We start from the raw sequence: 927792 nt of genomic DNA, 5'->3' as shown, positions 1-927792 counted from the left end.
TCAGAATTCAAGCAGAATTTTTTAAATTTGCAGAGTGTATTTTTAAAGCGGAGTTGAAACTTATTTAAGGACATCAACGCGAGTGAAGCCGCGGGTAAAGCTAGTATGTTGACATTACGCTTGGCGATGATTACAGATTTAAGTTAAATGCGCTAAAAATTGTTGACTTGGGAAAAATTACCCAATTTTTTTTCCCATATGCTAAAAATAGAATTTGTTGATGAAACTCATAGACCCAAAGATTACATTTAGGGCTATTTGAATTAAGAATAACTGATTTTTTATTCACATAAACCCAGGACCAGCGCCAGAGATTGTATGGCCTCACCAAATCGCAGAATTTAGGACCCACAGAGAGACAGAGACTGCATCAGGCGGTAAGATATCTAGCGCCGGCGCCCAAAAAGGCTTACGTATATGTGGTATTTTATTTATTCAGAATTCTGATAAGCCTTAAGCATGTGCAAGAAATAGACATAAGTATAATAAACAACTAAACTAATACAATTCAGGCTTAATTGTCTCAGTGCGCGATAGAAGCAGGATAAAATGGTACTATTCAGTTTTGAAGGCCGTAAAAAAAATTGCAGCGAAAATGTATGCGCAAAAGCGCCAAATCCAGCAAACGCGCCCATTTAACAGCGCGCCAAATCTAGCATAAGATTGCGTAAGTTTATATAGTTCTATATTTCTTAAGACGCCATTGAAATACTAGTTTAATTTTTTAATCTTTTTTTGATTTTAAATCCTTTTTTGATATCCTATGGATTTAACAATTTGGGTATTGCCCATGACTAAAAGTCGCCAATAGAATTTTGGGTAAAGTTAAGATTCACCCACTGCTTCACGCGTTTTTAAGAATTGCACATACCGTTATCCATGTGCACATCGACCTATTTTAACTTCAAAAAAAACCTACAATTGCACAAAAATGCCACTGCGCACACCCTTGACTTTATCTATGTACACATCAACCTATTTTCACTTAAAAAGTAAAAGAAAATTGACAAAATTTCAATTGTTTTTACCCTTGTAAAAAGCGGCAAACAAATAAGTGAGCGATTCTGCACTTTACCGAGAATATTTTCAAAGAAAAGGCATCATTCATTATAGAAAATTACGTTTGAACAACCAACGAGATGAAATTGTGCTTTAGCCATAAGTCGGTAGCGAAATAGCGATGCAGGCATCCATTCAGTTATGTTTAGCAATTTTTATATAAATTATAATAATTATCTGAAATAGTTATTTACTCTTATGCTTCCATTCAGTCATGTTTAGCCTTTTTCATATAAATTATAATAATAAAAATATATTATATGAAATTATCCTTTCATCTAAATTAAAACATCAATCTTAGATAGTTATTTACTATTATACTTCCTTTCTTGCAATAATTATTTTTGGCAGCATTGGCATCAACAATAGTTTGGCAATTTTTTACGACCCTCGAAATCGAATAGTACCGATAAAATTTAACGGAATAACTTGCCGTTATTTGCCAAGCTCATGATGCATAACCAAACATGTATCGTGAAGGATAGCTAAATTTGATGATGATAGCAGCTAATTTTAAAGGATATCGCAAAACAAAGGGAAATTTTCCTATTACGGATTTTGTGAAGACATGTGGGTGCTACTTTGGTAGACGGTTGCACGGATTTTGGCGATTTTTTTTGGCGAGCGATACAACTTCGGTCACATTAAATACAGACTTGATCCTTGCTTTCCCCTTGTACGAAATTTCGCCATAGATTGCGCCAAAAGAGTCTCATTTTCCCGCCAGTTTCGTATTACGTTATCAAACAAAATCTGTGATGTGAAGCGTGATTGATACGAGAAATACGTGCTAGTAAACCGTATTTTTGCATTTGCAATGCTAGAAATTACAATAAATCGGCTACTATTCATCTAAATGAAATGAATATAGAATTTGAAAACAGACTGTTAACTGCTGCTTTATGATAAATTTATGCATTTTCTTTTTATTGATGCTGGTTCGACCCGTGGTTGATAAAGAAAAAGTCTATACACCGATTTTCTTCAGAACGCTTTGCCAGTTTTCATTAATCATGATAATTAGTATCTAATTATATTATTGCATATATTATCGTCTATAAGACATTTTAATCATTTAAGAAATATTAATAAATTATTCCAAAAGTGAACCTTTGAACTGCTTAGTTTCATATATGCACATCAATAAATATACTGTAAAATTTTCTCTGGGTTCGTAGTACTTTCAGAAACTTAGAGAAATAATATAAATCTGCTTATAATATTATAAATTTAATTAAATAAAAAAAACTGAATGTACGAAATGTATATGAGATACTTGTCTTGATTTCTTCATTTACTAGGATAAGGTATACATAACCGTTATCACAAAAGCTTAATGTGTAGTATTAATAAAAAATATATACAGTACTTTTATCACTTAAACTATAGTTCTTAATCTTACTAAATCAACTTCCGGGACTAGTAATGTATTTTGATGGCTTCTCACAGCAACTTGAGGTGAAAGATTTTATTTTATACACAAAATACATAACTCTGATCATAGAAATACATACGTAACTAAATATATTCACAAAATACATATCTCTTATATAAATATATGCATAACTAAATATATACACAAAATACATGACTTGTATCATAAATACATACACAAAATGATTTACTCTTACCATACCAAATATATATATATATTAATTTTATCACATAAAACTACAAAGGCCCACCAGCGGCCGAGCGGTAAAGTCGCTGAACGCTGGTAGCTCAGTCCGAGGTTCGAATCCTGCGAACAGGCTGGCTGCTGCATGGGCGTTTTTCGGGGTTTTCCCCAATGTGTAACGTGTATACGAGCTAGTTTCCCTTAGAAAGTCCTCCACGAAGGCATCCCTCACCGTAGGCAGATAGCCCTAGTGTGCTTTGCCATAATTAAATAAACCAAACCATAAGACTACAACTCTTAATCTTATTAAATCAATTGTTTAGACAGATAGTTTATTTTGATGGCTTCTCACAGCAATTTGAGGTGGAAAAATTTATTTTACTATTTATCATAACTGTGGCTGTGTCCTCAAATAAAAAATAATTGAAAATTCATATTCGAGTAAGATAATGCAGTACCTTTTTAACACAGGTTGAAGCAAGACTGGCACTTTGCATCCAAGTAGGCATATTAGGTGTTGTATGGTCTTGCTAATTGCTGAACTCCACCATGAATGGAATTCTGGGGGTCTTCCGTTCCTCATTCCCTACCACAAACTTCTTGAGAGGATTTATCCTTTTTGTGTGTGTTGAGTGTCTCCTTACCACACAAGCACTATATGCTTTATGTACTATATGCACTACATCCCTGCCTTCTTTCAGAATTACTTATTGCTTACTTCCGTCGCAGATAGATTTCCGAGGGTCTCCAACACCAACCTCTCGCTAATGAGAGTTCAGCTCACCATGTATTTTTGAGTGCACCTTTGCTGTGCAGGTGCACTCGAAATGATTACAAACATTCATGCTTTTTCTAGGATTTGAAACTGGATCCTTTGTTACAGCAGTCAGCATCACTAACCATTTTCCCATCTGGGTGGTATTGACATAGTGAGATGGCCTGCTACCTAAATGATGGATTGGTCTATATGGATATTTCTGTTGAAATATGATACCTGACATTTTTTGTGATTACAATACGTTCTTTACTTCATAAAAAGAAGTAAAAATAATATACGTATAAGAAAATTGTTGCAACATACATTCCCTCAATCTACATCTGTTAACTTATTCAAATCTCTAACACATTTCAATAAAGGAAATAAATAATAACAATTAGCTTTCTAAGGCAGTCTATGAAGTAAGTAATATCTGACAACATTTGTTAATTGAAGAAATCCTGTAACTGCAACAGATCTCTGCCCATACTAGAACTGAAGGTAAGATTGAAGATTCAAAGAAAATTTAATGACAGAAAAACTGCAGGATTGTGAATTTTCCTTGCCAGAGGTTATTTAGTAATTATAGGAATAAGAATCAGACATAATTCAGGAACGAAAATCAATCCAGAAGGTACAAATTCTAATTCTAGGAGGCCCACCAACGGCCGAGCGGTAAAGTCGTTGAATACTGGTAGTTCTGTCCGAGGTTCGAATCCTACGAACAGGCTGGCTGCATGGGCGTTTTCGTGGTTTTCCCCATGTGTAACGTGTATACGAGCCAATTTACCTTCACGAAGTCCTCCACGAAGGCATCCCTCCCCTTAGGCAGATAGCCCTTGTGTGCTTTGCCATAATTAAATACACCACACCACCATCTAATTCTAGGAATTGCCCAAACTGAATTCAGTCCTTATCTAAGTGTAACATGCAATATTGATATTGCATCAGAACATTGATGGATATCCCATAGAAAAAAATGTATTCTTTGGACATAATTAAAAATATATGCATTAATTAGTATTGTCGTATGAGCACTATAGACTGCTTTCATTCTTTGATGAATACAACATCCAAACCTGTAAATAATTTAATTCATTATGCATTCTTCATATTTTATGCTGAGATAAGTATATGGGCAATTATTTTAAGCTTTTATCTTTAGCAATACTTTCTGATGCAAATGGTGGAATAGCTAAAGTTTTGAAATGGCAAATAAATGGGTTGGCTCAATTTTGTATTTTTTACGTTTTGCTTAAAAAGTCTTCCACAAATACTTTTATTCTCAATAGAAATTTTAAGTGCTTTACCATAATCCATTCCAATCTGATCTTACATAAAATAATTACTAAAAAGATTTTTATAAAAATGGTTTATGCAAAGATATTGGGCAAAACTTTTAGCAATTTAAAATGAATTCTAATATTAAAAATGTTTAAAAGTATTATTAGTTAGACTTTAGACCAGGGTTTCTCATTTGGGTTGATGAATTTTTAAAGGGTCTCTATGGTCAACGATTCGATATTCAAATATGCAATGACAAGTGATCAGCACAATCAAGATCCTACTGACTGTAGGAAAAAAAAAAGTAACTGTATATTGATATAAAACCCTATTATGCAAATAAATCAAGTCATATTTTAACATATGAGTGCACTAAGTTTAGTAATTTATAAATGATCCGAGAGAAATATCCCAAAATTAAAGATGTTACCAAACCAATATTATAGAATTTTTCTTTCTCTTACCCACTGGAAAGAAGCTTTAGTCAAGTCAATAACTTATTACGGAAATCAAGAAACATGCTGAATATTTCTAAACAAGTTGATTTAAGAATCAAGCAATTTTATGCCAAATATTTAAAAAATTATTTCAATATACATCAAGTGCAGCCATTACATTCGTTAAAATCAAATTCTGGGGCAATTAAAATCTGCGATTTTGGATCTTGTTTATATCTCTAAAATTCAAAATAATAAGAATATAAGTAATAATAAAGCATAAACCTAAAAAGCTGTTTTTTTCCAAACCTTTTATGCATATTCTTAGTCTAGCTCTATAATCTTTAAGCTATGTATGTATGCACAGTTATTTGCATTGTTATTATGTTGTATGCTATATATTATAGAGACAAATATAAAAGGGTTAATGAAGAAAAAGCCTGGGAATCCTTAATTTAAACTATAAATTTTTAAAATGTACTCTGCTTTACAGGGCTCATTCTTGGTACTTTCAGATGTTATGCAATACACATATATATAAAGAATAAAATCTTATGGAAATATGTGTGGCTACTTATATTAATTTGTATGTAGAAAAAAAAAAAAAAAAAACTCTGAGTTGACTACAAAATTATCTACAATCAAAAGCTTAATTGTGCAGAAAAATACAGTTTTTCATGACCTGAAACTAAACAGAGTGTTTAAAAAATTAAAATAATGTAAAGTTCAACTTATTGAAAAACGTTAATTTCGAATTTGAGTTCTATATTTCAGTGTTTATAGAAATCAGAGATGTGCTCTCCTGTTATTGGGACTGCATTCAGAAATGTATGTATACAAAATATTTTGATTTATAATCTATACATACAAATCATGCATATTTACTTCCTGAATGTATTTTATATTTTCTGTTTGGTTTACTGTTACATACATCCTGACACAAAATTTTGATTGAAAAAAGGTTTCTCAAGTTTACTACTAAACACATGAGTAATTTTTTCTTTCAGGCAAACGATTCTTTTTTTTTATTCACTTTATTCTCATATGAGTTTACCACATAATGAGGAAAAAACGATAAATTAATAATAAGCATCTTCAAAAGTTTTAATTTTCTAAACTATTTTTCTTTCCGAAACGAAATTTTATGTCCTATGACATAAATAGCCTGAAATTTTCAAACAATTTTTTGGATTAAAGGCTCTAAAGATGAAGATAAATAACATTAATTAAAAAAAGTTATATAAACTACATATAAATTTAGTACGGATCATTCATTCTCTCGGCAATGCTTTGCTATTTTCCTAAAATAATGGAAATATTTTTTTTGCGATAAAGCGCCAAATACGACAAATTTAAGGTAACCCTAGATTTTTGCGCATGCGCATCTGAACTGTTATTACGGGGAAAAGCACGGAATAAGTCTGTATTTAACGTCCCGTATACAACTTATGGTAAACCCATTGCGGGACAAGTTATTTATGGCAACCAATAATTTGCTGTCATTTTATTTAGAAAATAATGCGTTTTATTATGCATAAATTACGTGTTTTAAACATTATTTCTAATATTAAAAATCAATTTAATTTTGCATTTTTATTTGAAATAAAATTTTATTGTTTATGATATTTTATATAATTTTATGTTGTGGATGATGTAATCAATGACGTCACCTTATTTTAAAAGTAATTGGTTTTAACATCCATAAATTTAATCTAATGTTTTAAACATTATTCATGGCTTTTAAATATTAAAATAGAATTTAATTTTGCTTTTTTTTTAAAAATGATATTATTATGTATGATTATTTAAATAATGTTAATTCTATGCGTGATGAGTCATTTAATCAGCTTCCTGATTGGTTACAGAATATTTGTGCATTAACGAGCTGTAATCAGCTCCCTGATTGGTTACTGACTATTTTTGCATTACCGCGTCATTTTAAAATTTTATTATTCATGTCTTCGAATTCCTTCGATTTCATAGCGAACGGATATATGTCTCTTTCAAAGATTAAGGTTGTTATTGGTTAGTACCAAAAATTATTGGTATCGGAATCAAAAACGTGTCCTTTGAGACCTTATTTTGGCCAACCTGGCTTTCCTAATTAACGATTTATTTATAAAATGTTACAAGGGTCAGAGGAAATTTCTTTTAAATTTTTGGAGGAAGCCTCTCTAATTGCTTCTTCAATGAAGTGCGAAAAATTTGAATCACAGATGAAGATCGTTAAATAGCCGATTCGGAAGACGGCGTTATATGGTATTGTGGTCACGGTGGAAGAAATAACCGCTGCAACGGTAAAAAAAGTAATTAGACATTCCTACTTTTTTTACCGGCAGTAAACTTCTAATTGCTGTAATTTTAGCTCTAGTGTACGAAGCGTTCTTATTTACGTATTTTAAAGTATTTGCATTAAAGTAATATTTTAATTCTTTTAAACGTTGGTATGACGAAGCAGGTCGTTTCGACGCCGGGCAGTTCGACGCGGGGGAGTTCGACGCCATACTTTTTTTCGTATTTTTATTTATTTTTAGAATAAATATGAAGTAATATAAATAAGTAATATGACTGATTTTTATTTATTGAATTAGAGATTGTTTGCATGCATATTTGAAATAAATTATATGTGTGTATATGCGTGAAAGTGTTCTAGATTTTTTTTTTTTTTTTTTGTGTGTGTGTTTCAGATTAGTGAGAAGCCCCCTCGCCAACGTCAAGGCCCTGGGAGATGAAGGAGGTTGTTTTTTTATTTATTTATTTCACAAAACAAAAATACAGAAAGGCAAATTACAGAAAAGGCAAAATACAGAAATGGTAAATAAAAATATGGTTACAAAGAAGTTATATAGCAGATAAATATAATTACAGATAAATAAGATTACTGATAAATAAGATTACAGATAAATACGTTTACAGATAAATAAGATTAGAGATAAATAAGATTACATCACAGAACTGTTATTATACCAATCCATTGCAAAATTATGCGCCACATCTTTCAGGTATTCCATTATCTCTCGATTTTCAAAATATTCAATTATTACTTTAACCCATTAACGAGCCCGCCCTTCGGAACGAAATGCTTTGAAAATGGCCAAAAATCCAAAAATTTTGAAAATCCAAAAATTTTTTTGGAGTCTCCAAAAAAATCGCTTTCGTTTTCTGAAATCTCTCTAAGATGGCCCAGCCTAGGGCAGTATGTTTGCTTGCCCTTAGTGTGATGGATAAGCCATAAAATTGTCTCCCCGTTATTGAATGGCAAGAAGTACTTGTTGCGTTAGTTTCGTCTCTTCCTCTTTCTTTGTAATTGTAGCTTGTATACTTGTTTCTTTTAATATGTGACGTCCGAATTTTCCGAAATCTTTTTAGAATTTTAGCTTCTAAGCTTGTAAATTTTCAAGTATTCGTCATGTTTTATTGGGCAGTATTTTCAGAAATATTATTATTCATTTTGTTACATATTTTTTTACTATTTACTTATCTATTTTATTTAGTTCTAGTAGGCTAATTTATTTTGGGAAATTAAATTTTAATCCATTTTTTTACCGACGCAGTTTTCTTCACATCATAAGTCCATATATATTTACGATGAGAGTACAATATTTATCAGGAATTTTTGAAAAATTTAGCATACGTATTTATATGCTAGCGTTGAATTTTTTCCAGAAGTTGTTCGTTAACAGTTGAGCTCACCCTCGTAAACGCTTGATCTTTTCAGCATGGAACTGGCAAGCAATAATCTTCCTAATGTTTTTCGGAATTTTATAGCAATTTCTAGAATTTTGGCGTTTTTCTACAAATATTTTGGTAAGTTTAGCTATTATACAGTTGCTACTAATGTGGAATGTAAAACCAAAAATGTATTCCTTCGTTGATTTGAGAGATCGCATTTCGAATTTAAACGGAAGTTTAAATGAATTTGATACAATCTTACCACAGACTAGAATTATTTCTCTGTGTTGGATGGATTTTTTCACTTTTCCGCATCTTATACATTAAATGCACAAAACAGACACGCACAAAAATCCCTTTTGATTCTTATGGTTTCAGTTAAATGAATTGTAATATATATATATATTTTAACTTTCAAAATATATTTGCTCGTTTATGCATAAATTTAAAATCGCGGGACTTCCACTAACAAATTATATGACTAAATTGCAGTATTTAAGCTAATAACTGAAATAATAGTACTGAAATGACATAAAATATAAGAATAATTATAGTCAATTTAAATAAATTTCTATTCTATTGTAGTCTATTTAAATAAATTTCTACTTTCATTAAAAATTTGTCAAACTACCTCCTGCAGTTTTATGCAATCATAGGATTTTCCGAATTCTTTTAGGTCCTTAACATAATTTCAACGCCTAATAGAAAAGTGATAATATGGAAAGACTATGTCTTAAGTACAATAGCCAAGTATTTGTAGTTGAATAATTAAATAAAAATAAGTATTTAATACCAGATAATAGAGAATGATACAGGATGAGCTCTGTATGCTGGTCAGCATGTTAGTTACATACGAAAGCTAAACTACTTTCTTTTTTTCCACCGACAGTGAGGCAGCCAATCCACTGGGGCAGTTACCATAGGCAAACTACTATTTGCTTATACAAAAACTGCACTTAAAGCTTACCGCTTATTTTAAATAAATTTCGTATACTGAATACAGCTCTCCCGAAAAGCGTTGTTTTCTATCTTATTTGTTTTAGATTTCAGATTAAAGGAAAATAATCAGTTCTGTTTCTCAGAGACGGGATTCCTGCCTGTTTGTTTTTCTTGGTTTTCTACATGTGTAACCCAGTTTTCCACTGAAAGGGCTCCACGAAGGCCCATAGCTCTCGTATGCTTTGTTATATTTAAATAACCCTAACTCTCATACTACGACAACTATCGCACTAAATTAGGGTAGAAGATTTCGAAACAAGATTTTAATAAGACTCCGGATCCCCACTTGCAGAGCATCTAAAATCGCTAAGCACAGCTAGCTCAACACGGGTTCAAATCCTGGCCAACGAGCTGGTTGCATGGAAGTTTTCTTGGCTTTTTTTACAAGTGGAACGAGAATATAAGTCAGATCCTCTTAGAAAGTTTCCTTCCTCTTGCATGCTTCGTCGTAATCCAAATACATTAAACCCGTCTGTATTGACAGCTATCATTCTATCTTTGTAAAGAAATATTAAGGTAAAAACATGTAAATATCAGATTTGCTTTAGACTGCAAATATTTTTAAGCAGTTGACATTTTAAACAGCAGATCTTTTTAGTGGACTCATGAACAACTGAAAATTGCAGCCCATCTGGTATAGTGGTTAGCGTCGCTGACTGCCATATCGAAGGGTCCGGCTCGAATCCCGGAGAAGGATGAATGTTTGTAAATGTATAGTGTCCGTGCAGCATGGGGGCACTCTAAATATGCAGCGAGCCGAAAGTCCTACCGAGAGGTTGAGGTAGGGCAACAACAACTGAAAATTAAGAAAAAAAGAACCTAAAATTAGTATAAAACTCTACCGATTACTAAAGCAATCTAGCAAAACCTTTCCATCGGGAGATAAATTCTACTCATATAAGAACAGTTGTATTTTTATAGTATTTATCAAGTTAAATTTATGAGAACCTACTCAAAGTTTGGTTTTTCAGAGCCTTCGAGATTCATCAGAATTATGATAAGATCATTAAGTGTGGGAGAGGGGGAAAAAATTTTTTTTTAAATGAAAGAACTGCTGCAAAATGCACGAAGTATAAGTAGTTATATTAATAATTAAAAGTATGCGAAATTTCTTCTGATGACCTCTTTTAAACAGCATAATATTTCTTCAAAGAAGTAGCACATATTTAGTTAACTCGTGGTATTTGGGGCTATGAACAGAAGATTTTTATATTACTTCCTGATAAGCTATCGAGTTCAAATTTTGTAAACATATTGATTGCGGATGATAATACAATATGGTAAAACAAATTTTATAAAATTCCATTAAATATTTTTAAATTAAATGTTGACACGATTTTTGCACATATTTTCATTTGCAAGACAAACTAGAAAAGTCAAAACTTTAACTTTTGCACTGACGTAAAATATTCTTTTAATTGAAATTTGTATGATATTTTTAACGTAACTTCTGATTTCTGAGTGAAAAGTCAGAAAATGTTTTTGATTATTTGAGGCATTTATTGGAAGTTAAAAAAATATTATTCATTGTTATTCATTTACTTTATTGGAAGTAAAAAAATTTTTATTCATTTTTGAAAAATGATTTTTCAATTGAAAATTTTCATTGAAAATGAGTTATTAAAATTAAGAAGATAAAAATTTTTTAAAAATTAAATAAAAAAATTAAATTAAATTAATCTTAAAAAAATTATAATGTAAAACTTTTTAACACAAGCTTTTATTCAAAACTTATAAAATTCTTAATAAGCTAAAAAAAAAAAAAAAACAATTTATGGCATATTTTAATGGGAACAAGAGATTAATTAAACTTCTTTACAATATTTATGTGCAATTTGTACGAAGGATTATAAAAGTGCAGACACTTAAATAACGAAATCAAACAGTCGATTTCCAATGTCAAAAATATATATAGAGCGCGCCTTTTTTTTATTATTCATGATGTAAATTTGTAAATGAATTTTGTAAAGAATATTATTTAATCTCTTATTCCTATTAATCTATGTAATAAATTACGGTACTCTTCTGTTATCGGGATCGGATTAAAAAATGTATGTATGTATGCATGTATATACGGATGTATGTGTTCATGTATGAGCATATATATACATATGAACGTATACATGTGTTTACACACATATAAATACACAGACACATGCACATGACGTGCATACATACATTCCTGAATCCCTTCCGATAGCAAAACAATAAATTACTTTTCTTTTTTTAATTTATTAATCATTGAGTTATAAATAAAAGCTTATTCTATAAAAATCTCCTTTTTGTATTTTTTTTTAAATTTCTTAAACAACATCTAAAACAGAAATTCTTATTTCCTCTTCCATTAACTTTCTAACTGGTAACAAATTTCTTATTACTTTGGAACCCAGTGTAAGGTCGCTGTTATCGTAAAACATCAAGAAGAGTTCTTGATCGTTAAACTTCCCGCACTATTGAGGGCCATTCATTAACTATTGTCATCAGGGTTGGAGGGACACTTGTCCCCTTAGGCACTTGGGGGTGAAAGTGAGACAAAAATCCGGGCTATCCGTTTTTGACGTTTCTTTTAAGTCTAACAAAAAGGCGGGTCAGTCCATTTTCAAGATAATATTTAAAATGACAATATTACGGAAGAAACCGTTAAGGAGCTTGCATAAAAGAACGAGAAAATCCGGGTCAAACCGTTAAAGGGTTAATTCTCATATCAGCTCGCAGATATCTATCCCGCTTGTGCGGCGGTTCCTCTCCATGTACAAATTGTTCATAACATTGATCAATTGATCTTTGAACACGTCTGAGACTATCTATGAATTTCCGTAATGTGGGGTGTGAAACACCAAATTCGGACTGTAGACGCCTGTGCGCTACTTCAGCGAAATTATTGGTGTATCCTTCGTTATTTAAGGTTCTAGCATAACATGACCACATTTCTTGTTTAAAAGTAGGACGACGGCGACGATTATTTCTCTGAATCATTCCAACGTAATAATCTCCAAAGTGATCTAAAATTGGGGTAAACTCATTAGGTAAATTCTCACTCAAAACTTCTAAAGCATTTTCAAGTTCTTCGATAGGCACAAAACTTAACGTAAGAATCATACGTACATAGAGTGCAAAATCAGCATCGGTATTATATCATTGCATTAAATGGAATTCTGCTAATTTACGCTTCATATTTTTCACAAGATGGAAGAAGCACCCTTGAATTTCTGCTTTAGGAAATTTGCTTGAAAAGGTGTTAATTAAGGCAATTTCAAAATATAAAGAAATTTTTTTCGGCTTAAAAAGTGGCCAGTTGTCTTGAATCATTTCAATCATGAGTGTATATATTTTTTTCGCCTTGTCGGGTAAGAGAGCATAAATGATTGGCAATACAAAACCTCCACGTTCGGCCATAATAACAAAAACCTGGGGAAAAAGATGTGGTGCTAGACTAAAAGTTCCATCAACGTAAATTTTTGTTACGCGGTGAATCCAATCGCTGACACTGTCTTTTCCGAAAATTAAAATTCGGTCTTGATCACACGATCCCGAATCACCGATAACAAAATTTTCGTTATTTTTTCCGTAATATTTATAATTTTCTGGCAGTTCAATGGAAGCCCTATCAATTGGTTGCGACGGGGCTGCATTTATGTCTTTTCTACGTCGTTTAATAACTAATCTTACAGCTTCTCTACTTGGAAACTGTCCTAGTGCTCCAACAGACAACTCTTGCGTTTCTTCAATGCGAATTACTGCGGGAGTTTCTTGTGTTTCAACAGCCTTTCGCTTTATTGATGCTAAAGTGCGGACAACTTCATTCAACTGCATTTCCTTCATGAGCAGGATTGCGAACAAGTTTTAAAAATTCACCTGTTACTGCATCAGTGTAAATTCTTCCTTTACATTTATTGTTTTTAGAAAATTCAACTTCACAACGCCACGATTTTTTTGCTCCCTTTTCTATATATTTATCAAAACAGTATAAATGTCCATCGTGCTCATACTTTTCTTTACCTCTCTTAGTCATATATTTTCCGCTATATTTCTACCGCTGCAAGTGCTAACGTTGAATTAAAAAATGTCGGCTGGCGTCCGAATAGATTACGGGGCTCTTTAGAGAAAATAATAAATGCGCATGCGTTGATAATCGGCAATAGATAACGACAAATCTGGAGTAATTTCATAACCCCCCCTAATCTGACACATACAGGTATCAGTAGTCTGACACATACGAGTCGGTCCATGGGGAGGGTCAGTTAACAATAGCTTCATACTCAGAGTGAGGGATTATGTACTTAAGATAACAAATGTTTACTTACAAGTTAGGCATGCAATAACGTCAAGCGCATTTCCAATTCTGGAGTATGTTTTAGCAGGGAAAATGAAATGTGTCTTTCTCAAAAAAAATCTATTATAATGTATAGTATATCAGCCATATCGCATTTATTTGAATGCTGATGCAAACTTATTATAAAAATAAATAAAATAGGAAAAGTATGGCGTCAAAAAGCAAAAAAGAAAGTATGGCGTCGAACTGACCCCGCGTCGAAACGACCTCATGTCGAATTGACCACGCGTCGAAACCCTGGCGTCGAACCGTTGGCGTCGAAACGTTGGCGTCGAACTGAACTGTACCGTTGGTATGATGGTTTTTAATTCGATATTCAGTTTAAGTAATATTTTAATCCAATTAAACGTTGGCGCAATGTTTTCATAGAGGTCTTTTTATTCTATTTCTTTGCTGTATGAAAGTAATAATTTAACCTTACCTTAATATTTCATACTCAGTAAATGTATTTATTTACATTTGCCTGCCCTCTTAAAAAACGACATTACTTTTAATCCAATACTTTTAATGATATTAATTTTTTTAAAGTTTCGAATACTTTACTATGCGTAAAATACGTAAAAACAGCGTTTTTTAAGATGGCTGACGATTGTAAAAACCGCGCCAACGTAAATTGCCAAAACTCCGTGCAACCGTCTACCAAAGTAGCACCGAAATGTGGAGAAGTAGTAATAAATGAAGGTAATATAAAAGAAGTTTTTCATTGTGATGACTGTGCTTCTCAATCATCAATCAATTAATGAATCGCGATATCTGTAGTATGGTTCTAGATCCAGAAAATACCGCTACGATAGTGGCGAAAGTGACAGAGAAGTTACTGAAAACGAGAAAATTTCGATTGACAAGTTAGTCGTGTGGCAATCTAATGTTCGACTGCGTGCGCAGCTAATCCACGTCATGTGGTTTATGTAAAAACTGCTAGCGCGGCAGTGAACTCGCTCACTTCGCCCGTAGCTGCAGCATAGGATGTTTGAATTTTAGTTTAGTGGTTTATGTTATTTGTTCTGTTATTTCAGTTGTGTTTAAAGTTATGGTATGTGTGAATAAAAGCTATGTTTAAAGAAAAGGAGTCATGTCAATTCAAGGATATACACCAAGCACGTAACCACCACGCCACCATAAAATGGTGACCCGGCGTCTACAACCATAAAATGGCGATCCGGCTACTTGCATGAAGATTATACTGGATGTTCGTTCAAAAGCTTGGTTCCAGAACTTTTATGTTTTTCCCTTCAGCCACAGACATGAAGGAAACAGCAGCCGTCAAGATTCCAATATACAATCCGATTGACCCAGCATTGTGGTTTGCTATGTGTGAAGCAACTTTTGCTTTAGCCGCACCCAAAATTTAACTACTGCGTCGCTCATTTGCCGCGAGATATTGCTGCGTTGGTTAGAGATATCATTCTCCGAGAACGCACAGATTCTTCTTATGAAGGCCTCAAAGCTGCTATTACGGAACGCTGTGGTGAAAGCAGTACGAGTGAAATACGGAAATTACTCACCGGCGAGCAACTTGGAGATAGAAAGCCATCAGAACTTCTACATGTAAGGACTAGGAGGGCTGAAAAATACAATGTGTCTGACTTTGTTACTGGAATTATTCATGCACCAGATGCCGCCAAATGTTCAGTCTATTCTAGAGTCGGTTGAGCCGCTCGATTCATCGAAAGCTGGCAGTATTGCGGATAGAATATTGGAATTTGCACCCGCTCAGGTAAGCGAAGTTTCTTCTTGTGTACCTCTCAATGTCTCTGAGAATTCTAAATTGGATTCCCTGATAGAGGAAGTGTGCAAATGCGTAGCGAGGTTTTGTCTCTACGACGATCACGCAGTACTTCCAAAAATCGAACAGCGAAGCCCTTCAGCTAAAGCTGCTTCGAACTGTTCCTATTGTTGGTATCATCATAAATTTAGCGACAAAACTAAAAAGTGTGTTCCACCATGTACATTCCAGGAAAACGTACTAGGGAAAGTTGGCGACATGCCCTTTACCTTCTGAGTCTTGTCGCCTTTTCATTAGAAACAGGAAATTGAATAAATATTTTTGTGCGACACTGGTTCAGACGTCAGTCTTCTTTCAGCAACCAGACAGGAAGCGCGTCAAACACCTATTATGACGCTTTCTGTAGCAAATTGCACCTCTATTCCAGGTTACGGACAAAAAGCGTTAAGTATTGACCTTGGACTTCGTCGTAATTTTAATTTTACTTTTTATGTGTGTAAAGTATCAGCAAATATTATTGGATCTGATTTCTTGCATTATTTTGATTTATTACCTGATTTAAGGAACAAAAACTTGTTGATTTAAAAACACATTTAAAAATTGACTGCAGTGTAAACACACATTTATATTCTGTTAAAACAATTACAAATTGTATTTATGATAAATTACTGTCTAACTATCCTTCACTGTCAAAGCTTCCTGATCTCAATAAGACTGTTAAGCATAATACTATGCATTTCATTGAATCCATTGGTCCTCCTGTTTCATGTAAGCCAAGGAGATTAGCTCCAGATAGATTAAAAATTGCTAAGCATGAAATTCAGAAAATGATCAATTTAGGTCACACGCGACCGTCCAAAAGTAATCACTCTTCTCCTCTTCACATGGTGTCAAAAAAAAAAAAAAAAAAAAAAAAAAAAAAGGGGGCACAAACGAATTGAGACCTATGGGAGATTTTCGGAGGTTAAACGCTCAGACAGTGAAGGATAAGTATCCTATTCCCAATATTTGCGATTTTGCAGCGGAGTTACATGGAACAAAGGTATTTTCTCGATTAGATACGGTTAAAGCATATCACCAAATTCCAATTAATCCCTCTGATATCCATAAAACGGCTATTGCCACTCCTTTTGGACTTTTTGAGAGCACGAGAATGTAATTTGGGATATGCAATGCAGCTGCAACCTTTCAGCGCTTTTTATTGATGAAGTAACTCGCGAGCTGTCAGGAGTATTTGCTTTTGTCGACGATATGTTACCGTGAAAGACCGAAATTGGAGAATGTCAACTTTCATCGGAGAATATCAACATTCACCAAATACGTCGGTGAAAGACCGAATATTTCACTACATTCTTGTATATTCGGACCCTCACCGGTGTTTGTAGACAATCACAGATATGCTCTGGTGAAAGTCGAAAAGAGAGGTCATAAAGTGCCATAATAGTTTAAGTTGTTGCAATAAATAAGATTTGAATCACATAATTTAGTAAGTTTTTTATTGCTGTTATTTTATTTTCTCATTTAGAACGTACTGTATAATTAAGTTTTTAACTTCTATTATTCTCCTTTCTCATTTTGAATGTATTGTGTGTTTTAGGTTCTCATGTTCTTAAGTTCTTATTTCACGTCTCAACTGCGTTTATTCGAGACTGAATTACGGAGAAGAAAATATAATATTGTTATATGTTCAACATTCACCATTAGTACATGGTGAATGTCGATATTGACCGGTGTAAGTCAGAAATAAGAGTATTTGGAAAATATTTCGGACATACACCAAGAGACTATGTGAATGTTGACATTCACCGGTGAAAGTCGACATTCTACAGATTTCGCTGTTTCACCGTAACAGATGTATTGATAGCGTCAAAAGACGAAAATGAGCATTTGATACACTTAAAAGCTCTTTTTGAAAGATTAAGTAATTATGGGTTAAGACTTAATGTATCTAAACGCAGTTTTGGTTTAACTTCTTTGGAATTTTGGATTTTCATGTATCTGAACAGGGTTTAAAACCTTTACCCGAGAGGGTAGAGGCTATTCAAAAATATCCTAAACCAAACACATTAACTCAGTTAAGGAAATTTCTTGGCATATTTAATTTTTACAGACGTTTTGTCCCAAGAGCTTCACATGTTTTAGCTCCTTTGAATAGGTTACTGGAAGGCCGCATTAATAAAAGGAAACCTTCACAACCAACTAAAACAAAAGAATATCCTCCCGAATGGGACGACGAAGCCGAGAGAAAGCATTCGAAAATGCAAAAAAGGCAATTGCCGAGGCAACCCTTCTCAAACACCCAATTCCTGGTGCGACTTTGAAACTTTGTACTGATACATCGGACTTTGCGGTTGGTAGCTCATTAATGCAACTGCATAATTCAGTTTGGGAACCCATTGAATTTCTATCCGTTAAACTCAGCAAAAGTCAAAAGAAATGGTCAACTTATGATCGAGAACTATTGGCAATTTATTTGTCTATTAGGAAGTTTCGGCACATGCTTGAAGGCAGGGTCTTTACAATCTACACTGACCAAAAGCCCTTAATATATGCTTTTAAGCAGAAGCCCGAAAAGTGTTCTCCACGACAACTTCGTTATCTTGATTTTATTGGCCAATTTTCCACTGACATACGATACATCAAAGGTCGTGACAATATCGTTGCTGATGCCTTATCTAGGGTAGAAATAGATTCAGTATCTGATAATCAACACATTGATTATAAAAAGTTATCCGAAGCACAAATTCAGGACTCTGAAATTCAAAATTCCTTATCTCAATCTTCACCAGTTTTTAAACTTGAGAAACATTTCTTTCATTTAGAAGATGTTACTCTTTACTGTAATATGGACACAGGTATACCTCGACCATTCATACCTGAATCTTTTCGCTCTAAAATATTTCAGAAGATTCACTGTCTTTATCATGCTGGTATTTCAACTTCAACAAAGCTAATTACTAAGCGCTATTTTTGGCCTAATATGAAGAAATTTATTAAAACTGCAGTTCAGTCATGTCTACAGTGCCAACGTTCTAAAATTCTTAGGCATACGAAATCACCGTTGGGTACCTTTTCCTTGCCTGATGCAAGATTTGCACATATCCATATTGATTTCATAGGTCCTTTTCCACCGTCTGAAGGTAACCGTTATTGCATGGCAATTATTGACAGGTTTACCAGATGGCCAGAAGTCAGACCTACTGTCGACATGTCAGCTCAGACGATTTGTAAAGTGTTAGTGCATAACCGGATAGCAAGATTTGGCTGCCCGGTATCAATAACTGATCAAGGCCGAAATTTTGAATCTCACGTATTTAAGGATTTAATGAAAATTTTGGGTACACATCGCATTAGAACTACTGCTTATCATCCTCAGTCCAATGGACTGATTGAGAGACTTCACAAGCAACTTAAAAGTTCAATAATGGCTCATAACAACCCAAAATGGACTGAAATTCTGCCTATTGTTCTGTTGGGTATTAGATCTGCCATTAAGAAAGATATAAATGCTATTTGCGCTGAACTTGTCTACGGTACTACACTTAGATTACCGTCAGATATGCTGAATGCTACAAATATTGTATCGCCTACTGAATCTTATGTGTCACAACTTCGATCAGTCATGCATTTAGTTAGACCTATTCCAACCTCTAGTCATAGTCAATCACCAATTTATGTACATCCAGCACTTCAAACCTGTTCTCATGTATTTCTGCGTATCGATTCTGTTAAACTACCTTTATCTCCACCTTACACTGGTCCTCATACCGTGGTTAAACGAATGGATAAAAATTTTATTTTTGAGGTAAATAACAAAAAGATTACAGTTACAATCGATCGTTTAAAACCAGCATATATGAAATCAGAATTTATAAATTCACCTGTAATTCCTCAGTTTCCACAGGAAGTCTGCGAAGACTCAAAAATTGTTCCACTCGAAGTGGACGTTGTGTTCATTTTCCTAAAAAACTAATTACTGTAATATGATTAAAGTTTTCTCTTGTGGTTTGCTGCAAATGTTACAATGTATAGATACTTGGAATAATTTTTTTTTGCATACGTATGAGTTATATAAAATGCTTACTAACTTTTCATTATTTCTGTTTAACTAAGTTGTGCATTGTATGGGTATATATTCCAATCAAAATTCTAAATGTATTATTACTATTCATATACTTGTATTTTTTTTTTTTTTTTTTGTACGTACAATTTTAAAGTATAACTGTTATTTGAATGTGCATATCTTAAATTGGAAATTTATAGCCAACCCCTTTTGTGTCGTGACTGTGTCACTGGGGGGGGGGGATATTCTGTGGCAATCTAATGTTTGACCGCGTGCGCAGCCAATCCACGTCATGTGGTTTATGTAAAAACTGCTAGCGCGGCAGTGAACTCGCTCACATCGCCCTTAGCTGCAGCATAGGATGTTTGAATTTTAGGTTAGTGGTTTATGTTATTTGTTCTTTTATTTCAGTTGTGTTTAAAGTTATGGTGTGTGTGAATAAAAGTTATGTTTAAAGAAAAGGAGTCATGTCAATTCAAGGATATACACCAAGCACGTAACCACCACGCCACCATAGTCGGAATTCTCGAAACAGCAGTTACAGGATTCCAACAATGTAACTGAACAAGAAATTGTGTTTGTCTACAGAACTAAAAAGAAAGTATTAGAAAGTATTAGAAAAAAAAAAAAAAAAAAAAAAAAAAAAAAACATAGCAACTTATATTGAAAGAAATGTTTAATAAGGTAAAGAAATAAGTATTAAGCTATTTTTGCAAATTTTGATACCCTTTAGATCATAAATACTTCATTATTTCATGAATCACGATTTCATATTTTTAATTTTATAATTTCTACATGCCATCTTACTTGATTTAAACTGATGATCTAATATCCGGAAAAATCCCAAATCCGGAATCGCCGAAGTCCCGACGAGTCCGGATTTCGGATTTTGTACTGTAATTTCTCAATTAAGTTTACAAAATTTATCAAAATCGAAACGCTATGAGATGTAGCTGAAAGTTGTAGTAAAAAATAAAGAAGTTCATAACAGACTTAGAGATATGCATTTTGTTCTGCATGCATCAAAGAAGCATGTAATAAATAAAAGAAAAATATTTTCACTTTGGAAGGGAGGGAATGGCCTCTTCAGCTGCTTTTAAATTTTCATTCCTCCTACGTACAATTTGAGTCTAAAACCACCGTCATAGGGCGCCTAAAATTCTGGAGTCCAGCCTGTTTGTGCCATTAATTCTTGATTTGTTTGTAGAGACATTAAGTATTTTTTTGGAAGCAGGAACGATGACAAATGAGCAACGTCTTCGCCGGGAATCGAACGACGGACTTTTGGAATACGCGCCCAACGTGCAGTCCACTACACCACGATGGTACGCTAAGAAGGCGGGGAAAATACCTTACATACTGCTCCTTTTAAAGGGCGGCTGTGGTTTTAGGGGACCCAAACGCCTAATCTTGGGTGTAGTATCCTCCAACCCTTTTTAGTTCGGGCTCCAGTGTAGAGACATTAGGTATTTTTTTGGAAGCAGGAAAGATGAAAAATGAGAAACGCTTTTCCCGAGAATGGAACCATGGACCTTTGGAAACGCGCATTGCTTTTCAATATTACGTATTCATATTTTCGACCGGACCCCATTCGGAAAATCAAAAATCCGGATAACTGGATTTTTTCCGAAGAAATGATCTACGCACACATGTTATTCGAAGAAAGAGTCTGCGCTACGTAATTAATTACTGTATATTGAAAATGGAAGATAAAAAACTATTTTTAAAGGAAAAGAGGTTTTAATTAAAATGAAAAGGCAACATATATACGTACATGTTATCCAGCGTATTGTACAGTGCATACAAGTGCTGAAAGTCAACATATCGGTTGACTTGCTGAACATATCGGTCAAGGTAAGCTATATGGCTATCTTCATCTTTTTTCGGGCAGCCAATTCCCGCTTCCGCTTGACAATGAATGGGAAATTGCATGTAGTCACACTAGGGGTGACACTCCATCTACTCCAGCGCACTTTCAAGGTTGGCAAACACTTCACTAGCTGATGGTTTCGTGTCTACTTCAACTTCGACATTAAGATCATTTTCTTCCTCAAAACTTTCTCCTTTCACACTTTTAATAAGTTCATCATTTAAAATTCGAAACCCAGGGCCTGACGAATCACACACCATCCATTCTGGTGTGTCCTCAGCACTAACTTTTGAAGATCCAGGAATTTTCAAAAGAATGTTTCTTAATTTCACAAGTCACATATCATCTCATCTTCTCCTGTCTCTTTCCTTTTCTTTTCCTGAGCTTCTTTTCCCTTTTTCTTTTTTTCTTCCTTTCTTCAGTTGATTCTGAAATTCTGAAACCGATTCGGATAATCAGCAATTTGGATAGTCGGAGTTCGGATAATTGGAGTTGTACTGTACATTTAAGATGTTTGAAGTATTATTATACATTTACTGGAAAATCCAAATTACTTTTATGGTGATTGTAAATTTCCCTTAATGTTTTGCTGTGCTTCGAAATCTGTCGTAAATATATTCCATCTAAACATACAGCAGAAATAATGTGTTCAAAGAAGCTGATTTATTAAGGTAAATTAATACGCCGAACAAATATTAATTTAGAAGTCAAACAACAAAAATCAGCTTTATATTTGCTAATTTTCACAAAACTAGTTTTCATAGGTACAACAACCGAAACTAGTTCTGCGAAAATTTGAATATATAAAGCTGATTTTTGTTGTTTGACTTCTAAATTAATAAGATGATTTATATCACTTCTAAGTGGGTTCAGTACTATATATGCGTTTACGCATACGTAGTATCATGCGCTTAATACTAACAGTGTAATCATTACTTCTTAAATTTTCATATAAATTAACATTTCATTAGTACATAAGATGAAGCTTTCTTTTTTTTTTTTTTTTTTTTTTTTGGGAGGGGGAAGAGTGTTGTTCGGAAGGCTCAGCACGGGTCTCGTCTGTGTGAAAATCCGCCACTAAGAACTGTTGCATTAACTGTGATATCTACGTTATCTACTAGTTTACAGACTAATGCAGAATATAACATTAAGGGAACGAAAACAACCTTTCAGATTTAAAATTCATACCAAACTAATTTTATTTTATGGTTAGTTTTACACAAATAACACTATTCTTCCACAAAATACGCTCTATAAATTGTATGCTTAAAATTTTGACCCCGCTTTCTGCCGAAGTCATCTTAAAATGGAGGAAAGTGCAGAATCGTCCACTGCTTGGCGCGTTTTTAAGAATTGCAAATACTCGGTATCCATGTACACATCGACCTTCTTTTTGACTTAAATCCCAGAATTGCATAAAAATGGCATTACGCACTCCCTTGACTTAATCCATGTAAACATAGACCTATTTTCACTAAAAAAGTCAAAGAAAATTGACAAAAATCCAATTCTTCTTACTCTTGTAAAAAGTGCCAAATAAACGCCAAACAAATAAGTGGGCGATTCTGCACTTAAAATGTTGTGTCGCTTACATTTTGTCTTGTTTTTTTGTTTTTCTTTCTTTCTTTTTTTTTGTTTTTTTTTTTAATGTCAGATGACACCTTTAAACTGAAAAGGCGACCTTACAGAGGTAAATTTTATCATAGGTCAATTACAAACCTGTTTTTGTGAGAAATTATACGAGCAACACAAAAACAGAATACGCTTAACAAGTAACAGTTTATATGTAATTGTGAGCGAAATGTTACTGTCATGGTCACGGATTAATGCCTGAGCCCTCATATAACTCTTAAAAAGGGATGCTTTTCATGGATCCATCTAAAAAGACAGGGCAGTCCCAGGGATAAATAGAGTCCTGGGGCAGTCGTGCAATCTGATTTCGTTTAGTGGCGTCATCTATATTCAGTTGGTAGAACGAATTGCTGTTGGTGAATGCTCCTTTGAGGCTGTTAGTGGCTACGCTTGCCGATACAGAACACAGTGCACAAGAAAAGCCGAGGACTGATCTGTACTCTCTAAGAATAACGTCATGAACGACTACGAGCATTTTGAGCAACTTTTAAAATGCTTATTTTGAGCTCAAACTTTGAGAAAGTCATGTCTTTTGTGGCAAACGAAGTTCCTGCAATTCTTTTATTTTCTAATGCGAATGAATTAGATTCGGTACTTTCTCGGGTGAATGCAGTTTTTTCTATTTCCACAGTTTATGTTGTAGGCATGGGAGAATCCAATGTCAAATTCAGGCATTATTTCATAATGCAAGGAACACAGATCTCATCCTGTGTAAAGGAATATCACTGACCTGAACTGAAAGCGGACTTTTTTAAATAATATTTTTTACGTATAAATTTGAAATGCAAATGGAATACGGTATCGGCTAAGTGTCAATAATTACATCATGAAAAAGTGAAAATATTGTATCTGTTAAAAAAAGTATTTAATGCAGAGCCTCATTACACAATAGAATGACCTACTTACATGAGTTTTATGTAGAAGTGTTTCACTAAACTGTTTGTTAAAGTTATATATAAAACGGTAATGACCTTCCTTTTTCCTCAAAACAGTGGCTAAATACTGAAAAGTAAATATGATGTTTGGATACAGCAATGTGAAACCTTAAGAAATACCCTAAAATACTGCAGATATAGAAAGGAACAGAAAGTTTAATTGTAGAGCAGTGTATTAAGAAATAAAGAAATTTTATTATTTAATACGTCTTTGAAAATTAAATTATTAATATTTTATTATTATTATTATTATTTTATTATTACTATTATTATTTATTGTTATTATTATTTTATTATTTTATTATTTAAAAGGTCTTTGCATATTATGCTGTTATTTATGCAATAAATATGACTAAGTAAATATTTAACACATACCGGAGAGAAATTTATACATTATAATTTTAATAGCATTTAAAAAGCGTTTAAATTTTGTAAAATGCCATGCGTGCACAATGGGCTTGTTAAGTTTATAAGACTGATTTCTTTTTCTAAAGTCAGTTCCACTAGAGCTACCAAATAATGAGTGTTAGCGATTAATAAAATAATTCAAAATTTTTATTTAAAATACTTTCTTCTTGCGCAAAAGAATTTAAATGGTATAGTTTATTTGAATGTATATACGCTCGAGATCTGCAGTTGTAAAGCATTGCATTTTCTTCATCCTTATCACATGCCTTCGGGGGGGGTGAGGTAATTAGAAGCAGGTCTGGCTAGCAGTCGAGAGGTCCCAGTTCGAACCTTTGCTACGACATAGCTATTATTCATGTTTCAGAATTTAAAAAATTTAAAACATTTCAACTGGTACCCGAACTCAGATGTGGTGAGCGATGATTCGCAAAAATCAAGATTTGGCAGCATAGATGTCATCTGTTATCCATTCTCATTTGAATTTTTTTTACTGAAAATTACAGTAATACGTGATATGAGCATCGATAACGCTTTCGCCAACAAATTACAACAGAAGAGGAAATGTACAAAAGGAAATCGAATGACCGATTTCTGTCGGAATATGAGGAATTATGGCGCATACTTAATTATAAAAGACGCACACAAAAGCGCAGGTATTTTCAAAGTTTTAAACTTTCATAGTTATTTTTTTCAAACATCCATTAGTGCTTCGCTGCTGTCTACTGCATTTTACTGGGCAAAAGAATTGCTGTAATAAGAAAAATGGGATTTTTAAATTTTGTAACTCCTAAACAATATTCATTCTTAGAAAATAATTTGCACATTCGTGTTCAGGAGGTAAGATGCAATAAGGAAAAGCTTATTTGATTGCTTTATTTTCTTACGTCATATTCTCAAAATATGAGCAAGACACTGCTTATTTGGTACTAAAATATAACATGAATTTTATTGTAACTTCTAAGTAACAGTCTAATTTTAAGAAATAAAGTGCACATTCACATTTAGGAGGTGAAATGTAGTACGATAACTTTTAGTTCTTCTCTATAATAGGAAAAAATAGAAATTTTGCAGAACAGTGTTAGCAGTGTTTTCGGCCTGTATTTCCAAATTCAGTTTAAATCAAAATTCACCTTGGACAACATTCTCTACATTGAAGCAAGAACAAGATAAAATACCATTAGCTTAACCTTCGGATTGCTCACTTTCATCAGTTTTGTTTTCACAGTCATAGGTAACATGAACAATTCAGTAACAGGTTCTGCTCGCAGGCGGATTACTGGCTTTCTGTAACATAGTAGCTTAGTTGTTCGAAAGTCTTTTCGATATACACGTATTCATCATCGTTTTTATTTCTTCCCTTGTGGGCTAATGTCCTCAGTGTTTTGTACAATATCTTAAATCTATTCTTTATATTGGTGACTTGTTTCAACTTTCAATACTTACTCTTTTACCATGATTTTTTCCAGTTGCTACTCTGTATGTCTTGTCAAACCTGTTGGAGTAAGGAATACATTCTGACATACACAAAGGGTTTCATACCGCAGAAGAAAGGTTCATAGCATGTTCTCTTAATTTCAAAATGAAATACTCTACTATTTTTTAAGTTGCACTAAAGGAGACTAAGAACGGTATGAATATGAACCATAGTCTATTGACTATTGATTATTGAATATAAATTTTGATTTAAGATTAAAACTTATGACTATAATTTATATTTACTGACTAGTACTATTATGTAACTATAGAGTATAAATTAGTGAGTATTAATTACAGAACATGAAATATTTATGTACCGACAATGAACTTTTACTTACACTTTGTCATAGCCGTACATTTTGTTTATAATTGGTATTTGCTGACTATGAACTTTTTATTGAATCTGCACTAAGAAATTATTATAAATATTGATTATGAACTATAGTTATTGACGATTGAATATAAACTATGTATTATTTATATAAAATATGTATTATTTATGGATTTTGCCTGGATTTTTTATTCATACTGTGGATTTTAGTATGAATATTGATTATGAATTATGATATTTTAGTAACATGGCTTATACTGTGGATTTTAGTATGAATATTGATTATGAATTATGATATTTTAGTAACATGGCTATGATTAAAATATTGTACGGTATTAGTAGTATTTTGAATCTTGTACTTAAAATTAGTATATTAAATAATATGCTAACTATATATTACTATGATTAGAATTTTAGGAGCCCGCAATGAATATGACAACTATTGAAAATACATAAATACACTCATTGTACAATGCTGTTAATGAATATTGTTACTGGATGTCTGCGTATGAATATTGTTATTGACTTTATACATATAAACATTGTATTTATATAAAGAATATAGTATTGTATATGAAACATTGTATGATAAGAGTATATGGAACATTGTGCGTGATATGAGTACACTGATATTATACTAGCTATGTATAACGCAAATAAGCATGTATTACGATATATACGAGTTAGTAACTATGTATAGCTTTTAACTTCTGAAAATATTTGTGTAAGTGAAACATAATTATGTAAAATATTGACAATGTGATTTTGTAACTTGACAAATTAAACACAAAATAAATACTTCTGCTAAAATATTTCCAATTTATGGACAAAAATAATTCTTGTAATTGATTATAGAATAAAAGTTGTGATACTAGAAATAATTATTTTAGCAAAGTTATGAAGTCAAGATTGTATTTTGACAAAATGATGAGAGGTAACATAAGCTATAGTTTCAGTAACCCATGTACGCAGTTTTTCAAGCATATGTAGTAAAAATTTATGAAAATGACAAGAAACGTGGACATTCCTGAAGCGAAAACTTAAAATACATTACTGCAAGCATTTCATTTGCAAAGTACTTATTCCGATGACGAACATTTTGTAACTTTCATCTGTGTATGCGTGTTTGGCAATATGAAAAAATATGGAAATATTCCTTTATAATTATGAATGATGCAGTGAAAATTGCTAATTTGCTTCTTAGAAGACAATTGCAGTGTCATATACTAGAATTTATTTGAAGACTTTGCGATCACACCAAATAGAAGAATTATATTTTATTCTGAGGTATAATATATAAATTCTTCTTTTACCAGCTTTCACTACCAAAAATTTGAAATATTTCTGATATCATGAAACAACCCTTAGAAATTAATAGGGATGTAGAGGATAGTGAATAAAATCATGCTAGATGCTACATATTCTTTTAAAAACAAGTTAATTTCCAATTAAAATAGCAGAAGCAATATTTTTTTAATACTACAGAATACTTTTTGCCTTGAAGAAGTTTCCTCCAGAAATGATCAACATTATTTTTCCTTACTGTCTAGAAAAAATCGTTATTTTAGCGTAAAATACAAAAACCATAATTATGATTTATGGAAAAAAGTAATTCTTGTAATTGATTATAGAATAAAACCTGTGATTTTGGAAATGATTATTTTAGCAAAGTTATGAAGTCCAGGATCCAGTTTTGAGAAAAATTACTCAAGGTGACTTGATTGATCAGTTTGACAAACAGGTATAATAACACTTAAAAACGATATAAATAATAGCTTTAAAGTCATAATCATAACCCACGAGATTTTCCCTGAGGTTTTCGTTGCCCAATAAGTATATTCCCAACTGACCCATCACAAGCACTAAATTTACGTCTCTAATCAGAGCATCCACTACGGGATGAAATACTATGCATTGCATGATGAGAAGGGCAATTAGCGAATGGACGCCACTTATACCGTTGAAGGATGATCCTCTCAAGAACTTTATGGAGCCTTTGAGGTAAACTGTTTCCGATTAACTAATGGAGGAACGCGGTGATCTATCCCCACTCACCCAATACCTCTTATCTTGTCAATTTTAATGGCAAGCTCCTTTCTACTACTTATAACAAATATTAAATTGAGATGTGAAGAGTAATATATATAACTTGAAAAGTTAAACATCAAGCCGCATGACACAGGAATACCATACAGGAAAATTTAGCCATCAAGCTCTGTAAACAGTTTATTCAGTTTTACTAACCACTTCTAAAATCCTTTGATTAACTTTTGGATTAATATTTGATTGTATTATAATGAAAATGGATTAATTTTCCAAAGTGACATGTTTAGCTTTGGTATTACTGTACTTTAGGGTTCAGGCATTATTCCTTGATATGAAACTGAATGGCTTTTATATCTTGCTTGCAATAACAAAGCCTTTAAAGCGAAAAAGTGTGAAAAGTTCTAGAAAACTGTTGCTAGTTTTTTTCCTTTTCATCTAATTTTGTCATAAACGGACAATCATCAATTATCAGATGAGAAGAGTAAAATTAAATAAATATGACTCTATAAAATGAAAAACAATGAAGCATAACAATAACAAAAATTAAAAAACACAAAAAACACGTAGAAGGGGTTCATGGCTTTTGTCCAAGAAAGTTTTGTTACACTTCAAGCACTTTTACATTTCAGTGTTTAATGAAGAGTGAAATAAATGGTAAATAATAATTTTCAAGCGCTTATTGTGTTTTCCCCAACAAACTTTATTACCGAACTTGTGTATATTAATAATAATAATAACAATAATAGTACACTGCTGTGTAAAAACTATCAGTAAAAAAGGTCATACTATGGTTTTACAAAACACTTTATAGTGATCGAAGTTGGTAACAAAATGTAAGTAATAACATTAAAAATACGCATTCTGGGTCATTCTTCAAAATTTTATAGAATTGGAGATCTATAGACAAATTAAGAGCAGCTGTTATAGAACGGCATACTTTAGCCTTGCCACTGACAAAGAAAATTGTCAGATAGCAAGTCAGACACTATAAACACTTTATGACGATCTTATATTTAAAAAGGATCAACATCAGTTTTAGGAAAATGTAGCAAAACTAAAATTTGCTTCACTAAATAAGAAAAAACAACCGTCAATATAGCAATAACCGTCGCATTTTCGTTTCTTGCCACTGATTACCTTATTACCTTTAACCGTTCAAAAGAGGGAGCTTAAATCAGAAATATCAGATATCTGAGCTATCTGTTTTAGGAAAATATTAATTATTTTTGAATAAAAATTATTATATGTCTAGGAGTATCTGTTTTAAGAAGTGAATTCTCTGCGCACCATTAATTGTTTTGTAAGCTCGTATATGTGCTCCAGTGAAAACTGAAAATTTTTATTACACTGCTGGCCATTAAAATTGCAACACCATGAAAGGAAGCTAAAAAAAAAAAAAAAAAAAAAAAAAAGAGATATTTAGTGTACGTAAACAGTATGGCATGAAGACAAATTGATTAAATTTGTAAGCAGTTTGGGGGTTTACAGGGATGCGAAATTAGCAGAAACAGTTGCCAATCCTGGCAGCAAAAACAACCCTTACCTGGTTACTGGACTTGGATGACAGAAATAATAAATTCATTACATGCTGCTTCAAATCTGTGCCACACTTCATCAACCGTATTAGCTTAAGAAAAGTGGCGGGCTATTCTCTCAACAATCCATGACCAGATGTTTCCAATGGGTGACAGATCTGGAGATCGTGTAGGCCAGGGCAGCAATCGAATACCCTGTGTATAGAGGAAGGTCAAAACACGACGTGCAACATGTGCTCTTGCATTATCTTGTTGGCAAATGGCGTATGGTAGGACTCGAAGATAAGACACAACCACTGGACGTCAGATGTTATAAATGTACCGACCTACATTCAAACAAATTACCCTCTATTTGAACTAGACATGTGCTTGTCGTCTACCCAATGGTTGCCCAAATCATCCCACCAGGTGCAGGGCCCCTATGCGGATATCGAATGCAAGCAGGCGACACGTGCGGTCTCCTCGGAGCCTCCAAACAAGTATACGGCCATCAGAATACTGCACGCAGAACCGGAACTCGTTTGAAAAGACGACATTACGCCACTCTTGTGTCCAGCTTTGTCGTTCGGTGCCCCAGATTCGCCGTCTCTCTTTATGCTGCATTGTCAAGTGAAGCCGAAGCAATTGTCGTTCTGCTGATAGTCCACGCTGCTGCAAAAGTCGACGCACCGTACTAGCGGATACTGGGTGTGCTGCAAACACACCCATTTGCTGACTAATGGTCCGTGATGTGGTTGTAGGGTTTTGCAGGGCCGACCTCACAATATGTCTGTCCTTTCAAGCGTTATTCATGAGAAGGCGTTGAGATCCTGGCCGTTCAGCATGACCCTAATCAACCCATTGATTCCATATTCGCATTCCAGTAGTTGGATGTCGACCAGTGCGACGGGCGATATCACGGAAGGATAATCCACACTCTTGATAGCCAACTATCCTGCCTCTATCGAATTACGACACTTGTTAGCAAGCATTTCGTCTTTTATTCTAGGAATAGCACAATATTCTGAGCAAACTTTGACCTTACAAAACGGTTTCTGAATGAGAAATCTACTACACAACTTTTGTTTTATGTAGTGCTTCAGATGTCCTTTCTCCTTCCTGCATCGTCTAAATGCACTGAAATGCTAAACTTTTGCATATCCCAACATCTTCTTTCATATGACTTTGATGTTCGTCAGATCATTCCTTCCTGGTTTTGCAATTTTAATTGCCAACAGTATATTAATAAGCTTTAAGAAGAAATATCCTTGCTGTTTGCTCTGCATTCGCCACGTTGAAGAAAATAGCCTTTTAAAGAATAAAAACCTGTTTGTATTCCTATCCTGATTCTTTATTTTAACAGACGCTGTTCTGTCATTATCTTTCCTTCATTTAACAATTTCTGAACTTTTTACTTGGCATTCTGAAGTTTAGTTTGTTTCCTAACTGGTTACAATCTTAAGATTAAGCTATCCTTTCATTCTCAACTCATTTCATTGTCCATCTTTCGAAGCATCTCAAAATATGAAAATTAAGCATCACATAAAACGGTTCCAATCGAGTCACAAGCTAGATATTTGGCGCTAGCTCTGCGTAAATGGTTTACGATTATACGATGTGCAGGTATAATCGAACAAATGTATTGAAGAGTCATATTTTTGTTTAATTTGGCAACCATGAGATTTAAACCTTTTTCAGTTGCTTCTTCTACATTTTAAGTTCCTGTGTTAAACTACCATTGGTACTGTAAGTACTCGGTAAAAATTTATTTTAGATTAAAGCTTAAAATAGGAGTTATTCTCTGTAAAATAATATCCTAATTTTCAAGATGTTGTGACGTACTGTTAACGAGCTACCCAACTATAGGTGAATGATACTTTTTTTAATCCCATTTTAAAGCGAAAACTTTAAGGATTCAAGACTATAATTAGAAAAATCTAAGCAAAAAAGTTGTACACAATCGGTTTATTCTAAAGTCACCAATGAACTATGAGATATGACATCCATTATATTTTATGAAAGAAGTACAAGTAATTTTCGATAGCAGACTCCTAAATTTGACTTTTAGTTCTGTGATCTTGCAATTTTTAAATTAATAGTGTAAGAACTACAATTTCCTAGTTAGTATTTTTATGAAACTCGACAATTTTACTGGGACAAAAATTTTGTAGAGGACTTTTTAAGACTCAAATTGCTTCAGCTGATGGTGGACGTACTAATTTTAGGAACTTTTCATATATATAAACATACAAAGGTCTTTCAAAACGCGCCTGTCACTCACGGGAATTCAGAAACTACAGTATTTCTTACCATTTAAATAATTTTGACTAGTTCTAGATGCCCTTTAGTGGCATTGTGGATAAGATCACTGAATATTAGTAGCTCGATTCGGGTTTAAGTGCTCACCAACAAGCTCGATCTGTAGTTGTGTCAGTAGAAATTATATAAAAAAGTTTTCAGTTACAAACACGCGATGAAACTTGTTCTAAAAATTGCAAATTCTATTTGTGAATTACCACTTCAGAGTAGATCGTTCAAAGTACTGACTGATGAACACATAGAACTTTAATGTTACATTCTGAAATTAGATGGCTTAGTAAGGAAAAACTCCTACAACAAGTTTTAGAGCTTTTAAAATTAAAACAGTTTTTAGAATCCAAAACGAAGCTTATAAAGACTTTGAGGATCTTACCTGGTTATCTGATATAGTCTTTCTTACAGACATAACAAACAAAACAAATAAACTAAATCTTGAACATCAAGGCGATGTAAAGTATAGTATTGATTTAATAGAGAGTATAAACGTATGTAAAATTAAAATTAAATTTGTGGATATTTCTAATAAAGAAATACAGCTTGCCCATTTCAAAGAGTTGGAGATCTACATCAAGAAGTATTAGAAAACAGAAACCCTTTAACATTCTGAAAATCTCGTCCAGCTTAAAAATAGTTTTAAATTAGAATTTTATGATTTTCATAAACTTCAGTCCGTTGTTTCATTCAATGTAAATCCATTTGTTGATTCTAATGTTTCTAAAATATAGCAATAGATGACAAATATGTGAATTAAAAATTCTACTGAGAAACGGAAATAATGCAGTTTTCAATCTGATCTATTATTAAAAACAAGAACACCACTAATACAATTTTTGGACAGTCATAGAGGAGAAAAAGCATTCTTAAAATAAACTTTTAAATGTTAAACTCCTGCTTTGGATTCACTTACCTTTGCGAAAGTGGTTTTTTAACAATGAACTTGTTAAAATCAATGTTTGATCCAGGAGTACAAGCGAACATCTGAATATCTATATATCATCTGAATATAGAGTGGCACATTCGAGATATGTTACGTAAAAAGATCATAACGCCCATCTCAAGTAGTTATGATAGCCCGGTTGTGTTATGTAAGAAAAATAATGACTATCCAGTAACACATCCGAAAAGGTGGCGTTTTGCAATTGACTATCGTAAATTAAATTCCATGACTAAATATCCGGTATATCCGTTACAAATTATTGAAGAAATTTTAAGGAACATAACTTCTACGAAATATATGACTACGTTAGACTTTAACTGGTTATTTTCAAATAGGTGTTAAACCAGAAGATGTGCTTAAGACTGCTTTTATAACCAAGTTTGGCACTTATGCATTCTTGCGTATGCCGTTTGGCCTTTCAGAGGCACCGGCAACATTTCAGCGATGTATGGACATTGTGCTAAGGCCTGTTCTAGGAAAGACCACATTTATCTATTTAGACGATATCATTATTACTAGTGATAATCTGGACCAACATGTACAGGATTTAAGACAGGTGTTTTCATTATTAAATGAGGCCGGTCTAAAAGTTAATGTCGAAAAGTGCAAATTTGCAGCCCCTGAATTAAAATACTTAGGTTACAAAATATCTCAGAAAGGAATCGAGACGGACGAATCAAAAATAATCGCTGTGAAAAAGTATCCGCCGCCAAATACGGCGAAGAAGCTCTCTTCTTTTCTAGGACTTTGTTCATATTATAGGTCCTTTATAAAAGATTTTGCAGCTATTGCTGAACCATTGCTAAAATTAAAAAGGAAAAAGGCAAGATTCTCGTGGACGGCCGAAGCCAATAGTGCTTTCGAAAAATTAAAGCAAGCATTAACGTAAGCCCCTGTTTTGAAATTTCCTGAAAACGATGAGAATTTAGAAATTTCAGCGGATGCTTCGGATTATGCGGTAGGAGCGGTACTTTCGCAAAATCAGTAGCCCGTGGCATTTTTTAGTAGAACTTTAAATCAAACACAAAGAAATTATTCCGCGACTGAGAGAGAGGCACTTGCAGTTCTGTTAGCAGTGCAAAAGTTCCGAGTCTATTTTGGAAGGGCGTATTCTGATCACGCGGCGGTAACTAGATTGTACTCAGGGAAAAACTTATCCCCAAGGTTAATAAGATGGGAACTCAAGTTACAAGAGTATAATCTGGTAATTAAGCACACCCCCGGAAAGGAAAATATCGTAGCAGATGCCCTATCCAGAATAAAAATAGATGAAGAAGGTAATACTGTAAAGGTGGCAATGCTCACAGCATGTACGATACAATCCCGAGAAACTGTAATAACCGAATCCTGAATTTAAAAAATATAATAGGGTAAGGATCCTGAATTAAAAAAAATTTATGAGTATTTAAAGGATCCTGAAAATTTTAGCCACCAAGATATTGTGGCGATAAGAAATAGGGCGGCCCATTACGAACTAATAGATGGTCTATTATTTTATACAAAAACTACGAATTCCAACAACGAATTTCGACCTGTTATCCCAGCTAGTCTTAGATTAAATATCCTGCAGGAGTTACACGATTTCCCTTTAGCTTCTCATGCTGGTATTCGAAAAACCATCCAATGCGTACGCGAAGCAGTTTATTTTCCTGAGCTGCAAAAGTTAACAAGGACGTATGTCCAGTCCTGCCCAACATGTGAAGCAGTTAATTATATTAATTTCCGCCCGGCCGGGTTTCTAAATAGCATTCAATCGGAATTTCCAAATGAAATAATTGGCATCGATTTATTGGGCCCTTTCCCAAAAAGTCAGTTAAATAAAAGTCAGTATCTACTTGTTATGGTTGATCATTTTAGTAAGTGGACCGAAATTTTCCCCTTAAAACGAGCCTCCGCGAAATTAGTTACTGATTCTATTTTAAATAAATATATTTTAAAATACGGGGTGCCCCTAAAAGTTATATCGGATAATGGTCCTCAATTTGTAAGTAATATATTTGAAGACGTGCCAAAAAGTGGGCATACGTCATTTAAAAATGGTCCCGTATCGGCCGCAATCAAATATAGCGGAACGAGTCAATAGAAATATAGTGAAAATTATCCGTAGTTATGTTAAAAATTTTCATAAAAGCTGGGATAACTATGTCAATGAATTAGCTTTCGCCCTTAGGACCGCAAAACATGATACGACGGGCAAAACTCCTGCTGAGTTATTTTTAGGCAGAAAGATTATAACGCCGTTAGATAAATTATTTTATGTTCAACAAAGAGCCCCAGAATTTAAAATGGGCGATATAGAAAAATTAATTAAAGAAGCAAAAAAGAACACTGAAGTAGCACAAAGAAAACAGAAGCTCTATTATGATATGAAACGACGGGGAGTAACTTATAAAGTAGGGGATGAAGTGTTAAAAATTAAGCATTCACTTTCTTCAGCACCAAAAGATAAAACTGCCAAATTTTATCCACGATTTGAAGGACCATATGTCATAGAATTGGATTGGATTGGATTATTCAGTTATGGCAAAGCACACGAGGGCTATCTGCCTAAAGGGAGGTATGCCTTTCGTGGAGGACTTTCTAAGGGAAACTGGCTCGTATACACGTTACACATGGGGAAAAGCACGAAAACGCTCATGCAGCCAGCCCGTTCGCGGGATTCGAACCTTAGACCGAACTACCAGTGTTCAGCGCCTTTACCGCTCGGCCGCTGGTGGGCCATATGTCATAGAAAAAGTAACTAAGGCTGTAGTGGTGTTAAAAGCCAGGAATGGTGAAACCTGCACCGCAAACGTTGACCAGATAAAACCATTTTATAATCGTAATAAAATGCCAATATTTCAAGATCTTTTGCAGGATCCGGCACGGCAGGCACAAGTTCCAGAGGTGGAACAACGACAATCACAAGGGCAAGCCATTAGTAGACAGGAGCAATTGAAAAAGAAAGTTCCCCCCGTTGGAAAACTGAAGGTAACAAGAAAAAGAAGCCCTTCCACCGACCAGAAAAGAGAGGGCACGACCACCCCCAGAATGAAGAAGGGACATGTACGACTAATGCAAAGAGAGCCAGGAGAAATGGCAGCAACTATAACACGGCTCCAAAACGGAAGATCTACCCATCGGATAGGAGTCTGCAAGTGGCAGAATTTAAGAAGTTTTACCTCATGTGATGCCTATCTTTATCTCCAAAAAGGCGAGAAATGAGTTGTTACCTATTTTGGTATTATGTTTTTCAATTACTCGCGAGTAAAACTAAAATTAATGTATAATAGGAATGCGTAAATACTTGAATATTGTAAAAGCATTGATAATCTTTGAGAAAGGTACCTTAAGAAAATTGTAAAAATTATTGTATAAAATTTTATTTAAAAGATTCTGGCAATAAAGAAGTTGTAGTCTGAAAGACTTTTGAAATGTAGTATTTCAGTGTAGAAGAATTGGCACTTGCTTGGAAAAAAATAGAAGTTAACAATGTACTAATTAAGACACAATAACACGCCGAATAAATACTAATTCAGAAGTCAAACAACAAAAATCAGCGTTAATTTACAAAATTTTCACAGCATTAGTTTCGATGGTTTTACCAAACCATCATCTTCAGCTGCAAAACCGCAAATCTTTTGCATTTGCGGTTTTGCAGCTGAAGATGATGGTTCGGTAAAACCATCGAAACTAATCCTGTGAAAATTTTGTAAATTAACGCTGATTTTTGTTGTTTGACTTCTGAATTAGTAACAATGTACTACTAATGTATGTTTTAAAATGCGTAAAGTTAACGGCATGTTAATATGTCCTTATATACAATGTGAACTGTTATCTTAAAAGTTAAGAAATACTGTGATATGTTAAAAGTGAAAATATTAGAGTAATGCCAAAAATTTTAACTTATTCGTGTGACTGTAAAAAGAGCAAATTATTGTGAATATGTGTTAAAGGTTGAATGAATGTAGTCAGGCTCTCTGACGCTACACTTCAGAGTCAGCCACTTTTCAGAATAGTACCTCAGGGTTTAGAGATGAATATAAGGTGTGTTCTGAGGTCTTGTTATGTTGAATTTTAACACGTTAGTGTTTTGATTGCAGGCGGTAGTGTTGAACACTTGTACATAGACACGCTCGTGTTTGGTGTTTTTCTTTACAACACATGTCAGAGAGCACGGGGAGGTAATTAAATAACGTCATGAATGAAATAAGAATTTTAAAAGAGAAATATAAATATTCATGTTAATTGCCATTTGATTGTGTAACATTTCATTAAACTAGTTTTCCTTCCAGATCTCTGGAAGGAACCAGATTTGAATAAAAGCTCCTGTTTAGATGCAGTACAGATGAAAAATTGCGTGTCCTTGGAGCTGCTATTGTAAAAACAAATTTCTTTTTTTTTTAATTTCTAGTTTCTAGTGAGAAATGTTTGTAAAAGATTGGCCTCGCGTTAGATTCTAGAGCTAAAAGTTTTCAACAAGGTCGTTTTAGACCTCAGTTTCAAACTAATTAACTCTGGCGGGAAGTATGTAAGGATCCTAAGTTTTACTAACGTTTATTTTATTTTAAATCTTTACTATCACTTCTTATTTTCTACTTCCGGCCAGAATTAAAAGCTTTAACTTATTTATGCAAATTTGTCTTGCTAACGCCAAGTACTTAAGTTGTGGCTTTTTGCCAAGCAAGAGAGAGGAAGGAGTTATTAGAAGCAGGCCGCTTGCCATAGTAGTTTTACTCGTTTGCTGGTTGCCTTCAAGGCCAGAGGTTTAGTCCTCTTGATAATCTCAAACGTATCGTAGTTTTAGCAGCTTTCTGTACTACATACGGATTTTTGTTAAATAACGGCCAATCTTAAAGTTAGGCACTTGTATATTAATCCAAAGTTAGTTTTAGTTAGAGTTTTAGTTAGTATTTTTATATTCTTACGTTCAGACCACAAGTGGTTGGTCTCTGTATTCCGAAGTTCCGGAAATAGCTGTAAAGGTAGTAAAATAAAGGGTTTCGGATACCCTTCCTGTGTGTATTGTCTACTTCACAATTTATTGAACAAAGCTTGAGTAAGCTCCCTGTTCCGAGTCAGGACAGTTCATGTTTCCAAAGCAAGTAAAGAGGAACACAAGTCCTGATAACGTCATATCCCGTGTAAGAGCTAAAAGAACTTTTATTGGAAACATTAAATCTACATTTGTGTATGTTTACGCAGGAAGATGTCCAAAATATCCACCACGCATATCGAAGCATGCACTCTCGCTCCGTAAAATGACGTCACGCCGTTGTTTGAACTGTATTTAAAAGGCTGTAGAGAGTATGCCCGTTGCTATCCATAATGCCGTCTTCCCGATGCTAGTAATCCTCAAGGTGGACGGCAAACGAAGAAATACTGGAAGCTTTCACCCGACACACAATCCTCACGATGCTTATGCCTGCGCAGGAAGATGCAATACTTCTGCGGGTGGAAGAAATTTCCAAGTTGAGCACATGTGCGCTAACCAGGGAGCTGAATGCAAGTAGTAGCAGTGTGCATAGACTATTACGGTCAAAGAGGTTCATTCAACTGCACAACAGTGCAAGGTCTACATTAAGATGACAACACATTGAATTTTGTGAATGCCTATTGCAACAACATGATGTCGATAATGCTTTCATTGCAAATGGACGGATGAAACATGTTTCAAACGTGATTGGGGTCTTCAACAGTCACAACAGTCATATATATGCTTAGAGTTCAGTCTTAATGCAGTCCACCCACAGACACATCAGTTTCACTGGTCTGTAAATGTCTGGGCCGGCATGCTAGGCATTCTCATGATTGGATCATATCTACTGCCTCAACGGCTCACGGGACATTCATATTTGGTATTTTTTCGTGACCTATTAACTAATTTCCTAGATGATAATGGCAACAGGCATCCGCACACAATTTATCTATCAACAGAACGTTCATACTATAGAATTCGCTCACAGTAATTATGCTGCTCAAAATTTCGGGATCATTTCCATAATATTAGATTACAATTGTTTTTGATTTCTCCACGTGTCGACAGATAGTAGATTTCTCCGCTGCGATGGCATACAATTCCATTTGATTCCCCTCTGTGGTTGGAAGCCATCTTGGTTGCGCAGTCATTGACCCTTAGCGAAAATACATGGCCTACGGTTCCAACATGACAGGGATTCTTAGCATTTGAGGATTCCTTATGCGATTCGCTGGATATGGAGTTCCCAGACCGCTTGATTGGACTTGGAGGTCAGGTTTTGTGACCGCCACTATCGCCAGATCTGACACCTTTGGATTATTTTCCTGTGGGTTCATATGAAGGAATAGGTCCAGAGAGAGCCAGTTGCTACAGAAAATGAATCTCTCGTTTTCATGCTGGGTGTACTTTGGCGGACACTACGTTACTGCAACGTGTGCAGTCAGCCGTTTCACGGAACACGCATGCATGCTTCGATATGCGCGGTAGACATTTCGAATACGTTTCTATATAAACATATGCAAATACTAATGCTCATTACACCAATAAAGTTTTTTTCCTTACACTGGATATGCTATCATACTTTTCTTTCGCATTTACCTCGTAAACGATGTATCGTACAGGAGCAGTGCTTTTAGCTTTTTTTGTGTATTTCAAGGGGGTAATCTAGTGGTGCAGTTTGGGAGATCTTGATGGAACACTTTGTATAATTGTGAGTCATAAAAAATTTTTAAATTCTAAAATGGCTCGTATCGAGTTAAAGGTTGGGCACCGATAGCATAGTCAACAAATGCGACTATAATCTATAATGTCATAGTCTATAATAAAATTGTCCATAAATAATATAATTCATAGCAATATAATCCATAAGTAATAAAATTTATGATCATATAATCCATAAATAAGATCAGTTTAACTATTATACTCTTATGTTTTACAATATATTAACACATTTTTTATGCTTGAACTAAACATTTTACGATATTCCAAAAATTTAAAATATAATAACACACATAACAATTTAATCGCAGGAACGTGTTTACATAACAGTAAACATCCTTTATATTATAAGGTATTTCTCCCGCTTTCTTAGCGAGCCTTCGTGGTGTAATGGTCTGCACGCTCAGCGAGTAATTGAGAGGTCCGTGGTTCCATTCCGGGCGAAGGCGTTGCATATTTTTCATCTTTCCTGCTTCCAAAAATTACCTAATATCTCCACAATATGAGTTACGTGTATTGATCATGTATCACTTCTGCACTATTATTTGCCTCTGTAACGTATACTGTTCACATATTTAGATATCAAGGGCATGTCTCCCAAATCAGAATGTACTGTTTATGTGCGTTATCGTGTTAATGATGAGTATTAATGTATGCGTAACTGCTATTGTTTTTGCTAGTGTATGTCCACATGCTCTTTTGTCACGTCTCCTCTACTCTTCCTCACTTTCATTACTGTCATCTTTTCTTCTTCCTTCTCTCTCTGTTACTCTCCTATATTTATTTATATTTATATGCAATTATGTAGAATCACAGCATTATGTTATTCTATCACCTACGTAAAGCTGAAACCGCTCTAGTATGACACTGTAATCTCTATGTTTTTAAATCATAATAAATTCCCAGTGGAGCCTTCTTTGGCTCGAGGGAGTTGTTGCTTCTAAATAGGGGAGGATGCGGGACACATGCCTGCTTACCTATGTTAGACACCAGGCGTCCCCGTCACCTGTATTGATCATGTTATAGAAGGTAGAGACTTTTGGTTCTAGTTACAGTACGGGCTATCAGTGAATAAATATAAAGTGGGTTCGCTTTTGCTTGCAACATTAATATCAGTGTAATCCAATACAACTTGAGAACACTAAGAAATTCTAACACCATATTATAATTTTAACATAAATCATAAGTACTGGAAGGTACTATCATAAGAACAAAATCAGGGCGCACACATGCCACCAATCAAAGGGAAGATCACTGTATTCGACGCACGTTTGCAAACACTACATCTACAGAGGCATTCCAACTTTTGTTGGTACAAGCGTGTCACAGCACAAAAGTTTTGCTGCACAAAAGTGTTGTCACAGCACAAAAATGTCAGTGGTGTCAGTCTAGAGCTCATTTTAGCGCAGAGTGGAAATATGTTGTGTTCTTAGATGACAGCCGTTTCTGTCTTGGTTCCAGTGATGACCAACCGCATGCTATACGGGTAGACACATAAAATCTACAACAAGGAGTTATGGTCTGGTCAATTTCTTATGACATCATGATCGCCTCTTCGTCAGACAGCAAATTTGTACGTCACTCTGATGACTGCACCGGTTGTGCTGCCATTCTTGAGGAATATTTCAGGAGACATTTGCCAATAGATTAATGCTTGTCTCCATATACCGCTGCTATCACCTAATGAGCAAAATCAGGGCGCACACATGCCACCAATCAAAGGGAAGATCACTGTATTCGACGCACGTTTGCAAACACTACATCTACAGAGGCATTCCAACTTTTGTTGGTACAAGCGTGTCACAGCACAAAAGTTTTGCTGCACAAAAGTGTTGTCACATCACAAAAATGTCAGTGGTGTCAGTCTAGAGCTCATTTTAGCGCAGAGTGGAAATATGTTGTGTTCTTAGATGACAGCCGTTTCTGTCTTGGTTCCAGTGATGACCAACCGCATGCTATACGGGGTAGACACATAAAATCTACAACAAGGAGTTATGGTCTGGTCAATTTCTTATGACATCATGATCGCCTCTTCGTCAGACAGCAAATTTGTACGTCACTCTGATGACTGCACCGGTTGTGCTGCCATTCTTGAGGAATATTTCAGGGGACATTTGCCAATAGATTAATGCTTGTCTCCATATACCGCTGCTATCACCTAATGAGCTCTACAGAGTGTCAACATGTTGCATTAGTCAGTGAGGTCACCCGATATTTCTGCCGCAAGGCAATAATTGGGCGTGAATGAACGACGAATCCAGTCTGATCCAGAACCAGCATGGACCGTTGTTGATTTGTCTGACCAAGTGCAACAAGCACTTGGAACTCCGGGAATACATTCACATTTCTCTTGTGTTCTTTTCGATATTTTACCAGTTGTCTTTGGTAGACAAGTAGAAAGTGCCCGTTTAATGAATAGAAAGCAGTGTAAGCTATTAATTTCACGAAAGAATACTTTTTTGAAATATCTGAAAAGATACACGCATTACACCAATAATCGTTTCCATTTTCATTAGAAATTTAGCTGCAGATGTTGACGTGTAATTCGTGGCTAGATCCAGGGGACATTCAACTTTTTTGATATTATGTGGATAAAAAAGTGGTATTTTGTTTTCAAATATCAGAATGAAAACATAGCTTTAACAAGACATAGAGTTAATTTTTAATTCTTCTTAATTCATCGAAGTTATTCAAAACGTATCCAAACAAACACTTCACTATACACATTTATGTATGTAATTTCTTTAAGATAAATATTTTTTTATTACATCAGTTAACTGTGTATTAATAATTGCGTGAATAAGTAAATTGCTGACGTAATTTTAAACTCAGTAGTAAATTTTCAAGCAGCTGGTTTTGGAAAAGAAGAAAGTATGTTTATTTCATAGGAAATATTTTGAGTGATGTAAGATTCTTTAATTAATATTAAAATTTAAAATCCCAAAATTTTGGAAATAGTTAGCAGTAATGTGTTAAAGGTAACTATAGCAGATAACTATGTGCTAAAACTTATACACACTTTATGCAGATAGTGGAGACACTTATAAGGATAAAGGAATAAACAATTATGGGAGCTTATATTAAATATGAGTAAAGAGAATAGATGTTTTTACATTCTAATAATGCTGTTAAGGTATTAAATCCCTTATTTACAATAAAATATAAAATTTATTTAACGCAAAGTAATTTCTTTACGATTCAAAGTACTGGAACATTGTATCTTAAAATAAAAAGGTTGAGTTTTAAGTAATTACTTAAAATTAAAAGGAAGTTTACAATAAAATAAAAAGTCAAACAAATAAGGAATTATTTAAATTCGAGATAAGGTTAAAATCAGAAGTATTGTAAGAAGTATTTTTATCAAGAAAATCTTACTGTAAAAACTCTTTGCATTAACATAGTAAAAGTAGTATTTGCAATAAAGCTTAATATAAACTATTTTTTGAAACTTAACTGCATAAGTTTTTTAAATTTTAAAATTAATTTTTATATAAAAAAGGCCTTTTGAAAAATTTATTTATTTTGTAAAGTAATTTTTTGAAATTAAATTATTACTCCACTTAGAGAATACTTATTTTATGACTTTTAGCTCAAATTCTTTCGATTTTTCTATTTCTTACGAAATAGAACAGTATTTCTCCCTTTTTTGAATACATATGTGCACTACAAAATAAGTCTGCGTTATTCGAGTACATACATACATTCTTGCGCTTCAAAGTAGCCTACAGCTTAGGTAATGTAAAACATTTTCTAAATTTGATTCTAAAGAACTTTCTCAATAAGGGTCGCTTTTGAAACTGATATTTAAGAGAGAGCAATAGAAGAGTTATTCAAGGAACTCGAAAATCCTGTGAAGGATTTGATAATGTAGCAGCCATTACAAGATACAAGAAAATATTTTCCCTTATGAAAGACGTTACGAATACCTTAGTACTATGAGGTACAAGACAAATCCTTTGTATAAGTATCATAGGATTGCTTTTATAAAAACTTTGCTGAAATACGCCAAAAATAGCAGCTCTCACGAACGTACCCTCCTTCTATGAATATTTGAGTTTCTTATATTTGCATCCAGATTTCGTTGTGTATGCTCTTGACAATCGTTTCTGTTTACTAGGAAATGGAATCCTTTTTTCTGCAGGTCTAAGAAGATCAAGAATCGATTGCATCCAATTCCAGATAAAGAAAAAATTCCAAAATATACGGAAGATAATATGAAGGCAGCAACAAAACTGTAAGTTACCAGATCTGTAGGTTCCAAGATGAAATAAAATTTTGGAATGTTGAAGACCCAGTGGTGAGAAGGAAGAAGAAGCGAATACAATGCCACAAAATAGTGAAAGTGTTTACAAAATGAAGTCTGGGAAGAGAAACAAAAATGCGTTTAACTGAAGGATATAATACAGAGTTTGAAAGTGATGATTTAAATGAGTAGCATAGTTAAATTTTCGAAAGCAAACTTTTGGCCATAATGTAATTTAAGTATTACAAATTTCAGTCTTAAATTCCATTTGAGATAAAGAAGATAAAACATTACGGAGGCTCAGGATCAGTTGTTATATTTCAATAACAAGAAGGATTTGCTAATGAGGTTTTTTTAACTTTTTAATAGTTTTATGAGTGTATAGTCGCTTGCAAAGTTCTTTTTTATAATAATTTAAAAGGCAAAAAACAAAAGCAAGATTCAATTTTTTTCATATATAACATCTTTATTATTCTTTGTGGCGCTCACTAACTCCTTACTGATTTCACGCATGATAACACTTCGAAAACTAAACTGAAACTATAGGTGAAGGGAAAGTAGTAGTTATTATCTAGTAGAAGTAGTTGTAGTTATTATGACCAATAATAATTGTTGCCTACATCACTCCCCTACCAGTAACAAAGTTACGTTACTCTGAAAACATGGTGGGAGAGAAGATGCAAATATCTATACAAATAATACTGATACAAACATATAAATTGAAATTATGTACACAAAGAAAAACATAATTAAGTTTTAAATTAATATGAAAGAGTTATAAGTCAATAACGTCATTGAAACGGACTGGAAGGTTTACTTGTCTTCCACAGCGTGTTGATTTTTTAGGTTGTTCTATTTGCTGACTTGGCACAGATGTTTGCTTTCTTGGCACAGATGTATGATCACTTTTTGAAGTTAGGTTGAAACACATAAGCTGGTTTTAACCTATCCACAGAGATACTAACTTGTTTATTTTTGATAGATAGAAGAAAATATTTCGGGGTTCTTTGCAGTACCAAAAAGGGTCCTTCATATGAAGGCTCTAAAGGTTTTTTTTACTCTGTCGACCCATAGAAACACATGTGAGCATGTGTACAAATCTTTTGGGATGAAAATCGTTTGTTTACATTTGCATTTGTATTGATAGGGCTTTAAGAGGGCCATCTGATTTCGAAGATTACTTACAAAATTATCATTAGACATTGGCATGTTTGATTCTTCAAAAAATTCGCCAGGTAATTTAATAGTTTTGCCATAAACCATTTCAGCTATTGTATACTTACAGTCCTCATGTCGAGCAGCTCGCAAACCCATAAGAACTGTTGGTAATGTTTCTGTCCAATGAAGAGAATTATGACATCTAATAGCTGTTTTTAAAGTACGGTGTAGACGCTCAATTTTCCCATTACTCTGAGGATGGTAAGAAGTTGTATGGCTTACTTTTACTCCACATAGCGAAGCCAAATTTCGAAACAGTTCTGAAATGAATGGAGTTCCTCTGTCAGTAATAACACAAGAAGGTACACCAAATCGTGTTATACAATGTTCATTAGAGGCTCTTGCTATACTTTCTGCTGTGATATTTGATGATGGTACCACTTCCATCCAAGAGGTAAACCGATTAATACACGTCGAACAATAAGTGTATCCATTAGAAGGTGAATAAGGCCCAATTAAATCAATGTGCACGACACTAAATCTTTCGTATGGTGCTTGATATTCTGTTTTGCATGCTTATTGCTTTATTTTTCTGACAATCGATACAAGTTTGGGCCCACTGCTTAACATCTTTTTTATATCCGGCCAAATGAATCTTTTAGTAATCTCTTTTACAGTACTTCGGATTCCAGGGTTAGCTAAACCATGAATTGCATTAAATATTTTCATCCGAAAAGTTTTAAGTATGAATGGTCTGATATTAGAAGTAGAGGTATCGCAATATAAGAGCTACTTGAGCAATATCTTGTTTATATTTTTCAAAACTTTTCCTGGTTTCATTGGTCCATAGTATTTTACGTCGATCTTTTTTTGTGGATCCTTTCAAAAGTTCATGAAGAGGAGCTTGAGTTTCTGCGGCATTTTTTATATAATTACGATAAAAATTTATCATTCCTAAGAAGGAAGTTGGTGTATAGTTTCTGGCAATGGATATTCTATGATAGTTTTAATTTTTTGAGGTAGAGGTTTTGAACCTTCAGCAGATATTTGATAGCCCAAAAAGTCTATTACAGGTACTCCCAAAACTGATTTGCTAATGTTAATTCGGAGACCATATTTATCTAAACGCTGGAAAACTGTTTGAAGATGTAAACGATGTTCTTTCTCGCAAGAAGAGGCAATTAACACATCATCCAAATATGGAAACACGAAGTCTAGGCCATAAAAAAATTCATTGATAAACCTCTGAAAGGTTGCGGGGGTCTTTTCGAGACCAAAACTCATGACATTGAATTGGTAAAGACCAAAAGGTGTGATGATGGCAGTTTTTTCTTTATCTTCGTCTGATACTGGAATGTGAAAATACGCTTTAAAGAGATCAATTTTAGAAAATATAGTTTTATGAGTTAAAATATGTTGAAAATCTTGAATTCGAGGAATGGGATAACGATCAGGTACAGTTAAATCATTCAGTCTTCTGTAATCCCCACACGAGAGGAAAGAACCGTCTTTCTTTGTCACCATGTGTAGGGGACTTGCCCATTCTGAACTGGACGGACTGATGATGTTATTGTACAGCATATATTTGAATTCTCTTTTAGCTATTTCCAACCGTTTAGGGTCTAATTGTCTTGCTTTACAATTGACAGGTTGTCCTTTAGTTATAATATGATGTTTCACATTATGCTTTACAGTAGAAATAAGAAAATTTGGTTTTGTTATACTAGGATACATAGCAAATAAATCAGAATATTTACAGTTTCATTAATAGAGATGGGTGCGATGTCACCATAAACTGCAAGGTTCGTCACACCATCATTTAACCTTTTATGTTTTATATCAATCAATAAATTGAACTTATTTAAAAAAATCTGAACCTAATATGGGTTTACTAATTTTTGCTACAATAAATGGGAATTGAAATTCTCGGCGTAAACCAAGATCAAGAATTAAAACTTCTCTACCAAAAGTATCAATTTCTGTATTATTTGCAGCATATAATTTATAGTCACTAATAAGTTTGTGTTTAGAAGTACGAGGAATAAGGCTTACCTCTGCTCCACTGTCAACCAAAAAATGTAAACCTGTTTTTTTGTCCGTGATAAATAAGCGGAATTTACGGCAAATTTCTTTATTTACAGCAGCAGAGTCTGCCGCTAATTCTACTGCTGATTTTCGTTTTTCCATGCACAGGGGCTTTGCATCTATCAGGAAAACACTTTTCTCGAAAACGGAAGTGGAAATACCAGTACTTGCCATTGTGGTTATAACGGCTCCGAGACTTACTTCGATCATTAGATGATCGACTACTATTTCTTGAGAGAGAACGAGAATTTCTTGTGACAGTTAGTTCTTCGAGTTTATTTTTCAAAGCTGCAATTTGTTGTCGTAATTCAGCAATAGCATCTGCTCCTGGAGAAACAATACTGCTGGCACAGTATAGTTCTTGTTTCGGTTGCATTTCGATGATACGATCGGCCATTAGAGCCAGTTTTTCGATATCTTTATCACTAACGATTAAAATATTGCGCACAGAATGTGGCATTTTCTGCAGAAATAGTGTTTTAAGAACTTTATCCGAAATGCCATCAGTTGCAAGATTTCGCATTTTTTGTAAACGTTGACGAGGTTTACTATCTCCCAAGTCTATGCCTGTTAGCAGTCTCTGTAAACGTTTATTTTCACTTTCTTTAAAAGTGTTCAAGAGACGTTCTTTAGCAGCAGTATATTTGGTTTTGCTATTGTCACTTATAATATCGCATAAACTTTTAACAAATTTTACTTCCAATTGCGAAACTAAGTAGTTGAATTTAGTTTCCTCGGCAGTTATTCCACAAATAGAAAACTGTGCTTCTACTTGATAAAACCATATTTCTGGCTTTTCAGTCCAAAAGGGAGGTATTTTCACACTTACCCGTGGTATTTCTTCTTTAATCGCCGATTCTTCACTTTCTGACATCTTTATCAATAATTCCGAGGTCATCAAGAATGTAGTTGCTTGCAAAGTTCTTTTTTATAATAATTTAAAAGGTAAAAAAACAAAAGCTTTTTTATAATAATTTAAAAGGCAAAAAATCAATTTTTTTTCATATATAACATCTTTATTATTATTTGTAGCGCTCACTAACTCCTTACTGATTTCACGCATGACAACACTTCGAAAACTAAACTGAAACTATAGGTGAAGTGAAAGTAGTAGTTATTATCTAGTAGAAGTAGTTGTAGTTATTATGACCAATAATTATTGTTGCCTACAAGTGTAATTTTATTAAGATGGATAAAAAAAGTTGAGTTAAAATAAGAAAGCTTATGTCAAATCTACTTAATTTTTATTTACTCTTATGTTTGAATAAATTTTCTGCGCTTATTGTATCAACTAAGTTATAGACCAAACGCTTACAATTTTGTTTAATCATAATTAAAATGTGCCAATAGTAGTTTTTCAAATGCATAAGTTAAAATAAATAAAACAAGCGAACAGATTAACATTGTTTTACTGAATTACTAATTAACTGTCGAAAATAAAAACATGATATTCATCTTAATGAAAGATGCTTGAATTTATTGTGTTCTGTATGAGGGGTAGGAATTCGTGTTCTGTATAGGGATATAGGCTTTCGAAACAGAAAATACAGATTAAAAATGTGTTACTCTGAATTTATTAAATGCATAAGTTAAAATAAATAAAATGATAATATCGCAATGATTTATGAGTTGAAATTTGGCGAAACAGATTTAGTAATAAGTATGTGGTAAAGACATGAATGAATATTTCATCATCCCCTAGGTCGAGATTGGAAGATTAATTCAATTGAAGAGGTCTGGGGTAACTTTGCGAAATAATCTTTTTCAACGTAAACGGCAATGCTGTTTGAACTCCGAACTTTTGCATTAAGAGCTCATCGCTCTAAAAGGTGTAAATGTTAAGAGTTTTGTATTTTTTTATAATCTCTTCGCATTCGGGCAGCATATATGGCGATGTATATTTGATATCAAATGTGACATTGCTATTCGATAATAAATACATTTGACAAACGTGACGTATTTTATTGGAATCATATTGAAAGAAGTGATTATTTCCTTTCAAATTTTACGTTTAGTGGCTAAGGACATGGATTTGAAATTCTGCGAAAAATTTTTGAATTCAGGTGCAAGATGAGGCGCGCTATAAATGAGTATGACGTTGAGAAGAAAAGAAAGTGTGTGAGGAATACGATGATAAGTGCCGAGTCAGGTAATTGAGTGAATGATTTTTCTGTAATTTTACATAACTGCCTGGATGTTAAGACAATTTCGTTTTGATATGTCACTTTCGATTATAATGTGTATTACTTTTGAAAATAAATGCATTAAAATGTAGTTATATTGGAGTCTTGTTACACTGAACTGAAAGACTTCCATAAGTTACTTTTACGGCTGGCTCCAATTTTGCCTACCACTGCAAAACAATTTCAAATAATATTGTACTTACTTTAAGTGACATATTTTATGGGATAAAATAAAAAGATTGTGTATCATGAAAAGAATTGTAATCTTAAACATCAGCGTTAAAGGACTGCTGCACATTGCATCTTTAAATTCATGATTAAATGAAGTTAGAATGGTATTAAATATTACAATTTCATGATGTGCTTTGCCAAAAATACAATAAAATAAAAAAAGTAGGTACAGAAAGCTAATAAGGTAAGACGAAACCTTCGAATAATTCTTAGCATTTAAATGTATGGAGTATTTTGATCGCTTTTTTAAAAGAGATTGAATCATGTGGTTTTACACCGATATATTTTAGTACATTGATTATACATTATAAATAATTCTAGAACTACTGTAACGGCTACTTTAAGTTCTGTATCAAACGTTCTTTCCGATGAGATGATAATCGTAAAAAAATTATATTTGGAAAAATTTTCTTTTAATTTAGAAACCAATCTAATTCAATATACAGAATAATTCGTAATTTTGTCTTAAGATTTATAGTAAAATTATTCTTAATATATGAAAAAAAGGCATATCATTATATACATAAATAATTCCATAAGTTTGTACTCGTAATAAGTTGCATCGTGTAACTGTGGATTTAGACAGGACATTTTTCTTTGTACAGCAATTTACTTTTCAAAAAGATGCCTCTCTATTTTTTCATGAGTTCACTGTTGAACTGTTTGCTCGGGCATTCTCGATCCGCTTCGTACATAACCTCCCTACTGATCTGACATAAACCTGTATGATTTCTTTTTATTATGGCGTTAAATGCTCTAACGGTGTGTTTCTGAAGACGTTTCTACGTCATTTAGTATAGTGGCGAAATGGGATTACGCATGCTGTTATTGTTGTCAGTCGTGATACGTTGGGACTCCGTGGCAGGAACTTGGACGTTGGGACTCCAAGTTGGTATCGGCCATGTCGCCAGGAATGTACATATTGAGCACCTGTATCTCCAAGTGCTGATATATGCATCTTTTCGTCAAATGTGTTTCAGATAATATAACTTTCAAACTAGTTAATTATTAACATACATAAATAAATAAATCGAAGTTTGGCTTTGGTTTGGTTTACTGAGATAACAGCAAAGCACAGTAAGGCTATCTGCCTAAGTGCAGGAATGCCTTCGTGGAGGAATTTATAAGGAAACTTGGCTTGTATCCATATCACACATAGGGTAAACCATGTAAACGCCCATGCATCCAGCCCTTTCGCCTGGAATCGAACCCAGGTTGGGATACCAGTGTTCAGCGACTTTACCGCCCAGCCACTGGTGAGCAAACTAAAGTTTGGAAAAAAAAAAAAAAAAAAAAACTGATGAAAAAAAAAAAGCATTTGCTAGAATGCCATTAAAAGGATTTAGAGTCATTAGGTAATATCGATGCTGTAACGCGAAAAATATGCAGTGCCATTGCCTAGATTCAAACTCCGTATCTCCCGAATGCGCGTCGAGTGCGCATCCAGTTACATCACGAAGGCATGCGGAAAAGAGGGAGGAAAAAACTTATAAGGAAATTCAATATTTTACCTTTAAAAAAATTTAATTATTTGGTAATATTTTAAAATAAACATGAGTTTTATTGCATCAGATTTTAAATATTAAAGTAATATAACATTTAATAACAATAACATTTTTAATAAATAACTTTAGAGTAATATAACAATAACAATATGGCAAGAAGACAAAATAGTAACATCTTTTGAAGTAACTGTCGAATATTTCCGTTATTTTAAGTGCCTAACTTTGATTTTATATTCAAGCTGAGTTTCATATATGCAAACAACAAATATGTATCAGAAAGAGAGTAATACTTAAGATAAAGCAAATACATACTCGTGTAAATCTTCTAAGTGCGCAAAGGTAAAAGTGTGTAGCATCAGTACTAATTTAAAATTTTTGTTTAAAAATAAACAGCGAAGATCTTATGTTATGTTAAAATCCTGGTCACGGCACCAATGTTATGAAGAAAGTTTCGACACCAAGGTTAAATAGCTTTACTTCAAGGTACCATTGTTAAATAAGAAACTCCTATATGTTAAATGTTAAATATGAACTACTTGCCGTGAAAAGGTTTCTACTTCCTCTTAGGGAGGAAAACTAAACTCTTAAGAATTTTCCAACTAACAAAATTTTAGTGATCGTATAGTGAAATGCGTACAGCATTTTTGCGTTGTGAAAAAAAATGCATCCCGGGACCGCGCCGTGAGAGGATCGAAAACATAAACATATACAAGATATAAAGGAAAAGTTCATATTAAATATATAAAGAAAACATACTGTAATAGTTTTCCAGATTAAATAATCAGTTTATTCAATTACACCACAATATGAAAAATCTTAACCTCATCTGAGAGTCTTTTCATTTAAATTCATAAAAAAACTTAAGGTTTGTCTGGTAATTTAAAGGAAAGGAAAGGGAAACAATTTATGGCCTGAGAGTTAAATTTTAGATTCGACGTTGTTTTTACTGCTAAGGACGTTTTTGAAAAACTTGCTTAAAGTTCAAACACACCAAAAAAATAAAACTTATCTTGAGGGGACATCTTGAAGCGGAGGAATCGTATCTTATCAAGCGTTGATGTCGGCCGGGCTCATCTTGACACTGGTTCTAAAAATGTCGGCGCCAATTCCCACTGTGGAACAGAAACAGGAGCACTGCTGCCCAGGACGGCTATCCGCTTGGTCCTGAAAGTCCTATGTCAACACGCAGGTAACTCGTTCAAATTTCGCCTCTTTACCAGCACGCCGCAAGGAAGAGGGTTTTCAGCTTCAGGTCAGAAACGTTTTTTCTAGGCAATTACGGCTCGCCTGTTCTTACTCATCCCAAGAGCAAGCTTCACGAGTAACGTCCCAAGTAAGTTCCACCCGCCAGTCAGTAAGAGAGAGAATCCAACTCGAATTTCCTTCAAGCCAGTTTTCAAGAGCAACGTCCACTAGTCCAGCCGGCCCGAAAATCAGCGAGTCCAAGAGTGAGTGAGTCTCGCCTCTTAACCAAAACGCGGCCGGGGAGCATATTTGCCGCTCCCCGCCGGAAAACATCTTTCTTCGTAATTACATTTTGTCCAGCAAGCCCGAAAATCAGCGAGTCAGTCAGAGAGTGTGAGCCAAAAAGTGAATCTAACTCGAATTTTCCTTCGTCTCCTTCACAACCCGGGCTCCCACTATGGCAAAATCTTCGTTTTCAACTCCAGAATGCGGAAATAAGGGTGATCGCGCATGCGCGCCCTTCTTCACTTAGCCAACAACCGGACCCTCAATCGCCAAAAACCTGAATGACTTACATTGAAAGACAAGTAGCAACCTTTGACCTTTCTGTCACGTACCTTCCTCTCTTAAGGTCAACTAACAATGAAAATTCTTTCTCGAACATTCTAAAGGACAAAGCGCGCGAAATCATGACTTGGCAAAAATTGCCTCCCTTTCCCTGCTTCTTTCACAATGAATAAAAGTTTGTACAAGATTTGTAAATAAAGGAAAATAAATAATATTCTTTTAAACTAAATAATATTTCCAGAAGCATCTGTTTTTCCCCAAAATTAAAGCCTTAAAATATATAATTCAGAATCAAAATAAAATTTAAATTCCCATAAATCATAAAATCATTCACATAGTTTTTATAACGCTATCAGACAAATTCTCTACATAACATTCCTTTCCCCTAAGGAATTAAATTTTGGTTTACCAAAATTTAGAAGACAGACACTTCTTGAAATACCATGACTCATACTGTGCAATAAGGCTAAAGGATAACATAATGTAACAATATTTCACACGACTCCTTGGTAACAGTGACGTTACTGACACATTAAATTTCAAGTCCAAAATGTGCAAGTAAAACAACAAGATTAATCAAAGAAATTACTAATTAAAATACTCAAGGAAGATCATTAAAAAAATTAATCAAAAACATCAATTAAATCACTTAATTAATTAAACCTAGAAATACTTAGAACTCATACAGAAATAAAAATAAAAATAAGGCGCTAATCACAAACAAAATATGTCTAAGATCAATTAATAATGACAAAAAGAATTTCTCTTTTTTTTTCAGTTCATTACATCACACTAGTGTTGCAGTCTCTGTGTGGCCACATTCCTGAACGTTTATTTATCTATTCATTCTTTTTCAGTCCATTAATGTAAACAATTTCACCTTAGGTCGAACACATTCTACTATTGTGACAATTTCTGCTGAGCACAATCATGGAGTACATTAAATGAGCACGGAGTTGTCAATGCAAGCGAGGAAAACCCTGTAGTTAGAAATCATTGTGTTAGCAACTCCCCCCTGCAGCCTTCAACGCGAGAAAATGAAAGCAACCAACCCCGTAATGTGAACTCAGCACAATACCCCTTAGTAGAGGATCACAATGCTCTAAAAACAAACAGCTGACTGACCGTTTAGTAGAATACAAGATAAGAAACTTGACCTAAAAAGAAACCAGATTTCACCCTCCTACGTCTCACCTTCGACCAAGGAAGAACAATCACTCCTTCAAAGTTGAAGACTTTATCTTTCAATTTTTCCCTTACGATAGATAAGCTACTGAATGTGTTCGGATACACACACCCGAAGAAAGAAATAATCTAATCCAATTGCTCACAACACAAAAAAAAAAAAAAAATAAGATAATCAACGCGCCGCAGATACATAAAATACATTCCTGAGAAAAGAACACACTAATAATTCAAACAATTCCAATTAAAATAAGTCACATGAACGTATTCAAATAAGGAGTAAAGACCCCTAAGTACTACGAAATTGAATAACTTCCAAGATTGAATCCCAAACAGTCACGTCTAAGAACAGAAGCGGCCTGATCAGGGCCAAGCATTAGAAAAGAAAAGAACGTTACAACACAAGGAACCTCGGAACCAGCCGAAAATACCCCACACAAAAATATCAGAAAGAAGGAAAACGTGATTGTCCAAAAATTCAATTCAACCAAAATCAATTCCGAAAATAGCATCCAGAATACGCTGTGCAAATACCAATTAGAATTTTATCCAAGGCACACACAAAATAATAATAATAATACAACCTAATGCATGTACAAAATAACGTTTGGCCAATATTTACAGATACTACCAAGATACACATATACACATAAAATGAAAATACCATTAAACTGTAAAAATTTCGCACATAATTCAAATGAGCAATGAGATCCGTGACACTTAAACAAAAAAATTTTAAACTGCAATACCTAAACAAATACACACATAATCATTACGTTAAACCATATCAAGTCAAAAATATTTCACTGTAATTCAAATCAATCCAAAAAAAAAAATCAACCAGCAAGAGTGAAGTGTCGCTAAAAATTCAAACCTCACGGTAAACACTAGTGAGTAACAACACCTATTTAAGTCCCCTTAGTTAAACAACAAAAATTTCAGTAATTCTAAAAATCCCTTAAGTCCACGAGAAAAAATAAATCAACCTAGTCAAAGAAATCAATCAAAGCTGGACTGAAGCACGTTACCTAGAACACTAAATAAAATATCACAAATCAGCAAAGTGTTCAAAACAACCCCCCAATTTAGGCAAAAACTGAGATCTATTCTGCATCAGTTGTATAGTAACCTAAGTAGCAGCCTTCAGCAACACCTCCACCCAAACAAAAGAAACAAAGTAACTCTTTATCGCGTCCATGTAAGCTGAGAAAAGCGCTGTATTATAAATGACAGACTCAAACTTTACGTATCAAGCAAACCCCCAGACACGTTGAAAGAGAACATAAGATCTCCAATCTCGGAAAGAAAAGTGCGCTGACTGAAACGTTACCATTCTGAACCAACACAATGAAAAAAGATACAACAATAGTTTTCTCAGATAACAAGTTCCTGTTCGCCCCGGTGTAAGAGGTCAAGTGCCACCATGAAGTGCAAGTATTTACAAGAAAACGAGCTTTCAGGACATTACAACTTCACGCAAGACCTAACTGCAAGCAACAAATGCAAAGTTCTCAAAAATGCTAAACTAAAAAAAAAAAAAAAAAAAAAAAAAAAAAAAAAAAAAAAAACTCATAATTCAGAAATCCCTAAAAATCTCACAAATCAAATCCATAACTCAAATTCTACCATTTTCCTATGACCACAGAAATCTCAATTCTTCCACAGAAACTAAACATCAGAGAACTTACATTTTACGGACCTTGGCAGAAACCACCAGAAACAAAACAAAAACCTGATACAACTATCTTGATACTACCAATTCAAATATAAAACTTAAGCCAAAACAAGAATTGACCCCAAATTCAGCAACAAGTCCAACCAAGAAAGAAAATTCAATAACTCAAATCAAATCTATTACGATTCACTAGCAAATTCAAGACAAACTACTTGTAATTAACAGAAAATTCCCACACATGAGTATAGAGCAAAAGTAACTAATCTTCTCAAACTTATTTCAAAAATTTCATAAAACCAATTCCCGTTGTCACCAAAATTCTCATTAAAATTCACTTTCTACAATTCACAAGACTAACTCAATTTCTACTGTTTAAACAATTCTCACCTGACAACTTTTCACAAACTTAAAACTCAGAAGATAACTAATCTCAATTACTCTGACTCATTAAACTAATTAGAACTTCACTCAAGCTGATGAATTCAATCCAAAAAAAAAATTAAATATGCAAACATCACTATTGCTGATCTCAGGCAAAAATTCAAATCTAACCCATGTTCACTTTAAAACAGAATTTACAATTGAAAAATAACCTTCAATTTTTTTTTAACTCATTCATTTGTATCATTATGCCTTGAGAACTTATAAAATTCATTGCTCAATACTAAATTAAATTTTCTAACACATTACACAATATACTGGAATCATATCAAAACATTGTAAATCAAAAAGCAATAATATACTACGCTAGAGAATCATGAAAACATTACATACATTTCACAAAATACTATTCAATTAAGTCAAAAAAATCAAAATTTCTCTAACGTTACGCCTCACAATTACACATTTCACAAGATTCTAGGTTAAAAGTCAGCAAAAACACAAAAAAAATTTCTAGCTACGCATAGCTATGGCTTGTCTCATTCAGTAAAATAATTAGAGTCTTTAATCTCTTTCTCTTAGAAGTGCTCAAAAAATGAGTCCAGTTTTTAAAGACAAGCACTCGAAACTTGTTACAAGGATACACAAATAGCATAGGATTATCGTGAAATAATTCATTTTCCATCTTGTATCATAAATCAGTACGTCGAAAATCAAAAATGCACATCTAGAAAACACTCAAGGATTTTCAACAGTAAGAATGTACAGTACCTATTCTCCTACATTAAAAATATATATTTTTCCTAATTTTAAAGTTCAATTCTGTTTGCCTAACGTTAAAGTCCAAAATTCCTGAAATTCGCACACATTTTCAAACTTTATCACTCTCGTATCAACAAATAAGCAAACACAAATCAAAAACTCTAATTAATCCTAGCACATAAAATTTAACACCTTCTTAAAACAGTAAATTACTAAATAAATAAATTCAAAAAAAAATCAGTTACTGATTCGATCCTTCACTAAGCAGAGGTCACGGCACCAATGTTATATAGAGATGTGCCGTGAGAGGGTCGAATAAACACAAAAAAATATATAAACTTATTTGTTAAAGGGGACATCTTGAAGCGGAGGAATCGTATCTTATCAAGCGTTGATGTCGGCCGGGCTCATCTTGACACTGGTTCTAAAAATGTCGACGCCAATTCCCACTGTGGAACAGAAACAGGAGCACTGCTGCCCAGCACGGCTATCCGCTTGGTCCTGAAAGTCCTATGTCAACACGCAGGTAACTCGTTCAAATTTCGCCTCTTTACCAGCACGCCGCAAGGAAGAGGGTTTTCAGCTTCAGGTCAGAAACGTTTTTTCTAGGCAATTACGGCTCGCCTGTTCTTACTCATCCCAAGAGCAAGCTTCACGAGTAACGTCCCAAGTAAGTTCCACCCGCCAGTCAGTAAGAGAGAGAATCCAACTCGAATTTCCTTCAAGCCAGTTTTCAAGAGCAACGTCCACTAGTCCAGCCGGCCCGAAAATCAGCGAGTCCAAGAGTGAGTGAGTCTCGCCTCTTAACCAAAACGCGGCCGGGGAGCATATTTGCCGCTCCCCGCCGGAAAACATCTTTCTTCGTAATTACATTTTGTCCAGCAAGCCCGAAAATCAGCGAGTCAGTCAGAGAGTGTGAGCCAAAAAGTGAATCTAACTCGAATTTTCCTTCGTCTCCTTCACAACCCGGGCTCCCACTATGGCAAAATCTTCGTTTTCAACTCCAGAATGCGGAAATAAGGGTGATCGCGCATGCGCGCCCTTCTTCACTTAGCCAACAACCGGACCCTCAATCGCCAAAAACCTGAATGACTTACATTGAAAGACAAGTAGCAACCTTTGACCTTTCTGTCACGTACCTTCCTCTCTTAAGGTCAACTAACAATGAAAATTCTTTCTCGAACATTCTAAAGGACAAAGCGCGCGAAATCATGACTTGGCAAAAATTGCCTCCCTTTCCCTGCTTCTTTCACAATGAATAAAAGTTTGTACAAGATTTGTAAATAAAGGAAAATAAATAATATTCTTTTAAACTAAATAATATTTCCAGAAGCATCTGTTTTTTCCCCAAAATTAAAGCCTTAAAATAAATAATTCAGAATCAAAATAAAATTTAAATTTCCATAAATGATAAAATCATTCACATAGTTTTTATAACGCTATCAGACAAATTCTCTACATAACACTTACTCATTAGAAGTTTTCATAGCTGAAAACACTATTAGGATCTCACTTTAAAAATTTTTGTTTCTCCTTTCCATTTGATCGAAACTCAGTCGTGTTTTTTTCCCTTTATTTTGTTTAGTCAACAAAATATCTTAAGATTTGTAATGCAGGAAATAATTATGAAAAAATAAAATAATAATATAATTATTTAACTGTTATAAAAGTGAAATTCTTACCAATGTTCCTTCATCAGTCCCTGTAACACTAGAACTAATCAAGAAACAACTTCGCTACAAATTTTGTTTTTAAATCGTGAATATAAGATATTTTCTGCCTCCTTTCCGTATGAATTCGTGGTGTAACTGGAAGCAAACTCGACGAGATGGATTTTTATTCATTTTTTATTTCCGGAGTTCAAAATCCCGTCGAGAGCATTGCGGGTTTGTTCTATTTTATATGAATTTGAAAAAAAATCTAAATGACTCTGCAAGTGACGCCCGAACAAATCTCAGACAATGGTTTAAAAGCAGGTAGTTTTTAGTCTGGCCGTCCTCAAGATCATAGGTTGCACCGGCGTCAGAAAAGCTCTTGAAAAGTTTTGTGCTTGTCTTAGATACGATGCAAGTGTCGTGGAACCGAAATTACTTTTCATGGTAGAAGAAATTTTTGGAGCAACTGGACTCGCTCTGTACCTGATAAGAGTTTTGATCTAGTTTGTGCTTACAATGCAAACCAAACTCTATAAGGATATTAACAGAAACAAAAGTTAACTGCTGTTTATTGAAAAATTATCGAAAATAATTTGTTCAACAGATTTGTTTAACAAAAATTGTCATGTATATCAGTAGATTAATCTCAAAATATTGAATTTTAAGTCAACTTTATGCAAATTAAAAAATAATGAAAAAATTATCTCCTGTCTTTTGCAACAGATATTTTTATTAATACTGTGTGTTGCCCCCTTTGACAGAAATGCAATCTTCACATCTTTGATATACAGAACTTATCAAGTCTTATGGAACTGCCCTCTCGTGAAACTGCACCTTTAAGATTCTGGAGATTTCGAAGAGGAATTTGGTAGGACATATTTTGGTAGCCTAAGTCATCCCATAGATACTCAATCGTATTCAAGTCTTGGAGTAAGCTGGCTCATCCATTCAAGTGGTATTTTCTGTTTCCAAATATTTTGACACCAGAAGTACATCATTCGGACTAGTGTTGTGAACCAGTAGCAAAATATGTGGGCCAACAACATCCGGAAACGGCCTTATACGGGGTTCTGAGACGTTTTTCTCATATTTGTGATCAGTTACAGAACCTATGCCAAAGATATACAACCTTGGTGTTGCAAGTTTAAAGATTCCAGTCCAAAACATGAAACTGCTTCCGTGGAAACAGTATTTTTCGTGAATAATGAAGGCAAGGGGCGTATTTCTCGCTCTTGCCAAATCAGATTGAATTTAGAAACATAATTCACTCCGTATCTGAGCTTGTCAGTAAACATTCTTTTTTGGTAAACGTGGTTCCATTCTTCTTGGCTGCATTGAACATGACGATAACATCTACTTAAACGGGCACTTTTGGAAAATGAAATGAGTGAAACAGAAAGCATTTTTTTTTCTCGCATGAAGTCTAACCTCGTAAAGCCTGATTGGAGCAACAGAACTGCTGATTCGAGCTTTTATGGCCGTCCGAAGGAATAGAACCAACTCTTTAGTAATTGTTTTATGATTTCTTTGAACCACAATGACAAAAAATGGTCTTTGTATGTAGTTGTTGCTGTCGCTTGACTTTGACCAGGCAACTTACTAACTGATTCACATTAAAATGGGATTCCAAATTCTTAATATGATAATCTGAAGTATATGCAGATGATGAATGAACTCCATTTATATTTTCTTTCCCATCAATCTAGTAATTAACTGCAATTTTTACCATTCGATTAGATGACGACTTTGAGTCATAACTAATAAATATTGTGCAAAATGTTATCAATCATGTAATTAGCATATTTCATGCGCTTACCTACGCGCAGACGCCCAATTACGCATTAAGTTGGGGATAATTTTCATAAATTACTTATTGAAAGTTTTAAGCAGAGAGTACATTTTTCCAAATAATACTTTAATTTTATAAGCAGTGTAAAAGGATTATCTTTATTGAATACTATTTAGATATTGTAGCAGAAATTTCCTTCATCTGTATCTTCTATTAATTTCGGCTCACTACTGTATGTAAATTTCAGATTTGTGAGCCAATAAGATTTTTTTAATAAATACTCTGCTTTTTTCTCATTTAACTTAAATATTTTATTTATTCGTTATTATAACATATAGAAGTAATTCAATCATAAGTATTAAAATAAATTATATTAGGTTTTTAGTCAAATCACAATTACATACTTTATTTTGTATTTATCATAATAGAGTTTAAAAGCTAGCTTTAAGTTTTCCATTAAACTAAAATCTCTACTCTTCACAATATAAGTTTGCTTAAGGAGGGAGAAAGGTGAGCAGATTAAGTTAAAATTTTATTTTCGGCGTACTGTATAAATTGCATTTAGCACTTGCTGAAACTCTTTTTTTCACATCTCTTACATTAAAAAGAACCTCTACGTGCTCTACTTTCACATATTTGAGATAGCTTTCTTTATGTACTCCATCTTATATAAAATACGAGCTCCTAAAGATTTCTGGAGAAATTTTAGTGGCAAGCTTATATAAGTCAAAAAGAAAACGCCGAAGGGATGAAGACTTGTTACAGAGGCCCGAAATATCAATTTTTATATTTGTTACGATGGCAATAGCTAACGAATTATTCTACTTGATCTTTTAAAACTGATTTGATTTTTAAAATTTGTATTAATAAAAGACAATTTTTGCAGTGGGTTTTATTCATTTATATCTAAATAATTAAAAATCTTTAATCGAACTTTTCTTTAACGAGTAAGACTTTCCTAGAAGTAAAAACTGATTTAAAGATATGCATGTATAATATACATATGTTACGGTGAAACACCGAAATCTGGAAAATGTCGACTTTCACCGGTGAATGTCAACATTCACATAGTCGCTTGGTGTATATACGAAATATTTTCCAAATACTCTTATTTCTGATTTACACCGGTGAATGTCGACATTCACCATGTACTAATGGTGAATGTTGAACATATAAGAATATTATATTTCCTTCTCCGTAATTCATTCGCGAAAAAACGCACTTGAGACTCAGAATAAGAACTTAAAACACACAGTACATTTAAAATGAGAAAGGAAAATAATAGAAGTTATAAACTTACCAAATTATGTGATTCAAATCTTATTTATTGAAACAACTTAAACTATTATGACACTTTGAATTGCACAAGAGGCCCTTCTTTTACAACTGCATTTATTTGTGGAACACTTCCTTTTGGAATGGCAGCGTGTACATATACTCCTCTCTTTTCGACCTACACCAGAGCATATCTGTGATTGTCGACGTACACCGGTGAGGGTCCGAATGTACAAGAATGTAATGCAATATTCGATCTTTTACCGACGTATTTGGTGAATGTTGACATTCTCCGGTGAAAGTCGACATTCTCCAATTTCGGTCTTTCACGGTAACATATATATATATAACTTCAAATAATATTGTTACGAATTTTTTACTTAAATAGGTAATTTTAGTAGAATTATAAGTAAAATTGTTGTATTTTTCTGTGCAATGTAGCACGAGACAAATTTTAGGAGAAAGCTATGCTGGAACAGTAGGAATACAGGGGCAAGTTCCGTTTACATTGAGTAAATGGGTGTCTCGCTAATTCGGTAAACCCCAGTAATGTAATGATGGTTGATCAAAGTACTGTGTATGTGTATCAGAGGTGAATGTGATTTGTACCTAATAGCACTTCATACCATGAATCCAAGTGTTGGGTGATGATGAAGAATGCAAAGCTTTCAGCATTCATTCCCCTCGGTGTTTCTGTATGCATACGGCCGTCATGACGCTATGAGTAAATGCAGTATTCATTAAAAAAGATTACATTATGCCGCTGAAGCATCTGTAAATCATCGAATATGTCATTATAGATGCTGATTTTTGTGATTTGTCTAGGGAAGCCAAAGCAATTGTAACTTTACTGACAGTTCATGATGCTGCAAACTTCTTTGCTCTGTATATGTGGATATTTGGTGATGCGAAGCGCATCTAATGTTTCAGCCCAGGGGGTGTCTAGTATTGGATGTACAGTTCCTAATTGCAATGTGGATGAGATGTCTGTTATCTCCAGAAGTTGATGAATGAGGTCTATTTAGATTCTGCATATCACTCTGTGTGGTCATCTCAAACCATGGCTTGCTGTCTCATAGCAATCCTTTCTATCGCCAAGCTGACAACAGTTTTGGCGACTTATTTTGTCGCCACATTTGGTGAGAAAGCGCCAAAAATCGACATTTCGGTCCGGCACCTATATTACCGTAATAAGTATTGTAACTGAATAAATGCAATTGACCACTATGTTAACTGTAACCGTAATTGCACCCTTGTATTGCTTTCCAGTAATTCTGAGAAGCAAAAGAGATTAGAAATATTTCGCGGCCGGTTGAAAACTATTTAAGGTCGAAGAGAGAGCATCTGCTCTCAGTTGTTTAGTTAGCTGCTGTTGTTATTGTTGCGAGCTCAGTGTGAGATCGGATTAGTTTGATCTTTAGACGCGCTTTGCATTGCCTTGTGTTTAATGTTTCTGGTAATTTGAAGTGTAACTGCTGATTATACTGTGTGCAATTTGTCTATTATTTCGCAATCGTTTTGAACTAGTCTATATTTTTGATGCTATAATTTTGCAATGTTTTACACTGCTTACTTGTACTGTGTTTTGTTTCTAACTCTATTTTTAAATTTTAAACTTTAATTTGTGTCTTTGTCTGTTTAGAAACAGGCTGTTTTATTTATTTACTTGCACCAGCTCCCTGATGAAGATGCAGCGAATGATATAATTTTCACATTTTTAAGGTTTTGGCATATTTTCTCCACTCTTTCTTTCAGTTTGCAACTGTGCTTCAGGGTTTTTTTTTGACATGTGATTTATTCCGAATTGAATATTTTATGAATTTTAAAGTATTTAAAATTTTATTTTGCAGTACTACCAGCAGGTTTTGCTGCTATCAGCGCGCAAATAGATTAATTTTTAAATAACTTTTAATTTTGTATTTATTCATATATTCATATATCTATATCTATATGTATCATAACTGCAAAGAAAGGCTGCACAATATAACAATGTAATGTGACAAATCATAAAACTGTGATTTGAATTATAAGAATGTGAATATCAAAATGTAATTCAAGTTTCAGAATAAAATGTTTTTGTATGCGAAATGTTCTAGATAATCGTTCAAAGTAAATCAATTAAATCCTTTGAATAACTAAAATGTTTCATAATATAGTTGATAAATAGTAAAATAATTGTGCAATGCAGTGCTACAACCGTTTAATTTAAATACACTTGTACTATCAGAGAAGTGTGCTTCTGCTTTCAAAACGTTTGCTGAAAATATTTATAGAGCACGTCTGTTTGAAATTCAAAAACACATTACATAGTCACTTTTAAAGCAACATGCCTCGAAACACTGCCATTTTCTCTAACTCTCCTGACATTTCTGGAGGTATTAGAAGAATGCTTCCAGAAATGTCAGATTCATCTTCAAATCATTTTTGATCGCTTGAGCTATATCAGATTCATCTTCAAATCATTTTTGATCGCTTGAGCTATATCAGATTCATCTTCAAATCATTTTTGATCGCTTGAATTGTCTGAAAAATTGATCCTGTAACACCATGTTGATACGAGAGCAAAGCAGGATCAGAAAGGGCAAAATATCACAAATAAGACGGCTTCGATGTGACAGGGATTTGTCTCTTTATCAGTGAAACTAGAGCTTCTTTTTTCAAATGTCCTCGCCTCAAAATACGAAGTCATGCGAATGATCGGAAGGTGCCTTAACTCCACCTGTTCAATAAAACAAACTACTTTGTGTCAGAGATGTGACTGTATATACACTGGGGTGCAAAACTTAAGCAACAATGTAAATTTTAATCAGATAGCCATGAAATTGTAGGAAAGGGGTTCTTGCGTTCAGTACAATGAACACACAATTCAGTAGAAAGGTCATGTGCATGCAAATGTCAAGATAAAAAGGTCACAGGCTACGTGAGCGTACGCAACAAGCGTACGGTCGGCGCGCTCAACTCGAGATTACCATAAAAGGAAGGATAGAGATGCAATTAAAGACATTAGCTGCAAGTACAAGGAGTTCTTTCGTGAAATATTTTTGGCAAGAAGAAATGATCTGGATGACTTCACACGTGAAAGAATGATCGAAAATCTGGAGTAGGGGCGAAGTGTGACCAGTATAGCTGAAGAGTTCGGAATCAACAAAGTGGCGTTTCGCGCGTTTAGAAAGCCTTCCATACCATAGGTATAGCTGTTAGAAAGGTTGGTGGTGGCTGTCCCAGTAAAAAAACTGTAGCAAATAACCGATATATAGTCCTGCAGACGAAAAGAGTCCGAAACCAGTCAGCAAGCGTCACAGCTCAACAGCTGTGAACAGCAACGGGCGACAATTGTCGTGGTTTACTGTGTCCAAACACCTGCACAAAGGTGGCCTATGCGCCTGCAGTTCTGAACGCTGCATCCCTTTGAAAGTTGGCCATCGGCATCACCGTTTATAGTGGTGCAAGGAGCGCAAAAACTGGGCATCTCATCAATGGAGTCGTATCCTCCTTACGGATGAGAATCGTTTTAGTGCCACAAGCGATTCTCAACACAAATTGATTTGGAGAGAAGTCGGGACGCGGTTTAATCTCAGCAACATTACGGAAAGAGACCGTTACGGTGTCTGGAGAGGCATTATGCTGAACGGGCGGACGGAGCTCCACGTTTTCGACAGAAGCTCTGTAACCGGAGATCGCTATCGTCAGGAGGTGATCCTTCCCAATGTGCGTCTGTTCCGAGGTGCCATTGGACCAGACTTCGTTTTTATGGATGACAATGCACGGTCACACCGGACCCTTGCTGTTCAGAAGTTAATGAAAAGTGAAGATATCACTCGAATGGATTGGCCAGCGTGTTCCCTTGACTTAGACCCCATAGAACATGTGTGGGATGCTTTGGAGAGACGCTTGTGACACGATTACATCCTCCGGGGAACACCCAACAACTGAAACAGATGCTGATTTTGGAATGGGCACTCTTACCTCAAAATCTGCTGGAAAATCTGGTGCTGAGTATGGAGAGACCATTCGAAGCAACCATTGCAGTAAGGGGTGGGGCATATCCCATACTAAGAAACACATGCTTGTTGTTCTTCCTCTTGTACAGACAATTATGTGTAACGATACTATGAGTTCAATAAAGCCTGTTTTTGTTTGATTCCGTACTGTATGCATTGTATTATCATTTTTAGAGGAATTATGCTTTCGTCATCGTTTAAATACTAAATGCTGTCTCTTAATTCCGAATTTCATGTCTCTCATATGATTTCTCGTGGAGTTATGACAAAAAGAACACCTGTTGCTTAAGTTTTGCACACCAGTGTATTTTTTTGCAGAAAATAAAATAACCACCAGTAACAATTAAATTCAGGCATTGCCAGTTTTACGCTCGCGACAGATTACCTGCAATCTATTTGAACAAAGTTATATACTGAGAATGCCTTTCTAAATGAAAATGAAACCCACAAACTTAACAAATTTCACAAAGCTAAACTGTATGTTACGTCTTCGGCATAAAGAGAAAAAATGTTAAGTTTGTTGCTGGTGTGCAAAGCAGCAATTAAATATTTACTTTAACGCCCTTGTGTGTTAAAAATTATATATCTGGCTGGCCGCTTTAGATAAAAAGGGAGATCCAACAAGATTAGTAACTTTTACAAAACGAATGCTTTCTTGTTTACTAGGAATTAAGGACATAGATAATAAAATAATGTAATGCCTTAGCTAACTTCTCTGATGTTACTTAAGTCTGCGCTGAATTTGATTGCTTCTTTACCTGGCAAGCCCTTAAGTCTAGAAACCTTACGTCTGACAGATGGTCTTAGATACCAATGGAATTGTTAAAATAAAGAAAAGAATTCCTGACTTTGAACTCTTTGCTATCGATGAGGGACTGAACTATATAATGCCCTTTTTAGACCCTAAAGCCATCTGGATTATGACTGATAGTCGTAGTACCATCAAACATTTGTTAAATTGGTGGAACATTGGGGACAAAATGAAACTTCAATTCTCACTAAATTAAAACAAGTTTCGTCCTCTTGTGATGTGCACATTCAATATATTCCCTCAGATGTGGACATTTTGGAAATGAAGAGGCAGACGCCCTGGCAAAGAAGGGTGCTGAGGAGGCTCTGGTTACTTCTAATTGTCTGACTTACCTTGAGCTGTATTCTGCCAGAAAACATGCTGATAAAATGACTTGGCTTGTCCCTCCGACATACGTTTGGTACCGAATTGAATCTATTGTGAATCTCCTGGTGGATCCCTAAGAGAAGACAAAACAATATATAATTTAAGCTTAAACTGTGACAAATGCGCCCAGACAGCACTCTCCCGCTTTCTTAGTGGCCATTTAAGAAGATTTGCCTTCTAGAGAGGTAAAAAAACACACCCGATTTTTCCAAAATGTAACAATGAGCAGGCTTCTCCAGCACATATTCTTAGGTGTCTGGGTTTGTCCTACGATGACCTGGTTAAGTTTCCTATGCTAATCTATGACTTTTTGAAGGTGAATAAACTCGTGGATCTCGCCTAGCAGAAGCTTGACTTGAGGATTAGCAACAACAACCCTGGTGAGGGCTACTAAAATAAGTACATATCATATAAATATATATACTACTAAAATAAGTACATATCATATAATAAATAAGTACCTATCATATAAATATATATACTACTAAAATAAGTACATATCATATAATAAATAAGTACATATCATATAATCATAATATAACCAAATCATAATAATTGCTTAATTAGCATATCATAATAACTGGTTAATTAAAATAAAATGTCTTATAACTTAAAATCGATTACTCGATTGCTTAATTTGAAATGCTGTTTTCTTCTCAACAACAAAGTTAAACATATAGGTGGGGCGACCTATCTTGCAATTTACAAGTATCAAAATCAGATCCTTTCAAACAAGGCACCTGGTTTTACTCTCAGCCTATCACTATAAAGGGAATATTTACTAACTTCGAACGGCAACAGGAAACGAGTACAGTATCACGAAGGCTCTTCACTCAGAACATTAAGATACAGTTAACCATGCTGATTTTTGAACTTTCTTTCATGTGCTTTTAATTTACATAACCTTTTTGTCTGAGAAAATGTATTGAAGTGAATCTAAGAGAAGACAAAACAATATATAATTTAAGCTTAACTGCAAGTAAAAAAAACGAATTTATTAAATGAATCAATCAATTTATTAAAGTGAATTTCAAGAAAGATTATTTGATTTAATTCCAAGCAACGTTTCATTGTAGGTTTACATCAAAAATCGTATTTATGTTCTATCTTTGCCCTGCGACGTCCATAGGCTGAAACAGAAAATAATGGAAGGCATCTATTAAAAAGTCACAAAGAAGCCCTCAGATAGGTTAGTAGTAAGTATAGTTGTATTAGTATATAGTTGTAAAGTAAGGTTAGACAGAAGACAGCAACAAATGGATTTCCATTTAATTGGGTGGCTCACGATTTCCACACGGAATGCTAGTAAAGAGAAGCATGTTCAAATAAAATACGTATTTTGCTTTCAGACGGCATGGGTATGACTCTGAGATCGGTTCTTCTCTTCGGAAAAAACTTATTTAAGTGTTCTCATCATTTGTAAATACACAGCATAACGTTAAACAAACATGAGAAGCAGAGTAGAAACACATTTCCAACTACGAAGGAATCCGTAAGAGCTTCTGATGTGTCCCAGTATGTACCTAGAGATTTCAAAGAGTGAACAAAACACCGTTCCCTCCTACCCTTCTTTTCGATACGTCGATGAATATTTGAAGGCTTATCATTTGCATACCTTTTTCCTCTGAACATTTTCTTCCTTTTATTTCCAACTGTTGCTCAGTGGAGGAGAAAGCCTTTTTGTAAGAGAGAGACGGAAAGAAGTTTCTCTATCGATTTCTCTTTCTTCCCCTTCCCTCTGCTCCATAAAAACAAAGACATGGATACACTACTCTGAGAAATCAATCCGCCAGATCTTTTCCGAGAAGATAAACACGGTCCAAAACGGGATTGTGTATTTGTGCTGCCTCTTAGATGGATTAAGCCGCCGGGGCTGGGCTTTCTTTTTAAATCCATAAACCGTACTCCTGCTCTTTCTCAAGAGTAGGAGGAGCATAGCGCCTTCTATGTCAAAGGCAAGGACAAGAAGCTGAAATAAATGAGAACATACAAGAAATGTCATTTTTATTACTTAAGTTCCGAATAAACTTTTCTCTGTTACTTTTAAGGTGAGACCTAACTTTAAATTAACGAAATTATTAATTTTTGAAATTCATTTTTCCATACACCGCACGTTTGCAGTTTCGGAAGCTTATTGCTGCTTGGTTAAGTTAGCTTTTTCTTCTTCATTTTTTTCTTTTTCATTTTTTTAAATTAGATTTTTGATAATGGAAATGTACTTAGCAAAGTCATTTTTCGTTCTAGGTAAAATTGCTGTAAAGATTTAAATTTCGCAGGCATAAGAATTTAAGAGTTTTAGTTATGCAAAAGTGGAACTAATTAGAGTTTTGATTAAAGTTGTATGAGAACTTCTAGATCGAATTCGTTAAATTCAAACGCAATTAAGTGGTCAAAAGAGGGAGGTTTTTAAAAAGTAAATCAAAATATTGAATAAAATATGCTTTTTATTTCCATCTAAAGGCAGTTTAAGTTCATTTTCTTCCTATACTAAAAGAAATTATGAATATAATAATCTTTAAAATCACTTGATTTGGTATATACTTCACAAAATTTAATTTTTCCTTTTTTTGCAACAGTACGAATTAATAATTTTCTACTTAAATATTGTTTGCGTATAAATGTCTCTAAAATTCAGATATTATTATTATCCGTTGTATTTTAGAATTTACGTTTTCAGGAGACAAAATGAAATAATGAAAATTCTCATATGCTGCTTCCGTCGTAATTTTAATTACACGTAACATTAGTGGGAATGACCTCATTTAAACTGTGTTCATTAAATATGCCAATCCTCTACTATAAAATTTACTCTCGTTATATAAAAAAATAAAATAAAAAACTAATTTTCTAATTTCTGAAATCTGAACGCATGAAAATTGAATTTTTGAAATCCATTTACATGATTGAAGAAATCGTCATTTACATTTATTTTCTTTTATTATTCATATAGACATAGCCTAAGATATGAGCCAAAAGCTCTTTTGGTCTTATCCACTGAACTATTGGAAACTAAATATCATTTTCTCCTTGAGGATAAAAGTAGAAACTGTCAACTTGACGACCCAGAATATTGATCTAAGCAATTTATCTGTTTAATCTGTTTGGACGTGACTTCTTTCCCCTTTAAGGCGTGATATATCCCATTCAACTACTGTGGAAAAAGGTAGATGGCCTTTCAGATGCTTTTAATTTATTAAGATGTTACTCTGCAGAGACATTAGGTTAATGTTGGTGACCTGCTGTGTCACCGCAGACTGTCTTGTGTACTGTAGCTCATACTCAAGACAGTCTGCGGTGACACAACAGGTCACCAACATTATACATGCTGACTTTCTTTATTTGTAAATGTTGGTACCACGTACTTTATTATATGTATTTACTTACCTCTAATTTATATTTAACTTTCTATTAATTTTACTGTTAGCACAACCAGCTATATACAGTTTGTTTTGAATTTTGTATCTGCTCTGCACCCGATTACATATGGCTCCATACTATTTGTGATTACTCTACAACTAATAAATTTAACTAATTACTGATTGTACTGTCAGCACAAAAGAGCTATGTACAGATTGTTTCGAATATTGTATTTACTCTCTGCATTTAATTTCACACGGCACTTTGCTATACGTAATTTTTACCACTTATTTATATAACCTTCTGCTGATTGTACTTTAAGCACAAATAGCCATGTGCAGATTACTTCGAATATTGTACTTACTCTCTGCATTTGATTACGCATGGCACTTTATGTAATTATTTACCACTAATATATACTGATTGTACTGTAAGCATGACTAACTATGTACAGATTGTATCGAATAGTGTATTTACTCACTGTACTTAATTACACACGACACTTAGTTATATGTAAATATTTACCACTCATTTATTTAACCATCTGCTGATTGTACTGTAAGCGTAAATAGCTATGCACATATTATTTTTGAATATTTTATTTACTTTCTGCAATTGATTACACACGGTACTTCATGTAATTATCTACCACTAATGAGTATAACCATTTACTGACTGTACTGTATGCACGGAAAACTATGTACGGATTGTTTCGAATATTGTATATACTCCCTGCAATGGATTACACACGGAACTTCTTTGTATGTAACTACTCACCACTAATATATTACCATTTACGGATTGTACTGTAAGCACAAATAGCAATATACAGTTTGTATCGAATATTGTATCTACTCTCTACACTTGTTTGGACACGGTACTGTACTATATGTAATTTTGTAATTACTCTCTACAATTGTTTGCACACGGTACTTTACTATATGTAATTATGTAATTACTTATTGCTAATATTTATCACTAATTTCTGATTATAATGTATGCACAAATAGCTTTGTACAGATTGCTTTGAATATTATATCTAATCACTGCACTTGATTATACATGGTTTGTACTAATGTCAGCTTTACCTATCCACTACTATTATACCTAATCAAGTACTATGTTTAATGATCCACCATTACATTATGCAATCATGTTCTGTAAGTTCTGAATGCACATTGTAGCACGAAAATGCAAAGACGTTTATGTATACAAAAATTGTGACTCTGTAACATATCAAACATTTTTTATGCGTTCCCGAACTGCGTAATGGAGTTCTGTTTTCGCTGTATGGGCATTATTCTATAGGTATAACCTTAGGTCAGAAGCCCTTACAGCGGTGATCGGTGATCGGACACGAACGACGGACTTCTCGAATACGCGTCTAGCGTGCTGACCACTATACTACGAAGGCATGCTAAGAAGGCGGGAGAAATACCTTATAACTGTACTGATCAGGATTTGCTTGGTATAAGACTCCAGAACTTTTCTCTTTCTTGTAGTCAGGCTACTCTCCTCCTTCTTTTACTTGAGAATCATCAGACATTTCAGGGCCATCAGACATCAGACATTTAATAGGGCCTGTTACCTTAAAATAGGAACTTCAAAGTTATTTTCCGCCGCCCGATTTAAATCGTAACCATGGAAACAATATCTACTTGAAAAATGTCGAGTAGCTTAATTGCTTTCCCCTCTTTACTTTCGTTTAGCTTGCTTCATGAAGAGCACTCGAATGAAGACGGACAGGCTTCACCTACAATCTCAAATGAGGCGAAGAAAATAAATGCTGTATTTTGATGACGACACAAGTACGGTCGCAAATGGGAGTATAGCAGCAGCGTTGTGTTCTTATTTTAAAGTAATAGTCTATAATGATGATTAAACTTAAAACCTTCATGAATTTCTTGAATTTAAAGAGTATATCACAAGCAATTTAATAAAGAATTGTACAAGCCTATTAAGAATATAAGTAAACCCAGTTTAAAAGTTTATTTTGCTAGGCAAAACAACAATTTTTTCTGAAACAAGGGAGAGAGACACACACATCATTAAATACAGCTTTGAAAGTGTAACTGGATTGTATCGGGTAAAAAAACCTGGTTCAAGACTAAGATTATTACGGAGTGAGGTTATTTTCAAGAATTATAAGTACATATTTTACATGAACAAAGTAAATAACTTGAGCATCCAAACTTTATATGAATGAATCAGGAAAAAACATGATTGAAATTTGCCAAATTATAAGAAGTGGAATGAAAGTAGTTGGGAAAAATTAATTTTTCCAGACGTAAGTTGCACATATATTATTTACGAAGATAGATCAGAACAACGGTTGCAGAATAATAAAAAAATTCGCAAAAGCTGAATATTCTGAGAACCAGCATTCTGAGAACCAGAATTTATACTATTCTGATTTGATTACATTGTGATTTTGAAGTTTTTTATTATTTATAGAGATGGGAAACTTCATGCATGTAACTGAAAGCAAAGACAAAAGCATATAAAGTGCTTTGGCGTACTTTTAGCTCTCGAATGTTAAAGAAAATTTTGTTAATAAAGAACTTATGTTTCAAAATAACAATGCTTCTGGCCATAGATCTCAAATCGTTCAGCAGTTGTTAAGATAATATCAACAAATTGTTCAGCAGTGGTTAAGATCATACATTTGTCAGTAAATATATCCTAAAGAAGTCAGTATACCATGTCTTAATTCAAATAATTCATGTTCTAAAATAATCAGATGAATACAAACCTAAAATGGTGAATTCTCTATGAGGAAGGAACAAATCAACGTATGATTTGTAGAATACGTCAAAAACATGGCAAATAAAATTGAAATAAAAGTACATAAATGCATAAATGAAGCAAAATTAATATAAGATTAAAAAATTAAATAATAGTTATTAACACGTCATTATCCACAGAGCAAGCCACATTTCCAAATAATATCTGTATGAATTGTAAAATTGATCAAAGAATTCTTTGGACCAAAATAAAAAATCAATGCAAAATTCAGAGAATTTAATATTTTAAGATCACCAACTCCTCGCATTACAATTAAATCAGTTCGCGAAGAAATTATCTGGTAAAAAAAGTCTTTGATGGCGAGTGATGTCTCGAGTTACGAACACTCAAGAATTTCGCTAAAAGTAGTAGCTAAAATTAAAAAAAAAAGCATGATCCATATTCCATGATAGGTTTTGTTACTCGCCATTTTTAAAACTGAATCTTAATTTCATAAAAATATATATAATGTTCCAATTTTTCTATGGACCATGAAAAAGCTTTCACGGACCACTAGTGGTCCGTGGACCACCGGTTGGCGACCGCTGGTCTAGAGAAAGGAAGATAAATAATTGCATGAGCTTACCTCTATACAAATTGCTTAGTTAATTACCAAATTATTTTGTTTCACTTTTGTTAATCTGTTATTGTTTTACTTCCGATTCTTAAAATGTCGTTAACATTTTCACCTTCTTTTTCTCTTGTGCTCCCAAATCATTATGCGAAAATGCATTTACAACTTTTAAAACCTGAAAAACGCATATATGTGATGTTATGTGATCATTTGTAGGTGCTTTATTTCTTACCATGGTATTTTCGACTACGACTTTTTTAAACTGCGAAGATTTTGAAACGCTTTATTTTTGACCACGATATATTGTACCACAGTATTTTAGAACTGCGATGCTTTCATTTCTCCCACGATGTTTTGTACCACGACGTTTTCTCCTTGCGTCTTTTTTGCTGCGATGATTTAGGCTGTAAACGTTTAACAAATATCGACGTATGAAATAGCTATTTTTTTACAGTTATTTTAATGGCCATGCCTTACGGATTTTAGGGAAGTGTTTCTAAATGCAGATTAAATGCAAAAATGTTTTTTAATAACAAAAAATATCACGCTAATAGAATCATCAATCCAGTAGTGCGGAAAATATATAATTTTGCTCAGTTGAATGATAAAATTGATTATTATGCATATCGAATTATAGTTCATTGGGATTTTTCTATATGAGCATGTACGGAATTTTATATTAATTAACCAGTTATTAATTTCATCTTTAATTATAAATTCACCTTTTCGTTTTCCTTACCAGAGTACAAATGAACAGCCGGTATTTAAACTGAGGTTTTTTAATTTTAAGATAGAGTTTTTGGCATCGCGTTCGCGCTACGGGTTAGTTTCTGTTACGTTGTGATTATTCGACCTTGCATTCTGTCGCTGCCGACACTTTAATTTCTGAATTTCCGGTAGAGTAGTGAGCCAGATTTTGGTATAGCAATTAACTGTGTAATCTTTGACTAATATTCCATGTTTAACTTAAATCTAACTGCTCTATTTAGTTGTGTCACGACGAGTTTTGGTTTACATTGTAGAGCAAGAAAATGCTTTTGTAGTCTATACTCGTATTTAAATAAAAAAGTTATTTTTAGCCTTCTCACGATTTTGTCATTGTTTCAGGCATAACGATAATTTGCTTCAAGTGCTTTAAGGTTATTTGACTATTTAACTTTGCCAGAACAAGTAAAAACCTGCAAAGAAAAAAGGATGTTTTTGAGCCCAAAACTATTTCTGAAATTTTCTAGCTACTACATCATTAAATACATAGTATACTAGCGTACGTAAACAAGGAGTTACCGGCTTTATTTTCTTAAATGTTCATAGTGCACATAAATCTCAGCAAAAATATTCAAATTTTCAAGAAAATATAAGTTGAAAAGTAACGTAAGTAAGAAAACTCGTTCAGGCATAATTTGCAAATTCTGCACATTAAGTTATGAAACCCTTTTCCTTGAGCTTACAAAAGAGTAATGACCATTTTGCTTGAATGTTCCCTTTCCTGTACTGGAACCATATACAAATTCGAATCTTATATTATACTGAATTTGAAACTAATACTGAAACATTTATAAAATGTTTTAACTTATTTTGTGAAACTTAGTAACTGGGGATACATGTCTAGGATATAAGAAAATAAAGCCATAACCGCGTTTCTCTAGCACCCTATATATATGTACACTGCGGGGGAAAAATGAGACAGTTCTATATCTCCCGCTCTATTGGGTCAATTGACAAAATTCAAATTGCGTTTTTCATGTCTCGAAAGCGCGACTTAAGATATGTATTAGATTTATATATAGCATTATTTCAACATAGGTATTTTGTCACAAAATCGGACCTTTTCTGAAGTAACATACCAAATCTTTTCCATATTTCGATTCTAGACTCAATTATGCCTAGATAGTAGATTTTGTAAAATGTGGTGCGTAATTTACGGAGAAATTCCAAAATTTTTCTTGGTGCAATTTTTTCAGTTTGCGCCAAAAATAATTCACTTGGCGAACTTCTTAATATATGGCAACTAATTTTCTTTTCCCTTCCATTATGCGGAGCGGAGAAAAAGGCACCTCGTTCCTACCTTTTTACATTGTGCATGAGCGGAAAAAAATTCACATCGTTCCTACTTTCAGATAGTTTTAGCCACATCTGATGTCTAAGCCACATCTGATGTTTTATCGCTTTCAACAAATATGCCAAATTTTAGAACGCCCCAATATATAAATTCACGTATATCTTCGGAAATTTTGAATAAAAAACTGTAATTGTTTTGCAGATATGCTTAGAAATACGTTTACTTTAAGATGATGGTAAAAATTTTATAGATTATAATTCAAATGTTGTTTGAAAAATTTATAAAAATTATATAAAAATACAAATTTTAAAAATAAATCATAAAAACATGGTTGAATTTTATTTGGAATGAACCTGAATTTTGAAATGTGAAAGGAAGAATCAAATAAGTTTAATAAAAAAGAGAAATTAATAAATATATACCAAACTTAATTAACACTGAGGAGCTAAAATTTTGAGAGCTAATTGTTTAAAAAATACTCGTTCGATTTTTACAAAACTTGGTAGGACGTAATTTGAGCCGTAGAATAGAAATATGAAAAGGATAGTATATGTTATTCAAAAAAAAAGTCCGATTTTGTGACAAAATACCTAAATTAGAACAATGCTTTATATAAATCTAATACATATCCTAAGTCGCGCTTTCGAGACATGAAAAACGCAAGTTGAATTCCATCAATCGGCCTAGTAGAACGGGAGATATAGAACTGTCCCATTTTTTTTCGCTCTGTACTCACATTTACATAATGACATATTTACATTTTTTGTATTAATGAAACAGACCTTAATGAAATACAAGTCCAGTACTATATAAACTCACATTGGGAAATATCCAAATTTTGAAATCTTTTTTACAAAATTTGGGATTTCTTTCGTTTGCTTGAGATAGATTGAATTATTTAGTTTAGACAAGGTACATAAAGGCCATATTTCTTAATCAGTCTTAATTTTGACTTGAAACATGTCAGGAAACCGAAAGCACGTCTGAGATCACACCAGGAGAACTTAGTGGCTTTTTCACTGCCATCAAGCTCTCGGAAGAATTTATGGTATCAATGGGTTTTATGTGGCCCCATTCGTTAGGAACATTACAAGCACAAAGAAACTTCTCTCGCCTGAGAACGAAGTTGGGTTTGACAGTTTCCCCCAAAGATGTCGCGAAAAAAAAAAAAAAAAAAAAAAAAAAAAAAAAAAAAAACATAAGTAAAAAATACTATTATACATAGCATCATGATAGGAAACAAAGCAAAGAAAAAAAGTCCCAGCTTTAAAAGTATAAAAAAAGTCGTGGTATAAAATATTATAGTAGAAAAGAAAGTGTCAACAAAACTTTACTATTTTAAAATATCATAGTGCAAAAAATATCATGATGAAAAATATAGCAGTTTAGTATCTACCGCACATATCGATAATATAGCAGACATGCATTTCGACATTTTAAAACATCCAAATGCATGTTTGCTATTGCAACATGCAGTGCTTTATGAGCACGAAAAATTAGATATAAGTTTACCCACATTATTTCGAACTTTTAGAATTAAAGAATAATTTTAACTGAAAAATCAAGAAATCTTCTTAAAAAACCAGAACTTGGAAAATTAAAGCCTCATATATTAGAAGTTAACAGAGTTTTAAATATAGAGGATAACCTAATGACTGCTATTAATTAATTTATCTTTTTTTAAAATATAAATTATAATAAAGATTAGAAGAAGATTAATTGCTATGGTCAAAAATACTAAACAATTTAATTAATTTAAATTAGAAAATTGTAATAATGATTAGAAAACAAATAAATTGTAATAAATATAAAATTGTAATAAAGATAAGGAAAGAGAAGATTAATAGATATGGTTACATACATTAAATCCATTTGATTAATTTTCAAATTATTAAATTGTTTTGCTCTTTTATTGTTATTAGTCTTATATTTTTGCAAAAAAGATTATGCTTTATGTCGTTTCATATTACATATTTTCTTAATGTACAAATACATTAAAATTTTCATACAATCTAATGACTAAACATGTCAGGTACATATATAGAATTTCAGAGAGAATACATTTAAGAATATTTGTCTTACTTTGGAATGGCTGAAGTTCAAACTTATGTCTAAAAACTTAAAATATACATTCTTTTCAGAATTAAAATAAAATTATTTAACATCTATATTCTAGTATTTTTTTATTAAATAAGTCTCAAAGTATTATTTAATTTTTTCGGAAATATTTTATTTGAAAAAATTTAAAATTATTTCTGGGCTTTTAGTTTTATTTCTTGACTTTTTACGGGCCTATTAGCGGCCGAGAGATAAAATCCTTAGTTCGCTCAGAGGTTAGAATCTCGCGAATGGGCTGGCTGCATGTACGTTTCCGCGGTTTTCCCCATGTGTAACGTATATTATATCCAGTTGGCCTTAGGAAGTCCTCCATGAAGGCATCCCTCTCCTTAGGATGATTGCTCTCAAGTGCTTTGCCGTAATCACATAAACCAAACCAAACCTAACCTTTTATGACTTTTGTATCTTAATTAGATTCCTAATATTTATATACATCTGAATTATGTAATATCTATATAAAACTGCTAGACACTAGTAATTTATATGCAGCCACTACTAACCAGCCGCATGTGGCTTTACCGACACATAAATTAAATTTGAGCCAATTTTTCTAATCTTACTTACAGTTCATACCTTCACAAAAATCTAAACGTAAAGTTTTAAGAAAGTAAAAGTAAAAATAGATAAATTTTGAATTTTTTATTTTTACTTGTTTACTATTAAAAATTAAATTTAAAGAAGATTTAGTTTCAAGAAAAACTAAAATATTTATGAAAAAAAAAAAAACTCTTTTACGTAGTTATTTATTAAGGGTCATTACTTAATTAATCTTCATAAAAAGACTTAATTAAGTAATGACCCTTAATAAATAACTACGTAAGTTTAAAATTCTGTTGATTTCTGTTATAAATAATCATTATTTCTAATTATTTGAAAACTTGTTGCCTTCTTAAAATTTCAGCTAATGAGTTTAAAAAAAATTAAATAATATGGATAAAAATATTCTACTTTTTTCTTGCGCTTGGAAGTCATTCCTTATTGCAAAAGACGACATGCATGCATTTGAGACAGAAATTAGCTTCGAATGCTTTGCCTGAATTAAAACATTCCCTGTATTTTTGACTCCTCCCTACTACGTTTTGTTTAACAATATTTCCCTACCCCCTTGGCGTTGGTTTATCCGCGACATTTTGGACTGGAATATTTTCGGTGTTATTTTCATGAGCCATTTTGTAGGCGTTATACTTTTAGCCATAATGGTTTCATGGCGATGTTTTAAATATGCGAAGTTCTGAATTTGAATTTTATTTATTTATTTTTTTTACAGCAGGATTTTCATACTGTTATATTTTGTCCTAGTTTTGTATCTTCGAGTGCTTTGCCTTGAACTAAATAATCATTGGTTCTCTCCCCTACTATGATGATACTAATTTAATGATATTTCCTTCTCGCGGTGGTTTCGCCATGACATTTTTCTCTGCAATATTTTTTTATATATATATATTTTAAAACATTCAGGGCAGTTGGCTTTTAGTATATTTTTGTACTGTTTCATTGGCTTTTATGTACACCACATACATATCCTGCAAACAAACATCCATTTTGTTTTGTGTTCATATACAGTGATTACCCCCCCCCTCAAAAAAAAAAAAAAAAAAAAAAAAACTGAAAGCTTTCAGATTTTACATTACGTCCAAAGGGACATTTTTAACGTTTTGTGTGCTACCTTTATTTATTAAATAGCATGTTCATCGCACTTAAACCATAAGTTTCAATTCAACAGCAATATCGCAAAATAATTTTAAAATGAGCATATCTTTAGAACACCCGATACACAGTTTCGCGCACTGGAAATAAAAATCTTTTTTTCTCCTTACAGTGTTGCTATTGCTCGCTTTGGAATCGTTGAGGTTCTTAATCAAAACTAATGAATGCCTTACAAAATAAGAAATAGATAACAATAAAAATTCCAAATTTGGGCTTCCAGATGAATACGTTATTCAAAATTTGATGACTCTAGGTACTGTTGGTACCGTTGTTTTATCCCAATGCGAGAAGCATACATACATTTATGCAGATTCTTAATTATTTAACTTCTTTAAATATAATACAGGGCTGTAATATTTGGTGACAACAGTTTGAAAAGTTAAACGATGTTTAAATATTTCAACGCAAAATACCGAACGAAATTAATAGCGGTTCTCGGCTAACGCCCTTTGGGCTAAGAAAAAGAAAACTGGATAAGAAGGGTGTAGGGAAGGTGAAAGATTTTATCATTCACTGGAAGCTTTCTTATTCCTTTAAACGTTTTTAGAAAACATGCAAAGCTAATCTAAAAAGAATGTCACATTAATGAAGAAAAGTGTTTTCATCAATAATAATTTTAAAATTCGAACAGGAAAAGACCCCCCTTGAATCGATTTTAAGGAGAAAAAAATGAATAAATAAAAAATACGCTAAACAAATAAAAAGCTATGAATTCAGCCTGAAGCGACGTCTGTCCAAAACTTCCCAAGAAAATCTGAAACTCCAGATTCGTGTAAGCATTAATTGTTGTCCGGACTTCGGGAACAATGGTTTAAAGTTGAATTTTTTTCACACGCATACGCGTGTCTCTTTTTAAAAAAATGGCAAGCAGAAAGCTTTGTATTCAGAAGAAAAGGAACTCGTTAAACGCGCTGTCTGTAAAAGACAGCAACGGTTGAAAAAAGAACTGAAAGCCAGCTCAGTGCCTTGTTACTTCACTGCATATTAGATAGGAACGGTAACTTTGTAAGTGGCTTGGTACGACCTCAGAATTTTGATCTTCTAAAGCATTCTTTTTCCTTCCTTTTTTCTGAATAGAATTACCTTTGTATGGGGAAAAGAAAATCTCAACTTCATTTATATTTTTCTTGTCTAGAGATTCTTCAAGAAGAATATTAACTGAGGTTCTGCATAGGAGACGGATTGTACAAAATTTTGGTTTGAGGGCAACAAGAGAATTCAACTTCAGTGAATTTTTATCTGTTCTTTTCATGTACGACTTTACGCATAATGTGGAAAATCTGCATTCTTCCCAGCTTTGCCATTGCAACAAAGAGAATGGCGGTATAGTAAAGAAAAGCTTGAAAAACAGATCGGCATATTTAACAGACAATTTAAAGCTCGCAAAGATTAATATAAAACCATAAAATTTTATAAAGAAATAGTAGTAAAGCATATAAGACAGTTATTTCAGAAAGGCACTAGTGGAAGAATTAAAGAGAAATTACGTTTTTTCTTTCTTTTGTCTTTCTATCATCAGCTATATCTCAACAGCATCAATTTGAATAATTTTTAAAATCGGTTTATTTACGAGCTTTAATAAATTTCAGAAGCTGTCACTTCTTTCAAAATCGTATTTTTATTTTATATTATTAATTACTTTCTTTGAATCTAATTACATAATTAATTGAATAAGTAATATTTGTCATAAAACTCATGTATAATCAATGGTTAAATGAAAGTAAAACTGATAAAACCGTGAATCCAGATAGCATATCTAAATGCTGATATGAAAGTGATAATAAGTACTTCCGAAGGGAAATCTATCAACGATACCCAACTGAAAGTTAATTTCAAACGAAAATCCTTTTTCCTTCTCTGACTGGGGCCCACCAGCGGCCGAGCGGTAAAGTCGCTATACACTGGTAGTTCGCTCCGAGGTTCGAATCCCCCGAACGGTCTGGCTGCATGGGCGTTTTCGTGTTTTTCCTCATGTGCAACGTGCATACGAGCCAGTTTCCCTTAGAAAGTCCTCCATGAAGGCATCCCTCCCCTTAGGCAGATAGCCCTCGTGGCTTTGCCATAATCACACACACACCTTCTCTGACTGTGAAGAAGAACGTATTGCTACCTAAATTCTAGCTACACTGGCTTGTGCTTGCAGTTGCATTAGGCTCTATTTTAAATTGAAAGCTTTTATACTGCCATCTTATCTAAAATAGCTGTGTGAGCATCAAACATAATTAATTACGGTTGCTATCATTATAATTATTTTGCAACATAAAATTAAAAATTAATTTGATTAATTATTACAAATTATTCCTACGCTTCATTTTTGAACATAAGATGTATACAAGTTTCTAACACTTTTATTTGCTTTGTCTTAGGTACTAAAACAAATAAATAAAAAGAAAGTGCAGCGTTAAATATATGCGTATAAAATTTTCACTTGAAATCGTTACTATTATTATTTCCTTCACAGGAAGGAAAAATAATAATTTAGAGGCACAGAAATTGATGATTTGTTACCAAACACACTCCAGTCATAAGGTTTCAGACAGACTTTCGAATTCAAGATATATATTTATATATCTTGCAAATATTTTATCTCTTATTAAATATGTATTATGTATAATCTAACTAGTTACTTGATTGCAGTAAAATCTCATATACACAGTTGGCCATCCGAAATGCAGCACGAAGAACAAGAGATATCCAAAGCCAACTTTATTTTAGAGATTACACATAGTATGAATGTTAATTGGTTTGAAATACAGTCTTCTTTTAGGTGAGGGTGACAAGAACATTAGTAATGAGCGTTGCCTTCACGTTTGTGGAAAACCATTGATATTACGTGCCGCAAAATTGAGTGAAAGAGACTTTGAATGTGTTGTTAGAGAATGACATCCCATGCTGACTCCACATATAGCCAAATTTTCCCTGGCGTACCCACAGGTGTGGAATGTCGGGCTAAGCGTTTTACAAACATTGATCAGACATGTTCGATGGACGATAGATTTGAAGAACAAGGCTGAAAGTGCAATATAGTGGGCTAAGAAGAAAGCTCAGACATTGCGTGCAACGTGTGGTAGCTTTTTGCCCTGTTGAAATGTGACTGCAGACAAGTCCTGAAGGTAAGAAAGGGGAACAGGCTGCAAAACATCAAGAGATATAGCATTGGCTGGTAAGTGTACCGATAATGCATACTAGGGGATATGAGAGTGGAATCCAATATCATTCCACACCATTACAACTGGTGCAGGACCAGTATGACGATGGATACAGCAGTCAAGCAGCTTTTCTCCACGGTGTCTCCAAACTCTAATCCGATCATCGCAGTTCTGCAGGAAGAAGGGGCATTTGTCTAAAACACAATGTCATGCCATATGGATGTCCACATCCGTCGTTGACTGCCCCATTGCAAACGAAGACACCTGTGGTTTAAAGATAACCAAAGCAGCCTAATGGGCAGTCTATTGTATTGTGAACACCATGTCGATGTAAATGACATCGATTTTTTCGTACATATACTGATTGTTGTGTTACAGACTGCATTCCTTGTGATATGGTTGCGGATGTGTCAGTGAGCTCTATCAGTACCATGCGCAGAATATATCTGTCTTCACGTACGATGAGGTAGTTGCAACTTCATGTCTGTCATTCCTTCCCTTCTCTATCCACTGATTCCATATTAGGATGACTTTTGCTTGGCTACGTCCGACACGATTACCGATTTCTCGGAAGGATAAGCCGCAATCTCTGTATGCAACGATTATTTCTCAATCGAACTGAGAAATGCAGTCGAAGAATGCTAGTGATTTTCTACCAAGCACACTGAAGCTGCACACACAAAAAAATCTCACAAAGCCTTATATCTTGAAATAAATCATTTTATACAAATATATTCAACGCTACGAATAAAGAAGAGTTATTAAACAAGAAAAGATCAGTCTTTTATATTTCAAATGACTCCTTATTTAATAATTTGAATAACAGCTGAAAGATGCCGCAGTTAATGATTTTATACGCTAATTGTTTGATCCAGGGGAATTAGTAGGAAATGATCAAGTAGAAATTTAAAGCAAGTTTTTGAGAGTGAAACGAATGCATAAAATTGAGTTTTCTTTACATGTGTTTAAACACTAAATGAGATTATTCATTAAGGCAAACCACCGAAGAAAAGCCTATGCTGTATTCTGCCTGCTATACATTCCAGTTGTTAGAACCCATTCTCTTCATCTTCTGCTGAATTTTAGAAAGGATTTTCATATTTACAGAATTTAGATGAATTTATTCAGCAAAAACACAACAGCCAGTTTTTTGTTATGAATAATTATTGCTCATGTCTTTAATTTTACAAACTTGCATGTATAAACTGCTGGCCATTCAAAATGCAGCACCACGAAGGAAGCATTCAAATAGCATGAACTTACGTCATGTGCACACCGCGATGGAATATGCAAATGATAAAGATTTCTAAAATTTTAATTTTCATTCATCACTTGAAATCTGAATTTAAGCCCATCTACTGGGATGTCAGCCTGCGTTAACTTTCATACTGATGGGAGTGACGCACTGATTTTTGTTTCGAATCAAAAAGCTATTTCACTGCACTGTATAACTGAAACACTAAGTAGGTGTAACAAAAATAATTCGGAATATCAATTTACAGTCGATGCCTGAGTTTTGGAAGACTTGACTTTTCTGCATTCAACAACGAGCTCTCAAGCCTCTGTAATTAAATAACTGAGTATTAGTTTCTTCTAACTGAAATAGCGACATAGTCACATAGCGACCTTAACAGAATAAAATTCTGATTACGTTATAATTGAATCAAATTTGTTCAGAAAAAAAAAAGATTCTGATTCTCTAATACTAGATTGATACACACCAGTACTATCTTTCCCATCATCTTCTTATTAATGGCAGCTTAATTTCATCTCTATGAAATGACCCATAGAGTAAACAAGGCATTGTCTAAATGTAAAGTTAATTAATTATTAACGTTTTATAAGTATTATATTTTCAAGGTTATTAAATTTCTTGAATCTTATTTCTTGTGAACTTACTGTTAAGTTCTCTTAGCACTGGAAAAGAAAGTGAACGACATTTCATCAGTACTTCAGTATATAGGCATTATTATTATTATTATTATTATCAGCCTCATCATCTTCATCATGTATGCCATAAGGTATTACATACAAATTCTTCTTGAAGATGCTCTCAGGCCGGCATATTTTTCATTAGTCAAGAATCTCCTGATATTAAATAATAATTTGAAAAATAAAAGCAAAGTGAATAACTATTTTCAGAATTGAAATAGAGGTTTCGTAACAGAGGTTTGACTTCACGTGTAATATGATATTTTATTGCTGACACATGTATTTCTTTATTAAGGAATTCTCCTTTTCTAGATTGGAGTGGTTTATTGATTATGACAAAGTATATATAAGTTATTTGCTTAAGAGAAGGTTACATTCTTTTTATCATTATCTTCTTAAAGGAAACTGGTTTATATTCTTGTTATATACAAGAAAAACTCAGAGGACACCCATGCAGTCAGCGCGTAGCGATGGGCGGGATTAGAACCTTGATCGAAATATCAGGATTTATGTTTTATCCACTAGGATACTTGTAGGAGTTCTCTTTTATAAGAAGGTATATTTTTATTTAATATAGTAGGAAGCTATACGAACATTGTGTGAAGTATTTATAACTGTTTTAAAATCAACTGAAAGCATAAAGCAAAAACTATTGGAAAATGTTTAGAATTTGAAATTGAGTTGTTTGCTTTTAAGATATGTTTCCATAATTTATTTCATCTAAATGCCTCCTTTCTCCATGCCTTCGTGGCGTAACGGTAGCACACTCGACGACCCGGCGAAGACATTGCTTATTTTTTCACGTTACCTGCATTCAAAAATATCCTAATGAGTCTACAACCTTTAGCTGTTAAAGACGAAACTAAAAGAATTAAGCATTACAGATATTGTTTCATTTGAGGATATTTTGAAATTAGAATTCACATTTATTTAACTTTCGCACTTTTTCATTGCTAACAAAATTTGTTTTCTTAGGCTGATTAAGTGGGTATTGCGAGTGAAAGTCAAATGGTCAATGGATTGTGTTCAGAAAGGCCTTAATGAATGAATATTTAGTTCCTCTTTGTAATAGCTGTATGCTTTTAATGATGGATATTAGTTTTTTGAAAAACAGTGCAATGTAAATGAAGCAATGAAAGATCATAAATCTAAGTTTATACCAAAAATATTTTACAGTGCTTACATTAATGGCAAAGCTATTCCAAAAAGCAAAAATGAAACAAAACCCTATTTTATATTCTTAACCCATTACTAAATTTTCTCTATCATCATTTAGTAAATCTCTTTCGAGTTTCCACTTATATGAGGTAAACGAATTTAATGAAATCATTTTGAAAGAGTTTATCTAAAAAATAAAATTTACATAATTTTGAAGCGCATATTTTAAACTCTTAGAATAATGTATTTAACCTTTGAAATCCAATACAGCCTTAAAAGTATTCTTTTCCAAGTTAACTACTGAAGAATTTTACGTTTTAAATTGAGTTCAAAACTATTTAGACATACACTGTGGAAATTTAAAGATAATTGTGCCGTTTATAAAAATACAGATTGTTTTAATAACTGGCTGAATTATTTGCTGTTTATTTCTCTTTCTTACAGAAAAGAATTATGTTACTGTTCATTTCAGCATCAGTAATCTATTTCAACATATCGTAAGAAATTGCTCTCATTACAGAAAGTTTTGATTTATACAGTTGATAGAAGACATAAAATAAACTTTTCTAACCAGTAAGGGATATCTGAACTGTTGAAATGAATTGAAGGAAATTAGTGTTATTGTAATAATATGTAACAAATTAAATATGTAACAAATTAAATATGTAACAAATTAAATATGTAACAAAAGACAGTTATTGGAACTTTAATAATAGATAAAGCTGGATTTTTTATACAGACGCCAAACATTCTGAATCTTCTACACAGCTATCTCTGGGTTCTTTACACAGACGACATACTATTGGAATTCTTTAGATTTTTCATTGTGTACATAACATTGTAATGGTCATTTTATAAAAATTATAATGGTCTTTTATTTATTTTCGAAAACCAAGTTTTGAAGGAAGCTTTCACGTTTCTTGCATTGAGCGTTTTATTGAAATGTTTTTCTAAATTGAACACCTAATGTGCTTAATGACTTTGTCATTTCATTTTTTCAAAGTATAGTAATTACTCTAAATTAGTTCTCAAGGATTTTGTAATAGTAATATTTTTCTAATGGTCAGATGCTTAAACACAGAACATGGAGACAAACAAAAGTTGAAACTACAAAATACAAGTCTTAATGTATTATCTTTAACTTACGAAAAACGCATGATATATAAATGAGGCACATTCCACACTAGCATGCGAAACCTTAAGCACAGACGTAATTTTAAAACGTTTGGAGCCATCGGCACAGTGAACATTCAGTTTAGCAGAAAGGTAACTCATAAGTAAATTCAATAAAGGTAATTCATAAAAAAAAAGTAACAGGTTAAACGAGAGCACATAAATATCCTTCAAAAAGCACGCAACGCATGATGATCGTATAGGAAGATTGGGGAGATTAGTGAGGGAACGTATAGGGAGATTGCAACCTGTATTTTGCAACTTGTATAACAATAATATATAATAATAAAACACATATTACAATAACACTGTATAAAAACTTTCATGAAAATAATTATAACATAATGAAAATAACGCAATTGCAATAATATCATATAGTCTAATTATTGATTTGGCAAGATACGTATATGTCGACTACTTCTTTTAAGAAATTTTCCATCTGATAACCGTAGATTGACAACTCTTACCTTTCCGTCCTTGCCTGGAAATATTTCAGCAATTCTAGCAACCAACCATTTGATTGGTGGAAGATTCTCATCCTTTATAAGTACAACAGTTCCAACTTTATCATTATTTTTATCAAACTGCCACTTTGATCTTTGATGTAAATTATTAAGATAATCTTTCCGCCACAACTGCTAAATTGTTTGCACATAATTAGTTATTTTTTACCACTTGGAAAGTCTGTTTTCAGGGGATACTTGTTAAATTAGGCTCAGGTATAGAGGTGATTTCTCTGCCGATCAAAAAGTGTCCGGGAGACAAAACTCTAAAATCATTGGGATCGGAAGACATAGGAGAAAGAAGGCGTGAATTCAAAAACCCTTCGATTTGTATCCAATTGTTAAAAACTCTTCTATACTTAAATTAATATTTCCCACGACTCGTTTCAAATGGTATTTGAATGACTTTACGCCAGCCTCCCAAAGACCGCCAAAATTGGGAGCCTTCGGAGGGATGAACTTCCATTCAACATCCTTGGAAGATGAATATCCTTGCAAGTTCATCAGGAGAATTCACCATATTAAAAAAATCTCCTTAACTCTGCTGCCGCACCTACAAAAATGTATGCGTTATCCGTAAAAAGGTTTCTAGATTTTCTTCTTCAAGAAAAAAACCTTTTAAGGCAAGAAATAAAAGTTTCGGTTTATGTTAGATGTGTAACGATTTCCAAATGAATTGCACGGGTTGCGAGGCAAACAAATATGGCAACATAAATGTTTTAAAATACACCCTTACGTTGGGGTTTGTATTTTACAAGAAAGGGTCCACAAAAATCGGTTCCTGTATCATTAAATGCCAAATTTTAATTAACACGCTCAGGTGGCAGATTTCCCATTAACTGAGAAGAAGTAAAAGGATTAGCCTTAAAACAAACAACGCACTGATGTCAAATCTTTCTGCAAATATTTCTCCCATTTAGGGGCCAGTATTTTTCTCTCACATAATATAATAAAGTTTGCGGTTACACATGAAAGCATTTTTTGTGAAAATACATTACAATTAATTCTGTTAAATGGTTTTTTGGTGGAAGCACCACAGGATGTTTTTTACACAACTCAAGATTAGAATTTTGGAGGCGACCACCAACTCTAATAATAGAATTTTTATCGATAAACCTTTTAGCTTACTATTGGAGGCTACTGTTTCACCCTTAGATCAACTTTACAGCTGTGCCAAAAATTCTTGAGATTGTACCTGTCTGATTAAGAAAACCTCTGCTTGCTCTAGTTCAGCAGCGGTTACATATCCTGACCTTTTGGTACTCGGGTTTCTTGTATTATAGATGAACCTGAAAAGAAAACGTAAAACACGTAAAATATGCAAAAAATCATTACTTAAGTCATAAATACAAATTAAAAAAGTTAAAGTCTTTTGTTATACTGAAAAGTTTCAAAGAGTCAATATCACCACAGTCTTTTTTCAGTTCATTAAAATACTCATCCTCTGTGACACTAAGTTCTGTAGGCTCAGGAATAATTAATTTCCTTTAGGAAGGCAGGTCCAATCCACCAAATTGAATTATTTAGAAGATAATCACTACTTGCACCACGTGTTAGTAAATCAGCTGGATTAGCTTTGCCTTGGCAATGATGCCACGTAGCCTCAGTTGTCAAGCTTTGTATCTCGTTCACATGGTTTGATACAAATTGTTTCCACTTTTTACTTGGACTTTGAATCCAGTATAAGGTGACCTTCGAATCACTCCAAGAAAACCTTTCGACATTTGTTTTTTGTCAATAATTGGTTTCAGTTCACTAGCTAATCTTGCCGCAAGTAAAGCACCCATGAGCTCAAGTCTTGGCAATGACAGCTTCTTTAACGGAGCCACTCTAAATTTTAAAGCTACAAGATTGATTAAGATTTTGTTCTCAACCTTTAACTTAACGTAAACAACTGCTTCATAAGCCTTAGTACTAACATCCGAAAATGTATGAGTTTTCAGTTCTGCATCTTGACCAGTAAGAGAACCAAGTATATATCTCGGAACCTTTAAGTTTTTAAGTTGTGGAGCTTCTTTACACTACCTCATTCACTTCTCGCTTGTACCAGGAGGTAAAGCTTCATCCCAAGAGAATTTTCTTTGCCAGATCTCCTGAAACAGGCACTTGAAACGGATAGTAAAAGGAGTCACGAGACCGAGTGGGTCGAAGATTCTTCCAGCAGCCATTATTAGAAACCGTTTAGTGTTCTTTTTTTGTTGGAGAAATTCTAGCAAACTATTAATTTATAAGGACAGGTAATCACTACATGGCTAAGAGACGAAGAACTCTGTGTAGTTTATCGTTTAAATCTTCTGGACATAACTGCTTAAATCTCACAGCTTTGCCCTCCTTTATTAACTTAAACTTTTCAGAATTTGAAATCCACTTCCTTAAGGGCATCCCAGCGTCTCTTATTATTTTTTCGGCATTTCTAGAAATTTCAAAAGCAGATAGAATGTCATTACCTGTGATAAGGTCACTTACATAAAAACAGGTATCACGCGTTTGTACTGTAGCAGGAAAATCCTTTCTGTACTTCTCTGTATGGTTTTTAATAGTTATTGCCAATAAAAAGGGACTTGCGTTTACTCCAAAAATTATCCTTTTGAATTTATATACACATGCATTATTCATACTGTCAATGAAAAGAAATCTCACTGCGTCTCTGTCTTTTTCACGTAAAGAAATTTGTAAGAAAGCCTCCTCTATATCTGCCAAGAAGGCGATCTTGTTCAAGCGAAAAAATTTCAAAAAATGAAATGTATTTGGGTTTAAATTAACTCCTTGATATAAACAATCATTTAGAGATAATTGACCTGGTTCATACGATACTTACATCAAAAACAGTCCTTACCTTAGTAGTTAAGCTCTCGTGCCTTACACCTGCATGGTGTGGTAAGTAATATAAAGGTTTATTCACTTCTTTAACTGGGCTGATCTCTTTCTCAATAATTCCCTCCCTCAAAGAATTATTCAAGATATCACAGTACTCTAAATACAGAAAATTGTCCCGTTTCATTCTCTTAACAAAGTTGCAAGTAAGTTTTTTGCAACATCATAATTGTCTTTAAGTTCCTCCCAAATTCCAAGCTCCTATCATCCGTCTTTAAAACACACTGTTTCATTGAACATCTTTAGGGCCTTATCTTCCTCATTTCTCAATTCGGTATCTTTAATACCAAGGGATTCTAACTCCCAGAATTTTGTTAATTGATTATCTAAATCTTCGAAATTGTTTACTAATCCACAATGGTAACTCTTTTGTTTACTTAAATTCATAGACCCACTCACTATTCAACCAAACACTGTTTCTTGCAACACGATAGATTCCTCTTGTAATTTTATTTAATTTGTTTTGAGCAGCAGGTAAAATGTATCAGCTCCCAGAAGAGCATCGATCTTCGTTGGTCTATAAAAATTTGGGTCAGCATAACAAATATTTGTTGGAAAACAAGTTTTCTTAACATCGTATTGTTTCGAAAGAGTAAGATTAGTAATATTATCTACAATTAAAAATTCAACATTTCTTTTAAAGTCTTCATTTGAATTTTCCACTGATGTTACTAACTTGCTTTTAACAGTTAGAATCGAATTATTCAGGCCAAATATAGGAGTATTTATTGCTTGTTTTTTTATTTGTAACATATCCGCGATTTCCTTTCTAATTAGAATGACTTGACTGCCTACTTTAAGAATTGTTAAAATGTTTATTATTTCTCCGTTTCCCATTCGAACCTTAATCACAGCAGTAGACAAAAACGTGTAAACTTTTCGACCTTGGAAAGGAAACCTTTGCTCCGCCGAGAAGGATTTATGTTAATATTCATAACTCATTCCGACAAATGACTGATTTATGGAGGGAGTCGCATTTTTGGTTTCAAAACTAATCGCGTTCGGATTTAATTCTCTTGAAATGTTCATTTAACTAACATTATTCGGTGAGAAAGATGATTTTTGAGAATGTACGCCATGAGATGAATCATTATTTCTTTTCCCAAAGTGATATAAGGTATTTCTCCTGCTTTCCTAGCGTGACTTCGTAGTGTAGTTGTTCTGCACACTGTACCGGTATTCCAGAGTTCCGCGGTTCGATTCTCGGCGAAGGCGTTTGCTCATTTTTCATCTCGCCGGCTTTTCTAATTAACCTAATGTCTCTACAGTGGCGCCCGAACTTAAAAGGGTTGTGGATGATGATTCTCCACACCCAAGATTTGGCGACTAGGTCGCCCTTTAAAAAGGGCAGTATATAAGGTAATTCTCCCGCTTTTCTAGCATGCCTTCGTGGTGTAGTGGTTCTGCACACTGAGCCGGTATTCCAGAGGTCCGCGGTTCGATTCCTGGCGAAGGCGTTTGCTCATTTTTCATCTCTTCGGCTTTTCCAATTAACCTAATGTCTCTACAGTGAATCAGGGTGTTATGTTTTTACCGCACTTAGCACATGAAAATTTTGAAAACACTGTTTTACACTATGGTTTAAAAAGCAGTTAAAACACAATCCTTGCATTTTTTAGAAATTCAACCTATCATTCACTGATATATCTTGAAATTTAGAATATTTATATATAATATGATTATCCAAACAGAAACTACACTTAGATGACTTCACAGTACTTAACAATACAGTACCTTTACAACAGTGCTTTTGGTTCGTGTTCTTAGAAACTCTAGACGCTTCTAAAGTTCTTGCATGATTTTTTTAGAAATTCGATTTGGGAACATTATTTTTCTTATCAAACTCGCGTTCGAATCATAATTTTGTTGAACATCTGATTTTTGTAACAAAACATACGCAAACATTGTATCAGCAAACCCATCAATTTTGTGTTCTAAAATTTCTAACGCTCTTGTGCATTCAAGGGTAATGTCAACTAAATTTAGCAAAGCACTAGCAGATTCAACGTGAATAGGTGGAATTGACATAAATCGCTTAATGTGGCCAAAAACCTGTTCTCTATGATTTAAAAATCTTTCTTCTAACAGTGACCAAGCAACTTCATAATTTTGATCCGAAACTAGGATTGACTTTACGACTCGGATCGCATCGCCTTTAAGAGCTGATAATAAATATTGAAGCTTTTGTCCTTTTGACAAATTATCGTTGTTATGCACAGCAGCCTTAAATAAATCATTAAATGTTATCCATTCATAAACATTACCAGTAAATGTAGGTAAACTCAATTTTGGAAGCTTTAACATCTGGAGCTATTTTAGAGCAATTATCAACACTTATTTTACCCTGTTCATTCTCAGTATTTTTCACAGAAAGTTTCACATTTAATTTATGTATGTTTTTAATCTTCGAATTTTTTCAGAAGAATCTCCATCTCTTCTAAATCCGATTCTGCTTCACTAATATCCAAATTTACACGCAATTTGAAGTAATCCTTTTGTAATTCAGCTATACATCTTTTGACGGTGCACACAGTTTCTAGTTTTACTTCTAATTCGGTTATAAAATCTTCACTTATCGGTTCAACCACCGATTCTACAAACGTTTCTAAACGAATGATTTTACACTTTATGGTAGCTTTTCCACGCTTGAACAAATTAATTTTTTCTTCCATTATTATCAACACAGGTTACACAACACAATCGCTTCGGAAGAAGAGCACACTTTCGTTTTCACGAACTCACTATTTAGATGTCGCTGATTCGTTTCTAATTCGGGCTCGACGGCCCTTGAAAGTTCATATTATAAATCCCAACTTCTCAGTAACTCGAAAACACTTATAACGTTTAGGACTGTAGCTTTTATTTCACATCTCTGTAATTACTTTAACACTTTCGCAATAAAGGCGGGAACACACTCTGGGTTTTTTCCCTTTTTGCACAGCACTGCCCTCTGGAGGCATTTTCTACATTTTGCAGTTCCTATACAGAGAGATTTAAAAGCAGATAATACGTCTCATTAATATAATTTAATGAATACTGCGAAAAAAAAAAGAATTGGGACAGTTTTATATCTCCCGATCTACTGGGCCAATTGACGAAATTCAAATTGCGCTTTCCATGTTTTGAAATACCGACTTAGGAAATAAATTAGATTTATATATAGCATCATTCTAAAATAGGTATTTTGACACAAAATCGGACATTTTCTGAAATGACATGCCAGTTTGTTCCATATTTCGATTCTACGACTCAAACTATGTCTAAATATTAAATTTTGTAAAATTTAGTGCGAAATTTACAGAGAAATCTGAAAATTTATATTGGCGTATTTTTTTCTGTTTTCCTTAAGAATAATTTACTTGGCGAACTTCTTAATTTATAGCTACCCATTTTCCCTTTTCTTTTTTTTCATTATAAACGAGCGAAAAAAAATCATCCTTCATACTTTCAAATAATTTTAACAATGTGCGTATTATCGTTTGGCGTTATTATCACTAAAGAAAAGATACCAAATTTCAAAACACTCCAATATGTAAATTCATATATATCTCAGAAACTTTTGAATAAAAAAATCTAGTTTTTTGCGGGTGTGTCTAGAAATACATCTACTTAAAGATGATGTTAAAAATTTTGTATTATTTTATAAACAATTTTAACATTTAATTTAAAAATTTATAAACAATATTTTATATACAATATTTAAAAATACAAATTTCAATACTAAATAATTTAATATGTGCGAATTATATTTGGATTAAGCCTAAATTTCGAATTCTGGTAAAATGAATCAAGTAAAGGGTGGCGCAGGGAAACGGGAAATTTTGATCGTTACAGTTGGCAGCACTGTAGAGCCGGCAGTTGTTCGGAACTTTGCACAATTTTTGTGAGCGCATTGCCATTTAGTAATCATGGATCATTGGACTGGTGCGGAACGTGCAGTAGCTGTGAGAGCGTTTTATAAAAATGGTGATAGTGCAACTGCCGCGCAGAAAATATTTCGACAGCATTACCAGCTTGGGCGTCATGGACGTGTCCCATCTGCGCATGCGGTTACAATGTGGGTGAAGAAACAGGATCTGCCTTGAAAAAGAAACCTCCAGGTGGCATTCCAACGGTACGTACCCCAGAGAACATTGAAGCTGTTACAGCTGCAATCGAGAGAAGTCCTCGCCGCTCCGTTCGACAGCATGCATCTTCAGCAGGACGGAGCCACGTCACACACTGCTCGACAATCGATGGCAGCAGTTCGTCAGTTGTTTGGAAGACGCATTATTTCACGTAACGTTGACATTGAATGGCCTGCGAGACCCCCTGAGCTTAGTGTGCGCGACTTCTTCCTGTGGGGGCATCTTAAAGGCAAGGTGTACCATACACGTCCTGCAACAATCCATGAACTGAAGGAGAACATTGAAAAAGAAATCACTGCCGTTCCCCAAGACTTGCTACACCGCGCATTCCAGAGTTTTCATAACAGGCTGCTAGAGTGTGAACGCCGAATGGGAGCACATCTTTCCGATGTCATCTTTAAAAAGTAAAGAGACACTTTTGGACATTTTGATAGTAAAAACATAAATGGCATGCTGAATACATGCACTTTCGTTAATAAATTACTAGTTTTATGAATTTATTCGTGGAAATGACGTTATTTCGAAATTTCCCATTTTCCTGCGCCACCCTGTATGTTTAATAAGAAAATAGATACTAAAAACTACTTGCGCGAATTCTAAAAAACTTGGCAGTTGTCCATAATTTGAGTCGTAAAATAGAAATATGGAAAAAGATTGGCATGCCATTTCAGAAAGAGTCCGATTTAGTGTCAAAATACCCATATTAGAACAACGCTATATATAAATGTAATGCATATCCTAAGTCGTGCTTTGGAGACATGAAAAACGCAATTTGAATTTCGTCAATCGGCCCAGTAGAACGGGAGATATAGAACTGTCCCCCCTTTTTTTTGCATAGTGTACATCTAATTTATAATATTACAATTATTATTTATGAACACTAGAGGCAAAATTCGAATTGATATAATATATTTCTAATCCCGTATTTGGGATGATCAGTTCGTTTTCGCACTTTATATGTTAAATCCATAATGGTCATCTGAGATAATATGCTGTGAAAGTATATTTTCTTGGTCGAGATGAGTTGACGCCATTTGTCTTCGAGACGACCCCGTTTGTCAGTGTGGGAGTTGGAAACTTTTATTTCTTTTTAATTTTCTCCAGCTTATTTACTTGTCGAACGTTTACATCATTTTATTTAACTTGCCGCTTTTGTTTGGGTAGAATATCGGTATTAATGTTTCATCTCCTTCTGCAGAGAGAATTTCCTTGATTATATATATATATATATATGTGTATATGTATGTATTTGCGATGACAATAATATTCCACAGGAATTGCTACTTAAAAATTCGATATAGATAATTTTCCCTTCCTTGTACGAAGTAAAGGAAGTACTAAAACGGACTCAAAAATGGATTTAAAATGGTTCGGAAGCGATTTTTTTCATGAGTACATACACATGTCATGAAACGTATGTACGTCCGTACTTACGTATTTATCTTGCATAACTCAAAAACGAGTAGCCTCAGAACTTTGAAATTTTGCATATGGGACTCTTATGTGGCTGTGCACTTCTCATTTTGGTAGCAAACAGCAGAGCCTAATATATATATATCCATTCTGTGACCCTCCTCAGTGACCTCAGTTTTTTATTCTTATATGTTGGAAATTATGCATGTTTTGCTTTAAGAGTGGTTCAATTATGTCGTTTTTACATTCTGGTTAAGTTTTTCATGCCTTTAATTAATCTGCATGAATAGTTGTAGCTTTATCAAAAATTTAAAATTTGTGTAAGTGCCGCCTAACGGAACCTCCATTTGTTTACATTTGAAAACTCCTAGTAGAATAGTGAATTAAATCAGAGTCTGCTCCTTCAGTGTCTTTTTGTCGACTGGGACCAAAAGTAAATTTTCAGTTTCGTGCACCAAAAAATATACATTCTTGTCTGCGGGCCGAAATTGCTTGTTTTTGCGCGGAAACTCTAATTTTAATTGTAAAAATTGTTTTAACTGTTTTAACTGTATTTAGAGTCTTACGTTTTTCCGCATTTTACAATTTTTAATGAATATGTTTTGAGTTTTATGTATTTTTACCTTGCCCCAAAGTGAGGACTGAATTATTTGAATGAGAAATATATCTATAATGAAATTCGAGAAAATAAGTTTAAATGAAATGCAGCAAAAATGTGTATAATTTAATAGTCCGTACAAGTTATGTGGTGTGACACCACACTTTTTATTTAATGCTAAATTATTATTATTAATCCTTTCCAGGGTTAAACTAATTATCGAAACTTTTAATCCTTATACTATCCGACAGAACAAAATCATCAGATCAAAAGTCGAATCGATCCGGTAGATCAAATCTTTTAAATGAAGATTCTTCAGAATTTTTAAAGTAATTTTCCAGATTTTTGCGGTTTTAAAAATTGCATAGGGCCATTCCAAAGCTCTGGGAATTGCTCTCTAATTCAGTTCCTAGAACGTATAGACAACACTATCGGCCAGAAGCAAGCTTTGACATATTTTTGCAGTTATTCTGTGCAATATTGTTTATTCCGATTGAGTTGTTTAATTTATAAGGCGCATCTTTGTAGCATTGTTTTGGGAACTACGGAAGATGTGAAGAGCAATAATTTTTCTTGTTTGTTTATAGCGTTAATAATTGATACAAAAATAATGGGACCTATCTAGAACCTATTCATTTGTATTATAAAAAGGATGACACAAAGAAATTGATTTAAAATATTTTATATGTGATGTTCTTTGAATAGCACATAGAGTCTGATATGATTCATAATTTATGACGAGTAATAGTGTGAACTGTAGTAAATCCTCTAAGTTACTTTAAAAACAGCTCAAAATTTCGTTTGACATATTTCGTATGAAAATTTTTAAAAAGTATAATTTTTTCCATTTTAAACCAAACGTCAGTATTTACAGGAGTTTATGACATTTTGCTGAATTATTGTTCTTGTTTGCTGATTCATATTTTTTGGAGATAGAGTATATAAATACCCTGGAATTAGTAGATTTGCAAATAGGTTTCTCTTTCAGATCACTAATAATTAATGGATAGTACGAAGAATATGAACGCTATTTTTGTTGTTGTCCTTTTCTCGTAAAAGAGAAAATTCTTTGGTTAATGAAAATTATTTCTAATACTAGCTTTTCTCGAAGTTGAAATGGTACAAAGAGAATTTTTGAAAAGCGGAAGATACATTTACATTTGCACTGGTCATCAAACTAAGCTTGAAATAACTGCTAAGCAATTACGGAAAAAGAAGTAAAAAGGTCAATTGTTATTTTCATGGATACATAGTATGTATATTATTACATATTATGTATCCATGAAAGTATATAGGGGGTTCGAAAACTTATGGACATTAACTAACACTTAGGCAAGCACTTTTCTGATAAAGTATATGGCTGTATTTCAAGCTATAAAATACGGCCATATACTGAGAGTGCTTTAATTGAAGGCATTATAAGCGTCTGTTTTTATATTCGTTGTTGTTTCTACCTCAGACATGCATTTCATATGTGGAGCTGTAGACTGGAAGGCGAATGAAGCCCAAAGATTGCACTGGAAGACATTGCTGCTAGACACCTGCCAGATCGTTAAAACCTTTGAGCAATGCGAGTATCGCTGCAAAATTCTGTCAGTGGTTGGCAGAATATACGGTGTCCAAGGAATGCAAGAACACCACATGTTACAGAGAAATTATACCTTATGTTCAGAATATAACATTCAAGAAATTTTCCACGCCGTAAGTTTACCTCAATCGGCAGTGGGGCGCACACTATGAGACAAACGATAACACACTAATCATGATGAAAGGGATGGAAACCTGAGCATTTGCAAACTATCAGATTTGTTTAAGCATGTTAGCTTCTTCAGCAAAATGCAGAGCATCCTGATTTTCCTGCTCATAATCAAATTCATTGGCGGATGCACGTGAGGGAACTTTTAATTCTGATAATTCTCCTGCATAGGTAATCAATAATTAACACCCGATTTCTGACGTTTGAAATTTTACTATTTTATTATTTGAAAAGCATCATCTGCGAGTTTGGCATTGCATTTCTAAGTGTAATTTAAATCAAACTTAAGTATATGGCTAAGGTATGTAAGTAATTTATGAAGTATTATAAGCTGGTAATGCATTGTATTATTGTACCCATATGGACTATTATAATTCTGTAATATTCAGTATTTAAATGGCAAGGATGTCATATAGAACAGCTCTATCATATACTCCTTTTTCTTTCATATTCTCCTCTTTCTACGGAGTAAAAGAAGTATTGTAATCGCGAAAATTTTCGGGAGTCATAGTACAACGAAAATATTCATTTTGACCGCTATCGATTGCAATTTAACTATATTTTTACGTGACATCTGTACTTAAGGACAGAATAAAGGACTTTGTTTTCCAAACCGGATTGCAAAAAAGGATTTAAAATGGATTCAGAGGAGATTTTTCCGTGACGTCTGCATGTACGTACGTAGGTACGTATGTACGAGTATTTCGTATAACTCAAAAACGAGTAGCTTTAGAACGCTGCAATTTCGTATATAGGATTGCTATAAAATGCAATTGCGTATCTCCCTTATTGGTTGCAATCTGCCGCACCAAAAGTATATATATATATATATATATAACCACTCTATTACACGGCTCCGTGAGCTCAGTTTTCTTATTCTTATATGTTGTCAAATTGTACACTTTTTGCTTTAAAAATGACTGAATTATGTTGTTCTTTTCTTCCGGTTAAGGTTTTTATGCCTTTAGTTGATCTGTATGCAATAATTGTAGAATTATCAAAGATTTAAAAGTTGTTTAAGTTCGGCTAAGCGTAATTTGTTTTACCATAGCCATATTTGTTTACAATTGCAACTTAACAGACCAGTGAATTAATTCAGTTTCTGCACCTTCAGTGTCTTTTTGCCGAGCGGAACCAAAGGTAAACTTTCAGTTTTGTGCACTGACAAATCTGCCATCTTGTCCGCTGGCCGAATTGCTTGTTTTTGAGGTAGAAACTCCAATTTTAACTGTCAAAAGTGTTTGAACTGTATTTGGTGTTTTACTTTTTTCTATATTTTTAAATTTTTAATGAAGATATTTTGATGTTTTATACATTTTTGCCTTGCCACGAAGTGAGAACTGGATAAATTGAATGAAAAATATATCTAATAAAATTTGAGGAAATAAGTTTAAATCAAATGCAGCAAAAAATGTACATATTAATATTCCATACAAGGAAGTCATGTGGTGCCCGCATCAGAACCCTTTTCTTTATATTTCTATAGGCTTCACTGTGGAAAATTTTAGCATTGTATTTTTAAATTTTGCAAAATTGTAAAAGTATATTGCATTGTATTAGTTTACCTACATTCAGAATTGCAGGTTTTTATTTTTCATTAATTTTATATTTCTGACGTACAAAATGCAGCATTTTGTAACAATATATACATTTTATAACTGTATGCAGATTAACTGGTGCATAATTGCTATCCCTAGTTTTGTGTTAATATATTATAAGGTACTTCTCCCGCCTTTTTAGCATGCCTTTGTGGTGTAGTGGTTATCACAATCGGTGTGTATTCGAGAAGTCCGTAGGTCGAGTCTCGGTGAGGGCACTGCTCATTTTTCATGTCTTCCTTCTTCAAAATAACCTAATGACTCTACAGTGGCGCAGGAACTGAAAATGTGGTAAATGATGATTCTCCACTCCCAGGATATGCTGAATGGGTCCCCTAATCCTCAGTCGCCCTTTAAAAGAGGGCTATATTAGGCATTTCTCCTGCCTTCTTAGCATGCCTTCGTGATGTAGTGATCAGCACACACGGCGTTTATTCGAAAGGTCCGTAGTTCGAGTCCCGGCGAGGGCATTGCACATTTTTCATCTCTCCTGCTTCGAAATAACCTAATGTCTCCACAATCAACAACACATAATATTCATTACCTCTTATAATTGTCATACAGAATTTATGTTAACATGTAAGAGCTGATGTGGTCAAAAACTAATTGTGACTTCGTAAAAGCATTTCTTTAGGAGAATCAGTAAACACTATCTGATCCACTATAACTGTCCTACGGCAAAGAATAGCGGATAGTGGAAGGTTGCTGCAGGGGATGAAAATAATGCTGTAAGGCATTTTAAAGTCAATAGGTCTGCAGCCATCTTTTGCAGAGTTTCTAGTGTTCTCCCTTAAAATTGGGGCGGAAGCTTAATAGTTAGCGAGGCTCGGTGATACCTAATATACTTTTAACAAGCAAGGCGGCAAGGAATTGTTTAGATGCAGCCTTGCTTAACTTTGTACCAATACTACTGTACTGTATGTCACTGTTCGTAGATGGACAGGGATTAATTTTTAAAGTTAGAAGTGTCGGAGTGCTATGGAAGACTCTCAGGGATCAGGATCAAGAATAAATAAATAAATAAAATGTATAATGAAATAATCAATAATTAAAAATAATTAATTATTGAAATAATAAAATAATTAATGATTAGAATAAATGAGGAATTAAAATTAAAATTTTAAAAAAAGGTAAAGCGAAAATAAAAATTTATTAAATTACTAAATAAATGGTAAATATTTAAATAATAAAATAAAGTTCTGGACTTTGATTTATTTGGCTTTGCGGCTGGAATTTAAATTTCACACGAAAACTGAACAAAAACCCGTCCCCGGTTGAATTTAGGCCCTGAATATAATGTACTACTTCAAAGGATGACAGAAATAAAGACTATTCGTTTTTTCTGCACACCAAAAATGTTAAAATGGTTGAAGTGTCACTAATAAGACTAGAGAGAATGTTATAAACAGAAACAGAATACAGAAAAACTTTTAACGGATGATGTGTAAATTTGAAAACAAATAGAGAAGAGGCCATAGCATTTTGAGAAGCATCTAACATTCCATCTGACAACAGTCTCCTGTCAATATAATTCAAGCTGTCAAGCAGAATGTGACAGGGGAACAAATTTTCCCCAAATCCGAGGGTTAGCTGATAAAAAAGCAAAAGATGAGAATTTTCATTCCCCGTGTTTTGGTTACATCTTTTCGAAACATTTGCAGGTGTACTTTTCTGGGGAAGCCATCAGGGTTGAAACGAAAAAAGCACCCGATGTCATAAATTCATTGTCAGGAGAATAAGCCTTTGGTATGTGGGTGGAGGCTTTTCTTTCCTTAAAAGTCTTGACCTCCGTCTAAGGGTTTGTTTCCCAACCAAAGAGAGGCATGCATTCAGAAGATAGAATCGATTTTAATATAATTTTATTATTAAAAAAATAATTTTCAAGATAAAATTTCTGCTGAATTTGTTGTTCCGTTATATAAAAGAAGTACCGAAGTTTTCTTATTTAGAGCTCCGATGCTCTCCGACTAGAATTTTGATTTATCCAAAAAACTAAGAAGTCATTGCCGAGCTCAGGCGCAATTTAAGCTCTGTGGATGGCGCCATATGCAAACAGTAATTATTTGTTCTGGATTATGGAGCCATTTACAAAAGGGAAATCCTTAAACCCCACGATATATTTATTACCTGTTATGAGCTCATGTTTTAGTTATGTGTCTCCTCCTTTTCCTTGTTACTAACCCTTGTTCGTGTCTTCTACCGAATTGCTTATATACATTGCCATTTTAATCCTGAACCCATAATTTAATTATTTTTAAAATTTATTATGAGTCAACCAAGTAATGTCTAAAGAACATTATGTCGTAATTTTTAAGATAAATGCTTTTGCCTATCGTGCAGCAGTAGTTTCGCGAGGCCGAAAAATCTTTGTGTTGAAAGTCACTTTTTGACATTTTATGCATTTTTAGTATGACCTGTCTTATATCATTTAAACCTGAAGTAAAAATGTAGATAAGAAATCAGTTAAAATCAAATCCGCTTGTCTATTAATTAGTTTTCACTAAGCCTTTGGTAAAAGGGCAACCATTGCTTCTTTTAAAATTTCTCAAATACTCGCAAAGAAGTTAAACCTTTCCATGGTGATGAATTATTAAAAGAAGCATTTTTAACTGATGCTGATTACTTATTTAATATATTTTTAATAAATGTAAATTTATGTGTTGTCAGCAATGCAAGACTTTCAGTTGCCAGATTTAAGTCAGCAGAATATGTGAAATCAAAAGATATGCAAACTCAGTTAACGCGTGACTTGAAAATACATAATAGGTTCTCATTATAATTTGGCAAGTCTACAAATATATCAGACACTGCACAGTTAACAGTTATGGTGAGAACCGTATTTGATAATCTTAGGGTTAAAGGAGATCTACTGAAAATATTATCCATGAAAGGACGAACAGGAAATAAAGAAATATTTTTCCAATGCCGGGCCCTCAGCCGACATCTGCTTGGCTACAACTAAGGCCAGAAATGGTGGTCAATTTACTATGGAGGCACCTAACAGCTGGGCTACCTTTGCCTCCTTAGCCAGGGCCCTCTGGTATTGCAGTTGGCTTCCCTAACAGCTAAACCCTCTGCGAGGCGCGAGATAAGGATATCTGCAACATGATATTTATAGCATATGGGCAAAGTCGATAGTTATGGTTATGAACAAGCTGTCGGCGATAACTACTGATGGAGCTTCCGGCTTCAGCATCGGATGGTAATATTAATACATTTATTGCTCTCCGAAAGAAAAACTAATCATTTCCAAATTTTACGTCATATCACTGTATCATTCAGTGGAAAGCTTGTCTTAGTAGAATATTGCTCTTCGGATACGTTATACATGTAGTTACAAGTAGAATAAAATTTATTTAAGCAACCCCTTTGCAAAACTATCTTCTCAAGGCCCTTCTATAAAATCCTGATCTCATTCTACATAGTGGAGAATGTTGGCTCAATACAGGCAAAGTTCTTGCAAGAGTCGTAAATTTAATTGAAGAAATAAAAATTATCTGAATACCCAAAATCGAAATTTTGCTGAACTAATGGACTTTCGCTATGGATCAGTTTCTTCAATTGAAATTGAATTATTTAAACTTGGAAGTGCAGGGAAAAGATAAACCATGTAGCTTGATAATTTTTATTATCAAGCATGTAATGATAGGGTCTGTTAAGTCATTTAAAGCTAAAACGATTTTGTGGATATCACATCTGCAGGTCACTCCATTTGTGCATTTCCCAAATGCGGAAAAAAATTATTTTGTTCTCATTTGTTATCAACCTTCAGTTACTCCAAGAACAGTTTGAAAAACAATTTCAGTGGTTTAAAATGGTCACATTTTTCATTTTCCAAGTAAATGCGATCAAAAGAGTTACATATATATCAGAATTTCTTCAAGCAAGAACAGAAGAATTGTACTAAAACTTTCGGTTCTTCAAAATGACATTTGATGAGACGAGAGCTTAAAATACAGGTGACAGATATGAGCTTCAGTTCTTGAAAAGAGCTTCTTACAAGAAAATAAAGGGGTTTTTGGATCTATATATTTGAGGGAATTGTTATGAATGTCACAAAATTAAAGTTCACATCTCGACTTACAGATGAACATTTTACTGATTATTACGAGCAGGCATATCATCATATTTTCCTAATTTTGAAACAATGGTCAAGGAAATTCAATGTGAAATATCACACTGACTTTAAAAACTTCATTTTTTCTGAAAACTTTTTATACCACTGATTGTAAACAAAGAACTTGTAAATTTCCGTCTGCATTATTTAGAAATTACTTATTTTATATGGGAATACTGTAGAGTCATTAGGTTTTTTTTTGGAGTTGGAGACTTGAAAAATGTGCTGTAACCTAGCCGGAGACGAATTATTGTCCACCAACGTTTTAGTTCGGTTGCCACTGTAGTCATTAGGTTATTTTGAAGCAGGGAAAAGTGAAAAATGTGCAGTTTCCTAGCCGGGACTCGAAATCTGGACCTCTCGAATACGCGTCGAGTATGCTTTCACTACACCACTAAAGCATGCGGAAAGGAGGGAGAAAACCTTATAATACAATTAATAATTTTTATGCCTTAAAATTATACATTCGGAAGCTTTTTACATATTATCAGCATGTCAACCTATAAATTTATTGTGAGAACTATGTAAACCTATGTCAACCTATAAACTTATTGTGAGAGCTATGTCAACTATGTCAAGTGAAAAAATAAATGTGCTCGCCTCCCTACCAGTATTATAGACTGCTCTCTTAGGTGCAAAGTGGCTGGGGATCCCTGTAATTTCACTATATTACAAAAAAAAAAAAAAAAAAAAAAAAATATATATATATATATTTGATTTTTACTCCAAATTGAATTGACTAAAATGCTTCATGAGAATCAGTTCTTTGAGTAACAACTATTCGCGGAAATATTTGGCCTGACTAGAATTGCCGGTTTGGCTTTAATTTATAACTCGAGTAAAGACGAAACACTTTCATATTTACGTATTTCTATCAATTATTGATCATTGAACGGAAGTTGGTTTGTTCCCCTTGAAAAGTCAACTAATTTCCGATCAATGACAATAATTACATGTTTTAATTTTTACTTTTGCAATTGTAATATTATTCTTCGTGATGATTTAACTCCAGTCCCCGTTAAAACATTATTAACATTTTGCTTTCAAATTACTTCAAAACATCTTTCAAAATATAACTTACCAGTATGGATGCACACTTTTAAAATAATTCTACTTTAATTAAACTTAGGAAATAATATAATCAATTAATCAATACGGTTTAGGAAATAAATTATATATATATATATATATATATATATATATATTTATATATATATAAGATAATCCGTTTTTTCTAAGGTATATTTTTATTGTCGAGAATTAAATTATCTGCCCAGAACATAAGCTATAGCTTTATTCAGTTGAATCTGCGATTATGTGCTGTTAATACAATATTGTCGATAGCAGTTATTTATTTTCTTCAGATGCATTTAAAAAAATATAAATGAAAGAAATGAAATCATATTTCAGATAATGACAAAGCTTCTTCCTAGTAGATAAATAAATAAATAAAAGAATTAAAAGCAGTACATTCATTTTTGACTCTTCCAGTGTTTATTTGAATGATCCAATTTAACAATTATTTAGAAGGGAGTAATTCCTTACTTCTGTCTCTCTCTTTTTTTCTTCATCTCTTGTAATCGATCCAAATCGTAGGAACGATTTCGGACGTTTATTTTGTGGATGCTCCCGTTTACCTCAGGTTGCGGATAATTATCGCGATTAAAAACGACTTTTCCTTCATTCCCTCCACCATTTTCCCTTACTTTTTGCGGGAGGCGTCGTTTTTCTGCTGTCGACGTCAGATTCAGGTGGCGAACGCAACAGTTCCTACCCCTCTTCTCTTTTTCTCCCTCCCTCCGGGTGATGTATTCGAAGCCACTCTTCGTGTCTTTTGTTGTTCCTTTTTGTTGCCGGAAAGGCATTGTTGCCTTCCTTTTTTTTAATCTAAAGTCCTATTATTTGTTCGAAGATTCTTGTCTTGGTTATTTTATTTATTTATTTATTTATTTTTATTAAGAACCACCCAAAAAGCAGAACACTGAAAGTTGTGTAAATCAAGATAGAAAACTTCATTATGAAATTATTTTGAAATTTATTCTGTATTTGTTAAAAGTATACGATCAAATAAACTTTTATGAAAACTGATCAAGTATTGATTATTTTCCATCGCATGAAATGACAAAATAGCTATTATCCTTTATAATTTATTCTTTATAAAACGTAATGCAATAAGATTACCAGTAAGAACATGCAGTCAAACACCTTGGAGGAAAACATCAAGGTGAATCTACGCGAAGGGGAAGGATCATTGTGCAAAGTTCGCGGAAGGAAGGGGGAAATCTGAAAGCATTCAGATTTTACATTACGCCCAAAGTGTCTTTTTTTAAAGTTTTGTGTTACCTTTATTTATTAAATATTCGAATATTCTTCGAACTTAAAAAATAAAATTCAGTTCAAGAGCAATATCGCAAAATAATTTTAAAATGAGCCTATCTTTAGAATTTAAAATGCACAGTCTCGCTGGCTGGAGATGCAAATGTTTTGTTTAACGTACAGTTTCGCCATTGCTCGTTTTGAAATCGTTGAGCTTGTTCACAAAAAATTTCTTTAAAGTTTTACAAAATATGAAATAAATGAAAGAACAAATTCTAAATTCGGGCTTCCAGATGCCCGTATTCGAGTGGAAACATACGCTATTCACAATTTGATGGCTCTAGGTACCGTTGTTTTATCCCAGTGCGAGAAATATCGATACATTTAAGCAGATTCTTCATTATTTAATTTCTTTAAATATAATGCCGGGCTCTAATAGTTGGTGGCAACAATTTGAAAAGTGAACGACATTTATAGTAAACCAACGCAAAATGCGAAAACGAAATTAACAGAACTTCTGGGCTAATGCCCTTTGTGTTAAAAATAAAATATCCTGCAAAAAAATAAAGCGCTACAAAATTTCATCACCTAAAATGTAAGGTATAAACAAAACAGGGACATCACATGATAAGCATATCTCAGAAGTATGTAGTTTATGCTTCTGAGAAGCACAAAATTCTGTGGAATAAGTTTTTGAGAGTGTAGCACTGTCTTGATCTTTTCTTTTTAATGGAAAAGAAAAATACGAGTAATACTATATAGGATAGTTATTTTCTTCTGGACTTTAGGTCTTGTTTAACATGTATCTCGCAATTATTCATTAATATCTTTTTATCTCTTAGTTTTCTTTACTACTTTCTTATCTCTTAGTTATCGTTACTTTACGATACATTTATGAACATTCAAAACCAAATCAACTGTTTAGTAAATTATAGACAGTTTAATGCTACCTTTCTAAATAAATTCGTTGTCACTCTTAGATAACAAATTTGGTTCCGAGCTGTTAATTTCTGTAACTAATTTATTTCTTATGAATAAAAGCAACGCTGCTACTTGAAAACTGCAACAGTTGTAAATAATAATACACTTTTAAAAGTAATTTAGCTTTTAAGATGTGACAAGGATATGACTTGTGAATATTTATAAAAAACATGACTCCACATTGCTAAAACATAACTTTATTAACAAAACTATTCATTAACACAACAGAAAACGTCTACACGAATACTAGAACATTCTTACACTAGAGCTACGGGCAATTTGGATGAGTCGCTGGTCGCGCTGGCGGTTATTAGGAAATCAACATGATGTCATTTGGCGGCGCCCGCAGCCAAACATAAGACTGCCACAGATCGAGTATCCTCCCAGTGATACAGTCAGGACACAAAAGTGGTTGATTGCAAAATTCTAATTTAAGATATACACATTCGAATAAAAATAAATTAAATGTACCTACAAAAAACAAGAAATGCAAAATATATGAACAGTAATATACAAGTAATAATAGACTTAAATTCTAAATGAAATGTATAGCAATATAATGCATATCACAATTACGCAAAAATAATGAAAAGTTAATAAGAATTTTAAGCAACTCCTAAATGTATGCAAAAGAAACTAATCTAGATATTTATATACTATAACTTTTGCAGCAGGCCACAAGAGGAAAACCATTCTATTATATTACAGTGATCAGTTTTTTGGGAAAATGAACACGACGTCCACTGCGAGTAATGTAAACGCTTTACGCGTATCTTATTATGTTTATGCTACGTGACTTATTCTGCATTTTCCGCATTATCCCAAAATTCTTTTGCTAAAAGTGAAAAGTACAAGCGAGAAATAATGTGTTGCCTTTTTTCTACAAGTGGCTCTTATCCTCCAACAAGAATATTCAAAAGTATTCGCATGGCTAATATCTCGTGAACAGAACATTTTTCACGGTTTCCTTTATTTTTGTGCCATCTTTGAGTTCAATTTCTGTTTCCAGATAACACCTTGATATTTAAAAAAGCGAATTTATGTGAACGTTTAATTTTAACTGCTGTTTAATTCTTTTTGCACTGTAGAGTAACGGTAGAGTAATAAAACTCGGTTAAAAATAAAATTGCAGTTGTAACCCCATGGTGTCAGAAACAAGAGTATTCAAAATCGAGGAATTCAATAATTTTCAAAATCGAGGAAATGTTATATAATACGTAATCCAAGAAATTATGCTTGTAAATTTATTATAACGTCATTTTAGGTATATTAGTTTAATTCACAATATCTGTGAGCTCAAGGATCTCAAGATAAACTAAATAATATTCCTTATATTCATATTCGTATCGCGAATTAGTACGTCTTCAGAATTAATTCTTGTAGTTCATTTCGTCTTCGAAATTCATGTTTGAATTGTCTTCAGAATTTGAGTTGATAAGCGATCTGAACCCAATTCATTGCATCAGTGCTTTTAGTTTATTTATACATCAACCACACATGTGTTTAATATACATCGAGCTCATACAAAATAAATAAACAGAAATGCTTCTCACATTTAATATCAGACACAATAATAACTACGTCAATCAAAGTAACACATCTGGTTAATATAACAGAATTTGTAATGAAAAATATTTGGAGAATATAATCTTTCATTTTCCATTATTCTATAGATCATTCAAATTCTTGAGATTATAAACATACTTTATGTTGTGACTGGCATTATTCAATGTCAAGAATACGCATGCATATATATATTTGAACGAACCAAACAAAAACATAAAATATAAGATATAACTTCACAACGATAGTTTGTAATTTTGTTTAAATTTAATTTAATTTCTGCTAGTTAACAAAAATACGCTAAAAACACTGTCATTTCATTGAATGAGTTTCGTTTAAAATTATCAAAAATACGATCTTCATTGATTATATTATAGTAATTATTTTATTGAAGAAGGTGCTATAATGCAATCCGTATTTTTTCCATACCTCATGTTGCTTTCACCGAGGCTTTTTACAGTTGAATTTCTTTAAACAATCCTACTTGCATTTTCTGGCAGTTTCTTTTTATGAATTATCCTTTTGTGTAAATTTAGCTTGAAATTAAAGGTTTTGAGCACACATTGTGAACAAGCATACGTGGTTCTTTCCTTACTTGCTGTGCATTCCGTATTGTCTTTATTTTATAAAGATTGGCTTCACTTAATTTGTACTTAACGTAAACAAACTTTATCTTGATTGGGTTAATTTTCACAGTCGCAACCGAACTAGTGAATGAGTTTTGAATTTAAGTTAAAGCTAAAACTAAATTAAATATTTATTGTTTCAACTACAATTCAAAATTAACAAAAGAAGACCACCACTATGTTTAAACGGTAGACTGAAACAAACTATTTAAATGAACAGTACAAAGATTCAATTGCCTATAAAGCATTAACTTTAATACAGCTTTCTTCTGCCTTGTCCTAAACTTTAAAGGATAAATAAATCACGCACCAACTACCACCAGCATGGTACCTATCTAACTATGCCTATCTACAATGGATTGCGTTCTACCGTTAATATACCGTAAAAATGTATGAAACTAAATCAGTTAAAAAAAAGATACAACTTTAGAACTCAAGTTGGTTTTTTCAATATTAAAATCATTGTATTATGCTTGCAAATGTAAACAAGTAAGTATCGTACCAGTTTTACTTATTCTGTTTTTATAGTGTTAGTAATACCTCCGTCGATTAGTGAAACTTGAGCTCAAATGCATCTTGCGAAGGGAGGGGACAGGAGAAAAAGAGGAAAGAATCCATTTATGAGTTGTTAAGTCTTTAAGTGCAGAATAAACGCTGATACGCCAGGTTTTTAACTGTATAAGATTAAAAGGAAAACCAGAAGGACACCATATATGAAGCTCAAATCAACCAGACAAAATAATTTATTAAAATTTACTAATTGTTATTTTATTAAAAGCTTATACATGTTTTGTAGTTTTCAGAATCTTTTTAAATTGTAAGTAAGCGTATAGATGTATATAGGGAAAAGCAAGAGCGGCGGATCTTCACTTAACGTGAACTTTTGAGAACCCCTTATTTTATGTATATTTGCTATTTTCCAAATATTAATTTTTGATTTAAGAGTCTCTGGACTGCGAAGCTTCTCGGGATTGCGACTTGTATGATCGTATAAATTCATTTCTGGAGAGGATTATTTTAAGAATTAACATAGATAAGCACTGACTATGGAACACCAAATTCTGCCCAGAAATATAAATGGGCGAGAGTCGCAGTGACATAATCTTCGCAAGATGCATTTTGATGATCAGAGCCTAGTGAAATTGCAATAATCATGTTTTATTTTTAATGAACACCTTTTTAACAGTCAAAATGTTTGAAGTTCAGAGAAATTTTTATATTAAGTTTAGAACATTCTGCACGATGAAAAATCGGAATTTTGAATCTCTAATCCTTCGCGAGATTCGAGGCATTTGAAAATCGGAATGCTACTGCTTACTTTCTGTAGACATGCTCGTATTTTTTTAACTGTCATTATTTTTATATAAGTCATCAATTTATTCTCCTTCCATTCACATGTAATCTATTTTTATACCTTACCTGCATACTACCTGACCTATAACAAAACATCCAGACTTTTGAAGCGTTTAAAATCATCATGGTTATTATATATTATTCAAAATAACAGGGCTGTTTTCTGTTATCCAAAATATCTTGGATGTACAACTTCTAATTTACTCACGGTGGAACTTTGTGGACCATTTTAGGGAAAACACATTAGATTGCTGCTACCTAAAGCAAGACAAACGAAGGACATGTGATTTGGGAGAAAGTATTTATAGAAAAATTTCTAAAGTATATTAATTCTTATCCCTGTTGCAAACGAGAGAAGGAAACCATGAAAATACTAATACAACCAGCCTATTTCTTTGCTAACTCCAAACGAAAGTGCCAAAATTCCGAGCATTTGGCTAGTTGGTTGCTGATAAACATGCAAACTCGGAAAAAGCAAGGACATTTAATTTACTTTATCAACTCAAATGATTTTATCGTTTTCTGTTTGCTAATATTTCTTCATAAAGTAGAGCATTTTTTTGATTTTACAGCTATGAAATCCAACTCGAAAGACTTGGTAATTCAATTTGATATGAGTCAAGCAAATGTTTAGCAGCTAAACTGTGTACAAATGATGGGCATCTTCTCCCAGATAGTCATGTATACCAAAGCGCGACTAAGAATACGTAACTATATGGGAAAATGTGGAAAACAAAATAAGTTTGTAAGAACAATTTGCCTGTCTTCCAAGGGAAAACTGTACGCATTGTAAGTACGTGTAGGAACTACACAGGAGAAGGATTAAAAGTACCCTTTATTCAACTCTTTAAAATTCACAATGCGTCGACTTGACGCTAACACACTACGCCTCACTCAGGCGGTAACGCAAATAAAAAGAACTAAGCTAAAAATTCGAAGATATTAACAAATAGTACAAATTACTCTATAGATCTCAGGTAATTCTGTTTCTCAAATCAGCGTCGAAAACTAGTGGCAGCAAAGTAATCGCTGTTATGCCACGTAAACCAGCAATAACTGCAGAAATAGAACACGCTACAGAGGTAACGGCGATTGCCCAAACTCTCTCACCTTTCCCTTCTAGAATTCAGCATTTAAACTTTTTCTCCTCAAGGTAGAATTTGCATTACTTCACGCGCGTTACCAAATTTAAATATTCTGGTATTGACAATCAGGGGAATGAAGGCTTATAGGAAAGAACGTAAATTGGTTATTTAAAATAAATATAAATTCCTACAAGTTAAGTTTGAATACATACTAAAAAGCTTTGTTTAGTATCCAGCATAAGCAGATTTCTTAAATTTGATTTCCTGTGATTAAAGTAAAACAAATTATCTTACTGAGATTGGCATGGTAAGATCCTTTCATAAGTTATGATGTAGGCATTTTCTCCCTCTTTACCGCGTGCCTTCATTGTGTAATGAGAAGAGCGTCTAGCTAGCAATCGTAAGGTTCGGAATTCGAATCCCGGTGAGGACATTGTGGTTTCTTTTGCTCTCCTAGGTTTGAAATAATTCCAGATGTCACTACAAGGGACGCTCGAAATAAGACGGTGGTGTTTCGAAGCCAAAAGGTTCGTTCCCACAGAGTTAGAGACTAGATCTTTCCAGCCACTTTTTAAATGGGGCAGAATGCAATGTGTCTTCGTTGTGTAAGTGGAAAGCACGTCCGGCTAGCCAATCGGAAGGTTATCAGTTCGAGTTCGGGGAGGGTACTGTACATTTTTCGCGTCTTCTGCTCCAGGAAAAGTACCTAATGGTCATACAATTACAGACAAAGCTGTTTTTGAAGAGTTACCAGAATAAGTTTTGGCTAAGTATTCATAGCATGAACAAATTGGTTTTGTCTTCAATAATAACATCGGTGACTTAAATCTCCAATTCTGTACAGTAGTATACTTCTTAGAGCGCGTTCCAGTCTTGTTAGTAGTACTTTATCTAAGTAGATAGTAGAGTGCACACGATTTACCATGTGTCAATTTGCAGAGAATTCTCTTTTTTGCCGGGAATTGTAGACTTATTACCTATTATATTCAGTATTCTTAAAATACATACTTCCTCAAACTTGCTCAGATGGGAATTATTTCTTTACACAATGGGCAATGCGTAATTTTACTATCTGTTAGTACACTAGACCTTGAATGTGTAGCAAAATACTATTAACTCTAATCTCTTATTTTATTCAGTTCAAGCGTTAAATACAAATTCATGACACAAAGCACTTGAAATGAAGATTTAAATAACAAGGAAACCCATTCTTTTATTTCTGAATGCAGACGGAAAATTTGTCTAAGAATAGAATTCTTTTTTAATTTGTGGAACATGGGTTTATAAGCAGAGTAATTTCTTTCCAGATTAAAGCAGCCATTCTTTATTCTGTAGCGGAATAATGTTAACCCAAGAGAGCTATTATCAGAGACTTATCGAGTTGTATCTTTATTCCATATGTCTAAGAATGAGAAAATTTAGAAATTCCAACGAAAAAATATCTTGTTAAATAAAGTAACAAAACCATAGTTGTTAAAGAAATTTGATTAACATCGTCGTATTTTATTCCCACTCACGAAGAGAATTTACAGAACAGAAGTTGGAAATTTATGGACTTATAAAATACATTTAGCAATGCAATGTATATATTAAAATTGCCTACTGATAAGAAACTTCTAAATCAAGCTGATTTTCACGGCTTTTAATTAATTAAAAAAGCATACATTTTAGGAAGTCATTACTTATTTCTTCCATTACACAAGCAATTTCAGGTCCCAAATGGGGTATTTAATGGGTGAAGTTTGCCTTTTTCAGTCCTGAGATCATAAATTAATCAAGTCATGCAATTATTGACATCTTAATCATTATGGTATGTCTGATCAAAATTATTTTATAATGAATTTAAGTAATTACTCATGCAGAATGTTTGGAAAAGGAAGTTACAGGTTTTATTTCCTTAAATTTTGGCCCCAGACATAAACTTCCAATTATAAAGTTTCATGAAATAAGGTGCAAAATTTCCAGAAAAAATAGTATCAATATTTGGGGAAAAGGGATCTGTAAAAAATGTTTCTTTTTCCATATCACAAACACATTTGACAGATTCAAACTTGCTATTAGATTTGCTGTGCTTTATTTATACTTTATGCTTTATGTGCTTCAAAAATAAAACATTAGCATACAGAAGTCCTTTAAAATGCAATAAAAGGATACTATGAAAGCAATACATTAAATATTTTAGCTTTGGTGTTGGCAGTAAGACAGCAAAACATACGGATTCTCTATTATAAACTACCCTGAGTACCTATTCTAAAGTCGATAAATTGTTGGAAATTTCGATCTATCGTTGATACATGGACATCAAACCTACATTCGAAAACCTGAAAGAGAGTTTTTTGGTCAGAATAATTTGTTTTCAGTCCTTCACATACTGCAACATATGAAGATTTTCAAACGTACGCAAAGCAAGTATTCTAAGTGTTCCACTTGAGGCGAAGTCAAATCATCCGAAGTCAAATGCTAAGTATGAAATAACACATCGGAAAAATTTCATTAATTACTTATTCATTAATTACCTCTAATTACTACTTAGAGGTCTCTAGTTGCTGCTCGTTTTTCAGACTCGGCAATGATTCTGCAAATGATTGTTAATGATTATTACCTTTGAATTCTAAAAGTGAGCTATGGGCAGTCTCTATTAAACAATCAGAGAAAATGGGCAGCTGGCACTGTAAAAATATTGGTAGTACATTTGGCAAACGAAGAAACTAATTTCTTATCATTCATCGGAAAAAGACAATGAAAATCAAGAACACTTATGCTAGAAACACTTGAAAACACTCACAGAAGGCTTACTTAGGCTGTATACTATTTTTAGTGAACTCTTAGTACACTGAATCCGTAGCTAAACCTGAATTAAAATGAATTTGATGACTCAGTTAATCTGATTCAGATCAGTCAGCTCTCGAAGCTAACGGGCTCTTTAAAAATTTATGTTCAGTAATTTTGTTTCAAATGTTATTATATCTCTAACTGCATAACTTTAGCATTCAATATTTAATGTTCAGAATTACTTAATACTATATTTCGGGTACTCTAAAAACTGCTTCCAAAAATCTACAAATTTCCTACCTTTAACTGAAATGAAACTGAAAATTTCAGATGAACGTGCAAAAGGAATATTTATGTAATTTTATAAATATCTTTTAATTTTAGGCAATTTTGACACTGAAAAGAGCAACTCAAGTGGCAATAGCAATATTCTTTTAGGGAAGGGTCACTGGGTTTAACAGAGGTTCAGGAGTTAGTAGATGTAAGTGCACAATGAATAATGACAAAATAATTAATAAATTTATATATGGTATGAAAAGCTAATGTTTTAAAATTAACGTGTTTTCTGGTACAATCTTTACAACTAAATAATTTTAGTTAGTGTGATGCATTCTATATGTCATGAAATAAAATCGCCTGTGTTTTTTTCTTATATCTGGAAAGAGAGACTAAAGTATAGATACATCTTCAGATGCGTAGCAGAAGTGTAGATTTGAAAATCAAAATAATAATAATATCAGTATTTTAAGAGAGAAGAGAAAGAAGATAAGGGATTTCCTCTGAAAAAAGAAATTCTGAAAGGTTTCAGATTGCCCAAAAGAGTTTGCTACGGTTTTTTACGCTCTCTCTGAACTCTCAGTCTACCCGTCTGCTATTACACTATCTCCTACTAACCCATATTTTTTTGTCTTTTTAGTTTTATTATTAAGCGTAATTTTCGTCGCACATACAGCAACAAAACTGCAAAAATTTTAAAAGCAACATAGCAGTATAGCTTTAGAATTCTCAATGCAGCTCTAAGTGCTGGCCATGAAAGTTTTGTGTGTTTACTTTATTTATTAAATATTACATTCTTGGCGCTTACGCCACATAAATTTGGATTAAATAGGAAAATCGCAAAATATTTAAAAACATCATATCTTTAGAGTTTCCAATAGACAGTCTTGTGCACTGGAGATAAATGTATTTTATTCTGTATAGTGTTGCCACTGCTCCCTTTTAAATCGTTGACTTTTTTTTAATCAAAAAATGGTCAAAGGTTTACAAAATATGAAATAGATAATATAAAAATTCAAAATTCGGGCTTCCAGGTGTCCATATTCGGGTGGAGGACTACGTTATTAAAAACTTAATGGCTCTAGGCACCGCTGTTTTTTCGCGGTGCGAGAAATACACATACATTCATGCAGATTTTTTTTATTATTTAATTTCTTTGAATATAATACAGGGCGATAATATTTGGCGCCAAAAATTTGAAAAATGATACAACGCATTTAAATATTTCAACGCAAAATGCCCTTTCGAGACTAATATCTCATTCGGGAGCAAAGTTCCTTTTGTGCTAAAAAAATGCATTGTGAAAGCAGAAGAGAAACATATCAATTGAAACATAAAATTAGTAACACAACAACCTTGAATTTGCCGAAGATTTAAGTTCAAGATCTCATCGTTTTACCAGTCTTGCAGATTTCTTTGCTCCTGATAAAGAGGGACCTGTACTTGTTTGTCCTCGAAATCGATCGAGATCTTAACTTAAACCAACGCCAAATTCAAGGTTGTTGTATATTAAAATACACTGTCTATTTTTGCTATTTTTTTTCAACGTTATTTATTACTAAACTGGAAAATTTTCTGAGAAAGTAAAATTTTTCTTTCCTGAGTATTATTAGAGATTATACTTTTTCAAAACTTATTATTACTATACCAAACTTATTTCCAAACTTAAATAAATATCGAAAAGAAGATAGTGATTATTTGAATTACTATCTTCTTTTCGAGGTTTATTTTGTTTAGCTCCACTTTCGACTGTTCATCGTCCCCTACGCTTGGAACAATGAGACTTATTAGATATATTCAAATACAATCTTTAGGAACTAAGGTGAAATAAGTAAATAATTTTTAGATTGCTTTTTAGGTAAACATAAATGTTTTGCACTACGTCAAATTATTAATTAAAACTCACCATTCAGAACGGAAGCAAAATGGTGACAATTAATAATTTCTTAACACGACCGCAAGTAATAGCATACATGAATACAAGTACGAGCATGGTTTTAGAATATTAGACTGTTTTTTATTATTATGCTATTAGTTTGTTAAATAAGATCCCTTGGAGTAGAAAAATGAAATTGCAAGCAATTTATGTGACAGATTGAAAATTTATTTGTTTTGTAGATACTTTGTAAGTGCTTGTAATATCTACATAACAAATGTGTTTAAGTGTCTGGTTCCAAAGTATTTAAGTAATCAAATTTTCTCAACGTGTTCCTATTACCGAGTTTCTTTCAAGCTTTCCTTAATGCTTCTCGGACCTGTAACAGCGATCACTGTAAGGCGATTATACTCACATTCAGAATATGTTACAGACAGAATACTTTTCTCAATCTACTAAATCTGCTGTTTATTGACTACAAATAAATAAAGTAATCCTGTGTCATATTTTAGTAAACATCTAATGATTTTACTTTCATGATGTTGCACATGAAATAGTAGGTTGTAACGTTCTATTATTTTAATTAACCAGTTATATTGCTATAGACCTTTACTGTCATTTCTTCTTTCCGTTTCCACTCCAGAATACAAACTCACGTTTTTTTTAAAGCGACGTTTTCAAATTGTAAGATAGAGCTTGCTATGCCTTTCGAAGCCAAGTTACTAAGTTGAAGCTAGTTTAATAAGATTTATAGACTTCGACCTTGCATTATAATTGCCGATATTTGGAACAATTATTCAGGTTAGCTTTGCGAGCCACTTTCGTGTTAAAACGGTTAATATAGCCTTCGGCTACTAGCATACTTAAATTCATATTTGATTGTTCATTGTTCATTTAAGTTATCTCGCAATAAATGCTAGCTGAGCTGTAAGCAATAGGTGTTCCTTCCGCTCTTCCTTAGTTTGAAATAAAAGGGTCTTTTACACCCATCTCAAGTTTTAGCTGTTATTTTGAACTTAGCAATAATTTTCTATCAGTCTACCTAAAGTTAGGTTAAGGAACTAAACATGATAAGGTAAGATTGCTAAATGCAATGTGTGTCTGAAGGAGATCAAAAATTTCCTACACCTCACTTTTTGTGGCTGAAAGTTTGAGGAAAGCGAATTATCGCAATGAAAGGGACATTTTTTAGCTTATGCAGCATATGTTACATTGTTATAATACATATTAAATTTTTTCCCATAAGGCTGCTATTTAGAAGATTATATACAAGTTGTGTATTAATGCCGTAAATCAGATATTATTTTGTGAGGTCCTGAAATTGTGACAGAAAAAAACTTTTCACGCTTGCTAAAGAAATAACACAAAATATTGATATTGTTATGAATTTTGCATAAAGTAACATAAGCAATCTGAAGAGAGAGCGAACATCTGCCGCAAAAATAAGATTAACAAGTTTATTTAACATTGAAATAAATGGCTACCTCGCTGAATTGGCGAGACATCGTCAAGCTGGCGATGTTTTGGCGAAAAATCGCCGAAGTCGCCAAACGTGGCAATCGTTTGGCGATATTTGGGTGTAGTCTTGTATAACTGTAATTTATACTGTAACTGAATAACTGCAATTGATCCATTTATGTAACTGTAATCGCACTTAGATGTAACTTTAACCGTATTAGATTCGACATAGATGTAACTTTAACCGTATATGCCTTCTAGTAATTTTGAGAAATGAAAGGTATTGGAGATTACTGGAGAGGGTACTGTTTAGTTCAGAGCTGAATTTGGGGAACTGAGAGATCGCGCAAGCTTCGCGCTTTGGATGCGCTTTGCATTTTGTTGGGTTTAACGTTATTAGTAGACGTGATAGCTACTGGTTGTGTTCTGTTATACTAAGAAGAACTGTAGGAGTATTTTTGCAGAATGTTCCAGAAATGTAAAGCGTTTCTTTTGGAAAAACAAACTTTACTAATCTATCATCGGTTCTGAGTGCATTCTATATATTATGATTCAGTACGCAAGAATAAATATGTATTTTTTTACAGTACAAGAAACCTTCCATTGCTTTAGAAAGCTATAATATCTGTCTAATGTATTTAATCCTTAAATTTCCTTCTAAATTTTGCTCTCGTCCCCCAATTAGAGTGATTTTAATTTTATATGCTCTAATTATCTCTCCTAATTTTAATGCCTTTTTCACTTAACAGTTTTCTTTGAAAGAGTTCCTAAATGATACAGCTAGACATTTTGATTTATTTATTTTAGATTAGATTAGGGAAATTTCAGTAGCTTCATTTACCTAACTATGATTGCAAAATTTATATTCTGTCCTTTCGAAATTTAATTTTTGTTTTAAATTTTGAGAGCTTATAATAGATTGAATTTTTTCTTCCATGCCTTATAAACCTTAGAAAATTTAGTTAATGAGAAATTCCAAATAATTATATTTAAAAAATATTATAAAAATTGTTCAAGAATAGGTTGTCCAAGCAAGTTCCAAATGACTTATAACGTGACGATAATTTACAATAATACGTAACGGGTAACAACTAATATGAAACAGTAACATGTATGAAGCAATTAATATGCAACATTACACAATATTTATCTCGAATTATGCAACACCGAACAAGCGTAGTTGATTTACCATACAACAAATTAAATAAATCTAGAGAAATAAGAAAACATTTGTTTTCACGAGAGCTTAGGAATGTTTCAAAATAAACAGCAGTGGTTTCATCGGAATTCTACATTTAAACCACAGCATTTTCAACAAATTCCTATACTGTTTCAACTAGTGTGATATATTATACAAGTGTTTTCAGAAGAACACTGAAAAAGCTTACTGTTAATATTGTACCTTTCCTGCAGCACTTTATGTGAGTGGAGAGAAAGTGTACTCATACGCCGTTTGGAGCAAAAATGTTGGACAGGAATCGCGACGCAATCGGCGAGCGCATGAATAAATAATTACGGCCAGCCGCGAATTAGCCATGCTTCCATCACCCATTCCATTACGATTTAGCGTCATTGTAAAGGGGACAGCCAAAAATACAAAATCGGTACTTTTAAATCCATTCCTACTTCTAAAAAGTTTTCGATAAGGATAGATTGCATTGCTTCATTCAGTTTTTGAACTGTAGAATAAATAAGTTATTTTTATTGATTTCATATGAGATGAATCACAGCTGAATTTAATTGTCAAAATAATTATAACACATTTTCATCTGTAATGATCCGATTTCAAATTTTTTTCCAGCTTAGTTTATTTGAATATAGAAAGTCTACAAAAGTTATAAGGTATTTCTTAGCGAGCCTTCGTGGTGTAGTGGTCTGCACGCTCAGCGAGTAATTGAGAGGTCCGTGGTTCGATTCCCGGCGAAAGCGTTGCTAATTTTTCATCTTGCCCGATTCCAAAAATACCTAATGTCTCTACAAGGTTATCTACATAAAGGAAATGATGCCTTCGTGAAATCTTTCCTGAGGGAAACTGGTTCGTATTCACAGGGACAGGTAGAAGCTAGGTCAGCAACTCCGTAGTACCATAGATGACTGAGGTATTACTGAACCTAGTCAACTGTTAAGCTTTCGCTCCAATTTTGAGGGAGTACATCCCAGGGGGCGAACCGAGGGTCTCCCACCTCTCTACCCCACCTCTCTACCCAACCTCTCGAGAGGACTTTCGGCTCATGAGGAAAAACATGGGAACCAATCATGCAACCAGCCCGCTCTCAGGGTTCAAATCCGAATTTACTGTCAATATCTGGGGCCCACCAGCGGTAGAGCGGTAAAGTCAATGAACTCTGGTAGTTCCAACGGGAATTCGAAGCCCGGTGACGGGCTGGCTGCATAGGCGTTTTCATGGTTCTCCCTATGTGTAACATGTACACCAGCTAGTATCTTTTAGAAAATTCTCCGAGAAGGCATCCTTACCCTTAGGCAGATAGCTCTCTTGTGCTTTGTCATAATCAAGTAAACCAAATGAAGCCAAAACCAACTGCCAATATTTAGCAATCTTTTAGCGCACTGGTAAGGCCATTTTTCTTCATGTACTTTAACCAAATATTGATATATACTTTACCAAAAATATTTTTCAAATTTTAAAGCATGTAAAAATATATACTTTAACCAAATACTAATATTTAGTTTAGTAATAAAATGTTTTTCAAATTTTAAAATATATGCATATCTATACTTTAACCAAAAATATTTTTCAAATTTTAAAAAACATTTCAAGAAATGAAAGTTTTGTAAAGGTTTGAAACATAGTTTTCTTTAAAGTACTTCTAATTTAAGAAAGTTAAAAGTTTAGTTGCATTTATATTGTATATTAACTTTTATGACAATGGGAAAATACGTATTAGTATAATAGTAATAAAAATGTATTAAAAAAATGACTACCATCCAACACCAGGAAAATGCTTTTAATTTGTTATTAACTAAATAAAACAGTGAATAATTTCAATGAGATACATGATGCTCTCTTTGATCAAAATGTTCTAATTGACGTTTTCCATATATGTATATTTTTTAAGCTTCGTCACTTTGCAATAACTTTTAAATGAAGAGTGGTAGCAGACATGATTGCTTAGTTCTTCACATTTTCCAAAATTTTTAGAACCTCCTACTTCGCTCATTTGCATCAACTGAGCCTGTAACACCATTTTAACATCCTCAGCCTTATCATTTTTGACACTGTTAAGAAACTAGTGAAGCAATTCTAAATTTCTCAGTCGTATTTTGTACCTTACAGGACGGTTATTCACCTACATCATTAGTTTTGATGTGTAAAATCTGAACCTTTTCAATTCGGTTTTGTTGTTCGTATTTAGATTACCTAATTTACAGTTCTCTGGAATAAGTTGTTAATGTGTCGATTAATCATAAGGAAGAGAAATATGAATATATTAAGGAATTCATTAATGAAACTCGAAGCCAAAGATATATCGAAGATATTGGGAAGCAAATTTTAATTCTACAAGTTTTGTTTAATAAGCTCATGAATATTTTCTCCGGGATTAATCTAAGTAATCAATATGTTTAAATTCTGAACGCCCTAATGCTTATTAAATGCTTGTATTATTTTTCAATCTATAGTAGATTGCATGCACTAGTGGCTAGGAAAGAAATCTTAACGTTGTGCAAATTTAGTTCTTTCGGTCGTCTTTGAATCTTCCAAACATTTAAATTTTTATTTTATCGATGCAAATTTGTTAGTTGTCTTGGAGGGAGTAAACGTCTGTACTAGAAAAATTTAACTCGTTTACATAAAATGAATTTCTTCAGTGCCAAATTACATTAGATTATCATTCTGTTTTCTTTCCTTAATTAAATTTTGAAATCTTATAGCACTGTTCAGTTGAATGCATTTTTAGAGAGAAAGAAAATTTGAAATCATGTGTTTTTTCCAAAACACAAAGACATGGTTAGCCAAGAGACATTTTGAAATGAATTAAGTTCTTTTTCATACATTTTATCAATAAAGAACTAAGCTCAGAGATACAAATAAATTGCAGAAACTCCAGCTAGTTATTTCAAAAAACTGAAATAGCGAAATAAAAGCAGTAAGTTAGAAGTCTAATGTTATTAAGGAATTGGATAATTCTCCTTACTTCAATAGCCTTTGTTCTTGACAGAGCAAGATTTTATGAGATTTCCAAACAAATGTTTAACCTTAGTTTATTATAGCTTATTTAAGCATTTAATGCTGCTTTATTTGGAGAAAATATTATTAATTTATTTCTTTCGTTAAAAAAGTTCTCAAAACTTCAGATCAAATTGATGGATTTGTTTATCCGGGCTAAACTCGTAGTTTTAATTAACTGTGGTTTAATTTATTTCGAAAAACAAAGAAATGAGTAGTTTACGCAGTATGTAGGTTACAAACAGTGTGATGAGATTCAATGCACTAGAACATACATGAAATACAGCTACTAATACGCACCCAGAACTGTTCTCGTACGTTAATAACTCGGTACAAATATGTATGCAGTTTGGTATTTCATTGCTTATGCAATGATTTCAAAGAAATCATGATTTTCTATGTTTGTCATTTCTAGAAAATGAAAAGGATAATATGTAATACAAGTGAATTAAGCGAATTAGGCTTTCCAAAGCAAGGGGATATGAAAATCCAGATGGTGCTTCTGCGGAGATCCAATCCACGGTTCTTCAACTTGCTAGCTGAACATGCTAAACATTTACTCCATGGCACGCACAGCGGAGAGCGATAACTTCTTATAACGTATATTTTTTATCATAATTAATTTCAACACTTTTTTTACTCGAGAGAGAAAAAGAAGGGGAAAAACAAAGAAAATACACTGCATATGCAAAGGGTAATAAATATTACTATTATTTTATATAATGATGGTAATGTTTTGCTTTATGCAGTTTATAGTTTCGACCATATATGTGTGTGCTATATCAATACCGCAATATATACAGTGTTCTGTTGTTATCCATCAGGCTGTAGGGGGTTTATTTAAACTTTTTAATAGGTATTTTTTAATTTTGAAACCCTTCCCTTTACTTTCTTATTTCCCACCTACAAGTCCCTACCAGTATGAGTTTTTCAGTATAGTGTTTTATGTAAATGAAGTAGAACCAGTATTTAATAAGTAGTTTCAGTTATTTCCGCAGAACTCAAAAGTTCTCAGTAGAGCGTGTTCTGCCTTCTGGCCACGTCGTTGCTTTAAGCCAATCATACAATATTCGGCCGTATTATTACGGCCCTGTAAGTACTCCCTGGTGAGAATAAAATAAGGGTCAACTTGGTTAACTATTTCTATACACTTTCAGCTAAGTTTTAGTTAGTTTAGTTTCTTATTTTTTAGCTTAAGCCCAAATGGAGGCTTCTCTGTAATCCCGAGAGGATCCGTCTGTAAATATACTCAAGTTAAATAAAAGGATACCTTAACCCTTCTTTGGACTTAGAGTTTTAAGAAAAACAACGAATAGTCGCTAAACTCTTCTCTAGTTCTAGTTGCCAATGACATTCAACTTAACTAGAGCCTTATAAGGTCTTGGAATATCTTACCCGTGAAAACGAAGACACTACATTATATTATTTTTTCAATAATTTTAGACCAAATAGCACATACGCAGAGTGTCTCTTATCACAAAACGACCATCCGAATTATAGCCGCGTTCAAATGCAGTCAAGCGAGAACTTAAAAAAATTATGTCACATTAGGAAAAAATTGGAAAAGAAATTAAAGCAACTTTTATATCAGTAATGGTCATGAAATTTACTTTTAAAATTTCCTATCTAATTTTGTAAACGTTTACAACTTAAAAATCTTTATTAGTCCAAAGGGATTTGGGTCTCAAAGGACTATTACTTTCGTTTTGGCATTTTGCGTCGGACTCCTATAAATGTCGGTTCCCTTTTCAAACTGTTGCCAAAAAATTTAGAGTCCTGTATTATATTTAAAGAAATTAAATAATAAAAAATATGCATAAATGTATGTATATTTCTCGCATTGTGGTAAAACAACGGTATCTAGAGCAATCCAATTTTGAATGACATAATCCTACTGCGAATATGGGCATCTGAAAGCCCAAATTTGAAATTTGGAATTTGCTTTATTATCGATTTAATATTTTGTAAAACGTTAACGAATTTTTGATTAACAAACTCAAGGATTTAAAGGCGAGCAATGGAAACACTCTATGGGGGAAGAAAAACCTTTTATCTCCAGCGCATCAAACTGTGTATCGGAAATTCTAAAGATACGCTCATTTTAAAATTATTTTGCAACATTGCTATTGAACTAAATTTTCTGGTTTAAGGGCAAAGAACATGATTATTTAATAAATAAAGGTAACACACAAAACGTTAAAAAAACGCCCCTCTGGACGTAATTTAAAATCTGAAACATTTCAGATTTTTTTAAAATATTTCATAAATTCGAATGTTTTTATTTCAAAAACACTTGTATACATAGGTTTTGGGTACTTTTGACAGATATGAACTAGTGTTTTTAAAACTAAATTTGATATTTACTAGCGTTCTTGTGACCCCTTCGTATTGTATTTAATTCTTTAAGCGTTTCAAAGAACTTTATCTGATCACTAAAACTTATAAACACAAATATACACGTCTACGAATATACACATACTACGAATATATACATATTGAAATAGAAAAAGTATTTTTGTGCATAATATCAGTAGTAACTCTTATGTAACTAGCTCTTTAAATTTACTTATTTAAATCTAATTATTTTTCACTGCGTTAGTTTACATATTCTTCCTTTACTAAAGTTCCTTTAATTACAGTTTGAATTAATAAGCAAATAATTACCATGAGGAAGCAGAATTTAAAAATAAAAGTAAGGTGAAAAGAACCAAGATTCTAAATCTATATTAAACAACACAGAAATAAATCACTCATATATGAGTAATGACCTTAATAAAATTTGGTAGGTAAATCAATCATCTGTGTAATAATGAAATAATAAATAGGAGAATTTTGAATTTATTATTATTATTCTTATACTATTTTGAAATAAAGAAGGACTAGAGAAATGTCTCTTTTACGAACTCATAAAAATTCGCTGGACTAACATTTATTTGGTGCAAAGAAATTATTTGTCCACTACAGTTATTAAGTTACTGTATAATGTTCTTCTTTCATTGATACATGGAAATTTCTGACCACAAGTGCCCAAGGGTGTATATGATCACAGATAACAGGCAGTTCATCTTAGGTTTGGTTCTCGGCAAAAGTGATTGGCTGCAGGAGATGTTCGTGATTTTTTAAGTGTGTAGCTTGATTACGAGACAAGTTTTCTGAGAAAGTCCTCCACAAAGGATAAATAATGAAAGCTAAACTTGACAAATTAACCATCCAGCCACAAAAGATTATGAATTAATGATACAAGTTGATTTCTGATTGTCCTCGATGTCCGGTCTCAGTTCAGCCTTCGAATAGCTTCGCAAATAATCTTGGATGCATTAGAGCCTGCGCTTGTTATTTTCCATAGGTCATGAGCAGGAATGCTGGTAATATTTCTGTACAATTCCAACCAATGAAGAATATCCCGCAAGCTAGAACTGGTAGTGTTTTTTCCAATGAATTCGGAATTTCGGATCTACAGATTTTAAGTTGTTCCACTTTGTAAAGACACTACTATATTCTTATCATATCTCGCATTCGATTCCAAGCCTAACTGTTACGACTCCTATTTAGTATTTCCCATTTATCATTATTTAAGAGTTTGTTTTGTTTGTTAAGTTTGTTGTATGAATCTGTCAACCAGTTTCATATGTTGTGATCGGGGAATTCCCGTTCTTCTAAGCAAGCAGCAGTTAAGTTAATTACATTACAGAAATACGGAATGTTTATCATCAAGATGTACAAAACACTTTATCTTTATACTAAACTCTACATGTAAATAATCGTCTGTATGTGTTCGTAAATAAAATAAATTGGATATAAAAACCAAGTCTGATTTCGAATCAAAACAAAACTGGCGTCCGAAGACACGACAGAGTTTGTATTCTGCATTTGAAGAATTCAGAATTTGATATTATGAAAACGTACAGGTACGAATGATTTAAATTACTGTTTATAAGTATACGATATGCCATTTATGATGATAAAGTGATTTAAGTTTAAGAAAGTGTAAACACTTTAATTTTTCAGTATAAATAGAAAATTAAGAATTTATTACGTATCACTTTAAGTAACTATTTCGGGTGTACATACAAATATGGATGCTCTGAAAATAAAACGAAAATCGTTAAGAGCTTCATTTAAGTCTACGGTGAATAAGCTGAAGCAATATTTGGCGACGAAAGACGCCAAGAATGCTGATAAGTTGAGCGCGTTGAACGCTCAGTTACAAGATAAATTTTTACGTTTAGATGAGATTCAGAATAATATTTCATCATTAAAATGTACGGATCATTTGATCGCATTCTAAGCAGTTAAGTTACTGAGATAGTGAATGTTTTTCAACATTTAGATATGCAGATAATTTGATTACATTCTAAGCAGTTAAGTTACGAAAATACTGAATGTTTTTCATCATTAAGATGTACGGATCATTTGATCACATTCTAAGCAAGTTAAGTTACGAAAATACTGAATATGTTTCATCATTAAGATGTACGGATCATTTGATTACATTCTAAGCAGTTAAGTTACGGAAATACTGAATGTTTTTCATCATTAAGATGTACGGATTATTTGATCACACTCTAAGTAGTTACGTTACTGAGATACTGAATGTTTTTCATCAAGACAAACTCTATGAAGCTGAGAAATGAGATTTCATGTGAAGAGATTGAAAGGGCAGAAAATACTCTGATAAAAATCATCCAATCTGAATGGCCTTCAGAAATACGTGAGAAGCATAACACTACGATACAATTTTACACAGAAAATGAAATTCTGAAGGTTCAGACAAGATTCATTCTTCAGCAAGATGTCCAAGATGTACCTCAAAAACTGAGACCACCCCAGAATCAGAAACTTGTGATAACGAGATTACGGAAGATATAAAAGTAACTCGAAGCGGTCTTTGAGTAGTGCCTGTTAAACGTATGGACTTATGAACTGTTTTGACTTTTTTCTTAGACTTTCATAATTGTAATGTCATTTGAGTGTTTATTGTTTTTTGATGTTATATTCACACGTTTACAGTTTTTAGTTCAGTTTCATGTCATGTGTTAAATTTTATGTCTGTTATATGTATACATTTTCATTACTTAATTTTGCATTGCTTTAAGAAAACATGCCTGCAATGCAAAGGAGGGGAGGATGTTACGACTCCTATTAAGTTTAGTATTTCCCGTTTATCATTCTTTAAGAGTTTGTTTTGTTTGTTAAGTTTGTTGTATGAATCTGGCAACCAGTTTCATATGTTGTGATCGGGGAATTCCCGTTCTTCTAAGCAAGCAGCAGTTAAGTTAGTTACATTACTGAAATACGGAATGTTTATCATCAAGATGTACGAAACACTTTATCTTTATACTAAACTCTACATATCGTCTGTATGTGTTCGTAAATAAAATAAATTGGATATAAAAACCAAGTCTGATTTCGAATCAAAACACTAACTATGGCTTAGGTATCCTTCGTTAGCCATCATATCGAAAGAGATGGTTTTATAGTCTTAATTTAATAATAATAAATTAAATTTTACATTATGTTTTTACATTTTTTATCATAATTTATAGTAAATTTAAAGAGATTTTATATAAGCAGGTGTAACTTTAAAATAGTATAAATTTCTTTGTGACTTTTAAATTTCTTTTTGATTTGCTTATGAATTTGGGACGTTTCTATATGACAATTTTTTGAAAACTCGAAGTAAATATTATCCCCCTCCACACCATTCTTGGAGGAACTAGTCTTTTGTTTTCGAACGGACTGAATTTCTTTGTTTGATTCTGCCAAAGCATACATGAGTTCTTTACATACAAGCAGGAATGGCTTCGTGGAGGAATTTTGAAAAGAGGATAGCATGTAGTAACCTTACATAACAGCAAATTCACGAAAACTTCAAGTAAGCAGCAAGTTCAAACACCAAAATTTGTAGCAAATAGAAATCTCTAAACAAACATCACTGGTAGTTCGGTCCGAGGTTCGAATCCCGCGAACGGTCTGGCTGCATGCGCGTTTTCGTGGTTTTCCCCATGTGTAACGTGTATACGAGCCAGTTTCCCTTAGAAAGTCCTCCACGAAGGCAACCCTCCCCTTAGGCAGATAGCCCTCGAGGCTTTCCTAAAATCACACACACACACACTAAACAAACATCATTGAATTTTATCTTCATACTTTGTTTTCACCTGGAGTCTTTGATCTACCTTGCATTTTTTTACGGATTTATAACTGGCAAAGCAGTTTTTTAAACGGACTTTGATTAATCAGGAATTGAAGAAACAATTTAATAATCTAAATATAAAATCAACTGTTAATTTTCATATTATTTCAAAATTTCATAATTCTATTTGTTACTTAAAAATTCGCCCATATATAGATTGCTAAATGTCAGAGTGACTGTGGTAAAACAATATTTAATTACTAATAGTTTGCCTACTGAAATTTATGCTAATTTTAGCATGGTTTCTTTTTGCTATTGCATGCTGTTATTTGTTACAGTTTCCAAATCGAAAACTCAGAAAGATTAAACTTCTTAAACATGTTGTAAATTTTGTTTTTTTAAAAATTTTTTATTATTTATTTATTTATTTTACTTTTAAAGATTGGATTTTTAATCAACATAAGTAAACAAATAGCATACGATACCAAAAATTCTCTTAATAAACTCAGTATCTAATGATGGTTTCAGTTCAAGAAGTGAATAAAATAAAATAAAAAAAAGACTTTCGAAAAGCAAAAAAATCTTTTGACATAACTTCTTTTAATAAAAAAAGGCGAAGTTAAACAAAAAATAACGGCTTCCGTAGAAAAATAATGTCAATGAGAAAGTATTTTTCATTGCAAATTAGTTAAGCGATCAACTATCCATTCTCATACAGTCAAAAACATCAGATATCATTAACTAAAATTTGTAGGCATCATACAAAAATAGCCCAAATAAGCATATAAGTTTAATATAGTTATATATAGTTAAGCATATAAGTTTTCAAACCCAAATTACTGGAAGTTACATTTTACTTGTGACAAAATATAAATGTTTTAGGAGCATGGAATTCAGTTTTCCGCTTGCAGAACTGCTAGAAATTGAAATTTATTCTCTAATATAAATTGCTTTTTTGTATTCCCGAAAGAATGATTTATCCATCCTTTTTTTATCGGATCAAAGCAACTTAAATTGTATAATTTTGACATTTGATGGGCGAAGGAGACACCATCATTCTACCAAAAGGTTAGGTTGCTGTTTTTCAAATGATGTTTACATATTATAAACAGATTTTACGTCGAAATGATCTTCAGTAAAATAATGATTGACTTACTAATTACAAGTTCCGCTGTAGAAAGCACATTTAAAATCTTAACTTCCGTATATTTTTCTAAGAAAGAGTGACTTTATAGAAATTGGCGGTGTCTAGAAATCTGGTTTAGTATGATTCATTTCATAAACTGGGACATAAACTGGACTTCGGTTAGCCATTCGAATGCTGTATACACTGATACATCGTATACAAGATTTACATTAAAATATTAAGCAATATCATTTCATTGGTTAATTTAAAAAACGTCAATTTCTTTTAAATGTGTTAAAAATTTATACAATTTAATGAAACAAGTGATAATATTTTCCCTATTTGTCCGATCAAGAAATTTATCCTAAATTTAATTTTGTTTTGACCTTTTACGTCGTCTACTATAAGCAACGCTGCCTAGAGGCATCAAATATTGAATAACGTAGTCGTCTACTCAATTATGCACATCTGGAAGCCCAAACTTGGAATTCGTTTTATTATCTATTTCATATTTTGCAAAAACTTTAATGAATTTTTGATTAACAAAGTCAACTATTTTAAAGCAAGTAATGGCAATAATGTACGGGAAAAGAAAAACATTTGTATCCTGCAGCTAACGAGACTGCGTATAGGAAATTATAAAGATATGCTCTTTTTAAATTATTTTGCGATATTGCTGTTGTGTTAAATTTTATGGTTTAAATGCGAAGAACATAATATTTAATAAATAAAGGTAACACAAAAGACGTTAGATCCCCCTTTGGGCGTAATTTAAAATCTGAAAGATTTCAGTTTTTACTTCCTTGTACGAAGTAAAAAGGAAGTATTATAATCGCGAAAAGTTTCAGCAGCATATTTCAACGAAAATATCCATTTTGACCGCTATCGAATGCAATTTAACGAAGTTTTTGTGTGATATCTGTACGTAAGGACAGATTAAAATACTCGTTTCCTCCAAAAAATGATAAAACTGCTTTAAAATTAATTCTGAAGAGAATTTTTCGTGGCGTCTGTACGAACGTATGTACGTACGTGCGTACGTACGTATCTCGCATAACTCGAAAACGAGTAGCCTCAGAACTTTGAAATTTTGTATATAGGACTGCTATAACATGCAGACTGTGCACCTCGTATTTTGGTTGCAATCGGCAGCACCAAACGTATATAAATACTATATTTATATATATATCCACTCTGTTACTCGGCACAGTGATCTCAGTTTCTTTACTCTTTTATGTTTGTAAATTGTACATTTTTTGCTTTAAAAATGATTGAATTATGTTGTTCTTATCTTCCGGTTAAGGGTTTTATGCCTTTAGTAAATCTGTATGCAATATTTTTATAATTATCAACAATTTTAAAGTTGTTTAAGTGCCGCTAAGCATAATAATTGTTTTGATGGCGGCCATTGCTTGTTTACATTTGAAACAGTAGAGTGGTGGATTTGTTACCAATTTAGAGAAACGTAGCTTCTCAACAACAAATATAACGCCTTCATTTATTATTCCGAATTAAATCATGCCTAATCCTTTCTAGAATTTTTTCGAGGAAATAAGTGTTTAAGATTTACTTCGTAATTTTTAATACAGATATTTTGAGTTTTTATGTATTTTTGCCTTGTCGCAAAGTGAAAACTGAATTAATTGAATGAGAAATACTAAATCGTCTGTGAAAAACTGTTTCTTTTCTGTTTTGTTTTCTTAATTTCTTTCATACATCGTTCTAGCTTTATTATAGTATTTGAATAGAACATGTAGCAACGATAAGATAATTCTTCAAATGATATAAGTTTTGTGCATTCAGAGTGTCGTTATAGTAAACAAATATAGTGAATTTCAAAGAGTGCATTTATTCTATTGTGGTTCATGCGCTGTCGACGAAGTAGATTTAATTCAATCCAATCAATTTAAATGAAATTCAAGAAAAAAATGCATATAATTTAATATTCCGTACAAGGAAGTCATGTGGTGTCCACATCAGATTTTTTTTATTTGTTGAGCTGAATTTTTCAGCTGAAGGTTTATTAGATTTTATCTTAATGTCTAGAACTATTTAGTTTGAATGAAATTTCATGAAGCGTTTCATTATATAACCACTTTTAAAGCTACAGCACAAATCTCCTGTACTTGTACCACTAAATGGACGTATTTTTGATATTTTGTTATTTCTTTAAAACTTTGTGAACTTCTTTTTCTTTAAGAACATTAAGATCTGAAAAAATGAATATATTAGATTATAGTGTGAAAAGGAAGTTTTTAATATTAGGCTTTCAAACATTATTTTATTTTCCATTATTTTTTGTAATTAGAATATTTAGAATTCCGTATGCTTTTTTAGGTACTTTTTATGCACAAAACCAGTTTCAACCTCTCATATGGGTGTTACTGTTTTCATTTAACGGTTTCTGTACGATACAGGTATCAGAAGGTTTTTTAAACCAACAAGGACTAAGATATTTTGTTTATTTTTTATATTATAAAAGTCGATTATCACACAGTACACGAAGAACATACATTTAAGAAGTAATTTGGCCGTATTTTTCAATAATATTTCATCTCAAATGTTCCAGAATAATTAGTAAAATACGTTTCTAAAATTATAATCTTCTTGTGTAGTCTATCGTCTGCATCAAAAATAAAATCTAGTTAACGTGAATGATGAATTTTACATTAGCTAGTAGCATACAGATTGGAATATTTTCTCTCTATTTTTTCCTTTAATATTTTAATTTTCGAAGGCTAACGAACTTTTTAATTTTTTGACATGGATACCTTTTATGTTCAAAAAAGAAATGCAAGGATAAATGCCTGAGGCTCTCAAAAGTGAGATTCCTTTTTACATGATTTCATTTAAGCTAGTTTCTTGTTTAAATCTTGTTTCTTTCTCGTTTAAATGCTAGTTTCTTGTTTAGTTTAAAATTTTGAAATTACATTTTGACCAATTCGAACTTAAGTCGAAGTTCGTGAAATCGTGCACATATATGTATTTGTGATGATAATGTAATATTTCATACAGATTATTTTCAAATTTTAATAGAGATATTTTGATTTAATATTGAAATGATACTTTACGGAACTTTCGACCCGATAGTTGGTTAATGATCAAATCAATGATAATGAATATTTACACCACTTAATAGGGTGGAATATGATGTTTCAAATGACATTTATGAGGAATCTTTAACAAAACAGAACTTCAACCATTTTTCCAAAATCGTTCAATAGACTTCTAACAGTTGTTGCTGATGACAAATTTTACGTTATCGGATAACTTAGAACACCATGAAAGGTACGTGACTTACATACTTCTTGACTAATTTAATTAAAGAGGGAATAGTTACTCTATGTTCTGAGGCGGTGTTTCATTTTTCTACTTACTCGTATTTAATTATTTCTCCCATTTTGCAGATTAAAATATATAATAGATACATAATTTTACATTACTACGTTACACAGTTTTCACTTGAATACATTAAAATACAATTTACATAATAAATAAGTGTTTAAAATAATAAATATACTAAAGTAAATAATGCATAAGTATACTAAAGTAAATAATGTATAAATATACTAAAGTAACAGCATTCTTAATCACATCTGATTAAAAATAAAAAAAACGTGCAGGTATCAATAAAAGCATTGAATTGAGATATTAACATAGTCTGAAGGAACAATCAAAATGATAGCACACTAAAGGAATGTATAAGAACTTCTTCAAATCTTTAAAATGCCTCCTTGAAAGCTTTGATTTAAAATTCTTTATTTTTAGCAGCTTAGATATTAGATTATGCTTCCTAATAATGCAGTAATTTTCATCGCAATAGGTAGACTTTGAAGATTTACATTTATAAAACCGTTAAACGCAATCAAAGAGAATTATAAATTACATTATATGATAAATAACTGTTAGACGGAGAATGCTTTTTGAAAAGCTAGCTGTCTTTCTGTAACTTAAAATTTCTTTTCCACCTGTGAGAAATGACTATCAGCGGCCGAGCGGTGAAGTCATTGAACGCTGGTAATTCCACCTCAGGTCGATTCCAGGCGAACGGATCGGCTGCGTTGGTTTCTTTTATAGTTTTTCTATGTGCAACGTGGAAACGAACCAGATTCACTTAGAAAGTACTCCCCTTAGGAAGATAGCCCCAGCTTGCTTTGCCACAATAACGTAAACAAAACAAAAACACATAAGAGAGATTACGGCTATTTCAATTAAAATTCATTATTAAATTTGGAATAATAAACGTGGAAGATTGGCCTTATATTAACAGGAAGCCGTATGTAGTACAGAGAACTGTTAACACTACAATACGTTTAAAATTATCACGAGGATTAAACCTCTGGCCTGGAAGGCAAACAGCAACCGAGTAAAACTTCTAAGGCAAGCGGCCTGCTTCGACTAACTCCTTCCTCTCTCTCGCTTGGCAAAAAGCCACAACTTAAGTACTTGGCGTTCGCCAGACAAATTTTGCATAAATAAGTTAACGCTTTTAATTCTGGCCGGAAGTAGAAAGTAAGAAGTGATAGTAAAGATTTAAAATAAAATAAATGTTAGTAAAACTTAAGATCCTTACATACTTCCCACCAGAGTTAATTAGTTTGAAACTGAGGTCTAAAACGACCTTGTTGAAAACTTTTAGCTCTAGAATCTAACGCGAGGCCAATCTTTTACAAACATTTCTCACTAGAAACTAGAAATTAAAAAAAAAATTGTTTTTAAGATAGCAGCTCCATGGACACCCAATTTTTCATCTGTACTGCATCTAAACAGGAGCTTTTATTCAAATCTGGTTCCTTCCAGAGATCTGGAAGGAAAACTAGTTTAATGAAATGTTACACAATGAAATGGCAAGTAACATGCATATTTATATTTCTCTTAACATTCTTATTTCATTCATGACTATTTTAATTATCTCTCCCCTTGCTCTCTGACATGTGTTGTAAAAGAACACCAAACACGAATGTGTTTATGTATACGTGTTCAACACTGCCTCCTACAATCAAAACACTAACGTGTTAAAATTCAACATGACAAGACCTCGTAACACACCCTATCTTCAACTCTAAACCCTGAGGTACTATTCTGAAAGTGGCTAACTCCGAAGTGAATGAATGTAGTCAGAGAGCCTAACTACATTCATTCAACCTTTAACACATATTCACCATAATTTGGTCATTTTACAGTCACACGAATAAAAAAAAATTTTTTTTGGCATTGCTTTCACTTTTACCATATCACAGTATTTCTTAACATTTAAAATAACAGTTCACATTGTATATAAGAACATATTAACATGCCGTTAATTTTACGCATTTTAAAACATACATTAGTAGTACATTGTTAACTTCTATTCTTTTCCGAGCAAGTGCCAATTCTTCTACATTGAAATACTGCATTTCAAAAAGTCTTTCAGACTAAAACTTCTTTCTTGCCAGAATGTTTTAAATAAAATTTATACAATAACTTTTACAATATTTAAGTATTTACACATTCCTATTATACATCAACTTTAGTTTTACGCGCGAGTAATTGAAAAACATAATACCAAAATCGGTAACAACTCATTTCTCGCCTTTTTGTCGATAAAGGTAGACCTCACATGAGGTAAAACTTCTTGAAATCTGCCACTTGCAGTAAGAATGAAAGATTAACTTAAGATTGCAAAGTAACATAAAATTTTACTTATCTTTGTGATATTCGGACATTCTTTTCTGAGCCCAGTCCTGGAAGGTAGCGCAGATTCTGGTTTGATTTATCCTCCTTCTTGTGCGGGCTCGTCCTTCAGTGTCTTCCTCTAGAAGCTTTCTTTTTTCTCCAGTTCGGTCACCCTTGAATACCTTCTTTTTCGCCTCTGCCTGTGGTCCTGGCCGTTTGATGGCAGCTGGTCTTGGCGGAACCAGGATACTTCTCGCTCGTTCCTGCTTGGACCTCGTTGCTGGCCGTTCAAATTTTCCTTGTAACTTTTCCTCCGCCGCTGGTGGCCCTTCCGCAGTTCGGCGACATTTGCTGCGGAGAGTCCTGTCCAATGAGTTGATCTTTCGTTTGGGAGCCGGGCCATAGTTGCCGTTATTTCTCCTGGCTCTCTTTGCGTTCGTCGTACTTCTCCCTTCTTCATTCTGGGGGTGTTCGTGAGCTCTCTTTTCTGGACGGTGGAACGGCTTCTTTTTCTTGTTTCCTTCAATTTTTCAACGGGGAAACTTTCTTTTCAATTGCTCCTGCCTCCTAATGGCTTGTCCTTGTGCTTGACGTTGTTCCACCTCTGGAGCTTGTGCCTGCCGTGTCTGCCGTGCCGGATCCACTTGTCGGATTCTTCGTTGCTCTTCATTAGACAGGTGGTCAAGGTTTAACATCGGCGGTTCAGCCTTTTCTTCTCGAACTGGTTTCATCGTCAGATTAAGGGACGCTTCATTAAAATCCAGCGTTGCTTGTGCCTCTGAAAGAAAATCTATTCCTAAGATAATATGTGCTTGTAGATTCTTTACTATGAAAAACATAACCTTTACTTGTTCGTCCTTGATACGGATGTATAGCGGTAATTTACCTATGCACTTACATCTTTCTCCTTGCGCAGCTAACACTGTCGTATTATCCGAATTATATATGCGATATTTACGAAAATACTTCCTAAAGAAATCTTCTACCACACAGGAACACTGCGCGCCTGTCTCCAGGAGTGCGGTGGCTGGGATATTATTCACCAACACTTCAATCTTCGGAAGAGTCAAATTTTTCATCATTACTGTATTTAACTTGAAGGAAGAGGGGTTTTCTTGGCCCTCGGATTTCCGCACCCTCCCGTCAGCAGAAATCCGTTTTAGTTTAAATCATTTTTCATTTCCATGCTTTCCTTCTTTTTCCACTGGCCTTGAGACTTTTTTCCTGGATTACTATTGAACTGTCGACGTTCGCCGGCTGTTTTTGAATGCTCGAGTTTCCTTGCCCACTGATTCGCTTTGCTTCCGTAGCCGTGTGCTTGACTTTGCTGAGGTCTTGGCGCACCAAATTGGTTTCGTTGTTGATATTGGCGTCTTCTTTCAATGTCCGCCGTTCTTCTACTTTCAAACTGGATTGCTAGCTGAAATAACCTTTCAAGTGTAGTCGGATTCCTTAATTCAATAAAGTCTTGCACTTGGGGAAGTAACCTCGGCAAAATCACTTGAATTATCTCAGGATCCGGACGATTTCCATACAAGAGTTTGAAGACGTGAATTTTTCTTAAAATAAAGCTTGAGAGATTTTCGATTCTTTGCTGATATATGCTGAAAAGTTCCGTTTCTAATTTCGCACGATCCCTTACGACAGGGAATGCTTTTACTAGGGCAGTCTTGAAATTCTCGTAAGTATAGGTGGGACTTCCTGCTTGACCCAAGAGACTTCTGCCTATACATTTGAATCAGTTAAGCGCTTGGCCCCTCAAAGCGCTGGTAGCTAAGGTAACTTTTTGAAACTCGTGCACGGGGTAGAGCATGAAGTGGTCATCCAATTTTTCCAAAAAACTGGTTACCGGTGAGTTTCCATTAAATGTTGCTTCTGGTTTCATCGAAGCGCGCATGGTCTGGACGATGTAACCAAATCCTTCCAGGGCGGCAGCTGGCATTTCTGGATTCTGAGCCGCTTCTGCAGGCAGCACAGGTTCTTCTTGAAACTCGGCCATGGTTATTCTTCGTTGGGCGCCACTATCAGGTTCAATGTTCCGTCTTACTTTCTTTGGGAACATGCACAGACCTGACTCGGAACAGGGAGCTTACTAAAGCTATGTTCAATAACTGTGGGAGGTAGACAAGATACACAGGAAGGGTATACAAAACCCTTTATTTTTCACTCTTTACAATAATTTCCGTACTTCGGAATACAGAGACCAACTACTTGTGGTCTGAACACAAGAATATAAAATATAACTAAACTCTAACTTAAATTTGGAATAATAAACGTGGAAGATTGGCCTTATATTAACAGGAAGCCGTATGTAGTACAGAGAACTGTTAACACTACAATACGTTTAAAATTATCACGAGGATTAAACCTCTGGCCTGGAAGGCAAACAGCAACCGAGTAAAACTTCTAAGGCAAGCGGACTGCTTCGACTAACTCCTTCCTCTCTCTCGCTTGGCAAAAAGCCACAACTTAAGTACTTGGCGTTCGCCAGACAAATTTTGCATAAATAAGTTAACGCTTTTAATTCTGGCCGGAAATAGAAAATAAGAAGTGATAGTAAAGATTTAAAATAAAATAAATGTTAGTAAAACTTAAGATCCTTACAAATTGAGATTCCAGAATACGTTAATTGAGATTTCGCTGGACATTATCAACAAGATCACCGAAACATATATTTAAGAGTGGTTGAATATTGTAATTTAATGTTACAGCTGATTTATGAATATACTGATTAGAATTTCTTTATTTCATCCATGTGGGAATAATGATGTTTCCCTTGCTTATCTTGGTAATAAAGTCTTTGTTTGAGGTTGCGTATTTAATTTTCTGAAATTTCTATTTTTGATAGCTTCAGAGGACACTTAAGTGCGGCTTAATAAGAAAGAGAAAATATTACAAAAAGGAAGTTCACTGAATTGTTAATTAAAAATGTGATCTAAATATTAATTTCTATCTGTAGATGAATCCCAGAATTCATTCTTTTTTTATTTGAGAATTAAATTTCAGTGAAAAACTGGAATAATTTAAAGTACGTAAAGCTTCTTTTTTTTTTCCTTTCTCATCGGAATAATTACACAATTTTAATGCTTTCTTTAACAGATACAATAAAGAATATGGTATATACATAAAAGATTTCAAACATTCACCGTCAAACAATATAAGCGCAGACGAGCAAAAATAAGTTTCCCACAGTAACCATTTCTATGTACTGGAAAATAAGATAGTAACGAAATGAATGTATAGACATGTTTCAAGTTTTAGTTCCTTGCTCATTAGATGTTTTATTTTTCATAATTCATTAATTTTCAGATGAAAAGAGATATCTTGACGAGTGTTCCGCTATTGCGCTACCAGTCAAACCTCAAAACATCTTGATATATCTATGCTATGAAAAATAAAAACAAAAAGATAATAAATACGTCTGCTACAACAGAAAGACGATGCTTTGTTGTGTCTATTGTAATATTTTAAAGCATGTGCTTTCTTTGTTCTCACGAAGGAATGTCATCATAAGAATACACACAAAATGTGTTTTGTTTTAACTATCATAAATATAACATTGTTACGCAATACCCTAAATAATTTATGGTGTGTATACTTAGGCCAAACAGGCATAGTATCTAAAGTACAAAACAGGCGTAGAGAAGCAAATTTCATTTTATCCTCTTGTTAGATATTAGAAAGATATAAAAAGGAGAAAAAAGCCAAAGGACGAATCTTTTCACTTATATAACATATATATATATATATATATATATTACTTGGAGACAAAGAAAGTTTTTGTAAAATGTCTAGTATTATATAATACCTTTCTCTTGAACGTAATAATTTGAAAAAAGTGTTAAAATGTACTATTCTTTTCTTCTTTTAAAGGTTAAATTTATAGACACGTAAAAAATATGCACATTTCTATAAGATCTTTATACTTAAGTAAATTTTTTTATTGTTATGTGGACGTATATAATAAGAAGAATAATTCAGATTAGAAATTTATTTCGCCTGTCAGAATAGAATTTTATTTGTATAATCTTTTTGGAAATTATTTTTGGTACAGAAGATTGTTATTTATATGAGATTATATATGTTATTTATATAAGGTTATTTATATAAGAAGATTGTTATAGCTTAGAATTTTATGTTAAAAACAAGAAAAGTATTCAAAATATTATAACAGTAATGTAATTTTAACTATGGTTTATATTACCAACAAGTATCACTCTTAGTTTCTTTTTAATACTTTTAAAATTTGTATTAATAAATGAATCAGGTTAAGCTATCTTTCAGAGAATTTTATGTAGGAAATTAATGAAATAGTTCTTGTTTACGAAAAGATATTTGATAAAATTTTTTGAAGTTATTCATTTTAACTGAGCAGCATTTGCAAGTATAACTTACAATATCGTATGATGTAAATTAATACACTTAAAATGATTTTAAATAAGACATCAAAAGAAAAAAAATAACTAATTTATTTATAATGCAAATAATTTGTCTATTTTACAAAATATGTGAACGGAAAAATACTGAAATGCAGCTTGCACATTAAAAATGTTTGTAATTATGTTTAACAATATACGCACTTAGGGTCCGCACAACGTTTCAGCAGTTATAATGCATATGTAAAAAGATGGAGATTTTTAAAAATGAGAAGATATTAACAATTCAGCCGTTTTAGTTTGAAAAGTTGGTGTCACGGAAATGGAAATATATAAGTATAGGTATAACGTTTGAATTAGTGTGTATAATCTAAGTTCACATCTTCCAAGCAAGAAACGCAAGCGGTTTAGAATCATCAACATTGATCTGGAATATTTTCTTAACAATTTAAGGGAAAATAACAAGACGCAAAATTTACATATGTAAAAGCAGCATAAAATTTTACCCGCGAAAGAGAGGCAGCATTTGCTGATGATGTCGAAATTCACGTCTTAGTAGGTCTTTGTTATTTAGATGGTTTTCGCAGATCTTCCTAACGTCAGAGACTTACGAGTAAATGATGAAACAAGGTTTAACACTTCACACTGAAGCAGATAATTCAAACATGTATTTCTTGTCTTTTTTAATTTTAGCAAGCATTACTTAGATAAGCACCAAAATAGTTATTAGCAGTTATTTTTAAATTTTCAAAACATATGTTTAATATAGTGTTAAAATGAAGAAATAAAAAATGACACTTCCGATTGTTCAGGATGAAATTATATACGTATGTAAACAAGGAAGATATAATGTTATTTTAATATGTAGTTAAGAATTATTTAGAGCTATAAATAAGCGTTATTAATACAGACTGACCTGAGTGCTTTGATGAAATTTTTACTGAGTTTTAAAATACTACATTTAATTTTAAAAGCAATACGGTTTCCTTCGATTTCACGTGTCTTCTTGTGCCCTTAATGCAAGTGCATGTCTCGCCATTCCGAAACCCATATCCATCTTTATATGCAGCTTAACATTTAAGAAATGTATGAAGATAATTTATCTTGCGCTCCTTGACTTTTATATTAAAATCAAGCATATTCCCTAAATCCCGCAGAAGAACTTCAATATAACAATCATAAGTTAAGTTAAAAAATCAGCATTAAACAAGTGTTGATTTTGTAGAAAAAATTATGCAATTTTAGAGACCCTGTGTTTGACTCCCATGCTAAAAAATAGCATCAATCTGGAACTGAATGTGCGTCTACGTGAGCTAAACGACATTTGTTTACTGCATTCAGTAGAAATTTTATGCACACTCTGCTCTCGAAATTATAATTTTGATCTTCAAACCAAAAATCTATATAAAAATTTAGTTGCCACGAAGAATTGAGGCATATTGCAGCGAAAATATTTAACAAACTTCAACTAAATTTTACTGTGACAATGAGTTATTCATAATCAAAGTAATTCTTTAACAGTGATAAGGAGACAAATTAAATAATGAATGTTATAAACTTAACGTTGGTAATAAAGAAGGATGAGACATTTACAGTCATTTTTTAATATTAAAGTTTTAAAGACTATATAGGTTATTTCGAAGCAAGAGAGATGAAAAATGGGCAATGCCCTCGCCGGGACTCGAACCACGGACCTCTCGAACAAGCGCTGAGTGTTCTGACCAATACACTACGAAGGCATGCTAAGAAGGCTGGAGCAATACCTTATATATCCCCCTTTTTGAAGGACGACTGGGAATCACGGGACCCAATCCCTAATCCCCAAAATCCAATCCGAAGAAATGTGCGAATTAATGTGTCGCTGTAATACATTCTAAAATCTGCTGAAGAGAATTTAAATTCAGAAAATTGAATCTATGCTTGGTAACTACAAGAAATAATGTTAACTACCTACAGCTTCCTTTCGACGCATTCTGGCATTTGTGTTAACAGGGTAATTATAGCTCCAAGTTTAATAAGTGAATACATCAATAAAATGAATGGAAGAGATACCAGCAATCAGTGCGAGTATTTAGATGAAAAGTCATATAAAAACTTCGTTGATAGCTGGCTGGTCCTGACAAAACACAAGGTCCGAGTTATACAATGTCTTCATCTGATGTCAGGCCGTTAAGAGATTCCTCAACATTAAAATATTACAGGTTACACACAGAAATTCCATGGTCGAAGAGATGCTGTTTGAGCAGGCAATAGTCTGCATCATATAGTAAGTTATCAGAAATAAGGTACTACCTAAACGACTGTAATAATTACTACTCACTGTTAATTATGCTAAGACTTCTGATAACATTTAGAAAAGATAATCTGCTTTGCATATGAGTGGTAATTTTTAATTTCTTCCTTTTTGGCCTTTTCTATTTCGTCATGATTTCTCTAAACATGAAAGAGATTTAGAGAAAAGCAGGTGATTAATTTAGAGAAATTTAGAGAAAAAGCAGGTGATGGTTTGGGAAATTTTAAAATAATGCAGGATGATAAAAATATCTTTACATTTGTAATCTTCCTATACATTTGTAAATCATAAATAACTACATTTCATTCTTTGTATATGTAGCAGTATCTCATAAAGTTAGCTTGTACTCAACAGATTTTAGTTTGCTTTCAGTTGCGATGCACACGTGACATAAAGAATATGGTTACTCTACAGGAAGAGACCCATTTTAGGCCATGGGTCATAGAGACAAAAGCAAATGATTACACCCAAAGGAATTTCTGTGAAAAGCACTGAAGAAATTCACACCCAGATTCTCAATTCGTAATGCTTTCTCAATACATTATTTCAATACCACACTAGAATACGATTTTCCTCATTTGAAAATATAAAGAACATTAGGCAATTAGATGATGTTGCCACTTAGTACAAATTATTTTAACATGACGGACGAGCTTGGGTAAAAAAATCAATTAGAGTAGAAAAATAAGCTTCTTAACCCATTTTAGGCAATTTTCGTTTCCTATGACACGTTATGACTTATTATGTGTTATCTTAGACTACAATCCTTATTATATTGGAAAATTCGTTTCAGTTGATGAAGAATCATTAAGAATACTTTGGCATAGAAGATTTAGTCCAAAAGCTTTAAACAATTTTGTACCTTACAAATCTTACACCCAAAAATACATTTGTAAATTACTTTTTTTTTTCTAGTGTTTTTTGTAATATATGATTTTTCATTATAAAATCATAAATTATTGCTTTTCTTTTCTTATCCTTTGTCTTGTGTAAACTAATATCATCAAACCGTAGATTAAATAATTCTACACTAGTTGATTTTGTATTTTTAGTTTTTGAAAAATATTATTTCCGAAATACATAATTTGGCAAATTTATTATTTTACGTTACTAAGTTTTTCGATAAATTTAAAGCGTCTATAATACTTCATTTTCTTGATTTTTTATTTCTTTGTTTTTCTTAGTTTGAGCAACGGATTGCTAAAAATTAGAAACCATTTGCTTAGAATGACAAAACTTCTTAATAAATTACACCAGGTATTACCTGATCATCTGCTGGATTTAAGAAATTGAGGTCTTATATTAGAATAGAGGTATAATTTCACTAAAGAAGCATTATTTCTGCATTATTTCGAGAGGCAGGATGGTAGGATAAAATCATGATACAATTTTGAATTATTTGACTAGTGATTTAAATTTTCCTTTTTATGTCATGATCACAACAACCTACTCTAAGATTACATACGAAACCTCTTTTTTTTTTTTTTTTTTTGATAAACTGCTTAAAGTAATATGGTATTACTTAAGAGATTTTAAAGGAAATTTTAAAACTATGCCGATGGATTACTCTATATTTTCATTATTAAAAGTTTTATTTTAATATTATTACTTTTCTTGAAATTAACAATATGTATTTGGTTTTTTGATTAGAGATTTAATTAAGTATTTCATGTAGTTGTTCTTGGAGCTTAAAGAATTGATGAAAATTAAAATTTCATTGAACACGTTTCAACGTTCAATATGTCATTTATGTGAATTAAAGAATCATTCACAAAGCTTATAGTGCTGAAACATATCCATGTAGGTATGTTTTAAAACGTTACACATCATGCTCTTCACTTTATATTTCCAATACATTTATGACTCAAATTATTGATTAATTAGCATGATTCGCAATCACGTGTTACTAAGACAGTAGTGATTAATCATATATATATATCACTGTAGAGGCTAATTGATCGCCAATGTTTAATCCAGGACTTCAGCTTTAATCGGATTCAAATAACATCCAAATTATAATTGGCTCAGAAGGCTTACCCAAGTTCTCACTCTTGGTAAGATAAGAAAGAACAAGATCAGTTAAGGAATATTCACATCTAGATGGAAAGAAATCTATTTTACTTCTAATAAAACTAGAAGTTAATTTTCTCATAGAACAACGAGAAATTCCTAATTTGCAGTTTGTCAAATTGGTTTTGAAGCTGCGCTAATTTCATATTAATAATGAAAACTGAGTTGGGAATTTAATTTATTATCGGGTTTTCTGTGCTTTACTGAAGTCTCAGAACTGATACTTAGTAACTGGTATGAATGATTAGGAACTTCTGATCTCATTTAACAGAGCCTGTAGAAGTAATAAATATCCACAAGCAGAACAGCTAATGTAAAATCTGATGAATAAAAGGTCACCTTCTCCCATGTTATTTTTGATTCAAATTCATTTTTGTAGAAAACTTGCCTTGTAGAATCCTCCATTTTGTAGATATTATTATTTAATTTAGACAAAACACATGAGGGATATTTTCTTGGGTTTTATCGGAATTTTGACAAAGAGTGTTCCAAACGATGGAATTAAAGATCTTCTATCCTTTTGTCGATCTTACAAAATTCTAAAAAGGAATTTCGATTTGGCTTTATTGATTTTAATTGCCTCTTTTTTGCAAATACACTAAATATAAAATGTCCATGATTTATCTATCATTTGAAAATGGGCAGTCTATCTTCGTTATCCACCATATTATTCAAAATGGCCTTTTCTTCCGACGTTTTTATAACGATTTTGTAATTAGAAAAACTAAGATAGGCTCATTAAACTGACTGATCTGTTAAGTTTGCATATTTTATAGCAGAAATGAGTTTTGCATGCTTTGGAGGAGAACAAAATATTTAATCTTTACGTACCGGTGATACAAAAAAAAAAAAAAAAAAAAAAAAAAAAAACCTTAGTACTGTTGAGGAGTACAAATCTTTATTAAATTAATTAGCTTTTTTACATTAATTACATTAATTAGCTTAAAAAGCTTTATTACATTAATTATAATTGCAATGAAGTATTTTTTCTTAATTTTTCTATTATTTAATTTAATTTTATAGGTGATTGTTTACGTTACGTATTAATAAATTTTCGGATTGAGAACCCATATTTTGATTATTGGAACGAATAATCTTAATGAATTTTCAAAGATGTTGTTTTACTAAAGCAAAAACATTTTTATTCGAGATGATGAATTTTCTAGTTTTTAATAAAATGCTTCCTTCAAACTTTTAAAATATATAGATAATTAACTGATCATTTTCTATATTATGAAATACTAAAGTTAAACAAATATTTATAGGAATTATCTATAAAAACATGGGCAACAGATATAAGCATAAATTCTTAGTACTTTTTAATAGTCAAAAAAGAATGAGGAAATGACATCCACTCAGCAAATATGTCGGATTACATCTCATTGTTTATTATGTACAACTGCTTCACTAAGCATTTGAGGCATTATAAAAAAAACGATAAAACAATTATATTAATCAGAGAAACTACTGGGAATGCTGTAACAGTTATGAATTGGAATCAACGTAACTATAAACAAAGAAATCAGAGGAGACCTAATAATCAATAGAATTCTGAAAATAACCTACAAAATCTGAAAGACAGAAGTACATAAGAAGCTTCTGTGCTTTAAAGGTTAAAAGGCATATTTTTTAACTGAACACACGTATTAAGATTTGAGGCTTAAAACTATATTCAGATATAAGGTTTTCGTTAAAGTTACTTTTTGATGCTTCCTATTTCGAAATGTTTAAATTGCTCACTCTTGAAGATGCACCGTACTATAAACTGAGTTGGATAATATGTAATTAATAAGTATAATTCATTAAATAGTCTTAATACATTCAATTATATGCAAAGATTTATCTGTGAAATGAGTTCATGTTAATAAAAGAATTTGTTATTTGAAAAGTTACGTTTAGATTTTTGGAACTGAAAAACCCTTTACCGGATTTCATTTCGAAGTCGAAATACAAGCTAACAAAACTACTGCTTAATTTTCGTTATCAAACAATTTAACTCTTCGAAGGGGACTATCAACTTTTACCAAAGAATTCTAAAAATAGACTTTTCTTAAAACTGTTCGTAGAAGTTAATTTTTGAGCTGAGTTGATATTATTACTGCATTTTCGGTAACTGTTCTGCCATTTTGTCAAAACTGAGGAATCTGCCGTTGATTGGACAATAAAAATTCGTATGGCAAAAATATTATTTCTCCTGACCGAAATATTGATATAATTACAACTTTGCGAATGAATAACATAAGGTCAGAAAGCGCTGAGGTTTGACAGAATGATCAGTCTGTGCTATATCGGGTACACCTCTATAGTGTACTACGTCATAGCACTTGTTCATTATACTCGAAAAGAAGTAAATCGTTTAGTAAAATAAATAAGTAATAGTCATCAAAATAACTTTTATTTTTAACAAAAACAATTAGAAGGAGGGTACATGCTCCGCAAGCAAGCACGAGCAGAAGTAGACAGACAGACGTAGAAGACAGTTCTTTTTGCACCCGCTAAGTACTGCCCACAGGGCAAGAATCAAGCTTATGTGAGAAGGAAAAACAAGTAGAAAAAAAAGGCAGTTTTAATTTGAGAGAAAAATAGTTCTGTAGCATTTGATAACAAAATTTTTAAAGCCAGACAAAAGGCAGGTTAAAAAAAAGAAATAGAAATAAGTTCTGGACAATATTAAAAAGAAAATTATGGTCCGGAGCAGGATAGAGAAAATGAAAGAGAAAGACGAAGGAACTTAACTATGAATGCTTGTTAGAGTGCAACGAATAACGTGACAAATAATGAAATCGATTCGACCTGTCACCTATTAACTATGCCCTTAATGCTGTCTTGCAAATATCTATTATGTTGAGGGAGATGTTGGAAATATTAACCTAGTGTAAAAGATGAAAAAAGAAACGAGATGCTTCATTTCGATTAACTGAACACTCTTGAACACTAGTTTCTTATCGGAGGAAAGCTAGAAAACCTTTGATCAGGAGCGTGGCGCTTTGGAACTTCTTTAAGGATTAAAAGCGCCAGCAAAGTCAAAGGAGAAAAACCTGTGTCCTGTTTGATAACAGTTTAAAATCTAGTTTGGAAGTTAAGTCCAGACATGGAATACAAGACAATATGCTTGCTTACACCATGAGACATAATAGCCACAAAGAAAGACAACACTAAACAAAGGTAGATTTATATACATTTTTTTAGACCAGAGCAACAGAGAAAAGTGGATATCCGTAAGCAATTTGAGACCACACAAGCAATCAAAAGAGAGTAATCAAAGTAGAACTGAGTGCGAAGCAAATAGCGATAAATTACAAAGAAACAAACGAATGTGCTAAATATTTTGAGCAAATCACCAGCAAAATGAAATAATCACATAATACTCAATATAGAAATTTTTATAGCCATAAAATTATTAGGAATTACTGTAAAAAAATAATAAAATTTGTATGATATGACCAGTAAAACCAGATGGAATGCTACCACGTGACTTCGGCAATCATATAGGAAATATTACAAATAAAAATTCTTGGCAATAAATAAAGAATGCTCAAGTAAAACTTCACAAACTCTCTTATTACGGAGTCAAAAATCATTCCTGCGAGGAGAGACAAAATGTATGGATCTAAGCACGGAAATTATTATAATAAAATACATGAAAACATAAAAGAAAAAAATTCCATCATATTTGCACGCTTTCGTAATTTCGTAATTCAAAAACGGAGAAATTTTCTCTCTCCTGCAAGACACACTGAACATCAGCAAACATATCTACCAAGTAAGATCTCCTCCATTCTTTAAAAGGGCGAGCGTAAGAAGGACATGTAAACAAAATTCCGTGCGAAAGCGTCGGTGCGAACGTTATGCAGACACGAACAGTATGCACACAAAAAATTAAAAAAATGTATTAAGATCAAAATAAATGAGCAGAAAAAGCTAATATAAATGAATAAGAAGGAAGAAAAACATCCTACCTTGACTATGGGGTTTCTGATTACATTCTCAAAGAAATATTTTAAATTTTTGGAAGGAAATAAAAACATTAACAAAAGATTTCTTTTTCTACTACTAACAGAGGACAATAATGCTCATCAGTGTTGATAAGATTATTAAATAAATAAATAAAAAAACATTCTGACTTTCTCGCCTTCCGAATAGAAAAGTTAAGAAAAGACAAATTGAGGAAGAACTCCAAAACAAGTCCGCACCCTTCTATCCCCCCCAAGCGTCCTCAAGTGTACTAATAACTGATACAGATACGATTATAGTTACATACATATAGCTTCTTTACGGTTAGAATTTTAGGTATATGAAATAATGCAATTAAATAAACAGAAAATCAATAAGAGTTCAAAAGTACAGTTACGGTTAAACCGCCATAAATCTATTACACTTTTGCAATGAAATTTGTAATACATTTGCAAATTTCTAACGATACCTACGAAATAATTTCAAATGAAATCAAGCACATTTTAAGGTACTTTTTTGTGCAAAGATATATATTATTAAATAGGTTCTGTGGAATTCGCAATGTAAAAGAAGACGTAGAACATATGTGATTTAGATTGCTGGAAACTAATTAAAGTATATAATGACATTTGGTATTAGGCATATGTAAGGACTTTTGAAAAGCAAGAGTGGCAATGGCTTAACCTCAGACAGCCTTTAAAATGTTTGGAGAAATTCCTCTTTATTTATGAAATAGGTATCTGAGCACTAAGTAAAGATTCGTATTTATAAATTATTGCATATTAATAATTTATGATAAGTTCATGCTCATAAGCTGAAATGACATTCTGCTTATAGTAAGTATATGCTTATTGTTATACTATAATAATGGACAGTGAAGGCTGTTCTCGATCACTACTGGATCTTTTTTTTCTAGTTATATAGTTCTAATTCTAAATAATCTTTTCTTTTTTCTAGTTCGAAACAAAAGAGGCCCTGCTGATGCTTTTTGCTGTAGAATGAAATGCTAACATAGTTATATAGTGTTTATTATAAGCAGCTAATATTTGCTCCCCGATTGATTTGAATATATATTGTTGCGTGCGTACGGGTTCGTTATGAAATGAATGCACAAGTCCGATGAAAAATGAACAAAAATTTATTATTATCACAACAAAAATGCTTAAATTTTCTCAAATTATCATGCAGTATTACAATATCTCACAGTAGTTTTCTTTTAACTACTCAAATGTCCAATAGAACGTAATTCAAAACAGCTAAAGAACGCTAATCCGCGAATTCGCTACAATCAACAACAGTAGTTTTCTAAACAACAACAAACTAAGCAACTACTCCAAACTGATATGTTTTCCTCCTTTTATAAGATTTTAAAATCACGCGCTAGAATTTTCCAGTACTTTCTCGAAATCAAAAAGAGATATTTATTTATTTAATGCACGCGCTCTTGTATTTTCAATTTTCCGGCTTAGCTTTTTTTTAATATTCGTCACGCGCTGCACTGCGCGAGAAATAAAACCATTTAATTTATAATTGAACTAACATTAGCTTTTTAAATACCAAATTCGTAACACTGCCCCCTTCCCAAGGACTGCACGTCCCGGGCAGTACAATCCCTGGACAGGAAGCTAAACTTACAACTGTGGCATAAATGCATTAATAAGCATTACATTACAATAATAAACAACATGAACAATAAATGCAATACATAAAACAAATCAAATGCTATCAAATACAAATCAAATACACATTTAAAAACAAAATGGACCATGATCTTATACTATTTACAATTATTTACATTATGTACAATGGCCATAGTAATGAGCTAACCTGTCGTAATGAACGACGACTTTAGGTTTAGAGTTCGAAGACTTACGAATCCGAACCACGACGTCATTCAGCCTGTTTAGGACTGTGTACGGCCCATCCCAAAGTGACTGTAATTTCGGACAAAGTCCTTTCCGTCGAGTCGGATTCCACAACCACACCTTGTCTCCTTCGTGGAATTGATGTTCAGTAGCTCTTGTGTCGTATCGGGTCTTCATCTTCTCCGTCGCCAAGTTGACTCGCTCTCGTGCAAAATTGTGCATCACTTCAAACCGGGCCTGGAGATCTTGAATATATTCCTCAGACGATGAAGGAGCATCCGGAGGGCGGCCAAACAATAGATCACAAGGCAGACGAAGGTCACGACCGAAGAGCATCTGTGATGGAGAATAGCCGGTAGTCTCGTGGACAGCACTGCGGTAAGCCAGTAAAAAGAGTGGTAATTTCTTGTCCCAGTCCTGTTGGTTTCTGGAAACCACTAATGAGAGGTTATTAAGGATGGTTCGATTGAACCTCTCTACCATGCCGTCCGACTGGGGATGCAATGGCGTCGTTTGAGTTTTGTCAATGCCAAGTAGTTTGCATAGTTCTTTGATTACTGCCGAGGCAAAATTCCTTCCCTGATCGGAATGTAACTGAAGAGGCACTCCGAACCTGGAAATCCAGTGCTGTATCATTACCTCAGCTACTGTGACTGCCTCTTGATCAGGAATAGAATAAGCTTCAGGCCACTTGGTGAAGTAATCAATGACAACGAGTATGTATTTGTTGCCATCAGCAGTTCGTGGCAGAGGTCCCAAGATGTCAAAGGCGATACATTCAAACGGCGCACCTACGTTGTAACGTTGCAGCTTGCCTCGGCTGCGTTTCCTTGGTCCTTTCCGACCTGCACAGGCATCGCAAGATCGGCACCACTTTTGCACGTCATTCTTTGCATTATTCCAGTAAAAGCGCTCAGGAACTCTCTGTAAGGTCTTCATAATTCCAAAGTGACCTCCTGTAGGGCTGTTATGTAGTTCTTGGAGGACATCAGGAATCCGGGATCTTGGAAGTATCAGTTGCCATCGGAAAGTCTTCCCATCATCCGACTCGAATTTCCGGTATAAGACGCCGTTTCGAATGTGAAGTGAATCCCAGAGTGCCCAGTATTGTTTTGTTATAGGACTACAGATAGAAATGTCCTGCCATGTAGGTTTTCTGTTTGATGACTCTATTAAATCAAGTATGGGTTTAATGTCGCGGTCTTCCAGCTGGTCTTTCCTGACTTCATCATCACTCCACGGCTCTCGATCAGCCGATGTTGATGTTGTAATTTGTCTTGCGACCAGAGTCAGCAGCTCGTATTTCGCTTCCACCCTGGAACAATATCGGCAGCTTTCTTGGCAAGGTCTTCTAGACAGGGCGTCGGCGTTTCCGTGTGATGATCCCTTACGATGACGGATAGTGATGTCATATTCTTGGAGTCTCTGTATCCACCTGGCTATTTGACCCTCAGGATTTTTGAAATTTAAAAGCCAGGCCAATGAGGCATGGTCCGTGCGGAGGAGGAATTTTCTCCCGTATAGATAATGATGGAAATGTTCTACAGCTTTGACTATGGCGAGCAACTCTTTCCTTGTGACACAGTAATTCCTCTCCGGTTTAGACAGGCACTTGCTCCAGTAAGCTACTACACGTTCTTGGCCGTCTATTTCTTGGGACAAAACAGCACCGACACTTTCATTGCTCGCGTCGGTGTCGAGAATAAATGGTCTGTCGAGCTGAGGATACGTCAGGATTGGAGCAGATATTAAAGCTTCCTTTAAGTTGTTAAATGCATCCTCGCATTCCTTTGTCCACAAGAATCTTTGCTTGCTCTCTGTCAGCTTGTGAAGTGGTCTTGCGATGGAAGAAAAGTTCTTCACGAATCTCCTATAGTAGGTGCAAAGCCCTAGGAAGCTTCTCAGCTGATGGAGATTTTCGGGACGCGTCCAGGATTTAACCGCTCATACCTTTTCAGGATCCGTGCGCACACCTTCTGCAGAGATGACATGTCCCAGGTAAGTCACTTCCTTTCGAAACAATTTGCATTTAGCGGGAGTCAGCTTCAGATTGGCCTCTTTCAGTTTCTGAAGCACCTTTCTAAGATTTTCTAGATGCTCTTCAAAACTCTTTCCGACGATGATGATATCGTCCAGGTATATCAGACAGGCTTCGTAAGAAAGGCCTTTCAAAACAGTCTCCATAAGATGTTCGAATGTTGCCGGCGCATTACACAGTCCAAACGGCATCACTTTGAACTGCCAAAGTCCTTGTCCCGTAGTAAATGCCGTCTTTTCTCGGTCATCAGGATGGATTTCTACCTGCCAATACCCACTCTTTAAATCAAGTGTTGAGAACCACTTGCTTCCAGAAAGAGTGTCTAGAATGTCATCAATTCTAGGAAGAGGGTAACTGTCTTTCTTCGTAACCTCATTCAACCGGCGATAGTCAACGCAAAATCTTGTTGAGCCGTCTTTCTTTCTGACGAGAACGATGGGAGATGCCCATGGACTCGCTGAAGGCTCGATGACATCGCCTTCTTCCATATCTTTTAACAGTGTTCGCACCTCTTCCTGTTTAGCAAACGGTAGACGTCTTGGATGTTGCTTGATCGGGGGATGATCGCCAGTATCTATTCTATGTTGTGTCAAACTAGTTCGACCCACGTCAGAAGACGAGCGGGAGAAAACAACTTGAAGATCTTTAATGACGCGATCGGTAGCATTTTTCTCTTTATCGTTTAATTGTGCATTCTGCAATAACTCCGATGTAATGCTCTCTGAGGACACGGATTCTGGGATGTTACTCTTTTTTTCAACGCTGGTTACTGGAGTACATGTTGCAACCACTTCACCTTTCTTAATAACTCTCGACTTTTCAGTTACATTGGCGACTCTCACCGGGATAACCGTTCTGGATAGGTCGACGAGTGTTGAGGCTACTAATACTCCTTTTGGGTTATTACAGTTATTGGGATATTCTATGATGCCGTAGCGGAAATTTCTATTTTCGGCTATGGATCCAGGAGGTAAAATTTCTGTTCTTGCCGGTATTGTAATATAGTCTTGTGCTATGATTTTATGGACAGATTTAACTTCTTCATCATTAACGAGAAATAACGCTAAGTCCTCAGATGTAGAATGCAATTCGTTATTTTTAAAATACAAGGAAAAATTGTATTGCCTTAGAAAGTCCAATCCGAGTATGCAAGAATCAGTGATCTCTGCTACATATGCCGTGTGATGGTAAGCGGCACTTCCAAACGTGATGTTAACATTTACTTTTCCGACGATGTCGATCTTCTCACCGGACACAGTCTGGTGGGTAACGCAGGGCGGCGTCCAGATAAGTTTGTTTCCTAGTTGTTGAGCCAAATCTTTTCGGATGATGGTGACGTTGGCTCCTGTATCTATAGTCATATTGCACGGAACTCCATTAATATGTCCTATTATGAAAAGTCCATTACTGCCGCCTCTCACTGCAGAAATCTGAAGCGCTTTAAACGGGGGCTTTTCATTATCTGGCAACCTCCGCCCCGCGAGATGGCCACTAATTAGTTTCCTTGCTGCTTGTTAGAAGCGGTCTTAACATCAGTACCCTGGGGTGTTTTGCAGTTTCGTCGTATGTGTCCTTCAGCACCGCAGTTCCAGCACTTAACGGTCGGTTTCTTCTCACCAATATTCCGTCTCAAGGCGTTCAGTTGTCTAGTTAAATCGTCAAGTCCAGCGGTGACTTGATCCTCTGGCTCCTGGACTTGAGCGGCTCTGACTGGGTGGCGGTCTCGACGAGTGGCTTACTAGGCTGCCTCAAATTTCATAGCGTACACTAGAGCACTTTTTAAATCTTTTACATCCGCCATTCGTAGAGCTTTCTGTATTTCAGTATCTCGGATGCCGTCGATAAAGTATTGCAAGGACAGGATTTCCCTTGTTTCTGTCGAGCATTCCGAAAAGGCGAGATGGGACAGCCTTTCAACATCCGCGGCGAGCTCCTGAAGTGTTTCGGTAGGCTTCTGTTGACGAGATTTTAATTGGAGCCTGCTGTAGTCTTTTAAACACTTCTCCCCAAAGCGCAACTCCAAGGCGCCGGACAGAGCTTCGAAATCTAACCTTTTGTTTTCGGGAAGAGTCTGAAGGATATCCGCTGCGTCGGCTCTTAGAGAAGCGGCGAGATGACAGGCCTTAGCTTGGGAATCCCATCCATTCGCATCCGCCACGATAGAAAATTGTGTCTTGTACACCTGCCAGGAGGTCTTCCCGTCATATGCGGATAGCTTCAGAGGTGGACGAGCAGGCATTGGTAAGAATTTAAAATCATCACTCCTGCTCCCTGCCGACGCTACGAATTTCTTTAAAGTATCCATTTCTTTGGCAACTGCAGAAACTCTTTCATCAATTTGTTGTTCGATTTGGTGTTGGACGCCACAAACTCTTCCTTCAATTCGTTCCTCCACAGCAGAAACTCTCCCTTCTATATGTTCTTTTACAGAAGAAACTCTTTCTTCTCTTTCTTCTTTCACCGAAGAAACTCTTTCTTCAATATGTCCAACTTTATTTTCAAATGCGTCAATTCTGCCTTCCATAGCTTCAAATTTATTTTCTATTATGCAAGTAATTTCTCTTTTCATTTCTTCTTGACCAGCTTGAACGGCTTTCATTTCGTCCTTAACGGATTCCTGGCCCAATTTCATTTCTTCCTTAACGGATTCCTGGCCCAATTTCATTTCTGCTTTAACGGATCTAATCTCTGCTTTAACAGAGTCTTTCATCTCTTCTTTAAATGATGCTTGGCCAGCTTCCATCTTTTCTTGGAATGCAGCAAAAGCACTAATGAGCTGTCTCAATTGTTCTTCCATCGCTCTTGTTATTGGCATTCAAACCCCACTCCTGACACCAAAAATTGTTGCGTGCGTACGAGTTCGTTATGAAATGAATGCACAAGTCAGATGAAAATTGAACAAAAATTTATTATTATCGCAACAAAAATGCTTAAATTTTCTCAAATTATCATGCAGTATTACAATATCTCACAGTAGTTTTCTTTTAACTACTCAAATGTCCAATAGAACGTAATTCAAAACAGCTAAAGAACGCTAATCCGCGAATTCGCTACAATGAACAGCAGTAGTTTTCTAAACAACAACAAACTAAGCAACTATTCCAAACTGAGATGTTTTCCTCCTTTTATAAGATTTTAAAATCACGCGCTAGAATTTTCCAGTACTTTCTCGAAATCAAAAAGAGATATTTATTTATTTAATGCACGCGCTCTTGTATTTTCAATTTTCCGGCTTAGCTTTCTTTTAATATTCGTCACGCGCTGCACCATAAAACCATTTAATTTATAATTGAACTAACATTAGCTTTTTAAATACCAAATTCGTAACAATATCTTTGTTGCATGCAGAATTCCAACAGGATCGTCAACAGGAATATTTTTACACATACATTTTGAAAGGCAATTCATAGTTAGTGGATTAATGACAATCAGGTTACCTCGTTTAAGTCGAATCGCATTCTAAAATGGAAATAACTCGAAATTAGTTGCCATTTGTATACTATATTTATTGAAAATGTGCTAATGAAAATACACAATCACATTTTCAACTTGTTTAAAATCTGTCATTATGTCCTTTAGCAAAGCTGCAAAAGTGGATTAGTTTAAACTAATTTCTATCTAAAGTATAATTTCTGACTTTTTCCTTACCACCGAATTCCCTCATATTGGGTTCTAACATCATTAGGTTAATGTAACATTGGGGCACAATTTTACATTAATCTTCTGAATGAATATCTGTACACTGGTATCTCCTTGAATTATTTATAAATTCCTGTTGCGAGCAAAAAAGCGTAATCTAAAACAGTAGACTGCAGCAGAACAAAACACCATTCTACAGAAGACTGACGTAAACATAAGTACTGAACATCATTTTTACGTATATAGTTAGTTCGATTTATATCGGAACTTCAAACGTTATCTTTGTAAAGACCAATTAATTTTATATATAAATTATCAGATGCATTATTAACAATAAAATGATGAAGAAAACGTATTTTCAAAGTGAATTAGTATTTCTCTTAAAAAACTAACCTTTTACTGAACTCCTGAATTAAGTTCTAGAAAATAGTGCATTTAAAAAATTATTTATTAGTTTACATTTTCCATTCACAGTTCAAAAAGAGTCCACTGAAATAAAAAAATTTCCAGTGGAAAAAGTTCAAAAAGTTCAATGAAGTTCTTAAACGTTCTTCAAAGAAGTTCCAGTGAAATAAGAAATTTGAAAAAAATCAGCTTTTTCGGAATTATAAGGTATTTCTTCAACCTTCTTAGCATGCCTTCGTGGTGTAGTGGTTCTGCACGATGGGCCGGTATTCCAGAGGTCCGTGGTTTGATTCCCGGAGAAGGCAGATGCTAATTTTTCCTCTTTCATGCTTCCAAAAATCCTAATGTCTCTACAGTGGCTCCCGAAATAAAAGGGTTTGTGGATGATGATTTTTCACACCCAGGATTTGGCGACTAGGTCCCCTAAAACCCTAATCGCCCTTTAAAAGAAGGGAGTATGTAAGGTATTTCTCCCGCCTTCCTAGCGTGCCTTCGTGGTGTAGTGGTCAGCACACTGAGCCGGTATTTCAGAGGTCCGTGGTTCGATTCCCGGCGAAGACGTTGCTAATTTTTCATCTTACCTGCTTCCAAAAAATTCTAATGTCTCTACAGTGGCGCCCAAACTAAAAGGGTATTGGATGATGTTTCTCCTCACCCAGGATTTGGCGTTTGGGTCCCCCCAAAACCCCAGTCACCCTTTAAAAGGGGGAGTGCGACTTTTGTAGTGGTTCTGTACGCTGGGCCGGTATTTCAGAGGTCCGTGGTTTGATTCCCGTCGAAGGCGTTTGCTTATTTTTCCTTCTTGCCTGTTTCTAAAAAAATATCTAATGTCTCTACAATATATCTAAATAATGTAAGTAAGGGTGACATTTGTATCTTCTTTTTCCCCAAAAGGACAAACTTAGCTTGGCGCAGCAGTTTCTAATACTCCACTGAATATTCTATTTTATTGAATTTCGTTAAATTCCCTATTGAATTCGAGGACGATCGGATATAAATCTCTCTTCTTCAGGAGTAAAAATAATTTTGGAAAATTATTTTCACAAAGTTATTTTGAATGTAACCCACTTCACAATAAAGCGACTTTCTCTTGCAGTGCTACGTGAATATATCGTGCGGAGAAAGCTAAATTTCGTGTGAGTTGGCGGTCTGAAATTCAGTAGCCACTATGATTAGGAACAGGAACAACGGAATTTTTTTTTTTTTTGGAAATGTACTGTAAGGTTCCTTTATGTTGATTAATCAGTTTATTTTATGTTTTGGATCTTTATTATCAATTCTCCTTTCAATTTTCCAACCAGAATATAAATTAGATCCCGTATGTTTAAGGTTGGAACTTCGGATTGTAAGACAGAGCGCTTTCTGCCTGTCGAAGTCATGCTACTAGGTTGCTCGGTAAGATAGGATTTGCAGTCTTCGCCGTTGTATCATAATTGCCGTTCACGTTAACTAAAGTTGGCTTAAACTTTGCTTATTAGTTTATCCGAATTTAAATTTTAGATTTGAGTTATCTTGACACAACTACTCTTAGTAAACGTTAGCGATAATTCACTTAACGTCTACTAAGTGTCTATACACTTCACTTTGAATGACTGCTAAACACATCAGACGTTACAATATCATTGCCTATGATTTGTTGTGTCTCAAACTCACTTGGAGCATTATTAAGCTTCCTTTAACAGTGTTAATAATCTTGATTGGACATGAGCCAAATCGTAAGAGCCGAAAGTAAGATGTCGGTCGAAAAAGTGATGTTATTAGAGGTAACTACAAAAATTAAAAGTTCAGTAGAACTTCGGCAGTTTGAAGGCTATGGTAACTCTTGTGTAGAACAGTGTTGGGTTTATCCAGACGAATAATGTTTCTCAAACACACACCTTCAGTGTCAGCTATACATTTAAATTTGCAGACCTACAAAGACGTTTTCTCTTTTAAAAGACTTGCAAAGAGCCTTCTGCGGATTTTCTGCGGAATTTCCCTATAAAAGTTTCAAAATAATACTGTGTATGTAGCTAAGGCTGATTCTCTCCCTAGATTGGACTGAAATGTGCTGTGCATCCACATAAACCCCTAATCTTAAGCCGCTTGCTTGATTCTCAAGGTGAAGAAACTACTTCATTACATTCATACTCGAAACGTTCCAGAAGTCCTTCAGGCAATAGACGGCTCGATGGTACCTGTCAAAAAAACAGGCATGTAGAGACCTCTCGACTTCCACGTCATTGGCAATAGCTTGTACGTAAGGCGGGCGATTACACCGAAAGATGTATCAGAGGTACAATTTTTACAACAGATGTAAACGAATAGTTACCACTATGTAAGCTCAAACCTCGTATTTTATCAGAATTTTGATGGAATTTGTAGAATTAACTTGAAACAGACTTATTATTTTTATTGAAATTCACTTTATTTTACTTCACAATTGGTGGTACATATAATTATTCTTAACACAATATTCATGTATAGAAAAATTAGCAGATAAATGCATGTTTCACTACATTATGCACAAAGTTATTATGTTCCAATTTATGCACTTTAAGTTTGCTAGTCTATATTTTCACAATAAATTAAAAAATATCAATGAATTATAAAGATTCAAGTTCATAAATTCATTTTATTGAAAATATAAAGCATCTAAAGACGCAGAAGTATAATGTGGAATTTGCTTCATCAAATTTAAGACAAGATGCTAGTGCAATATAAACCTCTATGCCCGAATGATACCAATTTCCTTAATTTGCTTTAAATACAGGTATAATTTCCACTAATGGAGATTCAACAATCCGGAAGCAATCGTCTGGATTCGGAATTAGGGAAACAGGAAGATGACAACTCACTGAGGGCGGATTGTTGAGGGCCAATTCGTCTGTCTTTGTGTCCGTCATACTCCATTCATTTCCCCTTTCATTCATATACGGCTAACTCATTAACTATTCAGCTCATCACAAATCAGAGCATCCTAATTGCGACTATTATATCTTCCATTATTGCATTATAAACTACAAGGTGTGTATATTAGGAGACAATGTAAATTATATTTCAAACTTAATATTTACATGTTTTATATCCTTACTGTGAAACGTTTTATGTCAAAACGGAAAATGTGCATACATTATATAAGATAAAAATAGGTGACTTAAATAATAACCCTAATTTTGCAGTAGTCGCTTCATTTTTCACTTTAATTTCCTCTTTCTATTCCAACAGTCGAAACTTATTACAATAAATCTCTGTAAATTGCATTTGCAAAAAATGATCAGCCATCATACAGATGACGTAGATGATTTTAGGAATGGAAACTCAAATTGCCAATAACAAGTTTAGGAAGTTATTAATTAGTTAACCAAAAACGACGAATTCATTCTGAACTAAATATCGTCTCGAACGCAACCCACTTGCTTTCTGTCCTTTGGCTTATCTAGAAACTGCTTGCTGCTTCTCTTCTTATTGCAGCACCTAAAAAATGTAAAATGGTCTGGATCGGGCGAGCTAACTGAGGCCAGTTTATTTATATTGGATTAAAAATGTGGGTCAGCCATGATTAAAAAGGAATGAATAAATTTGCATACGGCTGCAAGTTTCTTCTTCTGTTACGCATTTACAATGCATAGTCTATTTTCAGCATGTTCTGAATTATTGTACACACAAGCGCACACATGTGATGAAGCAATCTTACATTAAATGATGTAAGAATACTTATTGCGTAAATACTGAGATGTTTTTCCATAATGAAGGAGACGTTTTGAAGTCATGTAGATGCAATAATGCGCAGTTATAACAGATTTAAATCATATTGATTTTAAACATTTTGAAGCCATTAATATTTGGAAAAATAATCATGTCTGTTCCAAAAAGGTTAAATTTTTTATATTATTGCAAAAGGAAGAAAAGCAGCACGCCAGCATCTTTACGGCAAGAGAGCTAGAAGCAAAAGGGCGCTGTTATTATGGTAGCTTATTACAAGAAAATTTCATTTTCGAAATTTTCAGGTTAAGTTCCGAATTAGCTAGGTCATCAATGTTATGTAAGTCATATGATCTAGAAATGACACATTGCAGAAAATTGTATTACTATTTTTACAATAGACAGTGGAAATAACCAAATTAAAGTTAAATAACAAGGGTCTATTGTTAATTTAAATTTTAATTTATTTTTACATATATTTGACCTTATATAAATGTATATATATATAACGCAAAATAAATTAAAATAACATTCTCAAAATCTATCCGGTAAATGCCAAAACTAAAATTGAAGAAGGACAAAATAAATTTACATCTTTTACTGAATCGTCATCGTAGTGTTAGTGAAAAGAAAGAATTAAATGCATTAAATTGTTTCAGAACTAAGAAAGACAAATCAAAGTTTAGTTCTTAAAATAATCTCAGAAAATTAATCAAAGCAATCTGTATCTTCATCAGTCCAACCCTTACAGGCTATAGAAATTAGTACAAAAATTGTACAATTTATACAGTAATTGGTACAAAAATTGTACAGTTTATACAGAAATTAGTTTAAAAGATTGTAAAATGTTAGCAACAAAATTATAAACAAGCGTAAAAAACTTAGAAATATGACAATATTATTTCGACACTGTTTCGGTGTCAGATATGACTTCGAAATCTATCGTAAATCTTTTGTAAATGCAATTTTGCAACTTGTTATAATTCACTTTGAAAATCTGTTATAAATGTACTTCTGCAGATTTTAGAGACGGATGAGTCTCATCGGATGAGTTTTCCGAGGGAGATGTAAACTGATGAAGGAAAATCTTTAATGAGCCTTTTAAACATTGAATTTGTGAAGGGATCTGGAATAAAAATTTCCAGAAGTTTGGTTTTCGAAGTCTGTTGTAAATGCGCTTTTGCAGATATTTAGTCAAATGGGTTTTCGAAGGATATTCAAATTGATGAAGGAAAACCATTTTCTGAGTCGTTTAAACGTTCAATTTTTGGAAAATTTTAGGATAAAACTTTCCAAAAGTTCAGTTTATCATTGCCACAGTAATCCTGTGGAGCGTTTCCATCGGTACATAAAGCGAACTTTGAAGTATTATATACTGATCCAAATTAAAAAAAAAAAAAAAAAACTGATCCAAATTAAGAAACTCAAGTGGCTGCAGCTGTCTTTGCTCTGCAGACTGTAACTCATGATAGAGGAAAATTCAACCCGGCAGAATTGGAATGTGGTGTAAAGACAACGCATTCTCATGTTCTAAGTGCATATGGGAAGTTAGGCTTAGAACTTCAACGTGTTTCCAGAAGAAACTACATGACTAAAGTTCAAGAATTTTTCTTCCTGCGAAATCTTAATGTCACAAGGTTGTAAGATCTATCTATACTTTTCCAAATAAACTAATTTAGATCCTACAATGAACTTGGCGAATTCTCGCACAAGCGTGGATTAAATACCAGCACAGAAGAAGGGTGCAAAATAACCCTTTATTAAATCAAACTAATTTAACAAGCACGAACTTCGTGCGTTACAAAACACCATTCACTTGCGACAGTAACTCAACGTAGGCTATATACAAATAAAATCTGAAAAATAAACGAGTGCAAGAACGCACTCCAAAATTACGCCCGAGAGGTGGACTCACAGAAATCTAACCGCCGTGATAGTAAACAGATATGGCCAAGAGGCTTACTAGCGTGACCACGAAATAACAATGAATCGTACGCTTAACTAGCGAAACACGCTCTGAATAAACTGAGATAACCACACGTTTAAATAGCCCTTAAATTTACTTTAAATTTACATCTTGGAGAGAGAATGTGAGGGGAAGTTGAGAACAGGAAAACTTAAAATAAATTTGCTATGCAAAGTAAGGAAGACCCTGCAAGGTGAGACGTAGATATTCTATTCTGCGTAATTATAAAAGATTATACACAAGAGACAAGAGACACCACCGGACAAGAAAGATTTTCGTTTCTGGAGGTGACAGTTAGCTTTGTAAAACGGGTTCTTAGCAAATTGCATCAGATGACAGTGTGCTAAAGAAAAGTAAAGAATGAAGGTGATTCTGGATGCGTCAGTATGAAGGCCTCGGTAATAGATAAGTGCCTTGATTCGGGATCTACAATTGTTTTTGAAACGTGGGAGAAATAGTTAAAACATTTGCAAGAAATTTTAGAAAGGATAAGAAAGGTTAATTTAACTATTAAAACATAACAGTCTAAAGAAGTGTAATATCTCGGTCTCATAGTAAGCCGAGGTAAACGTTCTCCGGCAGAATTAAAAGAAAAGAGATTCAAAATTTCCCAGTTCCACTACTAAAATTGAAATTAGAGTTTTCGTACGGTTCGCTGGATATTATAAACAACATATACGTATGTTTTCTGCTATAGTCTCGCCACCGACAGATTTGTTAAAAGGGAATAATAAAAAAAGGTAAAATTGTGAAAAACGAAATATGTGTTAAATCATTACATCTGATTCAGAAGTCAAACAACAAAAATCAGCGTTAATTTACAAAATTTTCACAGGACTAGTTTCGATGGTTTTACCGAACCATCATCTTCAGCTGCAAAACCGCAAATGAACAAGATAGGAAATAATGTTTAGATAAGATAAGAAAGCTTGGACAAGAATAAGCAAGTGGCGCCATCTGTTGGCGAAACCAGAACTAAAACATAATTTCTCTAAAAGCCGAAGGCAAATTTGGATTGGAATTAGGATCGTTAACTAGAACAGAAAGATTTTTATGAATGTGAAATGCCTCTAGAAAATCCAGTTCTTAAATGGAAGATGTTTTTTGAATAATTTTGGCAGCAGAAAAATTGAAAGTGTGATTTTCGGACCAACAATGTTGAGCAACAGAAGACTTCTGTGTTTCCTTTTTTCTAACATATGCCTCATGTTCTTTGACGCGAAATTTTAAGGCTCTCTTAGTTTGGCCAATGTAAATTAAACCGCACTGGCAAGGAATCCTATAAATACTCCAGGAATTCATATCCGGAATGGGGTCCTTGAGTATAGAAGTTGGAATTTTATTGATGGGAGAGTAAACAACCCGAAAGTTAAATTTCTGTAAAATATGTGCAACTTTATAGCTAATTGATGGAAAGAAGGGAATGACAACAGAATTTTTATAATCTCCTAAAATAAGAGGGTGGCTTTTAGTGTGTTGAGATGAGAATTTTTTAACTGCTTGATTAATAATGTTGGGTGAAAAGCCCCTGTCAATAGCTATTGCTTTTAAATAATTTAGTTCTTCATCAAGGGCTAGTTTGGAGGAGCAAACTTGAAGAGCACGGAAAACATAGGAATAAAATGAAGCTAACTTTTGTTTAGTCGGATGACATGATTTAAAGTGTGGTGGAAGGCAAACCGATGAAGGTTTACGGTAAACTGTAGTACTGAAGTTGGATATGTTACGTGTGACCAGAATGTCGAGAAACGGAAGAGAATTGCAAGTCTCAAGTTCAAAAGTGAACTGAATAGCAGGATCAATAGAATTCATTGTTGAAAGAACTCTATTTAAATCATCTTTATTACCTTCAAACAGGGTAAAAGTATCGTCTACGTAGCGGAACCATGCCGGGAAGTTTAAAGTTTCAAACAATTTTGATTCATAATAATGCATGTAGATATCAGCCAGGATGGGACTGAGGGGGCTTCCCATGGCTAATCCCTCAGTTTGCTTGTAATATTTATTTTGGAAAACAAAATGTGTTTGTTTCAAACAGAGTTGAGTGAGAGAAATTAGCTCATCAATTTCGATGCAAGAGAAATGAAATTCGCGAAGTCTGGTTTCTAGACATCTTAATGCACCCTCCACTGGGACATTGGTGAATAATGATTTTACATCAAAAGAAACCATGAGTAAATTACGAGGAGAAATGTTTTTAACCTTTTTTACAAACTCTATTGAATTTTTTATGGTGTAAATGTTATTGTCTAATAGAGTGGAAAATCTAGAAACTAAATATTTAGCTAATGGATACGAGGCAGTACCTAAATTTGATACAATAGGGCGGAAAAGAATATCACTTTTATGAATTTTGGGAAGAGCATATAATCTGGCACAATTCGCAACAGATGGGATAAGCGAATGTTTTAAGTTGCTTGAAATGATTTGCGAAGATTTGATCGCAGTTTTTATTTTGGATAAGTCCGAAGGTGAAGGATCTTTAGGGATCGGATTATATGGTCCTTCGTTTAAGAGTTTAGTGACACCATCGATGTAAGTGTTCTTATCCATGACGACTATCTGGCCACCTTTGTCGGCCTTTGAAATGACAATATCCGGGTTAGAATGAATCTCGCGCATTGTAGCTCTTTCTCTCGCAGTTAGATTTGGTTTCAAAGGTTTATTATTGAATTTCACATTATGAGCGATAAGATGCCTAATCATTTCTTTCTGTGAATCTTAAACTTTACTGAACTTGAAAGCTTTTTCGATAGGAGCCAAAATCTTTGGAATCGAAGGTTTACAGGTTTGTGAGAAGTTAAAATTATATTTTAGAATTCTCTCTTGTTCTTCTGGAAGACTAACATTAGAAATATTAACTATTGGCTTGATGTTTACAATGGGAAGATTTTTTGAACTACTTGAAGTGGAAGACTGTAAAAGAAGTTTTTCGAATTTAACTGCAACTGGCTTTTCACCCAACATTATTAATCAAGCAGTTAAAAAATTCTCATCTCAACACACTAAAAGCCACCCTCTTATTTTAGGAGATTATAAAAATTCTGTTGTCATTCCCTTCTTTCCATCAATTAGCTATAAAGTTGCACATATTTTACAGAAATTTAACTTTCGGGTTGTTTACTCTCCCATCAATAAAATTCCAACTTCTATACTCAAGGACCCCATTCCGGATATGAATTCCTGGGGTATTTATAGGATTCCTTGCCAGTGCGGTTTAATTTACATTGGCTTCATGTTCCTTGACGCGAAATTGTAAGGGTCTCTTAGTTTTTCCAATGTAGAGTAAACCATACTGGCAGGGAATCCTATAAATACCCCAGGAATTCATATCCGGAACGGGGTCCTTGAGTATGGAACTCGGAATTTTATTGATGGGAGAATAAACTACCTGAATTTTAAATTTCTGCAAAATATGTGCAACTTTATAGCTAATTGATAGAAAGAAGGGAATGACAACAGAATTTTTATAATCTCCTAGGTCGTTTATTCGCCCACCAATAAAATTCCGAGTTCCATACTCAAGGACCCCGTTCCGGATATGAATTCCTGGGGTATTTATAGGATTCCTTGCCAGTGTGGTTTAATTTACATTGGCCAAACTAAGAGAGCCTTAAAATTTCGCGTCAAAGAACATGAGGCATATGTTAGAAAAAAGGAAACACAGAAGTCTTCTGTTGCTCAACATTGTTGGTCCGAAAATCACACTTTCAATTTTTCTGCTGCCAAAATTATTCAAAAAACATCTTCCATTTAAGAACTGGATTTTCTAGAGGCATTTCACATTCATAAAAATCTTTCTGTTCTAGTTAACGATCCTAATTCCAATCCAAATTTGCCTTCGGCTTTTAGAGAAATTATGTTTTAGTTCTGGTTTCGCCAACAGATGGCACCACTTGCTTATTCTTGTCCAGGCTTTCTTATCTTATCTAAACATTATTTCCTATCTTGTTCATTTGCGGTTTTGCAGCTGAAGATGATGGTTCGGTAAAACCATCGAAACTAGTCCTGTGAAAATTTTGTAAATTAACGCTGATTTTTGTTGTTTGACTTCTGAATTAGTATTTATTCGGCGTGTTATTGTGTCTTAATTATAGAAGCCCCAAACAGGCTTACATTTTGCTTTCTTTTTTGCACGTGGTGTGGCCGCCATTTTGTGATTGTAGGAGTTTCTGTGAGTACATTTTTGCAATTTTCAAGTTATGTTTATGTTTTGTACATTTCGATATTGTGCTTTGCTTGTGTGATTTCATGCATTTTGCTTACAAACATTTTGTTTTCTATTCATTTCAGTGAGGGATTTTTCTGCTATTTTGTGTGTACTTTATTATTGCTCAGTTAATTTGTTTGATTTTCTGCATTGTTTATCATGCCTTCATCCGTTAATCGTTTCACTAAATTACGCCTGAAACGGCAAAAATTCCTGAATCATCTTGACTTTTTACTTAAATGTAAATGTAAAAAATTGATCCCCAATTTTATTCAAATCAAATCTAATCAAAAACCTTCGAGTCGCGTTTCAAGAATTCTGTTAAATTGCAAACTTGCCTTACTTCGGTCCGTGATAAGGGATACACGTCAACAATTGTCCAAAATTGAACATGAACTCTATAAGCTTCATCTGGAACTCGCTAAAACATATCCAAAATTCACTGCCCTTGAACAAAAGTCTTGGTCTAGAACGGAGAATGCAGTTAACCGTCATAAAAACACCCTTGCAGTTAAATTCGAAAAACTTCTTTTACAGTCTTCCAGTTCAAGTAGTTCAAAAAATCTTCCCATTGTAAACATCAAGCCAATAGTTAATATTTCTAATGTTAGTCTTTCAGAAGAACAAGAGAGAATTCTAAAATATAATTTTAACTTCTCACAAACCTGTAAACCCTCGATTCCAAAGATTTTGGCTCCTATCGAAAAAGCTTTCAATTTCAGTAAAGTTTAAGATTCACAGAAAGAAATGATTAGGCATCTTATCGCTCATAATGTGAAATTCAATAATAAACCTTTGAAACCAAATCTAACTGCGAGAGAAAGAGCTACAATGCGCGAGATTCATTCTAACCCGGATATTGTCATTTCAAAGGCCGACAAAGGTGGCCAGATAGTCGTCATGGATAAGAACACTTACATCGATGGTGTCACTAAACTCTTAAACGAAGGACCATATAATCCGATCCCTAAAGATCCTTCACCTTCGGACTTATCCAAAATAAAAACTGCGATCAAATCTTCGCAAATCATTTCAAGCAACTTAAAACATTCTCTTATCCCATCTGTTGCGAATTGTGCCAGATTATATGCTCTTCCCAAAATTCATAAAAGTGGTATTCTTTTCCGCCCTATTGTATCAAATTTAGGTACTGCCTCGTATCCATTAGCTAAATATTTAGTTTCTAGATTTTCCACTCTATTAGACAATAACATTTACACCATAAAAAATTCAATAGAGTTTGTAAAAAAGGTTAAAAACATTTCTCCTCGTAATTTACTCATGGTTTCTTTTGATGTAAAATCATTATTCACCAATGTCCCAGTGGAGGGTGCATTAAGATGTCTAGAAACCAGACTTCGCGAATTTCATTTCTCTTGCATCGAAATTGATGAGCTAATTTCTCTCACTCAACTCTGTTTGAAACAAACACATTTTGTTTTCCAAAATAAATATTACAAGCAAACTGAGGGATTAGCCATGGGAAGCCCCCTCAGTCCCATCCTGGCTGATATCTACATGCATTATTATGAATCAAAATTGTTTGAAACTTTAAACTTCCCGGCATGGTTCCGCTACGTAGACGATACTTTTACCCTGTTTGAAGGTAATAAAGATGATTTAAATAGAGTTCTTTCAACAATGAATTCTATTGATCCTGCTATTCAGTTCACTTTTGAACTTGAGACTTGCAATTCTCTTCCGTTTCTCGACATTCTGGTCACACGTAACATATCCAACTTCAGTACTACAGTTTACCGTAAACCTTCATCGGTTTGCCTTCCACCACACTTTAAATCATGTCATCCGACTAAACAAAAGTTAGCTTCATTTTATTCCTATGTTTTCCGTGCTCTTCAAGTTTGCTCCTCCAAACTAGCCCTTGATGAAGAACTAAATTATTTAAAAGCAATAGCTATTGACAGGGGCTTTTCACCCAACATTATTAATCAAGCAGTTAAAAAATTCTCATCTCAACACACTAAAAGCCACACTCTTATTTTAGGAGATTATAAAAATTCTGTTGTCATTCCCTTCTTTCCATCAATTAGCTATAAAGTTGCACATATTTTGCAGAAATTTAACTTTCGGGTTGTTTACTTTCCCATCAATAAAATTCCAACTTCTATACTCAAGGACCCCATTCCGGATATGAATTCCTGGGGTATTTATAGGATTCCTTGCCAGTGCGGTTTAATTTACATTGGCCAAACTAAGAGAGCCTTAAAATTTCGCGCCAAAGAACATGAGGCATATGTTAGAAAAAAGGAAACACAGAAGTCTTCTGTTGCTCAACATTGTTGGTCCGAAAATCACACTTTCAATTTTTCTGCTGCCAAAATTATTCAAAAAACATCTTCCATTGGAGAACTGGATTTTCTAGAGGCATTTCACATTCATAAAAATCTTTCTGTTCTAGTTAACGATCCTAATTCCAATCCAAATTTGCCTTCGGCTTTTAGAGAAATTATGTTTTAGTTCTGGTTTCGCCAACAGATGGCGCCACTTGCTTATTCTTGTCCAGGCTTTCTTATCTTATCTAAACATTATTTCCTATCTTGTTCATTTGCGGTTTTGCAGCTGAAGATGATGGTTCGGTAAAACCATCGAAACTAGTCCTGTGAAAATTTTGTAAATTAACGCTGATTTTTGTTGTTTGACTTCTGAATTAGTATTTATTCGGCGTGTTATTGTGTCTTAATCATTACATCTGATAAAGGAAAAACTTTCTAATAAACAGTTCTACATGCGAAAGGTGTTCTAGGTATTATATATTTGATTTCTGATCTGGTATATCTCTTTGCATGGTTTTGAGAAGTCAATAAATAAAAGAGTCATGCAAAGGTTCCACTTTATTCCAATAAGTTTTCAAACTTCCCAAGTTTCAATTCCCAAGAGATAATGAGAAATAGTTTTAAAAGGAGATACTAAGCAGCAGCACAATCGTAGCTGGTACTGAGGTGTGGTGGATGGGCTGTGAGATGTTTCTTTTCTGCTAGTCATTTTTCAAAGGCAAGGAATGAATGGGATTGGAATTTAGTTTAAGTGATTTTTATTCGTTTGGTTTTCCAAAAGTTTAGTCCAACCGTACGCATTCGATGGATGATGCAGAGGAGGAAAGGTTCACATGTTCATTGAGGAAACGGTTCATATAAAGTCGCGGCAGTAGCTCAAATCCCTGGAGGCTACAAGGCACTGGCACCCTGAGGCGTCAATAAAAAAAGTATATTTTAAGTTTTCTTGCCACCACATTGGCAAGAAACAACCAGCCTCCCATTTGATTCCAATTAAACAGAAAGCATGTTAAATAACACAATCTCTTTAATAATGAAATCGTTATTAATTATTAGAAGTTATTAATGTTATATTATCGTTAAAATTATTAGAGTTAACAGATTTTGTAAACTAACGTAATAAAAGTAGAAATGAAAATGTCATTTTAAATTATGGGAAATGTAAAATTGAAAAAGGTTATATCAGTAATGCTATAAAGATTGAAAGACTAATATCATTTACCGGAGCATCTGGCCTTGCTTCCTTTAGACACTGATTGAAGTAGTCCACTGCGGGTAACCATTCCTTCCGTCACCCACCCAATTCCGTGCCAAGAGTCTTGGCATCTTTGCCCTCTTCCACCTATGTCTGTGGACTCATGAGCAAACCAGACCATTACTTGACTCAATGCCCTCTAACTGCATAAAGGCACATGCAGATTCCGGAACAGGCAGTTTCTCATAAGAGTTATCTGATCAAACAGCCAGAAATCTGCAGCAAAATATGCAAGATAATGCAGAAACTGGAGGACTTGTGAACAGACGTGTGCAGTGCGGAATAGATCCCAGTCAATCTCTCTTTTTTGCCCTCCTGCAGATTTAGTAGAGATCAACATTGCGTGTGTACTGTATATATTATGAAACATGTATGAATTATGAACAATGAAAATTATTATGAACTCTGTAAGCATGTATTATTAAACAGGATCAATGTATTCTGAACTATGTAAGCATGTATGAACTATGTCTATTATGAACTAGGTAAGCATGTATTATGAAACAGGATCTATGTACTTATATGTAAGCATGTGTATAAACTATGTCTATTATGAACTATGTAACTATGTAAGCATATATTATGAACTGTGTAACTATGAAAGCATATGTTATAAACTATGTAAGCATGTGTATGTATGAACTATGTAAGCATGTATTATGTAACACGTATTGTGAAACAGGATCAATGTATGCCCTTATGGGGCCCATGATGTGTTGTCCCGGATAGTTGCGGAGTCTGGACTAGACCCGAATAGTGTAAGCCGCACGGGTGTTCAGGCTCTGCTCTCAACTGTCAACTGTCAACTGCCCCTCTCACCGTTTACTGCGATACTGTGGTGTTAATTTAGGTCTGTACTACCTAAGTAGTACTTCCCAGCGATTCTGTTTATTTCTTTCGGAGTGTCAGTTGATATCCCTTTTGATTTAGTAGAGGTAATGCATATACAGGGGTTGGACAAAAATATGAAAACACCTTTAAAAAAACATGTTTCTTTGCTTAATATGGTGTAGGAAACCCGTTGGCATCCAAAACAGCTTGCAATCTTCTCGAAATGGATAAATACAGTTCCTGTATGTTTGCCAAGGGAATATTATACCATTCTTCCTGCAAAACGGTTTCAAGTTCGGATAACGATGTTGGTGGTGGATAACGAGAACGCACTTTCCGTTCCAATGTAGACCACAAAGGTTCGATAATATTCAGGTCTGGTGACTGTGGTGGCCAGGGGAGATGAGACAACTCATCCTCGTGCTCAGAAAACCAGTCCTGGACAATGTGAGCTGTGTGAACAGGGGCTTTGTCGTCTTGGAAGACACCATCACCATCGGGGAACAAAGTTTGTACCATGGGATAAACTTGATCGGCCAAAATGTTCACATAAGTCTTGGCAGTTATGTGCCCTGACACAGTTATCATGGGGCTAGCAGAGAACCACGATATGACTGCCCAAACCATAACAGAACCCTCGCCATGTTTCAACTCTTGGCAACAAGCAGTCTGTATTATAGGGTTGAGATGGCGTTCTCCAGACGTAAACTCGGCCAGAAGTGAGAAACAATGTGAACGAAGACTCGTCAGACCATATTACTCGCTTTCAGTGCTCTATAGTCCAGGCCTTTATGACTTAAACACCACCTTTTCCTGTTACGGGCATTAGCATCACTGATGAGTGGCTTCTCAATTGCAGCACGGCGAACAATTCCCTGTTTATGAAGCTCCCTTCTAATTGTTTTGGTACTCACAGGGTTGGGTAACACAACATTCATTTCAGCAGTAACTTTTGCAGCTGTGGTCTTCTTATTTTTCGTCACAATTGCCCTTAATGATCGTCTGTCACGATCACTCAGGACACACTTTCGTCCGCGCTGTGATTTAGCAGATGATGTTTTTCCGCTTTTCAAATATGTGGAATAAATCTTCGATACAGTAACTCTTGAAACACTAAACACCTCGGCTACCTTGCTTACGGAAGCACCTACCATACGTGCTCCAACAATTTGCCCACGTTCGAAGTCTGTTAACTCTGACATAATGCAATGACAACCTCACATAACAGTACTCCGACAACAACTGAACTGTTTAGCACATTTACGAAGTTATATAGGTGGCGTCAGTAGTCAAAAACGCCAGCGCCACCTACATATTTCATTAAAATCAATCTTTCTTTTCAAACATGCATTTCACAAGGTGTTTCCATATTTTTGTCCATCCACTGTAGCTTTGTTAGCAGCTTTACGTCTAGCGGAATAGACGTGGTGAAAGTCCGGGCCAAAGTGGAAAGGAAGGCAAATTTCTGCCATGGGAAGTTTCATTCTCTAGTAGGTTTTGTCCAATTAGCGTGAGACACGGTGTCATTTGAAGAGTTTAATTTCCAAAAATTTACTTTTGGGATCAGCAGAATTACTCACAAAGTTAAAATTAGGTAAATAACTCATCAAAATACAGGGTAAAATATTTCCTACTTCGTGGTGAAAGTTACTGTTTTGAAAGCAGTCATTAATAATTGTTATAATTAGTTAACTTCGATATTCTATAATACGTTGCTGTCACTGCGCCGTGATTGGCGAGGTATTGGGGCAATTTCAGATTTTGCTTGTTGGAAGGGGATGCGATAAAAAATTCGATATCCGATGAAATATTATATACAAATTTATATGTTTTCTTCTTAATCGTCACGTAATTAGCACTTCCAAGTTATGGCGAAAATGAAGTCATGGACTTATCTTCTTTGGTCAGATGGGCAGCGTACGGGAGGATAAACAAATATTCTAATATGATAATGGGCTTTCTATAAAAAATTTCGTTGAATTTTGACCAGACTGTCCTTTATGGTGTCAAATTTCAGAATGGTGGAGAGTTTCCTTCCTGATGAAATACCAGGCGTCCAAAATCATTCAAAGGAATGTATTTTGCAGAATTTTTAGCTTCAATATTTCTCTTTCTTTTGCTTTCGCCGAAACAGGAGCGATGTACATAAATTAGTCGGATTAAAGAAGAGTATAATCTCTTCTTGAGCGCAAAATTCAGTTCAAAACCCTTAGAGATAAGAGGAAATGTTAACGAAGAAAAGATAACGTACAATTGTTTATGTGTGAAGACCAAATGAAGAATCTATTTAGAATGATTCCGAGGTATTTTTAAGAATGAACCAACGAGACTTATCTTCTAAATAGCATTATTTTGAAGCCAGGGGTATCCTTGCTTTTAATCTCTTAATAACAAGAATTTTTGATTTTCTTTTAGATTAACGTTGACTCTCCATTTTTGACACCAGGTGTCGATTGCCGGTATTTTTTCTCGAATTTTCTCTAATGCATGGTTGGATTTACTGGATCTGGTGATAAAAGCCGTGTCATCTGCATAACATGTTAAAACAGTATTTGAATCATCTGTAAAATTTGGGAAATCTTTAGCATACATCAGGTGTCCCCAAACATACGTTAGTAACTGATTACAGATGTATAAGCGTATTTTTTAAAAAAATATTTGTTTCTGACTATATGTTTACCCTTTTAAATGAGCTTACCAGAATTCTCGGCTTGACCGGGATTGTCCTACTTTTATACCCCTTGTTCTGCATTGCAGTATTATCTGCGAAGGGGAATCTGCATTTAATGGGTATTATCCTAAATATCGTATTATATTTGTTGCTAGTTATATAATAATAATTTTAGAACACGTTTCTCTTGCTTTATTGTTGGCATTTTAACTACATTAGTTTTATATACTTTGTTGTTTTAATCATAAAATGAGCTACAGAAGTAACTGAGAAGGAACCTATAATTCTACTGCTGACTGGACAGAATCATGATGTTTTGTCAATTTAAAGATAAATATGTTTTTTCGTTATGCGGCGGTAGTTGTGAAGTGCCAAAAAAAAAAAACATAATGTTGAACGTCACTTCCAGACTTTCAGATTTTATTCTACTTTAAATATGACCTATTTATTCACTTAAGTCTGAAGTGAGAAAGAAGAAAATAAATCATCTAAAATCAAACCTGTTTGTCCAACAGTCACTTTTCATTAAGCCTTTGGTAAAATCTAAAAATAACATTATTGCTTCTATGAAAATTTCTCATATGCCTGGAAATAACAGAAAACCTTTGCATGATAGCCCATTGTTAAAAAAACATATTTAACCAATGCCGATTGCTTTGTTGAAGGATATTCGAATAAACGTGAGATTATCAGCAAACGTCAGCAATATTAGATTTGCAGTTGTCAGATAACACAGTCGCCAGAAAACTGCTTGCCAATTTAAAAGACGTGCATGCTCAATTAAAGCATGACTGGGAAATATATCATTGGTTCTCATTATAATTTGATGAGTTTACAAGTATATCAAACACAGTTATTAGTTCAGGTGAGAATGACATCTAAAAATATTACTATAAAAGAAGATCTTTTGAAAATATTATCCATGATAGGACGAAAAAAGAAGTGGGTTACCTACAGTATATTTACAGTATATTATAAGTGGATAGATATGCCTGTTCTCAAGCAGTCCTAAATAAATATTGACGGGCTACCAGCAATGACGGGGTACCTTTCCAACCGTTATGGTATAACACTATATCATCCACCAGGAAGCGCAGTGTGGTAAAATATTGCCATTTGGACACGTCATGAAAGTATTTACAGAAACTGTTCAGGCCCTTTGCAAGGCAACCTTTTCAAAACCCTACTAGAAAATGCTGAAGATCCTGATTTCATTCTGCATACTAAAATACGTTGTCTCAGTAAAGGCAAAGTTCTTGCAAGATTCGTAAATTAAATTCAAGAAATAAAATATTTGAATACCAAAAATGAAACTTTTGCTGAGCTGACTGATAGTTTTAGATTTTCTCACAGATATAATTGAGAAATTGTATTATTTAAACTTGGAGCTGCAGGAAAAACACAAAATATAGTTTGTTAAGTCATTTAGAGGTAAACGGATTTTGTGAATATCACATCTGCAGATGAAGTCGCTTGTGCTTCTCAAATAAAATGAAATAAAGAAGAAGGATGGACGAAACTAAAATCGACTTGTTTGTTAGCAACCTTACTTACTTCAAGATTTGTTTGAAAAATGTTTCAGTATTTTAATTATTATTGAGGATAATGGTCATCTTTTTCATCAATCCTTTTACTTGCCAGGTGAATGTAATCCAAACAGCTGCATACATTCCAAACTTTATTCAAGCAAGAACGGAAGAACTAAAGCTAAAAATTTCGAATCTTCAAAATTATTTCTCCATCAGATGGAAATTTCTGTTATCTAGATGACAGAAACAATTTTCCATTCTTCAAAGGAGCATCATACAAGATAAAATCTTTTTTTTTTTGTTTCCACTTACTTGTGAGAATTATTGCTTTTAATAATGACTAGCACAAAATCAAACCACAGATCTGGAATTGTAAGGTTTTAAGTTAAACTAACCAAATTTCTTTTTATTTTAAGTTACCCTTTCCTGTAAACTCTTATTTGAACTTCCGTTCAGAATGAGCGCGCGGTTCAGCTTTATGCTAATTTGTGTTGGAGCCAAGTTTTCTATTTAAAGGTTAGTGAGGAACCTCTCAAGTGTGAGAGAGCTTTTAGTCTCAGAACACGTCGGCTCGGTGGACGTTCGCCAGACGAGTTAATATTTACACTCATGTTCATAAATTAAGGATAATTCACGCCTTAATTTGTAAATTAAAGAGTCACGCGGAAATCGAACTCTAAAATAAATATATCACCTGTAAGATCACTACACACATCTTTAAGAATCATATGCAAATTTCAGGAAGTAACCAGATGACACCGATGATACGTCACAATGACGAGAGTGTAAGAGAGTGATATATAAGGAATACAGGCAAAGAAGTAAAATTGTTCGCAGGCGCTTTATAAGCATTTCAGTGCAATAACCGAATAGTTATGACACAAAGGACGCATTTGGATGATTTTTTTACGTGGTAGAATTATCGGCCGTCTGGAATGTGTGCGTACCCAACTGGAAGTATCAGACGAACTTGGAATTGCCCAGACTAGTCATCTCCAGGCTTTGGCAACGATTCCAAGATGACGGTAATGTGAGTAGACGTTACAGCACAGGTCGCGACAGAGTTACAACGCCGAATGAACACCAGTATTTCTGCCTTGAAATTGTCTGTTTACGGCAATTTCAAGGCAGACCGTGTACAGACGCTTAGGGCAGATTGGTCTATTTGCTCGTAGACCTGTCAGATACGTTCCACTTACTGCAACACACTGTCGCCTGCGGTTAGCCTGGAGTAGAGAGCTGCATTGTGGACACCGCAACAGTGGGCTTGTGTGATGTTTTACGACGAGTCCAGGTTTAGCTTGCAGTCTGATTCTCGCTGGACTTTCATATGGAGAGCACCAGGTACCCGTTACCACCAAGAAAACATCATTGAACGATACCATTACGGTGGTGCAGGAGTTTGGGTTTATGCCAACATATACTTTTTACCTCGTTTGGGGTGGAATTATTCTGGGTTCCAGAACTGACCTGCATTAATCATTGCATGTTCAAATTGGAACCATGACAAGTCAAATCTATCGGGACGTCATTCTGGAACAACATGCACGTTTGTTTCGGGGCGTCATGGGCGCACAATTTGTGTTTATGGATGACAACGCCGTTCTCACCGTGCAGACATCGTAAGCGAATGCCTTCAATGGGAGGATATCACCCGTATGGACTGGCCAGCATTCTCACCGGACTTGAATCCAGTAGAGCACGTGTAGGACATGCTTGGCCGACGAGTTGCAGCCCGTCAACCTCCTCCTACATGTCTACCTGAACTTCGGAGAGCATTGCTTTTTGAGTGGTGTAATATCCCCCAAGATCAGATTGATAATTTGATCCTCAGCATGCCTAGGCGTTGTACGGACTGTATTGCATCGTCTGGGAGACATACAATGTATTAACAATCATACCAACCATGTAATATTTTTTTTTGTAAATAGATTTTTTTTTTTTGTAATTTGCTCCAGGGAGAAAAAATCGCTAATTTTTTTTTAATAATATCAAACATATAGCATCTTTTTTTGCTCTTTATCTTTTGTTTAATAAATAAGCTTTACAAATAAATCAAATTTGTTTTGATTCTAACTCTTCCTTTGCCTGATTTTGCATTATCCTTAATTTATGGACATGAGTGTAAATTTTTACGCCTTAGCGCTATTGCTCTAATACTGATTGAAGTGATTTAAGTGCGTTAGTACTTAGATTTGCTACGCAACAATCTCGCGTATCTCGCTTAGATAGGCCAATCTCGCGTTTAAGCTCTGTGAACAGCGACTATTTAAATGTCTACTGAAGGTTTACTTTAAATTGTTTGATTGTTCAGTTTCAACCCAAACGCGGTCATTATTTTTTCTTTTATCACTCTCGAGCTCGGAGTTGCTGTAAATAGTGATTTAAATAAAAGGGTCTTTTACACCCTTCTGACGTTGTAGTTCTTCTAGCACTCACAAGAACATAGCTGCATTCAGCTCACTGTTTGAGATCAGGACCTTGATACTGTCACCATTATGTTTGCCAAAAGTATGCATAGAACACGTAGTCCTGACAGAATAACAGATGAACACTTCACGACAGCTTGTAAGCAGGAATATTATCATGCTATCATAATTATGAAGGTTTTCGCTGTAAATTATGACATTGATTTTAAGAGTTATATTTTTATACCAAGGAATTGTAAACCATAGAAATTACAAAACTATTTTCTTTGTTGTTAGAGTGTACTTATTTTACATAAGATTACAATCATTTTTATATCTTAAAATCTTTGAAATATTGATTTTTGTATATTACGTGTATTATTAATTATGCCAACATATACTTTTTACCTTGAAGAAACGGCCCAAGAATTGAACGCTGTGGGGTGCTCGGAAGGACAGGATGAAGATTTGAGGTGTAGTCGTCTCGAGAAAGCTCCTACTTCCTAGGAAGGAGAAGAGGATTTGTATAATTTCATTAAGAAGAATCGTCCTATTTAGCTAGTAAATAAGCCGCTTATGCCAGACGCCGTCCAGTGCTTTGGCCACGTTTTGTATAAGGATAGGTACGTTGGATTTATTGTAGGGATATATTAGAATTCCCAATGAGTTGATGCGTAGTTGACAATTTATGACAGAAACCAATGTGATCGTTAACAATCCGCTTTATGTACGAAATGAGTCTATTGTAAATAATTCGTTCAAGAATCTTTCCCAGTGTTGACAGGAGACTTACTGACCTGTAGCTTATCGGGTCGTCAGGCAGTTTTTCTGATTTCGGAATTAAAAGTATATTTACATGTTTCCATGGCCTCGAAAAATAGGACCCGTTGAATCATGTATTGTAGATGCTCGTTAAATCAGTAACGATGCATTGTGGAAGTTTTTTTGAATTTGTGATTTTGATAATATCTATAACTTCATGTAGAGAAGTTAGTTAAATCAAATTTAAAATTCCTTGGAGAGAGGGAAGCAAGCTATTCCTCGATCGAGTCTTCCTTGTGTTTACCCGAAGCATCATTATTTGGAAAAGTATTTGGCACAAATTGTTCACCGAGATCTTTTGCAAAAGCACCCAACTTCTCTTGGTCGAAATACACAAATCAGCTGTGCGCTTTAATCAAGATTTCCCGATATATTAGTCCCGCTTGAGGTATTTTGCAAAGGTCTAAAACGAATAGTCTTCAAGGTTCAGGTTATCTATTTTTGCACTTCGTAATTCATATTTATATTTACTGATAAGTGATTTTATTTTCCGAGTGAGTCTACACATGTCAGCTTTTAGGGCAGAATCAGAGGTTATTTCATACTTTTTCTTAGTTTGTTGCGTTTTGCTATTACCTCTGTTCTATAATTAGGGAGTTACGCCTTTTCTTACTGGCCTATTGCAGTGCTGTCCTCCAAACTGCTGGCTATTCTCCATCCCAGATGCTCTTCATTCGTGACCTTCATCTGCCTTGTAATCTACTGTTTGGTCGCCCTCCGAGGGCGCCTGAGGAGTATATTCAAGATCTTCGGTCACGGTTTCGTTCATTACGATAGACTAGCCCCTTACTTTGGTACGTAGTCCCCTAGTGTATATAAGGTAAAAATTATACTAACGCCATAGACCTATTTGTATATAAATTTGAAAATTTCTGCGTTTATTTATTGATTTAGTATTTCATTTGTTCTATGTTATTTATTGATATAATTGTTTTAGTATTGCATTGATATTTGTTAAGTATGGCTTCCTGTCCAGGGATTGCACTGCCCAGGACCTGTAATCCTTAAGAAGGGAGCAATGTTAAGAATTTTGTATATAAGTAAACAGTTTAATAAAATTATATGTGAAATTATAGTAGCTTTTTTATGATGCAACATGAAAATCGAAAGAAGAGAAGCTTTGCCAGAAAAGTAAGAATTCAATGACAAGTATAATTAACATTGAGTAAATGGCTATCTGGCTAAATTTGCGAGATATTGCCAAGCTGGCAGTGGTTTTAGCTGCAAATGTTTGTCACTAAAGTTGGCGAAAAATCATCAAAAGCCACCAAACTTTGCGATCATTTGGTGATATTTCAGCCCGGTCCCTGTATAAGGAATTGATACTGCAATTGATCCCTGTATGTAGCTGTAACCGTGTCTGGCCCTTAGATGTAACTGTAACTGTATAAGATCGGAGAGTGCAGCTGCTCTAAGCTATTCTTAGCTGAATTACGAGTACTTAGGTATCCGCGAGAGTTTCGACTTTTAGATGCGATTTGCGTTGTTTTGTATTTATTATTCTTAATAGTTTGAAGTGTAACTACTGATTGTGCTCAGTGATACTGAGAAGAGTTTTACGAGTATTTTTGTGGAAGATTCTAGAACTCTAAAGTGTTCCTTTTGGTAAAAAAATTTTGTCGATGTCAATATGTTATGAACTTATATGCACGTTAGAGTACGATAAAAATCTTTTAAATAAGATGTTATCCGATTTTAATTGTGTTACCAATTTTTTTAAATGTACTATTTGTTATTGACTGAGAACAAACCACAATTTGCTTATATTTTTAATTTTTTTCACTTTTTTCTATTTGAAAAATCATAGAAAAGTGCAATAATCATGTTAGTCCTCTGACTCTGAAGTTGATTTAATAGTGAATAGAAAACTTGTGTTTGCAGTACATTTTTGAGATAGTAATTTTTGATTACCTTGCAAATCACTAGTAGGAAATGTGAAAAGAGTCTGAATAGAAGTGGGGGCATTATGATCTACTGGGAACAGAATGAGTGCTTCTATTTAACATTGTGAAGCTCTCTGTCGGTAACTCATTCCATTACAGCTTGTCGTTCTAGTTCTAGTGCGCTTTCCTTTCTTCCGTTCCACGGGAATGGAAGAAATTTAATAAAATAGCATGAATAGTTCGAAGTCTATTTTCTACATAAATAATCAATTTGCACGGTTTAAGCGAATGACAATACTGATTCACTTTCAAAAAGAGTGGTGCTCTTTGAATCGATTTCTGTTTTATCTACATAAAGGAAAAAAATTCTGCATTATTTAAAGAAGGCAGAAAGATATTTTATTGGAATTTATTCCAGAATGATAAATTACTTTTAAGTATTTTTTTCATTTCAGAGATGAAATAAAAGCAGCGTAATTGTTATTGAATAATCAATCATAAATAATAAATTTGATTTTATAGCTAGTCTAACGTAGTGATAATTATGTCGGTTCAAAAATTAAGTTCGCATTGATTTTTTTTTATTCGCATAAAAGTAATTTTACATGAAGTGCTATAAATGCAAGTTGACAATTAAGGGCAATTTATTAATGGATTAAATTTACTGCTAAGATTAAGTTTGCGTGTAAAATGAAAGTAATATTATATTTCGCAGAACTTTCATGTAGGTTCCAAAATAGATGCTAGTAAATGTAAAAAGTATAATTTTAACTTTTAATAAATCTTGTCATTTGCAGTAAATGAATTAATACTAATGTACATGGAAAACATTTATTAAGACCTACGGTTATTAATTGTTAATTCAAGAAAAATGTCCAGAATATAGAAATAACACAGTTTAGAATAACAGGAGATATTTTAATGAACATCCATTTGATATATTTAATTAACTTTTTTATGTCGTATTGTTTGTTCAAACTTACAAGAAAAACAAATTGTAAGAATACATTCTCCTGATTTGAATGTAGAGTTTTTTAAGATAATACTTCTGCTAAGTTATTTATCTCTGCTAAATTATTTTTCAATTTTAGAAATTGGGCTTATTGCAAAGAAAGAAAGGAAGGAAACTGGCAGTAGGACTTTTGTAGCTGTAATCTTCATTACTAACATGAATTTTACTTTTAGGTATTAAATGTCGTTATCCAATATCTTGTATTTAAAAAGGCTGAAGAAATTGCGTTTTCGCTTTAAAACTTTGCTTATACGACGTAAGGAATTTTTTTTTAAATTCCCCTCTGGCAATATTTTGTTATTAAAATAACAAAAGCCATCTTGTGCTCTTCTTCAGTTATAAGAAAACGCTGATAAAATAGCACTATGAGATGATCTGTTTCTCATTTTGATCACGTGATTAAATCCTAATCAGTTTATTACCAGCCACCAATGAGAGAAATATTGCAATGCTCTCTTCACAAAATGTAGTTGCTACCTTAGATATAGAAATATGAAAGGTAAAAAAATTCAATGGAAATATTTGATAATATGCGTGATGCGTAGAAGATTTTATTCAGGATACATTATTGAGACCTGATTATGCGTGTTTTAAAGTATGTTGCATATCCCTAGGAGCTTTAAAGATACTTCGCATTTATGACTGGCGTTACGTTTCATGGAAATTCATGCTGTTTCATTAAATTTCTTCCATTCCTGTGGAACGGAAGAAAGGAAAGCGCACTAGAACTAGAAAGACCATCTGTAATGGAATGAGTTACCGACAGAGAGCTTCACAATGTTAAATAGAAGCCCTCATTCTATTCCCAGTAGATCATAATTCCCCCACTTCTATTCATTTTCGATTTTATGAGTTAATTTATTAAAGCTGTAGAAACAGAACTGGTAGTTTCCACAAAGCAATTATAGTAGTAGTCTTCATCAAGCCATAGGTAAGGAAAGTCTTGAAATCTAAGTTATTCTCCAAACATTATCTGCCTTTCCCAAAAAGGGAACTTGTGATAGCTTTTTTTCCATTGTTAATGGTTTTCTGGATATCAAGAGATATAGATGATAAGATAAAGATAGCATAAAACTTCAAGAAATGTTAGTAACAAAATATAACATTGGATTACAGACCAACACCTCAAGAAGTTTGCCATTAGATTTCAAAAGTTAGAAAATACCTAAAAGATTACGAAATAGAAGAGGTATAATATTACGTAGAAGCAGAACCTGGTTTTGGCATGCAAATTTCAGTTTAAAAGTTTATGGCTAGGACAATTATGACAAGGCTATTAGTTTAATTAGTCCTCTAAGAATTAAAGTTATATAACTTAACATCTTATGTTAAAAGTAAGTTGTCCAAAATGGCGAATCAGAATTGTAGGGAAAAATCTTTAACGATTTATTTCATTGCAAATTAGTGCCACGCGGAAGAGTGTATTATTAAATAAAGAAAAGTCTTATTTATTCAAGACATACCTCTGCCTATTTCAGGGTATTACTTGAGCTCGGTGCTTGCTGAAAATATTATTTCAAATTACAGTAACCATAACGAAGTGAAAAACCATAAGCACCTCAAACAGAAATATTTCGGGATGTTTTTTTAAAAAAATTATTGCAAATAAATACAAGATGAAAAATTTCATTTATTTATTGTTCATCATGATAAATACATGATAAATTTATTATTCTTAAGCTATTAATGGAATAATTTGAGTAAGATTTAAATTTGCTTTATCTGATTTATTCATGTTTTTTCCCCACAAAATTATTAATTAAAATTTTGTGTATTGGTATCAACATATCCCCAGCACTCTTTGGCTACCTCTTGCTGTTAAAAAATAAAACTTCTAAGTCGGATACTCTTTTTACTAAAGCAAAGTATTAAAGCAATAATCATAATTTTTCTAATTTTTAAATTCTTTCAGTATGAAGCCCATATGTGGCCTAGTGATTAAGACAACTGAATTTTGGTAATTCGACCGGGTTTCAGATCTCTTCGAACGGACTGGCTGTTTTTACGCTTTTCGTCTATGTGTACCGTAAATAGCACTTTGACACTTCAGGAAGTATTTATTGTCCACAATCAACACTCTGGCTACGCTCATACTTGAAGAAACAGCTGAAATGCACACCACAAACCAAATAACAAACAGAGCGAGTCGCATATGAACAGAGCTGCTGCAGATACTACTGCATCACATAGATAATGACAGCAATATTACTTACTCAAAATTAGCAAGCTTCATTACAGGACGCAATTCCTGTCCAGAATATTTCGAAAAATGCGGCGTCAACTGTTTCTTTGAGAAAGTTGGCACTCTTTCTGCCAGCAGATCATTATCTGCCAGCTTGGTAGAAAACAATATCTTAAAGTACGTAGTACTAATACACAAGACTAAAGAAAGTTTATGATAAAATGATGCCGTGCAGAGATCATCACGATTGTTAGTCAACCAGAACACGAAGCTGACGAAACACGAACTGTTTATATAATGTTTATAAATGGAGACATTATCTAAAGCCAAACTTAAGATTCACAGGCTTATTTCTAAAAATGCAATCTTCCAATCTTGTGCAACTGAATGTCTCGCAATGTATGCTTTAAAATCCTGAAAATTTTGCAAAGTGTATGTCTTGTAAAGTATTGCTTTTGTTCAATGTATGTCTTGTAAAACACTTTGAATATTTGGCAACCTGAAACTACATAAGAGAAATAATGCTCTAAGTCACAACAGCAACAGTGCCTTACAAGGTTGTAGAGTCATTAGATTATTTTGATGCTGGAGACGTGAAAGATGAGCATTGCCCTCGCCCCGACTCGAACCTGGACGTCTAGAATACGCGCCGAGCGTGCTATCTTTACACCACGAAGGAATGCAGTAAGGAGGGTGAAAATGCTTCATATACTCCCCCCTTTTAAAGGGCAACTGAGAGGATTAGGAGACCAAGTCGCCGCAAAATCGTGGGTTTAAATAATCATTATCCACCATCTTTTAGTTCACTATCATAAATGAGACATTAGAAGTTTTTTTGAAACGGAAGAAGTGAAAAATGGTGCAATGCCCTCGCCGGGACTCGAACCCGGACATCTGGAATACGCGCTGAGTGTGCTACCACTACACCGCGAAGGCTTGCAGAAAGGAGGGGGATATAACCTATCGAACAAGTGTAATATTACATGTCAAGACTTTGCTTTTTATTGTCTGTAGGAAACAGTGATAATGCATGTCTTACAATTTTATGAATAATATTGATTACTGTTTTCTTATTTATCTTAATTAAAAGTTTTCTACGCCGTTCTTATATTAAAACTTAGCTGGTTTCATGAACTTATTGGCGCAAAAGATTTTCAGACTGAAATGTGACCGAAGGAATGTCAGCAAAACAGATCAAAATTTACCAGATAGGAAACATTATTATCGTATGATTAAAAGGATAATTATTTTTTTTCAGAAAGTGCAAAATTATAACCCTCTGTCATAAATGGTTTCACAGCGTGAGCATGAGCATACTAAAACATTTTTACAGTTTGCCCAGTTTAAGCATAGGAACATTTTCATTGCAACTGAAGGCAACTTATTAATCAGTCTAAATTTGTTGCTAATTAATGTTTTAATTCTTTGCTAATTATAATTCCTTAACCAAAATCGTTCACAAATTTTGCATGCAACCTCTGTAGCATTAGAGTTATGTTACTTTTTAAAATGTTTCTTTCATTATATCCATATATATTATTCCATAATATATATGGAATATAGTCCTTAATATATATGGAAATATCCTTAATATATATATGGAATATGGATATATCCATATTCCATATATATTAAGTATCTGACTCAAATATAGAATACAAAATTTTAACGTTACCCATTTCAAAGTGGGATAACATGTTACTTATTTACACCAAAAATATAGCTGAACACGATTAGGTGAGAGAGTGCCTTAGATTTACAGGAATGGTCTTACTTTTTCAATGCAACATTTTGGAAATGTGCATCATGACAATCAAGATATTTTTGCCTTTCCTCAGATATAACTGTTATGATGCGAAGTAGAGTTTCTCGCAAAACATTCGCAGTGTTAAAGCTATTAATTTTAGGTAGATTTTGAGGGTAAACATATGTTTTGTAATAAGTCTACTGCAGTATACTAAGAATCAGAGAAGCAGCATGGAATGTCACCAAACCCAGGAGCGAAGTCGCCTGGGGAGTGCAGCAGGCATTGTTTGTGGCAGCATTTGGAAACTCAAGTTTTCATTCACGTCGTACTCGATTTACTATTAGGAAAAAAAGAAAACTTATTTCGGTGCAGATTTTTTTATTAAAATTCTATCGATTTCGAGGGTATTCAGGTACCAGTCCCTCCTCTTCAGGGAAAAAAATATTTTTAAAAATATAAGACCAAAAAAATTTGCTGTTTTGCCTAATTTAAAATTTTGTATTTAGTGTGTTTATTTCCAGTCTGATCCTACCTGACATAATTAGCCTTGGAAAAATAGTCAAGAGACTGTGAATGCTTTGTGAGAAGACGCCATGTCGGAAATAGTTGGAACCTTAAATTCGTATAATTATATTATCAAACGTCGTACGAAGCTTAATAATCACGATTTTGTATTCCGATTTAAAATCTTAATTCTCCTTGAATATATATCATACAGAATATGGAATTTTACAGCAAATATAAGAATAAGGAATATGGAATTTTACAGCTAAGACAGCAGACATAGGAATATACATCTCGTAACAGTTCATGAGTATGTATTCGAATGAGTCTAAGACGTTTCGAGTTTCGCTCTTCTAACTACATGTGAATAGTACAAAATCCCCTAATAGAGGCTACGGCAGCAAACCTTCATTAAAGCGGGCAAGGCATTAATGATGAGGAGAATGCAAATCTATAAAAGGGGTATGAGACGTGACCCACGGACCAATTCCCAATCATGGTCCCCCGGTTGGGGGGATGAAAATCGCTTTCTGTCAGCCATACATTTCGTATCACATCGTGAGATGGGTAGACTTCGCTTTTGATCACGTGTTCAGATTCACCTCGAGCAGATGCTTTCTGAGACGCATAACTGATAGCGATGGCCGCTTTTGAGCAGCGAATACAAACAATGCCAGTGGGCAAAACTATTGTGCAATATTTTACAACTAACTAATGCCATAAATATGTCCGGACGTAGGCCCAGACTAGTCATTCGAAAATGAAATGAGCAATTCCTCTTTCAACTTAAAGGTGGACTACCATTTTCTTTTTTAAGGGAATATTATTCGAAGCCTATTGTCGGCTTTAGTAAGCCTATTGTGGACTTTAGTAAGCCAAGGTCTAAGAGTAATCAAATTGCGTGAGAATTGCAGCGTTCATATCTCATACTGCGCCCTGCTTTAATAAATTATTTTACAAAGAAACGCTGATATTAAAACGCTATGTTAAATTTTATATGATATGATAAATTTTATTTTTTTTTCTATCTAACTTTCAGTGCTTTAAGTATTTGTACTAAAAGAGGTGAATATTTAAGGGGTATCAGCAACCCCTAGACCAAAAATGTTAAATTGGCCATTTTCGATGTACTTTTATCAAAATCTGCTGTAGATACACGCTTGAAATATTTTGTGTAATTAAAGTATACCCATCTAATTATACTAAAATGAGCTTTTGAAACACTTTGAATTTTTGAGTAATTTACCGAACATTTTGTTAGGCTCAGTAAAATTTAGCCCTTTTCTCACACAAAAAACTTTAAAAAAATTTGTTTTCTTAGTTTATCACAAAATTCTCATTTCAGGAAATATTAGGAAACCTAATAAATAAATCATAAAAATTTTAGGTGCCTGTTAGCAGTAGTTCCTGAGAAAAGGTATATCGAGTATAAAAACACGTTGGGAGAAAAACGCGTTTTTATGTAAAAATCCTCATTTATCAAAGCATTCGATGGTAAATTAAAAGTAGATTTTTTGCAGTCCTAATTTTCATAAAGATTAAAGAATGGTATTTTTAGAAAGATAAAAGTGTAGAGAATTTGAAAATGCAAAAAACCGAAATCCCCATATTTTTCTTGAAGAGTTTTGGGTTTAACACCCCTTAAACTTCTATTAAGACATTTATGTTCTCTGAAGCGATCTGATAATCATACTTTCATTACCATATCGAAAAATATTTATGGTACATTCTAATATTGATTTGAGTTTTAATGTTATTGTAACATTACAACTGAAATCTGAATTAGAATGGCAAGGAATCATCATAAATTTGTTTACTAAACACTGAGAATAAGATCTTTTTAACATGAAAGTTTTTCAGCAAATGCAAAAAAAATTTTAAAACACAAAAAAATTCAAATAAACACAGTTAAGTTAAAAGCATCTTAATAAAACTGTCACATATTAAACTAATTGATTTTCTTGTTATGTAAGAAACATTTCCATTTCAGAGAAATTTCAAAAAAAAGTTATACTCTATTGCTTTTTCTAACTGAGAAAAGTTTTATAATTTGCGTTAATTAATTGGAGTATTTATTTTTTCGTCATTGCGTTGTATTCATCCATCATTGCAATGTAAGAGACTATTCCGTCCATTTAATGTTTTTCAGTTATTTAAATGGAAGAGTACTGAAAAAAAGGAATTTCATTTTAAATATTTTCTGTTTAACATTGCGATAAATAACTGACGCTTTTTCTGCTCAGACACATGTGCAGATGTTCAAAAGAAGAAAAAAAATGAAACCTAATTAATTTTCTTCCGTGTTATGCATAAGTCGAAAAACCGTTAAAAAGTCAACTCATCAAAAAATAATTCGTTCCCCTTTGCTATTCGTAACATTACAGTCCCCCCCTCCCTTACGAGAAAATGACTAGAAAAGCAAGGTTAAAAAAAATGTATTACCAAACCGAGAAGTTGGAGCAGGAAAAAGTGAGGGGTCGAGGCGTGTCGCTGGGCGAAACGAAATGAAACGGCGATAATAACGATTGCGTGCGGCGTAACATCGAAGTGGCGCTATTGTATGACGTCACAACGGATAGGCCTCTGCGTTTTTTACGATCTGACCGCTTGCCAAGAAATTTCATTCGTACAGCTGTTCTTAAATTGGCGAAGTAGTTCCTCTTTCTTGGCGCTCAAAGAAACATTCAAGATGTTTTAAGGCGAAAGCCTGTTTTTGATAATGTATGGATACTCCTCGACTTAAGGGGGCACGTACACCTTAAAACCCTTAAGATCTGCGAATATGTGATTGTTGCAAGAAATGGGATAACTTATTTATTTTAAAAGCAATTACTTCCAACCTTTTACAGCTGACTACATAATATAGTTGCTTTGGAAACTAGCAACCAGAAAATTTGTGCCGCTACAAATATTTTTATAATTTAATCTGTTTTGTGACTAAATTCATTAAAAAATTAAATTTGTTCATTAAATTATTAAAAAAATTGTTCACGTCATGTTTCCACCTTGCGCGCATGATATTTTAAAAATGGCTAATGGTACATACTTGAAATTTGAGGGAAATCTTTATATGGGCACTAACTGAACCAAAAATCTGATGAACATTTTAATATTAAAACATTTTATGCGAGAAAACATTACAGATCTTTATAATAAAATAATTTTATAAATTCAACTCCAAATAAAATAAGAATTCAACATGAAATTCTTAGGAGTTTTGGTTCACAATAGTTTTAAAATGTTATAAAAACTATAATTTAAATATGAATTAAATTATGGAACAGAATGTTTTAAATTGTGCGCGCAAGGTGGAAACATGACATAAAATGTTTGTCACAAAGCAGATTAAATTAAAAAATATTTGTGGCAACACAAACGTTCTGGTTACTAGCTCTCAAAGCAGCTATAGTAGGTTAGACAGCTGTAAAATGTTGGAAGTAATTGCTTTTGAAATAAATAACTTATCCCAATTATTGCAACAGTAACATATTCGAAGATCTTAAGGGTTTTAATGTGTACCAGTCCGCTTAATTCAGGTATACGCTTGTAAATTTACAGTTAGCTGAAAGTAAGCTAGCTAAATCTCAAACGCCATAAATATACTTAACCTTCTAAACCTCCTAGCTTAGCTTAGAGAATCTAAATGCTTCTAAGAGTTGCTAATTTAACCGACAAATACACAAAATTATTCAACGCGAATCTTATTTTGTGATATGAAAGGCTCAAGACACTTGTTGAATATTGCGTTAATACAATATTGAAAAAAATTATATTAGAGATTAGTTACAATTTTTCTTATATGTAATTATTAAATTAATTTATCTTTCGTTTTTTCAGTTTAAACACTCTTTAATAATAAAATGACTTTAGCTTAAAAGTAATGATTTGCAATCTTCCCTCGAAATGAATACCTTCGTCTAAAATGCATATTAATAACAATGAATAATAATTTTACTTATGAAAATATAAAAGCAAATCAAAAATAAAATTACTAACGTATTTGAATTTTTATTTAATGTCCGCATGTAAATTTCTACTTGTGTGATGCAGACTGCATGTTTTTGGCCAAAACCTGAATGCCTTTTTCTTCCACAACTTTCGGTTTTACAATTTGTGCAAATGAAAATTTAATAACACTTATCCGATTATATTATTTGTGCAAATGAAACTTTAATAACACTTAGCATTGGCATGCGCTGCATGAGTTGCGTTCCTTAAGTCTAACCAACACAAGGAAATTAATATTTGATATTAGCGTTTTTCGTTTTATTTTTATCACAAGCTTCTCTCAGATTTTCGTGTGCAACATCTTGATCCAAAAGTTCTTCCTGAGAATGCCTTCATACTTAGGCTGAAAGATCGAAGTCGTATTCAAGGACAAGAATACAATAGTCTTCCTACGTTTTCTACATCTGTGTGTGCAGTACATTTACATGGGAATCTTTTGCATTTTGGTCCAAACCGTTTCACCCCCCTTTAGCTGCTTTTCAAAGAACTTCAAAGCAATCTTGATTTACGATTAGTTGAAAGAATTTTACCATTTTAAAACAAAAAATGGCTTTTGAGATTATCTTATAAGGTATTTCTCCCGCCGTCTTAGCATGTCTTAGAAGTGTGGTGGTCTGCACGTTGGGCGCGTATCCAGAGGTCCGTGGTTTGATTCCCAGCGAGGGCGTTGCTCATTTTTTAAGTCTCCTGCTTCCAAAAAATAACCTAATGTTTCTACAGTGGTGCCCGAACTAAAAGGGTGGTGGATGTTGATTCTGCACACCCAGGATTTGGCGATTGGGTCCCTTAAATCACCAGTCGCCCCTTAAAAGGAGGAATAAATAAGGTATTTCTCGCGCCTTCTTAGCATGCCTTCGTAGTGTGGTGGTCTGCACGCTGGGCGCGTATCCAGAGGTTCATGGTTCGATTCTCGGTGAAGGTGTTGCTCATTTTTCAAGTCTTCTGCTTCCAGAAAGTAACCTAATGTCTCTACAAACTAATTACCAAAAGTTTGATTATTGAAGGCCATCTATGTTGCATACACAAGAATACATATGCAAGGTACATATAGAAAGATACATATACAAGAATAGTTATTTGCCCTTGCTGGAATGAATGCCAGTGCATCAAAGGTCTGCAAATTTCAACATTTTATTCAGTAGAATCTTGTAGAGCAGTTTGTGAAAAATACAAAAAAATGTTTGAATCAAAGATGTTCATAAAGTTAGTTACATCCGATTTTAACATGTGTGGAGGTTCGCTGTAGCCGTATAAAATAACATTAAGTGCATATGAAATTGAACGAGGCCAAAATGCATTTTCATTATATTCGGACATTCATTAAAGCGGGGTTTAAATGTTATAGAATTTTCCATAGCAGTTCTTAGACTTCAGGAGTAGGCGTACATATTCGAATAGACAAGTAATAATTTAAGTTATTGATTAAAATAGATATTAATTCAAAGATTAAAAACTAATCATTTAAAGAGCTTGCAATAATTAATATGCTTAGTTCAATTTTACTTATTTAGCAGCTATAATGCCATTTTCAAAATTAGCTGACTAAAATAATTGCAATTGATTTGACGCAAATGCTAATGGTATTAAAACAAAATGCTATGACACAGAACTTGAGCAACAAATTTGATATAGAAGCACCTTTTATTTTTACCGATGTAAATTAGAGTTAAAATTGCCATTTATCTAAATTGATAATCGTTTGAGGTAACGTATTTTATTAATTATCTATTAAAAAGGCATTTGACAATAAATTCGAATTAATATTTTCTGAAAGGTTCATGAAGGGTATTTGCAGATTCTAAATAATTCTTTAACTCCAATATAGACATTATTATGCAATTGAATTATGACCATTATTATGTAAAACAAACCGAAAGCCCGATTCTCGTAAATGCAAATATTAATTCAGATGTCAATCAACGCTACATTAATACACATCTAGAATCTATATCGTTTCATTATCGTTCATATATCTTTCGTTGTAGATCATTCATCATCTATCATTCATTTTAGATCATTAGTATGCTAATATAATATGATAGCTTTTCATTTCATGTATGTTTAACTTAAAACATACATGGCGTATCTTATTTTAGGTTTGTCAAGTCTGATGGTCTTGTAGATTTATAATGTTTTTTTTTTTTTTTCTTTTATTAATATTACTGGTAGTTCGGTCCGAGGTTCGAATCCCGCGAACGGGCTGGCTGCATGGGCGTTTTCGTGGTTTTCCCCATGTGTAACGTGTATACGAGCCAGTTTCCCTTAGAAAGTCCTCCACGAAAGGCATCCCTCCCTTTAGGCAGATAGCCCTCGAGGCTTTGCCATAATCAAACACACACACACACACTTTTATCAATATTACGATTGATTTTAGACAAATATTCATTTACAGGGTAAACCGTAAATATGGCTACAATATCTAATCACATTTTATATAAATAGTACTACGGCTACAGAAAGTAAGATAGGGAAATTAGAAAATCAAGTTTTCAAACTAAAGGCCAATGCGAAAGAATAACAATCATATTCATTTTACTACCTCAAATTGTGTTTCAAATTCATCCTCAGTCCTTACCCATATTGCTGCATTCTGTTTATTTTCTAGATATTCCACATTAAAAGAATTCATTTTTTTCAATCTTCCCACACTTGACTGCATCAATATTGCATTAGAAACAAGTCTGTTCAATCTCGCGGCTTCACAATAATGTTGATATGCAGTCGACTACACTATAATTGTGATTTGCTGCTACAGCGTGTTCAACGCGTTCTTATTAATGATATATGTTCGGGCACATGACTCTTACGTTAAATTAAAAGCTGAAATTTAAATTTTAAGATATCGTGTGCCGTTTCTCTCTCCCCACTAGTTACATAATACATTTCTTTATAGCCATATTTATGATTCCCTGTATGTATTTATACTTGGCCACTGCATGTTAATAGTTTTGATTTGCAGGAAAGAATTTCAGCTGTAAAACAATATCTTATTTCGAATGCTTATTCTTTATTATTTTAATATCATATTTATTGGTTTAACTTGTAATTCTAAATGTAGATAATGATCTGAAGATTTATAAATAATGTTGCTGGCGTACGGGTTTATAATAGATTAAATGCACACAAGTTCGATGATAGGTTAATAAAAATTTATTTTGTCAAAATAAACACTTAAAAGTTCTGAAATGTTTCGTAGAAATACTCGTATGGGAGTTCACAGCATCACAGAGTACAATCAGTAGTTAAGCATCAAACTACTAAGAACGTTAAACACAACACAGTGTAAAGCGCATCTAAAGAGAAAGCTCGGATACCTCAGTTCACGCGGAACTAACAGCTTGCAACAACAATGACTAAGCAAATGAGAGCATAAGCTCTCTTTCTAGCCTTAAATAGTTTTCAACCGGCCGCCGGGATATTTATAGTACTTTTTGCTTCTCGAAACTTTACTGGAAATCAATACCAGGGTGGAATTGCGGTTACAACTAACATAGTGGTAAATTAAATTTATTCAATTTCAATACATGTTACGGTGATACAGGGACCGGACCCAAATATCGCCAAATGGTAGCCAAATTTGGCTACTTTTGGCGATTTTTTGCCAAAGTTGGGGACAAAATAAGTCGGCAAAACCGTTGTCAGTTTGGCGATACCTCGTCAAATTAACAAGATATCCATTTATTCAATGTTAAATGCCCTCACTCCTGTATTCGTACTTTTCTTGCAAAGCTCCTCTTTAGATGTTTCGTGTTACAAAAGCAATACAACAGTTTTGCTTATAATTCTGCTAAAATCACCTAAATACAAAATTAGTAACAAGAAAGATATCATTCTTGAGCCAAGGAAAAGAGAAATAAACGTACTGCTTGTTAGGAATGTAGTTATATTATATAACTTTTGTTAGGGGTGTTATATTATAGCTTCACTATTTCAATACATGAAAGGAAAATAATTACATTTTGATTATTTTATAAAATTTTGCATTTAATAACATTCGATCAACTTTCATTTCGAAAGCTTCTTTTCGACATCATTCAGATTAGAACTTGAAAACCAATCATATCTGCCAGTAGTGACGCTTAGAACAAGTTAAATGTGATTGCTTCTTTTCAACCTTTGTTCTATGCCCCAAAGCACCTTATTTTTCTTCCTAAACGATACATGTACTATGAGAGCAGAAAGCTAAAAAGATTCATATTTTGGCATTCAGGTGCATTGCATAGAACAAACTATCTTGTACAACAGTGAGCCAAAAATTAATTAGTGAACATTATGGAAGAAAGTATGAGATAAGTTTTCAAATTTCATTAACTTAGTGTTAGCATAAATTTAGGTATTTTGCATAATGAAACTCGAAAGGCATACGAAACGAACGTGCGCCAAGGTATATATTGGCGAGAGAAAGTAAAGCTCGTGTGCAATGCAGTATATTTGATTTTCACCCTAGCTATTTGTACCTGGCCAAAGGTCTAATCCAGTAGTACTTTCTTCTCTTTCAGGTACTATGACAAAGTATATTCCTGTTTATTTTTTTTATTGCCTCATATAGGTAAGCCTGGTGATTTAGGACTGATGATGATTCTCTGTAAGTTATTCTTTTCAATACTTCAGTGTTTTAATGTCCGTGAACATTATTACTTTTTGTTATGTTTAAGTTAAGCCAAATTATCCTATTAAATAAAGATTACGTAGTTAATCTTTTTGACTTAAGATTCTTTAATTCTGTGCTTAAGGAAACGTACTTATTACGCCTTCAGTGCTAATGCACAACCAACAAAAGATTATGAGACTGAGAAATTGAAATTTTGTAATGTTGTAAGATTCCAGGGGCATAAAGTGTTAAAACTCTTTGTTGAAAATACTAGTTACAAAGTTTATAAGAATAATTGTAACAAGTAATAATGTCTATTCTAAAAGAATCAATTTGTATAGAAAAATTAACAGATGAAAATTATTCAGTATGGAAATTTAAAATAAAACAACTTCTAATAAAAGAAGGTTTAGATGATGTTGTATTCGAAGAAAAACCGGAAACTGACACTGATATTTGGTTAAAGAATGATCGTAAAGCTAAAGCTTTAATATGTCTAAACATTTCGGATTCGCAAATTATCCATGTATTGCATAGTAAATCTGCAAAAGAAGTTTGGCAGAAGTTAAAATGTGTCCATGAACGTGTAAATATAACAAATAAGTTATTTCTTCTTAGAAAATTATATTCCATTAGATACAATGAAAGTTCTAAAATGCAGGAACATATCAAAGGAGTACTCGAGTTGGCTGAAAAGCTGCGTAGTATAGGTGAAGAAATTAAAGAAAATAACTTAATAGCAATACTACTATGTTCTTTACCAAATTCATACAACTCCTTAATAACTGCAATAGAAAGTAAATCGGAAGCTGAATTGTGGCTAGAATATGTTAAAAACAAACTAATAGATGAGACGTGTGGAAACTAAGAAAGTTCAAAAGTACAATTCAGTTGCTTTAAAAAGTAAAAGCGAAAATAAACCAAAGTATGTTACACAATTTTGTACTTATTGTAAGAGAAATAACCATACGATAAATGACTGTTTTCATTTAAAACGCAACGCTAGAACTTCCCCGAAAACAGATGTAAATAATAGTAAATTAAGAAATTATTCTCAAAATTATAAAAGTAATGCATGCCAAATAGTAAATACACAAAGTGTAGAAAACATAACAAAACTTAAAGAAAATAAGTATCTTAAAAGTATTGAAACTGAAAATTCGCAGATTCAGTTTAATCAAGTTCTAAAAGTGGAAAATAAACATGAAAACACGCAAGAATGGGTTATCGACTCGGGAGCCTCAACTCATATGACGAGTAATAAGAATTTTTTCTCTCGGTTAAATGACTCTAATAAACAAATAGTAACTGCAGCCAATGGTGCTAAATTAAATTAAAAAATGGTATTGGTGAAGGTTATTTTAAAGTTCAAAACTTAAAGGGTCAGGTTACACAAATAAAATTGGAAAATGTATTGTATGTACCAAGTTTAGATAGTAATTTACTTTCTGTTCAATCTGTTACCAATAAAGGTTGCATTGTTACATTTGATAGTAATAAATGTTACATAAAGCGTAACAATACACTCGTAGCCGACGGCAACGCTCAGCAAGGTTTATATAAATTGACCGTAAACCCAATTGATGAGAAAGCATACATAGCTAATAATGTTTCATGTTCAAATATGAACTGTATACTAAAATGGCATCAAAGATTAGGCCACAGAAATATAGATGCCATAAAAACACTTGAGAAAAATGATTTGGCAGACGGCATTAAACTTGGCAAATGCACTCATAGTGTGGAATGTTCTACTTGTGTAAAAGCGAAACTAACTGAAACACCTTATCCCAAAACTTGTTTTAGATCTAAAAATCCACTGGATTTAGTGCACACAGATGTGTGTGGGCCAATTGAAGTCAACAGCTTAGGAGGGAAAAGATATTTCGTAACTTTCATTGATGACTATTCGCGTTATACTCAAATTTATTTTATTACTTCAAAAGATGAAGTATTCGAGAAACTTGAACAGTATGTTGCATCGACAACAAATAAATTTAGAAAGAAAATAAAGGTTCTCAGATCCGACAACGGTACAGAATACTGTAACGAAAGTACTGAAAATTATTTTAAGAAACTCGACATTTTTCACCAAACTTCGGTTCCTTATTGTCCGGCACAGAACGGCGTCGCAGAAAGGAAAAATCGTTTTTTAATAGAAATGACAAAAGCTTTGCTAATAAACTCTAAATTACCGAAAAGATTCTGGGCTGAAGCAGCAGCTAGTGCTGCATATCTTCAAAATAGGTTACCAACTAAAGCCACAGATAGAACACCATATGAATTGTGGAATGGTAGAAAACCAAACTTAAGTCACTTACGAGTATTTGGCTGTACAGCATTTTACTATGTGAACAAACAAAAACGGCGTAAATTCGACAACAGAGCTGAAGAAGGAATATTCGTAGGATACGATTTACGAAGTAAGGGATACAGGATTTATGTAGGTGGAAGGAATATAATAGTAAGTAGAACTGTTAAATTTTCAGTAAACTCGTCTTTATCTGACAAACTTTCAGAAAATAATGCTGAAGATTTAGAATTAATTCACTTCAATAACTCACAAGAAGTTGAAGAAAATAATGAAGAAACATCTCTTGGCGATGATTCTACAGAAGATTCAAAAAGTTCCGAAGAGTTAATTAAATGTGAAGAAAATGTAGAAAGAAGGGTTTCTAGCAGATCAACCAAAGGGGTCCCACCGGAAAGATTCTCTTATAAAGCAGAAGACTAAGAATCAATCTTACTTAAAATTAAAGATCCAGAAAGCTTTGAAGAAATTCTAAACTTACCAAAACGTGAACAAGAAGCTTGGATCAAGGCTATGCAAGAAGAAATACATTCTCTAAAAGAAAATAAAACCTATAAACTTGCAGAATTACCACCAGAAAAACATGCAGTAGGCAGCAAATGGGTGTTTAAGACAAAATATGATGAAACTGGTAAAAATATAAAATACAAAGCACGCTTAGTAGCCAAAGGATTTACTCAAAAATACGGCAGTGATTATGATGAAACATTTTCACCAGTAGTGAAACACACTACGATAAGAGTTTTCTTAGTATGGGCAGCGTATAATAATGCCAAGGTACATCAACTAGATGTTAAAACAGCTTTTTTGTACGGCAACTTAAATGAAGAAATATATATGGAACAACCAGAAGGATTCGTGGTTCCGGAATAAAGACATAAAGTTTGTAAATTACAGAAGTCGATTTATGGCCTCTAACAAGCAGCTAGGTGCTGGAATGCAGAAATTGAAAATACACTGAAGAATCTGGGGTTCAGTCAAAGCAAAGCAGATCCGTGTCTTTTCACAAAAGTGCTTCGTGATAAAAGAATTAATTTAATAGTGTATGTTGATGACATCCTAATAAGTTCTACAGAAGAAGGACTAATTCTTCAAACAATTAATGATTTAAAGAAACGTTACCAAATAACGCATCTTGGTGAAGCTAAATATTTCTTAGGCATGGAAATAAATCGCAAGGAAGATGGAAGTTATCTCTTATCATAGAAAAATAAAATAAATCAACTTGTCAAGCAATTTCAACTTGAAGAAGCGAAACCCGCCAGCACACCAATGGAAATAAACTATTATAACCTAAACAAGGAAGAAAATCTCCTAACTTCAAATGATAAATTTCGCCAAGCTATTGGAAGTCTTTTGTATATATCGTCTATCACAAGACCAGATATCACAGCTTCAACTCACATATTCAGCAGAAGGTGTAATAATCCACGTCAAAAGGACTGGAATGCTGTTAAAAGAATCATTAGATACTTAAACACGACAAAGAACCTATCCTTACAAATTTCGTCGAGTGAAGAACCTAATATTACAGTTTATTCAGATGCTGATTGGGGACAAGATATTGAAGATAGAAAATCTACATCAGGAAGTGTTATTTTATTAGGAAGGAACTGTATTTCATGGTTTTCAAGAAAACAAACTTGTGTTTCTTTATCCTCAGCAGAAGCTGAATATGTTGCACTATCGCAAGCTACGCAAGATCTATTACGGCTATTAAAATTAACAGAAGATTGCAATCTACCCCAAACTGTACCGATAAAGGTATTTGAAGATAATCAGTCTACTATAAGACTTGTAGAATCTGAAAAATTCAGTTCACGCACAAAACATATTGATACAAAAGTTCATCATATACGCGACTTGAATAACAAAGGAATAGTAAAACTTGCTTATCTTTCAACAGAGGAAATGGTTGCTCATATTATGACTAAACCAATTCCTAAAGCTAAATTTCAGTTTTGCAGGAATGAACTACAATTGGTATGAGTTTCATTAGCAAATCAGGGGCAATGTTAGCATAAATTTAGGTATTTTGCATAATGAAACTCGAAAGGCATACGAAACGAACGTGCGCCAAGGTATATATTAGCGAGAGAAAGTAAAGCTCGTGTGCAATGCAGTATATTTGATTTTCACCCTAGCTACTTGTACCTGGCCAAAGGTCTAATCCAGTAGTACTTTCTTCTCTTTCAGGTACTATGACAAAGTATATTCCTGTTTATTTGTTCTTATTGCCTCATATAGGTAAGCCTGGCGATTTAGGGCTGATGATGATTCTCTGCAAGTTATTCTTTTCAATACTTCAGTGTTTTAATGTCCGTGAACATTACTTTTTGTTATGTTTAAGTTAAGCCAAATTATCCTATTAAATAAAGATTTCGTAGTTAATCTTTTTGACTTATGATTCTTTAATTCTGTGCTTAAGGAAACGTACTCATTACACCTTTAGTGCTAATGCACAACCAACACTTAGTCACTATTTTATTTGAGATTTCAGATAGATTTGAATGATACTCAAGTATACAAATTTGAAAGAGTAAAACAAATTGTAGGATTATATGTTAATTAACCTAGTTATAATTTATTTTGCTTTTACTTTCAATTCTGCTTTTATGGACTGCCACCAGGGTAGATATTAGATAATGAAGTTAAGCGCAGAGTTCTTGGGTTCGAGAAAGAGTCTCTGGCCGCTGTCATTGATCAGTCAATATGTTATTGCTTCCTGCTATTGAAGCGAACTATCGGCTTTAGCTTTCCTATAATCTTAGTTGCCTTGTGAAATACCGACACAGAGTTTAGTTGGCGCGCTGTTCCTTATATTTGTTTTAATTTAATTGGAATCTTTGTTCTACACTTCCCTCATGTCGCGACTGTAAAGCTCTTTTATTTCATAGTTTGTGCAACCGTCAACCTAACGTGTCAATGAAAAAGCTTCATCTCAGTTTGTATTACTTTACTTAGAAGGAAAGCCGAGGCGATAAGTCATCTGTCTGTATTTACGATCTGGGAGTTAACTTTGAACTTCAGCAGCTTATCTTATAACAGCATCTAATTCTGAGCAGGTCACTGTGTAATAAAAATTAAATCAGGTGGGCATAATAAAGTTCATATTTCAAAAAGCTGTATTTGCATTTCCTACGCATGAAAAATTTTAAATTAATATAAATAAAATATTTTTGTGGATAATCAATTTCGTTTCGAATGTGATTCTAGATGATTTCTGAAGCAGTGGATAAAAATCGCTGAAAAATATTAAAAATCAACAAATACCGGTTATAAAAGAAATGAAATCGTAAGATCGTGAAAAAATCCACATTTTAATCAGAATCAAAAGTTTTATCAGAGCCACTCTTATAAGAAGTAACAGTTCCTTGGAAGTAAAAAAACCTGCTAAATGTCTGAAAATGTTTTGCAAAATAATTTCCAAATTTGATGAGAGAACTCTTTGAACTACAAAAAGTTCGAGGATCGTAAACTTTGAAACTGCTGTTATTTACTACGTATAAATCCGAAATGTTTTTCAGTTTTCGCAATTTTAAACGTGGACAGGTCCCTCATTTTGTCTTAATTTAATTAATGTTTTTTTAAATCATCAAGTACAATTTGAAGAATTTACAAAAAATAAACAAATGAAAGTGTGCAGGTACTTCTATGCTCTACAAGAAAAAACAGAAAAATTTAAATGAGATGTTTCCATTTTTTGTTTTGTTACAATACCTGCATTTAGAACAATATACTAACAATAAAAACGAATTCAAGAAATCAAGAAATTTCTGAAAATTGCTTTTAGTGTTTAACCAGAAAGTATAGAATTTAGGCTTAAATATAATCATGAATGTTTATAATTATTTACATGTCTGAACTTGTTCATTACAATGTTTAAAATGCTCAATTCTTGAAGTCCATGAACGCTTAACTATCCACAGTAGAGGTCAGTAGCAAAATACATAGGAAAGAAAACAAAGTTAAATCCCACCAAAAATATCTAGATAAATACAGAATATAAAAGAATGAATGCAAAAATTAAATATGTTAGAGAGAGATGTTCTCAACATTTCTTATGATCTAGACATCTTAGCAAAGTGAGCTATTTTAAAAATAAAATGTAAATTACTTGTCTTAGGTTTAGTGATAAGTAATTCCTTCAAGGGGTTCTAAGGGTCCGTTCAAGACATTAGTTATTGCAGGAATTACAGTCCAGAGTTAAGAGTTACAGGAACTAGAATTTCCATCCTAGCAATTCTCGTTAGCTCCCCCATTCAACGTACAGAACGTCAGGCAACGGTACTTCGACTTTCGCCCTGAGGTAGGGAATCCTTAAACTACACTCACGTTTGTGAAAATTGCAACACCAAGAAGGAATCGTCATAATTGAATGCAATTTAATACACAGTTGAGGGGTAGTGGTACAAATAAATGATTAAATGTTCAAAGCAAACAAACAAGAACAAGAGATCAGAATCAGTATTTTGTGTGGCCACCACGCGCCGCAATAAGTGCTGCTACACGACGTGGCATGGAGTCAAACAAAGTTTGAATGTCTGACTGAGGAAGAGCATTCCATATCGTTTGTACGCGTACCCAAAGTTCGTCTGCAGACGCAACAGGACGAGGATCACGAGCAAGACGCCGACCAATGACATCCCACACATGTTCAATTGGCGACATATCCGGGGAACACGCAGGCCAAGGAAGAAGCTGTACCTGCTACGCTGCAAAGAAGGATTTAACAATCCGAGCAGTAAGAGGGCGGGCATTGTCCTGTTGAAATACAGCGCCTGGCAAGCTTTGAAGGAAGGGAACAGCTTCGGGCTGTAGAACTTCACGGATATACCGGTTGCTGTTCAGATTGCCCACAATTCGTAGCAATTGAGATCGTCTATGATATGCTATGGCGCCCCAGACCATAACTCCGGGTGTTCGTCCACTGTGGCGTTCGATAATGCACTCCGGAAGGTGGCGTTCACCGGCATAGCGTCTGACACGAATGCGGCCATCATGGTACCACAAATTAAAGCGGGATTCGTCAGAAAACACGACATGCTGCCAATCAGCACGCCAGTCTCTATGCTGATTGGCCCATTGTAGCCGCAGGCGGCGATGGTCGTGCGTTAGGGGGATCCTGTATAAAGGAGTCCGTGTGCGCAGTCCACACTGCAGCAGACGTCTACGAATTGATGAAGCACACAATGAAACACCTGTAGCTATTGACCACAGTGCTGCCAATTGTCTAGAGGAAGCTGTACGGTCCGTCCGCGCCATGCGGACCAGGTGTCTATCATCGCGAGCTGACGTCACATTTCGGGGTCCACTCCCGGATTTCCGAGTTGTCCGACACTCGTCCGTCCACTGCTTCCAAACGCGCATCACTGTGCTGCTGTTACGCTGCACACGAGAGGCTACTGCACGATACGACAATCCAGCTTCACGAAGGCCGATGATTCTCCCTCGTTCAAACTCTGTAAGTTGTTCAAATCTCGCTCTCTTTCGTCGACGAGGCATAAGTACAGATTGAGTTAACGTTTACCACTAGCAGATAACCACCGATAACCATACACGCCTCGCTACAGCCGTCTATTTATTCGGATCCATCAGCCGTTCAGAGGGCGCTGCTCAGCATACGCATGCGCTACGGATTTGCAATTCTAATCATTTGCATATCATGCTCTACTTTGCATTTCCTGAAAATTTCAGCTCACTCGCGTAAGTCCTTCATGGTGTTGCAATTTTCACAAACGTGAGTGTATTTGTTGCTGAGCGGTCCTCTTAAAGAATGATTGCCTTTTGTAGCTAAAGTACAAAACGAATATTCATAACTTTAGATCTCGTTGCTTTGGCTACATTCTCTGAGAATACTGGCTTAGATAGTTTCGTTTCAAAGTTTTGCTTGTGCTGTCATAATATTTGCTATCCAACTTGCGATAGCCTTAAGGAATAATCGGGATAGCCATCCAGAAGAGAGTCGTTTTCATTATTTAATGTATGGCTCTGTTGCAGTAGGTTTAAAAAACTCAAAATATAATTAGAATATTGTAATATTGCAGTAATATTTCATAAAACGTTACAGAAATGTTAAGGTAATGTGCTCAAAGACCATTCATTTACTTGTTTAGAATTTGATCTCACTTCATAAAAGTAAAGGATAATCTTTTGACAGAGTTGTAATAAAACGTTTTTGGGAAATTACAAACACAAATTTTTCTGAAAATCCTTTCGACTTACGAGCAATAAAATTAAATTTATGTGTAAAACTCTGGTACTGAATTCTAGATATGGTAAGTAGATTACTGGGCACAGTAGCTCGGTAGATTGGCAATGTTTTCAATAAATTCAAAGTTTGCATAAAGCAAGAAAAATTAATAACATGTAGTGACATTTAAAAATGGAATAGTATTAATAGCATTTACCATTGTCAAAAAGTAAAAGGTTATAAATAAATGTAACCGAAAACCATTGAATCATATTTCAATCATAAAATGTACTGCGGCTTAAATTCTACCTAGATACACTTCATTCTAAGAGGCGTCGTTGAATCATGCTACAGTTTTCTAATGTTTTCGTTTTAAAACCAAAATTCACTTAATCCCAGCTTGAATAATCAGCAGTGGGTATCGCAAGAATAAGTTCATTGGATCTAACAAAACTTTGTACTAGTCCTTTCTTCTTGGGTGGTAATAGGGTTGACTAAAAATATTTTCGCGGTTTCCCTCCGACTTAATAACTTAAATATGTAACCTTGGTTGGTACGATAGTTGTCAAAGCTGGCTACCATATTGCTGGGTTCGGGTTAGGGTCGTATAGAAAGCACAAAAGTTTGTAAACATACTTACTCTGATATTATGGAACTTAAAATCCACTTAGACCAAAATTTCTCATGATATATTTATGGTATAGGAAGACGGGTATTGAAGCCCTAGGATTTCATTACTCGAATGATAGACAAATGATAGATAAAGTACGTCAACAATAGAAGTTATACTCTGTGTCTTGGCGCATTTTATAGAAACAGGAATAATCATTCGATAGTATCTACAGCTGTGGCATGATACGCAGTGTTATGGTTGATAAAGTTATTGCAATCTCTAAGGAATATTTATTTCAAAGTTTAAAAATTGCTATCTATAATTCATTTACAATACCAAAGAAAGCGTATCTTATAAAAAGTATTTTTAAAGAGGTCATGAAAAATAAAAACCTAATTTTCCACATTATTAAAATGTTTGAGATTACAAAGGATTTTCGAAGCGTTGCTTCTAACAAATTCAAAATTTGCGTAACTGCTCTGTATATTCTGGGTACTAAACTCTTCTTTTTTCATTAACTTGGCTTTTATATTTAGGATTTAATTAGTCTTAAGTTCATCTATGCATTTCTTTTGTAGCATAAGACATCACTTGGCAAAACAACAATTATTTCCTTGATTGAGAAATTTCATTGAGAAATTTCATGTTTTGAAGCTTTATAATTATGATTCGCATTTAGGTGATTTAACGTCCTAGCCACATGCCATTGGAACATAAATTAGTAATAATTACCACCTTCAAGCAAGAAACAATATTCGCAATCATTCGCCTGTTAAGGAAAAGGCTTCTTTCTTCTTATTCTTTCTTGCGTAAGAATAGAAAAATAATCACAATACAGTGATTTTAATGAGGTAGTCTCTTGTTGAAAAACGGGAAATATCAACTGATTAAGTAATCATTTTTCTGTAATTAACTGTATTCAGAGTTCAAAAGATTTAGGTGGTGGCAAATGTCACACTGTTCTTTAAATTGTTCTCTGCGACGCGTATAAAACATTTCGAACGATCTTAAAGGCACAAAGTTTTCATTCAAGCAATAACGGATTGTGTTCCCATTTTGACCCACAGAATATTTGATCGCTGCGAACAAAGCCCAAAAAGGAAAGCGAACAAAAGTCGCGACTATTTCAGATGCACTGTAATGGGCGGGGGCGAGATCGTGTCAACGAGCCCCGCACACAGTCTTTTGTCTGTTGCTTTGGCCAATCGATCGTCCATTGACGGCAAAACACTCCCACTAATGAAGTCCCTTTTCTGTATCCCTCATATGCCACCTCAACTCGGCATCGATCTAGACAGAGCATCTTAGAAACAGAAGATAGTTCCATAAACGATAGATGAGTTTTCTTTCAAGGTCTAAAATTTTAGGACTGCTTGGTCAACAGGCAATGCTTCTTTTCTTTCGTTTACAGTTCCCAAGTAATTGAAAAAGGTTTCCGGTATCGCTTTTACTATTAAGAGACCTATATATAAAGGAGCTGCTTTTGCTATTTTCCTCAAAACTTTCCCAAAATTACGATATAGCTTTCTTTCTTTCATTAAACTGGAGATGAAAGTTGTAATCTAATTTTTATGTTTGTTCTTATAAAATTATCCTAAAGCTAAATTAAGGTACGAATATTTGTAACTACCAGTGCATTTAATTACTTTATTCTCACTATAATATTTTTCTGTGTTTAATTGCTTACTTTGAACATATATTGACTTAAACATGCACAGAACGTTTCTGTGAGAATGTAATATATTTACATAACACAAGTAACAAAACATTTCAAGAAAATCATGTCATTTTCTCAGAAAATACTGTGTTAATCATTGAACTCGTACAGTTCATCATTATACAATAAATTGAATTAGCTCGAAGCGATTTTCATTTCAAGACTGAAATAATAATTTTGCGCTGCAATTCATAAAAGCTGATAGTAATCCATAAATTTCTCGGTAGTTTGTAAAATCCTCAGCAATTTTCAAAATTCGTTTGGTGAAAAATAGTTCTAAAGTAATTTTTCTCTCCTTCCAGCATGTCTTCGTGGTGTAACTGTAGCCCACACGCCGCATATTCAAGAGATCCATGTTCGAGTACAGGCGACGGTAACGAGTATTATTCAAGTATCGCTTCCACTATCAAAGCAACAAACGCAGTACTATGCTTTGATAGATTTTTTACCAGCGCACATTTGTTACAGACAATAAATTATGCGGCTTTGGGTACATGCAGGCCACCCGCAAATATGTACCAGCAATTGGAGGCAAGTTGCAACGTGGACAATCTGAGTTTCGATGTACGTCCACAGGTTTAGTGCGTGTAAAATGACAAGATACCAAAGAAATATTGGTAATGTCAAATTGTCACAAGGCTAACTTGACAAATGTAATGAAAAGACAATAACGGGACAACAGGAACTAATTGGGAGGAGTTGACCGAGAGGATCCGTTTATAGGTCTGTATGAACACAATAGAAAATCAACTAAGAAAAACAATGAAAAAATAACATAACTAAAATGAATAATTTTATAATAATATAAACTGGATTTTTTTGGGTCTGAAAATCTATTATTCATATTTAGGGACGAAAGGGTTAAATAACGTTGGAAAATTTTAATTTACTAATCAATTCGGCTTAAATTTCATGCTCTTCGTTTCATTTCCCCTTGTTACATCTCAACTCTATGCATCGAATAAAAGTTGTAGAGCATTTAAGAAGAAAAGTTAGGTAGTAGGTTAGCAGTTACCCTCAGGGTAAAGCGATGGCGACAATTTACCTGTGATAACTCTACAGGGAGGCTGAGAACTAGAGATTGAGAATGCCTTCAGGCTGTTGGCTGTAGATTAAATGAACTTTAAACTGATGGGCTTTTACATGTTATGATTTAAACCCGTAAAAATTCTGAAATGTAACAGGTCCTTTGACTTATATTAAGTTATAAACTCAACCACTCTGCGCGAACGTTTTAAACTGCTTTAATTTAGCACTAGAAATTTGAAATGTATTTCTGCTTAATTTACATTGCAGAGAGTTTCGATACATATAAACTAAACTATTCATATTTTAAATAACAGCCTTTTTCAGCGTTATAACGACGTAATATATATACATATAGTGCAAAGTAAAATAAAAAAAAAAAAAGTTTAAAATTCATCACATACTCAGTTCGAAGTTCGAAGGAAATCACATGCAAAACAAAAACCAGAACAGTAACAACAATGGGAAACCGGAACAAATGGTGGGAGGGGGGTGGCAAATTAGGCTAAAACCAAGAATGAAATAAGAAATGTAAACTGCTCAAAAAAAAAAAGGGACAGTTCTATATCTCCCGTTCTACTGGGCCGATTGACAAAATTCAAATTGCGTTCTTCATGTCTCGAAAGCGCGACTTAGGATATATATTAGATTTATATATAGCACTATTCTAACATAGCTATTTTGACACAAAATCGGACTTTTTCTGAAATAACATACCAAATCTTTTACATATTTCGATTCTACAACTCGAATTACGTCTAAATATGAAATTGTGTAAAATTTGGAGCGAAATTTACGGAGAAATTCACAAATTTATGTTGGCACGTTTTTTTCAGTTTGCGCTAAGAATAGTTTACTTGGCGAACTTCTTAATATATGGTAACCTAGTTTCCTTTCCCGTGAGAGGAAAAAAAGTCGCAATCGTTCCTTTTTTCCAAATAATATTCTTTACATTATATTTTTAATTATAACTGTTATTATTTAAAGTATTTTTTCGAATTTCATTTTGTTTAAGTTGCATGGTTTTTTTTTTAAATAACTGTTTTAAAAATTTCTATTTACCTATTCGAACTGCGTAAATAAAGGTTCAGCGTTTATTTTTTTTCATATAGTTTTTTTTATATATATATTTGGTCATAGTTATTATTTTAGGTAATTTTTAAATTTTTATACTTTTATTTTAATTGCTTGTGTTGCATTGTCTCTTCAGATAATTGTTTCAAAATTTTCTATTTATTCCTTCGAACTGAGCATTTTAAATATATTTAATTAAAATTTTCCAGAATTTGATTTTATTTATTTGAATTGCGTTTCTTTCGGAAGAATACTTTGTAACCCAGACTGCGAAGTGTTTGAAAACTGCATATATTAAAAGAGAAAATACAGTAAAGCACAGTTAACACGCCTTTCAATGTTCCGTTCAGAAAAGACATATATAAATAAGAGATGTATAACTGATATTTTAACTTAGGATGACTTGTATACACTGCTTTAAACAGTTTTATCATTGTGCCCATTGCTTTACCTAATTTTACCCTACGTTTGGTTTCTTAAAATATTATTAATATTTTAGTCAAATATTTTATTTTTGAAATCACAAGAATCAAATATCATAAGATTAAAAGGTTTTAAATTAGAAAAGATACTAAAATTTACGCAAAAATTATTTTTTCTTCAGGAATTCTACTTTATTCTCGCTCTTTTTCTTTAGGCATTCTGCAAGTATATTAAAAAGCATCCAACTTTTCGAAATATCTTGGTATTTCTGACAATCATTTTAAATAAAGTTATCACCTTCCATTTCATAAAGGCCCACAAACGGCCGAGCGGTAAAGTTGCTGAACACTGGTAGTTCACTCTGGGGTTCGAATCCCGATAAACGGGCTGGTTGCATGGGCATTTTCGTGGATTTTCTCATGTGTACCGTGTATGCCAGCTGGTTTCCCTTAGAAAGTTCTTCACGAAGGCATCCTTCCTTTTAGGCAGATAACCCTGCTTTGCCGTAACTTAATAATAAAATTCAATCCATTTCATCAGTATTTGGTCAGAGCCTTTTGTCAGTCTTTAGAGGCTAAACATTTTGAAGGTATGAGATGAAAGGAAAGACTGGTTTCATCAAGAGATTTTGGTTTATTTAATTATGACAAAGCACACTAGGGCTATCTAAATAAAGAGAGGGATGTCTTCGTGGAGGACTTTCTAAGGGAAACTGGCTCGCATACACATTACACATGGGGAAAACCACGAAACGGCCCATGCAGCCAGCCCGTTCACAGGATTCGAACCTCGGACTGAACTACCAGTATTCAGCTACTTTACCGCTCGGCTGCTGTTTCATCAGGAGATTTTTCCCTCCTGATGAAACATCTTTAGGTGACATCCACATACATCACTGGATAAACTCCTGAATCTTCAAATAATTCGACTGAGCAAATCGTAGGATTCTCCATTTATGATACGATATGATGTTCTATAATGTAATTTAAATTTATACAACAATATAGTCTAAAACCAGTCGCTCTTCACTTTAATCTGAAACGATATCGTTTTTGTCTTTTCTGTTAACACAAGCTCAATTGATTCTTTGAACACCTAAATTCTTTGAAGTATCCTGAAAGTATATTCAAATGCGTCCAACTTTTTTAAACATCTTGGTATGTCTGACAGCCAAATTTCACTGCAAATTTTTGCTTACTTTTCTCCCTAATTCTTTCCTTCTACAGTTATTTTCAGTGCTCACACAAGAAAAGATTTTTCGATTGCTACACTTCCATAAATTTTGCATTCTTGTCAATTTTTTAAAATATCAATTACATGAATTGCGTTTCAGCTAAAGACAGCTTTTCATTTTCTAGTCATTTTAACTATAAATAAAGTTTAAAGCGAAGTCCAAAGGATAAATATTTTAATTAAAAGATTTTTGCTAAATGACAAAGAAATAAAAAGTCCAGCTGGGTTTATTCTGTACCACCGAGTGACACGATTCTTAGGTCGGCTGAAACAATCTAAATCATATTAAAGATAATGTGTTTTTTTTATACAATCTATAACGCGAGAGAAAAATTAGCTTCTTAAAACTTTTTTCTAAGAGGATTAATGTAAAAGATTATATTTATGTATATTTCTTTAAAGCTGGGACTTGAACCAAACTGTCAAACTTTTAAAATTTAATTTACATGGTGGTTATAATTAAAGTTCCACTTTGAAATGGTCATAAAAGGAAAACTACGGGACCAAATGTTATCAAACATGGGAATCGTGTAAAGGAGGTTATGGGAATTTATTTTCCGCGGGGAAAAAAAATGAGTTCAAAAACTCACCACTGGGGGAAAAATGGCGCTGCATGCAATATTGTTAAATGAAATAAGACATGAAAACATCTGTTTAAAAAATGCGTTTAATAGTTTCTGAAACGTGTTACAAAGCATGTTCAATGTAGCGTCCAGCATTTTCCGAAAGCAAGTTAAATCCTGTTACTGCATTCTCAACAGCAGGTATTAGCATATCAGGAGGAATGTTACGGACATGTCAGTGTATCACATTTTTCATATCTGCCAAATTGTTTAGATTATCACAATAAACAGTGCTTTTGAGATAACCCCATAGCCAAAAGTCACAGAGGTTGAGGTGTGGTGGGAAGAGGGGAAGTGTCGGCCTATAAGACGTTCATTCGTGAAATATTGCCTAAGTAACTGTGTGACACACGTGAGGTGGGGCGGAGCCCTGCATAAAAATCGTAGTACCTAAAATGCCACTTTACTGCAGTTCATGTATCACGAAACATTTTAACATTGACTCTAAGTGAGCTGCAATCTTAGTGGTCCAGCTGTCGACTGCTCCTCAGAGAAAAATGGTTCAATTATAAAACTAGCTGTCATTTGACACTAAACGGTGTGGAATGACTGCTTTGCAATCGAATGCAGTAGGAGAATGCAATGGAACTAGGTAGATAACATGAGGGATTTCTATAGACCAAATCGATTAAAAGCGTTTTGAATCAGTATCTTCATGTTTTAGGGCCAAATTCAGGTTTCAAAAATTACAAATTAGCGATCTGTAAGAAAACGATTTGTGCGAGTGATTTGCGATCTCACATTTTCTAATCACTAATTCGTGGTTTTCACGGACGAATTTCTCACTTACACGGATGGCGCACTCGACTTTTATCGAATTTAACGCCTTTAAATGGTAATTTGCTTACTTCAAAGTTTCTTAATGGTATACAACATATTAAGCCCATGTAACAAAAGGTTAAGTTAAATTCCGACCCATATTTCGTTTAACAATATCGCATACAGCGCCATTTCCCCCCTTGTGGTAAGGTGTCGAACTTTCGGACTTCCTTTTTTTCACGGAAAATAAATTCCCATGACCTCCTTTACACGATTACCAAGTTTGATAACATTTGATCCAGTAGTTTTCCTTTTATGACCGTTTCAATATGGAACTTTAATTATAACCACTCTGTATATTATATTATTAAATTTTAATTTGAAGCTATGCGTTATATGTATACCATGCGTAAAATTTTCGCTTTTATGGAAAAATAAACAATCGAAGCAAATATACTTGGGATAATGGACCAAAACAGAAAAAATTTCCCCTCCCTCCGAAAATAAAATATTGAAACTTCGACCTTGAATTTATTGGGTTATCGAAATATTTAATTTGACTTATCTTCAGTCCTAGTTCCGACAACAATCCAAGCCGACTCACTTTACACTATATGGTTGTGTAAATTTAAATGGCCGAAGACTGACATGATGTTCCGACAACAATCCATCTAATTCCGACAAGTTCTAGTTCCGAACCCAATTCCGTTAAAAATTCCGTATTACTTAAGCTGAATAAAAGATTTAGTAAATATTCACTATGTTAATAAAGTAATCAGAGTGTAATAAAATAGATTATAGAATTTACGCTGATGCAACTTTTTGTCTGACTGCACAACATGTAATAGAAGAGAAGGTTTGTAGAGATTTGTTTTTGACATGCCTCTAAAAGTAGATGTCATACTCCATTTGTTTCTTCAATGTCAAAAACCTTTCCTTTGAGAGGCAACTTTAGTTTTTGGGAAAGAAAAAAAATCACAAGAAGACAAATTTGAAGAACATGCAGGACGATTGAGTACACATACTTATGTTCTGAAGACAACCGGTTCTCCGACTAGTTATTGAATAATGAAAAGATGCACTGTCATGCAATACAAAATATTTGCAATACGTTTTCTGGCTGAAAACGTAACATTAAATGTCATCTGCTTAATTCACAGCCATTTACAAGTCAACTACTCGGACAATTGCAGAATCGTTTTGATCCTGAGATTGTAAGACAAACCTAATATCACTGGATTTAAACACTTCTTTAATTTTCCGAGAACGTTCCTTCTTTAGATCATATTCCAAGAATATTAAGTGAATACAATTATTGCAAAAGAAATTGAATATTCATTTGCACTACGGCTTGGTAGTTTACTAACGAGTTAACAAAACTTAAATTCTGCTTTTTTTGCTCAGTTGTGTTTCTCTAGTTTCTAATTTGAAATACACCCCTTTTAAATTGTTAAATTTTTATAGAGTAATATTTATTTAGGGTCACGTCGGAACAGATTATTTGTTAACAAATGACCAAAATTTTAAATATTTTAAATTTTATATTACATTCATTACTAAAACTATCAAACATTTTTAAAGACTTTACTTTATCTTGTACTTACTTTTGAAATATTTTATGAAGTTACTTTTATAATTATATAGATATAATTCAGTAACGTAGCTGTATTGGCAATTTTCGACATCTCCCTTGAACATTTTTAACCAATTTTCAACCAATTGTTAGACCATATGATTATTTTTATATTATTGACATATATGTAATAAAAAAGGGACTCTGCAATATTGATGATGCAGAACATAGACGAATCCGTAATGAATATGCGAGAATTTTGATGTCGTAGAATGCTAAAATGCCGATCCACATTGAAAAGGAAAGTGGCAGCTAAGGCAGACAAAATCTTTATTTTATTTCAGTAAACATGTTGCGGCCACGAACAACTTGGCACGTTATTCATCCCTATTTTGAAATGTTTACATTTTTGATAACTTTGCAGGAAGAAAGAAGAAACGGACAGCAGTATAGCTAGGCTGAAGAGTAGCGAGCGAGTGCGTTATGTTCAAGATGAAAGTTTAATGCAGACTGAGTTACTTTTGATTCTCAATGAATTTTGATTGGATAATTAATACTACTGTAACATTATTATTGGCTGTTTGAGTTTCAGTTAAAGATACATCATCAGAATTACGTAAGAGTCATATGACATGTATTAGTCTCGAAATCACGCAATGCGAAGAGAGATTACTATTTTTAGAACAGAGAAAATAAAAAAAAGGCTGCTAATTTAAATTATAATTTATGTAATACATATTCTTAATTTTTCTTACATATATCTATAAGATAAAATATATATAAACCAAAATTATAATTTAAATTAGCAGTAGCCCCTTCATTCTATTTCTGAGTTTCATTTCCAAATTGCATAATATTTTGTTATTATATTCCTTAATTCTATTCCTGTCTACGTTTTATATTCGAATATGAGAAAATTCATGAAAGAAATGGCGATCCTAAATACTATGTCCTTGAAGCACTTCATCTTGGAATTGTAATTGTAATTGCAATTGTCTCACTGCAATTGTAAATACTTTCTAAAATTTCTCTTTCTTTGCTAACACTACTGCTTTCTTCTAAGAAAAGACTTTCTCTGGATAAGCCTTTTTCGCTTGGAAGAGGGTTTACGTAAAATGTAAAATATGAAAAAAAATTATTAAACTTAATTGGAATCAATTGGCAACAGAGTTTCAAATTCATTAATTTGAATTAAACACATCCCCTCTTCAAAGGTACACTTTGCTGCGTCACTCTTCCACATGTTACGTCAAAATTTCCCTCGAATTTCTGTGCATTGTGACATCCTTAGCCCAATCGCGATTCAGGATTAACACAATGACGTTCCGTCTATGAATATAACAGAAATGAGTATTCATTTCTTTTTCTCGCTTACTGTTGCCTGAATAAACCACGTCTCTCACACCGCCTTCTTTATTCATTGTCTAAAATGTATATCGAAATTGGGGGGCAATTCAGCAACCCTAGTGTTGTACCAATTCTAAGCAGAAGTGTTTTTCTGAATAATTGTTCCGGGTGAAAAGTAAAAATGATGTTTTAACCTTCAAACTAGTTGCGATTTTAGGACTTGTCATCTAATTCGTCTATTTTCAATTTGTTCAAATAAGTTTTAATTTGGCAATACATTTCCCTTCCTATTTTGATATGTTAGATACATATATTAACTAATTTAGTGCTTTTAGGGGTTTTGATATTTAATAATTCCCATGATATTGAAATTGTATTTCATTTTTGGAATTTATTTTGTTTTGACTCTTTATTGGGCAATTAAGAAAACAAAGCTTAAGCTATTTTCAGTTTTGCATAAATTTCTTATTTTGATATCAGACTCCATTTACTAAACTCATATTAAATATAAATTATGACTATCCGCATTGCGCTATGTTGCTGAGCTTCTCATCATAGTGGTGAAGAAGTGTGCAATACAGAAGAATTTTTTTCCCATCCAACGCCAAAAATTAAATCCTGTAAATGTACATTTCCAACGTACCTTCTAATGTAAAAACGAAAACAACATTAAGGCATTTCGAAGAATAATCCGTTTTTAGTAGAAATTCGGGGTAAGAATTCGTCATTTACAAGCTGGACACGTAGGCTGTAGTTTGCGTGACCACGAAAATTATCCTTGTCGATGACTATGCTTATGACAATTAGTTTGCCACTGTCGTGCATGATTGCTATCTGACGTCGCATTAGAAAGTTTGTCAAAAACAGCCATTTAAAAACAGGAGGTCAAGCGGCTTGTTTATTCAAGTCATTTTCAAATTATGTTATTTATGCTATTTGAGCAAGACAAACGACGTTATTTTAGTAATGTAAATTACTTGGTTATTCTCGCGCTTTTAGTTGCTTTGTATATAATTTAATGCGTTATGTGATTTTCATTGATGAATTATGAACTATGGAATTCAGAAACTAGTTTGATATTTTATTATTTCATGATCACATTCGTTCTTTTCTTATTACATGTGATTTTACTTGTATGCTATTTATAATATGAGACTATTTACTAGAAATCTTCATATCGTATGTGATTCAAAATTTCACGGAATTAACTTTTGCTGATAAATTTATTCTTGGTTTAGAGATACAATAATTACTGCAAAAAATGATGATTTGATTTTGTATCTCCCGTGCAAAAATGATCAAATAAATTATAAATAGAAAGAAATACACTTTTCCGCATCGAATATTTGAAATATTAAAGATAGAGAGTGTTTACAAATTTTTAGAATGATTTCAATAAAGAATTCAAAACATGTTTTGGAATAAAACGCTTTGGCAACAGCTTATTACCATTCTGTAATTCAAAAATATTGTCAAATGCATAGTGCTTTAGAAGTGAAAAATAAGCAACGTTATTAATATGGAAGTAGAAAATCATGCATCATTACTGAAAGTAAAGTCCATAAAAAGGCTATCAGTTCGGCCGTTAAGAAATACTCTTGGCATTTTAAACATTAAACACCCTCAAAGTTGTTCTAAAAATGTGTAAACACTGCTGTTTATAAAAAAGTGGGATCCAAGAAAAATGTGTGCTAGAAATAACTCAGCATTTTTTATAAGGATATTATTTTAAAAAATATGTGCCCATTGACGAGAAACATTTATTAGCCTTATCTAGAAAGAATCATTGCAACGTGGTCTACAAATATACTCAGTCTGAGTACTAACATTCAAATAGATAGAATATTTATGGCCTAACATTCAAATAGATAGAATATTTATATGGCGAGTTATTACCGTTCAGTTCTTACTTAATTATTTATAGAAAAATAATTACATGCTCAATTTTTCTCTTACAGTTTGTAGATAATTTGATCTTTTCTCCGAAATAACTGCTTCAATGTTATCCAGATCAGCTACCTCATTGCCCGGAAGTCTTTGTAAAATCATTGACGGTTTCAACGCAGTTCATCAGCTTTCTCAGATAAGTAATATAGTGGACGGTCCTTCATGGCAGATTCGCATTCACATTGCAGTGTGTTCAGCTACTCGTTACTTAATGAAGCTCGACCCATACGTTTCTTTAAAAATATTTTAATATCATTATCAAGCACTCCCAAAAACGTCCGCGCAAAGTAGCACTAAGCGAACTGAACTTCCACTGAATATCTCGTAAATTAAATTTCTTTGAAACTCATTCCAATCTTATTGTTTGAAAGTTGAATTTACTCCTGTGAAAATAGTACTATTTTCCAAATATGTAAATGATATTCTTCCCCTTCGAGCTATAAATCGTCTTAGGGCATGGATAAAGGCAGTACTATTCACAGACTGGATCAGTTCAAAGTGGACAGGTCTGTACACTTGTAAGGTATCTTATGTTAAGTAACCAGTTATTATAATTTCAGCCTTTACTATAACTTCTTTTTTCCGCATTTGGCCCCAGAATGAGAATTAGTTGTGTGTATTTAAGATGAAGTTTTGGAATTTGAAACAGAGTTTGAAACGAGCTGGTGTTATTGTAGCACAAGAGCATATCCATATGGTCTAGGTGATTTTTAAATGAAAAGGTTATAATAGTCTTAAGACATTTCTGTTTATCTCAGACTTGCTTCCCATCTCTTATACTCGTAGTTACATGACTCAAAATCATTACCAGGCCAAGTGTAACTCTATAGTAACCAGTTATTATAATTTCAGCCTTTACTATAACTTCATTTTTCCGCATTTGGCCCCAGAATAAGAATTAGTTGTGTGTATTTAAGATGAAGTTTTGGAATTTGAAACAGAGAGAGTTTCTCTGAGTTTGAAACGAGCTGGTGTTATTGTAGCACAAGAGCATATCAATATGGACTAAGTGATTTTTAAATGAAAAGGTTATAATAGTCTTCGTAAGACACTTCTGTTTATCTCAGACTCGCTTCCCATCTCTTATAGTTACATGACTCAAAAACATTATCAGGCCAAGTGTAACTCTATAGACTGAACAGGTAAAAATAACAATTCAGCATTTCTTTTGTGAACTGGTAAAAAGTGGAACAACTAAATCCATACCTTCTCTCGAATAATGGTAAGAAATACGAGTTCCAGCGCGCTCAACAAACAAGTATTTGTGTTCTATCAATCGTTCCGCAAAGGAATGTTTAGGAGGAACAGTAGATACATTTTATAGTACTATTTTCACACACCGTTTTCTTGACTTCATTCGAAGAATTCCTTGATCATCATTATAGATTTGAAGAGTCTTCGAACTATTCTTACTATCGTCTCACAAAAATCTTTCAGATTAAATGCATCGGAAAATTACATTTTCAGCTCTAGAAATTCCTTCCCCAGTAATATAAAGAGGTCTTGAAATACCTGAAGTTTTCCCTTTTAAACGAGACATCCATGTAATTATTCTTAAAATTTTAGACTAACTTTAAAACTTCCAAACCAAATTATTTATTATCAATCAGACTTTAGTAAACTGTTGATAGGCAGTTAGTCTATTTGTAAATTTAGTGATCACATAATGGTCTTCATTTCGTAGAATATATTTTATATTCTAGGCCACAAATTCACAGCTGAATATATTGTGTCCTTTTAATTTTGTACAGTTTTTATTTTTCGTAAAGGTGATAAACTGCTGATATCATCATTGGTCACGATGTGTTAAAGCAGAAACATAGTGAAGTGTTGCAGCTTATGTAGATTCAACATTGCTGAATCTGTTTTTCCGACTTAGTTATAATTAACCCGTTAAAGACTGCCATTGCTTGTTTCTATGTTAACTTTTGTTTGAATATTATAGATAAAATTTCAATGTTTCTGGGGAAAAATTGTATCTCTCATTTTAAAAACTGTTATAAAAATAATTATAGTTTCGGTACTTTTCTGAGAAGTTTTTGCTGTTAATTTTGAGAGGATCTCATAAAGGGTACAATTAATCAAATGATTTTACGAAGACATTCCAATCTTCTAGAAACATTACGTCCTATAATGGCGTCAAAAGATAATATTATTTGTTTTGTCTTTATTGTTATAAATTTGCACTTTTTAAAAATGTTATGAAAACGCAACCTCAGTTCAAAGCAATGTCTTCATGAGTATACACGGATTTTCATAGATAGGTATTTTTTTTAAAGATTCACAAAACAGATGTTTCAAAATAACGAGCATCAAGGATATCGATGAAGGAGTTAGAGGAACATAATATTTCAGAACTTTCATCAGATGATGATGGCCAAGGTGGAAAAGATTTAGTAGTGATCCCCCCAAGCCAGACATTGTAAACGATAATGACATTGTGACCTGTAAGGAATGTTTATAATTTGGCAATAGAAAACGATGTATGACGTGAGTTCGAGATTTTGTTCATCTAAAAAATGTAAAAATGTGTCGAATTCATCAAAAAATGATAAAACAAAATTCTGAATCATTTCAAAATAAAAGAAATTGCTAGGAAAAATTTTTCTGTACTCTTAGTGGTGCCCGTCGGTAAAGAATCCATTAGTATGAAAGCAGTAATGACACGCTCTACGAATGCTGATATAAAGTAGAAATTGCATTTAGCTGATAGTAATGTGTTGGACAAAACTGAAAATCTGGCTGAGTTTCATCTCTGTTTGAATATTTTAAGAGCCAATTTCCTGCATTATGAGGTTTTTTCCCAACACGTTTTTCTATAGATGAGTAAATGATTCCTTACTTTGGTAGACATTCATGCAAAATGACTTTCAAATAAAAACCTTTAGCGTTAGTTTCGAGTACAAAGTTTGCTGTTTTGTGTTCCTATGAAGAACACGTGTGTATATCCATTTGATATAATGTGAAGAATATCCTCAAAAACATTATCTTATCTTGGATTAGATGGATATGTTATAATAGATCTTTTAAAGATGATGAAAGTTCTTTCAAGCATAATCCGACAACTCTTTCTACGTTATGCATGTTGTTTGGGGATTTAATGAGCTAAAGTTTCATGCTGCTGGAACAATTCATGAGTACAGATTGGGAATTTGTCCCATTATAACTGAACTAAAGGAAAAAAGAACATGGAACATATGACATCGCATTTGACGAACAGCATGGTATTGAAATAATTGGAATCGTAGTACCATCGAAGTAATCGCAGTAATCTGAATGGAACGAGAGTTCCGTCATCAGTATGCAACAAACTTTTGTATAATTTATTTGACTTCAGTGATTAAGAAGTACTCAAGAAAAGAAAACAAATCTGTATCCTTAACTCAGCCTAAACTCATTGGAAATTACAACAAACATATGGAAGGCGAATAAAAAGTAAGAAATGACGGGGGCCTATTTTTACCAATTTTGTCGATTTAGCTAAATCAGATGAATGGAAATTTTCCCTGTTAGATTTTCAAGTAAGTGTTGTCCTGAAAATAAGGGGGAAATATTCTGAAAATTCTTCATATTCATATACTTATAAGGTATTTATATCGCCTTCTTAGCGTGACTTCGTGGTGTAGTGGTCAGCACACTGAGCCGGTATTTCAGAGATCCATGGTTCGATTCCCGGCGAAGGCGTTGCTAATTTTTCATCTCTCCTGCTTCCAAAAAATACCTTAATGCCTCTACATACTAATTGTGACAGCTGCCCATCTTTTGGGCTCACCACCAGCCGAGCGGTAAAAACCACTGAACACTAATAGTTCGGCCGAGGCTCAAATCGCGGCGAAAGTGTCGGTTGCATGGGTATTTTCGTGGGTTTTCCATGTGTGACGTGTATAACGGGACAGTTTATGTGCTTTGCCATAATTAATATAAACTAAGCAAACTAAGAGACCTTCTTTCTTTCACAATTTAGCCTTAGATGAAATGAGAAAAGCTCACAGAAATCACATTATTCGGGAAAATTCAATAAACAAAACTAAAAGATAGATACCGTAAAAGTCAAACGATAACTCTTTGTAATAAATGTTATGTGCCTTCGTATAACAAATGTTTCAAAGATTTCCTTGTATCCCAAAAGTAATCAGTTATGACTGATGCTGCATTTTCGTAATAATTTGTATCCTCAATAAATATAAATACTATTTTCCATTATATTTTTTCTCTTCATTACATTCTAATACATCAAAAATTATTCATTTCCTTCAGCTGGGAGGTACAGCGCAGTCGTTAATGGTGGTTATATATTCAGATAAAGCCTTTGTTCCTCTCTCAGCTATTTTGTGTAAGAAGCTATGCTAGCTGTTTTGAAATTTGAAGGTACTGAACAGGAGTAAGACTTAAAATTGGTTAGGAACGTAAAATGAAGATACAGGTTTTAAATTAAGAATACCATCTTATTTATTTGAAAGTTATCAAGAAACAGTTTAATGTTAGTTTTGTATCTATACTCACAGGCATCAAGAAATATTCATGATATAATTTCTCATTTTATTCTGTATTTTATTTTGAAGCTGAAAACATTCTGTATGCTTGTAAGTTTTCATTTCTTAAATTATGTTATACACTTTTTAATTCTAAATCGAGTGACGTTTAAACTATATGGTTACTTCGAATAGAACCAGCGATATCAGCAGAAATCCTTTCATCCTACCTTGCTGACCAGACATCTGGTCATTTCTGACTTGACGATATTTATTTATTTGCCCTCGAAATCTTTGCAGCGATACCTCTTGAAATTTCTAGATTCCCGTTCTTGAGCAACTGTATAAAGAGATGCTGTCAGGGATCGTAAAACAGTTGGATTGAGAGTTTTACCCCGTTTCACACTCAGGTACTGCTCAGTGATATAAATAACATTTAATACCGAGGTTCCTGTGCAGTTTCTATTTTTAAGCCTACCAGTGGCCAAGTATCAATATGTAAGGATTATGTTAATTTTATTAACAGTTAAATTTTGAGTTAAACTTCCTTTCTTATCGGTTCTTAATTTCAACTTACCACTTCTGGGCAGAACGTAGTTTTAGAATCAGGTTTGAATGCTAATGAGGAAGAGCGGTATTTAACCGCGAAGTTCTACTGTCTTAGGGAGAGAGATACCAGATATTCTGGCTAGCACGCGTCCGCCTTTTTAGGCTATTCTCTCGTAAGCTATTATTACGCTCGGCCGTACTTTAGGCCCTTGATAGCTTCGCAGTCAATTAGCGTTAAGGGGCCAACTCTGTTAGAATTTTGATAGCTTCGGCTATATCTTTTTGTTAAGATTAGTTTATTTCTTAGTCTCTTAAATTGAAGCCCGAGTGTCGGCTTCATTGTACAACTCCAAGACGGAAATTTGTGAAACTTTAGTTGGAATAATAAAGGGTTATTTCACCTTTCTCACTTTTTGTTTTCTACCTCATGAACTCAAGTGATTATTCACTTACTAGTTCTTGAGATTCTTCACATTCAACTTTAACTTAGAAGTACACATTGGGAATCCTACAAGTATAAGAATGTCTGTTTGTGTGTTTGTTCGCGATTAACTTAGTCATTACTATAGCTATCGTCACCAAACGTTTCTACAGTTCTCTTCTCGGTCCTGGGAAAGGCCAAAGTTCACATTTTTCCGAAACAAAAATAGCTGAAATCAGAGATATTAATTAGAAACTCTGGAAACGCTAATTGCTTCCCTAATTTTCCGGGTCTGGCACAAAAGTCTGGCACATTGAATATAAAAATCTATTTTATGAGAAGTTATGCTCGCTTTCAAATCGTAGAGTTTGTTAACAGAAAATTTCTAAGTTATGAAATAGAAATACCATTGCCAAACATTAAATACACTATTTCCGATTTCAAAAGTTCGTGGGCAGCCATTTCGACTATTCCCATCTTCGCACGATTTTAATCAACCGATATATTAATTAAAAAGTTTGAAAACACTAATTTTCTCATTCAGTTTTTCGATTGGCAACTGTCTCGCGCATTGGAGATAAAAATGCTTTATTTCGAAAAGTGTTGCTACTGCTCACTTTCAAATCGTAGAATTTGTTAATAAAAATTTGTAAGTTTTACAAAATCTATATATATAAAGAATAATGCTTGTTTGCGTGTTTGTTTGTTCGTGTTATTGATTTCTGATCATTTATGATATTTTTTGTCAAATTTAATCGACAAAAATTGAATAAATGAAATATTGGATGGCACTTGAGCTTTTACGACCATTTGATTAGAAAGACTAAAATCCTTAAAAACTGCATCCCATTTTTGTTGATATAATGAGAGACAATTAGTTTATTTTTCTATCGAAATGTTTTATCTAGGTCCCATATTTTATCAGAGTGAAAAATATGACTATGAATCGTATTTTTTGTCTCGTTGTTAGAGAAGGATTACAGTGGTATCATTCTCTTGGTTGTTAGATACATTAGTCTCAATCTAACTTAGCTTATCGGGTACTTCCAATAGTATAGAATATTTAAAACAAAAAGGTTGACTCGAGATCTAATCCAATGAGGTTGTCCAATGTTTGTGGTTTTCCCTTTTTAACGTAAACAAAAGCCAGGTTCTCATCGATAAAACTCCATCCCTACAAAGTTTTTTTTCTTTAAGGCAGATAGTTTTCATGCTCTTTGCCATTTGAGAGAAACGAATTTCTAATTAAGGTTTTGTATCCTTTTATAATTTGCTCCGCATGTGATTTTGGTGATCTGCAAAATGCCTAGCGTGTTAAGAATCTCATCTTATATCCATTTTTATCTCGAGTTACTCATAGCATTTAATCTTTCCTCTAAGAATTATTACCTATATATACAGTATTTTAAGTCTTCTTATTCGTCTGACTCGGTTATTTATATTTTCTTTGAACCTGTGGTATGTAATAAAATTCGTGTCAGATTAGTTTAGGAACTTATAATGAAGACATAACTGATAAATAAATAAATTAATAATCCAGCTAAGATCTCCATTTAGGTAATTAATATTTGAGTAATAGTCTATTCTTTTATTGAATTACTAGTTTTTTTATCTGCTGAATTTTATGATAGTGGATATTCAAGAATAGCAAATGATGGTAGTAATCAAAATAACTACACAATTTCTTTGGATAACAGCTATGAAAAATCTAAGATGCACGTATTTCCGTAAATGAATGACAGAAATTGAGAAGATTTAATTAATGATTGAATTTAAAGTAAATTATAAAATACTTCATTTTATTTAAACATCAGATTTGAATTTGCAAGTTAAAAATCTTTAAAAAATTTTTAAGTTAAATTTTCTCGAACAGTGTGGTTTAATATTAACTAGGACAAAAAATCCGATTTGGGAGAAAAAATTCAGTAAACGGTTAATGTTTTCCTTTACTGCACAGGAAATGCAATAAAGAACAATGTGTATGCCGAAATCTCAGTAGTTTTGAAAGCATTTGTTCATAATTATTAATTCGTATATTGCCATACAGAATAAATATTTTCGTTTTCACTGAAATCTCTACGCAATTGTGTCAGTAATGATGATATTAATATCGGAAATGCTAGAAACAAAGTCCTGAATAATTTTTTTTTGTAAATTAAATGAAATTAAATGTGTGACGAGAAATTTCATTCTCTTAAATATTTTAAAATTATAATAAGGCTGAGAACTGCGATATGGACAAAAGTTAATTATTTCTAACTAATAAATGGTCAGTTAGGTAATAGGAAATAAAATATTTCTCAGTATATATATATATATATATGTCTTTTCCCTTATTTCATATATATATATACATATAAATGAAATAAGGGAAAAGACATATATATATACATATAAATGAAATAAGGGAAAAGACATTACTGCATGGTGATAAAATTACTAGAGTAATTGAAACGAAATTGTGAAAATGTTTCTTTCAGGGCGATAAATCTCTATCGTGAAACACATGTGAAGTTCAAGTAAGAAAATCCACAATCCTAAAACCAGTGTCACCCACTCGAGCCAAAATTTCGACATGTTTAAATAAATAATTAGAGTAAAGGAAGTCTATTTACAAATGTCTGCAGCAACTCATTTTAACATCACAAATAGAAATAAGAATTCTGTAGTAAAGATTTTAAGAAACGGGAACATTTACTGTCGTTCTCTTATTTCTTTTCATCGTCTGATGTTTTATTTTATAAGACGCATTTGAAATTGGATTAAGATAGGTTTTGCAGGAAATGAAGCATATTTCTCAGTTAAAAAGGACAATCGCATATTCTTTGAAGGAAACTCTTGTTCGAATACCTTATTTAAATATTATTTTATTAGGTACTTCTTCGAATATTTCTATTACTTGAAGACATGTTGCGCACAACAAAATTTTTTTTCTCTTTTAAAATTTAAAGGTTTATCAGGTTTAAATCCACGTTTTTAAGTCACACTTTCATTAATTTTAAGATTTAACACTGTTAAATTACTAAACCACAAATAACGTGAAATTTTATAATAATTAAAGCAAGTTAGAAGCTGGGTATCTCTAAGAGGTAATCATTCTGTAAAATAGGAAAAGCACCAATGACACGTATTTCTAGTTTTCTAGGTCAGATAGCTACTTTTATAGTTACTTTTGATTCCGTTTTTGATCTCCTGAAGGGCAGAGCACCTCTTTGTATTGATAAAATCTTACATATAAATGACAGAGTCCAGGCCTGTCAACTGAATGCCATTAAGTTCTGAAAGAATGAGCTTACATCAGGGTTACATATCATGCCCTAGTACAACAATGCCTTGCTTTGGATACACATTAAAACTTTGAGATCACAAGGTGATTAAAGCCGAAGGCAATTTACAGGGTGAGCGCATATGCAAGAATAAAAACATTGCGTTAATCTTTAATCTATATGTAAACACAAAACCTCTCAAATATCCACTAGATATCTTATACTGTGGTATCAAATTTAAAAAAGCGTTGAACATCTGAGAACTGCTTGCACTGGTACAGTACACAAAAAAGTAATTGTGGACATAAAAGCATTGTATGAGTTGATACAAAGATGTATGTTGCATCTGAAAGAATTACATAATGAGGATAAAAACATGTAAATTAAAATACTGCCACTATAAATATCGGTATTATCATCCAAATATCCAACTATTATTCTATGATTATAATTCCCAAGTATCCAATTATAACTCTCATATGAAAATAATAATGCATTACACAAAATAAGTAATGGGTGGTGCTAACATTAAAGTACGTTGTTATGTAACATAACCTTAATCCGAATTAAGTCTTGCTTACATGCAAATTTAAAATTATAAATTTAAAAGTGTTTTATATTTCAGATGCCCCTTGATAGTAAGAAAGGAATATTGTAATGCTGTAATTACGCATTTGCTATTTAATAATGCTCAGAACTCTTGTTAAATTTAAGATACTTCACTATATTGCTAATATAAGTACAAAACATATTACTGTGTATAATCTTAGTGCTATCATCTTAGTGTGCATACAATCTTAGTGCTTTTATAATACTTCAAAATATCCAAAGGCGTTCAAGCATTACTTTGCACAGAAATGCATTAAATTAAATTTTGTTGATATTTTTCGATGTATCACATTTACAGACGTAGAATTTCTTTTCGTGTTCGCAGTGTCCATAAAGTTGGATATGAGAAGTACAGGGTGATGTGTATAAATATTACACACCTGCTCTTTTTATGTCCTCTTTATGTTGCAAAAATCATTTATAATACTTACCATAAATGCACATTCATATTTTGCTTATCATTGTCAACTGTGAAGTACACTCATAATTAAGGATAAATTAAGGATAATGCCAGCTCCAGCAAATAAAGGTTCAGAAACAAATCAAACGTGACTTATATATTAAGCTCAATTATTAAGCAATTATTAAGTTAAAGAACAAAAAAGATGGTTTATGTATAATACCATTCATAAAAACTACGATTTTTCTCCCGGAAGCAATAGCAAAAAATATCTTTATTACAAAAACTTAACATTACTTGGTTGATATGATCGTTAATACACGGTATGTCTCTCAGATGATGATGATGATGAAAAACAATCCGTGTAGCGCCTAAGCATGCTGAGTATCAAATTATATGGGGAAGTATTTGACCTTGGAGAAGATTACTACTCTTAGCAAGTGATGCTCTCCGAAGTTCCAGCCTGAGGTGCGTGATGGGCTGCAGTTAGCCAGCCAAGCATGTCCCACTCATGTTTTATCGGATTCAAGTCATCCGAGAATTATGGCTATTATATACGGGTGACATCCTCAGACTGAAGGTATTCCTTTACAATATTTGCACGGTGAAGGCAGGCGTTGTCATTCATAAACACGAATTCTGCAACCACAGCACCCCTAAACAAAATGTTGTTCCAGATTGATGTCCCGATAATACATCTGGCCTGTCATGTTTCCGATCTGAGCAGGCACATCTGTTCTGGAGCCCAGTATAATTGCACCCCGAACGAGCAATCCTGCACCACCGTAACGGTGTCGTTCAATATTTTATGTTGGTGGTAGCAGTTACCTGAAGTTGTCTATATGATAGGCCGACGTGAAACAGACTGCAAGCTAAGCCTGGACTCGCCGTAATACATTACAAATGTGACTACTGTGACGATCCCCTTTGTTATTTGCTCCAGGCTAATCGTTAAAGCTGCATAATTTGAATACAAGCAATTAAGAGAAAATAAGCGATCATCTAATGAAAATGTTATTGAGGATTGAATATGAAATCTATATGAAAAATTTCCTGTTCCCATCCCTAACTGAGAAGAAAAATAAAAATTCAGGAAGACTGGCCGAATGTGTACAGGAGACTGGATAACTCCCACAAAACTTGCCAAGAAAACATCAGCCTAGGCTGCTTTGCCTTAGTCCTCAACAAATAATCAGTTTGAATAATTAGATGTTGACACTCCTTATGATAATAAAATGGATAAAATGCAAATTCAGAAGATGAACGCATGGTTGACACTTCCGACAGCACGTCAGATATGGAAAAAGAGAGATTACCTCCGTTAATTTGCCCGAGAGCACAGGTTACTTAAGAGTTACAAAGCTTTTTCTCTAAACAAGGAATACGAAGATACACTGGAAAGCTCTCTAGCGATAAAATTAATCTTTCCTTTGATTCCTAGTCGAAATCAAAATGCCGCGTTTGGAATATTTTTCAAGAACTACATTCCTTTTACCACTTTTATTAGAAAAGCGTATGCACCAAACACAGTTGTTATCCGTGGTTTAGCTGCTGTTCCCAAGGATTTTGAGATGGAGCGTATATTGTCAACGGATTCCGTTACTCAGTTTACGAAGTAACCACAAGGTACCGCGACGAAGTTTACTGCATTTTTTGCTTCCGTGAAAAGAACGGACAAATGAAGAATCATCTACTCTCAAAAGATGATTCTGGGTCTATTTCATAATTAGACATTGCAGAGGGGTAAAAATATGCTTAGTTAGAAAATGCTTGCATATTATTAGAGAAGCAATTTTGTTGCTCAATAATCTAGAAATTTTACGGCATATAATTAATTTGAATTTGTTTTCAGCTAAGACAATTAAGAAATTGTATATGTGAAAGTTTTGTGAACTGTTTTAATGCCAGAAGTATTTTACATGCTTGTAAATGGAAATAAATGTTTATGAGTGAAAACGGAACACAACGGAATAGTAAAATGAACGCTAAAAATTGAAACTAGCTTGAGAATGCATGAAAATTAAAGTTAGACTCTCCACCCAACACTAACTTCTACTACAATTAACCCATCAGCTCTCAGAATCGAATGTTAGGTGCAGTTCTGAGATCTGATAATTCTACTTTCTAACAAGTAGATGTGAGATAGTTGGATAGATTCTACATGAAAACACTCTTTCATATTCAGTACGCATGCTGTAACAGCTTTAATATCGTTATTAATCTCTCGTGCATTTGAAATAGGTGAATAATAAATAATGTACAGATTACTGGCAATATTGAAATGCAGGCTCGAGAGCTGCATGCATTTTCTCGCACGAAGCATGTAATTATTTTTTTTAAATAAGTATATAGAATATGTTTTCTCTTCTTGTTTGTATGTCGCCATTTTTTTTAGTGTTAAATAAAAGTTACTGCTGTGTTCCATCATTGGAGTTGCTTGATTGAGAATCATTTTGCAATGCAACGTTATCATCATCTTTCGGCTTTTGATTTAATATCAAAGGCGCTACTAATAGACGAAGAAAACAAATGTCGAAAGCAAATGACAAATGAATATTATCCGAAAGGCACAGATGAATTGAGGAAAGGCTTTGCTGTGAAATATAGCCGAGGAACTGGTCCGCCATGGAAGAGATCTAGGCGCCGTCAAGAAAAAAAAGGAAGACTAATTTGAACACTGTCCCTTTTCTTCCTATTTAAATGTGGTGTAAAAATATTTGTTTAAAACTTAAAATTTTCGTTCTGAAAATTTGGAAACTTACGAGAGAAGTTATCTTTTCTCTTTAAGCAATTGAGCAAGCCGAGCTTATAGACTTTCGAATTTTACAGAACTTTTCCCTTCGGAAAAAGTCTCTCCGTTGGGGGAGAGGTTGTAACAGCTTTAATATCGTTATTAATTTCTCGTGCATTTTAAATAGATGAATAATAAATAATGTACAGATTACTGGCAATATTAAAATGCAGGCTCGAGAGCTGCATGCATTTTCTCGCACGAAGCATGTAATTATTTTTTTTAGATAAGTATATAGAATATGTTTTCTCTTCTTGTTTGTATGTCGCCATTTTTTTGAGTGTTAAATAAAAGTTACTGCTGTGTTCCATCATTGGAGTTGCTTCATATCGCCAAAGATGTATCACTATGCTAGAGAGCAGTGGGAAGGTTTTAATTTTGGAAAGAATGAATTGAGTAAATGCACCCCTTATGATACTACATGAAATGCATTTAGTTGTCTGAAACCTTGCAAGCTAAATGCATATGTTAAATGTTCCAACTCGTCCAAAACTATTTTCTTTCCACAAGAAGAGAAAATGTAAAGAAGAATTTAATAGGTGTGCCACGATTATCGTCCGTGAAATTTAAATTAACAAAGTTAAGATTTAAATTGTAAAGTCTGACTCACGGTTAGGTTCAGAATTTAAGTATTTTATCCATACTTTTGAAGACTTATGTGATAGTTTAGTTCTGGTGCGGGAAGATGTAGAGCTTCACTTAGTCTAAATAACTAGTTATTTTAATTTTGGTATATTTTCTGAACTTCTTATTTTCCTCTCGCATTTCCTCTCCAGGATGTAAATTAAGTTAGATGAAGAAAGTATTTAAGCAAGCGAAACGAGAAGGTTAGACAGAGGGTGATTTCGCTAGTGTAGCAGACATTTGCTATTTTACATCCAGCTGTTAATATTAGGTATGGCTAGGCATTCTAGCCGTTTATTAAGTCTATCGTCTTTGTAGGTTGCTGAATCAGCCTGTTAGCTTTAAGTAAATTGCATAGTCCAACACTAATCTTTACATTTTAAAATTTATTTTAAATTAACCTTAATTTCCCACGGCAAGTAGTCGGTATTATTGTGAGCTCGAAGTATCTGCGTTTTTGTTAAAGTACTTCAGACTGTTTGAGACTAAAATGGCTATTTACGCCCTTTCTTCTGTACTGTTATTATTCACGCCTGTATGAGAAGTTGCTAGGCATACTATTAAGATCGAGTCACTTGCATGATAGGAAAAAGAGAAAGATCTAATACGCTGGCAGATAGTTCATGTAACTCATTTTCCTAGTTCAATTTTACAGACCATTGTTTCTGAAGGAACATTTTTGCTTTACAAATGACTGGTCTGATAAAACTACTAGAATTATATTGCGGGAAATTGACTAAAAGGACATCACCTTTTGTAAAAGATGATTTTTCTTGGAAAACTACTTTAAAAGTAAAGATATCGCATTTCAGTTGCCAAATTATTCTGAATTAAATTGAATCTCTTTTTTAAACACTGAAAGGTCTAATACGGGTTTAGAGTTCCATTCATATAAAAACGTTCTGTGCTTCTGTTGTGTAAGATTGTTTCTTAATTTTAATGAAGTTTGGTTTGAACTTTTAATTTGTGTTCAAAAACTTAATTTTTTTGGTTTTATTCAGTTTTGTTTGAGGCTGTATTGGTTTGACACTTAAAGGTATTTAACTTTTAAATTTTAAAGTTTCCTGTTTGTTACACTAATTAGGTGTGTAAATTTAATTAGTTGCTTTTGTTTTATCCCTCTTTCTGGTAAAGCTATGAACCCATATTTTCTGACTCAGGCGGTTATTTCGACTGATGTAATGAAGAAAAATGTCTGCACGGGGTTTTCGAGCTACGGCAGCTGTAGCTGAATTGAATAGGGGTTGCACTTTCCTTCACTGCGACGAACGACACGTATACTTTTGAATCTCTGACCATAGCTGGTTTTCTATTGGCACCACTGGACCCACCCGACGGACCCAGGAGAACGGACGCACCAGAGGCGACTGTGGTACATCCTGAAATTTAACAAATCTAATCATCACATTTTTTTCTTCGTTCTTTCTGGTTCAAGGTTCTGTAATACCGTATGTCTTCCTTCCAATTGTTTTTTCGACTCTGCGTGGTATTCAACTTCCTCCCTCTGCAGCCCTCCGAGCTGTAACAGTGTACTACAGGTTTTCTTTGAAATGTTTAAGTTTCTAAATTTACTGCGGCGATAAATATGAATCATTCTAATTATTTACTTCCTTTCCTGACTAATAAATTTTGTGTTCTGTTTAGTATTTAAAGAATCTGAGATACTAACTCCAACTAGAAATTGCTATTTAATTTGTCCCGTTGTCTACCGGCCTGTAATATGTTACTCGAAAATTGATTTCCTTATTTTATTTTACAGTTCTATGAGAGTAAAAAATATTTTTTTTTGTTAAAGAGAACTGTTTTGTGTGGGCCCACCCATGGTAATTGTAATAAAAATGAAGGTATGTTTGATATTTTATTATAGTTAACTTTCTGAAAAATTTTGCCACCTTCGAAGATGACGACTTCAATGTAACATTACGTAAAAACCTTAATGCTTTATTCTCTAAATAAATGTTTGAGCTTTAACTTAACTTTACTTTTTTGTTTTATTTACTAGAATACACTGGACTAAATGAACCTAAATGGGTTTAATTTGCTAATTTTTATCACAATGTTTTGCTTGTATTAGTTGATATATATGTATGTATTTGTATAAGGTTCCATTTCTGTTTAGGTTATGGCTATGTTGTCGTACCATTTACGCAAGATAATTTACTTGACTACAAAATACACATATTATTAATATATCAATCTTAAGTGGCTCTTGCGCAGAAAAGATTTGTTTATATTTAAGTCTTAGCACTTATGAACATCTTTATGAGTTGATTCTATAATTGAATGGTAGATTAAATATTAGGGGCTCTTGTTACTATGTCATTCAGAGGCTAATGGGTATTTCTGCTCTTCATCAAAAACTAATTATTTCACTGTTTCACTTATAGCTAAAAATGAAGCACATTACTTACCATACGTAACAGTGTTTATAAAAACACTAGGTGAGTCGTCTTCATGCTCTTTGTATAAGATACGTAGCAGATCTCTTTGTCATGAGAAAAGTAAAATTTGTCTAAACATTCCTTTAATATCTGCAACTAGTGCTATTATATGTTTACGAAATTGAACAGGTAAACAATCTTGCAGCCAGCTCATTCCACAGAGTACGAACCCGAGACCAAACTACCAGTGTTTAGCTACTTTCTGCGTAAGGCCGCTGGTGAGTCAAAACTGGAGTCGAATTCAAACCTACTTGAATTATTTGGATTTAAAATTACTGACTGCATTATTTGTTAATTAAAATTATAAGGATTTCAATTTTGTCAAATTTAATAACTTTGAGTTGTTTAATTTTTAAATAACGAGAATTAACTATGTTTTAATTTTTATACTTTAAACTTAGCATTACAATTGAAATTGGAAACTGTACATCGGACTATAATTGCAACATTCATACGTTTTCAAAGTTTCATCTACTAAAACAGTATTTCTCAGGATTCTTAAAATTATATAATTGTTTTTATACAAAAATTCGATTTGTTAAGTTTTTAAATTTATATAACCTTTAGAAAACATTATAGATAATATAGCAGTCTGAATTCAGTATTTTAAAATTTCCCTAAGCAACAACATATATGTGAGCTGCAAAGAAATGTATCAGTTTAATGCCTTACATAGTGCTAAACCACTATCTCAAAAGTCTAGCAAAAATAAACCTGGAGTCTTTCAAATAATTTGAAATAATTTATAATTTATCGCAGTATAATCTTTTTAATACTTTGGTAGAACAACTGTCCTACGTTTTTTGAAAAGAAATTTAAAATGCTGTTGACATCTTTTTTTTTTTTTTTTTTTTGCAGAAAAAGTTCCAGATTTTCCTGTCTATTTTCTGATGAAAATAAAATGAAGTGAAATCTTGCCAGCTTAAGTAAACGAAAAGAGAACAACCCCGAAAGAGAAAAAAATGCTTTTGCCTTCTTTTCTTGCCTGCACGAAGACGGTTCGAAGAACGGTTTGTTTTTCCACTAATTTGAAAATAAATTACTGTTGACTTTCACCGAAACGTCTTACGAGTCTCAGACTTTAATTTCCCAACCCGAGTTTCGCTTTGTAAAACTGCTGAAGATTGTTAAAAAAACTCCCCTCTACAGGAAAGCCAAGAAGGTATTTTTTTCAGCGCACTTTCCGCACGCGGTTTTAAATTTCTTAAACGAATAAAGCGCCGAAAGCAGTTGAAGATTTTTTGGCGTTCTGTCCTCCTTTAATAAACTCTTTCTAAATGAAAGTCATTAAATGCCAAAGAAAAAAAATATATTTGCCAGCGACAAAAGCGAGAGCAGCGAAAAACATTTGGAGCAATTTAAAGCTTTGATTAAAATGTAAAGCAAGGATATTTTTGAATGAAAACACATCAAAGCAATCTGAGGAGAACTCCTCTCAAAAGATAGCGCTTTTTCTGGTGTTCTTCCCTTTTCTTAATTGTGAAGCAGATTCGGATGAGGGCTTTTAGCAGGGGATTTCACTTCTACCCCCCTTTGTACCTGACTGTCTTTGAAGAACAAACTGCTTATTTAGGAAACTATGATCCTCAGTGTTCTTATTTCTTCCTCGCCTGCTTGGTTGTGCACATTTAAGAGCAACATGAAAGCGCTAAAACTTTTTTCAGAGCGCAATCTTTCGGCAAGTTGTGAGAAATCCTTTGAAAGCATTCACAGGAGGAAAAATACATAGAATTAATTATTTTACGAGAAAACTGATTTTAGAGCATAATAGAGCCAGATTTCAAATTTCTTTTATTAAAAACCATAGGTGGAACGGGGTATAGCAAGGAGCTGAAAAAAATTTGTATTGAAGCAATATTTTAAATCTCAGTTTGAATGCTATTAGAAACGGAATGGGAATTCTACAATTAACAGCGAGTTGTTTAACCTATGGAAATTACTTTCACATCTTAAAATGTTGCATTTCTCTTTATTATGCGTTCATTGCACACGGTGTCTTTTGAATACATGTGGTTTATTCATCATATAGACCTTTTATCTTCTTAAAAATGAACAAAATTTTAAGCCACGTTTAAGATTTGAAAACCGAAAACATCATTTAATGTTTCTTCTGAAGTACATGTTACGTGCGTTGTTGTCCTGTTTCGCTTATGTCGTTTGTTATTGAAATCATTTTTATAAAGGGTTTGTGCAGTTAAATGACATTATCCCTTTGAGCACTGAATTATTTGAAGATTTTTGCCTATAGGAGGATTTAATTTGTCGCTATATGGATTAATATGTAAACGTAATATATTTTATTTGGAATATACTTATATTGGTGATATAAATATATTTTTGAAACAGCATTTTAGTTACAGCACTGACTCGTCCACCGTAATTCAGTGTTAACTTCGTCCAAGTAAGTAGATGACGAGTGTCACTCGTCAAATGTACCCTAAGAGTTAAAGTGTAAGTAAAATGCATTTTAGTTATAGGAAGCGTTTGCCTAATAAGGAATTTCGAAATATAGTTAAATACATAAATACAGCAGGAACAGCAGCAGTAGCATACTTTAATGTCTATTTTATCATATATTATATACATGAACGGACTCGCCGACTTATTTAACATTGTTTATGGAGAATCATTTATTTGGCAAATTTCTCGATGATATTTTACAAAATATTTTTATACATTTTTTACATAAATTTTTTCATAATTTGTAATAGATTTTCCTTAGTTACAAAGACTCAAATTTTATGCCTTTGAATCTAGTTTCCTATATACATTGCTTGCATAAATATCTCACGATGGAAATAATATACAATTATTCTATGATGCAACTCTTATTAAGCAACATAATATCAAATGATGCATATATTATGCCGAGTCATGTTTCTGAACAGAATAGTTGATGAATTCATAATTTCATTTCTGATTAGGAAGGTTCGTGAGCATATCACATCCAGCATTCCGAAAGCTGTCATTTTTCAACTATAGAAATGTCTAGCATCTCGTAAGTATTGTGTCTTATAAGCTTTTCTTTTAGATTTTGCACGAATAATTCTCTATCATATATAAAAAACTTTAAATGGTCGTTTAGGTAATAATATGTAAAAGTAAGTATCCGAAACTCAATACGTGCATAGTGTGATTGTGTCTCATAGTACTTGTAGAATGGATCAATTCCTTAAAATTTTGCTTTACTTTAGGAGAAACAAATTCAATACATATTAAATGGCGCGTTTAGCATCATATGATATGTGGAATTAAAATCCATTTTTCGTTTTAACTCTGATGTATGAGTTTGAATCAAAGGAAACTATACAGGCATCCTTGTAACATTACGACGAAGTAAGCTATTATAATGTTTTGAAAAGCATTTCTGCTATAAAAATACAGAAAAATATTTAAATGGAAATGAATGTTAGGGAAGAGATTTTTCTTCCTGATTTAAAATGCTACTAACTAATCACAATATTTAACAGAACAGTTCAAAAATGAAAACAAAGTAAAACTGCTACTGTGCCTGTTCAAGTGGCCCTAAAAGTTCCAAATTTCGTTAATTTAGTTTTAAAAGTTTAGATGATTCTTTAGCGTTCCAAATTAAATTTGTACTTGGACTGAGAGAATATTAAATATAATTTTATTAGAGATGAGAGCATGTCTGGTATGTGTGAAAGAAGAGCCCATTTAAAGGCTTCTTCTAAGTTCAGAATATCTGCATCATTAGCTGAACTATCTATTAGACAGAATTCAAAGAGGAAACTCTATTGTTATCGTAACAGGAATCGCACACACTCTTGGAAGCAAAAAATCTAATATGTTAAAATCAAAACGGATATAAAAAATTACATTACTGACCTCACTATAGAAACTCTAATTAGAAAAAAATGAAGATGCATGAGGTAAGTATAACCAAATGGCAGAATAGGTTGGAGGCATCAGTTATGTAAAGAAAGATTCACTCAGAAATTCGTGTCAAAGCTTCTAACCAGACATTGTGCTTTAATCAGACATCTGAATGAAGCTTTTAGTAATAACGGCATTCTTCCTTATATTATGTGAAATTTAATATAAGTTATTATGTATGTTCAAAAATGCTGATGCAAAGTAAATTATTTTAGCACGCTCTTCGATTAAAAAAAATAGATGGAGACGCTATTTTCGTCCATCAGTAGCAACTGATGATCTCGAGAAAACTTTATGTCTGGAAAGCAGAAGCAAAAGGAACTTTAATCTAATTAAACATTTTTTTGATCGTAGAATGTGAAATATTAGTTGTTGACTGTGCTATCTCTCTCTCTATATATATATTACGTGAAGAGAAAAACATATGCGAGTATATGTTTTTCTATGTATTTCCAGTTTGTTTGCATGTATCTAACATTCATAAGTTATTTGTCATATAGTATTTCAGTGCACGTCTCTTTAATGTTAAATTTGCTGGGTCCCAGATTTAATCGCATCGTCACAAATCTTCGTATCTGTTTTGAAAGACGTGTTCCTTTTTTCTCATAAGAGATCTAATTTACGTTTGGTGCCTTTTGAGTCCGTGAAAGATTATTGGAAAGGGAAAATGGTATATTTTGAGCCGAAATTTCTTGCCTCCACACAGAAGGGGAAATGAAGCAGGGGGAACTAAATAAACAATTCGCATTTAGCAAAGGCCTCGCAACTTTGCCGTTATATTCAGTCGTTAATTTTTTCGTAAGCCCAATGTGTCTTCAACTGGTTTACATTTGGCAAACATTTTCCAAATTTAGTATATCGATTAATAACACTAATTTTTCTACAACTACAGAATACAGTAACTACAGAACAGATTGTTCGCATTTTTCTGTTTGACCGTATTTTAACTAAAATTACTCAGCATACGATACAATTTACAGGGTTTTGATCGTCTTTAGAACTAAATGTTGGTCGCCCAGACAATATAGTGGTTAGTGGATCCTACTGGGGTACCGAAGGGAAGATATGGATATTTATAAATGCATAGTGTCCGTGCGACATAAAGGCAGTCTAAATATGCGGCGAGCTGAAAGTTCTCTTGTGGTTTGGTGGAAGGGAAGAGGAATGGGATACCCCAAGACTGCCCCCCCAGAGTGCTCTTCCTCAAAACAGGGGTGGGAAATAGAAGTCGAACCTTTCTTTCGAGTGGGCTCTGGCAAACATGCTTCCGTGTAATATGTGCATGACAACAACAAGTAAATACTAAAATGAATTTTAATTCGAAAGATTATAAATATTATTTTTTATAATTTTTTATTTAAAAAATCGAGACAAATTAACATAAATAAGTAAAATGCGTTGATTTATAAATAACTCCATCCTTTAAATAAGTATTAAATTAATTAGTTTTTTTCAGCTAACTAATATTTCTGTCTTCGACATACAATTAAAAAAAGCTAAAACAAAGAGAATGCTTTCAAATTTTCTTCTTGGAGGATGATACTTTCATTTTAATGTACGGTTATTTAATAAAATTGAATTTCATAGCAGAAATTATAAAAAAAAAATTCTCTGATATGTATTACGACTGAGTATGATTTTGAGTTATAAAATGAACAAAAAGCATTCTGAGTTATAAAATGATGATTCAGTTTTAACGACAAGGAAGGAAAAGAGCTTTTTAATGGAATTCAATTTGCGACAATTGAGTCTGTCTCAGACAGAAATAAAAATCTTCGTTTAGAGAAGCATTACTATGATTCTTACTGTACTAAAGACGCAAAGATTAAAAAGCAAAACCAAAAACGCGCAATGGAATTTCAAAACGAAATCGCCACCTTAGAATTTCTCCTTAAGGAGTTAAAAAACCTAAGGAGTCTTCAAGCAATAATAAGGCTAATGAAAGCACTGATGTTGAAAATTCTTTTAAAGAAGAAATCAGTTCTTCCGCAGCTAAAGCTATCGAAAACAGCAAAAAACGCACCATCACGGATAACGAAGATTTTACCTTGCCAAGAAACTCGGCCAAAAGACTTCTCGCAAATTCACCAAAAGATCTAGAACAATCTAATAAATATGAGAATTTAGATCAAGATGATCTTATGGAAGGAGAAAATCTGGAAATTATTCCCGATAAACGAAAAACTAATATTCCACCCATTGCATTGTGATGGATGACTTAACTGGCGATTGGGAAGCCCTCAAATTAGAATTGGGGATGAACAATGTTTCCAAATACCGTGAAGAAATCAAAGAAAGCTCTCTCACGATTCGTGTTTATGACAGCGAACATTACTGTTACATCACGTAATACCTATCTTCGACAGGCATGCAATTTCATAGCTACAAGCTAAATTCCGACAAACACATTAAAGCAGTTATAAAGAAACTTCCGAACAATACTAACCCAGATCTCATTCTCAAAGAATTGCAAGAAAAGAAAATCTCAGTAATTAAAGTATGTCAACTTACTTCTTTAAGAGAAGGAAATATAGTCAACATTCCTCTATTTGTAGTGGACTTAAAGCATTCTACTGAAGGATAGAAAATTTATGATTTAAAGACTATCCGTGGATTAAATGTCTTTATCCATACTTACAAGGCTAAAAAGGGCCTCATGCAGTGCCATAAGTGCCAACGGTACGAAGACTCACGGGAACGTAGCCATTATAAACCGCGATGCTTTAAGTGTGAACAATTTCATGAAACTTACACCTGTAAGCAGAAAAGAAGACGAAAAACCAGCCATGTGCGCCCTGTGTGGTGATATGCATATTTCATCGTATAAAGATTGCAAAAACACCCCAATGATATTAAAAAAAATCTGATGTGTACACCACATGACTTCCTTGTACGGAATATTGAATTACACGCATTTTTCTTGCATTTCATTTAAACTTATTGGATTGAATTAAATCTACTTCGCCGACAGCGCATAAACCACAATAGAATAAATGCATTCTTTAAAATTCCCTCTAGTATTTGTTTACCATAGCGACACTCTGGCGCTAGATTCACTTAACAATATTACATTTCGTTCATATTATAACTCAGAATGCAAAAATTTATATCATATGAAGAATTATCTAATCGTTGCGACATGTTCTATTCAAATATTATAATAAAGCTAGAACGATGTATAAAAGAACTTAAGCAAACAAAACGAAATAGAAACAATTTTTCATAGACGATTGAGTATTTATCATTCAATTAATTCAGTTCTCACTTCGCGAGAAGGCTAAAATACATAAACTCAAAATATCTATATTAAAAATTACGAAGTAAATCTTAAACACTTATTTCCTCGAAAAAGTTCTAGAAAGGATTAAGCATGATTTAATTGGCAATAATAAATGAAGGCGTTATCTTTGTTGTTGTGAAGCTAAGTTTCTCTAGATTAGCAACAAATCCACTAGTCTGCTGTTTCAAATGTAAACAATCAATGGCCGCCATCGCGGCCCTTAAACAACTTTAAAATTGTTAATTCTAAAAATATTGCCTACAGATTTATTAAAGGCATAAAAAAACTTAACCGGAAGATAAAAACAACATAATTAAATAATTTTTAAAGCAAAAATGTACAATTTACAAACATGTAAGAGTAAAGAAACTGAGATCACTGAGCCGGGTAACAGAGTGGATTATATATATAAATATATTTATCTACGTTTGGTGCGGCCGATTGCAACCAAAATACGAGGTGCACATCTACATGTTATAGCAGTCCTATATACAAAATTTCAACGTTCTGAGGCTCATCGTTATGCGAGATACGTTCGTACAGACGCGACGAAAAATTCTCTTCTCTTCAGAATTTTAAAGCAGTTTTTTTGGAGGAAAAGAGTCTTTTATTCTGTCCTTACGTACAGATATCACGCAAAAACATCGTTAAATTGCATTCGAAAGCTTTCAAAGTGGATATTTTCGTTGAAATATGCTGCCTGAAGCTTTTCGTGATTACAATACTTCCTTTTTACTTCGTAGAAGGAAGTAAAAAGCCATAGCCGCTAATAAAAAACAACAGGAAAATAGTCCTCGTATTTCATACAACTTTAAACTAAATCAGGAAGATTTCTTAGCCCTAAATAACAATAACTCTGATAATACGGAAACTCCTAACTGTACGCAAAAGAACAAGGGTTTACCGTTCCAAGAATGGATGAAAATTCACGTTAGGAAAGGTAAAGAATTCCTTATGAAATTCAAGCAAGCGAAAACCATTATGGATAAGCTAGAAGTCGGGAATTTTAAACAGGTGCTGTTCGCCCGCCAAAAGAAATTTTGTTAAGTGTTCATTGTATATAGTGTAACTTATGTAACGTTTTGTAAATATGTATATAGCCTTCTTTAACAAAGATTTTACTTAAGTTTTTCAACTACTGTATTTGACTTCAACATATCACATGACTTGCTCTACGCTACAACATTAGCGCTAGCGAGGCCACGCCCCTAAGATCAAGTTTTCTACTTTTATTTAATTTCACCTACATTTTTATGAATTTTTAGTATTTTCCAAGATACTAGAGACTTTATTTTAATGGAACCTACAATTATTTTCTAGTCTAGTCGGTACCAGTATCGCCGGGATATCACGCAAAGCGCGATGTATCCGGCTCTGTGAGTAGTTGCCATTAGAGGCCGACGACATAAGACCGTCAGGACGGATGGTTGAAAGGTCAAAGGTAAAGAGAAGGGAGTGACCGTGCATCACCAAGGCTTGTTAAACCAAACTACAACAAGTGAGGAAGAACAATGGAGAGGAGTGCCGCGTCGAGTCTGTCAGTTTCTCTGAGCTATAAGGGAGTAACGCGAAACTTGAAATGCAAGCACAAGTGAAAATTTTGGAATTTCCGATAACAAAAATACTTGACAAGCTATTTACAAAATTAATCTATATACAAAATCAAGCTAATTACAACTATATACAAACATTAATACATGTCTAAATTTGAAAACAGTGAAAATACCTAAGTGTATCAGTATAGAATCAAGAGAACCTAGGAGATTGATTAGGTCGGGAAGTTTAAATCCCTGGTGAGATGCCCAGGCGAAGGGCCTAATATTATAATCTTCTAGTACGTAGTAATCAAAGTCTTTAAAATATTGCATGTGTGTACAATTTTGAGCCTTGGTGAAGAAATTAGTGTTCATTCTATGAAAATAGTGGTCTACGTATTCAATCTTTAAGTCTTTATGCAGTGTCTCGTTCGAGACATATTGGTAGGCATTGATAACAATTATTTTATTGTTATTTAAGACTTTAACTTCAAATTAAGCTTATTTAGTTTCCTTACTGCAAATTTTCGTTTGACCAATCAACTCTGCTCTCCTTGTCATGTGCCACCTCAAGCTCAGATTTCGCGACTTTTACTCGCAAATTATTGAATTCAAAGATAAGGATTTTATATCAATTAGTTAATGAACTTTCATTATTTCATTCACACCGCTGTGCGACGATGCTTCGTCTCATGCATCTTTTTACTTCCTTGTACGAAGTAAAAAGGAAGTATTGTAATCGCGAAAAGTTTTAGGCAGAATATTTCAACGAAAATATCCATTTTGACCGCTATCGAATACACTTTAACGAAGTTTTAGCATGACATCTGTACGTAAGGACAGAATAAAAGACTCTTTTCTTCCATAAAAATTATAAAACTGCTTTAAAATGAATTCTGAAGAGAATATTTTGTGGCGTCTGTACGTGCATTTGTATCTTGCATAACTCAAAAACGATTAGCCTCAGAACGTTGAAATTTTGTATATAGGACTGCTGTAACATGTAGATGTGAACCTCGTATTTTGGGTGCGATCGGCCGCACCAAACGTATATAAATATATTTATATATATATCCACTTTGTTACCCGCCTCAGTGATCTCAGTTTCTTTACTCTTATATATTTGTAAATTGTTCATTTTTTGCTTTAAAAATAATTGAATTATGTTGTTCTTATCTTTCAGTTAAAGTTTTTATGCCTTTAGTAAATTTGTATGCAATATGTTTAGAGTTAACAATAATTTAAAAGTTGTTTAAGTGCGGCTAAGTGTAATTATTTTTGCGATGGCGACCCCGTTTATTTAAATTTAAAACTTGGCAGAATCGGATTTGTTGCCAGTCTAGAGAAACTAAGCTTCGCAAACACAAAGATAACGCCTTCCTTTATTTTTACGAATTAAATCATGCTTGATCCATTCTGGAATTTATTCGAGGGAATAAGTGTTAAAGTTTTACTTCGTAATTTTTAATATAGATATTTTGAATTTTTATGTATTTTTGACTTTCGCGAAGTGAGAACTGAATTAATCGAATGAGCAATACTGGATCATCTGTAAAATCTGTTTCTTTTTTGTTTTGTTTGCTTAATTTCTTTTACACATCGTTCTAGATTTATCACAGTATTTGAATAGAACGTGTAGCAACGATTAGATAGTTCTTCAAATGATATACATTTTTGCATTCTGAGTTAAAATATGAACGAAATATAATACTGTTAAGTGAATCTAGCGCCAGAGTGTCGCTATGGTAAACAAATACTAGAGGGAATTTTAAAGAATGCATTTATTGTATTGTGGTTTATGCGCTGTCGACGAAGTAGATTTATTTCAATCCAATAGGTTTAAATGAAATGCAAGAAAAAATGCGTATATTTAATATTCCGTACAAGGAACTCGTGTGGTGTACACATCAGATTTTTTTTAACCAACCAAATGTTACGAATACAAATCTTAACATACTCGAAAAAACTCTGGGAAGTTGAATTGAGATACTAGATAGATAGATAGATGCATAGTTAAAAAATGAATGAAATGTAACGCTGTTAATTGAACCTAGGGCCAGAGTGTCGCTATGGTACACAAATATAATGAATTTTAAAGTGTGCATTTATTCTATTGTGGTTTATCCGCTATCGACGAAGTAAATTTAATTCAATCCAATAAATTTAAGTAAAATGCAAGGTAAATGCGTATAATTTAATATTCCGTACAAGGAAGTCACGTGGTGAACACATCAGACTTTTTACAAATTAAGCGTGATTCATAAATAAAAATGGTTTATTAGAAACAATTTTTAAAAATGCACGTTTTTCGTAATTAATTTTTGTTTAGAAAACTGAAGATATTTCCCTTTCAGTGTTTCCTTTTCAGATATTCCTTTGTGGGCCCATAAGTCAGTTTCCGTATAAGAATAAACATTGAAGCAAGCATTTTTTAATATATAATTCGAATTTTATTTGCTAAAATGACATTTCAAAACAGATAAATTGGATTTTTTTACTAACTTCTATTTAATCTAAAAATCTAAGTGTTCTGAGGCTTTAAGTAGAGCCACAATAGAACATAATTATTAAGCAAAATAAACAAAAAGAAATGCAATGAAATCACAAAATAAATACCGATACGTCGATGATACGGGAATAGTGAGAAAAGTATAGAATAAGCTATTTTTCATGAAGAGAAAGCACAAAAGAAATAAGACAGATATTTTTACCATTGGAAAGGGAAACATTAAGAGAACTGAAATACAGAAAGCGCCAAACAGGTAAGGACGTTTGAAAAAATAATCCAGAGCAAATGAAAATATCCCACATTGAAGAATAAATCAAGTAGAAATTGAAACAAGGAAGATTCAAGATGAAACCCAAGAAACTCACATGAATGGTAAATCAAATCATATAGCAAGTGAATCAGTATGGACACAAGAACTTTCTTTCCAAAAACGCAGAGGATTTTGTATTGTTTTAGTTCTTACAAGAGAAGAAACTTGAAGTGTGGTTTTGCTTGCTTGCTTTCGATTTTCCAGTTCTAGTAGTCCTCCTCACATCTAAGAGTTTTCCGCAATGGTATATGTTGCATCGAAAAGTGATTGCGTTTAATTTGCAATTATTCTGAAAATAATAATTAATATTAATGTTAAATTTGAATATCAGTCGCAAATAAAAATAGAATCGGAATGCTACGTTGAACTCTCTACTCAACTACAGATGCATTGAAAAAAATGTCTAATTATATACTAAGATAATTTGATTATGAAGACAAAATGAAACATGATTGGAGCGGAGTTTATGAAAATTTCATTTAACATAACTTTGTTTTTAATTTTTGCATATTATGTAGAAAAGTGAGATAAATAATAAGTTATGTACTTTTCATAACGGTATTAGAAATATTTAATTCGAGATGTATAATTTTAAATTAAGTGGTATTTAAACCAGAAACCAGAAAATTGTAAATTGAAAAAATGATTGGATAAATAGAATTCCATTTTTTATTTTTATTTGTATTTCATACACTCCAGTTAAAAACCCCTGATCAGAAGACTTTTAGAATGATACGTGGAGAACAAAAAAACTCTACATATCTATATTTAAATTGAACATATGGAACACAAAGTAATATTCCTCGCTATTAGTTTATCCACACGAAACTAAGCCTTGAATTCAAATACCAGGGTTTAGTAGTTTAGACCGAATGAGCGTTAAAAAAAGAAATGGAATTTTCAAAGGATATTGCAATGTAAATTTTCTCTTGTATGAAAAAATATCCAATAACTGTAGGAAATCCATATTTTTTTTTTATTTTCTAATTTGAAAGGGACAGATGTTCGTAGTATTTAAATCCAGTTTACCGAAGTGCATGGACAGAATACATTGGGCTTGCAAGAAGAAACCAATCTAAAGAAATTCTCAGAATGTATTGGGATTTTTCGTATTTGAAATTAATGTCAAATAAAAGAAAATTTGAAGCAAATTTACCTAATTATAATATTTATTGCCTGAAATCATATTTATTTTGTAATTTGTAGAGACATTAGGGGTTTTAAATGTTGGAAATGAGAAAAATGTGCAATGCCCTCGCCGCGATTCGAACTCCGGAACATCCAAATATGCGTGGAGTGTACTTTCACTTATACCACGAAGAGCATGCAGAAAGGAGTGAGGACATACCTTATAAGTTATAAGATATGTTATTAATATTACGTAGAAATGTTACATTCCCATACACAAAAACAGATTGAATGGAATGTAAAAATAGATAAAAACGAAAGACAGTCAGTAGATAGTACTACAATAAAAAGTTAAAGGTTAACGGTTTGCACAGTTTACAAATTTTATTACCTGTTTGTTTTGACAAAACGTTCATTGCACATTCATGTGCCTGCTCGAAAACATGTTGATGTAGAGACACACTAAAACTCTAGAAGATTTCTAGCTTTCATTCCATATTTTTTTATTTGAACGGAGTGATAACTTTGTCTGTATATTAGTAGGGCCATATTTCTCTCATTTTTCGTCTTAAGAATTAGGTAATTTTGTTGCAATAACTTTTGTAAAATTATAATCAAAAACAAAGCGTCATTTTCAATTCCAAGATGAACGAAAACATGTGATTCTTTTGATATACTCTCTATTTGGTTGTATATATTTATAACATGTAGAGTAATTTAAAACTGATAGTAAAGAAAATATTTCTATGACTGCAATAATGTATTTATTTTACAAATGCAGATATTATATGGAAGTGTAGCTTTCCCGTTTGCTTTTGACAACACCACTGAATGTATCGCCATTCTCGAAATGCTTATGAGAGGCACTGATATTCAGAAGTGGCATTAGGAAAAAAAAAGCTCTTTGTATTCTAGCAATCGCAGAAACATCATCGGTAATCATTTTTGAGGTATGTTGCTAAGCTGGCAGAGTAGGTTAGCGATTTACTTAAATGTTTTCCAACATTTCATGGTTATTGGATGACCGTTCTGCCCTTTTTCCCTCATATAATCAACCTGTCTCCTCAAATTGTTTCACCCGCTTTGTATTGTTGAGGTGGTGAGGTGCTGTTTTAGCAAATGCTGTTTCCGAAAGTACTTCTGAACAGCGATAAAGTATTTGCATATTGTAACATATAATAAGTCTTTTTCTCATTAATGAAGCCGTTGTGAATATCAAGATCTCTAATGAACATTTCAGAAATGGCACGTTTTTCGTATTGCCAAATAAAAATTTTAAAACTGCACTTCCATATTGTATCTGTTTTAAAGATGTTTCCTGTTTACACTACTCATTTTGAATTACCGTTTAGTATCTAAATAATAACTTAGCTCGCTTATAATTAAGAAATTTGTAGTTGATTCGAAAATTTAGTTTTAAAGAGGCTATTAAAATTGGTGTATATAAAATATTTTTCAGAATTCTAATATCAGAAAACAGAGAAATATTTTTAAAAAGGGCACGAAATCTTGGCAGGACACTTTGACAAAACGAGGAACATATTCACAGAATTGCGGCTATTTCCAAAAGCTCAGTTCTATCATTTTTTGCAAATTTTTGCTGTCAAAATGAATTTAGCGATGTACCAAAGCGTGAGAGACAGTAAGAAAGGTCGTCTGTTTCCTGAGAAATGAGAATATCTTGGATAGAGCGATAAAATGCTTTGACTGGTGCCCATAAAATATTCTGGATATCCTGTAGCGGCAGAAAGACTCTATTGATTTCTCAATCGAAGAAACATTTTTATTTCGTGGGAAAATTTATGTTCCTCTTAAACGCTATTTGATAGGGAATTTCTATTATAAAAGGAATTCATGTTTGTTTATGCTAATCGAGTTTTTACGATTCTTTTAATCGCTTTCCTCAATCTGTGTCATACTTTCCCTTTCTGCGTCGAGTACTTTTGCTTTGCATAGCTTTCGAACCAAGTTTTACTTCGTTTCCATTTATTACAAGCGGCAAAAGAGAATCATAAAATATCGAGTGTTTTGAATAGTTCGAGTTTTGCATTCGTGATTCTTTAGCTAGTTTCATGCTTTATTAGACATAGAAAACTCGCTGAGTATTAAAGGAAAACTATCTCCGTCCCATAAAATGAGTCAAGTGCTTCAATGTATATATAGCTGTGTAAAGAGTAAATTTCAAACATTTTTAGGGTTTCTGAGGTAGAAGAAACGTAGCTCATTACCTTGCTGGTTATCACTCCCTTATACGTGAATTTTGTTTTTATTATTTCTATAAATATCTCTGAATCTTTCTTTCGACAAATATCTTTGAAGCGTTTGAAATATCATGGATGACGAAATGTAGTAGAAATCATAATATAGTAATATTTTTCAGCAAACGTCAGCAATCGCTTCAGACATAAAACAAAAAGAATATGTACTTAGTTAAAACTTAGCATAATGTAAATTATAAGAGAAAATTTGACTTTCTCCTTTTAAATTAATTAGTTAGACTCATATATGTCAGTTACATATATAGCGCTAAAGTTAAGAGCTGCGCTGTTTTATGTTTCTGGAATTTAATTGAAACAATGTCTGATGTGGACACCACACGACTTGCTTGTACGGCCAATTAAATTGTACACAGATTTTGTAGAATATTGTTTAAACTTATTTCCTCGAATTTCATTAGAGGCATATCTCTCATACAATCAATTCAGTTCTCCCTTTGCAGCAAGGCAAAAATACATAAAAACTCAAAACATCTTCATTAAAAATTATAAAATGCAAAAAACATAAAACACCAGATAAAGTTGAAAACAGTTAAAGATACAATTTTTACAATTAAAATTAGAGTTTCTACGCCAAAACAAGCAATTCAGGAAGCAAACAAGAAGACAGATTTTTCGGTGCACAGAACTGAAGGTTTACGTTTGGTCTCACTCGGCAAAAAGACTCTGAGGTTGGTATAGAAATTGACTTATTTCACTATTCTACTAAGAATTTCAAATGTAAACAAATAACAGCTTCATTAGGCTTAGTAGCACTTAAACAAGTTTTAAATTGTTGATAGTCCTACAACTATTCCATGCAGGTTAAACAAAGGCATAAAAAACCTTTAATAGAACATAAGAACAACATAATTCAGTCACTTTTAAAGCAAAAATTGCACAATCAAACAGCACATAAGAATAAAAATCTGAGCTCATCTAGCCGGGTAACAGCATGGGTATACATATATTTGGTGCTGCCGATTGCAACCAGAAAGGAAGGCGCATAGCTACATATTATACCAATCCTACATACAAAACCTCCGAGGCAACTCGTTTTTGAGTTATAGCAGATGCATTCATACGTAAATACGTATGTACGTACAGACATCAAGGAAAAATTCTCTTCTGAATCCATTTCGTATCCAGTTTACAATCTGTTTTGATAAAAAGAGTCTTTTAGTGTGTCAGTACGTACAGATGTCAAGCAAAAAAACATGGTTCAAATGACTTCGAGAGCTGTCAAAATGGATATTTTACGTAAAATATGATACCTGAAATTTTTTGCGATTTCAATATTTCCTTTACTTCGTACCAGGAAGTAAAAAAATAAAATACATATTTTTACATCTGAAAAAATACGTGAACAATGCATAAAGAATATGTGAATGCATTTTTATATGCGGTTTAACGAGAAAGCATTAACTTGCTTTACAGAACACCCCGTTAGCTTTTGAAAGGAAAAATTAATTAAATGATGGCCATTGTGAAACATTTACTAGAATCGTACGAGTAGCTACTCGTACGATTAGAAGTCCAAAAGTTTGTTTAACATTTAGGAGTAAGGGAACAGGATTTACTGTTGTATGATTTTATAAATTACATCCATTTATTTATTGAGAACAATTTGTTTTAGTTTAGTTTAAGTATTCCTATGATTAAGTTTGTTATGCAACAAAATAAAAAGAAAGCGAATCCAGACGATAATGTCCGTTGTTCGTTTCTAATTCATACAAATCTAGTTTTATATTGATCTTGTTGAAATATGGCACACTTCACCTTCAAAACAAGATTACGGTCGCTACTTATATAAAATTTCAAAATACTATATTCCTCTCTCTACATATATATATATGAGTTTTGTGCGAATTTAATAAAATTTTGATTTAAAACTCATCGGTTTAATAAATTTGTGGTATCACTTTGCAAAGTACAAGATACTTCAAAATTTTTCAGAAAACCCAGCGATATAAAAGAAACTCAGCAAACCGCAATATACTTCTCTTTCGAATTTAATAAGCAGATCAAGCAATTTAAAAGAAGTGTGTTGCTACTACCCGAATTAAAATACTTTTATCTTCCATGCATCTGTGCCTTGTCTTTCATTAAAACGTAAGATAGTTGATCTTTCTTTCAAATTTATTTGGGTTTTAGTCGTATCTCATTTGTCTGACATATTCAAAACAAAACCTACGAGTATTATTGTTGGAAGAAGTCCCTTTTTGTGCTTATCGTTCGGTATGACCATTGAGCACCTTACAGATGATCTTGTAAGACCGAGCAAAAAATTCTGCGAAAAGAGAAATTTATACTTTGATACGAAAGTGATTATGCAGGGTTTCTTCTGCGGCAGCAGTACTTCCCTGCAACTTGAGCTGTTTCCACAATCGGTATGGTGATGAGATTTAAATGAGTAGATCCCAAGATGGGATATCAGCATTCAAAAGAAAGAAAATGACCCAAAAATATGGCTTGGGGAAGTGAAGAATCTGCTGGAGATCTTGGAGAAGACCAGCACTTCCAAAAGTAGTTACCCACTGAATATCGAACTAACGATCTGCGGATCTGTAGGTCTATGCTCTATCCTAGGTCCTAGTTCCGTTGATATGCCGGAATTATCATGCGAACTTGCATGACGTGATCCGGCTCTCTGAAGTAGTGTCGTTCGACGCCTGGCTTTCTTGACTGCCTCCTGGCGTGGTTGAAGGAGCGCTGAGAATGAGGTAAGGGGCGTTACCATTGCCACGGGGGTGTTGAAGTTTCAAACCATTGGTCTGGAGGAGTCTTGAGTTGCTGTCCTGTGTCTCGTGAGTTGATAATGTGGTGTTGCGTGGCCCCAACTTGCCCGCAACCGTAGTAGTGACTGCTATGAACTGGAAAGTACACAAACTCTTAAGAAGGGTTTAACTCCCTTTTTATTCCACTTTAGAAGTTACAGATGCGTCACTTGACGCTCACAAACTAGGTTAACTAAAAATCGAAAAGTACAACTAAAAATAAATAATCAGGATGAATAAATAACAAGGTCACTACCTACGTGACTAACTTAACCGCGTTCTAAAATACAGCTGAGATTTCAGCAAACTTTCTGAATAAGAAGTTGAAAGAATTCAACTAACTGCCGAAGTAGGCTCACAGGCCGAAACGCGCGGTTCTTAAATTTCTACCTAGCAACCTTCACGCTCGTGAATCAAGAAAGCTCACCTACAAACTCGTTTCCCTTCTATTTAACTTAAATTACTTCCGCTGAAAATTTGAATACTTTGCGCGTTCTACTAAAATTTACATACTCTGGCATTGGCAATTCCAGGGGAAAGTAAAGGCTTGACAGGAAAGATAGCTTAAACTTAAAATAAATGTTAGTTAAAATAAATATAAACCCTACAACATTACACCACTTGTTCCTGCTCATGAAGCGCGAGCTTGGTGGCAAGCGCTTTGGATCTGACGATGACACGAAAAATGCTGTGGAGTCGTGGTTATCGAAACTGGCGGGAAGTTTCTTTGACGATGGTATACAAAAACTGGTCACCCGCTATGACAAGTGTTTGATTATTGGCGGAAACTATGTTGAAAAATAGTTTAAGACATGTATTTTCATGTAAAAATAAAATTTTATTCGAAAAAATTGTTTTACTATTTTTTTTTTTTTTTTTTTTTTTTTTTTCAAAACGGTACTTAGTTTCCGAATACGCCTCGTATATTATCAGATTCAGTCTCAAAAGTGATCTGGATGGTTGGATCAATCGAATTTATAACGGATAAAATCTGGGGGTAGGTCTTCCTTATCACCACCAAAAAGAGCGAAAGTGTCGTATATGTAGCGAATCCACAGACAAAAAAGACATACGCCGAATACAAGGTTGTCGATTTGCCTGTTTTATTTTCCACGTCGGCTTGTTTCTCTTGCGTCTTTTCATATCAGAGGAATTTCGGTTCATCGTATATTTTGAATGCCCTCATTTTGCAAAGATCTTATACATTTACAACATCTGTTCATTCTCCGGGATTCGAACCTAGGCCCTTTGGTACGGCAATCATAGTCACTAACAACTTTCTCATGCGTGCGTTCTTGAAATTTATTCTGCTATTTGCTAACAAATTGAGCGGTTTAAAATCAAAAACGCAGATTTAATTTAATTGTCATTAATTAATAGCTGGCCCGATAAGTTACGCTAACTGCATTCATTGAGTGCCCGTTTTTTATTTGTGTGTGTAATTCATGCACATTTACAGTTTTATTCCGATCTTGACGAAATTTTGCAAACTTGATCTTCAGAAGAAGAGTAACCTCAATATCTACATAAAATTTCGAAAAGCTACTCCACCGGGTCCACACTCAAGCGTTTATATTAGAAAGTTGCGCCTTCGACCTCTATCTCATATAAACATCATCCATTTTAAGATTCCGTCGCCGTCGTTCTGTTCACACTATCAGTGAAACCCATGAACGCTAAGCAAGAAATTTATTATTGTTTCTTTATAAAAAATAAATATCAATAATATTTGCACAGTTTCAATTTTGAAAACATGTCCCCAGTCTTAGGTTTATGTCGCCGTTACTGAGTTCCTGCTATCAATTCTTAGTAAAACCGTTAAATGACACCGCGTTCGTTTATAAAACAATGTAGAGTTTTTTTTAACAATGTTAAAACAGAATTTAAGTGCACTCTGCGTCAGTTATTGCACGAATAGTTCGAAAACGTAGAAGAAATTGGTAAAATTGAATGGTAGTTTTCCGAAAGCAAAACATAACCGATAAACGGTTACATGACAAAAACGATTTCTAAAACCGTTACATGGCGCCGTGTTATTTTAAATTGTTCTACAGTTTTATTCCAGCTTTGTGAAATGTAGAGTCATTAGGTTATTTCGAAGCAGAAGACGAAAAACAAGCAATTTCCTCGCAGGGACTCGGACCTCTCGAATACGCGCCGAATGTGCTGACCATAAAGCCATGCTAAGAAAGGCGGGAGAAATACTTTATATACTCCCTCAATTAAAAGGCGACTGGAGATTAGGGAATCCAATCAGCAAATCCTGATGGTGGAGAATCATCATCCACCACCTTTTTTAGTTTAGACAGATTATGTTATTTTAAGAAGGAGATGTGGAAAATAAGCAATGCCCTCACCAGGACTCGAACCTTGGACCTCTCGAATACGCGCCGAGTGTGCTGCCCATTACACCATAAGGCGGGGAGAAATACCTTATAACCTGAAAAATGTAACGGCATTGTGAAAAAGCGAATTAACTTCAAAAAATTTTCATTAAAAAATATCAGTTTAACAAAAGTGAAAAAAAGTAAATTCACAATTCGATTAGTTAGGTATCAACTTTAATAGAGGTAACCTCACACAATTACTGATTTTTTCCTAATCTTTTTCAGATTATATTGTTATCGAAATATTGCAAATAAAATTTTATAAAAGCGATAATTGGTTATATAATAATAATAATATAATGGATAATTGATTAATGACCTTTAGCAGTTAATTACGTTAGTTTAAAATTTTGTTAAATGCTGTTAGTCTCATTAATTGTCTACTCATTTTTAGCTTTTGAATGCTTCAATTTTCTTCCTATTTTTATAAAAAAAAATATTAGTTAATTCGAAAATATGAAATATAGAAGTAAAACTTTCTTCTTACTCTCGCAAATCACTTTGCATTTGTAACTTTTAAAGCATGAAAAACACATGTATGCGATGAGACATCGTCATCGATGACATATCGTCATGAGATGATTTTAGGTGCTTTAACCCCGATATTTTCGAATTTAACGTTTTAAAACAGCAAAGGTTTTGAACGGCTTTACTTTCGACAATGATATTTTATACCTTATTACGTTTTCTCCTTGCTTTCTTTTCTCGCACTAGGTTTTGCACCATGACGTTTTAAGCTTGTGTTGTTTCCTTCCCGATGTTTTTTGCCGCCATGTTCCCACTTGTAACAGTGACAAATCATACTCTATTTAAATAATGTCAATAAAAAGAGGGTACTATTCCGTTTTGAGGCCCTTAAAAAGATTGTAGCGAAAATATACACGCAAAGGCGCCAAATCTAGCAAACGCGCCCATTTAACAGCGCGCCAAGTCTAGCGTACATGTTGATTTTAGATTGTTTAAGTTTATATAGTTCTAGATTTCTTAAGACCCCATTGAAATATTAGTTTAATTTTTAAATCCTTTCTTGATTTTAAATCCTTTTTTGATATCCTATGGATTTAACAATTTCAGAATTGGCCATGACGAAAAGTCTGCAATAGAATTTTGGGTAAAGTGCAGATTCACCCACTGCTTGACGAGTTTTTAAGAAGTGCACTTACTCGTTATCCATGTACACATCGACCTATTTTCACTTAAAAAAAATATCCCAGAATTGCAAAAAAAAATGGGACTGCGAACAAACACCCTTGACTTTATCTATGTGCACATCGACCTATTTTTACTTAAAAAGTAAAAAAAAAAAAAAAAAAAAAATTGACAAACATCCAATTGTTTTTACCCTTGTAAAAAGGGTAAATAAGTGAGCGACTCTGCACTTTACATAGATTTTTTTTCAAAGAAAAGGCATCATTCATTATAGAAAATTATGTTTGAACATCCAACGGGATGAAATTATACTTTAGCGATAACTCGGTAGCGAAATAGCGATGCAGGCATCCATTCAGTTATGTTTAGCAATTTTTATATAAATTATAATAATAATTTGGAATAGTTATTTACCCTTATGCTTCCATTCAGTCCTGTTTAGCCTTTTTTTATAGAAGTTATAATAATAAAAAATATTATATGAAATTAACCTTTCATCTAAATTAAAACATCAATCTTAAATAGTTATTTACTATTATACTTCCTTTCTTGCGTTAGGGTTGTCGCAATTATTTTTAGCAGCACTGCCATCAACAATAGTTTGGTGATTTTTTACGGCCCTCAAAACCGAATAGTACCAAAAAGAGTTATTCATTGAAAATTTCTTGTAATTTGGATTTAAACATTTCATGCTTATGAAATATTGAGATGGCAGAAATGCTTAGTTAACAGTGCAGTAAGTACGCCATGTAGGAATAAGCTACAACTGCAGAAAGGAACAAAAGGTTCGAGTTAGTAGACTTAATTTAGAATTAATGTAGAAAAAAAAATGATATTCTTGTATGATAATGTTGGTCTACTTATAAACTAATTTTCCCTCATGCCGAAGTTTTAGGTTATTTTAATTTCAACACAAAATATGTTTCAGATTTTAGGTCAAACATACAGAAAAAACAGTGTCGAAATTTGTCTGAGCTTAAAACAAGAAGATTCACCGAATCACTTTGTATCAGATGAAATTTGCGTCAAAGATCTTGAACGAAATGAAAAGCAACGCTGAAAATAACCTCGAACCGAAATGAGTAATGTAATTTTAATGACTTGGTTTAGGACTGCATTAAAAATGTGACATAAGCTCTGGAAAGTCTAACAGGAAGCTTTTCGACTTTTCTGATATTATTTTCTGATTACGGAAAGGAAGAATTACCTCATAAATCATGAGCGTCGAATAGTACTTTACGAAAATTATAAGTTGAATGCGTTAAAAGTTTTTGAAAAGCCTTCTTTTAATACATATGACATTGAAAAATTTTTGCAGTTTAATGACGATTTTAATTACTCCAAACGAAAACAGGCATTTTATGGTAGATCTTCTAATGAAACCTATAACAGCAAAGCGCTTCATAGAATTAATTTTTTATACTAAATGTTTTTCTCCTATTAAAAGCCCAAATCCTTTTATACACATAAATACATTAGAATCTAATCGTTAAAGTGATATACTACATAACATGTAATTTAAGAAGAAGAAGTTCCGAAGGTTTGGATATTTAAATTAATATTAATTAATGATAGACAATTGAAACAATTTACTTTCAAATAAAAATAAAAATTATATTTTGCAATTCACTTTGCATTGTCTGTAAACACTTAAAAGTGTTATTGAAGAAGAATTAGAGTTTAGTTACCCTAGAACAACATATAGAATTGCAGATCCTGACAGAGATTTTCTTGGAATGAAAACGCTTTACAGCGAAGTTCGGTTGGTATAAGGAGAATAATAAATTGATCGACAACATTACTGTAAACATCTTCGACGTTGAACAGTCGAACGGCAATAATTATTTAAAGAGGAATATTAAATTTAGATAATAATATTGTAGCAACACACAGATATAGAAATATATTTTCGTAAGGAAGAGTTAAGCATAGAAAATACTGATGCATAGTAAAGTCTTAACTTACTCAATTAATTATTATTCCTAATTTCAGTTTAAGAGTGAAAAATCTAATATTAATTTAAAACTTTTAGTAAACTGAGATTTTTAAGTTTTCTAGTGAAAGCTTAGTATTCCATTTATTTCCTCAAGCAAACGTTATTTAAATGTTTTCTTTAATTAATCATTATTTAAAAAAAACTCTTTTTTAGATTCAGAGTTAGCTCCTTTTAGTTAAACGTTGTTATAATCGTTTTGTTTCATTCACATTCTGGTTAAAGAATCTTATTAAACTTGAAGAAAGTTATGCATAACTTATGCATAACTTTCTTCAAGTTTAATAAGATTCTTTAATAAGTTATGCACAACTGAATAACTCATGAAATTAAATAAAAAGGATTTTGATCACTTTCGCTTTTAAAATTATTTAAATATACGTATAAACTCTTTCGCTAAATCTGAATCCAAATTTTTGTAATTTACTCAAAAAAAAAAATGTAAAACGTTATTTTTTACGGTCGTATTTAGTATATACATAGGTGTGATACTGGCCGGTATTAATTTTCGTTGAACGAACAGCAATACATAATATGCAAAATTATGAAGCTGTCGACTTAATATAATATAAAATCAGTATGTTTCTTTGCTTTGATGGCTGACAGCAGACAGAGACCGTAACGGTAAAAAAGCTTTGGTAGCTGAGAGCGGACACAGGACTGGAATAGTGAAAATCTTTAGAGGCTGATAGTAAACAAAACACTGGAACAGTGAAAAAAATTTGGTGGCTGAGAGTAGACTGGAAAATGAAAAAACTGGTGGCTGAGAGTACACATATGACTGCAAAGGTTTTAAACTCCGTTCCACATCTTTAGTAAAGGAATATCTGTCCCTGTTTTCTACAAAGAATGAAGTACCCTTAGTTATATCATAATAAAAGGAAACGTAACTCTACATTTTCCCTGAAATTTGGAAGGCAGATTTCTGTTTCCTATTGCGTTAGGGTATCAGTATCATATTTTTCTCCTTTAGGATATCCATAATAGTTTTTTTTCTCTTTTTCTGTTATTTATCGATAAGTTGTACTAATACTATCGTTTAAGCTCTAGCATTATTACTTATGTAAGAGCGATAACTGAATTCCCTGTTTCTTATTTTTGAATAGTTTTTCTCACATTTTTGTCCTTCTGCATACGACTTGCTTCAAATACTTTTGCACACAGACGGGGCTGACAATGGATGCGTCGAGTCTTAACCGTGACTGAAAAAACAACTGTCTTTCTTTCCCTGTATAATAAGATCTATTTAACTTTCTTTCAAGAAATGCCCTCGAATTACTAGACGCTTCCAGATCTGGTGTATCTGGAAGTTCACGTAAGTGAACTCAGCAATGGTATCTTATCATGACCATGCCTATTTTGAAGACTCACAATCTCGTCGATCTTTCTAAAAAAAACTAAGCAACTTACATAATTTAGTTCTTCTCTAAAAAAAAAAATCTTACGTCCAAAATTTCATGAGATGACGTCTGGTGTCTTCAAGAACTTGACTGAAAATTTAGCTTTCTAAGTTCGGCTCTTGATCAAGAGCTCAACTACATAACAGCAATTGCAACTCACAGAGGCGTTTAACCTGCATTATTAGATTGCAATTTTATAGGTCTAGATTAGCTATATTTTATAAAATTTAACGTTCGTGTATTTTTTCTCCTGTCAATCAAAGTCGCCATAGCTAAGGACCACATTCCCAATATGAATTTCTGGAATAATATACACTATTCCTTGCCAATTTGTTTTAATATATATTGGTCAAACTACAGAACCTTGAAATTTCATACTAAGGAGCATGAGACATCTATTAAAAAATTCATAAATCCACTATCACTCAGCATTGCTGGTAAAAAATCACATCATCCTTTCTTTCAGCCAAAATTATACAAAGAACATCTTCTGCTGGTTAATAAGATAAGAGGCCTTTCACATTCTAAAAATTTTTCCGTTTCAGGTAATGATTGCAATCCTAATCCGTTTTCACTTTAGCTTTTTAACGAAATTATCTCATAATTGTTTTCATTTTTCATTAATAAATGGTGCCAGTAGAATTGTTTTCTGGTTTACTGTTATCACGTGAGTATAGGCGTCGCCATGATCGTTTTCATTCCTGCAGCTGAAAAAGTAGGTTCTTTTCAAACCTCTGAAACTAGACCTGCAAATTTATGGAACTTAACGCTGACTCTTATATCTTCAATATCTCCATTTAATCAAATCGATTTTTAAACTTATGTGTTATTTTTAGCAGTCTGATGAAATGTTTTGTTGAAATTTAGCATTAGAGTAACTGTTTTCTATAAGTGACTAAAATTCACTTTCAAGATCTATCACATAAGAAAATCTCCATGTTTACATGTTAGCCATAGTATTAAGATACTGCGCGTTTTCATAAACAATCAGCATCTGAGATTTCATTTGCATCCAGCATTCAGAAAAAGTGACAGCGTATTTCAATTCCTCTTATCGCCAGCGTTTCACATTTTATAATATCTTCCACTGTCAGGGAGGATGAAGAGATCCGTCACCAACACATATGGACACTTTCTCCTGATGATAATGGATCCTATCATTCTCCACGATAATGCACGATGTCAGAATGTGAGAGCTGTTACTGTTATCCTGCGACAAAGAATCATACTCATCCGATATGAATTCAAGTATCTGTAATTTTTTCGAAAAAATGAAAAAAAATCGACTACAGCTGTACAGGAGAAGCTATCTGTACTTTAGGGTGGTCTTTGAGAGGCGGTGCTAACAGTAGTGGACATACTGTTATCTGAACGCCTTCCACTAACGTGGTAGAAAGTGATAGACGGAACAGCCGATTATAATGAGGGATTGTAAGTGTTTTATCCAATTTGAATTATTTTCCTAACTATCGACGTATTCCCACCATTTTTTTGGAATCCTCATATTTAAAGACTAGACCTTTAACAAATATATTAAAACAGTCCGATTTAAATATCAGCTTACTGAAGGTAAACAAATTTGATAAAATTGCTGCTTTCAAATCTGAAAGCTCATAATCTCATTTTCCTTTTGCGAATGCTTTTCGAAAACTTAGGAGGCCATTTTATTTAATTAACAAATATCATTTTACGTAGTTAAGATACTTTACTGATGTTTTCTAAGCTGCCTACATTTGGAGGAACAAGTTGTACGTATATAATATATTACTACTTAGATTATACCGAAGAGTATTAAAATTGTGAAATACTTTTCTGACTGTATTTATTGTATTCAACTCAGAGAAATTTTAAATTTGAAACGCTGTTTGTTTTTAATATTTTACAGGAATAAAAAATATAAGCACTTTGTAGAGACTGATAGGTATTTTTATCGGTGGAGGAATCGTACAAATATGCAGTACTGTCCCGAAGACTCGAACTGCGCGCCTGTAACTGACCGCCGGACGTGCTTTCCAATTGCACCACGAAGGCATTTGGTAAAGCTGAAGAAAAGTCCTCACAACTTTTAAAAGCAGAACTTTATAACTGCACTTCTCACCATTGTTTGTGCTAGAATATTAAGCATAAAATTTTTATTAATGGAATATTTAAGTATTTTCTATAAATATAAAATATTTTGATTAAATAATGTATGTTAAATAACAATTTAAGTTAGAGCATTAATCGTTCACCCCGCCATTATCCTGTTTGCACGATGATAAAGGCCCGTCCACACGAGTACGCTCGAAACGTAACTGACGAACGCGCTTTTACGTTGCCAGCGTAAAAGCGTCCAAACGAGTACGCTTGCAAAGAGTGCGTTTAACCAATAGAATTATTTTGCGCAAAAATCACGTGACGATGTAATATAGCGTCAACAGAGCTGTATCTTATTACTTCGCTGTTCTTCTGTATGTTTGCGGCAAGTTGTCCGAATCAGATGATTTCTTTTTTTTATATAGCTGAAACTTTACTATTATGTGCAATTATTAAGCAGAGGCAAAACCGCAAAAAATGGCAAGAATGGGTCCGAAAGATTTATTTAGAGCGACCTGTTCAAAGAGTTTTTTTTTCTTTTTTTACTGCCTTGTTTGCGAAAGGAATATCTGGAATTATTAAATTCCTACTATTAGCTCACACTCTCCCTATATTTTGTTCAAATTTTCAGTACATAAAATGCTTTTTATTCATCCACTCAAGTTCAAATACAATTTTTTAAACTTGCAGTGAATGACACTTGATGTTAATACAGCTTTTTCACATATTGAAATTTTTTAAATTTTTAATTAAAAAAATTATGTTTGTATTTTTATTTATTTATTTATTTATTTTTGTATTTTTAAACTTTTTTTGTGGACCTAAGTAGAAATTGACTTAATTTTTTGGGGGGGTATATTACTTGTTTTTTAATTCCATACTTCAGGATGAGTATCGACATACTTCAGGATTAGTATCGACCAGTTTGACAGACTTGCAGATTCTATATAGTATGAAAATTAGGATTTATAAAATTGGTTTGGAATTCAGTATATAAAGAGAATTAAATTACTTAATTCTCTTTATATACACCATCCACCATATAATAAAACCAACTTCATATTTTTTAACTCGCTCTCCCTTGGTCTTTTGTTTTTCTTTTTATTCATTTTTGAATTTAGAATGAGGTTCAAACTTTGGACAGTTTATGAGAAATTATGTGCATGATAAAATATGCAATAAAGTAAAAATAAAGAGAGAATTTATAGATGATATATGATAAAGAGATGCAGATATATTTTTACATAAGGATTTCTATTTGCACTGCAGGTTTTTAAACTAAATTTAAAACAATAATAATAATGAATAAAATAAGAAATGAAAACAATAATAATAGGTAAAATAAGAATATAATGATTCATGATTAAATATAAGAAACACGTTTCAAAATGAGAATAGCTAACTGAATTATACCGTCTACGGGTGAGGTTCGAACTTGCCACCAGCAGTGCCATAGCAGTGTTTGTGAAAAACAATGTAGCAAGTAGAAGTCGCTGCAAAGGTAATTTAATTAAACTTCAATAAATGATTGCTGTATGACACAAGTTGTAACTTTCCTCCAAAATTTCGTAATTGTATTTTATTGAATACTCTTTACCAGTCAACTGCTTTATTTTAGAAGTTATTATATTGCTGAGGTTAGTTTTTGGTGTATTTAATATTGGGATATTTATAGAGCTTTTTATTACACATGATATAGCCAATATTTATAATAATTAAGGAGAATTTTGTAAGGCAGAAACTTTGATCTCGTAGAAACTGTAATTTATTTAGGTTCCTATTACTTACGGTGTTATAAATAGGTGAAGCATATGGATATACTGGTTGGATCATTGCTTTATAAGTATACAGTTTTCCCCTTTAATGAGAATTTTAAATGTATACTAATATGTACGGTTTGAGAAATCTGAAGATGGCGTGAACAATGCTGATTATTTTATTGCTGTATGCAGTTATATTTCTAAGTAAAAACTCATCTCTGTGTGGCTCTGACGGCATATTGAAACGGGTAAGCAAGAAGGTTTTCTGATTATGACACGTGATAAGAACTTGATCGGCTATTGGCTATACGCGCGCGTCGCGGGCGAAAAAGCTGAACAGGAGCGTACTCAGTTTTACGTCTTCTGCGTCCTGCGAATTTACGCCGGCGTCAAAAAAGTTACGTCAACTACGTCAGGAGCGTCCTCGTGTGGACGGGCCTTAAGAAATAGCTGCCATAGCCTTGAGGTCAGATTCCACAGAATGCATGCCGGCATTCCTTTTTGAAGGGCCCTGACGGTGGCTGAATGGTTAAGAATATGAACAAGTTTGATCGAGGTTCGAACTCAGGCGAATGGTAGATTTTCGCGCTTTTGCTCATATGTAACGTAAATGCGAGCTAGATTCTCTCGGAAAGTTCTCTATGAAGGCATTCTTTCTTAAGCAAATAACCCTCACGCGCTTTACCATACTTAAATAATCTAACCTAAACAAACGTTTTTGAGGGTACAATGTAAACCTATGTGGTGCACCCTCAGGAAACATTCTGTGTGATGACTAGCTAGTTGATAGGTTCAGCTACTGACAGTTATATCTATTTTTTGTTTCTGTTTATTTAACTATGAGAAAACACTCGAGAGATATCCGTATAAGGGAATGGCTGCCTTCGTGGAATACTTTCTAAAGGAAACTGGCTGGTATGCATTTTATACATGTGGAAAACCATAAAAACGCCCATGCAGACAGTCTGTTCGCAGAGATTCGAACCCCAGACTGAACTATCAGTGTTCCCAGATTGAATTATCAGTATTCAGCGACATTACCGCTTTGTCGCTGGTGGACTTCTCGTATACCACGACGTATGCCGTATTTAAAACCTGAAAACTAAACGCAGAGTTAATGAATAACTAAGTTCCATTCTGGCATTTTTAGACAATTCCACTTATATTCTGCTATTTTTAGACAAATCGATGACAATAGATATATCAATATACGCTATCTACATATAATCAACGCTAAAGCCTTACGACGTAGAAATATTGCGGAAGCTATCTATAGCCCTGTTTTTGTCAGCAGAGTTTTAATAATTCTCAAAGCTTCATTTCCGCTAGGCAAAGCTTTAATGCTTCCCTGCTTTGCTTTCTTTTTTGTTCTTCATGTGTTTAGCTGCAATGTATTAATGTTTTTCCTTTTTTTTAGTTATTATAGTGTCATACTGTGCCCACGAAGGTTTTTACGAGATTTTATTTCGTACACTTTCGCCAAAGACATGTTTTTCTAATCACAAAAAAATTTAAATGACGATAATATATATATACATTTTTATTTTTAAACTTAAAAAACGAGTTTTGTATAAAAATTAGAAAAAGGCCTTTTTAAGGTCCTTCGTTATTTAAGTTTATATTTAATAAAGATATATAATTATGCTAAATTAACTGGCTCATTTAAAATTTTAAAGCATGAAAATGTTTTAGATTTTTTAGCAATCAAAACCAATTTTTATCACTTTAAATTATTTTTTTTCTGGTTAATGCCATTTAATGATATTTTCTCTTTAACTATGCAACCTTCTATAAATCATAATTTTGTTACATTTGTTAGGACAAAATACTTTTTTCTCAATTAACTGATTAATTTTCAAATATTAAAACAGGTTTATAACACTCATAAGCAGTTTTATTACTTTAGAATTGTAATCTTGTAAACACAAAATAGAATAAAATAAAATAAAAAGCGTCTGTAAACATTTTGTATGCTATTTTATGCAAATAATATGACCGGTTGGCTTATGTGTCATTATTTCAGTTCTGGCATGTTTATATATATTTTATAAAATATGAGTGTATCATTTCATCTTTCTTTACAGGAATTCTATAAGAGTCAGCTCCATAAAATGTATTTTTCAAAAATTTGCATTGATCGATAATTTTCATAGCAAACTGTACATTAACGACAGTTGCCAGTAATGAACGTCTATTAACGCCAGAACAATTTTCTTCAACCGATAATCTATTTGCATGCAAACTTTTACATTTCGCTCATCAGGTTTTGTACGAGTTCTGAATTTTCAAAAAACAGGATTTAAATCTTTAATATTAAATATTTCAGTTAACTGTTATTGCACAGAAGTAAAATCTGTTGTGTTTCTTAATTTCAAAATTGCCTAATATGAATATTTCCTGAATTTGAAACTTTTTTTTTTATTTAGAAAGCTATTTCTAAGACGTATGGTTGCAAAAATAAAGGCAAAAAATAAAGCACTTTTAACTCTCTATATAATACTGTTTCTTTAGTCAAAGAGCCTTTTCTCTTTATCTACTCAAGTAAACGTATTGAAAAGGATTACTTTAAAAAGGTAAAAAGGTTACTGATCACTACCAATTTCATTGCATAAAGTATTCTACTATTTAATAATCGTATTTAAGGATCGAGGATTAAATGCGAAAATATATTGGAAATACAGTAGAACTCCAATTATCCGAACTTCGACTATCCGAATCACTGATTATCCGAATCGCTTTCAGAAGTTTTCAGAATCAACTGAAGAAGAGAAGGAAAAGGGGAAAAATGAAAAAGAAGTTCCAGAAAAGGAAAGAGAAGAGACAGGAGAAGATGAGGATGACGTTTCACTTGAGGAATTAAGAAACATTCCTTTAAAATTTCCTGGATGTTCAGATACTGCAGAATGGATAGTGTGCGATTCGTCAGACCTTGGTTTTAAATTCTAAATGATGAACTTGTTGAAAGTGTGAGAGAAGAAAGTGTCGAGGAAGATGATGACCTTAATGTCGAAGTTGAAGCAGACACGGGACCACAATCTAGAAAAGCGTTTGCCGGACTTGAAACTGCGCTGAAGTGGATGGAGCGTCAGCCCGAGTGTGACCGCATGCAACTTCGCTTTGTCAAGCGAACGCGTGACTTGGCTGCCCGAAAACGAATGCAGACAGTCAAACAGCTTACTTTGACTGATTTGTTCAGCAAGCAATGACTTTCAGCGCTTGTAAGTAATGTACAGTACGCTATATAACATGTACGTAAAAGTGTTGCCTTTTCATTTTAACTAATTAAAACATCTTTTTTCTTTAAAAATAGTTTTTTCTTCCATTATCAACATACAGTAATTAATTAAGGTGTACGCAGACCCTTTCTTCGAAAAAAAATCCAGTTATCCGATATTTTGATTATCCGAATGTGGTCTGGTCTCAGTTGATTCGGATAATTGGAGTTCTACTGTAATAAGCATTTATAGCGATTACTAGCGCCACAGCATGAAGGTTTTTTAATAAAAAATATATCTCAATAGGTATAAGAGAACTGAACTGATTTAAAGTTCGTATAAGTCATGTTATGATGTTGTGAAGTAAAATTCTTCCAATTCAAAGAATTTTAGAGCCGCAAAACCGGGATAGCGGTTAGCGATGCTGACTGCCCTACCGAATAGGTGAACGCAAGGCCGGACATCCGGACGGCTTCTTATGATAAATCGGGTATCGTCCGGTACCCGCAACTGTCTAGTTCAGCACACCCTCCCAGCGTCCAATAAGACTGTCCTGAAAAACGGCCCGGAGAAGGCATGGATGTTTCTAAATGTATAATGTGAGTGAGTGAGTTAGCGCCACCAAGGAAGACCACTGACCTGGCCTTAGCCTCACAGTGTGTTATCTTCCTGGCAGAAACCATCTACTCTCTGCTCCATCCTGCTTATCCGCAGCCGAATAGACGGCTAAGAGCCTCATAAAGTCTACATATAAGCTTGGAGGTTGTTGTACGGGGAAAGAGTATCCTGTTAGGAACTACTTAAAATTAAGCAAAGAAGCAATCAAAAGACTGTTAAGAATCGCTGTTAGAATAGACAGAAACTTGTGTTAGATAAAGTAAAGATAGGAGGACTTTGCCTGAAAAATTAACTGCCGTGGATTTTCTGGACTTGCTAAATGTCTACATGCGGGTGCTTATCCTGACACAACTGTCATATTTTTATGGGGCTTCTGTGAAATTGTTGGTCCTGCATGGAGGAAAGTTGTAACCTATTAAATTATTGCACATAGTAAACTTAAAGAAATAAATAAATAAATAAAAAATAAAAAAATAATAAAGAGAGAGATTAAAAGATGATTAAAAAAATACTAGCGCCCAAACATAATTTTAACGCAGTTTACTTTCCATGTGCCTGACTCTTATGTAAGAACATTTAAAAGAATGAGTACCTGTTATCACTAAGATAACAAATTCCTGCATAATTTAGTTCTTTGCGCATACTTAAACTGTAGTTGTTTTACAAATTGAACCATTCACCTACATTTTCTTTCGTAGTACTTGCAGACAGGATAATACATACATAAGTACAAAACTGAATATTAAAGTGAAAAACTAACATGATACTGAGTACAGAAATACAGATAGTTGATCCCTAATGCTTGCATACATAACACTTAAAAATGCATACATAATACATGAAAACTAAAAATAAAACTGATAAGCATAATACATAAAACTGATCATTAAGTACTGCTATGTAGTCTAAATCCTAGCCAAGTACGAACTGGCCTTCATAGTACATGCAGAGAAGGAATAAATACAGAATTGAGTACTTTAAAGTGAACATAAACAGAAAAGTACTGCACCATACTCAGTAAAACTGATATCTGATTCCAAACACTTGAATACATAATGCTGATACATAATTACAAAGAGAAACTTACCTACATTAATTGCATAGTTAGTTTTATCACCTTAGAACATGCACATAATTTATACAAAACATAATTAAGCACGTAATGCTGATCACTAGGGAAGAGATTCAAACATGCAATTGATCACATAAATACAGATATTTCTTCCCTAAAATTTGCATAAAAAGTTAAATATTTATTAAAATTAAGAAGGCAAAAATGCCATACCAATAATAATATCATTCATAAACTTGAGGTGATAACATAAGTTGAACTTGCCCTTCTTGAACCTATTTATCACAAACTTGTAATTTAAATACACGATTAGTAAGTGTAGGAAAAACTCATTGCTGTTGAAGTACAGCACCATACTCAGTAACCATACTCATTGCTGTTGAAGATTTTACTGGCACGATCTGGTCTTGCGAGTCCTAGACCTGTACATTAATTGCAAAAGTAAACATTATAAAGAATATAGGCAGGTTGTTGCCATAGTCCTAATTATCTAAGTCAGTCTTGGGTTGAGAGGTTCGAGGTGTGTGCCCAGATTGATTTAGTGTGATTTATACATTTTATGATTCAGAGCGCTAATCACTTGATTATTTCTATTTGGGGACACTTATCGTCGTATTAGAGAATACTTTCTCTGACAATGGCTGATTACCGCTTGTAGCTTTTTATTTGCTGTTTTGTTTGTTCTCATATTTGCCGCCCATTGTGGCCAGTAAGCTTGACTTGGCTTTCTCATATGGTACTGTGCCGTGTTTGTGCAGTGGAAGACGTAGTGGTCTGGATCCCCCACCTCTCCACATTAACATCTTTCTGTGTCACTCAGGCTGAATCTATGCAGATAGGTCAGGAATGGGCCATGACCTGTATAAAACTGTGACTACCACTATTGCAGTTTAACTCTAGCGTTGTTTTGGGGAAGAACATATACGTTCTCCTTCCTGTATCTACTGTGTCCCATCTGGCTTGCCATCTGTCTATCAGTCGTTTTAGAGTGATCTTTTTGAGATGAGACCTAGGTAATTTATCTGGCAGTTCTGTTCTTGAGACCTCCTTTGCCGCTTCTTTTGCCAAGGTGTCTGCTTCCTCATTGCCTTTAATGCCCACGTGAGCCGGAACCCACTTGAGGCATGGCCTTTCTGATGGTAGAAGACTGAGGAGGATTTTTCTAATTTCTTGGACATACTGGCTTCTACTTTTGTAACCTTTGATTGCGTCAAGGCTAGAGGCAGAATCACTGTAAATAGTAATGTGGATAAATCTGTTCCTCTTCACATAATTAATTGCTGCTTTAAGTGCTGCTAGCTCAGCTTGGAATACTGAGTTCCTACTGCCAAGTCTTCTTTTCCATTTATACACAGCTGTATTACCTTTTGGAACGCAGAAGGCACTGCCAGTACCCGTCTCGGTTTTTGAGCCATCTGTAAATATAGCTGTGTGGTTATCTTTTGGTGTCACATAGTGGCCTAGAATACACTTTTTAGATGTGTTTCAGCCGGATGTCCTTGCGTCACTGGCTTGTGTTTTTCAAAGTCTTCAGCAAAGTGGTGTTGTTCCCATAGAACTCCATCCTCACCTAGCCTTAACACTCTTGTAATTAACGACTCCCTTTCCGCTTGCAGGTCTAGCGGAGGAATTCCTGCTAGAACCTTCAGAGCTGTCGTTGAAGTAGTTCTGTAGCCCTTGCAGATGAGCAAGAGTTGCAGCCTTTGCATGGACAGGAGTAATCTACGCATGCTTACGTTGAGTGTATTTCCCCAGATCGCTACTCCGTAGAGAACAATTCTTTCTGTTATTGCTTGGTACCACCTCTTAAGCACCCATGGTGGTGCTCCCCACTGCAGTCCTGTTGTGCGTAGCATTGTGTTTGTGAGTGCGATACATCTTTTTCTAAGTTCTTTTAAGTGGGGAATCCAAGAGAGATTATTGTTGAGGATAAATCCTAGGTATTTTATGTTTGAAGAGCATTTTATTGAACTACCGTTGAGTCTAATGGTAGGATTTCTTTTCATTACTCTTTTACGCCCTATAAATAGCATGGTAGTTTTTTCTGCTGAGATCGTAAGTTTATGTGTTTGTGCCCACTCTAAGAACCTATTTAATGCATTTTGTGTAATTTTCTCGATATTCTTTCTTCCCGAAGTTACTAGAAGGAAATCATCCGCAAAAGCTTGCAGATGTATTTCGCTCTCCATCTCAAAAATTTGGAACGCTGAATTAGCTACTAGGTTCCACAGGGTTGGCCCTAGACAGGAACCCTGTGGACAGCCTTTCTCCAGTTTATGCTGGATTATTCCATCGTTTGTAGTTACTTGAACTTGTCTGTCTTCAAGGTAGCTCCTTATCAACTTTAAGATCTGAATTGGGCAGTTGATTGAATCTAATTCTTTTGTTACATCAGGCCACCAGGCATTATCGAAGGCTCCCTTTATGTCAATAGATATTACTATTGAGTGATTGTCTTCCTCTCTGTTCTTTTTCAGCACTTTCAGGAGATCTGCTACTGCCTGTTCCGTAGATAGTCCTTCACGGAAGCCATACTGTTTTTTATTAATTACTGAACTTTTATTCAGGAAATAATTTAGCCTCATTAGAATGATTTTTTCTAGAACTTTGCTAATTGTGGGAAGGAGACTTACCGGGCGGTAGGAGGTCGGATCCGAGGGATCTTTTCCCTTTTTGTAAAACGGAGCGATCTCTGCCAGCTTCATATCTTTCGGAAAGTGTCCTACTTTCCAGCATGCTTTGCAGACTGAGTGGATCAGCTCTGGAAACTCATTATGCAATGCCTTGAGTATTATATTGTCTAGGCCATCCGGCCCCGGTGCCTTTTTCCTTGCCAAACCATTTATGATTAAGTCTATCTCCTCTATTGTTGGTGGGAGATAGTCTCCATTTTTGGAAAAGTCCTCTCGAAAGGTTGGTGATAGGGAAAGGAGGGTGGGAGACCCTCGGACCATCGCACTGGACGGCTCTCCATCAAAAATTGGAGGCCGAGCCTAGCGAAGTCGTAGTGTCACCATTATGGTGCTCAAGGTTGTCCCCAAAGACAGGCGCAATCTCGCACTCCTTGCCATGATGAAGTTCGTGGGCTTGGGCTGACGTCACTGTCAGAAAAGTGAGCTAAGTCACATGTACATACACAATTTTAAAGCTTTGTATACTAAATTTGAATGAGTAAAATAAAGCAGTACCATACAATACAAACACTTAATTTTTTGAGGCGGAGGAGGGGTTGTGTTTTGTAGTAACCTAATTTAATTAACAAACAGACTGCTGTACTTACTGTACAATGTGCAAGAAATGGATAAAAGGATTCGAGTTGCATGTCTGGACGATACAGTCGCTAGCAAAGGCTACAGCTAGCTTGAAATTCCAAGGTGTAGAATTCGACTATCACGAAACGCTTGGGTATAGAATTGTGTCTTTCCTCTCTACTTCAGCGTAATATCGGTCTTTTTGCTGTTGTACACCTAGGGTATCGCTTTTGGTGATGAGACTGCCAAATGATCGACCATATCTGACGATCTGCTTTCGAGCAAGTATCTGGCAATTGGGAGAGGAGTGGAAAAGATTCAATTTCGATTACTGAACCAAAATTCCCCCATTTCCTCTCCATTAATTTATTTATACATTGCATCATTTTCAGAGCATTAAACATTATGTTGTGTAATAATTAATGAAAGAACATTAATTACGTACCAAGTTACTTCTTTTTTTCTTTGATAACTTCCAAATGATATCTAAATTTTCATAACTGTTGTTGGCTCAGTTTCCAACACCGTCATTTTCTACATTTCAACTATTTTCGATATATTAATAATCAGTGGATCAAGAAGCAATTAATACAGGGCATCATAGTTCTTACTTAATGCTCTTCACAAATTTTTGCTTTTAATATTCCAATTCACCATATCACAATAACTCTGGATTAACTACATTACAGAGAGTGAAGAATTTCCTTCAGAGTAACTCGCAAAGGTGAAGCTAGAATTTTATCATTGTCAGAATATTGTTATGTAGCAAATTTAATGTAATTAAATGAATCACAGAAATCAAAATTTTCATGTGTAAATATTCAAAATTTTAGCTACACAACAGGTTTGGATTTATTAATGTATTTGGTCATTATTAGTTTATTGCAATCAATTTGGGTTATTTGGTTTTACGCGAACTGCGTCTTCAAACTTGTACACTCAGACAATGGATATAGGTGAATTTTCAAGTAATAAACTCAGTTTTTCATGTCAAAAATTAAGTTAAACTCTTAGTATTTAATATCAATAGTTGCAGAAAAATTAGCTCTTTAATTTGAGATAAGTTTTATTTTCCTAACTTCAAGTACATTTTAGTTATGAGCTTTTAATTAATAGATTTTTACAGTTGTCATTGTGATTTCTATTCTGGGGGAGGAAATCTCCCTTTCCCGGTAAAATGGTCGTTTTCTGAGTTCTTCAGTTCACTTTTACTGAGGCTTCTTCCAGGGTTGTTGAGATTCCCACGTTCTCCGCTCTTCTAGGTGTGGCTGGTTGGCGAGTTGAAAAATCCGTTGTGGTTTCAAACGGGTTAGTTTTGGCGAGGGTGTTTGTATGACGGAATGCTGGGTGTTGCAACTGGTTTTCCCTTTGGCGGGGCGTGAGAGGTGCCAAGATGGTGTTCCCGCACGTTACTTTTTAACGGGTGGTTTTTGAGGGACAAGGTCACTTTTTCACTTTTTACACTTTTGACCGCGATTTAAGCTGTTCTCGGGGATTAGAGTCGCGTGCTCTGCGAGCGGCTAAAAAGAAGAAATGGTGGAGTTTCTCCCGCTTGATCTACGGGGCTCTTGCCCACGAAAGAAAAGGCTACTGATTAATTATCTTCTGCCAATTTTCATTTTGGCATTGATTTTTTATTGCGTTTACTATCGATAAGTTTCAAATGTTCTATCTGATTGAATACCCACCTGAAATAGTTTTACAACGGCTTATGTCCGACGCTCAGTGATCTTCAGACAAAACCAAAATCTTGTCAAAAATTCATGACTTGTTGCAGAGCCATCTTCAAGGATGCCATCTATTGCTGAAAAATTATCGATAACAGATTCCAGCGCCTGTCCTTAAGGAGTCAAGAATTTATCCGACAACTAAAATTTCTTCCCCCGATGTCAATGCTGGTGACGCTTCTAATTCAAGAAATTCAAGAAAAATGGACTCTCACAGAACTTTCTACTAGCCTTCTGGGTTTTAAGTAATTTTTACGCGTCTAATTCAAGAAATTCAATGACAATATTTTCATGGAACTTTTCTACAAGACTTCTGGGTTTTTAGTTGTGACTTGTTAAATCAAGAAATTCTTTGGATGAACACCTCACCAACCAGGCCTCCTAGAGGCGACAGCTAAGGGATTTTATTTTCTTTTCTCAATAGTTAATGGTTGTTTAAATTTCTTCTGTACCTAAGAAAATATTTCTTGTTATGCGGTTCCTAAAATTCTGATTGTTTAGATAAGGTAACTTAATTAGAATGGCTAGGGAAATATATTATTAGTTTAAATAATTTAATTAAAGCAGTAATTTTTTTTCGTTAAGGTTTTAATATCAGGTGCAATTAATTGAGTTTCATTACTACGCTGTTGGAATAAGTTGTCTGTTAAGATGTAAATCCTGATTTTATTCTTAAATAATTTTACCCGGTTTATTCTTTTCAAAAATTAAAATATGCAATAACATTCTTAATATCATTTGTTTCTGTAACTAAGTTCATTAATTGCTGATTCTGTGTGGAATGCTCTTGCAAAGTGTAAATTGTTAAATATTTTTTTTTCTCCCCGGGGAGGGTATTGTTATTCTATCATACAATTTTAAATTATTTTTAAAATTTTTAAATGATTATGCTTACCAGTATGAATTCAATATGATGTTTGATATTGTAGAATCTTTTGAAGGAAATCTTTTGTTAAATTATATCTTTTATTTTATTCAATTATTACTCCCTAACTGATTAAAATTTGCTAAAATATAAATTGCTTAAGAGTTAAATAAATGTTTAAGAGTTAAATAAATAATCATATTTTTTTCTGGATCAGTCAATGGTATGTTTATTTGCGTTCATGTCTTTCACCAGTCCACTACTTAGTTTTATTTCAGAGTTAATCCGGTCAATACACAACGCAATGTTTTTTTATTTGGATTAGGTTATAGGTCAGTTTGATAGGAAACTTTTGTGTGTTACTGTGTCCCCTAAAAGGCACATAACAATATTTATGTGTTCATTTATTATTCTTTAATGTATCTTTAACATACGCGTCTTCATCTTTAATTCTTCAGTGTTTTAGATAGATGTTAAGTATACCATTTGAAAATTCTGACTGCAGGCTTAGCAAAACAAATTTACAGGAAATACATTTACTTTGCTTTCTTTTCTTTTCCAATTTTTAATTACTTAAAGTTGCGTAATATCTAAGAAACAAAGCAAGCAAAATTCCTACTCAGTGAAAATGCAAATCAGGTATAAATATATCACAGCTAAAATCCGGAAACTTGAGGCAAAGAACGACAATAGAAGACGCTGAGAAGCGCCTACGCCCTCGCGTTCAATGAAAGAAAGCAAAAACACTATGGAAAGATTGATCTGTCTTTGGTTTAATGTCGTTTAATCAGTGAAGTGCATTCGAAGGTCCCAATTACTGGAGGTCGGTCTGCATTATGCTAACGACCTAGCCGCATTGACTGATGGGTCCCTTTCCACTTTGACTAATGAAAGTAGATTTTTCACTGTTCAGGTTTTTGTATTCTATTTACTCAGTCTTTTTTTTAATTTTAGATACCGGTACCTGAAAACAAATTAAAAATTTTTGGTGTTCTAGGCCTTTTCTTGGCTGAATATTTAATTGCGTTTCCATAAAGAATAAAATAGTAAATCAAAATCGCTTAGAAATTATTGTAGTTTAAACATTACATTTATTTGATAAAGAGGAGGATTTACCTCAAACGTAAACTAAGACAGATTTTCTATGTAAAAGGTTTTTAATACACGTTTTTTGGTGATGAATCTCCTTTCTTTTTAATTTAAAAAGATGGTATATAACACTAATAATCACTAACTAAAATTTTAATTAGGTGTCATAATATTATGAATATTTTTATCGGAACTCTCTCTACTATAAATAGTGCCCTTTCATAGATTACTAAATTATAGATTACGTCATATTAAAATGTAAAATGAAAATGAAATCTAATATTTTCTAGCAGGTAAGACAAAGTAATATAATTTTAAAGCCTCATTAGCCGAATACCAACCGAACTCGTTTACAGATATAAATTTGTTATTTTCACATTGTAGAGTTGCGCGCCTCCAACTTGCACGCAACCAAGAGGTGACTGTTGAAACTGGATAAATGACAGAGTCTTGCTAAGGGTTTAAGTCCCTTTTTATTCAACGTAATAAATTACAAGTGCGTGCTCTTGACGCTCACAAACTACGTCAACTCGGCGGTAAAATAAAAATAAGAACCTGAAAAGAAACTAATAACAAGACTCTAACTACGAGGCTCTCTAAAAGTAACTACCCTCACCGCGTTTTACAATACCACTGCTAATTCAGCAAACTTTGAAATATCACGTTGAACGATTAACAATTCTCCAAGGCAAGCACACAGGCCGAAACGCGGTTTTCTTCAATTTCTGGCTAACTACCTCCGCGCTCGTGAAGTACGAACAGCACACCTCGAACTCGTTTCCTTTCTATTTAACTCAGAATACTTCCGCTGATAATTTGAATCCTTGCGCGTTCTACTAAAATTTACATACTCTGGCATTGGCAGTTCCAGGGGAAAGTAAGGCTTGACAGGAAAGATAGTTTAAACTTAAAATAAATGTTAGTTAAAATAAATATAAACCCTACAACATTTTCTACTTATTATATTAACTTCTAATTAATATATGTAAGGAAAACATTTTTTATGGAGATTAGATCCCTACAAGCACGTGAAAAGCAGTATACATTTCAGTAAAGTAGATTGCACTCGGTGAGAAAATATAAAGAATTCTGTTCTTTAAATTTAATCACTGTAATTTTTAGTGGCTGCGATGTGTGACATTAAAGTTCCCGCTCATTATCTATTTAATGAGTATAGAAGAGGATACTTAATAGAGTTGATGGATACCTTGCATTCAGTTACATTAGATGCTTGTAATTATTGAGCCCCTTAATAACTCTTATAGTTCCCGAGCAAACTGCTTTAACCATAAAGAAAAAGGGTTCTGATGTTTAATACAACCGACAAAACTCCTAATGACAAACACTAAGCAGAAGCTCGCGGCAGACTACTTATTTTGAGCTGGTGTGTCAATAGCAATAGAGGAATCTGGATTTCCGGGGATAAAAATGAAAACGTAGTTCCATAGCGGCTGTCAGTGTGTGTTCAGATGGTCACAGAGAGTTGTAGAACTATAGAACTTAAACATTAGAACTCAAGATTGAAGTTCGATTTCACTCACTTCTCAAGTGAAGTTAGATTGGACTCGACTGTGATGATCAACATACAAAATGACATTTGTTCAAATGTATATTGACACATGGAAGCCTGCAAAAGATTTAAACATTTGTTGCATTCATAAATTACTATTATTTATTTCTCATATATTTATGTATAGAATGAAAATATTAAATTAATATGATACGTAACGTGGTTAAAACATAAATGATACCTGAAGATAATCGCCCCAAGGTCCATTTTATCCCAAGGTCTGTGAGTGAAAAAGAAAAGTAGAGGCATAAATTTTTATTCTTATTAGGCAAACATGTAGCTCTGAATCAATTTTATTATCTATAAAAGAAAAAAAATAATTAATTAGTCATAGTTAAAATATATACTAAAAAAAAAAAAAAAAAAAAAAACCTTAACTCCTTTTTATCATGAACGAGTTTACGTATTATACGAGTAAATGGAAATATTAAGCCATTTTAAATCCTAAAAGTCTCACTTCTTGAGCAAATTCATGAACGTTTCATTATGTGTATGAATTCATTCTGAAAAATAACTGCCGAATGGCGTAGATGCCTGCGGTTTCCATGACTTTTCCTAAGCAAAATGCAAGACACTGGACTCTTGTTATAATCGATACAGATGTAGATCTATTGCGCTATTGTAGTTTACAATGATATTGCAAAGCCCAATGGCAGGACAAAGTGAATTCTTATTACTAACGGTACAGTCCAGATGTCTATGGACTGTACCGTTAGTAATAAGAATATGTCCCACTACGACGCTACATTACCGGTGTGGTGATCGCGGGTGAAAGAATACTCCCAATATTAGACAAGGAGATGACCTCTGATACCTTTTATTTACTTCTTTTGCAGATGGATTTAAATTAAATGGTCATGTGGGGACAGCCTTTTGTGTATTCTCAGATGAAGGAAATATAGACTTTCTGACAATGGCTCAGTCTATCAGGCAGAGTTAGTGGCCCTGCGAGAGGCCTTATATTGACTTATTTCTAATTCTGCTATAGATCTTGTAGAAATCTATAGTGACTGCGAAAGCGAAATTTTTTCAATTACGGATGTTTGTCCAAATAACGATCTAATTAAACAGATAAAAGACATACTCACTTTTCTTAGCGCTTTCAGAGATATTAAACTCCTTTGGACGAAGAGTCATATTGGTACCATTGGTAATGAGTTAACAGATAGATTGGAAAAGGCTGCCACTGAAAATCAAATTATTGATTTTGAAGTAAAGACATCCTTTGAAAGTTTGAAATCCTTGTTGAAAAGAAAAAGTTTGACTCTATGGCAAGCAAAGTGGAACGACTCAGAGTCCAAAGGAATATTCACATATAATTTAATCTCAACTGTAAGTGACAAGTATCTAAATCATGCTTTAACTAATAATGGACACTTTCCCTTTTATTATAATAGGTTTTCTATAACAAATTTTATTATAATAGGTTTTCTATAATTTCTATAACACTGTCCATATGGCATGAGTAATGTCGATATTGAGCACCTGTTGTTTATATGCTCTTTTATGAAAAAATATTGTTCTAAGATTTATTCCAGATATTGCTAAATTTAATACTCTAAAAGATCTAAGTATAAAACACAGTGACTAAATTGAAATTGTCAATTTTCCTAAAATATGTATCTGTAAATGAAATAAATTCATATATTGATTATGTTTAAAATTTCCCTGTCTGTTTTAAGGAAAACTAGGATGTTTATGATATTCTGTTATTTTATTTCATTGTACATGTAAGTAACATATTTTTATGCATGTAAGTAACATGTGCTATATTTTACAAAGTATGTAATAATGTGCTTTTGTTTGTGTAGCTGGTAAATCTCATTAGCTCCTAGACTTAGTTCCTATTTTATATGTTTAATCTATTTAAAGTTATTTCAGGTAGTATGGTGGTAGTTCTAATGCTTAATAGGCCTGATTTAGGCCTTGTTTTAGATCTCAATGTTTCTTTAATTAAATAGCTTCACTAAGCCCTATTAAGCCTCTAATGGCGGTACAGGAAGTTCGACTAGTCATACCTTTTATTTAAAATTGCGTTGAAGATGATCATCAAAAGTCTGGAGTAAACACAATGAGCAGTATGGTTAAAAATTTGTTCAACCACTGGCGTTTGCAGATGACATAGCACAGATGGCCGGAAGCAAAATATATGTAACAGAAACTTTGGAAGCCACTGAGAGGAAGGCTAAACCAGTGGGCCTTATTATTAACCGAAATAAAACTAAATATATGTATAACTACTATTGGAAATATTTAAACTCCAAACTCATCTCTTATTTGGGGATTATAAATTTAAAATGCTTACAGATTTCATTTATCTGGGATCGATGTTTAACAAAAACAATAATAACCTACCTGAAATAAAAAGACGTATTGTTTCGGCTAATAAAAACCTGGAAAAAAACGTTTTGGAGACCTGGATTATGACTGGGAAAAACGGATCTTGGGCACTTTTGAGCGCAAGGCCTTGAGAAGTGTTTTCGAAGGAATTCACTAACATGATAAAAGCGTAGAAGACGTAATACCGAATAATACCGAGCGTTCAAAGAGCCAGATGTTTTTCATTACATTAAAATAAGAAGCCTCAATTTGTCTGGGCATGTTACCCATATGAACGACAGTAGCATACTAAAGGAAATATTTTCGGCTGGGCAAAGTAACACAAGCCGAAGCGGAATACCTAGACTTCGACGGATAGATGCGGTAGGGGATGATTATTTGGTCCTTAAAACTAAGAATCGAAAGAGTTTGGCTGCTAGTAGAAGTGTTTGGAAACGTCTAATCCAGAAGACTTTGGCCCATCCTGTGCTGTCGCGCCATGGATTATGATGATGACATAGCTGCATAGCAAGCCAGAGGTAGATACATACATGTGTTCATTTTAACATACACCAAAAGAATAAAGTTCTTTAAAATAAATTTGAAATTTTCTAAATGGTGTTTGGATAGCCTTCGATTGCTTTCTCATAAAGGATTCATTATCGTGATTCTACTTCAAACTCCATTTAAAGAAATTATATGACTACATTACACACAAAGTTACTCAAATTCCATTCTGTTAAATCTATTTGTTTTCAGTGAAATTTATATCAGATGAAGGTGTCTAAAATACAGGCTGTTTACAATTTTAATGATTAATTACAATGCTCTCTTTAATGATTAGTTTTAACATTGAAGCATAATAAAATTATACCAGATTGATTATTAAGTCAAAATAATATATGGGCATTTATATATTTATGTAAGTTGAGTCGAGAATTTAAAAATTACAGACATGTGCAGAGATGATTATTTTTCAAAACAAAAGGTTGAAAACACACAAACATATTTTTAAATTTCATATTTCACTTTTTCTTTTTATTTCAGAGCATTTGGTCACTAATTCATTCTTCTTCTTTATTTATTTTTGTTTCATCAATATTGTTTATCTGCCACATATTATAGAAGTTTCTGTGATTATTGCTCTATAAATCTAGCGAAATATCAAACATATATTTAAAAAGCAATATGCAGTTATTTGTATAAATAAGACTTGGCCAATTGAATATCAGTTCATCGATCACGTTGTTCAAGCAATAGAATGTTACTGAGCTCGAGCCGTCCAATTGTGTAGGAAATGAAGTGAATTCAACATGAAATAAATTGGACTATCTCAGAAGAACATCATTCCTGTTTCTGACACAGAGCGACGGATTTAGGCGATGCAGCAAACTAAAAAAAAAGAAGGATGTAGCATCATGAAGAGAATTAATTATTGAAGTAAATCATCTACTTTGATTTATTCAAAATAACTTCCTTTGAATATGAATATCATATTTTGAGGATTATCAAAGGATTAAGCTTTGACAGGTGTCAGGTGATGGAGGACGAGACACCTGGTGTCTAATAGAGATAAGCAGGTGTATGCCTTTCGTCCTGCATTATTCAGAGTTTAACAGTGCTTACACGCTAAATTACTTTAATATGTACGTTATAAAATGGTTGCCAGGCATTCAACAAATCAAATATTTCATTGCAAAGGACTAGAGTTTGTTGTCTTTATCTTAGAATCTTCTTGCTTCAGTTTTTAGACAAGAATTTTTAAATCATGTTGAAATTTATTTTGTATTTCGTAGGAAAAGCCCATGCTTAAAATGCAAATGACAATGACATTGACAAATGACATTGTATAAAAACAATAATATACAATGCGAATAAATTCTGTTAAATTTATTCGTATTGTATATTATTGATCTACTAGACATTTTATAATGAACAAGTGAAAAAGTTATTTAATTGAATAAGGTTCTAAAATCTCTTAAATCTTATTAATCTGGAATTTCCAGAGTTCTTCAGTTAAGAATAATGATAAAAGAAAAATGTTTTAGTATTTACAGTTTTCCCTTAAAATGAAATTTGAAAACTGCATTTAATCAAAAAATTAATAATACTATTCTTAAAAAACGATTATATTTAAAAAAGTTAAAATCAAGTTTAATTAACTTAGTATATGATTAAAAATCTTGGACACTGTGATTGACTTTCTCAATGTTATTTGACAAGCATGTATTGGTATATGAAGCATATATGGGCACAAGCATATATGGGATATAAGAAATAAGCAATCCGTGTTTGAAAGTTTTCAAACACGGATCGCTTATTTCTGTCCAAAAAATTAAGTGACAGGTCAACAGTGTCACTACGGGGTGTTTTGTGGTGATCCTAGTCCGATGAAACAGTAACAACTACGTTCTTATTTTAATGAATGCTTCTATTTGATGTAAATTAAACAAATATTCCTAAAGTATTGTTTAAAACAGTTAAGGTTAGGATTCCAAAGTTTTGAATGATGAAAGAAGATCGAAGATTCCAGTTTCCGAATACCGAATCGTTTCAAAGACATTAGGGGATGAGTTTTCAGTCTTTTCACCACATTTAGGGAAGATACTGCATTAGAAATGTTCTGAGTTTTGATGATTTATTACTGCACTTATTAAAAAATATATTCCTTAATATTACAAGGTAATCAAAAACGTTCCTGCCGTTCTGGACAGTCAGAAAGAAAAAACAAATAAAAAAGTCATAAAACAAATAATAATCACCGCTGATCCTCAAAGTAATCACCATTGGCATCTAGTGCCATTTGCCAACGAGTGGCTAGCTGTGCGATGCCGTCGCGCTAAAACTCAGGAGTCTTGAACGCAAAGAAATCCATGAGGGCCTTTTCGAGGTCTAGACGATTGTTGTAGGATTTCACGCGAAGATGATTGTCCAGGGAATGGAAAAGGCGGCAGTCTGTTGACCCGAGGTTTGGGGAGTATAGTGGATGGGGTAGTGTCTCCCAGCTCAGTCGCTGGTTAGCCTCCCGAGCCACATGCGGCCTCGCATTCTCATAGAGGAGGAGTACACTTTTATGATTGACCAATGATGGCTCATTATGCATCAGTGCCTGATGCACACGTTCCAACTGCTGCGAGTACAGGGATGCCGTGATGGTTTATCCCACTGGCAGGAGCTCATAGACCACCACTTGGCGACTAGTCCACCAGATATAGAGCATGTTCTTGCGTGGGTGGAGAGAAGGTCTCGCAGTGTAAGGCACATTATCCCGAGGTGACAACCAATGTGTGGAATGACTGGGTGTGTCATACCCACTTATCATCGCTAGTGAGTACTCGATCAAATATGAATGCATTACGGTGCCGAGTAAGCAATGACAAACAGGCAGCGACACGCTGTTGATTGTTTGCATCGAACAGTGAGTGGAGTATTCACTTGCTCAGTTTGTATGCCTTTTCTATGCAGTGCAAAAGGAGTCTGATCGTTTCATCAGATACCCGGAAGTGTGCAGTAAGCTCACCACATGTTTAGCTACTGTCACTCATGTGGTGAGCTTACTGTTTGGCTGTTATCAAGGCCTCATAGTCCAGGGCTTGTGGCCGATAGCTGCAATGTGCATCACGAAGAGATAAATCCCGTGACCTGAACTTCTGGAACCACTGCCTAGTCGTTCGTTCGTTAACGGCATCATCCCCAAAGGGCTGCAAAATTCGGCGACTTGATTCTGCTGCTGACAGGCCCACTTTAAAACCATAGAGGCAAACAACTCCAAACGAGCGTCTTTGAAGCGTCCATTTCAATCAATTACTATGTGAGTTATTATTGAAGTACCGATGCAAAACGCTTTTTTATTCTTGATCAATGTCCGGACTCCCATCCTAACCACTTCATCGCCAGGTTTGGCTACTATCTTTATGTCGAGGTTCCCTCTTTCAATGTCATATCAAAAACGGCAAGAACGTTTTTGGTTGCCTTGGTAAATTCGTCTCGTGAAAATACTAATTCTGCATACTTTTGCATATATTTTACTTAAAGATTTACATAATTATTTGCATTTGAGTCTTTAACGCATACCTGAAATTTTATTATGAGAAATGTTTCTCTACGAAGACCATAAATAGATTTTGTATTTAATGAATACTTTCACGAAGGCATTAAAATCATAAGTTCAAAATCTTGAGAAACATTATAAGTAAATTATAGTATAGTATTGTAAACATAGTATTTAAAGAAATGCGGCTTGCAGGTATGCCGCTTTCGAAGACTTTGTACAAAATAGCTTCTGAACAACAACTGTTTGCTTCTTTTTCTGCTTGGTTTTTTGCTGTAGAAACCACAATAATTAACTGCGAAGGCTTTGTAAAGTATCATTCAAGTTGCTAACCCGTTATCTTATGTTAATATCCATTTCTATCAGTCTCGGTTCTATTTCCCTGCGCGAAAGTAAATTTCTAGAGGGCGCGATATTAAAATGAGGTAGAAAGTTAGAAAGAATTTAAAGGAAAGTAGAAGAAAGTATTTAAAGAATGTATTTAAAGGAAGGTTTTAGAGGATAAAACTAGAGCGTCTTCTGCCTTCTTGAAGGCCACGTTGCTAAAATTGATTCTCTCGGTTAGTATTCTTCGTAGTTCAATTTTTTGCCATTAGGCTTGTTTACTTCGACTTCGGTCAGAGCCAGCTTGCGCGCTAGTTACTGTGAAGCCTTTAAGCTATACTTAATTTTATTAGTTTTAGTTCATCCATGATCTCCGATTTAATACGAAACTATTGGTTTCTGTAAGCACGAGTTGGTGCTAACTGTTAAACTTTATTTGAATTGAAAAAAGCTCCTTTACACCTTTAGACCAGATTCGATAACTTCAATCGAAGTCAGAGTCAATCGATGTCATTCGATTCAATCGATGTCATTCGATGCTTCAATCGTTAACAGAGAAGTGATATCTCACTTCTCTGAAAGTTCTAGACCGCTAAGGTTTTATCAAGAGAACAAGTGGTTACGTCTGCCTTGCCTTGGCTTAGATCTTACAACAGCAGATAGGACGAACTTGCATAACCATTTTTATACAATAATTCGCTAAGATCCGACGGCCTCACATCCGTCTTTCCGTGAACTTCTCAAAAGGACTTTCGATTGAATACTGCTTTCAATCCAACACTATTTGTTTGTAAGTGTACAATGCATTTACCCTTTAAAGCATGGCAGTATGTCACAAAGACACTGATAACTTGTGAGCAAATTTAACAACCTTTTTTAAGATTATCTAGCCAACTGTTTTATTAACTTCCCATAAGGATGGCAAAGCAATAAATTAATAAAGCAAAGCACAACTGCAATTTTTTAATAATTTCTCTCGATTTAATTAACAATGAACACCAAAAGTACAGCATTCTTAGGGAAGAAACAAATTTGCAAAAGTATGATTTCATTTTATATTAGCTAATACCTAATTTTTTGCTTAGCTATAAGTTTCAGCAACCCTTTTTTTCTTAAAAATATTTTGCAGTTTCCGAAAATTCTGTCAGCGTTATAATAGCGTTTTTACTTTAAATAATGTAAGGAAAAAATATAACATTAATTAAAAAATTACAAAAATAATACAAATTAGTTTACCTTTGTTTATTCTTATCAACGTTTGTATAAAACACCGTTTTAAAATTTCTTATTTTTTTCTCCAAAGTGTCTCTCCATTCTTGATTTAAAGTAAAGCCACAAAATAAATTAAATAATGAGTCATAAAAATTCACGGGACAATGAACTGATTTTTAAAATCAATTTAAACTAACATTTATTAAAAAGTAAAGCAGAAAAGACAATTCAATAAATTTTTGGTCGAGCTACCGATCAATTTTTCTTTCAATTGGATAAAAGAAACCGCTGCCTTTCGGAAATATAGCTTTAAAATAATGGGAGGAAAAAAATAAAAGTCTTCGAAGATTCTGAAGTGAGTACACGAGAAATTAGCTGTAGGTAGCAAAAGATGGGAAAAACAGTTTTTATCGTAATAGTGAAATTTTTTTTCATTCCTCCCCATCTCTTGCGCTGTACGTCAGTCATTAAAGGAGACACTTTTGTTTCCCCGATTGTGAATCCTGATTTTGAAACTGGAATTCTCCGCGTAATTGAAACACAGCACCGGGAAGGTAGATTCTCGAAAATTCCCCGTTTTAATGAGATTTTAAGTCAGTTCCCCGATTCAAATTTATTTCGACTAGCTCGTCTCATTATCTGAAAGGGCGCTGCCGTCGACTCTAGAGGATCCAATGAATTTTCAAAGCCCTTTTTGAAAACTGGGTATATCTTACGGGAAGAGCATTATTTTGAATTCTCCGTTATTACTTACAGAACATTTCAAAGCCCTCCAGATACACTATGCAGGTTAATTTTTCGGCTAATTTTATTTAACCGTTGACTTATCAGTGTTCCTAATTGGGGATATTTATAAAAAATATTTTAAGTTAATTATTTTTCAGGTGTTCAGCAATAAATTATTTATTTTAATTACCATTTCAGTAGAAATAATTTTTTAAGATGATTTGATTTTGCTAGAAACAATTTGTTATCTTCCATTATCTATCTCGAACAGATATTTCTGGACATGAAATTAGATTTATATATGGGTAATATAAATAAGAGAGATTATTTGAAGGCTTTGATTGAAAGTGTTGCCATATATTTAGCCTTGTTTATGAAATAACAGAGATTTTTCATCCTTGCAGTTTTATGTTTTCCTATAATTAAATGCCAATGTAATAAAAAGCACAAAACCATGAAAAAAACCAATTTTATGTGAAATTAGCGAAATTTGAATTCCTAGAAAATAACAGAAATTTTCCATTATGAAAGTACTTGTCTAACTGGTCAAGTAATATTTCCAAAATATGGCCAAAAATGTTTAAGATAATCATTAGTGAATTTAATGTATTAAAACAAATTACACGACGACTATATGTCGTAGGGAATAGAGATTCTTGTAGAACCTTTTACTCTTAAAGGTCCTAAAGCCTCTTAAAGACCTGCTAATCTTAAAGCGAGTTCTACAAGATGTTTCTAAATTATTTCTCTTAATTTCAACAGTTAGTTAATAACATTATGAATAGTATAAAAGATGCATAATATACACTCTAACCACATTATTAAAAATAGTTGCAAAAATTCACATTTTGTTGGGGTAAATTTAACAGTAAAAGTGAAGTTCAGCAAACAGGAAAGGTCAATGAGATCCATTGTATTGAAATTAATCTAAGCAAGTTTAGATTTATCAATCTCTAAATAGAAGGCGTCTTATTTTAAGATGTCAAGAAGTCAGGTTGTACTGCATTACAATATGTGAAACTTTCAAACTGCGAGACGGAGACCTGTTTCTGATTTACACATCATGACATATTTATCTCATACATATCATAAGTAAAATTTTGTGGCCATATCTCCCACCTTAGTTTATTCACATTTCGTAATCGTAAATTATGAAGCTCTCTTTTCTTTAACATTGAGCTTTCAGTTGTAGTTTAATTAACAATATTATTAAAATTAATAAAGAATGTTTATATATTTTGTTGATAAGTTCATGTAAGACAAAATTATAATTTACAAAAGTCCTTAAAGTATCTTTTTTAATTTAGGCTATTTCCCTTTTCTATACTAACAGTCATAGCACTTTTACAATAAACATTTCTGAAGGGCATCACTACTGGCCGAGTAGTTAAAGGGATAAGTTTAAGAATAAACTTTAAGAATAAATCGTAAACTGGTAGTTCTACATGGAATCAAACTCTGGAAAACGTTCTAGCTAAATTGTTGTTTTCATAGATTTGACATGTATAACACAAATACGATCCAGCTTTCCTTGGAAAGTCCTCCACGAAGGTATATTTTCCCTTAGGCAGACAACTCTCGCGTGCTTTGCCGTTTTTAAATAACCTAGCCTAACCACTTCAGTAATAACTTCTGCCAAATGATTCTTAAACCTAATGACATCTGCATTTACGTAACAGCAAAGTGAAAAAAACAATTAAATTGCAATTTTAAATAAACTTTTAGAACTTAAACAATATTATGTATTCCATTGCGAAATTTACAAATTTTACGATTCTTATCTACATGTCAATAGCGTAATTTTCGCTTTTTCGAAGCTGACTTTTGTAGGTCTTCTCTGTAGTTTTTCCTCTTTTGCTCTGATTAAATACAGTAGTGAAGTGGAAAATATGTGTTTGAAATTATCGAAAAGCGGAATCCCAGGGCTAATACTACTTCAAAATCTTAGTTATGTTTGATTAAAACTTATTTCAATAGATTTCAAGACTGTGTTTCTATAAGAAGAAAACAGCACCATGAAATTACCTTCATCTATTTCTTTTCTACTTTTCTAAACTGAATTTCTAACATTTATGTATCACTTTATCCTGTTGAAACTTCTGAATGATCTTCAGCATGAAAACAATTCAGAGATTTACTAGTTTCGCAACAGTACATAGTGTCTTTTGTTTCCAGATATTTTTAAGCCAAGAACTGTATAAACAGCACACTACGCTCTTGATTTAAAAATAAAAGCAGAATAATCAGAGAAGTATCAGCAACACTGAATTACCTAATAAAATATTTTTAAATAAACGCTAAAGAATAAAATTTTATATCTACATTGTTTCAATAATATAAGCGTATAAATTGATAGGTGTACTACCTGGCCAAAAATATCCAGACACACCACTAAAGAAGTGGATCTGGCAGGTGACTTAATTTGACGCGTATTCGAAAGCTGTGTTGGTGAAATGGTTTGTCAGGTCATATTTATGTGTTTGTGAGAAAATAAGTAAGTCAAAGGAACTTAGTGGCTTTGATAGTGGTAGTATAGTGGGATGTCACCTTTGTGAGAAGTCAGTTCGAGAAATTTCGTGTATTTTACAGAAGCCCAAATCCACTGTGAGTGATGTAACGGAGAAGTGGAGAAACGCCTTGGCAGTGAAACTTCAGAAAAACGAAGTGCAGGCCGAAAAAAATTAGTAAACGCAGCCGTAGAGCTCTGTAAAGGGTAGTGAAACAAAATCGCAAGTCCTCGTCGGTTGAAATCACTCAAGAGTTCCAAAGTTCTCATCAAACATTAGTGCTAGCAATAGGACTGTTTGTCGGGAATAAAAAACTTGGGATTACATAATCGCTCACAAGCCGAACGTGAATTCCCAAAATACGAAGCGTCGATTCCAATGGTGCAAAACTCACGGTCATTGGACTCTGGATGTGTTGAAAAATGTTCTTTGAAGTGATGAATCTCGCTTTACAATCTGGCAGCCGGATTGACGTTTTTGCGTTTAGCAGATGTCCGGCGATAGCTTCTTAAATGACTGCATTGTGCCGACTTTAAAGTTTGGTGATGGCAGGATCATGGTGTGGGGGTGTTTTTCATGGTTTGGCCAGGGTCTGTTTGTTTCTGTGCTTGGGAGCATGAACTCTGAGATGTATGTGAAGATTCTGGACAATGCCGCTTTCCCAATGCAATGGGAATGTTTCTGGGAAAGGCTCATTTCTCTTTCAGCAGGATAACTGATTCATTCACACATTGAGACTTGCGCAGCCATGGTGTGACGAAATGCGTGTTCAAAAACTGGACCGGTCTTCTCAGAAGCCTGATCTAAATCCCATAGAACACCTTTGGGACGAATTAGAACTCAGATTATGTAGCCAGCCAAGTCGACCATTATCAATGCCAACACTCTCTTCAGCTGAAACGGACGCCTGGAAGTCAATCCCTATTGCCATCTATCAAAAAGGAAGTCTCCCGAGAACTGTGCGAACTGTCATAGATGCGAAAGGGGGACAAACATCATATTAATATAATCCTCAAGACTCTTCGAGTCCGTATCACTGCGGTGTCCGGATACTTTTGGCCAGGTGGTTTACCATATTGATATACTGCGGGGCAAAATTAACTGTTGTCAACGTAACAACAACAAAAAATTTTGGAAAAATATTTTCAAATGCTCAGTTATTGTAAAAGTGAGTTATTTACTTACCCACCATTATTTTATTATTTTGCATACGACTTTGCAGTTCGTACGATGAAACTTAATGAATACATGTTAAGTAAGGAAGACAAAGATTTTTAATGTATATTGAGTGTGTTATGAATTAGAACTTATAATACTTTATAGTAAAGAAAACATACTTAAGAAGCAAACAGCAAAACCTTAGGAAGCACATTGTATAATATCTGCTAAGATTTCAAAAGCAGATAATTATACAGTTGTATAACTATACAGTTCTACAGCATACATTTAGGTATAATAAAATTTTTAGTTCATATTTGTATAAATTCTGTCTTTTTTCCTGCTCTCAAAGCGAATTTATTGTGCATGAAAAATGGTAAATTTAAAGATCTAAGATTTTTTTTCTATTTAATTATTTTAAAGTTACGACGTTAACGGAAAGCGTCTTATAATATTGACGCATGATTCAATATTATACTCTATTTTAATCACAAAATTTAGATGCAGTTTATATGAAGAGTTTAAATTTAGAATTGCGTTCACTGCAGTGATACAGTTTTAGAAGTCATAAGGCATTTTTAAGAAAATCTAAGAAATGCATTACTGTATTTGTTTGCTAGGAATCAAATCCAAAACCTTTAAAATAAAACCTAAATGTGCAAGCATCTATACCACAAACACACATACGAAGAATGTCTTTAATTTCTGTTAAACATAGAAAATGCCGTGGTTCGCAAAGCAAATATTTATTACTGAGATATTGCAGAGTAATACGCAGAGTTACATGCAAGCATAAATAAGTACGTACAAGCACTAGCACAGACAAATAAGTAGAATAATACAAGTACAGGCAGAATAATACTAAGCAGCGATAAGTCTTTGTCTTTTGAATGGTTAGGAGGCAATTAGCAGCCTCTGCTGCTTTAACCTCCGCTTTTGAAAAAGACGCCCTTAGGCGTTGGTATATATAATTGAAAAAATGGGCGTGTAACGCCGCGCCTACTAGGCGAAGCTGAAGCAAATACAAAGGTATGTAGAGTGAAAAAAGCATCTGGGAGCTGTTCGAGCTGTGACAAAAGATATAACTAGCTGAAAAGTATGCTTAATAAAGCATTTGAAAAAATAAACATTAAGTAATTTAAATTAAGTATGCTTTTGAAACAGGTTCAGAATGAAATGGATCGTAATTATACTGGTGAGAGTGGCTCAAATGAGGAATAAGTCAACAGTAACATATTTCTGGTGAATTTCAAGAGTTCTCGTACGAGAAATGTTAAAGTCATATAAATTAACAGTATTCACAAACTGTTCACACTGTACAAAGTTCTGGAATAAACACACATTTTAAGAAACACTTATAATTTTAAAAGACACAATATTTCAGCATAAGTCACAGTTTAGAAGGCGGGATGGTGAAACACACATAATTAATTCAGTTTGTGTGTCCCTAACAAAGTATGTTTATAGGAACACTAATAAAATATAAAATTCTTGAAAATAATGATATAAAGTAATAATCCACTGAGCTTTTTTAAGTCCTAAATAAGTTGAAAAAAAAAATACACACAAAAGTCTCTAGTGGGGAAATATTTACAGTATGTACAGCTATTTACAAGTTTCACCACCTTGGATTATGAAAAATGCTCCTAAAACGAGCGATAAGTGGTTACAAAGGTCATATATATAACTTCACAACAGATCATGGTTTAATAAATCATAAACAAGACACAATAAATAACCAATCAAAAGTAACATACAGAATGGGATTTAGTTTCAGAATAACTCGGACCTAGCTGAAAGCTAATGAATGTTTCGGACAATTTCTTATAACGTTTCCCTTAGATTTTGTCTTTAATTTCTTACAACGTTTCCCTTAGATTTATAAAGTTTTCATAAAACTGAAAGCCTTTTAACTTGTCGGAGGCAGTAATGTTTTAGTTAGGAATAACTTTATTACACTAATAATTATCGACAGTAAATTAAATATTATATTAAAAATTTTCAACATAATGTATTTAATTTTATTATATTTAACTTTACAAGGTAAATTTCCCTCCTTCCAGCATGCCTTCGTGGTGTAACGGTAGCACACTCGGTGCGTATTTGAGAGGTCCAGGTTCGAGTCCCAGCGTACGCATTGCTCATTTTGCATGAACTCCTGCTGTAAAGTAATCTAATGACTCTAAACTTTTCATCTATTATATTTACTTGAAATATTTCTTGAAATATTATATTTACTTGAAATATTCTGTATGATAAAACAATGATTAAAAGTTTCAAGAAGATTTTAATTGATTTCAAAACTCTCCTGAGTAATTTTCGAAAATATTTATGCGAAAATACATGGTCAGTCGGCGTTAAGACAAGAGCTAGATGCGAACTATGAACTGCAAGTTAAAATGTTCAAAAATATTTTTATAGTAACGAAAATTAAAGCTAATATATATTCTTAGAATTGTTTCAATGAGAAATGTTCAATGGAGCTAATCATTCATGCATTTGTTAAAGACGCATAGAAATGTTAATAAGTTTGCCAAGTTACAGTATAATATAAAAATAAATCATGCTTCAGAATGCACTTATGATATGAAAGTTTATGCGATATGCGCAGTAAGATAAGTTTATTTATAATATAACAGGTACAAACAGACGCAATTAATTGTGATATAATATTAATTACTGAATTGCTAAAGTTCCGCCTATTTGTATCAAAAAATATTGAAAACTGATCGCTTGTTGCAATCAAAATATTACAGAATAATGTTTTAAACGGAAAAGTCGCCAACTAAGGTCAAAATATATTGCAAAAATTCCCAAGTGATAGAGAATGTTGCCAAGTAAAGGAAGGAGTCGACAAACATCTTGCATTCGATTGTAGTCAACCATTTACTACTACACAAAAATGCAAGTGTAGTTTGTGGTAGATTTTACATAACTCTACCGAATTTGATGGTGATCAGACACAGATTCCTCTTCTTCAGGAGGAGGATAAAAAATTCGACAAAAGTTTTTTTTTTTCTTCTGGAAAATAAAGTTTCCCAATAGCATTTACCCAAAACTAAAGTTGCATTTTTACCTAATTTAAAATTTTACATTAGTGTACTCTCTTTTAATAAGGATTTCGCTTAGTATATTAAGATTAGGAAAACATAATTAGGAAACTAATTTCCAAAAACATGATGAACAGTTCGCAAATGAACTTTTGCATTAACGACATCATAAGCAGTTCATAAATAAACTTAATGTATTTCTGTAATTAAAATGGTGTGAGAGTACCTATTCATGTGTTTCTATCATATTTATTTTCAAATAATTAAAATACATCGCTATTTCAAAAAAATTTTTTCTCATCGTTTAATGTTATTAAAAGACCGATGGACAAATGTAACCACATTAGGCTACACCTGCGGTATTTTTATTGGAATCATTTGATAACTTGATGAAAGACAAAAAGAAAATATACACAACACATTTAATAATTCCAGTTCATTGCCCTAATTTCATCGGAATTCGCATGAATTTATTCATCGATTCCTACAGAGATGATAAAAAGGACTTTCGAAAATTTCATAGACCCAAATTTTCTAAAAAGTGGAAATATATTTGAAAATTAAATTACATGTTAAAACTTCCACTCGTATTATTGAAGCTAAAAATTCAATTCCAAATAAAAAGCATAATATTTCGTTAATTATTATACACTTTAATTAGTTTAGAAGTGATTTCAAGTTGTAGATAAATAGTCGCTAATACTATTTAGAAGCACTTTGCTCATGTGCTTAGATATGTAATTCAAAACATTAAATTCGATGTTCTGATTTTAAAAGAAAGGATGTATACATTACTCCAAAATTAAACGTTGAACAAAGCGGTGATTACTGTACAACCAATGATCTCTAAACACAAAGTAAATGAGATTTATTAAGAACAGCATTCTTCCTTCATTTTGTTGAATATCATCCTAACGTTCGTAACTTAAAACAGAATAAATAAAGAAAGATAAGGGATGCTAAAGGTTCATTAAACCTGTCATTCCGAATCCGCTTCTGACACCCCATCAATTACACAGCATGGGTAGCGGAATTCCGCACTCAATAACGCAGTAAAGTGATCTTTTTCAGATAAATGAAGTGCATACGAATAATTAATCACAGTGCATTGAATTGCTTGAATTTTTGTTTGATACTTCGGGTTGGACTAATTGTCATCAAACGAGCGAAATAGATGGATTGCAAGCTGAATTCAGTAAAAGGACTAAATTAACTTGATGTTTATTCAAGTATTAACTTATGTTAATTTAACTTTATGTTTATTAACATTATTATTTTATTTATTTGTAAAACTTCATTAGTTTCTAATAACTGATTTCTATCCACAACTGCTAAATTTCTGATAAAATGAAAAAGAAAATTACCAGTGTAATATTTTTTACTAAATTAAAACTGGAAGGGAAGATGTTATCACTGTATATACTAGATGAATTATTCTTCAAGCAAATACTGTTAACAAAGAATATAGAATCATCGGAAAGTAAGGTTAGTAGCATTTTCTACGAATTATGCTGACTTACTGCTCAAAAACTGTTATATATACTAAAATACCTCAAACTTTAAAAATTAATAAAAGGCCGAAGTTTTCGTCTAATACGTACTAGGGAATTCCTTTTTTAATTGCAAAAGATTTTGAAAATATTTGACTTTGTTCCAAATGCTTTTAAAGATGGAGTTATAGTCGCGTTGCCTGCTGCAGTCATATAGTGTAGGTATTGGAGATTGTGATTCCTTTTACAATATCATGTTGAAAAAACAGGCAAGAGCTATCTGCCTAAGGGAATCAGCATGTTTTGGACACATAAACACTGTTTAACTCTTAATATTAGTTGAAGTCAGGTTTGTCATATGTGTTTTCTTAGTCAGTATAGTTAATTTCACAGACTTTGAGGTTTTAGTCCTGTTATTTAACCCGGATATTGTCTCTGGCGAAAATTACATATCTGGTTCATTTCGATAAATAGCACTCTTGGTGGCTGCTTGTGTGGCCTATCTTTAGATCCTAGCCTGTCTATCTGGAAAACAGAAAATGAACTGTTTTGAACCGAGAAATAAATAGCCAACTCCAAGCTAAGCAGTTTTTATTTGTTCTACTTTTTAATCACAGTTATTTTTAAACTTCTTATTCATTTCTTTAGCATACATTCACCGAAACTTGTTTACATCTCAAACCTGTATATCTATATCTTAACACACTTTTGATGTATAGCAGTTTTAGAAGAACTTCTTTTTATAATCTCGACATTCTTTTCTATTGACAATTTATAATGAAGCCTTAACTTCGAACAGTATTTGCTTAAATTTATTAAAAAAATTCCATTGATAGTTAATTGGAACTCTGAAGAATAGAACTGTTATTCTAAAAATAATTTCTTATTGGTTGCGGTTTTATTGATTATTAGTTTTTGCTGCAAAATATTCTCATAAAATGAGAAATATGAAATATCGCTTTGAAATTCTTCCATATTATAAAACAAACACTTTGTGATTTTTTAAAACATTAAACTATACAAAAATAAAGTTATGTAATTTTATACCATTTCTTTGTAGCATATAACTATACAATTTCACATTAGCCAGCAAACAGGCGATTATCCTATAAATTTCCTTAGAAACGCCGTTTCCACGTTATGATACAATGTGTTCCGTATACAAAATTACAGAATGACATCCTTTCGTTACTGCTCTTTTGCCTTTTTGTCCCCAAGCCAAGGAATTGTATGTACATTGCATAGCTCAAAGATAGAAAAATGTAAAGCACATTAAATTTTTAATCAAAAGCCGCATTGTTCAGAACTTTCACTGCGTTCAGAATGTGTTGTTCAGGATATAAGTAATTTTTTTGACAGTTTTTAACGCTCGATGAAATCTTTGTTCCTAGTTTTTATTCACATATTTTTATGGCAAAATTTTCAGTTCATTTTTCTCTGATGTCCGACGTTTATTAACTAGTCAAAATACCCTATCTATCAAACATTAGTACTAGCTAAAGAAAGCAAAAGCCAGCAATTATTTTCAGATATTGGTGTGGCAAGGAAAGGTTTGAAGATCTTTGCTTACTTTACATCAGCTCCAACATAAATATTAACTCAATGTGTTTTTTTTTCCTGCGATTAGGTAGTTTATGCTTCTACATGGGAACCAGATCTTAAAGACCTGGGAAAGAAAGCTTAAGCACCACAACTCAGTTTTTCAGGCTGAACTGATTGCATTAAAAGCTGCACTTGTCTACGCACTCAAAAATAACTATTCCAGTATATATTCAGATTCAGTCTCTAGCCTTCAGGCAATCCAAGGCACATGTAGTAATAATCCACTCGTCAGGGCCATACAAAAACTCTTACTAAGAACACCAAAATACTATAGGCCTGAACTCCAGTGGGTACCTGCTCACACCGGAATACTGGGTAGTGAAATTGCAGATGAAATAGCCAAAAGAGCAGCAACTGACCCCCACATTCGCACACTTGACGTGCCACTCCCGGGCTCGTTCTTAAAAGCTGAGCTTGAGAGAGAATTACTCAAACGTTGGCAACATCTGTGGGAGACAGAGACCACCGGCAGAAGAGTTCACGGATTTTTTCCAAAAGTCTGCCGGCTTCTAAAACTCAAATATCATTTTAGACAACCAGTAGCAAACCACATCCATGCATGGGCCGAAGCTACTTCGAAAAATCGTATTGCATTGAAACGCATATGCGATTGCATAAATATCAGACAAACGCAAAATCTCAGACAGGCTGGAGTAATTCTCAGCTGCCATCCTCGTCACCAGCACAGCCTCTGTATGCTCTGTACCTGTAATGAACTAATTTTATCTTAAGTTAGCTTATTCGACTTTTCTTATTCCCTGTATATACTTATGTTCTTGAACTGTAAACCCTGACTTATGAACCTTGAATGATGTATTTTACCTTATTTTATGTACTGTTTTCACTTTTTTGCCTTTTTTTTTATTTTATTCATTATTTCGCTTTTTTGTATTTTACTTCTTATTATTTTTAGTATTGATACTTAGTATTTAGCCCTATTTTTTAGATATTACTTTTACTGTTTATCAGTCACTTTGTTAATTGCTCATACATTGCACTGTACTCATTTATTGTTCATGTTGTGGATGTCTTTTGTAACCACCTATCCATAACTCTGTCAATAGGTAACTGAAATTGTTCTTCTCACCCGCAATGCACCCTTTTTCCATCACTGCACTATCGTCTCGTCCAGCATTTGTTTTCACTGCCCCCAGCACTCGTTTTGAGCACAATATGTATATATAAGTGTGTTATGTTGATCTAGTTATTTCCGTCAGCGGGCTACCTGGCCGATATGCTAACTACCCAGTGGACCGGCTGCCTCGCTGTCGGTGGAAAGAAAGGTAATTTATGAAACTTCATCAGAGAATGTGAATTAAAATTCATTGATATTTTTCTTGAATGCGGAATACTTGAAATATTTGTCTTTTGACTTATGTCCAGGCTCAACAAAGAGGTATGGATTAAAAATTGTTAAACTGAATACAATTTCACACATCTAACAATTACACACATACTTAGGAAATAAATTATGTATACATATATATATATATATAATTGTTTCATAAGAATAAATTGAGTTTAATTAAAAAATTAAATTTAAATACATATTTAATTAAATATTCTTTGCGCCATTGCTGCAAGGAATGAAATTTAAATTTAAACAAATTTAAATTCTTAACAAATAAGAATTTGTTAAGAATTTAAATTTGTTTAAATTTATATATATATATATATATATATATATATATATACGTATATATATATATATATATACATAATATACTATAATGCTTTTAAGATCTCTAAACTTTTCTAAAACAATAAGTCTTAAGGAAATTAATGAAAAGATACGAATTGCAAAAATATGAAAATTCAAAAAACCTAAAAATGCTACTGAATTATTATCAAGATGACAAGGTAGTAAAAAGAATTAAAAAAGAAACACGATTTACAATCTAAAATTTAGGGAAGACATTTGTATTGTCTTCATTATTTTTCAAAGGGAAGGCCTAAGCAAAGAAAAATGATTCTGTTCCAATAAATTAAGTCCATTACAAAGTTTCTGAAAATTATGTCATGTCTAAAAAATCAATAAACAAATCTAGGCATCTCATAACTCCAATCCAACCTTCCATGGATATAATAAATTTAAACAAGTAAAATTAAATAATAATTCAACAAAATTGAAGAATAAATTAATTGCACTAACCTTAAAACTGTGACCAGTGGCTGGAAGAAGTTGATAGGTTAATTATGATACAGGGCAAGATGAAGAGCATTTACATGAACTGCCTTCGGGTTCCCGGAAATAATGAATAATTTTCTCCAACATGGTAGGCATTAATTCAGAATAGTCTCTTATAACACTTCATAGGCAGGAATACCACGCCCGGATCATCGCGCGTCGTACAGTCGGAAAAGTACGATCTAAGTCCCTATGTCTGGAATTTTACCGATCATGCTCCTTTTTCACCCTTCGCTCATAAAATAACACTTTCGAGCAGAGTGTCTATTTATCATCCTTCAAAGATTAATGAATTTGATATTTCGTTACTTCAACACTTCGTAACAAATATACAGCACAGATCATCGCTCCATCATTACTAAGGATTTACACATTCAAGTTTTTCTCTTTCTTTCTAATCAAAATAGTTCAATTTTATGAGGCCGATACAAGTTCCGTGAATTTTCCTTCATATTTCACACTTTAAGAATCATCATAGCACTACTCTGCCTCGGTCTAGCATTCTAGGATATCCTTCTACCAGTTTATCATTCGTAAGTCTTCTTTTTCGTTTTCATTGCTAAACTTGGAAGCTAACACCTTTTAGAATTTCTTCTTCTCGTTCGTTTTGGTTTTCAAAGCTTCTTACCATCTTTTTCTGTCCTCTTTAGAATAAAAATCCAACAGTCTCTTTACCGATAATATCTTCCCAACTGCTGACCAAATTATTAATTAAAGACAATTTGTGTTGCAACAGCCCATTTGATAGTAATTGGCCAATGTTAGTCATCCCGCAATTTTTCAAGCCAATAATAGTCACTTAGCAATCAAAAGTATGCACAGAGAATTTTTCACTCCGTGGCAAAACCCGACGCATTATTACGCCCCAACATAGCATCACTCAAGAAAATAATAACTCTAGTGGATAATCTGTCTACCTTTTGCTTCTTTTACAATTAAATAACCATTAATCAGTACAATGGCGCCAAGCTTCAAGTTAAGCATTTATATCAAAGCTATCACTGACAGCGATACTAACTATTGGTTTACATTATTTTAAACGTTCTTTAATTTTAACTTATGTGGTTATTTTGACAAGCAAGCGTAAGAAAACCTTTTCTTTTAAGCAATATCCGTTCTTCTAACAGACTTATGCGACTCGCTTTGCTCATTAAGGCAGTAGAAAACTTTCCCCTTATCCACAAAAGGCGGAAAAGATCCTTTATTCACATTCCATTTGTAACTTTACCGGTGCCTGTTCCCTTTTAAGACATCTGCAAAAATAGGCTTAGGTTTCCTTGAAGTCGCTATATAGCAGATTGATGAGCTTGAATTCTCGAAGCTTCTTCGTATCGAAATCAAGAAACGGAACAGAAGTTACGTCATACGTTGTTAATACGTTTGACTAATTAACACATTTATTTGAACAAGGAGTCTTTCTAATCATAATGCACCACGTGCTTTTATTAAAGCAAATACGAATGAAATCTCTTATTATATGAACCAACATAGACTGATGGTATATTTAATTTTTTTTTTGAATTTGTAAATCTCATAATTATTTATAAATTAGTAACACAAAATTTAAAATAGTTACAAAATTAGGTTTTGGGAGATTCTTCTAAATTTGCAAACTGAAATAAAGAAACAGCTCTTTGATTTTACGAAGAAGGAGATTTACGTTTTCAACATACGCACACGACTAGCATATCTTGTACATTTATATCTTGGTTTAGTGGTGAAATAGAGATATAGACGACTCAGACAGCCTAACTCCTTTTTCTATCACTTAAATGATGTTGTTTATTCCGAGATCAGAAATGGTATTGGTAAGTATAAATTTTTGCATCGTTATAAATGACAATTACATGCATATATCTACAGAGAAAGTTTCAATTTTATTTTTCGCATTGCGATGGTAGATGATTTGGAAAATATTAGTCTAGGAGGGAGTTGATAACTAGGATTAGCCTCTTAGATTATGTTGCTGATGCAAATGATTAGAAAAAATCCGACTCATTTCCGTAAGTTTCTTTGTTTCTCTGTTTCTTATACAGTACATATAAATTGAACATTTATTTTCTTTTCTCTGGGATTAATATAGTTGAATAATCTCATTAAAATGTGGTAGAGAATCTAAATATTTACATTTTTTATTGTTCAACAGACAGTTACCCATGAATTGTTCACATTAGTAATGAAAGCATAGTTTGAATGGCACCTAAATTGCGTATAATGTTCTTAGGTTTTCTTTGCGAAAATAAGTTTTTTAGGTAGTAATGTTTAATTAATTCGGTTCAAGAGAAACAACCATTGTTTGTTATTTTTTAGTGTTTTCAATTTGAAATGAAAATTAAAATATAAAGGTAATTCCGTAAAAGGAAATATCTTAATAATTTTTCATTTTTCTTCCGAATAATAAAAGTTTATTTTGGAAATGCAAAGGATCCTTTTCGTTTAGTAGAGCATAGGTAAAAAACGTTGCATGTGAGATGTAAAATTCCAATTAAATTATTTTATTAAAAATGGAGGGAAAGAATTTACTATTTGAGCTTTCCGAGAAAAGTAATTATCTTCATGTTATTGCACACTTAAGTAATTTTATATCACCTTAACTATTATATAACAAAAAAAATTAGATTTTTGAAATTTATTAAGATATAAAATGCAATCTTGCTGTTTAGAATTCTAGATAGATTTTCTGAATGTTTTTCTATCAAGATTAAATTACTTTCCCTTTACTCAAAATTAAAATATTAGTTTTAATTCATTTTTGTTTAGAAAAAGACACGTAGAAGTATTTGCTGAAATGCAATATTTTTTATTCTATTTTCACTTTCCTATGTTTGCCACAGTAATTGATAAAAGTTATAAAAAAAGCACGAGCAATGCAAAATTTTCCATGCAAAACTTCTTTCAATATTAAAACATTGTGCATAGATATTTAGTTGTTTATTTTCTGATGAAATGTTGCTTCGAAAATCTTTCAAGATGTTAAAGCCCAATACGCGTTTCTTCAGCATCACGCATCTTGAAAACAGATCTCAACACCTAAAATTCGTAGATTTTAACCACATCGGAAAAATACTTTACTGTTGCACATTAACTCATATGTCACTGTTATTTGCATCAAAAAAGTTCTTTCTTAAAAAAAAGGTTCTGCATTCCTCTGATGTGAAAACTCGTTCAAGTTCTTGTCCATTTTCGTCCAGCTACATTTATATTCGTAGAATTTAAACTCATTAAAGGAAATGGGCTTTTGAAATAAGACATGAAATTCAAGATTGACTTCTATGAACTAAAATGTATTTATAAATGAACAGAAGACATAAGCATAAGCATTTTAATTATATACTGCTGCCATTAAAATTGCAACACAACGAAGGAAAGCAAATGCAAAAGATATTTATTGCACGCAAACAATACGGCATGAAGACAAATTGATAATGTTTGTAAGTATTTTGGAGGTTTACAGGGATGCGAAATTAGTAGAAACATTCCAGACATTGGAAACGGTCTTTACCTGTTTAGACATGGAGTCGAAGTGGACTTGGATGACAGAAACGGGCAATTCATTCCATGCTGCTTCAAATCTATGCCACACTTCATAAACCATATTAGAGGGTCTCGCAGCAACCTATGACCAGATGTTTTTCAATGGGTGAAAGATCTGGAGACCGTGCAGCGGTCGAATACAGGCAGGGCAGCGGTCGAATACCCTGTGTATCGAGAAAGGCCAGAACACGACGTGCAACATGTGGTCTTGTTGAAACATGACGTTTGCGTGCCTCGAAAATAGAGCACAACCACTGGAGGTATGCTGTCAGAAATGTACCGAATCTGCGTTCAAATTACCATCGATCCGAACTAGAGACGTGCGTGTCGTGGACACATTGACTGCCCAAACCATCACATTAGGTGCAGGGCACCTATGCCGATATCGAATGCAAGCAGGCGACGTGCTATCTCCTCGGACACTCCAGACAAGTACACAGCCATCAGAATACTGCACGTAGAACCAGGAATCGTTTGAAAAGCGACATTGTGCCACTCCTGCACCCAGCTTATTCGTTTGTCGCACCAGAATCGAAGTCTCTCTATGCTGCATTGTTAAGGGAAACCGGAGTAATGGTCAACCTGCTGACAGTCCACGTTGCTGCAAACGTCGACGCACCTTACGAGCTGATACTGGGTGTACCCATTTCCTGACATACCATTTTCCTGACATACCCAAACATACCCATTTCCCCGAGTGGTCGTGCGGTTTTGCAGGGCTGACCTCACAATATGTCTGTCCTCTGTGGCTTTAGTCAAGGAAGGGCGTTGAAATTCTCCATGCCGTTCAGTATGACCCTCAGAAATTCATTAATTCCATATTTGCATGACAGTGGTTGGATGTCGACCAGTGCGATTGCCGATATCACGGAACCATAATCTACACTTTCAATAGGCAACGATCCTGCCTTTATCGAATTCTAAATGCGTAGTCTAAATGCGCTAAGTACTAATCATTTACATACCTCAACTTCTTCTTTTCATGTGATTTTGACGTTCGTCAGATCATTTCTTCCTGGTGTTGCAATTTTAATAGCGAGTAGAATATTTTTATTCTAAAGAAAAATGGCAAAACAAATGTTATTTTTAACGTAAATTTAAAGCAGTTTTTCAAATAAAAGATTTAGTTTTTGTTTTGTTTCCTTTCGCCATCGACCGAGCAGCTGGTGCCTGTGTAAGGTGACAGCCGCTTGGGTCCATCGATTAAATAAATAAGCTAAAACTTAGCGCTGTGCCATGACTTTGTAAAATGAAGTGCATTGAAAGAAGGACTGTAATAAGGAGAAAAAGTATAGTGCGTCCGTAAAGTCATGGTGCACTTTTGTTCGGTCTCAGGAAAGCAACAAAACAAGATAGAAATATGAAATCTTCACCAAACAAAAGGAAAGCTCTCCAAGTTTCCGTAGTATTATGTGCAAGCATGTGCGCACACAGGTGATGAAGCAGCACCGCGAAATGCGAAGGAGCAGATCAGCCCATCCATTCCCACGCAAGTCGAGATGTGGACCGTACAGAGGAAAGTTTATTGTGTTCTGTGTCTTGCCAAATTCGAATCCGCGACCAAAGTGCAATGTGAATATCGTCGCGTGTACAACGAACCGCCACCACAGAGAAATAACATTAATCGGTGGGATAAGCAGTTGAAGGATACCGACAGTTTTTGGACAAACCCTGTTTTCGCAGTCCATCGGTCAGTGACGAGTCTGTAGAGGCTATATGGAAGAGTTACCTAAGAAGCCCTTACAAAATACAGCTGTTGCACGCTATCAAACCGACGGATAGACTCAAACGATTTGCTTTGCGACAGATAAGCTTCATGAGGTTGACAATGATAACCGATTTCTGCAGAAGATTGTGTTTAGTCATGAGGCGACATTCTTTGTTAGTGGACATATTCATCACCATAACATCCATATATGCGCTGCTGAAAACCATCATGCCACGCAGATAGAGTACGAACGTAACAGCCTCAAAGTGAACGTGTGATGTGTCCTGATGCACGATAAACTGATGGGACCATTTTTCGTTGCGGAATAGACTGTGACGGCATGGATGGAGCCACACATCAAACTGCACTGAATAGGTATGAGACTTCAAGAGGTTTTCTTTTGTTTGGTGAAGATTTCATATTTCTATCTTGTTTGTTGCTTTCTTGTAACCCATCAAAAGTGCACCATGACTTTACGGACGCACTGTATAACATGGTAGGTACATTGCCGTTGAGACTGTGTAAAAATTCTGATGTCGGCTTACTTGGAGTACTGGAAAGTTGATGTTCATTATAAGGGTGATATTGACTATGCAAAAATCATCTGCCATTCAGTAACATTGTCTGGTATAACATTCACACAGTAATAAGGTAAATCAACAACTGCAAATTTTAAAAAATTAAAATATACTCTGCAAAATTATCAAATCCTGTGCCGATTTCCTCCACATTACATAGTTTTGTTAAGGCAACACTTATTTTAAGCATTTTTTACTATAAAAATATATGCGGTGATTAAAATGCAAATAGCATGGAATTTTTAAACAATTTACAGCAAGAAATTTCGAGCAGATACATAATGGCATTCAAAATAATAAAATAAACAAGTTATTTCTCCTCTTAGTATCTAAAACCATGTAAAACGTCATCCTTACTCATGCAAAATATAGTCCAGGATGCTAAAAATATATCTCCGAACATATTGAAAATATAGAATAAACTTATTTTGTTGATCCTCAAAACAAATCTATTCATTCTGAAAGTCGATTCATACAATAATAAATCTGGAAGAAAAATTGCTGATACCTCTCATTCATCAAAATTACTCTGACGTCTCACTTATTTCCCTTCCTTCAGATTTCTCTCATTTTTTGTACAAAGTAAGTGCTTTATAATGCAGATTTTGACATGCCAGCTGATGCCATATCTTTACTGGAATATATGTATTTTATTTTGCTATGCAGATCGATACAAAGTTCACTTTTACGGATTACGAGAACAATGCAGATACTAGGGAATAAAAAGTATTTCAATAATTTAATGCAACGTATACCAAACAATTTGTTTTACTTACTTTTATATATAATTTACAATAAGTCGAAGATCTTTTACTCCGGCAGAATATGTTTTTCATTGATTTTCTAAGTTATTGAAGTTGATTTCCATTAGTTAAATTTAGTTAGTTAAACTACACTCATGTCCATAAATTAAGGATAATGCAAAATCAGGCAAAGGAAGACTTAGAAGCAAAACAAATTTGACTTATTTGTAAAGCTTATTTATTAAACAAAAGGTAAAGAGAAAAAAAAAAAAAAAAAAAAGATGCTATATGTTTGATATTATTAAAAAAATAGCGATTTTTCTCCCTGGAGCAAATTACAAAAAAAAAAAAACCTAATTACAAAAATCCAATATTACATGGTTGGTATGATTTTTAAAACATTGTATGTCTCAGAGACGATGCAATACAGTCCGTACAACGCCTAGTCATTCTGAGTATCAAATTATCGATCTGATCTTGGGGGAATTACACCACTCAAAAAGCAATGCTCTCCGAAGTTCAGGTAGACATGTAGGAGGAGGTTGACGGGCTGCAACTCGTCGGCCAAGTATGTCCCACACGTGCTCTACTGGATTCAAGTCCGGTGAGAATGCTGACCAGGCCATACGGGTGATATCCTCCGATTGAAGGCATTCGCTTACGATGTTTGCATGGTGAGGGCGGGCGTTGTCATCCATAAACACAAATTGTGCGCCCATGGCGCCCCGAAACAAACGTACATGTTGTTCCAGAATGACGTCCCGATAGATTTCGCCTGTCATGGTTCCAATTTGAACATGCAGGTCAGAACACAGAATAATTCCACCCCAACGAGCACTCCTGCACCACCGTAACGGTGTCGTTCAATGATGTTTTCTTGGTGGTAACGGGTATCTGGAGCTCTCCATATGAAAGTCCGGCGAGAATCAGACTGCAAGCTAAACCTGGACTTGTCGTAAAGCATCACACAAGCCTACTGTTGCGGTTTCCACAATGCATGCTCTCTACTCCAGGCTAACCGCAGGCGACAGTGAGTTGCAATAAGTGGAACGCATCTGATAGGTCTACGAGCATATAGACCAATCTGCCCTAAGCGTTTGTACACGGTCTGCCTTGAAATTGTCGTACCAGTGGCTGAAGAGAGCTGACGAGACAGGTCTGAGGCTGTGCTCCGCCTGTTTCTTTTGGCAGTAACTGCCAAATACCGGTCCTCATTCGGCGTTGGAACTCTTGGGCGACCTGTGCTGTAACGTCTACTCACATTACCATCATCTTGGAATCGTTGCCAAAGCCTGGAGATGACTAGTCTGGACAATTCAAAGTTCGTCTGATACTTCCAGTTGGGTACGCCCACATTCCAGACGGCTGATAATTCTACCACGTAAAAAAAATCATCCAAATGCGTCCTTTGTGTCATATCTATTCGGTTATTGCACTGAAATGCTTATAAAGTGTCTGCGAACAATTTTACTTCTTTGCCTGTATTCCTTATATATCACTCTCTTACACTCTCGTCATTGTGACGTACCATCGCTGTCATCTGGTTACTTCCTGAAATTTGCATATGATTCTTGAAGATGTGTGTAGTGATTTTAAAGGTGATTTATTTATTTTAGAGTTTGATTTCCGCGTGACTCCGAATTATCCTTAATTTATGGACATGAGTGTAAATATAATCTCTGTATTTTCCTGTCCTTTCTTCTGCCTCATTTCGGTAAAAGGAAGTTATTTCAGATAATATATAGATAGCTTTATCATTAAATATATTACTTTTATGTAAGATCTATAGAAAGAAATTTTTTATTAAAGATACTATATCCTTTTATTTACAAACAATACAGAATTCCGTATTAATAGCTCACATTTGATTTACTAAAATTTACTTTAGATAACCTTCAATTATGTTTAATTAGTTCAAATTATATACTGTGGTGACAAAGTGTTGGAGCAAAAATAATTCTTCTTATAATATTTTGTTTATTTAGTGTTTAAATGGTGTAAGTAAAAGAGATTTAAAATTAAAAAAATTGCGAATTTTTTTAACAAGTTAAATTTCTTCTTTCAGAGTGCAAACATGTCCAAAAGTGACATAGTGTTGTTTAAGATTCCAACTGCTTTATACGCAGGATAGAGATGGCTAGCCTTTATTAATAATTACTATATTTTATTTCATCAGTTTGATTGAAGACATTTGGAAGTAAGACTTTGCCAAAATGTTTTACTGAAGCATAGATTATTAAGCCTTTGGTATGGCAGGAAGTTGAACAGATGTATTGATAGGAAACAACTACTGAATAACAGGAAACCCACCAGAGGACGAATAAACTTTCTAGGAAGCAAGGGAAGCTTTTTCATAGTTGATTTCAACTTGAAATAAAAGTTTGGTAGTACATAAATTATTCTGCAGATGCAATGAAATATTGCGAAACAAATACGAAAAAGAGTCCAGTTTTGAAACTAAAACTATCATAACTTCAAAATGCATAAGTTCAATAATAGTAATGTAAAAATAGTTATAAAATTAAATAAAAGAAGAATTTTAATTTCCCGGTACATCTGTTTCAGGATTTGGTGTATTCAGAGAATTGAATGGTTCATGAATTTAAACTAAATCTTCAATAAGCTACAAAACAATCTGTATGTTCATGAGCCAAATCCCTAGGCTGGAGTGATGAAGGCATTCTTCCCTAATTCACAAAAAGCAAAATCTGTTACAATCCTAATTGTAAAATATGTTTCAATGATTTAAATAAATGTAAGTATAAAGCAAGTCAAGTAAAATAAGTCATTAAACAAAAATACTAAAATTGGTAGAAACTGTAATCTGAATTAATTAAGTTAATGTTTTAAAAATGTATAAACTAATAAATAAAGTTAAATATTGAAATAAAAATTTTTGTCAGTATTTAATAATTTGAATAACTTAAATAAGGTAAATAAACAGTACAAGAGCATACGAATAAAAATGAATACACAAGCATACAAAGAATTGGGAAAAGCTAACCTTAACAATTACATTGATACAAAGAGGACATCAAATGAAGCTGTTAAGAAACAATTTTTTAGCAAAATTGATACTTTAATGTGGTATAGCACAAAGCATTAATATCTTAAGTAAAGAAAAGGATAGAGTTTACCTCGAATTTGCTGTATTTACTTCAATTTCAAGGACTGTAGTGGACTTTTTTTTAGACATCCACACAGTCAAATTACTTCGTGGAGTGACGTAATCCATGCTACGTCATTCCACGAAGTAATTTGATTGCGTGGAAGCATTTTTGAATGCTACTAACGTTTGTGTATTTCTCATTACTGTTGTGAAATGGCACAAGACTGCACCGAAAAAGCAGATTTCGGGGCGATTTTATAAAATTTACCTTCTTTTTGCTGTCTACAAATGCTTTGTGTCCGTGCATTCTGAAGTCTGGGTGAAAAAAAATTAATCCTCCTTTAGAGAATTCATTTATTTTCATCCTTTTACCTTCTCCCAACCTATATGAATGTACAGGTCAGGTAGGTAATACTTTCTGTCTAAAAATTTGATACTGAGTTTACATGTGAATAAGCACGAGTTAGAGCGTATGTGTGTGACAACATTTTCGTCTGACAACATTCGTGTGTGACAACATTTATAATTTATATCAAGCGTCACAAAATATAAAGATTTGATTAGATTTCTGGTGAAATTGGAAAACCGAAAGTGGTACTGTACTTGAAGCCCGTAACAGCTCTACAACAGTCAACATAACATATTGTTTCATATATAAACCGTAACTTATTGTTACCAGTTGAACGAATATTGTTTATTGATACTTGAGCATCGCAGGGTACATGCGCAGTATGGTATTCTTTACAAAGTGTTTATTTTAAATAGATTATAAAAAATTTTTTGATTAAAAACCAATTAAATTAATGAAACTCAAATGCCCGATAAAATAAAATTTTTAATATAAAAGAAGTAAAGGGGCAAACTTTTGATTATGTTTATATAAAATTAGAAAAAAATAAGTATTATACATAGCCAATTATACTGAAAAAAATTACGTATAATCCAGAATTCCGTATTACAGAGCTTTCTGTTTATTGGAATAATAAATTACATTATTTTAAAGGCAATCAACCGGAAATGCTACTTTACTTAAAGTTCTCTGCTAATTTGAAACATACGTGAAAAATCACGTGTTGACTACTCAGATCATTTGGTGGTGCTGTTGAGAATGAGGTACAAGACTGATACTGAGTGGAATAGACAGTCTTTTTTACCGGTACTTGATCTTAAGGAAAGTTAAATCGGTTTCGAACCTATGTCGATGTCGACCTTATAAAATACCCTAAAGTAATAATTTAATTAAATTTGTTTCTCTCTTAACAGTAAATTGTTGCTAATTATAATCTTTGACTACATTCTGCAATGTCCATTGCATGTCGGTGTTTTTCCTACCCAGTATTGATCATATGTTTGTATCGACCACATGACTGTGATACGAACTCGACAATGCCCATGACTGTTCAAAGGAGGTAGCAAATGTGAATTAATTCTCTAACTCATTTTTACATCATTATCGAAATTTCAATTTTACCATGCCGATCATGTTATGTTCATAAATAATGTCGGTCATATTCTAACGAAATTATGCCATAAAGAAATTAAACCATTTTTAACCCGTTCAGGACCAATGTCGCGTAGACGCGACGCAACGATTCTACTCTTACAGCTCAGCATCGTTTATGTGCGAAGTTCAATCTCTTCAGCCCAGCCACAATTTGAAAACGGAACGCTTTATTTGAATTTTTAAATTCCAGTTGATGGTGCTAAATGGTAATGGTTTTCACATCGGTTAAGTCATGCGGCTTTTGACCTTCATTATGAGCATTAGTTTCTGTTCTATGCTTCTAGTTTTGATTGATTTATTGGTGTAAACAAACTAGGAATCACAGCTCTTTAGGTTAAAACGGTTTTTGCTTATTTTCGCTAGGAATTTTGTTTTTGTTGTTTTCGTTTCTTTGTTTGCATTTTCCGTTATAGAATGTGGGGAAGAGCATCCAGCTCAATGTTTCCATTTATGTATTTTTATTTTTTTCTTAGGAGAACGTGAGAAATCGCATCTAGCTGACTATAGTGGGTGTAACATCGCCAAACTTCCGTGACGGAAAACTCAGATCAGTTGTCCTTTTTTGTATTTACTTTAAAACTTAACATCAGCTTTCTTGGTTAATTAAAAATTAACTTTACAGCATTATTACCGAAGGGGGAAGGAATCAACCCGATGTGTGATGAATCTTACTTGCTCGGCGAAAAACGCCGTCAGTGTCCTGTGTGCCGATCCTCGTTTTGAATTGTTCCATACACAGCAGAATTTTTAAACTGGAGTTTAATTACCTACAGATAATTATTTCTTAATTTTCTTTTACATTTCGTATTTGTAATTTTGCTTTTATGTGTATAGTATTTGTTTTCATGTGTATAATTATAATTTTAGTATTTCACATGTCTTATTTATTTTCATTAATGTGATATTCTTTATATTAATACATATTAAGAATTAGTATATTAAGCACGCATCTTCAAAAATTGAGGTCATTCTATTAAAATGCTGATTATATATATATATATATATATATATTGTAAAACTAGGCTTATCTGCTGAAAATGCGCGGCTGGTGGCAACGTTCCATTTCGAGGGGTTGGATCCGGTGACTGTGCTTCGTTCACTACACGCTGGTCCTCAACGGGAACGATCAACTAACTTTTGTTTAAAAAATTACAAATAACTAACTCATTCTAACGTATGCATCCTTTTCACATCTTAAGCGAGGATTTTTGAATCGCAAGTTGTTCCACATCTCTCACTGGTTTTAACTTCGGTAGCCTAGGAATGACGATTCTGTTCCCCCTTCCATGTATTCCTTCCCTCTTCGGAAGATCCTTTCTTCACATTTGCTGTGGTTAACATTCACAAGAGGTAAAGATATCGGTCTTTTGAATAACGCCTTAAAAGCCCATTGGTTTCATTGACATATGTTCCGTTGGCCCATTAGCTAGTAGGGGTACGCAGTGGTATTTGAAAGGTGAATTCCAGGCTCACTTAGAAATTGACTATCACAATCAGTAGTGATCTTGTCAGGTACACCGAATCTAGAGATCCAGCTTGCATAAAAAGTAATGACGACGGTCTCTGACCGAGTATTTTTGCCTGGATAAGTTTCAGGCCAATGAGTATACCTATTAATGCATGTCAGACAAAATGACATTTCTTGAGGTGAAGGAAGAAACCCAAACAAATCTGTGCTGGTATGCGAAAAACGTTCATCTTGGAACTATAAAAGAAGTTAAAGAAGAGTGCACATGATCAGACATTTTAGCCTTTTAACATTGTATGCAAATTTTAGTGAAGTTCAAGATATCCTACACTATCATTCAAGGCCAGAAAGATAGGTCGCTGGTCAATTTCATCGTTGCTCTAGGTCCAGCATGAGAAAGATTATGCAGAACTGAAAAGAAAATGTTTCTATGACTGTCTGGAACAAAAGGATAGATTTTATCATTTGAAATGTCGCAATATAGTTTTAAAAACTCTCAGGCATGTTTAAGTTCTTTAACTGTAGAACTGAATTTACTTTGTCTAAAAGAGACTAGCATATGGTGTCTAAAAGGGACTAGCATATATTTTTCAATCACTCACATGTTGAATATCAGTAGTGAACTGAATTATGAAATTAATTATTAATTAATTGATTAATTTGTCAAGAAGAGATATTGTAATACTTTTGGGAAAATATGTTTTCGTGTGGCTTATGTTTTGAAAATACTGTAATATTCACATCTTCAAGCAGCTATCTGAAGTATTTAATAGAGATAAATATCATGAAACTTGACGTGGTTGCTTTGCGTTTTGTTTATTCGTTTGTTTAGAATCTAGATATAGAATCAGAACGACCACCAGAGTGATATCGAACACGAAAATAGAACATAAGAAGTTTATCTACTTTATTTATTTAAATCAGATATTTATTTCTACAAATTATCTAAAGCGTCACTTGCATCAGTAGAATTAACTGCTTTCGATTTGACTTCCATGGCATGAAGCTGAGCAGGATTTGTGATGTCAGAAATTTTATCAGCCATAGCTGCTATTTTTTTAAGTTCGTTATCAGAAAATTCCATCTTGCATCTGATCTGGAGGGTGCTGAAGCCATAACGATTTTAATAATTCAGTTTCGACAAGAGGTCCAGCCAATTCCTGCCTTTATCGGAGTACAACAGACGAGAGTTTGTGGCTTAAATCGATATCTCTTAAAAGTTTTTAAATTTTTTTTTTCTTCAACGTCGAGAAAACTTCAACTATTTTTTTAAAAGTGTCATATGCATCGATAACTGAAGAAGAATCCATTATGTCACTTACCTGACTTAACATATCGGTCTCAATGTGGCCCATCACGATATGATGTTTTGTGGCATCGGCAGTTTTGCCACTGCTTAAGAACTTGGTTTCATTTTCTTGAAACCACTTACTCAGATTATCGTTCCAGAATAGTGGAACTTTAAAGGATTTTCTGTTGGTTTCAAGTGTTTGCGTCGAAACAATAATATCGTTGTTTACGGACATGTTCGAACTATTAAAAATGTGTTCGTCTTATGTCGGAGGTGACAGTTTGGTGTTTTAGATGGTTATGAAACAGAAATTTGTACAGAAAAAATTAACATTAATCTCAGGAATGAGCGAAGTGTGTACACGGACTTGTAAAAATACAGGAGGAAAGAATTCTTTTTCACAGTCCAGCAGAATGGTGATGCTAGAAGGGAACTCAGGATTTGACGTCTCGTCACTGTTGAAGAAATGTGTGTGTAAGGGAGAAAGATAAAACCCCATATAGTTACACATTTCGAGTCTGGATTTTCCATATCTACAGATCAGCTCTACTTGTTTTAAAATCAATATTTTTATATAAAAAATTTAGTTTCCGTTTTCAATAATAAATTATTTAATTAAATTTATATTAATTCATATTGAGAGCTATTCCGTACTGCGGTTAGTAGAACCCTATCAATATAAATATATCTGAATTTAATTTCCAAATTATGCGAACAACCTATCTATGCAACTTAAAACTAAATAATCACTTATTTTCTCATTTAAACAGTAAAAAAGGAGAATGCTATATTTTAAGATATCTGGATATAGTAAGATATAGCTTATAGATTTTAAGATGTAACTTATCAATTAAACAAAACAATATTAAATTAAGAGGTAAGCATGAATTTCTGCATATGCAAAAAAACACATGTAAAGTCACATACCTTAAGATTATGTTGCGTGCGTATGAATTCTAATGGATTGAATGCACACAGGACCGATGACAGATTGATAAAATTTATTTTACCGAAAGAAACACTTTACAGTTCTGGAACTTTCCAGAAAAATACTCGTACAGCTATTATCAGTATAGAGCACAATCAAATAGTTACACTTCAAACTACTAAGAACGTTTAAAACAATGGCAAAGTGCATCCATCTAGAGAGCGAAGTTCAAGTGGAGATATTTTGGTACTCCGACTCTTAACTGAAAAACTGTTGCTCTCCTGGGTCTTATGTAGTTTTCCCCAAGCCACGGAGAAATCTCCAATACCTTCCAATTCTCGAAATAACTAGAAGGCATATGAGGGCCAGATACTGTTACAGCTACATATAGGGATCAATTATATTTATTCAGTTACAATACCAACCACAGTTACACAGGGACCGGCCAAAAGGTTGCCTAATGGTCGTCAAGTTGGCAACATTTTCCAATTTCTGGCCAAATTTGGGGACAAAAATAATTTGCCAAAACTATCGTTACCTTAGCGATACCTCACCAGTTTACCGAGATACCTATTTACCTCAATGACAGTCCCTGTATTCTTATGTTCTGATACCGCATCGTCTCTTTCAAGCAGCTCATGCTACATTATGCAAAGCATACAACGATTTTAGTTATAATTTCACTAAAATTACTTACGCATATGCAAAATTCGTAACATTAATATTTAGTTCATGAGCTCAGATAGTCCATAACGAATGGATAGTTGAAATAGACCGTAGAGTGAAGAAAAATTAGAGTACTGATAATGACACTGGTCACAGGGTAGGCTGTTCCTGTTCACAGATTGTGGATGTCCGAGATAATTTCTTCTAGTGACTCTTCCCTCAGGCATTTTCCATCTTTTTCCCAAGGAAGAGTGGGTTGATTTTAACGGTATTGCTAGTCAGAGTCGCCGGATAAAGCAAAATGCAACTAAAACTCTGGTTTCCTACGCAATCTTCGATGAACGACGTTCCATGCCGAATGAGACGTGTGGGGTCCACGTCTTCCAAAATGCCGTTTCTCTTGGCATGACCGTCCATATTGAAAACCCCGTTAAGGTAAATAGAGCTTTCGGAAGAGGGTTCAGCCACCTTTCTTAGCTTTTCCCGTCCTCTCTTCAGCTCATAGATATCGGGGTACCTGGCTAATTACCCTCAATTTTTCGTTTCCTTCTTTCGGTATCAGCTAACACTTACTATTCATTCGCTCCTTCTTCTTCGCTTTCTCCCCCGGAAACTGGATCAGAGGAATTTATTCGTCGTTGGGTCTTATTCTTTGCTAATAAGGTAACGCGTTCAGTCACGGTCACTTTCCCACGGTCAGGAAACGGTTCTTTTTCCCAAATAGGAAAATTGCTTCTGTTTCGCGAAGTTTCCATATTCAGTGCCTATGAATTACCTTTTACAACTCCAAAAGAGAAAGAATTATTTAAAAATCCCCCTTTTTTCTGGAATGTTCTCCAGTTCTTTGCTTCAACTCCAAGCAAATAATATAATTGTCAGTTCCTTTTATATTTTATGTGAACAGTCATAAACCAGCCCTTCCAATTAGAATTTTTAAATCAATACTAAATTATAAATTTTCCTTATAATTAAAAAAGGACACAAAAATATGTGCTATAACGTCTTTTGGAAAATTTAACTGTAAAACCACTTTAGTATGTAATTTCCATTTAGAAAACAAACAACAAAAAATGTGTTATTTTTGCGAATTTTCACAGGACTAGTTCCGATGGTTTTAACGAACCATCGTCCTCAGCTGCCAAAGTGCAAATGAACGAGATAAGATAATATAAGAATGGCTGGACAAGAGTTAAGCTACTGACGCCATCTATTGATAAAACGAGATCTAAAACATAATTTCCTTAAAGGCAAAGATGGATTGAAATTAACAAGAAAGATTTTTTGAATGTGAAACGCGTCTAGAAAATTTAATTCACGAATGGAAGATGTTTTTTTGAATGGTTTTGGCTGCAGAAAAATTGAAAGTGGGATTTTCAGACCAACATTGCTGGGCAACAAAGGACTTCTGTTTTTCCTTTTAACTAACATATGCCTCATGTTCCTTAATGCGAAATTTCAAGGCTGTCTTAATTTGACAAATGTAAATTAAACAACATTAGCAAGGAATCCTGTAAATACCCCAGGAATTCACATCGGGAATGGGATCCTTAAGTATGGAACTCGGAATTTTATTGCTAAGAGAATAAACGACCCGAAAAGTAAATGCCTGTAAAATACGTGCAATGTTATAGCTAATTGATGGAAAGAAAGGAATGACAATAGAATCTTCACAATCTCCTAATTGAGTCCAATTACTAAAACAAGAGTGTCCAATTACTAAAACAAGAGTGTGCCTTTTGGTGTGTTGAGATGAGAATTCTTTTAACTGCTTAGTTAATAATGTTCGATTAAAAGCTCCTGTCAATAGCTACTGCTTTTAAATGATTTAGTGCTTGATCAAGAGCCAATTCAGAGGAGGATTTGTTTTAAGAGATTATAAGAATTCTGTTATTCCTTCCTTGCCATCAATTAGCTATAAAATTTGCACGTAATTTACAGGCATTTAACTTTCGGGTCATTTATACTCTTAGCAATAAAATTCCGAGTTTCATACTAAAGAACCCCATTCCCGATATGAATGCCTGTGATATTTACAGGATTCCTTGCCCACATGGTTTAATTTACATTGGTCAAACTAAGAGAGCCTTAAAATCTCGCGTTAAGCAACATGAGGCATATGTTAAGGAAAAGGAAACACAGACGTCCTCCGTTGCCCAGCATTGTTGGTCCGAAAATCACACTTTCTATTTTTCTGCAGCGAAAATTATTCATAAAGCATCTTCGATTGGTGAATATATTTTAAATGTGTTTTACGTAAAAAAAAAAAAAATTCTGTTCTTGTTAATCACTCTAATTTCAATCTATCTTTACTTTCAGCCTTTAAGTAAGTTATGTTTTAGTTTCCTTGTTTCATCAATAGATGGCAGCAGTAGCTTAATTCCTGACCAGCCGTTCTTACTTGATTTTATCTTATCACTATATCTTATCTCGTTCATTTGCACTTTGGCAACTGATAATGGTTGTTCGGTAAAACCATCGAAACTAGTCCTGTGAAAATTTGCAAATATAACGCGGATTTTTTGTGGTTTGATTTCTAAATTAACTTCTTGAAACTTCTATTAAAAGTTTTCTGAATAAAAACTGCACTGCGCCCTGGTTTGCAATAACGTTATTAAGGGAATTCTATTCATCACCATTACCATACGGGCAACTCCACATTCTTTAACAACGAGGAGGAGATTTAGCTCTCTGTTCTCCATCACTTCATCATATTTTTAGGGAACTCATCCTATTTTAAGTGAAGCCTTTTTTTTATCGACACAACCTTTTCTTTTATTATCCTATACACAAAATATCCACAAATTTCTTCATGATCTACTGCCGATCGCCACCTCGCTTTTCTGATCCCCCAAAGTTCTACTAAATCTATTATCGAAGCTACTGTCGAAGTTATCGCTGCTTCCAAATTAACTGTTCTCGATATCTAAGTTGTACAGCTGTTTTGGGCCAATCTATGATTTTCATACTTCAGGTGGTAGCTCGAAAACTATTCTAATTTACAAGGATTACGAAATTCGACAAAATTATTCAAGTGAACGAACAGCCTTGGTACGAATAACTCTGTTACTTGGTAGTCCAATTTCCTTCCTTACAACAGTTTTAAAGTCTCACCTTTCAGTAAAATAAATGGCTTTAAATCCGTATTTACCACCTGATACCCCCTACACGATTATGATTCGAAACGGGCTCTCAATCTTAGAGCGAGAAAAACCCTAATTAATCTCACCACGTTCTGAATCTGAACGTCTCACTATATCCTCCGCCTAAACATTTTACCTGGTACGTGTAAACCAGTTCAGTACCTGCGCGTTCAATGCAAACCCGTTTAAGAATTCTGCAGCCCACTTACAGGAGAGAGTGATTCATCAGACCTACCACGGAGTTTAGCATACAATTCTTTCCGCCGAAACTAATATCGGGTTTCATCGACGCTCACATTGCGTCTACCGGACGCCGGAAGATTCATGGGGACTTGTTGGCACCTTGCAACATGACCAGGACTGTTTAAGCCCTTTACTTGTTCAAGCATAATGTAATAAGAATGTCGGGATCTATACGCTTACCTTATGAACTTAAAACTCCCAATTTACTTCTTAATAAGTGCGGAAAGTCTTTCGGACGACTTTTCATCGCTGCTGTTCATTTAGCTGCTATGATTGAAATCGAATTCAGATCCAAAATTAAATTATTTTAAAACACGTAGACAAAGATAAAGCAAATTAATTGGAACAAATGTTCTGCTAGCTAATGGATAAACAAACTCATATTCGAAGTGAATATAATACAGAAAACAGTTCTGGCCTAAGTCCTGATTAAGGTCTACCGAAGAAACCACTGCTAGCAGGAATCTTTGCTTTTCAGTTAAATAATTACAGCATATTATTTAAAAGTATTGTAGCAATATGGATAAGATACCAGATGTTTTCTGAAAATCCTCACAAGTAGAATTTGACTAACTTATTTTTAATGTTACTAACTTGTACTCTAATGGAAGTTATAGAAGAGCTAAAATAATAATGTAACTGGGTTAATTAAAATAAAAACTTAGAATTGGAGCTTTACTGTGGAAAATATATGTAAAAATGTTTAATTTAGGCTTTTGTAAAATTAAATTAACATAAGGTGTCACGTAACGAAACTTTTGTAGGCTGTAAGTCTAATGTATCAATTTCATTTCTTGATTAAGAACTATGGACCTATCATCAATAGTTTTAGAGCTATATCAGTCCAATATTCTTGCATATTTTAATATATTCAAAAAGGCAGAGTAATGCTATTTCTTCTCTATGGGAAACAATTAGACGAAAAACTATTTTATAAAAAAAAATGTGTAGTTATTTTGAAAAAGAACGTTGAACAAAAATGACAATCGTTTTTAACTTTTTATTTCAGGAAGGTATGACAACTAATTAAGCAATTATCAATTTTATTATGATTTTTACAAAAAGAACAGAGTATGGAATTAATTAAGAAGTCAACATTTCAAACATTTTGGTGAATTTTGTAACATATTCTAGATATGCAATATGCAGATTACACTTCAAAAATTTGCAGTACCTTGAACTACAGTTATACAACGCAATAGTCTCACGAATATTTTATGCTGTCCTTTCCATTTCATTTGCATAAAATCACAAGATGTTCTTTGTTGGAGCGCAGATATTGTTTATTCAAAAAGCTTATCACATTATGCCCAATTTCTATGCATATATCTGTAGTTCTATCTTAGCATTCGAACATTTTCCATTTCAAATATAACTGGCGATGCCCTTCACTTGTGCTGACAGACATTGACACGACATGACACTTTGGAAAAAATTATACACTATAAAGCTCATTTTATAATCTTATGTAATGTCTAAGAACATGAAACCAGTGAAGCACATTTTATGCAATGCAATTTTTACGGGTTCGTGTACTGAGGTTCGATAAATTTAGTAGTATTTCTGGCAGGAAGTCTGAAAATTTACAGCTGTTAATGGCCAAGGTTATTATGCCATAAAGTTTGCTCACTTGCATTTACTGTAGTTGAGACGTCAGCTATCTAATCAAGGAAAAGCTTTTCTTTTCTTTCATGTCTCATGTCTCATGTTAGTTTAACGCATAGATCTGAAAGACATGCTTAATTTCAGTGCAACTGAAAGTATCTAAAAGCGCGTTGGCTGATGGTTAAGGCATTTTAGTGTAACTGTGCCCACTAAATGTGCTTATTCCTGATTTTTGATATATTAGATTGATTAGATACAATACTAATATAGATATATTAGATACAATACTCATATTGCATAAGGCGCGGGAAATCTACGGCATTTATTCTAAGACACTAGTGAAGGATTAAAGGTGATTGGTGTAAATTACGGCAAAGCACACTAGGGCTATCTGCCTAAGGGAAGAGATGCCTTCGTGGAGGACTTTCTAATGGAAACTGGCTCGTATACACGTTACACATGGGGAAAACCACGAAAACACCCATGCAGCCAGCCCGTTCGCGCAATTCGAACCTCGGACCGAACTACCAGTGTTCAGCGACTTTACCGCTCGGCCGCTGGTGGGCCGAAGGATTAAAGGACTGTTAATAAAAGTAAAAATGAATACGTTGTGATACTTCACATACAGCAGGTACAATTTTATCCATATTATTCAGATTTTTTTCGCCTTTATTTCCTGGTTTTGTATATGAGAATAGTTAATTAAGTAAGAATTGGAAGTCTTTGAAAGTATAGTTGGGATAAATTGTTTTTACATTAATCTTATTTTTGAAATATTTTAACACAGCGGCTAATTTCCGCAATTGTGCTTTCCATATTATGGAAAAGCATTGCAATTTTTTATTATTCGTAAAGTACATAAATTTGATTATTGCGTAACACTTCTCAGAATCCTTGAAGATTGTTTTTCTGCTGATGTGCTTCCAGACTGTATTTCTAAATTTACTCTTCCGCTACTTTTCAGTTTACATGTCAGATGACTCTATAGTATACTCATTCCAATAAATTTCAAGTTTCATTTTTATGATTAAGTTAACATGACATGCCAAAGAAACATGCGAAATAACTTTAATGCAAATTCAATTTTATCAAAATTTATATTTTTTTCTCTAGATTTTTATTATAAATTTAAAACTGTAGGACAAGTTTTAAAAATTTAAATTTTTCCTTTAAAAATAAATTATTCCTATATTTTTTTACTAGTCTAACCTTTTATACGCTATTAATGAATTCTCACTAGAATTATATTTTGCTTAAGTTTCGAAAATGATTTAATTATTTTTTAATTTCCTTTTATATTGCTCATCGATTTCGCTTCTTTCTATTGAAAATACTGAAAATCTTATGCACGCTGAATTTCGTAATAAAAAGTACATTTTTGTATAAATCTATGAAATTCTTTTTATTTTTAATTGCTATAAGTAAATTTTAGTGACTGGGTTACTCTCATTTCATAGCTAGCAGAACTTTGAAAAGGCATTCCGCCCATATTATTTTCTATATCCATAAATGTTTGTGAGTGACTAATGAACAATGAATCTCATAACTACTGTCATTATGTAACTGTCGGAAATTCGCATTCTATTTACATTTGCGCAGAACTAAAAAAGATGAAATTTTGAAGTTTGAATTTAAAACTGCAGTTGGAATACCGGCTATGACATCTAGCTAAGGGCGAAACTTATCGCAGAAATGAGTTTTTCTTTCTCCTACCATTGGAGGGCTTTAGCCGAAATAGTTCAATCGAAACCGATGTGTAGGCTAGCTAGCTAGGCGGAATATTTTGCAACTGAACCACAAATGTTTAGCTTTAAGCTCTGTCCCTTGGAGTGTTTCGTATAAGACAACCCATTAGATATCTGGAAAGCGAAGATTTCGGGAAAAGTTTGATGGGCTTTTGAGAGTAGCTTGTGGATATGATACCAGTTTCAGCAGTTCATATTAGTTCACATTGTATTGAGATCCAAGGAGAGTTACTTTCTCTGTTTATTCACGTCGCTTTCCCTACGTATCGTCGATTCATCGACGTTCTTTAAATGTGCCAACTATGTACAAGTGCATCTAGTGTCGGAGCCAACCATACATTTCGCCAACCATACATCATAAAAGATTAGAAAGCATTTCTAATCTTTTATGATGTATGGTTGGCTCTGGATCGTTTCCGGATGCCGCAGTACGGTTGAAGTGGTCAGCGTTATTTTCCGACCACTGAAGTATAAGAAAAGTGCACCTGAACTCTAGTGTTTCCACTTAGGCTTGTGCCTGATAATGAATTTTTTTCCTCTTTTGCGCACTATGGATTATTTTTGCTTCACACTATTAACACATATCACACTATCATCACAATATAGATCTTATATTTTCAATTATCTTGCTTATGTCGTGCGTGTAACCTGGTACAAAATGACAGAACTCACAGATTTCGCTGTAAATGTTAGGCTCATATATTTTCGATTACAAGTTAATTTAATTTATATTACTATTTTTTGCACGAAAATTTAATTTTTTTCTGCCTCTGAACTTCGAAGCAAGATGGCAATATCATTTTTTATATGAAGAAAACACATAAGAGAATCGCTTAGCACACACATTAAATTATTTGTTTTCAACTGCATTTTTGTGAATATATATTTAATAAGATACTGAATGCACTTATGTATTTATTTATTTCATTACAGTTTCGAAAGCGTATTATTTTAATATTAGTTTTCAATCTCACTCGGATTGAACGGAAAGCATTGTGCCAAATAACTGACTTTACAAACACATATTTTCCAATAAAATAATCTAGCAGTTATTAAATAACTCCTTTTCCATAATTTAATGATTATTTATTCCAAGAGTTAAACTATAATTTACTTCTGTTATATATAATTCTCTGATATACTTGAGAGGCAGATTTTGTTCCGCAGAATTACTTCTAGGGTTAAACAACAGAAACGCAAAGTTGAATTCCTTTGGGAAATATAATCTCAGTTTAAAAAAAGGTGAGTTCTAGAAGAACTAATATTAAATTGGCTGGTATTAAACACGTGCAGATATATATTCAGTTTAGTAGGTTTATAATGTCGCATTACTATTACTATTTATTTCTCATTTAAAGGGGAAAGGAAAGTAGAGTTCCTTTTCTGTTAAAGAAGCAAAATATTGTTTAACAGAATTGTAGGTTAAAGAGATACTGTCTGTTCTTTTTTAATTAAAAAGGGAGTGCTGCAATTTATTGTAGCTCCACTAAATCTTCAACGCAATGTAAATGTCTAAAATTTTATGCTTTTACAAAGTAATTGCTAACATTGTTTTTTAATTAAGGAACATATAACCCTTTTAGAACTACGGCATTTTTCGAATTGTGTACTTACAAGCAGTATAGTTCCGTTAAAAATAAAGGAAGGATATGAAAGAAGCGTTAAGAATTCTAATTTATTAAGTGAGCGTGAACTAAATGCCACTGCACTAGATGGTAGAATACGTTTTAAAAGTTATAACGAAGCGTTGATTTAAACCTTTCGGAGCTTAGCTGTGGATGAGCAATTTATATGTAATTGTGAATTACGTTATCTGTTTTAGCTAAATTCCTTTTTATTAAAAAAGGCTTATTTATTTTCTTTAAATTTCCAAGCAGACTTAGTAGAGTGAAGAAATTCAGCGTTTTTCTTATATCTCTCCTATTTCTGGTTTCCTATACTAATAGTCCTGCTATCAGTTCGTCAAAAGGTATATTTTAAAATTTCATTCAATTTGAAAGTTTTTCCAAAATAGTTGGCTTTCGAATTTAAAATTAAATCATTATTTTTTAATATTTTTTATTTTACTAAATTAAATGAATTAAAAATTTTGGTTTTACTATCTTACTTTTGCTACATTTATTCATTCGTTCTTTAATTATTTTACCAGAAAAGAAAACATCCTTGGGAATGCAAGTTAAATTGTAGTTAACTGTATTTTTACTTCAGCATTTTTTTAAAATTATTTGTCACTTTGTACCTTTCAGAAACGTTGTTTTCTATTTCTTTGTCACCGGGACCGTTAAGATTGATTTAATTCTGTCCATTTCCTCAATAAAAGACAGAATTAAGACATCATATGCTGTTTTAAGTTTTGAGGCCTTCATTTGTCTCATTTTTCGTTTCTTTGAGTATTTTCATTTACTTATTAAAAATAAATATTAATTTATATACTTTGCTTTTCTAAATTACTATTTTTTCTTTTTTTAATGCTTTTGGAATGTTAGGTATTTTAAAGTATGCTTGTAAAATTATTACCTATTAATTGTTCCCCATTAATTAATTTTTTTTTTCGAATGGCTAAATTAGTTTTTTTAAAACTTGGTTACAATAAATTAGTTTTTAAAGTACTATCTAATTATATATATATCAGTAGCTGAGAAGCTATGTTTGAATAAAGTTTGTTAGTACTGCTAGTACGTATCTGCTATAAATGGAATAACATATGTTTAGATCAGAATGTCTTACATGCTAGAAAAACGCCCATCTCTTCTATTTGTACCCCTTAAATTCCATAAATTATTCAACAGCTTTGTTAATTTATTTTGGTATAGTAGGAGCTTTTTATAGAGCTTTAAGTTCTTTATAATAATTATACAGTAGAGTTCTGTGAGTTTTTACTGGAAAGGAGCTTTGCAAATCTCCTCCTTCTCTCAAAAGAGAAAAGAAAATTGATTTTACGAGTATACTGTAAAAGAAAGAAAGAAGTGTGCTTTGCGGGAATGACAGCACAAGAATGGTATCCAGAAAGAAATTTGAAATGTAATTAAATTGAAGGTTAAGATGAATAGTTAATATTTTTGGCCTTCTAAAATATTTATATACATTTCTTAAATATAAAAATGGAATTGTTCATTGTGATTTTTATTTTCCACAGTTTTTTATTTCAACAACCACTATTTACTAAAGTTTAGTAAATTGTAAGAAGAAACACATATCGACATGAAATTTGATACCGAAGGATGAAAGTTTATTGCCATCATTTTTAAAACTCCCCTCCCATACTCTGGGAAAATTATTTCTCTATTTCTGTGTAACTCAATAACAATAAATTTTGGGACTGTTAAGTTATGATTAACTTCTTCGAAGAAAATACAGTTGCTAAATACGGAAACTATAATAAAATATACCATCTATTCCTAAAAATTGAATTTCTTAGAAGGAAAAGGAGCAATAAATAAAACTGATAAAATCTGAAAATTATTGTAGAACAATAAATATTTAACCTGAATAACATTCCATAATGAAATTTTCTTAAAACTGTAGCATTATTAAAATTAACTAATTGGAGAAGCTTGAGATTTGGTGATAAAATATATCGAAATATTGAAAGATAACTGAGAATTAGAAACTTTTAAAATAAAAACTACTTTCTGTGAATATTGTAGATGTTGAAAGAAATACTTAAAATAATTAACAGGATACGAGAGCTTTCGTGAAATATAACAACGTTGATTGGTTAAATAATTACTTGAGTAGCTCATTGATGTGAATATCTAATGGGTCAATGTGTGGATCTTTTTTTAAAATTAAATCCTTATGTAGTTCTATTTTCAGCAAAATATATATAATAAAACGTTAAGCATTAAGGGTTAGTATTTATTTCTTTGATATCGCTTGTTTATTAATCTGTGCAATAAGATAGTCTGAATATGCTCAATTTAGGCTTTACGGCGAATTTTGAGTTTTTACCAAAAATATAAAATTCATAATTTGATTTCTTTTGTCATTGGTTTGAACTCGAGATTATTATTTAAAAAGAGTTTCATTGAATCTTGCTCACTAATATTGCAACTGGTACAATACATCAACGCTTATAAGCGTCATTTACTTACAATATTTTATGACAAGAAGTATGCAGTTTCATTTAATTTATGTGTGATAATTTCGAAACCATGTGAATAACTGTTTATTTTGTTTGTTATCTATTTGCATACAAATACATAAGTTTTCTCCTTCGAAAATCATGGTTTAATTTATACTAAATACCGGCAATTTATATTATTAATTACCGTATATACTCGCGTATTTCCCATCCCGCATATTTCTTCTTCCCCTCCAGGTTTCAGCTCAAGATTATGAAAATGTTTTAATTATTTACATATTTTTCCCCTTCCTCAAGGTGTTTAGACAGCAAGCTCCCCTAAATTTAAAAATAGATTCACCCACATAATAATTTTCATCTTACTAATTAATTTGTTGGAGAATTTAGGGTGCATGAAATTGATAAAGCAATTATAGTAAAGACCTTCAAGAAAACAGGGATATGTAAGGCTCTTGAAAATCATTCTACGACGGAAGACAGAATGAAAGGTGATGAAGACGATGCTGAGACTTGCTAGCTTTAGCAGATGATACTAAGTTTCAGCAGCACTGAATGGATTGTGGACTACAGTAAGGACCTAAGGAATCCTACAGTAAGAATCTAAGGACCTAATGAATTGAGGACCTAAGGAGCGTGAGTGGACTACAGTAAGAGAGGCGAGAGTCAAGATACAGGAAAGTAGAAGTGAAGAAATATTATTAGATACCATAAGTAAAGATAGAGTATCTTATTAGGTAACGTAATATTAATATCAGTGTGTATTTTTACTGTAATCTAGGTTTCCTTTAAATAGATAATATCGTGATAATTAATAATTTGTAAATACTTAGTCAATTTTGCTTCAGATGAATTAAAAAATGAGAAAGTTAAGAAAAAATGACTAAATAAATTAAGGGTTTGTGGTTTCTAACTAGGATTCTGGTATTGCTATAATTTCAAGAGCCTTTTTTTTATGTAAGAGAAGCGCTTGTTATGGCCAAAGAATACATGACAGAATTTCTGAAGAGTTATGCTATCCACAGAAAAAGTATTTTCTTTGTTTAACTTATATTTATTTTGCAGTAGGGTGAGAACAACGTCTCTTTTTATAAAAGCAAAAACGGCTAAATTGAAAGTATTTTTTCCTAGCATCATGGCCGAATAAGACAAATGTGAAGTGAGCAAATTTTTATAACATAAAACGAAATAGCATCTGCTTGTCTTGTAAGAAGAGGAGCTATGATGATGCTTTCCTTTTTTTTGCTTCAGTTATTGCAAACAAACTTATACGTTTTAATGTCACGAGGTATATATGGATTTTATGTACTTAGTGTGTGTGTATTACAGACTAAACAAAACACGGCAATAAATTAATGGGTTTTGTGCAGTTCTGAGGTCTGAGGAGTTTATGATATGACCTGTAATTAAAGTTACAGAGTAATGACGCTTAATGATGTCATAGCGATACTCACCGTGCCAGAAAAATTACTATTATTTCGATATTCAGTAAAGTCGTTTGCTATAGGGTATTTCAGAGAGTTAATTTTTAATTATTTGCAGTGTAACTTTTTAATTAGTTGCAGTTGCTACTGTGGTGTGTAAAGCCAGATAGAGCTTTAAAAGTGAATGAAATGAAGACATTTCCTTCAGATGTTACGCATCACTGTAACCACAGACAACAATACCTGTCTTTACTCGAAAATTTCCTTTATCGTGAGTATGATGTTATAAATGTTTGAAAAAGTGTGTAATATAGGCTTAGCAATTCTGTAACTGTCGTGTAAAGACATGCACGACTATGAAATATTACAAAGCTAAATCACTAACCACCCAGGATCTCTGAGCAAACTTCGTGATTCGAAATGAACAATAGCTTTTAATACCTACTAAGCAATGTCCCCAAAACATGTCATAATGTTATATATACATGTTATGAAACATATTACAAACTTCGGCATTTGATGTGATAATAAATAATTTCTCATTGTTAATTTCAATATGGTTTTGTTATTCCTTAGTTCTTGTGTTCAAATATAACGCATTGAAAAAGTGGGAGAACTCTGAAATAACCTATATTGTCTGGGAAACATTTTAGTGGAGTTATTTTGGCACACGAATCAGCAAAATCGCACTGCATTAAACAAGTTTGAAATCAAACAAGGAGTTCGTATCTTGTGTGAAGATGAAAGTGATGAGCGTTCGATGCAGTTCAAGGATCCGTCTCCACCAGATTTCGAGGGGAGGGGGAGGATTAGAAGCGAGACGACGAAGCTGTCAGCTAGCAGTGACAGTGCCAGGCACCGCCATTGCCGGGGAGCAGGGCCGGCAATGTTGGCCGGTGCCGCCGTGACAGCGTTCCGAGTGAAGACCTCGGGTAAGGTTTTCTCCGGTTTTCGGACGACGTCCTTTCTTCGGAGTCGGAGCGCCCTCTTCCGGCGTTTAGGAACGGATGACTATCACAGTGTGAGGATGGATGGGATGACGATTCACCAAAGGAAGGCGCAGAATAAACCGGCTGCTGCCAACAAGCCATACCTTAATCGTCGTCTGTCAGCTCCGGATTCTTGAAATTCTATGGAGAAAAAAAAAAAAAAAAAAAAAAAAAAAAAAAAAAACATAAATGAGACTAAATGCTAGTTGTTATTCATTTTATGTAATTAAATTTTTTTATTCTTTAATAAAGCATGGCTTTTCGGAATTAATTAGAGGGCAGCCATTTCAGGTAACCCACTTAAATTATTATCAAATAGATGGTGGTATTGATGCATTTAATTACTGTGACGCACTCGAGGATTATGTGTTATGTTAATATTTTTTTTTTTTTTTTCTTAAATGTGTAACCAGTATGTTATGTAACGTATACCTTGCAAACCTAAAATCTGTAATACAATATAAATAACCAATGTATATCTCATCTGCCCCTGTATGGCAATGTAATAAATCTTTTAAGATCTCAATAAACCCCCGGTAGATATGGGAGGGCGCGGGACATATGCCTGTTTACCTCTGTTAAACACCAGGCGTCCCCGTCCTCCGGCACCTGTCACCTGCCTAAGGAGAGATATGCCTTTGTTTAGGACTTTCTAAGAAAAACTGGCTCGTATACATATTACACGCGGGAAAAACCACGAAAACGCCCGAGCAGCCAGCCTGTTCGCCGGCATTCGAATCCGGAACGAACTACCACTGTTCAGCGATTTTACCGCTCGGCCGCTGGCGGGCTATCAAATAGATGAAAATAAATAACTATATTAATGTTAAGAAAAAATATGCGTATTACAATACACTAAAAGTTTACTATGACGCAGTTTATTTACTTAGTTTACATAATGCAGTACATTTCTATGTGCAAATTTGTTTCATTTCAAACGATGAGCTATCTTTTAGTTTCTAACTTTTTTTTTTTTCTTTTTTAAAATCTTAGCAGCGCTAACACGTAACTATCCCGTTAGTTAGTTGATTCCTCGTAAGTATAAAGGTCATTTTAGAATTAAAGATTTTAGTTAAGTGTTTTTCCATGTCAGTTGTTTTCATTTGTAAAATTTGCTAAAAAATAATCTTTAAATGTTTCAGAAAGATTATAAAAACAAAACACATTTCAATCTAGAATGTGTTATAGTTGGAAAAAAATTGGTAAGATTACAAGAAATGTTAAACTGTAGTATATTTATTAACTTGCTATTCACTGCGTTTTAAGATTTCATATATTTTGAATCCATTGGTTCAGTTCTACTTTTATACACATTTTTTCACATTAGGAGTATTTTACTAGAACTTAATATGATCTAAATAAGAAATTATTTCATTATATTAACTTTCAATTATTGTCACATTCATAAAAATGGGGAATAATTTGTCAGTAATAATAATAATAATAACTTTGCTTTTTACAGAACGGGAACATAGTATTTACGTACGCTAGACAAAGGAAAAGGGGTTAATTTATGATAAAAAGTATATTTTCGCTTAAACTGGAAAAAAAAGTTACACTAATAAATTCGGAAACTGATTCATATTACTCTATTTCAGAATTATTAGTAGCATAAATAAATTAACAGTAAGCATTTCAAAAACAAGCTTGCAAAAGCATTATCTGAGAAATATGACGAAATAAGAATAAAAAAAAAAAAAAAAAAAAAAAAAAAAAGAAATTTAAAAAGAAGTAAAATGTCTGAAAGCTTTTATAACGCCCAAAGGGGCATTTTCTCAACGTCTTGGGTGCTGCTTCTTCATTATTTAATTTCTTCAAATATAATGCAGTGCTCTAACATTCGATGGCAACAATTTGAAAAGTGAAACACCTTTTATAGTGGACGACTTAAAATGCCAAATCGAAATTAATGGCCCTTCTGGGTAAATTGCCCCATTAGGCTCATAATGAATAAAAACGAAATAAAATATAAATAAAATGAAAGAAAATTAAATCTTAGAGGCTCTTTCCCATAAACGAGAGTTGTTTTTTGCTCCACAACTGAGTTGTTATTAAAGACATTTTCAATTAAGATTTGTCCATGATCCCTAAAAAAAGCTTTTTTCTTTTTAAATATTTCAAACAAAATAATTTTTTCTTTTCATTCACGCTTGTTGATGATATCAACTTCTTAGCCGTAAAAGACGTACACTGGACCTTCATTCGCAGAGCATTTATAAAATTATATGTATATTTGTGTTATAATTATAATTTGTGTTATAATTGTATGTACGTATATTTATGAAATTATATGTTTTAAACAAATTTAGATTTAAATTTTAACAAACACGTATAAAAGTATAAAAGCAAATTTAAAGCCAAAATAAAGAAAAAAGTCAAAATAATTTTTAAAAAAATTTTAAAAAAATGTGCAAACATATAAAAGATTTAATTCTCAAACTAATCTACAATATCATTTAAATTCAGAAGCATAAGCAAATCAAGTGCAAAACCAATCCATTAAAATAAATTTAAGATTAGGATTTTTAATATTTTTAAGATTAGGATTCCTTTAGGATTTTTAATTTTTAATTTAATTTTTTCTAGATTTATTTTTATATAAGATTTCCTAGATTTATATATTTTAATATTAATGTTTGTAAAAAAAAATTAATATAACAAAGATAGCAGCTTGACACTCAACTTTACCTACATAAGCGCCATCTATATAATTTGAAGAACACACTTACTTCTCTATAAAAACACTTTTACAGACCCCAACACTCATATAGTAGGTAAATTAGAATTAAAACTTACTATTTACTTGCTTTAAGTATTTTTTAAAATTGTTTATGTAGTATTTAAGTATTTTCTAAATATGAAATTATATTTTTAAGTACATATTTGTTTTTTAAAAATTATGAATTAGTTCTTTTTTTTCTTATTTTTTTATATGGATTATATCTAGTTCTTTTTTAGTTTCTTTTTATTGATATGCATATTCGTGTCGGGGAGGTTTCTGTAGACAAGGGTTTCTAAAATACATTGGTTTCTAGATTATTTTTTATTTTTTATAAAAAGTAATTTTTTAAAAAATTTATTTTTTTAAAAAAACGTTTAATTTAATACTTGACTTTACTTGCTTGTTTCTCAAAAGACTTCATTAGTATTTTCCTTTTAGAACTTTAATTCTTAAATGCTAATTTCTAAGGGTACCACTTTATTGGTATTTCTTTTTGGACATTCTTCACTTTTTACTTTTGGTTTTGACTTTTACCCTTGCCTGCATGAATGACGAAACACGAATTGAATGATTGGAGAGTTAGGTTTGGAGGCAACTTAACTTTGACAAGTCTGTCTCCTGCCTACTCAACTGTCATTCACTTATGCATTTTTAAAAAAATTGTTTGGATTAATTTTAATTTGCTAAATTAGTGAATTTATTTTCATGGATTGGTTTTGCACTTGATTTGCTTATGCTTCTGAATTTAAATGATATTGTAGATTAGTTCGAGAATTAAATCTTTTATATGTTTGCACATTTTTAAAAAAAAAATTAAAAAATTATTTTGGCTTTTTTTTCTTTATTTTCGCTTTAAATTTGCTTTTTTACTTTTATACGTGTTTGTTAAAATTTAAATTTAAATTTGTTTAAATTTAAATTTCATTCCTTGCAGCAATGGCGCAAAGAATATTTAATTAAATTTGTATTTAAAATAAATTTATTTAATTAAATTCAATTTATTCTTATGAAATTATATGTATGTATTAGGAACGTCGGAAATTTTTATACATAACAATCTCGTTAATGAACTAACTTTTACGCCGTTCCTGCTGCAGGTGTGGAAAAACTCTATTCCGACAGCCACTTTCCTTCTTTCAACCAAACACTGCAGCTATCGTTTGAGGAATGTTTACTTACTTAATGTTTTACTTTACAATTTACAAAAATCACTGTCAAATGTGACGCTTTGATGAAGCTGGACAGATTTCCAAAGAAATGTATAATTTTTATTTCCTTGTATGAAATGAAAGAAGTATTGTAATCGCGAAAGGTTTCATGTATGATATTTTAACAAAAATATCCATTTTGACAGAGCTTTCGAATCCATCTGAACGATGCTTTTGCGTTACATGTGTGCGTATTACAGAATAAAGGACGCTTTTTCCCGAAAGAAATTGCAAAATGGATTTAAAATGGATTCAGGAGAAATATTTTTCATGACGTCTGTACGTACGTATGTGCTTCACTAACTCAAAAACGAATAGCCGTAGAACATTGAAATGGGACGGCTATAACATATAGTTGTGCACCTGACTTTTTCGTTTTACCCGGCTCGGTGAACTCAGTTTTTTATTCTTATATGCTGGTAAATTATGCATTTTTTTTGCTTTAAAAATGAATAAATTACTTTGTCGCTTTTTTAATTTCCATACGTATAATACTGTGCTTAAGATGGTGAACAATTTAAGAATTTACGTATACACATTCTTGATATAAAATGCCTAATAACCCTCAAATTACAATTCTAAATATACTCTGAACTTGTTTACATAAATCTTCTAATTAAATTTCATTTTTGCTTTTTCTGATTTTTAAAAAATTTTTTTTGAAACAGTGCACAAGATTCTGTTGTTTTCTTCGAGATTTTAAGTGAAATAATTCTTCTCTATAAACTCATTTCAATAATAAATGTAAAAAAAATCTAGATTCATAGTATCTGCATGAGGATAAGCTTTTTATGCGTTTAATTAATCTGTATGCAATAGTTGTAGAATTATAAAAAATCTAAAAGTGCCGCTAAGCCTAACCAGGCTGACATTTGTTTACATTTGAAACGCTTAAGAGAATAGTGAGTTTAGCTAGTTGGCGCACCAGCTTCAGTATCTTTTTGCCAAGTATGACCAAAGACAGCTTTCAATTTTGTGCACCGAAAATTTTGCCTTCTTGTCCTCTGGCCAAATTACTTATTTTGGCATACAAACTCTAATTTTAACTCTAAGAACTTAAAAAATCTGGTTTTGAAAATAACTTGAAATGAAATGCAGCAAAAAATGTGTATAATTTAATAGGAAGTCAAGTGATTTTACTTATGCGAGCTAATTTTTACGATAAACCTTTTCGTCTGTTACTTTTAAACTGCTTAATTTTCTTCAAGTAGGCTTTTTAATTATTCAAATAAATTATTCAGCCACTCATAGAATAAGAACAAAGAAATAAGCTACCAGAGAATTTCCTGTTATAAGTATTTACCTTCTAGTCAGCTAATTTCAATTATTTTAAAACCGATTATATTCATAACCAATATTAGTATATGTAAAGGCTACAGCTCATTTAATAACCAATTCTTGAGCAAATTTCTTTTGAGCAGCATCAAGAAAATTACGAGCAGATAAATTTTTTTTTGAATTAATTGAAAGATTATTCAAGCTCTTCATAAGATATTCCCTTTATTTTTTCTCTTAACGTAATTACTAACTGATTGGCTTAGAAACTTATTACCGTAGCTTGAGGTCATGTGGAACAAGAAAGAAAAATCAAAATTCGTGAAAGAGATACTTAATTTCCTATGAAACGAAAGTAAATTATGTAAAAGAAAACTTTCAAAATACGATCAAACATAGTTCCACGCACAACGAAAAAAAAAAAAAAATACGAAGCCATGATGTTCATCATGTTATCTCTAGAGGTGTTTATTCGGAAGGTTCATCTTCCCGCAAACCGGAAAGAAACTGCAACCATTCTTGCTGCGGTTTTTTAGCTCTTTTTTCCTCTACTAGTCGGAATAAGACCGATCGAAGCAGTGGGATTGAGCAAACAAAAAGGTCGGAACAAAGCGGCCACAGCCAGTAATTATCAAATAATGTAATTACCGCTTTAATACGTTGAAAGGAAAGAAGTCTGCCACTAATTAAGACCTCCCGCAAAAAGAAGGCGCTCGCATCGCCTAACCACAAATCTCCCTTCCCTTCCCTTTGCTTCTCTTACATGTAAACGAGTGAAAAAAAGAAGAACCATTTACATTTCTCTCGGCACCATTTTTTATTCCCTTTTTCAGATTTTCTCTCAAAATTCAAGGGGAAAAAGGAGAAGCGAGAAGTGCTTTAAAAAATGTCCAAAGGTTTATTTTATTTTGTTTTATTTTTTGTAAGCCCTTTCAAGTTTAATTAGGAAGCCTTTGGTGCACGATTAACATGACTCGAGGCGCCGGGAGACACGGGAATAAAAACTTGAATTATTTGCTCTGAGTTTTTCATTTTTCATTTTTTTATTTTCTTTCTCTCTCTCTTTTTTTTTCTGACTACTGTGGTGCTTTCGAAAACGTTAATTTGTTGTTACATTTAATTACCATAAACTTAACTCCCTCGTTTAAAGAGCGTATTAAATAAAATAATTCGCTCTCGCTCGATCTATGGTGAAACTGTTTGTGAAGTTCCGAACAAAAAATTCTCAGCAAAATTCTTTCACGAATAATCCTTTCACTCGTAGTTTTATTGAAAAAATACTTTGGAAAATTTCTAGTGCATTTGTTTAACAAATAGCAATTATTTATCATATCAAGTGTGCCACTTTGTCGCTTTTTTAATTTCCATACGTATATACTGTGCTTAAGATGGTGAACAATTTAAGAATTTACGTATACACATTCTTGATATAAAATGCCTAATAACCCTCAAATTACAATTCTAAATATACCCTGAACTTGTTTACATAAATCTTCTAATTAAATTTCATTTTTGCTTTTTTTATTTTTTTTTAAAATTTTTTTGAAACAGTGCACAAGATTCTGTTGTTTTCTTCGAGATTTTAAGTGAAATAATCCTTCTCTAAAAACTCATTTCAATAATAAATGTAAAAACAATCTAGGTTCATAGTATCTGCATGAGGATATTTTTAAAATGACATTTTACTTAAAACATATTTATAAAAATCTTCCACCCTGTTGCTTTTTTTTTTTTTTTTTTTTTTTTTTTTTTTTTTTGTCCAAATGTGCGTTAGCCCAGAAGGGCTATTAATCTCAAAACGGAATTTTGTGTCTTATTATTTTCAATGTCCGAATTACTTTTCAAGTTTTCCCTACCAAATATTATCGCTCTGTGCTATATTTAAAGCTCAAACAATTTATGCAGAAGCTTCATTATTTAATTTGTTTAAATATAATGCAGGGATATGTCTGGTGGCAACAGTTTAAAACGTGATTCTCCGTTTATAGTGAATCAACGCAAAAATCCAAAAATGAAATTATTAGCCCTTCTGAGCAAATTGCTCCTTTGGGCTAATAAATCGTATACAAATTCGAAATCCAAAATTTGGGCTTCGATGTGCCTATGTTCTGGCGGGGAATTAAGTGTATTAAATATTTATAGCTGTAGGCATTGTCGTTTTACATAGTGTAAGGAATACATAGTGTGATAGTGTGAGCGTTTTACATAGTGTGATTGTTTTGTGTGAATATGCATACATACAGATTCTTCATTATTGAATTTTATTTAATTCCAAAATATTTGATGACATAACATTTGCTGGCAACAATTTGAAAACGCAAAATGCCGTTTTGAGGCTAATAGTCCTTCTACGATGACGCCCATTTTGGCTAAAAAGAAAGAAAGGAAGTCTGAAAGTATTCAGATTAGCAGTTCTTAATCATTTTAATGTCCACCTTTGTGGGAGACCTCAATTTTGTGTCTGTAGTGTGATTCTAATGCATTTTTATACAAATGGATTATTTGCAATAAAAATGATGATTATTTTATATAATATTTATTTGCTTCCAAAAGTTATTTCTAAATTAACCGAAACGTTCTTAAAATTTAGCTTAAAACAATATAGTAATTAAACAGCACACTTAAATTTTAATGACGTGCTGCTTTTTCCTATCGCAAGTCTGTTGCAGTATTTATTTTCTGTAGATATACAAGATGAGGACCTCATTTCGCACATACATTAATACACTCATGTCCATAAATTAAGGATAATTCGGAGTCACGAGCAAATCGAACTCTAAAATAAATATATCACCTGTAAAATCACTACACACATCTTCAAGAATCATATGCAAATTTCAGGAAGTAAGCAGATGACACCGATGGTACATCACAATGACGAGAGTGTAAGAGAGTGATATATAAGGAATACAGGCAAAGAAGTAAAATTGTTCGCAGACACTTTATAAGCATTTCGGTGCAATAACCGAATAGTTATGACACAAAGGACGCATTTGGATGATTATTTACGTGGTAGAATTATCAGCCGTCTGGAATGTAGGCGTACCCAACTGGAAGTATCAGACGAACTTGGAATTGCCCAGACTAGTCATCTCCAGGCTTTGGCAACGATTCCAAGATGATGGTAATGTCAGTAGACGTTACAGCACAGGTCGCCCAAGAGTTCCAACGCCGAATGAGGACCGGTATTTGGCAGTTACTGCCAAAAGAAACAGGCGAAGCACAGCCTCAGACCTATCTCGTCAGCTCTCTTCAGCCACTGGTACGACAATTTCAAGGCAGACCGTGTACAGACGCTTAGAGCAGATTGGTCTATTTGCTCGTAGACCTGTCAGATGCGTTCCACTTACTGCAACTCACTGTCGCCTGCGGTTAGCCTGGAGTAGAGAGCATGCATTGTGGACACCGCAACAGTGGGCTTGTGTGATGTTTTCCGACGAGTCCAGGTTTATCTTGCTGTCTGATTCTCGCCGGACTTTCATATGGAGAGCTCCAGGTACCCGTTACCACCAAGAAAACATCACTGAACGACACAGTTGCGGTGGTGCAGGAGTGCTCGTTTGGGGTGGAATTATTCTGGGTTCCAGAACTGATCTGCATGTTCAAATTGGAACCATGACAAGCCAAATCTGTCGGGACGTCATTCTGTAACAACATGTACGTTTGTTTCGGGACGCCATGTGGGCACAATTTGTGTTTATGGATGACAACGCCCGTCCTCACCGTGCAAACATCGTAAGCCTTCAATAGGAGGATATCACCCGTATGGACTGGCCAGCATTCTCACCGGACTTGAATCCAGTAGAGCACGTGTGGGACATGCTTGGCCGACGAGTTGCAGCCCATCAACCTCCTCCTACATGTCTACCAGAACTTCGGAGAGCATTGCCTTTTGAGTGGTATAATATCCCCCAAGATCAGATCGATAATTTGATACTCAGCATGCCTAGGCGTTGTACAGACTGTATTGCATCGTCTGTGAGACATACAATATATTAATAATCATACCAACCATGTAATACTTGTTTTTTTGTAAATAGGTGTTTTTTGTAATTTGCTCCAGGGAGAAAAAATCGCTAATTTTTTAATAATATCAAACATATAGCATCTTTTTTTGCTCTTTACCTTTTATTTAATAAATAAGCTTTACAAATAAGTCAAATTTGTTTTGCTTCTAACTCTTCCTTTGCCTGATTTTGCATTATGCTTAATTTATGGACATGAGTGTATATAGCAATAGTAAAAATGCTAGTGCGACTTTTTGTGGCAATAGGGCTACTCATGTTTTAAACTGCACGAGAATTCCACTAATGGCATTATTTTAAATTTTTCTTGCAACAATGAATTAGATGCACTTCAGTATAAAAGTTTCGTATTTTTCTGCTGACATGCTCAGATGTCGTAATGATTAAAAGCGGATTAAAAGTGGTTAAAAGCGCATTTCATTGGTAATGAAATGCGCTTTTAACCAACAATTCATTTTAATACTTAATCTGCTATTCTTTTGAAAATACTGATGAAAAGAATCAGACATGCCCTTCAGGTACTGAATAATTTCTTTAATAAACATCTTTCCTATTTCAGCCCATTCTCTTTTGAAAAGCCTTTTATTGTTAAAAAGCGATCACATTCGTTTGAGCCCACACAAAATATACTTATAAATACATTTATATGTTTGTCCTAAATGGTTAATTTACGTTCATTAACTTTTGTAAAAATATCGCTTAAATAGGCAAGCAGCCAATTTCTATTAAATAATCAACTTTTTAATTTGAAATTGTGTTCTAAAAATAAAAAAACACGCGCCTTTGTCTCTTAAATAAAAAATACAGGTTAGAATACAGGTTAATATCTTTCATCGAGATAAGCATATGATTTCAGATTGTAAAACAACAGATGTGTGTACACTTTCAATGCCCTCATACAGTAGTTTGTATTAACGTCGTAGGACAAATGTTACACAACATCCTCCGGCAGGCTTCGTGGATAAAATTTTGAAATAATCAGAAATTCGTTATTCACAACTGTCAAGTCCATGATAAAAATTTTGTCTCATTGTGTGATAAGCGCTGTTTTCCTTTTAGTTACTTTCACACGTCCAGAACGAAAAACAAATATTGTAGATGGTAGACAGGATATCCATTGCTTATTTTTTAGACATTTTACTTTTTAATTAGCTGTAAAAATTAAGCTTTCAGCATATGTACACACGAGAATACGGTATTCTTTGTTTGGCCTCATCAGTGATGAGTATTAAAAATGTTGAGCACTGGTAGTTCATGTGTGGTAAAAAGCCTAGAGAATGAATTAGTTATATAGCAGCTTCTTCGTTTTTTTCATGACTGACATAAATAGTCAGTCATGAAAAAAACGAAGAAGCTGCTATATAACTAATTCATTCTCTAGGCTTGACATAAATATGAGCGAGTTTCTATAAAAAGTCCTACACGAAAGCATCCCTCCTTTTAGGCCGATCACTCGAATATTTTGGCATAATTCACTCCCAAAGCCAAATGTTAGGCCCACCAGCGGTCGAGCGGTAAAAGCGTTGAACACTGATAGTTCGATCCGGGGTTCGAGTTCCAGCAAACGGGCTGGCTACATGGGCGTTTCCGTGGTTTTCCCCATGTGTAACGTGGATACGAGATGGTTTAAATTAAAAAGACCTCCACAGGGCATCCCTCTTTTTCCGTGTAATGCCTAAAGGCGGAGCACGTATAACGTTTAAAAAAAAAAAAAAATCTGATGTGTACACCACATGACTTCCTTGTACGGAATATTAAATTATATGCATTTTTTTCTTGCATTTCGTTTAAACTTACGAATTCTTTAAAATTCACTCTATTTATTTACCATAGCGACACTGACGCTAGGTTCACTTAACACTATTATATTTTGTTCATATTATAACTCAAAATAAACAAAATGTATATCATTTAAAGAATTATCTAATCGTTGCCACATGTTTTATTCAAATACTATAATAAAGCTAAAACGATGCATAAAAGAAATTAAGCAAACAAAACAAAAAAGAAACAGCTTTTCACAGACGATTGACTATTTCTCATTCAATTAATTTCACTTCGCGACAGGGCAAAAATACATAAAAACTCAAAATATCTGTATTAAAAATTACGAAGTAAATCTTAAACGCTTATTTCCTCGAAAAAATTCCAGAAAGGATTAAGCGTGATTTAAATAAGAAATGAAAGCGTTATCTTTGTTGTTGCGAAGCTACGTTTCTCTAGATTGGCAACAAATCCACTACTCTGCTGTTTCAAATGTAAACAAGCAATGGCCGCCATTAAAACAATTATTATGCTTAGCGGCACTTAAACAACTTTAAAATTGTTGATAATTCTAAAAATATTGCATACAGATTTACTACAGGCATAAAACCCTTAACCGGAAGATAAGAACAACATAATTTAATCATTTTTAAAGCAAAAATGTACAATTTACAAACATATAAGAGTAAAGAAACTGAGATTTACTGAGCCGGGTAACAGAGTGGATATATATAAAAATATCTTTATATACGTTTGGTTCGGCAACCAAAATACAACCGATTGCAACCAAAATACGAGGTGCACATCTACATGTTATAGTAGTATATACAAAATGTCAACGTTCTGAGGCTAGTCGTTTTAGAGTTATGTTCGTACAGACGCCACGAAAAATTCTCTTCAGAATTCATTTTAAAGCAGTTTTATAATTTTTCTAGATGAAAAAAGTCTTTTATTATGTCCTTACGTACAGATATTACGCAAAACCATCGTTAAATTGCATTCGAAAGCGGTCAAAATGGATATTTTCGCTGAAATATGCTGCCTGAAACTTTTTGCGATTACAATACTTACTTTTTACTTCGTACAAGGAAGTAAAAATGTTTTTTCGGCAATTTAGGTACAGAAATCTTTTCATCCCATAACCAAATGTATTGTTGAAAAAGACATGGCTGAATACATTAGAATATACATGTAAAGGAAATCTTTGAAATCTTTCAAAACATTTCTCAGAGTTACCGAATGTTTTCTCGTATGTTGACACTTGTGAATCGAATTAATTCTGACAAATAATAGCATTTTTGAAGCTCTGCATTTGCAGACGTCCATCTTTTAAACTATCACAAAGAAAGCAATAAGTTATTTGCTAATACTGCTTCATTAAAATTAGCCTACGTCCTGCCATCCTGACCATCTGAATTGAGTGTTTTAGTGAAACTAAATTTAGGATATTTTAATATGCATCAAAATAGCCATCATGGTTTTGATGAATCGGAAATTCTCAGTTTTGTTTGTTTTGTCTTTGCTTTATCACTTTTAGTTATAGCTTTTATATATTATGAAATTAAAATTGAATCCCAATCTATTGCTTAGTAGTTCAAAACATTTAGAATATATTGAAGCAAAAGAAAAGGTATAACTGGAAATGTAGCATTAGCATATGGTAAAGTATACATAAAAATGGGTCATTCATGGATGGTAAAGCATCACAATCAAATATGATTTAAAAGCAAGGTATACCATATATCATTGAGATCACACAATCAGATTTTTTTTTTACTTCTTGCCAAACAGTTCAAGAAAATGCTGAAAGATCCAATTTAAGATTCGTAAAAATGGATTCTGAATGAATGCCGCTAATGGACTACTGATGAACTCTTTTAGTTTCCTTATAAAATTTGGAAAAGCCTTCAAATCATTTTGATAAAAATATAGAGCTAGTCGCTCGTTCTAGGAAAAAAATATAAAAACCGCTTCTTTCCTTTTAAAAATAATAGTTAGAATCCATTTTAATTCTTTCCTAGGAGTTATTTTGTGGAGCCACAATCACTTTATTTCTGGACCGTTGGTCTTCGCTTTTAGGCGGAAATGATTCTACTGTTTTCTCCTCAGGCGCCCGAAACGCAATCCGATTTCCGTTCGCCTAATTATTTCCCATTCAGAACTACTGAAAACTGCAACCGTCGCTGTTTCTTCCCCTTTCTCCCCCTAACCTTTGCTCCTTGTCCCGCACGAAATCAGCTTTTTAATCAGCTGCCTCCTTTTGCTCGATGTAACTTTGGATAGAGTCTGATAAAGAAGAAATAGTCGAGGCTAAATAGAAGGGGTAACTCACAACCGATCTCTTGTACGGCAGGAAGAAAGTAACTCTTGAAAAATAATAAATTCGTGGCTCTATGCCAATCTTTTGAAACTATTTTGTTACGTAAGAAAAGTGATGCAAAATAAAACCCGGTGACACCTACTTATATGAGAAATCCTTTTAATTTCTAAAAAAAATATTCAAAACAAATAAATAAGAACATACAAAATAATAAAAATTACACGAAATATTTGTAATTTATATATATATATACGTATGCCTCCGTGTGTGTGTTTTGTATTGTAAATCCGGCTGATAGAAATAAGGTGTAGGTAACTGCATTCTTAAATTTGAATTAAAAAAATCTTAAATTTAAGCAGAAATCATGTATCATCAGTGCCATTTCTAATCGAGGAGTTGAAGAATCGCTTTTTCTTTGGAAAACTAAGTTCTAAGTAATAATTTATTAAAACACAAAAAAATAATAAAATTGTTTCTTCTAATTATGTTATTATAGATCACTTGAAAGAATATTTCTCATAGTTTATTGAGAATATTTCATCAAATGGAACTAAGACTAATAAATAAATAAATATATTGCAGAGGTATAAATAAAATACAGCAGATACTACTTAATCTTATTTAAACTGCTATCGTTTGTCCATACTTTTATGAATAGCATTAAATAAATGAAAAGTAAGGTCATGCGAAAAATATCTCATACACTAATATACATATAAATTTAAATTCAAGTAAACATTTTTTTATTTACGGTTATCTTCTAGGAAATGAAGAGTAAAAATCATTGTAAATTGAATCTATTCAAATTATCCTAAGTTAATTAATTCTAAAGAAATTTTGGATAAAACTTTTTAAAACATATAATGGACTTAGATTTAAAAAAAAAAAAAAAAAAAAAACCTCTAATGTAAATCATCAAAAACTCAATGTATATAAATAAATAAATAAATAATGAAAATTAAAAATGAATAAAAATATTATAAATCACAATAAGCTTAAAAGAGAAATAATTATTGTTGATTTCGTGAAGGAAAGCTGATTTATCAGGAGGAGTTAGCCATGTTCCATAAAATCCGAAATAATTGGAAATGATCGTATTTCGTCCTCTTCGTTTATGTGAATGAATTCTTTTAACTTAGGAAAAAATTCAACATATAATATTTGGATTTAAATTATTAGTTTTCAAACACGAGATAATCATGAATAAAAAATGATTAATTGAGTTTAAATATAAAAGCAATGGCACTAGATAGTTTTAAAGACCATTTATTCTTTTAAGTTTTTTTGCTTATTTACTTTTTCACTTTTTATTATATATCTATATACTATAAACGTATAATTGTATACGTTTACGAAATATTAATTAGAAATAGAAGTTAAAATTTCTAATGACTATGGTGTAAAATAACTTAGACGATTGGTTATTTGAATAATACAAAGCATATGAGATCAATCTGCCCTGGAACTGGACCGTCACCACCGGTGGTGACGGCTGGACAACTTCATGAAGAACATCCTAAAGAAAACTGGTTCGTGTTGACGTAACACTTGGGAAGTTTTACGAAAACCTGTCATGGCTGGTTAAGCACTGGTTCGTCTAGGTTTGAACTTCGGACGAACACCTAGTATTCAGCTTTCTTTACCTGCCCGGCGACTGCTGCAGGGGAGGGGGGAAAATAACTTAAAATTTTATCCCAACACCTTCCTTAAAATCACTTAATCAATATTTCACGCCTGATCTGAACATACAGGGCTTCATTCTGACGTCCGCACTATGTAAAAATTTAAATACTTCAGCAACTTGATCCCGTTTTGCACAACGTTTTCTACATGTCGTGTTTCGATAAAGCGTTTGACGGATGATTTTTTGTTTTCAACGCAGACACTTTTTAATCAACATCTACCAAATTAAAAATGCCTCGCAATTCATTCTGTTTGACGTATGGCATTTTCTGTATTGCAGTATTAGGTCTGATGATTTATTAAATGCGTTTCTATTCCCAGTTTTAGGACAATTTCAGTAAACTCATTAGTGCCATGTCTAAGCCAAGAATTCGTGGCTGCGGCGGGTCCTACTGCTCGCATTTGTTGCCTACGTTTCCCTGCCAGAATGAGTTTTCAGGATTACAGTTTATCTAAATAAGGTAGAAACGAGTATTTAAGCTGAAATTTGAGCTGCTTCAATAGAGGAAAATATTCTGCCTTTCGGCCACGTTGTTGCTGTTAGTTTAAGCTTGGTATTTTACGGCCATACTTAACACGTGCCTGCTAGTATACGACGGTGATTCTTAATAAGAGCCAACCACGCGAGTTGACTCTGTATAACTTCAGCGGATTAATTTTATTTAGCATTAGTTTTCTATTTTGAGTTAACGCCGAAGTGAGGTGTGAGTGAAAAGACCGAGAGGGGGCATCTTTTAACCCTCCGAGCGTTACGGGTTAAGTCCTGAAATTTCAAAGTTCCTCAAAATGTCATGAATAAGTGATATTTTCTTGATTTTAATTAAAAAATGACTATCTCATTTTGTACCTTGATTCCTTTTCTTCCAATATACATCCAATAGAACTTTTGATTTTGATTAGACGTAACAAATGATAACTACTAAAATATAATTATCCCTTATTCTAACATTTCTTCAGTATCACTATGTTGCATAGCTTTTTTTTTTTTTTTTTTTTGAACTTTCCACATTATTCTCAATTTAGAATATTATTCTGAAGCATTTCTGTAGCTTACAAATACTTCATGAACATTTCTATAGCTTATGAAGAAGATTAAAATCTTCTCATAGGTTTCTGACAGAGAAATGGTTTTTTAAATTATTGCGAAAGCGTTAATATCTGAATTTGTTTTCCGTAACCTTAATCGTTTAAGTTAATCGCTTACGTAACATTAATCGAAAGTAATCGTTAATAATAGAGGTGTTGAAAATAAAGGTAACGAAAGTAATGCGGAGACATTCTACTCGTATCTTACTGACAGACAATACATCTTTCATTCGCTTTCTAAACATAACGTTGATATACGATTGCAGGAAGTCTTTTTAAATGGAGATTATGTATTTTATTCGTTTGTAAAAGACCTTGAATTCCAACATATATATTATGCCCTTTTTATTCAGATCTTCGCAATATAATGAAATTCTCAATTTCTTTTTATACGCGAAAGATAACAGTGCATCATAAAAACTACGGATTTTAAAATTATAATCAATATTATTTTTGGAAAATGTTGTTACATGCAACTATATCGATATACCAAAGTTCCTACTTAATTATATGTAAAATGATCCAGTTTAACAGATATTTGTATGCTTAACTGCATGATAACCACAAAAACGTAATTTTTATTGAATGCTGTTCTACATATATTCCCTACGTATTCTCAAAATGTGCTTTCTTAAAGTAAATTTTGAAATATCAGAAAAGAAATAAAACAATCTGCCTTTATAAGAGACTTTTAACTTTAATATTCATAGACATTGTTACGAAATGCCCAGAAGATAACTTCGCCACAAGGCGGGTTTAGGATTACTAGAAAATGGCTAGGAGAGGCATAGTTTGCAGATTTGGCACGAAATCGCCTAATAGAACCAATCCCCAATCGACGAAATTGGAGATATGGATGGAGCAAGAACATTCTGGAAAGAATTCTTACCGGTTTAAACCAGAATGTTCTCGAAGGCAGGGTAAAAGTTACATAAACCTAGCCTGTACTCGGAGTAGCAGTGCATCGTGAGTTTATCATCAGTTTATCTTGAGTTGTATCGAGAGTACTTCGAGTTCAGTAGTAGTGTCTTGAGCTCCGAGAACAACCGAACCGTGTCGGGAGCTGTGCTTTACTGTTTTGTTGTGGAGCTATCTTCACCGTTTTAGCCTGATAGCCTGAAAGCTGTGTTGCTGATTGTTTCAGCGTGTTTATCGACGGCTGTAAATGTGTCTTTGGAACTCTTCTGTGTAATACTGGATAATAAATTGTGTTTTGACGCTTCGTCAAGTATTGTCATCAATCACTTCAAATCCGCGAACCCGTAGAACGCAACAGTATAAATTTCGTCGAAGTTGCATTGGGATAAGTGAAACTATTTACCTGTGAAAATAATTTATTTTTAGATAATTTTAAAGCATAAGAAAATGTATATTTTGCGAATCTTAATCTTTAATATCTTAATCTTTAATCTTTAATACATCTGCCTATATAAATTTTCGTGTATGTGTTTGTCTGAGAAATATTAAATAGTCCTAATATGCTTCCTTTTACTATAAAACCGATATGCTTCCTTTTACTATAACGTCGATGTGCTTCCTTTTCACTAAAAAGTCCATGCACCGTTCAAATCAGAGTTTTGCATTTGATTAACAGATATTTTCTTTAAAGAAGTCCCAAATTGTGGTTCTTTGTGAGCATTTTAACAACATGATTAATAGTCATTTCTCATGAGAAAAGCTTCGAAATCAAATATGCCCTAAATCATACTTGATAAACATGTGAGGAAAACGTGCTTGCTTCTCATTTTCCCTAACATGAAGTAATAAATGATTATACTATTAATACAATAAAGGACATAGGCGTTGGCCAAATATACCGGCAAATAGATCTTGTCATGTCAGCCTAAACTAATAATTGCGCTGGCAGTTGTATCTTAGGTCAGTCCTCCCTCCTCTTCTGGTATTTACTCTCATAACCTGCGCACAATTACCTATAAAGTTCCGCAGTTTAATTGCGGTAGAGAAGAGATTGCCAAAATCCTGCTTGAAATCTAGACTGTACCGAAGAAGGATTACGGAGAGGCCACATATCGTCGACTCTTATGGCAAACTGTAACCGCGCGCGTGTGAACGGGTATGGCGTGGAAGGGTGGCTCGGGTGTGGACCGGCCGACGAAAATAATCCCCGTAATGACGGCATTCGGCAGAACGAAACAAAGGGCGAAACTTTCTCTTTTAGATATGTTCGTTCCGTTTCCGTTAATTGCGTGATCATGGGGAACCACACCTACGGTCGCACGCCGGATTATGCCGGAAAAGGGAGGTGAATCCTTCTTGCCTCACCCCCTCTCTGATTCTTTTATATTTATTTATTATTTATTTCTATTCATAATATGCAATGAATAAGAGACCAATTCAAATATCAGAGGCTGCACATTCTGCACCAAACGTGATTTTAGCAGCGATTTTTCAGCTTAACTATAGAATGAGTCAGAAATATCTGCACGTTGAAATAAAGGTAATATGTATTTTATGCAGGGAAATGGTGAATGCTATATTAAATTTAATTCTAAAAATTCATTTCTTTCATTTTAAATAAGTGTCAAGGTTTAATGCCATTACCGACAATGGCGCTGAGCACGCAACAGAAAGACAAAGTTCCAAATCAGTTTTCAGGACGAAGCTTGCCAAGATGTGACTTTGACATAGCATTGCTGTTATCGGCTGCGGAGAAATGAAGAAAATGAGTAACAAGAAGCATGCAAAAAATAAATCTCTTTCGAGGAATCGCAGTGGCGTGGATCAATCAACATTTAAAATAATACTGTTACGAATTTGGTATTTAAAAAGCTAATGTTAGTTCAATTATAAATTAAATGGTTTTATTTCTCGCGCAGTGCAGCGCGTGACGAATATTAAAAGAAAGCTAAGCCGGAAAATTGAAAATACAAGAGCGCGTGCATTAAATAAATAAATATCTCTTTTTGATTTCGAGAAAGTACTGGAAAATTCTAGCGCGTGATTTTAAAATCTTATAAAAAGGAGGAAAACATCTCAGTTTGTAGTATTCAAGATGCATTGGCTGTGGACAGTTCACGGGAGGGTGACTCCCATGTGACTATCACTGTCCAATCTGTGTTTTATAGCAAGGATGAATTTGAATATTTTGTTTAGCTAATATGTTGCACTTAGTTGTGCCATTTGTCTTCATTTAGATCGCAATATTAGTTTAATTATTCCAATCTGGATAACCTGGTTCAAAACTTGATAATTATTAATATATCCAATATTTCTCATTGCACGCTTAAGCTGCTTTGCTCGGAGTCTGAACTTGGGTGGGTCACCACCCACGTGACAGGCTCCTGCGAGTCATCTCCGTCCACTCCACCTACATTTCACAAAATTTGACAAGTTTCACCTAGTTGGCGCGGCGTAAATCGCCTTAATAAAAACTTAAGTACCAACGCCTTAGGGCAATTTACCAACAGAGACGGTTAAAGTAGCGGTTAGGTACTAATTGACGCCTAGCCATTGACTCGATTTCGATTTCGATTTCAGTTTGTAGTAGATGCAGAGTTTGTTGTTGTTTAGAAAACTGCTATTGTTGATTATAGCGAATTCGCGGATTAGCGTTCTTTAGCTGTTTTGAATTACGTTCTATTGTACATTTGAGTAGTTAAAAGATAACTACTGTGAGATATTGAAATACTGCATGATAATTTGAGAAAATTTAAGCATTTTTGTTGTAATAATAATAAATTTTTATTCATTTTTCATCGGACTTGTGCATTCATTTCATAACGAACCCGTACGCACGCAACAATTTTTGGTGTCAGAAGTGGGATTTAAATGCCAATAACAAGAGGGATGGAAGAACAATTGAGACAGCTCATTACTGCTTTTGCTGCGTTCCAAGAAAAGATGGAAGCTGGCCAATCATCTTTTAAAGAAGAAATTAAAGAGAAAATGGATGCTGGTCAAAAATCCGTACAGGAAAAGATTGAAGCGGGACAGGAAGAAATGAAATTGGGCCAGGAATCCCTTAAGGTAGAAATGAAAACGGCACAGGAACAAATGAAATTGGGCCAAGAATCCGTTAAGGAAGAGATGAAGGCCATTCATGCTGGTCAATTAACTTTTAAAGGCGAAATAAAAGTTGTTAAGGAATCTGTTAAAGAAGAAATAAAAGCTGTACAAGTCAAGATTGAAGAGAGTCAATGCGAAATGAAAAGAGAAATTGCCTGCATAATAGAAACCAAATTCGATGCTATGGAAGGCAGAATAGATGTGGTTGAGAATAAAGTGGGACAAATTGAGGAAAATGTTTCTTCTGTTAAAGAAGAAATAGAAGGAAGAGTTTGTTCCGTTCAAAAACAAATCGAACAACAAATTGATGACCGGGTTTCTGCGGTTGCCAAAGAACTGGAAACTTTAAAGAAATTCGTAGCGACGGCTGGGAGCAAGAGTGATGATTTTAAATTCTTACCGATGCCTGCTCGTCCATCTCTGAAGCTATCCTATATGATGGGAAGACATCCTGGCAAGTGTATAAGACCCAGTTTTCTATCGTGGCGGATGCGAATGGATGGGATTCCCAAGCTAAGGCCTGTCATCTCGCCGCTTCTCTGAGAGCAGACGCAGCGGATATCCTTCAGACTCTTCCCGAAAATCAAAGGCTAGATTTCGAAGCTCTATCCGGCGCTTTGGAACTGCGGTTCGGCGAGAAATGTTTAAAAGACTACAGCAGGCTCCAATTAAAATCCTGTCAACAGAAGCTCACCGAAACACTTCAGGAGCTCGCCACGGATGTTGAAAGGCTGTCACATCACGCCTTTTCGGAGTGCCCGACAGAAACAAGGGAAATCCTGTCCCTGCAATACTTTATCGACGGCATCCGGGATCCCGAAATACAGAAGGCTCTACGAATGGCGGATGTTAAAGATTTGAAAAGCGCCCTGTTGTACGCCATGAAGTTCGAGGCAGCCCAGCAAGCAACTAGTAGAGATCGCTACCCAGTTAGAGCTGTGCGAGTCCATGAGCCAGTGGATCAACTGATGGCTCGTTTAGATGATTTAGCCAGACAAGTCGACACTTTGATACGGAGTAGGAGCGAGAAGAAAGTGGCTCTAAGGTGTTGGAGATGTGGTAGTGAAGGTCACCTAAGACGGAATTGCAGAACACCCCAGAGTACGGAATATAAAGCAGATGATTTTACCAGACAAGTCAGTGGCTTGAGACGGAACAGAAGTGAAAAGAAAGTAGTTCTAAAGTGCTGGAACTGCGGAGTTGAAGGCCACATACGAAGAAACTGCAGAACACCCCGAGGTACGGAAAATAAGACCATTTCCCAGCAACGACGCAGTAAACAAATTAGTGACCATATCGAGGAACGGAGGTTGCCAGATAATGAAAAACCTTGTTTTAAAGCGCTTAAAATTTATACAGTGAGTGGCAACAGTAACGGAATGTCCATTAATGCGAATATCGATGGAGTTCCTTGCAATATGATCATTGACACAGGAGCTAATGTTACCATCATTAGGAAAGATTTAGCTGAACAGTTTAAAGATAAACTTATTTGGACGCCATCCTGTGCTACCCTTCAGACTGCGTCTGGTGATAAGATCGACATAGCTGGGAAGTTAAACGTGAAAATCACATTTGGAAGTGCCGCCTACCAGCACACGGCATATGTGGCGGATATTACAGATCCGTGCATACTCGGATTGGACTTTTTAAGGAAATACAATTTTTCCTTAGACTTGAAAACAACAAACTGCTTTCAGGATCTGAAGACATGACTATCCATCCTAAGAAGGGATCCTCACCTGGAAATGCCAACGCTTTGTCCGAAAGAACCAGCTCGAGAAACAGCCGAAATCATGCTAGGGTCGAAAAGAAACACCAGACTACCAGCTATGTTCCATCTCAGATGCTCTTCGGTCGAGACCTTTGTCTGCCTTGTGACCGCCTGTTTCATCGCCGTACGGATGAGCTTTCATCGCCTGAGGAACACATCCAAGATGTCAAGGCCCGTTTTGAAGTGAGGCACCGTTCCGCACGAAAGCGAGTGAACTTGGCGACGGAGAAGGTGAAGACCACATACGACACGAGAGCTACTGGACATAAATTCAAACAAGGAGACAAGGTGTGGTTGTAGAACCCGATTCAACGAAGAAAACTCAGTTCTAAATTACAGTCACCTTCGGATGGTCCATATACAGTCCTGAAGAGACTGAATGACGTCATGATCCGTAAGTCTTCGAACTCTAAACCTAAAGTCGTTCATTACGACATGTTAGCTCATTACTATGGCCATAGTACGTAATGTAAATAATTGTAAATAGTATAAGACCATGGTCCTTTTTGTTTTTAAATGTGTATTTGATTTGATTTGTATTTAGTAGTTGTTTTGTATTTAGTATTTGATTTGTAATTGATAGCATTTGTTTAAGTTATCTATTGCATTTATTTTTCATGTTGTTTATTATTGTAATGTAATGTTTATGCCTCAGTTGTAAGTTTGGCTTCCTGTCCAGGGATTGTACTGCCCGGGACGTGCAGTCCTTGGGAAGGGGGCAGTGTTACGAATTTGGTATTTAAAAAGCTAATGTTAGTTCAATTATAAATTAAATGGTTTTATTTCTCGCGCAATGAAGCGCGTGACGAATATTAAAAGAAAGCTAAGCCGGAAAATTGAAAATACAAGAGCGCGTGCATTAAATAAATAAATATCTCTTTTTGATTTCGAGAAAGTACTGGAAAATTCTAGCGCGTGATTTTAAAATCTTATAAAAGGAGGAAAACATCTCAGTTTGTAGTAGTTGCTTAGTTTGTTGTTGTTTAGAAAACTGCTGTTTTTGATTATAGCGAATTCGCGGATTAGCGTTCTTTAGCTGTTTTGAATTACGTTCTATTGTACATTTGAGTAGTTAAAAGATAACTACTGTGAGATATTGTAATACTGCATGATAATTTGAGAAAATTTAAGCATTTTTGTTGTAATAATAATAAATTTTTATTCATTTTTCATCGGACTTGTGCATTCATTTCATAACGAACCCGTACGCACGCAACAATACAGAAAGCCCTTGCTAATAGCCCACGAAAGTAAAATAGTTGTAAACTGAGTCTAGTCGGCTTTGCTGTTCTTCAGATTGAAACACTGATTTAATTAATGGCACTATCCCAAATGCTTTAGTAATAATCGTGGTACAGCTATTTCGGCCAAAGTGATATTTCGAACAAAAATTCCTACTCCTCATCGATGGGTAATAGTTCGACCTCCTTTGATGATTCTCTCCGTGAAGTCCGAGTGTACGACAGAGGGGTGAAAGGCCATTTGCGCGAAGCCTTTAATGAGGCATCTGCGCGAGAAATTCCAGAACCTCGTAAAGCGAGCTGCACGTATGAAGATTTCTTCTACTTCTAGATAGCATAGAGGGTCTTTCAAAGAAGGGTCGTGGGTGAAGAGCAGGTGGGCCGAGATGATAATATGCGTACCGGCTAGTAGAAGACACCATTTCGGGAGATAGTTGGTACGAAATGGAGGGATATAACGGGACATGCGCTCTCATTTTTGTACTATGTTGATACCTAATGGAAAAGAGGAATTATTATTGCCTACTTGTTTACAAGTGGACTTGAAGTTTGACTCAGTTTTTCAAACCATTTATGATGTAAAATCCTTAATATTCGTCAACAGTCTGCTATAATATTAGATGATTTTAGCCTTAGTTAAGTAAATGATTAAAATAGTTCATTCAGCTGCAGTTCAATATGATTATGCAGTTCATTTATAAAGTTTTGCAGTTTTAATAAACTTCTAACTTAAACTCAAGTTCGAAGGAAGAGTGAAGTAAGGTGGAGTAAAACCCATAACATTTTCTACAGATTTTTTAAATAAGTAAGACTCTCAAAAGCCCCCTTTTTTTTTTGCTTGTTTTAGCTGCTAAGGCATTTTAAACAAATAACGAATGACTATTAGGAATTAATAAATAATATTATAAAAAGAAGTTTAAGTTATTTGACTGCTTCTTATCTTTTCAACATAACGTAATTAACTGTAGAAAACTAAACAATAAAAGAGAAAATCATCAGTATAACTAGGCGAAACAGAACAGAACTATCAAATTATATTGATTTATGCCCTCTATACCGAGGTAGAAAAGGGGAAGCAAGATACAAAGGGAAAAATATCTAAAAGAATTCAATTTTAAACCCCCGCCAGAGGGATTTTCTTTTAAGATTTTTTATGCTCTCTCTGACCTTGCAGTTTGTCAGTTTGTTCTTAGACGCACTCCAACTGACTATTTTTTTTTCTTAGGCCCAAGAGGGCTATCAGTTTCGAGACAAGATTTTGCGTTTTTTCACTTTTCGAATGTAGTTCCATTCTCAAAAACGTAATATATGATTCTTTCATACTTAATCAGTTTGTAATTAATTAACAAACTACTTAAAAGCAATAGAAATAGTTCTTAAAAATATTTTTTTTTTTTTTTTTTTTGCTTTTTAATCTGATTGATTTAAATAAAAATGCATTTAATTCATGATATATCTAATTAAAAAATGTTAACTATTTTTACAAAATAACGTTACACAAAGAAAAAATATAGCACTCCCATGTTAATCTAAATACATATTCTGCAATATGTTTCGCTATTCCATGTGAGGCATCTTTATCGATAATTTCCACTGATAAACCGTATCAAAAGTTTATTACATAATTTTTAATAGTTTTAACACAGTCCTCTTTAGTATAAACATTTCCTAATCTCATCCATTCTAAAAATCGTATTAACGTTTCTGGACTCCGCATGACATGCGTAACGCTGATGACGTTTTAAGAATTATGTTAATTTTATTAACAGTTAAAATTTTGAGTTAAACTTCCTTTCCTAATGCTTCTTAATTTAAACTCACCACTTCCGGCCAGATCGTAGTTTTAGAATCACGTCTGAATGTAAATTGAGGAAGAGTGGTATTTAACCGCGAAGTTCTCTTGTCTTAGTCAGAGAGAACTAGAGATTCTGGTTAGCACGCTTCCGCCTTTTTACGCTACTCTCTCTTAAGCTATTGTTACGCTTGGCCGTACTTTAGACCCTTAATAGCTTCGCAGTCAATTAGCGTTAAGGGGCCAACTCCGTTAGAATCTTGATAGCTTCGCCTATATCTCTTTAGTTACGATTATTTTAGTTTATTTCTTAGTCTCTTAAGTTGAAGCCCGAGTGTCGGCTTTATTGTACAACTCCAAGACGGAGTTTTGTTAAACTTTAGTTGGTTTAATAAAGGGTTATTTCACCCTTCTCACTTGTTTTCTACCTCACCAACTCATCATTTGTTAAGAAGGATATGCGTAATGAAGTAGAATGTGTAATAATTTACAGCAGTATAAAAGATCTCCAGACATTTTAACATGTGCCTAAATTTAAAAAACCAAATGTCAGAAGATGAATGATTGATTGTTCATTTAAAATTTATCAAAGCAATTTTTGAGAAAGAATATTTTGACCAGTTTCCCCTAATTACTCATCATTTATTAAGAAGGATACGTGTAATGAAGTGGAAAGTGTAATAATTTACAGCAGTATAAAAGATCTTCAAACATTTTAGCTTGTTCCTAAATTTAAAGAAGGAAAAGTTAAAAGATGAATGATTATTTGTTTGTTCCTTTCAAATTAATCAGTTGATGCTTCTTGGAGTAGAAAGTGAAATAATTTACAGCTTTATAAAATATTTTCAGACAGTTTAATATGTACCAAAATTTAAAAGATGAAGTCAAAGGATGAATGACCATTTGTTTGTTCATTTCAAATTAATGAAAATGATTTGAGCAATTTTCTGTTAATTACTCATCATTTCTTAAAAGGGATATGTGTAATGAACTAGAAATTATAATAATTTACAGCATTGTAAAAGTTCTCCAGACATTTTAACATGTTCCTGAATTTAAAAGAGATAAGTGAAAAGATGAATGATAGTTTGTTCATTTCAAATTAATCAAAACAATTTTTGAAGAAGAATTTTTTAGAAAGTTTTCTTTTAGTTACTCAACCTTTCTGAAAAGTGATATGTATAGAAATAACAAAAACAAAAAACAAAACAAAAAAATCTTCTTTTCTTGTATTAGTTTACAGAATTGAAAGTGTTTAAATATTTTTGCTTTTCAGATATGGCTATTTACGCATAATTAGCGGCCTAATAGAGATATGACTTCAATTTTAGACAAGCTTTAATTCCACCTCGGAAATCTAAAGTAAATCTGTTTGACTGCAAAGGTTATTCCTAACTTTTTGCAAAGAGTAACATGTATTTTTCTCAAATTACTTAGAAATTTCTTGAAAGCGAACAATTTCGTCTGCCCAAAGTAGGCGGATAATATGTAGTTTGCTGTGGTTTAAACAATGTTCTCAAATATTATTTGCATCTGAACATGATCTTTTGTTTTTAAAGTCTCGTATTTCTTATTCTTATACCTTTAAACATTAATCATTTGCAGACGTCATTACGTAACATGTTCAAAGAAGACTAAAACAGTCTAGTTAGTGTAATAAGACAAATTTTGTTGACATTTCGAGACTGGCGTAACATCTAAATAAATAACTGATCAGACTAAAGGAAACGTAATATCGGAAATTTGATCAGAAATACTAGCTGGAAGCAGTTTTGAATTAAATATTGGGACACTTGATTGGAAAAATGGGGGAAAAATTGTGCTCTATTCTTAATCAAAATTAATCCTAAAAGTATTCCTCAGTTTAGATAACACTACTCTGTATGTTTTCCTCTATATGAACTTAGGAAATTAATAAAACATTTTCTTCCACTCATGAGAGCATCTGGTAGATTTTAATTTGAGTTTCATGGCAAATTACATAATTTCCGTTTTCGAAACACGTTCATTTTCATTCTTTTGCGTGATATGAAAATTAAATTAAATCTCTTTTTTTTTTTTCAGTGAAGGTAAAGTTCTCTAAGATTAAGTTAAGAATAAAGTCTAAAATATTTATCATTACATAGGATTTCATTTTATTACGTTTGCAAGATAATTTTTAATAAATAAATAATTGTGTTATTCCTTGATTCTTTGCTGCTAATCAGTAAATAAAATAACCTTTCATTCCGTGCGACTAACACAAAGTTAAATTTGTATTTTGGTAATAACGGCAATCCATTTCACTCTTCAATTTTTTTAACATTACTTCCCACTTTTCTTCACGTATTAAGTAGTTTCTTTATCAAATATAATGTAGTCACATGGTGTTTCAATCATATAGTTCAAATATTTCTTATACATATAAAGGTACTTTGATATCTATGACATGCAGTTTCGAAATGATATAAATAACATTTACAGCACCTACATATACTTAAATAACTTTACTTTCTTCATAGTCATTAAAATAGCTGAACTCTCTTGTAAACACTAGAAATATTCATTGTATTGATTTCAATGGTATATTTATTTTTATTATAAATCTTAGATAAAACATTATGAAATGAGCACTGTTAGCCTAAGACAATACTACAGAGGTGATTAGTTTATGAAAATAATACAATATCTTCTACTAAAAGGTGGTAAAGCAATAACTTAGTTTCCGACTGACTGATAAATACTTTTGGAGTACCACAAAGAAATTAGTTTGGAACGTCGAAAATATTTTTAAGCTGTTTGAATGAGCTTCAGATGCTGTTGTGTTTTGAAGTTACAGCGAATGATGTCTAATTTTATACGGCCAAACAATGATGAAATATCTGATGAATCTGAACGTGACGCAACCACATGATCCCGAAAAATATTTGGAAAACTCAGAATAGATGACTTCAGCAAACATTGGAAGAATGAAACTTAGGGAAAAACTATTCCGGTTGATTATTTGACAGTCCGGGTGAAAAGGACAAGAGAAGATAGGAAGAAGCTATGAATCGCAAATATTCACTAGTATAACCGAACCTGTATATTCAACAAAAGATGATTATTCCATCGCGCCACATATATTTCTTGGCACTTACGCCATGCCCAAGAATGTTACACCTTCCCAAAAATTCAGAGCTTTATATATCAAATCGAAATAATTGCACACACACACACACACACAAATCTGAAAACTTTCAGATTTTGTATTTAATGTTATATTTTTTAGCGTTTTGTCTGTTACTTTTATTTATTAAATATCATGTTTTTCGCTCTTAAACCATAAAATTCAGTTCAACAGCAATATCGCAAAATATTTAAAAGGGCATATCTTTAGAATTTCCGATACAGTTTCGAGCGCTTTCGAGATAGAAATGTTTTTATTTTTCATACAGTGTTCCCTCGCTTTGAAATCGTTGATTTTTCTTAATCAAAAACTCATAAATGCTTTACAAAATATGAAACAGATAATAAAACAAATTCCAAGTTTAAGCTTCCAGATGTCCATATTCGTGTGGAGACGTACGTTATTCAAAACTGGATAGCTTTATGTACCATTGTTTTATCCTAATGCGAGAAGCATACGTGCATTTATGCAGATTCTTCATTAATTAATTTCAATAAATATAATACAGGTCTCTAATATTTAGTCGCAACAATTTAAAAAGTTATTCACCGTTTATAGTGAATCAATGCAAAATGTGAAAACGAAATTTATAGCCCTTCTGGGAAAACTGCCCCTTTGGACTAATAACACTTAGTTGAACTAAGTGCAAGGAACAGAGAGAATTACAGCAAAAGCGAACACAAAAATTGCTGTGTTGATACTACGTGGAAATATTCTAAACTCAAAGAAGCCTCGGTATAAACTCAGAGTAAAGCAATGGAACATGATACAGAAACAGAAGAAATGGAAATCTCTATCTGGGAAATTACTCTAGAAAAAGAGCGAGAATCCCTACTCCAGAAGAAAAATATAAATTGGACAGAAAAATAAATATTGATCACTAAATGATGAACAGCCTCAAAATGAGACTAGTGAAAGAGAATTCTAAACGATAAGCATGGAGGAGTTTGAACCTTTAAAGATGGTATCTTACTTCAGCTTTGCAAACATATGCTGCTATGCTACTTTTAAAATTTTTGTATTTTCTCTAATGAATTGTAAATGGCGTAACTGCGAAAAAAATTATGCTTGATAATAAAGTTAAAAGACGGAAAGAAATGGGTTAGCGGGACTGAGTTCAATGGAGTACTGATAAACTGCTAGCTCAGGAAGAGCGTAAAATATCTTAAGAAACTCTTTCAGGTCACAATTAAATTCTGAACACTCATATTTCTTTTAAATATATTTTTTCAATTTTGCCAAAGCGCATTAATAATGTTTATTCTTAGGTGTACCAGTACTTTTATAAATATTTTTGTTTTGTTTTTTTGTACTGTGAATTATGCTTTAATTTCCAAAATTAAGATAATGACAATGAACAGCGCACCAGGAATTAATTGTTATTGCCATTGTACTAGAATTTGGACGTTCAAGAATTTCGGTTTGGGGCAAAAGATGTCAGAAAGAAAGAAATACACAATGGAAAAAGCAAGTACACATTTTTGGGGGGAAGGCGTAACTGATTGTAAAATTGCTTAAGAGCGTTCACTATGGCTTTATATTTGAAAATGAAGAACCAAATAGATTGATCTATTGAACATGAAAGATTAAAATTTATTCCTAAAAGATACTATATTATTTCGTTTCAAAAATAACCTGGGGATAAATAGAAATATCTTGTGTAAGTAATAAAATTTGGATGATAAAATATTTCCGATGGCTTTCATGTAACAGCTATTCCTTGCTTTAGATGAGGAGAAAAATTGCCAAAATTTAATATGTGGCTCTCGAAAGAAGATTTAATATTGTTACGAAATAAATAAGAGACTTCATATTCGTTAATGAAGAGAAAAAGACAGCATTTTCTTATCCTCTCCGTGGTTCAGAGAGGGATTTTAGACAGCACACAGAATTGGGGGGTTTCCTAAGTTAAACCGCTTTTAATAAGGAAGCGAAATAAGAAAACTTTGGTTATATCTTTTGTGCTATACAGAATCTCATATAATCAGTATATTGCATTTAAGAGTTTTAGGAAAACCCGCTTCATAGCCTTGAAGTTACAAAAGTATGGGTACGAAATATTTTTTGGATAAAAAAGGTGGACAAAGAACTTCATGCAGTCACAGCAGGTTGATTGAATTTACTGTTGTTTTTAGAGAGTAAAATTCCCACATAGTCGCACAAATCAGTAGACTCCGTATTCTAAAATTTATAGAATGGTTAAGTAATTTGTAAACAGTTTTATAACTTTAAAAAACACATTTCTAGATTGATATATACCATCATTACTAGAAACGTGTCCTTCTTTTAGTTAAAGTTCATGTATTTTCTGACACTTATCATTAATACAAAAAGATCAGTAATTAAATTAATAATGCAAATGAGTAATGATTAAGGCAGATATTTTTTGTTTTATTGCAATTCTATACATGAAAAGTTTGACATTTATTTCCCAAATTACTTCCTTTACTACTGGTATTAATCAACTAACAGCTATATCCCGATCTCTTAATTTTTACTTTAGTCTCTTGTCACTTAAAAAAAATAAATAAAATAAAACACGTCCTCAAGTCCTCATTATCTATGTTCATTCAGAAACATATTAGCAACCCGACACAGGGCCTAATAAAAACATTCGGGGTTCTAAGAAAAACAATCTTTTTATCCACCACCGACATAAAGTCAAGTTGTCTAGCCATTATGATGAAAAATGCAGGAATTATGAGAAACGGTGCCATGAATTGTGGAGACCCATAACCAAAACCTGTGAATATAAGCAATAACTAGAGATCTCCATATGTAACATACAACAATTAGATTATGTGAGAAAAAGCACTATGAAAAATGTGCGTTTCTTCGAATTTGTAATTGAAAATTGCGGATTAATAACTGCTTCTGAAAAAATGGAAATTCCTACTTAACAATCTATTTTCATCGAAAGAAGCATATCCAGCCACAGATCCCAAATTCCAGATAAATATGAAAGTCTAAGATGCTTTTGCATAATAATAATTAAAAGCATGACTACGACACACATTCAACTCACTAAGTGCTTATCGAATATTATTACTTTATTTCTGGTTCTATAACAACAAAATATATAATTTCCATCATTGTTCCACGCTGCTGGCAACCTTAATGGTACTGAAATTATTTTTCTTTGTGATATTAGTGAACTGACAACACCATTTCATCCAGTCATTAGTCTCTAAGTAGGATAACTATTTCTAACGCTGAATATATTGCCTTACAAATAATCAACTTTGTCTGGGTGTTATTCTATTTACTAATGATTAAATATTTACTCTTAGATATCAGATGATTCATCATGCAGATTTTGAATAGGGAGACATTTATATACACTCATGTTCCTCCTCCTTCCTTAGAAAAGGTGCATTTGCAAGAACACTGAGTATGACACGATTTAATATTTTATCTTCCATGAACATTTCAGGCAATGTCCGGGGGACTTTTGCCCCAAATGAAAAGGCATTCATCTCGCACTGTAGATTAAAAAGCGCTTCATTCTCTGGGTCTCAATCCGACAAATGAGTCCCACGGGCAACACCATGAAGAGAGAGATGGGCGTGGCCTCAATCGATGGTCTCTGCGATTGTCCTCGTCCCGACAACGTGATGATCCCTCCCGAACGGAAGGCAAATACTTCATATTTGGTCGTTTCATATCCTCGACAGACAATGATGGGGATGTCACGCGAAAGGTGACTTATTCGCGCTTCTGTCGCTCTCCTGGAAAGTAGATATCTTCAGATGGAGGAAAAAATATCATAATTAAGCTGTTGGTCATTTTTGTCCATTATTATATTAGTTTCTGTTTTTTAAAAGTTTCTCTTACGAAAGACTCTCAGTATATTATTTTTAATAAGCACTCGTAAAACAAGTTGGATGTGGGGTTCCACTAACTGAAAGTATATTATAACTAAACGCATCTTTTAAACTCGCGTTTGGGTGGAAGGTCCTTACAGAAAAATTTTACTTGCACTTTTTCATGTAATCAGTTTTTATCTTGTTACGATTTAAATGATGCCTAGATTACTGTATTAATGCAGACATTGTAAAGGCTATTCAAAATCAGTACGACAGATATTGAAAGATATTTGAAGAACACACACACACACAACACGTATTCATTCATGGTAGAAATATAAGCCTAACACAACGGATAGCGTTAAAATAAATACCGACTTTTTCCTTAGCAATTATTAATTTCTTTGATATCATAGGCTATGAGATTTCAAGAAGTGAAAATCATGCTGCGAACGGATCTGCTAAACCTCTAGCATGCGTTTATACATATTCTTTATAATTTAACAACAAAGCTATTTTCCACTGTTGTTTTGGTATTTCCTGATAATTCGTGCCCCAAAAGAAAAGCCGTGAAAAAATACTGATGAAGCAGTAACCATGCTGGCCAAAACGTATTTTCATGGAGAATAACATTGTCTTCAAAATGTTTATGTGTGGCAACCCAGGTATGCGAGAAACACACATATGTGTTTTAGAACATGTGGATTTGTACTCTTGAAATTTAAATTCCATTTTAATTATTAATATTTCTTTCTGCATGGGGTAACTTTGTTTTTAGGTACTATTCCGTTTTGAGGGTCGTAAAAAAATTGCAGCGGAAATGTATGCGCAAAAGCGCCAAATCTAGCAAACTCGCCCATTTAACAGCGCGCCAAATCTAGCGTACGCGTTGTTTTCAGATTGCGTAAGTTTATATAGTTCTGTATTTCTTAAGACGCCATTGAAATACTAGTTTAATTTTTTAATCCTTTTTTGATTTTAAATCCTTTTTTCATTTTAAATCCTTCTTTGATATCCTATGGATTTAACAATTTTGGAAGTGCCCATGACGAAAAGACGGCAATAGAATTTTGGGTAAAATGCAGAATCACCCACTGCTTGACGCGTTTTTAAGAATTGCACATACTCCGTATCCATGTGCACATCGACCTATTTTCACTTTAAAAAAAATCCTAGAATTGCACATAAATGGTATTGCGCACACCCTTGACTTTATCTATGAACATATCGACCTATTTTCACTTAAAAAGTAAAAGAAAATTGATAAGAATCCAATTATTTTTACCCTTGTAAAATGTGGCAAACAAATAAGTGCACTGAAAATATTTTCAAAGAAAAGGCGTCATTCATTATAGAAAACTACGTTTGAAAAACCAACGAGATGAAATTATGCTTTAGCGATAAGTCGGTAGTGAAATAGCGATGCAGGCATCCATTCGGTTATGTTTAGCAATTTTTATATAAATTATAATAATGACCTGAAATAGTTATTTACTCTTATGCTTCCATTCAGTCATGTTTAGCCTTTTTCATATAAATTATAATAAAAAAAAAGTATTATAGGAAATTAACCTTTCATCTAAATTAAAACATCAATCTTAGATATTTATTTACTATTAGTATACTTCATTTCTTGCCGCAATTATTAGGGTTGCTGCTATTATTTTTGGCAGCATTGGCATAAAAAATGGTTTGGCGATTTTTTACGGCCCTCGAAACCGAATAGTACCTGTTTTTGTTATAACAAAATACAATTGAATTGTGGAGTTTATTCTCTTTTATTTTCATTACACTGGAATGTACCAGTACATCCAAGAAAAATAGTTTCAACTGTTCTTGGGCCATCGTGATCGTGATGGGTGAAAAGTGCCGAGATTGTGTGCGATGCTGAAGTTATGCTCTAATTCTTGAAGTTATGCTCTAATGCTAGTCAAAGCAGATCGCTGTGCACATGGGTAGAATAACAGCAAGAACAGAGAAGTGTGCATGTTTTCTGTGAGAAAAAGGTAACGTAAAAACATATCACAATTATATGTAAGAGATCGTGGAGCTTCTATAAAGCTGCTTAGGGATGGCACTTACCCAGAACTTTGCTAACTAATGACGTGTTCGTCCATATCGAAAATTTCTGGTGTCAGAAGCCTTTAGATCGTCGAACGGTAACGATCCAAATGCCTTTCCTGAACCTCCATGATTCGGAAAGCTCTCTTTCAGAAAAGTGGTATGTAATTCCACGCAAAGTTTCAAATGAGCATTCTCCTGCCTCTTCTGTGAGCTTAACTATCTCCGCAATACAGCTCATTAGATCGTCAAAAGATTTTTTCCTTCCGATAAATTAACCCTGTTCCTCATTTTCCTCCATATTTAAATAGGCATCAATGTTATCTCTATTTTTAAAAATGAAAAGTCAGTTCAGTATAGTAAAACAAGCTGAACATCCACCCCGTAAACTGTGAAATGCTAGAAGGAAAACAACCTAACTTAGAAATCATACAAATCTTCCGTTCCTGTATTTTGAGTTCACGAAATTCTTTAGAATGACTGAAAATTGTGACCTCTAGTATGATGAGAATTACAATAATATTAGTTATTTTCCTCTAAATTTCAAGCTGTTCTTTACTGTACTATTTAACTGCTATAAGTGTTTTTCTTATCTTGAAACTTGCAGGTTTTTATCCTATTTGTTACTTTATTCATGACTAAAAGAACAATACGCTTCCATTTCCATAATCACTCTTAAAAATACGTTAATTTATGGTTTAATTTTATTTTTACGTTAATTTATGGTTTTTTTTTTTTTTTTTTTTTTTTTAATTTTCCATTTAACTAGAATGCAAATCTCTTTTTCATTCAGTCATGGAATGAAATTGGCTAATTGAAAATAATTTTATTTTGGGAACTTTCTTTAAAAATGCAATTATCGCCGTCTTCTTCTGAAATGAAGTTAATAATGTCAGTATTTTCATATAATATACCGCCTTAATATTTTGCCCTGATTTCCAATTAGAGTATTAAAATTTAATTTTTGGACGTGATCTTAATGTCTCAGTGTATAGTTATTGCTAACATTGCGTTTCACTCGTTCTACGAAGCTTTTTCTTTCCTACATACCATGCTTCTCCGTTTAATTAACCTTTACTATTCTACTAACCATTACTTCAGGCATTGAAAGAACATCTTCAGTGATTAAAAAGTGTTATGCCAAATGTTTTTAGTTAGAGTACAGAATTTCAGTAATAGCTTGGCATCGTAACAATGGCACAGACTAAACCAACCAAAAAAAAAAAAAAAAAAAAAAAAAAAAAAAGAGGGGGCTGGTTCTCAGAATAACCTGCGGAGAAATTTTCTGCACGTAATGAAAAGACGAAAAGAACGTTTTTACTGTCTTTTTATGTCAACAACCGCAGGGACGATGGAGTAATATTTTCATTTCATTATTCATTTTCATTTTACAACGGCAAAGGAAAAACTTCGTTAATGAAATGCGAAAACCCGACGTTATTCTAAGGTGAAAGTTTGCATGAGAAGGTCTGCCTACAGCAATAATGCCAAAACCAACGTTCGTGAAATGGAATTAAGATGCCAAAATCAAATCAGTAATAGGAGAAATCATACTGCAAGGGTATTTTATTGTTGTGCATGGTCTAGGTAAGAATTTAAAATTTGCATGATTTTTATGCCTAAATTTTTTGAAGAGCAAAAGCAAGGAGACAATAAGATAAACATGCGGAAAATTAAATTAAAGTCTGAAGACTAATTTATCTTAGAAATTCGAAATGAATTCTTAAACTGAAGCTTATCATAAAGATATTTTTTTTTGCAAAAATTTGCAAATGTTTACTTTGATATACCATTTAGCATATGAAATTTAATGATAAGGTATGTGGAACAATCAAAATATATTTTAGAATATTTAAATTTTAAAACTGAATGCAGATTCCATTGCAGTAACTAAAGATTGTAGTTTTGTTGCAGTGTTTAAAGAATTAATTTTCGTTGTAATGATTAAAGAATGTCACAAATATATGGAGAGTTATAAATTATAATGAGCTTCGTGATTTAAACATATGACATAATTAAGCGTAATACGAAGGGACTGGTTAATAAAATTTATCTTAAAAAGTTTTAACTAAATTCTTGTTATGTTCACAAGAATTTATTAATATTCTTGATGGCAAGTTAAAAATATCTTTATTTTGCTAATTTATAAATATTCTTAATTTGGCACTCTTCTTGATATGGCAAGTGCTGTTCTGTAATCAAATTTTTGTATCTTGACTGGTTTATCAGAGTGAAAACTGTGGGAAAGCGTTGTTTTGATTTCATTAAATCTTGTTACTTATAAATGAAGCTACATCTCACTTTAAATTAATTCAGGCTGAATACACATCCAGATATAGAAGACAAACCATAATCTGTCTAGTCGTTTCGATTTTAGTACTTAACGCTGCATGAATCTCGTTCTGGAAATGATTAAAACCATAAAATGTTTACGTCTCCCATGTTTCGAGATTTCTGAAAACTGAAACTTCGCATTGCAAAAGCCAGCATGAAGATCAAACAGGTAGTGATGAAGGGATTGTGATTCCAACTAAATTATGCAAGAAACGTTATTTCGAGTACATAGGAAATTTATAAGATCAGTCTATTTCCATTACAATTTTCTGCATTAACCTAAATCTTTTCAGTATGATACATTGCTTTTAAATGATAGTAAAATTTGAATATTAAAACATGTATGGCAAAATTCATAATTGTTGAATATTTAAAAAATATATTTCAGGAACATAATTTATGAAATATATTTCAGATATATTTTGACTTCATCAAAGAATGTCTCTATCTTCTATAGCATCAACAATGTATTTCGTAAACACGAAAAATAGAATGAAAAAGTACTAGATCACAGATTACTCCCTCTCTAAATTTCTTCTCCTCTTTATTTGGTTTCTGAAAGATTTCAAAAACTTGTTTTGAATAGTTGTTATCAAGGGACTATAATATTATCAAGGTAAGAGAAATAAAATAATTAAAAATATGGAGTAAAATAATGGACAAAATTATAAAAAAATGCATGAAGATTAAAAATATTCCAGGTCATTCACAATCTTACAAGAAAATTATTAACTTTAATTTGGAAGCAGTCCTTTTGACCCCTAATTTTATTTTGGTTATGTCCCTTTCCTGTATTAAACTATTACTATATAAATTTAAAGTGCGTCATCTTGGAATTAATCCGCATCATGCCATTACTTAAGAGTACCATTGGGATATTTTTATCCAATCATAGTTAAAAATTTGAACAAAGAAACCAAGTCTATAAATACCGTTGTTAAAAATTGAGCAGTACTATTTTCTACTCCGCCTTCCTGCTGTTTAGTCGTGTTATTTAGTCTCTGTTAGCTATTGCTTATTATTCTGAAAATGTCAACTGCATGGAATTAATTGATGATGTATCAAGATGATTATATGGCTTAAGAATTCGTTATCAAGAAATAGAATTACGTGTTGAAACTACGGCCAGGTTTGTCTTCAAGGGTAATCTTTCCAACTATGCAAAAAAGTCTCTTCAAGTTATTACAAAGTAAAGAACCATCGTCAATATAATTTATTATTTTTCTTATTAATATATATATATATATATTATTATTATTATTGTATGAACTTAAATCCATTTAGTGCGAATACAAGTTATTATTACTTGCGCAATTCCTGCAAAGTTAGTTAATAATAATTTATTTCCTAAACAGTATTGATTAATTGATTATATTATCTCCTAAGTTTAATTAAAGTAGAATTATTTTAAAATTGTGCATCCATACTGGTAAGTTATATTTTGAAAGATGTTTTGAAGTAATTTGAAAGCAAAATGTTAATAATGTTTTAACGGGGACTGGAGTTAAATCATCAAGAAGAATAATATTACAATTGTAAAAGGAAAAATTAAAACATGTAATTATTGTCATTGATCGGAAATTAGTTGACTTTTCAAGGGAAACAAACCAACTCCCGTTCAATGAACAATAATTGATAAAAATACGTAAATATGAAAGTGTTTCGTCTTTACTCGAGTTATAAGTTAAAGCCAAACCGGCAATTCTAGTCAGGCCAAATATTTCCGCGAATAGTTGCTACTCAAAGAACTTTTTCTCATGAAGCATTTTAGTCAATTCAATTTGTAGTAAAAATCAATTACTGTAAAGAAATCCTGTTTTGTAATCATAAACCAAAACTAAATGTTTAACAGCTAAAAAGGCTTAAACCATTCCTACCCCCAAAACTGTGAAATTTTCCCTGTAAGGAGGAATTCCCGCTTTATTCAGAATGTCTGAGCTATCGGTTCAACTATAAAAATGCCCATAAAAGAATTTTATTTTTATGTAATGAAGGAGTTTACTAACACGAATACAGATGATTCATGCTGCAAATAAGTAATCTGCTGCGAATAATAAATATTATAAAGATAATTTTAATTAAAGTTTACAAAAACGATTAATAAAAATCTATTAATTACAGAAATTTAATGCCTTTATCCTACGCTCGTATTATTATTTTTCAACAAAATAATGACGTTACAAAATTAGCTTTCTAGGTCTAGAAAAATATTTCTAGTTTAGCGTATGTTTTTGGCGTAGACCTGAAAAACTGAAATGTGTATAACAGAGCCAGGAAGGGGGGACCATAAAAGCAATTTTTGGTGATAAAATCACAAATAAGATGTATAAAATATAGTTAAATTTTTATACACATGTAAATCACTGAAAAGAACAAAAATAATTCATTATTTCTTCCAGACTACAAAAGTCAGATTATTTAATGAGTATGCGAACAAAAGAAACATTGAGAGAAAACGTATTGCAGAAAAGAGTTTATATGAATTCATTTAAATAAAAAAAAAATTAAACATTATTAAAAAATCAAATTATTAAAATAATACTAATTCTTTAAAAGAATTAATATTATTGACCAAGCTTTACATTAAAACAGCATTCGTTATTCGCTGTGTTAATTGTAACAGTTTTTGGGATTTAAGTACAACACTATACATAGTAATGAAAAAAAAATTGACTAGCTTGGTTAATGGTTATGTAAAGAAAAATTCTGAAAGATGCTTAAAATTTCTTACAGATTCTCGACTTACAGATGTTCACCCTTTCAAGCAGTACAAATATCTATTCTGTAATCCATTTTGGTCACATCTGGCTACATTTGGTACCCTTAAACGGAAGCCGTCCTTTTTTTCTTTTAAATATGAAAATACAGGAGCCGCGACACATTTGATTTTAAACTAATCTCAAGGGAAGATTTCACATAGCCTTAAGTCAAGTGGTCAAAGTAACCAGTCATGCTACTTTAGTACAACAATCGCCAGCTGCAAGCCATTTCTCAATTCCTCATGGAAAGAAGTCAGAAATTTAAATTCTCATATGTTTCACTAAATTTTGAACTCGGTTTTCTGATGAAAATTACTGAACTTTCTGTGGAAGAATATGTAAAACTAATGCGTTGTTTCCTGTTTGAAAATTTAATGGAACATGTAAATAGATAAAATACATGGACAGCATAAAAATACGATAGCAAAATACATCTAAATGAAACAAAAATGCACATACTCATATTTCTTGACATATACATATTTTCATATAATTATTTTTGAACGCAAGCCTTACGGAACTTCATCTAATGCGTTTAAAAATATACTTTACTCTAGTGTTACCAGCTTAGCAAACTGCAATTTTATTCCGGATGAAATACTCTAAATTACATATTCAGCCACTTTCAAAGCGAAACGACATATGTGGAACAATATCTCAAAATATCTTGAAATATGTGAATCTAAAATTTAATTCGCCAAAAAATATTATTATGTTTCACGATTTAAAATGAGGTGTAAAGTAGTTTTGAAACTTAACTATATTGCAGGGAAGTGATAAAACATTTGTTTCCGCTGGTTAAACTAAACTATTACAAAAAGTCTCTTTTGTTTGTACTGATCAACAAAAATGTCATGATTTTTCAGGATTTAATATGGGTATATTTGAAAATAATTTTCTTACTGGGATGTAATAAAGTACTGTTTTTCTGGTTAAACTAGCTAGTAGAAATAAGTCCTTTTTTGTGCTGATCAGTTCTTTGTTTCGATAGGAAAATGGATTTTCATAAGCACTAACAATGCTTATCGTTTCAATGATATTTTCACTTTTACAGCTGGAAATTTGAAGGGTTATATTTAACACAAATCACAAATAAAAATCTACCGGATAGAGCTAATTCTTCAAATAACTAATTGCTTTTTTCATTCTTCGCTACAGAAAAACTCCAGTTTCATCCAGTAATTCACAATATTTTTGCCAACAATTTTCGCATAAAAATAGTTTGACACAATATCTTATACAGAAAAAAACTTCCATACTTCTTTCATGTTGGAAACTAGAATAAATGTTTTCATTTATGATAGAAATTGTAGCTTTAATAGATTTCTTAAGTATCGAGTAAATGGTTGGTTTAAAATAATATAGCACCAAAAATATTTAAAATTTTTTAATATTTGATTATTGAACATTTTTCAACAATGAATTTGGAAAAGAATTATTTTTAAAAAACACAGTGAATCTCTCTGTATAATTAATTTTTTTTTTGCTTTTATTTCAAAATAAAATTTACATAGTGTTTTGTTTTTTAAAAATTAAATTGTTCACTTGTCCACCCCCATCATGCAACTTTGATTAAACTCTAAATCTCAAATATGATTTTATTTGCAGTTCTTCTTATAATGCTCTCAAAAGCGAATTTGATATTACTTGAGTCCTTTTAAGGGCACAGCTATTAGAACAATATTTAACTTTTTCTTTGCTAGAAGTTATGTACATTTAAATGGCGAAACTATTACTTCTGTTCAATCCAAACACAATTTCTATAGCTGATTTTATTCAATCAATGATTCTGATTTGAGCTTTTCAGCATTCCGTTTTATCACTTTAATATCAGATGTAGGAATATAAATACACTTTATGTGAAGTGACGAATGTTTCTGGCCAGATTTGTTTATTAGATATCGATTGGGAAGATATACAGAAAAGGCAACATTCCTCTTATACGTTTCATTTTTTATGAATGTGAACATTTTCATTTTTTATGACACTAATATGCTTAATTTTTGCTGACTTCGTTTTTAACAGTTTAAAATTAAAAATATAAATAAAACATAAATTTCAAACCTCATGAAAGCGATTGTTCAAAATCAATCTTTGCATATAAACTGGCAGATATTTTGATTTGGTTTGCTGCATTTGTCAGAGATACATGGAGTTAAGAGTAACACAGTTTCATTAATAATCGATATAATTTGGAATAAACAATCTGTAGCACACAAATGAGAGTCATATGAATACTTATGAACCAAACTTTATGAAAATATTCTTAGTTAATAATGATTTACATAACATTATTTCGTTTTATATCCACTGTACAAGTAAATCATTACGCATTGCTGCCTTAAGTTCGCATATAACTGGCATTACGATGGCACTATAAAATCACTAGTAGCATCACTGTAATGATAGCTTATTAGTAGAGTTTCAAGAGAGATAAAAATGATCTCACTGCAGTCCCGAACTGGGTATAAAGAAAAGAATCATGCATTAAATTTCAGTACCTTTTATTTTCTTAAAAAGCATGCTTCATCCAAGAACATAATTTCAATTTCGTTGAACGTTTAATTAATGCATTTATACCCTTTTACGCCTTTGAGTGTTTCAAAATTCCAAATAAAGTTTCCATTCCGAAGTTTCCAAATGAACATGCTTCGCGATGGTTATAATTACACAATATCTGTCCGAAGACTGTAATATCTTATGTTACATTCTAGGAATATTAAGTCAAAATTCAGCAATATATGAAATTTCTTATTTCTAAATGGCAATTTGGTCAGTTTAGTTTGTGATTAGGTTGTTTATCCTTACAAGAATTTATTCATTTTCTTTATTTCCAATCTCATTGGCAAGCCTTTTAGGTAAATAATTGCAAATATTTGGTAATTTAATCTTTTCCCCAATTAACAGTTCTTGAAGGGTGAATTTGTGAGATCAAACTCTAAAATTAATGAGAAAGAATAGAGTAATATTTCAGTCAGAAATTATAAAAAGACAGATATCATTGTGTTTACCAGAGCTAAAACGGAGTATATCATCGGAGGTTTCTATTAAAAACAGATTCAAAGCCATAGTTTATAATATTTCAGAATACATTTTAAATTTTATGTTAGTTTGCTATCTTAAAAATCCTACGGTGGCTGGCTGATCAACAAAGCTGGGCTGTATCAACAAAGTTTCAGCAGCCAAATTCTTAAATGCTATTTCTCGAACTTGACCTAGAGTACTTACGAAAATATACGTATATGGAATTTAAATTCAGCTTATAAATACTGTTTTAACTGAAAATTTTTTGTAGGATTTTTGAAAATTTCATAACAATAATGTAACAGTTTCAAATTCCTTTGGCTAAATATAGTTATTGAACAAACACGATCATGTTTAGCGCTCAATCCAAACAAAATTTAGTTTTACTCATGTTAAATTTGTTAAAAAAACTCATGTTTAGTGCTTTAACACTAAATGAACATAAAACATTACTTGAAATTAAGTTAGTTTGACATCATCGATATCGATTCTAATTTCAAAATTATTCATCTCAACCCAAACTTACAAACCTAAGAATTCTTGGTCATGGATTCAACATCTTTCTTTTGGTGATAATAACAGCATAAGTGAGAATTACCTAATACTTTTTTTTTTTCATTTTCATCTTAAGTAGATGTATTTGCTAGGGAAATTAAACAATCAGAAACTGCTGAAAGCTGTTGCCTGAAATACTTAAATGAACTGCGTTAACATATTTAAAAGGGAACCAGCCGCCCAACCAGGATGGTGGTTAGCGACGCTGACTGCCGTACCGAAGGGCCAGGGTTCCAATTCCGAAGAAAGCATGGATGTTTGTAAATGTGTAGTGTATTTGCGGAATGGGAAAGACACTCTAAATATGAGGAGAGCCGAAAGTCCTCTCGAGTAGCTGGTGGTAGGGAAGAAGGGTGGGAGGACCCGAACCCGTTTGCCTTGGGTGCGTTCCTTCAAAACTGGGGGCAGAACTGAGTAAAGCTGTATTGTCAACTGGTATGGTGCTCAAGGCTGTTGCTAATTACAGGCGCAGACTTTCACTCCTTACCACGATGAATTCCGTGAGGTTGTTCTGTTGTTACTGTCAGACAAATGAGGTTAAGTCAGAACAACAACAAGAACAATAAAAGGGAACCATCAGAAAAATGGGAAAAAAAAAAAAAAAAAAAAAAAAAAAGGAAAGAGGTTTTCATTGTTTTCAGAAGAAAAATTAATGAAAATAACAGTAATTAATTTTCCATATTTAGATGTAAAGATGGAAAGGTATACGAAATGAAAATGAAAGGCTGAGCGCAAAAGAGTAAAATTGATTTTAATGGAAATTACTATTATTCAATTTCAAACATTAAACCTGCAGTGTTTTCTAGAGCAAATGAAAGTCAACAGTGAATAAGTTGAATAATAAATGCGAAAGTAGAGTCACTACACGTTCTTTCTGCACATTATGTGGAAGTAGTAAAATGAGACTTTCGGTCCGCAAAATAATGTATCTAGATCAGGTGTTCCCAAACTTTTTCTTTCATGGAACTTTTTTAAAAGAGTGGTTTTCTTCATCTACCGCAGTATATGCTTTTTTATAATACATGAATACATGCCACATAAACATAATATAGATAACCGCTCATCGATAACTTAAAGATAACAATTAGACTAAGAACAAAGGTTTTAAAGAAAATGGTTTATTCAATTTATGTTTTATTAGATTTATGTTTTATTATTTTTTGTATTATCGAATTTTTTATTCTGTAAATGTAAATAAGTTTTCATAAGCAAAATCACAGAGTCTGATGTAACAGAAGTTCGATTTTAATTATTGAAATGGCTGTGGTAGATGTATGGATGCAATTTTTTGTAATATTTGCCATAACATTTCTTAAAACTGAAATCAATTCTTTCAAATCTATTCAACTTGTGTCTTATTTTTCTTTGCAAAGTAATCATAATAGGTAAGAATAAGTCAATAACGCCGGCTCGATCAAAATTTGTGAGCCAAAGGGCGTTAGCCCCGAACGGTTATTATTTTCGTTTTGGCATTTTGCATTGACTCACTGTAAACGGCGAATCACTTTTTAAATTGTTGTCATCAAATATTAGAGCTCTCTATTATATTTAAAGAAATTTAAAAATGAAGAATCTGCACAAATGTATGTATGTTTCTCGCATTGTGATAACAGAACAGTACTTAGAACCATAAAATTTTGAATAACGGACGTCTACACTCAAATATGGGCACCTGGAAGCAGACATTTTGCAATTTGTTTCATTATCTATTTTATATTTTGTAAAGAATTTATGAGTTTTTGATTAAGAATCTCAGCGATTTCAAAGTGAGCAATAGCAACACTGTACGGAATTATCTCCAGCACGCGAGACTGTGTATCGAAAATTCTAAGAATATGCTCTTTTAAATATTTTGTGATAATGCTGTTGAATTGAATTTTTACGGTTTAAGTACGAAAAACATGATATTTAACAAAGGAACACACAGAACGTAAAAAAAAAAAAAAAAAAAAAAAAAAAAAAAAAAAAAAGGGGCCCCTTTGGCATAATATAAAATATCAAAGCTTTCAGATTTTTTTTTTTTAAATTTTACTTATTTTTCTCGGATGAATTTAAATTTCAAAACTTAGCATGTCCATTTGTTTTGTATGCGATTAGCGCTTGTAAGTCTTCCTGAAATGCAATAAGCTTTTCTAGCATCATAATATCAATATCAAATGTATCGCAATTCATCGATTCTTTGAGCCATACATGCACATTCCAGTTTTCAATGTTCTTACTGTCAGACATTATAGACAGTCTGTAAGCGAACATTACAGACTTCTTCTAAATTTTGCAAGTGGCTTGCATGTAACAATATATCTTCTGAGGAAATAAAACTATTTGCAATAACGAACAATTGCTTTAAGTGGTCAAAGCAATGAAATTCATTTGTGTCTACAGAAAAAAACCAAATTTAGGACGAAAACCGATGATAACTGTTATAGCTTCAGTAAAACTGATATCTCTTTATAGCAATTTATTTTGTGTAGCGTCGAACAATGCATACATATCAGCCAAGTAGAATAAATATATATATTTATGTATATTATTTTATCTCTTGTGTCACCATAAATTTATCAGCTTCAAGTTCGTATTTTTTTGTGCTTCTGACTTTTCCCTTTTTTTATATTGCACTTATTACGTAAAAAATATATGTTTAAAATTGATGTTGATTTAAATAAAGTCTGTTAAATAATTTCATTGCATTTTCCCTCTTATATGCATCTTATATGACTTCTTTCTGACTACATTATGTAACTTTATACCAACAAACAATCAATTGTCAATATTATTAATAAATGATTTTTGCAATCAACGGGATTTTGATTATAGCTTTTCACTTTAGAAGGTTCTTTCTCCCTAGTCTCTGTATGCCTTTGTGGTGTAACAGTAGCACACTCGGCGCGTATTCGAGAGGTCCAGGTTCAAGTCCTTCGAGTATATTGCTCATTTTTCACGTCTTCAGTATAAAAATAACCTAATAAGTCTACAGTGTCGCCCGAACTAAAAACAAGGTGGTGGATGATGATTGTTCACGACCAGGATTTGGCGACTGGGTTCCCTAATCACCATTAGCCTTATATAAGGGGGAGTATATAAGGTATTTTCTTCCTCCATTCTGAATGCCTTCGTGGTGTAACATTAGTAACGTTAACATAACCAGGGCGTATTCGAGAGGTCCAGGTTCGAGTCTCGGCGAGGGCATTGCTCATTCTTCAGGTCTTCAGCATCAAAATAACCTAATGAATCTACAATTTGCCGGGGATATTTGGCTATCCACCCCTCGAGCACTACTGACCCCCTAAAATTCCATCGATCCCGTTAAAACTCTTTATGTAAAGATTCGGTTACTACTTCGCATTGTTTACATTCATGCTTATTCGTAAAGAACGTAAGAGTTTTGTAGGATTATACCAGTCTCTATGCAAAGAGTTTTGAAAAGAATTGGGAAGATTAACGTTTATAATAAATTCGTTTTCCAATTGTTAGATAGTGCACTAATTGTTCAGCAATTGCAGTTCATAAACTCGGAGAATTTTAAACACGTATAAGCAACTGCTTTTTCAATACAGCATTTATTCAGAGGTCAAGTTAAGACAAACAAGCTAGCAACATTAGTATTGAGAGTTGAGCAAAAGTTGAACACATCCATATTTTCACTGCTTGTTTAGCATTGATTTTTTCGGGTTTAACTTTCTATACAAATTTGTTTTCAAATAAGTGTTCTTTGTTGCGTCTAGCAACAGAACGAAAATAGCGCTTTTCAGGATTACTAAGCAAACAATATCCTAACAACTACACATGTTGATCGTAAACAGCGTGAAAAATTCTGCAAATATTTTCTTTACAACGATATGACATAGAAGGGACTGGTTGCGCGTACATTTATTATTCCATTTAGTCACATATAAAGGCAGACGGCTCAAAAATGTATTTAGACAGAGAGAAGTTTTGATTGGTATATTTTTGCGTTTAGTTTATAATGAACATACATTATAAAAGTTGTGTCTTTATAATAAATGGTCATTATCTGAATCATTTAAGGCTTTCCAATAATAGCTTTAGATGTGGTTAAAACTGAAGTTAATTATTTTTGAAGAAATTATTACAATCGATAGAGTGAGAATGACTCACCTTTAACTACTAATAATTTCTGCGCAGAGACTGTCTGGAAGGAAGGAGCGTCGGCGGACACTTCACATTTGTATGTCCCCGTCGTTGTTACATCTGTATCCTGCATATATACTGTTCCATTTGCCGATTTTACAAGCTGAAAGAGAATATAGATTTTGAAACTCTGCTAGATACAAATAAGTAAAAAATTATTGTTTTATATTGTTTTATGACTAAACGAAATATACAACATTAAAAGTACAAACTATATCTCTTTTTTACATGTGCTACACATTTTTGAAACCTGTGAAAATATAAGAATATGATAATATTTGAATTAAAGATAATTATCATTTAGTGAGTATCATATAGAGTTATTGAAGGTAATAGAACAATGTAAATAAAGATAGTTATCCTTTAGCAATCACATTGCATAACGTTTCTTCAGTTACATATTTAGCATTAAAATAATTTGAATACTTCTTGAAATAAATGCCTGAAAATAGGTAGCATTATTTACAATAGTCTGAATTGAATAGCTGTGCAATTTTGTGTTGTAGCAATAGTTGAACTTAAGCAAATAAAACACAATCACATTGCTGACACGGTTTGAAAGTAAATTTTCGCCTTCCTTCACGTGCGTATAAGTATGGTTTAACTAGTAACAATTTCGGCTGGTATTCAGAGAGTACTGAATTCATATCCCGACGAGGACTAGCTGATGATGATTCGTCACCATCTGAATTTGTCCGACGTTCTTGTTCCCTCCTACCAGTCATCTCTTAAATGGCGGAAGAATAATTCTAATTGTTCTACAGATGTATCAACTGCAAGAAGGATAAGGTATGGACGCAAAGAAAAAGGCAACAGAATTTGCTCCCACAGCTTGCTGCATAATAGGCTTAGTTATTAAATTCTTAAATTACGGTTTCTCCATACAGTTCAAGTTAATTAACCAGAAAAGATAAGATTTCTCCAAAATTAGTTTGTTTATTTTATACAATGAGTACCAGGCTTTAAGATAACATTTATCACACTGCAAGATATGTAAACATATCTTATAATAAGCCTTTATTTGTGCTTAATTGAGATCTAAAGATATTGGGGTCACGAAAGGCATTTTTAAAATTAAACTTTCGACAGAAGAAACTCAGCAAATTACTGCCTATAAAAATAATTAATTTAAAAGTTTGACTTTGTTGGGTGTTATAATTTTGCCGCGTTTTCACACAAGCAACAATTAAATAACTAAAACAAAATATTGTTCAAAGTAACTAGGATCATGTTGAAATTGACTTTTCTGAAAACATAAAACACTGCTCTACTAGATATATAGTTTTAGCGTAATTTGAATGTAAAATTGAGGTAGTAGAACAAAACTCATAAGTTAAAAGTTTCAATATCTGTAAGCAAATGTGATGAGATATAGTCAATTTTCTTGTCAGATCTCACATTTGAGATCCTAAAATTTGAGATTATCACTGTAATTTATATGAATTCTCTCATAACAAAATGGAAGTAAAATTTATTTTACTGTAACAATTATTAATTTAACATAAAAATGTTTATTATTTTTAATTGTTTAAAAGAAATATAAAATAATTTTGGAATTTCTTCGCATGATCCCCTGTGGAAAAGTATAAATGCAGCACAAAATAGTTTTAGAAATTTTGGACAAATAGCTCGAATGTTTAACAAACATCTAAATGTTCATACATTAGTATTTGCTTCTTATCACTAAATCAGTTTATCTACATAATGCATAGTTACTTATATTGTGTGTAACTCAGAGAATAAAACTTGAGACGATAAAGAGTTTAAACTGGTACTGAACAACATTTATTTGATTTTGAGACAAATATCACATATTTTAAATTTGAATTAGAATCAAATTTAAAGCTGCAAGTCAAAAAACTAAATTTCATAAGCGACAAATTTAATAGGAAACTATATTGCTTTAAATACAAACTCTTTATGTTTCACTTACACTAAAACAATTCAGAGAAGGCGTTTCAGAAGAAGAAAGGAAACCTGAAGCTACATAATGTTTCTTTAAGTTTTATCTAATATTGCAGATATTTCTCCTTAAATTTGAGGATAATCGTATAGTTACCGGTAATGTTTTTAATAGAGTTTGACAGTCTATGTATTTTAGGTTAAAACTTTAGATTTTCGCCAAACAGACGCCTGTATCAATAAAACGTCTTTTCTTAAAAGAGGAAGGGAATATAAAATTTAAGCAGAAAAATTTATTTCTAAAATTTCACGCCTTCAGAACTACAATTAAAATTTCATTGCAATGATTTCAGCTGGGAAAAATTACCCGGAAATAATACAGCTTTAATTAGCTCTAATATTATTAAACGCTGATAGTATTATAAAGCACTCGTACTATCGCCTGCACTCAGTTATACAGTAATTATATTATTAAATACACTCATGGTGTGTTTAGATTATGGTAAAATAGAGCTGTCTGTCTGAGGAAAGAAATACCATTTTGGAAAACTTTTCAAAGGAAATTGGTGTGTGGGAAGAACTACGAATACTCCCATGTAGCTAGTCCGACCGACAATATTTGGACTCGGACTGAACTATCAGTGTTCGCTTTTACATATACACAGCGATAGCGCAGAGGGGGGGGGGCTCCTGATCAGCCGGGATTTCAGTACGGTTAGCGAGTTGACTTTCTCTTTCCTAGTCGTTCTTTAAGTGGGACAGAATGCTGGGTATTTTCTTCTTTCTTATTGAGTACCTTTGTAGTGCAGTTGGGAAGCAATTGCAATAGTAATTGGAAGGACGTGGTTTCGAACCCCAGCGAGAGCATTACGCATTTTTCGTATCTCCGGGTCTGAAATAAAACGCTTCATGATCTCGGCAACCTGTTGAACTCCGCCACCGTTGAGCTTCATCCCAGATTTCATGGAAATCCTTTCTCCTATAGCACGGATCTACCTGCTGGCACACTAGAGAGCTAAATCCACGCACGAAACATCGAACTAGTTTATATTTAATTAAAGTAATCTGCATTATGTATATTTACTACGAAATCTCAAAATGAAATTTCGTAGACGCATTAACGAGCAGAAACAACAATTTTCCAGTAATTAATATAAACACGCCACTCTAAAACGTGAAATGTGCTATTAAATATTATATGATAAATGTGTGATGTGGACACACATGACTTCCTTTTAAGGTCTGTTAAATTATTTACACATTTTTTATGAACTTTATTTAAACTTATTTCATCGAATTTCGATAGAGATATATTTCTGGTTCAATCAATTCAGTTCTCACTTCCCGGCAACGTAAAAATGTATAAAAACTCAATCTTCATTAGAATTGTAAAACAGAGAAAAACCTAATATACCAAATACAGTTGAAAAAACAGTTTTGAGAAATAAAATTAGAATTTTTACGCAAAAGCAAGCAAATCAGCCAGCGGACAGAAAGACGAAATCTTCGGTGCATAAAATTGAAAATATAACTTTTGGTCACAGCGTGTAAAAAGACACTAAAGTTGGTGCAACAACTGAATTCACTATTCTACTAAGAGTTTCAAATGTAAACAAATGGCAGCCTGGTTAGGCTTAGCGGCACTTTTAAAGTTTGGATAATTCTACAACGATTGCAAGCAGATTAACTAAAGACATAAAAATCTTAACCAAAGCCTAAGAATAACATAATTCAATCACATTTAAAGCAAAAAAATGGCCAATTTACCAACGTATAAGAAACAAAAACTGAGCAAACAGAGCCGGGTAACAGATTGGTAACATATATATGTAAGATAAAAAATATGCTTCATAATTTAATATTGATAAATTAAATTATAATCGGCTTTATAATTTAATTTATCAATAGCCTCTTCATTCCTCATTTTTAATTTGGATGTTTCTCCTCCGTATTCTAAAAATTGTAACACCTTTTCCTGGAATGCCTCAATTTTTATCAATATATGTCACATGGCTTACGTAACACTGATGACGTAGCTAATTCGGAACAATGTCAATGTTCTTGACGACGCACGATTAGTGGGCCAAGTAAATCGTGACTGCAAAAGTTTATTGAAATAAAGTTGAATATTTAATCTTACTCGACACACAAGTTTTCTTTTCATTATGGATCTACGTTCTACGCCATCAACATCTCACGTCGTTTTCATCATATATATATTTATATACGTTTGGTGCGGCCCATTGCAAAGAAAAATTGAAATATAGCAGTCTCATATACCAAATTTCAACGTTCTACGGCTACTCGTTTTTGAGTGTTGGGTGATACGTACGTACGCACAGAAGTTACGGAAAAAACTTTCTTCTAAATCCATTTTAAATACATTTTACAAAACGTTTCCGGAAAAGGAGTTCTTTATTCTGTCCGTACATACAAATGTTGCTCTAAATCATCGTTTATATGGATTCGAGAACGGTCAAAATGGATATTTTCTTTGAAATATGATAACCGACATTTTTCGCGATTACAAATACTTCTTTTATTTCGCATAAGGAAGCTAAAATCCTGAGTGGCATGAATAATTTGATCAATGATTTAAATTTAGGTTATGGACATTATTCAAACAAGTATTAAAAGATAAAATAAATAGAACTAACTATAAATGCGTCAAGCAATTATTTAGCTAATGATTACACATATAACAATGCATTTATTATTTTGTCACTGTATAATGATCAAGTAAATTACAACTCAACGACAAAGTTATTACTCTTTTACTGAATAAATATCAAACCGTTAACATTAATTTTTACTCACGAGAGTGTAGTTTAAAATTATATATTCTAATTAGTTAGGTCTGGTCTTTTAAACGAAGTTCATGTTTATTACGTTCAAATTTGTGAAAGGAAAGTGATTTGCATGTTCCTTAAGGCAAATGTTTCAAATGGTGAAAGAGGACAGGCAATTTCAACACCTCACGGCAAAATAGCCGATAACTCTGTTTCACCCAACTAGGGGAGGGGAGCTTTTAGCCGCGTTATTAATGCGACTTATATATGTGTGTGTCGTCTGCCGAGTGGTCACTTAGCGGTCATCTCTTTGTCGTCTCGGATCACGCGACGGATTTTCGTCGCTAATCGAGCGCGACACGAAAACCGCACACGGCACGCCACCGCCAGCCGTTTGCAGTAACGATGTTTTGGAAACTTAGGGAATAGCATTTTTTCTTTTTCCTTTTTTTTTAACAGAGAACTACTGGTGATATAACAATGCATTGTAAAAACTTTAAGCTGGATTGCTTACATATTTTTTGTGGTATATCGGTAATGGAAATAGAAAGAAAGAAACTGAAGAAATAAATCATATGACGTTACTTTAAGTGTGCATTGAAATACAACTGAATAATAATAATTAAATGAGCAGAATGTTTTCATTTTTTGTTCTCTCTTTATTATACGACAAGATGATTCATGATTAATCACAAGATGCATCATATCTGATGATTTGATACAGGTAAATGCTTCGAATTATTACGAATATGATTTAGATTGGTTTTATATGGCAGTTCACAGAGAATAGTATTATCGTTAACAACGTGCTTTACTGGTATTTATTAGATTCAAAGTCACTACTCTGCATAATAATAACCCTACTAAATAAAGCTTAATAATCTAGAAACGCACAGAAGGTCAAAAACATAATGGGTGTTTTCAGTAGTTTACACAGTTTTGGGGTTTTTTCTGAGTACAGCGCCTGTGTGCGACTTAATCTAATCAAATAATATTTATTTTATTATTATGGAATGCATCTTTGTTCATTTATGTTAAGATAATTTCCCAGCTGCATTTGCTGGATTTCCTCTACGCTATGTTTTAATAATTCTCACCATATGTCAATAAGATTTTACAAAGCCCTGCAAAAGAACAATTCTGCTCGAAGCGACTTTATTTCATTTATTACTGAAAGTTTCAAAAGAATATTCTTTAAATTTTTCTGTCATGTAAACAGTCTAACTCTTAAATATTTGCTTCCAGAATATTACATCACTTTTTTTTATAGATTTTCTACTTTTCATACCTAGAGACTTTATGCTTGCAATATTTCAAATTTCCTTTTAATATTTTTCTGAATATTAATTATTAGCAACCCTACACTTGTCTATAAGGAGACGCACAATTTTCAATTTAAATTAAAATTAGACAATTCTTATCTAATTACAAACAAGACATATCAAAGTTGCAGTTAGTTGGGCTCTAAACCCGAAGTCAAAATTCTGGAAGGAAATTTAAAGGAGTACTTCACTAAACATATCAGTGATAAGAAAGCGAAAGAACACATTCGCGTCATAGACATACGCTTAAATAGTGTAATTATAAATTTTATGGGAAATTTTACTGGATTGAAGTCGAACTTTAATATCCCGAAAAATCGTAAAATTTTAAGGTGATAGAGTATCAGTAGGCGACAGGCATCAAATCACTATCAAAATTATATTAAGTTATTAAAATGATTATTTATGACATTTTCTGCTTTTCTACGTTATTTATTGTACAGCAGCTACTGAAATTATATATACTCAAAAATACATATTTCTTTAAAAGGTTGAAGTACGTATAACGTACTTCAAATGAACTGAATTGAATCTCAATAGATATGCACATAAACACATTATAGAATAAGTGTAACAACTCTTTGAAATAGCGACACTCAGGGGCTACTGTCAGAAACGTCACATCTCAAATATGTATATCACAGGAAAAGAATGCCCAATAAAATACATCATCTGATAAAATACCAGATCGTTGCCACATGTTCGATGCAAATATTACAATAACTAAAACAATGTATAACAGAATTTAAACAAATAAAAAAGAAACAGTTTTACAAAGACAATCATCATCTCATATGATTAACGTGCATGCTTTGCTCTTAAATGTTTTCTTTTGTCCGAGACAGACTGTCAACAGTATTTTTCTGCGATTTTGACACAGCACGTTTTTCGTGAATTTTCCTATAGAAATAGTTTCGATGAGAAAACACCTTAAACTAACATGTACTTTGAAAATTTTAATCAAAAATCAATAAAGTAATAAAAAGAAGTAAATCAATAACAAAAATCAATAAGAAATATTCATGTTATAAATAGATTTTTCAATTTTACAGAATGTGTTAAGTTCCCTGTTACAACACATCTCTCTGTGTTAAGTTATACCAGGTGTTGACATTCCTCATGTAACTAATTGTTAAAAAAAATCAAGGAATTCAATTATTATTATTTATTGATTTGCAGTAGTTTGATTTGCTTAAAATGAATTTTAAAATTTTAAATATGCGTTATTATATTAACTTACAAAACACCTACGTTATGTTTTTTCGACAAGCATTCCTTTTGGCAACTTTGTAGTCTCTGACAATTTTTAAAGTTATATTAAATACTTAGAGATTTGTATATTATTTATAATGTTCTCCTTTTTTCTGTTTTTCTTTATTCTATTTTTTTCATTTTTATTGTAATTTTTTCAACATTTTAATTGCAATTTTAATTTAAATTTGGTTTTATTTCAGAAATATTTGATATTTTTTAAACTTAGGAATAATTCTTTGTACTTTGTTTAGTTGACATTTCAAAGTGTCAGTTAGATTTTGAATTCAAAACCTTTTCCTGGAAATTCAAAATCTTTTGCTTTGTAGCATTAAATGCACCTTTTGGAAGATGGCTTTAATTTTTCTTTCAATAATTCTAATTGTACATATATAGGATTTTTGTAATTTATTTATTTATTTGAATTTTATGTTTTAGTTTTTGTGAAAAATACACACACACATATATATATATAATTTGTGTTTAGAAAAGTTTTTTATGTATTATCTCCAAGGAACGTAAATCTAATTAATTCTATGAATTATTGGAACAAATTTGAGTCAGTATTTTAAGTATAAGTAATTTAGATTTTTATTGCAGTAAAAATACTTTAATAAGCTGTACAGAAATATTATTTTAAACCAGAAAAATTTAAAAGGTAAAATTATAAAGTAAAACTTGAAGAACTAAAAAGGTAGCCATTGTTATTGATCGTAGATTGAGTAACTTGCCGTAGATTGAGTAACATTGTTATTGATCGTAGACTGAGTAACTCGCGTTCAAAGCGTAGAGTTTATTCATAAAAACTTACTAAGTTTTACAAAATATGAAATAAAAAGCAAAAAAATCTGAAAGGTTTCAGATTAAGTCTAAAAGGGAGTTTTCTTAACGTTTGTGTGTTACCTTTATTTATTAAATATCATATTCTACGTACTCAAGCAACAAAATTCAGTTCAACAGCAATATATCAAAATAATTTTAAAATCAGCATATCCTTTAGAATTTCCGATACAGAGTCTCGCGCGCTGTAGATAATTTTTTTTTCGTACAGTGTTGCCATTGCTCGCTTTGAAATCGTTTAGTTTTTTTAATCATAAATTCGTTAAAGTGTTACAAAATATGAAATCGATAATAAAACAAATGTCAATTTCAAATTAGGCTTCCACATGCCAATATTTTATGGAAGATTAGGTTATTCAAATTTTAATGACTCTATAGATACCGTTGTTTTATCACAATGCGAGAAACATGCATACATTCATGCAGATTTGTCATTATTTAATATCTTTAAATATAACACAGAGCGATAATATATGGTGTTAACAATTTGAAAAGTGCTTCGCCGTTTATAGTTTTCAAAGCAAACCTCCAAAATGAAATTAATAGTCTTTCAGGGAAAATTGCCCCTCTGAACTAAACGTACCATTGCCAAACATTAAATATATTATTTCCGATTCCAAGAATTCGTGGGTAGCCATTTCTACTGTTCCCATCTTCGTAAGACTTTAATCAGCCGAGATATTAAAAACTCTGAAAACACTAATTTTTGCACTCATTTTTTCGAGTGGCAACAGTCTCGCGCGTTGGAGATCAAAATGCTCTATTTCGAAAAGTGTTGCCACTGCTCCCTTTCAAATCGTAGAGTTTCTTAATCAAAAATCTGTAAGTTTTACAAAATATGAAATAAAAATAACATTGCCAAATATTAAACATATTATTATTATATAAGGTCATAATCTGACGTTGAAAAAAAACACGTGATTGCATGTAATGTCACTGTATGTCGGAAACTGTTCGTTGATGTCCACATTTTAAATATATAGCTGTTGCTGGCAGCTTTTTTGTTTCAAGTTAGTATAATTGATACGATATATTATTGCCGTGTTAATTCTTTCATTAATGTTGAGAAAATGTTCTTATATTACATTAAATTTAAATCATGAAGTCATACGTATTAACCGGAAGTGTCAAAAATATTTGTTTTTTGGTTTGGCAATAAAAACATATTTACGAAATGATTGTTGCTTGGAATATTCTTTCATACTGAAAGGCTTTTATACATTTGCTTGTCGGGGTATATAAAAACTTACAAATATTGCTTCGACCGCAGCCCGCTAGTTCATATAAAAAAGGGAAATAATAATATTAAATAAACAAAATATGGAACAATGTTAATGAATGACTAAGTAAGAAATAAATGTCTATAATGTATTAATCCATACAGTTAATCATTAAATTCCGATCACGTATTTAGAAGTAATAGATTTAAAAATCGGCAGAACCAAAAATAAGTAAATCAAAAAATAAAACTTAGTGTTGGGATTTGTCCTAGATTTTTGTATGGAATAGCATTCGCAAATTTTTATATTAAGCATTAATTAATACACCGAACAGAAATTTTCATAGCTCTATGAGCATTTCGTCTGGCAGTAAAAGTTATGCAACAACTGAATTTTAATATGTAATAAAAGAATAATATACAGAATTATTAATTAACAAGTTTATTCGCAAATTTCGCAGATATTTATAAATATACCTTTAACATATTTAAAGCCAAATAATAAGCCATTAAAGTAAAAGTGCAGCTATAAAGGTCCCAAACGCGCCGATGTGAATTATGTATAAATAATAAATGATGAAACTATAGAAGATTGTTTTCCCTTTTTTGCTATTGCAGACATCATTCCCGATAACACTTCCAGGAAAATAGGTTATATGATATTCAAGAAAACTGACAGTGGTCATTTGGGATTGCAAACGAAAGTGCTTTAGAAACATATTATTATCATCTTACACTAAAATGATGGTTAGCATAAATTTGTTTTGTTGTTCATTGGAAAATTTCCAACTACTAAGTTTCAGATATTCCCACTTGCTTTGTGAGCGTTGCAAAATGTAGTTAATTTATGTTAGATAGGGAACCATTCTTTTTGCATATTTTATAAATACAAAGATATTGCATGAAAGCAAGGGTGTAACTTTTATCAGCTAAGGTGCTAAAATTATATAAATAATAGAAGTATCTTTGTTCTTGCGCCATGATTAGTTTTGTCCACTGATATTGTAGATGCCTACATTTATTAAAAGAAATCAAATACAAAAACGTCAGCACTGGTGATTTTAAATAACGTATGAAAAGAAACAAAATATTAACATTCACAATAACTGCAATGAGAAAATATAATGCTATTGAATAGAGTAATTAGTTGTATTGTAGAACGAGATTTCAAATTCAGGTCTCCCCATTTGGGTTTTGTGCTTAAGGTTCTATACTGAACGCAGGAGCTTTGACTTTTTAACGGTTTTTTAGATTTAAATGAGGTTTGAAGAAGCTCTTTATCATGTTTTGATGATTTTCTAAAGAAATAAAAGGGAGGTTTATTTTACACAAAAGCTGTACGCAATCAAATTTTACAGCTAGGTGTTTGTCTCAGTTTCGGCTAATCTTTGGAATATGGTAACAGGTAGTTTGGCGACATTTTGGTAAGGCGATAAAGGTTACTAGCTAGGACTTTAACAATAATCTGAGAAGTACACAGTTCAAATAACAGATTATTTTGTCTCAGAGAAATGAGAGATCATGAGACATGTAACGTGACATTTTCCGGAAAATTCCGATCGTGACTTTAGCTAATAAGCACTTAGAAACAATTTCGCTGTTAAAGTGCAGAATCGTCCACTTATTTGTTTGGCGCTTTTTACAAGAGTAAGAAGAATTGGATTTTTGTCAATTTTCTTTGACTTTTTAAGTGAAAATAGGTCGATGTGTACATGGATAAAATCAAGAGTGTGCGCAATGCCATTTTTGTGCAATTCTTGGATGTTTTTTTAAGTGAAAATAGGTCGATTGTACATGGATAACGCGTATGTGCAATTCTTAAAAACGCGGCAAGCAGTGGGCGATTCTGCACTTTCGCACCTAATCTTCGTCATGATTAGGCTCACCAGCGGCCGAGCGGTAAAAGTCGCTGCACACTGGTAGTTCGGTCCGAGGTTCGAATCCCGCGAACGGGTTGGCTACATGGGCGTTTTCGTGGTTTTGCCCATGTGTAACGTGTACACGAGCCAGTTTTCCTTAGAAAGTCCTCCACGAAGGCATCCCTCCTCTTAGGCAGATAGCCCTCGAGGCTTTGCCATAATCACACACACACACACTTCGTCATGATTAAGCACTTTTGTTCCATAAAAGTTCTAGTATAAGCGTAATTCGGCTAGCAGATTATTCGAAAAAATGTTGAGTTAAAAAAAAAAAAAAATGCCTTTACTTCGTGAACACAAAATGGCGTCCAGAAAAAAATTAGCAGGTTGCTGTAGCAGGTTTGATCGCCAAATGTTCGCCAAAATATCGCCAAGTTACCATAATCCGAAGATTCACTTCAGTTTCTAATGCCTTTTTTTATTTTGCGTAAAGAACGACGCATGATGTATCACAATAGTTATACAAAGGCTATTAATTATGTTTTTCTATGTGCAGGCCAGTACTTTTAATGCACTGCTTTAAATTTCTTTATACAGGGTGACCTAAAAATTCGCGTACATCAAATAAAAACGTGAGAAATTTCAAAATGGTTATGAATTATAAATTGTTATGTAGAAACACCCCTAAAATGCTACAAGTAATACAGAATGTGGAATTTTAGTTGCAGTTTATGTTATGAGCTTTAAAAACCGTTTGCTTGTTGCAACGTGGACATGAATGCTTCCAAGCTGAATGAGTTTTTATCATTTAGCAATGTTTTCGTGCGCATTTTGGGGTAAAACGTATTGAAACGTTGAAGCAGACCTTCGCAAATAATTCTGAACTTAACAAGATAATGATTTTCCGCTTGATGAACCAGTTTCAAGAAAAGGGAAGTATTTACTATAAGAAATGAAGTAGCCACCCGTCTTTTCTGAGTTTGGATAAAATTCAGGAATTCAGGAATAAAATGCTGCAATCGGTAACAAAAAATTGGAAGAAAAGTGGCATGGCAATGAAATGCATGCGTTTTGAAATAATTTTCATCCATAAAGATTCCATCTGCTTTTCTTTGTGGAATATTTTTGTTTGTAGATATCGCTATTTCTGCAATTAATCGTAAAATTTGTTTAACTTTTGTTTTTGAAACTAATTACGATATACTTAAAATGCCTTTTTATTTTATAGTTTATGTGGTTGATTTAAATCAAGACATACTGTGTCGATTATCTCAAAAATTCATATAATATATCTAGTTTAACTTAAATCGTTTTGGAGCACAGGATGAACAATGTTGGTAAAAATTCAAAAAATTAGTTCGCTGCAACGAACGTTAGCAGCTTAAAGAAAACTAAGTAATTTTGGTGTAGGGCTTACTTATTATTTACATTTCAGATATTTCTGCAATTTACTTAATTCAGTGAAATTTTACTAACATAGATTTTAAAACAAATTCAGCAGTTAATAATTAATGTTATAGAGGCCTGCAGAATTCGCAAAATGCTTATAAATGATCAAAGAATAATGCTTGTACATCGGCAATAATCGTAAGTGACAAAATCAAACATTTTTAATTACATTGTGTACATTGTGTATAAGTCCTTTACAATAATTCATTTAAGTATAGGTTTTTGATTTATTAAAATCAATTATCATCAGGTGAAAAAAATAATTTGTCTTATTGAAAGTATATACATTTTGCATAACTTTCACCAAGCTATTTTTGATGCAGTTATATTAGTAAACAGATGTGTCTGCCTGGATACTAAAAGTAAATGGTTGGTTCCGGAATACTTTAAATTTAACTTTGACAGCTGCTGATTAACATTAAGATGATCAAATATTAAATTGCAATATATAGTAAAACGTATTTCTCTCTAGCATGTTGGCCCACCAGCGGCCGAGCGGTAAAGTCGCTGGTCAGTGTTAGTTCGGTCCGAGTTTCGAATCCCGCGAACGGGTTGGCTGCATGTGGTTTTCCCCATTTGTAACGTGTATACGAGCCAGTTTCACTGAGGAAATCCTCCACGAAGGTATTCCTTTCCTTTGGAATATAGCCCTCGAGAGTGTTTTCCCATAATCAGATAAATCAAACCAAACCAAAACTCTCTAGCATGTTTATATAGAAATTTCACTTTCAACTACGGAAAAATCCAAACACACAAACCCATCTCTGAATTTAAATTCATGTTAAAAACCGGTTTCAGAAAAATATCAGTATATTTAAACCTAGAAGTCTCCAAAGTCGTATAAAATTTAAACAGTATTCGGTGACTTCAATATGAGACATATACTAACTCACCAAAGAAAAAAATAAACGCATAATGATGTCAGTTACCCGTTCGCTAAAAATCAAAATCAACAAGTAAATTTTTATGACATCTAAAATGTAAAAATTACATTTAACTATTTAAACCAATTAACTATTCGACAGCATCACAAACATTTACCAATTTATATAGGCATCTTCTTTACATTAAAAAGAAGCCATAACTCACAGTTAGACAAAGAATTCTAGAATCTAAGAAACTACTAAAAGCATATGTCAAATGACCTGCTCGTAGTTAGAGAAAACCTATCGCATCCGAATAAAATACCCTTAGAGAGAAAATGAAGATCCCAAACATAAATTCAGTACTCCTGTAAAAATGCATACCAGAAAAAATATGATTAATAAAAAGACTTCTTAATTTTTTAACACTTTAGTGATACAATTAACAGTATACTTGCGCAAAATAATTTCGAACACTTCAGATTTTCAAAAGATAACTAGCAGCTAAAATTATTCATCAAAATGATCTTAATTTACTGGTGCATGTAACAAACATCATAGTCTTTTGATCAAATTTTGTCACATTTCTCTTTCGCAGCCAGGTTACATTTATCATTAGTATAGATTTTACACAGAAGTAAAGAACTTACTTGAAGAATTTAAGGATTTTTCTTAAAGAAACACTTAAGTAATCTAAAGGTATATCACAAAGAATTAACCAAATTTATATGATTTTTATACATTTTACTGAGAAAAATATGAAAACTTTTAAAATCGTAAAATTAATTCTATTCTAACTATAGTAACACCTGATTTAACGACAGTTCGATTTAAAATTCATTTCTATTTGTCTCACTTAAAACATGTCAGCTTTCGCGGATTTAGCGATCGAATTAAGCGTAACCTTTTATGACATTTAAATGCATACACAGCTCCGAAATCATACACAGCTCCTATGGTACTAAAGGGCCTCATATTTTTCCATTTGCGCTACTTCCAACTTGGGCTGAGACAAACACAGTTTATTTGTTGAAATTTGATAGTTTTAAACAAAAACGTTTATGACGAGCAGAACGCTGAAGCGAAACTGTCCGAAACCAAAAGCAAAGACGCAAAGTAGAGAAAAATATTTGAAGTAAATGATATTCTAAACCTTGTACTAAAGGTTTGACTTCGAAAGCAATTTAACGTATTCTTTTCTGTTGATTACACAATGGCCAATAATACTTCAGAAATGAAGCAGATTTTTATCTGTGAATTTTTAGACGACATACACTGCTAAAAAAAAATGGGACAGTTTTATATCTCCCGTTCTACTAGGCCGATTGACAAAATTCAAATTGCGTTCTTCATGTCTCGAAAGTGCGACTTAGGATATGTATTAAATTTATATAGAGCACTATTCTAACATAGGTATTTTGACACAAAATCGGACTTTTTCTGAAATAACATACCAATTGTTTTACATATTTCGATTCTACGACTCAAATTATGCCAGAGTGCCAAGTTTTGTAAAAATCGTAGGAGTACTTTTTAAAAAATTAGCTCTCAAAATTTTAGCACCTCAATGTTAATTGAATTTAGCATATATTTATAAATATCTCTTTTTTTATTAAACGTTTTTGATTTTTCCTTTCACATTTCGAAATTTAGGTTCATTACAAAACAAATTCACTCATTTTTTGTGTTTTATTTTTTAAATTTTTATTTTTAAATAATTTTTATAAATTTTTCGAAAAAATTTTTGAATTATAACCTATAAAATTTTTACCATCATCTTAATGTAGGTATAGTTCTAAGCATACCTGCAAAAAAATTGGAGTTTTTTATTCAAAATTTTAAGATATACACGAATTTACATATTTTCGCTCTTTGAAATTTGGCATCTTTTTTTTTTGAGCGATAATAACGCCAAATGTGGTTTATGAATTTTGTTACAGTGAATTGCCACAGCTATTTTTAACCTTAAATTTCAAATAAATTTTTAAAAAGGATTAATTATATGAATTTTTCCCTCTCAATGATGCATAATAAATATTTATTAATACTATATGAAAAGCTATTCTTTTAAAATTACAGATGATATTCAAAATTTTAACTTTTTTTTAAATTTCTTTCTTCCTTTTTTAAAAATGTTTGTAAGAGTAAATTTTTATCTTCGCCGTGTAATCGTCTGCTACTTTGCTCTAACTTCATTTAAAATGAATTGTCTAAAACTGAGAAAGTTCGTTTATGTTTATTTTCACAATGTTTTTAAGCATACAGGACGTTGGCAGTTTGGGTCATGTCCCGTCTGTGTGTGTCTTTCGTTTGCGCTGCGCGTAAGCTAATAAACCCACGGCTTACGAAAATTGGTACATAGGTACATCTAGACAAGAGCCAGTGCACCTCGAAGCGATTTTTTCGAATTAGAATTAGAATTTTTTTATTTTATATTTTGTGACGAAATCGCGTCATTTTGAGACATAATGAATGATTTTTTTTAGGAAACAAAGTTATTAACCTTCTTTATACCATTTGAGTTCTTAAGATTTTGCAAAGGGAAGTTGGTTAATTTATTTATATGGATAATTAATATTTGTATTAAGGGATATTGCTTATTTCATTGCAATTTTGTTATACGTAATAACTTTTTTTATGAAGTTGTTCTGCAGAGTAAAATTCTACGCAGTTTTTAAATTTAACGTTTGGTGTTCCCTTCAGCCATTTTTCCGGTACGTTTAAAAGCCAGACGAAGGCTGGCAGCGAAGCTGCTAGTATATATAAATATAAATTTTTACATTAATCCTTTTACAAAGAATGTTTTAAATAGTAATTTTGTATCGTGTTGTAGATTATATAAAAAAATGTTCTTTAATATAGAAATTATTAAGCTTAAAAACTTTAAATAAGATGATTTATAATGTTTGTACCCGATATAAAAATCGTGCCACTCCGTAGTACAGGATAAGCGCTGCTGGAGTAGTTTATTTCTTTTTCATTTAACAAAAAATCTTTTAATTCAAATAATTATCCTTTAGACTTTGCTTTAACCCTTCAGCACACGCACTGGAGTAAAATCCACCCCACGTGTATTCTTTCTTTAGAAAATAAGGGAAAGTTGTACGTGACCTTTCTGGTACTTCCTGTACCTTTCAAGGTCAAGGTTAGGAAGCGGTCATCCAGAGGAATTTTTCCCACGTCCTTGGGATTTTGTGTTTTCGCGGAAGAAATGTGAAATGGGATTCAGGGGCGTAGCTAGAGGGGGGCAAGAGAGGGCATCTGTCCCCGGGCGCAGAATCCAAGGGGCGCCAAACTGATGTTACGACATTTTAGAATTAAATGTTTTCCATCCTTGGCAAGCAGTAGGGGGCGCGAAAACTTCAGTTGTCCCTGGCATAGAGCTGTAATGTACTAGCTACGACTCTGATGGGATTGTAGCTACCCCGCGCGTGTGCTAAGGTTTCACTTCCAGAAAGATTTTCATTGAGATGAGTGCGTACGAGCGAGAACAGCAACGACTGCGGGATCTTCTCGCAAGTGTTGAAACTGATAGTGAAATTGAAGATTCCGATTCTGACAGTGATAATATTTCTGAAAGTGCTCACGAAACTGATTCCGACCAGGAATGTGATAATTCACATGATTTTAGGGAGCATATCTTCTATGGTTTCAGATGATTTTTATATAGGAAAAGACGGAATAAAGTGGAGTAAAAAAGTACCTCAGAAAAACTTTCGGACACGGCAGCACAATATAATGACACATTTACCTGGTGATAAGAAAAGCTTCAGAAATTTGAAACGGCGGCTGAGTGTTTATTGCAAATTCTTGATGATGAAATAATGGAAAATTTAGTGAAATCCACAAATTTTTACATTTCATCAATAAAAAGCAAATTCTCTAGAGAACGTGATGCACAAGACACAAACGTAGCCGAACTGAAGGCATTGTTTGGACTATTATATTACGCTGGAGTGCTGAGAGCAGCACATCTCAACGCAAAAGATTTGTGGTCAACTGACAGAAGCGGAATAACCATTTTTCAAACAACAATGTCTATCAACCGATTCCACTTCCTGTTGAGGTGTATTAGATTTGATGACATAATTTCAAGAGCACAGCGAAAAATGACGGATAGACTTGCACCCATTAGAAATGTTTTTGAAAAATTTATCAAAAGCATACAAAACATATATTCTTTATCTGAATATTGTACTATAAACGAAACATTAGAGTCCTTTCGAGGAAGGTGTCAATGTAGACAATATATAAAAGGTAAGCCCGCAAAATATGGGATAAAAATTTTTGCTTTGTGCGATTCTCGCACTTTCTACACATACAACCTAGAAATTTATGCAGGTCAGCAGCCTGTCGGTCCATACAGACAATCAAATGCGGCACTGGATATTGTACAAAGACTTATTGCACCCATAAGTGGCACAGGAAGAAACATAACTACGGACAATTGGTACATGAGCATTCCTTTGGCCAATGAATTATTGAAAAAACACAAATTGACATGCGTTGGAACTCTTCCAAAAGATAAGCGTGAAATTCCACAAGAATTTCTGCCAAATAAAAATAGGCCCCTGTAATCTTCACATTTTGGGTTTAGAGCTAAAGAATTAACTCTTACATCATATTTTTCAAAAAAAAAAAAAAAAAAAAAAAAAGAATAAATCAGTTCTTGTTCTATCATCCATGCATGAGGATAATCAAATTGATCTATTGTCAAAAGAGCAGCTCAAGCCCGAAATGATAACTTTTTACAACTCTACAAAAAGTGAAGTTGATACTGTAGATGAGTTATGTGGAAATTACTCGGTTTCAAGAAAATGCCGCCGTTGGCCTCTAACGGTATTTTTCGGACTAATGAACATTGCAGGTATAAGTGCTTTTATTATTCATAGATCAAATAATGATCAAGTGAATATGAACCGAAGAGCTTTTCTCAAAGATTTAGCATTAGAGCTTGTAAAAGAACATCTCCTAAAAACGGCTGAAATTCCATCTCTTTCGAAGGAACTTAAAAATGGTGTAAAAAGGTTGGCAGGAATAGAAGATGCAGCAGATCTTCAACCTAAGAAATTCCAAAAAAGGACTTCAGGACGCTGTGATATATGCCCCAGAAGAGACGATCGCAAAACCTCTGTATCTTGTACAAATTGCAACAAATTGGTTTGTAAAATACATGTTGTAACACTATGTGAGAATTGTTCAAAACGAGATAGTTGGAATAATTAAAATCAGGTAAGAGAAAAAAACCTATGAGCTATTTATTTTTTTTTTAATATTTGTATTTAGAATCTATTCTTTCATTTGTATAATTAATTTTATGACATTATATTAGATTTTATTGAAAAAGCTAGTAAGAATGCAGGCTTTTAATATTCCTATAGTGCTTTATCAAAAAACACCCTTTAAAATAAACTCTTTAAAAGTTTAAAAGATAAGTACATATTAAAATTGATTTTTCTAATTTAAGAAATCATATAAATGTGTCTTAAATAAATTAGTAATTTTGTATAAATTTCAATTTTTATGGCTTACTTTAGGTAAGCAATATTGAAAATGCATTTACTTATGCGTTGGGGTAAAAATTTCGAGCAACAAACACTGGCATAAAATTTGTACCGCGCGTGTACTAACGTAGCACACTGATGCGCGTGTGCTGAAGGGTTAAACTTGCATTTGATGCAGCTGATATTTTAAAAAAAATTGATAGGAATACAAAATTTATGGAAGTGTAACAATAGAAAAATCTTAATTTTCTTGTGTCAGCACTGAAAACAAATGTAGAAGTAATGAAGGAAATTGGGGGAAAGCAAAAATTTAAAGGGGAATCTACTTCAGGGGTGTTCAAAGAGAAAACACTTGGACGTGCATACCAGCAAATAGCAGCAACTGAGTTAATACTAACAGATAAGCAAAAATCATATCATTGCAGATTAAATTGAAGAGCGACTGGTTTGCGACTGTATGGTTGTATATATTTAAATTGCATCATAGAACATCATGTTGTATCATAAAAGGAACCACCCATAATTTCTCAGTCGAATTATTTGAAGATTCAGGAATTTATCCAGTGACGTTATAAAGTATTATAACGTCACTGGATAATTCGCGCCCCCGCCTTCTTAGCTTGTATTCGTGGTGTAGGGGTCTGCATGATCGGTGCATATTCGAGAGGTCAGTGGTTCGATTCCCAGCAAGGACATTGATCATTTTTTATTTTTTCTACTCCCCCCCCCCACAAAAAAAAAAAAAAAAAAAAAAAAAAAAAAACCTAATGTCTCTACAGTGGCGCTCGAACTAAAAGGTGGTGAATGATGATTCTTCACCATCAGGATTTGGCGACTGGGTCCTTTAATCCACAATCGCGCTTTAAGGGGGGTATATATAATATATTTCTCCCGCCTTCTTAGTGACTCTTCGTGGTGTAGTGATCAGCACACTCAGCGAGTAATTAAGAGGTCCGCGGTTCGATTTCCGGCGAAGGCGTTGCTAAGTTTTCATCTCCTCTGCTTCTAAAAAATACCTAATGTCTCTACAGGTATTTAAAGCAATATATGCAAGTCATCCTAAGTTAAAATATCGATTATACATCTTTCTCATTTATATATCTTTCCTAAACGGAACATTGAAAGGCGTGTTAACTGTACTGTATTTTCTCTTTTAATATATTTAGTTTTCAGGTGTATCGCAATCTGGGACACAAAGTGTTCTTCCGAAAGAAACGCAATTCAATTAAATAAAATAAAATCCTGGAAAATTTATATCAATAAATATATTTAAAATGCTCAGTTCGAATGGATAAATAGAAAAATTCAAAACAATTACCTGAAGAGACATTGCAACACAAACAATTAAAATAAAAGTATCAAAATTTAAAAATTACCTAAAATAAAAAAACCATGCAACTTAAACAATTAAAATGAAATTCGGGGAAAAAAATTACTTAAAATAATAACAGTTATAATTAAAAATGTAATATAAAGAATAATATTTGAAAAAATCTGATGTGTACACCACATGACTTCCTTGTATGGAATATTAAATTATACGCATTTTTTCTTGCATTTCATTTAAACTTGAATTTAAACTTGATTGAATTAAATCTACTTCGCCGACAGCGCATAAACCACAATAAAATAAATGCATTCTTTAAAATTCACTCTAGTATTTGTTTACCATAGCGACACTCTGGCGCTAGATTCACTTAACAGTATTAATAATTATATAACAGTTAACTTATATAACGAAAACTAAGTTAACTGTTATATAATCTAATAATTATATATCAGTTAACTTATATATTTCGTTCATATTATAACTCATAATGCACAAAATTTATATCATTTAAAGAATAGAATTATCTAATCGTTGCCACATGTTCTATTCAAATACTGTAATAAAGCTAGAATGATGTATAAAAGAAATTAAGCAAACAAAACAAAAAAGAAACAATTTTTCACAGACGATTGAGTATTTTTCATTCAATTAATTCCGTTTTCACTTCGCGACAAGGCAAAAATACATAAAAACTCAAAATATCTGTATTAAAAATTACGAAGTAAATCTTAAACGCTTATTTCCTCGAAAAAATTCCAGAAAGGATTAAGCATGATTTAAATAATAAATGAAGGCCTTATCTTTGTTGTTGCGAAGCTAAGTTTCTCTAGATTGGCAACAAATCCACTAGTCTCCTGTTTCAAATGTAAACATCAATGGCCGCCATAAAAAAAAAAGGCTTAGCGGCACTTAGGCAACTTTAAAATTGTTGATAATTCTAAAAATATTGCGTGCAGATTTACTAAAGGCATAAAACCGGAAGATAAAAAAACAACATAATAAAATCATTTTTAAAGCAAAAAATGTACAATTTACAAACATATAAGAGTAAAGAAACTGAGATCACTGAGACGGGTAACAGAGTGAATATATATGTAAATATATTTATATACGTTTGGTGCAGCCGAATGCAACCAAAATACGAGGTGAAAATCTACATGTTATAGCAGTCCTATATACAAAATTTCAACGTTCTGAGTCTGCTCGTTTTTGAGTTATGCGAGATACGTACGTACGTACATACGTTCGCACAGACGCCACGAAAAATTCTCTTCAGAATTAATTTTAAAGCAGTTTTATAATATTTTTGAAGGAAAAGAGTATTTTATTCTGTCCTTACGTACAGATATCACGCAAAAACATCGTTAAATTGCATTCGATAGCGGTCAAAATGGATATTTTCGTGGAAATATGCTGCCTGAAACTTTTCGCGATTACAATACTTCCTTTTTACTTCGTACAAGGAAGTAAAAAAGTAGCGATTGTGACTTTTTGTCTTCTCACGGGAAATGAAACTAGGTTGCCATATATTAAGAAGTACGCCAAGTGAACTATTCTTGGCGCAACCTGAATAAAAAGTTCCAACATAAATTTGTGAATTTCTCCGTAAATATGTAAAAAAATTGGTATGTTATTTCAGAAAATGTCTGATTTTGTGTTAAAAATACCTATGTTAGAATAGTGCTATATATAAATCTAATATATATCCTAAGTCGCGCTTTCGAGACATGAAGAACGCAATTAGAGTTTTGTCAATCGGCCCAGTAGAACGGGAGATATAGAACTGTCCCCCCTTTTTTTGAGCTGTGTACTTTTATTGCGTATATATTCAAAATAAAAAGGATCTAGAACTGGTATGAAAAAAAAAAAAAAAAAAAAAAAAAAAAAAAAAAACTGATATCATTTCGTAATACGTATGCTGTTTAACATTTAGCTAGAATTCTTCCACGATTTAAATGAAAATTTCTATAGTATTTCTACAGTATAGTTCTAACAATCGATAAATCGGAGTTTGATTGCATTGCGATGATTTATCTATTTATTTTTTATTAATAGTTAATTTTGAGTTCAAGTAACTTTCCTGTCGCTCTCATTTTCAACAAAGCTTTTCATGCCAGAATAAAAATGAAATAACTCGCCTTCATTTAGAGTGAGGAAGAAAGAAAAGCTATTTAAGCTAAAGTTTCTAGACCGTGTTCTGCCTACTTGAGGCTACGTTGTTACCGTGACGAAATAGCGATTTGATTTTGTGGTATTCAGTGCTTCTAGCCTTCTAGCCATTGGATTTGTTTCGCCGGTTTCTACAAACCAGAGCGTTCCTGCGCGTTGCTTTTTCCTGTGAGCCCCTAACTACATTTTATTTAGTTCAACATTACTCGTTTAAGTTAAGACAGAAGTTTTGTCTTGTGTAAGCTCAAGTTGCGTCATTGTTACTTCTTGTTTTCAAATAAAAGAGCTATTTCACCCTCCTTCTGACTTTGTCTGTCTACAGTTTAAGACAAGAGAAGCGGATTATTAATCTATAGTCTTTCTGAGCTCATGAGTTTATGCTACCAAAGAGACTATAGTATTTAAACTCTGCCTTCGACTATTTAATCCTTCGAGAAACAAATAAACAAGAAAAACAAATAAAATTTTATACATTGTTAAAAATTGAATTTTCACTTTGTGAGAAATTTCTGTATTATAAATCTCAGTCTCTTAATTTTAGAGAGAAAAACTGCATAATTATGAATTACGCAATAAAAATTAGGATCTGCATTATTTTGGTAAACTTTTCGGAACTTCTATACTTTTTTCCCAGTTATAAGCGCGCTTTTAGCATGGGTGCATAACAATGCTAAAAGCGCGCTTATAACTGGGAAACATTATCCAAGAAACAGACAATTAGTTCATTATCCAAGAAAATCTAAATTATTTTCAAACTACAACAGATAATTTAAAGTACAGTTCTTCTTCGAAATTATATGTTTTAATTTAAATAACAAACAGGGAAGATAATTATGCAAGCAGTACTGCTGAAGATATAAAATGTAATACAACTTATACAACCGGCGCCATTATTTTTAATTACAAACAACAGTTCAAATTTTTTCGGCGTCATTTCTCATTATACAGCAGGATATTAAACAAGTAAGGAATATATTAGTGTTACCTGAAATAATGATAAATATTTAGCATGTCAGATATAAACAGTTAATATTTCTTCTTTGCTTTTCTAAGAATACTTTGAAAACGTTTATTAAAAAACTACTTGTATTTTATGAATTGGTACTTAGCTTTGATTTATAGCACTCTTTCAATCTTGGTATGTTTAATTGTTACGTTCGTGATATTATTAGTACTTGCTTTTGTAATGAATGTTTTTTCATTAAAGTAATTTTAAGCGCATCCAAACTATTTCTCTAATATTCAGAAACTGCTTGAATAAAAGCTCAAAGCGACCGGTGGTATCAAAAGTACAATGCATGATTTCCATATTTCGTTTTTTAATCATTATTAAAAATTAAACGATATTTGTCTATGCCTATTGAAAATATCGCTTTAATAATAAACAAGTTTCCTAACACGCATTTTCAATTTCAGAATATCTCATATGTCAGATTCTAAAACAATATATTTCTTTATATTTATCTCAGCATTTTCTCTTCTTTCAAAAGTATCAGCAGCAAGTTGCAAGCCACAGCAAGGTAAGATTCCCTTTCTTCAACAGAGGCCGTCCGCCATTCCGCTTCCAAGGCCGAGGTAGGGATCATTAACGGGATGCGACGCAATGATGAAGTGGCCGTAACCGTCGTCAGATATCGCTCTTTTATGGGTAAGGCGCCAGGTGGCGTTGATGGCCCTCTTCAGGTCGGTTGAGAGATGGCCACTCTCTGACGATATAGACCATCTATCCCTGCTTCGCGGACATTTTGTGGGATCTTATTGTGTGGGTCTAATCTTCCGAGACCAACTGAAGGGAAGGGAGTAAATATTGTATTAGTCAACAACAATCTGGGAGTGGCTTCAGAACTATGAGTATGTGACATCGACAGCACACGAATGAATGCCTGAAGGGGAAAATTTGACATCGCAAAAATTTCAAAGCAATTTGCTCGAAACTGCGTAGACGTCGCATATGGCTCATTACCCACAACAGAAAAAAAAAACACAGGTTTTATATGAAAGTTTAATACTGGCCAAATGTATATAAAAAGTAAAACGTTTTTGTTTATTTTGGTTTATTTTTGGGTTTAAAGTACAATCAATATTTTAAGCCTCAATCGCTAGTTTTCAAAGATTTGAATTTCTTGAATGCTATTGCTAAAATCCTTTCTTTCTTTCACCACAGGTTTACACAATAAGACATAAACATATGACAACATTATTCCCATCAACTAAAATTATAACATCTTCAGCTTAGCTCTGACAATTACTAAGCTCAATTCATTCCTTGTTTGCGACACGAAATACTTATAGCAGAAATCCTGTATATTTCTAAGGAGATGCATAGCATTTCTAGTGGAGAAACATAAGAAAGATATATTTCCTATGTATAATAAAAGCAGTCCACTACCAAAAAACATTACTTCTATAGCATTTATTAGTTCATTAATGAAACGTTAACTTTGATTCATTTTGGAGATCAAGCCAATATTTTTTCTGATTTCGTTTGAATGAGTATAATTTTCGATCACCTAAATCAATACGTTATTATACATTAATGGACAATAAAAAAAAATTCGAAATGAAATTCTTTTTTTTTTTCTGAATATTTCTGAAATATCAGTTTAATATCTAATGTTCTCTAAGAAATTAAAAAGGAATAACAAATTGTATTGTCTTCATTAGATAGATGGCTCATTTTGCAAATATTACGAGTATTCTTCTTTTAAATATGTTTCATTTTATGAATAAAAGCGTGAAGTTTGTAGTCATTTAAAACTGTAATAAATTCAGTGCCAGAGGAAAAAAAATCATACGAGTTTCAACATAAAGTAGAAATCATTCGAATCTTCTGATTTAGATGACTCATTTGGAATAAAAGCAGTTTGTTCGTATGGAGCTGGAGATTCTAGGTTAAAATTCCAGCTATAGCGTATATCTTTATTAGCACTTCACAAAAGCAGAAAACTGAGAGTATAGGACTACCTCTTCACCATTGTCATATATATTTAATACATATTACCTCTCAAATAAAGAATGTGAAGAGATCATATATAAATCAGGGATATATATATATATATATCCTTGTCAGATCATATATAAATCCAAAGTTAAAAGGCGAAATCGTTCGATATCATTGTAAAGTAGAAATTACCTCGAGCTTAGCATCGATAACTGACTGAGTAAATGTAGCTTCACAACCCAGACTGCAATAACCTAGATTAATATAAAGTGGCCAAAGACCAACCGAATCCAAAGTAAATGAAAATTACAGCAACTGCAAGGTGATATTATACAAGTAGATGAAAGACAAAAGCATTGTTACCTGGATACCAAGTGATATAAAGGTATTGAGTGTGCTTATGTTTGCAACTACTATTGAATAAAAAAGAATATATAGTTTGAGGCTTTATTATTATCATTGTATGCTTGTACGCCAGGTCATATAACTAGAAAGTCAGTTAATAGAATAGGTAAATTTAGTTTGCCAGCCGACAGCTAGTAGTACTTCAGTATTCCGAAATTTCCGGTTTTCCGTTTAAGGTTAAAAGTTACACAATTCTGGGATTAACTCATAATACTGCAGTTAACTGGGTACTCCATTATCATAAGTACTGCTAGAAATGTTCCTCGTCATGCTCCAGGCATAGTGCCCCGATGAATTAGTTCAGTGTGACTTGCTGTAACTCGTCTCATTGGATGTTGGTGATGGCATTGCAGATATTCGTCAATGCGTCGAGAGTTCGCGGGTTGTTCTGGTAAACTTTGTTGACTAGAATGCTCCAGTAACAACTGGATAGATTAGGTGAACATTTTGAGTCTTCCATGGAGGAGTGTGTTGTGTGTGCTGTCTCGCCGTTCTGCCGTTAAATACATTAACGCTTTTCGGATTTTCGTCTACCATATCCATTTCGGTTTATTTTGGGCCACCTTATAAGTACTCTAAGCTAAAGTTTTATAAAAAAAGCCTTCAATGCATTTCGTATTGAGATCAGCTGACTGAACCTTTCCTTTATTGTTTTGTTCTGTGTGATATTTTCTTCTTGACGCAGGTCTTACTTCTAAAATAAATATTAATTTAAAAATTCGTATACATTTCTTAAATAAATATTAAGACCTCTTGTATTCTGTCTCATTCAAATAACTTACTATGATAGTATTCTGCTCTACGATATGTCCTCAATTTTTATTTCTTATTTTGTCTTTCTGTAAAGACTGACGCTGCTTGATGAAGAAGATAACAGGATTCAGGTGTTTGTCCTAGTAAATAAGAAGTGCACATATTTGACACATCACAAATTTAGAAGCTGGATTGTATACTAACAGGACATTTTTATCAGGAATAAGATATAGCAATGAACAGCTGAAAACCTTATGTCATATAAGACAGCGGTTCTCAACCGGTGGTACGCAAGAGAAAAATAGATGGTACGCAAAATATTTTTAACTACTAAATTCAAAAATCTCGTGAAGAAAAATGCAGAACAAAACTAAAAGTGGATCCTAATTTACTGTTAAAACTACGTGAAATAACACCAGATAAATAGTCATGCTCCAGGCATAGTCATAAAGAAATTGATCTTTCTTAAACAGGCCCAAATTTTGCATTAAAGTTTAGAATTAAATTATTGTAACTTAAATTTTAATAGTAAAAATGGTAATCACTTTTTAATCTAATATTTTTTATGTGTGCAAATTTAATATAAATAGCCAATATAAGAATAATATTCCTTTTCACCAATCGTGTGCAAATGGCAAAACGTTTTTTTATAATATTCCTACTAAGAAAATGAAAAATAATCATTGCAAAATGAAGTAGTGGTATTGAAGTTTTCCAATTTTTGTTTAGATAATACACGTTAGTCAAATGGTTGAGAACCGCTGATATAAGGCTTAACTTAAAAGCTCTAGTATTATACATAAAGTATGTTTCAGAAGTTTTGAATTTTAAAGTTTTGCAATTATAGACTTGTAACGCATAATGAGATTTGCAGCAGAATCTTGAATAAAAAAAATAAATACTAAATGCTTCTCCATCGTATAACATAGACAGGAATTCGCAGCAAAAAGCAAGTGCGCATATAAATTTCAAGAAAATAAAAAAATAAAACAAAATGAAGAAATGCTTGAAGTTTGAATGCTTTTCTGAATATTTAAGCCTTATTCCATGTAACTGGTTCGTGAAATTAGCATAGACCTACAGTGAAGGCGGTAATTTGCGTGGATGATATTTAATAGCCTCTATGACATTTATTCATATAATTTCAGAAGTGGTAGGTTGAAAGCATTTATTTTCCACTAAACTTCTAAGTTTACAATCTAAAAAATGTTTGGATGATTAGCTAATGTCAAATTTTACCTTATATTGTCCTTAACACCTTCGTCTATGCCGAACGTAGAGGAACCTATTGAACTGCATAAATAATTATCGCTCAGTTCAAGTATTTAACGACAATGATAGCAGATGGCCCCCTTCTCGGGCTTACAAGAAAGCCTCCACTCTGGCTTTTAAATCAAGCAAAGAAAATAAGAAACTAATCTAATGCTTAACTAACTAACTGAGACATAATTAAACGTAGTTGGCCCTTAATTAAATTAGCCGGCGATTATCGACAGGCACGTACAATACAGCCGAGCGTAATTGGCATTGGCTTCATAATGAAGTAGCTTGATAGCAAACCCGCGCCACTGAAGACTCTTACTGAAGTAAGCTGAACCTTCCTTAAACACTTCTACCTCATTTACATGCAAAGAAATACTCATTCTGGTAGGGAGGAAAACAAGAACTTAAAGGGTTTCAAAATAAAAAATAACTGTTATAAAATTAAAATAAACCTTACCTATATGTTTAACAATAGGTAATCTGTACCAAAGATGTGTTTATATCACGTAAAACAAATGTCATTATAAAAAGGAATTTTTCAACAGCACATTTCCTTGTTTCGAGAAAAAAATAAAAATTTACCATTTTGCTGAATGTAAATTCCAGTTTATATTAATGAGAAATTGCTTGAAGGCGACTTCTTTTCATAGAAGTAACAACATCAGAAAACCTTAAAAAATTGCTTGAAAAGGAATGTTTGGAATTAATAACTATGTTTTCTTTCCTTGCAAATGAATCATATATAGGATATAAGATAGCAGGTCAAAAAAAATAAATAAACGTCTTTAGATAAAAGATCGATTCATTTTGCTAAGTCAAAATGCCAGAGCTGTTGTTATTCTCCAATTTGTGAAAAATATGGCGAGAGGCCTATCTTCAACTTTCAAGAAGCGCCCCGGAAAAGAGCACGAAAGAATAGAACGGAACAAGCATCGCAGACAAAAACAGCCGCAAAAGAAGAATTTGAATGATTACTCCTGCCGCGCAGAGAGAAAAACCCGACCCGATTGATTTATGCAACAACGGAGTCGGAGAAACGTTGGGAAAAAGGTTACAATTTTTTTTTATCTATTTGTCTCTGTCTTTTTCTCTCTCTGCCGGTTCTGATTTATGTACGGAAGCGGAAACAAACTGGTTGTTGAACGCGTTCATTTTTTGTTGTTGTCGGAGGTCTTATCGGTCGTGAAACAGACTCCGAAGGCTCAAACGCCCACTTCTGGATGCGGAAAAACCATACTCCCTCGACAAAGACTAGTGTCGACATTTGTCTCCCCCCAAAATTCAGCCCCTTTGCAAATTCTACGTGCTCATTTCTTCAGTGTTTCCGTATTTAAAAATTTGGTTTCCAACGGCACTTCTCGGACTGCAAATTACGGGGCTTGGTTTTAAGTTGCAGATATTTTTATTCTTAGTTAGGATACTTAAGAAATTACTAATTTCCAGCAGTTAAATGTTTCACATCCATTACTTCCTCTCATTGTGATAAGGCACATACATAACTACAAAGAAAGCATGCATATGAGTATTTGAATTCATCATTCCTAAAGTTATAGATCAAAACAGTACACTTGTACAGTCATTAGTTTTTTTTTTTTTTTTTTTTTTTTTTTTTGAAGCAGGAGATGTGAAAATTATCTAATGCTGCCCTCGCCGGAACTCAAACCTGGACGTCTCGAACATGGGCCGAGTGTGCTATCGTTACACCAGGAAGGCATGCAGAAAGGATGGAGAAAATACCTTATACATTCTGGTGGCAAAGAATCATCATTCACCACCTTTTTTAGTTCGGACGCCACTGTAGAAGATTTGTTGATGCTAGAGAAGTGAAAAATGTGTAATACCCTCTCCGGGACTCGAACCTAGACCTCTCAAATACGCGCCGAGTGTGCTATCATTACACCACAAAAGCAGGCAGAAAGGAGGGAGAAAATACCTTTCATACTCTTTTGAGTAATCAGATATGTGGGTGTAATGGCATTCCAAAATTACATGCTGTCTATTGAATATGCAAGTATTTATATAAAGAATACAGTTTTATTAATTTAGAAGCCAAACAACAAAAATCAGCATTAATATTTTCAAATTTTTACAGTACTATGAAGATTTGAAAATATAACGCTGATTTTTGTTGTTTGACTTCTAAATTAATATTTGTTCGAAGTGTTATTGTATCTTAAATACAGATTTCTTTTAATAAATGCGTTGGTATATGTTAATGCAAAGAAACATGCAACAAATGCTACATCACCATTAAAGCAATGGAACAACTCGTAGCCTTATAAAAGTATCACAAATATACAGGAATTATCATTTGAATTTCTATTGAACGTAGTGTAAACCTATAAGGAAACAAAAATAACTTTGAAAAACGAAAGTTAATTTATGGCCCATTAATAACTTCTAAGATAAGTTTAAAATTTATTTCTCATAATTATTTTTAATAGAGTGCGAAATTAACGATAGGGTCTTTTCAGATTACGATGTTTTCCCTATTCAGACAAAAGGGGTCTCTGACTAAATGTAAATTAAACTACTAATTTAGTAATTCTGAATTAATATTTTGAACAATGGTCAGAGTTACACAAAAATGAAGGCATTGGAATTTATTAAGCTAAAATATTGAAAATATTGAGAGCTATTGCTTTACCTCATAATAAGTTTAACTTTTTTAATTTTACATTAATAAAAATGTAAGGAGACAAAGTATTGCTCAAATATTTCACCAAGATCTTCAGTCTTTATCCTCTAATCTTTATTGTGTATCTTAACCTTTATTACTGCAGGTCATAAAACGTTTTATGCAACCAAATACTAAATACACGAAACAATTAAAAAGCAATGTTAACAGACGCCCTTCGCATTTTAATGTATTCAAACATTGTCAAGGAAAGTTTCAAAATAAATGCTCTCTGTTACAAAATGTTACCCGAAATATATCTTTAAACAAAAGAAATTAATTCGAAAAATATAGCGTGCTTATAATCTTTACCAACAATTATTTTACTTATTAACAAAATATTTTGTTGAGTAGTTCAGTTTTGAGTTACACTGTCGTGATATTTTCTCATCAAGTGATTTAATTGAAGAAAATAACTAGATAAGGATAGAAATTTCTGAGTAAGAAGGAACGTGAAACAGTATCGCCACTTTAAGTTACCCACTGAATCATGATCCAACTTAACGGGACAATTACCAGGTACTGGCTACTCCTCGGAGTTGATATCTGAAGGGGGTAGAACAAACCGCTGGATAATGATCCGCGGAAGTCATCCACATATGACGAATGGGGCGGAAGAGGACGTGACTCCAGTTTCGGAAACGGAAATTCCCGCTCTGTGGGGAGCTTTGGTTGCAGAGTTACCGGATGACCTCTATAAGTCGTGCTAAGAATGAATATGCAGCAACAGCTATAATGCCATTAGCACTAGCTATCCTATTCTAAGGAATGGTTACATAATTGCTTAAAATGCAAAACACCGGTATTGTTTTATCATAGTATAAATCGAAATTTACCCTTTTAAGGAATGAAAGATACATGTTTCCATAAAAAAGCATAAAAGAATTATATCCTAATCTCAAACAAAGTACTCATCAATACAATGTTCCTTTTTATAATGCTTCTCTTTATTACGCGTATTTATTAAATCTAATATTTCGCTGTGTTAACAATCTATACTATTAAAATCTGTGCACGTCTGTCTGTCTGTGTGTTTGTTTGCGGCATTAGCTCCTATGGAACGGCAGAAAGTTGAATTTGGAGAGAGGTACCATCGACTTGCAAAAATTCGTGGGCAGATTTATCGAACATTCTCATCTTCGTACGAGTTCAATAAGAGGACATATTAATTAAGAACTCTGAAAACACTAATTTAAGTCCTCATTTTCAGAGTGACAACAGTCTCGCACGCTGGAAATAAAAATCTACATTATTTTGAAAAGTGGTGCCACTCCTCTCTTTCAAATCGTATAGTTTGTTAGTAAACAATTTGTAGTTTAACAAAATATGAAATAGAAATAGCATTGCCAAGCATTAAATACATTATTATTATATAAAGTCATGTTCTGACGTTGAAGAAATCACGCGATTTCTTGTGTGTCATTGTATGTCGAAAATGTTTCGTTAATGTCAGCATTTTAAATAAATAGCGGCTGTTGGCAACTTTTTTAAATCAGATTACAATATTGGTACGGTATGTTATTGCCACGTTAATTCTTTTGTGGATATTGAAAAAAAAAATGTTATATTACATTAAATATAAATCATGACGTGATACACATTAACCTGAAGTGTCAAAAGCTTTTGTTTCCTGTTTTGGCAACAAAAAATTATTTACGAATTGATTGTTGCTTGAAAAGAATAAACTAACTGACTGATATTGAAATGTTTTTATGCATTTTTTCAAATGTACATAGAACGTATAAACTTTATTTTGGCCGCAGCCCGCTCATCTGCCGGGCTTGCCCGCCACTGACGAGACCTCGGAAGTATGCTCCTAGAAAAAAAATGATTTTTCAGGAGGATTTTATTCCGAAGAATATGATTTTGAAATACCATGTTTATCCTCTTGCACTCTAATAGCTTGGAAAGGAATCTTGTCAAAAGCAAATTTTTAAACATTCTGCGATCAAAATATTTAATTTTGCTGAAATCTATAAAGGCCAAACGAAAGCTGAAAACTTCCAAAATATTTTACAAACTATATGTATACTAGTAACGAGACTCCTTGCCGGAAATCGGCTCTAGAACAGATTTAGCTTCTTTTTTATTTTCATATTTATCCTCATATAAATCTACGAATTAACAAATTCGCATTCAAATTTTCAATAGGTTTAAATTAAGTTATTAGAAAGCTATGTAAACATAGTTTTACATAGTAAACATAGTCAAAGCAAACCTTTTGATTCTTAATTGTTGTGCGTTGAATCGAAAAAAAAAATTTCACTCATTTCCAGTTTGTCATTTAAAGTGAGTCGTCTGCTAACCAATCAGCTACCAATTTCTATATAAGTAGGATAGTTATGAAGGTAAAGGAAATAATGTAAAGGATGTAAAAAGGTATTTCCCTTGGACTTTAAATGTACTCTCCCTAAGTAATCCTATATTATCAAGAAACATCATAAATTTATTAATTAAAATTGAAAGTTGAAATGAATGAAGAGACAAAAAACGAAATGAAAGTTGAAATGATTACACGAATTGGTGAAAACGATAGTGAGAGAAAAGATAAGGCTGGATATAGAATTTCAGCAAATGAATTTTTCTCTCTCGATGATTTATTTAATCATTTAATTTTTACTAACCAGATTGACAAATCTCTTATTTACTATCACAAATTGTAGCACTCTCAAAATGAGCCAATATAACTTTTTGCGTCATATTTTTGCTGCACATTATTTTATATTTATACGTCTCAAAATTGATACAGTCTGCATCAGTTTTGAGACGTGCCGTTTAAAGTGATATTTTCTGGCTTTTAATCTCGTCTGCCCTTTTAAAATGCTTCAGAGAACTAATAATATATATAGGGACAGATTACGGTAACCTATATAACTTTTATTTGATCCTGAATAGCAAAACTCAGATTGGAAATACTTTGAAAGCTTAGACTTAACGTAATTATGAAGATTTGTAGGAAAATGTTAGAAACGTATGAGATAAATAAGGAACTGCGAGTTATTTTTGTACTATTGCGAGAATTCAATGACACCTTTGTGTGATGGGCTATGTAAATGAGAGGCATGGCCAACTGACCTATCTCTCGGACCTCAAAGAGACTCAGACAACCCGAATAGGGAGATGAGATGAACTTCACAGAAAAACAGAATATAACGATTTAAAAAAGGGAACGTTAAAGACTTCGTGAGAACCGCTAAAAGTATTTCCTGATACAATATTAGTTAACAGCAAAATTTACAATTGTCGTACCTAAACTACGTATTAATAATTTAAGTGCATTGTATAACTAAGTTATTTTCCTTATTTCTTAAATATAAAAATGCAAAGTTCAAATGCAAAATATTGTTTGTAGAAAAATTATTAATAATTTTTCGAAATTAATAGTAATTGATAAATACGTAATAATTGTTAACTAAGAATTAAAACAAACATTTAAATGCAATTCAATATTCTTCATTTATTAACTGTTAAAATAAACAAAATTTGAATTTGATTTGTCACATTCCAAATTAAGACTTTAATGGTGATAAAACAAGATAAGACAGCAATTTTAGAAATGAGCTTAAAAGAGTTAAACATGACGTGGGCTGTTTAAAAGAGAACACAAGAAGAACTTCCTCACATACATCGTTACCAGAAATGGAAAAGGTTTTATATTTAAATCAAAACTTTGCTGAAATTCAAGCTGGCAGAAGATAAAGCAAATGCTCTGATATCTTATTAAACAAAGATCAAAACACTTCTTGATAAAGATAAAAACAAAGATAAAACAAAGATAAAAACACTTGTAATAAAAATAAGATATTTCTATTATTAGAAAATTAAGATTATTCCTAACTATTTAATTCACGTTGAAATTAATAATGTACAGTTGCGATAACTAAACGGAAAGCCTGCAGCCATTGTACATAACATGAGTTTCGGGAGTTCGGTTTTTTTAATTAAATCATTGACGTAAGATTTATAAAATCGTTGATTTTCCTTCATATTGAACGTGGGTTTGAGAACAGAAACAAAATCACTGAAATGTTGATATTCAGTCATTCCAGCTAATGATTAACTAATAACTCTTTTAACAAATAGATTGTGTTTGAAAATTATCAGACACTATTAGGTAGTTCAATGTTTTGATATTGCTAATAATGTCGCAATGGAAAGTACAAAATTAAATATACTGGTAATCAGCATAGGATATTGAATACAATCAGCATACAATTTGAAGGATAAATGAATGTTTTTATGTTTAGAAGATTAATAGGAACTAGCTATGATACTGGTATGCAGTCTTCTCAATGAAACAGAAACAGCAACACCCTTAGAGATTAGTAACCTCTTAGTATGAATATAACGTATAATTTTAAAACACATTAATGAGAATAACATTCTACAACAAAAACACTTCACGGTTTTCGGAATTAAAATTCTGCTAATCAAGGAACATTCTGAGATTGATCTTTTCAGAGAAAATATGTATAATATACAGAAAAGAATATTTTAATAGATAACAGTCTATCAAACAAAGGAAAATAAATTACTTCACTTATAGGGGAAATGATAATAATGATATAGACTTATAAGGATATTAGTAAAATTATTTCTCTGCTTCGAGGAGAAAGATTTTTTTCTGCTTCGATCAGCAGCCTTTTCTTAAATGTATTTCTTAAAAGCAGATTTACTACAGTAACTCACGCGATGTAAAGTAGCCATTACGAAGTTAAATCTAAAGCAAGAATATGTTTTGAAGTGTGCTTGTGGAAGTAAATCTGTTAGGCTTCTAACGAATAAATGCAAATATTTTAGAATTAACTGAATGTATCTTAGTGAAATAAACTTGAAATAAAGACATTTATTCATTTTCAAATTTGAATTATTACCCAAAATACATGCTTAACCATACAGAATTTAATTAAACCACATTAATGGTAATCTTAGTAATATTGTGGCTTTTGAGGGAATAATGCGAAAATCATGTCCTCACATATTATTTTAACAATGTACGTATGTATGTAAATTTTTATTAAAATATTGTGTATTTGGTATTATTAAATTCCGTTAAATCTGGTTAAACTTAAAAGAATGTGCATTTTTGACAAGGTATTTAGAAAGAAAAAAAAACAAAATAGAATTCCATACATAAAACAGTAACGGAAGTTCAAATTAATTTTATTTCCTTTCAGTTTCATATATTATCATGATCTCTTGTAAACCTTTTGCCCGTATTCGGAAATAAAATTGAAAAAGTAATGAAAATGTAAGCCTGCAAATTTGTTTAAATTTGCTTATTAACCTTTTTTTGTTTTCAATATATTTTCTTCGTTTAAATATGTAACATATTAAAACAGCCGTAGTAAACAGATTTTTAAAATCTGATTAAAATGATGAAGAACTAAGTCTTCAGTGCTGTTAATTTTTTTTCTTTTTCGCGTGTAAGAATACTTAGGCATATAAATTGTGGTAATGAATTATATTTAATTTTGGATTAAAAAATACAGAGATGTTGTTTGCAAAATTCTAGAAAAAAAAACTTTAAAACACCAAAAGCTTTGCAATAGAATAATTTTTGTACAAACACTTTGAATTTCAGTTTTTGTCTGATGTAAAATAACATTGTATGCTTTGTAAAAGAAACACGTAAACAGGGTTTTAATCGAAGGTTGCAATTTCCTTCTACTCGATATTATCATTCTGTCATCAAAAAACTCTGTGAAAAGTATTTGAAAGTCTTGTAAAGATAAAATAAATAATAGTGGTGGTTTATTTTCTGTGAACATGAAAAGTACATTTATATTCTAAATTCTGTTAAATTAAAATGGTTGTTTTAAGCTTTTTCAAGTGTCTGCGGTTTTAGGCGCAGAGATAATTTTACTTAAAATCTATCAGTGTTTGGAACTAGATTATCCTTGCAAAGAAAATCAAACTCTATAAATTATCGAAAACAGGAAAATATCTACAAATTTGTTTCAAGAAATTGAAGATGTTTGAGTAAAAGATGCATGATAATTGTTGCTTTTTGGTTCATTTAAAAAAAATTAAGAGAAGAAAAAAAAACACGCATTCAGTTCTCCGTGTTATTAAAATAACCTTTTAGATAATACATTCAACGAAGAAATCCCAACTTACCATTCATAGGAACCTCAACAAAAACACAGCATTGTGACTAAACTACCACTCATAAAACTGAATCTATCGCAAATAATCTTTTAAGAAACTATGGAAAGAGAGATATATTAAATGCATATATTTTCCAAAGTCCCTTGATATTTAACTCTGATCGAATGGGCCTTTAGCTATTGGGAGAGATAAAAAAGAGTAATTTCCAAATGCAAAACTAATGTACAAGATGAGTTACTTAAATGGAAGAAGAACGGGAAAAATATCCACTTTTAATTGCAGAAAAAGTCTTCTTATTTAAAATTCAATACGGAGAGTATTCCTAATAAAAAGATAACAGATATGCAAACAAAGGGAGTAGAGAAACAATTTTATTTTGAAATATTAATTGTATAACAGAAAATTCGTGCAAAGCATGCAAATTGTCTCTGTATTACGATCTAGTACAAAAGGTCTCAACGAAGGGGACTTCCTCCCGGAGGGGGATTTCATAGTTTAAAGAGGGGGTTTCAAGAGTTCAACCTGATTCCATTTGCTTTTTACTGTGTTATTAAAAATAATCTAAATATAAATAAACGTATAAGCGTATATTGTATTTTGAAAGGGGGAATTAAATATCAGTTTTGAAAGGTGTGTGCATGGCCCTAAACATGTTGAGGAACATTGATCTAGCAGATAAATTATGTACCGCAACCTATCGCAATTATAATGCAAAGTCTCAATATTGTCATACAACATGATGCCTGCTAAACAATTAGCTGAGTTAGTTGAACTTTTGTAGAAAAGCAAAGCAAACTAAGCAACTACTTAGCAGAATATTTTGGCATTAATCTCATTATTAATTATATGGATGAAATGTCTGTTTTTCCGTCCGCGCTAAGCAGAGATCTAGTTATTTCCGATTTCGTTTTTCTCTATACATTAAAAAATTATCTATATGGAAGATATTGTATAATTTAGAAAATAATTAATCTAATTAGAAATGCTGCATTTCTAATTAGAATATGTTTAAAATAACGGGGCATTTTCATGGAAGTAATCAAAATTAAATATATAGAAAAGTATCAATATTAACAAGAAAATGAATAATTTGGGACTTCAGATGGAATTTGATAAGTGGGCAAAATATTTGCAAATTATTAGATATTTTTCAAATATTTTGCCCACTTTTTGAAACTACACAACATTAAGTGAAAAGTGTAAATGTCTCATTCATGTAAAAGAGGAACTTGACAGTGTCTACCTTAAGAACTTCTGTTCACCGTAGATTCATAATATTGTGTAGGAATAATGAGAATAATATTTGTCTGAAAGAGTACATAGATGATTTTAGAAGCATCTTTAAGAATTCCATATTTGTTTCTTTAATTAATTATTTTAAAGCATTTAAGGGCTATCCATTTAAGAGGAGGGATGCCTTCACCTGAGGATGTTCTAAGACAAGATGATTCATGAAACACATGAGGTTAGCTCTGTGACACTAGAAGAGGAGACCGAACTAATAGTGATAAGAGGTTTTATCGAGTGGGGCACAGGAGGGTAAAGGACTTCCAGTCACCGCAGAATCAGAACAGTGGGTTATAACCATTCGTATCATATTTACTTGGGAAAACAGTTTGTGGATATTTTATCAGTCTGTGCGATGCTGATCTATAGAAAAATAACTGGTTATTAACTTAATTGTGTACAGCATGTTATGTTGATTAAACATTATTATGGTTTCGGTCTTTACTGTAACTTGTTCTTTCCGAATTTCTCACCAGAATGCAAATTTATAGTTGTAAGTAATTAAGGTGAGGTTTTTAGCTTTAAGACAGAGAGTGGTTCTGGTATTTGCGCGCTACGTTATTAGTTTCTGCCAGATCTAGGAATTCCCCTCTCTCCATCGGTGGACACTTAGCCGACTTAGGATTGGCCACCACTAAGGTCGGAAGTGATAGTGACTTTATTGAAGCATCTAATAGGTGAGACACCGTTACCTCCTACGAAGGGACGATCAAATATACCAAGCTTTCTCCAGGTTCGAAATTGGGTCCTTCGGTGCTTCAGTAGGCTCACCTAACAACTATACCGTCTTTCTGGTTCTTTCACCACCAATACTTTGATTCTCCCTCCCAGGTAAAATTACTATCCAACTTCTAATTTAGTATTTTCCACGAGTTGTGGTTGAGCGTGACCTTATATTCAACATTTTAAATAAAAATGTTATCATAATCTTCTTCACACTTTGCCATTTATCTCAGGCATACCGGTAGTCCACAGAAAGGTAATCTTACTTACCTTCTTACCTTTGATCCCGTACAACGTTTTTATTATTATTATTATTATTATTATTTTCTATGTCTCAGTAAGCGTATCTCTTCTAACTCTAATGCTTTTGTTTCTAATCAGAAGATAATTGCAATGAAAAAAGAATAGCCAGTTTCTATTATCAGGTTCAATGTTCCGTCTTACTTTCTTTGGGAACATGCACAGACCTGACTCGGAACAGGGAGCTTACTAAAGCTATGTTCAATAACTGTGGGAAGTAGACAAGATACACAGGAAGGGTACACAAAACCCTTTATTTTTCACTCTTTACAATAATTTTCGTATTTCGGAATACAGAGACCAACTACTTGTGGTCTGAACGTAAGAATATAAAAATATAACTAAACTCTAACTTAACTTTGGAATAATAAACGTGGAAGATTGGCCTTATATTAACAGGAAGCCGTATGTAGTACAGAGAACTGTTAACACTACAATACGTTAAAAATTATCACGAGATTAAACCTCTGGCCTGGAAGGCAAACAGCAACCGAGTAAAATTTCTAAGGCAAGCGGCCTGCTTCGACTAACTCCTTCCTCTCTCTCGCTTGGCAAAAAGCCACAACTTAAGTACTTGGCGTTCGCCAGACAAATTTTGCATAAATAAGTTAACGCTTTTAATTCTGGCCGGAAGTAGAAAATAAAAAGTGATAGTAAAGATTTAAAATAAAATAAACGTTAGTAAAACTTAAGATCCTTACATACTTCCCGCCAGAGTTAATTAGATTGAAACTGAGGTCTAAAACGACCTTGTTGAAAACTTTTAGCTCTAGAATCTAACGCGAGGCCAATCTTTTGCAAACATTTCTCACTAGAAACTAGAAATTAAAAAAAAAAAAAAAAATTGTTTTTACAATAGCAGCTCCATGGACACCCAAGTTTTCATCTGTACTGCATCTAAACAGGAGCTTTTATTCAAATCTGGTTCCTTCCAGAGATCTCGAAGGAAAACTAGTTTAATGAAATGTTACACAATGAAATGGCAAGTAACATGCATATTTATATTTCTCTTAACATTCTTATTTCATTCATGACTATTTTAATTATCTCTCCCCTTGCTCTCTGACATGTGTTGTAAAAGAACACCAAACACGAATGTGTTTATGTATACGTGTTCAACACTGCCTCCTACAATCAAAACACTAACGTGTTAAAATTCAACATGACAAGACCTCGTAACACACCCTATCTTCAACTCTAAACCCTGAGGTACTATTCTGAAAGTGGCTAACTCCGAAGTGAATGAATGTAGTCAGAGAGCCTAACTACATTCATTCAACCTTTAACACATATTCACCATAATTTGGTCATTTTACAGTCACACGAATAAAAAAAAAATTTTTTTTGGCATTACTTTCACTTTTACCATATCACAGTATTTCTTAACATTTAAAATAACAGTTCACATTGTATATAAGAACATATTAACATGCCGTTAATTTTACGCATTTTAAAACATACATTAGTAGTACATTGTTAACTTCTATTCTTTTCCGAGCAAGTGCCAATTCTTCTACATTGAAATACTGCATTTCAAAAAGTCTTTCAGACTAAAACTTCTTTCTTGCCAGAATGTTTTAAATAAAATTTATACAATAACTTTTACAATATTTAAGTATTTACACATTCCTATTATACATCAACTTTAGTTTTACGCGCGAGTAATTGAAAAACATAATACCAAAATCGGTAACAACTCATTTCTCGCCTTTTTGTCGATAAAGGTAGACCTCACATGAGGTAAAACTTCTTGAAATCTGCCACTTGCAGTAAGAATGAAAGATTAACTTAAGATTGCAAAGTAACATAAAATTTTACTTATCTTTGTGATATTCGGACATTCTTTTCTGAGCCGAGTCCTGGAAGGTAGCGCAGATTCTGGTTTGATTTATCCTCCTTCTTGTGCGGGCTCGCCCTTCAGTGCTTTCCTCTGGAAGCTTCCTTTTTCCTCCAGTTCGGTCTCCCTTGAATACCTTCTTTTTCGCCTCTGCCTGTGGTCTTGGCTGTTTGATGGCAGCTGGTCTTGGTGGAACCGGGACACATCTTTCGCGTTCCTGCTTGGACCTCGTTGCTGGCCTTTCAAATTTTCCTTGTAACTTTTCCTCCGCCGCTGGTGGCCCTTCCGCAGTTCGGCGACATTTGCTGCGGAGAGTCCTGTCCGATGAGTTGATCTTCCGTTTGGGAGCCGGGTTATAGTTGCCGTTATTTCTCCTGGCTTTCTTTACATTCGTCGTACTTCTCCCTTCTTCATTCTGGGGGTGTTCGTGAGCTCTCTTTTCTGGACGGTGGAACGGCTTCTTTTTCTTGTTACCTTCAGTTTTCCAAAGGGGAAACTTTCTTTTCAATTGCTCCTGCCTCCTAATGGCTTATCCTTGTGCTTGACGTTGTTCCACCTCTGGAGCTTGTGCCTTCCGTGCCGGATCCTGCAAAAGATCTTTGAAAATTTGCATTTTATTACGATCATAGTAGGGTTTTATTTGATCAATGTTTGCGGAGCATGTTTCACCATTTCTGGCTTTTAACACCACTATAGCGTGAGTTATTTTTTCTATGACATATGGTCCTTCAAATCGTGGAAAAAATTTGGAAGTTTTATCTTCTGGTGCTGAAGAAAGTGAATGCTTAATTTTTAACACTTCATCCCCTACTTTATAAGTTACTCCCCGTCGTTTCATATCATAATAAAGCTTTTGTTTTCTCTGTGCTACTTCAGTATTCTTTTTTGCTTCTTTAATTAATTTTTCTATATCACCCATTTTAAATTCTGGGGCTCTTTGTTGCACATAAAATAATTTATCTAACGGCGTTATAATCTTTCTGCCTAAAAATAACTCAGCAGGAAGTTTGCCCGTTGTATCATGTTTTGCGGTCCTAAGGGCGAAAGCAAATTCATTGACATAGTTATCCCAGCTTTTATGAAAATTTTTAACATAACTACGGACAATTTTGACTATATTTCTATTGACCGGTTCCGCTATATTTGATTGCGGCCGATACGGGACCATTTTTAAATGACGTATGCCCAGTTTTTGGCACATGTCTTCAAATACATTACTTACAAATTGAGGACCATTATCCGATATAACTTTTAGGGGCGCCCCGTATTTTAAAATATATTTATTTAAAATAGAATCAATAACTAATTTCGCGGAGGCTCGTTTTAAGGGAACAATTTCGGTCCACTTACTAAAATGATCAACCATAACAAGGAGATAGCGACTTTTATTTAACTGACTTTTTGGGAAAGGGCCCAATAAATCGATGCCAATTATTTCATTTGGAAATTCGGATTTAATACTATTTAGAAACCCGGCCGGGCGGAAATTAATATAATTAACTGCTTGACATGTTGGGCAGGATTGGACATACGCCCTTGTTAACTTTTGCAGTTCAGGAAAATAGACTGTCTCGCGTACGCGTTGTATAGTTTTTCGAATACCAGCATGAGAACCTAAAGTGCTGTCATGCAACTCCTGCAGGATGTTTAATCTAAGACTAGCTGGGATAACAGGTCGAAATTCGTTGTTGGAATTTGTAGTTTTTGTATAAAATAATAGACCATCTATTAGTTCGTAATGGGCCGCCCTATTTCTTATCGCCACAATATCTTGGTGGCTAAAATTTTCAGGATCCTTTAAATACTCATAAATGCTTCCAAACTCAGGATCCTTACCCAGTTCGGTTATTACAGTTTCTCGGGAATTTATTGTACATGCTGTGAGCATTGCCACCTTTACAGTATTACCTTCTTCATCTATTTTAATTCTGGATAGGGCATCCACTACGATATTTTCCTTTCCGGGGGTATGCTTGATTACCAGATTATATTCTTGTAGCTTGAGTGCCCATCTTATTAACCTTGGGGATAAGTTTTCCCTGAGTACAATCTAGTTACCGCCGCATGATCAGAGTACACTGTTATTGGCGCCTTTCCAAAATAGACTCGGAACTTTTGCACTGCTAACAGAACTGCAAGTGCCTCTCTCTCGGTCGCGGAATAGTTTCTTTGTGTTTGATTTAAAGTTCGGCTAAAAAATGCCACGGGCTGCTGATTTTGTGAAAGTACCGCTCCTACCGCATAATCCGAAGCATCCGCTGAAATTTCTAAATTCTCATCCTTTTCAGGAAATTTCAACACAGGGGCTTGCGTTAATGCTTGCTTTAATTTTTCGAACGCACTATTGGCTTCGGCCGTCCACGAGAATCTTGCCTTTTTCCTTTATAATTTTAACAATGGTTCAGCAGTAGCTGCAAAATCTTTTATAAAGGACCTATAATAGTATGAACAAAGTCCTAGAAAAGAAAAGAGCTTCTTCGCGGTGTTTGGAGTCAGATACTTTTGTACAACGATTATTTTTGATTCGTCTGTCTCGATTCCTTTCTGAGATATTTTGTAACCTAAATATTTTAATTCAGGGGCTGCAAATTTGCACTTTTCGACATTAACTTTTAGACCGGCCTCATTTAATAAAGAAAACACCTGTCTTAAATCCTGTACATGTTGGTCGAGATTATCACTAGTAATAATGGTATCGTCTAAATAGATAAATGTGGACTTTCCAAGAACAGGCCTTAACACAATGTCCATACATCGCTTAAATGTTGCCGGTGCCCCTGAAAGGCCAAACGGCATACGCAGAAATGCATAAGTGCCAGACTTGGTTATAAAAAAACAGTCTTAGGCACGTCCTCAGGCCTAACCCCTATTTGAAAATAACCAGTCGTTAAATCTAAAGTCGTCATATATCTGGTCGATGTTATGTTCCTTAGAATTTCTTCAATAATAGGTAACGGATATACCGGATATTTAGTTATGGAGTTTAATTTACGGTAGTCAATAGCGAATCGCCACCTTTTTGGATGTGTCAATGGGTAGTCATTATGTTTCTTACATAAAACCACCGGGCTAGCATAACTACTTGAGATGGGCGTTATGATCTTTTTACGTAGCATATCGGTGATATGCCATTCTATAATTTTTTCCTTACTCTTATCATACCGGTATGCTTTGTGGCGAACTGTCATTGAATCTCCGGTGTCAATATTGTGGTTAGTAACCTGAGTAAATCCTGGAATATCACTAAATAACGAAGCAAATTCACTTACCACTTGTCGGATTCGTCGTTGCTCTTCATTAGGCAGGTGGTCAAGGTTTACCATCGGCGGTTCAGCCTTTTCTTCTCGAACTGGTTTCATCGTCAGCTTAACGGACGCTTCATTAAAATCCAGCGTTGCTTGTGCCTCTGAAAGAAAATCTATTCCTAAGATAATATGTGCTTGCAGATTCTTTACTATGAAAAACATAACCTTTACTTGTTCGTCCTTGATACGGATGTATAGCGGTAATTTACCTATGCACTTACATCTTTCTCCTTACGCAGCTAACACTGTCGTATTATCCGAATTATATATGCGATATTTACGAAAATACTTCCTAAAAAAATCTTCTGCCACACAGGAACACTGTGCGCCTGCATCCAGGAGTGCGGTGGCTGGGATATTATTCACCAACACTTCAATCTTCGGAAGAGTCAAATTTTTCACCATTACTGTATTTAACTTGAAGGAAGAGGGGTTGTCTTGGCCCTCGGATTTCCGCACCCTTCCGTCAGCAGAAATCCGTTTTAGTTTAAATCATTTTTCATTTCCATGCTTTCCTTCTTTTTCCACTGGCCTTGAGACTCGGTTTCCTTGCCCACTGATTCGCTTTGCTTCCGTAGCCGTGTGCTTGACTTTGCTGTGGTCTTGGCGCACCAAATTGGTTTCGTTGTTGATATTGGCGTCTTCTATCGACGTCCGCCGTTCTTCTACTTTCAAACTGGATTGCTAGCTCAAATAATTTTTCCAGTGTAGTCGGATTCCTTAATTCAATAAAGTCTTGCACTTGGGGAAGTAACCTCGGCAAAAATCACTTGAATTATCTCAGGATCCGGACGGTTTCCATACAAGAGTTTGAAGACGTGAATTTTTCTTAAAATAAAACTTGAGAGATTTTCGATTATTTGCTGATATATGCTGAATATTATGATATTGCCGTTTCTAATTTCGCACGATCCCTTACGACAGGGAAGGCTTTTACTAGGGCAGTCTTGAAATTCTCGTAAGTATAGGTGGGACTTCCTGCTTGACCCAAGAGACTTCTGCGTATACATTTGAACCAGTTAAGCGCTTGGCCCCTCAAAGCGCTGGTAGCTAAGGCAACTTTTTGAAACTCGTGCACGGGGTAGAGCATGAAGTGGCCATCCAATTTTTCCAAAAAACTAGTTACCGGTGAGTTTCCATTAAATGTTGCTTCTGGTTTCATCGCAGCGCGCATGGTCTGGACGATGTAACCAAATCCTTCCAGGGCGGCAGCTGGCATTTCTAGATTCTGAGCCGCTTCTGCAGGCAGCACAGGTTGTTCTTGAAACTCGGCCATGGTTATTCTTCTTCGTTGGGCGCCACTATCAGGTTCAATGTTCCGTCTTACTTTCTTTGGGAACATGCACAGACCTGACTTGGAACAGGGAGCTTACTAAAGCTATGTTCAATAACTGTGGGAAGTAGACAAGATACACAGGAAGGGTATACAAAACCCTTTATTTTTCACTCTTTACAATAATTTCAGTACTTCGGAATACAGAGACCAACTACTTGTGGTCTGAACGTAAGAATATAAAAATATAACTAAACTCTAACTTAACTTTGGAATAATAAACGTGGAAGATTGGCCTTATATTAACAGAAAGCCGTATGTAGTACAGAGAACTGTTAACACTACAATACGTTAAAAATTATCACGAGGATTAAACCTCTGGCCTGGAAGGCAAACAGCAACCGAGTAAAATTTCTAAGGCAAGCGGCCTGCTTCGACTAACTCCTTCCTCTCTCTCGCTTGGCAAAAAGCCACAACTTAAGTACTTGGCGTTCGCCAGACAAATTTTGCATAAATAAGTTAACGCTTTTAATTCTGGCCGGAAGTAGAAAATAAGAAGTGATAGTAAAGATTTAAAATACAATAAACGTTAGTAAAACTTAAGATCTTTACACTATATGAAAACGTGAGAAATTTCGTTATTTTAACATGCGGTTTTATGCTCGTTGGAAAACATAATACATTTTCTAAGTCTACACGAATACCACATAGTAACATCGCTACAAAGAAGTCGAAAATGACAGTGTATAAATGATCTGTTTTTTGTCACAGTAAATTTAGTATAGAATTGAAACTTTGGCATTTATAAGACTTCATCTGATAACGTATCGAGATCTTGTTACCTAGCAACGAAATTTTTCATGTGCCACTTATGAAGAGCTATGTTATACTTAGCTCAGTGGCATCCACCTCTTGTGCGAGCGTTGTCAAGAAGATATAAAAGATTTTACAAAACATGCTATACCAAATACTATTCCAAAAAAATACCTAATGCCTCTACTGTGGCGTCCGAACTAAATGGGTGTTAGATGATAATTCCCCTTACCCAGGATTTGGAAATTGGGTCCTCTAAAAAGCCCAATCTTTCTTTAAAAGAGGGGGTATGTAAGGTATCTCTTCCACTTCCTAGCGTGCCTTCGTGGTGTAGTGGTTCTGCACGCTGGGCCGGTGTTCCAGAGGTCCGTGGTTCGATTCCAGGCGAAGGCGATTGCTCATTTTTCATCTTGCCTGCTTCCAAAAAATACCTAATGCCTCTACTGTGGCGTCCGAACTAAATGGGTGTTGGATGATAATTCACCTCACCCAGGATTTGGCAATTGGGTCCTCTAAAAAGCCCAATCTTTCTTTAAAAGAGGGGGTATGTAAGGTATCTCTTCCACTTCCTAGCGTGCCTTCGTGGTGTAGTGGTTCTGCACGCAGGGCCGGTGTTCTAGAGGTCCGTGGTTCGATTCCCGGCGAAGGCGATTGCTCATTTTTCATCTTGCCTGCTTAAAAAAAAAAAAAAAAAAAAAAAAAAAAAAAAAAAAAAAAAAAAAAAACCTAATATCTAAGTAAGTAACTGAAGTTGAAAATCAGCTCTAATTCTAATGGAGGTATTAGAGAACGCAGAATACATAGAAACAATATTATGATTTCTGTTTACCTGGGGTTAAGGAATGTATGGAATTTGTTTTGTTTTTAATAAATGTTTAGCATAAAAGTATCGGTCTGAGAGACGTAAAAATTGTACCTCTGTATAAACCTGATCATTAAAAAATTATTGCTATTACAACAGGTAGCCCTTGACTTGCGATGGCCCGACTTATGACAACTAACTCAAATGATGGCTAAAAATTTAAGTTAAAATTACTTACGTTTACCTTCAGTATGTATACAAGCATTGCTTTTGTACGCACAGAGCATCATCATCGTTTAAATGTCGTTATGTATAGAAGATGCATGTAAACATTGCCAATGTTGCTTATTTGTAAATGTTTGCTTATTGTACATTGTAACAAAATAATCTAGAAAGGTAAAATACTTGAAAATGGCGTATGAAATTATTTTATATCTGTAGAGATGTGAAATAACTGCAAACAACACGTGATGTAACTATTTTCTATCTCAAAAGTATTCTACTGCTTGTTATAACAACCAAATAATGAAAAATAATCAACATCGAGAAAAGATTATATAGCGTATTTTGGAGGCGTGATATTAGTTACTGTTCAGATTCTTTTACTTCTAATATTTTTTCAGCCTTTGATTCGTTAATATTTTCTCGACAGTCAAATAATACATATTGCTATATTCCATTGCAATGTCTAACACGCAAAATAATACTGAAAATAATTCCGTCTTACTGAAGGAGATAAGAAAATCACTAAATTAAAATTTTAAAAGCAAGATTAGTGAAGCTAATAAAAATGGGGAAATAGTTTAGGGAAACGGGGAAATAATTTGCGAAACAAAACTGTCACATTCATTCATTTCGTTGGTAGCAAAAATTTAGATCAGAAACAAAATAGGCCGTTGAAAAGGCAACGAGTATGGAATGCAAAATTTTGATTAAAGAAAGCAAAGGTCTCCATTTATGAAACAACAACAACAAAAAAAAAAAAAAAAAAAAAAAAAAAAAAACAGTTAATTACATTGATTTATATATATGGTTGCATTAGCAAGAATACTCGTCTGAGATTATAACCATACAAGCAAAATCACAAAGCCTATTTGACGATTTCGAAAATCTATAAAAATATAAATGTGATATATGAACATTTATTTAATGCTACTAAAGGCTCGCTATATCGATAACATCAACATAATTCAAATAATGTACGTATTATGGGAGAAGCTAGTAGTTCCGATTTTTAAGTTGCCGAAAATTTAAAGAAAAATTTTAAAGAACTGAAACTAGATCAAGTTTTTTTCCGGAACAGGTATCTAATGTAGATTAAAGCGGACTCTTCTGGAAGAGAATACTAGAATAAATATGCATGCACGAAGCAGATGCATCCGACCGGTTTTAATCCGCTTAAAGATATGATTATACTTTTTGCCTTGGAGGTAATTATGCTGGTTTTAAATTAAAACCATTTTTATGTATAGTTTACAAACTCCCAGAGCTTTAAAAAGTGTACAAAGAAAAAAAAGAAGCGTAGAAGGGCTGGGTTTCCTGTTTACATCAGAAATAATCCCAAGACTTGATGACATGTTTCTTCAACGTCTGGTTCTTAAATTATTTTATTTCTGAGATATGCACCTGGTGTGTTAAGAAAAAATTATTTTAAAAACTCTTTTTTTTCTGCTTTACAATTCTGTAAATCAGCCTTTCTTAATCTGTTGTTATCAGACTACAGCTCGTCACTGCAGCTTGCTGTTGTGGTCCTTCTGGATTTCCAGAAAAGATAAACGTAAAATGCAAGCCAACTGCGTATACCACATTTACAGCTGAAATTGATTCTGATAGTCTGGAAACTATACATGAGAATCACCTATTACTTTTCTTCCGAAGACTGATATTGCATAAACAAAAACTAACTCGAATAAAACAAAATACTCAAATCATATGATGTATGTGCAAATGTCAGACTAAAGGTTACCGGCACACACGAAAACATAGAACAGCTGTGCGAGAGATGGCAAACTCAACCATCTCATTAATGAAAGAACTAATACTTTTAGTAAATAAGATTAAGATGCTTATTCTTTAAGCCTTCAATTCTTATAAACGAATCTAATTTTGTTTCTGTTAACTTCTTTACTTAATATAAAATTCAATCAATTTTAATAAATCAGGATTTAAAAGTAAAAGCATTGTTGTAGTAAGATATGCTACGGAATTGCTTCGGAAGGGGACAGGAATAACAGGTCGTCAACTGAAAAACGTGGCAAAAAGCTGCTTTAAGGGATTCTGTTCATGTCAGCGATTTAAACAATTATAAAAGTGATGTATCACTGTTATTCCACGTATGAATCAAGTTTCGATTGCTACTTTCAAATGTCATAATCTGAGAACTACATATTTTTAATTCATGAGAGCAGTTGACAACAAATTCATAAAATACGATATTTTTCGATAGATCTAGATTGTTGAAATCTCGTGAAAATGAATTGAAAAACGTTTTTCCCCTTTATGGTGGGAATTAGCCTTTAGAGGCGTTGGCGATTACTAAGGCTGGAAGCGGTGGTCACTTTATTATGGAGGTATACATAAAGGTAGGCCACCCTCGCCTCCTAAGAGAGGAGAGAAAAATTACATCCATGCCTTCTGCAGATTTCGAACCCGGGCCCTTCGGTCCGGCAGTCAGAGTCACTAACCATTTTCCAGTCTGGCGTTCTGGAAAACGTTACTGTAGCAAAGTTTTCCAATACTTCAGCAACGCTTGGTGTAGCAAGGAATTAGGAAAAGGTTGTTGTAGAAGGACACGCTAGAAGAGTACAATGGGCCTATTATCGTGGAAAGAATTAGCAAAGAAGTGTTTCAATCAATATATACTCTAAAAGCAGATATAAATATGCCGTGGATCGCGAAGCAGATGAACTGATTAATAACGAATTGATTAATTTCCGTCACAAAAGGAATAACAAAGAAGATGCTGAAATAAATCGTTAAAATAATTTACGGCAAAATGCATTATTTAAAACATTTTTTAAATTAAATCAAGAAGTTTAGATACTCGAAAATATGGAACAGAAGACTGATAGCTTCGTCAAAACTGGAAAGCAAAATTTCAGATGTAAGATTTTTTTTCTAAAATTATATGAAAATCAAAATAGGCAAATTTTTTGATTAAACAGATTATTCCCAATTGCAATGAATAATCCAAATGAATAAATAACAATTACTTATTTGTATTTTTAACTAAAGACAAATTTCACATAATTCTGTTCATGCTAAATAATTTAAAGGAAGAATGGGAGCTATTTTTTATAAAACATTTATATACGAAGAAAATTATTTATAATGCAAAACATTTGTTACGGTGCGTCGGAACAGAACAACGCAACCTGACTCTTTCGCTTTTGGAACTATGCCAAAGAACAGTAAATTCAGTTGTACAGTCACAGACGAACACATTCGCAAGGCGGCTGGAATACTGTCTATTTTTTCACTATTTTTGTTCTGTTCTCGTGTTTATAAGTTTTATATGTCATTTTCTTGTTTATACTTGTATTGTGCAATTATTTAATATAAGTTTTGTGTTTAAAACGAGGACGTGTATCGAGTTCATTCACATTACATCCCAAAAATAAATCTGGAGGCGCCGGCGAGATTAAAGGAATTTTGATTTCGGTTTCGTCAGCACTGCAACTCTGCATTCGGTACTACTGGATACTTTTAACATCGCACTTCATTTAAAGACCAAGCAAGATAAGTATTTTTTTCTTTTTTACAAGTTTGACTTTGGTTTTCCTAATTGCACCATTAAGTCGTAATGGATACATATAAGATTGCAAAAAATAATAGAGGTAGGGCGAAAGCTGCTTTTACCAGAATTTCAAATTTCATTAATGATGATAAGCAATTATTCGAAAAACACGATTTGATGAATAAACTTCAAAAAATTGAAAGCATTTATTCTGATTTTGACAAGGCAGACGCAGAACTTCCGCCAGAAAATTCTGAAATGGAAGAATTTGAGAAAAAATATTATGAAACCAAAGCCAAACTACAACAAGAACTTGAGAAATTAAATCTTACTGTTAATATGCAAGTTAATAATGTTAATGAACATCAAATACCAGGTTATAGTACTACAAATACTGCTAATAGTTTTAAATTGCCGAGAATAAATATGCAGTCTTTCAATGTTAATTACAGAAACTGGATGTCCTTCAAGGACTTATATGTATCATTAGTTCATAACAATGAAAATTTAAGCAATATTAAAAAATTTCAATATCTAAAGGGTTTATTAACTGATGCTTCTATTATTAAACATATTCCCATTTCAGAAAATAGTTATATGGAAGCCTGGGGAAAATTATTATCTGGGTATGATAAGAAAAAACAAATTGTCACATCACTAATAAAAACTTTCATGGATCAATCTCGTGTAATTAATGCAAACGCAATTAATTTGCGAAAAATTGCCGATACGTTTGATGAGATCATTAGAGGTTTAAAATCTATTGATCCAAAAGCTAATGAAAGGGATGTCTGACTAATTTATATTTTATTACAGAAGGTTGACAACAAAACATGTTAACAATGGTCTGAGGTTTCAGCAAAAGTGGAATTTCCTACTTTTGAAATGTTTATTCAATTTACAAATGATAGATGTTCCTCTTTAGAAATTTTCCACGAAAAAGAAAGGGAAAAAACTCAACCTAATGTTAAAAGATTTTCTGTGAACAAAAGTATCAAATGTATTATGTGTAAATCAGATCATTTTCTTTTCAAATGCCCCAAATTTAAAGCACTAACTGTCAAAGAAAGAATTCAGTTTGTTAGGAAAAATAATCTTTGTTTAAATTACTTTTCTAGTCAGCACAAAAAATCTGAATGTATGTCTCAACATCGTTGTCATTATTGCCAGTTATTGCATCATAGTACTCTGTGTGAAAATCAGTTAAAAAGTTATTCCACATCTGCGTCTCTTTCTAAGAACAATTTTCAGTCAGAACAGCAAAGAAAGAATCCAACCGCGAATGAAATACCAGACATTGTGTCTACGAATGAAAACAAAAACGGAACTGTAATTCAAAATACTAGCGTTCAAACAACTTTTGGCTTATTGCCAACTGCGTATGTAAATGTAATTGATTCGATGGGTCAAAAACGTAATATTAGAATGCTTTGTGATAGTGGTTCCGAATCAACATTATTATCTGAATCTTGTATTAATTTATTGGGATTTAAAAGAAAAAATGCGCGGTTTCCTGTCAAGGGTTTAGCTGAGTCAAAAGTCGCAGTTACAAAAGGTAGCGTTGAAATTGAGTTGATGTCAATCCATGATACATCAGTGAGAATGCAAATTAAGGCATTTGTATTAGATAAACTAAGTGCTGCACTTCCAAGCCAAAAGACAAATGAGAAAGACTTTTTGCATTTTAAAAATGCAAAGTTAGCTGATCCCTATTTTCACATTCCGGATAAGATAGATATTATTCTAGGATCTGATTACTTGTTTTCTATTTTACTTCCTGGACAAATAACTTGTTCTCAAAGTGATTTAATTGCTCAAAACTCAATATTTGGTTTCCTCATATCCGGAAAACTACCGGTATCTCAAACGAAATCAAATTTACTTTCAAACTTACATATTTATGAAATAAATATTGATAGCGAATTGAAACGGTTTTGGGAGTTAGAAGAAGTGCCAAATTCAACTGACACTGTATTCTCACCTGAAGAACAATTTGTTGAAACGCATTTTCAGGAAAATTACTCAATTAATTCAGATGGTCGTTTTGTTGTGAAGTTGCCATTTTTAAAATCTAAATCTGAATTAGGTAATTCCAAACCAGCTGCACTTTCTCGATTATATGCTATGGAACATAAATTAAAGGAAAACTCGGAATTTGAAACCCAATACAAGGATTTTATGCATGAATATGAAAATTTAGGTCATATGGAATTGGTCACACAAAACTGTTTAAATATATTTCAGAATGAGTAATATTTCCTTCCCCATCATGCAGTGATCAAGCCGTCTAGTACAACTACCAAATTAAGAGTCGTTTTCGACGCTTCATGTTAAACTTCCAGCGGTAAATCATTGAATTCAATCTTTGGTGTTGGTCCTAAATTGCAACGAGACATTTTCGAAATTTTACTCAATTTTCGATTTCCGGAAATAGTCTTTTCAGCAGACATAGAGAAAAATGTACCGTCAAGTTTTAGTGTCCGATGAGGATCGGAACTACCAACAAATTCTCTGGAGGTTTAATCCTAACGAAGAAATACGCACATACAAGTTAAACACCGTAACATATGGTTTAGCTCCAGCTTCTTTCCTAGCCACTAAGTGCATTAAGCAAATTTCACTAGATTATTCACAAAAAATTGCTGTTTCTCATAATTTACTACACGATGTATACATGGATGATTTACTATCGGGTTCAAGTACCGATAGTGATGCAATATCATGTTGTAAGGAAATTACCAATATTTTAGAAACGCACGGTTTCCACCTACGAAAGTGGAATTCTAATTCAAATGCATTTCTTGAAGAATTTCAAGAACATTGTTCAACGGACACTAATTTAGAAATAATTCCTAATGATAAGAGAAGCACGAAAGTCTTAGGAATATTTTGGAACTCTTCAACAGACACATTCATTTTCAAACCCGCACTTGCACTCACCTCACCGCTGACAAAAAGACACATTTTGTCCCAATCGGCACGCATCTTCGAACCATTGGGATTAATTTCACCATGTACTGTTGTATTGAAAATTTTGTATCAAAAGCTCTGGCTTACAAAAGGGGACTGGGATTCTCCTATTCCACAAAGTCTTGCTGAAGATTTGTTTAAATTTCAGAAATCTTTCAATGCAGTTGAACATTTTACCGTTCCTAGAATTGTCACGCTTATTTCCTCTGACACATTTGAATTGCACGGCTTTTGCGACGCTTCAACACTTGCTTACGCTGTTGCAATATATTGCAAACAAATACACGCAAATGAAATAAAGGTTTCTCTCTTAGTTTCTAAAACTAAAGTCGCACCTATCAAACAAGTATCTGTTCCTAAATTGGAATTATGTAGTGCTCATTTGCTTTCAAAGTTATATCGTGCAGTCATGAACACTCTCAAAAAATATAAGTTTGATGTTTACGCTTGGACTGACTCCAAAGTCGTACTTTCCTGGCTTTCTGCGCATCCCCGTAAATGGAAGACTTTTGTAGCAAACTGGACTTCTCAAATAATCGAAGTACTTCCAACAAAATACTGGAGGCATGACCCTTCCAAAGAGAACCCAGCAGATATCGCTTCGCGTGGTATTGATCCCAAATGTCTTCCTAATTGCAACTTGTGGTGGAATGGCTCAAGTTTGGCTTTTTTGGATTCTTCTTACTGGCCGAAAGAGGAATCCGCTTCCAAAGAAATCAAGGATCTAATTAAAGCTGAAAAAAGATCTGATCCTATATTTTCATTTCATAGTGCTATGTCAAGTGAATTATATAGCGATTATTTTGAAAAATATTCATCATTTTCTAAGATTATACGCATTTTAGCATATTGTTTAAGATTCATAAATAAGTGCAAAACCAAGAACAAATGTCAAACACTTATAACTAATTCATTTTCTCCACTCACTTATACGAAAACTAAAAATGCAGAAATAATCATAATTCGGTGGGTTCAGAAAGATTATTTTAATGAAGACCTAAAATGCATTAAAAATCAAAGATCTTTGCCTAAGAAAAGTCAGCTACACTCCCTCCATCGGTTTATAGATGCAAACAGTCTTTTACGGGTGGAAGGGCGTTTACAAAATTCAGAATTGTCTTTTAATCAAAAGCACCCAGTGATTCTACCTGCTAAACACAAGATAAGTGAGCTCATCGTAAAAGAAAAACATGTGACTTATTTACATGCTGGTGTTTCATTACTGTCCCACATTATCAAACAATCATATTGGATCATAGGTGGGAAAAAAACTCATTAATAAATATGTTCACAAATGCATTAAATGCTTCAAGTTTAAAGCATCCACCGCATCCCAGCTTATGGGTAATCTACCTAAGCATCGAGTAACACTCGAGAGGCCTTCCGTCAACTGCGGGGTGGACTATGCCGGTCCTATTTCAATCAAATTCAACAAGGGTACTGGAACAAAATCAACCCAGGGTTATATTGCTCTATTTATTTGTCTCGCTACTAAGGCACTACAGATCGAGGCAGTGAGCGATTTAACCGCTGATGCATTTTTAGCTACTTTGCGTCGCTTCAGTGCTAGACGAGGAGCTCCAAGTCACATTTACAGCGACAATGCAACAAACTTCGTTGGAGCTAATCGAAAGCTCAGCGAAATGCAACTATTGTGGGCTTCACTTCCTAAGAAAGAAGCCGTTGCTCATCATTTAATTCAAACATCAATAGAATGGCACTTTATACCTCCAGCATCTCCTCATTTCGGAGGAATTTGGGAGGCCGCAATTAAATCAAACAAATATCACTGTAAAAGAGTAATCGGTGAAACTCTACTTACGTTCGAAGAATTGACAACTCTATTGGCTCAGATAGAATCCATTTTAAATTCTCGTCCGTTATGAAGTGTAAACAATACTCACATTGATTGCATTAATATTCTCACTCCTTCACATTTTCTTACAGGAGACGTGATCCTATCCCCTCCTGAACTACCTCTTACTAGTCCTGCCAATATATGGAATAGGTGGAATCTCCTTCAAAAGATGCGGAAGGACTTCTGCAAATCATGGACCAAAGCATATCTATCTTCTCTTCAAACCAGAAAGAAATGGAAGGACACTCAGCCGAATATGAAAATTGGAGACATCGTCCTGTTACTAGATGATGGTCATCTTCCAGGTTCTTGGCCACTAGGACAAGTGGTCGAACTTCATCATGGTGCTGACGGACTGGTTCGCGTGGCCACGGTTAAACTTAAAAGCTCTATTTTTAAAAGAAACATTCATAAATTAGCTCCTTTTCCCATATATCAGGACTAATGCCTGATAGGGTGGGAGTATGTTCCGGTGCGCCGGAACAGAACAACTCAACCTGACTCTTTCGCTTTTGGAACTATGCCAAAGAACAGTGAATTCATTTGTACAGTCAGATTCAGACGAACACATTCGCAAGGCGGCTGGAATACTGTCTATTTTTCACTATTTTTGTTCTGTTCTCGTGTTTATAAGTTTTATATGTCATTTTCTTGTTTATACTTGTATTGTGCAATTATTTAATATAAGTTTTGTGTTTAAAAGGACGTGTATCGAGTTCATTCACATTACATTGCAACAACATTCTTTGCAAGGTGTACTTACATTTATACGTTCTTAAATCAATTTCATATTCAATAAAATCCATATTTATATAAATATTATTAAAATTTTAAAGTAGTTAACAACAAATTTAGGCAAAGCACTTATGAAAGAATCAGTTTAAGACAGGACTGCTCGTTTGGCGATCGTATTTATTCGAGGACTGAGTATGTAATAAAAAAATTCTGAGAGCTGTCAGATTTTAAATTACGCCCAAAGGGGCATTTTAATCATTTACGCATACATACACGTTTCGAGAGTATTGGGGTTAACGCCTCTTTGGGCTAAAAATATTTAAAAACAGCATATCTTTAGAATGTCCGATAGACAGTCTCTGGCGCTGGAGATAAAAATATTTTATTTCATACAGTGCGTTGACACTGTTTCTTTTAAATTTTTGAGTTTCTTAATCAAAAATTCGTTAAAGTTTAAAATATATGAAACAGATAATAAAATAAATTTGAAATTCAAGATTCGGACTTCCAGATGCCCATATTCGGGTGAAGGACTACGTTATTCAAAATTTTATGTCTCTAGGTACCGTTGTTTTTCAACTATGCAAGAAACATACATACAATCATGCAAATTCTTCATTATTTAATTTCTTTAAAATAATTTCTTTTCATAAGGGCAATGATATTTGGTGGCAAAAATTTGAAAAGTGATACGCCGTTTATAGTGATTCGATACAAAATGCCGTTTCGAGACTAATAGTCCTTCTGGGTTAACACCCCTTTGGGCTAAAAGATCTGGTAAAGGTATTTGTTCTCAAATGCTGTAATACAATAATTCTTCTTTCTTAATTTCACAGTGCTAAGTTTACACTTCAGTTTTATTTGACTTCTAAAAAACTTTATTTGCATGCATCCAATTCTTCACAAGTCTGAACAAATATAGAAGAATCTTTAAATAGAAAAGTGGCATTACTCTAAATTATTAAGTAGATAAGATATTAAGTACGTTTATTGTTGCAGAAATTTATTTTACAGTCACATTTTTTTAAAAAATTTTACACTGATTTAATCCCGTTACTTAAATAAGCGGCTCTCAAGAGTGAAAATATACATAACATAAACTTCAGTAACTTTATAACTTCAAAACCTCAGTGGTTCAAACCAGCCCTTTAAAAACTCAGTGCTCAGTGGCTCATTAACGACAATTTAATGGATTTAAGGTTATTAATATCACTGTTACGAATTAAATATTTTATGACCAAGATTTTGAAATCGAATAAACAATTCAATATATTACTATACTAGTTCTGATATAAAGTTTCGTAATTAAGCTATTGACTGACATCAGAACAAATGTTATAGGCATATTTATAAATAATCTCATTTATCAAAAGTTGAAAATTCAGTGTAACGTGTCCGAAAGCATAGGGCCAAACGAGAAACGGAACTATTACTTCTGCAAGACATATGCTTGTTATGCCATACAGATGAATATGCTTGCAAATACAAGCATATGCAATGCAGATGAATATGCTGGTAAATACAAGCATATGCCAAACGATGCTTTCCGTGAGCAGAAGGTAAATCAAATGCCCCGTAAGGTAAATCAAATGCCAAACGATTCTTTCTATAAGGCAAATGGTAAATCAAATATGTCACAATAAATGCCTTTGCTTTCTAACTATGTTTAAAAGTATATCAGAATTGCTAAACATTTTAGGACTTATATAGACTCTGAATTAATATTTAAAGACACTATTTATTCAATATTAGTATCCTGGCTTATTTCTATATTTCTGTTTGAAGGGTATCAAGCTCAGTTTGTTCGTTTCCAGTAGTGTTAACTGGCATTAATGTTGTTAATGGTGTAAATATTGTATCTCTAATGTAATGTTTTACTACATTTTGGTTTTCCTTTTCATTTGTATACTTCATATTCATGTAGCTTTTACCGATTTTTTAATTTTATTTATTTATTTATTTATTTTTATTTATTTATTTATTTTTTGTTAAACAGCAGAAGATCTGATTACAGCTTTCATGTAATTTTGCCTATTTTTAACATCAAGAAGTAAGCGAATGCATAAACTGAAATTAATATTTCTGTGTTCAAAAAGAATACGTTGTTAATATTTTAAATTAATTAATCGGATTACTTTCATACATTTTTACAGTTATGGATTATTTTAGCATATTATTTTAAATATCCAAATACTTTTTACGTATATTAGCCTTCTAATTATCTTTTCATTTTAAGATTCTACATGCATATTATTACCATTAAATATTCTTCAAAGAGTTTACTTATAAATGGTAGATGCTTTTTTTAATAACTGATCGTCTTTTTTTTAATTCTATTTACGCAGTCTTTTGCTATCAGACCTTTTCCAGATAGCTTTTTCTTGAATTTTAAGTTTTAACTTTTTTTTTTTTTTCCGTTTCTCGAAACATAAATACTATATCTTTATTCTCTTTAACTTGAATATGCAACATCGATTACACAAAAAATGTATATTTTTTTAAATGTACAATTTATTTTATATGGAGCATGGTATTCAACATTTTAATATATTTGAATAAGCTGCAAAATTACGTATTTAGTTTAATTAGCTTACTAAATAAAATTAACAGTTACTAAATCGAAACCTAAGGATAAAAAATTGAAGCAGCGTCACGTCAAAATACTTTGACTTAACTTCCATAAAACGGAACTAATTCAGAAAACTGCAGGTGATACAGTAATATCATCATACGGATCTAATAAAAATATATCAGGATATGTACTTTTCGTGAGATAGTGTCGTATACAGTGTTTCTAGTTTACCATGCCCTGTTGCTAATTTAACTGCATATACACAAATGTTGCTGTGAAGATAGTTTTACAGTGCAAGCACCTCCGAGCAGATAGCAACGGGATCTCGGCGATTCCAAATAACAGATTTTTCTGGATTATTGAAAAAATATATTTTAGAACATAATTATTCATGATTTGTGATTCCCATATATAAGAGCTGCAGCATTAAGTCCATTAATCTACCCACCACAAAGAAATAATATCGACAATCGATAGTTTCTTTAAAACACATACATATGATTTTATCTTTCAGAGAAACAAAATTAAACATTTTGTTTTTGTTTAAAATTTCCATGCATATTAATACATGAAAGTTACAAATTTACTACTGTGATGGAAAACATCATATACTGACATAAATAAGAATTTTTCGGAAAGCCTGTTAAGCTTGCATCTCCTGTTCGGTAATATTAACCTTCTTCGAACATGTAACTAAATCTAAAATATTTGCCATGGGACCGAACGTGTTTTAAAATTAAGAGAATATCCGTCACTCGGCTCATTATGTACGACCATGATGATATGCCATATTTTAAGTCATTGTGACAGCAGAAACGTAAAGTAATGTTGTTTACATCTTTCCAAACAAGAAACAAAGTGATCCTGGTGTCTTTCAATGTGAATTGTTAGGGTTTGAAGTTTTTCGAAACACAAAAAGTAATCTGCATTTCTTCATTACACTTTGAATGATTCCTTGGCTCCTCATTTGCACCTTGTTACTTAGAGCAGAAGGAACATAGCGTAAATGTTTTCAACATTTAAGTTTTCAGATTGTTATCCCATTACATAGTTTTTATTTCGAAGTCCAAATTGCGGACTTAAATTTAGATTTACAAACGTGCCATCATATTACCCGTTAAATAAATGTGCTGGTTATGACAGATTTTACTCTGTTTTGATATTAGAAAATTCATATCCTGTTCTAAACTAAGAACTGTTTAAATTGTTTCAAAGAATTTTTTTGTGTCATGTTACGTTATGCTGTCATGTAAATGTTTCCTTGGATCAACCAGATGGTCTCATAAATTGTTAGTTCGGACAGGTGTTTAATGCTGTTTCAATTCAGAAATATTGCAGTGCATCGTTTTAATTTATAAAGTTTTTAATTTATAAAATATACTAAAAAAATCTAAATTTATATATATATATATATATATATATATATTTCGAGTTTGAACAAAAGGAGTATTGATCAGTTGTAAAGAAGAGCAGAAACGTTTGAGAACCACTGCTGTATATTTAATGATTAATGACCAAGTAACTAAAAGGAGTTAATTGCGAAGCACTACATTTTATGAAGAAAACGCGTTATTGTTTTCTTTTTTACTTTTTAAGGCATGGGGCAATTCTTGCAGCATTGCAGATACGTATTAATGTCTGAAATCGAGAACATTTGGTGAGGTGTATTAATTTAGTTTATTTATATCTCCTTCGTTGTACGAAGAAAAAAGGAAGTCGTGTAATCGCGAAAAATTTCGGGTGTCATATTTTAACGAAAATATCCATTTTGACCGCTATGGAATGCAATTTAACGATTTTTTCGCGTGACATGTGCTGTATATAACGACAGAATAAAGGACTCTTTTTCCCAAAATTAATTATAAAACTGATCTGAAGTGGATTCAAAAGAGATTTTTTCGTAGCGCCTGTACGTACTTACGTATGTATGTATCTCGCATAACTCAAAAACGAATAATCTCAGAACGTTGAAATTTTGTATGTGGGACTGCTATAACATGTAGATGTGCACCTCCCTTTTTGGTTGCAATTGGCCGCACCAAAAGTATAAATATATATACACTCTGTTACTGGTCTCAGTGAGCTCAGTCTCTTTATTCCTATATGTATATAAATTGTGCATTTTTTGCTTTAAATATGATTGAATTATGCTGTTCTTATCCTCTGGTTAAGGTTTTTAAGCCTTCAGTTAACTTGCATGTTATAGTTATATAATTATCAACAATTTAAAAGTTAAGACACAATAACACGCCGAATAAATACTAATTCAGAAGTCAAACAACAAAAATCAGCGTTAATTTACAAAATTTTCACAGGACTAGTTTCGATGGTTTTACCGAACCATCATCTTCAGCTGCAAAACCGCACATGAACAAGATAGGAAATAATGTTTAGATAAGATAAGAAAGCCTGGACAAGAATAAGCAAGTGGCGCCATCTGTTGGCGAAACCAGAACTAAAACATAATTTCTCTAAAAGCCGAAGGCAAATTTGGATTGGAATTAGGATCGTTAACTAGAACAGAAAGATTTTTATGAATGTGAAATGCCTCTAGAAAATCCAGTTCTCCAATGGAAGATGTTTTTTGAATAATTTTGGCAGCAGAAAAATTGAAAGTGTGATTTTCGGACCAACAATGTTGAGCAACAGAAGACTTCTGTGTTTCCTTTTTTCTAACATATGCCTCATGTTCTTTGACGCGAAATTTTAAGGCTCTCTTAGTTTGGCCAATGTAAATTAAACCGCACTGGCAAGGAATCCTATAAATACCACAGGAATTCATATCCGGAATGGGGTCCTTGAGTATAGAAGTTGGAATTTTATTGATGGGAGAGTAAACAACCCGAAAGTTAAATTTCTGCAAAATATGTGCAACTTTATAGCTAACTGATGGAAAGAAGGGAATGACAACAGAATTTTTATAATCTCCTAAAATAAGAGTGTGGCTTTTAGTGTGTTGAGATGAGAATTTTTTAACTGCTTGATTAATAATGTTGGGTGAAAAGCCCCTGTCAATAGCTATTGCTTTTAAATAATTTAGTTCTTCATCAAGTTCATAACTTTCGGGTTGTTTACTCTCCCATCAATAAAATTCCAACTTCTATACTCAAGGACCCCATTCCGGATATGAATTCCCGGGGTATTTATAGGATTCCTTGCCAGTGCGGTTTAATTTACATTGGCCAAACTAAGAGAGCCTTAAAATTTCGCGTCAAAGAACATGAGGCATATGTTAGAAAAAAGGAAACACAGAAGTCTTCTGTTGCTCAACATTGTTGGTCCGAAAATCACACTTTCAATTTTTCTGCTGCCAAAATTATTCAAAAAACATCTTCCATTGGAGAACTGGATTTTCTAGAGGCATTTCACATTCATAAAAATCTTTCTGTTCTAGTTAACGATCCTAATTCCAATCCAAATTTGCCTTCGGCTTTTAGAGAAATTATGTTTTAGTTCTGGTTTCGCCAACAGATGGCGCCACTTGCTTATTCTTGTTCAGGCTTTCTTATCTTATCTAAACATTATTTCCTATCTTGTTCATTTGCGGTTTTGCAGCTGAAGATGATGGTTCGGTGAAACCATCGAAACTAGTCCTGTGAAAATTTTGTGAATTAACGCTGATTTTTGTTGTTTGACTTCTGAATCAGAATTTAAAAGTTGTTTAAGTGCGGGTAAGCCTAAATTTTGTTCCATAGCAGCCATGCTTGTTTACATTTGAAACTTAGCAAAATAGTGAATTTGTTGCCACTCTAGAGAAACTAAGTTTCGTAACGATAAAGTACCGTCTTCTTTTATTACTGCGCATACAATTATGCTTAATCTATTCTGGAATTATCATATAAGTTATTAAATTATCCCATACATTGATTCAGCATAGCGTCCACAACAAATTCAACCAGTTTCTATGTCTTCAGTGTCTTTCAGTTTTGTGCACCGAACAAAATCTGTCTTCTTATTCGCTAGCCGAATTGCTTGTATTTGCTTAGAAACTGTTGTTTAAATTGTAAATTTTTAAAAATTTTTAACTGTATTTTTTGTTTTATGTTTTTCTATATCTTTAAAATTTTAATGAAGATATTTTGTGTTTTTATTATTTTTGTCTTGCCGCGAAATGAGAACTTAATTAATTTAATAAGAAATACATCTCTAATGAAAATTCGACGAAATAAGTGTTTCATAATAGCAGAAAATACTGTCACCGGTTTGATTCGGACAGAGGAGTAGCGCATGCACATTAGGTAAAAAAAAACTGAATCGTCTGTGAGAAACTGTTTTTGCATATTTTCCTTTATATATCGTTTTAGATTTGTTATAGTACTTGAATGGAACATGTGGTAACGGTTAGATTATTCTTCAGATGATATCATTTGTTTTGCATTCTGAGTTATAAAATGAATGAGATGTAACGCTGCTAAGTCTATCTAGCGCCAGAATATCGTTATGATAAAAAATATAGTGAATTTTAAAAAGCGCATTTATTCTACTGTGGTTTATGCGCTATCGACGAAGTAGATTTAATTCAATTAAATAAGTTTAAATGAAATGCATGAATTTGTGCGTATAATTTAATATTCTGTACAAGAAAGTCATGTGATGTACACATCAGATTTATTTCATATTCGGAAAAGCCTCATGACAAAACGCAATAATAACTGGAATTATTAGAGACATAATGGGAAAAGCTGCAATGTAATACTCGTTCTAGTATATAATACTATATGGAGAAACTTAGGGATAAACTGCGATGTAAATATTTAATTTAGACTAGTTTAATTCCGATAATGTTATTATATTACTGGAAACATAAATATATTATTACTGTTTGTCAAAGTATTACAGATAAGAACACTGCAAAATTATAACTGCTGTAGCTATATACTTGATATATAATAGCTAAATTAAATAAACATGTGAGTTTTACTAAAATTGAAAGTTTTTTGATGGACCGCGTTAGCAGTTAACAAGTTTTACTACTTTGCGTGTTATCATTAAAAATAATTGTAGCATGTACATTAAATTATAACATTAAATTTCAGAATGAGAACTTATAAATTATTTATGAACATTCAAAATGATTTATTGGAATAAAAATATATATTACATACGAAGGATATTTTGCTAGGAAGTATAAGCTTATGTTTAATGCTAGATAAACGTTATACATTAGAGAACCTTAATGACAAGCAATCCATCATAATAATTAACAATTATTAACTCGCTAGCAGTAGGTGACAAGGAACTAAAATTTTTGAAAGATCTCTATATGGAAAGACAGTTTGGAAATTAAGGTTATAAATAGCTCATAGTTTTAATCTCATATAGAAATTTGTCTGGATCTAAAATATTACACAGAATATATTCTTCTGCTTGGCATTTAACAGAATACGGAACAAACTACAATCCTTTCGAATCTGCGAATATTGAATAAATTTAAATCTGTCATTCAAATTGAAAGAACTACAAAAAAAAAAAAAAAAAAAAAAAAAAAAAAAACCCTTCATAAATTCTTTTTTAATCTGATTACTTTACTTTAATCCTAATAATTATTCAAAGGAAACTGGGACATTATGCTTTGCTTTGTTTCAGTTCACTTTCAGAAATATTACACAAATGAAAAAAGGACATAGAATAACATAAAAATTTAGAAAAGATTTGAGTGAAATATTACTTCAGTTAGAATCAGTTAATCGTAAGGAAAAAAATAACTTTCACAGTAATTTTATACTATCAATAGTTATGTATTATATATTTATCATTTGGGACATATTATCCTATCATTAGTTACCCTCTGAATACGGAAAATCTCAAAAATACCCTAACCATAATGTGTGGACAAGCAATTCCAATAGCTGAATCCAGATTTACAATGTTGAACCATTTAATTTTCGCAAATGGACTAATTTACAATACAATTAGGTTAACAGTAATACAGGTTAAAACATTTCAACTTATTATGTAGGATTGTATTTGTTTTTAGAAATAGTTATTTTAATTTTTGCGCATTTTCTGCTTTCACTTATTCCCTGCACCCAAAACAGAAATGAGTTAGATTAAAGGAGAGTATTTAAGCTGTTGGAAGCAAAAGGTTTAGTCAAAGCGTGATTTCGCTATTGTGAGTGCACGTATGTTCTTCCAGCTGTTAACCTTAATATCGGCTTCGCATTCTTGCTGCTGAGCTATTATTTTGCTGGTGTAGGTTCTGAGTCAATCTGTTAGCTTAAATTGAATTGTGTAGTCTCACACTACTTTGAAACTTAGTGTTCCATTATATTTTAAGTTCTCACTGCATGTGGTCGGTGTTTGTAAGCGTGTAAATTCGTGCCGTCTGTAAATTATATTGTATTCAATGAAAGGATCTTCTAAACACTTCCCCTGGTTGTGTTCATCTTCAAGTCTATACGAGAACTCGCAAGGATCAACACTTAGGTAGATCTAGTTACATTTTATGATAGCTAAAAAGACTAGATCTTTCACTAATAATAATATGTTCCATTAAAAGAAATGCCGTATTTCGACCCGTATTTGCTCTCCAAGCTTTCTGGCTCCAGATGAAACATTTAAAAAAAATCCTCGCTTAATTTTCCCCTTCCTCTGTTGTTCATATTTTTTTTCTCTGAGGGTCAGTTTATTAGCAAATTACATTTTCTTATTATTTTTATTAAATATATTCAATTTGTATTCGCATTTCAGTATTATCAATTCCTTCATGTTTTTCCCTTTTATCATTTGGAACATATTTTGCGCAGATTCTTTGGCTAACTGGATGTGGCAAATATTCTCCCACTTAAGAAACTTTCGAAATATGTGATTTCCCTTTACTGCTGTTATTTGCGTTCCTGATCATTGTAGTCTTATCTCCCCCTGATGGGTTCGATATTTCGAATTCGGGTCTTTTGTTCGCTCCCTTTTCTTTCCTCCCTCCTATATCCCTTTTAAGAATTGCACTCGAGATTCTTTAATGTGAGGTACCTCTTGGTCATTAGAAAGTCATTCACCTGGACACGTCTAACTTTGCGCAATGTACATGGCTTTAAATTCATCGATGATTCTTAGTTATAAGAAGTTTTTTTTTAACGTGTGTGTACTACCAGATCAGTGTACCACAAATTTTCAGAACCATTAAGAAAGAAAATAATCTTAGCTGCATAGCAAAATTTAAATTAAAGTTTTAAAATTCGTTGAAGTTAAAGGTGTCAAACCTACCAGTAGACAGTTTGGTGTTCAATTTACTTTGATTCCATACCAAAGAAAACAAAAAGTATTCTAAAGAAGATAAATTCAGAGCGGGCAGCCTTTCAGGAACCGAAAATGGGAAAACTTCCAGAAATTAAGTTGAAGTGGGGAATTACATGATAGAGCAAAGAAACATGACACAGCTGAGCGAGTGAAATGTGACAAATCTAAGCCAGAGTTGAAGCGAAGAAATAGGATACTGCAATCCAATAATTTAGATCAGTAGATGGATCGATTTTTTCATGAGAAGAAATGGACTTAATTTAAGGCGAAAAAGAAGGCTTAAGCAGAGATTATGATTGCGATATCAGAAATAATAGGAAAACCTCCAAATATTCAAAAGGTAATACTGTGTTAATAAAAATTGCAAGAGCTGAAAATACATTGTATACTAAACTTTGCAGTGACTGCTAACGGTAAAAAAGTTTATTTTTATTATTATACAGTTTTTAGTTCGGGCGCCACTGTAGAGACATTAGGATTTTTTGGAATCAGGAGAGATGAAAAATGAGCAATGCCCTCAACGGGACTCGAACCACGGACCTCTCGAATACGCGTCGAGGGTGCTGACCACTACACCACGAAGGCGTACTAAGAAGACGGTAGAAATACCCTATAAAATAATAAAATAATACATCTGCTTTCCTTAGAAAGAATCGTTTTACTCCTTTCTTCAGGGCAAGATATGAAAGAAATACGAGGGAAGCTTTAATTTATTTGTATATTTTTTAAAAATTGAATGACTCCATAACTTTTTCCCTTTCCCTGGTCATCTATTGATTTGAAAAGTAATATTTGTTAATTTTTGGTTTATTTTAATGTGAATTTAAAATGGTACCTAACATTTCCTGTCACCACTTACAGCTACTCTTCATAGTATTGCGAGAAAAAAACCTTACTGATTTAAAATCTTTAATAAATTATTTCTTTTCTTACTGGAAAAAGACACATGTCTGTGCTTTAATATATCCATATTTTTTGTTAACTTAAGGGTTAAAAAAAGCGGGAAACAAAGCCTAATCTTTATACAGAATGCATCCATACATTCCAGCTAGTCCATACATTCCAGCTAGAGTGTTTAATTGTCATTAACAGCAATTCCCACTCGGATTTTCAACTCTGCAGCTTGATCGGCCGCCAACTTCACATAGTGATGTTGTCATTCGTTCCTAAAAAGCGCATCCTTGTAAGTTTAGAATGTTATCATTTGCAAACTAATTTTAGACAAGATTGAACTTATTAAATTTTATTCCTGGCATCTGTACTGTAAAAAACCTCTTATTTAATTATTTATTTGTAAAGAGTAAATATTGGCTTAAAATGTATTAATTTTATTAATTCGAATAATAATGCTAGCTCAACAGTAAAACTAATCTATGAATCTTATCGTTTCAGAGATTAAAAAAATACAGAATAAGCAGAATAATACATGCATTTTCCCAGTCGTGTCAATTTTCATTACTAACTCGAAAGCATTGTATTTCAATGTAATGAAGAAACATTCATTAATAATATTTCTATAATATTATAATTCTTATTTGCATCATGCGTTATTAGTATAATCTAGGGCCAATTTCAGATGATTTAAAAACAATTATCATGAAAAATATATATTACATTTTTAGTCCAAAGGGGCTTTGTCCCTGAAGGACTATTGTTTTCCTTTTGCGATTTTGCGTTGAATCACTATAAATGTCCGTCTCACTTTTCAAACTGTTGACACCAAATATTAGAGTCCTGCATTATATTTGAAGAAATTAAAGAATGAAAAATCTGCATAAATGTATGTCTATTTCTCGCAATGTGGTAAAACAACGGTACATACCAGCCAATGTAGAGCCAATGAGCCAATTTTGAATGCCGTAATCCTCCTACGAATATGGACATGTGGAAGACCAAATTTGAAATTTGGAATTTATTTTATTATCGATTTCCGATTTTGTAAAACTTTAACAAATTGAGTAACTAACTCAACGATTTGAAAGTCAGCAATGGCAACAATCTACTGGGGGGGGGACCTTTTTATCTACAGCTCGCGGAACTCTGTATCGGAAATTCTAAAGATATGCTCATTTAAAAATTATTTTGCGACATTGCTATTGAACTGAAATTTGTCGTTTAAGTGCGAAGAACATGCTATTTAATAAATAACACTAACACACAAAACGTTAAAAACGCCCCTTTGGACGTAATTTAAATTCTGAAACCTTTTAGGCTTTTTTCCTTTATTTTCTGACGTTGAAATAAGATTTTGCAATTATTGGCTCTATAAATGATGGTCGAGTGAATTTAAATTACATTTTTTACTCCATTTTTTCCTTCTTCTCTTCTTAATTTATGTACTTTAATTATAAAGAGTTTTAAATTACAAGTGTTTAAGCTTCCCTGTCGTCAGACTGTAGAGACATTAAGTACTTTTTGAAAGCAGAAGAGATGAAAAATGATAAATGCCCTTGCCGGGACTCAAACCACGAACCTCTCGAATACACCCCGAGCGTACTAATCGCTACACTAGGAAGGCATGCTCAGACGACGGGAGAAATACCTTATATACTCCCTCTTTTAAAGGGCGACTGAGGATTAGGGGACATAATCCCAAAATCCTGGTGATGGAGAATTATCATCCACCACAATTTTTAGTCCGGGTGCTACTATAGAGACATTAGAATTTTCTGAAGCCAGAGAAATAAAAAATGAGCAATGCTCTCGCCAGGAATTGAACCACGGACCTCTCGAATACGCGCTGAGCGTGCAGACCACTACACGAAGAAGACATACTAAGATGGCGGGAGAAATACCTTATAAGACTTTCCAAAGATAATTCTCTCTCTTATCAGATATTTTCTGAAAATATATGGTTATCGGTCAAGAATAATGATAATTTCGAATTCTAAAATTTCACTGTTTAGGTATCAGGGCAAATCACGTTTTGCATAGACTGTACAAGAATAGTTTATGTGCATAATTTACATATATGTTTATATATATATGAACATATACGAGTTTACTTTCCTACATGCTTATCTGAATCCAATGGACTATGCTTTTGTTTTTCAAATATCAAGGAATATAAGAATTTTAAATTCTGTATTTGAACAAATAAGCATTAAACTTTTAACAGATCACAAAGTGTTAAAACCTCAAATTATTTGTGGTATTTAAAGATTTAATTAGTTAATTAACTTAGAGATTACTTAATTAAAATTGAATTATTTAATAAGGACCTATATTCTCTTAGCTCCATAATAATTTTGATTAAAAGCAGCCCATTTATTGGTTTCTAGGGTCTTCAACTTTCTGTTCTCCTGCTGTCAGTCTCTGTAGAAGACACTGAGATTAACAGATTTTAAGTGTCCCAATATCAGAAAGATACTGTAGTCACAAACGCAGCAGAGACATGAACCTAAGCCAATCAATTCTCATCCAAGTGCCATTAACTGTAACATAGATTGAAACAACTCAGGCATTTAAGAGAGACGGGGAAGAATGAATTTTCAGCAAGAATATGTTATAATTTTAAATTAACGTGCCGTTTATTGAGTCGAGATAAATAAAACTTCCAAGATTTCATTGCGGAAAGGTACATTAAAATAATTAATGGGATAAACAGTTTGTGTATTAAATTACCCTGACCCATAATTATCCAGCTGGAAAGATATTGCTCACTGTTGGGGGCCATGTACTGAAATAAAGCATTGGGGAACCACTGATGAAATTTCATGGGAATTACAAATTTTGCTTATTACATTTTTAATATAACTAACTGTATATGTTTCACAATGAGATCTTTCTTACTCTAAAATTACATTGGAATTTTGAAAGCCTTTGATAAAAATAAAAGAGCTCCCATTTGAGATAGCGTATGCTAACATATGCAAAGGTGTTTCACAGGAACAGTAAATTAAATAATATAAATAATATACTTTGATATGATCTAAAATATACCTGAGTAAATATTTTTTGCTTGAACGTAAAGATTATGAAATATCCCTTAAATAGACTTAAAATATTTTAAAAATTCGATTGCACTTAATATAGAAGTATGATTTTCTTACGGACTTTTAAGACGAAAGAACACTGTTCTATATTTGAGCCAGTGTGGTAAGTTACAAGCAAATATCTCTAATTCTAAAAACGAGAAAAAATTCATATAAAAATGCATATTTTAAATTTAGAATAATTGTGTCTTATATTATTTACATCCCAAATCCTTTAGAATATAAAATTATAAATATAATAATACATTGACTATGATGTATAACTATACCTAACATGTACATTAATCACTCAAAATCCCTTTAGAGATCGTGAAGACTCTCTCTTAACTTTCAAATAATTTTTCTGCTTTTAACCTTTCACTCTCTATTTTCTGGCGATGTAACACAAAGGAAATAAACAATGAATCAAGTGTTTTATAGAAAGATGCTAAGATACACTATCGTAGCCTAAGACAATTCTAGAAAACCAAACATAATCATTTGGTGAAATAGATTTTGAAATTCTTAACTTTAGAAATTTCTTGTCTATTCAATCTGCTATTTTGCTTTCTCATTTTGTTGGCATACGTCCAAAATTATGAATCTGCAAAATTATTGCTTTGAGAAAAGCATCTTTGAAGTTTTGCAATTTTGAGAAAAACTGAGTTATGACGTTTACATAGTAATTTTGGCATACGAATTTTAAACAATACGCAGCATTCTTCTTTGTTTTCCCTGAAAATAACGAAATAAGATAAACTATATTTAGATGAGAAAGCAAAAAATTGCAGATTCATATTTCTCTGCATGGCGTCGAAAACCTACAATGCCAGGTTTGCTTTACTACTTAAGATTTATTTTTAAGTTCCTGTGTAATTTTTGGTGTAAAAATCACTGTAAAACTTCATAACGTATTTTATCCTTTTTCTTAGCATGTCTTGGTGGTGTAACGGTAGTGCACACTCAGCGCGTATTCAAGACGTCCAGGTTAGAGTCCCGGAGAAGGCAATGTAGATTTTTCACATCTCCTGCTTTAAAATAACCTAATAACTCTACAGATTTTCTCTACATAAAGCGTACAGATTTTTTCTTTTATATCTTCATCATAAAGGATTATGATAATACAATTCAAGACACAAGGAAAATAAAACCAATAAAATACAAAATATAAATATTTCATATAGTGAAGACACTCTAAATGCCAAAAAATGACAATTTTTCAGGTTATTATCCTAATTTATCACCTTACAGTAAAGAAAATATTTTGTTAGCATTTAAAATAATGTTTTGGAGATTTTACACAGTGTTTTAGCAATGTTAAAATGGACTAAAAGAATCGTAGTTTATCAACTCATTTAGATTATTACATAATTATTTAACTGAATTTAAATTCACATATTTGAAATGTAAACACATGTAACTGAAATGTGTATGCTTTACATAAAATTTAAATTGTCTAAAATTGTTATAAGATACGGAATTGAATGTGATTAAATTAGTGACATTAGTCCAAGACGAAATATCCGGAGTGGATGATTTGTAAAGATCTGAGCTTCTACGGAATCTCGAACATAGGACATCATCAGGTAATAAAATATGCGATACCAACGCAAATGGATGTTTCCCTTAAGGGCACTTAAATAAACAATAGAACTTCATAGTTTTAGATGCATTTACAAATTTTAAGGATGTACCGTATAGATAATATCTGTAAAATGAATATGAACCAGAAATTCAAATCCGGTTTAAATACAAACAGGAAAAATATCAGAGTTTCATAGATGGCTTTCAAAATTTCGTGCAGAAAATTTCTTTGAAAAGAAATAGGAAGTATTGAAAGAAAAGACGAAAGTTAAGAACTACTTTAACGAAGTCCATCAGAAAGCCGTGTTCCCTACCCATTCATCTTCATCGAATTGGCTATATGTCTTGATTTGGTACAGAAGCAGTTAAATTTTTGTTCCTCTTCCCATTTTCGAAAGGCTATCCGGAAATTCATTTTGTTGTTTGGTCGACACTATAATTCTGAAGTTGTAAAGAAAATGGAAGAATAAAAACATTTCGTATGCATTTAACTCTAAATGATTTCAGATTAGCTTTATTCGAAAAAACGTTAACTGATGCAGTCAGTATACAAAAAACAATACGTAAATTAAGTGTTCAACGCTATAAATTTGGTAATACATTATATTCAGTTCTTTCATTGATTTAATTAATCCCCTTCATATAATATATTATTTTTACATTACATTTTTTATGAATTTGCTGCTTAGTTTATAACATGAAAGTACATGACTCAATTTAGTTTAAACATACTGCAACATAATTACATTTTCAAGCATGGTATGAGCCGTTAGATCAAGTAGAGGAATCCATTTTTTTCCGCCTTCGAAGCAAAAATCGCTTATAACTGTTTATGCGCTGATACATTAATGTACAGGTCACAAGAAAGAAATGTCCTTAATTTGTAAATATACTAAATAAAAGCTTATAAGTATATAAATATTTTTAAATGGTGAAGTTTTCCACTTTCTTTTATTTTTATTATTGTGAATAATCCGTGTGACTTACATATTATCTAGCTAAAGTTCCCGAATTATTAGTTGCCAAAGGGGATTGACACTTTGAAAACCTTATAAATGACACCACGAATTTCCATACAATTTTGCCTTGTTTTGATGGAAAAGCACATAGGAATGGATCCTAAACTCTTTCATATATTCTGCTACCAACAACCTCTCTAATAGACTTTCGGCTCGACGATTATTTAAGTGCTTCCATCTCCCAAACATACTATAATTTCTCAAACCTATGTTTTCATTGGGATCTGAGCACTACATGCTAGATATCACTAAATGCTACATCATACATTATTTTCGTTAATTATTTGCTTTAAAAAATGGTACAGGGCAGCATCTTCTAAACCTATTCTGTACTACTTGGTAAGATATTGTTTCCCAGCAAAGCAGGACTGTGTTATGGAACTTTTTATGATCATGGTACTCTTGAGATTCTGTTTTATATTTTTACCATTCAAACGTCAAAGTATTCCATTTTATTATTTGACTCATTGTGATGGGATGTGATCACACTTTATGAGTAATATATTTCTAAAGTCCAGGGATCCCTTTCGAATAAACGTGTAGCTCTAAATTCAATTATTGTTAAAACATTACATTAGGAAATAAAAAAATATATAACCTAAGGTACAATGTGAGGTAATGTTTCGATTTCAAATGAGAATTTTAAAGGAACCTAACTGAAGTGACAAGAAAAGAATAATAAAATTTCATTTTACAGGAATTTCAGCTGTCACTTAAATGAATCGAAGAAAAGGAAAGATAATGAATTCAAGCTTTTCTTTCGGCTTAGGACAAAGACTTTAACTTAATATTCATGACAGGAATGAACAATGAAGGGAAGGGAACAATGCAAGGAATGCAAGGAAAGAGGAAAAAGGAAACGAAACAAAATATCCAACAAATAGAACTTTTGATTTGCAAAATTCAGGTAGTTTGAGGTGTTGAGAGGCGCATATTAATTACAAAATAGCATTGAATAAACTATAAAATATTAAATGCGTGGTGGTGTAAAAATAACCGAAGAGTTTTCAATACTTGAATTATTCTATGCATCAAAGCACTTTTTGGTCTACTTTCCTCTAGGGAAAGTTCAAGTGCAATATTTGATGATTTTGTAAGGAATTCTCGCATTCTCCTTTGTACGCTATCGAGGTATAAACGGTTAACACGCTCAGCTAGAAACTAAATGATTTGTGTTCTAGATTCTAGGAAAGGTGCAAACACATTATATTTTTCATGCAGAGTTCATTTTAACATAGGATGTGAACATAACAGATAACAGATGTCACCCAGATAAAATGCACCCGGACACTCTTATGTTGGATTGTATTCTGGTGAGGAACCAGAATGGAGAATGATAGTACAGGCTGAAAATATAAACAGCTGGTTGAATAAACTAATAATAACCCTACATTCATAAAAATTACATAAATAAATAAACTTCATGTAAATAAAAATTTACATAAAATTTTAATCATAAAATTGAAAATTTACATCACAAAGTTACCTCAGATTGCATTTCTAAATTAACTGGTTTCTTAAGTAACAAACAACCTTCGTTTGGAAGAACATTCGGAGGTCTAATGAAGCTTAGAATGGCAATATTTTTCATTACTGGGAATTCTACAATTCACATAGATCAAAATTTAAATGTCTTGTTTGCGGGAAACGACAATATCTTTTCAACTTTCACTGTCATGCAAAATATAAATGGTCGTAAATTAGATTACGTACAGATAGTGTGAAAAATGGGAAAGTTAGAATACAGAATTTTCAAAAATTAGTGTAAGAGAACCATTATCATTGCATCATACGTATGTCATAGCAAACAAATTTGGGAATTTAATTTCGATTAATGTTCAATTTAGGGAAAAATACACTTTAAAGATAATAAGGTCTTCTTTACGGTGCAAATTTCAAAAATATTTTTACGATAACATTTGATTTATATATGAAAAATTTTAATGACGATTATAAGGGCTTCTTACTTTTTCACTATTAACTTTGCTCCATGCTCTCATTTTCTTGGCGTTATTGTTTCTTCAGGCTAAAACCTTTAGATCATCACAAACATTTATAAATTAAATTATCTTACAGTAAACCTTTTTGTCTTTTTAGCTTTATTGCTAAGCATTGTTTATTGACACTTACACTACATACATTTTAACTGAAAATCAAAAAATATTAAAAGCAGCATATATTTAGATTTCACAATACAGTGCTTAAATGCTAGCATCCATTTTTCTATTTGTTTTCAGTCTTTTCTCAGTTCATCATATCAATCTTTAGTTTTCTTAGTAAGATAGCTTACAAAACTGTGTCTTTTTATTATTAACTTTTTGTGTGTTAACTTCATTTATTAAATATAACGCTGTTAGATCTTACGCCACATAAAATTCAATTCAACAGCAAAATCGATATAAATAAAGAAAAGTGTCCATGAGACCGTTCTATAGATCATCTCGGCATCTTTCGCTCTTTGCCACATCGTCCACGAAGTTGCGTGATTTCTATCATAAACGCCAACGCTTTAAGTCAAGATTTCCAAACGCGTGGGTAACTATTTGTATCAAGCATATTGCACCATGTGTTCAAAATAGAAAGTTCCGTGCGTTTGTCTTTCATACAAATCTAGAGTTTCATTGTGATCTTATTGAAATTTGACACACTTGACCTTCAAATCAAAAGAAAGACTGTATAAGATTTCTCAAACTGTCCGCATAAGATTTCTCGGAAATCATCCCACGAGGTACGCAATCTATATGTACGAAAGTTCGATTAGAATCTCTATAATTTAAAATTTTTATTGCCATTCAGCAAAGTGTAAGATATTGTTACGAATTTAGTATTTAAAAAGCTAATGTTAGTTCAATTATAAGTTAAATAGTTTTATTTCTCGCGCAGTGCAGCGCGTGACGAATATTAAAAGAAAGCTAAGCCGGAAAATTGAAAATACAAGAGCGCGTGCATTAAATAAATAAATATCTCTTTTTAATTTCGAGAAAGTACTGGAAAATTCTAGCGCGTGATTTTAAAATCTTATAAAAGGGGGAAAACATCTCAGTTTGTAGCAGTTGCTTAGTTTGTTGTTGTTTAGAAAACTGCTGTTTTTGATTATAGCGAATTCGCGGATTAGCGTTCTTTAGCTGTTTTGAATTACGTTCTATTGTACATTTGAGTAGTTAAAAGATAACTACTGTGAGATATTGTAATACTGCATGATAATTTGAGAAAATTTAAGCATTTTTGTTGTAATAATAATAAATTTTTATTCATTTTTCATCGGACTTGTGCATTCATTTCATAACGAACCCGTACGCACGCAACAATACAGAAAGCCCTTGCTAATTTTTTAAGAGAAATACTAATTCACTTTGAAAATACGTTTTCTTCATCATTTTATTGTTAATAATGCATCTGATAATTTATATATAAAATTAATTGGTCTTTACAAAGATAACGTTTGAAGTTCCGATATAAATCGAACTAACTATATACGTAAAAATGATGTTCAGTACTTATGTTTACGTCAGTCTTCTGTAGAATGGTGTTTTGTTCTGCTGCAGTCTACTGTTTTAGATTACGCTTTTTTGCTCGCAACAGGAATTTATAAATAATTCAAGGAGATACCAGTGTACAGATATTCATTCAGAAGATTAATGTAAAATTGTGCCCCAATGTTACATTAACCTAATGATGTTAGAACCCAATATGAGGGAATTCGGTGGTAAGGAAAAAGTCAGAAATTATACTTTAGATAGAAATTAGTTTTAACTAATCCACTTTTGCAGCTTTGCTAAAGGACATAATGACAGATTTTAAACAAGTTGAAAATGTGATTGTGTATTTTCATTAGCACATTTTCAATAAATATAGTATACAAATGGCAACTAATTTCGAGTTATTTCCATTTTAGAATGCGATTCGACTTAAACGAGGTAACCTGATTGTCATTAATCCACTAACTATGAATTGCCTTTCAAAATGTATGTGTAAAAAATATTCCTGTTGACGATCCTGTTGGAATTCTGCATGCAACAAAGATATTGTTACGAATTTGGTATTTAAAAAGCTAATGTTAGTTCAATTATAAATTAAATGGTTTTATGGTGCAGCGCGTGACGAATATTAAAAGAAAGCTAAGCCGGAAAATTGAAAATACAAGAGCGCGTGCATTAAATAAATAAATATCTCTTTTTGATTTCGAGAAAGTACTGGAAAATTCTAGCGCGTGATTTTAAAATCTTATAAAAGGAGGAAAACATCTCAGTTTGGAATAGTTGCTTAGTTTGTTGTTGTTTAGAAAACTACTGTTGTTCATTGTAGCGAATTCGCGGATTAGCGTTCTTTAGCTGTTTTGAATTACGTTCTATTGGACATTTGAGTAGTTAAAAGAAAACTACTGTGAGATATTGTAATACTGCGTGATAATTTGAGAAAATTTAAGCATTTTTGTTGTGATAATAATAAATTTTTGTTCATTTTTTTTTCATCGGACTTGTGCATTCATTTCATAACGAACCCGTATGCACGCAACAATTTTTGGTGTCAGAAGTGGGATTTGAATGCCAATAACAAGAGCGATGGAAGAACAATTCAGGCAAATGATGACTGCATTTGCTGCTTTCCAAGAAAAGATGGAAGGAGCCGTCAACTCCGTTAAGGAAGATATAAAAGCTGTACAAGAAAAGATGGAAGCTGGCCAAACATCTTTTAAAGAAGAAATTAAAGAGGAAATGAAATTGGGCCAGGAATCCGTTAAGGAAGAAATGAAATTGGGCCAGGAATCCGTTAAGGGCGAAATGAAAGCCGTTCAAGCTGGTTAAGAAGAAATGAAAAGAGAAATTACTTACATAATAGAAAATAAATTTGAAGCTATGGAAGGCAGAATTGACGCAGTTGAAAATAAAGTTGGACATATTGAAGAAAACGTTTCTTCCGTAAAAGATCATATTGAAGAAAGAGTTTCTTCGGTGAAAGAAGAAATAGAAGAAAGAGTTTCTTCTGTAAAAGAACATATAGAAGGGAGAGTTTCTGCTGTGGAGGAACGAATTGAAGGAAGAGTTTGTGCCGTCCAACACCAAATCGAACAACAAATTGATGAGAGAGTTTCTGCAGTTGCCAAAGAAATGGATACTTTAAAGAAACTCGTATCGTCGGCAAGGAGCAGGAGTGATGATTTTAAATTCTTACCAATGCCTGCTCGTCCACATCTGAAGCTATCCACATATGATGGGAAGACCTCCTGGCAGGTGTATAAGACACAATTTTCTATCGTGGCGGATGCGAAAGGATGGGATTCCCAAGCTAAGGCCTGTCATCTCGCCGCTTCTCTAAGAGCCGACGCAGCGGATATCCTTCAGACTCTTCCCGAAAACAAAAGGTTAGATTTCGAAGCTCTGTCCGGCGCCTTGGAGTTGCGCTTTGGGGAGAAGTGTTTAAAAGACTACAGCAGGCTCCAATTAAAATCTCGTCAACAGAAGCCTACCGAAACACTTCAGGAGCTCGCCGCGGATATTGAAAGGCTGTCCCATCTCGCCTTTTCGGAATGCCCGACAGAAACAAGGGAAATCCTGTCCTTGCAATACTTTATCGACGGCATCCGAGATACTGAAATACAGAAAGCTCTACGAATGGCGGATGTAAAAGATTTAAAAAGTGCTCTAGTGTATGCCATGAAATTTGAAGCAGCCCAGCAAGCCACTCGTCGAGACCGCCACCCAGTCAGAGCTGCTCAAGTCCAGGAGCCAGGGGATCAAGTCACCGCTCGACCTGACGATTTAACTAGACAACTGAACGCCTTGAGACGGAATATTGGTGAGAAGAAACCGACCGTTAAGTGCTGGAACTGCGGTGCTGAAGGACACATACGACGAAACTGCAAAACACCCCAGGGTACTGATGTTAAGACCGCTTCTAACAAGCAGCAGGGAAACTAATTAGTGGCCATCTCGCGGGGCGGAGGTTGCCAGATAATGAAAAGCCCCCGTTTAAAGCGCTTCAGATTTCTGCAGTGAGAGGCGGCAGTAATGGACTTTTCATAATAGGACATATTAATGGAGTTCCGTGCAATATGACTATAGATACAGGAGCCAACGTCACCATCATCCGAAAAGATTTGGCTCAACAACTAGGAAACAAACTTATCTGGACGCCGCCCTGCGTTACCCTCCAGACTGTGTCCGGTGAGAAGATCGACATCGTCGGAAAAGTAAATGTTAACATCACGTTTGGAAGTGCCGCTTACCATCACACGGCATATGTAGCAGAGATCACTGATTCTTGCATACTCGGATTGGACTTTCTAAGGAAATACAATTTTTCCTTGGATTTTAAAAATAACGAATTGCATTCTACATCTGAGGACATAGCGTTATTTCTCGTTAATGATGAAGAAGTTAAATCTGTCCATAGAATCATAGCACAAGACTATATCGCAATACCGGCAAGAACAGAAATTTATTTCCTGGATCCATAGCCGAAAACAGAAATTTCCGCTACGGCATCATAGAATATCCCAATAACTGTAATATCCCAAAAGGAGTACTAGTAGCCTCAACACTCCTCGACCTATCCAGAACTGTTATCCCGGTGAGAGTCGCCAATGTAACTGAAAAGTCGAGAGTTATTAAGAAAGGTGAAGTGGTTGCAACATGTACTCCAGTAACCAGCGTTGAAAGAAAGAGTAACATGCCAGAATCCGTGTCCTCAGAGAGCATTACATCGGAGTTATTGCAGAATGCACAATTAAACGATAAAGAGAAAAATGCTGCCGATCGCGTCATTAAAGATCTTCAAGTTGTTTTCTCCCGCTCGTCTTCTGACGTGGGTCGAACTAGTTTGACACAACATAGAATAGATACTGGCGATCATCCCCCGATCAAGCAACATCCAAGACGTCTACCGTTTGCTAAACAGGAAGAGGTGCGAACACTTTTGAAAGATATGGAAGAAGGCGATGTCATCGAGCCTTCAGCGAGTCCATGGGCATCTCCCATCGTTCTCGTCAGAAAGAAAGACGGCTCAACAAGATTTTGCGTTGACTATCGCCGGTTGAATGAGGTTACGAAGAAAGACAGTTACCCTCTTCCTAGAATTGATGACATTCTAGACACTCTTTCTGGAAGCAAGTGGTTCTCAACACTTGATTTAAAGAGTGGGTATTGGCAGGTAGAAATCCATCCTGATAACCGAGAAAAGGACGGCATTTACTACGGGACAAGGACTTTGGCAGTTCAAAGTGATGCCGTTTGGACTGTGTAATGCGCCGGCAACATTCGAACGTCTTATGGAGACTGTTTTGAAAGGCCTTTCCTACGAAGCCTGTCTGATATACCTGGACGGTATCATCATCGTCGGAAAGAGTTTTGAAGAGCATCTAGAAAATCTTAGAAAGGTGCTTCAGAAACTGAAAGAGGCCAATCTGAAGCTGACTCCTGCTAAATGCAAATTGTTTCGAAAGGAAGTGACTTACCTGGGACATGTCATCTCTGCAGAAGGTGTGGGCATGGATCCTGAAAAGGTATCAGCGGTTAAATCCTGGACGCGTCCCGAAAATGTCCATCAGCTGAGAAGCTTCCTAGGGCTTTGCTCCTACTATAGGAGATTCGTGAAGAACTTTTCTTCCATCGCAAGACCACTTCACAAGCTAACAGAGAGCAAGCAAAGATTCTTGTGGACAAAGGAATGCGAGGATGCATTTAACAACTTAAAGGAAGCTTTAACATCTGCTCCAATCCTGACGTATCCTCAGCTCGACAGACCATTTATTCTCGACACCGACGCGAGCAATGAAAGTGTCGGTGCTGTTTTGTCCCAAGAAATAGACGGCCAAGAACGTGTAGTAGCTTACTGGAGCAAGTGACTGTCTAAACCGGAGAGGAATTACTGTGTCACAAGGAAAGAGTTGCTCGCCATAGTCAAAGCTGTAGAACATTTCCATCATTATCTATACGGGAGAAAATTCCTCCTCCGCACGGACCATGCCTCATTGGCCTGGCTTTTAAATTTCAAAAATCCTGAGGGTCAAATAGCCAGGTGGATACAGAGACTCCAAGAATATGACATCACTATCCGTCATCATAAGGGATCATCACACGGAAACGCCGACGCCCTGTCTAGAAGACCTTGCCAAGAAAGCTGCCGATATTGTTCCAGGGTGGAAGCGAAATACGAGCTGCTGACTCCGGTCGCAAGACAAATTACATTATCAACATCGGCTGATCGAGACCCGTGGAGTGATGATGAAGTCAGGAAAGACCAGCTGGAAGACCGCGACATTAAACCCATACTTGATTTAATACAATCATCAAACAGAAAACCTACATGGCAGGACATTTCTGTCTGTAGTCCTACAACAAAACAATACTGGGCACTCTGGGATTCACTTCACATTCGAAACGGCGTCTTATACCGGAAATTCGAGTCGGATGATGGGAAGACGTTCCGATGGCAACTGATACTTCCAAGATCCCGGATTCCTGATGTCCTCAAAGAACTACATAACAGCCCTACAGGAGGTCACTTTGGAATTATGATGACCTTACAGAGAGTTCGTGAGCGCTTTTACTGGAATAATGCAAAGAATGACGTGCAAAAGTGGTGCCGATCTTGCGATGCCTGTGCAGGTCGGAAAGGACCGAGGAAACGCAGCCGAGGCAGACTGCAACGTTACAACGTAGGTGCGCCTTTTGAACGTATCGCCTTTGACATCCTGGGACCTCTGCCACGAACTGCTGATGGCAACAAATACATACTCGTTGTCATTGTACTTCACCAAGTGGCCTGAAGCTTATCCTATTCCTGATCAAGAGGCAGTCACAGTAGCTGAGGTAATGATACAGCACTGGATTTACAGGTTCGGAGTGCCTCTTCAGTTACATTCCGATCAGGGAAGGAATTTTGTCTCGGCAGTAATCAAAGAACTATGCAAACTACTTGGCAGTGACAAAACTCAAACGACGCCATTGCATCCCCAGTCGGACGGCATGGTAGAGAGGTTCAATCGAACCATCCCTAATAACCTCTCATTAGTGGTTTCCAGAAACCAACAGGACTGGGACAAGAAATTACCACTCTTTTTACTGGCTTACCGCAGTGCTGTTCACGAGACTACTCCATCACAGATGCTCTTCGGTCGTGACCTTCGTCTGCCTTGTGATCTATTGTTTGGCCGCCCTCCGGATGCTCCTTCATCGTCTGAGGAACATATTCAAGATCTCCAGGCCCGGTTTGAAGTGATGCACAATTTTGCACGAGAGCGAGTCAACTTGGCGACGGAGAATATGAAGACCCGATACGACACAAGAGCTACTGAACATCAATTCCACGAAGGAGACAAGGTGTGGTTGTGGAATCCGACTCGACGGAAAGGACTTTGTCCGAAATTACAGTCACCTTGGGATGGGCCGTACACAGTCCTGAACAGGCTGAATGACGTCGTGGTTCGGATTCGTAAGTCTTCGAACTCTAAACCTAAAGTCGTTCATTACGACAGGTTAGCTCATTACTATGGCCATAGTACATAATGTAAATTATTGTAAATAGTATCAGACCATGGTCCTTTTTTGTTTTTAAATGTGTATTTCATTTGTTTTGTATTTAGTATTTGATAGTATTTGATTTGTTTAAGTTAGTTATTGCATTTATTGTTCTTGTTGTTTGATATTGTAATGTAATGTTTATGCCTCAGTTGCATTCATGCCACAGTCGTAAGTTTAGCTTCCTGTCCAGGGATTGTACTGCCTGGGACGTGCAGTCCTTGGGAAGGGGGCAGTGTTACGAATTTAGTATTTAAAAAGCTAATGTTAGTTCAATTATAAATTAAATGGTTTTATTTCTCGCGCAGTGCAGCGCGTGACGAATATTAAAAGAAAGCTAAGCCGGAAAATTGAAAATACAAGAGCGCGTGCATTAAATAAATAAATATCTCTTTTTGATTTCGAGAAAGTACTGGAAAATTCTAGCGCGTGATTTTAAAATCTTATAAAAGGAGGAAAACATCTCAATTTGTAGCAGTTGCTTAGTTTGTTGTTGTTTAGAAAACTACTGTTGTTGATTGTAGCGAATTCGCGGATTAGCGTTCTTTAGCTGTTTTGAATTACGTTCTATTGGACATTTGAGTAGTTAAAAGAAAAATACTGTGAGATATTGTAATACTGCATGATAATTTGAGAAAATTTAAGCATTTTTGTTGTGATAATAATAAATTTTTGTTCATTTTTTTTTCATCGGACTTGTGCATTCATTTCATAACGAACCCGTACGCACGCAACAATATTTATGGTTCAGGAAACACAGAGATTTAAAAGAAGCGCCTTGACTTCTGGCAAAAATGCAATATCTTCATTTGTCTTTCGAATTTAATAAACGAACTCAAGGATTTAAGAGAAATGCGTTGCCACTGCCTAAATTAAGATATTTTAAGTGTGTTATCGTTCAAAAGTGTAAAGTATTCAAATTGCTTTCAGTTGATTCTGTTATTATAAAACAAGGCAAGCGATTTAAAAGTAATAGACGCAGATTCATTTCAGGTATTATTAATTTCTAACAAAGAAATCACACTAATTGGATACATTAAAATCAATTATATATACAGAAACACAAATAATTTTTAAAAGGAATACATAGTGTAGTTCATAAAGATCTACGGTTTTATTCCGATCTTGATTAAATTCGGCACATTTGACCTTCAAAACCAGAAACAAAGTCAGTGTACAGAAGATTTCGAAAAACCACCCCACGCGATCACCACTTAGGGTGCTTATATTAGAATGGGGCACTCACCACATTCATCTTGAGTACACATCACCAGAATTAAGTTCATGTCCCTGTGGTTGTGTTACCTTTAACAGCGAAAGTTGCATGCTAAACAAGAAATTCATGATTAAAAAATTAAATGTTGATATTTCTACAAAGTTTGAATTTTTTAATCTTTTTACTTGTATCAGTGACCATTGTCAATACGTTACATTCCCGTTCTTGCGTTCCCAATAAACATTCATTTTGAAAGTATCTTAGGCTTAAGTACCTTAGGGATTATAGACTAAACTAAGCTGGAAGGGGGGGGGAAGAGGGGAAATCGTCGCGGAGAAAACAACGTAAGGATAAAACATCGTGGGAGAAAAGAACTCAAGCAGAAAATATCGCAGTTCTAAAACATCGTGATATAAAATATCGTCGTCGGAAATAAAGCGGTTAAAAATATCGCAGTTCTAAAACATAGTCGGAGAAATTATCTTGGTAGAAAATAAAGCATCTACAAAATCATCGCATGACGATAACACCGCAGCACATGTGCTTTTCAGGTCTTAAAATTTGTAAATATGTATTCGCGTAATGATTTGTGAACGCAAGCAGAATGAGAAATATTTCTACAAAATTACACTTTTCTATAATTCACTTAGTTACACTGATTAGTAACGAACATTTACAGTAGTATTGAAAAAAGATAAATGAAAACGCTTAGGTTTCATCAATTCGCAAAATGCTCTGAATGCTCTTATTTCGGTAGACCAAGACTGCTGTTGAAACAAATAAAGCCTTAATGAGTCATAAAAAGTAAAATAAATTCTCCTGTTGTGATAAAAATTAACAAATATATACAATTACTATTCATGCTCAGATTTGTAAGGCGAATTTGAGAATGGTGCATTTTACGTTACATAGTTTTTATTTAGGAGAAAGTTCCAAATTACTGATGATAAAAGCAGAAATTCACTATTTTTTGTATTTAATGAAATTCAGTTTGAGAGTTCCTCATAAGTTTGATTTTCTTCTACTGAAAATGACTTTGTAGTGTTATTACTATTATTGTTCATTAACTATTCAGTTTATGATTTTATTGTCACCTTGTTTCCATTTCCCTATCAGAATGTAAGAGATACTATATAAAAGAAGATTTTGGAAGTTTAATTGAGAGCATATTCTGCCTCTGAAGGCCACGTTACTAGGTCGACTAGCTCAGATAAGATTGCATTACAGTTGCCGTTATTTAAATTGCTACTCTGGTAACACGTTTTCAACCAACTTCGCGTTAATTTTAATTGTATAATCTTGGATTACTAGCTTATTTAATTTAAAATTGAATTTACTGTTGCTTTAAGCTGTCTTCTCGCAAGTGGCAGAGGAGAATAAGCACGAAAATATGCACGTAATAAGCACGAATTATGCATTTGCGTTCAACGTTTTGATTTAGTACAAAGATTTATTTTAAACCTTTCGTAAGACTTTGTAGTTCAGTCAAAACATAGCAATAATTTGTTTAACCTCTATTAAGAGTCTGATACAAGTATATGCTACCAAAGCAAGTCAAACTTTATAACTTAAGTTCCTTATTAGCTCAAAGCAGCGCTAGCCCAGTAGGGCTATTATTCTGAAAAAGGGATTTTGTGTTGAATCGCTTTTCCGATTGTTATTAAATAAATTCAGCCTCTATTATATTTTAAAGAAATTAAAAAGTGAAGAGTTTGCATGAATGTATACATGTTTTTTCCATTGTGAAAAAACAGTGGTACTTAGAGTCATCAAATTTTGAATAATGTAGTCCTCCACCCTAATATGGACACCCAGAAACCCGAATTTCGAATTTGTTTTATTGTGAGTTTCATATTTTGTAAAACTTTAACGAATTTTTGATAAGCAAACTTAATGAAGACATAATAACACGCCGAACAAATACGAATTCAGAAGTCAAACAACAAAAATCAGCGTTATATTTTCAAACTTTCACAGGACTAGTTTCGATGGTTTTACCGAACCACCAGGATCGTTAACTAGAACAGAAATTAGGATCGTTAACTAGAACAGAAAGATTTTTTTGAATGTGAAATGCCTCTAGAAAATCCAGTTCTCATATGGAAGATGTTTTTTGAATAATTTTGGCAGCAGAAAAATTGAAAGGGTGATTTTCGGACCAACAAGGTTGGGCAATAGAAGACTTCTGTATTTCCTTTTTTCTAACATATGCTTCATGTTCCTTGACGCGAAATTGTAAGGGTCTCTTAGTTTTTCCAATGTAGAGTAAACCATACTGGCAGGGAATCCTATAAATACCCCAGGAATTCATATCCGGAACGGGGTCCTTGAGTATGGAACTCGGAATTTTATTGATGGGAGAATAAACTACCTGAATTTTAAATTTCTGCAAAATATGTGCAACTTTATAGCTAATTGATAGAAAGAAGGGAATGACAACAGAATTTTTATAATCTCCTAGGTCGTTTATTCGCCCACCAATAAAATTCCGAGTTCCATACTCAAGGACCCCGTTCCGGATATGAATTCCTGGGGTATTTATAGGATTCCTTGCCAGTGTGGTTTAATTTACATTGGCCAAACTAAGAGAGCCTTAAAATTTCGCGTCAAGGAACATGAGACATATGTCAGAAAAAAGGAAACACAGAAGTATTCTGTTGCTCAACCTTGTTGGTCCGAAAGTCATACTTTCAATTTTTCTGCTGCCAAAATTATTCAAAAAACATCTTCCATTGGAGAACTGGATTTTCTAGAGGCATTTCACATTCAAAAAAATCTTTCTGTTCTAGTTAACGATCCTAATTCCAATCCATCTTTGCCTTCGGCCTTTAAAAGAAATTATGTTTTAGTTCTGGTTTCATGAACAGATGGCGCCACTAGCTTATTTTCTCTCGAGGCTTTCTTATCTTATCTGATCATTATATCCTATCTCGTTCATTTGCGTTTTTGCAGCTGAGGATGGTGGTTCGGTAAAACCATCGAAACTACTCCAGTGAAAATTTGAAAATATAACACTGATTTTTGTTGTTTGACTTCTAAATTAGTAAACTTAATGATTTTAAAGCGAGCAATGGCAACACTCTACAGGAAAGAACATTTTTATCTCCAGCGCGCAACACTGTCCATCGGAAATTCTACAGATATGCTGTTTTTAAAAATTTTAAGCCCAAAGTTGCGTTAGCCCAAATGCTCTCGAAATGTGTATATGTATGTAAATGAAAAAACTCCCCTTTGGTGGTAACATAAAATCTGAACTCTTTGAATTTTGTTAATCTTTCCTTTGTAACCATACATGTCTTAAGTATAATTCAAAGATAAATTTTTCAATATTTTTGTTTTCACAAATTTTTTAAGAATCAGTTTAGCTGATTCCAGCTGATCTTAGAGGTTCCACATAAAATAGAAGTTTCGTGTATCGTGTTACGTGAGAAACCCGCGTCTCGCGAGGTAGCGAAAAAGTTCTATTTAATTTGAATGCTTTTTTTTTTTTTTTTTTTTTTTTTTTTTTAAAGTTGGAATCATTATGTCTACAATTAATTATTTAAGATGGGCTTTGTGTTACAATCATTTTTAAATAATTTGTACAGGTAAAATTGCTCTTTGTCTGCAAGTAAAATTATATAATCTGCAGAATGTCGCTTTTTTGAAATAGCAGTTACTAATAAAACGGGGATACAGCAATAACATATAAATAATTTTTGGGTTGTCAGATATGTTGTTGGAAAAAAGTATAAATGGTTCATTTTAAAACACATTTTAGAAACAAATGTTGTTCCTGAACGCAGATACTAGAAAAGCTTTCAGCATTTCCATTTTTCAACTTACATTTTATGTATACATTTTATGCATCTATTTTTATTTACTTTAATACACACAAAAAAGTGAAATTTTTACTTTCAAAACAAGTTTTACTTTTAAACATTTAAACATTTAAACCACTGTCCGAAGCAGTCGGAGGAATATACGTTTAAATCAATTACGCTGCAGTAAAAGTATGTAGAGATAAATACGTCAAACATCCTTTATTTATTTTTTAACTTTTCTTTTACTTTATCTTTAAACTGAATTGTGACAATTTATTGGACATAGTTTCGAGATAACAATTTTCTACAGAAATGAAAACACACGCAGAGAAAACAGTGTTTTATCAGACGAAATAAGTAATTTCAGATTACAGTGAGAGAATAAATGTTTTACAAAAATATTACTTAGAAAACAGCTGACGGAAAAATGATTCTTCTGCTATTAAGCTATTCATAGCAATTATTAAATATTGGTACTAAATTATAGGTATTAAACTATTCGTAGCAATTCAGCTAAATTTCTCTCAAGAAGAATTAAATCATATTTGACTCACTGCAGGTAGTTACGTTACATCAAACGATACTTTTATTTCTTTTCTACTAATTTTTATTTTATCAACTCATAAAATTTCGTTTTTTGGAAAAAAATCTTCCGGAAAGGATTCATCTAATGAAGAAACTAACGAAGTTTTAAGTATTTATAAAAATAATATAATTATTATGATGATAATTAATAAACTCCGAATTCCTCCTCTTTTATCATATTTTATTTATTAGAGTTTTTCCCCTTTGCATACAACCCACTGATAAGCTTTTAATGATATTATACTTTGCAATAAATTTATAGCCCTAATAAATTATGAATAACATTTTACACCTTAAAGTAGGGATGATTACAATTTACAGTAACAGTATCAACCTATCCAAAGTCGATGTTGTTAAAGAAACTAATAGAATATGTTAACATATCTATTATTTTATCTATTATTTTCATTAAGTAAATCGATCGAACTTATAGTTCGACCACCTCATCCGTGACTATGAGCGCAAACCCGCATGCGCCATTCGGACTGAATTATTCTCAAAACAAGGTGGAAAGAGGAGGAACTTTCTTTCTCTTGAGCATACAGTGGCTCCCAAAAGTGTTCGTACACTTATGATTTTCATTGAAGTAGAAGATCCATTAATTAAAAGTAAACTTTCTGAATGAGATTTTAATAATAAAATCTATAATCTGTTCGTAACAAAATTACATGAAATAATTTAAAACATGGCGAAACTATTTTTAAGAAATTAATAATAAAAAAATGACAAACGTTTTATCTCACAAAAGTCTTCGTACACTTCAAAAAAATCTTGATATATTAGTAAATATTTTCATTTTTCGTTAAATTAATATTAGTGGGATATCATTTAGCATCCACAACAGCTTTTAAACGTCTGCGAATAGATTTTACTAGTTTTTTTTTTTTTTTTTTTTTTTTGGTGTGTGTGTGTGTATGTTATTTCTGTATCAATGCTCATCCATTATTCCATCATGGCTGTTTTGAGTTCGCTTTTCGTTTTGATGTCGTATTTTCGTTCTATAACCTCCAGCTCTTTCCAAATGTGTTTTATGTATTCCAGATGTTAAATCTGGCGACTGAGGTGGTGTTTTCAAAACCTGTGGACAATTATAGAGACACTACAGGCGAACGTTGAGAGCCGTATACTTAGGATCGTTATCATGATTAAAAATAAAGTTGTTTTCAATACCCAAATTTTGGGCTGATAATTTTAAATTGTCTCTTAAAATATTTAAATAAAGAGAATGATTCATTATGCCATCAATAAATACCGAATTACTTAGTCCTGATGCTGTCATGCTCCCCACACAAGAACAAATCCACACGCCCTGCTTAACTGTCCAACTAAGTTCTTAGAATGAAGTTCCTCATTTTTTCTTCTCTGTACAGTTATTCGATCATCGTGACCAAATATGTTAAACTTGCTTTCGTCAGCAAATAGGACATTATTCCAGTACGTTTCGGGTGTATTTATCATTGATTTTGCTAATGAAAGCCTAAGCTTTCTGTTTTTCTCACTAACAAAATTGTTTTCACAGGCAGAACGCCCATGTAATCAAGCTTCTCTGAGAACTCATCGAACAGTTTAAGGTGAAATTGAAGTAGAAAACTTTGCATTAAATTTTGCAGAAACTTTTACAGCACTCAAAAGTCGATTTTTCACAAATTTTCTAATAATAAATCTCTTATCATGTTTAGTTAACTTTCTCGTCGACCTTTTTTTATCTTGTTTTCAATCCGATTTTCTTCTTTAAAGCGTTTAATCACATGCTGCACTGTAGAATGGGATAAATTAACTAATTTAGCCATATTTCGAATTGATTTACCATTACTATGGTGAAACAATATCAATTTTCGAATGTTGTTTGTAATTTCTTTACGACTGCAACACATTTTTCAAAAATAAATAGAGTATTATGAAGTAAACAATAAAAAATTAAATCAAACGCTTTTTTTAAATCCCACCACAACGCAAAAATTAAAAAAAGCGGCAAAAGACAATTCTAATTTTGATTTTATCCAAAAATATTTCAGTATACGAAGACTTTTGTGAGATAAAATGTTTATCATTTTTTGATTATTAACTTCTTAAAAGTAAAGTTTCACTATATTTTAAAAATATTTCATTTAATTTTGTTACGAATAGATTATAGTTCTTATTATTAAAATCTCATTCAGAAAGCTTACTTTTAATTAATGGATAGAGCCCTATTTCAATGAAAATCATAAGTGTACGAATACTTTTGGGAGCCACTGTATAAATTCTCTCTTCCTGGAGAAGAGAAGACTTTCACTTGGCCTTTCATGTCTCAGCAAGTAATTACGCTCCTTTGCGAGAGCCTGTGTGTTTTGGCAGAATGCCAGCCAAGGTTGAGTTTGAGACGGTCGAACTACAACAGCGATTTACATATACTTGTAAAAGTATATTTACAACATAACATATTTGTATCTCAAATTATAATTGGAAGGATATTTTATTAAAATTAGAGAAAACATTTTTCAGGAAAAGAAATGTATTAAAGCGTTTCCAAAAAACAGATGATCTTGCAGACAGCATGGTAATTTAGAACAGTGTTAAGGCAAAAGAACTGAAATCAAAACTCTCTTTTATTTAATCGTAATAATGGCTCAATGAAGCAAATCAAACGCATCAAAGTTTTTAATTCTGATTAAGGAATAATTAACTGATAAATTATTCCTTCTCTAGTAAGGAGTGCGAATATTTGGCAGCATTTAATTTCTTTATTCAATACTAATAACCCTAATGCGGTTTAAAAATCTCTGGAATGCAGTTAATACCATATTTTATCATGTCCTTAAGGTAAAAACATTTAACCATCGTTTCAAAATTTATTTTTGTAGTTGTTTCGCATTAATGCACTGACAGCCATTATTATTCGTCGTTGAAAAATGACTTTTTAATTGTATTGTTTCAAAACAACAATCCTATCGGCTATCATTTATGTTAAATTTAAAGTACACTTTTAATTTCAAAAAGTGGTTTTTTGATTGAAACATTTCTACCTCCTTTTTGTTTACCCAGTTCAATATTAGTTTGACTCTTTTATTTTACCAATATCTCATAAAGAACATTTTTTTAACTTATTAATTAATTATATTTAAACTTTTATTTTGGTTAGTTTAATGAATGTTCTCCTTTACTTTCAATTAAATCGAAAATAAGCATATACAATGCATTTGTTTAATGTACACATAGATATAACAAGTTGAATCATCCTGATTTTTTTAATGAACTTCACGAATTCATTAATTTCCTTTGAACGTAATTAATTTATCGATGTTTTTTAACGCTATGTGATTTTGTTTTCCCCTCTGCGTTAACAATGTTAATTATTTTCCTTAATAATTTTAAGCTTAAATTAATGAAATGGTAAAAATAAAATTTCACATGAAACTAGTTATAAAAAGAAAAAGATAAAAAAAATCAGAAATTTAATTTACGACAACAATTCTTTGAAATGTTTGAAATAATGCGAATTAAAGTACATAATGGCAATTAATAGCGAATGAATATAATAGAAGCATAAATGGAAACCTGATGAAGAAATTATTTAAAAATAACTGTTAAGCTCACTAATGTGCATTAAATTACAAAAGGTTTTTTTTCATCTTTGTTTATGTCCGGTTAATTAAATAATATTATAATTTTCTATGAATTGTTAATTTATATTAGTATTATATACTCTTAACGAAGGAAGTATCATTTTCAAAATAATCTTATCTTCCTTTTTTCAACTATTCCTTAGAATTAAATACGGTATACTATCAAATAGATAATTTTACAGTTTTATGTATAGGTAGTTGATGCTTTAAAAGTTACGCGTAGGCAGTTTATGCTTTAAACATTTTTACAATGCATAATTCATTCAGAAATAGTTTTAAAAGAAAGTAATTTTTGTTTCAGAAACTGCTTCAGACTATTTAGGAGAAAAATACTAGTAAACATTCATATACTTGTTTTACTTTTCTTATTTGCATTATTTCGAATATGCTAACATCTGTCTATCGTAAGAATATATCTCGGTAAAACGTCTATAGCTGGCTGCCATAGAAACAAGCTTTAACCAATTGTTTTGACGAGATGGCTTGAAAAAAAATATATAAGTTTGCAGTCTTGATGCACTTCATGATTGTAAGGTATTTTATCCGTCCTTCTAACATGCCTTCGTGGTGTAAGGGTAGCATACTCGGTCCGCATCCGAGAGGTATAGGTTCGAGTCTCGGCGAGGGCACTCATTTTTCACTTCTGTTTCAAAATGACTTAACGATTCTACTGTGGCGCCCGAACTAAAAGATGGTCAACAATAATTCGTTACTCATCAGTCATCATTCAAAATATACCTGTATTTATATACAACAGAACTGCCCAACACTAACCTTGTGCTCCAGCTTTCATGTGACTTCATGTACTCCATTTGTTTTTATGTGCCTTAAGTGACTTATGTGTATGTACCTGTTTTATGTGTTCTTTGTTTATGCATTTTACGCATTGTGTTTTGTGCATTGTTTGCCTATGTCTTTTTATGTGTACGTCTTATTATGTTTTTAGTTTCTACCACCATCACTACCCACCATCTGTAACACCGCCGCTTGCCTCTTCAATCAATCCTACTAATGCCCTTGTAAGGCCATGTACTTCCCTTTGACAACCTCAATAATCTCCTGGTGCAGCCTCGTGCGGCTCCAGGGAGCTTTTGCTGTAGTTAGAGGAGGGCGTGGAACATATGCCTGTTTACCTCTGTTAGACACAAGGCGTTCTAATCCTCCGTAACCTACCTACCTACCTACCATCAGGATTTGACCAATGGGTCCCCTAATCCCCATTCGCCCTTTAAAAGGGGTAGTACATGAAGTATTTTCTCCCACTTTCCAGCATGCCTTCGAGGTGTAACGGTAGCACTTTTATTTATTTTTTATTTCTGAAATTGTAACTGACCGTTTTTATGCTTCGTCAAATCTTTAAAAATGATGCTTTGAATAAATCGAAAGCATGCAAGCTGCTTGCTGGAATTCTGGATATATTCTTTCGTCCGACAAATTTTGGGGAAGCGATATATGTGGTGTTTTTGTCTTATTTATCGAAATCACTAAATATTCCTACTTAGTATAACTTTTTATATTTCCGTGTATAAATAAAGTTTTAAAAAGCAATCAATGGTTAAGAAAAAGAAATTAAGTGCTGTGTATGAGCTGCAAGAAAATGTGTTTCATGTCAATGTTAAGAGTTCCAGATCTATGCTGTGGAGAACACTTTAAGAGGAGACTAAGATGTATTAAATATAATTCCAGTCACTTTTGTTTGCTCTCTCGTATATCTCTAGTGTTATGGTAAATTATAATGCTGCTAACTGTATTTAATGTGTTCTAGACAAAATGAGGAAAACTTACATATCCCAAGCAGGAGCCTAGTTGCATGGAGGTTCTGCGGTTTCCTGCATGTGTAATGGAAATATTATTTCAGTACCTCATGCATAAATTCATGCACATCTTAGACAATTTTAAAACATCTATTCCTTAACACGCTCATGTTCCTTACCGAATAAAGCATCTAAACATACGAATATACAAGAACAACAATGATTAGGTACTTGGTATAAGGCTTTTCATATTATTCATTTTTTATGTCATATAATAAATATAAAGCTAAATATGTGAAAGCAAATTTTTGCCTTCTAAATAATAGTTTTGTGAATTTATTAGCTCGCTGAGGAATACAGTAAAGTGTACAGGACACTTTATGCCAAAGATGTCCCACAAGCAATCACTATAAATTAAATTAAAATATTTCGTGATAAATTCCTAATTTATTTGGCTTTAATTTATTCTAAAATTCAAGAGGTTGTGCAGCACACAATTTCAAATGATATTTTATGAGATAAGACGTATTGTTTCTTACCTAAATCTTTCCTACCTACAACTATATCACTGAAACTGTTATGACTGTTTTTTGTGGACACCTCGCTGAATCATGATATCCAGGTACTCAGACCTGAATCTGTTTTGAATAACCGTAATCAGTTATTGTTCTTAAAAATTAACCGTAATTAGTTATTTCCTTAAGAATAAGTTCATATATTTGACAGAAGTCTTCTCTAAGGCCTAATTTGAAAGACTACATTACTAGTGGCATAAATCAATAACTTAAATTGAATGTGTGCAATCTTTAGAATAATTTGCAAAATAAAACGTGATTAAAAACGCAACTAAATAAAAAATACTTTCTAAATAAAAAATACTCCTAATAAATCTCTTCTTAAAAATAAGTAAATAGCAGGATTTGCTCCTTAATGATTCGCTTTAGTTCCACTATAATTATACAAAATATTTCTTCAGTGAATGAATCAGTTCTTAAGCTTTCTTTTAATCAAAATTTATCATCATTAATTAATAATTTCGCTTTTCAAAATTAACATTTCCCGTCGATTTTGAAACCTTATCTCACAATTTTAAGTCTACTTACTTTATAGTTTGTAGAATAGATATAACTACGACTATAGCTCTTTTTCTGTTTTTCTTTTCCTGATTTATTCTCCGTTCATTGTTTTCTGCTATTCCGCTAGTTTAAATAATGTTAAAATTTATTCAATATTTTTTGTCTGACGTCCAAAATGCAGAGAGTTTTCTGTAAAGCCAGTGAAACTCTAGGTTTCAAAGCCACTATGTAGCATTGGATATTGCTTTTATCAATGTATTTTGTTCTATGTATATCAGTTATTTTATTTAATGAGTTTCTTTTTATTATTCGTATCTTATTCTATTCAAACCTCTAAATAGCTTCAAATTATTCAAATTACTCTTAAAAGTTTTCTTTGACATTTTTAACGAACAAAGCATCTCAGAGAGTTCAAATATTAACTTTAAATATTTCTATTTTCTCACAGATAACATTTAAAGATTAATTGAAGGTAATTTTAATATATGTGACAAAAATTTCATTAAAATTAGCGTTAAAAATTTAATGGTAATTTTAAAACAATATCTGAAAGAAAAAGAATTGTGCAGGTTGTTTTGCGAATTTAGAGAGGAAAGAGTTACTTGAAAATGTTTTGAAGTTAAATACGAAAAGCAGATATAAAACAATACCGTTTAAAAGCAAATTTTTATGAATTTTAATTTTTAAGCAACTTTTGTTCCATCGTTTTACATTATAGGCACGTAAATTTACTTTTGGTTCGAGTTATTTTTAATACTGAGATTTAAAGAATGAGAAAGACAAGGAAGAATTTTTCTCTAATGTATTCCTGGTATTTCTTCAAATATATTATTAAACTACTTCTTAACTAATCCTTAAAGACGAATTAAAATAAAATAATAACTATATGGCTTTAAACCTATTGTAGTCATCTTGAGATTAATGTTTTAAAAGACACAGAATAATAACTAGCTTAGACTTAAAAACAAATTAAATTTGTAAGAATGTTATTTTCTGTGCATATGTTCATCGTCTAGAATTTATAATCATTGAATTACATACTTCTGTTTGTCTTATATATTTTAAGTCTCGGAGACATTAAGATTACAGTAAAGAGAATTAGAGAGTTACAGACTAGACTAAACATTCATTTAACTGAATATTAAAAACAAATGATTGATGAAACAAAAGAAGAATGATATGAATTTAATTGCTTCGGTGATTAATTGTTTACACAGAAGCGAAGAAATAAATAAGCATTTATTGGTGTGCTCCTGTGAAAAATATTTTCTTTATAGATATGGAATACACAGTAATTTCGAAACTGCTTAACTGCTTAACTGATAACACATCGAGTATGGCAGCATTAAACGACAGCAAATAAAGTTAAACTGATTACAATGTATGCTATTTTTAGTATCCTTTATAACATATGTATTGTATGCATATGCAGTGAGATAAAATACGCTTATAATACCGATTCGTTTCCGGAATTTTAGTGAAGTAGTGCATCAACTTGGAACAGTTAAAATGGAATGTGGTTACGAATAACAGGAAGAGAAATCCTCCAATGCTTTTACAGATATTACAGCTTCTCCAAGCGTTAGTCATCATCAAACGCCATGAGTCTCTCTATCCTGCAAACCAATCCAGACCAGGTTTTCTTGGCCATTTCATGATCCAAATGAGTGATAGCTATGCCAATTAATGCGTTGTTTAATTACCATAACTCTTTGTTTAACTACTTTGGGTTACTGGTTTAACTATAACTAAAACTCATTGGTTTAACAAGGGAATAATTTAGGTTTAACTAGGTATAATATATTCAACATTCATCATTTATTCAATTAAAGCAAACGGTTAATTCTCTCCCGTTTTAAAATGGTAATCTGTTTCTATTTCGAAGAGAATGCTGCTCAAAAGTTTGACAGAATATACGGCTACCGACGACGGACCACATCTTTCTTGATCACCTGGATCATGAACCAAAGCATGTGAATTCTACAGCTGAGGCTAAATTAAATAGATATTTAAGGGGGTAAAGTAAGGCATAGATACTTGTATACGCTAAATGAAGTACAGTGGAGAAAAATATAACTACATACTCTGGCCAGTTTAAAATGTATATGGATTACATACACATTATGTGTTTTAACTAATGTTAAGAAATACATCAAGGAATAATAAATAGATTACTTCAAAATAATAAAGATTTAACGCATTTTTCTAATGTAAATCCTTTTTTAGGGTAAAATATTAAAACAAAGAACAACTGTAAGATTACACACATAAAAAATGCCAATTGGAATATATTTTCCAGTAAAATATCTAATTTATATAAATATATTTTCTTAATATGTAATATAAATTAATGATAACATTATCACAGATAACACCAAGCAACTAAGTCTCCAAAATCACGCATAGAGGCATAGAGTAAAAGAGTATTGTTAGTTATAAGAAGAAACCTCGAAAATGCTCATCCATCATGAAGTTTCAGGCCATTAGCTTTCTTAATTTTACCTCGGAAAGTAAATTATTTATCACTGATTTAATACGATAGAAACAATGGTTTATCTCGATCATTACGAAGAAGGATCAAACAAACTGGAGCGTATGTAACTGAATTACACTATAAAACTTTGCTAAGGTTTTTAAGTTATATAAAAAACATTTCGAACATTTCTATTCCGATACCTTAACTCTATCATTTTTTTACATTATAGTGATTCCGATTTACGTTTTCATACTATGTGTAACGCGAATACGATTCTCTTTTCCTTATAAGTTCCACGCGAGTATATCTATTCCCATAATCCCTTCGCTTTCTTAGGTATAAAAGACTGAACGAAAGGATGAGTTGGAGAACATTACTGTCTTTAAAGTGTGAGTATCTTTTCATATTTGTGAGATTTAGCCACATATTAACTGTCTATAGTTAAAAACGAAAAGAAGAAAACGTTTAATAGTTATTCTAACTCGAATACATTACCGACAAAAATGTATATTATAGACAAATATAAAGTTTCATATGTTATATATATGTAAAATATAAAAAAAATACGATGGCCTTGCTTTTCACGAACACGCAACCTTTAATTAATTTTCTGCGATTTAAGATCTTCCCCCTAGACCACTAGACCTTCTAGAATTTGCTAGCCTATTACGTACCGCTACTACAAATACTGAGTACGCACCATTTTTCAGTCAGATTACTTTTTAATCTTGTTGCTACAAGACTGCGCTGCCCTGTCCATCTTTTCTTACTTTGTTAGAATTAGTTAGGACGCATAAAGTTTAAATTCATTCATACTTAGTTAAAACCACTATGGATATGTAATTTAAAGAGTGCTATCTAAAAGGAAAATTATCTACTGATTGGAGTAAATAATCAATTAAAAGCTAAATCAATTTGTGTCGTCTTTGGATATCCTCCTTACCACTAAAAGCCATGTCTGAACTTTGATGCCGAGCTTCACGACTGCCAAAATATCACACACACACACACACACACACACATATATATATATATATATATATATATGAGGTTCTTTAATTCTGTAGTCTGTCATCTGGCAACTACGAAGATCTGCAGTGTTTCGAAACTCCCACCATTAGCCTTTGGAGTGACCATTAGCAGTACTGAAGATTCAAAATATGTGAACGCTTCTATCTGGTGTTTTCGCTTTACAAGCCTGCACATTTGTTATACTTAGTTGCATTATCTTTTTTTCAGGTTATAAATTAAATAAGCAAAAGCGAAGAAAATAATACTAGTGCTGATAAGCCCAACTGTTTGTCATTATGTAATGCTCTAACTAGTAGAATTACTGAAAATGGAATTATATATAAAGACATTGTGTGTATAATATGGGTTCTTACTTATGTCTGTGTTAAAGAAACAAAATCAGAAGGTATTTAGTACATTTACCATTAACATATTAAATCATTAATGAAACAATAAAACTCTGAAACTCTTAAAATTAATGAATGTAGTCTTTGCCATTTTAAGCTTTATTCTACCATTGATAGCTCAAAAGTATGAACTGAGTCAGGGAAGCTAGAATTAAAGAATATAATTACTGATACACAAGGCTCTTCTTAGACGTCGAATTCTGTTTCCATGGCTCAGCAACCGAGTTCAAGGGTTGCCATATTTGAATTGTACAATATGTGGCAGACATGTAATAGTAATGGGAAAATTTTTTGTTGATGGCGAGGGACATATATTTAATGATAACAATGGGAACAGTTTGTAATACAATTTCTGTTTAGTTCGATTTTTGAGCTGTTTTAAAGTTAAACAAGCATGTTGATTTCAAAACTGTAGTTAAGTGTTTTTTCTATGACACCAATGTTTTTCTCTACACCTTATGTGAATGTGACTACTCTCCACGAAAACGAATGTGTATCTTTGGAAGTACTACTGCTCTCCTATTTGCTGACATAAACCCTCTAATTGGCGGCAGGTGAATGACATTGTAGGAGACCAGTGACTGGTAAATGCTTGTCTAAACTAGTTCAGTTAAACCTCAGATGCTGTACTGAGGTGTTGTGCGTCGCTCTGATATAGTGAAACACATTCCGACGTGGAATTCGAGTTTTTGTTTGTATACAAAATTAGCAAGATTTAGTTTTGATTTGCATATGAACTGAAACCTTTTCTTTTGTCTGCCTTTGCTAGTTCGCTTCGTAAATACTGAAACAGCCCGAATCTTTTTGTCATATATGTTGCAGTTTTAAAATTCGCAGACAAAGAACAACATCAGTATATTTGTCAGGCAAACATATTTTGCCTATTTTAAAGTAAACATTGGTGATCAAGATGGGTCCCTCACAATATATGCAAGCACTGTCTCGAGAAATTATGGATGTGGATGAAGTGAATAAATTCAAAATTTCCATTTGGTATACCTAAAATTTTAAATTTCCATTTAGTATACCTTGATTCTAAATTTAGAAAGTCCAAAGATTCCTCTTGTGATTGTTACATTTATAGAGTGAAAACGTCAGGATATAGCAAGAAACAAAAATGTGAAATAGAGTATCCTAGTTTATTCTCAGCGCAGTGCCTCATTTAGCTGAACCCTCAGGGCCAGCTTTAAATGCCTCTTTGAAATATAAAAATACAATTCTGGTGAACATCAAATTGACACCAACGTCGAAGATTTTTAAAATGAAGATGATTCCGTTCGTAAGAGATTTGATCAGAATGAGTTGAAGGATTTTCCACAAGATCTGGAAATACCCAAAACCACTTCACACCTGTTAGCATCGAAACTGCATGCTTGTTTTGCCCTAATATGCATATTTTAATGGACGAGTTGGGAATTTAAGCCTATAACTCAACTCAGTGGCGATTAATAGCTCAAAGCGGAGCTTAAAATGTGTTCTTCTCTACAGTGGAAATTTATTTCAGTCTCAACAAAACATTCAGCTTGTTTCTGTGAAGAGTATGAAGATATATACAGATACTTTGGTGTGTTGCAATACAAGTATTCCTAATGTTTTGGGTATGTAGGACAGTAGAGCTTATGAGAAGCACTGGGTGCAGTCAAATTGGCGGACAACAGCTGACATGAAACCTGGTGATTCAAACATTCTACAACAGCAACTTGTCGACAGAAAGAACATTACATTTCCACCTCTGCATATGAAACTGGGTCTCATGAAGCAAACTGCTAAATCTCCGCCAATTGAAGGAGACTGTTTCAAGTATCTTATTTTGGCATTTCCTGGCCTCTCATTTGAAAAGATAGAAATGAGTTTGGTGGTCCACAGATTTCGCAGCTCGTTAAAGATGAATATTTCATCGGAGTAATGACAGAATTCTTCAAATGAATGATTAGTTGGCATTCAAAAAGATTGTCAAAGACTTAAGAGCATAGTTACATATACTCGACCCAGAATTAGATAGATACACGACCACAGAATAACAGTGAAATCATCCAGCAACTTTTGGAAAGCTTCAAAACTCTTGGCTGCAACATGAGCATCAAACTACATAACCATCTTCATAACTTCCCGAAATATTTCGGTGCAGTTAATGATGAGCAGGTTCAGCGATTCCACCTAGATTTGAAGGTTATAAAGGCAAGGTATCGAGGTAGTTCGGATGTACCGGGTGATCAAAAAGTCAGTATAAATTTGAAAACATAATAAATCACGGAATAATGTAGATAGAGAGGTAAAAATTGACACACATACTTAGAATGACATGGTGTTTTATTAGAAAAGCAATAATTATAAAAGCAATAATCTGATCAGAAAAGCAATAATTAGCATAACAAATTAAGACAAAGCAAACAAGATGTTCTTTACAGGAAATGCTCAATGTGTTCACCATCATTCCTCAACAATAGCTGTAGTCGAGAAATAATGTTGTGAACAGCACTGTAAAGCATGTCCGGAGTTATGGTGAGACATTGGCGTCGGATGTTGTCTTTCAGCATCCCTAGAGATGTCGGTCGATCATGATACACTTGCGACTTCAGGTAACCCCAAAGCCAATATGATAGTTGATTATTGTTGGAGCATTGAGCAAGAATGTTCACAGATTAAACACTCCAAAAAAAGCCATAAGCGAAAGATTTTACCTTAATATGTATATTTACTATTTAGTATTACAGTAGCTATATATAGCCTTTGTATGAGTAAAACTATTCGTTGTCAACAGTACTTTCAGTTTATTTTCTTTTATATACTATTTTGTATGACTCTAGAGAGAGGAACCTGTACTTTAAAATGTTGACATTATAGATAAAAACGTAGGTTAGTTTTCGATTCAAACGCTAAAAAATAGTCAAAAACAAGGTACAGATCTTAGAAAACGACATTACTGATCCCCAGTGTAATTAAACAGGTAGATGAAAAATGCCAGTGATAATTTTGATTACCATTTCTACATTTACGTAATGATAAAATAAAATTCATTTCATTAAATAAAATTGCTCAAATTTTCTTCGTTCACCAACCAAGCCTCAAAGGAAGTACCTTCATTTAGATGCAAACTGTAATTTTAATTTAACTCGCAAAGCAATAATTTCGAGCATATGCAAGAATAAAAAAGCAACGAGGAAACCAAAGCAATAGAGACTGTTTAATTATTTCCTAATATATGCAGTATCATAAAAAATAACTGCTTTCGACAATGAATTTTTGCTGATTTCAAGGAAATGAAATTATCGCTATGTCGGTTTATTAGCTTTTATCTTGCGTAATTATCTTGTGTAACTGATTTATAATGTCACGTAATTTTTAAAATTTTAAATCAACGCACGTTTGCTACTTTTCCGTTTCATAATCAATTACATATTAAGTGTATTTTTCATAAATACAAAAAGTCTGAAGCTTCATGCGGTATTCAAAAATGAGGAAACGCATAGATGTTAGAAGCATGCAGAAATAATATGTCATTAATTATACTTTCTGAAATTTGCATCATGTTTCGCTACTTTTGAGAAGGGACAAAATGAATTAAGAATGAAACTTTCTGACGTATCAGTCAAGAAGTAATAATTTAGGTAATATTATCCAATTATTAAAATCAGCAAAATAAGAATTTAAACTATTAACTCGAATGTTAATTCTGAACGGTTATACTTATGTTTCAAAAGGACTGCACTTTTAAACATCTCTTTAAAGATAGTCCATGGTTTCGAATTAGTTGTCCATCGCTTTGAATTTAAAAAATGGAAATTCAGGTGGGTATCGAACTGAAAACATTTGGATCACATGGCCTTTTTTAATTCAATGCTAGACAAATTACTTATTTATTTGACGGGGCAAGTTAAATAGAAAAAAAAAAGCCTCATTGAGAAACGTTTTGTTTAATAATAATTTGTGCAAATATAATTACACCCTCATATGATCAAATGTTCTCAAACTAATAGTAGTTAAACATTGCTACGGCAGGTTCACTTCAGTTATTGATTGCAAACTCTAAAAGATACTTTTTATATTAGAATATCATAAATATATATAATAGATTTTGAATTCACATTTATAAATTTTTAAAATTGGAAATTTCGTATTTGATAATATGAATTCTGCATACTCAATACTCAAAGCGGTTTGAGTCATAAAATTCTCAGTTATCAAATTTGCATAGTACTGGCCTCATTTTCTAAGAAAACTGTTATTTAAAAGCTTTAAAGAACAGCTTAATAAAGGCGACTTTGTATTCAGATGGCGTATATAAGGATTTTAATTTTGTGTGATTCAACGAAAACATTTCAATGCTAAATTTTTCTTTGAAAGCTTGCCTTATTTGATTCATTTCATAGAGTGGAATCATTTTTTCTCATCCGCTCATCCAGGAGAAATTTAATCTTGTAATTTTTTTGAAACATTCTACATACTCAAAGGATGCGCATAGTTTCTGGTAATTCTTTAAACTGCATACTCACATTATGCGATATATTCATACATTGTTCCTATATTTTTACAGTATATGCTATCTGTACGAGAAACCTCAGTAATTTACTTGGTGTTTAATTCCCATTCTGAAAAGTATTTAAACTTTTAAGCATATCTTTTAAATAATTAGAAACTAAAACAATTATGTACAGAATGCTGAATCGTAGCAGTAGTAAATGCTTACAAAATTGCAGTCAAAGCAAAATTTGCGTATATTTTTGGATTTCAGCTGAACAAAAATTTTTGAGAAATCGCTAAAACTATTTTTTATAAATCAAATAATGTTAAAACAAATGCATTGTAAGTGGCTTTACAAACCCATACTTTAATTTCGCATTGTGTATATATCATATTTTAAAAGTGTGATTGTCGTAAGTGTTCGCAGCCAGAATAATTTCCATAAAAATTATTATCTTCTCTAGTAATTATTGTCGTCATTTGGATGACAAATTGCCAAAGTTTTGATGTATGAGCGTATATTACTCCCAAAACACTTTAACTAACAATTGTGCTCTTTAGAGAAGACATGAGGCAGGGAAGCCGAATAAAACACCGGTATAAGATCAGTCGTAATTTACTGTTAAACGCAGGGAAAGGAGGGAAACATGAAATACAAAAGAAAACATGAAATAATACATATTACAAGAAAAGCTCACGTATATATTTAACAGAAAACTTAAAAGAAGAACGTTTACCAATCTTGGTTGGTAAATTATGATCTTAAATGCAGCAAATAAATAGAAAATTTCAAGATATAACACATAAAAAATAACTGAATAGAATACTATTAATATATTTAGGTATGCATATATATTCTTTGGTAGCATAAACTAACGAGCTCTAGAAAGGGGAATTAGCTTCTGATCTTGACAGCAGGCAGGCTAAGTCAGAAAAGTGTAAATGACCCTTTTATTCGATCACAAAGAGTTCACAGTTGACTCCACTTGGGTTTACATAAGCCAACATTTCTAGCTTATTTTAAAAAAGTAATATTGAACTTAAAATAAATCTTATTAAACTATTCTAAAGGCTCACAGGATAATTTAAACGCGCAGGAAGGCTCCGGCTTGTAGAGGCCGGCAGAACAAGCTCAATGGCTAGCAGCACTGAACTCCCAGAATCAAATCGCTATTACATCAAGGTAACAAAATGGCCTTTAAGCATGACACGCTCTAAAATCAACTTCCGAAATCGCTTAAATATCGTATCTTTTTCTCTTAATGTTTCTTAGTTTGAATAAACTCGCGCTATATAATAAACATTCTGGCAGGAAAGTGTGGGTGAAGATGATAGTGAAAAGGAAGTAGCTTTAACTAAAAATTAACTATTAGTCAAAATAATTAAATAAATTCTCACACATAAGAAAACCAAAATCACGTCACAGTAACAAGTTACATCATGTTATCATTTATATGTAAGTATACAAAAGAGATCGAAATGTTATCATACCAAAAAAAGGAAAGTAATATAATCACATTAATATACGAATGCACGATCAAAATTTATGTAATAGGGATGTCTGGGACTGGTTATAACAGTGGTAAACACGCACATTACACTATGGTTTTTAAAATTTGCTATCAGAATTTTCACTAAACATAATTTTTATGACGGACTCTACGGCGTAAGCACAGTAAATGCCCCACTGAAACGAGTAATGGAGGTTACATATAAGTGCTTCGTCTCAGCTAGTTGAGGAGAAAAAAATATTTCCTAAATTTTTATTTAAAGTAAGTTAATTGATCTTTCAAAATGGTTTTATTTATGTATTTTGTTTCTGAATTGCTTTTTAGTAGTGCTAATTTTATTTTTAGTTTCATTTTTTAGTAGTGCTAATTTTATTTTCTTTTATCTCAGTATTTTTTATAAACCAACAAAAGTATCAGGCACCATACAATGGGGCAAGTTGCAACATGTTGCACTGAAATAGTTGCATATCATATCATATTACAATTTGCCCTGAAATTTTGATTCATGTAGTTAGACTCTGTTCTTTAAATGTCAGCATGCAAATTGATTTTTTTTTTCTGTTAAGTTGTTTCCTTTCCCCAAAAATCAATTTTCAAACTTAAGTATAAACTTAACTATAAGTCACATAACTTAAGTTTCAACACTTAAGTATAACGGTTCAGAATTTGCATTAGAGTTCATAATTTAACTTTTTATTTTGCCGAGTTTAATAACTGCATAACATTGCCCAAATTATTTTTTCCTGAGTGATGCGTTAGAAAATTGTATTCCTAATTCATTTGTCTCTTTTTAAAAGTAGCGAAACATGATGCAAATATCAAAAAATATAATTAGTGATATACTATTTCTACATGTTTCTAGCATCTGTGCGTTTCCCCATTTTTGCACATTAAATTGAAGCCACAGATTTTTTTGCAACTAACCCCTAGCACTCCTACATTTACAAATATAGCGTTAGATTAATACTCAAATAATGCATTGGGTATTTTATAATTCATATTTAAGGATTTTTGAAATGTTAAGTTTACTTTTGTCTTTTGAAAATTTCTACAAACAAACTTTTAACGAAGCGTTTGAGAAAAAATCTCTTTCTCATGAAAACGCTTCTTTCATTGAAATATTCAGACAAACGTTTATAAGGTATTTCTTCCACTTTCCTATCGTCCTTCGTGATGTAGTGGTTCTGCACGCTGGGCCGGTATTTCAGAGGTGCGTGGTTCGATTCCCGGCGAAGGCAGTTGCTAATTTTTCATCTCTCCGGCTTTTCCAATTAACCTAGTGACTCTACATGTTAACTCTGGAAGAATCACTGGTTGGTTATTGTGTTGTTTGGATACGGCATTATTTACGACCGGAGCAAGCAAGATGAAGACGAAATTGCATCTATTGAGCAAGGATGTACCATATCAAGTAATTTCTTCTTTAAAGTGGTTGTTTTCACAATAGATCTGAGTAGTCGTGACTGAATTTCTTGGCTGTAACATTTTAGTTTTTGTACATTACCAGAAATAGCACTGGAATATTCTTGTTATAAATGCATTTCCTAAACATCCTGCGAAATATGCAGCCTAATGAATAAATTTTCTCGTTGTCTTTAACTCGAGATGAATTTTTCTGAAAAAAAAAAAAAAAAAAAGAAAAAAAAAAAAAGAAAACTACCATGTTTTATTATTTCTATGGATTTGCATATTGATATAGGATGCTATTGAAATCTACTCTGTGAAAGTTTTTAGGTTTATGACATTTAATTTCACTGCGCTGGTTTTTGCAATTTACGTTTTCATCAAGCAGAAGTATAAGTGGGTTTCATCTAAGCAATTATTCTATCGTAATTTAATTTTATCCTGGATTTTTTAAATGCATTAAATAACATCGAAACGAAAATTAATATGGAATTTTAGCCTCGAAAATTGTTTTTCTCTCGTAAGGTTGCGTATATTTTCAAATGTATGTAACCTCATGTTTATTATAGCGATGCGAAGCAATTCATTAAAAAAATTAATGAAACTGCGTTTAACTGCCAAATTTATACTCTTTTAGGTATTTATTCTTCAGCAATGAAGTTTATTTTAAATTTATATACTTAACCTATCATCTTTAATGTGACAGTTTTCTAAAAAATTTTGCATGTAAGATCAACCATAAAGTTGACGACACAAAATGCTTAAAACGATGTTTATTTATCAAACGTTCGCAATGATTATAAGAATTCTGCTACTACACGATTTTAATTTCTATCATTGATTAATAACTTAAATTTCTCTCTTTAATTTAATTAATAATACAAAAATGAAGCTGCTAGAAAATTCAGATGCCGCGCTTGGTTTAAAAAATCAACATTTTACTAATATTTCCCTCACATGTTTAAATCTCGATGATGTCCTGTAAAAATAATTCTACATAATTTTAAATAGCCTTCAGCATTGCGCCGTGTTTGTAGTTATACTTTAAGAGAAATGGTTTATGTATTTATTGGCTTTTTGATATGGAAATATTATAAATAATAATTATGCCTATGAAGTTGGGTTAGTCACACTTTGCAGCAATGTTCCAGTGATACATTACGGGGATAACACATTTAAGTAATAAACGCATTTTATAACAATAATTCAAAATATAGACCAACAAGAAATCTAGAAATTGGAAGTTTGGAAGAGTTTTGAATGACAAATGAAATTTGCAGGACCGTTTGATATGAAAACACAGTTTACAAAGCAAACTTAAATTTACGAAGCAAGTCAAGAAATTAGTCATTGCGTATGAAGTTGTGTTTACGGCTGATAATTCCAAGAACTTCGAAGGAAATGGTTAGCATATCCAAATATTCAGGCCAATGTCGCTCAATAATAATGATACCGCTTCTTATCATGAGCCAATATTAAATGTAAAGCGCCAGAGACAAGTGGAAACTAAATAGGTTTGAATTGATATCAAAGCTGCATGAATCGCTAGCAAAGGAGAGGTTTTACACCTGACTGTGATTGACGCATTCTTCTCCCCTTTAGCCACAGCAGAATACAGGGTGTTAACAAAATCTTCAACACAATAAAATTGTAACTCATGCATATTGTCTGAAAAGAAATTTGCAAATAAAGTTTTAACATATTTCATTTGGAAATATCGGAAGTATCTGTTATCCCATGAGAGAATAAAAGAAATCAACTACTAGTTGGGCTAGGCATCTTCGAGTGACGTACCACGATGTTGAGTTACCGGACAGACTTCATGTCCTTACTGGACATAGTGAGCTTTTACAGTACCGAAGCTATACATCTAGTATTCGTATACGAGGTGATCCTTATACGAGATGATATATATGACTTTTTGAATAAACGATTATATATTATATCTCCTTATACAGTTTTTGAAGAAGCCTTTAACTTCATTTTGGTTTCATGGAATTCAACATTACAGCCAACAGATTTAATTAGACCAGTATTTCCTTAAAAACGGAGATATTAACCAACTAACACGGCCTAGATTTTCCATATCCTCGATGTGTGGTATGTTCTGCAACATTTCAAGGATAACAGAAGGTATCAGCCTTCGTCTAAGGCGCACTTAATGAATTAATATTCACTCTTGCGGAGAAGTAAGACTTATTGTTACAGATATTTCTCAATGATCTCTTCACAGAAGCACATAATTCGCTGTGATTATTTCGGACCGACCAACACTGTCTTCTAGTCCGTCTGTAATCTAGTAACTGTTGGATAGACTGGGGGATCTGTTGATTCGTAATTCTTTACACAACGTAATTTCAGTAAATGCACCAACTTTCTGTCTCTTATTTTCAGTTGAGTGCATAATTTTCTTTTATGGAATGAAATATCTCGGTAATACATTTTATTGTAATTCATTAAATGATTTTCAGTGTATTACGCAGTTTGAAATTTTAATCTAAATTTTGAAATTTTTTGTATGACTCGAAACATTAAAGTCATCTTTTACTGAAGAAAATTATTGCAAACAGATCATGAAATAAAACAAAATTAAAGAAAAAACGTGAAGAAGTACCATTGATTATTTTTCGAAACCACAGAACAAGTAAATATTCTAGAAATTTCATCGGAGAAAATACTTTATCAATGGGATAACTAAAAGTAGCTAATCAAAGAAAGATTTCTTCAGATTGGTACAGTTTTGATATCTTCATAAAATATTCTTTTATTTAGTCAATTTCGGTGAACATATATTCAAAAGGAAACAATGAGTTTAAATTATTATAAAGAATTTTGTTTTTCAAAAGGAAAATTTTTGACAAAGTATTGCGACAACAAAATCGAATAACAATAATAGTTTTACTAACTTTCCCTTTTTGTGTATGTCTCTTTACATATATATATATATATATATATATACACCAGGCTATTCATAATTCTCCACGGAGTTACAGAAGCTATAATAAAAAACCTAAGAGGAATACAGCAAAAAAGATCATTGCTCTAAATACAGAAAGAATTCAAGTTTTATTTACAGCTCTTATAGGGTGTACTATGTGTGAACTCTGGTCACGTGACATGCATCAATGCGATAGTTCAGCTCCTGCCAGACTGTATTCAATATGATAATATTAACGTTATTGACAGCTCGCGTTATTCTTTCCCGCAATTCTGCTAATTCATGGGGCAAAAGGGGTACGAAAGCAAGGTGTGTTACATAGTCCCACAAAAAAGTCACACAAAGTTAAATTAAAGGGTGTACTATGTGAACTCTGGTCACGTGACATGCATCAATGCGATAGTTCAGCTCCTGCCAGACTGTATTCAATATGGTAATATTAACGTTATTGACCGCTCGTGTTATTCTTTCCCGCAATTCTTCTAATTCATGGGGCAAAAGGGGTACGAAAACAGGGTGTGTTACATAGTCCCACAAGAAAAAGTCACACAAAGTTAAATCCGGCGATGTTTTTCTTTGATGTGATTCCTTGTATTCGCATCCTTTTTACCGCGTTGTTCAGCAGAAATGAGTGAAAGGACCTTACTTGCTGTCAATACCGTTGACAGTAAAATGAACTGGAGTATCGTACTGATGTATGACGTATGATCAAGGCTTCACAAACATAACAACTGTAAAGGCTGTAAATAAAACTTTGAATGTTTCTGTATTTAGCATAATGTTTTTTTTTCTGTATTAGTCTTAGGCCTTTTTACTCTAGCCCTCTGAAACCTCCGAGAGAATTATGAATAATCCCGTATAAGTAATAAAAACAAAAAAGTACATAAAAATAAATTAGAATTTAAATTAGCAATATCTCCTTAATAGTAACTTTAATTTGTTGTTTCCTCTCTCCATTCTAAACATATTTATCTTTTCTGCACTGTGTCATTTCGAGACTAATCCACGTCATATGGCTCTTACATAACCATGGTGAAGAAAATGGAAATGAAACTCAAGCAGACAATAATAATTTTATAGCAGTAATAATTATCCAGTCAAATGCATTTAGAACGAAAACTAACTAATTCCGAATTTAGATTTCATCCTTAAAACAACTTACTTCCTTTCTGTAACTCGGCCTATCAGGATTGCTGCTTGCTGCTTCCCTTTTTACCGCAAAACTATCCAAAATGTCAATGTTCCTAAATGATGCGAGCAGTGTGCAAAATTGTTTGTGGCCGTAACATGTTTACTGAAATAAAGATGAATATTAAATCTGCGTCAGCTGTCGAGTTTTCTCTTCAAAATTATGGATCACTACCTATACTGTCAATATTTGTACATCATCATTACTTCTTTCATAACAATGAGTCAGACAGGATTTCTTAAGTGCAGGTACACCAGTGGAAAAATTCATCACATGTATTTAATTAAAACAAAGTTAATTAGTTCATAATCGTTTCTTGTAATTAATCCTTATTTTAAAATATCATAATATATTTTAATTTTTCATACCTTTCAAACCTTTTCCAACCTTTTTAATCCTTTCTTCAACCTAATCTAATTTATCTAGTTTATGTTTTCTCTTTGTGCACTTAGCTTAAAGTATTTTATGAAAGGAATACAATGATAAAATATAATGCAATTCTCTTTAGAGTCCAGATAAAAATTCTGAAAGTCTAGCAGAATAGAAACTAGCTCAGATCTCATAATATTTTTGCATTATTTGAGTAAACATGAAAGCATAACCTTCTTAATAAAATTTACAGTATTAGGTAATGTTTTCTGATTAAATTATAAGAAATAAAAATTCTGTCTGAAGAAACTACACGATTTACATTTCGTAATCTCAACAAGCATGAAGATTCAAAATTTAATCTTTAATTATATTTCAACGAATAAACATTTTCTTTTAAACTGATCAATGCAGCAAATAAAAATATGTTTTCTTAATCTTCCGACTATATAACATTTTCTTTTAAACTGATCAATGTAGCAAATAAAAATATGTTTTCTTAATCTTCCGACTATATAATACTCAAGTTTAAATATTATTTCTTACAGTTTAGCTTGTTCTTAAATATGATAATACCATCTTTAAAATACACATAAATATTTTTCTTATGACACAACATTATTCGGCACATAATAAATGTCTTATGTCTTAATCAAATTGCTCTTAAATGTTGCAAGATTTCCGTGTTCTTAAATAGGTAACTGGCTCATGAATAGTTTCATTACCTTTATGTATACATATATACATACATATTGCGACACGACTTCGTGCTTACTGGGAGATAGAATTTAGGAAGTAGTTTCAGTCCTCCACCAATATTATCTTTAAGGAATTGAGACCTCTAGAAGGATAATTGCATCGCAGAATAACTTTTAAAGAGTATCACATAAAAGTAGATTTAGATTTACTACATAATCTATATCATATTTAGGTGGCCAGTTTATTCATTTAGGCTTTTAGGTACATTAAAGATGTTGTATTTAGGTTTCGACTGATGTAAGGCAAGGAGCGAAATATTTTGCAGAGCGGAGACATGAACTTGGGTACATGTTCATACTACTTAAATGTCACAGTATTATATCTTCATAAGATTTAGATTAAATTTATTTTCAGAAATAAAAGTAAAAATAAATATGAATTATTAAGTAAAACTACAGTTTTAGAGAAAAAAAAACAAAAAAAAAAAAAAAAAAAAAAAAAAAAAACGGCGCACTAAGAATGAGTTATCCGAATGAGACGAAAATCGGTAGAAGTGATGTACATGTACAGGAAACCAAATGATTACAGATTGAGGAAAATCGGATGATTTAATTGAAGTGATACAGCTTCACAAAGTGAAAAAGTCGGTAACGCGTTTGTCCACCTCTGGCCCTTATGCAAGCAGTTATTCAGCTTAGCATCGATTGGTAGAAGTTGCGGATGTCCTCCTGAGGGATATCGTGCCAAATCCTGTCCAACTGGCGCGTTAGATCGTCAACATCCCGAGCTGGTTGGAGGGACCTGACCATAAAGCTCCAAACGTGCTCAATAGGAAAGATATCCGGCGACCTCGCTGGCCAAGGTAACATTCGGCAAGCACTAAGGCAAGCAGTAGAAACATCTGCAGTGTGGGGGCGGGCATTATCTTGCTGAAATGTAAGCCCAGGGTGGTGTGACATGAAGTGCAACACAACGGGCCTTACAACTTCGTGAACGTACCGCTGTGCTGTAAGGTTGCGACGGATGATAACCAAAGAGGTCCTACTATGAAATGAAATGGCACCCCAGACCATAACTCTTGGTTGTCGGCCTGTCTGCCTGAGACAGTCAGGTTGGTATCACAGCGCTGTCCGGGGCGCCGTGGTGCGTTTTTTTTTTTTTTTTTTTTCGGACAAGATTTAAACTTACAATTTACACTCATGAGAATTATACTTTAGAAAAGTATGAGCCAGCATGATAATGATAATTTATTTACTTATTTTTTAAGGGATAATAGTAAACAGAATTATATACCCTAATACAAAGCAATTAAAAGATTGTATACATTACTACAAGGCAATTAACATGATTTTGTAGATTAAAGCAGTTAACAGGAATTTATACGCTAATACAAACTCATAGTAAGCATTTCAGTTCTGTACTATTTACTGCTCTAGAGAAATCTGCAAAAGCTGTCTCTAGATGTACTATTATTGCAAGTTGTGCAAGTCTTAAATATATTAGCTTTTAATGTAAAAGCTAATATATTTAAGACTTGCACAACTCTTAAATGACTTAATGACTTTTAAATAAAGATTGTCATACATATCACACATACATTTCTTCACACGTCTCAAAAGGAATTGGCTTGATTTTCGTTTTCATTTATGCATTAGGAAGACTATGAAAACTACACGGAGTCAATTCTTCTCATTATAAATTATCAAATTAATGATAAAAATTGTAATATTCCATAGCTTCAGTCATTCAGCCACTACTAAACCAATGTAAAACATAAGCAAATATGCTATTACTTAGGGTAAAACATAAAAAATATGCTATCACTTTGTTATTGCAGGAGTTTAGTGTCAGCATAAAAGGTGTGGCCTTTAAAGCGTTTTTTTAAAATATAAGTATACTGTGTAAAAATTAATATCTTTCTTCTAATAAAGAACTTCTGGAAGAGAACCATTTGTACCTTTCCAAATATAATTGTACTAATTACTTTTGGAACTGCAGTAAATTCAACAATATTGTCGAATCTGTGTTCAATAAAAACTATAATGAAGCTGCGTTTTCATTTGTTCTTTACCCTCTAAGCCAGTGGTTCCTAAAGCCAGTGCTTAAGGAGACATTTTTATGGGCCGCGAAAAGTAAGTTTTTTAACAGATTTTTTAATGCAACATTAAACCGTTTAGCAACAATAATATGCACATTTTTTGATTATTCATAATATAGTATATCTGTATATAATCAGAAGTTAAATTATAAAACAATAGATTTTTATTAATTATATATATATATATATATATATTTGTTTAATAAATTAGTTTAAATATTGTTTAATATTAATTTAATTTGTTTAAATATATATATAAATAACTTTTCATTAGTGAATTACTTTCTTATCGGCATTTGCATTTTTTAGACAAACAATATATATATGGGAAGAAAGGAGAACACACTAAAAAAAAACCTGTGTGGTCAAGAACCAGCGGTTACTTTTAACCAGCGGACCAGCGCCGGGTGCATTTAACCAGCGGACGCGTCGGGAAATGAAACAAAAAAATTGAGACTTAAGTTATATTAGGTATTTTTGTCTATTTAATACTCAAAAAGTTTTTTCGTGTTCAGTCTCAATTCTTCTTTTTGACGAAACGCGTTATGGAGTTAGCTGGATTCGAAAATCATTGTGCATTTCCCTTGATAAGTTCGTAATGAGATTCGAATTAGGCTAATTTACCATTTACCGCTTCTTAGTAATTTCACTTGAGTTTAAAATAATTTTTGTTGTAATTTTAAAATGTTTTAGGATTGTTTAAACTTTCATCAACATTTTTTAACTTTTAAATTTAAATTGAGTTTTACATTCACTTTTTATTTGTCAGTTTTTCTTGTTTAGTATTTCATACTTCTTGTATTTTAATTTTTTGTATTACAATTTATTTCACATAGTGTTAAAAAATTTTACACGGGAACCATAGTATCACATATGCTACGTATATATATATATATAAATTACGAGCCTGAAGATTTTACGAAACACTGCTATAGACAAATAATAGGATAATAGGATAGGAATGGCGGCACTAGGAATAAGTTAATTGCAGTGATAGTAAATTTTTACAAGAGTTATGTATGAAGCATACAATAAGATCAACGCAGATTTCCTACCGATTGCCGTAAAAGATCCAAATCATTTAATCAAGTACATGGTCAAGTCTATATATCCCATTAAAAAGAACATGATATCCATATTTCTTTTAATTAGAGCAGGGATGGCCAACTCGCGGCACGGGTGCGGCACATCGGAGTTTTAACATAGACATGCGAAGACTTATTAAAAAATTACAAGATTTGGAAAGAAATAATACCCTCCATCGACAGATACTTACATAAACACATTTGAACAAATATATAATAATTCAATTTCTCTGCAAGCCGTTAATTGTTACCTAACTGAACTCCAAATCAAAATTATTCACCTACAGCGATATACTACACTGAAATCAAATATAAGGAACTTATTTCAACTAAAGGTGATCCAAATTATATTGAAATTTGGAAATTTATACTAGCAAGCAAATTTCCAAGTTTACATGATTTAATTGTCAGATATTGTTATAGATTTGGACCAACATATGTTTATGAGAAACATGTTTCCTATTAAGAACATAAAAAAATCAAAATATCGTTCAAGATTAACTGATATGCCCCTAAAATATCTAATTTTGTTAGAATCTTCAACAACTAATCTTAATATAGAAGACGTGGTAAGAAAAAAAAAAAAAAAAAAAAAAACTACATATTTAAAAACCACATCAATTAAGTCCTGACTGTTTAACAGCAATTTAAAATTAAATGTTTCAAATTATTCAATTTATTTAGTACATAACCTAACTGTCTAAACCTTTCAAATTTTTATTAAAAATAAATCTAGTTCATACGTTTCTTTTATTACTCCAAATGGGAAATTTGCTCTGAAGGACTATTAATTTCGTTTTGGCATTCTGCGTTGAAAGCTATAAACGGCGAGTCACTTTTCAAAGTGTTGCCACCAAATATTATGTTATATTTAACGAAATTACATAACGAAAAATTTGCATAAATGTATGTATGTTTCTCTCATTGTGCAACAACGGTACCTAGAGCCATCAAAATTTGAATTACGTTATCTTCCATAGAATATGGGCATGTGGAAGTCCGAATTTGAATTTGAAATTTGTTTTATTACCGATTTCATATTTTGCAACATTTCAACGAATTTTTGATTAAAAAACTAAACGATTTCAAAGCTAGAAATGGCAACACTGTATGAAAAAAATAATCTTTTTATCTCCAGCGCGCGAGACTCCGTATCGGAATTTCTAAAGATATGCTCATTTTAAAGTTATTTTGCGACACTGCTGTTGAACTGAATTTTATGGTTTGAGTGCGCAGAACATTATATTTAATAATTAAAGGTAGCACACGAAACGATAAAAGAACGCCCCTTCGGACGTAATTTAAAATCTGAAAACTATAGTGGCATTCTTCCCAAACAGGTTGGCCATCCCTGAATTAGTCTTATTTAAAAGGACGTAATAGATTTTGAGACCTTCTCCAGAGATTTTAATGAATCATTTCTCAAAATGCGTTATAAATAGGAGCTCATGTAACATTGTTTCTAAGAGGGGAAAAATTTGATCACGACAAAAGAAAATCATGTTTAACATAGGCTACCAAATCCCAATTTATTTGTATGTTATACAGATCATCAATAAAACCATAAGAGAAAACTAAGTATTTTATGTCTCAGGTAGAAAGGACAGATGCGTCAAAACGTATGCCATTCTTCTTGTAATTCTTTCTTGCTTCAATTATTCTCAATTATCTCACCATAGAAAACGTTTATTATTTCCTATGAATGTGTGCTTCAGCTCTCTACCAACTAACAGTAATTTTATTAGAACAGTGCAACAATAGTTTTCAGACGAAACGTCATTTACTATATTTTCTATAGCGTACGTGTGGTACAGAAGAAAAAACAGACCTCCTGTTTGTCATCCTCTCTTCGCCCGTTATTAGTATCGAGGGTCGATGAATGGGATTCTCGATAGGGATGTTTTGGAAGCATGCGACATTATTAATCAATGCGCGCTCTCACCTCTAAGACCTTTTCCTAATTAAGCTCAGCTCCCCTTTTTCAATCTCTCCTTTTTCAATTTCCTCCACACGTCGACCTTTTTTTATTTTTAATTCACTCCTTTTTTTCATTCTCAAAGCTGATCGATCGTGTCGTCTAATAGGATGGAAAACAGGGGCTGAGTCTTTTTTTTTATCGCCTTTGTGTAGCGCCGACAAATACCCGATGTAGTGCTGCCTAGGAACGCCTCCAGGATCGGGAAGCGGTAAAAGGCGAGCACTAGGTCCACGAACGCAGTCTCGTACCATTCTTCGCCGGAATGGTATTTTTTTTTTATTTCATAGTTTATATCACTTGCGTTCTAAGTTATAAAGTTCTTGCAACAATCGAAGTGAATTTAGATTTTTTTTTTATTCATGCAGTTACAGATGTCACGACTATTAGCGTTTGCTGGCATTAAAATGATTAGAAATAAAGTGAAAAGCGAGTACTAGTTTTCTTAAAAGTCTGTCCTTTCTCAGTTTGTAAAGTCTAGAAACTATTTGCAAGTCTTAAAATAAGTAACTGTATAAAAATAATTGTAAGAAAATAATTTTTAATAATAACTTGTATTTCAGTACTAAATGCATCAAGTATGATCCAAGGTATTTTTCTAAGAATTATTTTATGGTTGCTGCAACTCTATATCAGCATTCATTGTGCCTGCCTAAAAATAATTATGTGATAAACGTTTTCAAACAGAGCCTTTGCCTACAATGCGAAATAATACGTTTACACGCACTTTACGTTCAATGAATTTAAAGTTATTTCTCTTGCACATAGCTCCTCGCATAAGCTATATAATACGTACAGAGCTTGGTGAATATAGTCTGCATCACCTCGTACAAAAAAGTTTAATTAGCTAATTAGTTATGGAACAACATGCTATAGAAATCTATATGTGCATGGATTCATTAATTATGAACATAAGTGTAATTACGAAGTTTTCCGAAAACGGCGAAAACCTGCTATGTAATATGGTACTTAACTTTCATTTTGAACTTTTTGTATGGAAGGGATTTTTTAGTGGAATACGTTCCCAAAATTCAAGTAAATATTTTGTTCACTTGAGATAATATTGTAAAGTGATACCAGGTCTAACCGTCATAAACAGCCTATCAGTTTGAAGATAGTGTCGCAAAGAACTAAAAATGCTCACAAATATATAATAACTGCATTGTTTTATAGAAGACAAGCCGGATAAATACTAATAATAAATAGTGTACAAAAAAATTTCGCTCTTAGAAAATACAACCTGATTTATTCAGATGAAAAAACCATGAAACGGTTGCATTTTATTCTTCTTTTTACACGTAATCATCAGACACTATATGTGTGAACACATATATACAATTTGTACTAGATTTTAAAGCCCTCGTATTTTATTATTCAATTAATATTCAAGCCATTATTCGCTCTATTTTTCAATTTCATCAACGGATATTTGACGAAACGAACATAAAACGATAGCTTTTATTTACTGTATTTGATTTGTTACATTCTTAACAATAACCTTTTGCTTCATGTTCCTTCAAACGTTATTAATCACACCAACATCCACATATTAAAGGACCCTGACATTTGGGTTCGCTTAGGGGAAAAAATTCCTTAACTCTTTTTTACTGGAGAAGTGACTTTGTGTCGCTATTTAATGCATTGTGAAAGCGCGAGTGTCCACAGAGAGATGGCATTAAGAATGAATACAGTATATTAAGGCTTCATCATCTTAGATAAAATAATAATAATAAAAAACTTGAAGTAATGTCTTTGTTCAATCTCAGCCTTCATTTGAATTGCTGCAATATATTTCGAGTACAAAGGATTAATGTTCTCAACTCGAACGGGAAAGCTCTTTGCCTTTATCGAAGATGTAATCGCTTTTCCCAAATATATCAGCGAAAGGAAACATTTCTTTTACTGTGCACTGATATATTTCCCAAAATTTCTGTTACATTAAATATTACATTTTTCAAATGACATTTTTACTTCCTTGTACGAAGTAAAAAGGAAGTATTGTAATCGCGAAAAGTATCAGGCAGCATATTTCAGCGAAAATATCCATTTTGACCGCTTTCGAATGCAATTTAACGATGTTTTTGCGTGCTGTCTGTACGTAAGGACATAATAAAAGACTTTTTTCATCCAAAAAAATTATAAAACTGCTTTAAAATTAATTCTGAAGAGAATTTTTCGTGGCGTCTGTACGAAAGTATGTACGTACGTACGTACGTATCTTGCATTACTCAAAAACGAGTAGCCTCAGAACGTTGAAATTTTGTATATAGGACTGCTATAACATGTAGATGTGCACCTCGTATTTTGGTAGCAATCGGCCGCACCAAACGTATATAAATATATTTATATACATATCCACTCTGTTACCCGGATCAGTGATCTCAGTTTCTTTATTCTTAAATATTTGTAAATTGTACATTTTTTGCTTTAAAAATGATTGAATTATGTTGTTTTTACCTTCCGGTTAAGGTTTTTATGCCTTTAGTAAATTTGTATGCAATATTTTTAGAATTATCAACAATTTTAAAGTTGTTTAAGTGCAGCTAAGCCTTTTTTTATGGCGGCCATTGATTGTTTACATTTGAAACAGCAGACTAGTGGATTTGTTGCCAATCTAGAGAAACTTCGCTTCGCAACAACAAAGATAACGCCTTCATTTATTAAATCATGCTTAATACTTCCTGGAACTTTGTCGAGTGTTTAAGATTTACTTCGTAATTTTTAATATAGATATTTTGAGTTTTTATGTATTTTTGCCTTCTCACGAAGTGAAAACTGGATTAATTGAATGAAAAATACTCAATCGTCTGTGAAAATCTGTTTCTTTTTTGTTTTGTTTGCTTAATTTCTTTTATACATCGTTATAGCTTTATTATAGTATTTGAATAGAACATGTGGCAACGATTAGATTATTCCTTAAATGATATAAATTTTGGGAATTCTGAGTTATAATATGAACGAAATATAATACTGTTAAGTAAACCTAGCGCCAGAGTGTCGCTATGGTAAATAAAGTGAATTTAAAAAATGCATTTGTTCTATTGCGGTTTATGGTCTGTCGGCGAAGTAGGTTTAATTCAATCTCATAAGTTTAAATGAAATGCAAGAAAAAAATGCGTATAATTTAATACTCCGTACAAGGAAGTCATGCGGTGTACACATCAGATTTTTACTTTCGATGTTCTGTAGTTTACACATTCCATGATCCTAGAACAAATTCAAACTTTTTTGACTTTGGATAGTAAAGTTTTGAACCTCTAATTCTGTTTTGTTTTGTAGCAGTACCGCTTTGTTAGAAGTTAAGAAACGAATTACATTTCGTAACAACACATGACCTCACGCCATTCATCCACACTCTTTTTATGATGAATATGTGCTCTACAGAAAGTAAGGCGAATGCATCGCCTTGTTTACAGACTAGTTTTATGTAATCGTCGACAGGCTCGTTGCCGAAATAAAGTTTTATTTAGGAAAGTGAAGTAATCCTTACGATTAACCTGTAGACACAGTTCCGTAAAGGCCAGTGTTATGCAACCATCGATAAACGTTTGTTTAGATAACTGTTTTCAATGATTCTACCAACAATTGTCTAAGCAGTGGTTTTACCCAGTTTTTTCCTCAAACACCGACTACATTTCGATTTCTCGCATGTTGTGCGATATATAAGAGACCTCAACAATATCGCTTTCGAACGTTTTCATTAGTCTGAAAGTTTCTGAAGTCATTATACGACGCTTAAAAAGAATTTTGTATCGAATTTTGATCTAAATATACATGCATGTACTTGACTATGTCTAGGTTTTATGATCGCCCTTTAGTGATATTGTTTCTTTCTGCGAAACTTATTGCTTAATATTCGCCTTTTACTGAAAAATGAAGCAAAACATTTTTATGTTTTGCATCATTTTATATTATGTATTAATGAAATATCGTTTTAAGTAATACTGCCGAAACTGCTGTCATTTATTCCATTTTTGAGAGATGATATTGATATTCTCTTTCTGTTTCAATGCAATAAATATATGTATAAATTCCTTAATCATGAATATAAGTATAATTACAAAGTACGAAACGGCAAACATCTGCAATGCAAAGGGAAGTTTAATTTGAAGGTTACAAGGGAAACAGGTATCTAGCTGAATGTTCCAAATAGCATTTATGTAAAGTATCGTATGGCATTGCTGCTGCCAACTACCTGCGAACATACTAGTCAAGTTAATTACCCGTTATCCAACTTCCATCTACTTTTATGTTATGTTTATTCCTCACATGTCATAGTTTGACATATTTTAATTATCGGTTTTGTCAAACTCAAGGAAAGAATTTGTTAAAGTTTATGTTAAATTACAGCACATGCGCTCTTTTGATAAAGAAACAGGTTTCACATTATGCCAAACCTCTCATCATCACCAAATTAAAATTCAACAATTAAGCAACAGAAATCAGCAGCGAAAATTCAAGAGTGCTACTATTTTTTAAAAATTATTTGTAGCATTTTTTGGCATTCGTTTGAATGAAAATTTATCTTTTTTAAAATTTTTTTTGTTATTATATTTTTATTTCCTGTTCTTTTTAAATATGCATGAAACAAGAATCCTTCCCCCCAGAATAAAGTGTATACCAAAAAAAAAAAAAAAAAAAAAAAAAGAGGAAAATTAATTATAGCTGAATTAATGTCACGCGTAATAACACTCAAAACTTAAGATTCAGAAAGATTATCCTTTTTATGAAATTTTCTAATAATTTCATCGATCATTATTCTCAATAATGTGCTTAATGTTTAGATTTAGGAATTTATGGACGTTACAGAGCAATATAAAAATATTTGAAAAGTACCACAGTTTGGAAAGATTGAACGTATGAAATATTAAGCATATCAGGATTGAAAAATAACAGTAAAAGAATATTAGCAAAAATATCTTAAATAGAAATCGCGAAACTCAGAGTCTATAATCAAGCAATTGAATTCCCCTTTTACGTCCTTAATTAAATCAAGCTATAATATCGTTTGCGTTTTAATTTTACCAGAAATTCAAACCCTGAAACATATTGAAGCGCATAGCATTTTTACAAGGAGACTCGCAGAAAGAATATTTTAAATTACTTTAATTTGTTTATTATATTAGCTACTAATTCTCATAGGTTATCCGAAGAGAAACGTTTCATCGATTAACCCAAATGGCTCCAACCAAGTTACTCCGGGTAACAGTGATTCTGCCGTATAAAATATGTTAAGATTTGCTAAATATCAGATGCATTTTTAATCTCAGACATTGAAGTTAACAATGGCTTGAAATAATGTGTTTTAACTTCAGCATAAGCAAAATACCAGAATATTTTCATCCAGATTCTTGAATTATGAACTCTTTTCAGTATGCAATAAAATGTTGCCTCTAAGATCCTTATCAATTCCACGTGAGCATCTGTCAGGAAACTTATAAAACATACCCTGCTGGAAAATATCGCAAAGATTATCTCAGATATCTCGGAGATTTGGAGGGTTAAAATAGCCTTACGTTAGGGGAACTATCACAAATTGTGTTTGACACACCCTGTGAGTATTGGAAATATGCTTTCATGAAAACACACTTGGCATAAATCATAATCGCTGTTTGATATCGAAATACTGAATTTGTATACATTTGGGCTAAAATATAAGAATTTAAATAAATAGTCTATTGAGATTCTTATAAATTTCTAAACTATTGATTTTTGCAAGTCTGGAATACAATGTGTTTGGTTTATATAATCATGTAAATATCACTGTCAAACAGATAATCATATCATAATTATATAATAAATAGGTACAGAACAAAAACCTGGATTAGAAATTTTTTTGGTGAAACTGCTTTTAAAGGTTAGTTAAATTAAAATCTTGAAAAGGAGCTTTTTCAGTTAAAAAATTGTTCACCATTTAAATTATTTATACTTGTATAACTCAGACGATAACTTATAAAAATACTAGTTTTATGTTTAGTACTTAAATATAGAAGTTTCAGTTAGAATTGTGTATTAGGATTTTGATTTAATTAACTGCTAAAATTTAATTATGTTACGAAACCTGTAAAATTTCTTTGTCAATTACGGAAAATAATTTTAATTAAATATATTCGATTCAGAATCAGAATAAACATAAAATATTTTTAAAAGGATTGATTTAATACAGCCTAAGTTTACGTGCAGAAAACCTGCAGTTATTTGTATTCCATTTATCCGGATTCCTTTATTGGTCTTTCTATACAAGAAAAAACTTGTGAATAATTGATTTATGTTTGTTTAAATTTTTCGTTGAATTAGTATTATAAAAGACATATTTTATTATTCAATTTTATTTGAAAAATAGATTGATTATCTTAGGCTCAAAATATGTAAAATGTCACTAATTTAATTTAATTTTTCATAATTTTACTACAGGTGAAAAAATAGATTATGCGTTTAAAAGTAATACAAGACATTATGAATAAGGTGTTACATTTTATGTGAAAGACGTGAAAGATAATAATGATAAAAACGTCACAATTTGCAGTCTTTTGAAATTCTTAATGAAGATTGTTAACTTCATTAAGAATAACTTGGTAAATCTAGGGAATTTTCTGAAATAAAATTTAATTAATCCATATTTTAGAAACTTACCTGAAGCCAATTAAAAAACTTAAAATTAAGAGTCGCCTTTTGATATTACCATTAAAAGCAAAAATATCGAATCTTTCATTTTTGAGTAAATGGTTTTCCTCATAGATGAATGTTATTCAAGAAACATACTGCAGATGAATTTAATTTCCTATACCTATCTGCGATTACATAATTATTAATTTAGTAATTAGTAAAAATTTATTTAATTAATATTCTTAGAAAAAGGAATGATTTACTGCTTATTTAGTGCTACGTACGGATGTTTTTGATGGTAAATAGTACTAAAGGCCTGAAAGAATTAATGTATTTTAGCTGGTTATTCAAATGTTAAGAGAAGAGGAAAAGGTAAAATTCTAAATTAGGCAAAATGCAAACTTAGTTTGGTTTAGATTTTGAATACAATTCTATCGTTTTCGAGGACGATTGGACATAGGTCCACTTCTTCAGAAGCCAAAAGAAATACTTAATATTTTTGCTTATTTTTTGCTCCTTGAAAACGACCTGTCTCTGATTGCGCTAGATGTTCATAAACCTACACTAAACTAAGGTTGCCTTTTTGCCTAGTTTTATTTTATATGGTTAATATATTATAATATTTTGATTAAAATTTTAGAAAAGCCGAGTTTACTGGCTTTTTTAAACTTTTAATTTAGTTAATAAAAACTTAATTTAGTTAATAAATTAAATTAGTTACTTATTAAATTTTAATTTAGTTAATGATTTTTCAAAAGATATTTCATACATTATTTCAAGAAAGATTTTTATTTCATACGAAAATGATGTCACTTTTACGATTAAAATAATTGAAAATAAAATTTTATTTCTATGCGCAGCTTCGTTAAGTAATATTTTTATGAACACATTTCGAAAAAGAATTAATTAGAAAAATAAGTTATTCAGTTTTTAATGTAATTTAAAAGAAAATTAAAGGTTTGTCAGAGCCCGAATTACTTAAACGTTTTCCAACGAATCCTCTATTACTAATGTATGGAAATTTAGACCCAAAACAAACAGCTAAGGAAATTATTACTAATATAGCTGCAAATTAAGCAACAGCAGCATTTATTGATAGAAGGACGGAAAACTGCAAATCATGAAAAATCTGGATTTTCAGGTACGACAGGCAATCTTCAGAACCTGCAAACTAATATGATTTACAACGCGTAATCACAGTTGGAAAAAAATGCTATAGAATTTGATGTTGCTATTCGGAAAAGCAGACATTTATATATTACTTCATATAAATGTCTGCTTTTCCGAATAGACTAGAAATAATAAAGGACAGGAAAAAAAAAAAAAAACTAATTAAAATATGAAAAATTTTTAGACAGATTTTAAATTACGTCCACAGGGGCGTTTTTTTTTAACGTTTATATGTTACCTTTATTTATTAAATATTATATTCTTTGCACTTAAACCATAGAATTCAGTTCAGTATAAATGTCGCAAAATAATTTTTAAGATGAGCATATCTCTAGAATTTCCGATACACAGTTCCGCGCCCGCTGGGGATAAAAAGGTTTCCCCCCCTCCCGTAGAGTGTTGCCATTGCTCGCTTTTAAATCGTTGAGTTTGTTACTCAAAAATTCGTTAAAGATTTACAAAATATGAAATTCATAATAAAACAAATTCTAAATTTAAAATTTGTTCTTCGACATGCCCATATTCGTAGGAGGATTACGTGATTCAAAATTCGATGGCTCTATGTACCGTTGTTTTATCACAATGCGAGAAATATACATACATTTATGCATATTTTTCATTATTTAATTTCTTCAAATATAATTCAGGACTTTAACATTTGGTAGCAACAGTTTGAAAAGTGAAACGGAGATTTATAGTGATTCAACGCAAAACGAAAACAATAGTCCTTCAGGGACGAAGCCCCTTTGGATTAATAAAAGTGCTGTCAATGAAAGTGAAAATTTAAATTATTATAAAAATGAGTTATGTTTCTAAGAAAGTTCTTTATAGAAATTAACATAAATCTTACAATGGTATGTAAAATTTTAATATTTTATCTGAGGATCATCGCAAAAGAATTATGTACAGCAAAGTTATAGAACATGGTGCGTTATTTCCATCATTCCTGTTAATGCGAGCACTAGCATTTTCTCAAAATAGTGGTTTTTTAGACGTACGCACATAAAGTAAGAAATTAAGAACTAATGTTTCACAAAGACAACCCAAATAGCACAGCAACGTCGTAACGACGTTGGAAACTGGTCCGAAAGGTTGCAAAGTGGTCGTGGTAACTTTTAAGACGTCTTTACAACGTTGCAAAGACGCAAAATATTTGCTGCTTCATCTTGGCAATTTGTCGACGTCGCTGAAACGTCATGATATGACCGCTTTTAGACGTGGTCGGTTTAGCATCTTTTTCATAGTTCATCAGAGTTACTTTTAGAACGAAAAGAGCTTAAATCTGCCCTTTCAAGAATCTGAATTCCGCATAAGATTTATTTTGAAATGTTTCATTATTTTATTTCATCTAAATATATTAATCTAAGGTAAATTCGTCTAATGAAATAAAAATTTAATATAAGTACCTGAATTATAAAATTTAATTAGTACTAAAATACGTGCTGAATTATTGTTAAAATAATTAATACTTAAAATATTTTTATAAATATTATAGCAAAATTTTTAAAAATGAAACTAATCTATAAAGTAAGTTATAAAGTTATGCATTTTATATATTTAAAAAAAAAATTATTTCCGAAATCAATGCAAATCACATGTTAGCAATTATTTTACTGCTGAAATATGACTTTATTTATTATCTTTTAAGTAAGGACGAATTTATATGAATTAATATGTTGACATAATATGTAACATTTTCACCGCATACAGAGCAAAAAGTACCATTTTCGCGAAGATATGATTGTGCGTGAAGATGTATTCACGATCATAAATGGGGCGATTTTAAGATTTCAGAGAAAACGTTATAATGTTAAAAGACGTTGCATATCCATGCATATTTAACGGCTGTGCAAAATATCTCAGGAGAAACAGAAAGAAAAAATTAATGGAAAAGGAGAAAGAAATATTAACACTTTTAATAGAAAAGACAAAATTTATGGCTTTGATAAATTACTAATAAATGTTGACTTCAAAATTAGAGAAACTGTGAAGAAAAATACGAAATTCATTACCTATAAAAGTTTTGATGAACTGTTTGTTACGTTTTTGTCATCTCCACGCATTTAAAAATGCTTGGTTTAATCTTAGTATACGGTAGACTCGGGATTTGGCGATATTGGCATTACAAATGTTTTAGCGAGCCCGATAAATACTTATGTAAATATAATCTTGTGAACATTGTTCGTAATTCTATTCAGATGAAATAATTCTTCTATGTAATTTAAAAAAGGTTCTATTAAATTATCAGCAGAACCGTCGAAAGGTTTAATGCCATCGTATAAACCGCTGAAAGGTTTAGACTGAACTCGAGAGAGTGACATTTCATGTACATATTTACTGGATGATTATATGAACGACCATCTGAGGTCGAGGCTTGCGCGCTTTGGCTAACTGCCAAATTCGAACAAGTCAGTTAACGACGCAATAATTTCAGACTCCATTTTATTTTCAGAAATATTTTCTTCGCGGTTTTGTAATTCACCTGCAAAATTAAATACTGGAGAGCTTCAATACAGCAAGTGAACGATGGAAAAGAATATAATGATGGCAGTTTATTTTGAATTGAGGAGAAATCATAGTTGTAATGCCGAATTTCTGCTTATTGTGTTTGTAAATATCTGCTCTACGATGCAATGTGCTACGACCTACAGTGAAATAGTGTTCTGGTTTGGTGTTTCATGTTTCTGGTAATTAAACTTACATGGTGTTATTCTCCAATCTTCAGTGATCCAGCGGTGCAATATTTGGATACACGGTTTCGGTTATAATGTCCAAAGTGCTATAGCGTATATCGCTCATATTAAACAAACAGGTTGGTTCTCAAACTTTCCGCATATGATCGAAAATATAGCGTTAAGGAAACATTAGGATTACTATGAACTATTGTAACCTATAATTATGAGATATTTAAGTGTGTAATATTAAAAGATCTGATGTGTACACCACATGACTTCCTTGTAGGGAATATTAAATTATACGCATTTTTTCTTGCAATACATTTAAACTTATTAGATTGAATTAAACCTACTTCGCCGACAGCGCATAAACCACAATAGAATAAATGCATTCTTTAACATTTACTTTGTTTACCATAGCAACACTCTGGCGCTAGGTTTACTTAACAGTATTATATTTCGTTCATATTATAATTCAGAATGAACAAAATGTATATAATTTAAAGAATAATCTAATCGTTGCCACATGTTCTATTCAAATACTATAATAAAGCTAGAACGATATATAAAAGAAATTAAGCAAACAAAACAAAAAAGAAACAATTTTTCACAGACGATTGAGTATTTTTCATTCAATTAATTCCGTTTTCACTTCGCGACAAGGCAAAAATACATAAAAACTCAAAATATCTGTATTAAAAATTACGAAGTAAATCTTAAACGCTTATTTCCTCGAAAAAATTCCAGAAAGGATTAAGCATGATTTAAATAATAAATGAAGGCCTTATCTTTGTTGTTGCGAAGCTAAGTTTCTCTAGATTGGAAACAAATCCGCTATCCTGCTGTTTCAAATGTAAACAAGAGCAATGGTCACCATCAGCAACATTATTAGGCTTAGCGACACTGAAAAAATTTTAAAATTGTTGATAATCCTAAAAATATTGCATACAGATTTACTAAAGGCATAAAAACCTTAACCGGAAGATAAGAACAACATAATTCAATTATTTTTAAAGCAAAAAATGTACAATTTACAAACATATAAGAGTAAAGAGACTGAGATCACTGAGGCGGGTAATAGAGTGGATATATATATATAAATATATTTATATACGTTTGGTGCGGCCGATTGCAACCAAAATACGAGGTACACATCTACATGTTATTGCAGTTCTATATACAAAATTTCAACGTTCTGAGGCTACTCGTTTTTGAGTTATGCGAGATACGTACGTACGTACATACGTTCGTACAGATGCCACGAAAAATTCTCAGGAAAAAAACGAAAAATTCTAAGAATATTTAAAGCAGTTTTATATTTTTTTTGGAGGAAAAGAGTGTTTTATTCTGTCCTTAGATACAGATATCACGAAAATACATCGTTAAATTGCATTTGAAAGAGGTCAAAATGGGATATATTCGTTGAAAAATGCTGCCTGAAACCTTTCGCGATTACAATACTTCCTTTTTACTTCGTACAAGGAAGTAAAAAACACTGAATATTTTTTATTGATTGCAAATTGCAGTTTTATTACTTTTCGTTTGGTAGCTTACTTCCAAACACTGTGTAAGTCCCGTTTTTTTTTTAAATATTGCTGTTATGTATGTATATTAGCTTATCTCAATAAATGAATGTTGGAAATTAGGTTTTATTCTTTATTAAATTTAAGTATATTCTATTTTATTGGCTTACATTTTATGTGCATATGATAACAAAAAAATTCATAATAAAACAAAACGTTTCATCGTATGCTATTTAACGAAGAGCTTACTTTAACATACTTAGCTTACTATCGTATACTATATTATTTAAATTATTTCTGCACAGTATCAAAAGAAAAGTTATTGATTATAAAAAGTGCATGAAATGGTCATTGTAATCTACCACTATTCTAAAATGTAGAAACTAATAGTAAGTAAATACATTTACATGTGATCGAAAGAAATGCTGTTAAGAAACATCAGCATTACTAGTAAATACTGCAATCCATAATTATTGCACTTTTAATTGCTTACTATTTAAAAAAAACACAAATATTTGTTTTTATTAATTGGAAATTTTAGTTCTGTTACCTTCTTTTTGCTATTTATACTTTCAAATACTACTAGTTCATGTTTTGTCTTAAATAGTGCTGTCATGTATGTTGTTTGTTAGGTTAATATTTCATTTTGGATGTGAATATAGGAAGTTATTAGATTTAGGTATATTTTTGATCACATTTATTAACTACTTTACACTGTCTTACATTTCCATATCTTGGAGATATAGAAGTTAATGGTTATATTTTTTACTCTGAAACACGAATAAATTTATACTTGACTTCAGGTAAAATACTGATTATGTTACTTTAAGAACCGCTTCCTAATTTATTATGACAGGGGCAATTTTCAATGCATCTGAGATTTAAAAGGAATAAATGTGATAATGCTGTTATCAGAAGCGCTCTTTTTTTATCCACATATGTATCTTTACATTTATTTATGTCTAATTGAGTTTTATTTACTTAAAACCTACCATTAATGTTATATATTTATAATAACCACTTCCATAATTACTCTCACTTAAGGGGAAAAATGATGAAATCTTAAATAATCGTAACTTAGAATTTAAATTATTTAAAAAATATAGTTTAAAGTACTGAAAATAATTAAGGCTCTTATTAGTTATGCATATTTAGTCTAAAGAGAAAATATTGTGTTATCTTCTGGTTTTCAAGAAATGATGAAATATTTAAACTTTAGATAAATAAAAGGACAAAATTTTAAAAAAGAAGAAAAATACATTAATTATTAAGCTTATTTTTCTGTATAAATCAATATGTAACACAAGGACATAATAACGAAATTTTCACAACTGTTACAAAAAAGGGGGAAATTGGCGAACATTTAGGCGTCTTTAGGACGTCGTGATACGATGCTTTCACAACCAAAATATCACCTGCGAACGACGCAATAACGACGTGTATGCGATAAAAAACATCTTCTGCAAAGACGTAATAAAGACGTCTTTGCAACGGTTGCAAAACAGTGGATGTTCACGGATATCTGGGCGTCTTAAAGACGACATATTGCAACGTTTTTCCAATGACATTTGCGACGAGTTTGCAACGTCGTTACGACGTTGCTGTGCTACTTGGAAAACATTTTGAAATTTATAATTAATGAATTTCAAATAGTCATATAAATGCAACAAAGAATTTAATAAATGTAAAACGCAGAACTTTTAAACAATCCAATACCCCAATTAAAAAAAAAAAAAAAAAAAAAAAAAAAAAAAAAGAAGTTTAAAGAAAAAAAAAAAAAAACATAACAGAAGAGGAATTCAATCAACTTCAATGCCACTTCATCAGGGGAAAGGAACACTGAAATCAAATGAAATCTCTCTTCTACAAAAATTCTTGCTTTTTTACATTTATTAAATTCTTTGTTGCATTTATAAGATTATTTGAAATTTATTAATTATGAATTTCAATTTTTTTATTTTTGTGAAACATTATTTTTAAATTTCCTACTTTATGTCTTTATAGATACAATTATATGTATGCAGATATTAAGGCAACAATTTGAATGAATTATAATTATAGGAATACGTTATATAAAATACTCAGTATAACTGCATGCAAAAAATTAAAAGTTAATGATTTTCTAAATTAAGGCTTCATTAATTTTTTAAATATTTAACTAATAAAAAGCTGTATTTTAGGTAAATAATGAGCTAATGTATTTAGTTTGACATTAAACTTCTGAAGATCATACTAAATTAACATAAGCTAACTTGTACGCAATGAAATAGTATAATTCGAGACTTGCATTATGAGGCCTTGATAAAAACATTAAAAAAAATAATTAGATTTTATTTCTAATCTTCTTAATATTTGTCCCATATATATTAATTTTATATCTAATAATCCTTAAAAAAACTGTAAATCTAGGTTCAGTGGTTAAGTTGTAAAAGATTCTGCAATTTATGCTAAAATATTTTGCAATTTATTGCTGATTAAAGGCACATTGTCCCCTTGAGAACTTTTTGAGGCAGATTTACGTCATGAATTCCATTAGTTTGGAAAAATATCAACTTCGAATTTTTAAAAAAGAAATTAAAGAAAACTTTAAACCCATTCTACAAAAGATAAACGTTTTGAATAATTTTAGAAATTTGACATACCAAGAAAGTTAATATTGACTTTTAATAATTTCATGTGCGAGTAACGTTCGGTCTGTCTTACCAAAATTTCCGAATTATCAAAATTCGTATAATTCACTATATAAGCATGAATGTTGTAAACAAAGTATATGAATGTTACTTAATTAAAATGCTTTTGTAAGCCAATCACGGAAGTTTGAATTAAATGAAAAGTAATGCATTAAATTAAGCTTAATAGTTCTTCCAAGTATTCGCTCAGAATAGATAAATGTCAGTGCACGACCGTGATTCGAAGAAGCTTAATTTTGTACAATTAGTGTAAATTTCAGATTTACGTGCTTAGCGTCAGAAAAGACACTTATTCTGATTGAATTTTTATCCTTATAACAGTTAGGAAACAAGTGACCCTATTTGAGATTCTTTTTCCCCGTTTCCTAATTACAGATGACGGTCTTCTCTTTCATTTAATTTGAGAATATAAAGAACATTTCATTTAATGTTTCGAGAAAGCAAGGAACTCTACGATTTCGATTTGAAAATTTCATCTGAAACCCTGGATAATATTTCTGGCAATATATGCAAAGAAAGTTCTGAAACATGTTGTTTAAATTTGTAAAGGAAATTTCGATGACTATTTATTAAATCTCTAAATCGTGTAACAATCGGTAATGTTTAAACTTCACGCTCACATGACTAAACTTTCTACTAATCTACTGGTTACGCCATGAAGGCATGCTTGAAGGGGGGAGGAAAAACCCTATATATTGAGTTAGCTTGTGACTCGAAACGTTACTGGCACTTGATATTATTTTCGATTATGTTTCACTGTATTCTAAAATTGATTCATCTAGAATTTCTAAGATGTGATATATGATAAATCCCCGATGCCCTTCCTGGTATTCGAATTCCGGATATACCGATTCTAGCCAGGGCTCTTACATTAATACATCACAAAGGCACCCAGTAAAAAGAAACCTTATACAGTAATCATGAAATAAAATTTCAAAACCTTTATATTATCATCATGACTTTTCTAAAATTTACTTATGAATTATGGTTAAGCCTTTCAAACAATAGTGCATTGTTTGTTTATTTTTTCATTCTTCAGCATAAGATAATAATATCTACTTAATGTACTTAACATCATACTTCGACAAAAGGAAAGTACATAGTTGTAAACCTAACCAACCGCAAAAAAGCATTAAAGTAGCACTAAGGAATGAATATGAGAGAATTTGAAAACAACATAAATAAATGTTAACAGTAAAACACGTACTTTGTACGAAACATGTATTCACTCTTTACGGGAATTCTTCCATCAATGGAAAAGAATTGGCAACAATAGATTTATTCTGAATACAGAAGATCGGAAACGATCAAGTAACCATTACCGGGTACATTGGTGAAGCATCAAATTTATCTAACTGAAGGAGATTGCAACGACAAAAGCAGCCTATTCCTGCTAGTATTCTCTGAGCAATGAAACATTCCAGACTCACAGTTCTTTCCTGGAGCCTCGTAGTAAGAATAATATTTGATTCTGTGCTATGGATTTTCCAAGTGAGATGAAACTCAGTGGTAGAAAATACACACGAATAACTGATATTCTAGAATGCATTTATGAGTGTTGAAAGGTCTGTCACAAGAAAGTATTTATTTATACAGCACTAATTTGAGGTATTAAAGGGCACAAGAGTTCTGAAACAGATTTAATAAAAAATCGCTCGAAGAAATTCTTTGCATATCGTGTTGATAGATTCGTTTACTGACGGTTTTGCTTAGCATTTTATATTAGGATAGACATGTTGGTTCCTTAAGCTTTGCTTTTCTCTACAAAATGCGTATAAGTCTCTTTCTCTCACTTTCACTTGCAGTGGAATTACACCCCCTTTTTTCTGTTAAAGTTACCTAGCACTGTGTAAGCTGACGCCTCGTGTGCTACTTGCCTTGACGTATCCTCTGACGTTATGTTGCTGATATTCACAAATATATTTACCTTCTACTGAGTTGGTTTTTCATTGTTCTGATCTCTAAAAGCTCTTTTACACAATTTTTTGGTTGCATGTTGAAAAACAAATTTTTTGCTTACGTTTTGCAGACTAGTATACGATGGTATGAAAATCATCACTTTATATAACGAATATTTCGAGGGCTGACTGAAACGTTTCAAGTTAGAGTCTAATGATTTAATAAAGCTTTCCTTCGAACCAAGTTTTTGATTACGTTTTATAAAAAATTAAGGAACAGAAAATATTTTATGACATGTTTTTTAGCACTGCGACGGTGAGGTATTCCACCTTCTCAAATGAACGGAACCTCGTTTCTTTCCAACTGAAGAAAGCCCTAAATTCTCTTGATGTTAATTTCACGTTATAAGAAAGCATTCTAAGTTACCCTATTGATTTCAGATGGTGTTGCCAATGGCAAAGCTGCAACGTGCGGCAGGGGATTGTCCTGGAAAAAAACTCTCTGTTTCTCAAAAAAAAAAAAAAAAAATCCATCATTTTTTCTTTCTGCTTCAAAAGAATTTTCAGGGTATTTGCATTATTGTCACCATTCTTCTGTTCATGCGAATGTAACGCTACTGTCTGTAATCGAAATGAAATACCGGCCAGAACTGGGTCTGTCGATCACTCGCGAGTTGTCAAGTCATTAAATACTGAAGTACTATGAATTGTTTCAGCACTACGGTGTAGAATGTGGACGATATGAATGACACAACGTTTCAACTGTTTCACTGTCATTTTCATTGAAGTATTATAAAATTCCATAACACATTTGTCCATTTTCACAGAAATATCTTGATCACCTTCTAGTTCAAAACTTAAGCGTTGCTTCCCCACACTTTATACAAATGATATACGCCATAGCTGTCCATCTGTATGTTGAGATAAGACGATATGCCATCTTCAAAATCTCTAATACAAAACTATCACGTATAGAAACAAAGAAAGAGAAATAAAGGCAGTCTTAGAAACCCTTCAGTACGTTGTAATGCATAATCCGCGTATAGCAATTTCTTAGAAAATAACCTTTCACTTTTATCTTCAACTAAAATCTTCTAACACTGGAAGGTAAAACTCGCTAACATTGGAAGATAATTTCCTTCCTTTAAGTGGTTGTTCTAAAACGCTAGAATTGCTAGTTCTACTCTCAGAAATTAAAAATTCTCTTTCTAGCAATATAAATATATGTGATTAGTTAACTATGCTATACTTAAAACAAAAGATTCATTTAGATTTTTGGCCTAACATTTAATTAAGCTATTTTACAGCACCAAGTCTTTGCTGATTGTCAAAACTTTCCTCCCTTAAACTGAACTTTTATAATACACTTACGTATAATAATAGATATGTATAATAATGACGAAGATGATAAAGTTACTGATATTTTCTTCAATAATAAGCGATCGTGTACTTTTATCAAACATCTCTTTATTTGAGGCGCAGCCTAACATCGGATTTAATGTAGAAATAATGCTGGTCAAATAAGATTGGAAAATGTTGTACTTTCTAGTTACCTGCATCCACAGTTTTAACTACAGTAAAACATGACGTATAAGCATTTCAGTGATTTTGATTACACTTCATCATTACGGTCCTTTGATATAATTCTTTAATTTAGCATACTCCTTTATAGCACTATTGAAACAAACTGAAGTAAGAAGTGAGCGCGCTGATTCGTGTTTAAACTAGACTAGACTAAGACTAAGACTCGACTAAACCAGACCAGACCAGACCAAACCAGACCAGACTAGACATGCAGCAGACATGACATGCAGAATTAGGTAGACATGCAGCAGTTCACAGTTATTAATAAATTTAGAACTATATTAATTTATATTCCTTAAACGCCTTCTCACAAAAGTGCGAAATAATAGTGCGAATGATGACAGAGACACGTTAAGTGCCACAGATTGAAACTTCCTGCTGTATGTAAATTAAATAAATAAAACAATTACTCTTTCGCTAAAAAATCGCTTAAACATGTTTGTTTAAATCGCTTAAACATGTTTCATGTTAAATCGCTTAAAACATGAAACATTTGAGAAACAACATGTTTGATAGGTGAATAAATATCTTTAAAAAGTTAAGATTTTAGTTAGAAATTTAGCAAGTGATTACAAAAATATTTAGTTTCTTATTAGATTATCTTTGAACTATACCATTTGCAAGTAATGATATCAGTCATATGGGATTGGATGAAAGTTTGGTGCCTTTTGTACTCTTACTAAGATTTTTCTTTTATTTGCACACAAGAAAGCTGAAAGATCAAAACCATTCTGCAAGAATTGGAAAATTTAAACTGTCAGCACTTTTCTATAAAGGCCTTCATTTAATAAGTACATTTTAAACTTTTCTAAAATAAAATAAAGCCGTGTATGTGAAGAAAACAGATGCAAATCAAAGAGAAAATTTTTTTAGTTAGGAATGAGATTAATATACATTAATTAGTTTTTTATATTATACTCTACCCCACACGCATGCATATCTATCCATCTGTCTTTCTCTTTGTATATGCCTATAATACCTAAATTCAAATATTAACTTGTCTCTGGTCTCTTTCATTAAGAACAAAAGGAAAGAGGTATAATAGAGATACTGAGTTTTTCGGAGTATGAAATATCAGCTGATATCCTAGTCAGGACTTGGACCACGGATCTTTCGAGCGCTAGCCGGACATACTATCAGTTATATCAGGAGATCACACACGAAGGACTGCAGTAATGCCTGAAAATATAACCTTCGCACCAAAAGTTCATGAATTGTTACATTGTCTTTAATGTAACTTTAAGTTGAAATCGTTTATAGTTTATTTAGCAACGACAAATAATACTTTTAAAGAATTTGCGGGCTTACTTATGATCTTGATGCTATTTTTGTACTTCTTAAAATAAAACAGTAAGCCATATGCTTTTTTCGACTTCAGCAACTTTGCTAATAAAATCTCTGAACCTTCAAATGAGGAAGATATGCAGCAGCTCACAGTTATTTATAAATTTAGAATTATATTTATTTATATACCTCAAATGCCTTCTCCCAAAAGTAAGAAAAAAGTACGAAATAATAGTGCAAATGATGACAGAGGAACCTTAAGTGCCACAGATTGAAGCTTCGTGCTGTATATAAATTAAATAAATAAAACAATTAAACTTTCGCTAAAAAATCGCTTAAACATGTTAAGAATTGATTAAAGATAACGTCGGAAATCTAATAGTAATATTTCAGATTTATCTTTTCACAGTTTAGTTTCTTGGCATTTTTCCGCATGTATGTGTCCTCAAATGCACCTTATTTTGACTTGTTTCGGAGTAGGAGATGAACCAATTTTAAATTGCATTAAATTTGTTCTTGTGATACTGTGAAAATTTAATACAATAGTGCTTTAGTTAGCTGTTTTTTTTTTTTTTTTAGTTTTTAGTTTTCTTTAGTTTTTAGTTTTCTTTAGTTTTTATCATTATTTAATTATTTCACTTTCTAAAGAAAGTTTCTCTCCCTGAGAGAGATAGAGGCATAATTTTTGAAACTCATGTATTGTCTGTTAATTTGAATTACTTTTGGAAAAATAAAAGTATCTATTATATTATGCAAAATTTAATTTCAGATAATTTTTATATTCAAAAGAATCGCTAATTTACCGAGACTTGACCGTACATTTGTATAGAAAGATAGCTTCAAAAAATAATCTTGATATTTGGGTTTCAAATTCAAATAAGGGGCAGTTTTAGTATATTTATTTGGTGCTCTTAAACATTAAGCATTAAATCCGATTTTTCTTTTTTTATATCTAGTCTTAAACCTTTTAATGATTTCCCATTTAACGTTAGCGGATATTTCCGTACGCATGCAATTTAAACTCGAAGGAAAATACCATTACAGTTAGACGGTTGCTGATCTAGGGCAGAAAATCCACATTAAGTAAGATTTCCAGTCGAAATCATGAATAAAAAAGCTTTTATAAACTTTTGTTTAAGCTCAGTCTTAATATCTTCTTTTATGTCTAGGACATGCATACCTAAATTCGTAAAATAAAGGGTATAAGATTTTGTCATCTATTACACAGTTATTTTATTCTGACGAAAGAAATCCCACATGGCTATCAGAATAAAGGATTTTTCATATATTTAAAATGTTTTTAAAGCAAATGAAGTAGTAGAAACAGGACTATCGATTCATTGTAGTTGGTTATAGTTATCACACTGTATGTTTTAATTCCATATTTAAATAACTGATAAGTGCACCAGCATTTTGAAGCTAATTTACGTAGCTAAATGCTTTAATTTTTTTTATGGTATCAGAAATCTTTGTTTGAGAGCCAGTGTACTTAATTCGTGAAATATTCTTATAAATATTATGATAGTGTAGCAGCAGTAGTGTGGTCATTTGCTAGAGAAAGAAATGTTGATTTCAGCCGCAATCGAAGCGCTGATATAAACGGCATTAAATGAAAACATAATCCTGTAATCCTGACCAAATACCCTAAGATAATCCTAATGCCAAGCATCCAAGACTGTCCTGATCAAAATAAAGTGACACATTTTTATTATTTAAAATCAAACAAAGTTGTTGTACGTAACAAATGTATTTAATATCTTACAATTGGAGAGCATCTGAAGTGACAAAAGTTTTAAGAATTTAAAAGTGTACAATAAAAAACATTCATTTAAGCAGGTTTTGCTCGAAAAAGACCTGAAAATATGGGGTCCGCCGAAAACATCGCAGACGAATTGAATGGCGGAAAAAACAACCCAAGGCGAAAACGTGGTGACACAAAACATCGTGGGAGAAAACAAAGCAAAGCCAAAACATCGCAGTTCTAAAACATCGTGGTACAAAATATCGTCGTCGAAAATAAAGCAGTTCAAAAACTTCACAGTTTGAAAACATCATCGTCGGAAAAAAAAAAAAAAAAGTACGTACAAATCATGGCATGACGATAACATTGTAGACATACGTTTTTCAGGCTTTAATTATTGTGAAAAGATACTCGCATAATGATTGGTAAGCGCAAGATAGAAAGAATAATAATTTTTAATTTCATATTTTAATTTTAACTAATAAATATTTGCTGAAAATTTAAAGTGGAAACTTAAGCATAGAAAATTAATGCAACTTATAAGCACTTAATGAGAAATTTAAACTGACATATTTAACTCACAAAAATCGTTAACAAATTATTTTTTTATAAAGTTTTACTAGTAATTTTTCATGAAAAGTATAATCTAGAAAAAGATTTGAAAAAGGAAGATAAGTGACTGCTTTCTCTTATCTATAGAAAAATGCTAATTATGAGATTATTTTCTTCACTTTTGTTAATCTGGTACTCTTACAGTGAAAATTATTTCTTTTTTGTTTAAATTTATTGTTTTGTTTTCTATAAATTTATTAGTTAATAAAAAATATGAAAGTAAAAATTAACCTTCTTTCCATCTTACTCTCACAAATCATTATACCAATATCCATTTGCAATTATTCTAGTCTAAAACTACTAATAGTCTGAAAAACGCATGTCTGCGATGATTTGTTTTGGTACGTACTGTATTTTTTCCCACGACATTTTCGACGACCATATTTTTAAATGCGAAGTTTTTGAACAGCTTTATTTTCGACGACGATATTTTGTACCACGAACGTTTTAGAACTGCGATGTTTTTGCTTTGCTTTATTTTCTCCCACGATGTTTTCTACCACGTCATTTTCGCCTTGCGTTGTTTTCTCCGCGATGTTTTCGGCTGTAACTGAAAATATAGCTCACGCTTTTTAAGATATATACTCCATGTAAAGCAGGAAATATGCTTTGTGTTAAAAATGACCAGAGGAGTTAAAACATGATTTAAAGTTATAGAATTAGCTATGTGAATAATTCTGAACCACAGGAATTTCTTCCCTCAAAATAAAATTTTTACTAATAGAAGAAATGTACTCTTACTTAATATTAACGCATTGAATGTGTAAGAAGATTATTTATGTAACTAACACATAAGATTTCTTATGTGATTCAATCTGCTTATTTCTTAGGCAAAGAGAAAAAAGTGTTTACTGGAATTTATGCCTAGTGCAATTATACTTATTTCACACAATATGAATTTTCCGCTGTTCCTTTTAAAAAAGTACTTACTAAGATACATGAATTTAGTAAGAATAAGGTAAGATGTTCTTTGGATATGATAAATACCTATTAATTAATACAGCACAGGAAGACACTGCAATATCTGTGAGCAGGTTATCTATCTCAATCTATCAGATAAACAGAAAAATTAAAATAACAATAATAATAAATCTGTCCAAGGGCAAATCACGAAGCGGAAAGCATTGATAAATGCATCTGGTGCTGGAATCAGTTGGGAATATGAAAATGGATTATATGACAAAAGAGATAACTGCATTTATTTCACTTGGAAATATTGCACAACCAATTAAATGAAACGGTATACTTTTGTTAACGTTCAAGCCTTGTTCCTGTGCAGTTAATACAAGCAGCGAATAAAAATCATCAATATTTCAATATATTCATCACTTTACTAAAATCTCCACCCCCCCCCCGGAAATACATTTTAACGTTTTTAACGAAATGTTTGTTTTAAGTTAATCAGGTAAAATGTTCTTACAGAAATAACTGGAATTTTTCGAAGTGAGAAATTAGGGACACAAAGGAAATCCTTTTAAGAAAATATGTAAATGAATAGGAAGTGCTAATTTACTTAACTTTAATTTAGAACGATTTAGAATACAAGTATTAAAAATCCGTTTTATTTGAACTCTTAGTAGAAAATCATTAAATCTCTTTATATTTTGCTTACCTTCATTGATGCCATACTTTTGTGGCTTTATAATTTGCCTTAAAGTTTAAAACAATCTAAAATAAAAAAGAAATTTTAAAATATATCAAAAACGATATACGTCATGTAAATATATTTCATTTTTAATTATTAATATATTAAAAAGTCTTTTCAACTTTTTTCGAAAAGTTTTACAAATTTAATATAAATATGTTTAACAAATAGGTGTTTCCAATAAAACTCTTTACATAACTAACGTTTTTATTCTCAGACATAGTTAATAAACATACTGCGTCTCCTGTTTTTTCCAAAGCATAAGCAAACTTTCTCTGAGGCCCGATGCCGCAGTGGCTAGTGCATCGCGCAACAACACCACAGGTCCTGGTTTTGCTCCATGGATTGGGAAAGGACGACTCAGCCTTTCATTCTTTGATTTCCATCTCTTGGGTCGATAAAATGAGTACCAAGTTCGCTTGGGGACTAAACACTGGAGGTCCTGCGACAAGCTGACCACTTTTTCAGGACATATGCTTACGCACCCCGGGGCCCACGCTCAAGAAGGCAGATTTCGGGGCACTGCTGGCCTTGGCCCACTACGGCTGCTTAGTTTTTATAAGCAGACTCGAAATAACTAAGTGAGGATTTATCCTCAAGCCTTAAGTACGGCTAAGTCCAGAGAAGGGGTATAGAACAATTTATTAACTCAATACAATACAGATGGCACCAACTTGACCTTAAAGAACGCAACAATTTTGGCTTAACTCAAGTAGGTAATGATTAACTTAAAATTAAATCTAGTAAGTTTAGCCTCACAGGATAATTTAACCGCTCACAGAATAATTTAACGCGCAGGATGGCTCTGACTCGTAAAAGTCGGCGTAAGCAAGCCTAATGTTTAGAAGCGCTCAACGCCACAGAAGTCTAATCGCTAGTTAATCAAGATAGCAACGTGGCCTTCAAGCACCCAGAATACGCTCTAAAATCCCCTTGCAAAACCTTAAATACTACTTCTTTCTACCTCATCTGAATACACGGGAGCTAGCTTATTAACATTCTCGCAAGAAAGCGTTTGTTGAAAACGAGAATCAAAGGAATAAAATAAAAATGAAATGTTACATAAATTAAATGAATGTCCCAAACAATGTTCTTTACTTTGATTAATTCAAAAATTAATTAGATAAACAAATATTAATGGTTTCGGTATAAAAGGTATTATATTAAATTCAACATACATTTAAGAAATATGTACTACCAGCCTATTTTAGGTCAAAATATGCTATCAGTCTGGAAATGGGTTTTTGCATTGGCTCACTATAAACGCGCATCAATTTGCAAATTGTTGCTACCAAATATTATCTCCCTGTATTATTTTTAAAGAAATTGAATCATGAAGAATCTTCATGTACGTATGTATGTTCCTCGTATTGTGAAAAAACGATGGTACCTAGAGCCGTTAAATTTTGAATAATGTAGTTCTCCAACCGAACATGTTCACCTGAAAACCTGAAATTTGAATTTCAAATTTGTTTTATTTTTTATTTCCTAATTTATAATATTTTAGTGAATTTTTGATTAACAAACTCAACGATTTGAAAGCGAATAGCGGCAATTCTGTTCAAAATAAAACCTCTTATTTTTCCAGCGCACAAGAAATGATATTTATCTTTCAGTTTTAATTAACAAACTCTACTTATGAAAGCAGTTTGCTGCTGCTGCCGGAAATAAAATACATTTACCTTTACGTGCCAGCGTGCTGCCATTTAAAGTCTAAGACACTTTCAAATTTAATCTGGAAAATTACTCAGCAATAAACTGAGCGATTCAAAAGCAATAAATACAACTCTTAAGAATATTTTTTTCTACTGAGCTATTCTTTACACAAATAATATAGCGAATGTAAAATACCTATTGTAACTCTGTCAAGAATCCTAAAGATATGCTGTTATTAAATGCTATTGAATTGAATTTTATATAGCATAAGTGAGAAGAACGGGATATTTAATGAATAAATAATGTTAAAAGAGTAACATAATAGAAAAAGATATAATCAACCGTAAAAGGTTAATAATAAAATGACAAAATTTTTTTTAGCCATCTTACTAAGAATACTGGATACCGATATGATAAATTGCGAAAATACTGAAAATTAACAAAAATGTACACCGATAACTTAATGAATCGGGAATTATAAACATATGCAGCTTTTAGAAATTTTCTGATTTTGCTGTTGAACTGTACGTGACGTAAGTTCGAAGGAACCGATGCTTAATAACAATAAATCTAAGAGAAAAAAGAAATGGATTAGCAGGAGTAAGTTCAAATGTGGACTGGTAAACTGCGAACTCAGCGAGAGGGTAAAAAACCCTAACAAACCTTTCGGACGGCAGTTTAAAAAAGTTTCAGGCTTCTTCGACTTTTTTTTAATATCAATTCGAGACCTACAGCCGTAATCATACAGAAATTTTTCATCTTTCCTCAGCTTTCTCCAGTTACAAAATGAGTTGTGTACATTGCCTAAGACCTTCAAATGAATGCAAACAGTCATACATACAGGTCTCTTGCATACATGTAGATAGAATTATACTTACATACACGTTATCAAATAGCTTGGGGTGGCTTTAAAAAGAAAAGAAAAAAAAACTTTGACAGCAAACTTTAGAAATATCGGTAACATTCTGGAGGGAAGTTTTGGCCAACAGTAAACTTGAAACCAGCCAGATGAAAAGCGTAATGTACCAATACTCACAATATATTATTTCAAACTGATGTATCAATAGAAGCTCTGATAAAATGCTAAACGAAATAATTCTAACGAATAATTCTGTTCGAAAGATTTTAGCTATTTACGAATTAATTAAAATTATTCCTACAAAAGACATAATTCTTGGCGGAAAAAATAATCGTCAATAACATGGATGAATGAATAATTCAGATTCAAGTTTCGGGAACTCACTGATATAAATAAACAAGGTAAAGTTAACAAAATTTTTCCTTATTAACTATTTGATGTGTTGCCGCATAAACATCCACTTAAGCGTGTTTATTTTACGATCCATTCATGAGTTTCTTCTGTTTTTCAAAAGGAGATTCTACTGCAACATGAACCGACCCCGCTTCCCGCATGAAATCCTCTTTAATGGAGTAAGCGGCAAAATGAAAGATTTTTCTATTTCTTTTAAAGTGACGACATTTTATTTTTATTACTTTTTCCCTTCGACTGAAGAGGCAGAATAAAAAATGGCATCCGTGTTTGTTATCCTAACATCTTTCTCTGTGTCGTACAGGCGAGAGAGATTTATCGAAAATTCTTTCGTTCGGAGTAAATCGAATTAATAATGGAAAAGCTGCCTTTCGCGACATTTTCCTTCCCCTGTCGCCCCTTTGCTTGTAGAAATCCTGCTTCCGAATTTAATACCGAAGAAAAATGCGATTGCCAAATTAAATAACGGCCAATAAAGGCGATACTCTCTTTAAAAGGGCGCTTTCCTAACGTGTCTTCTCTTCCTTCCCTTCCTCTACAAACGAGACTTTATTTCCGAATTCCTGATTCTACGTTCCTCTCGAGAACAAATAGGAAATTCCATTCCCCTAAGTACTAGACCATACCACGCTACAACATTTCGAGGTGTTCGAAGGGTTAGGCGTCAGTGATAACAGCTGATGCGTCACTCACATTTAGTACTTAATGAACACTGAACAGCAATTGGCTGCACCTTCGTTCATGCTATTGCTGTATTAATTAGATCACGAATACATACGTGGTCCTCCAAGGTGTTTGGTTTATGAAGTAGTAATGAAACACGAATGAATCGACAAAATGAAGTGCAGCAAGATAAATATAGTTAAAATTACAAGAAAGCAGTGGTTTTGAGCTTTTCCAAGTTATTTAACCAGTGTAGTAGAGCGTATTTTAAAGATTTCACAAATTTTAAAGATTTCACAAATTTTAAAGATTTCACAAATTTTAAAGATTTCACAAATTTAACAATGTTTTTGTGCAACATCTATACGCAAGTGCAGAATAAAGAACTCTTCTAACCAAAACGTATTATAAAATGGATTCAGAAAAGATTATTTTTTGCGACGTTTCTACGCACGTATGTATTTATCTCGCAAAACTCAATAACGAGTAGACTCAGAACGTTGAAATTTTGTATATGGAACTGCTATAACATGTTATTGTGCACCTCCCTTTTTGGTTGCAATCGGCTGCACCCAAAATATATACTCGCTCTACTACCGCTCGGTGAGCACAGTTCTTTTATTCTTATATCTTGGTAAATTGTGCATTTTTTGTTTTAAAAGTTATTGAATTATGTTATTCTTACGTTCCGTTTAATGGTTTTATACATTTAGTTAATCTGCATATAATAGTTATAGAATTATCAATAATTTAAAAGTTTTTTAAGTACTGCTAAGCCTAACAAAGCCGCTATTTGTTTACATTTGAAATTCTTAGTAGAACAGTGAATTAATTCAGTTTCAGTGCTTTTGCAAAGGAGGACCAAATGTAAACTTTGAGTTTTGTGCACCAAAAAATCTGCCTTCTTGCCCGCTAGCTGATTATTTTTGCGTAGAAACTCTAATTGTAAAAAAAAAAAAATAACTGTTTTAAAAGTATTTGGTGTTTTATGTTTTTTTTTAAATTGAAATGCATCAAAAATGTATTTAATTCAATCGGCCGTATATGAAAGTCATGGTGCCCACATCAGATTTTTTTTTTTTTTTTTTTTTTTTTTTTTTTTGTCATCGCAAAAGTTTGGAATTAGTTAAGTATTCGCAATAGTGAGAAAAATTTAATTCACCGAATTAATAGAAAGTTGTAATCAAACGTGCAGAAAAGCGCAGCATCCTCAAAGTGAATAAATACCCTATATAAACTTGCATTTCCCATATTAAATGTATACATAGAATGCATAGAATTTTATATTAAAAGTTATATAACTTTAAAGTACTTAATATCTTGGAAAAAACATATCTCTAATTAAAATGTTTTTCTCTGCACATAGTTGAAAGCAATAATTAAATCAAATAATTTCCCTTCCTAAATGAGGCACATATGTAATTAATTAGACAAAAAGCTTTCCTGAAGGCTTAAATGTAATAAGGTGGGTAAATACCTTGTATCTATAATCATTTCTGCAAAATAATATGTTAGCGTATTACGTTAAATTACGTTAACTGTTACTTGCATGCATGCATCATACATTTGAATGAGTCTTAATATGTTCTCACATTTCAGAATTTTCATTCGAATAGCAAGTGCCGTAATTGAAATGTGACAGGGCAAATTTTTTCAGTTTTTCAAAATTTAATGGTCTACTGTAAAAGTATGAACACCATTAGCATTTTACAAATGGTGAAAAATTTAATTAGTTAGGAATTTATCTTGCTGACAGAATGTGTAACAACATCCTGAAAACCCATTTTTAATGTATATAGTAAAAATGGCTAATGTTTTAAATGCATTTACAGTAAATTTCTTAATGAACTAAGAATCTTGCTTGTTCTTTAGCGTGAAAATAATTTACGAATTTTAATGAAAACGCAACAGTTTCGACTCTTTTCGAAACGTTGAAACCTACGTACTTTTTATCATAAATGTGTTTTCCTAACTTCCTTCCCTAAATGAATTGAAGGCTACAATAGTGAGCGAATAAAAAAAACCTACATATCTGCATAACGGTTTGAATCTACGCTTTAATAACGAAATACTAGCGAATGTTTAATTAAAATCCGTACAGTTCATAAATAAAATTAGACGAAGAAAAAGAGTTTTAACAAAAGTTGAACACGTACTCATGTTATACTATTTTTCCAAGTGATTTTTCCTTTTACTCATATCTGTTTTTGTACAGAATGCTTATAAACATACTTCAAATCTGTGCTGCAGGAAAGGGTGAGATTTGGTTTGTAATTTGATTGCTTTGTAAGGATCTTAAGTTTTACTAACGTTTATTTTATTTTAAATCTTTACTATCACTTCTTATTTTCTACTTCCGGCCAGAATTAAAAGCTTTAACTTATTTATGCAAATTTGTCTTGCGAACGCCAAGTACTTAAGTTGTGGCTTTTTGCCAAGCAAGAGAGAGGAAGGAGTGATTAGGAGCGGGCCGCTTGCCATTGCAGTTTTACTCGGTTGCTGGTTGCCTTCAATGCCAGAGGTTTAATCCTCTTGATAATTTTAAACGTATCGTAGTGTTAACAGTTCTCTGTACTACATACGGACTTTCTGTTAATATACGGCCAATATTCAAGTAGACACTTGTTTATTAATCCAAAGTTAGTTTAGTTAGAATTTAGTTAATATTTTTATATTCTTACGTTCAGACCACAAGTGGTTGGTCTCTGTATTCCGAAGTCCGGAAATCATTGTAAAGAGAGAAAAATAAAGGGTTTCGTATACCCTTCCTGTGTATCTTGTCTACTTCCCACATTTATTGAACATAGCTTTAGTAAGCTCCCTGTTCCGAGTCAGGTCATTTAATGTTCCCCAAGCAAGTAAGGAGGAACACTGAACCTGATAGCTTAAGAGCGGAAGCAAAAAATATAGCTGAAATTCATCAGAGATTGTACACTATCTATGGCAGGGGAACAGCTAGAAATGCTGCTTATACATAAAGCTTCAAAAAGAGCAAAACATTATGAAGAAATATGTCCGTGAGTGAAAACAATCAGGTGTGTGAGTGTGTTTAATTATGGCAAAGCACACTAGGGCTATCTGCCTAAGGGGGGGATGCCTTCGTGGAGGACTTCCTAAGGAAAACTGGCTCGTATACACGTTACACATGGGGAAAACCACGAAAACACCCATGTAGCCAGCCCGTTCGCGGGATTTGAACCGCGGACCGAACTACCAGTGTTCTGCGGCTTTACCGCTCGGCCGCTGGTGGGCCGAAAACAATCAGGAAAAAAAGTGTAATGCAACTAATGATTTTCTTCAAATTAAGTTTTGGGTAGTATGGATGGTCGACGGCGAGCTTCTTTTAATGGATCGTGGAACTTGAGTGGCCATCATATCTCCTCGAGTAATTTCCACCTGTAAAAAGGGTTGGATATGGAAAAAGGATACATAATGTGATAACGAAGTTGTAAGAAAAACAACGCAATAAAAGAGGCGAAACATGACAAGATAATTTATTCAAAGATGGGTACATTGCACTTGTTGGCGTAATGCAAACGAAAAGTAAAATTTAGCATTACTAACCCTAGAAAAGCGATATATGATCATTTCGAAGGGCAAAACAAGTTATGCATCTTATGAGCATCGTAGAACAAGCGTAGACTTTTCATAAAAACATTTGTGAGTTCTATATCTTCCCTTCTACCAGGCCGAATGACGAACTTTAACTTGCATTATTCAAGTCTCAAAAGAGCTACTTAGGCTATATATTAGATTTATATATAGAGATGTTATAAGATAGGTATTCGGACACAAAATCGAACTTTTCACGAGATGGCATACCCATTTTTCTCCATACTTTGATTCTACGATTCAAACTATGCCAAAGTATCAAATTTTATAAAAATCGCACGAGCAGTTCTTAGAATATTATCATTCAAGAATTTTAGCTCCTCAATGGTAATTGAATTTGGTATATATTTATTAATATATCTTTCTTTAATAAATGTATTTGATTGCTTCTTTCACAGTTCGAAATTAAGTTCAATCCAACTAAATTTCGCAGCTATTTTCTGATTTGTTTTTAAAATTTGCATATTTTATTTATTTTAATTAATTTTTCGAAACAATTTTTGAATTATAATATAGAAAACTTTTGCCATAACTTTACGTGCAAAAACGTAGATCTTTTTATTCAAAATTTCTTAAGATACACGTAAATTAGCATACTGGAGAGTAGTGAAATTTGGCATATTTATTACAAGCGATAACAACGCCAGATGTGCTTTACGCACTTTATTAAAATTACTTGAAATAATGAATGTTGCACCTTTTTCCTCGCTCGTGCATAATGAAAACAGGGATAGGAAAATCGGTTGTTATAAATTAAGAATTTCGCTTAGGGCTTAAATTCTTGGCGTAAATTGAAAAAAAGGCATCGAGAGAAGTTTTTAAATTTCTCTGCTAATTTCTCACCAAATTCTACAAAATTTAATATTTGGCCATAATTTGAGTCGAAGAATCGAAATATGGAAAACAATTGGCGTGCCATTTCGTAAAAAGTTAGATTTTTTATTAAATAAATACAAAATATTTATGTTAGAACAATGCCATATATAAATCTAATATACATATATTTTAAGTCGTGCTTTCGAAATGTGAAAAACGCAAGTTAATTTTCGTCAATCGGCTCAGTGAAACGGAATATATAGAACTGTCTACCCCTTTTTTTTTTTGAGTGTGCATCGTGAGTCTGTCTATTAAAGAAATATCGGTACTTTTCCGGCTTTGCCAGCGCAGGCAGTAAAGTCGCCAGTAATGGTACAACTGATGCCAAATAGAATATCCTCGCTGGTAACCTTTTACGCCTCACTTTCAAAATAAGTCGCAGCCATTTCTTATTTTATGCCCTAAGGCTATTCGCGGTAATTAAGTCAATTAGGATGCAATCACACCGCTCACCCGAAGGCGAAAATATAGAAAAGGCAAAGGGTTACATTCATCCATTTTAATGAGAATGCACTAGCGAAATAAAGCACTGCGGTTTTACATAATTTCTGAGTAAGCTATTCGTACGAATTGAAATAATTCTTGCATTTAAACTTGTACTCCAAATTAAGATTTAACTTCAAATTAATGTAGATAATTGCTGAGACAATTAGATTTTTGTAGCGTAGTTTACGTGAAATGAGATCACTTGGGGGTCACGTGATAAGAAACGGCGAATCAGTATGTTTTGTACCGTGAAAGCACAGTAAATTCTTAAATTAATGTATTTTTACAAAATTTTAAATGATATAAAAATGTTTATGCCTTCAAAATAAAAATTTCTTAGAACAATATTTGCTAATATTTTTTATGTGTGTACTGTGTGTTGTCGCCAATAAAGTCTGCTTGGCGAGATTTGCGCCGGCGAAATGGAAAAGTACCGAAATTTTTTCACTTTCCAATAATATATCAAACAACAATATTAAAGTTATTAAATTAATGCTTATGAACTCCGCTTCTACTGAGTCACGCCTCAAACAAAATAGGATTATTTCACTACACAAAATTTCACTAGAAGGGCCGGCGCTAAGCTTTCGCCGCCCGGTGCAGTATTTACGGTTCATAATTTCTGCCGCTTGTACCCTCCCTAAATTCGAAAATACTGCCGCCCCGGTGCATCCGCATGCGTTGATCCTGCTATGTTCAGCTGTTACAGTACTGGCTTCCATCATGAGAAGCCCAATATGTGCAACCAGCATAATGACAACCTAGACAAAAACACATCAGACGCCATACTTGATTTGTAAGTTGATATCGTGAGCACATCTGTCGCCGGATAAGCTGATATTTGCAATCACTCCAGCAGCCTGAACAATATCACGACAAAATAACCCCGAGAAATAGCGTAAAACTCGTGACAAAATGGCATAAATAAAAGGCTTCTGAACTCGTTCCCTCGAGAAATTTTAAACCTTTTAGTATCTAAATATATGCAGAAGATATGAAAGAGAGCCACAGAGTACGCATAAATCAGTAACTACATCTTGCGCAGAAGTGCATTATAAACAAATGTCAAATTTGGTGCTGTACACATATTTACGTACACTGTCCGATAGACTTATGTCATTAAAAGAATGTTTCAAATTCATTTGTCTAGTAAAGTACTAAAGTAATAATTTTCACAAGTAGGTTATTGTGGCATATAAAAAAATGGTATCCTCTGGCCAATAATTGAAATTATAACTGTTAGTTATGTATTCAGAGAATATTTACACGTTTGGCGAAAAGAGTAGCTAAATATCGCAATAATATTTAACATGAGTACAAATCAACACTGAATTTGCTGTTTTTACTGGTCTTATAAGTTAAGCTTTCATTTTTTAAAAAATATATAACGTATGAGAAATGTTTTTATTTACTTTTGGATACTAAAATTTGATGTGAATTTTGCCGAATGATATATATAACTCGACATTCACATGAAATGTTTTTAAGACTGAAACTAGAAATAATGTATTTTAGTCATACATAGGCTATTTTGTCACGGACTAGTTTATCGGGGCTATTTTGACGAGTCACGAATCACCCCTGGTTCTGAATCAATTATACTTAGAAGTAAACAATATTTTACTCTTTGCATTTTTATGAATTTGTCACGCTTTTCTTGTAACGTCAAGCTGTGATCTCGACAGCGGACGTGTTGCCGGATAAACAGTTCACATAAGCAGACACACCTACTGCACTTATTCAAGTGATTTATAACGTCTTACGTTGTCTGGTATCAGTCTCTTCATGGCTTGTAAAACAGTATAGTTAAGATCTGTTGTTCGTGCGCGACTACCACCAGTCTTTCGAGCTGTAACTGTAGTTCTGAAAGTTATAGTTTTCGTAAGGCGATTTTAAGCATAATATCGAACATACCCTACATAATTCTTAATCTTGGTGCAAAGTTATTACACATTTCCTTATAGCCCTTTCACTGATTGCAATGTTGAGTTAAACTTCCTGAAGGTTTGTCACGACCATAATAATATTCCAAATTTCTAAACTTCAGCTTTTACCGTTTCTGTTCAGTGGCAAGACTTTTGAAGCCATGATTTTAAAATCTGAATTAATACCGCCATTTTGTTGAATATTTTAAGTGTATAAACATCTCTATCTCTTTCCCATTTAATATTAAACTTAGTTAACTTTTTCTTGTTTAAAAACAGTTAAAAATAGTATTAATACATGTTATCATGCTAATATATAGCAAACTCATACAATAATTAATAACATGTAATGATGTTTTTAATTAGAAGGTTTTAATTAGAAACATGGAGAAACAAATAACACTATACCTAACTTGTGTATACATGATAACGAGTTTTACTTCAGCCGGATTTTTGTTTTTTAGGAACTTAACTAAAAATAAAGGTCAATGGTAGTTATGAGGAAAATCGAATTATCCAGTGTTCTTTAATTTCTCAGTTATAACAAATGTATACATTGCAAACGAGCATTTAATGTACATAGCATTAGTATCTTCAGTTGAAATACTTTTCCTTTATTACATTACCTTATAATAATCGATTTAATTATGCAGGTTTTGGAAACATACCTATTGAAAATGAAACACCAAATTCTAAAAGATTGAGAAATGCGTTGCAAAAACGTCCAAAAATGCTAACTGAAGGTACATGGCTTTTAGCCGTTTGAAGAATTTATGCAATTTTTTAAACGTTTGAGGGCATTTTATAGAAGATACTTTTCATTGTGTCTTTTCTGTCAAGGAGGTGCTATAATTCCTTGGCTTATACAATTTTAAAATTACAGTTAGTCGCCTAAGAGCTTTCAATAACAAGAATCCTAAATTTTTCAAATATTGAAAATCTAAATTTTTAATTCTCTAAAATTACTAACAAGGAAAAATAAATAATATCTACCATCAATAAGAGTTTTAGTTCTGCAGTTTCTGGGGTTAAGTTAAAATACTTGCATAAGGCTAATATTATCTAAAGAAACAATATTAACATTTAACATGGGTTAAATTTTAATACCTAATCTAATGTTAACATTTAACCTAATTTGAATTTCATATTATTTCATTCGTTGCAGCACTCGATGTACGCAGATAAAAAAATTCCTGTGTAACGTGATTCTGAGACCATATGCAGATTTTGGGTATATGACGTATTGTAAATTTATCTCCCCATTAATATACGTGTAATTTCATATCCAACTTGTTAAAATAACATATTTGTCGGATTTTATAAACAGTTATTTTCTCCAAAAACTTCTGCCTTTCAATGTATACTACACAATATTTTGATTAGGGTAATATGGAGAACAATGCTCACAGTGAACGCACAACCACGATTAATCCAAGAACAATTCAAAAACACAATAAAGAGGGATAACCTACACTGGTGTGCAAAAATGAAGTACGAAGTCGAAAAATTAGCATATCAGCTGAACGAAGAGCCAGAGCGGACAGAAAGACCAATCAGGAGATTAAGTAAGGTGATGTACGGTAGCACATGCGCAGATATGCAGGTAGACGTAATGGGGGAGTGTCTGAGTAGTATAAAGCATGTTGTCGGTGTAAGATCAGTATTTCTGGCAAAGAGATTGCACGCCGTATAGCAGTTAAAATCACACCGAGTTGCTGCCTCAGCAAGAAATGGCGAATAATCAATCTGTTAGGCGACATCTGGATGCTTTTACCCGAGGTCGAATCATTGGAAAGTTGGAGGAAGGCCGCAGTGTGACAAGTGTGGCTGCAGAGTTCGGAATTGCTCACAGCATCGTTTCACGACTTTGGAGACAATTTCAAACTACAGGAACAGCTATCCGGGGGTTTAGTAGTGGTCGTGCACGAGAAATCACACCCGCAGATGACCGGTATATTGCCTTACAGGCCAGAAGAAACAGGCGGCAGACAGCAGGAGAAATCGCTAGACACACGACACAGGCGACTGGACGACCGATATCGCGTTTTACCGTGGCCAGAAGACTGCACGGTGGTGGTCTGTTTGCACGACGCCTTGTACGGTGTGTACCTCTAACGCCTGCCCATCGGAGAAGGCGTTCTCTGTGGTGCCGGGAACACCGGAATTGGAGAGACAATGAATGGGGACGAGTACTCTTTACAGATGAGAGCAGATTCAGTCTGAGTAGCGATTCTCATCGCATACTCATCTGCAGAGAGCGGGGAAGCCGCAATCATCCCTCGAACATCATTGAAAATGACAAGTATGGAGGTGCCGGTGTTCTCGTTTGGGGAGGCATCATGCTTGGTAGTCGTACAGACCTTCACATCTTCGACGCAGGTTCAGTCAACGGGACCCGTTATTGTAACGAGATTCTTTTTCCATATGTGCGTCTTTTTAGAGGCGCTATGGGTCCGCAGTTCCTTTTCATGGACGACAATGCACCATGTCATCGAACAGTAGCTGCCGAACAGCTCTTAGAGAGTGAGGATATTGAACGTATGGATTAGCCGGCACGATCTCCGGATCTCAATCCCATCGAGCATGTATGGGATTTTCTAGGCAGACGCTTTGCAGCTCGTACCTTACCACCAGTAACGATTCCGGAGCTTCGATTGGCGCTGCAAGACGAATGGGCAGCAATGCCTCAACAACTCATTGACACCCTCATTCTCAGCATGGTCAGACGCTGTGAAACCTGCCTAGCAGTCAGGGGAGATCATATCCCCTATTAAAGACCGGATGTTTCTTGCTGGACACCCATCACAGGGATATTTCGGCCTTCAGTCGCATTGCGCTCCATGCTACTTTTTCAATAAAGCTTCTTTTTATCCCTCTGATTTCTCTTTTAGTAAGTGTTGCTTACATTACTCATGTCCTTACGTATTGGGGATCTTACGGTATTAAATGTGTTGATTTGGAAAGCTTTTGTACAAAGTTATATTGAAAAAACCGTCTCGTCCTTAATTTTTGCACACCAGTGTATATTATAACCAGAATAAGAATACTACTCCAGCTTTTTAAACTTCTTTATGTTGGCAATAAGTTCAAGCAAATGAAATCAGCAATCAAGACAAGGGAAACATGTTGTAAGCAACGGAAGAATTACGATAGGAAGAAATGAAAAGCCTATATCATAAACGGACTAAAGAAAGACTTACGAGAGAAGCTGAACAATGTCAGTAAATTCTCTACAATGTATGCTTATCCCAGATTAATGACTGCATGCTATTAGCTATAATAATAACTCCCAGTATGTCATTATTTGCAACCATTGCTGAGAGCTTTTAGTGTTGTGCTAATTTTTTTAGTGAGTTTAGTTCAGTTGTTTTTTCAGAAACAACTTTGTTTTATGCTATTGGCTTATAATAATAATTTTTTCGTCGTTCCGTTGTAAGACAAATCTTTTTTCAGCAGGGCTCAATTAATCAGAAATCTGTTAATTCACACTCCATTAAGGGGCAACTAATGTCTAAACCTGTGTAATACTGATTGCTTATTTTGGGTTCTATTCCTGGTACTTGAATAGTTTTACGAAAGTGATTTTTTGTATTTCTATCATGAGTAAACTATATGTATAGGCAAATATAGCTAAAAATACCTCCAAAAACGCCGGTTTTTAGAAGTAGATACCCTTACTTTAATTGGCACAGTCCAATTGTAACAAAGCAGAGTTTCTCAAGTTTTCAGCATTTGCTACCTAATCTCAAGCATTATTTTCATTGCCCGCCTCTCTTACAATAATAATGCATCATAGTCATATAACTATAAAGCTAAACTATGGCACTAATTTTAAACTTTACGAATTACCATGCATAGGTAAATTTATTAATATTTTGCAACAGTGAACCGCTGCAATGAAAACAACCATAATCGATGCCTTTCTATTGCACTTTGTCTTCCGTCCACCTTATCGTACAAGTACCTTGTACATGATCGTGGCTTCACGATAAATTTCGTATTATCTCGAACATTCTGAAACGTCTGAGCGACCGCGACGCAAACATGAATAAATACAGCAACCCTTCAGTTTCAGCCAGTCTGAGTCGAGGCAATCCTTCTATAGCTATCGAATCTATCGTGAAGGTATATGTGGTAATTTGCGTGTTAGTTGTAATTCACGGTATTAAATATTCACGGCAGTAGATTTATAGGAAATCATAGATAAATTTTTAAATGGGTTTAAGCTAGCATTAGAGGATAGTGAAGCATCAACAAGTACACAGACGAGCGTGATTCTGATAATAAAATCAAGAATACATAAAATTTGGATTTAGAGTACTGAAATGTGTGAAGAAAAAAAACAGCTGTTTGTCATTTACTTGAAACTTTTGTCAGAAAACATCATAAAACGTAATAAACGATATTTTAAAATGCTTCATAATGAATACGTTAACAAACCCCGAGAATTCTTCGAATTAAAATTCAAATCTTACGAAAAACAAAATTTATTTTTAAAATAAATCTTTGTCTGTGAATGAAAACGTTTTACTTGTCTCTTACAAATTTTCATATAAAATAGCCAGATTTAAAACGCCTCATATCATTGGTGAAGAGCCTATTTTGTCAGCTGCAAGTGAGATTATAGAAACTACGTTTGGAGACAATTTAACCAAACAGTTGCAGTCCAAATCTCAAATCAAATGAGACTGTTGCCCATCAACGTGTTGATATTGAAGATGTACAGCATCAGATCTTCGGGAAGTTGCGTGATAAATTGTCTTCATTTCAACTTGTGGCAACAGATAGCAATAAAGACGCTCGTTTCATTACCTGTATTTTGTGATGGTATGTCAGCAGTATAAGAACTACTTTTCTGCATCACCAGCAGAATTCAAAGCAACAGAACACTCTTTATTTACTATCTTAAATGATTTGATAAACGAGGCAGGCATAAAGTTGAGAAAATGCGTCGGAATATGCAATGATGGTGCTCATGCAATGTCTGGCAGTTTCTAAAGTATGTATTTGTGAAACAAAAAGTAATTGTGAAGTAATTGTAAAGTATTTGTGAAGTATTTGTGTATTGTATATCACAAGTATGTAAGTATTGTATCATAAGTATGTATAACATGTAATATATGTCACAAGTAAGTATTGTATCACAAGTATGTATTGTATATCACAAGTATGTATGTTTGTGTATTGTAAAGTATCTGTGTATTGTATATCACAAATACTTTACAATTACTTTACAAAAAGTAATTGTAAAGTATTTGTGAAACAAAAATCTCCACAGTGTCTCTAGACTAGAGAGAAGCTCTGACTTCCAAATAAATGAGTCCTGGTCTGAAGATTGTGCTAACGACGGTTGTAACCGTAGTAAATTATATAAAATGGATAACTCGTAAATAAAGAACCTTTACTGCATTTTGTAAAGACATGAATGCAGTGCATTCAGCATTACTATTTTATTGTGAGGCAAGATAATAATTATGTGGAAAATGCTTGAAAGGTGTTTAAGGATTCGTTTTGTAGAAAACAAGGAAATCTGGAGTAGAAATTTAAAAAGAAAAAAAAAAAAAAAAAAAACTAGAAATGTTTGCAAATGTTGCTGAATGTCTTGAAACTTACAAATTTGAAGAGTAACACGTGAAAGTTGTTTTTGTAACCGTCGGAAATTTGTTAACTATGCTGACAAAGAAATTATTTTCTTGCTGACGACAATTTGGTAGTAAGGTATCCATTTCGAAATACTTCCGAAGGCCTCTCAAATGCAGAAAAAGAAATCTTCATAGACTTCATAGTAAGTGGCGAAATCAAAAGACAGTTTAATAATAAATCACTCTTTCAACATTGGACGTGGGTGGATGATGAGTTTTCTACATTCAACAAGAGCATTTCGTTTAGTGATCTATATAACCACGTTCTTTAACGTGTGTCCATAATTTAGTAGGAAAACGAATACCCCGACTATTCTAGATGCTTCAGCAGAAATATCATACTGAAAGATATTTTTGTTATCAAAGGTTTCTAAACAGTTTCTGACCTAGATAGTGCAACGAATACTTCCAACAGCTGAAAGGGGTAAATTGTGTAAAGCCTATCAATGTGAGATAGAATTCAAAATTTATGGTGTGGTTATTGCGTTGATAAATAATAATAACTCACCTTCCCATGTGGGAAAAATCGGGAAGATTACCGAAGTGTATTCTGTGTGATATCTCAACATGAATATGATTGATGAGTCTCAACGTTAGATCTCTAGAAGAACCATTTTATTATTTACCATTTTCAACATCCTGCCTTTGCGAAACTGGATTTTCGGCGGTAGCTGCTAAGAACTGAGAGTGCTTATTTCTAATATAAGAAGCCTCAGACGGAATACTAGTTAGGGAAGCTGCCTACGATACCGAAGGGCCTGGGTTCGAATTCCGGAGAAGTCATGGATGTAAATTGTGTATCTCTACATAGGCGGTAACCGTGGCTGCCTATTGGGTACCTCCATAATAAACTGACCACCACTTCTGGCCTTAGAGTTAAGAAAGCCTAAAATTGGCTAATGCCCGCAATAAAAGAATATATATATATATATTTCTAATATTAAAAATTCTTTCCAAAAACTTTGTTCTGCGAGACAGGACGAAAGGAGTTGCTAATAATTATTAAACGTGCTTTTAATTTAATACTGAAAGTTAATTGTGAAAATCCTATTTGTAAGTGTAAATTGTACGAGTGTATTTTATTCTTCATTACGTCAGAACGTATTTTGTTTTCCTTTCTTTTCAGTAAAGTAATAATTTTTTTAATAATATCTTATTTTCGATAAGCTCGTGCCTTCCATTCAATGTTATCATGCTCTCCTAGAGAGACGAGTCCCACAGATTGAGAATCGTTGAAATAAAGTGCAAATGTTTCAACCTGTTTTAAGCATTATGGTATGGAGTGGCGCCAGCTTTCTTTATGTTATATATAAAACAGTGGGGTCTTTGCAACTAATGGACGATAGTATTGCTCAAAAAAATTAAAATTTTGTTTCCCTGTTTAGAATTGTAACGGATAATTTCTTCTTTGTTTCTTAATTTATCATTTCAGCCAAAGAATTCTGTACAAAATTGTCGGGTATGTAATTTCTTGCATTCGCGTACTCTTTCTCGCTGACACCTATGATTAATCTCACTAGCTTTCAAACTGAATGGTATTGCGTGATACTTTCTATTAAGAGTATCAAGCAAAAATGATACATGACATTACTTAATATATTTTACAGCCATCCTATTAACAATTTTCTTTACAGCATAAAATAGGGTAAGGAGCTAAATCGAAGCTATTATATTAAACTTCAACATTTCAAAAGAATGCATTAACTTTTCAAGTTTCCTTTAATGTTGCACTCATAATTAAACTAAGGTTTTAAATAAAAATTCTTTGAGTATGCTACTGTTGGTTTCAAAAACCATTTGGCAGCACGCACCCTCTGTAATGTACCTACGAAAATTAGTATCTGCATTGCTTCATTGTATTTAAGAACGATGTGAATATGCTGAAGCTTATTAATGTTTTCGTTTTCCGTATTGTTCATGTATCACATAAAACAGAATTTATAAACAAGAAGATAAAAAAACTTTATAAGCTTTTAGCTTTATAAAACTTTATAAACTGTTAGCTTTATAAGGCATCAGGCCAATTTTGGATCATTCGTGCTTTCTGATTATCAATGAATAATTAATTATCACTAATAAATTGAACTCTCAGTGTAAGTTTGACGGAATAAAGCTAGATTAACTTTTAAATCGATTTTAAGAACTTTTGCTAATTCAAAAATCGCATATCATAATTAGCTTTAAGGCATCAAGCGCTAGTAAATTAATAAGAAAAATAAACAATCACAATCGTGCCCACAGAGAATATGAACAGTCGCTTTTTAAGAGGTTTTCAGTTGAGAACTGCTAATCGTTTTCGAGTTATGATACTTGATTCAGCCGAAACATATACGGGTATGTATTCCATTTCATAATTGGAACTTTTTAAATTAATTTAAGGTTGCACATAGTAGATGTAAAAAACGCTATTTTTTAAAATATACATGAACTCAGTCAAAATATTTTAAAATGCATTTATCGTGTAAATGCTTTGAAAATTGTAGCTAGAAATATATCTATACGTTTTAACAGAAATATTTTATTTACCTAAAATTTTCAGATAACAGGAAGCTAGTTCACGCAGCAGCACATATCTAACGTTTTGGAAAACTGTCAAAATAATATAAAAGCTACGCACCAAGAGGGAATTACACGAATAGGACGATATTGCATAAGACTTTACGACAAAATATGCATATGATTAACTTTTGGCGCCTAATGACTCCCTAGCTGGAGATCTTGCGCATTACAATGGAGAGCATCCGGATGGTGTATAAAAGAGGACATTCCAGTACTAAGGCATAAATTCCATGAGAAAAATTTACCGTTTACCCATGTCGAGTGTACGAATGTCTGGCAGACTGGTTCACGAACAATATAAGCAGATGTTACCATTTAAGAGACGACACGCATTTGGATTAAAGGAAGCAGGGTGATCCAATTACAGGATTACTAGATATTTGTATCGGAGTGATGCTACCATTTCCCCATGTTGGCCGGAATAGTTGAATCACAGACGTAGAGAGCGTCAAGATATCAGTAGGCCGACAGCGAAGACAGAACAAAAGGAAAGTAACGGCGTTCACAACACCTGATGCGTCTTTTTCAACCATCTAACGTGTAACTGGGATACGAGACTGCAGTGACCATTCATAAGTGACTCAGCAAACTGGGATTGAGGTCACGGAGGCCATTGCGCCGATTGCCCCTACGACTATACACTGCCAGACACGTTTGCAGTGATGCCGGACGCATTCGACCTAGAATCTCACGAACTGGAAGAGAACTGCGTTCAGTGATGACTATCCCATTTCGGACTGAGTCCTGATGACTAGTGAAGACATGTCTCGAGATGCCCAAAACAATATGGGATACTCACCTGACTGTCGTCTGCCACACAGTCCGACAACACTATTTACGGTGTGGGGTACCATTTGCTTTGTTTGTTTCATCATGCCTTTGTTTGACATTTGCCGCGTAGCTGTATGTCACCTAAATTTTACACCTCGTAGTCTGACCTTACATTTTAGTATAACAACACCCGAAAAATCAACAGGAAATGGGGACAAAATACTATATGAGTAAATGCAGTATATCGCTCTGGTGTTTTGCTTCTTCCAAGATGTGATACATTTCAAAAACGTCTGAATAAATGTTTGGCCTTTTAAATGAACGTATATATCTAGGTAGCTTTGCATTAATATCATAGAGTTAGATTATTCTGAACAGCAACCACGCGGTATTCAAACTGCAAACAACCTGCTTTCTTGATTTGGATCCACTGAATATTAATATGAAGTTTCAAATTATTCATTAATTTTAGTATTTGATTCATTTAAATTCATATTGTTAAACATGTTAATTATATTGATACTGTGGCTACAGAATGCGAAGAAAACTGTACTTCTTAAGCAAGTTAGTAGCTTGTATAAAGTTGGTAAAATACGTTGTGATATGTACCATATTGGAACAGTTTTAAGATTTTAATTTTTGTTTAAGATTTAGTTAATTCTGTCGAATGTTTTTTATAAATACAATCTCAGCGTTTCACTCACTCATATAAACATGAATATTATATTTATGGATTTTCTTAAATATTATTGCTCTTGAAAATAAAATAACCTACTCTGTGCCTATTTTTCATGCATAAATGTTAACCTACATATTCATGTAAATAAAAAAAGTACAATAATCGTAAAAGTATTATATACATATATTTCGATACTGACTCAAAACATTATATAAAAATTACAAAATCACTCATTTAAAAAGTTACATGTATAATCGAAATATCCTCGATAAGATTTGTCACCATACGTAGGCCTCAGTTCCTAATTTGAAAAACACAAAATGTCTTCTCTTCGATAAAAAATAGTACACTTTTAAGCTCAAAAACAAGTATATTTTCAGAAGCAAACACTTTTCCCTTTTTGTAAGACATACACTCTTATGCAAAAAAATTGAAACACCATTACGGAAGTGATTGTTTTTGATGAAATTGAATATGTGCATAGCTCATGTACAGATAATAAAATGATCAAAAAATCAAGCTCATAGTACCTGTTTAGGGCTCACAATCACCCACTGAGTGTTCAAATTAGTAGTTGGTCGAACTGCCCCTGGCGGCAATGCATGCTTGAATTCCTCGTGGCAAGGAGCGATAGGGGTTCTTAATGCCATTCTGTGACATATTCTGTCAGGCATTCATCAGTTGTCGCTCCAGATCTGCGATATTTTGTGATGCTCGAATCTGGCGGCCTATCATGTCGCAGATATGTTCGATTGGTGAAAGGTCTGGTGACCTTGCTGGCCAAGGAAGAGTGTCAAACGCACGGAGACAGTCCAGAGATATGCAAGCGGTATGTGGCCTGGCATTATCTTGTTGGAAAATGGTCCCATGATAGCGTGCCATGAAAGTTAATGCAACCGGCCGCAGAATGGTATCAACATATCGTTGAGCAGTTAAAGATGTACGGAGGATGACTAAAGATGACCTGCTGAAATAGCGTCACAAGAAATAGCGTCTCACACCATCACACCAGGGGTTATAGCTGTATGCCTTTGTAAAACAAAGGATAATTGGGACCGCTGGCCCCGTCCTCTCCAGACACGAACACGGTGGTCATCTGCTTCAAGAGTGAAGCGGGATTCATCGCTGAACACTATACAATGCCAGTCTAATTGCAGCCATGATGATCGGCTGCGACACCACTCCAAACAACTCCACCGACGTTGTGGGGTCAAAGATAAACGTCTTAAAATCCTCTGTGAGCGTAACCCCGCTCAGACAAGCGCCGTGAGATGGTGGATGGTACCACGGGAGGTATAGATGTGGCTGCAGTGCGTTGAATAGTCGACAATGATACCGTTGGGGGGGGTTCAAGCCTGGCCAATAATTATCCTTGTCTCGCATATTTGCTCTTAGACCTTCCAGAGGCTTCATTTCGTCGGTAATTTCCTTGTAGCAACCATTGCTGCCAACATCTTTGCACAGCATTGTCTGTACGCTGCAGGTGGTGGCGTATTGCTCGGTATAACCGTCCAGCTTCACGCAACCCTACAATGCGACCATGTTCGAAGTCGTTTAGTTGTCTGTAAGGTCTTCGATATCGTTCGTAATGGCATCTTTAGTTGCTTCTTCCAAATTACAATGACAGCAACAAAAAAAAAAAAAAAAAAAAAAAAAAAAATCCGCCTCTGTTACTGGTTTTATACTTTTCGAATTGCGCACAAGAAATGCGCGCTATGATCGCAATTCCTATTCATTTGCCTTGAAACTTTGATCATTTGCATGTTCGATCAAGATGTTTTTGCATGACGAATTTCGTCACGATCGCAAAAGTCCTTCTTGGTGCTTCGAATTTTTTGCAAATGATGTACTTTATTAATTACTCATGTTTGCACAATCTAATGGTAAAGTAAAATGTATTTAAACATTAGCTTGATATTCCATTCCCTGAAAAAAATTCCCTGATAATAAAATGAATGAAATTAGAAATGATTGTGTTTGATTGAATAACCATAAGATAAGTGGGAGTTTATGAACAACACAGGCACTCGAAAAGTAAATGATGAAAACGGAAAAGTGAAATGAAGCGCCGAAGCGCTGTTATGATCTGAATAATTATTTGGTTAGGTTAGGTTATTTGGAGAAGGTAAAACACACAACTTTGTAGACCGCTCACTCGAAATTAACGTTTTCATAATTTAGTTTCTTATATGAAACTATAAAGCAAAACTAATGGAAAATTACTCTTCCTTATAATTTTAATAATTATGAAAAGTTACTTATAAACTAGAATAAATTTAGAATACTTACTTATATACATATACTTATAAACTAGAATAAAAAGTAAACAATTCTTTTTTTTTTCGTCTTAAGTTTTAAATATGGATCAAGTAGATTTCATTTTCTCTTCTTGATATAAAATGCTTCACAATGGTAATTCCAGCTTTGCTCTTGGAAAGTAAATATATTACATGTAACATTCCCTCTATGCTTTGCACTTCACATAATAAAAGACACCATATTCAAAGCATTCATGATGTTTCAAATATCCTACGACGTAGCCAGAAGGAAAATTAGAGAGCTCAGTGATCATACAGAACGTTGATCATTAGCATTAACGAATCTATGATACGTAACAAATCAACTAACCATATCCTTACCAAGAAGAGAGCGGCAGATTTTCCAGTTTCCTAGCTGAACATGTTAACTAGCTAAACTACCAAACCACGCATTGAGGAGGAGCCATTCTTCCCCACTAAAATGAGAGTGGAAAGAAGCACAATCGAATCTTAATCAGTCGGTCTTAATCAGGCACGATGATTGATCGTAATCGCAGTCCAGCGGCAACTTCAGGGATAATTAAATTTTTCAAAATAATCAAAGCAATTGTGGCCTTTCTGTGATTCGGTCCACGAATTTCTGATTTGCTAATTGGAGCAACTATATACCCCAAGAACATGCTCAAGAGAGTACGTAATCCTCTTTTAAAGAGCTGTTGGTAAAGGCGTGAAACCAAGTTGATCAAATACACACTCTGACGAAAAATATGGAATTTTAATTAGGATATCACTGTTGAGACTTATCAAGGTTTTTCACGGAGCCAGGATACATGGTAAATCAGTTCCTAGGAACTTGGAACCCAGAACATTCAGGTTGCTAAATGGATTTCCGAACAACTTCACAGCTGAAGAGCACGCAAGAGAAATTTCTTCATCAAATTTCTTTGCAAAAAATTTCTTTAGAAAAATACACTACAAACTTGAGCTAATTTGTTTTTAAATTTTGTTTTCCCATATACATAAAAAATATTTTTAAATCCTCTATGTCAAAACCCACTTTTTTAAACCACAGCTAACGCAGCTTTAATGTAACTTACACATACTATTTTTAAATGTATCACAAAGCAGAAGTATGCTTAAATTAGAAATTTAAATAATATATGACTGATTGTGAATCATGTAGAAAACCTTCAGCGTAAATAATAATAAAGTGAGACTCGTCTATTTTGGTTCAAGAACTTTACAAAATTGTTAAATTTCTGGCAATATCTTTTCAGATATCATTTCTTACAATGTTTTCATGCTGTCATAATAATAAAGCGATTTACAACTAGAAAATATTATTAGGCGATTTTAATGCAAAATACTAAATATTATACAGAAATAAAATACATGACGTTTAATTCTAAACAGCAAATTCATTCAACTTCAGATCGAAATAAATTTTTGATTTGCTGTTTTATAAATAGTATAAACATCAGTGAAATTTCTCATATGTCTTTGGCTTAGTATGATTTTTAACAGAAAAGTATATTTATTTTAAAATAGCAAATCAAATCTTTTTGTAACAGTCATGAAATATATATATAACATGAATCCATAATTCATAAAAAAATAATTTTTTCCCTCTAAAACATATTCCGTATGTAAACATATTCCGCATAACTTTAACAGACACAATGAATTCCCTTTTACATTATCTTCATATCTGAAACATCATGGTAAATCGAATTATTTCATTGTAAATAATGGTTATGTTTTAAAAAAGACAGCATTAACGTTATTAAAGCATTTTCACAAATACTATTAAGAGCAGTGTTTTTGTTCGAGATAAGTTTAGTTGTTAAAACTGGATACTAATGCAGTCAAATGAGCATAAGGCATAATTTATCAGCACAAAATATTGCCTATTACTTAAGTCATACATTTCCTATTAAAGTTTGATTATTATTACCCAAATAAATTTTCAATCAATGAGTGTACACATAAAGCTGTTAATTGAGTAATCAAGCATGCAGTTTTATACCACTAATTTGTAATTTAATAATTGTTAAGAAGACATTATTGGTAAAATGAATACTACAATATTGTACTCAAAAAAAAAAAAAAAAAAAAAAAAAAAAAAAAAAAACGTTTGATAGATAATAAGGAGTTATTTTTAGTTATACCGTGCATACCCTAGAACATATAAAAGCGCAGTTATTTAAAGCCAAAAGTTTAGTACACAATATAATTTAAATCTAATAAACCTCATATGAAATCTTTCAATTAGGTCATCCCATTTGATAAAAAATAATTTTAAATTAAAAGCATATACTCATGAAAAATATATTTGACAAGGTTTTTCAAGAAAAAGAGCTTATCATAGAGAATTTGCATAAAAATATTGTTACGGATTTGGTATTTAAATAGCTAATATTAGTTGAATTATAAATTAAATTGTTTTATTCTCCGTGCAGTGCAGCACGTGACGAATATTAAAAGAAAGCTAAGCCGGAAAATTGAAAATACAAGAGCGCGTGCATTTAACATTTAATAAATATCTGTTTTTAATATCGAGAAAGTTCCAGAAAATTCTCTCGCCGATTTAAAATCTTCTAAAAGGAGGAACACCTCTTAATTCGTTGTAGTTAGTTAATTTGTTGTTGTTTTAAGAGGTTGTTTAGAAAACTGCTCTTGTTGACTGTAGCGAATTCGCGGAATAGCTTCCTTTAGCTGTTTTGAATTAAGTTCTCTTGAACATTTGAGTAGTTAAAAGATAACTACTGTGAGATATTGTAATACTGCACGAATATCTAAGGAAATTTAAGCATTTCTGTTGTAATGATAATAAATTTTGTTCATTTTTCATCGGACTTGTGCATTTATTTCATAACGAACCCGTACGCACGCAACAATATATTGCTCACACTCAAAAACTCTATGCATCATTTATTATTAAACCTATTCTAGAATGTTAAAGTTATTAAAAAGTTTTCATCGGAACAGTTTTATCTAACAGGACATTGTTGCAAATTTCTGTAAATAATTTGAGTCGGTTTGATTGCAATGTTTTTTTTATGTATCTTTATATATATAAGCGGCTAAAGTGTGTGCCGCCGATAGTTTATTGTTGTCACTCGGAAAAATGAGCGCGGAAATTAACGTTTTCGCAGTTTTTAATTAATATCTTGGCCTATTAAAGTCGGAGATGAGAACGGTATCGATGGATTCGGAGAATGTTTTGGAATCCAAGGGTATGCATCTCGAATTTCAACTCGGCGCCGTTCCTTAGATATTCGAGAAAAAATAATTTGCCTCGTAGCCAAATCCCTGTAATAGGGAAAAAGAGAAGAAAGAAATAGGAAAATGTAGGGAAAACGCAGGGAAAATTAGTTTTTAATTAATATCTTGGCTAATTAAAGTCCCAAGAAGACGCGAATGGTCAAAATGGCGTGCCACGGACCTGCGGAATCCAACGATGTGCTTCGCTAAGCCCGGGAGCCAGCCGCTTAGGAGGAGAAGATGTTACTTCACCCTATATATATATATAGTATATATATTTATATATATATATATATATATATATATATGCGGCTTAAGTGTCTGTTTGTCGCCGATAGTTGCAAGCAGTAATTAATGAGTATTTATGTATCATACTAATGTGTAAGCAGTAATTAATGAGCATTTATGTATCACACTAATGTGTAAGCAGTAACTTATGTGTAAGGAGTAATTTATGAGTATTTATGTGTAAGCAGTATTTCATATGTAAACAGTAACTTATGCATAAGCAGGAACTTATGTATCATCAGTAGGCAGCAATTCCTGTGTACGTAGTAATTTATGTACAGTGCAACTGATATGTATGTAATCTTATACATGTAATTTATGCATAAGCAGTAACAAGGTGCAAGCAGTAACTTATGCCTAAGCAGTAACAAGGTGCAAGCAGTAACTTATGCGTAAGCAGTAATATGATACTTAATGTATCATATTAATGTGTAAGCAGTACTTGTATTATATTAATGTGTTATTATGTACCATATTAATGTGTAATGTAATGAGTATATGTAATTATGTATTATTTAAAGTGTAAGTAGCATTCTATGTGCAAGCAGTAATTCAAGTGTAAGTAGTAATTTATGTGTAAACAGTAATTTAGGAGTAATAATGTGTAACGTAATGCATATATTTATGTGCATATGTAAGTATATTAATGTGTAAGGTAATGTGTATATGTAATTTTGTATCATATTAATATGTAATTAGTATCTTCTGTGCAAGCAGCAAATCATGTGTAAGCAGGAATATATGTGAGCAGTACCTTAGGTGCAAGCAGTAACTTATGTGTGAGCAGTAATTAATGAGTATCTATGTGTCATAATGTGCTATCAGTATTTCATATGTAAGCAGTAACTTATGTGTAAGGAGTAATTTATGAGTATTTATGTATCATACTAGTCTGTAAGCAGTAACTTATGTGTAAGCAGGAACTTATGTATCATCAGTAGGCAGCAATTCATGAGTACGTAGTAATTTATGTACAATGCAACAGAATATGTATGTAATGCAATGGTATAACGCAACTATGCACAATGCAACTATGTAATATAATCCTTGACTGAAACAGCATGCTGTTTCATACTCCGCACTGAATAACCAAATATGTGTAAATTGTGATCCGAATGTTGCCATATGTACAATGCTGTATGTAATAATGTATCATATTAATGTGTAACCAGAATTTTACGTGCAAGCAGTAACTTATATAAGTAGTAATTTATGTGTCATCAGCAAGCAGTAACTTATGTGTAAAGTAGCAGTTATGTATAGTGCAACAGTATATGTGTGTAACGCAACGGTGCATTGCAACTATGTAGTATTATATTCTTTAACTGAAACAGCATTTTGTATCATACTCCGCACTGAATAACCCAATATGAGTGAACTGCGATCTGAATGTTGCCATATGTACAATGTATTATGCAACTGTGTATCATATTAATGTGTAAGCAGTATTTGTATCATAATAATGTGTAATTATGTATCAAATCAACGTGTAATGTAGCATGTATATGTAATTGAGCATCATATTAATGCACATATTAATGTAATCATATTAATGTAAGCAGTATTTCATATGCAAGCAGTAATTTATGTGTAAGCAGTAATTCAGGTACAAGCAGTAACTTATGTGTATGCGATAATTTACGAATAAGCAGAATTTATATGTTATCAGTAGGCAGTAATTTATGAGTAAGTAGTAATTTATGTTGAAGTATCGATAAACTCCCGGTGCGCCCTTATGGGGCCACAAGGAGTTGTTGCGTCTGGATAGGGGGAGGGCGTGGGACATATGCCTGTTTACCTCTGTTAGACGTCAGGCGTCCCCGTCCTCCGTCACCTGTCACCTATCGCCGATAGTTTATTGGTTGCTTGCGTAACTGTACTAGCCAATGGGGTGAAGTTGTCACGGCACTGGGTTGCCGTTTCAATTGAGACGTAGACAATTTCCTGTAAATCTTGCCTTTGCTATGACCATCAATAAGTCTCAGGGCCAAACGCTTAAGTGTGCTGGCATTTTTTAACCTGAACCTGCATTTGGACACGGTTAACTTTATGTTACCTTTTCATGAGTTTGTGAAAGAACGGACGCAAAATTGAAAATAATGGATGGTCCTCTGCAAGGCGAGCTAAAAAAGGGTGGAAAGATCTACAAAAGAAATGTTGTGTACAAAGAGATCTTTGACGTGTGAATTAACATTTTATTATTTAAATCACCTTTATTGATTGAGCTAGCGGTGGCTCTTAAGAAATGTACCGCCAGTAGTTTCCTTCACTGCACTCTACTTTAAGCAATTAAGCAATTAGAAGGGGGAAACACCGTGTGGCAGTAAGTAAGGGGGCGTCCTCGCCGCCTGCCCTGGGTAATTCAGTTTGAATTAGCAGACACCTGCGCACAAACCATTTTAATTACAATTTATAATATTTAGAACAGCGGTTATTTCGTACAACCGCCGGGCTTTCTAGTAGGTTGGTTATAAACCTGTACTTTGTTATTATTCATTAGCTTATTTGCTTTTTGCTTTTTATGTAATAAGCTTAGAGTGTATTTTTGTGTAACTGATTCTGTGGTTATGTACTGTAGATACAGGTATATACTGCTTGAACATAATTGTATATCTAATAATTCTTTATTCATCAAAGTTTAAATTGTGAAAATAGCTAAGCTAGAAGACGGAATGTAGGAAGAAAAGCTGTTGAGTAACATCTGGCGATTTTTCGGAAACTCGGTGAATTTCTGGAAGTTTAAAGAAAAAGCATCTTTAAGCCCGTAGGAACAATATTTCTTGAAGCTACCAAAAGGCTACGCAACTTTAAATAAATACGGCTCTGACAATCAGCATTTTACTTATTTTGAAGGATAGTATCATTTAAAGAGTTAGCTAAATTAATTGAAAGCAGAGTTTTAAAATTTACTCTATGTCTCAGACTGGTATGTGATATGTCTCACGTGTTAAACAGAATTTGTCTTACCTTTGTCTTCTTGGAATATTTACAGCTATTTATTTTCCTGTTTATTGCTATTAACTGCAATTTAACTAGCATTTCTTTGCACTTATTTTGGGTAATTATTGGAGAAATCTCCGAGAGCTCATAGTGCTAACAGAGATTTTATCTCTGAATGCTTATAACCAGGAGCACGAAGAATCAGATAAAAGCTAGCCGCTTAATATGAAAAATTAAACATCTAAGTTCATTGAGATGAAAATCAGCAAATGCCGTTGGCAAGAAGAATACCATCCAATTGAATGGAAAAATACCGTGGAACTACCTCAGACAAAGTATTTCCGTTGTTGAAAATAAAATTGTCGATGTTATGACTGAGAAAACAATTACTGCACAAGAAATATTTATAAAAGAGGCCGAGAATGTAAATAACGTTAAAGAACGTTATTCGAGAAAATTTTGCAGCCGATAAAAATATTAAAAAAAACTAATTGAAAGGTCAGCGAGAAAAAATTTCTGGGATCGGTTTAATCTGAATACAGCGCCCAGGCTCAGCTCTCCATTGTCGACGTTTTTGCGATTATGCTATGGGGGACATTATATGTCGTCTATCTCATAAACAGCTCTTGCCGTGTGAGGGAAAATCATGGGGGAATGTGTGTAATACAAAACATGAAATTTCTTAGACTAATCATTATGGTAATCCGTCTCCAATGTTGTCTGACGGCTGCTGAACGCAAAATGTTGCAGACATTTAGCAGACCTTTCCGGCTGCAAATTAATAACATGTTGACGCGTTAGTTAATGCTTACGTTTGGAGAAAATTTCTGAAAGATTATCACTGACTCCAGCTGCGCATCTGGCAGCAAAGAACTGAAAAGAACCTTTAGGACCCATCGATAGACACTGAAAAATTTATCCAACATAAACAGTATCCTGTACCTGAAGGATTCAGAAAAGAAATCACAATAAAGAGCATAAATTAGTGAAAGTACAAAACTACCCGTCAGCGTCTATAAATATTATCAATTTACGGTGGAAATAATATATACTGCACTCGGAATGAGAAATTAACAGCTCTATTTGCTGCGTGATTGTAAGCATTAGTGCTAACGTAACTACTCGTGAACTCATATTGTCTGGCAAATGAATAGAAATATTTACAGCTCCATCCTTAAATTTACAGACTGTGAATACAAAGAAAATGCCAGTGCGCGCAAAAACGAATGTGCATATTAAGTTCACATCTTGTGTATATGAGCATGCAGTCTGTGTGGATGATACAATAGAATAATGCAGGCTTTGACTTGACAATTTAAATAAAGGCGGATTTTATATGGGTTTCAAAAATAAAGAATTATACACCTCAATTGAAGAGATAACAAAAATTGGCGTGTATGATAATTACGTGTGTTTTTACTGATCACAGTAATATCACTGTTCCTTCTCAACGAGAATGCACTATTAAAGGGACAGCAGAAATTCATGAAAACTTGAGCATATGAATCAATTATACCCGAAGAAAACTATACATTCGAAAAGATATTAATTTCTGCTGGGCTTTTTAATCTAACAAAAGAAAAGTTTCCTGTCAGAGACGTCAGCTACAATATATCTTTATGAAACGAGAAAAAGTTTATTTAAATTCTCCTATGATAAAGATCGAGCGAAGATCCATCATTTAGAAACACATTCTAGCCGAAATCAAGGATTTAATTGGAAGCATAGAACTAAATGTTAAACATATTCAAACGGCAAACTCATTTAACAGCGAAATTTAAAGACATGTTTTCATCTAGCGACACTGCCCGAATGTGATACAACACTGGATCATTAAAAGAATCCATCTGCTTGGTTAGCAACATCCTGGAAATCTTCGTTTTGCAAAACAAGAGAAAGAGGAAAAACTTCTGAACAAGATACAGGACAAAGGCACTACTGAACTTTTCTCTATCCCTTGGCTTCAGAGGTCCGTGGTTCGATTACCGGTGAAGGCCGTTTGCTCATTTTTCATCCTGCTTGCTTCCAAAAGTCTTAATGTCTCTACAAGTATATCTTTGCCCAGAATCGACATCTTCAGAGGCGCTAGCAGAAAACAAATGGTTTTCAGTACTGTACCTAAACAGCAGCTATAAATAAGCAAACATTTATCTCAAAGATCTTGAGAAGACTACATTTACTATTACAGGTACTCTGGTAGTTTAAAGTAATGCCTTTCAAATTGCGCAACACTCCGGCAATATTTGAAAATGTAATGGAAACAGTTTTGAAAGGATTATCACGTGAAGCTTATCTTGTAATAAGCATGATATTATTATAACCTGCATATTGTAAGACTTGCTGTGGATACAAGTAATTTAGCTAGCTTGAATTTCAATAAAACTAAGGTTTTGCATAAATTCACTACAAGAATTTATAACTCCAAGTAAACTGACATAATCGCTTTAAACTTATTCTACTTCACCACTTGCGAGTGATTAAATTAAAATACACAAACTTACAAGCCAGGTGGACCTGCCTTAAATACTATCTGCTTTCAAAGTTTCCATAAATTCAACAGAACTTAAACAAAAGCTACAAGATTCTACTAGACCACAACAGGAACTCAAATATCCGATTTAACAAATCTGAATATATCCTAAATTTACACATCCACATGAAGGACAGCATTTGAATCGTCAACAGCGCAAAGTATACTCGATACGGCAGCAATGAACTCATTGTTGCTGCATGTGTTGTTACAAGTTCGTTGCTGTCGTATCAGTCTTACAGACAGAATTGCTCTAGCTTTATCGTGAAACTGCTTGCCACTCAATTCTAGGTAAAATCTGGAATGAGCAAACCTCATGACCAAAGGAGGCAGAAAGGAATCATGTAAATAAATAACATTTTGTTAGTAAATCTTATATATAAGTGCCGCAATCTTATCGAGATCTCGAATGCCCAGTGTTCTGTAAGAATTTCACCGAGATCTTATCTCGATGGAACGAAAAGAGTGTATAAAATCAGCCAACATTTCTTCGGCGAGAAATTCGAAGCAAATGCAGAAAATTGGTCAAACAGTACGATTGATGTTAAGTGGATAAATGAAGCCCGCAAACACATATTACGAGATAGATTACTGCGCTGTTTTATAGGATCACCTATAATCACGAAAGGATTGCTGTGGGTATTCTAGGACTTTTATATAGCACTATTAAGAATCACAAGTACACCATAGTTGCCATCTACCTGTTTTATAGTCTATCACTTAAAAATGAGCTCTTCAAAGTTGGTGCCCCCTTATTTGCTATTATAATGCGTGTGTTCCCATTCTCACAGCACTTATTTTTTCTACCTCATTTTAGACTTAGTCTTCATTCGAACGTTTTTCAAGAAGCAAAAACGCTAATCTCAAACGAAATAGAGGAAAAAATTCAGGTGAATGAAATTTCAACTGTCTTTGATCTCATGTAGAATGTTTTATATGTAATTTATGATTTTTGTTTTTTGTTTTATATATGCTTTTTATGTATTTTATTAATATTTATTTATGTTTTATATTTTATGTTCTTTGTTTCATATTCTGGTACTGCAATTTGTTTCTTGCATTTTGTCTCTCCAAAAAAGTAGCCATTGTATGGCCCTGTAACTTACCTAAATGCTTAAATTCTTCAATGAACTCTGTATAGTGGAGGACAAGGGGCATCCCCTGCTTACTTCTGGTAGACGCCAGGTGCCGCCGTTCTATGTCACCTGTCACTTGCTAGTCATTCTCATTCTTATCAAGCACGGCGTGAAATAACCTTGAAATTCTTATTTTAGAATGCAAGAAATAAATAATTTCTCGCATTTCCCGTCTTGGTGTGTCTCATTTTATTCACTCTACCCAAGAAACAAAATGACATCTGTTATAGTTAAAAGGTGCGCAGGATTCTCAGTATGGAAAGGATTCGAATAACACATTTACATTCACAGTCAAATGAAGTTGTACATAAACTTAATCCAGCAATATTTGAACATCTCTGACTATTTGTATATAAGTTAATGACACACACGATATCTGCATTAAAAGAAAAAATTTCTAATATTATTAATAATAGCAAATGCATAACAAAAAAGGTATACAAGGTAGTTATAAAAAAAACTTTTCTGATACATGAACCTATAGCTGCCTATTCGCTTAACCAATCGAAAAGAAATTTCAGATTTGTTATTTGAAGGTATGCGCTCAAGATTGTGATGATTTAAGAAGCAGAGCTCACATGATTATGGTTACAGTGCGAAAATGTCGGAATTTTCAAATGGTAATACCTACTTTCCTTTTTACTTAACTGATCAGCGCATGGAAAAATCATAAATGGTGTGGTCAAATATATCGTCATACGGACACACGAAAATTGTTGGATTAAAACATTTGTAAAGAAGAACATTGTTGAGAACAAATGCCAACGCAGAGATTAGGTGCATTTGGGCAGTCATTAGGTTTTTTTGCAGTGGGAGACGTGAAAAATGTGCAGTCTCCTTACTGAGACTCAAACTTTGGATCTCTCGAATATGCGTAGAGTATGCTTTCAATTACACTACGAAGTCATGCGTAGAGGAGGGAATTACCTTATACATTGACACAATTTGCATAATTCATAGGAATAGGCAGTAGAAGCACCTATCCGTGTGCAAAGCACTGCTTGTGGAAAACTTTTAATAAACAGTGTCGGAAAATTGTTTCTTCAATCAGGTGTTCCGACGTGTTCACAAGACGACACTTAGAGGGAAACAACGAGATGAATTGATAAACTTGTTTTCTCTCAAGAGGCAAAGTGCTGCCGATTTAGTGTAAGTTTGTTGGCGAAATCATAAGCCAATATGATTCCCATGTTCTTAAAAACAGTATATTAGTTGGTAAAAACATTCCAGAAGAAAATGGATGCACATGTGTTCCTGTTAAAGTTTGTGCTCGAAGTGCATAATACGATTACTGCAGTACATTACATAGCGTAAGAAGTGTTGCCCGCAATTTGGGTATACTGAAAACCGCAGTCCTCCAGCTTTTGAGCTTGTTCTCCGGATATTTCCTTGTTGATTCCAGCCCGTCCAGATGTTTCAACCTGGAGAAGAGCAACAGCGCGCTGACTTTGCTATTTTTTCCTCATTTCGATATGATGAAGTTAGCAGGTGGCCGCTGCGGACATTATGGACGGATGAAGCGCACTTCTCTATAATTAAGAACATTAATTCCAAGAACTGCGCTCAATGAACTGACGAAAGTCCTCAGACGATGGCACCTGTGCCTCTAACACGAAGCTAAAATGATTGTGTGGTGCGGTATTGCAAGCACATTCGTTCTTGGTTCGAAATTCTTCGAAGAGGTCACTTCCACAAGCATGAAAACGTGCTCCGTCGCCAGTGCTCGGTATACAGCGATGTGGGAAATTAGGTAATTCGAGAATCGCAGCGGCGAAATGTCCTTAATAACATTGTATTAATATTAGATGATGCTCCTCACGCGTCACCCCATGTGCTTGGCAAGTGCTGCAACAGCACTTTGGAGATATAGTCGTCTCCCGTAATTCTGCAGTTTCGTGGTCACCGTCATCCTCCGACCTCACTTCAACAGATTTCTGGTTCTGGGGCTATCTGAAGTCTAAAGTGCATATACCAAATTCACGAGATTTCGCAGAATTAAAAGATGCCATTAAACGTGAAGTTTTAGACATTCCTCTGCGATGTTACGTTCTTCATTGTTATCAACAACCTCCCGCATGCAGTGCGTTATCGTCTGTGAAGGTGAGCACGTTGAAAACTTGTATTTCCAACAGTAGCTTTTAACCTCTCCTCTCTTGTGCTACCATTGGTTCTTTACAATGCTTTTCTTTGCAAATGTACTAGGTCTAAAATTTTCGTGATACGTTCATTGTTCTAACGCCATTTATTGTTTTTCAGTTCGCTGATCAAACAGTGTAGGAAAAAAGTGTGGGTTTCCATTCGAAATTTTTTCACTGTAATCGTAACCATGAGAGGTGTATCGTTTTAAACTATCAAAATCTCAAGCGCATACCTTAAAATAACAATATCTAAAATTTCATTTCGACTAATTGAACGGATAGGCTACTTTTGGTTCATATATCGGCGATGCTTATGACCACCCTATATATATATATATATATATATATATATATGTAAGTAAAAAATATGAAAGCAGACTTCTAAATTTAATTGGCTATAACGTCTTTTATTTCTTATTTAATTTGGAGTCTTCCTCTCTCTCTGTCTTAATAGCGCTATAAACTGCGTTATTCAAATTAATCATGCGATTTTACGTAAACCTTAATGCAGACATCTCTTGCTCAATCAAAGTAATATGTAAAACAAAACCTTTTTTTACTCCCTCCCTTCTTCCTCTGAAGTACTACGACAATCGTTCTCTTTTCCTTTAAGCTTTCATCCTATTAAGACGCTTTGCTGCATTATCTAAGTGCTGTTATGATTGCTTCTACCGGTATGGTATCAAAATTGTGAATGTTCTGGAAATGGGCACGATTGGAATGCCAAGTGTATTGTGGCCACAAAATGTGAATTTAAAAATATGTGAAATTTGATTCGGCTCGACTGTTTCTTCTTGAAAATGGATGGACGCTCTAAGTATCAAGTATCTACGTCATCAGTACTTCTACGCATTTACATTTCAGCGTACTTCAATAAGTGCTCCCAAATTTGTACTATCATTACATATGTATAAATAAAAAAAATTAAACGTAACAGTAAATTTTGCTGAGTGCCATGAAAGAAAAAATGTTTGCAAGTATTATTTAAAAGAATTTCAGAACTAAATAGCCATTTTTTAAAAAGTAACCATTGAAATACATGAAAGCTATGATATTAAGAACTTAAGGAAATTGTAAAAAACTAATAAATAACATATGATAATACATGGAGCATTTTAAATACAAAGAAACTTTTAAAAATATTAACGGGTAAAACTTAATGAATAGAAGGAATAAAGTTATATTGCGTGTTTCTGAAACCAAGTTATGTAGTCCGCGTTTGAAGCCAGAAGCTCAAACTATGTCCTGTTTGAGAGATGATAAAACTCTGTAAATGGCTTACTCATTTATTTTATAAATCGATAGATTTAGGATGTACTAAGCTATATTTTTGATATAATGATTTTCATTTGCGTCATAAATCACCTCAATAACTGTAATTTACTTTGCTTTTGAAATATGTGAATAATGTACTAACTTATTTGCACTAATTAAATTATATTTCACTTATTGTTTAATGCCTTACACATTTCTTGTTGATAAATTTGGATATATCTACGTATCACAAAAGCAAATCTCAGAATAGATTAATAAGTTTGAATATAGTGATACATAATACTTTACCAAGAGTTGAATTTCACCCAGAGTTTAATTAAAAAGTCTACAGTATCTCAGAAAGACAGGTGTCCGACAGAAGTTCATTGTGCACTTTTTGACGGTCCCTTTTCGAATCTCTTTTGTTTTGAGAGGAAAGACAAATATGTCTTCACCTCCTCTCCTACGATCTCATCCGATTCTTAATCCCCCCACGTGTGGTCGGAGATCCACTTCCCTCACCCAACCTCTTCCTCCTCGGCAGTCCTTGGCCAAAAAAAAAAAGGCCATGGAGTAGGAAGTGAAAGTGAGGGGTAGAGACACACGAAAGGGAAAAAGGAAGAACCATAGGTATAAAAATGAAACCGAGAAAGAGGGGGAAGAGAATTCCCGGTGGGCTCTTACGAGATGTTGGGAGAGACCCCGGATTTTGTTCCTCCTTCTTGTGCTTTTGTCTTCGCGGAATTTCGGACTTTCTCGATCTCAGCGCAAAGCCAATTTCCTGAGAGTCCGGATTTCTCTATTTTTGCCCGAATTCTCCTTTTTGGCCGACCCATTTCGAGATGATGTGTCTACGAAACACGCTTAACGACGCTTATCGGTGGGGAAATATACCAAGAACTGCCATTTTGTCGTGTTGATGAAAAGGAACCGGGGGAAAAAGTGTGTTACCGAGTTGAAAATTTCTGTGCAGCGTCCAGTCTTCCTACAGTTGGGACTTGATTTGATCAAAGTGAATGCAGGTTCTTCGTAAGAAAAATAATGACAGAGGGAGTTATGAATTGTGACCAATATAGCACACAGCCTATTAAAATATTATTTCAGGTTCAGCGCTTAGTATAATTGTTTTCGTTACCGAGATTTTTCTCTTGTCTTATTTCTTAGCCTTTGTTTAATTTTCGTTTTACATATATTTTGGAAGCCTTTGCCCTTAATTTATTTTATATTTAATATACATATAGAGAAATATAAAAGGAAGAAGAAAAGAATTTTATAGACCCCTATATTCATTTATGGATACTTTTGAAGTATATTTTTAGATATGTATACTTTATTTAAAAAGAAATTTTACAATTTTTTATGGAGTCTCTTTCGTTTCATTACATTAGTTACATTTCTTTATTTGTGCACTTCTGTTCAAAATTTAATGATTATTCTATTTGTAGGTATTTGTTCAAAATTTTTTTTTCGAATTGGTATTTGAATACATAAATAATAATTTATTTATATATTACGTTCGTAATGTAATGCGCAATATAATTCGTAAAAAGAGAATATCTGAAGTTTTTAGTTAAGTTGAATTTTCAGCAAAGTCTTTTCATGATTGCGGTGAGATACTTCCTAGCAGAGTGCAGCTTGGGACTCTGTAATAATTGAGTGGCCTATCCATATTGAGTTCAACAAAAAAGAACATGGTTCTTTCTTTTGATAAAAGTTTATCGGACAGTAAAGATAAACGTGGGGTTCCTTTTCTTTATAATTTGAAAATTATCTTTAATTTATTTCAAATTTTAAGCATAACAATAATTTATCATCTGATTCATGGCCGATAGGAGAAATAAATACCTTCGTATTCAACATTAATAAGCTGTAATTACAATCTCGATTTTCTTTAATTTCAATCAAATATATTCAGTATGTTTCAATGAACTGTCTTTTTTTGAAAAGATCCGTCCGTTTTTATTCTGAATTTTTTTTTCTTCGCAAAGAAGGTATTATATATGAACTTTCTTTTGTTTATTTCATGCCATCTTAATCTTAGAATTTTGCAAATAAATTCCTTAATATTTAGTTTTAGAGACGAAATCGCTGGCATATTAGACCCAGAGGGGCATGTTTTGGTCAGAGCAGTATGTTTATTCAATAAGTTTGGTGTAATTTATCATATATTTATATAATTATTGTTTCAAATGTACTAAAAATATGAAATGCTAAAGAAAGACCTAAATTGTAAATGTAAGCGTTAAGAAAATTACTCAGAAATTAGTTCTGAAGAAAACAATCCTTTTTGATCCAATAAAATCCAAAATACGTTAAAGAAACCTTCTGATTAAAGCAAGAGAGACTAGAAAATATGAATACCTTTGGACTGCAACGCAACGGCAAGACTTGATATTCCTGAAAATTTTTAAATTTTTATACAGAAATTTACTGCGTCTAAACAAGGCAGATAATTTTTTATCTCTTTTTATTTAGTCACTTTCAGGAATAATCAGCAACATTATGGGCGGGGGGTGTAGCAGCAACATATGTAAACTAAAACTCCGAAATAAAGACTGACTCGATACTGTAAACTTACTGTAGCGACATTAGGAATTTTTGGAAGCAAGAGAGATGGAAAATATGCAACGCCTTCGCCGGGAATCGAACCGCGGACTCCTCAGTTACGCGCTGAGCATGCAGACCACTACACCACGAAGGCTCGCCAAGAAGGCTTGAGAAATACCTTATATTACTAATAAATGTAATTGAATTGCTACATCTGATCACAACTTGAGAGCATCACACATTCATCACATCTATTTTTATCATCAATGTTTCTTTTAATCGTTCTATGTTAAAAAATAGGCTATACGCTTCTAAATTTAAGCGGGTGTCGTCTCTCAATCATCCACTAAATGTCCCTGCTTCGAGAATCAGTTTTTAAAACAAATTTGAGCGTTAGTAAGCGTTAGGCTGAGTTACAACACCTATATTATATCCTCAATAAGAAAGGAATTTGTAAACCAATCTCTAGAAATACCTATAAGCTAAATATGACTTTGAAATCATGATTTTAAGTAGTCTTTTTTGTACATAAAATAGAATTGGATCTGTTTCTGCATCAGTCTGTCTACCATGTTTTCTTGGAATTTATTTCAGCTTTTGTTGAATTTAAAAATATTGCAAATATTTGAATTGTTTATCCTTTCGAAATATTTCAGATGAGTTTCCTTCTTCTTGTCATTCATGATAAATATGTTTTGCTGCAATATTAGTGTCACAAGATTAAAGTAAAAATGAAATTATTACTCAAATGAGTTGCAGTTGACTGCAGTAGAAAGTGTCTTTGCTATAGAGTGTGATGTTTGTAATTTAAGTGGTAGTGTAATAAATTTATTTCAAATCTTCCAGTCACAGAAATTCATATCGCCATTCAAATATAATATTTGCTCTGATTTAAAACATTATGCAATAAATAAAATAAAATAAAATAAAAAAAACTCTGAAAGATTCAGAATTTCAGATTTTATATTACGCTCGAAGGGGCGTTTATTTTAACGCTTTGTGTGTTATCTTTATTTATTAAATATCATGTTCTTCGCACTTAAGCATTAAAATTCAATTCAACAGCAATATCACAAAATATTTAAAAGAGTATATATTTAGAATTTTTGATACAAAGTCTCGTACACTGGAGATTTTTTTTTTTTTTTTTTTCGTACAGTGTTGCCATTGCTCGCTTTGAAATCGATCAGTTTCTTAATCAAAAACTCATAAATGCTTTACAAAATATAAAATAGATAATAAAACGAACTCCAAATTCTAATGTAGGGCTTCCAGATCTCCATATTCGGGTGGAGACGTACGTTATTCAAAATTGGATAATTCTAGGTATCGTTGTTTTATCACAATACGAGAAGTATACATACATTTACGCAGATTTACTTCAGAATTTCATTTCTTTAAATATAATAAAGGGCTGTAATGTTTGGTGGCAACAATTTAAAAAGTGATTCGCCGTTTATAGTGAATCAACGCGGAATGTCAAAACGAAATTAATGCCTTTCTGGGAAAACTGCCCGTTTGGGCTAAAAATATGCAATCATATTCGGGTGTACGTCTTAGTTACTTGAATAACTGCGTGCCTGATATAATTTAAATGAGTGTGCGCATTAAGGCACGAATACTTTTAATATACTCTTACCCAATTACTCGAAATCTCGTGGGACTATCACTGTAAGATTTAGCTGATGTGCTAGAGCTGCTCATTTTAGAGAATATATATATCACATAAACACATTTTATAAGAATATATATATAAAATAAACACATTTTATAAGAATTGATATAACAAATTAAATGTTAAGAGAATTAATTATTACTTCATTATCTTTCTTACATATCATATTCAGTTTCCACTGATAGAAATTTTTTTTATGCAATGCAACTTTTTTCTCTTTCGTTAAAGAGGAAAAAACGTTTTCTCGCACGATGCTATCACAAAAGTAATTAATTCACGAATGAATTTTCTTTCAAACTCAAATGCAAATTAAAAATTTTTTGTATTGTTATTTTATTTTTATTCAATGTATACATTTCTCCACAACCGTATTTGCATAATTAGCTATCTAGATGAGAATTCATGCACATATTAACAAATGATGTTTTAGAAAGTACAGTGCACTTTCTATTTTATTATACTTTGTCAAAGAACTGTCAAATAGTCTTAAACGCAGGTTATCAAAAATATGTTTTCATACATCCTTTTTAAATTTGGTCGGATGCAAAAACTTTACAAGTAATGCCTCAAAAAAATTTGAAAAAAAGACTTTTTATCTTCATGCAGCTACAAAAAAGAAAATTTATTAACAATGATAATCTTATTAAGATATGAAAGAGCAAGTGAGATTTTTGTAAACTCTTTTTTCGGCATATGACTATCACTGAATTATTGTCATTCTTCATTTCTTTAACATGATATTACATATGAGTATTTACATGCTTTAAAAAGCTTCCCTGAATTTTAAAATCGCTATTAAACCTGAAAGTTATCTATGACTGTGCGTCGAAAGAAACATTTCCGGGAATCCTCACTTTCAGGAAACCTTATTGAAGAGAAAACCAGTTCATTTGGGGAAAATTTATTCATGTAGAGCTGTAAGTGAAGCATTTTCGCCTCAGTCGCAATATGTCCAGGTACATAGCCGGGGCATCCGTTCTAGAGAGACTATTTCGACTAGGTAACCTCTAATGGTAGAAAGGGGAGATAAAGTCATAGTCAAAATGGATGTTTTTAATGTATAGTGTCTGTGCGGCATAGAATCACTCTTAATATGCGGTGAGCCGAAAGTCCTCTCGAGAGGTTGATAGTAAGAAAAGAAGGGTAGGAGAGCCTCGGACCCGTCCCCCCTGGGGTGCTCTTCTTCAAAACTGGGGGCGGAGCAGACCAAAGCCGTACTGTCACCTGTTTGGTGCTCAAGGGTATAGTTAGTGACAGGCGCAATTTCGCACCCCTTGCCACGATGGATTACGTAGACTTGTTCTGATGTTACTGCCAGACAACTAAGATTAGTCACAACGACCTAAAACAGCATTCCGCGACGCAACGTTGTTTTTTCTGTAAGACAGCGTGGCTTGTTGATCTTCGCTCTGTTCCTGCGGTATTTCATTTTCCCCGTTTGGCTAGTTTTTGTGTCTTCTGAGTGCAACCTGCTTCCTTCTAGCCGTTACTCACTTTGCTGTATTTTATAGGTTACCCACCTAATCGTCAATTCAAGATGCTATTTTGATCAATGATAAATACAAGATAATAAGAATTTTATCATAGTCACCATCTGATCAGGACAAAGTCTCATGTGAAAATAATGCTATTAAAGCTTGTCTTTTACTCTTTAACACATTGTTTTTTACTCTTAAAAAGTCAACAACAACAATTACGAATAAATTTAGCACTCTCTCTCTCTTTTTTTAAACGCTTATTACGGCAAAGCACTCGAGGGCTATCTGCCTTAAAGGAGGGATGCCTTCGTGGAGGACCTTTTAAGGGAAACTGGCTCGTATACACGTTACACATGGGGAAAACCACGAAAACACCCATGCAGCCAACCCGTTCGCGGGATTCGAACCTCGGACCGAACTACCAGTGTTCAGCGACGTTACCGCCCGGCCACTGGTGGGCGTAAATAAAATTTAAAAAAAAAAGAAACAAACCGTATTAAATGATCAGAATTAGCTGTTATCCCTTATGGGAAAAAACGGTTTATGGTAGAAACAGCGATAAATAAAGTCAATATATGATTACAAACAGGTCGAGAAAATTTGTAATGAGTAGGAACATTCTTCTTAAGCCATCGAATCTAACTATGTTTTTCATGGAAATGATCTTAGTATTTAGAATTACAAAAAGCAATATCATAAAGTTTATATGATATGTGCTGTACAAAAGTGTCTTAGTTACACGTATAAAAACACTTACTGTAAACTAATTCCTCATTATCTGCCAATTCTTCGATAATAATGTAGATCATTCACTACTTCTTACATAGAACAAAAAATAAATATTTTATATTTTTAAAAATATCTATCAAATTTCCCACGACATTCGCTTTGTTTTCAGTAGTTGAAAATAAAATGTATTAATCATTTATTTACCTTTCATGAAATTAAATTATTGACTAAATTAGTTCTTCATGAAAACAAATATTTCTTATTTTAATTAGGAATAAATTACGATTACATATAAATTATTTTTACCGTCAAATTAAAAATTACAATTGAAACTGCGCAAATTACGTCATAAAATTAATTAATTTCAAGTAAAAACAGAATCTCATTAAAATAAAGCCTATAAAATTTGAAATTAATTGAAATTTTATTCCCACGTGTTACAACGCACAAATTAAATTGAAAAACTGCACCACAAAAGTAAAGACGGGAAAAAAAAAAAAAAAAAAAAAAAAAAAAAAAACTAAAAAACTTTGAATTAATTTTAAGAAATTTTTCTTTCTTTCTAGACAATGAAGTTCATTTATGCTACGAAAGTAATATAGGATAACCAAGTTCTACTTCTACGCCATAAACAATTACTTATGGCGTATTACTTAAGTAATACTATATTCTTTAGATATATAAGAGAAGGGGAAAGATTCAATGAATGGAAAAACAAATTAAGTTATTCTGAGGAATCTTAAATTTATAATATATGAATATAACAATCATAATGCTTTTTTCTCGTAATTAAATACATAATTATTAGTTCAAATTAAAGGTCATGAACTTTGTCTTCCAAGGCATAATCATGCAGGAGTTTCTAAGGTCAAGTAAACTCATAGTTATGCGTAGAGAAACACCTAAGCGATTATCCAAAGAGTCCGTTTCGGGTATCATGAAAGGAACTTCAGAAAAGATTGCTGAAATTACCAGTGATCACAGTTTCTTAATTTGCCATCAGAGTAGATATTTCTTTTCCAGCTGGACAGCGGTTATTTTCATAGCATGAAATAAATTTATTTTTGAAAAATGACGAGAAAAATTATTAAGATAAAACATCTTTGTCGGTCAATTATTAACCGAACAATAAAAACCAACAGAACAGAAATAAACAAAATCGAATGCCAGAAATCGAATGCAAAAGATGTATTCTGTTTTATTATATATCCTCAGTGAGGGAGTATGAAATGCAAAATTTCGGTTTACTTGCTGTAGAGATATTAGGTATTTTTTGGAAGAAGACAAGGTGAAAAATTAGCAACGCCTTCGCCGGGAATGGAACCGCGTACCTGTGGAATACGCACCCAGCGTGTAGACCACCAGAGCACGAAGGCATGCCAAGAAGGCAGGAGAAATACCTTATGTACTCCCCCTTTTAAAAGCGCGACTGGGGATTTTTGAGGACACAATCACCAAATCCTGAGTGTGGAGAATCATGATCCAGCACCCTTTTAGTTCGGAAGCCACTGTAGAGACATTAGTTATTTTTTGAAAGCCGGCAATATGAAAAATTAGCAACGCCTTCGCCGGGAATCGAATGACGGACTTCTGGAATACGTGCCCAGCATGCAGACCACCACACCACGAAGACAAGCAAAGAAGGCGGGAGAAATACCTTATATTGCACTATAAAAAATTTAAATTTCAGAGAAAATCTCAAAGACAAAATTTTCTACTGAACTCGGAGATCCTGACAAAGGAGATGATATGGAAAGTGGATTTTCTGCATTAGATAAAAATTCATAAAATATTTTATACTGAAAATAATCTTTTGAACGATGAGAATAATAATGATACTCGGAATTTAAATGAATGGAATTTACAATCAATAGCATAAAAATCTGAGGAAAAATTAATTCGATGTTTGCTTTCTTTTCGTCGATGTTTGCTTTCCTTTCGATTATTTTACTGTGCGTATATGCCTATAAATAAAGTTAGAAATAATAAACTTAATAAAGTTAGAAATATAGCAAACATTTCTTCTGTGATTGATTTTTGAATTTTTAAAGCGGAATAATTTGGAATTTTACTTAATTGGCTTAAATATATCAATCATACTTTTCGCCTCATCTAAAATAGCAAACTGCATAAAATATCTAATATTTCATTTATGGGGAAAGCATTTGCTTAAAGATATTAAAATAATTTAACTTTTCCTTTCTCGGTCTTGTTATAAGTTTTCCTTTTAAATTTTGAAAATAACATAGCATGTAGAGTAAAATAGGTAATAAAAGGGAACGGTGTAGTGCTGTTTTCTGGATAATCTTTTTCTGGAAGGTTAAAATTTTATCAAGTAAAGAAATAAAACAGATCTACAGTGGAACTATATATCTTAGTTGCTGTTTTTAGCATATGAAATGATGTTCTGGCCATAAATTTTCCATTGTAAGCACCAATATTAGTACAAGTAAAGTTTTATACAGGGTTAGTTAAAATTCAGCTGTTGAGGGCCTTAACAGCTGTGTGTATTTACTAGAACTATGAAATTTTAAATTAGAGAAGATGAGTGTTACACAAAGTTCACCATAAATATGAAATTTAAATATATTCTGCGAATAAAAAGCTAACTTAAAAATTATAGCAAATTTTAAATTAACTTTACTTTTAGAGAAGAATTAAAGGCTAACTGATTAAAGCGTTAGAAAATTAAAATCCATTCCCTACTTTACTCCCCGAGGGCGAGATTGGCAACATGTAATTTCTCTCATAGTATAAACAGGAAAAATGTAAGTTAAGTACGAGTTAGTTTCCCTTTAATATTCTGCACGAAGGCACCTTTTCATTGGCAGCTATCCCTCGCTTTATAACGCTAGTTGAACAAACTAATCAGCATTTGAAAAACATTCAAGATGTAAGAAATTGCGTTCCTGCTTGTTTCAAGAAGCTAAACAGTAAATGTTACCCAAATATCGCAGTCAAAATTCTGTAGTAAAATACAACAGCAATCTTTCTAACTGTACACAACGTCAAACTGAATTACAAGCGACGCAGATGCTATAAAATGGAAGTAAATTAGTCCTTGCGAACAGTTCGAGGACCGCCGTCGTAAACTGGACTTTTCCACCCGCCAAACTTCCGGTCAAGCGAAAAGGTTCGATCATCAGCGGGTCTGTTTCGACCCTTAACTTTCCGCGAAAAGGCGGAGAAATCGAGAAAATGTAGAGGAGGGGGGATAGCGGGAAATGGAGGTCTCTCGAATAGCACGTGACGTCACGCAAGTCCCCCATTATCGAACGTGGGGTTGCGGGTGAGTGAGTGTGTGCGTGTTGGTGGACACCGTGTACATGTCGGTTTCGCATATAATGTTCGGACAGGAAACGAAATAATTAAGACTTCGGGGACCACGAAGCCGTCATTTTGCAGGCATTGATCGGAGAACGGTCGTCACGCTTTGGAAGACCGTGTCCAGAGACCATAGCAGGCTGTGGGATCAGACGGATATCTGGTAATACGAAGCTGAATCAACACAACATGAAGATCAGAACAAATTTTGTGCACTAATATAACACATGATTTCATGACCTCACATTTCTGCTCATTTAGTACGAATGAAACGAGTTCAATCATACACATAAAACATATTCGTATATTGAGTTACGTAAATAAAGATGAAGTACACCTGGATTTGATACCCTTTAATCGTTTAATAAATTTCCCTATTATTGGTTCTGTCATATGGTTTGTAAGAAATATACTAATTTTTAATGATGATATTGTTTTGGATGAAGATCATCTATAATAAGAGAAAAGTATATTTAGAAAGCAATATTTCTACTAGCTTCATTTAGCAGTAAAGCAAATAAAAAGTAGCCAAATGCTGTCCGGTTGATTCCATCCTGCTACTTGCACCAACACCTGTTGCTGCCTGTAGTTTTATAACTGCTAAATCTTAGACCATTTTCAGAAAGTTGAATATATAACTAAAGCCAGGAATTTGTAACCTGGGAGTTATTAGTCATTGGAGTAAATAAGAATAATATTCCAGATCTTTATGCCATAGAAAAATTTTTATGAGACAAATACGTTTAGAGATTTTATTATTTGCCTAATTTTTCTATTAAAGCCTAGAAACAGCGCTGTCTAACTCTGAGCAGCAATGTGTAATGCATAGCAGCTATTGAAATCCCGAAATAATCAATTAGAATACAACAATTAAATTCTTTTTATCTACACCTCAATAAATGCTAACTTTCTGAATAATTTAATCCTCTTGATGAAAGAAATTATTACGTCCCAATTTTACAAATAAATTCAAGAAAATGAACTAAGAGTTAATTTTTAACTGAGTAAAAATAGCTTCATTATTAGCTAATAGAAAATGGAAAAATAGAAGAGAAAATTTTTCATTCCTTTTCTGGAGTATGAAAATTTATGAAAAAAAAAATAGGAAAATTTAAACTAGTAACATTAAAATTTTGGGTTCTTGCTTAAAATTGCTTTATATACCAATTTTTTGGATGATATAAATTTTACTGAGTTTCATTCTTGTCGACGTTAAAAAAATTTTCTGGTAAAATTTAAGATTTATGTAACGTAAGCAGGAAATACTGTTTGGTAAAAATATGTTTGAATTAAACTTTAAAGACAGGTGCGAATTTTGTTGACTACCACAAATGTGTTGTGAAAAAGTGTGTTGCATAACATTTATAAATATTTTCACTTTGAAGGATGCGTAGCTCTTCATTCTAATTTTTTTTTTTTTTTTTTTTTTTTTTTGTTTTTGTTTTTTTCATTTGATACTAGTAAAATAGCCGACATTGCCCAGACTTGAATTGCCAGACAGAGGGTTCATTTTGAGAGAAGGGGAGATGAGGTTTTACGAAATCCCAGGTGACTTTCCTCCTATACTGGCTCGAGATAACTTGTTCAATACTTTCTAAGCTCCAGTAAAACTGCAGATTTTATTTAGAAAGAAGAGTTTTTTTTTTTTTTTTTTTTTTTTTTTTTTTTCCGAAGCGTAAACAAACTATACGACGTGCCGATTCTTGAGCAACCCACGTATAACTGGCCATGCTAAAAATATGTTTCCTAGGTACATGGAGCTTCCAAGTTAATACCTGCTGGACAACTGATTGTCCCTGTAATTCGTTGCTAATCGTAGCTAATGCAAGCCGGATTACAAACTTCAATTGTTTGAAATCGAAGGAGAAATTTGAGTCTCTAGGTATCAACAGAATGTGAGGAGTAAATACATTTTCACCTGCAGCATTCGCCGTGATGGGATGATAGCCAATGATGGTGGTGATGATGATGATAATGGTAGCCTTTATGTTCGGCAATAGTTTCTTTACGGTGGGGTTTGATTCGCTGCGCAGCTAGAACCTGTCAATGTTAAGTTAATGATATAATACGGGATTTTTTTTTTTTTTTTAAAGTGAGCTTGAATGGCGGTATTCTTAGGGGCCCAAGATCATTTCTTGAAGTCCATTACTCAAGTCCATTTCTTGAAGTCCTTTACTCAAGTCCATTATTGAATCAATGGACGAATAGGTGATAAAGTTGTCGGGAATCATTTCCAGGATAAGGGTAACCAATAAATTTAAAAAACAAATTAAATATCTTACTTTTTGCTGAATTATAACACACTTTAAAGTATTTCACTTTAGGCAGTGACAATACATTCCGTTTAAACCGCTATTTTTATTTATTAAATTCGAATTATAATTAAATTGCTTTTCCCCCAAGAGGCAACAACTTTCTTTTATAGATCTTCTATAATTTTCTGATTAAATTTGAAACATTATCTCATACTTTGCCCAGTGGCAACATAAAGGTTCTAAATGCTAAATTTCAGGCTAAACATGCAACAATACAAGTCATGCGTATGCGTGACGAATGAAACAATCACTGTTACTTAATTTACACGTATTTTAAATTTTGCAATGCACCTGCATGCAATTTTTCTTTCATACACACTTATTTCTGAACGAGAAATTAAGAGGTGTATTGTCTACAGAATGGTATGAGCATGAGAGTGAACCAGTTTGTCAAACCTATGTGCTTTAAAAATCTTTGTTCACATGCTGACGCACCACTGTACTTTAGTGAAGGATGGCTCCATGTTGCTAGCAAATGACGTTTCAATGCAAACAATTTGAGGAAAAGGGACAATGTTTATCTTGCATGGTACGTTTTTGATTGACTGCAGGTGTAATAATAAGGAAAGATCTAATAAAACAGAGACAAATAAATTTTAAAAAAAAAAAAAAAAAAAAAAAAACTGTAAACAGTTAGGCATTTCGTGTTCCTTATCTTTATATTTCCTGAACCTGTTGTTTACCTTCCCTGTTGTTTAGACTTCGGGCACCTGTCATTTCAATTAAATGTTACTTATACTTTGTATTCCCTTTTTAAAATTTCGTAATTTTGTGAAGGACTTTTAAATTATCCTGTATATTTTTAATATATCCAAAGTTGCTGATGCCAAAAATATTAATTAATTAAATTTAACTTTGGAAAAAGAATCAAATAGCTTTCAGATTTTATATTACACCCAAAGGGGCGTTTTTTTTAATGTTTTGTGTGTTACCTTTAATTATAAAATACCATATTCTTCGCACTTAAACCACAAAATTCAGTTCAACAGCAGTATCACAAAATATTTAAAAAGAGCATATCTTTAGAATTTCCGATACACAGTCTGGCGCCCTGCAGATAAAAATGCTTTTTTCATACAGTGTTGCCATCGTTGGCTTTGAAATCGTTCAGTTTGTTAATAAAAAATTCGTTAAAATATTACAAAATATGAACAGATGGTAAAACAAATTCCAAACTCTAAATTTGGGCTTCCATATGCCCACATTCGAGTGGAGGACTACGTTACTCAAAATTGGATGTCTCTATGAGCCTTTGTTTTTCACAATGCAAGAAACATGCATACAATTATACAGATTCTACATTATTTAATTACTTTATATATTATGCAGGCTTTAATATTTCATGACAACAGTTTGAAGTAAGTTAAACGACGTTTTATAGTGCACGACGTAAAACACCGAAACGAAATTAATAGCCCTTCTAAGCAAATTGTCCCTTTGGGATAAAAAACGATATTGTACGATATACGACAACAGATCATCCGTTGTTGCACATGATGCAATGACAGCAGATACTATTTATTTTATTCGGGATCAGAATGCAATTCTGGGAATGTTTCATGAAGCATGAAACAGTTTTATTTTAATTCGTTTAATTAAGTGCCGATTATATAAATTTCTAATTTATAAAAATCTACTTTAAAGGAATAACAAATTCAATTACCCTGTTATGAAATAAAATTTCTAAAACACTAATAGAAAAAAATACCTTTAATAATTCTTTAACATCATAAATGTGATAAGTATGTATTCTTCATTCCTGAAACAATGAGAATGAATTGTGGGTAATTTTCTTGCAGTTTTTTCTCCCAATAAAGCGTTATTCGATTCTGGGTATTGGTTTTACCATTAACGTCAAAAATCAAACTATTCGGTATTTATGAGGTTCCTACTTTTGTGATAAGAGGTAATAATAGATCCAAAATTACATCCAGGTTGGAAATGCAGTGTTAGATATATATTTCGATAAGAAATCATTTATACTATAGACATGAACACACAATTTACCATATATCCTTTCACAGGATAAGAAGTTTTACTTTGTGAAGATGAGGGAGGAATTTACCTTATTTTTGGAAGGAAGTAAAGCGCTATAATCACGCTTATTTATTTTTATAATAGTTACTACATGGTAAAGGCTCGTGCAATTTTATATCCGCTCCCTTTAGTTCCTATTTTCTTTTCTTCGCACAATAAAATAACTTTAACAGCTCATCTCAAAATGTTTAGACTAAGCAACAGTTTGCTTTTCCGGAATTCTAATTTAAAGCCAAGAAATTAAAGTGAAAATTTGTCAAAAGCACAATCAAATATGAAACACTAAAAAAAAAAAAAAAAAAAAAAAAAAAAAAAAAAAAAAAAAAAATTCCAGATTTTATATTATTTCCAAACGAGCCTTTTATATATATATATATATATATATTTACAGACACATACATGTTTCGAGAGCCTTTAGGTTAACGCTACTTTGGGCTGAAAATATTTAAAAACAGCATATCTTTGGAATTTTCGATTAAAAGTTTCGTGCACTGGAGATAAATGTGTTTTATTCCCTACGCTGTTGCCACTGCTTGCTTTGAAATCGTTGAGGTTTTAATAAAAAATTCGTTAAATTTCTTCAAAGTATGAAATAGACAATAAAACAAAAGCCAAAATCCAAATTCGCACTTCCAGCTGCTCATATTTGGATGGAGGGCTACGTTATGCGAAATTTGATGGCTCTAGGTACCGCTGTTTTTTGAGAATGCGAGAAACATACAATGTTTATGCAGATTTTTTATTATTTAATTTATTTAAATATAATAAAGGGTGATAATATTTGGTGACAATAATTTGAAAAGTGATTCAGACTTTTCTAGTGGTTCAACGCAAAATGGCGTTTTGAGAATAATAAACCCCTCTTGGCTAACGCTATTTGGGCTAAAAATACTGTAACAGAATATTGCTTATAATGAAGCAGAAAAATATTTTGCATTTATTCGTTACAGCAACAAGCATTACGTTTAAAGATATTCTCTTAATATTTTCATTATTAAACCTTCCATAAACAATTGTTCCTTTGCGACAGAATTAAAAAACATTATTATCTGCTCCGTTCTAAAAGAATTAGTAAGCAATCATGACTAAGAAAATGTGAATGCTAAGCAAAGCAAAATATTCTGAGCACTGTAAAAATTCATTTTACATGCTTACACTATTACGCAACTTATGAGAGTACATGTCAGCAAATTCTAGGTGACCTTTGGTATATTTCTGCTTAAATTATCTGCAAACTAAGAATCTAGCAGTATTAAATTCGTAAACGGTTTTAGGTATTCGAGTTACATACAGTATTGCTTTCGCGTATTTTGAGCAAGAAAGATTTTATAAGAGTATTAACTGCTGAAAATATGGGTATTTTCATATACCACACTAATTTACGATAAAAGTAACAATTTGTGAACCAGAAAAGCGCTAATTAGCTCAAATCAGTAGCATATCCTCTAGAAAAGCATATTTTTATAAATTCCTTAAATAATGATATTGAAAATTGCACTAAAAATGACAAACCTATTATTCAGAGCATGTAGAATAATCAACTGATAGCCGATATCGTAAATCGTTACATTAACAGTTAGCTTACATTCATATTCACAAATATATTTATAAAGCTGTCCGAAAAGATTCCTATGTCATGTTAGTAAAGGCAAATAAGAATACAAAAGTTGAAATAAATACTTCTTTAAGAAATACAAAATAGAAATCATTCAAAAAAATAAATAAAAACAAGTAAATAAACCAAAAGATACGGTATCATTTTAAAACCTGTATAAAATATTCTTTAGACCAAATGCAGCAAGCTGTGTTACAAAGAAAAACTAACTAAAGAGTACGGCCTCTAATGTTACCTATTTACATGTACGTCTTACAGAGGCTATGTACACACTTTTGGATAAATTTGGTGCATAAATAAAAAATACGTATCTAAAAGATCCCAAAAGAATTATTTGATAAAAATTCACCTGCATGAACCAAATTGCCATTTGATGTAGTTATACATCAGCTACTTTAAAAATGGTACACGTCAATTTCATCACGATAAAAATGCATCAAAAGATCAAAAGTAATGTCTAAATTTCTTGAAAAAAATGACAAAAGACATACATATTAAATTTACATTTTAGATACATTTTAGATTACATTTTACATATTTAGATATTGAAGCCATATATTTTGTTCATATTTTAAAATCCTGTAATATTCATCAATTTATGGTTGAGCTGTTACAGTAATCAAAAGAAATGCTTTCTAAACGCAGATCTAAAATATTGGGTGGAAAATCAGTGGTTAAGAGATGAAGTAAACTAAGCACTGCAAGTTGTAAAAAATGCCTTTTTCTCCCATAAATCCTAATGATGCAAAAATGTGTAATACTAATGCTAAAAGTATGAAAACGAGTCTGAGTATCTAGTTCTTCACTTAATAAAACTAAGTTTTTATTGAAACTTGAAACTATTGCTTTTAGATATTTTAAAATGTAAAACCGAATGATTTTTCCGTTTAAGAACATTATTCAAATAAACTTCACTTAGTTAGGTTTTCACTACTGCATCCATTAGTGCTGCTGTAATTATATATATCATGCTTATATCAATTTACATCACTATAATACTAAATAACAATACTACATTTTCCCAAATGCAATAATTACAAATGAAGAAGCAATAGAAAAAGAATATTCAAACTACTTTTTCAAGATGCTTTACGAAGTAATATAAAAAGTAGTTGCTTTGAACAGCATTATAAGATCTCATTTTGTATGCAGTTTGTATTGTAACTTTAAAGAAGCTAACCAACTGCAAAATTTCAAGAGTCCGAAATATATTCATTAAATTTTTGTGATAATTCACAAGGTGCACCCATAAAGTAACCGAATATATTTTATAAGAAAAAGATTACTAAAAGGATTACTAATCTTTAAATAAATTTATTTCCTTAAAATAATATCCAGGGTAGTCTATATAGTTTTCCAACGTTTCTTTAGGTTGTTGAAACGCTGTTATTTCTTGCTATGGTAAACTTTAAGAAATCAGCAAATCTTCACAAAAAGCTTTTCTGTCTGCATAAACCAAACCCAAAAATGCTCATTTTCAAATGTTCAATTAAATTTAACGTATTTTTTCCTTATTCTAAGCATTTCTGAAAGTTTTTGAGTTGTTACACGTCTATCAGCTTTTACGAAAGGAAAAGTTTTCACCACATTTTCTTCATTCTTAGAAACTGAAGGGCAACCTCACCCTATTCTTTGGTTCATCATCAACGCTTTCGCACTCATATTTAAAGCGGTTGTATCACTCATACACTTGTATTCTTGATAACAATGCATCACGATATGTGGTCCAATTATCTGTAACGTTTTGGTAGCAGATTTACCTAATTTGTAACAGAATTTAATGTTGCAACGTTGTTTCACCTAGCAGTGACTTTTCTGTACTATGTCTTCATAGTAAATGAAAATGACTCCGGTATTCTGACATGCAAATGACAAAATAACAAACTCACTTTAACGAGACATCACTCTTTCTAAATATATATTTATTCCTTCACTTTTTATTTTACCATTTGGTCCTTTTAATTCGCCCGGTTATTTTATGCACGCCCACTCTAGTTACAAAATCAGAACACACACACACACGCACCAAAAAAAAAAAAAAAAAAAAAAAAAAAGAAAAGAAAAGAAAAGAAAAAAAAAAAAGGGGGGGGCATATATTTCCATAGATTTTGAATAAACCTCTTGATTTCAAGGGCGATTTGAAATAAATCCCTTTCTTCTAGATCAAAACCTTTTTTACAGAAATGTAGAATTATCAGCCTGATGACCGATAAAGATTTATTCAAAACGTATGCTAAAATCTAATTTTTTGGAGGGGATATAAATTAAATTTTACATTAGGATGTAAATTTTCGATTTATTTTAATTGTTTGTAAATTATGCTCGAATTCTTTAACTATATTTCAAATAGTAATATACATTTCATAAGGAAGCAAATATCTTACTTTCAAGAATCAGAAGGAAGATATGATTTTTGAGTTTAAATGAGAAATTCCTTTGCAAAAGCATAATGAATGCCGATCCGCATGTAATCGAAGAATGGATACGACACGTGAAATTGGCTTACAGACTGGCCTCTTGGAAAGTCATGCTCAGAAGCAGGCCAGATTAAGACCTTAAAAGGCCCTAAGAACTTAATAGATTTTAGTGCCTCTACATAATACATTTATAGTATAATAACTATTTTTTCCCAATTTCTTCTCTCACAGTCTTCCTTTAGCTGAACCATACATTCCATGGTAAAAATAGCAATGAGAATAATTTATGCTGTCATTTTTCCCCGAAATTCCAAGGACCTTTTTGGGATGCCTTATATCCTTGATGTCTTAAGCACCTGCTTATTTTGCTTAATGGTTTATCCAGTTTTGCGCAGAAGCTTTGAATCATTCTAAACAGTCCTGACAAATGGCAAAATATTTACTTGATATTATCAAGGCAAATAGAAAATAAAAATACGCTGATATGGAAAACGTTTGCCAAAATTTCCGTTTTCCTTCAGCTGAAAAAATTTAATTACCCTGACACAGAATAGTTTTATGCCTTAGCTTATAAATGACGACGAAATGCTAACTTTCAAAATGACAGAATGTTACTGCATTTTCAGTAAAATGTTTGGAAGAACAGCTTGAAAAATAACTGGACTGTTAGACGTGGAGATAAACTTTCACATCTGGCTGAAGTAGCTCATAGAAATTCCTCTTTTTTTTTCTGGGATAGTCAACAGGTTCAAGCTATTTCTTGCTTTGGATAATTTTATAGTGATGAAGAGAGCTATGATAGTTACTGTAATGATTAACAATGAGATGTCAGATACAACAAAAGTTCAGTTCAAATGCAAATTGTACACATTTCTGATAATCAAGGAAGCTCCGACCACAGCTAAAATAAATGGAACTGCTGAAGACTCTCTTTCAAATAATTCAGTTGATTGGCTGTAAGAGTTATTTTGTTAAAACAATTTAAAATTGCTTAGCATATTTACGGACAACTTGTGAAAATATTTCCATATGTTGAAGTTTAACATATTGTTACGGTTTTTGCGTTTGGTTTGCTATTTTTAGTAGAATTGTAATTAAATTGTTTCATTCCCCCTGCAATGCTGCGCGCGATGAGTTTTAAGAGAAAGCTACTCAAAAAATAAAAATAAAAAAAAATAAAAAATAAAAATAAAAATAAAAATAAAAAAAATACAGGAGCACGCGCGTTTAACATTCAATAAATAGCTATCTTCCAATTGTACTATTTTACTATCGAGAAAATGGAAATTACCAGAATGTTCTCGTGCCCGATTAAAAAGCTTTAAAAAGCCACAAAACATCTCAGTTCAGTTGTTTAACATCTCAGTTCAGTTGTTTACTTATTTGTAGTTAACTGTAGCTAATTCGAGAGGAAATCGGATTAGCTTTCTCTGCGTTTGAACTATGTTCTAAAATATAACTACTGTGTGATGTTGTGATACTTTACGAATATCTGTGAGGAAAAATTTCAGCATTTGTTTTATTTCTTGTGATAAGAATACATTTTTTAGCTTTTCATCAGTCTTGTGCATTCAATCTATTACGAACCCATACGCACGCAACAATATTTCAAAATTATTTCTTAAGCCTGAAGTTCAATTATTTACCCCAACTAAAAGTGTTTGTTATTAGACAGTCTATAATTCGTTTAATAAATCTCAGTCAGATTTAGAAATCTGTTTCCAATGTTAAATGCAATAACAAAAGAACAAAAACACAGCTAATGTTGAACAAGAAAGTAAATATATGACTTCTTATTTAACTTGGGGAAACGGCCTGAATTTAAAGAATAATTTGTCGTTAATTTCGTTAAGTTGTGTTGCAAATATATTTAAGGAATAGGTCAACTCACAATATAATTAATACCTAAATCAACAGAGAATTTATTCAGTTGATATAGACATTAATCTAGGATTCACTGACGTCGCACTGTAAAGTAAAATTATCTAAATCTTGCATTTCGCGTTTGGTTTCGGTATTAATTCGATATTAATTAACGCAGACAAAGAACAGGAGCATGGGATATCTTGGACTCAAACCAATGTCACAGCCTTCACTTTTACCGTGTTTTATTTGAAGATCTACAAGCGCTTTTTATTAAGTTTTTTCAACTATAAGTTTGCTTGGATGCATCAGAGTTGCTTATTCTACCTTCCTGCGTAATCGTTATCAGTTTCTTGTAAAAATAAGAACAGCGGAAAAATATATGATAATGCGATTAGTAATTGGCTTCTTAAGCAAAAGACAATTTTAACTTCGATTTTGATTAGAGACAATACGTACAATTTTGTTTCTAATCAAAATCTGTCTGTTAACAATTTGTCTGATTAACAATTTCATTAAAATTTTAGCAAATTCACAGCTAAAATATATGGTTTTCTAAACTGTTATCAATGAAATTCCTAAAAGTGAGATTTAAGTCATAAACGTAACAGCATATTTTCTCTTTACCAAAGTTATAACAAAAGATTAAAGTTTGACCTGTACGTGATCTCTGCTAAAAACATCTTATTCATTTGAAGTTGAACCAGGGTCATGATTCCCATCTTTTGGAAATCTGAAACACTGCAGAACACTGAAATTAGTTAGAAGATTGGAAAAAAGATGGTGAAGAATGAGAAAGCATATTCCATTCCGTAGATTCCTTTTTCTTCCCCCCCCCTTTTTTTTTTTTTTTTTTTTTTGTTTCTCTACAGAGAAAGTGAGCGATGAAAAGTGTCAGATCTTGCTGTTTTTTATTCTGGAGACCGCCCTCTTATTATAGGAAACCGATGGCCCTTCTATTAAAAAGATCGATCGTCAGTTTAATCTCCTTCCTTTTCTCTATTTCACCACGGAAGAACACAAAAACGTTTTGTATCACATCATATAAGATTAGTAGTGTCTCTCCCTCTCGTTGTCGAGTTCGAATAATGAAACAAATCATCAAGAGAAAACTTAAATAAAAGAGAATGAATGTCGTTCATCAAACGTTATTCAAAATAATTTAACTTCATTTATGCTTTCTTAATGTACATCCCTTTTTTTACCTGTTTTGAATTGATTATTACCCATCATATATTAGCAAGGAAACCATACTTGGTGCAGCAAATATATTATAGGGCAAAAGATAATGTAAAATATTTATTATTATATTTCACTTTATTTCTTAGTGTTTAACTACAATTTTAGTTTATCTGCACAACACTGACGAATATGAATATAACTAAATTTTATTCAGTTTGAGTGAAAAGTCTTCATTAAAGGCAATTCATGGTATTTTAAAAATGATAACTTTTGCCTGACAGATAAATAGAGGATTTTGAGTATAACGGATATTAAGGAATTGAGGACAAGGATTTAGTATTGATAATTCAGGTTTAATTATTAATAGCAATTGTTGAGTCCTAGTAAATAAATTAACATGGATGTTTTCAAGAGACTGGCAGGTATAAATAAGATATTTAAAATTTAGCCTGTAATAGAATTTAAAGTTTCCTTTTAAACTTGGTTGCTTTCTAGCTTTGTTTTAAAAATAGCGCTGTAAACCGTTCTGAATTCCGACACCCCAAAATCAACAAATCATATGATATATTACGGGAACGTTTGTGAAAATATGCGAATCAGAAATTTACAGTGTAAATTTACTACCAGGCAAAAACAATTATTTGTAAACAGGTAAATCTATAGACATATTCCTGATTTAGAAGTAAAGCTTAATTAAAATATTATTACGTGTGTACATGTTCATAATGGATTGAATGCACACAGAACAGATGAGAGCCTGAGAAAATTTGTTTTCCTAAAGAAAGATTTTACAGTTCTGGAACATTTCACAAAAGTACTCATACAGCTCTTGTTAACGTAACAGTGCACAATGACTAGTTCTCATTTCAAAATACTATAAAAGTAGAAAAATACGAAAAGCCTAAAATGCATAAGCTCACACTGTGATCTTTCAGCACGCTGAGCTAAACACTGAACTCAACTCTAAACTAAACTAAATTGATGCTCTCTTGTATAGTTTTCCCCTGTTCACCAAGAAAATTCTAGTACCTTCGCACTATCATTGCTAAAAGCATTGTTGACAGCCTGGAGTTCCTTAGATACCGTGCCGTCAGCAGCCCGCTCCGTACATATATTAATTTACTTAATGTTTTGTGTTTTCTTGTTAGTTTTGCTTTGTTTTGCTATTTTTAATGATATTTAATATTATAATTAACCTAGAACTCATTTAATGTATTTCACAATTTGTAATGTATTTGATCATCTTTACATCTGTACCTGATTATTATAGCACATCCCTAATATAACTGTATGCCTAAAATGTATCATAATAGTGAACAGTGTTTCGCTTAGTCTCAGCAGTTCCCCCATGCACATTCTTTCCATGTTATGGTCCTTATTTCAAAGTTCCTCGTTCCGTGGCCAATTTCCGGAGGACACAGTAATAAGCTCTTTATTTATATATAGTCATGTATTTATTTTTAATTCTGTCGACGGGATCCAGCAGGCTGAAAAGCACCTAACCCAGTGGGCCAGCTGTTCCGTCGATGGCGAAAAGTAAAAAAAGAAAGTACCTTCGATTTCTCGAAATAGGATATTATACAAAATATCTAAGCATTTTGTAGAATATCGGATTCGATAATGTTAGGATTCGGGATGTCTAGGAACTTTACACAGTAAAGGCACAAGCAGTCGGGCAATACATATATCCATACAGTGTAGGTTAATACTAACAATCAGTACTTTTCTCAAACGTTTTCCTTATACCTACTTCAACTGGCAAGTTCAAAAATAGTCTGTTTTAGATTTAATATATATAATGTCATTTCTTCCTGCTAATTTTAACAGTTCAGTTAATCAACTATCTGTACAAGTTAACTAATATTAACATAATCATACAAGTCACCCACACCATATTTTCTCTCTTTCGGGCGTTCTTAATTTCACATTACTATTAGCAATTTATTTAGGGTTTCGTATGAAACAAAGATCAATTTAGGATACTTTTTTTATTTCCTAAACGATGAAATTTAAACGCTAAATTTACATATGCCATATTAATCGTGTAGCTTGTGTTAAAGTGCCCCAAAGAAGCTATCAATGAGAACATGTGCATTGCAAGATTACAAATACAGCTATACATGCTTGCATAGCTATTGAACCAGATGCGCGTTGGAGAGACGTTAACCACAAATGAAACTGTTATGTTATCATTCTGATACCTGTCATGTCAACATATTAGTTTGCTACCTATGATCAGATAAAATGGAATCTACGAAAGAAAAGGTATAACGATTTTGTGATTAACTATCAGATAATAGATCAACTATCTGGTCGGTATATTCAGACTGAGTATACCATGTAGGAAGATAATCGCATACAACGAATGACGAGGAAACCGATCAATTGCATTTGTATCATTTCTCTGCTCTCGCTTATCTGAAAATGTAACAGTGAATAACAGAAAAAGAGCGATCTAACATCATTTTCCATTTCAACGTTGGTAGAAAGCTTAGATTTTGATGGCATATTTTTTTTGTTCGTCTTGTATATTTCTGTGTGCAGTTTCTTTAATAAAAGGTGTTCGTCGTACTCAGAGTCCTCACTACTGGCACCGAGATGCGAGCTTCTCTTAAGTTAGAACAAGGAAATATTTTGTAATATTAACAGCCCAACTACAAGTTATCTGAAAGAACATTCGTTTGAAACGCCATAATAGGATCTCCAAAATCAAAAGTGATAATGGTGGCCAATCCATGGATATATTCCAGGTAAGTGAAGGTAAGACAAGGTATTCAAGGTTAAGTCAATTTTCAAGGTAACTTTAATGTCTGATGATTTGTAGTTAAGTAAATTTGGATTTAAAGGAAAAGTTACTAATCTGATCGCACTGACATAATTTCGTTTTCACTGATTATCCAATAATATGCATCAATTAAATATGAAAATAATTCTTGCCATCCTAATCTAAATTTTGTTTTCACTAATCATTCGAATCAGTTAAATGTTCTGTTTAATTTGAATTCGTTTATATGAAGTGTGATCGTCCTGATCGTATTTTATGAGTTTTTTGCATATGCATTTCTACAGTACCGAAAGATAAACTTTGAAATATTATTGCATTCTTATATATTTCATGAATAGTAAAAGTTTGAACTCAGTTAAGAAATTATTGCTGGAATTCAAATGCGGAATTTTGTGGTAGTACCCGATAATTTGGAAATTTAAATAAATAATATTTGAATGAATATGTATTTTAAAGTTCTAGTACAAGTAGTTTGTTCTGTGCTGGTTTCATTACGAAGCAGTGAATATAAATGTCAAATATATAATAAATCATTTTTATTTTTCTCGAATCTGTTGAAATCAGAACAACAGAAGAGTTACAGAAAATAGAATCTCAAGTTACAATGTTTTCACGCTGACAAAGTACTAAATGACGCGTGGGCGAATCAGTCAGGCGCCTGAAGCAAAATCTTATCCCGTCTTTTCGTTACTCACTTCTATTTAGTCAAGAGTTTACACATGCTCGTGTTTTCGTAATCCATCGTAAGCCATCTAAACAAAATGAGAGTTTCGAAGAAAAAAAAACCGGAAGTAGAATAACATATTATAAACACTTAAAAGCCAAATTAGATCCAAGTGGTATAAAACATTTTTATAAAAAGTCAAGTAATAGCTCTTCTCGATTATCCCGACTGGTAAATGGTAGCAGTCTAAGTAATTATATAGATTAGTTAAGCATATTGAGTAAATACTATTAAGTTACGGAGAGTTTGTTGAATAAATAAAGAACAATGCAGGCAAACTAGACGAAAATAATAACAGTGTTTCTAGAATATAAACAATCAGATTCTCTAAAAGTGACGCAAGTAATTGCGAGGATAATATTCAGTGACACTTGAAACGCATGTTCGAAGTAGAATCTTCCTAGAACATAGAAGAGGGCGGCAATGTCAAAACTTTTTACTCTGTTCACGTTCGAGATAGCTAAGAGAATAAAAAAAGGGAAAGAAAATCCTATCATCCGCTACTCCAAGACTGTAAAATAGAGCCTAGAAAAACCCGGGTTTCGCCCCATTAAGTTTGTGTTGCTAGGACGTCTTTCCCTTCCTGCACCGAGAAGTCTTTCACAATAAGTCCTCGAGATTTTTATAAGGCAAACGGCCCGTATCCTGACCACTTTCCTCTATGTCGATTTTGAGCGTCAAAATGGGCATCCAAACGAGCTCTCAGGGTTGAACGAGGCGAAAAGAACACTTTTTGGGTATTGCCGAACCCTCTACGCGTACTGTTTTTATGTGGAAATATAACTTGAAACATTATCTTCCACTTCATGCACTTTTTATTCATTCTGGGTTTTGATGTTCTGACGAAATTATTTGCTAAGATGCCAGCAACTTTCATGCATGTGATATTCGTTAAGCTTCGTAGGAATATTCACGTTTAGTAGCTATAAATTCTAACTTTTAACTTTTCTAAGATATCTTCAATAAAATTTTAATTCGCTGTAGAGGAAAGTGAAGTTTTTCTTAAGTACTTTTCTCCCTTTAATATTAAAATTACAGTTTTCGGTTTTGGGATGTGATCAAATTTTTATCGAAAACAGTCATTAACTTAAAATTATTTTGGAAGCAGAATGAAGTTGGCTCGATTTTTGTTTTTAACTGTAAGTAAAACAACATGAATAAAATAACTTTCTTATAATTTATATTATCTCAATATGTCCTTTTATGGTACAAAGCATTGTGTGTACATTCACACACATTTAATACATACCATGAGACTTATTCTGTATTTTTAAATAAACTTAATTCTAAATAAGAGAAAAAGATATTTTATGAATAACAATGTCGCATATTCAGATTAAATTTATTTAAATAACATTTAAAGTTGAAAGTATGTTAAAAGAAAAGAATAAAAGCTTTAAAAAGATCATGACGAAATAAATAATTCCAAACTTTGCAAATGTTTTTTTTTTTTTCAAAAGTTCGTTTGCAAAATTGTGTTTTTTATTTCCAAAAGATTTTTTTTCAAGAATTTAAATATCATCAGTTATTAACACTAATATTAATTTATTAAAGTCTGAAATTATAATTCGTTGTAATGATTGCTGAAGTTTTTTTCCTGTTTATTATGAAACGTAAGCCTATTTCAAGAAATTATCTAGTTTAAGATATCAATTTTAGAAAATATTCCCGGCTAAGCCCAATGGAACAAGAACTAGGGGGCCGACCCAACCTCAGATGAGTCGATTGCCTGGAAGGGAACGTCATCATTTTGAGAGTGATTAACTGAAAGACCATAGCCGAGAAAAGAGAGGCCTGGAAGAAAATTCTTAAGAAGGCCAAGACCCTCCACGGGCTGTCGTGTTACTGAGGGAGGAAGGAAAATAAATTTTGAAAAACTCGGAAATTCAAACTGTAAAATAAATACTCGAAACTAACTATTTTGTGCTATATTTAATGTAATATACCATTACAAATCAAACTCGTGATATGTTTTACTGTTCCACACCCTGTACTTAAAGTAATGTTTCTGTCATTGTCTTTTAACGACATAATGGTGAAATAGCACTTCATATCTTATACTTCCTTTCTGTAAATAATAAATTGTTTACTGAAAAAGATTGGTTCTCGAAAACAGATATATTTTCACATAATTTCAGCAGATTATATTTCTTCAGTAATAGTATCTACTAGTCATTTTCAAAGCAATGAAAAAAAAAATAATAACTTTTCTTTCAAGTTAAGAAATCTCATCATTAACTTGCCGTTTAATCCACTTACTTTAAATGAAATATCTGAAAGTAAAATTGTGATTTTTCGAAATAATCATAATTACTTCAAGTTATTTAATGTTTTGGGTGCAAGGGTTTCACAGATTTCGTCGGACTGAATTTCTGAGTCAATGGATTTTGCGCGAAAGTGCCATAACATTAAAATACTGTCATGCTCATTCAATCTAATTCTTTCCAGTAGAGATATTCCAGCTTTTCATGTTGATTAAAATGAAGATAAAGTAACTGTCTTAAGTTCCGGATAAGAATCATTCAGAGCATCTATTCTTCAATAAAACATTAATTTATAATTTGCCTTCCTTTTTAATTTTGATTCTGAATTCAACTCTGAGATTAGAACTTCAAAGCATTTTTCCACTTCGATTTTTAAATCTGACGCAATTCGTTAATTTGGTGCTAATGTAAATTTGCAGAAAGAGAAATCTAAACAAAACATCATATTTGGCCTTAATTATGACAGCTGTTAATTTAAAATGTAAACAGAGTAGTTTGCATTTGGTATTAAACTTCAGCCTTCTCCTAATTTAGACCCTAAATATATTTCATGGCTACCAGTTTAATTATAAGTATCTATGATAATTGTTTATGTTCAAATATAAGGCATTATTTATGCAGTAAATTTGCATTACTTAAATGGCTATGCCCTTCTCAGCTATACCTTGTACCTGTACTGTGCGTATCTTAACTTAAGAGTCATCCACATTAAGGTAACCCATTGACAGCATTACAGTTTTAACAGTTCAGTGCTTCAGTACTGATCACGCATTCTGTTAGGAGCAGCTAAGAAAAATATGGATATTATAAATTTTCTTCTCACTCAAGTTTCACTCTTCATTAATTCTTGAACTACTGACTTAACCAGCACTTATCGTGTTTTCTGTGAATTGAGACATTTAAAAAGAGCTGAGATACATATCTTTACTTGCCTTCACACAAATTTAGCTCTGAGATCCTGCAATCCAGCAACTTTTGAAGCAAAGATAGTTGCGCCAAAGGCGCTACCTGGACAATATGCTAACTGCCTCAATGGATGAGTGCTCTGCTGCCGTTAGAAAGAAAGAAATGTTCTAATTATCCTGTTGTTACAAGTTCGCTTAGGCTCTTATTTAGATTAGATTCTTATATTCCATATCCTACAGCTTAAATTAGCTTAGATTCCATATAGTTATAGCTTAGATTCCATGATCTAGTGAATAAGCTTTTACATATTGTCGTCAATACATTAGGAAGATCTGAAGATCTGACTTCAGATTTAGTGCATTTACCACTACTGATATAACAGCTTTCCTATTTTCAGAACCTTTAGACAACAGCGCGCAAACAAGAATTGTTTGCTATTAAAAGAAGCTTATTTGCTTCAAGAAATATAACAATAATGTCTAGCATTACTTTGTAGACTCTAGTTAATGCCACTCAAGGTCTGCATCTCCTAGTTTAAAATCCTGTATCTATTAACTTAAATATATACAAGATTTAGCTTGTTTAAAATTATAAATGATTATGAGCATGAACGTGTACTTACAATATACGCAAACGAGGAGAAAAATAGGTTCGTTCTGACGCAGTCCAATGCCCAAATACTCATACCTCCACAATATGTCCATATTCGGACAACGTATCCACTGTTTGAACTTTTATATTACTGTAAAGCATTTGAGGCTTGAACGGTCTTTGTAAACAGTTCCTTACATTAGAGTATTTAAGAAATAATTAATTAAAGTACTTAATACAGTATTCAAAATACTTCAGTAAAAGCATAGTAAAGAAGAGGTTTTTATAATGCAAGGAAATATATCCATATAATTTAATAAGTCTTCCACACGAGTTGCTCTAAAAAATAGGTTCATGCCCATATTTACCATTATGTCTTCTGTTTCGTGATGCAGAATCTTTAATCAGAATTATTTTGGCATATTTGCAACAGAAGATCACACCGCTTAGCACTTTCGGCAGGAAACGTTGAGCTCATAAACACTTTGTGATTTGGAATATCTTTTTCGTCGCCCTCTCCTTTACCTCGCAGAGATCCTTTTCCTGATCGCTTAGTTTAAAAACCTCTCTTTATTTAAGGAAAGTATGGATAATGGCTGAGGAAAAGGAGTAAGGATTATAAATTTCCATTAAGGAAGCGCGGAGGATTGTAGTGCCTAATCGAGATGGATGGAATGGGCCATTACTCAAACTCCTCTTCACGTTGGAGTGCCAGTGGAAATTCTTTCAAGTTCGCCTTCGTTTCTGGACCAATGAAAACAGCGCGCACGGGTCATATAAGTCATCGATTATGTAAAGTTTTCTGGAGGATAATATTTATTTTGCTTTATGTATTTCTTCCCTCCATCTGAGTCTTAACGACAGTTTGGGTTATGATGAACTATTTATTGGGTTCTACTGTGACATTTCAGACGCTAGCAGGAGTGCCACACATTCTTTTACTGTCAGAGAGAAAACTGAGAATTAAATCTTCTTTCAGGTGCTATTCTTTAATATCTTTTCAAAAATATGTATGTAAAAGATTTTAAAGCTACGCAACTGTTGTGTTTACGCTTTCTATAATATAGAAACAAGAAGAGCGTACGTAAACCAGGTTACCAAAACTTTTATATAACATGTTAATTTTTAGATGCTACGTATCTTTCGATTTTCGTTGCACCAGTTCATCTTTTTCAAATATATTAGCTAACAGGAAAGTACATGTGAATATGCGAAGAATAAAGATGATTGAGTTATCATTTCCGGTAGGTGAAATACGTATTTATCATAAGTAAATAAGGGATTTTATTTTTTTTTCCTTTCATAGCATTTTATTTCAGGAAAGGTTTACTTAAAAATGAAAGCACTTTATTTCTGTAATACTTAATACAAATGACTCCTTTTTCCCACAAAATTAAAAAACTAAAATTGATTTTATTTGCCTGAATCACAGTCCATTTCTGTTAAATCAATATATAAATTGAAAGCACTTTTTTACTTCTATCTTAAAATTGAAAACATTTCTGTGCTTATTTTAATTTAAATCAAACTGGGAGTGTTTTTGTTTTTTTTTTAACTTTCAGAAAATATGAATTTCGTACATACCGAAATTTTGCGGAAAAGAAATTGACCGAAACAGAAATGTAACGTGATGACACAATAAATTCAGGATTCATAGATTAAATAAACACGGTTACGCAACACCATGACGTTTATTTAATTTACAGCTCTTAATGGGCTAAGCAATCACTCCCGAAACACACAAAACAGATTAGTCCAGTACAGTCCAGTACATACTATGTAACTACTTTTCAGTTAGTGTTTATAACATATATTTGTGCAATTTTGTAGGCTAATATCCATGTTCAACTAAATTAATGTTTTAGCTTTTTTCGAAATAAGTATTATCCTATATGATTTTTTTATAATATTAAAAGTCGTAAATGAGTCAACAATAAATTTAATACTGACTGGTGTAGAAATTGAAATAAGCAAATATGGATACCTTTAATTTAAATTATGCGAATATGGATAACTGAATCTTAACTATAAAATTATTTTCGGTGTAGTTCAACAACTTTAAAGAACGTTTAAGTGCTGAGATATGTATTTCAAATAACTGAAAAATGCTAAAATCGGACTTACATCTACTCTCACTCCTTGAAGAGGGAAGAATTGTCCAGGTGGCTTATCTCTGGGAACAAACCTGAAGAATTCTATTTCGTCTCGATACCACTTAATTGAATACAGCGTGTCTCCTTCGAGATCGTAACCGCAGGACAACTTGATTTCGTCGCCCACGACTACTTTCGTTGGGACATGTAGTGACACCAGCCTCAGGCACCATATACCTGCAAAAGAATCCGAAATTTAGTAAACGGAATTATGAAGTAAAAGGTAAAGGAATTATGAAAAACGATTTGCCCAAAGAAAACTAAAACCTTTCATGATGCTAACATATAAATCAGGTATCTAATCGCATTAAGTACGCAAGCGAAAGATTAACCGATATCAATAATACTTTCTATCCCTTTTCATATAAGCTTTATTTTAAAATAGCTGAAGCAATAAAATATCAAAAACGAAATTGTCAAACAGAGTACAGTTTTAAATGGAGTTAAATATGAAAATTGAGATATGTTTTCATCATAAATGACTAAAAGGAAAGTACCGTGTAGATAAATGAATTTTTTTGAATTGCCTTCAATTATGATCACACCAGCGTGAAAGCAAAGTAAATAGCTATGATAACACACATTTAGTATATGTATAAAACACTTAGCTAAAATTATAAACAGAGCTTTATTTTATGGAAAAAAAGCAGTCGTAGATAGAATAGGTGACGCATTATTGATCATGCGGTAACTGTAAGTTTTTATCAATGACAAAACAAGTTTTTCTTAACAACGTTTAGGTCATTTTAGGTGGTAAGATGATTAGAATTGAAATATGTATTTTTTTCAGCTGTGGCGTTTTAACATCTGTTCGCATTTTATTTCAAATCTTTTTCAAGATTCAAGCTATTTCATATATTTCAAGATATTTCATCTCATAAGCTGTTACAGAACTTTCATAATCGAATTAATTAATTTTTATATATATTTATCAAAATATTTCTTATAACTTTATTTAACGTATATTTTTATGAATAATGGTTTAATGTATATATCTAAATTTCATAAGTTAAAAAATTTAAAATAAACATAGTCCCATTCATTAAGCAATAAAGGTGAAAGTCTTCTTGGGGACACAGCTGCTCACTCAATGATCTCCTGTCTCTTCCTATAAACATTTAAAATTTTCAGTTTATTTAACTAAAAATATTAGAGTAAATCCAAACTTAGTCTTTCAATTTTATAATCACTTAAAATCTGAAAATCTAAGCTCAATCTACGGAACTTTGCAGTTATAGACATCTAAAAATCTTACTTTAGATGTAAACTCAATCTATCGAATCAAAAATATTGCTGCGAATCTAAGTTCAATTTGTACAATAAATCTCAAATATTGTAGTTGTATTCAACAAAAAATATTACTGGACATCAAAGCTCAATTTGTCGAATTTTAAAGGCAAAAGCACCCAAATACATAACAGAAAATGTGAGTTCAATCTCTTAGATTTCGTAGTTATATTCATCTTGACTGTGCATGCTTTATGATCTCAACAAAAAACCTTTAGAAAAGTATACGCAGGTTTATTATTGTTAATTTCAGATATGTTTGTTGAAAAGATGATACTTATTGCTAGAAACGAATACTAATCTATGATTAAGATAAGGTAGAGATTTATATTTATTTTAACTAATAATTTACAGTTTTATTTGAAACATTCCTATAAGCCTTCATTCCCCTAATTGTCAATGCCAGAATGAATAGTTAAATGTTGTAGCGCGCGTGAACGAATGCAAATTTTCTATTTTGAAGGAAGTAGTTAAATGCCGAGTTTCGGTAGGAGAAAAAAGTGTTAGTCTCTAGCTGCCGTCTTTGCCGTAGGTACGTTTGGCGTATTGCTGGTTCAAGTGGCTTAATTGTATTGCTTTGCTGCCATTAGCTTAGAAGAGGGTACAAGATCGGGATCTCGCTGAACCCTGTAGGTTAGTTTTATCACTTGTTAATATTTCAACTTTTAGTTTCAATTATCTGACTTTCAGCTACCGCCCAAGTAAAGGCGAAGTTTTTTAGCGTCCAATTGACACATTGTAAATTTTAAAGAGTTAATAAAGGATACGTGAACTCTTCTCCTGCGTAGTTTTCTGCTACTCCAGTATACAGATAGAAGTTAAACCATCTAGACTCTACAATACAATATCACGCCGAACAAGTATTAATTTAGAAGCCAAACAACAAACATCAACGTTATATTTTCAAATTTTCACAGGACTAGTTTTGATGGTTCGGTAAAATCATCGAAACTAGTCCTGCGAAAATTTGAAAACATAATGCTGATTTTTATTGTTTGATGTCTAAATTAATACTAATCTATGGTGTTATACAGCATAGCTTCTAATATGATTACAATAAAAAGTAACGCAATTATCAGCAGACCTTAAATTATTCGCTTATCAACCCTTTCCTACTCAAGTTCTAGCATTGAACTAAAATAAGAACAAGGAGAAAGTGAGATGGTCAGAATGTACTTTATCAGAATTTCTGATTCATTGCTGCGACCCTCAAACGGGTATTTAGTAATGAGTGACGGGGAAAGACTAAGCAATATCCTTAGGGCTTCGACCGATCGTCGACTGAAACCCTTTTGTCACCGTCAGTGGCGATAAATGCTGCTCAATCGGCGCGTGCAATTTGCATAATCGCCCCGACTAACGAGCTATCTTAACCAGGAACAGTGTAACTCGGTTACGGTGGAGTTAAGTATCGCGGGCACACTCGCTAACGAGAAGGAGCTTTTTGCGAACTTCATTTCCATCTCATTAGGCCCGCGATTTCAATTCATTCAATTACCAACTCAGCGGCCGAGAGATAATTGAATCTTTTTTTTTTTTTTGTTGGAATCCCCCACTTTCATTACAGCTTTCGCTCTTTGATTCCCAATTAGAGATGTTTTGCGATTCTGTGCGTATACTAATCGAATTCCCCCGAAACACAAATTTGCAATTTAAAACGCAACCGATGGAAAAGATCAGGATTCTCTGGAAAACGCGATATATCTCGGTGTATCGTGGCTTAAAAAAGATACGGTATCCGTTGGGAGAGGAGGTGAGAGAGAGATCGGAGCGGTATTCTTCACGAAAATGCTAGGATGATTGTCGAGAAGGGGTAACCTGGAAAGGGGGGATTCTAACTTACAATTACACAGTCACGGACGCACTTATTCTGACCTCCTCCTTGATAAGGTTAATATTCTTTATTCTCTCTTTCGGGCTATCATAAGATAGCTTAATTAGTAATAAATGGATGTAGTTGCACGCCTCTTTTGGCTCATTTCCAGTAATATTTACTCGAATTATTTTGAAATATGTTTCATCACTACGTAATATTTTTCGTAATATTTCGGTTGCAATGCAAGAAATGTGGTACGTGTTCTACCAAGATTAACTGCATTCAGACATTTTTTGATTACTTAATAAAATTGTGAACTGCATCAACTGTTTTATATTTTCAACTTTACACATAACATCAAAGAAGTTCCATGCATTTCAAATTTGGAAGATTTGAATGCAAATTTGTATTCAAAATTTTTATTGCAATGCAAATTTGGATGATTTTGCATTTCAAAATTGAAAGATTTATCTTAAGAATCACTGCATAAGAAAATGCAGGCATTTTCCTTTTCAAGAAGAAGTATGCAGACTATTCTATAACATGCCTAATATTTATTGTAAAGTATAGTGCATTCATGATACAATTGGATACAATATGTCCATTAAGAGAGGGGAAGAACTACAGAAAATGAACTCTACAAGTGCTCTACATGCAATAAACACCATACGGCTTGTAATCGGAGTTGTCTGTGTTCACAGAATATTGCATAACAAGCTAATGATACTCAGCAATAGTGAGTTCTATTTTCGACAGAGTGGAACGTCCTCAAATTGGAATGAGTGTTCCTCGTTCCCAGTTTCAATTTGACACCCTGGGCTTGTTAAACTTCGAGGCCACATGTCTCATGAAACACGACATGAACGAGTAAATCCTCAGAAAAAATGCACAAATGCGCCTACAGCGTTCACCTATCTGAGACCCTTATGGATGTATCACGAGTCTCATTGAATACCGTCTAAACGAAGCCCCACAACTAAATCAATATCTACAGATTTCTTTCTATAAGTGGAATCCATATATTTATGAGGTTTTCCTCACCAATATATTCTTTCATCTGCCCGATATTATATGATTAATAACCTTATTATGCGTTTTGCATAGGCTCATCTGCACCAATTCTTTTGAGGTGAGATGGAGGCATTTCAACTTTTCTGTTGTATGAAATTTGTGTATAGTATTCATTTATCCTGATATTATAATTCTACAGCATTTTCTTTGAAAAGCTACATACATGTTACAATTTTGTTTAATATTAATTTCGTTTTGTGAAATAACCCACTGGTTTTTCCACACTACTCAATACATTTCTCTATCGAATATTAATTTTTGCACAACACTGAGAAAACATAATTAGTTTTCTTCCTAGTAGAGATAAAATATACTTCTTACGTAAATGTACATGAAATCGCAATTTAAATGGACATAAGGTAGTTGGACATAGCATTTTATTTAAATGGGCAGAGTTTTCCAGTAAAGGCAAAAGCTGAAATTTATCAAATATCAAATTTCGTATTTTCTCTCTTCTCTAGCATATATATATAGAAAGAGAGAGTCAGACAGATAGATAAGAAATTTAGAACAAAATTCACAAAGTTGAAAAAAAAAAAAAAAAAAAAAAAAAAAAAAAAAAAAAGAAATATAAAACCAGTAAAATTCAAAATTTCCTATAAATATATAAAAAACAACCAATAGTCACCAAACAAGAAGAATTATAGGTATAGAATATAGGAATACATATATATGTATGAGATTAAAGCATATGTCAGAAATTGAAATATTTAATGTAATCTATACTCTGTCTCACAAAATACTCTAGAGTAATGCGAAAATAATATTTTAGTCCACGAATTTCATCTGCAAATAACAACAAGTTTTGGAAAGATTATGTTGTTCGTAAACTGTAATGGTATTTCAGAATTTCTAATTATTAAGGGAAGATATAAAGGATACCAAAATAGAAGCTATAATGGTAAGAAGATAAACTAAAAATAAATAGACTTATAGATGCAATAAAATTTTATAAAGCTTCAGTTACACACCCCAAACACAATGTTACAAAGTAATAGAAATCTGCAATGGGAGTCTTCACGTAAAAAATCTCATAGATGATATCCCTGTGTTAATTATCAGTCATGCAGATGAAAACCTTGAACATTTCAGATAAACAGTTTTCACTTTAGTAAAGTAATTTTCTTATCACTACAGTCTTCTAAAGTAAAGCATTTTGTGCGTTATAATAGTTCAAAGCGAAAGACATTGTACACCAGCAATAATCAAAAACTATTTCCACCTACAGATTGCCTCATATATTTTATAGATTAATTTATCAAGCGTGCAGATATTATGCTTTGTATGTCAAAAACTTGGATTTCAATAAATGTTTGCGAGTATTTGACACTACACTTGTCTGTTTAATTAGCTCATTTCAGAATAACGAAATCGCATTCGCTCATTTACACTTTGATATACTTCAATACAAATGTTGATGAAACTCATTTAATTTGCAGAATGATTTTTCTTTCCTGCTCTACCTTGTACGTGCAAATTAATGATAAGCTTTAGCGTTTTAAAATTAAGCGAAGAAGAGATAAGACAATCGCAAAGAATTGAGTTAAATATTGACTTTACCGATCAAAGCAATAAAAGCTTTTAGAACGCAGATGCCACAGGGATAGATTTAAGACAGAATGTTTAGCAAGTTTGCTTAAAATGCTAGCGAACATTTAAATCGGATTAAAGGTGTTGAAACTCGGATGAAGGTGTTAGCTAAATTAATTTGGAAAGCAACGGAAAATGCATGAAATCAGTTAAATAATTCATATCTTTCGAATGTAAGATTGCTTAGATTCTTTTTATTGTCAACAGATATATTGTTAAGTTACTGCATAACAATTCAATTGAAGAAAATCGAGGCAATGGTGCATTCAGCGGAAATTTCTAAGGCTAAATACTAGTAAGCATCGACATTATTTAATATATAATAAAACTTTATAACGTAGAAACTCAGGAAACATTTAATTTTTATTAAGTTGCCATAGTTAAGTTTTCATTTTACTAAGTTTATCTCATAATTATTGCATTTGTATATTATGTTGCCATGTTTTGAAATAGAAAAGACAATTATATAGGTCAACTATGAGCAAAAGGTATTTTGAAGTATTTAGCACTTCTTAATTTTATGTAAATCAAAAATTGACTTTAAATTTATATTTTTTTTCCTACGGACGTAAATAAATTTTTATCACGTTTTAAATATGTTAGCATTTGCTATTATTAGTTTTAACACATAAATTATCTATTAAAAATCTGATGGATAAAACTGAATGCATACAGAATAGTTTAAACTCTCATCAAAACACAGGCGTCCAAAATTAAAGTTATATTTTTTAAATAATTCCAAATAGGAAATACTAAAAGTTTAGAAACCTGTATGCTATATAATTTGGAGAATAGAATGAGTAATGTAGGCATTTAAAGTTTGTTGAAAGATGTAAAAGATTTATTTTTTAAAGGAAACTTGAGAGTGATCTGTTTGCAAATCTGTAAATTCGTATACATGGATAATCTCATAAAACATGCCGTTCTTTACATTTCTTTTATTTTCCAAAATTAAGAAAAATAAATTTTCTTTTTAATCTCAAATAAACTCTAGTTCATTCTCGGCTAGTTAATAGATGGGAAATATCTAATCATATACGATTACTTCCCCCTAGCAAGAATATTGACCATTTACTTTTGGAATTGGACTTCTTGAATGCATGCAAGTTCCAGAATCTCATCCTGGGCGACGATTTTAATGCCTCCAGCTCTCTCTGGGGCTCATCATCAGATGATGCAATTCACGATTGGAAAAGTCCTTGATAGCATCATTTTAAGTGATCATCGCGCTTTCACATTTAGCCTGAACTCTACTTTTAATACCTTTTCCAAAAGAAGATTCAAGACAGCGTATGGAGGTTTAGCTACCTTTAAACGCAATTTCTCACCATACATCCCAGTTCTCCTTTATGAATTCCAGAAATGCCAGACAACAGAATATTTAGATAATTCTTATGATCACCTAATAAGTACATGCATTCAAGCCTGCCATCAGAGCTTTCGATACAAGACTTGCAAAGCAAGTACAAGCGCACTTTGGGGGAGAGTCGATCTCACAAAAGAAAGATGCAAAGTACGTCGCCTTCGCAGACAGGCACAATCGACCACAGACTCTGAATTACGCCGAAATCTCTTTGTACTGTACAAAAAAATCACAGGTTATTAACTACATACTTATTAATTAATTAATCTCTTTTATAAGGTTTTATTTGTAATTTTTCATGCAAAATGTATTTTAAAAAAGATTAGGAAAAGGAAGATTAGTAACCGCATATAGTTACCTCAATAAAATCGCTTATTTAATTAAAGTCATAAAATTCTGTCAACTGTTATAAGCAGCGATAGTTTTCTACTTATCTTCAGTTTCTGAATGCTTATATCTCCTTCGTAAGTTTTCAGCAAAAAATTTATTAGTTAGTTCAAAAACACAAAAACAAAAATATTCTTAATTCCTTCTTGCGCTCATAAATCATAATGAAAATGCGCATTTGCAACGTTTAAAGCCTGGAAAACGCATGTCTGCGATGTTGTGATGATGCGGTGATTGAATGTGCTTTTATTTTTGACCACATCTTCAACGACGAATTTATTATATTGCGAAATTTTGTAATAGCTTTATTTTAGGCGACGATGTTTCGTACTACGGTGTTTTAAAACTTTGCTGTGTTAGTTTTGGCTGTCTCATAATATTGGGTATATATGTACCAAATTTCATTGTAACAAATCAATTATTTTTTGAGATAACGTGTTTAGTCTCTATGACCGTAATTTTGGATATCTTTAAAATTTTATTAAAAATAATGACATTTTGAAATCTGTTCAAACTTTTATTTCTATCTCAGAAAGAAAATTGGAAGTGTTCTTTTATAATTACTAGAAACCGCATGCCTCTACTGGCCACTCTGCATACCTCCAAAAATTTTTAGTTTGAAATTAAACGAAACTTATGAAATAAAATGATAATTAGTGGATGATTAAAAGAGATCTTATATTATCGTGAACAGCTCACAGTAAACAGGGTTCATGTTACATAAGCGTGTAAAGCAAGGTAACACTTTTTTACTTTTCTCTGAACAAAAGAAAAATACTAAGAAACTAACTAAAAAAATCTCTTCAGCCTGGGAGGAGAAACATTTTGCGCCAAGGCCTTATTAGAAAACAGCAAAAACCCTTAACACTAGAAGCGCCAATGACAGTCAAATTGACTGCTCAGCGAATTAAATGTATATACCAAAATGTAAATGCTTTATATTGCTTTTAAGAATATTAATTATAGGTGTTTAAGAACTCCTTTAAAGAGCAACAGATTATTTTTATAAAAATATATATTTTATTGCACATTTTAACTTACCCTTAATAAAACGCCTTTTGAAGCTTTTCGCAACACAGCATTTTCAATCCGTTTCAAACATTTTCAACAACACAGCGTTTTTACACAACACAACGTTTTCGATACTGGAAGGGAATTTTCCCATTTTTCACACACATAATATGAAAATGTTTTACACACATCACTGGTTGTGTTGTTTTTATGAAGTCCAATCTGGCATTAATATCTTTTCTTCGAGAGTCTATTGCTAGATTTGGAAATTTTTGGGGGCAATCCTGTGCTTTTACTTCAATTTAAATGAAGCTCTCTTAACTCTTCTGCTAACTGAAATAGGAAGCTGTGCCTTGTAATATTTTTACCACTCAATTTATAGTAGATAACGTAGGCATTTATTCCTGCTAAATCCAGCATATTATAGGAAACATGCGCAGACCATCTACGTGTACTTGAAGCAGCCTGAACAGAATATTTACGCGTCATCTGGTCAAGGATATTCAACTCGACATTTGATTTTGTTGTATAACTTTACAGTTTCTGGAAGTTTCTTCTTATTTTTTAAGTCTACATTTACACTCGGATATAAGGTACTTAGTAGTTGGACATTTTTATTCCTTTTTGCTTGGTAGACCGTTAGTGTATTTTCACCATTCCTTAGCAAAACTGTTTCAAATAGCGGGGTTTTGATTTCTTTACTTCATGCGGAATTTCTTTTCGATGTCTTCTTACTGTGCCCTCAGAACTTGTGTTTTTCATTTTAAGTCTTTTAGCTAAGGATAGTGAAGAAAAACAGTTGCCAAAATCTCAAACTTCAGTCAAATTTCTACCTTAATTTATATAACGGCTTAGAAGTACTACATTTTCAGGAAGATTTTCAGTTTCACTTCTCGATATATCTTTTCCAAGATAAGAAAAATAATTGCACATAAGCTTTGAGTCTACATTGTTTAGCATCCAAAATTTTACACCGAATTTGTCTGGTTTATTCGGCATATACTGTATAAATTTACACCTGGCTTTGGTGGAAATAACTGCTAATCCACAATTAGATTTTCTCCTGGCTTGTAGGAAATCGCACAGTTCTGCATAAATGTTTTCCAAATATCTGAAAAACGTGCAAACTTCTCACTTTTGAACGTTGAGTCCTAGTTGATTTCAAGTCAAATCTCAGATATTTCATAATATCTCGAAACCAATTGCGAAACATTGTTTCTCGGAAAAAAGGAGGACCCAAGGTAGTACTCCACAAAAAAATCCTAATCCATATCATTGCAGCTATATGCTTTTCTTGCATAAATAATAGCAATAAAAGCATCACGCACTTGTAAAGACATTGTCCAAATTTCTTCTTTGATTGTTCTTCCTATGCTTCCATGCTTTTTTTTAATATGGCGTAACATCGATTCATCCACAACCTCCAAGCACTCGATACATTGTCCCCGAAATTTCTTTTTTGCATAATATGTTGGACCCGGCAATTCTTTTAGAACTTTTTGAGCTCCATATTTCCCAGCTGTAGTTTGTGAAGTAGATGTCACAGTCTACGAAAAACGTTTTCTGAGCGGAAGGGAAGTATATCCTGCTGTAAATATTCAGTGAATAAAAGGAATGCGTACGTCAGATGTTTTTAAAAGAAAGAGCGTTTTCTGAGTGAGATAACAAGATGAATGTATCGAATAGTACTAGCAGTGACTGCTCGTAGCGGTTTTAGGTATAACTAATAATATCTTCGCTAATTTTAATTTTATTCTATTCATACTTGGGACCAATAATTTTCAAGGTTTTTCACGAAAATCCAAAATTTTGTGACTTTTTAAGGTGGAGGGTTTTCTAGGAATTCAAGGTAAAATGACGAAAGCAGTCAAAATGACTGCTCTGCCGCTTAATAAAACAATATGTGAAGTCGATTAAAATGCCCTGCTAATGAAGCAAAGCCTGAAGATATAGGATGATGCAGACACAGGCATGAGAACGCGCAGTATTTTAATGAAAAACCATTGAAAACTACCTCGGGTATATCTGAACTCTCCTCATGCCTGAGCTGTTTGCATCGTTTAGGGTTTCGGGATATGAATAGATGCATACGTGTAGGGCCTAAGACGCTGATCAGTATTTATTTGAATGCCCCGAAATGAGAACTTATCAAAAAAGAAAATCATCCGCCGAGAATTGCCATGCGCGGGGTAATACCTGTAGGTACCGTTACACAATTAAACATATTCAGAACTGCATTAATGTAGCTCTTTCGATATCGAACATGTTGCAAGTCTAATACAAATTGATTGAGGATTTCGCAATTTTACTTTGCCGCGCGTAGCTATTACAATACACTACAAGGGCGAATATGCATTTCTGAAAGTTTAACTCGAAAAAGACTATTTTAACCAGTATGCAGTAGCATGTACCGTTACCGGTGCCACATTCTCCTTTGGAACCATCGGTGTAGATTGCAGTGGCGTTGAACCACGTTGGTGACCTGCAGTTAATTGAGATATTGAATTCAGCCGGGTGGCAAGGGGGCTTGAGAATGCTTTGCTCATAGTCAGTATAAACATAAGTCCTGTCCCATAAACTTATTGTCTCTTTAAGTCGGAGCACTCGCACTATTGCACTCTCGCACTGAGCTAAGAGATGCAGAGGCTGTAGTCCTGAAATCACGTTTAGAGCATTAGTGGGCGAGGTTTTAAATCCTCGGGTAATGCTCAGGAGGAATGGTCTTTGTGCTGAGCGTAGCAGATTCTCCATTTTAGTAGTGATCGTTATGCCCCACATGGAGGCCCCATATAGTGCAACACGTTCAGCAACTACAGAGTACCACGTCTTAAGCATCCTCGAAGAAACTCCCCATGTTGGTGCTGCTGTTCTGAGCATGGAATGAAATATCCTGTGAAGTCGTGCCTTGACCTCCTTTAAATGTAGCATCCAAGTCCATGTGTCGTCAATTATAACTCCAAGGTACCTCAAGTTTCTGACCATTTTAATATTTTTTCCGTGAAGGTTGATGCACGGGGTTCTTCGATGGCGCTTACCTGGACAGATAGGCATACCTTGGGTTTTTGAGTTGGCAATAGTTAACTTATGGTCATTGGGAAAGAAAGCTTAAGCACCACAACTCAGTTTTTCAGGCTGAACTGATTGCATTAAAAGCTGCACTTGTCTACGCACTGGAAAATAACTATTCCAGTATATATTCAGACTCAGCCTCTAGCCTCCAGGCAATCCAAGGCACATGTAGTAAAAATCCACTCGTCAGGGCCACACAAAACCTCTTACTAAGAACACCTAAATACTATAGGCCTGAACTCCAGTGGGTACCTGCCCACACTGGAATACTGGGTAATGAAATTGCAGATGCAATAGCCAAAAGAGCAGCAACTGACCCCCACATTCGCACACTTGACGTGCCTCTACCGGGTTCGTTCTTAAAAGCTGAGCTCGAGAGAGAATTACTCAAACGTTGGCAACATCTGTGGGAGACAGAAACCACCGGCAGAAGAGTTTACAGATTTTTTCCAAAAGTCTGCCGGCTTCTAAAATCTGGCTCGTCTCACTTCACTCAGTATCTAACAGGACATGGTCCCTTCATGACTTACCTGCATCGCTTCAGACGACGCGAAAACGAGCATTGTTCATGCGGGATGGTAGGAGATTCGGACCACTATCTGTTCGCTTGCAGAGAGACCGCCAAATATCCTCTTAGGCAACTAGTAGCAAACCACATCCATGCATGGGCCGAAGCTACTTCAAAAAATCGAAATGCATTGAAACGCATATGCGATTGCATAAACATTGCACGCAAAATCTCAGACAGGCTTGAGTAATTCTCAGCTACCATTCTCGTCACCAGCACAGCCCCTGTATGCTCTGTACCTGTAGTGAACTAATTTTATCTTAAGTTAGCTTATTCGGCTTTTCTTATTCCCTGTATATATTTATCTCCTTGAACTGTAAACCTTGAACTATGTATTTTGCTTTATTTTATGTATTGTTTCCACTGTTTTGCCTTTTTTTTATTTTATGTATTGTTTTACTTTATAGTATTTTACTTCTTGTTACTTTTAGTATTTGTAACCACCTATCCATTACTCTGTAAATATGTAACTGGAATTGTTCTTCACGCCCGCAATGCACCCTTCTTCCATCATGCACTATCGTCTTCGTCCAGCATTTGTTTGCACTGCCCCCAGCAGTTGTCTTGAGCACAATATGCATTTATAAGTGTGTCTTTTGTTCAAGTTATTTCCGTCAGCGGGGCTACCTGGCCGATATGCTAACTACCCAGTGGACCGGCTGCCTCGCTGTCGGTGGAAAGAAAGAAAGTATGCATGTACATCAAGATATATACATGTACAATGGCACATCGATATCTGAGCAATCTTTGATATAGCTTATATATCCTTTCTAAATTATTCAAAAGAACATTAATGACAAGAATGTAACGCCAGTGCGTTGGTATTGCAATTTAGCATTGTAGTATTGCACTGATTTTATAACAGTATCCTGTCTTTACATATATGTACTTGTATTGGTGCAGTGTGTTGTTATTGCAAAAGTGTGCAAATGTTTCTAACAGTATTTATTGGTGAACTGCATCATGCTGACCAGTATTATTGTATTTCTATACACGCATTAGTTATTTAGCATGTATATTTATTTTCATATGACATACATAAACATGTCTGTAATAATATGGTATTTTTTACCTATCATATATATATGATAGGTAAAAAAATATGTAAATCAAAATTAATCCCGTAATTCCTCCTCTCTGTTCCAAAAAATTTAACTTTTCTGGACTACATCATTTCTAAAAATGTGAGCCGTGACAAAAATAAAATAAAATAAGCTCAGTTTGACAATTAGCATGAAAAAAATGTATAATTTTTTAAAATACTTTAACAAACTTAAATGTGAGTCTAATATTATTAACATAAAATGTTGCTAACATATAATTGAAACATTACAGATTTTTTTCTAACGGTATTTATTGAATTAAAAACATAGTTGTCCATGCACAAATCGCTGAGAATTCTACATACTGATCGACTGTCTGAAATTTGTTTTGAAATTTGACCAACTGTGGAAATTCTGTTAGTCGGTTTTTCTTTTGAAAATAAACGCTTTGTTTCAGACAGCATGTTAACTTCATTTAATTATGAAAATTATTTCATAAAAATAATCAGTGAAATATATGGGTCGAACATATAAATTAAAGTTAAGGTACTCGCGAAAAGAATGTTCAAATAGACGTTATTGTGCGAAAACTGTTCAGTTTATATAATTCAAAATTTGAAACTGAAACAATACGTCTATGTGTTTGTTTCTTTCATATGATATTTCTTTGACGAAATACGTTGAAAAACATATGTATGCAAGGCCTGCATACATCGATGTTCTCTTATGATATATTTTTCAGAAATGCAGTAGTTGGATATTCTTAGAACAGTAACTGAAAATTGAAGTTGACCTCTACATCCTCTTTTGAGCCTGTGAATAGAAGATGTTTAATGTTTAGCCTCTGGCATATTTCTTCGACAAGAATGCAAATGTCAGGTTAGTTTAGACAACTTTTGTTTCACTTAATTAAACTAACTGTTTTCAAGCAGAAAGTTAAAGGCAAAAGTAATTCTTAACTTAATAAATAAGTCAACGTTACTTTCCCCTACGTACCTGTGTTAGAATTGGATGCAATCTTGGACGTAAAAATTTCTTAAGTCTTTTTTTCTTGCTTATAGGAGAACGATATTTATGAAATTAATTTAATGTAATCTTTCAATGCAAAATCGTTACCAAGGGAATTATTTTCCCAGCTTTTGCTAATGACAAAGCCAGGGTATATTTCTTATAAAATGCATTAAAAGCAGATAATTTGTGGAATGAATTTCTTTAAGATAAAATTTAAGCGAAAAAAATTAAAATTTTTTTCTATAAACTCAATCTGTTAAAAGTAGACAATTTGTGGAGTAATCTTGTGTTAAAAATATACGTGAATAAAATTAAAAATTGTCTTTAATATAAACTAAAAAATTTCGATTGTCAATATATTTGCAACCAACAATTTTCAAAAATTAAAGAAAAGTCACAAAAATAGCGATCTATATATGTTAATGAAACTTAGGTAAACTATAGAGCTCGTTATAATGTATAAAAAGATACTAGAATATAATTCAAGAAACTTATCTTGCTTTTGAAGTTAATACATGAATTAAATAATAAATTTTTGAGGTCAGTTTATAGTCTTTTTTTCCTCTTCCACATACACTGGAATATAATGACCTGGCGAATTCTTGCACAGGCCTGAATAAAACTACTGATTCAGGCGAAGAATAACCCTTCATTAATTCAAAATAGTTAACAGAAAGGCACGGTCTTCGTGCGTTACAAAAGCACCGTCAACTTGCGGTGTAAACTAAACGTAGAATATAATGTAAGTCAGACCTTGAGTAAATAGTGCAAGATAACACTTAAGTTACTCCTAAGAGGTGGATTCACAGGAACCTAACAGGCGTGATACTAAAATCTGATAAGGCCAAAAGGCTTACTATGCGTAACAGCGAAATAACAATGAAACGTGTGCTTGGCTAGCGAAACACGCTCTGAATAAACTGAGATATTCACACGTTTAAATAAGCACTTCACTTAACTTTAAATTTACATCCTGGCGAGACAATGTGAGAGGAAGTTGAGAAGTCTAGAATAGGTATCAAACTTCAAATAAATTTGTTATGCAAAATAAGGAAAACAGAAAGAAAACAACAATTTTAAAACAGAAAGAAAGCGCCTTCAATACTCAATGCGATAACCCCAAACAGCATTAAAGCATATAGTACCTGAGGTTGTTAATAATAGAGTTTATGAACTCATCAGAGTTTGACACCCGTTATTCTTGTAAGGCTTTTGCAAGTAAATCGAGGTTTTGAGGAGAAAAAATGAGAGCAGTAACAAGTTTATCTAACCCCCACATGTTTAGTAAGACTGAATTACAGAGACCATGTTGGCCATGTTGACCATGTTCTGTACTTATTTCTATTTGCTGATAAATGTATTCTTCTATCACACGAAATCTCCTTGGTGTAGAGTTGTCATCTTTCTGAAGAAAATTTCGCAGATTGTACCTGCATAAAGGTGTATATACCCATCAGAGAGATTGTATATGTACATCACAGCAGTCAAATGCTAAACGTAAAATGCATGAAGATCTGCTCATCTACTTTAGAGGATATTTCTCAAAACATAGACACATCCCCTTCGAAAGACTCTCTTTGATGGATATGTAACCAATGATAACGAGTTTCAAGTAACTAATGACAACGACTCTACATATCAAACAATATCATCTGTCACTCGGAAAATTAAACCTTAGACTTATTCGCGAAAAGTAATTTGCGGGATGAGTCTAAGATCATTTATGTTGTTCAACTGAAATGCAGATATTCCAGATTCAAATATTTCGTTATGTGATAAGAATAAAATTAGTTTCATGGAGATTTCTGCGAGCAATAGAAACTCGGAAAATTAAACCTTATCCGCAAAAAGTAATTTGCGGGATGAGTCTAAGATCATCTATGTTGTTCAACTGAAATGCAGATATTCTAGATTCAAATATTCCGTTCGGTGACAAGAACAAAATTAGTTTCATGAAAATTTCAGATAAGGCAATAGATGATAGTTTCAACGTTCATTTAGCTGCATCCAGGATAGGACATCCGGATTCGTTAGAGACTCAGTTCCCTCTCGCACATAACTGCAGAAATCAGTTTTCAGCTGCCGTGGCCCTTGGCTTTTTTCTACTCAACGTCCTACTCGATTTCTTTAAGATAAAATTTAAGCGAAAAAAAATTAAAAGTTTTATTCTATAAACTATATAAGTCGAATTTGTGGTCAGAAATATTTGTCAAGTCTTTGGACTACAGGAAAACTTGCGTTTTGCCATTCTACAGTACTTTGTTCAGCATTTAATACTTCATTAGAGTTCTTTCAAAAAACTCAGTCTGGAAGTTATACAACAAACAGACCATCTCAGATTTCTTATTTCAGAGAAAATGAAATATTTGTTTTGAAATATACGTATTTAGATTAACGTCTCATGACGGAAATTGATTGCTCCTCTAATGCTTTAATTAATGCAGTTATGTTCAGCATCATTTCGTTATAGACGAACCGCAATTCATATTAATTGGTTTATTTTGATTTAAATTAAATTTTTTTTGTTATTTTTTCAAACCAATGTAATAAATTTTAATGATAACTGAATATTTTTATCATGGGATAAGAATGGCTCCTTAAATGCAATAATTTATTTTCATGGAATACATTTGTTGAAAATATCAAGTATTTGTTTTCTGTTCAGTAAGGTTCACTTTCAGTGATAAAAAGAAACAAATATCCTAGAAAATGTCTTGATTACAGCTAAGAGATAGAAAATAATGATAAATGTTCTTCAAGACTTTAAAATAGATCGCATTTCAAAACGTACCTTTAGGAGCTAGCATAGAAATGTTTTCAAAAAAGAATTAGAAGACAAATCGCTATTAGAATTTATTAAATGAATAAAATATATCTCAAGGCTCTTAAGACAATACTTCAGTTATACATTCGTGAGTAACTGTAGAGAAACTTTGAAATATAAGTAACAAAATTATTATGTACTAATGTTATGTTAAAAATATAAAAAAGCAATAACAGGTCTGCTATTTCACAAATCTTATAATTTTAGTACATTTTCTTCACACAATTCATACATTAGAATCTGCAATTAATGACCTGAGTATTTTAAGGGATGAAAAATTAAATTTTTGTTCAGACGATTTTAGCAATTTTATTACTAAATTTAATACATTTTAATTTAGCAAATTTAATACATTTTTGCGAAATTCCTAAACATATATATTTCCATTTATAAACTAAATTGCAGATGCGATTAAGCAAGTAACTTAAGTATAAAAAATACTCGTATAGAACATTAAAATCGGTTTAAGTTCATAATTATTACCAGTTTAGAAAGAAAAATACACATAATGTTAGAAAAGCTATTAGGAACAGATTAAAATTTCCAAAAATTATTAAGTAATCAATGTCAGTGAAAAATTAAAATCAAGCAAAAAAAAAAAAAAAAAAAAAAAAATCTGAAAGGCTTCAGATTTTAAATTACATCCAAAGGGGTGTTTTTTTAACGTTTTGTGTGTTACATTAATTTATTAAATATCATGTTCTTTGAACTTAAACCATAAAATTCACTTCAACAGCAATGTCGCAAAATAATTTTAAAAATGAGCATATCTTTAGAATTTCCGATACACAATTTCGTGCGCTGGAGTTAAAAGGGTTTTTTTCCCCCGTACAGTATTGCCATTGCTTGCTTTTAAATCATTGAGTCTGTTACTAAAAAATTCGTTAAAGTTTTACAAAATATGAAATCGATAATACAAAAAAAAAAAAAAAAAAAAAAAAAAAATTCAAATTTCAAATTTCGGCTTACAGATGCTCATATTCGAAGTACGATTACGCCATTCGAAACTGGATGGCTCTAGGTACCGTTGTTTTATCAAAATGCGAGAAACATGCATACATTTATGAGGATTCTTCATAATTTAATTTCTTCAAATATAATACAGGGCGATAGTATTTTGTGGCAACCATTTGAAAAGTAATATAGCCTTTTAAAGTTTTCAACGCAAAATCGCAAAACGAAAACCATAGTCCTTCAGGGATAAAACTCCTTTGGACTAAAAACAAGCTTAGAATGATTTTAGATTAAAAAAAATTCGATGGACTTCAAGGGTGAAAAATATAGCTCCTCTTTCTCAAGATACAATATGGTTTCGCAGAAAAGGAACGTGTATAAATTCTCCTTAAAATTGGCATGCATATAATCGAATGAAAGAATATTTCCCCACTGTAAGTTAATTTGGCCAGAATTTATGTTTAAAAATTCTTAATTTTGAAAGCTAAATACACAATACATAACTTGTTTAATTTTGACTTAATACTTAATTAAACATATAAGAATTATTTGAAATGAATATCAAACTGAAACATAAATATTTAGCTGTCAGTGTTTGACGTAAAGCGTAACCAACAAAAATGCAGGTACTAAACTTTAGATTTCACATAGAGAATGAATATAAATTTTATTTTTTTTTACTTTGCGTTATTATTCTTGTTTATCCGTATTTTGATAAATATTTAGTAAGCAAAATATGAAATTTGGTTCAAATATTCTTCATTTTATTGCTAAAAATTTTTATTTCATGAAAAAAATATTCTGCCCTCTCAGATGTTTTCAGACAGTGCATTTGACACTCATCAATCTCAGTTTGAGACAACTGCATTAAACAGCAGGAATATTTTGAAAATATGTCTAACAGAGGAATACTATTACTTTTATAATTTATAGTAGTAGTAAAATCCTTTTTTCTGGAACTATTATAGAATATTCAGTTCAGTCAAGTGGACGTTATTAGGTTAAATTATTATTTAAAAAGACACTCGAAACAAATAACCACAGATATCAAAATAAATAGGAATCATTGGTGTTATAGTAAGGAAGGAAATCTTCTTGGAATCATCAAGATAGGTAAGTACAGAAAAGACTAATTGGTGAACTCTGACACAGATATTTTCAAATGTGATGATAGACCCTATTTTATATCTTCTGCAAGTAAAACCTATGAGATTTCAAACGCTTTATCTCAAGGGCAATTCGGAAACTAACCCCCGTTTCGCTGTAAATAAAAAACGCACATAAACTCAATAAATATTTTATTTGCATCTGAAAGGTACAGCTGTTTTCTTTTTTTCAATATAGTCATCATGTTCATTTCATCACTTGTCATAGCGTTTTACCATTTTACCAGTTCCTTCTGCATAAAGGTCAGCTGCATGCGACTTCAGCCAACTTGTCACAGCGGCTTGAAGTTCCTCATCATCAGCAAAGTGCTGTGTCCTAAGCCAAGCCACTTCTTTATTGTAGGAAACAGATCTTAGTCAGAAGAAGCCAAGTCCGAGCTGTAGGGGAATGCGATGCTGAAATACGCCCTATTTGAAATGGCGCAAAAGATCTTATGTTCGCTGAGTATTGTAAGCGCGAGCGTTATCGTGCAAGAACACAACCCCAGGTGACAGCAGGCCGTAATGTTTGCTCTGGAATGCTCTTTTCGGCTTTATGAAAGTATACAGTGCAATTCGGATACGATTGCCGTACCACGTTCCATTCATTCGACAAGCAAGATTCCATTAGCATCCCAAAATATCGTGATCATAACCTTCCGCGTTATCAAAGTTTCCTCAACCGAATTGGGAAAACGATATGACCCCATGCCATTGAACCTTGTTTTGTATCAGCATTCACATGCGCTTATCCAGGTCTCGTCGTCAGTCAGGTCAAAACTCCTCCCCTTCCGTGTGGTATCGGGCAAAAAGGTCTAAGGCAGCGTCTATTCGATTGGTTTTGGGAATGACCGTGAAAAATTTTGGTACCCATCGAGCACAAAACTTCCGGTAACCTAATTTTCCGATGACTACCTCGTACAAAACAGTCCGAGAAATCATCGAAAATTGTTGAGAAAGTTCCGAGATTGTGAATCAACGTATCTGACGGATTTTGTCATCAATTTTTTTTTTTTTGACGAGATCTTCACTCACTACAGACGGTCTGCTACTCCTTGATTCATCTTAAACATTTGTTCTTCCTTTCTTTGAAAAATCTCACACCTTCACTCATAATGTTTAGGCCGCATAATGACATACAATGCACGGTGAATTTCTGCCGCTGACTGCTTTCTTGTCCAAAGAAATCGTATGACTCCTCTTACCTCACATTGGCGGGATTCTCAATAGCAGCGCACATTTTGCGACGTTACACCTAAGCAGTTCGTTATATCACGTTATAACACAAGTACACACTCTCAATAGCAAGAAGCTTACTGAATGACAGATTGCGTGATGTAAAAATGGTTTAGCTCCGTCCACTACTACTAGCGCCACGCTACAACGGAGGTTAGTTTCCGAATTGCCCTCGTACATGTTATCACTTTAAGAGTTCCTTTTTTTCTTTGCAACAGGATAATTTCTAAAACAACTTGCTGAAAAGAGAATTTTCAGAGAGGAAATGCACGAGTAAAACTACTTATAATCAGCAACACATAACTGACATATATCAGGTCTTTCAGCAGCTAGCTGTTTTCTCTACAGACACATACCAGTCAACTAAATTAAAACATTTTGAACAAACAGCAACGAAACGGCTAAAGATTATGATGTCTGTATATTTTTAAACAAATGCCACATAATCGTTGTAAAGCAACAAGTATAGGATCCTATAGTTATTATTAAACAGGTTATAGAACTGAAAAAATTTTTAACAAGCAATTAATATATTACTTAATTAGCATAAAAAGAATTAGTATTAATTATTTTGGTATTCCTTTAAATATTAATATAAATATACTACCAATAATAAATTTTAAACAGTAACCGAGACAAAGTCTTATAAATCTTACAGAAATAATACATACAAAGGATTTTCTTTCAAAGGAAATATATCAAAGAATAGCGCAGATCAAAAGTTTTACTACCTTTTATTCTGTAACCTTATTTACACTGAGACTACATAGTATTGAAAATCAATAGGAATATTCAGTTGCACATTTTGCAAAACAGATTCGTGTGATAGACTTGGTGAATAAAGTAATAATATCTAATATTAAAAAAAGCAGACTTGACAAAATACACGTCTTTGATTTTTTTAAGTAAGGAGTCCACAGTAGAGATTATTAGACGAGGCGCCCATATGATAATTAAATTTTACACATTTTCAGAGCACATTGTGTCGATGTAAATCTGAAAATCTATAGACGGGCATCGCATGCGGAAATCTATTCCTAAATGCATTATTGATGAAATTTATTGAATTTTTATTTGTAAGGATTTATATGTACTAGTTATTAGTAGGTGCTATTAAATTATGATACGTATTTTTAAGTTTTCCTTAATGAAATATCAAAATTTAACTATCCACGTGGCTAAAAGTCCGGCTATGTATTAAAATGCGGCTAGATTTCCCAGTATAATTTATCAAACATGAATTATAGGAACAATGGTCTTACACAAAAATGCTGTGATTACCTCATAAAGATACTTTCTTTATGGGTAAATATCTCTTTATGGGACACTCTTATGATTACCCCATAAAGATAAAATAATAGAATATGTAAAACCATAATCGCTTCAAGAAAGGCGATTAATTTATAAATCAAAACTACTGAGCCTTATTTTTATCAATTAGAATACCATTAGAAAATGATTTTAAATCATTAGCTTCAGGCTAAAATGTTGATGGATAAGGTAGAATGAAAGGAGAACAGACGAGGTAGAACCATATAATCGGAATAACACAAACAAAGGTCCATTACTCTTTGCGTAAACAAGAAAACTTTGCTACGTTAAGAAATTGTTTGAAGGATCCAATGCATTATCCTAAAGAATTACCCATCCAATCAACATCTTCGTAATATTAAGCTATCATTAAATCATAGTAGCTATACGATGTGTCTACAAGGACTCAATTATAAATTTCTCCGCTTTTCTAACTGTCCACAATTTTATGTTCTAAAATATATAAAGACATATTTTCTTCCGGTTGTTTTCAATATCATTAGGGTTGAGTCCCTTAGGAAAATATATATCAGCAAATTACCATCTCTCCTTATTTTAAACTCATCCATTCGCAAAGCTTATTATTCTCTTTTTCTTATAAATTGTGAATAATGCTGTTATGGTTTCATTCGAATTGGTATCACTATTGTTCAGCATTTCTGTGTTGGTGGATTTTTACTGAGTGAGAAAACGTCCTTCTGCATTTCGAAGCTACCTAATAATTGCATGACTAAAGTTAAACGTTGCCCAGACCATGTAGTGGTTAGGGGAACCTACTACGATACCGAAGACCGCGGGTTCGAATCCCGGAGAAGACATGGATATTAGTAAATGTATAGTGTCCATGCGGCCTGGAGGCACTCTAAATATGCGTCCATCTGAAAGTGCTTTTGTGGGGTTTGGTGGAAGGGAGAGGAGTGTGAGACCCTCGGAGCTTCCCGTCCCGCGGTGCCCTCCCTCAAAACTGAGGTGAAAAATTGAAGGCCAACCTCTCTTTGGACTAGGCTGTGCAACTTTACTTCCGTGTTATAAGGACACGGCAACAAAAACTGAAGTTAAACAACTTTATGTCCTCCGGTTTACCAGGTGCAGGAGATTAAACCCAAAACAACTGAACTATTCCATAATACCACCTTCTACATTAAACCTTTAGAAAACGATCCTTAAAAAACCAGGAATTTCTATAGTTTCAATTTTGTCTTCTCCTTTTATTTAAAAATTTCACTCCTTAACTAGAATATGGATGCAATATAAAATTGTTTAAATTTTATAAATGGTACATGTGACTGTGAATATAAAGCTCTACTTCCATTGTCAGATGTTACGAAAGTATTGCAAGCAAAATAATTATGAAATGAAAATATGGTATATACTAGAGTAAAACTAAAATTATATTTACATCCATATTATACTTCTACAATGCTTTAAACCATTATAAATCAAAACATTTCCTCAAAAACTTCTAGTCTGTGGGGTTTATCTTTTGATATATTCATGCATGTATGTGACTGGTGGATGTGTATATGTGTAAGATAAAAAATACATGAAGTAAAATCTTAGCATTGATTTCTAATAGCCACTTAAATTCTTCTATTAAATTTAGTTTTTTTTCCCCTTTATATTATTCGAACAGTAAATGAACAAAACTGTAATAATAATATCTGTGAGCTACGTTAACTTTAGATCCTATTTTAATCCGTATCATTCGAGTATTATACAACACTCATTATACATGTACTTACATAAAGCTTTGGTCAATAGTAATACTAAACAGTTACCCTAAAACTTTAATAAACTATTAAAGTAAAACCGTAATTAAGTTATTTTTAAACATGCATTCATAGTGGAATCTCTGCGCATTCTTCTCTCGTTTGCTGCTTTACTAATATGATAACTTTCATGTTTCATAAAGTATATTATTATAAAGATGCAGAAAAAGGTACAGATATAGTTGATCAAGAATGAGCTAACAGACCGTTTCAATTATGCTGTAAATTTTATGTTTGAGAATGTTTATGTCAACAAAGACAATGTTCAAGTGACTATGAATGCAACTACATCTTTACTCAGAAGTTTTGTTATCATGTTCTACTCCACACAGAAAATATATTTCATCATATACAATTTTATAAAATATAATATTTTATGTATATAAATGTATATACACACATTGCTTGATTGTATTCAATTTGATATAAATAAAAAGAGTGTTTGTACCGTTTTTCGGTATAGAAATAAATAGTAAGCCCCCGATTCTCTAACGAAGTGAATAACATTTTAAATCAAAATGACCACCTAACGTACCCGTGTCTAGCCCAACGTTCAACCCTTGTTTTCAATCCTGTCATCTATCTCGAATAAATGTTTGATGTTATAATAATGATGTTAAATTCTCGAAAGCTCGCAGAGAACTAAAATTCTCAGATTGTTTTTGATTACCCTCATTTTCGAAAACTTTACTTATAAATGTAAACATTGATCAGCTGAGTATATCTGCAGAATATTAACGAGGATCCTCTCAGAACGAGGCGCGGATGTTCAACCTCCGCCCTCTCACCTTGGAGAACAAGACGCACCGCCTGGGATCACTAGACGGCATTGGTTGTCGATTTGCTACCTACCAGTCGCTCGGGCTGCCCGTCGCAGCGAGACGTCACCCAGCGTACCAGGGGACGCTACCCCCGGGCTACTAGAACCACGACACGCTAGTATGTGCCAGACCACCGGGCTCGCCAATGTGTGACCTTTCCGGAGCCTTCAGAATTACCATGTTCATAAATTTCATGCCCCCGTGGCCGAGACTGACTAGGTACAGATCCTAGGCCGTAGCTTCGCCCGTAGTTCTCTATGTCGTCCCCCGGGCGGGGGGGGGGAGAACCACCTATCAGCACAGCTCCGATAAAGAGAAAAGGCAAGTAAATGTCATTCATCCGTATAACTACGCAAAAGCTGTCTGGGCCCATACATCACGGAAAGATGACTCTGACATAAAGGATTAATACTATATATACACGGATGGTTCAAAAGTTGATGGACAAATAGACTGTGACCTCATAGTAACCAAGAACAAAGAAACGCTGATAACATGGAAAGGTCATATAGGGCGGAATAATTCAGGTTTCCATGCTGAAGCAATTGCGATTCGCAAAGCTATTGAGTTAACAAGTCCCCCAGTAGGATCCACTTTCAATATTCTTACAGACAGCCTGTCGGCGCATGCCGGCATTCAAGGTAATGACGAAGCCGACAGGCTAGCAAAAGCAGCAGCTCACAATATCGATGCTCAAAGCGTTATAACCAAACCTCCGGGGTCTCACCATGAAAAAGTGACAAGGACAGCAGCTCAGCACCAGTGGCAATAGGAATGGGACACTACCGAACAAAGCAGGAAGACCTATGAATACTATCATAAAGTTTCGCTTGATCGTCTTGAGTCATCCCCACAAATAACGAGATTTGGCACGGGCCTTTACCCTCCTATTACTATGAGCGAGGTATTGCAAATACCAAAAGATGTGTCTGTGGAGCCATGGGCTAACCAGACTATTACTTGACCCAGTGCCCTCTGACCGCACAGTGGCATGTGCATCTTCCAAACAGACAGTTTCTCATAAGCGTTATCTGATCAAACAGCCAGCATTTCGCAGTAGAATATGCAAGATAATGCAAAAACTGGAGGAATTGGGAACAGACGCGTGCGGTGCGAAATAGATCCCAGTCAATCTCTCTTCTCTTTTTTTTCCTCTTGTAGATTTAGTAGAGATCAGAACTGCGTAAGTACGTTATATCTTATGAAACATGTATGTATTATGGCCAATGAAAATTATTATGAACTATGTAAGGATGTATTATGTAACAGGCTCAATGTATTATGAACTATGTAAGCAAGTGTATGTATGAAATATGTAAGCATGCATTATGAAACATGATCTATGTATTATGAACTATGTCATGAACTATGTAACTATGTAAGCGTATATTAAACTATGTAAGCGTATATTATGAACTATGTAAGGGTATATTATGAACTGTATGTACGTGTATGTGTGGACTACGTAAGCATGTATTGTGTAACACGTATTGCGAAACCGGATCAATGTATGTCCTTATGCTGGCCATGAGGTGTTGACCAGAATAGTTTGGGAGCCTGAACTAGAACCGAATATTCTAAGTAAGCCGCACGGGTGTTCAGACTCTGCTCTCAACTGTCAACTGTCAACTGAATCACATTAACCAAGATGCTGGTGCCATTGTTAAAGCTAGGAATAGCAACTGAAGTTGGAAACTCGTAGCTTAAATCTCATTAATCTCATAATATCTTAAAACTAATCAGAGCAGTTCACAGAATGCAAATAAAAACTTGGATGATAATAATAATTTTGTAACATCCTATATCGGAAGGAAAAAAAGTCACTGAAGGAAGCTAATTAATGTAAAGAGAATAAAATATTCTAAAAATATTTCTCTACATTATTCATATTTTACTCCGTAATCATTTGGATTGACCCAGTACTTAAATTAAAAGAAAGAATGATTAAATGTAATTAGTTCAGCCACAAAAATTGAAACGTATATTAACATTCCTGTTTCAGTCATTCAAATGCAGTGTTAATTTCATAAGAAGTAAAAAATAACGTAAGATGAATTTTACCTCTCTCAGATGAATGTTTAAAGAGAAGCTAATAGTGAAATGTGTTTCATGACAGGTTTACCGGTATGAAAATTTAATCTGTGTGAGAGATTTTAATGTAAACTAATGAATATGGAGAAGTGGAGAGACATATTTGTATTTATCAATGCTTTATCTTTGTTATCGTGAAGCTAAATTTACTACTTTCTTTTCGAACGCATCTTCGAAAACTCATTAAAATAACAATGCATGACTTTCGAGCTTCGCCGGACTTCACAAAAGCGTTTATCAGTTTAAGATAATATATTCGAAAGCATGATGAGTAGCAGCATTTAGGTCTCAGCAAGTAACGATATAAAATAAAGAAACATGGTGGATGCAATTTAGAGTTATCGTAACTTTAATTAGTGTTTAGAAAATAGTTTTCTAATTTTTTAGTATTTTAATGTTAAAATAATTGTAATTTCTAAAATTCTATTAATTAATTACTGTTGGTAATATACTCATCTACAAAGTTGTTAGTGGCGAGATTAAAAAGAACATATTAAAGAAACATTACGCAATCGGACTGAATAGCGAATTTTCTTATAGTATATTTTATGAATAGAAGAGAGCCTGTCAGTGGCCGAGCGGTAAAATCGCTGAACACTAGTAATTCTGACTTGGGTTCGATTCCAGACAAACAGGCTGGCTGCATGGGTGATTTCGTGCTTTTTCCCAGCTGTAACGTGTATAACAGCCAGTTTGTCGTTTAAAGTCCTCCATTCAGGGATCCCTCACCTTACGCAGATAACCCTAGTTTGCTTTGCCATAATCAATTAATTATACTTTATTGGAAAAGAAAAAGTTCAGAAAGTATTTTATAATTCTCTTAGTTATATTATAATTTGAAGGACTTATGAATGTTATATTAGGCAGAAGTCTCTATTACGAAAAGTGATCAAAGTTTTGTTGCTAAAATATTAAGTATATAGTAAATCTAAGAAGACCGTATGTAATACATAAAGTATGCTAAAAGCTAAAATAATAGTATTTAAAGACGAGTACTAAAATGGCCATATTTTTTTTAAATGAGGACAGGATGGTTTAAAAAATATGATCAGAATAAAATTATTAAAAAACAATTTTAAATGGATGAAATGAAATATTTCTTCACCAATCTAGGAATTAAAATTTCTTGGATAGCCTTTTCATTTAAAAGACATTTTATTATTTTCTCAATTTTATCTTTTTTTAATAATATTTTACCAGTTTCTTTTCAGAGGCAGTTCTTCTAATTTGTCCACAATATAAATATTTCAATCTGTAAATGTCGCTCGGACGGTATAGTTTTTATGGAAGCCTTCTACTGTACCGAAGGGCGCAGGCTTGAATCCCGGAGAAGATATGGATGTTGTAAATGTATAGTGTCGATGCGGCATGGCGGCACCCTACGTATGAGGCGACGCAAAAGTCCTCTCGTGTGGATTGGTGGGAGTGGAGAAAGGTGGGAGACCCCGAATTCCCCCCGGACGCTCTCCCTAAAAATTGGGTTTGGAAAGTCCAGCCTCTCTTCGGAGTAGGCTCTCGCAACCATCGTTCCATGTAAGATGGACAAAACAACAACAGTCTGTTAATAGGAGTATCAGTATTTAAAACTTGCAAAATAATAAAAGTCTCTTCTGTAAATTTAGGATCATAAACCCTCGTAAAAGCAAATGTAACCTAAAAAAATTCGAACATAAATTTTGAAAATAAATAAAACAATTCATAACATAAATCTTGAAATTGGCACACGGTATCGTCTATTTTAAATTTCTCTCGGGTTACTCGGATCGATGCTATGAATTATTATAATTTTTAACGAATTTACTTAATACATGTATATATCTTAGTTCCCATTTGCATACAAATATTTTCTACTGTTTTCAAGTCTTATTAAATCTTTCAGCTACAGCACATTTGCTTTGTATATTTTCCGCAGTAAACTAATGGGTATGTTTAAACAATTGTTCAGTATTTTTGTTGATAAACTCTGTACTTTTATCGGTCTCAATCCTTCTGAGAACTCGTTCTTTAAATATCTTTTCAAATGTGTTCGTAACCACCTCTACCGTTTTTCTACTTATAGGACTAACCCACGCATATTTACTAAATAAATTACGGTTAAAAGATAATTTATTATCTATATTTACTAAAGGGCTTTGAAAATAATAAATATGCCTATCGTCAGTTCTAGGAATCTATATTCTTCTCCATCTAAAATTTCTAATGAGTGGATAATTTTGTATAAACATATTGTCGGTATAAAAAGGTTTCAGTCTCATTTTGAGGTATTTTGGTTTTCCTTTGCAGCTCTTTCACGCCACAATAACCTGTTTTAATATTATAATCTGCATCTTTCCTTTTTCGTTTGACAAGGCCGTTTGAGTTAAAAGAGTACTTTTTAAAGCCATAAATATTTTTATAAGTCTTCAAATCCCTTTTCTGCTCTTTCCGACACTGTGGGATTTGGAATGGTGTTTAAAGCTTCTATCATATTTTTTCACGTACAGTATTAGTATCTCTAATTTTTAAATAACGTACATCATGTTTGTATGCTGTTTTATACAGTCTGTTTAAAGACTTATGAGGTATTTCTCCCACCTTCCTGGCGTGTCTTCGTGGTGTACTGGTTCTGCACGCTGGGCCGGTATTCTAGAGTTCCGTGGTTCTATTCCCGGCGAAGGCGTTGCTAATTTTTCATCTTGCCTGCTTCTAAAAAATTCTAATGTCTCTACAGACTTAAACCATTCTTTATAAGTTAAATCAGGATTTAATCTCGTTTTTTTACCAACACATCTTCTTCTGACATTGTTTTAGCTTTCAAAGAACGTTGTTGTTGTTGTTGGCGTATCCATAATACACGGAACAATGGTTCCCAGAGCCTACTTCCAAAGGAAGGTTGGACTTCTATTTTCCACCCGTTTTTGAGAGAGAGCACCCCACTTTTGAGAGAGAGAACCCCAGGGGGGGGGAGAATCCAGAGATCTCCCACCTCTCTCACCTTCCACAATCCACAAGAGAGGACTTTCGGCTAGCCGCATATTTAGAGTGCTTCCGTATCGCACCAACACTATTACATTTACAGACAACTTTTTTCTTCGAGATTCGAACCCGGGCTCTTCGGTACCGTAGTAGGTTTCCCTAACCACTATACCGTCTGGGCGACAGCTTTCGGAGAATTTAAAATTTTTTAAGTATGCTTATCTTCTAAACTTGCACTAAATATAAATTTGGAGACTGAGATCACTGAACTGAGATTATTATAAACTTTAGCTCTTGCGATAAATATGTAAGTAATCTTCAAATTTCTTTTCTAATTACGTAGCAGTAGTAATTTTTTAATCCCATCTTAGAATTTTTAAAATCAAACATAATGAAATAATGGAGTTCTTTCATACATCTACAGTATATTTCACTAAATTTTTTTCTTGATAGTTCCCATGAATTTTCTCATTATATATCGCACGTCTTTCGATTTTAAATTAAAAAGAAATATGAAATAATTACATTTGAATCTTATTTGTTTATGAAAGCTGCAATGTGCTTGATCTAGATAAACGGTGGACACGTATATGTGTCTAACCGGAAAAGTACGATCTTTTAATATTTGTTGGATCTTTGGCAAAGAAATCATGATATACAGTTTTATTCTTTGTATTGGATATAAATCTTCTAATTCTATAAATTTTTTAAGTCATCCGTTGGAGAGAAAGAATTGTTATACTTGCTGTATTTTCGTAACTTTTTATCGGTTTTAAAATTTATAATATATTCTTTATGAATATCTCTGATTTTTATAAACTTTTAAATTAAATATGAAAATTTATCTCCCTGAATATGTTAGCACATTTATATAACTCTTCGAAATTTAAGAATTTCGGAACTTAATTCATTAAAAATTTTTTTTTATCGATCCAGATTTTGTTACAATCAAAAGTCTGAAATTGTGGATGGGTATAGTCAACAATTAATAAGTTTAATTTTTCAGGAATTATAATGAATGATCTTGATAGCTGAAGTTCCTGAAACCTAAGGGTCTATTAAATATGTAATAGGTTAACCCGTTTTATGTGACAGGATACTTCGGTTGAACAAAAAAAAAAAAAAAAAAAGTCAAACCCAAGGTCGACCAAAAAAAAAAAAAAAAAAAAGCCAATCTTAAAAGGATGAAAAAAAAAGGCATAAATATTTATTAAACACGATTTTCGTTAAAAGAACAGTAGTTTTCATATTTCCCCTTTTAAATCTTATTTTGAAGCAAATTTACGTTAGATTTTTGCCTCACCGGTGGTCGAGTGAACAAGACCGCTGAACACTAAAATTTCTCCCCGGGGTTCTAGGTTAACAGCCATGCTGCATGATTGCTATAACAGGTTTTTCCGTGTGTAACATGAATACGAATCAGTTTTCATGAAAAGGCCTCCAGTTATACCTACCCTTAGGCAAACAACTCTCGTGTACTTTGCCATACGAAAGTAACTTACCCTAATCGCCACATTTTCATACGGATAATATCAATGGCAGATGAATTTTTCTGCAGTTCTATATTCTTCGACTTTATCGATAATTCATTTTCAATAACATTATTTTCTAATTTCTTCATAATTCTTCTTAAGAGTACCTTTTTCCAATTACGTCTGTAGCTTACCAGCGGCCGAGCGGTAAAGTCGCTGAACATTGGTAGTTCTGTCCGAGGTTCGTATCCCGCGAATGAGCTGGCTGCATGGGCATTTTAGTGATTTTCCCCGTGTGTAGCTAATATACGTGCTAGGTTCCCTCAAGAAGTTCTCCACGACAGAATCCCACCACTTAACCCTCTCGCTGCGTATCCCGCGATTTCCACAGGCAACGTCAAAGTAGCAAAATTAGCACAACCCGCTCTTTCCCCGTTCAAGGTTTCCTTTCGGCTTTTCTGTGATGTTAAGTTGTTTACTTAAATATGGGCTAACAAATGGCGTTAGTTGTCCACATTTCTGCCAAATATACAAGAATACGTAATGTATCATTTTGCGAGGGCGTTTCAGAGCTCAAAGATTCTGGCAGGAAGCGTTTCGCGAGTGATATAATGGAATCCTGACGATATTTCCGACACTGGATAGTAGTTCTGACTCTGATTTCAAGTATATTGAAGATAGTTACAGCGAAATTACGATAATTTCTCGGATTCCTCTGCAGATAGTGATGAGTCTGAAAATTCAGTTTCTATTCTGAATCTAAATTCTGAACTGAATCTGAAAATTTAGTTCGACAGTGGTGCAAAATTGATATTTGAACTATTTGAAACTTAATCTATGGATATCACATAAAAGTTGGGTTTTTATTTTTTCCGAAACAATCTCGACCACATTACTCAAAAATTTTTTCACATGATACTGCATTTCATTTTTACGCTTAAACACATGCATATGTTTGCGAAATTTTAATATACACATGAGGTAAGTTAAATATTAACAGCCCAAGTTATGGTAAAAATCGTATAACAAACGAAAAATTAAAATTTTATAAATATCAGATTCTATTTCAGAGAATCTATTTCAGTGTGCAGATTAAAATCACTAGTAATTTTTCCGTGAATCATTCACATTCATGCACATTTCCGTGAATCATTCAGATTCATATTCATGTTGTTCCCAATATTATTCTATTGCCATTTACGAAGTTCATTAAATTCTTTACAAATCTAAACTCTTTTCTGCGGCAACAGAATTCTTTTACGTTACCATGTTTTCTCTAACATGCCACAATAATATATTAATAATATAATATATATAATAATTCATATCAATGTTATTGCATTTTATATTTCCTTCTTATTTTTACATGGATAATTTCAAGACCCTTTTATTACTAAAATTACATTCATTTGAGCATGTTCGGGATATGCTGAAGAATGTTGCGCTATTTAGGCTTATTATACGTTAAACTCAACAAAACTGAGGGCAGGGTAAAATTGCTCCTACACCAATAGCTCGCGCTCCTTCGGTATTAAAGGCATACAAGGAAGTTACCCTTGAAATATTTTTCATTTAACAAATGACGTCGCCTTCGACGAGACTGACCGCTAGTGCGTAGATGCGGATTTGAATCCTGCGTAAAGCTATATTGTTTGTGTGTGTCCTTGTACCTTCTCGCGGGTGTATTATCAGTTTACTGATTGTAGTGCATTAAGAAAAATGTTTTCGATGTTCGTGGTTTTAAATGACCGCTTTCAGCTAATCTCATCAGGTGTTGAAGGAGATATTTCCCGGCCATCTGGGGGGAAAATATGTAAATGTCTTTGTGAGGTACACTGAAAGCTAGACGCAGTGAATAATGCGCTCATATTTTTCATTCCAAATTCTTTCATTCGAGGATAGCTTTCATCCTAATGTGCGTGTTTACGCTCCATAGCCGGAAGTATATATGTAGAATAAATATTTAAAGAAATAAACCCTGCGCCCACATTTTCTAAATTCTATGTAAGACAGAATACCAGAATTTTGTTTCTTAAACAAAATATACATACGGGGCCTGCTGAGAAATAAATCAGAGATCCTGATAATTAAATCCGATTATAAATATATGGCTATATTTAGTTTGACAACCTGTCAAATGCATTACATTTTCTAATCTCTGCATTTAGTTTAGCAAAAATCAACTCCTCCATTTACTAAAATAAGCACACCTTATAAAGATACAATATCTTTCGGAGGATGTAAAGTTTCTTAATGTTATACGAGCACTTCATAACAAAAGCGCAGGAGTTGGTTATCGCTCAGGGAACAACTCATAACATACCCTTTGTTCGCGGTGAAGGATTCATTAGTTAATCTCATTAAAATGATATGCGATGCCAAGAATAATGGGCATCGTTTGAATTCCCGAGCAGGAGATAACATTAAAGGAGAGAGAAAGAGTTAATTTTCCGTGCTCGGGATCCGCTCTTTCTGATGGCAGTCTCTTAACATTTACCGCAGTAAATTCCAAATTAATGAAATTCGGAATATAGTTATTGAAAATGAACATATAAATTCGCATCAGTATCTGAAACCGTGCATTGGTCACACATAATAATTTTTCTCTCATAAACTGGAAGCGGGATGCATTGATAAAAGTGCGAATAATATTTTGCAGGATTTTATCTCGACATAAAGCTTAATTTTCTTATAACTGGCATGTTAAAATGCAGCAATGCAACAATCATAGATGTTAATGATGCAGCACTGAGTCATTAAGGAAATAATCAAATCTATGTATTGTTTCATCTGTAACTAGTGTCGATTTCTTCTTTTTATCAAATTCCAAATATTGTCGCCTAGGTAATGACATGAAATAAGTAAATGTGACAGCATCTTGAAAAGCAACAATCGATTAGATATGTACAGTAAAGTATTTCTTTAGATAATACTCTTACTAATCTTTCTGCGCTAAATATCCACAGAGTAAGATCAGTGAAAAGTATCATACAGCAATGGAATTAAAGATATCTGTTTTAAATATCACTTACGTAAAGAAAATAAAAACGTATTAAATAGAAAATATTAGTTATTTTTAGTTATGTAGCTGCAGAAATAAACTGTAATAAATATAAAAAATACTGAAGTACTCATCGCCCAATTGGGATAGTGGTTAGCGACGCTGACTGCTGTACCAAGGAGCCGGGGTTCGAATCCTAGACACAGCATGGATGTTTAAAAATATATAGTGTTTGTGCAGCATAGGAGCACTCTAAATATGTGGCAAGCCGAACGTCCTCTCGAGAGATTGCTGGTAGGGGAAGAGCGATGGGTTACCCTTGGACCCATCCCACCCGAGGTGCTCTCCAACCAAACTGGAGGCGGAACTGAACTGAAGTCGTACTGTCACGTGTAAGCTACTCAAGGCTCTTTCCAACGATGGCGCAATCTTACACTCCTTTCGCGGGCTTTTTCTGATGTTACTGTTAGACAAATAAGATAGGTCATAACAATAATATGATACTGAAGTACTAAATGTCATAAATTAAACTGAAGTTGAAGTGGAAAGTAAACTAAAGCAGGTAAAGAAAGTGCTTGAAATTGATATGTAGATATAGAAATAAACATTGATTTTTTCGATTGTAAAACTGAAAGAAAATGCGCTACACTTTAGGGTTTATAACATGGTGTAAAACAATCATAATTCTTCTTTAAAATGCGGTTACAGTTAAAATGCAAGAAAAGAAAGAAAAGCTTTCTTGAGAGCTAATTGATAGATTGATTTTAACTAAAGAAAAAACACACTAGAGCTCCCTGCAAAAAACATGGAACGTCTTCTTAGAACATACTTAAGAAAATTCGTATTCGTATTACACGGCAAAAATCACTAAAACCCCACGTATCCAAATTCATTCACTGGGAGCAGAACAAAGTTTTAGTTACCAGTATTCATAAGCTTTAACAGCGCTGTTTTTTAATTGAATTATCTGTTTAAATTTTGAGCAGCTTACATAAGAAGAAAAATGTAAGGTAGAACTAAGATAGGGGTATTTACAATCAGATTAATGACGTGTTTAGGGTAAAAATGAATTACGAATGAATACGTTCAGTAGGTATACCTACATGAACTCACCACTGTTCTCATTCAGATAGATGCACTTTCAAATCTGACCATAGCTTTAATGTTCTTAACTGTATTCATATAATGTGACATGCTTCGTTCCGAAGGACAAATTAAAAAAGTCAAATACAAACCGTTTTAACCACATGAAAATGTTTTTTTTTTTTTTCAAAACCCAAAACATAAGAGCAATTTAAATTAAATTTTCGGAAACTACTGAAATTAAATTTGAATTCATATATATGTATTTCTTCACAGCAAAAATACATGGTACAAGCTGAAATTTTACTTCAGTTATAAACGCGCTTTTAAGCAATTCCGAGAAATTTCAGTTGCTTTTCTAACATAATCGTAAACCTTTGAGCATAGACTGATATTTTGTTTCAAAATATACAACAATTTCTTTGCACCCAGTCAGGTTTGATTAAAAATGTCATTTGTAAAGTCGGGATTTAGTCAAGAATAATATGTATCGTACATTCCAAAGTCTAAGAAAAATTACCTTCTTCCTCAAAACATAATACTAATACGCTGAATTTTGAAATGCTTCGCAGAATAAAGAAGTCAATACTTTACCTTATTTTAAAGTGCTATGAACTATGCCTTTATGCATCTACTCTGCATTTACTCAAAACTTTGTTATAAACATATTTATTCATTTCGAGGTTTCATGTTTTGTTTCTTTTTTTTAAGGTAAGTTTATTCTACAAAATAATTTTCGCTTCCTTGAGTTTAGGAGAAAATGTTTACCTATTAAAATTGCCATTCTCTCCAACTAAAACTTTCGAAATACTTTTAGGAAAGATTAATGTAATATCTGTCTCTTTACAAGGCGTGTTCATTAATGTAAAAAATTCCTTGTTTAATTTTCAACTCTCACATTTTGCATAAATGTGGATGTAGATATACATAAACATGACTTTATTATAATGGAAGAAATTTTCTGAATAAAAGAATAACAGATTTCTAATTTTTGTCAAGATAATTAAATGAGCATAGAGTGGGAAATTACAACTGGTAGGTAAGAGTGCTTGTAGGAGCGAAATATTCATTGCGTTCTTGCCCGGTGTTGAACATCGTTTTTTGGTTTTTATGCGATTACGGCAAAGCCTCGAAGGCTATCTGCCTAGGGAGGGGATGCCTTCGTGCAATACTTTCTAAGGGGAACTGCTCGTATACACGTTACACCGAAGTTGAATATGTGATCATCGTATAAATAACTCGATGTGTTCATTGCTGCATCGTAATAATGCACTGAAAGGTTAAGAATCACTCAAAAAATAGATATCCATCAGAATAAAAATTCAAGGAAAAATTAATTTATGATACTTCTTTAGTTTTATCAATAGTTTAAAAAAACTTGCATTCAGTGATCCGATTCAAGTTTTAATACATCGGTGACAGTTTGGCAGTTATAAAAAATTCATTTTTAATACTAATCACGCAATACAAAATGTATAATTTTGCGAAGTAAATGCATTATTTTAATCCAAACAATATATTCATAGAATATTTTAATGCGTTTAAAAAGTATTAAATAAATAAAATCAGCAAGTTGAAATAACATGACTTGTAGTTTTATATATGTTTTTACAGAAAGCTTTTATATAAATGTTGTTTTGGGAAATGTTCTAAGAAATAACTGCTGTTTATGTAACAAACTGGACCATATTCTTTTCTCTTGGGAAAAACGTGAATGAGTTTTAAATTTTGCAAAAAAATGAAGAGGCTCAATATGTTCTCAGAATACACTTTTTACCCAAAGCACTTTTATATCCGATTAAATCTGTCATTTTGTACTCGTATTCTGTTTCTTCTGTTTCTTTAAATTTATTATAAGATTTAATGCAAACTATCAGAATAAATAAGGAAAATTATTTTTCAGAAAACTGTAGTGAAATAGTAGCTAAACCGTAGTGAAATTTCGTTATAAGGAATACAAAATGCTTAGTAATTTTAAAGTAACCTCTTTCATAAATGAATGCAGATATGAAAATCAAAATATTGTTTTTAATTCCGGAACATAGCTTTATTCATCCTATACTTTTCTAATGATGTTTCTGTTCCATACAATAAGTTTCTGTGAGTAAATAATATCGAATACTTTGTATGTTACTGATAAAGAATGAGTCCACCAGCAGCCGAGCGATAAAGGTCACTGAACACTGGCAGTTCAAACTTGAGTTCGATTCCAGGCGAACAGACTGGCTTCATAGAAGCTTTCGGGTTTTTCCTTTGTATAACGTGTATACGAGACATTTTTCCCTTAGAAAGTCCTCCACGAAGACCTCTTTTCCCTTAGATAGATAGATCTCGCGTGCTTTGCCATATTTAAATAAACCAAATTATTAACCATAAAGAAAAAGACTAGTACTTATTACTCATAAATAATAGTTCATTATTTAATTATTCGCAAATCTTTGTAGAAGAAAGATACAGTCCTGCTGTTCTTACTATTCTTTCAAACAGGTTTTCTTCTTTATTCGTACTCTATGAACACTGCCTGATGCTTCAGCAAATTTATTTCAAATTCTTTGAAGTCGTGGCTTTTTTTTATTAGAATTCAGTTCAGTCCTCTTTTATGAGTTCTTATAGTGCCTTTTCTATAGTTGGAATATCTCTGTTTATTGTATAAATATTCCCGTTTAACTGAACATTACCCTTTAACTAACTTTAACCCCTCAATATTTTAGCTATTTATAATTTTCTTTAATAAAATTCAGATACTAAGGACGACAGAAAGATATTGTTCTCTGTTTAACAGAAGAATTCTGGGTCTGTAAATTCCTTGGAATTAACCAAACTGATACGTGGCTACTTTCATTTTATCCTCGTTATTTGGCTCACTGCTACTACTTGCCAAGTCGTATTCGTCGTAACATAAAAGTTCAAACGCTTTAATAGACTTCGTTAAAGATATTTTTAACTTGAGCAGAAAAGAAATTAAGAATTTTAGAGATTTCTTTCAGGAGCTTTGAATTTCCGTCGTCTGTTCGTGCAACTAACCGTTTGCAGGCTTGATTTAGCTAAATACTATTTTGCTCGTGAAACAGATACTTGGAAAGGAAATAATATTTTTATACTGCATTAAAATTTGCCACAAACCACATAAATAAAATTACTTCTTGAACTTCCTAGTTTGAATAAAAGTTATGAATCTATGAAACATTTGCAAGAAATATGAGATTTTCTATAATGCTTTATACAAAAGGGGAAAGAGTAACTTTGGATATCTTCAGATCAAGTATTTCAAACCAACGTTGCAACTATGTCATTTCTTTCTCAAATTAGTACAATTCTAATACTGAGATCTATGGATTTTTACTTAGGTATGGAAGCTAAATACATCTTCAAAAAATTCACTGAAAAATTGCGCTACAAATTTAATTTTAAACGGTTCCCTCGTTGCGTTATTACTTTGCATTTCGTTAAACGAACCTAAGAAGTATGAATAGTGAGAAGAGATTAGTGAAACTGTTTGAGGTTACCAAAATGTGCGCCCATATGAATCCAAAGTAAAAATGTAGTGCAAGAGCTAGAGGGGGGGGCGATACGAGAGAGAGAAGGTCCAGTTAAAGAGTTCTGTGTGACATTTAGAATAGAATTCAAACGAATATATCAGGGATAGTCTGGAAATATTGATGAATTTGGTGATTCTAATTTTTACTCAAACTTTATTACAGGATAATGTAAATTGATTGTTGGTTTCATTTCTATAACTTTTTAGACTCAAGCCTACATTTTTACAATCTTATGCGCATAAAATTAAATAGTTTTCTAGTGGCATTAAAAGACAGTATTAAAAAGAAAGACTTAAAATACCGATCGAATTTATAAAAAGTAATTTACAGTTTATTTAAGACGTCCGCTCAAAAAGGAAGATAAGTGTAATTCGATAACGTGTGAATCGGGATTTCAACATTTTTGGTGAATTGGATGTGGCACTGTACTATAGCACTTTGAAATATGCCTTTTTCGTGGGGTAAGGGAAAAATCGCATCTGATCTTCGAATGCAGGTTCCAGTTTAATATCTGAAACAGTTAACCAATTACATGGAACTACCATTTTAAATATTCGTCCACTGAACACGAAAATACAGAATATAAAATCATGCATTTGAAACGATGTACTCAAAATTGCAACGCCAAATAATTAGGAAAAAATACCTTGCTATAATTTTATCACATCATAAGCTATTACCAAGTGGAGAAATTTAAAGTGAATTAACAAAATTTGTTTGGTTTGTTTGATTTTAGTAATACACTTGAGAGCTATCTGCTTAACCCATTAGCCGCTGGTGTTGCGTTGACGCAACGGTCAAAATAAATGCGTATATAAATATAACTACCTAAGATATTTTATACCAGCAGATGATTTTGTGTAGGGAATATTATGGAGATTATTTCTGTAAAAAATATTTGCCTTCAACAATCATTTTGTTTATAATAATTAATCTCATACTTTAAGCAAAATTTAAGCAAAACTTTCGACCGGGTATTTTTGCTGAAAGTATTTAACGAAGGAATCGCAGTCTTTATGAGTGATCTATTTATAGTCAAGGTCACCGTTTATCAGAACATTACATCAGTCAGATGTTTATATTTGTGTTGGGAAGGAAGGGAAAACAGGTGTTGCGTTGACGCAACGTCAGCAGGAAACGGGTAGTCAATCTCCTTTTTCACTCATTCCTTTCAATGTTCTGGTTCATGTTCTAAAAATGTTAAAATTTTATTCTAAAAATGTTAAAATTAAAAATGTCTAGAACGAGGTATCTTACATTAGAAGAAGCCCTTCAAAGATTTTTTGATGAAGAAACAGATAATGATAATGTTAATAATGACCAGAATGAAACTGATATTGTTGTTGTTCCCCCAGAAATTGCAGAGGCTAGTGACGAAGAAGAAAGGAATGACAATGTTTTAAATAATGATATTTTACCAAATGATACTGCTGGGGAAGTTGAAATTCACGTAAGAAGTAAGTTCTAAACGCAGCTATAATCATACTAAAAAGGTTTAAAAAGCAGAAGGCTGAAAGCTTGAAGTGGATAAAAAAGGAACTGTTAGTTATGTCTCAGGAAGAACATGAAGAAAGAGATACAAGAGAAATTATAAAAGACAAAATACAAGGTAAAAATAGCGCACAGATTTTCGATTTTCTTTTTGGTTTAGACATTTACTCTCTTCTCGTTGAACAAATATATACGCTCGGGAGGAAAAAAAATTGCTCAGAATTTATTGCATCTGAAGCCTATATGAGAAGATTTATTGGAATATTATTGCTTACAGGATATCATTCTTTACCTCAAGAAAAAATGTATTGGTCTTTTGATAAGGACATTTCTGTTCCTGTTGTACGAGAATTGATATCACGTTTGCAGTACAGGAATATAAAGCAGAATTTGCATTTGACAATAGTCAAATTGACAATGCTGATAAATTACATGAGGTAAGACCCTATCTAAACTTACTAAATATTACCACTTTTTACTGCTGGAAATATAGTCTCTTTTAGATTTCAGACGTGAGAATGCAATAATCCTTTTGCAAACTTCTATTGAGAGTGTAGAATTAGCCAGAAATAGATCAGCAACAGGAAGACCTAGTAAATTCAGCATTCAAAAACCATTGCATGGAGATGGTAGACATTTTATCGTAAAATCCGTTGATAACGAAAGTGTTGTAAAGAGTACCATAGCCAGACTGTTTATAGATGCAAAGTATATAATGTAGCTTTACATCATGATTGTAATCAAGCTTTTCATGTTTGAATCTTTCAAATGAAATAATCTGTATTTGTAAAAGAAATACAATGTATATTTTAATATTAAATTAATTAAAAGTAAAGTGATTTATAGATTTATAAAACGTTATACAGCTAAAAAGTAATCCTGCGACCCACTCAAAAGAAACATCACACGAGTACAATCCTACTCACTAAACATCCGTAGTCTTATTCCGCTGACGTTGCGCGAACGCAACACTCGCTTTTTCCACAGGTAAGAGCATTTTTTTTTTATTCTCAATGTAAATTTATGTTATAAATGCTTAATTTAATATTTTTTATTATTTTCAAGAGAAAAGAAACATTCCTTGTAGTTTTGGCGGTTAATGGGCTAAGGGTAGGGAATAACTACGTGGGAAAATATCTCACCGAAACTGGCTTGTATCTATCTAACCTTACACATGGAAAAAATTGCGAAGATGCCCATGCAGCTGGCCCGTTTATACTGTGGTTTGAGGCCGCATCGAGCTACCAGTGTTCAGCGACTTCACTGGTGGGACGCTACTGAGCCTAATAACAAAGAAAACTGTTATTATATACATAACCGAACACGCCTTTTTTTCCTTGTATCGCTTGCCCAAGAGGTTTACAATAAACATTTTCCTCCAGTGAAAAAGGAGAACAATTTTTATCTTACCTTGACATAAAATTTCTGCATTTGGAAAAAAATACCACTTCCATTGAGGTATTAAAAAACTCTTTTAGTTATTTCTTTGATTAAGGCGACCTAATAAAAACGAGCTAACTTGCTTTTAAAGCCACAAAAGTTTTAACCTAAAACTTACTTTTTAAACATCCAAGTCTTCTTTGCTATTATTTTGCTAATTAATTTTTGAAAAAAAATATATCGGATATTTAAACAAGTTTCTTTGCCCAAGAAAAGTTTTTAGATAATGTGAAAATGTTAATTAATTATACACATATTTAAAATATTTTCTTGTATCCTTTCAATGAATGCCACTGTTATTAATTCTGCTACCATTATTTTTTAAGCTTTAGAAAACGACTATCTTCTTTGTTAAATGCCTTAAATTAATAACAAAATTTTCTAAAACTAAAAGTGAAACTTATTAATTCAGTTTTCATGGTTCACAAAAGTGGTAATTTGTGTTTATGGTCTGTTGTTAAGTTAAAATTTGAAATACCTGTGGTATCACTCTAATTTTTATATGACTTATAGCCTGTTATGAAAAGGTTTAAAAATAAAAACAATATAGAATATTCTAAAGGAATTGTCCTTACTGTACTCAGAAATTTAGGAAAACTAATTAAATAGGCACAAACTGAAGTGCAACTACCTTCCGTAACAGGTGGAATGTATTCTTGGAAAATATGATAAACATCATTTGCTCTTATTTATATAATTATATGTAAGAAACCACGAAAACTCCCACATAGGTAATCCATTCGGTAGGATTAGAACTTAGGACGGAAAACTAATAATTAGCTGTTTAATCGTTTAGTCGCATGTAGCCAGGAATTGATTTAATTTATTTTAGTCTGAATGGAACCAGTTAAACATTTCTATTCAGTATTCAGTCAGGGCATATTTTTGTCTTTTTTTTTTTGATGACATTTTCCGTGCAACTTAAAATGCAATAAAATATAAGTATATTCTAGCATCTTTCATTATGTATGATAATATAACTTTAAATGGGAAGTGTCAGGTCTGTAGTCATGCACAGTTAGGGAAGGTAAGTTTGTATAGTTTCTTTTTTTATGCATTAATTTTTAATGCATTAATATTTATATATTATAAAAGGAAATAGGTACTTACGAAAAATCCGTCTACCATTTCTGCCTAAAATGCTATTAAATAAAGGACGCCAAACTACGTGATTTTTCGCCAAAAATGGAAAACTCCTCTTCAAGCACGTTGGGACTGGTGTAATCTTGATTACACGTAGGCCGTAATTTTCGCGAAAATGAAGATATAGGTGATTTTGCGAGCTGAAACTTCGTGAAATTTGGTAAGTCAAAAATTTCTGATTTTTTATTATTATTTGAGGCGAAAAAAAGCATGTCGGAAGACATATATTTTCTCGCGAAAATTAAAACCTAGCGAAAATAATTGCTTTTACAGTACATCTCCTTGATAAAAAAATAATGGAAATATTTAATGAAAAATGAAATATAAATACACGATAATATAATAAATGTGAAAGACAAATAAGAATAGAACTTTTTTTCTTGTATTTAGTGTTTTTTTTTTTTTTTTTTTTTTTTTTTTTTTTTCTCGACGAGGTTTTCCGTAAATACCAGGAAATAGTACGGAATTGATACCGTAATTAAATATTTATAGAATTTCATTTTCGACAAAATATTTCCATTTTACGCCATTAGTTTTCAAAGCTCTCAATGCAGTTTGTTCTAAATATGTTCCAATGATTTCAACAAACTACACTATAAATACATTTCTGTGTTTATGATGCCAAAATATCCTCCAGTAATATAATTCAGATTTCCAGTGTCCAGTGCTGTTGTTGAAACCAGTCACCGAAGTTGCAAATTTTGTCATGAGCATTTGTAACAGGGTTTAATTCGGAACTAGTATATCTCTACTGGTTTAATATGAATTTTCCGTAACGTGTTGAGCTATAAACATCCACTTAAAAATTCAAGTAATAATGTTCTGTGCTTTATATTTATCTATAAATTAGCTAAGTGGAATTCCATCAAACAAACCTGAAGCATAATTTCCAAGCGCATAGATATTTTATTCCTTCGAAATGAAGCGAGTTATGAGACAGAGGATTTTAGACGGAAATGAAGGCATACATTTTAAAGAACTGACATACATGTATCGTGTTGTTTAGGAATGTATAATGTACTGTAATTACTGAGTAAAATTATCGACTTTCAAAGACTTACAAAAGGCATCATTCGTGTTTGAAAGTCGCTTTTGGTGTTTAAGCTCTTACCGTTGTTTAATTAATTGTGTACTTCATGATTACTTCCCATTTTAGTAATCCTTAAAATATAAGCTATGCTTAAACAAGAGTTTTCAAAATAAAATTTCTACTACTACTACTTCACTGCGTTCAAACATAAGACTTCGACATGTCTTGATATCGTCTTTTGGTTATTAATTGAAAAACGGATTAATCTGCTATTGTTGTACTAGATAAGATGACTTCCAGCAGATATCTTTCGAGAAATTGATTCTTATTTACATTACATATGGTCTTTTTTTTATGTTTGAAAGTCGCTGTTGGTGTTTAAGCTCTTCTCGTTGTTTCATTAATTGTGTACTTAATGATTACTTACTTTCCACTTTAGTAATCCTGAAAATATAAGCTATTGCTCAAGTGAACGTTTATAAACAAGATTGCTACTACAGCTTGATTTCACTGCGTCCAAAGATAAGACTTCGAAATATCCTGGTACCGCTTTTCGGTTATTAATTCAAAAACAGATTAATCTGCTATTGTTCTAGATAAGATGACTTCCAGCAGATATCTTTCGAGAAAATAATTCTTATTTACATTACACATGGTCTAATCACATGAAACTTTTATATTCTGCACTTTCAGCACTAGGAGTCGAAATCTAGAATACAGTTAACTGCTGCAGCTTTTTATACTCAATTGCTTTATTTCCGCCTTCCAATTTAGATTAATTAAAATGTACCCTTTTATTATACTTGATTTGTTCTACTTGTAAACGTATTTTAATTTTCTTGCATTGCATAAATTTGCTTTGTACTGTAACATTTAGTCTTTGGTTGAAAGGAAATTAAAGTGTACTTTCTTTGAAAAACGATAAGCGATTTTTTTCTCTGTAGTCCCAGGCGTAGGTTTAATTACCCATTTCCATTAAAAGTATAATATGGAAGAAACAGAAAGAAACTGCAATCCCATAAACTTAAATCGCTTAGGAGTCGTGGCGTCATTTTGGCGTCTTTCTCAGTTCAACTTGGCGATACTTTGTGATTATAATCTTGAACTTCAATTTTAGTTTGAAAGTCATGTATAAAATCGCATACTAACAGTTTCGGTTTTACCTTTTTCTCCCGGATGTTTGAGGAAAAGTAATACAATTACAATAAAAACTTTATACAGAATATACCACCTTTGGTTGGAAAATACGTTCGTTATCCATATATGGCATTTTGTGTCTGAACTTTCTGACAGAAATTCTCGAGTGAATGAAAAGAAAGGGGGGAAAATGAAGTAAGGTGAATTTTCCTCCGTCGTATAAAAATAAGACTGGATTTAACTGAATTATTAAGATTATCTATAATTCAGTTAAATCCAGTCTTATTTTTATACGACGGAGGAACGCACTGCTATCTATTTAAATGCAGCATGGGAGACACTTTAAAGGCAGCATGCTTGTAATCACATTACGATTCCACGCAGCAGAAGATTCTTCGATGTTTGAGTCGAGGTCGAAATACTGACGTTCAACGGCTTTAAACCTCGGCCGCTAGTGGCATATAAAATATCATTACTTACCAAAATAATTGCAGCTATGAAAATCAAAATTTTATAAAATTCCAAAAGAGTTTCTTATTATACAGAAAATTTAAAAATTATGTTTTTTGGTAACGCATTTGCAAACCAGAAGTTTAAGTTAAGCTATTTTTTAATATGAAAAAGCACACGCCGACTATTTGCGTGTGGGACTACAGTTAGTCAATAAAGTCTGCGTACATCAAGAAAAGTAATATCATATCCAAATTTTAAGGTGCAAAAAGGGTAGTTTCTTAAAGTTTTATTTTTTAAATATTTAGTTTCAATAAGGAACTTTGAAATTATTTAACTGTAATATTTTCATATCTAATAATTTATGCACATTAATTTTTAAAAGATAAGTGGCCAGAAATCAAAGCCAATAAAGTTTGCGTACAACGCGAAGGAGGTGGGGGATTTCTGATGTAACTTTTAAGCTTCAAACTTGAGAATGCAAAGAAGGTTACGCGTTCAAGGTCATTGATTTCCGAAGCAAATTTCACGTTGATTGGAAGTTGTTATTTCTATTTTCTTTGACGAAAATGACAACCAATAAAGAAATTCCTTTAGTTACAAGACAACTAATTATAAAATTGAGAGATGAAGGTAAAACTCTTCGTTATATTAGTAAACCCATTGGAAAACCATTTTTTAGTGTGCAAAGAGTTATTCAAAAGTATCTTGACACTGGTAGTCTTGCTGTAAAACCAAGATGGGGAGACCGAAGAAGCTAACGCAGAGAGAAGAAAGAAAAATTATTTTACGAATTAAACAAAATCCTAAACTTTCTGCTGCAAGCATTGCAAAAGACATTTTTTTAACTATCAACAAGGAAATTTCTCCTGAAACTGTACGAAAAGTGCTGCGAAAGGCCGATTATCATGGACGCAAACCTAGGTCTAAGCCATACATTTCCGAGACAAATAGAAAGAAAAGAATTGCTTTTGCCAAAACATATTTAAACTCTTCGCAGGACTTCTGGAACAATGTTTGGTCAGATGAAAGTAAATTTAAAATATTTAAAGTTAATGGCCACCTTATTGTATGGAGAAAACCAGGATTATTAAGAACGCGTATTCGGTATTATTATTCTTAACATCTTCGTTCTTTCAGTGCTAATTTTCAAGTAATCGAATTACTCTAAAGACAAGATACCCGAATCACCAACAACGAATGCTACCAATTCAAAGCAACATGAACGAGAAGACTTTTATCGACATGAAATACTTGTATATTTATGTAATAATTCTGTGAATAACTTCGAGGATTCTTTATTGCTTAGACAGAATGATATAGCTGCTTAGATACCTGGGATTTAAAACATAGAAAAACTAGCAATCATGGCTGAAGATAACAAGACACAATTTGTTTCTAAATACTTAATTCTTCTTTATACGGCACCATTATGGATGCGATAAGTATCCCCACAATTTCATTTAACAGACCACATATCGAGACTATTGATGAAGTTGAGAAACAAGCAGGATAGCGAAAGAGGCCGGAAAGGTAGTGCGCGTTTCAACGAAAGGATATTTATAGAATTTATTTCCTTTTTAAAATTTTGAACGGTGATAGGGCAAAAGCTAACCATATTTCTGGATTAATAAAATTACATAATGAGGTTTGATTTTCAGTTGATGCACTTCAAATTCATATAATATGTAGTTTTTAATGTAAGAAGGTGGCGTGGCCAAGTTAAAATGAGAAATTAAATTAAAGTTTGTAGTTTTTTCATATATCATATTTCACATAAATGAGGAATTATATGGAATAAATTAAATTATATTAGCATAAAATTACATTTTATTTATTTATTAAACATTCTGAAAATGTTTATGCGCTCATCTTGTTCTAGGATTGATTTTATATTTCCTTTAAAACATCTTCGTATGAATGAAGCTTGCTTTTTCTGCCAATGAGTGAACAACACAAATTTACCTTATCATAAACTTTTTATTAAAATTAATTAAAATTTATTTTAAGAAATGTCAGAGAATATGGTAAACCTAAAATTCTGAATCAGTACTACATCTGAATAGAGTGAATTTCATGAAATTTACAGTGATTAAATGTGCAGAAAACTTATTTTAGTTACTTAAAAATACGCGAATAGAAAGACATTACCTCTTCTCTAACAGCTCATTTACAGCCGATCGGTAAAATAGATGAATACTGTAGGGACGTGGAAGTTTAGACCTGGGTTCAGATCCAGATGAATGAACTGGCTGTATGGAAGTATTCTTGGTTTTCCCATATAATAACGTATGTACGAGCCAATTTCCCTCAGAAAGTTCTCCACGAAGGCATCATTCTCTCACACAGATATCACTAGTGTGCTTGTCCATGATAAACTGAATCTCAAATCTCTTCTGTCTGATACAAGTTCAATAAGTTAACTGTATAGGTTGAAGAAGAAATAGTTCGAATTATTTTGAAGAGGTTAAATATTTCTATTTGTGAAACGTTGTGAACAGAAATTATTTTCTGTAGTACAAAGCAACTAACACTGCGTCCAAGGATAAAGATAGAGCCACCAGCGGCCGAGCGGTAAAAGCCGGTAATTGAAGTTCGGTCCGCGGTTCGAGTTCTGGCAAACTGGCTGGCTGCATGGGCGTTTTCGTGGTTTTACCCATGTGTAACAAGCTAGTTTCTCTTAAAAAGACCTCCACGGGGCATCCCTCTCTTTCCGAGTGTTGCCTAAGGGTGAAGCATATAATAATAATAAAAAGATGAAGGAAAATACTGCTTGAGGAATAATTGTCATCGTTTACAAATAAAACTGATACATAAATACGTATTATTATCATTCTTTAGGTCTTTTTTTATTCCTGTAATTTAAAATGCAAGCCTTACATAATAATTTTTTGAGTAATACAATTTTGAACTGCTATTAAAAGACCACATATATCTAAAAAATAAGATACGATCCGAAACAATATTTCAAAAATGTTATTGACGTATTCGATTTTTTAAAGCTTTCAAAGATTTACATATCTATATGCGAGTTTTCTACCTTTTAAATAAAGTTTTAATTAAAGATAATAGTAATTTAATAATTAATAATTACAGCATACAGTTTTTAAGCGAGGAAATTTCTGTCACTCCACAGGTTGATTTCAAAGATAAAGAGACTTCCCTCTCTGCATTCTACCAAACAACTAAAGGTCAGCGGTCAGATTTGGTTTTATATAGTCAAAGAAGCAATATAGAGTACAGTGGTTGAGTGGTTAAGTTGTTTGAAAATGACAGTTTGACCAGGATTAAAATCTAAGCAAATAATTTGGTTGCATGGGCGTTTTCGTTAATCTTTCTCAAGTGTTACATAAATATGAACCAATTTTTCTCAGAAAGTTGCCAATTTCGCTCTTAACCTAAATAAATTACCAAACTAAAGACACAATACTGCATTGGTGAAATGCTCCAAGACATGAAGGAATACACTCAGTACATACAGCTAAACTACGTGTCTCTTTCATAATATTTTTTTTAGAAATTTTTTTATGTAAATAAGAGTTCCTAGGATAATTAACAAGGCACTGAAGTAGTATAATGTGTCTGAATATGAACAAAGAATTATACTATTCCTGGATACAGCGTTTAATTTTTTTTTCTAGGACAATACTTTCGAGGTACATATTAACATTGCTTAAGATTTTTACTTTCCAACCCCCCACCAAATATTGACCGTTTCCAACAGAGTTAAATTAAAATGAATTTGAGGAGCACTTGTAGATGCAGAATTTAAGTTAATGTACATCAATTAAAGCAGATTACCTAAGTTTGCTGGAAACATATGCATTTATAAACCAGCCTTTCTTTCTTACAGAATTCTCCGTTCACACGTTATATGATTGATAGAACATTTTTACAATTACCATTCCTTTTTTGATATAAAAAAAGTGGTGAAGAAGATAACTTTATTACTGAAGTACACTAAGCAGTCTTACGGTGGACGAAAAGGTACAATATTTATGCCTTAAAAATATGACGGAAAGATACTAGGTACATACGCGTTGAACGATAAATTACTACATTTAGCCTTTAGGGTTGATCTGTAAAAAAATTTACAAATTTCAACCCATTAATCTTCGGAGTCAACTTTTTTAAAAAGAAATGCCTGCTACCTATGACGAGAAGGCTTTGGCGGTTTTTGGCGAGATATTAGCGCTGACAGATAAGCGCTATGGAAAGAAGGGAAAGGGGAGTCCCAATTAAGGCGTGAGAAATGAGGCCAAGGGAGAAGAAACGCGAATTAAAAACCTCTCTTTCTTCTTTGGTCGGAGGAACACGATCATGAGCGGAATTAATTCTACACGACGCTCGCTTTCCTGAGGGGTTAGTCACAAAGTGAAAGACATACAGCAGTGATTTTCCATTCTTATTGTTAGGATAGCTGAATTAGCTGAAGAAAACGGAGCAAATAAAGCTCTTAACTATATATGAGGATTTTATGCTAAATTTGTTTTTGGAATTAATTTATATATTTAGAGTTCTATTAAAATATTTCTATTTCGTAGAGCTTCATTTCAATAGAAAAAAATTACGACTGAATGAAAAGAAACGCATTTGAAAAGAAGAAGCAGAAAAAGTTTTATTAAAATCTTTACATATAAAAGATTTCATTTTAAAGGCAGAAAAGGGTTAATTGTTTAAGACACAATAACACGCCGAATAAATACTAATTCAGAAGTCAAACAACAAAAATCAGCGTTATATTTACAAAATTTTCACAGGACTAGTTTCGATGGTTTTACCGAACCACCATCCTTATGGTGGTTACCGAACCACCATCCTTATGGTCCTTATGGTGGTTCGGTAACCACCATAAGGACCACCATACCGAACCACCATAAGGATGGTGGTTCGGTATGGTGGTTCGGTAAAACCATCGAATTCCTATCTTGTTCATTTGCGGTTTTGCAGCTAAGGATGGTGGTTCGGTAAAACCATCGAAACTAGTCCTGTGAAAATTTTGTAAATATAACGCTGATTTTTGTTGTTTGACTTCTGAATACTAAGGGTTAATTGTTTAAAATTACTGTGATCTGTGTTACATGCGTTTAAAGTGAGAAGGATTTAGTAAAAATGAATGTAAATCGAAATAACTATTTCGGGAGGTATTTTAGCAGAACAAACATACAAATATATGAAAAACTGCATATTCGATAGTACTAAAAAATAATTTTATAATTGTACATGACAAACATTAAATTTACCAAATTATATAAGCTTGAAAATAAAATAAAATTTATTAAACTTAATGGTATCAATTTATCTTTAGATAAATGAAGCCGTAACTGGGATTCTACAAAACAGTATTAATATCAGATAATTAAACCTGGCATTCAAAGGCATCTCAGATAAAATAATGGAATGTCTCAAATTTTAGACATTCAGAAGCAACTAATATTTATGAAAACAAATTATTATTAATTTTATAGAAATATTAATCTTACAATATTTACGTATTTATATTGAACTTCACGGAAAATCCAGTTACACTAAACTCCAAACTAATAAAATAATAAACTAAAAATTAATAGAAATGAGCTAAATGGCGAAAATAATAAATACAAATTAAGACTCTGATTTTACAGATATGCAAATTAATGGTCAATAAGGCATTTCCTTCTTTTGAAGGCAGAGGACATTCCACAGTTCGAAACTGTAAACCAAAATTTGTTTTTTGAATAAATTCAACTACCAATCTGATAAAAAGGAAATTTAGGAAGAACAAAAAAAAAAAAAAAAAAAAACTCCTCGCAATAAATAAACGGAAAACTGCAGTCCTAGTGAGTTGATAAAGTGATAACGGTCTCCATCCCTTTTGAACATCATTTTTTTATCTGATGGTTTTACCGAACCACCATCCTCAGCTGCAAAACCGCAAATGCTTGTTCATTTGCGGTTTTGCAGCTGAGGATGGTGGTTCGGTAAAACCATCGAAACTAGTCCTGTGAAAATTTTGTAAATATAACGCTGATTTTTGTTGTTTGACTTCTGAATTAGTATTTATTCGGCGTGTTATTGTGTCTTAAACAATTAACCCTTTTCTGCCTTTAAATGAAATCTTTTATATGAAAAGATTTTAATAAAACTTTTTCTGCTTCTTCTTTTCAAATGCGTTTCTTTTCATTCAGTCGTAATTTTTTTCTCTTGAAATGAAGCTCTACGAAATAGAAATATTTTAATAGAACTCTAAATATATAAATTAATTCCAAAAACAAATTGAGCATAAAATCCTCATATATAGTTACTTCTTCCACACTTGGTTAAACTTACTTCTTCCACACTTGGTGTTAAGTGTTACTTGCCTTAATGCCCAGATAACCTTTGAAATTACGCTCATTTCTCTGAAAATTCAGTAATGCATTAGATCATAGAGTTTGCTTCAATTAAGATTAGACAGTTGTGACTTTGAAAAAAAATAATGGAGACTTTAAATTGAGAACTCTCGTTTTCTCCTAAACCAAAGAAGTGAAATGTAATGAAAATTGCGCTGATAATTTTATCGAGGAATGGGTTTTGCGTTGAGAATTCATTCTTATAAGACAAATTACCAATGAAACCCTTCAGTGAAATATTTTATGGAGTTTGAAAAAAGGTATTGTTTGTAACATATCTCGTCTGTGAAAGGAGGGATCTGATTGCTTCATCACAACAGCGAATGCTCTCAAAAAAAGCACATTTTATGGTGAAACGGTAACTCGTTACGACCTTTCGTTCTTTAAATCCCCATACTCGGTACTATCACAAGCAAAGAGCTAAACTGTGTTACCAAAATATGTTTGTTTTCCTCCGGAGCCTTGGCTGTGACTTTCTCGAAATCTAGTGAGTTTTATGTAAAGTAATTCCAAGTCAAGCATTTTCTTAAATCATAAGAATTTATTAAGGTTATATAGAAGACATAGTGTATGAAATAGTATTACACAGTTTATGAAATTATAGAAGCTTTAAGCAGACCTTCCAACGCAAATACATGTAAATGATACACCCTTTCAGTCACAAATGCTCTACATACACACGTAAGCGAATTTCCTTTTCATTTACTTTATCGTGTTAGAGCAAATCAAAGCTGTTTCGATTGTTTCTGCTATATACTCTAGAGTTCAAGTAAAAGTTACCTGAAGCCATTTCGTTAGCATCATTAGCCCAGCTGTACAATATTTGTATACGCAAATGAAGAGACCGAATTCGAAGTCTCGGTTTAAAAACCAAATTTTCATACCTAAGGTTATTAATAAACACGAAAAACTATAATCTTCAAAACAATCAATTGAGCCTTCAAAAAGTATAATTATGTCGAAATTTTGTCCTCAAATGTAAAATTTCATCTTGCGGGAGGCCCAGACGGTATAGCAGATAGGGGAGCCCCTACTGCCATACCGAAGGGCCCTTGTTCGAATCACGGAGAAGACATGGCTATAATCGTCCGTCCCTTCATAGGAAGTAACTATGCCCTACCACAATCAACTGTGACCCACCAGCTTCCACAATAGCGTGACCACCATATGCGGCTTAAGTAATAACCAAACTTAATCGGGTAAGTGCCCGCCAATGGAATTTTTTTTCCTTCTTGCATTATAAAATTAAGGATAAAATTAATTTCATTTCAAAATTACTTTTCCTTTTCATGATGAATATGCTTCACTTGCTATGGAATTACATTTTAAAGCTTATAATAAAAGTCCTCAATATTTAGAGTAATAAAAATAAAGTTCCTTAGCATAAAAATAAACACCCATTTCCCCCTGGAAATGAAAAATTTGTGTTTTTTAAACATTCCGTGAATTTATGCTGTATTTCGTGCAATAGTAAACCGTTTCATATAAATATTCTAACTGCTGCATTTCAGTGACTTATTTGTTCATTTCATCGCTTTCATAAAGCAATCAAATGGCAAAATCTAGTCAATACGAGCTTAAATTTATGTCGTAACAGCCCCTTGCATTGAATCTTGTTTGGTACATATAATATAACTGATGTCTGGTAAACAGATACAAAAACAAAATTCTTCAGAGGGAAAAAAAGAAACTCGAATTTAGAAGACTTTTTTTCCATTCTTATAATCTCATTGTTCTATGGCGCTGCTTCGAGATAATCAATCTCTTTTGGTATACCTGCCACAACCGAATCACGCTTCTGGACAAGTTTCCGCGGTTGAAAAAAATATGAGAAAGTTCCGTGGTTTCCACCTTTTTGCCTCGTATACTTGCAATCAATAATCATCAAGATGCTTCTTAGAAAAAGCCATGATTTCTTTGCGATAAAGTGCATATGCTGCAAGGAAGAAACAGAGCCAGTCATATACCTTCTCACTGGCCATAAAAACATTTTCTAGTTTTCGATAATCGCACCATTTGGAGAAATATCGTCATGGGGAAATATATCCCCTAATGTTTTTTTGGATTTATTTCGTTCGAGCATTATTTTCGAATTAGTCTTAATTTAAGTTAGGAGCAAAAATGATAGTTCTTTAATGGATTAAATATCATAAAGCGGTTTGGATTATGGCAAAGCACGCAAGGGCTACCAGCCTAAGGGAATGAATACCTACACGGTGGACGTCTAAGAGAAACTCGTTCGTCGTGTCCACGTTACACATGGGGAAAGCCAAGAAAACTCCTGGAGCTGCCTTATTAGCCTGGATTCGAGCCCAGGCCGAGCTACCAGTACTCAGTGACTTTACCGTTCGGCCGCTGTGAGGGACGCCACAAAATAGTATCTTGGAGTGACAGCAATTATTTTGATGTACTTGGTTGAAAACCTATCTACTATAGTAATATCATCTGCTATTTAGAATTATATTAACAGTTAGATAATTTTAATGAGAACTTGTTGATTTAAAAAAAATATCTATTCCAGAAAACCTAATGACACAGAAAGGCGAAACTAAAATGAGGTTGACGATAATTTCCCTATGATTTCATCTGTATCTCATCACCCGCCAGCAGCCGAGTGGTAAAGGCGCTGGTAGTTCGGTCCGGGGTTCGAATTCCGCGAATGGGTTGGTTGCATGGGCGTTTCCGTGGTTTTCCCATGTGTAACTTGCATACTAGCCGGTTTCACTTAGAAAGTCCTCTACGAAGGCATCACTTCCCTTAGGCAGATAGCCCTCGAGTGCTTTGCCATAATCAAATAAACCAAACCAGGCATCTTATGTAGGCATAACTTCGCAAAATCCAGAAACGGAAGAACATCACTGTGGCAATTGATGATATCAACCATACTTGCCAGGGTGTTTAGAAAGGAGGTAGCCTCAAGTTTCAGCATTTATTGTACAAGACCTATATTGAGTACCTCTCAAGATATGTACTGATGCAATTATATATGCCTACTTTGAATATCACACTTTTAATTAAGGATAACAAAAGGCTTCTTGTGAATGTAAGAGCATGTAACTTGAAAGTTTATGGTTGAGGATATATGGACTCACTTCTCGGAGTAGTCGAACATTTATAATATTTTTATTCAAATTTTGTAACTGAAATCTTGAAACTGCAATTTTATTTGCTCTGAAGTACATTCAGAGACATTTTATATAACTTAGTCCTAAAACGTCTGGCATTGCGATTTTACAATCTGAAACTTTATTTAGCTATTATCGAAACATTTAGATATATTAAGCCATTTTTAATTTTGAATAAAATTAATTAGCAAGTTATTTATTGAATACGAAAAAGAGGTTTACGAGTTTTGCAAACGAAATAGCAAATCATATGCAAATTTTTTGTTCTGCAATTCCTCAGATATTTAGGTGTATCCCATATCTGTGACTAGTTAATTGTTATAAATCTTGCATTAAAAATCGCATAACATATTCTTAATAAAGGTTTTACCTTTTAAATCGCACTCTAGAATGATATTTTATTTTTCGCAAGTAATTTAAATAATTATTAACTAGCAGCTGTTTGCACAATAACCCATGGATAGCTTTTAAAAATTAAATTTTAAAAATTTACTAGACCGAAAATCTCAAAGGCGCCAAAAACGATAAAATAAGTTAATTTTATGAAATAATTAAGTAATTCTTAACCAGCTCAGAAAAATATTAATTCGAAAGCTTTATTTTACATATTGCCATATGCTTAGAAAACTTAAGAAAGAAAATGAAGAAATGTGTTATTTTTGTAAAAGAGTCCTCTCTTTTTTATTTAAATTTATTATAATGAAGGTTATGGATATTAAACATTACCTTCATTATAATAAATTTAAATAATGAAATTCAAAACTCAGCACAATTAATTAATGAATGTTAAATTATAGTTATACAAGTTAGATTTATGAATATGCAATATAAACTAAATCATTAGAAAAAGAGTCCGTATGAGTTAGAAGCGGAGATTCCGAAGAATCTAAAGATATTGCGGAATATATGATCTCCTTCCAAATAATTAACGTTAACAAAATCTTATATGTTTTATTTCTGTAGGTAGGTAGATCCGAAATATAAAACACAAAATATATAATAAAAACGTAGACAAAATTGTAATTCAAACTGGATTTAGTATGTAAATATGTATGTACAGATAATAAAGGAACTAGTCTAAGATATATAAAGGGCGAAATTTGTTTTATACGTGCATTTTGAATTTTTCTTAGAATGATTGTTACTTTTTGCATAAGTCTCCAAATGGCAGTACTTTATGACGCAATAACAGTAGAGCAATTTTTTTCCTACCATTTGCCTGTGGCCTTTGAATAACTCATTTTAAATATAAGATTCCAGCCCCCCATATTTTTTTAATTTCTGGGAAACTCATTTTTAAACTAGTAGACCTATTGTAATTGCTAAGCTTAAAATTGTTTCAGATGTTAAACTAACGTCTCCATAACTTGATTATATTTTCTTTTTCTATTTGGGCCCACCAGCGGCCGAGCGGTAAAGACGCTGAACACTGGTAGTTCGGTCCGAGGTTCGAATCCCGCGAACGGGCTGGCTGCATGGGCGTTTTCGTGGTTTTCCCCATGTGTAACGTGTATACGAGCCAGTTTCCCTTAGAAAGTCCTCCATGAAAGCATCCCTCCCTTTAGGCAGATAGCCCTCGTGTGCTTTGCCATAGATGAATAATCTAACCCTTTTTACATTTATAATATTTTTATTCAAATTTTGTAACTGAAATCTTGAAACTGCAATTTTATTTGCTCTGAAGTACATTCAGAGACATTTTATATAACTTAGTCCTAAAACGTCTGGCATTGCGATTTTACAATCTGAAACTTTATTTAGCTATTATCGAAACATTTAGATATATTAAGCCATTTTTAATTTTGAATAAAATTAATTAGCAAGTTATTTTTTTAAATTTCTTTATAACCCCTATCTAGTTATTTATAGAAACCTCAAAATGAAATGTGTATTAAAGAAGTGTGATTTAAGTACGTAATAAAGTAAATCAGTTAACTCGCATTTAAATTAATTTAGACGTCAAACAAGAAAAAATCAGCGTCATATATGCAAATTTTCACAAGCTTAGGTTTGATGGTTTTACCGATACATCAGCCTCAGCTGCCAAAGTACAAATGAACTTTGCAAAATTTAAATTAATGCAAAATTTTAATTAATTTAGAAGTCAAACATGAAAAAACATCAGCGTTATATATGCAAATTTTCACAGGCCTAGAGTTGATGGTTTTACCGAACCATCAGCCTCAGCTGCCAAAGTGCAAAGGAACGAGACAAGATATGATAATAGGAATTACCTGAGCACAAGTGAAGATGAAGAAGTAGCGTAAGAAATACCAGAAGAAATAAAACAAATTATTGAGAAGAAATCTACTTAATGAACAATTTTTAACGCAGACAAAACTGAATTATACTCTGGAAGGGGTTGCCTTCTAAACGAGAGATCTCAACTAGCCTATTAAGCATTCAGAGGATCGAACTGCCTTATTGTTAGGAGGTAATGCATCTGCTGTTGCCCAGGTTTAGGGCAGCCTACTGCTGTACCGAAGAGCCCGGGTTCGAATCCTGGAGAAGACATGGATGCTCGTCCGTGAGGCATGGGAGCACTCTAAATGTGCGGCTAACTGAAAGTCTTCTCGTGCGGTTTGGTGGAAGGGGAGAGGAGTGTGAGACCCCTTCCCCCCGGGATGCTCTTCCTCAAAATTGGTCCAACCTCTCTTTGGAGAAGGCTCTACCAACCATTCTTCCACGTAGTATGGGCATGACAACAACATCAGTAACAATAAATGCATGTGGAGATGTGAAATAGAATTCGAGGTTTGTGTGTCACCCAGAAAACCCTTATGATTTAAAGGGTATGCTAAAAATTCATTACCTGTGTTTTGGCATTCTAATAAGAAAAGCTGGATTACTAAAGCAGTGTTTGAAAGTTGGTTTAAATATTATTTTTGTCCCTTTGTTAATAGTTACTGTGTGACACAAAAAGTAACCTTTAAATCATCTTGTTAGTAGATAATGCTCTAGGTCAGGGGTTCTCAACCGGTAGTACGCAAGAGAAAAATAGGTGGTACGCAAAGAAGCAAAGTATTTTTAATTATTTTAAGACTAATTGCTCTAATTGCTCTTTTGGACTAAAAATCTGAAGGGTTTCAGATATTAAATTACGTCCAAATGGGTGTTTTTTTAACATTTTGTGTGTTACCTTTATGTATTAAATATCATGTTCTTCATATTTAAATCATAAAATGAGCTCAAGAGCAATATCGCAAAATAATTTTAAAGTGAGCCTATCTTTAGAATTTCCGACGCATGGTCTCGCGCGCTGGAGATAATTTATTTTTATTTTTATTTTTATTTTTTTTCTTCTGTACATTGCTCGCTTTGAAATGCTTGAGTTTTTTACTCATTTACTTTATTTTTAACTGTTAAATTCATAATTAAAACCCCAACATCCTGTCTGATTTTTTTTCTCCAATTCTCCTAATTTTATTCGATCTGAACTTTGTTCAAGAGTGGTGTGGTAGTAGTACTTTGTAGTGATGGTAATAAAGGTTTTCAGCTTTTGTTTAGATGGTACGCGTTAGTCAAAAAGTTGAGAACCACTGCTCAGGGTCATCCTACTCGACTTTCTAATCTTTGTAAAAATGTTAGAATTCATTTTAATCCCTCAAATACAACCTCCATGCTACAACTCATGGATCAAGAGGTTATTTCAACATTTAAGGCTTTTTATATGAGAAGGTCGCCTTCGCAGGAAATCGGAGCAACTTCTAGTGAAAACGTCCCACCTCTGACTACGTTTTAGAAAAATTACAATATCCAAAATGCTATTGAAAATATAACATGCATGCAGATATGCATGGAATGAAGTGAGAGAAAATAATATGAGAAGCGTGTGTGATTTGTCTCATTGTGTTAATGATTGAAAAGTGAAGAAAGTCACATTGGAGAAAATGTGCCAACAGGAAAAAAAATCCCCACACTTGTTGGTTTATCGAGATTACAAAGCACACTAGGACTAGCTCCAAAAACGGAGGAATGTTTCATGCAGGTCCTTTTAAGGAAAACTGGCTCGTATATACGTTACACATCGGGCGAGAACACCCGTACAGGCAGCCCGTTCGCTAGGAATCGAGCCTTGCTAGGAAATGTTACTGCTCGGCAAATTTAACACTGCGACTTCCCTGCTCGGCAAACTTCAAACTGAATAATCTCAAAAAAGTATTCAATGCTATTGGAAGAGTATATGAATTGATTGAAGAAAACGATCCTGACGGAAAAAGAAGCTTTGAAACAAGGCGAAAATTAACAGATACAGTCCTTTATTATCGCATGATGGACGAAGAAAAACGAAAAATAATAGTCCTTCAGGGAACTCTTTTGGACTAATTGCTCTAATTGCTCTTTTGGACTAAAAATCTGAAGGGTTTCAGATATTAAATTACGTCCAAATGGGTGTTTTTTTAACATTTTGTGTGTTACCTTTATGTATTAAATATCATGTTCTTCATATTTAAATCATAAAATGAGCTCAAGAGCAATATCGCAAAATAATTTTAAAGTGAGCCTATCTTTAGAATTTCCGACGCATGGTCTCGCGCGCTGGAGATAATTTATTTTTATTTTATTTTATTTATTTTTTTTTTCTTCTGTACATTGCTCGCTTTGAAATGCTTGAGTTTGTTGATCAAAAATTCGTTTAAGGTTTTCAAAATATGAAATCCATATAATAAAACAAATTCCAGATTTTAAATTTGGGTTTCAAGATGCCTATATTCGCAATAAGATTACGTCATTCAAAACTGGATGGCTTTAGGTACCTTTGTTTTATCACAACGCGAGAAACATTCATGCATTTATGGAGATTCTTCATCATTCAATTTCTTCATAAATAATAAAGTGCGATAATATTCGGTGGCAATAATTTGAAAAGTGATACAGGCTTTTAAAGTTTTCTACAAAAAATGCCAAAACGAAAATAATAGTCCATCAAGGCAAATTGCCCCTTTGGACTGAAAAAATAGAGCAAAAACTTTGACACATTTTCAGATTAAAAAGGATGTTTTTCGATTTTGTAAACGAACAATATATGTCTTCTGTTACGTATTGTATAAAGTATTCCTCCCGCCTTCTTAGCATGCTTTCGGGGTGTAGTAGTCAGCACGCTCGGCGCGTATTCGTGAGGTCAGTGGTTCGAGTCCCGGTGAGGGCATTGCTCATTTTTCATCTATCCTGCTTGGAAATAACCTAATGTCTCTACAACTGTATACTTACGCTTTTATTATTTTCCTTTAATTTTAGGTAAATACATAAATATTTTTGTTTTAACAACAAAATTTGATAGGAACTAATTACTAATTTTTCTATAGAAATAATGTTTTATTCAGTACGGATTCATTTAGCCCTGTAATTTAAATAACCAGTTAACAGTACTAAGCCATGTATTCCTGTATGTTACAATAAAGACCATTTTTAAAGAAATAGGTCTGTATTGTACTAAAGACTTTATTATTAACTCATTTAGTTAATAATTTAGGTTTTTAAATGTTCATTTAGTTATAAAATCTTGCATCGAAATATCACGAGTTCGCTATGGGAAAATACGGATACTTGCTTCAGGTGAAGAATAAAATTAAACGATTAGCTCCTTCCGCTTCCAACAGCAAATACATTAAATTCCACCGAGGTTCTAGTAAAGCAAAATTCACTTTTTTGGCTTATAAAATTTCACACAAAGCGTAATGTATGTAGAAAATGGAGAGTTATAAAATGCCTTCTTTGGTAGATCATAAATAAATTAAAGACGCAATACTTAGGGTTACCAAAATGTTACAGATATCCTATTAAAAATCAAGAGAATCTGCTAAATTTGAAATGACTATTCTAACCAGACTATCGGTTTTGAATAATAAATATCCCTAAATGTTTTGAAAATGGTATTATCAAATAATATTTGCATAAATTTAATTAAAGTTATAATGAACTTAAAATATTAAACGCGGTTAATGAACCAGACAAATCTGAACACCTAGCTTAAACGTACAAACGATATTATGGCAAAAAGTAACAGTAACTACTATATAACTATTGATATCTTTTTATTAGTCTTTAGGGTAAGCAGAAGGCAATCAACCCGTAGAAGACCGAGAAAATTCCTTTTAAAGACTGAATAAAAAGTTTCAATTCTAACAAGTAACCGGAACATTTTCCTTTGTTTTTTTTTTCAATTATCAGTAAATAGTCTAATAAAATATTTAATTTATAGTATCAGTAATTACAGTCATTAAAAATCTACATTTATAAAATTAGACAAGAGAGGAAGAATTACTAGAAAATTATTATTATAAGAGGAAGAATTACTGGAAAATTATTATTATAATACCGATCATCAGATTTCTAATGATGTAGAAATCGTTAGCTTCTACAGTCATAAAGAATAAAAATGATTAAAAATAAGCTAACAGCAAGTCTTTGTATAATGAGATTATGAAAAGATGCGGAACGAAGCAAAAATGCTCATTTTTCTTCAAATAGGTTTAGTTCCAAGTAGGTTTAGGATTTAAAAGTACTTGAAAAGTAATATCAATATTTAATGAATATGAGCTTGCGCAATGTCAGAATAAATTTATTAGAAATTTTTTAAATCAGTTAACGAAGAATTAGCAGGTTTACTACTACAGCAATAAATATTTGTTTTCGTTTAATAATTCTGGTTAAGATTAATATTTCGGGAATTATAGTTTAATGTTTCTGGGAAGAACAGCACTTGTCTTTAATTAGAATTCATTGTCTTTAATTAGGCTTTAAATTTTTAGAAATTGGGGAATACGTACATGTATAATCTAATAAGTATTGAAATATTAATCAGTAGGAATATTGCCCGAAGGATAAAAGTACCTGAAGTAAAAATACTTGGAGGAATAATAAACCGTATATAAGCCATAATTCTTCATTTTGCTATTAATGTCATTGCCCACCAGCGACCGAGCGGTAAAGTCGCTGAACACTGGTAGTTCGGTCCGAGGTTCGAATCCCGCGAACGGGCTGGCTGCATGGGCGTTTTCGTGGTTTTCCCCATGTGTAACGTGTATACGAGCCAGTTTCCCTTAGAAAGTCCTCCACGAAAGGCATCATTCCCCTTAGGCAGATAGCCCTAGTGTGCTTTGCCATAATTAAATTAACCAAACTAACTATTAATGTCATTAAAATACATTTGGCCTTTTGATATGAAACTAATAATCCTTTGCAAGTGGAATAATTTTCTTACTTTCTATCCAGAACGCGAAATTTTTCGGATTAAATTTTGAGAACGCAAGGTCTAAGACATGTATAAAAATTTCATGTCGAATGCAAGTTTTTCCATACTTTTGAAAGAACTCATTTAAATTTGATATAAGGAGAAATTTGACTGAACAAAGCTACAGTATTTTACAAAATGATAAAAAAAAATATTTGCGCAAATGTGAATATTTAAAGTTATACTTTAATACTTAAAGTTATACTTAATCGTCTAAATAATCAAGCCAGCTTATTCTTATTTTATCTTGAGAATCAATGGAAAGAAATTATGATATTATTAACATTTACAGAATCAACAACAAAATAAAACAGTTTAGTCTATAGTTCTAAATTTAAGAGTTATGGTTAATGCATAGCTTTTTTCTGAAAAAGGATTATAAGAATTTCTGAATGTAGCATTTGAGAATTTCTTTAGATCTAAAATCCTGAATACTAAAAGTGTCAATTAGAAAGAACTCTTACGTGAGACCAATTCAAGGTACAATAGCTGATATTCCAAATACTTCTTGGATATGCGAAGAGAATTATTTTATATTCAAAAAGTGGCACTTTTCCCAAACTGTTTGCATAGTAATAGATATAAAGGTTAATCTGAACTTTAATATTACGAAAAAATGAATTCTAGATTATAATTAGTATTAGAAAATGTATGTATATTTGTGCTTGCATTTGCACATTTGTTTCGCGTTTAATTTAATGGAACTGGTTTAACTAGATCAGAACATAATAATTTGTTTCTTAGAGAGGATAGATTTGAGATTCTTTGAAAATTAACAAACGCTTTTACATTAAAATCATCGTTATACAAAAGTTTAGTTCTGCATAAATTTAAAACTCTTGCATGTATAAAGGCAAGCTTCTGAAAGCTATATCAAAAGAATTCATATGTAGCCATTGTAGGATAAAAAGAAAAACATTTCCTTTCGCTTTAAAATTATTTTTAAAAGGAAATGGTTATGCTTTTTATTCAATAAAGAATAAATCAAATGTTATTAAGATCCGAAATTTAATATTCCATGTCAAGAAAGCGAATAATAAATAAATATCGTGATATGAGATTAAGGAAATAGCGTGATATGATTTATTAAAAATATTGAATAAAATTGTTTCCCTTATATCTGTAATTTTCAATGAAAAACACACTATGGATAATCACATTTTAGAAATCTTGGTCTAGATTGTATAAAATTTTAAACATGACTGCGTTGCGAAAAGTACGCAATCACGATGAAGATTGAGTTGAAGATCTTTGATGAAGATTTTATATTTTTACGCAAGTCTTAAGATTTAAATCATGCTACAGTTGTATATTTAAATCATAAACCTACAAAGAGAAAGTGGTAATAATGTAACTTAACGAACTTTATGACCTCAAGATTACAGAAATCCATTGCAGAGAATTAACAAAATTTTCGTACGTTTGAATCATAAAACTGCATATAGAAAGTGGTCATAAAGTAACTTAACTAACTTGATGACCTCAAGAGTACAGAAATACATTTCAGAGCGAAATTCATTAAAATGTTTTGTAGAGTAACTCAAGATGACAGGCACTTGCGATGTATGGAAAAGGAAATGATAATAGTATCACGGCTATAGTAACGTTGTTATATCCTGAAACCTTCCACTGCAAATATCATAATTTCATGTTTGCATAAATAGCATAAAATTGTGTCGGTGTAATTAAGAGCGAAAAATAACAAAGATGTCGGTTTTGAAATAGTAAAACGGTGTATCCAGAAAATAACAAAATTCGAACAGAAATTAAAAAAAAGACAAATAAAGTTGAAAATAACTGTTTAATTGCCATTAGGTGCTTCAATTGTTTGATATAGTCACCACTGCTATATAATAATTAATGCTACTAATAACGCAGTGCATACGGCCCAGGCTCATATAAACAAAGACATGCTCATACCATTCCCACGATCTTTTTCTTTAAATATCGTGAGAAAGTTACACTGGAATCGTTCCTGTATATCCTGGACTTTAGTTAGTTCTAGATCTAAACTGGGAAAACACGTAATTTTTAATAACGAGAAAGATCTTAAATCGTTTTAGTCAATCCCAACACCACATGGGGTTGCACAGCGTCCTGCATCCAACTAGCATTTTGCAATGCCGTGAACTTTGGAAACGCATCCGTGGGCAGTCTTAATGTATTATAAACAGATTCGATGCCGTCACGACGAGATATATGATTTACTACTCTACATTATAAACGTTCGACAGCGTAATAAGCGGTTCGGAGTGAGTCACGTTTCATTGTCTCATTTTATTGTACTCATGAATGAGTGCTCTGTTAATGGATAATGTGCCCCAACCTGGGTGCATCAATTATTTCGTGTACAGTTAGTGTTTTATCTCTGACGGAAACCACGTGTTTGTGCTTTCACACAATCAACGGGCAATCTCCCATGATATATTATCATGTTAGCGTTAGTGTTAAGGGTGGTTTTGTTCATGTCTAGAAATTTGTGATTATGTTTCAAAAAATTAATATCTCAGCCTCAATAGTTTCAAGCTGACAATTTCTGAAAGGACATAAGCTACTTCATTTCTTCGTAATTTTTAAATTCTTTTGATGTTGGCTTCATTATATCAGTGTTTAGACTAGTGATTTTAACATTTTTCATTTTCTTCATTTAAGTAAATTTCGCATTACTTCTGACATGCAAACAGCAGCCATATTAGAACAAACCCTTGCTGCATATATGTAATATATTTCTTACAATAAGAGGCTTTTTTTTCATCCATTTTGTCATTTTTAAAATTTTTACTGTGTCTAATGTGTATTTTAGTATTTAATTACTATTTCTTTCATTAATCGCACTTAATCAGTTCATATTTAGTGTTTTTATTAATTTTCTGTAGTACTTTAAAACTGACGATGTATTAAACTTTGTTTCTTTTTACTGCCTCTAATTTACGTCGACAGCTAAGTTTAGTTCAGTGTTAATTAACAAACTATTCCAATCCAGTTATGTTTTGCCCTTTTTGGCCACGCAGATTTAGTAGTAGTCTAAAGGTATTCCCTGTTCATTATAAGTATAATTATTATTTTTTCATTGCCTCTAATGCTGTATTTTTTGTTTATTATTTGTTTAATTATACTGAACTGAATGAGTAAACTTCAAATGTTATATTCATATGCTGTATCACTCTGAAATTAACAGTGTGTCCTTATTATTGTATCTCTCTTTAACGCTTCAGCCACATTTCGCCAACGCCGTGTTTTATTTTTTACAGTTTATACAGGCAGCCACATCCTGTATTTAGCAGCGTACAGTAATTAACCATATCATATTCCGTGGCTATTTTTTGCAATGTGAGTTATTTGGCAAAATTATCTTGTGCTGAAGAAAGCTAGCGATAAAGTCTTTTAAGGCGAATCGTTCCGGCTGGGTTCCTGGCACGTGTGGCTTCTGGTCAGATAAATTCAGGAGCCTAGCAGTTCGCTGGAGCTAAGAAGAACGATGAAAGTAGTGCAGGCATTTGTGGGTGGGTAGGAGACCCTTTACAGAATAGTATCCAATTTTGAACGGGATAGCCAAATGAGTAGTGAAAATGGAAGTGGAGTCTATGTAAGGAAAATGACAAGAATGCGTTAAATAAAGGGAAGGTAAATGAGGCAATTAAGAGTTAAGCATTAAAATTTTTTAGTTCAATGTTTATTTAGAATATTCACAAATTTCGTTTCATAATTTCAAATACGATGATATTCTATCTACCAAGTCCTCACAACTACAGATTTTAGGAACTGAAATTTTAATGAATTGGATTATAATACTGAGATCGATTTTTTTGTCATGTCACTGATTTCTGTCATGCAGTTAAATAGATACATAAATTCTCATACGCTTGTTTTATCATTGTCAGATGTGTTTTGGGGGTTGTAACTGTTTTGGAATTATAACTGTCAGATGGGGGTAAACGTTCGTAACTGAATCAACTTTACATCTGTACTTGCAGCTACAAACTGGCCTTATTGTATTTGTATGCTCAACATACACTATAATACTGTAACAGCAATGTCGTCATCATGTACTTTCCTTCCTTAATATATTTTTCCATTTATATCACTTTATATAGTCCTGGAGGTCATTGCACGGAAGTTTTTTTAATTTAGTCGACGTTATCCAACAGGCTGATGAGCATCTAACTCAGTAGATCAGCTGTTATGTTGATGTCGAAAAGTAAGAATAGAAAGTCTTTATGTTGTGATGATGACTGCCCGGGGGCGAAGTGGCTACCGATTCACGCAGCTGCACCACAGGCTCTTTGAGGTCAAGGTTGACTCAGCCTTTCATCCCTAAAATGGGCCGATAAAATAAGTACCAAGTTCGCTTGCTGACTAAACACCGGGGATCCTGAAACAAGATGACCACCTGCCCAGAGCAAATGCGGATGCACTCCGGGGCCCAAAGGTCAAGAAAGCAAAAAAAGGGCACTGCAGACCGTGGTCGACTAAGGCTGTCGCGCCACTGAGTTTAGTAGTTCACTGTTGTGATAGTACTCGCATAGCGTGCAATACATATAAATACACAACTACATCTAATATCGTGTTCGCATTATTCTAAAACTCAATATTCAAACCAAATAATAAAGAAATTTCGCTTATCTGTCAGACGCAGCTCTGATTCTCACATTCTGTCATTTTATCGAAATTTTATTGAAGAAACAAGTAAATACATTTACAATAAAGAAACACATATAAATTTAGTTTGAATTTCGCAACTTAATGTACTTTCGTTTTACATCTCTCACAGTCAACAATGTTCTAAACTACTCAAAAGAATTCAGGCTCACACAGCGCCATTTAGTGCAATACAGTTTCTACAACACATGGGTAATTGATGTTTGGAAAACAAGGGGGCTAAGAAGAAATAAATAGTATCTTCAAACCATATAGTAGCATTTGTATACTGCAATGAGCCGGGAAGAAGTCTTGAAGATGGCGTCGGATTAATATAAACTTCATTTTTAGCTGAATCATGAATTATGAATTCGATGAAACTGAAAATTACCCTTCTGCTTAGGTATATAGCCCTCACCCACTTTGTTTTAATCAGTATAACAAAAACTCACCCACTTTGTTATAATCAGTATAACAAAAACCGGTTTTTCTATGAAAAGGGCAGTAAAAAGGGTATGTAATTTCTTTCCCACTTGATTAGATGCTGTTATACCTCACCTTTTAGTGCTAGTGTCTTACCTGCGAAAATAGAACAAGTGTTCTGCTACAGATACTGACTTGCTCGCTTCTTAAAGACTGATAGGCATGTTGTCCTTAGTTCTACATACTCTATTTGGATGCAGAACTTTCCTGTCAAGTATTATCTCTTGCCAGTGTGAAATCGTTTGTTTCGAACAATTGAACAATGTTTCCATTGTGATCTTACGTGTTTCTATCAACTTCTTTTTTTTCCGCATTGGTAGAATTGCTGCTCCACTGGGCAAGGTGCTGATCAGCTTGTTGGATCCCGTTGAGGGAATACAAATAACCAGAACTTGTCCTGCATGTCTTGATTATGTAAAGTGAGGAATATTGAAAGAGGGACAGGAGCAAGGAGGCGATACTGCTGCTGCAGTAACAAGGAAAGAAGGTTGCATTAATTGTACCACCTATATGATATGTATTGGGCCGCCCAGACGGTATAGTGGTTAGGGAAGCCTACTGTGGTGCCTAAGGGCCCGGGTTCGAATTCCAGAGAAGCAGGGCTATACTTGTCTGTCCCCTTCGTATAACTTCCTACCAAAGGTAGACACGGAACGTCTTATAACAATAGCCCACTGACACAGTACATAACGGGTCATGGCCCATTTCCATCTTATTTTATGCGTCATGGCATCTCAGCATCTGACAATTGTGTCTGTGGCATGCTAGGTTCTCCCGAGCACTACCTATTTAAATGCGGTCTAACAACAAACCACCACTTACCACATCCAACGAATGATAGAACACTTTACTATCGTTTCATAATCAAACACCCGTCAGCTATAAGGAGTATCTACGCAGTTGTACAGCAAATCAACGCCCTAGGGCAAGACATTTGCGAGCCACAGTAGTATGGTACTGCAGACAATGTACTCAACGATTAGATATTCGCAGTATGTACACATTCTGTAATACACATTCCACATTCAATTTCGAGCCTCGTGTTAACATGTGCTTTCAATAGCCACCAACTTGCAGAAATAATGTTACTGACATGTTTATCAGTGTAAAGCACTGGGCACCCAATGGAATGATGTGTTATCGTAAATCGAAATATATAATATCCGTACAATGCACGAATGTAGTGTATGCAACGAAATATGTAATTCATGCAAAAGAAGCCCCTAATGAAAGTATGTACATTATGTATTATGTGAACTGAGCATATTTCCGCACAGCGCTACTGCTTTACGCACACGTTACTATGTCTCATATGTTTCTTCTGTGTGTAATATTTGCATTTATGTGCTCTACGTGTTTCCATATGTATTCTATGTGTCATGATATGTATTCTCGTGTGTGTTTTTATGTCTTTATGTTACGTAATTACGAGTGTGTTTTTATGCTTTTACGTTTAATTTTGTATATCTATGTGTTTCAGCTTATATGAGTGTTTTAGTGTTTTAATGCTATCCTTTATATTCTTTTTTAAGTTACTTTGTGTTATTAACAACGTCCTATGTAAAAACTACCCGACATCTAGCACCTGTATGGCCATGTAAACTCCCGGTGCAGCCTCACGGGGCTCCAGCGAGTTGCTTCTTCGAGATAGTGGAGGACGTGGGACATATGCCTGTTTACCTATGTTATACGCCAGGCGTCCCCGTCCTCCGTCACCTGTCACCTGTCCCCTTCGTAAGAGGTAACGATGGCCCACCCATTAACGTGCTTGCACAATTAAGTGGCTAACACTTCCGGCCTTCACTAAGTGTCCGCCAAAGAGAAAAATTATATATATTATACCCTTTTTTTCATATACTGAGAGGTCTTTTCACCCTGAATTATCGCGTAGGAATTCTCTTTCCGCATTTCCAATATTATCATTATTTGATCCGTTTAGGGCAATTCTATGCAGTATTCATTTTCTTATTTAATATTCCGATTCCAAAGTTGATAATCTCATAATGCTAATGGATTCTGCATGATCTCATAAAGCTAATTTATTTGGATAGTAGTAATTTGCTGATGGATTTTTGCAGGTACTGTAAGTATTTAATAATTAGTTAAACATAAGGGAATTTAAATTAAAGTCAAGGGTATATATAATAGTTATTACAGAAAAGAATGTTCAAGAACAGTGAGTACAAAAAAGTCAACTACAGCTTATGTCAATACATCAAAAACGATATCTCAGTGCCGAATAGAAAGGGAAACTACTCAAAAAACCTATATCTACGGTTGTTTTTCATAAAAATACGAAGACGCTAGGGAAGAATGCAATAGTTTTATCCAATCTGTCTAGACGATGCTTAAAGAACCCAAACGTTCACAAAATCCTTATTGCCTTTTTGAAGTATGCAGCGTAAAGAAAATATTATTCTTATGAGGGGAAGTGAATTCCACATTCCAATGAATAGCAATTTTCAAGTTCCCGCAGCTCTCTCAGATATCTACTTCTGGAGTACTAAGTAGGGTAGCTGCCTTTATCCCTTGATTTATTTTGGGAATTTCATTTAAGAAGCTCTTTATCGAATCTGAATTCGTTTTATTTGTGAAACCCATCAACTACTTATTCAAATAGTATAGCTTTTGATAAGTGTGATTTACATTACAACATTTTTTATTTCTTCTGTTTTTATAGTATTTATTTTATACATAGAGTAGTCGTCTGTTATAAAGGTGCTCGATAAAATGCGGTTTTGGGTATTATGTTGGTGCTGCCTGAAGATCAAACATAAACTATAATATACTATACATAAACAGTGTGTTTTAAGTGTATAAATCTTTAAATAACTATGAAGCAAAATAAAATATATAAATGGTTCATTTCAAGAATAATGTGCCTTGCAGTACAACTGGACTTTTTACGTTAACGAATCTTTCAGTTTTCACCTATTTAAAGTTTAATTTTAGACGAAAATTCAAATAAAAATTTTAAATTAAAAAAATAAATTTTATCAAAATTTAATTTTATGAATCTCTTGTATACACGTTACTTACGATTAAATGGCAAAATGTATATATGAACTGACATGAACGGATTTTGATTTATACGCAGTTACGTGTATTAAATAATGTGCAAGACATTTTTGTATGTTATAAATTGCATTTTGAAGTTTTCCTTATTTATTAACGCACAGAGGCATTTTGCCCACAAGGGATATTAATTTCGTTTTGTTATTTTGCGTCGTCCACTATAAAACGGCGTTTTACTTTTCAAATTGTTGTCCCCAAATGTTAGAGTCCTGCATTATAATTAAAGAAATTAAATAATGAAGAATCTGCATGCATGTATGTATGTATGCTTCTCGCACTGTGAAAAACCAACGGTACCTAGAGCCACCAAAATTTGAATAATACAGTCCTCCACCCGAGCACGGGCACATGGAAGTCCGAATTTGTAATTTCAGATTTGTTTTATTATCTATTCCACATTTTGTAAAACTTAACGAATTTTTTATTAACAAATTCAACGATTTCAAAGCGAGCAATGACAGTACTGTGCGAAAAAAAACATTCTTATCTCCAGCCCGCAAGACTGTGTATCGGAAATTGTAAAGATATGCTCTTTTTAAATATTTTGTGATATTGCTGTTGAATTGAATTTTATGGTTTAAGTGCGAAGACCTTATTTAATAAATAAAGGTAACACACAAAACTTTAAAAACGCCCCTTTGGGCGTAGTATAAAATCTGAAAGTTTTCAGATTTTTTTATTTGTACCTTTAATAAATTTGTACCTTTTAATCCTTCCGAGAAATGTTGATTTTGTCCCTTAAGAGTGACATAAATAAGGATACAAATATGTTATAACTAGACAAAACATAAGATCTTCCAATATTTACCTTAAATATTATAAAACTGCATTGCTTCTGTGCGCGATAAATCATTTTAAAAGTAACTTTATTTTAATAATATTTTGAAGCCACTGGGCTTAATTTATACTATGTTAGCGAGATGAATAAAATAGGTTTCTTACATTATATAGTCTATCTTAACGAAATACTTGCAACTGTCCTTCTTGTGAATGGTATTTGTAGAATCGGAAGTAAATCTCATGGCAGTAACATTTATTTTACAGAAATATATCTATTATGATATTCAATGCGTATTTTGTTTTAAATTTCATTCTGCATACCCAGAATTGATATTTTTTTACATATGATATTTTATGTTAAAAAAAAAAAAGAAATTCAGAAATAAATACCGGATCTATCAAAGTTGAAATTTGTGTTTTAAAGTGTGTTCTAATTTTTTTAACAGTAATAATTTTATATTATGAGCTGGCAAGAATATGCGTTATTGGGCCATTTCCTGTTAAATCCCGCATTAAAGTGCTAGAAATATAAATATTTTCAGATTACAATTTATTCTTGTAACTATAGTATTTGCTACTGCTTATATTGTTACCTAATCGGTAGTTTTGGTTTGGTCTGTTTAATTATGGCAAAGCACACGAAGGCTATCTGCCTTAGGGAAAGGATGTCTTCGTGGAGGACTTAGTATGGAAAACTGGCTCGTTACACATGAGGAAAAATACGAAAACATCCATGTAGTAGCCCGTTCCCCGAGATTTCGTACTCCGGACCGAACTACCATTGTTGAGCGACTTTACCGCTCGGCGGCTATTGGACCTGTTACATAATAGTATAAGTATTAGCAAGAGTTTGCATGTTTGCCATCGCGGTTGTTGTAGTGTTGATTAAAGCTAAGCGTCAAATTTAAGAGTCTGGGTCCGAATAACAAGAATCTAAAAGAGTGAAAGGGTGTCATGACCATGGTATTTGCGCGATATGGAACAACGCGACGAAAACAGAGCATGCTTTGAAATATCTGATGGTAAATATAAGACAGGTAGAAAAACAGTCACATTTTATACCCTGGAGTGCTTTCTGTCATAATGTGACTAGAACTTCTCTCTTTTTTTATCATTATATCTTCTGTAGCGAACACTAGCCGTTATAGGCGTTAGCCATTACTAAAGCGTGAAGCAGTGTTCACTCTATTTTGGAGGCACCTAATAAGTACTCCAACGTTGCCTCGAGAGGAAAGCCAATTTATATCCATGCCTTTTGTAGCATTTGTACTCGGGCCCTTCGGAACAGCAATCAGAGTCGCTAACCACTTATCCGTTTGTGCAGCTGAAGAACTGGTTCAGATAGTTATTGTGTGCATTGCTTATTTCGATTACTCAACGCAATCTAAATCCAGTTTTATTTAGGGCTTTGTACTTAATTTGCTGGCTCAGATGTAAAAAAAAAAAATAAATTTAGAAGTTCACTCTTATTGTTAATATCATATGTACATAAAACTTTCTTTTACTGTGCAGACACAAATATTTGTTTCATTAAAACATCCTTCACTTTCAGTATAATGCGGATATAAAACTTTAGCCCCTCCATGTGCTTTATTAGCATGAAGCTTTGCATATACGGATTTGGTAATTTTTTTCCTCTTTCATAACTTAAGACTGGAATTTAAATATTACATTTATTATTATTATTTGTAATGTAACCAGTGAATGCGCTTAAAATAGGATTTCTAAACTTGCTTCAGCGTTTTAGTATACATACATATTTTAATTTTGAAATTTTGATGGCACATATGCTTCTGCTTTGCATGCCCCAATTTGTTTTTCCTTTTACCTTTTTTACAGATGCATTTTACTTTGAGATTTTTATTAATTTTACACTGCTTTCAAAATGTTTTCACCTTAAACGTATGAGGAAAAAACTTATTTATTATTTATACTGTAAAATGCGATATTTTAAACATTTCTTGAACTTCATTTTAGAGTTAATATTATTATATTTGAAACTTTAGTTTTGATACGATTGTAGGTTTCAGACATTAATGTATTACCTCTTTAAATTTTCAAATATTATTTCACTGCACCAACGTTTTCGATATACATAACATCAGTGGAACTATTTTATAATATTTTGAGGTTATTTTATATTATTTCATTTTCAGTAATTTTATGTTTTTGCTTTATTTCTTTTACATATTTTATAACATAAATATTAGAAATAAATCATACAAATTTTGTTTCAAATGTACTGTTATAACTAGAATCATATAAAATTCATCTTTTTATGTATCAATATTATAATATTTAGCTTTTAATATTTCAATAATTTGTTTGTTAGATTAAATTCTAAAACCCAATTAGACATCTTGCAGGAAAACTTATGTTAACTTATAACTATTTGCTAAATTAATTATTTGTGAAATCCCTCTTCTTGTTTTGTATCTCAGACCAAGTTGAATTTTTTATGAAAAGATGACTGATATTTTATATTTGAAATTTATAGTTTTTTCAAAGACATGGGCTAACTGATTCACAACCACGCAAAATTTAAAATTTACAGATTGTTCAATAAAACGTGCAAATATAATTTCAACTTATTCTATTGTGCTTCACCAAATTAGTGAACCATGTTTGATTGCTAAACTGAATTTCAAATATCTCTATTTTACAATTTATATTTCTTTATTTCCAACTCGTAAAGAGTATGAAAATCTACGTATGAAGTATTAAACGATCAATGAATAGATTTGCAAACAATATTAAAAGATTCAAAACTTTTTTTACTTGTATGTTTCCCTAAATATGCAATCAACAATATTTTATTAGTAATGAAAAAGTATCACTGAAATTTATAATTACGAAAGCAAGACAAGTAAAATTAAATGCAGGGCCATTTTTTGAAACAGAATCTTTTCTAATCTCTTTTGTTAATATCTGATAGCAGATATCTAAGCTGTTTGCATGCACAAAGACATCTCATCAGAAAAAGTGCCATTTTAAAACTGCATATCAGAGCCGCATGAAGCTACATAGTAGTTCCTGGGAAAAACGTGATGAAAACGAGCGGGACTTATATCCGAAATCAACGGGTTTAGTGTATTGTGATTTAACTCAAAATTTAATCATTTTAAAACTCAAAAATTTTGCTCATTGAGAAGTCTAATGTGAACTTCATAAGTCTTCTCTTTTCGAGTCCTTTCTATGACGTATGGCGTACGTAAAATCTTCAGATTCATTTCATAAGGCTTGTAAATGAAAGAGTCTATCGAACGCCACTGGCCGATGCAGCAGATTTGCATCCTGGAATCATGGAGGTCATAGGATGATAGGAAAGTTCACGCTAGCGATGCTTTCCAACGTATAGTATGTATAGTATGAGATAGAGTATTGCCTTGACACAGCCTGAATAACAAACGGAAGGCTAAACTAAATCACGTTCGGGCTAAAACGTTCGGGCATAACCGCGAAATAGAAAGTCGCGCGCGTGCTTCTCGGAGCTCAGAGTTTTTATGAAAAGAGAGATTTTGCCATGAACAACGAGCGAGAATGCGAGGAAATAAAACTGGGGGTTTTCGAGGGTGATCCCTCATAGTTTTCGATAGCATAAAATGTTAGTGTTCTAACTATAATTTAAATAAAATGTGCACCAATTTATTAAGTGACTATAAATAAAAAGAATGCATACAGTCAATTTCAAGATTTATTGATTTATTGTTGCGTAAAACCCAGTTGCGGTAAGATAGCTTCCCCGCAAAGTGGGGTCAGGGTTGCCAGATTTGGAGAAAAATCGCCCATCTGGCGATATTTAGCGAAAGAATTGGCAATTTGCCATGGACGCAGCTAGAACATTCTAAACCGCATTCTTGGCGTTTTTCCTCGGGACTCTTCTCGAAGGTAGGATAAAGCTATATATACCTTTTCTGTATGCAGAGAAAGTAGGAGTGAGGAGTATTTTGAATTGAGTAATCTAGACTAGACTTGAGTTCATAGATTATATTGAGAGCGATCGATTGAGTTGGGAGCTGTACTTCAGTGCTTTGTCGTGAAGCTGTCTTTACCGTTTTAGCCTGAAGATTGTGTTCCTGATTGTTTCAGCGTGTTTATCGTAGTTTCTCGACGATTGTAAACATGTCTTTAGAACTGTACTGTGTACTGGCGAATAAATTGTGTTTTGATTTTTCCATCAAGTGTTATCAATTAAATCCAAATCCACGAACCCGTAGAGAGCAACATTACGTATATGAGTGAGCTAACGACGTGATGGATTATAAAAATTAAATTGATTTCGTAACTGAAGAATGCAATAACCTTCGTTACTAGCAGGAAAAAATGAAAATTTACTGCATAGAGGGTTATAAGAAAAAAACAAATTTAACAAATTTATAAACAGCAAATTTTAGTTTTACTAAATCTCTTTGAGTAATTCTTTCCAGCTATGGAAACCACAATGCAATAAACACATTGATTTCTGATTATATATGTAATTTCTTTCATCCTTTCTTTCTCAGATGCCTTATATCCTCATTTCCTGACAGAAAATGTGTAAGGTATGCCTTCGTGGTGTAAGTGGACAGCACGTTCGGTTAGCAGTCGAAAGGTCCAGAATTCAATTCCAAGGGAAGACACTGCATATATTACCTGCTTCGAGAAACCTAATGCCTCTACAGATGACTTTTAATGTATATTTACAGAGTACAAGAAACCTATTTAAATTAAATTTCCATACATTTGAGCCTCATAAAGCTTAGCATCTGGAACGGCCGCTCAGCCTATTTATATAATAGAATTTTTTAAACAATGGTCTTGTTGCTTTCTTACTCCGATTCTATTTCCTCTTCTTCTTTTAAATTTTTGTGCTCTTAGTCGCTTTAGTTACTGCTGCGTTTTCATTTTTTCGCACTTTCGGATTTGCTTTTTATATATCCCTTTTATTCTTTAGTAGACTTATGATGATTATTATGATGATTAGTTTTATTATGTATAAATATCTTTACATTTTATATAATTTTCCTTTATGTTCATTCTCTTTCATGAAAGATCTGTACAATGATACATTTTTCGGTTAACGAAATAAACCCAGAAAAAGTATCCTCTGTAAAAAAAAAAAAAAAAAAAAAAAAAAAAAAAATTAAAAGTAGAAAAATCTTTCAACATTTATTTCACTCAGTGATTATAGAAAATGATGGCTTTAATTAAGGAAGAGCAAACAGATTTAGGCCAAGTATGTCCTCTAACTCCCGCTATGTTATGGTTACTCCTTTTTTAAAGTGGTGAATAATAATAATAATAATAATAATAATAATAATAATAAATCTACTAATTTTTAGGGCTTTTAGGATAGATCTTCCTTTTTCCTCCAGCAAAATATATTGAGATATTTTCCATCACAATAACCCATAAATTTGGTTCATCTACCTTGATTACCGCTAGATAATTAATTTTCACTTATAATTAACATAAATAACCCATAACCTTTATGAATATTTGTAGCATTATTGCAATTAATCAAAATGGTAATAAAGCCGTACATTAATTATTTAGTGCAGAGTCATTTATTTGTTTCTTCTGTGTTTCCTTTTTTATTAGTCCAAAGGGGCTTTGCCCTGAAGAACTATTGATTTTGTTTTGGCATTTTGCGTCGATTCACGATAAGCGTTGTTTCACTTTCAAATTGCTGCCACCAAATATTATCGCCCTGTATTATATTTAAAAAAATTACGTAAGGAAGAATTTGCATGAATGTATTTATGTTTCTCGCATTGTGATAAAACAACGGTACCTAGAGCCATCAAAATTTGAATAATGTAATCTTCCATAGAATATGGGCATGTGGAAGCCCTAATTTGAATTTGAAATTTGTTTCATTATCGATTTCATATTTTGTAACACTTTAAAGAGTTTTTTATTAACAAACTCAACGATTTCAAAGATAGCAATGGCAACACTGTACGAAAGAAAACATTTTTATCACCAGCGCGCGAGACTCTGTATCGGAAATTCTAAAGATATGTTCATTTAAAAATTATTTTGCGATATTGCTGTTGAACTGAATTTCATTGTTTAAGTGCAAAGACCACGATATTTAATAAATAAAGGTAACACACAAAATTTTAAAGAAACACCCCTTTGAACATAATTTAAAATACGAAACCTTTCAGATTTTTATTTATTTTATTTTTATTTTATTGCTACAATTTTTCTGTTGCAAAAAATAGCATAAATATGCGAAAATATTACTCTTGTAAAAACAATCCTTGTATTAAGGTATAAAATCAGAAAAGTATGATGCGTGTATTCTCAGAATAATACATTCTGAAGATAACGAAAATTCTCTAAATCACGCAATTTATTTAAAGTATCATACTTGGACATAACGCAGTAAATATAGAGTTGTCTTAAAAAGAGATCAAAAGGATTTTTTCAGAAATATTTTTGAAAATACTTCAGTAATTAAAGGTATCACTTTATGAAAATAGCTTTCTCTTCCAAAAACTAGATATTCCAGAATAATTCTAAAGATATTGTTATTACTAGATTCTTGTTTTTATCGATCCAATAATGTCAATTTTTTTTTCGTGTGGATCGCTCCGAAAGAAACCTTTGATCTCTATACAAAGGTAAAACTTTTCTGAAATTTCTTGAGTACCATGTTCCTAAGAAAAAAGAGTAAAAAGTTAACGAAAATAATTATATACATAATGAAGTATCTTATTACATACAAGGGGAAAGGAATAACGAATTAATTAAGAAATATGGAAGGAAACGTAAAATTCTTAAGAGTAAAACGAGGCTTAGATGGAAAAATTTTTAAAAAGGGAAAATTATTACATATAATGAATAGTCCTATCATACTCAGCTTCTAAAGGATAATGAATTAATTAAGAAACATCGAAAGAGATCCTTTAATTAAAGGGAAACATTTTTTGGACTTTTTCTGGCAGTAGACATTAATATATAATCTTGCACATATAAAAATATTCGTTAAGCTTTTAAACTAAAGACATTTTTACTGTAATTTTATAAATGCATGGGATGAATAAAATATTTTTAAAATCATCATTAATATATGAGAATTCTCGCTTAATTTTATCGTAAAAAGTGTAACTTTGGAATTAAAAGTTATAGCACTTGTTAATACTACCTCCACTTAAGCCAAAGCAGTCGCCAAAAGATTAAATTTATCGGTCGATTATAAAGATTTACAAGGCAAAGGAAAAAGAGATTATCTCGACTTCAAGATGTATGATCCAAAGTTCTTGAAAAGATTAATTGGTCAAATAGAAAGTGTAGTCTGGTAATTCCGTCACATATTTGAATCGATTGTACTTGAATCACACATGTATGTATATATATTTATACATATATTGCATATGTATGTATATATTTAGACATATGTTACATACATTTATACATATATTTTATATTTTTGTGTAAATAATTGTAAACATTTTCCTTTCTTAGTGCACCTTTGAACTACAACTCCCGATGACATTCCAAATTTTATTAACTATGTAAGGTTGGAGAAAAATTATTAGAATGTATCACGATTTGTAGATGCTCATCGGCAGTCTGGCTCTATTTTTAAACTTATTGTTAATTTTCAACTGAGGACAAAAAATTCATATAAAGATATATTCCCAAACAAAGATATTATTCTTACTGCAAAATTTAGCAACTACGGGTATTTATCTTTTGACCGGTGCGATAAAAGGTTAATCAAGCCTGTATCATCAAATTTTTGACTAAGATTTATATCACAATGTAAATTAATTAGCTGCTCCCTTTGTAGATTTTCTTGTGAGTTATTCATGTTCCTGTTAATGGAAAATGTATATAATGTAAACTTGCACTTACAGTCATTGAAATTAGAAACATTTCTTAAAATCTTGACATAATATTTAATGCCATGATAATGCTAATTAGTTAACGGGGAATGTAATTGCAGGCTTCATGCAGTCAGCAGGCTATCAGTTTGAGACCACTGCTTTAGAATATGTGCATCCTTGGACTATAATTTTTAATCTTATGAGAGCAAAAATGTTTTAGATAATATTTAAAAACGCATTGATATTTATTCAGTGTAAGGAATAATCAAATACTTCAGCTATAATGTTGCTCAGTGATTTTGTTTCTGATACTATCATTGGTATTATTAGAAACAACTTGTTGCAAAAATATTCTCCACGCAGTGGATTGTCGGAAATCAATTTAGAAACGAAACGCTTAAAAGGCGCTAAAATTCTAGAGTTGAATTATATATAAGAAAAGATCAGAATGTTATATAAAATCACACCTTGATATTTACCCGCCGCTGAAGTTACACGAGTTATATGCGGACATGCAATACTTGCGTACAGTTATATGCGGACATGCAATACTTGCGTACAGTTATATGCGGACATGCAATACTTGCGTACAGTTTTATGCGGACATGCATATATTCTTGTCCCTCAGCAAAGTCAAAAATTATTTATTAAAAGTTGAACAGATAATTTTTTTACTTCGCTGAGTGACAATTCGAAAGTTCATACGAGTGCAATCGATTTAACAATAATTGACAATAAAGAAGGAATGGCATTATTTCTTATTTTTGCTTTAGAATGCTAGGTATTAGATTCCAGATTGTATTTGCTTGCGATATTTCTAGATAATTCTGTCTTCTGTACCCATTGAAATAAATTATTCCTGCTCACTAAATATCAAACAAATCTAAATTCCACTGATCGTTTTAGATTTAAATTCATTATGTTTGAAGGTTACCGCCATTTTTATACATACGTTTATAAATGCTCACAGAATTCACGAATTTTCATAGTTTTATTAGCTTCATATTTTAGTAACAAACGTTATTCTTTTGTTGATTAAGCTGTCAAGTTAATAATTATTTTTTTTTCTTTATATTTCACATGTGGTTTAAAGGCCCTGTAAAATAAAATTTTTATATGGTCTGCTTTATGTTCTTTTATTTTTTATTATTTAAAAATTTACGAGAAACTAGTGAAATACTTATGCTATTTAGATTCTTTTTCTACTCTGAATCTTTGAGTGCAATTTTAGTTTAAAGATTAAAACTAATCTCAAAAATCTGACAGTATTGTTTGCAGTTTTCTGGGAAGTGTTTCAAAATATAAACTAATTATTAATATGCTGCTAACCCTTAAGCTAATTTTAAAACTGAAGTCAAAGTTTAGAAATTTATTATAATAATTTAAGTATTAGCGAGCATGTCGAGCCAAGGAGCGTCTGTCGTTCTCCCAACAGACGATTTTTATTGTTCGATGTCGAAGCCGGCACGATCAATCTTTCGTCGTCTACCTGCTCGAACGGAATCACTGTTCAGGACAACTTTTTGTGGTGGGAGAACAACTCTACGGTTTCCGCCTTTTTGCCTTTTCGGATCAATAATCATCAGTACACCCTCTTCTCTTTCCCGCACGTCCCCCTCGTTTCTATCATTGCATATATTCCCATTCGTTTCCCGGTAGGAATTCGTACCTTCAAACGTGGTAGGTTCCCGGTAAGAATTCGTACGACAAAGATAAAGATCTATGGAATGCAAATTCTAACTACTAACGTCTTCTGATAGATGAATACATTTTTCAACATTTCACATCATTAGTAGCAAAGAATTTCTTAGAAAAAGTCATCTTGTAGAAAATGTCACAGATTAAGCAGGGTTTCTACTGCCGAACCAGAACTCATTTCAATGCCAGCCAAGAAATTGGAGTTTGTATCGAGGTAACGACCTTACCTCTTTTCTTTCTTTTGCGATTTTAAATGAGTGATTAACTTCAAATATCAAAATTCAAAACAGAAAACTTTGTTATACAAAGTCTTCAAAAACGTTCAGTACAGGCTTTCGTTCTTGATACATTCCAAATATACTTCTATTTGCTAAGTTTCCTAAATATGCATAGATTCATTGAACCGTTTTATAATCACAAATGAAAGGGATATTTGAATAACTTTACCATGGCTCCCGTAAGTTAAATGAAAAATTTCGAAGATGTATTATGCTATACTTAAAACCAAGAACGTGTAAAATGAGTAGTGATGCTCTTGAATTAATTTAATAACGTTTCACAACGTACCAAATAGCAAATCTGAATATTTTTTGGCCCAAATGTATGAAGAAACTAAAAGACAAAATCTGATGGTACTGGCAATTCATGGTTCTGTAATGAGAAAAGCAGTACTCATAATTAATTTTATAACTGATCCCACAAATATGTTAATTTTAATATCTCTTTAAATGACTTTACGTCAAGTTACATAACGCTACTTATTTAATTTATTGAAGTTATAATGTTCCTCAGTACTTGTCTATGTTGAAATGTAGAGGAACATAGTGAACTAAGTAGCGACTTATCGCTGAGTTCGAGTATTTACGACAGCGTCTGGAGAAAGGTTAAAATATCTTTTTATTCACTCAAAATAATAATAACAGATAGTCCCTTCTCGGGCTTACAGGAAAGCTTCCAATCGGGGTTTTAAATAAGGATAAAAGAATAAGAAACTAATCTAATACTAAATTAAACAGACTTTGGCGAAGCTAGACACAAATACCTAACGTAATTGGCACTTAATTTAACCTAACCGGCGATTATCAAAAGGCACGTACAGTACGGCCGAGCGCAGTAGATTTAAAAATGAATTAGAGAGACGGCAAACACGCGCCACTAAGGAATCATAAGCTATCTCACTCGAAGTAAGTTTAAACTTCGTTAAATACTCCTTCTAACTCATTTGCATAAAATACGATACTAAAAACTCATTCTGGTAGGGAATAGTAGATGGGAAACGAGAATAGATAGTAATGCATATTTAAACTTAAAATTACTGTTACAAACTTAGAGTGACCTCTTTAAAGTATGGTAAATATTTTACTGATCAAACGCTTGTTGTACATGGATCATAACCAAATATTACATTTGTATTTAGAGTATTAAGCTCCCCAAATAACAATAAGCTCCCCAAACAACAATAATTTACTAAATGCCTATTTTTAAATAACATAGCCATATGTAATTAGTATCCAAATTAATCAACATATGGTGATGCTGATTACTTTTAATACAATACATACTGAAGAGCTAATATGTTTAATTAAATGTGCACAAAAATATAAAGGAAATATCCATATGTAATAAAACACACGCAAATAGCAATAGGTAATCAGCATCCAAATTAATCAACATATGGGGAACCTGATTACTTTTAAAACCACATACACTGAAGAGATAATATGCTTAATTAACTATGCACGGAAATGTAATGGAAAGTGTATAGATTTTAAATATGCTTTGTCTGTTTTAAAGTATTCTAATCAGAAATACAGTATATCTGTATTTGCTATACAATATGCAGAGTAGAAAAATGTGCCTCTATCTTGAGCACCTGAATACAAACTCAGTCACAAGTGCTTCAGTTCATCATATAAATGCATACTGCAGTTGCTTTGCATTAAAATGATAATCCTTTGTGTAAATTCGGTAATAATTGATTTTTCTTTACAGATATAGTGCCTGCGTAGTTAAACACTTTTATAATTATTTCTGTCAAAATACACTACAATATAACTAAGCGTATAGAATGATTATAAAATACTTCTATAATTTAAAATATTTCGCTGAAAAAAATAACCGCAAATTTCAGAGATTATTTGGGAGAATATTTGATTTTTTATTTGCGAAGCTATTTAACAGTGATTAATGATGAAATTATAATTATGATTATTACAAACAATATGAGAAGCCATCTTGTGCATATAAAAATTAGTTATTAAGCTAGGAAAAATTTTAAACTAAACAACAAGTAGGAATTAAATCTGCAGTTCCATTCGATAATGCAGTATATTGAAAAGAAATATAATTTACAAAACTTCATACTGGGTTAGTTCTGGACACAAATCCAGAACATGTTGCAATTAATTATATACTTATTTCCATAACATCACAACCCGAATCTTTGTTTATATACTTAATACAACACAAACTTATATGTTGTGTATGCGACTTAGCTCACTTACCTGTCAGCAGCATCAGTACAAGCCCACGAAATTCATCGTTCCTCAGTTCCGTCCTCAGTTTTGATGGAGAGCACGCCGAGGAGAGGTTCTTCTACCCCTCTTTTCTTACCACCACACTCTAGAGAGGACTTTCGGCTCACCGCAGATTTAGAGTGCCCCCATGCCGCACGGACACTATGCATTTAGAAACATCCATGCCTTCGCCGGGATTTGAACTCGGGCCCTCCGGTGCTGCAGTGCCACTAAACTGTCTGGGCGGCTACGAATTTATATACTCAATACAATACTTCACAACTTAATACTATACTTCCCAGCACGAATCTCTCTTTATATATATGTACTATATATATATAGTATATCTTAATAACAATATTCACAGGGATACACAATGGGTATATGTATAGAATATAATATCTGTGCCAGATTCAAGATAAAGAGAAAATCTGTATCCGATTAAAGCAGCAATGCTTGGCTGCTGTTCTAACTAGTTATCTTAGTCATTCGTTAAATGGTGGAACACATTTACACGCTTAAAAAATTCGAATAGATATCATTTGATAAAAAGTAAGTTGTAAATGCTGTCGTGGTCAAGGAAGAACATGTAATATTTTTATTTAAAATAGCAAAAGAATCAACATGTACATAACTGCTACTAAAAAACAATACGACTACGTGTGCAATATTTTGCTCATTTATAGCCATAATGACGTGAAACTTTGGAATCTCATCAGTTGTTCCCTTTTTGGAGGATACGTGAGATTTCCTTTCCTTTCCTTACTTGTAGGGCATTTGCGAATTATTTTTCTTAAAAAAAAAAAAACCTTTATAGAAAGTTAAGACGTCTTTTAGTGCGAAGCCCTCAAGGGCTCAATCAAATGATATTTCATATACAATTTGATATTTGTTGAGTTCTACTAAGTATTTTCTTTCAGATAGAGTTTTAATAAAAGTAATTTGAACTCCTTTCAATAATCGTATTTAGCAGTTGGAGAAAACTGAAAAAGATATTGGAAGAGATGATTATCTTTTTTTTTTTTTTTTTTTTTTTTTTTTTTTTTTTGAAAATACATCTGCCGAATAAAAGGATTACATGTTACTCCAATGTAGTGTATACCACTAAGACTTTCAACTTTTAAAGGGTTGATTTCAGAATGATGGTTTAAGAGGACCAGCAGGTGTGTATGCTACTAATGCGTTGAATGTATCATTTAGTTATGAAATCTTAGTAACAGCAAATCGCTACTAAAATCTCGCTTGGGGAGAGGCTTTTAAAGGAATACTCATCCTTTATCACTTAAAAAAACAATTGTGGATTGTTTTGTTGAAATGATAAATGATAAGCAATGAAAGAATTTTATAACTTATTTCAATTTAGCAATATCAAAATGGCAAATTTGACATGAAGCAGGACATTTAAACTTCTGGGTCGTCAAGCAGTAGAGATTTTGATTTGACGTACTTCTACTTTCAGCTGGACATTTAAGGCTAATTCATGAGAAGTAAGAACAAAGTGTGGTTAATATTCCTACTAAACTGCTCGGTATTCAGGTACCATTACCCAGTTGAAGCAAAATGCTAGATTTTCACATCATTACTTTGCTTTCTGATCCAAGAATTGTCAAACTAGTTCTACAGTCTCTTTCATAGAACTCATACCCAAGTCTGCAAGATTAATTAATTACGATGAAAATCACATTTGTAATTTATTTTTTAAATGCAAATATGCCTTAATAAATTGTACTAATATAAACCATTTGCCTATTTCTAAAAATATTCGTATATATTTCTGCTCTATTCTTCGATTTCATTGTCATGGAAACCTTTGAATCTTTATGCCTCATCTTATTTTTGTAAATCCTAGTCTGTTCAGAGTAATTCATTTCTATCGGAAGATATCCATTCCATTTGCTTATTTATTTCCTGTAATCATACCTCCATATTTATAAATGTAAGTTGGAGACAACCCCTCATCTTTTCCCGTAGCAATTCCGAGCACATCTCTCGCCAAGCGACGATCGAAATGTTCAGGTGAGAAAGTTCATTTGCATGCGCCAAAAAGACAACGATTGTCAATTATACGTATTAGTCTGTTTCCGTGGTTCAATTAATAAGGGAGCATCTTTTCGTCTCTCCATTGAGCTCGGGTTATTGCGTAAGATGAAGGAGTAGCATCGTTAAAATTCATACACACGAGTATATATGTTGGAACTTTGTTCTGTCTGTTGTAGACGTTATATCATGAATGCGAAATCTTTCCGATGCTTTATAGCATACGCTTAAATTTGAGCATACACTTTAATCATAGCATACACTTAAATTTGAGTTTATGCATATTTTGAATAACATAACTCTAAAACATACATGCATGTCTTCATGTTCGTCTTAGTAATATAAAAATAATAAATACACTTGAGAGTTAACGAAAGATGGTGCAGATGCTTTGTATCGAAATAATGATAAAACCTTGAGTCCACATTTCTGAATTATGGATTTTCGATTGTTGAACCATTCTAAAATTCGTAAATTCAAACGGAACAAAATTCGTAATTTAACAACTCAAGGAGATAAAAGTAACTCACATCATTCAATTATTGTGTACAATAAATATAAATATATTAATCATCTGGAATATAAATGTATACCTCGTAAACAAAATTTAATCGTTCAAGAAACATAAAATACATTATGCGATGAGAAGTGATGAATTAATATTTAACCACGTGTCTATGGGATTTAGCATCTGTAATCAGTGTTACACTAAGAAGCTAAAAAATATAAATTCAAGCAGGAAAAAATTTGAATGTCCTAGACTTATATAAACAAAAAGGGCCACCTCGTTTTACAAAGGAAACCTACTGTTTCTCACATCTCAACACAGAAACACAAATTCATAAAAATCTGATGTGGACACCACAAGATTTACTTGTACGGTCTATTAAATTCTACACATTTTTTTCCTCATTTCATTTAAATTTATTTCCTAGAATTTCATTAGAGATATATTCTCATTCAATGAATTCAGTTCTCACTTCGCGGCAAGGTAAAAACAAATAAAAGCTCAAAACATCTTCATTAAAAATTAAGTAGACAAAAACATAAAACACCAAAAAAAAATTAAAAAGCAATGTTTACAATTGAAATTAAGATTTATACACAAAACAAACAATTCGGCCAGAGGGTAAGAAGACAGATTTTTCGGTGCACAAAATTGATAGTTTACATTTGGTCCCACTCGGAAAAAAGAAACTGAAGTTAGTGCACAAACTGACTTAATTCACTATTCTACCAAGAGTTTCAAATGTAAACAAATGATAGCTTCGTTAGGCTTAACACCACTAAAACAATTATTGATAATTCTACTACTATTGCATTCAGAATTAACTAAAAGTATAAAAACCTTAACATAAACACAAGAACAACATAATTCAATCGGTTTTAAAGGAAAAAATGAACAATTTACCAACATGTAAGAATAAAAAGCTGAGTTCACCGAGTCGAGCAAGAGAGTTGGTAGATATGTATATATAGTGTATATACATTTAGATACATATATATATACACACACATTTTATATATATATATATATATATATATACATTTAGATACATATATATACACACATTATATATATATATACATTTAGATATATATATACACATGTATATATTTGGTGCCTTCTTTTGTAACCAAAGAGGGAGATGCACACATGTCTGAAGCTACTAGGTTTTTGTTATGTGAGAAACATACACACATACGTACGTACGTACGTACGATGTCTGTATTTATCACGAAAAAATCTCTTCTGAATCCATTTTATATTCATTTAATAATGCGTTGTGGGTAACAGAGTCCCTTATTCTGCTCGTACGTATTGAAACCAAAAAGGGAAGTACATAACTACATGTTATAACAGTCCCATATGCAAAATGCTAACATTCTGAGGCTACTCTCGTTTGAGGTATGCACGATACATGCATACGTACAGAAGTCATTAAAAAGTATCTTGAGTCGTTTTAAATCCATTTTATAACACAGATGTGACGCAAAAACATCGTTCAGATCGATTCAAGAGTGGTCCAAAATGGATGTTTTCGTTGAAATATGATACCCAAATTTTTACGTGATTATAATACTTCCCTTACATCGCACACGGTGGTAAAAATGTGCCAATTAAATCTACTTTTGAGTTCTGTTAATCAGTGTTACTCTATTTTCCTTAATAATAAAAATTAGAGAACTCGAATGATTTAATAAAAGCCCGAATGTGGATAAGTAAGTTGGTCACATTGTGTGATACATAATACATTTAATGACAGTCAAATTCCAATGTTAGATGTAATTAAAAAGCTGGCCCTAATAATTACAAAGATTAATTTGTATTACATAATATAAACTCGTAAAATGTATTCGTAAATCATGAGAGTCTAAAAAACGACTTTCTTTAGACGATGTCCTAACAGCACAAATTTCACTTTTAATCTGAAATAATATCATCATTAAAACATTTTCTTTTGTGTTCAGTAATCACTGAATGAAACGAGATTTTATTGTTAAACAGCCTTTCTTTCTCTTCCTTTGCCTTGGTCTATTATTATAGGCTAAGCGATTAATTTTTGCATTGGAGCAGATGAAGAAAGAAACGCAATCAAATTTTTAATTGAGAATCAAAAACTGAGGAAATTTAAATGCTTAAAAATGTTAAGTGATTAAATGGGCTAATGTCAATATTGCCTTAAAATCGTTAAAGGTGATTTCAGATTTATTCATTGAAATGGGAAAAAGAAAATTACTATTTTAGAAAGAGAATTTATCAATCCAACAAAGATTATTTATTATGGAATAGGAGTTTGCAGAGATAAAAATACGCTCTGAATTATTGACAGGAATTCCATTAGATGGAAAATATGTTTTTATTTAAGTGTTTTATATTTAATTAAATATTATTGTTACATGAATCAATGTTCAATATTTATCACGAAGTTAAATGCTGTGTTTTTTTCGATCCGAAATTGGATTTCGATCTGAAAAAAAAAAAAAAAAAAAAAAACATACTAGGTCTTTACCTTGCATGACATTAGTTTTGTACAGTTATTTATAATCTTTAATTGCTTTGCTTACATATATATGCTATATATATATATATAAATATACCTTCAGTTTCCAATTAAATATTTCCTGTGATGCAGTTTTTTAATGAGTGTCAGAAAAATTGTTAGTATGAGAAACACTAACCCTGAACCCTACTTACAATGAACTTTGATGTTTTAGAGCTATCTGTTTGTAGCATTAGAAAACACTCAGATGGTTTTTGACGTTGATTTCAGCAAGATAGTATTTTAATCTGACACAGTGTTCTTATGATAGCATTCGAATTCAAAAAAAAAAAAAAAAAAAAAAAAAAAAATATTCGGTAGTACATTTTGAGAGTCCTTTAGAGTTATTTTAGACTATTTATATAAAAATATGCGTAAGAATCACTTTTGAGTCATTTGGATAGCATAAAAAAGTATTTTTTAAGGTACATTTTAATTTTCTAATAGCTATTTTTTAATTTTGAAACCCTTTCCTTTACTTTCTTGTTTCCCACCTACAATTCCCTGCCAGAATAAGTTTTCAGTATCGCGTTTTATGTAAATGAGGTAGAATCAGTATTTAATGGGAAGTTTCTGTCACTTCCGTAGAAGAGCTCAGAAGTTCTCAGTAGAGCGTGTTCTGCTTTCTCACCACGTCGTTACTTTAAGCCTATCTTACTATGTTCGGCCGTATTCGTACGTGCCTGTTAGTATTGGCTTGTGAGGTTTAAATAAGAGCCAACTCGATTAGTCATTTCTGTACAACTTCGGCTAAATTTTAACTAGTTAAAATTATATTCTTAAGCCCAAGTGGAGGCTTCCTGTAAGCCCGGGAGGGACCAACTGAGAAATACAATCTGAGTTAAATAAAAGGATGTTTTAACCCTTCTTTGGACTTAGCATAGCAGTATTCCTTTAGAATATCTTTTCAGAAGACCGGCGAGTAGTCGCTACACTCTTCTCGAAGTATTTTAGTTGTCAAGGAACTCAATTCAACTAGAAACCTCTAGAGTAATAAATTAAATGTGCAAATTATCAACATGGTTGACTTAAGTGGAGTGCTTCTTAGAAAGCTAGATTTCAGAGGCAATAAATTACATTTCCTTTTCATTGACCTCTTTAAACACTGTAATCATCTTTGATATACTGAAGATTCCGAATTGTGTGATGCAATGTAATTGCTATTTTGTTTTATAGAATGGATTAATTTTTAGCCATTTTACGTAACTCACTTTTCATCTCAAGGAGGCTTTGACCATGGATATAAGTATAATAAAAATTTAAAACGAGACAATAAATTATATAAAGAGTCACCGATAGCAAGGTATAGAACGCTGTTTTAATTTATACGAATCAGGGAATAAGTAACATGCATCAAAATCGCATTGTTATTTGAATAGCATTATTATTTGGATATCGTAAAATCGCATTGTTATTTGAATGCATCAGGGCAAGAAAAATCGCTAATGTCCACATATTCTGATTATAGTTGATCAAGAAATCTGTAGTTATGGTAGTATTTAGTGTTCAGTATAGTAGTTAATTAGTTTTTTAAATATATGTAAATATTCAACGAATCTTTTTGAAATTATAATGTCTCGTATTCTTTGGTAGCAAACTAACGAGACGTTAAAAGACTGTGTAGGGTATTATCCCTAAGCCTTGGATACGTCCAGAGAAGGGTGTACACAGCACTTTATTAACTCAAATTAATATTCGCAGATGGCATCAACTTGTGCTTACAAATACTAAATAATTATGAAAGAAGGATGAACAAATTAAAAGTACTCGTTTTTAGAGTTAGAGAAGCCTCTTTCAAAGGAAATCTTCACTTCTATTAAAACAGTGACATAGCTTCAAGTCATTTTCTTACGCATATTATTACTACAACTGAAATGATGTTTTCTAATGCTGCTTCATGTACACAAAGCGATAATAATTGAATTTGAAGAAAAAGTATAGAATAGCTATGAGCTTCTGTTGAAAAATTTATGAGCGTGTCAACTTAAATTTTCATTATTCAAGAATAGATCGTTATTGAATTATCACCAACCTTATCCAGTCAAAAGCTGGATCGATTTTAAATGCTTAAAGCGATGGAATACCATAGCGATCTTTCTGAGCACGTTCGTTTTCTTACATTTGACGAACACAGAATTCACATGAAACATTTGTAATATAAAGAGCATGTTACGAGTATTTGGAGCGATCGAGTATTTGGATCGAGTATTTGGAGCGTGTATTTGGAGCATGTATTAATCGAGTATTTAGAGCGTGGCCATACCATTAAGGCCGATCGTTATTGTGCCACCTTAATGAAATTGCGTAAAGCCATCCGACGCAAACGACCTGGATTACTGAGTAAAGGCGTCATTCTTCTGCATGACAATGCCAGGCCCCATACAGCTCGCCAAACTCAGGAATTGCTGTAAAGGTTCAAGTGGGAGGTCTGGAATCACCCCCCATACAGCCCCGATTTGGCTCCAAGTGACTATTTCATTTTTCCGGTGTTGAAGCGATACTTATCCGGAACATGGTTCACCTCAGACGATACAATGATAACAGCTGCCGAGAAATGGCTCAATGAGCAGGGTTCTGATTACTACCAAGACGGGATGAACAAGTTGGTCGAACGTTCTGACAAATGCCTAAACAGGTTTGGCGACTATGTGGAAAAGTGAAGGCCAGATGTGTCTCTTGATTCCCATTTGTATCTTGTTTCTATTATTAATAAATTCTTTTTCATTTGCCTTGTAAACTTTTTTTGGATCATTTTCTTCGCACTTATGCCACATACATTTCAACAGCTAAATTCAAAAATTCTAAAAGAATTTTAAAGAATACTCGAAATTTCAAATTCTCGCTAACAGGTGCCCATGTTCGGGTATAGCACTACGTTATTTAAAATATAATGGCTATAGGTACAGTTGCTTTTTCACAATCCGAGAAACGTTTATACATTTCTGCATATTTTCATTATTTATTTTCGTTAAATATAATACAGGACGATAATATTTGGTGGCGACACTTTAAAAAGTGATACGTCATTTACAGTGATTCAACGTAAAATGCCGTTTCAAGATTACTTTCCCACTGGGGACTAGCGTCCCTTAGGGCCTTTTTTTTTTCTTTAAATGGAGATTGTAGGCCAAGGTATGCAATATATAGCAATAGAAACATCTTTCATGAGTTTCAAAAATGCTATTATGTTCATACAAACTATCAATCAAGTCTATTGTAAATCAAATACATTTAAAATTATATTAGTTAATCGAACTATGAAATTATGAAATGAAAAATATCATTCAGTTTGTTAAGAAGCTATCAAACAGTAAAAGTAGAGATTTTATGCATTGCGAATGGCAGTATGCAAAAGTCTATTGTAAATCAACGAAATCTATTGAAACGAATATTTGCAAGGTATCATTTTACTCCCAATTCAAATAAAATAATTTTGAAAAACAACTGAGCCGTAAGTAGCAAAACATATGCTTCTTTTTAAATAAGCTGAAAAAATTCCGTTTTGTGTTTTAAACAGGAGAAATTCCGCCTGAAAATGTTACGTTAGAACAGTAAATTCCTGACAGTAGTCCATAGTGGATCAATAACCAACCTTAAGCAAATAAAAAGAAAATTTTGTATCTTAAATAAAATAGCACGATATTCAAAATGTATAACGCTTCCATTGTTCGACTGTATTTCTTATTTTGAAGCTCCTAGTGGGAGTGGAATTCTTTCATTGGAAGACTTCTTCAGTTCCCACATTCATTCTATTCAAGAGCGGAAGGAACCAATAATAGCATCTGTGCACTCCCGTAACAACTGACCATAGACCATTGACGGCTCTTGTAACAACTGGCCATCACGTGAGTTTTGAGCTTACACTAAATATCATCGCTGTGCCCAAGAACTCTAAAAATAACATTCGTTTTATTCCTTACACTTTATCGATGCTGTATATCTGAGACCATAGATACGTTTATTATATGTTTAGTTATAAAATATTTACACGGCAGAGAAGTAAATTATAAACTTACTTAACTTAAAGAATTAGAAAAAGTAAAAAGGCATCACATGAAATAGTAAACTCATTAGGTAATTAAAAGTACATTAAAAATTACTTTAAATAGATTTCAGAAAGTATTTTTTTTCAACTTGAACTGGATTTTAAAATGCAATCAATGGATAGAATATCTGCTAAAATCAACCTACGTGCGGTCACTTTAGACAAGTTCCAAGTCCGATCGCCTACGCGCGACCAGTAAGCGTCTAGTTGTAGCTCCTTCGCGAGCCTTCTGTTAGACCGCTTCTGTCGGACTTCTCGAATCAAGTGAAGATGTGCTTACCATGGAGGTAGGAAAGGGAGGAGGGGCCATTCCGCGCTAGAAGTGAAGCACTGCTTTGAAGCTTGGGTCACCAGACGGGGTGTTCTTTGTTTACATTCAGAAGCTCGCTTGACAAGATTCTGATAGTATTTCGACACACGACAGTTCCATAGAAATCGAAAAAGGGACACTCTCGCATGAAAGAAACATTCATAGTGTGATGGATAATAGCAATTTGTATAGTTTACTGACATTTACGCAAAAATCACATCTTGGTTATTTTTCGATAACTAACAATAGCGATTTTAATTATGTTTTTGTTTTATAAAATTCTAAGCTGTTGCACTACAAAAATATAGATTTTAAGAAAATTGCTAAAAGAGATCTGCCAAAATTTATTTTCTAGAAGATTTGAAAAATTTGAAACTTGATGGCTAAATGTAAATATAAAATTATGTATGTTAAAAATTTTAATTAGACACATAGGTCAGATTAAGTTTTTATTAAATAGAGTCACGCATGCAAGGGCTATCTGCCTAAAGAGAGATATGCCATCGTGGAGGAATTTTGAAGAAAAACTGACCTTTGAGTTGGTATTAAAAATAATACTTATAATTTTCATTCAAATTACATTCATATATATTTTTTATGTAAAACTTTAGGGTGTATGCTAAATTAGTGTAAATTACTTTACACGAAAAATATAGTGAATGCACATAAATTAAAGATTTGCACATGCCGGAAATAATAAATAGGAAATATGCATGGGTATTTATGCATGTGCTTGCAAAAAGCATGTATCTGCCTTTGACAAAATACTTAAATATTCATTAAATTATTTATAAATGTATTTGAAATGAAGAATTTATTCACTTATAAACAACTGTGAAAGTACTGTGAAGAAATCTAATGATTAAATGTATCTAATTTATAATGATTATAAATGTTATCTAAATATATAATAACCTTAATATTGAATTGTAAACATAAATTGAAATCCTGTTGACAAATACGTTATAAAACTATATAAGCAAGAATTGTTCGTATTGGAAAGTAATCTGTTAAAAGGTATTGTAAAGCAAATGCTATGAGATGCGCACTTAAGAACGTAATAAAGAGTTTTGGAATATGTATTGTTGAAATGAAGGGTAAAAAAAAAAATCTGATAAGTATAATTAAAAGAATTATTCCCTTTACATTTTATAATAACTCAGTTACAAGTTTTAAATAATACTTACTTATTTTATTCCCTTTCAGAAATGTTCAGAGAAAGTCAAATACTATTTAATACTTATTTAATTATTAGGAATTAGCAAAATACTTATTTAAAGTATTTCGCTAATTCCTAATAATTCTCTAATTTAAAATGAACCGAATAGAGCATTAATTATAAATTGACTTACATTTTTCGATTTAAAAGAAGCCAAAAAATCATGTCATATTTAAGAAAGTATTTTAGGAAGAAGCTCTATAAATAGAAAAGAAATAATGCATAATTTTAATATTAATAATACAATAAACTTTGATCTTAATTTTTGTACCTTAACCGAATAAAATCGAATTACCTTAATTTTTTTTCTAATGTAATTAACGAAAACTTGTGAAAATATTTCATTCAAATTAAACCATTCTGAGAAAACTGTCCTGTGAAAAGTATAGCATTTAATTCCGTTCAGAATGAAATGTTGTTTAAAAATATGTTGTTTTCACATACTTAGGACTCTGAAGTGTTGTAGAAAAAGAAAATATATACATTTGCGACGTAATTACAAAATATTTACACCCGAACGCGTCAAATCCCATAGAACTCAATGGTAAATGACCCAATGTTTTGGTCACCACGTAGGGATCGCCGGTGCTTCAGAGCAGGGTACGGAGAAACTTGTTTAGGGCGACTCCATCTTACTTCCTACCTCCATGGTGCTTACCTGGAGAGTTCCTACAGAGTGGAGATAGATAGCGACATCTGGTGCTTCGTTGAGGCACGATTCCCACATTCTTTCATTTTGTTTATTAAGGCCGCTCAGACTGTATAGTGGTTAGGAAAGCCTAACTGCGATACCAAAAGGCTCGGGTTCAAATCCCGGAGATGGCATGGGTTTAAAACAGGGCTTCTTAAACTATGGGTCGCGACCCCCAAAATTCTGGGGTCGCGAGAGATTTTAATGTCAAATATTTATATATAATATATATATACCATTTTATAACATCACTAGAGTTGGCGGAATACAGTGGACTTGCAGCGTCTAGACACGCGCATTTGTTGAAGGTTTTGAGCTATCTCCACCGACAGCAGTAAACGATCGATGATCGCTATTATTATACTGTGGCTATACATTGTTAGTGCGTTTGTCGGTATCATACATGTTGAATAAACCGCGCGCCGCTGACTTCCCACAAGGGAGGAATGCGCGCGCGTACACACGTGCAACCTGCAGCTAAACAATGATTCAATACACGCGCTGGCAAATACGCATTAACCAAACCGGTCTGTGGGGCTCTTATAAAAAAGCGCGCATAAATACTTGTAAAACCCGTTGAAAAATTTGTGAATTTTATGCTTTTTAAGCGAATTTTCATAACATTCCGTAACTCGCATTGACTAAAACGCTTGTGTAAACTAGCTTACACTGAGTGTAATGTGAATTAGTGGAGTGTTGACGCTCTTCTAGTGTGGTCAATTGTCAGTGTCCCTCGTAACAAGATTTTAGTTTTTTTTTATTTATTCGGTAATTAATAAATCAATTATTATCTGCAATATGTTATTTTTATATATTTATTTTATTTTAGGATCAAAATAATTTTTGGCCATGGATAAATGGCCGAACTTAAAGAAGAATGGTAATGACGCAGATGATAATGCTACAAACTCTTCTCAGGCAGGACAAAGTATTGGAAAACAGGCATCTAATGTGCGAAAAAGAATATATGATGAGTCTTTTCTTCAATTTGGCTTTACATTTCAAAATTGTGAGGGTAATGAACAACCTCTTTGTTTGATCTGCAATGAATTATTGGCTTCGGAGAGTATGAAACCATCAAAATTAAAAAGACATCTTGAATCAAAGCATGTTTCGTATGTCAATAAACCAAAATAATATTTTGAAAGACTGTTGAAATCTTTAAATAAAGAAAAGAAAATCTTTGAAAAACTGTTAATGAAAAATATTTACTAGCGTCATATGAAGTTTCATACTGTATTGCTAAAAATAAAAAGCCGTTCACCATTGGAGAAGATCTTGTGTTACCTGCTGCTATTAAAATGGTAGAAATACTACATGGAAGAAAATATGGCGATGATATTCGAAAAATTCCTTTGTCGAACGACACTGTCTCGAATAGAATTTCTGATATTTAACAAGGATCAATTAATACAACTTATTACAAGAATTAAAGAAAGCCCCAAATTTTCAATTCAGTTGAACGAAAAACTGATATTACTAAATTGGCTCAGTTGTTAGTATATGTCAGGTACGTTTATAAAGAAAGCATGGAGGAAGAATTGTTATTTTGTCGTCCTATGGAAGACCATACTACAGGGAAAGACATACATTGTAAAGTTGACGAATTTTTAAAAGCAGAAGGTTTAGAATGGAAAAATTGCTGTGGAATATGCACAGATGGTGCAAGAGCGATGACGGGCAAAAATATTGGTTTTAAATCATTTTTTCAAGCTGCTCATTATGATCATATAACTTTTACTCACTGCCTTATTCACCGAGAGGCTCTTGCAGCAAAAAAAGTAGCAGCAGAATTGAACGATGTGCTTCAGGATGCTGTTAAGATCATAAATTTTATTAAGAGCCACGCCCTTAACAGTCGCTTATTTTCAAATCTCTGTAAGGATACGGATTCCAACTACACAACTTTGTTATTACATGCAGAAGTAAGATGGTTGTCAAGAGGTCAAAGTTTAAGAAGATTATTGTTATTAAAGGACGAGATCGAAATATTTTTAACCGAACGAAAATGTGAACTTGCTGCTTTTCTTCAAAATGACTTATGGCTATCCAAGCTGTGTTATTTGTCAGATATTTTTGAGAAGTTAAACGATCTCGACTTGTCTCTTCAAGGAAAATATTGCGATATATTTACTTCAAATGATAAAATTGAAAGTTTTATTAAAAGATCAACATTTGGAAAAGTAGGGTCGAAAACAATTCGTTCGAAATTTCGACAATTTTGTAATCGAGAAAATTCATTGTAAAACTTTTATTGCAAAAATTATTGTAGATCACTTAAAGCGCTAGAAATACAGTTCCGGACATATTTTAAATTAAATATTGATTTCCAAAAAATAGTTTGGATTCAAAAGCCGTTTTGGATTGGCTTAAGTGAGATTGATCCCCTGCCACTTAAAGCTCAAGAGGAATTTGCTTAGCTTTCGAGTGACTCAAACTTAAAACTACAATTTCAAAAAAAGCCCTTGACTGAATTCTGGATCGGAACTAGAACTGAATTTCCCACAATCGCTGATATGGCGTTAAATGTACTTCTGCCATTCAACACCACATATTTATGTGAAGTTACTTTCCCAGCTTTAACACATATTAAATCCCAATATCGTTCAGCGTTAAAAAATGTTGAAGAGGTCTTACGTCCAGCAGTTTCAAACATTCCACCAAGATTTGATTTGTTATGCAATAAAAAACAGGCACATCCATCTCATTAAATTTTTTACTTATACTTTAATTTAATACTTACCACGCAACTACTTGAATATATTCGAGAGAATTAAGACGGTCAGAATCCACTTTTATTTTTGAAACTATAATAAATACAATTTTATAATTTTTTGTGCAATTTTTAATTTTAGATTTTTGTATGTTTCAAAACGAATTCTAAACTTATATATTTTCATATGTATATGTATATTGTTACCTAATAAATAAATCATCAAAAAATATTAATTTATTTTTCTTTTATATTTGTATGGGGTCGTCAAGAAACTCGCAATCATAAATGTAGTCGTGAATGACAAAAGTTTAAGAAGCCCTGGTTTAAAATTGTTTGTCCAATCATAGGATGGTAGTAGTGGCCTCCTATTAGGTGCCTCCATATTGAAATGGTCGCCACTTCTGGCCTTAGTTGTGGCCAATGCTGTTATAGCCCCGCCATTAGTAAAAAAAAAAAAAAAAAAAAAAAAAAATATATATATTTATCAAGTGTTCGAATTTTCCCAGTTATAATTCAAAATTTTTAAATACGCATCGCATTCAAACGTTAAAATCATTACAAATTATTTGAGTTAATAAATAAAGGTTTCGCTTAAGTATTTATTTTTGCAGTTCGTATCATATTGGCTTCTATAAATGTATGGATAGATTATTGCATTTTATTAACGAGAAAAATATTTTTGGATTGTATGATTCTTCAGTTTTAACAAGAACTTTGAAAGCGGTCTAATTTATTTTTTCGAAACAGACCAACTCATTCTGTATTCAAAAAATCTCATTCTTAGGTGGTGCAGAAATTATTATTCTGTATCAAAGTGTTATATATGTCTTTAATCCGGGGAAAGTCGCATCAAGAAAAGTTACTAGAGTGAGCGCATGGGGTATTACTTACTTCAATATTTAAAGTAAGGTAAAAACAATTTTATTGAGTTTTAAAGCTGTTTTACCTTTATAATACGCGACTAATACTTGGCTTAGAAAAAATTATTTTCCCAAATAAACTTATAGAGAGTTTAAGATAAATGAAAAATAATAACCAAACAAATATCATACCTCCAAGTTTTATTGCATCTCTAATAGACAATGCTTATTTTATTTGTTTACAATTTGAATAAAAGACATTCATGCGTTCTTACCACAGAAAAGTTTCACATTTTAAATATCGTATTCACATTTTTCTGTCCTTGGCTCTAGGACAATTCATCACATCTTTTATACTTAGTTGCTTCGAATTTCATATATTCGTTTGAGTTATTCTTCGAAACTTCTCTTCTTTTGCATGCAGTACGTAAGTTTCTCGGTAAAGTATTAATCTCTGATCGTTACTCAATACATGTTTTTTATTAATTGTAATGCTAATTCCCTAATAATGCTAATACTAATAAGACATTTGATTCTGTATCTGGTTGGTGGATTAGCAGTTGAAAATAATATAATTTGAGCATTTATTGCAGCAACATTCATTGTAGACAAGAAAATTACCATTGGTCACCTCCTTGTTATTCTGGAAGTTTAATACCACAGTATCCACTTCTCACTTAATCATATTATGAAAACATATAATTTCTGGCGTTTTCTTTTTTCCAGTAGTATCATCTACACTGGTGTGCAAAAATTAAGGACGAGACGGTCTTTTCAATATAACTTTGTACAAAAGCTTTCCAAATCAACACATTTAATACCGTAAGATCCCCAATACGTAAGGACATGAGTAATGTAAGCAACACTTACTAAAATAGAAATCAGAGGGATAAAAAGAAGCTTTATTGAAAAAGTAGCATGGAGCGCAATGCGACTGAAGGCCGAAACATCCCTGTGATGGGTGTCCAGCAAGAAACATCCGGTCTTTAATAGGGGATATGATCTCCCCTGACTGCTAGGCAGGTTTCACAGCGTCTACCCATGCTGAGAATGAGAGTGTCAATGAGTTGTTGAGGCATTGCTGCCCAATTCGTCTTGCAGCGCCAATCGAAGCTCCAGAATCGTTACTGGTGGTAAGGTACGAGCTGCCAAGCGTCTGCCTAGAAAATCCCATATTTGCTCGATGGGATTGAGATCCGTATATCGTGCCGGCCAATCCATACGTTCAATATCCTCACTCTCTAAGAGCTGTTCGGCAGCTACTGTGCGATGACATGGTGCATTGTCGTCCATGAAAAGGAACTGCAGACCCATAGCGCCTCTAAAAAGACGCACACATGGAAGAAGAATCTCGTTACAATAACGGGTCCCGTTAACTGAACCTGCGTCGAAGTTGTGAAGGTCTGTACGACTACCAAGCATGATGCCTCCCCAAACGAGAACACCGCCACCTCCATACCTGTCCCTTTCAATGATGTTCGAGGGATGATTGCGGCTTCCCCGCTCTCTCCAGATGAGTATGCGATGAGAATCGCTACTCAGACTGAATCTGCTCTCATCTGTAAAGAGTACTTGCCCCATTCATTGTCTCTCCAATTCCGGTGTTCCCGGCACCACAGAGAACGCCTTCTCCGATGGGCAGGCGTTAGAGGTACACACCGTACAGGGCGTCGTGCAAACAGACCACCACCGTGCAGTCTTCTGGCCACGGTAAAACGCGATATCGGTCGTCCAGTCGCCTGTGTCGTGTGTCTATAGATTTCTCCCGTTGTCTGCCGCCTGTTTCTTCTGGCCTGTAAGGCAATATACCGGTCATCTGCGGGTGTGGTTCCTCGTGGACGACCACTACTAAACCCCCGGATAGCTGTTCCTGTAGTTTGAAATTGTCTCCAAAGTCGTGAAACGATGCTGTGAGCAATTCCGAACTCTGCAGCCACACTTGTCACACTGCGGCCTTCCTCCAACTTCCCAATGATTCGACCTCGGGTAAAAGCATCCAGATGTCGTCTAACAGATTGATTATTCGCCATTTCTCGCTGAGGCAGCAACTCGGTGTGATTTTAACTGCTTTACGGCGTGCAATCTCTTTGCCAGAAATACTGATCTTACACCGACAACATGCTTTATACTACTCAGACACTCCCCCATTACGTCTACCTGCATATCTGCGCATATGCTACCGTACATCACCTTATTTAATCTCCTGATTAGTCTTTCTGTCCGCTCTGCCTCTTCGTTCAGCTGATATGCTAATTTTTCGACTTCGTCCTTAATTTTTGCACACCAGTGTATAGCATTATCGCTATGTAATGTTGAAAGCATAAGAACAATTTTTCCATTTTTTAGGAACATACAAAATTAATGCTTTGTCTTTTTCGAAACCAAACAGTGCAGAAAATATTTCTATTTTCATCTTCAGTTTCGGAAATGCAGTCTTCATCACTTTCATGTATTTCTAATAAATGTCACAGCCGTTGCATTTCCAATTCATAAGGAGTAATTTCTTTTGCCACAATGCGCTAAGAAATCTTTAAAATTTTAATTTTAAAATACTTTAAAATCGTTTGCGAGTAGAAGTATTTACTGTTACACTCTAGAAATAAATTTCTTAAATAAATATTCAGTCAGAAAAACACGCGGACATTACGCGCGTTGAGTTTTAAGGACACTTACGCGTGGGGTGTGTCATCCCCAGTTGCAATAAAATACCGATAAAGCGTTTTCTGAAACTCACAGGCAACGCAAAAGCGGTCCTGAAAGTCAACCACTACTAGAAACTCAGCTACTGAATGCAGCACAGAATTTCAGTTTCACAAGTTAAAAATATTCCACTATTTTGTAGAGTTGGGGTATGATACACTCCACGTGCTTTTCCGCGGGTTAAGGGGACTCGGTACCCCATAATCAATGAAATTACCGATTTTTCAGTTTTTTGCTGGAAACGTACCTTAATACCCTTACTACACTGAAGAGAAATTTTGAAATGATCTGACGATAATAAATGCTATGAAAAGGTTTTTAAAAATGTTGACACCTTTTTTAAATGCCAATCAACTTCCGTGTTTATTTTTTTTTTACTTCTTAATTTTTTCATTAACTTACTAAAAATCAGTGTAATTGAAAAGGAATGTAACTAAATATGACTCCAACTATCAAAAACTCTGTTTATGTGTATATACTGATTTATTTAAATACAAATTTAAGTTGGGAAAAGACTTTTCGCCTTTAAACTGGCAAGTTTATATATTTATACTGAGTTCAGCAAATAATTTTATGTGTGTTATGTCAACTTTGCTATACTTATTCAAAAATTGAAATTATCTATAATTAGACACGAACAGAAAGAGGTATTATAATGAAAGTGATCATGTTTCTGACATTAGCATTATTGAAATATTGCTGGGACAAACATTAAACTCTTTATTAATTAAAATGCACATAAATTGTTTTAAAATGCAATTTATATATGAGAACAAATGGCTAAAATAAGAGAAGAAATCACATAAGCTGCTGAGTAGTTTTAAATAAATATTTTATGTCTGTTAAAATTTCAAATTTTGTTTTTAAAAATTAATAAAATGACAATTTAATATTATTAATAATCATTCTAAGCGTTTTTGAAAATATATTATAATTATTTCATGCACTGAAATTGTTTTGAGCGTGTTTTAAAAAATAAAAACAGGTAAAGAAAAATTCTACTTGCATTTTATAATTTTTTTTTGCAATATTTCTAGACAGATAAGGTTTTAAACAAAAGCTTGTAATTTATGTTCATATTAATCAATTGAGGAGTACTGAGTTTTATCTTATATATATATGTATTGAAATTCGCAAAATTTTAAAGAAATTTGAAATCATTTAATGAACATTCAGACAGTTTACATTCTTTAAACTGCGTTTTCTCAGTTTGCAATTTTTCAATATATCCTTTTACTTAAAGTCCCAAAACTTGTTCAGATATGGATCAATTTATTTAATAATTTTACTGCTCATTTAAAATTATATACCAAATAGATTCAAGGATGGGCTTTGAAAAATAGTGAAAAGAAAAATTATTGGAAGTTAAAATGTCAGTGAAATCATATTTTTTAAAGTTTTTATATAAAAATGTGCTTTTTATTTTTTACTCAGAAAATGCAATAAAAAATTTGAAGCAAAAATATTGAAAATTGTGGAAGAAGAAAGAATTTTTAATTGTTGAAATTTTATTAAAAAAATTAAATTAAACAAAAATGAATAGCAATATTCTTTTTCCATCTTAAAATCATTCTGTCTCATAAAACCACTTAAAACGTAGATGAAGGTTTTTAAATTTAAAAAAAAATCATTCAAATGGTATCGAATCCCCTTACAAGCTTCTTTTACGAACTAAAATAACGGTGCAAATATTTATAAAACTCACCAATTGAACACGTTTTAAATCACGTGAATTAAATACGTAAGGAACTGTACTAATTACAGTCTGCATTAGAAAGTAAAATTTGTGGATGAACAAGGACCACGTAGCATGTTGCTTTAAAAACGCTGTGTTAAGTAAACAGTGTATATTGGAAAATGAAAAAAAAAAAAAAATCTTACGAAACATCATCGAATGCGACAGATCTGAGACGTCGAGTTTGCTAGATGGCATAGCTGATAAATAAGCGATCTTAATTCTCGTGGCACATCGCGGCACATAAATGATAAATGTCTCTCTAAGTAAGTAATGTCTCTAAGTAAGTAACGCAACTAAATAGTGACTTGCTTTAAAACAAACCACCAAGCTATAACTTCTAAAGAATTAATAAATTGTATAATTAGTTGTGAGGAAATTTATAAATACGTGTGTAAATTATGAGCTCTAGTTTATTTGACATTTGAGAAATGCATTTGAAACTAATAAAATATCTGTAAACAAATCCCCGTTTCTATTAACTAATCCATTGAAAAAGTTCTGGAAGAGAGTTACGAAACTGTATTACGGCTTTGACAGACGAGTAACTTGAATAGATTATACTAGAAATTTACCTTTAATGTCTTTTCTGCGGCGCAAATTTATGCACAAATAATATCTTGGAAATAACCCTGAATTTACACTTGGAGGCATTTCCATCAACAGACTAATAAAATCCAGAATTATCAGTTAGTGCACTGCCATCATAGCAAACTGGGAATTTAAATGGAAGCCGTCATACTATTTTAAGGGCTAACATAATTCCCTTTTAAAAATTATCTCGTAATAAAATGTATGCCCTTAAAATTAAGAAATAAATGGCAGTACATAAAAAAAAAAAAAAAATATGAGGAAAAAGAAGTGCGTTAAATTGTTCGGCATTTTTAATACAGGCCGGGAGAAAACATCGGCAGAAATATTTTGATATTGAAATAAAATACTGTACTTCAGGAAGATAAATTTATGGGTAGTTCATAGTAAGCAGAGTGATAAGTTCACCATAAAATTAAAAAAAATAAATAAGGAATTATCGCTGATTAGAGTTTCGTTGGAGCTTAGTCTAACCTTACTAAAGCTTTGCATCTTCTGTAAATGGAGTAGAATTTATATTTCATGCAAAAGTTGAAGTATTTAATTAAAAAGAATAGTGGTATGGCTTGGAAATTATCTTGCCATGCTTCTGACAGGAATGAAGTGGACGTTACATCATTCTCAAGATTGTTTGGCTGCTACGTATTCTCGCGAAATACAGATTTCGGAATTCCGAAAACTGAAAATCAAAAGTTTTCATCCCAAGAACTAAATTATTAGATCTGTTTCAGTTATTTTTGTATAATCTATCGTATGTGATACTTTATCCTAAATTTTATAAATCTGCGGATCGAATGCTTTTATTTTACTTTGTTCTTCCTCACTAATTTGCCAAAGTTTAATGTTTTCTTAAAATTTAATTTTTCAGTTTGTTTAAGGGGGTTAAATTTGTCATTGTAAAATGTCGACGTGCCAGAAATATAAAACACTTTAAAGTTGCTTTTTTTACAATTGGATTATGAAAATAAAACATTTTTACAATTATTTCAATAACTTTCATATTGTATTTGCTCGTTTACTTTTATAAGGTATTTCTCCTGCCTTTGTAGTGTACTGGTCTGCAAGCTGGGTGCATATTCCAGAGGTCCGTGGTTCGATTCCCGGCGAGGGCGTTGCTCATTTTTTATCTTTCCTGCTTCCAATCAACCTAATGTTTCTACAGTGGCGTCCGAACTAAAAGATGCTGAATCACGATTCTTCACCAACAGGATTTAGCGATTTTGTTCCCTAAAACCCCAGTCACTCTTTATAAAGGGGAGTATATAAGGTATTTATTTCTCCCGCCTTCTTAGCATGCCTTCGTAGTGTAGTGGTCTACAGGCTGGTCGCGTATTCTAGAGATCAGTGGTTCGATTCCTGGCGAGGGCGTTGCTCATTTTTCACCTTTCCTGCTTCCAATTTATCTAATGTCTCTGCAACTTTATATTCCGGTAATTAAAACACTTTAAACAAAATAAACCTAAAATGCCTTCTTCATCTTTGTAATAAATTTACAGTGTGTAACATTACGGATAAACAAATCAGAGTTTTTTCTAAGCTTTCTTTCCCTTAAACTGCAAAATCAATGGGTAATTAAAATGACCTACTTTAAAAATAACTGAATTACATTTTCTTAAAAGTAACATTTTAGGAAAAAGTTTGAGAACATTATTAAATTAACATATAAACTAACATATTTTTGAGACCGCGAAATAGACAATTTTAACATATAATTGAAAGTAATTTCTAATTTTGTAATTGAAAGTAATTTTTATCCGTGAAGCATACATACATAGAATTTCCACAAATGACTACAATATCTTGTAATTCTTACTAATGGTTTTCCGAAAAAGAATACACGCTATAGGGAGAATTATAATTTTGTGATGTTTTTTTTTAAAGGTATTATCAGCATAAAATTCTGTAAGTTGTTGGCACATTAATTTATTAATATTAATAAAGAAATGCAAAAAAATTTTTAAAAATTAAGATTTGTAAGTGTACATAGTAACATGTTTAAGCAGCATTGCATATATTTACCAAAATTTTAATTGAACTTATGAAAAGTGAAAAACGATTCGTACGATTCCAAATTTAATTACAGTTCTAAACGTTTTTATGTCAGAAGCACAGCAATGCAGATAAAATACTTGCATAATTAATCAATGTTTTGAATCTCTGATCTGCACATTAAGAGAAATACAGCACGTGATCAGCAAAAATCGCAATTTTAGGAAATCTTAGTTGAAAAGTATTATTTTTGAAACTCGTAAGCACATTACCTTCTTAAAAAATTAATAAAAGTGTAAATAAATATTCTAATAGTTAGCTTTTTTATCATGCGTATTTTTATATTGGAATAAAATTGTATCAGAAGCATCTTCAGAAGTGTTTCATGTATAATTCAGTGGAAGTGAAGACTTCCTGAAATACAAATGGAAATACACCATTTTCCCTTTAAATGGCAAAAGCATAGAATATACTTTATTATAGCTTCTAGAAAAAATTTTCGCATCGGATTTATTTTAAAATGCTCGTAAAAACCTTACTGATATGTAAGGGACTGAACAATTTTGATATTTTTGAATTATTTAAAGGCGTTTGATTTTTGAAAAGAAGTTGGAGTGATTTCTTCAATACCATAATGTAATGATACATTTTAAGGAATGCGTATACATGAGTTATGCTAGGGTAATAATAGAATACGTGCAAAGTGACTGTTCTTTCGCATTTACATAACGAGAAGCTTAATGCATATTTAATGTAAAAACAAAATCTTGAAATATAATAATACGAATTAAACATGTGTATGGATATACCAAACGCAGTCAAAAGTGTCATAATAATGCAAGAGAGAAATTGTTTTAAATTTCAAGTTACAAGATTAAACTTTACTTCAGTACCAGCTGTAAAATAACTACTGTAGCTGTAAATGTACTAATTCAGAAGTCAAACAACAAAAATCAGCGTTGTATTCACAAAATTTTTTCACAGGACTAGTTTCGATGGTTTTACCGAACCATCATCTTCAGCTGCAAAACCGCAAATGAACAAGATAGGAAATAATGATTAGATAAGATAAAAAAGCCTGGAGAAGAATAAGCAAGTGGCGCCATCTGTTGGCGAAACCAGAACTAAAACATAATTTCTCTAAAAGCCGAAGGCAAATTTCGATTGGAATTAGGATCGTTAACTAGAACAGAAAGATTTTTATGAATGTGAAATGCCTCTAGAAAATCCAGTTCTCCAATGGAAGATGTTTTCTGAATAATTTTGGCAGCAGAAAAATTGAAAGTGTGATTTTCGGACCAACAATGTTGAGCAACAGAAGACTTCTGTGTTTCCTTTTTTCTAACATATGCCTCATGTTCTTTGACGCGAAATTTTAAGGCTCTCTTAGTTTGACCAATGTAAATTAAACCACACTGGCAAGGAATCCTATAAATACCCCAGGAATTCATATCCGAAATGGGGTCCTTGAGTATAGAAGTTGGAATTTTATTGATGGGAGAATAAACAACCCGAAAGTTAAATTTCTGCAAAATATGTGCAACTTTATAGCTAATTGATGGAAAGAAGGGAATGACAACAGAATTTTTATAATGTTTTTTATAATTTTTGTTGTTTGACTTCTGAATTAGTATTTATTCGGCGTGTTATTGTGTCTTAGCTATAAGTAATTAAAACGATATGCACTGATGGAAAATGACATCCCAACACGAAGAAAAACAAAATTTGGGAGGCTTGTTTGCACATCTAGAGTATGACGTCTATTCAGATTTCGTGCTAGACGAACAACTGTTTTGCTAGGAGCGATACTGTGAACAGGCAAATAACGTTTGCTTTAAATATGCGATGTAAACTTCATGTGCTTTACTCTTCTCCTAGGTAAGATGTTGTTGGTAGCAAAATTCGAGACATTCGAGACATGAATGCTTTAGAGAGACAAAGAAGACAAGTATCAGCAGCTTACTGAGTTTGAACGAAGCCGTGTAACAGGGCTACGAGAACAGGGATTTTCTTTTCACCATATTGCTGAAATACTTGTCAGGGATGTATCCACTAAATGCACACATCCCTGCAAAGTCTTTAGTGAATACACAACAAACAGTGGATGCATATCCACTCACGGAGGTACAGTCTCAAAAGGGCTGAAGTCTGACAGCACATGTGCCACCACTTACAGGAAGAACCACGGTATACCTTGCATCATCTGTAGCAGATATTAAGTTTGCTAGCCTAGACGAAAAACATCGAACAGTCTCATCAATTACCTGAGGGACAGCTCCGAGATAGACGGTCATGCCACTAACTCCAAATAACATCCATCTGCTGCACCAGTGAGGTTAAGCTATCGCTCACTTCAGGGTAGAGTGGAAATCTCTTGTATTATAAGATACAGCTGCTCACCCAGTGGTCTCCTGCATTATAAGATGAGAGCTGTGATGGCCGTATTTTGGTTAGTGGTTAGTCCAGGTGATGGCTTGGAAACAAAGTGTCTATAGCATAGACACTTTGGATGTACTCTAGAAGTTATGTTACACAGCATATTATGTTTACACAGCATATTTAAATATACAGGGTTATCCAAATTAAACTTCCCCAACTCAGAGGCCTGTGCAGAGTGTTGTATGGGTCATAATGTGATGAAATTTTAAAAACAGACACTTCAGATCATGCGCTCGAGATTTATTAAACAAAAAAAATTAGTACAAGAAGTTGCCGATAGGTGGCGCTGCAGATAAACAAGACATTCTACAGATGTTCTGTATGTGTGCCGTGGTTCTCCACAACTCTTTCCATTCGCAAAGCAGCGTGTTCCACAGCGGAACGCAATAAGTCCACATTAATTTCACGAACATGTCGAATAATTGCGTCTTTCAGATGTGCTAAGGTTGCTGGGTGTTCTCGGTAGACCCGATCCTTTAAGAATCCCCATAACCAAAAGTCGCATGGCGTGAGATCAGGCGAGCGGGGAGGCCAAGCTGTAGGGAAACAGCGGCTGATCACACGTGCATCGGTAAAAGTTGCCCGTAACACTTGTTGAATGCCACGAAGAATATGGGAAGGTGCACCATCCTGCATAAATATCATGTCCTGAAGGCGGCCACGTTGTTGCAGTTCAGGGATCACAAACGTTGTCAACATGTCCTGATACCGTTTTCCTATGACAGAGCGGGTTTTGAACTCTGTTGGAGTCACCTCTTCAAAAAAACAAGGCCCAATGACGAATGTTGCAGTGAAACCGCACCATACAGTAACCTTTGGAGGGTTCAAGGGCACTTGATGGATTGCGCGCGGGTTTTCACTTGCCCAAATGCGGCAGTTGTGAGTATTCACTTGACCATTCAGGTGAAAATGGGCCTCATCCGTCCAGAGGATGTTCCACGGCCAAGCAGCATCGACTTTTATTCTGGCAAGGAACTGCAACGCGTTTCTGAACTAGTAATGTGCACATTGCGCAATCACGTTGCTGCAATATGCACATTACTAGTGTTACAGCGCCACCTTTCGGCAACTTCTTGTACTAATTTTTTTTTTGTCTGATAAATCTGGAGCGCATGATCTGAAGTGCCTGTTTTTAAAATTTCATCACATTATGACCCATACAACACTCTGCACAGGCCTCTGAGTTGGGGAAGTTAAATTTGGATAACCCTGTACTTAAAAGTAATTAACCATCTGAAGTCCATTTCTTCTTTATATTTTGCGCTTTAAGTTCAAAACATTTTACTTGCTTCTGTGTTTCTTCATTATTTTTATTTAATACTTCTTTTAAGTTTGAACCTAAAGCATTACATTTTAACACAGGAAAATATTTTCTTTCAGTATTTTGGAAGGCATTTCTTGAGAATTAGATATTTACCATGGTGAAATGTTTTGAAGAGAATAGAGCAGTCTCTTTTAGGAAGATATATTCATCCTTATTTTCTGAAGTCCTGTACGAACTGGCGTCTGACAACAAATTATCCATCTGTTTGATAATTTGGAAGAATAATCAATTTTGTAAATTTCGATTCATCCATTTTATCAGCATCTTTCGTATGGATTCACTGATATCGAATTTTTTCAAATACTGAATTACTGATATGGGTTTTGGGAAAAAACAGCCATGGTCACAATATAATCAAAATTATTCATCAGCTGCCTTTCATGTGAAGTTCGGCGTCTGAATAAAATCACATGCATATTACAAATATTCCGTGCGTTTTCCTTTAGATACATAATATGCAGAACTTTTGTGGCATTCGTTCTCAATGGTCATACTTTAGTAACACGGCTGAATTTCTTGATCTATATCAATGTTGTTAGTAACGAAGATATGCGTTGAAACACAATTTTTACTACACTCACAATGAAGTAATCACATTGCATTCAACGAGGAGCCCTGAACGGCCACACTTCAAAGGGAGATTGTAGTTCGAATATTTCGGCAGCTTTCTAGTTTGTTTGATGGGGTAAGTTTTATTACATGTGAAATATTACACTGGAAATACAATGTTCTGAAATAAAATTAATCACCTTGAATGACTCTGAAAATTAACTGATTAATTACCGGGAACGTTTTGGAAAAATATTTCGACACAACAGATTTGCTTTTAAACAATTTTGATCGATTTTAGTCTACTGGGTGAACATCATTTTCATATTAAATTACATTATTCATTTCTCCGCGCTTGTGGTTAATTACTCATGTATAAACTGACAGCCATGAAGTAAAATACTAGTAGTATGCCATTGTATTACACCTAAAAGATAGAATTGGAAATATTAGAAAAGTTTTGTCAGCAGGTTTCTGCATGTTTCAGCTAATTGGTTTAAGTTAAATAATTTATTATTACTCTTCCGGGCTGTGATCGTTCGAGTACAATGCTTGTAAAGCAGCACTGGTTGCAATCCAAAAAATTATTTTAGCGTTATCATCAAAATTATATCCAACTATTGCTAGATCGTGCTAATTTTCTGCTACTTCATCATTTCCTTGTGTTATTTTCCCGCTACTTTAAAAGTAATCTTTTACACTATCATGAAATGGAATACAAGTTGAAATAATGTGTCCAGAAAAAAATAATTTATAATAAACAGTAATAATTTATTTAAGTTTAAATAAAAATTGATAGTTGAAAATTCTGTGATCGTATCTCTTGAGCGCAACTGTCCTCAGTTTTCAGCCTTAGTTGCTGATGTCCTCACGTATTTTATTGCTATTCGTGATCTGCGTGTAGGGTTAAGTATCTTTAAGTCAGCTTATACCTTGTAGCTGGTGCGAATGAGCTGTGTGTGATTATAGCTGATGTAACTAAAATGTGAACGGAATGAGTTGCGTGAAAAAATTCAGAACCAGCTTTTAAAATGTTTGGTTTCAAATACCCATGTTTGAGAATTTGCTAATAATAAAAAAGTAAGCAGAAAAGACAAAAGCTTGTTACAAACTATGTAAATATCAAGTGCGCGCACATAAAACTGATTTAAGGTTAAACTGCTCTGCTTTTCTTAGAAGAATAAGCAAATTTGACAGCAAATCCTACTTGTACAGAATAAACAGTCCATTTGAAAAAGTAAGTAGCATAAATCAAATTGAACTGAAACATGCATTTGTTGATTAACAAGCATCCGTACAATTCATCGATCATTTGAGTGAAATTTTTAAGAACTAAATATCGAATATCTAGTGAACTGTTAAGCGAATTATCGCTTTGTTCCAGTAACAGATATCGTAAACTCAGTAAGGGTTAATTACTCTTTATTCACTCAAAATATGATGAACAGTCGATCCCATTCTTCAGGTTTACAACAAAGGATCCACTTGGACTTAAAAATAAGAAATAAGAACTAACTGTATCTAATTAAGTGATTTAGCCGAAGCTAACTCACATCTAACGGAGATGGCCCTTAGTTTTAAACTAGCTGGCGAACTAAAAATCTTACATAATGTACGGCCGAGCGTAACAGCAGTTAGAGAGACTTAGCCCAAAGGCAACCGCGTGCTACTCAGGATTCCTAGCTCTCTCTCTCTCGAAGTAAGTTGAACTTTCCTTTAATACTTTCTTTAACTCATTTGCATGCAGCACGATTCTAAAAACTTACTCTGGTAGGGAGTTGTAAGTTGAAATGAGGCAAGATAGGAAAGCACAATTAAATTAAAATAACTGTTATAAAATTAAATTATGCCTTACATAGTAATCAGGGTATGATAAGAAATAAAATGAGTTCAACAATCTGAACGACAAATTAATTGAAAAACATTAACAGTTAATTAAAGAAAGAAAAAAACGAATACAGAAAGTAAGCTGCCAACTCAAACGAAATAGTTAACAATCAAAGAGGAAAAAAGCACCTACAAAGGATACTAACAAACTACAAGAAAAATAATTCTTTAAATCAATCGAGAATCAATTAAAGCAAAAAATAGAGATTTAAGCAATAGAAAACTAGGAACATGATTTTTAAGATTCTTGTGAAAACTAATAAAGAAACAAGCAAGAATCGAGCTAAAATAAAAAAAAAGTTACGGAACCAATGCAGAATAAATTTGCAATGTTATATTTCAATAGGTATGTGTATTTAATAATGTAATGTTTGTAAATAGTTGCAGAATATCCTTTACTTGGGAAAAGCTAGTACCGTTTTGAAATTTCCGTTTAGAACCTCTGTGAAGGATAGTACGGAAGATTTTGGGAACTTCTGCTTAAAATTAGCTTGAGAAGTGTTTGCAATGCAGTTGAAGACAATGAAAGATGAATGGCGCTGTACGCTCTCGCTGGCAGTACTAAGTATATGTTTTGAGTTCACAGATCTTTGACAGATCGTGGCAGTTTGATTTTCGGATATTAATGAAGATATAGTACATCTGTCAAATGGAAAAAAGAATTCCTTAAATTAAATTGCAGATTTCTTAAACTCTAATCGCAGAAGCGCTTTAAAGTACTGATTGAAAACAGACATGCTAATATCACAAATTAAAATGGCGCTGTACGCTCTCGATGGCAGTACTAAGTATATGTTTTGAGTTCACAGATCTTTGCCAGATCGTGGCTGTTTGATTTTCGGATATTAATGAAGATATAGTATATCTGTCAAATGGAAAAAAAAATTCCTTAAATTAAATTGCAAATTTCTTGATTAATTACTGAAGTCATCTTCAGTATTGGATTATTCTTCAGTATTGGATTTTCATTAAATACTGAAGTTGTAAGGATCTTAAGTTTTACTAACGTTTATTTTATTTTAAATCTTTACTATCACTTCTTATTTTCTACTTCCGGCCAGAATTATAAGCGTTAAGGTTTTTATGCAAAGTTTGTCTGGCGAACGCCAAGTATTTAAGTTGTGGCCTTTTGCCAAGCGAGAGAGAGGAAACAGTGAGTTCGAAGCAGGCCGCTTACCTTAGAAGTTACGCAGTTGCTTGTTGCCTTCCAGGCCAGAGGTTTTAATCCTCTTGATAACTTTTAAACGTATTGTAGTGTTCTCAGTTATCTGTACTACATACGCCTTCCTGTTAATATAAGGCCAATCTTCCACGTTTATTATTCTAAAGTTAAATTAGAGTTAGTTTTATTTTTTATACTTTTACGTTAGACCCCAAGTGGCGGGTCAGTGTATTCCGAAGTACGGAAGTTATTGTATATAGAGAAAAATAAAGGGTTTTGTATACCTTTCGTCTGTATCCTGTCTACTTACCACAATTAGTGAACATAGCTTTAGTAAGCTCTCTGTTCCGAGTCAGGTCCTTGTATGTTCCCGAAGAAGGTAAGAAGGAACATTGACCCTGATAAAGTCATCTTCAGTATTGGAAGTGCAGAGATATTTATTCTTACCTGAGTGAAAGAATTTGCGATGCTAATGCGTTTGTGATATTAGCATGTCTGTTTTCAATCAGTACTTTAAAGCACTTCTGCGATTAGAGTTTAAGAAATTTGCAATTTAATTTAAGGAATTTTTTTTCCATTTGACAGATGTACTATATCTTCATTAATATCCGAAAATCAAATTGCCACGATCTGGCAAAGATCTGTGAACTCAAAATATATACTTAGTTCTGCCATCGAGAGCGTACAGCGCCATTTTAATTAAGGCTTAAGCTGGAATGGTTTTCGGTTACCATGGTTCACTCATTCTATTTTTAAGATGTCTGGAAAATTCTGCATTTTGTGAGCAATGGCGAAACTATAACATTACATAGGAACATGAGAAAATTATAGAATTCCAGTTTGGGCCTGAAAAAACGAACAGTTCGACAGATCGGTAGCATCGGCTTCTCTAAGATGTGTGAAGTGAAAGCCAGCAGGCCTTAACTGGAAACTGTAGTTATAAATTTTCAGCTGGCTTTAGGAAATGATATGTCTGTCGTTCTCCCTTTTGAGAGGTGTTTACGTTTCTTTTTCGATTTAATTGAATGATACCGTCTTAGAGCTTCATCAAAGGTCAAGTTTGCTTACCATCGGACTGTTTGGTCAGGAGATCAAGCACGAGCCTCTAGAAATAAATTCTGCAAGCACAATTATCGATCGAGTGCGTGATATCATCCTAGTAGAATAACGATATTCTACCTTAAAGCATTCATAACTCTTGTTTCATTAGATTGAAATTTTTGTTGCTGTAGGATACATATATGCATCAATAATTCAAACAGTGCTTTCCAAAATTTGAAATTGTAAGAGAAATCAAAATTCCTAACTTAACTACTTTACCTCAAAATTTAGATACATGAAATTTATAGGATCAGATAGACTGAAGTAAATTAGAATTGATATACTCAAGTTTAGCGTACAAGAATTGAGAACAAGAAAATAAAGATGAAATGCGAAGTCTTAGCTAGACCGAATTCGTTAAGTGTAGAATTGCAAGTATATTATACATATTTATTTGTCCGTTGTATATATATGCATATATATGTAATCCCCATTCGACGTGTCTAACAATTCTTAATTTTGAAGTAGCATTATGTATTAAATTTTTCCATTATCAGATAAATCGTATATATGCGTAGTACACTCTTCCATTATTAATACTTTTTCCTACTTCTGTCACTGCCGTCATGTATTGTATTTCTTATATTACTAGTTTAAGCACCCGTCGTTGCCCGGGTTATAAGTAGAATGAAGAAGCTTCATTTAGGGGAATGGGAATAATGTTTTCGAAATCTCAAGATAGTAATTTTCCTCTTATTTTGATTTACAATGAACTGTGCAGACATTTATTAAACTTGGGGGCGGAGAATTAACAAGGCGTCGTGCAACTGTTTTAGTAAGAACTGATATTTGCTTCCATATTGGTCACGTTTTATTTTCGGAAATGAGCTTTCTAAAAATGAACATCCACTCTGGCCGATTTCATCTCCGTTTCTTAAATATTCCTAAAGCACTGATAGACAGCGCATTTAAATTTTACTTTAAAATTTCTAAGTTTTTATAAAAATTTCTAGTTTAAAGAGTAAATAGACATAGCGCCATTAGTCATCCGATGGTTTTAGTAAGAACGGACACCAGGAAAGCAAATAACGGCGTACTAATTGTACACTTGAAATTGCACTACATTATATATATAAAAAAGAATCTCTCTCTGTATATATATATAATAAAGTGTATCCGTTCGTTTGTTTGTGTGTACGTAGTTATGTTCATACAGTTTATACAAACCTACAGATTTTCCCGATCATAATGAAATTTTGCAGTCATGACCTTCAAAGTAAGAAAAAGGATCTTCTCCATACGGTTTTGAAAAATCCAACCATTGGGAATCAGAGAGTTTGCAGAATGTTGCGATTACATTACTCATCTTATTTTTTACGTAGCCATTGTTGTATTCTTGCTATCAGTGTAACATACATGACAAGCAAGAGGATTTGTACTTGTTGTTGGTATGCAAATTGGTGATAGACTGTCGCCAACAGCGCGATGAACAGTGTAATTTGGTCACCCTGCAAAGGAGTTAGTTGTGTGATTCGCTTTCTACTTTACGTTTTTCCTCACTCCTTCGGGAAAGGACCGTATTATGACTTTCTCTTATATAACTATCTTTTGATATGTATTAGGAAAACAAATGAATCAAATATATTATTATGTATAAATAAATATGTTAGTTATCTTGCAATTTCCGATGACGCTGACACTAGCTGGATACAGGGTAAGAGAAATTGTTCTACTCTCTATTTTGGTAATTTGTTGTGATAATGTTTACTACAAAAAATATTTACAAGAAACGATTATAAGACTGAGTGCAAAACCATAATTTAATTAGATAATAGTGTTACGAATTTGGTATTTAAAAAGCTAATGTTAGTTCAATTATAAATTAAATGGTTTTATTTTTCGCGCAGTGCAGCGCGTGACGAATATTAAAAGAAAGCTAAGCCGGAAAAATTAAAAATACAAGAGCGCGTGGTCCCACTTCTGACACCAAAAATTGTTGCGTGCGTACGGATTCGTTACTAAATGAATGCACAAGTCCGATGAAAAATGAACAAAAATTTATTATTATCACAACAAAAATGCTTAAATTTTCTCAAATTATCATGCAGTATTACAATATCTCACAGTAGTTTTCTTTTAACTACTCAAATGTCCAATAGAACGTAATTCAAAACAGCTAAAGAACGCTAATCCGCGAATTCGCTATAATCAACAACGGCAGTTTTCTAAACAACAACAAACTAAGCAACTACTCCTACAAACTGAGATGTTTTCCTCCTTTTATAAGATTTTAAAATCACGCGCTAGAATTTTCCAGCACTTTCTCGAAATCAAAAAGAGATATTTATTTATTTAACGCACGCGCTCTTGTATTTTTAATTTTTCCGGCTTAGCTTTCTTTTAATATTCGTCACGCGCTGCACTGCGCGAGAAATAAAACCATTTAATTTATAATTGAACTAACATTAGCTTTTTAAATACCAAATTCGTAACAATAGTAACAGAAAAAACGGTAAAGTCTAAACTGCAGTTTCATATCAAAAAGAAAAATAGAAATTTTTTGTGGATACAAAAATATTGCATTCAAATCAAATGCAAATTGGAAAACTGAATTCTAGCAATTACTCAATATGGAAATTCGAAATGCAAATGAGTCCTACTAATCCTACTAATAAAGGCAAGCTAACAATCCTACTAATAAAGGACGATCTTTACGATGTAATCAAAGATGATCTTCGAAGCCTTATTACAGAAAAATGGAGTAAACGGGATCGGCAATGTCGCGCGATGATAAATTTATTTATCGAAGTCAGCGAGATAATTCATATTAAACATGAAACTATTGCTAAAGCCAACTGGGAAAAACTCAGGCAAGTACATGAAAGGTCTAATCTTCCAACCAATCTATTTCTTTTGCGAAAGTTTTATAGTCTGAAGCTTGAAGAAAACGGAAATATGCAAACACATGTAAATACATTAATGGAGTTAGTCGATAAACTCAAATCAATAAGTGAGAACATAAAAGACGAACACGTTTCGCCACTTTTGAATTGTTCAATGCCGAGTTCTTACGATACACTCATTACGGCTCTTGAAGACAGAGCAGAATCGGAACTGAATCCAGAATTCTTAAAAAGGAAATTAATTGACGAATTTAATGAGAGAGTTGAAAATAATTCATCATATTCAAAGGCATTTAAAGCCTCATTTCAAAACAAGACAAAGATAGAAAAGTTTTGCTCATACTGTAATAAAAATAACCATTTTAGATTAGAGTGTTATCATCTAAAATCGAAACCAAAAAAAAAAAAAAAAAAAAAAAATGAACCGCGCCAAAACTCTAAGAAAACATACGTATCTTCTACAACACGCCAAGCAAAGAATGAGTGTAACCTCGCGATGACTCAAGAAGAAACAAATAAAACATCGGAAATCGAATCCAGATGCGACGCCGTCGCTCTATCTGCTGACAGCATGGTACATAATCAGCAGAGAGTTTTATTTTCGATAGCGGTGCAAGTAATCATTTAGTAAATAATACCTAATATTTCACGGAGTTTGAAACCATAAATCCTTCAGACATCATAATTGCGAAAATTGTTAAATCTAAATGGATAGGAACTGTCTATTTTAAAACATTAAATGCTGCACAAAAAATAACTGAATAAGGAAATAAATGCATGATCGTGAAAGGAGATCAGACTATTCTAGAATGTCACGCAACTAACAATCTTTACCAAATTAAACCAATCGGAAGAAATAATGAACCATCAGTTCATGTATCACTTCAGAGCAAAAATGAAAACGGTGCTCAACTTTGCATAGGCGCCTTGGTCACAGAAACGATGATGCGATCAAACAACTTGTAAACAAAGAACTAGATGAAGGAATTAAATTATATAATTGTAAACATGATACCAAGTGTATTCAATGCATAAAATGCAAAATAACTGATTTTCCTTATCCCAAAGAATCGAAATTCAGAACATCTGAAACGCTTGAACTCGATCCCATTGACGTTCTAGGACCAGTATAAACACTGTCTGTCAGTGGTTACCTATATTTCGTAACTTTTATTGATGATTACAGTAGGTTTAGGATGATTCATCTAATGAAAAGAAAAAAAAGTAGTTTTGAAACTAAAACAATTTATTGCTCTTACAAACAATAAATTGGTAAGAAATGTTAGAACGCTAAGGAGTGATAACGATGGTGAATACACAAGTAAAGGAACTAGAAAAATATTTCATAAAACACGGTATAAATCACCAGCTAACTTAACCGCACTGTCTAGCACAAAATGGAGTCAACGTAAAAAAAGGATATTTAATAGAGATGACAAGATAGCTGATTCAGGTAAACCTCAAAGATACTGGGCAGAAAGAGTGGTGACTGCAAAATTACCTCCAAAATCGTAAGTCTACAAAACCAAATACAAAAATACCATATAAATTATAGAATAACAAGAAACCCAACCTCTCTGATCTGAGGACGTTCTGGTACAAGGCGTTTGCTTACATCCATAAATCCGAAAGGGGTAAACTGGCTGATGCTGCTTCAGGAGGAATACTCGTCGCCTACGACAGCTAAAGCGAAATCATAATAATTCGATCTAAGAAATAAACATTGAAGATCCCGAAAAAGAAGAAATACCAGAACACGAAGAAGAACCTTTTGAACTCATACAATCGAGCAGAATCACAAAATGTAAACCTCCTGACCGCTAGGGATATCATGCCAATTATCCAGTCTCTCTCGAACCCAAAATTTGGAAGGAAATTCAGCCTTTGGAAGAAACTGAAAAAAAGGAAATGGCTGGCGGCTTTTTGAGAAGAAATTAATTTACTAGAAAAAAACGACATTTGGGAATTAGTTAATTTAACAAAAGAAAGAAAATCAGCAGGGTGTAGGTCTTTCAAAACCAAGCTCAATGCGAAAGGAAAAATTGTGAGTTACAAAGCCAAATTAGTCGCAAAAGGATTTAGCCAGAAGTTTGAATTTGACTATGATGAAAACTTTTTTCTGTAGTAAAATACATAACTCTACGAGCTTTCCTATGTGCAGCTTCGTATAAAAACATGTCTGTCAGACATATTGATGTCAAAACAGCTTTCCTTCATGGCGAACTAGAAGAAGAAATTTACATGACTCAACCTGAAGGATACTCAAAAGCTGGAAATGGAAACAAAATTTGCAAACTGATGAAATCAATATATGGACTAAAACAAGCCGCTAGAGCTTGGAATCTGAAAACTGGAAAAATATTTCTAATATCATTTAAACAAAGTAAAACAGACCTATGCTTATTTTTCGAAACCATCAATGGAAAATTCACATATATAATATTATATGTAGATGATATACTAATGGAAAGCGAAAGAGTAGATGTAATGGAAACTGTCCAGCAGATGGAAATCAAAGATCTAGGAGAAGTTACCCCCTACTACCTCGGCATAAACATCGAGAGATTTAACGATGGAACCTTTTCCATAAACCAAAAGAACACAATCTAAGAAACAGTTAAAAAATTCGGACTTCAAGATGAAAAACAAACATATACTCCAATGGAAATAAAGTACTGCAAACTAGAAACTGAAGATGATCTGCTAGAGGATATGACAGAATACAGACTAGCAGTAAGGGCATTATTATACATTGCAACAATCAGCAAACAAGATATATTATGACTGAGTAGATAGATCACTACTGAGTAGAAGAAACGAAACACCCCGGAAAATAGATTGAATTGGAATGCTGTCAAGAAAGTCATTCGATACTTAAATACAACTAAAGAGTTGAAGTTGATCTTTAAGAAAATTCAACAAATTATACTAACTGCGTATTCAGATGCAGTTTGGGGCAATGGCAGAACAACTAGAAAATCCATTAGCGGGTACTTATACAAACTAGGAAATAATTGCATTTCATGCAGCAGCAAAAGGCAAAACTGCATTGCATTACCTTCAACTGAAGCAGAATATATTGCAGCAACTAATACAGATCAAGAAGCTCAAAACAAAATCTACCGATTAATCTCTATGACAATAACAAGTAATACATCAAACTTTCATAAACAGGGAAAACAGCTCCAGAACAAAATCGTATATAGACATCGTATACGATTTTGTACTGGATAAAAGTTCGCGCAAGATATACCACTACTTGCGCGAACTTTAAAATGGGATCCTAAGCCTAGACAACTGCAAAAGCATAGGTTACTACAAAGTTACCACAGTCCATCACTTGTGGTATTGGAAAAAATAAATAATATTATTACTACCAAGTTTCAAGTTTGAAATTAAATTGTCCGTCTTAAGTTCATATCGCCGTTGTTGAGTTTCTGCTACTGTTTTTACTAAAACCATTTGCCTCCGTGTTCATTTGGCTCCTTGCGTCCTCTATCAGTATTTCGCGGATATTTAAAAAATCAATAAAATAAATTGATCAACGTGGATGGAGATTTTCTGAAAACTCATTTGCAAAAAAAGACATAACTGTTAATGAAACAAGTACCGGTTACTAAAATCGTTACACGACTTCATGTTAATCCTACACTTGTGTTCCAGCTTGATAAAGTTTTGCACAATTCATCTTGAACCAAAATAAGAGGAATATCACTGCCTACAGAAGATTTCGAAAAATATGCCTCGTCCTCTTAAATTAAGTCTCTTTACTCTGCATAAAGCATGGGAATCGCCGGGTACTTCATCTAGTAACGATTATAAAATACATTATAGATTATATTGCAAACTCAGTGATGTTGTCTTTTTAAAATGAAGCTAAAAGGTCCTAGGTTTTGATTAATCCTGTTTACTTTATATCTGAGTCGATCTATGAGAAATGCTTATTGCATTGGCTTCCATAATTTGAACCATAAGTTTCATATGGCATCTTAATTCTAATATACTTCCTTTTAGAAAATAATAATAATATTAAAAATAATAGTCTGCTGTTTACTAAATGGGTAACATACACGTAGTTTGTAGAAGATCTTACTTCTGTAGTTGAAGATTTTATTTCAAACAAGGCTTATGTTTTGAGGTATTCTATATCTGAAACTGTAATCAGCCTAAATCCTCACCCAGATCAGAAGGAATATGAGGCAATATATGTATTGCAATATTTGCTATTCCACACTTTAATAAATTATGTCTCGATTGTGAATTGTGAAATGGCTCAATTCCTATTTCTTATTTCTTCTCGAATGACAAAATTTAACATCGAAAGCTCAAATTTATTCTTGGGAAAAAGACAGTGTTCAACCAGTATGAATTCTACAATCCAGTTTCTTGAGCATTTTCTTCATTGATTCAGGCCCTATTTAAACCTTACTAAAGGTATACGCAACAAGCTTGAAAAATTCCTTCCAAAATACTTTTCTCATTTCCTCTCTTACAGTGCGTTTATGATGTTCATTATAATAGAGCATGAAAATTATAAAGAAAATTTTAGCAGTAGTAGGTCTTCTAGCACAATTTTTCTAGAAATGTTGACACGCAAGAAAAGTATATTTATTATGATATATTTCAATTCTACGATATGAACGATTTGAAAAAAAAAAGAATAAATAAATTAGAAGCTGAAGGTTCTATTAATTAAAATCTAATTGAAATCAGAAAATGAGAATTTGAAGGTAAAATTATTTCTTTAATTAATGAATAAAGCTTATTTACCTGGAAAATATTGCTTATAAAAATTGTATGGAATTGTGAAATATTTTCCGTTGTTTATTTTCTTTAAATAAGTATATATAATTATGGCCTAGTATCAGAAACAATCTTAATATTGCATCTACCTTCGATGGGTGGTAAAAAGTAAACTTACCTCTGTCAAAGATCGAGGCGAATTGCTAGTTCAATAATAATATTTCGATTGGGATTAAATAATCATATTTATAACTGCTTCTCATTTCACATCTGACACGTTAAAGGAAAGACGCATTATTTAATCACACAAATGCCTCTTCCATTTTCAAAATCAACTAAAAATTATACGATTAAAATTCCAGGAATAAAAAAAAAAAGATAAACTTCGCGCGCTCGCAGTAAATCCGAGATATTTTCGTTTTCAAAGAACATCGACTTTCAGAATGCAAATATAAATGAATTTAATTTAAAAGATAAAAAAATGAAAAATAATATTAAAGTGCAAAAAAATCGAAGACATATTACGTTCAATATTATTTACAAATAGAAACAAGTCCATTCTGATCATTGTCAGCATTCGAGATGGGGGAAAGTTTTGCTCAAAGAAAACTCCCCCCCCATCTCGAATGCTAGAAATTCATAAATACTCCTACGCAAAATATGTATCTGAATGTTAAATAATGCAAATACGTGTAAAATGTTTTTTGGAAAACTGATTTTTTTAGAGTTTCCGCTTTTTTGCTATTTTGCTTTATGTATAGGACAGTGACAGATCTACCGTTCAGCCAGCCAGCGGGTCAACGATGCTTTCGAGGTGGTGGCTGGGAGAAGAAGAAAGGATAAAGGGAATTTCGCCATCTTAGGGATGGTAACACAGAAGCAGACGCCGGCTTTAAAACAGCATAAAAGAAAACGAATAATAAAAAACGCCACTTTAAACAGTCATAACGCTAGCCAAATCGAAATGCTGGAGCAAATGTTCGTCTCGTAAAATTCTGTTCCTCGGCCGTTTTTTTACGGGCTTTAAGAGTTATTTTTACGCGTTTCTTTTACCTTTACTGCCTCAGAACCCCATTTCGCGTCCGAAAGGGGAGTCACGAGCCGTGGAATGAAGATATTCCACTCTAATGGCCACGGCCCTTTTGAATTTTGCAACTCGATAGTCTCCAAGCCGGTACCCACAAATAGATCGAGTTTAAATCACTCGCCCTGCCCCAATTACTTCTTTTTTCGGGGAGGTGGGAAAGGACGAAGGCATGGCAATCCATGAATTCAAAAGAGAGAGAGTGAAAAATGACTCATTTGTGAAGTTTTTTACTTTCTGGTTCTACCGGAAATTTCTCAGAATTAGGTTATTTTGGACCTGAAAAGTGGTAAGATGGAAATATTTATTTGATTTTAAGCAAACGACAACAGGTGATTTCATGCATGGAAGAATGCAGTAATAGTTAAAATGCTAGATAAATGAACTGAAGTCATAGAATCCCACTGATATATTTTGAGCTAAAAAAGATAAGAATTTCAGAATTACTGAATTCAAGTGAAAAAAATGAAATAATTTATTTGATAAAATTTTCTTCTCGAGATTTGTTCTGCGAGAAAACTTCTATAAAGTGTTATTTCAGAATTCAGTTATTTCAGAAGTCATATGACAAAAAATTTCATTTGATAATTTGAATCAGAAGTTAATTTGAATCGAAAAATTTTGAAATAGTAAAAACACATGTTACTTGAAGAGAATGAAAAGTTCTATTGCTTTTTTTTAGTCATTGTAAAATACTAAATTACGCCCGGAGTAGTGATTGTTGTAAAGTTTATCAAAATGAATGTGAAATAAAACTTAAATTTTATACAATTTAAGACTTAAGTTAAATATCTATTTCCGTTATCTGAGAATTAGGCATTTGCAAAGCATATCACCACTTAAATTACTGAGAACCAATTTGATTGTTATTACTTACTTTACATTTTTTTACGATGTAAAAAACCTAATATTCTAAATGAAATAGTTAAAACATTCTTTGCAAAAATATTAATTTTGGATACTGCAGTAGTGCAAATACCGAGTTGAAAAAGTAAAGGTGCTACTAAGCCTCACACACTCTATATGGACGAAATACGTACAACGATCACACAGAATGGAGAAAAAAACCCATAAAAGCATCATATTGAAAAGAAAGCCATGTGGATTATTAGATTACGGTAAGGAAAGGTAAAATTACTTTGGAGATGGGATATCTTCGTTGAAGATGTTTTTTGAAAATTGGCTTGTATTTACGTTACACCATGAGAGACCTATGACCTGCATCCAGAGCATTGGCAAAGCTTTGAACCATGGTCGAAAGATAAATGTTAAGCGGTTTTATCCGCTCGTGGCTGGTCTTTATGCGACCAATGGAGCGAAACCTTTATGTCCTATGTAAAAGTATTGTTTCTCAGTGACCTGAAAAAATACCTTCTAAAAGTATTTTTACCTCTTCCTGAAGAGTTAAGTTTATCTGTCCTGAGAACAGGTACTGCAGTTATTAAAATACACTGCTCATAAAAAGTAAAGGATAATCCAAAAACATCAGCTTATTGATTCAGTCTCTACCAATATCCAGTGGCTAATTATTAAAGTTAATTAATGGAAATGAACCCAAAACTTGATTCCTGCACATAAGCTATCGCATGAAATATGAAATTACATAAATGACGACGTGCTGCACAATGGATGCATGTTTGAATTAAAATATACAGTGTTACTTAAAGATAATGCTGTTTCTGACGTTAATCAGTATCCATTAGCAACTTCAAAGCCATCAGGAGCCAAAATCGTGGTTATTGCTAAATTTGAGGTACAAACACAAATGGATTAAGAGAGATCCCTTATTATTATAGATTTTTTGGCGGTAAACAACCTTCTTGAGCTGATTTGACATTTGTCAGATCATTCGAGGATAAGCAACAACAACACAAACGGAGGTAGCCCAAAATATGAATAAGCTCAAAGATTCATATTAAGAATATAAAACCCCATTTAAGTAGAGAATCAGTAAGTATACAACTTGATCAATGGCGGTCAAAAGTAGCAATGGCCTACGAAGCTCAGTTTCTGTCATTGACGGCTAGAAGAAAATATGAAGCGACAACTGAAACACTGCTTTTACACTTGTAGACGCATTCACGTTCTTCGGTTGTAGTATCGTTTTGTATAAAACTCACACATACTGAAAAAATATTTCTAATTATTTTCGTAATACACTGCTGGCCATTACATTTGCAACATGATAAAGCAAAGCAAATACAAAAAAAAAAAAAAAAAAAATTATTGTGCGTAAACAGGATGGCATGAAGACAAAATGATTAAATTTGTAAGCAATTTGGGGTTTTACAAGGGTGCGAAATTAGTAGAAAAAGCTGCCACCCTGGCAGCTAAAATGGCCCTTACTTGGTTAGGCATGGTGTCTAAAAGGAGCCTGAATGACAGAAACGGGCAACTCAATCCATGTTGCTTTAAGTCTTCCCACTTCGTCAACCGCATTAGCTGAAAATGGGTGGCGGGCCGCAACCCATGACCAGATGGGAGATAGATCTAAAGACCGTGCAGACAGTTGAATACCCTGTGTATCGAGAAAGGTGAGAACACGACGTACAGTATGTGGTCTTGCATTATCTTGTTGTAAGATGGCATTTGGCAGGCCTCGAATATAGTCCCAACCCGCTGGACGTAAGATGTCAGAAATGCCCTCTGCATTCAAATTACTGTCGATGTTTAATTTGAAAGCAGATCTAGAATTAGTGATGTGCATGTCATGTACCCAATGGCTGCCCAAATTATCACACTAGGTGCGGGGTCCCTAAGCCGATATCGAATGCAAGAAGGCGACGTGCGGTCTCCTCAGTCACTGCAGACACGTATACGGCCATCCGAATACTGCACTCAGAGCCGAGACTCATCTGAAAAGACGAGTTTGTGCCATTCCTGTATCCAATTTTGTCGTTCGGCTAATTAGAGTTGCCGTCTCTCTGTATGCTGCATTGTCAAGAGAAGCCGAAGTAATGGTCGCGGTGCTGATAGTCCATGCTGCTGCAAACGTCGACGCACCGTACGAGCTGATACTGGGCGTACTGCAAACATGCCCATTTCCTGAATAATGGTCCGCGATATGGTTGTACTGTTTTACAGAGTTGACCTCCCAATATATCTGTCCACTCGTGCGTTAATTATGGGTGGGTGTTGAGATCCTGCATGACGTTCAATATTACCTTCAGGAATCCATTGATTCAATATTCGCATGGCAGTGGTTGGATGTCGACCGCTGCGACGGACGATATCAAGGAATCATAATCTACACTGACGATAGGTGACGAACCTGCTTCTAGCGAATTCCGACACTTACTGGTAAGCTTTTTTTCTAATTATTCGAGGCATAACACAATATTGTGAGCAAACTCCTATCTCAGCTCTTTCCGAATGAGACATCCACTTTTCTTTTATGCACTTTTCTTTTATACACCTTTCTTTTATGCACTTTTCTCGCCAAGCGTTACTGGGAGGCAAGAGATATGTTAGATTAATGGACTCTGTTGCAGCTGTTTTTTTTCCTCATTGTATTGCTGTATTCTATGTTCTTTGTTCTTGTTTTTTTTCCTGTAACTCTTCATAATCTGCCATTTGAAATTTTAAAAAAAAAGAACTTTTTTTTATGTAGTGCTGCAGATATCATTTCTCCCTCCTGCGTCGTCTAAATGCGCTGAAATTCTAATCATTTGCATACCCTAATCTCTTCTTCCTTTCATGTGATTTCGATGTTCGTCAGATCATTCCATCCCGGTGTTGCAATTTTAATGGCCAGCAGAGTATTTATGTTATCTTTCATTATTGTACCTATTATTATTATTATTATTATTATCGTTACACTATCTGCTGGTTTGTGAGTGCGGACGACGCACGACATATGACTATTCACTGAATTATCACGCGTCTCGAACATTCAAAAATTAACCAGATTCGAATCATGCCATTGAATTTTAAAAAAATACTAACTTTCACCTCCTTGATGTAAATACAGAGAACCACACAGATAGGGCGGTTTAAATTTGTTTTTTGGAATATTTCATTTTGAGTTCACCATTGAATCCTGATTTACTCTTCAAACTGAGTCTTTGCAGAAACTAATTTGAATACATCCCATTATTGTGCTAGCAACATCCGAAAATAAAATGAAGATCATTTATTAGCTGAATATATATCTCATTTCTACGAATTTGTACGGCAGCGATAGGTCATGTTTTTTGTTTAATCGAATATAATATTTAATAAAGACAGTATTTATTTATCAAGGCAGAGAAGGCCTGGGGACACATAACTAAAAATAGAGGAAAAAGGGGGATGCAGTTAGACTGGGTTTCTGAATTACACTACGTCTGAATATAACACTGCATTTCTACTACACTACACGTGAATAAACACACTGCATCTGAAAGAAAAGATAAAACCTGCAATTTAAAAAAAATTATAGTGAATTCTGAAAATCCTATAACTTTTAGGGACCCAGGCTGGAGCATTTATAATAAAGTCATTCTAAAAAGTCATATCATAAATAACCACATTTCTTCACGTTTACGGTTAGCTAACAGGCAATGCACACTTGGGGGTTGAGGACACCATCTATGTTACTGCCGCCAAACTGGGATGATGGTTAGAGACGTTGACTGCCGTAAAGAAGGGCCAGGGTTTGAATCCCAGAAAAGGCGTGCATATTTGTAAATTATAGTGTTTGTTCGGCAGGAGGCACCTTAAATATGTGACTAGCCTAACGTCCTCTTGACAGTTTGATGGTAGAGAAAGAGAGGTGGAAGACCCTCGAACTTCCCGGGGTGCTCTCCATCAAAATTAGGGACATAATTGCGCATGCTCAAGACTCTTGCCAACAACAGATGCAATCTTGCACTCCTTCCCACGATGAATTTCGTGGGCTTGTTCTGATGTTACTGTCAGAAAAAGTGAGTAAGTCCCAACAACAACAGTAGCTATGTTTCTGCTACAAGAATACCGAGAATAAATACAACTAAAAATGTAGCCTTCACGAATCAACTTTAGCTGTTAATATCTATGTTTCGTGAAGCATGAAATATTCATTAGATTTTCACCTCTGTCATGGAATATTGAACATTTTTATGAATGAACCATGTAAACGCATTCAAATGTTTTAAAGAGGTTTCATTTTATTCATAATGTTGTATCTGCTGCTTAATATTTGAGTAGCGTACATTTACAAACATAACGTTCTTCTTGAGCATCGCATTTTTGAACTGTTTTGCTAGCTTTTGAGCGCTTATACTGTTTATTAAAGGGTTTAATCGACAAGCAATGATGGATTACATAATGCACCAAATATAATAGAAAACCGTTATATAATTATAAAAAATATTAAGCATAGATTTATTTTTACATAGATGAATTCAAAAGGTAAACATTTGCCCTTTTCACACATGTCTGAGTATTGTATAAAAGGAATTTATCTCCGAGGCTAAGTTTGCAAGAATATGGAAAACAACTTATCTTATGCTGAGGGAAGTTTTTAAAAAATATTTTCAGTACGTTATAAAGGACGTTTTTCAATTTCCTCCAGCTGCTTGTCCTTATTCAAGACCATCTTCAACTGAAAATTGACGTATTAAGTATTAAAGGTTTTCATTTTTCTCTTTTTCTCTCTCTCTCTTGAAGTGAATAAAATATTGTTGAGATATCGAACTTTCAACAGTTCAACATTTCTCTTTGTTAGATCAGATATATTTCCAATTTATTAAATGCAGGATGTGAAAATCTCAGTCATGAGAATCAGAATTATTAATAAATATGAAACTTTCTTTCAAGAAGCAGTATTTATTACTGACCAAGAAAAGGTAAGCACCTTTCATAATATTTGTAATAGTTATAATAGTTACTTTCAATTATTAATTTATTAATTTTTGCTGAATTAACTATTAAAAGTTAAGTCTAGTTCCTGAAAATACTGCCTTATATTAGAATTAAATATTATTAAGTTAAACTTTATATAAAGCTATTTTAATTTCTTATGCTTTTAGTAATGGTATTACTTCTGAATTTTAAATACAGATACTCAATTTTAAGATAATGTATAGATACTAATGTGTTGGCGAAATTACTGTTTATGATCATTTATTTTATCTCGTTTTCCTCTCAGTCTGATAGGGACACATTAAGTTTTAGAAAGCTAATCGGTGTAATTGCCAAATTAATGCAAGTTAATGCAAACATATATAACAGTTTTAGTCAGTGTTTCATAATATTGCTCTTAAAAGAAGAACTGAGAATTCATTTATGCAAAAAATATTTTGAATAATAAGCTATTACTTTCAAAAATTAAATATTTAGATGTTTTATAAAATAGAAGTATATTTTCTGCATATAATATGGCTACAGCTTTAAACGTTTACTTAATTAACTGAGCAAAAATCTTACAGTAATTGGCAATTAAAGAACATTAATGTTTATACCTACAGTGGTGGCCAAAATTGTGGACACTTTTGGAAATTTTTATGTTTTTGAACTTTGTATGCTTATAGAAAATGTCACGTTTCGCAAAATGCAAACTTGTATATATCATTTTAAAGAGAATTTATTACTGAAATCAATACAAAACACAAAATTCAATTATTTGCAATACAAAAAAAAGTTATATATACTTTAATATAAATAAAAAACACAGTTATGAAGCGCTTTGTAATGTCTAGCTTTCCTGGCCAATCACTGTTCTTGTTCTGAGAACCAATCAAATGTCAGTAACTGCCAGTAGAAGCTGACATCATGTTTACACTTGAAACATCCATTATTTTGCTTTGTTCTGTAGAAGGAGGACCTGTTTCTTATACACTGCAATTACAAGTAGGAATTTTTGTAAAAATTTTTAATATTTAGTCACGAAGCAATGACATCAAATAAAATAGTAGATTGGACACCTAGAAAGAGATGTAATATTATTGCGTTACGAGAAAGTGGTCTTTCCTTTGCTGAAATTGCAAGACAGGTGGGTGGTTCAGTGACTACATCTGGAGTCCGAAAGTTTTGTTTACGATATCAGGAGAGAAATTCAATAAAAAAGAAAGAAGGAAAAGGCCGAAAAAGGTGCACCACATCTATTGATGACAGAAGAATAAAAAGACTATGTCTCCAAGATAGAAAAATCTCATCAGCTGCCATCAGCAATGATCCGAATGATGCTGGTGTTTCTGTCAGTTCAAGAACAATCGGGAGAAGATTAACAGATGTTGGACTGAGAGGTAGAATTCCACGAAAAAAGCCTTATCTTAATTTTCAGTAACGAAAAAAAGACTACAATGGGCAAAGGAACACATTAATTGGACAGATGATCAGTGGTCACAAGTTATATGGAGTGATGAAACTAAGATATCGTTATTCGATAGTGATGGGCGAAAATATGTAAGACTTAGAATAGGAGAAGAGCTACATCCTGACATCATCCTTCAAGCAACTGTGAAGAACCCAGTTAGTGTTATGATTTGGTCATACATGTCAGCAGATGGTATTGGTCGCCTTCATGTCATCGATGGGACGCTGAATGCCAGATAATACATTGACACTGTTCTAGAACCAAACCTTCTACCTTCCATCAGAGATCTCTTTCCCAACAATGCTTCGTTTATTTTTCAGCAGGATTCTGCTCCTTGCCACACGGCCAAAATATCGGAAGAGTGGTTTCGTACAAAGAGCATTAAATTGTTGTCATGGCCAGGAAACAGTCCTGACCTCAATCCTATCGAAAATTTGTGGCACCGTTTGAAAACTCTTCTCCGAATGAGGCGCCCATCAAATAAAAGGGAACTAATTGAGGCTATAATTGTTTCCTGGCATCATGTAATAACGAAAGAAGAGCTTAAAACTCTTGTCAGCTCAATGAAACGTCGATGTGAAGCTGTAATTAAAAATAAAGGGTACCCTACTAAGTACTGATAACTCACTACAATCATCACTATCTAATGTATATCGATAACCATTACCGTTTAACTTTTTTTGTATTGCAAATAACTGAATTTTGTGTTTTGTATTGAATTCAGTAATAAATTCTCTTCAAAATGATATATACAAGTTTGTATTTTGTGAAACGTAACGTTTCCTATAAGCATACAAATTTCAAAAACATAAAAATTTCCAAAAGTGTCCACAATTTTGGCCACCACTGTAATTTTTGGTTATGCACATTGGGCGGTACAATTAATATAAACAATGCATTTGAAAACAAACAGAAACCTAACTCTCTATGGACTTCTTTAAAATTTTCAAATAAATAAAATCATTAAATATTTATTAAAACCATTGTATATTAAAACCTTATTGGATTTTTTCGCATTTTAGACTAAATTTGTACTTTTTAAGAGTTTAATTACTTACTAATTAGTATATTTAAGAGATGTCATAGGCTTCTAAAATCCTAGAGGGATATTTTAAAACCTAATTTAAACGCTAAAAATGCCTTCTTTTCCTCTACCCTCTGGAGGCACACATGCAAGAAATATCGAACGTTTTATCTACAAAAATATACACTCGCAAAAGCCTGTCTTAGAGTATTTTTATTAAAACCCTCTAACCGGCAAGGTCGTATATGCGGGCTAGAATATTTTTTGTGATATTTGTATGAACGTATATATACGTGAAATATGTCAAAGAAACCAGGGCAATATACTATTAAAGTACATAAATCCAAATATAAAATACCAAGAGAATTTTCACATTTTAAACTCAAGAAAATAATTTTTTCTCATAGTAGATTTGGGAAATTTGTGCTTTTTTAACGCAAACCCTGGCCGGTCAGAGGGTAAAGTTTTAATGAAATGGCGTTGGAGGGATAAGTATATTAATGATTTCTTCGTTTACGACTCTTCTATTGCTTTATGCGTATAAATTTGTCACATGTATGTGCGGAAAAAAACCAACGTTAATAAGAATTAATAACTATTACTTAATTTTTTGGAGAAAATAACATCACAGTCACTAATTTCCCTTCTTGCTTAGCAAAATCTCATATTAAATCATTTCACCAGATTGAGAATGTAGTGACAAATAAGCACTTCTTTTAATCACTAAGCTTGCTGTAACGATTCTATGGTTACAAAAAAAAAAAAAAAACACTCCTGGTAATTTTTAGACTTTTTAAAGTTTTTAAGCTTCTAAACTAATTACTTTTGACTCAATTTTTAAGCGATTCTTAAACTTATCAATGAGAACGAATTACATCCAGTACGATATCAGTAACAAAGATACTGATCCAATTTTATTCGTTGCACTAAAAATATGTAAATAATGCCTAAAATACAGTTTTTGTTCTAGTATTGGCAATTTTCTTAACAATGATGCCTGCATTTACGCATTCCATTCAAAAATTATATGTTCACGATCTACAAAATCTAGTAAATATCTGACTTTTATATTTATTTATGAAAAGGTAATAAGAAGACTATATTAAATAATTTAGCTAGTCATTGTGCTAAGTCTTTCGATAGATCGTTCACTGCACATTAAGCTAAACACGAAAATAGTTACTTTAGAACTTAGAATTCTTGTAATTCGATCAATCGAAGACCACATACACATATACGAGTATAATACTAAGAATAGTATTTTTTGAAATATTTTCGAAACGGTAAGAGCTTGATATTTGAAAATAAAAAATAAAAAATATAATATAATACATGAAAGCAAATAAAAAAATAGAAATAGAAAAAAGAAAAAGAAAAGAATGCAAACGATTGATTTAATTTTTTTTAAATTCGTTTTCCTTCTAAAAGATACCTTCTGGTATATTTTTATAGTTTTATGTTGTCTGGAACTTTATTACCATTAGTATTAAATTGAAGGAATTACCTTCAATTTTAACAATCGATTCTGTAATAATGTAATCGTTTAACTTTTGTTATTGTAAAATAAAAGCAGTTTAAGATGTATTTTACTAAAAATAAATTCAGATGTTTTTAGAAAATAATTTCTAAAGTAATTTTAATCTTAAATGAAAAAAGGAGAAAAGTTTTTAATGTATAATTTTAATTAATTCCAGAAATCGACATTAAAAACAGTCTGCATTTTGTTTTCAGTTTTTTATTAGTTAATATTGAATGCATTTTCAGTAACGTATGTCTAAGCGGGGATTTTCTTAAGCTTTTTACATCAATTTACAAGCAGGTTTGCTTCTGTAGCTCTTAATTCATTAATCCTGTGCATGGTTTTAAAAGGATTACTCAACCTATTCCTTTAATCCTTTTAGTGCGAAATGAAAAACGTTATGTGTTGCTGGATTTTTCATAGACAAGGTTTCTATCTCTGAAGCATTGTTCTGGCATCAAATATCTTAAACATTTTTAAGCTGCTTAATTTCATCAGCTCAATAAACATTCGTTTAATGCATGAAAAAAATTGTTGGAAGTAATTTGATCAAGTTTAGTAAATATCAATCTCATTAAAAAATATATGCCTGTCATTAAGCGTTAGTTAAATGTTATTTAATGTTTCATTAATAGCAGTAATATTCCAAATGTCCATAATTATCAAGTATATATATTAAAAATTAGATCTATTTTAAATAATATCAATTAAATGCACTGGAAAATTGAAATAAAGATTTAAATTAACTAGAATTGAATTTAATTCTTTTAAACATACAGGTTTCTAAGCCATAACACTTATGGCATAAATTATAGATTGTAGGACACGTCGAATGATAACACTCGGAAATGTCTCCATTTTCGAGCCACATTAAAAAATTAAGTAGAAGATATTAAAGCCACATGAAAAAATTAAGTATAAGATACTATGTTTTGCTTTGGTAAAGCTTGCTGAGTTGCATGGATGATAAGTGCACGCTAGCGTAAGGTAAGTAACACAACGATCCTCAGTTTCGAAAAGATTATCCTAAATATCATTTTAACGTTCAAAGCAAGCATAACTTTAAGAAAACCCTTATATAATAATAATAAAACTGTTTTAAGAAGATTTATCTGAAAAGAAATATTCTGTATTGATGGGCTTTACATAGAAGTATGTTTCATTTATTACAGTAATACTGAAAGTATTTTTAATAATTATCAGTTTGATATTTTACCAATCGTATTAATAATCATATTACTGGAAATAAAATAAAGCAATAACGATAGAAATTTCTGAGACTATCATTTATCACTTTTTAACTGCGCAACCCAACCGGAATATTGGTTAGTGACTCTTGACTACCGTACTGAATGGCTCGGGTTTCAATGCCGGAGAAGGTATGAATGTTTGTAAATGTATAGGGCACTCTAAATATACGGCGAGAAGAAAGTCCTCTCCAAAAGTTGGCGGTAGGGAGAACCTCGGATCCATCCACCCCGGGTGCTCTCCTTCCTTTGGTGCCCAAAGATCTTGCCAATGACAAGCGCAATCTTGCAGTCCTTGCCACAATGAGTTTCGTGGGCTTGTTCTTATGTGACTGTCAGACAAGTGAGAAATTCGAGTTTATATTTTCTCATTTGCATTGCATGAGGGTTACACTATTTTGGTTTACATAAATAGATGATCATGATACCAAACCGATGACACTTCATTTTGCACCTATCGTAGATTACTGGGTTCGATTTTTGAATACAAGAACAATTTTGCAATTATTCTATCTTTTGTTTTGTTGTTACCGATTTAAGCAAATCTAAGCAGTTTATCACTTGCTATGCTTTAAAAAGCATAAGGTTTAATATTTTTCAAACTATGAATTTCTTAATTTTCAGGTAGCTATAAATTACTTGCGCAAATTACTCTTTGGTCCCTTCTTAAATAGGCAGTAATTAAACAAATATCTTACATGGAGAAATTAATCAGGATATAAGCAAGCATTCCGCAATAAAAGTGGACTAACTAACTGATAACATTATTGAATGATGATGATAGTAGTTGAATGAATCCATACATAATTACCATTCTTCGAATTAGCTGATTGCATTATTGAAGAACAGTAGAAATTCTTCAATAAATCCAGGCATGGCTATCTACGAAGAAACTCAAGATGTTCAAGGACTGTTGAAAGTTCCAGACTGAAACCAAGCATATTTATTTACCTCTATTGAACAGAATTAATAACATGATCGAAAAATGAAGGATATTTTGGGACGAACTTTTTCAAGCTTATGGCTGTCTTTATGGCTTGAAAGGCTTATCCTTTTCAGCAGCTGTAAAGCATCGTCGGGCCTTTTTAATATTGTTGAAGGAACCAGAAGGTTTAAGATCCACAAAATTCGTCTAAAATTCCCGGGCGTTTTGACGCCATTGCATTTCGTAGCTTTTTTAAAGTTAACAATACTACGATTGCTCAATACTTCGCCGGTGGTACACTGGCCTGCGCTGATAAAATTTGAATAACCATCTCATTGGCGATGCGACGACTCCCGTTAATTATATGATGCTGTGGGCATATTTAGTGAAAAGGGATCTCACACGAGTGCTTGCCATGGAAATTCATGTGAACTCATGTATGGGTTGTTGTTATTTTCTTTCCACAATACTTAAAGAGGTATCCATCATCAACTGTTATTACTTCAAAGAAAATTATACTTTCTTTCTTGTTAAAAACTGAATGACTACACTTTCAGCTCTCTTGAACGAATGCGAGATTTCTAGTAGTTTACCAGCTGTCTCTGCTAAGTCCCATAGGACACCACTTTTCAAACAGGTAATGCCTGCATAATCATATCTATATATGGAGGATGTAATTATAGTGCTTATTTTTCAAGCAAGGAACAAAGTCGAAAAAAGTGACTGAAAAGTTTTCAATAGATGGTAAGTCTCCTAAAACGTGTACCTGGAAGATATGAGCATTTGATAATTGAACAAATTCAATTCGGATATCACAAAAATACCTTCATAATCATATAGTGTTAAGTAACAAAAATCCATGTAGAATACGTACAACATTCAGGATCACATAAATTTTCAGAGGCATATTTTAATGCAATACATCGTAGTAAAATTCGGAGAAGCATTGCAAAGTCTGAAATTTTGGTCTCTTTAAAGAAAATAAAAACAACTTAAGTTCTTATATCATTGACTGTCTATTCTTGATAATACCATGGTATAATGTTTAATCATTTGTTGCTTAAATCATGCAAAATTCAAGCTTAGACTGAGGCTGATTCTACAGAAGACCCTCTGTACTTCAAGAAAACTGACAAGTGTCCCTCTTCCTCGAGAAGCAGAATACCTTCATACCTTAAGAACCACAAAATAAGTAAGAATGTTTTCTGCCGAAACAAATTCAGTCTAATATTAAAACTAATTTAATTTTAGTTTTATCTTAAGCTGCCTCTCTGTCTTATATCATTTCAAGTTTAATTTCGAAGTTAATGTGCAGCCAAATTTCTCCTTTGTTAAAGAAAAGTCATTAATGTCCGAATGAAAGTATTCAGTTTGCCAAAACCTTTTCGGTGGCACATATAATTACGCTTAGATCTTCGATTGGATTTCTGATCGAATTATGAGCTGTATATTGAAGATAAATTACGAAGATTTTCTAAATGAAAACCTTAAGATAATTTCATTTCAATTAAAGTCTGATAAGTCAATTAAGGTATTATAAAATAGATATTTATATTCTAGCTAAATGCAATATCAAGAAATAATAACTATAAATTCATTAATAAGTAAAAAAATGAGCATTATTTTTTTAAATAAAATTTAAACTCATTTCAGCTATTTAGCTCTTGTTCTGTAGTTTCAAAAGAAATGCAAGATGTTTCCACGGATCTTTTATTTCGTAGCACATTTATGAGTTGTTACAACTTTACTGCATAAAAAAGTAACCTAATTATGCTGCTTAAATTTTATGAAATAATAACAACAATAACGCAATCGCATTATTCTTTTATTGAAAAACAAATAATCCGAATAATTTTTCGCAACATAGTTCTTCATTAGGCTGACAAATTTAGAGTTTAAAAAATGAATAAATAAATAAATTAGTTAAAAGGACCCTCATCAAGTTTTACTTCTGAAATCCACAAACGTATCTCTCAGTTTTAAACTAAATTGTTTCGTGCTCCCAAAATAAATTTCATCATTTTCCTTTCTCTTTCGGAATTAAGAGAATCTTATGGAAATCGATAGAACAAATCGCAGCAAAGTTAGAAACTGAAACGAAAAGTAAAATAAACAAAATAAAAGTAAGTGTCCCAAATTAAATTACCCTTCTTTAGCATTTCTGACTTATCTTTTAATTCGAAGCGCATTTATGAGTTGTTCATTTATTGCAATTAAGTGAATTTTGATGAATCAAAAATTATTCACGGCAAAAAATCATCATAGCAGACATTTAAATCAATTCCAGCTTTCTTCTTCCCTGAGCCATTGAACCTCATTGTTTCCGCCAACGATGAACTGTGATTAATGTGCATGTAGCAGTATTGCATCAAGGCTAGCTGACAAGAACTGCGAAAGGTGAACACCTTTCACAAGCAATATCGAGCGAAAAAATATTTTTCTGGTAAACTTATCAGTGCCTTCATTAACGGAAAACGAGAGCCGAAATGAGGGTCTTTTGTTTCCAATTCCCTGTTCGTTTTCGATCTTCCTCTTCCTTTGTTTTTGATGGATGAGGTTCTGCCTCCTACCGATAAGCTCTTTTTAAAACCCCTTTGTTAGTCTTATGCCGTTGCCCTTTTATCACTCTCCTCGTATAACAACTTCATCGTCTAGAGCATCCCTGAAAATTATCATTAACTAGAGATAGAAGGGATTGAAGGACCTCGTAAGAGAATGTCTCAATTCGAGATAGCCCATCTCTTCTAGTCTAGACTATTTGGGGAAAGTTTCCTAATCTTTCATAGAAACGTATGATGGATATTCTATCAAGGAAGTTACCGAAAATGTTAGTTTTGCAAAATTCACTAATTATTAATTGTTCCCATTAGGGCTGAGTTGCAGCGCTAAAATTCACAGATAGTTTATACTTAATCATGTTTGTTTAAAAATGCTGAAAAATACAGAACTATGGGAAACAATAAAGTAGCGAAATTAAAGGAGCATAATACTCTAGTTTATAATTTAAAATATGCTAAAGTTTTGATGCTCTTATTTTATCTTTTTGTCTCCACTGCTTTAGTCAATTTGCTTGATATTTTACTAAAACAACATTTAAAATTTTATTCTGTTTCTAAGAATATATTTAGTAACTAAGTAAATGGATACAACAGACAATTTTAATAATAATTTGCTGTTTATATTGAATTAAACTGAATCAGTATCTTCACTGAAATTTCAACATTGCTTGCAGCAATTATTAGGCCTTTGCGAGAATGCTAATAAAAAAAAGTCTTTCTGTCTTAAACCAGTATTATGTAGTTCTATTGGTTTCCAAGATAATCACATGTTGCCACAAACTCAATCTTTACTATAGTTTCTGACAGCTACAAATAATTTTTATTTCATTAGAAATCTGAGCAACCTAATCAATTTCATTAGAAATATGAGCAATCTAATGAAGGTACAGAATGCTAAACCATGTAAAAAACTGTACGAAGACTGTAATAAATCGTTGAATATAAAGGGAATATTCTTGAGGATTTGGATACTAATTGACTGTGGTATAAGGAAAGACATAAGAAATCATTTGTTGGTATCATACAATTTAAAGATAGTAATTTTATCCTGGATAAATTTTGTGGGAAAACTGGGTACTTTGCTCTAATTTTGTCTACAAATTGTATCAACAAAAATTATTCACTTATTAATAGCTGGTGTAGAGATTCTTCGCTCTTTATTCACACATGATGTTTTTGGGACCATATTTATAATTTTCAGTCCACAGTTAATCATTTCATTATGATGAAAGGTAGCCTTTATTTGCCTGGGAAATTGTTTGAATTCAGATTCACGGACACATATTTTCGACAAAAATTATTCTTCAATTGAAATAAAAATATCTCCATTTTTTAATAAATTGAGTTTAGTAAATATAGCAATTAAATTACAATTAAACAATTAAATTGATTTATCGTCATGGAAAATTTAATTACAATAATGTAAAATTTAGAAAATAGTAAAAAAGGGCTAATGCTTAAACATGCAAGCTCATCCGTTATTAATAGGCTAAGAGAATAAGTTGACAGTGATGAACATTATTTTTTAGAATTCATAAAATATTTACATCTGTTTAGCAGTATGAAATAAGCTTCTGAGCAAATTTTATACCAAGATTAATAAAAAAATTACATCTGATTAGCAGTAACGAATAAGTTTCTGAGCATAATTTATTTATTTAAATTCATACAAAATATACATCTGACTAGCAGTATGAAATAAGTTTCTGAGAAAAATTTGTTTATTTAAATTCATACAAAATACACATCTGATTACCAGTATGAAATATGTTTCTGAGCAAAATGCATTTATTTAAACTCATACAAAATTCGCATCTGACTAGCAGTATGCAATAACCTTCTGAGGAAAATTTATATTTAAATTCATAAAATATTTACATCTGACTAGCAGAATGAAATAGGCTTCCGAGCAAAATTTGCTTATTAATATTCATAAAAAATTTACATCTGATTAGCAGATGAAATAAGCTTCTGAGCAAAATTGTTATAATGCAACGAAACTTTCGTTCACAAATGTAATTCATTATTTAAGATAGTTTGTCATCCGAAATGTTCGCAAATGAAAACAGTTTTACACGTAGGATTTGATGTAAACTGGGTTAATCCGTTCCTGAATCAAAAAATGACTACTTTCAATATACGTTATTGGGTATTTTCCCCCTCCTTTCTGCATCTCTTCGTAGTATAATTCAAAGCATACTCGACCCGTATTCGAGAGGTTCAGAGTTCGAGTACTGGAGAGGGAACTGCACCTTTTCCTCGTCTCTTGCTTTAAAAAATAATGTATCTACAGTGTTTAGAATGTAAAAGCGACGGAGTTCATTAAATCTAACACATGCATGTACACAATATTGAATAAAATTCTACGGATGTAAAAAATGGGAAACCTGAATTAAATTTTACCATAGCTCTGCGAAGGTAATTTGACGGCTTAAGTAGAAAAAGGACGGTGAACAAGCCAAAGTGTAAAATTTTATTGTTTGAAAGGGAAATTCTATTCCGTAAAAATATCAAATAGCTGCTGTCTTTCTTCCTTTTTTTTCCTCTTTTTATCTCTTAAGGCTGCTCGTCTCTAGTTTAGAAAGGCTGGCTTTTTCCCCCATCAAAAATTTGTTGAATGTGATTTGTTTCTATCTGGGTTTTAAAATCTTCCTAAAGCAAGACACGGTATCCTCATTACAAATATTCATGCTTTATGATACGGCGTACTACTTTTTATCAGTGTGAAAACGTTCAACGAATCTTGGCGCCTTACCCCATTTTGCAAACATTTAGTAGATTAAGTAACTAGGAACCAATATTTCCAGAAAGGTTTCAACGAAAGTAGAAAAAGAAGAATCGCAAAACGTAGCATGTAACGCCAGAGATCACGCGATTTTTTGCGACCTCATAGATACGCTAGTTGACATGATCTCTGACATCTTCACAGCCTTCGTGTGTTATTAAATTACGGCTTGTTCGTTTTACACATATATTAGTCTTACATACACATATTTTAAAATGCAGTAAAATTTTTAAGGTAGCAAAACAAAGAAATGCAAGTTCGCGAAAAATTCGCAAAATGGCATAAGCATAAATTTTATACCGTAGGTTTGTCACATTTGCACAAAATCGCAAGATCTAGCAACACTGCTATCCTTCATTCTTCCTTCTTTTTCTGAAGACATTTTCGCAGCTGCATTCACCTCATTTTGATGTATTATTTGTTACTTATCTCGTATCTCAAGGCATCGTTCACTTTCTAAGATAGTTTCCATTTGGAAAATTTATTCGTGAACCAATTAGTTCATTATCCAAGGTTTCACTGTGCTTGTTAAAAAGTAATGTTTAGGAAAAGAGTTAACACAAGTTAAAATATTCTGTAAACTAGCTTTATTTAGTTGCCGTTATACGTTTTGCGATTTAAATAAGTCTAAAATAAAACAAAACTAAAACGATAAGTTCAAATATATAATACTCGAAGACTCGAGGGATAAAAAGGGAATTTCCTCTAATTTAAAAGTGAAAGTCATGAAACACTGGAGTATTGTTAATTTTATGTAAATGCCAACGTGTATTCTTTGCAAATTTATTTTCAAAATTTCGTTTTTAAAAAATTCATGCAATAACAGTCGCGTATTCTTTTAGATGACTTGGCGTCTGCCTAAATATTACTTCAAACGGCCTTGAATGAGAATGTGTCAGATTTCTGTGTTAACAAGTGAATCCCCACTTTTATTTTTTGTGATCTTTCCGAAAAATGGAACATTGAGTTGTTATTCTATAGAGCTCCCGAGTGTCATTAGAATTAATATAAGCCATTAAATATAAAAAATGCATTATTATTGTGAAAAATTGTACATCATCATTCGTTTTGTGAGAAAAGAATTAATGTAATCTAAAATTTACTTAATATTTATTCCTGGCTGTTTAAAAGGGATGGCTGCTTAGTTCTATCTTTGTTAACTCTAATTGTGACATAAATAAGAGCCAGAAATTACATTCACTTAAGAAATTTCTTCACAGTCATTCCCCCTCATAGGCAAGAAGCCTTAATGTACTTTTCCATAGTTAAATAAATCAATTTATTCTAGATGTCGTATTAAAAATGGAAAAGATGACATTATTAAAACGTTTGACTTAGGAAATCGTAATGTCAGTACATTTTTACTTTATTTTTCATTTTTATTTTTTAAAGAATTTTTGTTTATTATTAAAGAACAGTGCTTTTTTCTTCATGTCATACCTTGGAATTTTTTTCATTTGAGCCATTTTTACATAACAAAATCACTTTTTATCATACCATAAATTTAAGGTTTTGTGCCTGTCTGACTCATAAAAATAATAAGTTATCTTTCTCTGTAGGTATATGACATGTACACAATTTCTATGTTTATTATACCACATATAGGGGTAAGTATTATACAATACGCGATTACGGGTAGGCCCACATCCTACAATAAATGCAGATTTTCTTAATTTTAAAGCAGTGAAAAAATCCAGACTTTTAGTCAACGAAAGACTACACAACAGCTTTTAAATCAGAAGAGAGTTTCGAAGTTTAAGATGGAGTATTTCACCTAAGTTCCTTTTTATATACCTTGTTCTGGAAACACAATCTCAGGCATTATATAATTCAAGGAATTTTCACACAATAAAATCGTATATGTTGAACATTGGGCAACGGAACAAGTTTTTTTCCAAACGTTTACTCTGCCTTCCGGTTTTTGCTGCTAAAGAAAAGAAGCTTCCAGTGTTCCATTTCCGTCGACAGCACTCGGAAGGATTTGAAGCGAAGGACTGAGAACTTCCCCACTGTGATGGGATTGGATCATGGATGGGTTTCTTGGAAGAGAAGAAATCTGCCACGTGTTAAATACTCAGTTTTATTCAGGATTTCATGAGCAGTGGGAACAGTAGTTTGATATTAAACGGCTCAAAACATATATTTCTTCCAATGCACTGTCTGAAGAGTGACTTTTTAAATGAATAGATTGACAGCCCAGAAAAAGGAAGATTATCAGACTAAGGGACGAATAGTTACACTGCATGTTTTCATAGCTTCTTCATTTAAGTTAATTAGAATATTCCATAGCTTTTAAGTAATTTTATTAGAGAGAGTAATGTTACTTAAATTTCCAGAATGTAATCTTTAATGTTCTCTTTCTTCATCGACATTTTGAAATTTTTAATGTACCTTCAATAAGCATGGGCAATGGAGTTTAAAAGTCAGTCAAAGTTAACTGCAATTAGCGCATTACCTTGCTATTGTTAAGAGCTAACGCCGATCGGTTGAAAAATTTAGAACTGGTCTCAGACTGCTTCTGCTGCCATGCGAAGTTGGTAAGTGTCATCTTTGTAGTGATTAGCTGAAAATAAAATCGAATGCTCTTCATCGCTTGTTGACGAGAAGTGCAATATTTCACGTGCTCCTACTTTCCACCCATGCATCGTCTGCAAAATTCACACGCAAATCCATACATCCATCTGTAAAATCCATGCATAGCGTGCAAAATCATAGCACATCGATTTGTATATCTTCATGAAGTGCTCAGAAAGATGCAAAAAATTATGTAAAGTTATGATTGTGCTACTGTTTTTTCAGAAATTATTGCAATGCTGCATTTTTGTGCACATCATTCAACCCAGCGAAGGACGAATCCGAAGTGTTATGTGAAGTGCCATAAAAAGAAATTTTTAAAATTTCCATTGAAGCGGAAGTCTTTGACTCGCATTTTCAATCAGTACACCATCGAATACTTCGAAATATGCACTCTCGAACAGGTTTTCGAGTGTAGGTGAGTGATTGTTGTGTTAATTTCTGGAATTATTTTATTTAGTCTCACTTCTATTCCATTTTTTCGTATTTTGTACTATTTCGGAAAACTAGCAGTTAAACGTACTAGCAGAAATACATGTTATTACCATTAATATGTTACTTGCGCCTTTAGCCCTATTATATCAATATTACTTTCAGATTTTAATGAACGTTTGCTCATCGGTGCCTTCCGTTTCCTCTGTTTTGTATCAAACATCGCAGGGTTTGTCGTTGCAACACTGCTTACATCAACAAAAACCTGTTTTTGGTCAAATGTATGTATTCAGCAAACCTCAGCAACGGTGGTCATTATTTACGTCTTGTACTTAAATGTTTTCAAGACAACAGCATCTTTCATAACTAGTATTTGTGTGTTATCCAAAGTCAATTTAAACGCCATTACAAAGGATTGGATTATTATTCGTAACTGTTATTAAAATATTTTTAGATAACTTGCATTTTCTGTTATTTTGAACTGTTTGTTTTGCGTTACGTTCACATCCTACTAACTAACTGGGTAGTCATTATTAGTAATAGTATCTATCACTGATATTAGCTGTATTAATTTTATTACTAGTAGTATTAATTGTACAGTGTCTAGCATGAATATTAGTTGTCTTAACATTATTATTAGTCTTAATAGCTGTATTAATTTCAAGAGCGCACAAATGTAGGTTCAGGTTGTAGTGCAGCGGATACTCATTGTTTAATTGTTGATAATGCAAGTGTTTTGGTGGATGCAAAGAGGTGTTGTATGTTCCTCCAGTCTTTTTGTCAATTATAGTCTGTACTTTTGTCAATTTTGTTCTTCAATGTCTTGTCAATTCTAATTTAAATATTTGAAAGTTACAGTGTGTTATTATTTGCTTATCTTGTATTGCACAATTGTTCTCGTCGGCATTTAAGCTGGTGTTTAGCTGAGATTTGAGCCAAGAGGATTTTGCTAATTCAGCATCAGTGTCAATAATAGCAGATTTTGCCGATTCATCTGCTTCTCCATTTCCAGAAATCTCCACATGGGATTTAAACCATTAAGTAGTAGGATAAATATCGGGATTCGAAATGTAGATATCTTGAATGATCGGAGATTTATATTTATATTTTTCGTAGCTAGAATCATGGACAGACTAGATTATCTGTATATATTTGAATTTTTTGATTTCGTTTTCGGTACAATATTCTAGGACCATTTTTATTGTTGATAACTCAGCTTGAAAAATACTGTTTTGATTTTCAAGTTTAGTTTTTCATATTATTTTAACTTGAGAATTTATATAAATAATACATGTACATGCGAGTACTTCTTCCATTTTGGAGCCATCTGTGTATGCGCATGGGTAGTAATCTCTAGTTTGTGTATCTTTTGCAATATAGTTGATTTTTGGATTCACTGCTGGATGCCTTCTGTATGGGTTACAAGGAGATGCGTAATTGGAATATTCGAAGTTTCTATCTTTCATGAAACAGTTCCTTTTAAGCCTTAAAATCGTGCCTTTTAAGCTGTTATATGCAGGGGACTATTCTTGCCAACACACCATGTGCTGCATTTGAAGTTGTTCTGCAGCAGCTTGTAATGCATAGTAAAAACGAGCGTTGTATTACATGTAGCTGTGTTTTCTTTCTTTTGGTAAGAGGTTGGGCCCAGATCTCTGCAGATGCGCATAAATGCAGGTTCAGGTTCAGGTGGAAATGTAGTGGGACACCCAATGTTTACTATAAGTAATGTAGGTATAGTCCCACTACATTTCGGTTTATTTTTAAAGTAATATTCAAAATAGCATAAATGCAGGCTGCTCAAGCTGCAGTACTCATAAGCAGCTCCCAGAAATATCCAACAAAGCTCATTTAAGTCAAAATCACCAATTCGTAAATGGCGCATTGCTACTTCAACCAGAAATCAACACTAAGAAACAGGAACCCACCCTCCTAATATGTGCCACAGATGCTAGACATCTACTGTTATTACAAGACAAGCTCCGTAATATAATCTCAATAGAGAAAATCGGAATTCAAACAAAATAAATCATAACCATCAAATAAACCGATTGCCTATTACGTGCAAAAATCCGGAAGATGTCACAAAACTCGACAATCCCCTCAATAATTCGTGAAAGGCAAAGAAAATAATCTGTATGAAATAAACCGAAATTTACAATCCATCAACCTAAAATTTTGAAATCGGTAATAGCACAGGTAATGCATTGTGAAGAAGATGAGTTCAAACCTATTTTTCCTCTTAAAGGCAAACTGAATGTAATCAAATAAATAGTGGAGTACTCAAAAGTCATTCGAAAGTTTCATGTTAGCACGTTTTGTACATTTCAGTTGGCGGATAAATTCCATCTTAAAATTTATCGGTGCACTCAGGTGAAACCACTGTCAAGCATACAGTCCTAAATATTGCAACTATCACCCCAAATCACACTATATCCCATACTACGGACTAAGACCGAATTAGGTTGATTAGAACAAACAAAGGGCGACTATGATTCTAACTAGAAAAATAATGGACACCAAAATGAAATCTGAGCCAGTTATTGCTCAAATAATTGAGACACATACGTTGCTTGTAGAAAATAATAACACCCAAAATCTTTAAATCACCTCACATAATATGCACATTAATAACAACGCAACATTAACCTCTGATACCCTAAACAGTATCCTCGACCATATCTTTCTGAAGAATGACCAAAATCTAGACTCGCCGGACTAAACAGTGATCAAAAATGCCAATTCACTTCTAAATACTCCAAATGATATCCTATTTACTAAAACCAAACTAAAGCAGCATATTAAATCATTTATTAATAGCAAAGGTGGACCGAGCTGGAAACCCAAACCAAGTCATTAAAATAATCTTTAAAGCAACTGAGACATCCTACTGACACTCTACAATAAATGTCGTAAACACAACTGCTTCCCAGACCGTTTCAAAAGCGCCCAAATTGTATGTTTTTTCAAAAAAGCAGAAATCCTAAAGACCCTCACTCATACCGAACCATCAACCTATTATCAGTACTAAAATTACTCCTAGAACGCCTACTAAGAACTAGGATAAAACACTGTAGCTATTAAAAAGCCTCATCTGTTAAAAGCAATATGGATTTAAACCAAGCAGTTGAACAACTCACGCTTTGGATGCTGCAATATCTCAAATTCGTAGAAACAAATCCAATTAATTCCATTCAGTCTTGCTATGCCTGGATCTATAGAGCGTATTCGACTCACTTACACTGGCCTCCCATTAGGCAAACACTCAAAGAGATGCAATGCGCACGAAATTTAAATCTACTAACCAACGGCTTTATAAATAACAGATAAAGTATGGTGCCGTACAACGATAACATCACCTCAAGAATGCAAACCAGATGACTTGTATTCAAAAATTTCTCTAGTGTTGTTATAACAAATTATCCACCAAATGAGTCAGTTAAAATCGAATAAAGTAGTTGAGGAACTGAAATCAAAAATTAGAAATGATATTGTATAAAAGTGAATGTAGTACATCTTAATGATCATTTGATTCATTATTCTTTATTAAAGAGCAGATCTCTATCAAACAACATATACTTTTATCAAACAAAAAAACACAGATCAAACAACAGATCTTTAAAGTATTTTTAGAGATTATCAAACAAGAGATTTCTAAAATATTTAAAACAACTGGGTTTCTCTTCTAAATAGTCTTTATGAAATATGCTATTTGGGGAATATACATAACTATCCTTTCAGGTTAAATTTTCTCCTAATGCAAAAAAGATAAATTCAGTCGCGTTTAGTTAAAAGTTTCATATGGTACTACCATACGCAAGAAATAATTCTGATTCGGAGGTAGTGCACAAAATTGAATACAACGTTTAGATGAAATGTGAAAATTAATCTGAACTTTAGAGCTGCGAACTTGTCGTTAATTAAAATTTTTCTTTAGCCAATAATGCAGTCAGTGTTTGCATTATAAGAGGCGTTCTTCTGGCCCTAAACTGTAGCTAAGAAAATTTCCATTCTACATGGAATTAGAGAAGAGAAGTGAAAAGATTTTAATCCTTTTGATTCAATTTTGAATTGCTCGCTCTCCTTTCAGCAATGAAACAGTGCAAGAACCTGACACATATCACTTTTATAATAAGTGGGTACAGTCTTAAAGCATTATTTAACATTAACAAAGAAAATGAGTTGAGATTTGGCATCAGCAAAGAAAAAATGCATTGCTGCCTGTTGTTATTGCTCGAAGAATAATGTAACTAAACAGCTTTATCCTCTTTTGCTTGAAATTTTCTTTTACTGGGTATAGGGAATTTCACTTGTTGTCGTCTTGTATTTCAAAACTACAAAGAAAAGATACAAACATTTTCGCGTTTTCATTTAAAACGTCTACCGGTGTTTCTTATTTACTTATAATATAGCTAATTAGGAGACAAAAGAGGCAAGGAATTGATTCTGAATTCATACTTGCTTACAATTTCGAAATTATATTTTTTTTATAAATACTAGTTTATAAATTTAGTTGATAGACTTATGAATTTTATTTTACTACATTAAACTTCCTTTATGCTTAAAAACAGTGTAAGCCGCCGTCATGATAATGCAAATGAAAATGTTAACACATTTTTCTTTGTTCCTGACATAGCATGTGCTTTAAGAAATTTTAAAGAGAGTGGAATACATTAAACTGAATCTTGTTTTACTAGTTTTCCTTTTTTTTTCTTTTGAGCTAAAAGCATTTCGATGACAAAAAGTACTGCGCCTTTTCTGGTAAACAAATTATATGTTGAAAAATCATAACAATCCGCGTTTTCGAGGTACTTCTTGATATTTTCTTTTTGATATCTCAAATAAATATGTCAGTCCTTTTATAATTCGTTTTTATTTCGGAGAAATAACTTAGATTACTGCGTTATATATAGAATTTGAGTCTCATATATAAATTTATGCTAGAATATTACAAAGAAATTTGCAATAGCATCTTCCAGATTTTACTGTGAAAGGGGAACGTATTTCATAAAACGAAAATATTTGGTCTACTTTTTAGAATTGTGTCGATGTTTCACTGCAAATAAGCACATTATTAAAATCATCTTTATTTAATTAAATTAAGAAGATATTTGGAACTATACATATTTGTGTCTTCGGTTTAATAACGCAAGGAGAATTTTCAGTCGATTTTAGTTATCATTCAGATTATATTCGCGTGTGTTTAGTTTTAGGCAGAAGACGTATTTTTAATTAATTTAAGCTTTTTCAAAATTTTTACCTGTTTTTTTCAATTTAAACTTTAATGATATACATACACATCTTCAAAGGGTTAAAATGAATTACATTTATTAACATAGATCCATATCTGCTTAATAAATCTCATATTAATACTCGTTTTTCTTCTCAATTAAAACTTTTACTGCGCAAGGTAATTTTGCATACTTGAATGAATTTCTCATTTCCAACTCTCATCTGCTAAACTCTATCTAAACAATTGTTAAAATGCGATTGAAAAGTTGTTAAGATAGGACTGTATAAACATTAAAATAGGATTATTGTGTAAAGAGTTGTTGTAATGCAGTGTAATGATAAAATTTGCTAAAAGGTAATACATAAAAATATAGTAATATACAGCATTATAAACTTTTCATTGCGGTTCGAATTCTTTTCACTCTGTCTATTATAATCTTAATATAACGATTTGCTAAGAAAAATTGGATTCCTATCAAAAGATGGGAAGTTAATATACACATCTTCCAGATCCAGAAGTAAAGAGCCGCAACTAGACAACAGTTCCCATTGACACTTTATCTGCCTTTTCATTTGAGGTGAGAGTCGTAGGAAACTCGTAAAACCTACTTCAAACTCAGTGAACCATATATGCTGCTACAGGGGAAAGAGATACGACGTGAGGTTGTGTCTGATTTCGTATCACGTCCGATATACCTCTGACGAATTCGAGCAGTTAACGATGGAAAAGAGACAGCACGCGTCACGCATCCCGTGAAAAGGAGGAGATGGGGCGGAGGCTTTTGTCGTCGACAAAACTATTAAGATGATGACTTTCAGGTAGTCAACCTTTACCTCTGTGCTCGTATTTTTGCTACATCATTCCTCATCTCCGCTTACCGAGCAGCAACAAAGAATTTTTTGTTTCTGTCACCAAGATCCACCCTATCGTGTGTCGAGACGGTGAAGAGAGCGTTTACTGTCATATTAATGCCTAAGATGAATTATTTTATGATTATGTTGCCCAATGTATTTATTTTGCTTATAAATATTGTATTTTATTTAAATAAATCATTATTATTACGCTTTTTCGTTTGTAAAGTAAAATGTACTGAATCATCCATTTGAGCTAATTTATGATTACAGCACTGGTATTTCCGTTTTCTTCAGATGTCATACACAGAAGTTCTCGTTTTCCATTATGTTTTCGCTTGTTTGAAATATAACACGTTTCGTGGTAACATTATTTCGTGGTATACGTTCCTAACATTTTAATGTGTGATAATTTAACATTTCGAAAATGAATTGTCCAGTTACAGTTTGTACAATATTTATCTATTAAAGCATCTGTCATGGAACATTTCAAATATATGATAATTTGAAAAAAAATCGTTCAAAAATAGTTGTATCATAATTAAAAATGTTTTAATAAATGGATTATTTCAAATACTTTCCCCAGTTTGGGGTCATTTAAGTACACCTGTCAAAGCTTATGTGAAGTGCTTCAAAATGGTATGAAGTTCTTTATTACGGTTGAACGTAAGATATCTATACTAGCAGGAACTTAGGAACTATAATTCATCTCGGTAATTTGAAATTTCGCAAAGTACGCTATTTATTGCAATGTATTTTTTTTTCCTTTGAGAACATACAGACTCCTAGTGCACCACATATGTACAACACGGGGCCTACAGAAGTAAGTTAACTAAAACATGAAAGGTTACATGTATGAATAACATTAAAAATTACATGCATAAATAAAGCGAACGAAAGCAGAGAGCAGCAGTCTGGACTTCACGAAAACAGATAAGTTCACTGGCCAAGTCACTCCGAACATTTTCAAAACGTTCTGTAAGCATAATCTAGGGCCATCAAATGTAGGGCACGAGAAGATCAAATGTTCCACATCCTGAGGAACTCTTTTTGAACATTCACATAAATTGTTTGATCGTAGATTAAAACGAAACAGATAACTTGCAAATTTACCGTGACCAGATAAAAACTGGGACACTTTAAAATTTAACGAGAGGAAAGACTCGAAATTCAGTCTATGGTAAACAGAAGGAAGGAACTTTTTGGTGACTTTAGCATTACAAGATGAAATGTATTCCTCATTCCACATAGCTAAAAGCTTTTTATAATGAAAGGACTTCCAATAACTTTTTGGAATACTAATGTTGATATCAATGGGTAAATTTAAGGCATCTTTAGCTAAGAAATCAGCTCTTTCATTTCCGTAGTAACCATGATGAGCACGCACATAAGCAAAGCAGATATCAATACCTCTAATTTTAAGTGAACTAACAGTTACTAGGGTTTCGATAACTAATTTATCGCAGCTGGTATTACTGTTCAAAAGTTGAAGAGAAGAAAGAGAATCAGAACAAATAAGGTACTTTGAGGATGTTGTCCCATGATCCTGGATCCATTTGACGGCAAGATAAATGCACAGAAGTTCTGCTTGAAAAACTGTGCATTCATTCCGTATACGGTGTCTAAGAAAACAAACCTCGGAATGGCCTTCAAAAAGAACAAATGCAAGGCCAACCTTGTTGTTCATCTTGCTGCCATCTGTAAAGAAAACCATATGAAAACTTATTTCAGCAGTCTCTTTATAATCGCAGAAATTTATGGGTCCTAAAGAAGCGGGATGAGGAAGATCAGTGAAGGGGACAATTCCATTAATACAGTCTTCCGAAGCATGAGTTGCCAATGACTCAAAAATATTATTCTTATATGCAATTTCAAAATCAATAGGCAGAATTCCTGCAAGAACAAAAGTAGCCTCATAGCTTAAGGTTCTATAACCACTAATAATACGAAGAAGAATTCTCCGTTGAATCTTTCTTAAGTTTCTTTCGTTAACCTTCTTGGCAAGAACATGTCCCCAAGCACGACAGCCGTACGAAATGAAAGGTACAATACACTGCTTATACATGAGTTTCTTAACATCGTAGCATACTCCAAAAGTATTTTTGGCAATTCGGTGAAAGCCATTAATAATTTTTTCACATTTAGCAGGAAGGAATTCAATGTGCTTTTTCCATGTTAATTTTTGGTCAAGAATGACACCAAGATACTTAACATTTTCTACAAATTCCAACGGAGAATTATCGAGCATCAAAGGAGCAATATTTTGTTCATCAAACGTACTGGGAACAAGCATAGCTTTACTTTTTGAAGGATTTATGAGTTTATGAGTTTATGAGAAGTTTATGAGAAAGTGTGTTTATGAAGTGAGTTTATGAGAAATCGTCCAACTGGAGACAAAATCTAGAACTTCTTGTACTCTCAAAAGAATGTTATTCAAAATCTATTGCAATGTATTGTAGGATTTTATTTTCTCGTATTTCGTATTTTATTTCAGCTAATATTATGCAATTATTAATATTATACATGAGCAATACCTAATATTTCACTTGAAATAAATTATTGAAATAGATTTTGGTTCTGCAAGCTCTAAATAAAAGAGTTAGTTATTACATATATTATTTCTGTAATGAAACGTTCTTCCTTTTTTACCTTATCGGTGTAATAAAAGCAGTTAATAATAGTACCATAAAAAATAATTAAAGTTTTCTATATAAAAAAGCTAAATTGAATTGCTTACCTAATTCTAATAAAAAATATTTTAGGAAGTTGATGATTAAAATTTAAACAAATTTTGAGCACTTTCGGGTTGCCACTTATTATTCTCCAGAAATTTATAAAAGCTGGTAGAAAGAACTCATAAAAATTAAATCAATTTCCTTTTCCCTTCATGTTCAATATAGCACCTAAGAAAATTAAACATCTTAAAATAAGTCACTAGTTCACTAAAGATCAACTTAGTATCTTATATGTAACTTGAGCCTCCAAGTTTAAATAAGCATCCTGTTACATAATCATTTCACACTTAGGTGGATAAAATACAATCAAATTAATAAATAAGGGCCCGGAAATTTTAAATCTCTCAATCGCATTAATCGCAATCATTCAGAATTATGCAGGCCCAAACTCATAAATTTAAAACCCATATTCTCTAGAATAATCTAATTCATTTCGTTTTGAGTCACTGCGTTGTTAGATTTTAACTAATAATTTGATGACAATTCTTCTTTTGAGGTTCAATCGTGACTCTTTAATAAAGAGAAAAGGAAACCAATCACCTATATTCCATATATTAGATTGTCTCAAAACGTTCAGGCGAGCTGTTCTGTGAGGCTATTGGAATACGGAAAAACACAAATGGGAATAAAGGCCTTTGCGGAACATTTTCCAAGGCAAACTGGCTTGTATTTACGTTATACATGGAAACCAACCATAATAACTAACCACGCAGCCACTTCGTTCACTTGAAATCGAACTCAGGTCAAACTCCCAACATTAAACGATCATCGGCTTATAATGTTGCGAGGCCCCAACTTGTTAGCAACAGTGGTAGTGACTGTTTTGAACTGTAAATTACACAAATTCGTAAGAAGGGTTTAAATCCCTTTTTATTCCACTTTAGAAATCACAGCTGCGTTCACTTGACGCTCACAAACTACGCCGACCCGGCGGTTTAACAAAATAGACAAAAATGCAACTAAAAATAAATGACAGGATGAATAAATAAAGAGATCACTACCTACGAGGCTCTATAACCGTAACTAACTTAACCGCGTTCTAAGATACAGCTGAGATTCAGCAAACTTACTGATTGAGAAGTTGAAAAATTAAATTTTCCTGCCGAAATAGGCACACAGGCCGAAACGCGCGGTTCTTAAAATTTTTACCTAGCAACCTTCACGCTCGCGATTTAAGAAGCACCCTTACAATCTTGTTTCCCTTCTATTTAAACTCAATTTACTTCTGCTAAAATTTGAATACTCTGCGCGTTCTACTACGATTTACATACTCTGACATTGGCAATTCTAGGGGAAAGTAAAGGCTTGACAGGAAAGATAGCTTGAACTTAAAATAAATGTTAGTTAAAATAAATATAAACCTTACAGGCTCTTTGTGAGACCAGATCTGTACTGTGAGATTAAATGAAAATGAGATAACTACATGTTCCCAGGCATTCAAACCAGTCTCTCCATGCAAGCCTTTAATGTATGTATAACTTTCCATAGCAATGGCCAAATGGTTGTGTGTGTGGGTTTATGGCAAAGCCTTGAGGGCTATTTGCCTAAGGGGAGGAATGCCTTTGTGGAGGAATTTTCTAAGGGAAACTGGCTCGTATACACATCACACATGGGGAAAACCACGAAAACGCCCGTCCGCTGGTGGGCTCCAAATGGTTGAGATTGCTGAATACTGGGAGTTCGAACAGGATTCCATCCACGTCGAACGGAATTTAGCTGCATGAATAGGTCTCGTGATTCATTGTCGATGCATACATGAATACCATCCATTTTTTCTCTTAGAATACGAAGATGTTCCTCCACCTAATCAGATAGCAATCGTGCCGTTGGTCATATTCAATTAACCTAACATAGCGTTGTAGAATCGTTAGGTTATTTTAAAGCAGGAGACACGAAAAATGAGCAGTTTCCTCTCCGGGACTCGAACCTGGACCTCTCGAATAAGGGCCGCGTGTGCTGCCGTTACACCACGAAGACATGCAGGAAGGAGGGAGCAAATACCTTTTATACTCCCCCTTTTAAAGGGCAGTCGCCTACCTTTTAGTTCAGGAGCCGATGTAGAGTCATTAGGTTTTTTTGAAGCAAGGGTATATGAAAAATAAGCAATATTCTCGCCGGGACTCGAACCTCTCGAATACGCGCAGAGTGTGCTAACCATTACACCACAAAGGCATGCAGAAAGGAGGGAGAAAATAAGGATACTTAAACTGAAAATGGTTTTTCATGAGCATTTTACCTTGTAACGTAACCAATGAATGATTTGCCTTAATGCATTTCCACAAATTGTTGTAAAGAGCTGCTAAATTATTTAATTGGCAATCCAGTATCACTCCCATTAGAAAGCTGAATAACCGTTTCTGTTATTATTCTACATCTTGGGTGGCCTTGACCAAACTTTCTTGACATGTCAAAAGATTCGTTTAATTGCTGTCATAACTCTTGACCCTACATTTGGTTAAAGCATAAAGACCTCGCAACATAAACTTGGGAATGCTTTTCTTTAAAGCGTTCTTTTGGTCCAAAGTGGTTTATATAAGCAACTGTAGGAGTAAACATTTTCATTTATTCATTGATACGAAAAGTGACTCCAATTCTTTTCGGGAAGATTATGTAGAGTATTTACTTGATTCGCATACATTTGAGTTTTAGACTGTCTGATACAACTTTAATTTTAAGTTTTTATTTGAATGTTTTAAATGAGTATTTAAAGCATACTGATTAATTTAAAACACCAGATTAAATAAAAAAGCAAAAGATACAGTTTTAATATTAGACATATGTAAGCTCCTAAAAGACAAACTTCAAAGCAGAGAACGCAAATATCCCATTCTTGTTTTCGGAAAGGAAGGAGAAAAAACAAAAGAACTTACCTTTATTAATTTATTTATGAATTTTAAATGTAAGAGTGCATAGTTTCTTCTTGTATCGCTTGAACAAAAAATTGCCTTTATTAAAATAAAATTTTAGAATAATAAATCAATTTATTTTTAAATTTCAGCCGTGCTAACCATTTACACCACGAATAGCACGCACAGAGAAATGCGATAAATCCTTATATATCCTTTAAAGGAGGACTGGGGAGAGACTAAAGATCCAGTCAACCAAATCCAAATGGTAGTGATTTCACATCCAGCACATATGAGATAGGGTGCCACCACTTTGAGTGTAGAGCAGTGCAGATACGGTAACTAAAGTACATAAAGTGCAAATTTCTTTCTGCTTTTGTTCTGTTCCGGTTTTTAGAATGAAACATAAAATATCAATTGTGTCCTTCCGGAATTCAAACCGTGGATCTTTTCCCACTTAGCAGCTGATAATGCAAACAGTTTACACTGCTAGAACATCGAGAGAATGAGATAATCCCTTACAGTGTGATATCTTTGAAATGGATAAAAGAATAATCAGGTAGTAATATCGAAAATTACATATAATTAAATTTTGTTTACTATTTTATAATGTTGCAGTAATAAACTACCCTATGTGCTTCCAAATATTTCTCTTTATTTTTCTCTAAACTCACCCTTCGATCCAAAAATTTATCCCAAATGAATATTCTCTACATTTACTCTTAATTACTGCGCAATTAGTTATAAAAACATTCTACGGAATGAAATGCCTTTTGTTGATGCAGGGAATAGAATTTTATGCATAATTATATGTAAAAGGAAATCTAATATGGTTACATTAATTTATCTGGAAAGAATTGCGACGCTGAAATATTTTTATGCATTTAAGTAATATACCATGTATTTCGATAACGTAATTATTTCATTATATTTTAAATAAATTGCATCAAAGAAATAAACCCTACTGCTTTAATTTATTTAACGTAGTCCATCTTTTAACTAAAAGTTAAAAAAAATGAAGGCAAAACCAAATAAATACTCTCCATAGCAACATGGCTTCAGGTGTAGAACTTAATATTTATCGATTTTTCTCTAATAACATCCATCCAGAAATTAAAGTATAACATAAATTTTCTTTGAATATGTTAGACGTAATTTGACTAAATTTGTAAAGTAAATAGTTCCTTTATAAAGTTGCATTTAATTTTATTGCTTTTGAGAAAATAATTAATCTCTAGGCTTTAAATTATAGATTATTATTTTTTAAGAAACTTTTCTAGTAAGGAAACATATATTCTATTTTACTGTGTTTATGCAGATATTACTTGTTTTTCCTCTCTTTTATTGCATTTACTGCATAAATAAATAATACTTAATAATCAGGAATTGTATCTACTGGACAATCGTCGAAAACATTTTCTGCTTGCTCAGAAAAAGTATTTTTTATCTATATTTTTCCTTGTACGATGCAAATTTCTTTCTCTTAGCAATTTAAAATTCCGTACAAATTTTCATCTAAATATAAACATCAATAGAATTATTCTTATAGTTTCCAGGTAGTAATTGATACATTATTTGCGCTAATTTCGAGATCAATTTTTAGCAATAATTGGTGAATATTTTCATTCATAAAGAAAGTTAGCATCCTGTGTTATTTGATGCAGTTCAGTTTAACGGGCATTACGTATTATAATAATGTGGTTTCTTTCCAGACCCATAAAAATAAAAGTTTAATTCATTAAAATGTCTTCATCTAGAAGCTAGATTTTCCTTCGGAAGGAAAATTATTTTTACTTTAATAAAATACATTTCACAAAGTGATTTTTCTACACTAAAAGGTGTAAAATTTTAGGTATTTAAACGAGTTTTGTATTTTATAAGAAAGTCTTGCAAACAAAAATAATTATATTTTAAGGGGAAAGAAAAGTTAAATAACATATTATTCTGCTTTGTCATTTTCAAGTTAAATTTAAAACTTCAATAAAAAAAGGTAGACACAGCATTTCAAACATGTTACAGAATTTCATCATCGGCGAAATAGTTGTCCAAGCTAGTAATTTGACTCGGGTTTTAGATACCTGAAACGTGGGGTGGCTGCATAGGTCCATTTGTAACTGTCCCTCAATATTATATTAAACCGCGTTAGCTTATTAAAGAAAGTCTTCTACGAAGACATTTCTCCTGTTTGTTACTTGAGCTATGATGTAATGAAATTAAATAATTTAGAAATGAAAGCAATTTTTTAAAATTTCTTTCTTAATCTCACAGCTAGATAAACAGCCATTCAAGACGAAGCAAGAGAAAAATATGGAAATTCAGGAACAAGAAAAAAAAAAGCTTTAAGGTATATTTTAATTTTATAACGGTAATTTTAAGTTTATATCTCTTGCCTGTCTTTGTTAACTTCAGCTTACAGCTCCCTACAAGAATAAGTTTTTAGCATTGCGTTAAATGCAAATGAGAAGGAGAATAGAATTTAAGTCAAGTTCAAATGACTTCTTCAGAGAGGGAGAGAGGATTCTTGAGTAGCGCACGGTTTACTTTGGGCTACGTTTCTCTAATCTGTTTCTACGCTCGACCGTATTAGGTGCCTTTTGATGTTCGCTAGCTAATTTAATATTACGAGCCAACTAGTTCAAAACTGTGCTAGCTTTTTCTAAATCTCTTTAGATAGTTCTTATTTCTAATATTCTGAGTTTAAGCTTAAGTGGAGGCTTTGCTGTACGCCTAAGAAAGGGGCCGACTCTAATCTTATTTTGAGTAAAATAAATGGTAATTAACCCTTCTTTACATTTCTATTCTTGGATTATTCGCTTACCAGTTCATTAGGTTCCTCGACATTATATTTAACAGGATAAAAATGAGGAACTCTATAAGCTAGTGTGTTCTCTAGTAGTAGTAGTAAAGCACACACTATGCGACTTTTTTAGACACAGCGAACATGAAACATATTAATTCTCTTTCTGGTTTCTGATTTCTTTTAAATATTAAAACTGAAATTAATTTCCTTTCATTCCAATTGGAATCTTAATTTATGCTAATAATTAAAAGTTGGAATAAACGTAATTTTTAAGTTAAAAGCTGGTAATGCTAATGAAAAGTCCTAATAAAAGTCTTATATCTATGTTTTTTAAAGGAAAAATAAGATGACAAAAGTTAAGTCTGTTTCAATAGCAGGCGCATGAAAAGGTTTATTTTTATCTTTATTGAATTCGAATTTCTCTTGTAGAAGTCAAGCTTTAGTTTTAAAAATTGTTTATTGTTACTAAACTGTTTCGTTTTAAAGTTACTTAATGTAAATGACTATTTTAAGCAACTGACTTGAAATAGCATTCCTAGAAATATAACATCCGAAATAAAAACCACAGCCTTATTAGAATGTAATAATAACACATATATGTGGTCAAAACAACGTTCAGATAGAAATTTTCAGAGCTAATTAATGGGAAGATTGTTTGCACTTTGCAATGTATACGTAAAATAAAAAGTTAGATAAATAAATATTTATGCGAAATTTTACACCAATCTCTATTTCTTCCATCTAAATTTATTTTTGCATTGGTGTCTGCCTATTCCCTATCTATGTATAAACGTTTCTAATATATATTATAACCTATTTGATAAAAAAACAACTTCCCCTTTCCTTACAGGATTGTTTTTGCAAAACATTTTGCTTTTGTTAAATTGAAAGCTTTCATTTGAATCTGCGCTTGACCAAAATATGGAAAGGGGGCTGAGAAGGGGATTCTGATAAGCATTTAAACAGCATTATTGCCATTTCGATCATACATTAAATTTTCCTCAGCTAAAACTGTCAAATTCCTGTTAGAAGCTTAGAGCTTTTCATATCCTTCTTCATCCCACAAAGTTTTCCCATTTCTTTTAATTATTTGAATTTTAAAACTTATTCCCACCAGGCTCCAAACAGCTTAGTTCGTGATTCATTTCTGATCATTATATGTTTTTATTAATCTTGCAAGTATGCAGGTATAAGCTTCTTTCAGTTTATTTAGAAAGGGTTTGGTTTGCTTTATGTGATTACGGCAAAATCTACAGCGCTATCACCTGCCTTAAAGGAGGAATGCCTTCAGAAAGGACTTTCTAAGGGAAACTGTCTCGTATACACGCTACACATGGGAACAGCCATGAAAACGCCCATGTAGCCAGTTCGTTCGCGGGATTCAAGACCCAACTACCAGTGTTCAGCGACTTTACCACTCGGCCGCTGGTGGGCCTTATTTAGAAACGAAATTTATAATTACACAGTTATAGAATAAGGATATATGTTCCATAAAATCAATTAAATTAGTTAATATTATTTCTAACGTATAAATTACACACACACATATAAATACGTAAAAAAGGGGACTTGGCATTTTGATGGTGTAGAACGCAGATAGTTGAATCCGTAATGAACAGCGAGAACTTTGATGTCATATTGCTGAAATGGCTGATCCACAATGAATAGGAACCTGGAAGCTGAGGCAGGTAAAAGATTATTTTATGCATCACTGATTTAAAATTATTATAATGCATTTGGAATTTAACCAAAATAGTATGCAACAAAATGCCACTTTATGAAAGAATTTAGCACATTAAAAATTTCTTTCGAAATTCTTAAAAACAATTACAATCTGATGCAATATTTTCTTTTCTTTTGTAAAGCAGGCTTAAAATTTAGGAAAAGAAAGTTATACATTCAAAGTAATGAAAGTTAATCTTATACCTCAATCGGCAGAAAAGTTAATCTTGTTGCATCCTAATCAACATAAAAGAAGACTTTATCTCCCAGTTTTGTTTTATTTTACGTATACATTACAAAGTTTTTTTCAAAGGGAAACCTCGTAAGAAAATGCAAACTTCTTTAAGAAAAACATAATATTTTTAAAGCAACCCACAAGATACACTATTCTTTTGAAATTTAAAGCAAATATATCTTTCTTGTTATGCAACATTTGATTATGCGGGGGAACATTGCTAGTTCTGTCCATCATTTATTAAAGAATTTTGCAGGAAAGAATTTCTTTCATTTAAAGCTAGAGTATGGTATAGTATTTAACTCTGAAGCGTAACTGAGATTCGCCTTAGCCGTACCTGATAATGCACAAAATAATACTAAAAACAATGACTTTACAGAAACACGTGCAAGGAACGAAAGAGAATTTATTCATGCTTTGCTAAAATATGCAAAGTGTGTTCCAGAAATATATTCTTCTGGTGAGAATGAAACAATTTTTAAAACAAGAATTCTACGTAAACGCATCGCTATAGAAAACAAAACATCTTTTGCGTATAATATTTCTGATTGTAACAAAGTAACATTTCAAGGCTAACAACACAAAATTAACATGATCTGAGTGACGACAGAAAGTCATAAAATGAAAGTATCTTGATAGAGGAATTAAGAGATTAAAATTATTATCGAGGAGCCTTATCAAAAAGTAATAAAAATGTCATTCCTTTACTGAATAAGTTACAATGAACTTTACGTAACGTATGGCATGAAAGACCTCCATCTTCGTAAAAATTTAAGGTAAATTGGTAAGATAGGTAAGAATTAGTTAAGATAAATTATATTTATGTCATGATTAGATAAACAAATTTCTCTTTCATCATACATGTATGAGGATTGTTTAATGTATTATATAAATTAATGTATCAGATTGTAAATTTTACCAAGTTAAGAAATATATGAAATTGTCGGCAATAAAACCCAAAGGAAATGGTTAAAAACAGTTAACTAAACAGTTCCCTGTAGAAGATAAAGTAAACAAAATGCAAATCATTGGTTGTCTCATGTTAGGCCCATGAATTTGTCTCGTTAGGCTCATGAATTTGTCATGTTAGGCCTCGTGAAGCCTTCGTATAGAAATGTAGCAATTGATTCATATCATTGTGATTGCTGAAAATTCTTAATACGACTCGACTGTCTGACGGTTATTCCAAACATGAAGAACCTCTGTTTGCTGTTTGCTAGTCCCTCCTTCTAGTGTGCCAATTAAGCGCCACTTTTCCCTTCACTTATGATGACCTTGAATCATAACTGATGAATACAAATCAGTCTCAGAAATCAAATTGATTTTAACCACCACCTACACAAAATTCTAACACGCTTTCTTTACGCAACACATCGATAGTCACTTAATTTGGCTTATAGGGGAAAACATCGCTGACTGAAACGTCGTCGAGAAAATAACGTAACATCGCAGTACAAAACATCGTAGAAGAAAAGAAAGCATCGCAGCTACCTAAAACAGGTGATATAAAACAGAAATCGTTGTAGAAAATAAAGGAGTTAAAAAAAATTCGCAGTTTTAAAATTATCTCGGTAAAAAGTATAGAAGCTTCAAATCATCGTGTAGTGATTAAATTACTGATAATTGAATAACTAATTAAGCAGTTTTAATATAAGATAATCTCATGCAGTTAACCTACTTTTCCTTTTTCCGATCGTTTTATACTATATTTTATATTATACGTTTCATGGAAATCTTTTAATACAACTTTTATAAGAGGCATTACCTAAATACTAGTAATATCTTTTAATAGTTTAAAATAACTGCTATACGTAGCTCTAATTTCTACACATTTCCTGATTTTGAATGCGTACGTTTTCTACTTGCTTTTTCAGTAAATATTTATTAGTTTATTCAAATATGTGGAATACGAAGGTAAAAATATTCGTCATTTCTTTTTGCGCTCACAGATCGTTATACAGACATACATTTAAAATTCCTAATACATATTACTGCATCGTTGCGATGATTTGTAGGTGATTTACGTTATCCCTCGGTATTCTATACGTCAAAAGCAAAGCAGGTTTTGGAAGTGAAGTTTTTGATCCTCTTTATTTCCTGCCATTTTCTTTCTTTTCTTTTTCTTTCCTTTTTTTTTTTTTTTTTCCAGTCCCACGATGATTTGTAAGACCAGGTTTTCCTCTTGCGTTGTTTTCTCTGCGATGTTTTCATCCGCAATAATTTTGGTGGACATCTTAATTTGCATACTTAATGAACTATCCTATACTCAGAAGTATAATTTTACGGTAAGCTCTGGATAACTAACATAAATAATTTCACCGCAGGCCACTGCTTGGAAAGCTCAGTGAACATATTTTTCAGATCATCCTTTAATTTTTACGAACATTCTCTCTCTCTCTCTATATATATATGTGTGTGTGTGTGTGTATCTATCTACATATGCGCATATACAATGTTCCAAACAAATGGGAGCAGTCTATCTCCCTTTTTGTCTTTACATATCTACAACAATTAAAGCAAACACGATCAATTTCTTTTAATCTCTTTATGTTTACATGTAAGCCACATTGCATTTAAATTAAGCTATATAGAGGTATTACAGAAAATTAACAGGATTTTCACATCGCATTCTGAAGGAGACTAATTCATATCATTACTTTTCCCCTATCATTACTTTCGCGATATCACCTTCAAACTACATTATGTCGTAGATGTATCTATTATCTTTCTAGCAGCATTAGAAATCATGCAGTAGGATCATATTCAGATATCCAAATGGTACCTCATGCTGTGATGATGGTGCTTCAAGTAGAATTTAATTTAAGCTAAAACTATAGATCAGTACTAAGACATAAGGGAAGAACTGTAGAACCTCATGCCTCTAGTAAAACATTCGATGAGTGGTGAGTGGTAGAAAGATGTGACTAGAATCCATATCATTATATAAAAAACATTTTTTTGAAATGTGTAGTCGGACATGATAAAACCGTTTCAATAGTCTTTCGAGAATATCGTAGCAGTAATACTGATTATAACCTCTGAACATTTTCTTACGTTTTTGCAGCCTAAGGTCATTATATTAGACGGAAGTTAACAGTACTTAATTTGCCTGTTAGCAACGGATTAAGCAAACGTCCATCTAATTAACTTTGTGACAGTTCCTGTTTCCTTAGAAAGGTAGGCGGATAACACGTCATATGACCCAAAATCCCGTCAGTACCCAATTTGTCAAGCATCAGAGCCGCAAACAAAATGAGGCAGTCAATAAAAAAGCAGTCTTTTCTAAAGCTGCGGTAAACAGGATGACTCCAACATACACCTAAATGTAGTACTCTAGAAAGGTTATTGAATAATCGTAATACTAATAGCCGGATCCAAAGACACAGGGTTTTATCAGAGCAAGAATCTGAAGCACTGAGACTTCAAAGCCGGAATGGAACGTAGATGCTAATGAAACACAGTCTCTTGCGTAGGAAGAACATACATACAAATACAAGGCAAATGGGCATAATTTTAAGAAAGCTGAAGTAATTTGCACCAAGTACTGGATTTGGTAAGCTGTTTCCATTACTTTCAGCTTAATTTTATAGCCACAGCCCGAATTACTTAGACAGCCCATCTTCCAAACTATTTCCTCTCCTCTCCAACGTTTCCGTATTTTTTCATCATCTCACTTTTTCCCTCCCCCTTTTTCTCATATCATAAACTAAACCATTGCTCCGAATTCTATATAAATCACCTCTAACTCCATTATGTTTATCTTCTTTTCAACTTTATTAGCATTATTTTTTTTTAATTGTTAATCAAATTTGAGATTTCACGCAACCACGCTTTACGTCACCTCATATTGGTGCAGGGATATTTCAAACTACCTTCACAAAACCAATTACAAAAACCGACCTGTTCCATTATAGGAAGTAAATGTAGTACAACTACGATTGCGTCCTAATACCCTACGCAAAATTTTGATTACCCTTATTGGCGCTCTAGAAGAAAGAAAGTGCAATTCACGAAGAATTTTCCACTTAAAGAAAAAATAGAATAAGTACACACTCTTTTTATTACTCTGCTACCAAGTCCAAGGACAATTCTCACAAAAGCTGAAGTCAAAATTGATAAAAGATGACTTTCTCAACACTTCCTTTCTATCATCAAAGTACGAAAAGAATCTTTTGTCTATTTATTAATTTGCCTTAATTCCAGATTCGCAAGTGTATTCCACAGAACCGGTCAAATCTGAACCATGCAGTATTTTATCAAAGCGTCGTCCATTCAATTAACGCCGTTTAATAAGTTATGATAATCACAACTCAATAAACTATGAACCGATTTATCTAATTACAACACCAAGAAAACGAATTTTTTTTTATTTGTTATGAAGGGAAAGAATAAAAGGAAAAACGTTATTCTGTATTTTGGAAAGGTTTTTTTTTTGTTCTGAATTTTTATGTATAAATATTTTTCAACGCCCAGGAATTTCTCTTCTATACCAGGAACCGACGTTTTAAATGTTCCCATCTTTTCCTTCAAACTAATGGGAAACAGAAAAATTACGTTGTAGGAAGTTTGATCCCTTCTAAGAGCAGATTGCTACATTACAAAAGAGCTACCTTAAATGTCACAATTATAAAAGCATAAATAATTCAAGACAGTCGAATCAGTAAAAACTCGAGACAGGACAGATCCAGAGATCTAGAAGACTAAATAATGGTGTTTTCACGATGCCCAACCCTTCGAATCAGAAAGTGAGTATTTGAATTGTTTCGCATTTGCGTTGTAATCCATTTCTGAGTGACATTCCTTTGCGCTGGAACCAGAAATGTCCATTGACATTTCCTGGAAAGAAGTCCAGGACTCGCGTTCTTGTAGAATGTACGAGCTAGTTAGATGATCTTAGCTCATACCCACCCATACATAAATTGTTTTCTCTGGAGACATCTGAAAGCCTCTACGCAAATTAACTGTTATGGATACCTTTTCCCAGAATTAGTATGGTTGCATAATTTTGCGATTTCCTCATTTAGATACGAATTACATAATGTCACGTACTAGAGACAAATAAAGATGCATGTTCTGTAACGCAATGAAGACGATAAATTCAATGTAAAGTACTAGCCGTACTATTTATAAAATCTGTATGTGTAAAATAAAAATAGCAGGTTAATGTCAGAAGTATAATTTCCATTTCTTGTAAGTAATTAATCTGTTGTAAAAATGCGATTCAAAGGTCATGTATAGAGTAGTTAGAATTTTTGAAGTAGGATATTAGACAAATGAGCAATGTTCTCGCTGATAGACTCGAACCTGCACCTCTTGAATAGGCGCCGAGTGCGCTACCGTTACACCAGAAGGCATGCCGAAAGGAGGGAGAAGATATCGAATAATTGGAAAACGAGTGTATTGAAAGCAATCCTACCTACAGTTTTATTGCTTTCCAAGTGATAAGAGTTGTACCATCGAAATGTTTACTCTACCTAACTGATGAAACAGGATTCTGAGATGTTACAAATGGGTGAGAGGTTGTAGGCTTACAGTTCTTAGATAATTGTGTACTGCATGCAAGCGCTTAAAGTAACCAAATTTTTCTGCTAAAAACTCTTGAAGTTTTATCCATTACTAATTCCCATATTAGTAATCAGAGAGAAATGTGTTTAGTTATTGAATATTCAGTATTGAGAGGACTTTAGGAACTCTGTCTTACAAAACCTACCGTGCACTGAATATATTATCATAAAAAATAGAGTCAAAATGATTTTCTAAAACCAAATATATTTTTAAACATTAGGCCTGCAGAAACATCTAAAATACAAATTGAACTTTTAGCATACAACAAACACATACACGCATCGAACACATGATGAGACTGATAATGCTTTTACATTACAAATTCTACATTATCATGTACAATTTCTAATAACAAAAAACAGTTATGCGCTTGCATGCAAATATGAAACATAAAATATATGAAGAAAGTACTGCACGTAGTATCATCATATTATTTCCCCTGTATTGACTGCGTCTTAGGAGTAAGGTAAAATGACATGGCAGAAACATCTACATCACACTTAAATAAGTTAGATAATTTTGGTATTGACTACATTTGATGCTACAGCAAACGATCCGTAATGCATTACAACATAAAAGTATCTCCTTTAACATCAAACTATAGCATTATAATTCACCTTTTTCCTTGAATCTGAACCTGAGATAATTTCTGCTCAGGAAAAGAATAAACTAGTGATTTTCTTTCTTTAGAAACGTTCCAGTTCCATCCATTTGGAAGAATTCTTCACCTATGATTAGAGTTACTAGTAACCAACGACGCAGCAACTAAAGTCTTTTGCAGCTTTGAGATGATTACATAAAGTGCTGATCTAATGACTTTTCAATGTTTTTAAAAAGGTTAAATAATGGAACATTGTTCTGATAGTAAGTTTAAATATTTTAGTGAAATATTACGATTTGTTGCGTTCGTGCTATTTTTCATTAATTTTTTCTTTCCTTGTTTTTCGTTACATTGACTCGTTCTACAGCTTAATACGTACTGTCTCCACCTTTATTTGAGAATACGAGAGTTTGGGGAATTTGAAACAATTTTTGGATAATGGTTGATATTTTAAAATGTATATATGATTTATTGATTGTAAGTGTTTTGCTGTTTTTTATAGCATAACTGACCCTTAAGCATATTCACAAATCAAATATTTGGCAATTTTGGTTTTGGATCTTATCTCAAAAACTATTTTAGCCAAACCATTTGTCTGTTACAATATCCCCTGGACTGGAAGCAAATTCCAACAGATGTGAAGCAAGTTGTAACAATCAGAACGACCAATATTTTAAAATGCATTTGGTGATTATTATTATTATTTTTTGGTACAGTGCCACTGAATGATATCAAGTGGCTAATGTTAAAACAAAAATAAAACTATTTATCAAAACTGCAGTTCACACAAGCAAATGATAAATTCTTTCCTCTCACACCTCTAATGTATGTCCCTATTTTAAATTAAGAATTTTAATTAAGCCACAAATTAAGCATTGCTCCCATTCTTATTCATAAAAACCGCTGTAGGTGTCTCTGCAAGTTAAGTACAAACCACTTTTCTGTTTGAAAATTTTATCTGAGTTCAAAATTCTCTCCTTCCTATAATTTTATCTGTATTTTTCTTTTAGATTTTTTATTAAACTTTCCCTTTTTTTATCTTTTTTCGTTTCTTCTTATTATTAGGACATCCTCTCTCTATATTCGTTTCCAATGTTTCTTTAGTTTTTTTTTTTTTTTTTTTTTTTTTTTTTTGGGGGGGGGTGTATCAGTATGACAGATTTCCTTTTGCGTCGACCTTTTTCAGGCAGTGTCTGAGGTCTAAGAGAAAAATATATATTTTTTTATTTAAAAAACTAAATAAATAAATAAACGGAGAAATGTATTTCCATGTTAATATTCAAAGAAGAAAATCTGAATACATGACAAAAATTCTCGGGACAAATAGTAAAATGTTACAATTTGCCCCATCTTGTAGTTTCTGATATTTTTGCTGATTTATAAAAAATACTGCATTTAGGAAAACATTAAGACAGCATTTTAAAATTTAATACATTCCCTAAATAAATATGTTAAATCCTTTTTAAAAGATCTATTAACTTTTTTAAATCAAAATTTACGAAATATATTTCCTTCTTATTGACTAGCCAAGTCGGAACTTCCCACTACCCGTTTCGGCTGTGTTTACATTATACTGCCCGGCATAAAAATCATGTCCGGTGAAAAATTTTTAAAAATCACTGTGTAATGTTCGTATTACTACTCACTCCTCTTAGAACTAGCCCCTAACACCCCTACCGTGTTCTATTTTAAATCTAATTGCATTATATTCCATTTCACATTTCATAAAATCAAGATTTCGTGCCTACACACGGTTGATTAATCTATTATGTTAATTAATTAACAGTTAATTTATCTACTGGATCTGTGGAGGAGGGAAGGCGCTTATAAATAATTAATTATATCATAAAATAACTGCCTTTTAGCCCAAAAAGGGACGTTAGTCCTTAATGGGATGTTAATCTCCAACAGGCATTTTCCATTGAATCTCCATGAATGTATGTATGTTTATCGCACTGTGAAAAAACATGGGTATTTAGATCCATCAAATTCTGAATACCTCTCCTCATTCATGGGCAGTTGAAGCCGAAAATTAAATTTCGAATTTGTTTTATTATCTTTGTCATATTGTGAAAACCTTTAATGAATTTTTTATTAGCACAATAAACGATTTCAAAGTGAGCAGTGGCAACACTGTTTGAAAAAAAGTATTTTTATATCCAGTGCAGAAGACTGTCTAAAGGAAATTCTAAAGATTTTGAAATATTTTGGATTTTGTTGTTGAATTGAATTTTATATGGCGTAATGTTTAATAAATAAAATAAACCACTGAAACGCTGATAAAAAAAGATGAAAAATGTTTTGTAAAGCCCTCTTAGAAAGAAAACTGAACATTGATGTGACGAACGCGAAAAGACTGGGGAAAAAAACAGAAAAATGTATGCTAACACTTAAGGCAGCATCAGGAATTTTAAACGTATACTGCTGTGCTGCTTTTAAATTTCTTTGTAATTTTGCTGTTGAATTGTATATGATGTAAGTTCTAAGAAACTGATGCTAAACTAAAATGACAAAGAAAATGGATAGTAGGACTGAGTATAATGACAAACTAGTAGCCTGCGAGAGCGTAAAAAACCTTAACAAACAATTCTGGGCGACCATTAAAATCTGAAAACTTTTCAAATTTTTTGCCAATTTATTTTTTTTTTTTTAATTTTATTTAATGTAGTGTAATTATATATGTTCTTATTTAAAAAATCTTGCATTTTTAAAAGCATTCCCACTTCACAACAAACATCACTTTTATTCACTTTTTGATTATGAAAATTAGAAATTTCAGATTACTCAAATGGAACAACGTTTAATTTATGAAACAAAAAACCATGTTTTACAGAATTCAAAAATGAACTAAATTTTATAACAAAAAGTTTCTATTTTTGTTATAAAAATGTGAGTAAATTTTTAGAAGCATTTCTTTTAATGCTGAAATAAACAGCTCAAAAGCCTACGTTTTAGAAAACTCTGAATATTGAGGCCTTCGTAAATCCAATTAAACTTAATAGTTTACATAGTATTTATATTAATTTCGTTCTTGTCGAGAAACTTTATGAAGAGTGTACTTAACTTTTAAGTAGCGCTCTTTGTAAACGTTAGAAGCAATTTGCTACAAAATCCGAGGTATAAACCTTTACTTAATATTTTTTCTCCCTGAGTTAGAAGGGTATTGCTATTAATATAACTTAATTCACAGTTTGCAATGAAACAGTAAACAATGAATTTTACTTTAAGTTTTCCTCCTTAAAATATTGGCTGCTGTTTGCTTATGTAGGTTTCTTTGTTTGTTTAGATAGATATAAGTTTTTAACTCTGCTTTACATATGACGGCTGTTTTCATGTGTAGATATTTATTTATGTCAGATATTATTCTAAGTCTCTTATATATATGGTTAATTATTTATTTTATTTAAGGACTTATTTAGTTATCTTTAGAGCTGAATATTATTAGAAAATATGAAAGAAAAATATTCAAGAGACTCCCTTAACACGTTTTAGCGAAATGATGATTTTTATAGATAACTTTTTTATTCTACGAGATTAGTAATACATTAAGAAACTCGCAGTTTTTCTTAGATATGCAGAAATATATTAATATAATTTATAGTTAAAAGTTTGAAACATATTCTGTTTATTAGTGTTATTTTCACTAATTAATAAAAGAACAAGCAATTTTATTAAACTTATGACATGACTTACTAATTAATTTTCAGATTTTTCATGTATTTAAAGTTAAATTCAGACACTAATGCTAAGGGCAAAAAAAAATACATTGTCGGTTGGCACCGCCTCTTGTTCATGCAAAACAGATTTTTTACAAACGTATTTGTCAAGAGGCATTATATTATAGGTATTTGTCAAGAGGCCTTAGTTTTGAAAAAATGCAGTGAGAAGAAATACATTACGGTCAATGCAAAAGTAGCAAAATAGTTATTTAATTATAATGCATGACAATATTTATAGAGAAGAAGGCACTAAGATTTCTAACGGACATTCGCTTTGGACATCGATTCAATTTAACGGCTCTTTCAAATTTTTCTCACAAAAAATACTTTGAGAATGTTAATGACAAGTATTATACCGCCCCTGTGGCTTTTTGGGCCAACTGATTAAGACAAAGCGATAGAGGATTGTCTGTTTAAGAATGATGTATTAGTGTAAAACTCTCCCTTCGTTTTCACATAACGCATGGGGAAAACAGTAAAACGCATGCGGGAAAACAGTAAAACGCATGGGGAAAACAGTGTATATCCAACACTTTTGTCTTGAATGGAACTCGTGAAGAACTATCGACGCCTAGTAATCTTCTTCCCTCCTCAACGCTGAGTCAGATTTCTCCTTTTATTGTAAGAATGGGTGAGTTTCGCTGAAATAATGAGATTTAACTGCTTAAGACTGAATGATAAATTTCGTCATAATATTACCGTAAAAATTGAGGCGCTAACATTGCAGTGACTGGAAATCAGAAGCACAATAAAACCATTTGTTAAACCATACTTATTCTTTCCCTCCCCCAAAGTTTGCTATCTCTTCTAATGAGACTTTAAATGCATTCTATGCATAATTTATTTCACAAAGCAGATTCATTAGATATATTTCATATTTGATTAATTTCACTAAAATCTGAAACAGCAGTATTTTTACTCCCTTGTACAAAATAACGCAAGTATTGTAATCGCGAAAAATTTCAGGTGCTATATTTCAACGAAAATATTCATTTTGACCGTTCACAAATGCATTTAAAATATTTCTTTTTGCGTGACATCAGTACATACGGATAGAATAGAAGACTCTTTTTTTTTTCAAAATGGATGGTAACATGGATTTAAAATGGGTTCAGTAGGGATTTTTTTTCGTAACGTCTGTACGTCATACGTATGTATGTATCATGCATAACTGTAAAATAAATAGCCGTAAAACATTGCAATTTTGTTCATGGGGAGTGCTATAACACGTAGTTGCGCATCCCGTTATTCGTTGCAATCTGCATCACTAAACATATATATATTCCCATCCTGTTATACTGCTCGATGAGCTCAATATTTTTATTCTTATATGCTGATAAATTGTGCATTTATTGTTTTAAAGGTGATTGAATTACGTTGTTCTTCTAATCCGGTTAATATTTTATGCCTATAGGGGGTGTAAGAGATGCCAGTTGGTAGTGTAATCTGCATGCCATAGTTGTAGAACTATCATCAGTTTAAGAGTTTAAGTACCACTAGACCTATAGAGGTTGCCATTTGTTTACATTTGAAACTCTCAGTAGAATACAGACTTAAGTCAGTTGGTGCACCAGCTTTATTGCCTTTTGCCCATTGGGACCAAAAGTTAACTCTATTTTATGCACCTAAACTTTGGTCATCTTGCGCCCGTGTGCCGAATTGCTTGTTTTGGCGTGCAAACTGTAATTACAAAAAAATTAATTAAATTATTTTATTTATATATTTAGTGTTTTAGTTTTTCTGTATTTTACAATTTTTAATGAAGATGTTTTGAGCATTTGCCTTGTCGAGATGTGGAAACTGAACTGATTGAATGAGAAATATATCCGTAATGAAATTCGAGGAAATAATTTTAAATGAAATACCTCAAAAATCATGCATAATTTAATAGGCCGTACAAGGAAGTCATGTGTGTCCATATCACATCTTTACAATGATAAACATCCGCACATTTGTCGATAAGCCGTTCTCCTGAATATAATTAGAGCACACTATAATATAACTATAACACAAAGTATGGAATTACTATACAAATTTCCTGATATATTAATTGTTACTATTAAGTTTTCATTGTACATTAATGTTTTCATTTTCTGTGAACAAATAAATAAATTCTAGCATTTCTTCTCAAGCAAGAAAATATTGCAAATTAAATAACTTAAAGATATTTCAGATATAAAATACAAGTAAAAACAAGTATTTCTGCACTAAGCTGCATTGTAATTCAAAATTAAGGTAGCAGGATGTTTCAAACGCGTTTTTAAACGATGCCTAATCATGTTTCTTAATCGCATTACATTACTCTTAATTAATGTGTAAAAGCACAGAAATGTGGGCTAACAATTTATTTTCAGTCAATGTCAAGCTACTATATCACACGTAATATTTATTGCATCATAGACGTAACCTTTGATTTAGTAGGGAGTGTAATTGCTATCTTTTTTATACGAACAGGAAATAAATCATTTAAATGAACGCTTTTTTTGTACTTATTCACGTAAACATAATTTTAAAACAAGGAAAGCCATGCATTTGCTTGTCTGCTTACAATATTTGTTTTTGTAAGGAAGGTAAATATATAAATGGGGTTTTAAAAAATTGATAAACATTTTGATATTTTAAATTCTTTACCAAATTTTCTTGCATTTTACATTCAGTAAGCTGTAAAAATTTGTTAGCAAAATACAGAAAATATGTAACAGAAAATAGTTAACTATCTTCATTTCTATTTCAAAAATTTTGATTCTGTAATAAATGTGATATATACTGTATGTAATAAAAAATATTGACATTTATTTAAATAAGTATTTTCTTTAAGCTTTAATCTCATATCGTCCTATTTTGTTTTATAATAGTTCCTTTCCGGTGTTCATTTAGAAAAGCAGCTGAGGATTCTTGAGCGGATAAAACCAGTGAAATATAATACAATGCTCATTTGCCACAGAACGGACTGGTGTTACAAGCATTTAATAATTTTATTGGTTTTACTTAATTCCAGCGAGTTTCCCTAGAAAATGCTTTAAGAAGTTTCTTCTAAGGTATGATGCTTTTAAATAATTTGAGATTATAAATAACCTAGCCTAATACAAGAAGAAGAGATTCGGTTTTGAATTTTCAGCATTATAAGGAATATTTAATAAACGTAAGCATACCCTCAAGAAAGTATTTTAGCTTTCTTCTGTAGGTTAAATGATAGGTTAATGATATATGTAATTTTCCATTCTATAAAGAATTGAATCAGATTTCAATCTGGGTGAAATTCAACTTCAGACTAACGTGCTTTTACGGTCTAACGTTAGAATACTATTAGATTAACGAACGCTTTTTCTTTGGTTTAAATCTGAAGTGATTCCTATGATTTTAGCTGTCGAATAATTTTTATTGAATCACTGTGTTGTTGTAGTTGTTCGATATAGAAATATATTGTCGTTGTCCTAAATGGCCGGACATTTGTAAATAATGCCTTTATCGGGAATGGCCAATAGCGATCGGTCATTTAGTATTTTCATCACAATGAATATTTGCCGAGGTCTCACCACAGAGATGACCGAGATACAACCTGGGAACTGGGAAGTTTCGTCCCAATTTTAATTGAGAATAACACCTCGAGGAAGATTCAAGAGACTCTCACTTCTCATTCTGTACCACCAAACATCTCTAGAGCACTTTTGGCTTGCCAGTATTTTAATTGCTTTGTGCGACCCAGACACTATTCATGTTCAAACACGCAAAACTTTTGCGGAGCTCGAAACCACGCCGAACAATACGGCAGTCAATATCGCTACCACTATACTGATCGGAGAGGCTCACTTGAAAATCACTATTGCCCTTACGCAATAGGACATAATATTAAACCACTTATTCCGATAAAATATTAAGCATACTACTGCTTATAAATTTAACTTCCGTCACTGCTAATTGTTTTGTGATGCTAATAGTCATTTATCCCCCATTGCGAAATAGAAAAATATAGTTCACCTGTATAGACTGTTGTTCTTCGCTGATGGTTAATTTTTTCCCCATTTTGGAATAATCAGTTTTTGTTACACTTTCTCAAATATTGCTTTATTCAACGACAAAAGAGCTAGTTATCATAGTCTTCTACCTCAGTTTTTCAAGTTTGATATTAAGATTATAGAACATCAGAAAACAACATGATTATAGAAATAATTTCCCTGATATATATATATTTACTCAAAGGTCATAATTATCTATATAAAGTTTCTGTATTTCATTTTCCTTATTTGAGCTAGCATCATGAAAAAAATAGCTTATAATTTATTATTTTAGAATATACAGGGCTGTTTTAAAAAGAATTTTTATGATTTTCCTTTCACCTTCAATTTCTAGTTCTTTATTTGGAGTTTTAAATAGAATTGCAGCTTCTTTGATTGATTGCGGTGTAGAAGGACTAATATGCTATGTATTATTTAATAATAACTTTCATGAAACCTTCGTATCAGATACTTAATCGTGTCAGTTCAAATGATATAATTAAGTATAAAGTTTCACTACTGTTAAATAACAAATTACATAAAATTAATATTGACTCATTTATTATTATGGATTTTCATTTCTATTCTGAAAAGTATTTGCATTTAGAATCTTTTGTTACGCAAACTACCATTTATCGCATAATAAAATAAAGAGGCGCAGTAAGATAAACATTTTTTTTATATTAACATTAGAAAATTGTGTTTCAAATGATAATGGAAGAGGCTTAGCATTATGTTAATGTTTTATTACATTGTTGTTATTATGAATAAATATTAATGTTATGAATAATAAAAAGAAATAACTGCTTATACACTTGTACAGAAAGTAAAAAATGAGCATTTTAAATTATACATGTCTACAATAAAATAATCATCATAATATATAGCAAATGAAGAAATTTGAAGTCTAAACCGTAGGAAAATAAAAAATAATAAATCATAAATAAATAAATAAAATAGCATGCTAAACAGTAAAATGGTTTCTTCAAATTTTTTTATTCATTTAATTTTTGTTTTTAATTCACATGGCAAACAAATTTATAACGTTTTATTTTCACTTACATAAGAAGCAAATTTGTAAGCACTTTATTACCGAAATCCCATTCAGATATACGGGAGGAGGGTATACAAAGTGAAAAAAAGAGATAGAGTGATTTTTTGGGTGGGGGGAGATTATGTACTTCTTCATCGGATAGTAGATTAAAATTAAAATTAGATTTTGTGTTTTACTCAGTCTGAAATTAGAGTTAGATTTCTACTAACTGTAAAATAATTATTCGTCAAAGCAAAGAAAAGTTAAACATGTACTAGTAGATAGCTATGTAAGCTTAGAAAATATGTCTATATATTTATGTATATAGACAAAAAATAAAGCAAAGGAAAACGTACATATAATGAACACCTATCTTGGCATACGTTAGGAATCTCATCAACATATGTTACGTTAGGATCAACGATAATTTGAACTCAGATTGCTAATGAAACAGAAGCGGAAATCGGATATTAGAATTCTTGATAGCTAGTGGGTTTGAAATGGCTAATTCAGGGAAATATAACGACGACGAATGTGAATCCGATAGTGATTACGAGCAAATTCGGGGTAATAATAAGGACGTAAATGTAATATCGGAACTCAAGATGCGACTTGCATTTGGTGCTTGCGAAAGTTCACAGGGTTCCAAATAAATGGAAATGAATTGATAGTTTTGATTTTTGAGGACAGCTTTATAAATTTAAATACGTACATACTCATGATCTAAAAATTTATCTCAAATATATTTTTTTATTTATTAAAGAAACACAATAATTCCCCCATGTACCACATAGTATCGCATGGGATCTCAGGTATATTAAGTAACAATATAACTACATCACTATTTTAAGAAAAAATGGAATATGATAGAGTACATATATAGGCTTAGCTTCGATGTAAGTGAAATAAAATCTGTGTAAATAGGAATAAAAAGAACTGAAAATGCAAGAACGTCATAAAGACTGGTTTCAACACCGTAGGGCATGAAAAATACGTATATATAATACCTTAGTTGTTAAGTAAATAAATGTATTTAACTATTCAATTAGAAAGATTCTGAAAACCTTTTGAAAGCTTCTAATTTCGATTCTTCGTTCAAGTTTTGAGTAAACTCTTGTATTAACTTGTAAGATTCTGTACTGTGTAACTTAAAGTACACAGTACAGAATCTTACTTTTAATTTTTCATCTCTCAAGCTTCCCAAAAAAAAATAAGGAAAAGAAAATTTTAAAGTCTCTGCAAACTCTCAGATAAATACACGTTAATACAACTCTCAATAAACTTTTGTATTGACTCTCAGATAAATACATGTTAATAAAACTCTTGTATTAACTTTCAGATAAATACATGTTAATACAACTCTCAATAAACTCTTGTATTAACTCTCAGATAAATACATGTTAATACAACTCTTAACTCTTGTATTGACTCCACAGATTCAATGCAAAATCAAGATTTTGAAGAATGACAAAAATTTGTGAAATATAATAAACTTAGAGTGAATTTAAAAGAGGTGTTGAAAATTGGTTCATGAGAAAAATAGAAATTGGAAATCTATAAATGAAAAGGAAAAATATTTAACTGGTTTAATTAGTTTATGGAGATGCAGCTAATTTAAAAATCAACTGCTGAAGAAAAATATCATGTCCTGATGTGGTTTATTGACAAGGACAACAATGAATTAACAGAATATTCACGCTGGTAATTAAGTAGTGACCAAACTGCTAAAACTCCTTACTTTGTAAAAATTCCAGTAAACTATAATATTTAGCGTTGCTGCAAATTATGAATTAGGCATCATATTCAGAAAACATCTAATTTCAGCATCATCTAACGGAATTTCTGTTTATTTTAATGAACCTGAGAACATTTAGCCTTTTATCTATCGTTTTTACATTATGTACACTGCCGGAAAAAAAAATTAAAAAAAAAAAAAAAAAAGACACTTCTATATCTCTCGTTCTACTGGGCCAATTGACGAAATTCAAAGTGGAATTTTCATGCCTCGAATGCGCGACATAGGATATCTATCAAATTTATATATAGCTTTGTTCTAATATAGGTATTTTGACACAAAATCGGATCTTTTCTGAAATGACATGCAATGTGTTTCCATATTTTGATTCTACGACTAAAATTATGCCAAACAGCCAAGTTTTGTAAAAATCGCTAGAGTAGTTTTTAAAACATTAACTCTCAAACTTTTAGCTCCTCAGTGTGAATTGAATTTGATATATAAATACTAATATCTCATTTTTCATTAATTTTACTTGATTCCTTCTTATAAAATTCAAAATTTAGGTTCATTCCAAATGAATTTTTACCCATTTTAAGGATTTATTTTTAAAATTTGTATTTAAAAATAATTTTAAAAAAATTTCGAACACAATTTTTAATTATAACCTATACCATCATCTTAAAGTAGATTTATTACTAAGCACACCTGAAAAAAAATTAGAATTTTTTTATTCAAAATTTCCTAGGATATGCGTGAATTTACATATTGGTGCGTTTTGAAATTTGGCGTATTTGTTATAAGCGATAATAACGCCAAATACGGTTTACGCATTTTGTTACAATTATTTGGAATAATGAATGCTAACTTTTTTCGCTTGTTTACAATGAAACAAAGAAAGGGAAAATAGGTTGCTATAAATTAAGAAGTTCGCCATTCTTGGCGCAAACTGAAAAAAAATGCTCCAAGATAAATTTTTGAATTGCTCCGTAAGTTTCGGACCAGATTTTAAAAAATTTAATATTTAGTAATAATATGAGTCGTAGAATCGAAATATGGAAAAAAATGTATGACATTTCATAAAAAGTCCGATTCTGTGTCAGAATACTTACATCAGAACAATGCTGTATATAAATCTAATACATATCTAAGACGCGCTTTCGAGACATGAAAAACGCAAGTTGAATTTCGTCTATTGACACAGTAGAACACAAGATATAGAACGGTCCTCCACCTTTTTTTTCTTCGCAGGGCACCTGTAATTAATGTTGCATTTTACGTACTTGTATGAAATTTTCTAATAGTACCATTTAAGATCATTTTTAGACTAAAAGACAACAGTTGTTTCTTTATTTATTTTTTCGCTTAGTACTGTATCCGGTAATTCATCCTGTCCAACAAATTTTCTTCAGATTAGAAATATCCCTTATTGGGCCAAAAGAAACTGAAACTTTGAAATTGGTTTGACTTAAAGTAAGCTCGCATGATATTATGTAGGAAGAAAGGGGCTTCTACAAGAAACTTTCCGTTACTAAGGGATTCTTAGTGAAGATTTAAGTTGTCAAGACAGTTCCGTCTCATCAAAGCTGCGTGTGAAGAAATACCGAAAGCAGATTGCTGTTTAATATGGATCAATTTACGTGAGATCTTCCGCCTTTAAAGGCTGAAAACTCTTTGATCCTTTCTACTAAACAACTTCCAGATCATTTGAGTTTTCGTAAATGGAAAATATCTATTCTTGATCGGAAAATCTCTAATTTTTGAATCATATACAGGAGTAAGTATCAAACCGAATTACAGTTTTAGAAAAGATTATGTTTTGCAATTTACGAAAGGCAGTTCAGTTGAAAATGCTAAAGTCTGTAATCGGATAATGTGCTTCTTAACAAGACACGAGTGAATGAGTTCACAACTTCTGGAATAGTTTCAATAGTAAATCTCTAAAATGAGCGGTCGTTTGGGAGTTAATAAGTGTATGAGTATCACTGTTATCAAATCTACATTACTATCACATGAAGATATAATATTAACTAACTATTTCGAACACGTTATATCAGCTGACTGCATGCCAATAACTGAGAATAACTGAAGAAATTATAGGAAGACTAGTTTACTCTGATGGCTGAAAACAATATTATTATCTATAATTAGAATCGAATTTTTCATAAAAATAATTAGAATTTGTCATATAAATAACGTAACTTGTAATACTAGTCCCAATAATATCAGCACTGAGTAAGTACAGAAATATTTATATTTCGACAGGAAACCGACTTTCGGAAATCTTGGTTTTTAATTCGGCTAGCAGATGACTTTTTATTTAGAGATAAGTTTGATTCTAAAACCGTTTGGTTCTTTTTTAACAACCATGGGATAAATGATCTCACAAATGTATGCGTTGACTTTTAAAAATTCTGCTTTCATCAACTGAATCAACATAACCTGCTCATTCGAAATTTTTTTAATAATTAAATTTTAAATGAAAATTAAATTATGGAATGAAATTAAGCCAATGCAGCAAAATATCTTCAGAATTCCTTATCAGAATTTAAATTATTTATTTATTATTTTGCAACTGTTATCAGGTTGCTCCCTTGCGACTAGCTGATCCGAAAGCTGATCAAATTAATTTTTTTTAATTTGTTGTTTTCTATTCTCTTTTTGTTGTTTTCTTCTTTTCTTTTGTTTTCTATTCTTTTAATCTTAAAAAATTTTATTTCTGTTTTACTGGTAAAGAAAAGTTCCTTTTCAAACTACTCTTCATAAATTCATCAATTGGATTTAACCCCTTTCGCATTTTAATAATTTTTACCATTTAAATGTATATTAAATATTTGAAGCAGCAAAAGATGTGCATTTACTGAATATTTACTCACAAAGAAATAGCCACTCTCTGTACATATATTTGATAAAGTTAAGAACGAAACTTTACAAAAAAACAATGACTATCTCCTTTAAGATGAGTGAAAAAATTCAGTAATAATGTATTTCCTTATTTTTCAAAATCCCTTAAAATGCAGGATACTTTTGACTAGGTTACAGTCTATTAAAACCTTTCCTCTAATCAACTAAATTCCTGTCCTTCCACCCCTTCAGCAATCTGAAAAAACTTCACCTGATTAGACTATATTTCACTGTCCCTTTGGAAACAAAACGGATGTTATTGTTCGTGATGGTTGTTTATATAGAAGAAAACACCCTAATGTTTTAGAAACTAATCCTAAAATTTTCTCGATTTTAAACTTTCGAGTTTATAATCCTTCATATAAGGTAATAAAAAGGAAAAAACTCACTGAAAATTTAAAGTTTTAATATGAGCAAAATTTAAAGTCTACGTTTGAACAAAATTCCATTGAGAACACTGCTTTTACAAATAGGCTTGTATTAGAAGAGAAACACGCTAATGTGACAATCAAAACCGTGAAAAACAACCTTATATTTAGCGTAGTCTATAATAAAACACTCAATCGATTTCGAGGGCAGCTAAAGGTCCCTCCTCATCAGGAGAAAGAAATACATAGAAAGAAGAAAATAGGAATCACAGAAACACGTGGTGCTTATCAGCACTGCACGTCGTTATAACTAGATTTTTAATCAGAGTTGCACTGGCCGCCTACTTTTACTGAGCCAGGCTGTAGTAGTAGGCTGTAGTAGTAGGCTGTAGTAGTAGGCCTGGCTCAGTAAAAGTAGGCGGCCAGTGCAACTCTGATTAAAAATCTAGTTATAACGACGTGCAGTGCTGATAAGCACCACGTGTTTCTGTGATTCCTATTTTCTTCTTTCTATGTATTTCTTTCTCCTGATGAGGAGGGACCTTTAGCTGCCCTCGAAATCGATTGAGTGTTTTATTATAGACTACGCTAAATATAAGGTTGTTTTTCACGGTTTTGAAATAGGCTTGTGTTTATTAAGAAAAAACAAAGCAAAAATAGTGAATGAGGTGCAAAGTTTAAGCTGTCATCTTGAGAATATAAAATCGAAACTTACGTTTTCAACATGATTTCAAAAAATATATTGAGTAAATGTTGAACTTTTTACATTCATAAGAATCTCTCTAAATTAATGCAAGTTCAGAGGATCATTTCAAGAATTAATTCAGATAAAAGCTAAAATACAAATCTCTAAATTCTCTCCAGAAGGTATGGAGTGTTGCGTTCTGGTTTCACGAGGTGAAAGCACTGATCGAAGTCGACTGTAACTGCAATTATTCGTTTGTTGGACTTAATTGTCAACCGATTATTATGAAAACAAATGAAGAGTAGCGAATTTTTATGCCTGATGTTCGAAAAGGATAGCTATCATGCTTGCTTCCTCTACGCATACGCCTGTCGATGGATTGTATCATGCAGCATATGCTTAGAAATGGAAAGCTTTGGAAAATAAATTTACTGAAAAAAATATTATGACAAAATTTTCAACACTGGGAATGAGATAGTTGTATAAATATAATAAATCAGATGTCTTACACGGTCTGTGTACAAGAACAGTTCTATGCGAAGTAAAATATTTATAATAAGTAATACAAACTTTCCTTGCATTTCCGTTCTGCATCCAAATTTCACTTCCTGAATTTAAATATTAAAGATCATATTTACCGACATATATTCTACTTCAAAATTTATGAGGGATAAAAAATTCGTTTTCTTCAAATGACTATGTGTAGAAACTACGAGTACTAAAGATAGGCTGTTCGTTTTGGATGATTAGTTATTCCGCATTGGGTAAAAAAATACCCTTTAATAAAGTTGTTTTAGACTCATAAGTTTATTAAATCCTATTATCTCTGCGAAATATTCCCGTAAAGTCATACAATAAAAATATAATGAATACTTTAATAATTGAAGTTTGGTCTACGTCGACAATATGAATGTTTAAATTTTATGTTTATTTCATTTAGTAATAAATGTTTTTCATAAAATATCTACCTTAGTTACTTCATGAAATTTTATAATTTTAGATCATATTTAGGTGAAATATTTTTAAGACTTGGTTGATCGGTTAGCATTGTCAGAATAAGTGAACTTATATCAACAAGAAATTACCATGTCAGTAAATATGAAAACAACGAATAACGTTCAAAAATGCACTAAATTAATAATAACCAAGCTAAAAATATTTAAATTAAATCATAAAATAGTGTACTCTTTAAAAACTTTAAAATATTAAGATGGATTTGTTTCGTAATCATTTAAGTAAAAATACGGAATCACTACTTCTGAATATGTACTGATGAGTGAGTCTGGGATGACCAGTCGTACATAGACGCATACTTTCGTCTTCCAATTTGCTCATAAATTTCAGCATTTTATTTTAGATTTTACTCCTTTCAGTTTATTATTTACATGTCCCAGAGTTGCTTCTATTTACCAAACATCTTCCTTTAATCATTTTTCAGTCTCTGCATTATGCAAATCATCATAACACTAACTTCAACTGACGTGACAGCAGTGAGTTCATTAATCATAATTTCAGCATGCCCGGGAACCCAACAAATTAGAATATCATGCCATACAGTTGCCATGTTTGGTGGGGAGAGGGATGCCAGGCGCTGGGCCCGGGTTCACATCCCAGAAAACGGAATGAGGTTTCTAAATGTATAGTATCTTCGTAGCTTGAGGACCATTCAAATATTATCGCGCAAAACGTCTTCTAAATATCCTCGGACTTCCACCGTAGGCCATTCATGTTGAATTCCATGGACATGATGGAGAGATCTTCTCTTATCAGAATAGTTCGAAACAACAGCAACATAGAATACCGTAGCATGCATGTTTCAGGCACTGATGCAATTTCAGAGCACAACATCAACAATCATTAATGCGAGGTCCTAAGCAATGTTGCTTTAAATCTTTCCGAAATGTAATTCAAGACAAAAAAAAATTATGCTATCTTTGATACAAAGCATGAACTACTTCGATCAACGGTAACATACCTAAGGTGAAAAACGTTTGTTATTTGCCTCATCTGAAAATTCTATATTATAACACATAACTGTGTAGACTGATTAAGTTATTTTGAAGCAGAAGACTTGAAAAATAAGCAGCGCTCTCACCAGGACTTGAACCTGGATCTCACTAATACGCGCTGTGCTGCCACCGTTATACGACGAAAAAATTCTGAAAGGAGGAAAAAATACTTTAAGGTGACTGGGGAGTAGGGGATCCAATTTCCAAATCCTGGTGGTGAAGAATCATCATCCACCACCTTTTTAAGTTCGGAAGCCACTGTAAAGTCATTAGAATTTTTTTTCTTTTTCTTATGTCAGGAAGCTGAAAAATAGGCAATACCGTCACCGGAACTCGAATCTGGACTTCTCGAATACGTGCCGAGTGTGCTACCGTTACACCACGAAGGCTTGCTGAAAAGAGGGAAAAATACCTTATGACTGCACAATAAAACAATATTACTTAAACAAGATACTCAAACATTTGAAGAAGAAATATTCCTTTTCTCAAAAACAAAGATCTTAAATATTTGAGAATTTATTTAAGAGAGAAATTAATATTTTGTCCATTCTCTAATATTTCCTTTGGCAAAGTTAGCAATATCTTAAATGTCTCTATATTTTATGGAATAATCTTTTGCTGATGTAATTGAAAGCTTAATGCTTAGTACCATGATTTTCCAACTTTGAAAAACTGGTCGACTTTTGAAAAGACTAATAGAACAGAACGAATACATTATAGGAGAGTATTTATTTGTCTTTTATTTCTTGATCTTTACTAACTATTCAAATATTTATAGTGTTTGCCCTCTGATCATAACTCTGGTATAATTAGCAAACTGAACGTCCACAATCCATTTTAGTGGATTCGTGGATCCATATTTTATCGACCTTAAGAAAACTTGAAAAGACTGTTGACCTTAGAATATGCTGGAATCATAGTTCGTAAAATTTATATAAACAGTCTTAACGTGATGTTGGTACTGTAGTAATTAAAAGGCAGATCAATTAACTTAAGCCTAATTTTCTGAGAATTAAAACAGATATTTTTATATATAATTAATTTTTATGTAATATTTAAAAATACTATTATCAATAAAACAAATTTAATCCGAAAACTAAAATGAAAATATTCTTTGAAAGTTGAAAAACAGCTTAACTGAAATTTTGATTTAAAAGAAATTAATGAAGAATATGAAACAATTTGTAGATAATGCATTTATTAACATCAGAAGGAAGTACACCTGCACAGTAAACTTCATAGACAATAAAAATTTTCAATACTTTTATTTTTAATTTAAATAAAATATTCATAGTTGATTATCGTGAAAAATACAAAGCATTTATTTTTTGTAATATATTTAACTGTTTTCTGTTGAGAAAAATTGTAATGAGACTTCATATGATACTGATGCTAGTGCAGATTAATAGATAAATTCTTTCGAGAAATACTTATAAGGAAAATATTAATACAACATGAAATGATATTTATTTATTCCTGGTAAGTTGTTCGTTTCACTAATTCTTGAAGAAAATCAAGGCGAACTTTGAGAATGATGAAGACCTCAACAAGACCAACTAAACTCATCCATTATTTTGACTACGTGGAAAAGGAAAATGAATTGGAGTTGGATTTTTCAATATAATACTCAAAGGAATAAACACAAAAAATAAATGAATTCCATAAAAGAGTCTTAAGGGTTTAATTTGCAAAAGCAGGAGAATAAGGATTCCTTCTGTGAGTGGATACTGCATATTCCAAAAAATTTTAGTAAACAATAATGTAGTTTAGACTTGAATGAAAGAATTACGATTACTTTGTGGAGCAATGGGAAAACTACAAATAAAGATTAAAATATGAAACACAATAATGTAGAATATATGGGTGAATCATGTTAATTGGTTTGCTGCCTGATCGAAAACTCCGGCTTGATCAGGACATCCAGTAATTTAAGATAAGTCTGAAGGAAACGAGTTTGGCCGAAGAAATTACCACAGTATTTTCTAGGTGTATCAGGCCAACATGCTGTTTAACTCTTGCAAGATTTCAAAACATTTAGAAACCCTCAGTAGGCCCAGCAAACTAGACAAATAAGCTTTTATGGGTTAACCTAGGACACATTGTATTTTAAGAGATTTTCACAGGTTCTGTGTTCTATTTTAACTTTAAGAGAATTTTTTCCCAATAACAGATCGTGAACAATTACAAATGTAACCCAGTTCATTAATCTATACAAGGTGATGTGGTTGTCTCTTTGTTATGGAGGCACCTAATAGGTGGGCCACCATCGCCTTTCATCTGAAGGGACGGACAGTTACAACCATGCCTTACCCGGGATTCGAACACAGGCCCTTCGGCATCGCAGTCATCTTCCCTGACCACCATACTGACTGGGCGGCATTTTAAGAGAAATATATTTATAAATACAAATTTCAGTATCTCACTGAATGACTTAAAATATTCAATGAAAACTAAAGAGGTCTTCTCTGCCGTGGTTTATACAGATTCATTTTGTTCAATAAAGTTGTATGATACGCACATCTATTACATATGAGATAAGCGAGGAAAATTATGTTTTTTTTTTTTTTTTTTTTTTTTTTTTTTTAAATTTAAAAATAAAAGAGAGTTTCCTAAAGGAAAAATACAAGATTAACGAGCATCGCTATATAAATGGTCATTGAAAAATTTCAGATAGACAGTTTTCGTACTTCAGAAAACAATTCGAACGTTGACCACGTTGATTTTACAACTTAATGTGGTAAGTCAGATTAATGGACAGCTTAATGTAGCAGTTAATTTTGCAGCTTAATGTTGCAGTCAGATGAATGGACTAACAGGTTTTTCGACAGGCATTTGGAATCCATAAAACATATTTGATGAGTTTCTATACTGACTGTTGCCGCTTTTCCGCACTTCTCTTAATTTTTACCACCGCTAGTAAGATTTACTATATCCACGTCATATCTCATTCGTCGTCAGCTTCTATCACATCCGCTATGGGCCGAGTTTCTACAAACACCCACTAGACTCACACATAAATTCAGGAGGGCTGCTAATTTAAATACAAGTTCATTACCTCTCTTTTCCAGCAGTGCGCAGAAGTTTCAAGGTTGGGCTCAAGGTCAATTTTATCATGATTAGTCCGTTTCTAATTTAACACTGCAGCTAACATGTTAAGCAAAATTTTCCAAACATAAATTTCGAAATAATTGTGTACACATTTAATTAAAAAAATTAAGTGGATTTAAAGAAATTGTCAGACATGTCATCATATTTTAAGAAGGTAGAAGTACTTTAAAGGAAACAAACATGCACTAGAAAGGATGGCATATCACTCTGTGGTAAATAACACTCAGCCAAAGAAAAAAATTAAAGAAAATAAAACAGGAAGTAGAATAAATTAAAGACATTTAAATATGAAAACAATTTATCTCAGGAACCTATTTTGCCTTTATCTGTTACAAAGTTCATCTGAATATATTATATATAGTTTCTAAAGTTGTCAAATTCATTTTTTATCTGAAAATTTTAAAATCAAGCTTCAAATAACTGCAAATAATTGCAGTCCCTGAATCATTCAAAACTTAACATTATCTCTCAAAATCAAATATTATCTAAACCTAATAAGAGCATTTCTAGGTCATTTCATAAATCACAATGGAACAGTAGAGAAAAATCTAATTATGACAAATACATTGCATTTTTCTTAAGGAAAAAGCTAAGTTCATTTTTCTCAGTTCTTAACAGCATTAAGCGATCGTTAAACTTCTCTAAAGAACCTGACAGTTGTGTGGATCGGTAGCTCATTTTGATGTCCTTTACGCTTTGATATCTTATTCCCTAAAGGATACGTTGCTATTTCTTGAAGTGAAATTCGTGAACTCTTTTTCACTCTGGGCGAAAGGAAATGGTCTGCTAGAATGACATTGAGTAAATCACGAACGTGTACGAAATCTGCTATTTGTCATTTGCTAATAGATCAGAATGCACAATTGCGTTGCTTGTAAGAGAAATAACATAGTTTCATCTTGAAGGCCTTTCAGAAAGAAGTACGTGCGCGCCTTAAAATTTTCTATTTTTTAAAACGAAGTTTTCATAAAATCGCATTACCCATTCTTTGAAAATACTTTATTCGCTAAAAATCTTTATAACGAATTCATTACTCTGAGATATTAATAGGTAGAATTATTGTATCGTAATAAATCCGAGTAAGCCATGGGTGGGCTAGCAAATTTCTTGCATCAAAATTTATAAAAATCGTTAGCTATTGTGTAATGGCAATGAGCATTACGATCATTTTATAACTTCATTGTACTGAGTATTAAGATACAAAAATCTCAGCACAGAAAATTCACATACATTTTTCAAAAAAACATGTCGAGATTTCGACTCTCTGAAGCAACAGCGGAATGACATTCTTCCAGACAGTAATGAAATTACATTTTAAGGAAAGGGGTATTTACATTAATTGCATTAGAATAATATCCAAAGTTCAAAAGATAAGCTGAAAAACTCAAATGAATAAGCTAAAGCGTTACCCTATTACTGCGCCAAATAGTTACGTAAATTATTTTTAAGCCGCCCAGATAGTATAGTGGTTAGGGAAGCCTATTGCGGTAACGAGTGGCCCGGGTTTAAATCCCGGAGAAGGCATGGATGTTTGTAAATGTACAGTGTCCATGCGACATGGGGACGCTCTTAAGATTAGGCGAACCGTAAGTCCTCTCGAACGGTAGGGAAAGAAAGGTGGATACTCTCCCTGGGTGCTCTCCTTCAAAATTGGGTGGGTGGGCGGTAATGAGCGAAGTTGTACTGTCTTCTAAAGGTGCTCAAGGCTCTTGCCAGCGACAGGCACAATCTTGCACTTATTGTCACGATGAATTTCAAGATGAATTTGTTGATGTTACTGTCAGACTAGTGAGATAAGTCACTACACAACAACAGCAGTTTTTAAATTAAAAATAGTAACACTCTTATAATTTGGGACATGACTACCCCTTGTAGTTAGGACACGAGATTAGGCTTGAAATTTCACTAGGTTATCCGGATAGATAGTTATTTGGGAAAGCGTTTCATAATGCTACTGTATAATTAACGTGTCCACACTTTGATGCAATTTGGTGGACATTAGAGAGGACAGGAATGCTCATAAGTACCGACACGCTTAGACAGATCAGTTGACGAAAATCAACATTTCATAAACGTGCGTGCGCTTCTTTTACCTGGAAACCGCTACGAAAATGGATTTTAGTTTATTATTCTGATCAGCAAATTAAATGAAAATTCTATTTGAATAGCAATGTTCGACATAAATCTTACCCACCTTTATGAAGTGAGCTTTCTTTCATATGAGAAACTGATCTGCATAATGGTGTAGACAGATTTATCCAGGGCATCCTTATCAACGTTTTTATCTTTTCGAGAAATGGCCGATTTGCTTAAAGCTGCTGGCACTTTTATACCGGAGTACCGTTAGAAAGGCATCCCATTATTTCTTCCTGGCTCCAGGCAATGCAAAATGCTAATAATTCGAAATCGCCAAATTTTAAAGCTGCACCGTTATTTAGGCAAAATGTTAAAGTTGGTTTTACCCTAGGTATCAGTAGCAAACATTAATATTGAAAGTACTGAATCATATTTCTTTGGTTTCATAGTTTTCGGAGAAATATTCTATAAACTGCGAGTGATCTAAGATAGCTCTACTAAATCTTTTGCAGTTTTACTCTAAAAAATTATGCGCAAGATTCCATTACAATAAGAAATTCTATTCTTCTTTCCCAACGCTTTATTCTCTCCGCCTTTTCCCATACATGTTTTTAAGTATTTGCAGCGTAAAAATCTTCAGGTGTTCTTTTTTTAATTCGCCTAAAATCCCCATACACTTATTGTTTCCTGTTTTTAAAGTGAAAGCAAATTTTATTGGTCCCCACTTTAGGGGATCAGTAAAGCTTCTTTCTAGGTTATAATAGTGCTTATGTACCATAGTATTTACCTGTATGTAATCACATTGTCTATCTACCATAAAATTTATATGTATGAAATAAAACTTCCTAATTATTTTCCAGAGTTCGAATGTTTCGAATTCTTAAGCGGGTGTTAACTAAATTCTTTAGGATATTTTAATAACTGGAATGCTATTAATTAAATTTAATAAAATTGCGCGAAGCATTCCGTAGAAATATTCAAACTAAAAGCATGCCCTAGAAAGTGCTACATTAAAACACAGCATTTCAGTAAACATTTCTTCCTAAGGCTATATTCTATAAATAAAGAAACAATTTCCATAAATTTCAGTGATATAATATATTAATTATTACAGCTTCATTTTGCTTACATAACAGAAGAAAAGTTTCAAATTTCTGAAGAGTAAACGAGTCATAATAATATACGAGAATCTGTCCCTTTCTGAATATCTGATCCTTGACCTATTAGTCGGTTGACTAGTTTGCCATTCAGTAGACATAGATCAAATCTTTCCGATGCTAAGACAGTGACGTAACTCATCTATGTGCTCAGAGTTACTAGTCAAGGACGTCATTATCACCATTCTGGCTGACCTTGATTGGGAAGAGCGAGCTTTGCAATATACTTAACCTCGGACAGACCAGACATATGATGCAGACTCGGCTGTAAAGATAGGTATGCCAGCGTTATGATTTTTGGCTGAGTTTCTAATTACACCTAGTGGATGGCTGTGCCTTTATCGATGAATAGGTATCCCCAACTTGTAAGTTATATTAGTATATTCCAAATAAGGCATGCCGCTACCAAATTAAAAAATGCCGTGTATCATATCATACAAAATAAGGTATAAAATCTGAAATAACAATAACAAGAATGATAAGAAGCTATAATGAGTAACGTATTTAATGCAGTTTTACCTTTAAAGAGCAAAAATTACAATTTTACGCATCGGCTTGGTGGCTGCTCATACCAATGGCCTTAAACTAGTGCAACAATATTTAATTAGAATGCCAAATAACCAGTGACCAATGGATATCTTGTGTGGTATGACTTCCTTATCAATGTATATAAAATTATGACATACTCTATAAATGCATAGAGCTAATAAAATTCTACAAAACAAAAGTTGAATTTTGCTTCACTTTTAAACCTGCATAGATTGTCAAACTTGCCTTTCGTCTATATTATTATAATTTTATACTATTGTTCCTAAGTATTCGAGGCGAATTACAATGGAAAGCACTGCATGAGAAACCTATTCATTGTCATATGCTGTACTGTCAAGTGTCATCTCAAGTATTATAGCTCTCTAAAATACTTTACTTCCATTACATATGCGCATAATTCAACCTCATGCAAACAGAAAGTGTGATAAATTTTTCATACATCAATACTCCTCCATTTGCATTTTAAAACTGCCTGTAAAGGATTTTAAAAGGCTTCTTCCCAGAATAACTATTGTACACTGGAAGTATTTCAAATTTTTCTAGAGTACCCTACTGGACTAGATCCATGCTGCAAAATCAATTCACTGAAATAGACTGAAAAATTTCGATATATTTCATTTCTCTTTAAAGCTCGTACTACCAAATAGTGAAAATGGAAACGACAAAGAACTGTTTATATCGAGGAATATAAAAGTTTAATTTAGCATTGAAATTCACTAGCAGTTTCACACTGCGAAGAATTTAATGCTTTGAAAATTCTCGTAGCTAGATATAGACGTTATAATTCATTTTATTCTTCTTTTACTGCTAGCTCTGCTACAGAATTCTGAAATAATTATTTTTCAGATGATTAAGTTTTACTAGTTATTTTTCAATTCTTGTCGTCATGCAAAAAAAAAAAAAGATGCAGAAAAATACATTTCATTTCGAACAAAATGTTTGGTACTCAGAGTTCTAGAGTCTTTGATTGGGTGCGAGAGTATTCTTCAGTACATCAAGTGGTACATCAAGTGGTAGTTAGCTAGTTACTCATAACCAATCTTTAATAAAACAAATCTGATGTTCCCACCACATGATCTCCCACCAATTTCATATTTTAAATAGCAGCAAGCTTTAAATAAAAATATCACTACCGGTTGATCGCTTGTAAACAAAATCTAATTTGTTGATTTTATAAATAGAAAGGTTTTTAATGAAACATTTTCGTTTATACTGCGTTAGGTATAATTGGCAATGTGTAAACTGTTTTTCTAAATTTATACGAACGGGATCAAATTCTTAGCCTGTTTATATTTGTTATTAAAAATTGTACTTTACTGGACAGCTGAGTTGGTTTTTAATTAAAATAAAATCAACCTCTTAACCTCTTCCAACATTGAGCGAACGAAGATTCCACTTTATGCAAGTGACTTGGAGCTCTGAATGTCACTGTGCCCAAGCGCATTTTGCAGTTAAGCCTACATGCAAAAATAATTCTTATAAAGCTTTATTTTTATCTCAGTGTTTGGATTCTTGTATACATTACCTAAATAATATTTTTTACAGCAAAAACTATAAATTCTAATACTTAAAATTAAAAAGAAATTCAAAATAAGATCAAGAATGATTACATTCCCATAATTAAATTAGTAATTAAATGATCTATGTGCAATAAACAAGTAAAAAACTTAAGAATTTAAATATCAGTACTTATTTTAGTCTATTGCCGTATTTACGTTAAGAAATTCAGGCCCACCAGCGGCCGAGCGGTAAAGTCGCTGAACACTGGTAGTTCGGTCCGAGGTTCGAATCCCGCGAACGGGCTGGCTGCATGGGCGTTTTCATGGTTTTCCCCATGTGTAACGTGTATACGAGCCAGTTTCCCTTAGAAAGTCCTCCACGAAAGGCATCCCTCCTCTTAGGTAGATAGCCCTAGTGTGCTTTGCCATAATTAAATACACCAAACACACCTTAAGAAATTCGAAGCTACTTGCTCTGCGTGAACGTCTCCAAATTATGATCGCGAGTTATTATTGTCGTGCAGTTTACTTTAGTAGAATATAATAATAACTAATACTTATTCAAATGATTCTAATACTCTAGAAATTCCATTCAGTAAGTTTTTGCTACATCCTGACATAATTTATACGCATTTTAAATTTGAAATACAGCATTCCGTTTCAGCATATCAAATATGATACGTTGGGCCAACATAGGCATTTCGTCCCGTGTCACATTTAATAGGGTGAACCCACGGAGAGAAAGTGAGCCGTATCATATATGATACGTTAGAAGCGAAGAGGTTATGTGTTTATAGTACATTTGAAATAAATACTTTGACCAAAATACCAAATTCACATGAAATAAAAAAAGAACTTTGTTTTGGTATCATGTCATTCTAAATTAACGCCATGCGGAATTTGCATACTTATTTGATAATAATTAAAAAAAAATATTAATTATTCAGAATGTAGACGCGCATTTATTTCACTAGATCGCTTGAACAAAAAGAATGCTTACAGCAGATATTTCCTTCAAGAAGCAAAACTTCTTCTTTTGTGTACAAGGAAAGTGCGTAAGCAGAAAACAATAAATAGCTCAAAATATTTCTTTCAAGGTATTTGAAAATTTGATTTTTCAGTCAGCTTCGTTTTTAATGAACTCATAAAAACATCATTGGAGCTTTATAATTGCGTTAAATTTGCTTTGTTCTCTAGAGTTGACTTGCTTTGGGAGCACCAACTAGTTCCTAACTCCTAAAAGAACTAAAGTTGTGTCTAAAATTGCATCTCTGTGTCTGAAATTAACAATAAAATCTTGGAAAGATTCTAAATGGACCTTTTTATTTATACATATAAACTTTGAACATAAGTGCACTTTCTCGTGCTAACAGAATCAACTACAAATTGTAAAGCTGCAGCTAAAGTAACAGTTCAAATTCATATTTAAGTCTAGTTTAAATCAAACTAGTAATTAAAGAATACACAATGAAATTTAAATCTAAATTAACTCTAATCGGAGTAAAAATCCCCGATTCGGCAGCAATAATGCAAAGCCGAATAATTACAAACTTAACAGAGGTGTTTGGAACTACGCAACGCAGCTACTAAGAACAGAAACACACTTTGTCTTACAGTCCATTTAAATATTCTCTAACTATTTTAAATTTCTTGTGAGTAAACTGAAAGTATAAGTAGTAGTAAACGCTGAAATTATAAATACCTAGGGAATTTTAAAAAAGCATTATAGATTTAATTATTGAAATATTTTACATTCATTCCTTTATAACTCTAAAAACGAAATTGTTCTCAAAATGATTACTTCAGAAAGAAGATATAAAAAATAACAGATTAAAAAAGCTACATGCATAAATGTATAAAGGTTAGAAAATACGATATATATAATATATAACACACACACATATATATACAGCCATCTTTGTGCTAGACTGTCTAGCAAATTTTGTTTTCCATGGACATTATTCTGCAGGGCGAGAACAATTTACCTTATTTCTAGTATGATACATAGCGAGGCCATTGTAGTTGCGAAATCCCTATAAAAGGGAGGTAGAAAATAAAATTGAAGAAATGAAACATTTTAGGAACGATTTATCATCACAGGAAGAAAATGTGAGGAGAAAAATGTTTATAAAAAAATAACAATATGCAGGTCGGATTTATCTGCCGTTATACTTTAATACATCACTGACTGAACGATGGTAATAAAAAAGAACGGAAAGAAGCTCGGAACAAACAAATGGAATGGGAACAAAATGCAGCTCTTTCATTCTGATACCATTTTTGCTTGATTTGTAATTAAATCTGCAGCGTGATGAATGATTTGGTCTAACGCATAATTCAAAGTAAAAAGGAGGTTATATACATTACTTATTTTAAGTAACAAAAAAATAAATCCAAATATTAATTTGCATCTGATATACAATGCCATAGGAAATATCGAAGAATGCTAACTACTCCAAAACTATTAAAAACTTCAAATTGATTCAAATGTTTTAGTATAGCGTAGAAATATGTAAGTTTTTGGTGAAGGTAAAACGTGAATGAAAATTTCATCAATGGTTGGTTGACAGAAGTGTAGAAAATATAGTTTCTCTTTACTAAGAAAACCCGATCTTACACATAATACAGCAGAACAGTTTCAGCAATTACTGCGAATCCCCACCTTATATACATAAGGAAAGTATATTCTATAGGATGAAAAGAATTATGGTCTTCAACAGTTATGGCAAAAGACTGCGGCAACCTTTTTAGTGGGGACTCCATACTACCAGAAAGATCGAATTTTATTTCAGGTCTGCCATGAAAAATATAGGAGAAACTATCGAAATTTTCTCATATAAGAAGATATATTAGTCGACATTTTAGCATTTTACACATTATTTAGATATACTGAATGCATTTATTACATTTATTAATTTTGAAGACTTGCTCAAGCTATATTATCAAATATACAGGGAATTTCAAAATGTTTGCATGACGAAATATATGTTGAATGTTTGGTCACAGATGTTTAATTTCAGAAATGAATTCAATAAGATAAGCTTTTAGACATAACAATTTTAGTCATGAAACCGCTTATACTTGAAAGATACGAAAATAAAAGGTCTTTCCTCTTAAATAATTATAATAAAAATAATAATAACTTAATTGATAATAATAATAACTTAATTGATAAATAATAACAATAATAATAATAATAATCTTAATAAAAATAATAAATAAATTGTCTTTAATAATAATAATTATTATAGTAATAATGATGATAATAATATTCTTAATAATAATAATTAAAATCAATCTTTAATAATAATAATGAAAATAAATAATATCTGACAGCTTTCAGATTTCATATTATGCCTAAACGGTCGTTTTCCCATTTACAGACACATACACGTTTTGAGAGCATTTGGGCAAAAATATTTAAAAACAGCATATCTTTAGAATTTTCCGATAGACAATCTCGCGTGCTGGAGATAAAAATATTTTATTCCGTACAGTGTTGCCAGTGTTTGCTTTGAAATTTTTGTGTTTTTTAATCCAAAATTCCTTAACGTTTTACAAAATATGAAATAGACAATAAAAAAAATTCGAAATTCCGAATTCGGGTTTCCAGGTGCCCATGTTCGGGTGAAGGAGTATGTTATTTAAAATTTGATGACTAACTAAAATTCGATGGTAACGTCATTTTTTCACATTGCGAGAAACGTGCATACATTCATGTAGATACTTCATTACTTAATTTTTTTAAATATAATATAAGGCGATAATAATTGGTGGCAACAGTTTGAAAAGTGATTCGGATATTTATTAAATTCGAAGCAAACTATTGTTCTGAGACTAATAGCACTTCTGGGCTAACCCCCATTTGGGCTAATAATAATAGTTAGTAGTAGTTTTTCTTTACACAGATCAACGCCTTAAGAAATTTACTATTTGAATGACAGCCTTAAAATGGTTTTAACAATTGCGCTTCCACTCAACGAGATAGTAAGGTCAACAAGCATAGTTACAGGTCCTATAAGCACTGAACGGAATTTATAACACTCACTCGTATCTTCAGGGTTTTTGACTTGAATTGTATTTTCTTAATGATTTTAAATGACATGCATAGCTTTCTTTCCTGTAACCAGTTAGACATTCTAGTCTTTCGCTGGAAAATTTAACGATACCGAAGGTAATTTATATCGTACTAGAGTACTACACAAATTTGAGAATATTTTTCCCTATTATTTCTTATTAATTAAAATTTTTAATTTTATTCATTTTAATTAAAACATTCCATTACTGTTGCAGCAGGAAACTAAAATGACTCATCTGGTTCATTTTTTATGTCCGAATCACTGATGAATAATTAATCGCTCAAGACATATTGTAAAATTTTTTTAAACATGCTTCTAACAAATGTTGTAAGATTTACTAAGTAATGCAGTTTCCTTTTCGGACGTTTAACGTTTAAATTAACAGAGAAAGGAAAATTCAATGCTCAGAATGTGATAGCCGTTTCTAAATCCCCATTGCATCTAGTCTGATCTTCCTGAATCTCCACCGTATCGAGCCTTTTTAACTTGCTAAGTCTTTCGAGTCCACTATTTGGTGAGCTTAGATTTTTATGGCTGGTTTGGGAGTAGCACAGCGCAAAGCAGTGATAAAAGTCTGACGTTTGCGTCAGTCACAATTAGTACAGCAAAAATAATGGTTAGTTGTCCCATTAAGCTGCGATGGATTCGGCCGTAACTGACCAAACTACGTTTATAGTTAAAAATGGTACGTTGGAGTTTGAATGACTCCTAAATGCTGTATTTTCTTTCTCACAAAAAGGTGGGAGCAAAATACAAACTTGTATGTATTTTCTGAGAACTTGCTATGAAAATAAATGGGATTCACAAAACGATCTGGATAAGGTGTGCAATCGAATCAGTCCAAAATAACGTTATCTGCATCCACACAATAATTTTATTTCGATTTAAAGGTGCTATAATCTATAAAGAAGGTGGAAACGCTCTTAATAATGAAACAAAGGATGATCACAATTATCCTCACTTTCTACAAAACTTAAAAACTTCTGAGTGTGACCCCAATATTAAGAAATTTCATGAATGTATGTTCGATTAAATGATGTAAAAAAATATTGTTTTTCTCGTTAGTTAACTTATAGCGTTTTCTTTAGATTAAATGTTTGGCAAATCATGTTGATTTTTTAATAAAATTCTTCTTTTGCACATTAAAATATACGGTATCCATTCAAGTGAACTCGAAGATTATTTGCTTTGCGTGTTTATTAGTAAATCAATCACGTACATTTATGTAATACTCGTTTACAATATGACCAATTTTTTGCGCTAAGTATTTACTAGGTGTCTCTGTATTTTATCCCCAGTCTTTTATATAGCTTAGTTCCAGTTTGTTTTCCGAGATGAAAATGACACAGGAAGTATACTATTGAATGCATGCTCATATTTTTTACTTCCTTGTACGAAATAAAGGGAGTACTATAATTATGAAAATTTTTGGGTATCGTATTTTAACGAAAGTATATATTTTGACCTCTCTCGATTACATTTGAACGATGTTTCTGCGTTATATATGTATGCACGGCAGGGGCGTAGCTAGGAGGGGGCAAGGGGGGCATCTGTCCCCGGGCGCAGAAACCAAGGGGCGCCAAACTGATGTTACGACATTTTAGAATTAAATGTTTTCCATCCTTGGCAAGCAGTAGGGGGCGCGAAATCTTCAGTTGTCCCTGGGCGCTGAAAACCCTAGCTACGACTCTGATGCACGGCCAGAAAAAGGGGATCTTTTTCCAGAAACAGATTGGGAAATGTATTTACCCACTCTTAACGGATTCGGTGAGCTAAGAACTTTTATTCTTATATGTCGGTAAATTGTGGTGCAGTTTTTGCTTTAAACGTTGTAGAGACATAATATATTTTTTTTAAAGCGGAAGAGATGAAAAATGAGCAATGCCGGGACTCGAACCACGGGCCTTCCGATACGTGCCGAGTGTGTTGACCATTACACCACAGTGGCATGATGAGATGGGAGATATACTTTATAAAGTGATAGAATTATATAGTTGTTATGTTCCGGTTAAGGCTTTTATGCTTTTAGTTAATTTGAATGAAATAGTTCTAAAATTATCCACAATTTAAAACTTGTTTAAGTTGCACTAAGCCTAACGACGCCGCAATTTGTTTACATTAGAAACTTAGTAGCATAGTCAGTTAAGTCAATTTCTACTCTAACTTCAGTGTTTTTTTGCCCAGTGGGACAAAAATTTGGTGCACAGAAAAATTTGTCTTTGTGATTAATTTTAATTAATTTAAACTCTAATTTTAATTGTAAAAATTGCTTTTTTGACGCGTTTTAATTCCCCTATTAGATGTTTTAACGGTTTTTTAACTCTATTTGGTGTTTTAGGTTTTTCTGTTAATGAATATGATTTGAGTTTTATTTTTTCCTTGTCGCGAAGTGAGAACTGAATTGATTGAATGATAAATATATCTCGAGTGAAATACGGGGAAGTAAGTTAAAATGAAATGCAGCAAAAAAGGTGCATAATTTAATAGGCCGTACAATAAAGTCATGTGGTGTTCACATCAGAATTTTTTAATTATCTATACATTACGTGTACACTTATATTACATATGCATACTTAATGCTTTTCATTGGTAAACTATTATTCTTAATTCAATAAGATCCGCCTAATACATATGGTTTTACACACTTCCCGTGCTATATGGAATAAGTACCGTTCTTGTGAGCAAATTTAATTGTTAATTAGTACACATAAACAATTTACATGAAAATATATGTGAAATTTAGAACTGCATTTAAAAAAATTCGCAGCTCACTTCAATAATATTCAAAATATAGAAGAGTTTGCTCATTTTTGTTACACATAATTACATAACAAATGTACGAAAACTAAAACATACTTGTGTCGAAGTAACAAATCAGAAGTTCAATAGCAGTGAACTCACTTTAACAATGGAATTTTCTTTCAGATCAAATGCAAGCAATGAAAAATAACTCAGTTATTTCAAAAATGTAGCACAACAATGCATTCTAATATAACGGTGTTCCCAAAGTTGGCATAAATACACAAACAGAAGTAATTTTGAAATGTAGTTTCCAAATCTGATGAGCTGTTTTGGAATGTTTCCAGCTGCTGCGAAAGATGATTTTGGGCATGAATGGAAGCATTCCAGAACTATTTGTGCAATATCGTCCAAAAATAATTTCAAGTAGCATCTTAAATCAAATACTAAATGCCCCAAAACTTCAAGACACTCGGCTTTCTTTCTGGAATAATATTTTCCATCGCACTATCCTACAGTCACATAAAAATATAAATACCTTATATAGCGTTTCTACTAACACAAAATACTGTATAATATGTATTAGCAATTCCAAGTCTTACATCACAACATCCATTTCTTTTCTACTTCTTATAGCTACAAATATTAAAGAATATGGAAGTTCTTGGAAGGTTCAGCTTCAGATTTCTAGATGCAATTTTGTTAATGCTTTTGCCCTCATTTATGCTTTTCTAATACAAGACAAAACATTGAGATTCCTTTCAGATGAGAGCGTTAAACTAAAACTGCTAATATAATCTGATCTCATGTAACTGCGATTAAAGGAATTTTTAAAATTTGCTGTGTAGTCTTTGTCAAATAGCGTATCTATTTACATATTATATTGAACATTCAAAAATGAATATCTTTAACAAATTCTCAAGCCGAGTTTCTCATATTGATATATGAAGTAGTTTAATGAAAGATACCTGATTGCTTCGGTGATGTTTTCTTTACTACAGATTTTGAGTTAGATTAAATATTAGATTATCACTCGGTCTTAAAGAAGAAATTGAATTGGTATGAGAGCTTCCCGAATATGTCAGGTTATGCTGTTTTTTCAGACGGTTCTAAATTAAATGACCACGTGGGTGCAGCGTTTTCCCCGTTTTCATGTGATAAATTAAGTATACAAAGAAAATATAAGTTATCTGATAACGCATCTGTCTATCATACGGAAGGCTCTGTATTGTCTGATTTCGAATTTCTCACAAGATCCTGCAGAGATCTATATTGATTGTCAACGTGTAATTATTTCAATTACGGACTTTCATCCTAGTATATTTATATAATAAAGCAGATAAAGAAAATGCTTATCTTTCTTGGATTTTTTAGAGACCTTAAACTCTTTTGGACGATCCTTACTGAAAAAAGAATTGTGACTTCTTGGCAGGCAGGATAGAGTGACCCTGATTCCGAAGGAAGGTTCACTTACATTTTAATTCCAATAGTAAGTGAAAGAAGATGTATGAGAGACAAATATTTTAGTCAAGCCATGACTCATCAGGGACATTTTCCATCTCTACGAAAGGTCTTCGATTAAGAATTGTGCTTATTCTTGTGGTATAAGAAATGATAATTTAGAGCACCTATTATTATGTGTTCCTCTGTGAAAATTATTGTACAAAGATTTACCTATAATATTGTTAAATTTAATATCTTAAGAGATTTATGTAAAAATGTAGTGTCTAAATTAAGATGGTCAAATTTCGTGAAATATATGTCTGTAAAAGAAATGGAATCGTATAATGAATGAGTTCAGGATACTCTGTCTGTTTTATTTAATACTAAAATGTTCATATTTATATTGTTAGTTTATTCTTTTGTACATGTAAGTGACATGTGTTTTATACATGTAAGTAACATGTGTTTTATTTTGTATTACAAAGTTCGTAATTAATATTAAATGTCGGAGTGGCTGGTAGATCTCACCAGTCTTTATAGAAGAAGTTTAAATCTGTAGTAATTAACCTTTTTTGAGTTATTTTAAAGCAGTATGGTCTCTGTTCTCCTGTTTGTGGGCCTGAATGGTCCCGTTTTAGTATTTCATGCCCCGTTTATAGCTTTAATAAGCCCTGTTAAGTCACCTGTATCATCACTGTTAAATCACCTGTACGATTGTACAGGTGATTTTGATCAGTCATATTGACTTACGAAGTACTTTAATGAAAATACCTGCTTTTAGATCATTTATTTGGACACCAGGTTAGAGAATTCATGGAGGAAAGAACCTGAATACTCTTTGTCTTAATAGGAAAGCATTCATTGGAGGCTTATAAGGGAAACTAATTCCTGTTCACGTTATATATGGGGCAAAGATCGAAAATTATTGACAGGACAAATTCTAAATTTTCTTGAACCTGAATTCTGAAAGCTTCTGGATTGTTTTGAATTGACCATTTAGGTGGGTTAATTTAGTTTCGATTTGTTCGATTGCTGCAAAGCATAATCTGCTTAAGGGAAACCGTCGTGGATGACTTTCTAAGGGAAACTAGTTGTATCCTTGTTATACATGGGGAAAAACACGAAAACGGCCCATGCAGCTAGTCCATTCACTTGAAATCGCACTCAATTCGAACTACCAGACTTAGCGACTTTAACTTCTTAGCCGCTGATGGACTCATTCACTTGGAAATAAAAATATTAAAATCGGAATATACATTACCTTAGAACTTCTTAACTGAAGCAAATTGGAAATATTGAATTACTAAAAACAGTTAAATAATATAATTTTTAGAATTATAATAATTTTAGAATAATTCTAAAAATTATATTTACATTTAGTAAACAGATAAATATGAAAGTTAGTAAATGAAGTACGTAATTATCACAATATCTTAAATCTTGAGATTTATTTTTATAATACAGTTTGAATAAAAATACTTAAATAACGGTTAAAGTATTCTTTATAATTTTCTAGATTTGTTTTAAATTAAAGCAATCTTCTAGAGGTAGAATGTTATCTCAAGAGTTTACAGAGATAAACACTAAATATGAGATGCTAAATTTTCTTCGAAAAGTTGAGAAAAATAAAAAAGTTGTTTACGGATTCATAAAAGCACACTTTTGGCGTGTTTTAAGACGGCTGCTGACAGCTGCCATAGCGAGGATCTACATAGAATTCAAATGTAACGCTGGTATTCATTTTGTAAAGAAGTCTTCTATTGGAGTTCAATATGATTGATCTTTCAAACGCGCTTAACGTTTAAAGGTAGGTTAAAATGAATATTTTTTCCTCGAAAAGTTAAGATTAAAAATTGAATGATGATAGGAGAGCAAAAACTTAGAGGTTTCGAACATCGAATATTTTTGCAGATTCGGTTGATTTGAAAGTTTGGATATTCCATTCTCATGGAAAATCCTGTGAAATCAGTTTGATCAATCACTAAACCTGAAATTACCAATATTCTTTGATTTTGTCCAAATATTCATGGATGGTCTAAAGTATATGCTTTCAATGGTAAAATCAAATGAAAAATTATTTTTGAAATTATCATAGCGGAAATTTGTATTATTGATATCACATGATGAATCTTGTCGAAGATTCTTCACTTTCCCAGTCATGTAAACATTTTAATTTATTTGCATAAAATCTAGAAGTGTAAGTGCTAAGCCAATGATCAGTCTTTATACACACATTGGCCAATGAATTAGAAACCCAAGAGAAATATTTTATTGGACCATCCTTTGCGCTCAGATTCGTTTGCGCATCGATTCTACATGCATTTTGGAGTGCATTTATGTCCAGAGAATAAATACCATGTATTGGCTTTAAATCTTGTAAAGCAGATGGAAGAGAATAGTGCTGTCGTATAAGTCTTTTCACCATACCACATACATTTTCTATGGGGTTAAGATCCGGGCTATGCGGTAGCCAGGGAAGGTGTTGGAAGTCAGACTGATGTTCAGCGAACCAATTTTAAACACTTTATGACACGATGTATAGTTGCATTATCGTCCATGAAGTATTCGTCGCCATCAGTATAAAAATGCAACATTGCAGGATTCACTTCATCAGCAAGTATATCTAGGTATCTCATGGCTATTTGTTTACACTCGAGGAACAACAGAGCATCACTTCCATGCTAGCAGATCGTGCCCCATTTCATGATACTCCCACCAGTCCCTTGCACAGTGCGAGTAAGGCAAGATAGATTCATGTCGTCATGAGCTTCATGCCAAATTCGACATCTGACATCAGTGTAAAATAAGATGTAGCGTGATTTATCAGACCACATAAGCCGTTTTCAATCCTCAGATGTTCAGTGTCTTCTTTCCGGACCACCACTGCAAACGCTTTCTTGCATGTGGGGCAGAAATGAGTGTTTTTTCTCACAGGCACCCGATTATGCATTCCTATCATCTGCAATTCTTTGCGCATGGTTTGAGCTGACATCTGTTGGGAAGAGGCTTGGTTGATGATCTGTGTCAATTGAACCACAGTAGAATCCTTGTTCTGGCGTACAATTCATCGGAGACAACGCCGATCTTACTCTTGGAAAACTGTGCTTGAACTGCAGTTACGTCTTCTAGAGAAGGACTGCGGGTTCCGATTAAAACTTTTGAAAATCTTTGATATGGCTGCTTTTGAGAAACAGTGAGATTTGCTGTCTTCGAAATCGAGGCCGCTGCTAAACGGGCACCAACAAAAAGCCCTTTTTTAGATGGTGAAATATCTGTCCTTTTTCCCATTTTACTTCATAGATCGTGAAAAGCACTTTTACGATGCACTTATACTAGCATACGTATACATCCTTACTTATACTAGCATTCTAACCACGTATAATCCACGTCATCAAAGAAATTCGCATACTTCATCTCTAGCACGCATTTAAATGAAAATCTCAAAGGTTTCTAACTCATTGACCAGAGTGTGTTTATTTCTTTGGCGTTGTCAACTTTGTTTTTTACAAAAGCTAAATGCTATTATCATAGCTAATAACATTTAGCTTTGAAAATGCGGACCTTTTAATCGAAATTTTTAAAGTTTATTTCAAACTTTTAGTGCGTGAAAAGCAAAATAACCCTTAACAATCAAAATTAAATATTTCTTATTAGTAATTACTTTACATATTTATTATTACAAGGAATAAAGCTTTAGGCAGTGACAAATAATTTCCTAATTATTTTATAGTGTTCGCACTTTAAAAATACTCGTATGAAGGGCAACGCGCAAAACAAATAAATGCTATTCTTATTAATTCAAATAAGTTCGCTTACAAAACCAATCTATCCTTTCAAGAACAACATCTAGACTGCTATTTCATTCCATTAATTTAAAATGACTTCGTGCCATCACAAAGTGATATTGTTAAAATATTTATTTCCTAGAGCGCACAAAACATAATACCTCATTTGACAGAAATTTCTTCTAATTAAGCTCCCAAAATTCCTCCCATTTCACTTGTGTTGACTCTTCGATCCGCCTGGCGGGACAGGTAGAATTAATTATATTTTCCGTTCAGCGTTTTCCTCCTATTAGTTTACGTTGAACGGAAGAGAAATTTTCTTGACGTTTAAAAGTTTATTTCCATCATCCTGTGTTAAATGTTTGCACTTTGTAATGATACTTTTTAGCTTTCTTTCACGTGCATGTTTTATCTGTCTTATGGATAGGAGCATAATTGCTAAAATGTGTTATTTATAAATTTTGAGAAAATGTTATAATATTTCTTGCATGATTATTCCAATATTATATTAGTAGGATTCATATATGTTTTGACTTTCAAACGAGAAAAAGAGCAAATAATACATAAATTGATTTTCTAGCTATAGGGTCTAAACAAATGTTTTAAATAATATTACTGAGACAATGAGTTAAATATTTATGTAAATTTGCTTTGAGAGGTACTAGAGAGGACCGGCGCATAATCGAAGTTAAAAATGTTATCTTTTCACATTTCAAGAACGTTTGAATGTGGTTCTCTAAGTTCTGAGTCTTCTCAAAGGGTTGATGTCAACGGCTTCAATCTCTTGACATAGCTTTAATTGCACAGTTTGTTTTGCCATCCAGTGTAGACAATCCAGTGTACAATTCAGTATAGACATCCAGTGTAGACTCAAAGAAACAGGTGACATATATTAGATCGAAATATGGCAGACCCGATCTCCCGATTTAACGGGTGCCGGCTTCTTTCATTGGGACGTGCTGAACGACGAATTGTATTTAAATAAACACCAGGCAATCAAGCACTTGAACGATGCTAAACTCTAACAAATTAGGGCTGTTAACGGCAGTTGATGACTTAAATGAACAAATATTGCAATTCGTAAATATTGATCCTTAATGAACAGCAACTTAACAGCCGAGGCACATTAATATTCATTTTTATTTCGGTAAACATATTGCGGCCACAAATAAACTTCCGCAGTACTCGTGCCTTTTCAAGTATATTTAAATTTTTGATATAGTTTTGATGGGAACAAAGCAGAAAAACAGCATCTTAGCGAGAAAAGAGGTAGAAGCAAAGTTCGCAACTATCCAATAAGGCAGCTTATTAAGAGAAAGTTTCCGATTCTCGAAATTTTGAATTATGTTCCGAATTAGCAGTTTCTTTATATATAAGATCCAAATTAGTTATGCCTTTATCGTTATATAAGACTCATTTGGCCACCCAACCGGGAAAGTGGTTATCAACGCTGACTGCCGTACCGAAGGGCCCGGGATCGAATCCCAGAGAAGGCATGGACGTTTGTTAATGTATAGTGTCAGTATAGCAAGGGAATACTCTAAATATGCGGCTAGCCGACTCTCGAGAGTTTGGTGGTAGGGGAAAAAGAGCGGGAGACCCTCTGGCCCATCCCCCCTGGGGTTCTCTACATCAAAATTGGAGGCGGAATTAAGCAATGCAGTACTGTCGCCTGTGTCACCTGTACGATGCTTAAGATTCTTGCCAACAACAGGCGCAATCTTGCACTTCTTGCCACGATGAATTTGTGGGCTTTGTTACGATGTTAGTGTCAGACAAGTGAGATAAGTCAGAACATACAAGAATAATTTGAAATAGATGAGTCTCGAAATGAAACATTGCAAAGATATTACTATTTTTAGAACAGAGAGGGAAAATCCTCAAATTAAAATTGAGTATTTAGGCGTTATAGCTAAATTAAATTATAATTTCTATTTGCATAATTTTATCTGTAAGGAAAATAAACCCATGATCTTCTCTTCGATTTTTTCTTTCTAAATCCGCAATAAAACTACCACCCTAATATTGAAACACTGCAGCAATAACTACTGCTAACAATCTAAAATATTTAAACAAGATCCAAGTGCTTCTATAATAATAATAAATTGTCAAGACAGATCGCATGTGAAGAAATGATGCTTAAAATAATTAACGGAAATGAGACAAGGGAAACAAATCAAACGTGGTGATAAAATATTGCGTTTTTCATATAGATACTTATGAAAATTCATCATTATCATCAGATGATGAAAAGAAGACTCAATATTCTTCACTGCTCAGCAATTTGTAAATATATTCAGAAAGAAACCAATAACCATAATATCCTCAAATAGTGAAGAAAACAAGAGCGCGCCTGAAGTCAAGCAGGAAGAACATCGTTTAAAAGATTGTTTCTATATCGTAACAACAGATGTTTTCCGAAATATTGAGTTAAGGAGCGCGGAGAATAGAGCTTATGCAGTAAGTTTAGTGTCTGTAAAGCTTTACTGTAGTAAAGTTTTGCAGGCATCATCATTATTACGTATTATTTAGCCTTTTAAGAAATATTAATGAAGTAATACTGAAAACATTTTAGTAAATTCAGGCTGAATCACATAACTACATTAAGGTAAAGCTCTTTATATAAATTTTTCGATCATGTGTTTTAACTGAGACTGTAGAATACTATCACAAAATATGAATGAAAACTATTTTCGTTTCTTTTTGTAAAAGAGATACTCTTGTGGTTATAGGAGTTCCTTACCTATATAATTTGAAAATAATAATACACCAAACCTATACACCAAGAGTAGCCATAGCGTGGCTCTTATGTAAATAAAATATACGTATGAAATATGGTAAAATAAACTACTATGTCCAAAATAAAGTAATTAATTTATTTCATTTCTTTTAAAAACGTTATTAGCAAAGTTAAAATGATCAATGTCCAAATATAATTTTTTTGTGTCATTTTTGGCTAGTAAAGAAACTTTATTTAAAAACATAAAAAATAAATAAATTGTACTGATTCTATCAAACAATTTTGTAGAGAATATTTGTAAAAGTTAGATTTCTTGTGCATACATTACAAATATACGGATGGATACTTGTGGATGCTTTACAGGAAGTATCTGTTGAATTTCTGAATTATTAGTCGCAGTAGGAACTAAATTGGGGTGATCTGTGAAGGGAACAGAAAATGAATCTAAGGCAACAGAAGCATTTAATATCGTACAGAATTTGTTGAACGTTAATAATTTAGAAGTTAATTTGATTTTCGAATTGAGAAATTTACGGCATTTGAAAGGTTTGGGAGTTTGTAATATAGCTTATGAGAGTCACGGCTTAGAAGACAATGTTACCTTTAGAAAATTCTGATAATCCTTAAAATTTGAGAGCATCAGATGTACGTCGTGTCTGCTGATAAATGAGCAAGATCTTTGAAGTACGGGATAATACTTAGGTAGCAGAAAAGCGATTTGAATCGCTGTGGCGCAGTTTTAAGAAGAATTCGAAGTTTCATGAGCATTACAAAGTTGTGATAGATCAACATTTATAAGAAGGTATCGCTGAAGAATCGTAGTATTTAAAATAACTGAGAAAGGGTACTTTTTACCATATAAAGTTGTAGTTAGAGGAAACAAAGAAATCAGAAAATTTCGCGTTGTCTCGGAAGCATCACCACATACTTAAGGCAAAAACAAAATCGTTGAATGATTCTTTAGAATCAGATATTTCTTTCCGCTTGAAATACAAACTTGCGACTCTTAGAAAATTTAGTTGCAACTATCGAGCATTTCTGAATTCCTACATGCGGTTCTTACTGACATGAAGTTTGTCCACCCCTGCTATATGCAATTAGGGAAAATGTTGATCGAAGTCACACTTAAAAAGAGGACGAGCAGGAAGCTGCCAGGATTGTCCTCAATTCAACATGGGAGGCATGTGTGGATTTTCATCACATTGGGGAAAAGTACAAATACCTCTGCTGTTACAAGTGAAAAACTGCGTCATTGAAATCTTCTGAGGTACTACAATGTACTATTTTACTTTATACCTTCCACTTACTACAGGCCTACATGCGCCGAAGGGCTTGGTTTATTTGATTACTGCAAAGCACACGAAGACTATCTGCCTAGCTCCGGAGGGAATAAAACCGTTTAACGCTAATAATTCCACCTGGGTTAATATCACGGCTCAGCGGCTAGCTGAGTGGTTTTCCCCATGTTTAACATAAATAGAAGACAATGTTTCCTCATAAATTAATCCTCGCAGGCATATGTTTCCTTACATATGGCCTGAAGTGTTTTACTATAATTTAAGAAATCCACACCTGCCCACATTCATTATAATAGAGTACATAAAATATAGTGAAATTTTCAAGGCAAATTATAGCATATATAGCACAGTTGTACAAATAAAATATACTATTGCTAATTATCACTTATTAATTACATTATTACTTAAAAACGCTTATTATTACCTTACGTTCGCTGCTTGTGTGATGTAGATACACTGTACATCTCAAATATTCTACTATACTTGGATAATCGAATATGGAAAAAAATTAACACTATCATAACTGAGTATGCAATGTTAAATTGCACTTTTTATATTACTGTCATTATAAAATTGTGTGGGATTATGATTATCGTATGTGCTATACCATACCGATACAAGCCTTTGTTATTTTCCTTCTTTAACTATAGTACGTAGTGATGACATTTGGTGACAGTATTTTTTATCTGAAAAGTGATTCGACATAAAACTGAAACGGGCACAAAATAACAGACTGAGACTAACAGGCCCCTCTTTGTTAATAAGCACAGAACAAACAAGAAAAAAAAAACACTTTTCAGAGGTAGGTATCCTACAAAATATAATTCATGTGTAATGCAATGTTGTTGTAATAAATTTAATTATTGTAATCAATGACAAAATTAGCACATGGATATTATTTTGTTTATTACTACAAGGTTTCCTCTTATCAAACTAAGAGTTGATTCGTTTTTTGGGGATAATTAGACAATAGGACACTTTACTTGCCGATTTTAGCAGTTTTTTTAAAAACATTGATTTAATTATCTTTTTTCGACTATTTATGTTATTGTACATCGAAGAACAAATATTTTTTTTAAATATGATTAATTTTATCTTCGTTTTGTTTATCTTCGGACTAAAAAATATTAAAAATTATTTATTTCTAACTTGCTTGTTCTTACAAATCGTACAAATTGTGCAAACCATAGATCAAGAAAACTTTAATAATAATTGAATTTTTTCCTCATACGTCAAATTAGCATTATTTTCATAGTAAAACTTTATAAGGCATTTTCTCCCTCTGTCCAGCACGCCTCCGTGGCGTAACGGTTAGCGGAAACGGCGGGTATTCCAGAGGTCCAGGTCCGAGGCTCGGCGAAGGCCATGCTCATTTTTCACGTCTCGAGTATCAAAATAATCTAATGACTCTACAGTGGAGCCCTAACTAAAAAGGTGGTGGATGACGATTCTTCATCAGCAGGATCTGGAGACTGGGTTCCCTAATCCCCAGTCGCCCTTTAAAACGAGGATTATATAAGGTAGTTTCTCCCTCTTTCCAAGCATACGTCCCTGGTGTAATGGTAGCACACTCGGGGCGTATTCAACAGGTCCAGGTTCGAGTCCTGGCAAGGCATTGCTCAGTTTTCATGTATTCCTGCTTAAAAATAACCTAATGCTGCTAGAAAGCATTCAGCAGATTAAAAAAAAAATTCTTAATAAAATGTGCTTAATGTTGAATAAACGTATATTTCTACATTTACAACGATATAAAGGTGTTAAGATATTGGTGTTACAACATTTCTAAATCTAATCTAAAATTTTGTACTGGAATAACACATTATAATTTGTTTGCAAACGATGATATAAAAGTGATATTTTACTAAAAGCTCGTTGCCATTTAAAACATGGAAATGGCGGGATCTCGTCTGCAAGCCACATGAGATTTTATTTATTACTTTTCTGATTTTAAAAAAATCTGCAGTCGTGTCTTTTAAATTGTCGCTTGTTTTTACATTACTTTAGAATACCCCAGTGACGATAGATATGATACCGCAGTCAGACTTTAGGCTATCCCAGGCCCCAGTATAAATACAAATTCTTTAGGATACCCCAGTCAATCTTTCGTGCAGCTTTGAAAATAATTTCTCACCGCTACTGACAGCTTTTCAGCAAAACATATTTATCTTTTTTTGGCAAATTGCCTATTCTGAGACTATTGTCAGTCTTCAGGCAATCGAATTTTAAATTTATCTTTAAAAGCGTATAGCATACAGTCTGAGCAACACAACTTTTTTACATATGACCTTGAAATTCCAAGGCGAGAAATTTGGAAAATGGTACAGTTCTAGTATGAGAAAAGACTTGTGTGCCATTCAAGAAACCCGGGATTTTTTGCCGATACGTCCTGCCCTCAAAATGTAACAAGACAGCACCAAGAGATCGTAAGACATTTAAACTCTATTTGAATTATAATACACACTGCACTATCCCAGATGAAAACTCTTCTTACTTTTCTTTTATACAGAGTACTCAAACGCCCTCTGGTAGCCAGATTCAAATTCTGCAAATTCCAAGAAAGTAACGAACAAGATTTTCCCTCGAACTGTTTGAGTAAAGAAGTATCTCGGTGGTACTAGAAATATAGTTTGGGAGAATATTTTCGCAATACATATATTCAATACTTTTCGTTCATGGTTTTTATAAAACTCTGAATTTATGGTTAGTTTAACAGAAGATCACACGGAATCAGGTTTAACGCAAGAACTTTATACTAAAAAGCAACTTTTACAAATCTTAAGTGTAACGACAAATCAGTTTTAATTATTAAAAATACAGAATGAAACCACCGATAAAACATGAATTTAATTAATAAAAAATATTAACTTGTCCCGTGTAAATATGTATGAAAGAAGAGTTTCTTCCAAAATGGAGAATATAAAATAGATGTCATTCCAGTTCCTTTAAGAAAGTTAAAAAAAAAAAAAACTTGTTTTTAAAAGAATACTCGTCGCGAGACGTGCTTCGAATTCAAATTAAAATTTATTGTCCTAAACTAGATCAGGAAAGAGAATTAAGGAAAAGTGCAGGAAGATAATTTTTTGCTCTGAAAAAGAGCAGCTCGAACACTATCTTCCAAAAAATTAAAAAAAAAAACTTTAATAATATAAAGGGAAAAAAGTACTAATGAAAGTAAGGGTAAAAATCTTTGTAGATTATTAAAAGATTTAAAGGTCGATTTTTCAAATGGGTGCATAATTTGCGAACAGAAAATGCAAATCCATGAGAATTTTTTTCTTTAAAAGAGGAAAGAATTTTTTTCCCTCAAAAATGGATGATTTCTATCTACTTAACTTTTTGGCTACGTGCATCCGTGTGGGAAAAAGTAAATCCTAAGCCAACAATAGCACAGCTTACACATAGCTAAGAGAAAATGTTAGCTACATGAAAAAAATAATTGATTATTCCAAAAAGTTAAACTGCTAATATGTGAAAGAACTGACTTGTTTGACTTCTGAATTAGTATGTGAAAGAAGTTAAATTGCTTTTATTAAGATTTAGGGATTAATCAAAATAAAATGCAAATTAAACAATGGTAAATATACTTAAGGTTTGCATATATGCCTTTGGAATTTTGCGGATGAAACTCTAGGGTAGGATATAATTACATTATTACAGTTCCACGGATGAACGAAACATTTATGTCACTTAATAAGTAATACTTGTTTTCTGTGTACTTATATTTGTTGATTTCAAACACGCTGTAGGATTTTTATCAACAATTAAGAGCTTTTGAGTAATTATTGACATCGGTTGATAGCTTGGAAACGAATAGCAGTGTTGAAGTTTAAATTTAACGTGTAATCGTATGGAACGTTGAAATATCATGCATTTAACACAGTTAAGGCGTTTGAGTACACTATCCTCTATTTAGCACAGTTTTACAACAAAATCATAAGTTAGAATAACTGTGAAATCTTTATTTAACAAGTTAGAGAGTTTGCTTAACTGAGAACACAAATAGAATAAAAATAAAAGTTAACAGCAAACATTTAAATCGAAGTGTTTAAATAAAGAACTTACGAGATATCCATTTATAAGTTTTAAATATCCTCAGGCTTACCTATTAGGCAATATTATCAGGATAATATCCATAAAAGAAAGTAACATGCTGATAAAGAATGAAGCACAAATATACTGCAGTAACAAAATCTTTTTAAGAACCAAAGTAGAATCGTCTATCGCCAATATCTATCGTTTGGCGCTCGTTTGTTTTTGATGTTGCCGAGTTTAATTATGCAGAAGTGACACTAATTTATTCTATTAAAGGTTAGATTACGGAAACATGTCTGTATTCGTATTTTCAGAGTTTCTCATTTATTATTTTTGGCTTTTATTTAACTGCATCCGTAAAGAAGCTGCAAATCCCATTATTAAAAAAAAAATACTCTCAGTAGTATTAACACATACCATTTGAAAGAAACCAATAAAATTTTGAAAACTATCCTACAATAAAATCAGCATGAAACATGTAAATGGAATATTTTTATTACCTAAAACTAACCTCTATTATTCCTGGGCTTAATATGAGTTACTTAAAATTCTACCATTAAACTTTCGAAACGGATGACAGAAAGAAGAAAACATCTTACACGCGAAAAACTACCAGAAACAAACATTAGGAAATTAAATAATTTCGCCAACATGTGTGGATGTCTTTTGTAACCGCCTATCTATAACTCTGTAAATATGTAACTGAAATTGTTCTTCTCACCCCCAATGCGCCCTTCTTCCATCACTGCACTATCGTCTTCGTCCAGCATTTGTTTGCACTGCCCCCAGCAGTCGTCTTGAGCACAATATGTACATATAAGTGTGTTATTTTGATCAAGTTATTTCCGTCAGCGGGGCTACGTGGCCGATATGCTAACTACCCAGTGGACTGGCTGCCTCGCTGTCGGTGGAAAGAAAGAAAGTGCTTATTCTACAGCAAAGTACGAATATGTACAGACAGCAAAATGCGAATATGTGACGTCAGTAGCGCCACATGCGGTTATTTTTTATAACTTTTTAAGTGGGCTATCAGCAGTTGCCTAGTAGTTGCGGACAGTTTTTCTAGACTTTTCTAGGCAAAAATTGATTTACTTAAAGTTTTTCATGTAAAATAAAATTTTAAGGCACGAGCCGGATTGCTTTTTTAAAGAACATTTCGAGTTAAAATATAACTTTCATTTATATACAAGCAATATCGAATTTCATGTACAAATTCATACGTATTTATGATCGTGATTTCTTTTTTCTTTAAAAATACCGGAATTTTTTAATGGAGACCACTTCACTTCAAACGTAACGCGAGTGACTTTGTAGAGACATTAGGGCTTTTTAAACAAAACAGATGAAAAAGGCCCAATGCTCTCGCCAGGACTCGAACTTCCGACCTCTCGAATACGCGCCGAGTGTGCTGACCATTACACCACAAAGGCACGATAAGAAGGTGGGAGAAATGCCTTATATACTCCCCCTTTTAAAGGGTGACTGGGGATTAGAGGATCCAGTCGCCCATTCCTGCTGGTGAAGAATCATCATACACAACCTTTTTTAGTTCGGACGCCACTGTAGAATCATTAGGTTATTTTGAAGCAGAAGACATGAAAAGTGAACAATGCCTTGGCCGGGACTCGAGAGCCCTGGACCTCTCGAATACACGTCGAGTGTGCCGCCGTAACCCCATGAAGCATGCAGAAAGGAGGGAGAGTATACCTTGTAACTTTAAAAACGGATTTGATTCTTGTGACATTTTTTGCCTTATAACGAGAAAATACTTAAGAACTAGCACTCAAAGATTACAGTCTATTAAGTAATGCTTTCTTGGAGGACTTGCTAAGAGAAATTAGAAATTATATTAGCTTTACTAATGAAGAAAACTTCTAAAAGAATAATCTCTTTCATTTACCAAAAACAGTATACCTGACCAGTGTTTAGCGATTGCTAGAAAATTTTGATCATTATTACAAAAAATGAGTATTTCATTCGGCTACTCGTAGATCTGTAGACAAATATATAACATTAATCCAATAACTGTTTTTTCACAACGAATACGTTGTCAGTACGACTGGAGTTTACTATAGAGATAGAAATGCTTCAGAAAAAAGAAGTAAATAATATTTTCTTGCAAAATATTTATTTTGCAATTATAAAAAAATTGTATAATCCCATAATTAATTTTAATTTAGTCTGTTATTTAATTGTAACTCTTTCTAAATATGAGTCCTTTGAATTCAGAAAGAAGACACGTATAGTTATCATGCATTCTCAATTCTTTAAGTCTAGCTTTTTATAATTTTTGTTTTTTAACGATAAGTTAAAGGTATCGTTGGCAAAAAATTATTGGGTCAGAGCATGCCATAGTTATTTTGTTGGTAGAACAGGTTTGTCTTAAAAATTAATATATTAATATACCAATCATGTAATAATTTCTACGATGTTAAAACAATCCGTCTTGCTTGTCCTTAGACTTAACGCTGAGCTTACGACTAATAGTTGGAAAGTTATATTTCGTTCTGCTTAGCTGCTAACATACGAGATGAGAATCAGTGTTTAAACCTAATATAAACTTGATTAACCGTGAGCTCTGAAAACTGCAACTAAAAATGAATATAAAAGAACTAAAGCCTCATTAACTCTTCTCGTCAACTGAAATAGCAGATCCTTTCTCATTTGCTAAAATTAAGATGAGATTACATCAACAAATCCTACACATATCTTCAGCACAGTTTGGATAGAAACGGGAAGATAATGAGCTTAGTGAAACTTTCTACAGCTCTAATCTCTCACTCTGTGAATGGCCTTCATAGCAAGACTGCAACAGCACAGAATAAATTTCCGATAAATTCAAAGTTGAGATTACTTCCTAGGTTTGAACAATGCAATTTTCGAAAAAGTTGCAATACCTTCTGTTTCGAGCTAGTGTTGTGACGAGATAAGGAACATGCGGAAGAAGTTAATGCGAAGCTAAGTGATAAAAAATCTGCATTCAGAAATAGCTGACGTAGCAAACGCCTTTTTCCCAATCAGATGGTGTACGGCATATTTTGATACTGACCGTAATAACAATTTTGCAAACAAGTGAAATCTGCTCTTTCTTTTTAAATGCATCAAGTACTATCAATCATCACTCTACTTGATATACTAATCATTCTAATAAACTACCTAAAATGTGCAATCCACTACACGAGATACGAATGCCGATTGTTTTGTTTATCCTTAAAAATTGTTCGAAATAGAACTTTAAGAAAAGTTATCCCAAAATACATCTTTTCCCCATCATCAGATACTCTTATTACTTTCTGTAAAATAAATAAATTTATCTATTGACATAAATGTATTATGTTTAAAACCGGCTTTTGTCAAAATAACCTTACACATTTAGAAGTAATTTGCCTCAGTTATATATTTCCCATGATAATTATAATTGCCGCCAAAGCTATAATTGCTTATCTAATACTTAAATAAAAATCCTCTTGATATTGAAGTAGTTAATATGCTAAAATATCGCTTATAATTTATCCAAGACAGAACGTGTAACGAACATTACCTTGTTTCTCTTAGTAAAATAAAATGAATTGAAAAATACATATTCATAACAAACATACTACTGCAATCCTGAACTGAAAATTCTTTCTCGTTTGAATAATTGCCACTCCCTCAGAGCTGTAAACAGATTCGGATACAGATTAATTCCACTTAACAATTTTTAAAGCTAAAACGGCTTCAATTAAAGTAATTGCAACTTTTAAAAAGAATGGTAACGCTGTATCAATTAATCACGCATATCGATTGAAACATCGCCAGAAACGAAACCCAATTTATCCCAGCGCATCGGGCCAGAAATCGCTTTCAAACATATGAACAAGTTCAGTGGGATTTGGTACCGTAATTAGAAAATCTGTCTTAGCACAATTTCACTGAATATGCTTAGAATAAAAGGAAAGAAAGAAAGGAGAAGGAAACAGAAACCATCTGCTCCGATTTCGCTTTAACATTCGCCCTCAGATGTTGCTGTTGGATGTGTGCATGTGTGCGTATGTATTCAATAATATGGTGAGTCATAATTTAAGAGCCTGCTAATTGTCCCACGAGGAACTGTTACAAGTCTTAATGCCAAAATTTTGCAAGCAAATAAACAAGGAAGAGAGCGCAATCGCCTTTCCCAGAATGTCCTTAACTGAATGTACGCGTTCATTCTGTAAGAGTTCTGCTTCAGTATACCTCAAAGAAAATATAAGACATCTTTATTGTTGCAAAGGAAACCATATATTTAATATGCCTTATTACACTGAACATCTTATTAAACAGATATGCAGTTTACCACTGCATTGTCTAATAACAATAATAATCTTCATAAACTAGCATTTGATTATGAAAAATTTGCAACCTTTTTGAAAGAATAAATTGTTTGCATTTGAAACTCCTTGAGGTTTCGGGCAAAGTAATTACTAGTTGTAGTCTGAAGAACTGGCTGCCTATTATCATAGTAAAAAGATCAAAACAGTGAAGAATTTTCCAGAGCAGAGCGTTTGGAGGCAGTAAATTAAGAACAACAAAAGGAAGAAACTGAACGTAAAGGTAAAAAAAAAAAAATTACTTATAAAGCCTCGATATAGCGCTGGAATGCCTAGAAAAGCTGTTAAGTTAAGCGATTTAGTGAAGTGAGCTGCACTTTGCTGTTGACAAAAATCTCGGTAATATTCACTTTTACATCAGAAATAATATTCTTAAATTAGAGAGAGAAATACTATAATGGTAGGAAACCTGGAAAATCTAGTTTATTAATAATTTATATTAAATCATTATTTAAATTATATATACTGAAAATAATCGTTTTGTAATCATTAAGGAGTTTAATTTATACATCACATGTGATCACTTTCGTAGTATCTTTGTTTTTCGGTCATCCTTGTTAATTGACAAGCTGTAGAGATATTAGGATTTTTTTGAAAGCAAAAGAGATGAAAAATTAGCAACGCTGTCGCCGGGAATCGAACCACGGACCTCTGGAATACCGGCCCAGCGTGCAGAACCACTACACCACGAAGGCAGGTTAGGAAGGCGAGAGAAATACCTTACATACTTCTCCTTTTAAAGGGCGACTGGGTTTTTTTAGGGGACCCAATCGCCAAATCCTGGGTGTGCAGAATCATCATCCACAACCCTTTTAGTTCGGGCGCCACCGTAAAGACACTAGGATTTTTTTTAAAGCAAGAGAGATTAAAAATTAGCAACGCCTTCGCCGGGAATCGAACCACGCACCTCTGGAATACACCACGAAGGCACGCTAGGAAGGCGAGAGATTCAGCAGAACAATTAAATTTGATTTTGTATAATTCTAACAAATATACAAGAGTAAACGTATTATCTTTGTTAGGTTATGTATAAATCTCTCAGCCATACTTTTAAATGTCAGAATCAAGAGTAAAAAATAAAACGCTTGAAAACTTAAAAACTTTACAAAATTTTTTTAACTATTTTTTTTTTTTAAAGTTTTTTCAATGTTATAATACTGCTTTAAAAGAAATAAACTTGGTTAGAAGGAATTATACAATGAACTTGTCTGCTTGCGAGAAAATTTTAAGGGCAACTTGTGGAGATTTATTAAATTTAACTAACAGTTAATTTTCAGTTAAAGGAACATTCTTTGCAATCTCTTTTTCACCCACGCCTTCTTGCCAGAATGTTAACAAGCTGGTGCGTGTATTCAAATGAGGTAGAAAGAAGTGCTATTTAAGGTAAGATTTTGGAAGGAGATTCTAAATAGTTAGAGAGAGCGTTTCATGCCTGTTTGAAGGCCAAGTTCCTATTATGAACAACTAGCTATTAGACTATGTGAATCTAAGCGCTGCTAGCCATTAAGCTTGTTTCCGCCGACTTTTACGAGTCAGAGCCTCGCTGCGCGTTAAATGATCCAGCGAGCCGTCAGGCTAGATTTACTGCATTTTATTTTAAATTCATCGTTACCCGCTTTGAGTAAGATGTGTTGACTTTGTTTAAGTCCAAGTGGAGTGAATAAAGGATTCTTCATACCCTTCTTCCGACTTTCTGTTGACATTAAAAACCTGTGGATAATTCCAAATACATTCTTTTAGATCTTGTTAGTTTATGCTCCCAATGAGAGTGAGTCTATCAGGTTCAATGTTCCGCCTTACTTTCTTTGGGAACATGCACAGACCTGACTCGGAACAGGGAGCTTACTAAAGCTATGTTCAATAACTGTGGGAAGTAGACAAAATACACAGGAAGGGTATACGAAACCCTTTATTTTTCACTCTTTACAATAATTTCCGTACTTCGGAATACAGAGACCAACTACTTGTGGTCTGAACGTAAGAATATAAAAATATAACTAAACTCTAACTTAAATTTGGAATAATCAACAAGGGCCTACGTGTAAGATTGGCCGGATATTAACAGGAAGCCGTATGTAGTACAGAGAACTGTTAACACTACAATATGTTTAAAATTATCACGAGGATTAAACCTCTGGCCTGGAAGGCAAACAGCAACCGAGTAAAACTTCTAAAGCAAGCGGCCTGCTTCGACTAACTCCTTCCTCTCTCTCGCTTGGCAAAAAGCCACAACTTAAGTACTTGGCGATCGCCAGACAAATTTTGCATAAATAAGTTAACGCTTTTAATTCTGGCCGGAAGTAGAAAATAAGAAGTGATAGTAAAGATTTAAAATAAAATAAACGTTAGTAAAACTTAAGATCCTTACATACTTCCCGCCAGAGTTAATTAGTTTGAAACTGAGGTCTAAAACGACCTTGTTGAAAACTTTTAGCTCTAGAATCTAACGCGAGGCCAATCTTTTACAAACATTTCTCACTAGAAACTAGAAAATTAAAAAAAAAATTGTTTTTTACAATAGCAGCTCCATGGACACCCAATTTTTCATCTGTACTGCATCTAAACAGGAGCTTTTATTCAAATCTGGTTCCTTCCAGAGATCTGGAAGGAAAACTAGTTTAATGAAATGTTACCCAATGAAATGGCAAGTAACATGCATATTTATATTTCTCTTAACATTCTTATTTCATTCATGACTATTTTAATTATCTCTCCCCGCGCTCTCTGACATGTGTTGTAAAAGAACACCAAACACGAATGTGTTTATGTATACGTGTTCAACACTGCCTCCTACAATCAAAACACTAACGTGTTAAAATTCAACATGACAAGACCTCGTAACACACCCTATCTTCAACTCTAAACCCTGAGGTACTATTCTGAAAGTGGCTAACTCTGAAGTGTAGCGTCAGAGAGCCTAACTACATTCATTCAACCTTTAACACATATTCACCATAATTTGGTTTTTTTTACAGTCACACGAATAAGTTTAAAATTTTTGGCATTACTTTCACTTTTACCATATCACAGTATTTCTTAACATTTAAAATAACAGTTCACATTGTATATAAGAACATATTAACATGCCGTTAATTTTACGCATTTTAAAACATACATTAGTAGTACATTGTTAACTTCTATTCTTTTCCGAGCAAGTGCCAATTCTTCTACATTGAAATACTACATTTTAAAAAGTCTTTCAGACTAAAACTTCTTTCTTGCCAGAATGTTTTAAATAAAATTTATACAATAACTTTTACAATATTTAAGTATTTACACATTCCTATTATACATCAACTTTAGTTTTACGCGCGAGTAATTGAAAAATATAATACCAAAATCGGTAACAACTCATTTCTCGCCTTTTTGGCGATAAAGGTAGACCTCACATGAGGTAAAACTTTTTGAAATCTGCCACTTGCAGTAAGAATGAAAGATTAACTTAAGTTTGCAAAGTAACATAAAATTTTACTTATCTTTGTGATATTCGGACATTCTTTTCTGAGCCCAGTCCTGGAAGGTAGCGCAGATTCTGGTTTGATTTATCCTCCTTCTTGTGCGGGCTCGCCCTTCAGTAGCTTCCTCTAGAAGCTTTCTTTTTCCTCCAGTTCGGTCACCCTTGAATACCTTCTTTTTCGCCTCTGCCTGTGGTCTTGGCCGTTTGATGGCAGCTGGTCTGGGCGGAACCGGGACACTTCTTTCGCGTTCCTGCTTGGACCTCGTTGCTGGCCTTTCAAATTTTCCTTGTAACATTTCCTCCGCCGCTGGTGGCCCTTCCGCAGTTCGGCGATATTTGCTGCGGAGAGTCCTGTCCGATGAGTTGATCTTCCGTTTGGGAGCCGGGTTATAGTTGCCGTTATTTCTCCTGGCCTTCTTTGCATTCGTCGTACTTCTCCCTTCTTCATTCTGGGGGTGTTTCTGAGCTCTCTTTTCTGGACGGTGGAACGGCTTCTTTTTCTTGTTACCTTCAATTTTCCAACGGGAAAACTTTCTTTTCAATTGCTCCTGCCTCCTAATGGGTTGTCCTTGTGCTTGACGTTGTTCCACCTCTGGAGCTTTTGCCTGCCGTGTCTGCCGTGCCGGATCCTGCAAAAGATCTTTGAAAATTTGCATTTTATTACAGTCATAGTAGGGTTTTATTTGACCAACGTTTGCGGAGCATGTTTCATCATTTCTGGCTTTTAACACCACTACAGCGTGAGTTATTTTTTCTATGACATATGGTCCTTCAAATCGTGGAAAAAATTTGGCAGTTTTATCTTCTGGTGCTGAAGAAAGTGAATGCTTAATTTTTAACACTTCATCCCCTACTTTATAAGTTACTCCCCGTCGTTTCATATCATAATAAAGCTTCTGTTTTCTCTGTGCTACTTCAGTATTCTTTTTTGCTTCTTTAATTAATATTTCTATATCACCCATTTTAAATTCTGAGGCTCTTTGTTGCACATAAACTAATTTATCTAACGGCGTTATAATCTTTCTGCCTAAAAATAACTCAGCAGGTGTTTTGCCCGTTGTATCATGTTTTGCGGTCCTAAGGGCGAAAGCAAATTCATTGACATAGTTATCCCAGCTTTTATGAAAATTTTTAACATAACTACGGATAATTTTCACTATATTTCTATTGACCCGTTCCGCTATATTTGATTGCGGCCGATACGGGACCATTTTTAAATGACGTATGCCCAGTTTTTGGCACATCTCTTCAAATACATTACTTACAAATTGAGGACCATTATCCGATATAACTTTTAGGGGCGCCCCGTATTTTAAAATATATTTATTTAAAATAGAATCAGTAACTAATTTCGCGGAGGCTCGTTTTAAGGGAACACTTTCGGTCCACTTACTAAAATGATCAACCATAACAAGGAGATAGCGACATTTATTTAACTGACTTTTTGGGAAAGGGCCCAATAAATCGATGCCAATTATTTCATTTGGAAATTCGGATTTAATACTATTTAGAAACCCGGCCGGGCAGAAATTAATATAATTAACTGCTTGACATGTTGGGCAGGACTGGACATACGCCCTTGTTAACTTTTGCAGTTCAGGAAAATAGACTGCCTCGCGTACGCGTTGGATAGTTTTTCGAATACCAGCATGAGAAGCTAAAGGGCTGTCATGCAACTCCTGCAGGATATTTAGTCTAAGACTAGCTGGGATAACAGGTCGAAATTCGTTGTTGGAATTTGTGGTTTTTGTATAAAATAATAGACCATCTATTAGTTCGTAATGGGCCGCCCTATTTCTTATCGCCACAATATCTTGGTGGCTAAAATTTTCAGGATCCTTTAAATACTCATAAATGCTTCCAAACTCAGGATCCTTACCCAGTTCGGTTATTACAGTTTCTCGGGAATTTATTGTACATGCTGTGAGCATTGCCACCTTTACAGTATTACCTTCTTCATCTATTTTAATTCTGGATAGGGCATCTGCGACGATATTTTCCTTTCCGGGGGTATACTTGATTACCAGATTATATTCTTGTAGCTTGAGTGCCCATCTTATTAACCTTGGGGATAAGTTTTTCCCTAAGTACAATCTAGTTACCGCCGCATGATCAGAGTACACTGTTATTGGCGCCTTTCCAAAATAGACTCGGAACTTTTGCACTGCTAACAGAACTGCAAGTGCCTCTCTCTCGGTCGCGGAATAGTTTCTTTGTGTTTGATTTAAAGTTCGGCTAAAAAATGCCACGGGCTGCTGATTTTGTGAAAGTACCGCTCCTACCGCATAATCCGAAGCATCCGCTGAAATTTCTAAATTCTCATCCTTTTCAGGAAATTTCAACACAGGGGCTTGCATTAGTGCTTGCTTTAATTTTTCGAACGCACTATTGGCTTCGGCCGTCCACGAGAATCTTGCCTTTTTCCTTTTTAATTTTAACAATGGTTCAGCAATAGCTGCAAAATCTTTTATAAAGGACCTATAATATGAACAAAGTCCTAGAAAAGAAGAGAGCTTCTTCGCCGTGTTTGGAGTCGGATACTTTTATACAGCAATTATTTTTGATTCGTCTGTCTCGATTCCTTTCTGAGATATTTTGTAACCTAAATATTTTAATTCAGGGGCTGCAAATTTGCACTTTCCGACATTAACTTTCAGACCGGCCTCATTTAATAAAGAAAACACCTGTCTTAAATCCTGTACATGTTGGTCGAGATTATCACTAGTAATAATGATATTATCTAAATAGATAAATGTGGACTTTCCAAGAACCGGCCTTAACACAATGTCCATACATCGCTGAAATGTTGCCGGTGCCCCTGAAAGGCCAAACGGCATACGCAGAAATGCATAAGTGCCAGACTTGGTTATAAAAGCAGTCTTAGGCACGTCCTCAGGCCTAACCCCTATTTGAAAATAACCAGTCGTTAGGTCTAAAGTCGTCATATATTTGGTCGATGTTATGTTCCTTAGAATTTCTTCAATAATAGGTAACGGATATACCGGATATTTAGTTATGGAGTTTAATTTACGGTAGTCAGTCGCGAATCGCCACCTTTTTGGATGTGTCAATGGATAGTCATTATTTTTCTTACATAAAACCACCGGGCTAGCATAACTACTTGAGATGGGCGTTATGATCTTTTTACGTAGCATATCGGTGATATGCCATTCTATAATTTTTTCCTTATTCTTATCATACCGGTATGCTTTGTGGCGAACTGGCATTGAATCTCCGGTGTCAATACTATGGTTAGTAACTTGAGTAAATCCTGGAATATCACTAAATAACGAAGCAAATTCACTTACCACTTGACGGATTCTTCGTTGCTCTTCATTGGGCAGGTGGTCAAGGTTTAACATCGGCGGTTCAGCCTTTTCTTCTCGAACTGGTTTCATCGTCAGCTTAAGGGACGCTTCATTAAAATCCAGCGTTGCTTGTGCCTCTGAAAGAAAATCTATTCCTAAGATAATATGTGCTTGCAGATTCTTTACTATGAAAAACATAACCTTTACTTGTTCGTCTTTGATACGGATATATAGCGGTAATTTACCTATGCACTTACATCTTTTTCCTTGCGCAGCTAACACTGTCGTATTATCCGAATTATATATGCGGTATTTCCGAAAATACTTCCTAAAAAAATCTTCTGCCACACAGGAACACTGCGCGCCTGTATCCAGGAGTGCGGTGGCTGGGATATTATTCACCAACACTTCAATCTTCGGAAGAGTCAAATTTTTCACCATTACTGTATTTAACTTGAAGGAAGAGGGGTTTTCTTGGCCTTCGGATTTCCGCACCCTCCCGTCAGCAGAAATCCGTTTTAGTTTAAATCATTTTTCATTTTCATGCTTTCCTTCTTTTTCCACTGGCCTTGAGACTTTTTTCCTGGATTGCTCTTGAACTGTCGACGTTCGCCGGCTGTTTTTGAATGCTCGGGTTTCCTTGCCCACTGATTCGCTTTGCTTCCGTAGCCGTGTGCTTGACTTTGCTGTGGTCTTGGCGCACCAAATTGGTTTCGTTGTTGATATTGGCGTCTTCTTTCAATGCCCGCCGTTCTTCTACTTTCAAACTGGATTGCTAGCTCAAATAATTTTTCCAGTGTAGTCGGATTCCTTAATTCAATAAAGTCTTGCACTTGGGGAAGTAACCTCGGCAAAATCACTTGAATTATCTCAGGATCCGGACGGTTTCCATACAAGAGTTTGAAGACGTGAATTTTTCTTAAAATAAAGCTTGAGAGATTTTCGATTCTTTGCTGATATATGCTGAAAAGTTCCATTTCTAATTTCGCACGATCCCTTACGACAGGGAAGGCTTTTACTAGGGCAGTCTTGAAATTTTCGTAAGTATAGGTGGGACTTCCTGCTTGACCCAAGAGATTTCTGCCTATACATTTGAACCAGTTAAGCGCTTGGCCCCTCAAAGCGCTGGTAGCTAAGGTAACTTTTTGAAACTCGTGCACGGGGTAGAGTATGAAGTGCTCATCCAATTTTTCCAAAAAACTGGTTACCGGTGAGTTTCCATTAAATGTTGCTTCTGGTTTCATCGAAGCGCGCATGGTCTGGACGATGTAACCAAATCCTTCCAGGGCGGCAGCTGGCATTTCTGGATTCTGAGCCGCTTCTGCAGGCAGCACAGGTTCTTCTTGAAACTCGGCCATGGTTATTCTTCTTCGTTGGGCGCCACTATCAGGTTCAATGTTCCGCCTTACTTTCTTTGGGAACATGCACAGACCTGACTTGGAACAGGGAGCTTACTAAAGCTATGTTCAATAACTGTGGGAAGTAGACAAGATACACAGGAAGGGTATACGAAACCCTTTATTTTTCACTCTTTACAATAATTTCCGTACTTCGGAATACAGAGACCAACTACTTGTGGTCTGAACGTAAGAATATAAAAATATAACTAAACTCTAACTTAAATTTGGAATAATCAACAAGGGCCTACGTGTAAGATTGGCCGGATATTAACAGGAAGCCGTATGTAGTACAGAGAACTGTTAACACTACAATATGTTTAAAATTATCACGAGGATTAAACCTCTGGCCTGGAAGGCAAACAGCAACCGAGTAAAACTTCTAAGGCAAGCCGGCTGCTTCGACTAACTCCTTCCTCTCTCTCGCTTGGCAAAAAGCCACAACTTAAGTACTTGGCGTTCGCCGGACAAATTTTGCATAAATAAGTTAACGCTTTTAATTCTGGCCGGAAGTAGAAAATAAGAAGTGATAGTAAAGATTTAAAATAAAATAAACGTTAGTAAAACTTAAGATCCTTACAAGTCTAATAAACGTAACACAATTTTTTAATTATTGTTTAAATTATTATTTGTTAGGAGCTTTTAAAAATAGTTACAAGAACATATCTAACCAGCATTGCTTTTAATTTTTCTTTTGAATCGTTTTTCTTAAGAGTCAGCATACTTCCGTAATTGCACATTACTAGTTTAAGAACACAACTGAATTCATACAGAACATAATGCCTTTAAATGCCTTTTAATGGCTTTAAATCTGGGATTCCGAATCGTCTTTGCTCCATGCCTCTCATTCACCACTGCTAGACGATTACGTTCCCTTCCATTCCAAAAATATATACACATTTATTTAAATTTCGATCATTTTTAACGTGTTTTATATATGAGGGTTCTTTAATTTAATTAACAGTTAATTTTATTTTGAAAGCAACCTTTCCTACAGCTTTTGTTTTCAACCCACACTTTCTTGCCAGAATGAGATTTCAGTTTCGCGCATTGTGCAAAGTAGGATAGAAAGCTACTGTTTAAGCTGGTGTCTGAGCTATTTCAGACAGAGCATGTTCTGCCTTCTGGCCACGTAGTTTCTCTGCTATTTAAACTTGCTATTTTACGGCCGTGCATATTAGTTACCGGTTAATCTAAGGCAGTATTAGGGTCAAGAGTCAACTATGCGTTAAAATATCTCTGTTCAGCTTCTGCTGACTATTTTACTTAAGATTAGTTTTAATTTTACATTTCTGTATTGAGATGCCGCTTCACAGTTTAGGTACAGATCTAGCCTTCCAATTAACCTTAATTTAGTTAGAATCTTACAAATTAAAAAAGAAGATCTCTGGAAAATATCGATAAATACCAAAACTTAAGCAAAAATAGATTTTTATACGCATCAACCTAAACTAAATAACTGACAGGTAAATCAAAGTGGGATCTCTTTCCATCCCTCCCTAAAAATGCGAAATTCCCTCCTGCTTTTAAAACCCTAATTTAAATTAACTTACAACAAAAATATTGATTTTGTTTCATTCTAAAATCCTTTGCTTTCATTACAGAACCTTGTAACATGACTTTAGTATTGTCGCTACCATTTGCCTTATAACAGAGAAAGACTATATCACTGTGTTAAAAACGTTTGCAAAGAAATGTCACATCAAATGAATGAAACTTGCTTTTTCTTTAACATGCTTTACCTTAATACTTTAACGTATTCTTCATAGGTAAACAGGCAAGAAAACAGCCATATATTAGTATAAACACACAGATAAATAGAGAGAGATAGAAGAATGAGAAAGTCTATATTTAAACAAAAGAAATGCGGGAGTATATCTCTCGTGTTTATACAGAGAATACAATGCTATACACCAGTTAATGCATTAGGACAATTGACAGATACTTCTAAAATTCCCATCGGACGTAACGTAGGATATAATTGCATTAACATGGATTAAACTGACTGGATTACGGTTATTAGCATATCGAGAAACTGAAAGCATAGTATTCATTTCAAACGTATTATCGGTAATACTTACATTAGTAGGGTTTGGTTGGATTACGTTGATTAACTCACAGTTAATATTTTGATATATACCAATGAAATCCCTGTGAAGCTCATGAACACACTACATATATTTTAATAAAAATTATAAACTAAATAACTTGAATAACGTTTCAGGTGTTAGAATTTACGTCCTGCATAAGTAGTACTGGGGATGGGACATAGTCCCTTAAATTTATATAATATGCAAAAGCTCTCGGTAAAAATTTCATATAACGTTTAACTCTTTCTGTAGAAATTTGAAATATGTGAAGTGGTATCATCCAAATTAGTATAGTTCGTGTTCCAGTGCAAATGGAGTTAAAGCATATTCTATGCAAAGTCGCACTTTCAGCTAAACATCTTTCAGCAAAGAATGTTTTTGTTTTAAAGAAATAGATTCCTTATGCCACACGTTACGTATTTGCTACAGTTCTTTCTAAGTAAATCCGCTATTAACACATAACATGCATCTGAAGAAACATATTCACAAGTCTTCTAGCAACATTAGGAACGTTGAACTATATGTGTGCCAATGGATATTCTGATGCACCAAATAATTAGGAGTACCATCGAATAAATAGGTAAACATTTTTACATTACAGATAGGACCTTACAGATTTACATTACGTATTACAAGACAGATAGAACAAGCATTTGCAGCTATTTTTAATATAATAAGAATCATAACTCTGTCGAGTGACAAAGGTCATAAAATTATTTTTTTCACGTTTATCTCAAACTTCGATGCTTGAAAATTTAAGGGAAAAAATGCTGTGCGTTAAAGCAGAAAAGGTTTAATTCTGATTAATACATTACTACAATTAATGATTAATACATTACTTTAAAACTACTACGTACCGATGCAATTAAAAGTTTTTCTTTAATTTATAATATTCTAAAGCCATAACTGGACTTTTTTAAAATGTTTTAAAAAAATTTCTCAGTTACCAACCATCAAGAAGTAATTTAAATGAATATTGAAGAAAGCGATATAATTTAGTGTCTTTGACGGTTATGATGGTATTTACATTTGTAGAGACATTAGGTATTTTTTGAAAGCAGACAAGATGAAAAATAGCAAACGCCTTCGCCGAGAATCGAACCACGGACCTCTGGAATACCGGCCCAGCGTGCAGAACCACTACACCACGAAGGACGCTAGGAAAGTGGGAGAAATACCTTATACATTGATCGATAGTTTCGATCTTTTGTTACTTTTAGAAGCTTTAGGTAATACAACGAAATGCTGAATTATGGCGATACCAGCTTTTTCAACTATATCGTTGCCAGATCTTTATAGTATGATACTTTACGTAATGAGATTAAACATAAAACCAAAAATTATGTTCTAAGGGTATTTTAAGTATCCACATAAAATGTAAATTATCATCTCTTATTGCATAAGTAAGTTTTATGGACGAATTTTTTTTTTTTTTGTTTAATTTAAATTTATTCTACCTATTCTAGAAATTTTGATTAATTCTTCTGCGGAATAAAATTCAAAATTAATCGAATGCATTTGCATCGTTTGAATTAATACAAAAAATGATACAGAGTTTTGTTATAGTACTCTCTTTAAATTTTATTAGTACATTAACTAAAGGTGTATATATTATTTTCCATTTCATCTCTATATCGCTAAATAGTCATGCATATAGTTCTGTTCTCTTCCATGAGACGGTTCACAAATGAAAGAGTGGCTAAGACCAGTAAATACGGTAGTTCGACTCGAGTTCCAATCTCAAATTAATAATAAACTATTTGGGTGTGTATTTTCGTGGTTTTTCTTAAACGTACCATAAGTACAAACCAGTTAATCTTAGCACGTCCATCGCAATAGCGTCCCTTCCCTTTAAGCTCATTGACCCCAAATACTTCGTCGTACTAAAACAAACATATTTTCCTTTAATACCGTAAGAATTTTGTTTTTTCTCTAATTTCTGCCATCGTTGTGAAGTTAACATATCTGCCATTGTTTTTGCTTGTTGTATCGCTTTAGAAACTATACCATCAATCAGTGATTTTATAGTAATATTCCGTTTTTTTATTCAAGGACTTTAAATATGCTTTGTATCATGTTCACAGTATTTCACTAAAGTTAAAAAATTAAATATTGAATCTGAATTATTTTTCGGTTTCTTTGTTTGTATATTTGTAGCATAGTGATTTTAAACCGTTTAATGAACCTAAACTAGTTTATAATATTACTGCAGTGATTCTCACGCGAGCACACTAATGGGGGGGGGCGAGCATATCCAAGAGAAAATGTTATTTATAAAATTGATTAAGTGACTGAAAAGAAAAAACACACACACACATACAAAACAAAATACATTTCGAAATATTTAATAATTAACTTACTAAATTAAAACAACTTACTAAATTAAAAACAAATTTAATAATTATTAGTGATTTCCTTGGGCCTGTCTTGCAGAGCAAAGTTTTTCGAAGGAGGATTTAATATTAGAAATAGACACTCTCAGTTATTTTTCTATATTTAGCTGAGATCTATATTTTGTCTTCAAAGAAGCCACCGCAGAAAATCCAGTTTCACAAAGGTAAGATGTTGAAAATGGTAGTAGAATGCGAAATGCCCTTGTTTTTAGTGCAGAAAACATCATCCACTCCTGCCCAAAATTCAAAGAGTGATTTATTACTAAATTGTCTTTTGATTTCGCAGCTTGCCATGAAGTCTATGAAGGTTTTTTCCTCTTCAATTGAGAGTCCTTCGGGAGTATTTTGAAATGGATCCCTCACTCACTTGTAACTTGATATCAGTTTGTCGTCAGCAAGAAAGTACTTTTTAAAATTCTTTGCTAGCATTGCTAAATGATTTTCAATGGTTACAAAAACAACTTTTACATGTTGTTCTTCAGCCTTGTAAGTTTTAATACAACCATTCAAATTTGCAAACATTGTAAAGTTTTCTTGCTTTAAATTTCTGCTCCACAATTCCAATTTGCTACAAAAAGCATTAACTTTATCACTCGTATCCAATATATGTGTATTTGCTCCTTAAAGATTCAAGTTATTTAATTTGCAGTTGAAGATTCAAGTTATTTAATTTCTCGAATATGTCGACCATGTATCTCAATTTCATCACAAATAAAGTATCGCGAAAATTCTCAGCTTCCGATCTGTTTTCCTCTTCTAGGAAAACGGCGATTTCTTCTCTTAATTCATATACACGTTGCAAAATTTTCCTCGTGATAACCATCTTGCCTCGCAATAAAATAGTAACGCTGAATGTACTGCACCCATGTCTTTACAAAGTGCAGAAAAGATTCTTGATTTCAGATGTCTCATTTTTATATAATTTACTACAGTTACAACCGTATTTAACACAGTATTCAAAACAGGACTCATTCCTTTGGAAACCAAAGCTTCTCTGTGGATCATGCAATGTGTCCAGACGCACTGTGGCGATTTTTGTTTCACAAGTACTTGAATACTTTGGAATCTTCCGGACATAGAATGAGCACCATCGGTGCATATTCCGACGCAATTTTTCCATTCTATGTTTGCCTCGTTCATAAAATCATTTAAGATAGCAAATAATGCGAGTGCTGTTGCTTTGAGTTCTATTGGTTTGCAGAAAAGTAATTCCTCTACTACTGACAAATCATCAAAAAATCTAACATAGGCAATGAAATGAGCATCTTTATTACTATCTGTTGCCTCATCGAGTTGTATTGAAAACAATTTGTCACGTAACTTCGACAAAAGCTGACATTCTACATCTTCGGCTATATCAGCAATTCGACGGGCAACGGTATCATTTGAAAGAGGTATAGACTGCAATTGTTTTGAAAAATTATCTCCAAACATAATTTCTACAATCTCAATTGCGGCTGACAAAATAAGCTCTTCACCAATGGTGTGAGGCTTTTTACATCTGGCTATTTTATATGAAACTTTGTAAGAAGCAATTAAAGCGTTTTCATTCACAGACAAAGTTTTTTTAAACAATGATTTTAGTTTTCATATGATTTTAATTTTAATTCGAAGAATTCTTTGGGTTTGTTTACGTACTCACTATGAAGCGTTTCCAAATGTCGTTTAAGTTTAGTAGGTTTCATGCTGTCTGCCGCCAACATTTTTGAGCAAATGATACACAGGGGCTTTTCTTCTTCATTTACTTCAGTACTAGTGAACCCAAAATTTAAGTATTCTTGAGAATATTTTCTTGATTTTATTTTCGGAACCACGCTCGTGTGTGTACTTGTTGATGCTTGTCTATCGTCTAATGCTCGCTTACGCCCGCTTAAAAATTTATCCATGATTCTGCATAAGTCTGCTACCGTGAATATTTAATACGGTGAATTACAATTACACGAAAATATATATAACATACACATTCAGAATAGATTCAATAGCGATAAAAGGATCGACTCGATGAGATTGTCTGGAATTGAAATTGGTGTCATAGAACTTTCTCCTTCTACTTATGAGAAAACCTTTGTTCACATCTGCGCACGCTCCTAACTTAACTTTTAAGCTGACCAGACAAATTCCAAGCAAATCGAAACTTCTCGCGAAACCGTGAGAATGCCCGACATGGCGGGACGCAAGAGCAATAAAAAGGCATAGGATTCTTGTTTTTTCAATGCTGAGGATCGGTGTTGCCAAATGTCAATAAATTTCCGTATTTTTGGCAATTTGTAAAGTTTAAAATTAAGGTTGTAGTCTAGGTTTAGCAGCAAAATACTCAAAATACATTATTATTGTATACATTTGATTGTATGCAGTAGGGAGGGGGGGGGCGCGATGAAAATTATGATTGAAAATTGGGTCGTGAATACTAAAAAGGTTGAGAAACACTGTATTACTGAATAAAGGTACGTAGCTGTCTCTGTGCGTTACTGGCATTGCGTGAAATTAAAGTATTTTAAGGTACGCAGGATTTATGACGGATAAACGAGAATCTTGCTATCCCTCCCGAAATTTAGTCAACATAAGGGAATATTTAACTTTGTTCGAAAACATTAAAAATGTTAGTAAGTTTGTTTTCCAATAGATCCGCAAGTTTTATTTATGGAGATGTGGAACATTTTGCATTTACTCATTAAAGCACGGTGAAAATTAAAGCACGGAGTTTTTATACACGACGATCACATAAAGTACTAGATCGCATATTTATGGAGCGAATATTAAAATAGTTTTCATAAAATTCTCTGCGTCATTTTGCGGAAATTTATACTTGAAAGTAAATCTATGGAATCAAAATTTACGGAACAGATGTCCCCAGTGATTTTTTCTGAAAACCTCTCTATAAAGATGGTACGTTGCTTAGCATTTTATTTTGTATATTCTTTAATATTTCACATGGTTTTCTTATCGGATTACTTGCAATAACTTTATCAAATAGCATCTGTAACCCTTTCTATACAGAGTCCTTGTACAGTTGCTGATAATGACCCTGTTGTTGTCATTCAGTAGTCCATTCCCGTTGTTATGAGATTCTTACGTAATTTTATAGAATTAGTTTCACAGTATATGTATAATATTTAATTTTTGTTTTCATAAACTGTGATGAGACTTACTTATTTCTGGTACCACCAGAAATTGATGACTAAACGTCTATAATGTATACTAACTGTATACATTACTATATATTAACTGTAACTTATTACACTGTATATTAATTGCATACATTATCAACAAAAAACGTGTAGAGGTTTAAGTTAAGCTACTCATTTTTTTAAGTTAACAAAATCTAATCTAAAATCACATGAAATAAATCATATACGTAAAGCATAATAATTGTTCAGTTTTACTTATGAAATAATTCATAAGTAAAACTGAACAAAGCTTTCATAAAACCATTGAAACAGGTGATGAACCTTTCCTATCTCTCAAGTTCATTTCTGAAGCGCATAGGCACCTAAAGGTTAGACTTTGAAAGCCCCAAAATTCACAAAAATACTATGAAAAAAGATATTTTATTAATCATAATCCAAAAATGGAATATTTTATAAATGGAATTTTTAGTCTGGAATAGTCTGAACACATCTAGAGAAGCATAGATATGTAATTATTTAGAATTATCAGCAAAAATATACTTGGACTTATATACACAGTCTGGGCAGTCGGAAGATTTTAATCAGATATGAAGTGTATGAAAAAAAAAAAATTCAGAAATGGAGAACATCTTGAAAATATACGGAGTTTATTTATACTTCTATGAAATATGTGCAAATTTATGTTTAATTATTAAAAGTATTTAACAAAATTAAGTACTAGGGTCTTTCTAGGATAAAATGCGCTTGCAATTCTTCATTCTTTTATATATTCATTCATTTATATATGTATATATTTTATATTTCCTTTTGCTTAAGGAATTGCTTCTTTTTGGATTTTTCGCCTTGCATGCTCTTTACCTACAATAATTATGAAATGTGTCAAGCCTAAATGTAATACTGATAAAAAAATTGCTCCTTGAAGAAACATTTGTTACCATGTAAACGCTTAGAGAGAGAAAGACCTCCTTAAAACAGTAAACTTGAATGAGACAAAATTTTTTGGTAATCGTTTCCGTAATGGTTTAACGTAATAAAAATAAAGATTTGCTCTTTAACATTACTTCCAAACACAATTTTTTTTGTTACGATATAAATCTTTTATAATTACCGTAACCGCTAATGTTTCTCATTTCTCTCTTCTTTTTCAATATTCTTTGTGGATTTTCAGCTAAATTTCGCTTTTTACTTGTAACTGAATTATATTTAATGTTTAAGCTCATTGTTCGTGTTTTAGTTAATGGAGTGAAATATATCACTAAGTATAAACAAATATGCTTCAGCAAAAAATAAGAGGGTTAGAATAGTAAAACGAGAATCGCAGTTTATACTTTTCAAAATAATACTAATTTTAAGAACCGTTTCAGCTGCTAAAGTTAGCTAACTGTTAAAATTATTAAATAAATTCTGGAAGAATTCATTTGAAGAAAATACCATTCTTGTATGCTACTTTCTACAAAATTTAAATTTCTTTTCGTTTGCATCACACTTCGTTCGAGAATTTATTTCCTCTACAAACTACATATAGAAAGGAACCTCAGTCTGAAGAGTCATTACGATTTTTGAAGTAAGTGACACGATAAATGAGCAATACCTGCGTCGGGAATTGAACCTGGACCTCTCGAATACCAGCCGAGTGTGCTACCGTTACACCAGGAAGAGATGCTGAAAGGAGGGAGAAAATACCTTATACACTCCTCCTTTTAAAGGGCGACTGGGGATTAGAGGACCCAATCGCCAAATCCTGGTGGTGAAGAATCATCATGCATCACCTTTTATTTCGGGCTCCATAGTAAATGTATTAGTTTTTTTATGCTGGAGTACATGAAAAATGGTCCGTGCTCTCGCCGGGACTCGAACCTGGAGCTCTCGAATATGCACCGAGTGTGCTAGCGTTACACCACGAAGGCAGGGAGAAAATAATAACAGACTATAAATAAATAACATTTATTACTTTTAAGATAATTACACTACATTGTAAAAACTAATTTTGGGCAAAGAAACGTTTATGCACTGTCCTTTGGTTCTTCAACTGAAATATGCCGCAAGTGAAAACAAACTATTTACTCTAAAAAAAATTCCGTGGCCCTCGTTGTTTCAATGTCGCACATGAGAAAATGAGCTAAAATTTTGCAAAGCTTTGTAAGTATCGGTGAAATTCGGTAACATCTCTTTCATTTTTATCTTCCTCGTCTTCTTACATCGTATCTTTTACAGAACCAAATTTGAAACTTCTAGAAAATATCAGGAATAAACTAGCAAATGCTAATAAAAGTAAACTTCTTACAACTTGCAACGAAATACCATTTGAATGTAGCGGCGTTATATTGCAATGACATTAATTACGAGAACGCTAAGCTGATGGCTTGTGCGAAGCATAACTGCGTTACACTCTGTGACCATATATATAGCCCACAGAGAAGTTAATGCAAGTGATATATACAGTGAACCCTCTTTAACTCTTTCGGTTCCAATTTATTTGTTTGTTTCAACTGACTTGATTTTTTATGTAATCTTGGTGATTTCCACAAAGAATTGAAAAATATCATTTTAAGCATTTTATTTTAAAGTGGGTGAATTCCAGGGGCCTGGAAAAATTAGACCCACCAAGCGGTAATGGTGGACCATACGTGTCCCATTAGTACTAAGTTGTGGACACATAAAAGAAAAAAATCTGATGTGTACACCACATGACTTCCTTCTACGGAATAATAATTTATACGCATTTTTACTTGCATTTCAATTAAAGTTATTGGATTGAATTAGATCTACTTCGACGATAGCGTATAAACCACAGTAGAATAAATGCTCTCTTTAACATTCACTACATTTGTTTACCATTGCGACATTCTGGCCCTAGGTTCACTTAACTGCTTTACATTTCATTCATTTTTTTAACTCGGAGTCCACAATATCATCTTAAGAATCATCTAATCGTTGTCACTTGTTCTATTCAAATACAATAATAAATCTAGAACGATGTATAAAAGAAACTAAGCAAACAAAACAAAAAAGAAACAGTTTTTCACAGACGATTCAGCATTTGTCATTCAATTAATTGAGTTCTCCCTTCGCGACAAGGCAAAAATACATAAAATATCTATATTAAAAATTACGAAGCAAATCTTAAACACATATTTCCTCGAAAAAATTCCAGAAAGGATTAAGCATGATTTAATTCGCAATAATAAATGATAGCGTTACCTTTGTTCTTGCGAAGCTTAGTCTCTCTAGATTGGCAAGAAATCTACTATTTTTCTGTTTCAAATGTAAACAAACATGTCCGCAATATTATTTAAAACTTAACCGCACTTAAACATCTTTTAAATTACTGATAATTGTACAAATATTGCTTGCAGATTTATTAAAGGCATAAAAATCTTAACTGGAAGATAAGAACAACATAATTCAATCATTTTTAAAGGAAAAAATGCACAATTTACAAACATATACGAGTAAAGAAACTGAGATCACTGAGCCGGGCAACAGAGTGGAAATATATATAAATATATTTATATACGTTTGGTGCTGCCGATTGCTACCAAAATACGAGGGGCATATCTAAATGTCATAGCAGTCCTACATAAAAAATTTCAGCGTTCTGAGGCAACTCGTTTTTGAGATATGCGAGATACGTGCTTACAGCCGCCACGAAAAATTATCTTCAGAATTCATGTTAAATAAGTTTTATAATTTTTTGGAAGAAAAAGAGTCTTTTGTTCTGTCCTTACGTACAGATGTCAAGCAAAAACATAGTTAAATTGCATTCGATAGCGGTGAAAATGGATATTTGCGTTAAAATATGATGCCTGAAACTTTTCGGGATTACAGTACTTCCTTTTTACTTCGTACAAGGAAGTAAAAATCAAAAGAAACTACTTTTATTTTCATAACTTATGTATCATAAGAAGTAAAACAGTTTTTGCATAGTAGTAAATTGCATGCCACACAAATTGTTTTAGTACTTTCCTCGTTTTTCCTTGGTACAATTGTGACACCTTCTTCTAGTGGGCCCTTCGATGGGTTAAATGATCTCCTAGTATATTCAACAACTTGGAACTGGATGATGGTATACCATATTGTATTTGTGGTCTACCATATGCAGTACTCGCAGTGGGGATGTTAGAACGGATGCCTACTACCTGTCGGATTTCAATTACATAGTAAATTGATGCGTGTAATTCCCTCTAGGTTTCTTTAAACATCTACTGGGACTTATATATATAACCCATTGGGACTGAAAGGGTTAAGGCGGCCCGCCTCCGGTTTCAAATATTTTAGCCTTTAGTGGAAATGGTTGTTTTAGAGAGGCAATATTCGATACTGATGTTTAACTTATTTATCCCTTTTATCCCTTTTTTCGTATTACAACTTAAATATGGCAAAGCACACGAAGGCTATCTACCTGAAAGGAGAGATGCCTTCATGGAGGGTTTCTAAGGTAAACTGGCTCGTCTACGTTACACATAAGGAAAACCAACCGCACAGCCGGGCAGCTCGAACCCTCAGCAGTCAGCGGCCTTTACTACTTGGCCACTGTTGGGGCCCATTTGAGGTGGAAAAAGTTGAATACATGCACTCCACTTCAGTTCTTTCCCCACTTACGATCCAAATGTGACATAGTACACTGGAATAAGATTTTCAAAATATCAATGTTACAAAACTATATACGTCAAAGAATGATAAATAAAGGTAAAAATATCATTATTTATAACAAATTTATAGGGATGCATATTAGGGATGCGGGTAGGGTTGATTGAGGTTTTATAATATGAACTACATTTTATTTCATAAAATATCTAAAATATTTTTACATCAATGATTTCAGAAGATTTTTCAGAAGATTTTTAGGGATGCGGGTAGGGTTGATTGAAGTTTTATAATATGAACTACATTTTATTTCATAAAATATCTAAAATAGTTTTACATCAATGATTTCAGAAGTTTTTTTTTTTTTTTTTTTTTTTTTTTTTTTTTTTTTTTTTTCCATTATTTCTTTAGAAAACGTGGCTTATGCCGAAACTTTTAAAACAGAATATGATATTTGATTTCAAATAAACATAAAAATTACTGTAACAAATTCGAAATGTTACACTTATATCATTAATATGTTTTATTATTTCGTATATTTTTATGTTGTCTGGCTTTTAATATTGCTTGCAAAAGTTAAAAATTCATAACTTTTTAGCAGAAGTAGTACTTTTTTTACTTCCTTGTACGAAGTAAAAAGGAAGTATTGTAATCGCGAAAAGTTTCAGGCATCATATTTCAAAGCAAATATCCATTTTCAACGCTAACGAATGCAATTTAACGATGTTTTTGCGTGACAACTGTATGCAAGAACAGAATAAAGGACTCTTTTCTCCAAAAAAAAAATTGTAAAACTAATTTAAAATGAATTCTAAAGAGAATTTTTCGTGGCGTCTGTGCGTACGTACGTATATACCTATGTATCTTGCATATCTCAAACACGAGTAGCCGCAGAACGTTGAAGTTTTGTATATCTCAGTTTCTTTATTCTTATGTGTTTATAAATTGTGCATTTTCTGCTTTAAAAATTATTGAATTATATTGTTCCTATCTCCCAGTTAAGGTTTTTATTCCTTTAGCTTAAGTGCTGCTAAGCCTAATAATTTTTGCCATGGCGGCCATTGCTTGTTTACATTGGAAACAGCAGAATAGTAGGTTTGTTGCCAATCTAGAGAAAATAAGCTTCGCAACAACAAAGATAACGCCTTATTTTTTATTGCAAATTAAATCATGCTTAATCCATTCTGCAATTTATTCGAGAAAATACGTGTTTAGTATTTACTTCATAATTTTCAATGCAGACATTTTGAGTTTTTATGATTTTTTGCCTTGTCGCGAAGTGAGAACTGAATTAATTGAATGAGAAATACTAAATCGTCTGTAAAAAACTGTTTTTTTTTTGTTTGTTTGCTTAGTTTCTTTTATAAATCGTTCTAGATTTATTATAGTATTTGAATAGAACAAGTGGCAATGATTGGATGATTCTTAAGATGATATTGTGGACTCTGAGTTAAAAAATGAATGAAATGTAACGCAGTTAAGTGAACCTAGCGCCAGAGTGCCGCAATGGTAAACAAATACAGTGAATTTTAAAGAGTGCATTTATTCTTTTGTGGTTTATGCGCTATCGACTAAGTAGATTTAATTCAATCCAATAAGTTTAAATAAAATGCAAGAGAAAATGCGTATAATATTCCGTACAAGGAAGTCATGTGGTGCACAGATGAGATTTTTTTTTTTTTTTTTTTTTTTTTTTTTTTTTTTTTTTGTAGATGTCTAAGAAATATGAAAGATCCCTTATCATATTCTAATATATTTTGCATTTTTAGCAAGGAATTTGTTTTGTTAAGTTTGAACTTATTAAATTTAAGTATAAAATTAAAAGGTTTGGTGAACTTAGGAAGAGCTTAATGTTTGCGCTCCCACGACAAAATGATTTCTTACGCTTTAAATATAATCTTCTTTAATTGCGAAAACATTTTAAAGAGAAAATATGGAAGGGACACATTTTATTCCACTCTAAACATGTGGATGTATTAAAAACGTATGCACTGAATATATCTACAAATATGTGAGTGAAATTTCTTAACTTTTATTAAACTATCATAAGGAAAGTCTTTTTATTCATGTCTTCATGTCTTTCTTTCTAAAATACTAATGTGTTTATAAATTGTGCATTTTCTGCTTTAAAAATTATTGAATTATATTGTTCCTATCTCCCAGTTAAGGTTTTTATTCCTTTAGCTTAAGTGCTGCTAAGCCTAATAATTTTTGCCATGGCGGCCATTGCTTGTTTACATTGGAAACAGCAGAATAGTAGGTTTGTTGCCAATCTAGAGGAAATAAGCTTCGCAACAACAAAGATAACGCCTTATTTTTTTATTGCAAATTAAATCATGCTTAATCCATTCTGCAATTTATTCGAGAAAATACGTGTTTAGTATTTACTTCATAATCTTCAATGAATAATCAAGAATCAGCGTATTGATTTCAAATACGACTGCTATACATTTTTGCTAAAGATTTTATTTTAAAAAATGAAAAAAGAATAATTGCAAAGTTATTCAAAATAAACTGACGGAAAACTCCAAATTTGTATTCTCTTACTTAATTTTGATACTTGATTAGCAGGAATTTGCAATTTTAAAAATCATAACTTGCAGTATTTGTTTTCATTATTCCTAGAAGGAATCTGCATCCCACTTACCTTCCAAATTACTGCATTTTAGTTACATTAATCTGGTTTGAACAAAGCCTCAGATACGAAAGCAGCACGAAATTTTAATCAACAACTTGTAAGAAATCAAATCTTCCATTTATCTGCAGGTGCTCTCCGAAAACATCGCGGCAAATAAATCATGGAAGAAAACGTCCAAAACCTGAAAAATCTGATTTTTTTTTAAATTTGTAGTAACGGGCGATTTCTCCAAAACCATTAATTCGTTACTGACTCGCAACCATAAAAATGATGACAGAATAAATAAACCCGAATGATGCTTATTTTGTGTGCTTCATTATATATGAATTACTTATAATAAATTAAGCTATAGAAAAGTATACAGTGCACAGAAAGTTTGGCTGTATTTATCAAAGTTTTGTTTATTTTGCACTACTGTATTTATCAAAGTTTTGTTTATTCTGCTCCACTGTATTTATCACTTTCTTTCTGTTGAAGGATGAATGATCTATCAGTATTTAAATCAGTATTTTCGTTTATTATATATGAGTATTGATAAATAGCCAGTTAATCTCTCAAACTGCAGGATGAATACAAATTACTAACAGTAAGACACAAAAATTAAATTGTTTTTACTCGCTGTTGTAAAATTTATTAAAATAAGTGAGAAAACAATCAATTATCCGCATGCAATTTGCATATCTGATACAGGTAACTTTCTAAAACTAAACAGTTTATCTAGAAGGTTTTTCAGACAGACGCAAATATGCGTTTAATCACTTTATTAGGAATTCAGATGGGCAACTCGAAGTTCAGGTCTATCACATCTAGCCTATAAACTGCATAATTGAATTTTTCATTCGTAGTCAAATCATAGTTACGAAAAACCGGTTATTTCCTTTACTGTTTAAATAAAAAATAATTAAAAATGATAAAAGATTGAAATACTTTTTGAAAGACATCGTTTATGTTAACTTACAATAAATATTTCCATAGATCCTGAATAAGAACTGTAATGTAAAATAATATTTCAGTACCCCGACTGTTCTAATTGCTATAGCTCATTAAATGCAGTGTCCAGACAGTCAGGGTAAATAGCTTAACAATGTGTATACCTTAAAGAGCCTATTAGGAGAAAGCTGATCATCGATCTCCGATACTGATTAATCGTACAGACCCGTCTCGTTTCTAAATGAGCTCACATTATATGAATGGCTTTTGAAAAAATAGTCTCCTAATGGTCTCTTTCTCTTTGCAATTTCATTGTTATATAATTTAACTTATTTCCGTTCTTTTTTCTTATGATGTACAGTTTTATTTCAAGAATCTGCGTTGTTGTTATGTAACAAAGCTATATTGCTATAAATCCTACAATAAATCTTTATTTTAAAGCAGATGAAATTTCATACTTGACAGAAATAGAGAAAGCGTTAATAGGAGTCACGGAAAATACTATATCCATCTATTTACGAGAACGGTTTTGACAATAATATTTTCAGAGAACATCATTAAATGAAAGAACGTTTAATTAGTATTCGTCTCAAACTATTGTATGTGTCAAATGCGTGAAGCGTAGAGTCTTCAAGACCCGTACACGTACGTGCATTATGTACATAAAATTTGTAATTTTCTGAAGTAATTAATAAATATTCACGCCTTTTTATTAATACAACCTCAATTTTGATTAATTAATAAATCTTTTCGGTTACACATATTCGAATTTTGCAAAAGCATATACGAGTATAGCCTATCATTTGCAAGAAAAGTAGATTTACTTTGTCATTCAAACGCAATACACAGCAGATGTCAAATCGGGCTTGATTACCAGTGAAAGGGAATCAGATTAGAAAAAGACAGTAAGAATCTTAGACATAGTAAAACTATTAACTTAACAGCCAGTAAAGAAGAATGGCTTTTTTCGAACAAGTGGTACTTTTCTGGAGAACTTCTTTAATGAAAATATTTGAGAGGCACCTCGTCCTATTCCAATAGAGTTATTTACATAGAAAGGGCTGTATTTTGCATTAGAAAGACTGTAATACATCATTAATTAATTATTCAGTGCATATTTATAAATACTTAAAATATTAAACAATAAGATAGACAAGGTGGCATTATGTAATGAGACAGACGTTTTACTCAGCAGAACATAAATGCTCTTTATTGAAATATGAAATTATAACATAGACTAGTCTGCAATTGCGTAATGTGATATAGTATATTTAACTGAGCAAGATATAAATTGCCATTTAGCGAGGGTTTTGTGCAAGCTCCAGGAGTGTCTATCCCGAAACTTAACACCGCAGAGTCCTGTGAAACACATGCTGGAAGAGACAGCGCTATATACTTGTAGTATAAATAGTGAAAAGTCTTTGTCACAATATTATTAACAATTAGCGAATTAAAAATTTTATTTTAAAATTGCTAAACGTATATCTGAAGCTGTGACGTTTATTAGTAACGTTATGAGGATTTATGTGTATCTCGTAAGCCGATATTTACGTATTTGCACCCTTCAGATACAGTAAGGAAAAACTGTAAGTTTAAGACGATTTAGGTTCCTAACAGAAGTTTATTCGCAGTGAGAAATTTATTTTCAAAACACAAGAATAGTTAAAAAAGACCTTTATATTTTTCTGAGAGTTATATTATCAGAAGTAAATTAGCTTCTGAAAAAGGATTCTCCAGCTTCTGAAAAGGTTTGAGCAAGGAGAGGTCCATTTACCTATTAGGGCTGCATGTCTTGTGAGACGATTAAAAACAGGAAGGTTTCAAAATACTAAATTCATCCTTAAAATTGATTGCAAAAATAAAATTTTTCAAAACTGATGTTGCGTAAGATGAAGCTTGATGCCTTAGCTTTGACTTTACGACTATGACTTGTTGAATAGAAGTCACAAGATCGTAAAAAGATTTTAAAAATATATCTTCAAAACTTAAAGATACAAAAAATGTTGATGAGCGTTGTGCTTACATGTTTATGATGCAGAATTATTTACAAGTAATGTTAATTGTTAAGTAATTGAACTGACTAATTTATTTTACAATTTCCATGTCACATTTTGCATAATCAAAAACAAGTCTATTATTGCCCCCCCCTTTTTATTTTTCTTCTTAATAAATTAAAATAATACTTTTGTCAACAATGAATAACCTAGGCGTGAATGACGACATTTATTAATAATTAGATAAAAAACGTATATATATATATATATAATGTAGTTTTTCTGCTTGAAAAAACTGCGATTTCTGTTTTGCATATAACAGAGCGAGGTTAAATTTTTTTCCTCAATTAACTACACAGAAAAGACACAAAACCAATGCAATTGTTTTACCCATAAAAACTTTAAACTGCTTGTAAATGCTAAATATGCAATGGTGCTTTTTTCAACAGAGTAACTCATTATAGTAACGCTTTTTTCGCTCCTCTACAACTTAAGCAATTATATACTAATGAAGAAATCATCCATTAATTTTCATTTAACGGGGGAAAATTACTTTCCAATAAATCATTATTATTTTATAAAACTGTAACTAGCAAAAATGGCACTTTCCATTATTCCAGGTACTTTTACATTTTAATATGTATCTTATACAATTTCTGTTTAGATGCTACAGCTACTAGTAATTTTTAAAGTACGTAATTTGTAAAGAAAATAATTTCTTGTCTACTACTTGTTTCATGATTGATATGGTTCATTTTTTCCAAAACTACATGTCAACAATTTATTTAATTATTGGCTCGCTTCAATGTTTTCCTATCATTCAAATGCTGTTCCTAGCTGGAATCGCATTAACAATGAAATTTTGACATTTGCAAGTTTACGGACTTTATTATCCCTCTGTAGTATTCATGAGATAAGGTTTAAATGTATGCAGATTTCTTTTGGATCGATATCTATATTTTTCACTAACTGTAATCTGCATAACTATACAGGCTACAAGTAAATAACATGCTTTATTAATAATTAGTTCGTCCATTGAACACAAATAATTTTTATGCAGTTAAACTTGCGACACGCAATGCATTATTAATAATATGAAAAGGAACTTGATGGTAATATTTCAATCGTTAATGAATATATATTTTAAACAAGGAAACATTTATAACCGTTATTGTTGTTATCCACTACTATCATTTATTAATCTTTTTTCAAATTATTTATCCATTTTTATTCATGATATAACTAATCATGACTGAGATAATTGATTCTGTTTGCCACGTAGAATTTTAGCTGTAGTTAAATTAAACATGAAGTATTGCTAATTTTACATTTAGTCGTAATTTTAATTGATGGCAGTTAATAATAAACAGAAATTAGCAAGTTTTGTGCAGAACATTTGTATTAATTTTTTAATTACTGGTTAAAATTATTGGCAATTATTATTATTAATTATTAGTCAAAATTATTGGCAATAAATTAATTCAGATTACAAATAGAGCAAACAAATTGTTAAAATTTCGCATGATCATAGTGTACGCTAAAACGTATGTTGCCAAGTAAACACTTAAAAAATTCGGAAAAGTATTTAAAACTGGTGTTCTTGTTCCCTTTCACTATTTTCTCTGTACTTGCCCCCCAAGGCAACCGATGCGAAGCAGACTTGTAAATAGTCATCAAAATTCAGTTTCAGACTTTGAAAGAGATTCCAATTTAATCGTTTTAATATTTTTAACCGACACAGAGGAAATAAATAAACTTCAGTTAATTTTTCATACTTTTATAGGTTAGGCTAAGTTATTCGAATGCGGAAAAGCATACAAGCGCTATCAGACTAAGTGCAGACATACCTTCGTGGAGTACTTTCTAAGGCAAACTGTCTCGTATTCTCATTATATGTGGGATAAAACAAAAAAGACCACCAATGCAACTACCCTGTTCGCATGGTCTCGGACCGAGACTGAACTACCTGTATTCAGCAATTTTAACCACTCGGCCACTAGTATGGCATTTGTAATTTTATAGAGTATATGAAGTAGGGAATTTCAAAAAATATCCTTTCGTTTTTAGTACACTATACTGCCAATAATCATTTAACAGTTTAACAATAAAGCATTTTGATGCATTTTGGTTGCCACTGGCTGGGTAAACACTCTTTATGCTAGCCAGAATAAGAGGGAAATATGTTATAGCTTGTCAGTGTTAAAATTCTCATCATAGCACTCATCCACTGCTAAAATTAAAATATTTTGAAGCTACATAAAGGCACTTTCCTAATGAATAAAATCAGTGAGGGATTTTTGCCCTGTTTGTAGTTAGGTTTGAAGAATTATCAGGTTACTTCAGGCCTCCCGATTGCTAGGTGGACATACTGACAATAAAATCGCATAGATAACCTGGAAAGAGGGAGAAAATATCTTCCATGTTAATAAAATTTATTATTATTGATTGAATTTCTGAAGTATTTGATTGATTGTCCTACTTCTTTAGATCTTAGAATTATATTCATACAAATACAGCTTGAACCTATAGCCAAAATATTCTTTTAATAATCAATATTTATTACACCAGAACATAGTAATAAATATTTACTGAACGTGATAATATTTCTAAAACGCGTGGCACTTCAAACATAGCTTAAATTGTTTTCTGAGAATAAAGCAGTTGGCCACCGCTAAATCAATACAAAATTTTTTATAAAACTTTCAAACAAAAATTTCGTTTTTTTTATCTACTTTGTTTGCAATATAAACTAAGGTAAGAAATTAAATGAGCCGATCTTTTTTATAATATTTACAATTTTATTATTCTTGAAAGGTAAAACTCGTCGACACACGAATTTCTGGAAAACTATAAAAAGTCAGTCTGTCGAAGAAGATAATTTATGTCTTTCCATGGAAGAAAAATAAGCTTTGCCTCACGACATTTTACTCTATATTTATTGAATGCCAGTCCCATAAAATTTAGCCTAAAGCTACAATGATAATCTTTTCGTTGCTCTCTTCCCCAATGTGTTTTCAGTACAACATTTTATGTTTTGTAAAATTCATTGTTGGCAGTTGATTATGGGATGTCTCAAGAATGTAAACATTTCGCTCTTGATTTCCGGCAGATTCACTACCCATTTCTGACTTTCTCCCCAAAAATTGATCTTTCGCTTATATATTAGTTCACGAAATGGTTGAGTTTATATTTCTAATTTGACTCCAGAAAGACTCCATATCTATGGTTTGACCACAACCCATTTGGATAATTTAGCAGTTTTGTTTTAGATAATCCAAGTATTTGCTGCGATGAAATCAAAGAATTTTATTAAATTCTTAGATATGTTTATATCGTTAAAACTAAAAGAACACACGTTTTCGGGAAACATAAAAGGAATTTTTCTTTCTTTTTTTTCTTCCTTTCTTTTTTTAAAAATTTATTTAAATACACAACCCATTTTAATTTATATAAAGCTACAAAACTATTTTTATACATCCCTAAAGCTAAGTAAAGTTCATTCTGTCTATGAAAAAAATTCCGTCTTTTCCATTAATGTTAACATGATGCTGATATATCAAAGGCTGAAGAGTAGTCAACATGTCGAAGACTTTCATACTAAAAAGTTTAATAACTTCTTACAAATATATATTGTGCTTAGTAAATTTCAATATATTCAATTCAAATTTTAAAAAATATCATGTGGACACCACATGACTTCTTTGTACGACCTATTAAATTTTGCTGCATTTCATTTAAACATATTTCTTCGAATTTCATTAGAGAAATATTTTTCATTCAATTACTTCCGTTTTCACTTCATAGCAAAGCAAAAATACATAAAACAACAAACAATTTTCATTAAAATTTGAAATTTCAGAAAAACGTAAAACGCCAAATACTCCATGTTCCAGACTGAAATACTCCAATAGTTTAATTTTTTTTTACAATTAAAATTACACTTCCTAAACAAAACAAAAAAAAAAAAAAAAAAAAAAAAAAAATCTGATGCGGATACCACATAACTACTTTTTACGGTGTATTAAATTATACGCTTTTTTGCCGCATTTCATTTAAACTTATTTTTTCGAATTTCATTACAGATATATTTGTCGTTCAATTAATTCGGTTCTCACTTAGCGGCAAGGCAAAAATACATAAAATACCTTCCTTTAAAATTGAAAATATAGAAAAGCATAAAACACCAAATGCAGTTAAAACAATAATAAAAACAATTTTTACAATTAAAAATATTTTCTTCGCAAAAACATGCAATTCGGCTTTCGGGCAAGAAGGCAGCTTCTTCAGTGCACAAAACAGAAAATTTACTTTTAATCCCACTTGGCAAAAAGACATGAGAAGGTGCAGAAACTGATTTAATTCACTATTCTCTTAAGTTTCAAATGTAAAACAAATGGCCGATAAGTTAGTCTTAGCCGCAAATAAGCAACATTTAAATTATTGATTATTCTCAAACTATTTATTGTATGTAGCTTAATTAAAGGCATAAAAATCGGAACCGGAAAATAAGAAAAACATAATTCAATCACTTTTTAAAACAAAAAAAAACACACTATTTACCAACAACTATAAATATATTTTTAAACTTTGGGTGCCGGCAATCGCTGCCAAAAAAGAAGGTGCAAAGCTAGATGTTATAGCAGTCCTATATACATAATTTCAACGTTCTGCGGCTGCTCCTTTTTGAATTATGCGAGGACATACATACCTACGTACGAACAGATGTCATGAAACAAAAGGAAAAAAAAATTCTGAATCTATCTTGGAAAAACGAATCCTTTATTCTGTTCGTAAGTACAGATGTCACGCAAAAACATCGTTCAGATGGATTCGAGAGCGGTCAAAATAGATATTTTCGTTGAAATATAATACCCGAAATTTTTCGCAATACTTCCTTGTAGGCATATAAACCAACAAGGTGGTGTGGTGGTGTATTTAATTACGGTAAAGCACACGAGGGCTATCTGCCTAAGGAGAGGGAGGACTTTCTAAGGGAAACTGGCTCGTATACATGGGAACACATGGGTTACACATGGGAAAAACCACTAAAACACCCATGAAGCCAGCCCGTTCGCGGGATTCGAACCTCGGACCGAACTACCAGTGTTCAGTGACTTTACCGCTTGGCCGCTGGTGGGCCAAACCAAAATGGAGCTTTACTTTACTTTTTAGGAAGTTTATTTTAGGAATAACAAGCGATATTCGAACAAGTTCCGAGCAACTGAAATTTGGATAACTGAAGATTTACTGTTGTTAAATTTCTATGCACTGATTAAATATTGAAAAGTGTTGAATTGCATTAAAGCAACAATAAAATATTTTGGCACTTTTTAATGTCAATAGACTTCAAGTAGTAGTTTTGGCTTTGAAATATATGCTAATATAAATGACTGAATCCTCTTTATGATAAAAAATATCAAGAAAAGAAAATTACTGTTATCCTTTCTATACCATTCCACTCAAGGAATAAAAATTTAAAAAAATATTTAAGTAACGGAAAATGCGAAGCCTTACCAGAACAAAAATACCTGTACTCAATTATTTCGCAGGCACAAATAGAATTTGTCAAATCTTCTGAGAATATGTCAAGACGATTGCTCCCTTCTTAAATTCGATTTTCAACTGTTTGGGATGCCGTCCAGTAACCAATAAGATAAGTTCAATGCACTGTACATTTTCTTTTTCTGAATCTTCCCCCTCAACATTTACAATTGTAGATTATGAATCGTAAATGAGTTGAATTTTAAAGAGCGCTTCAGAATTCTAATCTCTCAAAGGTATTGTAATGGTTTTCTTTTCTAGACTCACTAAGTTTTGCATCCTATTGCATTGGATTTAAGGTTCAAAATCTGGCATTTGATATTAACAGAAATATCATTAAATAACAACTAACTCAAAAGCTAAAACAACGCCGTGACAAACGCCGTTTCAGTTCAAACGGATTGAAAAGAATTGGCATTTTTTTACTTTGTTCTTATGCAACAATTTTATTTGAAATTATTCCCACTAAAATGGAGTCTGTACAAGAAAGTTTCTCACTGAGATGAATTTTTTTTTAAAATCCATTCTTTGAAAAGAGAGCATTAGAAGTAAAGGCATTATTTAGTTTAAACTGTAATGGGAAAATGAAGATTATATGCATCAAAATGTTATATTATATAAATAATTAATTTTATCAAAATGTGTAGCAATAATTTACATCTTTCTAAGTAATGTGATGCAATCTGATACTGCTAAGATTATAATCCCTAAATATCCGAGACCTCTGAATTCTCTTCTGTATTGGTAATCACAGAATTTGAAACTAGATTTCCTTTTATAACGTGGACCAGAAATTGTGTAAATTCTAACAGCAAGTTTACCCATGTTACTAAACAGAACTGCCTCTTGCTGCAGAATTCGTTTCGTGCCATTTTGACACTGGGTTTCTATTGTACATTTGACTGGAGGTTCTGCCAGAACATTTCCATTTGTAATTGTTGAGTAAACAGTTCAATAAACGTTTTTCATGAATTGCGCTATGAGAAGCGTGGACACTAGTTAACTATGTTGTTTTATCGTTAGCACCGTTTTCTGTTGCATTCAACAGATTACTAAACGACATTTATTCCAAATTCTAATGAACTCTTCCTACGTTTTCATGAAATTGCGGAAACACTTTTCCGAGCCAGTTTTATTTTGGCCAGGCAAGGAGGCAAATTTTAGCTAATGACTTGATTATCAATTTCAGAATATTTTGTATTTTATCCAAGTTTGATACGTAAATGATTTCTTGAGTTCAAATGAACACAAGTTTCAAATTAATAACTCAATCGTGCGTTTAAATTAAAAGAAAATTTTCTGCAGGTTAAACAAAAATGAAATTAATATAGGCAAAAGTTAACATGCAATTAACTCAGCACTACACATATATTAACAATTAAGTCCAATTAAGATCTCTTTGAAATTGCAATATGATTCAGTCAATCACTCGGCCGAAGACAAGCAAGGCAGCGAGGATCAGGAAATGTTAAAGCGCTCAGCTATATTAGTCCTAGGCTGCATTTAACTGCATGTTTATTTATACAGCCTCATATGTTTCTGGAAATAACGTACGTGAATTGGTAGCTTAAATCTGAACGAAGTCTACTAGCCAATTAAATGAACTTCAGATTGGAGAAAAGTTAACAAATGTGACTCTGATTACAATGAAAACTGGAAGCTTCTCACTTGTTGAATCTAGTAGAAATTTATACAGAGCTAATACACTTTTAACCGTATTAGTTTAAAATAATTACCACAATTTTGAAAACCAAATATGGGTCATATTGTAGCAGGAAACACGACAAGTCAGTTATATTGTCGGAATTTGAACTCTGGATCTTCGTATTGTCTCCTATGAACTCTGGATATAGTGTCCTATTACTAATTACTTTACGAGAACAGTAGACAGTAAGATAAAAATTTCTTATCTTTCCACACACTTTAAAGGGGGAATTGGGAGGAAATACGTCCAGTCGTTAGGTCCAGGTGGTGACGAATAATCGTTACTTTCACCAACCCACACTGTAGCAAGGAAACGCGAATATTGAAGCTGTTTTCCAATGGCAGCTTGTGAACAATTACAAATGTAACCTAGTCCATTAAATCTATACAAGGCCGGATGTGGTGGTCTCTTTATTTTGGAGGCACCTAATAGGTGGGCCACTATCGCCTTTCCCATGAAGAGGACGGACAGTTACAACCATGCCTTCTCCGGGATTCGAAACCAGACCCTTCGGCATCGCAATCAGCTTCCCTGACCACTATACCGACTGGGCGGCGCGAATATTGAAGCTTAAAATACGAAAAATCAGCTGTAGCCTCGCCGGCTTTTGAACTTTAAATATTTCGATTGCCAGCCGAAAGAAATACAAAGTTAATATCGATGCCTCTACTTCATTTGTATCCGAAGGGTGGAAAGAAAGATTCAGCGCAAGACATTATTATTCAAACTAAGCATTTTAGATAAGAAGCTAAGTACAAATATTGTTTCATAAATGAGTATTGGTCGCATGACTATCTTAATAAAGTTTGATCAGTTGACTACATTGTGCAAATGCAAAATGCTTTCCTACACAATTAATTCATGATAATTTTTAAATCCTCTTTCCTTTTCGCATCTTTATCATACCGTATACTCACGTCAATTCATTTTGCAACAGAAATTTAAAGCTAAACTCTGTCAAGAGTTCAGGAGTAAGTTTTTCTACAAACTGTAATTCTTCTTTAAACACTGCTATCAGCAAACATATTATGTGTACATACAGCAAATAGATTATGTGTACATATACAAAGAAAATACCGGATCAAAAGAATAAAACCTGCTTCCGTATTTATATTTCTGTTCGCAGAATGCAGGAATGTTACGTATAAAGCAATCGCTTTTGTTGGTTGTATTTCTTGAATTCTGCAAAATACATTATGCAATGATTTTCAAAAAATCATAGTTATTCTTATTCTCCTTAAAATCCCTTTCTCTGAATTTATACGTGTGTTAAGTGTTCTCATAGAATTAAAACGCTGCTGAATATTACACTATTTGAGTTTGCGAAAAATGACGTGTAAATAATGCTATTCAGAATATTGCATCTAGCAATAAAATAGCATCAACCTTTCCATTTACGAGCAACACTTTTTCGAAATAACCAACTTTTGCATCTTCTTGCAAAAGTTGGTTAAAGGTAACTTTAAAAAGCCAGAATCTTAATCTATTCCAAAATAAAAGAAAAAGATTCGAGGACGAAAAATCAATTTTAGGAGAATGCATAGATCAAACGAAGTTAAAAACTTTAGAAATATCTTTAAAGGAAAAAATATGCAAAGCTTACACACGTACTTCATATAACTAAAATATATGCTAAATAAATAAATCTCTACATAAGATGTTAATAAAGTCATTTTGATACACCTGCGTCTATATGTATATCATCGTTTTGTATCTGGCGTTTTCTTTTTTGTTGCTCTTTACTTGCATTTTTTGCTTGAATTACACTTTTTAGCTCATTTTGAAATATATATGTATGTAGCTTCCATAAGATTTCTCACCTCAACTAACCCTATCAATGGCTTAATTAAAACTTTTAAAGGCTGATAGTTCAACCTGATTTGACTGTGTGGCTTTTTCGTAAATTTCATCTTGTGTAACATAATTACAGTTCGTTGCTCCTAGAAAATTCTTAAAGAAGAGCCCCTTTATCATTTGGTAGACAGCACCGATATGCTTTATAAGGTGTTTACTCGCTCCTTTCCGCATGCCTTTGCTGTGTAACTGGAAGCATACTCGACGTCTATAAGAAAGGTCTACGGTTCGAGACCCAGCAAGGCCACTGCCCATTTTTCGTGCCTCCTACTTCAAAAACACCTGATGACTCCACACGTGGCGGCCGAACTAAAAGCTGATTGTACGGTAATTCGTCACAACCAGGATTTTACAACTAGATCCCCTAATCCCAATCGCCTTTTAAAAAGGTGTGTATTCTCCACTTTTTGCATGCCTTAGTGTTGTAACAGGAAGCATATTCGAGAAGTCCCGGTTTCGAGGCCCATCGAGGGTACTGCACATTTTTCACGTCTCCAGTTTCATACAAACCTAATGACTCTACAGCTTTATCATAAGTGATTAAACAACAATAATTTTTCATCCCCAATTGAATGCCGTTTAATTCCGGTCACAGAAGAGCGTTATAACGAGAGCAACCTGTGTGTGTGTAGACACAAACGCAGATATATATATATGAGTAAAATTGGAAATAGTTAACGCTTTTTCATTTATTACTACTATTTTTCGCTTTTATTTTACGGCAGAATAAGAGATGGCATCAAATTAAAGCCACTGAAGAAAAGCAGCCAACAAAGTGGTCCGTTTCGGCTCGTTAAGATCTTGGCGTTCATCCGGTGAGAAAACTACCACCCGCAGGCATCGGGGGATAAAATCCCCAGCCCCCTTTCACGGATCAGCACAACGGGAAGGTGCTAAAGAGGGCGAACACTCATTTGGGAAGGCTTGTAGGAGGGCATCCGTGCGGTCATCGATCGCTCTCTCCAACACACCCTCTACCCGTCCCGAAACGGACAACGGCCAGATTTTCGACTTACGAGAAAAGCAATAGAAAGCTTCTTTTTTTTCCCTCCCTCTCCTGCCGAAAGAAAAACGTTCAAGGGTGGGGGCAAAGATTTCTACCATCCACTTTCAGAAAGATTTAAAGGAGATCTATACCGTTTGATTCGGGTTACACATTTATTTGAATGGCTGTGTGAAAGACGTATGATCCATAGTAGGGAAAGGTAAAATGCATTTTGAGCTTCAAGAATAAATGCTTGGCTATCGTTCAAAAAATGCACACCAGTGTATAAAGAGAGAACGCTTTAGTTTTATTTACGATTATCATGCGGTTTACATTATATGCAGACCGCATGATGAAGCCTCAAAAGTCAGGTAAAGTCAAATTTATTAATTAATAGAGTAATGAGGTAAGATATATAAAGTATATATCAACTAAAAGTGTCAATGTATCTACCAAGAATGCACCAATTAAAAATAATATGAACCGGAAACTTGAAAATCGATCCTAGAACAAAGGTAAATTAATACATAAACGAAATAAAAATTAAACAGAAGGTGATAATTCCATGGTCTTTCTGAAGAAACAGCCGAAGCAATTATCAGTAGAGCCATATTTCTAAATTATATATGGATGAACTGGAAAACGAAACGTAGTAAGTTCAAAATAATTTTTCCTTAAATAAAACATTTAAAATTGAAAACAAAATTTAACGTATTTTTTATAAAGCATTCAAGCTATAACCTGCACCCTAGAGAAAATGGGGAAAAAATTAATAGAGCATGCAACTAAGATATAGAAGTTAAAAACTGCTGAGGTTGAGTTATGTCTTGATGAATGCTTTATTAAAATTTCTTTAAATTTTCTTTAGCGGTAGGTTACATCTTGATAAATGTTTTCATAAAATTTAAGTCTTGTTTTAAATTTTCACGCTTTCAGTTAAGAAGAATATCTTTTCAATTGATTACTTTTCCCTTCACGATTCTTCCATCTGAAAAGTGGCTCAATTGATAATCTTTTCACCTGCTTCTTAAATAACGTTTATATATTTATTTCATTTGTTCCAATAATTTATTGCTTCTGTTTAGGTTTGATTTCCAAAGTGTAGTGGTCTGCAGACTGGGCGCGTATTCCAGACTGCAGACTGGGCGCGTATTCTCGGCGAAGGCGCTGCTCATTTTTCATCATCCTGCTTCCGAAATAACCTAATGTCTCTACACAGTAACAAAGCTCTCATTCAGAGCTGCTAGCATTACTCCTTACACTTGTCCAACACAATACTACGAAACTGTGACAGCCACATCGCTGCATCCAATAATCCTATTCGGTACTAACTATAAATTTGAATGGGCAGTAGGCGTACAGGGGGAGCATAAAATCTTTTCCTCATTAGACGATTTTAAGACGAAATCATTGCGAAAGCAATAATTAAACGAGCATAACACATATATAAAATAAAAATTTTATATAAAATAGAAATTTTAAATTAATATATAAAATAAAAATTTTATATATGTGTTATGCTCGTTTTGTCATACTTCTGTCAATATTATAAGTTTCCTTTTCTTTTGAGATTTGTCAGGTGACACGTTTAGGTTACTATAGAAGCAAATTCCGTATATTTGTTTTTACATTGTTTTTCGTAAATTTTGTTAGTTTACTGTCAGTTTTCAATTGGGGTGAAAATTAAACATTTTCGACATATTTTGCTTTTTTAGTTTCATCAAGGCAAGAAAGCGGCGGAGGCTCACAAAGAGATAGGCGAAGTCTATGCTGTAGATTGCTAATGCATGTGTCAGAATTGATTTAAAAAATTTCAACTGGAGATTTTTCACCTGAAGATGACAGACCATTTCAAGTTGGTGATGACAAAATTAAAGCCACAATTGAATCGAATCGTCAGATAACTGTGCGAGAGATTTAAAAAAGATTAAATGTATCACACACATACATTAAAAATCACGTAAGATGTCTCGAACTCGTCGAAAATTCAAGTTTGCTGATTGTTCTACTTTATTGCACTCCATACTATATTATTCACAAGCAGGAAAGTTGAAACATTGAAGCTAAAAGTTACATAAATAATTGTTTTCTGTGTTACGCAAATGTTTTCAGAAAACTAATTTATCGGCTAAATTATATTCTTATGCATGACCAAGCTTCCTTAGCAGAAATGTCACCAAGGAATATGAAAAAAAGAACTTCTTCTTATTCATATTACCATATGGATAAATTCATGAACGTGTATCAATAATATGAATTATTGATTGGTAATGATGCAAAAATCATGAAATTCTTGACCCTTTCCCTTCATTTCTTCTCTTGAACCATCTACTGAAGAAGAACGGTTATACCGGATTAAACAGAATTAATTGAAACATTACTTGTTTCTCACTACGTAGCACAGCATAATGCGAGAAAATTAGTTGAAAAAATATATCTTCCCTGATAAGGAAATTTTCTAACCAATTTGAATATATAATTTTTGTTAAATGAAATTGTTACTGATGAATAATAAGTGCGAAACAATGGAAAATAAGCTTTGAAACCTTACAGTTAACCACAAATAGTGAATTTTATTCATGAAAAAATTGCTAATAGTGTAAATCATTTCCTGAATTGCTAGTAAATCGTGTTCATTTCCGATCAATCACATATTTGCTCTTTCTCCTCTTTAATGTCTTACTACAAAAAAGGCTAAGTTGGAAATTTTTCTTACCGTTACTTCAGTCCAAGATACACATAAAAGGCTTAAAGAACTCCTAAAGAATCCTATTCAGATATTATTTAAATATGAATCTGCTTAGACACTGTCTTGACGGAGTGAATACTTAATACTGTTTTTCAAGTCTTCGAAATACGTACTGACGTTAAGGGTTCGGAAGCGAGGGGAAATTTTATACTCCAAGCTTTTATCCGTTTAACTGCTTTTCAGTTTATATTTGAGACCTGTCAGATTTAATTTTGACAATTTGATGCTTATTAGGGCCTCCTCTTAAGTATTTTGGGATTCTTTCATCTCGTTCTTTATTGAATGTGTTAATGTAGATAGTTTTCTTTTATACTAATTTTAAAGTATGTGTGAATTAATTTTTTCAAAACCATTGAAACTCGTATGTATAAAACCTTTTTCCTCTTTTTTGCTTTCCTTTTGCAGTTAATTTTATTCAATGTCAGATCCAACTTATCATGACAATCTCTGCCAAAGTAATGCATTTACAAATTCATGAATACGAGCATTATATATAATAGTTCTTTATTAATATTGTAAATATTCAAGTTGAAAGGTATTTTTTCACGCTTCGTTTCATTCTTTTCTATTATATACACATATGTAAAGAGAGAGAATAAGTTAGAGAAAAATAGATGGATCGATAGACAGACATATATAGATACGTACTAGTGAGATATGGATAGAAACTGAAAACCAGTTAATTAAATATTCAAATGTTACGAAATTAATTAATTAATAAATAAGATATATCAACAAAAAGTGAGATAAGATACATAGAATATATATCAAATAAAGGGGAAATCTGTCTATCAAGTAGGTATCAATTAAAAATAATATAAATCAAAAACTTGAAATTCGATCCTGAAGCGAAGTTACATTAATCCATAAATAAAACAAAAAGTAAGCAGAAAGTGATAATTCATTGATTTTTCTGAAGAAACAGTCGAAACAATTATCAGCAGAGTCATATTTCCGAATTATATCTGAATGAATTTGAAAACGAAAAGTCAATTAAAGTATTTCCTGTTTAAATCAAACTTTTAAAATTAGAAAAAGAACTAAGGAAATTTCATTAAAGAATTCTTGAAGATATAAACTGCTGGTTAAAGAAAAATTTTAAAAACTTTAATAGAGCGTTAAGGTGTAATTCAGAAGCTTGGAGGGTAGGTTATATCTTTAAAGAATGCTTTACAGAAATTTCTTTGAATTTCATTAACGGTAGGATTTATCTAGATGAATTTCTAGTATTTTTTTTTAATTTTAAATTTTACACTTTGAATTATAAATAAAATATTTCCAATTGAATATTTTTCCTTTTGAAATTCACCCAGATGTAATTCTGAAACGTGACTCTATTGGTAATTTTTGGCTGCTTCTTGTAAAAGGGATCGTCAACTTTTTTATTTATTTATTTTACTGTATTGTTTTTGTATTAATTTACTTCTGTTTCAATTTTGATTTCTAAGTTTATGTTTCATGTCGTTGCTTGATCTGTAACTTTTTACCTCAGATAGATTGCCACTTAATAGATGAATATTATATATATTCTGTCTTTTACGTATTAGTAACAACGCTTACGAATGCAGAAGAAACACGGTACCAGACAAGCCTGCTATCATTACTTCTTACAAGAATCATAACTGCTATCATTATTTTCCAATTCAATAAATAATACGAAGCTGTGATAGCTACATCATTACATATAACAGTTCTATTCGGTTTACTATCTGTACAATTTAATGTGCTTTAGTTCTAGAGAACGAGCATAAAGTCTGTCTTTGATTAAAAAATATTCAGACGAAATAACTGCAAAAGGTAGAGATGTGAAATTTTGATTTATTATATGCAGAGTATATAATACAATATAAAATTCAAAATTTATTTAATGAAAGTTATATAGGTATATATATTAGCGTACAGTAGATGCTGCCACACTAGTTATTAAGCAAAGAATAGATAGTAAATAAATGGGTCCCATGAAAGACGAAGATAACTATGTTCTTTGTGTATTATCTAACTCAACTGCCAGTCAGTGGAGGTTTAGAGTTTTGCGTGAAAAACAGTTCTCCAGATGTTGAGAATACGAAGAATGGCTATGAGAATACTTTTAAAAGCTGCTAGCATTTGTAATCTTCCAAGAAGTAGCAAATAAGTGTAAGTGTTAAAGCACATAAAAGTTTTGACAGCGTTTGTGAATTCAAGAGAGGACATATCGGAGTTTGAGTCTTTGCCAAGTCAGTTTCTGATAGCGATACTCTGAAGGTCAGTATATCAGGTGGTTTGTAAAGTGGTTCAAAGCAAATATGGAAAAGCATATTGCAAGAACTGGAATACAGACTTGACATTCTTCAAGCTAAACAGAGGCGGAGAGTGAAATTTACTAATAGGGTTCTGTTTATAAGAAAAATCTCAGTTGCTGCAGTTATAATTAATATCATTTGCAAAGACCATATATATCTAATTGTAATATTTTTCGTGCAATAAATGTTTCTAATCAGGATAAATTCACCCTTCAGTAACTCTTTCATAGAATGATGATAAATAAAGATATCCTTTTCTGATAATTCAATATATTTCATATGGAAGATATCAGATATCTATCTGATGATTAGGAGATTTTCTTAGTCCTGAATTAATAAAATTTTCTACTTTCAGCAGTGTAAGAATTCAATCAGTAACCTAATATTCGACTTTCATATAAAATCTCATCATAGGCGCAAATCGTGAAAATTGCCAAGAATTTAATGTTAGTTATTTTTATTAATAATAAATATTACCGTTTCTTATTTAAGAATCTAAGTAATATTTTACTAGAACCATTAATAAGATGCTACTAAGATAATTAAGCGATTGCTTTGAACTGTCTTTTTAGACAGGTGTAAAGCTGGTTTTGATATTAAATTTAACAAGATCTTTTACAAATGCATCGGTTTTCTAGTACAGAAAATTTCATACTGAAATCTAATATTTTTGTTTTATGCAGAAAATAGTAGAAATTTTTAAAACAGTGTTACATTAAGGTATAAAATTTAAGGCATAAATAACTAAGATTATTTACCTAGTTGTATTGTAAAGGAACAGACTATGTCTATATAATGTCATTGCATCCAGTATTAAACTATGGAAAAGATGTCCGGATTTAGTTGATACAAATTCAATTTTATTCATATGAAATGATTTCAAGGACTAGTAAATGCATTCAATATTATTTGGAAGTGTAATTTTATCGAAGAACATTGGCCGAACGAAATTCGCAATTCAAATTAGCTTTGAGATTAAAAGGTCTCAGACGCCTCATTCAGGTGAATCATTAAGAACTAACACAAAAGGAAACAGCATGATTATTGCGCTTCTCTAGAAAGGTGGTATCAAAATTTTAGAGATAATTTCGAAATTAATTTGGTATAGGTGACATATAATATGACTTCTGGACTATTACTTTGTAAGATAATCCATGCATCTGTAATTGTCACATGTAAATAGTAATGATGGAAGTTGTTGTAAATTTTCAGACCTTTAAAGAACAATTTGTGGAAGAAGGCCGCGTTGAGAAAATGCAATGCAAACAACAGCTCTTGGTAAATTTTGCACTACTAAATTGTCCCAATAATGAACAGAAGCGTTGAATGGCGTTATGTATTTATATAATTGTTATACAAAATTAAATATAATTATAAAATTAGAGGTTAATACACTTATCGGAAACAGAAAGAAATGTACTTACTTTCTTTCTAGAGCGTTATGTATTTATATGTATACTAGCGGAAGTACCCAATGCCAGATAAGCTATTAGATTGAGAGTAATGCATCTAGCAACAGAAAGAACGATACCATTGTAATTCTTCTCTAATAACGATGCAAAAAATACGATTCATAATCGTACATTTTTCAGTCTAATGCAGTTTGGAACTCACATAAAAAATCTCGATAGAAAAATAAGCTAATTCTCTCTCATTATATCAGCAACCATGGCACGCAGTTTTTAAAGATTTTCGTTTATCTAATCAAACGGTCGTAAAAGCTCAAGTTCAATCCAATATTTCACCTATATTATTCATTTCTAGTCGGTTAAATTTGGTAAAAAATTTATCATCATTGATTAGAAATCAGTAATGCGAACAAACACACAAACAGGTATTCTTATTTATGTGTATAGATTTTGAAAAAATTACAAATTTTTGATTAACAAACTCTACGATTTGAAAGCGAGGCAGTAGCAACACTTTTCGAAATAAAGCATTTTATCTCCAACGCGCGAGACTGTTGCCACTCGGAAAAATTATTTCGAAAATTAACGCTTTCAGAGTTTTTAATTCATATTTCGGCTGATTAAAGTCGTACGAAGATGGAAATGGTCGAAATGGCTTCCCGCGGATTTTTGGAATCGGGAATAATGTATTTAATGTTTGGCAATAATATTTTTATTTCATCGCAAAACTTAGAAATTTAACATTTAACAAACTCTAGGATTTGAAAGCGAGCAGTGAAAACAATTTTCGAAATAAAGCAGATTTTCATCTCCAGCTTGCTAGACTATTGCCACTTGGAAAAATGAGTTTGAAAATGATCGTTTTTCCGAGTTTTTAATTAATATCTCTTATTTCAGCTGCTTTGGTTTTTAGAAAAAACGTGGACGTCGACCTTTTCCAGGACCCAGGAAAGAATAATAGAACGTTTGGCGACGATTGCTATAGGAGTTATTAGAGGACAAATGCACAAACTTCCTTCTTTATATATATAGATTAACACTCTGTTTTCTAAGGAGATTTTATTCATGGCTTTTAAGTGTACAAAAGAAAAAACTGTCACAAATGTAGATGCTTTTCTAAGAAATGTTATAAAGGCAGACAAGCATATACACCTTGTGATCTAATTTAGTATAGAGCCGGCGAAATTTGATTGCCTCCCGCCATCACTAAGAATGAAGTCTAGAATGGATCTTTAATGGGTTTATGCGCCTTTCCGTCTGGTCCAGTCGGAATACGTTTGAAATGGTAAGGGAAGCAAGCACTGGGATCAACAAGCCAAAACAAAGTTCAGTCAGAAATTTCAGATTCTCGTCCTCACCTCGAACGGCTTACACTTCCAAAAGAATTTTAAAATATTTAAAAAATTAGAAACATAAAAATTATAACATTAAGAATAATATGCGGGATGATCTTTCTCTGCAGATTTCAATCTAACGCTAAAAAATTTTAAACTAAGCAACCGTATACGAGAAATCTACTAATTTGAGAATTAGTCCCTTATAAATTAATGATATAGAATGCAAAATCTTATATTTAAAATGAGTGCTTCTAAAGGGCGTAAATTCAGATGGTAAAGCAATAAAGCTTAGTGTGATACTTTTTCAACCTAAATTAGTGTAAAGATAAGATTTGTACATTTAAAAATAAAGAAAAGACTTAATTATTCAAGAAGTTGCTGCGCTTTTATCTCATTGGATTGACTGTGCACAAAGCTTGCAACAAGTATTACATCATTTACGATACTTTCTAGTTTTCTGGCATGCAAAATCTGCAAAGTGAATCTGCAAAATGAATGCATAAAAGACTGGGAGTTTAGTTGCATTGGATTAAAAAGTTTGCTTTCGAAGATACTAAAAACATCCGTATTTTAACAAAAAATCTAAATAAAACAGTTGTATTTAATAATTACTCATGAAAATGTAGTAAATTAAATCTTTGATAAATATAAATAGCAAAAGGTTTGTCATGATTTAATCTCATATTATTAGAGTAAAATAATACATTTAAATGCTGTTGAAGCAGAAGAAAATTATCCTACGATTATTAATTCATTGACAAACTTTTCTGATTCTTTTACTGACGGTTGCGTGGCTCTAAACCTGTACTGCTTTTAGTTTAGATTTTATTACATAAACTAATTAAATCTGAAACTGACAGAAAAGTTTAAAAAAAGTAGCCTAAAAATGTCTTATTATCAATGATGTTTTCAAATATGATCTAAAGAAGATATGGTAAAATTTACTCAAACTTTTGGAAAATGAAATCCTTCAAACTTAAAACAAAACGAGATCCGCAGTTAAATTTTAGTGGAAAATTTAGTATAGAGCCGGCGGTGGAAAGTGAGGGTGGTGTAAATGTGACTTGTGCTGGTGTAAATGTGACTTGAATTTAAACGCCGAGACACAAAAGATCAAATTATTCCAAGATTACCATATTTTTGACATCAGTAGAACGAAACATTATCTGTGCTTATGTCAGAATTTGTATCATAAATCAATTAGTTTTCTGATATTTATCGTAAAACGATTAACCTTTCCAGCAGCTAATATATATACATGACAGCAGCTAATACATGACACTAATTCAAAAATACACTGGTGTGAAGAATTAACGAAACAAGTATAAAAGGGCGACTTAAGTTAATTCTATTAAGTGAAGTCCAATGAAAAAGTAGCTGATTTGTAACTCAAGATTAGCTCTATCACGTCATCATGGAATTAAACTTCGCTATGTAGAAATACGGAATTTGTTGCCCTCCTTTTTTCAGCACCAAATTTGAAAAACTACAAAGAGATGCTTCAAATTATAATTTCAAGGACTGGACAAGTAGCTGGATAAAATGTTTGCGCGTGAAAGGTGAAATATGTTATTGAGAAGATATCTGAGGGAATACGAGAAAAGGCATGTGATTGGGTGAAAGGTAGAAGGATAAACACAGATCTGTAAAGATCTAAAAGTAGCCAAAAGCGACATGTCGAGCGAGAATTTGGAAATGGTTTAAAGACTATGGTGACGCATGCAAGCACGCTCAATATTGAAAATTACTGACAGATGTTCTCAGGATCTTATTTGGCAACGACTGCCCGTGCAAACAGACAACTGATGTCAATTCATATTGCAAAAGGAGATCACTGCAACTACAGGAATTCGACTATCCAGGTATATTGTCAGTTACAGGCTGCATAAAAGAGGGTTATATGCAAGGAAACCCTCAAGCTGAGAAATGCGCCCAGTTGCACTGGTACAGAGATCATCATGATAGGAATACCGTCAACTGGAGCAGAGTTCTCTTTAATAACGAATCCCATTTTTGTTTGGAGAATGATTCGAGACAGGCTGCAATCCGGAAGGAGCAAAACAGATGCAATAATCTTAAAGTTATTCGTGAAAGGCATTGGTGTGAAAAACGGTGTAAACATGAATGTTGAATTATATAGAGATGAGTTTCTCGATATTTATGTTTAGGGGAGCATTCAGTAACAATTTTTTCCAATACATGATAATTTTGTTCCCATCAGGCTGCACTAAAAACCGATTATCCTGAGAACAAAGGAATCTAGCAGATGGATTAACCAGCATATTCTGAGTATGTAAATCCAACAGAACTTGTATGGAACGCACTAGGGCGCCAATTAGCATCACTGTAGCCCTCACTTTGCACTTTCTAGGAGCTTCAAGGCTCTGATCATGATGAATGTTTTTTATTAACGCAGAAATCCTAATCAATCTAATACGCAGCTCGAGACCCAGTGCAGTGTTTACAAACTCTGTATTAATTAATAATATCTTGCTTGCTATTAAATTTACATTCTGGCAAAGCGGGTGGAAGAAAGATAAGGGTCGAATTAATATAAAAATACAACGTTAAAACAAATAAATCTTACAATGTTGCGAGAGCCTTCTAATAACGTAATATAAACATTGCTCTTAAAGCTCACTTTCGGACTTCAGAAGACGCATAACGAATTTCCATTCCAAAAATCAAGTAGCTGTTTCCTTACACTTAAACTTTTGCCATTAACAATTATTCTAAGGAAACAATTATTAATTCTAGCAGAATAAATTACGTATATTTTAAGACATTTCACAGTTTTCCGCTCTTAAATGACATGAAATGAATATTCCACTTCTTCCCATTTTAGTATACATTTTCTGAGTTATCACATTTATTTACCAAAGCTACACTCCGGCGTTAGGTTCACTTAACAGCATTACCTCTCATTCATTTTATAACTCAGAATGCAAAATAATTTCATCCTCTGAAGAATTATCTAATGGTTTCCACATGTTTTATTCAAATACGATAATAAATCTAAAACGATGTATAAAATAAATTAATCAAATTAAAAAGAAATAGTTCCGCGCCATGCGCAAGTGCTACTCGTAAAAATTCTTCTCTGTCCGAGACAGACTGGCGACAATATTTGCTGTTAATACAAAACACTTTATTTCCTCGAATTTCATTAGAGATTTATTTTTCATTTAATTAATTCTATTCTCAGTTCGCGACAAAGCAAAAATAGATAACACCTCGAGATATCTTCATTAAAAATTGAAAAATATAGAAGAAAATATAAAACACCAAATACAGTTAAAACGATCAAAAGAAAAAAAAAAAAAAAAAAAACAATTCTTACAAATAAAATTAGAATTTCTACGCAAAAAAAGCAATTCGGCCAGAAGGCAAAAAAACACATTTTTCAGTGCACAAAAAATGAAAATTTAATTTTGGTTCCACTCGGCAAAAAGACACAGAAGATGCAGAAACTCAAACCACTATTCTGCTACTCGTAAGTTTCAAATGTAAACAAATATGTATGCTATGGTAAACAAAATTTAGGCTTATCATCGCTTAAACAACTTTTAAATTGTTGATAATTCTACTACTATTGTATGCAGATTAACTAAAGTCATAAAAACCGTAAGCGGAAGCTATGAACAACATAATTCAATAGCAAAAAATACGCAATTTACCAACATATAAAAACAAAATAAACCGAGCTCACGGAGCAGAGTGGTGTGTATGTATTATATATATATATATATATATATATATATATATGTTTATATTACTTTTGGTGCAACCGATAGCACCAAAAAAGTAGGTTCACAATTAGATATTATAGCAGTCCTATATACAAAATTTCAACGTTTTGAGAATATTCGTTTTTGAATTACGCGAGATACATACATACGCACAGATGCCACGAAAAAGAAAATCTATTCTGAATCCATTTTAAATCAGTTTTAGAATTCATTTGGGGAACAAGAGTCCTTTGTACTGTCTTTACAGATGTGACGCAAAAACATCGTGAAATTGCAATCGATAGCTGTCAAAATGGATATTTTTGTTGAAATATAAAACCCGAAATTTTTCGTGATTACAGTACTTCCATTACTTCGTACAAGGAAGTAAATTTTTCTCCAAAGTTTAGTAAATTTTAAATTTTAGAAATATTCTAATCTTACAACGGTTTCAGCTGTTTCTCAATTGCTTTTATTCTTCAATTGCAAACGAGAAACAAACGTTTCAGAATGCAAACGAGAGAATATTTAAATTGCTTCTGATTATTTTCAATTAGGTAAAAACGAAAAATGCCATTTTCAACCACTGTAATCATATTCTGCAATTTTAAAGTGATTTTGACGAATTAAATTTATTTAATGAAATTAAGCAATTTAAATCTAGAATTACAATATATATCACCATTAGCATAATTTGTATTTAATATTAGTTAATTCATTACTCTTAACATTCTGGGGAGCATTCTATTTACGATTGACAAAATTCAACCTGCAATTTTCATGTCTCGAAAGCGTAACTTAGGATATGTGTTAGATTTATATATAACCGTGTTTTAATATAGGTATTTTGACACAAATTCGTACTTTTTCTGAAATCGTATGCCAATTTTTTCCATATTTCGATTCTACGGCTCAAATTATGCCAAACTGCCAAGTTTTGTAAAACTCGCACGAGCAGTTTTTTAAAAATTAGTTCCTCAATGTTAATTGAATTGGATATATATTTATTAATATCTCTTTTTTATTAATCTTACTTGATTCCTTCTTCCAGAATTCGAAATTTAGGTTCATTCGAAATAAAATTCGCCCATTTTTTATGATTTATAATTAAAATTTGTTTTCTCAAATACTTTTTATAAATTTTCCGAAAACAAATTTGATTTATGACCTATAACACTTTTACCATCATCTTAAAGTAGATGTATTTCTCAGTACACCTGCAAAAAATTAGAGTTTTTTTATTCCACGTTTCTTAGAATATACGTGAATTTACATATTAGCGCGTTTTGAAATTTGTTATAAGCGATCATAACGCCAAATGTGGTTTACACACTTTGTTAAAATTACTTGAAAGTATGAACGATGACTTTTTTTCCGGTCGTTTACAATGAAGAAAAAAGGAAAGGAAAATAGGTTGCTATAAATTAAAAAGTTCGCTAAGAGGTTTCAAACTAAAAAAAAATTCTTCAAGTTAAATGTTTAAATTTCTCTATAAATTTCGCACCAAATTTTACAAAATGTAATATTTAGGCATAGTTTGAGTCGTAGAATGGAAATATGAAAAAAAAATGGCATGTGATTTCAAAAGCAGTCTCATTTTGTGTCAAACTACTTATATTAGAACAGTGGTATATATAAATCTAATGCATATCCTAAGTCGCGCTTTCGAGACATGAAAATCGCAGGTTGAATTTCATCAATCGGCCCAGAAGAACAGAAGATACAGAACTGTTCATTTTTTCCTGTATACTTTGAAAACTGTATGTTATTTAAATAAATTCCATTTCAACAACTGTTTGCTTGCTAATTACTCGTATATATGAAGGGCAAAAATACTTATTTAATAGCCAGAAATAGAAATAAACTTGAGATGTTTATGTATATGCATTTTGTTATATTCAAGCAAAATTTCAACAAAAATTTCTAATCAGTGCTCAAAACATTTCTTTTTTTTTTTTTTTTTACATAAAATTCATTGAAATGACATTAAATTTATCAGGCTAAAAATCCTGTTTCTTTGCACAAGCTTATGTACGTTTTTCGTAAGTTTCACTTTGATCTCTCTTTAAAAAAGATACGAGAGAAAGACTATATAATTTCGCTAGTGATATTTCCTTAAACTGAAGGCTCAATAGGTTTTCAATGTCACCCAGAATTTCCTTTAATTATTTAGGAATTGTGAATAAGGAAAAGGTGTGTAAATACACTCAGTTGTCCTGTAGAACATTTTTTGTGAAGTTGTTTTCTTTAACTAGAGCGGATAAATACATTTGTTTGTACACAACGTAAGTTTAATTAAAATCATTATTGTAGGCACAATTTTCAAAGTACAGATTATGATACACAAAAATAATTTTGTAAACAATCCGTTATGCTTTGAAGATTAAAATATTTCTGAGGCGCAAACATTAAGTATTAAATTTTCATTTGAATATGACATAAAGTTTCATGGTGTAAATTTAATTAAAATAGCAGAAAATTAAAATATCACAAAACGAACTTGTCATAAAATTGGAAACCGAATAAAATCTCGAAAGTGACTTCACGAAAAAAAATGACGAAAAAAATTACTATAATGTGGAATATCAGAATATAATGTGTTGACAATATGTAATTCATAGGGTTTAGAGTTAATATACAATATATATATATATATATATATACATTAACTCTAAACCCTATGAGATCCCAAGAATCACATTTCTGATAAAATAAGAAATAAACGTATAGCATCTCCTGTTTGGTAAAGTGTTTCTATATGAAACATGACACCGGATGTAAAACTGTACAGACATTAGGTATTTTTTGAAGCAGGCAGGATTCAAAATATACAACGCCTTTGCCGGGAATCGAACCACGGACCTCTCAATTACGCGTTGAGTGTGTAGATCACCACACTACGAAGGCATGCCAAGGAGGCGGGAGAAATACCTTATGTCCTCCCCCCATTTAAAGGGCAACTGGGGTTTCAGAGAATCCAATCGCCAAATCCTGGGTGAGGAGAATCATCATCCAACACCCTTTTAGTTCAGGCGCCACTGTAGAAACATTAGTTATGTTTTGAAGCAGTCAAGATGAAAAATATGCAACACCTTCGCCGGGACTCGAATCACGGGTCTTTCAATTATGCGCTTAACGAACAGACCACTACGTCACAAAGGCCTGCCAAGAAGGCGGGAGAAATACCTTATAAAACTAACGAACAAATTTATATATATTTAATGCTCAACTAGCCACTAATCAATACCAAATTAAAAATATACCGTTGATTATTTCGTTAATTTTCTTATGAAACAAGAAGATTAGGTTTATGCAGCTGAGTTCAGTAATAGTGATAATAAAAACATAATATTTTTTTAAAATTAAATATGAGAAATAAGAGATATTTTTTATTTCTTATAGCTTTTTTTTTCCAAAACATTTCGTCTAAAACTGACAATATTTGTTTTCCTCTTTCCTTTCGTTTCTATGCATACAATCACCTCAAAAGAAATCGCAAAACCCCAAAGAAAGGTTAAAATGAAACAAACGAATGGTTATCTATAATCTGTTAAAGCGAATTACTGGTTTGTCTGCATTGCAATAAGTTTTACGCTGTCTACGCGCAACCTTGGCGTCGAACGGACTAGTTTACGGGATTATTTGACAAGTGTAATCCTGAATTATTTGTCGTAATTGCTGTGCGGTCCTAGTGACTACGAAGTGTAAAATGGCTTCCGTTTCAAACCTGAAAGTAGCACCTGTTTATAATCTGAAGGTAGTTTAGTAGATTAGTGGAATATGCAAAGCTGACAAGAGCTGTTTTCCTAAGAGAAGAGATGCCTTTATGGAAGAATTTCTAAGGGAAACGTATTCACATTACACGGAACCGCAAAACCAGACAGCCAGCCCGTTTGCTTGGCTCAAACGAAACCAAACTACCATTATTCAGTTGTCATTAACCGATTGACCACCGGGGATGGGTGAGGGAGCCTGAGAGGTAGTTTCTAATCGTACTGCCTTTTGAACGTTAACCCCAGAAGTCTGATCTCATGAGAATACATTAATTATTGCTTCTGTAGTTTTTCTACATCCAATAGATAAGCTTTCGTGAACTAAATATAGAAAAAAACATGCTGTTCGATTAGTCCATAAAGCTAGTGAAGAACGTATACATTTATATAGACTAATAATAACAGTTAATTTCAAAACGGTGCACACTGTATTTTATTCTGTTCACCAAAACAATTTGATGAATAATTGAATTATCTCACTTCTGTAACCCATCGATTAAATTCATACCGATGGAATTTGTAAAGATCATTATTTAAATTAATCAGCCATTTATAATTTTAGCCTTTAGTATAACTTCGCCTTTCCGTTTCCTCACTAGAATGTATTCTGATTAGAGAATATTAAAGTCGAGGTTTTTAAACTGTAAGACAGAGAGTGTTTCTGCTCCTTGTGGGCACGTTATGCAGTTCCTACCAGCTCCAGTAGGTTTGCAACTATACCGCTTTATGTTTCTGCTGCCGACATTTGAATCTGATATGCCGATTAGGGTTTTTGAACAAGCTTAGATTTAAATTTAATTGTACACACATTAGCCAATGAATTAGAAACCTCTGAGATTTCCATTTGAATGCGTGCTAGGGATGAAGTATGCAAATTTATTTCATGACGTAGGTTACACGTGGTTAGTATACTAGTATAAGTAAGGTGTAAGAATGTTTTTCACTATGAATGAAGCAAAATGGGACAAACGGCGAAGCTTTCACCATTTGAAAAAGGGCTTATTGTTGGTTCCCGTTTAGCAGTGGCCTCGATTTCGAAGACAACAAAGCTCACTGGGTTCTCAAAAACAGCCATATTAAAGTTTTTTTAAGCTGGAATCAGAACCCGTAGTCCTCTTCTAGAAGACGTAATTGCAGTTAGAGCACAGTTTTACAAGAGAATGATCGGCGTTGTCTCAGATGAATTGTACGGCAGAACGAGGACTCTACTGTGCTTCAGCTGACACAGATCGTCAACCAAGGCTCTTCCCAACGGATTTCAGCTCGAACCATGCCCAGAGAATTGCAAAGAATAGGAATGCATAGTCGAGTGCCGCTGAGAAAACCACTCATTTCTGCCTGATACGCAAGAATTCGTTTGCAGTGATCTCGAGAAAAAAGACACTGAGCATTTGAGGATTAGAAACGAGTAATGTGGTCGGATGAATCACGCTATATCTTATTTTGTACTGATGGTAGACGTCGAATTTCAAAAGAACCCCTTAAAGACATGAATCCATCTTGCCTTACTCGCACTGTGCAAGGATCTCGTGGGAGTATCATGATATGGGGCATGTTCTGCTGGCATGGAAGTGGTGCCCTGGTGTTCCTCGAGGGTAAACAAACAGCCATGAGATACCTAGATATAAGTGCAGATGTAGTGCACCCTGCAATGTTGCAGTGTTTAGCCTGATGGCAACGAATACGTCCTGGACGATAATGCAACTACACATCGTCCCATAAATATTCAAAATTAGCTCCCTGAGCATCAGTCTGACTTTTACAACCTTCCCTGGCCACCGCATAGCCAAATTGTAACCCCATAGAAAATGTATGGTAAATAATAGAAAGACGCATCAGATAAGCATTCTCCTCTTCCATCTAATTTATAAGATCTGTAAGACCTATCTCCTATTAATACACATTAGATCCTACAATGAACCTGGCGAATTCTCGCGCAGGCGTGAATTAAATACCAGCACAGAAGAAGGGTGCAAAATAACCCTTTATTAATTCAAACTAATTTAACAGAAATGCACGGACTTCTTGCGTTCCAAAAACACCGTTCACTTGCGGTGGTAACTAAACGTAGACTATAATACAAGTGAAACCTAAAAATAAATAGTGCAAGAACGCACTTCAATTTACGCCTAAGAGGGTGGACTCATAGAAATCTAACCGGCTTGACACTAAACTGATAAGTCCAAGAGGCTTACTGGCGTGACCTCGAAATAATAACAAAACGTGCGCTTGGCTAGCGAAACACGCTCTGAATAAACTTGAGATATTCAGATGTTTAAATAGCACTTCACTTAACTTTAAATTTACATTCTGGCTAGAGAATGTGAGGGGAAGTTGAGAAGTTTAGAACAGGACAACTTAAAATAAATTTGTTATGCAAAATAAAGAAAACCCTACAGATCTAAAAAGCTGCGTAGGCAATGCATGGTATTCTATAGACGTAAATGCACTTCAAAAGCATGTAGACCCGATACCCAAACAAATCAGAGCAGTTATTCGTGCAAAAGGTGGTCCAATAAAATATTGATCTTAAGGCCAGTCTGTGTATATTCTTTAAATACTAGTCCACGCTTTAAACTTTAACTTAGCTATTATTTTTGATACATCGACACAAATGGTGTTTGATTCTGGTAGCAGATGTGCATTTATTTTAAAAGTTCTGCTTAGATAAAAAGGTTGTTTAAACCTCTTGAAGTTTCTGTAGTTCCTTTAGACACAGCGATAATTCATGTTTTGTCTGTTAGGAGGTTGGAACTAGTTTATGCTTCCGAAGAAAGCCAAACTCTACAAATTTATAAAAGTCACTCAGTCCGCATGAAATATTTTTAGATATGAAATTAAGATAGTTCAAGAAAGAATCCTACTAAATCTGAAGTTGATTAACATTCAATATCTGCCATTCATACCATTTCTACCAAGACAATAAAACAGTCAATGAAAAACTTAATATGTCAGGATAAATACGTGCATGCTATCACATCACTAATAATTCCCATATCTTTTACCTTAGTATCTGTGAAGTGGATTGGAAAACAAATACGAAAGATAAATAAAAGAAGAAAAGCAGATCGCACAGTAAATAATTTTCCGGAAAAACTAAAAAAATCTCTCTGAACTTTTATTTGTTTCCTTTTTTTGTTCGAAACAAGTTACCTTAAAGATTTTTTTTCAGCTTAAGACCAAAATAGACCAGTATTGTTTTAGTCAGCTAAAGAGCAAAGTTTAAGAATTTTAGTGAAGTTGATGGAGTCCAATGAAACTGAATTACGAAAGATTCTTAGATTTACGAAAGATTAACCATTTTTTTCTATTCGTTTTCCTAAACATGGTCTATTCTTTTAGTAGCTTTAAGTATTTTAATGTTATGAAAAATACTTTTAATAATTGTCATTTCAAAGGACCGAAAACTTGAAACCTAATATATTCGTCTGGGATGGTTAAATGCTCGTCCATTTATCAGTTTCCTCACCGAAAGGATTATCCAAAGTGCAGCACAGGGTACGATCGATTTACACTAGCGGTAAAGGAAAGTTCAGTCCCAATTTTGATGGACAACACTCCGAGGAATGTATTTGAGGGTTTTTACCTTTCTTTTCTTGCCATCAAACTTCTTGTGAGAACGTTCGGCTTGACAGTACTTTAAGCGCCCCATACCACAAATACACTATATACTTAAACATCCATGCCTTCTTCGAGAAACCAACTTTCGGCAGTTCCTTATAACATTAACTCTGTTATAAGGAACTTAGAACTCCTTAGAAGTCTGTTATAAGGAACTTTCGGCGAGTTCAATAATTTATATAATATAGTTGTAAATGTAACACGAGAATTAATTTTTAAATAATTTTTGACAATGTTTATAACTATTTTCTTGAAGTATGTAATAAAATTTGAAAAATTTTTATTCATTTGGAAAAAAGTTATTCAAAAAAGAAAAGAGTTAGAAATAGAGTTATTTCAAACATATTGTAAAAAAAATAATATAAATATTTCTTCATGTGTTTATTTGAATAAGGAATGCTCGACCATGAAAATTTAAAGAAATGCATAAAACTCGATTCCATAGAATTGTTTTCATAATTTAAAAGTTTCCAATCTCTATTAAGGAACAAAGAGAAGAAACTCTAAATTAAACTGTTCAGAAGATAAACATTGGGATCCGGATTAAAATCGAACCCTCAAACTTCATCTGCTGCTCCAATGGCTGAGATCTTTTGAAGCTGCAAAAGAATTCATTATAATTTGTGCTTAACCGTGAGGTTTTTGTTAATTTAATATTGACAATAAGCGTAAATGAGAGTGCCTCACCGGCCATCCTATTTACGATAATATGTTATCCTAGAACGATGAAACCCAGATGCATTCATTCAAAGGCTCTACTTTAGTTAGTCATCTCCGAAAACAGTATGGAAATTAGCTAGAATTCAAAGTTAGTATCTCATTATCCAAGAATAGAGTCTTTACCAATTTAAAGCTGCTTGAAACCTTTGACTAACTCATGATATCAGTTACGCTCTGCACAAAAGTCCTACAATTCATACAAACTATGTCATAAGTCATACAAACTATTTTATAACTTCCTGCAAACTACTATTCAGTTCTTAAAGTTCAATTCAGCACTTTAAGAACTCTCTAAATCCGTTCTGCAGAAATACAATGTTAAAACATATAACTCTAAATAATGAAATTTAAATCCTTTCTTTTACAGATAATTCAAATGCTAACTTAAAATAATTTTTGCACTGATTCTGATCCAAAAACTAATGTTTTTATTGACAACATTTTCTGATTATACAATGTTTTATTCACTTATTTGTAAAAAATAGCGTTATTTTACTTGTGGAAGCAATAACAATCAGTGATAACTATCTTACAATATAATTTTAGTGATTATTCTTTAAAATCGAGCTGAATTTTGGAATTTAATATTTTTATATATTAGTTTTTGTCTTTTGTGTTTGTTTCAGATATGTCCTACGGGATATGATATATTTACTTGCTACTCATTAATGATTCTTAACTTCTCTGGTGAAAAAGAATCAAGACTAGATCGCATAAATGAATTTTAAGTAACATATCCTTGGTTTATAGTTTTCAAAAGCATCTTAATTAGTTTTTTGCCATTTTCTGCCTTCTGATAATCTGAGAAGTTCATTACGATATTTGTAAAAGGCTTCCATGTATCAAATTCAGTTTTTTCCCAGGTACCATTAAATTCAGGATATTAGTTCCCTAATTTGAGAACCAATAAAAATACTTTCTTTAATTTTGGTGTAACTAGATTAGAAGTAACTTGGTTCTAGGCGAAAAACTCCTTTTATCTGCAAACCACCTTTTCTGTAAAGTTCTCTATTAAATCTATTTGACAAGAAAATGTGGTAAGTACACTCTTAATAACAAAACTATGTACTCAGAAACATCCTTTAATCCATGGAGTTACTATCACTCTTCTAGCCCAGGATATCTTAATAAAATGTTTCGCTTCTCTCCTACTAGCCATTCTCGGAACCGTCAACTGTGTGAACCATATCGATAAGAGATTATACTTTCAAATCTTTACAAATACGTCATGAATGCTTTTCGTAATTTATACCAACGAATAAATGTTTCACATTTTCACTTCTATTTTAATGTTGTAATGTTGAAGCATAACATAGGAATAACCTTTTGTAATCTTATTAATAAAAAACACATTATTCAATCAATTCCTTCGCAAAAGAACATAAACACGAAGCAGATTGTTTTAAGATTATTTGCATGGAGCTTATGCACAGATTTTACTGTTTAACCCTTTAATGCATGAATTTTTCTTTTTGAGGTCATAAATATAGAATTGGTATCAAATAAAATAGGAAAAATAAAAAATCTAAACCAAGTTTTTATTCCAAGTTTTGAAAAAATATTATAAACAGTTACTTAAAAATATGATAGGCAAATGTGTTATAACAATCTTATGTAATAATACATACCTTATAAACTTGTTCAAAAGATTTTAAAACTTGGCTTCAAAATCCTCTAATACATCAAAATAACAACAAACACAAAATAAAAGAATTATTGATACAAATGCTATCCACACCCTACACATCAACTCACAATAATGACCATTACACCATTAGTAGTGCCATCACACTGAAACCTTCAAACTATATAATACGTAAACAGTGTGTATCCAATTGGTTACACTATACAGTAAGCTAAAATTTGAGTTTTGCTTTTATTTACTATACTAAACATGAGTACATTGCCAAATGGCAACTACATGCATTTAAGGGTTTGGATTATACTAGTGAACTAAATCTTTAACTCATGAATCGACATGACTTAAATGTAGAAAAGTAATCTTTTACAAAATAAACATTTTAAAATAAATTCTCCACCTTTTGAAAGAAACTGCATATCTTTATGATAATTTCGAAGAGATTCTGTAATTTCTGTTTTGGTATCATCATCTTCTGTTGATCTTTTATTAAGTCGGGAGCAAAATCACTTAAACCAAAGTGATTAGAAGCAGTGTTCTCGGTTGTTAATTTACCTGGAACACCAGCGTTAGTGAGACGTCCTGCTATATAAAAATGGAACCTGAAGGTGAAATTTATTTATATAATATAAACATGCAAAAAGCGTATGTAATAGTCACTGAAACTTTTGTTCATCTGTGTAATTGATCACATTGTCGTTAAGGTTAAGCGATATGAACTACAACGTGCTAAAGCCATTAATTACTATAACATTATTATTTATAAGAAACCACAAGCAGCACAATAAAGGTGATTTGCTGATAATTAAGATCTGATACAGTAAGCATCTTTCAACAATTACATAGGATTTTCATTCACTATAGCGTCGAATTAAAAGTATATTCGATTTACTTTAATCTTTCTCTGCAAAGGTTAAAGATAATATCTTGTACAGTTCCTGCGTCACATTATGATTACAGATAAAATCTATGGCAAAAACCTTTTTTCAGCAGCAGCACAATATTTCATTCGCCGTGTCTCGAAGGGGGTATATGCCCACTTTTAATCTGCAATCTACTTCATATCTTCAGAAAAATGAACAAATTATTCTTTTAGAAACAAATTTCCAGTTTAAAATAGTAATAAAATTACTTTAATGCAATATTACCTAAGTTAAATGCGTAGGAAGAGGTATACCATTATTAACGATTTGTATAAATCCCATGGTCTCCATCCTTAGGCAAATGTGAGGAATTAACTGTTATTTTCCAACAGTTCATTCGGCATAAATAGCCAAATGAGCAAGCAACCTGTCGATAACAAGTTCCCAGTTTAAATGTTGGATGAATTTCTATCTAATTCATAACCGGAGAATGGTTTCACGCGATCCGTGTGCTCCTGAGGGGAGAGCGGAATCCTGGAGCTCCCCCTTCCGGCGGGAGGAATTTCGTAGAATCCTGAGACGGAAAGAAATTAATCGCCATTAACGACTTGGGTTGATATGTGTCACATGCTTCCGCGGTCAATTAATGGGGGAAGTGCCATCGGCGGTTTTCGAGAGTCCTTCACTAATGACTCGAAGAACATCGCCTTCAACCTCACTTTACGTCGCTGTGTCTCCAAAATATGCACTTATGCGCCGCAAATTGATGTTATTGGTATATTCCATCCACAAAAGATAATTCATCTATCAAAGCAATCAAACAACGCTTTTGAATTCAAGCAGATTTTTAAGGGTCATTAAACACGGCTATTGTTTTAGTAATGTAAATGTAACACAGGAGTATTCTGAGGCCAAGATTCTTTTTATTGTTAGCAATAAAAATACATAGATCGTAAATTTGGTTAATTATAATGCAAATGCACAAAGTATTTTTGAAATCTATAACTAGATTTAACTAAAATTTGCTTCATTTAGATCTAAGTAATCTTTGCTTCATTTAGATAACAGATTTTCAGAATTATTAGATAAAAATTAGTCATATAAGACATAAAAATTTATTATTACTTCCTTTTAGTATGTGAAATTTAAAACGGCATAAAGTTTAACTTTAGAAACACTTTGAGCATTTGGAGACAAATAATGAAGGACCTTTCTTTCAATGAGCAAAACTATTCTTCGAAAAACAAATATTTCAAATATTTATATTGTTTATGTTTTGATCTCGCAGAATATGTTATCTCTTTCGAGGAAGATTCATATTAGTCTTCTTCGAAATATCTAAAGAGATCTGCTATAAAACTAACACTGAGACATAAAAATTCCAAACATAATTAACATGAAAATATTAATAAACATGCTGTACTATGAATCTCAATTCTAAGCATTTAAAACTGACATGTGCTTATAAAAAGTTATTAATTTTCACTTAATTATGGAAACTCACTTATTGGAAAAGAAAAAGGAGATTATCAGTTGGGAATATATGCTCATCTCGGTTAAGGTGCATTTGATTTTAGGCAAAATATTTATTAATCTACAATTAAAAAAAATATCACGAAAGTTGAAAACTGAATGATCGCGTGCACTTTTTTGCAACAGAAGTTCTATTGCATAAATGGACTATTTCGGGGAAATGTTTATTCCATTATCTGTAGAATTAGCTATTTTTGTTGCCTGCCTTCAAAAGACAAATTATATATTTAATTTAATTCGAATTAGAATTTTACGTACCTTTATTTACCGTATTTTACCGTTTGTAAAAAACAAAGAATACGTTTCGCTCCCAAAAATATGTTACTTTATACTCAAGAATTAAAAACTCAAAAGCCTAGCGATGGGATGTTATCTAAAACGTTAATAGAAAATATGCGGCCGTGGAGTTACGCTGTATTTTTAAGGACAAAAACCTATGTGCAGCTAGATTGATTAAAGTCATCATTTGATTAGGTTATGGAAGTGGGCGAAAAATAATTTGACGCCCCTAGTCAATGAATTTTCTTATTATTACCTACGCAGAATATTACCTACGCAGCGTATAAAAGGAAACCTCCTTAAGGTTACCACCTTCGGTTCCAAACAGTTTTGAAATTTTCTGATAGTGGTCACCTTAGAGAACATGAAAACAGGGGATGATCATTATGTACAGACGCTCCCCATTTGAAAAACTTTCACTTTACGAACTTTCGTAGGTACGAACAAACTTGCTCTTAAAAAATTAAATGTGTTCGGAGCCGAAAAGAAAATAAACAACCATGAACGATACCACACAATGCTATCGTCTTATTTACGAGAGAAGAAAAATAAAATCCTGTTCAGACAAATTTAGATACTTAAGAAAGACACTTCAGAAATCGCTGCTGTTAGCCCATATAACATGCCAACTCCTTTACTTCTCATACAGCTTTCTAATCATAAAGAAACCTGTTGCTTGTCAATAAGCCTTCAGAGGAGCTAATCAGCAGTTGACTCCCCCCCATCCATCTAAAGATCTACTAGCTTCCTCCTCACTTGAAGCCTCAAAGACAACATCCAAGACACGTAATGTAGTCTACAATAATTCTTTATTTAGTTTAAATTTTTATTTATAATGCATTGTATTTAACATTTTGATAATATTTCATGGCCCTTATCTCATGAATGCTGTTAGAAGATAAGCATAGCGAACCTAGTAGCATTTTGCGAACAAATTCACGGTATGAATGTCGCTTTGGAAAGTAATTCCTCCGCAAAAGAAGCTGGACGTCTGTAATTTTTTTTTTTTTTGATAAAGTATTTTTCTCAAGTTGTGGTCTTAGGTTGTTAATCACTAGGGAAGTTTTAGTTGCTTTTCACTTATAAAACAATGGAGTATGGGCTCTCGAACGTCTTGTTTCATGAACAATTTGGTTTACAAGCAAGTATTCCGAACAAAAAAATGCCTCAGTTGAAGAACGGTATTTCGAATTAGCAACAATCAAGACGACACCATATGATATTCAAAAGTGTTTTGAGGTAACCTAAGCGACATAAATTAACACTCAGGGTCTTCTGGAAATTAACACTTAAAGTAACGTGTACTAACAGAGCCTGGCAGCGAATGAGAAAGCCATATATTCAGCCAAGCCCATGAATTCGGCCGAGGAATTTATTGGGCTATACTGAAAGTGTAATATGCTATATTCTATAGAAATATAGCATATTACACATTGTCTAATATGCAAAGTTGTTCCGAAACTATATCATCCTGATAAAGAAAGACAATGCCACGTTTCACATTAAAACACATCTTAAAAACCTACGCAACAAAAAGTTAATTGGACAAATTCTGATTAAAATGGAGGTCCAGTGAGTTTCAAGCAGAGTAGAATGTTGCTTAAATATACAGAAAAAATATGAAATAAAATGGCTCCTAAGACACCCACGTGACATTTTAATGAAAAGAAGTTTTGCATTCAAGCAGCAATATCACGGCCCTCCTTATTTTACATTTATGCCGTCTACGCTCCTTAATTCAGAAATTAATTACGTTTAGTTACATTTTTTCTACTTTTTCTGTTTAATTTTGGGTACATTTACTTGTATCTTAGATTTAATGATTTCTATTAGTTTTTAATTATGAAAAGGTTTATAAGGTACTGCTATAGAGTTTAAATAACGTATTATTTGTGGTTCAGGAGATTTACGTCTCCTGAACCACAAATTACGATTACGATTACGATTACGATAGATTACGATTTCTTATGGGAAAAACTATTTCAGTGTACTAACATTTCGATTGACGCACCGACCTTCAGGAATGAATTAAATTCGTAAACCGAGATTTCACAGCAAGTCTTAAACATAGAAAATATACAAAATTATCTTCATACTCAATTATGTTTTTAAATTTAAGAATATGTTTTATCACATTTTGTAAGAAAAATTGAACGAATAATTTTTGGCTTCAGTTACTACTATTGCATGGTGCAATTATTCTTCCTACTTTCAATCTCCAGAAATCACTACATTTTTTCCATGCAAATATAAATTAAAAATTTTTGATTATTAAAAATTTGTTATTATTTATTTATTATTCCTGGAGAGCTTCCAGGAAGTCTTTAAATTCACAGTAAAGGAGAAAACAAATGTAAACCTACAGGAACAAACGTGAGGAAAGAAACACAAACCTCATGTACATCAATCAAAATGAGAAATAGAAAATTGTGCTCCCGTATGTTTTCTGTTTAGTGAAATGTACATTTAGAATCAACTATGTTTTCATAGGGAGATCATACGGATAGAAAATCCAAAAGGAATGTTACCCTGTTGAATTAATTTTTAACGTCATAAGAAGAACGTGCAGTACTCTTTTTTTTCTTTTCTTTTATCCTTCAGAGTTATACTTCTGCCTACTGGTCCAGTGAATATAATCTTGGAATAGAATAAAGGGTAAATGAGGTTTATTTCATCGTCTTACTCTTTATGGCGTTAATTTCATCAGAGTTGTAATGACGTCATGTAACATTTCATGACGCATGTAATTTCGTCTTGATGTTTCAACGTTATCTTCTTCGAAAGAGTGGTTTTGTAACTAAGTTGTATTAAATTTGTTACAGGAAGCATTAAGAATATTTCCAAACAAGATGAAGCCTTTTTAGCATCGTAAATATACACAAATAAAACTGAAGTTGTTTTAAATTTTAAATAAATAAAAATATAGCAGAAATATTTGATTTTAACAGATGCAGTCAAACGACACAGGACAATAGTATTTTTAGGTATTTTGGAATCTGCAAAGAAGTACATCACGAATTGTTCTGTAACTTTGGCACTAAACATAGCACGTTTTAACGAACACTTACCATTAAAATTTGAGTCATGAGTGCATTTAGGACTCAAAAGCTATTGCAAAAAGTTATGAAGCCCAAAATCGTATTGTGTCATAAACATTAGAAATTTTAATCAACTTTCTCAAGACATTTTACTCAATACGTGGAATGTTCTTATACATTTATTAAAATAAAAAGTTCCAAACAAGGACATGAAAGGTTTTTTATTTCATTTTTCTTTCATTTTTGTTTCGAGCGACGGGTTCAAATTCAAAGAGTTGTGTTTAGAAATTCAAAGAGTTGTGTGAAACCAGAAATGTTTTGTGACTTTTTACTATGTAGTGTAGGTTAAGAGAAGCGAACTAAGTTTTCTTTCACTCCTTTAAAATAATTATTTTTTTAACTATTATTATTTTGAGCAGGGAAGAAAATATTTCCATTTATTAAACCACAGTTCTGAGAAATTACTTCTTTTTACTAACTGTGCAACAAGCGATAAAATAAATTACGGATATTCGAACAAGCAAATTCATTAGTCAAAATAAAACATAATGCTTTTGTTTTAAAATCCTCTGGCTTTCGAGTGTACTTCTTTTATGTGCATAATTTAACATACAATCGAAATAAAGATGAAAGAGTAAAAAAAAAAACTCTGATGAATTGTCTGCATATGAGAAAATTTAGAAATTATTGTTATTTAACTAAGCTGAAACTATAAATTAAGCTGAAAACATGTTCACAGCATTTTTATTATACTTTCCACTGAGTGATTAAAAAATATCTAGAATAATTGTAAAGTCGTTTAGAGTTGACAGAATCAGGCAGGGTTTGTAATGAAATGTTTGTGTGGTAATGGTATGTTGATGGTTGCACGGTGCGAGCTATTAAAATCAGTAGTTAAAAGGGGTTCCCGTTCGAATATTCAAACGGCATGCATAACTACACAAGCATGTTGATCATCGCGGATGTATTGAAAGTTATTGGAGCAGCTGCTCAAAGGATATACAGAGAGCAAATCCCGAGTAAACAACTGCCGAATCGGCAAACGATTGAGCGTATCAACTAGGAGTCATGCAAGATTAGATCGTCCGTGCTTGTGGGCGTGATATGGGCAGAGGAAGATACTGTGAAACTCCTCTACATTGAATCAGAATATGTTAACATGTTTCTTGGACACAACGATCAAGAGATTTGACATGCATAGATTTGAACATGTTTCTTGGATTGGATCAGCAGTTTCTTGGATCACCAAATTTGACAGATGTGGATTTTTTCATCTAAAAGCAAATTCACTGTATCATCGATGACGGCCCTATAGAATCCAATGAAGATCTAGAGTGGCCTTGCCAATTCTGGGTGAGATGTCTGACAGCTTTCCTAATGTACGCCAGCCCATATATCGGGGCTGTGAACCTTGTATTACTATAAATAGTTACATTTTCGGGCACCTGTTGTGAAAAGCTAAATCACTAAGAATTTTCTTTCTTTTGATATTATTCATAGCTTCCTTACGTGGCAGTACTTATACGTGCCGCTTACGCGTCCATCCATCCACTATAATAATATTTGCTTGTTTCTGTCCTCTTTAATTCCCTCCCATTTTAGCCATATATTCTAGAATGTCATAGAATATTTTTATGGAGATTTTTAGAATTTCCTCTGGCATCTATAATATATGTATCAGATAACTATGTTCATAGATATTATTATAACTCTTTTTGCACGAATTATTCATATCTAAGTACATTTTTAGAGAACAAGCATTGTTAAATGATACGAGGAAAAGATTTTCAGTTTTAAGCGAATAAAGACAAATTGGATATGAAACTATCTTACATATGGAAAACGCTTGTGATTTATAAATAAACTTACAGCAATAACATGGAGAATGATATGAAACATTTTAAATAATTCATAAATAATCAAAAATATATATTTTAGAATTGAGCAAATGTAACCAAAGAATATAAATGTTTAAAAATGTACAAAAAGAAACATTGCGGCAGAAAATAGATAATATTATATATACTGGACGACTAAATGCGAATATAAGAGAGAATGTCAAAGAAATACCATATGGAAGATAAAAAGAACGCAGAGAAGAATATGAAGTGTACTTTAAAAATTTACGTAGCTAAATGGAAAAGCCATTTACACATATAAATGGAAATATTTATTAAGATATACATTTGAGAAATGAGAAAGAAAATGTATATAACATGATGTTTAAGTGCAAGCGTGAAAACAAATTTATGCAGATTTATTTTGCATAAGACTGCTATTACGAGGGCTATCCAGAAAGTAGATTACGTTTTGGAATAAAAAAATAAACAAAGTATAGGAAACAAATTTTATTATATACAGATGAAAGCCACACTCAAATATTACTTTTCTACATAGTCACCATACAAATTAAGGCATTTATCGTAGCGATGTACGAGCTTGGAAATTCCTTCGTCGAAAAATTCGGCCGCCTGCGCCTTCAGCCACTTCGTTACCTCTTCTTGCAGCTGTGCGTCGTCATCAAAACGCATTGATTGCAATTTCGTTTCACAGTTCACATGTTTCACCCATGTTTCGTCACCAGTAACGATGCGATCGAGTAAAGAGTCACCATCCTTATGGTAAGCGTTCAAAAAGTTCAACGCTGCAGCCATTCGCTGATTTTTGTGGTCCTCTGTCAAGATTTTTGGAATCCATCTTGCACAAAACTTGTGGTAACCAAGCTTTTCGCTAATGATTTCGTGCAACAAACTTCGCGAAATTTGTGGAAAACTCAAAGAAAGTTCCGTTATTGTGAAATTTCGATTTTCACGGACTTTAGCATCGACTTTTTCGAGAAGTTCGGCGGTCACTATGCTGGGTCTCCCACTTCGATCTTCGTCGTGAACATTGGTTCGGCCATTTTGAAATCTTATGACCCACTGACGCACTCCACCTTCAGTGATAATGTTGTCCCCATACACTTCACGAAGCTGCCGATAGATTTCTATCGGTTTACAGTTTTTTGCAGTCAGAAACCTTATTACTGAGCGCACCTCGCAGCTCGCGGGATTTTCAATTAACGCAGACATTTCAAACCGTCACAGTATCTGAACGGAGCACAGCACGAACCTCTCACTAGCACGGCTAGATGCAGACTGAGCTGCGCAACGCTCTGACCCCAAGATGGCCGCGCTAGCCCCGCCCCTAGCGGACACAGACGGAAACGTAATCTACTTCCTGGATGGCCCTCGTATATTTCCTTATGAAAATATTGTTTTTCGATTGTTCAACGTATAAGAAATAGAAAGCTAACTTTAGATAATTAGATAATAATAATGTTATTTTAGGATTTGACAGCTAGCGGAGGAGACAAACATGAAATCCAGAAAGCAACTAAAATGGAATATGGCAGAATTTATTTAATGTTTTAATAATGATAAGAGATATAAATAAAGTTTAAAATAAATTATGAATATAAACTGAATATAACGAGGCAAAAACAATGAAGCAAGCAGTTGATAATTAAGATATTGCTATATGCGTATAAAAGAAAAAAATATAAATAATAAAATTAAAAAATTAAATAAAAAATAAATAACAATAACTGAAAGGCTGAAAATGAAAAGTTGAATTATTGTAAACAATTATTACTAATCACTGGTCTGAAAAACAGATTTGCATTTACCCAAAATATATGTAATATGCAATATTTTCAAGGCATAACAATTTAATAAAATCACAGTTCTACTTTTTCAGTTCAAGTTTATAATCACAGTTCAAGTTTATAATGTAAATATGTGTTATGTAATATTCAAAACGTTGTTGCATGAATAATTGTTGTACGCGACATAAATTTCCTTTTGCTCAATTCTAGACATTGTTTCTTACTTTATGTGTAGTTAAATGATTTCAGTTGTGCTTCTATACAAATGATTTAATCAAAGAATAACTAAATATTTTGCTTTATGTTATAAGTAATGTTGATTTTATTTAGTAAAATTCAAGGGGTGGCTTTGTAAGCACAACTTTCAATTCACTTCAGTAAAAGCCAAAGTGTAATTTTAAGTATAGGTTTACTACTATAATCGAAATGCATAACTCACCTCAGGCCACATAATTAAAATTTACAAACATATCAAGAAAGCTAATAGTTACCCTGAAAGGACATATAATGGTGGCAAAATGTTTATATGTGATGAAGAATTCATTTGCAGAGCATAACTTACCATAACAAATGCGTATATTTTCTTTGTAATTTCCATCCAAAATGTTGACTATATCACTATCAACATAGGTTTTAATGAGACGGGATAAATTTCTTTAAGTTTTAAGAACAGACAAAAGTCACACAGGCTCGTATCCAAGGATATGATAGATATTCGAATGTACCCGTGGGTTAACTCAGGAGAATGCCTGGGAAGTACTGCTTAGGATCTGTACCTCGGCAGTCTCAACCACGGAGGTATAAAAACAGACTTCGCAGAAGGTCTGAGGGTTCTTGGGACAGACAAAGGCTCAGAAGAGACCGTACGGGTACTGCCTTGTCTGCCCTTGCTCTATAGGGTCGCCACATGGTAGATTGAATTTTGTGTGGGGTGGCGCTAATCTGAAAGACCAATAGCCAGGGCAGAGCTGCCTCGCACTACGAGTTGTCCCTACGAGTTGTCATTCTGCTAAAAAAGCTTTTAAAAGCAGCAGTGTGAGATGAAATATCTTCCGAAAAGAAGATAACAGTTTTACTTTAAAATTCATTGCTTTCTTTGCAAATCAGGAAGAAAATAATGAAATGATCTCCATCAACTATGTATTTCTATGAACTGCATAACGTAGTTTCCCATACCAATGTCAGATTCCAATATCCTATACGAATATCCAGTTCAATACAGTAACGTAAAAAATGTCAAAATTCTTACTAAAATTTAGATTAGTCAAATTTCAGAACATCTACAAATTGGTACTTTCGGTCAAATATAACTAACTTGTTCTAAAGTCTTCTACCTCCGCCTTTTCCCTCTTAGCATAAATATTAATACTTACTAATCTGCTGCAATACAAACTAAATCCTTCGTAACACAACTTCATCAAAATTTAATATTTACAGAATAAATGTCTAAAAATAATTTTAAATATTGCAAAACCAATTTCTATGATTTTATTTTGTACAATAACCGAGTTTAAAAAATGTAAAGAAAATTAATACACATATAATGGTACTGTTTAAATAGTTGAACATATCATGTCAGATGAAATTATTTACAATTAGAATAAGAAAACCTTTAGCAGTACTCGCAATGTATGCATACTTGTAATATGATTTTCAAAGGTTTTGATCATAGTCATTAGAGGCAATTAGCAAATAACTACAACTCACTAGAATGTATAATGATGCTAGTAAGAGATCCAGCCTTGCGCTATAAACCCATTTTCTCTTGCTAGCGACTAAGGAAAAAGATAAGTTTAGAATCTTCAAAACGCGAACCACTAATTTTGGATATACAGTGAAATCTTTTACGGAGACTATATTCGAAAGACAACCATTTATGAAATTGTCCAGTGTTTCTTAGATCAGACTTAAATAACTGTATTGAACATTGCAGATAATCATGTTCTCTAAGGTGAGCCCCCCTTCCAGAAAAAATCAAAATTGTTTGGAATCGTCATATTCGTTTAAAGAAGGTTTCCTTGCATTATACGAACAGACTCTGCTCATTTCTATTCTTCTTTTAGTTACTGATATAATATGTTCTATAAAAGGTAACTCTATGCCATTTCCCTTTCCTTCTAAATTAAGAGCAATTTTAGTTAAGCGAAGAAAACTGAAGAAAAGTTTTATTTTTATCAGCAACGGAGAAAAATGGAAACACATTCCAATATGTTTAAACAATAATTACAGCAAGCAAAGAATAATTTGAGCTAAGATGTATCATGCAGGTTAAGAAAGTTTCACAAAATCTTTTATTGTCTGTGATATATTATACAGTAAAAGTATTAGTCTGAACAGCCAAGCATTTATCTAAAGAAACGAAGTTTTTCGACTTTGATAATAAGACAGTAATTGAGAGACTTTGTCCAATACTCTTCTTCGCTTGCAAAACATTATCTCCTGCTCTCAAATCTCTGACAACTCAACCCACCGTTTATCGCTTTTATATTTTGGAAAAAGAAAGTGTATCGAGCGCTTGTTAATATGCTATATCTGTTTATATGGACTCCGTATTTATCGTGTAACTTACTTTTAACCCAGTATGCGTTGCAATATTACTTAAAGGGAAAGCGTTTGTGTTTTAATTATATTATTAATTTTTTTCTTTATGCATATTTTGTGCGTTTCGATTTGCTTGTGTCACCTGATAAAAAGTTGGTAACGGTTCCAGTACGTAATGGTTAATTCTGGAAATTTCACGATTCAACCCGCCAGCAAATTCCTGGTGCTTCATTCTTAAATTTACTCTCCCATAAGCTACTATTACCCTCGGCCGTACTTTACGCCCTTGATAGCTTCACCTTTTGTTAGTGTTAAGGGGCCAACTCTGTTAGAATCTTGATAGCTTTGGCTATATCCTTTTAGTTAATTTTAGTTAAGCTTCATTCTTTAGTTGCAATAGTTCAAGCCCGACAAGAGGCTTTATTGTAAACTCCAAGAAGGAGTCGACTGTTAAACTTTATTTGGAATAATAAAGGATATTTAACCTTATTGAGTATCTGTTCTCTATCTACTGAACTAAAGTGATTATTCGCTTACCAGTCCTTAAGGTTCCTCAAATTTAGTTGTAACTTAAAAGATAGTTAATAGATTTAAGAAAAAGTTATTTTCTTAAATCAGAAAATAATTCACCTAGTTTCTTTATAACGCGATCAAACAATTATCTACACAACAGCACTATGCTTAAAACTCAATACTAGTAACAGAGTTACAAAGTTAAAGAACATAACAAGTGCCAAAACCGAAAAATGATTTGTACTTTTATAAGTATTTTTTGGATTCACTAGACAAGAACACACACTTTTTTTTGTATAGTTTTAGATTCTCCCTATTCAACAGCTCATTTAATTGTAAGTTGCACAATTTCAAAGTGAGCCATAATTTTGAAAATTCTGAGGACTTTGAACACTACTTTGACAACTGAAAAAAAAATTCGGATTTTTTAGGTGTTAATTACAATAAGAAAATAAATACAGTTTAGTCAATCGAGAACCATTGCATTAAATAAAGAATTGATAGGAAGGTTACGAAAATAAAACACACTTCTTGCATCTGAATAAAATTTAAAATTCTCAAAATTTCATTTTTTTTTTTTTTTTTTTTTTTTTCCCTGTAGCGAATTATTTACTTTGATAAAAAGTCTTACACTGAAATACAATGTGTTCGCAGTTAAATACTATTAATAAATGTAATTTATATATTACTTTTTACATTTGTATTATTTTTGAGGTTCTACATTTTACTGCCACATTTGAAGTCACATTTAAAATGTACATTCTAGTATATCAGTGTCATCTTAAACAAATATTAATTTTTGGTATAAATAATTAAGCGAATTATCAATTTAAAAACTAATTTTTGTTCAGAATTAATTACTTTCGTTGTTCTAAATCACACAAAATTCAACGTTATTCCTTGGTTTTAAGCAAAGACCACAATTAGAAGTTGTACACACAAACTACAAACTTATGTCGGGAGAGATGGACACGAAATACACATCTCCAAAAAGCAGAAGTAGGCTGAAGAACCTTATAAAATTTTGAATATTGCCGATTATTGAATTTGAAATTAGTATGCTTCTGTTCGGTATTTTACATTCAATATAGTAAATACATAAAGCAATAATAAACATTATGTTAAACTCAAAACGTAATTGGTATAAAATTAATTACATATCTACTGTTATTAAAAATAAATAAAAACGACTAAAATTCCCATTAAAACATAATAACATTGTTTTTACACATTGACACCAGCAATTTTTAATGATACAGAAGTCTTGAATAGTACATTACGTTTTTAAAATGATACTCTTTATTTTGCATCATCTGGGCACAAACGTAAAGGAAACTGAAAATCAGAAAGGCATTAATTTGATCTGGAATTCTTGCAAACTCTATTTTTAAAACGTGTGTTTTGTTTGTTAAAGAAAATAAACCTATTTTATTTATTTTGACGAATGAAGCCAGTTCATGCATATAGACTTGTTTCCTCGTATAAGCTGAAATAAGCTGGATAAAAATAAAGAAGAATTTCCTTGCGTAATACAGAGAACTATAGAAAAATAAAAATTCATTTAAAATTTCTGCTATTTCCTAAAAAAAAAGATCCTTATAAAAACTCACATGTGGTATAAGAAATATGGGAAATTCTGACCAGAAAAGAATCTATTACAAAGAAAGTAAAGAAAATAGTCAAATAGCGATGAAATATGCTAAATATATGCTGATTTAGATGTTAGGAATTGAAATGCCGAACTTATTAAATTGAAAGCAATGAAAACATTTTATATCGGGCAGTTTTTCCCTCGATGTTTCAGGCTGATTAAAAACACAAAATGATGAGGATGTAGGATATGGATATACGGAGTTATATGTAAAGGGAAGAACTTTTTGAAATTTAATTTACTTTTGTTGTTTTTATTTCCTATTTTATAACGATGGATACTATCTTTATACCTATTTTATAATTTTTATATCCAATTTTGCCATGATAATAAGTAAAAATACCAAATAAAATAATAGATTTAAGCTTTGCAAATTTGCTAGAAAGAAAACAAAAGGTAACAAGAATTTCCAATAAAAAGGTAGATTGTAAAAGTTATATAAGAGACAAAACTGAAAATTTCAAAAGTTATTTAAAGTTACAATATTATAAAAAATAGTAATTCATTGTACCTTAAAGTTTGATGCTTCGTTTAAAATTCTGAATTATAAATTTAAACAATTACGTTAAATATGCATTATGTGAATACATTTTCTAAGACGTTGGTCACAGATATATATTTTCAGTTACGCAAATATTTTAAATGAGAAAATACTTTATATTACGGTAATTTTAAATTGAAAAAAATAATTATATAAATATTATGGCATCTAGCTTTTTATACCGTCCCAACAGTTATATTTGAAAAAAATGTTTATACATATTCTAAAAATGCTAAGCCGAAAAGGTTTAACTTTCCTGACTAAAGCGACTAAAGCGACTTTCCTGCGACAATTTAGAGGAGCGTTCTTCCACACAACATTTATTCACGAACACCAAAGACGAACTGATACATATACATAATTGACATCACAGTTGCTTTTTACAAACAAACACTACCGCCATCTATTGGCGATCTATGGATACACAATCCTAAACTTAACAGTATCCGAGCTCGACAGAGAAAGGATAGTGGCCTAGCGAGTGTGGATTATCTTTCAGGGAAATCGGTAGTCGTGTCGGACGAAACGAAACAACTGTAATGCGAATATGTCATCTTTGGATGCAGGAGGGTACGACGGACCGACGTGTTCGATCGCATCCACCTCAGTGCACCACTTCACGTGATGACAGGAACATTGTGCGAATGGAGTGACGGATCGCTCAGTCACATTACGAACCATAGCACAGCACATTCAGTTTGTAACGCATCATCCAGTGTCTACGCTTACCATTTGACGCCGTTTACAGCAGAGTGGTCTGTCCACTAGACGACCATTGCTTCGTCTACCCTTGACGCAGAACCACAGACGTCTCCGCCGCCAATGGTGCGATGAAAGAAGGATGTGGACCGAAGAATGGAATGAAATTGTCTTTACTAACGAGTCACGCCCAAGGGTTCTTCGTCAATCGTCAGATTGAATTGCTTCCCTGGCCGTCTCGCTCTCCGGATCTTTCGCCGATAGAAATCATGTGGTCCATGGTTGCTGAACGATTGACCCAGATTACATCCCAAGCTGCCAACCAAATCAACTTTGGCAAGGTGTGGAAGCTACTTGGTCTGCTGTACCCCAAGAACACATCCAAAGTCTCTTTGAATCGATGCCGAGGCGTGTGGCAGCGGTGATCTCCAATAAGGGCGGCTACTCTGGCTACCGATTCTGGAAGGAATTACACTTCACAGAAGTCTATAAATTTAATCATTTGATACTTAGTCAACATGTTATCTACTAAATAAATTTTGTTTTGATATCTCTTGTCTTACTTTGTGCTGGAATTTCAGTGGCCAGCAGTGTATAACGCGGAAGATAAATTTACCAAGTATTAGTTTATTTTTTTTTACTGATTAATAAATCGTTTCAGAAGATGAGCTCAGATTCCCATTACTTTTAAGTTAAAAACCTATCTGTTGCTATGTTAATTTTTGTTCAGTTATCAGTTTTGGTTGATGGAATAGCTATGCTTTAATTTTTATCTGTGTGATTTTTCCCCAATCTGTGAAAGGAGAGACTTGTCACTCTGTATATTTTTTCACATTTATATGTTTTGACACTTTCTGGAAATTGTAACAACATTAAACATAATTTTGAAACTCCAAAATAAAATTAATTGCTAGTGTCTGTTTTGAAATTTTATAATTAAATCAATTATGAAAATTTTTGAACGAAATATTTTCCAAGCACGAACTAACTAATTGTGATTCTGCTAACATAAGTTACTTAACTTATAGTTTATGGATACATTAAGTAACAGTATAGAACAATTCAAACCCAAAATTTTCAAGAAAAAAGTGCTAGTTAGGAAGAGATAATATGACAAAGCAGAACAAAGAGATAGTGAATTTTATGCAAAATTTGGAAAGCGTAACGTCGTGAACAGGTTTCCAAAGGAACAAACGAAAACAAACTAAATTCTTTAGAATCAAAAAGCAGACGTCTTCTGAAGCATCTGGCAATAGACATTACTCAAAATCTAAAAACTATAGATAAATGCTTTATCTCTAAAATCAAAATGTAATATAAACAATAATATTTATAATGAAATATATATTAATAGGAAAAGCGTTTATCGTTTTTAAGTCATTTTTAGTTTGTTAAACAATTACAGAATGATTACACTTGAAATATGAGATAAATTATTTTGTTTTGGGTTGAATAGCAACATGTTCGAAACTGCGAGTTGCCGCATGGATAATATATTAAAGACATTATGTTTTGCGTAACAACAACAATTTCCAAGGCTAGCATAGAATATATGCATAGTAACATAAATAAATTTAACTGTACGAAAATTCCAAAAGTAGGCTTAACACAATTCTAGCATTAAATAGAAGTTCCACTGATTTACATTTTTTTTAATTTCATAAGAATCAACCAATATAATTAGTTCAATATTCAAACAAATGTGCTATCATGCTTTGAGTAAATATGCAGCATCCTTGGTACATTAGCTACGCTTGACCACTACGTCAAAGAAATTAGATTAATATAGACTGTAATCCATGTTACGTGTGGAGAGTGGGTAGATAAATGCTGTGTTGTATATTTGTGCATAAATATTATGCATTTCTATCAGCTATGGTTTTAACTTCAAGAATAACATATTATATGGAGTATAGTTCTAGCAAAATCCCGCTGAAGAATTTAAACGTAGATACAGACTCACATATAGTGCTCGTAATTGTAAGGGTAATCACCTTCTTCATTTATTCCATGTTAAAGACATGAAATAACTACAGAGTTAATCGCACTGTTTTTGTCAAAGTTGATAAGAATATTGAAACTATAGAAAAATGCGATTGGGACTTGTCGAGGCTCAGATCTGGCTTTCAAACTGAAAAAGTGCTCGCCAATTCAGAGAGAGTCTGAGTAATCAGACCTGGACTATGGTAATATGAAAACAAACCGAAAAAAAACCTTTTTTGACAACGTAAATTTGAATCTGAGAATTTATCTTTTCGATAAAGGCAGTAAAGAACGCAATTTAAAGTATCTAAAGAAGGAGGAACTGATATCATATTTTAACTTCCTAATTCTAGGAACTTGTCGTTCTTACGGAAGGAAAATCTATTTTTAGTTCCTTGTACGAAGTAAAAAGGAAGTATTGTAAGCGCGAAAAGTTTCAGGGAGCATATTTCAAAGAAAATATCCATTTTGACCGCTATCAAATGCAATTTTACCATGTTTTTGAGTGACATCTGTATGCAATGACAGAATAAGATACTCTTTCTCTCCAAAAAAAATTATAAAACCGCTTTAAAATGAATTCTGAAGAGAATTTTTCGTGGTGTCTGAACGTACGTACGTCCGTATGTATCTTGCATAACTGAAAAACGAGTAGCCTCAGGACGTTGAAATTTTGTATATAGGACTGCTATAACATGTAGATGTGCACCTCGTATTTTGGTTGCAATCGGCCGCACCAAACGTATATAAATATACTTATATATATATATATATATATCCACTCTGTTACCCGGCTCAGTGATCTCAGTTTCTTTACTCTTATATGTTTGCAAATTGTGCATTTTTTGCTTTAAAAATGGTTGAATTATGTCGTTCTTATCTTCCGGTTAAGGTTTTTATGCCTTTAGGAAATCTGCAAGCAATATGTATAGAATTGTCAACGATTTAAAAGCTGTTTAAGTGAGGCTAAGCCTAATTTTTAAATAACATGGCAGATATGTTTGTTTACATTTGAAACAGCAGAACAGTAGATTTGTTGGCAATTTAGAGAGACTAAGCTTCGCAACAACAAAGATAACACCTTCATTTATTATTAAGAATTAAATCATGCTTAATCCTTCCTGGAATTTTCTCGAAAACATAAGATTTACTTCGTAATTTTTAATATAGATATTTTGATTTTTTATGTATTTTTGCATTGTCGCGAAGGGAGAACTGAATTAATTGAATGAAAAATTCTGAATCGTCTGTGAAATACTGTTTTTTTTTTTTTTTTTCTTAATTTTTTTTATGCATCGTTCTAGATTTATTATCATATTTGAATAGAACATGTAGCAACGATTAGTAATTCATCAAATGATATAAAGTTTGTGCATTCTGAGTTATAATATGAACGAAATATAACGCTGTTTAGTGAACCTAGCGCCAGAGTGTCGCTATGGTAAACAAATACAGTGAATTTTAAAGAGTGGATTTATTCTATTGTTTATGCGCTATCGACGAAGTAGATTTAATTCAATTCAATAAGTGTAAATGAAATATAAGAAAAATGCGTATAATTTAATATTCCGTACAAGGAAGTCATGTGGTGTACAGATCAGATTTTTTTATATTTATGGAGGTAAGCTGCAAATTTCTCAAATGTACTAAAAGCCTTTAAACCAGTTAAGAAAATCAGAAGAAATATATATACATATATAGTATGTCTGTTTGTTTGTCATCTAATAACTCAGTCACTACTATAGTTATCGTCACCAAACACTCTACAATTCTTTTCTGGGTTCTAGAAAAAGGTCGACGTTTACTTTTTTTCAAAACAAAGGTAGCTAAATTAAGATATATTAATTAAAAACTCGGCAAAACGATTTTTTTCGCCCTCGTTTTTCCCAGTGCTAAGTCTCGCAAGCTGGAGATGAAAATCTGCTTTATTTCGAAAAGTTGTTGCCACTGCTCGCTTTCAAATCCTAGATTTTCCTAGATCCTAGATCCCGCACAGCATTTCTAAGTTTTACGATGAAATAAAAATAGCATTTAAAACATTATATACATTATTCCCGATTCCAAAAATTCGTGGGAAGTCATCCCATCTTCGCATGACTTTAATCAGTCGAAATACTAATTAGAAACTCTGAAAGCGTTAATTTTCTCACTCATTTTTCTGAGTGGCAACAATCTCTGGCGTTTATTAAGTTTTACAAAATCTAGACCGATAAAGAAAAATATCTGCTTGTGTTTTTGTTCGCGTTATTGATTTCTGATCAATTATCATAAATTGTTTGCAACATTTAATGGAATAACATTAAATATAGGTGATATATTGTATGGAAATTGAGCTTTTACGACTATTTGATTAGAAAGACGAAAATCATTAAAAACTACGTGCATTTGTTGCTGATATGATGAGAAAGAATTAGCTTATTTTTTGTATAGAAATTTTAATGTGGGTTCCATATCGCACCAGACTGAAAATATAGGATTGTGAATTGTACTTTTTGCATCGTTATTAGAGCAGGATTACAGCGGTGTGGTTCTCTCTGTTGTTATTACTCTCAATCTAACTAAACTGGCATCGGGTACTTTCTCTAGTATGTAAATGCTAACGCTGGTTGCCCAAACTGCTATCTATGAGCTTTTTACTAACTCTTTCCATTAACTTAACGAAACTAACTAAACGCGAAGAACTACATTCATTTTCTCTAAATTTAAACTACCAATAAAAGCAGAGAGGAAGATTGCCACAATCAAAGTATGTCTTGTGGCTATGGATTTCCTTCCAACTGCTGTTTCTTTGCAAGGATTCATCTTCGACAAAAAGCGACGACCTATCGTTCGGTACTTAGAGGGAGATGAAGGTAGGAATAAGAAACTGTTTGGAAAGAGAAGGAAGTACAAGACAAGGTCCGAGTGCTAAACGATGTCACGCCGAGGAAGGAGAAAAGGAACTTCTCAGTAAAAAAATAAAGATGAGATAAGTAAAATAAAGAAGGAAGCAAGTTTTCTCCGACTTTTAAACTGGTGATTCACCATTGCATCCAAAGAGGATGGGTCATAGATCGATTTCGACTTCGATAACATGTTTCAACGTTTTGAAATATATAGAGTTACTTTAGTCTGAAGTGATGAATTTCTGAAAAACACGGAAATGTAATTATTTTATGTGTTTCTTATCTAAATGCTTTATTCAAATATAGAATAAGAAGTCTGAATTAAGCTTCAAATAAGAACACAACTCTCTTTAGTATGTAGTAAAAACAAATTTATATAGTTTCAACTTAACATGAACATATTTTCTTTTAGTTTGGAAATTGACTGAAAAATTACTTTGAATTTCATGCTTGTAACTAAATAAAGATTTCTCACAACGCCTTGCTTTCATTTGCATTCTGCAGTAAAATAAAAGTCTGGAAATATGCCGATATTAAAACACACGTAGTTATTTAGGTAATAAAGGATGGAAGATTTAGTTTGGCTATAATTGCGAATTGTGCACTAATTTATTAGTGTAATCGCAAAACTCGAGTCTGGTAAGTTATTGTTCACGGCATTAATGTAGTAGTTTACTCCACCGACACAGCAGCTGCTCCAATTAAACAGGCTGATAAGCACCGTCTCCGAGTGGGCCAGCTGCTCTGTCGGTGGAATAAAGTAAAGCATTAATATAGTATTAACGTAAAGATATTAATCCTCTTTAAAAAGCTTTCAACATTTACTTCTGCTTTCTGTTCATCTTTTGTCAGCTGCATTATCAAATCAACTACTAAATTACTGCTAAAATATTTTAATTAGAAAGAGTTTTGAAGCATATTAACATACAAACGTATCATATAAGACAAAAGAATATGTAAAAATATCATATAAAATATAATAAAATAGCTGAAATAAATTTTGTTTATAAAAATCTAAAACCTTTCAGATTTTAAATTACGTTCGTTTTTTGCATTTACAGACACATGCACGTTTCAGAAACATTTGGACTAACGCCACAATGGGCTAAAAATATTTAAAAACAGCATATCTTTAGAATTCCCGATAGACAGTCTTTAGCGCTAGAGATAAAAATGTTTTAATCCTTACAATGTTGTCACTGCTCACTTTGAAATTGTTGAGTTTATTAATCAAAAATTTATTAAAGGTTTAGAAAATATGAAATAGACAATAAAATAAACTCCGAATTCCAAATTAGGGCTCCCAGAGTTTATTAATCAAAAATTCGTTAAAGGTTTAGAAAATATGAAATAGACAAAATAAACTCCAAATTCCAAATTAGGGCTCCCAGGTGTTCATGTTAGTGTGGAGGACTATGTTATTCAAAATTTGATGATCCTAGGTACCATTGATTTTTCACAACGCGAGAAACATAGATACATTCAGTTAGATTCTTCATTATTTAGTTTCTTTAAATATAATACAAAGCTATAATATTGGTGGCAACAATTTGAAAACTGATTTCACGCAAAATGCCGTTTCGAGACAAATAGCCACCTTTCTAGGCTAACGCTAATTTGGGCTAATAGTAAGAACGTGTAAACATATCATGCATAACAAACGAGCATTTATAACATATAAACATATCTACCCAATATAATTTTTATTTGGAATAATATATCAGAAAAAATTGTCAAGGAAATAATTTGTCAAGGAATAATTGTCAAGGTTAATCCATATTTACATGATCCATTAACTAGTTGATTACCGCCTAATATTTCAGAACTGGTCATAAAGCTGAAATGAAAGAACTCATATGCGAAACTCTCACATTGCCTAAAATGCTTAACTGAGAGTTTTTTCTAATATCTTTTGCCCTCAATTCTCCTAGATACTGCTCATAACACATAAAAATGATATGCACAAACAAAAGTAACTTTAATCTTAGTATCTGCAAACTTTTCTCCTTGCGAATCGCGAAATAATAACCCGTATATTATCGCAATCCACAGATTTAACTTCAGTTCTTTAAACTGAACACAGTTCTTTAAACTGTAAGTATTAAAAGCTAAATATATACTTCTCTGCTATAAAAGAATGTCCAGAATATAACAAAATTTAACCAAACTTTTAGTAAAACCACTTAATCACAGGATATGTACATTTAATTTTCGAGGCATTAACGTATAACGATAGCATATATACTTGGACTTTTGCAGTCACCAACAGTGACAACAGACCTTTGCAGTCACTAACAGTTTTGGAAAGGAGATCATGTGTTTTTTCTGAAAATAAATAAATATTACCTAAGAATCGGTGAACTTTATCTGTATATATATTGACGCTTCAAGTAAGTAAACATATTTTGCGAACCCTTTTCATGTTTTTCTTTAGGTTTTCATACTCTTTTTCTAATTCAAAATTAATGAGAAACGCAATCCAAGCCATAATTCTCATGCACAGAAAGAATTTATCTTTAGTATTGAAAAAGGAAGTTGACAATGACGTCAATTAACGAAAATATAGAAATCCTCCCAGAAAGGATTTAGTATAAAAATATGTGGGAAATACTTTTGGTGATTTAAAAGTAAAATTAACATCAAGAAGGTTACTCAAAATGCTGTTATCTTCTTTAAGCTAGGACAGAAAATATTTTTACACTAGAAAACTTTCCCGAAGCGAGTATAATTAACTGGACGGAACATTAAGTGGCACAGCCCAACATTAGAGAAATCTAAAACGTTATTCTTTCCACCTCCGCATATTAAAATAAAATATATAAGGGATATTATTAGAGCTAAGCTGTTAGTACAAATGGCTAGGATCCACGCATTGAGAAACAAATTTCCTAACCTGCATGAAGGTAGACTGACAAAAAGCACTTCTGTATAAGGACGGCGAATTTAGCACACTTAAATTCGGAATTTATTTTATTTCTTCTCTAGAAATTCGATAAGCAATTATATTCCGGTTGCTGCAGGAGTTTTTCATTTATATTTAAAAACGTTTCTTTGAGAAATATAAGACAGAGAGCAACGGAAAAATATGATAAACTTTTAATGGCAGGCAGAGTCATGCGATGCAACAAGTCTTTAGAACTTCACATTTTGCCTCTCACCTAGATTTCTTGCCGGCTAAATGCACAGCAATGAGCAATAAGCGTGAATAGCATTTCCATAAGGAAATTTTCGATACTGATAAAAAAGTTATTCTGCCTTTAGAAGGGATGTTTCCTTAACAAAACACAACAGAAAGCTGTATGGTTCTGTCTTTAAATGACCTCCTTTCTCAATGCATATGTATACTTATTTACTATATGTATGAAATTTTTAACGATATGCCACAAAATTTCCTGCGTGATGAAAATATATCTCTTATGTATATGGATTCAATAACAGATATGCTTTCATTTAAAATTATTTTGATGCATAAGGAAGCAAAAAATTAAAATAAAGAAAAAAATTCTGAAAGGTTTCAGATTTTAAATTACGTCCAAAGTAGCGTTTTTTAAATGTTTTGTGTGTTACCTTTATTTACTAAATATCATGTTGTACGTAATTAAACTATGAAATTTCGTTCAACAGCAATATCGCAAATTAATTTTAGAATGAGCATATCTTTAGAAAGTCTCGCGTGCTAGTGAAAAAATTTTTTTTTTTTTTTTTTTTTTTTTTTCCCGTACAGTGTTGCTATTGCTGGCTTTGAAATCGTTGAGATTGTTAATCAAAAATTCGTTAAAGATTTACAAAATCTGAAGTCCATAATGAAACAAATTTCAAATTCAAATTAGTCGTCTACATGCCTATATTCTATGAAATATTACGTTATTCAAATTTTAATGGCTCTAGGTACCATTGTTTTATCACAATATGAGAAACATGCATACATTTAGACAAATTCTTAATTTAATTTCTTTAAATATAAGACATGGCGATAATATATGGTGGCAGCCTTTTTGAAAAGTGATACAGCTTTTTTGGTCACATTAAATACAGACTTGATCCTTGCTTTCCCCTTGTACGAAATTTCGCCATAGATTGCGCCAAAAGAGTCTCATTTTCCCGCCAGTTTCACATTACGGTGTGATGTGAAGCGTGATTGATATGAGAAATTACGTGCAAGTAAACCGTATTTTTGCGTTTGCAAAGCTAGAAATTATAAATCAGCTATTATTCATCTAAATGAAATGAATATGTAATTTGAAAACAGACTGTCTGGGAAATCTTCCAGTAGTATTTCAAGATTATCTGAAAACGTTTCATTCAAAATGACAGTGCGTTCACGCGTGAACCAGAAATAAACTTCCTCATTATTTATAAATAAGTCTTCATAAATGAACTTCCTCATTGTATTTAAGATTTTAAAAATGTTAACTGCTGCTTTTTGATAAATTTATGGATTTCCTTTCAATTTCTTTTTATTGATCTTGGTTCGCCCCGTGGTTGACAAAGAATAAGTCTACACCGTTTTTCTTCAGAACGGTATATATTATCATCTGTAAGACATTTTAATCATTTACGAAATATTAATAAATTATTCCAAAAGTGAACCTTTGAACTGCTTAGTTTCATATATGCACCTTCAATAAATATATTAATAAAATATAAATGTAAATTTTTTTCTGAGTTCATAGTACTCTCAGACACTTAGACAAATAATATAAATCTAATTATAATGTCATAAATTTAATTAAATGAAAAAAAACTGAATGTACGAAATGTAAATGAGATACATTTATTGATTTCTCCATTTACTGCAATAATGTATACATAACTGTTATCACAAAAGCTGAATGTGTAGTATTAATAAAAATATATATATGTACTGTACTTTTATCACATAAACTATAGTTCTTAATTTTAATAAATCAACTGCCGCGACTAATAATGTATTTTGATGGCTTCTCGCAGCAACTTGAGTTCAAAAATTTTATTTTGTACACAAAATGCATAACTCTTATCATATAAATGCATACATAACTAAATATATACATAAAATACATAACTCTTATTATAAATAAATACTTACATGTGCATAAGTACATATACTCTTATCATATTAAAAATATATATACAGTATCTTTATCGCATAAGACTATAGTTTTTAATCGTATTAAATCAACTGCCCAGACTAGTAATTTATTTTGATGGCTTCTCACAGCAGTTTGAGGTGAAAAGTTTATTTTAGTATTTATCATAACTGTGGCTGTTTCCTCAAATAAAAGATGATTGAAAATTCATATTCGAGTAAGAAAATGCAGTACCTTATTAACACAGGTTGAAGCAAGACTGGCACTTTGCATCCAAGTAGGCATATTAAGTATTGCGGGGTCTTGCTAATTGCTGAGCTTCACCGTGAATGGAATTCCGAGGGTCTTTCGTTCACCAACTTCTTAAAGAGATTTATCCTTGCTGTGTGTGTTGAGTGTACCCTTACTACACAATCACTATATGCTTACAATAATCCATGCCTTCTTCAGAATTACTTACTGGAACATCTTATTGACACAGGTACAGGCTGAAACAAAGCTGGCACCTGTGCATACAGTTAGGCAGTTGCTATCTGCTAAGTTTCTGTACCGGATAGAGTTTGGAGGGACAGTATCCTAGGTTGCAGTCCGAGGGTCTCCAAAACCCACCTCTCGATAAGACTTCAGCTTACCATGTACTTTGAGTGTGCCTTTGTGTGCAGGTGCACTCAAAATGATTACAAACATTCATGTCTTTCCTAGGATTTGAAACTGGAACCTTTGTTACAGCAGTTAGCATCGTTAACCATTTTCCCATCTGGGTGGGATTTTATTGACATAGGGAGATAGTCTGTATGCCTTATTGTTACTTACAACTGCTGCAGTTACAGTTTCAGCTAGGAAATATTATAATACATCTGAGCTGAGTTGGAGTACTGCTTGGATATGTATAGTGCAATAAGAGGAATACATGTAGAACATTCAGAATATTATCACTGAAATTTGAAAAACGTGTATTTCACGGAAAACATTTTATGAAATATACCATTTAGAAACCAAATAAATAATTTAAAATAAGGCTGTTTTATGCAAAATAATTTCTATTTTATTTTTTACAGGTATAATTTATTAACAATCTCATAAAATTGTTCTTGAATTCAGTGTCAGATACAAGTACAGAGGGTATTAACATAATCTTAGGATGATTTTGAGACTATTTCAATAATATTTTAAATCTAAATATATATTATCGAAATGTTCAACCTGATCGCCTTTCTTTGGACTATAAGTATGCATTGTGTTCTCCATAAAAGAAAAAAATTATACAAAATCATCAATATTATTGCTTTCTGTTTCTCTTTAATTGATTTTCAATCAATTGTAACTCATTAATATGAATATTTGACTTTGCCTTTAAAATTAGATTTGAATGTGTTATGGAATAATTTTTTTAATGATTTAACATCCCCAGATGTTTTAATTAATTTTCCTAATTTATATATAGCTCTGTACTCAGGTGAGCAAACATTTGCTCGAGTAATTGGGATCACCAAGGAAGCTTTGCCTTACAGTATAAAAAAATTCAATATATTTTTTACATTTTATTTGGCTAAAATCGTCTAGAAATTAAATAATATTTTAAACAAGAACACGAAGCATGACTTCAGTTCTTGTGAAAACATATGCTATCCAGACTAGAAGGTATTTCCTCATTTTTATTTGTGTATGTGTACAGTAAGTATGTATCTTCTGCACATTTTATTTTCATTCTTCCTGAAACACCAAAATTATAAAACTCGTTGATATAGGAATCTCATTAGTGAATGCAATGATTTCTTAGTGAATAATTATTAGAATGGCATGCGCTAATGAAATGGGATGCATTTCATGTCACCAAATTAAAAAAATCTGATTTGGACAGCACATAACTCCCTTGTACACACTATTTAATTTGTCCTATTTAATTATATACACTTTTTGTTGCAACAATAAATTGTTATTAAATATTGTTAGATATTTAGAACAATAAACTGATGCTAATTATTGTTAGAATAACAACATGCATAAACTGTTATGAATTTAGTTAGATTTCGTTATTTGTTGAAAATTAATTTTTTAGTTTAACATTGCTAAAACGTCAATATTTTTGTTATATACACTTCTGTCATTGGAAGTTTATGACTATGACCAACGACTGTGAAAATATAGACTGGGAAGGTACTTTTAAGCCAGGTAAGAGGTAGATATATATACTTTTAGTATATATGCTTTCAGAATATATATTATTATTATTATAAAGGCACAGCCCGGATCCTCCTAGCCAGCCGTATGATAAAAAAATGGGACTGGCCAGAAAAAAAAAAAAAAAAAATTAAGTCCAAAATATGAGTCTCAGTGCCGAATTACAATTCTGTCTTTGTTCGTATTTATAATTTTCATTATTGCTCTGCAAAATCTTTCAATATATATATATATATACACCCACCGGTTATGGTGTATTCAGTATATATACCCAAGCTTAGGTGCAATTTCAGTTTTACCGATTGCAGTAAAAAAGAGGTGCACAAATAGATGTTATAGCAGTCCTGTATACAGAATTTTAATGTCCTACGGCCAATAATTTTTTAGTTAAACCCAGGGACGTAGCTAGAGGGGGGCACCTGTCTCCGGGTGCAGAATCCAGGGGCAGAATCCAAACTGATGTTCCGACATTTTAGAATTAAATGTTTTCCATCCTTGGCAAGCAGTAGGGGGCGCGAAATCTTCGGTTGTCCCTGTGAGCTGAAAACCCTAGCTACGACTCTGGTTATGCCAGACATGCATGTGCATACAGATGTCATGAAACATTCCCTTCTGTTTTGGGGGAGAAAAATCCTTTATTCTGTCCATATGTAAAAAAAAAATTATCAAAAGTGATATTTCTATTGAAATATAATACCTGACATTTTTTGTGATTACAGTACTTTATTTACTTCATACAAAGAAGTAAAAATAATACATAAGAAAACTGATGCAACGTATATTGCCTCAATCTACATCTGTTAACTTATTCAAATCTCTATCTAACACATTTCAATAAAGGAAATATATAATAACATTCAGCTTTCTAAAGCAGCCTATGAAGTAAAGTAATATTTGACATCATTTGTTAATTGAAGAAATCTTGTAACTGCAACAGGTCTCTGCCCATACTAGAACTGAAGGTAAGATTGAAGATTCAAAGAAAATTCAATGACAGAAAAACCGCAGGCTTGTGAATTTAATGCCAGAGGTCATTCAGTAATTATGGGATTAAGAATCAATCCAGAAGGCACAAATTCTAATTCTAGGGATTGCCCAAACTGAATTTAGTCCTTATCTAAGTGTGCCATGCAATATTGATATTGCCTCAGAACACTGATGGATATCCCGCAGAAAAAAAATGAATTCTTTGGATATAATTAAAAATATATATAAGCATTAATTGTCATATAAACAGTATAGACTGGTTTCATTCTTTGAGGAATACAGTATCCAAATCTGTAAATAATTTAATTCATTATACATTCTTTATATTTTATACTGAGATAAGAATAGTAGCTTGAGCAATTATTTTAAATTTTATCTTTAGCAATATTTGCTGATGTAAATTTAAATGGTGGAATGGTTAAAGTTTTGAAATATTGGTAGTTCAGTATTAATTATATTTTTGGCAAATAAATAGGCTGGTTCAATTTTGTTCTTTTTACGTTCTACTTGAAAAGTCTTCCACAAATACTTTTATTCTCAATAGGAATTTTAAGTGATTTACCATAATCCAATCCAATCTGATCTTACACAAAATAATTACTAAAAGGTTTTTATAAAAATGATTTATGAAGAGATATTATGCAAACCTCTAGCAATTTAAAATGAATTCTAATATTAAAAATATTTTAAAATAATTTTTATTAATTAGACTTTAGACCAGGGTTTCTCATTTGGGTTGATGAATTTTTAAAGGGTCTCTATGATGGTCAACGACTCGATACCCAAAAATTCAATGACAATTGATCAGCACAATTAAGATTCCACTGACTGTAAAAAAAAATTTCATAAAAAAAGATAAGTGATTGTACACTGATATAAAACCTTATTATACAAATAAATCAAGTTATATTCAAAACATACGAGTGCATTAAATTTGGTAAATCATCAGAGAGAAATATTCCAAAATTAAAGACATTACCAAACTAATATTATAAAATATTTCTTCCCCTTATTTACTGGAAAGAAGCTTTAGTTAAATCAACAACTTACTACGGAAAGCAAGAAACAAGCTTAATATTTCTAAACGAGCTGATTTAAGAATTAAGCAATTTTATGCCAAATATTAAAAAAATTATTTCAATACATTAAGTTACATTCATTAAAATCAAATTCTGGGGCAATTATAATCTATGATTTTGGATCTTTTGCAAGTTTATTTTGCATCTTGTTTATATCTCTAAAGTTCAAAATAATAATAAAGCATAGATCTAAAGAATCATTTTTTTTTCAAATCTGTTATGCATATTCTTAATCTACTTCTATAATACTTAAGCTATGTATGCACAATTATTTGTATTGATATTATGTTGTATGCTATATATTATAGAGAAAAATATAAATGGGTTAATGAAGAAAAAGCCTGGGAATCCTTAATTTAAACTATAAATTTTTAAAAATGTACTCTGCTTTACACAGCTTATTCTTGGTACTTTCAGATGTTATGCAATATATAAATATAAAGAATGAAATCTTATGGAAATATGTGTGGCTACTTATATTTATTTGTCTGTAGGGGGAAAAAATCAGAGTAAACGACAAAATGATCTACAATCAAAAGCTTAATTGTACAGAAAAATACAGTTTTTCATGAACTGAAACTAAACAGAGTGTTTAAAAAATTAGAGTAATGTAAATCTCAACTGAGGAAAATTAATATTGAATTTGAGTTCTACATTTCCAGTGTTTATAGAAATCAGAGTTGTGCTCTTCTGTTATTGGGGACCACATTCAGAAATGTATATATACAAAATATAGATAGTATATTTTGATTTATACATACAAATCATGCATATTTACTTCCTGAATGTATTTTATGTTTTTTGTGTGGTTTACTGTTACATACATACTGACATAAAATTTTGATTAAAAATAAAGTTTCTCAAGTTTACTGCTAAATACATGAGTAATTTTTTCCTTTAGGCAAACGATTCCTTTTTTTAAAAAATTCACTTTATTCTCATATGAGTTTATTAATTAAAATTAGAAAATTAACAAACTTTTGAAGATGATTATTATTAATTAATGGTTTTTTCCACATAATGAGGAAAAAACCATAAATTAATAATAAGCATCTTCAAAAGTTTGTTAGTTTTCTATACTATTTTTCTTTCCGAAACGAAATTTTATGTACTATGACATAAACAGCCTGAAATTTTCAAACAATTTTTTGGATTAAAGGCTCTAAAAATGAGAATAAATAACATTAATTAAAAAAAGCTATATAAACTTAGGATCATTCATTATCTCGGCAATGCTTTGCTCATTTTCCTAAATAACTGAAATGTATTTTCTTCGAGATAAAGCGCCAAATATGACACATTTAAAGTAACCCCATATTTGTGCAACTGAACTGTTATCATGAGGAAAATGACGGAATAAGTCTGTATTTAACGTCGCGTCAGCCTTTTGGACTAAAATGAAAAGCAATACCGCCTGTTGCCCCTTTGAACTAAAAATATATTTTTCAGCTTTATCACACCTAAACACTGAATTTATACCAGAAAACTATACGAAAACCCATATAGAAATCATAGCTGTGATGCAACTAATAATATTATTTTTTCTCCATCATCTTCTCACTTAAACCATAAAACGTGTCGTATGGAATAGCAACAACACTAAGAAACAGATTTTGATAGCGCAGTCTGTACTTCTCTTGGAAATCTCTTTGCAAATATTGAATGAAAATTACTATGAGAATAGTTATGTTCTTTATATGACGGGAAATAAAATTTGATGCAAATTCTAAGGCATATTTGTGAAACAAATCTACATAATTAATTAACTGACTATTCAGTATTTAATGAGAAAGTTAAAAATCTTTTTTCCGGTTTTGCTCGAGAAATATACATTAAATATATTTCGAATAATACAAATACAAATAAATAAAATTAATAATTATATAATCAGTTAACTAATGAGTAAACCTCTTATTCAAGCATTTGACTTATGAAAATATCACATTTGACCTGTGAAAATATCTTATGTAGTAATACGTAATACAATATTATATATAAAGATATGTTCTTATTAATGACTTCCAACTATTCTGAATTATTCATTGCTTGACGCAAAGTCCTACCTGAATCTAGAGGTCCCATGAGAATCGGTAACATACGTGAGGTATGGGCGGCATTAAAAGCAATCCTGGCGTCATCCTTTACCTTTCTGGTGAACGAATGGTTGGGCTTATCCACTCTAATTCTTCAGAAATCCCCAATCAACCGCTAATTGACGTAGACGAAATCAATTCCCTTCCACCAAGGTCATGTCAAAGGAATCTTCGTTCTTTAAGAGCGAAGGAATGTTACGATTGCAGATCTCTTCATAGTCTAGTTTTAAAAATCGTAGCAAAATTATACGTTTACAGTCACTTTTCATTACTTGAATATCTGTTATCGACCGCGTAGCAATTTATTTCTCATTTTACTTCAGTCTCGTTTCTGAACAATGAAATATGCATTTTTCATTTTTGTTTCTTTCGTTGGAATCAACTTTAATTTTAGAACCCTGTTTTCTAATTTATTTCAATGAAACGCTGTTTAAAGTTGAGTAAAAGCTCGGACATACTAACAGAGGTTTTACGAGCAACATATTAAGCATTTATTTTTTGTTGTAGATGTTTCACGATTCGGTTTAATAAAATGGATTTGAAGTCACATACTGAGAACGATATTTAATGACATTCCGTGTTTAGATTTTGCCATTCATTATATGAAAATTTCATTTTGGGTCAAGAAAGCTTGGAACAAAGAATGAATTCCCTTCTTGTATAGAATTGGAGTATGACTGACTAAATTTATTTTAATGAAATACTTTCCTCAAGTTTGAAATCTTCTAAATTTAATTTGAAATAGGATACAAGTTAATATTTTCAACTTTAAGATTGAAAGCTGTAGAGTCATTAAGTCATTTTGAAGCAGAAGACAAGAAAAATCACCAATACCCTCCCCTGGACCGGAACCTGGATCTCTCGAATACGCGCCGAGTATGCTACCGTTACACCCCGAAGGCATGCTGGAAGAAGGGAGAAAATCCTTTATGTACTCCCCCTTTTTAAAGCACGACTGGGAATGAGAGTACCCAGTTGCCAAATCTTGGTAATAAAGAATTATTGTCCATCACCTTTCTAGTTCAGCGCCACATCATTTTGAAGCAAGAAACGTGAAAAATGAGCAATGCCCTTGCCGGGACTCGAACCTGGACCTCTCGAATACTCGTCAATTGTGCTACTGTTACACCAAGAAGGCAAGCTGGAAGGAGATAGAAAATACCTTATAAAGTTATTAAATCGTTACTCTGGATAAATTTCATTCAAATAATTGAATTTGACTTAGAATCATGTAGCCTCAGATATGATGAACTTCAGCCTCAGTTGATGCTGCTTTTAAAAGGATTTACACATCTTCTTAGACAGCTAGGGCTCTTTCTTATTCGAGGACCAACGCTTCGTAACAGATTTTGATGCCGAGCGGTATCCTGTACTGTAAGTCGCTGAACACTGCTAGTTCGGTCCGAGCTTCGAATCCAGCGAACGGGCTGGCTGCATGGTCGTTTTCGTGTTTTTCCTCATTCGTAACGTTTATACAAGCCAATTTTCCTTAGAAAGTCCACGATGAAGACATCCCTTCCCTTAGGCAGACAGCCTTCGAGGCTTTGCCATAATCCTATAAACGAAACCAAACCGTTATAAAATATTTCTCCCAACTTCTTGGTATGCCTTCGTGGTGTGGTGGTCTGCACGCTGGGCGCGTATTCCAGAGGTCCACGGTTCGATTTCCGGCGAAGGCGTTTGCTCATTTTTTCAAGTATCCTGCTTCAAAAATACCTAACATCTCTACACCGTAAGGCGATTTCAGGAAGAAATCTGGCATGAGCCAGGTATAGGGAAATCAGGACAGCACACTTAGTTTCGGTCTCACACCCAGATATAAGATGATCAAACTCATAAAGGCACGACTGAAATGAATTCACAGAAGGCAAAGCATTTTATAGAAATCTTCTTTAATTCTGTTAAGTATACAAATGCTAGCTAGTAGGAATTCCTCTAATATTTAAATTCGGATCTCTTTCAGTTCAATAGATTTTCAATGCGATATTTTCTGTTCCAGTATTTTATTTATTACTCTCCGTTCTGGTTTTCTACTTACTATAGTTAAGTTTTCTACTATTGAAATAAAGAAAAGTGAGCTTTTGCAGTTATAATAAATAATAATGAAATAAATTCCGTGTCAATATAAATGTAAAAGTAGCACGTTAACATTACTCATCTCCCGCCTAAAAACACTGATCACATATCTTCACCGTCTGTCATCTCCAAGCTTTCATCTCAACCACCTAATGCACCAATCCATTAAATATAACTCTCAAGTGCATGCCACTGTCAGCTGGCACATCTGCTGTTTGTCCGAGTAAATGCTCGATGACACACGAACTGTTGCCTAATAGCCACATTCTTTCTAACTTTTTCTCCTCTTTAAATTGGATCACAGCTTCAGTTAGAAAAAAGTTCAATTGCTTTATTTAAGAGAACTTTTAGTGACTTACGATGGTTGCTACTGGGGTGCATTCAATGCTCACTAAATTTGTAAACTTTCAAGAATAGATTTCTATCGGGACCACAGAATTTTTCTGTTAAATGTGCAAAGACCTTTGTCTTTATCGCAGATTGGCACCATTTTTTACGAGAAGGATAGATTTTCAGAAATATGGGGGTTCAGCAGGGAAAGTAGAGGGAATAAAGCAAACGTATTATGAAAATAAAAACATAATTATATCAAAATATGGTTAAATTAGGTGAATAAAAAAAATTGTGATGTTTAAGGATTTAGATTTGTTGCTGCGAAACAGTTTTTATAAAATGCTTGCGATAGCACCTTATTTGTAAATGCTGGAACAGGCAGAATAATTTTAAAATTAGAGTTAGTTGTTTCCTTTAACATTTTGTATCTTGCTTACTTTCTCTTTCAAAGAAAATACAGACCCTTTTTCTTCCTTCGCTCGCTGCTTTCTCATACGCATCGTCTGCCGCGCCGCTTCGTTCATTGTCTAAGCAAGTGTAAATAGGAAATTTTGGTTGTATATCGCACCCATAATGATGTGTAAATAAGAACCTATACCCTAAGAATTAGTAATCAAGAAATAAAATTATGTGTTGTATCTGCTCGTAGTTTGCCTGCTTAAGTTCTGCATTATATTACATATATAATATATTTATTTTTATGTGTACACGGCTGTCTATACTTCTATATCAATGCATATATTATCCTCGTATGACACGTATGAAAACTCGTATTAACAAAAAATTTATTCTTTAGAACCATAATATGTTACTTGTACCCATCAAAGCTGTTTGTAATTTATCACTTTCATTTATTGTACATCGTAAACGGTTTGATCGAAATTACTCTCTTCCTTATTTCCTCTAACTGTAGGACGCTGTTTTTAGAGATTTGATCGTGCTCGAGCTCAGAGGGTTAGAATGACCTTTTCTTTAACTTAAAGTCAACAAAATGATTCCTTTAGGGGCATTGTAAATGCATAAGTGTTTTCATCGTTATTTATTTTCGTTTTTGATTTTAATTTTAATTTTAGTCTAGATTTAGGAAGTTTAGGTTTTGTTTAACATATTTTAACACCTTAATGTGTCATTCTGTGCGGACGCGTCGGGAAATTGGAACAGAGAATTGAGACTATTAAAATTTCCAAGACACTTTGTCTAAATTTAAAAAAATTTTTAGCGTAAAAGTTTCAATTGTCTGTTTCGGCGAAACGCGTAATGGGGTAGCTTGATTCGACGTTCAAATAAATGAAATTTCCCTTGAAAAGCCTGTTTGGAAGTCGAATTGGGCTAATTTACCATTTTCCGCTTACTTTTTATCTTTTTCTGTTTTTTAATATTTTTTTTTAATGTTTTACATGTCTGATGATTTGATTTTCATGTGTATTATTTTTTTTTTAAAACGTGTTGAACCTTTTGGAGCAGCAGCTCTTGGTAACTTTTAGGCGAGCTTACTACAATTTTTATATTTTACTTATTTTGCAGCATATTGCGCAAGATGTTTTCTAGACCAAAATTTTTTTTTAAAATTATAATTACTGCTTTGCTTGATAAATTATTTCTTTTTCGCAGCTTCTGGGCGCAAAAAAGTGTCAGTAAGTTCTTATATATTCAGTTTTTCAGGTTTTTGAGCTTTAGCTTATAAGATGCCGGGAACTGTTAACAGTTCCACTTTCACGATAGGTTAGTCTTCCTCCCAAAAAACACTGTAAAGCAGGCTAGCTCCCTCTTTACTTTCAATCACTGGCTCAGATAAATAACATAGAAATAATTAAATGAAGCAACCAGCTTTTTAAATCCTGTAAGGCTAATGCTACTGCAAGTAAAACGCAATCACTTTGAAAGACTTACAATTACATCTACCAAATCACCTGTAAAGAATGTTCTCTCACATATATAGGTCAAACAAAAAACCCTCTCAACCTCAGAATTAATAACCATAGATCTCATATCAAAAGATTTAAAAATAAAAACAATAATAGCACCAAAGATCATCAGCTTACGGCTATTCTTGAACATTATAATCTACATAATTTTGATCACATAGAAATTAACGTGCTTGATATTGTTCCAAACACCAAACTTCGACTGTTTAAGGAATCGATTTACATACTTCAAAATAAGTCACTTTATCCTTACGGACTGAATGCATATCTCAGTAATACCACCAATAGACAGGACGAGATCTCTATATATGGACAATTCAGATTTTTTAGCACTACTACTACCAGAGGAACTAGAGGAGGTGATGCTAAAAACAAAAAATTTTTTTCGTCACAAGCTCTGAAATTAATTATTTACAATCTTAATTCCTACCTTGGACATAAAGAATTCACAAAAAATGCCATAAAACTTCTTCATACCTTTAAAAATACTACCTTATGGAATCTGATAAAAACAGTAAATCAACCGTCTCAATGCTTCAAAATAGTCAAGGATCTGATTTTAGACTTCTGCAATTTTAAACTAAAAAACAGTAATTTTTTTCACAAAAAACTTTTTTGTACTATTCAGTTCAAACACCCATCTTACGATAAGTTCAAAATACCTAGCATTTTAAAAAAATATCAGCACTTGCTTCTTAACCAACTACTCCAGATTAAACCCTGTTTTAAATTTGAAAAAACCTTAGGTCAACTAGTTATCAACCACCACGTTATAAAAGATCATCATAGCACATGTAACTGCCAAATGCCTGTCTACAAAAAATATGTCGATCCTTTCCACCAACATATTGTCACAGGAGATCTTAATATTGTAGAAGATATTGAATTACGTAACCTTTTGCAACTTGGCACCAAATTTCGTACTACTTTCAGTCTTAATAGACACGTCTGCCTCAAACAATTTAATAATGATCTTGATAAATTTATTATTATAGCTAATAATAGATCCAATTTACCCACTACAACTTTTCTTGAATGGAAAGCTGCACTTATTAAAGAATTTCAACGGTTGCTGTTCAAGGCACCTTATTTCAACTCTTTACACAATAAAAAACGTCTGGAGGATCTAATTCAAAAATTGCAAAATCACTTTATCATCACGAAGATTGACAAAGCAAGCAACAATTTTAGTATTATTTGACAACAATTCTACTACAACTTTCTGCATAAAGAGTTAAATAACACCTGCACTTACCAAAAAATAACTACCAGTACACAGATTCTTCTCAATAAATTTAAAGCACTCCATAAAAGACTTAAAATACAACCCCAGAAATATAACAACAGGTTTGCAAATCTCTATGCCTTACCGAAATTTCATAAGTCTCCAATTAAATTCAGGTTCATAGCTAATAGTACAAAAAGTTATCTCAAAGAAATAGATTATCTCTTTGCACAAAAACTTCGTATGATTCGTGACCTAATCAATAACTATGATTTTGAGGGTTTGCATTGCAACTGGATGATCTCTAGTAATGAACTAGTTCTTAAAACTATAAATTCATTTAAAATAGAACATATCCAATGCTACGACTTTGAAAACCTTTATACATCTCTACCACTCGAAGAAATTTTTACAAGTTTACTTGCTCTTCCAGATTTATTTCCACAAATTTCTACCATTCTCAGCAATGAAAAATGGCAGCTATTCCTTACCAGCGTACTCTTCAATAATTTTATTCAATTTGACAATTACATCTATAAACAAGTACAGGGAATCCCTATGGGCGGGAATTTTTCAACTTCAGTTTGTGAATTATTCCTGTTTACTAAAGAATTGACCTATGCACGTTCACTCAGTACGGAAGAAAGTGTCTTTTTCCAACACATCTATAGATATATTGATGATGTCATTGCGTTTAATAACTACAACAAAATAGAAATCGCTAATATCTACCCTGTTTGCTTAAAACTAAATAAAACCAATACAGAACAGCATAATGTAGTCTACATTGATTTACATATTATAGATTACCATTTTATTAAAGTTTACGACAAAAGAAGAGAATTTAATTTTTCCACACTTAAATTAACTAACTGGAATTCAAATATTTCCAAAAGAGTCATACTCAACACAATTTATTCACAGCTACTTAGAATAAAAAGAATTTGCAATACTGCGGAACACTTACAAGAAGAAATGCTATACTTCGTAACTATTTTAAAAAGTAACCTAATACCTCATAAAATAATTAAAAATTCCCTTACAAAAGCTGGCATTAGCCTTACCTATTTTTAGATTTTTTGAATTAGATAATGATTTTTATACCTAAAGCTACGGACGGTTTAAGAAGGATGACTAATTCAGAGAATCTATTGTAAAAATGTACAGATAATTCTTGTTTATTCATTTTCTTTCCTCCAAAAAAATTTTGGCACTTTAATCTTAAATACTATTGTGTACATAGTTTTAAATTTCTGTAATGGCCAATTTTACTGCTTTTATTAACAAATCGGGCTTTTTTCATTTTTCATAGTAGCTTGATCGCCCGCTAGCTTGAAGAATTACGACTTTTTTAACAAATGACTGTTTTTTCCTTTTTCTCTTGCTTTAATGGCCACGTTTTTATAGTTTTAGCTGAATTAGCCATTTTCACTTCGAAAATTTTTTTTCCATCCTACTACAAGCCAAGCGCCATTTTTGAGACCTTTACACGGTTTCCGAGGTTTCCGGCCCCCTTCGATAATAGGAGACGAGTTGCAGATAACGAAAATCTCTTCGCATTGGCTAAATGCCCACAGCACTTCGCTCCCCCCTACATACGTCATCCAAATGAAAGACACAGAAGTATAGCAGCCATTTTTCAACAAGTTTTAAGAGGGACAGCTTTGTATCGCCAAAGGTCAGTTTTTGTTTCTTTTGTTACAACTTTTTCTTGGTCTTAGCAAGACCCACTTAGTTTGTTCTCTTCTTAATTTTTGTTTTATTTTATTTTAATTACAGGTTTTCATTACAGTTTTCTAAAATATATAATTTAAAAATTAAATTGTTAATGTTTAAGCTTGCAGGCCCAGCCCGTATGTTTTTGTATTTTTACGACTAATAGCTCATCGCTATTTATTTTCGTTTTTGATTTTAATTTTAATTTTAGTCTAGATTTAGGAAGTTTAGGTTTTGTTTAACATATTTTAACACCTTAATGTGTCATTATGTGCGGACGCGTCGGGAAATTGGAACAGAGAATTGAGACTATTAAAATTTCCAAGACACTTTGTCTAAATTTAAAAAAAATTTTTAGCGAAAAAGTTTCAATTGTCTGTTTCGGCGAAACGCGTAATGGGGTTAGCTTGATTCGACGTTCAAATAAATGAAATTTCCCTTGAAAAGCCTGTTTGGAAGTCGAATTGGGCTAATTTACCATTTTCCGCTTACTTTTTATCTTTTTCTGTTTTTTAATATTTTTTTTAATGTTTTACATGTCTAATGATTTGATTTTCATGTGTATTAATTTTTTTTTAAAACGTGTTGAACCTTTTGGAGCAGCAGCTCTTGGTAACTTTTAGGCGAGCTTACTACAATTTTTATATTTTACTTATTTTGCAGCATATTGCGCAAGATGTGTTCTAGACCAAAATTGGTTTTTTAAAAGTTATAATTACTGCTTTGCTTGATAAATTTTTTCTTGAATATATATATTTTCTTACTTCAAGAAAAGAGAGCTTAGGAATCCTTAGTGGCGTGTTTTTGCCGTCAGGCGACTTCGCTCTTAAATCTACATCGCTTTGCCGTATTGTACGTTCCTGCTGATAATCGGCGGTAAAGTTAAATTAAGAGCCAACTATGTTAGTTATGTATTTGTGTCTAACATCGGCTAAGTCAGTAATGTTTAGTATTAGATTAGTTTCTTAATTTTCTTATCTTTATTTGAAGCCCGAGTAGAGACTTCTTTGGACCCCCGAGAAGGGGCCGTCTATGAATAATTCTTTGAGTAAATAAAAAGGTATTTTATCCCTTCTTTGGATTTTCAGGACTCGTGAACTCGGCCATAATTCGCTCCACAGTTCCTTTACATTCAACATAGACCAAGAAGTAAAGAACATTATAAAATGATAAACAAATAACTGAATATTGTAAAAGTTCGCTCAGTTCAAAGCAGGAAAGTAACAAAACATCTGTTATAGAGACAGTGTATATTTATAGTCAATGTTGGGATTCAATTCAAAAAAACTTAAAGAAAAAGGAACATAACAAAAGATGAGTTCAATCAACTTCAATGCCACTTCGTCAGGAGGAGTAACACTGAAATCAATTGAAATCTCTCTTCCACAAAAATCCTTGCTTTTCTGTATCTAGAATTAGCAGATGAACCGTTTTAATGTATTTTAATTACAATAGTTCACCCGAAAATTCTGGCCCCTACCTTTTCTGAATTGGGCTTTTGCTTGTTTGAAGTGTTTTGTTTTTAACATTTAAAAAAAAATTATTTCTTATGAATATCAATTTTTGGTCTCTGTGAAAGAATTGGTTCTAAATTTCCAACTTTATATATTTACTGATAATATTTTAGCAGCTTAATGCGCGAAAATACTAGGCATGTTTATATTATGTTTTTTTTTTAAATTATACAATTATATTTAACAATATAATTAAGTAATATATTTAAGTACAAACAATCACAAGCATGTATATATATATATATATATATATACATGGTATATATATATATGCTTGTACTTAAATATAATTGTATAATTATGTAAAAATTATTTGTCAAATACAATTACTGCTCCTGAAACTTAAGAAACAGTTGAGTAATTTAAAATTAATTGCATACATTTTCTACGGAAATAAAAGTACTAACTTTTATTTAAAATCCTGTCTATATGCAAAACAACACATTTTCTTATGAATGGTTACAGAGTTAACATTAAATATAATTCAAAGTAAAATTTATATTTAAAATAAGTATAATGTGCGTCTTTCTCTACAAAATTGACTAAGCTTTTAATAAAATCCTAGCTTATAGTATTTTCAGTTATGCAGAAAAAAGTAGGAGCCATGTAAAAAAAAAAAAAAAAAAACTAACAGAATATTTTTTTACGGAAATGCATTTTTAATGCTTTATCAAGTGGCTTTCCATATGTCAAAAAGTAAGCTATATCTTAGAAAAGTAAGGATTCTTTTTGCTCGCTATTATCCGCCGTAAAGGAGAAAAGAAATTTCATTTGCAAAAATGCCTAAGTGCAATTTTTAAGCTTGCATTTCTTAAAAACATTTATTATGATAAAATACGAAACTGCGAAAACATCTGTAGCTGGATCTAAGCATGGGCAATGATAATCCATTCCCCTTGGCAACTATGCTTTAGTTTTTCGAGGAAAATCAAAATCAAGAGCGAACAGAAACAAGATTTTCTCTTATTTCAGTGCCAAAGTGAGGAAAAAATAGAAAGCAGGTAAAACAGAATGGAGGAGTGGGCGCAAAAAAGAGAATTTCGTCATTTCTTGTTATTTTTCTCGAATTTTCGAGCACTCAAAATACGTTTAGCTGTAAAAATCCAAACACCAAAATATTAACTTTTAGTACAAGTGGACGGAGTAAAGCTAAAACTGTATTGTGTTTTTCCGAGGTAGGAGCTTCAAGATTCAGTGAGCTGGAATTTCGAAATGTGCATCCCCCCCCGCTGCTTATTTCCATCTTTTTCGAATGGAAAGAAATTTCATAGAAAATACTTTGCAATTTTTTTCCCTCAATGGTTGAATTCTAATATTTTTCTTATCTTAGAATAATTTCATATCTTGCATTTAAATAAATACCTAGTCTATAAATGTATATCTTACATTTAAATAAGTACCATTTAAAAAATACTTAGTTTTATCCATAGGTCGATCTTTTTCTGAGAATCTGCAAAAATTCAACTTTCCAAACGTGGTTCAGCGGTTTCTGAAATCGATCACAGAACAGTTTTGCTTCTGAATTATTGAGTTATCAAACAAATGAGTAGTAACATGTTTGCAAACAATGTACCTAATGTCTGAAAATTTCACTCACACACCAGTGCCAAAAATCTGCTAATATGTACTAGCTTACATAGAAATTTTCTGAGGAAAGCGGACCTGCGTAAATCACCCTTAAAATCGAAAGTGCTACATGTAAAATCAACGGGGATCTAAGTTTAATTTTTACCTAACCAAATGATCTTTTTAATACTAAAAGTGAAGACGTTTAAAAGAAATTATTAATTAGATACATTTACAAATTCAATGCATTTTTATTTAAACAAATCCAAAGTATTGTTAAAAAGTGTTTAAAAATATTATTAAGATTTAATTATTAGCAGATATATTTAATTTGAAAGATATATTAAAGATGGTATGTTCCGCCGAATCGTGACACGCTAGCGCCTGAAAACTAAAAGTACCCGATTTTGGCTGTAGCACCATATCTGTCTTAAATTTTTGAGCTTTTTAATTAAATCCGAAAGATTCATCTGATCTTATGCTGCGCCGAAAGACAACATAATGGAGATAAAGCCATTTTATTTTGGACAGTGTCAAAACATTGTTTTAAACCATTGCATTTACTAATAAAAATTTCATTAAATTTCCATATGCAAATAAATATTGTAGCGTCATCAGATTATTTTAAGCAGGGGATATAAAAATGTGCAGTGCCCTCGAGCGGACTCGAACCCTGAATCTATCGAATACGCGTCGAGTATGCTTAAAATCAAACCATGAAAGCATAAAAAATGGAGGGAGAAAATTACTTATATACGTACTTCTCCTTTTAAAGGGAGAGTGTGGATTAAGGGACCCAAACACCAGTTCCTGGTGGTGATGAATTATAGTCCACCACCTTTTAGTTCGGGCGCCACTTGTAGAGACATTCGGATTTTTTGAAGCAGGAGATGTGAAAAATGTGCAATAACCTCGCCAGTATCGAACCATGGACCTTTCGAACATGCGTTGAGTATGCATCCAATTACACCCCGGCGGCATGCGGGAAGGAAGAAGATGATATTAAATAAATAAGATAAAGGTTAAAAAATAAAAACTGACTTCGGAGTACACATTTTCGAATGCACCACTACATTTATTCAGAATTTGGTGACGACACTGCGTAGGATCCCTCGGCTTTGCAACGTGCCTCAAACGTACATACAGAGTCTTCTTCCTGTGATAATAGAGGTGTAACGGCACACTGAATAGCCATAAACATGATCTAAATACTTGAAGTTTTCAGTATTCAAAATAGTAATCTAATATAGATTTAAATTCATTTATGCATGTATTCACTGCGAAGAAAAGAAAACGTAAATTCCGAATTATATCTAAACCATCAGTCAGTTACATACACTGACGGAAAATGAAATCCAGCACCAAGGAGGGGTATTGCTAGATAAAAAAATTTGAAAGAAGTGTTTGCCCATACTTAAGATAACGTGCTTTCAAATTTTGCACTAGACGAGTAAGTGTGACCCTAATAGTGTCTCTATGAACATATGAATCGCATTTGCTTCAAATATGGGTATGTGAACTTCGTGTGCTTTATTTATCTTCTGGATTGGTCGTTGTGACCAAAATTTGAAGGAGATGAAGAAGGTTGTATCAACAGCTAAAAGTGAGTTTGAACGAGACAGTGTAACAAGGCTACGAGAAGGTGGATTTTCTTTTTCGCGATATTGCTGAAAGGCTTGGGATTTGCATTGGCAGTTGCGTTTGCATGCACGTTGGCAGCAGAGATCACGGGAAGGTACCATCTGAAGAAAACCCAGTCCAGCTGCACAAGTGCCACCACTCATAGCCACTGCCATATTTACCGCATGTCTGTCACATATCGCACCAGATCTGCAGTAGGTATTTGAGCTTTATTGGCATTAGAGTGACATAGTGAATTGTAACAAATCGATTGTTTAAGAGACAGCACGGAGCCAGACGTTCTGCAGCGGCCATACCACTTATTCCAAAATTATCGCCATCTGCGACTGCGGTGTTGTCAAGCTAAATTTCATTGTTTCTTTCTATGGTACCAGAAATTTCGTATGCCGATTAGAAGGAGGAAACATTAGCGCTTGAAACAAAGTTGTCTGCAGCCTAGACAAATTGGACCTATACCAGGAGTTATAGACTGGGGAGCAATTTCCTATAACAGTAGGAGCGCATTCGTCGTTATCCCACACATGACAACGCGTATGTACGTCTGACTAGGGAGTACACTGGTTTTGTTGCCATTCGAAAGTAATATACCGCTAGTATCACACAATGTACTCTACAAAGTGTTGCGATGTTCCCATGGCCAGCCAGATTACCCGATTTCAATCTCGTCGAACACGTGTGGGACATGACTGGACGAACAAATCCAGCGCCATCCACACTCAGCAAGAACCGTTGCTGATTTGAATGACCAGCTGAAACAGGCATGGAACTCTATCCCACAAAATGATGGACGACATGTACGATACAAGGAATGTTCGTTTGGCATGTGTCAGTTATTAATGTATTTGAAATGTCTTTTGTCGTCCATATGATCACGATTATCATAATTAGAAAAAATATCTTCCAGTTTTTTTTTCTTTATCTCTGTATACAGTACACTTACATCCATGCATATATATATATATATATTTATACTTCCTGGAAAGTATAGCAGTTATATATATATATATATAATATTATATATATGCACACACATACATTCATGCATATGTATATACATACAGTAGACGTTCGTTTTTTACGAACCTCTTTTTTACGAACACTCTCGATTTGACGAACTAGCGAATGAACCCGAATACACTCCCATAGATGTAATGTAATTTTGCGCTCTTATTTACGAACTACAAATCAGGAAAATCTTTTTTTTTGCGAACTCAGTTTTCATACTTCTGCGTGTTTCATTGGGACGAAGTGTGAAGGTCAAATAAAATCTCCAATTATTTTGAGGCAGCAAGTGCGAAACATTTGAAGAAGTACAGTCAGGAAGGAGGGGGCGGAGAAGAGGGGGAATTAGGACAAATTTATGGTGTTGTTTGTTGTGGGGGGCTTTCAGAAGAGCATCGGCCTGATGTTGTTGGGTGGGGGTGAGACCATTCGTGTTAAAGGGGTTTGGGTTGCTTCTAAAAGAGAGTTGTTGCTTTTTGTAATGTCATAGTCATTTGATCTGGACAACTCAGTCAGTCGAGAGTCTCGTTAGTCGAGAGGGAGGTTGGGCCAGTTTTTGTTAAGTAAGATTCTTAGAGCTTTGTCGCAAATGAAGAAACGAATTTGTTTAGGGGTTGAAATAAAGAAGAAGATTTTTAAAAGAAGTTGACGAAAAAATATTAAGCAAGACACAAATTGCTCAGAAATATGGAATTCCTAAAAATAGTTTATCGACGATTTTAAAGATAAGAGAGAAGATCTTTGGAGCTAAAAACGGAAACGATGAATGTGGCCCTCCTCTCGAAAATATTTTCGAGAATCAAAACACCCAAATTTGGAAAGGGCTTTGCTTGTTTGGTTTCGAAAGATGAGAAGCTTAAACATTCCAATTAATGGAAATGTACTTAAAGAACAAGCACACTTTTTTGCTTCCAAATTAAACATCAAAGATTTTAAAGCATCGGATGGTTGGTTACAGAAATTTAAATTTCGGAATGGTTTGAGTTTCCGGAAAGTGTGTGGTGAAAGTGCAGCAGTAGACACGTCATCAGCAAATGAATGGAAAGAAGAAAAGTTGAAATTGCTTCTTTCTGAATACGCTGCAGATGACGTTTTTAAGGCGGACGAAACGGCTTTGTTTTTTTAAGATTTTGCCAGAAAGAACATTAGCTTACAAAGGAGATAAATGTGTTGGAGGTAATAAAGCTAAAGAGAGACTTACAGTTTTGATTGCAGCCAACATGACTGGGTCACAAAAATTGCCTCTGCTCTTTATTGGAAAATATCTGAAACCAAGGTGTTTCAAAAATGTTCAGAAGATTCCTGCTGCATATTATGCTAATAATAAGGCCTGGATGACTGGCAACATCTACGAAAAATGGTTGAGAGATTTAGATAACCGTTTTTCAGCAGAGAAGCGCAAAGTTCTCCTAATCGTGGACAATTGTACTGCACACATGGAAGTCACTGGGCTTCAGGCAATCCGTGTGGAATATCTCCCACCAAATGCAACTGCATTTTTACAGCCAATGGATCAGGAGATAATCAATAGTTTCAAGCGAAAATATAAGACAGTGCTCTTGCAAAGAGTAATCCTTGGCTTGGAAAGGGAACAACCTTATCAGATTGATATTCTTGGTGCAATGCATTTATCAATCAGTGCATGGAATGATGTTTTAGATGAAACAATTTCTAAAGCCTTTCGACATGCAGGTTTTATTAAAGAAACAGACGTAACTGAAGAAATCCATGACAATAGATCTCACGACGAAGATGAGGTTCTCATGCATGAACTTCGCCGTAGAAATCCACAGTTGCCAGAACTTTCATTCGAGGATTTTTTAAATGTGGATTCTAATGTCATCTGCACGGAGGAAAGATCGGATCACGATATTATTAGCAGCATAATCAACGAGAATGAGAGACTTTCAGATCCAGAAGAAGAAGAAGAAAATGAAGTAACACCAAGACCGACTTTAAAACAAGCTGCTGAATACTTGTCAGAACTTAGACGATTTTTTGAGGCCAGTGATAATTGTGAAATGCTAACAAATATAGAGAAGATGGAGTCTTGCATTGTACAATCTGCTGTTTTAAAACAGACAAAGATAAGTGATTATTTTGTTGCTCAATGACTTAATAAAGTTACGTTTTACAAATATTTTATATTTCTTGTTTGTTTAATAGAATGGATATCATTTATTAAGTAGTAATACTATTAAAAATAATTCCTAATACATAAATAAAAGCAGGGAATAGTATCACTAACCTGTCTCGAAAACATTAAAATGTGAAATACTAACAATTTCCGATGCCTTTCTAAATTACGAACTCTCGATTTAACGAACTGTTTTCGTAGTCCCTACGAGTTCGTAAAAACGAGCGTCTACTGTATAATGTAAAATAAATTAAAATAAATAATATGCTTAAAATTCATCCCATATTAAATACGGAATAAATCATATGCAAAAACCATAAGCTCAGTGGCAAACTGCAAAAATAAATGCAATTCTAGTAACGCTGCAAGAATTAAAATTTTCATAATTGTAAATGCATAAGTTAAACTGCGTAATTACTAGAGTTAGAATGCAAACTTGAAACCTGTGAGAGCGAACTCTAATGCTTAAATCTTTGAAGCGAATAAGTTTCAGACCATATGGTAAGAGCCTCTTTCTCTCAACCCATAAAAGATTGAACTGCGTAATCGTACTGAGAACTTTGCATGAAAGTTTTACTGTTTAAATTAACTTGCTTTTAAATAGGTCGAACTTTAACTAGACATATGCTGCAAAATTATAATTAACAGTTCTTCCTGGAAAGTATAGCAGTTATGGAATAAAATATATCCCAGATTTATGATACTAAGTAAATAAAAATTTCAAGTATAGTAATTTAAAATGTTTTAATGAATACTAATTAATACTTCTAATAAAAGTCCTAATAACTATACTAATTCAACCTTATAAGCAATTTAATAAGTTATAATAAATATTCGGTACTTTTCCGTTTCGCCGGCGCAAATCTCGCCAAGCAGACTTAACAGCATACAGTATACACATAAAATATTCTTAGAACTAAAATTTTTTATTTTGAAGGCATAAACATATTAATACGACTTAAAATTTTGTAAAAAGGCAATAAAAAGACAATAAATTTGTAAAGACAAATTTAAGAATTTACTATGCTTTCATGGTTCAACATCCCGATTCGCCGGTTCGTATCACGTGACCCAAAGTGATCTCATCTTACGTAAACTACGCTACAAAATATAATTCTCTCGGTAATTATCTGCATTAATTTCAAGTTAAATCTTTATTTGGAGTACAAGTTTAAATGCAAGAATTATTTCAATTCGTACGAATAGGTTACTCAGAAATTATGCAAAACCGCAGTGCTTTACTTCGCTAGTGCATTCTCATTAAATTTATGAATTTAACTCTTAATTTTGCCTTTCCTATATTTTCGCCTTTGGGCGAGCGGTCTGATTGCATCCTAATTGACTTAATTATCGCAAAGGGTCTTAAAGGGTATAAAATTTAACTATCTTTTGTAAAATTTAGTGCCGTGCTGTCAGGACGTGTATTTGTCGCTCCGCCGTTTTGCCTAATATCAGCGGAAGTTCTCAACGTACCGCTGTAAAATTAGTTGCTACGTGTAGCTAACATCATCAGGAGTACACTTATATAAAAATTGTGTCACTACGACATTTAGTCGTTTTTTTTATGGAACTTCAAAGTTTTTAACACTATCATTCACGACTTGGAGCCATTTTCGCCGTGTTCCTCAACTGCGCAGCCCGTGGATACACCGACGGACGTCGTAGCAGCCGGATTTTTACATAGCCGGATAGAGGATCATCTCAGCAGTATTTTGATATAAGTTTTATCAAGATTGGATAATTGGTTGAATAATTATGCAGAAATTACTCATTTAATTTAGCGCTTTTTTCGCTCACGCTGCATTTTCGACCGTTAGGTGCCACCGTTTCCCCCCCCCTCGGGGTAGCGCGTTTTCGTCAAGGACATTCGCAACGGCTTTCCTTTTATGAAGTGGACACTTTATTAGCTGCCTGCTAATTAATTTCCTAATTGCTGTATCGTGCTGGAATAAACGACAATCTTCATCATCTATCTTCAGAAGCAAAAGTTTCAAATTTTGGTCGTGATCGGCCCACTAGTTCCAAAGATATAATTTTTTCGACATTTATTAACTTAGAATTTTCAAGCTGCAAAATTGCGTAGTTTGACTTCCTATTACAGTGCAGTGTTGTGTTTCAGTGTCTATGTGCCTTTGGATTACTATGGAATACCTTTATACAGATGAAGGACTGATGAAATACTGCTGCCAAGGTAAGAAAATTTGACTTTTTCCTGTATTCCAGATAGAAATATAAAAATTCAGCACCAAACGCAGTACTGTACAGAAAAACTTAGATCCTTTCCCATACGATGAGTGACACAGATTCCTCCACTTACTCGAGAGAATTTGCTTTGCAAACATTCATTACCTCGGACATAAGCTATACTGAGAAGATTGATAAACTCACTGACGAAATTAAAAAGATCGCAACTTCCTTTCGAGGTGGCAAAAATATTCTACCCCTAGGCTTGCGAAAGCAACTGATAGACACGGTTGAAGCCTTCCGAATTCTGGCTTTGGGAGTATCTGAGTATATCCCACCTCCGGATACCGTCGATAAAGCAGTCAACACATCCAGTATTTTCGCGTGTGAACTAGCAAGTCAACAGCAACACATCACAGCTGCACCTAATCTAGCGCAAAAGGCAACAGACAATCCAAAGTCCTACGCAAGTGTAACGGCGCAAAAGCCTAAACACACCTTGCTGATCTACCCTAAAGACCCGTCCACAACATCCAGGAAAGTGTTAAAAGAAAAATTGACTGCTGAATTTCCGTTACCCACATTGGGAGTTCAAGTAGCAGCATTAAGATACATCCCGCAGGAAGGACTTGCAGTGGATTGCCATACAAAGGAGGACATTCACGCACTCTCGGAAAAACTGCAGACTGAAAAGGCTAAAGAATTCTTGCAAACCAAGATCCCAAGCACAAGGCTTCCCAGGGTTGCTATACACAATATCCCATTAAGCGTTACACAGGAGGAACTTAGACGAGTCATCAGTTTAGAACTCCATATTAACAATAATGCCAAAATCCTGTACAGGCTCAAAGAAAGGAGTAACACAGTCAAGTGGATTGTCGAATGTAATCCCGATGCCTTCCAACAACTCATGCGCTCCAGAAAACTACTCATCGGCTGGCGGGCACATCGAATCTCAGAGTACTTCAACACTAAGAGGTGCTACCGCTGTCAAGCATTTGGCCATACCCAGCAGGGATGCCAAAATAAAATCTATTGTGCATACTGCTCGGGGAATCATGCAATCAAAGACTGTCAAGCCAGACGAGCCACATGCATCAACTGTGCAGACAGTAACTACCGCAACCGAGACAATAAAGCTTGCGACCATCCAGCATATGATGTTGCCTGTCCAACATACACGAGATACGTCGAACGGATCAAACGCAGCACTATCTATGAATAGTCTATCTGCTACTAATGCTAACAACAACACGCCTGTAATCCAATCTAATAATAACAATAATCATATGCAAATTCTCTCTCCACATACTATACCTCCATCAAGCAGGAACATAGGTACACTAAGCACAAGTATCATCAAATGCCTGCAAATCAATCTTCAAAGGGCTGAGGCAGCAACATCTCATGTCCTCACGCAAGTTATTTCCAACGACATAGACCTCGTAATCATGCAGGAACCATACTGTAGAGAAGGTCACGTCGCTAGCTTACCTATTGCATGGAAAATATACCAAAAGGAGTCCCCGACGGCAGATCTTGCTCCTAGAGTAACAATTGCCTGCTGCAACCCCGCATGGACACCACAAGTCATCAAGCTGCATAGGGATTATGTCGCCATTCTAATCATTTTTGAAAATATGCAATTTATCCTTACTTCGGTGTATTCACCACCAACAGATGCAATTGGCAGCACTGTCGCCCACATAAGCGAAACAAGTAGAAAATTTCCAAACACAGCTCAAGTCATAGGAGGCGACTTTAATGCCCATCATATTATATGGGGGTATAGTACCACAAATCCAAAAGGGCAGGAGCTTGAAGATTATATTGCGGCAAACAATTTACAATTGCACAATACAACGAATGCACCACCTACATTCGATAATTCGTACAATCAAGGATGGCCAGACTTAACGATCTCAACTTATGATATTGCTAACAACATACATTCATGGCATGTCTCAGACTCTGAAAGTTGTTCAGATCATAAATACGTAGAATTTACTATACAAACAGATACCACCATTTCTATAATTAAACGCTATAGGCTGCCAGGTAACAAGGTTAGACAATTGACCCAGGCCTTTACTCGTCTCCTGCAAGCAAAAGAATTGCAGCTAGAATCTTGCAACAACTCAGAACACCTTGATTCCCTTGCACAAGGACTTCTAGAGGAACTTAATGAAATATGTCGACAAATTTTACCCCTCCGTACAACCAAGAAATTACAAGGAATCTCTTGGTGGACCGGCGAACTAAGGCAACAAAGACAAAAATGCAGAGCTTTGCGCCGCAGACTAAGAGGCAACGTGGACGGAGAGACCAAAGCACAGATTCTGACTACATACCGGCAAGAGCGGGCTAAATATAAGAAGAATATTCTCGCTGCAAAAGTGACAAGCTGGCGTACCTTCTGTAACAACAATACGAATCCCTACGGGATCTTACATAAGATTGCAACACAGAAGGTATTCAAACCAGCACAAATTCATGCACGGGTTCCAACAGCTAGTCTTTCAACAAACCCAGCGGGGTTTACAGCTGCCACCCTTCTTGACGAAATTTTTGCAAAGGACAATCCGCATGAAGATACACTGGAACAACGTGCAGTGCGAAACAATACAATTATCCCAGATACGCCAGATGATTATGCTTTCTCAGCAAAAGAAATCGCTCATGTATTTCGCTACCTACCCCTGAAAAAAGCCCCAGGACCGGACGGCCTGGACTATTCAATAATTAAAGTTGCATATAAAGCCAATCCAGATTTCTTCACTAAATTCTTCAATAAATTACTTCAGGCAAAGCTCTTCCCAACCGTATTTAAGAAGGGACAGGTAGTCTTGTTCTTGAAAAAATTCAAAAATCCAGCTGAACCGCGGTCTTACAGGCCAATCTGCTTGTTGTCTGCACTGGGCAAAGTGTATGAAAAGCTGATTGTCAATCGACTTCGTCATCATCTGCATAAGACCAAATATCTAAGTGTCAGACAATTCGGTTTCCGCATAGGATCTTCCACCGTTCAAGCCCTTTCAACAATCAAGGATTGCATCCAGAAGAATAGAATTGATAATATGCATACGGCTTTCATTTCGATTGACCTGGCCAGCGCATTTGATACTCTGTGGTGGCCAGCAATCAAACAAGCTTTACGCAATGCAAAATGCCCGACCAACCTTTATCTAACAATCACAAGCTACTTACAAGATCGTATGTTGATAATGTCCCACGATGCAGGTGTTTCATCCAAAGCCCAAGTGAGAGGTTGCCCGCAAGGCTCTTGCGCGGGGCCCCTCCTATGGAACATCACATTTAACGAAGTGCTCGCTGCAGACTGGCCCGCACACACGCGAGTTGTCGCCTACGCAGATGATGCTGCACTCCTGGCGCGAGGACGCACACGCAACGAACTGGAGAAAAACGGCACAGAAGTCTGCACACTTTTTGCTGACTACTGCACTCGACTTAAGCTTCAAATATCAACAGAAAAGTCAACAGCGTTGATCATTCCAAGGCCAGGAACAAATCCAACACGACGGCCCTGTATTAAATTAAACGGGAGAAATATTAAGTTCGTTAAAAATCTTAAATATCTAGGAGTAACATGGGACTCCGGTCTAACCTTTATTCCTCATATACAAGACCTTCGTGTTAAAACATCTCGAATAGCGAGAACAGCGCGCCAATTTCAGGGCAAGAATTGGGGTCAGAGCCCCCATTTTCAGAAACTGTTATATCTCACCGTTGCAGAGAAAATCGCATTATATGCAGCCCCAATCTGGGCAAACCCAATGGGAGCCAGGAAAATCCGTCAACTATCAGCCTTGCAAAGACCTTTTGCGATAAACCTATGCAAAGCATATCGAACTACAGCCACAAATGCAGCACAGGTACTAGCTGGTATCATACCACTGCATATCAAAGCCTTAATGGAATCTGCATATGCCCAACTGATCCACTTGCGCCGAGATGCGACATTTGGAAACACTACCTATAGCCCAGTCCAATATGAGCATCGGGGCGACGTATTGCGTACACATCCCTCAATAAAAGGGACAGGCATACGCACAGTTAAATCCAACTGCCTTCATCGAGACACCCTCACGAAGATATACACGGATGGCTCGAAGCATGAACATGGAGTAGGTAGTGCCTTTAATCACTATGATGGTTCCAACACCGAATACACATGGAAAGGACATCTGAAACCGGAAAACAGCGTCTTTCAGGCGGAAGTTACTGCTGTCACAGCAGCGGTACAGCATATACTCAACAACAATATACAGGCAGCTACCATATACACGGACAGCCTTTCAGCAATAAATGCAATAGAAAATCAACACCATGTATCGCCGAGCATCATTAACTTGCAAGACATCCTGCAGCATAATCGTCACACTAAAATTACCATGGTCTGGGTCAAAGCCCACGATGGCAACCAGGGAAATGAAGCAGCTGACCGTTTGGCTAAGGATGCTGCAAGCAATCTCGAAGCACAAGAAATAAATATTCCTGCCCCACCATCCTATCTAAAGCGTCATTTGCAGGGACAAGCAATACGACAATGGCAAGAAGAATGGACTAATGCGGAAACAGGGAGGCGCACCTATGAGCGTATTTCAAAGGTATCAACTGACCGCCTTATCGCCATTGCTCCATTGGTAAACTACATAACAGGTCACGGGCCGTTCCCGTCTTATTTTCATCGACATGGGATATCAAATACAGACATCTGTGTCTGTGGAGAAGACGGAACGCCAGACCACTACCTATTCAGGTGCCCTCTGACAGATACCATGCATCTTTTCATGCCCACGAGCAACATAACTGCCTACCACCGACTGATAATTAAGCACAAGGGAAGCATTAATGCAATATGTAAAATTATAAAATTTATCGCGGCACTAGGTCAGGATATCTGCCAGCCCATTTAATCAACATAAGGTTTTCCACTGCATTTATCCAGGAAACTACAATTTACACACGCATACCTTATATCTTATACCTAAACAGAACTTAAACTGGTTTGAGAACTCTTGCACAATAGCAAATATTTAATGAACTTTAACGCTGTCATGTGTCCTTATTAGTTCTATACAAGCACAGTATTATGTCCTTGTGTCAGTATTATACCGACTCTGTAGCATGCCTTCCTATAAGCATCATATCAGCTCTCTGTATCATATGTTTCTATTAGCACTTATTACTCATATACTATCATATGTATCTTTGTCTACCTTAATATTTATTTGCACAATGTGTTTTATTCGTATTATATCTGCTTTGCTATTAGTATCATATCAGCTCTGCACCATGTATATTTATTGGCATCATATTTACTTTGTACCAAGTGTATTTACTCGTTCTTCACCTGTACTGCATCTACTCAGCACCATGTCATTTAATTAGCTCTATATTTGTTCTGCATCATGTATATTCATTAGTATCATATCTGTCCTGCATCAAATGATTTTAATCGTACTATACCTGCTCAGCGGCATGTGGCCTTTTTTTTTTTTTTTTCTCATATCTGATTTGCATCATACGTGTTCATTAGAACTTAAACTTCACTGCATAATGTATTTTCATGTATTTCTATTAGTATTATATCTGCCCTATGTCACGTTTTTAATTAGCTCTATATTTGCTCTGCATCATGTGTATATACCAGCATCATACCTGGTCTGCATAAAGTACCCTAATATTTATTTGTATCATATGCTCCTATTTGTATTATATCTGCTTTGCATTATGAGTTTCTATTAGTATAGCATATGCCCTGTACCATGTGTATCATATTCATGCTTGCATCATGTGTTTCTCATTAGTATTATTTCTGTCCTGCATCATGTGCTTTTAAATAGCATCATCTCTGCCCAAAGTCATGTGTTTTCATCACTATTATAGTTGTCCTGAATCATGTCTTTTATTTAGCTCTATATTTGCTCTGCATAATGTGTATATACTATTAACATATTTGCTCTGTATCATGTATTCCTATCATGTTCCTAGGTTCATTGTCTCCCCATAAGTATTATTACTCATATACTACCATCTGTTTCATATGTAAACCAAAAGTTCATTGCTAATAATTATTTGCAACTTATGTTATTATCTGTCTTAAAACTGCCCTGCATCATGTGTTTTAATTAGTACACGCGCGTGCTTTATATCTGGCAATGTTACACGCGTGCTTTATATCTGGCATGCACCATGTGTTTTCACTAGTATCGCAGCTTTATCTCTGCTCTGCATCCTGTGATCTTACCAGTTTTATTACACGTTTTTATATGTCACATAGTATTACATCTGCCCAGCATTATATGTTCTAACAGCATCACATGAATGCATTATTAGTACTCTACTTAGTAGTCTGTGAGTATGTTCTGTGTATTTTAAGTGTGTTGTTATGTGTATTATGTCTTACATTATTATGCCACCTCCACCCCCCCCCTTTTTTTTTTCTAGATTTTCTGTAACCACTGTAATCCTAAAACTTTCAAATGTCATACACATCACTTGTAATGTATACTATGTCAACCGCCCTTGTATGGCCATGTAACTTTCTCATTAAGATTCAAATATACTCCCGAGGCAGCCTGATGAGGCTCCAGGGAGTTGTTGCCACTAGATAGTGGAGGACGCGGGGCATATGCCTGTTTACCTATGTTAAACATCAGGCGCCCTCGTCCTCCGTCACCTGTCACCTGTAATTATATGCCAGTATTGAAAGAAACAATCTGATAAGAAATGGCTGCTACTTGTTTTGAAAATGAAGCGTAAAAGGTTACCAGCGAAGACATTCCTTTTGGAATCAGTTGTACCATAATTGGCGACTTTATCGTTTGCGCCGGCAAAACGCAAAAGTACCAAATATTCTTAGGTTTGACACCGAGATATTGCAAAATAATCAGGCAAAATATTGTGTGCCTTTTTTCTCCTGAATAATTAATTTTTCTTTAACATTTACTCATCTTTACATGAGTATTAATATTTAAAATACTTAACATCTCCTCATTCTTTACATTATTCATTCAGCATTTACATCAAATTAAGCATTTAGTTGTTTAGAGCTGCTTGCACGAAAAATAATTCGAAATGAGCATTAAATAATGAGTCAGAATTCCTTTTAAAATGATTAAATTTCAAAAATAATTTGTAGGAATTTGAGAATCTAATGCTTAAATCTAATAATGTTTATAAGACTATGGATCTCAGTAATATAAAAACTAATGGATGTAATTTTCAATTATGACGATAGGAAAAGTTTGTATTTACGCTTGCAGTATTTGCAAGCCCCACCTAGTTATATCTCTCCTCTTTAATTTACGAACATACCATAACTGGAGAATAACGTATAACTACGTTTATAAAAATTTTTTGCATATATATTTGACGGTCTTAATAAATAAAAGTTTACCTTAATAAATAAAATATATGTAAAAATAATATATTAAATATAAACACTTGCACATAAGCAAAGTAAAATTTGAATTTATAATTGAATTTTGTATAAAAGTAATTTATTTCGGTGGCAAAACAATATTTGAATTCCAGTTTCCTTTATATATATTAAGTCTCTATCATTGTCACTATCCTCACGGACTGCAGGAAACGGCGTTTGCCAAAGTCCTCACCTCCTTTCTTCTTGCTCAAAAGCAAGATTCGATTGCTAGAAGTCTCTATCGAGTATGTGCTCTACTTGGTACATTAATGAATTTTCTACGTCACTAGAGGTATAGTAGGATTAATTTGGATAGGGGATAAAGTAGATTCAACAGTGTGTTAAACTCGGTTCATTTGTCTAGGCTATATGTTTAAAAAACTGTTTGTTATTCTTCGTATTTAAAAGTTAATCACCGAATATCCATATGAAGTATTTTTAAATCAAATATAGCAAGCCTAAAGAGCTCTCAAAGCCTAAAGGGCCTAAAGAGCTTTGGTAGAAAATGATATTGAAATGGAATTGTTAAATTATGAAATATTTTTCAAACACTGGCACAGGCAAAACAGAGTTTATGGTAGAATAAGTTTTACCAGTTTTACAATGTAAAGTACTAATTAGGAAAACAACAAAAATCAGCGTTATAACTACAAAATTTTCACAGGACTAGTTTCGATGGTTTTACCGAACCATCATCTTCAGCTGCAAAACCGCAAATGAACAAGATAGGAAATAATGATTAGATAAGATAAGAAAGCCTGGACAAGAATAAGCAAGTGGCGCCATCTGTTGGCGAAATCAGAACTAAAACATAATTTCTCTAAAAGCCGAAGGCAAATTTCGATTGGAATTAGGATCGTTAACTAGAACAGAAAGATTTTTATGAATGTGAAATGCCTCTAGAAAATCAAGTTCTCCAATGGAAGATGTTTTTTGAATAATTTTGGCAGCAGAAAAATTGAAAGTGTGATTTTCGGACCAACAATGTTGAGCAACAGAAGACTTCTGTGTTTCCTTTTTTCTAACATATGCCTCATGTTCTTTGACGCGAAATTTTAAGGCTCTCTTAGTTTGGCCAATGTAAATTAAACCACACTGGCAAGGATTCCTATAAATACCCCAGGAATTCATATCCGGAATGGGGTCCTTGAGTATAGAAGTTGGAATTTTATTGATGGGAGAATAAACAACCCGAAAGTTAAATTTCTGCAAAATATGTGCAACTTTATAGCTAATTGATGGAAAGAAGGGAATGACAACAGAATTTTTATAATCTTCTAAAATAAGAGTGTGGCTTTTAGTGTGTTCAGATGAGAATTTTTTAACTGCTTGATTAATAATGTTGGGTGAAAAGCCCCTGTCAATAGCTATTGCTTTTAAATAATTTAGTTCTTCATCAAGGGCTAGTTTGGAGGAGCAAACTTGAAGAGCACGGAAAACATAGGAATAAAATGAAGCTAACTTTTGTTTAGTCGGATGAAGGTTTACGGTAAACTGTAGTACTGAAGTTGGATGTGTTACGTGTGACCAGAATGTCGAGAAACGGAAGAGAATTGCAAGTCTCAAGTTCAAAAGTGAACTGAATAGCAGGATCAATAGAATTCATTGTTGAAAGAACTTTATTTAAATCATCTTTATTACCTTCAAACAGGGTAAAAGTATCGTCTACGTATCGGAACCATGCCGGGAAGTTTAAAGTTTCAAACAATTTTGATTCATAATAATGCATGTAGATATCAGCCAGGATGGGACTGAGGGGGCTTCCCATGGCTAATCCCTCAGTTTGTTTGTAATATTTATTTTGGAAAACAAAATGTGTTTGTTTCAAACAGAGTTGAGTGAGAGAAATTAGCTCCTCAATTTCGATGCAAGAGAAATGAAATTCGCGAAGTCTGGTTTCTAGACATCTTAATGCACCCTCCACTGGGACATTGGTGAATAATGATTTTACATCAAAAGAAACCATGAGTAAATTACTAGGAGAAATGTTTTTAACCTTTTCTACAAACTCTATTGAATTTTTTATGGTGTAAATGTTATTGTCTAATAGAGTGGAAAATCTAGAGACTAAATATTTAGCTAAAGGATACGAGGCAGTACCTAAATTTGATACAATAGGGCGGAAAGGAATACCACTTTTATGAATTTTGGGAAGAGCATATAATCTGGCACAATTCGCAACAGATGGGATAAGCGAATGTTTTAAGTTGCTTGAAATGATTTGCGAAGATTTGATCGCAGTTTTTATTTTGGATAAGTCCGAAGGTGACGGATCTTTAGGGATCGGATTATATGGTCCTTCGTTTAAGAGTTTAGTGACACCATCGATGCAAGTGTTCTTATCCATGACGACTATCTGGCCACCTTTGTCGGCCTTTGAAATGATAATATCCGGGTTAGAATGAATTTCGCGCATTGTAGCTCTTTCTCTCGCAGTTAGATTTGGTTTCAAAGGTTTATTATTGAATTTCACATTATGGGCGATAAGGCCTAATCATTTCTTTCTGTGAATCTGAAACTTTACTGAACTTGAAAGCTTTTTCGATAGGAGCCAAAATCTTTGGAATCGAGGGTTTACAGGTTTGTGAGAAGTTAAAATTATATTTTAGAATTCTCTCTTGTTCTTCTGAAAGACTAACATTAGAAATATTAACTATTGGCTTGATGTTTACAATGGGAAGAATTTTTGAACTACTTGAACTGGAAGACTGTAAAAGAAGTTTTTCGAATTTAACTGCAAGGGTGTTTTTATGACGGTTAACTGCATTCTCCGTTCTAGACCAAGACTTTTGTTCAAGGGCAGTGAATTTTGGATATGATTTAGCGAGTTCCAGATGAAGCTTATAGAGTTCATGTTCAATTTTGGACAATTGTTGACGTGTATCCCTTATCACGGACCGAAGTAAGGCAAGCTTGCAATTTAACAGAATTCTTGAAACGCGACTCGAAGGTTTTTGATTAGATTTGATTTGAATAAAATTGGGGATCAATTTTTTACATTTACATTTAAGTAAAAAGTCAAGATAATTCAGGAATTTTTGCCGTTTCAGGCGTAATTTAGTGAAACGATTAACGGATGAAGGCATGAATGCAAAAATCGAACTAAATTAACTGAGCAATAATAAAGTACACACAAAACACAGAAAAATCCCTCACTGAAATGAATAGAAAACAAAACGTTTGTAAGCAAAATGCATGAAATCAGACAAGCAAAGCACAATATCCAAATGTACAAAACATAAACATAACTTGAAAATTGCAAAAATGTACTCACCGAAACTCCTACAATCACAAAATGGCGGCCACACCACGTGCAAAAAAGAAAGCAAAATGTAAGCCTGTTTGGGGCTTCTATAATTAAGACACAATAACACGCCGAATAAATACTAATTAGGAAAACAACAAAAATCAGTGTTATAACTACAAAATTTTCACAGGACTAGTTTCGATGGTTTTACTGAACCATCATCTTCAGCTGCAAAACCGCAAATGAACAAGATAGGAAATAATGATTAGATAAGATAAGAAAGCCTGGACAAGAATAAGCAATGTAAAGTAATCTAAACTTACCCCTTGAGTGGCATCAGTTTTACAGTGTAAAGAGAAGTAAATTTAATACCTTGAGAATCATAGCCAATTTTATGCCGTCCTGAGATGTTTTGGCACTCGGCATTATATTAAATTGTAATTTAAAATATTTCGGTTTCTTACTTTTTGTGATGATGTTAATATTATCTTAATAAATGAAAGTTCATCTAAACGGATACTAAAATAAGCAATTACATAAATTTTGCTAATAAACGATGTTTGAATACAGGCCTTCATTAGCAGATTCAAAAAGCTGTTCAAAATTTGACAGCACAATAAGCAAATATGTAACGAATTATCGGGATGTATATTCTCGTAGAGTAAGTAGCTAGAACGTTCATCTAAAACTGGAGGATCCATGGCTTGAATCCCGGAAAAGGCACAGTAAAACGTTAACATTTCCTACTGCAAAAGCCTCAGTGGTCTCTATATATACACGTTAGCTTGATTTTGAGGGAAAAAATAATGATAAAAAAGTTCTCAAGTCTTAATAATTAATTTTATAGAACCTTGATGCTGAGAACTGCTTAAAGCTGAAGGGAAAATTTACTTTTAAATTAAAGAATAGTTACCTGTTTATTAATATTTATATTTTTTTTAATTATTAATTATTATTTAATATTTTTTTTTCTTTCTCGATAACATGGTTTGGTTTTTAAAATGTTTTTCTTCATTTCTTAGCGATATTTAATCTTAGGAATTTTGCTTTATATTTAAAACTGCTAAATGAAAGCTCATCAGATGTTTAAGTGAGATTCATTCATTCTCCATTCAGCAAAAGAACTTCCATTTGTTAACAGACCGCCAATTATTTGAACGTTTTGACGTTTCATGAGATGTTGCTGAAGAAATGGTGCTAATAAAAAGAAGAGTGATGAACAAATGAAGATTTTGAAACCAAGAGCAATTAGTAGCTACAAATAAAAATTAACACTATCAATTATTACAAGAATTAAGTATTTTTCTAAAGAAACAATAAATTGCCTTTGAGCAGTGGTTTCAAACTGGCAGCTTGCGGGCCACCTATGGCTCCCTAATCAATTTTATGCAGCTCTATATTTCTCGTAAATTAATTAATATCATTATGATAAGATTTTGAAGGAAAAGTTTAAGATTTTAATGGTTTGGAGTACAATTTTGCGTTATTTTCTTTTCTAAAAACGGACGTTAGTAACGCTTCATAAAATCTATGAATGGAACGAATTAACTTACACTAAGATTTGAAGATGCAGATTTAATTAACTTTTATTAGTACTTTTCAAAAGATAAATTTCCTCAATTACGAAGTTTTGCAATAGGAATGATCGTTTTATTTGGGAGTCTTTTTACAAGTTAACAGTTTTTTCCACAGTTGAAAATTAATAAATCTACGAAAAGAACCAGATTTCCGATGAGTAGCTATACCCTATGATGAAGATACTTTTTAGTAACTTTCCTCCAAAGGTACAAAATTTGTGAACATCGAAACAGTATGAGATGTTGTAGCCGAAAGGAGTGGGAAGAAACAAAGTACATACAAATACGTATTTTCCTGTTTTCATCATAGAAAAATATAATAACTAAAAAAAGAATAGGTTTTCCTTATTTGTTCTCAATATTTTCCCTTTTGAGAAGGTTTCGTGTATTTGTTTCTTTTAAGTTAGAACTAAGCCATTTAGCGGTTGCTTCAATATATTTCAATTATTTGAATAAATATCAGTCTGAGAATCTTAATATTTAGCTGTCAATACGTTTGAATTGCAAATTACGACCAACAGAAATTTCTTGTTCCAACTTCAGGCAGAAAATGAGTATACATTTCATTTTTTTATTCATTTTTATACGTATGTTTTGACAAATGTGTAGTAAAAATGTTTTTAAATTTCGATTACAAAACTTAGTAAAAAATTCTTTTTTCTTTTTTTTTTTTTTTTACTTATTTCGGCCCCTCAGCTGCTTTCAGATCGTGCATTTGGCTTGATGCTATATGAGTTTTAGACAACTGCCTTAGAGATTAAGACCGGTGTCAAGTATGAGAGCAAGACAAACCAGGTGTAATCTTTCTAACATCCTGCCATCTAGATAGCATGACATATTGTTAAAATTGGGCAAGGAAAGCAATATCAGATTGACGCATACTTTTGTTAGCGCTCAATATCGTAATTTAGCTCTTTCAATAAAACTCAGTTCCATTTTGTCTTTTTTTTCTCTAAACCGTTTTATTACGAAAATGGTTCTTTCTTCTCACCTATCCAAAATGTATCTAGTACTAAAAGGGCTGTATGTCAGGTCCCTCTCAAAACTTCTAAGACTTACTGAAGACCTACTCCAATGGTAAAAGGTGGCAATAGCCTATATTTTTATGCTACATTAGCCTGTTTATCTTCGAATAAGATAAATGCGTACAGTTTAGCAATAGGGCGGCTGAAATAGGCTGATGTTAATGAAGTCTAGCAAGCTGTTTAAATTTATTATTTATCGCATCCTGTAATTGTGACATATGAATCAGGAAAAGCACAATAAACACAGAGTAAAAAGATAATTAAGCGGAAACGTATCTGTCCTTAAGAGCGGAAACGTAAAGTTTAAAATTCTGTGCAAGGATTCCAGTGTCTTTTTTTACTAGTTAGGTACTAAATACAGAAACATGCTTTAGAATAGCAAATCAGCAGAAACTATACCCGGATAGTTAAACACATAAAACGCACTATATACTGCAGGCTGCTTGGTTGAGAAATTATACTACAGTTAAGATACTATACAAGAATACCGCCTAATCTCAAAAGAAAGAAGAATTTAAGTACAATAAATATTCGTCGCGAAGAAATTGAATCTTCTCGCTCTTGTTCTAAATTTAGTTCCACCTTAAAAAAAGTATTTTCTAAAAAGAGAATTCATTATCAAATTTTGTAAACCGTGAAATATTATATATATTTTACGAGCCGTTATAGCTTTTGACTGCAATCCTTAGATACTTTCGTCTGATACTTTATAGCAGGCAAAAACCGCTTGTTAAATGTGCCCTAATTTCCTGTTTTCCCATTTCTGTAACTTTATAACATTTTGAATTCTTTCTAACATATATGTATAATGAATGTGAAAATAAAACTAAAAATAGGTATATGTTAAGTATGGTATGCCAGGCAAACGAAGTCATAGAATTAATTATGAATGTTTCCGAAATTTTGATTTGCGTTTCTTATAATAATGCTTTTAAAAATTTATATTAAGCAAACAATTAATAGTTAATTCCATTTAATAACTAAATTAGCTTACATGTATTTAAATATTCTAAAATTTTTAATGCGATCCACCAATTAAAAAATTAAAAAATTCCTGAGTTATTCAAGTTTATAATTAATTTTTCTGACGGAAAAGTAAGAAATATATTATGAAAATTTTAAAACTATAATGTTTAAAAATTCTAAATTTAACAAAGTGCTCCAAAACTATATTTAAACAAATAACGGCCTAATTCAGCAAAATTTTCATTAGCCTTTCTCATTCAATTCTCATTAACTTTTTTCACAAATTTAAGTCCATCCATACTAAAACATAATTTTATTTGTATTTTCTTAATTACAGATAAAACTCTAAAGAAGAAACTTAGAGTTCCATTTCCATATGTAGATGAATAATATGTCAAAGCAATCGTGATCCATTTTGCAAACTCATACAAAATAAATTATTTGCATAACAGGGAAAATTAAAGAAATAAATTTTCCTTCAACATGCATTAAATTATACGTACGCCGCATACGGATATTTTTGACGAGGGTAAATAGGCGGAATTTATAAAAGACGAAATTACATTTTCTAAATTATTAAAAATAACTTTCTCTGCGCGACTGAATAGATAACGTCAGACATATGAGAACAGATGAAACGTTATGCCAAATTTCATTTTATTTTGAAGATAATAACTTTAGAAATATTTTTGAATTCATGTTTCAGAATAAGTATTCGGCGAAAATACTATGTTGCGTCTGTAGTTGGCGTAACATTAGAAATCTTCGAACTCCGAAACAGTCAAAAAAACAAGTATATGTTTCTTAAAATTGGACTGCGCTGTATTTTTACTCAAGATTTCAGATTCGTTTCAAGGAGTACGTTCAATAATTTTCGTAAACTCTCTTACATGCAGAAACGAAGCATATAGAGAAGAGATCAAATTACGATTTTTTGTAAAGTGTATTCTGAGAAAAAATATTTGGAGATATAAATAAATTATGTGTAGACTTAAGAATTATGTGTAAAATATAAATGTACCAGATTCTAAAATCATGCGAAAGAAGTTATATAACTGCAGTATTCCTTGCGTTTAATTCGGAAGCTTACAGAGCATTTAAATCGGTATACTTATACTTCAAGTGGGATTATAATTATTATAAATTACTCTGGACATCTCTTTTGTACATAAATCATTAAAACAAAGCTATTTTGAAGAATATTTGAGGAAAATATATATTTGTGGAACAATTCCACGATTTGGATAAAAACTCAAATATATGTTGTTAAAGTCCCCTAACTGCACAATCTAAATTGCACAATTATTATTTTCATTTGATAATAAAAGAGAATAATGCTTTTAAATTAAGAATAGGAGTGGTTTGAATAGGTCTGTAAAGTATCTTCATAACGTTAATTTGCATTTGCAATTTTTACCTGTGGATAAATTAATGCAAATATTCTGAAGAAGAGAGATCCATATGCAGATAGATTTATGCATATTATTTCTAGACAGCACATTTTTACCAACTACGGAAAAAACTAAATATATGTATTAAAATGTTTCCAAAACAATTTATAATTTTGGAAATATCTTTCTTGCTCAAATGCTTGAAAGGGAAATTTTCTTTTTAACATCTAAATATAAATAAATGTTTACAAGAAAAAAAAAAAAAAAAAAGAGATACATTAAAAAAAATGAAAGGGCAAAGGTTGAAGTGTCTGATAAAATTTATTTGAACGTTAATTTTAGCTAGTTTTGATCAATTTTATAGTTTAGTTTTACTTATTTAACGAAGAACTGACACAAATATTGTCGTCATAACACACAGAAATATTTTGAAATAAGAATATATTTTCCGAGATCATGCACTGTAAGTGAAGAATTAAAAACTTAAGCTGCTGTACGGCTGGGAATATGTATAAATATAGAACAGAATACATTTCTGATTCTTAATGTGGTGAAAAATTTCAGTAAAAGAAAGTAAATTTACTCCTTCAGAAAAAAATATGCACACATGTTTGTCCTAGGTGGTACCGTATATAAAATGGCACCTACCTTTGGCGTAGAGTACCAGCAAGAAGAGAGAATACGAAGACCAGCACATGTCAGTCTCGCGCGAAGTATTCCGACCAAGAAGCTATGGGAAAGATGAAAAGAGCCAAAACACCAGTCGCAGCCAACGAGAGCTTCTGGCTCTCTACTGAGAACTAACTCTCTCTTTGCTGACGATATCGGCGCCGCTGCCCGTCGCGCCCCTACCGGTCCTCTAAAAACTTACGGCGAGCTTTCCCACATAGTTCTCCCAATATGTTGCCAAACTATACCGGAGATGCGGGGATTTTGAATGAGCGTTCTTTGAACAGCAAATCGTGACTAAACGTTGTTTCCTTGCATTTTGAATCCATTTCCAAAACGTGACGGAGAAGCGTCCGTTTTACTGTCCTTCTTCTTCTAGTTCATCTAGAATCTCTATTTTTATTTTACTGCCAGTTAAGATCCGTTTCAATATAAAAATGACATATTTATTGCAAGATATGCTTTGGATTTCTGAAATAAGTGTCTCATAATTTTTTGCTTATTTTGGAATAGGCGATTTCTGTCATCTAAGACTTAGGCATTTCTGCATGATAATTAACAAATATTTTCTATTTATTTTTAAATTAAATTAGAAATTTAAAGGTTATGTACTTTCAATAACATTTTAAATGTTAAATACCTGAGGAAAAGAACTTTTTCCGGTTTAAAATAATGAAAACGTAGTTCAATGTAATAAATAGCAGAAATAAAAATTAAAAGTTCGTTCATTTCAATATCGTTGGAACTTAAGCAAAATAGATAAAGCGCTATTTTTATCATAAGCATCGTAGCAGTTTTGAAAAATGAGCTCGATACATCTAGTGAAGATCAAACATTATGTAATTTGTCTTTTGAGTTCGAATTTAAGAAGTTTATATAATTTTTAGGCACAACGACACTCTGGTTAGCGATGTAGCTTCCAGTGCATTCTTATTCAAGGCGTGGAATACCAGTCCCGAGTCCTACCTCTTTTTTTCAACCTAATATTCTAACTATCACATTAATCATTCTAAATTCTTCTGTGCAATTCTTGTGCCAATTTTAGGTTACTGTTTCCAAGAGTGTCGATGCCTTAACGCGGACATCATCATTTTTCAGAACAAATTGTCTGCAAAATTTTTAAAATGCAAAAATACTCTAAAAATATGTAAAACAATTAACTCTTAAAATGTCTTACAGTTAAAATTTAGGCCAGGAAAACGCAGCCCTCAGTTTAAAGCGCCAGGATATTTCAAAATCTTCTTCTAATCTTGAAGTTAAACCGGATTTCAAAACACGTTGAAACTCTTTTGAATTATAATAGGAATATATAACTTAAAAATCTGTGTTTGAGAATGAAGATTCATTTGGCAGAAATATTACAAGATGGGAGATTATTTAAAACCGTTAAGACGCGATCAAATAAACGAATGTTCAGTTGTTAACATTCGAACGAAGCTTCAGTAAACTAAAAAAATGATTAGTTTCAGAAACAATTTCTCAAGTGTCTATTTATAAATCAACTACTATCTTCAGCGAAGCAACAATCTGGGGAGTTACAACATGCTAGTCTTGCTTTTGCGTTACTGAAAAATTGCTTAGGGTGTTGTTAGGGAAAAACTACAAGAATTGAATAGGAGATGATTATAAGAAAAATGAAAAACATTGAAAGGGAATTATCAATGAAAATTTGTAAAATATACAACGTCTTTTGACATAAAAAAATTACACTCAACAGCATCAGTCTGATGTCATTAATACTGTAAAGATAGCAGTATAGTTAGATAGCTTATAAGATCCCATTTCGCGAGTTGCCAGAAACTACAAAAGAATTTATTTCCTACATCCACATGTATTATATTAACAAAATTGATATTCTAAGGTAAGGATCGCCTTGCAACGTTTTTAAATGTTGGAAAACAGCAGACGTAGCAAATCAATTTTTTTTTTTTTTTTTTTTTTTCTCTTTGAAACTCCTAAAAACGTGTTTGAATATCTGTTTAATTCTCATAATAATTGTTGGTTTGATTTGGTTTATTTAATTACGGCAAAGCACACTAGGGCTATTTGCCTAAGGGGAGGATGCCTTCGTGGAGGACTTTCTAAGGGAAACTGGCTCGTATAAACGTTACACATGGGGAAAACCACGAACATACCCATGCAGCCAGCCAGTTCTCGGGATTCGAACCTCGGACCGAAACTACCAGTGTTCAGTGACTTTACCGCTCGGCCGCTTGTGGGCCTCATAATTATTGAATTTCTGTTTATGGAAAACAACACTGTTCAAGAATAACTTTAGTAATTTGGCATAGCTGACGACTACTTCCTACGACGGGCATATAGATTTATAAAAGTTTGTATTATAGCAAATTACGATTGCTAAAAATATTGTATTACATTTAAATAATCTAACTAAAGTTATAATATGGTTGTTTGATTTGATTGCCTATTGCGCGGAAAATTCTTAAGTCCGGTCTACATATAATTTTTGGTCCGTTAGCTTTAGCGTGCCTGCTTTCCCTTTCTTACAGTCATTACTTGTATTACAGACCCCATTTCCTAGCATCACGAATTTAAGTGTCCGAAACAAAATCTAAATATGCTTGTTCAGTTCTTATAGTTAATTTGCCATGGAGCCCTTAAATCTTACAACATCGTTTGTGTCTTTCAAGTGTTGCAAATGTTTTTTTCCAACTCTTGTCACATTTTAATCACATAATGATTTAAAATCCTTATTTAATCTTTTATTGCCTAAATGCTGTTATTATTTAAATAATATTTATACTGTTTGCGTATTGTATTAGTTTGGTGCAAGAAAGTTGTGAAACAAGTGTAATATTTTTATGATTACTGATGATTCATTTTAAACATGTATAAGTAGGGTTGTATGCATAAGCTTTTGAATATTTCTTGTGATAAAAACTGAAATTTGCATTGCTTAATGGCCATTGTTCTAAACGAATTAATCGTCCATTTACACAAAAACATCTCATAGATCCGCCAGGTGTTGTTTGTGTCATCGAGTAACGAAACAAAATAACTTTTGAAAGCTTTATTAAAGAAAAATCATTCTCTTATCACCTTTAGAAATGTTCTTCTCAATAAAAATAATTCTCATACATTGTTTTTTCAAAATATCCCTAGACAAAATAAACGCAAATAAAAGTAGCCTTAGTTCTGGAAAAGTTACTTCAATTATTTTGGCTTTATTGTTACAACGGCTGCTATTATTATTATTATTAGTAGTAGTAGTAGTCGTAGCAGCAGCAGTAATAGGAAAAGAAGAAACTGTTGTAGAGTCATTAGGTTATTTTAAGCAGGAGATGTGAAAAATGAACAATGCCCTCGCCGGGACTCGCACCTGGACCTCTCGAATACACGCCGAGTGTTCTAACCGTTACTCCACCAGGGCATGCTGAAACGAATGAGAACGGATATACACACTGTTTTAAAGAGCAACTGTGGAGTAAGGTACCCAGTCGAGAAATCTCGGGGGTGAAGAATCGTCATCCGCCACTGTAGAGTCATTAGGTTATTTTAAACAGAAGATGTGAAAACTGAGCAATGCTTTCACCAGGACTCGAACCTGGACCTCTCGAATAAGCCCCGAATCTGCTAATCGTTACACCGCGAAGACATGCTGAAAGGAAGGGAAAAGTACCTTAAGAACAAGATCAAGTAGTTACTTCCGTACATAGGTAAGCCAATTCACAATTGTTTGCTGAAGTTGTGAGAGCATAATTATATTTATTCGGTTATAAACATAATTTTTATAGGCAGAAAGGAATCAATGTAAAAACTCATGAGGAGTAAAGGAGTAATGCTTATACGCTATCTGATGTCTGCACATATTGAACATCTATCGTTACACTGACGATATCAGAAAAGCATACGAATGTATAAAACACCACGAAGTCCGTACTCCAATAAGTCCAATAATAATAGTAATATTTAATAATGTTATTGCTTGCCACCGATATGGGCCTTGAGGCACATATGCTGTCCGAGGGTTGCTGGTTGAGTAGCCACTGACTTGGACAAGGAAATGTTTTCAGAAAAACAGAGATAAAACGCAGGTTTCTCAAAATACCTTTTGTTACATAAGTGAGTTTATTTTGGATATTCTGTATGAAATAAATTAAGGAAAATAAAAACAAGATATTTATCATCTATTCCAATTCCTGCTTATCATATTTACATCACTATCAATCACTATCACTATAATTACATCACTAACACTATAATAATGTGATTATTATTGCGTGTTATGGTTTTGTCAAGATCTCCTTGAATAATACGACCAAATAAAAAATAAAAAGGAAGGGGAATGAGTGAAGCAAATGAGAGTTTTTGCAGGTGAAGAAAAGTAGCTAAACATAAAAAAAATTGACATAAAGGGGAGATAATACTCACTTTTCTTGACAGAAGACAAATATCTCTTACAGCTTTTTACTCACATCTTAGCCAAGAAATTGTGAATGGCACTAGTGGAGAGGCATTAAAACGTTTTCTTTTCTTTCGAAATCTTCCAAGGTGTCGTCGAATTAGTGGAAATTAGCCAAATGTCGACAGCTTGGAGGTAAAACTTATGGCCGAAGATCAATAGGCGTTAACAGCTTATATCTTCGACTCTGCCTAAATTAGTTTCATAATTCCAGTGTCAATTAAACAAATTACAAGTTCTAGGAAGTCATAGAAGCAGCAAATTAATGTAAATAAAAAATGGTTCACAATTAATACCGTTACTGATTATATAAAATATAATAAAGTCCTGATCAACTGGAGACCCATTAACCGGGCCTTGTATATAAATAAGCAAGATTTGTGCAAAAACAACGGAAGATTACTGACGCAAACCATCAGAGTGAAATAAAATTTCTTATATAAGTATATAGGTTTTCCGCCATTCTAACCTCCCATGTTTGAATAATAATCCTGCAGCGAAAAATAACGCCTAACAGGTAAGTTTGTTGATAATTAGAGTGCTGACTTTGTTAAACATTTTAATTTTAAATGAATATGAAGTCTGCTGATTTATTTCGTTCTCTTTAAGATAAGTAAAATGCGTTTACTTATGAATTAAGAATTTTATAGATGTAATGGCTTATTTTTCTTTTAGCAACTGTGCTAGATAGAGGACTGCGTACTCAGTACGCCTTAGCTGTACGTTTAAAATCCATTGCACGCAAAGTTCATCTGGCAAAAAGAAAACGTAACTTCCAGAAATAAATTAAATATACAGTCATTTCTGTTTCTCATTAACTCCTACCGAAATACAAAAGTAATATGAACAAGACATCGTTTTTTTCCTTTTTTTTTCTATTTTGAACTGTATCATTGTTTAGAAACAATCTTTTAGTGTTCACTATATTATGGATTATTATGATTATATATTATGAGTAAAATGCGTTTACTTATGAATTAAGAATTTTATAGATGTAATGGCTTATGTTTCTTTTAGCAACTGTGCTAGATAGAGGACTGCGTACTCAGTACGCCTTAGCTGTACGTTTAAAATCCATTGCACACAAAGTTCATCTGGCAAAAAGAAAACGTAACTTCCAGAAATAAATTAAATATACAGTCATTTCTGTTTCTCATTAACTCCTACCGAAATACAAAAGTAATATGAAAAAAACATCGTTTTTTTCTTTTTTTTTCTTTTTTTTCTATTTTGAACTGTATCATTGTTTAGAAAAAATCTTTTAGTGTTCACTATATTATGGATTATTCTATTTGTTTAAGCTGCTGTTGGATTAACAGTGATTTTGGATTAACTAAGACATCCTCACTAGTTAATTAGAAAGTTGGTGTACTCAATAAATAAACGTAAAATGAATATAAAATGCATTAAATGAATTAGGAATTAAACGAAACTTAATAGACAATAATGCAAAATACATAAAAAACTAATTTAACATAAATACGAATAAATAAACACAAATATTACATAAAATGCATCATCGCTCCCTCATTGACTATACATGTCGGCTAGTGGTATTTCTAAAACAAAAGGGACATTTACCCTTTATTATCATAATAAGAAGTAAATCCTTCTATCAAACTAAGATGATAGCTGTTACCAAATATGTAGAAGGAGATCTAATAATATCATTATCTTATATTTTCTCCATAAGCTTCCCTAGATAACTCAGCAGAAGAAAGATACTGAGGATATTGTTTACTGGTTGGATGGCTTGGTTTATCTAAGGTCTTACGTTACTTTCGAGCAAGCAAAATCACTGAATGAATTTTAAGAGACGTCTTTAATTTCGTGTATTAATAATTTGTCTCTCGCATTTCATCAGAATTTAATTCTGTGCCGGGAGTCAAAATTTTAATTCATTCCAAGATTGTTTGTTATTAAGTCTCTTCACAAAGCTTAATGTAACAATAATTTATGCTCACAGCTCGGGGACTGAATCTTGGGCTGAGTTTTCTTACTGACACATTTTACCTGCATAGTCCACGAGAGTAGTAGTAAGACATTTGTTTCAGTCAGTGATTATTTGAAGCAAATCAGTATATCTCAATGAAAATTTCCATGAATTTCTACTACGCCTTTAATGTCATATTTCATTCTAGAAGGCACTGTGAAATTCTCTCGAGCTAACCGAGAAAGCATGCTTCGTTGTGATGCATGCCAAATATTGGTATTTATTTGGTGTAGGAGTTAAAAATCATTATTCTTAAAATTTAAATAATAACAAATTTTCTCTGAAATATATAAGTCTGGGGACGCGTATCTTGCATCAGCTACTTAGACTATGTGCTCATATACAAAATATTTATAATATCACAGTGATTTCTACACTTTGATATTTTCTCTCAGTTAGCAGTCTGTCAATCAAGTATTAAGCCATATTCAAAAGTGTTTTCAAGGCGCTAAATACATCTTGATGTAAAATATCGACATTAGTTCCTATTTCTGCTACCATGCTATAAGGATAAAAGGTCTCCTATTCTTTGGGTAGCATAAACTGTACGAAACGTCTTAGGACTTAATTATACCATGTCTTGTAAAGTAGCAAGACGATTGTAAGATGGTGTAAAGGACAAATTTATTTATTTAACTCAAGTAAAAGTTAACATAAGCCATCACTGATGCTTACAGAAGCCAGCAATTATGACTTAAATCAAAGGTTATGAATTCGACTTAACAAAGTGAAAATAAGCTAGCCTAAAATCTACACAAATAGAGTAAAGCTCAAGTTGGTTCTAACTTATGGTCTATGTGACAAGCCTAATTGCGAGAATAAAGCACCGCCGTAGAAAACTTCTCTCAAGAGAATAAAATTAGCAAAGTGACCTTCAGGCGGCTGAACACGCTCTGATTCTATGCTCTAAAAGCTTCCTTTAAATACTATCTCCTTGCTACCTAATTTGAATACGCGCGAGCTAAAAATTTATATCCTGGCAGGAAATTGAGAAACGAGGATGAAAGGAAAGGAAATTAACATAAAAAAAGAAAAATCTGAAAGCTTTCAGATATTACATAACGCTCAAAGGGGCTTTCTTTTTACCGTTTTGTGTGTTACCTTTATTTATTAAATACCAAGTTCTTCGCACTTGAAACATAAAATTCAATTCAACAGCAATATCGCAAAGTAATTTTAAAACGAGCATATCTAGCATTTACGATGCACAGTCTCGCGCGCTAGAGAGATTTTTTTTTTTTTTTCCCCAAAGGGATTATTGTTTTCGTTTTGCAATTTCGCGTTGAATTAGTATAAGCGTCGAATCACTTTTCAAACTGTTGCCACCAAATGTTAGAGTCCTGCATTATACTTAAAGAATTAAATAATGAAAAATATGTATAAATGTATGTATATTTCTCGCATTGTGATGAAACAACGGTACATAGTACCATCGAATTTTGAATGACGTAATCATGCTACGAATATGGGCATGTGGAAGACCAATTTTGAAATTTGGAATTTGTTTTATTATCGATTTCATATTTTGTAAAATTTTAACGAATTTTTAAGTAACAAACTCAACGATTTCAAAGCGAGCAATGGCAACACACTACGAGGAGAAAAATACCTTTTTATCCCCAGTGCACGGAACTGTGTATCGGAAATTCTAAAGATATGCTCATTTTAAAATTTTTGCGACATTGCTATTGAACTGAATTTTGTCGTTTAAGTGCAAAGAACACGATATTTAATAAATAAAGGTAACATACAGATGTTAAAAAAACGCACTTTTGGACGTAATTTAAAATCTGAAACTTTTCATATTTTTTTAATTTTATTTTTCTGCTCGGTGTTGCCATTGCGCGCTTTGAAATCGTTGAGTTTGTTAATCACAAATTCGTTAAAGTGCTACAAAATATGAAATCGATAATAAAACAAATTCCAAATTAGGACTTCCAGATGCCTACATTCGGTGGAGGATTACGTTATTCATAATTTGATGGCTCTAGGTACTGTTTTTCATCACAATGCGAGAAACATACATACATTTATGCAGATTTTTCATTATTTAATTTCTTTAAATATAACACAGGGCGATAATATTTGGTGGCAACAATTAGAAAAATGAAATGGACATTTAAAATTTTCTATGCAAAATGCCAAAACGAAATTAACACCCTTCTGGGCTAACGCCTTTTGTGTTAATAACTAGCTAAAAGCTAAACTAGACTTTTCAGAGTAACCCGCTTATTTCTCTTTTCATATAGAGTCCCTAATATACACCATGAGATTACGATATACAGAGAATAAGCGGAGTGTAGATTATCTTGACAATGAACGACAAAGCGTACGAGCGCTATCTGCGTAAAGGGGACGCCATCGCAGAAATCATTCTAAGAAAAATTGGCTGGTATTCGCTACTGACAAGGGAACTTTCTTCGTTACATTTCTGCAGATTGAGAGACCAAATGATTCCAAATGAATTTTTACTCTCATTACATTATATACGCCAAGGTCAGTGTCGCGCATCTTAATTTTAATTCGTTTTCATTTTGTTCTTAAAATGTTTTTAAAGATTAATTCTTTTATCTAATGTCAAATTATCGGAATCTCAATTTTAATTGCCGTCATGACCTTAAAACTTTAACATTTTTAAGTAAATTAAAATTTATTTCTGTTTCTAATGCTTGTTAAAACTTCTGTCTACGTAATTCCTTAAATTAAAAAGAATTATTCTCCTTAAAAATCATTGATTTTGGGTATCCGCTGAAATTTTTAGAATTATAGCTTCAATGTGCCGTATTTCTATAAATCTAGCATCGTTAATTTACCTTCCTTAACTTATTCCTTTCATAGTTTCGTCTCTGTTTTCTATATTTAATCCTAAAAACAGAGAACTCTTGTCTTGAATTACCTTTTCGCCGAAAAATCCGGAGTTCCCCCGGGCTGGGCAAGGTCGAGTCAGCCTTTCATCTCTTGATTTCCAACCCTTAGGTCGATAAAATGTGTACTAAGTTCGCTTGGAGACTAATCACTGGGAGTAATGCCCTGCGACCAAGCTGACCACTTGTTTAGCTTTTCGCAGGATGCTGACGAACCCCGGGGACCACGATCAAGAAAGCATATTTCGGGGCACTGCTGGCCTTGCCCACTAGGGCTGTTGCGCCACTGAGTTTAGTTTATATATATATATATATAGAGAGAGAGAGAGAGAGAAAGAAAGAAATTAACAGTGTTTATATATATACATATTCAGTTGCATTACTTTGGGTTAATGAATTATCATGTATTAACATTTCTACATCAATGTGTGCTCAAAATCGGCAAATACATTTTATCCTTAAAAAAGAGAAAATATCATTTATGGAATGCTGTACATAGAAACAAATAATATATATATTTAACAAATATTCTGTTTTCGTAGAAAGCAAAATAAAATTAAAATCTTAATTTTAATAAGAAAGAAATAAATTAAGAAATTTTTGCAAAGAAAAAAGTAAAAATTATTATTGCTGCGAATTAATTTATAATATCATTTAAATTCTAAGAGCATATTTAAATTAATTGCACTTATCTAAACCTATGAAAAATGTATTATTAAAAAAATTAAATTATTATTCCTAAAAATTGCATAAGTGAATAATTGTTGAGCAGGCAGGAGACAGACTTATCAAGGGGAAGTTGCCTCCAAAACTAACTCTTCAATTACTCAATTTGTGTTTTGTCATCCATATAGGCAAGGGTAAAAGTAAAATTCAAAACCAAAAGTAAAATCAAATGTTATAAATTACCAAAACAAAAAAAAAAAAAAAAATTAAACTGGAATTTTGAGAAAATAGCAAGTAAAAGACTAGAGTTAAAATTAATTAAATAAGTTAAAAGTCAATTAAGTGTAGAAAAAAAATTTTTTAGAAAACCAAAATAATTTAGAAACTTCCCCAACACGAATTATACATATTAACCTAAAATAAATTATATACAGCAATCAAATTATAAAAATAAAAATAATATATATATTCAGCTGTAATATTTTGGGTTAATGAATATTAAGGTATTTAAATTTCTAAATTTCTACACCAATGAATGCTAAAAATTTGCAAATTCTTTTTATCCTCAAAAAAAAAAAAAAAAAAAAAAAAAAAAAAAACATTGTATTAAAATTATTAACTTTCTTTGCGCATTCATATTCATCAAATCATCTACAACTGCAGACGTTTTCGATATCCTACTAATAGCACTTTCTATGGTAGCAGTGTCCTTCATGTCGAAAACAGCAAATGATGCCAATCCAGCGTGTGCTTTTAATGGTGTACTTTATACCTGTCTTCATTTTACTTTTTGTTTGTTTGTGTTGGATGTGCTGCGTTAACCATGAGGCCGATTATTATCAACCAGGAGGTTGCAGCACACTCGTATATTCCATTATATTACCTGTCTGCCTCACTGTCCCTGCAGCTTCTTCCCAGCTGACAGCAATGATTTCGGTATAGATTTTTATTTTCTCTCCTTTTCTAGTGCTGGGAATTCAAAATTCTCCCTTATTTCGTACACTGCCTACAGACTCTTCAAGATCTAAAAATCCAGATGAAGAGGAGAACATGGATCTATTTTTGAGTTTGGCGTAATAATGGATTTCATTAATTAAGGGAAACTGCTAAAAATAGATAAAAAAGATGATCTCGCATTCCTCTTAACACATTATAAATATCACAAACTACATAATCACTCACACAAACAAGGCTGAAATTACTCTGTATTAAACTAAGAAACATATGAATCTAAAACTATAAGGTATTTCCCCTAAAACCCTATCGTGCCTTCGTTGTGTAACGGTAGCACGCTGGGCCGGTATTCCAGAGGTCCGTGGTTCGATTCCCGGCGAAGGCGTTGTTAATTTTTCATCTTTTCTGCTTCCAACAAAATTCTAATGTCTCTACAAGTGGCGCTCGAACTAAAAGGGTTGTGGATGATGATCCTCCGCACCCAGGATTTGGCGACTAGGTCCCCTAAAAACCTAGTCGCTCTTTAAAAAGGGGAGTATATAAGGTATTTCTCCCACTTCCCTAGCGTGCCTTCGTGGTGTAACGGTAGCACGCTGGGCCGGTATTCCAAAGGACCGTGGTTCGATTCCCGTCGAAGGTGGTTGCATATTTTTCATCTTTTCTGCTTCCAATTAACCTAATGACTCTACAAAACGACTAACATAAGACTCTTAGTAGTACATATTTACCTGAGTCAAACTGGATGAGCATGACCGAAATCGCTTGGAAAAATTTTCTATTTTCTTGAAAATGTATACGGATATACGGATACCTAAAATCTTCCAAGCGGTTGCTAAATAAGAAGAGGTTACCAGATATTGCTAATTTGACCGAACACGGTTAGGTGTGGGTTACAAAAGAAATCATTAAATAAAATTCAACAATGGAAAATCTCCAGTAAGCTAATTTACTAGTTAAACTCCTTTCTGTGATACGTTTAACGTCAAAGAGCTTGGAAATGTAAGTTTCCGACAGTACAATAATGCAAAGGATGATTCGTAAACTAACACGTTTTCTAAAATTAATTCCCAGGTTCTTTTGGAAAAATTTCCTTCTTGTCCTATTTATCAATCTAACCATACTAGTAAAACGTGTAATAAATACCTCTAGACACCGTAGCAAATCTAAAACTTTTATTAGTTGAAGATAAACGATTCTTTAATTAGTCAAAAAAATGGAATAAGTACAAAATATTTACGATCACTCGGAGTGAAAGAATGGTTTTAATTCTAATAAGATGAAAATTGTTTAATCATTTAGCCAAAGGTAGAGAGAGATAGGAACACTCTATAAGATGGATTCATTATTAAATAGTTAATTATCATATTATATACCAGAGTATTACTAACTCCTGAACAAGACTGTCTTAAAAGAACAAAGTTGGGAAATATTTCAGGAAGATTTATAAAGCAGAGTAGTGCTGAAATAAATATTGACTGCATGCGACTCAGTCGAGGAAAGTGATTAGTATAGGGATTTTCAAAAAAAAATTTTCGTGACCCAGAAAAATTATTTATGGCTTACTGATAAATTAAACAAATGTTAATGTTAAAATAGTTTTCCTTTATCGTGAAAGCAACAAAAATGCATACAAAAGTGCAAAAGAATAAAATGGGAAGTGGGATGCTAAAATGGGATGCTTTTTCTTCCTAACTAGAACTTTTAGGTTTAGAGAAAAAGATGGTCTTATACATAATTTGACATCTAATCGGTTTCTATCGGTTTCTGTACTTAGAAAAACGAGTATCCAGAACACTGTGGAAAGCAGCTCTTTCAGAAGCAGCTTCTCCATGCCAAGCAGCTGTTTCAATCTTAGACAAACAGGCCCACTGTGACACAGCGGTAAAGTCGCTAAACATTGGTAGTTCAACCTAGGATGGAATCCCGTCAAACGAGCTGGCAGCATGAATAGGTTTCATGTTTTTTCCTCATGTCTAACGTATATACGAGATAGTTTCCCTTTAAATGAAGACATCCTTCTCCATAGGCAGATAGCCCTTGTGTTGCTTTGCCTTAATCAAATAACCTAACCTAACCAATCCAGTACAAACACGACTGCTGAACGAATGAAATAGATGAGTGCCAGATTCTTACACGGTCAACCTTTGCTGATTATTAGCTACATTAAATAAATAAAATTACAGACGCAAAAATATAGATATTTGAAAAACGGCTTATGGCTATCAATTAAATAAAAATATTTTAATGCGTAATTGTACATAATATTACTACAAAATGATTTAATCAATTCACAAATGTTATATTTCACAATAGTTAAAGGCATGTATTTAAATTTAATATTTTATCCTTCTAGTAAAATACTGATGGCTAGAAGGAAACGCACTTCGTATATAATTTCTTTTATTTTTTTGAGAAATCTAGAGAGTATCTTACGTGATTTATATCGCTTTGGCAGCTATCTCAAACTTGTAACGTGATTTGAAGCCGACGAGTATCGCTTAAGTAATCGCATTAAATCTTATTCACGCAGAAGCGTAATTCATCTCTATTAATCTCTTTTGTCTGGATAGTGGGAAGTTCATCCTTCTATTAACACTTGCATTAAATTGAATGTAACTCTGTAGTCTTCGGATATTTATATGTTTCATACTCTTGACATATAGTTACATATATGACTATCTTTTATAATTTCTTTCAAAACGGATTTCTTTATTGGTTATTTTAATTTTGATTGATTATGTTTTATCAGGAACTGCTAAAGTAAGCTCATAATGAAGAATGGATATTACACAGGTTATAAAAGCGAATCTTATGTATATAAAAAAAGGATTCTGCTTTGTTGAACATATCAGCTGCTTACTTGGTATGAATATACTTTAACGTCCTAAAAAAAATATTATCGGGTTCTCAGCTCCGTTAACTAAACATTAGGCCTATAGATGTCCGCAAACAGTACAAATGAGACTATTAGAAATCCATGAATTTTTAAGCAATGAATATAAATAATGCACGTTTCATAATTTATTTTGGAATGAATCTAAAGTGAAACAAAAGAAACAAAAATAGTATTTAAATTAATAGTATTTATTATTGCTACTGGCAGTAATATAATACGACTATGAAAAATAAATATGCATTTTAAAAATATTCTTTAATTTAGATTTTAATTTTGAAGTATTTGAAATAAATTAATAGTTGAAAGCTAGAAACAGTACTTAATTATGACAATAAATGACTGATGAATGCCAATAGCAAAAATGAAAATAGAAAATATGCTTTCACTAGTACTATTTCATACATATTTTCAGAACATTTATTGATTTTCGTAGCCTTGCAGAAGAAGAAATTCTAAAATACTGCTTCTGGCATTAAAAATATACCACCATAGTTTTAATATTTACGTTCTCACTTGTTTAGCTAATTGAAAGATTTTTTCCCAATAAGTGATGATGTACCAGATGTGAACCCAGAAGTGAAGCAACACGATATTTGGATAATAGATATAATATTTTGTCTAACCAGTATACACAAGTCGACAGGAAAGTCTTCTTGAATTTGCAGAAGAGTATTCAACCTGCTATCTCAGGGATACCATATGTGAGAGGAGTACTGTTATCTATCAAATGGGGTAATAAAAAGTTAGAAAAGTGAAATAAAATTAAAATAGTCATAATATTTGGCTGTTAAACGATTTTGTGAATAATATGTATGAAATAAATACCAGGCTATTATCTTTTTCCGGAAAAGTAACATTTAGTGTTAGAAATATCTTTTATGTCCGAAAATACCGCAAATAGTGTATGAACATTTACAGCATGAATAAATTATAAACATGGATAACAAATATGTATTAAGTTATATAAATTAGATATATTGGTACTTTTCTATTCTGCCGGCGCAAGCGATAAAGTCGCCAAAAATGGTACAATCGATGCCAAACGGAATATCCTCGCTGTTAACCTTTCACGCCGTATTTTCAAAAGTCGCAGCCATTTCTTATCAGATTGATTGTTTGTTTCAATACTGGCATACAGTTACATAGAATGTTTACCAAATAGTTCAATTTTATGCCCTAAGGCCATTCGCGGTAATTAAGTCAATTTAGATGCAATCATACCACTCACTCGAAGGCAAATATATAGAAAGGCAAAATCAAATCTTGAAATGAATGTAAATAATTACTTAGAGAATTAGATTTTTGTAGCGTAGTTTACATGAAATGAGATCACTCGGGGTCACGTGATATGAAACGGCGAATCAGGGTGTTGTACCATGAAAGCATAGAAAATTCTTAAATTAATGTCTTTTTTAAAAAAAAAATATTCTCTTTATTTATTTTCATTTTACAAAATTTTAAAAGATATTAAAATGTTTATGCCTTCAAAATCAAAATTTCTTAGAACTAACATTTGTTAACATTTTTTTATGTGTATACTGTGTGTTGTCGCCAATAAAGTCTGCTTGGCGAGATTTGCGACGGCGAAACGGAAAAGTACCGATATATTATTTGAAAACTAAGCAAAGATTTAAACTATTAGATTACAGATTATTAGAATACTACTCTGTTTTGGAGATAAGCTTTTATATCTCCTCGAATATTAATACTTTGAAAAAGGACTGAAATTCTAAAATGGGTCAGTATTTTATATTTAATTCAGAGACTACATCAAGTTCAGTGATTTGAAACAGCATGGAGTCTAAAAATAAGGCAACTAACATAAAGATCCCCAAAGTTTGAGAGCTGTAAAGACGTTTCTGCGTCAGAATTGATATGTGTAAAATGTTAAAAACTTAAATGTAAATGTTGATGCTTTGCCGTTCAGTTTCCTAATTTCAGTCAGTCATATTTCTTCCTTCCTCTTTAGCAAATAAGAAATGCACATGCTAATACGAGCATATACATATTTAAAACAAAAATAATAAAATTTTTACTGTGTTTAATTCAGTAGTTAAAGACTGAAGGCGTTTAAAAATTGGAGAATTATTATCCCATTTTGTTCGTATTTTAACATAATCAAAGCAGTTGTATAACACGTAAAACCCGCATAAGACTAGAAACATATTTCCTATTAATTCATCTGTGAGCAACACACATCATGGCACTGAGACGATATTATGAGGATTAAATAAATGTCCTGCAGCTTGTCTTTGGAAGAAGACATCCCCGTGGGAAGGTGCATATGTTGCGGCTGCCTGTCGTATGTGGAAGAGAATTTTCCGACTATATCTTTCGCAATTTCCTGGGAAGATCTAGAACAAGTGTTTCGTTCAAAATCAGCGGATAATCTTTCAAGAGTTTGTTCCGCAAGAGTGATCGTTTAATTAAATTTGTTGGAGTGTAGTCCTTGAGACAAGTATATCCTCTTAAGTGGAGAAGTTTATTTATTTATTGCAATCTTATTACGTATGAAATTATGGTACCTTAAAAGCGTAATTAGAGTTGATTTGTAGACTTGTCTTTGAACATTTGGACTGGGATGTGTGTTATTGTCAGCAGGAGCTATATATTTCGGAAACACATTAAAAAAGTATGTGATTGCAGATGTTGTTGTAATTGCAGTGATTTAGTTGCATAATAAAAGTTGCGTTCTCTAATTAATTTTTTTGGTATCCTTATAAGGTATTTTCCCCGTCTTCTTAGCGAGCCTTTGTGGTGTAGTGGTCTGCACGCTCAGCGCGTAATTGAGAGGTCCGCAGTTCGATTCTCGGCAAAGGCTTTGCTAATTTTTCATCTCTCTGGCCTCGAAATGCTTTGAATTTATTTTGAATCTGCTTAAGCAATAACTAAAATATGAGAAAAAAAGAAAAATCGCATTCTTTTGAGAAAATATCGTGGTATTTGTAAGTCATAATAAGAGAATGTTTTTTCATTCTTTCATTTACGTATCGTGGATGATGTATCATGGTTATTCTGGATTTGCGTATCATGATCATAATTGAAAAAAATGAGATCTGGCCTCCTAACCTTCTGTTGGAGGGGTTACGCAGCTGCGGAAACTTTAGAAAGCAAAACGAGTCACAATCATATAATTGTGGTTAAGTATTATTGAGTGTTATTAAGTATTAACTTTCATTATTTATTATTTATATATAATATATTTGATAAATGTTTTATGTTTTCTGTAAACATACTTAATAATTTTCAAGGAATAGACTACTTAACAACTCACCAGCCATAAGGCAGCTACTACCTTTGATTTCACTCAAGAACATGACTGATTTTCATTTCAT

General features: G+C 32.9%; 1 protein-coding gene and 1 long non-coding RNA gene across 3 annotated transcripts; one reads left to right on the top strand and one right to left on the bottom strand.

The window, feature by feature from the left end:
* Positions 1-15110: 15110 nt before the first annotated feature.
* LOC146998268 (uncharacterized) lies at positions 15111-27636 on the top strand. 2 transcript variants are annotated; one of them, XR_015040407.1, is made up of 2 exons: positions 15111-15876; positions 26260-27636. It is a non-coding gene; the product is annotated as an uncharacterized LOC146998268 (long non-coding RNA). The 2 variants fall into 2 exon arrangements; XR_015040408.1 differs by lacking the exon at positions 26260-27636 and adding an exon at positions 20360-20587.
* Positions 27637-312582: 284946 nt separating this feature from the next.
* Positions 312583-910773, bottom strand: LOC118182209 (uncharacterized). The gene is made up of 4 exons (XM_085813841.1): positions 910641-910773; positions 573999-574204; positions 368164-368299; positions 312583-321585 (listed from the first exon to the last, which is right to left on the bottom strand). The coding sequence occupies exons 1-4, from the start codon at positions 910687-910689 to the stop codon at positions 321500-321502; spliced, it is 477 nt and encodes a 158-aa protein (XP_085669967.1). The 5' UTR covers positions 910690-910773; the 3' UTR covers positions 312583-321499.
* Positions 910774-927792: the final 17019 nt, after the last annotated feature.

Source organism: Stegodyphus dumicola, chromosome 3 (genome assembly GCF_044657685.1).
Source record: "Stegodyphus dumicola isolate Sdum_Otavi_A_Nest chromosome 3, ASM4465768v1".
Classification (NCBI taxonomy): domain Eukaryota; kingdom Metazoa; phylum Arthropoda; class Arachnida; order Araneae; family Eresidae; genus Stegodyphus; species Stegodyphus dumicola.
Note: the sequence above shows the minus strand (reverse complement) of the source record. Positions and strands in the feature narration are given on the sequence as shown.

What these genes read in the sequence shown, in the direction of transcription:
- LOC118182209 (XM_085813841.1), bottom strand. Translation starts at nt 910,689, where the DNA reads ATGTGCTGGTCTTCGTATTCTCTCTTCTTGCTGGTACTCTACGCCAAA. An exon ending in GCTGGTACTCTACGCCAAAG is followed by an intron (nt 574,205 to 910,640) that starts GTAGGTGCCATT and finishes ATTCTTTTGCAG; the next exon opens with GTATATGGTGCCTGAGGCTG. An exon ending in GAAATTATTAGTAGTTAAAG is followed by an intron (nt 321,586 to 368,163) that starts GTGAGTCATTCT and finishes TTTTCTCCATAG; the next exon opens with AATTTCAAGAATCCGGAGCT.